The 1,153,433-nt window shown below is 39.0% G+C and overlaps 3 protein-coding genes, 1 non-coding gene and 4 pseudogenes across 20 annotated transcripts; 5 read left to right on the top strand and 3 right to left on the bottom strand.

The window, feature by feature from the left end:
* Positions 1–61,610: 61,610 nt before the first annotated feature.
* On the bottom strand, positions 61,611–61,757 carry LOC128578598 (U4 spliceosomal RNA). Its single transcript, XR_008377746.1, has one exon. It is a non-coding gene; the product is annotated as a U4 spliceosomal RNA (small nuclear RNA).
* Positions 61,758–126,079: 64,322 nt separating this feature from the next.
* Positions 126,080–126,670, top strand: LOC128576853 (DNA damage-inducible transcript 4-like protein; annotated as a pseudogene).
* Positions 126,671–298,831: 172,161 nt separating this feature from the next.
* LOC128577653 (glycylpeptide N-tetradecanoyltransferase 1-like) lies at positions 298,832–300,351 on the bottom strand (annotated as a pseudogene). The gene has a single exon (XR_008377606.1). The product of XR_008377606.1 is annotated as a glycylpeptide N-tetradecanoyltransferase 1-like (transcript).
* A 25,610-nt stretch (positions 300,352–325,961) lies between these two features.
* On the top strand, positions 325,962–326,394 carry LOC128576852 (prothymosin alpha-like; annotated as a pseudogene).
* Positions 326,395–384,601: 58,207 nt separating this feature from the next.
* Positions 384,602–385,170, top strand: LOC128577723 (transforming protein RhoA-like; annotated as a pseudogene).
* Positions 385,171–399,973: 14,803 nt separating this feature from the next.
* Positions 399,974–420,820, top strand: LAS1L (LAS1 like ribosome biogenesis factor). 15 transcript variants are annotated; one of them, XR_008377522.1, is made up of 15 exons: positions 399,992–400,300; positions 400,961–401,086; positions 401,999–402,068; positions 402,815–402,896; positions 403,950–404,231; positions 404,612–404,658; positions 405,672–405,784; positions 408,046–408,131; positions 408,480–408,530; positions 408,825–409,031; positions 409,377–409,524; positions 412,266–412,378; positions 414,573–415,081; positions 418,515–418,662; positions 420,254–420,331. XR_008377522.1 is itself a non-coding variant. In XM_053579322.1 (15 exons), the coding sequence occupies exons 1-14, from the start codon at positions 400,110–400,112 to the stop codon at positions 420,306–420,308; spliced, it is 2,118 nt and encodes a 705-aa protein (XP_053435297.1). In that variant the 5' UTR covers positions 399,992–400,109; the 3' UTR covers positions 420,309–420,331; positions 420,511–420,645. The 15 variants fall into 15 exon arrangements, 13 of the variants coding, with proteins under 13 accessions (XP_053435290.1, XP_053435297.1, XP_053435293.1 ...); XR_008377521.1 differs by having other exon boundaries at positions 418,512–418,662; XM_053579322.1 differs by lacking the exon at positions 412,266–412,378 and adding an exon at positions 420,511–420,645 and having other exon boundaries at positions 418,512–418,662.
* An 8,635-nt stretch (positions 420,821–429,455) lies between these two features.
* Positions 429,456–1,010,734, bottom strand: ZC3H12B (zinc finger CCCH-type containing 12B). Its single transcript, XM_053580125.1, has 9 exons — positions 1,010,290–1,010,734; positions 1,006,139–1,006,238; positions 967,207–967,275; positions 513,370–513,496; positions 441,188–441,952; positions 435,408–435,547; positions 433,709–433,943; positions 432,378–432,484; positions 429,456–430,893 (listed from the first exon to the last, which is right to left on the bottom strand). The coding sequence occupies exons 5-9, from the start codon at positions 441,796–441,798 to the stop codon at positions 429,473–429,475; spliced, it is 2,514 nt and encodes an 837-aa protein (XP_053436100.1). The 5' UTR covers positions 441,799–441,952; positions 513,370–513,496; positions 967,207–967,275; positions 1,006,139–1,006,238; positions 1,010,290–1,010,734; the 3' UTR covers positions 429,456–429,472.
* Positions 1,010,735–1,045,044: 34,310 nt separating this feature from the next.
* On the top strand, positions 1,045,045–1,153,011 carry ZC4H2 (zinc finger C4H2-type containing). Of its 2 annotated transcripts, XM_053580126.1 has the most exons (5): positions 1,045,045–1,045,218; positions 1,147,291–1,147,462; positions 1,149,054–1,149,226; positions 1,150,049–1,150,211; positions 1,151,561–1,151,675. In XM_053580126.1, the coding sequence occupies exons 1-5, from the start codon at positions 1,045,166–1,045,168 to the stop codon at positions 1,151,672–1,151,674; spliced, it is 675 nt and encodes a 224-aa protein (XP_053436101.1). In that variant the 5' UTR covers positions 1,045,045–1,045,165; the 3' UTR covers position 1,151,675. The 2 variants fall into 2 exon arrangements, with proteins under 2 accessions (XP_053436101.1, XP_053436103.1); XM_053580128.1 differs by lacking the exon at positions 1,150,049–1,150,211 and having other exon boundaries at positions 1,151,561–1,153,011.
* Positions 1,153,012–1,153,433: the final 422 nt, after the last annotated feature.

Here is a 1,153,433-nt window from a genome sequence, read left to right as displayed (position 1 = left end):
AAGAACTTACATCCCTCAAAGATATGAAAAATACAGTAGAATCCCTCAGTAACAGAATGGAGCAAGCAGAAGAAAGGATTTCTGACATTGAAGATAAAGTCTTCGAACGCTCCCAATCTCTCAAAGAGGAAGAGAAATGGAGAGCAAAAACGGATCACTCACTCAGAGAACTCTCAGATAATTCGAAAAAAAGCAACATAAGGATTACAGGAATTACTGAGAACGATGAAGTCGCCTCCGAGGGCACAGAGGCCCTTCTGCATGAAATTATGAAAGAAAATTTTCCAGACATGCCTAGAGAATCTGAAATTCAGATAGCAGACAGCTTCAGAACCCCAGCACGATTCAACCCCAATAGTCATCCCCCAGACATATCATAATTAGCTTCACTAAAGTTAACATGAAAGAGAAGATTCTCAAAGCAGCCCGGCGAAAGAAAACTATAACGTACAAAGGTAAGAATATTAGAATAACTGCAGATCTCTCTGCTGAAACTTTTCAAGTAAGAAGAGGCTGGTCATGAACTTTTAATCTCCTAAAGCAAAAAAACTTTCAACCCAGGATCTTGTATCCAGCTAAACTGAGTTTCATCTATGATGGAGAAATTAAATACTTCAATGACATTCATATGTTGAAAAAATTTGCCATAAGTAAACCAGCTCTTCAGGATGTTCTCAGACCTATGCTCCACAATGACCAACCCAATCCTATACCACAAAAGTAAACTCACTCAGAAACTTCGGATCAAACTCCAACTTCCACACTGGAGAAAGGATTAAAAATGTCCACTGGACCTTTGAAAAACTCGATACCCAAAATTCCACCAGACTTATCAATACTCTCCATCAATGTGAATGGCTTAAACTGTCCTCTAAAGAGGCATAGGTTAGCTGACTGGATACAAAAACTCAAGCCAGATATTTGTTGCATACAAGAGTCACATCTCAACTTAAAAGACAAATACAGACTCAGGGTGAAAGGATGTTCATCCATATTTCAGGCAAATGGTAATCAGAAAAAAGCAGGTGTTGCAATTTTATTTGCAGATACAGTAGGCTTTAAACCATCAAAAGTAAGGAAGGACAAGAATGGTCACTTCATATTTGTTAAGGGTAATACTCAATATGACGAGATCTCAATTATTAATATCTATGCACCCAACCAGAATGCACCTCAATTTATAAGAGAAACTCTAACAGACATGAGTAACTTGATTTCCTCCAGCTCCATAATCGTCGGAGATTTCAACACTCCCTTGGCAGTGTTGGATCGATCCTCCAGAAAGAAGCTGAGCAAAGAAATCTTAGATTTAAACCTAACCATCCAATATTTAGATTTAGCAGACATCTACAGAACATTTCATCCCAACAAAACTGAATACACATACTTCTCATCAGCCCACGGAACTTACTCCAAAATTGATCACATTTTAGGTCACAAGTCTAACCTCAGTAAATTTAAAGGAATAGAAATTATTCCATGCATCTTCTCGGACCATCATGGAATAAAACTTGAATTGAGTAACAACAGGAATCTGCATACCCATACAAAAACATGGAAGTTAAATAACCTTATGCTGAATGATAGCTGGGTCAGAGATGAGATTAAGAAAGAAATCACCAATTTTTTGGAACAAAATGACAATGAAGACACAAGCTATCAGAACCTCTGGGACACTGCAAAGGCAGTTCTAAGAGGGAAATTTATAGCACTGCAAGCCTTCCTCAAGAGAACGGAAAGAGAGGAAGTTAACAACTTAATGGGACATCTCACGCAACTGGAAAAGGAAGAACATTCCAACCCCAAACCCAGTAGAAGAAAAGAAATAACCAAAATTAGAGCAGAATTAAATGAAATTGAAAACAAAAGAATAATACAACAGATCAATAAATCAAAAAGCTGGTTTTTTGAAAAGGTCAATAAAATAGATAAACCTCTGGCCAACCTAATCAGGAAAAAAAGAGTAAAATCTCTAATATCATCAATCAGAAACAACAAAGACAAAATAACCACAGACTCATCAGAAATCCAAAAAATCCTTAATGAATATTACAAGAAACTTTATTCTCAGAAATATGAAAATATGAAGGAAATAGACCGATACATGGAAGCACGCCACCTTCAAAGACTTAACCAGAATCAAGTGGAAATGTTGAACAGACCCATATCAAGTTCAGAAATAGCATCAACTATACAAAACCTCCCTAAAAAGAAAAGCCCGGGACCAGATGGTTTCACGCCAGAATTCTACCAAACCGTTACAGAGGAATTAGTACCTATATTACTCAACCTATTCCAAAATGTAGAAAAAGAAGGAAGACTACCCAACACGTTCTATGAAGCAAATATCACCCTGATCCCCAAACCAGGAAAAGACCCAACAAGAAAAGAAAATTATAGACCAATATCACTAATGAATATAGATGCAAAAATATTCAACAAGATCCTAACAAACAGAATCCAACAACACATCAAACAAATTATACATCATGAACAAGTTGGTTTTATCCCAGGGTCTCAAAGCTGGTTCAATATACGTAAATCTATAAATGTAATTCAGCACATAAACAAATTAAAAAACAAAGACCATATGATTCTCTCAATTGATGCAGAAAAAGCTTTTGATAATATCCAGCATCCCTTCATGATCAGAACACTCAAGAAAATTGGTCTAGAAGGGACTTTTCTTAAACTGTTAGAGGCTATCTACAGCAAACCCACAGCCAATATCATATTGAATGGAGTTAAATTGGAATCATTTCCACTCAGATCAGGAACCAGACAAGGCTGCCCATTGTCTCCATTGCTTTTCAACATTGTAATGGAAGTTTTAGCCACCGCAATTAGGGAAGAAAAGGCGATCAAGGGTATCCATATAGGGTCAGAAGAGATCAAACTCTCGCTCTTCGCAGATGATATGATTGTGTATCTGGAAAACACTTGGGACTCTACTACAAAACTCCTAGAAGTGATCAAGGAATACAGCAGCGTCTCAGGTTACAAAATCAACATTCATAAATCGGTAGCCTTTATATACACCAACAACAGTCAAATTGAAAAAGCAGTTAAGGACTCTATCCCATTCACAGTAGTGCCAAAGAAGATGAAATATTTGGGAATTTACCTAACAAAAGACGTGAAAGATCTCTATAAAGAGAACTATGAAACTCTAAGAAAAGAAATAGCTGAAAATGTTAACAAATGGAAAAACATACCATGCTCATGGCTAGGAAGAATCAACATTATCAAAATGTCCATACTACCCAAAGCAATATATAATTTCAACGCACTCCCTATTAAAGCTCCACTGTCATATTTTAAAGATCTTGAAAAAACATTACTTCGTTTTATATGGAATCAGAAAAAACCTGGAATAGCCAAGACATTACTCAGAAATAAAAACAAAACAGGAGGAATCACACTACCAGACCTCAGACTTTACTACAAATCGATAGTGATCAAAACAGCATGGTATTGGCACAAAAACAGAGAAGTAGATATCTGGAATAGAATAGAGAACCAAGAGATGAATCCAGCTACTTACCGCTATTTGATTTTTGACAAGCCAATTAAAAACATTCAGTGGGGAAAAGATTCCCTATTTAACAAATGGTGCTGGGTGAACTGGCTGGCAACCTGCAGAAGACTGAAATTGGACCCACACCTTTCACCATTAACTAAGATAGACTCTCATTGGATTAAAGATTTAAACTTAAGACATGAAACTATAAAAATACTAGAGGAGAATGCAGGGAAAACCCTTGAAGAAATTGGTCTGGGTGAGTATTTCATGAGGAGAACCCCCCGGGCAATTGAAGCAGCTTCAAAAATACACTACTGGGACTTGATCAAACTAAAAAGCTTCTGCACAGCTAAGAACACAGTAAGCAGAGCAAGCAGACAGCCCTCAGAATGGGAGAAGATATTTGCAGGGTATAACTCTGACAAAGGTTTAATAACCAGAATCCACAGAGAACTCAAACGCATCAGCAAGAAAAAAACAAGGGATCCCATCGCAGGCTGGGCAAGGGATTTGAAGAGAAACTTCTCCGAAGAAGACAGGCGCACAGCCTTCAGACATATGAAAAAATGCTCATCATCTTTAATCATCAGAGAAATGCAAATCAAAACTACTTTGAGATATCATTTAACTCCAATGAGACTAGCCTATATCACAAAATCTCAAGACCAGAGATGTTGGCGTGGATGCGGAGAAAAGGGAACACTTCTGCACTGCTGGTGGGAATGCAAATTAATACATTCCTTTTGGAAAGATATATGGAGAACACTCAGAGATCTAAAAATAGATCTGCCATTCAATCCTGTAATTCCTCTGCTGGGCATATACCCAGAAGACCAAAAATCACAACATAACAAAGATATTTGTACCAGAATGTTTATTGCAGCCCAATTCATAATAGCTAAGTCATGGAAAAAGCCCAAGTGCCCATTGATCCACGAATGGATTAATAAATTGTGGTATATGTATACCATGGAATACTATGCAGCCTTAAAGAAAGATGGAGACTTTACCTCTTTCATGTTTACATGGATGGAGCTGGAACATATTCTTCTTAGTAAAGTATCCCAAGAATGGAAGAAAAAGTACCCAATGTACACAGCCCTAGTATGAAACTAATTTGGGACTCTCACATGAAAGCTATAACCCAGCTACAACTTAACAATAGGGGGAAGTGGGAAAGGGGGAAAAGTGGGTAGAGGGAGGGGAATCGGTGGGATCACACCTGTGGTGCATATTACAGGGGTATTTGCAAAACTTGGTAAATGTAGAATGTAAATGTTTTGGCACAGTAACTGAGATAACACCGGAAAGGCTATGTTAACCACTGTGATAAAAATGTGTCAAATGGTTTATGAAGTGAGTGTATGATGCCCCATGATCATATCAATGTATACAGTTATGATTTAATAAAAAAAAATAAAATAAAATAAAAGTAGACCTACCAATCGATCCTGCAATTCCTCTACTAGGTATATACCCATATGATAAAATATTATTTTATGACAAAGACATTTGCACCAGAATGTTTATTGCAGCCCAATTTATAAAAGCCAAGACATGGAAACAGCCCAAGTGCCCATTGACCCATGAATGGATTAACTAATTGTGGTATATGTACACCATGGAATACTATGCAGGCTTAAAAAAGATGGAGGCTTCACATCTTTTATATTTACCTGGATGGAGCTGGAACATATTCTTCTTAGTAAAGTATCTCAAGAATGGGGAAAAAAAGTATCCAATGTACTCAATGCTACTATGAAATCAATATATAATCACCTACACACTTATATGAATGGCAAAACACAACTATAGTCTAGAAAGTAGAAGAGAAGAGGAGAGAGAGTAGGGGGGAGGTGGGATATTGGAGGAGGGAGGGTATTTGAGGGGACCTCACCTAATGTGCATGATGCAATGGTACATTTCAAAACTATTAAGAAACATTTGTAAAACTTAAACTATTAAGTATAATCGTGATGGATATGTTACTTAGTTCAGTGTAAGCATTTCACATTGTATATTGAAGCAGTAGCATGAAACCCATAAATGCATCAATGTACAAAGTTATGCTTTAATAAAAAATAAAAAAAATTAAAATATTAATCCATATTTCCTTCTAGTACAGTGGTTTTCAACCTTCATAATGCCGCAATGCATTTTCATTGTTAAAAAGGGATTGCAACCCACAGGTTGAGAACCGCTACTCTAGTACACTTTAGCCTTCATTCCAACTACTATGCCTTTCCTCCTCCCTTCTCTGTCCTCCATCAGAGCTCACCATATGGTACCTGTTTCTGTCTTTTGTGCTTGGTGACTGACAGATGAAAACTGAGAAATCCTTATATTAGCCCATCAAGAATGGTGTTATGACATTTTAATAGGGAATTCTTGGAGAAGCAAGCATAATCCTAAATGAGTACGTCTCTAATTTTGATATTTTTATCACTGAGACCAGTAGGTAAGGGAAATAATTTGAAGGCAGCAGATTAAGAGAGGTAGGAAGATGTAAGGAAAAAGGTAACAATTTTAAAGTTGAACAAATCTGTATTTTGGATTCCAGCACTAGCTGCGTGATGTGGGAAATTTAAATCTCCTCAAACAATCTATGAACCAAGCGTATGGTGCCCCACAATCATACTAATGTACACAGCTATGGTTTAATAAAAATAAATAAATATAAAAAAATAAGCTTGAAAAAAAATTAATAAATCTCCTCTCTGAGACCCAGTTTACACATCAATCAAATGTGGAGACTACCGTATGTCCTTTATAGTTAACACCTGTTTGCCATCTGTGTCCTCTCCCTCTGGTCTCATTCATTCACCGCTGCATCCCCAGCATTCAACATAGCACCTAGCAAATAATGCTCAGTAAATATTTGTTATCTGAATTAATGGAAACATGAGAAAGTGGCTGGAAAACAGTAGGTACTATGTATAGGAGTTCCTATGCTCATGTTCCCTCTTGGGATCACTCCACAGGCAAGCCTAGCCTTCAGCTGTTCCTCATAGAGGAAAGCTCTTATGTGGAGGAAAGCTCTTATTTCTTCCTTCCAACCTCAAACAGTGAGGGACTGCCTCCTGCTCCCTGAGAAACTGATGTAACCCCTGGGTTAAGGGGAATTGGAGGGAAAGGGGAACTGCTCTCTTGTTTCCTTCCATGGGGCAAATCATGCTATTCAAGTGGTGCCAGTCTTCTCTTATGGCAGTGCACAATACTCACATGTTGACTTAGGAGCCAAGAGTTCTGGAGTCATGTCCTTTCCACTTTCCAAGCAGACAGCAAGCTTCCAAACTGGGTGATTTAGATTTGGGTCCTGGCTCTGCCACTCATTTATGCTGCAACCCATGAAAATTCACTTTCATTTATCTGGACATTTGTCAGTTCTTATGGAAAATAGAGCTCATGATACTTGCCCTACATCTCTAATGAGGAGCAAGTAAGATAACTAAAGGTCTTCACATGTGTTATAGCACCTTATTCATGCAGAGTTGTTTCATTGCATCCTCACCACATCACCATGTAGTGAGTATCATGATGCCTGTATAACAGAGCATGAAACTGAAGTCTCAGGAGGTGAAGTAACTTTCCAAAAGTCACAGAGCTAGGAAATGACAGAGCTGGATGCAAATGCAGGTCTGTCTAATTACAGCTGCTCCTATTGAATGCCAGTCACTATGTTGGGCACCGGGGATGCCACCATTGATAATTATTGTTCCTGCAGGGTATTTACAGTTTAGCAGGGGAAGTAGATGTATTAAATAGTTGATCAAGGCAAGGGCAATTTTACAATTGCAGAAAGGATATAGGGAAATGGAGGAGGGGCATCAAATTAAGGCTTACAGAAGAAAAAAGTCTACAAAAAGTTGGAGCTTACTGGCTCGGTGCCCATAGCTCAGTGAGTAGGGCACTAGCCACATACACTGAAGTTGGTGGGCTTGAGCCCGGCCCAGGCCTGCTAAACAACGATAACTGCAACCAAAAAATGGCCAGGCTTTGTGATGGGTCCCTGTAGTCCCAGCTACTTGGGAGACTGAGGCAAGAGAATCGCTTGAGCCCAAGAGTTTGAGGCTGCTGTGAGCTGTGGCGCCATGGCATTTTACCAAGGGTGACATAGTGAGACTGTGTCTCAAAAAAAAAAAAAAAAGTTGGAGCATAAGCTGAGATTTGAAGAGTGAACAAGAATTTTCCATATAGACCAAGGAGGAGAAAATTCATGTTAGGCAGAGGGATCAGCACATACAGAAGCCAGAAGTGTGAGAGTGCATTTTAAATACAAAAAAAAAAAAAAAATCCTGTTCTACCAAAGAAAGAACAAGCAAATCAGTTGGTCAGAATAGAATCTAGACATGGTCTAAAATACATAAGAAAAGTTATGGTTCTCACCTGTTGAGTTTTTAGTCAGTGAAAAATTTATTGAAACCCCATTTAATAGACCAAAGCATAATGAGAACAAAAAAGGAAAATCCATGATGTGTCAAGATGCTGTATCAGGTACTGGTAACATATAGTACATTAGATGGTGATAAGTGCTAAATAATAAAGCAGGGAAGGGAATGCAAGATGTGGGGTAAGTTGCAATTTTAGATAAAGAAGTCAGGGAACGCTTCACTGGGAAGGTAGGCTAAGGAGTGGGAAATTTATGCTAGCCAGAGGGACCAACACATAAAGAAGCCAGCAGTATGACAGTACATATCAAATACAAAACAAACAAACAAAAAATATGTTCTACCAAGGAAGAATAACCAAATCAGAATAAAATATAAATGGTCTAAAATATGTAAGAGGGCTTGGCGCCTGTGGCTCAAGCGGCTAAGGCACCAGCCACATACACCTGAGCTGGTGGGTTCAAATCCAGCCTGGGCTTGCCAAACAACAATGATGGCTGCAACCAAAAAATAGCCAGGCATTGTGGGTGTGTGTAGTCCCAGATACTTGGAAGGCAGAGGCAGGAGAATTGCTTGAGTCCAAGAGTTGGAGGTTGCTGTGAGTTGTGATGCCATGGCACTCTACCCAGGGTGACAGCTTGAGGCTCTGTCTCAAAAAAAAAGCTTTAAAATACATAAGAGAAGTTATGGTTGTCTTCTACATAACCATAGAAGCATGAGGGAAGTAAGGGAAGAAGCAAGATATCTGGAGAAAGAGCATTACAGATAGAGGAACTGACAAGGGCAAAGGTCCTAAGGTAGAACTCATATATTCCATGAGCATCAGGAGACTAAACTAGCCTTTTATAGCTGGATTATTGTGGGGTGGAGGATAGTAGGGATTGGTCAAATAATTAGGAGGTGGCTATCTTTTGATAGGAGTAGGATATAGAAAGCTTCAGGAGTTTTACTTTTTATTTTACGATGCTGTTCTACCTTTAGCCACGTTTAACTTTTTTGAGAGAGAGAGACAGAGTGGAAAGAATGCCAGGTTAGGATAGTAACAGAAAGTTTGGAAAGTTACAAACTGAAACACAGAAGGTAAGATTTTGGAAAGGTGAGTGGGAGCTAAATCACAAACAGGCTTTTGTGTAAAACTAAGAGGTTTTGGATTTTATCCAGTTGGTAATGGGGGCTAGTGAAGGATTGATATGAGAGTGATAGTCAAGGCTGCCTTTCCACCTCTACCCTAAAATACAATAGGTCTCTCTGGCCACTGTAGAAGTTAGATTGCCCAGGAAGAGACTAAAGGATGAGAAACCAAGCTGCTGCAACAATCCATGCTAGAGATAGTAAACTTGGACAGAAGTAAAGGGAATGGGTTTAAGAAATTATTTTTATTTCCTTCCTTCTTAAGAGATATTAATAACTCCCTCTCCAGTCTTCACATACAAATACTGAAGGGGAAAGACCAGCTGATCTGTAGGATCCCTTCTTGCTGGTATACTTTGAGACACTGGGATTTTAAGAACTTATTCACCCTTCCCACTCTGTCTGGATCATGATCTACTGCTACTCCTCCCATCTTTTGTGACCCTCTCCTCTGTATGGGGCTGTATTACTGTTGTTTTCTCAGTGGCTGATGAGAGCTGAGAAAATATACAGGGCCAGCCTCAGTTATTCTATGTTCAGTGAATCCTCTGTCATCCCGGGCTGAATGGAGCGGGGAGACACATCTTCTGGGATATTTTGAAAGCTTCCAAAAATAGCCTCAAGGGCTCAGTCAAAGTGTGGGACCAGGATGCTGACTGAATGTTGGAACTCACAGTCTTTGCCAAGTTCCTACTGCAGGCTCCATTCCCTGGCTGAATAAAGCCAGTTTTTCCTCCTTCCTTCACTGTCTACTGGAGGGCTGCACCCAAGGCTGAAAAGTTCAAATTTAGCTCTGTGTTTCCATCTTTAACTCCTCCATGTAGTGAGTATCATGATGCCTGTATAACAGAGCAAGAAACTGAAGACTCAGGGGTGAAGTAACGTTCCCAAAGTTATAGAGCTAGGAAATGACAGAGCTGTATGCAAATGCAACCTAGGATGTAGCAATTTATCCTCTCTAAATGTCATGGTGAGCTCTGGGATGAGAAATAAAATAAGACAGACAGGCAGAAGTTAAGACTGATACATACCCACAGAGGTTAAGAAACAAAGACAGAGGGCCAGGCTTGGTTGCTCATGCCTGTAATACTAGCACTCTTGGAGGCCAAGGTAAGTGGATTGCTTGATCTCAGGAGTTTGAGAGCACCCTGAGCAAGAGCGAGACCCCATCTCTACTAAAAATAGAGAAACTAGCCAGACATCAAGGCAGGTGCTGCAGTCTCAGCTACACAGGAGGCTGAGGCAGGCAGAATACCTGAACTGAGGAGTTTGAGGTTTCCGGAGTTATGACAACACCATGGCACTCTACCTAGGGTGACAGAGTGAGATTCTGTATCCAAAAAAAAAAAGCAAAGCAAAGAAAGAGACCTTGGGGTATAAGGAAGACAGAGAAGGAAGGACAGACTGGCAGGAAGAAAGAGAGAAAGGATAAGATACTCAGAGATAGAAAAGAATATAGAGGACAAGAAAAATTCAGAGAGAAAGAGGGTAATAGATACATAGAGTAAGAAATATGCAGAGAAAAGGGGAGAATGGGAGCCAAAAAAAAAAAAGTCAGAGAAAAGAAAAGGAGCTTTTGTTCCATATCCCATCTTAAACTCCTGCATCAAGCCAACAGTCTTTGTCTGGAGGTTCTGGGCATCCTGGAGTGTCCTTGTGGAGTTCAATGCCCCAGGGCTGTTTACAAGGCTCCCCAAGGCCATAAAAATGGAAGACCCAAAGTAAGCATGGCAGTGAGCGCAAGCAATCCTTATATTTGCATGGTTCTATCACCAGGCACTCAAACATGGCATACACTTCAGATATGTAGACAGTATACCCTCAAATCAAGTGCACAGAAAACTGGCCCCCATATATACTATGTTCTTATTTGATATTTAAAAATACTTTATTATAGTCATAATGAGAAAGATCAAAACACTCATGAACTTCTTTACACTGATTTCAATGGCTTATTATTGTTTTCATTTTGAATTACATATGGGCAGGGGCATTACAACCTATTCATCATCTAGGACCTCTAAAATCTTCATCTTCCCATTCCTGTCTTGAGCTGACAAAGTAGGGTAATGAAAATAACATGCTCCCTCCCTTCTTTGTCCTGTTTCAATGATTCAGTGATTCTCTTACCATCTCTTCTCAGTCAACCTTGCTAGGACAAGGATTCTTAAGCCCCTGGATAGAAGTAGAAATTGTTCAGCAAAAAAAACTCCTTTGGGAAGTCATGGTTGTAGGGACCCAGCAGAAGAAGCAGGAAAGTTAATGAAAGGGATCAGTCAAGAAGATGAGAGAGGGATGTGTGATTTGGCGGTAAGGCATTGGTTTAAGATCCAACTCTGCTGTGAAATTACTGTGTGACATTGGATACATAACTTCATCCTTCTGATATTTAGTCTCCTTATTAATATAACAGTACTAACACCCATCATGTTAGAGTTCTTATAAAGTTTACATGAAAGGGGGCTTTTGAAAACTGCAACAGTGAGAAGAGTTTCTTCCTACTATTGCAAATACTTTTAGAGAATGTTATACCTCTATACCTCCTTATAGAGATGAGGCAACTAAACCTTAGAAGAGGAATACATTTGCCCAACACAACACAGCCAGTCAGTGGAAGACTAGGCCTAGAATCTAGATCTCCTGTTCAGTCCATGGCTTTCTGGATTCACTAGAGCAAGAACAGAAGGAGAGAGCAAGAAATTCTGTGGGAAGCATGGGGGAATACAGGGAAAAAATGGATAAGAAGGTTAAAGAATGGGAATCTGAGTTTATTGTCTTAATAAAAATTGAGATGTAATTAATTGTTTATGGCCATGTTTGGACTCTGTTTGGGTTAGAGAAGAATTATAAATATACCTAAAATGTAAAGAATTTTTTGCATCAGAAATCCTTGAAAATGGAAGATGACCAGCCTACCAGGGGCTCAGAGAAGAATCTGCTCTTTGCCAGCAGGTATCTGGACTGGAAGCTCTAGAAGATGAGCAGGGCCAAAAATGTCTCCACTGTGGCCAAACGTCACTCTTGGGGATTCAATGGCTTCCTAGTGCCTATGGGGGTGAAGTCTAAACTCCTTTTTATAACATGTAAGTCCTTTCTTAAGCCCTTGCTGCATCCTCCCCAGCTTCATTTCTGGTTTTCCTCTACTCATACCTCCATGACCTACTGCCATATTGAACTTCTGGTTACCATAATATGTAGTATACCCTATCTGTACTTAATATCTGAAATGTATTCTTGCTGGCCCTCCCTTCGTTATTTAAGTTAATTTATACTTCAAGGCTTATCCAAGGATCATCTCTCCTAGGAAATCTTCCCTGACCATTCTCCATCCTTAGTCTTGGGTCTCACAATATTTGGATCATGACTCCTTCATTTAGCAATCTCAATTGATATTATTTGTTTTTATCCTCCATGTCTTTATCCTCCATGAGGTAATGACTGTTTTAAGGGCAGGGGACACGTCATCCACATCTATGTAATAATAATTATGGCTAACATTTATGTAGCTGTGCCAGACTCTTTACACATATAAACTTTCATGAGTCCCATTGAGGTAGGTACTCTGAACACCTCATGAGAGTAAATCATGTCACACAATGAGACATCACTACACACCTATTAGAATGGCTAAAATAAAAAAATCACTGGAAACACCAAGGATGTAAAGAAACTAAAAAAATAAAAAATAAAAAAAAAATGAATCCATGAAGGATATGAAGAAACTGAATCACTCATACAATCATTGGTGAGAAAGTAAAATGATACAGTCGCTCTGAAAAACAATTTGACCACTCCTTATGAAACCAAAAATGCAACTACAGTATAAACCAGCATCTTAGTGGATTTTGTGCTTCTATAACAGAGTACCACAGACAGGATCATTTATATTGAACAGAAATATATTGGTTCATTGTTCCAGAGGCTTGAGAAGTCCAAAGCTGGGGGGTCAGCATCTTCATTTCCCAAATGAAGAGCAAAGACAGTAAGAGATAGAGACAGTATTGGAGGCCAAACTTTCACTTTTATGACAAACCCACAACAGTAATGAACCCATTCCTCAGATAACAGCATTAATCCACTCATTCATACCCTAATCACCTCTTATTAGATCCACATCCAAACACTGTTGCATTAGGTATTAAATTTCCAACATACATTTTCTGGGAGACACATTCAACCCAAAGCACAACAATTGCACTCTTGGGGATTTATTCCAGAGAAATAAACATGTATGTTCACTTGAAAACTTGTACATGAATAATCATAAAATTTTATTCATAATAGCCCCAAAATAGAAACTACCTAAATGTTTTTCAGTGAGTGAAAGGTTAAATAAGTGATGGTGCATCAAGGACATGGAATACTACTCAGAAATAAAAAAGAATGAACTATTGATACACAAAACAATTTCGATGTACCTTAAAAGAATCATACTGAGAATGCTCCCAAAATCTCAAAGAGGAAGAGAAATGGAGGGCAAAAACAGATCACTCTCTCAGAGAGCTCTGGGATAATTCAAAGAAAACCAATATTCATCTTACAGGGATCCGTGAAAGTGACAAAGTGGATTCACAAGGCACAGAATCTCTTCTCCATGAGATTATGAAGGAGAATTTTCCAGACACGCCAAGAGATTCTGAAATTCAGATAGCAGACAGTTTCAGAACTCCGGCACGACTCAACCCAAATAAAACATTCCCCAGACACATCATAATCAATTTCACTAAAATTAATATGAAGAAGAAAATCCTGAAAGCTGCCAGATGAAAAAAAACCATTACGTACAAGGGGAAGAATATTAGCATAACTGCAGATCTCTCCGCTGAAACTTTTCAAGCTAGAAGAGGATGGTCATCAACTTTTAACCTCCTAAAACAAAATAACTTTCAACCCAGGATCCTATACCCAGCTAAACTGAGTTTCATCTATGATGGAAGAATTAAATACTTCAATGACATTCACATGTTGAAGAAATTTGCCATAACTAAACCAGCTCTCCAGGATATTCTCAGACCTATCCTCCATAAAGACCAGTGTAATCCTCCACCACAAAGGTAAACCCACCCAGAAAATGTTGATCAAATTCCAACTTCTACAGTCACAAAAGGATTAAAAATGTCCACCAGACTCTCGAAACGCTTATCAATATTCTCAGTTAATTTGAATGGTTTAAACTGTCCTCTAAAGAGGCACAGGTTGGCTGACTGGATACAAAAACTAAAGCCAGATATTTGCTGCATGCAAGAATCTCATCTTACCTTAAAAGACAAATATAGACTCAAGGTGAAGGGATGGTTATGTATACTCCAGGCAAATGGAAAGCAGAAAAATGCAGGCATTGCAATACTATTTGCAGATACAATAGGCTTTAAACCAACCAAAATAAGGAAGGATAAAGATGGATACTTCATATTTGATAAAGGTAATACTCAATAGGACAAGATTCTAATTATTAATATTTAGGCACCCAACCAGAATGCACCTCAATTTATAAGAGAAACTCTAACAGACATGAGCAACTTGATTTCCTCCAGTTCCATAGTAGTTGTAGATTTTAACACCCCTTTAGCAGTGCTGGATAGATCCTCCAAAAAGAAGCTAAGCAAAGAAATTTTAGATTTAAAATTAACCATTCAACATCTGGAGTTAACAGACACCTACAGAACATTTCATCCCAACAAAACTGAAAACACAATCTTCACATCAGCCCAACGGAACATACTCAAAAATTGATCACATCCTAGGCCACAAATCTAAACTCAGCAAATTAAAAAAAACAGAAATTATTCCTTGCATCTTCTCAGACTATCATGGAATAAAAGTTGAACTCAAGAACAACAGGAACCTGCATACCCATACAAAAACATGGAGGCTAAACAACATTATGCTGAAAGATAGATGAGTTATAGATGAGATTAAAAAAAGAAATCACCAAATTTTTGGAAAAAAACAACAATCAAGACACAAAATACCAGAACCTCTGGGATACTGCAAAGGCAGTTCTAAGAGGGAAATTTATGGCACTGCAAGCCTTCCTCAAGAAAACGGAAAGAGAGGTAGTTAATAACTTAATGGAACATCTCAAGCAACTGGAGAATGAAGAATACTCCAACCCCAAACACAGCAGAAGAAAAGAAATAACCAAAATCAGAGCAGAATTAAACCAAAATGAAAACAAAAGAATTATACAACAGATCAATAAATTCAAAAGTTGGTTTTTTGAAAAGATCAATAAAATAGATAAACTTTTGGCCAACCTAACCAGGGAAAAAAGAGTAAAATCTCTAATTTCATCAATCAGAAATGGTAATGATGAAATAACAATAGACCCCTTAGAAATTCAAAAAATCCTTAACAAATACTACAAGAAACTCTACTCTCAGAAATATGAAAATCTGAAAGAAATCGACCAATACCTGGAAGTATGCCACCTACCAAGACTTAGCCAGAATAAAGTGGAAATGTTGAGCAGGCCTATATCAAGTTCTGAAATAGCATCAACTATACAAAATCTCCCTAAAAAGGAAATCCCAGGACCAGATGGCTTTACATCAGAATTCTACCAAACCTTTAAAGAAGAACTAGTACCTATACTACTAAACCTCTTCCAAAATACAGAAAAAGAAGGAATATTACCCAACACATTCTACGGAGCAAAAATCACCTTGATGCCCAAATCAGAAAAAGACCCAACAAGAAAAGAAAATTATAGACCAATATCACTAATGAATACTGATGCTAAAATACTCAATAAGATCCTAACAAACAGAATCCAACAACACATCAAAAAAATTATACACCATGACCAAGTGGGATTTATCCCAGGGTCTCAAGGCTGGTTCAATATAAGTAAATCTATAAATGTAATCAGCACCTAAACAAACTAAAAAATAAGGGCCATATGATTCTTTCAATTGATGCAGAAAAAGCTTTTTATAATACCCAGCATCTGTTCATGATCAGAACACTTAAGAAAATTGGTATAGAAGGGACATTTCTTAAACTAATAGAGGCCATCTACAGCAAACCCACAGCCAATATCGTATTGAATGGAGTTAAATCGAAATCATTTCCACTTAGATCAGGAATGAGGCAAGATTGTCCATTGTCTCCATTGCTCTTTAACATTGTAACGGAAGTTTTAGCCATTGCAATTACGGAAGAAAAGGTGATGAAGGGTATCCACATAGGGTCAGAAGAGATCAAATTTTCACTCTTCGCAGATGATATGATTGTATATCTGGATAACACTAGGGATTCTACTACAAAACTTTTAGAAATGATTTCACAGATGATATGATTGTATATCTGGATAACACTACGGATTCTACTACAAAACTTTTAGAAGTGATCAAGGAATACAGCAATGTCTCAGGCTACAAAATCAACACCCATAAATCTGTAGCCTTTCTATATACCAACAATAACCAAGCTGAAAAAGCAGTCAAGGCTCTATTCCTTTCACAGTAGTGCCAAAGAAGATGAAATATTTGGGAGTATACCTAACAAAGGACGTGAAAGATCTCTACAAAGAGAACTATGAAACTTTAAGAAAGAAATACCTGAAGATGTTAACAAATGGAAAAACATTCCATGCTCATGGCTGGGAAGAATCAACATTGTTAAAATGTCTACACTACCCAAAGCAATATATAATTTTAATGCAATTCCTATTAAAGCTCCATTGTCATATTTTAAAGAACTTGGAAAAATAATACTTACTTTTATATGGAATCAGAAAAAACCTTGAATACCCAAAATATTACTCAGCAATAAAAACAAAATGGGAGGAATCACGCTCCCAGATCTGAGTGATCGATAGTGATCAAAACAGCATGGTACTGGCACAAAAACAGAGAAGCTGATGTCTAGAACAGAATAGAGAACCAAGAGATGAAACCAGCTACTTACTGTTATTTGATCTTTGATAAGCCAATTAAAAGCATCCAGTGGGGAAAAGATTCCCTATTTATCAAATGGTGCTGGGTGAACTGGCTGACAACCTGTAGAAGACTGAAACTGGACCCATACCTTTCACCATTAACAAGATAGACTCTCACTAGATAAAAGATTTAAACTTAAGACATGAAACTATAAAAATACCTGAAGAAAATGCAGGGAAATATCTTGAAGGAATCGGTCTGGGTGAATATTTTATGAGGAATATTCCCCAGGCAATTGAAGCAGTATCAAAAATACACTACTGTGATCTGATCAAACTAAAAAGCTTCTGCACAGCCAAGAACATAGTAAGTAAAGCAAGCAGAGAGCCCTCAGAATGGGAGAAAATATTTGCAGGTTATACCTCCAATAAAGGTCTAATAACCAGAATCCACAGAGAACTCAAACGTATTGGCAAGAAAAGAACAAGTGACCCCATCTCAGGGTGGGCAAGGGACTTGAAGAGAAACTTCTCTAAAGAAGACAGACGCACGATCTACAAACACGTGAAAAAAAACTCATCATCCTTATTCATCAGATAAATGCAAATCAAAACTACTTTGAGATATCACCTAAACCCAGTAAGAGGAGCCCAGATGACAAAATCCCCAAACCAGAGATGTTGGCGTGGATGTGAAGAAAAGGGCACACTTCTACACTGCTGGTGGGAATGCACACTAATACGTTCCTTCTGGAAGGATGTTTGGAGAATACTTAGAGACCTAAAAATAGACCTGCCATTCGATCCTATAATTACTTTACTAGGTTTATACCCAGAAGACCAAACATCACAATATAACAAAGACATCTGTACCAGAATGTTTATTGCAGCCCAATTCATAATTGCTAAGTCATGGAAGAAAGCCAAGTGCCCATCGACCTATGAATGGACTACCAAATTATGGTAAATGTACACCATGGAATATTATGCAGCCTTAAAGAAAGATGGAGACTTTACCTCTTTCATGTTTACGTGGATGGAGCTGGAACATATTCTTCTTAGCAAAGTATCTCAGGAATGGAAGAAAAAGTATCCAATGTACTCAGCTCTGCTATGAAGCTAAATTATAGCTTTCACATGAAGGTTAGAACCTAACTATAGCACAAGACTATGGGGAAAGGGCCAAGGAAGGGGAAGGGAGGGAGGACGTCAGGGTGTAGGGAGGGTAATGGGTGGGGCCACACCTACAGTGCATCTTAGAATGGATACAGGCGAAACTTACTAAATGCAGAATACTAATGCCTACATACAGTGACTGGAAAATGCCATGAAAGCTATGTTGAACAGTTTGATGAGAATATTTCAGATTGTATATGAAACCAGCACATTGTACCCCTTGATTGCACTAATGTACGCAGCTGTGATTTAACAATAAAAATAAATTAATTAATTAAAAAAATAAAAAATAAATAAAAAAGAATCATACTGAGTAAAAAATTCAGTTCCTAAAGTTACACACTATAAGATTATGCTTACATAACATTCTTGAAATGAAAAAAAATATATGTATAGAAAACTGAATTGCCATTGTTAGGGGTTGAGAAACAGGTAGGGAAAAATGGGAAGTGTGTGTGACTATAATAGGACAATGTAAAGGGTACTTTTGGTGATGCACATGTTCTGTATTTTGACAGTATCAATGTCAATATTCTAGTTGTGCTATTGTACTATAGTTGTACAAGATGTTATGATTGACAGTAACTAGGAAAAATTGCAGAGGATTTCTGTAGTATTTCTTGCAATTGCCTGTGAATTTCCCATTATCTGAAAACCAAGACTTCAATTTTTTTTTCAAAAAAGGGTGAAGTACTAATATATTCTATGCCATGCAAAAATTATACCAAGTGAAAGAAGTCAGTAACAAAAGGCCAGGCCATGTATGATTCCATTTATTTTATTTATTTATTTTTTAATAAGTCAAATACACATAGATTATGAATACATTTATGCATATGTGGGGTACAATCTGTTGTTTTTTATACAATCTCATGTGGTTACATCAAACCAATCAACATAGTTTTTGCCTCATTTACTTGATTATTATGTTAAGACATTTATGTTCTACACTTGACAGGTTTGACTTGTACCCTTGCAATATGCTCCATAGGTGTGGTCCCGCCTTTTACCCTCCGTCTATCAAACCTACCCCCTCCCCTTCCTTCCCACCCCATTTCTCTTCTTCATCCTGGGCTATAGTTGTGTTCTATCTTTCATAAAAAAGTGTGAGTAAATATAAGTAGGTTTCATAGAAGTACTGAGTACACTGGATACTTTTTCCTCCATTCTTGCAGGTTAAGTTTCTGACAAAAGTCTGATAACCAGAATCCACAGAGAACTCAAACTTATTAATAAGAAAAGAACAAGTGGAGGAGAGACAGCAAGATGGCAGCTGAGTAACAGCTTCCTCGCATCTGGGCACCGTGAGTCTGGGGAGATAGAACTCCAGGCATCTCTGGCTGGTGGGATCTACCTATAATCATCCCTGTGAGGATACAGGGAGTCAGCGAGAGACTTCTGGACCCCAAGAGAAGGACTAAAACAGTGGAAAACCTGCAAGTGGTCGCTTGTGTTCAATCAGTCTAAACCCGCCAGCAACTGTAAGTACAGTAGCAGCAAGACTGCAAACCAGAAAGGCCTTACCTGTGAACTGTTTTGGTGTCCTTGGACTTGGCACTCAGTTGAACTGTCTTGGGGAGAGCCTGAATGGGAATGTGGAGAACTTTGGCTGTTGTCTAGGGCCCCAGTCTGAGCCGCTGAGTTAGACAGAGCTAATAGTGTTTGGCTATGTGCCACAGGGAGCCATTGTGAGTAATCTGCCCCAGCAAGCTCCAGCATCAGAGTCACAGAGCAAGAATTGGGCGGGAGCTGGTAAACTAGTCACTGAGTAGCCTAAGGGCAGGGAATGAACCTCCTTACAGCCCTAATCCTCAGGGGCAAAGTGAGATCGGTTTTGGCACATTGGGTAAGTGGATAGCCACTTCAGCAGTGATTCAAGCGACAAGCACTTTCCTGGGAAAGCTTCTGCTCAGCAAGTTTACAAGTTCAAAGTGCCTTTCAAGAGGGCTGAAGGGAGATTTAGGGTGTCTACCTGCTCGGGTTTGAGAAATTAGCAGCCTCCAGTTGTATCAGAACTGTGATTAATATCTCACACTCCAGAACAACATGTGTTGCACAGATAATATTCAACAACATATACATACTGCTTTGTTTTTGGTTGTGTTGTTTTTTCTTTTTGGGTTTTTTGTTGTTGTTGTTTATTTTGATGTTGTTGATGTTTTGCTTTTAATTTCAACCTTTTCCATACAGATGTTTTTCTTTCTCAATTTTTCTACTTTAATTATAATTTCCCATTGCTGCCTTTTTCAATAACTAGAACTTCATTTTTGCTAGTGTTTCTACCCCTATTATTTGATTTTTCACCTAATTATATCCCATAAAGTTTTCTGTTTGCTTGCATTGGTTTGATTTATAGCATTTTTGTCTTTCCTCTCTACTTGGTGGAGGTTGGGTACTGTGTCTGATCGGGTTAGCAAAGAGCTGCTGACCTCAAGGGAACCACCCAACAGGGTACCCCCAGAAGGTGGGGTTTTTTTAAGGTTGTGTCAAGGTACCCTACTGTACACCTATATTGCTCTGTCTACCTCTTTCTGTGTCTCTCTTCTTTTTGTCAATATTCCTTTTATCCACCCCCTCTCCTTTCTCTATTTTTTTTCTTTTCTTTTCACTTGTTCCTCCTTTCTTTCATTTCTTTCTTGCTCTTCAACCTTCTCATCCTTCTGGTCCTGTTCCAAAAGGACTGATCGAAACCTTAGTCCACAGGAATGAGAACTTAAAGAGCAAGAGGAACTGAAAGGAAAATTAGGGCAAGGAAACAGATAAAAGAAGTCACTTCTGAGGAAGAATCAGCAGAAAACTCCAGGCAACATGAAGAACTAGTCCAGAACAACCCCGCCAAGGGACAATGAGGTAGCTACTGCAGAAGATTCCACCTGTAAAGAAATGTTAGGAATAACAGAAAGGGAATTTAGAATACACATGATGAAAACAATGAAAGAAATGATAGAAACAATGAAGGAAACTGCTAATAAAGTTGAAAATAACCAAAACGAAATCCAAAAACAGAATCAAATAAGAGATGAATGATATGAAGAATATAGAAAGGATATAGCAGAGCTGAAGGAACTGAAATAGTCAATTAGGGAACTTAAAGATGCAATGGAAAATATCAGCAACAGGTTAGACCATGCAGAAGAAAGAATTTCAGAGGTAGAAGACAAAGTTCTTGAGATAACTCAGATAGTAAAAGAATCAGAAAAGAAGAAAGAGAAAGCAGAACGTTCACTGTCAGAATTATGGGACTTTATGAAGCATTCCAACATACGAGTTATAGGAATCCCAGAAGGGGAAGAAGAATGCCCCAGAGGAATGGAAGCCATACTAGAGAATATTATAAAAGACAATTTCCCAAATATCAGCAAAGATTCTGACACACTGCTTTCAGAGGGCTATCGGAACCCAGGTGGCCTCAACTCTAACTGAGCTTCTCCAAGACACATTGTGATGAACCTGTCCAAAGTCAAGACAAAAGAAAAGATTCTGCAAGCTGCCAGGAGTAAGCGCCAGTTGACCTACAGGGGCAAATCCATCAGAGTGACCGCAGACTTCCCTAATGAAAGTTTCCAAGCAAGAAGACAATGGTCATCTACCTTTAATCTACTTAAACAGAACAATTTCCAGCCCAGAATTCTGTACCCTGCTAAGCTAAGCTTTAAAGTTGAAGGAGAATTCAATTCATTTACAGATATACAAACATTGAGGAAATTCGCCAAAACAAGACCAGCTCTACAGGAAATACTTCAACCTATTCCGCACACTGAACATCACAATGGATCAGCAGCAAAGTAAGAACTCAGAAATTAAAGGACAGAACCTAACCTCCACACTGATGCAAAAGATAAAAGTAAGCAACGGACTGTCACAAAATAAGAAAAATATAATGCTACCACACTTACCAATTATCTCAATAAATGTTAATGGCTTGAAATCCCCACTGAAGAGACATAGATTGGCTGACTGGATTAAAAAACACAAGCCATCCATTTGCTGTCTGCAGGAAACACACCTACCTTCAAAAGACAAATTAAAACTCCGATTCAAGGGTTGGAAGACAATTTTTCAGGCAAATGGAATTCAGAATAAAAGAGGAATTGCAATCTTATTTTCAGATACATGTGGATTTAAAGCAACTAAAGTCAAAAAAGACAAAGATGGTCACTTTATATTGGTCAAGGGAAAAATACAACAAGAAGACCTTTCAATTCTAAATATCTATGCACCCAATTTAAATGCTCCCAGATTCGTGAGACAGACCTTTCTCAGTCTGAGCAATATGATATCTGATAATACCATCATAACAGGGGACTTTAACACTCCTCTTACAGAGCTGGACAGATCCTCTAAACAGAAATTAAACAAAGATATAAGAGATTTAAATGAGATCCTAGAACAATTGTGCTTGATAGACGCATATAGAACACTCCATCCCAAAGATAAAGAATATACATTCTTCTCATCACCCCATGGAACATTCTCCAAAATTGATCATATCCTGGGACACAAAACAAATATCAACAGAATCAAAAGAATTGAAATTTTACCTTCTGTCTTCTCAGACCATAAGGCACTAAAGGTGGAACTCAACTCTAACAAAAACACTCGACTCCACACAAAGGCATGGAAATTAAACAATCTTCTGTTGAATAACAGATGGGTGCAGGAAGAAATAAAACAGGAAATCATCTACTTCCTTGAGTATAACAACAATGAAGACACAAGCTACCAAAACTTGCGGAATACTGCAAAAGCAGTTCTGAGAGGAAAATTTATCACTTTAGATGCCTACATTCGAAAAACAGAAAGAGAGAGCATCAACAATCTCACAAGCCATCTTATGCAATTGGAAAAAGAAGAACAATCTAAGCCTAAACTCAGTAGAAGAAAAGAAATATCTAAAATCAAATCAGAGATCAATGAAATTGTAAACAAAAGAATCATCCAGAAAATTAATGAAACACAGAGTTGGTTTTTTTGCAAAAATAAATAAAATAGATAAACCATTGGCCAGACTAATGAGAAATAGAAAAGTAAAATCTCTAGTAACCTCAATAAGAAATGATAAAGGGGAAATAACAACTGATCCCACAGAGATACAAGAGATCATCTCTGAATACTACCAGAAACTCTATGCCCAGAAATTTGACAATGGGAAGGAAATGAAACAATATTTGGAATCACACTCTCTCCCTAGACTTAGCCAGGAAGAAATAGAGCTCCTAAACAGACCAATTTCAAGCACTGAGATTAAAGAAACAATAAAAAATCTTCCAACCAAAAAATGCCATGGTCCAGATGGCTTCACACCACAATTCTATCAAACCTTCCAGGAAGAGCTTATTCCTGTTCTGCACAAATTATTCCAAAAAATTGAGGAAGAAGGAATCTTCCCTAACACATTCTATGAAGCAAACATCACCCTGATACAAAAACCAGGAAAAGACCCGAACAAAAAGGAGAATTTCAGACCAATCTCACTCATGAATATAGATGCAAAAATTCTCAAAAAGATCCTAGACAATAGATTACAGATTATCAAAAAAGTCATACATCATGATCAAGTTGGTTTCATCCCAGGGATGCAAGGCTGGTTTAACATACGCTAGTCCATAAACGTTATCCACCATATTAACAGAAGCAAAAATATAGATCATATGATCCTCTCAATAGATGCAGAAAAAGCATTTGATAAAATCCAGCATCCTTTTCTAATTAGAACACTGAAGAGTATAGGCATAGGTGGCACATTTCTAAAACTGATTCAAGCTATCTATGACAAACCCACAGCTAATATTTTACTGAATGGAGTAAAACTGAAAGCTTTTCCTCTTAGAACTGGAACCAGACAAGGTTGTCCTCTGTCACCATTACTATTCAACATAGTGCTGGAAGTTCTAGCCAATACAATTAGTCAAGACAAGGAAATAAAGGGAATCCAAATGGGAGCAGAGGAGGTCAAACTCTCCCTCTTTGCTGATGACATGATCTTATACTTAGAGAACCCCAAAGACTCAACCACAAGACTCCTAGAAGTCATCAAAAAATACAGTAATGTTTCAGGATATAAATTCAATGTCCACAAGTCAGTAGCCTTTGTATACACCAATAACAGTCAAGATGAGAAGCTAATTAAGGACACAACTCCCTTCAACATAGTTTCGAAGAAAATGAAATAACTAGGCATATACCCAATGAAGGAGGTGAAGGACCTCTATAAAGAAAATTATGAAACCCTCAGAAAGGATATAGCAGAGGATATTAACAAATGGAAGAACATACCATGCTCATGGACGGGAAGAATCAACATTGTTAAAATGTCTATACTTCCCAAAGCAATCTATCTATTCAATGCCATTCCTATCAAAATACCAACATCGTACTTTCAAGATTTGCAAGAAATGATTCTGCGTTTTGTATGGAACCAGAAAAAAACCCCGTATAGCTAAGGCAGTTCTTAGTAATAAAAATACAGCTGGGGGCATCAGCATACCAGATTTTAGTCTGTACTACAAAGCCATAGTGCTCAAGACAGCATGGTACTGGCACAAAAATAGAGACATAGACACTTGGAATCGATTTGAAAACCAAGAAATGAAGCTAACATTTTACAACCACCTAATCTTTAATAAACCAAACAAGAACATACCTTGGGGAAAGACTCCCTATTCAATAAATGGTGTTGGGAGAACTGGATGTCTACATGTAAAAGACTGATACTGGACCTACACCTTTCCCCACTCTCAAAAATCGATTTAAGATGGATAAAGGACTTAAATTTAAGGCATGAAACAATAAAAATCCTCAAGGAAAGCATTGGAAAAACATTGGAAGATATTGGCCTGGGGAAAGACTTCATGACGAAGACTGCCATGGCAATTGCAACAACAACAAAAATAAACAAATGGGACTTCATTAAACTGAAAAGCTTCTGTACGGCTAAGGAGACAACAACCAAAGCAAAGAGACAATGTACACAATGGGTAAGGTTATTTGCATATTTGGAATCAGACAAAAGCTTGATAACTAGGATCTATAGAGACCTCAAATTAATCCACATGAAAAAAGCCAACAATCCTGTATATCAATGGGCAAGAGACATGAATAGAACTTTCTCTAAAAATGACAGACGAATGGCTAACAAACATATGAAAAAATGTTCATCATCTCTATACATTAGAGAAATACAAATCAAAACAACCCTGAGATACCATCTAACCCCAGTGAAAATGGCCCACATCACAAAATCTCAAAACTGCAGATGCTGGCATGGATGTGGAGAGAAAGGAACACTTTTACACTGCTGGTGGCACTGCAAACTAGTACAACCTTTCTGGAAGGAAGTATGGAGAAACCTCAAAACACTCAAGCTAGACCTCCCATTTGATCCTGCAATCCCATTACTGGGCATCTACCCAGAAAGAAAAAAATCCTTTTATCATAAGGACACTTGTACTAGACTGTGTATTGCAGCTCAATTTAGAATCACCAAAATGTGGAAACACCCTAAATGCCCACCAACCCAGGAATGGATTAACAAGCTGTGGTATATGTATACCATGGAATACTATTCAGCTATTTAAAAAAATGGAGACTTTAGATCCTTCGTATTAACCTGGATGGAAGTGGAAGACATTATTCTTTGTAAAGCATCACAAGAATGGAGAATCATGAATCCTATGTACTTAATTTTGATATAAGGACAATTAATGACAATTAAGGTTATGGGGGGGAAGCAGAAAGAGGGACGGAGGGAGGGGGGTCTGGCCTTGGTGTGTGTCACACTTTGTGGGGGCAAGATGTGATTGCAAGAGCGACTTTACCTAACAATTGCAATCAGTGTAACCTGGATTATTGTCCCCTCAATTAATCCCCAACAATAAAGAAAAAAAAAGAAAAGAACATTTCATTCACTATGGGCAAGAACATCTCATTTCACTATGGGCAAGAAACCTGAACAGAAGCTTCTCTGAAGAAGATCAGGCTCATGGTATACCGATACATGAAAAAATGCTCATCATCTTTAATCATCAGAGAAATGCAAATCAAAACTACTTTGAAATACTATCCAGCTTCAGTAAGAATAGCCCACATAACAAAATCCCAAAACTACAAATGTTAGTGTGGATGTGGAGAAAAGAGAACACTTCTCCACTGCTGGTGGGTATGATTCATTTATATGAAATATTCAGAAATGGGAAAATCTATAGAGACAGAAAGATTAGTCATTACCTAAGGCTGGGTTAGTGGAAGTTGTGGGAATGGGATTTACTGGTAAAAGGTAGGGGGTGATGAAAATATTCTAAATTTATACAGTGGTGATAATTGCACAACTCTGTGAGTATCCTAAAATCCACTTAATTGTACATTTTAAAAGGATGAATTTGATGGTATATTAATTAAATCTCAATAAAGCTGTTATTTCAAACTGATAAATCATGTAGCAACATGACACTCATGCTCCAAGCTCTCATTCCTCCACAGAAACACAAAAATAAAAAGTAGGAGGCTGGGCATGGTGGCTCACACCTGTAATCCTAGCACTCTGGGAGTCCAATGTGGGTGAATCATGTGAACTCACCAGTTCTAGACCAGCCTGAACAAGAGTGATACCTTGTCTCTATTAAAAATAAAAAACTGAGATAAGATGCTCAGTTAAGCCTAAGAGTTTGAAGTTGCTATGAGCTATGACACCATGGCACTCTACTGAGGGCAACAAAGTGAAACTGTCTATACATATATATGTATATTTGTAGGGACTGTCAGAATAAATATTTTCAGAAATCAGGAAAATAGTCAAATGTTTATAGCAACCAAATAAATAAAAAAAGGTAACTTAAAATGGCAGGAGAGCTGTATAGTGCATTTTCTTGCCCTTGTCCCCCATCCCTTCCTGGGTACAGTGATAGTCTTAAAGCAGTGGCAACCCTGGACCCTAGTTCCAGAGGGAGCATATCAGATATTATCCACAAATTATGGTGTAGGTCTGTGGTAATTTCCCCAGGTGCTACCTGAAGGCCAGGCACAAGCACTTGTCTTTGTTTTGCCTAACTCAGAACTCAGGCCACATTAAGCATTCACCTCAGCTCAGTGCAAGCTGGGTTAAGTGTTTGGTTTTCCCAGCACAGAGCCAATCTTCAATGACTAAGAGAAGTTTTCATTTTGGGAGATTTTCTTCGGGAGGGGTTGCTTTTCTGTTGTTAGTATTGTTGTGTGTTTTTACTTTCAGCTTTGAATAGTCAAGGAAATGTCTGTCAAAATGCTAGCTGAACATGAACTTCAATGATCATATACAGGGTGGCCATAAATTTCATGTGCAATTTTAAATTGTACACTATTTTGGTTACTCTGTATGACACGTAGTACAATTTTTGCAAAGATAGTATGGAAAAAGTTACTGAACATATAGAATCCCACAGCTGTCAGCAACCAACAAAACAGCAAACCTTGAAGAAAGGAAAGATTTGATTTCCAGAGTTACCACATTATAATATCCAACTGTATAGTTTCACCAAAAACAAAACAAACAAAAAGGCATACAAAGACATGGGAAAGTATAAAAGTATATATAGTCCATTCACAGGAACAAAACGAATGGATATAAATCATCCTTGATGAAGTCCAGATATTGAACTTACTAGATAAAGACTTTAAAATCATTATAATTAATATGTTCAAATAGCTAATGAAAGACATGAACAAATAACTAGAAAAGGAAAAATATATATTTTAAAATCGTAATATGAATAAAGAGATAACAATTATTTAAAATACAAAAAGAATATAGAAAAACAGCGAAAACGTAGAAGTATTACCTCTGCAAAGACCCTATAAAAATGGTAGAAGTAAATTCATACATATCAGTAATTACTTTAAATGCAAGTTGATTAAATGGCAGCACCCATTGCTCAGTGGATAGGGCACCAGCCACATACACCAAGGCTGGCGGGTTCAAACCTGGCCTGGGCCAGCTAAAATGACAATGACAACTACAACAATAACAGCAAAAAACTAGCTTGGAACTGCAGTGGGCACCTGTAGTCCCAGCTACTTGGGAGGCTGAGGCAAGAGAATCACTTAAGCCCAAAAGTTTGACATTGCTGTCAGCTGTAACAGCATGGAACACTTCCCAGGGTGACAGCTTGAGACTCTGTCTCAAAAAAATAATGATAATAAAATAAATAAGTAAATAGGTTCAGCACCTGTAGCTCAGCACCTAGGGCGCCAGCTATACACACCGAAGCTGGTGGGTTCAAAACCAGCTCAGGCTTGCCAAAATAAATACATAAATAAATTGATTAAATGATCCAATTACATCTTACCTATAAGAGACTCACTTTATATCCAAAGAGACAAATAGGTTAGATGTAAAAGGATGGAAAAACATATTCCATGCAAATAATAATTAAAAAGTAGCTTGGTGGCAATATGAATATCTGAAAAAAAACAGACTTTAAGTCAAAATTTATTACAAGAATGAAAGAAGAGGAGGAGGGGGCAAGATGGCCAACTGGAAGCAGCCTCTGACAGCAGCTCCTGTCCAGAGGGAAGGCTAACGTCCAGAAAGTACCCAATTAAGCCGAAGACTGGGACCCAAGCCATGAGAAAAGTGAAATAACTGCAGGTCACCTCTGTTGAGGCAAGCTGCGACTCCAAGAAAGCAATCTTCAGGTACAAAACTCATCTGAAAGGAAAAGTGTCCGACCTCTCCACCAAGAAAGCTGTGTTTGTTTTTTTCTTTTTCCTTTCTTTCTTCATTGGCTCCTGTAGTTTTTCTACAGGTGAGTAGTGAACTGAAGACCTCTTGTGTCACCCCAGAAGTGAGAGCTGTAGGAAGTGGGGACTACTTCCTCCAGAGGGACCCTGTGGTGACTCTGAACACTCTCACTGAGCAGAAACATTGAACTAACATTTTCCCTGCCATTCAGAACTTCCAGTCCACCCTTCCCCCCTCACCTGATAAGCCAGAACCCTAACCCCTGCTGAGAATGAGGAAGCATTCCCCCCTCCCAGTCTGATGGACCAAGCACCCCGCCCCCCCACCCAGCCAGAGTCAGCTGGAGCCCTGCGCCCTACCTGTCTCCATGCTGCACTGCACGTCCCAAGCCCTGCCCCCGGCAACCTTCCTGCTTCCACATCGTGCCCCTGCCTGACCAGAGTCTGCTGGAGCCATGCATCATGCCCTCCCTGCCTCCATGCCAAGCCCACCAGGCCAGAGATTGCTGGAGCTGTGCACCGAGCCTGCTCTGCCTCCATGCCAGGCCCCCGCCCAAGCCTGGAGCCACAAGCCCACTGGTGCTCTCCTTGCTGAAGTCACCAGGTGCCAGACACTGCTAGAGTCACCTGCAGTGTCCCACACCCTGCTGCTGGATCTGTGTGCACCACACTCCTGGAGCTGCTCCTACAGCCAGAATTCCCTGGCTTTGGCAGTTGCAGAGGAGCTGCACAGGGTCACTTCCCACAAAGATCCAGCCACAATAGAGTGATCCTGCAGGGGTCTAATCTTGGAGAGACATCTCCCCAACTCTGTGCACTGCCAAAGGAAACCAGAGCTCACTCTATAGTGATACTGGTGCTGCAGAGCAGCAGGGACAAAGGTACAGTAGCTGAGGGAGAAAAGCATTTGTTGTCCTGGTACCCCCAGGATTAGACTGAGCCCAAGTGGAACATTCGCCAGTGGCTATTGAACATGTGAGGAAGGCAGGCCTCAGCTCCCCCAGCTGGCTGGTAGCAGAGGGCAGTGGCCAGGATGCATAAGCATTGACCTTCCTTTGACTCTCACAGGCGCTAAACCCTGGCACTTATGCTTATGGAGGGAGCAGAACTGCACACCTGTGGGGTCACCAGTGACTGGGCATGAAAAAGGAGCAAAGTGGAGAAAGAGACTCAGCCCCCTGGTCCAACTGTGCTACCAGGTGGGCCTTTCTGACTCCATAGAGCACCAGAGAGAGCCAAATCTGAGCAGCCATCAGACCTCTATCATCTAGCTGCTGGAGACCTTTTGAACTCTCTCACTTGATAGTTCACACTGACTGGATCAATTGGTTCAGAACCCCTAACCTGGAACAATCACCCAAGGACCCTCTCGGGTGGTACCCTAGTTCTAGTTGTGTAGTAACAGGAGGGGTTGATTTTCTGGTTCCGTTTGTTGTCCAGGGAGGGTGGGGTGTCTTAATTGCTTGTATTTCTCCACAGCTAAGACTTCACCAGAGTCACTGATCCATGAGGATCAGACAAGAACCAGCTGAATACAAGACAGAGCCACTTAACCACACCATACCAAGCAGGTTTCCTCAGCCTCAGAGTGTAATACAGTACAGGTCCTTTGCAAAGCTAAAGGGGAGAAAGGTACAGTCATCAGTCCCAGATCCTTAACAAAGGGCTGGTTAACCACAACTCCAGAAAACCCCAATCCAATTTCACCTTACCTGACCACCTAGCCTACAGTGAAAAACAATCATGAGGCGGAATCAGCGGAAAAACTCTGGCAAAATGAATAATCAGAGTAGATCAACTCCCCCAAGAAATGATAAAGCAGACACGGCACAAGATCCTATTCACAAACAAATGGCTGTGATGTCAGAAATTGAGTTCAGAGTTTGGATAGCAAATAAGATTAACAGAATGGAGGAAATTATGGAATTAGAATTCAAAGCAGTAATTCAAAGGATGTCACAAGAATTCAACAAATTTAAAGACAAAATGACCAAAGATTTTGACACATTGAAGCAAGAATTTGAGGCCCTCAAAGATGTAAAAAATACAGAAGAATCCCTCAATAACAGAATGAAGCAGGCAGAAGAAAGGATCTCTGACACTGAAGACAAAGCTTTTGAACACTCCCAAACGCTCAAGAGGAAAAATAGTGGAGAACAAAAACAGATTATTCTCTCAGAGAGCTCTGGAATAATTTGAAGAGATCTAATATTCGCCTTATAGGAATACCTGAAAGTGATGAGGTTGCTGAGAAGGATACGGATGCTTTGCTTCATGAAATAATTAAAGAGAGCTTTCCAGACATGCCAAGAGATTCTGAACTTCAGATAGCAGACAGCTTTAGAACACTGGCACAACTCAATCAAAATAAAAATTCTCATAGACACATTATAATTAACTTCACTAAAATTAATATGAACGAGAAAATTCTGCAAGCTATAAGATGTAAGAAAACCATAACATAAAGGGAAAGAACATTAGAATGACTGCAGATCTCTCTGCTGAAAACTTTCAAGCCAGAAGAGGGTGGTCATCGACCATTAATCTCCTTAAACAAAGTAACTTTCAACCCAGGATCCTGTATCCAGCTAAACTGAGTTTCATCTATGATGGAGAAATTAAATACTTTAATGACATTCACATGTTGAAGAAATCTGCCATAATTAAACCAGCTCTTCAGGATATTCTCAGACCTATTCTCCCTAATGAACAACACAATCCTCCACCACCAAAGTAAACTCACTCAGAAACTTTTGATGAAATTCCAATTTCCATAGTGGTGAAAAGATTAAAAATGTCCACTGGACGTTTGAAAAACTCAATACCCAAAACTCTTATCTGGCTTATCATTTCATTCAATTAATGTGAATGGCTTAAATTGCCCTCCAAAGAGACACAGGGAGGCTGACTGGATACAAAAACTCAGGCCAGACATCTGCTGCATTCAAGAATCACACCTTACCTTAAAAGGTAAACATAGACTCAGGATGAAGGGATGGTCATCTATAATTCAGGCAAATGGAAATCAGACAAAAGCAGGTATTGCAATTTTATTCACAGATACAATAGGCTTTAAACCAATTAAAGTAAGAAAAGATAATGATGGTCCTTATTTATTAAGGGAAACACTCAACATGATGAGATTTCAATTATCAACATTTATGTACCCAACACGAATGTGCCTCAATTTATAAGAGAAACTCTAACTGACATGAGCAACTTGATTTTTTTTATAAAAAAATAAATTAAAAAAAAAAAGATTGAAACAAGAGAAATGATATGTACCATCCCATGGCTGTCCATAAACTTTGTGTGCAATTTAAACTAGTTGTAAATTTATAAATATATGTGATAGAAAGAATTCATAAAAATGATTTGAAAACTTGACATATCTAGTGTTTTTTGTCTTTAGAAATTTTATTTTGGGGTGGTTATGACACCAGCCACATACACTGAGGTTGGCGGGTTAAAACACGGCCTGGGCTAGCTAAAACAATAATGACAACTGCAAAAAAAAGTATCCAGGAACTGTGATGGGTACCTGTAGTCCCAGCTACCTGGGAGGCTGAGGCAAGAGAATTGCTTAAGTCCAAGATTTGGAGATTGCTTTGAGCTGTGATGCCACAACACTCTACTGAGGGCAACATAGTGAGACTCTGTCACAAAAAAAAAAAAAAGAATATATAATTGTTATAAACATATGTGCAATGAACAGCTGAGACCCCGAACTATGAAACAAACATCGACAGACTTGAAAAGAGAACTATATAGTTTCAAAATAATAGTGAAAAACTCAGTATTCCACTTTAAATAATGTACAGAATATACAGACAGAAAATAAATGAGGAAATAGAGATTTTGATCAACAATATAAACCTGCTATATCCAACAGACATATGTGGAGTACTCCATAGTTGTACATGATAATTCTCTTCTAATAACAGTTACAGCATTTCAACAACAGCAAAATATATACTGTTCTCAAACATACATGGAACATTGTCCAGAATAGACCATATGTTAGGACATTAAAGACGTTCTAATAAATTTTAGAAAGATTGAAATTAGGCATAGTGTGTGCTTCAACCACAATAGCATGAAGCTAGAAATCAGTAACTAAAGGAAAACTGGAAATTGTTCAAATATATGGAAGTAAACGACATAAACAAACAAGGAGTCAAAGATGAAATGATAAAGGAAATTAGAATATATTTATTGATAAATGAAAATGAAAACACAACACACAAAAATGTATGGAATGAAGCAAAGACTGTGTTCAGAGAGAAATTTATATCTCCCCACACCAAAAAAGAAGAGAGATCTCAAGTCAATAACCTATCTTTATACATTGAGAAATAACAAAATAAAAACTCAAACATAGCAGAAAGAAGGAAATGATAAAAGTTAGAGTGGAGATAATTGAAATAGATAACAGAAAAACAATAGAATCAATGAAACTCAAAGAAGGTTCATTAAAAATATAAAATAAAATTGATAAAACTTTAGCCAGAATGACCAAGAAAAAACGAGGGACTACACATATAATTAAATAAAGTCAGAAATGAAAATGAAGGTGCCCACCAACCTTGCAAAAATAGAAAAAGTAACATGTGAGAGAATACGATGAAAAATTGTGCACCTACAAATGACAAATTTCTAGAAACAAGCAAATTACCTAAAGTGACTTACAAAAAAAAAAAAAAATCCAAAAAAAAAAAAAACAGGAAACTGTAAAATATTTATAACAAGTAAAGAGATTGAATTAGTGGTCAAAAACTTCACCCCCCCAAAAAAAGCCCCAGAAACAAATGGCTTCTCTGATACATTTTTACTAAACATTTAAGAAGACACCATTTCAATTATTTCAAACTCTTCCAAAAACTAGAAGAGGGGAAAGCACTTTCTAACTCATTCTAAGAGGCCAGAATCACCTTGATACTAAAGCCAGATGAAGATATCTAAAGTTAAAAATTAAAAATTACAAACCAACATCCCTTATGTATATATATGGCAAAATCTTCAACTAAATACTCGCAAAAAATATATAGTAGTGTATTAAGAGGATTAAAAGTCATGATCAAATGGGATTTATCCCATGAATTCAAGAATCATTTAACATAAGAAAAATCAATCACATTAATAGAACAATGGAGAAAAAGACTGTTATCCCAATTAATGTAGAAAAACATCAGACAAAATTAAAAACCTTTCATGGTAAAAACACTCAGAAAACTAGGAATAGAAGAGAACTTTCTCAACATAATAAAGGTAATTTATGAAAAACTTACACCTAATATTCCTCTCAAATGTGAAAAACTGAGGGCTTATCCCCTTAAGATCAAGAATAAGACAAAGATACATGACTTCACTGTTATTCAACATTATACCAGAAGTTCTAGGTAAACAAATAAGACAAGAAAAAGAAGCAAAAACATTAAAATTGGAAAGAACAAGTAAAACACCTTCATTCACAGATGGCATGATCCCATATATAGAAAATCTCAAGGGATCCACAAAAATGCTTAGAGCTAATGAACAAATTCAGCCAAGTTGTAGGGTACCATGTCAATGCACAAACTTATTAGTACTTCTATTCCCTGATAATGAACACTCTAAAGGGGAAATTTAAAAAGAAATTTCATTTAAAATAGCATCTAAAAAAATAAATAAAATAGCATCTAAAAGAATAAAATGATGAATAAATTTAACCCAATGAATAAATCTAAGTGAATTAATTTAACCAAAGTGGTAAAAATCTTGTACACTGAGACTGGAAAACCTTGCTTAAAAATTTCAGACAACCTAAATAAATGGAAAGCAGATCTTGTTAATTGACATAAAGACTTGATACTTTTAAAATGTCCATACTACCTCAAATTATCTACAGATCCAGTACAATCCCTATCGAACTTCAATAGCCTCTTGCTTGCAGACATGGAAAGGTCAACCTTCAAATTTATAAGAAATTGGGCCAGGCATGGTGGCTCATGCATGTAATCCTCACACTCTGGGAGGCCAAGGTGGGTTGATTGTTTGAGTTCAAATGTTCAAGACCAGCCTGAGCAAGAGTGAGACTCCATGTTTACTAAAAATAGAATAATTAGCTGGGCATTGTGGTGGATGCCTATAGTGCCAGCTATTCGAGAGGCCGAGGCAATAGGAGCTCTTGAGCCCAAGAGTTTGAGGTTTCTGTGAGCTTCGACACCATGGCACTCTACCCAGGGTGACAGAGGAAGACTCTGTCTCATAAAAAATAAAAATTATAAGGAATTTCAAGAGGTTTTGAATAGCCAAAATTACGTTTGATAAGATGTAAAAGTTGGATGACATGGTGCTAGCACAATTGGATTTCCATGTGGGAAAGAATAAAGTTCTGCCCTTATCTGACACTATATACAAAACTCAAGTCAAAGTGTATCAAAAATCTAAATATAAGAGCTAAAACTATAAAAACTCTGAGAATAAAATGTAAGTGTAAATTTTCATTGTCTTGGATTTGGCAATTGATTCTTACCAAAAGCAACAACAACAATGAAAAATAGGTAAATTGGACTTTAATGAAATTTAAAACTTTTATGCACAAAAAGACATTATTAAGAAACTGAAAAGACAACCAACATCATGGGAGAAAATATTTTCAAATAATATACGTGATAAGGGTTTAATATCCAGAATATATAAAGAATTCCTACAGCTCAGCAAGAAAAACATAAACAACCTGCTATAACAAAGACATAAAGTGACAAATAAGTACATTGAAAACATTCAACATCATTAGTCATTATGGAAATGCAAACCAAAACAATGAGATACTACTCCAAAACCATTAAGATGGCTATAACCCGAAAAGAATGGAGTGCTAGTGAGAATGTAGAGAAAGGAACTTTCATGCATTCTTGGTAGGAACATTAAATGGTAAAGCTGCTTTGGAAACCGGTTTGATGGTTCCTCAAAAAAATTAAAAATCCAACTATAGTCCCAGCTACTTGAGAGGCTAAGTCAAGAGAATTGCTTGAGCCCAGAAGTTTGAGGTTGCTGTGAGCTGTGACACCATAACAGTCTACCAAGAGGGACAAAGTGAGACTCTGTCTCAGAAAAAAAAAAAAAAAAAAAAAGACTGATTTTGCTGTATCTTACAGGTTTTGGTAACTTGCTTCTTCATTGTTGTTATGTTTGAGGAATTTAACATTTCCTCTTTTATCTCTTCTTGAACCCAACTGTGATTCAGCATAAGGTTGTTTAATTTCCATGTCTTTGTATGGTGATGAATTTTTTTTTAATTGTTATCCTTTTTTTTACATATACATGTGTTTATTAGATTTCCACTTTTTGCCTTCACAGAATTAAAAAGGTTTAAATTTATTAACGATAACAATGTTTAAGATAAGGACTAGAAATAAAAATCTCGTAAAGAATGAAGGAAGATAAATACATTCAGAAAAGAAATAAGATGATTGCTGCATCAAAATATTAAGCAATAATAATAAAAATAATAATGCAAAGAAAGTAACATTAACATTGTCAGATAAGAGTATGTCTATTACAGAATGCTTTAACTCTGAGGTTCAGTATGGAGTCATCAGTTAATTTATTCTTCTTATTATTTTTTTCCAAAGTCTAAAAAAATAGACAATATTTATAAATAAAAGTAAAAGATAATTTCAAAATACATATCATGTCAAATCTTATAGACAATGGAAAAAGAAGAAATACTTCAAAATCATTCTACCTTATTTGGATACACCTGATATTAAAATTGGAGAAAATATATTATTATGAAGGGGAAATTACAAACATATTTCACTTATAAATGAACATGCAATGTCCTAAACAACATATTAACAAGTTGAATTAAAAATGAATGTTTAAGTAATGTATGCTGATCAAAATTAAATCTAATTTATGTGAGAAATAGTCACTATTTTCTTTTTTTTTTGCAGTTTTTGGCCAGGGCTGGGCTTGAACCCACCACCTCCTATACCCTACTCCTTTGAGCCACACACACCACCCTTCTTTTCTTTTCTTTTCTTTTTTTTTCTTTTCCTTTCCGTCATCCCCTCCCTCCTTCTCTGTCTGGTCTCCCCTTCCCCCATGTCCCACCGTGTCATTAATAGTCATTAATTGTCCTCATATCAAAGTTGAATACATAGGATGCATACTTATCCATTCCTTTGATGCTTCACTAAGAATAATGTGTTCCACCTCCATCCAGGTTAGTACAAATGCTGCAAAATCTCCATTTTTTGATGGATGAATAATATTCCATGGTATACATATACCACAGCTTACCAATCCGTTCCTGGGTTGAAGGACATTTAGGCTGTTTCCACATTTTAGCTATTGTAAATTGGGCTGCCATAAACAGCCTAGTAGAAGCGTCTTTATAATAAAAGGTTTTTTTCCTTCCGGATAGGTGCCCAGTAATGGGATTGTAGGATCAAATGGGAGATCTAGGTTGAGTTCTTTGAGGTTTCTTCATACTTCCTTCCAAAAAGGTTGTATTAGTTTGCAGTCCCACCCGCAGTGTAAAAGTGTTCCTTTCTCTCCACATCTGTGCCAGCATCTGCAGTTTTGAGATTTTGTAATATAGGCCATTCTAGCTGGGATTAGATGATATCTCAGGGTGTTTGTAATTTGCATTTCTCTACTAATTAGGGATGATGAGCATTTTTTCATGTGTTTGCTAGCCATTCATCTGTCGTCTTTAGAGAAGATTCTATTCATCTCTCTTCCCCATTGATGTATGGGATGTTGCATTTTTTTCTTGTGGATTAATTGAAGTTCTGTATAGATCCTGGTTATTAAGCTTTTGTCTGATTCAAAATATGCAAATATCCTTTCCCATTGGGTAGGTTGTCTATTTGCTTTGGTTGTTATCTCCTTGGCTGTACAGAAGCTTTTCAGTTTAATTAAATCCCATTTGTTTATTATTGCTGTTATTGCTATTGCCATGGCAGTCTTCCTCATAAAGTCTTTTCCCAAGCTGATATCTTCCAGTGTTTTTCCTATTCTTTCTTTGAGAATTTTTCTCATTTCAAGCCTTCAATTTAAGTTCTTTATTCATCTTGAATCAATTTTTGTGAGTGGAGAAAGGTGCAGGTTCAGTTTAAGTCTTTTACATGTGGATATCCAATTCTCTCAGCACCATTTATTGAATAGGGAGTCTTTCCCCCAGTGGACGCTGTTGTTTGGTTTATCAAAGATTAGGTGGCTGTAAGTTATTGGTTTCATTTCCTGATTTTCAATTTGATTCCAAATGTCTATGTCTCTAATTTTGTGCCAGTACCATGCTGTCTTGACCATTATGGCCTTGTAATACAGTCTCCCTCTGGGTTAGGGGCCCTACAAGGGTTCATTTTAGGCCCAGAACTGACATGTCAAAAGAAGTGTGCTGTAATGTGATGAGTAAGTTGGCAGCCTTTAATGTCAAACTACCTGCACTTAACTTCTTCCTAGTTGCATGACTTACAGCAAGTTACTAAATTTGTCTGACCTCAGTTACTCTGTCCTAGAAATGGGGCTAATGATGATTTCTCTCTCTCATGGTTGTTTCACAGATTAAATAAAAGGATGCAAAGTTCCTACTCTATTGAAAATACTCAATATATACTCGTTGAATAACTGAATAAAGTAAGTAATATGGTTCTACTCAGGCTTAGCATCACAGATCCAATAAATATCAAATATAATACCTGCTACTCAGTGTATGTCTCCCTGGAATGCAAGCTCTCCATGAAGGAAAGTAATTTCTGTCTATTTTGTATCTCTAGCTCCTAGAACAGTTCCCAACAAATAATAAGTGCTTGATAAATACCTTTCGAATGAACAAATGAGCAAATTATTTAATACTATATCAAAGAAACTGTACTAGGAATATGGGATAGACAGTTCCTGCCCTCATGGACTTTATAATCTAGTAATTAAATTGACATTAACATCATTAAGTTGGAGTTGATATTGTAAAGGAAAAGAAATGCTGTGATAGTAAAACTCAGAAGGAATATGAGAGGCAATCTCCCAGAATCAGTGACTATCAAATCCAAGGCCTGAGAAAGGAGTGAATCAGGTAATAAGCAAGGGGAGAAGGTGATGATGAGTTTGAGCTATTTAAAAACTATCAGGACGGGGGAGACACAAGATGGCGGACTGAAGCCAGCTTTCAACAGAGGCTCCCGTCCAGAAGGAGAGTTAAGGGACAGGAATTTAGTAAGTATCCAGGTGGATTTGAGCCACACCGAGAGAAGGTTGAAGAATGCACATCAACACCGCTGAAGCAAGCTGTGATCACAAGGATGCAAACAAAAGCAAAACGGCTCACTTCTGGATATTCTGAAGCCACACCCCCTGTCTCCCTGGGCAACCAAAGGAGGCCACCAGTGAGCAAAGGATTTGTCTGACACTGCTCACAAACCCGGGAAGCTTCCAGGGCAGCGCCGACTCAGAGAGGTAATCGGACACAAACCTCCAGCAGCAAAGACGTTTGAACTCAGAACAGCCCGTCTTCTGTAGGCGATTTTAGCAGAAACAGAGACAGAACCCTGCAAAATTGTCTGTTCTGTTCTGTTCTGTTAGCAACATCAATCAGGGATGGGGCTAAGCCTGGGTGAATACCTCCCTCCCACCACCTGCATCATACACTCAAAGATGTCAGGCCCCATTTCCTCCTGCTAGATAGCGGCAGACTGCAGGGGCCTGGCAAACTTCCTTGGCATTCAGGCAGGTGCAAACCCCTGCAGTGTCTGTTCACTACAGGCAACTGGGTTAGCCATCTGCAGAGATACCAGTGACTGGGTCCAACGGTGGGGCAAAGTGGGGAAGGAGACATCAACCTTCCCAGACTGATCTATTTGCTAGGTGGCTCCTCCTGACTCCACACAGCACTGGAGTAAGCCATATCAGAGGAGTCACCAGACCCCTGTGATGCAGTTCCCAGAGACTTCTTGAACTCTTCCACCCGAGACAGGTGCCGATTGAGACAATCAATTTGGACCATTTGATTTTTTTTTTTTTTTGAAGATTGATTGCTTTTTATTTATTTTTTTATTTTTATTAAACCATAGCTGTGTATATTAGTATGATCGTGGGGCACCATATACTTGGTTCATAGATCGTTTGACGCATTTTCATCACATTAGTTAACATAGCTTTTGTAGCATTTTCTTAGTTATTTTGCTAAGACCTTTACATTCCACATTTACTAGGATTCACATATGCCCTTGTAAGATGCACCACAGGTGTAATCCCATTAATCCCCCTCCTTGACCCTCCCTCCCCCCTCCCTCCCCTCCCTTTCCCCTTTCTCCCTATTCATAGGTTATAACTGGGATATAGCTTTCATGTGAAGGTCCTACATTAGTTTCATAATAAGGGTGAGTACATTGGGTACTTTTTCTTCCATTCTTGAGACACTTTACTAAGAAGAATATGTTCCAGGTCCATCCATGTAAACATGAAAGAGGTAAAGTCTCCATCTTTCTTAAGGCTGCAAAATATTCTATGGTGTACATATATAGATTTGGACCTTTTGAACTGAACTAATAGACTGAGGACTTTTCAGGCAGTGCCCAGGGTATGCGGCTGTAGGAAGGTTTGATTTTCCTTTTCCTTTTAAAATTGGTGCCAGAGGTGGTCGGGCGGGGTGACTTAATTGCTGGTTTTTCCACACAGCTGAGACTTCAAGCCAGAGTAAATGTTACAATAGGATTGAACAGAAAAAAGCTGAAAACAAGACAGAACCACTTAGCCCCACCACACAAGACAAGGCCCCAGTTTCTCAGACCACAACAATGTACGGGCCCTCGATAAAGCCCCAGGGGAAAAATCAAAGGGAGTAAAATAACCATGGGGCAGAATCAGCAGAAAAACTCTGGTAACATGAATAACCAGAATAGATCAACCCCCCCCAAGAAAAGATACGGAAGATGAGATTGAAGATCCCATTCATAAACAACTGGCTGAGATGTCAGAAATCGATTTCAGAATTTGGATTGCAGACAAGATTAATAACATGGAATTAGGAATTCGAGGAGAAATTCAAAAGTTGTCTCAAGAATTTAACGAATTTAAAGACAAAACCACCAAAGACTTAGACACACTGAAGCAAGAATTTACAGTCCTCAAAGATATGAAAAATACAGTAGAATCCCTCCGCAACAGAATGGAGCAAGCAGAAGAAAGGATTTCTGACATTGAAGATAAAGTTTTCGAACGCTCCCAATCTCTCAAAGAGGAAGAGAAATGGAGAGCAAAAACGGATCACTCACTCAGAGAACTCTCAGATAATTCAAAGTAAAGCAATAAATGAATAATTGGGATTTTGGAGAATAATGAAGTGGCCTCGAAGTGCTCAGAGGCCCTTCTGCATGAAATTATGTGGTGCATCTTACAAGGGTATATGTGAATCCTGGTAAATGGAATGTAAAGGTCTTAGCAAAATAACTAAGAAAGAAAGAAAGAAAGAAAGAAAGAAAATTTTCCAGACATGCCTAGAGAATCTGAAATTCAGATAGCAGACAGCTTCAGAACCGCAGCACAATTCAACCCCAATAAGTCATACCCCAGGCATATCATAATTAGCTTCACTAAAGTTAACATGAAAGAGAAGATTCTCAAAGCAGCCCGGCGAAAGAAACCATTACGTACAAAGGAAAGAATATTAGAATAACTACAGATCTCTCTGCTGAAACTCTCAAGCCAGAAGAGGGTGGTCGTCAACTTTTAATCTCCTAAAGCAAAATAACTTTCAACCCAGGATCTTGTATCCAGCTAAACTGAGTTTCATTTATGATGGAGAAATTAAATACTTCAATGACATTCATATGTTGAAAAAATTTGCCATAAGTAAACCACCTCTTCAGGATATTCTCAGACCTATCCTCCACAATGACCAACCCAATCCTATACCGCAAAAGTAAACTCACTCAGAAACTTCGGATCAAACTCCAACTTCCACACTGGCAAAAGGATCAAAAATGTCCACTGGACATTTGAAAAACTCGATACCCAAAATTCCACCAGACTTATCAATACTCTCCATTAATGTGAACGGCTTAAAATGTCCTCTAAAGAGGCATAGGTTAACTGACTGGATACAAAAACTCAAGCCAGATATTTGTTGCATAAAAGCGTCACATCTTAACTTAAAAGACAAATACAGACTCAGGGTGAAAGGACGGTCATCCATATTTCAGGCAAATGGTAATCAGAAAAAAGCAGGTGTTGCAATTTTATTTGCAGATACAGTAGGCTTTAAACCATCAAAAGTAAGGAAGGACAAGAATGGCCACTTCATATTTGTTAAGGGTAATACTCAATATGATGAGATCTCAATTATTAATATCTATGCACCCAACCAGAATGCACCTCAATTTATAAGAGAAACTCTAATAGACATGAGCAACTTGATTTCATCCAGCTCCATAATCGTCGGAGATTTCAACACTCCTTTGCCAGTGTTAGATCAATCCTCCAGCAAGAAGCTGAGCAAAGAAATCTTAGATTTAAACCTAACCATCCAATATTTAGATTTAGCAGACATCTACAGAACATTTCAACCCAACAAAACTGAATACACATACTTTTCATCAGCCCATGGAACTTACTCCAACATTGACTACATTTTAGGTCACAAGTACAACATTAGTAAATTTAAAGGAATAGAAATTATTCCTTGCATCTTCTCGGAACATCATGGAATAAAACTTGAACTGAGTAACAACAGGAATCTGCATACTCATACAAAAACATGCAAGTTAAATAACTTTATGCTGAATGATAGCTGGGTCAGAGATGAGATTAAGAAAGAAATCGCCAATTTTTTGGAACAAAACGACAATGAAGACACAAACTATCAGAACCTCTGGGACACCACAAAGGCAGTTCTAAGAGGGAAATTTATATCACTGCAAGCCTTCCTCAAGAGAATGGAAAGAGAGGAAGTTAACAACTTAATGGGACATCTCACGCAACTGGAAAAGGAAGAACATTCCAACCCCAAACCCAGTAGAAGAAAAGAAATAACCAAAATTAGAGCAGAATTAAATGAAATTGAAAAGAAAAGAATAATACAACATATCAATAAATCAAAAAGCTGGTTTTTTGAAAAGGTCAATAAAATAGATAAACCTCTGGCCAACCTAATCAGAAAAAAAAAGAGTAAAATCTCTAATATCATCAATCAGAAACAACAAAGACGAAATAACAACAGACTCATCAGAAATCCAAAAAATCCTTAATGAATATTACAAGAAACTTTATTCTCAGAAATATGAAAATCTGAAGGAAAATGACCGATACTTGGAAGCACGCCACCTTCCAAGACTTAACCAGAATCAAGTGAAAATGTTGAACAGGTCCATATCAAGCTCAGAAATAGCATCAACTATACAAAACCTCCCTAAAAAGAAAAGCCCGGAACCAGATGGTTTCACGTCAGAATTCTACCAAACTTTTAAAGAGGAATTAGTACCTATATTACTCAACCTGTTCCAAAAGGTAGAAAAAGAAGGAAGACTACCCAATACATACTGTGAAGCAAACATCACCCTGATCCCCAAACCAGGAAAAGACCCAACAAGAAAAGAAAATTATAGACCAATATCACTAATGAATATAGATGCAAAAATATTCAACAAGATCCTAACAAACAGAATCCAGCAACACATCAAACAAATTATACATTATGACCAAGTTGGTTTTATCCCAGGGTCTCAAGGCTGGTTCAATATACTTAAATCTATAAATGTAATTCAGCACATAAACAAATTAAAAAACAAAGACCATATGATTCTCTCAATTGATGCAGAAAAAGCTTTTGATAATATCCAGCATCCCTTCATGATCAGAACACTCAAGAAAATTGGTCTAGAAGGGACTTTTCTTAAACTGATAGAGGCTATCTACAGCAAACCCACAGCCAATATCATATTGAATGGAGTTAAATTGGAATCATTTCCACTCAGATAAGGAAACAGACAAGGCTGCCCATTGTCTCCATTGCTTTTCAACATTGTAATGGAAGTTTTAGCTTTTGCAATTAGGGAAGAAAAGGCGATCAAGGGTTTCCATACAGGGTCAGAAGAGATCAACCATTTGCTCTTCGCAGATGATATGATTGTGTATCTGGAAAACACTAGGGACTCTACTACAAAACTTCTAGAAGTGATCAAGGAATACAGCAGTGTCTCAGGTTACAAAATCAACATCCATAAATCGGTAGCCTTTATATACACCAACAACAGTCAAATTGAAAAAGCAGTTAAGGACTCTATCCCATTCACAGTAGTGCCAAAGAGGATGAAATATTTGGGAATTTACCTAACAAAAGACGTTAAAGATCTCTATAAAGAGAACTATGAAACTCTAAGAAAAGAAATCGCTGAAAATGTTAACAAATGGAAAAACATACCATGCTCATGGCTGGGAAGAATCAACATTATCAAAATGTCCATACTACCCAAAGCAATATATAATTTCAACCCACTCCCTATTAAAGCTCCACTGTCATATTTTAAAGATCTTGAAAAAACAATACTTCATTTTATATGGAATTAGAAAAAAACCTCAAATAGCCCAGACATTACTCAGAAATAAAAACAAAACAGGAGGAATCACACTACCAGACCTCAGACTTTACTACAAATCGATAGTGATCAAAACAGCATGGTATTGGCACAAAAACAGAGAAGTAGATATCTGGAACAGAATAGAGAACCAAGAGATGAATCCAGCTACTTACCGTTATTTGATCTTTGACAAGCCAATTGAAAACATTCAGTGGGGGGGAGAAAAGATGGCGGACTGAAGCCAGCTTTCAACAGAGGCTCCCGTCCAGAAGGAGAGTTAAGGGACAGGAATTTAGTAAGTATCCTGGTGGACTAGAGCCTCACCAAGAGAGAAGCTTGAAGAACGCACATCAACACCGCTGAGGCAAGCTGTGATCACAAGGACACAAACAAAAGGTACAAAATCCACCACCAAGCGGATGGGAGTCCCCATCCCCCATGAGACCGGCTCAAGAGCCCCACAATTGAACAAGCGGGCAGAAATTAAAGGCCCTCCCACTACACTCCAGGGAGAGACCTTCTAAAAACTGGACCTACCTCCCCTACTGGGGTGCCGTGGCGTTCTCCTGCCAGGCATAAAACTGAATAAAACTTTGGGAATCCTTTCCCGGCAACCCTGAATCCCCGGCGCTCCCCTCCCGCCCACTGAGGTCTGGAGGCCTGTCCCCCAGGAGTTCGGATCCTTGGGTGATTTCTCAAGGGGAGTGGACAGTCCCCGAGTTGCGACTGGTCAGCATTGACTCTGAGGCGCGCAAGTGAGGAGAGGGCACCGGGCTGAAGGGGAATCACGCCTTGGCGGCACTTCCCTGCGGTGCAGTGCACCAACCCACCCTGGGCAACATTATGGGGCCCAAGACTGAATAAGACTCTAGCTTCCCCGCTGAGAGCTGAGAGCCCCTACTCTCACTTGGGGTCTGAGGGCCTATCCCCCAGGAGTTCGGATCCTTAGGTGATTTCTCAAGGGGAGAGCACAGTGCCTGAGCTGCGTCAGGTCAGCGCTGACTCTGGGACACGTAAGCGAGGAGAGGGCACTCTGCTGAGGGGAAATCAAACCTTGGTGGCACTTCCCTATGGTGCAGTGCAGAAGCCCTCCCCGGGCCGCAGTGTTGCGTAAAACTGAATGAAACTCTAGCTTCCCCCCCACACTCCCAATCGGGGTCTGGGGGCCCATCACCCAAGAGTTCTGATTCTTGGGGCATCTCTTGAGGGGTGTGGACCCAGCACAAACTGCGGCAGCTCAGTGCTGACTCTGGGGCGCGGGACAGAGGAGAAAAGGGTCGCCTGAGGGCCCACACCAGAGCAGCAGTTCCCTGGAGGTAGATCAACAGCCGTTTTTTCCTTAACAGCAGAACGCTCACTTCTGGATATTCTGAGGCCACACCCCCTGTCTCCCTGGGCAACCAGAGGTGGCCACCGGTGAGCGGGGGATTTCCTGACACGGCTCACAAACCCGGGAAGCTTCCAGGGCGGGGCCGACCCAGAGAGGTGTTCGGACGCAAATCAACAGCAGCAAAGACGTTTGAACTCAAAACAGCCCGTCTTCTATAGGCGATTTCGACAGGAACAGAGACAGAACCCCGCAAAGTTGTCTGTTCTGTTCTGTTCTGTTCTGTTCTGTTAGCAGCATCCATCAGGGACGGGGCTAAGCCTGAGTGAACACCTCCTTCCCATCACCTGCATCAAACACTCAAAGATGGCAGGCCCCATCTCCTCCTGCTAGATAGCGGCAGTCTGCGGAGGCCTGGCAGACTTCCTTGCGATTCAGGCAGGTGCAAACCCCTGGAGTGTCTGTTCACCGCAGGCAACTGGGTTAGCCATCTGCAGAGATGCCAGTGACTGGGTCCGACGGAGGGGCAAAGTGGGGAAGGAGACGTCAACCTTCCTAGACTGCTCTGTTTGCTGGGTGGCTCCTCCTGACTCCACCCTGCAGTGGGGTGAGCCGTGTCAGAGGAGTCACCAGGCTCCTGTGATCCATTTCCCAGAGACCTCTTGAACTCTCCCACCCGAGACAGGTGACGATTGAGACAGTTGATTTGGACCTTTTGAACTGGGCTAATAGACTGAGGACTTTTCAGGCGGTGCCCTGGGTGTGCGATTGTAGGAAGGTTTGATTCTCCTTTTCCAACTGGGGCCAGAGGTGGGCAGGCGGGGTGACTTAATTGTTGATTTTTCCACACAGCTGAGACTTGAAGCCAGAGTAGCAGTTGCAATAGGATTGAACGGAAACCAGCTGAAAGCAAGACAGAACCACTTTGCCCCACCACACCTGACAGGGCCTCAGTTTCTCAAGCCACAACACTGTACGGGCCCTCGATAAAACCCCAGGGGAAAAACCAAAGGGAGTAAAATAACAATGGGGTGGAATCAGCGGAAAAACTCTGGTAACATGAATAACCAGAATAGATCAACCCCCCCAAGAAAAGATACGGCAGATGTGATTGAAGATCCCATTCATAAACAACTGGCTGAGATGTCAGAAATCGAATTCAGAATTTGGATTGCAGACAAGATTAATAACATGGAATTAGGAATTCGAGGAGAAATTCAAAAATTGTCTCAAGAATTTAACGAATTTAAAGACAAATCCACCAAAGACTTAGACACACTGAAGCAACTACTTACAGCCCTCAAAGATATGAAAAATACAGTAGAATCCCTCAGTAACAGAATGGAGCAAGCAGAAGAAAGGATTTCTGACATTGAAGATAAAGTCTTCGAACGCTCCCAATCTCTCAAAGAGGAAGAGAAATGGAGAGCAAAAACGGATCACTCACTCAGAGAACTCTCAGATAATTCGAAAAAAAGCAACATAAGGATTACAGGAATTTCTGAGAACGATGAAGTCGCCTCCGAGGGCACAGAGGCCCTTCTGCATGAAATTATGAAAGAAAATTTTCCAGACATGCCTAGAGAATCTGAAATTCAGATAGCAGACAGCTTCAGAACCCCAGCACGATTCAACCCCAATAGTCATCCCCCAGACATATCATAATTAGCTTCACTAAAGTTAACATGAAAGAGAAGATTCTCAAAGCAACCCGGCGAAAGAAAACTATAACGTACAAAGGTAAGAATATTAGAATAACTGCAGATCTCTCTGCTGAAACTTTTCAAGCCAGAAGAAGCTGGTCATGAACTTTTAATCTCCTAAAGCAAAAAAACTTTCAACCCAGGATCTTGTATCCAGCTAAACTGAGTTTCACCTATGATGGAAAAATTAAATACTTCAAAAACATTCATATGTTGAAAAAATTTGCCATAAGTAAACCAGCTCTTCAGGATGTTCTCAGACCTATCCTCCACAATGACCAACCCAATCCTCTACCACAAAAGTAAACTCACTCAGAAACTTCGGATCAAACTCCAACTTCCACACTGGCGAAAGGATTAAAAATGTCCACTGGACCTTTGAAAAACTCGATACCCAAAATTCCACCAGACTTATCAATACTCTCCATCAATGTGAATGGCTTAAACTGTCCTCTAAAGAGACATAGGTTAGCTGACTGGATACAAAAGCTCAAGCCAGATATTTGTTGTATACAAGAGTCACATCTCAACTTAAAAGACAAATACAGACTCAGGGTGAAAGGATGGTCATCCATATTTCAGGCAAATGGTAATATGAAAAAAGCAGGTGTTGCAATTTTATTTGCAGATACAGTAGGCATTAAACCATCAAAGTAAGGAAGGACAAGAATGGTCACATCATATTTGTTAAGGGTAATACTCAATATGATGAGATTCAATTATTAATATCTATGCACCCAACCAGAATGCACCTCAATTTATAAGAGAAACTCTAACAGACATGAGTAACTTGATTTCCTCCAGCTCCATAATCGTTGGAGATTTCAACACTCCCTTGGCAGTGTTGGATCGATCCTCCAGAAAGAAGCTGAGCAAAGAAATCTTAGATTTAAACCTAACCATCCAATATTTAGATTTAGCAGACATCTACAGAACATTTCATCCCAACAAAACTGAATACACATACTTCTCATCAGGCCACGGAACTTACTCCAACATTGACCACATTTTAGGTCACAAGTCTATCCTCAGTAAATTTAAAGGAATAGAAATTATTCCATGCATCTTCTCGGACCATCATGGAATAAAACTTGAATTGAGTAACAACAGGAATATGCATACCCATATAAAAACATGGAAGTTAAATAACCTTATGCTGAATGATAGCTGGGTCAGAGATGAGATTAAGAAAGAAATCGCCAATTTTTTGGAACAAAACGACAATGAAGACACAAACTATCAGAACCTCGGTGACACCGCAAAGGCAGTTCTAAGAGGGAAATTTATAGCACTGAAAGCCTTCCTCAAGAGAACGGAAAGAGAGGAAGTTAACAACTTAATGGGACATCTCACGCAACTGGAAAATGAAGAACATTCCAACCCCAAACCCAGTAGAGGAAAAGATATAACCAAAATTAGAGCAGAATTAAATGAAATTGAAAACAAAAGAATAATACAACAGATCAATAAATCAAAAAGCTGGTTTTTTGAAAAGGTCAATAAAATAGATAAACCTCTGGCCAACCTAATCAGGAAAAAAAGAGTAAAATCTCTAATATCATCAATCACAAACAACAAAGACGAAATAACCACAGACTCATCAGAAATCAAAAAAATCCTTACTGAATATTACAAGAAACTTTATTCTCAGAAATATTAAAATCTGAAGGAAATAGACTGATACTTGGAAGCACGCCACCTTCCAAGACTTAACCAGAATCAAGTGGAAATGTTGAACAGACCCATATCAAGTTCAGAAATAGCATCAACTATACAAATCCTCCCTAAAAAGAAAAGCCCGGGACCAGATGGTTTCATGTCAGAATTCTACCAAACCTTTAAAGAGGAATTAGTACCTATATTATTCAACCTGTTCCAAAATGTAGAAAAAGAAGGAAGACTACCCAACACGTTCTATGAAGCAAACATCACCCTGATCCCCAAACCAGGAAAAGACCCAACAAGAAAAGAAAATTATAGACCAATATCACTAATGAATATAGATGCAAAAATATTCAACAGGATCCTAACAAACATAATCCAGCAACACATCAAACAAATTATACATCATGACCAAGTTGGTTTTATCCCAGGGTCTCAAGGCTGGTTCAATATACGTAAATCTATAAATGTAATTCAGCACATAAACAAATTAAAAAACAAAGACCATATGATTCTCTCAATTGATGCAGAAAAAGCTTTTGATAATATCCAGCATCCCTTCATGATCAGAACACTCAAGAAAATTGGTCTAGAAGGGACTTTTCTTAAACTGATAGAGGCTATCTACAGCAAACCCACAGCCAATATCATATTCAATGGAGTTAAATTGGAATCATTTCCACTCAGATCAGGAACCAGACAAGGCTGCCCATTGTCTCCATTGCTTTTCAACATTGTAATGGAAGTTTTAGCCATTGCAATTAGGGAAGAAAAGGCGATTAAGGGTATCCATATGGGGTCAGAAGAGATCAAACTCTCGCTCTTCGCAGATGATATGATTGTGTATCTGGAAAACACTAGGGACTCTACTACAAAACTCCTAGAAGTGATCAAGGAGTACAGCAGCGTCTCAGGTTACAAAATCAACATCCATAAATCGGTTGCCTTTATATACACCAACAACAGTCAAATTGAAAAAGCAGTTAAGGACTCTATCCCATTCACAGTAGTGCCAAAGAAGATGAAATATTTGGAAATTTACCTAACAAAAGACGTGAAAGATCTCTATAAAGAGAACTATGAAACTCTAAGAAAAGAAATAGCTGAAAATGTTAACAAATGGAAAAACATTCCATGCTTATGGCTGGGAAGAATCAACATTATCAAAATGTCCATACTACCCAAAGCAATATATAATTTCAACGCACTCCCTATTAAACCTCCACTGTCACATTTTAAAGATCTTGTAAAAACATTACTTCGTTTTATATGGAATCAGAAAAAACCTCGAATAACCAAGACATTACTCAGAAATAAAAACAAAACAGGAGGAATCACAATACCAGACCTCAGACTTTACTACAAATCGATAGTGATCAAAACAGCATGGTATTGGCACAAAAACTGAGAAGTAGATATCTGGAGCAGAATACAGAACCAAGAGATGAATCCAGCTACTTATCGCTATTTGATTTTTGACAGGCCAATTAAAAACATTCAGTGGGGAAAAGATTCCCTATTTAACAAATGGTGCTGGGTGAACTGGCTGGCAACCTGCAGAAGACTGAAATTGGACCCACACCTTTCACCATTAACTAAGATAGACTCTCATTGGATTAAAGATTTCAACTTAAAACATGAAACTATAAAAATACTAGAGGAGAATGCAGGGAAAGCCCTTGAAGAAATTGGTCTGGGTGAGTATTTCATGAGGAGAACCCCCCGGGCAATTGAAGCAGCTTCAAAAATACACTACTGGGACTTGATCAAACTAAAAAGCTTCTGCACAGCTAAGAACACAGTAAGCAGAGCAAGCAGACAGCCCTCAGAATGGGAGAAGATATTTGCAGGGTATATCTCTGACAAAGGTTTAATAACCAGAATCCACAGAGAACTCAAACACATCAGCAAGAAAAAAACAAGGGATCCCATCGCAGGCTGGGCAAGGGATTTGAAGAGAAACTTCTCTGAAGAAGACAGGCGCAAGGCCTTCAGACATATGAAAAAATGCTCTTCATCTTTAATCATCAGAGAAATGCAAATCAAAACTACTTTGAGATGTCATCTAGCTCCAGTGAGAGTAGCCTATATCACAAAATCTCAAGACCAGAGATGTTGGCGTGGATGCGGAGAAAAGGGAACACTTCTGCACTGCTGGTGGGAATGCAAATTAATACATTCCTTTTGGAAAGATATATGGAGAACACTCAGAGATCTAAAAATAGATCTGCCATTCAATCCTGTAATTCCTCTGCTAGGCATATACCCAGAAGACCAAAAATCACAACATAACAAAGATATTTGTACCAGAATGTTTATTGCAGCCCAATTCATAATAGCTAAGTCATGGAAAAAGCCCAAGTGCCCATCGATCCACGAATGGATTAATAAATTGTGGTGTATGTATACCATGGAATACTATGCAGCCTTAAAGAAAGATGGAGACTTTACCTCTTTCATGTTTACATGGATGGAGCTGGAACATATTCTTCTTAGTAAAGTATCCCAAGAATGGAAGAAAAAGTACCCAATGTACACAGCCCTACTATGAAACTAATTTGGGACTCTCACATGAAAGCTATAACCCAGCTACAACTTAACAATAGGGGGAAGTGCGAAAGGGGGAGGGGGTGGGTAGAGGGAGGGGGATCGTTGGGATCACACCTGTGGTGCATCTTACAGGGGTATTTGCGAAACTTGGTAAATGTAGAATGTAAATATTTTGGCACAGTAACTGAGATAACGCCAGAAAGGCTATGTTAACCACTGTGATAAAAATGTGTCAAATGGTTTATGAAGCGAGTATATGATGCCCCATGATCATATCAATGTATACAGTTATGATTTAATAAAAAAAAAAAGAAAACATTCAGTGGGAAAAAGACTCCCTATTTAACAAATGGTGCTGGGTGAACTGGCTGGCAACCTGCAGAAGACTGAAATTGGACCCACACCTTTCACCATTAACTAAGATAGACTCTCATTGGATTAAAGATTTAAACTTAACACATGAAACTATAAAAATACTTGAGGAGAATGCAGGGAAAACCCTTGAAGAAATTGGTCTGGGTGAGTATTTCATGAGGAGAACCCCCCGGGCAATTGAAGCAGCTTCAAAAATACACTACTGGGACTTGATCAAACTAAAAAGCTTCTGCACAGCTAAGAACACAGTAAGCAGAGCAAGCAGACAGCCCTCAGAATGGGAGAAGATATTTGCAGGGTATATCTCTGACAAAGGTTTAATAACCAGAATCCACAGAGAACTCAAACGCATCAGCAAGAAAAGAACAAGGGATCCCATCGCAGGCTGGGCAAGGGATTTGAAGAGAAACTTCTCTGAAGAAGACAGGCGTACGGCCTTCAGACATATGAAAAAATGCTCATCATCTTTAATAATCAGAGAAATGCAAATCAAAACTACTTTGAGATATCATCTAACTCCAATGAGACTAGCCTATATCACAAAATCTAAAGTCCAGAGATGTTGGCGTGGATGTGGAGAAAAGGGAACACTTACACACTGCTGGTGGGAATGCAAATTAATACATTCCTTTTTAAAAGATATATGGAGAACACTCAGAGATCTAAAAATAGATCTGCCATTCAATCCTGTAATTCCTCTGCTGGGCATATACCCAAAAGACCAAAAATCACAACGTAACAAAGATATTTGTACCAGAATGTTTATTGCAGCCTAATTCATAATTGCTAAGTCATGGGAAAAGCCCAAGTGCCCATCGATCCATGAATGGATTAATAAATTGTGGTATATGTACACCATGGAATATTATGCAGCCTTAAAAAAGATGGAGACTTTACCTCTTTCATGTTTATATGGATGGAGCTGGAACATATTCTTCTTTTTTTTTTTTTTTGTAGAGACATAGTTTAACCCTATGACCCTTGGTAGAGTGCTATGGCATGACACAGCTCACAGCAACCTCCAACTCCTGGGCTTAAGCAATTCTCCTGCCTCAGCCTCCCGAGTAGCTGGGACTACAGGCGCCCGCCACAATGCCCGGCTGTTTTTTGGTTGCAGTTCAGCCGGGGCTGGGTTTGAACCCGCCACCCTCGGCATATGGGGCCAGCGCCCTACTGACTGAGCCACAGGCGCCGCCCGGAACATATTCTTCTTAGTAAAGTATCTCAAGAATGGAAGAAAAAGTACTCAATGTACTCAGCCCTACTATGAAACTATTTTGGGGCTCTCACATGAAAGCTATAACCCAGTTACTACCTAACAATGGGGGAAGTGGGAAAGGGAGGGGAGGGAGGGGGATGGTGGGTAGAGGGAGGGGGATCGGTGGGATCATATCTGTGGTGCATCTTACAGGGGTATTTGCAAAACTTGGTAAATGTAGAATGTAAATATTTTGGCACAGTAACTGAGATAATGCCAGGAAGGCTTTGTTAACCATTGTGATGAAAATGTGTCAAATGGTCTATGAAGCGAGTGTATGATGCCCCATGATCATATCAATGTATACAGTTATGATTTAATAAAAAAAATTAAAACAAACAAAAAAAAACTATCAGGATGGCTAGATTCTAGTGAGAAAAAGAATGAGTAGTGGGATATGGAGTTGGAGAGATTGGCAGAGGCCATATCATATAGGCCCCTCTAGGCCATGGAAAAGAATCTGACTTTTGATCCTCATGTGATAGGAAGACACTGTAGAATTTTGAGCTGGGGAATGATACCTATGTTTTACAAAGATTAGTCTAGCTTCCTTGCATGAGTTGTGGTGGGGGCAAGAGTGGAAGCAGGAAGACCTGTTAGGAGGCTAGAGCAAATCAGCCAGGTAACATAATAGGGACTTCGACCTGATTGGTGGGAAGTGAATGAGGAGAGAAGTGGATGTATTAGAGATATATTCTAAGTGCAGCAGGACTTGCTGACAGACTAAATGGTAAAGGGATAATGAAGAAAAATGAGGCAAAAATAACTTCTTCTGCCTTGTCACCAGGGTATATGGTGGTATCACCTTTCTCTGGTAGGAAAGATTGTGAAGGAACAGGCTTTGGGATGGTGACATTCTATTTTGTCTGTCTTTAGTTTACCAATAAGACATTCTGTGGGATGAGGTGGCTCATGCCTGTAATTTTATCACTTTGGGAGGCTGAGGAGGGTTAATTGTTTAAGCTCAGAAGTTCAAAATCAGCCTGAGCAAGAGCAAGACCCTATCTCTACTAAAAATAAAGAAACAAACCGGACATTATCATGGGCACCAGATACTTGAAAGGCTAAGGCAAGAGAATCATTTGAGCCCAAGAGTTTGAGGTTTCTGTGATTTGTGATGCCATAGCACTCTACTCAGGATGACAGAATGAGACTCCATCTCAAAAACAACAACAACTAAAAGACATCCAAAAGAATAAGTCAAACACCAGTCTTGAGCCCAGTAGAGAGGCTGCAGTTCTTGAGTGTGCAGGTGGAGCCATGGGCTAGTTGTGATTAGAGGATTGACATGAACTGAATTTTGTTTTTAAAAAATGAGTCCATGCTCACTCTGGATGCTGGACTGAGAATTTATTATAGGGAGGTAAGGATAGAAGTAGGGGGAGCACACTTTAAGCCCCCCTTGTGTACTGCATAGGAGGCTCGATGGGAGAGAATAGGGCTAGAGAAGTGGGTCAGAGTCACTCCAGTATTTTTATGAGGAGGCATGGGAATGGGGAAAGAGTGGAAACAGGGAGACCCATTAAGAGACAATTGGTGCATCTTACAAGGGTATATGTGAGGCTTGGTAAATGTGGAATGTAAATGTCTTAGCAAAGTAACTAAGAAAATGCCAGGAGGGCTATGTCAACTAATGTGATTAAAATGTGTCAAATGGTCTATGAACCAAGTGTATGGTGCCCCATGATCATATTGATGTACACAGCTATGATTTAATAAAATAAAATAAATAAAATAAAAATAAAAAATAAAAAGGCAAAAAAAAAAAAGAGAGAGAGACAATTGCATGCATATGGAAAATGATAGGTGTTCCCAAACTGGGATAGCAGTCTTGAGGATGAAGAGAATGAAACAGATGGGGGACATTCCACCGCCATTCTATCATTCTGTTCTTAATCGCTTATGGGAAATAACTGCCTTTTTTATCTTTGTATCCCACCACTGTCTGTGTTGTCTCTCACACATACACACACAACACAATACAGCACTTTGCACACAAGCCAACCATTGACTAAAATGGATAAATTGACAGGGGGCTAATAATCAAAATCTGCAAATCAACAAGAAAAGAGGAAACAACTCCATTAATTATTGGGCAAGAGACATGAACAGAATCTTTTTTCAAAAGGACACACAAATGACTAACAAACACATGAAAAAATGCTCATCCTCCCTAATCATCAGATAAATGCAAATCAAAACCGCTTTTTTTTTTTTGCAGTTTTTGGCCAGGGCAAGTTTGAACCCACCACCTCCAGCATATGGAGCTGGCACCCTACTCCATTGAGTCACAGGCACCATCCAAAAATTGCTTTGAGATAACAGCTAACCTCAGTGAGAATAGTCCACATCACATGTTTCCAAAGCTGCAGATTCTGGCAAGGGTGAAGAGCTAGTGGAGCACTTATACACTGTTGGTAGGATTGCAAAGTAATACAGCCTTTTTGGGAAGAAATATGGAGAACTCTCAAAGTGCTAAAAGTAGACCTTCCATTTGCTCTTGCAATCCCATTACTAGGTATCTACCCAGAAAAAAGAAAATCATCTCATCATAAGGGCATTTGCTCTAGAATGTTTATAGTGCTTAATTCACAATTACAAAGGTATGGAAACAACCAAAGTGCCCATAAACTCATGAATGGATTAATAAACTGTGTTATTTGCATACCATGGAATATTATTCAGCCATAAAAAGATGGAGACTTTGCATCTTTTGTATTTACCTGTATGGATTTGGAGAATATTCCCCTAAGTAAAGTATCTCCAGAATGAAAAATCAAGCATCCTATATAATCAATACTATATTGAGACTATATAGATCAACAACTATAGGTCCACATGCGAGAAAAACACAATTCAATTTGAAGAGTGGAGAAGGTATGAGAACAGGGGTTTCAGTAAATTCCCACCTCAGTACAATGTGAGGGTATATGGCACTCTTCCTGGGTGAAAGACTCAACTACAACTCAGACTTTACAAGCTCAAACAATGTAACCTAATCATATGTACCTTCATATTAATCCAAAATGAAAACAAATCAATAAAAATAAAAATTGTGAATTCTGAAAAAAAAATAGTTTCAATTAGATGTAATTCACAAGTCTCAGTTATTATAAAGTGGTGAGGATAGGAAAGGACTCTGACTGATTTGATCTGAAGAGACCAGATGGCTTCTAGGTTTAGAACCTGGGTCTTAGGAAGAATTCTGAAGTTGCTTTCCATGGAGCTGTAGAGCACTCAGAGCAGGCCCTAACTGCTTTTCCTCCCCTACCCTAAGGTCTATCCTTGGCAGGGTCCCAGCTGGTGTAAAGCTACCCTTCCCTTCCAATCATCTGGTCTTCTGAGATGAGAGGAAGGATCTTTCTTCTTGGGACTCTTTTCTGCTTTCCCTAGCCTGGGCAATGAGTCCCTCTTCACAGTATGTGAATCAGAAGAAACAGACAGTCTGAGGAAGTGAAGAAAAAACAGGCTGCCTGGGCTATGTGAGCCAAGGTAAACAGTCAGTGGTTTCCTGTTGTTGCAGCCCAAAGTGTGCCATGACATCATTCCTGGCCTTTCCAGAACACACCAGCTCAGCCTAGCCTGCCAACCTGCCCAGGGCTGAGAGGCAGTCACCTCCTTTCCCCACCAGGGTTACATGCTCTGGAACTGGGGAACATCTCCTGGCCAACATTTCCTCACCTTCCCAGCTGGCCACTTAGGCTTTTATATCCCAATAAGGCATTGGAGACTATACCCTGAACATACTGTCCCACTTCACAGAAGTCCAAGGGTCAGAGAAAGATTTCCCAAACCAGAAAAGTTATTTTGCTTATTCTTATTTTAATAAAGAATTGAAGTCAAGGAAGAGGGAAGGTAGGAGGATGTGACACATGGTTTCTGAGACAGACCCTAATTGCTTCCTCTCCACTTCACCCCACTCAAAGGGCCACATGTTTCTATTATCAGTGTTGGTCACAAATTCCTAGAAACAGAACTACAAAGACCCTTTCAAGACTTTGTAGCCCATCTTTCCATGGTGCATATGAAAGTGCTGAGAGAGAAATAGATTTGCCCTAGTGACACATTTGTCAGAGCAGTATAAGCCATCCACTGTCAAAGATCTAAACCTGAGCTATCACAAGGCAAGATGATACAGTTGCAGGTTCTTAACAGGAAATACATAAACTATGGTTTAAGTTCAAATTCCTCCTTCTCTCTGGGCCTTGGCTTAGACAGCTATAATTCATTTCAAGACAACTCATATTTACTGAAACCCCTACTGTGCTTGAAAGAGCTGGTGGTTCTTGGTGATGAGAAGAAAACATGATGAGAATACTCCCATTTCACAGGTCGGAATGGAAGGAAAATGAAAGAAATGGTCTAAATTCTGTAAGATATCTGAAGCTAGTGTGGACTTCATACCGTTATCTCTAGGTAGAACCACACAATCAAGGTTGTGGGGCTCTTTGTAGGCTGTGGACCCCTCCCCACTCCTTTCACAAGGTAGCAAAGAGTTCTCATTGCACAAGAGTTTTGTTTTCCCAGTTCCAGTTCTCATTTAGCTGGATAGATTTGCATAGAGAGGTGGCAAGGTCCTAAATTATTATCTAGAAAATCAAGCCAAAAACATTATGATAATTCCTGCAGCCAGTAATTGGATTTCAAGCTGTATCTATGCCATGGAGCACAGGCAATTCAAAGTAGCTCTTTCAACCAATCAAATTCATCACAGCCTAGATTAGCAAACAGAATTCATGGGCATAATTGGGGGAAAGAATGCTTATTTCTGCACCCAAAGACCCACAGGCAATATGAAGTCATTCCTTCAGCTAATCAATTTAACCACAGCATGGATTAGGTGAAACATGCACAGAGCAAGGTAAAGAAAGGCACATGTAGACACCTGGAGATGCACATCCATATACAGATGAATATGCAGGAGGCTGCACATGCAAGAGGCTGCACACACACATTCAGAAGCACACAAAATAATACATACATGCTTCCAGAGAAGATGACATGCAAGAAAAAGGCACACTCTAGCTAAAATCTAGGAAAAGACAGCTAGCTGTCTGGGAATTCTAGGGGGCTGCTTTATGATACCTTGCTCATTTCTCTCCTTCCTCCTCCAACAATAGTTCTAATCCAAATTCTATAGAGTATTTTCTACAAAGATGCCTTAGAAAACAATCCCAAACCCATTGCATCCATACCCACCCTCCACCACATCCATCGTATTTTTATTATCTGTCTATGTCCTGGACTACAACAAAGATCTTTTATTAGGGCTCCCTGATGTCAGTACCTTTCCTCCAACCCAGCTTCCTTGGAGCTACTTGCAAGAGGGGATTTTTCTAGACCCCATCCTTGTTCTTGCATTATCCCTGATCAAAATCTTCCCTTTCCTCCCCACAGCCAGCACAAGCCAACCCAGACACCTGTCTTTCATAGCCCAAAATCCAGGGCTCCCATGCCCTTTTCCATGCCCTTTGCCTTCCAGGAGGCAAATTGTACCTTGGCAGCTCCCTGTCCATGCCCACCTGAAACTCTGCTGTTCCCAGTGCTATTGCCTTAAACTGGGACTACCGGCTTCTTCACCTATCAAAATCCTGAGTACTTTAGATACTCTTGGGTTGTTTGAATTTTTTAAAGAATAACTATATCTTTACCATTAAAATTTCAGTTGATGTTTTCATCCTTCAAGGCCCAAACAAAAAGTAATTTCCTTCATGAAGTCTTACTCTAATCTCCCCAAAGCACTGTGTTATAGAACTCGATGCACCCAAGTCAGCTTTAACAGGCATGTGTGTTTCAGTCCTCAGAGAAGAGCTGATGAGGGAAAAGGCCAGAACTCCTTGATACCAGTGCTTCCTCTGGGGCAGATGATATGCTAGCACTCTTCCTATGTTACTGTATTGCTCTTGGTCCCGAAAAGACAGACTGTCAATCAACAGGCCTCTGGGCTCTCAGGTCAGTCTGTTTTGAGCTACTCTATTCTAGTCATGGGTTTGAATCATGTTATTAATACCAGCTTGCTGTGTGACTATGAACAATTCTCAATTCCTCTCATTCCTTGAGTTTTTCAAGGGTCTTTTCAGTTCTGGATTCTATTATTTCAAGATGCAAGATTTTGGCTCAGCTCCCATACCTCAGTGAGTAGAATGTCAGCCACATACACTAAGGCTGGTGGGTTCGAGCCCAGCCCTGCCTGCTAAACAACCACAATGACAACTGCAACCAAAAAATAGCTAGGTGTTGTGGCAGGCGCTTGTAGTTCCAGCTACTTGGGAGGCTGAGGCAAGAGAATCGCTTAAGCCCAAGAGTTTGAGGTTGCTGGGTTGCTATGAGTTGTGATGCCATGGCACTCTACCGAGAAGGCAACATAGTGAGACTGTCTCAAAAAGAAGAAAACAAAAAAAAGATGCAGGATTTTATGCTGACATTATCTTGGACTAGGTATGTCCACTATCATTTTCATATTTTCTCTCTCTCTCTCTCTTTCTCCTTCCCTCTCTCCCTATTTTACCTCCTCCCTATCCTCCTTTTTCATTTCTACTTTTCACTTCTGTTTCTTCCCCTCTCTGTCTCTGTCTTCCTGTTTCTTCCTGTCTCTTTTCTCTCAGTCTTTTCCTCTTTTCTCTCTTCTCTTCCCTTCCCTTCCCTTCCCTTCCCTTCCCTTCCCTTCCCTTCCCTTCTCTTCTCTTCTCTTCTCTCTCCCTCCCTCTTCATTTATGACTCTTTCCCTTCTCTGCCTCTCTATCTATGATTCTCTCTCTCCTCTATCCCCAACCCCAGAATCTTGCTGAATAGTTTTCAATCCAAAATACCTCTGGTGTTTCCTCTGGTGTTGCTGGTAAACAGTGGTATAAATGGGGTTCCTCTGAGAGGCTCAGGAAGCCTAAATATCCATCAGTTGGGTAGGGGTTATAGAACTAAGGAGAAAGGCATTAGGATGAAGGGTCTCATAGCAAGGCCTGCCATTTACCCAAAGAAAGGACACTCTACAGATCATAAAGGGTTTTCAGCTCCTAGAGGATCTGAACCAGAGGATCTTAACAATCACATTCCCACTTCTTCTCCCAGCATTTTGAAAATGTGAAAGCTGAGGTCCACACACAGGAGAGAACTGGCCCACTGTTACACAGTAAAGTAATGGAAGAATTATAATTAGAATGTTGATTTCCTGGCTCTTAATCAAGGACTCTGAAAAGACTATAAAATTGGTTTTATGCCACCAGTTGAAAGGCACTGTTGAAGTTATTTTGCCAATAGAAGGAGAGAATGCTGAAGATTATTACGGGCAGGGTGGTGACCTAATCAATAGGCAGATTGTGAATATTTAAGAACAGAGTCTTGGCCCAGTGAGGTGGCAAACGCTCCTACTCCTAGAACGCTAGGAGGCTGAGGCAGGAGGATCCCTTGAATTCAAGAGTTCAAGACCACCTTAGTAAGAGCCAGACCTTATCTCTACTACAAATAGGAAAAGTAGCCTGGTGTTGTGGCAGGCCCTTGTAGTCCTAGGTACTTAGAGGGTGAGGCAGGAGAATCACTTGATCCTGAGAGTTTGAGTTTGCTGTCACATGGGCTGGATGCCATGGCACTCTAGCCTGGGCAGCAGGTTGAGATTCTGTCAAAAAAACAAACAAAAAAAAACAGGGTCTGTGTCACTTTTCTTTTCAATAACAGCTCAGTACAGTGTCTGACCCCAGCTCAGTGATTCAGTGATTAATAAATGAGGGAGGTATCTGTCTTCAGGTACTTGGGGAACACTGGTGCTTCCTCTGGGGATCTGGATATATAGCAGATTATTACAGAAACTTGAAAATCAAAGGCTCAAGGCATTTAGTCTCAATCTGTTCTAAACTTGTTCATTTCCCACTCACCAGCATCCCCCATAAATCAGTTTTTTTTTTTAATAAAAGAAGGGTTTTGTTTGTTTTTTTTTTTTTTATTATTAAAAAAAGGGAAGAGGCCAGAACTCCTGTCAAATCTTGTTCCCTATGGCTTAGGAAAGTTGAAGTGAAAAAAAAAAAAAAGTAGGAAAGGCTTGGACAAAATCAAGAGAGGACTCTGCAAATGTGATGGCTGGGTGCTATGGTGATGTCCCAGGTAGCAATTATGTTCTCCTCATTGGCAACTGTGGGCACTGAGTGAGTCACCCTCTCACTCTTAAAGCCAGAGAACTTAAAGGGGAGAAATGAGGTGAGCCATTTTTTGAGAGTTTTTTTTTTTCCTGTGGGAAAGGGGGGACAGAACAGAGTTGAATAGGACCCCCTACACACACATACATACACCTACACAGTGTGCCCCAGATTACAGCCTCTTTGATACTAAACAGTCAGCTTAAGCAAAGACTGAACCTCTACATCTGCTATTAATTCTGAGATACCAGAGTCCCTAAGTCACTGGGGCTTCTGGGGAATTAGAAGTCAGAGTCAACAATTTCCATTTAGTCCTAGTTCTCAATTAGCAATAATCGCGCCTTGGATAAACCTCATTGGCTACGATAATGCCACTGTGCAAAGCTAGTCCTAGTTCTATAGCCAGCCATAAGCTCTAGTTACAACTGTCACTAATTTGTTCTGTGGCTTTTGGCAAATGGTATTCTCTCTCTGAGTCCTTTTCCTCTGTAAAAATGAAACAGACCAACAACAACAAAACAAAACAAAACAAAAACAGGACATACTAGATGTATAACACTATGTTTCAAGAGTCCTGGACTGAAATTCAGAAGACCTGGGTTTGAGTCCTAACTTTGTCACAGTGACTATATAACCCTAGCCAAGTTCATTTCTGAGCCTTAGTTTTCACTAGATGCTTAACAGTGTGTTTCAAAAGTATTGAACTAGAATTCAGGAAATCTGGGTTCTAACTCTCACTGACACAGAGTCTGAGTTTAGACTGGACTCACCCTGTCTATGGAGCTCAATTTCTCTAGCTTTGTCATGAAAGGATCTGAACATAAGTTATCTAAACACACCCTGTAATTATGACAGCCTGTGGTTGTAGAATTTTACAAGCACTGAAAAGGAAGTGAAGGGAAGGAGAACCCAAGCCCAGAGTATTTGCTTGTAAACTATCAGTGGTTTCCCTCTATGAGTTTGACCTGGAAGTGCAGGCCAAGCTAGAATTGACCTGCTGAGGCAACTGTTAAACAACCTGAGGCTGGAAGGAGATATAGACCACAACTGGGTATTTAATCAGATAGGGCCCAATACAGACTAGGGTTGGTCTACAATTCAGGGGTCCTCAAACTTTTTAAACAGGGGGCCAGTTCACTGTCCCTCAGACCATTGGAGGGTCGGACTATAGTTTAAAAAAAAAAAACTATAAACAAATTCCTATGCATGCTGCACATATCTTATTTTGTTTTTTTTTTAATTTATTTTTATTAAACCATAGCTGTGTACATTAGTATGATCGTGCGGCACCATACACTTGGTTCATAGATTGTTTGACACATTTTCATCACATTAGTTAACATAGCTTTTGTAGCATTTTCTTAGTTATTTTGCTAAGACCTTTACATTCCACATTTACTAGGATTCACATATACCCTTGTAAGATGCACCGCAGGTGTAATCCCATTAATCCCCCTCCTTCCCCCTCCCTCCTCCTCCCTCCCCTCCCTTTCCCCTTTCTCCCTATTCTTAGGTTATAACTGGGATATAGCTTTCATGTGAAGGTCCTACATTAGTTTCATAATAAGGGTGAGTTTTGAAGTAAAAAAAAAAAAAAAAAAAACAGAAACAAATACAATCACACCAGCTCATGTGGTCCACAGGCCGTAGTTTGAGGACCCCTGGATACTTCCCAGCCCCTTTTGATGACAGGGATCCAGATAGGAAGTGTGTACTTGGAGCTTGGACCTTCCCTCCCAGCCAGTAGAAACAAGAAGCTTTCCAGGGCTGTGTAGAGAGCATGGCCCAAAGGGGTTGCTGCCATGGGCAAAGCAGGTAGATTTGGGGGGATGTGAATGAACGTTTCAGGGTGGGGTATGACTGTGATGTGAGAGTTCACATAGGAACAAGTTTGTTCTGTGGCCGAGAAGTTTGGATTTTGTTTTGTTTTTGAGACAGAGCCTCAAGCTGTCACCCTGGGTAGAATGCCGTGGCATCACAGCTCACAGCAACCTCCAACTCCTGACTTCTAACGAATCTCCTGCCTCTGCCTCCCAAGTAGCTGGGACTACAGGCACCTGCCACAACACCCAGCTATTTTTTTGGTTGCAGCGTCATTGTTGTTTGGCGGGCCCAGGCTGGATTCAAACCTGCCAGCTCAGGTGTATGTGGCTGGCGACTTAGCCACTTGAGCCACAGGCACTGAGCCAGGGGCTGAGAAGTTTTCACCTGTGAAGCAAAAAACTGTTCCTAACATATAGCAGAACGGCTCAAATCAACATGCTTTTCAGCATTCTTATCTACCCCCTGCCTTCCTCATAGGATAGAAAATTTATGCCTGGATAGAAGGAAAAATGGCCCTAGTTTGGGAGTGAGAACCCAATCATGAGAAAGAAACTAAATACTGGATAGTGCTTGGTATTCAAGGAAGGCCCTAAGATCTGGACATTAGATGTTAGGGGACTTGGGAGCACAGTATAAGGGTATCATTAAGTTTGACGGATTCTTTGGACTCAGTCTTGAAGGGAATTATGTGCTAGAGACTCGGTATGCTTTAATATAAAGGATAGGATTCTGTTACAGAAATAAATACATACTAAACCTCTCATCAATGTAATTCCATAGTATTTCATTATAATACTAGGCAGGCTATGAAACCCTGGGCTCTCCTTCTTCTCTTTCCTGGTTAAAACTCTGATTGTTTAACACAAATGCAAGGGGGAAAACAAAGGGAGCCAATGCTTCTTCATGTGGGCACAGGGGCTTGAAGACCTAGTTCTGCTCCTTATTCACTCTATAAACCAGATTAAGTACAGCCTCTCTCTGGGCCTAAGTTTCCCCACCTGAAATAGGAAAGAATTGGACTTGATGAGCTTCCAGGTTTCTACCCGCCCTGACATTCTACCTGGTTCTTTTTATAATATACTCTGGAATTCTATGTGTCTTTCCTCTTACCAAAGTAGGGCCCAGCTAATCCCGGAGGTCTTTCCACTCTTATGCTCTAGCCTACTCAGTCAAGCTTCCAAGGCATTACAGAACATCCTAGCCTGGCCCTCATTCCCTCATTCCACTTCCACCATCGCCTCTGCCTGCAGCAGGGTACAATCTTCTCTACTTCACTAACTTCTGATGTTGGTGAGTTGACAAAGATTGATACAGTATTCTCAACAGAACTTCAAGCTCTGCCACTACTTCCTTTTTTTGCCCTTGGGGAAATCCCCTCCCTTTTCTAGATATCATTTTTTTCTATCTGTAACTTAAAAGCAGTAGACTAGAATGGTCTCTGAAAGTAGTAAATTACTCCAACATTCTCCACTTATAGTCAATGAGAAAGTAAAGATTATCTTTAATGTTTTGTCATAATCTTGATCCACTCTCAGGGCTCTACAAATGGAAACCCAGGCCAGAACCAGTGCTCATGCCTGTAATCTTAGCACTCTGGAAGGCCAAGGAGGGATGAAATTTTGATTTCAGGAGTTTGAGACCAGCCTGAGCAACAGCAAGACCTCATCTCTACTAAAAGTAGAAAAAAACAATTGGCCAGTCATCCTAGTCATCCTAGTGGATGCCTGTACTCCGAGCTACTCAGAAGGCTGAGGCAGAAGGATCTCTTGAGCCCAGGAGTTTGAGGTCACTGTGAGCTAGGCTGATGCCACAGCAATCTAACCTGAGCAACAGAGTGAGACCCTGTCTTAAAAAAAAAAAAAAGAGGCGGAGCAAGATGGCAGCCGAGTAACAACTTCCTTGCATCTGGGCACCATGAGTCTGGGGAGATAGGAATCCAGGCATCTCTGGCTGGTGGGATCTGCCTATCATCACCCCTGAGAGGATACAGGGAGTCAGCGAGAGACTTCTGGACCCCAAGAGGAGGACTAAAACAGTGGAAAACCAACAAGTGGTCGCGTGTGTTCAATCCGTCTAAACCCGCCCGCAACTGTAAGTTCAGTAGCAGCGAGACTGCAAACCAGAAAGGCCTTACCTGTGAACTGTTTTGGTGTCTTTGGACTTGGCACTCAGCTGAACTGCCTTGGGGAGAGCCTGAGCGGGAGTGCGGAGAATTTTGGCCGTTGTCTAGGGCCCCAGTCTGAGCCGCTGAGCCAGACGGAGCTAATAGTGTTTGGCTCTGGGTCACAGGCAGCCATTGTGAGCGATCTGCCCCAGCAAGCTCTGCCCTCAGGGTCGCAGAGCTAGAATTGGGTGGGAGCTGGTAACCCAGCGACCAAGTAGCCTAAGGGCGGGGTCTGAGCTGCCTTGAAGCCCTAACCCTCGGGGGCAGAGGGAGACCAGTTTTGGCACACAGTGGATAGCCACTTCAGCAGTGATTCCAGCGACAAGCACTTCCCCTGGGAAACCTTCTGCTCAGCAAGTGAAGAAGTTCAAAGTGCCTTTTAAGTGGGCTGAAGAGAGATTTAGGGTGTCTACCTGCTGGGGTTTGAGAAACTAGCAGCCTCCAGTCGTATCAGAACTGTAATTAACATCTCATACCCCAGAAGACCACGTGTTGCCCAGACGATATTCAATAACATATACATGCTGCTTTGTTTTTGGTTGTGTATTTTTTATTTTTTTTTGGTTTGGTTGTTTTTTTTTGTTTATTTTGATGTTGTTGATTGTTGTTTTGTTTTTCAAGTTCAACCTTTTCCATACAGATGCTTTTTCTTTCTCAATTTTTTTTAGTTTAATTATAATTTCCCATTGCTGCCTATTTCAATAATTAGAACTTCATTTTTGTTAGTGTTTCTATCGCTATTATTTGGTTTTTCCAGCCAATTTTATCCCGTAAAGTTTTCTGTTTGCTTGTTTTGGTTTCATTTATAGCATATTTGTCTTTCCTCTCAACTTGGTAGAGGTGGGGTACTGTGTCTGATCAGGTTAGCAAAGAGCTGCTGACCTCAAGGGAACCACCCAACTGGGCACCCCCAGAAGGTGTTTTTTTTTTTAAGGTTCAATCAAAGTACCCTACTGTACACCTATATTGCTCTGTCTTCCTCTTTCTGTGCCTCTTTTCTTTTTGTCAATATTCCTTTTACCCACCCCCTCTCCTTTCTCTATCTTTCTTTTTTTTTTTTCTTATCACTTGGTCTTCCTTTCTTTCATCACTTTTTTGCTCTTCAACCTTCTCACCCTTCTGGTCCTGTAACCCTTAGTCCACAGGCACGAGAACTTAAAGAGAAAGAGGAAGTGAAAGGAAAATTAGGGCAAGGAAACAGATAAAAGAAATCACTCATGAGGAAGAATCAGCAGAAAACTCCAGGAAACATGAAGAACCAGTCCAGAACAGCCCTGCCAAGGGACCATGAGGTAGCTACTGCAGAGGATTCCACCTATACAGAAATGTTAGGAATGACAGAAAGGGAATTTAGAAAACACATGTTGAAAACAATGAAAGAAATGATGGAAACAATGAAGGAAACTGCTAATAAAGTGGAAATTAACCAAAAGCAAATTCAAAAACAGAATCAAATAAGAGATGAATGATACAAAGAATATAAAAAGCATATAGCAGAGCTGAAGGAAATGAAACAGTCAATCAGAGGGGGGAGACAAGATGGCGGACTGAAGCCAGCTTTCAACAAAGGCTCCCGTCCAGAAGGAGAGTTAAGGGACAGGAATTTAGTAAGTATCCTGGTAGACTTGAGCCTCACCAAGAGAGAAGGCTGAAGAACGCACATCAACACCGCTGAGGCAAGTTGTGATCACAAGGATGCAAACAAAAGGTACAAAATCCACCACCAAGTGGACGGGAGTCCCCCTCCCCCATGAGACCGGCTCTAGAGCCCCACAATTGAACAAGCGGGCAGAAATTAAAGGCCCTCCCACTACACTCCACGGGAGAGACCTTCTAAAAACTGGACCTACCTCCCCTACTGGGGTGCCGTGGCGTTCTCCTGCCGGACATAGGGCTGAATAAAACTTTGGGAATCCTTTGCCGGCAACCCTGAATCCCCGGCGCTCCCCTCCCGCCCACTGAGGTCTGGAGGCCTGTCCCCCAGGACTTCGGATCCTTGGGTGATTTCTCAAGGGGAGTGGACAGTCCCCGAGTTGCGACTGGTCAGCATTGACTCTGAGGCGCGCAAGTGAGGAGAGGGCACCGGGCTGAGGGGGAGTCACGCCTCGCGGCACTTCCCTGCGGTGCAGTGCAGCAACCCTCCCCAGGCATACGGGGCCCAAGACTGAATCAGACTCTGGCCTCCCCGCTGAGAGCTGAGAACCCCTACTCTCACTCGGGGTCTGAGGGCCTATCCCCCAGGAGTTCGGCTCTATGGGTGATTTCTCGAGGGGAGTGCACAGTGCCTGAGCTGCGTCAGGTCAGCGCTGACTCTGGGACACGTGAGCGAGGAGAGGGCACTCTGCTGAGGGGAAATCAAGCCTTGACGGCACTTCCCTGCGGTGCAATGCAGGAGCCCCCCCCGGACCATAGTATGGCGTGAAACTGAATGAAACTCTAGCTTCCCCCCGCCCCACTCCCAATCGGGGTCTGGGGGCCCATCCCCCAAGAGTTCTGATTCTTGGGGGATCTCTTAAGGGGTGTGGACCCAGCACAAACTGCGGCCACTCAGTGCTAACTCTGGGGCGCAGGACAGAGGAGAAAAGGGTTGCCTGAGTGCCCACACCAGAGCAGCAGTTCCCTGGAGGTAGATCAACAGCCGTTTTTTCTTTAACGGCAGAACGCTCACTTCTGGATATTCTGAGGCCACACCCCCTGTCTCCCTGGGCAACCAGAGGAGGCCACCAGTGACACGGCTCACAAACCCGGAAGCCTCCAGGGCGGGGCCGACCCAGAGAGGTGTTCAGACGCAATTCTCCAGCAGCAAAGACGTTTGAACTCAAAACAGCCCGTCTCCTGTAGGCGACGACAGGAACAGAGACAGAACCTCACAAAGTTGTCTGTTCTGTTCTGTTCTGTTAGCAGCATGCATCAGGGACGGGGCTAAGCCTGAGTGAACACCTCCTTCCCATCACTTGCATCAAACACTCAAAGATGTCAGGCCCCATCTCCTCCTGCTAGATAGCGGCAGTCTGCGGAGGCCTGGCAGACTTCCTTGTGATTCAGGCAGGTGCAAACCCCTGGAGTGTCTGTTCACTGCAGGCAACTGGGTTAGCCATCTGCAGAGATACCAGTGACTGGGTCCGACGGAGGGGCAAAGTGGGGAAGGAGACGTCAACCTTCCCAGACTGCTCTGTTTGCTGGGTGGCTCCTCCTGACTCCACGCTGCACTGGGGTGAGCTGTGTCAGAGGAGTCACCAGGCCCCTGTGATCCAGTTCCCAGAGAACTTTTAAACCCTTCCACCCGAGATAAGTGCCGATTGAGACAGTTGATTCGGACCTTTTGAACTGGGCTAATAGACTGAGGACTCTTCAGGCGGTGCCCTGGGTGTGCGATTGTAGGAAGGTTTGATTCTCCTTTTCCAACTGGGGCCAGAGGTGGGCAGGCGGGGTGACTTAATTGCTGATTTTTCCACACAGCTGAGACTTCAAGCTAGAGTAGAAGTTGCAATAGGATCGAACAGAAACCAGCTGAAAACAAGACAGAACTACTTTGCTCCACCACACCAGACAGGGCCCCAGTTTCTCAGGCCACAACACTGTATGGGCCCTCGATAAAACCCCAGGGGAAAAACCAAAGCGAGTAAACCATGGGGCGGAATCAGCGGAAAAACTCTGGTAACATGAATAACCAGAATAGATCAACCCCCCCAAGAAAAGATACGGCAGATGTGATTGAAGATCCCATTCATAAACAACTGGCTGAGATGTCAGAAGTCGAATTCAGAATTTGGTTTGTAGACAAGATTAATAAAATGGAATTAGGAATTCGAGGAGAAATTCAAAAATTGTCTCAAGAATTTAACGAATTTAAAGACAAAACCACCAAAGACTTAGACACACTGAAACAAGAACTTACAGCCCTCAAAGATATGAAAAATACAGTAGAATCCCTCAGTAACAGAATGGAGCAAGCAGAAGAAAGGATTTCTGACATTGAAGATAAAGTCTTCGAACGCTCCCAATCTCTCAAAGAGGAAGAGAAATGGAGAGCAAAAACGGATCACTCACTCAGAGAGCTCTCAGATAATTCGAAAAAAAACAACATAAGGGTTATAGGAATTTCGGAGAATGATGAAGTGGCTGCCAAGGACACAGAGGCCCTTCTACATGAAATTATGAAAGAAAATTTTCCAGACATGCCTAGAGAATCTGAAATTCAGATAGCAGACAGCTTCAGAACCCCAGCACAATTCAACCCCAATAAGCCATCTCCCAGACATATCATAATTAGCTTCACTAAAGTTAACATGAAAGAGAAGATTCTCAAAGCAGCCCGGCGAAAGAAAACTATAACGTACAAAGGTAAGAATATTAGAATAACTGCAGATCTCTCTGCTGAAACTTTTCAAGCAAGAAGAGCCTGGTCATCAACTTTTAATCTCCTAAAGCAAAAAAACTTTCAACGCAGGATCTTGTATCCAGCTAAACTGAGTTTCATCTATGATGGAGAAATTAAATACTTCAATGACATTCATATGTTGAAAAAATTTGCCATAAGTAAACCAGCTCTTCAGGATGTTCTCAGACCTATCCTCCACAATGACCAACCCAATCCTATACCACAAAAGTAAACTCACTCAGAAACTTCGGATCAAACTCCAACTTCCACACTGGCGAAAGGATTAAAAATGTCCACTGGACCTTTGAAAAACTCGATACCCAAAATTCCACCAGACTTATCAATACTCTCCATCAATGTGAATGGCTTAAACTGTCCTCTAAAGAGGCATAGGTTAGCTGACTGGATACAAAAACTCAAGCCAGATATTTGTTGCATACAAGAGTCACATCTCAACTTAAAAGACAAATACAGACTCAGGGTGAAAGGATGGTCATCCATATTTCAGGCAAATGGTAATCAGAAAAAAGCAGGTGTTGCAATTTTATTTGCAGATACAGTAGGCTTTAAACCATCAAAAGTAAGGAAGGACAAGAATGGTCACTTCATATTTGTTAAGGGTAATACTCAATATGACGAGATCTCAATTATTAATATCTATGCACCCAACCAGAATGCACCTCAATTTATAAGAGAAACTCTAACAGACATGAGTAATTTGATTTCCTCCAGCTCCATAATCGTCGGAGATTTCAACACTCCCTTGGCAGTGTTGGATCGATCCTCCAGAAAGAAGCTGAGCAAAGAAATCTTAGATTTAAACCTAACCATCCAATATTTAGATTTAGCAGACATCTACAGAACATTTCATCCCAACAAAACTGAATACACATACTTCTCATCAGCCCACGGAACTTACTCCAAAATTGATCACATTTTAGGTCACAAGTCTAACCTCAGTAAATTTAAAGGAATAGAAATTATTCCATGCATCTTCTCGGACCATCATGGAATAAAACTTGAATTGAGTAACAACAGGAATCTGCATACCCATACAAAAACATGGAAGTTAAATAACCTTATGCTGAATGATAGCTGGGTCAGAGATGAGATTAAGAAAGAAATCACCAATTTTTTGGAACAAAATGACAATGAAGACACAAACTATCAGAACGTCTGGGACACTGCAAAGGCAGTTCTAAGAGGGAAATTTATAGCACTGCAAGCCTTCCTCAAGAGAACGGAAAGAGAGGAAGTTAACAACTTAATGGGACATCTCACGCAACTGGAAAAGGAAGAACATTCCAACCCCAAACCCAGTAGAAGAAAAGAAATAACCAAAATTAGAGCAGAATTAAATGAAATTGAAAAAAAAAGAATAATACAACAGATCAATAAATCAAAAAGCTGGTTTTTTGAAAAGGTCAATAAAATACATAAACCTCTGGCCAACCTAATCAGGAAAAAAAGAGTAAAATCTCTAATATCATCAATCAGAAACAACAAAGACAAAATAACCACAGACACATCAGAAATCCAAAAAATCCTTAATGAATATTACAGGAAACTTTATTCTCAGAAATATGAAAATCTGAAGGAAATAGACCGATACTTGGAAGCACGCCACCTTCCAAGACTTAACCAGAATCAAGTGGAAATGTTGAACAGACCCATATCAAGTTCAGAAATAGCATCAACTATACAAAACCTCCCTAAAAAGAAAAGCCCGGGACCAGATGGTTTCACGTCAGAATTCTACCAAACCTTTAAAGAGGAATTAGTACCTATATTACTCAACCTGTTCCAAAATGTAGAAAAGAAGGAAGACTACCCAACACGTTCTATGAAGCAAATATCACCCTGATCCCCAAACCAGGAAAAGACCCAACAAGAAAAGAAAATTATAGACCAATATCACTAATGAATATAGATGCAAAAATATTCAACAAGATCCTAACAAACAGAATCCAGCAACACATCAAACAAATTATACATCATGACCAAGTTGGTTTTATCCCAGGGTCTCAAGGCTGGTTCAATATACGTAAATCGATAAATGTAATTCAGCACATAAACAAATTAAAAAACAAAGACCATATGATTCTCTCAATTGATGCAGAAAAAGCTTTTGATAATATCCAGCATCCCTTCATGATCAGAACACTCAAGAAAATTGGTCTAGAAGGGACTTTTCTTAAACTGATAGAGGCTATCTACAGCAAACCCACAGCCAATATCATATTGAATGGAGTTAAATTGGAATCATTTCCACTCAGATCAGGAACCAGACAAGGCTGCCCATTGTCTCCATTGCTTTTCAACATTGTAATGGAAGTTTTAGCCACCACAATTAGGGAAGAAAAGGCGATCAAGGGTATCCATATAGGGTCAGAAGAGATCAAACTCTCGCTCTTCGCAGATGATATGATTGTGTATCTGGAAAACACTAGGGACTCTACTACAAAACTCCTAGAAGTGATCAAGGAATACAGCAGCGTCTCAGGTTACAAAATCAACATTCATAAATCGGTAGCCTTTATATACACCAACAACAGTCAAATTGAAAAAGCAGTTAAGGACTCTATCCCATTCACAGTAGTGGCAAAGAAGATGAAATATTTGGGAATTTACCTAACAAAAGACGTGAAAGATCTCTATAAAGAGAACTATGAAACTCTAAGAAAAGAAATAGCTGAAAATGTTAACAAATGGAAAAACATACCATGCTCATGGCTAGGAAGAATCAACATTATCAAAATGTCCATACTCCCCAAAGCAATATATAATTTCAACGCACTCCCTATTAAAGCTCCACTGTCATATTTTAAAGATCTTGAAAAAACATTACTTCGTTTTATATGGAATCAGAAAAAACCTCGAATAGCCAAGACATTACTCAGAAATAAAAACAAAACAGGAGGAATCACACTACCAGACCTCAGACTTTACTACAAATCGATAGTGATCAAAACAGCATGGTATTGGCACAAAAACAGAGAAGTAGATATCTGGAATAGAATAAAGAACCAAGAGATGAATCCAGCTACTTACCGCTATTTGATTTTTGACAAGCCAATTAAAAACATTCAGTGGGGAGAAGATTCCCTATTTAACAAATGGTGCTGGGTGAACTGGCTGGCAACTTGCAGAAGAGTGAAATTGGACCCACACCTTTCACCATTAACTAAGATAGACTCATTGGATTAAAGATTTAAACTTAAGACATGAAACTAGAAAAATACTAGAGGAGAATGCAGGGAAAACCCTTGAAGAAATTGGTCTGGGTGAGTATTTCATGAGGAGAACCCCCCGGGCAATTGAAGCAGCTTCAAAAATACACTACTGGGACTTGATCAAACTAAAAAGCTTCTGCACAGCTAAGAACACAGTAAGCAGAGCAAGCAGACAGCCCTCAGAATGGGAGAAGATATTTGCAGGGTATATCTCTGACAAAGGTTTAATAACCAGAATCCACAGAGAACTCAAACGCATCAGCAAGAAAAAAACAAGGGATCCCATTGCAGGCTGGGCAAGGGATTTGAAGAGAAACTTCTCTGAAGAAGACAGGCACAAGGCCTTCAGACATATGAAAAAATGCTCATCATCTTTAATCATCAGAGAAATGCAAATCAAAACTACTTTGAGATATCATCTAACTCCAATGAGACTAGCCTATATCACAAAATCTCAAGACCAGAGATGTTGGCGTGGATGCGGAGAAAAGGGAACACTTCTGCACTGCTGGTGGGAATGCAAATTAATACATTCCTTTTGGAAAGATATATGGAGAACACTCAGAGATCTAAAAATAGATCTGCCATTCAATCCTGTAATTCCTCTGCTGGGCATATACCCAGAAGACCAAAAATCACAACATAACAAAGATATTTGTACCAGAATGTTTATTGCAGCCCAATTCATAATAGCTAAGTCATGGAAAAAGCCCAAGTGCCCATCGATCCACGAATGGATTAATAAATTGTGGTATATGTATACCATGGAATACTATGCAGCCTTAAAGAAAGATGGAGCCTTTACCTCTTTCATGTTTACATGGATGGAGCTGGAACATATTCTTCTTAGTAAAGTATCCCAAGAATGGAAGAAAAAATACCCAATGTACACAGCCCTACTATGAAACTAATTTGGGACTCTCACATGAAAGCTATAACCCAGCTACAACTTAACAATAGGGGGAAGTGGGAAGGGGGGGTGGGTAGAGGGAGGGGAATCGGTGGGATCACACCTGTGGTGCATATTACAGGGGTATTTGCGAAACTTGGTAAATGTAGAATGTAAATGTTTTGGCACAGTAACTGAGATAATGCCGGAAAGGCTATGTTAACCACTGTGATAAAAATGTGTCAAATGGTTTATGAAGTGAGTGTATGATGCCCCATAATCATATCATTGTATACAGTTATGATTTAATAAAAAAATTAAAAAAAAAAAAAGAAACAGTCAATCAGGGAACTTAAAGACGCAATGGAAAGTACCAGGAACAGGTTATACCATGCAGAAGAAAGAATTTCAGAGGTAGAAGACAAAGTTTTTGAGATAACTCAGATAGTAAAAGAGGCAGAAAAGAAGAGAGAGAAAGCAGAACGTTCAATGTCAGAAATATGGGACTTTATGAAGCGTTCCAACATACGAGTTATAGGAATTCCAGAAGGGGAAGAAGAATGCCCCAGAGGAATGAAAGCCATACTAGAGAATATTATAAAAGAAAATTTCCCAAATATCACCAAAGATTCTGACACTCTTCTTTCAGAGGGCTATCGGACCCCAGGTCGCCTCAAATCTAACCGAGCTTCTCCAAGACACATTGTGATGAACCTGTCCAAAGTCAAGACAAAAGAAAAGATTCTGCAAGCTGCCAGGAGTAAGCGCCAGTTGACCTACAGGGGCAAATCCATCAGAGTGACCGCAGACTTCTCTAATGAAACTTTCCAAGCAAGAAGACAATGGTCATCTACCATTAATCTACTTAAACAGAACAATTTCCAGCCCAGAATTCTGTACCCTGCTAAGCTAAGCTTCAAAATTGACGGAGAAATCAAATCATTTACGGATATACAAACATTGAGGAAATTCGCCACAACAAGACCAGCTCTACAGGAAATACTTCAACCTGTTCTGCACACTGACCACCACAATGGATCAGCAGCAAAGAACTCAGAAATTAAAGGACAGAACCTAACCTCCACACTGTTGCAAAAGATAAAAGTAAGCAATGGACTCTCACAAAATAAGACAAATAGAATACTACCACACTTACCAATTATCTCAATAAATGTTAATGGCTTGAATTCCTCCCTGAAGAGACATAGATTGGTTGACTGGATTAAAAAAACACAAGCCATCCATTTGCTGTCTGCAAGAAACACACCTGGCTTCAAAAGACAAATTAAAGCTCCGAGTCAAGGGTTGGAAGACAATTTTTCAGGCAAATGGAATTCAGAAGAAAAGAGGAGTTGCGATCTGATTTTCAGATACATGTGGATTTAAAGCAACTAAAGTCAAAAAAGACAAAGATGGTCACTTTATATTGGTCAAGGGAAAAATATAGCAAGAAGACATTTCAATTCTAAATATCTATGCACCCAATTTAAATGCTCCCAGATTCTTGAAACTGACATTACTCAGTCTGAGCAATATGATATCTGATGATACCATAATAACAGGGGACCTTAACACTCCTCTTACAGAGCTGGACAGATCCTCTAAACAGAAATTAAACAAGGATATAAGAGATTTAAATGAGACCCTAGAACAACTGTGCTTGATAGACGCATATAGAAAACTCCATCCCAAAGATGAAGAATATACATTCTTCTCATCACCCCATGGAACATTCTCCAAATTGATCATATCCGGGAACACAAAACAAATATCAACAGAATCAAAAGAATTGAAATTTTACCTTGTATCTTCTCAGACCATAAGGCACTAAAGGTGGAACTCAACTCTAACAAAAATGCTCGACCCCACCCAAAGGCATGGAAATTAAACAATCTTCTGTTGAATAACAGATGGGTGAAGGAAGAAATAAAACAGGAAATCATTAACTTCCTTGAGCATAACAACAATGAAGACACAAGCTACCAAAACCTGTGGGATACTGCAAAAGCAGTTTTGAGAGGAAAATTCATCGCTTTAGATGCCTACATTCGAAAAACAGAAAGAGAGCACATCAACAATCTCACAAGTCATTTTATAGAATTGGAAAAAGAAGAACAATCTAAGCCTAAACTCAGTAGAAGAAAAGAAATATCCGAAATCAAATCAGAGATCAATGAAATTGAAAACAAAAGAATCATTTAGAAAATTAAGGAAACAAGGAGTTGGTTTTCTGAAAAAATAAATAAAATAGATAAACCATTGGTCAGACTAACGAGGAATAGGAAAGTAAAATCTCTAGTAACCTCAATCAGAAATGATAAAGGGGAAATAACAACTGATCCCACAAAGATACAAGAGATCATCTCTGAATACTACCAGAAACTCTATGCCCAGAAATTTGACAATGTGAAAGAAATGGATCAATATTTGGAATCACACCCTCTCCCTAGACTCAGCCAGGAAGAAATAGAGCTCCTGAACAGACCAATTTTAAGCACTGAGATCAAAGAAACAATAAAAAAATTTCCAACCAAAAAATGCCCTGGTCCAGATGGCTTCACTCCAGAATTCTCTCAAACCTTCAAGGAAGAGCTTATTCCTGTACTGCAGAAATTATTCCAAAAAATTGAGGAAGAAGGAATCTTCCCCAACACATTCTATGAAGCAAACATCACCCTGATACCAAAACCAGGAAAAGACCCTAACAAAAAGGAGAATTTCAGACCAATCTCACTCATGAATATAGATGGAAAAATTCTGAACAAAATCCGAGCCAATAGATTGCAGCTTATCATCAAAAAAGTCATTCATCATGATCAAGTAGGCTTCATCCCAGGGATGCAAGGCTGGTTTAACATACGCAAGTCTATAAACGTTATCCACCATATTAACAGAGGCAAAAATAAAGATCACATGATCCTCTCAATAGATGCAGAAAAAGCATTTGATAAAATCCAGCATCCTTTTCTAATTAGAACACTGAAGAGTATAGGCATAGGTGGCACATTTCTAAAACTGATTGAAGCTATCTATGACAAACCCACAGCCAATATTTGACTGAATGGAGTAAAACTGAAAGCTTTTCCTCTTAGAACTGGAACCAGACAAGGTTGTCCTCTGTCACCTTTACTATTCAACGTAGTGCTGGAAGTTCTAGCCAATACAATTAGGCAAGACAAGGAAATAAAGGGAATCCAAATGGGAGCAGAGGAGGTCAAACGCTCCCTCTTTGCTGACGGCATGATCTTATACTTGGAGAACCCCAAAGACTCAACCACAAGACTCCTAGAAGTCATCAAAAAATACAGTAATGTTTCAGGATATAAAATCAATGTCCACAAGTCAGTAGCCTTTGTGTACACCAGTAACAGTCAAGATGAGAAGCTAATTAAGGACACAACTCCCTTCACCATAGTTTCAAAGAAAATGAAATATCTAGGAGTATACCTAACGAAGGAGGTGAAGGACCTCAATAAGAAAACTATGAAATCCTCAGAAAGGAAATAGCAGAGGATATTAACAAATGGAAGAACATTCCATGCTCATTGATGGGAAGAATCAACATTGTTAAAATGTCTATACTTCCCAAAGCAATCTACCTATTCAATGCCATTCCTATCAAAATACCAACATCGTACTTTCAAGATTGGGAAAAAATTATTCTGGGTTTTGTATGGAACCCGAAAAAAACCCCTATAGCTAAGGCAGTTCTTTGTAACAAAAATAAAGCTGGGGGCATCAGCATACCAGATTTTAGTCTGTACTACAAAGCCATAGTGCTCAAGACAGCATGGTACTGGCACAAAAACAGAGACATAGACACTTGGAATCGAATTGAAAACCAAGAAATGAAACTAACATCTTACAACCACATATTCTTTGATAAACCAAACAAGAACATACCTTGGGGAAAAGACTCCCTATTCAATAAATGATGTTGGGAGAACTGGATGTCTACATCTAAAAGACTGAAACTGGACCCACACCTTTCCCCACTCACAAAAATTGATTCAAGATTGATAAAGGACTTAAATTTAAAGGCATGAAACAATAAAAATCCTCAAAGAAAGCATAGGAAAAACACTGGAAGATATTGGCCTGGGGAAAGACTTCATGAAGAAGACTGCCATGGCAATTGCAACAACAACAAAAATAAACAAATGGGACTTCATTAAACTGAAAAGCTTCTGTACAGCTAAGGAGACAATAACCAAAGCAAAGAGACAACCTACACAATGGGAAAGGATATTTGCATATTTTCAATCAGACAAAAGCTTGATAACTAGGATCTATAGAGAACTCAAATTAATCCACAGGAAAAAAGCCAACAATCCCATATATCAATGGGCAAGAGACATGAATAGAACTTTCTCTAAAGATGACAGACGAATGGCTAACAAACACATGAAAAAATGTTCATCATCTCTATATATTAGAGAAATGCAAATCAAAACAACCCTGAGATATCATATAACCCCAGTGAGAATGGCCCACATCACAAAATCTCTAAACTGCAGATGCTGGCGTGGATGTGGAGAGAAGGGAACACTTTTACACTGCTGGTGGGATGGCAAACTAGTACAACCTTTCTGCAAGGAAGTATGGAGAAACCTCAAAGCACTCAAGCTAGACCTCCCATTTGATCCTGCAATCCCATTACTGGGCATCTACCCAGAAGGAAGGAAATCCTTTTATCATAAGGACACTTGTACTAGACTGTTTATTGCAGCTCAATTTACAATCGCCCAAATGTGGAAAGAGCCTAAATGCCCACCAACCCAGGAATGGATCAACAAGCTGTGGTATATGTATACCATGGAATACTATTCAGCCATTAAAAAAATGGAGACTTTACATCCTTCATATTAACCTGGATGGACGTGGAAGACATTATTCTTAGTAAAGCATCACAAGAATGGAGAAGCATGAATCCTATGTACTCAATTTTGATATGAGGACAATTAATGACAATTATGGTTATGGGGGGGAAACAGAAAGAGGGAAGGAGGGAGGGGGTTGGGGCCTCGGTGTGTGTCACACTTTATGTGGGCAAGACATGATTGCAAGGTTGACTTTACCTAACAATTGCAATCAGTGTAACCTGGCTTATTGTACCCTCAATGAATCCCCAACAATAAAAAAAAAAAGTAGCAAGTAAAAAAAAAAAAAAGAAAAGGAAAACTCTGTCCCTACAACTTCCCACGTCTGATAGGTAACATATTTCCACCAGCATGCCCTAAATAGGACATCTAATCTCCTAGACCTGTTTTCTTTCTTTTTTCACTCTGTTTCCAGTATAATCAAAAAGTTTTCCTCTCTCAGTCAAAGTGTCTGCGAGTGATAATAGTTTATTGTGAGGAATAGACAATAAATATTGTAAAAACTGCTTTTTATCCTATCAGATAATTTGCCCACCTGTTCTTGTCATTACTTTATTTATTATTGCCCCATCCTTGCTGATGTCCACAAGCTCCTCCCAGAAAAACTACAGACCTTGGAATGCATACTTCAAAAGATATTTTATTTAAATGTTTTGTAAACAGAATTATGCTTACAACTTCAGCAAGAGTGTGGGTTCACTTCAACCTCCCAGCTCAGCTTAGTGTCTTGGTCTGTTTCTTCGGACAGCCTATTGGCTTGATTTGAAATCAGAGGATGTCCCTTCTCTACCTCCTAGAAGCCAGTTCCAAGAGAGATGTATGTTTGGAGCTACTACAGAAAAAACTGGGAGGGAAGAATATGCAGTCAGTTAAAAAAAATTTAGAAGAGGTAGAAAGGTGGGACTATTCCATAGCAGCAAGGATTAGAGGTAGACCCACTGTGGGTACTGAAGAGTATTTGGAAAAATAACAAAATCATTACAAATGAGTAAAACATAAAAAGAGTTTTAGAAATCTGTAGGAGGAAATTGCTTGCCTGTTCTTGTCAACAATACCAGTTTCCTCATTCCTGTCCATGCAATGTGCAATGTTAGAATTTCATGTCTATTAGTGACTACACTCTATTATTGTGGCTGAGATAATGTGGCTAATATTGACTAATAGATTGTTATTAATGATGGCTAATGCTACTTGTAAAATATTATGGGGAGGAATGGACAAGGATAAAATGGGATGAGGAGGAGGCCATGCAGTTAGGGTGCTTTGGGTTCATACCTGGTTGACTCTTATCTGCTTGAAATCTTCTGAGAATCTTCAAGGTCCTAGGGGGCATTTGTTCCAGAAGCAGTATAAGGAGCAATGCTATAATCTGGCTATGTCTGGGCACTAACTGTACCAATCATCATCAATACCTATAACCTGTTGCTATCACAGACAATTGCTATTGATATTCACAGCCACTCACTATTGATACATACTACTCATAGGCAATTGATGTTGTTATCCTACAGCTGACATCACTCAAAAGTCCCCCATCTAGACTAGGGTCTATTTGGGGGGATCATGGGAGGCAAGAACTGGGTCAGAGGCAGATATAGCACCAATCTAAGAAGAACTACCCTCTATGCTTCTTCACTCTAGGATCAAGAGAAGGCCTTGGGTGTGGCAGTAGAAAGCTGATATCTAGCTAGCCTTGCCCTTAAATCCTTTCCTCCAGGGTGCCTGTTTGATCATGGGGAAGAGTCTGACCTACAAGTCATGGTTAGCTGATTCTGACTAACAGGAACTGCCATGATCTGTGACTCCTCCTCAAGGATTCTTTGCCTAATCTAAAGCCAGAAATTCTTATCTTTAATTAGAAACTGGCAAAAGGAAGGAAGATAAAGAAGGGTCCACCCATCTTGGCCAATGAACCCATTGTAAGACCCCACTGGGCATTAATATCTGGCAAGCCAGAGCAGTAGCATAATAATGCTGGAAGAAAATCAGAAGCATGGGCATAAGAAAGATACTGACAAACATGCCTATGGTGGCTGTAACAATAGCAGTGAGCTGGCCCAGAGCAGAGAGTAGACATCTCCTTATCTAACAGTGGTGAGAATTATGTCTCCAAAGTGAAGCTCATTCTGTCCTGGAGTGCACATGCCCAAGATCTCCCCATAAAGAGTGAGCCAAATAATAAGATTGCAGCCACCAAAATCAGGAGAAAAGCATGTACCCCTTTTCAGAAAGAATAGAGTATGAACCAGGAGACTCAAGGCCAGGGACTTTTCAAAGAAGCCAAGGAGATTAAACAGTTTAAGGACATAGAGAGAATGATTGGCCCCAAGGATTAGGATAAGATGATGCTGATGTTCAGCCTTGTCACCCACCAGCAATTCCACAAACACAGGGAACAAACAGAAGATGTCAGCTAGATTGAGAGGGCTACACAAGAAACACAACTTATCAGGGCAGGAAATAGCCTGAGCAAAGAGCTCAGTTCCAAATCAAAGTGCACAGAGCAGTTTCTGGTAGAGCAGGTAGGGGGCATGGCACTAAACAAGACCATTTGTTCTGGTCTTGTTTGTTTTGCCACAGCAGTGGCTGCTGCTGGTGTTCCCTCACCCCATTCCCTGTCCTATAGGAGTGCAGTTGGCAAAGAAGTAATACAGCTTGACCTGTATTACTCCATTTCCTGGAAGGTGACCAGAGCACACATGGCAAAAAGTGTGGAGATTAGGGTAAGGCCCTGAGGGAAAAATGCATGTCAGAAGTACCCTCATATACCGGCCATCCCCACTTCTCTAACTATACTCCCACCCATTTTTGCCCTCCTTTTGGCAGGATATCCTCAAATTGTCCTCAGAGATCTGCAGATTTAGATCACAGCACCATGCCAAATGTGTTGCCATTGAGGCAATTTGACAGGGTCCTTTGAGGGTAAAAGTATCTAGCATGGTGCTACACACTGTTAACAAATTACCTCAGCCCCTAGGGGTGACCAGGGTTTGTCAAGAAGCACCCAGAGCCATGATTTCCAAGCATTACCCAGTTCCTACCCTTCAATGGGGTTCATCAGAATGTGTTCATCCACGTGGGCATTCTCACAGGTCTCCCAAGTCAGGAAGTCCTGGGTATAGGTCTCCTGTCACTTAACTTGAGCTTGGAGAAAGATGCCAGTGGTGTTTCCTCTAGGTCCAAATAAGCCAATTCTTCCTATAGGACATCCTGACAAACATCATCAGGGCAGTGCAGCTGCAAGTATGGCAGTAGGCTAGCACATAGGTAAAGAATTTAGGATTGAGTCAAAGAAAAATCCTCAGGCCAGTGGACCCTGAGAAGCTGAGGTACCAGGGTTGAATGGCTTGGTCAGCTTATAGAGAGAGGTGCCTGGAAAGGCCCTCAAGGTGCTGACGTAGATCTTATGGCATATGCCCCTCCCCCCACATTCAGGATCAGTTTATTGTTGAAGCCCTTCATGGCAAACTATGAGCCTGCTTCTTAGCTGGCTTGGATCCGCTAGCAAAAGGAGGGATGACAGGGGCTAGGACAGAGTCCTCTTGCCTTTATCCCCTTTCCCAGGCTTGGCCAGGGCAGGGAAGGGACTGAAAGCCATAGAAGTGATGTGGCAGTCCAGGTACCCAAGGAAGGCCAATCCAGGTAAGGAGCCAGGGTTGCCCCTTCCTCCTGGGTCTTCAGTGATCAGGACTGAAAACTCTCAGTTGGGGTCATGATGTGGTCACAACCGCAATAAAAGGCCAGAGTCTCTCCAGGGCCCAGCATTTCCAGGAGAAAAACCATCCAAGCCTGAAAACATATGTCTTTCAGGGGATGTTGGGAGATACCTACTGACTCTGGGAGAAGAGTTGTGCCATAGTATACAGCAGAGGAAGTCACAACTGCAGACTAAATGATCAAGATGGGTACAGGAGCATCTCTTAATTTTTTGTCATCATTTACAAAACTTGGGACAGGGGTGGCCCCTGTGTCTCAAGGAGTAGGGCACCAGCCCCATATACCAGGGGTGGCAGGTTCAAGCCTGGTCCTGGCAAAGAAAGAAAGAAAACTTGGGACAGATGTGAGATGAGATGAGGAAGGGAATACAAAGAGGAGCCACCAAGTGAAGATAAGTGCAGAGGATAGGGAGTGAAGATGGGCATGACGGGGAGCTGGAGGGCCTTAAAGATCCCTAGGCTTCTACAGGTGTCTGACTTGAGAAACTGGCTGGAGTGTTGGCAGACCTGACAGTGATGGTTCTTGACTCCAACTCCCCTGGCTCCTGGTCCCAGCCACTTGCCATCAGTAGCACCACCAGCAGCAGCAGCAACTCTGTGAATCTCTCTACTGGGTGCCCTAAAATTGCTTTGTGTTTAATCAGTTCCTTGCCTGGGAATAGAGAGGAATGAGAGTAGACCGGATATCAAAGGAGAGAGAGGAGCACAGAAAGGCAAACAAAGAAGGGTCAAGACACTTACCCAGACTGTTAAAATGTCACCTACCCCTAGACAAGCAGTCTGCCTGAGCCTTCCATCTTTGTTCCTGGGGGCAAAAACAGAGGGCACAGGCAAGCACCCTCAGCCGAGGAACCTCCTCACACCCCTGGCAAGCCCACGTGCACTCATTTGGTTGTTTTGCATGGTCCACAAACACTGGCATTGACATTGACAGGCCTGGCAGCTGGCTGTCTGGCATGGATGGAGGTGGTGGGATGGGTGGTGTAGCTACTGTTGTGGCCACTTCTGGAGTTCATGGCTGCTCCTGCATAGAGAAATCTCAAGGCCCAAGACCAGGGTGCACTCATGGAAGACCTGGTAAGGAGCTGAGGTTTTCCAAGAGCATTTTGCACCTGCTGTGACCAAAGGAGCAAGTGCTGAGAGGTAACAACCCAATCCAGTGATATGTGTGCTCCTGCCTGCTGGCTTAGGGAAGCAGTCTCCCAGCCTGCAAAGAATCAGACACACACTCCCGGTCAACTTTTATGCACCTCCGTCCTCCTCAAATTTAATTACAACCTAGAGGGAAGGGAGGAGGCAGCTGGAGGAAAAAAAAAGAAGTTAGATGGTCAAGCTCCCGCTAAGAGGCCACCTCACAAGACCAGTTAATATTTGGAACAATTTTCTCACCCAATCCCATCCCTACTCAGCCCCACTCTAATTTCCAACCCTCTCCCTCAGCTCCCCTATAGTCCTCCTACCAGAAGCCTGTAAAGAAGGAAGGGGTATGAAGGAAGGGTAAATCCAGGACTAAAAGATAGCCTGGGAGACCAAATATGTTCTTGGCTGCATCCAATTGTTTCTGCCCATTCATTTCTCTTCCTTTTTCTCCAGAGTCCCTGGTGCCATGGCTAGGGGTAAGAGTGAGGGAAGGGAAGGGAGGTAGATGAACAAGAGAGGTGTTGGCTTGTCTGTGGCTTATGCCAGGACTAGAAGAGACCCCAGCCCCTTTGAGTAAAACCATATCATCTCCTATCCTTGAGAACTGGGCCAGTCTTCTGTTTTGCTTGATAAGAGTTTTCCAATAGAGTACCCAGATGATTCTGAATTTCAAGACAGCCCCCACCTCTACCCCTATCCCTTGGCCCAGCACCTCTTCATGCCTTTCTCCAATCTCCAGATCAGAAATTACTATGAGGAGTAATGATTCCTACTAAAATCTGAGAGGTTATGGCATAGAACCAGGGTGAGGGTCTACAAGAATGCAGAGGAGGCCATTCCATGGACAAGAAAAGACTTTAATAGACGGGAAATGGACAATGGAGTCTGAATAAGTGTCAGCTCAGGTCCCACACATTTGCAAAAAGCCTTGCAGCTAAGGCCTTATTAGTATAGCTGCAATGGCAGCTAATGGCTTATCAGTATAGCTGCAGTGGGGAAGTGAGCCAGGAGTACTTCCCAGGGCTCTTCTCTAGTGTAGATCAGGATTACAGGTAGGGTGTTTTCAGGAACTCTGGCCTTGGGGAATTCCAGGCATCTTGGGAAGAGATAACTGGTTTCTGACCTGGTTTTCTAAAATGGCTATACTCCTGTCAACGTTATGAGAATTCCTTTCCCACATAATCAAACACTCCTTTTAGCCTAACCTTAGGACCAAGGCCAAGCTAGATAAACAGTTTCAAGACATGCAAGAAGGTTCCCAGCTCCTCTTCCCTCTGGATCACTACCTTGCTGTAGGACTTGTAAAGGGGAGGGGGTAGCCTCTTTGGTGGATTTCATGGCTACAGTGAAGGAGAAGGCAGTGGTAGCAAATACAAAGGTATTATGGGGACTTCTAAGTTCAACTGTGGCAGATCTCAGCTCTACAGAGCCAAATGCTTAACTCAACAGAGAAAGATAGACAATAACATGGGCACATGATATTGTTATGAAAAGGGCCTAGATGCCTGTACTATCAGCCAATATGCAAAGACACAGGAATAGGTCCACCCACTTTATTTATCTAATATTTAATCAGGTTGGGATTCTGAAGAACAGTGAGAATAGCTTGAATATTCTAATTCAAATGTTAATCTCCTATTCATTTATTTTGTTGTTGTAATTTCCATGGAAGTCTTATTCATAAAAAGGACATTAACTTTTGAATTAGAATATTGTTTTGGGTCAGGGGTTATACTGATTATTATTTAGTATGGGTCTTGGATTCTCCTAATTAGCATTTAAGATAAGGGTTACCATGGTCTTCACTTTGAACTTAAATGTATATAACTGTAACGTTGGAAATGAAAAGAGCAGAACAGTCTGATCAGTCTACTCTCACTATTCTCCTTAATTAAACTGAAAAGCTTCTGTATAGCTATGGAGACAACAAGCAGACCAAATAGACAACCTTCAGAATGGGAGAAGACATTTGCATATAATGAATTGGACAAAGGCTTGATAACTAGAATCTGTAGAGAATTCACATTAATTGACAAAAAAAGACCCAACAATCCCATATATCACTGGGCAAGAGAGATGAATAGAACCTTCTCTAAGGAAGACAGAAAAATGGTTAACAAACATGAAAAAATGCTAATTATTCCTAATTATCAGAAAAATGCAAATCAAAACCACCCTGAGATATCACCTAACCCCAGTGAGAATAGCCCACATTGCGAAGTCTCAAAGCTACAGATGCTGGCATGGATGTGGAGAGAAGGGAACACTTTTACACTGCTGGTGGGACTGCAAGCTAATACAACTTTTATGGAAGGAAGTATGGAAAATCCTCAAAGAACTCAAATTAGACATCCCATTTGATCCTGCAATCCCATTACTAGGCATATACCCAGAAGAAAAAAAAAATCCTTTTATCATAAGGACATTTGCACTAGACAGTTTATTGCAGCTCAATTTACAATCACCAAACTGTGGAAACAACCTAAATGTCCATCAACCCAGGAATGGATTAACAAGCTGTAGTATATGTATGCCATGGAATACTATTTAGCCATTTAAAAAGATGGAGACTTTATGACTTTTGTATTAACCTGGATTAAGGTGGAGCACATTCTTAGTAAAGTATTACAAGAATGGAGAAGCAATAATCCAATGTACTCAATTCTAATATGAAGGCAGTAAATGATCTAATACAAGGTTGGAGTTAGGGGAATGAGGGAGTGTGGAGATGGGAGGATGGTGTGGAATGGGGGTCATTTTGTATGGCACACCTCTTGGGGTGGGATACAATTATAAGAAGGACTTCATCTAACAAATGCAGTAAGTGCAACCTAATACTTTGTATGCTTAATGATTCCCAAAATATAAAAATTAATAATAATCTTCTAAAGCAGTCCACCTAAACTATTCAAGATAGATGCCTTTAGGGTGGGAGCTAAATTTGTAAAACAGTAATAATTGGAGACAGAAGGTGAAAGTCGGGCAGGACCTAAACTGACCAGACTAGCTGTGCAAGTGGGAGATAAGGGGTGAAGGCCAGGCAGGATTTATACCGACCAGACCAGCTGTGTCATGTTTGTCCTAGCCTGACAAACTCCATCTTATTCTCACTCTATGGATTTTCAGTATTAACTAAAATAAAATCTTAAGGCCCCCAGTAGACTGAATGGAACCCTTGTGGCCAAGGGGACCCTAGAAAAACCCTAAAGGTAAGCTGCTGGTCATGAGAAGGGAGGTCAAACATGCCTTCACAAAGCCACTTTCCTTCTTGTAATCATTAACTAGGGCTATACTGGCAGGGCTTGAACCACATCTGCAGGTCCTCAATTACCCAACAGATCTCATGAATCTGAGCATATATCTGGAAGACTTGATCTGATTAGCAGATTTGCTTATCTTAAAACATTCCAAACCTTAGATCAGTGTTTTTCAACCTTTTTAATCTCATGGCACACTTTAACCTATAGTTAAACTTCTGCAGCACACTTAAACTATGTTGACTTCCCCCCCACAAAAAAAAAGAACATACCTTTTTTGATTTATTGACACAAACAAAATGTGCCATCATGGATAATACATAAAAAGATATCACCTAACCCTAGTGAGAATAGTCCACATCTCAAAAATCCCCAAACTGCAGATGTGGAGAGAAAGAAACACTTGTGCACTCACTGTTGGTAGGATTGTGAACTAATACAGCCTACATGGAAAGATAGGGAGAATTCTCAAAGAACTAAAAGTTGACCTTCCATTTGATCATGCAATCCCATTACTAGGTATCTACCCTGAAGGAAAAAAAAAAATCATTTTACCACAAGGACATTTGCACTAGAATGTTTATTGCAGCTCCATTCACAATTGCCAAGACATGAAAGTAACACAAGTGCCCATCAACCCATGAATGGATTAACAAACTGTGTTATATGTATACCATGGAGTACTGTTCAGCCATAAAAAGAGATGGAGACTTTACATATTTTGTATTTACCTGGATGGAGTTGAAAGACATTCTTCTTAGTAAAGTCTTACAAGAATAGAAAAACAAGTAATCAGTGTACTCAATACTAATATGAAACCAATATATAAACAACTACACACCCACATGAAAGAAAAACACAAGTATATTCCAGTGACAGGGAGGGAATGGAGGGGAAGGGGAAAGGGATGGAAGGAGGGTAATTGGCAAGTTCTCACCTAATGTGCACAAGTAAGGGTATTCAGCACACCCACTTAGCAAAGGGCTAAGGACTACAACTTGAACTTTACCTAAGAAAGTGGCTAATAGTAGGTAAGCATAATCTTAATTTTTGTTCAATGATTTACATAACTCATATCTGTGTATACTTGTTATTGTTAAAGTCAAACCAAATATCTAGTATGTAAAAAACCCAAATAAAACTATATTAAAAATTTCTTAAATTATAATTTCTGATAAAAAGATAACAATTTAAAGTCTTAAAAATCAGTTTATATTTATTTTCTTTTTATTATAATTTAACACTTAATGAAATATGATATTGACTGTTTTTAGAATATCTTCTTTGCAGATTCTAATTTTAAACAGGCATACTCTTAAATCTTCTCCCAAGAATTCTAACCATGATTAAATTTGGTTTTAATATTATTCATTGCAGAAGAACTCATTTCCCACAAATATGATGTTGAGAATGGAAAAAATATTTCTATTACTTTTTTATAATATTTGGAATTCATCTTTGAAAGATAACCTCAGCAATCCCTTGTTGTATGAGCAAGGAGGCATAGCTCGTCCTGAATCATCCTGAATGTGTCATAGAGTTCTGTCTAGATTTGAAATATTGAAGTAGTTGGACAAAATTATCTTCAAATCCTGGTTTTTAACATTCTCCAAGTGTGTTTAAGTAATACCTGTATTTCTTTTTTAAAAGTGTGAGCTGTTTATTTACATATTTTTATTTTTGATTTGGCATTTTTTATTTTTATTACATAATGTTCAGTAAAAATGAACATGTTTTAGTAAATAAACACAAATTAGAAGATGAATCTAGTGCATTGAATCCTGCTTCCCCCAGTACATCAGCAATTAAATTAAAAACAATTAGGCATCAATATAATAAAGATTATTTATCATTTGATTTCATATGTAGTATAGGAAATCCACCACATCCCACATGTGAAATATATGATGAAACATTAGTAAATGAAGCTATGTTTCATTTACTAATGAAGCTAGTGGAATAATACTAGTAATACTAGTATTACTGAGTACAAGCAAAAATATACACCAGATATGCAATGATTATTAGATAAAACACAAGAAGTTTGTTACACAGTTGCAGAAATCATAGCTAGGAAAATGAAATCTCATACAATTGCAGGATCCATTATTTTACTCGCCTGCTGTGCAATTGTAAAAATAATATTTGGAGAAGAATACAAAAAGTAAATTTTAAAAATTCCTCTTTCAATTAATACAATTTCTCAACATGTTAAGTATTTATCTGAAAATATAGAATTTCAAGTAATGTCTCACCTCAAAAAAGTAAAGATTTCTGCAATTCATTTGAATGGGTCTACTGGTATCAGTTGTAAATGTCAACTTTTAGCATTCAGTAGATTTGTCTATAAAGGAGAAATTACAGAATGATTATTATTTTGTTTACCACTCGAAACAACAAGAAAGGGCCAAGATATTTTTGCTTTGATTGATAATAACTTTAATTCTAATAACTTTTGTCGGGATTCCAGACATGTACTTAAAGGGATTTCTTACTCAATCCAGAAGTTGATAGGCACTTAGGCTGCTTCCATGACTTGGCAATTATGAATTGGGCTGAAATAAACAATCTGGTGCAAATATCTTTATTGTAAAGTTATTTTGGGTCTTTTGGATATATACCTAGTAGAGGAATTACAGGATCAAACAGCAAGTCTACTTTTAGATCTCTAAGAGTTGTCTAAACTTCTTTCCAAAAGGCACATATTAGCTTGCATTCCCACCAGCAATATAAAAGTGTTCCCTTTTTTCCACATCCATGCCAACATCTTTAGTTTTGTGATTTTATTATGTAGGCTACTCTTACAGGAGTTAGATGATATCTCAAAGTGGCTTTGATTTGCATTTCTCTGATGATTAAAGATGGTGAGTATTTTTTCATGTGTCTGTAGGCCATGCACCTGTCTTCTTCAGGGAAGCTTCTGTTTATGTCTCTTGCCCACAATGAAATGGGATCACTTCTTCTTTTCTTATTAATAAGTTTGAGTTCCACGTGGATTCTGGTTATCAAACCTTTGTCAGAAACATAACCTGCAAATACCTTCCTCCATTCTGAGGGCTGTCTGCTTACTTTACTTACTGTGTTCTTGGCTGTGCAGAAACTTTTTAGTTTGATCAGATCCCAGTAATTTATTTTTGGTGTTGCTTCAGTGTGTCAAAATCTTTGAAGATTTTTGTCTTTTAATTCTTGAATCATCTTTTGAATTATTCCTTGAATTTCTAATTCCTTCTTTACTTCCATTCTATTAATATTATTTACCATCCATATTCTGAACTTGATTTATGACATCTCAGCCATGTGTTCATGAATGGAATCTTCTGTTATGTCTCCTTTGTCATTCCTTGGGGGAGTTGATCTACTCTGATTATTCATGTTGCCAGAATTTTTCCACTGATTCTGCAGCATGATTATTTTTCACCATTTGTTTAGTGAGGCTGGTAAGGTGAAATTAAATTGAGGGCTCCTGGAGATATAATTAACCAGCCCTTTACCAAAAAGCTGGGACTGGAGACTGTGGCTTTTCCCACACAGCTTTACAATGGTCAGATTCATTACGGCAGCCTGAGACTCTGGGGACCTGCTTGTGATGGGGCTAGGTGGCTCTGTCTTGTATTTAGCTAGTCTCGTCCAATCCTAGTGAATCAGTGGCTTTGGGCTGAACTCTGAGATATGGAGAAATACAAGCAACTAAAACACCCCACTCCCTCATGTGCAACAACTGGAAGAGGTGAATCAGATCCTCCCACTATAACACAGCCAGGTCACAACCTTGGAGGGTCCCCAGGTGATCAGCCCAGATAAAGAGTTCCAAAACAATTGTACCAGTAAGCACAAATTCAGATCAAGTGGGAGAGTTCAAAAGGTCTCCAGCAACTAGATAACAGGAGTCACACACAACTCAAGTGTGACTTGCTCTGGTACTCCATGGAGTCAGAAAAGCCCACCCAGCAAAAGAGTTAGTCCAGGGGGCTGGTGCCTTCTTCCCCATATTGCACCTCTGTCACACCATCTCTGGTAACCCCGTGGGGCTGTGACCCAGTTCCCTCCAATGAGCAAATGCACCAGGGATTTGCACCTGCCAGTGTCAAAGGGGAGTCAATACCTCCTTGGCCAGGCCACCACACTCAGCTACCAGCCAGCAGGGGGAGCTGAATCCTTACTACCTCAGGTGCTCAATGGAAACTGGGGTGCGTTCCACCTGAGTTTGTTCTAAGATAGAGGTTAACAATGCAGCAAATCTTTTTCTCCCTCAGAGACAGGACCTCTGCCACATTAGCACTGCTTCTCTGATATGCCTGCAGGGTGAGGTCTGGCTTCCTCTGGCAGTCTGCAGAGTTAGGGAGGTGTCTCTCTGAAATTTGATCCCAGCAGGATCATTCTACTATCACTGATGCTGCATGGCATGTACTTCTGTGTGGGTTCTCATGCCTCCACATGGGTCCCCAAGCCTCTTCCCACCAAGTGGCTACCCGCACCTCCACCAGCCGCTTATTTGCACCTTCACAGAGCCAACTCAGACACCCTTCCCCCGTGCCTTTCTGCACTGCTACTGGATTCACTGTTTCAGTGCAGCTGTGCTGCAATGCAATGCAGCCCATGCAATGCCCAGTCCTAGTGAATAACTGTGGACATTCTGTTCTCTGCAGGGGTTGGGCATCTAGACCACCAGGCAAGGGGGCAATGGTGGACTGGCAGTTCAAATGGCAGGGAAGATATTTTTCAGCTTTTATGCTGGGCAAGAGAATGCCCAGTCTCTTAGCAGGGTCTCTCAGGAGAAGGAGTCCCAGCCTCCAGAGATTCTCTCCCATGCAGTGAGAAAAGAGGTCTTCAGTTCATTGCTTGTGTAGAGATCACACAGCAAGCCACTCACTTGGGGGAGGGGACAAACACTCATTCTCTTTTGGATAGATTTTGTACCTGAAATTTGCTTCCTTGAAGTCTCAGCTTGCCTCAGCAGGGATGACACGCATTTATCAATCTCTTTCAGTTCAGCTCCCAACATTCATCTTTATTGGGTTCTTTCTGGCTATTATCTCTCCCTCTGGATGGGAGCTTCTGTTGAAAGCTGGCTGCAGGCTCAGTGCCTATAGCACAGTGGCTAGGGTGCCATCCATGTACACTGGAGCTGGCAGGTTCAAATCCAAACTGGGCCTGCTAAACAACAAGGACAATAACAACCAAAAAATAGCCAGGTGTTGTGGCAGACACCTGTAGTTCCAGCTACCTGGGAGGCTGAGCCAAGAGAATTGCTTAAGCTCAAGAGTTTGAGGTTGATGTGAGCTTTGATGCCACAGCACTCTACCCAGGGCCACATAGTGAGACTTTGTCTCAAAAAAAAAAAAAAAAAAAAAAAAAAAGAAAGAAATAAAAAAAAGAAAGAAAGAAAAGAAAAGAAAGAAAGAAAGCTGGCTCCAGTCAGCCATCTTTCCCCTCTCCCCTAAATTGCCTAATTTAGAATGTTGCATTTTTAAAAAGGGTGACACTTTTCCTTTTAATTCATAAAGTTTTGATAGAACTTTTCCTTGAGATAACCATCTCGCTTCCATATGCAATAAGAGCTGCATATAAGAAGTATCCATTGAGGAACATAATTCTCCAAATAATCTTGATTGCAATGGCCTTTTTATATAATTAATAATTTTAATAGTGTCACCTAGGACCTTTTGTAATTCAGGTACTAATGATTTTGATGCTAGCACTTCTCTGTGTAGAAAACTGTGTAAGAATAATTTTTAATAATTGAACAAGTATAACCAGTCTGTTTATACCTATGGACATGGATTGGACTCCATCTGTACAAATATTTGTGCAAGCTGAGGTGAGAGCTATTTGCCCTTGGCTGGTGAGGTCTAACTGGAAACAGACTGGTGACTAGTCCTGTCAACGCAGCCACCACAGAGGCAGTTTTACAGGCCTTCTAGGATGGCTCTCCCATCCTTGAAACAGGGGATTTTCCCATTCCTCATAGGTCAAGTCTTTAAAGCTTTTACCATCTGAGTTTCAGGAGAGAATAGGAGAGTGGACTATCCTATTCAGGAAGACAGTTTTCTTCAGGGTGCCCTCTCAGCCTCCCCACTTCTTTGATTTACCATGTTTGTAGTCAAGTCTGCCTGCTCCATTCATCATAACTGTTACTTGGTAGCCTTGTAGTGTATGTGTGAAGGGAGTGAGTCTTGCTCTCTCCAAGCTGGACAACTGGAATTCTGTCCACATCTTGTAAGCCTGTCCCCTACATTCTGTACAAAGCTAGGCATGTGAAAAATGAACCCTTCTCTCACTTCATTTCTCATGCCACTCAGACTACTCCTTATTCCCTTCAAACAGCATAAATGCACCCATCACTCTCTTTCCTTAAACTATTTTTTTCTGTCCAGAATGCCTGCCTTTCCCTCCCCTTCCTTCCATTTGTTCTCCAGTTCTCCCACCCCACAACACACATATCTATTCATCTTTCAGAGCCAAAATGATTCCTCTTCTGTGAGACCTTCCTTATTATCTGGTCAGAACTTATCTGTCCATCCTCTTGTCACCCCCACTAGTCTATAGATCTATTTAGCACATAATCCATTCTCCCTCGTGTAATAGTTGTTTGTTTACTCATCTACTTCCCCACTGGATGGTAAATACCTTTGGAGTTTATTCACCTTGGAGGTCTCACCCATCATTCACTCCACTCCTGCCCACCACTGCAGCCTTGCCTCAGTCACACAGTGCCTGGCACCAAGTTCATGGTCAGATAGTGTTTACTCATCAAATGAATGACTTCCTCATCTTCTCCCCTGGCACCATGTGTTGCAAAGCTCTCCTGCTTCTATGACCCCCTCCTCACCCTTAGCCTCCCACACATACCTTGGCTCCTTTGCTATACTCACACTCTGTGTGGCCCAAAGGCCCAAAATTATATCACTTGAATGACTTTCAGGAGTATACTCACATACTTGCAGAATGATGAAGCCGAAAGGGACTTTAAGGTCCCCTCCATCTGCCTCCCATTTCAAAAAATAAGGAACTGAGTCTCAGAGAGAGCAAGAGATTTGCCTGAGTACCCTCATGACACTAGTAACCAAGTTAGAACTGCAATTCTTTTAGGATTTCAAGTTGGGTTTGCTTTTCTTTCAGCCACCTACCTATAGCCTGGTACCAAAAAATGGGTAAATAGTCCCACATAGTGGCTGAGATGCTTAATTTCATATCATAGTCCTATTCCTTCAAAGTGAAATTCCCAGCCACATCCTGCTTTCACTTTCTCCCCTGAAGGATGAAGGGACAGGAAGGTCAGTCACCTTTGAGGAACAACCCATAGGGTATCCACAGAGTTCCAGCTTCTGCAGGTAGGAAATAGGACCAGATCATGTTGTCCAGTGTCTTCACCAGGAAGGATGAGGAATGGAGATGGTAGGGAGCCAGAGGCAGGATTTCTAAAGGAGTTTAGAAAAAAGGACTCAGACCTTCATTCACTGAACCAGCTCTGAAATCTGTTCCTTAGGCCTGTGCTGCTGGAGTGGCTTCATTACTGTTTCTTCACCATACTGAACAGCAAAGAACTGGTTTCACATCCTGGCACAGGCTTCTCTACCCAGAATATGCAGATATGAAGACCCAAGGCTCAGAGCTAGAGAGGTAGATACCCACAGATTCTTTCAATAGGGGTTTTAACAAGCTAGTTTAGAAGTTCAGAAGCTGATCTTTTCCCTCTTTACGCACAGAACTGCATTCTAACTGATGCCTCCCATGAGCTTTCCCAGTCTAGCTCCTAGGAGGAAAACTCTACATTGCAGGTCAGACAGAAGGGAAGTTTAGTCTCAGGCAAAAGAAGGAAAAGGGGGCAGGTTTGCTGTCATCTGCTAAGATGTGACTGCAATGCCTCATTTGGGAATGTAGATTCTTAGATGTTTAGGAGAAAACATGAGACTCCCTAGGGGTGAACCTAGGCCAGGGCCACCTGCTTGGTCTCTCCAGCGAGCCATTATCCTTAATCTCCATTTGGCCTATGGCTGGATACCTGGGTAGAATGAAAGTAGAGGAAGGGGAGGAGTTGGGCCTCCAGGAAAATGAGGCCTGGCCTTAGCTAGTTCCAGAATGAAAATTGGTATAGATGACTGAAAATTAGGCAGAAGCCCAACAATAAATCAGGCAAGAGTCCAGGTGGAAATGAATCTTTCTTCATTCCTTTTCCATATGGGTTCCCAGAATCTGTCCAAAGAATGGGGCCTCAAATGAGCTGGTTGCTGGCAATCTGGGTATAGAGCCATGCTTAGAAAGCTGGGTGAGGAGAGGAAAGGATGATAATGGGATGTAAAATGAAGAACCCTGGGGGATAACAGGATTAGGCAGGGGCCAAAGCATATTTTGGGAGCTGGGGTGGAATGTATGTAGCCAAATGATATTTAAATGAAATGATATTTGCTCAGTCCCTGTAGCTCAAGTAGCTAGGGTGCCAGCAACATACACTGGAGCTGGCAGGTTCGAATGAAGCCTGGGCCCACAAAACAACAATGAAAACTACAACCAATATGAAAAAATGCTCATAATCTTTAATCATCAGAGAAATGCAAATCAAAACTACTTTGAGATATCATCTAACTCCAGTGAGACTAGCCTATATCACAAAATCCCAAGACCAGAGATGTTGGTGTGGATGTGGAGAAAAGGGAACACTTTTGCACTGCTGGTGGGAATGCAAATTAATACATTCCTTTTGGAAAGAGATATGGAGAACACTTAGAGATCTAAAAATAGATCTGCCATTCAATCCTGTAATCCCTCTACTGGGCATATACCCAGAAGACCAAAAATCACATCATAACAAAGATATTTGTACCAGAATGTTTATTGCAGCCCTATTTATAATTGCTAAGTCATGGAAAAAGCCCAAGTTCCCATTGATCCATGAATGGATTAATAAATTGTGGTATATGTACACCATGGGATGTTATGCAGCCTTAAAGAAAGATGGAGACTTTACCTCTTTCATGTTTACATGGATGGAGCTGGAACATATTCTTCTTAGTAAAGTATCTCAAGAATGGAAGAAAAAGTACCCAATGTACTCAGCCCTACTATGAAACTAATTTAGGGTTTTCACATGAAAGCTATAACCCAGTTAAAAACTGAGAATAGGGGGAAGGGGGAAAGGGAGGGGAGGGAGGGAGGAGGTGGGTAGAGGGAAGGGGATTGGTGGGATTACACCTGCGGTGCATCTTACAAGGGTATATGTGAAACTTGGTAAATGTGGAATGTAAGTGTCTTGGCACAGTAACTGAGAGAATGCCAGGAAGGCTATGTTAACCAGTGTGATGAAAGTGTGTCAAATGCTCTGTGAAGCTAGTAAATGAAGCCCCATGATCATATCAATGTACACAGCTATGATTTAATAAAAATACAAAACAAAACAAAACAAAACTACAACCAAAAAATAGCCAGACATTGGGGTGGGCACCTGTAGTCCCAGCTACTTGGGAGGCTGAGGCATGAGAATCGCTTAAGCCCAACAGTTTGAGGTTGCTGTGAGCTATGTCCACCCAAGGTGACAGCTTGAGACCTATCTCAAAAAATAATAAATAAATAAATAAATAAATAATCTTGAAATTCAATTTCCTGGTTGGCTTGGAACTCCTAGGAATAGAGCAAGACACCCTTCCACAATGCCATGGGTTCATACTTTTAAGTTCCTGTTCCATCTACTCTGCTGTTTATGCCCAGATCATATGAGGCCATAATCCTCTGTAATTTTTCCTTCACCCCCATAGAGGTGCTGTTTCTGGAGCTGGGATGATTCTAATACTTAGTCTAAGCTCTTTAGAGTAACAGGGATTAAAGTTGCGATATACCCATCTATATACTTAAACTGCCTTTCAATATCTAACATGCGTTAAGAACATAGGGAAAATCTGATTATGATAAGATACCACCCAGTTGGCAATCCAGTTAGTACCCTATAGCTCTGTGAGACTGGCAGTTCATGGAAAGTTCTTTACAGATAAGGAAATTAAGGCTGAGATAGATTAAGTTAATTATATTAGGAATCTCAGTTCTAGAAGGATCTTAGATCGCTATAGTCAAAATTATCTTTTGATACTTTCAACTCCTTCGACCCCATAATGCCCATTTTGAATGACTGAGTGGCAATATTCAAACACCTGCAGCAACTAAGAAATCACTATGATCTAAAATAGCACAGTCTATTAGGTATGGGGAACCAAAAACCCAGGGTTTAATCTGAGTTTAGGAAGAGCTGGAACCTGACATTGGGTTATCAATGCTTACCATTAAATTATGCTTACCATTGCATAAGTTGGGGGCTTTAGCTATTTTTGGCTGGTTTTCACCAGCCACCCTATTATGTTGTAGCAGAATCAATGCTCAAGAGCAGAGGAGCAGAAACACCTGAGTAAAGGGAAGCGAGAACAAACCATGGAGAACTAAAAATAACCTTTTATCTTAGTATCTGGGCCAGGATAAGGCAGGGATGGGTGAGGCTGGGCAGGAAAGAATAGCCAACTCCATAAGATCCAGAAGATTTGTAGGGTATCCAGACAGTCTGAGATTAGGAGTTTGGGTGCTGATAAGGGGTGGAATTATTGAAGATCTGATCCCAATTTGGGGTGCAGACTATTCAGGTTAGCAACTGCAACATTGTGGATAAAGTCCTCATCCTTTGCCAGAATGTCAAAGAATGACTGAAATGAGGGAGAGAGAGAGAGAGAGAGAGAGAGAGAGAGAGAGAGATTCATCTCCCTTTTAGCTTTGAGCAGTTGTTTTGGAGTTGGGGTGGGGGAGGGGTGTCTAGAACAAGAGAAGCTGACCCTAGAAATAATTCCATTGGTTTTATTAAATAATTAATAGTCACTGGGTGGCACCTGTTGCTCAGTGGGTAGGGTGCCGACCCCATATACCCATCCCTGGCCAAACTGCAACAAAAAATAGCCAGGCATTGTGGCAGGTGCCTATAGTCCCAGCTATTCAGGAGGCTGAGGCAAGAGAATCACCTAAGCCCGGGAGTTGGAGGTTGCTGTGAGCTGTAATGCCACAACACACTGCCCAGGGCAATAAAGTGAGACTCTGTCTCTAAAAAAAAAAAAAAAAATAGTCATCATACATAAGATTACTATTACTAGGATTACTAGGAAAACTGATGTCTAAGGATGTTATTGTCCACATGACATTAAAACAAAGCAGATCATTTCATCAGTTTTGGTCAACTTGATTTACCTGATTGATCCACTGAAGAATAATTATCCAAGCTTCTTGGCATGTAGCTGACCAAATAAACAATACCTCCAGCTAAAGATTTTTCTTCCTCCTTCCAAGTTTTGAGTCATGGAGACACTAAGTCTTAGCCTGACTTAGTTTTCTGATGTTCCCACCTCATTTGGATGTTCAGCACAGAAGACAGAGACATTCACTCCTTTGCCCATCCCATGCACATAGCTTTTTCCTTTATCCATCCTGCTCTTGCCAGGCCTGGACCCCACCTGTAAGCAAGAACAGGATTCTATGGAAAACAGCTTGGAACCGACTCCCCTTCCCTCTCTGCTCTCCTTTCCTTTCTCTCTCTCCTTCTTCACCCCCCTCCCAAGGAGTCCTCTTGTTGCTTGAACTGTTCCCTCTTGGAAGCCATCCCCTGGTGAGGAAGCCTCTATCAAATTGAAAGAAAAGGAAAGTAATGTATTTTTCTAAGGGGAAATATGGGGGGGGGGAAGGGAATAGCAAGGAAAGGAAGGAAAGTACAAGTCATGAGCTCTTTCTCAACTGAGGTTCTTAATTGAATTCTAACTGGGACCTCTACCAGCTGTGTTCTGAAGACTCTGGGAACGATGAATTGCTCTGCAACATCTGCATCTTCTCCATGTTGCTCGATTTCCCCCCAGGAGTTACAGAGTCATCTTTTGTAGAGCTGATGCAATTGATGCATTTCTATTCATGTTGGATGCTTGTGGCCAGGAGTTATTGACAGGAAAAAAAAATAGTGGAAGAATGGTGGACAGGGTTCCTAGAAAGGAAGAGTAAGTAACAATAAAGGGACAAAAGAAAGTAAGGACGAAAAGAAAGAGAGAACATTGTGCCGAGGGAGTTAAAAAATAGGATGTGGAGCTGAACCCTTAGCATTGGACCACTCCCTGCAGCCCATGATCCCACATGGGGCTACCATCTAGTATATCTAGATTATAGCACCTATACATCTAGATATATATATGGTATGCCTCCTCAGTGAGCAGAAGCCAGAATGTGAAGACTCTTTCCCAACTTCCATGAAAACACTGCACAAGAGTACACAATAGTGAGGCAGACTCTTATATCTGCAAGAGGGATCTCATGGCCCATGTAGGCCACTGATTCTCTTTTCTCTCGATTTTCCACTGTCTTGGAGGTGAAGAAAACTAAAAGGTAGTTGCTTCAGCGAGTCAACCACAGCTATATTCTCCTGACTTAGGAGAAGAAAGAAGGGCTACTAGGGGATTTCTGCAGCCATAAATCCTTAATACAAAGGAATTTTGCAAAAGTGGATTTTCAGCATTCTGGTAGACTAGTAGGAAATAGTTTTGGGATAAAGGGCTTCCAAATTTTTCCCTAGCCGAGCCATGTCAGAGTATGTTGGATTAGGCAGCCTTGGGTACAAAACCCCAATCCTGAGCCCTGAAAAAGCAAGTGAAGACTCTAAATACTCTCTGTACCCTTGGTCCCACCCTAGCAGTCCAGATCACCCACTGTTCAGGACTTACTTTCCAATAGGAATGCCACAGTACTTTTTATCCAGAACCCTAGAAGCAGCATAGTACAGAAAATTTACAGTGTGTTCTGAAAGAAAACAAAAAGGTATGGAAGAAGATGGTTAAGGTTAAGGGAGCATCTTGGCTAGTCATTTCCCTCCAAACCAGAGGTTCTAAGCTGTTGCTTGAGCAACCACATCCATCCTCAAAACCCCCAAAGAATTAAGTAATAATTTGAGAAGGGACTCAAACTTAGAATTAGGGATTTCCCTAAGTGGAAATGTGGAATGAAATTGAAGATTGCAGACTAGAAAGATCCTCTGGCTGAGCCCTCATAGTTCAACTGGGGAAAAAAGAGAACCCAGCCATATTTGGAAGAGTTAACTGGAGTTGTAGCTCTGGGAGCACAACAAGGTGGTGGTCTTCAGGAGACATTGGGGGAGCTGGAGCTGTGGAGGTATGATTCAGCAGGTAAGTGACTTGGAGCAAGCAGGAACAACCACCCCTACACAGGAATATCTGGGGATGGGAGGAATTCTTTCCACAGTTTTCAGTCTTCAGGGTAAGCTGCATATTGAGTGGAAAGCTTGGAAGAGTGGGTGGACTTGAATAGTATACAACAACTAGGTTTGAATACCAGGTAGAGTGGATTTACCTTCAGTTTGGTGGCTAGTGAGGCAGCCATACTGGGAAGGTCCTGGATGCCAGGAGGCTACTATTGTGGGAAGGTCATGAGAAGGTCATAACTTGGCCTCTCAGCAGGGCCATGAAGCATGGCTGACTGTGCTCCACTTGCTTGATCAGGGATTCACTCTTGGAGCAGGCTGAGTGGTAACTGCACCCTCCAAGAACTGTTGTCAGGGGCCACTGTGAAACCTGCCTCCAAAGACTCCTGGAGAGCTTTAAGATCCCAAATTTGGAGGGACTAAATGCTGAACAGGCGATCACTGAGGGCAAGTAGGTAGGAATCAGGACCATGCCCATAAGCTAGAGAGAGGTTGCTGGCCATGTTCCACATTTCCTTAAACCAGAGCGCCACCTGGTGTCCAGGAAATATATTGCAACATATATCCCTATCAAAAGCAAGGACTCCCATATTTTTGGTTACATGATGAGACAAACTAATTTGTACCAAAGGAGGAAACAAGAAGGAAAAAGGAGACCAAGGAGGTGAGCAAGATAAAAGAACACATGAGGAGAAACCAACAGAAAAATTCAGGTAGAGCAACTCCCAGAAGAGACCATGAGGCAGCTACTGCAGAAGAATCCACCTATAAAGAATTAATGGATTTGACAGAAAGGAGATTTAAAATATGGATGATAAAGATAATAAAAGGAATTGACTGAGAAAATAGAAACACAGAACCAAAAGTTAAATGACGGAAATGTAGAAAATAGAGAGGATAAGGTGGAGTTTAGGGAAATGAAGAAGAAATCAGGGAATGTAAAGATTCAGTGGAAAGTATCAAAAATAGGTGAGATGATGGAGAAGAAAACCTCAGAGCTAGAGGATAAAGTTTTTGAGTTAACCCAGGTAGTTAAAGAGGCAGACAAGAGGAGAGAAAGAAAGGAGAACAGTTGCTTAGAGAACTATGAGACTCCATGAAGCATTCAAACATATGAATAATAAGGAATCCCTGAAGGAGAAGATTGTTCCAAAGGAAAGGAAGCCCTATTGGAGGCTATCCTAAGTGCAAACTTCCCAAGTTTTGCTAAAGATCCTGACACATTCCTTTCAGATGGATATTGAACCCCAGGTCACCTCAACACAAACAGAGCTTCTCCAAGACACATTGTAACAAACATCTCCAAAGTCAAGATGAAAGAAAAAATTCTGCAAGCAACTAGGAATAAGTACCAACTGACCTACAGAGGAAGAGCCATTAGTATGACAGCAGACTTCTCAACTGAAACCTTCCAAGTCAGAAGATCATAGTCATCCACTTTCAAACAAAATAATTTTCAGCCCAGAATCCCATATCCTGCTAAAGTGAGCTTCAAAACTGATGGAGAAATTAAATCTTTTGTGGATATACACTGAGGAAATTTGTCACAAGAAGACCAGCTCTACAGAAAATACTTAGATCTATTCTCAATAATTCTCAATACTGAACATCAACAATGGACCACTAGCAAGGTAACACCCTGAAGCTAAAGGCCAAAACTGAGCGTCCAAAATGGCACAAAGGACAAAACTACAAAACAGACTTTCAAAAAATACAATGAATAGAACTCTACCACACTTATCAATTCTCTCAATAAATGTAAATGGACTGAATCCACCACTGAAGAGGCACAGACTGACTGATTGGATAAAAAAGAACAAACCATCCATATGCTGTCTCCAGGAGACACACGTAGCCTGAAGACACACCTAAAAGACAAATAAAGACTCAGCATTAAGGGTAGGAAAACAATGTTTCAAGCAAATGGAAATCAGGTGAAAGGAGGGGTTGCAATCTTATTCTCAGATACAAGGAGATTTAAAGCAACTAAAGTTAAGAAATACAAAGATGGACACTTTATACTGATCAAAGGAACAATACAACAGGAAGACATTTCAATTTTAAATATTTATGCACCCAACTTAAATGCTCCCAGATTAATGAAATAGACCTTGATTGGTCTGAGTTATATCATATCCCACAACACCCTAATAACTGGGGACTTTAACACACACCTGACACAACTGAACAGATCCTCTAAACAGAACCTAAACAAAGATACAAAGGACTTAAATGTGACCCTAGAACAAATGGGATTAATAGACATATACAGAACACACCATCCCAAAGCTACGGAATACACATTTTTCTCATTAGCCCATGATACATACTCCAAAATCAACCACATCTTAGGATACAAATCCAACCTCAGCATAATTTTAAAAAAAGAAATTACACCTTGTATCTTCTCATACCACAAAGTAATAAAGGTGGAAATCAACTCCAACAAAAATGTTCATTCCCACACAATGACTTGCAAATTAAACAACCTTATGCTGAATGATAGTTGGGTTCAGGAAAAGATAAAAGAGGAAATTGTTAAATTCCTCAACATAACAACAATGAAGACACAAGTCAACAAAATGTGTGGGATACACCAAAAGCAGTCTTAAGGGGGAAATTTATCATATTAAATGCCTATATTAAAAAAACAGAAAGAGAGGCTAGGTGTGGTGGCTCATGCCTGTAATTCTAGCACTCTTGGAAGCCAAAGTGGGTGGATTTCTTGAGCTCAGGAGTTCAAGACTAGCCTGAGCAAAAATTGATCCACTGTCTCTACTAAAAATAGAAAAACTGAGGCAAGAGCATCACTTGAGCCCAAGAATTGGAGGTTTCTTTGAGCTATGACACCACAGCACTCTACCCAGGGAGACAGATTGAGACTCTGTCTCACCAAAAAAACAAAAACAGAAAGAGAGCATTTCAACAAACCTATGTACCGTGTTATGGAACTGGAAAATGAAGAAAAATTTAATCCAAACGCACCAGAAGAAAAGAAATAACAAAAAGTAAATTGGAGAATAGTGAAATCGAAAACAAAAGAATCATTCATTAAATTAACAAAACAAAAAGTTGTGGTTTTTTTTGAAAAAATAAATAAAATTGATAAACCTTTGGCCAGATTAGCTAGAAACAGAAAAGTAAAATAATAATTAATGAGAAATAATAAATGGGAAATAACAACAGATGCCACAGAAGTACAAGAGATAATCTCTGAGTATCACAAGATTATCTATGCCCAGAAATTTGACAATGTTGAGGAAATGGATCAATATATGGAATCACACTCTCTCCCTAGACTTAACCAAGAAGAAATATATCTCTTTAAACAGACCAATTTCAAGCACTGAGATCGAAGAAACAATAACAAATCTACCAAGAAAAAAATGTCCTGGTGCATATTGTTTGACACCAGAATTTTATCAAACCTTCAAAGAAGAGCTTATACCCATACTGTAGAAATTATTCCAAAAAATTGAGAAGGAATGAATCTTCCAGAACACTTTCTATGTGGCACACATCAAACTGATACCAAAACCAGGAAAAGATCCAACTTAAAAGGAGAACTTCAGACATTTCACTAATGAATATCAATGCAAAAATTCTCAATAAAATCCTAGCCAATAGATAACAGCTACACATTATACATTATGATCAAGTAGGTTTCATCCCAGGGATGCAAGGCTAGTTTAACATACACAAGTCCATAAACATAATTCTCCATATCAAAAGAAACAAAACAAAGACCATATGATCCTCTCAAAAGATGCAGAGAAAGCATTTAATAAAATCGAGCATCCTTTTCTAATTAGAACACTTAAGTATATAGGCATAGGTGGTAGATTTCTTAAACTGATCAAAGCCATCTACAACAAACCCACAGGTAATGTTATACTGAATGGAGTAAAAATGAAAGCTTTTCCACCTAGAACTAGAACCAGACAAGGTTGTCCTCTTTTACCACTACTATTCAACATACCCTGTTTCCCCGAAAATAAGACAGTGTCTTATTTTAAGGTGTGCTCCCAAAGATGTGCTAGGTCTTATTTTCAGGGGACGTCTTATCTTTCCTGTAAGTAGGTCTTATTTTCGGAGGATGTCTTATTTTTGGGGAAACAGGGTAGTGCTGGACATACTAGAAAATGCAATCAGGCTAGAGAAGAAAATTAATGGCATCCAAATGGGAGCAGGGGAGGTGAAATTCTCCCTATTTCCTGATGATATGATTTTATACTTAGATAACCCCAAAGACTCAACCACTTTCCTGGAAGTGATAAAAAATATAGTAATTTCTCAGGACATAAAATCAATGTCCACAAATCAGTAACCTTTGTATATGCCAATAACTGCCAAGTTGAGAAACTAATCAAGGACAGAATTCCATTCACAGTAGCTTCAGAAAAAAAAAAAGAAATATCTAGGAATATACCTAACAAAAGAGATGAAGGATCTCTACAAAGAAAAGTATGAATCCATTAGAAAAGAAATAGCAGAAGATATTAACAAATAGAAAAATATACCATTCACATGCCTAGGAAGAATCAACATTGTTAAAAGTCTGTACTTTCCAAAGCAATCTACAGATTCAATGCAATCCCCATTAAAATACCAACATCATACTTTCAAGATTTGGAAAAAATAATTCTTTGTTTTTTATGGAACCAATAAAAACCACGTATAGTCAAGGCAATTCTTAGTAATACAAACAAAGCCAGGGACATCATCCTATTACTCTTTACGGTATACTACAAGGCCATAGTGATCAAAACACATGGTATTTGCACAAGAACAGAGACATCGACAATTGGAACTGAATAGAAAACCATGAAATGACACTAACATCTTACAGTTACGTGATATTTGATAAACCAAACAAGAATATACACTGGGGAAAAGAATCCCTATTCAATATATGGTTCTTGGAGAACTGGATAACTACATGTAAAAGACTGAAACTCGACCTGCAACTTTTACCACTTACAAAAATTGATTCCAATAGATAAAATATTTAAATCTAAGGCATGAAACAATAAAAATCCTCAAAGAAAGTTTGAGGGAAAACACTTGAAGATATTGGTCTGGGGAAATATTTTTGTGAAGAAGACTTCTGTGGCAATTGCTACAACAAAAATAATGGGAATTAAACTGAAAATCTTCTGCATAGCTAAGAAGACAACAATTTTCATGTTACAAATATGACAAAAGCTTGATAGATAAGATCTAAACAGAACTCAATCAACATAAAAAGGGCCAACAATCCCACATATCACTGGGCAAGAGACATGAACAGAACCTTCTTTAGGAAGACAGATGAATGGCTAACAAACATATGAAAAAATGCTCATCATCCCTAATCATCAGAGAAATGCAAATCAAAACCATCCTGGGATGTCACCTAACCCCTGTAAGATTAGCCCACATCACAAAGTCCCAAAGCTACAGTTGCTGGTGTGGACATGGAGAGAGGAACTTTTACACTGTTGGGACTGCAAACTCAGACAGCCTCTTTGGAAAGAAATAAAGAGAATCCTGAAGGGTCTCAGGTTATATCTCCCATTTGACCCTGCAATCCCACTAATAGGCATCTCACCAGATGTTACCATGATAACGTTTGCATTAGATTGCTTCTTGCAGCTCAATTTACAATCACCAAGATGTAGAAACAAGCTGAATGCCCATCAACTCAGGAATGGATTAACAAACTTTGGTTCAGAAATGGATTAACAAACTTTGGTACATGCACACCATGGAATTCATCCATAAAAATGGTGGTGACTTAACATCTTTTTCGTAATATCCTGGGTGGAGCTGAAACACATTCTTCTTAGTAAAGTATCACAAGAAAAGAGAAGCAAGAATCCAATGTACTCAATTCTAATATGAAGCAATAGATGATCTAATACTTACGCACATAAGAGAAAAACGCATATCAATTCAAGGTTGGGGGGTAGGGAAACAAGGAAGTGGGAGGGGGTGAGAGTGCTCTCACTGAATGGACATGGGGTGGGGAGGGGGTTGTGTGTGGGACATATCCACAAGATTAACTCTATCTAACTAAATCAAATATTTTGACCTTGTTGCTTGTACCCCCACATTAACCTGAAATAAATTTACTCAAAATAAAAATAATAACTACAATTAATTTGGGCACTTTAAAAAAAGAGAGAATATGTACTATGAACAGAGCTATATGGAATATTTTAAAAATCAACTGTGCTATTAGCTCAAGATCAGAGAGGTCATTTACATATTGTTCTGCAAGAATTTCTACCTTTCTGATACCCACACTTTAATTTGTTCAGTGGGGATCAGAACATGTATTAAGTTTACTTTGCATGTAGACACACTATATGTAACCTTCAAGGACAACCTCATTCCAACTGCTCTGGGAAGTGAGTAGGGCAAATTACAATAAATCCATTTTATAGCTGGAGAAATCTGAGAACAGAGTGACAAAGAGATTTGCCTAAGGTGGCAGAATTAGGAAGGACTAAATCTATGTTTTCCAAACTCCCAAGCCAGTGTTCAACTCCTCTGCTAGGGTAGAGACAAAGGAGAACAAGATCAGGCAGGGCTTGAACTTGACCCAGAGATTAGGGAAGGGAGGCCCCATGGGTGTCAGGCTATGAAAGGTGTAGATGGTGTGGAAGAGGAAACCCTAAAGTCTTTGTACATACATACAAGACTGCCTGCAGCTCTGTGTAAATAAGCTGCTTTCAATGTATACTCTACAGATAATTGTCTGGGAGAGGAAGACATCTACTTTGCACAACACATTCTCCACCTATACAAATGATACAAGGATAGGCTTTGACCTAGAAATAAAGCTCAGTTATCTTTGGGCCAAACCTGGGTCCCAGCTGCCATGCCATGGAACTCTGGCAGGGGCCCAAATAGGCATAAGAGAATCCCAAGCCTAGGCCTTTAGCTAAAACCTTGTCTGATCTTAGCCATCAAATCCATTTCTAAAAAGTATTTCCAGACACTTGGGAGAGGCCACAGGCCCCCATCCCAGGCCATCTATCAAGAGTTTCTGGAGCTCCAACAAATGGAGGAAATTGGTACAGTGGAAGAAGATAAATTTAGCCATCTATGGAGCAAGTAAAGGAGGCTGATGTGAGGAAGCTGGGCAACTGCTGTGACTCCAGCCTGTGAGAGTTCTCCAATGATTCCTCTCTCTCAGACGCACAATGACATCCTCTTCCATTTTCTAGGAGAAGGGAGTAAGGGAAGTCTCTGGCCCAGCCCTAAGCAAGGTAAGATGGAAGAGGAGAAAGTAAAAGCGATAGGACAGGAGACCTTTGGGTCCTGGAGGCGAGAGGCAACAAGGAAGTTGGGTAGTTCTTAACAAGCTTAGGTTTTCATTTAGGAATTTATCTAACAAGCTTAGCCTCTGGAATAGGGGTGGGTTCCACCTAGGTCTCCCTGTTTGGAGAAACAGTTCTCGGTCTACCACAGGGAACAGAGCATGCAGTGATTCTAGAGGCCAATTTGGAGCTTGCTGCTAATAGACACTGGGTGGGGTAAGGAGAAGAGAGCAGGGAGAGGAGAACATAGGGGAAATTAGTTGAGTGCTGTGAGCTCACCTTCACCACTTCCTTATCCTTGTCAATGAGGAAAAATAATGAGCATGCAGCAACTTGACTGTGAAGGAAGGTCACGTTCCTCCAGGCTACCCACCAAGTTTCCAAAGATACTGACAACCTTGCACAGACACAAACTCCCTCCTGTGGGGGAAGAAGACTATGCATTCAGGAGCCTCATATGTCTCAGCCCCAGCCCAGCCATGTCAACTAATTTCCAACGTTCATCCCCTAATACAGAAGTATATGACATGGTACTCTCAGACTCATGACCCTAAGTGACTTGCCATTACTCCCCTGTCACATACACAGATTGAATCACTAATATTTACCATTACCTACTTATACTATTATATGTATTTAACCTGCTCCTTGATCAGAAACATATTTGCTTCCCTTGCAAATATATGTGCATGTGTCACACACATACACAAAAACAATATAAAACAAGGGTACATGTGAAAATTACTAAATGTAGAATATAAATGTCTTAACACAGTAACTAAGAAAATGCCAGGAAGGCTATGCTAACCAGTGTGATGAAAATATGTCAAATGGTATATAAAACCAGTGTATGGTGCCCCATCATTGCATTAATGTACCCAGCTATGATTTAATAATAAATAAATTTAAAAAAATATATAAAATATCAACAAGTACATAACCCTGAACATACAGACTCTCACATATTTTATATATATATGTGTGTGTGTGTGTGTGTGTGTGTGTTACACTCAACCTGTACATATAACCAGCCACACTCACAACATTCAATTCACACTCATCCCCATTTGGGCAGAAACATGTGCACAATCTGTCACACTCACACCTCTTTTGCATATACACACAACCATATTTCTTTATATACCACACAATGATACACAGGCACAGAGACACACAACCACATTCATTCACACACATTCTCACCCTCTTATGATTATCTACATACATCTAGTACTCCCTTCACACACCCAGCATATTGGTTTACAGGTACTAATGCTTCATGTTACCTTGTAAGTACTTGTAGGTCTCTTCTGTGACTTCCTTGATTCCTACTCCTTGTTCCTACACTTTTTCTTTTTTGTTCAACTTTTCTATATGGAAATTTTCAAAAGTATACAATATTAGTGAGAATAATAATGCTTTCATGAACCCATCACCCAGATTCAACAATTGTTAATACATGTTTAAGTTCTATGATTCAATTCAACAGATATTTACCATGTCTGAGTACTTGCCATGTGTATACTGTTGAGACATAGTGGGGGGGGATGAGGTCTTAGTAGATGTTGAATAAATATTAGTTGCATTGAAAATTTCTAGTCCCTTAGCTGAACTTTGGGGGTAAAGAAATGTTGACTAAATTACTGTCCCTTCCCTTGGTGTGGTAGAAGAGACAAACATGAACATAAAATGCCCATAATTCACAGGGCTCAGTTATGCTAAAATAGGTTGGCAAATTATAAGCCTGATGCCAAGCCTAACTGGTCACCTGTTTTGAGAAATAAAATTTTATTGGCATACAGTCATACTCATTCATTTACATGTTGTCTTTCGCTGCTTTTGTGCTACAACAACAGAGTTAAGCAGTTGCAGTAAAAACCATACAGCTCACAAAGATTAAAATATTTATTAATATTATCTGGCCTTTTATAGAAAAAGTCTGATAACCTTTGAACCTGAGAGCTGAAGAAAAGACTCTGGTAGATAATTTGATTCTACCTTATAGGGGAAGTAGTAGTGAAGAGGGTAGTGGAGAGCCTCCTAGTATGGTACCTGAACCTGGGGCTCAGAGGCAGAGTGTGAGTCTTCATCTCTCTACTGTACCTATGCCTTGCACACTAGACTCCTACAACTCCACAGAACATACTCACAGAGTTCTATGCATTCCCAAATATACACGTAGTCATTCCTTTCTCAAATTTTACATTATCAGAGTCAGAGAGCAATGTTAAGGTCAAGATGCACACGTATTATTTGCCCTACTGATAGAACAGGTCTGACAGGGATAGTCAAAATAACCTTCCCATTGGTCTCAAAGAGCAGATTCAGGGCGGCTGGCAGTGAAGCACAAGGAGATTACTCTGGGTTGTTAAACACAAAAACGTGAAACATTAGATCAGGAAAGCCCCTCAGAGATTCCTGGATCTAAATGCATCCTTCCTCACTTAGGTGTGGGAAAAAATACATGAGGCCAAAAGACAGGGAGAGATTTTCCCAAGGTCACACAATCAATCAGTGGCTGACCTGAGACCAGAACTTGAGTATCCTGACTCTTGAAACAAAGTGCTAGGGATCTAATTCAAACCATTTACAGATGGGGGAAAATAAATTCCAGGGAGGTGAAGAGACTTAGGCACAGATCTGGGACAAGAATACAGGGTAGTGAAATTTCAGAATAGGGTTCTTGCAAAAATGTTAAACATCTAACCTAAGTGCCCAGAGATAGGCTTAATATTTCCCAGGTCTTAACAGAAAGGCCAAGGATCTTGCCAATAATCCACACTGCATATCATGGGGTACACTAGTGCCTTTTGAGCAAGGGTAGCGGGATGATGAGAAAACTTGCCTGTCCCAGCCTCCCCATTCATACAGGATGGCCTTTGCCAAAGGGGGTCTGAATTAGTGATCCCAAAGCATTCCTCACTCCCTCTTCTAAGCTCCCCACCCACATTTGGGCCCTGTGCACTCAATGTCTCCAGGGTGTAGAAGATATTGTTGAATTCCTGCAGACTCATTAGCCTCATTATACTCCTGTCAGAGATGCTTTTTACACAGGTAGCTCAGTACCAATTCTCAAGGCAACAGCTTGAACACAAAAGAGATTCAAAAAGCTGGAAGATGGGTGGTGCCTGTGGCTCAGTGGGTAGGCGCCAGCCCCATATACCTAGGGTGGCAGGTTTGAATCCAGCCCCAGCCAAACTGCAACAAATAATAGCCGCGTGTTGTGGAGGGTGCCTGCAGTCCCAGCTACTCAGGAGGCTGAGGCAAGAGAAATGCCTAAGCCGAGGAGTTGGAGGTTGCTGTGAGCTGTAATGCCATGGCACTCTACTGATATGGTGATAAAGTGAGACTCTGAAGAAGAAGAAGAAGAAGAAGAAGAAGAAGAAGAAGAGGAGGAGGAGGAGGAGGAGGAGGAGGAGGAGGAGGAGGAGGAGGAGGAGGAGGAGGAGGAGGAGGAGGAGGAGGAGGAGGAGGAGGAGGAGGAGGAGGAGGAGGAGGAGGAGGAGGAGAAAGAAGAAGAAAGAAGCAAGCAAGCTGGAAGAGTCAGCCCCTAAGGTCTTGGGCCTCTAAAAGTCGTCCCAGCTCACATTCTGTCTACCGAGTTGATTCCTCCCCAGAGGAGGAGGTATCTTTGCCCTCAGTATCCCTGCTACCACACCACCACACTGATCTCAGAGAAGAAATAGTCACTGGAACCACATGCCAGAGAGTGAATTGTAGGAACTAGATAAGACTCACACCTGCATCAAACCCAACCCATCTGGATCATCCCAAATCTACTCCTGTAAGAGGCTTGGTGTCTACTCTCTTTATGGAGCCAAAAGGTTTCAGCAGGATCATAGATCTTTGATGGGATATCCCTAGAAGCTTTCTTGCCCTAAATTCTATGTATTTCATATTCTATAGTCTGAACCCCCTCATTTTGCAGATGATCATACCAAAGTCCAAAATTAATGGCTGGTTAGAGCCACACAACATGACCCAGAACAAAGTGCTGAGAAAAAGCATGTTAGACTTCGAGATAAAAATGCATACTTCTCCCAGGACAGCTCCTGGTTGCTGTGTGTGGGATGAGGGTGGTTCTTGGTATAGTGAAAAAGACTATTGCCACAGTTCTGTGCCTTGTCTACTCAGTCTGGTACATGTTAATGGAATACAAGTGGATTTCTAGAACCTGGGTAAAGTAGAGCTCTACTGTGGCCCTCAAACGGAGAATCTAAGCCTTCTTGAACCATAATACTGAAGAAGACCAGTGCCTCAGGAATGGCAGGGTAATACAACTGGCACTTAAGAAAGTGGGCACACTGACTCCATAGCTGAAGCTGGCCTGAGGAAAGGGATAGCCTGAGGACTTTTTGTAGGCACTTTTGTGAAGGGACTTGAGGCCTTGTAGGGAGAGGTTTAGGCTTCTCATATTTAACCCCAAACTCCCAGACTGGTACTCCTACTGGCTCTCACTCTGAGCCAAATAAAGCCCTAGAGTGGTTGGTTTCTAATGGCCAGAGTCTTGTCTGATGTTGGCAGGGGGAGTTTAAGTGTTTTGACTTTAGCCAAGATGGTCCCAGGAGGTTAAAAGAAGTACTTTCCCAACCTTTAGCTCTGCCTTACAATTTCATGAAGTGAAAAGTCTTAAGTTTCCCTAGGGTAGACCCTGGACCATCATGTCCCTTTGTTTCTCTATATCCAACATCTAGCATTCGTGAGTTCTCATACTAATTCCATCTTGCCAATGGACACTAAAACGAGTTGAAAGAAAGCTAGGTTGTCTCTTGTTTGATGAATGGAAACTCAGAGTGGCTTTCAGGATCTAGAGGATAAATGAATAGAGGAGTGTTGCTAAGGACTGACTCTTCATCCAGGTCCCTTGAACCTTTGTCAGGGAGACAGGAATACACAAGCTGACCAGCAGAACTCTTCTCTTTCTCATTCTCTTATTTTCTCCTCCCTCAACAAAAATGTTCAGTGATTCTCTATTTTCTGATGAGCTGCTGCTCTTACCTGCTTCCTCAAGAAAGGGGGTGGCATTCTCAGGCCTTCTTGTTACTAGGTTATGAGGCAAATGCTATAGCTAAAGATCATGGAATTCCAATGTGTTTTCATGTTTCTTGAAGCTTTAGAAAATTGAATTACAGCCAGAGACCTGTCTTACAGAGCAGACTCCACCACTTCTGTAAAAATGCTGCACCCAAGCTATGACCTGGGTAGTGTCAGTGAAAGCACTACTTCCACCCCCAGCCCTTTTCAGTGATGCCCACTCTCCTCCAAATCTCCAGGTCTCAGATAAGGTGCCTGGGGATTATATCTGACAGAAGCTCTCCATGGACCACCAACAGAGGACAAATTCAAAGAAAGAGCAACCTGGGCTTACAAGTCCCAGTTCATAACCAGTTACATTATGTACTGCAGCCATGGAGAATAGTTTACTTCTTGAGGCTCAATCTCCTCATCCACTATGTAGATACTAAAGCACCTACTTCATATATACATATTAAGAATATGGACATAAACAAGTTTTGTTGTCTAGAATGCCCACTCCTTAAGGTAAAGGTTGTTGGAGAGAGCATCCTCTTTATACTTCCCTGACCAGGCTCTGGTCCTTGATTTCCTAAAGGTCATTACTCAAATCCTAGCATTCAAGTCTAAAAGTTGAACCAGCATTTGACAAATGGATGAGATACTTCAGTTCAGCATATATGTATAAGGAAGAGAGAAACAGTGGAGGAATAGCCTTCCCAAAGATTAGGAAGATGGACATCTATCTTACTATCTTCTTAATTATTTGCCATAGAAATTCTTTTCCATGCTTAAATAGAATCACATCTGCTGAAGTCAATTCCAGCCCATGCCCCCTGATACCTGTGTCCCAGGGAAATGGAGCATACATGCTTCTCATCTACCACATGGCCTTCCTTGGTGTAATTAAAGATAGCTCTAAAGAGTTCGGTTCCACTGTGACCCCAACCAGGATCCTTTGCTTAGTCTTCTGTACCTGCCTTAGTTTTTGTTTGTTTCCTTTTATTTTCCCCTAGGAGACATGGGCTTCAGCTTAGATTGGAAAAACCATGTAGTGTTGTGTGGGAGTGTGCAACTGTGCACCAAAGTTATCCTCTGAACAGAGGGACTTGGGAACAGGAAATAGCACTGGTCTAGAGTCAGAAAACTTGGGCTTCCATCCAGACTCTGAAACTAAGTCCCTTGAGTTCTGGGAAAGCCACTTTATTTCTCTGGAGCTTAACTCTAACCTACAAAAGATGTCTTCCTCCTTATACTCCTCATCCTTCCTGTGATGCCCACTGCCCAGCTAATTGGCCACTGTGTCTCTTATTCTATTTGCTAAATCAGGCACACATTTTGGGGAAATCAGTGAATTCCTTCAAAGGGAGGCAGCTATCCAGCATGTTGAACTCAAAGATGCAATGATAGAGGTTATCGGAGCGAAGACATTGTCCTTTGACAATGGTGCTCATGACCTGAAGGAGATGACTGCCAAAAGAATAAGGCAGTCTTTCTGACCTGGTGTAGAAAAGGTCTCCTGGGCTAGAATACAGAAAAGTAGTATCTCTGTGGGCTGTGTGACTTTGGACAAGACACCTAACCTACTGGTCCTCTCTGTACCCAGGAAGAATGGTTGTTGCCTAACCTTCCCTAGTTCTCCATGTTCTTAGGTAGAGTGGGAAAATGACATCTGTGAAAAGCTTGAGGATCAGACAAGGAGTCAGCCCAGATTCAGGTTCTTCCTTACCCCAGAAACTATCTGACTTCTAACAGAGTGCAAAACACTGTCCTGTTTTACATCAACTTTTTCCCCCAGGAGGAAATTATTGTTGCCCAAACCCCTCATTAGCTTAGAAAAGGGATCACTGGCCACAACTCACAGCCAATAACTTCAAGTAGGAATAGCTGGCCTACTAGATATTCTCCAGTGAGAACCTCTTCTCTAGTTTCTTCAGAAGTAGCTTGAGCATCATGAAATAGACCCAGAAGTTGGCACCCACTGCCTTTCACAGTTCAACCTACAGCTAACCTAGGGGCCAGCCACACCCTTCACTGAGCTGAGGCCAAGCCCAGTGAGCATCCAGGAGCACCCACAGGCTACATGACATTCATTCATCATTTTCTCATTCATTCATTCCACAAACATTCCAAGAGCCCCTACTCTGAGCCAGACATTATGCACAGTCAGCATCAGGAACACAGTGGGGACTAAGACCCAGTCCCTACCAGAAAAGTGCTGAGTAACACATGAACAAATAATCATACTACTGTCTGTATTATTATTATGAATCAGTCTGGGAATGTGGCAGTGCTTACATGAACACATGCTATATGGAATATAACTGTGCAAGTATGTGCTTGGTTACGGGGATGAAAAGTGTAGTAGAGCTCAAAAGAGGATCTCAGAGACAAGGAGCCACTGGAACTGTATCTTGAATAATGAGTAGTTTTCCAAACAAAGATGATGAAGGGACATTCATGTGGGGGAAATGCTATGTGCAGAAGCAGACACAGAGGCATGAAATAGCGTGGCGGTTTCCAAAATAATAAAGGGTTCCATGAGTGAAAAACATAAGGCAAAGTAAGGAAGGCAGGAATTAGGTGCTAAGTTTGAAAAGACTAGTAGAGGATTGATTTTGAAGGGCCTTGTGTACTGAATTGGATTTGTTTTTTTCTGATGATAGCAAAGTACCAATAGAAAAATTGAAGTATAGTTTGGTTTTCCAAGCAAGGAATTGTTTGGCATATGGATTCTAAGGTTCTTAAGCAGGACTGAATTCTTTAACTCTCCTTAGATTGATGTATCTCAAATTATAATGAGTTTTGAAAGACTTTAAAAAGGTGAGTTTTTTTTATTATTAAATCATAGGACAATATACATGATGGCGGACAGCATGGACATGTAGCCCACCTCTCCCAAGCCATCAGGTGAGAGGAATGGCGGTCTGGACCTTCCCTGTGTGTGGATTATTGGAGTGGACAGACAGCTGGAGACGCCCAGCGAACTGGTGGTTTGCTACATATGAGGGGTAATTTAAAATCACAGACTCTGTTGTAGAGATTCTTCCCTGCTCGGCCGTGCCGGCCAGCAGGCCCCTCCCCTAGGGAGGTCAGCAGCTTGTAAATGCTGACAAAACCCAATTGACAAATAATTATTCCTGAACTGAGGGAGGCATCCGAAAGGAGAGCCACTCAAAACCATGGGGAGCTTGGCAAACTGTTGGACAATTGAAGGGAAGGGATCCTGCCCGGGAAACAGACATTTTGAACTACCCAAAAGGGCAGGCACCTTTCCCCCAGGTGTTGGAGGGGGCTGGCGGTTCAGGCTGCACAGCAAACTGGCAGGCGCCGATCCAAAAGGGAAACCATAAAACTCAGAATAAGTCCCCTGAATGCTCCACCCACGGGAACTGGCTTGAAGCCACGGACCGGCTTTACCTGCTAAAGACCCAAACTTGGCTTCAGCCCCGGGAGCCAGCTACAGCAGATAAAACCACAAGCCCACCAACAACCGTGCAAACTCAGCACCACTCTCCCTACAGCTGATTGCAGTCACCTGTTTGCAGGACAACCTGGGAACAGAGAGGAAAGACTTAAGAAGCGTGGACACCTGCACTGAGTGGGAAGGTTGGTTGCAAGTGCTGTCTGGAAAAGAACAGCAGAGGTTACACAATTCTTAGGCGACAAACTTTTACAGAAATTCCAAAATGGCGATCGGCCATGGAAGGTGGTTACTATGGTAAAAGTATAAACTGTAAATCAGGTATAAGTCTCAGAACCACTCACAGCGCCACCTGGTGCAGCATGTATATATTCCTACGAAAGTTGTTACCTGCAACAGACATATAGATATATATAGGTATATTTCTACGCAAGAATATTTTTGTAGTTGGTGCCTTCTTTGTTGTTGTTGGTTTTTTTTTTTTTTGGTTTTCGTGGTTTTTTTTTTGTTTGTTTTCTTTTTCTCTGTTTTTTCCTCACCACTATGTTAGAGGAGAATTCGATAACTTTATATTATGACTTTTTATATAGATATATTTTTTATTTCTATGTCTTCTAATTTTAATTTCTTCTTTCTTCTCATTTAACATCCCTACTAACACCATTTTTTCTCTCTTTTTTTTCCTTTCTTTCAATTATTTTATGATTATCACTATTTTTATTGCAGTTGTTCTTATGTTGCTGTTGTTGTGGCTGCTACCTGTATGTCTATGTGTTTCCGTCTGTCTCTGTATCCATGGGCCCATGTGCCTGGTAACCTTTGTATCTGTTTATTTGTTCATTTGGTCTCAATGAGCTTGGTGTTATGACCTGCAACTCTGAGCTCTTAACACTCCCCTCCACTCTCACTCTGTGATCTGGAGACCTGCCCCCCCAGGAGTCCAGATTCTTCGGTGAAATCTCGAGAGGTGCAGACAGGACCTGGACTGCAGCTGGAGAGTGCTGACTGTAGGAAAGGAGTGAGAAGACGATGGTTGGCTAAGAGGGAATTACACTGGAGCGGTGGTACCCCGAGGTGCAGAGAAACAGCCGTCTCCAGCAATAAAACGGCCCACCCCCAGATGTCCCATAGCCTCTCCTCCTGTCTACCTGGGAAAACAGATGAGGCCAAGCATCTTCCCAGATGGCAACCACCATGCAACAGACCTGGGACTGAAACACAGGCCCCGTGAGTAAAGGGTTTGCCTGAGGCGGCACTGACCTGGGTGGAACATGGGGACTAGAAAACACCCGCAGAGCAGGGAAACTCCCAGGATGGGGCTGATCTAGAGGACCGCTTTACTGAGCCTAAGATGCACCTGGCCCTCAGGGGATCACCAGCCTATAGACAAAGGAGGCCAAGAGGCTACAGCTGACAACTGATTGTGCTGCGAATACAAACCCACAGGACTAAAGACAGGGCCTGAGGCACAGGTTTTGGGAACTCAAATCAGCCTCTCCTTTGCAGAAGAATCTAGCAGGGTCAGAAACAAACTCCCACAGGGTTGTTTCATTAACCCAGTAACATAAACTAACGGTGGGGATGGAAATGAGTGAACACCTCCAACCTCTATCAAGTGCCCGAGGTTGACAGGCCACACCACCCCCGGCTGGATAAAGACAGAGAGTAGTGGCCTAGACGAGCAGACACAGAATACCCTGTGACTTAGGCAGGTGCAAACCCCTGGAGTATTTGCTTAATGCAGACAACTGACTGGGTCACAGCCCTGTGGGGCTAGCAACAACTGGGTGTGACAGAGTTGCAATGTGGAAAAGGAGGCATCAATCTTCCCAGACTCATCTATTTACTGGGTGGCTCTTCCTGACTCCACGCAGCACTGGAGCAAGCCATACTAGAGCAGCCACCAAACCCCTGTGATCCATTTGCCAGGGACCTCTTGAACTCTCCCACCCGAGGCAGCTGCTGACTGAGACAATTGATTTGGACCTTTTGAACTGAGACACTCACCTGGGGACTATCCAGGTGGTGCCCTGGGTGTGTGGTTGTAGGAAGGTCTGATTTTCCTTTTCCATTTGTTCCCTGTGGTGGGTGGGGTGACTTAATTGCTGGTATTTCTCCACAGCTGAGACTTCAACCCAGAGTAATTGTTTCACTAGGGTCAAATAGAAACCAGCTGAAAACAAGACAGAACCACTTAGCCACTCTACTCCAAACAGGGCCACAGTTTCTCAGGCCCCAGCACCGTACGGGTCCTCGACAAAACACTAGGGGAGAAATAAAAGGGAGTAAAACAATCATGGGGTGGAATCAGCAGAAAAACTCTGGTAATATGAATAACCAGAATAGATCAACACCCCCAAGGAAAGATACGGCAGATGAAATTGAAGATCCCATTCATAAACAACTGGCTGAAATGTCAGAAATCGAATTCAGAATTCTGATGGCAAACAAGATTAACAAAATGGAACTAGGAATTCGTGGAGAAATTCAAAAGCTGTCTCAAGAATTTAATGAATTTAAAGACAAAATCACCAAAAACTTAGAAACACTGAAGCAAGAATTTGCAGCCCTCAAAGATATGAAAAATACAGTAGAATCCCTAAGCAACAGAATGGACCAAGCAGAAGAAAGGATCTCCAAAATTGAAGATAAAGCCTTTGAACACTCCCAAACTCTCAAAGAGGAAGAGAAATGGACAGCAAAAATGGATCACACTCTCAGAGAGCACTGGGATAACTCGAAGAAGGCAAATATCCGACTCATAGGAATTCCTGAAACAGATGAAGTGGCCTCACTGGGCACAGAGGCCCTTCTGCATAAAATTATGAAAGAGAATTTTCCAGACATGCCTAGAGAACCTGAAATTCAGATAGCAGATAGCTTCAGAACCCCAGCACGACTCAACCCCAATAAGATATCCCCCAGGCATATCATAATTAACTTCACTAAAGTTAATATGAAGGAGAAAATTCTCAAAGCGGCCAGGTGAAAGAAAATTATTACCTTCAAAGGGAAAAACATTAGAATGACTGCAGATCTCTCTGCTGAAACTTTTCAAGGCAGAAGAGGGTGGTCATCAACGTTTAATCCTCTCAATCAAAATAACTTTCAACCCCGGATCTTGTACCCAGCTAAACTGAGTTTCATTTACAATGGAGAAATTAAATACTTTAATGACATACATATGCTAAAGAAATTTGCCATAACTAAACCAGCTCTTCAGGATATTCTCAGACCTATCCTCCATAATAACCAACCCAATCCTCTACTACAAAAGTAAACTCACTCAGAAACTTCTGATCAAAGTCCAACTGCCACAATGGCAAAAGGATTAAAAATGCCCACTGGACTTTCAAAAAACTCAATACCCCAAATTTCACCAAACTTATCAATGCTCTCCATTAATGTGAATGGCTTAAACTGCCCTCTAAAGAGACATAGGTTTGCTGACTGGATACAAAAACTCAGGCCAGACATTTGTTGCACACAAGAGTCACATCTTAACTTAAAAGACAAATACAGACTCAGGGTGAAAGGATGGTCATCCATATTTCAGGCAAATGGTAACCAGAAAAAAGCAGGAGTTGCGATTTTATTTGCTGATACAATAGGTTTAAGCCAACAAAAGTAAGGAAGGACAAAAATGGTCACTTCATATTTGTTAAAAATAAGACTCAATATGATGAGATTTCAATTATTAATATCTATGCACCCAACCAGAATGCACCTCAATTTATAAGAGAAACTCTAACAGACATGAGCAACTTGATTTTCTCCAACTCTATAATAGTCGGAGATTTTAACACTCCTTTGGCAGTGCTGGATCGATCCTCCAACAAAAAGCTGAGTAAAGAAATTCTAGATTTAAATCTAACCATCCAGCATTTAGATTTAGCTGACATCTACAGAACATTTCATCCCAACAAAACTGAATACACATACTTCTCATCAGCCCATGGAACTTACTCCAAAATCGTTCACATCATAGGTCACAAGTCTAACCTCAGTAGATTTAAAGGAATAGAAATTATTCCTTGCATCTTCTCGGACCATCAAGGAATAAAACTTGAACTGAGTAACAACAGGAATCTGCATACTCATACAAAAACATGGAAGTTAAATAACCATATACTGAATGATAGCTGCGTCAGAGATGAGATCAAGAAGGAAATTGCCAAATTTCTGGAACAAAACGACAATGAAGACACGAACTATCAGAACCTGTGGGACACCGCAAAGGCAGTTCTAAGAGGGAAATTTATAGCACTGCAAGCCTTCCTCAGGAGAACGGAAAAAGAGGAAGTAAGCAACTTAATGTGACATCTCAAGAGACTGGAAATGGAAGAAAAATCCAACCCCAAATCCAGTAAAAGAAAATAAATAACCAAAATCAGAGCAGAAGTAAATGAAATTGAAAAAAAAAATAATACAACAGATCAATAAATCAAAAAGCTGGTTTTTTTGAAAAGGTCAACAAAACAGATAATCCTTTGGCCAACCTAATCAGGAAAAAAAGAGTAAAATCTCTAATCTCACCAATCAGAAATAACAAAGACGAAATAACAACAGACTCCTCAGAAATCAAAAAAATCCTTAATGAATATTACAAGAAATTATACTCTCAGAAATACGAAAATCTGAAGGAAATTGACCGTTACTTGGAAACACGTCACCTTCCAAGACTTAATCAAAAACAAGTGGCAATGATGAACAGGCCCATATCAAGTTCAGAAATATCATCAACCATACAAAATCTCCCCAAAAAGAAAAGCCCGGGACCAGATGGTTTCACCTCAGAATTCTACCAAACCTGTAAAGAGGAAATAGTACCTATACTACTCAACCTGTTCCAAAAGGTAGAAAAAGAAGGAGACCACCCAACACATTGTATGAAGCAAAAATCACCCTGATTCCCAAACCAGGAAAAGACCCAACAAGAAAAGAAAATTATAGACCAATATCACTAATGAATATAGATGCAAAAATATTCAACAAGATTCTAACAAACGGAATCCAGCAACATATCGAACAAATCATACATCATAACCAAGTCGGTTTTATCCCAGGGTCTCAAGGCTGGTTCAATATACGTGAATCTATAAATGTAATTCAGCACATAAACAAATTAAAAAACAAAGACCATATGATTCTCTCAATCGATGCAGAAAAAGCTTTTGATAACATCCAACATCCATTCATGATGGGAACACTTAAGAAAATTGGTATAGAAGGGACATTTCTTAAACTGATACAGGCCATCTACAGCAAACCCACAGGCAATATCATATTTAATGCAGTTAAATTGGAATCATTTCCACTTAGATCTGGAACCAGACAAGGCTGCCCATTGTCTCCATTGCTCTTTAACATTGTAATGGAAGTTTTAACCACCGCAATTAGGGAAGAAAAGGCGATCAAGGGTATCCACATAGGGTCAGAAGAGATCAAACTTTCACTCTTCGCAGATGATATGATTGTATATCTGGAAAATACAAGGGACTCTACTACAAAAATCTTAGAAGTGATTAAGGAATAGAGCAGTGTCTCGGGTTACAAAATCAACATTCATAAATTGGTAGCCTTTATATATACCAACAATAGTCAAGTTGAAAAAACAATTAAGGACTCTATTCCATTCACAGTAGTGCCAAAGAAGATGAAATACTTGGGAGTTTATCTAACAAAGGACGTGAAAAATCTATATAAAGAGAACTATGAAACTCTAAGAAAAGAGATAGCTGAGAATGTTAACAAATGGAAAAATATACCATGCTCATAGTTGGGAAGAATCAACATTGTTAAAATGTCCATACTACCCAAAGCAATATATAATTTCAACGCAATCCCCATTAAAGCTCCACTGTCATACTTTAAAGATCTTGAAAAAATAATTCTTCGTTTTATATGGAATCAGAAAAAACCTCGAATAGTCAAGACATTACTCAAAAATAAAAACAAAGCAGGAGGAATCACGCTACCAGACCTCAGACTATACTACAAACCGATAGTGATCAAAACAGCATGGTACTGGCACAAAAACAGAGAAGTAGATGTCTGGAACAGAATAGAGAACCAAGAGATGAATCCAGCTACTTACCGGTATTTAATCTTTGACAAGCCAATTAAAAACATTCCGTGGGGAAAAGATTTCCTATTTAACAAATGGTGCTGGGTGAACTGGCTGGCAACCTGTAGAAGACTGAAACTGGACCCACACCTCTCACCATTAAACAAGATAGACTCTCACTGGATTAAAGATTTAAACCTAAGACATGAAACTATAAAAATACTAGAAGAGAGTGTAAGGAAAAACCTTGAAGAAATTGGGTTGGGCGAGTTTTTTATGAGAAGAACCCCCGGGCAATTGAAGCTGCTTCAAAAATACAGTATTGGGAGTTGATCAAACTAAAAACCTTGTGCACAGCCAAGAACACAGTAAGTAAAGCAAGCAAACAGTCCTCAGAATGGGAGTAGATGTTTGCAGGTTATGTCTCCGACAAAGGTTTAATAACCAGAATCTACAGAGAACTCAAATTCATTAGCAAGAAAAGAACAAGGGATCCCATTGCACGCTGGGCAAGGGACTTGAAGAGAAACTTCTCTGAAGAAGACAGGCGCATGGCCTTCAGACATATGAAAAAATGCTCATCATCTTTAATCATCAGAGAAATGCAAATCAAAACTACTTTGAGATATCGTCTAACTCCAGTGAGACTAGCCTATATCACAAAATCCCAAGACCAGAGATGTTGGCGTGGATGTGGAGAAAAGGGAACACTTCTGCACTGCTGGTGGGAATGCAAATTAATACATTCCTTTTGGAAAGAGATATGGAGAACACTTAGAGATCTAAAAATAGATCTGCCATTCAATCCTGTAATCCCCCTACTGGGCATATACCCAGAAGACCAAAAATCACATCGTAACAAAAATATTTGTATCAGAATATTTATTGCAGCCCTATTCATAATTGCTAAGTCATGGAAAAAGCCCAAGTGCCCATCGATCCACGAATGGATGAATAAATTGTTATATATGTACTCCATGCAATATTATGCAGCCTTAAAGAAAGATGGAGACTTTACCTCTTTCATGTTTACATGGATGGAGCTGGAACATATTCTTCTTAGTAAAGTGGTTCCAGTATGGAAGAAAAAGTACCCAATGTACTCACCGTAATTATGAAACTAATGTAGGAGCTTCACATGAAAGCTATATCCCAGTTATAACCTAAGAATATGGAGAAAGGGGAAAGGGAGGGGAGGGAGGGGGTAGGAGGGCGAAGGAGGGGGATTAATGGGATTCCACCTGCGGTGCATCTTACAAGGGTATATGTGAATCCTAGTAAATGTGGAATGTAAAGGTCTTAGCAAAATAACTAAGAAAATGCTACAAAAGCTATGTTAACTAATGTGATGAAAATGTGTCAAACGATCTATGAACCAAGTGTATGGTGCCCCACCATCATACTAATGTACACAGCTATGGTTTAATAAAAATAAAAAATAAAAATAAAAGTCCTTATACCAAAAAAAAAAAAAAGAAAGAAATACGAAAATCTGAAGGAAATTGACCGTTACTTGGAAGCACGTCACCTTCCAAGACTTAACCAAAATCAAGTGGAAATGTTGAACAGGCCCATATCAAGTTCGGAAATAGCATCAACCATACAAAATCTCCCCAAGAAGAAAAGCCTGGGACCAGATGGATTTACGTCAGAATTCTACCAAACCTTTAAAGAGGAATTAGTACCTATATTACTCAACCTGTTTCAAAAGGTAGAAAAAGAAGGAAGAGTACCCAACACGTTCTATGAAGCAAACATCACCCTGATCCCCAAACCAAGAAAAGACCCATCAAGAAAAGAAAATTATAGACCAATATCACTAATGAATATAGATGAAAAAATATTCAACAAGATTCTAGCAAACAGAATCCAGCAACATATCAAACAAATGATACATCATGACCAAGTCAGTTTTAACCCAGAGTCTCAAGGCTGCTTCAATATACGTAAATCTATAAATGTAATTCAGCACATAAACAAATTAAAAAACAAAGACCATATGATTCTCTCAATCGATGCAGAAAAAGCTTGTGATAACATCAAACATCCCTTCATGATCAGAACACTTAAGAAAATTGGTATAGGAGGGACATTTCTTAAACTGATAGAGGATATCTACAGCAAACCCACAGCCAATATCATATTGAATGGAGTTAAACTGGAATCATTTCCACTCAGATCAGGAACCAGGCAAGGTTTCCCATTATCTCCACTGCTCTTTAACATTGTAATGGAAGTTTTAGTCATTGCAATTAGGGAAGAACAGACAATCAAGGTTATCCATATAGGGTCAAAAGAGATCAAACTTTCACTCTTCGCAGATATGACTATATATCTGGAAAACACTAGGGACTCTACTACAAAACTCTTAGAAGTGATCAAGGAATACAGCAGCGTCTCAGGTTACAAAATCAGCCTTCATAAATCGGTAGCCTTTATATATACCAACAATAGTCAAGTTGAAAAAACAATTAAGGACTCTATCCCATTCACAGTAGTGCCAAAGAAGATGAAATATTTGGGAGTTTATCTAACAAGGAACGTGAAAGATCTCTAGAAAGAGAACTATGAAACTCTAAGAAAAGAAATAGCTGAAAATGTTAACAAATGGAAAAACATATCATGCTCATGACTGGGAAGAATGAACATTGTTAAAATGTCCATACTAACCAAAGCAATATGTAATTTTAACACAATCCCTATGAAAGTTCCACTGTCATACTTTAAAGATCTTAAAAAAGCAATACTTCGTTTTATATGGAATCAGAAAAAATATTCCATGGTGTACATATACCACAATTTATTAATCCATTCGTGGATCGATGGGTACTTGGGCTTCTTCCATGTCTTAGCAATTATGAATTGGCTGCAATAAACATTCTGGTACAAATATCTCTGTTTTAATGTGATTTTTGTGTTTTTTTTCTTTTCTTTTTTTTTTTTTTTGGCCGAGTCGTGGTTTGAACCCACCACCTCCAGAATATTGGACTGGCGCCCTATCCCTTTAAGCAACAGGCGCCACCCTATAATATGATTTTTGGTCTTCTGGATATATACGTAGTATAGAAATTGTAGGATCGAATGGCAGGTCTATTTTTAGATCTCTAAGTGTTCTCCAAACATCTTTTGAAAATGAATGTATTAGTTTTCATTCCCACCAGCAATGTAGAAGTGTTCCCTTTTCTCCACATCCAAGCCAACATCTCTGGTTTTGGGATTTTGTGATATGTGCTAATCTTACTGGAGTTAGATGATATCTCAAAGTAGTTTTCATTTGCATTTCTCTGATGGTTAAGGATGATGAGTATTTTTTCATATGTCTGTAAGCCATGCACCTGTCTTCTTCAAAGAAGTTTCTCTTTAAATCCCTTTCTCAACCTGAGGTGGGATCACGTGTTATTTTCTTGCTAATACGTTTGAGTTCTCTGTGGATTCTGGGTATTAAACCTTTGTCGGAGACATATCTTGCAAATATCTTCTCCCATTCTGAGGGCTGTCTGCTTCCTTTACTTACTGTGTTCTTGGCTGTGCAGATGCTTTTTAGTTTGATCAGGTCCCAGTAGTGTATTTTTGAAGCTGCTTCAATTGCCCGGGGGGATCCTCCTCATAAAATATTCACCCTGGCCAATTTCTCCAACAGTTTTCCCTGCACTTTCTTATAGTATTTTTATAGTTTCATGTCTTAAGTTTAAATCTTTAATCTGGTGAATCTATCTTAGTTAATGGTTAAAGATGTGGGTCCAGTTTCAGTCTTCTACAGGTTGCCAGCCAGTTCACCCAGCACCATTTGCTAAATAGAAAATCTTTTCCCCACTAAATGTTTTTAATTGACTTGTCGAAGATCAAATAACGGTAAGTAGCTGGGTTAATTTCTTGGTTCTCTATTCTTTTCCATACATCTACCTCTCTGTTTTTGTGCCATATAATGCTGTTTTGATCACTATCCATTTATAGTATAGTCTGAGGCCTGGTAGCGTGATTCCTCCTGATTTGTTTTTCTTAGTGATGTTTTGGCAATTTGACTTTTTTTCTGATTCAATATAAAATGAAGTATTATTTTTTGGAGATCTTTAAATTATGATGGTAGAGCTTTAATAGGGATTGCATTAACATTGTATATTGTGTCTGAGCTCCCAGGGAAGGGATATCCTGAGGGTCGTACCTACCTCTGTTTACCCCAGAGCATTGCTAGTGAGCATGTCTGTCCCTACGAACTGTAAGAGCTGTCAGAACGCGTCCAGCATTTCAGACTTGTGGGACCATGGCCCACAACTATCACCCTGGGAGCCTTCTAAGTGATTTTGACTACTGTGATTATGTTGTTCCTGAACGCAACCTCAACGAGGTAATATTTGAAGAGTAAACTGCCAGAATTTGATTAAAATGCTGGAGAACTGTCTGTCCAAATCCAAGCAAACCAAACTTGGATGCTCAAAGGTCCTTGTCCCTGAGGAACTGACCCATAGAATTGCTCAGGATGTCCTGCGGCTGTCCTCCACTGAGCCTTGTGGCCTAGGAGGTTGTGCTATGCACGTGAACTTGGAAATTGAAAATGTATGTGAAAAGCTGGATAGGATTGTGTGTGATTCTAGCGTGGTGCCTACTTTTGAGCTTACACTTGTGTTCAAGCAGGAGAACTGCTCGTGGACCAGTTTCAGGGACTTTTTCTTTAGTAAAGGTTGCTTCTCATCCAGCCTCAGGAGAACTCTAACCCTCAGCTCAGGATTTCGACTTGTTAAGAAAAAACTTTACTCACTAATTGGAACAACAGTCATTGAAGAGTGCTAAATAGAAAAAAAAATAAAAGGATTCTTTTATGATTAGGCAACAAAACTATGCAGTTAAAGTCATTTGTAGTTTTCCTCACCTATTCTGTATAAGAAACCCCCCTAATGTAGTCCATCTTCTTTATGTTTCCCATTCATGGCAATGAAAGAGCTGATTTTGTATGGCCTTTGGAGGAATGACCCAGGAGAGTGTACATTGTCTGCATATATCACATTTTTTACAGAATATAATGGGATGGAATAAGGAAAGAAAAGAAGCCATCCCCTTCAGTTTTATATTTGATTCCACATCTTTTTCTAGGTAGTCTATTAGAAAATAAACTATACAAATCAGATTTGCCTATTTTGATTTTCATATAGCTTATTTTTTTTCCTGGAAGTTCTCAAAGCGATCCTTCTGATTACAGACTCTACTAAATGATGCTTACCTCATCAAAAACTTCCAGAAACTCACACCACTAATTCCCTACTCAAATTTGAAGGTTTCTGAGAAAGAAGGGTAGAATTAAGTGGGTGAGCTTACTTAAAACTTAACCATAGGTAGGGGTGAAGGAGAAATGTCACAGTGGCACAAGGACTACTTCACTGCCTCTTTGTGTCCTCCAACTGTTGTTTTTAAACAGGGACATAAGCTCGAGCTGGCGTTTTAGATATAACAGTATTGTTTTAGATGACTTTATGGCACAATATAAGCCCAGTTTTACTATTTCTCAATTACCAAATGTTATCTTTAAACTAGAAAAATGGAAAATGTTGAATGGATTTTTTTTTTTTTGCACGTAGTTAATGATTCCTCCATTGAGTGAATGATGAATGCCTAGGAGGATGGAAAAGAAGATCATTGGTTGAGTCCCTTTCTGATCCATTTGGCAATCTGACTTCTTTTCAATATTACATAAGTTCGATCTCAGATGAACCATCTCACTATGTCAGTTGTTATCTCATTTCCTGCCTTTTCTGGGTACTTAGGTATCTCTCCATAATGCTAGTCTTCAAGTTGATAGCTCCACACTATCACTTAAAATTACAGATATGGGTATTAAAGTCTGGAGATCTGGTTTATAGTACAGACTAGACAAGGAAAATAACACTCCAGATAAGCAGTACCTGCACCCAGCTTTACTCCGCCTTGAATACCTGTCTCTAGGGAATAATAAAGAACTTACCTTGTGTTTTATTCCAAGTAACTAAATTGCTATGTTTCCTGTTTATGTTACTAAGAGAATTTGGCCTCCATAACAATGTTGAAATCAGAAAGCCCTTCATGTTCTTGCTGTGAGTCATGAATGAAGAGCTTATTCAGGTTTTCTGCCCAAGCTATTAGCACTGCAATACATCCAGATCAGGGTTACAGCGACAGATATATTCATCCTGGTGTTACTCAAAAAGACAGGTGTGATCCTGTTGCTGATACTAGAAGCGACCTAAAAAGTCACCATTCCAATTAGCAAGTGCCTTAACAAACTAAATTCTTCAAATTGTTGGAAAGATACCTTGAAGCCAATCTTCATAGATAATATGCAAGTGGGCCAGGGTAAATCAACGTTTTGCATGTCTGTCATTCAGGGCTCTAAATGTCACTGTGTTTCTGCCACCATTCAGGGTCATCACCACTGACAACCAGGCTTCTTGTGCATGGATGTAGAACTGTTGTCCTTTTGCTACTAACAGTTGTCTTTGACTCCCTTTCTTGTCTCTTGTACTTACAAAATGGTGATGACTTATACACATAGAGACTCTTAAAGAAATATTCCTGTTAAAGGAAATTAAAGTTTGTCTATTTTTGACAATAAAGTATCATATATTTTAAAAAATTGCATTTTTCTTTGGGTAGTATGGACATTTTAACAATGTTGATTCTTCCCAGCCATGAGCATGATGTTTTTCCATTTGTTAACATCTTCACCTATTGCTTTTCTTAGAGTTTCATAATTCTCTTTATAGAGATCTTTGACTTCCTTTGTTAGGTAAACTCCCAAATATTTCATCTTCTTTGGCACTACTGTGAATGGAATAAAGTCTTTGAATGTTTTTTTGGCTTGACTATTGTTGGTATATATAAAGGGTACCAATTTATGAATGCTGATTTTGTAACCTGAGATGCTGTTGTATTCCTTGATCACTTCTAAGAGTTTTGTAGTAGAATCCCTGGTGTTTTCCAGATATACAATCGTATCATCTGTGAAGAGTTAAAGTTTGATCTCTTCTGACCCTATATGGATACCCTTGATTGCCGGTTCTTCCCAAATTGCAATGACTAAAACTTACCTTACAATGTTAAAGAGCAGTGGAGATAATTGGGAACCTTGCCTGGTTCCTGATCTGAGTGGAAATGATTTCAATTTAACTCCATTCAATACGATATTGACTGTGGGTTTGCTGTAGATATCCTCTATCAGCTTTAGAAATGTCCCTTCTATACCTATTTTCTTAGGTGTTCTGATCATGAAGATGTTGCATATTATCAAAAGCTTTTTTTGCATCTATTGAGAGAATCATATGGTCTTTGTTTATTAATTTGTTTATGTGCTGAATTATATTTATAGATGTACATATATTGAACCAGCCTTGAGGCACTGGGATAAATCCGAGTTGGTCATGATGTATAATTTGTTTGATGCATTGCTGGATTCTGTTTGTTAGGATCTTGTTGAATATTTTTGTATCAATATTCATTACTGATATTGGTCTATAATTTTCTTTTCTTGTTGGGTCTTTTCCTGGTTTTGGGATCAAGGTGATGTTTGGTTCATACAATGTGTTTGGTAGTATTCCTTCTTTATCTATATTTTGGAAAAGGTTAAGTAATATAGGTACTAGTTCCTCTTTAAAGGTTTGGTAGAATTCTGAAGTGAATTCTGGTACCAGGCTTTTCTCTTTATGGAGTATTTGTAGAGTTGATGTTATTTCAGAACTTGAAATATTTCCACTTGATTCTGGCTAAGTATTGGAAGGTGGCATGTTTCCAAGTATTGGTCAATTTCCTTCATGTTCATATTTCTGAGAACAAAGTTTCTTGTAATACTCATTAAAGATTTTTTGAATTTGTGAGGATTCTGTTGTCATTTCAACTTTACCAATTCTGATTGATAAAATTAGAGATTTTACTCTTTTTTTCCTGCTTAGTTTGCCAAAGGTTTATCTATTTTACTGACCTTTTCAAAAAAACAACTTTTTGATTTATTGATCTGTTGTATAATCTTTTTGTTTTCAATTTCATTTAATTCTGCTCTAATTTTGGTTATTTCTTTTATTCTGCTGGGTTTGGGATTGGAATATTCTTCCTTTTCCAGTTGCTTGAGATGTCCCATTAAGTTGTTAACTTCCTCTATTTCCATTCCCTTTAGGAAGGCTTGAAGTACTATAAATTTCCCTCTTAGGACTGCCTTTGCGGTACCCCAGAGGTTCTGATAATTCATGTCTTCATTGTACTTTTGTCCCCAAAATTTTGTAATTTCCTTCTTAATCTCGTCTATGAGCCAACTATCATTCAGAATAAGGTTATTTAGCTTCCATGTTATGTATGAGTAGGCAGATTCCTGTTGTTACTGAATTCAACTTATATTCCATGGTGGTTCAAGAAGACACAAGAAATAATTTCTATTTCTTTAATTGACTGAGGTTAGACTTGTGACCTAAGATGTGATCAATTTGGGAGTATGTTCTGTGGGCTGATGAGAAGAATGTGTATTCAGTTTTTTTAGGATGAAATGTTCTGTAGATGTATATTAAAACCAAATGTTGAATGGTTAAGGTTAAACCTAAAATTTCTTTGCTCAGCTTCTTGTTGGAGGATTGATCCAACACTGCCAAAGTAGTGTTGAAATCTCCGACTATTATGGAGCTGGAGAAAATCAAGTTGCTCATGTCTGTTAGAGTTTCTCTTATAAATTGAGGTGCATTCTGGTTGGGTGCATAGATATTAATAATTGAGATCCCATAATATTGAATATTACCCTTAACAAATATGAAGTGACCATTCTTGTCTTTCCTTACTTTTGTTGGTTTAAAGCCTATTGTATCTGCAAATAAAATTGCAACATCACCTTTTTTCTGAATAACATTTGCCTGAAATATGGATGACCATCCTTTCACCCTGAGTCTGTATTTGTCTTTGAAGTTAAGATGTGAGTCTTGTATGCAACAAATGTCTGGCCTGAGTTTTTGTATCCTGTTAGCTAACCTATGCCTCTTTAGAGGACAGTTTAAGCCATTCACATTAATGGAGAATGTTGATAAGTCTGGTGAAGTTTTGAGTATCGAGTTTTTCAAAAGTCCAGTGGGCATTTTTAATCCTTCCTCCAATGTGAAAATTGCAGTTTGATCCGAAGTTTCTGAGTGAGTTTACTTTTGTGGTATAGGATTGGGTTCGTCATTATGGAGGATAGGTCTGAGAATATCCTGAAGAGCTGGTTTAGTTACGGCAAATTTCTTCAACATATGAATGTCATTAAAGTATTTAATTTCTGCATCATAAATGAAACTCAGTTTAGATGGATACAAGATCCTGGGTTCACAGTTATTGTGCTTTAGGAGATTAAAAGTTGGTGACCACACTCTTCAGGCTTGAAAAGTTTCAGCAGAGAGATCTGCAGTCATTCTAATATTCTTCCATTTGAAAGTAATGGTTATCTTTCTCCTGGAAGCTTTGAGAATTTTCTCTTTCATATTAGCTTTAATGAAGTTAATTATGATATGCCTGGGGGATGTCTTATTGGCGTTGAGTCGTGCATGGGTTCTCAAGCTGTCCGCTATCTGAATTTCAAAATCTCCAGGCATGTCTGGAAAATTCTCTTTCATAATTTCATGCAGAAGGGCCTCTGTGCGCAGCGAGGCCACTTCGTCTGTTTCTGGAACTCCAATGATTCGAATATTACTCTTCTTTGAATTATCCCAGAGCTCTCTGAGAGAATGATCCGATTTTGCTCTCCATTACTCTTCCTCTTTGAGAGTTTGGGCGTTCAAAGGCTTTATCTTCAATGTCAGAAATACTCTCTTCTGCTTGCTCCATTCTGTTGCTGAGGGATTCTACTGTATTTTTCATATCGTTGAGGGCTGCAAATTCTTGCTTCAGTGTGTCTAAGTCTTTGGTGGATTTGTCTTTAATTTCATTAAATTCTTGAGACAACTTTTAAATTTCTCCTCGAATTCCTAATTCCACTTTGTTAATCTTGTCTGCAATCCAAATTCTGAATTCGATTTCTGACATCTCAGCCAGTTGTTTATGAATGGGATCTTCAATTACATCTGACATATCTTTCTGGGGGGGGGTTGATCTATTCTAGTTATTCATGTTACCAGAGTTTTTCCGCTGATTCTGCCCCATGGTTGTTTTACTCCCGTTGATTTTTCCCCCCTGGGGCTTTGTCGAGTGCCTGTACAGTGTTGTGGCCTGAGAAATTGAGGCCCTGTCTGGTGTGGTGGGCCTAAGTGGTTCTGTCTTATTTTCAGCTGCTTTCTGTTCCACCATAGTGAAGCAGATACTCTGGATTGAGGTCTCAGCTGTGGAGAAATATGAGCAATTAAGTCACCCCGCCCCCACCGGCAAACAATTGGAAAAGAAAAATCAAAGCTTCCTACCACCGTGCACCCAGGGCACCACCTGATTTGTCCTCAGGCGATTGGTTCAGTTCTAAAGGTCCAAATCAATTGTCTCAGCCAGCACCTGTCTTGGGTGAGAGAGTTTAAGAGGTCTCTGAGAACTGGATCATAGGGGTCTGGTGAGTACTCTGGTGTGGCTTGCTCCAGTCCTGTGTGGAATCAGGAGGAGCCACCCAGCCAATAGTTCAGTCTGGGAAGGTTGCTGCCTCCTTCCCCACCTTGCACCACTGTCACTCCCAGTCACTGATAGCCCTGCAGTTGGCTGACCCAGTTGACTGTAGTGAATCGGTACTCCAGGAGTTTGCACCTGCCTGAATCACAAGGAAGTCTGCCAGGCCGCTGCGCGCTGCCTCTCTCTAGCAGGAGGACGTGAGGCCTGACAACCTCAGGTGCTTGATGAAGGTTGGGGGCTTTTCACTCAGGTCCACTCTCACCCCTTATTAATGTTACTGACAGAACAGAACAGAACAGAACAGAACAACTTTGTAGTTCCCCTACAGAAGAGAAGCTGAATTGAGTTCCAAGTCATTTTGTCTTTGCTCTTGTATTGTCTATAGGCTGACGATCCCCTGAGGGCCAGGTGCGTCTTAGGTTCAGTAAAGCGGATCTCTGGGTCAGCCCCGCCCTGGGAGTTTCCCTGGTTTGCAAGTTGGAGTTTCCTCAGGCAAGTCCTATACTCACAGTCTCTGGTTGCCCAGGGAGACAGGGGGTGTGGCTTCAGAATATTCGGTAGTGAGCCGTATTGCTAGCAAAAGAGGGCTGCTACTTTATGCCTCAGGCAACACTGCTCTGGTGCAGCTCCCTTCCAGCCAACCGTCCTCTCTCTGCTCCCAAACCGCAGACTCTGCACCAACCAGCTGCAGCCCGTCACTGTCTACACCCCTCGAGCAATCGCCCAGGTGTCTGGACTCCTGGGGGACCGGCCTCCAGACCTTGGAGCGAGAGCAGAGGTGAGCGCGGGGAGCGCTGGGAGCCTGGGGTTGCGGGCAGAGACATACACAGTTTTACACAGTTTTATGCCTGGCCGTATTGTCACCAAAAGACAGCTGTCGCAGTGTGCCCCAGGGAACTGCCACTCTGGTGCAGTCCCCTCTCCACCGACCGTCCTCTTGTCACTCCCTTGCCCCAGAGCTGGCACTGACCCGCTGCAGTCGAGGTCCATTCCACACCCCTCTAGAAATCACCCAAGACTCTGAACTCCTGGGGGACTGGCCTCCAGACCTCAGTGTGAGTGAAGGGGAGCGCCGGGAGCTCAGAATTCCAGGTAGAGACTATATACAGTTTATACAGTTTTATGCCTGGCAGGAGGATGCTGTGGCACCCTAGTAGGGGAGGGAGGTCCAGTTTTTAGAGGGTCTCTCCCATGGACTGTAGTGGGAAGACCCTTGAACTCTGCCCAATTGTTTGTGAGGCACTCTGAGCCATTGTCATGGGGTAGGGGACTCCCGTCCGCTTGGTGATGGATTTTGTACCTTTTGTTTGTATCCTTGTGTTCGCAGCTCGCCTCAGTGAGTAGGGCGCCAGCCCCATATGCCGAGGGTGGCAGGTTCAAACCCAGCCCCGGCCAAATTGCAACAAAAAATAGCCGGGCGTTGTGGCAGGCGCCTGTAGTCCCAGCTGCTCGGGAGGCTGAGGCAAGAGAATCACGTAAGCCCAAGAGTTAGAGGTTGCTGTGAGCTGTGTGATGCCACGGCACTCTACCTGAGGGTGTTATGTGAGACTCTGTCTCTACGAAAAAAAAAAAGTGTCTGATCTGCAGGGAAATATAACCTATCAGATTATGAAGTTTGAAAATACCCAGTGTGGGGAGGAGGGGAAGATGGCCAGCTTTTGACAGAAGCTCCTATCCAGGGTGAAAGATAATGACCGGAAAGTACCCAATAAAGCTGAAGACTGGGAGCCAAGCTGAGAGAGAAGTGTGATATCTGCATCTCACCTCTGCTGAGGCAAGCTGTGACTCCAAGAGAGCAAATTTCAGGTACAAAACCGATCCCAAAGTAAAAGAGTGTTCATCCCCTCCCCCCAAATAATTTTTTTGGTCATTGTGGATTTTCTATAGGTGAGTGGTAAACTGAGGACCTCCTATCTCATCCCATGGAAGAGAGTTGCTGGAGGCAGGGACTATTTCTCCAGAGAGACCCTGCTGTGACCCCGAGTACTCTCTTGCCAGGCACGAAAGTTGAACTAACGTTTTCCCTGGCATTTGGAACTTCCAGTCCACCCTTCCCCCCTCACCTGATGGTCTGGAGGCATGACCACTGCAGACACCAGAATGTCTGTGGTTCAGTGCAAGGACCAGGTACTGCAAGGACCATGGTAGAAAAGTTGCACTATAACATTAAGCCCAGCAATAGTGCAGACAGACAACGTGGGGGAGGCTATCAGGCTTGGCTCTGTGAAAGTGAAAACCAGCTTTGGGAGGAAGCTTGTGAGCTGAGTGCCCATACCCTGCCCTGCTGGAGCCTCCATGCACCCTGCACCCTGCCCTGCTAGAACATCTGAGCACCCTGCACCTCACCATGCCAGAGCCACATACCCCATGTTCCACCCTGCAAGAGCCTCCACAGCCCCATGGTCTGCTCTGCCAGAGCCACCACTCCAGCTGCCTCCCTGGCCACGGGAGCTGCCTGGGAGCAGGGACACATCCTATGAAGATTCAGCAACAGTAGAGATATCACACAGGGGTCTAATTTTGGAGAGACACCACCCCAACTCTGAGGACTGCTAGAGGAAGCCAGAACTCACTCTATAGGGATTCCAGTTCTGCAGAGTGGCTGGAGCAAAGGCGTGGTGGCTGAGGGAGGAAATTATTTTCTGACTATTTATCCTCAGGTTTGGACTGAGCTCAAGTGGAACACTCCCCAGTTGCCATTGAGTACCTGAGGCAGGCAGGCTTTAACTCCCCCAGCCACCTGGTGGCAGAGGGTGGTGGCTGGGCCAAGAGAACATTGACTTTCCTTTGACTCTGGCAGGCCCAAAGCCTTGGCACATCTGCTTATTGAAGGGAACAGGACCACAGCCCTGTGGGGTTAGTAGTGACTGGGCATGAAAGAGGAGCAAGGAGGGGAGAGATACCAGCTCCCCAGGTCCAACATTGCTACTGGATAGGCCTTTCTTACTCCACAGAGCATCAAAGAAATCCACACTTGAGCAGCTAGTAGACCTCTGCTGCCTAGTTGCTGGAGACATTTCTAACTCTCCCCCTTGAGAGTTAGTACTGACTGGGTCAACTGGTTTGGAACTCCTGACCTGGGCTAATCACCCAAGGACCCTCCAGGGTGGTACCCTGGTTGTACAGTATAGGAAGGGTTGAATTTCCTCTTCCAGATGTTGCCCATGGGGGATGGGATGTCTTAGTTGCTTGTATTTCTCCACCACTGAGACTTCAACCCAGAGTCACTGATATACTAGAATGGGACAAAGATCAGCTGAATATAAGACAGAGCCATCTAACCAAACCACACCAAGCAGGTCCCCAGAGTCTTAAACTGTAATACTGTATGGGTCCTTTGCAAAGCTGTAAGGGAAAAAGCTACAATCACCAGTCCCAGCTCCTTGGCAAATGGCTGGTTAACCACAACTCCAGGAGCCCCATATTTATTTAACATTACTTGCTGATCTAGCTGAACGGTGAAAAATAAACATGGGGCAGAATCAGCAGAAAACCTCTGGCAACCTGAATAACCAGAGTACATCAACTCCCCCAAGGAATAACAAGGCAGACACACCAGATGATCCCATTCATAAACAAATGGCTGCGATGTCAGAAACTGAGTTCAGAATTTGTATGACAAATAAGATTAACAAAATGGAAGTAAAGTTGGAATTAGAAATTCTAGTAATAATTCAAAAATTGTCTGAAAAATTCAATGAATTCAAAAAAAAATCACCAAAGATTTTTGACACATTCACAAAATAATTTGCATCCCTCCAAGATATGAGAAATACAGTAGAATGCCTCAGTAACAGAATGGAGCAGGCAGAATAAAGAATATCTGACATCGAAGACAAAGCTTTTGAATGCTCCAAAAAATGCTCAAAGAGGAAGAGAAGTGGAGAGCAAAAATGGATCATTCTCTTAGAGAGCTGTGGGACAACTTCACAAAAGCAAATATTCACCTTATAGGAATCCCTGAAAGAGAAGAAGATGTTCCATGAGGCACAGAAGCTTTACTCCAAGAGATAATTGAGGAGAACATCCCCAACATAGCAAGAGATACTGAAATTCAGATAGCAGACAATTTCAGAACCCCAGTATGACTCAATCCAAATAAAGCATCTCCCAAACACATTATAATTAACTTCACCAAAGCTAAAAAGAAGGAGAAAATTCTGCAATCAGCCAGATTTTCTTATTTTCCAATTATTGAAACTGTTGATCAACAGGGCATTAGAGCTCTCCAGCATCAGTCTCTTTTTTTAAAACCCTCAGATAGCTGAAAAAGGCTTATACACGATATGGTCCAATTGCTCCATTTACTCTTGCCTTAGTGGATACTTTGTCTAATGATGCTCTCCCTCCTAACGATTGGAAGTCTGTTGCAAAAACATGTCTTTCTGGTGGTGATTACTTACTATGGAAATAAGACCAGGCTGATAGTGCTGCAGAATAGGCAGAACACAATCAGCAACAAAATATCCCTTTCACTGCAGATGTTCTTCTGGGAGAAAAACATCAAGCTTCTTTGGAAGCTCAATTAAATTATCCTCCTGAAGCCTACCAACAAATTAATCAATTGGCATTACAAGCCTGGAGGAAGTTACCTACATCTGGTGTTAAAACTGAAGAATTAGGTAAAATTAGACAGGAAACTGATTTGCCTTATTAAGATTTTGTCTCTCACCTTTTACAAGTAGTTGGTCACCTTGTTCTTGATGGTGAGGCAGGAATGATTCTTGTTAGCCAACTAGCACATGAAAATTCTAATTCAGCTTGTCAATCTGCTCTAAGTCTGTATAGGAAGAAAAGAAACCTTTCTTATTATATCAGAATTTGTGCTGACATAGGACCGTCTTATATCCAAGGTCTGACTATGGCTTCTGCAGCTTTTACTCCCAGCCCCCTCCCATATTCCTTATAAGCAGTCCATGCTGCTCCTCATCCCACAGGAAGCAGCCAAAGAGACACCACATCCATCATCCCCACCTACCTGTAATAGAATAGAAAGACTGGGATGATAGAATTGAGGTACTGATCCACCCAGGAAGGATCAAGTGCATGTCCCAAGAATTTCCTACTGCTTATATTATTCATTATATGGATGACATTTTCCTTGCCCACCCTGATTCTTTTACAATGACCATTACTCTCACCGAACTACAGTTCTCTCTGACTGCCTTTGGGTTATATATAGCAACAGAAAAGACACAAAGTATTCCTCCCTTTTCCTATTTATGTCACCTCATTGAGAATTGTCAGATATGCCCTCAAAAGATTCACATTTGTACTGATAAATTGACTACAATAAATGATTTCCAACAATTACTTAGAGATATTAATTGGCTTTGTCCCTCATTGAAACTTACTGCAGGAGACTTAAAGCCCCTTCTTGACATTCTTAAAGGACCACCTTAAACACCCTTAAAGGAACACTTTAAGAGGCCCTTCCTTATTTGGTACTTCAAAACACCCTGCAATAGAAGCTCTAACCAAGAGGGGGAGAAGAAAAGATGGCTGACTGAAGCCAGCTTTCCACAGAGTCTCCCGTCCAGTAGGAGAACTAAAGGACAAAAATTCAGCAAGTAACCTGGTGGATTTGAGCTACACTAAGAGAGAAGGTTGAAGAACGCACGTCAACCGTGCTGAGGCAAGCTGCGACCACAAGGATACAAACAAAAGGTACAAAATCCATCACCAAGCGGACGGGAGTCCCCTTCCCAATGAGAATGGCTCAAAGTGCCATACAAACAATCGGGCAGAGTTCAAAGGTCCTCCCACTACACTCCACAGGAGAGACCCTCTAAAAACTGGACCTACCTCCCCTACTAGGGTGCCACGGTGTCCTCCTGCCAGGCATAAAACTGTATAAACTGCATATAGTCTCTGCCTGGAATTCTAAGCTCCCAGCACTCCCCTTCATTCATACTGAAGTCTGAGGCCAGTACCGGTCGGCGGAGAGGGGACGGCACCAGAGTGGCAGTTCCCAGAGGCACAGTGCGAAAGCCGCTTTTGGTGACAATGTGGCCAAGCATGGAACCATGTGAAGCTGTGTGTGTTCTCTGCCCACAACCCCAGGCTCCCAGCGCTCCCCATGCTCCCCTCTGCTCTCGCTCCAAGGTCTGGAGGCCTGCCCCCAGGGGTCCAGACACTTGGGCAATTGCTAGAGGGGTGTAGACAGTGCTGGGCTGTGGCCGGTCGGTGCAGACTCTAGGGTACGGGAGCGGAGAGGGGACGGTTGGCCAGAGGGGAACTACACCAAAGCAGCGGTTGCCTGAGTCATAGAATGGCAGCCCTCTTTTGCTAGCAATATGGCTCACTACTGAATATTCTGAAGCCACAACCCCTGTCTCCCTGGACAACCAGAGACTCTGAGTATAGGATTTGCCTGAGGCAACTCCAACTTGCAAACCAGGGAAACTCCTAGGGTGGGATTGACCCAGAGGTCCACTTTACTAAACCCAAGATGGACCTGGCCCTCAGGGGACCATCAGCCTATAGACAATACAAGAGCAAAGACAAGCTGATTTGGAACTCAATTCAGCTTCTCTTCTGCAGGGGAAACGCAGAGTTGTTCTGTTCTGTTCTGTCAGTAACATTAATCAGGGGCGAGACTAGACCTGAGTGAAAACCACCCAACCTTCATCAAGCACCCAAGGTTCTCAGGCCTCACCTCCTCCTGCTAGAGAGAGGCAGAGCGCAGCAGCCTGGCAGACTTCCTTGTGATCCAGGCAGTTGCAAACTCCTGGAGTACCAATTCATTACTGGCAACTGGGTAAGCTAACTGCGGGGCTATCAGTGACTGGGTGTGACAGTGGTGCAAGGTGGGGAAGGAGACAGCAAACTTCCCAGACTGATATATTCGTTGGGTGGCTCTTCCTGACTCTATGCAGCACTGGAGCAAGCCACACCAGAGTAGTTACCAGACCCGTGTGATCCAGTTCCCAGAGACATCTTAAACTCTCTCACCTGAGACAGGTGCAGACTGAGACAATTGATTTGGACTTTTTGAACTGAAACAATCGCCTGAGGACAAATCAGGTGGTGCCCTGGGTGCACGGTGGTAGGAAGCTTTGATTTTTCTTTTCCAATTATTTGCTGGTGGGGGTGGGGTGACTTAATTGCTGATATTTCTCCACAGCTGAGAATTCAATCCAGAGTATCTGTTTCACTAGGGTGGAACAGAAACCACATGAAAACAACACAGAACCATGTAGGCCCATCACACAAGACAAGGCCCCAGTTTCTAAAGCCACAACACTGTACAGACCTACGACAAAGCCCCAGGGGAAAAAAATCAAAGGGAATAAAACAACTGTGGGGTGGAATCAGCGGAAAAACTCTGGTAACATGAATAACCAGAATAGATCAACCCCCCAAAGGAAAGATATGGCAGACGTAATTGAAGATCCCATTCAAAAACAATTGGCTGAGATGTGAGAAATCGAATTCAGAATTTGGATTGCAGACAAGATTAACAAAGTGGAATTACGAATTCGAGGAGAAATTCAAAAATTGTCTAAAGAATTTAACGAATTTTGAAACAAAACCACCAAAGACTTAGACACACTGAAGCAAGAATTTGCAGCCCTCAACGATATGAAAAATACAGTAGAATCCCTCAGCAACAGAATGGAGCAAGCAGAAGAGAGTATTTCTGACATTGAAGATAAAGCCTTTGAACACTCCGAAACTCTCAAAGAGGAAGAGAAATGGAGAGCAAAAACGCATCATTCTCTCAGAGAGCTCTGGGATAATTCGAAGAAGGGCAATATTCGAATCATTGGAGTTCCAGAAACAGATGAAGTGGCCTCACTGGGCACAGAGGTCCATCTGCATGAAATTATGAAAGAGAATATTCCAGACATGCCTAGAGATTCTGAAATTCAGATAGCGGACAGCTTGAGAACCCAAGCACGACTCAACCTCAATAAGACATCCCCCAGGCATATCGTAATTAACTTCACTAAAGTTAACACAAAGGAGAAAATTCTCAGAGCTGTCAGACGAAAGAAAGCCATTATGTACAAAGGGAAGAATATTAGAATGACTGCAGATCTCTCTGCTGAAACTTTTCAAGCCAGAAGAGGGTGGTCATCAACTTTTAATCTCCTAAAGCAAAACAAATTCAACCCCTCATCTTGTATCCACCTAAACTGAGTTTCATTTATGATGGAGAAAATAAATACTTTAATAACATTCAGATGTTGAAGAAATTTGCCATAACCAAACCAGCTCTTCAGGATATTCTCAGACCTATCCTTCACAATGACCAACCCAATCCTATACCACATAAGGAAACTCATTCAGAAATTTCGGATCAAACTCCAATTTCCACACTGGCGAAAGGACTAAAAATGCTCCATGGACTTCTGAAAAACTCGATACCCAAAACTTCACCAGACTTATCAATATTCTCCATTAATGTGAATGGCTTAAACTGTCCTCTAAAGAGGCATAGGTTATCTGACTGGATACAAAAACTCAGGCCAGATATTTGTTGCATACAAGAGTCACATCTTAACTTCAAAGACAAATACAGACTCAGGGTGAAAGGATGGTCATCCATATTTCAGGCCAAGGGTAATCAGAAAAAAGCAGGTGTTGCAATTTTATTTGCAGATACAATAGGCTTTAAACCAACAAAAGTAAGGAAGGACAAGAATGGTCACTTCATATTTGGTAAGGGTAATACTCAATATGATGAGATCTCAATTACTAATATCTATGCACCCAACCAGAATGCACCTCCATTTATAAGAGAAACTCTAACAGATATGAGCAACTTGATTTCCTCTACCTCCATAATAGTCATGGATTTCAACACTTCTTTGGCAGTGTTGGATTGATCCTCCAACAAGAAATCTTAAATTTAAACCTAACCATCCAACATTTGGATTTAACAGACATCTACAGAACATTTCATCACAACAAAACTGAATACACATACTTCACATCAGCCCATGGAACTTACTCCAAAATTGATCAAATCTTAGGTCAAAAGACTAATCTCAGAAATTTTAAAGGAATAGAAATTATTCCATGCATCTGCACGGACCACCAAGGAATAAAACGTGAGCTGAGTAACAACAGGAATCTGCATACTCATACAAAAACATGCAAGTTAAATAACCTTATACTGAATGATAGCTAGGTCAGAGATAAGATTAAGAAAGAAATCGCAAACTTTTTGGAACAAAACAACAATGAAGACACGAACTATAAGAACCTTTGGGACATCACAAAGGCAGTTCTAAGAGGGAAAATTATAGCACTTCAAGCCTTCCTCAAGAAACGGAAAGAGAGGAAGTTAACAACTTAATGGGACTTCTCAAGCAAATAGAAAAGGAAGAACATTCCAACCGCAAACCCAGTAGAAGAAAAGAAATAATCAAAATTAGACCAGAATTAAATGAAATTGAAAACAAAAGAATAATACAACAGATCAATAAATCAAAAGGCTGGTTTTTTGAAAAGGTCAATAAAATAGATAAACCTTTGGCCAACCTAATCAGGAAAAAAATAATAAAATCTCTAATCTCATCAATAAGAAATAACAAAGATGAAATAACAACAGACTCTTCAGAAATCCAAAAAATCCTTATTGAATATTACAAGAAACTGTATTCTCAGAAATATGAAAATCTGAAGGAAATTGACCGATACTTGGAAGCACGTCACCTTCGAAGACTTAGCCAGAATCAAGTGGAAATGTTGAACAGGCCTTATCAAGTTTGGAAATAGCATCAACCACACAAAATCTCCCTAAAAAGAAAAGCCCAGGACCAGATGGTTTCATGTCATAATTCTACCAAACTTTTAAAGAGGAATTAGTACCTATATTACTCAACCTGTTCCAAAAGGTAGAAAAAAAAGGACGACTACCTAACGCGTTCTATGAAGCAAACATCACCCTGATCCCCAAACCAGGAAAAGACCCAACAAGAAAAGAAAATTATAGGCCAATATCACTAATGAATATACATGCAAAAATATTCAACAAGATCCTAACAAACAGAATCCAGCAACACATCAAACAAATTATACATCATGACCAAGTCAGTTTTATTCCAGGATCTCAAGGCTGGTTCAATATACATAAATCTATAAATGTAATCCAGCACATACACAAATTAAAAAACAAAGACCATATGATTCTCTCAATCAATGCAGAAAAAGCTTCTGATAATATCCAGCATGCCTTCCTGATCAGAACACTTAAGAAAATTGTTATAGAAGGGACATTTCTTAAACTGATAGAGACCATCTACAGCAAACCCACAGCCAATATCATATTGAATGGAGTTAAATTGGAATCATTTCCACTCAGATCAGGAACCAGACAAGGCTGCCCATTGTCTCCATTGCTTTTTAACATTGTAATGGAAGTTTTAGCCACCACAATTAGGGAAGAAAAGGCGATCAAGGGTATCCATATAGGGTCAGAAGAGATCAAACTTTCGCTCTTCACAGATGATATGATACTGTACCATGAAAACACTAGGACTCTACTACAAAACTCTTAGAAGTGATCAAGGAATACAGCAGCGTCTCAGGTTACAAAATCAATATTCATAAATCGGTAGCCTTTATATATACCAACAATAGTCAAGTTGAAAAAATAGTTAAGGACTCTATCCCATTCAAAGTAGTGACAAAGAAGATGAAATATTTGGGAATTTATCTAACAAAGGATGTGAAAGATGTCTATAAAGAGAACTATGAAACTCTAAGAAAAGAAATAGCTGAAAATACTAACAAGTGGAAAAACATACCATGCTCATGGCTGGGAAGAATCAATATTGTTAAAATGTCCATACTACCCAAAGCAATATATAATTTCAGTGCAATCCCTATTAAAGCTCCACTGTCATACTTTAAAGATCTTGAAGAAACAATATTTTGTTTCATATGGAATCAGAAAAGACCTCAAATAGCTAAGACAGTACTCAGAAATAAAAACGAAGCAGGAGGAATTACACTACCAGACCTCAGACTATACTACAAATAGATAGTGATCAAAACAGCATGGTATTGGCACAAAAACAGAGAAGTAGATGTCTGGAACAGGATAGAGAACCAAGAGATGAATCCAGCTACTTACTGTTATTTAATCTTTGGGAAGCCAATTAAAAACATTCAGTGGGGAAAAGATTCCCTATTTAACAAATGGTGCCGGGTGAACTGGCTGGCAACCTGTAGAAGACTTAATCTGGACCCACACCTTTTTTCCTTTTTTTTTTTTTATTGTTAGGGATTCATTGAGGGTACAATAAGCCAGTTACACTGATTGCAATTGTTAGGTAAAGTCCCTCTTGCAATCATGTCTTGCCCCCATAAAGTGTGACACACACTAAGGCCCCACCCCCCCTTCCAACCCTCTTTCTGCTTCCCCCCCATAACCTTAATTATCATTAATTGTCCTCATATCAAGATTGAGTACATAGGATTCATGCTTCTCCATTCTTATGATGCTTTACTAAGAATAATGTCTTCTACGTCCATCCAGGTTAATACGAAGGATGTAAAGTCTCCATTTTGTTTAATGGCTGAATAGTATTCCATGGTATACATATACCACAGCTTGTTAATCCATTCCTGGGTTGGTGGGCATTTAGGCTGTTTCCACATTTTGGCGATTGTAAATTGAGCTGCAATATACAGTCTAGTACAAGTGTCCTTATGATAAAAGGATTTTTTTCCTTCTGGGTAGATGCCCAGTAATGGGATTGCAGGATCGAATGGGAGGTCTAGGTTGAGTGCTTTGAGGTTTCTCCATACTTCCTTCCAGAAAGGTTGTACTACTTGCAGTCCCACCAGCAGTGTAAAAGTGTTCCCTTCTCTCCACATCCCCGCCAGCATCTGCAGTTTTGAGATTTTGTGATGTGGGCCATTCTCACTGGGGTTACATGATATCTCAGGGATGTTTTGATTTGCATTTCTCTAATATATAGAGATGATGAACATTTTTTCATGTGTTTGTTAGCCATTCGTCTGTCGTCTTTAGAGAAAGTTCTATTCATGTCTCTTGCCCATTGATATACGGGATTATTGGCTTTTTTCATGTGGATTAATTTGAGTTCTCTATAGATCCTGGTTATCAAGCTTTTGTCTGATTGAAAATATGCAAATATCCTTTCCCATTGTGTGGGTTGTCTCTTTGCTTTGGTTATTGTCTCCTTAGCTGTACAGAAGCTTTTCAGTTTAATTAAGTCCCATTTGTTTACTTTTGTTGTTGTTGCAATTGCCGTGGCAGTCTTCTTCATGAAGTCTTCCCCCAGGCCAATATCTTCCAGTGTTTTTCCTATGCTTTTTTGAGGATTTTTATTGTTTCATGCCTTAAATTTAAGTCCTTTATCCATCATGAGTCAATTTTTGTGAGTGGAGAAAGGTGTGGGTCCAGTTTCAGTCTTTTACATGTAGACATCCAGTTCTCCCAACACCATTTATTGAATAGGGAGTCTTTCCCCCAAGGTAAGTTCTTGTTTGGTTTATCGAAGATTAGGTGGTTGTAAGATGTTAGTTTCATTTCTTGGTGTTCAATTCGATTCCAAGTGTCTATGTCTCTGTTTTTGTGCCAGTACCATGCTGTCTTGAGCACTAGGGCTTTGTAGTACAGACTAAACTCTGGTATGCTGATGCCCCCAGCTTTATTTTTGTTACTAAGAACTGCCTTAGCTATACGGGGTTTTTTCCGGTTCCATACAAAACGCAGAATCATTTTTTCCAAATCTTGAAAGTACGATGTAGGTACTTTGATAGGAATGGCATTGAATAGGTAGATTGCTTTGGGAAGTATAGACATTTTAACAATGTTGATTCTTCCAATCCATGAACATGGTATGTTCTTCCATTTGTTAATATCCTCTGCTATTTCCTTTCTGAGGATTTCATAGTTTTCTTTATAGAGGTCCTTCACCTCCTTCGTTAGGTATATTCCTAGGTATTTCATTTTCATTGAAACTATGGTGAAGGGAGTTGTGTCCTTAATTAGCTTCTCATCTTGACTGTTATTGGTGTATACAAAGGCTACTGACTTGTGGACATTGATTTTATATCCTGAAACATTACTGTATTTTTTGATGATTTCTAGGAGTCTTGTGGTTGAGTCTTTGGGGTTCTCTAAGTATTAGATCATGTCATCAGCAAAGAGGGAGAGTTTGACCTCCTCTGCTCCCATTTGGATTCCCTTTATTTCCTTGTCTTGCCTAATTGTATTGGCTAGAACTTCCAGCACTACGTTGAATAGTAAAGGTGACAGAGGACAACCTTGTCTGGTTCCAGTTCTAAGAGGAAAAGCTTTCAGTTTTACTCCATTCAGTAAAATATTGGCTGTGGGTTTGTCATAGATAGCTTCAATCAGTTTTAGAAATGTGCCACCTATGCCTATACTCTTCAGTGTTCTAATTAGAAAAGGATTCTGGATTTTATCAAATGCTTTTTCTGCATCTATTGAGAGGATCATGTGATCTTTATTTTTGCCTCTGTTAATATGGTGGATAACGTTTATAGACTTGCGTATGTTAAACCAGCCTTGCATCCCTGGGATGAAGCCTACTTGATCATGATGAATGACTTTTTTGATGATAAGCTGTAATCTATTGGCTAGGATTTTGTTGAGAATTTTTGCATCTATATTCATGAGTGAGATTGGTCTGAAATTCTCCTTTTTGTTAGGGTCTTTTCCTGGTTTTGGTATCAGGGTGATGTTTGCTTCATAGAATGTGTTGGGGAAGATTCCTTCTTCCTCAGTTTTTTGGAATAATTTCTGCAGTACAGGAATAAGCTCTTCCATGAAGGTTTGATAGAATTCTGGAGTGAAGCCATCTGGACCAGGGCATTTTTTAGTTCGAAGCTTTTTTATTGTTTCTTTGATCTCAGTGCTTGAAATTGGTCTGTTCAGGAGCTCTATTTCTTCCTGGGTAAGTCTAGGGAGAGGGTGTGATTCCAAATATTGATCCATATCCTTCACATTGTCAAATTTCTGGGCATAGAGTTTCTGGTAGTATTCAGAGATGATCTCTTGTATCTCTGCGGGATCAGTTGTTATTTTCCCTTTATTGTTTCTGATTGAGGTTACTAGAGATTTTACTTTTCTATTTCTAGTTAGTCTGGCCAATGGTTTATCTATTTTATATATTTTTTCAAAAAAACAACTCCTTGTTTCATTAATTTTCTGAACGATTCTTTTGTTTTCAATTTCATTGATCTCTGATTTGATTTTGGATATTTCTTTTCTTCTACTGAGTTTAGGCTTAGATTGTTCTTTTTCCAATTCCATAAGATCTCTTGTGAGATCGTTGATGTGCTCTCTTTCTGTTTTTCGAATGTAGGCATCTAAAGCGATGAATTTTCCTCTCAAAACTGCTTTTGCAGTATCCCACAGGTTTTGGTAGCTTGTGTCTTCATTGTTGTTATGCTCAAGGAAGTTAATGATTTCCTGTTTGATTTCTTCCTGCACCCATCTGTTATTCAACAGAAGATTGTTTAATTTCTATGCCTTTGGGTGGGGTCGAGCATTTTTGTTAGAGTTGAGTTCCACCTTTAGTGCCTTATGGTCTGAGAAGATACAAGGTAAAATTTCAATTCTTTTGATTCTGTTGACATTTGTTTTGTGTCCAGGATATGATCAATTTTGGAGAATGTTCCATGGGGTGATGAGAAGAATGTATATTTTTGTCTTTGGGGTGGAGTGTTCTATATGCGTCTATCAAGCATAGTTGGTCTAAGGTCTCATTTAAATCTCTTATATCTTTGTTTAATTTCTGTTTAGAGGATCTGTCCAGCTCTGTAAGAGGTGTGTTAAAGTCCCCTGTTATTATGGTATTATCAGATATCATATTGCTCAGACTGAGTAAGGTCTGCTTCAAGAATCTGGGAGCATTTAAATTGGGTGCATAAATATTTAGAATTGAAATGTCTTCTTGTTGTATTTTTCCCTTGACCAATATAAAGTGACCATCTTTGTCTTTTTTGACTTTAGTTGCTTTAAATCCACATGTATCTGAAAATAAGATTGCAACTCCTCTTTTCTTCTGAATTCCATTTGCCTGAAAAATTGTCTTCCAACCCTTGACTCGGAGCTTTAATTTGTCTTTTGAAGCCAGGTGTGTTTCTTGCAGACGGCAAATGGATGGCTTGTGTTTTTTAATCCAGTCAGCCAAACTATGTCTCTTCAGTGGGGAATTCAAGCAATTAACATTTATGGAGATAATTGATAAGTGTGGTATTATTCTATTCGTCTTATTTGGTGAGAGTCCATTGCTTAGTTTTATCCTTTGCATCAGTGTGAAGGTTAGGTTCTGTCCTTTGATTTCTGAGTTCTTACTTTGCTGCTGATCCATTGTGGTGGTCAGTGTGCAGAACAGGTTGAACTATTTTCTGTAGAGCTGGTCTTGTTGTGGCGAATTTCCTCAATGTTTGTATATCCGTAAATGATTTGATTTCTCCGTCAATTTTGAAGCTTAGCTTAGCAGGGTACAGAATTCTGGGCTGGAAATTGTTCTGTTTAAGTAGATTAAAGGTAGATGACCATTGTCTTCTTGCTTGGAAAGTTTCATTAGAGAATCTGCAGTCACTCTGATGGATTTGCCCCTGTAGGTCAACTGGCGCTTACTCCTGGCAGCTTGCAGAATCTTTTCTTTTGTCTTGACTTTGGACAGGTTCATCACAATGTGTCTTGGAGAAGCTCGGTTAGAGTTGAGGCGACCTGGGGTCCGATAGCCCTCTGAAAGCAGTGTGTCAGTATCTTTGGTGATGTTTGGGAAATTTTCATTTATAATATTCTCTAGTATGCCTTCCATTCCTCTGGGGCATTCTTCTTCCCCTTCTGGAATTCCTATAACTCGTATGTTGGAACGCTTCATAAAGTCCCATAATTCTGACAGTGAACGTTCTGCTTTCTCTCTCTTCTTTTCTGCCTCTTTTACTATCTGAGTTATCTCAAAAACTTTGTCTTCTACCTCTGAAATTCTTTCTTCTGCATGGTCTAACCTGTTGCTGATACTTTCCATTGCATCTTTAAGTTCCCTGATTGACTGTTTCATTTCCTTCAGCTCTGCTATATCCTTTTTATATTCTTCATATGTTTCATCTCTGATTTGATTCTGTTTTTGGATTTCCTTTTGGTTATTTTCCACTTTATTAGCAGTTTCCTTCATTGTGTCCATAATTTCTTTCATTGTTTTCAACATGTGTATTCTAAATTCCCTTTCTGTCATTCCTAACATTTCTGTATAAGTGGAATCCTCTGCAGTAGCTACCTCATGGTCCCTTGGCGGGGTTGTTCTGGACTGGTTCTTCATGTTGCCTGGAGTTTTCTGCTGATTCTTCCTCATGAGTGATTTCTTTTATCTGTTTCCTTGCCCTAATTTTCCTTTCACTTCCTCTTGCTCTTTAAGTTCTTGTGCCTGTGGGAGTTGTGGGCGGGTTTAGACGGATTGAACACACGCGACCACTTGCCGGTTTTCCACTGTTTTAGTCCTCCTCTTGGCGTCCAGAAGTCTCTCGCTGACTCCCTGTATCCTCATAGGAGTGATGATAGGCAGTTCCCACCAGCCATAGATGCCTGGAATCTTATCTCCCCAGACTTACGGTGCCCAGATGCAAGGAAGCTGTTACTCGGCTGCAATCTTGCTCCGCCTCCCCCCCCCACACCTTTTTTCATTAACTGAGATAGACTCTCACTGGATAAAAGATTTAAACTTAGGACATGAAACTATAAAAATACTAGAGGAGAGTGCAGGGAAAACCCTTGAAGAAATTGGTCTGGGCGAGTATTTTATGAGGAGGACCCCCCGGGTAATTGAAGCAACTTCAAAAATACACTACTGGGACTTGATCAAACTAAAAGGCTTCTGCACAACCAAGAACACAGTAAGTAAAGGAAGAAAACAGCCCTCAGAATGGGAGAATATATTTGCACGTTATGACTCCGACAAAGGTTTAATAACCGGAATCCACAGAGAACTCAAACGCATTAGCAAGAATAGAACAAGGGATCTGAAAGAAACTTCTCTGAAGAAGACAGGTACGGGGCCTTCAGACATATGAAAAATGCTCATTATCTTTAATCATCAGAGAAGTGCAAATCAAAACTACTTTGAGATACCATCTAACTCCAGTGAGACTAGCCTATATCACAAAATCCCAAGACCAGAGTTGTTCGCGTGGATGTGGAGAAAAGGGAACACTTTTGCACTGCTGGTGGGAATGCAAATTAATACATTCCTTTTGGAAAGAGATATGAAGAACACTTAGAGATCTAAAAATAGATCTGCCATTCAATCCTCTCATCCCTCTACTGGTTATATACCCAGAAGACCAAAAATCACATCATAACAAAGATGTTTGTACCAGAATGTTTATTGTAGCCCAATTCATAATTGTTAAGTCATGGAAGAAGCCCAAGTGCCCATCGATCCATGAATGGATTAATAAATTGTTGTATATGTACACCATGGAATATTATGCAGCCTTAAAGGAAGATAGAGACTTTACCTCTTTCATGTTTACGTGTTTGGTGCTGGAACATATTCTTCTTATTAAAGTATCTCTAGAATGGAAGAAACAGTACCCGATGTACTCAGCCCTACTATGAAACTAATTTAGGGTTTTCACATGAAAGCTATAACCCAGTTACAACCTAAGAATAGGAGGAAGGGGGAAAGGGAGGGGAGGTATGGAGGAGGTGGGTAGAGGGAAGGGGATTGTTGGGATTACACCAGCGGTGCATCTTACAATGGTATATGTGAAACTTGGTAAATGGTCTGTGAAGCTAGTGAATGATGCCCCATGATTATATCAATGTACACAGCTATGATTTAAAAAAAAAAATAAACCTAAAAAAAAAAAGGAGCTCTAACCAAGGTTGACTACGCTTTGCAAAGATAACAACTCACTTCTATTGGCCCTGCTTTTCCTATCTATCTACTACTTTTTTTTCTACTTCTCATACACCTACTGCTTTGTTATGGCAACCTCTTGGTCCTTTGGAATGGGTGCATTTGAGCACAACACCAAAACGAGTTTTAACGCCATATTATGGAATCGTGGCTGCCCTTATTCTAAAGAAACAGTGCTGCCTCTGGCATCTTATAGAAAATGATCCCAATTTCATTCTGATTGATTGCTGCGCTCTTAAACTTCAACTTAACAAATTGAAAAAGGGGGATATCCCCAATACACCACACAATCTTCTCTTTCATGCTTTATTTGCTTAAAAATTTTTAAACACTGATATCCAGAGGCACAATGCAGCAGGGTGATTTTGGAATGCACTTAATTCTAAAGATCCTGAGGTTCTATGGAAGGGCCCTCCGACTGGTATTTGGCAAGGGCCTGACCCTGTTTTTCTTTCTTTCTTTCTTTCTTTCTTTCTTTCTTTCTTTCTTTCTTTCTTTCTTTCTTTCTTTCTTTCTTTCTTTCTTTCTTTTTTTGAGACAGAATCTCATTTTATCTCCCTTGGTAGAGTGCTATGGCATCATAGCTCACAGCAACCTCCAACTCCTGGGCTTAGGCAATTCTCTTGCCTCAGCCTCCCAAGTAGCTGAGACTACAGGCACCCACCACAATGCTCAGCTATTTTTTTGTTGTAGTTTGGCTTGGACCGGGTGGAACCCACCACCCTCGTTATATGGGGCCGGCATCCTACCCACTGAGCCACAGGCGCCTCCCACCTGAGCCTGTTCTAATATGGGGGAGAGGATATGTTTATTTTTTTCCTAGAACAGCTGAAAGCCACCATTGTCTGCCTGAATCGTTGGTCAGACATGGACGCAGAATACCTTCCTGTGCCACCAAAGAAGCTAAAATTGACAACCCAAGTGATATGCTGCCAAGCCAAGACATTGCAGAGGACAAAGCCCCTGACATGGGGACAACTGAAGAAGCTGACCCATGAAGGAACTGATCTTGTTCAACGTTGTGGCAAGCCACTCACCCCTGAAAATGTTTTCACAGCTATGATAGCTATTGTTTCTAGTTATTCTTCTTCAGAATCAAAGACAAGCAACTCCTCCAATTAAAATCATTTATTCACTAATTGGTACTAAGAAATAAAAATGGAGGAAACGTAGAGTGCGGATTGTGAGGCTGCAAGATCCCCACAGCCTGGGAGGTGCATTCAAGGAACAACCCCCAACTGCTTCTCCCTTTCTAAATCAAGAATAATCCTTTCTTTTTCCCTTTGTCAGAAGTCACATAGCTTCTGTATACTTTCCTATCTTTTGCCTAAAAGCACATAACCTTCTTTCCCTAAAGTAAATGTTCACTCTATGTAATAATATCCACGTCCTTAAGAATATCGCTTATGGTGAAACTCTGCTGGGGTCTCACCCCAGGGGCAGGGTCCATTAAGACCCGAGGATCTGATAGTGGATGACTGAAGAAATGTAAGTTTAGAAATGATGAGAGAGAAAGAGACAAAACACAGAATAGAATTTTCAAAGGTGGGAGCACAGGGTACCACCACCCATTTGTGAAGTTCTGGCAAGTAGCCTCAAGTGTCAGTTCCACTTAACTTTTATTGAAGGCTATTTGCTCATTAGCCCAGAAGGTAAGCTGAAGAAGGGAACAAAGACACCAGCAGTTTCTCTGAGCAAGCATATCAGCTTCTATTGTTTCTATAATCATTAATTTTAAGGGTTTGATCAGTCTTGAGAAATCCAGAACTTGAGCCTTGTTTGGAAGCAGCCTTCTGTCTGTGGTCACACACACACAGATTCCTGGCGGGGTGGGGGGGAGGGAGGGCTGTTAATATCCGCTAGTTCACTGTGGAGTAAAACACCACTGGCATCAATCTCCTCTGAAGAATTGGTAGGAAAGAGGAATTTTCCTCTCATCACCACAGAAGGTCTTCCTCTGTGATAAGGGATATATGTCCTTCTGCCCAGATTTCAGGACTCAGATTGTTCCCTTAATCTCTGCCCCAGCCAACTACAAATCTCCACAATGAGTATTTTCTTTGGCTGTCAACTGGGCAGGAGGTAGCCTAATTAATGTTTCTTGCTAGGCCTTACACATAGCTTCCTCTGTGGCCAATATTCCTTCAGAGTGTTTACAGACCCAGCGGGGGTATTAGTAAGCTGTATCTCCAACAGGCCAGGTTTCTAGGAAAAGCAGAAAACTTGCTCAGATAAGAAATTTAGCAGCAGCTGGTTTAAAGGTAAACTAGCTGACTTTCCTTTGTTCCACCTCACTTAGCTTACTTTTTATTTTCCTCTTTTTATGGGGGTGTTTTCCCTTGCCAAGGATGGCATCTTCAGTCTCTATTCTGCCTGAAAAAAATCCTTTTACTTATCCAGTTACTTCCCCTCAGTCTTGCAAGGTGAAAATATTTCCACTCACTTTCCTTGCTGATTAGTAACCTTGTTAATATAAGTAACCTTGTTTAGGTATGGTGCATTTTACAAGGGTACATGTTAAATTTACTAAGTGTAGAGTATAAATGTCTTAACACAATAACTAAGGAAATGCAGTGAAGGCGGTGTTAATCAGTTTCATGAAAATATTTCAAATGATATATAAAACCAGCACATTGTATCCTATGATTGCATTATTTTACACAGCTATGATTTAATAAAATAAATAAATAAATAAATAAATAAATAAAGCTGTTCACACAGTTAGGTTCTGGCTGCAGTTATCAGCTATGCCAGACATCCCGATGCCATCTATTTGTCCTTTATGCAATCTGTGTCTGTTGTGTGATCTACTTTCTCAGTTCCTCACCGTTCCCCCTCTGGTTTGTTTACTCTTCCTGCTGGTTCACAAAAAGTGCCAAAAGGTTTGATTTAGTGGGGCCTAGAGGCAGAGTGCTGTACAAGTATCCTTTATGGATACATTCTCAAGGACGAGGATGTCTTGTTTCTCCAGTCTGATCCAGGGTGGCACAAATGCACAGAGGTTCTTCTGGACCCTTGCCTCACTTTATAAGTGAGAAAGTCTCTCAAGGGGATATCTCACCTCATCCAGGTGGCCTCCAAAGGCACTGTCTCCACCTGGAAGATAGTGCCTAGCATCTTAACAGCCATGTGAATGCAGAATATCAAACTGTCTAGCAGATCATCAAAGTCATCATGAAGCCCTTCAGTTTGGGTTGAATGAAGTTTTCCTCAAGACCCTGAGAAAGTAGGGACATTAGTTGTATGTGAGCAAGCAAGAGTAGCTGATAACTAGGGAGAATGAGGGTCAGTGATCCATCCCTTGGGAGGAAGAGGCGAATGGAGGATTGATTTCTTTCAGACTTACTGGCCCCAACTCTAAGAGGCAAGGCTTCAGTAGAGGCTGGTCTGTTACTCTACCCTACCTCACCTCCACTGACTCAGAAACTCAGGATGGTGGAGTAGCAAGAGCCCCTCAGAGAATGAGTCTCCCCCTCATGTTACAGAAGTCTGAGAAGAGTAGAACCTTGCCCAAGTTACACAGCAAGTAAATAAGAGAGCTGAGCTAAAGCTAGAGCTCAGACCGAGGCTCCAAGTTCAGTGTTCTTTCCATAATATCAGACTGTCTGAGCAACTCAAGGCAGAGTAGAGAAAATGTCCCACTAGCTTGCAACTGAGTCTGGCTGAGATTCTATTGTTCTACTAAAGAGAAGATATGAGATTGAATCATCCAGCCTCCCTAAACCCTCATTTCAACAAGCATTGTTCATAAGGATCACCTTCACCATCTGGGATCTTTTTCTAAACAACTTCCTAGAATGTTCTAGGATCTTTTGCTCCACCTCCAAAGTCACCTCTGACTGGGCTTCCACTGTGATGAATCTTTTTCTTCTGTCACTCATTTTGACCTCAGTTTTCCAGAACAGGTCTGCTATACAGCCCCATGCATGCTGACATAATGAAATTGATTTTATCTTTTACCCAAGTCCTGCTAAACCCTCTTAGGCTTCCAGTTAACAGCCTCCTCTGAAATATCACATTATCCCTCTTGGCTTGAGCTCTCATTAACTATCCCTCAAACCCAAGGAAAGGCTCTACCCCTACCCCTTCCATTATACTGCTCAATCAGAGGTAGAGTGGGACAAGAGTCAGAAGATAAGGAGGTATGGAGCCGTGGCCCTCAATAAAGTGACAGGAGGCATCTTGCTCTGAATTTCTTGCCCAAAGATGGCTCACTTATGGCCTCTTGGAAAGAAAGAAAAGAGGAATAAAAAGAGATCCCAGGGTCAAGAAAGAGTCCCTTATGATGGAGAGAGATGACTCATCTAATTTGACTACTCAAGTTTTTTCTGCTTCCTAGAAAATACTTTCACAGAACACTGAACAGTCCAACTACTCATAGGACAGAGAGAAGAGTGAAGTTCACCAAGGAGAGGGAACTGGTGAGGAGGTAGTTAAGCTCAGACTGCAATCTTAGCTTTCTGCTACATCATGTTGGTGTGGACATAAAACAGTCCCTCTAGGGCACAGAGATGAGTATCTTCCTTGGGGTCTTCACAGAGAATTCCCAAAGAGCCACTAGGTACTACATTATCTTGGTGAACTCAATGGTGTACAAAGATGGAAGGAAGAGCTCTTCAGCCTTATGGCAGCAGAATTTTTGATGCCATACAATTGAGTCCGGTAAGATTTCCTTAGAGAAATGAAGGTGAGTGTTGGAGGAAGAGGTCAGAACATGTGTATAGAATTACACTAATAGGGCAGACATTATCTGCACTAGTCCAGATATTTGGGTGACATGCATAGATAGACCTGTACAGGTTATTCAAATATTTAACAAATTCTTCACTCCTACCACTACCACATTGATACCTTCATGGAACCTTCCCTAGTTTGGACTTCTCCACACAATACAATTAAAGGGTTAAAGGTTGGCATACTAATGGCCTTCAGGACTCTTCTGTAATTCCAGGACCACTTAAGTTTGTATCTGGTTATAATCCCTGCCAGATGATAAATATTTTAAATATTGCCTCTGATTATCTCCATTTATCCTGGGGATAAACTGAGGTGCTGAGAAGTAAAGTTATTTGGCCAAGATCATACAGCTAGTCCTATAGTGTTCTTCCGAAATTCAAGCCTTAACTTCCAAAACCTCAGAACGTGACTGCATTTGGCGATAGAGCCTTTGACAAGATTATTAATTTAAAAAAAAAAGGCTATTAGGATTGGTCCTAATTTGATACACCTGGATATCCCTTTAAGATGAGGTGATTGGAAAAGAGACAGAAAGACATACCAGGGATATACTTGCACAGAGAAAAGATCATGTTGAGAACACAGTGAGAAGGCAGCCATATGCAAGCCAAAGCAACAGGTCTCAGAAGAAATGAACTCTGCTGACACTTTGACCTTGGACTTCTAGTCTCCAGACTGTAAGAAAGTAAATTTCTGCCTTTTTAAACCACTGGGCCTGTGATATTTTGTAATGGCAACCCTAGAAAACTAACACAAGTAAGAAATAGCAGAGTGAGGAATTCACTCCAGTCTATTTGGCTTTCAGGCCTATCCTCAGAGCAGGTCTTACTTTCTCTATACAGTGAATAGAGACAAGCTCTTGTGAGAATCAAAACAGGGAAAGAAGTTTGGACAGTGTCAAGAGTGACCTGCCTCTGAAGGATTCAGAAGAGATCTGAGCTCCCAATCCGGGGGAAGCTGAATGCTGATGAAATAATCAGAAGATTGCTGTGGACAATTAAGTTGAGCCAGATCACTGCTGTGCCCTACCTGCCAGACCACAGCTGTGTCCTCCCGGCTCTCAGCAAAATAATAATGTTAAGATAAGAATAGATAAAGATAATTAAAAATACCATTGTATCTAACAGAGGAGAGAGAGGGAAGTGGAGTAAAGAAAGAAAGGTGAAAGACAAGAAAAATGGGATGAAAATACTGTAACCATGGCACTAAGAGACCTTTCTACCTCTGGCTCAATGGGGCTAAGAGACCTTTCTACCTCTGCCTCTAGAAAGATAGTTTTGGCAAGACCATACTACAGAAATTTTCTATTTAATTTTCAACCTTACTTAATTTTTCCTTAGTGTTTTTTGTTTTTGCTCTTTTCCTTCCCTTCCTAGTTTTGGTAGAGGATGAATCTGGCTCTGCTTGGGTGGTAAGGACTGCCTGATTTCAAGGAACCCTTCTAGTTCAACCCACTCAAAACACTTGAGTTATAAGTGTGGCCTTAGCACTATTCTGATCAATACCATTTCTTAAGTCACTCCCAGCCTCTCTTCCTGACCTTTTCTCCTGTTATCCAAGTTTTTATTCCTTCTGTTATTCTACTTCCCTGTGTTTCTTTTCTTCTTTCCTTCTGTTTACTCTTTCTTTCTTTTACCCCGGTTTCTCCCTACCTACTCTTTACCTTTCTCGTCATTTTGGCCTCACATCAAGAGGACTCTTCATCAGGTAAACTCTGATAAAAGGTAATTTAAACTAAAGAATGAACTGAGAAGGAAAAAGTTGCACAAAAAGGTGAACAAGAAGAAAGCACACATGAAAACAAAAAAAATTCAGGCACCATGAAAAACCAAAATAGAGACCTCCTCCAAGGGACCACAAGGCAGCTTTTACAGAAGACTCATCTGATAAAGAATAAATGGATGTGACAGAAAGGGAATTGAAAATGTGTATGATTAATACAATAAAGGGAAAAGATGAGAAAATAGAAAGACAGAAGCAAAAGTTGGACAAGAGTTATGTAGAACATAAAAAAGACATGATGAGCTTAAGGAAATGAAGGAGACAATCAGGGAATGTAAAGAAGCAATACAAAGTATCAAAACTAAATTAGACTATGGAGAAGAAAGAACATCAGAGTTAAAGAATAAAGTATTTGAGTTAACACAGGTAGTTACAGAGTCAGAAAAGAAGAGAAAGAAAGCAAAGGTTTTTAGAGAACTGTTAGACTACACAAAACATTCAAACATATGAATAATAAGGATTCCTGAAGGAGAAGAAGATGGTCCCAAAGGTATGGAAGCCCTACTGGAGACTATCATAAATGAAAACTTCCCAAGTTTTACTAAAGATCTTGACACACTCCTTTCAGATGGATATCGAACCCCAGGTCATCTCAACTTTAATGGAGCTTCTCCAAGACACATTATAATGAACCTGTCCAAAGTCAAAATAAAGGAGAAAATTCTGCAAGCAGCTAGGAATAGGAATAAGTGCTAATTGACTTACAGAGGCAGAGCCATTAGGATGACATCAGACTTTTCAAATGAAACTTTCCAAGCCAGAAGAGCATGGTCATATAACTTCAACATCCTTAAATAAAATAATTTTCAGCAGAGAATCCCACTAAAATTAGCTTCAAAATTGATGGTAAAATCAAATCTTTTACAGATATATAAGCACCGAGGAAATTCACCAAAATAAGACCAGCTCTACAGGAAATACTTATATCTATCCTCAAAACTGAATACCACAATGGACCACCACCAAAGTAAACATGTAAAAGTCAAAAGCCCGAGTTTAGCTTTCACAATGGCACAAAGGATAAAACTACACAACAAACTATCTTATAATAAGATGAATAGAATTCCATCACACTTATTGATACTCTCAATTAATGTCAATGGATTGAATTTCCCACTGAAGAGACACAGGCTGGCTGATTGGACAAAAAAAGCACAAGCCATCCATAAGCTATATCCAGAAGACTCACCTAGCCCTGAAGGAAAAATCAAGACTCAAGCTTACAGGATGGAAAACAGTGTTTCAAGCAAATGGTAATCAGAAGAAACCAGGGGTTGCAAACTGATTCTCAGATACATGCAGATTCAAAGTAACTTAAGAAAGACAAAGAAGGACACTTCATCCTGGTCAAAGTGAAAGAGGATACCTGAGAGGGGTGAGGTCTAGAAGAACAGGTCTTCTCAAGGAGACCACAAGGATACACATACAGGGTCCTCTCCATGGTGACTCAGCTCTTGGGAATTTGTAAACTTAACTTCCTGAAACTTGGACATTTCCAAGTTCTGTGAAATCCTGTAGTTCTGTAGGGGCGGCAATAGCATCTCCTGCTTGATTCAAACTGGCCAATGAGAAGGGTATCTGTGGGGTGTAACTTTTTGACTGTAAATAAAAAGGGAAAGACCAAGGCAGTCAGGGAGCACGGTCATTTGGAATTCTTCTATGCTATAAGCTCCCGGCTGGTGAATAAAGCCCTTCCTCTTATAAATGTGGTGTCTGGGAGCTCTTTCTCTCCATTGGGCCTTGTCTTCCTGCAACAAAAGGAACAATACAACAAGAACACATCTCAATTTAAAACATCTATTCACCTAACTTAAATGCTCCTGATTTAAGAAACAGAACTTGATGGGCCTGAGCAATATGATATCTCATAACATCTTAATACTTGGGGACTTCAACATCCTTCTGACAAAACCAGTGATGTGAACCAGCAGGGCAATGGAGAGTGAACCAGAGAGGAATGGATGGGGAATGAGGAAAATACAGCACAAGAGAAGACACAGAGACAAAGAATGGGATAGGGAGAGCTGACTGAGCTGATGGCTGCAGCCAGCACATCAGCACAAAATCAGCTTTATTTTATAGTATCTGTACAGGGTTGTCCAATGAGAAGTAGCATAGACAGTATGGGGAAATAGCATAAACAAAAGACATAATTTTGGTCTTACAGTATGACAGGAAGATGCAAATGACTTGAATAAAGACAAATCATCTTGTTAATGGTTTCTACTCAACTTCGTTAACATAAGATAAAAAGTAAGAAGGATAGATCACAAGGATCTCTCCTAACAAAACAAAGGAAGAACTATGTGACTTAGTGGTTACTACTCAACTTTGTTAGCATATGACAAGGAGAAGTAAGGGAAAAATTACAAGGATCTCTGCATTGTTAACTGGACAAAGAGTTATGTGACTTCTGGCAGAGGGAGCATGAAGAAAGGAATAAGGCTGTTTGGAGAATGGAGAAGAAGGAATTGATGTTCATTCCCTGAATGTTACCCAGGCTGTGGGGGCCCTGTCATCTCACAGCCCACTCTCCACATCTCCTCCCTTCTTATTAGTAAGCTTCAATTCATGAATGGAGGTTTTTAACTGGAGGAATTGTTTGGCTGAAACTCTGCAGAGGACTGGGAAGATACAATGTAAAATTATTTTAAAATTCCTAATATAATTAATGTTATTGTAAGATGTTCAATTTTTTCTAAAGGATTTAAAAGACTGTAATTCATCAAAAATATCTTTAGCAAGTTAAGTAGGACCATAAACATTCAGATTAGCTTTATGCATAGTTTGAATTTCTTGATGAAGTTTTGCTATATCAAGACTGCTATCATTATGAGACTACATTCCTTGTAAATTATTTTTTACTTTGTCCCAATTCCATTGAGATTAATTATAGGCTTTAGGAGTAATACAAATCCATTGGAATTGAGCATGGCCACTTAAAGGCAACTTCATCACCTATTAGAGCTCCTACTTGTTCCAAATCATTAAGCTTAGTTTCCATTCTTTTATCTATTTCTTCTTGAAGAGATAAGGTGAAAGAGGTATTTTGAGTGAATGTATTTACAAAATGGGCTGTTTGGATAGATTGAGCGAGAGCCATAGCTGAAGTAACAGCGCTGGCTACTATGGCAATTAATGCTGTAAGGCCTGCTATGATCAATCCTATGACTTTTCTTATGGGTTATACCATGGTGTGAATACTTATTAAGTTCAATTAAAGTTTGCATGCCTGATTCGTCATACCATGGCTGAGTAACATAACAAAGATGGTTGTTCAATTACAGTAATAATATCAAATGGATTAATATGGTTAACAAATTAGATAAATTATAATTTAAACAATTTAAAGAGAATCCAGGGGAGGGTGGAGCAAGATGGCGGCCGAGAAACAGCATCCCTGCAACTGAGCATGGTGAGTCAGGGGAGATAAGACTCCAGGCATCTCTGGCTGGTGGGATCTGCCTATAATCATCCCTTTGAGGATATAGTGAGTCAGCAAGCGACTTCTGGACCCCAAGAGGAGGACAAAAACAGTGGAAAACTGGCAAGTGGTTGAGTATGTTCGATCAACCTAATCCTGCTGGCAAGCATAAGTACAAGCACCAGTGAGACTGCAAACCAGAAAGGCCTTACCTGTGAACTGTTTCAGTGTTTTGGGGCTTAGCACTCAGTTGAACTGCCTTGGGGAGAGCTTGAGAAGGAGTGCAGAGAAATTTGGGCATTGTTTTGGGCCCCATACTGAACAGATGAGCTGGGCCACAGGGAGCCATTGTGAGAGAACTGCCCTGGCAAGCTCCACCTACGGGTGCAAGAGCAAGGATCTGGTGGGAGCTAGTAACCTAGTGACTGAACAGCTGAAATGCGGGAACTGAGCTGCCTTACAGCCTTAACACTTAGGGGCAGAGTGAGACTGGTTTTGGCACACTGTAGCCTTGGGATGTTGCCATGGGTACAGTGCCCTGGAGTCACAGATCATAGCAACCTCCAACTCCTGGGTATGGCACTGTCCGGACCTCCATAAGAGCTGTGCTTCGACCCCAGACCTGTGACCGATGCCTGCCGGGCTTCCGCATGCCCTGGCCGAAAACTGCGGGAGCTGCACAACCCCGCATCCTCCCTCCTGTATCCTTCCTGCCTCCACACAGACCCGTTCATCTGTCCAAAGATACTGGTAGCCATGTGCCCTCTGGAGCCCTCCTGTCTCTGCACAGAGCCCTTCTCCTGGCCAGAGACAGCTGGAGCCTTGGGTGCTGTGTGCCAAAGTCACTGAGTGCCAGGCACTCCCAGAACTGTGCACAAAAACTCCTGCCCTGTTGCTGGATCCGGGTGTGACACGTGCCGAAGCATCTTCCACAAACAGAACGCCCTAGCGGGGTCAGCCCCAGAGGAACTACACAGTGTCACTCCCTACAAAGATCCAGCAACAATAGAGTGATCCTGCTGGGGCCTAAGCTTGGATAGACACCTCCCCAACTCTGAGGAGGGCCAGAGGTAATGGTGAAGAACAATCATGAGGCAAAATCAACAGAAAAACTCTGGCAATATGAATTGCCAGTGTAGATCAAATCCTCCAAGGATCAATGGGGCAGACACAGCACAAGATCCCATGCACAAACAAATAGCTGAGATGTCAGAAATCGAATTCAGAATCTGGATAGCAAATAAGATCAAATTAGAATTCCAAGCAGTAACCCAAAAGATATCTCAAGAATTCAACGGATTCAAAGACCAAGTGAACAAATATTTTGACACACTGAGACAAGAAGTTGCAGCCCTCAAAGATCTGAGAAACACAGTAGAATTGCTCAGCAACAGAATGAAGCAAGCAGAAGAAAGGATTTGTGACATTGAAGACAAAGCTTTCAAACGCTCCCAAACTCTCATAGAGGAAGAGAAATGGAGGGCAAAAATAGATAACTCTCTCAGAGAGCTCTGGGATAATTCTAAGAAAATCAATATTCATCTTATAGGGATCCTCAAAAGCGATGAAGTGGCTTCACAAGGCACAGAGTCTCTTCTCCATGAAATTATGAAGGAGAACTTTCCAGACATGCCAAGAGATTCTGAAATTCAGATAGCAGACAGTTTCAGAAATCCAGCAAAACTAACCCCAAATAAGACATCCCCCAGACACATCATAATCAATTTCAGTGAAGTTAATATGAAGGAGAAAATTCTGAAAGCCAGCAGACGAAAGAAAAACATCACCTACAAGGGCAAGAATATTAGAATAACTGCAGATCTCTCTGCTAAAACCTTTCAAGCTAGAAGAGGATGGTCATCGACTTTTAATCTCCTAAAATAAAATAACTTTCAACCCAGGATCCTGTACCCAGCTAAACTGAGTTTCATTTATGACAGAGAAATTAAATACTTCAATGAAATTCACATGTTGAAGAAATTTGCCATACCTAAACCAACTCTCCAGGATATTCACAGACTTATCCTCCATAAAGACCAGCGTAAACCTCGACCACAAAAGTAAACACACCCAGAAACTTTTGATCAAATTGCAACTTCCACAGTCGCAAAAGGATTAAAAATGTCCACCGGACTCTTGAAAGGCTTATCAATATTCTCAATTAATGTGAATGATTTAAACTGTCCTCTAAAGAGGCACAGGTTGGCTGACTGGATTCAAAAACTAAAGCCAGATATCTGCTGCATACAAGAATCACATCTTACATTAAAAGACAAATATAGACTCAAGGTGAAGGGATGGTCATCTATATTCCAGGCAAATGGAAAGCAGACAAAAGCAGGCATTGCAATCCTGTTCGCAGACGCAATAGGCTTTAAACCAACCAAAATAAGGAAGGATAAGGATGGACACTTCATATTTGTTAAAGGTAATACTCAATATGATGAGATCTCTATTATTAATATTTATGTACCCGACCAGAATGCACCTCAATTTATAAGAGAAACTCTAACAAACGTGAGCAACTCGATTTCCTCCAGTTCCATAGTAGTTGGAGATTTTAACACTCCTTTAGCAGTGCTAGATAGATCCTCCAAAAAGAAGCTAAGCAAAGAAATTTTAGATTTATACTCAATGATTAAAGATCTGGACTTAACAGACATCTAAAGAACATTTCATCCCAACAAAACTGAATACACATTCTTCTCATCAGCCTATGGAACATACTCCAAAATCAAACACATTCTAGGCCACAAATCTAACCTCAGTAAATTCAAAAAAATAGAAATTATTCCTTGCATCTTCTCAGACCATCATGGAATAAAAGTTGAACTCAATAACAACAGGAATCTGCATATCCATACAAAAACATGGAATCTAAACAACCTTATGCTGAAGTATAGATGGGTTATAGACGAGATTAAGAAGGAAATCATGAAATTTTGGGAACAAAACAACAATCAAAACACGAATTACCAGAACCTCTGGGATACAGCAAAACAACAATCAAGACATGAATTACCAGAACCTCTGGGATACTCCAACCCAAAACCCAGCAGAATAAAAGAAGTAACCAAAATCAGAGCAGAACTAAATGAAATTGAAAAAAAAAAAGAATTATAGAACAGATCAATAAATCCAAAAGTTGGTTTTTTGGAAAGATCAATATAATAGATAAATCTTTGGCCAACCTAACCAGGAAAAAAAGAGTAAAATCTCTAATTTCATCAATCAGAAATGGCAACGATGAAATAACAACAGACCCCTCAGAAATTCAAAAAATCCTTAATGAATACTACAAGAAACTCTACTCTCAGAAATATGAAAATCTGAAAGAAATCGACTAATACCTGGAAGTACACCACCTACCAAGACTTACCCAGAATGAAGTGGAAATGTTGAACAGGCCTATATCAAGTTCTGAAATAGCATCAACTATACAAAAATCTCCCAAAAAAGAAAAGCCCAGGATGAGATGTCTATACGTCAGAATTCTACCAAACCTTTAAAGGAAAACTAGTACCTATACTACTAAACCTCTTCCAAAATATAGAAAAAGAAGGAATATTACCCAACACATTCTATGAAGCAAACATCACCTTGATCCCCAAACCAGGGATAGACCCAACAAGAGAAGAAAATTATAGACCAATATCACTAATGAATATTGATGCTAAAATACTCAATTAGATCCTAACAGAATCCAACAACACATCAAAAAAATTATACACCATGACCAAGTGGGAATTATCCCAGGGCCTCAAGGCTGGTTCAATATACGTAAATCTATAAATGTAATTCAGCACATAAACAAAGGAAACAATAAGGACCAAATGATTCTTTCAATTGATACAGAAAAAACTTTTGATAATATCCAGCATCTGTTCATGATCAAAACACTTGAGAAAATCGTTATACAAGGGACATTTCTTAAACTAATGTCTTTAAACTTAAACATTTCTTAAACTAACAAACCCACAGCCAATATCGTATTGAATGGAGTTAAATTGAAAATTCATTTCCACTTAGATCAGGAACCAGGCAAGGTTGCCCGTTGTCTCCATTGCTCTTTAACATTTTAATGGAAGTTTTAGCCATTGCAATTAGGGAAGAAAAGGTGATCAAGTGTATGCATGTAGGGTCAGAAGAGATCAAACTCACTCTTCACAGATGATATGATTGTATATCTGGAAAACACAAGGGATTCTACTACAAAACTTTTAGAAGTGATCAAGGAATACAGCAATGTCTCAGGCTACAAGATCAACACCCATAAATCTGTAGCCTTTATATATACCAACAATAACCAAGGTGAAAAAAACAGTCAAGAACTCTATTCCTTTCACAGTAGTGTCAAAGAAGATGAGATATTGGGAGTATACCTAACAAAGGACGTGAAAGATCTCTACAAAGAGAACTATGAAACTTTAAGAAAAGAAATAGCTGAAGATGTTAACAAATTGAAAAACATACGATGTTCATGGCTGGGAAGAATCAACATTGTTAAAATGTCTTTACTACCCAAAGCAATATATAATTTTAATGCAATACCCATTAAAGCGCCATTGTCACATTTTAAAGATCTTGAAAAAATAATACTTCATTTTATAATGGAATCAGAAAAAAACTCGAAAGGCGAAAACTTTACTCAGCAATAAAAACAAAGCTGGAGGAATAACGCTACCATACTTGAGACTGTACTATAGTGATCAAAACAGCATGGTACTGGCACAAAAACAGAGAAGTAGATGTCTAGAACAGAATAGAGAACCAAGAGATGGATCCAGCTACTTACCATTATTTGATCTTTGACAAGCCAATTAAAAACTTTCAGTGGAGAAAAGACTCCCTATTTAACAAATGGTGCTGGGTGAACTGGCTGGTGTTCTGTAAAAGACTGAAACTTGACCCACACCTTTCACCATTAACTAAGATAGTCTCTCACTGGATAAAAGATTTAAACTCAAGACATGAAATGATAAAAATACTTGAAGAAAGTTCATGGAAAACTCTTAAAGGAATTGGCCTTGGTAAATATTTTATGAGGAGGACTCCCTAGGCAATTGAAGCCATATCAAAAATACACTACTGGGACCTGATCAAACTAAAAAGCTTCTCCACAGCCAAGAACATAGTAAGTAAAGCAAGCAGACAGCCTTAAGAATGGGAGAAAATATTTGCAGATTATACCTCTGATAATGGTCTCATAACCAGAATCCACAGAGAACTCAAACATATTAGCAAGAAAAGAACACGTGATCCCATCTCAGGGTGGGCAAGTGACTTTAAGAAAAACTTCTCCAAAGAAGACAGACACATGATCTACAAACACATGAAATAAATCTCATCATCCTTAATCATTAGAGAAATGCAAATCAAAACTACTTTGAGATATCACCTAACCCCAGTAAGAGTAGCCCACATGACAAAATCCCAAAACCAGAGATGTTGGGGTGGATGTGGAGAAAAGGGCACACTTCTACACTGCTTGTGGGAATGCACCCTAATACGTTCCTTCTGGAAGGATGTTTGGAGAATACTTAGAGACCTAAAAATAGACCTGCCATTTGATCCTATAATTCCTTTACTAGGTTTATACCCAGAAGACCAAAAATCACAATATAACAAGGACATCTGTACCAGAATGTTTATTGCAGCCCAATTCATAATTGTTAAGTCATGGAAGAAGCCCAAGTGCCCATCAACCCTAGAATGGACTAGCATATTGTGGTACATGTATACCATGGAATATTATGCACCCTTAAAGAAAGATGGAGACTTTACCTCTTTCATGTTTACATGGATGGAGCTGGAACACATTCTTCTTAGTAAAGTGTTTCAAGAATGGAAGAAAAAGTACCCAATGTACTCACTCTTATTATGAAACTAATGTAGGACCTTCACATGAAAGCTATATCCCAGTTATAACCTAAGAATAGGGAGAAAGGGGAAAGGGAGGGGAGGGAGGGGGGAGGGAGGGGGAAGAAGGGGGATTAATGGGATTACACCTGCGGTGCATCTTACAAGGGTATATGTGAATCCTAGTAAATGTGGAATGTAAAGGTCTTAGCAAAATAACTAAGAAAATGCTACAAAAACTATGTTAACTAATGTGATGAAAATGTGTCAAACGATATATGAACCAAGTGTATGGTGCCCCATGATCAAACTAATGTACACAGCTATGGTTTAATAAAAAAATAAAATAAAATAAAATAAAAAAGAAAGATGGAGACTTTACTTCTTTCATGTTTACATGGATGGAGCTGGAACATATTCTTCTTAGCAAAACATGTCAGGAATGGAAGAAAAAGTATCCAATGTACTCATCTCTACTATGAAACTACATTATAGCTTTCACATGAAGGCTGTAACCCAGCTATAGCACAAGACTATGAGGAAAGGGCCAAGAGAGGTGAAGGGAGTGGGGAGGTTAGGGTGGAGAGAAGATAATGGGTGGGGACACACCTACGGTGCATCTTAGAATGGCTACAGGTGAAACTTACTAAAGGCAGAATACAAATGTCTACATACGATAACTAATAAAATGCCTTGAAGGCTACGTTGAACAGTTTGATGAGAATATTTCAGATTGTATATGAAAGCAGCACATTGTACCCCTTGATTGCACTAATGTACACAGCTATGATTTAACAATAAAAAAAATAAAAAACAGAAGTGAAGATGGAAAAAAAAATTCTGGTTAAAAACTTTTTCAGAGCCAATATTTACCCCTAGACAAAGGAGTCATGCAAGAGATCTACAACTTGGGCCTTTTTCTCCCTGCCAAAGCTCTGGTGTTCTCCACTGCCTCTGCATTACCCTCTGTCCAAGAAAATGTCATTTTATCACTTAATCTGTGACCCATGGGCTCAATTCTTGAATCTCCAAGACCAAGGATTCAATGAAGAAAGAAATTTTGGTAACAAAATCATAACACAGTCATTCTTTCTGATTTTTTTTTCATTGTTCCCCTAAGTCTTGCATGGCCATGTGGCAACCAAGGACTGAACCTGTGTCCCAAAACATAAAGCGGAAAACTTGGAACACTTAGTTTCTTTTATAATAGCCAAGGGGCAAATCTGGAGCAGGGAGGAAAGGGCCATATGGGCTAGACTGTGTGCTATGTAGCTCTTGGTCCAAGTATGGGGAACACATCCTTAGGCCTTATCACAGTTATCCTTCTAAATGTCATAATTCATAGGCTTAATATCAAGAACATAAGTTCACCATTAATTCAGCAAAATCTAGAAATGTTAGAGAAGTGGCAGTTCTATAATCTTTAAACATTTGAACTTTAAGAACAGGTTTAAGATTAATTTTATCTATCAAAGAATAGTAAATTCACCTGAATAAGAAGGGATTTGAGTTTGTTTCTTTTGATAAGTTACTTACTGTAAGCACTTACACCCATCTCTTTTGCCAATTAGTTAGAGTTCTTTTATATATTTTGATTGTGAAATATAGGTATATGACATGTACAGATGCACAAACATAAAGACAGACATACAGACTCTGTTTGCCATCTTTTAAACACTTATAAACATATGTTTCTATAATTTTTTTCAGTTTTTAGACAGGGCTGAGTTTGAACCTGCCACCTCCATTATATGGGGCTGGTGCCCCACCCCTTGGGCCACAGTCACCACCCTAAACACATATTCTTAATCAGAATATTAATGTTTTAATTATCTACTTTATGTACCTTAACAATTCATCTAGATTTAATACACAACAGCTATAGAAACACAAAATTTCTCAAGAAAAAGATTAGAAATAATGAGAATTAATGTTCTTAGAACACAAACAAAATAAAGTAGGTGGAACACAGTAATTGGGGACAACAGTTGTGTGAGAACAGAACCTCCAGACTCCCAGGAGAAATCTTCTGGCAGTGCTACTAGGAGTGTTGGAGCACTGCACTCACAGCCCCTCTGTCCAGGCAACCATTAGGCTTCCCCAGGAGTACATAGCACTTACTGGAGCAGTCTAGGGATTCCTTTCTGGTCACTTTTTAAACTATTTAAAGTTAACTGAATTGGAGAATTGAACCTTTTAAGAGTGAATAGTGGAGCAAGTTAATTTCTATCTTAAATAGGAAATGGGTATCTTCATTTGTAATTTTTCAAAATTGTTTATAGGCATAAAGAACAGTTAGGTCCCCTAGCCCAGAGTTGAATATATCACAGAGGCAAATTCCTTAAATTTTGGTGAAGGAGGGTATGAAGAGAAGTAAGACAAAACAGGTTTAGGTAGATCATAAATCTGAATTCCCGCCATAGTTACTAGCCCGGGAGGGTCTGTATCTGCATCTGAGGTGGAAGAGGAATGTTCTTTTTCATACTCTCGTTTCTCATCTTGTAACTCTTGTTGGAATTCAGTGAGAAGGTGCTCTTATGCTGGAGCAGAAGGGGATACACCTAATACAGAGAAAGGACTCTAATTGATTAATATGAATATGACAGCCACTGGGTTTTAACATAGATTTAAGCATTTGAATAAAGAGTTTTTGCTCATTTGAGCCTGATTGCCCAATAATTTGTTTCTACTGGTGAAGACTGCCCCTGCACACCCAAAAATTTACTTACCAACTGCACAGTTTCACTTCTTCATTCTCATGGGGGTTCCGTCACCGCATGCACGTACAATTCCATGTTCTGGTCCCTATTCAGGACACTCCCTGCTGTGAACCAGCACAGCGAAGGGGAGCAAACCAGAATGGAATGGGTGGGGAATGAGGAAAATACAGCACAAGAGAAGACACAGAGACAAAGAATGGGATAGGGAGGGGGCTCACTGAGCTGATGGCTGTAGCTAGCATCAAAGCACAAAATCAGCTTTATTTTATAGTATCTGTACAGAGTTGTCCAGTTGGAAGTAGCATAGACAGTATGGGGAAATAGCATAAACAAAAGACATAATTTTGGTCTTACAGTATGACAGGAAGATTCAAATAACTTGAATAAAGACAAATCATCTTGTTAATGGTTTCTACTCAAATTCATTAACATATGATAAAAAGTAAGAAGGGCAGATCATAAGGATCTCTGCATATTTAACAAAACAAAGGAAGAACTATGTGACTTAGTGGTTACCACTCAACTTTGTTAGCATATGACAAGGAGAAGTAAGGGAAAGATTACAAGAATCTCTGCATTGTTAACTGGACAAAGAAAGAGCTATGTGACTTCTGGCAGAGGGAGCATGAAGAAAGAAATAAGGCTGTATTGGGAATGGAGAAGAGGGAGTTGGGGTTCATTCCCTGAATGTTACCCAGGCTGTGGGGGCCCTGCCATCTCATGGCCTTCTCTCCACAAACTGGACAGATCCTCTAAACAGAAACTAAATAAGGATACAAAGGACTTGACCATGATCTTAGAATAAATGGTATTAATAGACATACACAGAACACACCATGCCAAAGCAAAAGAATACAGTTCTTTCTTGTCAGCTCATGGCATACTCCAAAATAGATCACATCATGGATACATATCAAACCTCAGAAAAATTAAAGGGATAGAAATTTTACCATGTCTCTTCTCAGCCACAAGGCTATAAAGGTGAAGGTCAACTCCAACAAAAATTTTCATCTCCACACAAAGTCTTGGAAACTAAATAATCATATGCTAAATGATAGTTGGGTTCAAAAAGAGATAAAAGAGGATTTTTTAATTTCCTCAAACATAACAACAATGAAGACACAAGTTACCAAAACCAGTGGGATACAGGAAGAGCAATCCTGAAAGAAAAATAAAAAATTAAAATTAAAATTAAAAAATTTTAAAAAGCAGTCCTGAGAGGTAAATTTCTTATGATAGTTGCCTACCTTTGAAAAACAGAAAGTGAGCACATCAGCACACTCACAAACCATCTGATGGAATTGGAAAAAGAACAATCTAACCCTAAACCCAGCAGAATAAAAGAAGTAGCCACAATTAAATCGGAGATTAATGAAATTGAAAACAAACAAACAAAAAAATCATTCAGAAAATTAAAGAAACAAAAAGATACTTTTTTAAAAAATAAATAAAATAGATAAACCTTTGGCCAGATTAACTAGAAACATAAAATTAAAATCTCTAGTAACCTCTATCAGAAATAATAAAGGGGAAAAAACAACAGATGCCACAGAGATACAAGAGATTATTTCTGACTACTACAAGGAACTCTATGCCCAGAAATTTGACAATGTCGAGGAAATGGATCAATAATTGGAATCACACCCTCTCCCTAGACTTAATCAAGAAGAAATTGATTTCCTGAACAGACCAATTTCAAGCACTTATATCAAAGAAACAATAACAAATCTATGAATCAAAAAATGCTCTGCTCCAGATGGTTTCACACCAGAATTCTACCAAATCTTCAAAGAAGGGCTTATACCCATACTACAGAAATTACTCCAAAAACTGAGAAGGAAGGAATCTTTGCCAACACGTTTTATGAAGCAAACATAGCCAAGATATAAAAACCAGGAAAAGAGCCAACCCAAAAGGAGAAGTACAGAACAATCTCACTAGATTGCACATAGATGCAAAAATAGTCAATAAACGCCTAGCCAACATTAGTTTGCATTCCCACCAGCAGTGCAGAAGTGTTCCTTTTTCTCCACATCCATGCAAACATCTATTCTTTGGGGGTTTTGTGATGTGGGCTAATCCTACTAGAGTTAGATGATATTTCAAAGTGTTTTTGATTTGCATTTCTCTGTTGATTAAGGATGATTAGCATTTTTTCATGTGCTGTAGACCATGCACCTGTCTTCTTCAGAGAAGCTTCTATTCAAATCTCTTGCACAAATGAGATCATTGCTTGTAGGAATGCAAACTTATATGTTCCTTCTGGAAAGAAGTTTGGAGATCACTTAGGGATCTAAAAATAGACCTGCCATTAGATCCTGCAAAGCCTCCACTAGGTATATATCTAGAACACCAAAAATCACTTTAGAACAAAGATATTTGCACCAGAATGTTTTTTTGCTGCCCAATTCATAATTACTATGTCATAGAAGAAGCCCAAGTGCCCTACAACCCATGAACGGATTAACAAATTGTGGTATATGTACACCATGGAATATTATGAAGTCTTAAAAATGATGGAGAATTTACCTCTTTTATGTTTACATGGATGGAGCTGGAAAATATTCTTCTTAACAAAGTATCTCAAGAATGGAATAAAAAGTATCCAATGTACTCAGTTCTACTATGAAACCAATATGAAAGTGCCCACACTTCCATATGAAAGTTATAACCCAACTACAGCCCAAGATGAAGGGGAAAGAGGAGGGGGAGGGGGAGAATGGGTGGAGGGAGGGTAATGTGTTGGACCACACCTATGGTGCATTTTACAAGGGCACATGTCAAATCTACTAAGTGTAGAATATTAATGGCTTAAAAGAATACTTAGAAAGTGTGGTGAAGGCTATGTTAACAAGTTTGATGTAAGTATTTCAAATTGTATGTAAAACCAGCACATTGTACCCCATAAATGCATTAATGTGCACAGCTATGATTTAATAAAAATAAATAAATAAAAATTTTAGCGAACAGATTACAGTTTATCATTAAAAATTTATACATCACGATCAAGTAGGGTTTCATCCTAGGGTTGCAAATCTATTTTCACATACATAAGTCCATAAATGTAATTCACCATATCAATGAAAGCAAAAACAAAGACCATATGATCCTCTCAACAGATGCAGAAAAAGCATTCAATACAATTCAACATCCTTTCCTAATTAGAACTCTGAAGAATATGGGCATTGGTGGCACTTTCTTAAACTGATTGAAGCCATCTATGAGAAACCCACAGTTAATTTTGTACTAAATGGTGTAAAAATGAAAGTTTTTCCACTCATAAATGGAACAAAACAAGGTTATCCACTATCACCACTACTGTTAAGCATAGCGCTGGATGTACTAGCCAATGCAATCAGGCTAGAGAAGGAAATAAAGGGCATCAAAATGAGGGCAGAGAAAGTGAAACTCTCCCTCTTTGCTGACAATATGATCTTATTCTTAGAGAACCCCAAAAACTCAAGCACAAGATTCCCAGAAGTGATCAAAAAACACAGTAATGTCACAGGATATAAAATCAATGTCTGCCAATCAAAAGCCTTTGTGTATGCCAATGGCAGCCAAGATGAGAAGCTAATCAAGGACACAATTCCCTTCATTAGCTTCAAAGAAAATGAAATACCTAGGAATATATCTAACAAAGGAGGTGAAGCACCTCTATAAAGAAAACTAAAAAACCCTAAGAAAAGAAATAGAAGATATTAACATATGGAAGAATATACTATGCTCATAGCTGCAAAAAACCAAAATTGTTAAAATGTCTATACTTCTGAAATCAATCTACAGATTAATTGCAATCCCCACTCAAATACTAACTACATACTTTCAAGATTTGGAAAAAATAGGGCAGTGCCTGTGGCTCAGTGGATAGGGTGATGGCCCCATATACCAAGGGTGGCAGGGTCGAACTCAGCTCTGGCCAAACTGCAACAAAAAAGTAGCCAGACATTGGTTGTTGTGGCAGTCCCAGCTACTGGGGAGGCTGAAGCAAGAGAATCACCCAAGCCTAGGAGTTGGAGGTTGCTGTGATCTGTGACATCACAGTACTCTACAGAGGATGATAAAGTGAGACTCTGCTTCTAAAAAAAAAAAAAAAAAAAAAAAGATTTGGAAAAAATAATTCTTTGCTTTGTATGGAACCAGGAAAACCTGTATTGCTAAGGCAATTCGTAGTAATAGGAACAAGGTTGGGGCATTAGCTTACCAGACTTTAGACTGTACTACAAGTCCATACTGATCAAAACAATATGGTATTTGCACAAAAATAGAGACATAGACATCTAAAATTAAATAGAAAAAAATGAGGTTGATCTAAAATCTTAAAGCCACCTGATCCTTGATAAACCAAACAAGAACATACACCTGGGGAAAGAATCCCTATTAAATAAATGGTACTGGGAGAACTGGATATCCACATGTAAAAGACTGAAACTGGACCTGCACATTTCTCCACTCACTAATATTGATTCAAGATAGATAAAAGAACTAAATCTAAGGCATAAATCAATAAAAGTCCTTGAAGAAAGTATGGGGATGACACTTGAAGATATCAGCCTGGGGAAACATTTTATGAAGAAGAATTCCATGGCAATTGCAACAGCAACAAAAATAAACAAATGGCACTTAATTAAACTGAAAAACTTCTGTACAGCTAAGATGACAAAAACCAAAGCAAATAGACGACTATCAGACTGAGAACAGTTATTTGCGTATTATGAATCATACAAAAGTTTGATAACTAGATTCTAAAGCGTACTCGAATTAATCAACAAAAAGCCAACAATTTCTTATATCAATGGGCAAGTGAGATGGCTAGAACCTTCTTTAAAGAACACAGACATGTGGCTAACAGCATATGAAAAAATGCTTGTTGTTCCTAATTATCAGAGAAATGCAAATGATAACCACCCTGAGATATCACCTAACCCCAGTAAGAATGGCCCACATCACAAAGACTCAAAGCTACAGATGTTGGCATGGTTGTGGAGAGAAGGGAACACTTTTGCACTGCTGGTGGGACTGCAAACTAGTACAACCCTTTTGGAAGGAATTATGGAGAATCCTTAAAGAGCTCAAACCTGACCTCCCATTTGATACTGCAATCCCATTACTAGGCATCTACCCAGAAAAAAAAAAAAAGGCATTTCATCCTAAGGACGTTTGCACTAGGCTGTTTACTGCAGCTCAATTTCCAATTGCCAAATTGTGGAAACAACCTAAATGCCCATCAATACAGGAATGGATTAACAAGTTGTGTTATATGTATACCATGGAATACTATACAGCCACTAAAAGGATGGTGACTTTACATCTTTTGTACTAATTTGGATGGAGTTAAATACATTCTTCTTAGTAAAGTGTCACAAGAATAGAGAAGCAAGAATCCAATGTACTCATTTCTGATGCGAGTACAATTGATGCTAGTACCTGGTGGGGAAGAGAAAATAGGGGAGGGAAGAGAGGGAAAGAGGGAGGAAGTTCAGGGGTCATGGTATGTGAGACACCTCTTGGAGGTAGGACACTATTAATAAAGGGACTTCACTCAGCAAACGCAAGCAGTATAACCTGGTCCATTGTAGCTGCAATGATTCCCCAACCAAAAAAAAAAAAAAAAAGAAAAGAAAAGAAAAAGAAACTATAACTACATAAAAAAAAATGGAAAAGCAAGTATCCAGAGTATTCAACTTTAATATGAAATCAGTAGACGAACTACTGCATGCTCACACAAGAGAAAATCTCAATTTAATTTAAGTTGGGGAGAGGAGAGGGAAGGAGGCAGAGGGATTGGTGTGATTTCATTTGATGGCCCCAATGTAGGAGTATATGGCATATGTCCTAGTGTGGGACACAAGTACAACAGAGACTTTACTGAACAATTGCAAACACTGTAACCTAATCATTCACACCCTCATATTCTGAAATTTTTTAAAAATTGAAAAAATCAAATACATTCCATACACTCACATATAATCCCACAACTAACTCCTATATTTTCCCATGCTTTTCCCTTGTTCACATATACATAAAAACTCACACACACGTGGATATTTAGACATACATAGAAAATGGTCTAGAAGGCTGCTCCTCAAACTAATCACTGTGGTGACCCAAGGGAAGTGGGTGAGGCGGTGTGGATGTTGCATACTTACTGCAATCATTTCTCTTTTGTTTGACATTTATTCCAATAGGCATGTACTTCTTTTGCAATTTAAAACACACAAAATATTCAAAATAAGTCCATGCAATCTACTGTCTTAGTGTAGCATTTAAGGACCTCTGATCTCTAACCCCCATGTAGATTAAAAGTCTGTATTCAAAAAAAATGTATATCAGGGCAGAGGCGTGGCGAACTGGCGGGCACCCATCCAAAAGGGAAACTCTGAACCATAAAACTCAGAATAAGTCCCCTGAGCACTCCAACCATGGGAACCGGCTTGAAGCCTAGGACCCGGCTTTGGCTTCTAGAGCCGCGAAGCTACTGAAGCCGCGGACTGCTTTGGCTGCTGAAGCCACAGGAACCAGCTACAGGAGATAGAGCCGCGAGCCCACCAACAACGGTGCGAACTCAGCACCACTCCCCTTATGGCCAATTGCAGTTGCCAGATTGTGGGGGAACCTGGGAACAAAGTGGAGGGACTTAGGAAGCGTGGACACCTGCACTGAGTGGGAAGGTCGGTCTCAAGTGCTGTCTGGAAAAGAACAGCCGAGGTTGCACAATTCTTAGGCGACAAAATTTTACGGAAACTCCAAAATGGCGATCGGCAATGGAAGGTGGTTACCATGGTAACGGTATAAACTGTAAATCAGGTATAAGTCTCGGAACCACTCACAGCACCACCTGGTGTCCAGAAAGTATATTGCAGTATGAATATATTCCTACGAAAGTTGATCCCTACAGCAGACATATAGATATTTATAGGTATATTTCTACGCACAAGAATATTTTTGTAGTTGGTGCCTTTTTGTTTTGTTTTGTTTTGTTTTTGGTTTTCATAGTTTTTTTTGTTGTTGTTGTTTTGTTTTTGTCTGTTTTTTCCGCACCATTTTCTTAGAGGAGATTTAGCTACCTTTTTATTATTACTTTTTATATAGATATATTTTTTATTTCTATGTCTTCTAATTTTAATTTCTTCTTTCTTCTCATTTAACATTTTTTCTCACACCACTTTTTCTCTGTTTATTCCCTTTCTTGAAATTATTTTACGATTATCACTATTTTTTTGCAGTTGTTCTTAAATTGCTGTTGTCGTGGCTGTTGCCTGTATGTCTATGTGTTTCCGTCTGTCTCTGTATCTATGGGCCCATGTGCCTGGTAATCTTTGTATCTGTTTATTTGTTCATTTGGTCTCAATGAGCTTGGTGTTATCACCTGCAACTCTGAGCTCCTAACACTCCCTTCCACTCTCACTCCATGATCTGGAGATCTGCCCCACCAGGAGTCCAGATTCTTGGGTAAACTCTCGAGAGGTGTAGAAAGGACCTGGAATGCAGCTGGCCAGTGCTGACTCTGTAGCAAAGGAGCGAGAAGACGATGGCCAGCTGAGAGGGAATTATACTGGAGTGGTGGTGCCCCGAGGTGCAGAGCAACAGCTGTATTCAGCAATAACAAGGCCCACACCCAGATATCCCATAGCCTCTCCTCCTCTCTTCCTGGGCAACCAGATGAAGCTGAGCATCTTCTCAGATGGCAACCACCATGGAACAGACCTGGGACTGAAACACAGGCCCCAGGACTAAAGGGTTTTCCTGAGACAGTACCGACCTGGGTGGAACACGGGGAATAGAAAACACACCTGCAGAGCCGGGAAACTCCCAGGGTGGGGCTGATCCAGAGGACCGCTCTACTGACGGAAGACGCACATGGCCCTTAGGGGATCACCAGCCTATAGACAAAGGAGGCCAAGAGGCTACAGCCAACAACTGATTGTGCTGCGAAAACAAACACACAGGACTGAAGACAGGGCCGGAGGCACAGGTTCTGGGAACTCAAATCAGCCTCTCCTCTGCAGAGGAATCCGGCAAGGTCAGAAAGAAACTCCCACAGGGTTGTTCCCTTCACCCAGTAACATAAACTAAGGGTGGGGCTGGAACTGAGTGAACACCTCCAGCCTCCATCAAGTGCCTGAGGTTGACAGGCCACACCACACCCTGCTGAAAAAATACAGAGAATAGTGGCCTAGTCGAGCAGACACAGACTACCCTATGACCTAGGCAGGTGTAAACCCCTGGAGTATCTGCTTATTGCAGACAACTGACTGGGTCACAGGCCCTTGGGGCTAGCAGCGACTGGGTGTGACAGAGCTGCAAGGTGGGGAAGGAGGCATCAATCTTCCCAGACAGATCTATTTACTGGTGGCTCTTCCTGACTCCACGCAGCATTGGAGCAAGCCATTTTAGAGCAGTCACCGGACCCCTGTGATCTAGTTCCCAGGGACCTCTTGAACTCTCCCACCCGAGGCAGCTGCTGACTGAGACAATTGACTTGGACCTTTTGAACTGAGTCACACACCTGGGGATTATCCAGGTGGTGCCCTGGGTGTGTGGTTGTAGGAAGGTTTGATTTTCCTTTTCCATTGGTTGCCTGTGGTGGCTGGGGTAACTTAATTTCTGGTATTTCTCCACAGCTGAGACTTCACCCCAGAGTAACTGTTTCACGAGGGTCACATAGAAACCAGCTGAAAACAAGACAGAACCACTTAGCCCCTCTACACCAAACAGGGCCCAAGTTTATCATGCCACAGCACTGTACGGGTCCTTGACAAAACACCAGAGGAAAATCAAAGGGATTAAAACAATCATGGGGCAGAATCAGCGGAAAAAATCTGGTAACATGAATAACCAGAATAGATCAACCCCCTCAAGGAAAGATATGGCAGATATAATTGAAGATCCCATTCACAAACAACTGCCTGAGATGTCAGAACTCGAATTCAGAATTTGGATGGCAAACAAGATTAACAAAATGGAATTAGGAATTCGTGGAGAAATTCAAAAGCTGTCTCAAGAATTTAACGAATTTAAAGACAAAACCACCAAAGACTTAGACACACTGAAAAAAGAATTTGCAGGCCTCAAAGATATGAAAAATACAGTAGAATCCCTTAGCAACAAAATGGACCAAGCAGAAGAAAGGATCTCCGACATCGAAGATAAAGCCTTTGAACACTCCCAAACTCTCAAAGAGGAAGGGAAATGGAGAGCAAAAACGGATCACTCACTCAGAGACCTCTGGGATAACTCAAAGAAGGCAAATATCCGAATAATAGGAATTCCTGTAACAGATGAAGTGGCCTCACTGGGCACAGAGGCCCTTCTGCATGAAATTATGAAAGAGAATTTTCCACATATGCCTAAAGAACCTGAAATTCAGAAGCAGATAGCTTCAGAACCCCAGCATGACTAAACCCCAATAAGACATCCCCCAGGCATATCATAATTAACTTCACTAAAGTTAATATGAAGGAGAAAATTCTCAAAGCAACCAGGCGAAAGAAAACTATTACCTTCAAAGGGAAGAAAATTAGAATGACTGCAGATCTCTCTGCTGAAACTTTTCAAGGCAGAAGAGGGTGGTCATCAACGTCTAATCTCCTCAAGCAAAATAACTTTCAACCCCGGATCTTGTCCAAGCTAAATTGAGTTTCATTTATGATGGAGAAATTAAATACTTTAATGACATTCATATGCTAAAGAAATTTGCCATACCCAAACCAGCTCTTCAGGATATTCTCAGACCTATCCTCCATAATGACCAACCCAATCCTCTACTACAAAAGTAAACTCACTCAGAAACTTCTGATCAAACTTTAACTTCCACAATGGCAAAAGGATTAAAAATGCCCACTGGACTTTTGAAAAACTCAATACCCCAAATTTCACCAAACTTATCAATACTCTCCATTAATGTGAATGGCTTAAACTGCCCTCTAAAGAGACATAGGTTAGCTGACTGGATACAAAAACTCAGGCCAGACATTTGTTGCATCCAAGAGTCTCATCTTAACTTAAAAGATAAATACAGACTCAGGGTGAAAGGATGGTCATCCATATTCAGGCAAATGGTAACCAGAAAAAAGCAGGAGTTGCAATTTTATTTGCGGATACAATCAGCTTTAAACCAACAAAAGTAAGGAAGGACAAAAATGCTCACTTCATATTTGTTAAGGATAAGACTCAATATGATGAAATTTCAATTATTAATATCTATGCACCCAACAAGGATGCACCTCAATTTATAAGAGAAACTCTAACAGACATGAGCAACTTGATTCCCTCCAACTCTATAATAGTCGGAGAATTTAATACTCCTTTGGCAGTGATGGATCGATCCTCCAACAAAAAGCTGAGTAAACAAATTCTAGATTCAAATCTAACCATCCAGCATTTAGATTTAGCAGACATCTACAGAACATTTCATCCCAACAAAACTGAATACACATACTTCTCATCAGCCCACGGAACTTACTCCAGAATCGATCACATCTTAGGTCACAAGTCTAACCTCAGTAAATTTAAAGAAATAGAAATTATTCCATGCATCTTCTTGGACCATCATGGAATAAAACTTGAGATGAGTAACAACAGGAATCTGCATACACATACAAAAACATGGAAGTTAAATAACCTTATGCTGAATGATAGCTGGGTCAGAGATGAGATCAAGAAGGAAATTGCCAAATTTCTGGAACAAAACGACAATGAAGACACGAACTATCAGAACCTCTGGGACACCGCAAAGGCAGTTCTAAGAGGAAATTTATAACATTGCAAGCCTTTCGAAGGAGAACGGAAAGAGAATAAGTAAGCAACTTAATGGGACATCTCAAGAGATTGGAAATGGAAGAACACTCCAACCCCAAATCCAGTAGAAGAAAAGAAATACCAAAATCAGAGCAGAACTAAATGAAATTGAAAACAAAAGAATAATACAACAGATCAAAATATCAAAAAGCTGGTGTTTTGAAAAGGTCAACAAAATAGATAAACCTTTGGCCAACCTAATCAGGAAAAAAAGAGTAAAATCTCTAATCTCATCAATCAGAAATAACAAAGACGAAATTACAACAGACTCTTCAGAAATCCAAAAAATCCTTAATGAATATTATCAGAAACTTTACTCTCAGAAATACGAAAATCTGAAGGAAATTAACTGTTACTTGGAATCAAGTCACCTTCCAAGACTTAAACAAAATCAAGTGGAAATGTTGAAAAGGCCCATATCAAGTTCGAAAATAACATCAACCATACAAAATCTCCCCAAAAAGAAAAGCCCGGGACTAGATGGTTTTAAGTCAGAATTCTACCAAACCTTAAAAGACGAATTAGTACCTATATTACTCAATCTGTTCCAAAAGGTAGACAAAGAAGGAAGACTACCCAACATGATCTATGAAGCAAACATCACCCTGATCCCCAAACCAGGAATAGATCCAACAAGAAAAGAAAATTATAGACCAATATCACTAATGAATATAGATGCAAAAATATTCAACAAGATCCTAACAAACAGAATCCAGCAACACATCAAACAAATCATATATCATGACCAAGTCGGTTTTATCCCAGGGTCTCAAGGCTGGTTCAATATACATAAATCTATAAATGTAATTCAGCACATTAACAAATTAAAAGAGAAAGACCATATGATCCTCTCAATCAATGCAGAAAAAGCTTTTGATAACATCCAACATCCCTTCATGATCAGAACACTTAAGAAAATTGGTATAGAAGGGACATTTCTTAAACTGATAGTGACCATCTACAGCAAACCCACAGCCAATATCATATTGAATGGAGTTAAATTGGAATCATTTCCACTCATATCAGGAACCAGACAAGGCTGCCCATTGTCTCCATTGCTCTTTAACATTGTAATGGAAGTTTTAGCCACCGCAATTAGGGAAGAAAAGGCGATCAAGGGTATCCACATAGCGTCAGAAGAGATCAAACTTTCACTCTTCACAGATGATATGATTGTATATCTGCAAAATACTAGGGACTCTACTACAAAACTCTTAGAAGTGATCAAGGAATACAGCAGTGTCTCAGGTTACAAAATCAACATTCATAAATCGGTAGCCTTTATATATACCAAAAATAGTCAAGTTGATAAAACAATTAAGGACTCTACCCATTCACAGTAGTGCCTAAGAAGATGAAATACTTGGGAGTTTATCTAACAAAGGATGTGAAAGATCTATATAAAGAGAACTATGAAACTCTAAGAAAAGAGATAGCTGAGAATGTTTTTTTTTTTTTTTTTTGTAGAGACAGAGTCTCACTTTATAGACCTCGGTAGAGTGCCGTGGCCTCACACAGCTCACTGCAACCTCCAACTCCTGGGCTTAAGCGATTCTCTTGCCTCAGCCTCCCAAGTAGCTGGGACGACAGGCACCCGCCACAACGCCCGGCTATTTTTTGGTTGCAGTTCGGCCGGGACCGGGTTTGAACCCATCACCCTCGGTATATGGGGCCGGTGCCTTACAGACTGAGCCACAGGCGCCGCCCAGCTGAGAATGTTAACAAATGGAAAAATATACTATGCTCATGGTTGGGAAGAATCAACATTGTTAAAATGTCCATGCTACCCAAAGCAATACATAATTTCAACGCAATCCCCATTAAAGCTCCACTGTCATACTTTAAAGATCTTGAAAAAACAATACTTTGTTTTATATGGAATCAGAAAAAACCTCAAATAGCCAAGACATTACTCAAAAATAAAAACAAACCAGGAGGAATCACGCTACCAGACCTCAGACTATACTAAAAATCAATAGTGATCAAAACAGCATGGTACTGGCACAAAAACAGAGAAGTAGATGTCTGGAACAGAATAGAGAACCAAGAGATGAATCCAGCTACTTACCGTTATTTAATCTTTGACAAGCCAATTAAAAACATTCAGTGGGGAAAAGATTCCCTATTTAACAAATAGTGCTGGGTGAACTGGTTGGCAACCTGTAGAAGATTGAAACTGGACCCAAACCTCTCACCATTAACGAAGATACACTCTCACTGGATTAAAGATTTAAACTTAAGAAATGAAACTATAAAAATACTAGAAGAGAGTGTAGGGAAAACCCTTGAAGAAATTGGGTTGGGCGAGTTTTTTATGAGAGGGACCCCCTGGGGAATTGAAGCTGCTTCAAATATACAGTATTGGGACTTGATCAAACTAAAAAGCTTCTGCACAGCCAAGAACACAGTAAGTAAAGCAAGCAGACAGCCCTCAGAATGGGAGAAGATATTTGCAGTTTATGTCTCCGACCAAGGTTTAATAACCAGAATCCACAGAGAACTCAAACGCATTAGCAAGAAAAGAACAAGGGATCCCATCGCAGGCTGGGCAAGGGACTTGAAGAGAAACTTCTCTGAAGAAGACAAGCGCATGGCCTTCAGACATATGAAAAAATGCTCATCATCTTTAATCATCAGAGAAATGCAAATCAAAACTACTTTGAGATATCATCTAACTTCAGTGAGACTAGCCCATATCACAAAATCCCAAGATCAGAGTTGTTGGCGTGGATGTGAAGAAAAGGGAACACTTTTGCACTGCTGGTGGGAATGCAAATTAATACATTCCTTTTGGAAAGAGATATGGAGAACACTTAGAGATCTAAAATAAATCTGCCATTCAATCCTGTAATCCCTCTACTGGGCATATACCCAGAAGACCAAAAATCACACCATAACAAATGTATTTGTATCAGAATATTTATTGCAGCCCTATTCATAATTGCTAAGTCATAGAAAAAGCCCAAGTGCCCATCGATCCATGAATGGATTAATAAATTGTGATATATGTACACCATGGAATATTATGCAGCCTTAAAAAAGATGGAGACTTTACCTCTTTCATGTTTACATGGATGGAGCTGGAACATATTCTTCTTAGTAAAGTGTTTCAAGAATGGAAGAAAAAGTACCCAATGTACTCACCCTTATTATGAAACTAATGTAGGACCTTCACATGAAAGCTATAACCCAGTTACAACCTAAGAATAGGGAGAAAGGGGAAAGGGAGGGCAGGTAGGGGGCAGTTAGGTGGAGGTAGGGGGATTAATGGGATTACACCTGCAGTGCATCTTACATGGGTATATGTGAATCCTAGTAAATAATCCTAGTAAAGGTCTTAGCAAAATAACTAAGAAAATGCTACGAAAGTTATGTTAACTAGTGTGATGAAAATCTGTCAAACGATGTATGAACCAAGTGTATGGTGCCCCATGGTCATACTAATGTACACAGCTATGATTTAATAAAAATAAAAAAATTAAAAAAAAAGAATCTGACCTCTGGGTGAGGTCAGGGTGTTTGCACTGCCAGACTCCTAGAGAGCAGGCCCACACTTCCAGGGAGGAGGCATCTTGTAAGAGCGCCTGCCTTGCCAGCTTTGCTATTGCTGGAACCATAGATGTGGGAGCCCCAGCAGACAAATGAAGGAGCTTCTGCAGTGGCCCCAGTTTATCTCCTTCACTTTTGGGGGAGCCATGGCCCCTCAACCCTCAGCTTCTCTCTTTGACACGTAGGGTGAGAGTGGCTGGGCCTGGGAGAAGATTGACCTTCCTAGCTCCAGCTTCTCCCTTTTATAGAACAGAAGACCAAAGGGTGTGGCTGGCAGGGAGCAGGAAGTAGGAACCAAGTTACTGGCTGAGGACTGTTCCCAGTCAGAACAAATAGCGAGAAGACCCTAGTGAACTTACACTGACCTGGTCTCATATAATTAAACTTTCAGATTTTGATTCCATGTGTTCCTTGCTAAGGTTCAACGGAGAACACACGCCTTTTAAGTAGTTTTGATATATAACCGCAACCTATCAGTTACCCCGAAAGTAGGAGGCAATAGCCAGTCCTGCTGGGGAAAAGTAGGGGATAAGTAGGTAGTTTAATTCGTTTATAAAAGACAGTATGACTTCAGACTCCAGGGTCTCTTCTCCACTTATGGGAGGAAATCATCTCACTCTTGAGATGTATTTTACCTGTGGTTTGTGTACTTTTGTTCTGCAATAAATGTATGCTGCTGATGAAAAAAAAAAAAAAAAGAATGGAAGAAAAAGTACCCAAAGTACTCACCCTTATTATGAAACTAATGTAGGAACTTCACATGAAAGCTATAACCCAGTTACAACATAAGAATAGGGAGAAGGGGGAAAGGGAGGGGAGGGAGGGGGATTAATACGATTACACCTGCGGTGCATCTTACAAGGGTATATGTGAATCCTAGTAAATGTGTAATGTAAAGTTCTTAGCAAAATAACTAAGAAAATGCTACGAAAGCTATGTTAACTAGTGTGATGAAAATGTGTCAAACGATCTATGAACCAAGTGCATTTTGCCCCATGATCATACTAATGTACACAGCTATGATTTAATAAAAATAAATAAATAAATAAATAAAACAAAAAATGTATATCCCTTATCTTTCTTATTTTGCTTGATACTGACAATAGCCCTTAGAGATATATAGAATAGTAATCATTGTCTCTAAGATCAGTCTCAAACTCCCAGATCTTCTGACCCAAATTCCCTATCCACTCCTCCTTCTTCACTATGCTTTTGCACTACCCCACTGTTGCTGACATTGTACCATTCACGTGGTATGCCCTCTTCTCAATCTTTATCTGTCATGAATCTACCCATTTTTTTCATAGTATTTGTTAATTTTTAATTTATTTAGAGAAACTATTCCTCAGCCTACATATCCATAGCTCAGGAAGACAGGTCAGTGAGAAAATTCTTTATATTCCCAAATGACTTTGTACTCTGAAAGATACCAGCCTTCCTCATCTCATCCAAATCTTTCATAGAATCATAATTTCTGCAGAAATCTGCATATGCCTTCTTTCTTTGTTTAGTCACAGCAAACTTATAGAAAAGCTGAAACCCAGGCAGTACCTGTGGCTCAGTGAGTAGGGCACCAGCCCCATATACAGAGGGTGGGAGGTTTGAACCTGGCCCTGGCCAAACTGCAACAAAAAATAGTCAGACATTGTGGCAGGTGCCTTTAGTCTCAGCTACTCTGGAGGCTGAGGCAAGGGAATCACCTAAGCCCAGGAGCTGGAGGTTGCTGTGAGCTGTGACGCCATAGCACTCTACCAAGGGTGACAAAGTGAGACTCTTTCTCAAAAAAAAAAAAAAAAAAAAGGAAGGAAAGAAAAGCTTAAACTCCCAGGGATACAATGACTGCTCCAAAAATATGAAACCACAGATTGCCTGGCCAAGAAGCCACACTTCTGGGGTTTGTTAAAGCACTGGAAGCCACAGTGTTACGGTCCTTGACGGATATGCCATCCTTAGCACTTCCTTCCTGGCTCATGGAGAAATGAACTCAATTCTAGCCATTTTTAAGACCTACCTTAAATACAGCTTCTTTCATGAATCCTGCTTTTTTTGAATGTATGTGTCCCTTCAAACTCCTTATGTTGGAATTTAAATGCCAGGGTGATGGTATTTAGAGTTGGAGATATTTGAGAAGTGATTAAGTCATGAATGCCCTGACCTTATAAATGAGATTAATGTCCTTACAAAAGAAGCTTCAGAGAGATGCTTGGACTTTTATTGCCTCCAACATGTGAGGACATATTGTTTGTCCCTTTAGCCACTCTACCATGTGAAGACTTAGCACAAAGGTGCCATCTTGGAATCAGAAGGCAGTCCTCATCAGACACTGAATCTTCCATAGTCTTGATTTTAGACTTCTTAAGCCTCCAGAACTTTGAAAAATAAATTTCCTTTGTTTATGTTACCTGGTATGTAATATTTTGTTATAGCAGCAGGAACAAACTAAAGCACCTTTCCTGATACCTAGAGATAAAACCAATCTCTCCCTCTTTTGCATTCTCTCTGGTTTCTATTATAGCATTTACATTCTGCCTTGAATTCTAGCTATATAAGAAGCAAGTTCCAGGCTGGGTATGGTGGGGAGATATTACTAGCACTGTGGGAGGCTGAGGTAGAAGGATCCCTTCAGAAGTTCAACACCAGCCTGAGCAAGAACAAGAGTAAAACTCTGTTCTACTACAAATAGAAAAAAAAAATAGCCAGGCATTGTGGCAGGTACCTTTAGTCTCAGTTACTCAGGAGGCTGAGACAGGAGGATCACTTGAACCAGGAGTTTGATATTGTGTGAGATACTCCCCCCAGGGTACTCTTGCCTAGGCAACAGGGTGAGACTGTGCCTTGGGGTGGGGAGAGAAAAGGAAACAGGGCCCAGTGGGATTAAATAATTTTCCCAAGAACACATTGCTAGAAAGGAGCAAAGACCTGAGTAGAGGAGGTACACATCTCATTGAGGGAAAGGATTCCATCTAATCCATTAGCTTTCTTTGAACCCAGTACTAAAACTGGCAATAGAAAGGGATCAGTATATGCTTTTTGAAAGAATATAAAGGAGAAGTGATTAAAGGGCATAGAAAAAGGACAAGCAAACTTGTTTCTGGAATTGGTTTGGTGTTTGGCACTAGTTACCTGGTCTGGGAACTGGTAGATAGAGGGCATTTTGCAAAACATCAAAAACCAGACCATGTAAGGCACCTCCATTATGATCAAACTCGGTAAGAAGAGAAGGAAGTGGTGAAGGAAAGTGGAAGAAACTCTGAGAGAAGCAGGAAAGCTCAGAAGAGCTTGGGGACAACAAAATGATAGAAGCCTGAAGCTGCTTCAATTGCCCGGGGGGTTCTCCTCATGAAAAAATCACCCAGACCAATTTCTTCAAGGGTTTTCCCTGCATTCTCCTCTAGTATTTTTATAGTTTCATGTCTTAAGTTTAAATCTTTAATCCAATGAGAGTCTATCTTAGTTAATGGTGAAAGGTGTGGGTCCAATTTCAGTCTTCTGCAGGTTGCCAGCCAGTTCACCCAGCACCATTTGTTAAATAGGGAATCTTTTCCCCACTGAATGTTTTTAATTGGCTTGTCAAAAATCAAATAGCGGTAAGCAGCTGGATTCATCTCTTGGTTCTCTATTCTGTTCCAGATATCTACTTCTCTGTTTTTGTGCCAATACCATGCTGTTTTGATCACTATCGATTTGTAGTAAAGTCTAAGGTCTGGTAGTGTGATTCCTCCTGTTTTGTTTTTATTTCTGAGTAATGTCTTGGCTATTCAAGGGACTTGATCAAACTAAAAAGCTTCTGCACAGCTAAGAACACTGTAAGTAAAGCAAACAAACAGCCCTCAGAATGGGAGAAGATATTTGCAGGGTATATCTCTGACAAAGGTTTAATAACCAGAATCCACAGAAAACTCAAATGCATTAGCAAGAAAAAAACAAGGGATCCCATCGCAGGCTGGGCAAGGGATTTGAAGAGAAACTTCTCTGAAGAAGACAGGCACACTGCCTTCAGACATATGAAAAAATGCTCATCATCTTTAATCATCAGAGAAGTGCAAATCAAAACTACTTTGAGATATCATCTAACTCCACTGAGACTAGCCTATATCACAAAATCTCAAGACCAGAGATGTTGGAGTGGATGTGGAGAAAAGGGAACACTTCTGCACTGCTGGTGGGAATGCAAATTAATACATTCCTTTTGGAAAGATATAGGGAGAACACTCAGAGATCTAAAAATAGATCTGCCATTCAATCCTGTAATCCCTCTGCTGGGCATATACCCAGAAGACCAAAAATCATAACATAACAAAGATATTTGTACCAGAATGTTCATTGCAGCCCAATTCATAATTGCTAAGTCATGGAAAAAGCCCAAGTGCCCATCGATCCACGAATGGATTAATAAATTGTTGTATATGTACACCATGGAATACTATGCAGCCTTAAAGAAAGATGGAGACTTTACCTCTTTCATGTTTACATGGACGGAGCTGGAACATATTCTTCTCAGTAAAGTATCTCAAGAATGGAAGAAAAAGTACCCAATGTACTCAGCCCTACTATGAAACTAATTTGGGGCTCTCACATGAAAGCTATAACCCAGTTACAACCTAACAATAGGGGGAAGTGTGAAAGGGAGGGGAGGGGCAGTGGTGGGTAGAGGGAGGGGTATCGGTGGGTTCATACCTGTGGTGCATCTTACAGGGGTATTTGCGAAACTTGGTAAATGTAGAATGTAAATGTTTTGGCACAGTAACTGAGACAACGCCGGAAAGGCTATGTTAACCATTGTGATAAAAATGTGTCAAATGGTCTATGAAGCGAGTTTATGATGCCCCATGATCATATCAATGTATACAGTTATGATTCAATAAAAAGAAAAGAAAAGAAAAGAAAAGAAAAAGATTATCAACAACAACAACAAAAAAATGATAGTAGCCTGAAGTGCAATGACAGACCTATCCAGGGATCCCAGGCCAGGATGGGGAAAGAGGAATGAAGAGTAAAGCTCAACAATCAGCCAAATTCACTTTATAGCTGATGGGCTCCATGAAAATCTTGAGAAAGTGGGCACCAGCTGAGCCCCTACTTTTCATAGGGAAGTGTAGAATTCATCTTGGATATCAGGTGCTAGATGTGAGGGGAAAGGGAATCAGGGAGAGATTGAGGCCCTGAGCCTGCCATCTCAGGCCTGTATAAGCACTCAGGCCTGATTGATGCACTGCAGTATTTGCAACCAAGGGTCAACTACCAAGGATCCAGGGGACATTTAATTCAAATAATCAACAGCTCAGGATAGGCTCAGAGGACATGGTCAACACTCAATTATCTACATGTTAATAACCAATGGGCTATCCACAAGATTTTTTGTCATTGTTTTAAATTCAAACCTCATCTTAACCACTCATACATGCCACTTCCTCCCTCTGACTGCCTCAGCCAGGCAGCCAACATCTACTGGGAGGCCAATTATAATTCTTCCTAGAGTCAGGGTTCTCAGAGAGGAAGCCTTGGAGCACCTGATCTAAGACCTGCACCATTTGCCCACAGAAAACCTGGCAAGGAAAGGAGATGAATAAACCAGAAAATGGCTGGGGCTCCAGGCTCTCAATGGAGTTATCATATGTGCGGAATGCTAAGCTATTAAATTGCTTTCAGGTGCCACATACACATATTCTCCTCACAAATAACCCTAAATCTTAGCATGTAGCAACCCCATTTAACACGAGAGGAAACTAAGACTTAGATTGAAGCAATGTTAGCTCTTAAGTGGCAGGTGAATTTTGCCCCCACCTCAGTTTCTCTGAGTTCTAAGTTCATGCTTCTTCCACTATATCTGCTCTCTCTGAAAGGCATTACAAATTATAAAAGGAATAATTTTTTATAATCAACTCATGTACTGAGTGATTTTTTTTGAGAATTTTATATATATATATATGTATGATTAGCTGTGTGCATTAATGCAATCATGGGGTACAATGTGCTGGTTTTATATACAATTTGAAATATTTTCATATACAATTTGAAATATTTTATATACAATTTGAGATATTTTCATCAAACTGGTTAACATAGCCTTCACAGCATTTTCTTAGTTATTGTGTTAAGACATTTATATTCTTTTTTTTTTGCTCGAAAATATCTTTTAAAATTCATGCAAAGTTGAAACACTTTCTTGAGAATTTCAAAAAGATCATGGCCCAGTCTCAGTTTCACAATCTAGTTGGTTCTTAAGACTGCGTTTAAAAGGGGGGCAAAATCAGCTAAGACATTTATATTCTACTCCTACTAAATTTTACATGTACCCTTGTAAGATGAACCAATTACCCTCTCTCCACCCATTCTCCTCCCTCCCCTCCCCTCCCTTTCCCCTTTCCCCTTCTTTTGGGGCTATAATTGGGTTATAGCTTTCATAAGAAAACTATAAATTGGTTTCATAGTAGGGCTGAGTACATTAAATCCTTTTTCTTTCATTCTTTGTTTTTTTGCAGTTTTTTGGGGGAGGCTGGGTTTGAACCCCCCACCTCTGGTATATGGGGCTGGTGCCCTACTCATTTGAGCCACAGGTGCCGCCCTTTTTTCTTCCATTCTTGAGATACTTTGCTAAGAAGAATATGTTCCAGCTTCATCCATGTGAATATGTAAGAGGTAAAGTCTCCATCTTTCTTTAAGGCTGCACAATATTCTATGGTGTACATACACCATAATTTATTAATCCATTTGTGGGTCGATGGGCACTTGGGCTTCTTCCATGACTTAGCAATTATGAATTGAGCTGCAATAAACATTCTGGTACAAATATCTTTGTTATAATGTGATTTTTGGTCTCCTGGATATATACCTAGGAGAGGAATTATAGGACTGAATGGAAGATCTATTTTTAGATCTCTAAGTGTTCTCCAAACATCTTTCCAAAAGGAATGCATTAGTTTGCATTCTCACCAGCAGTGTAGAAGTGTTCCTTTTTCTCCACATCTACACCAATATCTCTGGTCTTGGGGTTTTGTGAGGTGGGATAATCTTACTGGAGTTAGATGATATTTCAAAGTAGTTTTGATTTGCATTTCTCTGATTATTAAGGATGATGAGCATCTTTTCATATGTCTGTAGGCCATGTGCCTGTCTTCTTCAGAGAAGTTTCTCTTCAAATCCCTTGCCCACCCTGAGATGAGATCACTTTTTCTTTTTTTGCTAATATGGTTTAGTTCTCTGTGGATTCTGGTGTTGCGTGAAGTTTCTTGGGCATGGTCAGTGTCACGAAGTATAGGACTTGCTTTTGAATTGTATAAAATAAAGGGAACTGCAAGCTTTGGTAGCAAGTAGCAGAGTTCTTTATTTCTTTCCAGCTTATATACCTGGTGCTACACATATGCACTGTAAATCACACAACTACATTGTAACAATAGATTAACTCTTCTCAGTAGTCTACTGATTAACCGATATACATTCTTTTATGTTTTTTTACTCTAATCAGAATAACTTTCTTTGAAAAAGGAAAACATGCTGTCAGCCATTTACTCACATAAAGATAAGGTTACAGAGCAAAACAGTGGGGAGAAAGCTGCTTGAATGCTTGCTTTTTAGGCTCAAAACCATCTGGAGTCAGTAAATTATCTTTAAAGAACACACTCTGGACATTCCTAAAATATACTGTTGACTTGTGTGCAAGTCCCCAGCCTTCGAGGCCAGCCATGAATTATGGGAATTTTACCTCCTGCATACTCAGGCTATAGGTCTTTTATTGAAGTTCTATCCCAGTCTCTCCTAGACTGTGCCAAACAAAATTGTTTACTGGCTCACTCTCAGACTGGCAGACCTAAAAGCATATAGACCTTTTGCCTATATTCTGGTTATTAAACCTTTGTCAGAGACATAACCTGCAAATATCTTCTCCCATTCTGAGGACTGTCTGCTTGCTTTGCTTGCTGTGTTCGTGGCCGTGTAGAAGCTTTTTAGTTTGATCAGGTCCCAGTAGTGTATTTTTGATGCTGCTTCAATTGCCCAGGAGGTCCTCCTCATAAAATATTCGCCCAGGCTGATTTCTTCAAGAGTTTTTCCTGCAATTTCTTCTGGTATTTTTATAGTTTCATGTATTAAGTTTAAATCTTTAATCCAGTGAGAGTCTATCTTAGTTAATGGTGTAAAGTGTGTGTCCAGTTTTAGTCTTCTAAAGGTCGCCAGCCAGTTCACCCAGCCCCATTTGTTAAATAGGGAATCTTTTCCCCACTGAATGTTTTTAATTGGCTTGTCAAAGATCAAAGAATGGTAAGTAGTTGGGTTAATTGCTTGGTTCTCTATTCTGTTCCATACATCTATCTATCTGTTTTTGTGCCAGTACCATGCTGTTTTTGATCACTATTGATTTATAGTGTAGTCTGAGGTCTGGTAGCATGATTGCTCCTGCTTTGTTTTTATTTCTGAGTAATGTCTTGGCTATTCGAGGTTTTTTCTGATTCCATATACAATGAAGTATTATTTTTTTAAGATCTTTAAAGTATGACAGTGGAGCTTTAATAGGGATTCCATTAAAATTGTATATTGCGGCTCAGCGACTGCGGCTCAAGTGGCTAAGGTGCCAGCCACATATACCTGAGCTGGTGGGTTTGAATTGAGCCCTGGCCGCCAAACAACATGATGGCTGCAACCAAAAAATAGCCAGGTGTGGTGGCGGGCACCTGTATTCCCAGCTACTTGGGAGGTGGACGCAGGAGAATGGCTTGAGCCCAGGAGTTGGAGGTTGCTGTGAGATGTGATGCCATGTCACTCTACCCAGGGTGACAGCTTGAGGGTCTGTCTCAAAAAACAAAAACAAAACATAAAATTGTATATTGCTTTGGGTAGTATGAACATTTTAAGAGTGTTGATCCTTCCCAGCCATGAGCATGGTATGTATTTCCGTTTCTTAACATCTTCAGCTATTTCTTTTCTTAGAGTTTCATAGTTCTCTTTATAGAGACCTTTTGCATCCTTTGTTAGGTAAACTCCAAAATATTTAATTTTCTTTGGCATTACTGTGATCGGAATAGAATTCTTGACTGTTTTTTCAGCTTAGCTATTGTTAATATATATAAAGGCTACAGATTTATGAGTGTTGATTTTGTTACCTGAGATGCTGCTGTATTCCTTGATCACTACTAAGAGTTTTTTAGTAGGATCTCTGGTGTTTCCACATATATAATCATGTCATTGTGAAGAGTGAAAGTTTGATCTCTTATGACAATATATAGATACCCTTGATCACCTTTTCTTCCCTAATTGTGGTGGTTAAAACTTCCATTACAATGTTAAAGAGCAGTTGAGATAATAGGCAACCTTGCCTGGTTCCTGATCTGAGTGAAAATGATTTCAATTTAATGATTCAATTTAATGATTTGTGGGTTTGTTGTAGATGGCCTCTATCAGTCTAAGAAATATCCCTTCTATACCAATTTTCTTAAGTGTTCTGATCATGAAGGCTGCTGGATATTATCAAAAGCCTTTTCTGAATTAATTGAGAGAATCATATGGTCTGTTTTTTTTTTTTTTTTTTTGTAGTGTAGAGACAGAGTTTCACTTTATGGCCCTCGGTAGAGTGTCGTGGCATCGCAGCTCACAGAAACCTCCAACTCCTGGACTTAGGTGATTTTCTTGCCTCAGCCTCCTGAGTAGCTGGGACTACAGGCACCTGCCACAATGCCCAGCTATTTTTTTGTTGCAGTTCGCCAGGGCCAGGTTTGAACCTGCCATTCTTGGTATATGGGGCCAGCACCCTACTCACTGAGCCACAGGTGCCACCCTGGTCTTTGTTTTTTAATTTGTTTATGTGCTGCGTCATATTTGTAGATATATGTATATAGAATGAGCCTTGAGATGCTGGGATAAAATCCACTTGGTCAGGGTGTATAATTTGTTTGATATGTTGCTGGATACTGTTTGTTAGGATCTTGTTGAATATTTTTAGCATCAATATTCATTAGTGATATTGATTTATAATTTTCTTTCATTGTTGGGTCTTTTCCTGGTTTGGGGATCAAGATGATGTTTGCTTCATAGAATGTGTTGGGTAGTATTCCTTCTTTTTCTATATTTTGGAAAAGGTTGAGTAATACAGGTATTAGTTTCTCTTTAAAGGTTTCATTAAATTATGATGTAAAGCCATCTTGTCACAGACTTTTCTTTTTAGGCTGATTTTGTATAGTTGATGATATTTCCGAAGTTTATATAGGCCTTTTCAACATTTCTACTTCATTCTGGCTAAGTCTAGGAAGGTGGTGTTCTTCCAAGTATTGGTCAATTTCCTTCAGTTTTTCATATTTCTGAGAATAAAGTTTCTTGTAATATTCCTTAAGAATTTTTTGAATTTCTGAGGAATCTGTTTTTATTTCATCTTTAACATTGCTGATTGATGAAATTAGAGATTTTACTCTTTTTTTCCTGATTAGGTTAGCCAAAGGTTTATCTACTTTATTGAGCTTTTCAAAGAAACAACTTTTTGATTTATTGATCTGTTCTATAACCCTTTTGTTTTCAATTTCATTTAATTCTGCTCTAATTTTAGTCATTTATTTTCTTCTTCTGGGTTGTGGATTGGAATCTTCTTCCTTTTCTAGTTCCTTGAGATGTCCCATTATGTTGTTAACTTCCTCTCTTTCTGTTCTCTTGAGGAAGGCTTGCAGTGGTATAAATTTCCCTCTGAGGACTGCCTTTGCAGTATCCCAGAGGTTCTGATAATTCATGTTCTCATTGTCATTTTGTTCCAAAAATTTGGTAATTTCCTTCTTAATCTCATCTATAACCCAGCTATCATTCAGCATAAGATTATTTAGTTTCCTTGTTTTAGTATGAGTATGCAGATCCCTGCTTTCACTGAGTTCAACTTTTATTCTGAGAAGATGCAAGAATAATTTTTATTATTTTAAATTTGCTGAGGATTGACTTGTGACTCAGTATGTTCCGTGAGCTGATGAGAAGAATGTATATTCAGTCTTATTAGGATGAAATGTTCTGTAGATGTCTGTTAAATCCAAATGTTGAATGGTTAAGTTTAAGTCTAAAATTTCTTTGCTTAGCTTCTTATTGGAGGATTTATCCAACACTGTCAAAGGAGTGTTAAAATCTCTGACTATTATGGAGGTGCAGGAAATCAAGTTGTTCATGTCTGTTACAGTCTCTCATAAATTGAGGCACTTTCTTGTTGGGTGCATAAATGTTAATAGTTAAAATCTTATTATGTTAAGTGTAACCCTTAACAAATATGAAGTGGCTGTCCTTATCTTTCCTTACTTTTGTTGGTTTAAAGCCTATTATATCTGTGAGTAACATTGCAACACCTGCTTTTTTCTGATTTCCGTTTGCCTGAAATATAGATGGCCAACCCTTTGCCCTGAGTCTATATTTATCTTATAAGTTAAGATGAGATTCTTCTATGCATCAGATATCTGGCCTGAGTTTTTGTATCCAGTCAGCCAACCTGTGCCTCTTTAGAGGATAATTTAGGCCATTCACATTAATTGGGAATATTGATAAGCATGGTAGTATTTTTGTTATCAAGTTTTTTGCAGCAATGCTGACAAAATTGGTCTGGGTGAGTATTTCATGAGGAGAACCCCCCGGGCAATTGAAGCAGCTTCAAAAATACACTTGGGACTTGATCAAACTAAAAAGCTTCTGCACAGCTAAGAACACTGTAAGTAAAGCAAACAAACAGCCCTCAGAATGGGAGAAGATATTTGCAGGGTATATCTCTGACAAAGGTTTAATAACCAGAATCCACAGAGAACTCAAACGCATCAGCAAGAAAAAAACAAGGGATCCCATCGCAGGCTGGGCAAGGGATTTGAAGAGAAAATTCTCTGAAGAAGACAGGCACACGGCCTTCAGACATATGAAAAAATGCTCATCATCTTTAATCATCAGAGAAATGCAAATCAAAACTACTTTGAGATATCATCTAACTCCAATGAGACTAGCCTATATCACAAAATCTGAAGACCAGAGATGTTGGCGTGGATGCAGAGAAAAGGGAACACTTCTACACTGCTGGTGGGAATGCAAATTAATACATTCCTTTTGGAAAGATATATGGAGAACACTCAGAGATCTAAAAATAGATCTGCCATTCAATCCTGTAATCCCTCTGCTGGGCATATACCCAGAAGACCAAAAATCACAACATAACAAAGATATTTGTACCAGAATGTTCATTGCAGCCCAATTCATAGTTGCTAAGTCATGGAAAAAGCCCAAGTGCCCATCGATCCACGAATGGATTAATAAATTGTTGTATATGTACACCATGGAATACTATGCAGCCTTAAAGAAAGATGGAGACTTTACCTCTTTAATGTTTACATGGACGGAGCTGGAACATATTCTTCTTAGTAAAGTATCTCAAGAATGGAAGAAAAAGTACTCAATATACTCAGCCCTACTATGAAACTAATTTGGGGCTCTCACATGAAAGCTATAACCCAGTTACAACCTAACAATAGGGGGAAGTGGGAAAGTGAGCTGGGGTGGGTAGAGGGAGGGGGATCAGTGGGATCACACCTGTGGTGCATCTTACAGGGGTATTTGCGAAACTTGGTAAATGTAGAATGTAAATGTTTTGACACAGTAACTGAGATAACGCCAGAAAGGCTATGTTAACCATTGTGATAAAAATGTGTGAAATGGTCTATGAAGCGAGTGTATGATGCCCCATGATCTTATCAATTTATACAGTTATGATTTAATTAAAAAAATAAGAAAAAATTTTTTTGCAAATCCAGTGGACAGTTTTACTCCTTTCACCACTGTGAAAGTTAGAATTTGATCAAAAGTTTCTGAGTGAGTTTACTTTTGTGGTGGAGGATTGCACTGGTCATTATGCAGGATAGGTCTGAGAATATCCTGGAGAGCTGGTTTAGTTATGTCAAATTTCTTCAACATGTGAATGTCATTAATGTATTTAATTTCTCCATCATAAATGAAACTCAGTTTAGCTGGATACAAGATCCTGGGTTGAAAGTTATTTTGTTTTAGGAGATTAAAAGTTGACGACCACCCTCTTCTACCTTGAAAGTTTTCAGTAGAGAGATATGTAGGTTATGATTTTCTTACATCTGGCTGCTTTCAGAATTTTCTCCTTCATACTAACTTTAGTAAAGTTAATTATGATGTGCATGGGGGATATCTAATTTGAGCTGAGTCGTGGTGGGGTTCTGACATTGTCTGATATCTGAATTTCAGAATCTCTTGGCATGTCTGGAAAGTTCTCCTTCATAATCTCATGAAGAAGAGCCTCTGTGCCTTGCGAAGCAACTTCACCATCTTCAGGGATTCCTATAAGGCGAATATAAGTTTTCTTCAAATTATCCCAGAGCTCTCTGAGAGAATGATCCGTTTTTGCTCTCCATTCGTTTTCCGCTTTGAGAGTATGGGTGCATTCAAAATCTTTGTCTTCAACGTCAGAAATCTTTTCTTCTGCTTACTTCCTTCTGTTAGTGAGGGATTCTACTGTTTTTCACAGATTTTTGAGGGCTGCAAATTCTGTCTCAATTTGTCAATTCTTTGGTGATTTTGACTTTGAATTTATTGAGTTCTTGAAACAACTTTTGAAGTGCTCCTTGAATTTCTAATTCCATCTTTACCTATATTCTATTAATCTTATTTACAATCCAAATTTTGAATTTGTTTTCTGACATCTTAGCCATTTGTTTATGAATGGGATCTTCAGTTGCGTCTGCCATATAATTCCTTGAGGGAGTTGATCTACTCTGGTTATTCATGTTCCCAGTGTTTTTCCCCTGATTCTGCCCCATTATTATTTTACACCGTTTGGCTACATGATCAGATAAGGTGAAGTTTAGTTGGGGGGGCTGCTGGAGAAGTTATTAACTATCCCTTTCCCCTCAAGCTGGGACTGCTGTCTGTACCTTTTCCCATAGAGCTTTGCAAAAGACCCGTACAGTCCTACGGCCTGAGACATTCGGGACTTACTTGGTGTAGTGGGGGTAAGTGGCTCTGTCTTTTTTTCAGCTTATCTCTGTCCTACCCTAGTGAATCAGTTACTCTGGGTTGAAGTCTCAACTGTGGAGAAATACCAGCAACTAAGTTGCTGAGCCCCACAGGCAACAACTGGAAAAGGAAAATCAAACTTTCCCACAACCACACACCCAGGGTACAACTTTGGATAGTCCTTGGGTGATTGGTTCAGTCAAGAGATCCAAAACAATTGTCCCAGTTAGCACCCAGTCTCAAGGGGGAGAGTTCAAAAGGTCTCCAGCAACTAGAGAGCAGGGGTTTGCTGGCAGCTCAAGTATGACTCATTCTGGTGCTCCATGGGGTCTGAAGCCACCCTCCCCCCAGCAAATGAATTAGTCAAGGAAGGTTGATGCCTCCTTCCCCACCTTGCACCTCTGCACACCCAGTCACTGAAAACCCCAGAGGACTGTGACCAAGTTCCCTCCAATGAGCAGATGCTCCTCCAGGGGTTTGCACCTACCTGAGTCACAGGGATATCTATGTCTCCTTGCCCAGGCCTCCACATTCTGCCACCATCTGGGTGAGCTAAGGCCTGACAGCCTCAGGTGTAATAGAAGCTGGGACAGTTCACTCAGTTCCAGCTCTGCCCCTGACTGACATTGCTGACTCTTATATTTTTGCAGAATTTGTGATTCTGTCCTGGCTATATTCTCCTGTGGACCAGGCACTGTTTGAGTTCACAGAAATTGCGACTCAGCCCCAGTCTGTGCCACTGTCTGGATCTGGTTTGTCTGTTTCTGCTGCAGTCTGTGTTGGGGCTGGTGTGATTAGAGCTCACACTCGACTCTGAGTTCCTGCCTCTGCCCATCTGCCTTTGTTTCAGCTATGATCCCCTCAGGGCCAGGCACTGCTTTGGCTCACTAAAGCAGTCCTGGCTCAACCCCACCCTGGTAGCATGTCATCTCTGCACATGCGTCTTCTATTCTCTGTCCCCTCCACGATCTGCCAAGGCCAGTACCACCTCAGGCATCCCCTTTACTCATGGGGCCTGTTTTGCCATCTCAGACCTGTTCCATCAGTGTCTGCCACCAGAGAAGATGCTTTCTCTGGTTGCCCAGAAAGACAGGGAGTGTCTCTCAAAAATATCCCAAGGGTGTGAGTCCTGTTGCTCCCATGGCTGCCACTGCTGGTCTGTGCTGCGGGGCACTGCCTAACCCTCTCCTGTATGTTTCCTTCAGTCCACCGTCTCATCCTTATTCCTGTACTGCATAATCAGCACAGAATTGCCACAGCCTATGCCCTGTCCATACCTCTCAAAAAAAAATGCCCAAGAATCTGGACTCCATGAGGGACAGGCTTCCAGATCTTGGGGTGAGAGTAGAGGGGAGTGCTGAGTTTGAGAATTGCAGGTAGAGAATATGTATACTTTTATATAGTTTTATGCCTGGCAAGATAGTGCCATGGCACCCTAGTAGGGGAAGGATAACCAGTTTTTAGAGGGTCTCTCCCTTAGGATAAAATGGGAGGATGTTTGAACTCTCCTCATTTGTTTGTAGAAAGTATACTGTGAGCTGAGCTGTGCTCTTGGGCGCGGGGACTCCTGTTCACTTGGCGATGGATTTTGTAACTATTGTTTATATCCTTGGGGTAACAGCTCACCTCAGCAGGGTTGATGTGCATTCTTCAACATTTTCTCTTGACTCAGCTCCAAACCCTAAGCTTACTTGCTAAACTTCTGTCCTTTAACTCTCCTTCTTGACAGGAGCCTCTGTGGAAAGATGGCTCCAGTTGGCCATAGTGCCTCCACCCGAATGTGTGATAATTTTGTCCCTTTCTTTTTATTGTCTTTTTCCTTCTACTTTTATTTTTTATTGATTTCCATTATTCATACATTCACTTTCTACTATGAAGGATACTGCTGTAAGAATTCTGTAAGTGAACCAGCTCATGACCCCTACTTTCTAGGAGTTCCTGATGTAGTGCCCACAGATACATATCCACATGTTCACAGAACCATATTTATACAAATTAATGCACACTAATGATTCTAGTACAGAAGAACTTGGGTTAGAAATCTGGCATTTAAGTTCCAACACATAAAGTTTGAAGGAACACATACATTCAAAAAAAGCAGGTTTTATGAAAGAAGCTGTATTTAAGGTAGGTGTTAAAATGGCTAGATTTGAGTTCATTTTCATCAGCTAGGAAGGAAACGCTAAGGATGGCATACCCATCAAGGACAGTAACTATTGTGGCTTCCAGTGCTTTAACAAACCCCAGAAGTGCAGATTCTTGGCCAGGCAGTCTGTGCTTTCATATTTTTGGAGCATTCATTGTATCCCTGGAGGTTTAAGCTTTTCTTTCCTTTTTTTTTTTTTTTTTTTTTTTTGAGAAAGAGTCTCACTTTGTCACACTTGGTAGAGTTCCATGGCGTCACAGCTCATAGCAACCTCCAGCTCCTGGGCTTAGGTGATTATCTTGCCTCAACCTCCAGAGTAGTTGGGACTACAGGCACCCACCACAGTGCGTGGCTATTTTTTGTTGCAGTTTGGCTAGGGACAAGTACGAACCTGCCACCCTCCGTATATTGGGCTGGCACCCTACTCACTGAGCCACAGGCACTGCCTGGGTTTCAGCTTTTCTATAAGTTTACTGTGACTGAACAAAAAAAAAAAAGGCATGTGCATATTTCTGTAGAAATTATGATTCTATGAAAGATTTTGAGGAGATGAGGAAGGCTGGTATCTTTCAGAGTACAAAGTGATTTGGGAATATAAAGAATTTTCTCACTGACCTGTCTTCCTGAGCTATGGATATGTAGGCTGAGGAATAGTTTCTCTTAATAAATTAAAAATTAACAAATACTATGGAAAAATAGGAATGTTTATCATGACAGATAAAGATTGAGAAGAGGGCATACTACGTGAATGGTACAATGTCAGCAATAGTGGGGTAGTGCAAAAGTATAGTGGAGAAGGAGGAGTGGATAGGGAATTTGGGTCAGAAGATCTGGGAGTTTGAGATTGATCTTAGAGACAATGATTACTATTCTTTATATCTCCAAGGGCTATTGTCAGTATCAAGCAAAATAAGAAAGATAAGGGATATAGATCCCTTAGAGGAGGGTTCTAGATCTCAGAGGTCCTTCAATGCTACACTAAGACAGTAGATTGCCCGGACTTATTTTGAATATTGGTGTATTTTAAATTGCAAAAGAAGTACATGCCTATTGGAATAAATGTCAAACAAAAGAGAAATGATTGCAGTAAGTATGGAACATCCACACTCCCTCACCCACTTCCCTTGGGTCATGACAGTGAATAGTTTGAGGAGCAGCCTTCTAGACCATTTTCTATGTATGTCTAAATATCCACGTGTGTGTGAGTTTTTATGTATATGTGAACAAAGGAAAAGCATGGGAAAATATAGGAGTTAGTTGTGGGATTATATGTGAATATATGGAATGCATTTGATTTTTTCAATTTTTAAAAAAATTTGGAATACATGGGTATGAATGATTAGGTTAAAATGTTTGCATTTGTTCGGTAAAGTCTCTGTTGTACTTGTGTCCCACACCCAGGACTTATGTCATATACTATTTTTTGTTGCCGTTTGGCCGGGCCAGGTTCAAATCTGCCACCCTCAGTATATGGGGCCAAGGCCCTATTCACTGAGCCACAGGTGCCAGCTGGGTTTCAGCTTTTCTATAAGTTTGCTGTGACTGAACAAAGAAAGAAGGCATATGCAGATTTCTGCAGAAATTATGATTCTATGAAAGATTTGGAGGAGATGAGGAAGGCTGTATCTTTTTTTTTTCTTTTATTAAACCATAGCTGTGTACATTAGTATGATCGTGGGGCACCATACACTTGGTTCATAGATCATTTGACACATTTTCATCACATTAGTTAACATAGCTTTTGTAGCATTTTCTTAGTTATTTTGCTAAGACCTTTACATTCCACATTTACTAGGATTCACATATACCCTTGTAAGATGCACCACAGGTGTAATCCCATTAATCCCCCTCCTTCCCCCTCCCTCCCCCCTCCCTCCACTCCCTTTCCCCTTTCTCCCTATTCTTAGGTTATAGCTTTCATGTGAAGGTCCTACATTAGTTTCATAATAAGGGTGAGTACACTGGGTACTTTTTCTTCCATTCTTGAGACACTTTACTAAGAAACCATTTGACACATTTTTATCACAGTGGTTAACATAGCCTTTCCGGTGTTATCTCAGTTACTGTGCCAAAACATTTACATTCTACATTTACCAAGTTTCGCAAATACCCCTGTAATATGCACCACAGGTGTGATCCCACCGATTCCCCTCCCTCTACCCACCCCCCCTTTCCCACTTCTCCCTATTGTTAAGTTGTAGCTGGGTTATAGATTTCATGTGAGAGTCCCAAATTAGTTTCATAGTAGGGCTGTGTACATTGGGTATTTTTTCTTCCATTCTTGGGATACTTTACTAAGAAGAATATGTTCCAGCTCCATCCATGTAAACATGAAAGAGGTAAAGTCTCCATCTTTCTTTAAGGCTGCATAGTATTCCATGGTATACATATACCACAATTTATTAATCCATTCGTGGATCGATGGGCACTTGGGCTTTTTCCATGACTTAGCTATTATGAATTGGGCTGCAATAAACATTCTGGTACAAATATCTTTGTTATGTTGTGATTTTTGGTCTTCTGGGTATATGCCCAGCAGAGGAATTACAGGATTGAATGGCAGATCTATTTTTAGATCTCTGAGTGTTCTCCATATATCTTTCCAAAAGGAATGTATTAATTTGCATTCCCACCAGCAGTGCAGAAGTGTTCCCTTTTCTCCGCATCCACGCCAACATCTCTGGTTTTGAGATTTTGTGATATAGCCTAGTCTCATTGGAGGTAGATGATATCTCAAAGTAGTTTTGATTTGCATTTCTCTGATGATTAAAGATGATGAGCATTTTTTCATATGTCTGAAGGCCGTGCGCCTGTCTTCTTCAGAGAAGTTTCTCTTCAAATCCCTTGCCCAGCCTGCGATGGGATCCCTTGTTTTTTTCTTGCTGATCCGTTTGAGTTCTCTGTGGATTCTGGTTATTAAACCTTTGTCAGAGATATATCCTGCAAATATCTTCTCCCATTCTGAGGACTGTCTGCTTGCTCTGCTTACTGTGTTCTTAGCTGTGCAGAAGCTTTTTAGTTTGATCAAGTCCCAGTAGTGTATTTTTGAAGCTGCTTCAATTGCCCGGGGGGTTCTCCTCATGAAATACTCACCCAGACCAATTTCTTCAAGGGTTTTCCCTGCATTCTCCTCTAGTATTTTTCTAGTTTCATGTCTTAAGTTTAAATCTTTAATCCAATGAGAGTCTATCTTAGTTAATGGTGAAAGGTGTGGGTCCAATTTCAGTCTTCTGCAGGTTGCCAGCCAGTTCACCCAGCACCATTTGTTAAATAGGGAATCATTTCCCCACTGAAAGTTTTTAATTGGCTTGTCAAAAATCAAATAGCGGTAAGAAGCTGGATTCATCTCTTGGTTCTCTATTCTGTTCCAGATATCTACTTCTCTGTTTTTGTGCCAATACCATGCTGTTTTGATCACTATCGATTTGTAGTAAAGTCTGAGGTCTGGTAGTGTGATTCCTCCTGTTTTGTTTTTATTTCTGAGTAATGTCTTGGCTATTCGAGGTTTTTTCTGATTCCATATAAAACGAAGTAATGTTTTTTCAAGATCTTTAAAATATGACAGTTGAGCTTTAATAGGGAGTGCGTTGAAATTATATATTGCTTTGGGTAGTATGGACATTTTGATAATGTTGATTCTTCCTAGCCATGAGCATGGTATGTTTTTCCATTTGTTAACATTTTCAGCTATTTCTTTTCTTAGAGTTTCATAGTTCTTTTTATAGAGATCTTTCACGTCTTTTGTTAGGTAAATTCCCAAATATTTCATCTTCTTTGGCACTACTGTGAATGGGATAGAGTCCTTAACTGCTTTTTCAATTTGACTGTTGTTGGTGTATATAAAGGCTACCGATTTATGAATGTTGATTTTGTAACCTGAGACGCTGCTGTATTCCTTGATCACTTCTAGGAGTTTTGTAGTAGAGTCCCTAGTGTTTTCCAGATACACAATCATATCATCTGCGAAGAGCGAGAGTTTGATCTCTTCTGACCCTATATGGATACACTTGATCGCCTTTTCTTCCCTAATTGTGGTGGCTAAAACTTCCATTACAATGTTGAAAAGCAATGGAGACAATGGGCAGCCTTGTCTGGTTCCTGATCTGAGTGGAAATGATTCCAATTTAACTCCATTCAATATGATATTGGCTGTGGGTTTGCTGTAGATAGCCTCTATCAGTTTAAGAAAAGTCCCTTCTAGACCAATTTTCTTGAGTGTTCTGATCATGAAGGGATGCTGGATATTATCAAAAGCTTTTTCTGCATCAATTGAGAGAATCATATGGTCTTTGTTTTTTAATTTGTTTATGTGCTGAATTACATTTATAGATTTACGTATATTGAACCAGCCTTGAGACCCTGGGATAAAACCAACTTGGTCATGATGTATAATTTGTTTGATGTGTTGCTGGATTCTGTTTGTTAGGATCTTGTTGAATATTTTTGCATCTATATTCATTAGTGATATTGGTCTATAATTTTCTTTTCTTGTTGGGTCTTTTCCTGGTTTGGGGATCAGGGTGATGTTTGCTTCATAGAACGTGTTGGGTAGTCTTCCTTCTTTTTCTACATTTTGGAACAGGTTGAGTAATATAGGTACTAATTCCTCTTTAAAGGTTTGGTAGAATTCTGATGTGAAACCATCTGGTCCCGGGCTTTTCTTTTTAGGGAGGTTTTGTATAGTTGATGCTATTTCTGAACTTGATATGGGTCTGTTCAACATTTCCACTTGATTCGGGTTAAGTCTTGGAAGGTGGCGTGCTTCCAAGTATCGGTCTATTTCCTTCAGATTTTTATATTTCTGAGAATAAAGTTTCTTGTAATATTCATTAAGGATTTTTTGGATTTCTGATGAGTCTGTGGTTATTTCGTCTTTCTTGTTTCTGATTGATGATATTAGGGATTTTACTCTTTTTTTCCTGATTAGGTTGGCCAGAGGTTTATCTATTTTATTGACCTTTTCAAAAAACCAGCTTTTTGATTTATTGATCTGTTGTATTATTCTTTTGTTTTCAATTTCATTTAATTCTGCTCTAATTTTGGTTATTTCTTTTCTTCTACTGGGTTTGGGGTTGGAATGTTCTTCCTTTTCCAGTTGCGTGAGATGTCCCATTAAGTTGTTAACTTCCTCTCTTTCCGTTCTCTTGAGGAAGGCTTGCAGTGCTATAAATTTCCCTCTTAGAACTGCCTTTGCAGTGTCCCAGAGGTTCTGATAGTTTGTGTCTTCATTGTCATTTTGTTCCAAAAAATTGGTGATTTCTTTCTTAATCTCATCTCTGACCCAGCTATCATTCAGCATAAGGTTATTTAACTTCCATGTTTTTGTATGGGTATGCAGATTCCTGTTGTTACTCAATTCAAGTTTTATTCCATGATGGTCCGAGAAGATGCATGGAATAATTTCTATTCCTTTAAATTTACTGAGGTTAGACTTGTGACCTAAAATGTGATCAATTTTGGAGTAGGTTCCGTGGGCTGATGAGAAGTATGTGTATTCAGTTTTGTTGGGATGAAATGTTCTGTAGATGTCTGCTAAATCTAAATATTGGATGGTTAGGTTTAAATCTAAGATTTCTTTGCTCAGCTTCTTGCTGGAGGATCGATCCAACACTGCCAAGGGAGTGTTGAAATCTCCAATGATTATGGAGCTGGAGGAAATCAAGTTACTCATGTCTGTTAGAGTTTCTCTTATAAATTGAGGTGCATTCTGGTTGGGTGCATAGATATTAATAATTGAGATCTCGTCATATTGAGTATTACCCTTAACAAATATGAAGTGACCATTCTTGTCCTTCCTTACTTTTGATGGTTTAAAGCCTACTGTATCTGCAAATAAAATTGCAACACCTGCTTTTTTCTGATTACCATTTGCCTGAAATATGGATGACCATCCTTTCACCCTGAGTCTGTATTTGTCTTTTAAGTTGAGATGTGACGCTTGTATGCAACAAATATCTGGCTTGAGTTTTTGTATCCAGTCAGCTAACCTATGCCTCTTTAGAGGACAGTTTAAGCCATTCACATTGATGGAGAGTATTGATAAGTCTGGTGGAATTTTGGGTGTCGAGTTTTTCAAAGGTCCAGTGGACATTTTTAATCCTTTCGCCAGTGTGGAAGTTGGAGTTTGATCCGAAGTTTCTGGGTGATTTTACTTTTGTGGTATAGGATTGGGTTGGTCATTGTGGAGGATAGGTCTGAGAACATCCTGAAGAGCTGGTTTACTTATGGCAAATTTTTTCAACATATGAATGTCATTGAAGTATTTAATTTCTCCATCATAGATGAAACTCAATTTAGCTGGATACAAGATCCTGGGTTGAAAGTTTTTTTGCTTTAGGAGATTAAAAGTTGATGACCAGCCTCTTCTTGCTTGAAAAGTTTCAGGAGAGAGATCTGCAGTTATTCTAATATTCTTACCTTTGTACTTTATAGTTTTCTTTCGCCGGGTTGCTTTGAGAATCTTCTCTTTCATGTTAACTTTAGTGAAGCTAATTATGATATGTCTGGGAGATGGCTTATTGGGGTTGAATCGTGCTGGGGTTCTGAAGCTGTCTGCTATCTGAATTTCAGATTCTCTGGGCATGTCTGGAAAATTTTCTTTCATAATTTCATGTAGAAGGGCCTCTGTGCCCTTGGCAGCCACTTCATCGTTCTCCGGAATTCCTATAACCCTTACGTTGTTTTTTTTCGAATTATCTGAGAGTTCTCTGAGTGAGTGATCCGTTTTTGCTCTCCATTTCTCTTCCTCTTTGAGAGATTGGGAGAGTTCAAAGACTTTATCTTCAATGTCAGAAATCCTTTCTTCTGCTTGCTCCATTCTGTTACTGAGGGATTCTACTGTATTTTTCATATCATTGAGTGCTGTAAGTTCTTGTTTCAGTGTGTCTAAGTCTTTGGTGGTTTTGTCTTTAAATTCGTTAAATTCTTGAGACAGTTTTTGAATTTCTCCTCGAATTCCTAATTCCATTTTATTGATCTTGTCTGCAAACCAAATTCTGAATTCGACTTCTGACATCTCAGCCAGTTGTTTATGAGTGGGATCTTCAATCACATCTGCCGTATCTTTTCTTGGGGGGGTTGATCTATTCTGGTTATTCATGTTACCAGAGTTTTTCCGCTGATTCCGCCCCATGGTTTACTCCCTTTGGTTTTTCCCCTGGGGTTTTATCGAGGGCCCGTACAGTGTTGTGGCCTGAGAAACTGGGGCCCTGTCTGGTGTGGTGGAGCAAAGTGGTTCTGTCTTGTTTTCAGCTGGTTTCTGTTCGATCCTATTGCAACTTCTACTCTGGCTTGAAGTCTCAGCTGTGTGGAAAAATCAGCAATTAAGTCACCCCGCCTGCCCACCTCTGGCCCCAGTTGGAAAAGGAGAATCAAACCTTCCTACAATCGCACACCCAGGGCACCACCTGAAAAGTCCTCAGTCTATTAGCCCAGTTCAAAAGGTCCGAATCAACTGTCTCAATCGGCACTTGTGTCGGGTGGAAGGGTTCAAGAGGTCTCTGGGAACTGGATCACAGAGGCCTGTTTACTCCTCTGACACAGTTCACCCCAGTGCAGCGTGGAGTCAGGAGGAGCCACCCAGCAAACAGAGCAGTCTAGGAAGGTTGACGTCTCCTTCCCCCCTTTGCCCCTCCGTCAGACCCAGTCACTGGTATCTCTGCAGATGGCTAACCCAGTTGCCTGCAGTGAACAGACACTCCAGGTGTTTGCACCTGCCTGAATCGCAAGGAAGTCTGCCAGGCCCCCGCAGACTGCCGCTATCTAGCAGGAGGAGATGGGGCCTGACATCTTTGAGTGTTTGATGCAGGTGATGGGAAGGAGGTGTTCACTCAGGCTTAGCCCCGTCCCTGATGGATGCTGCTAACAGAACAGAACAGAACAGACAACTTTGTGCGGTTCTGTCTCTGTTCCTGTCGTCGCCTACAGAAGACGGGCTGTTTTGAGTTCAAACGCCTTTGCTGCTGGAGAATTGCGTCTGAACACCTCTCTGGGTCGGCCCCGCCCTGGAAGCTTCCCGGGTTTGTGAGCCGCGTCACCCGGTGGCCTCCTCTGGTTGCCCAGGGAGACAGGGGGTGTGGCCTCAGAATATCCAGAAGTGAGCGTTCTGCCGTTAAAGAAAAAACGGCTGTTGATCTACCTCCAGGGAACTGCTGCTCTGGTGTGGGCACTCAGGCGACCCTTTTCTCCTCTGTCCCGCGCCCCAGAGTCAGCACTGAGCGGCCGCAGTTTGTGCTGGGTCCACACCCCTTAAGAGATCCCCCAAGAATCAGAACTCTTGGGGGATGGGCCCCCAGACCCCGATTGGGAGTGGGGGGGGGAAGCTAGAGTTTCATTCAGTTTCACACAATACTACGGTCCGGGGAGGGCTCCTGCACTGCACCGCAGGGAAGTGCCGCCAAGGCTTGATTTCCCCTCAGCAGAGTGCCCTCTCCTCGCTCACGTATCCCAGAGTCAGCGCTGACCTGACGCAGCTCAGGCACTGTGCTCTCCCCTCGAGAAATCACCCAAGGAGCCGAACTCCTAGGGGATAGGCCCTCAGACCCCGAGTGAGAGTAGGGGTTCTCAGCTCTCAGCGGGGAGGCCAGAGTCTTATTCAGTCTTGGGCCCGTATGCCCGGGGAGGGTTGCTGCACTGCACCGCAGGGAAGTGCCGCGAGGCGTGACTCCCCCTCAGCCCGGTGCCCTCTGCTCACTCGCGCGCCTCAGAGTCAATGCTGACCAGTCGCAACTCGGGGACTGTCCACTCCCCTTGAGAAATCACCCAAGGATCCGAAGTCCTGGGGGACAGGCCTCCAGACCTCAGTGGGCGGGAGGGGAGCGCCGGGGATTCAGGGTTGCCGGCAAAGTATTCCCAAAGTTTTATTCAGCCCTATGTCCGGCAGGAGAACGCCACAGCACCCCAGTAGGGGAGGTAGGTCCAATTTTTAGAAGGTCTCTCCCGTGGAGTGTAGTGGGAGGGCCTTTAATTTCTGCCCGCTTGTTCAATTTTGGGGCTCTTGAGCCGGTCTCATGGGGGAGGGGGACTCCCGTCTGCTTGGTGGTGGATTTTGTACCTTTTGTTTGCATCCTTGTGATCACAGCTTGCCTCAGCGGTGTTGATGTGCGTTCTTCAGCCTTCTCTCTTGGTGAGGCTCAAGTCCACCAGGATACTTACTAAATTCCTGTCCCTTAACTCTCCTTCTGGACGGGAGCCTTTGTTGAAAGCTGGCTTCAGTCCGCCATCTTGTCTCCCCCTCCGGAAGGCTGTATCTTTAAGAGTACAAAGTGATTTGGGAATATAAAGAATTTCTTCACCTCAGATACAAGAAGCTGAATTAGAAGGTTTGGTTTTGAATCCTAGTTCTACTATATACTAGACATTCTTGGGCATGTCACTCCATCTCCCCAAGCTTCTGTTCCCTCTTTGAAAATTGAACTGCAGCCTCTTCCCATCGTGGCGGCTCCTTGCTACCAGTGCCTCCCTCCTACATCCTCCCCTGCCGGGCCAGCCACGGGCACTTCTGATGCTACTTCTGCCGCCGCCGCTCCTCAAAACTGCTCCTACCCCTCGGGCCAAGCAGAAAAAAAAAACTGTCTTCCTTGGGTGTACTGTGAGATAAAGACTGGAGAGAAATGAGACTTTTCGGAGAGGCGGAGCAAGATGGCAGCCGAGCAACAGTTTCCTTGCATCTGGGTACCGTGAATCTGGGGATATAGGACTCCAGGCATCTCTAGCTGGTGGGATCTGCCTATCATCACCCCTGAGAGGATACACGGAGTCAGAGAGAGACTTCTGGACCCCAAGAGGAGGACTAAAACAGTGGAAAACCGGCAAGTGGTCGCGTGTGTTCAATCCGTCTAAACCCGCCGGCAACTGTAAGTTCAGTAGCAGCGAGACTGCAAACCGGAAAGGCCTTACCTGTGAACTGTTTTGGTGTCTTTGGACTTGGCACTCAGCTCAACTGCCTTGGGGAGAGCCTGAGCGGGAGGGTGGAGAACTTTGGCCTTTGTCTAGGGCCCCAGTCTTAGCCGCTGAGCCAGATGGAGCTAATAGTATTTGGCTATGGGTCACAGGCAGCCATTGTGAGCGATCTTCCCCGGCAAGCTCCGCCCTCAGGGTCGCAGAGCTAGAATTGGGTGGGAGTTGGTAATCCAGCGACCAAGTAGCCTAAGGGTGGGGTCTGAGCTGCCTTGCACCCCTAAACCTCGGGGGCAGAGGGAGACCAGTTTTGACACACAAGATAAGTGGATAGCCACTTCAGCAGTGATTCCAGCGACTAGCACTTCCCTGAGAAAGATTCTGCTCAGTAAGTGAACAAGTACAAAGTGACTTTTAAGTGGGCTGAAGAGAGATTTAGGGTGTCTACCTGCTGGGGTTTGAGAAACTAGCAGCCTCCAGTCGTATCAGACCTGTGATTAAAATCTCATACCCCAGAAGACCACGTGTTGCCCAGACAATATTCAATAACATATACATACTGCTTTGTTTTTGGTTGTGGTTTTTTGGGTTTTTTTTTGGTTTGGTTGTTTTTTTTTTGTTTATTTTGATGTTGTGGATTGTTGTTTTCTTTTTTAAGTTCAACCTTTTCCATACAGATAATTTTTCTTTCTCAATTTTTCTAGTTTAATTATAATTTCCCATTGCTGCCTATTTCAATAATAGAACTTCATTTTTGTTAGTGTTTCTACCGCTATTATTTGGTTTTTCCAGCCAATTTTATCCCATAAAGTTTTCTGTTTGTTTTTATTGGTTTGATTTATAGCATTTTTGTCTTTCCTCTCTACTTGGTGGAGGTGGGGTACTGTGTCTGATCAGGTTAGCAAAGAGCTGCTGACCTCAAGGGAACCACCCAACTGGGCACCCCCAGAAGGTGGTTTTTTTTTTTAAGATTGTATCAAAGTACCCTACTGTACACCTATATTGCTCTGTCTCCCTCTTTCTGTGCCTCTCTTCTTTTTGTCAATATTCCTTTTATCCACCCCCTGTCCTTTCTCTAGTATTCTTTTTTTTTCCTTATCACTCGGTCCTCCTTTCTTTCATCCCTTTTTTGCTCTTAAACCTTCTCACCTTCTGGTCCTGTAATCCTTAGTCCACAGGCACGAGAACTTAAAGAGCAAGAGGAAGTGAAAGGAAAATTAGGGCAAGGAAACAGATAAAAGAAATCACTCATGAGGAAGAATCAGCAGAAAACTCCAGGCAACATGAAGAACCAGTCCAGAACAACCCCGCCAAGGGACCATGAGGTAACTACTGCAGAGAACTCCACCTATACAGAAATGTTAGCAATGACAGAAAGGGAATTTAGAATACATATGTTGAAAACAATGAAAGAAATGATGGAAACAATGAAGGTAACTGCTAATAAAGTGGAAAATAACAAAAAGGAAATCCAAAAACAGAATTAAATCAGAGATGAACCATATGAAGAATATAAAAAGGATATAGCAGAGCTGAAGGAAATGAAACAGTCAATCAGGGAACTTAAAGATGCAATGGAAAGTATCAGCAACAGGTTAGACCATGCAGAAGAAAGAATTTCAGAGGTAGAAGACAAAGTTTTTGAGATAACTCAGATAGTAAAAGAGGCAGAAAAGAAGAGAGAGAAAGCAGAACGTTCACTGTCAGAATTACGGGACTTTATGAAGCGTTCCAACATACGGGTTATAGGAATTCCAGAAGGGGAAGAAGAATACCCCAGAGGAAAGGAAGCCATACAGGAGAATGTTATAAAAGAAAATTTCAGGCGGCGCCTGTGGCTCAAGGAGTAGGGTGCCGGTCCCATATGGCGCAGGTGGCGGGTTCAAACCTAGCCCCGGCCAAAAAAAAAAAAAAAGAAAGAAAATTTCCCAAATATCACCAAAGATTCTGACACACTGTTTTCAGAGGGTTATCGGACCCCAGGTTGCCTCAACTATAACCGAGCCTCTCCAAGACACATTGTAATGAACCTGTCCAAAGTCAAGACAAAAGAAAAGATTCTGCAAGCTGCCAGGAGTAAGCGCCAGTTGACCTACAGGGGCAAATCCATCAGAGTGACCGCAGACTTCTCTAATGAAACTTTCCAAGCAAGAAGACAATGGTCATCTACCATTAATCTACTTAAACAGAACAATTTCCAGCCCAGAATTCTGTACCCTGCTAAGCTAAGCTTCAAAATTGACGGAGAAATCAAATCATTTACGGATATACAAACATTGAGGAAATTCGCCACAACAAGACCAGCTCTACAGGAAATACTTCAACCTGTTCTGCACACTGACCACCACAATGGATCAGCAGCAAAGAAAGAACTCAGAAATTAAAGGACACAACCAAACCTCCACACTGATGCAAAAGATAAAACTAAGCAATGGACTCTCACAAAATAACGCGAATAGAATACTACCACACTTATCAATTATCCCAATAAATGTTAATGGGTTGAATTCCCCACTGAAGAGACATAGATTGGTTAACTGGATTAAAAAACACAAGCCATCCATTTGCTGTCTGCAAGAAACACCCCTGGCTTCAAAAGACAAATTAAAGCTCCGAGTCAAAGGTTGGAAGACACATTTTCAGGCAAATGGAATTCAGAAGAAAAGAGGAGTTGCAATCTTATTTTCAGATATATGTGGATTTAAAGCAACTAAAGTCAAAAAAGACAAAGATGGTCACTTTATATTGGTCAAGGGAAAAATACAACAAGAAGACATTTCAATTCTAAATATCTATGCACCCAATTTAAATGCTCCCAGATTCTTGAAACAGACCTTACTCAGTCTGAGCAATATGATATCTGATAATACCATAATAACAGGGGACCTTAACACTCCTCTTACAGAGATGGACAGATCCTCTAAACAGAAATTAAACAAGGATATAAGAGACTTAAATGAGACCCTAGAACAACTGTGCTTGATAGACACATATAGAACACTCCATCCCAAAGATAAAGATTATACATTCTTCTCATCACCCCATGGAACATTCTCCAATTGATCATATCCTGGGACACAAAACAAATATAAACAGAATCAAAAGAATTGAAATTTTACCTTGTAACATCTCAGACCATAAGGCACTAAAGATGGAACTCAACTCTAACAAAAATGTTCGACCCCACCCAAAGGCATGGAAATTCAACAATCGTCTGTTGAATAACAGATGGGTGAAGGAAAAAAACAAACAGGAAATCATTAACTTCCTTGAGCATAACAACAATGAAGACACAAGCTACCAAAACCTGTGGGATACTGTAAAAGCAGTTTTGAGAGGAAAATTCATCGCTTTAGACAACTACATTCGAAAAACAGAAAGAGAGCACATCAACAAACTCACAAGAGATCTTATGGAATTGGAAAAAGAAGAACAATCTAAGCCTAAACTCAGTAGAAGAAAAGAAATCTCCAAAATCAAATCAGAGATCAATGAAATTGAAAACAAAAGAATCATTCAGAAAATTAATGAAACAAGGAGTTGGTTTTTTAAAAAAATAAATAAAATAGATAAACCATTGGTCAGACTAACGAGGAATAGAAAAGTAGAATCTCTAGTAACCTCAATCAGAAATGATAAAGGGGAAATAACAACTGATCCCACAGAGATACAAGAGATCATCTCTGAATAGTACCAGAAACTCTATGCCCAGAAATTTGACAATGTGAAAGAAATGGATCAAAATTTGGAATCACACCCTCTGCCTAGACTCAGTCAGGAAGAAATAGAGCTCCTGAACAGACTAATTTCAAGCACTGAGATGAAAGAAACAATGAAAAATCTTCCACCCAAAAAATGCCCTGGTCCAGATGGCTTCACTCCAGAACTCTATCAAACCTTCAAGGAAGAGCTTATTCTTGTACTGCAGAAATTATTCCAAAAAGTTGAGGAAGAAGGAATCTTCCCCAACACAATCTATGAAGCAAACATCACCCTGATACCAAAACCAGGAGAAGACCCGAACAAAAAGGAGAATTTCAGACCAATATCACTCATGAACATAGACGCAAAAATTCTCAACAAAATCCTAGCCAATATATTACAGCTTATCATCAAAAAAGTCATTCATCATGATCAAGTAGGCTTCATCCCAGGGATGCAAGGCTGGTTTAACATACGCAAGTCTATAAACGTTATCCACCATATTAACAGAGGCAAAAATAAAGATCACATGATCCTCTCAATAGATGCAGAAAAAGCATTTGATAAAATCAAGCATCCTTTTCTAATTAGAACACTGAAGAGTATAGGCATAGGTGGCACATTTCTAAAACTGATTGAAGCTCTCTATGACAAACCCACAGCCAATATTTTACTGAATGGAGTAAAACTGAAAGCTTTTCCTCTTAGAACTGGAACCAGACAAGGTTGTCCTCTGTCACCTTTACTATTCAACGTAGTGCTGGAAGTTCTAGCCAATACAATTAGGCAAGACAAGGAAATAAAGGGAATCCAAATGGGAGCAGAGGAGGTCAAACTCTCCCTCTTTGCTGACGACATGATCTTATACTTAGAGAACCCCAAAGACTCAACCACAAGACTCCTAGAAGTCATCAAAAAATACAGTAATGTTTCAGGATATAAAATGATTGTCCACAAGTCAGTAGCCTTTGTGTACACCAATAACAGTCAAGATGAGAAGCTAATTAAGGACACAACTCCCTTCACCATAGTCTCAAAGAAAATGAAATACCTAGGAATATACCTAACGAAGGAGGTGAAGGACCTCTATAAAGAAAACTATGAAATCCTCAGAAAGGAAATAGCAGGGGATATTAACAAATGGAAGAACATACCATGCTCATGGATGGGAGGAATCAACATTGTTAAAATGTCTATACTTCCCAAAGCAATCTACCTATTCAATGCCATTCCTATCAAAATACCAACATCGTACTTTCAAGATTTGGAAAAAATGATTCTGCGTTTTGTATGGAACCGGAAAAAACCCCGTATAGCTAAGGCAGTTCTTAGTAACAAAAATAAAGCTGGGGGCATCAGCATACCAGATTTTAGTCTGTACTACAAAGCCCTAGTGCTCAAGACAGCATGGTACTGGCACAAAAACAGAGACATAGACACTTGGAATCGAATTGAAAACCAAGAAATGAAACTAACATGTTATAACCACCTAATCTTTGATAAACCAAACAAGAACATACCTTCGGGAATGACTCCCTATTCAATAAATGGTGTTGGGAGAACTGGATGTCTACATGTAAAAGACTGAAACTGGACCCACACCTTTCCCCACTCACCAAAATTGATTCAAGATGGATAAAGGACTTAAACTTAAGGCATGAAACAACAAAAATCCTCCAAGAAAGCATAGGAAAAACACTGGAAGATATTGGCCTGGGGAAAGACTTCATGAAGAAGACTGACATGGCAATTGCAACAACAACAAAAATAAACAAATGGGACTTCATTAAACTGAAAAGCTTCTGTACAGCTAAGGAGACAATAACCAAAGCAAAGAGACAACGTACACACTGGGAAAGGATATTTGCATATTTTCAATCAGACAAAAGCTTGATAACTAGGATCTATAGAGAACTCAAATTATTCCACATGAAAAAAGCCAACAATCCCATATATCAATGGGCAAGAGACATGAATAGAACTTTCTCTAAAGACGACAGACGAATGGCTAACAAACACATGCAAAAATGTTCATCATCTCTATATATTAGAGAAATGCAAATCAAAACAACCCTGAGATATCATCTAACCCCAGTGAGAATGGCCCACATCACAAAATCTCAAAACTGCAGATGCTGGCGTGGATGTGGAGAGAAGGGAACGCTTTTACACTGCTGGTGGGACTGCAAACTAGTACAACCTTTGTGGAAGGAAGTATGGAGAAACCTCAAAGCACTTAAGCTAGACCTCCCATTTGATCCTGCAATCCCATTACTGGGCATCTACCCAGAAGGAAAGAAATCCTTTTATCATAAGGACACTTGTACTAGACTGTTTTTTGCAGCTCAATTTACAATTGCCAAAATGTGGAAACAGCCTAAATGCCCACCAACCCAGGAATGGATTGACTAGCTTTGGTATATGTATACCATGGAATACTATTCAGCCATTAAAAAAAATGGAGACTTTACATCCTTCGTATTAACCTGGATGGACGTGGAAGACATTATTCTTAGTAAAGCATCACAAGAATGGAGAAGCATGAATCCTATGTACTCAATTTTGTTATGAGGACAATTAATGACAATTATGGTTATGGGGGGGAAACAGAAAGAGGGAAGGAGGGAGGTGGGTGGGGCCTTGGTGTGTGTCACACTTTATGGGGGCAAGACATGATTGCAAGAGGGACTTTACCTAACAATTGCAATCAGTGTAACCTGGCTTATTGTACCCTCAATGAATCCCCAACAATAAAAGAAAAAGAAAAAAGAAAAAAAGAAAATTGAACTGCATTTACTACTTCAAAATGCTGTTGTGAGGGTTAAGTGAAATTATAGAAATATCAATGGCCACATGCTACAAACCAGTGAAGATCCAACACTGTCACCAACACAGTTTTGACTAGCTCAAAAGATGACCTACACATTTCTCTGCACCTCCGAACTAAGGCAAATGTCTAACCGTGTGATGTTTCTTTTGTAAGTTCCCATAGCTATTCTTCTTCATTTATTTATTTATTTATTTGTTTATTCATTTATTTATTGTGACAGAGTCTCACTCTGTTGTTCCTGTTGCCCCAAGCTAGAGTATCATGGCGTCATAGCTCACGATAACCTCAAATTCCTGGGCTCAAGCAATACTATTCCCTCAGCCTCCTGACTAGCTGTGACTACCAGAATATGCCACCACTCCTGGCACTCCGGGCTATTTTTTTCTGTTTTAGTAGAGATGAGGTCTCACTCGTTCTCAGGTTGGTCTCAAACTTCTGAACTCAAGCAATCTACTGACTTTGGCCTTCCAGAGTTTTAGAATTATATGTGTGAGCCACCTCACCTGGAGCCCATTGCTCTTCTAATCATTCAGTGAAACCCAAATTTTCACTGCACTTATCTAACCAAATTTATCATCTCCTCATCCATAAAACTTCCTCCTCCTCACCCTCATTTTGCTGAATGAAATTACCAGCCACATAATTGGCCCAGGACACCCTATAAAGTTATCCTCAGTAGTAGGTAATATTAAATAATTATTGTTCAATATGGTTGTGAACAAACTTCATATTTAGAGACACATAATGAGCTATTTATGGTTAAAATGCATGATAACCTGGTATTTGGCTTAAAATGTTACTGCCAAGAAAAGGGGGAGCTGTACTTGAAACAAGACTGTCAACATGTTGATAATTTTTAATGCCATGTGTGAACATTTCAATAATAAATTTAAAAATCATTATCAACTTCTCCCTTTCCTTCACTCTTCCATCTAATGGTTGTGATAGGCTGAATAATGCCACCTCCCTCACAACATACATTCATACACACAAAGATGTCTACATCCTAATTCCTGGAAACTGAATATTTACCTTACATGACAAAAGGCATTTTGTAGATCCAATTCAATTAAGGATCTTGAACTGAGGAGATTATTTGGGTGGCCTTAATAATCATAAGGATATTTATATGAGGGAGGCAGGAGAATCAGAGTAAAAGAGAGATTAAAGATTCTGCACTGTTAACTTTAAAGATGGAGGAAGGGGGCAGAATCTAAGGAAGGCAGGAAACACTGAGAAGCCAGAAAAATTAAAAAAAACGATTCTCCCTTGAAGCTTCTGGAACAATGCTGCAACTACCTAAAATTTAGAATTCTGACCACCATAAATGCAAAAGAATATAAATTTGTGTTGTTTTGAGCAACTAAGTTTGTGGTAAGTTGTTATCGCAGAGATTTAAACTGATACATCTGTAGTTTTGCACAGTTTGCTTTCTGAACATTTTTCTGATCTTTCTAACCCCATCCCTGTAGGCAAGTCACCACTGGCACTGCACAGTCACCAACTCCTGACCCATTTTCCTTCCTCCTCTCTGTTCTTAGGCCATCATCCTTCACTGGCACCTGACTTACCTTTGGGGGACATATATTTGATCATGTAACAACTTTTGCTTAATGACTATCAATGATTCAACTTTTAATCAACTTTTGCTTAATGACTATCAATGATCAAGGACACTAAATTCATAGCAGCCTAGGCTAGAATTATCTGATTATCTTCACCTTCCACCACTCCTCTCCTCCAGCCAACAGGAGGGAGGTTCTAGCCATAGCCAGCCAATCACCATTCCCCAGGCACATTAGCCCACCCAGACCTGGAATCTTGTCTTCAGTTTTTCACCTTAGTCTTGATTGCTTCTATGCCCACCCTTATCCATTGAGCCAACCTGTGCTCATTCATCCTTCTAGGTCCAGCTCAGATGTCTTTCCTTTTGTGAAATCTTCATTATCAGCTCTCATCTCTCTCCTGGTATTTTCACAAACCCCTGAATTTCCCATTGTCACAGTATTTAATTACACTGCAGTGAGGTTTCCTATTACTGTAGCAATAGGTAGAAGCCTGTCTACCTTTCTACTACTATGTGAATTCTGTGAGGGTGGGTATTGTGTCTGACTCATCCCTGTGTCCTCAGAGTTTAACATAGCGCTTTCCATGTAATAAGCTTCAATAAATGTTTGTTGAATGAAGTTTTTTAAATGAATTAATATTAAGGCTCTAGTTTTACATTCCTGATCTAAGACTCTGAAAGCTACTGAGACAGAGATACAGGGGCTTCTGATGTCTAACCAAGACCACAAGTAGGAAGACAGCTACCTAGTGCAGAGCCAGTCTGGGATGGGCTGAGTGCCTATTTAACAGATGGAAAACTGAGTCCCAGAGCAGGAAGATATTTCAAAACCCAGGCTTTCTGCATCGTATATCTTCTTCCACCCAGAGGAATGGGGAGGGACAGGGTGGAGGAGAGAAAGAACCAGGTGCTTGGTGACAGTTCTGGAGGTAAAACACAATATAGGAGACAAGGGAGTTAGCCAATGCTAAGAGGGTGTCCTGGAGACATGCTGTCATCTGGTCAGAACAGAGCAGTAGGGTGTAGCCAGGCCACTTCTGCTGAATGGTCCTTGGGGTCCTGTGGGAACAGGGATGAGTAAGGAGTGAAGGGAATAATTCCCACTTTTGAGTCCATGGGCATGGCATCTGGTGTTCTAGTTAGCAACAGGGCAAGCACCACCTCTTCTACTGCCCTGTCCTCTCACCCTCACATAGGTGGCTAGAAACAGATCTCACTCTAAAAGGAAATTTAGGTCAGAAGTAAGAATGAGTGAGAGTTCAGTGTCTATGAGTCTGACCCATTCTATTGCAGGAAGACAAGGCCCAACAGAGAGAAAGAGTACACAAACACCACATTTATAAGAGGAAGGGTTTTATTTACAGGCCAGGAGCCTATGGCATAGAAGAATTCCAAATGGTCGGGCTCTCTGACTGGCTTTGTCTTTCCCTTTTTGTTGACAGTCAAAAAGTTCCAACCCACAGGTACACTTCTCATTGGCCAGTTTGAATCAAGTGGGAGATGCTAATTCAGCCCCTACAGAACTACAGAATTTCACAGAAGTGGAAATCTCTAAGTTCCAGGAAGTTAAGCTTACAAATTTCCAAGAGCTGAATCACCATGGAGATGACCCTGCACGTCTATCCTTGTGGTCTCCTTGAGAAAACCTGTTCTCCTAGACCTCACCCTTCATGGGTATTCTCTCAAATTTTCCCCATTTGAGACTCCAGTACATTTTAATTTGGCATCTCAATATCAGCTTGTTTCTGCAGGTGCAAATATTAATTACTTTTTAGCATTGAGGTTTTAGGGACTGTGACTCTTCTTGGGTTCTTTATGCAGGCCTTAATAGTACTGTGGTTTTGAGCTAATACACATGCAAGTTTTTACTTTTCCATGTGACATTCCCTTTCCCCCTTTTCCCAAAGTCCAAAGTCCAATTAATACAAGTCCCTCGAGGAGTTGTCTCAAGCTTGAGCCATGCATTGACCAGCCAGCTCCCAGTATGTGGCTGGAGCAGGGCATGTTAACTGTCTTAAAAGTTACCATTATTTCCCAAGGGGAAATGAAGTCCTATTCAGCCAGCTGTGATGACTCCAAGTGAGGATTCCTTTCACCTTCACTTCCATGCTTGTGGTCAGGATGATGGTGTAAAGTCATTTCTACTTTGATTTGAGGGGAAAAGTTTCTGATTCTAGGCCTAGACTTGGTTCCCTTGATCCTCCAGAGAGAAAGGATGTACAGACACAAAAGACTAAACAGAACACAGTTAATTACCCAAATGGAGATTTTCCTTGCTACTCTTTTTTTTTTTATTTTTTTTATTGAGTCATTTGTACATAGATCATAAATACCTTTATGCCATTATTGGATTCAATGTGTTGATTATTTGTACAAACTGAAGTGCTCACATCCTACTAATCAACATAGCCTTAATCTCATTTACCCAATTACAGCATTAAGATATTTGTATTCTACACCTGATAGATCCAACTTGTACTTGCAATATGCTCCATAGGTGTGGTCACCCTACTAACCCTCCCTCTATTGACCCACCCCTTCTCTTCCCCTCTCCATCCCCTTCCCTCCTTCATCCTAAGCCATAGTTGTGTTTCATTTTTCATATGAAAGTGCAAGTAATTATAAATTGGTTTCACAGTAGTACTGAGTACATTGGATATTTTTTTTCCCATTCCTGAGATACTTTACTAAGAAGAATATTTTCCAGCTCCATCCATGTAAACATAAAAGCAGTAAAGTCTCCATTTTTTTAATGCTGCATAGTATTCCATGGCATACATATACCACAATTTATTAATCCATTCATGGGTCGATGAGCACTTGGGCTTCTTCCATGACTTGGTGATTATGAATTCAGCTGCAATGAACAATCTGGTGCAAATATCTTCATTACCAAAGGATTTGGGGTCCTTTGGATATACCCCTAGAAGAGGAATTGCAGGATGAAACGGCAGGTCTACATTTAGATTTCTGAGTGTTCTCAAATCTTTCCAAAAGCAACTTACTAGCTTGCATTCCCACCAGCAGTGAAGAAGTGTTCCCTTTTCTCCACATCCACGCCAATATCTGTAGTTTTGGGATTTTGTGATGTGGGCTACTCTTACTGGGGTTACATGGTATCTCAGAGTTGTTTTCATTTGCATTTCACTGACAATTAAAGATTATGAGCATTTTTTCATGTGTCTGTACAAATGTGCCTGTTTTCTTCAGAGAAGCTTCTGTTCATGTCTCTTGCCCACAATGAAATAGGATCACTTGTTTTTTCTTAGTAAAACGTTTCAGTACTCTGTGGATTCTGATTACTAGAACTTTGTCAGAAATATAGCTTGCAAAAATCCTCTCCCATTCTGAGGGCTGTCTATTTTCTTTACTTAATGTGTCTTTGGCAGTGCAGAAGCTTTTTAATTTGACCAGATCCCAGTAATGTATTTTTGATGTTGGTTCAATTGCCTCGGGCACCCTCCTTATAAAGTATTCTCCCAGGCAATTTTTTTCACGCATTTCTCCTGCATTCTCTCCACGAATTTTTATAGTTAACCAGTGAGAGTCAATTTTTGTTAGAGGAGAAAGGTATAGGTCCAGTTTCAGTCTTCTACAGGTCACCAGCCAATTCACCTAGCACCACTTGTTGAATAGGGAATGATTCCCCCAATTTATATTTTTAATAGGCTTATCAAAAATCAAATGATGATATGTGTCTGGGTTCACCTCTTGTTCTTCAATTCTGTTCCACTATTTTTGTGCCAGTACCATGCTGTTTTGATCACTATCGATTTATATTATAGTCTGAAGTCTGGAAGCGTGATTCCTCCTGATTTGTTTTTATTTCTGAGTAAAGTCTTGGCTATTCAAGCTTTTATCTATTTTCATATAAAACAACTTACTATTTTTTCCAGGTCTTTAAAGTATGACAGAGGCACTTTAATAGGGATCACATTAAATCTGTAGATTGCTTTAGATAGTATAGACATTTTAACAATGTTGATTCTTCCCAGCCATGAGCATGGTGTATTTTTTCATTTGTTAACATCTTCAGTTACTTCTTTTCTCAGAGTTTCATAGTTATCTTTATAGAGATCTTTCACATCCTTAGATACACTCCCAGATATTTCATCTTCTTTGGCACTATTGTAAAGGGAATAGAGTCCTTGATTGTTTTTTCCCCTTGACTGTTGTTGGTATATATAAAGGCTACAGATCTGTGAGTGTTAATTTTGTATTCTGAGACGTTGCTGTGTTCCTTGATCACTTATAAGAGTTTTGTAGTTGATTCCCTGGGGTTTTCCAGGTATATAATGGTATCATCTGCAAAAAGTGACAGGTTGATCTCCTATGGTCCTATTTGGATCCCCTTGATTACATTCTCTTGCCTGATTGCAATGGCTAACACTTCCATTACAATGTTAAAAAGCAGTGGTGATAGTGGGCATCCTTGCCTCATTCCTGATCTGAGTGGAAATGATTTTAGTTTGACTCCATTCAATAGGATATTGGCTGTGGGTTTGCTGTAGATGGCCTCTATTCATTTAAGAAATATTCCTTCTATAACTATTTTTGTGTGTATGTGTGTGGTTTGTGGCCAGAGCTGGGTTTGATCCTGCCACGCCCAGCATATGGGACCAGTGCCCTACCCCTTTGAGCCACAGGTGCCGCCCTATACCTATTTTCTTAAGTGTTCTGATCATGAAAGGATGCTGGATATTGTTAAAAGCTTTTTTGAACCAATTGAGAGAATCATATGGTCTTTGTTTTTTAATTTGTTTATGTGATGTATTATATTCATTGATTTATGTATATTGAACCATTTTTGGGACACTAGGATGAACCCCATCTAGTTGTGACATATAATTTGTTTGACGTGTTGTTGGATTCTGTTTCCTAGGATATTATTGAATACTTTTGCATCAATATTCATTAGAAATATTGGTTTATAATTTTCTTTTCTTGTGTCTTTTCCTGGTTTGGGTATCAGTGTGATATTTGCTTCATAGAATGTGTTGGGAAATAGTCCTTTTTCTATTTTTTGGAAAAGGTTAATTAATATAGGTACTAGTTCCTCTTTAAAGATTTGATAGAATTCTGATGTGAAGCCATCTCGTCCCAGGCTTTCCTTTTGGGGAGATTTCTTATAGGTGATGCTATTTCAGAACTTGTTATACAGTTTTTCAACGTTTCCAATTCTTTCTGCCTAAGCCTAGGAGGGTGGCATGTTTCCAAGTATTGATCTATTTTCTTCACATTTTAATACTTCTGAGAGTAGAGTTTTACATAATATTCATTAAGGATTTTTTGAATTTCTGAGGAGTCTGTTGTTATTTGGCCTTTATCATTTCTGATTGATGAAATTGGGGACTTTACTCTTCTACTTCTGGTTAGGTTAGTCACAGGTTTATCTATTTTATTGACCTTTTCAAAAAAACAACTCTTTGCTTGGTTGATCTGTTGTATGATTCTTTTTTTTCAATTCCATTTATTTCTGATCTATTATTAGTTATTTCTTTTCTTCTGCTGGGGTTAGTGTTGGAATGTTCTTCCTTTTCTAGTTGCTTGAGATGTCCCATTAAGTTGTCGACTTCTTCTTTTCTGTTCTCTTGAGGAAGGCTTGCAATGCTATGAAATTTCTTCTCAGGACTCCCAGAAGTTCTGGTAATTCGTGTCTTCATTATCGTTTTGTTCCAAAAATTTGATAATTTCCTTCTTGATCTTATCTATGACCCAGCTATCATTCAGCATGAGGTTATTTAGTTTCCATGTTTTTGTATGCATATGCAGATTCCTGTTGTTAATGAGTTCAAATTTTATTCCATGATTGTCCGAGAAAATGCAAGGAATGATTTTTATTCTTTTAAATTTTCTGAGGTTAGGCTTGTGACCTAAGATGTGATTAATTTTGGACTATAATCCATGGGCTGATGAGAAGAATGTGTTTTCAGTTTTGTTAGGATGAAATGTTCTGTAGATGTCTGTTAGAGGCAAATGTTGAATGGTTAAGTTTAATTCTAAAATTTATTTGCTTAGCTTCTTTTTGGAGAATCTATCCATCACTTCCAAAGGAGTGTTAAAATCTCTGAATATTGTGCTGCTGGAGGAAATCAAGTTGCTCATGTATGTTAGAGACTCTCTTATAAATTGAGGTGGATTCTGGTTCAGTGCATAAATATTTATAATTGAACTCTCATCATGTTGAGTGTTGCCCTTAACAAATAAGAAGTGACCATCCTTATCCTTCCATACTTTTGTTGTTGGTTTAAAGCCTATTGTATCTGTGAATAAAATTGCAATACCTGCTTTTTTCTGATTTCCATTTGACTGAAATATAGATGACCATCCCTTCACCCTGAGTCTATGTTTATCTTTTAAGGTAAGGTTTGATTCTTGAATGCAGCAAATGTCTGGCCTGAGTTTTTGTATCCAGTCAGCTAACCTGTGCCTCTTAAGAGAGCAATTTAAGCCATTCACATTAATTGAGAGTATTGATAAGCCAGATAGTATTTTGGGTATCGAGTTTTTCCAAAATCTAGTGGACATTTTTAATCCTTTCTCCACTCTGGAAGTTTCAATTTTATTAAAAGATTGAGAGTGAGTTTACTTTGGTGGTGGAGGATTGTGCTGTTCATTATGGAGAATAGGTCTAAGAATATCCTGGAGAGCTGGTTTAGTTATGGCAAATTTCTTCAACAATTGAATGTCATTAAAGTATTTAATCTCTCGATCATAGATGAAACTCAGTTTAGCTGGATACAGGATTCTGGGTTGAAGGTGACTTTGTTTAAGGAGATTAATGGTCGATGACCACCCTCTTGTAGCTTAAAAGGTTGCAGCAGAGAGATCTGTAGTCATTCTAAAATTCTTCCCCTTGTAGCTTATGATTTTCTTACATCTTGCTGCTTGCAGAATTTTCTCCTTCATATTAACTTTGGCAAAGCTAATTATAATGTGTCTATGAAAATATTTATTTGGGTTGAGCGTGCCGGTGTTCTGAAACTGTTTGTTACCTGAATTTCAGAGTATCATGGCATGTCTGAAAAATTCTCTTTGTTTATTTCATGAAGGAAAGCATCTGTATCCTTCACAACAACATCATCACCTTCAGGTATTCCTATAAGTTGAATATTAGATCTCTTCAAATTATCCCAGAGTTCTGTGAGAGAATGATCCGGTTTTGGGGAAAGGATCCCACCTGGGAAATGGAAACATTTTGAAATGTCAGAAAGGGCAACTGCCATGCGCACCTTTTCCCAGAACGGCAGATGTGAATGAATGGACCGGATCATTCCTGGTGGGAAATATTGGTGTGGACTGGCAGTTCGGGGTGTGCAGTGAACTGGTAGATTGCTGGACTCAAGGAAAAGTATCAGTGCCACTGGTAAGGTGGAAGATGCCAGCGGCAACCAGCCCTTCTGCCATGGAAGATTGCTGTTACCAGTTCACGGGGAAACTAGGAGCTGAGTAGAAAAGTTGATGAGGCGTGGACTCCTGCCCCAAATTTGGAGGTCGAATAGGGGTGCCGTCTGGAGCAGGACAGTTGATGTTAGGTGGACAGTCAGGAAAAAGAAATATTTCTTAACTTCAGAAATGCATATGACACAGGCACCTCCTCCTACAGGCCAGTTACCATGGTAACCATGGTAACAGCTAAGCTGTACATCAGGTATAAGCCTGGGAACAAATCACAGTGCCACCTGTTGTCCAGAAAGTATATTGCAATACAAATGTATTCTTACTAAAGTTGACCCCTATGTCATACGTATAGTCGTATGTTTATATATATATGTATATATATATATGAATAATAATTTTGTGGTTGGTGCCTTTTAAATTTATTTTTTATTTTTTTCTTCTCCTTTTTTTCATCCTTCTCTTATGAATGATTCTTAATTTTTTTTAAATACTATTTTCTCTATTTATTTTCCTCTTCCACTTCTTCCCTCCTATGGTTGCTGAGAGTGCTTACATTATATTTCTAGAGTTTTTATGTTGTTGTTGTTGTTTTTAATCATTTATGATTATCATCACTTTTTTTTTTGTCTGTTTATTGCTTTCTGATTGTCCATGCATCTGTGTACTTGTATGTCTGCTAGCTTTTTTGTCTGTTTATTTACTTTTTTGGCTTCAACGTGTTTTATGTTTTGCTAAATTTGTGGGTTTGCTACTTTCCCTAACTCCAATTTTCACATTCAACAAGAACAAGGAGGAATAGAGGATGATGGTTGACTGGAGACAGCTTTCAACAAAAGCTCTAGTCCAGAGGGAGAGATAACGGCCAGAAAGAACACAACAAAGCTGAAGGAGGGGAGCCGAGAAGGGAGAAGAGATAGATAACTGCACATCTTCCCTGCCAAGGCAAGCTTTGACTCCAAGGAAACAAATTTCAGGTACAGATCTTATCCCAAAGAGAATGTGTGGCTGTCCCCTCCCCTAAGATAGTTGCTTGCTTGCTGTAGGATCTCTACTAATGAGCAATGAACTGAAGTTCTTGTCCCTCACCCCACTGGAGAGAATTGCTGGAAGCTGGAACTCCTACTCTAGAGAGCCCCTGCTGTGAGCCCAGGAATTTTCTTGTCTGGCAGGAAGTTTGAACAAATATTTTCCTTGCCACCTTGAACTTCCAGTCTACCCTTCCCCCCTGGCCTGGTGGTCTAGAAGTCCAACCCCTGCAGAGACCAGAATGTTTGCACTTCTTGGCTATGACTGGGCATTGCATTGATGGAGGCAGTGCACCTGTGCTGTATCTGTGAATCCAGTAACAGTACAGAAAGACAAAGAGGGAAAGGTAACTGACCTGGCCATGAGAAAGTGTATCTCAGCAGCGGACGGAGGCTTGGGTCTCTGCACTAGGGTGGAGACTTGGGAACTGCTGAGGTGCATGAATGCAAATGCAGACACCTCCCACCCAATATCAGCATTAATAGAGTGATCCTGCTTGGGTCTAATTTTGGAGAGTCATCTTCCCAACTCTGTGGTTTGCAGAGGAAAACAGACCCCATCCTATAGGGATACCAGAGCTACAGAACAGCAGCGACAAATGTGTGGTGGCTGAGGGAGAAATTCTTTTGTGGTCTGGATATCCTCAGGTTTAGACGTAGCTCAGTTGGAAATTTCTCCAGTTGCCATTGGGCACTTGAGAAAGGCAGGCTTCAGCTTCCCCTGCTGGATGGTGGCAGTGGGTGGTGACCACAAGGAGAGGGAGTGACCTTATTTTTACTTTGGCAGGCACATAGCCCTGGCACATTTGCTTATTGGACAGAACTTGGCCACAAAGACTGGGTTAACAGAGAGTAAAGTATTCTCCAAACATCTTTCCAAAAGGAACGTATTAGTTTGCATTCCCACCAGCAATGTAGAAGTGTTCCCTTTTCTCTACATCCACACCAACATCTCTGGTTTTGGGATTTTGTGATGTGGGCTACTCTTATGGAGTTAGATGATATTTCAAAGTAGTTATGATTTGCATTTCTCTGATGATTAAGGATGATGACCATTTTTTCATGTGTCTGTAGGCCATGCGCCTGCCTTCTTCAGAGAAGTTTCTCTTCAAGTGCCTTGCCCAGCCTTAGATGGGATCACTTGTTCTTTTCGTATCAATAAGTTTGAGTTCTCTTTGGATTTTGGGTATTAAACCTTTGTTGGAGACATATCTTGCAAATATCTTCTCCAATTCTGAGGGCTGTCTACTTGCTTTGCTTACTGTGTTCTTGGCTATGCAGAAGATTTTGAGTTTGATCAGGTCCCAGTAGTGTATTTTTGTAGCTGCTTCAATTGCCCATGGGGATCCTCCTCATAAAATATTTACCCAGACCGATTCCTTCAAGAATTTTCCCTGCACTTTCTTCTAGTATTTTTATAATTTCATGTCTTAAATTCAAGTCTTTAATCCAGTGAGAGTCTATCTTAGTTAATGGTGAAAGGTGTGGGTTCAGTTTCAGTCTTCTACAGGTTGCCAGCCAGTTCACCCAGCACCATTTGATAAATAGGGAATATTTTCCCCACTGAATGTTTATAATTGGCTTGTCAAAGATCAAATAATGGTAAGTAGCTGGTTCATCTCTTGGTTCTCTATTCTTTTTCTTACATCTACCTCTCAGTTTTTGTGCCAGTACCATGCTGTTTTGATCACTATCGATTTATAGTATAGTCTGAAATCTGGTAGCATATTTCCTCCTGCTTTATTTTTATTTCTGAGTAATATCTTGGCTATTCGAGTTTTTTTCTGATTCCATATAAAATGACGTATTATTTTTTCAAGACCTTTAAAGTATGGCAATGAAACTTTAATAGGTAATGCATTAAAATTGTATATTGTGGGCGGCACCTGTAGCTCAGTAAGTAGGGCGCCGGCCCCATATACCAAGGGTTTTGTGTTCAAACCCAGTCCCAGCCAAACTGCAACAATAACAACAACAAAAATAGCTGGGCATTGTGGAAGGCGCCTGTAGTCCCAGCTATTCAGGAGACTGAGTCAGGAGAATCGCCTAAGCCCCAAAATCTGGAGGTTGCTGTGAGCTGTGTGTGATGCCACGGCACTCTACTATGGGCAATAAAGTGAGACATTGCCTCTAAAAAGAAAAAAAAATTGTATATTGCTTTGGGTAGTATAGACATTTTAACAATGTTGATTCTTCCCAGCCATGAACGTGGTATGTTTTTCCATTTGTTAATATCATCATTTATTTCTTTTCTTAGAGTTTCATAATTCTCTTTATAAATATATTTCATGTCCTTTGGCAAGTAAACTCCCAAATATTCCATCTTCTTTGGCATTACTGTGAATGGAATAGAGTCCCTGACTGTTTTTTCAGCTTTACTATTGTTGGTATATAAAAAGGCTACAGATTTATGAGTGTTGATTTTGTAACCTGAGGCTGCTGTATTCCCTGATCACCTCTATGTGTTTTGTAGTAAAATCCCTGGTATTTCCCAGATATACAATCATATCATCTGTGAAGAATGAAAGTTTGATCTCCTTTGACCCTATATAGATATCCTTGATCACGTTCCTTCCCAAATTGCAATGGTTAAAACTTCTATTACGATGTTAAAGAGGAGTGGAGACAATGGGCAACCTTGCCTGGTTTTTGATCTGAGGGGAAATGATTTCAACTCAACTCAATTCAATAAGATATTGACTGTAGGTTTACTGTAGATGGCCTCTTATCAGTTTAAGAAATGTCCCTTATACCCATTTTCTTTTCTTTGTTTGTTTTTTTCAGGAACGAGTAAAATCTTTATTTAATTGATAATGTCAATACAGATTACATGCTCCAGTGTGATACAGATTACATGCTCCAGTGGTTTTACTCCTTTGCATAAAATAAAATATTTGGGGGTACACAATTGCAGACAGTCACGAGACAATATATTTCTTCTCATGTCCCTCTCTTGCATAATATTTCCTTCAAAATAATTGATGTAACTTAAACAAACTTTGTACGATTAAAATTTCCACAACATTTTTTTTATTTTTAAATCATAACTGTGTACATTAGTGCAATCAAGAGGTACAATGTGCTGGTTTCATATACAATCTTAAATATTCTCATCAAACTGTTCAACATAGCCTTCATGGCATTTTCTTAGTTATTGTATGCATACATTTGTATTCTGCCTTTAATAAATTTTGCCTGTACCCATTCTAAGATGCACTGTAGGTGTGTACCCACCCATTACCCTCCCTCCACCCTAACCTCCCCCATCCCTTCCCCTTACTTGGTCCTTTCCCCATATTCTTGTGCTATACTTTGGTTATAGCCTTCATGTGAAAGCTATAATTTAGCATCATAGTAGGGCTGAGTACATTGGATACTTTTTTCTTATATTCCTGAGATACTTTGCTAAGGAGAATATGTTCCAGCACCATCCATGTAAACATGAAAGAGGTAAAGTCTCCATCTTTCTTTAAGGCGGCATACTATTCAATGGTATACATGTATCACAATTTGCTAGTCCATTTGTGGGTCAATGGGCACTTGGGCTTCTTCCATGACTTAGCAATTATGAATTGGGCTGCAATGAAAATTCTGGTACAGATGTCTTTGTTATATTGTGATTTTTGGTCTTCTGGGTATAAACCTAGTAAAGGAATTATAGGATCGAATGGCAGGTCTATTTTTAGGTCTCTAAGTATACTCTAAATATCCTTTCAGAAGGAATATATTAGTGTGCATTCCCACCAGCAGTGTAGAAGTGTGCCCTTTTCTTCTCATCCATGCCAACATCTCTGGTTTTGGGATTTTGTTATGTGGGCTACTCTTACTGGAATTAGGTGATATCTCAAAGTAGTTTTGATTTGCATTTCTCTGATGATTAAGGATGATGAGCTTTTCTTCATGTGTTTGTAGATCATGCGTCTGTCTTCTTTAGAGAAGTTTCTCTTCAAGACCCTTGCCCACCCTGAGATGGGATCACGTGTTATTTTCTTGCTAATATGTTTGTGTTCTCTGTGGATTCTGTGTATTAGACTTTTATCAGAGGGATAATCTGCAAATAGTTTCTCCTACTCTGAGGACTGTCCGCTTGCTTTACTTACTATGTTTGTGACTATGCAGAAGCTTTTTAGTTTGATCAGGTCCCAGTAGTGTATTTTTTACACTGCTTCAATTGCCTGAGGAGTCCTCCTCAGAAAATATTCACCCAGGCCGATTCCTTCAAGAGTTTTCCCTGCACTTTCTTCAAGTATTTTTATAGTTTCATGTCTTAAGTTTAAATCTTTTATCCAGTGGGAGTCTATCTTAGTTAATGGTAAAAGGTGTGGGTCCAGTTTCAATCTTCTACAGGTTGCGAGCCAGTTCACCCAGCACCATTTCATAAATAGGGAATCTTGTCCCCACTGAATGTTTTTAATTGCCTTGTCAAAGATAATGGTAAGTAGCTGGATTCATCTCTTGATTCTCTGTTCTGTTACAGACATCTATTTCTCTATTTTTGTGACAGTACGATGCTGTTTTGATCACTATCGATTTATAGTACAGTCTCAGATCTGGTAGCATGATTCCTCCTGCTGTGTTTTTATTGCTGAATAATGTTTCAGCTATTCGAGGTTTTTTCTGATTCCATATAAAAAGAAGTATTATTTTTTTCAAGAACCTTAATATATGATAATGGAGCTTTAATAGTAATTACATTAAAATTATATATTGCTTTGGGTAGTATAGACATTTTAACAATGTTGATTCTTCCCAGCCATGAGCATGGTATCTTTTTACATTTGTTAACATCTAAAGCTATTTCTTTTCTTAAAGTTTCATAGTTCTCTTTGTAGAGATCGTTCCCATGATTTGTTAGGTATGCTCCCAAATATTTCATCTTCTTTGGCACTACTGTGAAAGAAATAGAATCCTTGATCTTTTTTTAGGCTTGGTTATTGTTGGTATGTATAAAGTCTACAGATTTATGGGTGTTGATTTTGTAGCCTGAGACATTGATGTATTCCTTGATCACTGGTAAAAGTTTTCTACTAGAATCCCTAGTGTTTTCCAGGTATATGATAATATCATCTGTGAAGAGGGAATGTTTGATCTCTTCTGACCATATGTAGATACCCTTGATCGCCTTTTCTTCCCTAATTGCAATGGCTAAAACTTCCATTACAATGTTAACGAGCAGTGGAGACAATGGGAAACCTTGCCTGGTTCCTGATTTAAGTGGAAATGATTTCAATTTAACTCCATTCAATACGATTTTGGCTGTGGGTTTGCTGTAGATTGCCTCTATTAGTTTAAGTAATGTCCCTTCCATACCAATTGTCTTAAGTGTTCTGATCATGAAGGGATGCTGGATAATATCAAAAGCTTTATCTGCATCAATTTAAAGAATCATGGGATGCAGAGCATGATGGCGGACAGGACAGACGTTTAGCCCACCTCTCCCAAGCCATCAGGTGAGAAGAAAGGGGGTCTGGACCTTCCCTGTGTGTGGATTATTCGAGTGGAACGACAGCTGAGACGCACAGCAAACTGTCGGATTGCCATATATGAGGGGTAATTTAAAACCACAGACTCTGTTGTAGAGATTCGTCTCTGCTCAGCCGTGCCGGCCAGCATGCCCCTCCCCTTCGGAGGTCAGCAGCTTGTAAATGCTGACAAAACCCAGTTGGTAAATATTTATTCCTGATCTGAGGGAGGCATCTGAAACGAGAGCCACTCAAAATCACGGGGAGCAGGGCAAACTGTTGGACAATTGAAGGGAAGGGATCCTGCCCAGGAAACAGACATTTTGAACTACTCAAAAGGGTGGGCACCATTCCCCCAGGTGTTGGAGGGGGCTCGCGGTTCAGGCTGCACGGTGAACTGGAGGGTGCCAACCCAAAAGGGAAACTCTGAACCATAAAACTCAGAATAATTCCCCAAACGCTCCAACCATGGGAACCGGCTACAGCTGCTGAAGCCGCGGACCCAGGTTCAGCAGCTAAAGCCGCGAACTCAAGTTCAGCACTGGGAACCAGCTACAGCAGATAAAACTGCAAACCAGCCAGCGACCGCGCGAACTCAGCACCATTCCACCCACAGCCTATCGCAGTCGCCAGTTTGCAGGAGAACCTGGGACCAGAGTGGAAAGACTTAAAAAGTGTGGACACCTCCACTGAGTGGGAAGGTCGGTCGCACGTGCTGTCTGGAAAAGAACAGCCAAGGTTTCACAATTCTCAGGCGACAAACTTTTACAGAAATTCCAAAATGGAGATCGGCCATGGAACGTGGTTACCATGGTAATAGTCTAAACTGTAAATCAGGTATAAGCCTCGCAAAGACACACAGCACCACCTGGTGTCCAGAAAGTATACTCCAGTATGAATATATTCCTACGAAAATTGATCCCTATAGCAGACATATAGATGTATATAGGTATATTTCTACACGCAAGAATAATTTGTAGTTGGTGCCTTTTTTTGTTTTGTTTTGTTTTGTATTGATTTTTGGTTTTCTTCTTTATTTCAATAATTTTTTTTTCCTTTTTTTATTAAATCATAACTGCATACATTGATATGATCATGGGGCATCATACACTTGCTTCATAGACCATTTGACACATTTTTATCACAATGGTTAACATAGCCTTTCCGGCGTTATCACAGTTATTGTGCCAAAACATTTACATTCTACATTTATCAAGTTTCGCAAATACCCCTGTAAAATACACCATAGGTGTGATCCCACCGATCCCCCTCCATCTACCCACCCCCCCCTCCCTTTCCCACTTCCCCCTATTGTTAGGTTGTAACTGGGTTATAGCTTTCATGTGAGAGCCCCAAATTAGTTTCATAGTAGGGCTGTGTACATTGGGTACTTTTTCTTCAATTCTTCAGATACTTTACTAAGAAGAATATGTTCCAGCTCCATCCATGTAAACATGAAAGAGGTAAAGTCTCCATCTTTCATTAAGGCTGCATAGTATTCCATGGTGTACATATACCACAATTTATTAATCCATTCGTGGATCGATGGGCACTTGGGCTTTTTCTATGACTTAGCAATTATGAATTGGGCTGCAATGAACATTCTGGTACAAATATCTCTCTTATGCTGTGATTTTTGGTCTTCTGGTTATATGCCCAGCAGAGGGATTACAGGATTGAATGGCAGATCTATTTTTAGATCTCTGAGTGTTCTCCATATATCTTTCCAAAAGGAATGTATTAATTTGCATTCCCACCAGCAGTGCAGAAGTGTTCCCTTTTCTCCGCATCCACGCCAACATCTCTGGTCTTGAGATTTTGTGATATAGGCTAGTCTCAGTGGAGTTAGATGATATCTCAAAGTAGTTTTGATTTGCATTTCTCTGATGATTAAAGACGATGAGCATTTTTTCATATGTCTGAAGGCCGTGTGCCTGTCTTCTTCAGAGAAGTTTCTCTTCAAATCCCTTGCCCAGCCTGCGATGGGATCCCTTGTTTTTTTCTTGCTGATGCGTTTGAGTTCTCTGTGGATTCTGGTTCCTAAACCTTTGTCAGAGATATACCCTGCAAATATCTTCTCCCATTCTGAGGGCTGTTTTCTTGCTTTACTTACAGTGTTCTTAGCTGTGCAGAAGCTTTTTAGTTTGCTCAAGTCCCAGTAGTGTATTTTTGAAGCTGCTTCAATTGCCCGGGGGGTTCTCCTCATGAAAAAATCACCCAGACCAATTTCTTCAAGGGTTTTCCCTGCATTCTCCTCTAGTATTTTTATAGTTTCATGTCTTAAGTTTAAATCTTTAATCCAATGAGAGTCTATCTGAGTTAATGGTGAAAGGTGCGGGTCCAATTTCTGTCTTCTGCAGGTTGCCAGCCAGTTCACACAGCACCATTTGTTAAATAGGGAATCTTTTCCCCACTGAATGTTTTTAATTGGCTTGTGAAAAATCAAATAGCAGTAAGTAGCTGGATTCATCTCTTGGTTCTCTATTCTGGCACAACTGAGATATTTACGTCTCTGTTTTTGTGCCAGTACCATGCTGTTTTGATCACTATCGATTTGTAGTAAAGTCTGAGGTCTGGTAGTGTGATTCCTCCTGTTTTGTTTTTATTTCTGAGTAATGACTTGGCTATTCGAGTTCTTTTCTGATTCCATATAAAAAGAAGAATTGTTTTTTCAAGATCTTTAAAATATGACAGTGGAACTTTAATAGGGAGTGCATTGAAATTATATATTGCTTTGGATAGTACGGACATTTTGACAATGTTGATTTTTCCCAGCCACGACCATGGTATGTTTTTCCATTTGTTAACATTTTCAGCTATTTCTTTTCTTAGAGTTCCATACTTCTCTTTATAGAGATCTTTCACGTCTTTTGTCAGGTAAATTTTCAAATATTTCATCTTCTTCGGCACTACTGTGAATGGGATAGAGTCTTTAATTGCTTTTTCAACTTGACTGTTGTTGGTGTATATAAAGGCTACTGATATATGGATGTTGATTTTCTAACCTGAGACGCTGCTGTATTCCTTGATCACTTCTAGGAGTTTTGTAGTAGAGTCCCTAGTGTTTTCCAGATACACAATCATATCATCTGCGAAGAGCGAGAGTTTGATCTCTTCTGACCCTATATGGATACCCTTGATCGCCTTTTCTTCCCTAATTGTGGTGGCTAAGACTTCCATTACAATGTTGAAAAGCAATGGAGACAATGGGTTTTTCTATTTTATTGACCTTTTCAAAAAACCAGCTTTTTGATTTAGTGATATGTTGTATTATTCTTTTCTTTTCAATTTTATTTAACTCTGCTCTGATTTTGGTTATTTCTTTTCTTCTACTGGGTTTGGCGTTGGAATGTTCTTCTTTTTCCAGTTGCTTGAGATGTCCCATTAAGTTGTTAACTTCCTCTCTTTCCGTTCTCTTGAGGAAGGCTTGCAGTGCTATAAATTTCCCTCTTAGAACTGCCTTTGCGGTGTCCCAGAAGTTCTGATAGTTTGTGTTTTCATTGTCGTTTAGTTCCAAAAAATTGGTGATTTCTTTCTTAATCTCATCTCAGACCCAGCTATCATTCAGCATAAGGTTATTTAACTTCCATGTTTTTGTATGAGTATGCAGATTCCTGTTGTTACTCAATTCAAGTTTTATTCCATGATGGTCCGAGAAGATGCATGGAATAATTTCTATTCCTTTAAATTTACTGAGGTTAGACTTGTGACCTAAAGTGTGGTCAATTTTGGAGTAAGTTCCGTGGGCTGATGAGAAGTATGTGTATTCAGTTTTGTTGGGATGAAATGTTCTGTAGATGTCTGCTAAATCTAAATATTGGATGGTTAGGTTTAAATCTAAGATTTCTTTGCTCAGCTTCTTTCTGGAGGATCGATCCAGCACTGCCAAAGGAGTGTTGAAATCTCCGATGATTATGGAGCTGGAGGAAATCAAGTTACTCATGTCTGTTAGAGTTTCTCTTATAAATTGAGGTGCATTCTGGTTGGGTGCATAGATATTAATAATTGAGATCTCATCATGTTAAGTATTACCCTTAAAAATATGAAGTGACCATTCTTGTCCTTCCTTACTTTGATGGTTTAAATGCTACTGTATCTGCAAATAAAATTGCAACACCTGCTTTTTTCTGATTACCATTTGCCTGAAATATGGATGACCCTCCTTTCACCCTGAGTCTGTATTTGTTTTTTAAGTTAAGATGTGACTCTTGTATGCAACAAATATCTGCTTGAGGTTTTGTATCCACTCAGCTAACCTATGCCTTTTTAGAGGACAGTTTAAGCCATTCACATTGATGAAGAGTATTGATAAGTCTGGTGGAATTTTGTTTATCGAGTTTTTCAAATGTCCAGTGGACAGTTTTAATCCTTTCGCCAGTGTGGAAGTTGGAGTTTGATCCGAAGTTTCTGAGTGAGTTTATTTTGTGGTATAGAATTGGGTTGGTAATTGTGGAGGATAGGTCTGAGAATATCCTGAAGATCTGGTTTACTTATGGCAAATGTTTTCAACATAAGAATGTCATTGAAGTATTTAATTTCTCCATCATAGGTGAAACTCAGTTTAGCTGGATACAAGATCCTGGGTTGAAAGTTATTTTGCTTTAGGAGATTAAAAGTTGATGACCACTCTCTTCTGGCTTGAAAATTTTCAGCAGAGAGATCTGCAGTTATTCTAATATTCTTACCTTTGTACGTAATAGTTTTCTTTCGCCGGACTGCTTTGAGAATCTTCTCTTTCATGTTAACTTTAGTGAAGCTAATTATGATATGTCTGGGGGATGACTTATTGGGGTTGAATCGTGCTGGGGTTCTGAAGCTGTCTGCTATCTGAATTTCAGATTCTCTAGGCATGTCTGGAAAATTTTCTTTCGTGATTTCATGCAGAAGGGCCTCTGTGCCCTTCGAGGCCACTTCATCATTCTAAGAAATCCCAATAATTCGTATATTGCTTTTTTTCAAATTATCTGAGAGCTCTCTGAGTGAGTGATCGGTTTTTGCTCTCCATTTCTCTTCCTCTTTGAGAGATTGGGAGCGTTCGAAGACTTTATCTTCAATGTCAGAAATCCTTTCTTCTGCTTGCTCCATTGTGTTGCTGAGAGATTCTACTGTATTTTTCATATCTTTGAGGGCTGTAAATTCTTGCTTCAGTGTGTCTAAGTCTTTGGTGGTTTTGTCTTTAAATTCGTTAATTTCTTGAGACAACTTTTGAATTTCTAATCGAATTCCTAATTCAATTTATTAATCTTGTCTGCAATCCAAATTCTGAATTCGATTTCTGACATCTCAGCCAGTTGTTTATGAATGGGATCTTCAATCACATCTGCCGTATCTTTTCTTGGGGGGTTTGATCTATTTTGGTTTTTCATGTTACCAGAGTTTTTCCTCTGATTCCGCCTCATGGTTATTTTACTCCCTCTGATTTTTCCCCTGATGCTTTATCAAGGGCCCATACAGTTTTGTGGCCTGAGAAACTGGGGCCCTGTCTTGTGTGGTGAAGCTAAGTGGTTCTGTCTTGTTTTCAGCTGGTTTCTGTTTGATCCTATTGCAACTTCTACTCTGAAGTCTCAGCTTTGTGGAAAAATCAGCAATTAAGTCACTCCGCTTGCCCCCCTCTGGCCCCAGTTGGAAAAGGAGAATCAAACCTTCCTACAACCGCACACCCAGGGCACCGACTGAAAACTCTTCAGTCCATTAGCCCAGTTCAAAAGCTCCAAATCAACTGTCGCAATCGACACCTGTCTCAGGTGGGAGAGTTCAAGAGGTCTCTGGGAACTGGATCACAGGGCCCTGTTGACTCCTCTGACACGGCTCATCCCAGTGCATCATGGAGGCAGGAGGAGCCACCCAGCAAACAGAGCAGTCTGGGAATTTTGACATCTCCTTCCCCACTTAGCCCATCCATCAGACCCAGTCACTGGTATCTCTGCAGATGGCTAACCAAGTTGCCTACAGTGAACAGACACTCCAGGGGTTTGCACCTGCCTGAAACGCAAGGAAGTCTGCCAGACACCCACAGACTGCCGCTATTTAGTAGGAGATGGGCCCTGACATTTTTGAGTGCTTGATGCAGGTGATGGGAAGGAGGTGTTCACTCAGGCTTAGCCCGGTCCCTGATGGGTGCTGTTAACAGAACAGAACAGAACAGACAACTTTGCGGGGTTCTGTCTCTGTTCCTGCCGAAACGGGCTGTTCTGAGTTCAAACGTCTTTGCTGCTGGAGGTTTGTGTCCTCTTTGCAGCTGAAGGCTTGCGTCCGATCACCTCTCTGGGTCGGCCCTGCCCTGGAAGCTTCCCGGGTTTGTGAGCAGTGTCAGGAAATCCCCCGCTGACCGGTCGCCTCCCCTGGTTGCCCAGGGAGACAGGGGGTGTGGCCTCAGATTATCCAGAAGTGAGCCGTTCTGCCGTTAAAGAAAAAACGGCTGTTGCTCTGCCTCCAGGGAACTGCCACTCGGGTGTGGGCACTCAGCCGACCCTTTTCTCCTGTGTCTCGTTCCCCAGTCAGCACTGAGCAGCCACAGTTTATGCTGGGTCCACACCCCTCGAGAGATCCCCCAAGAATCCGAAATCTTGGGGGAAAAGTCCCCAGACCCCGAGTGGGAGTGGGGGGGAAGCTAGAGTTTCATTCAGTTTTATGCCTGGCCGAACTGATGCACGGGGAGGGCTGCTGCACCCCACCCCAGGGAAGTGCCGCTGAGGCGTGACTCCCCATCAGCCCGGTTCCCTCTCCTCACTCGCGTGCCTCAGAGTCAATGCTGACGAGTCGCAACTCAGGGACTGTCCACTCCCCTTGAGAAATCACTCAAGAATCTGAACTCCTGGGGGACAGGCCTCCAGATCTCAGTAGGCGGGAGGGGAGTGTTGGAGATTCAGGGTTGCCGGCAAAGGATTTTTAAAGTTTTATTTAGTTTTATGCCCGGCAAGAGAACGCCATGGCACCCCAGTAGGGGAGGTAGGTCCAGTTTTTAGAAGGTCTCTCCCGTGGAGTATAGTGGGAGGGACTTTAATTTCTGCCCGTTTGTTTAAATGTGGGGCTCTTGAGCCCGTTTCATGGGGGAGGGGGACTACTGTCTGCTTGGTGGTGGATTTGTACCTTTTGTTTGGGTTCTTGTGATCACAGCTTGCCTCAGAGGTGTTGATGTGCATTCTTCAACCTTCTCTCTTGGTGTGGCTCAATTCCACCAGGACACTTACTAAATTCCTGTCCCTTAACTCTCCTTCTGGACGGGAGCCTCTGTTGAAAGCTGGCTTCAGTCCGCCATCTTGTCTCCCTCACTTCAATAATTTTTTATCATTACTTTTTATATAGATATATTTTTAATTTATATTTTTCTAATTTTACTTTGTTCTTTCTTCTCTTTTAACATTTCTACTAACACCACTCTTTTCTCTCTTTCATTTCCTTTCTTTCAATTATTCTATGATTATCACTATTTTTATTGCAGTTTTTCTTATGTTGCTGTTGTTGTGGCTGCTAACTATTTGTCTATGTGTTTCCATCTGTCTCTGTATCTATCGGCCCATGTGCCTGGTAACCTTTGTATCTGTTTGTTTGTTCATTTGGTCTCAATGACTTGGTGTTACGACCTGCAAATCTGAGCTCCTAGCACTCCCCTCCACTTTCACTCCATGATCTGGAGATGTGGCCCCCCCAGGAGTCCAGATTGTTGGGTGAACTCTCAAGAGGTACAGACAGGACCTGGATTGCAGATGGCCAGTGCTGACTCTGCATCAAAGGAGCGAGAAGACGATGGTCGGCTAAAAGGGAATCACACTGGAGTGGTGGTGCCCCAAGCTGCAGAGCAACAGTTGTCTTCAGCAATAACAAGGCCCACCCACAGATATCCCATAGCCTCTCCTCCTGTATTCCTGGGCAACCAGATGAGGCTGAGCATCTTCTCAGATGTCAACCACCATGGAACAGACCTGGGACTGAAACACAGGCCCTGTGAGTAAAGGGTTTCCCTGAGGTGGCACTGACCTGGATGGAAAACGGGGACTAGAAAACTCACCCACAGAGCTGGGAAATACCCAGGGTGGGGCTAATCCAGAGAACCACTTTACTGAGCCTAAGACGCACCTGGCCCTCAGGGGATCACCACCCTATAGACAAAGGAGGCCAAGAGGCTACAACTGACAACTAATCGTGCTTCAAATACAAACCCACAGGACTAAAGATAAGGCCTGAGGCACAGGTTCTGGGAACTCAAACAAGCCTCTCCTCTGCAGAGGAATCTAGCGGTGTCAGAAACAAACTCCCACAGGGTTGTTCCATTCACCCAGTAACATAAACTAAGCATGGGGCTGGAACTGAGCGAACACCTTCAGCCTCCAACAATTGCCCGAGATTGACAGGCCACACCACCTCCTGCTGGATAAAGAGAGAGAGTAGCAGCCTAGACGAGCAGACACAGACTACCCCGTGACATAGGCAGGTGCAAACCTCTGGACTATCTGCTTACTGCAGACAACTGACTGGGTCACAGCCCTGTTGGGCTAGCAGTGACTGGGTGTGACAGAGCTGCAAGGTGGGGAAGAAGACATCAATCTTCCAGACTGATCTATTTACTGGTTGGCTCCTCCTGACTCCATGCAGCACTAGAGCAAGCCATATTAGAACAGTCACCAGGCCCCTGCGATCCAGTTTCCAGGGACCTCTTGAACTCTCCCACCTGAGAAAGCTGCTGACTGAGACAATTGATTTGGACCTTTTGAACTGAGCCACTCACCTGGGGACAATCCAGGTGGTGCCCTGGGTGTGTATTTATATTAAGGTTTGATTTTCCTTTTCCATTTGTTGACTGTGGTGGGTGGGGTGACTTCATTGCTTGTATTTCTCCACAGCTCAGACTTCAACTCAGAGTAACTGTTTCACTAGGGTCAAATACAAGCCATCTGAAAACAAGACAGAACCACTTAGCCCCTCTACATCAAACAGGGCCCCAGTTTCTCAGGCCACAGGCACTGTATGTGACCTCAACAAAACAGCAGTTGAGAAATCAAAGGGAGTAAAAAAATCATGGGCGGAATCAGCGGAAAAACTCTGGTAACACAAATAACCAGAATAGATCAACCCCCCCCAAGGAAAGATATGGCAGATATAATGGACGATCCCATTCATAAACAACTGGCTGAGATGTCAGAAATCAAATTCAGAATTTGCATGGCAAACAAGATTAACAAAATGGAACTAGGAATTCGTGGAGAAATTCAAAAGCTGTCTCAAGAATTTAACGAACTTAATACAAAACCACCAAAGACTTAGACACACTGAAGAAAGAATTTGCAGCCCTAAAAATATGAAAAATACAGTAGAATCCCTTAGCAACAGAATGGACCAAGCAGAGGAGAGGATCTCCAACATTGAAGATAAAGCCTTTGAACGCTCCCAAACTCTCAAAGAGGAAGAGAAATGGAGAGCAAAAATGGATCATTCTCTCAGAAAGCTCTGGGATGACTCGAGGAAGGCAACTATATGACTCATAGGAATTCCTGGAAAAGATGAAGTGGCCTCACTGGGCACAGAGACCCTTCTGCATGAAATTATGAAAGAGAATTTTTCAGACATGCCTAGAGAACCTGAAATTCAGAAGCAGATAGCTTCAAAACCCCAGCAGGACTCAACCCCAATAAGACATCCCCCACACATATCATAATTAATTTCACTAAACTTAATATGAAGGAGAAAATTATCAAAGTGGCCAGGCGAAAGAAAACTATTAACTTCAAAGGCAAGAACATTAGAATGACTGCATATATCTCTGCTGAAACTTTTCAAGCCAGAATAGGGTGGTCATCAACGTTTAATCTCCTCAAGCAAAATAACTTTCAACCCCAGATCTTGTACCCAGCTAAATATAGTTTCATTTATGATGGAGAAATTAAATACTTTAATGACATTAATATGCTGAAGAAATTTGCCATAACCAAACCAGCTCTTCAGGATATTCTCAGACCTATCCTCCATAATAACCAACCCAATCCACTACTATAAAAGTAAACTCACTCAGAAACTTCTGATCAAACTTTAACTTCCACAATGGCAAAAGGATTAAAAATGTCCACCAGACTTTTGAAAAACTCATACCCAAAATTTCACCAAACGTATCAATAGTCTCCATTAATGTGAATGGCTTAAACTGCACCCTAAAGAGACATAAGTTAGCTGAGTGGTACAAAAACTCAGGTCAAATATTTGTAGCAAGAGTCAAATCTTAACGTAAAAGACAAATACAGACTCAGGGTGAAAGGATGGTCATCCATATTTCAGGCAAATGGTAACCAGAACAAAGGAGGCATTATAATTTTATTTGCAGATACAATAGGCTTTAAACCAACAAAAGTAAGGAAAGAAAAGAATGGTCACTTCATATTTGTTAAGGGTAAGACTCAATAATGAGATTTCAATTATTAATATCTATGCACCCAACCAGAATGCACCTCAATGTATAAGAGAAACTCTAACAACATGAGCAACTTGATTTGCTCCAACTCCATAATAGTCAGAGATTTTAACACTCCTTTGGCAGTAATGGATCGATCCTCCAACAGAAACCTGAGAAAAGAAATTCTAGATTTAATCTAACCATCCAGCATTTAGATTTAGTAGACATCTACAGAACATTTCATCCCAACAAAACCGAATACACATACTCTTCATCAGCTCACGGAATTACTCTAAAATCGATCACATCTTAGGTCACAAGTCTAACCACAGTAAATTTAAAGGAATAGAAATTATTCTATGCATCTTCTCGGACATTCATGGAATAAAACGTGAGATGAGTAACAACAGGAATTTACAAACTCATACAAAAACATGGAAGTTAAATAACCTTATGCGGAATGATAGCAGTGTCAGAGATGAGATCAAGAATGAAATTGCCAAATTTTTGGAACAAAATGACAAGACACGGACTATCAGAACCTCTGGGACACAGCAAAAGCAGTTCTAAGAGGGAAATTTATAGCACTGCAAGCCTTCCTCAGGATAACAGAAAGAGGGCAAATAAGCAACTTAATGGGACATTTGAAGCAACTGGAAATACAAGAACACTTCAACCCCAAATCTACTAGAAGAAAAGAAATAACTAAAATCAAAGCAGGACTAAATGAAATTGAAAATAAAAGAATAATACAACAGATCAGTAAATCAAAAAGCTGTTTTTTTGAAAAGATCAACAAAATAGATAACCCTTTGGCCAAACTAATCAGGAAAAAAAGAGTAAAATCTTTAATCTCATCAATCGGAAATAACAAAGACGAAATAACAACAGACTAAGGAGAAATCCAAAAAATACTTAATGAATATTACAAGAAACTTTACTCTCAGAAATACGAAAATCTGAAGGAAATTGACTGTTACTTGTAAGCACGTCACCTTCCAAGACTTAACCAAAATCAAGTGGAAATGTTGAACAGGCCCATATCAAGTTCAGAAATAACATCAACCATACAAAATCTCCCCAAAAAGAAAAGTCCGGGACCAGATGGATTTACGTCAGAATTCTACCAAACCTTTAAAGAGGAATTAGTACCTATATTACTCAACCTGTTCCAAAATGTAGAAAAAGAAGGAAGACTACCCAACACGTTCTAAGAAGCAAACATCACCCTGATCCCCAAACCAGGAAAAGACCCAACAAGAAAAGAAAATTATAGACCAATATCACAAATGAAAACAAATACAAAAATATTCAACAAGATTCAAACAAACAGAATCCAGCAACATATCAAACAAATCATACATCATGACCAAGTCGGTTTTATCCCAGGGTCTCAATGCTGGTTCAATATACATAAATCTATAAATGTAATTCAGCACATAAAGAAATTAAAAAACAAAGACCATATGATCCTCTCAATCAATACAGAAAAAGCTCTTGATAACATCCAGCATCCCTTCATGATCAGAACACTTAAGAAAATTGGTACAGAAGGGACATTTCCTAAACTGATAGAGGCCATCTACAGCAAACCCACAGCCAATATCATATTGAAGGGATTTAAATTGGAATCATTTCCACTCAGTTCAGGAACCAGACAAGGCTTCCCATTGTCTCCACTGTTTTTTCCCATTGTACTGGAAGTTTTAGCCACCACAATTAGGGAAGAAAAGGTGATCAAGGGTATCCACATAGGGTCAAAAGAGATCAAACTTTCACTCATTGCAGATGATATAATAGTATATCTGGCAAACACTAGGGACTCTACTACAAATCTCTTAGTAGTGATCAAGGAATACAGCAGCATCTCAGGTTACAAAATCAACATTCATAAATCGGTAGCCTTTATATATACCAACAATAATCAAGTTGAAAACAATTAAGGACTCTATCCCATTCACAGCAGTGCCAAAGAAAATGAAATATTTGGGAGTATGTCTAACAAAGGACGTGAAAAATCTATATAAAGAGAACTGTGAAACTCTAAGAAAAGAGACAGCTTAGAATGTTAACAAATGGAAAAATATACCATGCTCATGATTGAGAAGAATCAACATTGTTAACATGTCCATACTACCCAAAGCAATATATAATTTCAATGCAATCCCCATTAAAACTCCACTGTCATACTTTAAAGATCTTGAAAAAACAACACTTTGTTTTATATGTTTTCACTTTTTAAAAACCTCGAACAGCCAAGACATTACTCAAAAATAAAAACAAAGCAGGAGGAATCACGCTACCAGACCTCAGACTATACTACAAATCGATAGTGATCAAAACAGCATGGTACTGGCACAAAAACAGAGAAGTTGATGTCTGCCACAGAATAGAGAACCAAGAGATGAATCCAGCTAATTACTGTTATTTAATCTTTGACAAGCCAGTTAAAAACATTCAATGGGGCAAAGATTCCCTATTTAACAAATGGTGCTGTGTGAACTGCCTGGCAACCTCTAGAAGACTGAAACTGGACCCACACCTTTCCACATTAAATAAGATAGATCCTCACTGGATTAAAGATTTAAACTGAAGACATGAAACTATAAAAATATTAGAAGAGAATGCAGGGAAAACCCTTGAAGAAATTGGGTTGGGAGAGTTTTTTATGACAAGGACCCACTGGGCAACTGAAGCAGCTTCAAAAATACACTACTGGGACTTGATCAAACTAAAAAGCTTCTGCAAAGCCAAGAACACAGTAAGCAAAGCAAGCAAACAGCCCTCAGAATGGGAGAAGATATATGCAGGTTATGTCTCCGATAAAGGTTTCATAACCAGAATCCACAGAGAACTCAAACGCATTAGCAAGAAAAGAACAAGGGATCCCATCACAGGCTGGGCAAGGGATTTGAAAAGAAACTTCTCTGAAGAAGACAGGCGTGTGGCCTTCAGACATATGAAAAAATGCTCCTCATGTTTAATCTTCAGAGAAATTCAAATCAAAACTACTTTGAGATACCATCTAACTCCAGTGAGAATACCCTATATCACAAAATCCCAAGACCAGAGATGTTGGTGCGGATGTGGTGAAAAGGGAACACTTTTGCACTGCTGGTGGGAATACAAATTAATACATTCCTTTTGGAAAGAGATATGGAGAACACTTAGAGATCTAAAAATAGACCTGCCATTCAATCCTGTAATTCCTCTACTGGGCATATACCCAGAAGACCAAAAATCCGATCATAACAATGATATTTGTATCAGAATATTTATTGCAGTCCTATTCATAATTGCTAAGTCATGGAAAAAGCCCAAGTGCCCATCGATCCACGAATACATTAATAAATTTTGGTATATGTACACCATGGAATATTATGCAGCCTTAAAAAAGATGGAGACTTTACCTCTTTCATGTTTACATGGATGGAGCTGGAACATATTCTTCTTAGTAAAGTGTCTCAAGAATGGAAGAAAAAGTACCCAATGTACTCACCCTTATTATGAAACTAATGTAGGACCTTCACATGAAAGCTACAACCCAGTTATAACCTAAGAATAGGGAGAAGGGAGAAAGGGAGGTAGAGGGAGGGGGATTAATGTGATTACACCTGTGGTGCATCTTACAATGGTATATGTGAATCTTAGTAAATGTGGAATGTAAAGGTGTTAGCAAAATAACTACGAAAATCCCAGGAAAGCTATGTTAACTACTGTGATGAAAATGTGTCAAACAGTCTATGAACCAAGTGTATGTTGCCCCATGATCATACTAATGTACATAGCTATGATTTAATAATAAAAAAAAAATTATGGTCCTTATTTTTTAGTTTGTTTAGTTGCTGAATCAGCATTTATAGATATACATATTCTGAACCAGCCTTGAGACCCTGGGATAAATCCCACTTGGTCATGGTGTATAATTTTTTTGATGTGTTGTTGGATTCTGTTTGTTAGGATCTTATCGAGGTTTTTAGCATCAATGTTCATTAGTAATATTAGTCTATAATTTTCTTTACTTGTTGGGACTTTCCCTGGTTTGGGAATCAAGGTGATGTTTGCTTCGTAGAATGTGTTGGGTAATTTTCCTTCTTTTTCTGTATTTTGGAAGAGGTTAAGTAATATAGGTATTATTTCTTCTTTAAAGTTTTGATAGAATTCTGACCTAAACCAATCTGGTCCTGGGCTTTTCTTTTTAGGGAGATTTTGTATGTTATGCTATTTCAGAACTTGGTATAGTCCTGTTCAACATTTCCACTTCATTTTGTCTAAGTCTTGGTAGGTGGCATACTTCCAGATATTCGTCGATTGCTTTCAGATTTTCATATTTCTGAGAGTAGTGTTTCTTGTAGTATTCGTAAAGTATTTTTTGAATTTCTCAGGGGTCTTCTGTTATTTCATCGTAACCATTTCTGATTGATGAAATTAGAGATTTTGCTCTTTTTTTCCTGGTTAGGTTGGCCAAATTTTTATCTATTTTATTGATGTTTTCAAAAAAACAACTTTTGGATTTATTGATCTGTTGTATAATTCTTTGGTTTTAATTTAATTTAATTCTGCTCTGATTTTGGTTATTTATTTTCTTCTCCTGGGTTTGGGGTTAGAGTGTTCTTCCTTCTCCAGTTGCTTGAGATGTCCCATTAAGTTATTAACTTCCTCTCTTTCCGTTTTCTTGAGGAAGGCTTGCAGTGCTATAAATTTCCCTCTTAGTACTGCCTTTGCAGTATCCCAGAGGTTCTAGTAATTCGTGTCTTGATTGTTTTTTTCTTCCAAAAATTTGGTGATTTCCTTCTTAATCTCATCTATAACCCATGTATCCTTCAGCATAAGGTTAATTAGCTTCCATATTTTTGTATGGGTATGCAGGTTCCTGTTGTTATTGAGTTCAAATTTTATTCCATGATGGTCTGAAAAGATGCAAGAAGTAGTTTCTATTTTTTTTTAAACTTGCTGAGGTTAGATTTTTGGCCTGGGATGTGGCCAATTTTTGAGTATGTTCCGTAGGCAGATAAGAAGATTGTGTGTTCAGTTCTGTTTGATGAAATGTTCTGTAGATGTCTGTTAAAACCACATGTTGAATGGTTGAGTTTAAATCTAAAATTTCTTTGCTTAGCTTCTTTTTGGAGGATCTATCCAGCACTGCTAAAGTGGTGTTAAAATCTCCAAGTACTATGGAACTGGATGAAATCCAGTTGCTCATGTCTGTTAGAGTTTCTCTTCTAAATTGATGTGCATTCTGGTTGGGTGCATAAACATTAATAATTGAAATCTCATCATATTGAGTATTACCTTTACCAAATATGAAGTGTCCATCCTTATCCTTTTTTATTTCAATAGGTTTAAAGCCTATTGCCTCTGCGAATAGAATTGCAAGGCCTGCTTTTTTCTGCTTTCCATTTGCCTGGAATTAGATTACCATCCATTCACCTTAAGTCTATATTTGCCTTTTAAGGTAAGATGTGATTCTTATATGCAGAAGATAACTGGCTTGAGTTTTTGTATTCAGTCAGCCAACCTGTGTCTCTTTAGAGGACAATTTAAGCAATTCACATTAATTGAGAATATTGATAAGCCTTTCAAGAGTTCGGTGGACATTTTTAATTTTTTCGCGATTGTGGAAGTTGGAATTTGATCAAAAGTTTCTGGGTGGGTTTACTTTTGTGGTGGAGGATTACACTGGTCTTTATAGAGGATAGGTCTGAGAATATCCTGGAGATCTGGTTTAGTTATGGATAATTTCTTCATCTTGTGAATGTCATTTAAGTATTTAATTTCTCTGTCATAAATGAAACTCAGTTTAGCTGGGTACAGGATCCTGGGTTGAAAGTTATTTTGTTTTAAGAGATTAAAAGTCAATGACCATCCTCTTCTAGCTTAAAAGGTTTCAACAGCGAGGTCTGCAGTTATTCTAATGTTATTCCCCTTGTAGGTAATGGTTTTCTTTCGTCTGGCTGCTTTCAGAATTTTCTTCCTCACATTAACTTTAGTGAAATTGATTATGATGTGTCTGGGGGATGTTTTATTTGGGTTGAGCCGTGCTGGAGTTCTGACACTGTCTGCTATCTGAATTTCAGAATCTCTTGGCATGTCTGGAAAGTTATCCTTCATAATCTCATGGAGAAGAGACTCTATGCCTCGTGAAACCACTTCATCGCTTTTGGGGATCCCTATAAGACAAATATTTGTTTTCTTCAAATTATCCCAGAGCTCACTGAGAGAGTGATCTGTTTTTGCCCTCCATTTCTTTTCCTCTATGAGAGTTTGGGAGCGTTCAAAAGCTTTGTCTTCAATGTCAGAATTCCTTTCTTCTGCTTGCTCCATTCTATTGCTGAGTGATTCTACTGCTTTCTCAGATATTTGAGGGCTGCAACTTCTTGTCTCAATGTGTCAAAATCTTTGGTCATTTGTTCTTTGAATTCCTTGAATTCTTGAGATATCTTTTGGTTTACTGCTTGAAATTCTAATTCGATCTTATTTGCTATTCAGATTACGAATTTGATTGCTCACATCTCAGCTATTTATTTGTGTATGGGATCTTGTGCTGTGTCTGCCCCATTGATCCTTGGGGGATATGATCTACTCTGATTATTCATATTGCCAGAGTTTTTTTTCTGTTGATTTTGCCTCATGATTGTTTTTCACTGTTGACTCTGGTCATCCTCAGAGTTAGGGAGGTATCTCTCCGAGGTTAGGCCCCAGAAGGTGACCCTATTGTTGCTGGATCTTTGTATGGAGTGACCCTGTGTAGTTCCTCTGTGGCTGACCCAGCTAGAGTGTTCTGGCTGTGGAAGCAGCTCCGGCATGTGACACACCCATATCCAGCAACAGGGCGGGTGGTGGTGCGCATGGTTCTGTGAGTGCCTGGTGCTCAGTGACTTTGGCACAGAGCACCCAAGGCTCCAGCAGTCTCTGGCCAGGAGAAGGGCTTTGTTCAGAGGCATGGAGGGCTCCAGAGGGCACATTGCTACCAGTATCCCTGGCCAGACGAGTGGGCCAGTGTGGAGGGAGGATAGGGGAGGGAGGACACAGGGTTGTGCAGCTCCTGCAGTTTTTGGTCACGGAACACGGAAGCCTAGCGGGTGTGGGTCGCGTGACACGGGTAATAGCATGGCTCTTATGAAGGTCCAGGTGGCACCATACTCAGGAGTTTGAGGTTGCTATGAGCTGTGAGGCCATGGCACTTTACCCATGGCAACAGCCCAAGGCTCCAGTGTGCCAAAACCAGTCTCACTCTGCCCCTGAGGGTTAAGGCTTTAAGGCAGCTCAGTCCTTGCCTTTAGGCTGTTCAGTCACTAGGTTACTAGCTCCTGCCTGATCTTTGCTTTGCCACCCTGAGGGCAGAGCTTGCTGGGGCAGTTCTCTCACAATGGCTCCCTGAGGCCCACAGCTAAACACTATTAGCTCCGTCTAGCTGAGTGGCTCAGTCTGCGGCCCTAGACAATGCCCAAAGTTTTCCACACTCTGGCTCAAGCTCTCCCCAAGGCAGTTCAACTGAGTGCCAAGTCCCAAAACTCCAAAACAGTTAACAGGTAAGGCCTTTCCAGTTTGCACTCTCACTGCTGCTGTACTTACAGCTGCCAGCGGGATTAGACGGATCGAACACACGTGACCACTTGCCATTTTAGTTTTCCACTGCTTTTGTCATATTCTTGGGGTTCATAAGTCCCTTGCTGACTCCCTGTTTCCTCAAAGGGATGATTCTAGGCAGACATAACCAGCCAGAGATTCCTGGAGTCTTATATCTCCAGACTCACTGTGTCCTGTTGCAGGAAAGCTGTTACGTGGTCACCATCTTGGATTGTTCCTCCAAAATTTCCACAGCTACATTTTGATTAGTCTTTCTAAAATTCTTTCTGATTGTATATTTTTAAAGTATTTTGGTATAAATTGTTGATACAATCCATATTATTTAAATGTGTCCTTTCTCCAAATAGTCCATCTTTTTTTATATAGTATCTCCCTTTTTTCTGTGTGATTTTAGATTTTTAATTTCACTCAGCCACATGTATTATATGTATAATATGCAATTATACACCGTTTACTTTCTCCTAAACTAGTCTGATTGCATTCTTTAATATATATATATATATTATATATATATAATATATATTATATATATATAATATATATATATAATATATAATATTATATATATAATATTATATATATAATGTATATAATATATATTATATATATAATATATATATATAATATATAATATATATATATATACATATATATATATACATATATTATTGTAGGGATTCATTGAGGGTACAATGAGCCAGGTTACACTGATTGCATATTTTAGGTAAAGTCCCTCTTGCAATCGTGTCTTCGTACCAGAAGGTGTGGCACACACCAAGGCTCCACCCCCCTCCCTCCTTCCTTCTCTCTGCTCTTCTTTTCCTCACCCCTTTCTCCTTCTTTCTCTCTCTACATTCCCTTTCCCCCACCCCCACCATGATCCTAATTGTCATTAATTGTCCTCATAACAAAATTGAGTACATAGTATTCATGCTTCTTTATTCTTGTGATGCTTTACTAACAATAATGTGTTTCACTTCCATCCAGGGGAATACAAAGTATGTAAAGTCTCCATTTTTTTAATAGCTGAATAGTATTCCATGGCATACATATACCACAGCTTGTTAATCCATTTCCGGGTTGGTGAGCATTTATGCTGTTCCCACATTTTGGCGATTGTAAATTGAGCTGTAATAAACAGTCTAGTACAAGTGTCCCTATGATAAAAGGACTTTTTCCCTTCTGGGTAGATACCCAGTCATGGGATTGCAGGATCAAATGGGAGGTCTAGCTTGAGTGGTTTGAGGTTTCTACATACTTCCTTCCAGAAAGGTTGTACTAGTTTGCAGTCCCACCAGCAGTATAAAAGTGTTCCCTTCTCTCCACATCCATGCCAGCATCTGCAGTTTTGAGACTTTGTGATGTGAGCCGTTCTCACTGGGGTTAGATGGTATGTCAGGGTGGTTTTGATTTGCATTTCTCTAATAGATAAAGATGATGAAAATTTTTTCATATGTTTATTAGCGATTCATCTGTCTTCTTTAGAGAAGATTCTATTCATGTCTCTTGCCCATTGATACATGGCATTGTTGGCTTGTTTCATGTGGATTCATTTGATTTCTCTAAAGATCCTAGTTATCAAGCTTTTGTCTGATTCAAAATATGAAAATATCCTTTCCCATTGTGTATGTTGTCTATTTGCTTTGGTTGTTGTCTCCTTAGCTGTATAGAAGCTTTTCAGTTTAATAAAGTCTAATTTGTTTATTTTTGTTGTTGTTGCAGTTGCCATGGCAGTCTTCTTCATGAAGTCTTTCCCCAGGCCAATATCTTCCAGTGTTTTTCCTATGCTTTCTTGGAGGATTTTTATTGTTTCATGCTTTAAATTTAAGTCCTTTATCAATCTTGAATCAATTTTTGTGAGTGGGGAAAGATGTGGGTCCAGTTTCAGTTTTTTACATGTGGATATCCAGTTCTCTCAACACCATTTATTGAGTAGAGAGTCTGTCCCCTAAGGTATTTTGTTATTTGGTTTATCAAAGATTAGGTGGTTGTAAGATGCTAGTTTCATTTCCTTGTTTTCTATTCGATTCCAAGTGTCTATTTCTCTATTTTTGTTCCAGTACCATGCTGTCTTGACCACTATGGCATTGTAGTACAGCCTAAAATCTGGTATAGTGACGCCCCCAGCTTCATTTTTACTACTAAGAACTGCCTTATCTATACGGGTATTTGTCTGGTTCCATACAAAACACAGAATCAGTTTTTCCAAGTCTTGAAAGTACGATGTTGGTATTTTAATAGGAATGTCATTGAATAGGTAGATTGCTTTGGGAAGTATAGACATTTTAACAATGTTGATTCTTCCCAGCCATGAGCATGGTATGTTCTTCCATTTGTTAATATCCTCTGCTATTTCCTTTCTGAGGATTTCATAATTTTTCTTTTTAGAGTTCCTTCACTTCCTTCATTAAGTAAATTCCTAGGTGTTTCATTTTCTTTGAAATTATAATGAAGGGAGTTTTGTCTTTAATTAGCTTCTCATCTTGACTGTTGTTCACATATATAAAGGCTACTGATTGTGGACATTAATTTTATATCCTGAAACATTACTGTATTTTTTGATGACTTCTAGGAGTCTTGTGGTTGAGTCTTTGTGATTTTCTAAGTATCAGATCATGTCGTCAGCAAAGAGGGACAGTTGACCTCCTGTGCTCCCATTTGGATTCTTTGTATTTCCTTGTCTTGCCTAATTGTATTGGCTAGAACTTCCAGCACTATGTTGAATAGTAAAGGTGACAGAGGGCAACCTTGTCTGGTTCCAGTTTTAAGAAGAAAATCTTTCAGTTTTACTCCATGCAGTAAAATATCTGTGGGTTCGTAATAGATAGCTTTTATTTGTTTTACAAATGTACCTCCTATGCCTATACTCTTCATTGTTCTAATTAGAAAAGGATGCTGGGTTTTATCGAATACATTTTCTGCATCTATTGAGAGTATCATATGATCTCTATTTTTGCCTCTGTTAATATGGTGGAAAATGTTTATGGACTTGTGTATGTTAAACCATCCTTGAATCCCTGGGATGAAATCTACTTGATCATGACGTATGATTTTTTGATGATAAGCTGTAATATATTGGCTAGGAATTTGTTGAGAATTTTTGCATCTATATTCATGAATGAAATTGGTCAGAAATACTCCTTTTTGGTTGGGTCATTTCCCGGTTTTGGTATCAGGGTGAATTTTGCTTCATAGAATGTGTTGGGGAAGGTTCCTTCTTCCTCAATTTTTTAGAATAATTTCCTCAGTACAGGAATAACCTCTTCCTTGAAAGTTCGATAGAATTCTGGTGTGAAGCCATCTGGACCAGGGCATTCTTTGGTTGGAAGATTTTTAATTGTTTCTTAATCTCAGTGCTTGAAATTGGTCTATTCAAGAGCTCTATTTCATCCTGGTTAAGACAAGGGAGAGGGTGTGATTCCAAATATTGATCCATATCCTTCCCATTGTCAAATTTATGGGCATAGAGTTTCTGATAGTATTCAGAGATGATCTCTTGTATCTCTGTGGGATCAGTTGTTATTTCCCCTTTATCATTTCTGATTGAGGTTACTAGAGATTTTACTTTTCTATTTCTCATTAGTCTGGCCAATGGTTTATCTATTTCATTTATTTTTTCAAAAACCAACTCCTTGTTTCATTAATTTTCTGAACGATTCTTTTGTTTTCAATTGTATTGATCTCTGATTTGATTTTGGATATTTCTTTTCTTCTACTGGGTTTAGGCTTAGATTGTTCCTCTTTTTCTAATTCCATATGCTAGCTTATGAGTTTGTTGATGCGTTCTCTTTCTGTTTTTCAAATGTAGGCATCTAAAGCAATAAATTTTCCTCTCAAAACTGCTTTTGCAGTATACCAAAGGTTTTGGTAGCTTGTGTCTTCATTGTTGTTATGCTCAAGGAAGTTAATGATTTCCTGTTTTATTTCTTCCTACACCCATCTGTTATTCAACAGAAAGTTGCTCAATTTCTGTTGCCTTTTTGTGGGGTTGAACGTTTTTGTTAGAGTTGAGTTCCACCTTTAGTGACTAATGGTCTGAGAAGATACAAGGTAAAATTTCATTTCTTTTAATTCTGTTGATATTTGTTTTGTCCCAGGATATGATCAATTTTGGAGAATGTTCCATGGGGTGATGAGAAGAACGTATATTCTTTATCTTTGGGATGGAGTGTTCTATATGCGTCTATCAAGCACAGCTGTTCTAGGGTCTCATTTAAATCTCTTATATCTTTGTTTAATTTCTGTTTAGAGGATCTGTCCAGCTCTGTAAGAGGAGTGTTAAAGTCCCCTGTTACGATGGTATTCTCAGATATCATATTGCTCAGAATGAGTAAGGTGTGTTTCAAGAATCTGGGAGCATTTAAATTGGGTGCATAAATATTTAGAATTGAAATGTCTTCTTGTATTTTTCCCTACACAAATATAGAGTGACCTTCTTTGTCTTTTTTGACTTTAGTTACTTTAAATCCTTGTGTATCTGAAAATAAAATTGCGAATCCTCTTTTCTTCTGAATTCCATTTGCCTGAAAAATTGTCTTCCAACCCTTGACTCTGAGTATTAATTTGTCTTTTGAAGCCAGGTGTGTTTCTTACAGACAGCAAACGGATGGCTTGTATTTTTTAATCCAGTCAGCTTATCTATGTCTCTTCAATGGGGAATTCAAGCCCTTAACATTTATTGAGATAATTGATAAGTATGGTAGTATTCTATTCATCTTTTTTGTGAGAGTTCATTGCTTAGTTTTATCTTTTGTATTTTATCTCAGTGTGGAGGTTAGGTTCTGTCCTTTAATTTCTGATTTCTTACTTTGCTGCTGATCCTTTGTGATGGTCAGTGTGTAGAACAGGTTGAGGTATGTCCTGTTGAGCTTGTCTTGTTGTGGCAAATTTCCTCAATGTTTGTATATCCATAAATTATTTGATATCTCCTTCGATTTTAAAGCTTAGCTTGGCAGTGTATAGAATTCTGGCTGGAAATTGGTCTGTTTATGTATATTAAAGGTAGGTGACCATTGTCTTCTTGCTTAGAAAGTTTCATTAGAAAATTATGCAGTCACTCTGATGGATTTGCCCATGTAGGTCAACTGGCGCTTACTCCTGGCAGCTTGCAGAATCTTTTCTTTTGTCTTGACTTTGGCAGGTTCATCACAATGTGTCTTGGAGAAGCTCAGTTAAAGTTGAGGCGAACTGGGTTCCGATATCCCTCTGAAAGCAGTGTGTCAGAATCTTTAGTGATATTTCGGAAATTTTCATTTATAATATTCTCTAGTATGGCTTCCATTCCTCTGGGGCATTCTTCTTCCTCTTCAGGGATTCCTATAACTCATATGTTGGAACATTTCACAAAGTCCCATAATTCTTTTTTTTTTTTTTTTGTGATTTTTGGCCGGGGCTGTGTTTGAACCCTCCACCTCCGGCATATGGGACCAGCGCCCTACTCCTTGAGCCAGAGGCACCGCCCCCAGAGTCCCATAATTCTGACAGTGAACATTCCACTTTCTCTCTCTTCTTTCCTGCCTCTTTAACTATCTGAGTTATCTCAAGAACTTTGTCCTCTACCTCCAAAATTCTTTTTTCTTCATGGTCTAAACTGTTGCTGATACATTCCATTGCATATTTATGTTCCCTAATTGACTGCTTCAGTTCTTTCAGCTCCGCTACAACCTTTCTATATTCTTCATATTGTTTATCTCTTATTTGATTCTGTTTTTGGATTTCCTTATGCTTATTTTTCACTTTATTAGCCGTTTCCTTCATTGTTTCCATCATTTCCTTCATTGTTTTCAACATATGTATTCTAAATTCCCTTTCTATCATTCCTAACATTTCTTTATAGGTAGAATCCTCTGCAGTAGCTACCTTATGGTCCCTTGGAGGGGTTGCTCTGGACTGGTTCTTCATGTTGCCTGGATTTTTCTGCTGATTCTTCCTCATGAGTGATTTCTTTTATCTGTTTCCTTGCCCTAATTTTCCTTTCACTTCCTCTTGCTCTTTAAGTTCCCACTACTTTGGACTAAGATTTTGATGAGTCCTTTTGGTACAGGACCACAAGGATGAGAAGGTTTAAGAGCAAGAAGGGATCAAAGAAAGAAAAAGAAAGAAAGAATGAAAATAAAATAGAGATAGGAGAGGGGGTGGGTAAAAGGCCATATTGACAAAAAGAAGAGAGGCACAGAAAGAGGGAGACCGAGTTATACAGGTGTACAGTAGGGTACTTTGACACAATCTTAAAAAAAACTCCTTTCTGGGTGTTCAGTTGGGTGATTTTCTTGAGGTCAGCAGCTCTTTGCCAACCTGATCAGACACAGTACCCCACCTCCACCAAGTAGAGAGGAAAGATAAAAATGCTATAAATCAAACCAAAACAATCAAACAGAAAACTTTACTGGCTAAAATTGTGGGAAAAATCAAATAATAGGGTTAGAAACACTAGCAAAAATGAAGGTGTAATTATTGAAAAGGGCAGCAATAGGAAATTGTATTTAAACTAGAAAAATTGTGGTATATGTATACCATGGAATACTATGCAGCCTTAAAGAAAGATGGAGACTTTACCTCTTTCATGTTTACATGGATGGAGCTGGAACATATTCTTCTTAGTAAAGTATCCCAAGAATGGAAGAAAAAATACCCAATGTACACAGCCCTACTATGAAACTAATTTGGGACTCTCACATGAAAGCTATAACCCAGCTACAACTTAACAATAGGGGGAAGTGGGAAAGGGGGGGGTGGGTAGAGGGAGGGGAATCGGTGGGATCACACCTGTGGTGCATATTACAGGGGTATTTGCGAAACTTGGTAAATGTAGAATGTAAATGTTTTGGCACAGTAACTGAGATAATGCCGGAAAGGCTATGTTAACCACTGTGATAAAAATGTGTCAAATGGTATATGAAGTGAGTGTATGATGCCCCATAATCATATCATTGTATACAGTTATGATTTAATAAAAAAATTAAAAAAAAAATAAATAAACTAGAAAAATGGAGAAGGAAAAGAAAGAAAAAAAGAAAAAATCAGTATGGAAAAGGTTGAAATTTAAAAACAAAACAACAACAAAATAAACAAAAAACAAACAAACAAAAACAGCAACAATAACAAGAACAAAATAAAAAGAAAAAAAAGCAGTATATATATATATATATATATATATATATATATATATATATATATATACACACACCCATATCTTGTTGAATATTGTCTGGGCAACAGTTGGTCTTCTGGGGTATTGGATGTTAATCACAATGCTGATACGACTGGAGGCCTCCAATGATTTCTCAAACCCCACAGGGTGGACACCCTGAATCTCTCTTCAGCCCTCTTAAAAGGCACTTTAAGCTTCTAAACATGGCTAAGCAGAAGCTTTCCTAGGAATGTGCTTGTCACTGGGATCACTGCTGAAGTGGCTATCCACTTACCCAGTGTGCCAAAACTGGTCTCACTCTGGCCCTGAGGATTAAGGCTTTAAGGCGGCTCAGTCCCCGCCTTTAGGCTTCTCATTCACTAGGTTACTAGCTCCCACGCGATCATTGCTCTACCACTCTGAGGGTGGAGCTCGCTGGGGCAGTTCTCTCACAATGGCTCCCTGCAGCCCACAGCCAAACAGTATTTGCTCTGTCCGGCTCAGCGGTTCAGTATGGGTCACGAGACAATGCCCAAAGTTCTCTGCACTCCTGCTCAAGCTTTCTCCAAGGCAGTTCAACTGAATGCCAAGTCCAAATCACCAAAACAGTTCACATGTAAGGCCTTTCTGGTTTGCACTCTGGCTGCTGCTGTACTTACAGCTGCCGGTGGGATTAGACTGATCGAACACACATGACCACTTACCAGTTTCCCACTGTTTTTGTCCTCCTATTGTGGTCCAGAAGTCGTTCACTGACTCCCTGTATCCTCAAAAGGATGATTATACACAGATCTCACCAGCCAAAGATGCCTGGATTCTTATCTCCCCCAGACTCACGGTGCCCAGTTGCAGGGAATCTGTTACTCGGCCACCATCTTGCTCGCCATATCTGATTCTATACCCATTTTCTGAAGCGTTCTGATTATGATGTTGGATATTGTCAAAACCTTTTTCTGAATCAATTGAGAGAATCATATTGTCTTTGTTTTTTGTTTATATGCTGAAGTATATTTATAGATTTACGTACATTGAACCAGCCTTGAGACCCTGGAATAAAACCCACTAGGTCATGGTGTATAACTTGTTTGATGTGTTCCTGGGTTCTGTTTGTTAGGATCCTGTTGAATATTTTCCATCAATATTCATTAGTGATATTGGCCTATAATTTGATTTTTTTCTTGTTGGGTCTTTTCCTGGATTGGGGATCAAGGTGATGTTTGCTTCATAGAATGTGTTGGGTAGTATTCCTTCTTTTTCTATATTTTGGAACAGGTTGAGTAATATAGGTACTAATTCCTCTTTAAAATTTTAGTAGAATTATGTGGCAAAGCCATCTGGTTCCGGGCTCTTCTTTTTAGGGAGATTTAGTATGTTTGATGCTATTTCAGAACTTGTAGGACTGTTAAACATTTCCACTTGATTCTGGCTATGTCTTGAAAGGTGGCATGCTTCAAAGTTTTGGTCAATTTCCTTCAGATTTTCATATTTCTGAGAATAAAGTTTCTTCAAGTATTCATTAAGAATTTTTTGAATTTCTGAATAGTCTGTTGTTATTTCTTCTTTGTCATTTCTGATTGATGAAATTAGAGATTTTACTCTTTTTTCCGGGTTAGGTTAGCCAAAAGTTATCTACTTTATTGACCTTTACAAAAAAAAAAAAAACAGCTTTTAGATGTACTGATCTGTTGTATAATTCTTTTGTTTTCAATTTCATTTAATTCTGCACTAATTTTGGTTATTTCTTTTCTTCTACTGGGTTTGGGATTGGAATTTTCTTCCTTTTCCAGTTGCTTGAGGTGTCCCATTAAGTTGTTAACATCCTCTCTTTCTGCTCTCTTGCGGAAAGCTTGCAGTGCTATAAATTTCCCTCTGAGGACTGCCTTTGCAGTATCCAAGAGGTTCTGTTAATTCGTATCTTCATTATCATTTTGTTACAAAAATTTAATAATTTCTTTCTTAATCTCATTTGTGACCTGGCTATCATTTAGCATAAGGTTATTTAGCTCCATGTTTTTGCATGAGTATTCGAATTCCTGTTGTTACTGAGTTTGACTTTTATTCCATGATGGTCCGAGATGATGCAAGAAATAGTTTCTATTCTTTTAAATTTGCTGAGGTTAGATTTGTGACCTAAGATGTGATCGATTTTGGAGTATGTTCCATGGGCTGATGAGAATAATGTGTATTCAATTTTGTCAGGATGAAATGTTCTGTAGATGTCTGTTAAATCCAAATGTTGGATGGTTAGGTTTAAATCTAAAATTTATTTGCTTAGCTTCTTATTGGAGGATCTATCCAACACTGCTAAAGGGGTGTTAGAATCTTTGCCTACTATGAAGCTGGAGGAAATCAAGTTGCTCATTTCTGTTAGAGTTTCTCTTATAATTGAGGTGAATTTTAGTTGATTGCATAAATATTAATAATTAAAATCTCATCATATTGAGTCTTGCCCTTAACAAATATGTAGTGACCATCCTTATCTTTCCTTACTTTTGTTGGCTTAAACCCTATTTTATCCATGAATAAAATTGCAACACCTGCTTTTTTCTGCTTTCCATTTGCCTGGAATATAGATGACCATCCCTTCACCCTGAGTCTATGTTTATCCTTTAACATCAGATGAGATCCTTGTATGCAGCAGATATCTGGCCTGAGTTTTTGTATCCAGTCAGCCAGCCTGTGCTTCTTTAGAGGACAATTTAAACCATTCACATTAATTGAGAATATTGATAGGCCTGTTAGAATTTTGGATATCGAGTTTTTCTAAAGACCAGTGGACATTTTTAATCCTTTTGCCACTGTGGAAGTTGGAATTTGATCAATATTTTAGAGTGAGTTACTTTTTTGAATGAGGATTGCTCTGGTCATTATTTAGGATTGGTCAGAGAATATCCTGGAGAGCTGGTTTAGTTATGGCAAATTTCTGGAACATGTGAATGTCATTAAAGTATTTAGTTTCTCCAGCATAAATGAAACTCAGTTTAACTGGATGCAGGATCCTGGGTTGAAAGTCATTTTGTTCTATGAGATTAGAAGTTGATGACCACTCTCTTCTAGCTTGAAAGGTTTCAGCAGAGATATCTGCTGTCGTTCTAATATTTTTCCCCTTGTAGGTTATTTTTTTTTTTCTACTTCTGGCTGCTTCCAGAATTTTCTCCTTCATATTAACTTTAGTGAAGTTAATTATGATGTGCCTGGGGATGTCTTATTTGGGTTGAGTTGTGCTGGGGTTCTGAAACTGTCTGCTATCTGTATTTCAGAATCTCCTGGCATATCTGGAAAGTTCTCTTTCATAATCTCATAAAGAAGAGCCTCTGTGCCTGGCAAAGCTACTTCTTTGCCTTCGGGATCCCTATAAGCTGAATATTAGTTTTCTTCCAATTGTCCCAGAGTCCTCTGAGAGAATGATCTTTTTGTTTTTTGGGTCTCCATTTCTCTTCCTGTTTGAGCATTTGGGAGTGTTCAGAAGATTTGTCTTCAGTGTCAGAAATAATTTCTTCTGGTTACCTCATTCTGTTACTGAGAGATTCTACTGTATTTCTCATATCTTGGAAGGCTACAACTTCTTTTCTCAATGTGTCTAAATCTTTGGTGATTTTGTCTTCGAATTCATAGAATTCTTGGGACACCTTTTGAATTATTCCTAGAATTTCTACTTCCAACTTTACTTCCATTCTGTTAATCTTATTTGCTATCCAAATTCTAAATTCGATTTCTGACATCTCAGCCATTTGTTTACGGATAGGATCCTCCAGTTTCATGGGTTTGTCATTCCTTGGGGGAGTTGCACTGTTCTGATTATCCATATTGCTAGAGTTTTTCCACTGATTCCACCCCATGATTGTTTTTCAGTGATCAGCTAGATGAGCAGGTAAGGTGAAATTGGATTGGAGACTTCTGAAGTTGTGGTTGACCAGCCCTTCACCAAGGAACTGGGACTGGTTACTGTAGCTTTTTCTCTACAATTTGGCAAAGGGCCTGTACAGTACTACATTCTGTGACTTTAGAGGCCTGTTTGGTATAGTGGGGGGTGTGATTCTGCCTTGTATTCATACGATCTCTGTCCAATCCTAGTGCAACAGTAACTCTGGGTTGCAGTCTCAGCTTTGGAGAAATACAAGCAATTAGGGCATCCTGTCCCCCACACGTAATACATGGAAGAGGAAAATCAAACCATCCCACTACACTACAACATAACAAGGGTACCAACTTGGAGGGTCCTTGGATGATTTGTCCAGTTCAAGAGTTCCAAAATAATTGTCCCAAACAGCACCCACTCTCTAGCTGGAGAGTTGAAAAGGTCTCCAGCAACTAGATATTAGGAGTCTCCTGGTCCTTCAAGTGTGGCTTGAGCACCTCTGGTGCTCCATGCAGTCCAAAACGCCCATCCAGTAGAATGTTTAGAGCAAGGGGATTGATGCCTCTTCCCCACCTTGCTCACCCTTCCCCACCAGATTCTGGTAATCCTAGTCTCTGGTAGCCCCAACGGTAATCACTATTAACCCATTCTCTGTGGCCACGTTCTGTCCAATAAGCATCTGAGCTATGTCTAAACCTGAGGATATCCAGACCACAAAAGAATTTCTCCCTCAGCCACCACATATATGTTGCTGCTGTTCTGTAGCTCTGGTATCCCTATAGGATGGGGTCTGGTTTCCTCTGCAAACCACAGAATTGGGAAGACGACTCTCCAAAATTAGACCCCAGCAGGATCACTCTATTAATGCTTATATTGGGTGAGAAGTGTCTGCATTTGCGTTCGTACACCTCAGCAGTTCCCGAGTCTCCACCCTAATGCAGAGACCCAAGCCTCTGTCCACTGCTGAGATACACTTTCTCATGGCCAGGTCAGTTACCTTTCCCTCTTTGTCTTTCTGTACTGTTACTGGATTCACAGATACAGCACAGGTGCACTGTCTCTCTCAATGCAATGCCCAGTCATAGCTAAGAAGTGCAGACATTCTGGTCTCTACAGGCGTTGGACTTCTAGATCACCAGGCCAGGGGGGAAGGGTAGACTGGAAGTTCAAGGTGGCAAGGAAAATATTTGTTCAAACTTCCTGCCAGACAAGAAAATTCCTGGGCTCACAGCAGGGGCTCTCTAGAGTAGGAGTTCCAGCTTCCAGCAATTCTCTCCAGTGGGGTGAGGGACAAGAACTTCAGTTCATTGCTCATTAGTAGAGATCCCACAGCAAGCAAGCAAGGGGACAGCCACACATTCTCTTTGGGATAAGATCTGTACCTGAAATTTGTTTCCTTGGAGCCGAAGCTTGCCTTGGCAGGGAAGACGTGCAATTATCTATCTCTTCTCCCAGCTCAGCTCCCCTCCTTCAGCTTTGTTGGGTTCTTTCTGGCCATTATCTCTCCCTCTGGACTACAGCTTTTGTTGAAAGCTGGCTCCAGTCAGCCATCATCCTCCATTCCTCCTTGTTCTTGTTGAATGTGAAAGTTGGAGTTAGGGAAAGTAGCAAACCCACAGATTTAGCAAAACATAAAACATGTTGAAGCCAAAAGAGTAAATAAACAGACAAAAAAACCAGCAGATACACAAGCACACAGATGCACAGACAATCAGAAAGAAACAAACATACAAACAACAAAAAAAGATGATAATCATAAAATAATTAAAAACTACAAGAACAACAACAAAAATCTCTAAAAATCTAATGTAAGCACTCAGCAACCATAAGAAGAGAAGTGGAAGAGAAAAAAATAGTATTAATAAAAAATAATTAACAATAACTCCTACAAGAAAAGGTTGAAAAAAAGAGTAGAAAAAAATCCATCAACCAGAAAAACATTAAATATATATACATATATATATATATATGTACATATGACTATACGTATGATGTGGGGGTCAACTTTAGTAGGAATATATTTGTATTGCAATATACTTTCTGGACACCAAGTGGCACTGTGAGTAGTTCCCAGGCTTATACCTGATTTACCGGTTATGGTGTTACCACAGTTACTATCATACCTTGCCTGTAGGAGAAGGTGCCTGTGGCAGTGGACATTTCTGAAGTTTAGAAATATTTCTGTTTCCTGATTGTCTGCCTAACTTCAACTGTCCTGCTCCAGATTGCACCCCTATCTGACCTCTTAATTCAGGGCAGGAGTCCACACCTCACTAACTTTTCCACTCAGCTCCTAGTTTCCCCGTGAACTAGGAATTGCAATCTTCTGTGGGGGAGGGGCTGGTTGCCGCTGGCACCCTCGGCTTCAGCAGCGGCACCGAGACTTTTCCATCAGTCTCTGAGGCTCAGTATTACACTTTTGTTTCGTTTTATTGTTTTTTGTAGAGACAGTCTCACTGTACCTCCCTCGGGTAGAGTGCAGTGGCGTCACACGGCTCATAGCAACCTCTAGCTCTTGGGCTTCAGCGATTCTCTTGCCTCAGCCTCCTGAGCAGTTGGGACTACAGTCTCCCACCACAACGCCCGGCTATTTTTTTGTTGCAGTTTGGCCGGGGCTGGGTTTGAACCCGCCACCCTCGGCATATGGGGCCGGCACCCTACTCACTGAGCCACAGGCACTGCCCCAGTATTACACTTTTGAGTCAGGCAATCTACCAGTTTGCTGCACACCCTGAATGGCCAGTCTACACCAATATTCCCCACCAGGAATGATCGAGTCCATTCATTCACATCTGCTGTTCTGAGAAATGGTACGAGTGGCAGTTGCCACTTCCGACATTTCAAAACGTGTCCATTTCCTAGATTGGATCCTTTCTCCTTAATTTTCTACTGGGCTGCCTAGCCCCCTGCCACCTAAACGGCACCCCTTTCTGGTTGCCAAAATCCACTCAGAGTCCACACTTCATTGAACTTTCCTCAAAACAACTAGTTTTTCCACGAACTGGGAACTTCCTCTGTGGGGGGGGCTGGTTCCTGCCACCTCCAGCCGCTGGCACTACTTCCACAGAAGGACCAAAATTTCTCTAGCAGACTCTGCAGCTCTGGGTTACACTTCAAGTCCAGAAATCTACCATTTTGCTGCACACCCCTAGCTGCCTGTCTACACCAGCACTCCATGTGGGAAAAGACCTAGACCTCTCACTCTCACCTGATGATGGAGAGTTGGGCTGAACATCCATCCTGTCCACCATCATGCTCCACCTCCCCCAAATTATTTTTGTTACAAAGCTACTGGTATGTGCACAATTGTAATTTTACGCAAGTGTGTTACAGTTGTAAATATTAGAGTTTAATATCATGCTCTAATTTTATTTAGCAACTACCTAATTTGCCAGTAGCTTTATAATTTTCTTAAGATAATTGTTTATTATTTTGTCAATGTTAATTGAACTTGGGATACTAGGAGCCTCTTTCTAGGGACTTTGCCTAGCTAGCATGTCCTAACATTTGTTCTCATCTTCCATCTCTTTAGTAATCTTTGTCCTTATATGTAACTTTGTTGCTCTGTATGGCATAATATTGTATCCATAAACATGGTAATTTGATCTGATGTACCTTTACAGTGGTACATAATCCAAGGACTAATATAGAATTAAGCTGAGTGCAAGATGAGGGAAGGGAAGGGCTTTCTTGATAATTTAGATGTGAAACCTCTACATAGCTATCATGTGAAACTACATAGGGTGGTTGTGATGGTATTACCAGGAATTTTAATAAGACTTTGTAAAGAATATCCAGAAAAGTAGTGAATTTATTTCTAGTAGACATTGAAAACAATGTGACTATTTAATATCTATGACTATAGTTAAACTTCACTATGAATTTGCAAAATTGTTTTGAGATGTGAGAATAAATGTAATTTTGAAATAAAGTAAAAAAATAAATAAATTATTATTAAAATGTTATTATCATTACTTTTAACAATCACACTCATTTCTGAAGATACAGAATCCCAGTGGAGCTCAAATTAGATACGAGAACAGTAATACGATTTTGATGCTGACAGTGACATTAGGGACCATATGGGACAGTCCTTGCATTATGCATAAGAGAAAACTGAGCTCCAGAAAGGTGCAGGGGCTAGACAAAAGACATGCAACAAGATGGAAGCAAGCTGGGGTCCATTCCTATACTTTTTGACTCCTAATACTATACCCTTTGTGTCCTCCTAGATCTCTTCTCCAATCCTCAAGCTCAGAAACCATGGATGGAATACAGAAGTTGAATGTAGAGGTGCTTCAGAGGGCTGAAGCCAGCTGGGATCCGGAGCACTCACTTGCCACTGGCACACATGTTCATGACACATCTCCAGCAGGCTGATGAGTTACTCTGACACTAGGTGGACATTGTCTCAGGCCCTCAGGACAAGACCATGGTACATGCAAAAGTTTAGCCTAGAAAGAAACCAGAATTATAACTTGAGCCTGAAGGGCAGGGTAGTATGAATGGGGAGGAGAAGGCTATTAGCAGATAGAGAGGCTCAAGGGTCCAAGGTTGAAGGACTCTTCAAACAAATCCCCAGAACTGGCAAGATGCCAGACTTCCCTGATTCATCATCTTATTACTATATACAAATATGCCAGGCAGGCAGGAAGACCATTGGCTGACAACACACTGGATGCATAGCCCTGGCCTCAGTCCTCAGAAGAAAAACTTTAAAGATTCAGGAGAGTGCAATCACAGATTCTAGAAATTTTGAGAAACAATGGAGAGTGGCATGAGTAATACACTAAGCTTGGTGTCAGAAGCCCTGTGTTTGCCTGTTCACCCTGACCCAGCACCATGGACATACTGTATGACATTGACAAGCTATCTAACTTGTCTGAGTCACAGATACCTTATCTGTAAAATAAGCTGATGATTCCTTCTCCCAGGAATACAGGAAGGATAAAACCAAATGATGCCTATAAAAGCTTTCAAAACTCATAAATTGATCTACAAATATAAAGACATTATTCTGGTAAATCATGCTGGAAAGCCACTTTTTTCAGGTGGAAAAAAAAAATTCAGTTTTCTCAAGAAGTAATTCTAGCCCTGTCTACGAGCTTGAAGTTCCCAAAGAAAAGCAATGTGGTGAGAGGAAATCAGTGAAAGAACTAGGGTGTCCCACTGCTCTGGTTTTCCCATGATTGAGTAAGGCTCCCAGGGCTCAGGATTTCCTGTCAAAACCAGAAAATATCTGGTAAACCAGAAAAAATTGGTCACCATAAAGAGAGCCCTGTGAGCTGGGTGTGATGGCACATGCCTGTAGTCCCAGCTACTCAGAAGTATGACAGAGGAGGATCATTTGAACCTTGGAATTTGAGGTAAAAGTTAACTATAATTGTGCCATGGCACTCCAGCCTGGGTTACTAAGCAAGACCTTATCTCTAAAAATAAAAAAATAAATAAAGAGAACCCCCAGATAGAAAATCAGGATTAAAAAAAAAAAAGAAAGAAAGAAAGAAAGAAAATCAGGATAAAGGAGATGAACATTTGGGCTCCTACACTGTGCTGGGCACTTTCTAGTCGTTTTCCCATAATTTGCATTCATATTCCAGCTCTGACATTAACTAACACTGAATAAGTCTGTGGGTCAGAGGTAGTCCATGCCAATTTGAACATTCTGAGAATCTTTTTCTTCAAATCCAAGTGGCATTTGAGGTCCAGGGAGGTAAATACCTCCCTATAGGCTAGAGGTAGATGAGTCTGGCCATGCCTCCCCAACCTCTTCCACTCCTCCTACTTCCCTAAACTACCCTTCTCTAAAGATTCCCCAATGGAGCTATGTCCACACTTGTTGACTTCCTGCTGTGGTTCTGCCATCCAGATTTCAGCATGATCATCCTCACGTACATTTCATCAGTCTGAGAAAACAAGCTTCACACATACATCTTAATAATCAAAGGTAAGTTAGGAAGAGCCTCACAGGAGCATGTTGTCAGCGTCCTACAGTAGTATATAGGAATGGAACCTTGTTGTGATGTATGGGGCACCTTTCTTTAAGCCACATCTTAATTCAGCTGAAATCAGTTACAAAGTTCTCAAGTTTAGGGTAGGGGTTCAAATACCAGGATTGGGTAGCTAAGGGCTAGGGCCGAGCAAAAGTAGAGTTGTCTCAGAAACATAAGCCTGCTCCAGGCACAGGAGATGGAGATTACCTGAAGTGGCTCAGCAATCCTTTCTCAATCTTCCATACAACTCGTCCCAGACCAGTGACTGGAGCTTCTCTAAACCACATTCCCCTCCTCCTACTATTAGTGGAAATGGCCTCAGGCCCCTCTGGACACCCTTTTCTCCCTGTTTCCTACAGGTTGGCAGATACAAGGCCTTGGCTGTCTCAGGTCTCTACCTCCTTCTTTATTCCCCAAGTCTCAGGGTTTAAGAGTAAAGAGGGGGCACAGTTGGGCAGTTTCCCTAGAAACATTAAACACCAGGGATGTCAATTTAGGCTTCTCAGGGAGTGCTTGGCCCAGAGAATGAGAAATAAGCAGTAGCAAATTCCCAGGCTTTAGAGTTAGAAAACCTGGGCCAGAGGCCCAGGATTGCCATCTATTTACTGGCTATGTGGACTCAGACAAATCGCTTGTAACTCTTTAAGTCTTAGACTCTTCCTCAGTATAATTGAATGGATGACAATGCCTAATCTTAAAGGGTTGTAGTGGGCAGAAAATTTGACAGTGGACATAGATTTTGTAAATTGTCAAAGTCCCTGTATATATTTGCAATTTATTTACTTCTTCCCTCTAAGCTAATTGAATAGAACACATCGATTGAGTGCCCATTATGTGCCAGACACTGAGCCAGGCACTAAGGGTATTATATAGATGAATAAGATAGGGTTCTTGCAGATACCCAAAGGCCAAACATTATAATGTTAAGGTGGTAGAAGTAGGGTTAATGTTTTTCTTCTTTTCTAATTTTTTTATATTTTTTCTGTAATGTGGTTGTTATTTTTCATAAACAAATGATAAGTATGTGTTAAGTACAATGCTTGACACTTTACATATATTATCTTACTTAATCCTGTGACTACCTTACAAGGTAGGTATTATCTCACATTTTACAAATGTAGAAACTAGGGTCAAGAAGTTAAACCACTCGTTAAGGGTCATACAACCAACCAGTAAATGAGTGGTAGAGGCAGATTTTTCCATCCAGACCTATCAGATTCCAAAACCAGATCCAACCTACAGGAACAGCCACTCTGAAAGGGTATACAACTCACCTTAATCTAAAACTGACTATGTTTATTAAGTTCAAGAATAAAGGTGGAAATTTCTGTGGACACTAAGAGGAACAAAAAGTAATTTTACATGGTGGTTGGGGCAAAAAAAAAAAAAAAAGGCTTCTCAGTAAGTTTTTTTTTGTTGTTGCTGTTTTTTACAGGAAACATCTGGATCTCCTAAGACTGAACTCTTTGGCCTACCGATGGTGATCTAAGGAGAGAGAAGAAACCTTTTACAATCAGAAAGAACCTGAGCACTCAATGCCTAGAATTCAGGGGCCCATTAATTTGTTAATCTATTGAAATATTCCCTGAACACCCACTCTGCCCCAGATTTAATGCTGATCCTAGTTAGAAAGTCTTTGACCTGATTTAAACCTAATTCGACAGACATAGTGACATAAACAGACAATTATAAAACAATGAAAAAAGTCAGAGATAATGATACATACCCATGATATTAACCATGTACACTGGCAAGCAGGAAGCAAGGGGAAATTTTAATTGTTATGTTTCCCCTTTTCCTCACCACACTCCAAAATTTGTTTTAGAGGTCAGAGGAAGATAGCACTGGGGAGCTAGGACAGGGTTTATGGGGATTGAGTATTGCTTTCTAGGTGAGTGGCAGCAACATACCTAGAGGTCTCTCTCAGTGTTCTTAGCAGAACATCACATTGATATTAACAATTAGCAGAACATTACAGTGATATTAACAGGCCCTATTGACTGAACCAAATTTCAGCATATGTACCAGGCACTACACCAAGCACTTTACCCACATCATCTCATATAATCCTTCCAACAAAAGGAAGGAATTTTTGCTATTTCTAGCCAGGAGTCAGGCTAGGCTTATCATTGAAGTGGACATGATAATACCTATTTTTCAGCTAGAGAAATCTAGGCCCAGAAATGTTAAGCAATTTGGTCAGATTTATGCAGTGAATTCAAGCTGAGGCTAGCTGCCTCATTTGTGGAAATCTCCAAAGTTCCTGCTCTTTATTTCATTTTTTTCATAAAAACTAAGAAAAAATTTCCCAACAGACAATTTACTGTACACATGTGCCTAAAATCATGACCCATGTGTCCAAGCAAGAAACAAAGGAACAAACAAAACCAGAGAAGCTCTTAGACCCGTAGTCTCAACATGTGCTGCTGCCTGTTGACATGTGATGGTAGTTTTAAGAAAGATTTATGGAAGTTTAAAAAAGATTAAAAAGAGAAAAGCCAATTATTTAACTTAATTATTCCAAGTTAAGCAAATGAATTATATCTGGGATCACACTTGGCAACAAAAGCTACTGAGATAACTGTTACCTCAGCAATCTCTAGGAGAATCTGGATTTCTCCTTCCTCACTCCAAGACTGTCCTGCTAAAGCTAACCTAGGCACTTGGGTGGGGATATTGACCTTTTCAAGGAGCAGATAATTGGAAGATGCTAAGGGTGTTAAGTAGCCCGACACTTGGATAAAACTAGCAATCCCTATCCCTGTTGGCACCAGTGTTCAGATTATGTTCAGAAAGTAAGAAGTCTTCAAAATGAAAATTCATGTTCTGAAAACTATGGGATCTATCATCTTGTCTAGTCCCCAACTTGCTCAGTGATTCTGGGATAGGCCTCCCCTTCTGTAAGAGAGTTAAACTGGCTGATATTCTGAAGACATGTCCTTCCAGCTCCACCGTCCATGTGTCTAGGAGAGTTTGTGACAGAAGTTTTAGGTGTAAGAGTGGATCCCTTTGAGCATGCCTCCTCACTGTCCCCTGTGAAGTCTCTCTGACTGGTGGGGAGGACCCAGAGGTCCTCTTTACTAAACCTAAGATGCATCTGGCCCTCAGGGGACCATCAGACTATAGACAATACAAGAGCAAAGACAAGCTGATTTGGAACTCAATTCAGCTCCTCTTCTGCAGGGGAACCGCAAAGTTGTTCTGTTCTGTTCTGTCAGTAACATTAATCAGAGGCGAGACTGGACCTGAGTGAAAACCCCCAACCTTAATCAAGTGCCTGAGGTTGTCAGGCCTCACCTCCTCCTGCTAGAGAAAGGCAGAGCGCAGTGGCCAGGCAGACATCCTTGTGATTCAGGCAGTTGCAAACTCCTGGAGTACCGATTCATTACAGGCAACTGGGTCAGCCAACTGCAGGGCTATCAGTGACTGGGTGTGACAGTGGTGCAAGGTGGGGAAGGAGGCATCAACCTTCCCAGACTGATCCATTGGCTGGGTGGCTCCTCCTGACTCCATGCAGCACTGAAGCAAGCCACACCAGAGTAGTCACCAGACCCCTGTGATCCAGTTCCCAGAGACCTCTTAAACTCTCTCACCCAAGACGGGTGCAGACTGAGACAACTGATTTGGACCTTTTGAACTGAACCAATTGCTTGAGGACAAATCAGGTGGTGCCCTGGGTGCACAGTGGTAGGAAGGTTTGATTTGTATTTTCCCATTGTTTGCCAGTGGGGGGCGGGGTGACTTAATTGCTGATATTTCTCCACAGCTGAGAATTCAATCTAGAGTATCTGTTTCACAAGGGTGGAAGAGAAACCAGCTGAAAACAAGACAGAACCACTTAGCCCCACCACACCAGACAGGGCCCAAGTTTCTCAGGCCACAACACTGTACAGGCCCTCAACAAAGACCCAGGGGAAAAACTCAAAGGGAGTAAAACAACCATGGGGCAGAATCAGCAGAAAAACTCTGGTAACATGATTAATAAGAATAGATAAAACCACCCAAGAAAGATATGTCAGATGTAATTGAAGATCCCATTCATAAACAACTGGCTGAGATGTCACAAATCAAATTCAGAATTTGGATTGCAGACAAGATTAACAAACCGGAATTAGGAATTCCAGGAGAAATTCAAAAGTTGTCTCAAGAATGTAACGAATTTGAAGACAAAACCATCAAAGACTTAGACACACTGAAGCAAGAATTTGCAGCCCTCAAAGATAGAAAAATACAGTAGAATCCATCAGCAACAGAATGGAGCAAGCAGAAGAAAGGATTTCTGACATTGAAGATAAAGCCTTTGAATGCTCACGAATTCTCAAAGAGGAAGAGAAATGGAGAGCAAAAACGGATCATTCTCTCCAAGAGCTCTGGGATAATTCAAAGAAGGCGAATATCCGAATCATTTGAGTTCCAGAAACAGATGAAGTGGCCTCGCTGGGCACAGAGGCCCTTCTGCATGAAATTATGAAAGATAATTTTCCAGACATGCCTAGAGATTCTGAAATTCAGATAGCGGACAGCTATCAGAACCCCAGCACGACTCAACCCCAATAAGATATCCCCCAGGCACATCATAATTAACTACACTAAATTTAATATGAAAGAGAAAATTCTCAAAGCTGCCAGGAGAAAGAAAACCATTACCTTGAAAGGGAAGAATATTAGAATGACTGCAGATCTCTCTGCTGAAACTTTTTAAACAAGAAGAGGGTGGTCACCAACATTTAATCTCTTAAAGCAAAATAATTTTCAACCCCTGATCTTGTATCCAGCTAAACTGAGTTTCATCTATGATGGAGAAATTAAATACTTTAATGACATTCATATGTTGAAGAAATTTGCCATAACCAAACCAGCTCTTCAGGATATTCTCAGACCTATCCTCCATAATGACCAACCCAATCCTATACCACAAAAGAAAACTCACTCAGAAACTTCGGATCAAACTCCAATTTCCACACTGGTGAAACGATTAAAAATGCCCAATGGACTTTTGAAAAACTCAACACCCAAAACTTCACCAGACTTATCAATATTCTTCATTAATGTGAATGCCTTAAACTGTCCTCTAAAGAGGCGTAGGTTGGCTGACTGGACACAAAAACTCAGGAAAGATATTTGTTGCATACAAGAGTCACATCTTAACTTCAAAGACAAATACAGACTCACGGTGAAAGGATGATCATCCATATTTCAGGCAAATGGTAATCAGAAAAAAGCAGGTGTTGCAATTTTATTTGCAGATACAATAGGCTTTAAACCAACAAGAGTAAGGGAAGACAAGAAAGGTCACTTCATATTTGTTAAGGATAATACCCAATATGATGAGATCTTAATTATTAATATCTATGCACCCAACAAGAATGCACTTCAATTTATAAGAGAAACTCTAACAGACATGAGCAACTTGATTTCCTCCAGCTCTATAATAGTCAGAGATTTCAACACTCCTTTGGCAGTGTTGGATCGATCCTCCAACAAGAAGCTAAGCCAAGAAATCTTAGATTTAAATCTAACCATCCAACATTTGGATTTAGCAGACATCTACAGAACAGTTTATCCCAACAAAACTGAATACACATACTTCTCATCAGCACATGGAACTTAATCCAAAATCAATCACATCTTAGGTCACAAATCTAACCTCAGTATATTTAAAGGAATAGAAATTATTCCATGCATTTTCTCAGACCACCATGGAATAAAACTTGAGCTGAGTAACAACAGGAATCTGCATACTCATACAAAAACATGGAAGTTAAATAACCTTATCCTGAATAATAGCTGGGTCAGAGAAGAGATAAAGAAAGAAATCGCTAATTTTTTAGAACAAAACAACAATGAAGACATGAACTATCAGAACCTCTGGGACACCGCAAAGGCAGTTCTAAGAGGGAAATTTATAGCACTGCAAGCCTTCATCAAGAGAACGGAAAGAGAGGAAGTAAACAACTTAATGTGACATCTCAAGCAACTGGAAAAGGAAGAACATTCTGACCCCAAACCCAGTAGAAGAAAAGAAATAACCAAAATTAGAGCAGAATTAAATGAAATTGAAAACAAAAGAATAATACAACAGATCAAAAAATCAAAACGCTGGTTTTTCGAAAAGGTCAATAAAATAGATGTACCTCTGGCCAACCTAATCAGAAAAAGAAGTAAAATATCTAATCTCATCAGTCAGAAACAACAAAGACGAAATAACAACAGACTCCTCAGAAATGCAAAAAATCCTTAATGAATATTACAAGAAACTTTATTCTCAGAAATATGAAAATCTGAAGGAAATTGACCGAACATGGAAGCACATCACCTTTCAAGATTTAGCCAGAATCAAGTGGAAATGTTGAACAGGCTAATATCAAGTTAGGAAATAGCATCAACCATACAAAACCTCCCTAAAAAGAAAAGCCCGGGACCAGATGGTTTCACATCAGAATTCTACCAAACCTTTAAAGAGGAATTAATACCTATATTACTCAACCTGTTCCTAAAGGTTGTAAATGAAGGAACACTACACAACACGTTCTATGAAGCAAACATCACCCTGATCCCCAAACCAGGAAAAGACCCAACAAGAAAAGAAAAATTATGGACCAATATCACCAATGAATATAGATGAAAAATATTCATCAAGCTGCTAACATACAGAATCCAGCAACACATCAAACAAATTATACATCATAACCAAGTCGGTTTTATCCCAGAGTCTCAAGGCTGGTTCAATATACATAAATCTATAAATGTAATTCTGCACATAGACAAATTAAAAAACAAAGACCATATGATTCTCTCAATCAATGCAGAAAAAGCTTTTGATAATATCCAGCATCTCTTCATGTTCAGAATACTTAAGAAAATCGGTATAGAAGGGACATTTCTTAAACTTATAGAGACCATCTACAGCAAACCCACAGCCAATATCATATTGAATGGAGTTAAATTGGAATCATTTCCACTCAGATCAGGAACCAGACAAGGCTGCCCATTGTCTCCATTGCTTTTTAACATTGTAATGGAAGTTTTAGCCACTGCAATTAGGGAAGAAAATGGTTATCAAGGGTATCCATATAGGGTTAGAAGAGATCAAACTTTTGCTCTTCGCAGATGATATTATAGTATATCTGGAAAACACTAGGGACTCTACTACAAAACTCTTAAAAGTGATCAAGGAATACAGCAGCGTCTCAGGTTACAAAATCAACATTCATAAATTGGTAGCCTTTATATATACCAACAATAGTCAAGTTGAAAAAACAGTTAAGGACTCTATCCCATTCACAGTAGTGCCAAAGAAGATGAAATATTTGGGAATTTATCTAACAAAGGATGCGAAAGATCTCTATAAAGAGTGCTATGAAACTCTAAGAAAAGAAATACCTGAAAATATTAACAAATGGAAATACATATCATGCTCATGGCTGGGAAGAATCAACATTGTTAAAATGTCCATACTACCCAGGGCGGCGCCTGTGGCTCAAGGAGTAGGGCGCCGGTCCCATATGCCGGAGGTGGTAGGTTCAAACCCAGCCCCGGACCCCCCAAAAAAAAAAAATGTCCATACTACCCAAAGCAATATATAATTTCAGTGCAATCCCTATTAAAGCTCCACTGTCATACTTTAAAGATCTTGAAAAAACAATACTTCGTTTCAAATGGAATCAGGAAAAACCTGGAATATCCAAGACATTACTCAGAAATAAAAACAAAGCATTAGGAATCATGCTACCAGACCTCAGACTATACTACAAATCGATAGTGATCAAAACAGCATGGTATTGGCACAAAAATAGAGAAGTAGATGTCTGGAACAGAATAGAGAACCAAGAGATGAATCCAGCTACTTACTGTTATTTAATCTTTGACAAGCCAATTAAAAACATTCAGTGGGGAAAAGATTCACTATTTAATAAATGGTGCTGGTGAACTGGCTGGCAACCTGTAGAAGACTGAAATTGGACCCACACCTTTAACTAAGATAGACTCTCAGTGGATCAAAGATTTAAACTTAAGACATGAAACTATAAAAAATACTAGAGGAGAGTGCAGGGAAAACCCTTGAAGAAATCGGTCTGGGCGAATATTTTATGAGGAGGATCCCCCCGGGCAATTGAAGCAGCTTCAAAAATACACTACTGGGACTTCATCAAACTAAAAAGCTTCTGCACGGCCAAGAACACAGTAAATAAAGCAAGCAAACAGCCCTTAGAATGGGAGAAGATATTTGCAGGTTATGTCTCCGACAAAGGTTTAATAACTAGAATCCAGAGGGAATTCAAACGCATTAGCAAGAATAGAACAAGGGATCCCATCGCAGGGTGGGCAAGGGATTTGAAAAGAAACTTCTCTGAAGAAGACAGATGCGTGGCCTTCAGAGATATGAAAAAATGCTCATCATCTTTAATCATCAGAGAAATCCAAATCAAAACTACTTTGAGATACCATCTAACTCCAGTGAGACTAGCCTATATCACAAAATCCCAAGACCAGAGATGTTGGCGCGGATGTGGAGAAAAGGGAACACTTTTGCACTGCGGATGGGAATGCAAATTAATACATTCTTTTTGGAAAGAGATATGGAGAACACTTGGAGATCTAAAAATAGATCTGCCATTCAATCCTGTAATCCCTCAACTGGGCATATACCCAGAAGACCAAAAATCACAGCATAACAAAGATGTTTGTACCAGAATGTTTATTGCAGCCCAATTCATAATTGCTAAGTCATGGAATAAGCCCAAGTGCCCATCGATCCATGAATGGATTCATAAATTGTATTATATGTACACCATGGAATATTATGTAGCCTTAAAGAAAGATGGAGATTTTACCTCTTTCATGTTTACATGGATGGATCTGGAACATATTCTTCTTAGTAAAGTATCTCAAGAATGGAAGAAAAAGTACCCAATGTACTCAGCCCTACTGTGAAACTAATTTAGGGTTTTTATATGAAAGCTATAACCCAGTTACAACATAAGAATAGGGGGAAGGGCGATAGGGAGGAGAGGGAGGGAGGAGGTGGGTAGAGGGAAGGGGATAGTTGGGATTACACCAGCGGTACATCTTACCAAGGTATATGTGAAACTTGGTAAACTGTGAAGCTAGTGAATGATGCCCCATGATTGTATCAATGCACACAGTTATGATTTATTAAAAAAAAGTCTCTCTGGCTGCTCAGAGACCAAGAATTAGGAATAGGAAGAAGGATATTAAAGAACATTATTCTCTGGTAGCCTTGGACTCTGAGAAGAACAGATAAAGCTGTGATGAAAGTGGTAATTTCTTGTTAGGCAAACAGCAGCACTAATAAATCCTGTTCTTACAGATTCTACTATGTGTGTACCAGGATAAAATGTGAATTTGTTTTCAAATAGTTCAACAAGCATAGCTGTTTAGGACACCAAAATGCAGGAAGGCAAGGGAGAAGAAGAATTAATAAACTCATAGTACATTTTACTCAAAGTAGCAGAAAAGCCTTGAACTTTCCTTAAGAAAGGTCTATGTCCCAAGAAAGACAACTTCTGTCCAAAAGGTCTGGAAAGGGCTTATTTTGCCAGAACATCGGGAAGAACTTTCTAAGGACAAAAATTTCCTTTTGGTAGGAGTTGGGGTGAGATGTTAAAAACTCCTGGAAAATGATGGTACACTGAGAAAATGTGAGCTCCAAATGTGAGCACATTGAATTTGCTGTGTCTTTCTGTGCTGAGTCACCGTACTCAACTCTCCGACTTCAACTTCTCCTACTTGAGGGGTAATGGCCCAGAAGGAGCCAGGACAATTTTGCAGATGTACCTTCCTGTGTCTCCCCATTTCCTTTCTTCATGACCATCTCCTTACCCTTGGGGGTGATTATTATGGTACTCTGAGAAGGCCCATTCTAGCTCACTTTGTGCTGAAGATGTGGGCATGATATGTTCAGAATTGTGCATTCATACTGTCATCAGCAAGCCACTGGCTGCATTCTGGTAGGCCTCCCTGTATCTTGGGCCAAGGACAGAAGGTGAGGAAGACCTTGGAGTGAGATGGAAGGGAGTCCAGGCCATCCCAATGAGGTTTTGAAAGATCTGAAAGCATATCATCTTCTTTTAGTGGTCTTGCCCAAATGCCTATTAATGTGGCTATATCATTCTATTGTACTGAACTTCAGTTGCTTCTACAAGGAAATATGGATGTTACTTGGTGCCAAAAGTAAACAATATGTGTCAAGTAACCAGCCAAGTACCTGGCATGTAGTACAATATTGGTGGTGACTTTTATGATCAGAGTGGCATCCTGATTTACACAGGACTTTCCTGATTTTAGCACCAAAAGTTGCACATTGTGGGAAAACACTTCAGACCTAGCAAACTGCGATAATTGGTGATTATATTTTCAGCCATTTCTTCTCAATTCTCTGAATGAAGACATAATCCAAACACCCCATACTCTTGTTTGTTTGACTCACAAATACAAGTGATTTTTATTTCTTTAACAAAGTGCCTTAAGATTTATTTTTACAAATGCATAGGTTCAACAAACTACAAGATACTTTTCATATCTAGTCCTGTCATAACTCTGTGGTGTAGGGCAGTAGCTCTCAATCAGGGGTAGTTTTACCCACTGGGGATATTTAGTAGTGTTTGGAAGCATTTTTGATTGTCACAAGCTTAAAAGAAATGAGTGTAACTTGCACCTAGTGAGTAGACGATAGGATGCTAAACATCCTACAATGCACCAGACAACTCCCACAATATATTATTTGAGCCAAAATGTCAACACCACTGAGGTTGAAAACCTCTGTTCTAATGGATATTATTGGCCCAATAGATGTTACAACTGAAGGCTATGAGGCTATGTAGCTCAAGGTCAAAGAGCTAGAAAGTTGTCCAGACAGGGTTTAAACCCAGACTAGTTGACTCTGAATCCACTCCTTTTCTTAAAACATTGTAATACCACTGAAAGATGTTTGTTTGGCTTTATTACACTTCTGGCATAATAAGACATGAGAAGGGACACTAAGAATGGGGCTTCAAGGGGATGAAAGGAAAACCTGGCCTGCTGAACTAGAAGTTTCGAGGGCTCATAAGAATGTGGATATGAAGTAACCTAGGTAACTAATGACCAATTAAAAGAGACAATAAACAACAGTAAAGGGCAATACTGCTTGGAGGCTCAGAGAAGCCAGTGAAAGACTTGCAGCCAATTTCAAACACAGAATGCTTATACTGCTACAGACCTTTACATCTCTGTTTCTCTCACTTTTTCTCTTTATGAAAGAGACCCACTTTCAACTCTCTTTGAAAGTACTCTAAACTTTCTGTTTTTCCTAAATAAAATCTCATTGTTACCCTGAAACTTGCATAGGTTACTTTTGCTTTCTATTCACATTGCCTGTGCTGCTCCAGTTTTATTTTCCATTTCCACTCACTTTTGTTTTTTTGATTACTGCCATACCTCAGTTAAACTTTCTAGCTCAGCTGAGTAATTGAACCAGGTCAACTGGGTTTGAGGAACTGGGACCACTGACCCCTGACAAGACACAACCCATACTAGAGAGGTTTGGAGAAGTGGTATGTCAAAAAAATCAGGTTTTCAGTCTCTCAATTGATTTTTAGCTTCATATCTGACTGTCTTCCCCAATCCATCTCACACGCATACACACGTGCATACACACACACAGGGTACAGGAAACCAGTATGATGATAAAGAGGATTGAGAAGAGACGCTAAGAATGGGACTTCAAGGGGAGTGAGAGAAAAACATGGCCACCACTGTACCAGGAAGTCTACAGGGCCCATAAGAATATGGGTATAAAGCAACCTGGGAAACCAACGACCAATAAAAAGAGAGTATCAATAACAAATAGAAAAAAGCAATACTGCCTAGAGGCATAGAGAAGCCAATGAAAGACTTGCAGCTAATTTCAAATGGAGAGAATGTTTAATACCCCTCCAGGCCTTGATATCTCCTCTCTCTCTTCTTGTCTCTTTCACAGGGACCCACTTCCAACTCTCTTTGGAAGTACTCTAAACTTCTAAACTTTCTCTTTGTTCTTCCTAAAGAAAATCTTTCTTTGTTACCCTGAAACTTGAGTAGATTACTTTTATTTTCTATCCATATCGCCTGTGTTGCTCCAGTTTTTTTTTTTTTAGAGGAATTTTTTTTCTTTTTTTCTTTTTTATTAAATCATAGCTGTGTACATTGATATGATCATGGGGCATCATTCACTAGCTTCACAGACCATTTACCAAGTTTCACATATACCCTTGTAAGATGCACCGCTGGTGTAATCCCACCAATCCCTTCCCTCTACCCACCTCCCCCTCCCTCCCCTCCCTTTCCCCCTTCCCCCTATTCTTAGGTTGTACATGGATGTAGCTGGAACATATTCTTCTTAGTAAAATATCTCAAGAATGGAAGAAAAAGTACCCAATGTACTCAGCCCTACTATGAAACTAATTTAGGGTTTTCACATGAAAGCTGTAACCCAGTTACGGCTGCTCCAGTTTTATTTTCAGTTTCCACTCACTTTTGCTTTCGGTTATTACTGTGCTGCAGTTGAACTTTCTAACTGAGCTGAGTAATCAAACCAGGTCAACTGGGTTTGGGGAATTGGGATCCCTGATTCCCAACATCTTTTCTGGTGCTAGAACCCAGGAAGAAAACTCTTAACATTTTTCCTGGCACTGAAGCCGCAGGAAAAACACCCCCAGAGAAACTCTGTATTTCTCACATTACACATAGAACCCCAGGTAAGATGGTGGAGTGCCTGTGTCTGCTGAGTGCAGCCCTGGTGAACCGATATTTTGTTCAGCCCCTTTCTCCAGTGTGCTCACAAAAGTGTTAGTATAAAAGGATTAGAAAGGAATTTCTCTAGATCAAGGTTGGAATATGAAAGCATGGTGTTTCTTTCGGTTTTCAGAAGGGAAACAGAGAGGCTGTATGGCATCCCAGAAGGAGAGCAGGGAGGCTGCATGGCTTCCTGGAAGGGGAAGGTACTAGTCTGGAGGATTCAACGTGGTGGATCCAACATGGCTTTCTGAAGAGGAAAGAAGGAGGTGCTAGCATGGAGGATCCAACATGGTAGATCTCACATGGATCCCTGGAGAAGGAAGGTGGAGGTGCTAACATGGAGGATCTACCTGGAGTTCACAGAATGCTGTTGAACCAGTCTGTCAACATTTTCTCCGGTAATTAATTTCTTTTAGAGTATTTATTGAAATTTGTAGGCTACTGGTTTCTCTGTTTTACTGAAAAGACCAATCATCCCCACTTAAGTTAGCTGCTTTAAGTCACTATTCTCTACCTGTGGATGAAATGCCAAAGCATGAGTCACTGTTTTCCATTAGTGTTAGCCTGGAGAGGATTGCCCTTTCTATTTTTTTTTTTTTTTACTTTTTGCCACAAACACAATATTTTGTCTAGAGACCTCTTCACTTTGGGGGCTTTGGGAAGCTTTTTCTGATACCTCATTATTTTTAGCAACCCCATTTTTATGGGATGGCTTTATTTCAGGAAACATGAGAGCTATATTAAAGGACTTTATTAATGCCCTCAAGGGACAAGCTATGTCTGCAGGCTAGCTCTCATTTATTTGTACATTGGAGGCATTTTTTTTTTTTTTGGTGGATACCTATATAGGTCCAAGTGGACAGGGAGGCAATTGTGGCAGGAGAATTGCAAGAGGCAAGGAGGAGAGCCTACTGCCCACAAAGTAGCATGTGGGGAGTGAAAAGGAGAAAAGACAGGTCTGGTTTCAGGGACAATATCATATGATGCTGTCCCCAGCAGCCATCTCAAGGGAATGAAGTGGACCTGTGAGCCGTTCTTTGTGGAAAATTAGTTGTTTTTGTATAACCTCTCCCATAGCCCCATGCATAGCCTTGGAGGGAGATTTGGTTTACTAGATGGGGACACTGGTCTGAAGTTATGGAAGCACCCTAGATCTGAAGGATGTCTGGGTAGCAAAAGTGTTCTGTCTTTTCTCTCACATAGACAACTATGGGATAACGAGCCTTGATAACCTCTAACTCACTCCTGGGATTAATTTGAAAGAATTGGAAGAGACTCAAATTCAACAGCTTCTGAAAGTCTAAATTTAGTTTCTTTTGAAACAAAGTTTGGCCTCAACATCAATTACCAGATGGGGAAGTCTGGTTCAGAGATAGGAGTTTAAATTACAACATCTTTTTACAACTACACCTCTTTTGTATAAATGAAGGTGAGTGGTCAGAGGTACCCTATGTACCAGTTTTTATGTACTAAGCAGGCGTCCTCAAACTTATTAAACAGGAGGCCAGTTCACTGTCCCTCAGACCATTGGAGGGCCAGACTATAGTTTAAAAAAAAAAAAAAAAAAACTATGAACAAACTCCTATGTGCACACTGCACATATCTTATTTTGAAGTAAAAAAAACAAAACGGGAACAAATACAAGCACACCGCCGCAGGTGGCCCACGGGCTGTAGTTTGAGGACTCCTGTACTAAAGGATAATCCTCAATACTGTGAATCCTGTGTTTAAAAAACAAAAGTAAATTGGGAGGAAGAGACTAGAAGCAAAACAGGCTGGGGAAAAACACCAAATTTTCCCCCTTGGGTGGTTTTCTGGCACCACCTATGTATACTCCAGGAGGGAAAAACCCATGAGGTAGAGAGAAGGTGGACCAAAAACAGTGAAGAACTCCTTCCAGATTATAGTCCAGGAGAGACCACAGACTCACCCTCTTCTCCTCCTGAGACCCCAGTTTCAGGTCTCTACCCTAATCATCTTCCTATACATGAGGTAGCCTCCCATAACAGAGAGTAGGTTATAAAAGTACATGCTCCCTTCAGCATATCAGACTTAAAGAATTGTAAAAAGAAAGTAAGAGGCTTTTTCAGCTAAGATGGTGGCTGAGTAACATCTGTGCAGCCTGGCGCAGGGAGAGTGGGGAGAGAAGACTCCAGGCATCTCTGGCTGGTGGGTTTTGCCCAGAGGCATCCCTTTGGTAATACAGGAAGTCAGCAAGAGACTTTTGGATTCCACAAGAAGGACAGAAGCAATGGAAAACCGGCAAGTGGTAGGTGAGTTTGTTCAGTCAGAGGCTGCCTGCAGCTGTAACCATAGCAACAGCAAGACTGCAAGCAGGAAAAGCCTTACCTGTGGGCTGTTCTGGTTTTTTTGGACTTGGACACTGCCTTGGGAGATCTTGGGCCAGTGTGTGGATGACTTTGGGCATTGTCTGGGGCCCGGGACTGAGCCACTGAGCTGCTGAGCCAGAAAGGAGGTAGTATCATTCAGCTGTGGGCTGCCCACATGGCTACGGTGGGGGAGCTGCCTCTGCATGTTGCAGCATGGGAAGGGGCCAGGAGACCCGGGCCAGTAATCTACTGACTGAGCTTCCCAAAGGTGAGGGGGAAGTACAGAAATCCAAGTGTTTGGCAGATTAACAGCCTTGGCCCTCAGAAGTATATAGAGAGACTGGATTTGGAGCACTGAATAAGCAGGCAGCCAAAGCAGGAGAGATTCCAGACATAAGTGCTTTCCTTGCAAAGCTTCTGCTTGGTCAAGGTTCATGGTTTGGAGTTTCTTTTGAGTGCGCTGCTAAGACATTTGGGATCCCAAGCCTGCAGGGTCTGAGAGATCAGGAGAGGCTTCTAGTCTCCATCTGGTACAGCTGTATCAACATTGTGATTAACATCTCATACCTCCAAAGATCACCTGTTGCAAATATTCAGCAAGATATATATACTGTTTGGTTTTCTGGTTTGGTGGTTTTGGAGGGGGGGGGTGTTTGTTTGTTTGTTTCTTTCTTTCTTTCTTAATTTCAACATTTTTTCCTTGACATTTTTCTTGTTATTTTCTTTTTGTTTTTTTCTCTTTTTTCCCACTATTCTAATTTAAATATGATCTTCCATTTTTGCCTTCTTTAACATTTAGAATTTCATTTTTGCCAGTGTTTCTGCCCCTATTATTTGTTTTTTCCCCCAATTTTATTCCATAAGGGTTTTTGCTTGTTTGTTTCAGTTTGATTTATAGTATTTTTGTCTTTCCTCTCTACCTGTTGGAGGTGGGGTACTGTGTCTGATCTGGATGGCAAAGAGTTATTGACCTCAAGGGAATCACCAAATGCAGCACCCCCAGAGATTGGGGATCATTAAGGTTGAGTCATAGTACCCCAGTATACACATATATTAATCCTGTTTCTTTCTTTTGGTGCCTTTCTTCTTTTTGTCAATATTTTCTTTTAATCATCCCCCTCTTCTATTCTTTTTTCTTTCTCTTTTAAATCTTTTTTCCCTTATTGCTCTTCAATCTTTTCATACTTCCGGTCTCATACCAAAAGGACTCATCAAAACTTTAGGCCAGCAGCGCAATAACTTAAAGAGCAAGAAGAAGTGAAAGGAAAATTAGGGTAAGGAAACAGATACCAGAAAGCACTCATAAAGAAGAATCAGCAGAAAAATCTTGGCAACATGAAAGTACCAGTCCAGAGTAACCCCTTCTAGGGATTATGAGGTAGCCATAGCAGAGGATTCCTCCTATAAAGAAAAGTTAGAAATGACAGAAGGGCAATTTAAAATATAGATGAAGGAAATTGCTGAGAAAGTGGAAAACAATCAAAACAAAACAATGAAGAAAATAGCTGATAAAGTAGAAAATAACAAAAATGAAATCCAAAAACAGAATCAAATAAGAGATGAATGATTCAAAGAATGTAGAAAGGATATAGCAGAGCTGAAGGAACTGAAGCAGTCAATTAGGTAACTTAAGGATACAATAGAAAGTATAAACAACAGATTAGACCACGCAGAAGAAAGAATCTCAGAGGTAGAGGATAAAGCTCTTGAGATAACTCAGATAGTTAAAGAGGCAGAAAAGAAGACAGAGAAAGCAGAATGTTCACTGACAGAATTATGGGACTCTATAAAGCATTTCAACATACAAGTTATAGGTATCCCAGAAGGGGAAGAAGACTGTCCCAGAGGAATGGAAGACATTCTAGAGAATATTATAAATGAAAATGTCCCAAATATCACCAAAGATTCTGACATACTACTTTCCGGGGGATATCAGTCCCCTTGTAGCCTCAACTCAAATAGAGCTTCTCCAAAGCACATTATGATGAATCTATCTAAAGTCAAGACAAAAGAAAAGATTTTGCAAGCTGCCAGGAGTAAGCACCAACTGACCTATAGGGGCAAATAAATCAGGGTGACCACAGAATTCTTTAACGAAACTTTTCAAGCCAGGAGACAATGGTCATCTATGTTTAATGTACTTAAACAAAACAGTTTCCAGCCCAGAATCCTATATCCTGCTAAGCTAAGCTTTAAAATTCACAGAGAAATCAAATCTTTTATTGATATGTGAACATTGAGGAAATTTGTCACAAGACTAGCTTTACAGGAAATATTTCAACCTGTTCTACACACTGACCATCACAATGGACCTTCAGCAAAGTAAACACCCAGAAATTAAAGGACAGAACCTAGTTTCCACAATGATGCAAAAGACCAAGCTAAGCAATGTACTTTCACAAAATAAGATGAATAGAATGCTACAACACTTATCAATTATCTCAATAAATGTCAATGGCTTGAATTCTCCACTGAAGAGGCATAGATTGGCTGATTGAATTAAAAAACAAAAGCCATTTATTTGCTGTCTGCAGGACACATACCTCATACCAAAAGAAAAACTAAAACTCATAGTTAAGAGTTGGAAGTCAATTTTTCAGGCAAACAGAATTCAGAAGAAAAGAGGGATTGCAATCTTATTTTCAGATACATGTAGATTTAAAGCAACTAAAGTCAAAAACTACAATGATGGTCACTTCATGTTAGTGAAGGGAAAAATACAACAAGAAGACATTTCAATTCTAAATATTTCTGCCCCTAATTTGAATGCTCCCAGATTCTTGAAACAGACCTTGCTTAGTCTGAGCAATATGATATCCTATACCACCATGATAACAGGGGACTTCAAAACACCTCTCTCAGAGATTGACAGATCCTCTAAACAGAAATTAGACAAAGGTATTAGAGATTTAAATGAAACCCTAGAACAACTGTGCTTGATAGATGTATATAGAACATGCCATCCCAAAGATAAAGAATATACATTATTCTCATTGTCCCATGGAACATTCTCTAAAATTGATCATGTCCTGGGACACAAAACAAACCTCAACAGAATCAAAAGAATTGAAATTCTGTCTTGCATCTTCTCAAACCACAAGGAACTAAGAGTGGAACTCAACTCCAACAAAAACACTCAACCTCACACAAAGGCATGGAAGTTAAACAACCTATGCTAAATGAAACTTGGGTGAAGGAAGAAATACAAAAGGAAATAATTAACTTCCTTGAGTATAACAACAATGAAGACACAAGCTACCAAAACCTATCAGATACAGTAAAAGCAGTCCTGAGAGGAAAATTTATCGCTTTAGAAGCCTACATTCGAAAAACAGAAAGAGCGCATCAACAACAACAACAAAAACAAACAAAGCCTAAACCCAGCAGAAGAAAATAAATATTCAAAATTAAGTCAGAGATCAATTAAATTGAAAACAAAAGAATCATTCAGAAAATTAATGAAACAAGGTGTTGGTTTTTTAAAAAAATAAATAAATAAAAATAAATATACCTTTGGCCAGACTAACTAGAAATAGAAAAGTAAAATCTCTAATAACCTCAATCAGAAATGATAAAGGGGAAATAACAATTGATGCCACAGAGATATAAGAGATCATCTCTGAATACTACCAGAAGCTTTATGCCCAGAAATTTGAAGGAAATGAATGAATATTTGGAATCACACCCTCTCCCTAGAATTTGCTCAGATGAAATAGATCTCCTGAACAGACCAATTTCAAGCACTTAGATCAAAGAAACAATAACCCCCCCCCAAAAAAAAAATCTCCCAACAAAAAAATGCCCTGGTCAAGATGGTTACACAACAGAATTCTATCAAACCTTCAAAGAATAGCTTATTCCTATACTATAGATATTATTCCAAAAAAATGAGGAAGAAGGAATCTTTTCCAACATGTTCTATGAAGCAAACATCACCCTGATTAAAACAAAAAAAAAAAAAAGGAAAAGACCCAAATAAAAAGGAGAATTTCAGACCAATTTCACTATGAATATGAATGCAAAAACTCTCAACAAATTTCTAGCCAATATATTACAGCTTATCATAAAAAAGTCATACATCATGGGCAGTGCCTGTGGCTCAAGGAGTAGGGCACCAGCCCCATATGCCATGGGTAGTGGGTTCAAGCCGGGCCCAGGCCAAAACCACACACACACACACACACACACACACACACAAAAAAAAAAGTTATATATCATGATCAAGTAGGTTTCATCTCAAGGATGCAAGGTTTGTTTAACATATGCAATTCCATAAACGTTATTCACCATATCAACAGAAGCAAAACCAAAGACGATATGATCCTCTCAACAGATGCAGAAAAACCATTTGATAAACTCCACCATCATGAGGAGTATAGGCATAGGTGGCACATTTCTGAAACTGATTGAAGCTATCAATGACAAACCCATAGCTAATATTTTACTGAATGGAGTAAAACTAAAATCTTTTCCTCTTAGAACTAGAACCAGACAAGGTTGTCCTCTGTCACCATTACTATTCAACATAGTGCTGGTATTTCTAGTCAATACAATTAGACAAGACAAGAAAATAAAGGGCATCCTAATGGGAGCAGAGGAGATCAAACGCTCCCTTTTTGCTGATGATATGATTTTTTTACTAGGATGAACCCTAAAGACTCAACCACAAGACTCTTGGAACTCATCAAAAAATACAGTAATGTCTCAGGATATAAAATCAATGTCCACGAGTCAGTTGCCTTTTTATATACCAACACCAGCAAGATGAGAGGTTAATTAGGGACACAACTCCCTTCGCAATAGCCCCAAAGAAAATGAAATACTTAGGAATATACCTAACAAAAGAGGTGAAGGAACTCTATAAAGAAAATTATGAAACCCTAAGAAAGGAAATGGCAAAGGACATTAACAAATGGAAGAACATACCATGGTCATGGCTGGGAAGAGTCAACATTATTAAAATGTCTATACTTTCCAGAGCAATTTACCAATTCAATGCTATCCCCATTAAAATACCAACATCCTACTTTCAAGACTTGGAAAAAATGATTCTGCATTTTGTATGGAACCAGAAAAATCCCCGTAAAGCTAAGGCAGTTCTTAGTAATAAAAACAAAGCCGGGGGTATCACCATACCTGACTTTAGGCTGTATTACAAGGCCATAGTGGTCAGGAAAGCATGGTACTGGCACAAAAGTGGAGTCATAGACATTTGGAATCAAATAGAAAATAAGGAAATGAAACCAACAACTTACACCCACCTAATCTTTGATAAACTGAACAAGAGCATCTACTGGGGGTAAGACTCCTTATTCAATAAATGGTGCTGGGAGAATTGGATATCCATGTGTAAAAGACTTAAAGTGGACCTGCACCTTTCCCCACTCACAAAAATTGGTTCAAGATGGATAAAAGACTTAAATTTAAGGCATGAAATGAGAGAAGTCCTTAAAGAAAAAAATAGGAAAAACACTGGAAGATATCAGCCTCGGAAAAGACTTTATGAGGAAGACTGCCATGGCAATAGCAACAACAGCAACAATAAACAAATGGGATTTAATTAAACTGAAAAGCTTCTGTACAGCCAAGGAGACAACAACCAAAACAAATAGACAACCTACTCAGTGGGAAAGAATATTTGCATATTTTGAATCAGGCAAAAGCTTAATAACCAGGATCTATACAGAACTTCAATTAATCCACAAGAAAAAAACCAACAATCCCATACATGAATGGGGAAGAGAGATGAATAAGATCTTCTCTAAAGACGACAGATGAATGGCTAGCAAACACATGAAAAAATGTTCATCATCCTTAATTATTAGAGAAATGCAAATTACAACCACTGTGAGATATCATCTAACCCCAGAGAGAATGGCCTATATCACAAAATCTCAAAACTGCAGATACTGGCGCAGATGTGGAGAGAAAGAAATACTTTTACCTTGCTGGTGGGACTACAAACTAATACAACCTTCTTGGAAGGAAGTATGGAGAAACCTCAAAGAACTCAACCTAGACCTCCCATTTGATCCTGCAATTCCATTACTGGGCATCTATCCAGAAGGAAAAAAAAAATTATTATAAAGACACCTGTACTAGGCTGTTTATCACAGCCCAATTGCTAAAATGTGGAAACAACCTAAATGTTCTTCAACCCAGGAATGGTTTAGTAAGCTGTGGTATATGTATATCATTGAATATTATTCAGCCATTAAAAAATGGAGATTTTGCAGCATTTGGACTAACCTGGATGAAGGTGGAACACATTATTCTTAGTGAAGCATCACAGGGATGGAGAAGTATGAATCCTATGTATTCAACTTTGATATGAAGACAATTAATGACAATTAATGACATGGTGGTGCATGAGGGAAGGGGAGACCAGACAGAGGAGGGAAGGGGTGAGGGAAAGGAAAAGAATAATAAAAAAAAGAAAATAGTGACTAATTCTCACATAAATTGGATTTAATTTTGACCAAAGTACATCACTTAAACTTTTTTTCTTTTTTTTTGTGATTTTGGCCGGGGATAGGTTTGAACCCACCACCTCTGGGATATGGAACTGACGCCCTACTCCTTGAGCCACAGGTGCCGCCCTAAACATTAATTTTTAATCCAACTTGTTAATATGTTGTTTAGGATATTGCATCCTCCTTTATAAGTGAAATATGTCTGTAATTTCCCCTTTATAATAATATATTTGCTCCAATTTTAATATCAGGTGTATCCAGATTCAGTAGAATGATTTTGAAATATTTCTTCTTTTCCTATTGTCTATAAGATTTGGCATGATCTGTTTTTTGAAATTACCTTTTACTTTAATTTATAAATATTAGTTGTATACTTTGTGAAACTTTGGGAAAAGAATAAGAAGAAAAAGTTCACTGATCACTCCATACTGAACCACAGAGTCAAAGCACTCTATAATAGACATACTCTTATTTGACAATGTGAATGTTACTTTTTTGTATTATTATTATTATTGCTTAATATTTCAATGCAGCAATCATCTGATATCTTTTCTGCATGTATTTATCTTCATTTGTTCTTTTTTTATTTTTTTATTATTTTAATTAAATCATAGCTGTGTACATGGATATGATCATGGGGCATTGTTCACTAGCTTCACAGACAGGTTGACACACTTTCATCACACTGGTTAACATTGCCTTCCTGGCATTCTCTTAGTTACTGTGCCAAGACACTTACATTCCACATTTACCAAGTTTCATTGTAAGATGCACTGCTGCTGTAATCCCACCAATCCCCTTCCCTCTACCCACCTCCCTCCTCCATCCCTCCCTTTCCCTCTTCCCACTATTCTTAGGTTGTAACGGAGTTATAGCTTTCATGTGAAAACCCTAAATTAATTTTATAGAAGGGCTGAGTACATTGGGTACTTTTTCTTCCAATCCTGAGATACTTTACTAAGAAGAATATGTTCCAGCTCCATCCATGTAAACATGAAAGAGGTAAAGTATCCATCTTTCTTAAGCCTGCATAATATTCAAAGGTGTACATATACCACAATTTATTAATCCATTCGTGGATCGATGGGCACTTGGGCTTCTTCCATGACTTAGCAATTATGAATAGGGCTGCAATAAACATTCTGGTACAAATATCTTTACTATGATTTGATTTTTGGTCTTCTGGGTATATGCCCAGTTGAGGGATTACAGGATAGAATGGCGAATCTATTTTTAGATCTCTAAGTGTTCTCCATACATCTTTCCAAAAAAAATGCATTAATTTGCATTCCCACCAGCAGTGCAAAAGTGTTCCCTTTTCTCCACATCCACGCCAACATCTCTGGTCTTGGGATTTTGTGATATAGGCTAGTCTCACTGGAGTTAGATGATATCTCAAAGTAGTTTTGATTTGCATTTCTCTGATGATTAAAGATAATGAGCATTTTTTCATGTCTGAAGGCTGCGCGCCTGTCTTCTTCAGAGTAGTTTCTCTTCAAATCCCTTGCCCACCCTGCGATGGGATCCCTTGTTCTTTGCTTGCTAATGCGTATGAGTTCTCTGTGGATTCTAGTTATTAAACCTTTGTCAGAGACATAACCTACAAATATCTTCTCCCATTCTGAGGGCTCTTTGCTTGCTTTACTTACTGTGTTCTTGGCTGTGCAGAAGCTTTTCAGTTTGATCAAGTCTCAGTAGTGTATTTTTGAAGCTGCTTCAAATGTCCAGGGGGTCCTCCTCATAAAATACTGGCCCAGACCGATTTCTTCAAGGGTTTTCCCTGCACTCTCCTCCAGTATTTTTATAGTTTCATGTCTTAAGTTTAAATCTTTAATCGAGTGAGAGTCTATCTTAGTTAATGGTGAAAGGTGTGGGTCCAGTTTCAGTCTTCCAGAGGTTGCCAGCCAGTTCACCCAGCACCATTTGCTAAATAGGGAATTTTTCCCCACTGAATGTTTTTAATTGGCTTGTCAAAGATTAAATAACGGTAAGTAGCTGGATTCATCTCTTGGTTCTCTATTCTGTTCCAGACATCTACTTCTCTGTTTTTGTGCCAGTACCATGCTGTTTTGATCACTATCGTTTTATAGTATAGTCTGAGGTCAGGTAGGGTGATTCCTCATGATGTGTTTTTATTTCTGAGTAATGTCTTGGCTATTCGAGGTTTTTTCTGATTCCATATAAAACGAAGTATTATTTTTCCAAGATCTTTAAAGTATGACAGTGGAGTTTTAATAGGGATTGCATTGAAATTATATATTACTTTGGGTAGTATGGACATTTTAACAATGTTGATTCTTCCCAGCCATGAGCATGGTATGTTTTTCCATTTGTTAATATTTTCAGCTATTTCTTTTCTTAGAGTTTCATAGTTCTCTTTATGGAGATCTTTCACGTCCTTTGTTAGATAAATTCCCAAATATTTCATCTTCTTTGGCACTACTGTGAATGGGATAGAGTCCTTAATGTTTTTTCAATTTGACTATTGTTGGTATATATAAAGGCTACCAATTTATGAATGTTGATTTTGCAACCTGAGACACTGCTGTATTCCTTGATCACTTCTAAGAGTTTTGTAGTAGAGTCCCTAGTGTTTTCCAGATATACAATCATATCATCTGAGAAGGGCGAAAGTTTGATCTCTTCTGACCCTATATGGATACCCTTGATTGCCTTTTCTACCCTAATTACGGTGGCTGAAACTTCCATTACAATGTTAAAAAGCAATGGAGACAATGGGCAGCCTTGTCTGGTTCCTGATCTGAGTGGAAATGATTCCAGTTTAACTCTATTCAATATGATGAGTGTATGATGCCCCATAATCATATCATTGTATACAGTTATGATTTAATAAAAAAATTAAAAAAAATATGATATTGGCTGTGGGTTTGCTGTAGATTGTCTCTATCAGTTTAATAAATGTCCCTTCTATACTGATTTTCTTAAGTGTTCTGATCGTGAAGGGATGCTGCATATTATCAAAAGCTTTTTCTGCATCGATTGAGAGAATCATATGGTCTTTGTCTTTTAATTTGTTAATGTGCTGAATTTCATTTATAGATTTACGTATATTGAACCAACGTTGAGACCCTGGGATAAAACCAACTTGGTCATGATGTATAATTTGTTTGATGTGTTGCTGGATTCTGTTTGTTAGGATCTTGTTGAATATTTTTGCATCTATATTCATTAGTGATATTGGTCTATACTTTTATTTTCTTGGGTCTTTTCCTGGTTTGGGGATCAGGGTGATGTTTGCTTCATAAAATGTGTTGGGTAGTCTTCCTTCTTTTTCTACCTTTTAGAACAGGTTGAATAATATAGGTACTAATTCCTCTTTAAAGGTTTGGTAGATTTCTGACGTGAAACCATCTGGTCCCGGGCTTTTGTTTCTAGGGAGGTTTTGTATGGTTGATGCTATTTCCGAAGTTGATATTGGCCTGTTCAACATTTCCACTTGATTCTGGCTAAGTCTTCAAAGGCGATGTGCTTCCAAGTATCAGTCAATTTCCTTCAGACTTTCATATTTCTGAGAATAAAGTTTCTTGTAATATTCATTAAGGATTTTTTGGATTTCTGAGGAGTCTGCTGTTATTTTGTCTTTGTTATTTCTGATTGATGAGATTAGAGATTTTACTTTTTCCTGATTAGGTTGGCCTAACGTTTATGTATATTATTGGCCATTTCAAAAACCAATTTTTTGATTTATTGATCTGTTGTATAATTCTTTTGTTTTCAATTTCATGTAATTCTGCTCTAATTTTGGTTATTTCTTTTCTTCTACTGGGTTTTGGATTGGAATGTTCTTCCTTTTCTAGTTGCTTGAGATGTCACATTAAATTGTTAACTTCCTCTCTTTCCGTTCTCCTGAAGAAGGCTTGGAGTACTATAAATTTCCCTCTTAGTACTGCCTTTGTGGTGTCCCAGAGGTTCTGATACTTCGTGTCTTCACTGTTATTTTGTTCCTAAAAATTGGCAATTACTTTCTTGAACTCATCTCTGACCCAGCTATCGTTCAGCATAAGGTTATTTAACTTCCATGTCTTTGTATGAGTATGCAAATTCCTGTTGTTACTCAGCTCAAGTTTTATTCCATGGTGGTCTGATAAGATGCATGGAATAATTTCTATTCCTTTAAATTTACTGAGGTTAGACTTGTGACCTAAGATGTGATCTATTTTGGAGTAATTCCATTGGCTGATGAGAAGTTTGTGTATTCAGTTTTGTTGGGATGAAATGTTCTGTAGATGTCTTCTAAATCCAAATGTTGGATGGTTGGGTTTAAATCTAAAATTTCTTTGCTCAGCTTATTGTTGGAGGATCAATCCAACACTGCCAAAGGAGTGTTGAAATCTGCGACTATTATGTAACTAGAGGAAAACAAGTTGCTCATGTCTGTTAGAGTTTCTCTTATAAATTGAGGTGCGTTCTGGTTGGGTGCATAGATATTAATAATTGAAATCTCATCATATTATTACCCTTATCAAATATGAAGTGACCATTTTTGTCTTTCCTTACTTTTTTTGGTTTAAAGCCTATCGTATCTGCAAATAAAATTGCAACACCTGCTTTTTTCCGATTACCATTTGCCTGAAATATGGATGGCCATTATTTCACCCTGAGTCTGTATTTGTCTTTTAAGTTAAGATGTGACTCTTGTATGCAACAAATATCTGGCCTGAGTTTTTGTATCCAGTCAGCTCACCTGTTCCTCTATAGAGGACAGTTTAAGCCGTTCACATTAATGGAGTGTATTGATAAGTCTGGTGAAATTTTGGGTATCGAGTTTTTCAAAAGTCCATTGGACATTTTTAATCCTTTCACCAGTGTGGAAGTTGCAGTTTGATCTGAAGTTTCTGAGTGAGTTTACTTTTGGGGTATAGTATTGGGTTGTCTATTATGGAGGATAAGTCTGAGAATATCCTGAAAAGCTGGTTTGGTTATGGCAAATTTCTTCAACATATGCATGTCATTAAAGTATTTACATTCTCCATCATAAATGAAACTCAGTTTAGCTTGATACAGGATCCGGGGTTGAAAGTTATATTGCTTTAGGAGATTAAAAGTTGATGACCACCTCTTCTGGCTTTGAAAGTTTCAGCAGAGAGCTCTGCAGTCATTCTAATATTCTTCTCTTTTCTTCGAATTATCCAAGAGTTCTCTGAGTGAGTGATCCATTTTTACTCTCCATTTCTCTTCCTCTTTGAGAGATTGAGAGCGTTCAAAACTTTATCTTCAATGTCAGAAATCCTTTCTTCTGCTTGCTCCATTCTGTTGCTGAGGGATTCTACTGTATTTTTCATGTCTTTGAGGGCTGCAAATTTTTGCTTCAGTGTGTCTTAGTCTTTGGTGGTTTTGTCTTTAAATTCGTTAAATTCTTGAGACAACTTTTAAATTTCTCAACTTTTAAATTTTTCCTTGAATTCCTAATTCCACTTTGTTAATCTTGTCTGCAATCCAAATTCTGAATTCGATTTCTGACATCTCAGCCAGTTGTTTATGAATGGGATCTTCAATCACATCTGCCATATCTTTCTTGGGGGTAGTTGATCTATTCTGGTTATTCATGTTCCCGGAGTTTTTTCCCTGATTCTGCCCCATGGTTGTTTTACTCCCTTTGATTTTTCCCCTGGGGGTATTTCGACAGCCTGTACAGTGTTGTGGCCTGAGAAACTGGGGCCCTGTCTGGTGTGGTGGGACTAAGTGGTTCTGTCTTGTTTTCAGCTGGTTTCTCTTCCACCCTAGTGAAACAGATACTCTGGATTGAAGTCTCAGCTGTGTAGAAATATCAGCAATTAAGTCACCCCACCCACCACAGGCAAACAATTGGAAAAGGAAAATCAAACCTTCCTACCACCGTGCACCCAGGACACCACCTGATTTGTCCTCAAGCAATTGGTTCAGTTCAACAGGTCCAAATCAGTTGTTTCAATCTGTACCTGTCTCAGGTGAGGGAGTTTAAGAGTTCTCTGGGAACTGGGTCACTGGGGTCTGGTGACTACTCTGGTGTGGCTTGCTCCAGTGTTGCGTGGAGTCAGGAGGAGCCACCCAGCCAATAGATCAGTCTAGGAAGGTTGATGCCTCCTTCTGCACCTTGCACCATTATCACGCCCAGTCACTGATAGCCCTGCATTTGGCTGCCTCAGTTGCCTGTAGTGAACTGATAGTCCAGGAGTTTGCACCTGCCTGAATCATAAGGAAGTCTGCCAGGCCACTGTGCTCTGCCTCTCTCTAGCAGGAGGAGGTGAGGCCTGACATCCTCGGGCGCTTGATGAAGGTTGGGGCGTTTTCACTCAGGTCCAGTCTCACCCCTGATTAACGTTACTGACAGAACAGAACAGAACAACTGTGTGGTTTTGCCTACAGAAGAGTAGCTGAATTAAGTTCCAAATCAGCCTGTCTCTGCTCTTGTATTGTCTATAGGCTGATGATCCCCTGAGGGCCAGGTGCGTCTTAGGCTCAGTAAAGCGGAACTCTGGGTCAGCCTCGCCCTGGGAGTTTCCCCAGTTTGCAAGTTGGTGTTGCCTCCGGCAAATCCTATACTCACAGTCTCTGGTTGCCCAGGTAGACAGGGGGTGTGGCTTCAGAATATTCGGTGGTGAGCTATATTGCTACCAAAAGAGGGCTGCTGTTTTATGCTTCAGGGAACTGCTGCTTCGGTGCAGCTTTCTTCCATCCAACCATGCTCTCTCCGTTCCTGTGCCCCAGAGTCTGCATGGACCAGCTGCAGCCCCGGCACTGTCCACACTCCTTGAGCAATCACACAAGGGTCTGGACTCCTGGGGGACAAGCCTCTAGATATCAAAGCAAGAGTGGAGGGGAGTGCTGGGAGCCCAGGGTTGCAGGCAGAGTAAACACACAGTTCTGCCCAGTTTTATGCCTGTCCATATTGTCGCCAAAAGACGGCTGCCACACTGTGCCTCAGGGAACCACCACTCTGGTGCAGCTCCCTCTCAGCTGACTGTCCTCTCCTTGCTCCAGTGCCCCAGAGCCAGCACCCACCAGCTGCAGACCAGGCACTGTCCACACTCCCCCAAGAAACCACTCAAGAGTCTGGACTCCTGGGGGACAGGCCTCCAGACCTTGGAGCAAGAGCAGAGGGGAGCGCTGGGAGCCCAGGGTTGCGGGCAGAGAACACACACAGTTTTATGCCTGGCCGTATTGTTGCCAAAAGACGGCTGTCACACTGTTCCTCAGAGAACCGCTGCTCTGGTGTGGTCCCCTCTCAGCGGACCGTCCTCTTGTCACTCCCTTGCCCCAGAGCTGGTGCCAACCAGTTGCAGTCCTGGCACTGTCCACACCCCTCGAGAAATCACCCAAGACTCTGAACTCCTGGCGGACTGGCCTCCAGACCTCAATATGAGTGGAGGGGAGTGCTGGGAGCTCAGAATTCCAGGTAGAGACTATATACACTTTTATACAGTTTTATGCTGGCAGGAGGATGCCGTGGCGCCCTAATAGGGGAGGTAGGTCCAGTTTTTAGAGGGTCTCTCCGTGGAGTGTAGTGGGAGGCCCTTTGAACTCTGCCCAATTTTTTGTGGGGCACTCCGAGCCATTCTCATGGGGGTGGGGACTCCCATCCTCTTGGTGATGGATTTTGTACCTTTTGTTTGTATCCTTGTGGTCACAGCTCGCCTCAGCAGAGTTGACGTGCCTTCTTCAACCTTCTCTCTTAGTGCAGCTCAAATCCACCAGGTTACTTGCTAAATTTTTGTCCTTTAACTCTCCTTCTGGACGGGAGCCTCTGTGGAAAGCTGGCTTCAGTCTGCCATCTTGTCTCCTCCCCTCTCTTCATTCGTTCTTTATGAAGTTTTTTGTTTCTAGTCCTTAGCATTGTTATTGTTATTAATTTTTAAGCCTTTTTAATTTTGTGAGGGCAAAAAGTGGAAACCTAATAAACACATGTATATATAAAAAAATAAAAATAAAAGATAAAGAAAGCAAGAACATTCTCAGCATATCCTAGGAAGTTTATGGAGGAATTTAAGCATTTGACTAACATTTTTTATTTGACTTGGAAGGATGTAATGATTTTACTATCTTACTGTTGTACTGTGGATGAAAAGCAGTATATAATAACAGCTGTATAACACAGGGCTGAGAGACAACACGCTACTAATCAGAATTTGGCTGATGGGGCAAATTCAATTCCTACCCAAGATCCTGGGTGGAACTTGGCAAGCAGCAAGCTGGCAGAGCAACCAAGGATTATATGCAGACCTGCCTTATAGAAGACATGAGGGAAATACGAATAAAGCCTATAAACTTTTCCAAGTTAGCTGAGCTGAATCCAGCCTTCTTTTGGAAAGCCATCCAAAAGTATACCAACTCAGCCAGAATCAGTGCAGTGGAATGGAGAATTGTGCTTAATACTCAAGCCAAGATTTCAGATTTATGGGTCCCATGCTTTTCAAACAAAAGGAGCCATGGATCACAGTGGACATCACTGGTAAAGTTGTCACATTATACTTTGGAGCAGTGTTTTTCGGTTGTGAAAGCCTGTCCTCCTCCTCTGACTCTATGTGCAATGTATTCACAGGTATTTAACTTCTCCTTTGCTTTGTAATTATGACACTGAGCATTCCACTCAATTAATGTGAACTGCTACCCAATTAATGTTAACTGTGCAAGCATCCTGGAATTTTACAGAACGCTCTAAGTAAACTTCTCAGCTGAACTTGGCTCTTCCAAGTGCCCGTATGCAGTACATAGATGACTTACTGATCTATTGCCCTTCATATAAATCTTCTATTGAGGACACTAGACAGATGTCAAATTTCCTTAAGGAGGAATGATTTAAGATGTCAAAGGAAAATTCTCAGTTGTGCAAACCAGAAGTTACTTAGACTTTGTTATTTCTCCTGGTCAGGAGAGACTCTGACGTGAGAGAGTCAAGACAAGTTGTTCCCTCATCAGCCCCTCTACAAAAAACAACTCAGAGAGTTCCTTGGAATGACAGGTCACTGTTAAATATGGATTCCGTGATATGGAGATCTGGCTAAGCCTCTGTACAAGATCTTAAAAGGAGAAGAGATAGAGGAGCTAACATAGGGTAGGGAACATGAAAAATCCTTCCAAACCTGAAAACCTGTTCTTTAAAATGTACCTGCCTTGAGAATACCTGATTTAAAGAAACCTTTCTTTCTATATCCTTTCATTGTGTACACAATTATGACCATCCTTTTCTTAATGTTTGGACCCTGCCTGTTCAACCTCATTATCAAGTTTTTGTCTTCCAGGCTCCAGCAGTTCCATGTTAAGATGGTGGTAATGCAGAGATTCCAGCAAATACTAAGGAAAGCTTTTGACCAAGTGGCCAGAAACTTCCAAATTCCCTCCCAAAAGAAAAAGAACCTTAGAGTAGGGAACCTGAGGAGCATCCCTGATAGGTAAGCCAATGCTCCATTTTGACAGCAAGAAGTAAGGAGTTGTTATTATCCATTTTCCCTTCAAGATTTCAGGACTATAGCTTATCCCAGGGGGAATGAGAAGAGACACTGAGATGCAGAGAGGTCAATGAAAGCCTTGCAGGCAATCCTAACACTCTGGGAGGCCAAGACAGGTGGATTGCTTGAGCTTAGGAGTTTGAAACCTCAGTAAGAGTAGACCCTGTCTTTAAAACTAGCCAGGTGTGGTGGTGGGTGCTTATAGTCCCAGCTATTTGGGAGGTTGAGACAAGAGAATCACTTAAGCCTAGGAGTTTGAGGTTTCTGTGATCTATGATGCCACGACACTCTACCAAGGGTGACAAAGTGAGAGTCTGTCCCAAAAAAACAAAACAAAACCTCTCTTTGTTACCCTGAAACTTATGTGGAGTATTTTTACTTTTTAGCCACATTGCCTGTGCCACTCCAGTTTTTTTCAGTTTCCACTCATTTTTGCTTTCAGTTACTGCTGTGCCTGTGTTCAACTTTCTAACTCAGCCAAATAATCGAACCACGTGAGTTATGCACTGCAACACTGACTCTCTAGCAAATCTATACAAGAATATTATTCCACTGAAGTTCCTAGTGATAAAAATTTGGTAACAAAATGAATGCCCAGTAACGGGAATTATTGAATAAATCATAGTACATTCACAAAGGGAATGCTATGTAGCTATTATGAATAAAGAATTAGAGTTATACCAAATGACTTGAAGGATTTTCAGTGAGATATTTTTGAATATAGTAAATTAAAGTCTATATAAAATTACCTCATTTAAATAAATCTATGCATAAGAATATTTTTATATATGAAGAGAAAGATATAGTATATTAGCATGGAGTTTTTGAATAATGGGGAGCAGGATTCCAACAAAAAAGACTATTCAACATTTCTCCAATATTGATGTGTTCAAATTTATATAGTTAATAACAATAAAATGCTATAAAATTGGAAAGTGATAAGGACACATAGGCATGGTACTAGTACTTAAGATCCATCTGGGGTCACAATCCTCTAAGTAGATCAGTCCCCCAACCCTGATTAGTGGAAGATCAAGACTTAATTCTCAGCTCCTTGTTCATGGGTTCCCAAGCTCTAGCCTCTCCACTTTATGTATAGGTCAACTACAGAGCAAAATAGAGTAGCACTGGGTCATTTGATGCAAGAAGAAAATGAGACACAGTAAGGTGAACAACCAAAAATCAGTTGTGCTGTTTCAACTCAAAATTTGTAAGTGGAACCAGCAGGAGTAAGCTGGTTCCTACATGTCAAAACTTGACACCTGATCCTCAATCACTTAGGATTTAGCCTTTAAACCCTGTGTTAATTTCCTCTATAGGTAGGGGTGGGGGAAGGACCTTTGGCAATTTTCTTTTTTTTAAATATATATGTACTTTTATTATTCACCCATTAACTCCATAATATGCCAATCACGAACTAGTTTTCAGCAGTTGCATTCATTTGATCACGGCTGCATGAAGATGTGATTAACTGGAAAACAGGGAGACCAGTGACATGGTCAAAGGTGACATCATGCAGCCCACGCCATTGCAATATAATTGTCAAGTTCGCTGGCGGTTTTGTAAAGCCGATTCAGCTCTGTTCCCTTTGCCAGAGATTCACACATTTGTGAAAATTGGACCAATTTGTGGGGTTCCATTTCCTGGTTGGACTTCTCAGTGGCTTTATCCAGAATCTCACTGGTGACTGGTTATTGTAGCACCTACCCAACCTTCTCTGCCCCCATGCTGGGGCACTTCCAATTGTAAAGGTAATACTGCAGGTTGCCATCCCCTATGCTGAACTTGAGCTTCTCCAGGAAAGTTTTGTTCTCCATGAGATCCAGTGCATTAAACACGTTAAACCCTTTCATTTTGGCGAGAACAAGAGCGTCACTCGTGAGGTCTAGAAGAGGGGTCTGGGTGTGCACGTTGTAGAAAGAATAAGCAGCTTTTAGACTCTTGTGGGTTGGATGGTTCATGATGGTGGAGGGAAACATATAAAAGCTCAGGAAATCTGTCACCTCTACATTTGCATTCTCCACCAGGCAAGTGTCAATGATATTCTCCTGGGGGTAGAACCAGTGCTCCACCTCTTCCTGGTTCATGACTGGTGAGGTGAAACTGCTTCAAGTACCGAGTGAGGAGCTGGTGCACTACTGGAATGTGCTTTTTTTCCATTGGCCGTAGTCCAGCTGTCTTGGGAGTCTCTGGCAGTTTGTAGAGCTTCGTAGTAGGCTGTATGGTCATATTTCTGCTCAGTGGGAAAACTTCACTTCAATCAGATTCCGTGGGTTTAGGGACAGATGCCAGTACCTGAAGGTGCCAACAGGCTTTGGTAGTACCACACTGGCAGTGTAAACAGCTTGGAAAATGCCCTCCAGGTGAACCCACCTGGTTATCTCTCGGATCAGGACTGGAGCCACCCTCTTGGACCGTAGCTTCTTATGTACACATAAGAAGTTAATCTCTACCATCTTCTTCTCTGTGTCATAGACATGGATTTTCGCTGGGATGTTGCTAATAAACCCAACCAGTTTCCGACTTGAGACCACTCGAACCCCACAGTGCCACTGCGGCAGCCAGCCTGGTGGCCGGAGAGCCCACAAAAGAAATTCTGGGGAATAATCAAATTGGAACATGTTGTCATCATCTTCCACGTAGTTCTCATTCAGGAGGGTGTACAGTTCTTTCAGAACACCACGGTCTCCCAGGTCCAAGGCATCCCAGGTGAAGCCCTGGGGTAGAGTATAGGGCTCCTGCCAGATATTATCTTTGTCAGGTTCCACAGGACCATGGGTGTTCACCACTTCCCCTAGTTTGGGGACAGACTGCGTATCTCAGAACTGGTAGCTTTGCTTGCTAGCCTCCTCCATGGTTTTCTCAGGTCCCTGACCCACTGAGAACAACTCAATGGCCTTCTGTATTTCCTGGATCCTCTCTGCTGGCAAGGAGTTCATCTTCACAGGCTGATCTTGGGCTGAATCTGTCTCGCTGCCTTTTTCTTTCTTCTTTTTTTTGTTTCTTTTTCTTCTTTTTGGCTCCAGTGTCATTGGCTAGATTCAAACCATCCCGGTTGTAGCTGTTACCTTCCTCATTCTCGCAATTGCTGCAGTGCTCATGGCTGTTTCCATTCCCTTCCATCATCTGCACCAGCGAAGGTGCAGGCGGCTTCACTGCTGTCTCACTCTCATCCGCAATCTTGAGTCACTCCTTTGGCACTTTTCATTTGAGAAAATACGTCTTCTGTCTTTATCATTTTACTTCTAATATCCAGTTACATTCATTTCTAGTATTTAGTCCCATGTTTCTGGTTTTTCCCATCTTCATTTCCAATATTTCACTCCTAACTCTAGATTAAATTTATTTTTAGAGGCTTCTAAAGCTCCCTCTTACTCTTTTATCCCTATAAACACATTTCCTCTTTTTTCATACTTTATTTATGTCCTGAAATACCACACAAGTTCTCTGTTTTATTTTAGGTTACATGTCTCCTTTTGCTAGAATGTAGGCTCCATGAGAACCAAGACTTTATTCTGTTCACTGGTGCATCCCCAGTGCCTAGGACAGTGTCTGGCATATGTGAGTGCTCAATTAATATTTTTTAAATGAACTATTGAATGCATGAATATCACTTCATCCCCATATTGTTCTCTATCATTAGGATATTAGAAATTCTTTCAGAGTTGGAATTTAAAAATAATTAATAAATAAATAAACAAAGTTATTTTAGGCCAAGAGTGGTAGCTTGTGTTGTAATCCCAGCATAAGGATTACTGGAAGGCCCAGGTAGGAGGACTGCTTGAGATCAAGAGTTTGAGACAGCCTGACCAAGAGTGAGACCCTGAAAACAGAAGAAAATTGCCTAGCATTTGCATTTGCATACCTGTAGTTTTAGCTACCTATGGGGGTGAGACAAGAGTATCTCTTGGATCTAGGAGTTTGAAGTTGCAGTGAGTGATGATGACACCATTAAACTCTCACCATGATCGTAGAGAAGCAAGAGTCTATATCAAAAAAGAAACAAAGAAAGAAAAAAAGAATGGAAAGAAGGAAGGAAGGAAGGGAGAAAGGGACGGAGGGAGGGAAAGAAAGGAAGAAAGAAAGAAAGAAAGAAAAGAAAAGAAAAGAAAAGAAAAGAAAGAAAGAAAGAAAGAAAGAAAGAAAGAAAGAAAGAAAGAAAGAAAGAAAGAAAGAAAGAAAGAAGAAGAAAGAAAGAAAGAAAGAAAGAAGAAAGAAAGAAAGAAAGAAAAGAAAGAAAGAAAAGAAAGAAAGAAAGAAAGAAAGAAAGAAAGAAAGAGAAAGAAAGAAAGAAAGAAAGAAAGAAAGAAAGAAAGAAAGAAAGAAAGAAAGAAAGAAAGAAAGCAAGAAAGAAAGAAAGAAAGAAAGAAAGAAAGAAAGAAAGAAAGAAAGAAAGAAAGAAAGAAAGAAAGAAAGAAAGAAAGAAAGAAAGAAAGAAAGAAAGAAAGAAAGAAAGAAAGAAAGAAAGAAAGAAAGAAAGAAAGAAAGAAAGAAAGAAAATAAAAAAGAAATTATTTCATTAAAGTAGTAACAAAAGTCTCCAAAAGAAAGCTGTGTCTGCTGTAGCTTTGGAGTTTCTTTAATGGTCGGTCTGCTCTCATTATACCCAAAATAACCATGCTGCAATGATTCAGATCCTAAGAATAGGATTTTGGGGATTTGAGGATTTTTTTTTGCATATTTGTGTATTAAAACTCATTTAAAAAATAATTACAGGCAGAGCAAGATGGCAGAAAGGACAGATGTGTAGCCCACCTCTCCCAAGCCATCAGGTGAGAAGAAAGGGGGTCTGGACCTTCCCTGTGTGTGGATTATTCGAGTGGAACAACAGCTGAGACACCCAGCGAACTGTCGGATTGCTATATATGAGGGGTAATTTAAAACCACAGACTCTGTTGTAGAGATTCTTCCCTGCTCAGCCATGCCGGCCAGCAGGCCCCTCCCCTACGGAGGTCAGCAGCTTGTAAATGCTGACAAAACCCAGTTGGTAAATATTTATTCCTGATCTGAGGGAGGCATCTGAAACGAGAGCCACTCAAAATCACGGGGAGCTGGGCAAACTGTTGGACAATTGAAGGGAAGGGATCCTGCCCAGGAAACAGACATTTTGAACTACACAAAAGGGTGGGCACCATTCCCCCAGGTGTTGGAGGGGGCTCGTGGTACAGGCTGCATGGCGAACTGGCGGGTGCCAATCCAAAAGGGAAACTCTGAACCATAAAACCCAGAATAAGTTCTCCGAATGCTCCAACCATGGGAACCGGCTACAGTTGCTGAAGCCGCGGACCCAGCTTCAGATGCTAAAGCCACGAACTCGACTTCAGCCCTGGGAACCACCTACAGCAGATAAAACTGCAAACCAGCCAGCAACCGCACAAACTCAGCACCATTCCCCCCACAGCCGATTGCAGTCGCCAGTTTGCAGGAGAACCTGGGAACAGAGTGGAAAGACTTAAAAAGTGTGGACACCTGCACTGAGTGGGAAGGTTGGTCGCACGTGCTGTCTGGAAAAGAACAGCCAAGGTTACACAATTCTTAGGAGACAAACTTTTACAGAAATTCCAAAATGGCGATTGGCCATGGAACGTGGTTACCATGGTAACAGTATAAACTGTAAATCAGGTATAAACCTTGCAAAGACTCATAGCACCACCTGGTGTCCAGAAAGTATATTCCAGTATGAATATATTCCTACAAAAGTTTATCCCTATAGCAGACATATAGATGTATATAGGTATATTTCTACACGCAAGAATATTTTTGTAGTTGGGGCCTTTTTTTTGTTTTGTTTTGTTTTTTTTTTGGTTTTCTTGTTTTTTGCAATAATTTTTTATTATTACTTTTTACATAGATATATTTTTAATTATAATTTTTCTAATTTTAATTTGTTCTTTCTTCTCTTTTAACATTTCTACTAACACCACTCTTTTCTCTCTTTCATTTCCTTTCTTTCAATTATTTTACGATTATCACTATTTTTATTGCAGTTTTTCTTATGTTGCTGTTGTTGTGGCTGCTAACTGTATGTCTATGTGTTTCCATCTGTCTCTGTATCTATCGACCCATGTGCCTGGTAACCTTTATATCTGTTTATTTGTTCATTTGGTCTCAATGAGCTTGGTGTTATGACCTGCAACTCTGAGCTCCTAGCACTCCCCTCCACTTTCACTCCGTTATCTGGAGACTTGGCCCCCCCGGAGTCCAGATTCTTGGGTGAACACTCGAGAGGTATAGACAAGACCTGGACTGCAGCGGGCCAGTGCTGACTCTGCAGCAAAGGAGCGAGAAGATGATGGTCAGCTAAAAGGGAATCACACTGGAGTGGTGGTGCCCCGAGGTACAGAGCAACAGTTGTCTTCAGCAATAACAAGGCCCACCCACAGATATCCCATAGCCTCTCCTCCTGTATTCCTGGGCAACCAGATGAGGCTGAGCATCTTCTCAGATGTCAACCACCATGGAACAGACCTGGGACTGAAACACAGGCCCCGTGAGTAAAGGGTTTCCCTGAGGTGGCACTGACCTGGGTGGAAAACGGGGACTAGAAAACTCACCCACAGAGCTGGGAAATACCCAGGGTGGGGCTGATCCAGAGAACCACTTTACTGAGCCTAAGACGCACCTGGCCCTCAGGGGATCACCACCCTATAGACAAAGGAGGCCAAGAGGCTACAGCTGACAACTAATCGTGCTGCAAATACAAACCCGCAGGACTAAAGATAGGGCCTGAGGCACAGGTTCTGGGAACTAAAATCAGCCTCTCCTCTGCAGAGGAATCTAGCAGTGTCAGAAACAAACTCCCACAGGGTTGTTCCATTCACCCAGTAACATAAACTAAGGGTGGGGCTAGAAATGAGCAAACACCTTCAGCCTCCAACAATTGCCTGAGATTGACAGGCCACACCACCACCTGCTGCATAAAGAGAAAGAGTAGCAGCCTAGACGAGCAGACACAGTCTACCCTGTGACTTAGACAGGTGCAAACCTCTGGAGTATCTGCTTACTGCAGACAACTTACCACAGACAGCTCTGTGGGGCTAGCAGTGACAGGGTGTGACAGAGCTGCAAGGTGGGGAAGAAGACATCAATCTTCCCAGACTGATCTATTTACTGGGTGGCTCCTCCTGACTCCATGCAGCACTAGAGCAAGCCACATTAGAGCAGTCATCAGACCCCTGTGATCCAGTTCCCAGAGACTTCTTGAACTCTCCCACCTGAGAAAGCTGCTGACTGAGACAATTGATTTCGACCTTTTGAACTGAGCCACTCACCTGGGGACTATCCAGGTGGTGCCTAGGTGTGTGTTTATAGGAAGGTTTGATTTTCCTTTTCCATTTGTTGCCTGTGGTGGGTGGGGCGACTTAATTGCTGTTATTTCTCCACAGCTGAGACTTCCACCCAGAGTGACTGTTTCACTATGGTCAAATAGAAACCAGCTGAAAACAAGGCAGAACCACTTAGCCCCTCTACACCAAACAGGGCCCCAGTTTCTCAGGCCACAACACTGTACAGGTCCTCGACAAAACACCAGGAGAGAAATCAAAGGGAGAAAAACAATCATGGGGTGGAATCAGTGGAAAAACTCTGATAACATAAATAACCAGAATAGACCAATATTCCCAAAGATAGATATGGCAGACATAATTGAAGATCCCATGCATAAACAACTGGCTGAGATGTCAGAAATTGAATTCAGAATTTGGATGGCAAACAAGATTAACAAAATGGTAGTAGGAATTCGAGGAGAAATTCAAAAGCTGTCTCAAGAATTTAACAAATTTAAAGACAAAACCACCAAAGACTTAGACACACTGAAACAAGAATTTAAAACCCTCAAAGATATGAAAAATACAGTAGAATCCCTTAGCAACAGAATGGACAAAGCAGAAGAAAGGATTTCTGACATTGAAGATAAAGCCTTTGAATGCTCCCAAACTCTCAAAGAGGAAGAGAAATGGAGAGCAAAAACGGATCATTCTCTCAGAGAGCTCTGGGATAACTCGAAGAAGGCAAATATCCGACTCATAGGAATTCCTGAAAAAGATGAAGTGGCCTCACTGGGTACAGAGGCCCTTCTGCATGAAATTATGAAAGAGAATTTTCCAGACATGCCTAGAGAACCTGAAATTCAGACAGCAGATAGCTTCAGAACCCTAGCACGACTCAACCCCAATAAGACATCCCCCAGGCATATCATAATTAACTTCACTAAAGTTAATATGAAGGAGAAAATTTTCAAAGCAGCCAGGAGAAAGAAAACTATTACCTTCAAAGGGAAGAACATTAGAATTACTGCAGATCGCTATGCTGAAACTTTTCAAGCCAGAAGAGGGTGGTCATTGACGTTTAATCTCCTAAAGCAAAATAACTTTCAACCCCAGATCTTCTATCCAGCTAAACTGAGTTTCATTTATGATGGAGAAATTAAATACTTTAATGACATTCATATGCTGAACAAATTTGCCATAACCAAACCAGCTCTTCGGGATGTTCTCAGACCTATCCTCCATAATGACCAACCCAATCTTCTCCTACAAAAGTAAACTCACTAAGAAACTTCTGATCAAACTCCAACTTCCACAATGGTGAAAGGATTGAAAATGTCCACTGGACTTTTGAAAAACTCGATACCCAAAATTTCACCAAACTTATCAATACTCTCCATTAATGTGAATGGCTTAAACTGCCCGCTAAAGAGACATAGAGTAGCTGACTGGATAAAAAAACTCAGGCAAGATATTTGTTGCATACAAGAGTCACAGCTTAACTTCATCTACGAATACAGACTCAGCGTGAAAGAATGGTCATCCATATTTCAGGCAAATGGTAACCAGAAAAAAGGAGGCATTGCAATTTTATTTGCGGATACAATAGCTTTAAACCAACAAAAGTAATGAAGGACAAGAATGGTCACTTCATATTTGTTAAGGGTAAGACTCAATATGATGAAATTTCAATTATTAATATCTATGCACCCACCCAGAATGCACCTTAATTTATAAGAGAAACTCTAACAGACATGAGCAACTTGATTTCCTCCAACTCCATAACAGTAAGAGATTTTAGCACTCCTTTTGCAATGATGGATCGATCCTCCAACAAAAAGCTGAGTAAAGAAATTCTAGATTTAAATCAAACCAACCAGCATTTGGATTTAGCAGACACCTACAGAACATTTCATCCCAACGAAACTGAATACACATACTTCACATCAGCCCACGGAAGTTACTCCAAAATCGATCACATCATAGGTCACAAGTCTAACCTCTGTAAATTTAAAGGAATAGAAATTATTCCATGCATCTTCTTGGACCATCATGGAATAAAACTTGAGCTGAGTAACAACAGGAATCTGCATACTCATACAAAAACATGGAAGTTATATAACCTTATGCTGAATGATAGCTGGGTCAGAGATGAAATTAAGAAGGAAATTGCCAAATTCTTGGAACAAAATGACAATGAAGACACAAACTAGGAGAACCTCTGGAACACCGCAAAGGCAGTTCTAAGAGGGAAATTTATAGCACTGCCAGCCTTCCTCAGGAGAACAGAAAGAGAGGAAGTAAGCAACTTAATGGGACATCTCAAGCAACTGGAAATGGAAGAACACTCCAACCCAAAATCCAGTAGAAGAAAAGAAATTTCCAAAATCAGAGCAGAACTAAATGAAATTGAAAACAAAAGAATAATACAACAGATTAATAAATCAAAAAGCTGGTTTTTTTAAAAGGTCAACAAAATAGATAAACCTTTGGCCAACCTCATCAGGAAAAAAAGAGTAAAATCCCTAATCTCATCAAAATGAGAAAGATAAAATAACAACAGACTCCTCAGAAATACAAAAAATCCTTAATGAATATTATAAGAAACTTGACTCTGAGAAATATGAAAATCTGAATGAAACTGACCTTACTTGGAAGCACGTCACCTTCCAAGACTTAACCAGATACAAGTGGAAATGTTGAACAGTCCCATTTCAAGTTCGGAAATAACATCAACCATACAGAATCCCCCAAAAAGAAAAGCCCAGGACCAGATGGTTTTACGTCAGAATTCTAATAAAACTTTAAAGAGGAATTAGTACCTATGTTACTCAACCTGTTCCAAAAGGTAGAAAAAGAAGGAAGACTACCCAACACGTTCTATGAAGCAAACATCACCCTGATCCCCAAACCAGGAAAAGACCCAACAAGAAAAGAACATTATAGACCAATATCACTAATGAATATAGACGCAAAAATATACAACAAGATCCTAACAAACAGAATCCAGCAATATATCAAACAAATCATACATCATGACCAAGTTGGTTTTATCCCAGGGTCTCAGGGCTGGGTTCAATATACGAAAATCTATAAATGTAATTCAGCACTTAGACAAATTAAAAAACAAAGACCATATGATTCTCTCAATAGATGCAGAAAAAGCTTTTGATAACATCCAACATCCCTTCATGACCAGAACACTCACGAAAATTGGTATAGAAGGGACATTTCTTAAACTGATAGAGACCATCTACCGCAAACCGACACCCAACATCATATTGAACAGAGTTAAATTGGAACCATTTCCACTCAGATCAGGAACCAGACAAGGCTGCCCATTGTCTCCATTGCTTTTTAACATTGTAATGGAAGTTTTAGCCACTGGAATTAGGGAAGAGAAGGCAATCAAGAATATCCACATAGGGTCAGAAGAGATCAAACTTTCGCTCTTCGCAGATGATATGCTTGTATATCTGGAAAACACTAGGGACTCTACTACAAAACTCTCAGAAGTGATCAAGGAATACAGTAGCGTCTCAGGTTACAAAATCAACATTCATAAATTGGTAGCCTTTATATATACCAACAATAGTCAAGTTGAAAAAACAATTAAGGACTCTATCAAATTCAAAATAGTGCCAAAGAAGATGAAATATTTGGGAGTTTATCTAACAAAGGACGTGAAAGGTCTATATGAACAGAACTATGAAACACTAAGGAAAGAGATAGCTGAGAATGTTAACAAATGGAAAAATGTACCATGTTCATGGTTGGGAAGAATCAACATTGTTAAAATGTCCATACTACCCAAAGCAATATATAATTTCATCACAATCCCCATTAAAGCTCCACTGTCATACTTTAAAGATCTTGACAAAACATTACTTCATTTTATATGGAATCAGAAAAAACCTCGAATAACCAAGACATTACGCTACCAGACCTCAGACTATACTACAAATCGATAGTGATCAAGACAGCATGGCACTGGCATAAAAACAGAGAAGTAGATGTCTGGGTCAGAATAGAGAACCAAGAGATGAATCCAGCTACTTACCGTTAGTTAATCTTTGAGAAGCCAATTAAAAACATTCAATGGGGCAAAGATTCCCTGTTTAACAAATGGTGCTGGGTCAACTGGGTGGCAACCTGTAGAAGATTGAAACTGGACCCACACCTTTCACCATTAACCAAGATAGACTCTCACTGGATTAAAGATTTAAACTTAAGACATGAAACTATACAAATACTAGAAGACAGTGCAGGGAAAACCCTTGAAGAAATTGGGTTGGGCAAGTTTTTTATGAGATGGACCTCCCGGGCAATTGCAGCTGCTTCAAAAATACACTATTGGGACCTGATCAAACTAAAAAGCTTCTGCACAGCCAAGAACACAGTAAGTAAAGCAAGCAAACAGCCCACAGAATGGGAAAATATATTTGAAGGTTATGTCTCCGACAAAGGTTTAATAACCAGAATCCACAGAGAACTCAAACACATTAGCAAGAAAAGAACAAAGGATCCCATCGCAGGCTGGGCAAGGGAGTTGAAGAGAAACTTCTCTGAATAAGACAGGCGCGCAGCCTTCAGACATATGAAAAAATGCTCATCATCTTTAATCATCATTGAAATGCAAATCAAAACTACTTTGAGATATCATCTAACTCCAGTGAGACTAGCCTATACCACAAAATCCCAAGACCAGAGATGTTGGCGTGGATGTGGAGAAAAGGGAACACTTTTGCACCGCTGGTGGGAATGCAAATTAATACATTCCTTTTGGAAAGATATATGGAGAACACTTAGAGATATAAAAATAGACTTGCCATTCAATCCTGTAATTCCTCTACTGTGCATATACCCAGAAGACCAAAAATCAAATCATAATAAAGATATTTTTACCAGAATGTTTATTGCAGCCCTATTCATGATTGCTAAGTCATGGAATAAGCCCAAATTCCCATCGATCCACAAATGGATCAATAAATTTTGGTATATGTACACCATGGAATACTATGCAGCCTTAAAGAAAGATGGAGACCTTACCTCTTTCATGTTTACATGGATGGAACTGAAACATATTCTTCTTAGTAAAGTGTCTCAAGAATGGGAGAAAATGTATCCAATGTACTCACCCTTATTGTGAAACTAATCTAGGACCTTCACATGAAAGCTATAACCCAGTTACAACCTAAGTATAGGGAGAAGTCGGAAAGGGAGGGGAAGGAGGGGGAAGGTAAATGGAGGGAGGGGGATTAATGGGATTACAGCTGCGGTGCATCTTACAAGAGTATATGTGAATCTTAGTAAATGTGGAATGTAAAGGTCTTAGCAAAATAACTAAGAAAATGCCAGGAAAGCTATGTTAACTAGTGCGATGAAAATGTGTCAAACGGTCTATGAACCAAGTGTATGGTGCCCCATGATCATACTAATGTACACAGCTATGATTTAATAAAAAAAAAAAAGAAATTGGAAACCTTAGTTATTTTCTTGATTCAACAAAATCCACTTCAGAAGTATTTGTATTTTTTTCTGATTTTTGTTGCTTTGCAACATTCTGCATAAGCAATATCTCAGAACTGGCCGTCAGAAAGCACATAGCGTCTCTTTTTTAACCAATAGTCAATGATGCAACTTCCATCTTTCATCAATTCTTATTACATTTTCTTTTTGAAAATGCCCACATTTTCAGAGTTCATGTCAAAGCTAGGGTTTATTCAGTTTTCAGAATATATGAGACATGGACTTTATACCCACTCACTTTTTTTCAAGCAGTTAAAAAAACCTTTATTTTAAGAGAGTTAGTAACTGTGTAACTCTTATTTGACAAATAACATGTGTAGAGAATTCTGCACAAAGCTGAATTGTAACACACTTCCATAACCACCATCCAGATTATGAAACAGACAATCACCATGGAAGGTCCACTGCTGTTCCTATTCAGCCTGTGGTTGTCACTATCCCTACTTCCAATAGCACAGAATAGATTGCTTCTCTTGGGACTTTCAGTAAATATAATCATACAGTATATGCTATTTTGGACCTAGTTGCTTTGATTCCACATTACATTTGTGAAATGTATCCGGATTACTGCATGCAGCTTTAGATCATTACTTCTCATTGCTCTATGGTGTTCTATTGTGTGACTACATAGCGTACATTGATTCAAAAACTAAATTATCCACTATGTCAGCAAAAAAAAAAAAATTAATTACGAAATGTTCAGATTTAACAAAGACAAAATTAGCTTTAACACTTATAAACATACATCAATCTTACTGCATCTATATACTGTACTCTCACCCACTCCTGACTAATATTTCATAGCTTTAATGAGGCATAATTTTCATATGAAAAGCTGCATATATTTGAATTAAAAATTTAATGAATTTTGACATATGTAGACACCAGTGAAACCATGGTCACAATCAATATAATACACATATAAACATATTAATTACCCCAATTGTGAGAACATTGTCTTTTTAAACTGCAGCTTGCCACCATATAGTCATGTGTGAAATCACATTTAGGGTGCCTGATGAGAAAAAAAAATTTGGATGGCCATGAAGTCTCGTTTCCTCCACCTTTTCAGAAGTTTAGCTGGGAAAGCTGGCTGCACTACACTGAGTCGGCTACAGAAAGACAAGGCCTTTTTCTGATGTCAGCATTTCTGGCAGGCTAGGCTGTTCCTAGGGCCCTCTATATACAGAACCAGGCCCTGGGCATGCACACCCCCCAGCATTGTTTCTGACCTGGGAGGTTATTGATATATTTCTTATTTCTTAGACAAACTAGATATTGCCTAGCTCCTTTTCCCAATGTGGAGGTGGAGCCTGTGATCTCTCAGAGTGCTCATAGTAGCACAGTCAGCCTGCTGGCCAGTCATGCCCTTCTCTGACTGAGACTTTTATTACAGTATATACAGTATTCTGTGACCAGCCTACGCCATAGGACAAGGAGAGTTTGGGGGACTATGTACACTCTGCTACTTCTCTACTTCCTTGTAAGTTTTCCCCAGTCAACCCCATGTTATATCTGTATCCTATGGTGTTCAAAAGCTACATTCCTCAAATATAACCAACAAAAGTTTATAGCTTTCCAGGGCAAAAGAGAGGACACCACTTCTGAAAACCTTTAGCAATGTCTCAGAGGGAAGATGGCAAGGTCAAAATTTGAGACCCAATCTGTAAAAAAAGCCGGGTGTTGTGGCAGGCACCTGAAGTCCCAGCTACTTGGGAGGCTGAAGCAAGAGAATTACTTGAGCTGAAGAGTTTGAGGCTGCTGTGAGCTATGACACCACAGCACTCTGCCCAGGGCAACAAAGTGAGACTCTGTCCCATAAAATAAATAAATAAATAAATAAATAAATAAATAAATAAAATACATATGGAGTCTCAAATGGGGGAATGAAAGAGGATACCCAGAAAAAGTGAGGTCTAAAAGAACATAGGTGGGTGGTGCTTGTGGCTCAAAGGAGTAGGGCACCGGCCCCATATACAAGAGGTGGCAGGTTCAAACTCAGCCCTGGCTAAAAACGGCAAAAATAAATAAATAAAATAAAAGAACATAGGTCTTCTCAAGGAGAAGGATGTCATCCTCCCCCAAAGACATACCTGTAAGGCCCTCCCCATGGTGATTCAACTCTTAGGAATTTGTGGAAATTTAACTTCCTGGAACCTGGAAACTAACACTCATTTCCACATCTGTAAAAGCCCATGGTTCTGTAATGTGGGATCTTACAATCAGCTTGCTCCCATAGAAGCTAGTAGTGTTTCACATAGAACATGTATGATGTGTGTGTTTTTTTTTTAATTGTTGTCTGTCACAATTATCCAGCATCTATCCCTGACTACAAGTGGGAAGAGACAAGGAATAATTAAACAAACTCGGGTGATGGCTAGCACTCCTCCTAGTGAGGTTTTAAATTCTCTAAGGGTTGAAAACTAGTCTCTCAAAAAAAAAAAAAAGAAAAAGAGAAAAGAAAACTAATCTCTCCATAGGCTTTGGTAGCTTTACCTAATCCAAGTCTGTACCAGGATATAGGCCAAAGGATGTGTTTTCCTTTACTATGACTCCTATGGCTGTTACTTGGTTACTAATTTGCAAGACTAACTTCAGAGGTTACACTGACCCATGGAGTAATCTGTCTCCACTATTCTTTTTTGAGCACTATATTTCTTTTCCTACAGTCCTCACTGTCACATTCAACCTCACATCACTTTTCTATAAAATCTAAGGCACAGTGGCATTTCTTCTTCTTTTTTTTTCCTAGTTCAGGAGATTGAATGTTTTTATTATGAATTTATTTATTTATTTTTTATTAAGTCATAAACACATAGATCATGTATACATTAATGCATTTGTGGAGTACAATGTGCTGATTTTAAATACAATTTGGAATGCTTACATCAAACTAGTTAATATAGCCTTCAACTTATTTACTTAATTATTGTGTTAAGGCATTTATACACTATGCTTAATAGATTTAACATGTATCCTTGCAATATGCACCATAGGTGTGGTCCCATCATTTACCAGCCCTCCATCAAACCTTCTCCCTCCACTCCCATCCTTCTCCTCTTCCCTCCTTAATCCTGGGCTATAGTTGTGGTTTATCTTTCATATGAAAGTGTGAGTGATTATAAATTGGTTTCATAATAGTACTGAGTACATTGGATACTTTTTCTTCCATTCTTGAGATACTTTACTAAGTAGAATATGTTTCAAGCTCCATCCATGTAAACATAAAAGAGGTAAAGTCTCCATCTTTTCTGAAGGCTGCATAATTCTATGGTATACATATACCACAATTTAATCCATTCATGGGTTGGTGGGCACTTGGGCTTCTACCATGACTTGCTATTATGAATTGAGCTGCAATTAACAATCTGGTAAAATTTGGGGTATTGAGTTTTTCCAAAGTCCATTGGACAGTTTTAATCTTTTTGCCATTGGGGAAGTTGGAATTTGATCAAAAGTTTCTGAATGAGTTTATTTTTGTGGTAGAGGATTCAAGTGGTCTTTATGGAGGATAAGTCTGAGAATATCCTGGAGAACTGGTTTGGTTATGGCAAATTTCTTCAACATATGAATGTCATTAAAGTATTTAATATCTCCATCATAAATGAAACTCAGTTTAGCTGGATACAAGATCCGGGGTTGAAAGTTATTTTGCTTTAGGACATTAAAAGACTATCATCACCCTCTTCTGGCTTGAAAGGTTTCAGCAGAGAGATCTGCAGTCATTCTAATATTCTTCCCTTTGTAGGTAATAAATTTCTTGTGCCTAGCTGCTTTCAGAAGTTTCTCCTTCATACTGACACTAGTGAAGTTAATTTTTATATGCCTGGGGGATGTCTTATTCGGATTGAGTAGTGCTGGGGTTCTGAAACCGTCTGCTATCTGGATTTCAAAATCTCTTGACATATCTGAAAAATCTTCTTTCATAATTTCATGGAGAAGGGCTTCTGTGCCTTTCAAGGCCACTTCATCACTTTCAGGGATTACATAGAGGCAGATATTAGCCTTCTTTGAATTATCCCAGACCTCTCTGAGAGAATAATCCATTTTTGCTCTCCACTTCTCTTCTTTGAGAGTTTGGGACTGTTCAAACGCCTTGTCTTCGATGTCAGAAATCTTTTCTTCTGCTTGATCCACTCTGTTACTGAGGGATTCTACTCTGTTTTTCAAATCTTTGAGGGCTGCAAATTATTGCTTCAGTACATCAAAATCTTTGATGGTTTTGTCTTTAAATTAAATTAAATCCTTAAGACAATTTTTGAATTTCTCCTCAAATTTCTAATTCTGACTTTTAAATTGCTCTTCTGATTTCTAATTCCAAATTTTCCTCCATTCTGTTAATCTTGTTTGCAATCCAAATTCTGAATTCGATTTCTGACATCTCGGCCAGCTGTTTACGAATGGGATCTTCAGTTACATCTTCCATGTCTTTCCTTGGGGGGGTTGATCTATTCAACCAACAACATGAATAATGTTCATGTTGCCAGAGTTTTTGCACTGATTCTGCCCCATGTTTACTATACGCTGTTTGATTTTTTTCCCCTGGAGCCTTGTCAAGGACCCGTGCAGTGCTATGGCCTGAGATATTGGGGACCTATTTGATGTGGTGGGGCTAAGTGATTCTGTCTTGTTTTCAGCTGGTCTCTGTTCGCCCCTAGTGGAACAGTTACTCTGGGTTGAAGTAGCAGCTGTGGAGAAATACCAGCAATTAAGTCACCCCATCCCCCACAGGCAACAATTGGAAAAGAAAAATCAAACCTTCCTTGAACCACACACCCAGGGCACCACTTGAATAATCCTTAGGTGATTGGCTCAGTTCAAAAGGTCCAAATCAGTTGTCTCAGTCAGCGCCTGTCTCAGGTAGGAGAGTTTAAAAGGTCTCTGGCAACAGGAATGAGGGGTCTGGTGACAACTGAAATATGACTTGCTCTGGTGCTCTGTGAAGTCTGGAGGACCTACCCAACAAATAGATTAGTCTGGGATGGTTGATACTTCCTTCCCCACTTTGTAGCTCTGTCACACCCAGTCATTGCTAGCCCCATAGGGCTGTGACCCAGTCAGTTGTCTCCAATAAGCAGCTACTCCAGAGGTTTGCACCTGCCTAAATCACAAGGAAGTCTGTATCTACTCAGCCAGGCCGTTGCTCTCTGCCTCTATCCAGCAGGGGGTGATTTGGCCTGTGAACCTCAGGTGCCTGATGGAGGCTGGGGTGTGTTCACTCAGTTCCAGTCCCGCCCTTGATTTTTTTTTTTATTAAATCATAGCTGTGTACATTGATATTATCCTGGGGCAACATACACTAGCTTCATAAACCATTTAACACATTTTCATCACACTGGTTGACATAGCCTTCCTGGCGTCTTTTTAGTTATTGTGCTAAGACATTTACATTCTACATTTACTAAGTTTCACATATATCCTTGTAAGATGCCCCACAGGTGTGATCACGCCTGTCCCCCTCCGTCTACCCACGTCCCCTCACCCTTGATTGATTTTACTGGCAGAACAGAACAACCCTGTGGGAGTTTGTTTCTGTCTGTGCTAAATTTCTCTGCAGAAGAGGGGCTGATTTGTGTTCCAGGAACCTGTGCCTCAGGCTCTGTCTTTATTCCTGCAGGTTTGTATTCACAGCATGGTTAGCTGTCAGCTCTAGCCTCCTGTCCTCCTTTGTCTATAGGCTGATGATCCCCTGAGGGCTGGGTGCATCTTAGGCTCAGTAAAGTGGTCCTCTGGGTCAGCCCCGTGCTGGGAGTTTCCTGGCTCTGCGTGTGCGTTTACTAGTCCCAGTGTTCCACCCAGGCCAGTACCACCTCATCCAAACCCTTTACTTATGTGGCCTGTGTTTCAGTCCCAGATGTGTTCCATGGTGGTTGCCATCTAAGAAGATGCCTGGCCTTCTCTGGTTGCCCAGAGAGACAGGGGGAGTGGCTTCAGGATATCCGGGGGTGGGCCTTGTTATTGCTAAGGCAGCTGCTGCTCTGCACCTCGGGGCACTTCCACTCCGGTATGATTCCCTCTCAGCCGACCGTCATCTCCTCACTCCCATGCTGCAGAATCAGTACTGTCCAGCTGTAGTCCAGGTCCTGTCTACAGCTCTCGAGAAATCACCCTAGAATCTGGACTCCTGGGGGACACGCCTCCAGACCTCAGAGTGAGAGTGGAAAGGAGTGCTGGGAGCTCAGAATTGCAGGTCATAACACCAAGCTCCTTGAGACCAAATGAGCAAATAAACGGATACAAAGGCTACCAGACACACGAGCCCATAGAAGCACAGACAAACGGAGATACATAGACATACAGACAACACCCATGACAACAACAACAAAAACAACCATAATAAAAATAGTGATTTGTGAAATCATTGAAAAAAAAGAAAAAAGTGGTGTTCATAAAAAAGTTAAAAAAGAAGAAAGGAGAAATTAAAAAAATAGAAATAAAAATATATCTATAAAAAATAATAAAAAATTGACAATAGCTCTTCCAAGAAAATTGTGAGGAAAAAGCTGAACAAAAAAAAGGGCACCAACCACAAAAATATTATTCTTGTATATATGTAGAAATATACATCTATATGTACGATGTAGGGATCAACTTTTGTAGGACTATCTTTATAATGCAATATACTTTCTGGACACCAGGTGGCACTGTGAGTGGTTCCCAGACTTATACCTGATTCACAGTTTATACTGTTACCCCGGTAACCACCCTACCTGGCTGATGGCCATTTTGGAGTTTCTGTAAAAGTTTGTCACCTAACTATTGTGCAACCTCAGTTGCTCTGTTCCAGACTGCTCTCCTATCTGACCTCCCCACTTAGTGCAGGAGTCCATGCTTCACAAATCTTTCCATTCTGCTCCCACATTCTCCTGCAGAATGGCAACTGCAATCGACTGTTGGGGAGTGTGCTGCTGCCGGCTTGCACGGCTGCTGGCAGCTTGCGTGGCTGGTGGTGGGTCCTGCGGCAGCAGCCGGTTCCCGTGGCTGGAGGGCTCAGAGACCTTATTCTCAGTTTTGTGGTTCAGAGATTCCCTTTTGAATCGGGACTCACCAGTTCATGGCACAGCCTGAACCACCAGCCCCCTCCAACATTCCCCATCAGGAATGCTCCGGTCTATTTAATCACTCCTGCTGTTCTGGGGGAAGGCATCCGCCTTTTTGGAGAGTTCAAAATGTCTGTTTCCCAGGTGGGATCCCTTCCTTTCAATTTTCCATCGGGTTTCCCAGCTCCCTGTGGTTTTGAGTGGCTCTCCTTTTGGGTGCCACACTCAGCTCAGGAATAAATTTTCATCAATTGGATTTGCCAGTATTTGCAAGTTGCTGTCCTCTGTAAGGGAGAGGCCTGCCAGCCAGCATGGCCAAGAAGGGAAAAATCTCTACAACAGAGTCTGTGGTTTTAAATTACCCCTCATATACAGCAATCCGCCAATTTGCTGAGCATCTCCAGCTGTCCATCCACACCAATAATCCACGCACGGGAAACGTCAGCTGAAGTTCTTGATTTTGAGCCTATGAAGTCTGAGGTCTGGAGAAGTAGCTATAGTGAGGCCTAATGGACATGTTCTCCATATTTAGGCCAGTAGTTACGGGGCAAAGTCTAGCCTACATGACTCCTTCTTTCCTGCTCCAAATTTGCCTCCTGGCTATTCTCAAACGAACTGGATGTTCTGATTTCCTGCTTTTTGTCTTGAACTCTGCACCTGGTAAATGAATTAAGGACACAGGTCCTGTCCTTTGTGGCCATCTTTGATGCCATGTGACCATGTGACACTTATGGAGACAATGAAAAGAAATCAGAAATGATGCCTATGTTGTAGTTTCAGAAAATTTTTTGGTAACTTAAAAACTTAGAGTCAGGTTATATTCCATAAAATGCCTGTAGTTTATAAATTTAATAATATGGTTGTCTAGATTGCTTAGGAAATTGTCACCTAACTACTGTACAACCTAAGCAGAAAAAAAAGCATAAAATCTCTAATTTCATCAATCAGAATTGGTAAGGATGAAATGACAAGAGACTCCTCAGAAACTAAAAAAACCCTTAATGAATATTACAAGAAACTTTATTCTCAGAAATATGAAAATCTGAAGGAAATTGACCAATACTTGGAAGCACGTCACCTTCCAAGACTAAGACAGAATCAAGTGGAAATGTTGAACAGTTCCAAATATCAGTTTCAGAAATAGCATCAACCATATGAGATCTCCCTAAAAAGAAAAGCCCGTGACCAGATGGCTTTATGTCAGAATTCTACCAAACCTTTAAAAAATAACTAATACCTATATTACTCAGCCTGTTCCAAAATGTAGAAAAAGAAAGAAGAGTAAACAACACTTTCTATGAAGCAAACATCAACCTGATCCCCAAACCAGGAAAAGACCCAACAAGAAAAGAAATTTATAGATCGATATCACTAATGAATATAGATGCAAAAATATTCAACAAGGTCCTAACAAACAGAATCCATCAACACATCAAACAAATTATACATCATGACCAAATCGGTTTTATTCCAGGGTCTCGAGGCTGGTTCAACGTATGTAAATCGATAAGTAAAATTCAGCACATAAACAAATTAAAAAACAAAGACCATATGATTCTCTCAACTGACGCAGAAAAAGCTTTTGATAATATCCAGCATCCATTCATGATCAGAACACTTAAGAAAATTGGTATAGAAGGGACATTTCTTAAACTGATAGAGGCCATCTACAGCAAACCCATAGACAATATCGTATTGAATGAAGTTAAATTGAAATCATTTCCACTCAGATCAGGAACCAGAGAAGGCTGCCCATTGTCTCCACTGCTCTTTGACATTGTAATGGAAGTTTTAGCCATCGCAATTAGGGAAGAAAAGGTGATCAAGGGTATCCATATAGGATCAGAAGAGATCAAACTTTTGCTCTTTGCAGAAGATATGATTGTATATCTGGAAAACACTAGGAATTCTACTACAAAACTCATAGAGGTGATCAAGGAACACAGCAGCTTCTCAGGGTACAAAATCAACATTCATAAATCGGTAGCCTTTATATATACCAACGATAGTCAAGCTGAAAAAAAAGTTAAGGGCACTATTCCGTTCACAGTAGTGCCAAAGAAGATGAAAAGTTTGGTAGTTTATCTAACAAAGGACGTGAAACATCTCTATAAGGAGAATTATGTAACTCTAAGAAAAGAAATAGCTGAAAATATTAACAAATGGAAAAACATACCATGCTCATGCCTGGGAAGAATCAACATTGTTAAAATGTCTATACTACCCAAAGAAATATATAATTTTAATGCAATCCCTATTAAAGCTCCACTGTCATTTAAAGATCTTGAAAAAATAATACTTTGCTTTATATGGAATCAGAAAATAACTCAAATAGCCAAGACATTACTCAGATATAAAAACAAAGAAGGAGGAATTATGCTACCAGACCTCAGACTATACAATAAATTGATAGTGATCAAAACAGCACAGTACTGGCACAAAAACAGAGAAGTAGATATCTGGAACAGAATAGAGAACCAAGAGATGAATCCGGCTACTTACTGTTATTTGATCTTTGACAAGCCAATTAAAAACATTCAGTGGGGAAAATATTCCCTACTTAACAAATGGTGCTGTGTGAACTGGCTGGCAACCTGTAGAAGACTGAAACTTGATCCACACTTTTCACTATTAACTAAGATAGACTCTCACTGGATTACAGATTTAAAATTAAGACACAAAACTACAAAAATACTAGAAGAGTGCAGGGAAAACCCTTGAAAAAATTGGTGTGGGCAAGTATTTTATGAGGAGGACCCCCAAGCAATTGAAGCAGCTTTAAAAATACACTACTGGGACCTGATCAAACTAAAAAGCTTTTGCACAGCCAAGAACACAGTAAATAAAGCAAGCAGACAGCCCTCAGAATGGGAGAAGATATTTTCAGTGTATGTCTCCTACAAAGCTTTAATAACCAGAATCCAGAGAACTCAAACATTTAAGCAAGAAAAGAACAAGTGATCCCATCGCAAGCTGGGCAAGGGACTTGAAGAGAAACTTCTCTGAAGAAGACAGGTGCACGGCCTACAGACATATGAAAAAATGCTCATCATCTTTAATCATCAGAGAAATGCAAATCAAAACTACTTTGAGATATCTTCTAACTCCAATAAGATTAGCCCATATGACAAAATCCCAAGAACAGAGATGTTGGTGTGGATGTGGAGAAAAGGGAACACTTCTACAATGCTGGTGGGAATGCAAATTAATACATTCCTTTGGAAAGATGTTTGGAGAACACTTAGAGATCTAAAAATAGATCTGCCATTCAATCCTATAATTCCTCTACTAGGTATATACCCAGATGACCAAAAATCATATTATAACAAAGTTATATGTACCAGAATGTTTATTGCAGCCCAATTCATAATTGCTAAGTCATGGAAGAAGCCCAAGTGCCCATCAATCCACGAATGGATTTATAAATTGTGGTGTATGTACACCATGGAATATTATGCAGCCTTAAAGAAAGATGGAGACTTTACCTCTTTCATGTTTACATGGATGAAGGTGGAACATATTCTTCTTAGTAAAGTATCTCAAGAATGGAAGAAAAAGTACCCAATGTACTCAGCTCTACTATGAAACTAATTTAGGGCTTTCACATGAAAGCTATAACCCAGTTACAACCTAAGAATAAGGGGAAAGGGGAGAGGGTTGGGAGGGGGGATGGGGATGGGTGGGTGATTGTTGGGATTACACATGCAGTGCATCTTGCAAGTGTACATGTGAAGCTTAGTAAATGTAGAATATAAATGTCTTAACACAATAACTAAGAAAATGCCAGGAAGGCTATGCTAACCACTGTGATGAAAATGTGTCAAATGGTCTATAAAACCAGTTTACGGTGCCCCATGATCACATTAATGTACAGAGGTAAGATTTAATAATAAAAAATGCCAAAAAAAGAAATAAAAATATATTACATCAGAATAGGAATAGACAAATCAATGACAGAGTGTTTACACAGGGAGGAAAAAAAGAATAATATTTTTGTTGGTGGTTCCTTCTTTTATCTTTCTTTTTTCTTTGCTCATTCTTTTTGCTCTTTTGCATTTGTTCCTTTTCTTGTAGGAGTTATTATTTTTTTAATTATTATTAATACTATTTTTTTCTTTTCCTTTTCTTCCCTTCTTATGGTTGTTGAGAGTGCTTACATCAGGCGACTAGAGTTTTTTTCTTTTTCCTTTTTTTATAATTATTTCATTATTATTATTTTTATTTATTTTGTCTCTTCATTTGTTTCTGATTCTCTGTGCATCTGTGTGCTTGTGTGTCTGGTAGCATTTTTGTTTGTTTATTTGTTCATTTTGTTTCAACATGCCTTGTGTTTTGCTAAATCCTTGGGTTGGCTATTTTTTCTAACTCCAATTTTTACATTCAATAAGAACAAGGGGGCATGGGGGATGATGGCTTACTCAACCCTGCTTTCTACAGAAGCTCCAGTCCACAGGGAGAGATAACAGCCAGAAAGAACCCAACAAAGCTGAAGGGTGGAAGCCAAGCTGGGAGAAGAGACAGATAATTACACATCTTCTCTGCAAAGGCAAGCTGCGACTACAAGGAAACAAATTTCAGGTACAGAACTAATCCCAAAGAGGATGTGTGTCCGTCCCCTCCTCCAAGAGAGTTGCTTCCTTGGTATGGGATCTATACTAGTGAGCAGTGAACTGAGGTTCTCTTCTTTCTCCCCACCGGAGTGATTTGCTGGAAACCGGGACTCCTTCTCCAGAGTGTCCCTGCTGTGAGCTTAGGAATTTCCTTGTCTGGCAGGAAGTCTGAACTAATGTTTTCCCTGCCACCTTGAACATCCATTCTACCCTTTCCCCCTTTCCTGGTGGTCTAGAATTCCAATACCTGCAGAGACCAGAATGGCTTCACATTTTGGCTAGGACTGGGCATTGCATAGACAGTGGCAGTGCAGTTATACTGTATTGGTGAATCCATGAACAGTGCAGAAAGACACAGAGGGGAAGGTGTCTGGCCTGGGTCTGATAAAGTGTATCTGAGCAGTGGGCAGAGACTTGGGTCTCCACGTGACTGGTGGAGACTTGGGAAATGCTGAGGTGCACAAAACCAAGTGGAGACACCTTTCACCCAACATAAGCATTAATAGAGCAATCCTACTGGGGTCTAATTTTGGAGAGTCATCTCCCCAACTCTGTGGTCTGCCAGAGGGAACCAGACCTTACCCTGTAGGGATACCAGAGCTGCAGAACAGCAGTGGCAAAGGTCTGGTGGCTGAGGGAGAAATAAATTTGCTCTCTGGATATCCTCAGGTTTAGATTGATCTCAGGTGGAATACTCCCCAGTTGCCATTGAGTACCTGAGGCAGTCAGGCTTCAGCTCCCCCTGCTGGTTGGTGGCAGATGTTGCTAGCTGAGAGGAGGAGGCATTGACTTTGCTTTGACTCTGGCAGGTGCAAACCCCCATCACCTTTTCTTATTAGGCACAACTGGGCCACAGAGACTGAGTTAACAGAGACTGGTGGTAGGGTTACCAGAGACTTGGGTTACCAGAGTCTGGTGGTGAAGGGGAAGCAAGGTGGGGAAAGAGGCATCAGCCCCCTTGATCCAAACATTCTATTGGACAAGCCTTTCTGACTCCTTGGAGAACTGGAGTGAGCCACACTTAAGCTACCAGTAGACTCCTGCTATCTAGTTGCTGGAGACCTTTTGAACTCTCCCACTAGAGACTGGTTGCTGATTGGGACAATTGGTTTGGAACTCTTGAACTGCACAGATCAACCAAGGACCCTCCAAGGTGGCACCCTGGTTCTGTTGTAGTGGGAAGGTCTGATTTTACTCTTCCTGTTGTTGCATTGGGGGGCAGGATATCTTAGTCGCTTGTATTTCTCCACAGCTGAGAATTCAACCCAGAGTCACTGATTCACTAGGAATGAACAGAGATCAGCTGAATACAAGACAGACAAACCTAGCCCAACCACACCAAGCAGGTCTCCAGAGTCTCAGGCTGTAGTATTATATGGATCCTTTGCAAAGGTCTAGAGAAAAAAGTGCAGTCACAAGTCCTGCTCTTTAGTAAAGGGCTGGTCAACCACAACCCCAGAAACCCCCAATCCAATTTCATCTTACCTGCTCATCTAGCCAAATGGTGAAAAACAATCATGGGGCAGAATCAGCGGAAAAACACGGGCAACATGAATAATAAGAACAGATAAAATCCCACAAGGAATGACAAACCAGGCATACCAGAGAATCCCATTCATAAACAGATGGCTGAGATGTCAGAAATCAAATTTGGAATTTGGATGGCAAATAAGATTAACACAATGGAAGTGAAGTTGGAATTAGAAATTCCAGGAATAATTCAAAAATTGTCTCAAGAATTCAATGAATTCAAAGACAAAATTGCCAACGATTTTGACACATTGAGACAATAAGTTGCAGCCCTCAAAGATCTGAGAAATACAGTATAATCCCTCAGTAATAGAATACAGCAGGCAGAATAAAGGATTTCTGACATCAAAGACAAAGCTTTGGAATGCTCCCAAATGCACAAAGAGTAAGAGAAGTGGAGAGCAAAAACAGATCTTTCTCTCAGAGATCTCTGGGATAATGCCAAGAAAACTAATATTCACCTTATAGGAATGCCTGAAGGCAATGAGGTTGCTTTGAAATGTACAGATACTCTTTTCCAAGATATAATTGAGGAGAACTTCCCAAACATCACAAGAGATGCTGAAATTCAGATAGTAGACAATTTTAGAACCCAACACGAATCAACCCAAATAAAGCATTTCCCAGACATATTATAATTAACTCCACCAAAGTTAATATGGAGTAAATACTGCAAGCAGCCAGACATAAGAAAATCATAACCTATAAGGGGAAGAATGTTAGAATGACTGCAGATCTTTCTGCTGAAACTTTTCAAGCTAGAAGAAGATGGTCATCTACCTTCAACCTCCTAAAACAAAACAATTTTCGACTCAGGATCCTGTATCCAGATAATCTGAGTTTCATTTATGATGGAGAAATTAAATACTTTAATGATATTCACATGGTGAAGAAATTTTCCATAACTAAACTACTTCTCCAGGATATTCTCAGACCCATCCTCCACAATGACCACCACAATGCTTTACCACCAAAGTAAACTCACTCAGAAATTTTTGATCAAAACCCAACTTCCACAGTGGTGAAAGGATTAAAAATGTCCACTGGACTTTCAAAAAATTCAACACCCAATATTAAACCAGCCTTATCACTACTATCAATTAATGTGAATGGCTTAAATTGCCATATAAATAGGCATAGGTTGGCTGACTGGATAAAAAAACTCAGGTTGGATATCTGCTTCATACAAGAATCTCTTCTTACCTTAAAAGATAAATATAGACTAAGGGTGAAGGGATAGTCATCTGTAATTCAGGCAAATGACAAACAGAAAAAACAGGTGTTGCAATTTTATTTGCAGATACAATAGGCTTTAAACCAACAAAAGTAAGGAAAGATAAGGATGGTCCCTTCATATTTGTTAAGGTAAACACCCAACAGGATGATATTTTAATTATTAATAGTTATGCACCCAACCAGAATGCTCCTAAATTTATAAAAGAGACTCTAACTGACAGGAGCAACTTGATTTCCTCCAGCACTGAAGTAGCCAGAAATTTTAACACCCCTTTGGCTGTTAGGGGTGTTTTGGCTGTGTTGGCGATAGATCGCCCAATAAGAAACTAAGCAAATAAATTTTAGACTTAAAATTAACCATTCAACAATTGGATTTAACAGATATATATAGAAAATTTTATCCTAACAAAACTGAATAAACATTCTTGTCATCAGTGCATGGAACATACTCCAAAACTGATCACATCTAAGGTCACAAGGCTAACCTCAGCAAATTTAAAAAGTAGAAATTATTCCTTGTATCTTTTTGGACCATCATGGAATAAAAGTTGAACTCAATAACAACAGGAATCTGCAAACTCACACAAAGACATGGGAACTAAATAATCTTATGCTAAATTATAGCTTGTCTTAGATGAGATTAAGAAAGAAATTACCAAATTTTTGGATCAAATGATAACGAAGACATAAACTACCAGAACCTCTGGGATACTGCAAAGGCAGTCCTAAGCAGAAAATTTATACCATTACAAGTCTTTCTCAAGAGAACGGAAAGAGTGGAAATCAACAACTTAATGGGACAGCTCAAGCAACTGGAAAAGGAAGAACATTCCAACCCCAAACCCAGCAGAAGAAAAGAAATAACCAAAATTAGAGCAGAATTAAATGAAATTAGAAATAAAACAATTACACAACAGATCAAGGAATCAAAAAGTTGGTTTATTAAAAAGGTCGATAAACTAGATAGACCTTTGGCTAACCTACCAAGAAATAAAAGAATAAAATCTCTAATTTCATCAATCAGAAATGACAGAGAAAAGATAACCACAGACTTAGCAGAAATTAAAAAAATACTTAATGAATATTACAAAAAACTCTATTTCCAGAAATATAAAAATCTGAAGGAAATTGACCAATACTTGGAATCATGCCACCTTCCTAGACTTAGCCAGAAATAAGTGTAAATGTTGAACAGGCCTATATCAAGTTCTGAAATAGCATCAACTGTAAAAAATCTTCCCCAAAAGAAAAGCCCAGGACCAGGTGTCTTCACATCAGAATTCTACCAAACCTTTAAAGAGGAAGCAGTACCCATATTACTTAACCTTTTCCAAAACATAGAAAAAGAAAGAATACTTCCCAACACATTCTATGAAGCAAACATCACCCTGATCCCCAAACCAGGAAAAGACCCAACAATAAAAGAAAATTATAGACCAATATCTCTAATGAATATTGATGCAAAAATATTCAATATTATCCAGCAAACAGGACTCTGGCAGCTTTATCGCCAGGGTTCCTGAACTCTTGCTTTTTTTTCCATCCCCCGCATTGGATCACTGATGTGCCCCACCATGTCAGACACAGCGGTGGACATCAACTCTGAGATCACCACTAAGGACTTAAAGGAGAAGAAGGAAGTTGTGGACAAGGAAGAGAATGTCCCCTGCTAATGGGAACACTAATGAGGAAAATTGGGAGCAGGAGGCTGACAATGAGGTGTATGGAGAAGAGGAAGAAGGTGGGGAGGAAGAGGAGGAGGAGGAAGAAGGTGATGGTGAAGAAGAGGATGCAGATGAAGATGAGGAAGCTGAGGTCACCATGGGCAAACAAGCAGCTGAAGATGATGAGGATGATGATGTTGATACCAAGAAGCAGAAGTCTAAGGAGGATGACTATACAGCAAAAAAGGAAAAGTTAAACTTAAAAAAAAAAAAAAAGGCCACGGAGACCTTATTCACCCTTCACTTCCCTTCTCAGAATCTAAACGTGGTTACCTTCAAGTAGAGAGGCCTGCCCACCCGCTCACCACAGGCAGTGTCACCAGCAGATGACATGCGCTCTTCACAACCTAATCAAAACCACAAGAATTTGCAACAGGGGAGGAAAAAATAACCAAAACCTCCAAGGACCTGCTTTTTTCCTTAAAAGTACTTTAAAAAGGAAATTTGTTTGTATTTTTCATTTACATTTTATATTTTTGTACATATTGTTAGGGGTCAGCCATTTTTAATGATCTTAGATGACCAAACCAGTCTTCAGAGTGGTCTCTGTCCCACTTCTGACTCTGACTTTACTTGTGGTGTGACCATGTTCATTATAATCTCAAAGGAGAAAAAAAAACCTTGTAAGAAAAGCAAAAACAACAACAAAAAAAACAATCTTATTCCAAGCATTCCAGTAACTATTTTTGTGTATGTACTTAGCTGTACTATAAGTAGTTGGTTTGTATGAGATGGTTAAAAAAGCCAAAGAGAAAAGGTTTCTTTTTTTGTTTTGTTTTGTTTTGTTTTGCTGAGTTGTTCTAACAACAACAACAAAAAAAAAGATCCTGGCAAACAGAATCCAGCAACACATCAAACATGGTTAGAACATGACCAAGTGTGTTTTATCCCAGGGTCTCAAGGCTGGTTCAATACACATAAATCTATAAATATAATATATCACATAAACAAAATAAAAAACAAAGACCATATGATTCTCTCAATTGATGCAGAAAAGGCTTTTGATAATATACAGAATCCTTTCATTATTAGAATGCTTAAGAAAATTGGTATAGAAGTGACATTTCTTAAACTGACAGAGGCCATCTACAGGAAACCCACAGTCAATGTCGTATTGAGTGGAGTAAAATTGAAATCATTTCCACTCAGATCAGGAACCAGGCAAGGTTGCCCATATCTCCACTCCTTTTTATCTTTGTAATGGAAGTCTTATCCATTGCAATCAGGCAAGAGAAGACAATCAAGGGTATCCATATAGGGTAAGAGGAGATCAAACTTTCACTCTTCACACATGATATAATTTTATATATGCAAAACCCCAGGGACTCAAGTACAAAACTCCTAGAAGTGATTAAGGAATACAGCAACATCTCAGGAAACAAAATCAATACTCACAAATATGTAGCATTCATATATACCAACAATAGTCAAGCTAAGAAAACAGTCACGGACTCTATTCCCTTTAGAGTAGTGCTAAAGAAAATGGAATATCTGGGAGTGTCCCTAATAAAGGACGTGAAAGACCTCTATAAGGAGAATTATGAAACTCTGAGAAAATAAATAGCCAAAGATGTCAACAAATGGAAAAATATAGCATGCTCATGGCTGGGAAGAATCAACATTGTTAAAATGTCCATACTATCCAAAGCAATCTACAGATTTAATGCAATTCCCATTAAAGCATCTCTGTCATACTTTAAAGATCTGGAAAAACGAGTACTTTGTTTTATATGGAAACAGAAAAAAACTCAAATATCCAAGACATTACTCAGAAATTAAAACAAATCGGGGGAATCATGCTACCAGACTTCAGACTATACTATAAATCTATAGTGATCAAAAAAGCATGGTATTGGCACAAAAATAGAGAGGTAGATGTATTGAACAGAATTGAGAACCAAGAGATGAATCCTGACACTTATCATCATTTAATCTTTGATAAGCCTATCAAAAACTTAAATTGGGGGAAAGACTCCCTATTTAACAAATGATGCTGGTTGAATTGGCTGGTGACTTGTAAAAGACTGAACCTGGACCCACACCTTTCACCTCTAACAAAAATTGACTCTCACTAAATTAAAGACTTAAACCTAAGACATGAAACCATAAAGATTCTTGGAAAGAGTGCAGGGGAAACACTTAAAAAAATTGGCCTGGGAGAAAACTTTATGAGGAGGATCCCCAGGGCAATTGAAGCAATGCAAAAATACATTACTGGGATCTGATCAAATTAAAAACTTCTGCACTTCCAAGAACACACTAAGTAAAGCAAGTAGACGGCTCTCAGAATGGGAGAGGATATTTGCAGGTTATGTTTTCGACAAAGGTCTGATAACCAGAATCCACGGAGAACTCAAACTTATTAATAGGAAAAGAACAAGTGTTCCCATTTCACTATGGGAGAGAGACCTGAACAGAAGCTTCTCCAAAGAAGACAGGCACATGGTCTACAGACACATGAAAAAAATGCTCATCATCTTTAATCATCAGAGAAATGCAAATCAAAACCACTTTGAGATATCATCTAACTCCAGTAAGAGTAGCCCACAGAACAAAATCCTGAAACTACAGATGTTGGCATGGATATGGAGAAAAGGGAACACTTATCCACTACTGGTGGGAATGCAAACTAATATGTTCCTTTTGGAAAGAACTTTGGAGAACACTCAGGGATCTAAAAATTGACCTACCATTGGATCCTGCAATTCCTCTACTAGGTGTATATCCAAAAGACAAAAATCACTTTGCAAAAAAGCTGTTTGCACCAGATTATTCGCTGCAGCTCAATTTGTAATAGCCAAGTCATGGAAGAAGCACAAGTGCCCATCGACCCATGAATGAATTAATAAATTGTGGTATTTGTATACCAGGGAATACTATGCAGCCTTTAAAAAACATGGAGACTTTACCTCTTTTATGTTTACATGGAGGGACCTGGAATATATTCTCCTGAGTAAAGTATCTCAAGAATGGAGGAGAAAGCATCCAATGTACTCAGTACTTCTATGAAACCAACTTATATTTACTCACATTTTCTTATGAAAGATAGAACACAACTATAGCCCAGGATGAAGGAGTGAAATGAAGTGGGAAGGGAGGGGAGGGTGTAGGTTTTATAGAGGGAGGGTAAATGGCAGGACCACACCTATGGAGCATATCGCAAGGGTACACGTCAAATCTGTCAAGTGTAGAACATAAATGTCTTAACACAATAATCAAGTAAATGAGGTGAAATCTATATGGATTGGTTTGATATAAGCATGTCAGATTATATTAAAAAAATCAACACATTGTACCCCACATATGCATAAATGTATTCATGATCTATGTGTATATGACTTAATAAAAAAATTAACAAGTGGGCCTTAATTAAACTGAAAAGTTTATGCACAACCATGGACACAACAACCAAAGCAAACAGACAAACTTCATTATGGGAAAAATTATTTGCATATTATGAATCTGACAAAGGCTTGATAACTAGGATCTATAGATATCTCAATGAACAAATAAGGAGCAATCCAATCTATCACTGGGCAGAAGACATGAACAGAACCTTCTCTGAGGAAGACAGATATAGGCTAAGAAACATGAAAGAATGCTCATCATCCCTAATCATCAGAGAAATGCAAATCAAAACCACCCTGAGATGTCACCTAACCCCAGTAAGATGAGCCCACATCAGAAAATCCCAAAGTTGAAGATGCTGGCATGGATGTGGAGAGAGGGGAACATTTTTACACTGTTTGTGGGACTGCAAACTAATACAGCCTCTTTGGAAAGAAGCATGGCGATTCCTCAAAGAACTGAAATGAGATGTCCCATTTGACCTCCCATTGCACTACCAGGCATTTACCTAGAAGCAAAAAAAAAAAATTTCTCATAAAGGCATATGCACTAGATTGTTTATCACAGCTCAATTTACAATCACCAAGATGTGGGAACAACCTAAATGTCCATAAATTCAAGAATTGTTTGACAAACTATGTACCTAGATCAAGTTGAAACACATTCTTCTCAGTAAAGTATCAAAAGAATGAAAAAGCAAATATGCAATGTGTTCAATACTAATATGAAGCCAATACACAATCTAATTCATGCCCACATAGGAGAAAAACTCATTTCAATCAAAATTGTGTGAAGAGGAAATGAGGGAGATGGAGAAGGGTGTTGGGGTGCTCCCACTTATAAGCACTATATAGGAGTGCATGGCACACCTTTTTGGTGCAGAACACAGCTACAAGTAGGAGTCAACCTAACCAATTCAAATATTGTGATTTGGTTGTTTGTATTCTTACATTAATCTGAAATTAAAAAGAAAATAAAAATAAATAAGTGAGAAAAAAATAGAAAAAACTAGCCGGGTGTGGTGGCAGACACCTATAGTCCCAGCTGCTTGCTACTTGAGAGGCTGATTCATGAAGCTGGCTTGAGCCCAAGAATTTGAAGTTGCTGTGAGCTATGATGATGCCACGGAACTCTACCCAGAATAGGGTAAGACTTTTCTTCTTTAAAAAAAAAAAATGCTAGGTAAACAGATAATATAGTTTCTGGGAAAGGGTATGCATGGGGTAAAGGAGGAGGTAGAATAATGGAACGTGATAATGTTAATAACAATATAGACTAATATTTGTAAGTGTTTACAGTGGTCCATGTACTGTTCTAAGAGCTCTACAAATACCTCTTTTAATCTACTTAACAATCCTTTCAGACTATTATGTGAGGAGTATTAAGAATAAGTGCTCTTATTTCCATTTTCTGATAAAAACAATGAAGAATGAAGCATCAAGAAGTAACTTTTTAAGATTTCAGATAGTACATGGTAAATCCACAATTCAAGCCCAAGCTATCTAAGTGCAAAGACCGATGTTTGGATGATTGTGCAGATAGTGTTGGATGGTATTGGGATTGAAGGATATACGAAGATGTGAAGATTTGGGAGAAAAGTATTGTAGTCTTGGATAAGTTGATATTAAGATGGCTGGGGGCTCTACATAAGTGCATTAGGTAGTTGATTAAATGTGTCTGGAACTCCACAGAAAACTGGAGCTGGGGACATGAAGGACATTACCATACAGGTGTGTGTGCTCAGCAGGGGTCACAGGACTGCTCTACATGAATGGATGCACAAAAATCGGGGAGAAGAGAGGTTGAAGGGAAGGAAATGATAAAACAAACAAGAGGAAGATGTTTGAAGACAAATTTGATTAATTTCAAGATTTCATGGGTAATGCCTTTCAGTTGTAATCTAATACTAATAGTGTTAAGTGTAAGGCAACTGGCACAGCTCGAAGTTTCCTATAGCACCATATGCCTAGGGATCCTTGAGTATGTGCTGGTGATAGAGGATACCTGGGAAAGGGTGAGGTCTAGGAGAGCAGAGGTCTTTTCAAGGAGACCCTAAGGATACACCTGTGAGGTCCTCCTCATGGTGACTTAGTTCTTAGAAATTTGTAGACTTAATTTCTTGGGACCGGGAAATTGCACCTTCCATGAAATCCTGAAGTTCTGTGAGGGCTGTAGCAGCTTCTCTACCTTGATTCAAAGTGACTAATGAGAAAGGTACCTGTGGAAGTGGAAGAGTGGAAGCGGTGTGGATTGAGGAAAATAAAACACAAGAGAAGACGCAAGAGGAAAAACATGGGGTCAGAAATTCTGATGCAGCTGATGACTACAGCCTCCACCAAAACACAAAATCAGCTTTACTTATTTATTTATTTATTCATTTATTGAGACAGAGTTTCACTATGTCACCCTTGGTAGAGTGCTGTTGCATCACAGCTCACAGCAACCTCAAACTCTTGGGCTTAAGTGATTCTCTTGCCTCAGCCTCCCAAGTAGCTGGGACTGTAGGCACCTGCCATAACACTCAGCTATGTTTTTGTTGCAGTTGTCATTGTTGTTTAGCTGGCCCGGGCCAGGTTCGAACCTGCCAGCCTTGGTGTATGTGCCTGGCGCCATAACCACTGTGCTATAGACACCGAGCCAGTTTTATTTTATAATATCTTGTCAGGGTTGTTGATGGGGAAATAGCATAGACAAAAGACATATTTTTGGTCTTACAATATGATTGGAAAGCATAAATAACTTTATCAAAGTCAAATCATCCTGTTAATGGTTTCTACTTTGTTAACATATGCTAAAAGGTAAAAAGGGAAAGATCACAAGGATTTCTGCATAGTTTCTAAAGATTAACTAGACAAAGAAAGAGCTACATGACTTCTGGCAGACAGAGCATGAAAAAAAGAACACTGTTTTTTTGGAAAAGGAGGAGAAATGCTTGGGGGGTCATTCTCTGAATGTTCCCCAGACTGTGGGGGTGCTGCTTGCCTCATGGGCCACTCTCCACATCGCCTCCCTTTTTATTTGTTAGCTTCAATTCATGAATGGATGCCTTTAATTGGAGGATTCATTTGGCTCTGACTTGCAGAATATAGAGAGGATAAAAAATAAAAACATTGAAGCTCTTAACATAATTAATGCTATTGTTAGATGTTCAACTTGTTTTAAATGATTAAAAGACTGTATTATCTTTAGCAAGTTGAACAGGACCATAAACATTTAGATGAACTTCATGCATACTTTGAATTTCTTGATGAAGATTTACTGTATCAAGGATATTATCACTATGGGACCATATTACTTGTAAAGTATTTTTTACTTTGTCCCAATTCCATTGAGATTCATTATAAGGCTTCGCTGTGACACAAATCCATTGAAATTGGGTGTGGCAGCATAAAGGCAATCATACTTTTAAACTTTGAACTTCACCTCCTATTAAAGTTACTAATTGACTCGGTGCCTGTAGCTCAGTGGCTAGGGCACCAGTCACATACAACAAAGCTGGAGGGTTAGAACCGGCCCTGGCCTGCCAACAGCAATGACAACTACAACCAAAAAATAGCCAGGTGTTGTGGTGGGTGCCTGTAGTCCCAGCTACTTGGGAGGATGAGGCAAGAGAATCGCTTAAATCCAAGAGTTTGAGGTTACTGTGAGCTATGACGCCAGAGCACTCTACCAAGGGCGACATAGTGAGACTCTGTCTCAAAAAAAAAAAAAAAAAAAAACTTACTAATTGTTCTAATGCATCAAGTTTAGCTTTCATCTTTTTCTTTTTTTTTTTTTGTAGAGACAGAGTCTCACTTTATTGCCCTCGGTAGAGTGCCATGGCGTCACACAGCTCACAGAAAACTCCAACTCCTGGGCTTAGGCAATTCTCTTGCCTCAGCCTCCCGAGTAGTTGGGAGTACAGGTGCCCGCCACAACACCCGGGTATTTTTTGCTGCAGTTTGGCCAGGGCCATGTTCGAACCCACCACCCTCAGTATATGAGTCCGGTACCCTACTCACTGAGCCACAGGTGCTACCCTAATTTCTATTTTTTTTATCTATATCTTCTTGGAAATACAATGCTAAAGAAGTATTTTAAGCTAATGTGTTTACAATATGGGCTGTTTGAATAGATTAAGTACCAGCCATCACTGAAGTAACAGCACTGGCTACTATGGTAACTAATGCTATAATGCCTGTTATGATCATACCTATGACTCCTTTGTTATGAGTTATACCATGGTGTAAACACTTATTAAGTTCAATTAAAGTCTGTATACCGGGCGGCGCCTGTGGCTCAAGGAGTAGGGCGCCGGTCCCGTATGCCGGAGGTGGCGGGTTCAAACCCAGCCCTGGCCAAAAACCACCCCCCCCAAAAAAAAAAAAAAATGAAATGATAAAGTCTGTATACCTAATTCATTATACTATGGTTGAGTTAATTTCTTTCTTTCTTTCTTTCTTTCTTTTTTGTAGAGACAGAGTCTCACTTTACCGCCCTCGGTAGAGTGCCATGATGTCACAGGACTCACAGAAACCTCCAGCTCTTGGGCTTCCGTGATTCTCCTGCCTCAGCCTCCCGAGCAGCTGGGACTACAGGCGCCTGCCACAATGCCCAGCTATTTTGTTGCTGTTGTTGTTGCAGTTTGGCCGGGGCTGGGTTTGAACCCGCCACCCTCAGTATATGGGGCAGCGCCCTGCTCACTGAGCCACAGGTGCCACCCGGCTGAGTTAATTTCACAGGTAATATACTAAAAGATTGCTGTTCAATTACAGCAATAAGCATCAAGTGGATTAACATGATTAACACAATTAGATAAATTAAAATTCAATCAATTTAAAGAGAACAAATGCTAAATTTAGTTATAGAAATATCACCAACTAATAAAAGTCTGGGAGGTGGAACACAAGCCAAAAACATAATGCAAAGTTTGAGAGCCATTTTGCATCAGGTCAGTTGAGGGTTTTAAAACTTCTGCTGGCTGTAAAGTTGTAGTAAGATGCCGAATATCTTTTTGTACATATCCTGTTTCAGTTGTTAAAGTATTTATTTTTTTTTTTTTGTAGAGACAGAGTTTCACTTTATTGCCCTTGGTAGAGTGCCGTGGCGTCACACAGCTCACAGCAACCTCCAACTCCTGGGCTTAGGTGATTCTCCTGCCTCAGACTCCCGAGTAGCTGGGACTACAGGCACCCGCCACAAGGCCCGGTTATTTTTGTTGTTGTTGTTGCAGTTTCGCCGGGGCTGGGTTTGAACCCGCCACCCTCAGTATATACAGGCACCCGCCACAACGCCCGGTTATTTTTTTTGTTGTTGTTGCACCTTGGCCGGGGCTGGGTTTGAACCCGCCACCCTCAGTATATGGGGCCGGCACCCTGCTCACTGAGCCACAGGCGCCGCCCAGTTGTTAAAGTATTTTAAATTCATTCTCCAGCAGGGACATGATGAATAATATTATCAGAGTAAAGTAGTCTTATAGACTAGTCCCATAATTACAGAAGGAGGAGTACAAGAAGGTATTACAGTGGGTGGAAAAGACCGCTTCGTAATCTGTAAATCTCCATTCAGGAAGCAAAAGAGGGCTTTCAGCCATTCTAGGAAAAACACAAACATGTCCTCTTCCCCACATAAACACAGGATCAGACCCTTGCCATGTACCAGTTAAGGGGTCCTTCCATAGGACTTCAGGGACTTTAGAGAATGGAGCATTCCAAAACCTTCTGCTACTGTGTATCCTAAACTATCAACATTAAATTTTTTTTTATTACTAAATCATGGCTGTGTACATTAATGCAATCATGGGGCACCATACACTGGTTTTATAAACAGTTTGACACATTTCCATCACACTGGTTAAAATAGCCTTCCTGGCATTTTCTTAGTTATTGTGTTAAGACATTTATATTCTACATTTACTAAGTTTCACATGTACCCTTGTAAGATGCACCACAGGTGTAATCTCACCAATCACCCTCCCTCTGCCCATCCTCCAACCTCCCTCCCCTCCCTCTCCCACTTCCCCATATTCTTAGGTTATAAATGGTTTATAGCTTTCATATGAAAGCCATAAATTAGTTTCATAGGAAGGCTGAGTACTTTGGATACTTGTTCTTCCATTCATGAGATACTTTACTAAGAAGAATATGTTCCAGCTCCATCCACGTAAACATGAAAGAGGTAAAGTCTCCATCTTTCATTAAGGCTGCAAAATACTCCATGGTGTACATATACAACAATTTATTAATCCAGTTATGGATCAATGGGCACTTGGGCTTTTTCCATGACTTAGCAATTATGAATTGGGCTGCAATAAACATTCTGGTAGAAAAATTGTTGTTATAGTGTGACTTTTGGTCATCTGGGTATATTCAATTATAGGATTGAATGGCAGATCTTTTTTTAGATCTCTAAGTGTTCTCCAAACATCTTTCCAAAAGAAATGTGTTAATTTGCATTCACACCAGCAGTGTAGAAGTGATCCCTTTTCTCCACATCCACACCAACATCTCTGGTCTTGGGACTTTGTGATTTGGGTGAATCTTACTGGAGATAGATGGTATCTCAAGGTAGTTTGATTTGCATTTCTCTGATGATTAAAGATGTTGAGCACTTTTTCATATGTCTGTAGGCCGTGGGCCTGTCTTCTTCAAAGAAGTTTCTCTTCAAGTCCCTTGCCCAGCCTGCGATGGGATCACTTGCTCTTTTCTTGCTTATACGTTTGAGTTCTCTGTGGATTCTGGTTATTAAACCTTTGTCAGAGACATAACCAGCAAATATCTTCTCCCATTCTGAGTGCTGCCTGCTTGCTTTACTTACTGTGTTCTTGGCAGTGCAGAAGCCTTTTAGTTTGATCAGGTCCCAGTAGTGTATTTTTGAAGCTACTTCAATTGCCCGGGGGTCCTCCTCATGAAATACTCGCCCAGACCTATTACTTCAAGGGTTTTCCCTGCAGTATCTACTAGTATTTTTATAGTTTCATGTCTTAAGTTTAAATCTTTAATCCAGTGAAAGTCTATCTTAGTTAATGGTGAAAGGTGTGGGTCCAGTTTCAGTCTTCCACAGGTTGCCATCCAGTTCACCCAGCACCATTTGTTAAATAGGGAATCTATTCCCCACTGAATGGTTTTAATTGGTTTGTCAAAGATCAAATAATGTAAGTAGCTGGGCTCAACTCTTGGTTATCTATTCTGTTCCAGAAATCTACTTCTCTGTTTTTGTGCCAGTACCATGCTGTTTTGATCACTATCGTTTTATAGTATAGTCTGAGGTCAGGTAGGGTGATTCCTCATGATGTGTTTTTATTTCTGAGTAATGTCTTGGCTATTCGAGGTTTTTTCTGATTCCATATAAAACGAAGTATTATTTTTTCAAGATCTTTAAAGTATGACAGTGGAGCTTCAATAGGGATTTTCATTAAAATTGTATATTGCTTTAGGTAGTATGGACATTTTAACAATGTTGATTCTTCCCAGCCATGAGTATAGTATGTTTTTCCATCTTTTAACATTTTCAGCTATTTCTTAGAGTTTCATAGTTTTCCTTATGGAGATCTTTCACATCCTTTTTTAGATAAATGCTCAAATATTTCCTTTTCTTTGGCACTACTGTGAACGGAATAGTGTCCTTACCTGTTTTTCAGCTTAACTATTGTTGGTATATATAAAGGCTACTGATTTATGAATGTTGATTTTATAACCTGACAAACCGCTATATTCCTTGATCACTTCGAAGAGTGTTGTAGAAGAATCCCTGGTGTTTTCCAGATATACAATCATATCATCTGCGAAGAGTGAAAGTCTGATCTCTTCTGACCATATATGGATAACCTGTGATCGCCTTTTCTTCCTTAGTTGCAATGGCTAAAACTTCCATTAAAATATTAAAGACCAGTGGAGACAATGGGCAGCCTTGTCTGGTTCCTGATCTGAGTGGAAATGATTTCAATTTAACTCCATTCAATACGATATTGGCTGTGTGTTTGCTGTAGATGCCCTCTATTGGTTTAAGAAATGTCACTTCCAATTTTCTTAAGGGTTCTGATCATGAAGGGATGCTAGATATTATGAAAAGCTTTTTCTGGGGTGGCGCCTGTGGCTCAAAGTGGTAGGGCGCCATTGCCAAAGGCCGGAGATGGCAGGTCAAACCTAGCCCTGTACAAACACCCCCCCCCCAAAAAAAAAGCTTTTTCTGCATCAATTGAGAGAATCATATAATCTTTGTTTTTTAATTTGTTTATGTACTGAATTATACTTATAGATTTACATATATTGAACCAGCCTTGAGACCCTGGGATAAAACTGTCTTGGTCATGATGTATAATTTGTTTGATGTGTTGCTGGATTCTGTTTGTTAGGATCTTGAATATTTTTGCATCTATATTCATTAGTGATATTGGTCTATAATTTTCTTTTCTCATTGGGTGTTTTCCTGGTTTGGTGATCAGGGTGCTGTTTGCTTCATAGAATGTGTTGGGTAGTCTTCCTTCTTTTTCTACATTTTCCAACAGGTTGAGTAATATAGGTACTAGTTCTTCTTTAAAGGATTGGTAGAATTCTGATGTGAAGCCATCTGTTCCTGGGCTTTTCTTTTTAGGGAGATTACGTACAGTTGATGTTATTTCAGAACTTGATATTGGCCTGTTCAACATTTCCACTTGATTCTGGCTAAGTCTTAGAAGGTGATGTGCTTCCAAGTATTGGTCAATTTCCTTCAGATTTTCATATTTCTGAGAATAAATTTTCTTGTAATATTCATTAAGGATTTTTTTAATGTCTGAGGAGTCTGTTATTATTTTGTCTTTGTCATTTCTGATTGGTGAAATTAGAGATTTTACTATTTTTTTTTTCTGATTAGGGTAGACAGACATTTATCTATTTTATTGACCTTTTAGAAAAACCAACGTTTTGATTTATTGATCTGTTGTACACTTCTTTTGTTTTCAATTTCATTTAATTCTGCTCTAATTTTGGTTATTTCTTTTCTTCTACTGAGTTTGGGGCTGGAATGTTCTTCCTTTTCCAGTTGCTTGAGATGTCACATTAAATTGTTAACTTCCTCTCTTTCTGTTCTCTTGAAGAAGGCTTGCAGTGCTATAAATTTCCCTCTTAGGACTGCCTTTGCGGTATCCCAGAGGTTCTGATAATTCGTGCCTTCATTGTCATTTTTTTCCAGAAATTTGGCAATTTCCTTCTTAATCTCATCTCTGCCCCAGCTATCATTCAACATAAGGTTATTTAACTTCCATGTTTTTATATGAGTATGCAGATTCCTGTTGTTACTGAGTTCAACTTTTATTCCATGGTGGTCCAAGAATATGCAAGGAATAATTTCTATTCCTCTAAATTTACTGAGGTTAGACTTGTGAGCTAAGATGTGATCGATTTTGGAGTATGTTCCATGAGCTGATGAGAAGTATGTGTATTCAGTTTTGTTGGGATGAAATGTTCTGTAGATGTCTGCTAAATCCAAAAGTTGGAAGGTTGGGTTTAAATCTAAAATTTCTTTGCTCAGCTTCTTATTGGAGAATCTATCCAACACTGCCAAAGGAGTGTTGAAATCTCTGACTATGGTGGAGATGGAGGAAATCAAGTTGCTCCTGACTGTTAGAGTTTCACTTATAAATTCAGGCACATTCTTGTTGGGTGCATAAATATTAATATTAAAATCTCATCATATTGAGTATTACCCTAACAAATATGAAGTGACCATACTTATCCTTCCTTACTTTTATGGTTTAAAGCCTATTGTGTCTGCAAATAGAATTGCAGCATTTGCTTTTTCCTGATTACCATTTGCCTGAAATATGGACGACCATCCTTTCACCATAGCCTATATTTATCTTTAAAGGTAAGATGTGACTCTTTTATGCAGCAAATATCTGGCTGAGTTTTTGTATCCATTCAGCTAAAATGTGCCTCTTTAGAGGACAGTTTAAGCCGTTCACATTCATGGAAAATATTGATAAGTCTGGTAATATTTTTGATATTGAGTTTTTCAAAAGTCCAGTGGACATTTTTAATCCTTTCACCATTGTGGAAGTTGGAGTTTGATCAAAGGTTTCTGAGTGAGTTTACTTTTGTGGTAGAGGATTGGGCTGGTCATTATGGAGGATAAGTCTGAGAATATCCTGAAGACTTAGTTAGGTTATGGCAAATTTCTTCAACATATGAATGTCATTAAACTATTTAAATTCTCCATCATAAATAAAACTCACTTTAGCTGGATACAGGATCCGGGGTTGAAAGTTATTTTGCTTTAGGAGATGAAAAGTCGATGACCACCCTCTTCTGGCTTGAAAAGTTTCAGCAGAGAGATCTGCAGTCATTCTAATATTATTCCCTTTGTAGGTAATGGATTTCTTACATCTGCCTGCTTTCAGAATTTTGTCCTTCATATTAACTTTAGTGAAGTTGATTATGATATGCCTGGGGGATTTTTTATTCGGATTAATTCATGCTGGGGTTCTGAAACTGTCTGCTATCTGAATTTCAGAATCTCTTGGCATGTCTGGAAAATTATCTTTCATAATTTCATGGAGACATGCCTCTGTGCCTTGTGAGGCTACTTCATCACTTTCAGGGATTACAATGAGGCAGATATTAGCCTTCTTCGAATTATCACAGAGCTCTCTGAGACAATGATACATTTTTGTGATCCATTTTTCTTCCTCTTTGAGAGTTTGGGAGTGTTCAAAAGCTTTGTCTTCAATGTCAGAGATCCTTTCTTCTGCTTCCTCCCCTCTGTTACGGAGGGATAGCTTAAAAAGTCTCTGGCACCTGGATCACAGGGGTCTGTTGATATCTCAAATATGACTTACTCTGGTGCTCCATGAAGTAAGGAGAACCCACCCAGCAAATAGATTATTCTAGGAAGGTTGATGCCTCCTTCCACACCTTGCCCCTCTGTCACACCCAGTCACTGATAGCCCCGCAGGGCTATGACCCAGTTGCCTCCACTGGGCAGATACTCCAGGAAATATATATCTGCTACTCTCTGTCTCTATATAGCAGGGAGAAGTGGGGCCCGAAAACATTGGGCACTTGATGGAAGCTGGTGGGTGTTCATTCAGATCCAGCCCCGCCCCTGATTGATGTTACTGACAGAACAGAACAACTTTGTGGGAATTTGTTTCTGTCCCTGCTAAATTCTCCGGCAGAAGAGAAGCTGTTTTGAGTTCCCAGAACCTGTACCTTAGGCCCTGTCTATACTCCTGCAGGTTTATATTTACAGCACGGTTAGCTGTCAGCTCTAGCGTCCTGCTTGTTCTTTTTGAATGTGAAATTTGGAGTTAGGGAAAATAGCTAACCAAAGGATTTTGCAAAACACCAAACTCATTGAGGCCAAATGAGCAAATAGACAGATGAAAAGGCTACTAGACATACAAGCCCACAGATGTACAAACAATCAGAAACACATAGACATACAGACAAAAATACAACTACAATAAAAATAAAGATAATCGTAAGATAATTGAAAAAAAGGTAAAAAACAAACAATACAAACAAACAAAAAACGTCTAAAAATCTTATATAAGCACTTTCAGAAACCATAAGAAGGGAATAAGAGGATGAGAGAAGGGAAAAATGAGAAAAAAAAAGTGGTCGTCATAAAAAAGTTAAAAAAGAAGAATGAAAAAATTAAAAATAGAAAAAATAAAAATAAAAATATATATGTATAAGAAAATGTAATAATAATAAAATTAACAATAGCTCCTCCAAGAAAGTGATGAGGAAAAGAAAAGAAAAAAAAGGCACCAACCACAGAAATATTATTCTTGTATATATGTAGAAATATACATCTATATGTATGACATAGGGATCAACTTTCATAGGAATATATTTAAAATGCAATATACTTTCTGCACACCAGATGGTGCTCTGAGTGGTTCCCAGACTTATATCTTGTTCACAGTTTACACTGTTACCATGATAACCACCCTACCTGGCCGATTGCCATTTTGAAGTTTCTGTAAAAGTTTATTACCTAGGGAGAGATTAAAGATGGCGGCCGAGTAACAGCTTCCCTGCAACTGGGTACAGCAAGTCTGGGGAAACAAGACTCCAGGCATCTCTGGCCGGTGGGATCTGCCTATAATCATCCCTTTGAGGATACAGAGAGCCAGCAAGGGACTTCTGGACCCCAAGAGGAGGACAAAAACAGTGGAAAACTGACAAGTGGTTGCGTGTGTTCGATCGACCTAATCACGCCGGCAACCATAAGTACAAGCAGCAGTGAGACTGCAAACCAGAAAGGCCTTACCTGTAAACTCTTTCAGTGTTCTTGGACTTGGCACTCAGTTGAACTGCCTTGGGGAGAGCTTGAGCAGGACTGTGGAGAGCTCTGGGCATTTTCTGGGGCCCCAGACTGAGCCACTGAGCTGGGTGCAGGAAGCCATTGCGAAAGAACTGCCCCAGCAAGCTCTGCCCTCAGGGTCTCAGAGCAAGGATTGGGCAGGTCAAAGTAACCTACTGACTGAGCAGCCTAAAGGCGGTGTAGGATAATATTTAGAAATGAACTTATCCTACATCAAGCACACAAAGTAAATTCAGTGTGAGTTTAAAATGACATGCTTTTCTTCCAGAGGCTTAAGAGGCTTGGACCCCCCCAGGTTACTCGCAGAGTTAGGCTTTTTTTGGAATTGTAAAATTCCTTAGGCCTTTTCTCTGAAGCAGTACACCCCGTGAAGCCTGAGATCCAAGGGCATGCTGCCCTTCCTCAGAGATACGGGCCAGAGGGTTGACATATGTTAACAACATATTGTCAGAGGTCTATAGGTACTCTGCCCTGAGGGAAAGACACAGTCGTTACTTCATACTGAGTAAACAGAGTGAATGCTTGAAGATATTCTTCTATTAACTCTGTTCCCCTATAGCTGCTTTCGTCTTTGTGCCCTGCTCAGAAAACTAGTCTCTGTTTAGAGGAAGGGATTTACTACACTAGTGGTTACATTGATATGATAAATATTTCCTTCCAAGTTAAAATTCAGCTAATAGATAATGGATTAGGTGTGTACGTGACTGGAAGAGTATAAAACTTAAACTTGGAATAAAGAACTTTGCTATATGCCATCCCACGGTGTATAGTCTGTTTCTTAACTTAATAACTACAGGAGCGAGTTTACACCTACAACAAAGCTGCTGCTAGTTTGCATCTTGGGTCATGAAACAGGCAGGGGCTGAGCAGCCTTACAGCCTTAATCCTTAGGGGCAGAGTGAGACGGTTTTGGCACACTGGAGCCTTGGGCTGTTGCCCTGGGTAGAGTGCCGTGACATCACAGCTCATAGCAATCTCAAACTCCTGGGCTTGGCACTGCCCAGACCTCCATAAGAGCTGTGCAGCAACCCCCGACCAGTGACCCCCACCCACAGGGCCTCCACATTCCCTGAACAGGAACTGGGTGAGCCACGCAACCCTGCATCCTCCCTCCTGTGTCCTCCCAGCTTCCACATTACCCCGTTCATCTGGACAGGAATCTGGTAGCTGGGTGTACTTTGGAGCCCTCCCTGCCTCTGCGCAGAGCTCTTCTCCTGGCCAGAGACTGCTGGAGCCTTGGGCTCTCTGTGCCAAAGTCACTGGGCGCCTGGCACTCCCAGAACCGTGCGCACCACCCCCAGCAATGTTGCTGAATCCGGGTCTGTCACAAACTGGAGCTGCTTCCACAACCAGAACTCCCTAGCTAGAGCAGTCCCAGAGGAACTATACAGGGTCACTCCATACAAAGATCCAGCAACAATAGAGTGATCCTGCTGGGGTCTAATCTTGGAGAAACACCTCCCCAACTCTGAGGACAGCCAGAGGCAATGGTGAAAAACAATCATGAGGCGAAATCAACAGAAAAACTCTGGCAATATGAATAATCAGAGTAGATCAACTCCCCCAAGGATCAATGGGGCAGAAACAGCACAAGACCCCATGCACAAACAAATAGCTCAGATGTCAGAAATTGAATTCAGGATCTGGATAGCAAATAAGATCGAATTAGAATTCCAAAAGTTATCTCAAGAATTCAACAGATTCAAAGACCAAATGACCAAAGATTTTGACACATTGAGACAAGAACTTGCATCCCACAAAGATCTGAGAAACACAGTAGAATCCCTCAGTAACAGAATGGAGTAAGCAGAAGAAAGGATTTCTGACATTGAAGACAAAGCTTTCGAACGCTCCCAAACCCTCATAGAAGAAGAGAAATGGAGAGCAAAAACAGACCACTCTCTCAGAGAGCTCATGGATACTTTGAAGAAAACCAATATTCGTCTTATAGGGATCCCCGAAAGTGACGAAGTGGCTTCACAAGGCACAGAGTCTCTTCTCCATGAGATTATGAAGGAGAACTTTCCAGACATGCAAAGAGATTCCAAATTCAGATAGCAGACAGTTTCAGAACTCCAGCACGACTCAACCCAAATGAGACATCCCCCAGACACATTAAATCAATTTCACTAAAATTAATATGAAGGAGAAAATTCTGAAAGCTGCCAGACGAAAGAAAACCATTACCTACAAGGGGAAGAATATCAGAATAACTGCAGATCTCTCTGCTGAAACCTTTCAAGCTAGAAGAGGATGGTCATCGACTTTTAATCTACTAAAACAAAATAACTTTCAACACAGGATCCTGTACCCAGCTAAACCGAGCTTCATTTATGAAGGAGAAATTAAATACTTCAACTACATTCACACGTTGAAGAAATTTGCCACAACTAAACCAGCTCTCCACGACATTCTTAGACCTATCCTCCATAAAGACCAGCATAATTCTCCACCACAAAAGTAAACCCACCCAAAAATTTTTTGATCAAATTCCAACTTCCACAGTCACAAAAGGATTAGAAATGTCCACTGGTCTCTCGAAAGGCTTATCAATACTCTCAATTATTGTGAATGGTTTAAATTGTCCTCTAAAGAGGCACAGGTTGGCGGACTGGATACAAAAACTCAAGCCAGATATCTGGTGCATCCAAGAATTGCATCTTATATTCAAAGACAGATATAGACTCAAGGTAAAGGGATGGTCATCTATATTCCAGGCAAATGGAAAGCAGAAAAAAAGCAGGCATTGCAATCCTGTTCACAGACACAATAGGCTTTAAACCAACCAAAATAATTAAGGATAAGGATGGACACTTCATATTTGTTAAAGGTAATACTCAATATGATGAGATCTCAATTATTAATATTTATACACCCAACCCACAATGCACCTCAATTTATAAGAGAAACTTTAACAGACATGAGCAACTCAATTTCCTCCACTTCCATAGTAGTTGGAGATTTTAACACCCCTTTAGCAGTCCTGGATAGATCCTCCAAAAAGAAGATACGCAAAGAAATTTTAGATTTAAACTCAACCATTCAACATCTGGACGTAACGGACATCTACAGAACATTTCATCCCAAAAAAACTGAATACACATTCTTCTCATCAGCCCACGGAACATACTCCAAAATCGACCACATCCTAGGCCACAAATCTAACCTCAGCAAATTTTAAAAAATAGAAATTATTCCTTGCATCATCTCAGACCATCGTGGAATAAAACTTGAACTAAATAACAACAGGAACCTGCATACCCCCACAAAAACATGGAAGCTAAACAACCTTATGCTGAAGGACACATGGGTTATAGATGAGATTAAGAAGGAAATCACCATATTTTTAGAACAAAACAACAATCAAGACACGAATTACAAGAACCTCTGGGATACTGCAAAGGCAGTCCTAAGAGGGAAATCTATACCACTGCAAGCCTTCCTCAAGAAAATGGAAAGAGAGGAATTCAATAACTTAACGGAACATCTCAAGTAAGAGGAGAAAGAAGAACACTTCAACAGCAAACGCAGCAGAAGAAAGAAATAACCAAAATCAGAGCAGAATTAAATGAAATTGAAAACAAAAGAATTATACAACAGATCAATAAATCAAAAAGCTGGTTTTTTGAAAAGATCAATAGAATAGATAAACCATTGGCCAACCTAACCAGGAAAAAAGAGTAAAATCTCTAATTTCATCAATCAGAAATGGTAATGATGAAATAACAACAGACCCCTCAGAAATTCAAAAAATCCTTAACGTATACTACAAGAAACTCTACTCTCACAAATATGAAAATCTGAAAGAAATCGACCAATACCTGGAAGCACACCACCTACCAAGACTTAGCCAGAACGAAGTGGAAATGTTGAACAGGCCTATGTCAAGTTCTGAAATAGCATCAACTATACAAATCTCCCTAAAAAGAAAAGCCCAGGACCAGATGGCTTTACGTCAGAATTCCACCAAACATTTAAAGAAGAAACAGTACCTATACCACTAAACATCTTCCAAAATATAGAAAAAGAAGGAATATTACCCAGCATATTCTATGAAGCAAACATTACCTTGATCCCCAAACCAGGGAAAGACCCAACAAGAAAAGAAAATTATAGACCAATATCACTAATGAATATAGATGCTAAAATACTCAATAAGATCCTAACAAACAGAATCCAGCAACACATCAAAAAAATTATAGACCATGACCAAGTCGGATTTATCCCAGGGTCTCAAGGCTGGTTCAATATACATAAATCTATAAATGTAATTCAACACATAAACAAACTTAAAAATAAAGACCATATGATGCTTTCAATTGATGCAGAAAGAGCTTTTGATAATATCCAGCATCCCTTCATGATCAGAGCACTTAAGAAAATTGGTATAGAAGGGACATTTCTTAAACTAATAGAGGCCATCTACAGCAAACTCACAGCCAATATCATATTGAATGGAGTTAAATTGAAATCATTTCCACTTAGATCAGGAACCAGGCAAGGTTGCCCATTGTCTCCATTGCTCTTTAACATTGTAATGGAAGTTTTAACCATTGCAGTTAGGGAAGAAAAGGCGATCAAGGGTATCCACATACGGTCATAAGAGATCAAACTTTCACTCTTCGCAGGTGATATGATCGTATATCTGGAAAACACTAGGGATTCTACTACAAAACTTTTAGAAGTGATCAAGGAATATAGCAATGTCTCAGGCTACAAAATCAAACACCCATAAATCTGTAGCCTTTAGATATACCAACAATAACCAAGCTGAACAAATAGTCAAGGACTCTATTCCCTTCACAGTAGTGCCAAAGAAGATAAAATATTTGGGAGTGTACCTAACAAAGGATGTGAAAGATCCCTACAAAGAGAACTATGAAACTCTAAGAAAAGAAATAGCGGAAGATGTTAACAGATGGAAAAACATACCATGCTCATAGCTGGGAAGAATCAACATTGTTAAAATGTCCATACTACCCAAAGCAATATATAATTTTAATGCAATTCCTATTAAAGCTCCATTGTCATACTTTAAAGATCTTGAAAAAATAATACTTCGTTTTATATGGAATCAGAAAAAACCTTGAATAGCCAAAACATTACTGAGCAATAAAAACAAAGCAGGAGGAATCACGCTACCAGACCTGAGACTGTACTATAAATCCATAGTGATCAAAACAGCATTGTACTGGCACAAAAGCAGAGAAGTAGATGTCTGGAACAGAATAGAGAACCAAGAGATGGATCCATCTACTTGCTGTTATTTGATCTTTGGCAAGCCAATTAAAAACATTCAGTGGGGAAAAGATTCTCTATTTAACAAATGGTGCTGGGTGAACTGGCCGGCAACCTGTAGAAGATTGAAACTGGACCCACACCTTTCACCATTAACTAAGATAGACTCACTGGATAAAAGATTTAAACTTAAGACATGAAACTATAAAAGTACTTGAAGAAAGTGCAGGGAAATCTCTTGAAGGAATCAGCCTGGGTGAATATTTTATGAGGAGGGCTCCCCATACAATTGAAGCAGTATCAAAAATACACTACTGGGACCTGATCAAACTAAAAAGCTTGTGCATAGCCAAGAACATAGTAAGTAAAGCAAGCAGACAGTCCTCAGAATGGGAGAATATATTTGCAGGTTATACCTCCTATAAAGGTCTAATAACCAGAATCCACAGAGAACTCAAACGTATTAACAAGAAAAGAACACGTAACCCCATCTCAGGGTGGGCAAGGGACTTGAAGAGAAACTTCTCTAAAGAAGACCGATGCAAGATCTACAAACACATGAAAAAAAGCTCATCATCCTTAATCATCAGAGAAATGCAAATCAAAACTACTCTGAGATATCACCTAACCCCAGTAAGAGTAGCTCATATAACAAAATCCCAAAACCAGAAATGTTGGCATGGATGTGGAGGAAAGGGCACACTTCTACACTGCTGGTGGGAATGCCCACTAATACGTTCCTTCTGGAAGGATGTTTGGAGAATACTTAGAGACCTAAAAATAGACCTGCCATTCGATCCTATAATTCCTTTACTAGCTTTATACCCAGCAGACCAAAAGTCACAATATAACAAAGACATCTGTACCAGAATGTTTATTGCAGCCCAATTCCTATTTGCTAAGTCATGGAAGAAGCCGAAGTGCCCATCGACCCACGAATGGACTAGCATATTGTGGTACATGTATACCATGGAATACTATGCAGCCTTAAAGAAAGATGGAGACTTTACCTCTTTCATGTTTACATGGATGAAGTTGGAACATACTCTTCTTAGCAAAGTATCTCAGGAATGGAAGGAAATGTATCCAATGTACTCAGCCCTACTATGAAGCTAAATTATAGCTTTCACATGAAGACTATAACCCAACTATAGCACAAGACTATGGGGAAAGGGCCAAGGAAGGGGAAGGGAGGGGGGAGGTTAAGGTGGAGGGAGGGTAAGGGGTGGGGCCACATCTATGGTGCATCTTAGAATGGGTACAGGCGATTGCACTTACGTACACAGCTATGATTTAACAATTAAAAAAAAGCAAAAAAAAAATTATTACCTAATTATTGTCCATTCTCAGCTGCTCTGTTCTAGACAGCACTCCTATCAGACCACCCAACTCCGTGCAGGAGTCCACGCTTCACAAATCTTTCCATTCTGCTCCCACATTCTCCTGAAAAGTGGGAACTTCAATCAGCTGTGGGGGACGGTGCTGGCTGCCACAGGCTTTAGCTGTTGACTGCTCCAGCTGCTGCAGCGCATGTAGACCTTATCCTCAGCTTTTATGTCTCCGAGTCTCACTTTTGAATCTGGACTTTTGAGTCCAGCCACCCGCCAGATCACCGCACAGCCTGAACTGCCAGCCCACACCAATATTCACCACCAGGAATGGTCCAGTCTATTTAATCACTCCTGTTGTTCCTGGGGAAGGTGTCTACCATTTCGGACAATTCAAAATGTCAGTTTCCCAGATGGGATCCCTTCCCTTCAATTTTCCATCGGGTTACCTAGCCCCTTGTGGATCTGAGTGGGACCACTTTTGGGTCGCTAAACTTGGCTCAGGAATAAATTTTCGACAATTGGGTTTTGCCAGGAATTGTAAGCTGCTGTCCTCTGTGAGGGAGTGGCACGCCGGCCAGCACGGCCAAGCAGGGAAAATCTCTACAACAGAGTCCGTGGTTTTAAATTACACCTCATACACAGCAATCTGCCAATTCACTGAGCATCTCCAGATGTCTGTCCACACCAAAAATCCACATGCGGAAAAGGTCAAGCCCCCCCCCTCACCTGATGACCTGGGAGAGGTGGGCTACACGTCCGTCCTGTCCGCCATCATGCTCTGCCTCCAAAATTAAAAATTTTTTAAGTGAAAAGAGCCTGAGAAAGAAGGTTATATGGAGTACCAGGATGTATCTCTCCCTTTTTTAACTTTAGTAATTGAAGTTTAAGGGTGCAATGAGCATGCTCAACAATGCATTGGCCTTGAGAATTGTAAGGTATAGCTGTTTTAGGGAAGATGGAAAAAGTGGAACAAAAATAAAAAGTCTTAGTAGTACAAGAAGTACAATTATCTGTTTTGATTAGTCATGGGATTCCTAAAACAGCAAAATCAGCTAAACAATGAGCAATAACATACCTAGTAGCTTTGCCAGAATGTGAAGAAGGGAAAATAAAACAAGAATAAGTGTCAACTGTAACATGGACAAAAGAGTTTTCTAAACGATGGAACAGGAGTATCATCCATTTGCCAAAGTTGACCAGGCAAGAGGCTGCATAGATTTACACCAAAATAAGGAACAGAGAAATGTTGTGGGAAAGAAGGGCGATTCTTCACTGTTTAAGGAGCTGCCTAACGAGTAAGGTAAAATTGACAAAGGAGGGAAGGGGTATTTTTATGACAAATAGCATGAGATAATTCAGAAAAAGATGAGTATGTTTATTAGCAAAAGCATTGCCCTGAGACAATGGACCTGGAAGAAAGAATGAGCTCTAATGTGTCCAACCAAACATTGTCCTGGGTGTACGTGGATAAGTCTCTGTATAAATGAAGAATTTTTTTTTTTTTTTGTGGTTTTTGGCTGGGGCTGGGTTTGAACCCACCACCTCCGGCATATGGGACGGGCGCCCTACTCACTGAGCCACAGGCGCCGCCCCAAATGAAGAAATTTGTTAAACAATGATTCATCAGTGGTATATCAAATGAGAGGTATTTCAATAGTGGCCAAAACGCCCACTAAATATTTGCTGTCAGTGTAAAGTTTGAAAGAACTCTGAACAAAGTCAGTTAGAAGGAAAAAGAAAATAAGTGAAGGAAGCAAACTGAACAAATTTATGTGGTGGGTAATGACAGTTCACTTGGTCAGTGAAACTAGCAAAAGCAGTTTGCCACCAACATGTTACTTCCCAGAGCCACTGTTGTTGGTCAGTAGAATAAAGGACGAGGATAACCACAGTGTCATGTCCAAGGAGCTGCCAAAGGCCTTGGCAACTTTTAAGTATTAAAGCAGCAACCACCTCATAATAGGGAGTTAACACTCATTTTGGTGTGGGGCAGACTCAAAGGAGAGGGGCGCCAGCCCCATATACCAGAGATGGTGGGTTGAAACCTGGTCCTGGCCAAAAACTGAAAAACAAAACAAAACTAAACAAAACAAAAAACTCATTCTGGTATTGTTCCCAAGTGTATCCATTCTAAAGGGCCAAGGGATTTCCACAATAAAGTAGTGGGAGTATGAAAAGTAGGGAAAATTAGTAAACAGACTGGAAAATTGGGATTAACATGGGTAAGTTGTACTCATTGTAAGGCTCTCTCTACATTAGTGAGGGCTTCAAGTGCTGGAGGAATTAAAGAATGGGAAGAAGGATGATTTGGAACCAAAAGGGGGAAAGGGAGGGGAGGGAGGGGGGAGGTGGGTAGAGGGAAGGATACAGGCGTGATCACACCTGTGGTGCATCTTACAAGGATATATGTGAAACTTAGTAAATGTAGAATGTAAATGTCTTACCACAATAACTAAAAAAATGCCAGGAAGGCTATGTCAACCAGTGTGATGAAAATGTGTCAAACGATTTATGAAGCTAATGTATGATGCCCCATGATCATATCAATGTACACAGTTATGATTTAATTTAAAAAAAGAATATCAAAAAGAGGTTTGAAGTATCCAGTATTAAGCTTTAATGAAGGACAGATACAATTAAAATCTCCTACCAATTGTTGAAAATCATTTACTTTCTTTTTTGTTTTATAATATTTATTTTTTATAATATAACAACATATGAAAAGTAGATCAACCCCCCTAAAGAAAGATATGACAGATGTAACTGAAGATCCATTCATAAACAGATAGTCGAGATGTCAGAAATCAAATTCAGAAATTGGATTGCAAAGAAGATTAAAAGAATGTAAGAAAATTTAGAATTAGAAATTCGAGGAGCAATTCAAAAGTTGGAATTAGAAATTCGAGGAGAAATTCAAAAGTTGTCTCAAGAATTCAATGAATTTAAAGACAAAACCACCAAAGATTTTCATGCATTGAAGCAAGAATTTGCAGCCCTCAAAGATCTGAAAAATACAGTAGAATCCCTCAGTAACAGAGTGGAGGAAGCAGAAGAAAGGATTTATGACACTGAAGGCAAAGCTTTTGAACACTCCCAAACTCTCAAAGACGAAGAGAAATGGAGAGCAAAAACATCATTGTCTCAGAGAGCTCTGGGATAATTCAAAGAAGACTAATACCAACCTAATTGGAATCACTGAAAGCAATTAAGTGGCTTGGCAAGGCACAGAGGCCCTTCTCCATGAAATTATGAAAGAGAATTTTCCAGACATGCCTAGAGATTCTGAAATTCAGATAGCTAACACTTTCAGAACCCCAGCACAACTCAATCCCAATAAGACATACCCCAGGCATATCATAATGAACTTCGCTAAAGTTGATATGAAGGAGAAAATTCTCAAAGCAGCCAGACTAAAGAAAGCCATTACCTACAAAGGGAAGAATATTAAAATGACTGCAGATCTCTCTGCTGAAACTTTTCAAGCCAGAAGAGGGTGGTCATCGACTTTTCGTCTCATAAAACAAAATAACATTCAGCCCCGGATCCTGTATCCAGATAAACTGAGTTTCATTTATGATAGAGAAATTAAATACTTTAATGACATTCATATGTTGAAGAAATTTGCCATAACCAAACCAGCTCTGAAGGATATTCTCAGACTTATCCTCCATAATGACAAGCACAATCCTCTACCACAAAAGTAAACTCACTCAGAAACCTTTGATCAAACTCCAACTTCCACAGTGGCGAAAGGATTAAAAATGTCCACTGGAATTTCAAAAAACTCGATACGCAAAATTTTACCAGACTTATCTATATTCTCCATTAATGTGAACAGCTTAAACTGTCCTAGAAGGAGGCACACGTTAGCTGAATGGATACAAAAACTCAGGCCAGATATTTGCTGCATACAGGAATCACATCTTACCTTAAAAGATAAATATAGACTCAGGGTGAAAGAATGATCATCCATATTTCAGGCAAATGGTAATCAGAAAAAAGGTGGTGTTGCAATTTTATTTGCAGATACAATAGGCTTTAAACCAACAAAAGTAAGGAAAGACAAGAATGGTCACTTCATATTTGTTAAGGGTAATATTCAATATTATGAGATCTCAATTATTAATATCTATGCACCCAACCAGAATGCACCTCAATTTATGAGAGAAACTCTAACAAACATGAGCAACTTTTTTTCTTCAGCTTCATCATAGTCGGAGATTTCAACACTCCTTGCCAGTGTTGGATACATCCTCCAAAAAGAAGCTAGGCATAGAAATTTTAGATTTAAACCTCACCATCCAACATTCGGATTTAACACATATCTATAGAACATTTCATCCCAACAAAACTGAATACACATACTTCTCATCAGCACACAGAACATACTCCAAAATTGATCACATCTTAGGTCACAACTCTAACCTCAGTAAATTTAAAGGAATAAAAATTATTCCTTGCATCTTCTCGGACCACCATGGAATAAAAGTTGAACTCAGTAACAACAGGAATCTGCATACTCATACAAAAACATGGAAGTTAAGTAACTTTAAGTTGAATGATAGCTGGGACAGAGATGAGATTAAGAAGGAAATTGCCAAATTGCTGGAAAAAAGCAACAATGAAGACACGAATTATCAGAACCTCTGGGATACCACAAAGGCAGTCCTAAGAGGGAAATTTATAGCACTGCAAGTCTTCCTCAAGAGAACGGAAAGAGAGGAAATTAACAACTTAATGGGACATCTCAAGCAACTGGGAAAGGAAGAACATTCCAACCCCAACCCACGTAGAAGAAAAGAAATAACCAAAATTAGAGCAGAATTAAATGAAATTGAAAACAAAAGAAGTGTACAACAGATCAATAAATCAAAACGTTGGTTTTTCTAAAAGGTCAATAAAATAGATAAACGTCTGTCTACCCTAATCAGAAAAAAAAAATAGTAAAATCTCTAATTTCACCAATCAGAAACGACAAAGACAAAATAATAACAGACTCCTCAGACATTAAAAAAATCCTTAATGAATATTACAAGAAACTTTATTCTCAGAAATATGAATATCTAAAGGAAATTGACTGATACTTGAAAGCACGTCACCTTCCAAAACTTAGCCTGAATTCAGTGGAAATGTTGAACAGGCCAATATCAAGTTCTGAAATAGTATCAACTATACGAAATCTCCCTAACAAAAAAGCCTGGGACCAGATGGCTTCATGTCAGAATTCTACCAAACCTTTACAGAGGAACTAGTACCTATATTACTCAACCTGTTGCAAAATGTAGAAAAAGAAGGAAGACTACCCAGCACGTTCTATGAAGCAAACATCACACTGATTCTCAAACCAGGAATAGACACAACAAGAAAAGAAAAATTATAGACCAATATCACTAATGAATATAGATGCAAAAACATTCAACAGGATCCTAACAAACAGAATCCAGCAACACATCAAACAAATTATACATCATGACCAAGTCGGTTTTTCTTCCAGGGTCTCAAGGCTGGTTCAATATACATAAATCTTCAAACATCATTCAGCACATAAACAAATTAAAAAACGAAGACCATATGATTCTCTCAATTGATGCAGAAAAAGCTTTTGATAATATCCAGCATCCCTTAATGATCAGAAAACTTAAGATAATGGGTATAGAAGGGACATTTCTTAAACTGATAGAGGCCATCTACAGTAAACCCAAAGACAATATCATATTGAATGGAGTTAAATTGAAATCATGTTCACTCAGATCAGGAACCACACAAGGTTGTCTATTGTCTCCACTGTTTTTTAACACTGTAATGGAAGTTTTAGCCATTGCAATTAGGGAAGAAAAGGCAAATAAGGGTATCCATATAGGGTCAGAAAAGATCAAACTTTCACTCTTTTAAGATGATATGATTGTATATCTGGAAAACACAAGGGATTCTACTACAAAATTCTTAGAAGTGATCAAGGAATACAGCAGGGCTCAGGTTACAAAATCAACATTCATAAATCGGTAGCCTTTATATATACCAACAATAGTCAAGCTGAAAAAACAGTTGAGTACTCTATTCCATTCACAGTACTACCAAAGAAGATGAAATATTTGAAAGGACATGAAAGATCTCTATAAAGACAACTATGAAACTCTAAGAAAAGAAATAGCTGAAAGTTTTAACAAATGGAAAAACATACCATGTTCATGGCTGGGAAGAATCAACATTGTTAAAATCTCCATATTACCCAAAGCAATATACGATTTTCATGCAATCCCTTTTAAAGGTCCACTGTCATACTTTAAAAATCTTGAGAAAATAATCCTTTGTTTTATATGGGATCAGAAAAAACCTTGAATAGCCAAGACATCACTCAGAAATAAAAACAAAGCAGGAGGAATCACGCTACCGGATCTCAGACTATACTATAAATTGATAGTGATTAAGACAGCATGGTAGTTTCACAAAAACCGAGAGGTATTTGTATGGATCAGAATAGAGAACCAAGAGATGAACCCAGCTACTTACAATTATTTGATCTTTGACAAGCCAGTTAAAAACATTCAGTGGGGAAAGAATTCCCTATTTAATGAATGGTGCTGGGTGAACTGGATGGCAAACTGTAGAAGACTGAAACTGGACCCACACCTTTCACCATTAACTAAGACAGACTCTCACTGGATTAAAGATTTAAACTTAAGACATGAAACTATAAAAATACTAGAAGAGAGTGCAGGGAAAACCCTTGAAGAAATCGGTCAGAGCGAGTATTTCAGGAGGAGGACGCCCCAGGCAACTGAAGCAGCTTCAAAAATACACTACTGGGACCTGATCAAAGTAAAAAGCTTCTGCACAGCCAAGTACACAGTAAGTAAAGGAAGCAGAAAGCCCTCAGAATGGGAGAATGTGTTTGCAGCTTATGTCTTCGACAAAGGTTTAATAACCAGAATCCACAGAGAACAGAGACATATATGCATGAAAAGAACAAGTGATCCCATCGCAGGCTGGGGAAGAGATTTGAAGAGAAACTTCTCTGAAGAAGACAGGTACATGGCCTACAGACATTTGAAAAAAAAGCTCATCATCCTTAATCATCAGAGAAATGCAAATCAAAACTACTTTGAGATTTAATCTAACTCCAGATTAGCCCATATCACAAAATCCCAAGATCAGAGATGTTGGCGTGGATGTGGAGAAAAGGGAACACTTCGATACTGCTGGTGGGAATGCAAATTAATACATTCATTTTGGAAAGATTTTTGGAGAACACTTAGATATCAAAAAATAGATCTGCCATTCAATCCTGTAATTCCTCTACTAGGTATATACCCAGAAGACCAAAAATCACATTATAACAAAGATATTTGTAGCAGAATGTTTACTGCAGCCCAATTCATAATTGCTATGTCATGGAAAAAGCCCAAGTGCCCATCGATCCATAAATGAATTAATAAATTGTGGTATATTTACACTATGGAATATTATCCAACCTTAAAGAAAGATGGAGACTTTACCTCTTTCATGTTTACATGGATGGAGCTGGAACATATTCTTCTTAGTAAAGTATCTCAAGAATGGGGAAAAAAGTATCCAATGTACTCAGCCCTACTATGAAACTAATTTATGTCTTTCATATGAAAGCTATAACCCTGTTATAACCTAAGAATATGGGGAAGAGCGAGAAGGAGGGGATGGAGGGGGGAAGATGGGTAGAGGGAAGGTGATTGATGGGATTACAGCTACAGTGTTCTATGCAAAGTTACATGTGAAACTTTTTAATTGTAGAATATAAATGTCTTAACACAATAACTAAGAAAATGCCAGGAAGGCTATGTTAACCAGTGTGATGAAAATACATCAAATGGTCTATAAATCCAGTGTATGGTGCCCCATGATTGCAGTAATGTACACAGCTATGATTTAATAATTAAAAAAAAAATACTACCAGGCTTATCAGTTCTCTCTATTAACGTGAATGGCTTAAATTTTGTAGTAAAGAGGCAAAGGATGCTGTCTGAATACAAAAACTCACGCCAGATATCTGCTGCATACAAGAATCTAATCTTGTCTTAAAAGATAAATATAGACTCAGGGTGAAAAGATGGACAACTATAATCTAGGAAAACAGAAAAAAGCAGGGATTGCAATTTTGTTTTCAGAAACATTAGGCTTTAAACCAACAAACGTAAGGAAAGATAAGGATGGTCACTTCATATTTGTTAAGGGAAGACACTCAACATGATGGTATGTCAATTATTAACATTTAGGCACCCAACAAAAATGCTCCTCAATTTATAGCAAGACCCTAACAGACATGAACAATTTGATATCCTCGAACACCTTAACAGTTGGAGATTTTAACACCCCTCTGGCAGTGTTGGATGGATCCTCCAAAAAGAAACTAAACAAGTAAATTCTGGACTTAAACTTCACCATACAACAATTGAATTTAATAGACATCTACAAAACATTTCATACTAACAAAACTGAACACAAATTCTTTTCATCAGCCCATGGAATATCCTTCAAAAGTGATCACATCTTAGGTCACAAGTCTAACCTCAGCAAATTTTTAAAAAATTAAAATTATTCCTTTTCTTTTTCTCAGATCATCATGGAATAAAAATTGAACTCACCAATAACAGGAATCTACATACTCATACAAAGACATGCAAACTAAATAACCTTATGCTGTAAGATAGCTGGGTCAAAGTGGAGATCAAGAAGGAAATTACCAAGTTTTTAGAACAGAATGATAATGAATATACGAATTATCAGAACCTCTGGGATACTGCAAAGGTAGTCCTAATAGGGAAATTTATATCACTGCAAGCCTTCCTTAAGAGAACAGAAAGACAGGAAGTTAACAACTTTATGGGATGTCTCAAGCAACTGGAAAAGGAAGAACACTCCAACCTCAAACCCAACAGAAGAAAAGAAATAACCAAAATTAGTGCTGAATTAAATGAAACTGAAAACAAAATAATTATTCAAAAGATCAATGAATCAAAAAGTTGGTTTCTTGAAAAGTTTAACAAAATAGATAAACCCTGGTCTAGCCTAACCAGAATAGAAAATGAAAATTCCTCATTTCACCAATCAGACATGACAAAGGCAAAATAACAACAGACACCTCAGAAATTCAAGGAATTCTTAATGAATACTACAAAAAACTCTATTCTCGCAAATACGAAAATCTGAAAGAAATTTACCAATACTTAGAAGCATGCCACCTTCCTAGACTTACCCAGAAAGAATTAGAAATGTTGAACAGACATATTTCAAGTACTGAAATAGCACTAACCATACAAAATCTCCCAAAAAATAAGAGTCCAGGACCAGATGGCTTCAAATCGGAATTGTACCAAACCTTTAAAGAGGAACTAGTACCTATATTACTTAACCTTTTTCAAAACATAGAAAAAGAAGAAATAATCCCCAACACATTCTATGAAGCAAATATCACCCTGATCCCAAATCAGTAAAAGACCCAACAAGAAAAGTAAATTATAGACCAATATTTTTAATGAATATAGATGCAAAATATTCAATAAGATCCTAGCAAACAGAATCCAGCAACACATGAAATCATACATGATGACCAAGAGGGTTTTATCCCAGGGTATCAAGGATGGTTCAAAATATGTAAATCTATAAATATAACACATTACGTAGAAAATAAAAACAAAGACCATAAGATTCTCTCAACCGAGGCAGAAAAAGCTGTTGATAATATACAGCATCCTTTTATGATCAGAACACCAAAAAATTAGGTGTACAAGGGACATTTCTTAAACTGATGGAGGCCATCTACAGCAAACTCACAGCCAATATCATATTGAATAGACTTAAATGGAAATCATTTCCACTCAGATCAGGAACCAGGCAAGGTTGCCCAGTGTCTCCACTGCTTTTTAACATTGTAATGAAAGTCTTAGCCATTGCAATCTGGCAAGAAAAGCAATCAAGGGTGTCCATATAGGGTCAGAGGAGATCAAACTGTCACTTTTCACAGATGACATGATTGTATATCTGAAAAACCCAAGGGATTCAACTACAAAGTTCTTAGAAGTGATCAAGGAATACAACAGCATCTCAGGTTGCAAAATACTCACAAATCTGTAGCCTATATATATACCAACAATATTCAAGCTGAAAAAAAAAAAAACAGTCAAGGACTCTATTCCTTCCACAGTAGTGCCAAAGAAGATAAGATATTTGGTAGTTTACCTAAAAAAGGATGTGAAAGATCTCTATAAAAAGAAGTATGAAACTCTACAAAAAGAAATAGCTGAAGATGTGAACAAATGGAAAAACATACCATGCTCATGGCTGGGAAGAATCAACATTGTTAAAATGTCCATACTACCCAATGCAATCCCTATTAAAGCCCCACTGTTGTACATTAAAGACTCAAAAATATAATACTTCATTTTATATGGAATCAGAAAAAAACTCAAATAGCCAAGACATTACTCAGAAATAAAAACAAATCAGGAGGAATCATGCTATCAGACCCCAGACTATACTACAAATCAATAGCAATCAAAACAGCATGGTCGTGGCACAAAAACAGAGTAGAAGTATGTAACAGAATAGATAATCAAAGATGAACCCAGCTATGTTCTGTCATTTGTTCTTTGATAAGCCAATCAAAAAGATTCAGTAGAGAAAAGACTCCCTATTTAACAAATGGTGCTGGGTTAACTGACTGGTGACCTGTACAAGACTGAAACCGGACCCACAACTTTCACCATTAACAAAGATAGACTCTCACTGGATAAAAGATTTAAACTTAAGACATGAAACTAAAAATACTAGAAGAAAGTGAAAGACATCTATAACGAGAACTATGAAGAAATCAGCCAGGAAGAATATTTTATGAGCGGGACTCCCCAGGCAATTGAAGCAACACCAAAAATACATTACTGGGATCTGATCATACTTAAAAGCTTCTGCAAAGCCAAGAACACAGTACATAATGCAAGCAGACAGCCCTCAGAATAGGAGAAGATATTTGCAGGTTATAACTCTGACAAAAGTTTAATAACCAGAATACACAGAGAACTCAAACGTATTAGCAAGAAAAGAACAAGTGATCCCTTCGCAGGCTGGGCAAGGGACTTGAAGAGAAAGTTCTCTGAAGAAGACAGGCACACGACCTAGAGACACATGAAAAAAAATTCATCATCCTTAATCATCAGAGAAATGCAAATCAAAACCACTTTGAGATATCATCTAACTCCAGTAAGATTAGCCCACATCACAAAATCCCATAACAAAAGATGTTGGCATGGATGTTGACAAAAGGGAACACTTCTGCACTATTGGTGGAAATGCAAACTAATACATTCTTTTTGGAAAGAAGTTCAGAGATCACTTAGGGATCAAAAAATAGACCTGCCATTCGATCCTGCAATTCTGCTACTAAGTATATGGCCAGAAGACCAAAAATCACTTTATAATAAAGATATTTTCACCAGAATGTTTATTGCAAGCCAATTCATAATTGCTAAGTCGTGGAAGAAGCCCAAGTGCCCATCGACCCATGAATGGATCAATAAATTGTGGTATGTGTACACCATGGAATATTATGTAGTCTTAAAAAAAGATGGAAACTTTACCTCTTTTAGGTTTACATGGATGGATATGAAACATATTCTTCTTAGCAAAGTATCTCAAGAATGGAAGAAAAAAGTATTCAATATACTCAGCCCTCCTATGAAACCAATTTATAAACACCCACATTTCCATATGAAAGGTATAACCCAATTACAGCCCAAGATGAAGGGGAAAGAGGAGGAGGAGGGGAGGGGAGAGGTGAGAATGTGTGGAGGGAGGGTAATTGGTGGGCCACACCTATGGTGCATTTTATAAGGATACATGTTAAATCTACTAAGTATAGAATATAAATGTCTTAACACAATAACTAAGAAAATATGGTGAAGGCTATGTGTTTTGTTGTTGTTGTTGTTTGTTTGTTTGTTTTTGCAGGTTTGGCCAGGGCCAGGCTTGAACCTGCCACCCCCACTATATGGGGCCAGCACCCTACTCCTTGAGCCACAAGTGCCCAGGTGAAAGCTATGTTAACCAGTTTGATGAAAGTATTTCAAATTTTATATAAAACCAGCACATTGAACTCCATAATTGCATTAATGTACACAGCTATGATTGATTTAATAAAAAAATCCTTGAAAATAGAAAATAAAAAAAAGAAATGTTGTAGTAGGGCACTTGATTATTCTTATTATTATATAAAATAGGCTTAGGGCGGCATCTGTGGCTCAGTAAGTAGGGCACCGGCCCCATATACTGAGGGTGGCGGGTTCAAACCTGGCTCCGGCCAAATTGCAACAAAAAAATATAGCCACCTGGGCATTGATTGTGGTGGGCACCTGTAGTCCCACCTACTCCGGAGTCTGAGGCAAGATAATCGCTGAAGCCCAAGAGCTAGAGGTTGCTCTGAGCTGTGATGCTTTGGCACCGTACCAAGGGCAGCAAAGTGAGACTCTAAAAAATAATAATGGGAGGCACCTGTGGCTCAAGGAGTAGGGCGCCGGTCCCATATGCCGGAGGTGGCAGGTTCAAACCTAGCCCCGGCCAAAAAAAAAAAAAAAGATTTAAAAAATAATAATAAAATAAAATAAGGGCAGCACCTGTGGCTCAAAGGAGTAGGGCACCGGCCCCATATGCCAGAGGTGGCAGGTTCAAACCCAGCTCTGGCCAAAAACTGCAAAAAAATAAAATAAAATAAAATAAGGCTTAACGTAGTCTTTGCTTTGAACTTTTTTTTATTAATATTAAATCATAGCTGTGTACATTAATGTGATCATGGGGCACCATACACTGGTTTTATAAACAGTTTGACACATTTTCATCACACTGCCTTCCTGGCATTTTCTTAGTTATTGTATTAAGACAATTATATTCTACATTTACTAAGTTTCACATGTACCCTTGTAAGATGCACCGCAGGTGTAATCCCACCAATCACCCTCCCTGGAACATATTCTGCTTTGAACTTTTATGTATAAAATGGTGACTTTAAAAATGGAAGAACAGAACAGTCTTGGAGAGACTACTCTTACTGTTCTCCAGAATCACCAGCCTTCTGACAAATAGTTCAGGGAAGCTATCCCCATCTCTGCATATTGGCAAAGAGTGACAGGCAGCTGGACCTTCTTCCTCTGGTGACATTTCTGATGATTATGAAGAGACCTTTAGACGGCTCCAGTAAGTGCTCTGCTGGAAAAGCCTACCATGCCCTGGACAGGTGGGCCTGGGGGTGCAGTGCTTAAATGCTCCTAGCAGTACTGTTGGGAAATTTCTCCTGGCAGTCTTTCACTCTGCTCTCATGCACTCACCATTGCTAATCACTTAGTTCCACCTGCTTTTTTCTTATTGTGCACTGAAGACTTTAGTTCTCATCAGTTCTTGTTTTGTTCTTGAGAAATCTGGTGTTTCTGTATCTTGTATTATAGGAGCTTAGGCCTCATGGTTGCACTTTGATAACTTTAGTTTTCAACAATTCTGTTTTTGTTGTCAAGAAGTCTGGTATTTCTGTAAAGTCTGTATTATGGGAGCTCAGGCCTCAACCCCAAATAAAAGCCCATTGTGGTGTATTCTGTCTGATTGGTCTCAGTATGGATACCCGCCTATAACTGAAAAGCAATGAAACTTTACCGTAACATGGCTTGGCTGATGTATCATCAAGAAAAATGGCCTTTGAATGGATCCTTAAATTATTATAATGATGTTAAATTGTTTCAAATAACAAGTCTCACTAAAATAGTTAGGTTTGAGGTTGGGCACAGTGGGTCATGCCTGTAATACTAGCACTCTGGGAGGCTGAGGCAGGAGGATTGCTTTAACTCATGGGTTCAAGACCAGCCTGAGCAAAAGCAAGAACCCATTTCTAAAAATAGCCTGGTATCGTGGCAGGCACCCAGCTACTTGGGAGGCTGAGGCAAGAGAATCACTTGAGCCCAAGAGTTTGAGGTTGCTGTGAGCTATGATGCCATGGTACTCTACTGAGGGTGACAATGTGAGAATGGCTAAAAAAAATAAAAAATAATAATAAGTAAAATAGTTTTTTTTTCTTTTAGCTTGGTAGAATTTATGGGTTTAAAAGCAGTAATTAAAACTATATAATTTACAGGTTATAGAAATGGTTAATAGAAAAATAACTTAAACTGATAGCTAAAACCTCAGTAAACTACTAAGATAAATAAATTAGGTAACTAAAAGATTAAGTGTCTGAATAAAACTATGTGCTTAAAAGCCAGAAAATAAAAATTCTGCTTCTTCCTCTATGTCTGTCTGTATCTGTATATGTAATTTGCCTGTGATATTGCACTATCAAAATATGCAAAAGAACTCAAATTAATCTGCCTTAAAAGAGAAAGAAAACGTACTTAAATATGTTATCAGGAAAAGAGAAAAGAACTCAAATTTCTTTTTATTCAGACAACTTTGGCATTTTCTTTCTTTTTTTTAGAGACAGAGTCTCACTTTATCACCCTTAGTAGAGTGCTCTGGTGTCACAGCTAACAGAAACCTCCAACTCCTGGGCTTAGGCAATTCTCTTGCCTCAGCCTCCTGAGTAGCTGGGACTACAGGTGCCCACCACAATACCCAGCTATTTTTATTTGTTGCAGTTTGGCCGGGGTCGGGTTGGAACCCACTACCCTCGGTATATGGGGCTGGTACTCTACCCACTGAGCCACAGACATTGGCCAACTTTGATATTTTCATAAATAAAACTAGTTTTAGAACTGTTATTAAAGTTCAGACTCAGTGCCTGTAGCTTAGTAGTTAGGGCAACAGCCACGTATACAGAGGTTGGTGGGTTCAAATCCAACCCGGGCCAGTTAAATAACAATGACAATGTGTTGATTTTTTTTATACAATCTGATGTGGTTACATCAAACCAATCAACATAGCTTTCGCCTCATTTACTTGATTACTGTGTTAAGATATTTATGTTCTAAACTTGACAGATTTGACTTGTACCCCACATATGCATAAATTTATTTTTGAGCTATGTGTATATGACTTAATAAAAAATAACTTGAATGAATGGCAGTAAAGATAAAAGCATAATTCAAAGATACTGTGAAGTAGTTAAGGAAATGCAGATTTTATTAATACATACTAAATGTCAACCTGCCACTTGACATGGTATCAATAAAGGGCAGGATATCAGTCAGTCGGTTGGTGTATCAATCTAATAAACTTTTATAAATGAAAAAAGTAAATAAATAAATAACAATGACAACTGCAACTAAGCTAGCCATTGTGGCAGGAGCCTATAGTCCCAGCTACTTGGGAGGCTGAGGCAAGAGAATTGCTTAAGCCCAAGAGTTTGAGGTTGCTGTGAGCTGTGACACTACAGTACTCTACGAAGCGTGAAATAATGAGACTCTGCCTCAAAAAAAAAAAAAAAAAAAGATATACACTTAGGCTCAGCACCTGTAGCTCTGCAGCTAGGGTGCTGGCCACATACACCACAGCTGGTGGGTTCGAACCTGGCCTGGGCCTGCCAAATTGCAACAATGACAACTACAATAAAAAAATAGCCAGGCATTGGGGCGGACGCTTGTAGTCCCAGCTACTTGGGAGGCTGAGGCAAGAGAACTGCTTAAGCTCAAGAGTTTGAAGTTGCTGTGAGCTGTGATGCCACAGCACTCTACTGAAGGTGACATAATGAGATTGTGTCTCAAAAAAAAATAATAAAGTTCAGATGTTCAAAGATTATAGAACTGCCACCTCTACATTTTGCTGGATTTGACTATGAGCTTATGTTCTTTATTTTCATTTATTTCTTTGAATGCTGAGGTCTAGATAGGCAGCTGTGGTGAGGACTAGGGACATGTTCTCAGTGCCCAGACCAGGAGCTACAGGGCACAGTCTAGCCCACATGTTCCCTTCTTCCCTGATCTAGCTTTGGACCCTGACTATTCCAGAAGAAATTGAATCCTCCAGTTATCTTTGTTTTCTGTCCTTCCACCTAGTAAATGAATTAAGGGCACAGATAACCTTAATTCCTGTATAGCCATCTGTGACTCCAGGTGGCCATGTGAGACCTAAGAGGACCAGGAAAGACATCAGAGATGGTGACTATGTTGTGGTTACAGAACACCTTTTAGTACATTAAAACCTTAAGGTCATATTATGTTTCATAACATGTCTGAATCATTTATAAGATGTAATCCTTCAGCTCTTTAGATTGTTTTGGAAATTGAGTCCTCAATATTGGTTTTAAGCTTGTTAAATCATTATTTCTAGCAATGCAAGCACATCAAGATATGACTCTTCCCTTAAGTACACATATTTCTACCCTCAAGAATCTATTCCTATAACTTTAACAGCTATAGGAGAAGACAAGATTACCAAAAAAGACCCTCTTAACTTGGGGTCAGGGCAGGTAAATTGAAGAGTATTGATCATAACAAGATCTCCAGGAGAGAAAATTTCTTTTACTGTTGAATGTGAAAATGTAGTTGAGAGGTTTTTAAGGATTTGTTGAAATTTAGCCGAAGAAATAATATGTTTTACTAATTCTGTAGTTTCTTGATTTAATAATACATTGTTAGTTAAGAAGGGCCTTCCATATAATAACTCAAATGGGCTACAACTGAGTCTCTGAGGTAAATTTCTTATTCTAAGGAGAACAATGGAAAGTAATTTAGTCTAAGGGAAATGAGTTTCCTGACTTAGTTTTCATAACCATCTTTTGATTGTATCATTCATTTTTTTTTCTGCTTTCCCAGAGGATTGGGGACCCCGAGAACAATGTAGATGGTATTTTATGTCTAGGGCTTTAGATATTCCCTACATAACAGCTGCTTTGAAGGCAGGCCCATTATCTCTTTGTAAACTCTGAGGAAGTCCAAACCTGGGGATAATTTCACTAAAGCCTTTACAACTTTCTGAGTCTTTTCTATCCTGCAAGGGAACACGTCAACCCAATTACTAAAAGTATCCATAAATAGGCAGTGCCTGTGGCTCAGTGAGTAGTGTGCCGGCCCCATACATAGATGGTGCCTGGTTCGAATCTGGCACTGGTCAAAATGAAACAAAAAAAGTAGCCAGGCATTGTGGCGGGCGCCTATATTCCCAGCTACTCAGGAGGCTGAGGCAAGAGAATCACCTAAGTCCAAGAGCTGAAATTTGCTGTGAGCTGTAACGCCATGGCACTCTACCAAGGGCAGCAAAGTGAGAGTCTGTCTCTAAATAAATAAATAAATAAATAAATAAATAAATAAATAAATAAAAGTATCCATAAATACTGGCAAATATTATAGACTATGTACCTTAGGGAGATGAGTAAAATCTACCATTTGAGAATCTTCACCTAGATATTTACCTTGTTTTTGTAGAACTGGGGGAGGTAAATGGTGGTTTGAAGGATTATTTCTCTGACATATATCACAAGTCCTTATTATCTGTTGTTCTTGTTTTGTTTTGTTTTGTTTTTGAGACAGTCTCACTTTGTCACCCTTGGTAGAGTGCTGTGGTGTCACAGCTCACAGCAACCTCGAGCTCTTGGGCTTAGGCAATTCTCTTGCCTCAGCCTCCTGAATAGCTGGGACTACATCTACCCACCACAATGCCCAGCTATTTTTTTTTTAATTGTAGTTTGGCTGGGGCTGGGTTCAAACACACCACCCTCGGTATATGGGACCAGAACCCTACTCACTGAGCCACAGGTGCTGCCCCTTATTATCTGTTTCATGGTTTTAAGTAAGTTGTTTCCATTAAAGTGAGCTTTAGCCATTTGATAGCTACTCTCATTGCCAAAATGAAAAGAGTGATGTAATGTTTTAAGTATTTTCCATTGACTTGCAGAAGGTAATAGCAAAAGTCCACTTTTATTTTGTAGCCAGCCTGAAAGAAGTAGTGAATAGTCTCTGGAAAGAGCCCATTCTTTTTCCTTTTTGTGTATATTGAGGCGCGTGATTCTCAAGTGATCCCTCCCGAATGAAAGGTGCCACAAAGGAAATTTTTCCCTTCTGTACTGCCATTTAAGCCTCTTTGTCAGCAAGTCCCTTACCTTCAGAAATATCATCTAAATTGTTTTGAATGATAACTATTTTTTTTTTGAGACAGAGTCTCAGTATGTCACCCTCAGTAGAGTGCCATGGCATCACAGCTCGCAGCAACCTCAAACTCTTGGGCTTAAGTGATTCTCTTGCCTCACCCTCCAAAGTAGCTGGGACTACAGGTTCCTTCCACAATGCCTGGCTATTTTTTTGTTGTAGTTGTCATTGTTGTTTAGCAGGCCTGGAGCAGGTTTGAACACGCCAGTCCCGGTGCATGTAGCCAGCGCCCTAACCACTGAAATACCAGCACCGTGCTGATAACTGCTACTTTTCATGGAGCATGAACAGCTTGTAATAATCTGTCTATTTCATGATTATACTTTATGGGAGATCCATTGGGAGTTAAGTATTGTCTTTACTTGCAAATGGCAGTATGGGCATGTAAAATGAGAAAAGCATATTTTAAGTCAGTGTATACATTGATTCATTTGTTTTTCCCAATTTCTAAAGCACATCTTAAAGCTATTAACTCAACTAATTCCACACTGGTTCCTGGAGAGACAGATACAGTCTCAATTACAGCATGCTGAGTAATTACAGTATAGCCAGCTTTACGAGTTCCTTGTACTATAAAAAAACTTCCACTTGTATGTAAATCCATGTCAGGTTCATCTCTTGGTTCTTTATCCTGTTCCATACATCTATCTCTCTATTTTTGTGCCAGTACCAGGCTGTTTTGATCACTACAGAATTATAGTATAGCCTGAAGTCTGGTAATGTGATAACTCCTGATCTGTTTTTATCTCCGTCTAGTGTAATTTCTTTTGAGGTTTGTTCTGATTCCATGTAAAGTGAAGCACTATTTTTTCAAAGACTTTAAAGCTGGCGTCCTCAAACTGTGGCCCGTGGGCCACATGAAGCGGTGTGAATTATATTTGTTCCCGTTTTTGTTTTTTATTTCAAAATAAGATATGTGCAGTGTGCATAGGAATTTGTTAATAGTTTTTTTGTTTAAACTATAGTCCGACCCTCCAACGGTCTGAGGGACAGTGAATTGGCCCCCAGTTTAAAAACTTTGAGGATGCCTGCTTTAAAGTATGATGATGGTGCTTTTAATAGGGATTTAATTAAATCTATAGATTTCTTTGGGTAGTATAGACATTTTAACAATGTTGATTCCTGGCTTGGCGCCTGTAGCTCAAGTGGCTAACCTGCCAGCTACATACACCAGAGATGGTGGGTTCGAATCCAGCCCGGGCCTGCAAAACAGCAATGACAACTACAATCAAAAAATAGCTGGGCGTTGTAGCAGGTGCCTGTAGTCCCAGCTACTTGGGAGGCTGAGGCAAGAGAATCGCTTAAGCCCAGGAGTTGGAGGTTGCTGTGAATTGTGACATCACGGGACTCTACCCAAGGCAACAGCTTGAGGCTCTGTCTCAAAAAAAAAAAAAAATGTTGATTCTTCCCAACCATGAGCATAGTATGTTTTTCCATTTGTTAACATATTCAGCTATTCATTTTCTCAGAGTTTCATAATTCTTTTTATAGAGATCTTTCATGTCCTTTGTTAGATAAATTCTCAGACATTTCATCTTCTTTGAAACATTCTTTAGGAGAAAGATTCGCTATATAATGAATGGTGCTGGGTGAACTGGCTGGCAACCTGCAGAAGAATGAAACTGGACTCCCATCTCTCACCATTAACAAAGATTGATTCTCACTGGATAAAAGATCTAAACTTAAGACATGAAACTATAAAAAAATTAGGAGAGAGTGCAGGAAAAACGCTTGAAAAAAATTGTAGCAGCCCATATAGCCTATGGCTAGGAGGATTTAAAGGTATAAGAAATACTTGTATAGCTCAATAATGGAACACCTTGGTGAAAAGGGCATGGAGAGAGGGATTTAGCTCTCCTACCAAGCATAAGAGCTCACAAGATGAGAGAATTGGTGAATTGGCAGTCTCTACATCTGTGGTGTTGAGAGGCACGAGATCAGCCTTATATTAGGCTGGAGGAGAAGGCAGTTGGGAGCATGCACATTCTACCACAGACACGCTTACTCTGACTGTCTCCTCTCCTGCCTGCAGAACGCCAGCACGGCATCTCTCTGCTGAAGATTACCAAGGTCTACTAAAGACTAAGATCTATCTTTCTAAGAAGACTGCTTTACTGTCTCTAAGACTGTCCTCCCTCTCTCTTCTGCTAAAGTAGATAGCCCTCAGGCACCTGAGAGTAATTGTTCCTGAGCAAGGTAGCTTAGGGGTCTGTGTCTGGAACCTAGTTAAGCTGGGCCCAAGCCCTGGCCAGTCCCAGGCCCTGAGAAACATTGGCCTGGGAGAATTTTTTATGAGGATGACTCCACTGGCAATTCAAGCAACACCAAAATTATATTATTGGGATGTGATCAAACTAAAAAGCTTCAGCATAGCCAAGAGCACAGTAAATAAAGCAAATGGACAGCCTTCAGAATGGGAAAAGATATTTGCAGGTTATGCTTCTGACAAAGGTATGAAAACTAGAAGGCACACAGCTCAAACTAATTAATAAGAAAAGAACAAATAACCCCATTTCTATGTGGGCAAGAGACTTCAATGGAAACTTCTCTGAAAAAGACAGGTGCATGGCCTATAAACACATGAAAAAATGCTCACCATCTTTAATCATCAGAGAAATGCAAATCAAAACCACTTTGAGATATCATCTAAATCCAGTAAGATTAGGACACATAACAAAATCCCAAAACTACAGATGGTTGCATGGATGCAGAGAGAAAGAAACACTTCTACACTGCTGGTGGGAATGAAAGCTAATGTGGCCTTTTTGGAAAGAAGTTTGGAGAATACTCAAGGAACTAGAAGTGGGCCTACCGTTTGATCCTGCAATCACCCTATTAGGTATTTACCCAGATGATCAAAAATTATTTTACAATAAAGACTTTTGCACCAGAATGTTTACTGCAGCCCAGTTCATAATTGCCAAGTTATGGAAGTATCCCAAGTGCCCATCGACCCATGAATGGATTAACAAATTGTGGTATATGTACATCATAGAATACTATGCAGCCATAAAAAAGATGGAGACTTCACACCTTTTATGTTTACCTGCTTGGAGCTGGAACATATTCTTCTTAGTAAAGTATCTCAAGAATGGGGGAAAAAAAGTATCCACTGTATTCAATACTACAATGAAATCAGTATATAATCACCTAGACACTCATAGAAATGGTAAAACATAACTATAGTTCATAAAGAAGCAGGGAAGAGGAAGGAGAGCGAAGGGGAGAGGGAAGGCTGGGAGGAGGGAGAGTATATGGGGCGACCTAACCTAATGTGCATAATGCAATGATACATTTCTTTCTTTCTTTTTCTTTTTTTTTTAGAGACAGTCTCACTTTGTCACCCTTGGTAGAGTGCTGTAGTGTCACAGTTCACAGCAACCTCCAACTCTTGGTCTTAGGTGATTCTCTTTTTTTAGCCTCCCAAGTAGCTCAGACTAAAGGCACCCACCACAATGCCCAGCTATTTTTTTTGTTGTTGCAGTTTGGCTGGGGCCAGGTTTGAACCCCCACCCTCGGTAAATGGGGCGGGCGCCCTACCCACTGAGCCACAGGCACTGCCCACAATGATACATTTCTAAACTTTTAAGGATAGAGTATGAATGTCTTACCACAACAAATAAGTGAAGAGATGGTTATGTCAATTGGTTAGATGTAAGCATTCCACAGTGTATATCAAATCAGGACATTGTACCTCATAAATGCATTAATGCACACAGTTATGATTTAATAAAGAATTTTTTTTTTTTAAAGACCATGTCAGATTAGATGGAGGAGTTTCTTGTAAGTCTTCTCTGGCTGCATAGGTTTGTGTTATAATTTGTTGGCATTTGTGTCCTATTTCCTAACTGGAATCAGGGAGAAAAGTGGCAGGATTAAAAGTGGCACAGTTGTGTAATTGAAGCACCAACCCTTCTAGTAATAAGGCTTGATATTTAAGGAGGTGGTTGTCTGACAGCCAAAGATTTGCCTTTTGAATTTAAAAGTCCAGTAAGGTCATGAGAAGTATAAATAATTAGGTCTCTTCCCAAAGTTAGCTTAGTTGCCTCCAGGGTTACAGCTGCTTCAACTCACAGACAGTGTGGCCATCCCTTGGCCACAGTGTCAATGTCTTTACCAAGATAAGCTACAGGTTGTAAAATTGAATTCCAGTGTTGGGTCAAGACTCCTGGGCAATTCCAGGCTTCTCTGTCACATACAGATTAAATTGTTCTCTGGTAGGAAGACTTAAAGCAGGAACCTGTAAAAGAGCATTTTTCAACTGTTGGAATGCCTTATCAGATTCTGGTTCCCATTCTTAGAGTGACCAGGCACTCTTTTTGAGCATTTTAAATTAAAGAATAGAGTGGTCTTTCTATTTCACTATATCCAAGAATCCAGAGTCTGCAAAAAGCCTATAATTCCTAAGAAGCCTTGCAGCTGAGAGTTTGAGGTGTAGGGTGAGCCAGTATTGGTGACAGAGGACACGGGAGAAGGGTGAGATCTAGGAGAACAGGTCTTCTCAAGGAGACCACAAGGATGCACCTGCAGGGTCCACTCCATGGTGACTCAGTTCTTGGGAATTTGTAAACTTAAATTCCTAGAACTTGGAGAAATTTCCAAGTTCTGTGAAATACTGTAGTTCTGTAGGGGCTGGAATAGCATCTCCCACTGGCCCATGAGAAGGGTACTTGTGGGGGGGAGATTTTTGGAATGTCTATAAAAAGGGAAAGACCAAGCCAATTGGGGGGCAGGGCTATTTGTAATTCTTCTATGCCGTAAGCTCCCAGCTGGTGAATAAAGTCCTTCTTCTTATAAACGTGGTGTTTGGGTGCTCTTTCTCTCTGTTGGGCCTCATTGTCCTGCAACACTTTTGGTTCCCTGATGGGGAAGCGAGATCACCCTTGGAGAGAACACACACCTGGTAGTTGCCGCCAATCCTCTGGACACCACATGGGGGCCCCTGATCAGCCTGGGTGATGTGAACTACTGAGCACACCAAGGAGGCAGTTTGGCCTCCCTGTGTGGATGCCTTGACTGGGATGAGAAAGGACCCTGTTGGCGGGTCTTCAAGGAGTCAAACACCAGGAGGAACTGGAATGCAGGAACAGGGACCTACACAGGGAGTCATCTAAGGCAATGTATGATTGATCTGGAGGTCCCACTGCAGTTTTAGTGGAAGAAGGAGCCTGATCAACAATTTGGGTGTTAGATTACTGGCAGGTCTGTTGTGGGGTGTGACTGAAAGAACTCTGAGTGTGGAGTTGGACCACCCTTCACAGGGCCTAGGGGAGTGTTGGTTTGCCTCCTATGGCTAAATGGCAGCTCAAGTGGGAAATCAAGGCTGTCCAGGTTAAGAAATGGGTTGAAATGGTGTGCATATGAGTGCTTGGAGACTGAAAAAAATTACAATAAGTGGGATTTTGCCCCTCCCCACTCATGGGGTAAAACGAATGTGTGAGTGTCCCCTTCTTCTCTGCTCCAACTTTGCCCTCTGGATATCCTGAGAGAAACTGAAAGTTTCCAGTTTTCTGCCTTCTGTCTGTCTTTGGTGGCCACATGGCCATGTGAGTCTTGGGGGAAAATGAAGACATTAGAAAGGATATTGTTGTAGTTTTGTTACTGGAATTTCTTCAGTGAGTCTTTGGTTTCAGGAATTTGAGAATTGAGCCTGTGTGCCACAAATCAGTGATAAAATGGGATTTTGTTGGACTGAGGGGCATGCAGAGGGAGTGGAGAGTGCCAGAGCTCTTGGCAGAGGTGCCATGCCTTGGAAAGTGTTGTGATTCGGGCAGTCTGATGAGCTCTGGTTGGCCCATGAAAATCTGGGGGAGAGAGTATAAATCTCATGCTGAATGAGTCTGTATCCATATCAGCAATAGGTCTGTCTCCAAGGTGAACAGCCTCTGGAAGGGGAGAGGAGGTCCAGCTCAGAGGTTTCTTGCATGAGTCCTTTGTCTAGGGGTAAATAATTGGCCCTGAGAGATATTTTGGCCAAGATTTGGTAGATGGAAAAATACCTTTACAAACTGAATGGGTGTTCTAGCAAATGAATGAATGCAGCCCCTCACCTTGGACAAGATTATTAGGTCTTAGCTGCAGTTTTTGTCTGGGGAGGGGTTTAGGGTGTGTGCTCCTTAGTCAAGGTGGAGCCATCCAAAAGGTTTTGGGCTGCTTTGTTCTATGACCTTGCTGGGGCTCGGAGGGTTTGTACCTGGAGATGGGAGTCTGATATCTGAGCTCACCTGAGCCTGAAAAATGGGGGTTCCCTGTCCAGCCCCGAGTGGGAAAATCCTGTATCAATGTTATATCTCATAAAATGTCTCTCTTTGTAAAATGTAATAATTCAGTTGTTTAAATTGTTGGGAAAACTGAGTCTTTGTCAAAGGATAATATTCTTGCCTTTTAAACCTTCTAATTATCAGTTTGGCCAAGTGAATGGGTGACTTCATAGTAAACTGGGATCCTGTTTTGTGGGAAGTGAGTTTTTGAAAGTAAGAAAATAGAAAGGAGAACAGCATTGTGGAAAGGAAGAATCTTGTGTGATAAATTGTGTCCTAACTAAACAGAATGGTTGGGTAAGAAAGTGAAAGATGGAAAAAGTTAAAGAAAGTTTAGAATGTAGATTATCTGTGCAGGTTAAATGGTCATAAAAGAGAATTTGTGAAAGAATTTACATGTGATCCAGTTGACTATGTATTTCCTTTAAAATCTTTTGGCATGTAATCTTATTTGAATCAATGTTTTAGGCCTTTGATATTTGACAAACCTTCCAAAATCAAAACTCTAAATTTGAGGCTTAGGCACCCATAGCACAGTGATTGCAGTGCCAGCCACATGCACTGAGACTGGCAGATTCAAACTCGGCCTGGGCCAACTAAACAACAAAACCACAACTCTAAATTTGGTCTTCTTGAAATATTAAGACCACTGAAAGTCATAGGAAAAAAAGTAAATTTATTTGATTTATTAAAAATACATAGGAAACATTTTCAAATATGCAATGGTGATTAATTTTGTATTGGTTATGGTTATATATATGTTCCAATATTATAAAGCATTTGTTGTCCTAATGTATAAAGCACTGGTCTGTCCTAACATATATTTTTGGTAATAATTTTAATTCATCTAAAAAAGAAAGTGTTTTTTTATGTAACTGGCTGAGTCCAAAGTTTATCCTCAAAAGAAAAAGAAATACTAAGAGAGGTTAACGAATTCTATCTAATTCAAATTTCTAATGTCTTTGGAAATCAAATACCTTCGGACTAAAAGCAGATTTTTAGAACTTTCATTGGAAAGTTAACATATCTATGAGTATTGCTAACCTAACTTCAAACAGAACAGAAATCAGTTACATAGAACTGGGCTAGTTTGTTATCAGTTTTTGTTCAAAATATTGTTGATTCTGTTTATGTTCTGTTTTCCAGAAGTCAAAAAAACGTTTTCTGTCTTTTGAGCTATTTGTAGCTTTTCAAGCAATGTATATACTTATGAGCAGAATTTGAAACATGTATTTTTCTCTCTCCTTGATTTATCTGGTATTTGAAAGCCATTTGTAAGTATTCTCAATTTCTGACAATACAGTTATTTGCATAAGTTAAGTAAGAATCTGTTTTGTTCTATAGGACATGATGAAGGCACTGGTTATTTTACCAAGGCTTTGGCTAGAATAACATTTCCAGACTTATCCAGACTGTGTTAAGGAATTGAGGTTGACTTCATAAGGTCAATGAAAAAAAGCCCTTTGGAAAACTGGCCAGATACCCATCAGTAACATTTCCTGATCTGTGGTAAGTAATGAAGGTCACCTGCTGACAGGCGAGAGAAGAGGAATTTACCCAATGCATACAGGTATCTAATGGCACATATGAAACCTGGGCTCTGAAAGGCTTTCAAGAAAGTCCACCCTGAGATTCCTTATAAAAGGTTCCAGCAAAGCCAATTTTAAAGGAAAGAAGAACCTAGTTGGCCAATAATTATTCTTACTGCATTTATGCAAATAATCAGACCCAGTATACTGAAGGTACAGTTTATTTTGGCAACTAACTTAGTTCTGCTATAATTTGTCTTTAGTAAAGAGAAAAATTGGAGAGAGAAAAATGATGCTAAGAAAAAAGAGGCTGTGGCCCACCTGTATTAAATCTCAGCCTTGTCTGTACTGTAAACTCATTATGGGTATTCGCCAAGTCTTAGCTTCTGCTTGTAGAGGATATTGTTTTTGATTCAGATAGTGGGTGTTTTTTTTTTTAACTTAATTTGCACTGGTTGAGTATATTTTGCTCTTTCCACCTATCCCTCAGTAGTCCATCTCTAATTTCTATCTCTAATAAGGGAAGGAATGATATAGGTTCTGAAGGAAAGTACTACCAAATCCAAAAAGGGGGGGGACCAGATATGTGGCAGCACCCCTCACCCCCTACCATAAGAATGTGACCTTTTGTAACTGTCCCTAGGAAATAGCTCTGAGCTGAAGCAGATAACCGGTAACTGGTTCTGAAAGAAAAAAGCTAAGCAAATGTTTAACTGCTGATCTTGTCTTAAGACAGATGAGTAATGAACCAGAGTTCTTCTTATCTGGAAAAGCCCCTATGTCTGCTACCCCTCCCTAAAGCCCCTGCTATGTCTGCTACCCCTCCCTAAAGCCCCTATGTCTGCTACCCCTCCCTAAAGCCCCTGCTATGTCTGCTACTCCTCCCTACTTTATGGTTTTTGCCTTTATAAGCTTGTAAAACCTGCTGTTCAGGGCTTGACTCCTCGGCTCCTAAAAGAGTTGCGAGTCAAGCCCCAGCATGCTGGAATAAAATCCTCTTGCTGTTTGCATCAAGCACTGTCTCTTGCGGTTGATTGGGGTCGTCATCGCTCAGGGCAGAGTGGGGGGTCCTGCCCCAAGTCTTTCATTTGGGGGCTCGTCTGGGATTTGACGACCACCCCTCACCTGCAGAGTCGACCTTGGAGGTAAGAAAGGGGTACCCCAAAAACTGTCTGGTCTGTGTCTTCAGTCCTTTGTTTGACTTTGTGTGTGCGCTTTCGGTTTCGCAGCCGTTCGGCACCTCGTGAGAGTGGCCGGACAGTGGTCGGTAGACGTGCCCGGAGGACCACAGGCTGAAATCCTGGGGGACGCCCCAGGAACTGAGGAGAACCAGGGACGCCTGGTTGTCTCCTGCTGTAAGGGTGCTGATCGAGTCCAGTTGTTCAATCAAAAATTATGGGAAACGCACCCGTCTGATTCTGTTGTAGGCTTGTGAGGAACCAAATGTGGTAGGTAGGTCCTTGTATCTGTAATATTTCTGTTATTCCTGTTATTTGTGTTTCTGACGTATCTACTGATGATGGGACAGACTGTGACACTGTCCTCTGAGTTTGACTCTAGATCATTAGACTGAAGTGAAGAGAAGAGGTCGTGATCTGTCAGTAGATTAAAAAAGGCCCATGGCAGACTTTCTGCTCCTCGGAGTGGCCCACTTTTAACGTCGGCTGGCCCTCAGGAGGAACCTTTGACTTATCTCCTATTTTTGCTATCAAACAGATTGTTTTTCAGAGAGGACCGGGAGCCCATCTGGATCAACAACCTTACATCATAGTCTGGCAGGACCTGGTGCAGAATCCACCCCCCTGGGTTCAGCCATGGACTGCCACATCCAGGCCCCCGTCTAATCCTCAGGTGCTTGCTGTCCAATCTTCCGGTTCCAGAAAAGGGGGCAAAAGCTCGGACCCCCCTAAGAAGTTCTACCCGGAAATTCAGACTGATCATCTTCTCCTCGACCCTCCACCCCCTCCTCCCCCATACCCTCCCGCCTTGGCTCCTGTCGGGGGGCAGGGAGGACCAGCATCGCCGGATCCGGCAATTGCCCCCTCTGCACCCCCGGGGGAACCTTCACTGGGGCCCGCACAAGGTACCAGGAGTCACCGCCGGGGAGGAATGTCTCCCGACACTACTGTTGCCCTGCCCCTGAGGGCATACGGGCCCCCGCCGGTGGCAACAGATGAGGGACCACCTCCTCTCCAGCCCCTCCAGTACTGGCCATTTTCTTCCGCAGACCTGTATAACTGGAAAACTAATCACCCCCCTTTTTCAGAAGACCCCCAACGCCTGACTGGGCTGGTAGAGTCCCTGATGTTCTCTCATTAGCCCACATGGGATGACTGCCAGCAGCTCATACAGACTCTCTTCACTACTGAAGAGAGGGAGAGGATTTTACTAGAAGCTAGGAAGAATGTACTGGGGCGGACAGGCGTCCTACCCAGTTCCCCAACATCATCAAGGCTGCCTTTCCCCTCCAGACCTGACCGGGACTTCAACATGGCAGAAGGTAGGGAGCAACTGACAGTCTATCACCAGGCTCTAGTGGCTGGCCTCCGTGGGGCGGCAAGATGCCCCACTAATTTGGCTAAGGTAAGAGAAGTAATACAGGGGGCCACGGAACCCCCCTCAGTGTTTCTTGAGCGCCTAATGGAAGCTTTTAGGCACTACACCCCATTTGACCCTGCCTCTGAAGGACAGAGGGCTTCCGTGGCTATGACTTTCATAGGGCAGTCAGCTGTAGACATTAAAAGAAAGCTGCAGAGGATTGAAGGATTGCAGGACTATACCTTGCAGGATTTAGTTAAGGAAGCTGAAAAAGTATACCATAAAAGAGAAACTGAGGAATAAAAAGAGCAGAGAAAGGAGAAAGAGAGAGAGGAAAGGGAAAATAAGAGAGACCGAAGACAGGAGAAAAACTTAACACGGATTTTGGCCACAGTAGTAGGGGAGAAGAGCCAAGAACAGACCCAAGGTAGAACTAAGAAGTCAGGTAGCCTGGGCAACCGCGTCCCGTTAGAGAAGGACCAATGTGCCTACTGTAAGGAGAAGGGGCACTGGGCCAGGGAATGTCCTAAAAAAGGAAGAAAGTACTGGCCTTAGAGAAAGAAGAAGATTAGCGGGGACGGGGCTCGGAACCCCTCCCCGAGCCTAGGGTAATACTTAAGGTGGAGGGGAAGCCAGTTGAGTTCCTAGTAGACACAGGAGCTCAACACTCAGTCCTACTCGAACCTCAGGACCTGTCTCCAAGAAAAAAATCTTGGGTTGTAGGGGCCACAGGGCATCAGCAGTACTCATGGACTACCCGAAGATCAGTAGATCTGGGAGTGGGATGGGTAACCCACTCGTTCTTAATTATCCCTGAGTGCCCTGCGCCCCTCCTTGGGAGAGATTTACTCACTAAAATGAAAGCCCAGATCACTTTCACTCCTGATGGCCCAGAGGTAACCCAGAATAAGAGAGTAACAGCCCTGACCATGCATTTGGAGGATGAACATAGACTCTTTGAAAAGCAACGGGAGAAAGGGACTAGTCTCATACATGACTGGTTGAAAAATATCCCGGGGCATGGGCCGAAACTGCCGGAATGGGACTGGCCGCACAAAGGCCGCCTATAGTCATAGAACTCAAAGCTACTTCCACTCCTGTGGCAGTGCGCCAGTATCCTATGACTAGGGAAGCTCGGGAAGGGATTAGGCCTCACATTCAGCGTCTCCTACAGCTGGGCATACTAGTAAAGTGCCAGTCACCATGGAACACCCCCTTATTACCCGTCAAAAAACCCAGCACAGGAGACTATCACCCTGTGCAGGACTTGAGAGAAGTAAACAAGCAGGCACAAGACATCCACCCCACCGTGCCTAACCCTTATAATCTGTTAAGCTCTCTCCCTCTGGACCATATCTGGTACACTGTCCTGGATTTGAAGGATGCCTTCTTCTACCTCCAACTACACTCCTCTAGCCAGAACATCTTCGCATTTGAATGGAGAGACCCGGACTATGGAATGACAGGGCAATTCACATGGACCCGACTTCCACAGGGGTTCAAGAACTCCCCAACCATCTTTGATGAAGCCCTCCACCAAGACCTAGCTCACTTTCGCGCCAGCCACCCTCAGGTAATGCTCCTACAATATGTAGATGACTTACTACTAGCTGGAACGACAAAGGAAGAGTGCCATCGGGGCACAGAACTGTTACTGGAAGAGGCTCCGCCAAGAAAGCCCAGATCTGCCAGAAAGAGGTAACGTACCTGGGTTACACACTAAGAGGAGGGCAGAGATGGTTAACAGAAGCCAGGAAGCATACTGTGACTCAGATTCCAGTTCCCCGCTTGCCCCGCCAGGTGCGAGAATTCTTAGGCACTGCGGGGTTCTGCCGCTTATGGATACTGGGGTTCGCTACTCTGGCAGCCCCCCTCTACCCTTTGACCAAGGAAAGCACTCCCTTCTAGTGGGGTGCCAGCCAACAGAGGGCCTTTGACAACATTAAAAAGGCATTATTATCAGCCCTGGCCCTGGCTCTACTAGATGTAACAAAGCCCTTTGTCCTATACATAGATGAGAAGAGAGGAGTGGCCCGAGGGGTGCTGACGCAGCCTGTAGGGCCATGGAAAAGACCGGTAGCTTACCTCTCCAAGAAATTAGACCCCGTCGCTGGTGGTTGGCCAGCCTGTCTGAGGTCTGTGGCGGCAGTAGCGGTACTGGTAAAAGACGCAGACAAATTGACTATGGGGCAGAAGTTGACAGTCATTGCCCCCCATGCCTTAGAAAGCATCATCAGACAGCCCCCTGACCGGTGGCTGTCCAATGCCTGCATGACACATTACCAGAGTCTCCTATTAAATGAAGACAGAGTCCAGTTTGGCCCGCCTGTCATCCTCAACCCAGCTACCCTACTACCTGATACCTCTGTCCGGGAGGACGTATTACACACATGCCAAGAAGTACTGGCTGAGGAGACTGGAACTCGGAGGGACCTCTGTGATCAGCCCCTGCTGGATGCCCAATTGACCTGGTTCACTGATGGGAGCAGCTCCATAATAGAAGATAAAAGGGTGGCCGGGGTGGCGGTGGTGGACAATAAGCAGACCATCTGGGCAAGTAGTCTGTCTGAAGGGACGTCGGCCCAGAAGGCCGAGCTGGTCGCCTTGACCCAGGCCTTACATTTGGCAGAAGGAAAAAAGTTAACATATACACCGATAGCAGGTATGCTTTTGCTACAGCCCATGTCCATGGGGCCATTTACAGACAGCGAGGACTGTTGACTTCAGCAGGAAAAGAAATTAAACAGAGGGAAGAAATCCTAAGTCTACTGGAGGCTGTTCACCTCCCTAAGCGAGTGGCCATAATCCACTGCCCTGGACATCAGAAAGGGGGGTCCAGAGTTGCCGAGGGAAACCAAAGAGCCAACCGAGAAGCTAAACGAGCGGCTCAAGGGCTCAACATCCTACCACTATATGAAAACACTTTAAGGCCTAGCCTTAAAGAAATAGCACCCCCCCTTATCAAAAACTTTAAATATTCGGAGCGGGATCTCGAGAGGATGGACAGATTAGGCCTCCACCTAGAATCCCCAGAGGGGATCCGAGAGACCCCGGAAGGGAAAAACATCCTCCCTGAGGAGCAGGCAATCACCTTTCTCAGGCAACTTCATAAATTAACCCATCTGGGCCCCAAGCATCTGAAAACCATTGTTCAGTCCTCTCCATACTATATTATAGAATTAAGTAAGCTCGTTGATGCAGCTGTAAAAGAGTGCAGACCTTGCCAATTAGTAAACACCCAGCCTAGCACACTACCTCAGGGAAAACAACTCCGAGGGGATCGCCCTGGAAGCTACTGGGAAACAGATTTTACAGAGATTAAGCCGGCTATGTACGGATACAAGTACTTGCTAGTGTTCATAGACACTTTCTCAGAATGGGTCGAAGCTTTTCCTACAAAGAGGGAGACTGCTCAAGTTGTGGCCAAAATAATATTAGAAGAGATTTTTCCAAGATTTGGGCTACCCAAAGTAATCGGATCCGACAATGGTCCCACTTTCGTTGTCCAGGTTAGTCAGGGTTTGGCCAAAATCCTGGGGCTTGAATGGAAATTACATTGTGCTTATCGGCCCCAGAGCTCAGGGCAGGTAGAGAGGATGAATAGAACCCTAAAAGAGGCCATGACTAAATTATCCTTAGAGACTGGCATTACTGACTGGACAGTCCTCCTTCCCTTTGCCCTGTTCCGTGTGCACAACACCCCTAGTACTCTCAAGCTGACCCCCTTTGAAATCCTATATGGAGCTTACCCCCCGCTCGTTGCCATGCAGCACCTCCCTTCCCCAGAATCTTACTCCTCTCAATCTCTATACACCAGATTAAAAGCCCTTGAAACTGTGCAAAAGGAAGTGTGGAACTGGCTGATCGAAGCCTACAAGCCCGGAGATCTGCAAATACCTCACCAGTTCCAGGTTGGAGATTCGGTGTACATCCGGCGCCACCGGACAGCCAACCTTGAACCACGGTGGAAAGGACCATACCTAGTACTGCTCACAACCCCGACCACAGTAAAAGTTGATGGCATCGCAGCCTGGATCCACGCATCTCATGTCAAACCAGCACCGCCGCCAGACTCCGGGTGGAAAGTGGAAAAGACGGACAACCCCCTCAAGCTCCGCATCGGCTGCAGTAGCCCTGCTCCTGCTGATACAACTCCCGGTGATAAGTAGCTCTGGTCCCAATCCCCATGCCCCCCAGAGGTTAACCTGGCAGGTTCTCTCTCAGACTGGTGATGTAGTATGGAGTACTACAAAAGAGGACCCTCCTTGGACCTGGTGGCCGTCCCTCACCCCAGATATTTGCGCCTTAATAGCAGAGCTAGATAACTGGCATATCCCCAATGAGACCTTTAAGGAGGTTCCATCGAGCCTTAATCATCATTTGGCAAAGCGCTCGCTTACCCGAGGCTCCACATCCCAAGGCCAGTACGTTGCAGACGCCCCTGGTTGTTGCAACTCGCCCGCCTAGCGCCAGATGCGACAAACGGAGTTCTATATCTGTCCCCGGGATGGGAGAACGAGAAGACAGGCCAACAGATGCGGGGGGATAGAAAATTTCTATTGTAAGCAATGGGAATGTGAAACGACTGGGCAGGCCTCCTGGCACCCCATTTCCTCTTGGGACTTAATAACCGTACCTTTGGGCCCTGCATTTTCAACTGTATAGTCACCTTCGTCCGGGAGAAAGTAAATGCTGTACAAGTGTTAATGCTCAGACAGCATTACCAGTCTCTCTGCTGGGACGATAGCCATGAGAATGAATACATAGAGCCAGAAGTTCCATGATTAGAACTTCCCAAAAAACAAATGGGGTAATGAAGGAAAGTACTACCAAATCCAAAAGGGGGGGGACCAGATATGCGGCAGCACCCCTCGCCCCCTACCATAAGAATGTGACCTTTTGTAACTGTCCTAGGAAATAGCCCCGAGCTGAAGCAGATAACCGGTAACTGGTTCTGAAAGAAAAAAGCTAAGCAAATGTTTAACTGCTGATCTTGTCTTAAGACAGATGAGTAATGAACCAGAGTTCTTCTTATCTGGAAAAGCCCCTATGTCTGCTACCCCTCCCTAAAGCCCCTGCTATGTCTGCTACCCCTCCCTAAAGCCCCTGCTATGTCTGCTACCCCTCCCTAAAGCCCCTGCTATGTCTGCTACTCCTCCCTACTTTATGGTTTTTGCCTTTATAAGCTTGTAAAACCTGCTGTTCAGGGCTTGACTCCTCGGCTCCTAAAAGAGTTGCGAGTCAAGCCCCAGCATGCTGCAATAAAATCCTCTTGCTGTTTGCATCAAGCGCCATCTCTTGCGATTGATTGGGGTTATCATCGCTCAGGGCAGAGTGGAGGGTCCTGCCCCAAGTCTTTCAGTTCTTGTCCCATATTCATATAAATGGTGGTCCCTGCTTTAGTCAGTAAAGTCCTATTCCCCACTAAAAGAGAATAGGACTTTCAGTCATGATTAGGAAGATGTGAGAGAACTGCCCATTCCCCCAATTGCAGCTTAAAGGATGAGAGAAGAATTTGGTAATTGGCATTCTAGATACACCATGTATAGTTACAGATTTGAAGAACAGAAGATCAGGGTTAGAGAGGAGTATAGAAAATGTCACTCCAGTGTGTGGAGAGTGGGCTGTGAGATGGCAGGGCCCTCATAGCCTGGGGGACATTCAGAGAATGAGCCCCCAACTGCTTCTCCAGGATTCCCAAAATAGCCATATTCCTTTCTTCAAGTTCCCTCTGCCAGAAGTCATGTAGCCTTTCTTTGTTTAGTTAACTATGCAGAGATCCTTGAGATCTCTCCCTTCTTTCTCCTTGTCATATGCTAACAAAGGTAAGTAGAAACACATAGTTCTTCCTTTGTTTTGTTAACCACACAGAATCCTCCTGACTTCTCCTTCTTACTTCTTGTCATATGCTAATGAAGTTGAGTAGAAACCATTAACAAGATTGTCTCTATTAGAGTCATTTACAGTTTCTAATCATATTGTAAGACCAAAAATATGTCTTTTGTTTCTGCTACTTCCCTGTAGAGAACCCTGTACAGATGCTATAAAATAAAGCTGATTTTGTGCTTTGGTGCTGGCTGCAGCCATCAGCTCAGTCAGTCCTCCTGATCCCATCCTTTGTTTCTGTGTCTTCTCTTATGCTGTATTTTCCTCATTCCCCACCAATTCCACTCTGGTTTACTCCCCTTCGCCACACTGGTTCACGACACCAGTGTCCAGAAGAAATTCTATTTCCTGGACCTCCACTATGAGGCAGATCTGGGGTTCTTAAGGGGTGATGACATAAGCTGGAGCCATGAGAAACTGCCCTGGCACCCTCAGTCCTGTTTGGGGACTGCCAGGGTCACTGCCCTGGAGGCCTTTGCCTATGGGGACAGACTGCCCTCCAGTGGTCACCCTTGCATTCTTTTTTCTTTTCTTTCTTTTTTTTTTTTTTTTTTTTTTGAGACAGAGCGTCAAGCTGTCGCCCTGGGTAGAGTGCCATGGCATTACAGCTCACAGCAACCTCCAACTCCTGGGCTCAAGCAATTCTCCTGCCTCCGCCTCCCAAGTAGTTGAGACTACAGGCATCTGCCACAATACCTGGCTATTTTTTGGTTACAGCCATCATTGTTGCACCCTTGCATTCCTGATGGGAGCCTGGTGGCTTGCCTGGCAGGCAGTGCTGCCTGGGGCAATTTCTCCTAATGTGGCCAGTCTGACCACTTTGGAAGCATTTGTTCTTAGCTCTCTGGCTTCGCTCTGCTCCTGAATGGTGCCTGCCTGTAGGGCCATTACTAGTGCTGTCATTCTTTTTCTAATCCCTTCCTTCTTCTCCTCCTCCTCCTGACTTCAATTATAAAAAAATTTCTGTGGCCATTTTAAGAAGGTTCTCCAGGTTATGATTGGGTTATGATCCCACAGATGTGTAACATGTTCTGATCCCACAGAGCCAATTTCTGAAGTTTTTCCCTAATATCTGGGGCCCTTTGAATGATATAATTATCTTTTAAAATAGTTTGGGCCTTTAAGGAATCAGGTGTCAAATTAATGTGTTTTCTCATCACCTTCCTAAGCCACTGAGGGACTCCCATTTTTCTCCTGGTAAATAGTAGACAACTTAGAATAATTTATAGGCTTTTTCCTGGATCAATGAAAACCTTCCAGGATACATGTTAGAAAATGTTTATGCCACCAGTTACCTTGTTTCACAGTGTCCCATTCAGGATCCTTAAAGGGAACTGCTTGTCTTCCCATGGCATATATGTCCCTTTCTTCAGAGGACATACTGCTATCAGTATTGGACATGAACCACAAATCGCCCCACTTTCTAGACTCATCTAAGACTTCATTCTTTTCATTTAAAGTTTGATCTAATAGTACTATTACTTCCCTCCAAGAGGGGTCAAAACTTTATCCTAAGCCTTGGAGAACATCTATGTACTTACCTGGATCATCACAAATTTTCCTAAATCAACTTTGATTTGTTTTAAATCAACCAGAAAAAATGGAGTAGATATTCACATATTTCTCCTTTCATTACCTGTAATCTCAATGAAGGGACACAAAGGATTCAGATAGTTGAGCTGGTGGCTAGCTCGAGCCTTCTGGGTGCTGGGGGTGCCCATATTGCTCCCTGCCCTCCTACCACTACCCGCCTCTCTCAGTCATGCTCCCCACCACCTGTGGTCCTCCATGGGTTCTCTCGTTAGTCCAAGGTCGCTCCTTCACCTCCCTGCTCTCATCTTTGAGTTTGGGACTGGCAGACGAGAGTACTTGGCTGGAAGAAGCTGGACTCGGAGTCCTGGCTTGAGCCTTTCATTTCAGAAATTCAAGGTACTTGGTACAACTTCTTCTACACAGGCCGTGCATGCTACAAGGCATTTGTAAGTGATGGCTGCTATCAGGAAGGTGATTGTTGGTTATGGAGCAAGCTATGCTTGCTCATAGTCTTCAGCAAGGACCAGTTCTGCAGAGGTTTATGTGCCCACAGTGTTTGAGAACTACCTAGTAGATATTGAGGTGGATGGCAAACAGGTAGAATTGGCTTTGTGGGACACAGCGAGGCAGGAAGATCATGACTGCCTGAGGCCCCTCTCCTACCCAGAAACCGATGTTATACTGATGTGTTTCTCCATCGACAGCCCTAACAGCTTAGAAAACATCCCAGAAAAATGGACCCCAGAAGTCAAGCATTTCTGCCCCAATGTGCCCATCATCCCAGTTGGGAAGAAGAAGGATCTTGGGAATAATGAGCACACAAGGTGGAAGTTAATCAAGATGGAGCAGGAGCCCATAAAACATGAAGAAGGCAGAGATATGAAAAACAGGATTGGTGCTTTTGGGTACATGGAGTGTTCAGCAAAGACAAAGATGGAGTGAGGGAGGTTTATGAAATGGCTATGAGAGCTGCTCTGCAAGCCAGATGTGGGAAGAAGAAATCTGGGTGCCTTGCGTTGTGAAACCTTGCTGCAAACACAGCCATTAAGCAGTTAATTTTGAAGTGTTATTTATTAATCTTAGTGTATGATTACTGGCCTTTTTCATTTATTTATAATTTACCTAAAATTACAAATCAAGTCATCTTGCTACTAGTATTTAGAAGCCAACCATGATTATTAATAACGTCTAACTTGTCTGGCCCACCAGGGTCTTTCTGACACTGTTCTAACACCCCTCTTCTGCACTCCTACCTGACACTCCGGACGCTAATTCAAGGAATTTCTTAATAACTTCTTGCTTTTTTCTAGAAAGAGAAACAGTTGGTAACTTTTGTGAATTAGGCTGTAGCTACTTTATAACTAACATGTTCTGCCTATCATCTGTCAGCTGCAAAGTACTCTAGTGAATCCTATTTCAGAGCTTTATTCCTTAATATATCTCATTGGCATAGCTCTGGGGTGGGCATCCAGTTTTTTGAAAATGTGCTCAGCAGCCAGAAAGGCCCAAATCTGTGCAGCTATGGCCAAGTTACAGTTCTGTGGTTTCAGGTTAGTTATCTTATAGCTACTATGTAATTAGTGCCACTTAATGTAATTACCAAAAATAAATATATCTACCCCCCCAAAAAAAATAAAAGAAGGATTCAATTGCTTTCTGAGGGTCCCAATGGGACCAGAAGAAACTCCTGGAACAGAAGCGTTCTTGGGTTTTTCTAAAGGCACAGAGGAAGGTACAGGAGAAACTGATGGCAGGTTTGAATTAGGTGGTAATAGCTTCTTTCCTGTGAATCCCTGGTTGTTTAGGGAAGTTACTACAGCAAGGATAGCTAGATCTAATATGTTTTACACAGTTGGGGTTATCTGTGAGAAAAAAAGAAAACTTGTACATAGGGCACTTCAGACCACTTCCTGTCTTGTTTACAGAAAAGATCTAACTGAAAAATGGTATTATAATTTAAGGTACTCTCTGGTGGCCATAGTTCACCATTGGAGAGTTAATACTGAGGCTAGACATGGGTGCAGAAGAAAACCATATACTCTTTTCTCAGCATTTGGAGATCAAATATGTTCCAATGCTCCAAAATACAGCCCAGTAGGGTGATCTCTTAGACAGAGAACATGTTACCAGGGTGTTCTCTTGAGAACATGTTACACATCTGTGAGAAAGAACAAACATCCAGCATCTTAATCTTTCCCACCCTCTGTGTTCCTGGTTGTCAAAGCATCCTCTGACCAACCCAGGAAGCCTTCTGGCCAAACAAAAGGAAGTCTCCTTCTGATGCTTGGGGAAGAATTCCTGAGGAACATGGTCTCCCCAGCCCACATGCTTGTCTGGATTTAGCCATGATTACCATTGTAGTGCTTTGTACCTGCAGGCTCTCCTGTGCTTATTGCAGTCAGCAGTGCAGACAAAAAAATCAGGTATCCAGGAGCCTGGTCTCACCTGATGAAAGTTCTGCCCCTTTCTGCACCTGCCACTGGGAATATATCTATCAATCAAAGTGGGGATAAACTCTGCACTGGAGAAAATGGCCAGGGTCATATGTGTAACCATTAAGTTATAATTTTTACAAGTTTTTTCTTTCTAAATTCCCAGTTACAAAGGAAAATAGGCTTTTTATCATGAGCAAGTCTACATGCTACATTTTCCACCCTCCTTTCTTCTTGAAAAGTTAGCAAGGTAGCAATACTCAAACTCCATAAAAAATCAGTGTTGAGAGACATTTTAATTTTTTTGCATTAGAATTAGTTACAACTAACTGAAGTCTTAGAAAAACCTGGAATGACTTTGACCTTTCTATTTACACTAATAGACAAGAAAAGTTCAAATACCCAGGGTCATTTTCTTTGTCTTTCGTCATTTTAAAAGGTTTCTTTCTTTTTCTTTTATTTTAAAGAAGAGACTGAACTGTAGTCTAGAGGGGCCGTTCTTGCTTCAGGGAGTTTCCCTGGCTACCACACACAGGCTCCTGGTCACTTAGAGGAGACATGTAGGGGAATCATTTTACCCTTTGTAACATAGTTCAGCTTCTTTTGCAAACCCATGGAAATGCCAATTGAATTTAATTTTTGAAGAAAAGGCAATGAGAAGAGAAGGAGGGGGGCACTCGACCGGGAAAGATCTCACAGACCACCAAGGCTTGTACGAAAGGTTTTTATTGGCAAGGGAGGGATGTTGCAGAGCAGCACCAAGGAGAGAAAAGAAGAGAGAGGGGAAAAAGAGAGAGAGAGAAAAGGGCGGGGGGGAGACGGGGAGCGAGGAGAGACCAAGAGAGACAGAGAGAGAGAAGAGAGAGGAGGGGAGAGAGAGAGAAGAGAGAGGAGGGGACAGAGAGCACCCATGCGAGAGAGAGCTATATAGGTTCGGTTAGGGGAAGTCTTAGAATGGTGATGGGATGGTAGAATAGCCAATAAGGAGTTACTGCCCTGGCCAGAAGAGGCCTTAAGGGCAGGCCATAAGTTTGAAATTTTCAGCGGGTAGCTGTAACTTTAAGAGTGAGATAGCTAATCTTGGTCTGTAGAAAGCAGGAGAGGCTTTTCTGGGGGAGGGGCTTTCTCTGGGGCAATTACCTAACAAGAAGGACCTTTTTATTTTTATTTTCGTAGAGATAGAATTTCACTTTATCACCCTCGGTAGAGTGCTATGGCGTCACAGCTCACAGCCACCTCCAACTCCTGGGCTTAGGCGATTCTCTTGCCTCAGCCTCCCAAGTAGCTGGGACTACAGGTGCCTGCCACAACACCCAGCTATTTTTTTTTTGTTGCATTTTGGCTGAGGCCAGGTTCGAACCCACCACCCTTGGTATATGGAGCTGGCACCCTACCCACTAAGCCATAGGTGCCAACTGAAAAGGACCTTTTTAAAACACACAACATCTGAAAAATACCAGAAAGATCCAGCCAGTACAAACTTAACTACATAAAGTGATCCCTTACCGACATACAAACAAAGCACACAAACTATAAGGAGAGAGAAAGAAACAGGGTCTGTGGATATACTCAGAAGCTCTTTGGAACCCAGAAAGACATGAGTGGATAGTAAAAGAGCTGAGAGAGCATGTTTTCAGAAGGCCTTCCAGTGCCATGCAGTCACAACCATTGTTAAGGACCCCATGATCTCTGGGTGCTATTTCTATTTGCTCTTCGGCTGTCAACCAGAGAAAAATATTGGATACAAAATGGGTTCAGTAGCCTTCTAACATTCCCTTCAGCTCCTTTCTTTTGGAGCCAAGGGAATTAAAAACTTTGATCCCCAACAACCTTTCACCCCTGACTTGAAGGTCGGCAGCCACCCTATGCACTCTTAGGGGCTGATGGACATTCAAATAATTAGTCGCCATTACTAAGATTATAGAAAAAAACAAGATAGAATTACGTGGTCCCATTGCTTACAACTGTTCTTCAATCCTGGACAAAGTCCCCAAAATACAGTGGCAGAATTTCTTTCTGCAGGAGGTCCTTGGTCTCAGATATTTGAAGAATGAACCCATGGACCACAGATCAGTGGTAAGATAGGATTTATTAGACCCAAAGGAATACATAAGGAATAAAAGGAACTAGAGCTTCTGGAAGAGGGAAAGAGACCCAAGTGGGAAGTCATTGCATGGGTTTTTGCCTGGAGGTATAAGCTCATGAGAATTACATTTGGCCAGGACTTAGTACATTAAACAAACAAACAAACAAACAAACAAAAAACCTTTTAAGTGTTAAAGAGTGTATTAACAAATGAATTCAGTCCCTCCAGCTCCAGGCAAAATGGCAGGGCATCCACTTCAGAAAAGGCTGGCTTACAGGAAATTGCCCAGGCCTAGAAAATTTACATGAAATTGCTCATGCGTAGGGAACTGAGTCTCTGTCCAGCCATGAATGGGGATCACTGTCAATCCTTCCATTACTTTCTTTGGACTTACACAATTTAAACAAACAAACAAACAAACAACTTTCTGAGATTAATATAAAATTATGACTGATAGCATATACTAAAACATATTAATATTTTATAATATTACAACACATATATATACACAAACATAATGCACAGAAAATTAAACATCATTTCATTATTTAACAATGCTTCCTATACAGTTTTAACACACCAAATAAGGCTAACATTTCTTTCTTAGACACGTAGTGGTCTTAAAAAAGACAAAATTTAGAGTTTTGATTTTGGAAGGTTTTTCAAATATGAAAGGTTTAAAACATCTGTTCAAATAGGATTACAAGTCAAAATATTCTAAAGGCAATACAAGAGGTTATATGGGTGTAAACCTTAACTCTTTTAAAGGTCATCCTTCTCTAGTTAGCCAAGACCCTAATACACACAATCCAGGGATTGTTTATTTCAGGCCAGTAACTAAGAAGATTAAAAAATAAATAAAAATAAAACCCTCCTGTAGTGTAATTTTTTGGATTAAAGGGAAACAGGTAACCAAATTTTATAAATCATAGCTAAGTAGATTACATACAAATTCATTCATAGATTCTCTCTTATGAGTTCTATTTAACCTGCACAGACAATCTACAAATGTGATAAACTTTCTGTTTTCTCCTTGCTTTCTTTTTTCTGAAATAACCAGTCATTCTATTTCAGGACAAATTTTACCATGCAAGATCCTTCCTTACACAATGTTATTTTTCTTTCTGTTTAATTTTTTTTTTTTGAGAAAAAAACACTTTTTTTAAAAAAAGATCACAGTTTACTATAAAGTTAATCATTCATTTAGCCAAACTGTTAATTAAGAGATTTTAAGAGTCAAAAATATTATTCTTTGACAGAGAAAAGATTCAGATTCCCAAACAATCTAAACAACCAAATATTACATCTTATAAATGACCCAGACATTTTATGAAACGTAATGTGACTTTAAGGTTTTAAGTTACTAAAAAGTTTTCTGCAACCACAACATAGTCACCATCTCTGATGTCTTTCCTGGTCCTCTTAAGTCTCACATGGCCACCTGGAATCAAAGATGGCTATAAAGGAAAAAAAAAACCTATCTGTGTCCTTAATTCATTTACTAGGTGGAAGGACAGAAAACAAAGATAACTGGATGATTCAATTTCTCCTGGAATAGCCAGGGGCCAAAAGTGGAACAGGGAAGAAGGGGACATGTGGGCTAGACTATGCCCTGTAGATTCTGGTCTAGGCACTGAGAACATGTCCCTAGGGCTCACCATAGCTACCCCAGCATTCAGACACTCAAATCAAGAGAACAACTCAAGAGAAAGTGGACTGGCCTCTGGGACATCTTGTTTAAGACACTGGCTAATCTGATAATTAGAAGGTTTAAAGGCAAGAATCTTATTGGTTGAAAAAGACTTAGTTTCCCAAACAATCTAAACACCCAAATTATTACATTTAACAAATGACAGACATTTTATGGAATGTAACCTGACTTTAAGGTTTTAAGTTACCAAAAAATGTTCTGAAACCACAATGCACACATCATTTCTGATGTCTTTTCATTGTCCCCCTATGTTTCACATGACCACATGGCATCAAAGAGGGATGCAAAGACAGGACCTGTGTCCTTAATTCATTTACCAGGTACAGAGTTCAACACAGAGAGCAGGAAACTGAAACATCTCAGAATAGCCAGAGGACAAAGTTGGAACAGGGAAGAAGGGGTCTTGTAGACAAGTGCCTTGAGACTGCTGGCCTAAGTATGAAGAACATGTCTCTTGGGCAGTGCCTGTGGCTCAGTGAGTAGGACACCAGTCCTACACCAGGGGTGGTGGGTTTGAACCTGGCCCCAGCCAAACTGCAACAAAAACATAGCCAGGTGTTGTGGCAGGCGTCTGTAGTTGCAGCTACTCAGGAGGCTGAGGCAAGAGAATTGCTTAAGCCCAAGAGATGAAGGTTGCTGTGAGCTGTGATGCCACAGCACTCTACTGAAGGTGAGAAAGTGACTCTGTCTCTAAAAAATAAATAAATAAATAAATAAATAATTTTAAAAAAGAACATGTTTCTTAGGCCTCACCATAGCTACCTCTCTAGACCTCACAATTCAGAGGCGTAAAATCAAGAACATAAGCTCACAGTCGAATCTAGCAAATCAGTAATATTACAGAGGTGGCAATCTTACAATTTTTGAACATTTGAACTTTTTTTTTTTTTGAGACACAGCCTCAAGCTGTCACCCTGGGTAGTGTTATGGCATCACAGCTCACAGCAACCTCCACAACTCCTGGGCTCAAGTGATTCTCCTTCTCCTGCCTACGCCTTCCAAGTAGCTGGGACTACAGGTGCTCACTACAACGCCCGGCTATTTTTTGGTTGCAGCCATCATTGTTGTTTGGCAGGCCTGGGCTGGACTAGAACCCACCAGCCAGGTGTATGTGGTTGGTGCCTTAGCCACTTGAGCCACTAGGAGCCCAGCCTGAACATTTGAACTTTAATTACAGGTTCAAAACCAATTTTATCTAAAAGGATACCACAATTATCTGAAATCAAATTCCTTTGAGCCCTTCCTGCTCACACAAAATTCTCAATCTCCCTAGAGACATAGTTACAACATAGTCTCCTTAAACTCTTTCTTAAAATGCTTCAGCATAGTTCCCAAAGGGGTGGGCTTCCCCTGTGTGTTTCCCATTTCCATCCTTCAGACAAACCACAAACATGTGACAGACGGGGTAAAAGCAGGGTCACCGATGGGGTAAAAGTGGAGATATAGATGGGGAAGTCACAGAATCCTTTCTCCCTGTGAAGGAAGTGGGTGGAGCCCGCCTATTATTATCTGTCTCAATCTGTTTCAGTCAGTCTGCAAACAATCACAGGCAAATAATTCTAACCTTTTCCCAACCTATTTCCTAAACTGGGCAGCCTCGGTTTCCCACTGGAACTGCCACTTAGCTGTAAGGGGCATCATACAGTACCACAGTTCGGAGCCAACAATCACCTCAGCCCTTTGAGGGGAAGTTAGAACTCCACCCTCATTGTCCATTCAGTCATACCACACCCACACTCTTTGATGTACCTCCCACCAGTCCTGCAGGCAATCTAATGCCCAGGGATTGATCAGATTCCTCTTCCACTCAAATATAGGGGGCCTCAACCAGTCCTCCTTGCTGCAGATGTCTCCCAGTGCATGTGTCAGTGCCTGCCTGCCATTTGCTCCTGGTGTTTGACTCCTCAAAGACTCGTAAAGGGGGTCCTTTCTCCACCCAGTCGAGGCGTCCACATAGGGAGGCAAAACTGCCATCACTGGAGCACTCCAGTGGTTCACATCACCCAAGCTGATCGTCCCCCTCCCCAGCCCCCATGGGTGTCCAGAAAGTTGGTGGCAATGAGCAGGTGAGTTTGAGCCTGTTCTCTCCTCTGGTGGTTTCACTTCCTGGTCAGGGAACCAGAAATGTTGCAGAAGACAAGGCCCAATACAGAGACAGGTCCAAACACCCTGTTTAAAAGATGAAGGCTTTATTACAGCTGGCAGACAAGAGTCCAAAATGGCCCCGCTCCCTGACTGTCTTAGTCTTCTCTTTTTTATCTCCAGTCAAAAATTCCAGTCCACAAGTACCTTTTCATTGGTCAGTTTGAATCAAGCTGGAAAAGTAGGCTCAAGTTTCTACTTACAGAAGCAGAAGCAAGTCTTAGTTTCCAGGTCCCAGGAAGTTAAGTTTCTACAAATTCCTAAGAGATGAGTGACCATGGGGAGGATTTTCCAGGTGTGTCCTTGGGGTCTCTTTGAGAATATCTCTGTTCTCATAGACCTCATATTTTTCTGGGTATCCTCTCAGTTGAACCTAGCCATAGAAATCAGAATCCCTTTTTCTCAAGACAGGCCAATAAATCTAGAACCCCTTTTTTTCTGAAAGCTAGCCATAAAACTTTAAATTGTTCTATGTAATAACTGGCCATAAAGTAATAAGATGGCCTACTTTGTTTTACTATAAAACCCCCATTCCAGAAAAGGCCCTGGCCCATTCCTAGAAGGAAGGAATGCATACTAAGAGAGGCCAAACAGAATCTAGATAGACAGGCATCTGTGTGTTTTTCTATCTAGCCTGGTAGCATTAGCTCAATCACATATCTATGCAGTTGCCCATACTTTGTTGACTTTGAGCATAAAAATGGATAATTTCCTTGGTATCTTTAAGTGTTCACTCTAAAGGCGCCCACATATAAATTCATAACTTTTCCTACTATTAATTCATCGGCTTTATGTTAGTTAATTTCTAGCAAACCTTTATGAGAACAGTGGCCCTTTCTCCAGAAAGTTTGGCTAAACATTAGGGCAGTGATTTTGAACTGGTGTGCCACGGAACACTGGTGTGCCATGAGAGGATCTTAGTTGTGCTGCGAATATTTTTACAGACCATTAATTAAATTATTTTCAAAAAATTTCAAAGGACAATAAGTATATTCTTTTTTTTTTTTTTGATTAACATAAGTATGCCATGGAAGTTTAACTATAGGTTCAAGTGTGCCCTGAGATAAAAAGAAAAAGGTTGAAAGGTTGAAAACACTGCTTTAGAGGGCCAGGGACACTCTGATCAATCCCTACCATTTCAATATATTTTGTTCAGAATGTGGTTTTTGAAAGTCTCTAATTAAACACTTTTAAACAGCAGATAGTCAAAAATATCTACTATACTTATAAAATTTAGAAATAATGTTACAAAACAAATGGGACTTAGTTAAACTGAAAAGCTTCTCTACAGCTAAGGAAACAACAACCAAAGCAAATAGACAACCTTCAGAATGGGAAGAGATATTTGCATATTATGAATTGAACAATAGCTTGATAACAAGGATCTACAGAGTACTCAAATTAATCAGCAAAAAAGAGCTAACAATCCCATATATCACTGGGCAAGAGACATGAATAGAACTTTCTCTAAAGAAGACAGATGAATGGCTAACAGATGAAAAAAATGCTCATTGTCCCTAATCATCAGAGAAATGCAAATCAAAACTACCCCCTGAGATATCATCTAACCCAGTGAGAATGGCCCACATCACAAAGTCTCAAAGTTGACATTGCTGGCATGGATGTGGAGAGAAGGGAACACTTTTACACTGCTGGTAGGACTGCAAACTAATACAACCTTTATGGAAGGAATTAAGGAGATCCTTAAAGAACTCAAATTAGAACTCCCATTTGATCCTGCAATTCCATTACTAGGCATCTACCCAGAAGGAAAAAAAAATCCTTTTATCATAAGGACATTTGCACTAGACTATTTATCTCAGTTCAATTTACAATCGCCAAAATGTGGAAACGACCTAAATGCCCACCAACCTGGGAATGGATTAACAATCTGTGGTATATGTATACCATGGAATACTATTCAGACATTAAAAGAGATGGAGAATTTACATCTTTTGTATTAACCTGGATGGAGGTGGAACACATTCTTCTTAGTAAAGCATTACAAGAATGGAGAAGCAAGAATTCAATATACTCAATTCTGATATGAAAGTAGTATATAAGCTAATACAAGGGGTGGAGTAGTGGAATGAGGGAGTAGGGAGAGGGACTCAGGGAGGGGAGAAGGATGTCAGGTGTATTGCACACCTCTTGGGGGTGGGACAAACTTATAAGAGGAACTTTTTTATTTTTTTTGTAGAGACAGAGTTTCACTTTATGGCCCTTGGTAGAGTGCCATGGCATCATACAGCTCACAGCAACCTCCAACTCCTGGGCTTAAGCGATTCTCTTGCCTCAGCCTCCCGAGTAGCTGGGACTACAGGCGCTTGCCACAATGCCCAGCTATTTTTTGGTTGCAGTTCAGCAGGGGCCAGGTTTGAACCCGCCACACTCGGTATATGGGGTCGGCGCCTTACTGACTGAGCCACAGGCGCCACCCTGTAAGAGGAACTTTTAACAAATGCAATCAGTGTAAACTAATTCTTTGCACCCTCAATGAATCCCAAATAATAAAAAAGTTACATTGTTTACAGTAAAAAGTCTTATTAAAATACTTAGGTTTGTTTGTTTTGATAGGATTTTTGAGATTAAAAGCAGTAGTTAGAACTATATTTTAATCCTGGGTCTGTGTTACATATCTAATTTACAGGGCATAAAAATGGTTAACAAGAAAAAAAAAACTTAAAATCATAGCTGGTAAACTGCTAAAATAAATCAGGTATTTTACAAAAATATATGCTTAAAAGCTGGCAAATATAAATTCTTCTCCTGTCTGTATGTCTGTCTGTGTATATATGTCATGTGTCTGTGATGTTTCACTATTGCAAAAGAGCTCTAATTAATTGGCTTTAGGAAAGCAAGTACTTACAGCTAATATTCTATCAGGAAATCAGAAAAGAACACAAATGCCTATTCAGTCATGTGACTTTGGTAATCTTTGATAAATAAAACCAGTTTTAAAGCTGTTATTGAAGTTCAGATGTTTAGAGGTTATAAAACTGCCACTTCTATAATATTTCTAAATTTAGCTGGACTTGACTGTGAGCTTATATTATTAATTTTCAGTCTCTTAATTCTGATGTCTACATATGTGGCCATGGTAAGGCCTAGGGACATATTCTCAGTGCCTAGGCCAGCAGCTACAAGGCACAATCTAGCCCACATGGCCCCTTCTTTCCTGCTCAAGTTTTGCCCCCTGGGTATTTCAGGAGAACCCTGGGTTCAAACTCAGCCTGAGCCAAAGACTGCAAATATATATATATATATATATATAAATATATAAAAATAGAAATTGTTAAATATGTTTAAATTGTGTACTTTAATGTCTTATTTTATGTGGTATAAAAAATTATATTTAGATATGCAAATAAAATTAAAGACTGAAAACATTTCAAAGTTACTTTAACTTCTTTGGTTTTTCTAAGAGTTGACATTATGATTTTATGTAATTAAAACTACTAGATAAAAGAGAAAGGTAACCAAATAAGATTCTTATAAATAGAGAGGTTATAGAAATGTAAAAATAATAACAGTTTTGTTACAAAAAGATAATTTGGTTTAATTTAAAGGTTAAGAACTGTTTTAAAGTAAATAAGTGATAGTGAAAACTAAAGGATATAAAGTTAAAAGTAAAGGTTATAGCAGATTTATAAAATTAATTTACAGTGAAATTGATTAAAGTTAGGTGGAGTTGTTTGTAAGATTTTATTAATACACTAATGGAACAAAATAATTTGGTTTTCTCCTTTTGAACAAGGTTTTCATATAATGTTAGTAGAAATACCAAAATATCTGTGTTCACCTTTTGACTTGTATAACATTTCAGCTATTTTACTTTTTTTTTTTTTTTTGCAGCGTTTGGCCGGGGCTGGGCTTGAACCCACCACCTCCGGCATATGGGGCTGGCGCCCTACCCCTTTGAGCCACAGGCGCCACCCACTACTTCCCCCCACCCCCGCAGTTTTTGGCCGGGGCTGGGTTTGAACCCACCACCTCCAGCATATGAGACCAGCGCCCTACTCCTTTGAGCCACAGGTGCCACCCAGCTGTCTATTTTAGGTCTTATGATTGGGAAACTGAGTCTTTTCTCTGTCAAAGAGTAAGATTTTTGCTTTTAGAAATTTTCTGATTAACAGTTTGGCTAAGCTCTGGATGGAAGTGGAAGACATTATTCTTAGTAAAGCATCACAAGAATGGAGAAGCATGAATCCTATGTACTCAATCTTGATATGAGGACAATTAATGACAATTAAGTTTATGGGGGGGGAAGCAGAAAGAGGGATGGAGGGAGGAGGGTGGGGCCTTAGTGTGTGTCACACTTTATGGGGGCAAGACATGATTGCAAGAGGGACTTTACCTAACAATTGCAATCAGTGTAACTGGCTTATTGTACCCTCAATGAATCCCCAACAATAAAAAAAAAAAAACAGTTTGGCTAAGCAAATGATTAACTTTAGAGTAAATTGTGATCCTGTTTTATGAAGGAATTTGCATGTGATTTGGTTGGCTATAATTTATGAGGTTTGATTAAAATAACAAAGTTTTCTTAAAGTATTAATTTACTCTTTATGAAATTACATGACTTTTTCCTTTTAACTTAAAATTGCACTATAAAAGTTTTTTACTTTTTTTGGCAACTGGATAATTAAAATGGCTAAGGTTTACCTTCATATAAGTTTCTGTATCGTCTTTAGAACCTTTTGAAATCTATCACTCTTAGTCAATTTTTTTTTTTTTTTGAGACAGAGTCTTACTCTGTTGTCCTGATAGAATGCCATGATATCATAGGTCACAGCAACCTCAAACTCCTGGGTTGAAGCCATCTTCTTGCCTCAGCCTTCCAGGTAGCTGGGACTGGCTTGTTTTTCTATTTTTGGTAGAGAAAGGATCTTATTTTTGCTCAGGCTGATCTGAACTCCTGAGCTCAAGAAGTTCACCTGCCTGGGCCTTCCAGAGAGCTACAATTACAGGTGTGAGTCCTGGCCCAATAGTGTAGAATATTGTTGTGTCTCAGTGTATATAATCGGTAATAATTATGGTTATTAATGTTAAATTTTTGTATGCCACAAAAATAACCAACTTTGTTTGCCATTCATCTCTTTAACCATGGCTATTCTAAGACATTTGTCTTTCTTAGGAAATTATTATTTTATTTTGATTAAGCTCATAAATGTTTTGTTTTGTTTTGTTTTAACTGGATAGGTTGAAAGTTTATCTTTCAAGAAAAGCCATGGAAAGAACTGACAAGTTCTCTTGAATATAGATTTCTTTTAGTTTTGGAGATTATATAACATCAGATTAAAACAAAGCAAACTTCTAGAACTTTAATTAAAAAGCTGATAGCCCATGAATTTTACCAAATCAACCTCAAACAGAACAGAAATGAATTACATGGACTGAACTAAATTTGTATGACTATTTGTTTAAAACATTACTGATTATTTTGCTTTGTTTTCCAGAGTTATGACAAGTTTTGAGTAAATAGTAAGTTTAACCTGATATCTTCAGGATTTAAAACTATTGAATCCTGCCAGGCCCAATCTGTTATTTACTGCTACTCAAAGTCCTCCCTCTAGGCCCAAGGACTATTGTGGAAGAGGGGGGACATGAGATTGTAAATACTGAAAGGGATGGAATTAGTTTAAGCCCTCCAGATCAAGGATGGGCACACAGAAGCCTAAAAAAAATACTGCATGAGAGTCTTGGTCTTTCTGGGTCACATGGTGCAGGTATCTATCACAATCATAAAAAAAAATCCTGCTTCCCATAGACATAGAACTTCCTGGGTACAGTTGTTCTCAGTTACACGGTTTTTGCAAAAGGAAATATAACAAGAAATTTATTGGCTACCTTACGATAAATTACTAAAGAGACTATCATAAAATATCATAATACAACAAAAGTATCTAAATCCCTTAGCTCAAACAGTTAACAATGTTTCTGTTTGCTATAAGTTTGCACCTAAACCTAGGAATACAGTAAGTAGCTCAACACTTACACAGTAATTTTGTCACCTTGGCTTTGATATTTTGATTTTTACTGTCATATTGCCTAGAAGGGTTTAAAGGGTTGATGAGTGCCTACTCCCCTCATCATCTAGCCTAAAACACTTAATTGGTCATAAGCCCTCTTAGCTATTTAGTTTTCTTGGCCACAAAGGTCCCACTGAGGGCCTGGATGGACCTGGGGGAGGTAGCCACACTGCCCCAGCAATGCATGGGACAAAATAGGAGTCTGGCCATTAATGCTGCCTCTGGCAGATCTTGGCCAAAGTGGGGGATTGTGAAATAAAAATTTTAAGGGTCCTCCAAGGAGCCTACCGGACCCTCTCTTGGCCAAGGGGATCTCTAAAACTGAGTTGCTAGCCATAAGAAAGGAGACCAGACACGCCTCACCAGGCCTCCTCCCCTTCTTAGAGAGGTCCTCTGTGACTCATTAACAGGCTTAAGGCTAAGCAAGACATACCTGCAGGTCCTCAATATAAATAACAAATCATTTGAGTCTGCCAGGTAATTGGTCTCTAATTAACAGACCCTTTATCTCAACCATTCCTTTGCACTGACTCCTGGTCTTTTAGCCTAACTTTTTCAGACAATTATCAGCTAAAGAATCTTTAAAACCACCTATAACCTCCCCTTTCATACACCCCATGTTTTGGGGCCAATCCAATGTACGCTTTGTACATACTGATTTACGATCTCACCTGCAATTCCTGTCTCTCCAAAAGGTATAAAATCAAACTGTAACCTCAACACTTCAAGTCCACTTGCTCAAGGCGTCTTGGGTGTGACTCTGGGTCATGGTCTGCATATTTGGTTCAGAATAAACCCTCTTAAATTATTTTACAGAGTATGGCTTCTTTTCCATCAATACAGGCCTGTTAGTTGCAAAATTGAGACTAGAACCCAAGCCTCTATGCTGGTAACATAAATCTCATCCCAGTAATTCAGACTTCGCATCACTGTGCAACAATAGGCTGATACCAATTTAGAAGGCAGGACCCCTGGGTACCTGCCCAAAAAGCAGATTTACTCACCCCAGCTTTATCTATTTAGATATTGGGTATTTGCCCCTGTAGTACCGCTCCAGTGTCCATAATGTTTTACTGGGCTGGATACTGGTTCATGGCAATCAGACATACCTATAATCACATTTCCAGGAAGTGCACTGGTTGATCAAAATCCCTCCGCCGCCCGCCAAGGGGTGCAAAATAAAATTGCTTCTGTAGTCCAAACACACCCCTGGGTCTGGTTGCCTGTTAGCAACCAGGAAGTTAGCGGAACCTTGAGGCAGACCGCTTACACTTGGTAGGGTTGCTTTGTGAAAAGAACACTTCCTGCAGGCTCACACATATTCTCTTGTGTGGTTAGGCGGCCCCCAACCTCTCATGTTTCCATTGGTTATGCCGACGCTGTGAGGCGGGATTGCGTAGGGGTCAAGCTCTCCCATTGGCAGCTGGCTCAGCGGCGGTCTGGAGTGAGGGTAGCACGTTGAGCTGAAGTCTTTGCAGTGCGCCGCAGCACAGGGACTGGCCTTGTGCCCAGGGTCTGGTGGGAATCCCAGGCTTGCCCACGTCCGGGTCCCCGGAGGATGGATCTCGTGTGGAGTGCGTGGTACTGCAAGTGTGTCAAAGTAAAGGAATCATCGCCACTGTGGGCCCAGAGCCTTGTGGTCGCCTGGCTCAGTAGGGCCGAGTGGGACCAGGTGACGGTTTATCTGTTCTGTGACGACCATAAGTTGCAACGGTACGCGCTGAACCGCATCACCGTGTGGAGGAGCAGGTAATGTGACGAGCTCCGCCTTCTTGCCTGAATGCTGATGTCGCCGCACCTCTTTTTCGAGTTTCTATAAAGCCGTGTTGTCCAGGCTTTCCCTAAATTGCCTATTGATGCCCCTCTTCAAGTGCCTGGAGGTAAAGAGGAGCCAAGCTCTTGCACTAATCCCATTTGTGGATGGAAAGTAAGGGGTTGTTTCTCAAGAATCCTCTTGTCATATCTGTGACCTTTACCCCTTACCTCTGAAAAGTGACTTCCTCTCAATTTGAGGAGGGTGCCAGAGGGACCAGCGGGGCCTGAGGAGTAAGTAGCAACCTACTCCTTAAATTGATTGAAGTGAGATAATGAGATTAATGACGGATAAAGGACTTCTCTAGCTGAATGCGTTAAGGATTTCAGAGTGAAAGAAAGGAGATGTGTTCAGACACTGTTGGTTGACAGTCTGGCAATTAGGTGTCCTGTGTTCACCCTAGCCAGCCCCTCATGCCCTGTATATTGTTGGATCCCACAGACATTACCCTCTCATCGCCCACCTTCTTGTTTTGTGTCTGTTCGTACACTCGAGCCAGTATATGATGGGAATAGCCTACACCAACCTAGGTTATGAGGTGGAGGGTGGACCAATGTAAGGGGCTTTTATGATGGTGCTGGACTGTGGCCCTTTAGGTTAGGCAACGAACTCCCCCTGGCAGTGGCTTCTACCGCTGACCTGATACGCTGTAAGCTCATGGATGTAACTGGTGGCTTGGGCACTGATGAACTTAGACTGCTCTATGGCATGGCATTGGTCAGGTAAGACCTGCATGGGGGTAAGGGTAAGGGTTGGCTTGGTGGGGGGAGGCACATGATACACAAAATTTGGCTTTAGGTTTTGGAGCAAAACCCTGCATTTCCCTGAGTGTGGGTCAGCCTGTGATTGTTGCTTGAATTGAAAGGTTTTGGTACCCCTGTCAACACATTTCTCTTTTTCTTCCCTTTTCCTGAAAGTCTTCTCTCATTTTTCTTTCCCTCTTGGAATATGGGGGAGGGGTTCAGATTAGGTGATCTCTGTGAGTCTGATATTTTTTTCTTCCTCTTTAACTCATCACCCAGAGAAACGTTTCTGAATGCCCGTGGCTGTGATTAAAAGTGGACTTTCCAACTCTACCCCTGTCTATACCTAGCACCACTCTTTCCCCCTTCTCTCCTCCATGAACACTGAAAGATTATTGAGTTGTGGAAGTGGAGTTAGGAATTCCTGACTTAACATAGTGGTTCTAGTTGTCTCATACATATCAGTAAAAAGGTTGCCACTGAGTTTTCTGATCCGTCAAAGTCTTTGCTCATCTCATATGCTGTTCTCTTTGTCTGCTTTGAGAGCCTCCCTTGCTTTTTTTTTTTCTTTACCTTCTCCATTGTACTCCATGTTATCATTTGATGTAGTCCTTTGTTTCTAGCATTTATAACATTGCATTCTAGTGTAATATGTCATGATTATTTTTCCTGGACTAAACTCTTCAAGGCCAGATCAGTGTCTTATTCATCTGTATGACTTTCAGTACAGGAGTGGATGGAATTGTCCTTGCTCTGGCTGACACCAACCATAAGAACAGGATGGAACAGGCAATGGAAAGGTTGTGGAAATGCAAGGTGTCAGTAACTCGGCAAGGTGTTCAGAGTAAAATGGTTCCTTGGGCTGTGCCACTTATTTCTTTCCAACTCCAGGTTTGTGAATCTTATCTCGGAGAGGAAGACAAAGTTTTCCAAGCTCCCCCTCAAGTTCCTGGCTCAGGAGGTATGTATGATAAAGTGGCCTTGCTCAATTCTTTCTCCAAGAGGCTCACTAAATAAGGCATGGGGTAATGTGGACACACAGTCAGATTAGCTCATACCATCACTATCAGCCAAGCTCAGAAAGAATCTTAGAGCCTCAGCTTCTAGCTTAAAAAGTAAAATAAACCAGAATGTTCCCTTGCTTATGACTAGTATCTTAGAGGTCTTGGCCTCCCCAGCTTGTTGAGAATGGGCTAGTAGATAAGGACATGAAAGAGGTGGCAGTCTGAGGGAGGAGGTAGCTCAGTCAAGCAGGTTGAAAATACCAGACATTCCGGCCCTGAGTGAATATTTGACACAGACCCTGGGAGCAGGCATGCCTCAGTCATCCAGAGGAGCTTCCTGATGGAGGTGTGAGAGAGAGAGAGAAGGGTAAAAGATAACCAGGGAGAGGGATGGGAAAGAATGGAGGCTAAGGAAGGTGATTGTTGATGCTCATTCACAGGAATCTCTTTGTAGGAGGAGGATAGTTGGTATTTGGGGGAAGTAGATGCCTTTTGTGATTTTCAAGACCATCTCCACAGCACAGTAAAAAAGAATCAGGAGACTTGTTTTTAATTTTGGGTCTGCTACTAAGACTAGAATCTTCTCTCAGGACCTCAGTTTCTCTATCTGGAAAATGGGGTGGAGGTCAGGCTCATTCATCTCTGGGTTCCTTCCAACTTTAATATTACTTATTTTTGTATTCATGCCCTCCTCCATAATCAGGTGAACATTCCGGATTGGATTGTTGAACTTCGTCATGAGTTGACCCACAAGAAAATGCCCCATATAAATGATTGTCGCAGAGGTGAGTCCCCAGGGGTTATATCTATCAAAGTTAGGCCCAGGGACCTGGACTAGGGGTAACTGGGAGTAGAGGGGCACCCAGGGTCAGGGCTGGGACTGGAGTGAGATAAGTGAGGGACTTTGTGCACAACATTTAATGAAGGGGGAGTGGCAAAAGTTTCAGTAATCAAGATAAATAACATTATAATGTGGAAAAATCCCTGGTAAACAAAATTTCAAAATTTTAAATAAAACAGATTTATTATTACTGATTTCTCCTTTGCTTCAGGCTCCAACATGGCTTGGCAGGGCACTGAGCTGATCATTGTTTTGATGCCTTGACTACAGAAATTTTGGCCTCCCCTTAAATTTGGTGCCTAATTAGCTTCATTCACTTCATGCTAGTTGGGGAAGATGGATGGGTTGAGAGGCATGAGCCAACAACAGTGCTGTGAAGCCTGGAGTTCTTTGGGCACCTTCTCTAGCCCAGCTAAGAATCCCTGATTTAGCCTTGCCACTTGTGATGGGGAAATAGATCTAGAAAAGGGAAGAGACTTGGTCAAGGCCATGTAACTAACTAGTTTTCTTAATTATCAGCCCATTTTTGGATTTGGCTTCCTGTTTCTAAATCCAGTATTAAAAAATATCCGGGCGTTGTGGCGGGCACCTGTAGTTCCAGCTACTCAGGAGGCTGAGGCAAGAGAATCGCCTAAGCCCAGGAGCTGGAGGTTGCTGTGAGCTGTGTGACGCCACAGCACTCTACCGAGGGTGATAAAAGTGTGATTCTGTCTCTACCAAAATAAATAAATAAATAAATAAATAAATAAATCCAGTATTAGTTACTTCTAGGAAAGGTGACAGTGAACAGGAGAAAGCAAAGAACAGAGATAAATCAGAGTAAGAGAGGTTGCTTCTGGATATTTGAGACTTGAGCCTTCTTAGAGCCATGCCCCTTCTCTGAGACTTTACCATAATGCTCACAAGATGAAGCTGGGGGCTGAGTAGGTGGGGAGCCTGCTAGTTGTTTGCCTATAGCTGGTCCTATGATACTGCCTGCCTTCTTCCCTTCCTCTAGGCTGCTACTTTGTCCTGGATTGGCTCCAGAAGGCCTATTGGTGCCGCCAATTGGAGAATAGCCTTAGAGAGACATGGGAGTTAGAGGAAGACAGAGAAGAGACAGATGAAGAGGACCAGCAGGAAGATAAAAATGTTGTTAATGCCATCACAGAATTGAAATCAGAGCCTCAGGACATTAAGAAAGATGCAGAGTCAGATGTCAGGCCTGATGGTGACAGCAAAGACAACAAAGATGTGGATTCTACTTTCGAAAAGGCTATGAGACATAAAGAGCTATATGGTAGGTGTCCTTGGGGACAGAGAGTGCCTATGAGCCTGGAAGAATCAGTGTGGAGTTAGCACTGGTTAGTTCCCTGGCTCAGCATTTCCTCTGGGCTGTGGTGAGTCCCAGCTTAAAAAAATTACACAAACCCTCTGGGCTGTGGTGAGTCCCAGCTTAAAAAAATTATACAAACCATCTTCCCTGGCCAGTTTGCATAGTGTAGTGGCTATCACCTTGGATTTACAAACCATCTTCCTTGACCCCTGTGAAGTAGGAGGTAGAGAAATTCTAGCTCCCAATTTACAACACAAATAATGAGGGGAGAGGGGCTCAGCAAGAGCCCAGCAGGAGTAGGGTCTGGGCTGGCAGTCCTATCTGTCTTCCTATTCTGTTTCCAGAAAGAGCCAGAGAACTACTGGTGTCATATGAAGAGGAGCAATTTAAGGTAAGAAAGTACCCTTTATCTTGGTGTGCTCTCACCTGCCATAGCCATTTCTTTCCTTGTGCCAGCTACCTGAGAGAAGTCTTAAGAAGGAATTTGAAAGAAAAGTGGCGGGGCGGCGCCTGTGGCTCAAAGGAGTAGGGCACTGGCCCCATATACCGGAGGTGGTGGGTTCGAACCCAGCCCCAGCCAGAAACTGCAAAAAAAATAAAAAAATAAAAAATAAAGAAGAAGAAGAAAAAAGAAAACGGAAAAAAAAAAGAAAGAAAGAAAAGTGGCAAAGCATGAGGAAACTTGTCTGAAAGAGAGATGGGAGGTGGGAGGGAGCTAGAAAGGAGTCAAGAGGTGCAGAGTCCAATTGGCTAATCCTCCACACTGATGGAAGGGAGCAGATGTTGAAGTTTGTGGATAATCTGCCCCACTGGGTAGTAGGCAACAACCAGGAATGGGTAGTTAGTTGCACAGCCCATTGCACAACCTACAATTGTGCAGCTGACCAGCAGGTGGGGTACAAGAGCTTTCCTAGAAGAAGGGTGATAAGTCATAAACCATTTAGCTCAACCCTCCCTTTTCACTGACTAAGAAATTGAAGCCATAGATGAGTGAAAGGACAGGCCCAAGATTACATTATACAGTTAATAATAGAACCAGGATTAGAACTTGGATTTTCTGATTCTCTTTCTTCTTCTATAAACCATTGCCTCTCCTTACCTCTGGGCCTAAGGGTCTCTGCCTATCTCCAACCAAATACCCCCATCAGACAACTCAGTATTAAGATATCTGGTGGTTGGGAGCCATAGGAAATTCAGTAGAGGGAGGAAGAAGGAGGGGAAAGTCTGACATTTGAAAGGTTATTTTAGTTCCAGGGCTAATACAGGAGTTTGAGGTCTATCCCTTCAGGCCCTGCCCTATCCTCTGCAGGGCAGTGCTGAGAGGTCCTAAATGAAGGGATCCTGGAAAAGGTGGGAATGGGTTGCCTGGCTGAACCAGCCTTCTGATGGGACCCTCTTTGCTAGCAGGTGTTGGAGAAATTTAGGCATTTACCTCAGGCCATTAAGGCATGGAATAACCCATCCCCACGTGTAGAATGCATCCTGGCAGAGCTCAAGGGCATTACATGGGAGAACAGGTATGTAACTAGGTAACCAGGGGGTGCCTGTTCTTTAGGTTAGAAGGTAGCAGCCCTACTGTAATCAGTTTGCATATCCTAGTTCACCAACCTCTGCTGTATGAAATCACAGGGATAATCTTGATCCCTCATACAGTGACCCTACATTCAGCATGACCCTCTGATCCCACCCCTGCCAGCCACTAGGTAGGGGTTGCCTACTTCTCAGTCACTAGAATTACCAGAGGCTGGAGTGCCCACTATCATCCATCTCCTGATCAACCTTGTTCCTTTCTGTCAGATAGAATGTGGAGCTTTTGGCAACTAGGAAAAGTCATTGACCCTTACCACCTCATTGCCTAGCCCATGTCCAAGTTTGAGGTAAAAGATACATGGTGAGCACTGCTAATCTTTTCTTTTGAACTGCTGTTGGAGAGTGTCAGTATCCCCTGAGTAGTCATAGTTGAGGGCACAGAGGGCCTTCTCTTAAAATGGTGATGAGCCTTCTCTTTTTCTAATAAAGAGTGCGTAGCTCAATTTAGAGCAGACAAATAATATCTCTATCCATTCTTTTCTTCTTCTTAGCTCTTGGGGGCTTTCTACCTAAATTTAGGCACAAAGGGTTTTGAGAAACTTTCTACTAAGAACCTGTGGAAGTACTGCTAGACCTTCCCAGCTAGAGAGAGGTTGAAAGGAATCTGGGATGGAACAGAGAGTATGGGTAGGTGCTGCAGGTGGCAGAGCAGGCCTGGGTGGGAGTCATCAGTGTAGGCTATGATGGCCCCTGGAGTTTTCTCTTCATTCTCAGGATACTAGTTCCAATGGTGTTTTATTTTTATCTGCCCAGCCTAGGCTTCTTGGCTTCACTCTTCAGCCAAGGGGGTGGCCTCCTTAGTAGCTGGGAAAACTTATTTTTATGCCCCTACATAGTAATGCCTGCCTGGTAGTGCTGAGCAAACAAACAAGTGGCTCACTCCTTTAAGCATTCTTCTTGGATGTTGACCCAAGGAGTTAGGAGATAGATGGAAGAACAGCTGTGTCCTCAAGCCTGGTTTGCTGGAGGGAAGGATCTAAGTATGTCAACACTCTAAGCATTAGGACACCTTTGTAGATATTACCCCTCACTGGGCCTAGTCAGTGAGGAAAGTGTCTGTCTGTTTAGTGTTGCTATAAAGAAATACCTGAGACTGGGTAATTTGTAAGAAACAAGGTTTATTTGGCTTCTGGGAAGCTTGACGCTGGCATTTGCTTCTGATAAGCACCTTCTGCTTCTACTCATGTTGGAAGGTGAAGGGGACCTGGTGTGTGCAGAGATCACATGTCACATGGTAAGAGAAAAAGCAAGGCAGAGTTGGGGCACAGTGCCAGGCTCTTTTCGACAACTATCTCTTTGTTGGGGGGTGCTAATAAAGAGAGAACTCACTTGTTACCACAAGGATGACACCAAATCATCATGAGGGATTGGCCCCCATGACCCAACAGCTCCAATATTGAGGATCAAATTTCAACATGAGGTTTGGAAGGGACAAACATCCAAACCATAGCAGAGAGCCTCGTGGGGAGCCACTACTTCTGGAGAAATCAGCTTTCTTTTTTTTATTTTTTTCCTTTTATTAAGTCACAAATACATAGATCATGAATACATTTATGCCTTTGTTGCTGGTGTAGGTTTGAGCTAGATGAGGAGGAGTGATTACGCCATGGCCTACTCCTTCAAACCATCTGAATTTTTCTGAGCTCTTGGAGTTCCTAGGAATAAGGGCTGTGGAATCATACTTGGTCCAGCAATTGAATCTCCAAGGTTTCTACTTTTAGCATCTAAAAAAAAAAAAAAAAAGGCAGCCTCCTGGGGCATGAAACTGGAGAATGGTCAAGAGAGGGCATGGAACTGGAGAATGGTCAAGAGAAAACAAAAGATGCGGAGGAACGGAAGACTAAAAGCCCTTGACTCCATGATCCCAGGCATTTAACTCCTTCCTTTGGTGACCAGGGGCTTTTCTCTGTCTGTTTTAAGGACTATTTAGCCACTACTGCCTTCATTGTATGTCTTAGATCAGCATGTGCTTGGCCAATTTTTGTTCAAAACCCGCTGATACCAGCCTCTGGCCCACCTCTTCCCTAGAAGGCTGAAGCCTCTGAAGCCTCAGATCTGTCAACTGCCTTCCTCCCCTCTCCTACTTCCCTGCTGCCCCTGCTCCTGCCAGAAGGTGGAGGTGGGTGAGAGAGTAGGAGAGTGTCTTCTGGCAGCTTCAGTTTGCTAAACTAGTATCCTCTTATTCCAGGGAGGCTGTGCTGGATGCTTTTCTAGATGACGGCTTCCTCATCCCCACATTTGAGCAGCTGGCAGCTTTGCAGATAGACTATGAAGGTGGGGTCCTGGGGCCTCACTGCAGGCTTAGGGCTCTATGTTTCCTGGGTGGGAGCACCAGGGGTAGGCTCAGGGGCCCTGGGCTGGGGGCAAGGGTTTTGTCCTGTCATACCATAGCTTCCAGAAGCCTCACAGACCTCCTGGCTAAGAAGAATACCATTACTCCACTTATATGACAATTGTGGGGTTGTTCTTAGGTGATCTGGAGTGGGATTGGGTGGGGTAGGGTGGGGGGTGTTAATGCCATTATTGTACCATATTAATTGTGATTTAGCTTCTAGCTAGAGAGCTAGAATAGCAGCACTGGAAGGGCCTTATGAGGTCTAGTTGAACACCCTCATGTTACAGATGGTCAGACTGAGGTCCAGAGAGGGGAAGGTACTGATGCAAAATCACACAGTGAGTTATTAACAAAGCTGAAGCTAGACCCAGAACTCTTTTTCTTTTAATCTTTTTGAGTCAGTTGTTGGGTTGCCAGATACTAACTGGCTTCTCTCTCCCTGCTTTTTCTGCTCTCCTCTTTCCTTCTTTTCTGTGGTGGCAACTCTGTTGGTGCTGGCGGGGCTGGTTCATGTGCATGCACACACACACTCTTTCTCTCTTGCTCTGGTGTGCTCTCTTTTTCTCTCTCTCTGTTGCTTTCTCCTGCTCTCCTCCATTTCTCCTCCCCAATGGATGTCCCTTATAAACCAGAAAACGTGGACTTGAGTGACATCCTGGTACCAAAGCCATTCTCTCAGTTCTGGCAGCCCTTGCTTAGGGGCCTGCACTCCCAGACCTTCACACAGGCCCTGCTGGAGAGGATGTTCTCTGAGCTGCCAGCCTTGGGGGACAGTGGGATCCGGCCCACCTACATCCTCAGATGGACCGTTGAACTGATCGTGGCCAACACCAAAACTGGTGAGGGAGACTAGCCTTAGACCCAGGGCCTAAGGCAGCCCAGGCAGGAACATCTGCCACTGTCCTCAGCTCTCTGCTGAGAAGCACCAGGTGGACACCTCCCTTGTTAAAGGTTTAGGTTTGCCCAGTTGGGCCCTGTGGCAACAGTGGACAAATTTCCCTCTTCCTTTTTCTCCTTAGCACCAACTGAACTGGGCTGGGGTAAAGTACCCTAAATGCTTTGAGCAGTTGGGAAGTATAAGTGGGGAGTCTTGGGGATGGGGAAGAGCAGAGCCAAACTTCAAGGTGAAAGTTGGGTGGGGGGTTCACTGCTTCCTTCTCCTCAGGCTCTCTCTTCTCTCTCAGGACGGAATGCTCGCCGATTTTCTGCAAGCCAGTGGGAAGCAAGAAGGAGCTGGAGGCTGTTTAACTGCTCCACCTCACTTGACTGGCCCCAGGTGGTGGAGTCCTGCTTGGGCTCACCTTGCTGGGCCAGCCCCCAACTCCTTCAGCTGTAAGTCTCTTAATTCCATCTGGTAAGAGGGTGAGGCCCTGCAAGCCACACAGCCCTAGAATGGCCAAGTTGGAAGGGCCCATTTAAGGATAGTCTAGGCCAGTCCTCATTCCACCTACAGATGGGAAAACTGAGTCCAGAGGGGGAAGAGAGAGGGTATAATATCATACAGCATAAGACCTTACTGAACTGAGTCCAGCATGAGAATGGATGAGACAATCCCCCTAGAGTGCTTAGCACAGTGGCCTGCACAGAGTAAGTACACAATAAATGGTAGCTGCTGTTTATTATTGAACCCAGTCTTCTGACTCCAAGCCCAGTGCTGTCTCCTCTATTATATACCCAAAGTATACCTCTGATAGTTGCTCAGCAACCTTTAGTGGATCCCTATTGCCTTCCTGGTGAAGTCTAGGCTTCTTAGCCTGACGTTCAAAGATCTTTCTGATTCAGGCCCAACCTAGCATGATAACCGTATCTCCTGTGAGTCCCCTTTACCCAATCCACCCTGGGTTCTGTGGTGAAATGGAATATTGCACTGGTTCCTGTAAATACCTGTGGTTGTCTCCTTTCCTTTTCTCTGTCATTTCCTGACCCTGAGTCACTTCCCTCATACTCATGGAAGCCTTTAGCACCTGATTCTCTTTCTGCTTTCTGGAGCAATATCTGTTTCATTTGGGTGACCCATATAACACTCTACAGCTCCTCAACTCTGGTGACTTTCATTCTCCACTACACTCAGCAACCCATTTCCATCTCTCAGAGCTATTCCACCTCTGAAAGCTGACATCCCAGCATCTCACTCGGTGACCACTACCTCTTGTCTTTCTAGTTCTCACCCTTGCATCCCATGACATCTGCTCTTTGCCTGCATCCAAACCTCCATCCCTCCATTTCCTACCTCCCTCGACCTTGCTTCCCCTCAATCCTGTCTGTGGTTGATCAATTCAGCCACTCATCATCAGCACCCTCAGCTCTGCCCAGCCTTTGGCCGTATCTGACTTGCAAACCCCTGAGCTGGGATTGATCTTCCCCATTCTGCTTTCCCTGCTCCTCAGCCCGGGTAGCTGAGCTCTGCTGGAGAAAACCACATAGCCCTGCGGATTGCTGCCATTGCAGAGGTACGGTTTTTAATCTTGGGCCAGGTCTCAGTTCTGCTTGTCTGAACTTTTACTTGTTTTCTGACCACTTTCTCTCCCATTTCCTGACTATTCTAAACCCTTACCACTCACCTCAAGCCCCTTCCCCTCTCCCATTTCACCCTAGCTTCCTCGAGCACATGGAGGCATCCAGCAGGGCCCCCTCGACCTGAGGTCCAGCCCTGCCCTCGTGAACTGATCTGCGGCTGCACTCAACCTTCTCGCCAGTCTCAGGATGAGATGGCCTTGCCCTGCCTCAAAGCCTGCTCCTCCACCTGTGCTCTGGAGACACCTCTGCCAGCATCACTGGGGCCTCACCCCAGCCTCTCCTTTACTCTGCTGGCTCTTGCTCTTCAACCTATGAACGTACCTGAGTTTTTTCTCATCTTAAAACAAAACAAAACAACAATAACAGCAACACAAGCAAAATTTCCTTTGATCCTACATCCCTCTGTTGGGTTATTAACAGCTCAACACTCCCTCACTCCCATCAAAACATCTCAAAAGAGTAGTCTACACTCAACAGTCTCAAATTCCTCACTACCCTCTTACTCCTCAGTCTCCTGCAATTTGACATTCACCCTCAAAGTTGCCTTAACCTCCTAATAATTACCAAATCCACTGGGCCCTTGTCAGTCTCTGTGTCTGCTGCATTGATGCTATTTACCACTCCCTCTTTATAATGCCTGTGCTTATTACTAGTTCCTATAAAGTGCTGAGCCCAAATCTCTTTATCTAGCCTAGACCTTTCCCCCAAGATTCAGGTTCCTATACTCAACTATATATTGGACATCACCCCTTGGATGGCCCACAGGCATTTTACTGTGACCAAAAGAGAATTGGTCATCTTACTCACCACCTCAACTCCAAAGTAATCTTCCTCCTCCGTTGCCTATCTCACTTGGTGGCAGCACCATCTACCCTGTCCTGTTAACTCTCGAATACTTCCCAAATCTGAGGTTTTGTGTTGCTGTGTCTATTTCCCCTAGTGTCTCCTTCCCTCTATCAGAATAAGCTTTTCAAGGGCTCTACATTTTCTATATGTACCCCAGCACACAATACAAGTCCAGGAGCCAAACAGGCCTCAGTAAACGTCATTGAACTGAACTGTGCTCTGCTGTCTTATTGCCAGCATTGCTATCCTTGGTGGGAATGACTGGGCAATGAAAGAAGTGGGAGTCTGGATACCAAGACCCTCTTAGTCCCTGATTCCCCTATTGAGTCCAGAAGTCTTTCTTGAACCCTGATTGCACTTGAGACACAGAAGGATTTATAAGATAAAAGATGTGGCCTTGTAGACAAAGTCAGACAACACAAGACCTCCAGGAGATGGAACTGAGCCTAATAGCCCCATCACCAGATGTGTGTGCTACAGGCTAGAAGTGACATGGATGGGTGGGAAACTTGGAGGAGAACAAACAGGGCCTGGAGGAGTCAGGAAGAGCAACAGAAAGGAGGAATTTGAAAAATTCACTGAGGAAAAATAATGAAGTTTCAAAGTCCAGAAGGAATATGGCATCTGTATGTAATGGGTGGGAAGGGAGTGAAAAGAGCAGCATGGAGAGGTTTGGATAGGTGGCCTTCAAGGTACTTTCCAATCCTAAGTGCTTGCAGAGTGGAAGCTGCTGGTCTTGGAGAAGTCTGGACCACAGAGATCTCCCAACCCAAGCATACCAGAGGGATGCGACACATGCCAGCAGTAACAGCAGCTTTCTTGGGTATGATTTCTTGTGTACAGATCCTCCCTTTCCCAGACAATCTGTGAATGCAGTCCTAATTACCCCATTACACAGAATAAAAACAGAGGATTTACCTAGGTATTATGCTGCAAGTCAGAGCTGGGACCAGAATCTAGATAGCCTGCCTTTAGTCCTGTTCTCTTCTATAATGCTCCACTATTGCGGAAAGTATCTGTTATAGACACATAGAACTTGGCTTTTGTTTTCCCCAGAGAAAAAATAAAAAGGATATCATTGACAATTAAGTGTCAGGCATGGTGCTGTGTTTTTTTGTAGAGGTTATTTCATTTAATTTGACACAGCAATCTTGGGAGGTTGGAGGTATTAAACCCTTATTTGACAGATAAGACATTAAGGCTCTGAGGAGTGAGTGATGTGACTTATATACACTGTTGGTGGTGGGACAGGGATCTGGGCCCAGGTCATGTGAGTCCAAAGTCCATCTTTGTTCATCAGCCTATGACCTTCTCAGTCCTGAGCTATGACCAGTCATAACCGAAGAAAGGGATACATTTTAAGATTCATATCACCCCTACATCTTACTGGTCAGCCTAGACAACTCAAGATAAATTAATCATACTAATGGACCACAAAGAAGACAGAGAGTTTCTCCCTGGTTATTCCTCTGATAAAGCTGGCAGCTTTTCAAGAGCTTCCTCCAGCCAGCCAATATCAGTTTAGTTCTAGCCAATATTCTTTCGGAATATTAAATTAACTCTGCAGAGAGGCTCTCCTAGTCTCCCAGTGGAGCCACTAGCTCCCAGCCCTAACCCAACAGACCAGTGACTGGTCTGCATGTGTCTGGAGAGAAGGAAGCCTGCTGAACTGATGGTCTCACATGAACTGCCTACATTTCCAACTTGATACATCCAGAAGGAAACTCTCCATCCCTCCACCCCACCTGTGTGTCCAGCAGTGACCAGATACCTGTTTGATGACAGGTTCTATATGAGGTTCTGTAAAGGGTACTCGCCTTCTTCCTTCCCTTGAGCTCTCCTTCCCAGCAGCTCTGTGTCTGTTGGTTTTGCTGTTAGCGCCGTATTTTGTGTGCACGGTATCATCATCTTTAAGTCTCCTCTGCCTGACCCTGCCATCTGTCACCAAGCCTTGCTCTTTGTCTGTGTGTCCTTTATAGCTTCTCTCCCTCTCATCTCCACTGCTAGTGCCCTAGGTCAGCCCTCCCCAACTCTAGCCTGAACTGTGGGAACAGTCTCCTCCCTGGTCTCCCTGCCTCCAGGTTGCCCTGTCCAGGCCAGCTTCCACATGGCCATCACCATGGTGATCTTCACCTGTGCTCAGTTGACAGGTGATCCCCTCCACCCCAACACACATACACAGGTGCGTGCACACACACTCTAACCTTCCCAGCCTTCTCTTCCTCCCATGGCTCCTCAGCATGGGCCATGCCCTCTAGCTGGGCTACTCTCACTGCACGCAGCAACACCATGTGCTAGCCCTTGTCTCTGGGCCTCCTGGGCCCCACCTCCTGCATGCAGTCCTCCTTGTTATCTCCTGCCCTCATACTCTCTGCCTTCCCTATCCCCACAGTGCCCATAGTAGGTCCTAAGTGCTCATCTGGCCTGCCTCCCACATCCTGCTTTGTCTTGTCAACTGCTGCTTTTCTTTTTCTTTTTTTTTTTTTTTTCCATTCTAAGCTGGGCTGTAGCTGTTCCCATAAAGGGATCACACTTTGTGTTCCATGCAGAAAGGGCTCAGCACACTTCTAGGCATATCTTTGGAGCTTAGGACAGATTGCTCAGCTAGGCCAGAGGAGAGAGATTTTCCATTCTCATTTCTAGCCCTGTAGGCTTATTGTGTATTTACATAGCACCTCAGTGCAGATTAATAGCTATCATTTATTGCATGCCCACTATGTGCCAGGCACTGTGCCAGGCATTCTATGTGAGCTTTCTTATTACTCTTCCAACAACCCTATATGTTAAGTAACATTATTGTCCTCATTTTACTGAGAATGGAAGTGAGGCACAGAGATGAACCACAGAGCTTATTCAGGGTCCATGGTTCTGTTGTTTCTATGTTCTGTCTGCTCTACTGCACTGCCTTTCAAAGGCAGGTCTGGAAGCTCAGATACCAAGTTCAAACCCTGGAGTATTGGGGTGTGAAGTGACTTAAGATTTTGAATCTTTCCTACCCCATCCCTCCCTTTGCTCAGCATCTTCAAAGCCATGGGGCAGGTCCTGCCAGACGGAGAGCAGGAGAAGCTGCTGCGCATCTGTTCCATTTATACCCAGAGTGGTGAAAACAGCCCGGTGCAGGAGGGTTGCGAGGCCTCCCCCATTGGGAAGTCTCCATATACTCTGGACAGCCTGTATTGGAGCCTCAAACCAACTGGCTCCAGCTTTGGGTCTGAAGGAAAGGTCCGGCAGCAGGAGCCGCAGGGAAGCATTAATGATGTCAAAGAAGAGGAGAAGGAAGAGAAAGTGGTCTTACAAGACCAGGTGGAGGAAGAGGAGGAGGAGGAAGAGGAGGAGGGGGGGGAAGAAAATGACCAGGAGGAAGAGGATGACGATGACGATGATGACGATGAAGATGATGAAGATGAAGACAGAATGGAGGTGGGGCCTCTCTCTACAGGGCAGGAGTCCCCCACTACCAAGAATGCCAGGATCCTGGCACAGAAAAGAGGAGCTCTACAGGGCTCTGCATGGCAGGTTAGCTCAGGTAAGAAGCCCAATAATCCACTTTCTCCTCGCATCAATTTCTTCCCTCTCTGGCTGGTTCTTGAGGCTTCCCACCCCATAGGAAAGAGAAAGTAGAAGGAGGTAGCCAGTTTGAGGCAAGCCTGGGAGGCACCCTGTTACATGGCTTCCCCCCTTCTTAGGATGGAGCGTATAAGCATGCCAGAGACCACAGTCAAGCTCCTGGCTATTTTATGTAGCAAGCATATTCTGAGAGAATGGTGTGGATATGGGCACAGGGCCATAACACAGAAGCAAGAAAACGTGAGAGATAGGGGGTATATATGTATGGTATATTTTTCATGTGCATGTGTTTTTCATGTACGCTGAGACATGTATTGTTTTCTTTGTACATTTGTGTGTCTGTGTACACATGGAGGCTGAGTGATGGTGAGATAGGATTTTACTGTATTAGAAAGAAGGAACCCAGGGCATTAAGTCAGTGAAGTGAAATCAGAAGAGAGATTAAGGAGTACTGTGGTTTTTGATGAGCACATAAGTTGATGAGACCAAAGCCAAGAGGGAGTTGCAGGGAGGGTTGGTGATAGGAATCTGCTCCTTTCAGGATGGCCTTTGTACTTTTGTTTAGGTTAGGGAGCAGGAACCTCAAAGCAGAGAGACCCAGAAGGAATGACAAACCAGTGTGTGTGCAAGGGGATGTGTTTATGTGTACACACCAGAGGCAGGGGCCTGGAGGGAGGGAGAACAGCTGGAGCTGGGCATGGTTTAGGGTAGGCAGGGGCAGAGAATCGGGGAGGCAGTGAATTGGCTTAAGGGGAAAGGTGTGGCTTTTGTCTTTGTATGAATGTACATGGAAGGGCTAGGTTGTAAAGGCCCTAGTGCCAGGGTTAGGAGTACAGGTTTATGTCTGTGTGTGACAGTGTTTATATGTTTGTAAATGCACCTGCTGGCATACTGACAGAAATCTGTTAGGCTAAGGAGGTCTATGTTTGGTGGTCTCTAAATATTGAAAGGAAGAGACATTGGCTCAGGCAAAATTGTGTATGTGTGTGTGTGTGTGTGTATATATATATATTATTTATTGAGACAGGGTCTCATTTTGTCGCCCTCAGTAGAGTGCTGTGGCATCACAGCTCACAGCAACCTCAAACTCTTGGGCTTAGGCGATTCTCTTGCCTCAGCCTCCCCAGTAGCTGGGACTACAGGCACTCACCGCAACACCCGGCTATGTGTGTGTGTATTTATAAGAGAGAAAAAAGAAGGGAAGACCTGGGTGGTGTGGCTCAGCCCTGTAATCCCAGCATTCTGGGAGGCTGAGGTGGGTGGATTTCTTGAGCTCAGGAGTGCTAGACCAGTCTAATCAAGAGTAAGAGCAAGATCTTGTCTCTACTAAAAATAGAAAAACTAGTTGGGTGTTGTGGCAGGTGCCTAAAATCCGTGCTACTCAGGTATCTGAAGTCAATCAAGAGGATCACTTCAGGCCAAAAGTTTGAGGTTGCTGTGGCCACAGAACTTTACCCAGGGTGATGGAGTGAGACTTTGTCAGTAAAAAAAAAAAAGGAAGGAAGGAAAGGAGGAAGGGAAGGAAGGGAGGAAGGGGAAGGAAGGGAAGAAGGAGAGGGAAGGAAGGAAAGGAAAGAGGGAGAGAGAGAAAGAAAGAAAGAGCAAAGAAGGGACAGTGAAAGGAGAAGTCACGGTGAAACAGGTTGTCATGCAGCGGTGTAACCATGCATGTACAGTCATGTATGTTTTTGGAAGAGGAATCAGCCACTGTGACACATGAAGACCAAGAAATACCTGTATGAGGGAGAAAAATGACAGCAATGAGAGGTGGGGGTCTAAGGAGGGACATGGGAACTAGTAGTGAGAGTTAGCCTGTGTGTCCATGCTATCACTGAGAGGACATGTAAAAAGGGGCTAAAGAGGCAGGGGCAGTTTAGGGATGTTAGTGATACACTGTCAGGTCAATGACAGAGAGCCAATGTAGGGAGTAGCCTCTGAACATGAAGTTGTATCTGTATCATAGGGTAATACAGGGTGTTAATACAGGTACAGCTTCCTATAAGAGAACCAATGCAGTGGTCAGCAGGCAGAGCAACAGCCCTTCCTGAGGAGCTTCTCTCTGGGTTATATAAAAAGCTGGTTGGGGGTTAGTTAATATGTCACAGAATTCCAAGGGCATTATGACAGGGAGAATTATTTTAGTACCAGAGAGATATAGGAGGCCAAAAACAGAATCTGTGGAGCTCACTGGTGAGGGCTTCACTTGAAAACACTTGGTGCATTTGTATGAGGATGGGGAGGGGAATTTAATATAATACTGTGTGGAGGGTGTCTAAGTGGTAAGAGAGAGAGGGGTGGAAGGTACATGGCCTGGTCCAACCTAAAGTGGAATATCTGCATGTTTGTGTGCTATGGGCAAGGGATGTAAATGTGGCTCAGTGCCTATAGCTCAAGCGACTGAGGCGCCAGCCACATACACCAGAGCTGGTGGGATCAAATCCAGCTTGGGCCTGCCAAACAATGACAACTACAACCAAAAAATAGCTGGGCGTTCTGGCGGGCGCCTGTAGTCCCAGCTACTCGGGAGGCTGAGGCAAGAGAACACTTAAGCCCAGGAGTTGGAGGTTGCTGTGAGCTATGACACCATGGCATTCTACCCAGGGCGATAGCTTTGCCAGTGCACCCTCGGCCTCTCTCTCTCTGTGTTTGTGTGTATGTACATTTGTGTGGGGGAGTAGAGACCTGAAGATTTGTGGTCTGTGTGCTAGTGAATGAGAGATATGGGGGTAGAGAGTGAAACTGAGTGAGTGAAGGGTTTGGTATGTATGCTTCCAGGTACATACTTGGGTGACCATTAGGATGGTATGTGCAGTGACACAGCCTTCCTCTAAAAGAGGGGTATTCTCTATGTGTGCATCTGGGGCAGAATGACCTTGCATGAGACAGGGGGTGCATACTCCCTTTGAGAGTCTACCCTGAGGTAGGTATGGGTGTATGTTTGTCTCTCTCCAGGCAGTTACTAAGAAAGGATGTGGCAATCAAACCAGGTGTGTGTGTGTGTGTGTGTGTGTGTGTGTCTGTCTGTCAGTCTACACGGGAGGGGGTTGAGGGTGAGAGGCAGAGGCAGTGATACATCCCCATCTAAAGATGTTGTCTGTGTGGCAATATACCTGGGGAAGTGGGAGAAGAGCGGAAAGGAATGAAAATGTGTCGAGTTTTGTTTGTGTGTGTGTATATATGTAAACATGTAGAGGGGAAGAAAGGCCATAAAGAACATGTGGTAGAGTGCAGAATGTGTGGTGAGGCACTCATTTGGAGATAAACTCAGAGATCCTGCCCTTGCAGAGATGGTTAAGTGGGATGGGTGGATGTACAGGGGCAATTGGCCTGTGTACCAATCAGAGAACCAGCTTGTCAGCCCATTCTTGCCACCTCCCTTTGCTCTACAGAAGACGTGCGATGGGACACATTTCCCCTAGGCCGAATGCCAGGTCAGACCGAGGACCCAGCAGAGCTCATGCTGGAGAATTATGACACCATGTATCTTTTGGACCAGCCTGTGCTAGAGCAGCGGCTGGAACGCCCAATGTGCAAGACTGGGTGAGTGCCCACAGCAGCAGGATCTTTTATTCTCTTTTTCTGCTGCCAGTAGGAGGGAGAGAAAAAGATAAAATGGGGTAGCGGAGCAGGAAGAGGTAACTGTCCCACTCAGGCCCTAAATAAGTGAAGTATGTCTCCAGTCCCTGGCTGGGCTCTCGCTGGGACTCCCTGCTCCCAGTGTGGAGAGCCAGTGACAGCTGGCCTGGCACGCCTCAGATTACATCCAGTTCATGCATGTGGGAGAGTGGGTGTGCTTGTTTGCACATGCATTTTGGGAAGAGAAAGGTCCATAGCATTCAATGGATTCTCTATAGAGCCTACCGCTCCTAAAAGGTCAAGAACTGATACTCTATTCTAGCTTTCTCATGTTCCCGAAAATAAAACTGAGGCCCAGAAAAGGGAAGGAATTTGTCCAAAAGTACACAGAGTAATCAATAGGCTTCCCCACACTGTCTAGGCATCTTGGGCCTGCTCTTTTTTGAAATTCACTTTGGGATCACAGGCCTGGGAGCCCTTGGGTCAACAAGGAGCCAAGAATCAAGCAGCCTTTGCTGAGGGGCTGTGCTGGTAACACAGAAAAAGAGCCCATCAAGAAGGCCTATACATTCCAGAATGTTGAGCCATTGTCACTAAAGAGAGAGACTCCTATGGGCTCCTGAAATCGAGATTTTATCCCTGTACTGCCAGCTCACTCCCTGGGAGATGGGCATTCTGGAAGAGGGCTACAGAATCCAAGGGTCCAGAAGCAGGCCATACCCAAGGCCATGCCACAGACTCTGTCTGAGGCCAGTGGGCAACAAATCTCTTAGAGAAGAGAAGAGGCAGCTGGAAAAGGTAGTCTGTAACTGGCAGTGGGGTTCACATGTCTGAGAGAGAGGTTCACTCTCCCCTCAGTCCCAACCAGCCTGGTCCTGAGTAAGATTGCCTCTGTGAGCACCAGGGCATCAAGGATGAAGTATGGGCAGGTAGAGCTGTTTGATCAAGAAGGAAGCTTATCCAACCCAGCTTCCCACATCCCCTGTATTAAAGAATCTTCCTCTTCTGGGAAGAGGCATGCCTACTTCTGTTCCTGTATTAGTTCCACCCCTGACTTGGCTCTGTAGCCTTGGGCAAGCCCTTTCTCATCTCTGGGCCTCAGTTTGTCTATAGTATTGTGGGTTATGGGAGAGGATGAAACTAGATCATCTCTAAGGGTTTATTCAGCGGCAGTAATGTAACTATGAATCTGCCTATGGGAAAAGATGATGGCTTTGCTCTTAGTTGTCACCCACATCCAGCTACAAGGACCTTTGACCTTCAAGGAAGCAGGGGAAGCAAGAGTGTTTTGAGCAGGGCAGCAAGAGGGAAGGCAGAACCACCATCCCTAGAAACAATCTTGCAATTATGGGATGGGAACAGGGCCTAGTACCTTAGCCAACTATTAGGTGTGGAAGGGATTCAGCCCAGATTCCTCTGGGCCCCCAAGTTCTAGAACCTTAGGAGGAGGACCTGTTAAGAAAGCTATATTCAGTGTCTTCCTGGGGGTGGGATGGTACAGAGTCCCTTCCCCTCTTTCAACCCAAACAGCTCTTCTTTAATCTGGTTTATGTAGTTGGACTCTGCGTAAAGCTTCATTTGAAAAGTTCGACTTTCCTGGAGGAGGATAGATCCCTTCCTGAACTGAGGAGAGGTCAGAGCTACCCCTGAGGCTCATCTGAAGTTGTCTCTCAGATTTCTTCCAGTCCTTAATTTATAAAGCCAGGCAAGAGGGTGGGCCTTTCCCCATAGATAACACATGTCAAGTGCCCTTGGCTCATCTAGAGCTTGAAGCTGCCTCCTTCCCTGACTGACCTCCCACTCTCTCTTCAGCACCCTGGGCCTGACCTGTGGTGTCAGCAGTGGAAACTGCAGTAACAGCAGCAGCAGCAACTTTGAGGGCCTTCTCTGGAGCCAGGGGCAGCTGCATGGGCTCAAAACTGACCTGCAGCTCTTCTGATGTCAGCCCTGGTGCAAGTGTTCATCTAGCCCTGCCAGGGCAACAGCCCATGCCCCAATGCTCCCTGAGACAACCTGAAAGACAACCTGGATCAGCCACATCAACTCAGCTTTCTACCACAATGGAATTTTGAATGTCTTTTGGGTTTGTTTTGTTTCTAAAAACAATTAAACAGGCAACTGTTGTTTTGGTGTTCATGAGATGAAGGAGGTGGGTGCTGGGGTAGACCAATTCAGTTTTCCCTTTATTGTGGGGGCTCCGGAGAAGGTGAGATTATAACAGGGCTTTGAGCAGCAGGTAGGTTTTGAAGCCCCTTGGGCCCATTGACCCTGATTGCTTCCACAACCAGCTACCTCCCATACCTTCTGCCTGACTTCTCAAACCATTTCTGCTCCTCTCAGCTGTAGTATGATCAGAGGCAGCATCAGGCCTCAGAGAAGAAGTATTGCTGGCTACTGAGTGCAGCCAGAAGTCAGATCATTCGTGGCCTTTTGCTGTTACCCAGCAGGCTTTCTGCTCATCTCCCTGCCTGCCTTCGCCAGGCACCGAACAGCAGTTAAAAACCAGAGAGAAGCTTCTCTTTGTCAATTCTCTATTTTTTTTCAGCCTAGAAAAGATAAGATGGGCTTCCCTGTGGTGGTCCTGGAGCAACAAAATGTCTTATGGATTGTCCTAGAGCAGCAGTTCTCAACCTGTGGGTTGCGACTCCTTTGTAACAATGAAAATATATCCTGCATATCAGATATTTACATTACAATTCATAACAGTAGCAAAATTACAGTTATGAAGTAGCAACAAAAATAATTTTATGGTTGGGGGTCACCACAACATGAGGAACTGTGTTAAAGGGTCGCGCGCGGCATTAGGAGACCTTAGGAAGGTTGAGAACCAACCACTGTCCTAGAGCCTCTTCTCTGTGGTCACCTAATCCCCTCCCAGACACTCTCACCTCATCTTAGACTGATTTTTCCTGTGTCAGTCCTGAGCTATTAAGAGAGAAGGATGAGTAAACCATGTTTTCACCACTCAGAGCCTTCGGTCCAGTGATGAAGGACAGTCACTAAGTGATATAACCTGATATTGCCTCTCCAAGTTAAGGCATTGCTGTAAGTGGCTGCACCAAAATATGATGAGAGGAAGGACAGAGCTTATGCTAAGAAAATTCCAAGGAGAAATTTGTTGGAAATTCTGCCAGGACCCAATCAAGAGTTTAAATGAGTTAGGACCCCTAGCGCCCACAACACTAGAAAGGCATTGTAAATATCTTTATATGTATATATCATTATTTCCTAGGAAGCTGGCTCATAGCTTTTGTCTTATTGTCACAGGGGTCTATTTGCCTATCAGGAATTTCCTTTCCTGTGTAGGCCCATGGCAGTATTTTCCAACCTTTTCTTTTTTTGTTGTTTTTTTTTTTATCTCACGGCACACTTGACCCTATAGTTAAACTTCACGGCACACTTGAATTATGATCCAAAAAAAAAAAAAAAAAAGAATATACTTACTGTTCTTAGAACTTCTTTTGAAAATAATGATCTTTAAAAACTTTCTTGACACACCAGTTGAAAATCATTGGCCTATGGCATGGGCAAAGCAGTTTTGTGTACTGGTTAATGTGGTCAGTTTTCCTCCAACTGTTCCCTTTTCTATCCCAATGGCAAATATGAATAGCCTTTCAGCAGCTTGGAATTTTAGCTGGTAAGAGCCCTCAAAGAGCATCTAGGTCACATCTATGGAAGGTATTTGCAAATCTGCTCTGGGAGGTATACCAGTGCCTGCTCCATGGAGAGATAAAGTGATGCAAGCTCAGTTCCCCTCCACCAATGTACCAGAGTTTATCTATTATGTATGTGTTGGAAAAATCTGTAAGATTTCTCTCTGAAAGATGGGTTTTGCTGCTAAGAAAGGAAGGTGGAAGTCACAGTTCTAGTTTAGCCCCCTCAGTGTATGGATTGAGACATGAGGCAGATAGAAAGAAAGGGATTTGCCCAGGGCCACAGAGCTTGTAAATAGTTTGGTATAGATCTTTTTTTTTCTCCTAAGAGCATCACCTGGATACTTGTTAAAAATGCAAATTATTGGCCCCTACTCCTGACCTGAATCGTAAAGGTTGAGGGTGGGAACAATATATGGTTTAACAAGCCCTTCAAGTGATTCTGATGTGCAGTGAAGTTTGAGATGTAGTGATATAAGAGAAAAAAGCTGTCCAAAGACTTAGTTTCCAGGTGAGCTCCACTATTTAACAGGAGCAACCTTGGGCAAATCATGCCATCGTTTCTTCATCTACAGAAGGAGGATAGTATTTGCCTCATATGCTATTGTAAGGATCAAAACAGATAATAGATGTGAAAGTGCTATCTAAAATGTAAAATATATTAAGTTTTGTATGTGTGAGTGGTACAGATTTGTGCCAAAGTTGGTGAGCTTTGAACTCAGGATTTGGGTCTCTGTGTATACACAGGACAAAGCACTTTCCTACTGGCCTTCAATGACTGGGCTAAAGGTGAGGAGCAGATTTTCTGAGCTCATTTCTAGTGTAGGTCCAGAGAGTAAAAACCAATGATCATTGTTGGTTGGAGTCCTGAAACCTGGAATTTTCAAGTCCAGGTTGAAAGACCAGATGGTGAGGGAGGAGGTGGAGCTGCCTAGAAGCAATCTTAACCTGGTGTCCTTGGACTTTTTCCTTCTGATTAGAGATCAGAAACTGATTAGAAAAAGTCTTAACTACACACATTCAACTGGGAAACAGGGATGGGGGTCAAGGGACGGAAGCATAGATTATATATATTTTTTTTTAATTTCAGATTAATGTGAAGGTACACATGATTAGGTTACATTGTTTCCATTTATACATAGATTATATTATTCAACAACAGTAACTGAGAGACCCCCTCTGATAGGAATAATTCGTCAGCAATGAAGAACATGGTTTCTGCCCTCCCCCCAGGAACTTCCTGTCTTGTGGAGACTGTGCCAACATAAGAAAGTGACGAGTATTGTTCAATATTCCTGCAAGGCCCACTTGGGAGAAGGACTAGTAATGGCTGTATCACAAGATCAGATAAATTGATAGAGGAGGTGATATTAGCACTGTGTCTTCAAAGGCAAGACTTTCCTTCCTAGTCAGAACGAGGACCAAAAGGAAGGTAAAAATCTGAAAAGGTTGGGAAAGATCATGGTCAGGGGCACCAGCACAGGTTCTAGGATAATTGGGACATGATGATATGAAGGACTGGGTAGGCCAAGAAGCCGGAGTAGTGAGTTGGAGAGAGAGATGGCTAGCCTAGTTTATTTCCCATCTGTGATTAGGAGAGAAGTGTTGGACATTGAATTGTCCCTTCTTGGAATTCTAATTATTCTTATCACTTTCTCTACCCCTAAGCTACCACTACCCTCCAAAGAAGTCTTAATGTTTTAATTTATTCTCTAAGTTTGCTTCCTTCCCCTACTAGAGTGCAAATTCCTCAAGCCTGGGACTATTTCTTCCTTTTCAGTCTGCCTGAGTGTAAGCCAGGCCTCTATTTGGTAGGTACTCAGTAGGAACTTGATACGTGTATCCTTAAGAAACATGAGAGGAGGCAGTAAGAGTAAAAGAGACAAGGAAATAATTGGGGAGAGATGAACACTCTTAGTGCCATGGAGGATAATTTAAAAAGAAGAGATATTCTGAGATTCAAGAGTAGCCCAAAGGATCTACCATTACCTTTAGAATGAGACTGGCCTGGAGTACAATGGGTGTTGGGTAGGAGATTCCAAAGAGGACTGAGGAAAGACACCACTGTGATAAAGGGTTTATCCGCCTGGGAGTTTTGAGGCCTAGACTTTTAGTTCTGCCTTTGTCACTAATTCTTTTCATCTTTGGTCAAATAGCTTAGCACTCTTTGGAGTCTCAGATCCCACACTATACCCAGACGGGGTTGGTGTATCTAAGTACTCCCAGAATGTGAAATATGGGATGCTAAGTCCCTTCCAGCTCTGATATTCTGTCTAAAGTTCAGCAGATAATGTCTCTGTGGCCCTGAGGCTATTCAGGGGAGAAACAGTAGGCTGTGTACAGAGATTAAGTCTGAGTCCTAAGCCTGCCACCTGGTTCTGACCTATCAGGAGAGTCCGAGCCCTGCCATGTGGGAGACACCTGTTTGACTAGCACATGGAGATGTGTTAGTCTTACAAATTTAGAGAGCATGTACTTATACTGTAGTGAAATTAAGATTAACTAATTTGGGTGGAATCCCTGCCCACCTGCCTTTATAGCATATCTCAAGATGCAAGTTGCAAGGATAGAAATTTAATATTTTAGGAATAAAACGAAGTATGTGTGGTGTGGCTTTTGTTGATGTTCTTAAAGAAACAGAGCCATGAGTGGTTAGTTGACAATTTATGCAGTAAATAATTGTGATTACAGTTCATTGTTGTCAGTGATACAGTGTTTTCCATCACAATTATAGATGAAACAAATTAAAACCTCATGAAGTAACTATAGCACATTCATGCTAGTAAGAACAAATCACAAAGCATTACACTTGTATTATATGGGTAGACAAAATTGGGGAAGGGCTGTATTTTCCCCCACCTCTGGTTGGCTTTGTGTATTTTGTCATTGAGACTTACATTATATTTGGGTCAAACAAAAAACCCAAAGAGATTTTATAGAAGTTTACAACCATTAAACAGTAGTGTTTAATCCCACAAATGGATAAAGCAAACTACTATAGCTCAATGATACACAAGAATAGTCAATCTGCCTATGTATATAGCTATCTGCAATACAATAGACATTGAATATACTGAGTCTTTACAAAGGCATTGACTACTTTAGACAAGCAGGTTCCAGAAATATACTGGTTTGGTTTTCAATGAGAACTGTAGTGTTGTTTCTGTTGAAGACTATGTACTCCTCAGTGTCAAACCTGAAGAGAGGCAAACTAGGGGAAAGTATAGAAGGGTTAGGAGGAGACCTGAGCAGGGCTCTTTGGACAGCTCAGCATTACATTCCCTGTGCAGATCCAGATTTGGTTCACAGAGTAGAACAAAGTGGAATTGAAATTGTTGCCCCTCAAAGAGGGTGTTTGTACAAAGTCCCATACTTACAGCATAGATAGAATGGTAACTGAGCACCTCTCAAAGTGAACTCTTCTGTGTTAGAAGAAAACTTGGTGCCAAAGGTTGCTGGATATCAATGTTTGGATTACTACGTAAAGATTATTTGTTCTAAAATAGAAAAAGTGAATTTTAGAGAATTATTCTCTTGGAAACTAGCAGAGAGAGAGACAGACTGAGAGAAAAAAAGATAAAGAAAATCATGCTGTTTCATTATCTAGAAGAAGAAAAGCTTTGTAGACCATTTTTATAAGGCATCTGCCATTCTCCCTTCCATACCTGGCACATTATAAGAGAGAGTGCAGTGACTCACTGTTACCTTTGAATAGGCTCCTTTCCCTTTGAGCTATCTTATAGAAAGGGTGTCCTGGATTGACCATGCCACTCCAGGGTCACACTTCTTTAGGTCAAAATGAAAACAAAATCACAAAATCTCAGGCCTGAACAGGCACAAACTTGCTATGAGGTCAGAAAATCAATGAAAGAATTAAAATCACAAAGCACCTCTTGCAAAATATACTATTTCTTGAAAACCACACAAAATACGGTGCAGTAACCCCTGCTGAGTGCTTGGAGGTAAGTATCCTGAAATACATATGCTTAGCCCCATGAAGGATACTTGATTTTATTATTATGGGAGCCAAGGGGGTCCCAATTCTTCTTTGTTATTTGCTATTTTATAATTATAGACAAAATGGAAAAATCAAGAAGTGTTCAGACCTCAATATAAAGAAAATGTTTCTCTAATAACTTAAAAATCAATCTGAATTTATGCATTCATAATTTTACAGCTCCATTTACACATTCTTGCAGATAATTTACTAACACGGACACTTTTTACACAATCCATTTTACAAGGACATATTAAATTTAATAGGCTAAAGAGAACTCATGCAATATCATGTTTGAAATTGTACACACAATAGCTGTGTACCTAGTAATAAAGAGGCCTTGAAAAATTGTCTTTTCCTATAAACTACTATTGCCCTTTGGAAATAAAAGCTCCCTCACAACCCCTGGGCTACTTCCCTGTGACACACAGTGCCACAAACATTGAAGTGAAAATTCAGTACCAAACCTAGTTTGAGGTGAGGTTTGTACATTCGCTTCTATACCATCAGAAAAAAAAAGTGATACAATTTGTATCAACAAAAGGTCATTTCTGGTTATTTGAGGCATTGCTCCTAGCTGCTTTGGTTTATACACATTTCATGAGAGGAGAAGAATGACAATTGTTTTTGGGAAATAAATACATATGCTGCCTTAAAAAATATATCCCGTATTGGGAGGAGCTTACAAATTTTTTCAGTTCAAGATGAATTGCAGCTGACAAAATTAATCATGTGCTTCCCTGTAAATTGTGCGTGCGGTGTCATTAATGATTTTGGTAGGGAGATGAAGTAACTAGCACAAAGGCATTCAAATACCCTGATTTAGACATAGGGAAGATTTAGAAAGTTCAAGAAGTTGAAGGTATGAAATGGTGTTGGTGGCAGTGCCCGTAGCTCAGTGGGTAGGGTGCCAGCCACATACACTGAGGCTGGTGGGTTCTAATCTGGCCTGGGCCAGCTAAAAACAATGACAACTGCAACAAAAATACAGCCGGGTGTTGTGGCATGCACCTGTAATCCCAGCTACTTGGGAGGCTGAAGCAAGAGAATCGCTTAAGCCCAACGGTTTGAGGTTGCCGTGAGCTGTGATGCCATGGCATTCTACCGAAGGCAATGTGAGACTGAAATGGTGTTGCTGTGAAATAAGAAGTACTGCAGTGGCAACTGTGATTCTCTATGGACCTACCTGGCAGAAGATACTTTTATACTTTTATCAGTATGCCTGGGGATGGGGAGATTAGAGGATAGAAAATGAATGTGAAGCTTTGGTTAACTGAAGAGAAACATGGATTGAGATGCAGTATTAATCAACATGGACAGAAACAGAAAGCAGCATGCAAGCCATTATCAAACCACCAGAAACAAGCCTGACTGTAGCCTCACATTCAGAGCGTTTCACAGTAAGAAACATTTATAGGTAGTGTCTCACCTTCTCATGAAGAAACAAAAAGACCAAGGCCAGGCCTTCTCAACTTTCATGAAAAAAACAACCATAGGTATCAGCAAGTTCCAGCTCAAGAAATAGTGAGCTGGTCAGGGTGCAAAATGTTGAAATATACAATAGATTCAAAAAAGGGGTTCATTAGTACAGCTTAAAAAAACAACAATAAAGTCCTCTTCTAGAGGCATTTAACTACAAAGGTTCCCACCTGAGCAAGATACAAGTTGCAAAAAAGGTGCTGCCCAACCCCAAAGTCCTGCTTTCTTTAGCAACACATGTAAGAATTATTTAACAGCCAAGTACACCTTCTTTGTTTAGACTTGAGGTGCATGATTGAGCCACCTATTAGCAAAGATGCAGCATCCCCTTTTAGAAGCTGCCTTTTTCCCACCTAGACAGTCCCCTGGTTTGTTTCCTACAGAAATTCTACTCACCAATGATTGACCTTATTGCCCAAAGGGTGAACAGCAAGAGAAAGTGGATCACATGGCTATACACTGTCCTCCATTACATTTCATTCTGTGATGTTGAATACTGCATAGGTCAGAAGTCCAAAGATAATCCAAAAGTTTCTTCTTGAGTGAAGCTTTCGTAGTCACCATTTAATGTCACATGGATTTTGCCACCTCTCCAGGGTTAAGGGAAGTAAACTGCTTGATCCTGGTCAGACTCTTCTGAGCTTGTCTAGCATACATGTACTATACTTGGAACTTGAACTTAACCATCAGCTCCTCTGCGGCAGAAGGCTTCAACCTGATCCCTAATTTGCTAAGGTGAAGAGACTTGGAAACTAAGAACTGTTAATAAATGTTGGCAAGTAAAAAGTACAAAGGAAATAGAGTTGGTTTGCTCTGGTGACTAAGCAGTGTTCAAATATTGACATGTAATTTCGCTCTCAAAGTGAGTTGAAACTATGAAATATGACATAAAATAAAGTTATGTTCATGAACTATACAACTACAGACTAAGGACTATATCAAGCCTACCTTCTCATTGCCACTATATAAAAGGTTATACAGAGATACACATCTCAAACCAAATATATACATTCATACATGCAATATAATTGCTAATATGTCTGAAATATAGCTCTAAGAAGCTTCAATGTAACCCTATAGCTTGCTTAATAAAGATATAGAATGTTCAGATATCCATGCAATGAAGTATGCATTTACTTTTAAATATATTTAAATATTCTTATTTTAAAAACCTAAAGGATTAATTCAACATACAATCTGATTCTGATACTTTTGCTTTCTAAATTGGATATATTATCCACACTTTGTGATACAGAATGTGTGACTAAAAACGCTGGTATTAGAATCCCTTAGGGTTTCTTGCATTTAGACCTCTCCCCCTAGGTTTTGTCTTCCGTTACCTGCATGGTGCAGTGCAAAAGGTTGTGGGACTTGGAGTCAGAGGACTTGGGTGTGTGTCTTGACTTGGTCATTTGCTAGCAGTGTGACCTTGGTAAGTCACTTAATCTCACTGTGTTTCAGCTTCCTTCTCTATAAAATAGGATTAAGTAAGACCTAACTCACAGGGTTGTTATGCACTTAAATGATGTAAACACTCTTTAACTTGTAAAGTGCAACACAAATTATTGGTTATGATAATCATAGTATTAGTGTATTATTAGTACCAATATTTATATTTTTATAAAAGAATAAGTCTTATATCATGTCAACGTGCAGCCCTAAGCTTAGCAACAATCAAGGCTGCCAGTTGCTGGGCATCTGCTGTGTGGGGATTCTTCTCCATCACTGCAAGGACAATATTAGAAGGGAAAATATTGCAGAGGTTCTTGTAAGTCTGATACTGGTGCTCTGGCATCATATGCTCCCTAGAATCATTGCACATTCCAAACCAAGGATTCCTCCAAAGCTGCTCCATCTTTTCAGGCATGCTCCTTACCATGACTGGCTCATAACATGGTTGCATGAGGCTGTTACTCAATGGGTAGGAGTGGTAGCCATAGGAGTCAGTTGCACAGGGCAGTGGGTCCCAGCTGGCATGCTGTTCTCGACACAGAGGAGGTCGTCTTTGCCTCATGGGGTTGTTCTCATAGAGGCGTGAGTCAGAAATGCTATCCATCCGAGTCATCACCAGGGCACGGCCTGGCTGGGGGGTTGCCCCAGGATGGACATTGGGAGGCATTGGGTAGTCTCCAGGACAACTGGAACGTGCTCCGGTTCCTGGGTGCTGGGCATGCAGAGCTAAGTGGGAGACTGACTGTTTGTGGGGAGCTTGTTTAGAATCCTCTGGGCCATAGCTCTGCACTTGTGTTAAGGCTTCATGGTAACCATGAGGAAAAGGCTGAAGACGGTTCTGAGATGCTGAGCGGTGCAGCTTCAAACTGCCTTCAGGATGGGCATCAGCTACAGCCAAATATAAGTTGTTGTAGGAGGAATAGTTGTCATTTCTGGTATGGCTCATTCGGCTGTCAGGACAGAGGTTGGGATTCCGGGTATACAACCCCCGGTCTGCTTCAGCCATGTAGTACTCTCGATTATGCATGCTGTTGATGTTTAGTTTGGAGAAGTCACCTAACATTGAATAGTAGCCATGGTTTCCCATAGATTCAAACTTTGGATATTGCTCAGCATAGCTAATAGGGTTCCCATGGCTGTTGGTAACCAGGATGGGAGGGTACTGCATACTGGCCAGGTGCTCTAATGAGGCCTTCTGGTGGGGGAAATGGGAGGATCCTGGCACTGGGCTGCTGGCTGATCGGGTGTTGAGTGCACCCACTGCATGGCTTTTGGAAGGTGGGATTGTGGGGACACTTAGGGCAGTCACAAGCGAAGGGACAGAGCTGGCCTCAGGCTTACGGGCAATGGGCAGCCATTCCTCAGGCTCCACAGCCACAGACCGGATGCTGGGATCTGATTGGTGCTTGGGAGCCACACATTTGACCTCTGAGGTTATCTCACCTTTGGCATTAGACATCCCTGTGCCACACTTGGCTAGGGTGCCTTCACTCATGGTTTTCACTGTGGACAGTTTGGCACTGATGCGGAGCTCATCAGCCACTGAACGTTGGGGTTGGTTGGCCCGCTCTGGATGGTAGTATTTGCATTTGTGGCCATAGGTACATTTTTTGCCTGAAAAATAATGCCTGGGTGTAAGAGTCTGTCTCATAATGGTGTAACCTGTGCCAGAAACTGTCATAGCAATCTGGTCACTCAGGTTAGGGTTTTACTGTTTGGGGTTAAGGCAGAAAATTAATTGTCCACAAGGATGAAAGACAGACAACACCCAGGAGGCACCACACACTGTGAGGGGAGAAGGAGGAAGTAGAAACCTGGGGAGGAAATGCAGAGTAAAGGCTAAGAGCTGAGCAATTGACCTGGTTTAACTTTTTTAATCTGCATGCTGAGGCAGTGTGGAGTAACAGAAGGCAGCATGGTGCAGCGCAAAGAGTATATGTTTCCAGGCCAGTCAGACCTGAGTTTCATTTTCCAGCTATGTCCCTTAGTAGCTATGTGATCTTGATAGTTTACTTTGTTTTCTGAGCCTCATTTTCCTTTTCTGTAAACAAGGTACATAATCATGCCAATATTATAGGATCATTGTAAAGATTAAATGAAATAATGAACATGAAGGTACTCTATGATTTAAATGTTGAGGATAAAAACCAAAATACCCCATAAAAACAAAGGATTATCCAAAAAGTGAAAACATCCAAAGTTAGCCTCAGACCAAGCAGCCCATGTTGCACTGTTAGGCTCACAAACTTTTTAGCAGAGGGACTTGGGTAAGAGCACCAAAATACTCTAGAAAACTGTATTTACAAAAAAATACAAAAAAAGAAAGTGAAGTTTGGGTGCAAACTGGAAAGTACAAATTAGAAGAAAAGGGTAGTATTAGTTGACAGAGGGTTTAGTCACCTATCTTAAGACACATGTTCTTAGGGCCAAACCCAGTTTGGCATTGCCCTTTCTGTTTCCATAGGCCATGTAGGTTTCTGCATTTCTCTGCTCCCAGCAACATTATTCAAGACTTAGGCAGCTAGAGCACATTCAGTTTTTGTTCTTGTTGTTAGTTTTGTTTTTGTTTGAGACAGAGTTTCACTCTGTTGCCCTGGGTAGAGTGTCATGGCATCATCTTAGTAAACAGCAACCTCAAACTTTTGGGCTCAAGTGATCCACTTGCTTCAGGCTCCCCAATAGGTAAGACTACAGGTGCCTGCCATAGCACTTGACTAGTTTTTCTATTTTTAGTAGAGATGGGGTCTCATTCTTGCTCAGTCTGGTCTCGAACTCCTAAGCCCAAATGATCCACCTGCCTCAGCCTCCTAGAGAGCTAGGATTACAGGTGTGAGTCACTGTGCCCAGCCAGCACATGCATTATTTTCACAAGTGACAACTAATCTTCCCTTCTATTCTAGTTACCTTTTCCTCATGCAATTGCTAAGATGTTTCTTTAAACATGTAACCAAGAGAACATGAAGACGCAAACTTGAACTCACAGAAAGTGGACAAGTCAGATTTCCCACTGAAAGGGAAACCTGGAAGAGAAAATAATATTAAGAGTCCTTTATGTTTCTCTTAGTACAGAACTCGGTTCTCTGTATATAGGTACTCACCATAAGGACATGGTTGTTTCTTATGCTCAGGAACAACAGGTCTCTTTCTTAAGAAATTTTCAAGGCTTGGGCCATGGCGTCCTAAAGGATCATCTGGAGGCATAAATCTGAAAGCAAGCAAGCAAGGGGCGAATGTTTTCCCTTCTGTCTCAACTACCCCTTTACCAGGAGTTCACACCTTTGTTACCTCTCGCTTGTACTGTTGTCACAGTGTTCTAATGGTCCTTCCTGCCTTAAGTCTATCTTCTCTTAATCTGACAGTTCTTCCCTTGGTTCCTGCTTGATCACATAGAAAGGATGATTTTCTTTCTTTCTTTTTTTTTTTTTTTTTGAGACAGAGTCTCACTATGTCTCCCTGGGTACAGTGACGTGGAGTCACAGCTCACAGCAACCTCAAGCTCTTGGGCTTAAACAATTCTCTTGCTTCAGCTTCCCAAATAGCTTGGACCGCAGGATCCTACCACAACGCCCAGCTATTTTTTGGTTGGAGTTGTCATTGTTGTTTGGCAGGCCCAGGCTGAATTTGAACCCTCCAGTTCCAGTGTATGTGGCTGGCACCCTAACTGCTGAGCTACAGGCACCAAGCTGATGATTTTCTTTGTACATCATTCTTATGTGAACTACATGTTGCAGGCATACTAGTATACCTGCTGGTTCTCCCAACGTGCTACCACTGTCACACCTTCATAGCTTTATTCATGATGTTTCCTTCACCTGTCATGAATAGCAGGCCCCATTCCTGTGTCGTAAACTTCATTTCAAATGCCATCTCCGTTTGGAGGCCTTTTCTTATTGCTTCATACAGACAAAGCAGTTTTTATTTTTGACAAAGAGTTTCACTCTGCTGCCCAGGATAGAGTGCCATGGTGTCAGCCCATCTCACAGCAACCTCAAACTCCTGAGTTCAAGTGATCCTTCTGCCTCAGCCTCCCAAGTAACTGGGACTACAGGCTCCTGCCACAATGCCCAGTTAATTTTTCTATTTTTAATAGGGACAGGGTCTTGCTCTTGCTCAGACTGGTCTCAAACTCCTGAGTTCAAGCAATCTACCTACCTTGGCCTCCCAGAGTGCTAGGATAATAGGTGTGAGCCACTGCAAGCAGCCAAGACAAAGCAATTTAAAGAAAAACCTTTAATTGTAGCACTTATCACAACACATTGTGGTTGTCTCCTCTTCTCCACTGTACCTTGTACTTCATGAGGTTAAGTCCTATCTTTTATCTCCATGGCAACCAGCACAATGTATGGTACACAGTAAGTATTCAGTAAATGTTTATTGAAATCTGTTCCTACTCATAACTAGGATATAGGCCTACTGGAAAGATACGCACTTGTCATTCACAAAAGAATACATCAGCAACCGCTCCTCAATAAACTTCTTCCATTCTGGCTTTTCAACTTGAAGGTCTCGATAGTTATCATTAGATACAATGATGCCATCAGAATCAAAAGCCAGTTTCACTATGAACCGATCATCATAGCAGACAACTCTCCTGCCCTGGACTCTTCGAGATGGCGTGAAGACAAGAATCTTTTCTTTCTCCAGTTTACGTAGAATATCTTGATCTGTCAAAATATGATTATATGTCGTGAAGCAGAAATCATCTTTGAAAATTTACAGCATTACCCCAATATTATAAATACAAAGGTTGTTACTAGATCAAGATATTATTTGTCTTTAGAGGGAAAGTAGACTCTTGTCTACTTTATGTGACTTTATATGACTTTAGGCATGTTACTTTTCCCTTCAAACTTCAGGAGTTTTTTTGTTTTTGTTTTTATAAAATGAAGGAACTGGATTCAATGACATCTAAGTTTTAAAAATTTCCATGAATAGTGAGAAGTAACACTGATATTCTAGCATTCTTGATGCTTGTTTTGTCCTTTGGCCAAAGCACCAGCTTTCTGGCTGTTAAAGAAAACAGCCAGAGGATGTGTCAACTGAGGATTTGTCTGTCAGGAGAATAAAGCATCACTTCTAGGGACTTAGATTTTTGGCTTCTGCCTGGAGATAGCACAAAACTAAGGTGAAATGTCAAGCTATAGCATCTGAGTATTGACCACCTTCCCTTTTGGTCTCCTAATTGCTAGGGGAGAAAACTTGCTGGCTGGGCTTGATCTGGGCCAGGCTCTTTTCTCAGAATGAGGCTCATCAGTCTGTTCAGCAGATGGCAAATATCTCCACACACAGCTCAGCCAGCTAGTCATTGAATTTTCTCATTAAGCCCATTAGTAAAAAGCTGATAACTCAGAGGACTGAGGTCTATATATGCTTTCAAATGCTGTAAACAGCACATATTTCAGATACTGTTGTAAGTCAATATAATGACCCTACTTCCATTAGTACTGCATCTTGTGAACCTTAGACCCTTTTGGTTTCATGGGTCATTTCCTCCATAAAGAAATATTAAAAATTTTATTCTAAATTTATACAACTGCAATGGTGTAAAGCCAAGTATAATCCAGCTAGATACGTCATTATATATTCACCATTATTATATTCTATTTTTCTTCTGATATGAAAATAAAGACATTTCTATGGGATTTTACAATTATCTTCAGCTCTCAATGCTGGACATACTATGCCTCATGGATAAGTTGGCTCTGACTGCCATGGAACTTCTCTCTATTTCACCCCCTGGTTTGCAAACCCTCCAGTCACTTTTCTGGTGCAGAATGAGATCCATTGTCTACCATGATGTCTTTAGTCTCTTGAAAATTCAGTCATATTCATAACTGGATTCATCTACCTTTAATGTGAAGCCTACAGTCAAATAATAAAGCACTCCTTTTTTCCAACTATTTGCTATATCCGTTACTGAATTTAAGTGTTCTCCATTTAACTGTCACAAGCTGCAAAACAATGATGGCTGTATTTGGATCACTTTATCAAAAATACGTGTAAGAAAAAACTGTTTATATATACTTAACAACTTAGAAAAATAATTATCTAAATTGAGACAATTACCCCCAAACTATCTTTCTCGCTTCGCATCTAGATGAGAAGAAAGGTCTTATTTTAGGTAATACCTGTAATTGGTGCATCAGGGCGGGATTGCTCCTTTCTCCATGCAGGCACAAATACAGTAATATCTTTATGCCCTTTATCTAGAAACCAATCCACAGCAAGTTGTATTCCTCTGCATGAGAATTCTTCTTTATTCCCATGACTTTAGGGACATATAAAATAAGAAGAAAGAAAATTGATAACAAATAGCAAAGAAATACCCCGAATAGGCTTTTTCTTAGGATAAGGTATTAACAGCAAACATTGTCTTTCTTGATGATGCCAATGGATGTATTCTTTTCAAAAAAGCAAATCAAATTCTTTTTTATTAAATTGTTATAAATATTGTCATTATTATTATAAACTTTATTCAGGGGCCAGGTGTGTTGGCTCATACCTGTAATCCTAGCACTCTGGGAAGCCAAAGCAGCGGGATCACTTGAGCTCACAAGTTTGAAAACAGCCTAAACAAGAGCGAGAACCCTTCTCTAAAAATAGTTGGGCTTTGTAAAAAAATAGCCAGGCACTGTGCCTGTAGTCCCAGCTACTCAGGAGGCTGAGGCAAGAGGATTCCTTGATCCCAGGAGTTTGAGTTTGCTATGAACTATGATGCCATGACACTCTACCGAGGGCAACAAACTGAGACACTGTCTCAAAAATAAATAAATAAAAAGTAAATTTTATTCAAGGCCACAAATGGTTAATAAAAACTCAATTTACTGCATAACTGAGGCTAACTCCTAGTTCCATTTCTCTCCACTTTTTCTGTTTCTACTACCACCTTCTTTTGAAAGAGTCATATATTCTCAACAGATGAAAAAAGAAGGGTTACCAGAAGTTTACGTAAAGTTTATATTGAAGATTAATTGGACATGAGTCTTAAGCACATACATGGTAAGCTTAAAAAATTACATTGACAGAAAAACAAAAACACACACACACATAAAATGCTCACTGAAAATACTTCTCTCTGGCAGCACCCGTAGCTCTGTGGGTAGGATGCTGACCCCATATGCCTAGGGTGGTGGGTTCAAACCTGGCCCTGGCTAAACTGCAACAACAACAACAAAATAGCTGGGTGTTGTGGTGGGTGCCTGTAGTCCCAGCTACTTGGGAGGCTGAAGCAAGAGAATCACCTAAGCCCAAGAGGTGGAGGTTGCTGTGAGCTGTATGACTTCATGGCACTCTACCAAAGGCAATAAAGTAAGATTCTATCTCTACAAAAAAAAAAAAAAGAAAGAAAGAAAGAAAGAAAAGAAAATACTTCTCTCATATGTCCATTTAATTACATTTAATGTTACCATTCTTGAGGCTCACTGAAAATATTTATTAAATGCCTTTGTTAACATTTTCAAGCATATGCTAATCATGTTTAAAAGTCTCCAGTGAGTGCCATAAAGCAATTATACTACTCTACTGAAATAGTTGAAAGTGAAAGGTTTAAACAATAAACCAAATATCCAGAGAGGAGGCCTCAGAGGATATATTCAGGCCAGATTTATTGAAAGGGGAGGATGACCTGCCCAGGCAGTGGAAAGATGGTGTCTGCAGTGGCAGGCAGTCAGAGACCCCTTTTGTTTATTTTTTATTTATTTATTATTTTTTTTGTTGTTGTTGCAGTTTGGCTGGGCCTGGGTTTGAACCCTCAACTCTCAGTATATAGGGCTGGTGCTCTACTCACTGAGCCACAGGCACCGCCCTAGAGACTACCCATGGATGGTGGACACATTCCACAGCTTGTCTTAGGGCGGAACGTCTCAGGGAGTAGGCTAGCCAGATTCTTTGTGTCTTTTTTTTTTTTTCTGTAGAGACAGAGTCTCACTTTATGGCCCTCGGTAGAGTGCCGTGGCCTCACACAGCTCACAGCAACCTCCAACTCATGGGCTTAAGTGATTCTCTTGCCTCAGCCTCCCGAGTAGCTGGGACTACAGGCGCCCACCACAACGCCCGGCTATTTTTTTTTTTTTTGGTTTTGCAGTTTGGCCGGGGCCGGGTTTGAACCCGCCACCCTCGGTATATGGGGCCGGCACCTTACCGACTGAGCCACAGGTGCCGCCCGATTCTTTGTGTCTTTGTCTTAGGAGGAGAGAAGGAGGAGGAAGAGAGGGAAAATGGTTTGTGAGTGGCTGTACTAGACCCCTCAACAGAAAGCACTTAAGAAACAAAAGGAAAAAATACATTTAATTGCCAGTATGTTCCAAAGTAGCCTGAAGAGTTAGGTATCACTGATTGTTTCTAAAAAGTTGAACAAGGGGAAAATTGGTCAAGGCCACAGTACTTAAAAGGTTAATATTGGATGAATCTAGCATGAAACTGGCAGGAAGGAAGATGTTCAGTTGTGATTTTTTCCACTGTTAAGGTGCTGGTAAGTATAAAGAATAACAGAACTTGGGGAACATCATCAGAATTGCCATTAGAAGGGGGATTTGGAGGAAGGTGATACTGAAGTGTGATCTTTTCCCAAACATAGTCTGAGTCCAGAAATAAATACAAGAGTAATATTTGTTGTTGGATATCCCAACTTTGTATTGAGAGAGGATACCCGAGAAGGGTGAGGTCTAGAAGAACAGATCTTCTCAAGGAGACCACAAGGATACACATGCAGCGTCCTCTCCACGGTGACTCAGCTCTTGGGAATTTTTAACTTCCTGAAACTTGGAAATTTCCAAGTTCTGTGAAATCCTGTAGTTCTGTGGGGGCAGGAATAGCATCTCCCGCTTGATTCAAACTGGCCAATGAGAAGGCTACCTGTGGGGTGGAACTTTTTGACTGTCAATAAAAAGGGAAAGACCAGGGCAGTCGGGGAGCGCTGACAATTGGAATTCTTCTATGCCGTAAGCTCCCGGCTGGTGAATAAAGCCCTTCCTCTTATAAACGTGGTGTTTGGGTGTTCTTTCTCTCCGTTGGGCCTTGTCTTCCTGCAACAGTATTTTATACTGCCAAATTCTTTGTTTAAAAATATTTTTCATCATTACAAAAGAAATAATGTACTTATAGTATAAAATGTGGAATGTATATAAAATATAAGGAAAAAATCCCAAATACAACTGATTTTCTAATATCCAGAGATAAAATCATTACCATTCTGATGCATTTATATTCTGATATAAATTTCTTTTTTTTTTTTTGTAGAGACAGAGTCTCACCTTATCGCCCTCCGTAGAGTGCTGTGGCGTCACATAGCTCACAGCAACCTCCAAATCCTTGGGCTTAGGCGATTCTCTTGACTCAGCCTCCCAAGTAGCTGGGACTACAGGCGCCCGCCACAACGCCTGGCTATTTTTTTGTTGCAGTTTGGCCGGGGCTGGGTTTGAACCCACCACCCTCGGCACATGGGGCTGGCGCCCTACCCGCTGAACCACAGGTGCCGCCCCTGAGCCACAGTTCTTAACACACTGAAAATTACATTAAGAAAAATGCAATATATGTGTAGTATCCCATTACAACATATTAAATTTATGCCACTGAGACATCCATGAAGCATACAAAATTCCCAATAAGAATCAGAAAGCACTTTTTCACCATTTATGCAGGTGGCAATGAAGAACAATACACCGGCCCAGTATCAAAGTCTAGAGCCCAGCAAATAGTTAAGGAATGCACAAATTAAGAAAAGTAACGCTGATAAGTGACCTGTTTTTGCCCAAAGGACTTGCAAGTCACAGAGTATGCTGGTAACACTCGTTTTGTCCTATAAATTGACTTAGAAACATTATGATCCATGTTCCCAAGCCAAATTCTCCATAGCAGATGGGTCACTGGCCTTTCCCTCTGCATTTTTTTTTTAAGTAGCGCTAACATGTTTAGGCTCCTCCCAGACTTAACAAGGAATGTGGTTGCATTTACATTATAAAGTCTTAATTTCTCTGAAATTGACTTTTCCTTCCAAAGGAGACAGCACTCAGAATGAATGTACCCTTTAGGATTTTAGGTTATACCAGAATGTGAATCACAGGTACACTACTACTGCAAATGCTAAGGCCACCAATGGCAAACAAAGCATTACGATTTTAATGCAGGCTCATCCAAAATGCTGAGAAACATGTTAACGTAGTTTGTTTAAGAAATAACAATCTCATGATAAAGTTATAGCTAACTAATGGGAAAAACAAACCAAATTCAGATTAGATGGCAATAACAAATTTATACGCAAACAATAGCACTGAATTTTGACCTTGTGAAATGTGATTGCAGAATAAATAGTACTCATCAGTAACTTATCAAACTTACAGATAAGTAATTTGCCGTCAAAAACAAGGGAATAATAATTTAAAACTTGACAGAATAAGGCTTTTTAATTTTGTTCTTATTGCTTACAGTCTACAGATTCTAGTAAGTCCATCAAGCAATGATGGACTCAATAGAAAAGTCTCCCGATCACTGGGAATTTTTAAGCCAAGGCTGGATGCCAATTCATTTGGGAAATAGAAGAAAGGATCCCTAAGGCTCTCTGATATAAAATAAAATCAATTATATGAGAAAGTATGAAATGGAGTGTGAAGGCACTATAGGTACTATATTAGCTCCCATTACTGCTGTAACAAATTACCATATATTTAATGGCTTAAAATAACAGCAATTTATTTTCCTACAAATTCAAGAGGTCAGAAAAATCAAGGTTTTGGCAAGGCTATGTTCCTTCTGCAAGCTTAAAGGGAGAATCTTTCCCTTTGGCTTATGTCCCCTTTCCTACATTACCCCAGATTCTTGTTTCTTCCATCACATCTCTTTCTACTGTGATTTTTTGGGGTCTACCCTGATAACCCAGGGTATCTCTCCCATCTCAAGATCCTTAACTTAATCACACCTGCAAAGTGCCTTTTTCTTTTCTTTTCTTTTCTTTCTTTTTTTTTTTTTTTTGGGAGACAGAGTCTCAGTTTGTCACCCTTGGTAGAGTGTCATGGCATCACAGCTCACAGTAACCTCAAATTGTTGCACTTAAGTGATTCTCTTGCCTCAGCCTTTTGTTGTTGTTATAGTTGTTACATTGTTGTTGCAGTTTAGATGGGGCTGGATTTGAACCTGCCAGCCCCGGTGTATGTGGCCGGCGCCCTAACCACTGAGCAACGGGAGCCAAGCCAGCAAAGTGCCTTTTTCCATGTAAGATAATGTATTTATAAGTTCTAGAGATTAGGATGTGGACGTATTTGGTGGGCTATAATTTAGGCTATTACAGATATTATAGCTCAGAAATAGTCACTGGGATCTGAAAAATCAAGAAGGATTTTGTGGAAATGGTCTATCTTGATGGGTATGAAGATGAGAAGGAGATCACTTCTAGGTTGGGAAATGACATAAACACAGGTAGTGGGGTTGTAGAAAGCAACATAATTTACACAGAGACCATTAAAGGGACTGGTAAATGCAATAAGCATGAAGATATGCAATCAAATGGGAGGAGAGGAAGGCCAGATCACAATGAGCCTTAAAGCCAGGGAAAGGGATACAAAGTTGGTAGAATTGCAATTGGGAGTTGTTGAAAGTTCCTAACTAGGCCCCCCAAGTGACATTATCAAAACAGCATTTTCAGGATGATTAGTCTTGCTAAGTTGGAGTGGGACAGCAGACTCCAACATGAACAAAGCTGACACAACACTTACATCTAAGACTTCAGAGCACTTAAAAACAAATTGGTAGCAATTTCAAAGGAGAGTGAAAAGGCAAGGGAAGAATCATTTTATCTGTCTACATACACAAGCCACATACAACAATCAAGGATCTCTTACAGTGCTTGTAAAGGAAGACAATTCCTATAATCTCAGGGCAGTTTTTTAAAAAGAGAGAAAACATATACCAGGCTTACCTCATTGCCACATTACTTCCATCAATGACAACTGGCCTCAAATTGTCACTGTTATCTATGTCTTCTTCAAGAGACAATTCAGGGCTTGCAATCTCTCTGAAGTTGGGACCACGAGGCACTAACAGACTTAAGTTGATCTGCCCTTCTGAATCACCTTTGTTACCAAGTCTGACAAGCTCTGCCAGCACATCATTAATAAGTGATTCTGGGCCTAGCTTGTTTAGCACTGATTGAATCTGTTCCTCTGCATAGCCCAGCTTTAGTGCAAATTCCATTTTGGCTTGGTATTCCTTCTCTAAGTCGAGCTTACCATCCTGTAAAATGCTGCTCTGGGAGAAGCTTGCACGATCCAGGCAGGGTGATCGACACAGCTGACGATGTGGCTTGCTGGGAATCTCCTTTTTCTTCAACTGACTATCCTCAGGTTGGCTCCTTTTGTTGTTTTTATCACTGCTCTTGAGGATTATTTGTTCAGGGTCACTGTCAGAGCTCATCCACTCTTCAGAATCAGCATTGCCTTGCTCTGTGCTGTCCTGCTTCTGCTGCTGCTTTTCTTCCTTGGAGGCACTCTTCTCCATTTTTGGTGTCTCCACTGCAGCTGTAGCCGTCATTCCGTTCAGTGAGTAGTCTGAGGTCTAATCAGGTATTTTTCCTTTTTATCCTGATTTGAATCCACATACAGTGGCATTCCTTTTTGAAAAAATGTCGTAGCAATGGTGGAAGAGTTTGCCTGTTTGGTTTGGTGTGTTCAGATGTTAACAATCCCTATGAATAAACACACACACCACAGTCATGTTTATTAAACATCTGGAAAATAATTTTAGAATACAAAGATTTCTTCCTAAGAAACTATGGGTTCTCTGGCATTTGATTTTTCTGCTTATAATGATTTAGGCTCACATTAGAAATATAGAGTACCTAATTCTCTAATAATTTTAGACATAAAATTTCAGTGGTGGCAATAATGCTATAATTCCTCTCCCACAAAAAAAAAGAGGTAAAGTTTTCTGCTTATCACAGCTTTGAGAAAGAGAAACATTGTATTTGAATAATATATATTCAAATATATAGATATAGATATATCTTCTTGGAAGGACTTTCTTTTTCCTTTCTGACAAGGAAATGTTTCCAGATCTCACACCAGGTCCTTCTTTATAAGGCTGAAATCCACTCCTGAAGAATACATCCTCTCTAACATTACTTGTTGCCTAATATCAGGAACCCCATCAACTAGAGAGACAACCATTAAATTTGCTTTCAGATAATTAAAGTAGGCTGTAAGGGTAATAGAGAAGTGTGTTCCAGATAAGGAAAGAGGTGTGTATATACTCTTGAATGTATCTTTAGCCTATTTTATTTATTGTAATTGATAAACAAAAGGAGAAAATCAACTCAACTTGCATGAGAAACCAGAACATATTTAAAATAATATTCTTTACAGAAGAGAATTAGGAACAATTTTATTTTAACCCCCCCTCCCCTCACCTACTTTGTCTGTCCTGGCAGGTTTCAGGTTCTAATCAGGCCACAGTGTTTTCTTCTTTTTGATCCTTAGTTTCCTCATGTGTAAAATGAGGATAGTAATAGCTACCTCACAGGATAATTGTAAGGATTACATAAAGTGTATAAGACAAGTGCTTAGAAAAGTTAACAGTGCAGACTAGGTTCCCTATATAAAGGTAGGAATAGACACCAACATGAGTTTGGGTGTTTTTTTTTATTTCAAATTAATATTAGGGTACATTGTTTTCATTCTAAGGTAAAGTTAAAGTTGTAGTTGAGCCTTTCATCCAGGGGTCACGATGAACACCCTTACATTGTGTTTTTTCTCTTATATAAAATAGAGAACAGACAGTGAGGAAAGGCTATAGACCTCTGAGCACTGATCAGCTCTTCAGATCAGCATTCTCCCTGATCTAAAGCCGGGCTATCTATGTGACCAGTGTACCAGGAATTTCCAGTTATACCTCAATACTATTTCTATAAGTGAGAAGAAAAGCCAGCAATAGTTTGAAGGCTGTCATGGACAATTGCATGCTTACTTTAGGAGTCACATTTGGAAATACAGTCACACAGAAGTGACATCCCAGAACTGATATTTTGGCAGCATATACTGACTTGTTTAATCATTGTGACTTTAACATTTTCCCTTAATAAATTAGCCAACACATAGAAAGCCATTTCACTCCCACGTCTCCATTAATCTTTGTTATTCAAATTTTAAAGTTCATTTCCTTTGTAAGTTCTACATTTACTATCTTACTTATGTTTTATTCACTTGTAAATAATTTCCACTGTACACAGGACATTGAAATGTTTCCCCTTGCATTTATTCAAATCTTCTAAATCACTTAACACCAACTGTTTATAAAACTAAATGTGTATTTGTTTGGCAAATAAATGGTACTTGTAAAAGACAAGTTTAACTGCTTTTAACTTAGTGAACCATAGAATGGTTTTCTCATTGTCTACTATCTAATATTTAGTTCCATACAAATTGACATCGGTGTGAACACTCTTGCTATGTACAGTAGCAAATTTAAAATCAGGGAGAATCTCATAAATATGAGAAACCGTCACTGAGATTACCACTTATTATTGCAAAAATTTCCTACTCAATAACTTAAAGTAGAAGAAAAATAAATAACTTAGTAAAAATAAACTTTGATTTACCTTTTAAAGACTTAAGAAGATTTTAAGAAAAATGTTAGTTGTCTGTCCTAAAACCTGTGTAAGTGGGTAGTTGTCATCATATGTTTATATTGTGTGTGTGTTTTGTTTTGTTTCAGAATGTGAAAGTCTTGAGATAAGGTATGTCTTTTCTTTTTTCTTTCTTTCTTTTCTTTTTTTTTTTTTTTGGTAGAGACAGTCTCACTTTGTTGCCCTCAGTAGAGTGCTATGGCATTACAGCTCACAGCAACCTCCAACTCCTGAGTTTAGGAGATTATCTTGCCTCAGCCTTCTGAGTAGCTGTGACTACAGGTGCCTGCCACAATGCCTGGATATTTTTTTGTTGCAGTTTGGCTGGGGCCAGGTTTGAACCCACCACCCTTGGTATATGGGGCCAGCACCCTACCCACTGAGCTACAGATGCTGCCCAACATATGTCTTTTCATTCAAAAGGAATGTCTTTTCATTCAAAAAACAGTCCCTGAGCTCTAGACATTGTGCTAAGCCCCAGGGGTTAGGAAGAGAAACTAGAACTGAGCCATTTCTCAAAGAACTTGCAAACTAGTAAAATATTGGCTAGAAGTATCCATAGGAAGTACTGAAATGTGGTTATATAGAGGGTGAGCACCTCAATTACAGTTTAAGCCAGGATACTTTTGAGAATGAAGGGAGTATTTACTATTGATTATGTCAACAAAATTGGCATAAACTGAGGCTGTTTCAGGAAAACCTGGATGTATGGTTGGTCACCCAATTTACTTGCAAATTTCCATTGACATAAAGAGGAAGGAATGTTCAACTCAGTCAGGAAAGTAGCTTGTGGGGGTAGTAGTTAAAGAGATTAGGAAATAATTATTTAAGGAAATATTATATGAAATAATTTGCTGACTCATAAATTTAATTTATTCATTTAAAATTATTTACTTAGTGACACTTATGTATAAGACTACATGTTAGAGGCTGGGGATATAAAAACACAAAAGAATCCTGATCTCAAGGACCTTATAATAATGGTGGTAGGGAAGAAAACAGACAATAATCAAATAACTGCACAATTCATAGTTGCAAAATGTGGCTAACTGATTAAGTGTTAAAAGGGATGGGGAGCTATGAGTTGAACCTTAGAAGTATGGGTTAAACTGTCCCATATAAGCCATGCAAGGCAAGTCTGTAATGGGTTAAAAATGGCTTTTGCTAACACAAAGGCAAAAGGAGAACTGGGTTCCCCCTGAGACATACACAGTGCCTATTTGTTTGTAAGTAAAAATCCGGAACAGTTTCTCTGATGTCAAGCCCAGGTGGTCAGAGACTAACAATATCTGCTGCTGGAGATATGGGCCAGAGGTTGACAGGTTTAAAAACATTGTCTTTGGAGCCTAAAAGTCTCTGCCCTGTGGAGAAACAAAGTCATTACTCCATTATGAGGCAAACTAAGTGTGTGCTTGAGGGATTTTATTTCCCTTTCTTCTCCAGGAGTTCTTTGTGATTTTTATTTAGATATCTTTCTCAAGAGTTGACACAAGTCTGAGCAGGAAAGATTGTGCTGATTTGTAGATTTGGTGTCTTCCCACAAGTTAAGTTTGCATAGAAAGAGTTAGAAATCATAGATTAAGTGCATATGTGACCACCAGTGTATATAAGGTGGTCAAGAATAAAGATCCTATGCTACACGTCATCCGATGTGGTATAGTCTGTTTCTTATTTACCCTTAATAATTGCAGAAGTGAGCTTGCACCTGTGGCAAAGCTGCTGTTCTCTTGCCTCTCTGGTCACACAACAAGAAGGAGGAGTAAAAATGTGCTGGGCAGGGAAGTGTTTTAAAAATTATGAGTATATGGAGATTAATATGATATAATGCCTTAGTCAACACTACACACTTAATATTACTGGTAAGGAGTGATAAATGAAAGCACTGAAGATGGCTCAAAGAAAATTGTCACTTTTGCCCAAAAAGGAAGGGAATTGTGGAGAAGAGTTTTAAAGATGATGTTCTAGCTACTACTTATGACAGGTGTTGAAAAAGTTGTTATCTGGGGAAGCACCTGTGGCTCAGTGAGAAGGGTAGCAGCCCCATATATCAAGGGTGGCAAACCCGGCAAACCAAACTGCAACAAAAAAAATAGCTGGGCGTTGTGGCAGACACCTGTAGTCCCAGCTACTCAGGAGGCTGAGGCAAGAGAATCACCTAAGCCCAAGAGCTGGAGGTTGCTGTGAGCTGTGATGTCACAGCACTCTACCCAGGGTGACAAAGTGAGACTCTGTCTCTAAAAAAAAAAAGAAAAAGAAAGAAAGAAAAAAAAGAAAAGAGTTGTTATCTTTCTTTGTTACTGATTGAAAAAAAATAAATGAATGCATTAAAGACTGACATACTTTGAAAACTCAGATAAAATTATAGGATGGGGAGGGGGAAGGGCAAGATGGCCGACTGAAAGCAGCTTCTGAGAGAGGCTCCTGTCCAAAAGGAAAGATAATGTCCAGAAACAGCCCAATTAAGCTGAAGACTTGGGAGCCCAGTGAGAGAGAGATGATAACTGCAGGTCATCTCTTCTAAGGCAAGCTGCGACTCCAAGAAACCAAGCTTCAGGTACAAAATTCATCTGGAAGGAGAAGAGTCTGTCCCCTCCCCCAAGAAAGCTGTGGTTTTTCTTTGTTTTTCTGCCTCCTTTCTTTTCTCTCTTTGTTTGCTCCTGTGGGTTTTCTATGGACAAGCGGTGAACTGTGGACCTCTTGCCTCACCCCATGGGTGAATGCTGTGGGAAGTGGGAACTACTTCCTTAGAGGTACCTTGCCATGACTCTGAATAATCTCTTGCTAGGCATAAATATTGAACTAAGATCTTCCCTACCATTCTGAACTTCCAGTATGCCCTTTCCCCCTTACCCCATGAACCAGAGGCCTAACCCCTGCTGAGACTAAGGGAGGAGGTTCTTGAGCAGTGCCCCCCTCCCTGCCTGCCAAACCAAGCACCCCCCCAGCAAGAGACTCTGGGGGCCATGCCGAGCCCCCCACAGCAGCATCTCCACTGGCAGCCACACGGCCTCGAACCCCGCACCCTGTGTCCACCCGGGCCTCTATATGAGTGGCGCCACAACCCGTGACCTGAAACTTGTGGCTGCCCGGACCTCTGTACGAGTGGCACCATGACCTGCACCTGCCTGGATGCCGCAACCCACACCCCATGCCCACCAGGACCTCCATACAAACTATGCCGCACCCTGCGACCCATGACCTGTGCCCCACACCCGCCTGGACTTCTGTACAAATGGCACCATGACCTGTGACCTGCGACCTGCACCCGCCAGGCCTCCACATACCCTGACCAGGAACTCCGGGAGCCGTACAACCGTGCATCCTCCCTCACGAACCCTCCCTGCCTCCACACTGGCCCACTCATCTGGCCAGGAACTCTGGTAGTCACGCACAATCCTGAGCCCTCCCTGCCTCTGTGCAGAGCCCAACTCCTGGCCAGAGACAGCTGAAGGCTTGGGCTCTCTGTGCCAAAGTCACCAGGCACCAGGCACTCACAGAACCGTGTGCACCACCGCCTGCACTGTTGCTGGATCTGGGTGTGCCACACTCTGGAGCTGCTCCCACAACAAGAACTCCCTGGCTGGGGCAGCCCTGGAGGAGCTACACAGGGTCACTCCCTACAAAGATTCAGCAACAATAGAGTGATCCCGGTGGGGTCTAATCTTGGAGAGACACCACCCCAACTCTGAGGATGGCCAGAGGCAACAGTGAAAAACAATAATGGGGCAGAATCAATGGAAAAACCAAAGCAATATGAATAATCAGAGTAGATCAACTACCCCAAGGAACAATGGGGCAGACACAGCACAAGATCCCATGCACAAACAAATAGCTGAGATGTCAGAAATCAAATTCAGAATCTGGATAGCAAATAAGATCGAATTAGAATTCCAAGCAGTAACCCAAAAGATGTCTCAAGAATTCAACGAATTCAAAGACCAAATGAACAAAGATTTTGACACATTGAGACAAGAAGTTGCAGCCCTCAAATATCTCAGAAACACAGTACAATCCCTCAGTAACAGATTGGAGCAAGCAGAAGAAAGGATTTCTGACATTGAAGACAAAGCTTTTGAATGCTCTCAAACTCTCCAAAAGGAAGAGAAATGGAGGGCAAAAACAGATCACTCTCTCAGAGAGCTCTGGGATAATTTGAAGAAAATCAATATTCGTCTTATAGGGATCCCCGAAAGTGACAAAGTGGCTTCACAAGGCACAGAGTCTCTTCTTCATGAGATTATGAAATACAACTTTCCAGACATGCCAAGAGATTCTGAAATTCAGATAGCAGACAGTTTCATAACTCCCGCATGACTCAACCTGAATAAAACATCCCCCAGACACATTATAACAAATTTCACTAAAGTTAATATGAAGGAGAAAATTTTGAAAGCAGCCAGATAAAATAAAACCATAACCTACAAGGGGAAGAATATTAGAATAACTGCAGATCTCTCTGCTGAAACCTTTCAAGGTAGAAGAGGATGGTTATTGATTTTTTTTCTTTTTTTTTTATTAAATCATAACTGTATACATTGATATGATCATGGGGCATCATACACTCACTTCATAAACCATTTGACAGATTTTTATCACAGTGGTTAACATAGCCTTTCCGGCGTTATCTCAGTTACTGTGCCAAAACATTTACATTCTACATTTACCAAGTTTCGCAAATACCCCTGTAATATGCACCACAGGTGTGATCCCACCGATCCCCCTCCCTCTACCCACCACCCCCCCCTTTCCCACTTCTCCCTATTGTTAAGTTGTAGCTGGGTTATAGCTTTCATGTGAGAGTCCCAAATTAGTTTCATAGTAGGGCTGTGTACATTGGGTACTTTTTCTTCCATTCTTGAGATACTTTACTAAGAAGAATATGTTCCAGCTCCATCCATGTAAACATGAAAGAGGTAAAGTCTCCATCTTTCTTTAAGGCTGCATAGTATTCCATGGTATACATATACCACAATTTATTAATCCATTCGTGGATCGATGGGCACTTGGGCTTTTTCCATGACTTAGCTATTATGAATTGGGCTGCAATAAACATTCTGGTACAAATATCTTTGTTATGTTGTGATTTTTGGTCTTCTGGGTATATGCCCAGCAGAGGAATTACAGGATTGAATGGCAGATCTATTTTTAGATCTCTGAGTGTTCTCCATATATCTTTCCAAAATGAATGTATTAATTTGCATTCCCACCAGTAGTGCAGAAGTGTTCCCTTTTCTCCACATCCACGCCAACATCTCTGGTCTTGAGATTTTGTGATATAGGCTAGTCTCACTGGAGTTAGATGATATCTCAAACATGAAACTATAAAAATACTAGAGGAGAATGCAGGGAAAACCCTTGAAGAAATTGGTCTGGGTGAGTATTTCATGAGGAGAACCCCCCGGGCAATTGAAGCAGCTTCAAAAATACACTACTGGGACTTGATCAAACTAAAAAGCTTCTGCACAGCTAAGAACACAGTAAGCAAAGCAAGCAGACAGCACTCAGAATGGGAGAAGATATTTGCAGGGTATATCTCTGACAAAGGTTTAATAACCAGAATCCACAGAGAACTCAAACGCATCAGCAAGAAAAAAACAAGGGATCCCATCGCAGGCTGGGCAAGGGATTTGAAGAGAAACTTCTCTGAAGAAGACAGGCGCAAGGCCTTCAGACATATCAAAAAATGCTCATCATCTTTAATCATCAGAGAAATGGTTATTGATTTTTAATCTCCCAAAACAAAATAACTTTCAAACCCAGATCCTGTACCCAGCTAAACTGAGTTTCATTTATGATGGATAAATTAAATACTCTAATGACATTCACATGTTGAAGAAATTTGCCATAACTAAACCAGCTCCCCAGAATATTCTCGGACCTATCCTTCATAAAGACCAGCATAATCCTCCACCACAAAAGTAAACCCACCCAGAAACTTTTGATCAAATTCCAACTTCCACAGTCTCAAAAGGATTGAAAATGTCCACTGGACTCTCGAAAGGCTTATCAATGTTCTCAATTATGTGAATGGTTTAAATTGTCCTCTAAAGAGGCATGGGTTGGCTGACTGGATACAAAAACTCAAGCCAATGTATCTGCTGCATACAAGAATCTCATCTTACCTTAAAAGACAAATATAGACTCAAGGTGAAGGTATGGTCATCTATACTCCAGCCAAATGGAAAGCAGAAAAATGCAGGCATTGCAATACTATTTGCAGATACAATAGGCTTTAAGCCAACCAAAATAAGGAGGGGTAAGGATGGATACTTCATGTTTGTTAAAGGTAATATTCGATGTGATGAGATTTCAATTATTAATATTTAGGCACCCAACCAGAATGTACCTCAATTTATAAGAGAAACTCTAACAGACATGAGCAACTTGATTTCCTCCAGTTCCATAGTAGTTGGAGAATTTAACACCCCTTTAGCAGTGCTGGATAGATCCTCCAAAAAGAAGCTAAGCAAAGAAATTTTAGATTTAAAATTAACCATTCAACATCTGGAGTTAACAGACATCTACGGAACATTTCATCCCAACAAAACTGAATACACAATCTTCTCATCAGCCCAATGGAACATACTCCAAAATTGACCACATCCTAGGCCACAAATCTAAACTCAGCAAATTTTAAAAAATAGAAATTATTTCTTGCATCTTCTCAGACTATCATGGAATAAAAGTTGAACTCAATAACAACAGGAATCTGCATATTCATACAAAAACATGTAAGCTAAATAACCATATGCTGAAGGATAGATGGGTTATAAATGACATTAAGAAGGAAATCACCAAATTTTTGGAACAAAACAACAATCAAGACACAAATTACCAGAACCTCTGGGATACTGCAAAGGCAGTACTAAGAGGGAAATTTATAGCACTGCAAGCCTTCCTCAAGAAAACAGAAAGAGAGGAAGTTAATAACTGAATGGGACATCTCAAGCAACTGGAAAAGGAAGAACATTCCAACCCCAAACTCAGGAGAAGAAAAGAAATAACCAAAATCAGAGCACAACTAAATGAAATTGAAAACAAAAAAATTATACAACAGATCAATAAATCCAAAAGTTTTTTTTTTTTTTTTGTAGAGACAGAGTCTCACTTTATGGCCCTCGGTAGAGTGCCGTGGCCTCACACAGCTCACAGCAACCTCCAACTCCTGGGCTTACGCGATTCTCCTGCCTCAGCCTCCCAAGTAGCTGGGACTACAGGCGCCTGCCACAACGCCCGGCTATTTTTTGGTTGCAGTTTGGCCGGGGCCGGGTCTGAACCCGCCACCCTCGGCACATGGGGCCGGCACCCGACCCACTGAGCCACAGGCGCCGCCCACTAAAGTTGGTTTTTTGAAAAGATCAATAAAATAGATAAACCTTTGGCCAACCTAACCAGGAAAAAAAGAGTAAAATTTCTACTTTCATCAATCAGAAATGGTAACGATGAAATAACAGCAGACCTCTCAGTAATTCAAAAAATCCTTAACGAATGTTACAAGAAACTTTACTCTCAGTAATATGAAAATATGAAGGAAATCGACCAATACTTGGAAGTATGCCACCTACCAAGACTTAGCCAGAACGAAATGGAAATATTGAACAGGCCTATGTCAAGTTCTAAAATAGCACCAACTATACAAAGTCTCCCTAAAAAGAAAAGTCCAGGACAAGATGGCTTTACATCAGAATTCTACCAAACCTTTAAAGAAGAACTAGTACATACATTACTGAATCTCTTCCAAAATATAGAAAAAGAAGGAATACTACCCAACACATTCTGTGAAGCAAACATCACCTTGATCCCTAAATGAGGGAAAGAACCAACAAGAAAAGAAAATTATAGACCAATATCACTAATGAATATTATGCAAAAATACTCAATAAGATCCTAACAAACAGAATCCAACAACACATCAAAAAAATTATACACTATGACCAAGTGGGATTAATCCCAGGGTCTCAAGGCTAGTTCAATATACGTAAATCCATAAATGTAATTCAGCACATAAACAAACTAAAAAATAAGGACCATATGATTCTTTCAATTGATGCAGAAAAAGCTTTTGATAATATCCAGCATCCCCTCATGATCAGAACACTTAAGAAAATTGGTATAGAAGGGACATTTCTTAAACTAATAGAAGCCATCTACAGCAAACCCACAGCCAAAATCATATTGAATGGAGATAAATTGAAATCATTTCCACTTAGGTCAGGAACTAGGCAAGATTGCCCTTTGTCTCCATTGCTCTTTAACATTATAACAGAAGTTTTAGCCATTGCAATTAGGGAAGAAAAGACAATAAAGGGTATCTACATAGGGTCAGAAGAGATCAAATTTTCACTCTTCGCAGACGATTGAAGAATTAAAATCTGTTATCCAGATTGTACATCTAGATAACACTAGGGATTCTACTACAAAACTTTTAGAAGTGATCAAGGAATACAGCAATGTCTCAGGGTACAAAATCAACACCCATAAATCTGTAGCCTTTATGTATACCAACAATAGCCAAGCCAAAAAAATAGTCAAGGACTCTATTCCTTTCACAGTAGTGCCAAAGAAGATGAAATATTGGGGAGTATACCTAACAAAGCACGTGAAAGATCTCTACAAAGAGAACTATGAAACTTTAAGAAAAGAAATAGCTGACAACGTTAACAAATGGAAAAACTTACCATGCTAATGGTTGAGAAGAATTGACACTGTTAAAATGTCTATACTACCCAAAGCAATATGTAATTATAATGCAATTCCTATTAAAGCTCCATTGTCATATTTTAAAGGTCTTGAAAAAATAATACTTCATTTTATATGGAATCACAAAAAAACCTCGAATAGCCAAAACTTTACTCAGAAATAAAAACAAAGCAGGAGGAATCATGCTACCAGACCTGAGACTCTCCTATAAATTGATAATGATCAAAACAGCATGGTACTGTCACAAAAACAGAGAAGTAGATGTCTGGAACAGAATAGAGAACCAAGAGATGAATCCAGCTACTTACCATTATTTCATCTTTGACAAGCCAAATAAAAACATTCAGTGGGGAAAAGATTCCCTATTTAACAAACGGTGCTGGGTGAACTGGCTGGCAACCTGTAGAAGACTGAAACTGGACCCACACCTGTCACCATTAACTAAGATAGATTCTCACTGTATAAAAGATTTAAACTTAAGACATGAAACTATAAAAATACTTGAAGAAAGTGCAGGGAAAAGTCTTGAAGAAATCGGCCTGAGTGAATATTTTATGAGGAATCCTCAAGCAATTGAAGCAGTATCAAAAATACATTACTGGGACCTGATCAAACTAAAAAGCTTCTGCACAGCCAAGAACATAATAAGTAAAGCAGGCAGACAGCCCTCAGAATGGGAGAAAATATTTGCAGGTCATACCTCCGATAAAGGTTTAATGACCAGAATCTACAGAGAACTCAAACATATTAGCAAGAAAAGAACAAGTGATCCCATCTCAGGGTGGGCGAAGAACTTGAAGAGAAACTTCTCTGAAGAAGACAGACGCCTGATCTACAGACACATGAAAAAAAGCTCATCATCCTTTATCATCAGAGAAATGCAAATCAAAACTACTTTGAGATATCACCTAACCCCAGTAAGAGGTAACCTAACCCACATAACAAAATCCCCAAACTAGAGATGTTGACGTGGATGTGGAGAAAAGGGAACACTTCGACACTGATGGTGGGAATGCACACTAATTTGTTCCTTTTGGAAGAATGTTTGGAGAATACTTAGAGATCTAAAAATAGACCTGCCATTCTATCCTATAATTACTTTAGTAGGTATATACCCAGAAGACCAAAATTTACAATGTAAGAAAGACATCTATACCAGAATGTTTATTGCAGCCCAATTCATAATTGCTAAGTCATGGAAGAAGCCCAAGTGCCCATCGACCCACAAATGGACTAGCAAATTGTGGTACATGTATACTATGGAATATTATGTAGCCTTAAAGAAAGATGGAGACTTTACCTCTTTCATGTTTACATGGATGGAGCTGGAACATATTCTTCCTAGCAAAGTATCTCAAGAATGGAAGAAAAATTATCCAATGTACTCAGCCCTACTATGAAGCTGATTTATAGCTTTCACATGAAGGCTATAACCCAACTATAGCACAAGAATATGGGGAAAGGGCCAAGGGAGGGGAAGGGAGGGGAGAGGTTAGGGTGGAGGGAGGGTAATGGGTGGGGCCACACCTACGGTGCATCTTAGAATGGGTACAGGCAAAACTTACTAAATGCAGAATACAAATGTCTACATACAATAACTAAGAAAATGCCATGAAGGCTATGTTGAACAGTTTGTTCAGAATATTTCAGATTGTATATGAAACCAGTACATTGTACCCCTTGATTGCACTAATGTACACAGCTATGATTTAACAATAAATAAATAAATAAATAAAATTATATGATGGGATGCCATTTGTTTTAGGAAGATATAAGTTTTGTCACCAGAGAGACACATGTTATAATAGGTACAGAGCTTGCCAATAACTGGCTTAAGAATAAGATTAAGCAGGGGCGGCGCATGTGGCTCAAAGGAGTAGGGCACCAGCCCCATATGCCAGAGGTTGTGGGTTCAAACCCAGCCCTGGGCTAAAAACTGAAAAAAAAAAAATAAGATTAAGCAAATGATTTGCAATCTTACATCTGACTCTAAAAAAGCGAACAAACATAGGCAGGCAAAATGTGCTAAAAGTGACCTCAAAGAATTTTCACCAAGAAAAAAGATCAAATATTCCCCTATTTTCTTCCTCCCTCCCTAATTCTTTTAATATGAAATACAATTCATTTAGTTTGCATTTTTACAGAGCAATTTTCCCAAATCAGTCTTCAGCTTCTACAACAAACTCTACTTGATCTTTTCTAAAATCTGTCGAATGATACCTCATATATAGACAGAAACATCTGGCTATGTCTACTGAGCTAAAATCACTGGAAATGTTCAAAAAAGCCAATAATCATGTGGGCTAGAGCTACCTGGCTGTAGCCAAGTCAAGAACAAAATACTTTATTGTGTTTTGGAAATCCAAGTTTTAATAGAGACTTATGGACACCTACTTACACAGGTGTCTTTACCTTGCCTTCTGACATTTATTTTTCATAAAACTCATCCCTAAATTAAATACACATATCAAAAATTATCTGCTATGTGGGAATTTTGGTGGGGCCCAGATAATTGAGAAATAACTTATAATTCAATTATCATAAGAGTACTAACCTTTTCTCCTCTCTGAACTGGACCACTGTAGCTTTAAAGAGAACAAATCCAAATCTGTATTGTATCAAATTATCACATTTTACTTTTAAATGACAAAGAGAAGAAGAGTTATTATTAAACTTCAATTAATGGTGATAATATTCACCATTATTGAGCCATCCTTGAGCTATCCTCAGTGCTTTCATTTATGAACAATGATTTACATTTGCATTGTATCTTAAACTTGCCTAAGTGTTCAACAGAGCATGTCATTATTTATATAATCCAGATGTGAGATGTTATGACTTTTATATCCCACCTCCAATTCCCTATGTCAAGTACATCAGCTAAAGAAGTTATACAAATTTCACAGAGAAATATGATGTGAGGGCTTTCTCTGGTGTTTGGGAGGCAAAGGGGTTTGCAAACTTTACTAAATCTCAATATGGAAAAGGTTTGCATGAAGGTACTTTGAGAAAACCCCAAATTCAAATATTCCCATTTTCATTTATAAAAGTGAGTCACATACAATAATTATATCATAAAGGAGACACAGATTGCTTCTTCAACCTCCAACTACACCCACCTGTTTGCGTGCTGTTGCATGACTTATAGGTAACACTTAGCAAATAAATAAGTCTTTTCTGTGACTTATAAAAATAAGATTTCCTCCCGGCAATAAGAGCACTTTTGTCAACCTATCTGGCTTTACATTATACTCAAAACAAAATTGGCTTTTACTTTATTTCTCTCTCTTTTATTTTTTTTCTTCTGTGCATTCTCAATATGATAACATGCCACAGCTGGGGCTAAAAACAACTGAGCTTACTCAAAATTTAGGATTTCATGCCAAAAGACACCAAAAAGCTTTGCATGATTAAACTACCTCAATTTTGTCCCCTCCGCTGCATCAAATGTTGAAGCTTTAGACAAAATGTTTATAGGAAAGCAACAGTCTATTGATTTTCATTACCCATTCACCCTTTTAGGACTTAAAAAAAAGACACACAATGATTTGATTTTAAGACCAATTATCCCTGGGTTTTTAAACTCAGGTTCATTTTCCTGCTGCCTTTCACTGCCACTCATTCCATTATAAAGGATCTATGTCCACAGCACATCTAAATAATCTTGTACTGCACACACTCCTGTTTAATTGGCGTTCAAACTAATTAAAACTACACTGACAATTGTAAACTCAATTTATAGTGGAATCAATCATTTGAATCCACACAAAAAACATTTGGAGTGCTTTATACTCCAAAAGGGCAAGAAAGTTGTAGAATACATACTATTTTCTTTTCTCTATATAAAGATAGAGACTTATATAGACTTTCTCTATATAAAGTCCTAAAACTTTTTAAACAGGGAGCCAATTCACTGTCCCTCAGACGGTTGGAGGGCTGGACTATAGTTAAAAACAAAACAAAACAAAAAACTATGAACAAATTCCTATGCACACTGCACATATCTTATTTTGAAGTAAAAAACAAAATGGGAACAAATACAATTCACACTGCTTCATGTGGCCCACGGGCTGCAGTTTGAGGACGCCTGGTCTAGAGAAAAGTCATTTGAAATTCATGCAGAAAACTTCATTATAAGCTACAGGAGATTATCTCTGCTATGGTAACTCTTCAGTGAATAATATGTATTCTCTGGCCTATAGTGATGGCTGAGGAGAAGTTATGAAGTGGCTTTTCCAGAGAACATCCCCACATCCATGATTCATTGAAGTTCTCTTTCTCTCTCTCCTTCCCTTTTTTCTCCTTCTCCTTTTCTCTTTTTCTTTCTGTGGCACCTTCTTGCATCCCATCCCAAGATTCTTGGTCAAAAGCTATAGGGGAATGTATCATTCTATAACTTACAGTAAATTAGATAAAAACAGTGCCTTTCTTATGACTTCAATAGCAATAAACATATCTTGAGAATCCCATTCTGTTAATGACACTGGGCTTGATCTTTCTCGATTTTCTCAAATTACATTGCTTTGCAAAATGAGTGGAATAGAGTAAATTCCAGTTTCTATCTTTACACTTAAATCATTAGACTAAAATGAGAAAGGACATGATGATCAGGCCAATTCTAAGTGTCAGCTATTTAGCCGTGATGTCGTCATCTTAAGTCTGGTTAGCTCCAAAACTCTTAAAGATGAAATTCAAGATGCATCTCTCTATGCAAATGTGAATAGAAAGGAAAAGGTGAATAGAAGGATCTTTATAGATTGCAAAGCTGTCTTAGCTTAGCTCTTAATTGTCCTTATTTCAACCAACACACTATTTGTTTTCAGTTCTTTTCTGAATTATATACTGCTCTTTTCAACAGCTGTTCTGTTCTATCTCAGCTGTAGGAATACTTCTGTGGTCAGTGAAGCTCATAAGAAATAGTTTTAGAAATATTCCAGAGGCTTTCAGAATAAGGAATGCTTAATAATACAATATGCAGAGGGTGCCAAAAAATGTATACACATTTTAAGAAAGAAAAAAATGTAGTATGTACTAAAATTATAATCGTCAATGTATACCAATAAAAAAATGAATACGGGTGGCACCTGTGGCTCAAGGGAGTGGGGCACTGGCTCCATATGCCGTAGGTGGCAGGTTCAAACCCAGCCCTGGCCAAAGACTGCAAAAAAAAAAAAAAAAAAAAAATACAAGTCATGTTTGACTTCTGCAATTAAAAGAAGTGGTTAGCATTAGTGTCCAGACACTTCTGATTATGGCAAACTACTGCTTGAGCAATGTTGAGAAAAGTATCCACTTGTATCACTGCACATGCTATTTCAATTTCTTCCCAAAGTACTGCCAGGATAGGCTTTTTTCTATGGTATACCGTATCCTTTAAGTTACCCCATAGGTAGAAGCCAAGGGATGTTAAGTCAGGAGAAGACGGGGAAAATTCAAACACACCTCTTCATCCTAGTCATTTTCCTGGAAAATTCTTGAGGTAAGATGTCTTGTCTCATATATGTAAAATCTTGGAATGAAAACTTTCATTTTGCTGTTTTAAGAATGTGTTATATACTTTTTTTGCTAAATCCTGTCTTGAATACACATTGTTTCTCTGGTGAGTGTGTAAACTGTTCTAATACCATAGCAGAAGAGGCTGAACTTGTTGTGTGAAGCCTTTCAGGTCTTCCCTTGTGCACATCACACAGAGTATCATGTGTCTCAATCTTATTATGAATGCAGAATGCATGCAATTGTGGAGCATGTTGGAGGTTCCATTGCATACTCACATCTCCATTGTTGTACTTGTACAAGGATCTTGAATTTCAAACATCACTTCAAAATGGTCTTGCACTCCTCGAATAATAACCATACTTTCAGCCATTTTCTTCAACTGTCCTGCCTGTTGCATGGTGATGCTAGCACTCATTTGATTTGGCTAATGCTATCTTTTGAAAGAACATTACACTACACATACCTACCATAATTCAATTCAACTTCAGAAAGTAATACATAGATAACATCTCTTAAAATTTGTAAATATTTTTGACACCCTTGGTATGTTATATTAAATAATATGTCAGCCACATTATGACATAAGTATTCTCCTGGCTGCCCCATGAGCTTAAGATGCAGGTGATCCTTCATGGCTTCATGCAGGAGCAGCAAAAGGGGTCCAAGTATAATGAGAAACCTTCCATATTTGGAGCTGGAGTAAGGAAATCTGAACTGAAATCTTCCCTTTACCACTTAATAGAGCTGTGTGATTTTATGCAAGTCATATCATGTCTGAGTCTCAGTTTCCTCACCTAGAAAATGGGGATACTGTTATCTGTCTACCTAGAAAATTAGTGTGAGAATAAAGTAAGAATATGGATGGAGGGAGGGGAGTGGGGCCTTGGTGTGTGTCACACTTTATGGGGGCAAGACATGATTGCAATAGGGACTTTACTTAACAATTGCAATCAGTGTAACCTGGCTTATTGTACCCTCAATGAATCCTCAACAATAAAAAAAAAAAAGAAAGTATGTTACAAATTGTGAAATAGTTTAAATGTAAGATACTGTTCCTATTGGCTATAGCAGAGAGTGAAATGAATCACTTAAAAATAAATACCAAATTATTACTTATATGATCTTGGAAAAATTATATTACCTCTCTGAACTATAGTCTTTTGACCTGTAAAATGAAAATGATTATAGTACCTATTTCATAAGATTTTGTAAGGATTAAATGTGAAACACATAAAAGCTGTTTATAAACTACGAATTTTCATACCAGTTGTCCATCTGGACTGTTTTCATAGCCTCAAGCTCGATAGATTATTGTTTGACCAATAACTGTATTGTTAGAACATGAGGTTAAATTAGTATTTCTCTTAAGTTTGCATTCCTTTCTAATCTAGATGTTGCCACTAGGAGGATATCCTAAAGCTGCCCTTCCACATTATGAAATCACTATGCAAATTTGGATCTTTGAAGTAGAAAGTTCTAATTTTTCATTCTCTCCTTGCATAGTATGTGCACAGGTTCTGGGGATTCTAAAGTAAATAATGCACAGTTCCTGTGAGGCACTCACATTCTACTAGGTGAGATACACATGTAAAAAATAATTATAGAATAATATAATATGCTCCTATGAGGTTGTTAATAAGTCCTAGGGGAATATCAAGGAGGAAATAAGTAATTCTCTTGTCTGAGGCAAAAGTGCTAAAATCTGAGCTGGTTTTATCAGAAAAATGTGAGGAAAATTGGGAGAACATGCTGGGCAGATGGAATAGTATATGAAAAAGCATGAAGGTATGAAAGACAATGATGGGGTAAAGATTAGTGAGTAGTGCTCTCCACATTCAAGATTCTTTCTGCTGTTCTTCCACTTTACTCCCTCCATTTAGTTCAAGTCTGTTTCTTTCTCCCAGTTGACTGTGAGATTTACTAAAAAAAAAATAACTGTCCACATTCATGTTTGTATTTCTGCTTTCTCCTATCCTAACATGTAGCATATACCTTTTTGCATGTGGTAGGTTTTCTACAAATATTTTATCAAATACTTCATACTTACATTGTTATGTCCCCTGACATACTCATAGAAGCCTGAAGCCAAGTTCAGCTGCAAATTATATAAACCATTCAATGTTACACCAGTTATATATAGCCCTGCAGTTTACTGAAATAATGGAGAGTTGGGATAAAATTATTTCTTGTGAGTCACTTATTATCCAGAAGAGACTTAATTAAAAGTCTGTCTATGGTTGACTTTGTATTTCAGTTAATATTAAATTAGCTTTATGTCTTTTTCTTTTTTTTTAAGAGAAAGAGTCTTACTTTGTCACCCTCAGTAGAGTGCAGTGGTGTCACAGCTCACAGCAACCTCCAGCTCTTGGACTTAGGTGATTCTCTTGCCTCGCCTCCGAAGTAGCTGAGACCACACGTGCCTGCTACAACACCCAGCTATTTTTTGTTGCAGTTTGGCTGGGGCCAGGTTTGAACCCACCACCCTCAGTATATGGGGCTGGCACCCTACTTACTGAGCCACAGGTGCTGCCCTAAATTAGCTTGTTTAGAAAGCACTTTTTTCTCACTGTAGAAATTAAAAATACTAAAGAAAATGTATGGTATTAACTCTTTGAATGTTATAAAAGTTCATATTATGTTTATGCCATGAAATCTTTTGTTATATAACTTTAAATATGGGTGATGTCAGTGGGAATGGCAGAAAAAAGACCCACCAAAAATCTGTTTATTAAATGCACTTAGAACACTGGCAAATTGTAAAAATCAACTTTTCTAGAACTCTGGATGTTAATCAAAGGCTTGTGATGATTTCAGGAATGTTCATTAAAACTACAACAACAAAACAAAAACAAAAACAAACCTGTCTGAAATATGGTAAGAACAGCAAACTTTGTGACATTTTTTTTTTTTTTTGAAGAGACAGAGTCTCACTTTATGGCCCTCGGTAGAGTGCCGTGGCCTCACACAGTTCACAGCAACCTCCAACTCCTGGGCTTAAGCGATTCTCTTGCCTCAGCCTCCCGAGTAGCTGGGACTACAGGCGCCCGCCACAACGCCCGGCTATTTTTTGGTTGCAGTTTGGCCGGGGCCGGGTTTGAACCCACCACCCTCGGCATATGGGGCCGGCGCCTTACCGACTGAGCCACAGGCGCCGCCCAACTTTGTGACATTTTTAATGCACCCTATTTCCTTCTTTTTCCTAAATGCACAGTGGCCTTGAAAGCCTACAGAAGGAGCAGAGTGACTTAAGATTTCCTCAACAGTCCTATCACCACAGAATTACCATTATACAAGTTGTATAGAAGTGCCTTGTAAAACTTGACATTTTCAAGGGCTTGTCTTCATTTGATGTAACTTAGATCTCACTCGTGATGGATAGTTTTTTCTTGAGGGATGCTTGTTAAAAATGATTAGTTAACGTGACAGCTGCCTGACAGCTGGGACACTAACACTTGGGACAAATAACAAGCTGACCAAAAAAACCTTAAAAGGAAAAGTTGTGAATGAGATGTTTAAAAGTGGCTTTGAAAAGCTCCCACAGATAACTGGGGATCTAGAAAGACATGTTCTTGTGCAGGGCTGTGTGTGTGTCCTGGGAAGACCCAAAAGGTCCCTAATCTCTCACCTCTGACTGATGTGAAGGTTGTATGCAATGAAGAAGTGAAGGCTAAGGCAAAATTGTCAAATGCTATCTAGAGTATTGAAAAGTGTACCCCAACACACATGTAGCAATTCTTGGCAAATGGAAGGGAACTTACTGGTTCAAGCATTTAAGAACATTTCTGTTGAACCAATAACTGGCAACTAAGCTATTCTAAGCAGAAAATGCAGTGGCCACACACAACAACGAATGTAGACTTTACAGTGTTATTTCAAAAGTCACTAAACAGTAACTACAAAACAAAAAAGTCACTAAACAGTAACTACAAAAACAAACCCTGAGTAGAGGAGGGAGTCTGCTTTCCAGAGTTGTCAATTACATTATTTTAAATGTTCAGTTCTCAAAAAAAAAAATAAATAAATAAATACAAGACATGCAAAGAAATAAGGAAGTATGGACCTGCAAAAGAAAAAAATATCCAGGCAATAGAAGATGTATCTGAGCAAGCCTAGATGTCAGGCTTGACAAAGATTTAAAATCAGATATTTTAAATATGCACAAAAATTACAAGAAATATGTCAAAAGAACAAGAAAGGAAAGTAAGATATTTCATCAAATAGAGAATATTAACGGAAATTCTGAAGCTGAAAATGACAATAACTGAAATAAAAAAAAATTGGAAAGCTCAATAGCAGATTTCAGCTGGCAGAAGAAAAAAGAAGCAAATTTGATGATAATAGATCAACTGAGATTATCCAGTCTGAAGGAGAGAAAGATAAAGGAAGAAAAATGGGCAGAGCCTAAGGGACCTGAGGTACCCTATCAAGTGTATCAACATAAATGTAACAGAAGATTCAGGTGAAAAGGAGAAAGAGGAAGTAAAAAAAAACACTTTGAAGAAATAATGGCAGAAAAAATTTTAAATTTGGTGAAAAATATTAATTTTGACATTCAAGAAGACTAATGAACTCAAAGTTGTATAGACTAAAAAAGTTCCACATATAGATTCATACTACCCAAACTGCCAAAAGTCAAAAACAAAACAAAACAAAAATCAGTTTGGATATGGCAAGAAAGATATGGGTATTTACATCCCAGGGAAAACTCATGTTCACTGTGGCAGTAGTGCTAGCGTCCAAGTTCACTGTAGTTAGCAATATTGTATATTTAAAATTTGCTAAGAAGGTAGATCTTAAGTGCACTCACCATACATACAAAATAGTAACTATATGAGATGATGGATATGTTAAATAGCTTTCTGTGATGAATATTTCACAGCATATATGTATGGTCACCAGATAGTCAATGGGAGATTTCAAAAGTGACCATACTGATATTCAGCAACGAGGTATAGAACTTTTCCTAGGATGAGTTTGTGAACTTAATTGTTGGATTTCATATGACGACAGTTCTGATAATCATTCCAGAAAAAGAGTTCCAAAATTACTTCAAAGCGTGGAGGAGACACTGGCATTGCTTCACAGCTTCCCAAAGATAGTATTTCAAAGGGACCATAGTGATATTCAGCAATGAGGTAGGTAGCACGGTTTCTAGAATGAAGTCATAAAATTGCCTGACCTCATATATCAAAATATGAAGTTGCATACTTTAAATATATACAATTTTAAATTCTCAACTATACCTCAATAAAGTTGGGAAAAAATTGAAAATATGTTAAATGTAATCCCCAGAATTATATCTAAGAAAATAAACCTCAAAAATATAATTAAAGAAATAACAAGGAATTAAAATAGCACTCTAGAAAATCACTATTCAAACCAAAAGAAGGCAGTATCGGAGGACTAAAGCAACAAAAATATGCACAATACATATAGAAAATAAAAAGCAAAATAGCAAAAGTCCTTATAATCAGTAATTACATTAAATGTGAATGGATTAAACTAGCCCATTAAAAGACACAAATTGGAAGAATGAATGAAAAACATGATCCAACTAAATTCTATCTACAAGAGATACAATATAGGTTAAAAATACTGAAATAGGCTTGAAATAAAATAATGGAAAAAGACATACTATACAAACAGAAGCCAAGAAAAAGCACAAATGGGTAATATCAGACAAAATATACTTTAGGGAAAAATATTACTAGAGACAAAAAGGAGTATAATATAATGATAAATGGGTGAATCAATCAAGAAAACAAAAAATATATACATCTACTAACAGAACCCCAAAACACATAAAGCAAAACCAGATGGAATGGAAGGGAGAAACCAACAATCCAACAACATTTGAAGTCTTCAATATCCCTTTTTAATAATGGAAAGGCAAACTGAGCAGAAGATTAATAATAAAATATAAATAAACTAACTATAACAAAAATTTACAGAACATTACTCTTGACAGCTGCAGAATGGATACTTTTCTCAAGTGCGTATGAAATATTCTCCAGGATAGATCATATATGAAGCCATAAATGATCCTCAATAAATTTAAAAAGATTAAAGTGATACAAATTACAGTCTCTTTACAATAGAATAAAATAGAAAAATAATAATGAAAAGAAATATGTGAAATTTAAAAATATGGGAAAATCAATCAAATGCTCTCAAGTAACCAATGACTCAAATTAGAAACCACAAGGAAGGGATGAGTTTGATGTTTTTTTTTTTTTTAATCTCAGCATTTTTGGAGGCTGAAGTAGGTGGATTGCTTAAGGCTGAGAGTTCACAGTGAGACCACATCTCCACACACACACTCACATAAAAATTAGCCAGATGTGGTGGCACATGTATGTACTCTCAGTGACTCAGGAGGCTTAGGCAGGAGGATCCTTTGAGCCAAGGAGTTCAAAGCTACAGTGAGCTATGATTGCTCTACTGTACTTCAGCCTGGGCAAGACATTGAGACTCTGTCTCAACACACACACACAGACACACACACACACACACACACACACACACACACACGGGAGATTAGTACTTAAAGGAAAATTATTTACTTATAAACGCCTACATTAAAAGAAGAAAGAGGGCAGTGCTTGTGGCTCAGTGAGTAGGGCACCAGCCCCCTGTATACTGAGGGTGGTGGGTTCAAACCTGGCCCTGGCCAAATTACAACAAAAAAATAGCCCGGCGTTGTGGCAAGTGCCTTTAGTCCCAGCTACTCAGGAGACTGAGGCAAGAGAATCAGCTAAGCCCAAGAGTTGGAGGTTGCTATGAGCTGTGATGCCATATCACTCTACAAGTGTGACAAAGTGAGACTGTCTCTAAAACAAAACAAAAAAAAAATAAGAAGAAGAAGAAGAAGAAGAAGAAGAGGAGGAGGAGGAGGAAGAAGAAGAAAGATCCAAATCAAAAGCCTAACCTAATTTCACACAATGGATACAATGCATGGCTATATTGCACACTTTCTGGGATAAGGACAACCTATAACTCTGACTTTACCCACACAAAAGCAAACTATGTAACCAAATGTATGTACCCCCATAACAATCTGAATGAAAAAAAAAAGTAGAAAAGGAAGAACTAACTTGAGTAGAAGGAAGAAAATAATAAATATTAGAATAGAAACAAATAAATAGAATACAATAGAGAAAATCAATGGGAAAAAGTAGGTTCTCTATTTCGTTCCATATACCTATGTCTCTATTTTTGTGCCAATACCATACTGTTATGATAATTGTGTACTTGCAATATAGACTAAAGTGTGGTAGAGGGATGCCTCTAGCTTTGTTTTCATTACTAAAATTTGCCTTGGCTATATGGTTTTTTTCTGGTTCCATACAAAATGAAGAACTAGTTTTTTCCAGTTCTTCAAATTATGATGTTGATATTTTAATGGGGATTACATTGAATCTGTAAATTGGTTTGGGTAGTATAGACATTTTAACAATGTTGATTCTTCCCAGCCAAGAGCATGATATGTTCCTCCATTTGTTAATATCTTTATTATTATTATTAAATCATATCTGTGTACATTATTACAATCATGGGGCACCATACACTGGTTTTATAGACTGTTTGACACATTTTCATCACACTGGTTGACCTAGCCTTCCTGGCATTTTTTTAGTTATTGTGTTAAGACATTTATATTCTACATTTACTAAGTTTCATATATACCCTTGTAAGATGCACTGCAGGTGTAATCCCACCAATCACCCTCCCTCCACCCACCTCCCCCTTCCCTCCCCTCCCTTTCCCCTTTCCCCCTATTCTTAGGTTATAACTGGGTTATAGCTTTCATGTGAAAGCCATAAATTAGTTTCATAGTAGGGCTGAGTACATTGGATACTTTTTCTTCCATTCTTGAGATACTTTACTAAGAAGAATATGTTCCAGTTCCATCCATGTAAACATGAAAGAGATAAAGTCTCCATCTTTCTTTAAGGCTGCATAATATTCCATGGTGTACATATACCACATTCGTTAATATCTTCTGTTATTTTCTTTCTTAGTATTTCATAATTCTCTTTGTATAGGTCCTTTACCTCTCTTATTAGGTATATTCTTAGTTATTTCATTTTCTATGAAGCTAATGAGAAGGGAATCCTTGATTAACTTTTGAACTTGGCTATTATTGGTGTATACAAAGGCTACTGATTTGTGGACATTGATTTTGTACTCAGAGATGTCACTGTATTTATTGATCACTTCCAGGACTGTTGTGATTGAGTCTTTGAGGTTCTCTAAGTATAAGATCATATCATTGGCAAAGAGCAGAGTTTGACCTCCTCTGCCCCCATTTGGAATCAGTCTCTTCTAGGCATCTGAGTTTTTATAAACCAACAAAAGCATACACTGGAGAAAACATTCCCTACTCAATAAGTGGTGCTGAGAGAACTGGATAATTACATGTAAAAGACTGAAACTGGACCCACACCTTTCATCACTTACAATAATTGACTCGAGATGGATAAAATCTTAAATATAAGACATGAAATAATAAAAATTCTAGAAGAAAGTGTGGGAAAAACTCTTGAGAATGTCGGCCTGAGAAAATATTTTATGAAGAAGAATTCAGTGGTAATTGCAACAACAAAAATAAAAAAAAAATGGGACTTAATTAAAATGAAAACCTTCTGCACAGCTAAGGACACAATTAAATCAAATAGACAACCTTAAGAATGGAAAAGATATTTGCATGTTATGAATCTGACAAAGGGTTGATAACTAGGATCTATAGAGAACTCAAATTAATCAACTAAAAAAGAGCAAACAATTCTATCACTGGGCAAGTGACATGAACAGAAACTTCTTTGACAAAGCCAGATGAATGGCTAACAAGCATATAAAAAAAATGCTCATTGTCCCTAATCATCAGAGAAATGCAACAAAACCACCCTGAGATATCATCTAACCTCAGTAAGATTAGCCCACATCACAAAATCTCAAAGTTGCAGATGCTGGCATGGATGTGGAGGAGGGGATCACTTTTACACAGTTGTTGGGACTGCAAACTAATACAGCCTCTGGAAAGAAGTATGGAGAATCCTCAAATAATGCAAATTAGACCTCCCGTTTGACCCTGCAATCACACTACTAGGCATCTACCCAGAAGAAAAAAAAAAAACATTTTATCATAAAGACATTTGCACTTGATTGTTTATCACAACTCAATTTACAACTGTCAAGATGTGGAATTCTAAAATGCCCATCAACTCAGGAGTGGATTAACAAACTGTGGTATATGTATACCATGGAATACTATTCAGCCATAAAAAATATTTTATATCTTTTGTATTAATATGGACAGAGTTTAAGCACATTCTTCTTATTAAAGTATCACAAGAGTGGAAAAGCAAATATCCAACGTACTAAAAACTAATATGAAGCCAGTAGATGATCTAATACATACCCACATAGGAGTAAAACTCATTTTAATTCAAGTTGGGGGGGGATGGAATGAGGGAGGGGGAACAAGGGAGTGAGGAGAGGGGAAGGAGTTTGGGGGTGTTCCCACTGAATGGGCATAATGTAGGGGTGTAAGTCACATCTTTTGGGTACGAGACACAACTACAAGATGGACTGTATGTAACAAACTCAAATATTGTGACCTAGTTGTTTGTACCCTCACATTAACCTGAAATTTAAAAAGTAGTAGGTTCTGGGAGGTGCCTGTGGCTCAAAGGAGTAGGGCGCCCATATGCTGGAGGTGGTGGGTTCAAACCCAGCCCTGCCCAAAAACTGCAAAAAAAAAAAAAAAAGTAGGTTCTTTGAAAATATCAACACAATTGATAAAATTTGATTATACTTAAAAGAGAGTCAAATTACTAAAATCAGGAATGAAAGAGTATTATTGCTGAGTATGCTCATCATCTTTAATCATCAGAGAAATGCAAATCAAAACTACTTTGAGATATCATCTAACTCCAATGAGACTAGCCTATATCACAAAATCTCAAGACCAGAGATGTTGGCGTGGATGCGGAGAAAAGGGAACACTTCTGCACTGCTGGTGGGAATGCAAATTAATACATTCCTTTTGGAAAGATATATGGAGAACACTTAGAGATCTAAAAATAGATCTGCCGTTCAATCCTGTAATTCCTCTGCTGGGCATATACCCAGAAGACCAAAAACCACATCATAACAAAGATATTTTTACCAGAATGTTTATTGCAGCCCAATTCATAATAGCTAAGTCATGGAAAAAGCCCAAGTGCCCATCGATCCATGAATGGATTAATAAATTGTGGTATATGTATACCATGGAATACTATGCAGCCTTAAAGAAAGATGGAGACTTTACCTCTTTCATGTTTACATGGATGGAGCTGGAACATATTCTTCTTAGTAAAGTATCCCAAGAATGGAAGAAAAAATACCCAATGTACACAGCCCTACTATGAAACTAATTTGGGACTCTCACATGAAAGCTATAACCCAGCTACAACTTAACAATAGGGGGAAGTGGGAAAGGGGGGGGTGGGTAGAGGGAGGGGAATCGGTGGGATCACACCTGTGGTGCATATTACAGGGGTATTTGCGAAACTTGGTAAATGTAGAATATAAATGTTTTGGCACAGTAACTGAGATAACGCCGGAAAGGCTATGTTAACCACTGTGATAAAAATGTGTCAAATGGTTTATGAAGTGAGTGTATGATGCCCCATAATCATATCATTGTATACAGTTATGATTTAATAAAAAAATTAAAAAAAAAAAAAGAAATAGAAATTATAATAATAAGGGAATACTATTAATAATTTAATGCCAATGAATTAGATAATTTAGATAAAATGTTCAAATTCCTAGAGAGGCACAACTACCAAAACTTACTCAAGAAGAAATACAAAATCTCAATAGATCTATAATATGTAAAGGAGTTGAATTAGTAATCAAAAAAACTACTTAACAAAGAAAAGTCTAATTCAGATTGTTTCATTGGTGAATGCCACCAAAAGTCTTCAGAAGAATTAACACTAATCATTCAAGAGCTCTTCCAAATCACATAATAGGAAGAAATACTTCCCAACTATGAGACTAGTGTTATCCTGAAACCAAAACAAGAGAAAGGTATCATAAGCAAAGTAAACTACAGACCAATATCCTTTATGAATACTGACACAAAAATTCCAACAAAATATAAACAAACCAAATGTAAAAACATATAAAAATTACACACCATGATTAAATGAGACTCATCTTAGGAATATTTGGTTGGTTCAACACACAAAAATTAATCAACGTAATACATAAAATGTAAAAAAACAAAATTGTTGTATGCAACCAATATAATGTAATAAAGGACAAAGCCCACAGAATAATCTCAGTTGATGATAGATTAAAGCATTTGATAAACCCCAAATCCTTTAACAATAAAAACATGCAACAAACTAGAAATAGAAGGAAGCTTCCTGAACCTGATAACAGCATCTGAGAAAAACCCACAGCTAACATCATACTCAATGGTAATAGACTGAAAACATGCCCTCTAATTTCAGGAACAAAGCATGTACAAATACTTCTATTTAACATTGTTCTTGAAGTTCTAGCCAGGACAATTAGGAAAGAAAAATAAATAAAAGACATCCAAGCCAGGAAGGAAGAAGTAAAACTATGTCCATATGCAAATGACATTGATATTTTATATAGAAAATTCTAAGGGATCCACCAATGAATTATTAGAATTAATAAGAAATTTCAGGAATGTTGTAGAGTACTAGATCAGTATGAAAATTCATTTTATTTCTATACATTATCAACAAAAAATCTCAAAATGTAATTAAAAATAATTCTAATTAAAATAGTTTCAAAAAGAATAAATATTTAGTAATAAATTTAACCAGAAATGCAGGACTCGCACACCAAAATCTATAAAACTTCACTTTGGAATGGAAAAGCAAATGTACAATGTAGTAAATACTAGTATGAAAAAAATTAAGCCCTAAATAAATGAAAATTCCTCACATGTTTATGGATTGAAAGATTAAGATTGTTAAGATGGGTATACTACCCCAATTGAGCTACATATTCAATGCCATTTCTACAAAGATCCTCAATGTCTGTTTTGTAAAAATTGGCCAGTAATCCTAAAATTTATATAGAAATGCAATCCTGAATAGCCAAAATAATCTGATAAAAAGAATAAAGTTAGAGGGCTCTTGTTTCCTAATTTCATAGCTATGAAACTGAGAAATTTACTCAACCTACCTGAGCATCAATTTTAACGTCTAAAAAGTGACGATTACACTATCTATTTGATCATGGTAAAAGTTAAATGCAACAATGTATATACATGAGCTTAAAAGCCAAATGAATATTTATCAAGTATTTTCTATAAGCCAGGAATTATTTGTCTTGCATATTCTGGTTAAATTTATTACTAAGTATTTTATTCTTTTTGAAACTATTGTAATTCAAACTACAATAGTTTACAATAGTTTGAATTAGAGCAGGGAACAAACTCATAATTGTGATACACAAATGTATAAATAATCTCTAACCTCAAAAGGTCTACAAAATTAAAATGTCATTATAAGTATTGTAGGGTTGTAAAATGTACACTTACACTATAGTCAAATATGTATGTTTTAAGTTTTAGCTGTGCTACTTCATAGCTGTAAGATCTTATATAACTCTCACAAATTCATTGTGTTTTAGTATCCTGATATGTTAAGTGGAGTTAACATTAATTGCCCTACCTCTGTAAATGAATTTTGTGAGGATAAAATGATATATCATAAACCATAATATTAAAATCATCTTTATTACAAAGTTAGGGACCACTTGGATTGACCTGAGCTCATATACATTTTTATGAGAGGAGAGAAATTGTCACTAATGAAGAGAGGTCAGGATGGCCAGTAATGAACAGAACTAACAAACACATTGCAAAAATTCATGGAATTGTGTGTCAAAGTCATTAGCTAACTATGAGAAGCAAAGCAGATCAAGTGAATATTAATAGAGAAAGTTATGAAGATTTTAAATGAAAATTTTTGCATGAGAAAGGTGTGTGTGAAAATGGTCCTGAAGGAGCTCACTGAAGAACAAAAGCAAAGGAGAGTCAAAGTTTGCCAAGAGGCAAGATGATGTTTTGGGCGGTGTTATTGATGATTAAACATGGGTGTACCAACATGACTCTGAAACAAAGTGTCAATGTGCACAATGGAAATCAGAAATTTCTACATGACCAAAAATGTTCCATCAGTCCAAATCAAGAATCAAAATGATTTTAATAACCTTTTTGATATCAGAGTGCTTATTCATTATGAATTTGTACCAACTAAACAGTTAACCATGTTTACTATTTAGAAGTGCTGAAAAGACTGCATGAAAAAGACTAAAACAACTTGAACTTTTTGTTAGCAACTCATGACAATGCACAGCACTGTCTGTGAGGAAGGGTTTTGGAATGCCCTCCCTACTCATCTGATCTGACCCCCAGTGATTTTTTTCTTTATCCAAAGGTAAAAAAAATTGAAAGGAAAACATTTTGATGATATTCAGGACATCAAAGGTAATATATTGACAGCACTGATGGATATTCCAGAGAAAGATTTCCAAAAGAGCTTTGAAGGGTAAACTAGGCGCTGGTATTGGTGCATAACTTCCCAAGGGGGAGTAGCTTGAGGGTAACCCTAGTGGTATTCAGCAATGAGGTATAAACACTTTTTCTAGAATGAGTTCACAAACTTAATTTTCAGACCTCATATGGCCAAATGATTTTTAACAAGGGTACCAAGATCACTCAATAGGGAAAGTATAGACTTTTCAGCAAATGATATTAAAAAAAACCCCTAAATATCCATGTACAAAAGAGTAAGGTTAGACCCTTACTGTACACTATAGACAAAAACTAACTCAAAGTGGATGAAAGACCTAAACATAAAACCTAAAATTATAAAACTTTTTGAAGAGAACAGGGTAAAAGCTTTATGACATTGGATTGATAAATTATTTCTTGGGTATAACATCAAAAACATAGGTAATAAAAGTAAAAATAGATAAACTGGGTTATATCAAAACTAAAAAGTTCTGTGTATCAAAGGATACAATCAACATAGTGAAAAGGAAACCTGTAGAATGGAAGAATATATTTTTTAAATCATATATCTGAAAGTTGATTACTATCCAGAATACATAAATAATTTCTAAAACTTAACAAAAGTTTTAGAACAATCAAAACAAGCTGATTTTAAAATGGCTAAATACATGAATAGACATTTCTCCAAAGATGATATATGAATGGCCAATAAGCACATGTGAAAGAATGTACAACATCACTAATATTAGGGAAATGAAAATGAACCACTTTACGCTCATTATGATGTTTACTATCAAAAAATAAAATAACAAAATAAAAAGTGTTGGTGAGGATGTGGAGAAATTAAAACCCTTGTGCATTATTGCTGAGAATGTAAAATAGTTTAGTCACCATGGAAAGCAGAAAGGAGCTTTCTAAAACAAAAATGAAAAATATAATTAGCATATGAATCAGAATCCCCACTTTTGGGTATATACTCAAAAGAGGTGAAAATAAGGCCTCAAAGATATATTTGTACACCAAAGTTATTTTTTCTTATTTCTGAATATTATGGAAGTACACAAATTTTGGTCACATAGTTTGCTTTGTGCAGATTGAGTAAAAGTTATAATGGTGCCCCTTACCCAGATAGTGTGCATTGAACCTGTTAGGTGTGAATTTACACATACCCTCTATGGCCCTACCACCTGCTATATTTTTTGTTCAGTTTTACTTTCATATGTGTGCCTAAGTGTTGATTGATTAGTTTCAATTTAGTATTGAGTATATGCAGTCTTTGTTTTTCCATTCCTACAATACTTCTCTTAGAAGTATGTACACACCTAAGTTTATAGCAGCCTTATTCAAAATAGGCAAAAGATAGGAGTGACCCAAGGCCCCACTGATAGACAAATGGATAAAAAAATGCAGTTGTATGCATGAAGTAAAATAATGAATTCTCTGACACATCCTACAACATGGATGATCTTGATGACATTGTGCTAAGTGAAATAAGCCAGTTGCAAAAAAACAAATACTGCATGATTCTACTTGTAGAAAGTACTTAAAGTAGTCAAATTAATAAAAACAAAAAATATAGTGGTAGTGGCCAAGAGTTCCCAATTAGGAGGAAAAGCCCAGTGTAGAGTTAGTAGAAAATATATCCAACTTTCTGGTTTTCTGAAATGCTGCTTGAGTGCTATGTCTGTTTTACCTGATTCTGAAATCTTATGAGGAAAGGAATTTTTTTTTTTTTCCTGGGGATAGAGTCTCATTTTGTTGCCATAAGTAGAGTGAGGTGGTTTCATAGCTCACTGCGAGCTCTAATTCTTGGGCTCAAGTGATCCTCTTGCCTCAGCCACCCAGATAGCTAGAACTACAGGCACCCATGACAATGGCTCGCTATTTTTAGATCCATGGTCTCACTCTTGCTCAGGCTGGTCTCAAACTCCAGAGCTCAAGTGATCCACCGGCCTAGGCCTCCCACAGTGTTAGGATCACAGGCATAAGCTACCACACCAGCCTGGAATGGGAATATTTTGGAGGTTTGGATGCCACTGAGATCGAGAGTGCTCAGAATCTTGTGGCAGTCCTGAATAACTTGCAACACCACAGACAGAAGCTGATATAGCTTGCTGCAACTAGAAAAAAGCAACTATCTCATGGATTCATCAGTGAGAATGAAAGAGCAGAGCCAAATGTGTATTCAATCTGTTGGCTTCTCCAGAGGCTGCCCAAAAGGCTGGTTTCTGTCTTGCCTGACTGGTGGAAAAGAACCATCATACTTTCAATGGCTGGGAGCCAATTGAAACTAAAGAATGATCAGTGGCTTGTAGAAGTTCCAGAAAACCTACAGTACTTCAGTGAGGCACCAGAGGGGGGAAAAGACTATAAGCTCTTGAAAAAGAAAATGGGAAGACTCTCTAATTAGGAAATTACCTGCCTAAACTAAAAGAAGATCCATCTTCATAAAAGGTCTGAGAAGCTCCCAGAATGTCTAGCCAGGCTGAATGGGGGAAAAGTTAACAGCATTACTCCTAAGAACTGTACCAAGACAAGGATTCTCATTGTCATCACTTCTATTTAACAGTACTGGAAGTTCTAGCCAGAGAAGTCAGGCAAGAGGAACAAATAAAAGGCAACCTGACCAGGCATGGTTATTCATGTCTGTAATCCTAGCAGTCTGGGAGGCTGAGGTGGGAGGATTGCTTGAGCTCAGGAATTTGAGAAAAGCCTGAGCAAGAGAAAGACCCCATCTCTAAAAGGAAACCTAGTTGGGCATCCTGGTGAGCACCTGTAGTGCCAGTTACTTGGGAGGCTGAAGCAAGAGGATGGCTTGAGCTCGAGTGTTTCAGGTTGCTGTGAGCTATGATAGCATAGCACTTTACTGAGGGTGACAAAAATAAGACTGTCTCAAAAAAAAAAAGAAGAAGAAGAAGAAGGAAGGGAGAGAGGGAAGAAGGAGAGAAGGAGGGAAGAAGGGAAGGAACGAAGGGAAGGAGGGAGGGAGGGAAGCAGGGGAAGGAAGGAAGGAAGGGAGGGAGGGAATGAAAGCAGAGGAAGCAGGGGAGGAATGGGAATCCTTGTCTTGGTACAGTTCTTAGGAGTAATGCTGTTAACTTTTCCCCATTTAGTATGATGTTGACTGTGGGTTTGTTACATATAATTTTCATAATCTTGAGATATGTTCTTTTTATGCCTAGTTTGTTGAGGGTTGTTATTAAGGAAAGGTGCTGGATTTTATTGAATGGTTTTTGTGCATCTATTGAGATGATCATATGGTTTTGCTTTTTTCTTCTGTTTATGTGGTAAATAATAATTATTGATTTGCATATGTTGGATCATCCTTGCATCTCTGTGATGAAACCCACTTGATCATCAAGAATGGTGTGCTTTTGAACATAGTTTATTAGCATTTTATTGAGGATTTTTGTGTTTATGTTCATGACAGTTATTTGTATGCACTTTTTTAGTGTTGTGTCCTTTTCTGGCTTTGTAGAATGAGTTAGGGAGAATTTCAACCTTCTTGATGTTATGGGATAATTTCTGTAGTATAAGTACACGTTCTTTATAGGTCTGGTAGAATTTGGCTGTGAATCCATCTGGTATGGGATTTTATTTGTTTGGAGACTTTTTTTTATTATTACTTCAATTTTCACACTCATTATCAGTATGTTTAGGATTTCTATCTCTTCCTGATTCTGGCTTGGGAGGTTGCATGTTTCCAGGAATTTATCCATTTACTCTAGTCTAGGTTTTCTAGTTGGTGTGCACAGAGATTTTAATAGTATTCATGGATGATATTTTGTATTTATGTGGTATCAGTTGTAATGTCTCCCTTTTCATTTCTGATTGAGCTTATTAGAGTCCTCTCTCTTCTATTTCTGGTTAATCTACCTAGTAATCTATCAATTTTATTTATCTTTTCAAAGAATCACTTATTTTTCATTGATCCTTTGTATTTTTCTTTTTGGTTTCCATTTAATTTAGTTCTGCTCTGAGATTAGCTGTTTCTGTTATTTTGATGGCTTTGGATTTGGTTTGAGTTCTTTGAGATGTCACATTGGGTTGCTAATTTGTGATGTTTCTGTCTTTTTTATGAAAGCATTTGAGGATATGAACTTTCCTATTGGCACTTTTCTTTCCTGTATCCCATAGATTTTTTAAAACTAGTGTTGCCTTTGTTATTCGGTTTGAAGAATCCTCTGATTTTCATATTTATTTCATCATTGAACCAAGAATTGGTCAGCAGCAGATTGTTTAATTTCCATGACTTTGTTTGAATTTCATAGTTTGTTCATCTTGGAATTATTTTCTAGTTTTATTGCCTTGTGATTTATGAAGATACATGGTATAATGTCAATTTTTCTGAATTTGGTAAGACTTGTTTCATAGCTTAATATGTGATCAATCTTGAAAAATTTCCTATGTGCTGATGAGAAGAATGAATATTCTGTAGTTTGGGGGGAGAATGTTTCACAAATATCTATTAGGTCCACTCAGTCTAGAGTCTCATTTAATTCCAGTGTCTCCTTGTTGATTTTCTATTTCAATTATATTTCTAGTTCTAATGGTGGGGTATTGCAGTCCCTGACAATTTTGATGCTACTATTTTTTTCTTTCTTAAATCTAGTAGAATTTTCTGTTCATGAATTTGGGTGCTTTTCTGTTAGGTGTATTCATATTTAGGATTGTTATATTCTTTCTAAATTGTTCCCTTTATCAGTATATAATGACCAACTTTGTCTTTTTTTACCCTTGTTCATTTAAAGTCTATTTATCTGATACTAAAATAGCTATACTTGTTCATTTTTTGTTTCTCTCTGAGTGGAATATATATATTTTTATATTTTTATATATAAAATATTATATATTTTTTATAATTTTATAGTTTTTATATATTTATATATAAAATATTATATATATATAGTTTGTTTGTTTGTTTTTTGGCATCTCGTATTGGTTTTCAACTATCTCATCAGTCCCATTCATCTTATTTTCCATACATATTCTGTTGTTGTTGTTGTTGTTTTTTGTAGTTTGGCTAGGACTGGGTTCGAACCTGCCACCCTTGGTATATGGGGCCGGTGCCCTACTCACTGAGCCATAGGCACTGCCCCTCCATACATATTCTGAATTCCATTTTTGATATTTCACCAATCTCCATTTGGTCACCACTGTTGTAGATCTATTTGATCATTTGTGGGTGTTGTATTTTCATATTGCATGAGTTCTTTTGCTGATTTTTTTTCTCATCTGAAACATCTTCTCTCAGTTCAGGGCAGATAATTTTGTGGTTTGTAGGAGAGTTCTCCTTTGCTGGGAACTCTCCTGCTTAGACAGAAAGAGAAGAATTCTCTTGATAGTGAATTTATATCCCAGTTCAAAAGACTGACCTGGTAGGAGAGGGTCAGATGCACTGAAAGCCTATAATACAGCTGTTTTGGATTGTTCTATTCCCCTGTGGTTGTAACAGCCCATGTCAGTGCTGGAGGATCTTTGTGCAGAGTGATGGGTTGGTCCCTGGCTGCTGTTGGAAGCTCAGGTGGGGGTCTAAGGGAGTTCTGATCCACAGAGGCAAGCACTGCAGGAGATTTCTCTGACCAGGTCTACTCATAGCAGTGACAATGGCAGCTGGATGAGACTATCTAGGGAGTGGCTGTGGGTGTCATGGCTGTGAGCATTTGCTCCACTCAGGTCCATGTGCAATAAGCAGTTCCCTTATGGCTAGTGGGTTTGTAGGGTAGTACTGGATTTTGAGCATGATGCCAGGAAGCATGCATGATCACAGGGCCAGGGCCATGGGGACATGTTCTTCCAGGTGGTGCACAGGGCCCTGGGGCCCAGGTCACTAAATAGCTTGGGTCTCTCCCCACACAAGTCCTATTGAGACTGTTATAATGGGACCTCTTGAGTGCTGTTGGCACCTGCTGTATTTGAGTACTCTAGTGGTGGACATTCAGCTCCCAGTCATGTGGTAACATGAGAGCCGCTAGTCTCCCTGCTCCCTCCCTAGCTTGGCAGAGACAATGTGGAGGCAGTTGCAGCAAAACCAGTGCCTGTGTATACTGGGTACTCTGGACCTGGGCATTCAGAATGGTGGCTGTTGAAGCAACCTGGGAATAGAAACCAGAAGGTCCCTGCTGATCTCACCCTCCAGTATAATGTTACCACACAGTCTCCAAGAAGTTCTCTGATCAATATGTAGGTTTCCATCATAGTTCTGTTTGCAGTGTCTGCAGAGATAGCATGGAGCCATGGTGTTCTGTCCTTTGCCTCTTCCCCATTTGTGAGGACCTCCTCTAGATATCTTGCAATTATTGTTGAGTGAATCTCCCCAACTCCCTGTACTTTACTCTCCCTCCTGTCACTTCTTTGATGATTTTCAATGCTATCTCAGAGAGGGTTGATCACTAGGTGGGATTCTGCTCACAACTTTTGATTCTCCCCTGAGGACAGAATGAGTGGGCTGTTTCTATTCCATCATCTCAGCCAGATTATCCTAAAAAGTCACAAATTTGGGGAATGAAATGAACATACAAATAAGAAGTTCAGAGGGATCTAACAAAAGTGATTGACCCAAGGAATTCCACACTGAAAAGCATTATAATCAAACTGTCAAAAGTAAGAGGCAAAGAAAGACTCTCAAAAGCAGCAAGACAAAAAGGACTTATCATGTATAAGTAAGCTCCCATGTAATGGTTAATTTGAGGTGTCAACTATATAAAGAGATACCCAGATAGTTGGAAAATAATTATTTCTGGGTATATCTGTGAAGGTATTTCTGGGAGAGGTTGACATTTAAGTTGGTGGACTGAGTAAAGAAGATATCCACCCTACCCGATGTGAGTGAGCACTAACTAGTAAGTTCCTAGATATAATTAAATGTCAAAGGAAAGTTGAATTTGTTCTTTCTTCTTGAACTAGGAAATCAATCTTCTCCTATTCCTGGACATAAGAATTATAGATTCTCTTGGCCTTGGCCTTTGGTACATGCACCAGCAGTGCCCCCAGATTGTCAGGTCTTTGGCCTTGCATTGAGAGTGATGGCATTGGTTCCTTCGGTTCTCAGATCTTTGAATTTGAACTGGGCTACCCTACTAGCTTCCCTGGTTCTACATTTGGAAGATGGCACACCATATGACTCATCATGCTCTGTAATTGCACAAGCCAATTCCCATAACAAATGTGCTCTTAACTATCTGTCTATCTATTTATATCCTATTAGTTCTGTTTCTCTGGAGAATACTGACTAATATAGGATTTGATACCAAGAGTGATTCTAGAGAAACAAAATGTTAAAGATGAATTTTTTAATTTATTTGGGGATTTTTTAGAATTGGCTCTTTAAAAGGATTAAATTTAATTATGATAAGGACTCTATTTGCAATAGTATCAACAATGATAGTTCATGGCATGAACAGTTTATAGAGACATACAAAATATCTGCATTGTATGTTCCTGATCAATAATATATAAGAGGCAAAGAATCTAGTGACCCTGCTATGATAATTCCAAATATTTGTGGAAAACTAAGAAATATAACGACAATCATTTGCTCCTCATGTCACTAGAAAATGTGATAAAAGGATGAAGTCAAGGATTTGAATTCCCAGCTCAAGCACTACATTAAGGACTTAATAGCTTCTAGGTATGCCCTGAAGGAGAATCTTATGTCTTTTAGTCAAGGTGATACAATTACTGAAAATCAAGTATAAGTCCTCATCAGATGTACAGTTTAATTACAATGAAAAATGAACACTTAGACTTTCAGGGTGACTACTGTTTGAGTGAGGGTCTTTATTGGGAAACAATGGGATACTAGGAATTTTGGGAAGATAGCCAACTGGTACCAACCCTTGGCAGAGGCTCCTGAGCAGAGAAAGAAAAACTGGATGGAATCAGATTCTATAAAGCCAAAGATGGGGAGCTGAGCTAAGAAAGAAGTTTGGCAAGCTGTAACTCCAAGGATGAGTGTACAAGAAAACAAATTACAGGTACAAAGCCTATCGACTAGAGCAAGAGTCCTCAAACTGCGACCTTTGGGCCACATGAGGCAGTGTGAATTGTATTTGTTCTTTTTTTTTTTTTTTACTTCAAAATAAGATATGCACAGTGTGCATAGAAATTTGTTCATAGTTTGTTTTTTTTTTAAACTATAGTCTGGCCCTCCAATGGTCTGAGGGACAGTGAACTGGCCCCCTGCTCAAAAAGTTTGAGGACACCTGGACTAAAGGATGGAAGAACCCTCCCCCAAGCAGAGGACCTGATGCAGGCTATCTGAAAATGAGCAGGGAACAAAAGACCTCTAATTTTACCTCACTGGAGACAGCCACTAAACTCCAGGTCTCTTTCTCCAGGGAGGTCCCACTTATGAACCTAGACACCACCATGCCAGGCATAAAATTGAACAGATAGTATCCTCCACAAGTCCCAACTCCCAGTTCACCCTTTCCCCCTAGCATGGTGGTCTCAAGTTCTGCCCCTTGCAGAGCACAGAGTGTTTGGTCTTGTCCTGAGAGAACTGGGCATAGTGTGGACCGCCACCATCAGGACAGAATCTGTGACTAACATGGAAGAAAAAGGATGTTGGAAGAAATGGACAGTTGGCGGGAAGAGAAGTCCCATGGTTATGACTATGCCCGGGCAGTGGTAGTGTTGACCCTCAGTTTGGGCTGTGTCTGGTGGAACAGGGTGGAGAACCCCTATCTCTGATTGCACCCACAGTGGGAGAGTGGTTGCCCTGTGTGGATTGAGTTCAGCAAACGGAGCCGGCCCCTAGCCCCTGCTGGGTCTGTGAGCAGAAGCTGGATAGTCATGGATTGTGACCTGAGAGTAAGGGCATTGTCCTCTGATTCCAACAGAACCCTGGAGCAGTGGCTTACTGGGTGTGAACCAAGGCAAGAGGGCTAGGGCATGGTCCCATGTCTCCAGCAGGGCTGGTGAGCAGAGGCTTACCAGGTGAGGACTGAGACCTGCAGGCAGGGTGTTGTGCCCTGACTCTAACAGAGCCTGCGAACAGAGGTTTGCCAAGCAGTGGACTGAGACTGGCAGGTGGGGGCATGGTCCCCTAACTCCAACTGGTCTGGCAAGCAGAGGCTAGCTGTGTGTGGACTGAGACCAGAGGGTGGACCCTGTGCCCTGACTCCAACAGAGCCTGTGAACAGAGGCTTGCTAGGCTGTGGACTGAGAATGGCGTGGTCCCCTGACTCCAACTGGTCTGGCAAGCAAAGGCCATCTGGATGTGGACTGAAGCCAATGGGTGGGGGCATGGCCCCTGGCTTCAGCTGGGCCTGTGAGCAGAGAAGCAGACAACAGTGTGGACTGAGTCTGGTGGGCAGGAGTGTGGATCCTTGTCTCCAATTGTGCTGTTGGAGACTTGAATCCCTCTCTATTGGGGAGGGTTTGCGCTGTCTGAGACAATTTTGTTTGAACCTGTATCTGGGGCTGTCCAATTGGAGATATTGTGAGGTTTATCTTCAAAGTTCTGTAATGGAAAAGAACTGAAAGGTGGGGGCTGGGTGCCATAGCTGTTTGTATCTCTTCACAGTTGAGATTTAAACCTAATACTGTGGTTTCTTAGGATAGGGGAGAGGTTGGCTGATATCAAAACAGAGCTACCTTGTGCTATCTCACCAAGTAGGTCCTCAGAGTCTCTGGCTAAAATTAAGAAAGGGGCCTCTGTAAGGTAGTAGGAGATAAGCCACAATTACAAAGCCTAGCACCTTGGTAAGGGGCTATCTCTACTACCTGGGAACCCCAATTCAATCTCACCCTACCAGTTCTCATAACCAAATAGTGGAAAATAAACATGGTGTGGACCCATCATAGATCAACCTCCCACCCCAAGAAATGATAAAGGAGATACAACTGAAGATGCCATGCATACACAAATGGCACCAATGTCAGAAATTGAATTCAGAATGTGTTTGCAAATAAGATAAATAGAATGGAAGAAAAGATAGAAATTGAATTCCAAACAGTAGTTCTAAAATTGTCTGAAAAAATTAACGAATTCAAAGCCCAAGTCACCAAAGATATGGACATAATGAGAAAAAAGATATTAGAGTGCAGGGAAACAAAAAAGTTAGTTGAGGGCCTCCAAAATACAGTAGAATACCTCAGTAATAGAGTTGACAAGGCAGAAGAATGGACCTCTGAAACTGAAGACAAAACTTTTGTATATTCCAAAACACTCAAAGAGGCAGACAAATGGAGAGCAAAAACTGATCATTCCCTGAGAGAGTTGTGGGGTCACTCCAAAAGATTCATCTTATAGGAATTCCCAAAGGAGAAAAGGATGGTCCTAAAGGTACAGACGCTCTACTCCAAGAGATTTTGAAGGAGAATTTCCCAAGCATTGCAAGAGATACAGAACTTCAGATAGCAGACAGTTTCAGAACCCCAGCAAGACTCAATCAAAATAAAGCATCTCCTGGACACATTGTGATTAAGTCTACCAAAGTTAAGATGAAGAAAAAAATTCTTCAAGCAGCCAGACGTAAGAAAAGCATCACCTACAAAGGGGAGAAATATCAGAATGACTACAGATCATTCTGTAGTCACTCAGCAAAAATGTATCAAACCAGAAAAAGATGATCATTGACCTTCAGACTCCTAAAACAAAACAACTTCCAGTCCAGGATCTTCTATCCAGCTAAACTGGGTTTCATTTGTAATGGAGAAATCAAATACTTTAATGACATAGACATGTTGAAGAAATTTGCCATAACTACATATTCTTTTTTTTTTTTTTTATTGTTGGGGAATCATTGAGGGTACAATAAGCCAGGTTACACTGATTGCAATTGTTAGGTAAAGTCCCTCTTGCAATCATGTCTTGCCCCATAAAGTGTGACACACACCAAGGTCCCACCCCCCTCCCTCCTTTCCTCTTTCTGCTTCCCCCCCATAACTATAATTGTCATTAATTGTCCTCATATCAAAATTGAGTACATAGGATTCATGCTTCTCCATTCTTGTGATGCTTTACTAAGAATAATGTCTTCCACTTCCATCCAGGTGAATACGAAGGATGTAAAGTCTCCATTTTTTTTAATGGCTGAATAGTATTCCATGGTATACATATACCAAAGCTAGTCAATCCATTCCTGGGTTGGTGGGCATTTAGGCTGTTTCCACATTTTGGCGATTGTAAATTGAGCTGCAATAAACAGTCTAGTACAAGTGTCCTTATGATAAAAGGATTTCTTTCCTTCTGGGTAGATGCCCAGTAATGGGATTGCAGGATCAAATGGGAGGTCTAGCTTGAGTGCTTTGAGGTTTCTCCATACTTCCTTCCAGAAAGGTTGTACTAGTTTGCAGTCCCACCAGCAGTGTAAAAGTGTTCCTTTCTCTCCACATCCACGCCAGCATCTGTAGTTTTGAGATTTTGTGATGTGGGCCATTCTCACTGGGGTTAGATGATATCTCAGGGTTGTTTTGATTTGCATTTCTCTAATATATACAGATGATGAACATTTCTTCATGTGTTTGTTAGCCATTCGTCTGTTGTCTTTAGAGAAAGTTCTATTCATGTCTCTTGCCCATTGATATATGGGATTGTTGGCTTTTTTCATGTGGATTAATTTGAGTTCTCTATAGATCCTAGTTATCAAGCTTTTGTCTGATTGAAAATATGCAAATATCCTTTCCCATTGTGTAGGTTGTCTCTTTGCTTTGGTTATTGTCTCCTTAGCTGTACAGAAGCTTTTCAGTTTAATGAAGTCCCATTTGTTTATTTTTGGTGTTGTTGCAATTGCCATGGCAGTCTTCTTCATGAAGTCTTTCCCCAGGCCAATATCTTCCAGTGTTTTCCCTATTCTTTCTTGGAGGATTTTTATTGTTTCATGCCTTAAATTTAAGTCCTTTATCCATCTTGAATCAATTTTTGTGAGTGGGGAAAGGTGTGGGTCCAGTTTCAGTCTTTTACATGTAGATATCCAGTTCTCCCAACACCATTTATTGAATAGAGAGTCTTTCCCCCAGGGTATGTTCTTGTTTGGTTTATCAAAAATTAGGTGGTTGTAAAATGTTAGTTTCATTTCTTGGTTTTCAATTCGATTCCAAGTGTCTATGTCTCTGTTTTTGTGCCAGTACCATGCTGTTTTGACCACTATGGGTTTGTAGTACAGACTAAAATCTGGTATGCTGATGCCCCCAGATTTATTTTTGTTACAGAGAACTGCCTTAGCTATACGGGTTTTTTTCCGGTTCCATACAAAATGCAGAATCATTTTTTCCAAATTTTGAAAGTACGATGTTGGTATTTTGATAGGAATGGCATTGAATAGGTAGATTGCTTTGGGAAGTATAGACATTTTAACAATGTTGATTCTTCCCATCCATGAGCATGGTATGTTCTTCCATTTGTTAATATCCTCTGCTATTTCCTTTCTGAGGAGTTCATAGTTTTCTTTATAGAGGTCCTTCACCTCCTTCGTTAGGTATATTCCTAGTTATTTCATTTTCTTTGAAACTATGGTGAAGGGAGTTGTGTCCTTAATTAGCTTCTCATCCTGACTGTTATTGGTGTACACAAAGGCTACTGACTTGTGGACATTGATCTTATATCCTGAAACATTACTGTATTTTTTGATGACTTCTAGGAGTCTTGTGGTTGAGTCTTTGGGGTTCTCTAAGTATAAGATCATGTCGTCAGCAAAGAGGGAGTTTGACCTCCTCTGCTCCCATTTGGATTCCCTTTATTTCCTTGTCTTGCCTAATTGTATTGGCTAGAACTTCCAGCACGACGTTGAACAGTAAAGGTGACAGAGGACAACCTTGTCTGGTTCCAGTTCTAAGAGGAAAAGCTTTCAGTTTTACTCCATTCAGTAAAATATTGGCTGTGGGTTTGTCCTAGAGAGCTTCAATCAGTTTTAGAAATGTGCCACCTATGCCTATACTCTTCAGTGTTCTAATTAGAAAAGGATGGTGGATTTTATCAAATGCTTTTTCTGCATCTATTGAGAGGATCATGTGATTTTATTTTTGCCTCTTTTAATATGGTGGATAACGTTTATAGACTTGCGTATGTTAAACCAGCCTTGCATCCCTGGGATGAAGCCTACTTGATCATGATGAATGACTTTTTTGATGATAAGCTGTAATCTATTGGCTAGGATTTTGTTGAGAATTTTTGCGTCTATATTCATGAGTGAGATTGGTCTGAAATTCTCCTTTTTGTTTGGGTCTTTTCCTGGTTTTGGTATCAGGGTGATGTTTGCTTCATAGAATGTGTTGGGGAAGATTCCTTCTTCCTCAGTTTTTTGGAATAATTTCTGCAGTACAGGAATAAGCTCTTCCTTGAAGGTTTGATAGAATTCTGGAGTGAAGCCATCTGGACCAGGGCATTTTTTGGTTGGAAGATTTTTTATTGTTTCTTTGATCTCAGTGCTTGAAATTGGTCTGTTCAGGAGCTCTATTTCTTCCTGGCTGAGTCTAGAGAGAGGGTGTGATTCCAAATATTGATACATTTCCTTCACATTGTCAAAATTCTGGGCATAGAGTTTCTGGTAGTATTCAGAGATGATCTCTTGTATCTCTGTGGGATCATTTGTTATTTCCCCTTTATCATTTCTGATTGAGGTTACTAGAGATTTTACGTTTCTATTCCTTGTTAGTCTGGCCAATGGTTTATCTATTTTATTTATTTTTTCAAAAAACCAACTCCTTGTTTCATTAATTTTCTGAATGATTCTTTTGGTTTCAATTTCATTGATCTCTGATTTGATTTTGGATATTTCTTTTGTTCTACTGAGTTTAGGCTTAGATTGTTCTTCTTTTTCCAATTCCATAAGATCTCTTGTGAGATTGTTGATGTGCTCTCTTTCTGTTTTTCGAATGTAGGCATCTAAAGCGATGAATTTTCCTCTCAAAACTGCTTTTGCAGTATCCCACAGGTTTTGGTAGCTTGTGTCTTCATTGTTGTTATGCTCAAGGAAGTTAATGATTTCCTGTTTGATTTCTTCCTGCACCCATCTGTTATTCAACAGAAGATTGTTTAATTTCCATGCCTATGGGTGGGGTCGAGCATTTTTGTTAGAGTTGAGTTCCACCTTTAGTGCCTTATGGTCTGAGAAGATACAAGGTAAAATTTCAATTCTTTTGATTCTGTTGATATTTGTTTTGTGTCCCAGGATATGATCAATTTTGGAGAATGTTCCATGGGGTGATGAGAAGAATGTATATTCTTTATCTTTGGGATGGAGTGTTCTATATGCGTCTATCAAGCACAGTTGTTCTACTGTCTCATTTAAATCTCTTATATCCTTGTTTAATTTCTGTTTAGAGGATCTTTCCAGCTCTGTAAGAGGAGTGTTAAGGTCCCCTGTTATTATGGTATTATCAGATATCATATTGCTCAGACTGAGTAAGGTCTGTTTCAAGAATCTGGGAGCATTTAAATTGGGTGCATAAATATTTAGAATTGAAATGTCTTCTTGTTGTATTTTTCCCTTGACCAATATAAAGTGACCATCTTTGTCATTTTTGACTTTATTTGCTTTAAATCCACATATATCTGAAAATAAGATTGCAACTCCTCTTTTCTTCTGAATTCCATTTGCCTGAAAAATTGTCTTCCAACCCTTGACTCGGAGCCTTAATTTGTCTTTTAAAGCCAGGTGTGTTTCTTACAGACAGCAAATGGATGGCTTGTGTTTTTTAATCCAGTCAGGCAATCTATGTCTCTTTATTGGGGATTTCAAGCCATTGACATTTATTGAGATAATTGATAAGTGTGGTAATATTCTATTCGTCTTATTTTGTGAAAGTCCATTGCTTAGTTTTATCTTTTGCATCAGTGTGGAGGTTAGGTTCTGCCCTTTAATTTCTGAGTTCTTACTTTGCTGCTGATCCATTGTGGTGGTCAGTGTGCAGAACAGGTTGAAGTAGTTCCTGTAGAGCTGGTCTTGTTTTGGCGAATTTCCTCAATGTTTGTATATCTGTAAATGATTTGATTTCTCCTTCAATTTTGAAGCTTAGCTTAGCAGCGTACAGAATTCTGGGCTGGAAATTGTTCTGTTTAAGTAGATTAAAGGTAGATGATCATTGTCTTCTTGCTTGGAAAGTTTCATTAGTGAAGTCTGCGGTCACTCTGATGGATTTGCCCCTGTAGGTCAACTGGCGCTTACTCCTGGCAACTTGCAGAATCTTTTCTTTTGTCTTGACTTTGGACAGGTTCATCACAAGGTGTCTTGGAGAAGCTCGGTTAGAGTTGAGGCGACCTGGGGTCCGATAGCCCTCTGAAAGCAGTGTGTCAGAATCTTCGGTGATATTTGGGAAATTTTCTTTTATAATTTTCTCTAGTATGGCTTCCATTCCTCTGGGGCATTCTTCTTCCCCTTCTGGAATTCCTATAACTGGTATGTTGGAACGCTTCATAAAGTCCCATAATTCTGACAGTGAACGTTCTGCTTTCTCTCTCTTCTTTTCTGCCTCTTTTACTATCTGAGTTATCTCAAGAACTTTGTCTTCTACCTCTGAAATTCTTTCTTCTGCATGGTCTAACCTGTTGCTGATACTTTCCATTGCATCTTTAAGTTCCCTAATTGACTGTTTCAGTTCCTTCAGCTCTGCTATATCCTTTTTATATTCTTCATATCGTTCATCTCTTATTTGATTCTGTTTTTGACTTTCCTTTTGGTTATTTTCCACTTTATTAGCAGTTTCCTTCATTGTTTCCATCATTTCTTTCATTGTTTTCAACATGTGTATTCTAAATTCCCTTTCTGTCATTCCTAACATTTCTTTATAGGTGGAATCCTCTGCAGTAGCTACCTCATGGTCCCTTGGCGGGGTTGTTCTGAGCTGGTTCTTCATGTTGCCTGGAGTTTTCTGCTGATTCTTCCTCATAAGTGATTTCTTTTATCTGTTTCCTTGCCCTAATATTCCTTTCGTTTCCTCTTGCTCTTTAAGTTCTCGTGCCTGTGGACGGTTTTCCACTCTTTTAGTTCTCCTCTTGGGGTCCAGAAGTGTCTCGCTGACTCCCTGTATCCTCTCAGGGGTGATGATAGGCAGATCCCTCCAGTCAGAGATGCCTGGAGTCCTATCTCCCCAAACTCATGGTGCCCAGATGCAAGGAAGCTGTTTCTCGGCTGCCATCTTGCTCCACCTCTGAAATTTGCCATAGCTAAAGCAGCTCTCCAGGATATTCTCAGACCCATTCTCCACAATAACCAGCGCAATGCTCTACCTCCAAAGTAAACTCACTCAGAAATTTTTGAACAAAACCCAACTTCTACAGTGGTGAAAGCATTAAAAGTGTCCACTAGACATCCAAAAATCATGACACCAAAAAGACAACCAGGCTTCTCAATTCTCTCAATTAATGTGAATGGTTTAAATTGTCCTCTAAAGAGGCACAGGCTGGCTGACTGGATACATAAACTCAGACTGGATATCTGCTGTATACAAGAATATGACCTGGACTGAAGCCAGCTTTCCATAGAGGCTCCTGTCCTGAAGGAGAGTTAGGGGACGAAAATTTAGCAAATAACCTGATGGATTCCAGCAACACCAAGCGAGAAAGTTGAAGAACGCACATCAACCCCTGTGAGGAGAGCTGCGATCACAAAGAAGCAAACAAAAGGTACAAAACCCATCACCAAGCGGACAGGAGTCCCCCCTCCCCACCTGATCGGCTTAAGGGCCCCACAAACAAAAGGGCAGAAATCAAAGGCCATCCCACTACACTTCACGGGAAAGACGTACTACAAACTAGACCTACCTCCCTTACTAGGAGGCCTAGGCGTTATCCTGCCAGGCATAAAACTGTATAAATCTGTAAATTTCCTTTGCCGGTGACTCTGAGTACCCAGCACTTCCCTACACTCTCTCTGAGGTCTGAAAGCCTGTCCCCCAGGAGTTCGGATTCTTGGGTGGCTCCTAAAGGGGAGAGGATAGTCCCTAAGCTGTGGCTGGTCAGCGCTGATTCTGGGGCACGGGAGAGAGGTTAGGACAGTCAGCGGAGGGAGACCCTCACCAGGGTGGCACTTCACCGAGGCGAGGTGCAGCAGCCCTCCTTGGGCAACAATACCTCCAGGCATATAGCTGAGTCGAACTCGCTACCAGCTGCTCTGAGTGCCTGGCGCTCCCCCCGCCCTCATTCTGTGGTCCGGAGACCTGAACGCCTGCCGTGTGGCTGGGCAGGCAACTGGGGATAGCTGAGTCTGTTCACTGCCCAGCGGTTCTGGGCTCCAGCCGCTCCCTCTCACCCCGCCCCCACTCTGAAGCCTGAAGGCTTGAGCTACAGCAGTACAACCAGGCGAGAGACGGGAAGAATCTGAATTTCCTTGCTGCCGAGAGCCCTGGGCTCCCGGCGTTCACCCCGCCCTCGCTCTGTGGTCCGGAGACCTGAACGCCTGCTTGGTTCTGAGCTACAGCCACTCCCTCCACCCCGCCCCCACTCTAAAGCCTAAAGGCTTGAGCTGCGGCGGTACAACCAGGCGAGAGACCGGGAGAATCTGAATCTGTTCGCTGTCCACCGGGCTCCCTAGGCTCGGAGCCCCTGCTGGCTCGGAGTGCCTGGCACTCCCCCGCCCTCACTCTGTGGTCCGGAGACCTGAACGCCTGCCATGTGGCTGCGCAGGGAACTGGGGATAGCCGAGTGTGTTCGCTGCCCAGGGATTCTGGGCTCCAGCCACTCCCTCCCACCCCGCCCCCACTCTGAAGCCTGAAGGCTTGAGCTGCAGCGGTATAACCAGGCAAGAGACCGGAAGAATCTGAATTTGCTCGCTGCAGACTGGGCTCTGGCTCCAGGCTCCCAGCGTTCACCCCGCCCTCGCACTGGGGTTCGGAGACCTGCTCGGTTTGAGCTCCAGCCACTCCCTCCACCCCACCCCCACTCTAAAGCCTGAAGGCTTGAGCTGCCGGGCGATAGACCGGGAGAACCTGAATCTGCTCGCTGTCGACCAGGCTCCCTACGGCTTGGAGCCCTTGCTGGCTCTGAGTTCCAGGCGCTCCCCTGCCCTCACTCTGTGGTCCGGAGACCTGAACACCTGCTGTGTGGCTGGGCAGGGAACTGGGGATAGCCGAGTCTGTCTGCTGCCCAGCGGTTCTGGGCTCCAGCCGCTCCCTCCCACCATGGCCCCACTCTGAAGCATGAAGGCTTGAGCTGCGGCAGTACAACTGAGCGAGAGACTGGGAGAAACTGAATCTGCTCGCTGTCGACAGGGCTCCCTACGGCTCGGAACCCCCTTGGAGGTAGATCAACAGCCGTTTTTTCTTTAACGGCAGAACGCTCACTTCTGGATATTCTGAGGCCACACCCCCTGTCTCCCTGGGCAACCAGAGGAGGCCACCGGTGAGCGGGGGATTTCCTGACACTGCTCACAAACCCGGGAAGCTTCCAGGGCGGGGCCAACCCAGAGAGGTGATCGGACTCAAACCTCCAACACCAAAGACGTTTGAACTCAAAACAGCTCGTCTTCTGTAGGCGATTTCGACAGGAACAGAGACAGAACCCCGCAAAGTTGTCTGTTCTGTTCTGTTCCGTTTTGTTAGCAGCATCCATCAGGGACGGGGCTAAGCCTGAGTGAACACCTCCTTCCCATCACCTGCATCAAACACTCATAGATGTCAGGCCCCATCTCCTCCTGCTAGATAGCGGCAGTCTATGGGGGCCTGGCAGAATTCCTTGCGATTCAGGCAGGTGCAAACCCCTGGAGTGTCTGTTCACTGCAGGCAACTGGGTTAGCCATCTGCAGAGATACCAGTGACTGGGTCTGGCGAAGGGGCAAAGTGGGGAAGGAGACGTCAACCTTCCCAGACTGCTCTGTTTGCTGGGTGGCACCTCCTGACTCCACGCTGCACTGGGGTGAGCCGTGTCAGAGGAGTCACCAGGCCCCTGCGATCCAGTTCCCAGAGACCTCTTGAACTCTCTCACCCGAGACAAGTGCCGATTGAGACAGTTGATTTGGACCTTTTGAACTGGGCTAATAGACTGAGGACTTTTCAGGCGGTGCCCTGGGTCTACAGTTGTAGGAAGGTTGATTCTGCTTTTCCAACTGGGGCCAGAGGTGGGCAGGCGGGGTGACTTAATTGCCTATTTTTCCACACAGCTGAGACTTCAAGCCAGAGTAGAAGTTGCAATAGGATCGAACAGAAACCAGCTGAAAACAAGACAGAACAACTTTGCTCCACCACACCAGACAGGACCCCAGTTTCTCAGGCCACAACACTGTATGGGCCCTCGATAAAACCCCAGGGGAAAAACCAAAGGGAGTAAAATAACCATGGGGCGGAATCAGCGGAAAAACTTTGGTAACATGAATAACTAGAATAGATCAACCCCCCCAAGAAAAGACACGGCAGATGTGATTGAAAATCCCATTCATAAACAACTGGCTGATATGTCAGAAATCGAATTCAGAATTTGGATGGCAGAAAAGATTAATAAAATGGAATTAGGAATCCAAGGAGAAATTCAAAAATTGTGTCAAGAATTTAATGAATTTAAAGACAAAACCACCAAAGACTTAGACACACTGAAGCAAGAACTTACAGCCCTCAAAGATATGAAAAATACAGTAGAATCCCTCAGTAACAGAATGGAGCAAGCAGAAGAAAGGATTTCTGACATTGAAGATAAAGTCTTCGAACGCTCCCAATCTATCAAAGAGGAAGAGAAATGGAGAGCAAAAACTGATCACTCACTCAGAGAACTCTCAGATAATTCGAAAAAAAGCAACATAAGGATTATAGGAATTTCTGAGAACAATGAAGTGGCCTCCAAGGGCACAGAGGCCCTTCTGCATGAAATTATGAAAGAAAATTTTCCAGACATGCCTAGAGAATCTGAAATTCAAATAGCAGACAGCTTCAGAACCCCAGCACGATTCAACCCCAATAAGTCATCCCCCAGACATATCATAATTAGCTTCACTAAAGTTAAAATGAAAGAGAAGATTCTCAAAGCAGCCCGGCGAAAGAAAACTATAACGTACAAAGGTAAGAATATTAGAATAACTGCAGATCTCTCTGCTGAAACTTTTCAAGCCAGAAGAGGCTGGTCATCAACTTTTAAACTCCTAAAGCAAAAAAATTTTCAACCCAGGAACTTGTATCCAGCTAAACTGAGTTTCATTTATGACGGAGAAATTAAATAATTTAATGACATTCAGATGTTGAAGAAATTTCCCATAACCAAACCAGCTCTTCAGGATATTCTCAGACCTATCCTCCACAATGACCAACCCAATCCTATACCACAAAAGTAAACTCACTCATAAATTTCTGATCAAACTCCAACTTCCACACTGGCGAAAGGATTAAAAATGTCCACTGGACCTTTGAAAAACTCGATACCCAAAATTCCACCAGACTTATCAATACTCTCCATCAATGTGAATGGCTTAAACTGTCCTCTAAAGAGGCATAGGTTAGCTGACTGGATACAAAAACTCAAGCCAGATATTTGTTGCATAAAAGAGTCACATCTCAACTTAAAAGACAAATACAGACTCAGGGTGAAAGGATGGTCATCCATATTTCAGGCAAATGGTAATCAGAAAAAAGCAGGTGTTGCAATTTTATTTGCAGATACAGTAGGCTTTAAACCATCAAAAGTAAGGAAGGACAAGAATGGTCACTTCATATTTGTTAAGGGTAATACTCAATATGACGAGATCTCAATTATTAATATCTATGCACCCAACCAGAATGCACCTCAATTTATAAGAGAAACTCTAACAGACATAAGTAACTTGATTTCCTCCAGCTCCATAATCGTCGGAGATTTCAACACTCCTTTGGCAGTGTTGGATCAATCCTCCAGAAAGAAGCTGAGCAAAGAAATCTTAGATTTAAACCTAACCATCCAATATTAAGATTTAGCAGACATCTAGAGAACATTTCATCCCAAAAAAACTGAATACACATACTTCTCATCAGCCCACGGAACTTACTCCAAAATTGACCACATTTTAGGTCACAAGTCTAACCTCAGTAAATTTAAAGGAATAGAAATTATTCCATGCATCTTCTCGGACCATCATGGAATAAAACTTGAATTGAGTAACAACAGGAATCTGCATACCCATACAAAAACATGGAAGTTAAATAACCTTATGCTGAATGATAGCTGGGTCAGAGATGAGATTAAGAAAGAAATCGCCAATTTTATGGAACAAAACGACAATGAAGACACAAACTATCAGAACCTCTGGGACACCGCAAAGGCAGTTCTAAGAGGGAAATTTATAGCACTGCAAGCCTTCCTCAAGAGAATGGAAAGAGAGGAAGTTAACAACTTAATGGGACATCTCACGCAACTGGAAAAGGAAGAACATTCCAACCCCAAACCCAGTAGAAGAAAAGAAATAGCAAAAATTAGAGCAGAATTAAATGAAATTGAAAACAAAAGAATAATACAACAGATCAATAAATCAAAAAGCTGTTTTTTTGAAAAGGTCAATAAAATAGATAAACCTCTGGCCAACCTACTCAGGAAAAAAAGAGTAAAATCCCTAATATCATCAATCAGAAACAACAAAGACGAAATAACCACAGACTCATCAGAAATCCAAAAAATCCTTAATGAATATTACAAGAAACTTTATTCTCAGAAATATGAAAATCAGAAGGAAATAGACCGATACTCGGAAGCACGCCACCTTCCAAGACTTAACCAGAATCAAGTAGAAATGTTGAACAGACCCATATCAAGTTCAGAAATAGCACCAACTATACAAAACCTCCCTAAAAAGAAAAGCCCGGGACCAGATGGTTTCACGTCAGAATTCTACCAAACTTTTAAAGAGGAATTAGTACCTATATTACTCAACCTGTTCCAAAATGTAGAAAAAGAAGGAAGAGTACCCAACACGTTCTATGAAGCAAACATCACCCTGATCCCCAAACCAGGAAAAGACCCAACAAGAAAAGAAAATTATAGACCAATATCACTAATGAATATAGATGCAAAAATATTCAACAAGATCCTAACAAACAGAATCCAGCAACACATCAAACAAATTATACATCATGACCAAGTGGGTTTTATCCCAGTGTCTCAAGGCTGGTTCAATATACGTAAATCTATAAATGTAATTCAGCACATAAACAAATTAAAAAACAAAGACCCTATGATTCTCTCAATTGATGCAGAAAAAGCTTTTGATAATATCCAGCATCCCTTCATGATCAGAACACTCAAGAAAATTGGTCTAGAAGGGACTTTTCTTAAACTGTTAGAGGCTATCTACAGCAAACCCACAGCCAATATCATATTGAATGGAGTTAAATTGGAATCATTTCCACTCAGATCAGGAACCAGACAAGGCTGCCCATTGTCTCCATTGCTTTTCAACATTGTAATGGAAGTTTTAGCCACCGCAATTAGGGTAGAAAAGGCGATCAAGGGTATCCATATAGGGTCAGAAGAGATCAAACTTTCGCTCTTCGCAGATGATATGATTGTGTATCTGGAAAACACTAGGGACTCTACTACAAAACTCCTAGAAGTGATCAAGGAATACAGCAGCGTGTCAGGTTACAAAATCAACATTCATAAATCGGTAGCCTTTATATACACCAACAACAGTCAAATTGAAAAAGCAGTTAAGGACTCTGTCCCATTCACAGTAGTACCAAAGAAGATGAAATATTTGGGAATTTACCGAACAAAAGACATGAAAGATCTCTATAAAGAGAACTATGAAACTCTAAGAAAAGCAATAGCTTCATATAGGGTCAGAAGAGATCAAACTCTCGCTCTTCGCAGATGATATGATTGTGTATCTGGAAAACACTAGGGACTCTACTACAAAACTCCTAGAAGTGATCAAGGAATACAGCAGCGTCTCAGGTTACAAAATCAACATTCATAAATCGGTAGCCTTTATATACACCAACAACAGTCAAATTGAAAAAGCAGTTAAGGACTCTATCCCATTCACAGTAGTGCCAAAGAAGATGAAATATTTGGGAATTTACCTAAGAAAAGACGTGAAAGATCTCTATAAAGAGAACTATGAAACTCTAAGAAAAGAAATAGCTGAAAATGTTAACAAATGGAAAAACATACCATGCTCATGGCTGGGAAGAATCAACATTATCAAAATGTCCATACTACCCAAAGCAATATATAATTTCAACGCACTCCCTATTAAAGCTCCACTGTCATATTTTAAAGATCCTGAAAAAACATTACTTCGTTTTATATGGAATCAGAAAAAACCTCGAATAGCCAAGACATTACTCAGAAATAAAAACAAAACAGGAGGAATCACACTATCAGACCTCAGACTTTACTACAAATCGATAGTGATCAAAACAGCATGGTATTGGCACAAAAACAGAGAAGTAGATATCTGGAATAGAATAGAGAACCAAGAGATGAATCCAGCTACTTACCGCTATTTGATTTTTGACAAGCCAATTAAAAACATTCAATGGTTAAAAGATTCCCTATTTAACAAATGGTGCTGGGTAAACTGGCTGGCAACCTGCAGAAGACTGAAATTGGACCCACACCTTTCACCATTAACTAAGATAGACTCTCATTGGATTAAAGATTTAAACTTAAGACATGAAACTATAAAAATACTAGAGGAGAATGCAGGGAAAACCCTTGAAGAAATTGGTCTGGGTGAGTATTTCATGAGGAGAACCCCCCGGGCAATTGAAGCAGCTTCAAAAATACACTACTGGGACTTGATCAAACTAAAAAGCTTCTGCACAGCTAAGAACACAGTAAGCAGAGCAAGCAGACAGCCCTCAGAATGGGAGAAGATATTTGCAGGGTATAACTCTGACAAAGGTTTAATAACCAGAATCCACAGAGAACTCAAACGCATCAGCAAGAAAAAAACAAGGGATCCCATCGCAGGCTGGGCAAGGGATTTGAAGAGAAACTTCTCTGAAGAAGACAGGCGCAAGGCCTTTAGACATATGAAAAAATGCTCATCATCTTTAATCATCAGAGAAATGCAAATCAAAACTACTTTGAGATATCATCTAACTCCAATGAGACTAGTCTATATCACAAAATCTCAAGACCAGAGATGTTGGCGTGGATGCGGAGAAAAGGGAACACTTCTGCACTGCTGGTGGGAATGCAAATTAATACATTCCTTTTGGAAAGATATATGGAGAACACTCAGAGATCTAAAAATAGATCTGCCATTCAATCCTGTAATTCCTCTGCTGGGCATATACCCAGAAGACCAAAAATCACAACATAACAAAGATATTTGTACCAGAATGTTTATTGCAGCCCAATTCATAATAGCTAAGTCATGGAAAAAGCCCAAGTGCCCATCGATCCACGAATGGATTAATAAATTGTGGTATATGTATACCATGGAATACTATGCAGCCTTAAAGAAAGATGGAGACTTTACCTCTTTCATGTTTACATGGATCGAGCTGGAACATATTCTTCTTAGTAAAGTATCCCAAGAATGGAAGAAAAAATACCCAATGTACACAGCCCTACTATGAAACTAATTTGGGACTCTCACATGAAAGCTATAACCCAGCTACAACTTAACAATAGGGGGAAGTGGGAAGGGGGGGTGGGTAGAGGGAGGGGGATCGGTGGGATCACACCTGTGGTGCATATTACAGGGGTATTTGCGAAACTTGGTAAATGTAGAATGTAAATGTTTTGGCACAGTAACTGAGATAACGCCGGAAAGGCTATGTTAACCACTGTGATAAAAATGTGTCAAATGTTTTATGAAGTGAGTGTATGATGCCCCATAATCATATCATTGTATACAGTTATGATTTAATAAAAAAAAATTAATAAAAAAATAAAAATAAAAAAAAGAAATTGCTGAATATGTTAACAAATTGAAAAACATACCATGCTCATGGCTGGGAAGAATCAACATTATCAAAATGTCCATACTACCCAAAGCAATATATAATTTCAACGCACTCCCTATTAAAGCTCCATTGTCATATTTTAAAGATCTTGAAAAAACATTACTTCGTTTTATATGGAATCAGAAAAAACCTCAAATAGCCAAGACATTACTCAGAAACAAAAACAAAACAGGAGGAATCACACTACCAGACCTCAGACTTTACTACAAATCGATCGTGATCAAAACAGCATGTTATTGGCACAAAAACAGAGAAGTAGATATCTGGACCAGAATAGAGAACCAAGAGATGAATCCAGCTACTTACCGCTATTTGATTTTTGACAAGCCAATTAAAAACATTCAGTGGGGAAAAGATTCCCTATTTAACAAATGGTGCTGGGTGAACTGGCTGGCAACCTGCAGAAGACTGAAATTGGACCCACACCTTTCACCATTAACTAAGATAGACTCTCATTGGGTTAAAGATTTAAACTTAAAACATGAAACTATAAAAATACTAGAGGGGAATGCAGGGAAAACCCTTGAAGAAATTGGTCTGGGTGAGTATTTCATGAGGAGAACCCCCCGGGCAATTGAAGCAGCTTCAAAAATACACTACTGGGACTTGATCAAACTAAAAAGCTTCTGCACAGCTAAGAACACAGTAAGCAGAGCAAGCAGACAGCCCTCAGAATGGGAGAAGATATTTGCAGGGTATAACTCTGACAAAGGTTTAATAACCAGAATCCACAGAGAACTCAAACGCATCAGCAAGAAAAAAACAAGGGATCCCATCGCAGGCTGGGCAAGGGATTTGAAGAGAAACTTCTCTGAAGAAGACAGGCGCAAGGCCTTTAGACATATGAAAAAATGCTCGTCATCTTTAATCATCAGAGAAATGCAAATCAAAACTACTTTGAGATATCATCTAACTCCAATGAGACTAGTCTATATCACAAAATCTCAAGACCAGAGATGTTGGCGTGGATGCGGAGAAAAGGGAACACTTCTGCACTGCTGGTGGGAATGCAAATTAATACATTCCTTTTGGAAAGATATATGGAGAACACTCAGAGATCTAAAAATAGATCTGCCATTCAATCCTGTAATTCCTCTGCTGGGCATATACCCAGAAGACCAAAAATCACAACATAACAAAGATATTTGTACCAGAATGTTTATTGCAGCCCAATTCATAATAGCTAAGTCATGGAAAAAGCCCAAGTGCCCATCGATCCACGAATGGATTAATAAATTGTGGTATATGTATACCATGGAATACTATGCAGCCTTAAAGAAAGATGGAGACTTTACCTCTTTCATGTTTACATGGATCGAGCTGGAACATATTCTTCTTAGTAAAGTATCCCAAGAATGGAAGAAAAAATACCCAATGTACACAGCCCTACTATGAAACTAATTTGTGACTCTCACATGAAAGCTATAACCCAGCTACAACTTAACAATAGGGGGAAGTGGGAAGTGGGGGTGGGTAGAGGGAGGGGGATCGGTGGGATCACACCTGTGGTGCATATTACAGGGGTATTTGCGAAACTTGGTAAATGTAGAATGTAAATGTTTTGGCACAGTAACTGAGATAACGCCGGAAAGGCTATGTTAACCACTGTGATAAAAATGTGTCAAATGTTTTATGAAGTGAGTGTATGATGCCCCATAATCATATCATTGTATACAGTTATGATTTAATAAAAAAAAATTAATAAAAAAATAAAAATAAAAAAAAGAAATTGCTGAATATGTTAACAAATTGAAAAACATACCATGCTCATGGCTGGGAAGAATCAACATTATCAAAATGTCCATACTACCCAAAGCAATATATAATTTCAACGCACTCCCTATTAAAGCTCCATTGTCATATTTTAAAGATCTTGAAAAAACATTACTTCGTTTTATATGGAATCAGAAAAAACCTCAAATAGCCAAGACATTACTCAGAAACAAAAACAAAACAGGAGGAATCACACTACCAGACCTCAGACTTTACTACAAATCGATAGTGATCAAAACAGCATGTTATTGGCACAAAAACAGAGAAGTAGATATCTGGACCAGAATAGAGAACCAAGAGATGAATCCAGCTACTTACCGCTATTTGATTTTTGACAAGCCAATTAAAAACATTCAGTGGGGAAAAGATTCCCTATTTAACAAATGGTGCTGGGTGAACTGGCTGGCAACCTGCAGAAGACTGAAATTGGACCCACACCTTTCACCATTAACTAAGATAGACTCTCATTGGGTTAAAGATTTAAACTTAAAACATGAAACTATAAAAATACTAGAGGGGAATGCAGGGAAAACCCTTGAAGAAATTGGTCTGGGTGAGTATTTCATGAGGAGAACCCCCCGGGCAATTGAAGCAGCTTCAAAAATACACTACTGGGACTTGATCAAACTAAAAAGCTTCTGCACAGCTAAGAACACAGTAAGCAGAGCAAGCAGACAGCCCTCAGAATGGGAGAAGATATTTGCAGGGTATAACTCTGACAAAGGTTTAATAACCAGAATCCACAGAGAACTCAAACGCATCAGCAAGAAAAAAACAAGGGATCCCATCGCAGGCTGGGCAAGGGATTTGAAGAGAAACTTCTCTGAAGAAGACAGGCGCAAGGCCTTCAGACATATGAAAAAATGCTCATCATCTTTAATCATCAGAGAAATGCAAATCAAAACTACTTTGAGATATCATCTAACTCCAATGAGACTAGCCTATATCACAAAATCTCAAGACCAGAGATGTTGGCGTGGATGCGGAGAAAAGGGAACACTTCTGCACTGCTGGTGGGAATGTAAATTAATACATTCCTTTTGGAAAGATATATGGAGAACACTCAGAGATCTAAAAATAGATCTGCCATTCAATCCTGTAATTCCTCTGCTGGGCATATACCCAGAAGACCAAAAATCACAATATAACAAAGATATTTGTACCAGAATGTTTATTGCAGCCCAATTCATAATAGCTAAGTCATGGAAAAAGCCCAAGTGCCCATCGATCCACGAATGGATTAATAAATTGTGGTATATGTATACCATGGAATACTATGCAGCCTTAAAGAAAGATGGAGACTTTACCTCTTTCATGTTTACATGGATGGAGCTGGAACATATTCTTCTTAGTAAAGTATCCCAAGAATGGAAGAAAAAGTACCCAATGTACACAGCCCTACTATGAAACTAATTTGGGACTCTCACATGAAAGCTATAACCCAGCTACAACTTAACAATAGGGGGAAGTGGGAAGGGGGGGTGGGTAGAGGGAGGGGGATCGGTGGGATCACACCTGTGGTGCATCTTACAGGGGTATTTGCGAAATTTGGTAAATGTAGAATGTAAATGTTTTGGCACAGTAACTGAGATAACGCCAGAATGGCTATGTTAACCACTGTGATAAAAATGTGTCAAATGGTTTATGAAGCGAGTGTATGATGCCCCATGATCATATCAATGTATACAGTTATGATTTAATAAAAAAAAATGAAAAAATGAAAAAAAAATAAAAATTGGTTCTTTGAGGAAAAAAAAAAAAAAAAAACAAGAATATGACCTTACCTTAAAGGATAAAAGTAGATTCCGGTTGAAGGGATGGACTTGTATAACACAGGCAAATGGAAACCAGAAAAAAGTAGGTGTTGCAATTTTGGTAGCAGATGCAATTGGCTTTAAACCAACACAGATAAAAAAGATAAGGGAGGTCAATGCATGTTTGTCAAGGGAAACACCCAACATGAAGAGATTTCAATAATTAATGTTTATGTACCCTACCAGAATTCTCCTCAGTTCATAAAGGAGACCCTAATGGATATGAACAACATGAAGTCTTCCTGCAATATAATAGTTGGAGATTTTAACACCTCTTTGACTGTTTGGGATGGATCCTCCAAGAAAAAACTGAAGAAAGAAATATTAGACTTAAACCTGACCCTAGAACAAATGGACTTTACAGACCTCTACAGAACATGTAACCCTAATAAAACTCAATATACATTCTTCTCATCAGCCCATGGGTCATCCTCCAAAATAGATCATATCCTAGGATACAAGTCTAACCTCAGCAAATTTAAAAGTGTAGAAATTATTGCTTGTATCACCTGGACTACCATGGTACAAAAGTTGAACTCAACAGCAAAGGGAATATTCATACTTCAAGAAAGTTATGGAAGTTAAATAATCTTAGGCTGAATGACAGCTGGGTCAAAGATGAGATTAAGAAGGAAATCACCACATTCTTGTAACAAAATGATAACGAAGACACAAATTATCAAAACCTGTGGGATACTATAAAGGGAGTCCTAAGAGGTAAATTTATAGCATTGGAAGCCTTCATCAAGAAAACATAAAGAGAGAAAGCTGGCAACTTAATGGATCATCTCAAGCAGCTGTAAAAGGAAGAACATTGCAACCCCAAACCCAGAAGAAGAAAAGAAATAACCAAAATTAGGGCAGAATTAAATGAAATTGAAAACAAAAGAATCATTCAGAAGATCAACAAAACAAAAAGTTGTTTTTTTTGTAAAGATTGACAAAATTGATAAAACTTTGGTCCACTTAACCAGAAATAGAAAATTAAAATCTCTAATATCGTCTATCACAAACAATAAAAGAGAAATAACAACAGACACCAGAAATTCAAAAAACCCTCAATGATTACTACAAAAATCTCTATTCCCAGAAATATGAAAATCTAAAGGAAATGGACCAATACCTGGAAGCACTCCACCTTCCTAGACTCAACCAGAAAGAATTAGAACTCTTGAACAGATCTATATCAACCACTGAAATAGCATCAACAATAAGAAATCTCCCTAAAAAGAAAAGTCTAGGACCAGATGGCTTCACATCTGAATTCTATCAAACCTTTAAAGAAGAACTGGTACCTATATTATACAACATTTTCCAAGGCATAGAAAAAGAAGGGATACTTCCCAACACATTCTATGAAGTAAATATCACCCTGACACCCAAATCAGGAAAGGATCCAACAAAGAAAGAAAATTATAGACCAATATGATTAATGAATATCGATGCAAAAATATTCAATAAGATCTTAGCAAACAGAATTCAACAATACATCAAAAAATGGTATATCATGATCAAGTTGGTTTTATTCTATGGTTACATGGTTGGTTCAACATACGAAATCTATAAATACAATACATCACATCAACAAAATAAAAAAAACAGAGACCATATGATTCTCTCAATTGATGCAGAAATAGCCTTTAATAATATCCAGCATTCTTTCATGATCAGAATTCTCAAGAAAATAGGCATAGAAGGGACATTTCTTAAACTAACAGAGGCCATCTAGCAAACTCACAGTCAATATCATATTGAATGGTATAAAATTGAAAAAAATTCCACTCAGATCAGGAACCAGGAAAGGTTGCCCACTGTCTCCACTGCTATTCAACATAGTAATGGAAGTCTTAGCCATCACAATCAGGCAAGAGAAGGTGATCAAGGGTATCCAAATAGGGTCAGAGGAGATCAAACTTTCACTCTTCTCTGATGATCCTACACCTCAAAAATTCCAGGGATTCAACTTCAAAATTTCTAGAAGTGATCAAGGAATGCAGCAGCATCTGAGGATACAAAATCAATACTTACAAGTCAGTAGCTTTTATATATGCCAACAATAGTCAAGCTGAAAAAAACAATCAAGGACTCTATTCCTTTTACAATAAGCCCAAGAAGATGAAATATCTGGGAATTTACCTAACAAAGGACGTGAAAGATCTGTATAAGGAGAACTATAAAACTCTGAGAAAAGAAATAGCTCGATATGTTAACAAATGGAAAAATATACCATGCTCATGGCTGGGAAGAATCAACATTGTTAAAATGTCCATACTACCCAAAGCAATCTACAGATTTATTGCAATCCCCATTAAGGCACCATTGTTATACTTTAAAGATCTTGATAAAAGAATCAGAATAAACCTCAAATAGTGAATACATTACTCAAAAATAAGAGCAAATCAGGAGGCATCACATTGTCAGACTTCAGGCTATACTATAAATCTATAGTGATCAAAACAGCATGGTACTGGCACAAAAACAGAGCGGTAGATTTATGGAACAGAATAGAGAACCAAGAGATGAACCCAGCTACTTATTGTCATTTTATCTTCGGCAAGCCTATTAAAAATATTCAGTTGGAGGGCGGTGCCTGTGGCTCAGTGAGTGGGGCGCTGGCCCCATATGCTGAGGGTGGCGGGTTCGAACCCAGCCCCGGCCAAACTGCAACCAAAAATTGGCCGGGCGTTGTGGCGGGCGCCTGTAGTCCCAGCTGCTCGGGAGGCTGAGGCAAGAGAATCGCCTAAGCCCAAGACTTAGAGGTTGCTGTGAGCCATGTGACGCCACGGCACTCTACCAAGGGCGGTACAGTGAGACTCTGTCTCTACAAAAAAAATAAATAAATAAAAAATGAATTAAAAAAATACTCAGTGGGAAAGACTCCCTATTTAATAAATTGTGCTGGGTGAACTGGCTGGCAACCTGCTGAAGACTGAAACTGGACCCCTGCCTTTCACCATGAACAAAAAACGATTCTCACTGGATAAAAGATTTAAACTTAAGGCATAAAACTATAAAAATACTAGAAGAGAGTGTAGAGAAAACACTTGAAAAAATTGTCGTTGGAGAATGTTTTATGAGGAGGACCCCCCTGGGCAATTGAAACAACACCAAAAATACATTACTGGAATCTGATCAAACTAAAAAGCTTTTGCACAGTCAAGAGCACAGTAAGTAAAGGAAACAGACAACCTTCAGCATGAGAGAAGATTTTTGCAGGTTATGCTTCTGACAAAGGTCTGATAGGTAGAATCTACAGAGAACTCAAACTAATGAATAAGAAACGAATAAATAACCCCATTTCTATGTGGGCAAGAGACTTGAACAGAGACTTCTCTGATGAAGACAGGCACATGGCCTACAAACACATGAAAAAATGCTTAGAATCCTTAATGATCAGAGAAATGCAAATCAAAACCACTTTGAGATATCATATAACTCCAGTAATATTAGCCCACATCACAAAATCCCCAAACTACAGATGTTGGCATGGATATGGAGAGAAGGGAACACTTCTACACTGCTGGTGGGAATGCAAGCTAATACGACCTTTTTGGAGAGAAGTTTGGAGAACACTCAAGGAACTAAAAGTAGACCTACTGTTCAATCCTGCAATTCCTCTACTAGGTATATACCCGGATGATCAAAAATTATTTTACAACAAAGACATTTGCACCAGAATGTTTACTGCAACCCAATTCATAATAGCCAAAACACGAAAACAGCCTTAGTGCCCATCAACCCATGAATGGATTAACAAATTGTGGTATATATACACCATGGAATACTATTCAGGCATAAGAAAGGATGGAGACTTCACATCTTTTATGTTTACCTGAATGGAACTGGAACATATTCTTAGTAAATTATCTCAAGAATTGAAAAAAGAAGTATTCAATGTACTCTATGAAATCAATATATAACCACCTACACACTCATATGAATGGCAAAACATAACTATAGTCCAGAAAGTAGAATGGAAGAGGATAGAGAGGGGTGGGGAGGAGGGATATGGAAGGAGCGTGGTTGGGGGGACCTCACCAAATGTTCATGATGTGATGGTACATTTCAAAACTATTAAGAAATGAGTATAATTGTGATGGATGTGTTACTTAGTTTAATGTAAGCATTTCACATTGTATATCGAAGCATTATCTTGAACCCCATAAATGCATCAATGTACAAAGTTATGATTTAATAAAAAATTATTTAAAAAAGAATGGGGTTCTGTAATTTGGGATTAGGATGTGTAGGAAGATAAATCTAGGAACATTGAACTTCTAAATTCTGATGTCTTTTTTTTTGCCTGTGGAAGTGGCATCCCTATTCCCAGTGGCAGCAGCCTCCCCACCCACAGTGATATTATCCTTACCACCTCTGTGAGGGGAATAACTGCACTGCATGAATGGCAATGGATTCCCCTAAGGTGGTTGTCAAGGGAGATACTGCTGATTCTCCCCAGGACTCACCCCCAAACCCCTCTTCTCTTATAGACCAATAACTAGACTCAAGTCTCAGAAGACCCCCTAAAGGGTCTTCTCCCATTGTATCCCCTATGGGTACAATGTGTGACCCTTAGGTATGTCACTATACTCTCAAAGGACTACATGAATTTTCTAATTTATACTATCAGAAATACAGGGAACATGTGTGGAAACGGATATTAAGGATGTGGGATAATTCTGGAAGGAACATATACTTAATTCCACCATTATCAATAAATACCAAATTTATTGATATAATCCCACTAAGCAGAGATTCTGCAGGTAATGTTGTAGTTCACAGAATCAGAAAGGCCTCTAACATTTTGGATGGTTGGTTGGTTGGTTGGTTTTGATCTGAAACATGATGGAGATGCCCAATCTCTCTTTGCTTAGCATATAGAAAGAGATTCAAAGAATTAGGAAGACTGTAATGCTAGAGTTGATTTGTTTTTATTCACTAAGACTGGGAGGGTTGAAAAGACTTAATTTCACTAATACTTTGATAAATAGAGGCAAACCCAGCATCCTTGAAGAGCTCTGTGACTTGTTTTCTCTGTAGAATATTCCTTAAAGTGTGAACTGCAGTCACACAAATGGAAAACTTAAAATCAGTGGGAGTAAGAGAATCTCATTGAGGCAGAGTCCAACTGGCAGCACTCAACTGCCAAAGGCAAGATTGGCATAGTTACCATAATGAATATCAGATTCAAAGTGACAATCAGAATAGTCTGACTCATGCATATCTATGGTGTTGATTAATCATGGTGCTATTAGAAGTAAAATAGATAGGAAACCTATTGAAATTTTATGTGATCTATATAAGCAGACAAATTCTAGGTTAAGTGAACAAAATTCTAATTTTAACAATAAAAATGGAAAATTATGGCCCTTCGATTAATTCCTAGACTTCAGTTTACAGACACAGAACCTCATGAATGATGGGTAGGCCAGGTTACCATGAGGAAGGACCTTGGTACACTACTGAAAATTTAAACTATTAATAATTCTCCCAGCTTTCCTCAAAGGGTTTTATGGCCATTTATCAGAGTAACTGTGCACTGGGGGAAAGGAAATGATCAGACTTTTGTAGACTACTACATCTGAACTGACCCTAAGTTCAGAAAACTCAAAATGTCATTGTGGCCCATTGGACAGACTAGGAGCTTATTTGGTACAGGAGATTAATGGAGTTTTAGTTCAGATCAATTTCATGGGGAGGCCAGTGAGTTCCTGATCCCATTCTGTGATTATTTTCCCAGTTCCAGATTGCATAATGCTAGCAGAATTCCCACATTTGTTCCCTAATATGTGGAGTGATGAATGTTATAGTAGTAAACGCCTCATGGAAGCCCTTAGAGCTGCCTCTACCTAAAAAATCATAAATCAAAAGCAATATTGCATTCTGGAAACTATCACAGAGATTAATGCCATAATCAAAGACTTGAAAGATACAGGGGTGGGTCCCTATTTAACTGTTCTTTTTTCCCTGGGCAAAAGACATATGGATCTTAGAGAATGACGGTAGATTACTATGAACCTAAAAGCGATGGCTGAAATTGGAACTGCTGTTCCAGATATGGTTTTATTTCTTGAGCAAATTAACACAGATACTGGTACTTGGTATGTAGCTATTTACCTGGACAAATGTTTTTTTCTCCATACATGTTAATAAAGTCCACAAGAAGCACTTTGCTTTCAGTCATAAGGGCCAGAAATAGACCTTCATTGATCTGTATCCAGGGTATGTCAATTTTCCAGCCCTATGTCACAATTTACTTTGCAGGACATTGATTGTTTTTTTATTTACAAGGCATCATACTGGTCTATTACATTAATGATTCTACTATGATTGAACCTACTGAGTGAGAAGTGGCAACTACATTAGACTTATTTTTAAGATATTTGCATGTCAGAAGGTAAAAAATAAATCTTATTAAAATTAAGGGACTCTGTAGCCCAGTGTAATCACTAGGATTCCAGTGGTATAGGGCATGTGAAGACATTACTTCTAAGGTAAAGGATAATTGTTGCCTCTGGCCCTTCTACAACCAAGAAAGACAAAACACCTAGTAAGCCTATTTGGAGTTTACAAGTAACATATTTCACATTTGGGAGCTCTGCTTTGGTCCATTTACTGAGTTACCCAAAAAGCTGCTAGTTTCCAGCAGTGGGGAGCAGAACAGGAGAATATTCTGCTACTGGTCTAGGCTGCTCAGCCACATGGACCATAATATCCAATCCAGCATATCCAACGGTGCTTGAGGTTTTAGTAGCAGATAGAAATTTTATTTAATCATGAATGTTCTTAAGGGCATCTAGAATGGTGAATCCTTTCTGGAAGATTTTCAAATTACTTTTCCCAGATCCATCAGATGAATCACTTTGGCGGGCCCCTATACATGAATCAGAGTGATGACCTTCAGAAGTTTGGAGCAAGGCCTTACCATAATCCACAAATAACTACTTTCCTTTTGAGAAACTGCTATCAAAAGAGCACCCTACAATAATTTTAAAGAAGAGAAGGCTCAGGCCTGGCTTAAACATAGTTTTGAATGATATTCATGGATGACTTGAAAGTGGGCATATGTAGCACTACATCCATTTTTCTGGGACATCCCTAAAAGACAGTGGTAAAAGAAACTCTTCCCAGGGGGCAGAAACTTGAGAACACTGTACCTGGTGCTTTTCTTTCTTTTTTTTTCTTTTTTTTTTTAGTTGGTAAAGAAATTTATGTTTGTCTGCATTCCAGCCTGAACAACAGAATAAGACACTGTCGGTCTTTTAAAAATATGTTAATAGGGGCGGCACCTGTGGCTCAAAAGAGTAGGGTGCCGGCCCCATATGCCAGAGGGGGTTCAAGCCCAGCCCTGGCCAAAAACTGGAAAAAAAAATATATATATATATGTAAACATTGAGTGGTGCCTGTGGCTCAAGGAGTAGGGCACCGGTCCCATATACTGGAGGTGGTGGGCTCGAAACTGGCCCTAGCCAAAAACTGCAAAAAATTAAAAATAATAAAAAATATGTAAATATATATGGTTGACCCTTGAACAACACAGATTAGAGCCACATGGGTCAAGTTAAACATGAATTTAGGACCAAGCCCTACTTTTTCTTCTCTTCCTCAGCCTACTCAAAATGATGATGATAAGCATGAAAACTATGATGATTCACTTGTGCTTAATAAACAGTAAATGTATATAAAAAGAAAATTATACTTAAAAAAATATATATATATTTTATTAAATCATAGCTGTGTACATTGATATGATCATGGGGCATCATTCACTAGCTTCACAGACCGTTTACCAAGTTTCACATATACCCTTGTAAGATGCACCACTGGTGTAATCCCACCAATCCCTTTCCCTCTACCCACCTCCCCCCCTCCCTTTCCCCCTTCCCCCTATTCTTAGGTTGTAACTAGGTTATAACTTTCATGTGAAAACCCTAAATTAGTTTCATAGTAAGGCTGAGTACATTGGGTACTTTTTCTTCCATTCTTGAGATACTTTACTAAGAAGAATATGTTCCAGCTCCATCCATGTAAACGTGAAAGAGATAAAGTCTCCATCTTTCTTTAAGGCTGCATAATATTCCATGGTGTACATGTACCGCAATTTACTAATCCATTCGTGGATTGATGGGCACTTGGGCTTCTTCCATGACTTAGCAATTATGAATTGAGCTGCAATAAACATTCTGGTACAAATATCTTTGTTATGATGTGCTTTTCGGTCTTCTGGGTATATGTCCAGTAGAGGGATTACAGGATTGAATGGCAGATCTATTTATAGATCTCTAAGTGTTCTCCATATCTCTTTCCAAAAGGAATGTATTCATTTGCATTCCCACCAGCAGTGCAAAAGTGTTCCCTTTTCTCCACATCCACGCCAACATCTCTGGTCTTGGGATTTTGTGATATAGGCTAGTCTCACTGGAGTTAGATGGTATCTCAAAGTGGTTTTGATTTGCATTTCTCTGATGATTAAAGATGATGAGAATTTATTCATATGTCTGAAGGCCGCGCGTCTGTCTTCTTCATGGAAGTTTCTCTTCAAATCCCTTGCCCAGCCTGCGATGGGATCCCTTGTTCTATTCTTGCTGATGCGTTTGAGTTCTCTGTGGATTCTGGTTATTAAACCTTTGTCGCAGACATAACCTGGAAATATCTTCTCCCATTCTGAGGGCTGTTTGCTTGCTTTACTTACTGTGTTCTTGGCTGTGCAGTAGGTTTCTAGTTTGATGAAGTCCCAGTAGTGTATTTTTGAAACTGCTTCAATTGCCCAGGGGGTCCTCCTAATAAAATACTCGCCCAGACCGATTTCTTCAAGAGTTTTCCCTGCGCTCACCTCTAGTATTTTTTATAGTTTCACATCTTAAGTTTAAATCTTTGATCCAGTGGGAGTCTATCTTAGTTAATGGTAAAGGTGTGGGTCCAGTTTCAGTCTTCTACAGGTTGTCAGCCAGTTCACCCAGAACCATTTGTTAAATAAGGAATCTTCCCCACTGAATGTTTTTAATTGGTTTGTCAAAGATTAAATAACAGTAAGTAGCTGATTCATCTCTTGGTTCTCTATTCTGTTCCAACATCTACTTCTCTGTTTTTGTGCCAATACCATGCTGTTTTGATCACTATCGATTTGTAGTATAGTCTGAGGTCTGATAGCGTGATTCCTCCTGCTTTGTTTTTATTTCTGAGTAATGTCTTGACTATTTGAGGTGTTTTCTGATTTCATATAAAACGAAGTATTGTTTTCTCAAGATCTTTAACATATGACAGTGGAGCTTTAATAGGGATTGCATTGAAATTATATATTGCTTTGGGTACTATGGACATTTTAACAATGTTGATTCTTCCCAGCCATGAGCATGGTATGTTTTTCCATTTGTTAATATTTTCAGCTATTTCTCTTCTTAGAGTTTCATAGTTCTCTTTATAGAGATCTTTCATGTCCTTTGTTAGATAAATTCCCAAATATTTCATCTTCTTTGGCACTACTGTGAATGGGATAGAGTCCTTAACTGTTTTTTCAACTTGACTATTGTTGGTATATATAAAGGCTACTGATTTATGAATGTTGATTTTGTAACCTGAGACACTGCTGTATTCCTTGATCACTTCTAAGAGTTTTGTAGTAGAGTCCCTTTCCAGATATACTATCATATCATCTGCAAAGAGTGAAAGTTTGATCTCTTCTGACCCTATATGGATACCCTTGATCACCTTTTCTTCCCTAATCGCAGTGGCTAAAACTTCCATTACAATGTTAAAAAGCAATGGAGACAATGGGCAGCCTTGTCTGGTTCCTGATCTGAGTGGAAATGATTCCAATTTAACTCCATTCAATATGATATTGGCTGTGGGTTTGCTGTAGATGGCCTCTATCAGTTTAAGAAATGTCCCTTCTATACCAATTTTCTTGAGTGTTCTGATCATGAAGGGATGCTGGATATTATCAAAAGCTTTTTCTGCATTGATTCAGAGAATCATATGGTCTTTGTTTTTTAATTTGTGTATGTGCTGGATTACATTTATAGATTTACGTATATTGAACCAGCCTTGAGTCCCTGGGATAAAACTGACTTGGTCATGATGTATAATTTGTTTGATGTGTTGCTGGATTCTGTTTGTTAGGATCTTGTTGAATATTTTTGCATCTATATTCTTTAGTGATATCGGTCTATAATTTTCTTTTCTTGTTGGGTCTTTTCCTGGTTTGGGGATGAGGGTGATGTTTGTTTCATAGAACGTGTTAGGTATTCTTCCTTCTTTTTCTACCTTTTGGAACAGGTTGAGTAATATAGGTACTAATTCCTCTTTAAAAGTTTGGTAGAATTCTGACGTGAAACCATCTGGTCCTGGTCTTTTCTTTTTAGGGAGGTTTTGTATGGTTGATGCTATTTCCAAACTTGATATGTGCCTGTTCAACATTTCCACTTGATTATGGATAAGTCTTGGAAGGTGATGTGCTTCCAAGTATCGGTCAATTTCCTTCAGATTTTCATATTTCTGAGAATACAGTTTCTTGTAACATTCATTAAGGATTATTTGGATTTCTGAGGAGTGTGTTGTTATTTCATCTTTGTTGTTTCTGATTGATGGGATTAGAGATTTTACTCTTTTTTTCCTGATTAGTTTGGCCAAAGGTTTATCTATTTTATTGACCTTTTCGAAAAACCAGATTTTTGATTTATTGATCTGTTGTATTATTCTTTTGTTTTCAATTTCATTTAATTCTTCTCTAATTTTGGTTATTTCTTTTCTTCTACTGGGTTTGGGGTTGGAATGTTCTTCCTTTTACAGTTGCTTGAGATGTCCCATTAAGTTGTTAACTTCCTCTCTTTCCGTTCTCTTGAGGAAGGCTTGCAGTGCTATAAATTTCCCTCTTAGAACTGCCTTTGTGGTGTCCCAGAGGTTCTGATAGTTCGTGTCTTCATTGTTGTTTTGTTCCAAAAATTGGCGATTTCTTTCTTAATCTCATCTCTGACCTAGCTATCATTCAGCATATGGTTATTTAATTTCCATGTTTTTGTATGAGTATGCAGATTCCTGTTGTTACTCAGCTCAAGTTTTATTCCATGGTGGTTTGAGAAGATGCATGGAATAATTTCTATTCCTTTAAATTTACTGAGGTTAGACTTGTGACCTAAGATGTGATCAAGTTTGGATTAAGTTCCATGGGCTAATGAGAAGTATGTGTATTCAGTTTTGTTGGGATGAAATGTTCTGTAGATGTCTGCTAAATCCAAATGTTGGATGGTTAGGTATAAATCTAAGATTTCTTGGCTCAGCTTCTTGTTGGCGAATCGATCCAACACTGCCAAAGGAGTGTTGAAATCTCCGACTATTATGGAGGTGGAGGAAATCAAGTTGCTCATGTCTGTTAGAGTTTCTCTTATAAATTGAAGTGCATTCTGGTTGGGTGCATAGATATTAGTAATTGAGATCTCATCATATTGAGTATTACCCTTAACAAATATGAAGTGACCATTCTTGTACTTCTTTACTTTTGTTGCCCCCCACCGGCAAACAATCGGAAAAGAAAAATCAAACCTTCCTACCACCATGCACCCAGGGCACCACCTGATTTGTCCTCACATGATTGGTTCATTTCGAAAAGTCCAAATCAATTGTTTCAGTCTGTACCTGTCTCGGGTGAGAGAGTTTAAGAAGTCTCTGGGAATTGGACAACAGGGGTCTGGTGACCACTCTGGTGTGGCTTGCTCTAGTGCTGCGTGGAGTCAGGAGGAGACACCCAGCCAATAGATAAGTCTGCGAAGGTTGATGCCTCCTTCCCAACCTTGCACCACTGCCACACCCAGTCACTGATAGCCCTGCAGTTGGCTGACCCAGTTGCCTGTAGTGAATCGGTACTCCAGGAATTTGCACCTGCCTGAATCACAAGGAAGTCTGCCAGGCCGCTGCACTCTGCCTCTCTCTAGCAGGAGGAAGTGAGGCCTGACAACCTTGGGCGCTTGATGAAGGTTGGGGGGTTTTCACTCAGGTCCATTCTTGCCCCTGATTAATGTTACTGACAGAACAGAACAGAACAACTCTGCAGTTCCCCTGCAGAAGAGAAGCTGAATTGAGTTCCAAATCAGTTTGTCTTTGCTCTTGTATTGTCTATAGGCTGACGATCTCCTGAGGGCCAGGTGCGTCTTAGGTTTAGTAAAGCGGATCTCTCGGTCAGCCCTGCCCTGGGAGTTTCCTGGTTTGCAAGTTGGAGTTGCCTCAGGCAAATCCTATACTCAGAGTCTCTGGTTGCCCAGGGAGACGGGGGTGTGGCTTCAGAATATTCGGTAGTGACATGTATTGCTAGCAAAAGAGGGCTGCTGTTTTATGGTTCAGGCAACCGCTGCTCTGGTGTAGCTCCCTTCCAGCCAACCATCCTCTCTCCACTCCTGTACCCCAGAGTCTGCACCGACCGGCTGTAGCCCAGCACTTTCTACACCCCTCGAGCAATCGCCCAAGAGTCTTGACCCTGGGGGACAGGCCTCCAGACCTTGGCGCAAGAGCAGAGGGGAGCACGGGGAGCGCTGGAATCCTTGGGTTGTGGGCAGAGAACACACACAGCTTTACAGTTTTATGCCTGTCCGTATTGTCACCAAAAGACGGCTGTCACACTGTGCCTCAGGGAACTGCCACTCCGGTGTGGTCCCCTCTCTGCCAACTGGGACTGGCCTCCAGACCTCAGTGTGAGTGAAGGGGATCGCTGGGAGCTCAGAATTCCAGGTAGAGACTATATACATTTTATACAGTTTTATGCCTGGCAGGAGGATGCCGTGGCACTCTAGTAGGGAGGTAGGTACAGTTTTTAGAGGGTCTCTCCCATGAAGTGTAGTGGGAGGACCTTTGACCTCTGCCTGGTTGTTTGTGGGGCACTCTGAGCCATTCTCATGGGGGAAGGGTTTCCCGTCTGCTTGGTGATGGATTTTGTACCTTTTGTTTGTATCCTTGTGGTCGCAGCTCGCCTCAGCGGGTTTGACATGCGTTCTTCAACCTTCTCTCTTAGTGTAGCTCAAATCCACCAGGTTACTTTTAGAATTTTTGTCCTTCAACTCTCCTACTGGACGGGAGCCTCTGTGGAAAGCAGGCTTCAGTCATCCATCTTGTCTCCTCCCTCACTTGGTGCTTTTCTTAATGAAGATATGACTAGACCTGTGATTATATGTAAATTCCTGGGTTAGAGACAATGGTTTGGCTGGATGATCAGGGAAATATAAACAATATAATGGGGAAACTGTTGACAAAATAAATGTAGGGAGGAGATATGTGGATAGAATTCTCTGAATGGTCAAAAACATGAAGATATTTGTGTCCCATGTGAATGCTTACCAAAGTGTTACCTTATCAGAGCAAGATTTTAATAATCAAATGGATAGGATGACTCCTTTTGTAGATACAGTCAGCCATTTCCCCCAGGCATCCAGACATCCTCTCATTGTCCAGTGGGCTCATAAACAAAGTAGATGTCTGTGAAAGGAAGGAGATTATTTATTGTCTCAGCATGGGCTCAGCATGGACTTCCATTCACCCTGGCCAACCTGGTTGAAGCCACAACTGAGTACCCAATCTGCTATCAACAAAAACTGACACTAAGCTCCTGATATGGCATTTCCAGGGTGATCAGCCATTTATCTGGTGGCAGGTTGATTATGTTAGACCACTTTCATCATGGAAAAGGCATTTTGTCCTTTCTGGAATAAATATTCTGAATATGAACTTGCTTCCATGCATTCAATGCTTCTGCAAAAACTACCATCTGTGGACTTCTATAATCCCTTCCACACTGCATTGCTTGTGATCAAAGAACCCATTTCTCTCTCTCTCTCTCTCTCTCACACACACACACACTAAACACACACACACACACTCACACCCATACCCCTCAAAATATGCAGTACTATCAGCTGATGCTCACAGAATTCACTGTTTTATCCACGTTCCCTACCTTCTTGAAGTATCTGACTTAATAGATCAGAGTGATGGTTTTGAAGACAGTTAAAGTGCTAGCTAAGTGGCAATAAAGACACACCTCAGAAATATTGCAAAAATCACAATAAAGTAAGTTAAACTTTTTTTCCAGTTTATACAAAAGTTATGTTTATACTATACTGTAGTCTGCCCAGTTTGAAATAGTCTTTTATATAAAAAAGTACATACTTTAATATAAAAAATACTTCATTGGTAAAAAGTGCCAATAATTATTTGAACCTTCAGTAAGTTATAATGTTCTTGCTGGAGAATCTTAGTTCATTGTTGATGGCTGCTGACTGATCAAGGTGCTGGCAGCTAAAGATTGGAGTAGCTTTAGCAATTTCTTTCTTTCTTTCTTTCTTTCTTTCTTTCTTTCTTTCTTTCTTTCTTTCTTTCTTTCTTTCCTTTCTTTCCTTTCCTTTCTTTCTTTCCTTTCTTTCTTTCCTTTCTTTCTTTCCTTTCTTTCTTTCCTTTCTTTCTTTCCTTTCTTTCTTTCCTTTCTTTCTTTCCTTTCTTTCTTTCCTTTCTTTCTTTCCTTTCTTTCTTTCCTTTCTTTCTTTCCTTCTTTCTTTTCTTTCCTTTCTTTCTTTCCTTTCTTTCTTTCCTTTCTTTCTTTCCTTTCTTTCTTTCCTTTCTTTCTTTCCTTTCTTTCTTTCCTTTCTTTCTTTCCTTTCTTTCTTTCCTTTCTTTCTTTCCTTTCTTTCTTTCCTTTCTTTCTTTCCTTTCTTTCTTTCCTTTCTTTCTTTCCTTTCTTTCTTTCCTTTCTTTCTTTCCTTTCTTTCTTTCCTTTCTTTCTTTCCTTTCTTTCTTTCCTTTCTTTCTTTCCTTTCTTTCTTTCTTTCTTTCTTTCCTTTCTTTCCTTTCTTTCTTTCTTTCTTTCTTTCTTTCTTTCTTTCTTTCTTTCTTTCTTTCTTTCTTTCTTTCTTTTCTTTCTTTCCAGAGCCTCAAGCTGTCACCCTGGGTAGAGTGTCATGGCATCACAGCTCAAAGCAACCTCCAACTCCTGGGCTCAAGCGATTCTCCTGCCTCTGCCTCCCAAATGGCTGGGACCACAGGTGCTGCCACAATGCCCTGCCAATTTTTTCTTGCAGCCGTCATTGTTGTTTGGCAGGCCTGGGCTGGATTCAAATCTGCCAGTTCAGGTGTATATGTCTGGTGCCTTAGCTGCTTGAGCCACAGGCGCTGAGCCTAGCAATTTCTTAAAATAAGGCAATGATAAGTTTGCTACAGGGATTGATTTTTCCTTAGACAAAAGATTTCTCTGTAGCATAAAATACTGTTGGACAACATTTAAACCACAGTATAACTTTTTTCAAAACTGGAGTCAATCCTCTCAAGTAATGCTTATTACTTTATCAACTAAGTTTATATAATATTCTAATCTCTTTTATCATTTCAATATTGTTCACAGAATTTTCACCGTGAGTATATTCCATCTCAAGAACCACTTTTGGGGCAGAGGCAAGATGGCCAACTGAAGCCAGCTTTCCACAGAGGCTCCTGTCCAGAAGGAGAGTTAAAGGACAGAAGTTTAGTAAGTAATCTGATGGTTTGGAGCTGAGCCAAGAAAGAACGTTGAAAAATGCACAACAACCCTACTGAGGCGAACTGCGACCCCAAGGAAATAAACAAAAGGTACAAAATCCATTGCCAAGCAGACAAGAGCCCCCTCCCCCATGAGAACGGCTCGCAGTATACTTTCTACAAATAAGTGATCAGAGTTCTGATATCCTCCTATTTTATCCCATGGGAGAGACCCATTAAAAACCAGAACTTCTTCCCCAGAAAGGACCCACTGGTGTGCCATGGCACTCTCCCACCAGGCATAAAACTGCATATATTCTCTACCTGCAACACTGAACTCCCAGCACTTGCCTCCACTCTCACCCTGAGGTCTGAAAGCCTGTCCCTCATGGAGTCCAGATTCTTGGCCATTTTTATTGAGAGATGTGCACAAGATGTGGGCTGTTGCAGGTCTGTGCTGATTCTGTGGCACCGGGGTAAAGAAAGGACTGTGGACTTAGGAAGCCATATGGGAGAGGGAGAAGTGGTGCCCTGCACCACAGAGCAGCAGCAGCAGTGGCAGGAGCAATAGGGCTCACAACCCTGGCGATATTTTGGAGAGACACTCCCTGACTCTCTTTTCAACCAGAGAAAGCCAGGCCTGTACTCCAGTGATAGCCACTGGTGGAACAGATCTGGGATGGAAATGCAAGCCCCATGAGTAAAAGGAATGCCTGAGGCAGTACCTGCCCAGCTTGGGAGCAGTGGGGACAGGGACTAGAATATGTGCATGCAGAGATGGCATGCTCCCAGGGCAGGGCTGAGTCAGAAGTGCTGCTTTAGTGAGCCTAAGAAGCACATGGCCCCCAGGGGAACATAGATGAGACAAAAGCAGGTGGGACAACAGCACCAGCACAGGGAAAGGCAGGAACTGAGAGCTGAGTGTGAGCTCTAACCATACTCACCACAACACAGAGTGCAGCAGAGACAGAGATGCCAACTCCATGAGAATTGGCACAATGACAGTGGCATAGTCACAGTTTCTGTGAATTCAAACAGTGCTTGGCCTGAAGGGGACTATAGCTTAGACAGAAATGCAAATTCCGTGATTTATAAGTGACAACATCATCAATCTGAGACAGGGCTGGAAGTGAGTGAATTGCCCCAGCTTCCATTGAGCACCTGAGGTTGTCAGGCATCAGCTCCCCCTGCAGGCTGGTGGCAGAGTGTGGCCATCTTGCTGAAGTGAGATAGAGCTCCCTGTGACTCAGCCAGGCACAAACCCCTACAGCATCTGCTTATTGGAGGGAACTGGGTCACAGCGCTGCAGGGTTAACAGTGACTGGGTGTTACAGAGGTGTAAGGTGTGGAATGAAGCATCAACCTTCTCAGACTAATTCATTTGCTGGGTGGGTCCTTCTGACTCCATGGAGCACTGGAGGAGTCATACTTGAGCTGCCAGCTGATCTCTGCTATCTAGTTGCTGGAGACTTTGGAACTCTCTAACTTGAGACTGGGTACTGATTGGGATAATTGATTTGGAACTCTTGACCTGAGCCAATCACCTGATGACTATCCAAAATGGTACCCTGTGTGTATGGTTGTGGGAAGGTTTGATTTTCCTTTTCCAGTTGTTGACCGTGGTGGGCAGGGTGACTTAGTTGCTGGTATTTCAACACAGCTGAGGCTTCAACCCAGAGTTACTGATTCACTAGCATTGGACAGAAACCAGCTGAAAACAAGACAGAGCCACTTATCCCCAATGCACTAAGCAGGTCCCCAGTGTCTCAGGTCGTAACACTGGACAGGTCCCTTGCAAAGCTCTAGGAGAAAAGGTATAGACATCAGTCCCAGCTCTTGGACAAAGCGCTGGTCAATCCCTATTACAGGAGTCCCCAACACAACTTCACCTTATCTGCTCATCTAGCCAAATGGTGTAAAATAGGCATGAAGCAGAATGAGCAGAAAAATTCTGGCAACATGAATAATCAGAGTAGAACAACTCCCCCAAGGAATGACATGGTGGACACACCAGAAGATCACATTCATAAACAAATGGATGAGATGTCAGAAATCGAATTCAGAATTTGGATTGCAAATAAGATTAACAGAATAGAGGTAAAGTTGAAATTAGAAATTCAAGGAGCATTTCAAAAGTTGTCTCAAGAACTCAATGAATTCAAAGAAAAAAATCAGCAAAGGTTTTGACACATTGAGATAAGGAGTTGCAACCCTCAAAGATCTGAAAAATACAGTAGAAACCCTCAGTAACAAAACTGAGCAGCAGAATAAAGGATTTCTGACATTGAAGACAAAGCTTTTGAATGCTCCAAAATGCTCAAACAGGAAGAGAAGTGGAGAACAAAAATGAATCATTCTCTTAGCGATCTCTGGGATAATTTGAAGAAAAACTAATATTCACCTTATAGGAATTCCTGAAGGTGAAGAGGTTTCTTAGAAAGGCCCAGATGCTCTACTCCACGAGATAATCAAGGAGAACTTCCCAGACATGACAAGAGATTCTAAAATTAAGATAGCAGACAGTTTCAGAACCCTAGCATGACTCAACGCAAATAAGGCATCTCCAAGACACAATATAATTAACTTCATTAAAGTTAATATAAAGGAGAAAATTCTGAAAGCAGCCAGACATAAGAAAACCTAAACCTACAAGGGGAAGAATATTAGAATGACTGCAGATATCTCTGCTGAAACATATCAAGCTATAAGAGGGTAGTCATTGACTTTTCATCTCCTAAAACAAAATAACTTTCAACCCAGGATCCTGTATTCAGCTAAACTTAATTTCATTTATGATGGAGAAATTAAATACTTTAATGACATTCACAGGTTGAAGAAATTTTCCATAACTAAACAAGCTCTCCAGGATATTCTCAGACCTATTCTTCATAATGAACAGCACCATCCTTCACCACCAAAGTAAAGTCACTCAGAAACCTTTGATCAAATTCCAACTTCCACAGTGGTGAAAGGATTAAAAATGTCCACTGGACTTTGAAAAAACTTGAAACCCAAAATTCTACCAGGCTTATCAATATTCTGAATTAATATGAATGGCTTAAATTGTCCTCTAAAGAGGCACAAGTTGACTAATGGGATACAAAAACTCAGGCCAGATATCTACTGCATACAAGAATCTCATCTTACCTTCAAAGAAAAATATAAACTAAGGGTAAAGGGGTGGTCATCTATATTTCAGGCAAATGGAAATCAGAAAAAATCAGGTGTTGCAATTTTATTTGCAGATACAATATGCTTTAAACCAACAAAAGTAAGGAAATATAAGAATGGTCAGTTTGTATTTGTTAAGGATAACACTCAACATGATGATATTCCATTTATTAACATTTATACACCCAACCAGAATGTGCCTCAATCTATAAGGGAGACTGTAACAGACAGGAGCAACTTGATTTCCTCAAGCACCACAATAGTTGGAGTTTTTAAAACTCCCTTGGCACTGGTGTATAGATCCTCTAGTAAGAAACTAAGAAAATAAATTCTAGATTTAAACTTAACCATCTAACAATTGGATTTAACAGACATCTACAGAACATTTCATACTTATAAAATTGAATACACATTCTCCTCATCAGCCCATGGAATATCCTCCAAAATTGATCACATCTTAGGTCACAAGTATAACCTCAGCAAATTTAAAATAATCTAAATTATTCTTTGTATTTTCTTGGTCCATCATGAAATAAAAGTTGAACTCAGTAACAACAGGAACCTGCATACACATACAAAAACATGGAAACTAAATAACCTTATGCTGAATGATAGCTGGGGCATAGATGAGATTAAGAAGGAAATTTCCAAATTTTTGAAACAAAATGATAATGAAGACATGAATTACCAGAACCTCTGGGATACTGCAAAGGCAGTCCTAAGAGGGAAATTTATAGCACTGTAAACCTTCCTCAAGAGAATGGAAAAAGAGGAAGTTAACAACTTAATGCCACATCTCAAGAAATTGGAAAAGGAAAAACATTCCAATTCTAAACCCAGCAGAAGAAAAGAAAAAAACAAAACAAAATTAGAGCAGAATTAAATGAAATTGTAAACAAAAGGATTATACAACAGACCAACCAAAAAGTTGGTTTCTTGTAAAGGTCAATAAAATAGATAGACCTTTGGCTAACCAAACCAGGAAAAAAAATAGTAAAATCTCTAATTTCATCAATCAGAAATGGCAACGAGGAAATAACAACAGACTCTTCAGAAATTAAAAAAAATCTTAATGAATATTACAAGAAACTCTATTCTCAGAAATGTGAAAAATTTGAAGGAAATAGACCAATACTTGGAAGCATGCAACCTTCCTAGACTTAGCCAGAATGAAGTGAAAATGTTGAACAGACCTATATCAAATTCTTAAATAGCATAAAGTATACAAAATCTAAAAAGAAAAGTTCGGGACCAGATGGATTCACATCAGAATTCTACCAAACTTTTAAAGAGGAACTAGTACCTATATTATTTAATCTTTTTCAAAATATACGAACGAAGGAATGCTACCCAACACATTCTATGAAGCAAACATCACCTTGATTCCCAAACCAGGAAAAGACCCAGTAAGAAAAGAAAATTATAGACCAATATCACTATTGATTACTGATGCAAAAATATTCAACAATATACTAGCAAACAGAATCCAGCAACACATCAAACAAATTATACACCATGACTAAGTTGGTTTTCTCCCAGGTTCTCAAGGTTGGTTCAATATATGTAAATTTATAAATATAATTCATCACACAAAAAAAATAAAAACAAGGACCACATGATTCTCTCAATTGATGCAGAAAAAGCTTTTGATAATATCCAGCATCCTTTCATGATCAGAACACTTAAGAAAATTGGTATAGAAGTGATATTTCTTAAACTAATAGAGGTCATCAACAGCACACCCATACCAATATAGTATTGAATGGAGTCAAATTAAAATAATTTTCACTCAGATTTGGAACCAGGCAAGGTTTCCCACTGTCTCCACTGCTTTTCGACATTGTAATGGAATGGAATTCTTAGCCATCACAATTAGGCAAGAAAATGTGATCAAAGGTATCTATATAGGGTCAGAGGAGATCAAACTTTCACTCTTCACAGAAGATATAATTGTATATCTGGAAAACAGCAGGGAATCTACTATAAAACTCCTAGAAGTGATCAAGGAATACAGCAGCATCTCAGGTTACAAAATCAATACTCATTACTCTGTAGCCTTTATATATACCAACAATAGTCAAGCTGAAAAAACAATCAAGGACTCTATTCCTTTCACAGGAGTGCCAGAGAAGATGAAATATTAGGGAGTTACCTAACAAAGGACGTGAAAGATCTCTATAAAGAGACTATAAGAAAAGAAATAGCTGAAGATGTTAACAATTGGAAAAACATACTATGCTCATGGTTGGGAAGAATCATAACTGTTAAAATGTCCATATTACTCAAAGCAATGTACAATTTTAATGCAATCCTTATTAAAGCTCCATTGTCATACTTTAAAGATCTTGAAAGAATAATACTTCATTTTATGTGGAATCAGAAAAAAACTGGAATAGCCAAGACATTACTCAGAAATAAAAACAAAGCAGGAGGAATCACGCTACCAGACCTCAGATTATACTATAAATCCATAGTGATCAAAACTGCATGGTACTTGTACAAAAACAGAGAGGTAGATGTATGGAACATAATAGAGAACCAAGAGATGAACCCAGCTACTTACTGTTATTTGATCTTTGATAAGCCAATTAAAAACATTCAGTTGGGGAAAATATTCCCTATTTAACAATGGTGGTCCTAGGTGAAATGGCTGGCAACCTGTAGAAGACTGAAACTTGACCCACATCTTTCACCATTAACTAAGATAGACTATCACTCAATTAAAGATTTAAACTTAAGACATGAAACTATAGGAGGGCGGAGCATGATGGCAGACAGTAAAGACATGTAGCCCACCTCTCCCAAGCCACCAGGTGAGAGGAAAGGCGGTGTGGACCTTCCCTGTGTGTGGATTATTGCAGTGGACAGACAGTGGAGACGCCCAGCAAACTGGCGGTTTGCTATATGAGAGGTAATTTAAAATCACAGACTCTGTTGTAAAGATCCTTCACTCTCGGCCATGCCGGCCAGCAGGCCCCTCCCCCACGGAGGTCAGCAGCTTGTAAATGCTGACAAAACCCAATAGACAAGTAATTAATCCTGAACTGAGGGAGGCATCCGAAAGGAGAGCCACTCAAAACCACAGGGAGCTGGGCAAACTGTTGGACAATTGAAGGGAAGGGATCCTGCCTGGGAAACAGACATTTTGAACTACCCGAAAGGGTGGGCACCTTTCCCCCAGGTGTTGGAGGGGGCTGGCGGATCAGGCTGCGCAGCGAACTGGAGGATGCCCATCCAAAACTCTGAACCATAAAACTCAGAATAAATCCCCCGAGGGCTCCAACCATGGGAACCGGCTTGAAGCCTAGGACCCGGCTGTGGCTTCTGGAGCCGCGAAGCTACTGAAGCCGCGGACTGGCTTTGGCTGCTGAAGCCCCGGGAACCAGCTACAGGAGATACCACGCGAACTCAACACCACTCGCCTTATGGCCGATTGCAGTCGCCACTTTGTGGGGGAACCTGGGAACAGAGTGGAGGGACTTAGGAAGCGTGGACACCTGCACTGAGTGGGAAGGTCGGTCACAAGTGCTGTCCGGAAAAGAACAGCCGAGCTTCCACAATTCTTAGGCAACAAACTTTTACGGAAACTCCAAAATGGCGATCGGCCATGAAAGGTGGTTACCATGGTAACGGTATAAACTGTAAACGAGGTATAAGTCTCGAAACCACTCACAGCGCCACCTGGTGTCCAGAAAGTATATTGCAATATGAATATATTCCTACGAAAGTTGATCCCTACAGCAGACATATAAATATTTATAGGTATATTTCTACCAGTTGAAGAATATTTTTGCAGTTGTGCCTTTTTTTTGTTTTGTTTTGTTTTGTTTTTTGTTTTCGTGTTTTTTTTTTTTTGCTGTTGTTTTCTTTTTGTCTGATTTTTCCTCACCATTTTCTTAGAGGAGATTTCGATAATTTTTTATTATTACATTTTATATAGATATATTTTTTTCTATGTCTTCTAATTTTAATTTCTTCTTTCTTCTCACTTAACATGCTTCTAACACCAGTTTGTTCTCTCTTTTTTTCTCCTTCTTTCAACTATTTTACAATTGTCACTATTTTTATTGCGGTGCTTCTTATATTGCTATTGTCATGGCTACTGCTTGTATGTTTATGTGTTTCCGTCTGTCTCTGTATCTATGGGCCCATGTGCCTGGTAACCATTGTATCTGTTTATTTGTTCATTTGGTCTCAATGAGCTTGGTGTTACGACCTGCAACCCTGAGCTCCTAACACCCCCCTCCACTCTCACTCCGTGATCTGGACATCTGCCCCCTCAGGAGTCCAGATTCTTGGGTGATCTCTCAAGAGGTGTAGACAGGACCTGGACTGCAGCTGGCCAGTGCTGACTCTGTAGCAAAGGAGCGAGAAGATGACGGTCGGCTGAGAGGGAACTACACTGGAGCGGTGGTGCCCCGAGGTGCAGAGCAACAGCCGTCTTCAGCAATAACAAGGCCCACCCCCACATACCCCATAGCCTCTCCTCCTGTCTTCCTGGGCAACCAGATGAGGCTGAGCATCTTCTCAGATGGCAACCACCATGGAACAGACCTGGCACTGAAACACAGGCCCCGTGAGTAAAGGGTTTTCCTGAGACGGTACCCACCTGGGTGGAACACGGGGACTAGAAAACACACCTGCAGAGCTGGGAAACTCCTAGGGTGGGGCTGATCCAGAGAACCGCTCTACTGAGCCTAAGACGCACCTGGCCCTTAGGGGATCACCAGCCTATAGACAAAGGAGGCCAAGAGGCTACAGCCAACAACTGACCGTGCTGCAAATACAAACCCACAGGACTAAAGACAGGGCCTGAGACACAGGTTCTGGGAACTCAAATCAGCCTCTCCTCTGCAGAGGAATCTGGCAAGGTCAGAAAGAAACTCCCACAGGGTTGTTCCCTTCACCCAGTAACATAAAGTAAGGGTGGGGCTGGAACTGAGTGAACACCTCCAGCCTCCATCAAGTGCCCGAGATTTACAGGCCACACCACTCCCTGCTGGATAAAGACAGATAATAGTGGCCTAGTCGAGCAGACACAGACTACCCTGTGACTTAGGCAGGTGCAAAACCCTGGAGTATCTGCTTACTGCAGAGAACTGACTGGGTCACAGCCCTGTGGGGCTAGCAGAGACTGGGTGTGACAGAGCTGCAAGGTGGGGAAGGAGGCATCAATCTCCCTAGAATGATCTATTTACTGGTGGCTCTTCCTGACTCCATGCAGCACTGGAGCAAGCCATTTTAAAGCAGTCACCAGACCCCTGTGATCCAGTTCCCAGGGACCTCTTGAACTCTCTCACCTGAGGCAGCTGCTGACTGAGACAATTGACTTGGGCCTTTTGAACTGAGTCACTCACCTGTGGACTACCCAGGTGGTGCCCTGGGTGTGTGGTTGTAGGAAGGTTTGATTTTCCTTTTCCATTTGTTGCCTGTGGTGGGTGGGGTGACTTAATTGCTGGTATTTCTCCACAGCTGAGACTTCAACCCAGAGTAACTTTTTCACTAGGGTCACATAGAAACCAGCTGAAAACAAATCAGAACCACTTAGCCCCTCTACACCAAACAGGGCCCCAGTTTCTCAGGCCAAAGCACTGTATGGGTCCTCGACAAAACACCAGAGGAAAATCAAAAGGAGTAAAACAATCATGGGGCGGAATCAGTGGAAAAACTCTGGTAACATGAATAACCAGAATAGATCAACCCCCCCCCAAGGAAAGATACGGCAGATGTAATTGAAGATCCCATTCACAAACAACTGGCTGAGATGTCAGAAATCGAATTCAGAATTTGGATGGCAAACAAGATTAACAAAATGGAATTAGGAATTTGTGGAGAAATTCAAGAGCTGTCTCAAGAATTTAACGAATTTAAAGGCAAAACCACGAAAGATTTAGACACACTGAAACAGGCATTTGCAGCCCTCAAAGATATGAAAAATACAGTGGAATCCCTTAGCAACAAAATGGACCAATCAGAGGAAAGGATCTCCGATATCGAAGATAAAGCCTTTGAACGCTCCCAAACTCTCAAGGAGGAAGAGAAATGGAGAGCAAAAATGGATCACTCACTCAGAGAGCTCTGGGATAACTCGAAGAAGGCAAATATCCATCTCATAGGAATTCCTGAAACAGATGAAGTGGCCTCACTGGGCGCAGATGCCCTTCTGCATGAAATTATGAAAGAGAATTTTCCAAACATGCCTAAAGAACCTGAAATTCAGATAGAAGATAGATTCAGAACCCCAGCATGACTCAACCCCAATAAGACATCCCCCAGGCATATCATAATTAACTTCACTAAAGTTAATATGAAGGAGAAAATTCTCAAAGTGGCCAGGCTAAAGAAATCTATTACCTTCAAAGGGAAGAACATTTCAGCTGATCTCTCTGCTTAAACTTTTCAAGCCAGAAGAGGGTGGTCATCAACATTTAATCTCCTCAAGCAAAATAACTTTCAACCCCGGATCTTGTACCCAGCTAAACTGAGTTTCATTTACAAAGGAGAAATTAAATACTTTAATGACATACATATGCTAAAGAAATTTGCCATAACCAAACAAGCTCTTCAGGATATTCTCAGACCTATCCTCCATAATAACCAACCCAATCATCTACTACAAAAGTAAACTCACTCAGAAACTTCTGATCAAACTCCAACTTCCATAATGGCAAAAGGATTAAAAATGCCCACTGGACCTTCAAAAAACTCAATACCCCAAATTTCACCAAACTTATCAATGCTCTCCATTAATGTGAATGGCTTAAACTGCCCTCTAAAGAGACATAGGTTTGCTGACTGGATACAAAAACTCAGGCCAGACATTTGTTGCATACAAGAGTCACATCTTAACTTAAAAGACAAATACAGACTCAGGGTGAAAGGATGGTCATCCATATTTCAGGCAAATTGTAACCAGAAAAAAGCAGGAGTTGCAATTTTATTTGCGGAAACAATAGGCTTTTAACCAACAAAAGTAAGGAAGGACAAAAATGGTCACTTCATATTTGTTAAGGGTAAGACTCAATATGATGAGATTTCAATTATTAATATCTATGCACCCAACCAGAATGCACCTCAATTTATAAGAGAAACTCTAACAGACATGAGCAACTTGATTTCCTCCAACTCTATAATAGTCGGATATTTTAACACTCCTTTGGCAGTGATGGATTGATCCTCCAACAAAAAGCTAAGTAAACAAATTCTAGATTCAAATATAACCATCCAGCATTTAGATTTAGCAGACATCTAGAGAACATTTCATCCCAACAAAACTGAATACACATACTTCTCATCAGACCACGGAACTTACTCCAGAATCGATCACATCTTAGGTCACAAGTCTAACCTCAGCAAATTTAAAGGAATAGAAATTATTCCATGCATCTTCTCAGACCATCATGGAATAAAACTTGAGATGAGTAACAACAGGAATCTGCATACACATACAAAAACATGGAAGTTAAATAAACTTATGCTGAATGATAGCTGGGTCAGAGATGAGATCAAGAAGGAAATTGCCAAATTTCTGGAACAAAACGACAATGAAGACACGACATATCAGAACCTCTGGGACATAGCAAAGGCTGCCCATTGTCTCCATTGCTCTTTAACATTGTAATGGAAGTTTTAACCACCGCAATTAGGGAAGAAAAGGCGATCAAGGGTATCCACATAGGGTCAGAATAGATCAAACTTTCGCTCTTCGCAGATGATATGATTGTATATCTAGAAAATACTAGGGACTCTACTACAAAACACTTAGAAGTGATTAAGAAATACAGCAGTGTCTCAGGTTACAAAATCAACATTCATAAATCAGTAGCCTTTATATATACCAACGATAGTCAAGTTGAAAAAACAATTAAGGACTCTATCCCTTTCACAGTAGTGCCAAAGAAGATGAAATACTTGGGAGTTTATCTAACAAAGGACGTGAAAGATCTGTATAAGAAGAACTATGAAACTCTAAGAAAAGAGATAGCAGAGAATGTTAACAAATGGAAAAATATACCATGCTCATGGTTGGGAAGAATCAACATTATTAAAATGTCCATACTACCCAAAGCAATATATAATTTCAACACAATCCCCATTAAAGCTCCACTGTTATACTTTAACAATCTTGAAAAAATAATACTTCGTTTTATATGGAATCAGAGAAAACCTCGAATAGCCAAGACATTACTCAAAAATAAAAACAAAGCAAGAGGAATCACGCTACCAGACCTCAGACTATACTAGAAATCGATAGTGATCAAAACAGCATGTTACTGGCAGAAAAACAGAGAAGTAGATGTCTGGAACAGAATAGAGAACCAAGAGATGGATCCAGCTACTTGCCATTATTTAATCTTTGACAAGCCAATTAAAAGCATTCAGTGGGGAAAAGATTCCCTATTTAACAAATGGTGCTGTGTGAACTGGCTGGCAACCTGTAGAAGACTGAAACTGGACCCACACCTCTCACCATTAACCAAGATAGACTCACTGGATTAAAGATTTAAACTTAAGACATGAAACTATAAAAATACTAGAAGAGAGTGTAGGGAAAACCCTTGAAGAAATTGGGTTGGGCGAGTTTTTTATGAGAAGGACCCCCCGGGCAATTGAAACTGCTTCAAAAATACACTATTGTGACTTGATCAAACCAAAAAGCTTCTGCACAGCCAAGAACACAGTAAGTAAAGCCAACAAACAGCCCTCAGAATGGGAGAAGATATTTGCAGGTTATGTCTCCAACAAAGGTTTAATAACCAGAATCCACAGAGAACTCAAACGCATTAGCAAGAAAAGAACAAGGGATCCAATCACAGGCTGGGCAAGGGACTTGAAGAGATACTTCTCTGAAGAAGACAGGTGCACAGCCTTCAGACATATGAAAAAATGCTCATCATCTTTAATCATCAGAGAAATGCAAATCAAAACTACTTTGAGATATCATCTAACTCCAGTGAAACTAGCCTATATCACAAAATCCCAAGACCAGAGATGTTGGCGTGGATGTGGAGAAAAGGGAACACTTTTGCACTGCTGGTGGGAATGCAGATTAATACATTCCTTTTGGAAAGAGAGATGGAGAACACTTAGAGATCTAAAAATAGATCTGCCATTCAATCCTGTAATCCCCCTACTGGGCATATACCCAGAAGACCAAAAATCACACCATAACAAAGATATTTGTATCAGAATATTTATTGCAGCCCTATTCATAATTGCTAAGTCATGGAAAAAGCCCAAGTGCCCATCGATCCATGAATGGATTAATAAATTGTGGTATATGTACACCATGGAATATTATGCAGCCTTAGAGAAAGATGGAGACTTTACCTCTTTCATGTTTACATGGATGGAGCTGGAACATATTCTTCTTAGTAAAGTGTCTCAAGAATGGAAGAAAAAGTACCCAATGTACTCACCCTTATTATGAAACTAATGTAGGACCTTCACATGAAAGCTATAACCCAGTTACAACCTAAGAATAGGGAGAAAGAGGAAACAGAGGGGAGGGAGGGTGGAGGGAGGGGGATGGAGGGGGATTAAGGGGATTACACTTGCGTGCATCTTACAAAGGTATTTGTGAATCCTAGTAAATGTGGAATGTAAAGGTCTTAGCAAAATAACTAAGAAAATGCTACAAAAGCTATGTTAACTAATGTGATTAAAATGTGTCAAACGATCTATGAACCAAGTGTATGGTGCCCCACGATCATACTAATGTACACAGCTATGGTTTACTAAAAATAAATAAATAAATTAATTAATTAAAACAAAAACAAAAACAAAATAAAGACATGAAACTATAAAAATACTAGAAGAAAGTGCAGGGAAAACACTTGAAGAAATCTTCCTGGGCAAATATTTTATGAGGAATTCCCCCCCCCCCGGGCAATTGAAGCAACATCGAAAATACATTACTGGAATCTGATCAAACTAATATGCTTCTGCACAGCCAAGAACACAGTACATAAACCGAACAATCAGCCCTCAGAATGGGAGAAGATATTTCAGGTTATGTCCCTGAGAAAGGTTTAATAACCAGAATCCACAGAGAACTCGAACATATTAGAAGAAAAGAACAAGTGATCCTATCTCAGGCTGGGTAAGGGAGTTGAAGAGAAAGTTCTCTGAAGAATACAGGTGTACTACCAACAGATACCTGAAAAAATGCTCATCATCCTGGGTGGCACCTGTGGCTCAAAGGAGTAGGGCGCCAGCCCCATCTACCAAAGTTAGCGGGTTCAAACCCAGCCCTGGCAAAAAAAAAAAAAAAAAAAAAAAACTCATCATTCTTAATCAGCAGAGAAATGCAAATCAGAATCACTTTGAGATATCATCTAACCTCAGTAAGATTAGCCCACATCACAAAATCCCAAAACCAGAGATGTTGTCGTGGATGAGTAGAGAAGGGAACACTTCTACACTGTTGATGGGAATGGAAATAAAATGTTCCTTTTGGAAAGATGTTTAGAGGTCACTTAGTGATTTCATAATGGACCTGCTTTTATACTTCAAATCCTCTACTAGGTATATATCCAGGAGACTCAAAATCACTTTATAACAAAGATATTTGCACCAGAAGGTTTATTGCAGCCCAATTCATAATTGCTAAGTCATGGAAGAAGCCCAAGTGCCCATCGACCCATGAATGGATGACCAAATTGTGGTATATGTACACCATGGAATATTATGCAGCCTTAAAAAAGATGGACACTTTATCTCTTTCATTTTTACACGGATGGAGCTGAAACATATTCTTCTTGGCAAGGTATCTCAAGAATGGAAGAAAAAGTATCCAATGTACTCAGCCCTACTATAAAACCAATTTATGGCTTTCATATGAAAGCCACAACCCAACTGTAGCCGAGGAAGAAGGGGAAAGAGGAGAGGAAGGGGTGGGGGTAGGATGGGTGGAGGGAGGGTAATTGGTGGGACCACTCCTATGGTGCATTTTACAAGGGTACATGTTAAATTTATTAAGTATATAATATAAATGTCTTAACACAATAACTAAGAAATTGCAGTGAAGGCTATGTTAACCAGTTTGATGAAAATATCTCAAACGGTATATAGAACCAGAGTATGGTACCCCATGATTGCATTAATGTATACAGCTATGATTTAATAATAATAATAATTAAAAAGAACCACTTTGTTTGCTCATCCAGAAGAAGCAATTACTTATCTATTAAAGTTTTATCATGAGATTGCAGCAATTTATTCACAACTTTAGGTTCAACTTCTAATTCTGTTTCACTTGCTGTTTTACTATATCTGCAGAGATTTCCTCCACTGAAGTCTTGATCCCCTCAAAGTTATCCATAAGGGTTGGAGTCAACATCATTCCAATTTTTGTTAAGGTTAATATTTTTACCTCTTTCTATAAATCACAAAAGTTCCTAATGACCTCTACATTGGTGAATACTTTCCAGAAGTATTTAAACTTACTTTGCCTAGCTCTATCAGAGGAATCACTGTGTAAAGCAGCTATAGCTTTACAAAATGTATTTCTTTTCTTTCTTTCTTTTTTTTTTTTTTTGTAGAGACAGAGTCTCACTTTATGGCCCTCTGTAGAGTGCAGTGGCCTCACACAGCTCACAGCAACCTCCAACTCCTGGGCTTAAACGATTCTCTTGCCTCAGCCTCCCGAGCAGCTGGGACTACAGGCGCCCGCCATAACGCCTGGCTACAAAATGTATTTCTTAATTAATAAGACTTGAAAGTTGAAATTGCTCCTTAATTCATAAGCCGAAGAAGGGATGGTGCCTGAGTAAGCATAAAAATATTAATCTCCTTGTACATCTCCTTCAGAGCTCTAGGGTGACTAGGTACATTGTCAATGAGCCAGGATATTTAAAAAAATCTTTTTCTGCTCAGTAGATCTCAACAGTGGGATTAAAATACTAAGTAAACCATGTTGTGAAGAAATGCACTGTCATCCAGGCTACATGGCTCCATTCATACATCACATTCAAGGTATATTTAACATAATTCGTAAAGATCCTAGAATTTTCAGAATGGTAAGTGAGCATGTGCTTGAACTTACAGTTACCAGCTGCATTAGCCCTACCAAGAGAGTCTGCCCATCCTTAGATATTTTTCTTTCTTTCTTTTTTTTTTTTTTTTTGCAGTTTTGGTCGGGGCTAGGCTTGAACCCACCACCCCCAGTATATGGGGCCAGTGCCCTACTCCTTGAGCCACAGGCACTGCCCTGTTTTTTTTTTTAAGACAGAGTCTCACTCTGTCACTTGAGCTAGAGTACCATGGCATCAGCCTAGCTCACAGCAATCTCAAATTCCTATGTTCAAATGATCCTCCTCCCTTAGCCTCCTAAATAGCTGGGACTACCTGCATGCATCATAATTTCTGGCTAATTTTTTTATTTGTAGTAGAGATGGGGTCTTGCTCTTGCTAAGGGTGGTCTTGAACTCCTGACATCAAGGCATGTTCCTGCCTTAGCTTCCAAGAATGCTAGGATTACAGGTATGAGCCATTGAACCCAGCTGGTCCTTTGAAATTTTGAAGCCAGCATTGACTTTCTTCTCTAACTATGAATGTCCTAGTTGATAGCTTCCTCTAATAGAAGGCTATTTTGTCTATATGGAAAATCTGTTGTTTAGTGTATCTATTACCTTAGCCAGGTCTTCTGGGTAACTTGCCACAACTTCTCCATCAGCACCTGCTGCTTCATATTGTATGCTTTCATTATAAAGATGGTTTCTTTCCTTACATTTCATGGACCAACCTATGCTAGGCTCCAACATTTCTTCTACATCTTCCTCAGTTTCTCAGACTTCATAGAGTAGAAGAGAGTTAGGGCATTTTTTCAGATTAGGCTTTGACTTAAGGAATTGTTATGGCTGGATTGATCTCATATCCAGGCTTTCTCCCTTTCAGTAATAAGTCTGATTTTCTTTCTTAACATTTGTGTGTTCACTGGAATAGTAGTTTTAATTTATTCCAAGAAATTTTCCTTTGAATTCATGACTTGACTAACTGCTTGCACAAGAGGCCACGTTTTGGGCCTATCTCAGGTTTCAACATGCCTTCCTCATTAAACGTAATGATTTCTATTTTTTTTTATTTAATTAAAACATACTTTATTGTTTCATTTAAGCACTTAGCAAATTGTGTCTTTCTTCTGGTGGAGGATCTTGCCTCCATGGTGATGAATGCTCACTGATTAGGGTGGTAGTTGCTGAAGATTACGGTGGTTGTGGCAATTTATTTTTTAAAATTCTTTATTAAATCTTAACTGTGTACATTAATGCATTTATGAGGTACAATGTGCTGATTTGATATACAATGGGATTATATTAATTAGTTAGATGTAAACATTCCACTTTGATTTCTATCTTTTGATTTAAAGTGAGAGATATGCTGCTCTTCTTTTCACTTAAACATATGGAAGCCAAGTTAGGGTTGTTAATGAGTCCAAATTTAATACTGTTGTGTCTCAGGGTATATGGAGGAAAAAAGAATGGCCAGTCATGAAACTGTGAGAAAACACACAATATTTATCAAATAATTTTTCCATATTATATTGTTGAGGATTATGTTACCCCCTCAGAAATCATAATTGTAACATCAAACATCATTGATTACACATAACCATAACAAATATAATAATAATGAAAAATGTTAAAATGTTTTGAGAATTACTAAAATATGACATAAAGACACATGCTATTAGAGAGATGACACAAATAGACTTCCTCAATGCAGGGTTATCACAAATCTTCAAATTATAAAACTCCAATATCTTTGAAGCAAAATAAAGTGAAGAGCAATAAAACAAGGTATGCCTTAACCACATCTCACTGGCTTAAACAATAAAAATAGTCTCACAGGATAGAAAAAAAGTCTCATAGGATAGAAAAAAATAGTCTAAAGAATAGAAGTTCTAGATTAAATCATCAACAGGGATATTTTCTTTAAAAAATTAATATACAGAAGAGGAGCCTTCAAAATGGTAGACTAAAGACATCACCTAATTGGCTATGAGGTGATGCCACACCCTTTAATACAGTTCCTCATGTTGTGGTGACTCCCAACCATAAAATTATTTTTGTTGCTACTTCATGAAAAATAATTTTATTGTTTGGGGTCACCACAACCTGAGGCACTGTATTAAAGGGTCATGGCATTAGGAAGGTTTAGAAACACTGGCTAGAGCCTCTTCTATGTGGATTGTCCTCCCTAGAAACAACATTGTGATGGCACAGTGAGAGAGAATGAGATACTAGGAGCCAAGAAATATAAGATGGGTGGGAGGCCTGCACAGAAGGTGGGTTCAAGGAAGCGCTGCAACCCAAGGACAACCTACATGTAGAATCTTTGAGAGATTAAGTCCTCTGGAGATTCCCGTCCACACCCCTCAGAGCACCCTGTAGTGGTAGACTGGGGATCAGACTGAATTCTTGGAGGGTCTTTCCCTCTAAGCACGGAGTGTGGCATGAAACGAGGAGAAACTGAGGTCCCACAGTACTCTCATTTGCACGGAGGTCGGTCCCTTGTTGGAGGGTTGGAGAGAGTGCACTGTGCTTCTTTGGGATGGAACTGGAGGCTTGAGCCCAGGCACTCATGGGAGCGGAACCAGGTGGGTTTGCTCAATGGGTAGCCTGGTTGCTGGGCATCCTGCCATCCTAGAAGAGCTACAGGGGAGGAGAGGACAGTGCTGAAACTTTAGCTAGCTAGCATCCATTGGAACCCTGTTTGAGTACCATCCCAGGGTCCCAGACTGAATTGGCTTTGACTACCTGCTGGGCTCAGACAGCTGGGCTGACTCCCATTGAGACATGGGCCCAGATGGGCACATCCTGCCTCCCACACAATGACCACCAGGAACTGTTTAAATGACTGAGGAGCATCCTTCAGAAAGTCTGGCATAAACTTCAGGACTTTGGCACCTCTTCCCCTGTGAGGATTCAACTCTTGTGAAGCTAACATTCCCAGATTAAAAAAAAAAAAAATCAGAAAAGCAAGACTGGGTCTCCATGGAAACTAGCTAGTAATTTCCTGAACTCACGACATACACAAGTGTGAATATATATATATATATGTATATAAAATTTTTTTGAGACAGAATCTCATTCCGTCACCCTGGGAAGAGTGTCATGAAAGAGCTCAGAGAAACCTCTTTGTCTCAAGTGATTCTTTTGCCTCAGCCTCCTGAATAGCTGGGACTACAGGTGCCCACCATGGCATCTGGCCGTTTTGATTTTCTATTTTTAGTAGAGATGTAGTCTAGCTCTTCCTTAAGAGTAGTCTCGAATTCATGAGCTCAAGAAATTCACCAACCTTAGCCTCCCAGAGTGCTAGGATTACAGGTGTGAGCCACTGTACCTGTCCTGTTTGTTTGTTTTTAAACCCAGAAGAGGAGTGAGTGTGTGTGTGTGTGTGTGTGTGGTGTATTTAAAATATTAACTATTTGTTGTTCTTTTGCTCTTTTTTATTCCTTTTAAAGTTATTTTTCAATCTTGCTCATATTTCTCTCATAACTCCCTTAGACAACCAAGATATCTTATTTTATTTGTTATTTATTTATTTATTTATTTATTTGTACAGCGATTCATTCTTGGACCTGGGTTGAAGAGCCATGGCATTGTCCTGGCTCAAAACAGCCTCAAACTGCTGGGTTTGAGTGACCCTCCTTCTTTGACCTTCTGAGTGGCTGGGACAGCAGGGCCCTGCCACAGTGTATGGCTGATGTTTTTCTATATTTGGTGGAAGCAGGGTCTCACTCTTGCTTGGCTGGGTCAAACACCTAACCTCCTATGATCTTCCCACCCTAGCCCCCCAGAGTGCTGGAAGTGGTGATGTAGGCCAATGTGCTCAGCCTATTTCTATTGTTGTTTTGTCTTTGTTCTCTTGTTTTTATTCTTTTGTTTTTTACATATACATGTATTTATTAGGTTTCTATTTTTTGCCTTCACAAAATTAAAAAGGCTTAAAATTTCATAACAATAACAATGTTAAAGATAAGGACTACAAACAAAAACCTCATAAAAAACAAACGAACATAAATACATTCAGAAAAGAAATCAGACAATTGCTACATCGAAATATTAAGCAATAATAATAATAATGCAAGGAAAGTAATATTCACATCATCAAATAAGAGTATGTCTATTATACAATGCTTTGACTCTGAGATTCAGTAGGGAGTCATCAGTTAACTTCTTCTTATTATTTTTTTAAGTCTCAAAAAATAGACAACTGATATTTATAAATAAAAGTAAAAGATAATTTTGAAAAACACATCATGCAAAATCTTATAGACAATAGAAAAATAAGAAATACTTCAAAATCATTCTACTTGATCTGGGTACACCTGATATTAAAATTGGAGAAAATATATTATTATAAAGGTGAAATTACAAACATATGTCACTTATAAATGAGGATGCAATATCATAAACAGCATATTAACAAGTTGAATTAAAAATTAATGTTTAAGTAATGTACTTTGGTCAAAATTAAATCCAGTTTATGTGAGAATTAGTCACTATTTTCTTTTCTTGTTTTTTGTTTTTATTCCTTTTTTCTTTCTCTGATTTGTTCTCTTCTTTTCTTTACTCCCCCTTTCATGTTTGTACCAAAAGGCCATGTAAACTAAACATCAAAGCACAGAGACAAGGAAGATTAAGGAAAAGGAGGAAGTGAAAGAAGTAAGTAGGGGAAGGAAGTATCAAGAAGAAACCACAAATGAATGTTTTGCCAACAAAAACATTGTGGCAACATAAAAAATCAAAGCAGATCACACTCCCCAATGGAATCATAATGCAGCTACCACAGATGATTCCATGTATAAAGAAATCATGGAAATGAAAGAAAATTAATTTAAAATTTAGATGGCAAAAGCAATGAAGGAAGTTGAATTTAAAGTGGAAAACCACCAAAATAATATCCAAAATATGAACCAAGAAACAAATGAAAGATATGATGACATTAGAAAGGATGTAACAGAATTTAAAGAAATAAAGGAGTCATTCAGGGAGTTTCAAAATGCAGTAGAAAGTTTCAATAATAGATAAAACCATGGAGAAGAAGGAATCTCAGAGTTTTAAGATTAGGCCCTAGAGCTAACTCAGTCATTTAAAGAGGCAGACAAGAAGACAGTAAAAGCAAATCAATCTCTCAGAGAATTATGGGACAACATGAAGTGTACAAACATACAAATCATAGGTATTGCTGATGATGAAGAAGAAAAAACCCAAAGGCATGGAAGCCCAAGTAGAGAATATTATTAACAAAAAATGTCCCAATTATCACCAAAAATTCAGAAACATTCCTTTAAGACAGATATTAAAGCTCAGTTCATCTCAATTCAAACAGAGAATCTCCTAGACACATTGTAATGAACCTGACCAAGGTCAAAATGATGAAATTTCTACAAGCAGACAGGTGTAATCAACTCTTACCTACAAGCACAAAAACATTAAGGTGATAGTGGATTTTTCAGTGGAAACTTTGCAAGCCAGAAAAGAGTGGTCATCTGTCTTGAATCATGTGAACAAAACAACTTTCAGACCAGGATTCTGTATCTTGCTAAACTAAGTTTCATGTTACACATAAACTGAGATAACGCCGGAAAGGCTATGTTAACCACTGTGATAAAAATGTGTCAGATGGTTTATGAAGCGAGTGTATGATGCCCCATGATCATATCAATGTATACAGTTATGATTTAATAAAAAAAAATAAATCAAATATTTTCCTGACAAGAAAACATTCAGAAAAATTTCCACTACAAGACTAGCTCTGTGGGAAGTACTCAGACATGTATTTACACAGACCATCACAATGGACCACCAGCAATGTAAAAGACACCCAGAAACTAAAGGGAAGAGACTAGCTTCTACAATGGCCCAAGTGATAAAACTGGGTAACAGCCCTCCACAAAAAAATAAATAAATAAATAAATAGAACTCCACCATACTTACCAATTCTCTCAATAAATGTGAATGACTCGAATTCCCCGCTGAAGAGGCACAGGCTGACTGACTGAAGAAGCCAACTATGGATATTGCCAGAAAACACATCTAACCTCTAAGGACAAAGTAAGACTTAGGGTGAAGGGTTGGAAAACAATATTTGATACAAACAGAAATCAGAAGAAAAAGGAGTTGCAATCCTATTTGCTGATACCATCAGCTTTAAAGCAAGAAAATAAAGAAAGACAAGGATGGACACAACATATTGGTCAAGGGAACAATATGTCAGGAACACATTTCAATTCTAAAAATCCATACACCCAATGGAAATGCTCCTAGATTTTTTTTTAAGACAGAGTTTTATTATGTTGCCTTTGGTAGAGTGCTGTGGCTGTAGAGTGAAGAGCCCCCTGGGTTGGGGAGGGGTCCCCTTTACCCTTCTATTCTGTTATCCTTCCGTCTGGTACACTTTAATTGTCCTCTGTTCTTTTCCTTCCTCTTTCTTGTCTTTGTCTTCACAGTTTGTCTCAGTGGGGTTGCTAAATGCCTTGATTTTTTTCAACTTGTGATCTACATTGAGTTTGCTTCAGGATATCATGGTGGAGAATTTCCCAAGTACTGTGAGAGATCCAGAAATGAAAATAATAGAGGGTACACCATACTTCAGCATGATCCCATCTTATCCTAATTAATTTCATCCAAATGATCCTATCTTTTGAGGTACTTGGGATTAGAACTTTAACATGAATTTTAAGGGGACACAAGTCAACCCATAAGAGATACTTTACCATCTTTTTCTGTTAAATTCTTTATCTTCTTCTCCCAGGTCGCCCTGGTATTTTAGTTATATACTTCTGTTCCTTTGGATGCCTCCTAATTTTTTTTGTTGGAAACTAGATGCTGTATATAACATATTGTACCAACTTTGGATATTGTTTATCCCTTTCCCCTAGGATTCTGTTTTTTTTATTTGTTTATTGACTGGATTATTGTACTGAAGTCTATTCCCCATCATCATAATGTCAATTTTCTGAAGTTGCTTCTCAGAGGCATAGCGTTTGATGTGCCCATAGTCACTCTATATGACAGTAGTACTGGTAGGGCACTTGTCTGCTCTTTCTCTGACTGCACCTGGCTATTTTAACTCACTAATTTCTGGCTGATTATTCTATTATTTTTAATAACACCCCAGGTAAAATGTTGATCTAAAAACTAATCCAATTATAGGTCTCTCAATGAAATTTCTGGGATTAGTGTTAAATTTTTGTTCTCACCTCATTAGATCTACAAATGTCCTCCCAATTGCCTTTTACCACAATCTTCACTGCTCTGGAGAACAACTTCAGGTTTAAATTTCCCCACACTTTGTGCAAATAAATCCAGTTCCTTTGGTAAAAAATTAAGATCTATCTATCTTATGACTTGGTTCTACCCCAGAGAAAATCTTTGTGCTGGAGTTTCGAAACTGAGGATGTGAACAATGGCTAATATGTCTCTCAGTGACATTCTTTATCTAGTAGCTGGGACCTTAGTGGGAGGGTCGGAATCTGAGGTGCTCTTGGCTTGCTTCTCCTGGAGTGGAATCACTACTTCATGAACTTGGGAAAGGACTATCAGAGCCCCAATATTCTCAGTGTACCCTGACCAAGGTAGAAATTTTGTTTCATGATCGGGTATTAGACAGAACAAAGCCCCTACCTGTGTATTGCATTTTCCCAGGATTTTGCCTCAACCATAGGCAGCTGGGGAAGAATGTGAAATGTTGAGATCCTGCACCTCACAGAAAGAATGCTCTCTGGATGCGAGCTGGGGGGAGAGGAAAACTTGTGTTCTCAACTATAGGAGTCCGTAATGGAATCTCTACCTTGCTTAGGTGGGGTGTGATGGGGAATAGGGAGAACACAGTCTTGGCTCAAATACCATACTCTCAACCTTTATTGATGTATTTTCATAGATCTTCTTGAATGTTTCTCAATTTTATTTCTCTTAAAGTCATTTTCAGAGGCTTTAATTTTTTTTTAACATTTTCACCTATTTTACTGGAGAACATGTCACTGGAGTTCTTTATACTATCATCATGGAAGATGATCTGTATATTCAATCTTGTGTGGAAGTTGATCATAGGTATTGGGTCATTCTTGTTATACCCAACTAAAACAGTCAAGAAGCCAGGGAGAAAAATATCACTGAGTATAAAACATTGCTGCAAGAATATATTTTTTTTCTGCAAGCTTGACTGCTGAAATATACCTAAAACCAGTTTTATGTACAGCTTCTGAAATAGTTTGCTGTAACTCTAGGACCAATTTTACCCACAAGTGTCACTCACCAAACAGAACTTGTCAGCTCCCCTAACCCTTACTAGTGCCAGTGAACTTTCTCAAGTTCTCACATTGCTCCTGTTAAATAAAACCTCTAGATTTGGCCCTGAAGTCAAAAGGTGAAGGAGAGGATAGAAGATCCTCTGTCCACAGAATTAGATTGGCCAGAAGTTCTTCATTGGCTGTGATCTCTTATTAAGAAGGAATGCTGTTCATAGTTGCTATATAGAAATACTACTAGGAGGTGAGCAAGATGGCATACTAGAGGCATCTCTTTATCAGCCACTTGTGGTAAGAGTGGACCAGGAAGAGAGGACTCCAGCCACCTCTGGCTGGGATGTTCTGACTAGAAACATCACTTTGGGAACACAGAGAAACAGGAGGGGAGTCCAGGAGCCAATGAGGTCAGGAGCAATGGAAGACTGGCATAGAGTGCTTGGATACCAACAGAGGCTAGCCAATCCTCTGGCAGCTAGCTAGAGACAGAAAAGGCCTGTCCTGCAGTTTTTTGTTTTGTTTTGTATTTTTTGACTTGAGTATTCACCAGAGCTACACTGGGAGAACTAAAGTGAGTTGAGTGACCTGGAACAGCACTCATTGGCAGGACTGAGGCATCAGGAGGGGTGGAGCTCTCATCAGTCAGCTGCTATCAGGGCACTGCCATTGTGGGAAAGCTGCCTAGGAGGAACTACCCACAGGGTCCTAGTGTGACGTTGGTTCTGGTGCACCTGCTGAGCTGGGCAGCCACCCTTGGGGGGGACTTTAGTGGATCCCGCTTCCCTGGGAAAGCCACTTTGTGCCCAAGGGGCACTGTTTGGAAAGCTTAAGGCATGTCTCTGAAGTAGGCTGATGAGAGCTTCAGGCTTCTAAACCTGCAGTGATTGAGGGCAAACAAATCAGGAAGACAGGAACAGGTCTCCTCCAGAAGTAGAGAGTGGCTTTCGGGCCCCACCTTATACAGCAGAATCAGTGCATGGTTAGTGTCCTCTAATCCCAGAATGCCACCTGTTGTCCAGGTATATATATATATATATTTTTTTTAAACATATATATTATATATATATTTCTTTTCCCTACTTTTTTTTTTCTGCAGTTTTAGGCTAGGGCTGGATTTAAACCCGCCACATACAGCATATGGGGCCAGCACCCTACTTTTTTGAGCCACAGGCCCCGGCCTTTCCTTATGTTTTTTGTTTGTTGTTGTTGTATTTTTAGTTTTTAATTTTTGCTTTCTTCAATAGTAGGAGCTCCATTTTTGCTATGGTTTTATGGCTCATTTTATTCTTTCTTTTTTCAATTTTTTCCCTTATGAATGGATTAATAAACTGTGGAATACTATTCAGACATAAAAAGATGGAGACCTTACATCTTTTGTAACCTAGATGGAGTTAAAAAACATTCTTCTCAGTAAAGTATCAAAACAATGGAAAAGCAAGTATCCAATGTATTCGATTTTTTTTTTTTTTAATTTCAGGTTAATGTGAGGGTATAAACAACCAGGTCAAAATATTTGATTTTGTTAGGTAGAGTCCATTTTGTGATTATGTCCCTCACTGAAAAGGTGTAACAAACACCCACACACTGTGCTCATTCAGTGGGAGCACCTTACTCCCCTTCCCCTCTCCCCCTTCCTCATTCCCCTCCTCCCAACTTGGATTTAAATGAGTTTATCTCCTATGTGGGCATGCATTAGATCATCTAATGGCTTCATATTAGTATTGAGAACATAGGATAATTGATTTTCTATTCTGCAATACTTTACTAAAAGGAATGTGTTTTAACTCCATACAGGATATTACAAAAGATATGATGTCATCTTCTTTTTTATGGTTGAATAGTATTCTATGATATGCATATACCAAATTTGTTAATACATTCCTGAGTTAATGGGCATTTAGACTGTTTCCACATCTTGGCAATTGTAAATTGAACTGTCATAAACAATCTAATGCAAGTGTTCTTATGATATTTTTTTTTCTTCTAGGTAGATGCCTAGTAGTGGGATTGTGGGGCCAAATGGGACATCTAATTTGAGTTATTTTAGGATTATCCATACTTCTTTCCAAAGAGGCTATATTAGTTTGTAGTCCCACCAACCATGTAAAAGTGTTGCCTTCTCTCTACATCTGCGTCAGAATCTGTGGTTTTGGGACTTTTTGATATGGGCTAATCTTACTGGCATTAGGTGGTATCTCAGGGTGGTTTTGATTTGTAATTCTCTGATGAATACATGCAATTCTAATAAGAATCCAGTAGACAATCTAACACATGCCCACATAAGAGAAAAACTTGGATCATTTCAAGATGGCAAGGGGGAAAGTAGAAGGGAAAAGGAGGAGGGTAAAGGGGGATTGGTTTGCTTCCACTTTATGGGCGCATAAAGGATATATGGCACATTTCTTGGGGGTGGGACACAACAACCGAAGGGACTCTACCTATCAAAAACAAACATTGTAACCTAATTCTTGTACCCTCGAATTAACCTTAAATTAAAAAAAACAAACAAACAAACAAAAAAAAAACCCTCTAACCTTCTCTTTGTTACTTGGACATATTAAAGCTCAGTCTGTGTGGATGCCTCAAACTGTAATTCTTTCTTCCCAAATAAAATGGGAAATTTAGTGATATGTGTCTACATTTTTATTTTGGCTTCGACATTTCTAAAAGTGGTTAATTTCTTAAAGATCTTGAGCCCACGCTAAAATGTCTGATAGAATTGTACCATCTATTACTTTATACCTTAACAATAAATTATATCTATTGAACTTGCCTTATAATACAAAATTTTACTTTTCTAAAAACAAAAGATAACTTTTACAGTTAATAATTTGTATTTAAAATTGATATTATTTTATCTGTGAGTGTTAAACATTAGTATCTTTTTAACAATAAAAAGTGTAAGGAGAATGGTGGAAAAACTTAAAGTAGGATTTGACCTAAAATAATCATCTAGGTAGTGGTAGAGCTAGGATTACACCCGAGGGGTCTAGATGCCCAGCCCTGTGCCATTTCCTGTTGAATATGATGATTGTTAAATAACAATAAATAGATTATGCACACTTCAGAGTTTATAAACCACTTTCACCTATATTACCTCATGTGATTGTCACAATAACTGTGGAAGGAGGGGTTGACAGTATATTATTACTTCCACTCACAGCTGAAGAAATTACAATTCAAATTTCCAACTCATATGATTACCTGACTCAAATATCTTTCTTCCATTCTATCATACTTCACGAGGTCTCTGAGTTGAATCACAAACCCACAACATTGAAGCTAAGAGTCTCAGATTTTACTAATGATGATAAATGTTAATTCATAGCCATAAAACTGAACTATGAAAACTTATACTTGTGGTTAATATCTTCAAACCATATTCTCACCCCCGACCTTCCCATTTCTGACCTGATTCTTCTTATTTCCTTCCATACTCCCCTCTGATCGTCCATATTTTCTATAACTCCTATATTCCATAACATCATAGTCAGCGAGGTAATTGCAGCAGTCAAAGTTTGTTCTCAAGTCAGAATTTATGTCTGGGCTTCTTGAAGATCCCTATTGGAGTCTTCTCCTTAATCCCCAAGCCCTTTATCTAGTTGGAGAACCAAAATATTAAAACATACTGAAGTGAGTGAAAAAGTTATCTTAGGACTCAGCATAGTTTCTTTGACATGTCAGACCAAAAAAACTGTGTACATACCCCATGAAGGAAGAAAGTAGCCTGAATCAGTTGAGTATATTTCATTATTCTAATCTCACCTTGCTATACAAGCAGACAATAATATACTGCCTGTGAAATTATTTTATAAAGAAAAAAAAAAACCCTCTACAAATGGGTGAGCAAAAATAACTTGATCTGTCACATAGATTCTTTTTTTCCCTAACTCAAGATTTGAAGTATTTGAGTTATATAGTCCCTGGTTCAAATACTTATTTTCTATCACTTGGTAATTTGTATGACCTGTATCTTTAGGTTCCTCACCTACAAGTAAGAATAATAAAACCTACACCAGAAGGTGTTTATGAAAAGAACATGAAATAGCACACTGATTCAAATACATTAGACATTTAGTAGATGAACATTCTTTAACTTTTGTTTTACAATCACAGTAAGAAAATTAGTAATCATGAAACTCTCAGAGAACAATTCAGTCTATTTCATGGTATTGATTCTACATAGGAAAAAGTTAAGAAAAGACAGACCAGTGAGGATTGCAATAATCTGAGAAATCTTCCTGAAGCATTTGGTTTTAAGGGAGGTACATTAGTCAGGGTTCTGCAGAGGAACAGAGTATGAGGTCTGATGAAAGAGAGAGGGAGAGAGAGAGAGTTAGTTTTTTAAAAAAGAAATTGGCTCATATAATTATGGAGCCTGAGAAATCCCTTGATATCCTATCTAGAAGCTGGAGTCCCAAGAAATCTGTTGGTGTAGCTCCAATCTAAGTTTAAAGGCCTTAGAAACAGAACTTGCAATCTAAGTTCTAGCCCAAGTCTGAAGGCAGAAAAACTAGAAAAATGATGATGGTGTAAATTCCAATCTGAGACTGCAGGCCTGAGAACCAGGAGCACTGATGGTATAAATTCCACTCCAAGGATAGAGGAAAACTGTCCCAGCTTAACAGTCAGTTAGAGAAAGAGAGTCATCTGCCTTTTTGTTCAATTAATGCCCCCAGTAGATTAGGTGATGACTACTCACATTGGGGAAAGTCATCTGTTTTACTCAGTGTACAGATTTAAATTGTAATCTCACGTAGGAACATCTTTATAGACATACTCAAAGTGCTTAACCAAATATATGGGCACTGTGTAATCTAGTAAAGATGACTCATAAAATGTACCAAGACAAGTCCACATCTTTGTCAACTTGGCATCCATACCCATCTGAAGCCATACTCAATCTTCAAACATAGACAATAAAAGGATTATAATTACACCTTATAACTAGCCTGTGTACAACTAAAAATGAATCCCTTCATAGCAAGAGATGGTAAAGTCCCTGAGTCATGTTTATTCTTCTCCTTGATATCTTAGAACTTGAGTACTAAGATGTAAAATTGTCCAGGATATAATATAAATTAGTCAATATTTAAATATTATGGTAATAAGTCAATTTCATCTTATGTTACATGATAAGGTATTAAGGGAGGAACGAGAATGGACATATTTGCTATATGTACATGTACAACAAATATTTATTTATAAGAATACACACAAATAGAGCACAGTGCCTGTGGCTCAAGGAGTAGGGTGCTGGCCCCATATACAAGAGGTAGTGGGTTCAAACCCAGCCTTGGCAAAAAGCTTCAGAATACACACAAATATATCCTTAACATAAGGATAAATATGGTAGTCTCCCCTTATATGTAGGGAATATGTTTGAAGACCCTCATATAATCACAGGTAGTAAGAAACACTATGCATACTAAGTTTTTATCTTTAAATAACTATCTATAATGAAGTTTAATTTATACATTAGGAGCAGTAAGAAATTAACAACAAAAACTACTAATCATTACTAGTAAAGTGTTATTAAGTAAAATAAGAGATACTTGAAAACAATCACCGTGATACCTTGATAGTTTATATGATAACCAAGCTGCTTAAAAGTGACTAATGGGTGGGTAGTACATAGAGCATAAATATATGGGACAAAATAATGATTCACATCTCAGGTGGGATGTAACACAATGGCATGAGATTTCATCACATTACTAAGAAGGTCATGCAAATTAAAACTTGTGAATTATTTATTTCTGGAATTTCCATTTTTTAGTTTAAAGGTAACTGAAACCTTGAAAAGCGAAACCGTGACTACTGTACTTATGACAATTATAATCCTTACTTCTATATCTGGTCACATCATCACAGCTGGTAGTTGTAACTACCTTCTGCTACCCATTTTGTATATGCTTTGCCTTCACCAAACTGGTGGTAGTTCCTTTCCTGGTGGGATGACTCAACTTTCATTCCTGAAAGGTCTAGACCATTACTAATCCTGCTTGAATTGAGTTATTATAGTTTTCCATTGAACTTAGTATAGGACACAAAAATACTAAAAGACCCTAATGGACCTCCTGTATTCTGGACATACTCTTCCTTACCAGAATTATAGAGTAGCAGTTCAGTTTCCCCTTGGTAGTCCAGATAAATCATCCCTGCCAGTACAGTACTCCTTTATTTGCTTGTTGACACAGAGGTATTAGAATTCCAAAGTGAAAAAGTAGCAATTTTAATTTTCATCTGAATGGAATAATTGTTGCATCTTATGGTGCAAGAATTCATCTCTTGGGAACTAAGGCCTCTAGGCCAGCAGAGCCTTTCTCAGGTACAGGAAGAAAAAATTGTTAGTTAGTCACTAGGGATAGTGGTGAGGCGTGCCATTCTTATTTTCATACTTTGGTAACTGGAACCTTGAATACTGGCTATAGGGGAAACATCACTATATATTGGATGCTTATTCTGAACATACATTGTTCTATGGAGAACCTTGCCCCAGCCTGAAAGGTATTATCACCAAGATGACACTGGTAACTTAATCCCCATTTCATAATTCCCTCAAAATAGCTGCTTCAGGATGGTGGAGAACTTGGTAAGATACATGTCTTCCATGAGCATGGCACACTGCTGCCTCTCTTTTGCTATGAAGCAATTTCCTTGATCAGAAACAATGCTACGTGAATACCAAGACCAAGAGAGCGAATAAAACATTCTATAAAACTAGTTAGTTTTGGCAGAAGCATTGCATGCAGGGAAGGCAAATTCATTTACAGAGGGTCTATTTCAGTGAGAACAAAATCCTATTTCTTCCATAATCAAAGTGGTCAATGTAATCAATCTACTGCCAGATAACTCGGTTGATCACCCTAGGTATTGATGCTATATACAGGACGTGGCATCGGTCTACATAATGGCAGACTGGGCAGAGTTGACTGTACACAAATTGACTTTGATAAGTGGAAATCAGTGTTGCTAAACTCATGCATAACCTCCATCCCTGCCACCACAGCTATTTTTTTTTTTCATGATTCAATTGAGTGATGACAGAAGTGGCTGGGGAAAATAGATAACTAGTGACCACAAAGCAGGTCATCTGAATTATAGTCAGATTTCTTTCCCACACTTTAACATGCAAATTTCCTACCAAGAAGTTTTCTATAGTTGCTACTTCTTTTTCACCACGTCCATTTATCATAATGTCGTCAATGTAATGGACCAAAGGAGGTATCTTGTGAAGGAAAAAGAGATCAAAATTCCTGTGAACAAAGGGGGAAGGAAGATGGCCAACTAGAGGTAGCTTTTGCCAGAGGCTCTTGACCAGAAGGAGAGATTCTGGACAGATTTTGTCTCTGAAAGTGAAGAAGAGGAGCTGGGATAGGAAAGAAGATAGAAAAGTACACATCAATGAACCTGGGGAAGAGGGGCAAGATAGCCAAGTGGAACCAGCTTTTGACAGAAGCTCCTGTCCAAAGGGAAGGGTAATGACCAAAAAGTACCCAACAAAGCTGAAGACTGGGAGCCAAGCTGAGAGAGAAGAGTGATAACTGCACATCATCTCTGCTGAGGCAAGCTGCGACTCTAAGAGAGCAAATTTCAGGTACAAAACACATCCCAAAGAAAAAGAGTATCCATCCCCTCCTCCAAAAGATTTTTTTTTTTTGCTTGCTGTGGGTTTTCTACAGGTGAGTGGTGAACTGAGGACCTCTTGTATCACCCCACAGGAGAGAGTTGCTGGTAGCAGGGACTACTTCTCCAGAGAGAACCTGCTATGACCCTGAGCACTCTCTTGCAAGGCATGAAAGTTGAACTAATGTTTATCCTGCCATTTTGAACTTCCGGTCCACCCTTACCACCTTGCCTGATGGTCCAGAGGCCTGAACTCTGCAGAAACCAGAAAGTCTGCTGTTCATTGCCAGCACTGGGCACTGCAAGGGCTGCAGTAGAAAGCTTCACTGTAACATCAAGCCCAGAAGTAGTGCAGACAGACAAAAAGTGAGGAGAAGACTATCAGGCTTGCCTCTGAGAAAGTGAAAACCAGCTTTGGGAGGAGGCTAGCAAGCCTAGGGCTCCATACTCCACCCTGCCAGAGCCTCCATGGCCCTGTGTGCCAGCCTGCCAGAGCCGCTGCTCCAGCCATCTCTCCAGCCATGGCAGTGCAAGAAACCTTACAGGAAGATTCAGCAACAGTAGAGATATCCCACAGGGTCTAATTTTGGAGAGACACCTCCCCAACTCCGAGGACTGCCAGAGGACACCAAATCTCACCATATAGGGATTCTAGTGTAGCAGAGTGGCTGGGGAAAAGGCATGGTGGCTGAGGGAGAAAATTATTTGCTGATTTGTTATCCTCAGGTTTGGACTGAGCTCAGGTGGAACACTCCCCATTTGCCATTGAGTACCCGAGGCAGGCAGGCTTTAGCTCCCCCACCCAGCTGGTGGCAGAAGGTGGTGGCTGGGTCAAGGGGGCACTGACTTTCCTTTGACTCTGGTAGGCGCAAAGCCCTGGTACATCTTCTTATTGGAGGGAACAGGACCACAGCCCCATGGGGTTACCAGTGATTGGGTGTGAAAAAGGAGCAAGGAGGGGAAAGAGACACTAGTCCCCTGGTACAACTCTGCTACTGGGCAGGCCTTTCTGACTCCACAGAGCACCAAAGCAAGCCACACTTGAGCAGGTAGTAGACCTCTTCTGTCCAGTTGCTGGAGACATTTCTAACTCTCCCACTTGAGAGTTAGTACTGACTGGGTCAATTGGTTTGGAACTCCTGACATGGGCCAATCACCCAAGGACCCTCCAGGGTGGTACCCTGGTTGTGTAGTAGCAGGAAGGGTCGATTTACCTCTTCCATTTGTTGCTCATGGGGGGAAGGGTGTCTTAGTTGCTTATATTTCTCTACAGATGAGACTTTAACCCAGAGTCACTGATCCACTAGGATTGGACAAAGATCAGCTGATTATAAGACAGAGTCACCTAACCACACCACACCAAGCAGGTCCCCAGAGTCTCACACTATGATACTGTATGGGTCCTTTGCAAAGCTGTAGGGGAAAAAGCTATAGTCACCAGTACCAGATCCCTGGCAAAGGGCTGGTTAACCACAACTGCAGAAGCCCCATATTAATTTCACCTGACCTGCCCATCTAGCTAAATGGTGAAAAATAATCATGGGGCAGAATCGGCAGAAAAACTTTGGCAAGCTGAATAACCAGAGTACATCAACTTCTCCAAGAAATGACAAGACAGACACACTAGATGATCCCATTCATAAACAAATGGCTGAGATGTCAGAAATTGGATTCAGAATTTGGATGGCAAATAACATTAACAGAATGGAAGTAAAGATTGAATGAGAAATTCTCAGAATAATTTAAAAATGTCTCAAGAATTCAATGAATTCAAAGACAAAATCACCAAAGATTTTGACACATTGAGAAAAGAATTTGCAGCCCTCCAAATATGAGAAATACAGTAGAATCCCTCAGTAACAGAATGCAGCAGGCAGAAGAAAGAATATCTGACACTGAAGACAAAGCTTTCAAAAGTTCCCAATGCTCAAAGAGGAAGAGAAGTGGAGAACAAAAATGTATCATTCTCTTAGAGAGCTGTGGGACAACTCCGAAAAAGCATATATTCACCTTATAGGAATCCCTGAAAGAGAAGAAGATGTTCCAAGAGGCACAAAAGCTTTGCTCCAAGAGATAATTGTGGATAACTTCCCCAACATAGCAAGAGATTCTTAAATTCAGATAGCAGAGTTTCAGAACCCCATCATAACTCAATCCAAATAAAGCATTATCCAGACACATTATAACTAACTTTGCCAAGGCTAATATGAAGGAGAAAATTCTGCAAACAGCCAGACGTAAGAAAATCACAATGTGGGCGGTGCCTGTGGCTCAGTCGGTAAGGCGCTGGCCCCATATACCGAGGGTGGCGGGTTCAAACCCAGCCCCAGGTGAACTGCAACCAAAAAATAGCTGGGCGTTGTGGCGGGCGCCTGTAGTCCCAGCTACTCGGGAGGCTGAGGCAAGAGAATCGCTTAAGCCCAGGAGTTGGAGGTTGCTGTGAGCTGTGTGATGCTACGGCACTCTACCGAGGGCCATAAAGTGAGACTCTGTCTCTACAAAAAAAAGAAAAGAAAATCACAACGTACAAGGGCACGAATATTAGAATGATGGCAGATCTGTCCACTGAAACTTTTCAGGCCAGAAGAGCATGATCATCAACTTTTAACCTCCTAAAACAAAACAACTTTCAACCCAGAATTCTGTATCCAGCTAAACTGAGTTTCATTTATGACGGAGAAATTAAATACTTTAATGACATTCACATGTTGAAGAAATTTGCCATAACTAAACCAGCTTTCCAGGAACAAAACCAGCTCTCCAGGATATTCTCAGACAGATCCTCCACAATGATCAACACAATGGTCTACCACCAAAGTAAACTCACTCAGAAACTTTTGATCAAATCCCAACTTCCAAAGTGGTGAAAAGTTCAAAAATGTGCACTGGATTTTTGAAAAAATTGACACCCAAAATTCTACAGGGCTTATTAATACTCTCAATTAATGTGAATAGTTTAAATTGCCCTCTAAAGAGGCACAGAATGGCTGACTCAATACAAAAACTCAAGCCAGATATCTGCTGCATTGAACAATCTCATCTTACCTTAAAAGATAAATACAGTCTCAGGGTGAAAGGATGGACATCTACAATTCAAGAAAATGGAAATCAGAAAAAAGCAAGCATTGCAATTTTATTTGCAGACACAATAGGCTTTAAACCAACAAAAGTAAAGAAAGATAAGAATGGTGACTTCATTTTTGTCAAGGGAAACACTTAACATGATGATATTTTAATTATGAACATTTATGCGACCAACCAGAATGCTCCTCAGTTTATAAGAGAGACCCTAAGAAACATGAACAACTTTATTTCCTCTAGCACCATTATAGTCAGAGATTTTAACACCCTGTGGGCAGTATTGGGTAGATCCTCCAATAAGAATCTAATCAGCTCCTTCCATGTAAACATGAAAGAGGTAAAGTCTCCATCTTTCTTTAAGGCTGCATAATATTCCATGGTGGAGGGGGATTAATGGGATTACACCTGCGGTGCATCTTACAAGGGAATATGTGAATCCTAGTAAATGTGGAACGTAAAGGTCTTAGCAAAATAACTAAGAAAATGCCATGAAAGCTATGTTAACTAGTGTGATGAAAATGTGTCAAACGGTCTATGAACCAAGTGTATGGTGCCCCATGATCATACTAATGTACACAGCTGTGATTTAATAAAAATAAATAAATAAATAAATAAAAAGAATCTAATCAAAGAATTTTAGACTTAAACTTAACCATTCAACAATTGAATTTAACAAAAATCTATAGAACATTTCATTGTAACAGAAATGAATATGCATTCTTCTCATCAGCCCATGGAATATCCTCCAAAATTGGTCACACCTTAGGTCACAAGTCTAACCTCAGCAAATTTGAAAGAATAGAAACTATTCTTTGCATTTTCTCGGACCATTATGGAATAAAAGTTGAACTTTGTAACAACAGGAATCTCAATACTCATACAAAAACATGGAAACTAAATAACTTCATGCTGAATGATAGCTAGGTCATAGATAAGATTAAGAAGCAAATTGCCAAATTTTTGGAACAAAACGATAATAAAGACACAAATTACCAGAACCTCTGGGATACTGCAAATGCAGTCATAAGAGGGAAATTTATAGCATTGTAAGACTTCCTCAAAACAACAGAAAGAGAGGAAGTCAACAACTTAATGGGACATCTCAAACAACAGGAAAAGGAAGAACACTCTAACCCCAAACCCAGCAGAAGAAAGGAAATAACTAAAATTAGAGAAAAAATAAATGAAATTGAAAACAAAAGAATTAAACAACAGATCAACCAATCAAAAAGTTGTTTTTTTGAAAAGGTCAATAAAATAGACAAACCTTTGGCTAATCTAACCAGAAATATAAGAGGAAAATCCCTAATCTCATCATCATAAATGAAAAAGGCCAAATAACAACAAACTGCTTAGAAATTCAAAAAATCTTTAATGTATATTATAAAAAACTATTCTCAGAAATATGGAAATATGAAATAAATTGACCAATACCTGGAAGCATGCCAGTTTCCTAGACTTAAACAGAAAGAAGTGGAAATGCTGAACAGACCTATATAAAGTACTGAAATAGAATCAACTATACAAAATCTCCCAAAAAAGAAAAGTCCAGTACCAGATGGTTTCACATCAGAATTCAACCAAAACTTTAAAGAGGAACTAGTACCTACATTACTTAACCTTTTCAAAAACATAGAAAAAGAAGGAATACTTCCCAATACATTCTATGAAGCAAATATCACACTGATCCCCAAACCAGACTCAACAAGAAAAGAAAATTATAGACCAACATCTCTAATGAATATTGATGCAAAAATATTCAGTAAGGTCCTAGCAAATAGTATCCAACAACACATCAAACAAGATATACATCTTGACTAAGTGGCTTTTATCCCAGGGTCCCATGGCTTGTTCAATATATGAAAATCTATAAATATAATACATCACATAAGGAAAATGAAAAATAAGTAACACATGATTCTCTCAATTGATTCAGAAAAAGCTTTTGATAATATCCAGCATCCTTTCATGACCAGAATACTTAAGAAAATTGGTATAGAAGGGACATTTCTTTTTCTTTCTTTCTTTCTTTCTTCTTCTTCTTCTTTTTTTTTTTTTGGAGAAAGAGTCTCACTTTGTTGCCCTTGGTAGTTTGCTGTGGTGTCACAGCTCACAGCAACCTCCAGCTCTTGGGCTTAGGCGATTCTCTTGCCTCAGCCTCCCGAGTACCTGGGACCACAGGAGTCTGCCACAATGCCTGGCTATTTTTTTGTTGTAGTTTGGTTGGGGTTGGGTTTGAACCCACCACCTTCAGTATATATGGCTGGTGTCTTACTCACTGAGCCACAGGTGCTTCCCAGAAGGGACATTTCTTAAAATGATAGACGCCATCTATCAAACGCCAGCAAACCCACAGACAATATCATATTGAATAGAGAAAAAATGAAATCATTTCCACTCAGATCAGGAACCAGGCAAGGTTGCCCATTGTTTCCACTGCTTTTTAACATTGTAATAGAAGCCTTAGCCATCACAATTAGGCAAGAGAAGGCAATCAAGGGTATCCAAATAGGATCATAGAAGATCAAACTGTCACTCTTCGCAGATGATATGATTGTATATCTGGAAAACCCCAGGGACTCAACTACAAAACTCTTAGAAGTGATCAAGGAATACAGCAGCATCTCAGGATACAAAATCAATACTCAAAAATCTGTTGCTTTTATATATACCAACAATAGTCAAGGTGAAAAAGCAATCAAGGATTCTATTCCATTTACAATAGTGCCAAAGAAGATGAAATATCTGGGAGTGTACCTAAGAAAGGATGTGAAAGGTCTCTATAAAGAGAACTATGAAACTCTGAGAAAAGAAATAGCTGAAGATGTTAATAAATGGAGAAACATACCATGCTCATGGCTCGGAATAATCAACATTGTTAAAATGTCCATACTACCCAAAGCAATCTACAGATTTAATGCAATCCCTATTAAAGAACCTCTGTCATACTTTAAAAATCTGGAAAAATTAGTACTTCATTTTATATAGAAACAGAAAAAACCTCGAATAGCCAAGACATTAGTCAGGAAGAAAAACAAATCAGGAGGAATCATGCTACCAGGTTTCAGACTTTACTATAAATCGATAGTAATCAAAACAGCATGGTACTGGCACAAAAATAGAGAGGAAGAAGTATGGAACAGAATTGAAAACCAAGAGATGAATCCAGAGATTTATCATCATTTTATCTTTGATAAGCCTATCAAAAGTATAACTTTAGGGAATGATTCTCTATTTAACAAATGGTGCTGGGTGACTTTGCGGATGACTTGTAGAAGACTGAAACTGGACCCACACCTTTCTCCTCTAACAAAAATTGACTCTCACTGGATAAAAGACTTAAACTTAAGACATGAAACTATAAAAATAATTGGAAAGAGTGCAGGGGAAATACTTGAAGACACTGGCCTGAAGAATACTTGATCAGGAGAATCCCCTGGGAAATTGAAGCAATTCCAAAAATACGTTACTGGGATCTGATCAAACTAAAAATCTTCTGCACTGCCAAGAGAACACTAAGTAAAGCAAATGATAGCCCTCAGAATGGGAGAGGATTTTTGCGGGTTATGTTTCTGACAAAGGTCTAATAACCAAAATCCACAGAAAATTCAAACTTATTAATAAGAAAAGAACAATGATCCCATTTCATTGTGGGCAAGAGACATGAACAGAAGCTTCTCTGATGAAGAGAGGCACATGGTCTACAGAAACATGTAAAAATGCTCATCATCTTTAATCATTAGAAAAATGCAAATCAAAACCACTTTGAGATATTATCTAACTCCAGTAAGAGTAACCCACATCACAAAACCCCAAAACTACGGACGTTGGCATGAATGTGGAGAAAAGGGAACACTTCTGCACTGACGTTGAGAATGCAAGGTAATATGTTTCTTTTGGAAAGAAGTTTGGAGAAGACTCAGAGATCTAAATGTAGACCTGCCATTTTATCCTTCAATTCCCCTACTAGGTGTATATCCAAAAGGCCAAATATCACTTTGCAACAAAGATATTTGCACCAGATTATTCATTGAAGATCAATTCATAATTGCCAAGTCATGTAAGAAACCCAAATGCGCATCAACCCATGAATGGAGTAATAAATTGTGGTATATATATACCATGGAATACTATACAGCATTCAAAAAGATGGAGAATTTATCTATTTTATGTTTACATGGATGGAGCTGGAAAATATTATTTTTAGTAAAGTATCTCAGGAATGGAAAAAAATATCCAGTGTACTCAGTATGATTATGAAACCAATTCATAATCACACACTTTCATATGAAAGATGAATCACAACTGTAGCCCAGGATGAAGGAGAGAGGGGGAAGCATATTGGAGGGGTGGGGGTGGTTTGTTGGAGGGAGGGTGAATGGTGGGACCACACCTATGGAGCATATTGCAAGGGTACAAGTCAAATGTATCAAGTATAGAACACAAATGTCTTAACACAGTGATTAAGTGAATGAGTTGAAAGCTATGTTGACGGTGGGATGTAAACACTCCGATTTGTACAAAGAATCAACACATGGAATACCACACAGGCATAAATGTATTCATGATCTATGTATTATGACTTAATAAAAGGGGAAAAAAGGGAAAAGTACACATCATATTGGCTGAGGCAACCTGTGACTCTAAGAAACAGGATCCTAGTGAACAAATTCTAGGTAAAAATCTCATTGCCACGAGGAGGAGGGACCCTCTCTTCCAAGTGGGAAGCTAGCTGTGGGCTCTCTGCAAGTTATCAGGGAACAAAAGACATCTCATTTTACCCCACAGGTGAGAGCCACTAGACGCTGAGCCTCCTCCTCCAGAGAGGTCCCACTTGTGAGCCTAGGCATCATCCCACCCAGCATAAAACTGTACAAACACTCTCCCTGCAATTTGGAACTCTCAGTCCACCCTTCTCCCTTGCCTGGTAGTCTGAAGGTTTATCCCCTACAGAGCCAAGAGTGTGTGGCCACTCCCTAGGAGGTCTAGGCATTGTGTGGACAGCAGTGTAGAAACAGTGATGAGTGGAAGCAGGGGGTGGGGAAAGAGAAGGACATTTGGGAGAGAGAAATGCATGTGAGATTGCACTGTGGGTGGTGGCATTAACACCTAATTTAAACTTTCACAGGCAGGGTGTTGACCTCCATTCAGACTTTCAAGGGTAAAGCCACTGACTCCCATTTAGGATTTTCGTGGGTGGGGCCCTGATCCCTGTTCAGACTTTCAAGGGAGGAACCACTGATGCCTGGTTAGAACTTTTTTGGATGGGGGTGCTGACCCCCATTCGGACTTTCAAGGGCAGAGGCACTGATACTCAGGAACTTTACAGCTGGTGGGGGTGCTGATCCCCATTTGGACATTCAAGTGTGGAGCCACAGATGCCCGGTAAGGACATCTTGGTGAGGGGTGCTAACCCAGGTTAGGACTTTCAAGGGTAGAGTCACTGATGCCAGGTACAGACTTTTGCAGGTGCTGAGACCTTGTTTGGATTTTTAAAAGCAGAGCTGCTGATGCCCAGTAGGGACTCTAAAGCACAGAGCTGCTGATGCCATGTTTAGACTTTCAAGAGTGGAGCCACTGACGCCTGGTTCAGACTTTCAAGGGAGGGGGCACTGAAGTCTGGTTCGGACTTTCAAGGGTGGAGCCACTGGCTTCCATTTTGGACTTTCAAGGGCTGGGTGCTGATGCCAGGTTCAGACTTTCAAGGGCTGGGGAACTAATGCCAGGTTTGGAGGTGCTGACATATTTGTCCTGACTATGGCCTACAATCTTTCCTGAATTGGTGATTCACTGGAGGGGACCAGGCTTCATCTGCTTGGGCATGATGGATAGAACTGTCTGTGGATTTCTTCTATCGGGTAGTTGGAGACCTTTTGAACTCTCCCTGTTTGAGCAGTGATTGTACTGTACAGGTCAACCTCATTAGAATCTTGACCTGGGCTGTCTACGGGGGTCCCTCTGAAGTTGAGCTGTGGTTGTTTTCAAGTAGAAAATGACTGAATCTCCTTCACCAGCTATTGCTGGTGGGGGGGCAGGGCAGGGCACCATAGTTGCTTATATCTCTCCCTAGCTCATATTCCAGCATAATACCTCAACTCCTTAGGATTGGGTAGAAGTGGCTAAATTCAGGACAGAGTGAGTTGTGCTCTCTCACTAAACAGGTCTTCAGAGTCTTTGGCTATAACTCTGAAAGGGACTTTTGTAAGGCTGTAAGGGAAAAGCCATAATCACAAGCTTCGGCTCATTGGTTAAGGGGAGATTAACTCTACTTCCTGGGGTCCCCAATCCAGTCTTACCCTACCACTTTTAATTGCCAAATTGCAGTAAGTACTCATGGTTGGGGAACCAGCAGAATAACTCTGATAACATGAATAATCAGGATAGATCAAGTCCCTCAAGGAATGACAAAGGAAATAAAATAGAAGATGCCATCATAGACAAATGGCTGAAATGTCAGAAATAGAATTAAGAATATGGATGGCAAATAAGATGAATAGAATTGAGGAAAAGATGGAAAGAAAAATACAAAGAGTAGCTCAAAAATTGTCTCAAGAAATCAATGAATTCAAAGACAAAATCCCTAAGTACTTGGACATAATGATAAAAGAGATAGCAGAGTTCAAGGAAATGAGAAAGTTATTCAAGGAGCCTTTTAATACAGTGGAGTCCCTCAGTAGTAGAGTAGGCAGAAGAAAAGATTTCTAAAGTTGAAGAAAAAGCTTTTGTATGCTCCAAATGCACAAAAAAAATTGGATAGTAAACAGTTTCAGAACTCCAGCAAGACTCAATAAATAAAGCATCTCCTAGACACCTTGCAATTACATTTGCCAAAGTTCATATGAAGGAGAAAATTCTGCAAGTAGCCAGATGTAAGAAAAACATTACCTACAAAGGGAGAAAAATTATAACAACTGTAGATCTCTCAGCTGAAACCTTTCAAGCCAGAAGTGGATGTTCATCGACCTTCAATCTCATAAAACAAAACAACTTTCAAGCCAGAATCCTGTACGCAGCTAAATTGAGTTTCATTTAAAATGGAGAAATTAAACACTTCACTGACATACACTTGTTGAGGAAATTTGTCATAACCAAACCAGCTCTCCAGGATATTCTGAGAGCCATTTTCCATAATGATCAGCAAAATGGTCTACCACAAAAAAACTCACCCAGAAATTACCAAACAAAACGTAACCCCCATAATGGTGAAAGGATTAAAAATACCCACTGGACCTTTGAAAACAAAACACCTAAAAAATTATCATGCCTATCAATCCTCTCAATTAATTGTGAATGGCTTAAATTGTCCTCTAAAGAGGCACAGGTTGGCTGACTAGATACAAACACGCAGAACAGATATCTGTTGAACACAAGGGTCTCATTTTAACTTAAAGGATAAAAAAGGACTCAGGATGAAGGGAAGGACATCTATCATACAGGCAAATGGACATCAGAAAACAGCAGGGGTTGCAATCTATTTGTAGATACAATAGATTTTACACCAACAAAGATAAGGAAAGATATGTATGGACACTACATATTTGTCAAGGGAAACACTCAGCATGAAGAGATTTTGATATATAACATTTATGCACCCTACCAGAATACTCCTCAATTTATAAAGGAAACCCTAACAGATATGAACAATTTTATATCTTCCAGCTCTATAATAGTTGCAGATTTTAACATCCCTTTAGAAGTTCTGGATAGATCTTCCAAGAAGAAACTAAACAAAAAAAATAATAGACTTAAACTTGACCCTACAATGAATGGAATTAACAGGCATCTACAGAACATTTCATCCTAAAAAAAAAACTGAATATACATTCTTCTCATCAGCCCAGAGATCATCCACCAAAACTGATCATATCTTAGGAAACAAGTCTAACCTCAACAAATTTAAAGAAATAGAAATTATTCCTTGTATCTTCTTGGACGATCACGGAATAAAAGTTGAACTCAGTAGCAACAAGAATATTCATACTCAAACTAAGCCATGCAAACTAAATGACCTTATGCTGAATGATACCTGAGTCAAAGATGAGTTTAAGAGGGAAATCACAAAACTTTTAGAACAAAATGACAATGATGACACAAATTACCAAAACCGGGAGATACTGAAAAGGCAGTCCTAAAAGGGAAATTTATAGCATTGGAAGTCTTCATCAAGAAAACAGAAAGAGAGGAAGTTAACAACTTAATGAGTCATCTCAAGCAACTGGAAAAGGAAGAATATTCCAATCTCGAACCCAGAAAAAGAAAAGAAATAACCAGAATTAGAGGTGAATTAAATGAAATTGAAAACTAAAGAATCATGCAGAAGATTGACAAAACAAACAGTTGGTTTTAAAAAGATTAACAAAATTGATAAACTTTTGGCTAACCTAACAGGAAATGGAAAAGTAAAATCTCTAATATCAACAATCAGAAATGATAAAGGAGAAATAACAACAGACTCCTCAGAAATTCAAAAAATTCTCAATGATTAAAAAAAATCCCTATTTTCAGAAATATGAAAATCTGGAGGAAATGGAACAATACCAGGAAGCACTCTACCTTCCCAGCCTCAGCCAGAAAGATTTAGAAATTTTTTTTATGTTTGTTTGCTTTTTTTTAATTGTTGGGGATTCATTAAGGGTACAATAAGCCAGGTTACACTGATTGCAATTGTTAGGTAAAGTCCCTCTTGCATTCATGTCTTGCCCCCATAAAGTGTGACACACACCAAGGCCCCACCGCCTCCCTCCATCCCTCTTTCTGCTTTTCCTCCCCCCCGATAACCTTAATTGTCATTAATTGTCCTCATATAAAAATTGAGTACATAGGATTCATGCTTCTCCATTCTTGTGATGCTTTACTAAGAATAATGTCTTCCACTTCCATCCAGGTTAATATGAAGGATGTAAAGTCTCCATTTTTTTTAATAGCTGAATAGTATTCCATGGTATACATATACCACAGGTTGTTAATCCATTCCTGGGTTGGTGGGCATTTAGGCTCTTTCCACATTTTGGCGATTGTAAATTGAGCTGCAATAAACAGTCTAGTACAAGTGTCCTTATGATAAAAGGATTTCTTTCCTTCTGGGTAGATGCCCAGTAATGGGATTGCAGGATCAAATGGGAGGTCTAGATTGAGTGCTTTGAGGTTTCTCCATACTTCCTTCCAGAACGGTTGTACTAGTTTGCAGTACCACCAGCAGTGTAAAAGTGTTCCCTTCTCTCCACATCCACGCCAGCATCTGCAGTTTTGAGATTTTGTGATGTGGGCCATTCTCACTGGGGTTAGACGATATCTCAGGGTTGTTTTGATTTGCATTTCTCTAATATATAGAGATGATGAACATGTTTTCATGTGTTCGTTAGCCATTCATCTCTCATCTTTAGAGAAGGTTCTATTCATGTCTCTTCCCCATTGATACATGGGATTGTTGGCTTTTTTCATGTGCATTAATTCGAGTTCTCTATAGATCCTAGTTATCAAACTTTTGTCTGATTGAAAATAAACAACAATCCTTTCCCATTGCATAGGTTGTCTCTTTGCTTTGGTTATTGTCTCCTTAGCTGTACAGAAGCTTTTCAGTTTAATGAAGTCCCATTTGTTTATTTTTGTTGTTGTTCTAATTGCCATGGCAGTCTTCTTCATGAAGTCTTTCCCCAGGCCAATATCTTCCAGTGTTTTCCCTATGCTTTCTTTGAGGATTTTTATTGTTTCATGCCTTAAATTTAAGTCCTTCATCCATTTTGAATCAATTTTTGTGAGTGGGGAAAGATGTGGGTCCAGTTTCAGTCTTTTACATGTAGACATCCAGTTCTCCCAACACCATTTATTGAATAGGGAGTCTTTCCCCCAAGGTATGTTCTTGTTTGGTTTATTGAAGATTAGGTAGTTGTAAGAGGATAGTTTCATTTCTTGGTTTTCAATTCTATTCCAAGTGTCTATGTCTCTGTTTTTGTGCCAGTACCATGCTGTCTTGATCACTCTGGCTTTGTAGTACAGACTAAAGTCTGGTATGCTGATGCCCCCAGCTTTATTTTTATTACTAAGAACTACCTTAGCTATACGGTTTTTTTTCTGGTTCCATACAAAACGCAGAATCATTTTCTCCAAATCTTGAAAGTACGATGTTGGTATTTTGATAGGAATGGCATTGAATAGGTAGATTGCTTTGGGAAGTATTAGCATTTTAACAATGTTGATTCTTCCCGTCCATGAGCATGGTATGTTATTCCATTTGTTAATATCCTCTGCTATTTCCTTTCTGAGGATTTCATAGTTTTCTTTATAGAGGTCCTTCACCTCCTTCGTTAGGTATATTCCTAGGTATTCCATTTTATTTGAAACTATGGTGAAGAGAGTTGTGTCCTTGATTAGCTTCTCATCTTGACTGTTATTGCCGTATACAAAGGCTACTGACTTGTGGACATTGATTTTATATCCTAAAACATTACTGTATTTTTTGATGACATCTAGGAGTCTTGTGCTTGAGTTTTTGTGGTTGTCTAGGTATAAGATCATGTCATCAGCAAAGAGGGAGAGTTTTGCCTCCTCTGCTCCCATTTGGATTCCCTTTATTTCCTTGTCTTGCCTAATTGTGCGGGCTAGAACATCCAGCACTATGTTGAATAGTAAAGGTGACAGAGGACAACCTTGTCTGGTTCCAGTTCTAAGAGGAAAAGCTTTCAGTTTTACTCCATTCAGTAAAATATTAGCTCTGGGTTTGTCATAGATAGCTTCAATCAGTTTTAGAAATGTGCCACCTATGCCTATACTCTTCAGTGTTCTAATTAGAAAAGGATGCTGGATTTTATCAAATGCTTTTTCTGCATCTATTGAGAGGATCATGTGATCTTTATTTTTGCCTCTGTTAATAAGGTGGATAACGTTTATGGACTTGAGTATGTTAAACCAGCCTTGCATCCCTGGGATGAAGCCTACTTGATCATGATGAATGACTTTTTTGATGATAAGCTGTAATCTATTGGCTAGGATTTCGTTGAGAATTTTTGCATCTATATTCATGAGTGAGATTGGTCTGAAATTCTCCTTTTTGTTTGGGTCTTTTCCTGGTTTTGGTATCAGGGTGATGTTTGCTTCATAGAATGTGTTGGGGAAGATTCCTTCTTCTTCAATTTTTTGGAATAATTTCTACAATACAGGAATAAGCTCTTCCTTGAACGTTTGATAGAATTCTGGGGTGAAGCCATCTGGACCAGGGCATTTTTTTGGTTGGAAGATTTTTTATTGTTTCTTTGATCTCAGTGTTTGAAATTGGTCTGTACAGGAGCTCTATTTCTTCCTGGGTAAGTCTAGGGAGAGGGTGGGATTCCAAATATTGATCCATTTCCTTCACATTGTCAGATTCTGGGCATAGAGTTTCTGGTAGTATTCAGAGATGATCTCTTGTATCTCTGTGGGATAAATTGTTATTTCCCCTTTATCATTTCTGATTGAGGTTACTGGAGATTTTACTTTTCTATTCCTCGTTCATCTGGCCAATGGTTTATCTATTTTATTTATTTTTTCAAAAAAACCAACTCCTTGTTTCATTAATTTTCTGAATGATTCTTTTGTTTTAAATTTCATCGATCTCTGATTTGATTTTGGATATTTTTTTTTCTACTGGGTTTAGGCTTAGATTGTTCTTCATTTTCCAATTCCATAAGATGGCTTGTGAGATTGTTGATGTGCTCTCTTTCTGTTTTTCTAATGTAGCATCTAAAGCGATGAATTATCCTCTCAAAACTGCTTTGGGAGTATTCCACAGGTTTTGGTAGCTTGTGTCTTCATTGTTGTTATGCTCAAGGAAATTAATGATTTCCTTTTTTATTTCTTCCTGCGCCCATCTGTCATTCAACAGAAGATTGTTTAATTTCCATGCCTTTGTGTAGGGTTAAGCGTTTTTTTTTTAGAGTTGAGTTCCAACTTTAGTGCCTTATGGTCTGAGAAGATACAAGGTAAAATTTCAATTCTTTTGATTCTGTTGATATTTGTTTTGTGTCCCAGGATATGATCAATTTTGGAGAATGTTCCATGGGGTGATGAGAAGAATGTATATTCTTTATCTTTGTGATGGAGTGTTCTATATGCATCTATCAAGCACAGTTGTTCTAGGGTCCCATTTAAATCTCTTATATCTTTGTTTAATTTCTGTTTAGAGGACCTGTCCAGCTCTGTAAGAGGAGTGTTAAAGTCCCCTGTTATGATGGTATTATCAGATATCATATTGCTCAGACTGAGTAAGGTCTGCTCCAAGAATCTGGGAGCATTTAATTTGGGTGCATAAATATTTAGAATTGAAATGTCTTCTTGTTGTATTTTTCCCTTGACCAATATAAAGAGACCATCTTTGTCTTTTTTGACTTTAGTTGCTTTAAATCCACATGTATCTGAAAATAAGATCGCAACTCCTCTTTTCTTCTGAATGCCATTTGCCTGAAAAATTGTCTTCCAACCCTTGACTCGGAGCTTTAATTTGTCTTTTGAAGCCAGGTGTGTTTCTTGCAGACAGCAAATGGATGGCTTGTGTTTTTTAATCCAGTCAGGCAATCTATGTCTCTTCAGTGGGGAATTCAAGCCATTAACATTTATTGAGATAATTTATAAGTGTGATAGTATTCTGTTCATCTTATTTTGTGAGAGTCCATTGCTTAGTTTTATCTTTTGCATCAGTGTGGATGTTAGGTTTTGTCCTTTAATTTCTGAGTTCTTACTTTGCTGCTGATCCATTGTGGTGGTCAGTGTGCAGAACAGGTTGAAGTATTTCCTGTAGAGCTGGTCTTGTTGTGGTGAATTTCCTCAATGTTTGTATATCCGTAAATGTTTTCATTTCTTCATCAATTTTTAAGGTTAGCTTAGCAGGATACGGAATTCTGGGCTGGAAATTGTTCTGTTTAAGTAGATTAAAGGTAGATGACCATTGTCTTCTTGCTTGGAAAGTTTCATTAGAGAACCCTGCGGTCATTCTGATGGATTTGCCCCTGTAGGTCAACTGGCACTTACTCCTGGCAGCTTGCAGAATCTTTTCTTTTGTCTTAACTTTGGACAGGTTCATCACAATGTGTCTTGGAGAAGCTGGGTTAGAGTTGAGGTGACCTGGTTTCTGATATCCCTCTGAAAGCAGTGTGTCAGAATCTTTGGTGATATTTGGGAAATTTTCTTTTATAATATTCTCTAGTATGGCTTCCATTCCTCTGGGGCCTTCTTCTTCCCCGTCTGGGATTCCTATATCTTGTATGTGAGAATGCTTCATAAAGTCCCATAATTCTGACAGTGAACATTCTGCTTTCTCTCTCTTCCTTTCTGCCTTTTTTACTATCTGTGTTAGCTCAATAACTTTGTCTTCTACCTCTGAAATTCTTTCCTCTGCATGGTCTAACCTATTGCTGATACTTTCCATTACATCTTTAAGTTCCTTAATTCGGTATTTCAGTTCTTTCAGCTCTGCTATATCCTTTTTATATTCTTCATATCGTTCATTTCTTATTTGATTTTGTTTTTGGATTTCCTTTTGGTTATTTTCCACTGTATTAGCAGTTTCCTTCATTGTTTCCATCATTTCTTTCATTGTTTTCAACATGTGTATTCTAAATTCCCTTTCTGTCATTCCTAACATTTCTTTGTAGGTGGAATTCTCTGCAATTGCTTCTTCATGGTCCCTTGGCAGGGTTGTTCTGGACTTGTTTTTCATGTTGCCTGGAGTTTTCTGCTGATTCTTCCTCATGAGTGATTTCTTTTATCTGTTTCCTTGCCCTAATTTTCCTTTCACTTCCTCTTGCTCTTTATGTTCTCGTGCCTGTGGACTAAGGGTTCGATGAGTCCTTTTGGTACAGAACCAGAAGGTTGAGAAGGTTGAAGAACAAGAAGGAGATGAAAGAAATGAGGAGCAAGTGATAAGAAAAAAAATAGAGAAAGGAGAGTGGGTGGTTAAAAGGAATATTGACAAAAGGAAGAGAGGCACAGAAAGAGGGAGACAGAGCAATATAGGTGTACAGTAGGGTACTTTGACACCACCTTTAAAAACACCCACCTTCTGGGGGTGCCCAGTTGGGTTGTTCCCTTGAGGTCAGTAGGTCTTTGCTAACCTGATCTGACACAGTACCCTACCTCCACCAAATAGAGGGGAAAGACAAAAATGCCATAAATCAAACCAAAACAAGCAATCAGAAAACTTCATGGGATAAAATTGGGTTAAAAACCAAATAATAGCAGTAGAAACACTAGCAAAAATGAAGTTCTAGTTATTGAGAAAGGCAGCAATGGGAAATTATAATTAAACTAGAAAAATTTAGAAAGAAAAATATCTGTATGGAAAAGGTTGAAATTAAAAAACAAAACAACATCAACATCAAAATAAACAACAACAAAAAAACAACCAAAACAAACAAAAAAAATAACCACAACCAAAAACAAAGCAGTATGTATATGTTGTTGAATATTGTCTGGGCAACATGTGGTCTTCTGGGGTATGAGATGTTAATCACAGTTCTGATACGACTGGAGGCTGCTGATTTCTCAAAACCCACCAGGTAGACACCCTAAATCTCTCTTCAGCCCACTTAAAAGGCACTTTGAACTTGTAAACTTGCTGAGCAGAAGCTTTCCCAGGAAAGTGCTTGTCGCTGTAATCACTGCTGAAGTGGCTATCCACTTACCCGGTGTGCCAAAACTGGTCTCACTCTGCCCCTCAGGTTTAGGGCTGCAAGGCGGCTCAGACCCAACCCTTAGGCTACTCAGGTGCTAGGTTACCAGCACACACCCGGGTTCTAGCTCTGTGACCCTGAGGGTGGAGCTTGCTGGGGCAGATCTCTCACTATGGCTCCCTGTGGCCCACAGCCAAACACTATTAGCTCCGTCTGGTTCAGCGGCTCAGACTGGGGCCCTAGACAATGGCCAAAGTTCTCTGTACTCCCACTCATGCTCTCCCCATGGCAATTCAACTGAGTGCCAAGGCCAAAGACACCAAAACAATTCACAGGTAAGGCCTTTCCGGTTTGCAGTCTCACTGCTACTGAACTTACAATTGCTGATGGGTTTAGACCGATTGAACACACGTGACCACTTGCCGTTTTTCCACTGTTTTAGTCCTCCTCTTGGGGTCCAGAAGTCTCTCGCTGTCTCCCTGTATCCTCACAGGGGTGATGATAGGCAGATCCCACCGGCCAGAGATGCCTTGAGTCCTATCTCCCCAGACTCACGGTGCCCAGATGCAAGGAAGCTGTTACTCTTCTGCCATCTTGCTCTCAGTCCCAGATTTACAAATTTTGAATAGACCTATATCAATCACTGAAATAACATCAACTATACAAAACCTCCCAAAAAAGAAAAGTCCGGGATCAGATGGCTTCACATCAGAATTATATTGAACCTTTAAAGAGGAACTAATACTTATATCACATAAACTTTTCCAAACATATAAAAAGAAGGAATACTTCCCAACATATTCTATGAAGCAAATATCACCCTGATATCCAAATTAGGAAAGGACTCAACAAAGAAATAAAACTATAGACCAACATCATTAATGAATATTGATGCAAAGATATTCAATAAGATCCTAGAAAACAGACTGGGAGCTCAGCATAGAGAGAAGTGTGCTAACTGCATGTCACCTCTGCTGAGGCAAGCTGCAAACCCAAGAAAGCAAACTTCAGCTAAGACTTCACCAGAGTCACTGATCCACTAGGATTGGACAAGAACCAGCTGAGTACAAGACAGAGTCACCTAACCATACCACACCAAGCAGGATTGCTCAGACTCAGACTGTAATACTCTACGGGTCCTTTGCAAAGCTAAAGGGGAAAAAGCTTCAGTCATCAGTCGTAGATACTTAAGAAAGGGCTGGTTAACCACAACTCCAGGAACTCACAACACAATTTCACCTTACCTGCCCATCTAGCCAACAGTGAAAGACAATCATGAGGCAGAATCAGCAGAAAACTCTGGCAACATGAACAATCAGAGTAGATCAACTCCCCTAAGGAACGATGTGCCAGACACAACACAAATGCCATTCATAAACAAATGGCTGAGATGTCAGAAATCAAGTTCAGAATTTGGATACCAAATAAGATCAATAGAATGGAGGTAAAGATGGAATTAGAATTTCAAGGAGTAATTCAAAAGATGTCTTAAGAATTCAAGGAATTCAAAGACAAAAACCACCAAATATTTTGATGCATTGAGGCAAGAACTTGCAGCCCTCAAAGACCTGAGAAATACAGTAGAATCCCTCAGTAACAGAATAGAACAGGCAGAAGAAAGGATCTATTTCATTGAAGATAAAGATTTTGAATGCTCCCAAATGCTCAAAGAGGAAAAAACATGGAGAACTAAAGCAGTAATTCTCTCAGAGACCTCTAGTATAATTCAAAAGATCTAATATTTGCCTTATAGAAATACCTGAAAGGTGATGTGGTTGCTGTGAAGGACACAGATGCTTTACTTCATGAAATAATCAAAGATAATTTTCCAGACATGCCAAGAGATTCTGAAATTCAGACAGAAGACAGTTTCAGAACACTGGCATGACTCAACCCAAAACAAAATTCTCATAGACACATTATAATTAACTTCACTAAAGTTAATATGAAGGAGAAAATTCTGCAAGCTGTAAGACATAAGAAAACCATAACCAGGTTACTTGCTGAATTTTTGTCCTTTAACTCTCCTTCTGTATGGGAGCATCTGTGGAAAGCTGGCTTCAGTCAGCCATCTTGTCGAATGGACTAATAAATTGTGGTACGTGTACACCATGGAATATTATGCAGCCTTAAAGAAAGATGGAGACTTTACCTCTTTCACGTTTACATGGATGGAGCTGGAACATATTCTTCTTAGTAAAGTATCTCAAGAATGGAAGAAAAAGTACCCAATGTACTCAGCCCTACTATGAAACTAATTTAGGGTTTTCACATGAAAGCTATAACCCAGTTACAACCTAGGAATAGGGGGAAGGGGGAAAGGGAGGGGAGGGAGGGGGGAGGTGGGTAGAAGGAAGGGGATTGGTGGGATTACACCAGCGGTGCATTTTACAAGGGTATATGTGAAACTTGGTAAATGGTCTGTAAAGCTAGTGAATGATCATACAATGTACACAGCTATGATTTAATTAAAAGAAAACATAAAAAAATAAGAAAACCATAACCTACAAAGTGAAGAACATTAGAATGACTGTAGATCTCTCTCCAGAAGCTTTTTGAGCTAGAAGATGGTGGACAAAAATCTTTAATCTCCTTAAAAAAAATAACCTTCGACCCAGCATCCTGTATCCAGCTAAACAGCGTTTCATCTATGATGGAGAAATTAAATATTTTAATGACATTCACATGTTGAAGAAAATTGCCATAACGAAACCAGTTCTTCAGGATATTCTCAGACCTATCCTCCATAATGAACAACACAATTCTTCACCACCAAAGTAAACTCACTCGGAAACTTTTGATCAAATTCCAATTTCCATAGTAGCTAAAGGATTAAAAATGTCCACTCGACTTTTGAAAAACTCGATACCCAAAACTCTATCTGGCTTACAATTACTCTCAATTAATGTGAATGGCTTAAATTACTCTCTAAAGAGACACAGGTTGGCTGACTGGATATAAAAACTCAGGCCAGATATTGCTGCATTGAAGAATCTCACCTTACCTTAAAAGATAAACATAGACTCAGGGTGAAGGAATGGTCATCTATAATTAAGGCAAATAGAAATTAGAAAAAAACAGGTGTTGCAATTTTATTTGCAGTTACAATAGGCTTTAAAACAATAAATGTAAGGAAAGATAATTATGGTCACTTTGTATTTGTTAAGGGCAACACTGAACTTGATGAGATTTCAATTATCAACATTTATGCACCCAGCCAGAATTCACCTCAATTTATAAGAGAAACTCTAACTGACATGAGCAATTTGATTTCCCCTAGCACCATAATTCTCAGAGACTTTAACCCTCCTTTGGCATTGTTGCACATATCCTCCAAAAAGAAGCTAAGCAAATAAATATTACACCTAAAATTAACCATGCAACATTTGCATCTAACAGATATCTACAGAACATTTCATCCTAACAAAACTGAATACATATTCTTCTCATCAACCTCTGGATCATCCTCCAAAATTGATCACATCTTTGGTCACAAGTCTAACCTCAGAAAAGTAAAAGAATAGAAATCATTCCTTGTATTTTCTCGGACCATCAAGGAACAATAGTTGACCTCAGTAACAACAGGAAATTCCACACGTATACTAAAACATGGAAACTAAATAACCTCATGCTGAGTGATAGCTGGGTCATAGATGAGATTAAGAAGAAAATTACCAAATTTTTGGAACGAAACAATAATGAAGACATGAACTATCAGAACCTTTGGGATACCGCAAAGACAGTCTTAAGAGGAAAATTTATAGCGTTGCCAACCTTCCTCAAGAGAACAGAAAGAGAGGAAGTCCATAATTTAATTGGGAAAAGGGGAGGAGAGCAAGATGGCGGCCGAGTAACAGCTTCCTTGAATCTGGGCATCGGGAGTCTGGAGAGATAGGACTCCAGGCATCTCTGGCTGGTGGGATCTGCCTATTATCACCCCTGTGAGGATACAGGGAGTCAGCGAGAGACTTCTGGACCACAAGAGCAGGACTAAAACAGTGGAAAACAGGCAAGTGGTCGCATGTGTTCAATCAGTCTAAACCCACCCTCAACTGTAAGTTCAGAGCAGCGAGAATGCAAACTGGAAAGCCCTTACCTGCGAACTGTTTTGGTGTCTTTGGACTTGGCACTCAGTTGAAATGCCTTGGGGAGAGCCTGAGCAGGAGTACAGAGAACTTTGGCCGTTGTCTAGGGCCCCAGTCTGAGAAGCTGAGCCAGACGGAGCTAATAGTGTTTGGCTGTGGGCCACAGGGAGCCATTGTGAGTGATCTGCCCCAGCAAGCTCCGCCCTCACGGTCGCAGAGCTAGAATTGGGTGGGAGGCGGTAACCTAGTGACTGAGTAGCCTAAGGATGGGGTCTCAGCTGCCTTGCAGACCTAACCCTCAGGGGCAGAGTGAGACCAGTTTTGGCACACTGGGTAAGTGGATAGCCACTTCAGCAGTGACTCCAGCAACAAGCACTTTCCTGGAAAAGCTTCTTCTCAGCAAGTTTACAAGTTCAAAGTGCCTTTTAAGTGGGCTGAAGAGAGATATAGGGTGTCTACCTGGTGGGTTTTGAGAAATCAGCAGCCTCCAGTCGTATCAGAACTGTGATTAACATCTCATACCCCAGAAAACCAAGTGTTGCCAGACAATATTCAACAACATATACATAGTACTTTGATTTTTGTTCTGTTTTTTTTTTTTTTTGGTTGTGTTTTTGTTTATTTTGATGTTGTTGATGTTGTTTTGTTTTTTAATTTCAATCTTTTTCATACAGATCTTTTTTCTTTCTCAATTTTTCTAGTTTAATTATAATTTCCCATTGCTTCCTTTTTCAATAACTAGAACTTCATTTTTGCTAGTGTTTCTACTGATATTATTTGGTTTTTCACTTAATTTTATCCCGTAAAGTTTTCTGCCTGCTTGTTTTGGTTTGATTTATAGCATTTTTGTATTTCCTCTCTACTTGGTGGAGGTGGGGTACTATGTCTGACCAGGTTAGCAAACAGCTGCTGACCTCAAGGGAACCACCCTACTGGACACCCCCAGAAGGTGGGTTTTTCTAAGGTTGTGTCAAAGTACCCTACTGTACACATATATTGCTCTGTCTCCCTCTTTCTGTGCCTCTCTTCTTTTTGTCAATATTCCTTTTACCCACCCCCTCTCCTTTCTCTATTTTTTGTTTCTTTTCACTCGTTCCTCCTGTCTTTCATCCCTTTCTTGCTCTTCTCAGTTCTCACACTTCTGGTCTGTCTCACCCTTCTCACCCTTCTGGTACCAAAAGAACTCATCGAACCCTTCGTCCACAGGAACGAGAACTTAAAGAGCAAGAGGAAGTGAAAGGAAAACTAGGGCAAGGACACATATAAAAGAAATCACTAATGAGGAAGAATCAGCAGAAAACTCCAGGCAACATGAAGAACCAGTCCAGAACAATTCTGCCAAGGGACCATGAAGTAGCTACTACAGAGGATTCCACCTGTAAAGAAATGTTAGGAATAAGAGAAAGGGAATTTAGAATACACATGATGAAAACAATGAAAGAAATGATGGAAACAATGAAGGAAACTGCTAATACAGTGGAAAATAACCAAAAGGAAATCCAAAAACTGAATCAAATAAGAGATGAATGATATGAAGAATATAAAAAGGATATAGCAGAGCTGAAGGAACTGAAACAGTCAATTAAGGAACTTAAAGATGCAATGGAAAGTATCAGTAACCGGTTAGACCATGCAGAAGAAAGAATTTCAGAGGTAGAAGACAAAGTTCTTGAGATAACTCAGATAGTAAAAGAGGCATAAAAGAAGAGAGAAATATCAGAACGTTCACTGTCAGAATTATGGGACTTTATGAATCATTCCAACATACGAGTTATAGGAATCCCAGACGGGGAAGAAGAAGGCCCCAGAGGAATGGAAGCCATACTAGAGAATATTATAAAAGAAAATTTCCCAAATATCACCAAAGATTCTGACACACTGCTTTCAGAGGGATATCGGACCCCAGGTCGCCTCAACTCTAAATGAGCTTCTCCAAGACACATTGTGATGAACCTGTCCAAAGTTAAGACAAAAGAAAAGATTCTGCAAGCTGCCAGGAGTAAGCGCCAGTTGACCTACAGGGGCAAATCCATCAGAGTGACTGCAGACTTCTCTAATGAAACTTTCCAAGCAAGAAGAGAATGGCCAAATACCTTTAATCTACTTAAACAGAAAAATTTCCAGCCCAAATTCTGTACCCTACTAAGCTAAGCTTAAAAATTGACAGATAAATCAAATCATTTACAGATATACAAACATTGAGGAAATTTGCCACAACAAGACCAGCTCTACAGGAAATACTTCAACCTGTTCTGCACACTGACCACCACAATGGATCAGCAGCAAAGTAAGAACTCAGAAATCAAAGGACAGAACCTAACCTCCACACTGATGCAAAAGATAAAACTAAGCAATCGACTCTCACCAAATAAGACGAATAGAATACTACCGCACTTATCAATTTTCTCAATAAATGTTAATGGCTTGAAATCCCCACTGAAGAGACACAGATTGGCTGAATGGATTAAAAAACACAAGCCATCCATCTGCTCTCTGCAAGAAACACACCTGGCTTCAAAAGACAAATTAAAGTTCAAAGTCAAGGGTTGGAAGACAATTTTTCAGGCAAATGGAATTCAGAAGAAAAGAGGAGTTGCGATCTTATTTTCAGATACATGTGGATTTAAAGCAACTAAAGTCAAAAAAGACAAAGATGGTCTCTTTATATTGGTCAAGGGAAAAATACAACAAGAAGATGTTTCAATTCTAAATATTTATGCACCCAATTTAAATGCTCCCAGATTCTTGAAATAGACCTTACTCAGTCTGAGCAATATGATATCTGATAATATCATAATAACAGGGGACCTTAACACTCCTCTTAAAGAGCTGGACAGATCTTCTAAGGAGAAAATAAACAAAGATATAAGAGATTTAAATGAGACCCTAGAACAACAGTGCTTGATAGATGCATATAGAACACTCCATCCCAAAGATAAAAGTATACATTCTTCTCATCACCCCATGGAACATTCTCCAAAATTGATCATATCCTGGGACACAAAACAAATACCAATGGAATCAAAAGAATTTAAATTTTACCTTGTATCTTCTCAGACCATAAGGCTAGAAAGGTGGAACTCAACTCTAACGAAAACGCTCAACACCACACAAAGGTATGGAAATTAAACAATCTGCTGTTGAATAACACATGGGTGCAGGAAGAAATAAAAAAGGAAATCATTAACTTTCTTGAGCAATAACAACAATGAAGACACTAGCTACCAAATCCTGTGGGATACTGCAAAAGCAGTTTTGAGAGGAAAATTCATCACTTTAGATGCCTACAGTCAAGGAACAGAAAGAGAGCACATCAACAACCTCACAAGCCATCTTATGGAATTGGAAAAAGAAGAACAATCTAAGCCTAAACTCAGTAAAAGGAAAGAAATATCCAAAATCAAATCAGAGATCAATGAAATTGAAAACAAAAGAATCATTCAGAAAAGTAATGAAACAAGGAGTTGGTTTTTTGAAAAAATTAATACAATAAATAAACCATTGGCCAGACTAACAACAAATAGAAAAGGAAAATCTCTAGTAACCTGAATCAGAAATGATAAAGGGGAAATAACAACTGATCCCACAGAGATACAAGAGATCATCTCTGAATACTACCAGAAACTCTATGCCCAGAAATTTGACAATGTGAATGAAATGGATCAGTATTTGGAATCACACCCTCTCCCTATACTTAGCCAGGAAGAAACAGAGCTCCAGAACAGACCAATTTCAAGCACTGAGATCAAAGAAACAATAAAAAAATCTTCCAACCAAAAAAATGCCCTGGTCCAGATGGCTTCACCCCAGAATTCTATCAAAAGTTCAAGGAAGAGCTTATTCCTGTACTGCAGAAATTATTCCAAAAAACTGAGGAAGAAGGAATCTTCCCCAACACATTCTATGAAGCAAACATCACCCTGATACCAAAACCAGGAAAAGACCCAAACAAAAGAGGAGAATTTCAGACCAATCTCACTCATGAATATAGATGCAAAAATTCTCAACAAAATCCTAGCCCTTAGATTACAGCTTATCGTTAAAAAAATCATTCATCATGATCAGGTAGGCTTCATCCCAGGGATGCAAGGCTGGTTTAACATACGCAAGTCCATAAACGTTATCCACCATATTAACAGAGGCAAAAATAAAGATGACATGATCCTCTCAATAGATGCAGAAAAAGCATTTGATAAAATCCAGCATCCTTTTCTAATTAGAACACTGAAGAGTATAGGCATAGGTGGCACATTTCTAAAACTGATTGAAGCTATCTATGACAAACCCAGAGCTAATATTTTACTGAATGGAGTAAAACTGAAAGCTTTTCCTCTTAGAACTGGAACCAGACAAGGTTGTCCTCTGTCACCTTTACTATTCAACATAGTGCTGGAAGTTCTAGCCATCACAATTAGGCAAGACAAGGAAATAAAGGGAATCCAAATGGGAGCAGAGGAGGTCAAAATCTCCCTCTTTGCTGATGACATGATCTTATACCTAGACAACCACAAATACTCAAGCACAAGACTCCTAGATGTCATCAAAAAATACAGTAATGTTTCAGGATATGAAATCAATGTCCACAAGTCAGTAGCCTTTGTATACACCAATAACAGTCAATATGGAAACTAATTAAGGACACATCTCCCTTCACCATAGTTTCAAAGAAAATGAAATACCTAGGAATATACCTAACGAAGGAGGTGAAGGACCTCTATAAAGAAAACTATGAAATCCTCAGAAAGGAAATAGCAGAGGATATTAACAAATGGAAGAACATACCATGCTCATGGACGGGAAGAATCAACATTGTTAAAATGTCTATACTTCCCAAAGCAATCTACCTATTCAATGCCATTCCTATCAAAATACCAACATCGTACTTTCAAGACTTGGAAAAAATGATTCTGCGTTTTGTATGGAACCAGAAAAAAACCCGTATAGCTAAGGCAGTTCTTAGTAATAAAGATAAAGCTGGGGGCATCAGTATACCAGATTTTAGTCTGTACTACAAAGTAATAGTGGTCAAGACAGCATGGTACTGGCACAGAAACAGAGACATAGGCACTTGGAATCGAATTGAAAACCAAGAAATGAAATTAACATCTTACAACCACCTAATCTTCGATAAACCAAACAAGAACATACCTTGGGGGAAAGACTCCCTATTCAATAAATGGTGTTGGGAGAACTGGATGTCTACATGTAAAAGACTGAAACTGGACCCACATCTTTCCCCACTCACAAAAATTGATTCAAAATGGATAAAGGACTTAAATTTAAGGCATGAAACAATAAAAATCCTCAAAGAAAGCATTGGGAAAATACTGGAAGATATTGGCCTGGGGAAACACTTCATGAAGAAGAGTGCCATGGGAATTGCAACAACAACAAAAATAAACAAATGGGACTTCATTAAACTGAAAAGCTTCTGTACAGCTAAGGAGACAATAACCAAAGCAAAGAGACAACCTATGCAATTGGAAAGGATATTTGCATATTTTCAATCAGACAAAAGCTTGATAACTATGATCTATAGAGAACTCAAATTAATCCACATGAAAAAGTCCAACAATCCCATATATCAATGGGCAAGAGACATGAATAGAACTTTCTCTAAAGATGACAGACGAATGGCTAACAAACACATGAAAAAATGTTCATCATCTCTATATATTAGAGAAATGCAAATCAGAACAACCCTGAGATATCATCTAACCCCAGTGAGAATGCCCCACATCACAGAATCTCAAAACTGCAGATGCTGGCGTGGATGTGGAGAGAAGGGAACTCTTTTACACTGCTGGTGGGACTGCAAACTAGTACAACCGTTCTGGAAGGAAGTATGGAGAAACCTAAAAGCACTCAAGCTAGACTTCCCATTTGATCCTGCAATCCCATTACTGGGCATCTACCCAGAAGAAAAAAATCCTTTTATCATAAGGACACTTTTACTAGACTGTTTATTGCAGCTCAATTTACAATCGCCAAAATGTGGAAACAGCCTAAATGCCCACCAACCCAGGAGTGGATTAACAAGTTGTTGTATATGTACGCCATGGAATACTATTCAGCTATTAAAAAAAATGGAGACTTTACATCCTTCGTATTAACCTGGATGGAAGTGGAAGACATTATTCTTAGTAAAGCATCACAAGAATGGAGAAGCATGAATCCTACGTACTCAATTTTGATATGAGGACAATTAATGACAATTAAGGTTACGGGGGGCAGGAAAAGCAGAAAGAGGGACAAAGGGAGGTGGTTGGGGCCTTGGTGTGTGTCACACTTTATGGGGGCAAGACATGATTGCAAGAGGGACTTTGCCTAACAATTGCAATCAATGTATCCTAGCTTATTGTTCCCTCAATTAATCCCCAACAATAAAAAAAAGAAAGTTAAAATAATAATAATTATTATTTAATTGAACATCTCAAGCAAGTGGAAAAAGAAGAACTTTCCCACCCTAAACCCAGCAGAACAAAAGAAATAACTAAAATTATACCAGAACTAAATGAAATTGAAAACAAAATAATCATACAACAGATCAACCAAAGAGTTCGTTTTTTGAAAAGGTCAATAAAATAGACAATCCTTTGGCTAATCTAACCAGAAGTAGCAGAGTAAAATCCCTAATTTCATCAATCAGAAATGATAAAGGCCAAATAACAACAGACTCCTCAGAAATTTTACAAATTCTTTTTTTTAATTTTACAAATTCTTAATGAATACTACATAAAACTCTATTCTCAGAAGTATGAAAATCTGAAGGAAATAGATTAATACTTTGAAACATGCCACCCTCCTAGACTTAGCCAGAAACAAGTGGAAATGTTGAACATGCCTTTAACAAGCTCTTAAATGACATCAATTATAAGAAATCTCCCCAAAAATAAAGCCTGGGACCAGATGGTTTCACATCAGAATTCTACCAAACCTTTAAAGACGAACTAGTACCTATATTACTTAATGTTTTCCAAAACATAGAAAAAGAAGGAATACTCCCTAACATATTTGATGAAGCAAATATCACCCTGATACCCAAACCAGGAAAGGACCTAACAAGAAAAGAAAATTATAGACCAATATCTCTAATGAATATTGATGCAAATATATTAAAGAAGATCCTAGCAAACAGAATCCAAGAACACATCAAACAAATCGTACTTTACAAGCAGGTGGGTTTCATCCCAGGGTCCCAAGGATGGTTCAATATACATAAATCCATAAATATAACACATCACATAAACAAATTAAGAAACAAAGTCCATATGATTCTCTCAATTGATGCATAAAAAGCTTTTGACAATATCCAGCATCCTTTCTTGATCAGAATGCTTAAGAAAATAGGTATAGAAGGAATATTTCTTAAACTGATAGAGGCCATATACAGTAAACCCACAGCCAATATCATATCGAATGGAGTAAAATTGAAATCATTTCCACTCAGATCATGAACCAGCGAAGGATGTCCATTGTCTCCACTGCTTTTTAACATTGCAATGGAAGTCTTAACCACCACAAACAGGCAAGATAAGGCAATCAAGGGGATCCAAATAGGACCAGAGGAGATCAACCTGTCACTCTTTGCAGACGATATTATTATATATCTGGGAAACCGCAGGGAACCAATTACAAAACTCCTAGACGTAATCAAGGAATATAGTAACATCTCAGGATACAAAATTGACACTCATAAATCTGTAGCCTTTATATATACCAACAATAGTCAAGGGGGAAAAAAATAAAGGACTGTATTCCCTTTACAATAGTGCCAAAAATGATGAAATATCTGGGAGTGTATCTAACTAAGAACGTGAAAGAGATCTATAAAGAGAACTATGAAACTCTGAGAAAAGAAATAGCTGAAGATGTTAACAAATGGAAAAATATACGTGCTCATGGCTGGGAAGAATCAACATTGTTAAAATGTCTATACTACCTTAAGTAATCTACAGATTTAATGTGATCCCTATTAAATCACCTCTGTCATACTTTAAGACCTGGAAAAATTGGTACTTCATTTTATATGGAAACAGAAAAAACCTCGAATAGCCAAGACATTACTCAGAAATAAAAACAAATTGGGAGGAATCATTCTTCCAGTCTTCAGACTATACTATAAATCAATGGTGATCAAAACAGCATAGTACTGGCACAAAAATAGAGAGGTAGATGTACAGAACAGAATTGAAGACCAAGAGGTGTACCCAGACACTTATTGTCATTTGATTTTTGATAAGCCTATTAAAAACATAAATTGGGGGAAAGATTTCCTATTCAATAAACGGTGCTGGGTGAATTGGCTGGCAACCTGTAAAAGACTGAAACTGGACCCACACCTTTCTCCTCTAACAAAAATTGACTCTCACTGGTTAAGGACTTAAACTTAAGACATGAAACTATAAAAATTCTTGGAGAGAATACAGGGGAAATGCTTGAAAAAATTGGCCTGGGAGAATACTTTATGAGGAGAACACCCCGGGCAAGTGAAGCAACATCAAAAATACATTACTGAGATCTGATCAAATGAAAAAGCTTCTGCACTGCCAAGAACACATTAAGTAAAGCAAATAGACAGCCCTCAGAATGGGAGAGGATTTTTACAAGTTATATTTCCGACAAAGGTCTAATAACGAGAATCCACAGAGAACTCAAACTTATTCCTAAGAAAAAAACAAGTGATCCCATTTCCTTGTGGGAAAGAGATATGAACAGAAGCTTCTCTAAAGAAGACAGGTGCATGATCTACAGACACATGAAAAAATTCTCATAATCTTTAATCATCAGAGAAATGCAAACCAAAACTACTCTGAGATCCCATCTAACTCCAGTAAGAGTAGCCCACATCACAAACCCCCAAAACTACAGATGTTGGTGTGGATGTGAAGAAAAGGGAATACTTCTGCACTGCTGGTGGAAATGCAAGCTAGTACGTTCCTTTTGGAAGGAAGTTTGGAGACCACCCAGGGATCTAAATGTAGACCTGCTGTTTGATCCTGCAATTGCTCTTCTAGGTGTATATCCAAAGAACCAAAAATCATTTGACAATAAAGATATTTGCACCCCAGAATGTTCATTGCAGCTCAATTCATAATTGCCAAGTCATGGAAGAAGCCCAAGTGCCCATCGATCCATGAATGGATTAATAAATTGTGGTATATGTATACCATGAAATACCATGCAGTATTACAAAATGGAGACTTTTCCTCTTTTATGTTTACATGGATGGAGCTGGAAAATATTCTTCTTAGCAAAATATCTTAGAAATGGAAAAAAAATCCAATGTACTCAGTACTACTGTGAAACCAATTTATAATCACTCATACTTGAATATGAAAAATGAAACACAACTATAGCCTAAGATGAAGGATAGAAGGGGATGGAGATGGAAGGGGAGGGAGGTGGGTTGATAGAAGGAGGGATAGTAGGGAGACCACACCTGTGGAGCACATTGCAAGTACAAATTGGATCTCTCAGTTATAGAACACAAATGTCTTAATGCTGTAATTGGGTAATTGAGGTGAAAGCTATGTTGATTAGTAGGATGTAAGAACTCCAATTTGTACAAATAATCAACACATCAAATCCCATAGTGGCACAAATGTATTTATGATGTATGTACTAATGACACAATTAAAATAAAGAAAACATTATTTCAATAAAGAGAAAATTATTCTCTCAATTGATGCACAAAAAGCTTTTGATAATATCCAGCATCCTTTCATGATCAGAACACTTAAAAAAATAGGCTTAGATGGGATATTTCTTAAACTGATAGAGGCCATCTATAGCAAACCCACAGCCAATATCATACTGAATGGAGTAAAATTCAAAACATTTACACTCAGATCTGGAACTAGAGAAGGTTGCCCTTTGCCTCCAATGAAGTCTTAGCCATTGAAATCAGGCAAAAGAATATGATCAAGGGTATCCAGATGGGGTCAGAGGAGATCTAACTGTCACTCTTCAAGTTTTACATGATTTTATACCTAGAAACCCCCAGGTACTCAACTATAAAACTTTTAGAAGTGATCAAGAAGTACAGGAGCATGTAAGGATATAAAATAAATACTTACAAATCAATAGCTTTTATATATGCCAACATTAGTCAAGCTGAAAATGCAGTCAAGGACTCCTCCCATTACAGTAGTACCAAGGAAGGTGAAATATCTGGGAATTTACCTAAGAAAGGACTTGAAAGATCTTTACATAGAGAATTTATGAAATTCTGAGAAAAGAAATAGCAGAAGATGACCCCAGTGAGAATGGCCCACATCACAAAATCTCAAAACTGCAGATGCTGGCATGGACGTGGAGAGAAGGGAACACTTTTACACTGCTGGCAAGACTGCAAACTACTACAAACTTTCTGGAATGAAGTATGGAGAAACCTCAAAGCACTCAAGCTAGACCTCCCATTTGATCCTGCAATCCCTTTACTGGGCATCTACCAAGAAGGGAAAAAAATCCTTTTATCATACGGACACTTGTACTAGACTGTTTATTGCAGCTCATTTTACAATCGCCAAAATGTGGAAACAGCCTAAATGCCCACCAACCCAGGAATGGATTGACAAGCTGTGGTATATGTATACCATGGAATATTATTCAGCTATTAAAAAAAATGGAGACTTTACATCTTTTGTATTAACCTGGATGGAAGTGGAAGGCATTATTCTTAGTAAAGCATCACAAGAATGGAGAAGCATAAATCCTATGTACTCAATTTTGATATGAGGACAATTAATGACAATTAAGGTTATGGGGGGGGAGGAAAAGCAGAAAGAGGGATGGAGGGAAGGGGTGGGGCCTTGGTGTGTGTCATACTTTCTGGGGGCAAGACATGATTGCAAGAGGGACTTTACCTAACAATTGCAATCAGTGTAACCTGGCTTATTGTACCCTCAATGAATCCCCATCAATAAAGAAAAAAAAATAAATAGCAGAAGATGTTCACAAATGGAAAATGCTCATGACTGGGAAGAATCAACATTGTTAAAATGTTAATACTACCCAAAGCAATCTACAGATTTAATGCAATCTCTATTCAAGGACCATTGTCATACTTTAAGGATCTTGAAAAAATAGTACTTAGTTTTATATGGAATCAGAAAAGCCTCAAATAGCCATTATGTTACTCATAAATAAAATCAAATCTGGAGGTATCATGATATCAGACTTCATGCTATACTATAAATTTATAGTGATCTAAACATCATGGTAGTGGCACAAAAATAGTGAGGTAGATGTATGAAACAGAATAGAGAACCAAGAGATTATCCCAGCCACTTATCACCATTTGATCTTTGATAAGCCTATCAAAAGCATTAATTGGGGGAAAGATTCCCTATTTAACAAATGGTGCTGGGTGAACTGGCTGGCGACCTGTAGAAGACTGAAACTGGACCCCCACCTTTCACCATTAACAAAAACTGATTCTCACTGGATAAAAGATTTAAACTCAAGACATGATACTATAAAAATACTAGAAGAGAGTGCAGGGAAAATTCTAGGAGTAATTGGACTGAGAAAATGTTTTACGAGGAGGACACCCCCCCCCAGCAATTGAAGCAACACCAAAAATATATTACTGGCATCTGATCAAACTAAAAAGCTTTTGCACAGCCAAGAGCTCAGTAAGTAAAGCAAATAGATGGCCTTCAGAATTGGAGAAGATATTTGTGGGTCTTGTTTCTGACAAAGGTGTTATAATTAGAATCCAAAGAGAAGTCAAACTAATCAATGAGAAAAGAACAAATAACCCCATTTCTTTGTAGGTAAGAGACTTGAACAGAAGCTTCTCAGAAGAAGACAGCCACATGGTCTACAAACACTTGAAAAAATGCTCATCATCTTTAATCATCAGTGAAATGCAAATCAAAACCACTTTGAGATATCATCTAACGCCAGTGAGATTAGCCCACTTCACAAAATCCCAAAACTGAAGGTGTTGGCATTAATGTGGAGATAAGGGAACACTTCTACACTACTGGTGGGCATGCAAGCTAATATGGGCTTTTTGGAAAGAGGTTTGGACAATACTCAAGGAACAAAAAGTAGACATACCGTTCAATCCTACAATTCCTAGTATATGCTAGGTATATACCCAGATGATCAAAAAATCATTTTGCAACAAAGACATTTGCACTAGAATATTTATTGTATCCCAATTCATAATTTCCAAGTCATGGAAGTAGCCCAAGTGCCCATTGACCCATGAATGGATTAATAAATTGTGGTATATGTATACCATGGAATCCTATGCATCCATAAAAAGATGGAGACTTTATGTCAGCAGTTCTCAACCTGTGGGTTGTGACCCACAAGAACTTTATTAAAGGGCCACAGCATTAGCAAGGTTGAGAACCACAGCTTCCCATCTTTTGTGTTTACCTGGATGGAGCTGGAACATGTTCTTCTTAGTAAAGTATCTCAAGAATGGAAGATAAAGTATCCAGTGTATCTGATACCATATTGAAATCAATATATAATCACCAACACATTTATATGAATAGTAAAACAAAACTATAGTCTAGAAAAGATGGAAGAGGAGGGAAAGGAGAGGGGAGGGGGAGGCCAGGAGGTGGGAGGGTATTTCATGGGACCTCACCTAATTTGCATAATGCAATGGTACACTTCAAAACTATTAAGAGTATAAATGTTTTACCACAACAAATAAGTGAGGTGATGGTTATGTTAACAAGTTTGATTTAAGCTTTTCACACTGTATATCACATCAGCACATTGTACCCCATAAATGCATTAATGTACACAGTTATGATTTTAAAAAGTTAAAAAATTTCCTGTGAACTTAATGTTTACATAGGATTGTCAATTTTATATACCTCTGAGGTAGGATAGTGAAGATGTATTGCTGGCCTTGCAAGCTGAAAGAAATCTTTTTCTGTTAGTTGGGCATACTTGAGGCTGAGACAAGAGAATCGCTTGAGCCCAAGAGTTTGAGATTGCTGTGGGATATGATGATGCCACAGCACTCTACCCAGGGTGACAGATGAGAATCTGTCTTCAGAATAAATAAACAAATAAAATAAAACTGTTTCTGGTTGGCCTTATTGACAGGGATGGGACATAATAGCATTTGTATGATCAATTGTTTCAATATCAGGTATCACAGGATTGTTAATTTGCTCAAAGAATGAAACTGCATTTGGTGTAGTAAATGCAATTAGAGTCATTATCTGGTTAAGCTTATGAAAATCCTGTCATTTTCCATTCGTTTCTATTTATTCGTTGAACTTTTACATTTGTTTATATATGGTTTTCCTGATTTCATCTTGTCTATGTTCTTTTGCTGCTCAATAAGCCACTTCTAGATGATTAATTTGAATTGTCAGGCAGTTTGTGGATCTGTATTTCTTTAGGGGTGGTTACTGGTGCTTTTAAAAATTCCTTTGGTGGAGTCATATTTCCCTCACTGTTCATAATCCTTATGGCCATTTATTGGTGTCTGTCCATTTGAAGAAACAAATGCTTGCCTATACTGATTTTGGTACAGAAAGCCCTTTGTCAATTAGCTTGTTCAGAGATTCTGGTTACTGGTGCTTTTTAAAATTCCTGGTGAGGTCCACAGTCTTGCTGTTGGAGTTCATGGGTGGGCTGACCTAATGATTGGGTAAATAGGTTGTGGAACTTGACCAGGCCCATCCATGGCAGCTGGCCTTGCACTTGGATTCACTGAGGTAAACCTGTCAACTGTGTCTCATCATGAGACTGAAACCTGTGTTTTCAGGGGTCAATATTGTACTGGGATAGGCCTTGAGCTTGACTCTTTAGGGAATTATCTAGCACTGGGGCCTTGTGCTTGAGTCCATGAAGATAGGCTTGGAGCCTGAGACTATGGGTGCTGCTCTCTTGCTGGGGTAGGCCTAGTGACTGAGTTTATGGGAATGGACCTGGCTTTTGAGTCTGTAGGGGCTGACCTGGAGCCTGAAACGCATGGGTGTTTCTGGACCTTAGATATATAAAGGCTGGCCTAGAACTGAGGTGGATTGAGGAAAATCTAAACACTGGGTCTGGTGGAATGGGCCTGGATTCTGAGTCCACTGGAGCCTGGGTCTTTGGGAACTGGCCTGAAGTCTGGATATGCACTGGATGATCTGAGCCTGTGTGGACTGGTCTGATACTTGGATTTGCAGGGGGCATCCCGAGGTTAAACCATAAGTTCTGGCCTTGATCCTAGGGCCATGAGGTCTGGCTTGGAGTGTGGGTCTATGGGGGTAGGCCTGGGTTCTGGGGCCATGAGGGATGATCTGGTGTTGGGTTTCAATAGTGTGTGCATGGTTCGGAGTTTGGGGCAAAGTTGGGTGTTCATTCTCTGTGCTGTGCTGCCTGGTGATGTGGGTAATGTGAAATTGTTCTTTACCCTCTTCAATGTAAGTTGTTCTTATTTATTACTTCCCCTGGAGCTGTAACCTGTGACCTGGATTCCTTAGCTCTTGTCAAAGTATTGTGAGTGAGTGTGTGTGTGTGTGTGTGTGTGTGTGTGTGTGTGTGTGTGTGTGTGAATATTTGTTTAAATTGTTGTTTCTGCAAGGGACCTAGCACTGAAATGCCCTATTCCACTATTTGGCTACCAAAAGTGTAAATTCACTGTCATTTTTCAAGACTCAGGTCAATTAAATAGAGATGTGGTGAGACTAACCATCCCTGCATCTTATAAATCCTTGATTTTGACACTAATAATCTCTCCAGGAATGCAATATTGCTTTTGGTTTACTATTTTCTTAGGTAGAGGCAGTTTTAGTGGCTATCATTCCATGGGTCAGGGAACCAATTTGTGGATTCTACCAGCTACTGAGTATGTCTATTCCAATTATACATTCTAGAACTGGAGAAATAATCACATGTTGGGTTTGGGGATCTGCTGAACTCATTAGGAGATGGACCTGAGCTAAAACTACATTGACCACCTGACCTCCATATGCTCCTACTCTGATGGGCCACAGTGACATTTTGAGTCTCTGGAAATTTAGGGTCAGTTTAGATCCACTCTCCAATAGTCCCCAGAAGGTAGGGTAATTTATTTTTCTCCAGCACAGAACTTACTCTGGTTAAAGGCCATATATTCCTTTGGGGAAGGCGGAGAGAAAGATTAATAGTATAAATTTTAGCACCACGATATTTCTTCAAGGGGGCCTGGTCTCCCCTTCACCCTAGGGCTTCTAGGTCTGTAATTTGGCTCAAATCTTGGAACTGACTAAGGGGGTAAGTGTCTCTATTTTCATGGTTCAAGTATGACTTTTATTTACTTGACCTATAATTTTTCTGCTTATATGGATCAAATAAGAATTAAGTAGGTTTCCTATTTACATCACTTTTAAGAACACCATGATAAATGCCACACATCTGTGTTAGTCAGACTGTTCTGATTGCTGCTTTGACTCTTGTCCATTATGGTAACCATAACCAGCCTTGCCTTTGTCAGTCAAATGCCATCACTAGGCTTCTGTCATCCTGGGACCAATTACTCATATTATATTTTGGTTTCACAACTCAGTGACTGCAATTCTCCTTTAAGTTCTGGCCGATAGAGAAGAGCAGAGCAGTCACAGAGCTCAAGGATGGTTATTCAAAGTGTGTAGGAACAATATTGAGGTTTTTTTTTCTTTTTGTAGTTTTTGGCCAGGGCTGGGTTTGAACCCGCTCCCTCCGGCATATGGGGCCGGCACCCCACTCCTTTGAGCCACAGGTGCTGCCCCAGTATTAAGTTTTTAAATATAAAATTATCATAGGATGGTTAAGCTTTAGAAGAATAGACTAGTGTATCTCAAATTCCTTCATTACAACACTCAGATTCTGCACAATGGATGGGAGTATTCCACTATTTAAATGAAATAGTGATTTTTTAAATCACTTTGTAGAACAATAAAACAGCATTACTTCAATTTGAAACTCCCTTTCTATACATTTCCTTACTTTTTAAACACTTGCTATACCTTCCCTATATTAAAATACAAAACAAAATAGTAATACATATTTTTAATCATATGCTTAACTATTTGATTTATGATAAAGCTAGTTCATGAAATTAACTATGACCTGAGGTCAAGAATAATCATGACCTCAGGTGCTATGCCACCTGGACACATTTAAAACTCACTTTGGCACAATTGTAAGAGGGACTTTACTTAACAAATGCAATCAGTGTAACCTGGTTTCTTGTATCCTCAATGAATCCCCAACAATAAAAAAAAAAATTGCATTAACTAAAAAAAAAGAAAGAAAGAAAAACAAACAAAAAACTCACTTTGATGTGGGAAGACATGAAAGAGATGGATAACATCACAAAGACAGCACAGAATATAATATTTTGAGACCACCTGGAGTGGAAACTATGTGTCTACTGGATTAGTAGAAAATAATGTTATTTGAGTAATAATAAGCTATAGTTGTTTATAATTTGCAAAGTTAACACATATCCAAGTTTATCCTAATAATAACTTTGTGAAATGAAGAGGGCAAATAATAATGTTACCATTAATAATGACAGCTTCTAATTCTCAAGTGCTTAACATGTAACAGACATTTTGCTATATGCTTTAAATATATTATTTCTAATGTTTACAAAAATCCTGCAATATAGATTTTACTATCCTAATTGCAATGATGAGTTGATAAGTAAACTAAGCCTCTAGAAAGTTTAAGGACTTTGTTCAAAGCTATACAGCTAGAAAAGAATAAACTCTTAGATTTTGAACCCAAGGTCTTTCTGATCCTAGCTCCATTATACTATTGTAACAATATGAGAAGAGAGGACAGAATTGAAAAGGGAGAGGGTAGTAACATGTACATGATATTACAGATTATCTTCAAAAGCCCTAAAAATCAACTAATACATGCATACATATGTATGTATATGTATACACACACACACACACACACACACACACACACATCTATATATATTTTAAATTTAAGATTGATATAAGGGTACTAATGATTAGGTTACTTTATTTGCATTTGTTAGGTAAAGTCCAAGTTGTAGTTGAGTCCTTCACTTATAATACCTATATTATGATGATTAGGTGATAGCACACCAAACCCCTCCTTCTTCCCCTCTTAACCCTCCCTCTTCTACTTTCTCTCCCTACTTAAATGTGTTTTTTTTTTTTTTCTCTCCTGTGGGCATGTAGTTGTTTATCTCATGGTTTCATATTAATATTGAGTATATTGGATGCTTGCTTTTCCATTCTTTTGATACTTTACTTAGGAGGATGTTCTCTGAATCCATCAGGGAACTACACACGATGTAAAGTCTTCATCATTTTCTGTAGGTGAATAGAATTCCATGGTACACATATACCATAATTTACTTATCTATTCATGAGTTGATGAGCCCTAGGGTTGTTTCTATATCTTGGTGATTATGAATTGAGCTGCAATAAACAATCTAGTGTAAGTGTCCTTATGGTAAAATGACATTTTTCCCTCTGAGTATATATCTAGTAATAGAATTGCGGTATCAAATGGAAGGTCTATTTTTAGGACTTTGAACATTCTCCATACATCTTCCTAAAAAGGCTGTATTAGCTTAAAATCCCACTGTCTGTGTAAGTGTTCTCTTCTCTCCAAACCCATAGCAGCATCTGTAGCTTTGGGACTTGGTGATGTGTGCTATTATCACTGAAGTTAGGTGATATTTCAAGGTGGTTTTGATTTGCATTTCTCTGATACTTAGGGTTGATGAGCATTTTTTCATGTGTTTGTTTGCCATTCATCTCCCTGATTGGGAGAATGTTCTGCTCATATCTTTTGTCTATGATAAATAGAATTGTTTGCTATTTTCTTGTTGATTAGTTTGATCTCTCTGTAATTATGGTTATTAGCCCATTGTCATATTCGTAACACGCAAATATATTTAACCATTCTGAAGGTTGTCTATTTGCTTTAATCGTGTCCTCACCTGTATAGAGGCTTTTTAGCTTGATCATGTCTCGTTTATTTATTTTAGTTTTTCTGCAATTGTCTATGGGGTCTTCTTCATAAAATCTTTCCCCAGGATGATAACATCAAGAGTTTTCTCACAATTTCTTCTAGAATTTTTACCATTTCGTGTCTTAAATTTAAATATTTTATCCAGCAAGATTCTATTCTTGTAAGTGGTGAGATGTGCTGGTCCAGTTTCAGTCTTTTGCATGTGGCTAGCCAGTTCTCCCAGCACAATTTATTACAAAAGGATTCTCTTCCCCAGTGTATACTTTTGTTTGGTTTATTGAAGATCAGATGGTGATATGAGGCTGATTTTATCTATGGGTTTTCCATCCTGTGTCATAGATCTATGTGTCTATTTTTCTGCCAGGACCATTTTGTTTTGATCACTAGAGATTTGTAGTATACCCCGAAGTCTGGTAACTTGATGCCTCCAGATTCATTTTTTTTTCTTAGAATTGCGTTGGCTACTTGGTGGTTTTTCTGGTTCCACATGAACTGAAGAACTACTTCTTCAAGTTCTTTGAAGTATGATAAATGATTTCATGGGGATTGCATAAAATCTAGAGATTGCTTTGGGTAGTATATACATCTTAATAATGTTGATTCTTCCCAGTCATAAGCATGGTATGTTCTCACATTTGTTAAGGTACCTGCTATTTCTTTTCTCAGGGTTTTCTACTTCTCTTTACAGAGATCCTTCATGTTATTTGTAAGGTATATTCCTAGGTATTTAATTTTATTTGAAGCTACTGTGAAGGGCATTGGGTCTTTGATTTGATTCTCAGCTTGATTGTTATTGGCATAGATAAAGACTACTGATTTTTAGACATTGATTTTATATCCTCAGATGTTACTGTATTTAGGAATCACTTCCATGAGTCTCGTGGCTGGATCCTGGGGATTTTCTAAGTATAATATCATGACACCAGCAAAGAACAAAAGTTTTTTTTTTTTTTTTAATTGTTTGGGATTCATTGAGGGTACAAAGAATTAGGCTACACTGATTGGGGTTGTTAGGTAAAGTCCCTTTTGTAATTGTGTCCTGCCCCCAAGAGGTGTGCCATACACTGTGACCTCCTATTCTCCTCCCTCCTTCCCTCTACCCACTCCATCATTCCCTTACCCAGCCCCAGGAATTAGATCATTTATTGACTTCATATTACAACTGAATACACTGAATTCTTGCTTCTCCATTCATGTGATGCTTTACTAAGATGAATGTGTTCCACCCCCATCCAGGTTAATGCAAGCCCTGGGAGAATATTTTATGAGGAGGACCCTCCAGGCAATTGAAGCAACATCAAAAATACATTACTGGGTTCTGATAAAACTAAAAAGCTTCTTCACAGCCAAGAGCACAGTAAGTAAACAGACAACCTTCAGAATGGCAGAAGATATTTGCAGATTAGTTTCCGACAAAGGTCTGATAACTAGAATCCACAGAGAACTCAAACTAACCAATAAGAAAAGAACAAATAACCCCATTTCTTTGTGGGCAAGAGACTTGAATAGAAACTTCTTTTAAGACCAGTGCATGGTCTACAAACACATGAAAAAATGCTCATCATTTTTAATAATCAGAGAAATGTAAATCAAAACCACTTTGAGATATAATCTAACTCTAATAAGATTAGCCCACATCACAAAATCCCAAAACTACAGATGTTGGCATGGATAGGAAAGAAGGGAACACTTTTACACTGCTGGTGGGAATGCAAGCTAATACAACCTTTTGGAAAGAAGTTTGGAGGATACTCAAGGAACTAAATGTAGACCTACAATTTGATCCTACAATTCCTCTACTAGGTATATACCCAGATGATCAAAAATCATTTTATAACAAAGACATTTGCACGAGAATGTTTATTGAAGCCCAAATTACAATTGCCAAGTCATGGAAACAGCCCAAGTACCCATTGAACCATGAATGGATTAACAAATTGTGGTATATGTACACCATGGAATACTATGCAGCCATAAAAAGATGGAGCCTTTACATCTTTTATGTTTACCTGGATGGAGCTGGAACATATTCTTCTTAGTAAAGTATCTCAAGAATGGAAAAAAAAAGTATCCAGTGTACTCAATACTACTATGAAATCAATACATAATCACCTACATATTCATGTGAATGGCAAAACATAACTAGAATCCAGAAAGTAGAAGGGAAGAGGAGAGAGATGGGAGGGCAGGAAGTGGCGGGAGGAGGGAGGGTATTTTGGGGGACCTCACCTAATGTGTATGATGCAATGATACATTTCAAAATTACTAAGAAAAAGAGTATAATTGTGATGGATGTGTTAATCAGTTCAATGTAAGCATTTCACATTGTATATCAAATCAGTACACTGAACCCCATAAATGCCTCAGTTATGATTTAATAAAAACAAAAAATGGATTAATAATATTCCATGGTGTACATATAGCATAACTTGTTAATCCATTACTGGATTGCTGGGCATTTATGTTGTTTCCACATTTTGGCGATTGTCAGTTGAGGTGAGATAAACAGTCTAGTGCAAATGTCCTTATGATAAAACATTTTTTTTTCTTCTGAGTAGATGCCTACTAAGGGGATTGCAGCATCAAATGAGATGTCTAATTTGAGTTCTTTGAGGATTCTTCATACTTCCTTCCAAAAAGGTTGTATTAGTTTTGAGTCCCACCAGCACTGTGAGAGTGTTCCCTTCTCTCCACATCCACGCCAGCATCTGCAGCTTTGAGACTTTGTGATGTGGGCTATTATCACTGGAGATAGGTGATATTTCAGGGTGTTTTTGATTTGCATTTCTCTGATGATCAAGGAGATGAGCATTGTTTCCAATGTTTGTTAGCCATTCATCTGTCTTTGACAGAGAAGGTTCTGCTCATATCTCTTGCCCAGAGGTACATGGGATTGTTTGCTCTTTTTAGTTGATTAATTTGAATTCTCTGTAGATTCTAGTTATCAATGCCTTATCAGATTGATACCCTGAAAATATTTTTTCCTATTTTGAAGGTTGTATTTTTGCTTTACTTGTTATGCCCTTAGCTGTGCAGAAGCTTTTCATCTTGATTAAGTCCCACTTGTTAATTTTTATTGTTGCAATGGCCTTTGAAGTCTTTATCATAAAATCTTTCCCCAGTCCAACATCATCAAGAGTTTTCTCCACACTTTCTTCTACGTTTTTATCTTATTGTGTCCTAGATTTAAGTCTCTTATTCATTTTGAGTCAATTTTTGTAAGGGGTGGAAGTTGTAGGTCGAGTTTCAGTTGATACATGTGGTTATTCAGTTCTCCCAGCACCATTTGTTGAACAGGGATTCTTTTCCTCACTGTATGCTTTTGTTTGGTTTATCAAAGATCCTATGGCAAGTAGACACTGGTTTCATCTCTTGGTTTTCTATTCTATTACATATGGCTATGTCTCCATTTTTGTGCCAATACCATGCTGCTTTGATCACTATGGCCTTGTAGTACAGCCTGAAGTCTGGTAGGTGATGCCTCCAACTTTGTTTTTATTACTAAGAATAGCTTTAGATATACAGGGGTTTTTCTGGTTCCATACAACACAAAGAATTATTTTTTCAAGTTCTTCAAAATATGATGTTGGTATTTTATTGGGGATTGCATTCAATTTGTAGATTGCTTTGGGTAGAATAGACATTTTTACAATGTTGATTCTTCCCAGCCAAGAGCATGTTATATTTTTCCATTTGTTAGTGTCTTCTGTAACTTCTTTCTCTTGATCTTTTTTTTTTTAATGTTGGGGATTCATTGATGGTACAAGAAACCAGGTTATGCTGATTGCATTTGTTGGGTAAAGTCCCTCATACAATTTTGCCTTGCCCCCAAAAGGTGTGCCACACACTGAGACCCCACCCCCTCCCTCCTTCCTTCTCTCTGCTCTTCCTGTCCCCCAACCGCTCCATCCTTCTCTTGCTCTTCTCTCCCCTTCCCCCTCCACCATCGTGTCATTAATTGTCATTAATTGTCCTCATATCAAATTTGAATACACAGGATTCGTGCTTCTCCATTCTTGTGATGTTTTACTAAGAATAACGTGTCCCACTTCCATCTAGGTTAATACAAAGACTAAATGTAATTTCTTTTTTTAAGGTTTCATAATTCTCTTTGAAAAGATCTTTCACCTCCTTTGTTACATACATTCCTAAGTATTTCATTTTTCTTTGAAGCTACTGACAAAGCAATTGTGTCCTTGATTATCTTCTCATCTCGGCTGTTATTGGCATATACAAAGACTACTGGTTTGTGGACATTGATTTTATATCCTGGGACATTACTGTATTTTTTTTTATCACTTCCAGGAGTCTTGTGGTTGAGTCTTTTGGGTTCTCTAAGTATAAGATCATATAGTCAGCAAAGAGGAAGTGTTTCCCTTCCTCTTTCCCATTTGGATGCCTTTTATTACTTTCTCTTGCCTGATCTTATAAGCTAGAACTTCCAGCACTATGTTGAATAGTAGTGGTGATAGTGGGCATTCTTGTCTGATTTCAGTTCTGAGAGAAAATGGTTTTAGCTTTACTCCAATCATTATGATATTGGCTGTGGGTTTGTTGTAGATGGATTTTATCAGCTTAAGAAATGTCCCATCTATGTCTATTTTCTTAAGTGTTCTTATAAGAAAAGTGTGCTGAATTATATTTTATGCTTTTTCTGTATCTATTGAGTGGATCATATGGTCTTTGTTTTTGTTTCTATTTAAGTACTGAAATACATTTATGGATTTGTGTTTGTTGAAACTACCATGCATCCTTGGGGTAAAGCCCATCTGATTGTGATGCATAATTTTTTTAATATGTAGCTGTATTCTATGTGCTTGTGTTTTACTGAGTATTTTTGCATTAATATTCATTAGTGAAGTGATCTATTGTTTTCCTTTTGTGTTTAGTCCTTGCCTTGCTTTGGTATCAGGGTGATTTGCTTCATAGAAGGAGTTGGGGAGGGTTCCTTCCTCCTCAACATTTTAAAATAGATTCTGCAATATAGATACAAGATTTTTGTAGAATTCTGGCATAAAACTGTGTGGTTCAGGACTTTTTTTGTTATAAACTTTATTTTCTGAGTTTTTTCATACATGTTTATATATAATAATGACCTGTAATTTTTCTTTTGTATTTTTTTTCCAGGTTACACTGATGGCACTTGTCAGGTAAAGTCCCTCTTACAATCGTGTTTTGCCCCCAAAAGATGTGGCACACACTGAGGTCCCACTCCCTCCCTCCTTCCCTCTCCCTGCTCTTCCTTTCCCCACCCCTCCCTCCTTTTTTCTCTCTTACTCTCGCCTTTCCCTACCCTCACTGTGTCCTTAATTGTTCTCATATCAAACTTGAGTACATAGGATTCATGCTTCTCCATTCTTGTGATGCTTTACTAAGAATAATGTGTTCCACTTCCATCCAGGTTAACACAAAGGATATAAAGTCTCCATTTTTTTAATGGCTGAATAGTATTCCATGGTGTACATATACCACAGCTTGCAACCTATTCCTGGGTTGGTGGGCATTTAGGCTGTTTCCACATTTTTGCAATTGTAAATTGACCTGCAATAAACAGTCTAGTGCAAGTGTCTTTATGATAAAAGGATTTTTTTTTCCTTCTGGGTAGATGCCCAGTAATGGGATTGCAGGATCAAATGGGAGGTATAGCTTGAGTGCTTTGAGGGTTCTCCATACTTACTTCCAAAAATGTTGTATTAGTTTGCAGTACCATCAGCAGTGTAAAAGTGTTCCCTTCTCTCTACATCCACACCAGCATCTGTAGTTTTGAGATTTTGTGATGTAGACCATTCTCACTGGGGTTAGATGGTATCTCAGGGTGGTTTTGATTTGCATTTCATGGATAATTAGGGATGATGAGCATTTTTTCATATGTTTGTTAGCCAGTCATCTATCTTCTTTAGAGAAGGTTCTATTGATGTCTCTTGCTCAACAATATATGGGATTGTTGGCTTTTTTCATGTGGATTAATTTGAGTTCTCTATAGATCCTAGTTATCAAGCTTTTGTCTGATTCAAAATATGCAAATATCCTTTCCCATTGTGTAGGTTGTCTATTTGCTTTGGTTGTTGTCACCTTAGCTGTACAGAAGCTTTTCAGTTTAATGAGGTCCCATTTGTTTATTTTCGTTGTCATTGCTTTTGCCATGGCAGTCTTCTTCATGAAGTCTTTCCCCAGGCCAATATCTTCCAGTGTTTTTCCTGTGCTTTCTTTGAAGATTTTTATTGTTTGATGCCTTAAATTTAAGTCCTTTATCCATCTGGAATCAATTTTTGTGAGTGGAGAAAGGTGTGGGTCCAGTTTCAGTCTTTTACTTGTGGATATCCAGTTTATCCAACACCATGTATTGAATAGGGAGTGTTTCTCCCAAAGTATGTTCTTGTTTAGTTTATCGAAGATTAGATGGTTGTAAGATGTTAGTTTCATTTCCTGGTTTTCTATTTGGTTCCAAACATCTATGTATCTATTTTTGTGCCAGTACCATACTGTGTTGACCACTATGGCTTTGTAGTACAGCCTAAACTCTGGTATGGTGATGCCCCTGGCTTTATTTTTATTACTAAAAACTGCCTTAGCTATACGGGTTTTTTTTTTTTTTTTTCTGGTTCCATACAGAATCATTGTTTCCAAATCTTGAAAGTACAATTTTGGTATTTTAAAAGGAATAGCATTGAATAAGTAGATTGCTTTGGGAAGTACAGACATTTTAACAATGTTGATTCTTTTCAGCCATGAGCATGGTACGTTCTTCCATTTTTTAATATCCTCTGCTATTTCCTTTCTTAGGATTACATAATTTTCTTTTATTATTATTATTATTAAATCATAGCTTTGTACATTAATGAGATCATGGGGCACCATACACTGGTTTTATAAACAGTTTGACTCATTTACATAATTTTCTTTATAGAGGTCCTTCACCTCCTTTGTTAGCTATATTTCTAGGTATTTCATTTTCTTTGAAGTTATGGTGAAGAAAGTTGTGTCCTTAATTAGCCTCTCATCTTGAGTGTTTTTGGCATATACAAAGGCAACTTCTTTGTGGATATTGATTTTATATCCTGAGACATTAGTGTATTTTTTGATGACTTCCAGGAGTCTTTTGGTTGAGTCTTTGGGGTTCCCTAAGTATAAGATCATGTCATCAGCAAAGAGAGAGTTTGACCTCCTCTGCTCCCATTTGGATTTCCTTTATTTCCTTGTCTTGCCTAATTGTATTGGCTAGAACTTCCAGCACTATGTTGAAAAGTAATGGTGACAGAGGAGAATCTTGTCTGGTTCCAGTTCTAAGAGGAAAAGATTTAAGTTTTACTCCATTCAGTAAAATATTAGCTGTGGGTTTGTCATAGATAGCTTGAATCAGTTTCAGAAATGTGCCACCTACGCCTATACTCTTTAGTGTTCTAATTAGAAAATGATGCTGGATTTTATCGAATGCTTTTTCTGCATTTATTGAGAGGATCATATGGCCTTTATTTCTTCTTCTATTAATGTGGTTGATAACATTTATGGACTTGAACATGTTAAAACAGCCTTGCTTCCCTGTGATAATGATCATGATGTATGAGTTTTTGGATGATAAGCTATAATATATTGGCTAGGATTTTGTTGAGAATTTTTGCATCTATATTCATTAATTAATTTGGTCTGAAATTCTCCTTTTTAGTTGGGTCTTTTCCTGGTTTTGGTATCACAGTGATGTTTGCTTCATAGAATGTGTTGGGGGAAGATTCCTTCATCCTCAAATTTTTGAAATCATTTCTGCAGTACAGTAATAAGCTCTTCCTTGAATGGTTGATAGAATTCTGGTTTGAAGCCATCTGTACCAAGGCATTTTTTTTTTTGATGGAAGCTTTTTTATTGTTTCTTTAAACTCAGTGCATGAAATTGGTCTGTTCAGAAGCTCTATTTCATCTTAGGGAGAGAGTGATTCTAAATATTGACCCATTTCCTTCACACTGTCAAATTTCTGGGCATAAAGTTTCTGGTCATTCAGATAACCATTTCTGATCATTCAGAGATGACATTTTGTATATCTGTGGCATCAGTTGTTATTTTCCCTTTATCATTTCTGATTGAGGTTACTAAACATTTTAGTTTTCTATTTCTAGTTAGTCTGGCCAAGGGTTTATCTATTTTATTTATTTTGTTTATTTTTTTCAGAAATAAATAAACCAAAAAACCAACTGCTTGTTTCATTAATTTTCTGAATGATTCTTTTGTTTTCAATTTCATTGATCTCTGATTTAATTTTGAAGATCTTTTCTTTTACTGGGTTTAGGCTTAGATTGTTCTTCTTTTTCCAATTCCATAAGATGGTGTGCGAGTTTATTGATGCTCTCTCTTTCTGTTTTTTGAATGTAGGTATCTAAACTGATAAATTTTCCTTTCAAAACTGCTTTTGCAGAATCCCACAGGTTTTGGAAGCTTGTGTCTTCATTGTTGTTATGCTCAAGGATGTTTGTGATTTCCTGTTTTCTTTCTTCCTGCACCCAAATGTCATTCAAAAGAAGGTTGTTTAATTTCCATGCCTTCGTGTGAGGTTGAACATTTTTGTTGGAGTTGAGTTCCACCTTTAGTGCCTCGTGGTACAAGAAGATACAAGGTAAAATTTAAATTCTTTTGATTATGTTTGTTTTGTGTTTAGGATATGATAAATTTTTGAGAGTGTTCCCTGGGGTGATGAGAAGAATGTATATTCTTTGTCTTTGGGATGGAGTGTTCTATATGCATCTATCAAGCACAATTGTTCTCATTTAAGTCCCTTATATCTTTAATTTCTGTTTAGAGGATCTGTCCAGCTTTGTAAGAGGAGTGTTAAAGTCCCCTATTATTATGGTATAATAGGATAGCATGTTGCTCAGAGTGACTAAGGTCTGTTTCAAGAATCTGGGAACATTTAAATTGGTTGCATAAATATTTAGAATTGGAATGTCTTCTTCTTGTATTTTTCCCTTGACCAATATACAGTGACCATCTTTGTCTTTTTTGACTTTAGTTGCTTTAAATCCACATGTATCTGAAATTAAAATTGGAACTCCTCTTTTCTTCTGAATTCCATTTGACTGAAAAATTGTCTTCCAACCCTTAACTCAGATTTTTAATTTGTCTTTTAAAGCCAGGTGTGTTTCCTGCTGATAGCAAATGGATGGCTTCTGTTTTTTAATCCAGTCAGCCAATCTATGCCTCTTCAGTGGGGAATTCAAGCCATTAACGTTTATTGAGATAATTGATAAATATGGTAATGCTCTATTCATCTTATTTTGTGAGAGTCCATTGCTTAGTTTTATCTTTTGCATCAGTGTGGAAGTTAGGTTCTGTCCTTTAATTGCTGAGTTCTTACTTTTCTGCTGATCCATTGTGATGGTCAGTGTGTAGAACAGGCTAAAGTATTTCCTGTAGATCTGGTCTTCTTGTGGTGAATTTCCTCAGTGTTTGTATATCAGTAAATTATTTGATTTCTCCATCAATTTTAAAGCTTAGCTTAGCAGGGTACAGAATTCTGGGCTGGAAATTGTTCTGTTTAAGTAGATTAAAGGTAGATGACCACTGTCTTCTTGCTTGGTAAGTTTCATTAGAGAAGTCTACAGTCACCCTGATGGACTTGCCCCTGTAGGTCAACAGACGCTTACTCCTGGCAGCTTGTAGAATCTTTTCTTTTATCTTGACTTTGGACAGGTTCATCACAATGTGTCTTGGAGATATTCAGGTAGAGTCGAGGTGACCTGGGGTTCAATATCCCTCTGAAAGGAGTGTGTCAGAATCTTTGGTGATATTTGGGAAATTTTCATTTATAATATTCTCTAGTATGGCTTCCATTCCCCTGGAGCATTCTTCTTATCCTTCTGGGGTATCTTTTCTGCCCCTTTAACTATGTGAGTTATCTCAAGAGCTTTGTCCTCTACCTCTGAGAGTGTTTCTTCTGCATGGTCTAATCTGTTCTTGGTACTTTCTATTGCATCTTTAAGTTTCCTAACTGACTGCTTCAGCTCCTTCAGCTCTGCTACATACTTTCTATATTCTTCATGTCATTCATCTCTTATTTGATTCTGTGTTTGGATTTCCTTTTGCTTGTTTTCCATTTTATCAGCAGTTTTCTTCATTGTTTCCATCATTTCTGTCTTTGTTTTCATCATGTGTATTCAAATTTCCCTTTCTATAATTTGTAACATTTTTCAATAGGTAGAATCCTCTGCAGTAGCTACCTCACGGTCCCTTGGGGGATGGGGGGTAGCTCTGGACTCATTTTTCATGTTGCCAGGATTTTTTTTTTTTTTTTTGCTGACTCTTTCTCATGAGTGATTTTTTTTTTATGTTTCCTTGCCCTACTTTTCCTTTCACTTTCTCTTGCTCTTTATATTGCCGTGCCTCTGGACCAGGTTTTCGATGAGTCCTTTTGGTACAGGACCAGAAGGATTAGAAGTTTGAAGAGCAAGAAGGGAAAAAAGAAAGAAAAGGAAAAAGAAAGAAAGAAAGAAAGAAAGAAAGAAAGAAAGAAAGAAAGAAAGAAAGAAAGAAAGAAAGAAAGAAAGAAAAAAGGGAAAGGAGAGGGGGTGGTTAAAAGGGAATATTGACAAAATGAAGTGGGGCACAGAAAGAGGGAGACAGAGCATATAGGTGTACTGTAGGGTACTTTGAGCCAAGCTTAAAATCCCCCAACCTCTGGGGGTGCTGGGTTAGGTGGTTCCCTTGAGGTCAGCAGCTCTTTGCTAGCCTGTTTGGACACAGTACCCCACATCCACCATGTAGAGAGGAAAGAAAAAAATGCTATAAATCAAACCAAAACAAGTAAACAGAAAACCCTGTGGGATAAAATTGTGGGAAAAAACAAATTATAGGGATAGGAACACTAGCAAAAATGAAGTTATAATTGTTGAAAAAGGCAACAATGGGAGAATGTATTTAAACTAGAAAAATGAAGAAATGAAAGAAGAAAAAGAAAAGAAAAATCTATAGGGAAAATGTTGAAATTAAAAAACAAAACAACAACCAAAAGGAAAAAACAAATAAACAAAGCAGTATATATATCTTGCTGAATATTGTCTGGGCAACAGGTGATCTGGGGTATGAGATATTAATCACAATGCTGATACGCCTGTACAAGATGGAGACTGCAGGCCTCTGCTGATTTTTCAAACCCCGCAGGGAGGGGAGCCTAAAGTGGAGAACCTAAATCTCTCCTCCACCCTTGTAAAAGGCACTTTAAACTGCTAAACTTGGCTAAGCAGAAGCTTTCCCAGGGAAATGCTTATCACTGGGATCACTCCTGAAGTATCTATCCACTTAACCAGTGTGACAAAACCAGTCTCACTTATGCCCCTGAGGGCTAAGACTGCAAGGTGTCTCAGTCCCCACCTTTAGGTTGCTCAGTCAGTAGATTACTAGCTCCCGCCCAATCCTTGCTCTGCGACCCTGAGGGCAGAACTTGCTGGGGCACTTCTCTCACAGTGGCTCCACTAGGCCCACAGCTGAACACTATTAGCTTCATCTGCCTCAGCAGCTCATTCTGGGGCCCTTGGCAATTCTTAAAGTTCTCTGCACTCTGGCCTAAGTTCTCCCAAGGTAGTTCAACTGAGTGGCAAGTTCAAAAAAACAAAGCAGCTCACAGGTAAGGCCTTTCCAGTTTACAGTCTCACTGCTCCTGTACTTACAGCTACTGGCAGGATTAGACCGAAAGAACACACACAACTACTTGTCCATTTTCCACTGCTTTTGTCCTCCTCCTTGGGTCCAGAAGTCTCTCACTGACTCCCTGTGTCCTCAAAGGGATGTTTATGGGCTGAACCCACCAGCTAGAGATGCCTGAAGTATTGTCTCCCCAGATTCACCATGCCCCGTTGAACGGAACCTGTTACTCGGCCACCACCTTGCTGAGTCTCTGTTATAAACTTTTTTATAGTTGTGATTTTGGTGCTTGATACTGGTCTGCTATAGGGTTCTATGTCTTCCTGGTTGAGCCTAAGAAGGTATTGTGTTTCAGGGTATTGGTCTGTTTCCTCCACATTTTCAGATTTCTGGGCATTGAGTTTTTTGTAGTAATCAGAGATGATCTTTTATATCTCTGTGTATCTGTTTTTATTTCCCCTTTATCATTTCTGATTGAGGATGTTTGAGATCTTACTTTTCTGTTTCTAGTTAGTCTGGCCAATGGTTTATATATTTTATTTACCATTTTAAAGAGCCAATTTTTGTTATGTTAATCTTCTGAATGGTTCTTTTGTTCACATTTTCATTTAATTATGATCTAATTTTGGTTTTTCTTTTCTTCTGACAGGTTTATGATTGGATTGCTCTTCTTTTTTCCAGTTCCCTGACATGACTCATTAGGTTATTGATGTGCTATCTCTGTCTCTCTCTCTCTTTTGTTTTTTTAGATATGGGCATCTAATGACATAAATTTACCTCAGGATTGCTTTTGCAGTATCACAGGTTTTGATAACTTGCAGCATCACTGTCATTTTTTTGAGTAATCTACTAATTTCTTTCTTAATCTCCTCCTTGACCCAGTTGCCATTCAGCATAAGGTTGTTTAGTTTGCATGAATCTATGTGGGAATGAAGGTTTTTTGTTGGACTTGAGTTTTATCTTTATTCTCTTGTCTGAAAAGATACAAGGTATATTTTCAATTCTTTTAATTTTGTTGTGGTTTGATTTGTATCCTAGGATATCAGTTTTGGGAGAATGATCCATGAGCTGACAAGAAGAACATATACAAATAAAATATTTTTTATAGTCCATTTTATAAAAAAAAAACAGCTTTAGCTTTGGAAACCCTAAAAATCAGCACACCACACTGTAGTACAGCAATTTTCAACCTGTAGGTCATGACCCACAGGACCTGTGTTAAAGGGCTGCGGTATTAGGAAGGTTGAGAACCACTGCTCTAGTACCAATTACCACACTGAAGTATTTTGAGGGCTCTAGATTCACTTTAGAATTCATGCTCTGGGTCATTTACCCATCCTGAAATGGAAGAAATCAAAAGCTTTATAGATTGACATTTGCCATTTGTTTGCCTTTATTCCTTGTGAGGATACCAGCAGTCAACACAAATTCTCTAGGTAATAGAAATTTGACAGCAATTCACAAAGTAAATGCTGATGAGTTTCAAAGACTAGCATCCCTAACAAGGCATTTTCTTTTTATAAGGACAGGGCTAGAGATAGCAAAAGCTCACCAACCATTGTCTCAGAGTCCCACTGTCTCTTGAAAGGATGAAATACTTGGGATGCCCATTCTGAGAAACATATTGCTTACACACTGGATAAGGCTTGGATTATCAATCAGTATACACTTAGTGGAGGAGATAAATGCTGATAGTAATGTTTACATTAGAGAAATAGCAGCATCTATCTTAGCTTCAAAGAGAATGACTTAATCTGTCATAGAATTTTGATCCTTTGGGTAGGGAATCTTTGCTATCCTTTACCCCCTACTGGAGGTATACTTAAAATCCAGAAGATGGAATAAAAAGCCTCTGAGAAGCCTAAAAGTGTGACACTGCATCTAGGAAATAAAGGACACAGAACTTTACTCATAGAAGAGGCCCTTCATTCTGTATTTAAAGTCAACTAAATCATAGTGTATTATATTTTAATTCAATTTTTAAAATACAAAAAGTATTAAAAGTAACTTTGAAAATATGTAATTTGGAGAAAACAGCATATTTTTAAAAATCAAGGTAGTCTGATATTGATTTTAGTCATAGACAAAATTCTGGATAAAAAACATTCAAAACCAAAGTAAAATAAAAATGTTATGAAGCACCTACTATATAAAGTTCTATATAATTACTACTCAAAATGCCCACCAACCAGTAGCACAGGTATCACTTTGGAGCTGATTAGAATGCTGAATCCCAAGCCAGGTGCAGTGGCTCATGCCAATAATACCAGCACTCTGTGAGTCTAGGTGAGAGGATCACTTGAGGCCAGGCACTCAAGGCCAGCCTGGACAACATAGCAAGGTCCTGTCTCTAAAACCCCCCTCATATTAGCCAGGTATTATGGCATCTGCCTGTACCTGTACTCCTAGCTACTCAGAAAGCTGAGGCAAGATTATTTCTCTAAGGGAGCCCAAAGGTTTGAGGTTGCAGTGAACTACGATTACACCACTTCACTCCAGCCTGGGTGACAGAGTGAGACCTTATTCTAAAACAAACAAACAAACAAACAACAACAACAAAAATTTCAAAAAATGCTGCATTCAAGATCTATTTAATCAGAATATGCATTTTAACAAAATCTTCAGGTAATTTTGAGGATCACTGGTCAGGACTTGGGAAATGTTTCATGAAGTCTTCTGGCAATTTTCACCAGGATAATATGCGGTATTAGTTAAAAAATCAAGGTTAGTAGGTCCTGCCCCAGAAATCCTAAAACATATATCTTGGAATGAGATCTCAGAATGTGAAGTATTAACAAGTATAGTAGGGCAGTAAATCTCAAACTTGACCATATACATCACAATCATTTGAGGGGCCTGTTAAAATAGTTGCTGGGCCATACCCCTGAGTTCTTTGATTTAGTAAGTCTGGCATGGAGTCTGAGATTTTGCATTTCCAACAAGTTTGTCAGTGATGTTTATCCTAATGGTCCAGGGATCATAATAGAAGAACCACTGTATTAGACATAATTTTAGTAAGTTTAGTTATCTAAGTTTTGAAGTCTATACAAACAGGAACAAGTAGAAAGAGAGGAAGACATACCAATAACAGAAAGAAGCAAGTTCTTACGTTCTGTGAATGAGGAAAAAACCCCAGAAACTATAAAAAGGAGAAATAAGAAACAAACAAATGTATTTGTCTGAGGATATTGAGTGCAAGTACAGAGAACCTTTGCTTGAGGGCTGTCACTGTATCTTATATGAGAGCAATGTGTATAAATATATATTCATTGACAATGATCCCCATTAATCATGAAGAGATTTAATTCTGTTCAGATTATGGTTTGAGCATGACAGAATTGTACAATATTTTTTATTTTTCTGTACATTATATTTTAGAAATGTTTCCATCAAGGGTCAATTTTTAAAGACTACTGCTTAAATGGTCTGACAAACTTCATTTTTGAAAAGCACCTCATCATGTTAAATGATACAGAATATACTCTAATTTCTCTTCAGATTGTATAAATCTTTTGCCTTTCACAAAATGATGTAGGATAAATGAGAATTATCTGAAACTGAAGCTCAGGCAATCTAAACTGGTAATAACAATATCTGGTATTTAAAAGGCAAGTCCTTTTTATATAATATTCAGAATAGGGGGCAGGACACAATGATAAGAGGGTCTTTATCTAACAAATTCAATCAATGTAACCTGGTTCTTTGTACCCTCAATGAATCTCCAACAATAAAAAAAAAAAAAATTCTGGGCGGTGCCTATGGCTCAGTGAGTAGGGTGCTGGCCCCATATACCGAGGGTGGTAGGTTCGAACCTGGCCCCAGCCAAACTGAAATAACAACAAAAAGTAAATAAATAAAAGTCTTTAAAAAATAATTAATAACTAAAAAAAAATTCAGAATGATACTTTGAAACACATATCATCACCATTTCATAGAGGATAACTATTTAAACTAAGGTTCCACAGGTAGCTAATTTGGTGTTGGGCCCAGATTTTTTTTTTTTTTTTTGAGACAGATTCTCACTCTTCTCCAGATTAGAATACCATGGTGTCATTCTAGCTCACAATAAACTCAGACTCCTGGGTTCAAGTGACCTTCTACCTCAGACTCTCAAATAGTAGAGACTGCAGGTGTTAACCACATGCCTGACTAATTTTTCCTATTTTTAGTAGAGACAGGATCTTGCTTTATTCAGGCTGTTCTCAAAATCCTGAGTTCAAGTGATCCTTGGTGCTGGGATTTCAGGCATAAGCCACCATGCTCAGCTGTGGGGTCCAGATTTGAACTTAGGTCTATCTTACTCCATTTCTTTGTTATTCTTCTTTCTTTACAGGGAGAAAAGAATCCGAGGCAGAGAAGCTGGATACATAGACACCTCTGCTGGGTCTTTAAAGGTCCTACTCCTTGTAGAACTTCCTGTAAGATAGGCACTCAAAATTTATTAGCATGAACAGTTTCTCTCACTTACAGAGGAAGGATCAATAAGAAACCACAATAATTCTCCCAAAACTACTGTGCTACAACTTACAATATGCCCCTTTCCTCCTCCTTTACCTTGTGGATTTTACTTTTGTCAGAGCCACTTTTACCTTCTGCTATGCCTGATAATTCCTGCCATAGTCCTCAATTCTTCAGAGATATCACAGAAGGGTTAGTGGGGACAGAAGAGGCAATCAGAGAATAATAGCAAAAAAGCCCCGAGGCCCATGTTCCTCTCAGAGATTCACCCTGCTTGTATGTTAAGTAACTCAAACATTGACCTTGGTTGATCTTCTGGAATGAAGATAAAGCTCACCTTATTCTTCTAAGAATTGGTTTTGGTTTGGCGCCTGTGCTCAGCAGCTAGGGCGCCAGCCACATACACAGGAGCTGGCAGTTCAAATCCAGCCCAGGCCTGCTAAACAACAATGACAACTACACCCCCCACCACCAAAAAAAAAAAAAAAATAGCTGGTGTTGTTGCAGCGCCTGTAGCCTGGAATTTTCCAGGTGTGGTTTGCTGTGAGCTGTGACACCAGGGCACTTTACCGAGAGTAACATAATAAGACTCTGTCTCACAAACAAACAAACAAAAACAGAATTGGTTTCCCACTACTCGCAGCTATGCACAGTTTTCCTGAAAGGCTAAGTGAATGTGATGTTTTAGAGTAGGAAATCTTTTACTTCCTATTTCCTGCTGGCAGATGGTATTCTTCAAAACCTTTAAGAAATTTTGAAATCACTAGTGAGTAAAAGAATCCAAGACACAAAAGTTCACATAGTGTATGTTTCTGTAAACATGATATATTCAGAATAGATAAATTCATAGAGACAGAATACAGATTGGTGGTTGCCAGGTGCTAAGGGCAGTGGGGAATTAGAAAAACTACTTAATGAATGAAAGGTTTTACTCTGGAGTGAAGGATTTGTTTTGAAACTAGCTAGAAGTGGTTGTGTAACACTGAATATATTAAATTCCATTGAATTGTTTATTTAAAAAATGGTTACTTTTATGTTATGCAAATTTTACTTCAATAAATTATTTTTTAGAGCAGCACCTGTGGCTCAAAGGAGTAGGGTGTGGTCCCATATGCCGGAGGTTGTGGGCTCAAACCCAGCCCCAGCCAAAAAAATAAAAAATAAAAATACATAAATAAATGATTTTTTAGAATTATATATGTATTACCATTTGTAATAATTGTTTCCCTAGAATGTACATTTGCAGCTGGAGAAAAATGAATAACATTACCTTAAAAATTAAGTCCTATACCGAAGTTTGCTTTTCAATGACTGCTTACTATAAAGTCCAGTCTGACCTAAATTAGGTGTAGGATCTTCCCTGAGGTGAATTAGCACTTAGGTAGAGTTTAACATCCAGAATTAAGTGAGCTGAAAAGATACATCTCTGGGCACTTCTCTCCCTTTTCTGCTCTTTATAACATCTCCCTCAAGGAGTTAGGTTTTTATTTAGAAATGCAAAAATCCTGGACTGTTTTTAGGAGTGCAATTTAGAAACAATGAGCGGAATTAAGCAGACTATCTTCCCATATTACAGTTCCCATAATTTTAAAGATTACACATTTAAATAAATACAGAACATTTACTTCAGTCAACATTATTAAAATCTTTAATAGTAAAGGAAAAGGTGGATTCAAGACACTTTTTAAAATTGATGAAAAATCTGTAGCACTATTGTCTAAGATTAACAGAATTTGGGAGGCAAATTACTACATCAAGGTAAAAAATAAGTTCCCTTAAGAGATTCTAGATCATTTTGCTGTGTAACAAGTGCCAGACAGGGTTAGACCAGATGACCTTTGAGGTATTTTCCTACCTCAAGACTTTATAAGTTCCTGATTTGATGGTAGTTTCCCATTCTTAAACCAGTTCTTTACTGTTAGTTCTAGGTATACACATCACATACATTACCACTTTCAAGGGTAAGTACTATTAACAGTTTTTATTGATAAATACTTTAAATATGCCATCTCATTCAATCCTATCAATGGTACTGTGAGGCAGGATCCCTGTTTTACAGATGAAGAAACAGACTCTGAGAAATAAAATTATTCCTTATCCCCCCTTTTCTCTATTTAGACAATTTATGAGGCCACCCTCAGGAACTATATCCTTTAGGAGGAAAACATGGCTTGATTAACATCCATATTGAATTCATATCTCCCTTCTCTGAATTTCTATTGCACTTAAAGTCAGTTTATATATTTTACCACTAAAGTGCTATTTTTCAGCTAGGCATGGTGGCTCAAGCCTGTAATCCTAGTACTTTGTGAGGTCAAGGAAGGAGGATCACTTGAGGCCAGGAGTTTGAGACCAGCCTGAGCAAAATAGCAAAGCCCCTGTCTAAAAAAAAAAATAAATAAATAAAAAAAAAATCAGCCAAGTGTGATAATGCATGTCTGTAGTTCTAACTATGTTGGAAACTGACTCAGGATTGGTTGAGTACAGAAATTTGAAGTTGCAGCGAGCTATGATGATGCCATTGCACTCTAGCCCTGGCAACAGAGTGCAACTGTTTCAAAAAAAAAAAAGTACTTTTTTTCATTATTGATATTTTTCTGTGTGTTGAAATGTAGTAATGTAGAAAAGAAGCTTAGATTTTACAATAAGTGGGTTTGATTTCCAGCCTTGTTACCATAATAGCAGTGGGATTTTGGACACGTTACCTAAGTTTTTGAACCTGAATTCCCCAATCTGTGAAACAAGGATCGCTATCCCTATCTTACAAGCTAATGTTGCTTATCCAATAAGAAAATGGATATAAGGTTTCTTTCCTTCTTCCCTCCCTCCCTTCCTTGCCTCCTTCCTTCCTTCTTTCTTTCCTTCCTTCCTTTCTTTTTTTTTTTTCTGATGTGTCCTTAATTAGGCTGCAAGCCCTAAGACAGCAGTGTCCATATCTGTTGACCTCCACCTGCGCAACACAATTGGGTTCATAGTATTTGATACCTACTTTTCCATTGACTAGAAAGGCTTGAAATGCATGTTTTAGGTAAATTAGACTTCTCCTTATAGGTTAATTGTATAGAGGCTCATCTTCCAGAATCTTTGAATTAGTAGATAGCATACCAAAATCTCCTAACAGTTTTGCTGGACCTGATTAAGCAAGTTAATGGCTTCTATCTTCTCAAACCATTTATTTGTCAAACAGAGAAATAGAATTTCTTTGATTTTAATGCATAGGCTACCTCAGAAACTATACGTTTCCTGAAATCATTTATTTTTTCAAAGATCACATATTTTTATTGTACCAGAGATCATCCCGGGTATTTTAATACAGATGTCTTATAGCAAAAAAATCATAACAGTAAAAAGATAATGGCACAATTCTACAGTCCCATTAAATCATTAAAGATCAGTCCAGTTCAGTCCCAAAATAGGAATGCTCTTAGTGACACTTGGCTTCAACCTTTCAGGCATCTGTTATAATTGAGCTAAGAGATAACATCATATCTTTCACACATCTCTTTTGAGTTCATGTGATATTGGATTTCCCTAATTACATAATCCATCTACTCATACAATTATTCTCAGCTATCCTCCTTCTCTCCATTTATATCAAGGATTTTCAACTTTGGAAGGACATTTGTGTTTTACTGCTGTGCAGGCCTAACCAGTATCTCCCCTAAGTCCATTCCCTCTCAAAAAGGGTAGGGATATGTTGATACAGCACTAACGTGCTATCTGATCACCAGTCACTACAGCTGCATTTACTGTCAGCCCCAGTTGTGAATATATGAAGGCACGACCTACTCCTTCAGACCCTTTTATTATTAACATTTTTACTATTTCATATTAATGTAAGGGTACAAATGATTAGGCTACATTTTTTACATTTGTAAGGCAAAGATCAAGTTGTAGTTGATCCCCTTATCCAGGGGGTGTGCTGCATACCCTTACATTGTGCACATGAGATGAGAGCTCATCAATCCTCCTCCTCCCAACTTGAATATACTTGTGTTTTTCTCTTATATGGGTGTGTAGTTGTTTTTCTATTAGTTTATGAGATCATTTTCTTGAGCACGTAGCCTCTAAAACACATGGTCCCTGAGCATGCAGCTCCTGCATGTCTTTGCTTAGTAATCTTTCCGCCCATTATGTACCTTCTCAATAAAAGGACTCTGCAAGAAGTGCTCAGTGCTATCCTGCACCTATGGTTAGCCTCACCTCTTGCAGTATGTACTGTAAATCCATGTCTCATGTGATCATTTATGCGGTCATGAAACTCCACCCTTTTTTCCATAGAGGCTATATTAGCTTGCAATTGCAACAGCAGTGTAAAAGTGTTTGCCTCTCTCTGCATCTATCCACACCAGCATTTTCAGCTTTGAGAATTTTTGATGTGGGCTTTTCTCATTGGGGTTAGATGATATCAGAGAATGGTTTTGGTTTGAATTTCTGTGATGATTAGGGACAATGAGCATTTTCATGTGTTTGTTAGCCATTCAACATTTGTTAGTTGTCTTCAGAGAAGTTTCTGTTCAAGTCTTTTTGACAATTTGACTTGGTTCAAATTGTCAAAAGTTGGTTGCTCTTTTCTTATTGATTAATTTGAGTTCTCTGTAGATTGTAGTTATCAGTCTTTTGTTAGATTCATAGCATGCAAATATCTTCTCACATTCTGAAGGCTGTCTGTTTGCTTTACTTGTCATACACTTGGCTGTGCAAAAGCTTTTCAGCTTGATCATGTCCTATTTATTTTCATGTTGCTTAAATTGCCCTGGGGGTCTTCTTCATAAAATCTTTTCCTAGGCCCACAGCATCAATAATTTTTCCCACACTTTCTTCTAGACTTTTATTATTTGGTGCCTTAAACTTAAATCTTTTATCCAGCAAGAGTCAAAAATTTCAGTGGTGAAAGTGTGGGTTCAATGTCAGATTTCTACATGTGGCTAACCAGTTTTCCCAACAACATTTATTAAATTGGGATTATTTTCCCCAGTGTATGCTTTCGTTTGGTTTATCAAAGATCAGATGGCGGTATTTGGCTGGATTCATTTCTAAGTTCTCTATTCTATTACATAGATCTATAGGTCTATTTTTGTCCCAGTACCATGGTGTTTTGATCACTGTAACCTGAAGTCTGGTAACAAGATGCCTCTAGATTTGTATTTATTTCTTAAAATTGCATTGGCTATTTTTTTTTCTGGTTCCACACAAAATAAAGTACTATTTTGTTGTTGTTGTTGCAGTTTGGCTGGGGCCAGGCTCGAACCCGGCACCCTTGGCATATGGGGCCAGCACCCTACCCACTGAGCCACAGGTGCCACCCAAAGTACTATTTTTTACAAGTTCTTCAAACTATGACATTTGTGCTTTGATGGGGATTGCATTAAATCTATAGATCACTTTGGGTAATATGGACATTTTAGCAATGTTGATTCTTCCATGAGCATTGTATGTTCTTCAAGCCATGAGCATTGTTTGTTCTTCCATTTGTTAATGTCTTCTGATAATTCTTTTCTCAGGGTTTTGTTGTCTTTATAGAGATCCTTCATATTCTTTGTAAGGTATATCCCTAAGTATTTCATTTCTCTGATGCTACTGTGAAGCATATTGTGTCTTTGATTTGACAATAGCTTGACTGGCATATATGAAAGCTACTGATTTGTGGACATTGATTTTTGTATCCTGAGACATTACTGTATCGTTGATCACTTCCAGGAGCTTTGTGGTAGAGAACCTGGTGTTTTCCAAGTGTAAGATCATGTCACCAGCAAAGACCATGAGTTGCCCTCCTCTGCCTTCATTTGAATACCCTGAAAATTATTCTCTTCCTTGTTTGCCTTCTATGTTGAGTAGCAGTGGTGATAGTGGTTATCCCTATCTGGTTTCAGTTCTAAATGGAAATGCTTTCAATTTTACTCCATTCAGTATGATGGTGGCTGTGGGCTTTCTGTAGACGACTTCTATCAGTTTAAGGAATGTCCTATCTGGGCCAATTTTTGTAAGTGTTCTTTTCATAAAAGGATGCTGAATTTTATGCTTTTCCTGCATCTATTGAGAGGGTCATACGGAATTTGTTTTTGCATCTATTTATGTGGTGAATTACATTTATGGTTTATGTATATTGAACCAATCTTGTATTCCTGGGATAAAACCTACTGGATCATGATGTATAACTTTTTTAATGTGTAGCTTCATTCTGTTATCTAGAATATTTTTGCATCAATATTAATTAATGATATTGGTCTGCAGTTTTCCATTTTGGGGGGAGTCCTTTCCTGATTTTGGAATCAAGGTGATATTTGCTTCTTAGAACATTTTGGGAAATTCCTTCCTTTTCTAAGTTTTGGAACAGGTTCTGAAATTAAATACTAGCTTCTCTTTGGAGGTTTAGTAGAATTCTAATGCAAAACCATCTGGTTCAGGACTTTACTTTTTCTTTTTGTTTGTTTAAATCCAATTATATCTGCAAATAATATTGCAACCCCTGCTTTCTTCTGATTTATATTTTCCTGAAATATTATTTTCCATTCCTTCACCCTGAGTCTTGCTTTACCCTTACAGGTTAGATATTTATCCAGAAAACAATAAATATTTGGCCTTTTTTTAAACTTCATTTTTATTAAATCATAACTGTATACATTTCTGAGGTACAATGTGATTATTTGATATACAATGTGGAATGCTTAAATCAAACTAATTAACATAACCATAACCTCACTTACTCACTTTTTGTGGTAAGATATTTGTAATATACATTTAGTTGTTTTGAAGTGTACCCTTGAATTGTGAACCTTAGGTTAGATCCCGTCAAATACCCTCCCTCCACTTGTCCTCTCCTCCCCTCCTCCTCCTCTCCCCTCTTTCTTTCTGGACTATAATTTTGTTTTATAATTCCTATGAATGTGTGAGTGTTTATATATTGGTTTCATAATAATACTGAGTACACTGGACTCTTTTTTCATTCTTGAGATACTTTACTAAGAAGAATATGTTCCAGCTCCACCCAAATAAATATAAAAGATTTAAAGTCTCCATCTTTTTATGGCTGCATAGTATTCCATGGTAGACATGTACCACAATTTGTTTACCCATGCATGGGGTTGATGGGCGTTTAGGCTGCTTCCAGAACTTGGCTATTAGGAATTGGGCTGCAATAATTCTGGTGCAAATGTCTTTGTTGTAAAATGATTTTTGTTATTCTGGTTAGATTACTAGTAATGATATTGCAGGATCAAATGGTAGGTCAACTTTAGTTCCTTGAGAATTCTCCATACTTCATTTCAAAATGGCTGTATTAGTTTGCAATCTTACCAGCAGTATAGAAGTGTTCCCTTCTCCTTCACATCCACACCAATATCTTCAGTTTTGTGATTTTGTGATGTGGGCTAATCTTACTGGAGTTAGGTGATATCTCAAAGTAGTTTTGATTGTCATTTATCTGATGATTAAAGATGATGAGCACTTTTCCATGTGTTTGTTGGCCATTCTCCTGTTATCTTCAGAGAAGTTTCTGTTCAAGTCTCTTGCCCACAAATACAAGGGGTTATTTGTTCTTTTCTTATTGATTAATTTGAGTTCTTTGTAGATTCTAGTTATCAGACCTCTGTCTTAAAAATAGCCTGCAAAAATCTCCCATTCTGAAGGTTATCTGTTTGCTTTATTTACAGTATCCTTAGCTATGCAGAGGCTTTTTAGTTTGATCAGATCACAGTAATATATTTTTGGTGTTGCTTCAATTACCAGGGGTGTCCTCCTCATAAAATGTTTTCCCAAGGCAATATCTTCAAGCTTTTTCCCTGCACTCTCTTTTAGTATTTTTATAGTTTTATGTCTTAAGTTTAAATCTTTTATTCAGTGGGAATCAATTTTTGTTAGTGGTGAAAGGTGAGGGTCCAGTTTCAGTCTTATACAGGTTGCTAGCCAGGTCTTTTAGCACCATTTGTTAAATAGAGAATCTTTTCCCCAATGTATTTTTTTGTTAGGCTTATCAAAGATCAAATGATGATATGTGGCTGGGCTCATCTCTAGGTTCTCTATTCTATTTCATGTAGCTACATCTTTATTTTTGTCCCAGTACCATGCTGTTTTGATCACTATAGATTTTTAGTATAACCTGAAGTCTGATAATGTGATGACTCCTGATTTGTTTTTATTTCTAAGTAATGTATTGGCTATTTGAGGTCTTTTTCTGATTTTTTTTTTTTTATACAGTCAGCCAGCCTGTGCCTCTTCAGAGAGAAATTCAAGCCATTCACATTACTGAGGGAATTGGTAAGTAAGGTGAAGTTCTGTTCATCTTGTTTTGTGGAGGTCTGTTGATTAGTTTTATCCCTTGTGCCATTGTGAAAGCTAGGCTTTGTTCTTTAATTTCAGGGTGTTTTCATTGCTGGTGGTCCATCATGCTGGTCAATGTGAGGAATGGGTCAGAGTACTTCCTACAGACCTGGTCTTGTGATAAATTTACTTAATGTTTGCTCACAAAATGTTTGATTTGTCCATTGAAAATGAAACTTAGTTTAGCAGGATACAGAATCCTGGGATGAAAATTATTTTGTTTAAGGAAGTTAAAGGCAGAGGACCACCCTCTCCTGATCTTAAAAGTTTTTCTGAAAAAATCTGTTGTCATGTGGATATCGTTCCCCTTGTAGATAAGAAAATGCTCATACCCGGCTGCTTGCAGAATTTTTTCTTTCATTTTCATTTTGTTCAGATTAATTACCATGTATGTCAGAGTTGCTTAGACTGAAATGAATCAAGCTGGGGTTTTTAAACTATCTAATATATGGATTTCTGGACCTCTTGCAATGTCTTGGAAATTATCCACAATGAAGTAGAGCCCCCGTGCCTTTCAGACTGTCTTCCTCTCCTTCAGTAATCCCTATAATTTGAAAGTTCAATCTTTTGGAATAGTCCCACAACTCTCTCAGGGAAATCTTTGCCTTTATTCTCCTTTTTTTCTGCCTCTTTGAATGATTGGGTTACTTCAAAAGGCCTGTATTAAATTTCTGAGGTTCTTTCTTCTCCATGATCTACTTTATTGCTGAGATTCTCAGCTGTGTTTGGAATCTCCTTGAATACCACTTTCACTTCCTTAAGCTCTGCTATATATCTTTTCTAATTCCATTCAGATCCCTGGTAATGCTGTCTTTAATTTCACTAAAATCTTGTGACACTTTTTTGGACTTCTTTTTGGATCTCCTTTTCCATCTTCTCCGCAATTCCATTCATCTTATTTGCCATCCATATTCTGAATTCTATTTCTGTCATTTCATCCATTTCTCTATGGGTGTTATTTTCAGTTGTAAACATTTTTTCCTTAAAAATTTTTACAGGGATTGATCTGCTGATTTGTCATGTTTCTAGTATTCTTCTTCTAATTCCTTCCCATGTGAATTTTCAGTTTATTTACATATTTATTATACTTTTTAAGTTGTTTGTCCCTAAATAGCTGTTGAAAGACAAACTTACTGGGGACCCTTAATCATCACCCCAGAGACCTATTTGGCAACTAAAAATGGCAGGGTGAGATCAAATCTAGAAGCTCCATGATATGGAGCTCACCACCCCTTCATCACTGATTATTTAAATGAGGTAGAACTAATGTCAGTGCCCCTTCCTACACAGCCTCATGAACTCTCTCTTAGAGCTGTGGTATGAGATTCTTTGAGGTCTGGCCTTCATTTTTCCAAGTTGGGTGTGGTTCAGATGGCAAGCCTCTTGGTGAAGCTGGGGGCATCACGTGGGTAGCATAAGCTGTTTCTGTCCTGGTGTCATCCCACCATCCACCTAGTCTAAAAGAGCCCCAGGTTTTTTTTTGTTTTTTTTTTTTTTTTTATATATAGAATATTCTTTTTTTTTTTTTTTTATTGTTGGGGATTCATTGAGGGTACAATAAGCCAGTTTTTATTGGAGTCCCTACTATAAGATATTTCAATTGCTGAAGGACTCCCACCAGCAGCTGAAGGTTGGAAATCCTCAGACCATCCTGACAGATCCCTGTCCTTACGTTTGAAGGCCCCTTTCACAAACAAATTGGAAAAGGCATGCCCCTCTTCCTGGTTGCAGACTATATACAATGCGGTATGACCCCCATGGCTGTGGGAGGTGATCTTCTGTCTGTAGTCTGCTTCCAGGACATTCTCAGGACCAGTTGTCTGAGGCTAGGGCTGCCTCTATCTAAGTCAGCAGGAGGGAAGCTGAGGACACCAAGCACACAGGCAAGGCAGAGCCACTTCAGAGAGGATGGAAAAGGAGGAAGGCTTAGAAGGGACCATTCCATGCCAAAGTCAGTGCAGGTAAGTCATAATTTCCTCTCACAGTGGATGGTGGAGCACACTTGGCTCACTGGACCTCACACAATGTAGAGGATCCCCAGAAGTTTTCCATATACACCGAGGGGTGGGGCCTGTTTGCTTCTCCACCCAAGGCCAGTTAAAGATCTGGCTAAGAGAGAAAGTGGCCTTTGAAGGGGTGGAGCATTATGGCAAATGGGAAGGATCATTTAGCTGAGCTCACCTGGTAAAATGGAAAGATATAACCAAAAGTCAGATGAGAGACATGTAGAATATATAAATGATATGGCGAAGCATAAGGAAATGAAGAAGACAATCAGAGAATGGAAAGATGCAATAGAAAGTATCAAAAAATAGGTTATACTATGGAGAATAAAGAACCACAGAGCTAGAAGGTAAGTTTTCAAGTTAACCCAGGTAGTTACAGAGGCAGAAAAGAAGAGAGAGAAAGCAGAATAGGTACTTAGGGAACTATGAGACTCCATGAAGTGTTCAAACATATGAATAATAGGAATCTTGGAAGAGGAAGAAGATGGTCCCAGAGGTATGGAAGCCCTACTGGAGACAATCATAAAGGAAATCTTCCAAGTTTTACTAAAGATCCTCACACACTCCTTTCAGAGGGATATTGAACCCCAGGTCATCTGAACTTTAACAGAATTTCTCCAAGACACACTGTAATGAAACTATCCAATGTCAAGACAAGGGAGAAAATTCTGCAAGCAGCTAGGAGTAAGTGCCAACTGACCTACAAGGGCAGAACCATTAGGATGATAGCAGACTTCTCAACTGAAAATTTCCAAGCCAGAAGAGTATGATCATACACTTTCAACGCTCTTAAATAAAACAATTTTCAGTCTAGAATTCTGTATCTTGCTAAATAAAGCTTCAAAATTGATGAAGAAATAAAAACTTTTGCAGACACACAAGCACTGAGGGAATTCACCAAAGACCAGCTCTATGGAAAATACTTAGATCTATTCTCAACACTGAACACCACAATGGATCAACACCAAAGTAAACACCAAGCAGCTAAAGGTCAAAACTTAGCTTCCACAATGGTGCAAAGAATAAAACTACACAACAGATTTTCTCATAACAATATGAGTAAAGTTCTACCACACTCATCAGTTATCTCAATTAATGTCAATGGATTGACATCCACACTGAAGAGGCATAAGCTGGGTGATTGAATAAAAAAACAGAAGCCATCCATATGTTGTCTCCAGGAGACACACCTAGAACTGAAGGACAAATCAAGACTCTGGGTTAAGGTATAGAAAACAGTATTTCAAGCAAATGGGAATCAAAAAAAGGCAGGGTTACAATGTTATTATCAGATACAAGTGGATTCAAAGCAACTAAAGTTAAGAAAGACAAAGATAGATACTTCATGCTGGTCAAAGGAACTATACAAAAAGTAAATAATTCAGTTATAAATATTTATGTTCCTAAGTTAAATGCTCCCAGATTTATGAAACAGACCTTGAGAGGTCTGTGCAATATGTTAGCCTATAAACACCACAATATCTGGAGACTTTAACAACCCTCTGACAAAACTGGACAGATCTTCTAAACAGAAACTAAACAAAGATACAGTGGACTTAAATGAGACCCTAGAACAAAGGGGATTAATAGACATTTACAGAATATACCATCCCAAAGCAAAAGAATATATATTTTTGTCATCAGCCAATGGCACATACTCTAAAATAGATCACATCCTAGGATACAAATCAAATATCAACAAAATTAAAGGAACAGAAATTATACCATGAATTTTCTTAGACCACAAGGCAATAAAGGTGGAAATCAACTCCAACAAAAATGTTCAGACCACAGAGAAGTGTGGAAATTAAACAACTTTATGCTGAATGATAGTTGGGCTCAGAAAGAGATAAAAGAGGAAATAGTTAAATTCCTCAAACACAACAACAATGAAGACACAAATTACTAAAACCTGTGGGATACAGCAAAAGCAGTCCTGAGAGGAAAATTCATCACATTAGATGCGTACATTTGAAAAACTGAAAGAGAGTGCATCAACAATCTCACAAACCATCTTATGGAACTGTAAAGAAGAACAATCTAAGCCTAAACCTGGCAGAAGAAATGAAATAACCAAAATTAAATCAGAGATTAATGAAATTGAAAACAAAAAAAAATTCAGAAAATTAACAAAACAAAAAGTTGGTTTATTGAAAAAATAAATAAAACAGATAAACATTTGGCCAGCCCCACTAGAAACAGGAAAGTAAAATCTCTAGTAACCTCAGTTAAAAACAATACAGGGAAAATAACAACAGATGCCACAGAGATACAAGAGATTATCTCTGAATACTACAAGAAATGCTATACCTAGAAATTTGACAATGTGGAGAAAATGGATCAATACTTGAAATCACACCTGTCCCTGTATTTAACCAAGAAGAAACAGATATCTTGAACAGACCAATTTCAAGAACTAAGATGAAACGAACTATAAAGTCTTCCAACAAAAGAATGTCCTGGTTCAGATGGCTCCACACCAGAATTCTATCAAACGTTCAAAGTGAGCTTATATCTATACTGCAGAATCTATTCTAAAAAATTGAGAAGGAAGGAATTGTCAACAGCTTCTATGAAGCAAACATCACCTTGATACCAAAACCAGGAAAAGACTCAACTAAAAAGTAGAAATTCAGAGCAAACTCACTAATGAATATAGATGCAAAAATTCTCAATAAAATTCTAGCCAATAGATTACTGCTTCTCATTAAAAAAGTCATACATCAGAATCAAGTAGGTTTGAACCCAGGGATGCAAGGATGGTTTAACATACACAAGTCCATAAATGTAATTTACCATACCAGCCAAAGCAAAAACAATGACCATATGATCCTCACAATATGTGCAGAAAGAACATTCAACAAAATTCAATATCCTTTTCTAATTAGAACATGTAAGAATATAGGCATAGGTGGTACATTTCTTAAATTGATTGAAGTCATCTATGAAAAATCCACAGCCAATATTATACTGAATGGAGTAAAACTGAAAGCTTTTCCACTTAGAACTGGAAACAGACAAGGTTGTCCTCTATTATCAATACTATTTAACATAGTGCTGGAAAATTCTAGACGATACAATTAGGCAAGAGAAGGAAATAAAAGGCATCCAAATGGGGCAGAGGAGGTAAAACTCTTCCTCTTTGCTGATGATATGATCTTATACTTAGAGAACTCCAAAGACTCAATCACAAGACTCCTGGAAGTAATAAAAAAAATACAGTAATGTCTCAGGCTATAAAATCAATGTCTGCAATTCAGTAGCCTTTGTATATGCCAATAATAGCTAAGATGAGAAGCTAATCAAGGACACAATTCCATTTACAGTAGCTTCAAATAAAATGAAATACCTAGGAATATACCTAACAAAAGAGGTAAAGGACCTCTATAAAAAAATTACAAAACCCTAAGAAAAGAAATAGCAGAAGATATTAACAAATGGAGGAACATACCATGTTCATGGATGGGAAGAATCAAATTGTTAAAATGTCTATACTTACAAAAGCAATCTACAGATTCAATGCAATATGTATTAAAATACCAACATCATACTTTCAAGGTTTAGGGAAAAAATCTGCATTTTGTATGGAACCAGAAAAATCCTCATATAGCTAAGGCAATTCTTAGTAATAAAAACAAAGCCAGGGACACCAGCCTACCAGACTTTAGGCTGTACTGCAAGGCCATAGTGATCAAAACAGAATGGTATTAGCACAAAAATAGAGACATAGACATTTGGAACCAAATAGAAAACCAGGAGATGAAACTAAGATCTTATAGCCACCTAATCTTTGATAAACCAGACAAGAATATACACTTCAAGAAAGAATCCCTACTCAGTAAATGGTTCTGGGAGAACTGGATAACCACATCTTAAAGACCGAACCTGGACCTGTACATTTTGCCACTCATTAAAATCAATTCAAGATGGATAAAAGATATAATTCTAAGGCATAAAATAATAAAAATCCTCAAAGAAAGTGTGGGGAAAACACTTAAAGGTATTGGCGGGAAAATAATTTATGAAGAAGAGTTCAATGGCAACTGCAATAGCAGCAAAAATAAACAAATGGAACTTAATTAAATTAAATAGCTTCTGTACAGCTAAGGAAACAACAACCAAAGCAAATAGACAATCATCACAATAGGATAATATATTTGCATATTATGAGTCAGAGAAAAGCTTGATAACTGGGATCTACAGGTAACTCAAATTAATCAACACAGAAAGAGCCAACAATTCCTTATATCAATGGGCAAGAGAACTGAATAGAACCTTCTCTAAAGAAGATAGATGAAGGGCTAACAACCATATGAGAAAATACTTATTGTCCCTAATTATCAGAGAAATGCAAATTAAAACCACCCTAAGAAATCACCTATCCCCAGTGACAATGTCCCACGTCACAAAATCTTAAATCTGTAGATTCTGGGGTAGCTGTGGAGAGAAGGGAACACTCTTACACTACTGTTGGGAATGCAAACTAAAATATCCTTTTTGGATGGAAGTATGGAGAATCTGCAAAGATCTCAAACTAGACCCCCCATTTGATCCTGAAATCCCATTACTGGCAATCTACCCAGAAGACAAAAAAAACTTTTATCATAAGGACATTTGCACTAGATTGTTTATCTTAGCTAAATTTACAATCACCAAATTGTGGAAACAACCTAAATGTCCACCAATCCAGGAATGGATTAACAAGCTGTGGTATATGTATACCATGTAATATTATTCAGCCAATAATATAGATGAAGACTATACATCTTTTGTATTAACCTGGATGGAGGCAGAACACATTCTTCTTTGTAAAGCATCACAAGAATGGCGAATCAAAAATCCAATGTATAAGGCTCAATGCCTGTAGCTCAGTACATAGGGCGCTGGTCACATACACCAAAGGTGGTGGGTTCAAGCCTGGCCCGGGCCTGCTGAACATAATGACAACTGCAACCAAAAAATAGCCAGGTGTTGTGGAGAGTGCCTGTGGTCTCAGCTACTGGGTAGGCTGAGGCAAGAGAATTGCCTAAGCCCAAGAGTTGGAGGTTGCTGTGATGCCATCGCATTTTACTGAGGGAAACACAGTAAGACTCTGTCTCAAATAAAAAAAAAAAAAAAGAATCCAATGTACTCAATTTTGATATGAGGACAATTGGGGAATTGGGGAGGAGAGAAAGGGGAAAAGGGATGGGGTTGGGGGGCCACAGTGTGTGGCACACCTCTTGGGGGTGGAACACAATTATAAGATGGACTTTGCCTGACAATTGCAATTAGTGTAACCTGGTTCTCTGTATCCCCCTCAATAAATCCCTAACAATTAAAGAAAAAATTAAAACAAATATAGTGGCCTTTGAAATCCTCATTTCTATGGTCAGGGGCTCTTTTGCCTTTCTGTGCCTGGGGTGGGGGCAGAACTTCCAGGCTGTCTGGGCCAGGCTAGCACTCAGTCTCATCTGGGTGCTGGAAAGCTGACCTCTGGGGGCAGTCTGTTGGGCAACAGGGTAGGATGAGATGTGGGCTCAAGGTGGGCAAGAACAAATTTGTTCATTTTCTTGCCAGGAAGTATGGGGACCCAGAGGCAGAAATTCCTAGTTTCGGGAGACTGGGACGTTGGTGTTCTCTTCCATAGCATGATATGAGAGATATTCTGTTCCCTGCTTGTAGAAGCCTACAACAAGACCCTTAGGTGGGGAGGTCTCCATTCCCCTTCAGCACATGCACCTTCTTTCTAGTTGCTCTGTACCTGTTCTCTGATTTGTTCCTTCCTCTAATGTGTCTTTGCAGTTTGTCTTAAGGAGGATGTTGGGTAACTTGATTTCTTCTCCTTCGTTCAGCACCCCCAATTTCAACTTCTCTGAGTTTACTTCAGTCCAATTTTTCTCCTTCTGGATGAAACTTTTGGCAAATCTTGCCCCAAGTCAGCCATCTTTCCCCCCTCTATATTATTATCAATCTAAACACAAACTCTCCATGGGCGGTTTCTGTTGTTGGTATGACAGCAATAATAAAAAGTCACTACATTTTTTGACAAATATAACTCACTTTAAATTCCTTAAAACTTGCAATTATTTTTGGTTGGAGAATGAAGAAAGAAGCATGAAAAAGGACAAGTAAGGAGTGTAGCAGTTGCTAAATTGTCTATACTAACTCAGGGATTGTGATGAATGATCCCTAGGTAAATGGACATCTTTTATGCCATCCTTTATTCTTTACATTTCTATTCTATTCCTAAGGGCCAACAGCTCTAAATATTATATTTAAATAGCCACTCCCTTCAAATGATTTTAAAGAACTTTATAAGTACTATTTCTTTAATCTTTTATAATTTCCAGGGTTCTGAAAAATACATTTATATTTTATGGGTATCCTTGATTGTATGTGGTTCACAGCTTTAGTCTCAAACTGAAGAATTTTATTAAGGACTATGAAAAACTGTCTTTATTCTTAACTTTTATCATATTTAAACAATGGTGATTCTTCCCTTCTTAATTAATTTTCCTGATGAGTTCCACTTATTCTAAACATAGATAAAATTACCTGGGAAGATTATTATGGAGGAAAAAAAATACTGGGTTTAGATACAGAACATATTTAGGTTTCTGGACCTATTATATACCCTGTTTCCCCGAAAATATGACAGTTTCTTATTTCAAGGTGTGCTCCCAAAGATGCGCTAGGTCTTATTTTCAGGAGACGTCTTATCTTTCCTGTAAGTAGGTCTTATTTTCGGAGGATGTCTTATTTTCAGAGAAACAGGGTACTAGCTATATGACTTTGGGCAAACTTTTTAAACTCCTTGAGCCTCAGTTTCTTAATTTATTATGTGAAGATAAATAATAAAATATTGTCATTACTGTGAGACTCAAATGAGATCCTAGCACCTTGCAATTATAAAATAATATGCTGATTCTTCCCCCTGCAATAAAGCTATTAATGTAAGCAAACATTTATTATAATTCACAACACAGAAATAATTTGTGTATTTTTTCCTTTTAGGATACAAAATGGTATCTTCAAACCTATACAATTTGAATCTTTCTATTATTATTAAACATGGGATCATTGAATACTGATTTTGAAATAGACTTTGGAGATAATCTATTACATCCTATATCACTGTAAAAATAGGAACCTTGAGTTCAAGAGGGAAAAGGGATTTTGGAGTGCTTGTCCTCTTTCTTCTACTTCAGTGCCTTTCCACAATTTCTCATTTGGATGGTCCTGTTGGACTTTATTATGAAACTACTGGTCAATTCCCAAATTTTCCCTTTACTGTCCTGAATTAAGATATTAATATGAACTGTTAAGCAGGCTTATCCTTGGAAACATATCACTTTACGTGAGTCTGCCATATATTTTTACCTTCCTGTAAGTATGATATAAACTACTGCATGCTTCTAGGGAAGTAGGTAGGAGACTTAGAAAATGTGGTCCAAAGTTGGAGGGTATAGATATCCTTCATATGGATATACACATCTGTTTCAAAACTTTCATAGTCATTATATCTTGGCACCTGAGGTGTGGGAAGATGGCTGACTAGAAGCAGCTTTCACCAGAGGCTCATACCCTAAGGGAGGGATACTGTGGACTGCAGTGTATGGAAGCCAAATGAGAGGAGCTCAGCACTGAGAGAACTGCATGAAGTACATATCACTCAGGCTGAATCAAGCAGCAGAAACAAGAGAGTGGAAGAAAAACAAAAGGATAACTTCTGAGCTCCACTGGGTGGGCAAGGCTAGTGCTTATAATTTGACTTATGACTGAACTTTGGACCTGCCCACTCCACCAGGCATGGCTCTCTGAGTTTTATCAGATGGACAGGCTGGTGTATAAGTGACTTTGGAATGAACTTTGGGCCTCTGGCCTCCACCAGGTGGGGATCTCTGAACTCAATTGGGTGGGCAGGGCGAGGGTTTAAGATACTTTGAACTGAATTTTGGACCTCTGGCTTCCACAAGGTGGGGCTCTTTGAGCCCAATGGGGTCAACAGGGCCAAAGTTTAAGTGATTTTCAGCTGAACTTTGGATTAGCACTCTCCATTGGGTTGAGGCTCTCTGAGCTCAATTCAGCAGATAGGGCTGGGGGTTTAAGCAACTTGGGACTGAACTTTAAATTAGCACTCTGAACTGGATGGAGGCTCTCTGACTGGGCTGTGCCTGGTACCAGAGGAACTCTTACCTGACTTTAGACCTGCTGGGCAGCAGCCCTCTGAGCTGGTCTGGGCAGGTGGTGCACAGTGCCTAAGTGACTGCCTGAAATCTGGGCCTGCACTGTTCACAGAACTGCAGCCCTCAGTGCTAGATTGATTGGATAGTGCCCAGCACATAAGCATCTCTCCTGAATTCTGGGACAGTACTTTCAGCATCGCAGCCTTGAGAACTTGATTTGGTAGGAGGAGCCAGCATTGGCAGAGCGAATTTGATTGCAACTCTGGGTCAGTACTGTCTACTGATTCTTGTTCCCCAGGAGGAACTGTCTGGGGCTGCGAATTGACCACTTATCTGTCTTTGTTACTGCATTGGTGGCACTGCAACAGTGAGGAGTAGACTCATCAGTGACAACCTACCAATTCAACTAAAAAAGTAAAATTAAGATATTAAAAAAGAGAAAAAGAGGAAGAAGGTAAAAATACTCATGAGGAGGAATCAGCTGAAGGACTCTGGCAACATGAAAAATCATAGGAGATCAACACATCCTGGGGACGTCAAAGAAAATACAACAGAGAATTCCATCCATAGAGAAATTGCTGAAATGTCAGAAACAGAATTTAGACTATGGATGGGAAATAAGATAATTGGGATGTAGGTAAAGATGGAAACAGAGAACCAAAAAATAGTTCAGAAGTTGTCTCAAGAGATTAATGAATTCAAAGACAAAGTTACCAAGAATATGGACATAATAAGGAAAGATATAGCAGAGCTTAAGGAATTGAAAAAGGTGTTTGAGGAGCTTCAAAATACAGTAGAGTACCCCAGAAAGAGTTGAGCAGTGTGAAGAAAGAATCTCAGATAAAGAAGACAAGGCTTTTTAACTATCCCAAACATTCAAAGAGGCAGAAAAATGGACAAAAAGAACAAAATATTCCCTGAAAGAGTTATGAGATCATTCCAAGAAATCAAGCATCCAAATTATAGGGATTCCTAAGTAGAAGATGGTCCCAAAGGCACAAATTTTCTGCTCTAAGACTTTATGGTGGAGAATTTCCCAAGAATTACAAGAGACACAGAATTTCAGATAGTAGATAGTTTCAGAATCCCAGCATGACTCATTCCAAACAAAGCATCTCCTACACCCATTGTAATTAATTTTGTCAATGTTAATATGAAGGAGAAATTTCTGCAAGCAGCCAAGTATAAGAAAAGTATTACTTACAAAGGGAAAAGTATAAGGATGATTTCGGATCTTTCAGCTGAAATTTTCCAAACCAGAAAAGGATGGTCATTGAACTTCAACCTTTTTTTTTTTTTTTCTGGTTTTTGTAATTTTTTTTTTATTGTTAAATCATAGCTGTGTACATTAGTGAAATCAAGGGGTACAATGTACTTGTTTCATATACAATCTGAAATATTCTCATCAAACTGTTCAATGTATCTTTCATGGCATTTTCTTAGTTATTATATGTAGACATTTGTATTCTGCCTTTAGTAAGTTTCGCCTGTACCCATTCTAAGATGCACCAGAGGTGTGGCCCCACCCATTACCGTCCCTCCACCTTAACCTCCCCCCTCCCTTCCCCTTACTTGGCCCTTTCCTCATAGTCTTGTGCTATGGTTGGGTTATAGCCTTCATGTGAAAGTTATAATTTAGCTTCATAGTAGGGATGAGTACATTGGATACTATTTCTTCCATTCCTGAGATACTTTGCTAAGAAGAATATGTTCCAGCTCCATCCATGTAAACATGAAAGAGGTAAAGTCTCCATCTTTCTTTAAGGCTGCATAATATTCCATGGTATACATGTACCACAATTTGCTAGACCATTCATGGGTTGATGGGCACTTGGGATTCTTCCATGACTTAGCAATTATGAATTGGGCTGCAATAAACATTCTGGTACAGATGTCTTTGTTATAGTGTGATTTTTGGTCTTCTGGGTAAAAACCTAGTAAAGGAATTATAGGATCGAATGGCAGGTCTATTTTTAGGTCTCTAAGTATTCTCCAAACGTCCTTCCAGAAGGAATGTAGTAGTGTGCATTCCCACCAGCAGTGTAGAAGTGTGCCCTTTTCTCCACATCCACGCCAACATCTCTGGTTTTGGGATTTTGTTATGTGGGCTACTCTTAATGGGGTTAGGTGATATCTCAAAGTAGTTTTGATTTGCATTTCTCTGATGAATAAGGATGATGACCTTTTTTACATGTGTTTGTAGATCATACATCTATCTTCTTTAGAGAAGTTTCTCTTCAACTCCCTTGCCCACCCTGAGATGGGATCACGTGTTCTTTTCTTGCTGATACGTTTGAGTTCTCCGTGGATTTTGGTTATTAGACCTTTATTGGAGGTATAACCTGAAAATATTTTCTCCCATTCTGAGGGCTGTCTGCTTGCTTTACTTACTATGTTTTTGGCTGTGCAGAAGCTTTTTAGTTTGATCAGGTACCAGTAGTGTATTTTTGATACTGCTTCAATTGCCTGGGGAGCCCTCCTCATAAAATATTCACCCAGGCCTATTTCTTCAAGAGATTTCCCTGCACTTTCTTCAAGTCTTTTTATAGTTTCATGTCTTAAGTTTAAATCTTTTATCCAGTGAGAGTCTATCTTAGCTAATGGTGAAATGTGTAAGTCCAGTTTCAATCTTCTACAGGTTGCCAGGCAGTTCACCCAGCATCATTTGTTAAAACGGGAATCTTTTCCCCACTGAATGTTTTTAATTGGCTTGTCAAAGATCAAATAACTGTAAGTAGATGGATTCATCTCTTGGTTCTCTATTGTGTTCCAGACATCTACTTCTCTGTTTTTGTGCCAATAGCATGCTGTTTTGATCACTATCGATTTATAGTACAGTCTCAGGTCTGGTAGCATGAGTCCTCCTCCTGTGTTTTTATTGCTGAATAATGTTTTGGCTATTCGAGGTTTTTTCTGATTCCATATAAAACGAAGTATAATTTTTTCAAGGTCTTTGGAATATGACAATGGAGCTTTAATAGGAATTGCATTAACATTATATATTGCTTTGTGTAGTATAGACATTTTAACAATGTTGATTCTTCCCAGCCATGAGCATGGTATGTTTTTCCATTTGTTAATATTTTCAGCTAGTTCTTTTCTTAAAGTTTCATAGTTCTCTTTATAGAGATCTTTCACATCCGTTGCTAGGTATACTCCCAAATATTTCATCTTCTTTGGCACTACTGTGAAAAGAATAGAGTCCTTGACCATTTTTTCGGCTTGGATATTGTTGGTACATATAAAGGCTACAGATTTACGGGTGTTGATTTTGTAGCCTGAGACATTGCTGTATTCCTTGATCACTTCTAAAAGTTTTGTAGTAGAACCCTAGTGTTTTCCAGATATACAATCATATCATCTGAGAAGAGTGAAAGTTTGATCTTTTCTGACTCTATGTGGATACCCTTTATAATCTTTTCTTCCCTAATTGCAATGGCTAAAACTTCCATTACAATGTTAAAGACCAATGGAGACAATGGGCAACCTTGCCCGGTTCCTGCTTTAAGTGTAAATGATTTCAATTTAACTTCATTCAATACGATATTGACTGTGGGTTTGCTGTAGATGGCCTCTATTAGTTTAAGAAGTGTCCCTTCTATATCAATTTTCTTAAGTGATCATTAAGGGATGCTGGATATTATCAAAAGCTTTTCCTGCATCAATTGAAAGAATCATATGGTCCTTACTTTTAGTTTGTTTATGTACTGAATTACATTTATAGATTTATGTATATTAACCAGCCTTGAGACCCTGGGATAAATCCCTCTTGGTCGTGGTGTATAATTTTTTTTGATGTGCTTTTGGATTTTGTTCGTTAGGATCTTATTGAGTATTTTAGCATCAGTATTCATTAGTGATATTGGTTTATAATTTTCATTTCTTCATTGAAATTCTCTGCACTCCTGCTCAAGCTCTCCCCAAGGCAGTTCAACTGAGTTCCAAGTCCAAAAATACCAAAACAGTTCACAGATAAAGCCTTTCCCGTTTGCAGTCTCACTGCTGCTTGTACTTATGGCTGCCGGTGGGATTAAGTTGATCGAACACATGTAACCACTTGCCAGTTTTCCACTGTTTTTGTCCTCCTCTTGGGGTCCAGAAGTCCCTTGCTGACTCCCTGTATCCTCAAAGGGATGATTATAGGCAGATGCCACCATCCAGAGATGCCTGGAGTCTTATATCCCCAGACTCACCATGCTCAGTTGCAGGGAAGCTATTACTCGGCAGCCATCTTGCTCCACCACTTACCTTCAACCTTATTAAACAAAACAATTTACAACCCTGGATCCTATACCCTGCTAAACTGAGTTTCATTTGTGATAGAGAAATAACATACTTCACTGATATCCACATGCAGAGGAAATTTGCCATGACTAGACCAACTCTGCAGGAAATACACAGAACCATTCTTCATACCAATCAACAGGAGAGTACACCACCAAAGTAAACCTACCCAGAAATTAAAGAACAAAGCTTAGCTTCCACAATGGTGAGAAGCAGAAAATTAAGCTCTAGACTTCTGGAAAACAAGAGGACTAAAACTAAGCCACATCTATCAATTCTCTCAATTAATGTGAACAATTTTAAGTCTTATTTATTTATTTATTTTGAGACAGAATCTCACTATATCACCCTTGGTAGAGTGCTGTGGTGTCACAGCTCACAGCAACCTCCAACTCTTGGGCTTAAGCAATTCTCTTGCTTCAGCCTCCCAAGTAGCTGAGAACACAGGTGCCTGCCCCAATGCCTGGCTATTTTTTGGTTGTAGTTGTTTAGGTGGCTGGGGCTGGGTTTGAACCCACCACCCTTGGTGTACATGGCTGGCATTGTAACCACTGTGCTTCGACTGCTGAGCCTAAACTCTCCTTTGAAGAGGCATAGGTTGGCTGTCTGGATACAGAAACTCAGGCCAGATATCTGTTACCTAAAAGAAACTCATCTTACCTCAAAAGATAAATCAAGACTCAGGGTGAAGGGATGGGCAATGGTATTCCAGGCATATGGAAAGCAAAAAAAAAAAAAAAAAAATATGGGGTTGCAATCTTGCATGCAAATACAATGATATTCAAAACAACAATAATAATGAATACAAAGATGGATACTACATTACATACTGGTCAAGGGAAACACACAATATGTAGAGATTTCAATAGTTAACATCTATGCACCTTATCTGAATGCTCCTTGATATATAAAACAAACCCTAACTGATCTTAACGATATGATATCTTCCCACACTAACATAGTTGGAGATTTTAGCACCCTATCAGCAATACTGGACAAATCCTCCAAGCAGAAACTAAATAAACGAACCAAAAAATGGACTTAAACAAGACCCTAGAACAAATGGACATAACAGACATTTGTAGAACATTTTATCCTAGCAAAATCAAATACACATTCTTCACATTAGCCCACAGATCATCTTCTGAAATTGATCATATCATAGGTCACAAGGCTAACATCAACTAATTCAAAAGAATAGAAATTATCCCCTGTATCTTTTCAGACCATCATGGAACAAAAGTTGAACTCAACAGCAACAAAAATCTTAATACTGAAATAAAATCATGGAACTAAATAACCTTATGCTGAATGATAGCTGAGTTATGGACAAGATCAAGAAGGAGATCATTAGATTTCTGGAACAAAATGATAATGAAGCCATAGACTATCAAAACCTATGGTGTACTGCAAAGGTAGTCTTTATAGGGAAATTTATAGCATTAGATCAGTGGTTCTCAATTGGTGGGTAGCGACCCCTTTTTAACAATGAAAATACATTGAGGCATTGGGAAGTTTGAGAACCACTGCATTAGATACCTTCATCAAGAAAACAGAAAGAGGTGGGCGGTGCCTGTGTCTCAAAGGGGTAGAGCGCTGGCCCCATATGCTGGAGATGGCAGGTTCAAACACAGCCCTGGCCAAGAAAAACTGAAAAAAAAAAAAGAAAAAGAAAACAGAAAGAGAGCAAGTCAGTAATCTAATGGGCCACTGAAGCAACTGGAATAAGAAGAACAATTTAATCCCAAACCAAGCAGAGGAAAAGAAATAACCAAAATTAGAGCAGAATTAAATGAAATTGAAAACAGTTCACTGAAACAAAAAGTTTGTTCTTTGAAAAGATTAATAAAATTGATAAACCATTGGCTAAACTAACCAGAAACAGAAAAACAAGATATATAATAAGTACAATCAGAAATGATAAAGGGGAAATCACAACAGATGCCACAGAAATAAAAAAAATTCTGAACAATTACTATGAAAAACTCAATACCGAGAAATATGAAAATGGAGAGGCGATGGACCAATATTTGGAAGAACAGTAGTTTCCAAAACTCAGCCAGAAAGATTTAGAAATCCTGAATCGAGCAATATCAAGTATTGGAATAGGATCAATTATACAAAATCTCCCCTAAATGAAAAGTCCTAGACCAGACGTTTTCACACCAGAATTCTATTAACCTTTCAAAAAGGAAATAGCTATATTAACTAATGTGATGAAAATGTGTCAAACGATCTATGAACCAAGTGTATGGTGCCCCACAATCATACTAATGTACACAGCTATGGTTTAATAAAAAACAAAAACAAAAACAAAAAATAAATTAAATAAATAAATAAATAAATAAATAAAAAATAAAAAGGAAATAGTTCCTATAAATGCATGAACTTTTCCAAAATATAGAGAAAGAAGGAATCCTCCCGAACACATTCCTTTTTTTTTTTTTTTGTTGGGCTTAAGCAATTCTCTTGCCTCAGCCTCCCGAGTAGCTGGGACTACAGGCGCCCGCCACAATGCACAGCTATTTTTTGGTCGCAGTTTGGCCGGGGCCGGGTTTGAACCCGCCACCCTCGGTATATGGGGCCGGCACCTTACCGACTGAGCCACAGGCGCCGCCCCTCCCCAACACATTCTATGATGCAAATATCACCCTGATCCCTAAACCAGGAAAGGACTCAACAAAAAAAGAAAATTATAGATGAATATCATTAATGAATATCATTGCAAAAAATACTCAACAAGATATTAGCAAACAGAATAAAATAACACATTAAAAAGGTTACACACCATTATCAAGTGGGTTCAACATACACAAATTTACAAATATAATACATCACATACATATAATCAAAAAGAAAGACTGTATGATTTTTTCAATTGATACAGAAAAGGCTTTTGACAAAATCCTGCACACTTTCATGATAAAAATACTTAAGAAATAGGCTTAGAAGGAACATTCCTTAAGTTAATAGAGGGTATATACATCAAACCCACACACAATGTCACATTGAATGGAGTAAAACTCAAAGAATTTCCATTCAAATCTGGAAACACAAGAGGATGCCCACTGTCTCCACTGCTGTTTGACAATGTGTTGGAAGTCCTAGCCATCGCAATCAGACAAGAGAAGGAGATAAAATGAAACTACGAATGTAAGTAGGGACAGAGGAGGTCAAATTCTCCCTCTTGGCAGATTATATGATCTTATACATGGAAAACCTCAGGGAATCAACTACAAAACTCTTAGAAGTGATCATGGAATATAGCAGCATCTAGGGATATAAAATCAATACCCAACTTGGTAAACGGTCTGTGAAGCTAGTGAATGATGCCCCATGAATATATCAATGTACACAGCTATGATTTAATAAAAAATAAAAAAATGCAATAAAATCAATACCCACAATTGTATACACAAACAATTGTCAGGCCAAGAACAAACTCAAAGACTCTATTCCTTTTACAATAGCACCAAAGAAGATCAAATATCTAGAACTACATCTCCCAAAGGACATGAATGATCTCTGAAAAAGAATTATAAAACTTTGAGAAAGGAAATAACAGAAGATGTCAACAAATGGAAGAACATACCATGCTTATGCCTAGGAAGAATCAGCACCATTAAAATGTCCACACTACCCAAAGCAATCTATAGATTTAATGCAATCCTCATCAAATCTTGAAAAATAGTACTTTGATTTATATGGAACCAGAAAAACCCCAAATAGCAAGTACAGTTCTTAGAAATAAAAACAAATCGGGAGGCATCATATTGCCAGATTTCAGGTTATAATACAAGGCTATAGTGATCAAAATAGCATGGTACTGGCAAAATAATAGAGAAACAGATCTATGGAATAGGATAGAGAATTTACAGATCAACCAATCCACATATCATCATTTAATCTTTGAGAAGCCTAACAAAAACACGGAATGAGGAAAATAATTCTTATTTAAAAAATGGTGCTGGGTGAACTGGCTGGTGAGCTGTTGAAGACTGAAACTGGAACCCTACCTTCCACCAATAACAAAATTGATTCTCACTGGATAAAAGATTTAAACTTAAGACATAAAACTATAAAAGTAATAGAAGAGAGTGCAGGGAAAACACTTGAAGAAATTGTCCTTGGAGAATATTTTATGAGGAGGAACCCCCCCGGGCAATTGAAGCAACACCAAAAAATATATTACTGGGATCTGATCAAACTAAAAACCTTTTGCACAGTCAAGAGCGCAGTAAGTAAAGGAAACGGACAACCTTCAGAATGGGAGAAGATTTCTGAAGGCTATGCTTCCAACAAAGGTCTGATAACTAGAATCTACGGAGAACTCAAACTAATCAATAAGAAAAGAATAAATAACCCCATTTCTATGTGGGTAAGAGACTTGAACAGAGACTTCTCTTATGAAGACAGGTGCATGGCCTACAGACACATGAAAAAATGCTCATCATCTTTAATCATCAGAGAAATGCAAATCAAAAGCACTCTAAGATATCACCTAACCCCAGGAAGATCAGCCCACATCACAAAGTCCTAAAAAACTAGATGCTGGTGTGGATGTGGAGAGAAGGGAACACTTCTACACTGCTGGTGGGATTGCAAACTAATACAACCTTTTTGGAAGGAAGTAGGGAGAACCCTGAAAGAACTCCATCTAGCCCTCTCACTTGATCTTGCAATCCTATTACTAGGTATCTACCCAGAAGAAAAGAAATCATACTGTCACAGAGATACTTGCACTGGAATGTTTATCATGGGTCAATTCATAATTGCCAAGTTGTGGAAACAACCTAAGTGCCCATCAACCCATGTATGGATCAATAAACTGTGTATGTATATGTATAGCATGGAATATTATTCAGCCATTAAAAAGATGGAGTCTTTATATCCTTACATTAGATGAAGTTGAAATATATTATTCTTAGTTAAGTATTGCGAGAATGGAAAAATAAATATCCAATGTACTCCATACTAATAAGAAATCAATATATAAACAATTACATGTTCTTTAGAACAATTAAACACTAATATAGTCCAGTTCTGGGGTAGAAGGAGTTGGAGGGGTTAGGAGGGAGGACATATGGCAGAAGGATAGAGGGCATGAGGCAGGATCTCACCTAATGTGCATATTGTGAGGGTGTATAACATGCCCCCTGGGTGAGGGGCTCTTATATAAATGGAACTTTACCTTGGAAGTGAGAACAAAGTAAGCTAAAAATTGTATCCTCATATTAATTTGAATAAAGTTAAAAAAATAACTTGGTACCTGAGAGACACCAGTTTGTTTTTTTCAATAGTAATGGTAGGCATGGGGTAACATTTTATTTCATAGTTTCCTAGTTTGGCTGAATTTTTAATAATAGATTTATTACTGTTGCAATTAAAATTAAAAAATAAAAGACTTTAAATAACTTTCATAGTTACCGATTCAGAGGTTTTGGTCCTACTGGGAATAACAAAGAGAAAAATAAGTTAATGACCAGCACACAGTATGTATTCCCATAGGGTTTATTTTATACCTTTTCTCTTCACATTATGATAGAACTTATTATCTACATGGTACTTTTACATTTATTATCTGAGGTTATTCTTGTAATAACTGTATGAGGTTAAGTAAGAATTACTGTCATATTTCAGATGCAAAAAGTGAGGTTCAGAAAGTAAGTCAATTACTGAAATTTACATGGTCAGTAAATAAGAAGCAGAGCTGAGATTTAAACTTAGATTTCATTCTTTGACTTGAAATGAATGATTCTGCCACTATACCACCATTGCGCACACACACACACACACACACACATATATATATATACATATTTCAAACTTAAGAAATTCTGGAAAATATTATTAAAGATGTGACTAAAAGGTAATAAATGCCATGTGGAAGAAGTCTGTATCTTAACACATATAAACTTATATGTGAATCTCTCTTTGAAACTACCTAAACACATCTAAATTATAAAAGGAAGGTAGGCTTCAATTCCTTAGACTGATCAAGAGTCTGAAAGTATGCAATACAATTTTAGAATCAAAGAGAATGAACATTGTATTCCTAATTTAGCTAAATAAATTAAAGAGATCTCAAAATAGAAGGCTTAATTTCTACACTTACAAGGAACATAGCTATTGTTGAAATTTTGGTTCTCATTTATATATCATATGGAAAAATACAGAAGAAAAATAGAGAGGAAAGGCAAAGATCCACAGATGCTTTATTCCTGAGGATGGCTGCTTCTTTCTCTACTGCCATTTTTTTAAAAATTGCATATACTGGGGTTGCTGAAGCATTTTTATAAATACACCATGTGAAAACTTTCCTCAAAAAACAAAAAGGAAGAGGCACAATCGAAAATCATGAAATAGTATATTCATAGTTTTCTCTTAGATATTTAGTTCTTTCCAAGCACAATGTTAGAAGTCAGGGAGACTTGAACTTAATAGGCAAGTCAAATAACCCGTTCAAGACTGTTTTCTCTATGGGTAAAATGGAGATGATAAAATAATACCTACATCATAGGATTGGTATGAGGATTAAATGGAATAACACATGTAAAGCTTTTGGTACTTGATCTATAAAGCTCAAAAATGACAGTTCCTTTTCTCTCATACCCTCCTAGGCTGATTTCTTGTTGAATCCCAAAGCTTGCATTTTTTTTTTCAACTCATTAAGATAATCCTATTATCTTCAGATTTTCACTACTGCTTTGATAGCTCTACTTTTCTGGAAGAATGCTTTTTATATTATGTAGATAATCTTCTCACTATAGTCTACCCTTTGCAACATACACAAACACCAACCACTACCACTAAAGTACCCACCTCTTAACACCTCAGAAATTTCCAGTGTTGGGCACAGATTGTCAGGAAGTTCATTTCTTCTTTGGAGGCCTGTAGTTCACATATGTATTTCTTTTGCGGCATATTCATCACAACGTGGCTCTTATCTTCTGTTGCTGAGGCATAAATCTCAAAAAGAGTCCATTGCCTTGGACGGAAGGGGTTCCAATAGAGTTCCATAAGTAGAAGGCAAACCTAAGGTGAGAACTCAATAAATTGACCTCTGAAACACATTTTCCCATTTAAAGATCAGTACTATAATCAGGTCAGAAAGAGATTTGAATCTCACAGGCTGAGGGTTGTCTTCAATAATCGTGCTAACCTGAGGTGTAGCATTCTTTCTGTCTCTTATACGTATTGACACAGAATATTGCATGGGCATAAGAAAACTTATTTTGTGACTGTGTATAAGAATCAGTCTAAAAAATAATGGCTAAGTTATAAATTATAAATACAATAATTTAATGAATAAAACCACAGATGATTGGTGAATTTAAGAACTACATTTCATTAAGTAGCACTACCTTTTTATATAGACTGTATGCACAATTTGTAGATTAGATATGATTATTTCTTCTTGTTTATCTTTTGTATACAACAAAATAAGATTGTAAATCTTAAAGGACCACAATTTAAAATAAATATTAATTCCTAACCACTTGAAATGTATCAGATTTCCACCCTGAGGAAATTTTCTATCCATTAATTCACACATGATCTAGTTAACGAAAAAGTTACATATTCAGTTTACAAAGTTGACAGAAACAAAAAAGACTTAGATAAGAATAACTGTAAATTTTTTACCATCCATTTTCACTTCACTCTAAAATAAGTGAGCAAATAATCTTTCTAAAAAAATTAAAATGTAAATCATTATAGTAATAGCAATGGACATTTTATAATTTTAAGGGGTTCAAACATGTTTTCTATATATAATCTAGAGCCTCAAACCATGGCCAGTAGCAAAGTGTAGCCTAACTAACAAAGGTTTACAAAGGGTCTTATCCTTCTTCCCATACTGTGGTTTTGGGAATTTTTCCACCCATTATATATTTACTTTTTGTAGTATAGTGACTATATTTTTCAAATTCTAAATCGATCATAAGATCTGATAATGAGATTTTTATGTTACTTCTTGGTGCCAAATCCAAATACAACATAGAAGATGTAACTTGAGTGCTAAAAAAAATTAGAATTTCTGGGACATTGTGCTAGGAGGATAGTGGATAAAAATGCTTGAAACTAAGAATGTCTTGGAAAATTTGGTTACTGTGTGAATAAGACATCTGTGTCAAAGGTACTGGATAGGTGAAAAATATCAGTTTGAAATCAAGACAGACAAAATTGGTAATGAGCTGAAATCACTAGAAAATGTTTTCAACAGTTCATTTAAACGTAAGTGAATTTCAAGAAAATGGCAGGTAGCTTTATTCAAATATACCCATGACTCTTTAATGGATATGTGATCTGTTTAAGACTGAGGTGTACTTCAGAAGTTGACTCTGCATCTATATTTTATAGGGATCTTAGAGTTACTGCCCAACTTGGCATTATCAATCTGTGGGGAAATCTATTCTCATGAATAAATTACATATGGAGCTGGACATAACAGCCAGCATGTTGTCAGTTGTAGTTTTTTGTTGTTATTGCTGTCATGATGAAAGGGTCAACTTTGCCTACCTACATCTCTTCTTGATAGGTCACATTCTGATACTACAGTAATACTATGTTTTGGGACAGCCAGGAAACGGCTCAAATTTATCTCTGGAGTCTAATAGGAAAATAAGAAGGTTCACAGTAGCTCTCATTCTACTATAATTAGCTTCTTGAGGACAGGTGTCTCATTCATCTTTCCCTATGTTATGATTCACATATAGTAGATGTTCAATAAATATCTGCTAAATAGCTTATATTATCCTCAAGGAAGAAAGCATTTTCTTGATCTCCCAAGTTTTCATTTTGTATTTATCACTGAATAGTAGCTATTTCCATGAGTTGACTATCATCTTATAAGCAAAGAGGATGGGAAGTAAGATACTGAGGTAGTAGGAAAAGTAAGCCACATAATGGTGCAAACATGGATATGTATCCTAGAGAAGCTGCTACTCACCTACCTTCCTGTGTGACCAGGATGAAGAAAATAGGTGGTCATTTATCTCTCTTTCCAATTATCACCTGTGAATTCTATGGTTCTTAAAAGAAGGTCTGATATCTTGCAAATTGAATATTTAGGCCTTCCTTGTAGAAGGGTAAAAACAAACAGAATTGGTGACTTAACCATATCATTCCCTCAGAGTTACATCTTGCTAGAATACAGAAAGTAGTGAAGGTGGCTAAGAAATTGTATGAATATTTGCTAGCTTTCCAGAAATCTATTCTTTATAATTGTTTAACTCAACAGAAGTGAGAGAGAGAGAAAGAGAGAGACACAAATTGAAATAAACATGATCTAGTAATAGCAAAGAATAAATACATAAAGAAACACAACATGACCTTAAGAATTTTCTAAATTTCATAAGCAAGTTAAAAGGCTACTTAAGAGGACAGATGAACATCACAAGGAAGAAACAACACTCTATTAAAAGAAGAAGCCATTTGTAAAGTAAACCTATTTCCCATTTCCAGCAGTTGAAGAGAAGAATCTTATCCTTTTGTACAACTCACAAATCAGAAACTACTTTCCCCTTCTTAGAACAAAACACTTTTTGCTTACTTGAGTATTTTTTTTTTTCATTTGGTATGTGCCAAAGAATACATTACTGCAATAGGCAGTTCCTTTTTTTTTGCTTTTTTTCTTTCTTTTTATTTATTTTATTTTTTTATTATTAAATCATAGCTGTGTACATTAATGCGACAATGGGGGCACCATACACTAGTTTCATAGACCGTTTGGCACATTTTCATCATTCTGGTTAATATAGCCTTCCTGGCATTTTCTTAGTTATTGTGCTAAGACATTTACATTCCACATTTACTAAGTTTCACATATACCCTTGTAAGATGCACCGCAGGTGTAACCCCACCAATCCCCCTCCCTTCGCCCACCTCCCCCCTCCGTCCCCTCCCTTTCCCCCTTCCCCCTATTGTTAGGTTGTAACTGGGTTATAGCTTTCATGTGAAAGCCATAAAATAGTTTCATAGTAGGGCTGAGTACATTGGATACTTTTTCTTCCATTCTTGAGATACTTTACTAAGAAGAATATGTTCCAACTCCATCCATGTAAACATGAAAGAGGTAAAGTCTCCATCTTTCTTTAAGGCTGCATAATATTCCATGGTGTACATATACTACAATTTATTAATCCATTCGTGGATCGATGGGAACTTGGTTTTTTTCCATGATTTAGGCAGTTTAAATTTAGTAAACATTAAGTGGCCTAATGCTGTTTAATAGTCCAACTTTTATATATATGTATTTTCTTTGGTGGAATTAGCTTCATAGAGTTTTATGCTCTTACACAAAAATTACTTTTAAGAGGGTCAATAAACAAAACACAGAGAAGAAACTTGCACAAATTTGGAGCACAGTATGTGTTAGTGGTAATAATGATTACTCACAATGGAGACTAAATAATTTAAGTGCCCCAAATCTTTTGTTAGGGGCAAGAAGCCAGGAAATAGAATTCAAATACTGAGCATAAATATTGTTAACATGCTAAAAACAACAGTCATGAAGATCTCTTGTCACCTCTTGACTAGCATCCACAAATGCTAAAATATATCAATTACTAGTTTTGGATTAGTTCATAGATTACTTCTTTAGAGCTTAAGTGAGGATATTTAAGACAAAACCCATCTTTTATATATGAAAAAATTATAAGAAAGAAAAATCAGGGGAGGGAGACAAGATGGCGGACTGAAGCCAGCTTTCAAAAGAGGCTTCCGGCCAGAAGGAGAGTTAAGGGACAGGAATTTAGTAGGTGTCCGGGTGGACTTGAGCCTCACCAAGAGAGAAGGTTGAAGAACGTACATCAACACCGCTGAGGCAAGCTGTGATCACAAGGACGCAAACAAAAGGTACAAAATCCACCACCAGGTGGACGGGAGTCCCCCTCCCCCATGAGACCGGCTCAAGAGCCCCACAACTGAACAAGTGGGCAGAAATTAAAGGTCCTCCCACTACACTCCAGGGAGAGACCTTCTAAAAACTGGACCTACCTCCCCTACTGGGGTGCCGTGGCGTTCTCCTGCCGGACATAGGGCTGAATAAAACTTTGGGAATCCTTTGCCAGCAACCCTGAATCCCCGGTGCTCCCCTCCCGCCCACTGAGGTCTGGAGGCCTGTCCCCCAGGAATTCGGATCCTTGGGTGATTTCTCAAGGGGAGTGGACAGTCCCCGATTGCGACTGGTCAGCATTGACTCTGAGGCACGCGAGTGAGGAGAGGGCACCGGGCTGAAGGGTAGTCACACCTCGGCAGCACTTCCCTGCGTTGCAGTGCACCAACCCTCCCAGGGCAACATTACGGGGCACAAGACTGAATAAGACTCTAGCTTCCCCGCTGAGAGCTGAGAGCCCCTGCTCTCACTCGGGGTCTGAGGGCCTATCCCCCCGGGGTTCGGATCCTTGGGTGATTTCTCGAGGGGAGTGCACAGTGCCTGAGCTGCGTCAGGTCAGCACTGACTCTGGGACACGTGAGCGAGGAGAGTGCACTCTGCTGAGGGGAAATCAAGCCTTGGCGGCACTTCCCTGCGGTGCAGTGCAGGAGCCCTCCCCGGGCTGTAGTGTTGTGTAAAACTGAATGAAACTCTAGCTTCCTTCCCCCACTCCCAATCGGGGTCTGGGGGCCCATCCCCCAACAGTTCTGATTCTTGGGGGATCTCTTGAGGGGTGTGGACCCAGCACAAACTGCGGCCGCTCAGTGCTGACTCTGGGGCGCGGGACAGAGGAGAAAAGGGTTGCCTGAGTGCCCACACCAGAGCAGCAGTTCCCTGGAGGTAGATCAACAGCCGTTTTTTCCTTAACGGCAGAACGCTCACTTCTGGATATTCTGAGGCCACACCCCCTGTCTCCCTGGGCAACCAGAGGAGGCCACAGGTGAGCTGAGCGGGTGATTTCCTGACACGGCTCACAAACCCGGGAAACTTCCAGGGCGGGGCCGACCCAGAGAGGTGTTCGAACGCAAATCTCCAGCAGCAAAGACGTTTGAACTCAAAACAGCCCGTCTTCTGTAGGCGATTCCGACAGGAACAGAGACAGAACCCCGCAAAGTTGTCTGTTCTGTTCTGTTAGCAGCATCCATCAGGGACGGGGCTAAGCCTGAGTGAACACCTTCTTCCCATCACCTGCATCAAACACTCAAAGATGTCAGGCCCCATCTCCTCCTGCTAGATAGCGGCAGTCTGCGGGGGCCTCGCAGACTTCCTTGCGATTCAGGCAGGCGCAAACCCCTGGAGTGTCTGTTCACTGCAGGCAACTGGGTTAGCCATCTGCAGAGATACCAGTGACTAGGTCCGACGGAGGGGTAAAGTGGGGAAGGAGACATCAACCTTCCTAGACTGCTCTGTTTGCTGGGTAGATCCTCCTGACTCCACGCTGCACTAGGGTGAGCCGTGTCAGAGGAGTCACCAGGCCCCTGTGATCCAGTTCCCAGAGACCTCTTGAACTCTCCCACCTGAGAAAAGTGCCGATTGAGACAGCGGATTTGGACCTTTTGAACTGGGCTAATAGACTGAGGACTTTTCAGGCGGTGACCTGAGTGTGCGATTGTAGGAAGGTTCGATTCTCCTTTTCCAACTGGGGCCAGAGGTGGGCAGGTGGGGTGACTTAATTGCTGATTTTTCCACACAGCTGAGACTTCAAGCCAGAGTAGAAGTTGCAAGAGGATCGAACAGAAACCAGCTGAAATCAAGACAGAACCACTTTACTCCACCACACCAGACAGGGCCCCAGTTTCTCAGGCCACAACACTGTACGGGCCCTCGATAAAACCCCAGGGGAAAAACCAAAGGGAGTAAAATAACCATGGGGTGGAATCAGCGGAAAAACTCTGGTAACATGAATAACCAGAATAGATCAACCCCCCCAAGAAAAGATATGGCAGATATGATTGAAGATCCCATTCATAAACAACTGGCTGAAATGTGAGAAATCAAATTCAGAATTTGGATTGCAGACAAGATTAATAAAATGGAATTAGGAATTCGAGGAGAAATTCAAAAATTGTCTCAAGAATTTAACGAATTTAAAGACAAAACCACCAAAGACTTAGACACACTGAAGCAAGAACTTACAGCCCTCAAAGATATGAAAAATACAGTAGAATCCCTCAGTAACGGAATGGAGCAAGCAGAAGAAAGGATTTCTGACATTGAAGATAAAGTCTTCGAACGCTCCCAATCTCTCAAAGAGGAAGAGAAATGGAGAGCAAAAACGGATCACTCACTCAGAGAACTTTCAGATAATTCGAAAAAAAGCAACATAAGGATTATAGGAATTTCTGAGAATGATGAAGTCGCCTCGAAGGGCACAGAGGCCCTTCTGCATGAAATTATGAAAGAAAATTTTCCAGACATGCCTAGAGAATCTGAAATTCAGATAGCAGACAGTTTCAGAATCCCAGTACAATTCAACCCCAATAAGTCATCCCCCAGACATATCATAATTAGCTTCACTAAAGTTAACATGAAAGAGAAGATTCTCAAAGCAGCCCGGCGAAAGAAAACTATAACGTACAAAGGTAAGAATATTAGAATAACTGCAGATCTCTCTGCTGAAACTTTTCAAGCCAGAAGAGGCTGGTCATCAACTTTTAATCTCCTAAAGCAAAAAAACTTTCAACCCAGGATCTTCTATCCAGCTAAACTGAGTTTCATCTATGATAGAGAAATTAAATACTTCAATGGCATTCATATGTTGAAAAAATTTGCCATAAGTAAACCAGCTCTTCAGGATGTTCTCAGACTATCCTCCACAATGACCAACCCAATCCTATACCGCAAAAGTAAACTCACTCAGAAACTTCGGATCAAACTGCAACTTCCACACTGGCGAAAGGATTAAAAATGTCCACTGGACCTTTGAAAAACTCGATACCCCAAATTCCACCAGACTTATCAATACTCTCCATCAATGTGAATGGCTTAAACTGTCCTCTAAAGAGACATAGGTTAGCTGACTAGATACAAAAACTCAAGCCAGATATTTGTTGCATACAAGAGTCACATCTCAACTTAAAAAACAAATACAGACTCAGGGTGAAAGGATGGTCATCCATATTTCAGGCAAATGGTAATCAGAAAAAAGCAGGTGTTGCAATTTTATTTGCAGATACAGTAGGCTTTAAAACATCAAAAGTAAGGAAGGACAAGAATGGTCACTTCATATTTGTTAAGGGTAATACTCTATATGATGAGATCTCAATTATTAATATCTATGCACCCAACCAGAATGCACCTCAATTTATAAGAGAAACTCTAACAGACATGAGCAACTTGATTTCCTCCAGCTCCATAATCGTCGGAGATTTCAACACTCCCTTGGCAGTGTTGGATCGATCCTCCAGAAAGAAGCTGAGCAAAGAAATCTTAGATTTAAACCTAACCATCCAATATTTAGATTTAGCAGACATCTACAGAACATTTCATCCCAACAAAACTGAATACACACACTTCTCATCAGCCCACGGAACTTACTCCAAAATTGACCACATTTTAGGTCAAAGTCTAACCTCAGTAAATTTAAAGGAATAGAAATTATTCCATGCATCTTCCCGGACCATCAAGTAATAAAACTTGAATTGAGTAACAACAGGAATCTGCATACCCATACAAAAACATGTAAGTTAAATAACCTTATGCTGAATGATAGCTGGGTCAGAGATGAGATTAAGAAAGAAATCGCCAATTTTATGGAACAAAACGACAATGAAGACACGAACTATCAGTACCTCTGGGACACTGCAAAGGCAGTTCTAAGAGTGAAATTTATAGCACTGCAAGCCTTCCTCAAGAGAACGGAAAGAGAGGAAGTTAACAACTTAATGGGACATCTCACACAACTGGAAAAGGAAGAACATTCCAACCCCAAACCCAGTAGAAGAAAATAAATAACCAAAATTAGAGCAGAATTAAATGAAACTGAAAACAAAAGAATAATACAAGAGATCAATAATTAAAAAAGTTCGTTTTTTGAAAAGGTCATTAAAATAGATAAACCTCTGGCCAACCTAATCAGGAAAAAAAGAGTAAAATCCCTAATATCATCAATCAGAAACAACAAAGACGAAATAACCACAGACTCATCAGAAATGCAAAAAATCCTTAATGAATATTACAAGAAACTTTATTCTCAGAAATATGAAAATCTGAAGGAAATAGACCGATACTTGGAAGCGCGCCACCTTCCAAGACTTAACCAGAATCAATAGGAAATGTTGAATAGACCCATATCAAGTTCAGAAATAGCATCAACTATACAAAACCTCCCTAAAAAGAAAACTCCGGGACCAGATGGTTTCACGTCAGAATTCTACCAAACCTTTAAAGAGGAATTAGTACCTATATTTCTCAACCTGTTCCAAAATGTAGAAAAAGAAGGAAGACTACCCAACACGTTCTATGAAGCAAACATCGCCCTGATCCCCAAACCAGGAAAAGACCCAACAAGAAAAGAAAATTATAGACCAATATCACTAATGAATATAGATGCAAAAATATTCAACAAGATCCTTACAAACAGAATCCAGCAAGACATCAAACAAATTATACATCATGACCAAGTTGGTTTTATCCCAGGGTCTCAAGGCTGGTTCAATATACGTAAATCTATAAATGTAATTCAGCACATAAACAAATTAAAAAACAAAGACCATATGATTCTCTCAATTGATGCAGAAAAAGCTTTTGATAATATCCAGCATCCCTTCATGATCAGAACACTCAAGAAAATTGGTCTAGAAGGGACTTTTCTTAAACTGATAGAGGCTATCTACAGCAAACCCACAGCCAATATCATATTCAATGGAGTTAAATTGGAATCATTTCCACTCAGATCAGGAACCAGACAAGGCTGCCCATTGTCTCCATTGCTTTTCAGCATTGTAATGGAAGTTTTAGCCACCACAATTAGGGAAGAATAGGCGATCAAGGGTATCCATATAGGGTCAGAAGAGATCAAACTCTCGCTCTTCGCAGATGATATGATTGTGTATCTGGAAAACACTAAGGACTCTACTACAAAACTCCTAGAAGTGATCAAGGAATACAGCAGCGTCTCAGGTTACAAAATCTACATTCTTAAATCGGTAGCCTTTATATACACCAACAACAGTCAAGTTGAAAAAGCAGTTAAGGACTCTATCCCATTCACAGTAGTGCCAAAGAAGATGAAATATTTGCGAATTTACCTAACAAAAGACGTGAAAGATCTCTATAAAGAGAACTATGAAACTCTAAGAAAAGAAAAAGCTGAAAATGTTAACAAATGGAAAAACATACCATGCTCATGGCTGGGAAGAATCAACATTATCAAAATGTCCATACTACCCAAAACAATATATAATTTCAACGCACTCCCTATTAAAGCTCCACTGTCATATTTTAAAGATCTTGAAAAAACATTACTTCGTTTTATATGGAATCAGAAAAAACCTCGAATAGCCAAGACATTACTCAGAAATAAAAACAAAACAGGAGGAATCACACTACCAGACCTCAGACTTTACTACAAATCGATAGTGATCAAAACAGCATGGTATTGGCACAAAACCAGAGAAGTAGATATCTGGAACAGAATAGAGAACCAATAGATGAATCCAGCTACTTACCGCTATTTGATTTTTGACAAGCCAATTAAAAACATTCAGTGGGGAAAAGATTCCCTATTTAACAAATGGTGCTGGGTGAACTGGCTGGCAACCTGCAGAAGACTGAAATTGGACCCACACCTTTCACCATTAACTAAGATAGACTCTCATTGGATTAAAGATTTAAAGTTAAAACATGAAACTATAAAAATACTAGAGTAGAATGCAGGGAAAACCCTTGAAGAAATTGGTCTGGGTGAGTATTTCATGAGGAGAACGCCCGGGGCAATTGAAGCAGCTTCAAAAATACACTACTGTGACTTGATCAAACTAAAAAGCTTCTGCACAGCTAAGAACACAGTAAGCAGAGCAAGCAGACAGCCCTCAGAATGGGAGAAGATATTTGCAGGGTATATCTCTGACAAAGGTTTAATAACCAGAATCCACAGAGAACTCAAACGCATCAGCAAGAAAAAAACAAGGGATCCCATTGCAGGCTGGGCAAGGGATTTGAAGAGAAACTTCTCTGAAGAAGACAGGTGCGCGGCCTTCAGACATATGAAAAAATGCTCATCATCTTTAATCATCAGAGAAATGCAAATCAAAACTACTTTGAGATATCATCTAACTCCAATGAGACTAGCCTATATCACAAAATCTCAAGACCAGAGATGTTGGCGTGGATGCGGAAAAAAGGGAACACTTCTGCACTGCTGGTGGGAATGCAAATTAATACATTCCTTTTGGAAAGATATATGGAGAACACTCAGAGATCTAAAAATAGATCTGCCATTCAATCCTGTAATTCCTCTGCTGGGCATATACCCAGAAGACCAAAAATCACAACACAACAAAGATATTTGTACCAGAATGTTTATTGCAGCCCAATTCGTAATAGCTAAATCATGGAAAAAGCCCAAGTGCCCATCAATCCACGAATGGATTAATAAATTGTGGTATATGTATACCATGGAATACTATGCAGCCTTAAAGAAAGATGGAGACTTTACCTCTTTCATGTTTACATGGATGGAGCTGGAACATATTCTTCTAAGTATCCCAAGAATGGAAGAAAAAGTACCCAATGTACACAGCCCTACTATGAAACTATTTTGAGACTCTCACATGAAAGCTATAACCCAGCTACAACTTAACAATAGGAGGAAGTGGGAAGGGGGGGTGGGTAGAGGGAAGGGGATCAGTGGGATCACACCTGTGGTGCATCTTAGAGGGGTATTTGCGAAACTTGGTAAATGTAGAATGTAAATGTTTTGGCACAGTAACTGAGATAACGCCAGAAAGTCTATGTTAACCACTGTGATAAAAATGTGTCAAATGGTTTATGAAGTGAGTGTATGATGCCCCATGATCATATCAATGTATACAGTTATGATTTAATAAAAAAAATAAATAAAAAAAAGAAAGAAAAATCAAAATTTCAGAAAATATATTTTCATAGATTCAACCAGAAAAAGCAGTTAAAAGACCAAAAAAGTCATAAAAATTATAGATTACCAGAGAATTCCATTTGTTCATCTCATTTGATTTTAAAGCCAACATATAAAATTAAAGTGTAAATATTATTTATTCTCATTATGTAAATAAGAAAACTGAGGCCCTCAAATATTATGTTACTTACTCAAAGTTATGAAACTCTGGGCCTAAAATAAAGGTCATCTGATCTCTACTACACGTATTCTTTTGCTTCCTAGAATGTACACATCACAATTGTTTATTTATTCAAGTGTTAATGATGCTATAAGTTATTTCTGGTTTCACAAATGAAGTTTCTGTTAATATTTGTATATAAATCATTATATGGATATATTATTTAATTTCCATTGATTAAATATCTAAGAATGGAGTAGTTTCATATGGCAGTTATATATTAATCTGTTTCAGAAGCTGCCAAACTGTTTTCCAAAGTGGTTGTATCAATTTGCATTCCCACTCATAAATATATGAGTTCTAGTTGCTTCCTATCCTTGCTAATAATTTATATGGTCAGTTTTATTCGTTTCTTTTTTTGGTTGTTGTTGTTTGCTTTTTTGTTATTTGGTCATTCAAATATAGGGTGTCACAAAAGTCACTCCTAACACAGGGAAAATGAGAAATTGTAGCTAGGCTCGGCTCTTGTAGCTCAGTAGCTAGGGCACCAGCCACATACACCAGAGCTGACAGGTCCAAATCCAGGCTGAGCCTGCCAAATAAAAATGACAACTACAACAAAAAATATACAGGCATTGTGGTGGGTGACTGTAGTTCCAGCTACTTGGGAGGCTGAGGCAAAATAATCAGTTAAGCCAAAGAGTTTGAGGTTGCTGTGAGCTATGGACCCAGGGCGACAGCTTGAGACTCTGTCTAAAAAAAAAAGAAAGAAGGAAGGAAGGAAAGAAAGAAAGAAAGAAAGAAAGAAAGAAAGAAAGAAAGAAAGAAAGAAAGAAAGAAAGAAAGAAAGAAAGAAAGAAAGAAAGAAAGAAAGAAAGAAAACGAAAGAAAAGAAAAGAAATTGTAGCTAAATGTAACATTATTTAAAAATATTCATTACAAAATTTTACCAAGAGTTTGCCAAAACATACAGAATATTTTGCTAAATTTTGTAAAGAATATTTTGTAAATAAAGGGACATTAGCTATAATTTCCCATTTCCCTAGGTATGGCAAATCTAGGGGCAACTTTTGGGACATTCTAGGTGGGTAGTGGTATTTCATTGTGTTTTAATTTGCATATTTGTAGTGACTAAAGAGATATCCCTGGAAAGATGGTTCACTAAAGACAATTTTCACCAGAGGCTCCAATCTAGAAAGAGAAAAATTGGACTCAAGTAAACTTGGAGCAGTTGAAGTTGAGGGGTTGAATAAAAGGAGAAGAAATCAAGGCACTCAGCATCCCCACAGAGATGAACAAAGATTCCAAAGACTAAGAGAAAGAATAGAGAACAGTTATGGAGCAAAGGTACTAAAAGAACCTGGAACTGAACAAAAAGGCAAGTCCCCCTGCCCCCTGACATGGGGGCTTTCTGCTGGCTCTCCAGGCAGACCAGTGAACACGGGATATCTCACTCTACGGGTGAGAGTCACAGTTTTTCTACACGTAGAACTTTCCACCCCTAGGTTCCACATCCCACCTGACAGAAAAGAAAACAAACTTTGTCAGGCGGCACCTGTGGCTCAGTGAGTAGGGTGACGGCCCCATATGCCAAGGGTGGTGGGTTCAAACCCAGCCCCGGCCAAACTGCTCCAAAAAATAGCCGGGCGTTGTGGCGGGCGCCTGTAGTCCCAGCTGCTTGGGAGGCTGAGGCAAGAGAATTGCGTAAGCCCAAGAGTTAGAGGTTGCTGTGAGCCGTGTGATGCCACGGCACTCTACCCGAGGGCAGTATAGTGAGACTCTGTCTCTACAAAAAAAAAAAAAAAAAAATCTTTGTCTTTGCTGCCTTGCATCCACAGCCACCTTTGGTGGCTCAGTATTCCCTGCAGAGGCCAACCTCCCAGCACTTCAGCAATTGGAGTGCTACCGCTGCTGGCCCAGGAAGTCCAAAGGGTCTGTCCCACCTTCAGGCACCAGAAAGACAAAGGAATCTAATAGGACCCACTGGGGAATCAAGGACCTCTAATAGAAGACATTTTCTCCCTTACCATAACCTGCTTAATCCTTAACTGGCCATATGGGAAGGGAGGCAGGTCATGCCCTCCTAACATGTGGGGTGGGGTCTCTGAGGCACCTCTGAATTGTGTGTTACGGTGAGCTCAGTGTGTTCCACCCCCGCTACTGAGAGAGAAAATAGTGGCTTGGCTTCACTGACTTTGGCATGGAAGGGTCCCTCCTGGGTGTCCCTTATTCTAGGAGGGATCTTTCTCCTGCCCTCTGAAGTGGCTCTGTCCAGTGGAGTCCATGCATGGGAAAATTTCACCTGGCTCTCCACACCCACCCCCACACCCACTAATTTGGAGACAGGCCTAGCCTCATGTGAACCTGCCCTAAGAAGGCCCAGGAAGAAGCTGGCAGGCCATGATTCCCCTCCCCTACGTGATGGAGAGGGTCACAGTTTATCCTGTCAGTTGTGGCCAGGATTCCAGTGAAAACCCTGGAATTTGTTAGCCTGGAATTTGTTAACCCTAAATTTGTTAGCCTGAGGAAAGTTCCTGCTCTGGTGGGGCAGAACATTGGGTGGGAGCGGTTGGGTTTCCCAAGGATTCACAACCCCCAGTTGTAGTTCAATCTTATAGGAAGGACTTGAGAAAATTCTGAGGGTCCTTTAGATTGGGTTGAGGGGAGGGTGATATTAGGACAGAAGCAGATTGGCTGCTAACTGAGAGCCAACCTAAGTCTAGGAGAACCTAGTAGGTGCTCCCCTACCTAATTTGGAGAAAACAAGGCCGGTCCTCAGAAAATTTCATGCTGCAGCCCTGAAAGTGACCTTGGGAATGGCAACAGTTATATACTATAACTCATTTCAAAAGTCAGAAGTGAAGGGCCTCCAAAACTGATTACAGGCTTCAAGTTTTAGTTGCAAAACAGGCCTATGAAATGCTGTGTAAGGGTCCCCAAATAGATAATCTCTCAACAACTATTTAGGGATTCAGTAACATTTCAGCTAAAAATGAATAATTAATATAAAAATAAGCTGAAAACATATATGGGACAAATCAGCAGAAGAATCATGACAACATGAAAAATCAGGCCAGATCAACTCCCCCAAAAGATTATAAGGGAGATACAGAAGAAAATAACATCCATAGAGAAATTATTGAAAGGTCATAAATAGAATTCAGAATATAAACAACAAATAAGATGGATGTAATTGAGAAGATGGAAAAGACAACACAAAAAATAGTTCAAAATTTGTCTCAAGAAATTACTGAAATTAAAGACAAAATCACCAAGAATATGGGCATAATTAGATATGATATAGCAGAGTTTAAGCAATTTAAAAAGGCATTCAAGGTGATTCAAATAGTAGAGAGTTACAGTAATAGAGCATGGAGAAGAAAGAATTTCAGAAATTGAAGAGAAAAATTTTAAACTAACCAATCATTCAAAGAGGCAGAACAAAAAAAGAAAACAAAACCAGAATATTCCCTGAGAAAGTTATGGGATTACTCCAAAAGATTGAACATTTTAATTATAGGAATTCCTGAAGAAGATGATGATCCTAAAAGTACTGAAGTTCTATTTCAAGACATCATGGTGGAGAATTTCCCAAGAATTGTGAGAGACACAGAAATACAATAAGTAGATAATTTCAGAAACCAAGGATGATTCAATCAAGACAAAGCATCTCCTGGATACATTGTAATTAACTTTGTGAAAGGGAATATGAAAGAGAAAATTCTGCAAGCAGCCAGGTTTGAGAAAAGTCTTACCTACAAAATGGAAAAATAATAGGATGACTGCAGACCTTTCAACTGAAAGATTTCAAGTCAGAGAGGGTGGTCATCGGCCTTTAACCTCCCCAAACAAAGCAGTTTTCAGCCCAAGATCCTGGAACCTGCTAAATATTTGATTTCTACATCAGATATGATGTAGAAATCAAATATTTTATTGACATTCAAACATTGAGAAATTTTGTCACAACTAGATTAGTTCTACAAGAAGTACTCTGACCCAGGGGGAGGAGACAAGATGGCTGACTGAAGCCATCTCTCCACAGAGGCTCCCATTCAGAAGGAGAGTTAAATGACAGAAATTTAGCAAGTAACCTTGTAGATTAGAGCTGTGTCAAGATGGAAGGTTGAAGAACACACATCAACCCTCCTGAGGCTAGCTGTGACCCCAAGGATACAAACAAAAGGTACAAAATCCATCACCAAGTACACGGGAGTCCCCTTCCCCATGAGAATGGCTCGGAGTACCCCATAAACAAACGAGCACAGTTCAAAAGTCCTCCCATTATACTCCATAATAGAGAACCTATAAAAACTGGAGCTACTTCCCCTACTAGGGTGACATGGCACTCTCCTGCCAGGCATAAAACTGTATAAAACTGTATATATTCTCTACCTGCAATTCTGTGCTCCCAGCACTCCCCTCCACTCTCACTATGAGGTCTGGAGGCCTGTCCCCCAGGAGTCCAGATTCTTGGGTGATTTCATGAGGTGTGTGGACAGGGCCTGGACTGCAGCTGGTCAGTACTGATTCTGCAGCATGGGAAGTGAGGAGAGGATGGTCAGCTGAGAGGGAACGACTCTGGAGTGCTGGTGCCCCGAGGAACAGAAGAGTAGCTGTTTTTGGCAACAATAGAGCTCACCCCTGGATATTCTGGAGTCACACCCCTTGTCTCTCAGGGCAACCAGAGGAGGCTGGGCACATTCTCAGGTGGCAACCACCCATGGAACCAATCTGGGATGGAAATGCAGGCTCATGAGCAAAGGGATTTCCTGAGGCGGTACCAGCCTGGGTGGAGTGCGGGGACTAGAAAACGCATGAGCAGTGCTGGATGACTCCCAGGGTGGGGCTGAATGAATGTGGGGCTGACCCACAGGACTGCTTTACTGAGCCTAAGATGCACCTGGCCCCAAGGGGATCATCAGCCTAGACAAAGGAGGGCAGGAGGCTAGAACTGACAGCTAACAGTGCTGCAAATACAAACCTGCAGGAGCAAAGACAGGGCCTGAGGCGCAGGCTATGTGAACTCAAAACAGCTTCTCTTCTGCAGGGGAATTTATCTGGGACAGAAACAAATTCCGCAAAGTTGTTCTGTTCTGTCTGTAACATCAATCAGGGGTGAGGCTACAACTGAGTGAACACTCCCAGCCTCCACCAAGCCCCACCTCCCCCTGCCAGATAGTGGCAGAGAACAGTGGCCTGGCTGAGGAAACATAGATTTCCTGGTGATTCAGGCAGGTGAAAACCCCTGAATTATCTGCTCATTGGAGGCAACTGGGTCACAGTCCTGTGGGGTTATCAGTGACTGGGTGTGACAGAGGTACAAGGTGGGGAAGGAGGCATCAACCTTCCCAGACTAATCTAATCTTTCCCGACCTCACAGAGCATTGGAGCAAGTCATATTTGAGTTGTCAGCAGACCCCTGTGATCTAGTTACCAGAGACCTTTTAGAATCTTCCACTTACACAGGTGCTGAATGAGACAATTATTTTGGACCTTTTGAACTGAGCCAATCGCCCAAGGACTATCCAAGTGGTGCCCTGGGTATGTGGGTTGTATCAAGGTTTGATTTTCCTTTCCCAATTTTTGCCTGTGGCAGGGTGGGGTGACTTAATTGCTGGTATTTCTCCACAGCTCAGACTTCAACCCAGAGTAACTGTTTCACTAGGGTCTAACAGAGACCAGCTGAAAACAAGACAGAACCACTTAGCCACACCACACCAAACAGGTCCCTAGTTTCTCAGGCCATAGCACTGTACGGGTCCTTGGCAAAGCTCCAGAGGAAAAGTCAAACAGTGTAAAATTATCATGGGGCGGAATCAGCGGAAAAACTCTGGTAACATGAATAACCATAGTAGATCAACCCCCCCCCCCCAAGGAATGATATGGCAGATGTAACTGATGACCCCATTCATAAACATATAGCCAAGATGTAAGAAATCGAATTCAGAATTTGGAATGCAAACAAGATTAATAGAATGGACGAAAATTTGAAATTAGAAATACAAGGAGCAATTCAAAAGCTGGAATTAGAAATTCGAGGAGAAATTCAAAAGTTGTCTCAAGAATTCAATGAATTTAAAGACAAAACCACCAAAATTTTGACACATTGAAGGAAAAATTTTCAGTCCTCAAAGACCTGAAAAATGCATTAGAATCCCTAAGTAACGGAGTAGAGCAAGCAGAAGAAAGGATTTCTGACATTGAAGACAAAGTTTTGAACTCTCTTCCTCAAAGAGGAAGAGAAATGGAGAGCAAAAATACATCATTCACACAGAGAGGTCTCGGATAATTTGAAGAAGGCTAAAATCCGCCTCATTGGAATCCCTGAAAGCGATCAAGTGGCTTCTCAAGGCACAGAGGCCATTCTCCATGAAATTATGAAAGAGAATTTTCCAGACATGACACAAGATTCTGAAATTCAGACAGCAGACGATTTCAGAACCCCAGCCTGACTCAACCCAAATAAGACATCCCCAAGTCACATCATAATTAACTTCACTAAAATTAATATGCAGTAGAAAATTCTGAAAGCAGCCAGACACAAGAAATCCATTTCCTACAAAGGGAAGAATTTTAGAATGACTGTACATCTCTCTGCTGTAACTTTTCAAGCCAGAAGACGGTGGTCATCGACTTTTAATCTTCTAAAACAAAATAACTTTAAACCCTAGGTCCTGTATTGAACTAAACTGAAAATCATTTATGATGGAGAAATTAAATACTTTAATGACATTCACATCTTAAAGAAATTTGCCATAACCAAACCAGCTCTTCAGGATATTCTCAGACCTATCCTCAATAACGACTAGCCCAATCCTCTAACACAAAAGTAAACTCACTCAGAAACTTTTGATCAAACTCCAACTTCCACACTGGTGAAAGGATTAAAAGTGTCCACTGGACTTTCGAAAAACTCGATACCCAAATTTTTACCAGACATATCTATATTCTCCATTAATGTGAACGGCTTAAACTTTCCTCTAAAGAGGCACAGGTTGGATAACTGGATACAAAACCTCAGGCCAGATATTTGCTGTATACAATAATCATATCTTACCTTAAAAGATAAATATAGACTCAAGGTGAAAGGATGGATGCCCATATTTCAGGCAAATGGTAATCAGAAAAAAGCAGGTGTTGCAATTCTATTAGCAGACTTTAGGCTTTAAACCAACAAAAGTAAGGAAGGATAAGAATGGTCACTTTATATTTGTTAAGAGTAATACTCAATATGATGAGATTTCAATTATTAATATTTATACACCCAACAAGAATGCACCTCAATTTAAAAGGGAAACTCTAAAAGACACAAACAACTTAATTTCCTCCAGCTCCATAATATTCGGAGATTTCAACACTCCTTTGGCAGTGTCGGATAGATCCTCCAATAAGAAGCTGGGCAAAGAAATTTTACATTTAAACCTAACCATCCAATATTTGGATTTAACAGACATCTACAGAACATTTCATCCCCAAAAAACTGAATAAACCTACTTCTATTCAGCCCACGGAACATACTCCAAAATCAATCACATCTTAGGCCACAAGTCTAACCTCAGTAAATTTGAAGGAATAGAAATTATTCCTTGCATCATCTCGGACCACCATGGAATAAAAGTTGAACTTAGTAACAACAGGAATCTGCATACTCATACAAAACCATAGAAGTTGAATAACCTTATGCTGAATGATAGCTGGGTCATAGATGAGATTAAGAAGGAAATTGCAAAATTTTTGGAAAAAAACGAAAATGAAGATGAATTATCAGAACTTCTGGGATACCACAAAGGCAGTCCTAAGAGGGATAGTTATAGCACTGCAAGCCTTCTGTAAGAGAATCAAAAGAGAGGAAGTTAACAACTTAATGAGAGATCTCAAGCAATAGGAAAAGGAAGAACATTCCAACTCCAAACCCAGTAGAAGAAAAGGATTAACCAAAATTAGAGCAGAATTAAATGAAATTGACAACAAAAGAATTATACAACAGTTTAATAAATCAAAAAGTTGGTATTTCGAAAAGGTCAATAAAATAGATAAACCTTGTGATAACTTAACCAGGAAAAAAAGAATAAAATCTCTAATTTCCTCAATGAGAATTGACAAAGATGAAATAACAACAGACTCCTCAGATTCAAAAAATACTTAATTAATATTACAAGAAGTGTTATTCTCAGAAATATGAAAATATGAAGGAAATTGACCAATATGTGGAAGCACATCTCCTTCCAAGACTTAACCAGAATCAAGTGGAAATGTTGAACAGGCCTATATCAAGTTCTTAAATAGCATCAACCATACAAAATCTCCCAAAAAAGAAAGCCCAGGACCAGATGGCTTCACGTCAGAATTCTACCAAACCTTTAAAGAGCAACTAGTACCTACATTATTCAACTAGTTCAAAAATATAGAAAAAGAAGGAATACTATCCAAAACGTTCTATGAAGCAAACATCACCCTGATACCCAAACGAGGAAAAGATCCAACAAGAAAAGAAAATTATAGACCAATATCACTAATGAATATAGATGAAAAAATATTTAACAAGATCCTAACAAACAGAATCCAGCAACACATCAAACAAATTATACATCATGACCAAGTCGGTTTTATCCCAGGGTTTCAAGGTCGGTTCAATACACGTAAGTCTATAAATATAATTCAGCACATAAACTAATTAAAAAACAAAGATGATAGGATTGTCTCAATTGATGCAGAAAAAGCTTTTAATAATATCCAGCATCCCTTCATGATCAGACCACTTAAGAAAATTGCTATAGAAGGGACATTTTGTAAACTGATAGAGGCCATCTACAGCAAATCCATGGCCAATATCGTATTGAATGGAGTCAAACTAAAATCATATCCACTCAGATCAGAAACCAGAAAAGGTTGCCCATTGTCTCCACTGCTCTTTAACATTGCAATGGAAGGTTTGGCCATTGCAATTAGGGAAGAAAAGGCGATTAAGGGTATCCATACAGGGTCACAGAAATCAAACTTTTGCTCTTCACAGATAATATAATTGTATATCTGGAAAACACCAGGGATTCTACTACAAAACTCTTAGAAGTGATCAAGGAATACAGCAGTGTCTCAGCATACAAAATCAACATTCATAAATTGGTAGCCTTTATATATACCAACAATAGTCAAGCTGAAAAAACAGTTAAGGACTCTATTCTATTCCAAGTAGTGCCAAAGAAGATGAAATATTTGGTAATTTATCTAAGAAAGGACGTGACAGGTCTCTATAAAGAGAACTATGTAACTCAAAAAAAAAAAAACTGAAAATGTTAACAAATGGAAAAACATACCATGCTGATGGCTGAGAAGAAACATTTTTAAAATGTCCATATTACCCTAAGCAATATACAATTTTAATGCAATCCTTATTAAAGCTCAACTGTCATACTTTAAAGATCTTAAAAAATAATACTTCGTTTTATATGCAATCAGAAAAAACCTCAGATAGCTAAGATATTACTCAGAAATAAAAACCAAGCGGGAGGAATCATGCTACCAGACCTCAGACTATACTATAAATTGATAGTGATCAAAACAGCATGGTACTGGCACAAAAACAGAAGTAGATGTCTGGAACAGAATAGAGAACCAAGAGATGAATCCAGCTACTTACTGTTATTTAATCTTTGACAAACCAATTAAAAACATTCAGTGGAGAAAATATTTCCTATTTAACAAATGGTGCTGGGTGAACTGGCTGGCAACCTGTAGAAGACTGAAACTGAACCCACACCTTTCACCATTAACTAAGATAGACTCTCACTGGATTAAAGATTTAAACTTAAGCCATGAAATATTAAAAATACTAGAAGAGAGTGCAGGGAAAACTCTTGAAGAAATCGGTCTGGGTGAGTATTTTATGAGGAGGACCCCCAGGGTGATTCAAGCAGCTTCAAAAATACACTACTGGGACCTGATCAAACTAAAAAGCTTCTGTACAGCCAAGAACACAGTAAGTAAAGCAAACATACAGCCCTCAGAATGGGAGAAGATATTTGCAGGTTATGTCCCTGACAAAGGTTTAATAACCAGAATCCACAGAGAAGTCAGACATATAAGCAAGGAAAGAAGAAGTGATCACATCACATGCTGGGCAAGGGACTTGAAGAGAAACTTCTCTGAAGAAGACATGCGCACGGCCTTCAGGCATATGAAAAAATGCTCATCATCTTTAATCATCAGAGAAATGCAAATCAAAACTACTTTGAGATACCATCTAACTCCAGTGAGACTAGCCTATATCACAAAATCCCAAGACCAGAGATGTTGGCGTGGATGTGGAGAAAAGGGAACATTTCTACACTGCTGGTGGGAATGAAAACTAATATGTTCCTTTTTGGAAAGATGTTTGGACAACACTTAGAGATCTAGAAATAGATCTGCCATTCAATCCTATAATTCCTCTACGCGGTATATACCCAGAAGACCAAAAACCACATTATAACAAAGATATTTGTACCAGAATGTTTATTACAGCCCAATTCATAATTGCTAAGTCATGGAAAAAGCCTAAGTGCCCATCGATCCACGAATGGATTAATAAATTGTGGTATATGTACACCATGGAATATTATGCAGCTTTAAAGAAAGATGGAGACTTTAACTCTTTCAGGTTTATATGGATGGAGCTGGAACATATTCTTCTTAGTAAATTATGTCAAGGTTGGAAGCAGACAGAAGGCAGAGCATGATGGCTGATGGGATGTACATGTAGCCCACGTCTCCCAAGTCATCAGGTAAGAGAGAGGCAGATCTGGATCTTTTTCTTGCGTGGATTATCGGTGTGTAAAGACAGCTGGAGATGCTCAGCGAATTTGCAAATTGCTGTATATGAGGTTTAATTTAAAACCACAAACTTTGTTAGAGATATTTTCCCTGCCTGGCCCTGCTGGCTGCCAACCGGCCCCTCCCTCACAAAGGACAGCAGTTCACAATTTCTGGCAAAACCCAATTGATGAAAATTTATTCCTGAGTGGAGTTTGGCAACCAGAAAGGGGTGCTGCTCAGAGCCACAAGGAGAGAAGAATCCCGATGCAAAACTGAAGGGAAGGGATTCTGCCCAGAAAACAGACATTTTGAATTGTCCAACATAGCAGATACTTTCTCCCAGAACAACAGGAATGATTAAATAGACCAGAACATTCCTGGTGGGGAATACTGGTGTCGAGTGGCAGTTCAGTCAGTGCAGTGAACTGGCAGGTGTATGGACTCAAAAGTCCAGATTCAAAAGGGAGACTCTGAGCCACAAAAACAGATGAAAAGGTCTCTGTTCGGGGCAGTGGGAACCGGTGGCACCAGCCCCTCCCCCACAACTGATTGTTGTTACCAGTTTGTGGGAGAACGTGGGAGCAGAGTGGAAAGATTTGTGGAGTGTGGACTGTTGCACCGAGTTGGGAGGTCAGATAGGAGTTCTGTCTGAAACAGAGCAGCCGAGGTTGGACAATTATTAGTAAATAAAGTTTGATAGAAACTCCAAAATGGCGACTGGCCAGGTAGGGTTGTTACCATGATAACACTGTAAACTGTGAATGAGGTATAAGCCTGGGAATCACTCACAGTGCCACCAGTTGTCCAGAAAGTATATTGCATTATAAATATATTCCTATGAAAGTCGACCCCTACGTCATACCTATAGATGTATATATATACATATATATATATATATGTGTACAAGAAGAATATTTTTGTGGTTGCTGCTTTTTTTCTCATCATTTTCTTGGAGGAGCTATTGTTTTTTTTATTTTTTCTATTTTTAATTTTTCTTTCTTTTTAACTATTATACGAACACCAATTTTTTTCTGTTTTTTTTCTCCCTTCTCTCTTCGTCTTCGTCCCTTCTTATGGTTTCTGAGAGTGTTTGCATCAGATTTTTAGAGGTTTTTATGTTTGTTTTTTGTTTGTTTTTTCCCTTTTTTCAATTATTTTACTATTATCATTATTTTCATTGTAGTTGTTTTTGCTGTCGTCTGTATGTCTATGTATTTCTGATTGTTCATGCATCTGTGGGCTTGCATGTCTGATAGCCTTTTTATCTATTTATTTGCTCATTTGGTCTCAATGTGTTTGATATTTTGCAAAATCCTCGGGTTGGCAATTGTCCCTAACTCCAATTTTCACATTCAACAAGAACAAGGGGGAACAGGGGATGACAGCTTATTTGAACCAGCTCTCAATAGAAGCTCCAGTCCAGAGGGAGAAAGAAAGAACCCAACAACGCCAAAGGAGGAGAGCCAAGCTGAGAGATGAGATAGATAATTGCTCATCTTCCCTGCTGAGGCAAGTTTTGATTCCAAAGAAACTACTTTCAGGTACAGACCTCACCCCAAAGTAGTTGTGTGGCTGTCCCCTCCCCTCAAAGAGTTGTTTGCTTACTGTGGTATCTCTACTGGTGAGCAATAAACTGAGGCTCTTCTACCTCACCCCACCGAAGGGAATTGCTGGAAGTTGGGACTCCTTTTCAAGAGAGCCCCTGCTGTGAACCTAGAAATTCCCTTGTCTGGCATGAAATTTGAACAGATATTTTCCTTGCCACCTTGATCCTTCAGTCTACCCACCCCGCCCCCCCGCCTGGCAGTCCAGAAGTCCAACTCCTTCAGAATCCAGAATGTCTGCATTTCTTGGCTAGGATCAGGCATTGAATAGACCATGGCAGTACAGCTGTGCCGTACTTATGAATCCAGTAACTGCACAGGAAGACATAGAGGGGAAGGTGAATGACCTGGCCCCAAGAAAGAGTATCTCAGCAACAGACAGAGGCTTGGGTTCCTGCACTGTTGGTGGAGGCTCAGAAACTGCTTAGGTGCACGAACCCAAGAGGAGTCACCTCCCACCCTACTTTAGCATTAGTAGAGTGATCCTGCTGGGGTCTAACTCTGGAGAGTCTTCTCCCCAACTCTGTGTCCTGCCAGAAGGAACCAAACTTCACCCTATAGGGATTCCAGAGCTGCAGAACAGTGGCAACAAATGTGCCCTGGCTGAGGGAGAAATTCTTTTGCTGTCCAGATATCCTCAGGTTTGGACTGAGCTCAGGTGGCACTTTCTTCAACTGCCATTGAGCATCTGAGGCAGGCATACCTCCGTTTTCCCTGCTGGATGGTGGTAGACTGTGGTAACCATGAGGAGGAGGCAACGACCTCACTTTGACTCTGGTAGGCACATAGCCCTGGCACATTTGCTTATTGGACAAAACAGGGACCCCGAGCCTGGGTTAACAGAGACTTCAGGTGGGAATACTAGAGACTGGGGCAACCAAATTCCAGTGGTGAAGGATGACCAAGGTGGGGTAAGAACCCCCTGGCTCTAAACCTCCTACTGGACAGGAACCTGTGACCCCTCAGAGCACCAGAGGCACTCAAACCACACTTGAGCTGCAAATAGACCCCTAACATCTAGTTGCTGGAGTCCTCTTGAACTCTCCAACTAAAGAGTGGGGACTGTCTGGGACAATTGGTCTAGAACTCTTGAACTGGAAAAAATTACCTGAGGACCCTCCAAGGTGGGACCCTTGTTTTACTGTAGTGGGAAGGTTTGATTGTCCTCTTCCAGATATTGTGGGTGGGGGAAGGGATGTCCTGGTTGCTTGTATTTCACCAAAGCTGAGAATGCAATCTAGAGTTACTGATTCACTAGGATTGGACAGAGATCAGCTGAATACAAGACAGAGCCACCTACCCACACTACATCAAGCAGGCCTCTAGAGTCACAGACTGTAGTACTGTACTGGTCCTTTGCAAAAATGTACAGGAAAAGCTGCAGTCACCAGTTCCAGTTCCTAGGTAAAGGGCTGGTCAAACACAACTGTAGAAGTTTCCAGTCCAATTTGACCTTATCTGCTCATCTAGATAAACACTTAAAAACAATCCTGGGGAGGAATCAGCGGATAAACTCTGGCAACATGAATAAACTGAACAGTTCAACTCCCCCAAGGAATGACTAACCAGCCAAATGAGAGGATCACATTCACAAACAGATGGCTGAGATGTCCAAAATCGAATTTAGAATTTGGATTGTAAATAAGACCAAAAGAATGGAAATAAATATGGAGTTAGAAATTAGAGGATTAATTCAGAAGATGTCTCAAGAATTCAATGAATTCAAAGACAAAATCACCGAAGATTTAGACACACTGACAAAAGAAGTTGCAACCTCACATGATATGAGAAACATAGTAGAATCCGTCAGTAACAGATTGGAACAGGCAGAAGGAATTCCAACATTGAAGACAAAGCATTTGAACGATCTCAAATTTTCAAAGAGGAAGAGAAATGTAGAGAAAAAACAAATTCTCTTAAAGAGCTCTGGAATAACTCAAAGAAAACCAATATTCATCTTATAGGGATTCCTGAAGGTGATGAAGTAGCTTCACAAGGCACGGAGGCCCTTCTTCATGAGATGACGAAAGAGAACTTCCCAGACATGCCAAGAGATCCTGAAATCCAGACAGCAGATAGCTTCAGAACCACAATAGGACTCAACCCAAACAAGACATCCCCCAGGCACATCATAACTAACTTTACTAAAATTAATATGAAGGAGAAAATCCTGAAAGCAGTCATACGTAAGAAAACCATAACCTACAAGGGGAAGAATATTTGAATGACTGCTAATCTCTCTGCAGAAACCCTTCAAGCCAGAAAAGGGTGGTCATTGACTTTTATTTTATTTTATTTTTATTAAATCATAGCTGTGTACATTAGTATGATCATGGGGCACCATACACTTGGTTCATAGACCGTTTGACACATTTTCATCACGCTAGTTAACATAGCTTTTGTGGCATTTTCTTAGTTATTTTGCTAATGGGATTACACCTGCGGTGCATCTTACAAGGTTATATGTGAATCCTAGTAAATGTGGAATGTAAAGGACTTTTAATCTACTAAAACAAAATAACTTTCAACCCAGGATTCTGTACCCAGCTAAACTGAGTTTCACTTATGATAGAGAAATTAAATACATTAATGACATTCATATGTTGAAGAAATTTGCCATAACTAAAAAAGCTCTCCAGAATATCCTCAGACCGATTCTCCATAATAGCCAGTGCAACTCTCCACCAGAAAAGTAAACTCACTCTGAAACTTTTGATCAAATTCCAAATTCCACAGCGGTGAAAGGATTAAAAATGTCCACTGGTCTTTGGAAAAACTCGACATCCAAAATTATACCAGGCCTATCAATATTCTCAATTAATGTGAACAGATTAAATTGTCCTCTAAAGAGGCACAGGCTGGCTGACTGGATACAAAAATTCAGACCAGATATCTGCTGCATAGAAGAATCTCATCATACCTTAAAAGATAAATATAGACTCAGGGTGAAGTCATGGTCATCTATATTCTAGGCAAATGGAAAACAGAAAAAAGCAGGTGTTGCAATTTTATTTGCAGATACCATAGGCTTTAAACCAACAAAAGTAAGGAAAGATAAGGAGGGTCACAATGTATTTGTTAAGGGAAAGACTCAATATGATGAGATTTCAATTATTAATATTTATGCACACAACCAAAATGCACCTCAATTTATAAGACAAACTCTAACGGACATTAGCAACTTGATTTCCTCTAGGTCCATAGTAGTCGGAGATTTTAACAGCCCTTTAGCAGTGTTGGATAGATCCTTCAAAAAGATTCTAAGCAAGGAAACTTTAGACTTAAACTTAACCATCCAATAATTGGATTTAACAGATATTTACAGAATATTTTATCCTAACAAAACTGAATACACATTCTTCTCATCATCTCATGGAACATACTCCAAAATTGATCACATCTTGGTTCACAAATCTAACCTCAGCAATTTAAAAAGAATAGAAAATATTCCTTGCATCTTCTCAGACCATCATGGAATAAAAGTGGAACTCAGTAAAAACAAGAACCTGCGTACTCATACAAAAACATGGAAACTGAATAACCCCATGCTGAACAACAGCTGGGTCATAGACAAGATTAATAAGGAAATAAACAAATGTTTGGAACAAAATGATAATGAAGACACAAATTGTCAGGGATACTGCAAAGGCAGTGCTAAGAGGGAAATTGATAGCACTGCAAGCCTTCCTCTAGAGAACAGAAAGAGAGGAAGTTGACAAATCAATGTGACATCTGAAGCAATTGGAAAAGGAAGAACATTCCAATCCCAAACCAGCAGAAGAAAAGAAATAACCAAAATTAGATCAGAATTAAATGAAATTGAAAACAAAAGAATTATACAACAAGTCAATAAATCAAAAAGATGGTTTTTGAAAAGGTCAATAAAATAGATAAACCTTTAGCTAATCTAACCAGGAAAAAAAGAGTAAAACCTCTAATTTCATCAATCAGAAATGGTAAAGACAAAATAACAACAAACTCCTCTTAAATTCAAAACATATTTAATGAAAACTACAAGAAACTTTATTCTTGGAAATACTAAAACCTGAAGGAAATCGACGAATACTTGAATGCATGCCACCTCCCAAAACTTAGCCAGAATAAGGTGGAAATGTTTAACCGGCCTATATCAAGTTCTGAAATAGCATCAACTATACAAAAATCTCCCTAAAAAGAAGAGCCTAGGTCCAGGTGGCTTCACATCAGAATTCTACCAAACTTTTAAAGAGGAACTAGTACCTATATTACTCAAACTTTTCCAAAATATAGAAAAAGAAGGAAGAGTACCCAACACATTCTATGAAGCAAATATCACCTTGATCCCGAAACCAGGAAAAGACCCAACAAGAAAAGAAAATTATAGACCAATATCACTAATGAATATTGATGCAAATATATTCAACAAGATCCTATCAAACTGAATCCAGCAACACTACAAACAAATTGTACTCCACAACCAAGTGGGTTTTATCCCAGGGTCTCAAGGCTGGTTCAATATATGTAAATCTATAAATATAATTCAGCACATAAATAAATTAAAAAACAAAGACTATATGATTCTCTCAATTGATGCAGAAAAAGCTTTTGATAATATTCAGCATCCCTTAATGATCAGAACTCTTAAGAAAATGGGTATAAAAGGGACATTTTTAAAACTAATAGAGTCCATCTACCACAAACCTACAGCCAATATCATATTGAATGGAGTTAAATTGAAACCATTTCCACTCAAATCAGGAATCAGGCAAGGTTGCCCATTGTGTCCATTGCTCTTTAACATTGTGATGGAAGTTTTAGCCATCGTAATTAGGGAAGAAAAGCCAATCAAGTGTACCCATAGAGGGTCAAAGGAAATCAAACTTTTACTCTTCGCAGATGATATGATTATGTCTTTGGAAAACACCAGGGATTCTACTACAAAACTCATAGAAGTGATCATGGAATACAGCAATGTCTCAGGATACAAAATCAACACCCATAAATCTGTAGCCTTTATATATACCAACAAAGCCAAGCTGAAAAAAACAATCAAAGATACTATTCAATTTACAGTAGCACCAAAGAAGGTGAAATATTTGGGAGTTTATCTGACAAAGAATGTGAAAGATCTCTATAAAGAGAACTATGAAACTCTAAGACAGGTGTCCTCAAACTGTGACCTGCTTTCCACATGAAGTGGTGTGAATTGTATTTGTTCCCATTTAGTTTTTTACTTCAATTTAAGATACGTGCAGTGTGCATAGGAATTTTTTCATAGTTCTTTTTTTTTTTTTTTAACTATAGTCTGGCCCTCCATCGGTCTGAGGGACAGTGAATTGACTCCCTGTTTAAAAAGTCTGAGGATGCCTGCTCTAAGAAAATACATAACTGTAGATGTTAACAAATGGAAAAACATACCATGCTCAAGGTTTGGAAAAATCACCATTGTCAAAACCGTCTATACTACCCAAAGCAATATACAATTTTAATGCAATCCACATTAAAGCTCCCTTGTCATACTTTCAAGATCTCAAAAAAATAATACATCATTTTATATGTAATCAGAAAAAACCTTAAATAGCCATGACATTAGTCAGAAATAAAAACAAAGCAGGAGGAATTACCCTACCAGACCTCAGACTATACTATAAATCGATAGTGATCAAAACAGCATGGTACTGGCACCAAAACAGAGAGATAGATATATGGAACAAAATACAGAACCAAGAAATAAATCCAGCTATGTACCATTACTTGATATTTGACAAACCAGTTAACAACATTCAATGGGGAAAAGATTCCCCATTTAACAAATGATGCTGGGTGAACTGGCTGGTGACCTGTAGAAGACTGAAACTAGACCCACACCTTTCACCTTTAACTAAGATAGACTCTCACTGGATTAAAGATTTAAACTTAAGACATGAAAATATAAACAATACTAGAAGAAAGCGCAGGGAAAACTCTTGAAGGAATCAGCCTGGGCGAATATTTTTTGAGGAGGACCCCCTGGGCAATTGAAGCTGCATCAAAAATACACTACTGGGACCTGATGAAAGTAAAAAGTTCCTTCACAGCCTAGAATTCAGTAAGTAGAGCAAGCAGACAGCCCTCAGAATTGGAGAAGATGTTTGCACAATATGTCTCTGAAAAAGGTTTAATAACAAGAAACCACAGTGAACTCAAATGTAATAGCAAGAAAAGAGCAAGTGATCACATCTCAGGCTGGGCAAGGGACTTGAAGAGAAACTTCTTTGAAGAAAACAGGTGCACAGTCTACAGACTTATGAAAAATGCTCATCATTCTTAACCATCAGAGAAATGCAAATCAAAACTACTTTAAGATATCATCTAACTCCAGTAAGATTAGCCCACATCACAAAATCCCAAAACCAGGTATGTTGGCGCGGATGTGGAGAAAAGGGAACACTTCTGCACTGCTGGTGGGAATGCATATTAACATGGTCCTTTTGGAAAGTTGTTTGGAGAATACTTAGAGATCTAGAAATAGATCTGCCATTCGATCCTATAATTCCTCTACTAGGTATATATCCAGAAGACCAAAAATCGCACTGTAACAAAGATATTTGTATCAGAGTGTTTATTGCTGCCCAATTCATAATTCCTAAGTCATGGAACAAACCCAAGTGCCCATCGGCTCATGATTGGATTAATAAATTGTGGTACATGTATACCATGGAATATTATGCAGCCAAAAAGAAAGATGGAGACTATACCTCCTTCATGTTTACATGGATGGAGCTGGAAAATATTCTTCTTAGCAAGGTATCCAAGGAATGGAAGAAAAAGTACCCAATGTACTCATCCTTAATATGAAACTAATTTATAGCTTTCATAAAGGTCTTAGAAAAATAACTAAGAAAATGCCAGGAAGGCTATGTTAACTAGTGTGATGAAAATGTGTCAAACGGTCTATGAACCAAGTGTATGGTGCCCCATGATCATACTAATGTACACACCTATGATTTAAGAAAAAAAATGTCTATAACCCAATCTCAGTACAGGAATATGGGTAAGGGGGCAAGGGAGGGGAATGGAGGGGAGGTAGGATGGAGGGAGGGTGATTGGTGGGTCCACACCTAGAGTGCATCTTTGAAGGGTGCAGGTGAAGTCTACCAAGTATAGAGTATAAGGGTTTGAACACAATAATTAAGAAAATGCCATGAAGGCTATGTTAAGCAGTTCAGTGAAAATATTTCAACTGTATATGGAACCAGCACATTGTACCTCATGATCGCAATATTATACACAGCTATGATTTTTAATAAAATGGAAGAAAAAGAATGGAAGAAAAAGTATCCAATGTACTCAGCCCTACTATGAAACCAATTTATGGCTTTCATATGAAAGCTATAACCCAGTTATAACCTAAGGATATGGGGAAGAGGGAGAGGGAGGGGAAAGAGGGGGAAGGATAGGCAGAAGGAGGGTGATTGGTGGGATTACACATAGGGTGTATCTTACAAGGGTACATGTGAAACTTAGTAAATGTAGAGTATAAATGCCTTAACACAATAACTAAGAAAATGCCAGGAAGGCTATGTTAACCACTGTAAGGAAAATATGTCTAATGATCTATAAAACCAGTGTATGGTGCCCCATGATCACATTAATGTACACATCTATGATTTCATAAAAAAAAAAGAAGTAATCAGACCCACTCTTCATACTGACCAGCATGATGGTCCATCACCAAAGTAAACATACCCAGAAATTAAAGAACAAAGCCTATGTTCCACAATGATGAAAGGCATAAACTAAGTACCAGCCTTCCACATAACCAGAAAAATTAAACTCCACCATTTCTATTAACTCTCTCAATAAAAGTTAATGGCTTGAATTCTCCACTGAAGAATCACAGGCTGGTTGAGTGAATAAAAATGCACAAGTTACCTATATGGTATCCTCAGGAAACACATCTAACATCAAAGGAAAAAAAAAAAAACAAAAAACAAGACTCAGGTTGAAGGGATGGAAATGATATTCCAGGCAAACGGAAATAAGAAAAGAGCAGGGATTGTGATCTTATCTGAAGATAAAATTAGATATAAACTACAAAAATAAGGAAATAATATGATGGACAAAGATATAATATTACCATATTCACAGATGACATAATATCGCAATAATACATACTGGTCAAGGGAAGCATACATCATGGAGAGATTTCAAGTGTTAATATTTATGCACCCAATCTAAACTCTCCTAGTTTATAAAGCAAACCCTAAATGACCTGAACAATGTGATATATTTCAGTTCTACAATTGTTAGAGATTTCAACACCCCTCTGACAGTATTGGACAGATCTTTTTTTTTTTTTTTTTTTTTGTAGACACAGAGTTTCACTTCATTGCCCTCGGTAGAGGGCGGTGGCGTCACACAGCTCACAGCAATGTCCAACTCCTGGGCCTAGGAGATTCTCCTGCCTCAGTCTCCCAAGTAGCTGGGACTACAGGCACCCGCCACAATGACCGGCGATTTTTTTGTTGCAGTTTTTGCCGGGGCCGGCTCAAACCCGCTACCCTCAGTATATGGGGCCGGCGCCCTGCTCACTGAGCCACAGGCGCCACCCCTGGACAGATCTTTAGAACAGAAACTAAACACAGACTTAAACAATGGACTTGAACATGACCCTAGAATAAATGGACATAACAGACTATTCATCCCAATAAAACTGAGTAGATATTTCACATTCTTCTCATCAACACACAGATCATCCTCCAAAATTAATCATATGCTACAGCATGAATCTATTCTCAACAAATTTAAAGGAACAGAAATTATTCCTTCTATCATTTTAGACCATCATGGAACATAATTTGAACTGAATAAGAACAGAAATCTTCATACATACATAATATCATGGAAACTAAATAAAACAATGCTGAATGATTGCTGTGTTAAAGAAGAGATTTAGAAGAAAATCACTAGATTTTGAAAACAAAAAGATAATATGCCCCAAGCTATGAAAATTCTGCAAAGGCACTCCTAAGAAGTAAATTTATATCATTAGATGCCTTCATCCAGTAAAAAAAAAAAAAGAGAACAAGACAACAACCTAATGGAACATCTCAAACAACAGAAAAAAGAAGAACAATCCAATAACAAACCTACTAAAACAAAATAAAATACCGAAATCAGAGTAGAATTAAATGAAACCCAAAACACAAGGATCATTTCAAAGATCAGCAAAACAAAAGGTTTTCTATTAATTTTTATTATTTATTTTATTTTATTTTTTAATTAATCTTTTCTTTTTTTTTTTTTTTTGCAGAGACAGAGTCTCACTTCTTGGCCCTCGGTAGAGTGCCATGGCCTCACTCAGCTCACAGCAACCTCCAACTCCTGGGCCTAAGCGATTCTCTTGCCTCAGCCTCTCGAGTAGCTGGGACTACAGGCGCCCGCCACAACGCCCGGCTATTTTTTGGTTGCAGTTTGGCCGGGGCCGGGTTTGAACCCACCACCCTCGGTATATGGGGCTGGCACCTTACCGACTGAGCCACAGGCGCCGCCCTAATTAATCTTTTCAAGATTAATAAAATTGATATATGCTTACCCTGACTAACCAGAAACACAAAAGTAAAAATGCTAATTATCTCAATCAGAAATGAAAATGGGGAAATAACAACAGACACCAGTGAAATATAAAAGATCCTTAATGACTACTACAAAAAACTCTATGCCCAGAAATTTGAAAATGTAGAGGAAATGCACCAATACCTGGAAATACATCACCTTCCTAAATTCAGCCAGAAAGAATTAAAAACTGGAATAGACCTATATCAAGCACTGAAGTTCCATTGACCATATCAAACCTTCCAAAAATGAAAAGCCCTGGACCAGATAGTTTCACACCAGAATTCTAACAAATCTTCAAAAGGAACTAGTCCCTATATTGCATAACCTATTCTGAAACATAGAGAAGGAAGGAATCCTCCCCCAACATGTTCTACAAAGCAAATATCACCCTAATTCCAAAACCAGGAAAGAACCTAACAACAACAGCAACAACAAAAAAAGGAAACTACAGGTCAATATAATTAATATTGATGCAAAAATATTCAATAAGATCCTAGCAAACAGAATATAGCTACACATTTAAAAAGTTACACATCATGATCAACTGGGTTTTATCCTAGTGGTGCAAGGTTGGGTCAACATATGCAAATCCATAATTGTAATTCACCACATAAAGAAAATAAAAAACAAAGACCGTACGTTTTTCTCAACTGATGTAGAAAAGACATTAGACAAAATCCAGCATCCTTCTCTGACAAGAACACTTAAGATAATTGACATAGGTGAAACATTTCTTAAACTGATAGAGGCCATCCACGACAAACCCACAGCCAACATCATATAGAATGGAGTAAAACTGAAAGCGTTTTCACTTAGAACTGAAACAAGACAAGGATGCCCACTATCACCACTGCTATTCAACAAAGTGCTGAAGTACAAGCCAATGTAATCAGGCAAGAGAAGGAGATCAAGGTATTGAAATGGGGACCGAGGATATCAAATTCTCACTCTTCACAGATGACAAAATATTATACCTGAAAACCCCCAGGGACTCAACTACAAAGCTCTTAGAAGTGATCAAGAAATATAGTAACATCTCAGGATACAAAATCAACAACCTCAAGTCAGTAGTTTTCATGTATGCCAATAACAGTCAAACTGAGAATCAAATTAAAGACACAAGACACTTCACAGTAGCTCAAAAAGAAATGAAATGTCTGAGAATATATCTAACAAAGGATGGAAGAAACTCTATAAAGAGAATTATGAAACCCTGAGAAAAGAAAGAGCAGAAGACAAATGGAAAAATATACCATGCTCATGGCTGGGAAGAATCAACATTATTGAAATACCCATACTACCCAAAACAATCTACAGATTTAAAGCAATCCCCATCAAAGCACTATTGTCATATTGTGAAGAAGTTGAAAAAGTACTACTTTATTTCATATGGAACCAGAAGAAACCCCAAAGAGCCATTACATTTTCAAGAAATAAAAGCATATCTGGAGGCATCATTTTACCAGGATTCATGTTATACTACAAGTCTATAGAGATCAAACAGCATGGCACTGACACAGAAATAGAAATAGAGATATAGACCTAAGGAATAGAATAGAGAACCTAGAGATAAACCCAGCCATCTATTGCCATGTGATCTTTGATAAACCAAACAAAAGCATGCACGGTGTAAAAGAATCCCTATTTAATAAATGGTGCTGAGAGAACTGGTTAGCCATGTATAGAAGACTGAAATTGGACCCATACCTCCCACCACTGACAAAAATTGATCCCCGCTAGATAAAATATTTAAGTTAAAAGCACAAATCAATAAAAATTCTAGAAGAAAGTTTGGAGAAAACTCTTGACACTGTTGGCCTGGGAAAAGATTTTGTGAAGACGATACCCTTGGCAATTGCAGCAACACCAAAAATAAATAAAGGGGACATGATGATGCTAAAACGAAACAAAACAAAACAAAATAAAACAAAAACAAAAAGACCTTTCTGCACAGCTAAAAGTACAACTAAAGCAAACAGAATGGGAGAACATATTTGCATACAATAAACCTGACAATGGGCTGACTTAGAATGCACAGAGAACTCAAATTAATCTACAGCAAAGAGCAAACAACCCAATTTATAAGTGGGCAAGAGACTGGAACAGAATCTTCTCTGAAGCTGCCAGATGAATGACCAAACCAACATGTGTAAAAAATGCTCATCATCTCTAGTCATCAGAGAAATACAAATCAAAGCCACTTTGAGATATCACCTAACTCCAATGTGATTAGTACACAACACAAAATCCCAAAGTTGCAGTTGCTGACATGGATGTGGAGAGAAGGGTACACTTTTTTGCTGCTGGTGGTATTGCAAACTAATACAACCTCTATGGAAAGAAGTATTGAGAAATCTCAAAAAACTAAAAGTTGACCTTCTATTTGATCCCTCAATCCTGTGACTAAATAGCCACCTTGAAAAAAAATAATAATTTTTTACAAGGACATTTGCACTAGAGTGTTTATTGTAGCTTGTTTCACAATTGTCAAGATGTGAAAACAACCGAAGATCCCACCAACCTATGATTGGATTAACAAAGTGTGTAGTACATGTATAATAACAAAATAGAACACAAGATATGGTATATTATATACTATATGATATATATAAATATAAAATTTGATATAGTCCAAGATATGCCATATATAGATATATATGTGAGATATGATATTTATATATATATATCCTCCAAGTATATATATATATACATATATATATACACAAAATACATACACTCCAAGATATGATATATATATATATATATATATATACTTGGAGGGTATATACTTTATACTTTACCCTCTAAGCACACACATATATATATATATATATATATGTATACTCCACAAAAAGTAGATTGGCCATTTGATCCAAGAAACAAGGTATGTATCATATCTTGGAGTATTATTCAGCCTTTAGAAAAGATGGGAAAGTGGAAGAGCAAGAGTAATTGGTGGGTTCTTACCTAATGTGCACAATGTGCGGGTTTTCACCAGATACCCTGGTTGAAGGACTCAACTACAACTTGAACTGTACCTTGGAAATGAAAACAATGTAATCTATATTTGTAACCTCATATAATTCTGAAACATTAAAAAATGTAAAATGTAAACAAATGGAAATTAATTAAACTGCAAAGCTTCTGCCCATAAAAAGAACAATAAAAAATGTAAATAGATAACATACAGAATGGAAGAGAGTATTTGGAAACTAAGGATCTGACAAATAGCTAATATCTTGAATTTCTAAGAAATTCAGGCAAGTGAATAAGAAAAATATATATAATCTCACTGAGAAGTGGGTTAAGAGAGGAGGAGACAAGATGGCTGACTGAAGCCAGCTTTCCACAGAGGCTTCTGCCCAGAACGAGAGGTAAAGGACAAAAATTGAGCAAGTAACCTGGTGGATTTGAGCTGCACTAAGAGAGAAGGTTGAAGAATGCACATCAACCCTGCTGAGGTGAGCCACGACCACAAGGATACAAACAAAAGGTACAAAATCCATCACCAAGCAGATAGGAGTCCCCACCCCCATGAGAATGGCTCGGAGTACCCCACAAACAATCGGGCAGAGTTCAAAGGTCCTCCCACTACACTCCACTGGAGACACCCTCTAAAAACTGGACCTACCTCCGCTACTAGGGTGCCATGGCGTTCTCCTGCCAGGCATAAAACTGTATAAAACTGTATATAGTCTCTACCTGGAATTCTGAGCTCCCAGCACTCCCCTCCACTCACACTGAGGTCTGGAGGCCAGTCCCCCCAGAGTTCAGAGTCTTGGGTGATTTCTTGAGGGGTGTGGATGGTGCCTGGAATGCATCTGGTCGGCGCCGACTCTGGGGCATGGGAGTGAGGAGAACGGTGGTTCCCTGAGGCACAGTGCAGCAGCCATATTTTGGCAAAATACGGCCAGGCATAAAACTGTGTAAAACTGTGTGTGTTCTCTGCCCACAACCCTGGGCTCTCAGCACTTCCCTCCGCTCTCACACCAAGGTCTGGAGGCCTGTCCCCCAGGAGTCTAGACTCTTGAGTGATTTCTCGTGGGTGTGTGGACAGTGCCTGGGCTGCAGCCAGAAACTGCTGGCTCTGGGGTGCAGGAGTGAGGAGAGGACGGTTTGCTGAGATGGAGCTGCACCGGAGTGGTGGTTCCCTGAGGCACAGTGCAGCAGCCATTTTTTGGCGACAATACAGCCAGGAATAAAACTGTGTGGAACTGTGTGTATTCTCTGCCTGCAACCCTGGGCTCCCAACGCTCTCCTCCGCTCTCACTCTGAGATCTGGAGGCTTGTCCCCCGGGAGTCCAGACTCTTGAGCAATTGCTAGAGGGGTGTGGACAGTACCAGGGCTGCAGCCTGTCAGTGCAGACTGTGGGGCGTGGCAGCGGACAGAAGATGGTTGGCTGGGAGGGAGCTGCACCGAAGCAGCGGTTTCCTGAGGCATAAAACAGCAGCCATCTTTTGGCAGCAATACCACTCACTACCGGATATTCTCAAGCCACACCCCCTGTCTCCATGGGCAACAAGAGACTGTGAGTAAAGGATTTGCCTGAGGCAAAACCAACTTGCAAACTGGGGAAACTCCCAGGGCGGGGCTGACCCAGAGGTCTGCTTTACTGAGACTAACATGCACCTGGCCCTCTGGGGATCATCAGCCTATAGACAATACAAGAGCAAAGACAAGCTGATTTGGAACTCAGTTCAGCTTCACTTCTGCAGGGAACCACAAAGTTGTTCTGTTCTGTTCTGTCGGTAACATTAATCAGGGCCGAGACTGGACCTGAGTGAAAACAACCCAACCTTCACCAAGCGCCTGAGGTTATCAGGCCTCACTTCCTCCTGTTATTGAGAGGCAGAGTGCAGCAGCCTGGTAGACTTCCTTGTGATTCAGGCAGGTGCAAACTCCTAGAATATCGGTTCACGACAGGCAACAGGGTAAGCCAACTGCAGGGCTATCAGTGACTGGGTGTGACAGTGGTGCAAGGTGGGGAAGGAGGCATCAACTTTCCCAGACTGGTCTATTGGCTGGGTGGCTCCTCCTGACTCCATGCAGCAATGGAGCAAGCCACATCAGAGTAGTCACCAGAAACCTGTGATCCAGTTCCCAGAGACCTCTTAAACTCTCTCACCCAAGACAGGTGCAGACTGAGACAATTGATTTGGATGTTTTGAACTGAAACAATTGCCTGAGGAGAAATCAGGTGGTGCCCTGGGTGCGCAGTTGTGGGAAGGTTTGATTTTCCTTTACCAATTGTTGCCTGTGGTGGGTGGGGTAACTTAATTGCTTATATTTCTCCACAGCTGAGACTTCAATCCAGAGCATATGTTTCACTAGGGTCAAACAGAAACCAGCTTAAAACAAGACAGAAACACTTAGCCCCACCACACCAAACAGGGCCCCAGTTTCTCAGGCCACAACACTGTATGGGCCCTCGACAAAACCCCAGGGGATAAAAATCAAAGGGAGTAAAACAACCATGGGGCAGAATCAGCAGAAAAACTCTGGTAAAATGAATAACCAGAATAGATCAAACTCCCTCCCCAAGAAAAGATATGGCAGATGTAATTGAAGATCCCATTTGTAAACAACTGGCTGAGATGTCAGAAATCGAATTCAGAATTTGGATTGCAGACAAGATTAATGAAATGGAATTAGGAATTCAAGGAGACATTCAAAAGTTGTCTCAAGAATTGAATGAATTTAAAGGCAAAATTACCAAACACTTAGACACACTGAAGCAAGAAATTGCGGCCCTCAAAGATCTGAAAAATGCAGTAGAATCCCTCACTAAAAGAATGGAGCAAGCAGAAGAAAGGATTTCTGACATTGAAGACAAAGCCTTTGAATGCTCCCAAACTCTCAAAAAGGAAGAGAAATGGAGAGCAAAAACGGATCATTCTCTCAGAGAGCTCTGGGGTAATTCGAAAAAGGCTACTATCCGACTTATTGGAGTCCCTGAAACAGATGAAGTCACCTCGCTAGGTACAGAGGCCCGTCTCCATGAATTTATTAAAGAGAATTTTCCAGACATGGCTAGAGATTTTGAAATTCAGATAGCAGACAGCTTCAGAACCCCAGCACGACTCAATCCCAATAAGACAACCCCCAGGCATATCATAATTAACTTCACTAAAGTTGATATGAAGGAGAAAATTCTCAACGCAGCTAGATGAAGGAAAGCCGTTACCTACAAAGGGAAGAACATTAGAATGACTGCAGATCTCTCTGCTGAACCTTTTCAAGCCAGAAGAGGGTGGTCATCGACTTTTAATCTTCTAAAGCAAAATAAATTTCAACCCAGGATCTTGTATCCAGCTAAACTGAGTTTCATTTATGATGGAGAAATTAAATACTTCAATGACATTCATATGTTGAAGAAGTTTGCTATTACCAAAACAGCTCTTCAGAAAATTCTCAGACTTATCCTCCATAATGACCAACCCAATCCTCCATGACAAAAGTAAACTCACTCAGAAACTTCTGATCAAACTCCAACTTCCACACTGGTGAAAGGATTAAAAATGTCCACTGGATTTTTGAAAAAATCGATACCCAAAATTTTACTAGACTTATCAATATTCTCCATTAACGTGAATGGCTTAAACTGTCCTGTAAAGACGCATAGGTTAGCTGACTGGATACAAAAACTCAGGCCATATATTTGTTGCATACAAGAATCACATCTTAACTTAAAAGACAAATATAGACTAAGGGTGAATAGATGGTCATCCAAATTTCAGGGAAATGGTAATCAGAAAAAAGCAGGTGTTGCAATTTTATTTGCAGATACAATAGGCTTTAAACCAACAAAAGTAAGGAAGGATAAGAATGATCACTTCATATTTGTTAAGGGTAATTCTCAATATAATGAGATGTCAATTATTAATATCTATGGACCCAACCAGAATGCACCTCAATTTATAAGACAAACTCTAACAGACATGAGCAACTTGATTTCCTACATCTCCATAATAGTCGGAGATTTCAACACTCCTTTGGCAGTGTTGGATTGATTTTCCCATAAGAAGCTGAGCAAAAACATCTTAGATTTAAACCTAACCATCCAACATTTGGATTTAGCAGACACCTACAGAACATTTCATCCCAACAAAACTGAATACACATACTTCTCATCAGCCCACGGAACATACTCCAAAATCAATCACATCCTAGGTCACACATCTAACTCAGTAAATTTAAAGTAATAGAAATTATTCCTTGCATCTTCTCGGACCACCATGGAATAAAAGTTGAGCTCAGTAAGAACAGGAATCTGCAAACTCATACAAAAACATGGAATTTAAATAAACATATGCTGAATGATAGCTGGGTCAGAGATGAGATCAAGAAGAAAATAGCCAAATTTCTGGAACAAAATGACAATGAAGACACGAACTACCAGAAGCTCTGGGATACTGCAAAGGCAGACCTAAGAGGGAAATTTATAGCACAGAATGCCTTCCTTAAGAAAACTGAAAGAGAGGAAGTTAACAATTTATTTTTTTTTCAATTTTTTTTTAGTAAATCATAACTGTATACATTGATATGATCATGGGGCATAATACACCCACTTCATAGACCATTTGGCACATTTTCATCACAATGGTTAACATAGCCTTCCTGGCATTATCTACGTTACTGTGCCAAAACATTTACATTCTACATTTACCAGGTTTTGCAAATACCCCTGTAAGATGCACCAGTGGATCGATGGACACTTGGGCTTTTTCCATGACTTAGCAATTGTGAATTGGGCTGCAATAAACATTCTGGTACAAATATCTTTGTTATGTTGTGATTTTTGGTCTTCTGGGTATATGCCCAGTAGAGGAATTACAGGATTGAATGGCAGATCTATTTTTAGATCTCTGAGTGTTCTCCATATATCTTTCCAAAAGGAATGTATTAATTTGCATTCCCACCAGCAGTGCAGAAGTGTTCCCTTTTCTCCACATCCACGACAACATCTCTGGCCTTGAGATTTTGTGATATAGGCTAGTCTCACTGGAGTTAGATGATATCTCAAAGTAGTTTTGATTTGCATTTCTCTGATGATTAAAGATGATGAGCATTTTTTCATATGTCTGAAGGCCATGCACTTGTCTTCTTCAGATAAGTTTCTCTTCAAATCAATTGCCCAGCCTGCGATGGGATCACTTGTTTCTTTTCTTGCTTATACGTTTGAGTTCCCTGTCGATTCTGGTTATTAAACCTTTGTCAGAGATATAACCTGCAAATATCTTCTCCCATTCTGAGGGCTGTTTGCTTGCTTTACTTACTGTGTTCTTGGCTGTGCAGAAGCTTTTTAGTTTGATCAAGTCCCAGTAGTGTATTTTTGAAGCTGCTTCAATTGCCCGGGGGATCCTCCTCATAAAATACTCGCCCTGAAAAATTTTTTCAAGGGTTTTCAATGCACTCTCCTCTGGAATTTTTATAGTTTCATGTCTTAAGCTTAAATCTTTACTCCAATGAGAGTCTATCTTAGTTAATGGTGAAAGATGTGGGTCCAATTTCAGTCTTTTGCAGGTTGCCAGCCAGTTCACCCAGCACCATTTGTTAAATAGTGAATCTTTTCCCCACTGAAAGTTTTCAATTGGCTCATCAAAGATCAAATAACGATAAGTAGCTGGATCATCTCTTGGTTCTCTATTCTGTTCCAGATATCTACTTCTCTGTTTTTGTGCCAATACCATGCTGTTTTGATCACTATTGATTTGTAGTAACGTCTGAGTTCTGGTAGTGTGATTCCTCCTGTTTTGTTTTATTTCTGAGTAATGCCTTGGCTTTTCGAGTTTTTTTCTGATTCCATATAAAACGAAGTATTGTTTCTTCAAGATCTTTCAAGTATGACAGCGGAGCTTTAATAGGGACTGCGTTGAAATTATATATTGCTTTGGGTAGTATGGACATTTTAATAATGTTGATTCTTCCCATCCATGAGCATGGTATGTTTTTCCATTTGCTAACATTTTCAGCTATTTCTTTTTTAGAGTTTCATAGTTCTCTTTGTAGAGATCTTTCACGTCTTTTGTTAGGTAAATTCCCAAATATTTCATCTTCTTTGGCACTACTGTGAATGGGATAGAGTCCTTAACTGTTTATTCAACTTGACTGTTGTTGGTATATATAAAGGCTACCAATTTATGGATGTTGATTTTGTAACCTGAGATGCTGCTGTATTCCTTGATCATTTCTAGTTTTGTAGTAGAGTCCCTAGTGTTTTCCAGATACACAATCATATCATCTGCGAAGAGAGAAATTTTTTTTTTAATTTATTTTTATAAAACCATAGCTATGTATATTAGTATGATCGTGGGGCACCATACACTTGGTTCATAGATCGTTTGACACATTTTCATCACATTAGTTAACATAGCTTTTGTAGCATTTTCTTAGTTATTTTGCTAAGACCTTTACATTCCACATTTACTCGGATTCACATATACCCTTGTAAGATGCACCGCAGGTGTAATCGCATTAATTCCCCTCCTTCCCCCTCCCTCCCCCTTCCCTCCCGTTCCCCTTTCTCCCCCTTCTTAGGTTATAACTGGGTTGTAACTTTCACGTGAAGGTCCTACATTAGTTTCATAATAAGGGTGAGAACATTGGGTACTTTTTCTTCCATTCTTGAGACACTTTACTAAGAAGAATATGAGAAAATTTGATCTCTTCTGACCCTATATGGATACCCTTGGTTGCCTTTTCTTCCCTAATTGCGGTGGCTAAAACTTCCATTACAATCTTGAAAAGCAATGGAGACAATGGGCAGCCTTGTCTGGTTCCTGATCTGAGTGGAAATGATTCCAATTTAACTCCATTCAATATGATATTGGCAGTGGGTTTGCTCTAGATGGCCTCTATCAGTTTAAGAAAAATCCCTTTTACACGAATTTACTTGAGTGTTCTGATCATGAAGGAATGCTGGATATTATCAAAAGCTTTTTCTGCATCGATGGAGAGAATCATATGGTCTTTCTTTTTTAATTTGTTTATGTGCTGAATTACATTTATAGATTTACGTATATTGAACCAGCCTTGAGACCCTGGGATAAAACCAACGTGGTCATGATGTATAATTTGTTTGATATGTTGCTGGATTTTGTTTGTTAGGATCTTGTTGAAAATTTTTGCATCTATATTCATTAGTGATATTGGTCTATAATTTTCTTTTCTTGTTGGGTCTCACCTGTTTTGGGGATAAGTGTGATGTTTGCTTCATAGAACTTGTTGAGTAGTCTTCCTTCTTTTTCTACATTTTGGAACAGGGTGAGGAATGTAGGTACTAATTCCCCTTTAAAGGTTTGGTAGAATTCTGACGTGAAACCATCTGGTCCCTGGCTTTTCTTTTTAGGGAGGTTTTGTATAGTTGATGCTATTTCTGAACTTGATATGGGTCTGCTCAACATTTCCACTTGATTCTGGCTAAGTCTTGGAAGGTGGCGTGCTTCCAAGTATCCGTCAATTTCCTTGAGCTTTTCATATTTCTGAGAATAAAGTTTCTTGTAATAATCATTAAGGATTTTTTGGATTTCTGACGAGTCTTTTGTTATTTCATCTTTGTTGTTTCTGTTTGATGACATTAGAGATTTTACTCTTTTTTTCCTGATTAGGTTGGCCAGAAGTTTATCTATTTTATTGACCTTTTCAAAAAAACAGCTTTTTGATTTATTGAGCTGTTATATTATTCTTTTGTTTTCAAATCATTTAATTCTGCTCTAATTTTGGTTATTTGTTTTCTTCTACTGGGTTTGGGGTTGGAATGTTCTTCCTTTTCAAGTTGATTGAGATGTACCATTAAGTTGTTAACTTCCTCTCTTTCCATTCTATTGAGGAAAACTTGCAGTGCTATAAATTTCCCTCTTAGAACTGCCTTTGCGGTGTCCCAGAGGTTCTGATAGTTTGTGTCTTCATTGTCGTTTTGTTCCAAAAAACTGGTGATTTCTTTCTTAATCTCATCTCTGACCCAGCTATCATTCAGCATAAGGTTATTTAACTTACATGTTTTTGTATGCATATGCAAATTCTTGTTGTTACTCAGTTCAAGTTTTATTCCATGATGGTCCAAGAAGATGCAAGGAATAATTTCTATTAGTTTAAATTTATTGAGGTTAGACTTGTGACCTAAAATGTGGTCAATTTTGGAGTGATTTCCGTGGGCTGATGAGAAGTATGTGTATTCAGTTTTTTGGGGATGAAATGTTCTGTAGATGTCTGCTAAAGCTAAATATTGCATTGTTAGGTTTAAATCTAAGATTTCTTTGTTCAGCTCTTTCTGGAGGATCGATCCAACACTGCCAAAGGAGTGTTGAAATCTACGACGATTATAGAGCTGGAGGAAATCAAGTTATTCATGTCTGTTAGAGTTTCTCTTATAAATTGAGGTGCATTCTGGTTGGGTGCATAGATATTAATAATTGAGATCTCATCATATTGAGTATTACCCTTAACAAATATGAAGTGACCATTCTTATCCTTCTTTACTTTTGTTGGTTTAAAGCCTTCTGTATCTGCAAATAAAATTGCAACACCTGCTTTTTTCTGATTACCATTTGCCTGAAATATAGATGACCATCCTTTCACCCTGAGTCTGTATTTGTCTTTTAAGTTAAGATGTGACTCTTGTATGCAACAAATATCTGGCTTGAGTTTTTGTATCCAGTCAGCTATCCTATGCCTCTGTAGAGGACAGTTTAAGCCGTTCACATTAATGGAGAGTATTGATATGTTTGGTGGAGTATTGGGTATCGAGTTTTTCAAAGGTCCAGTGGACATTTTTAATCCTTTCGGCAGTGTGAAGTTGGAGATTGATCCGAAGTTTCTGAGTGAGTTTACTTTTGTGGTATAGGATTGGGTTGGTCATTGTGGAGGATAGGTCTGAGAATATCCGGAAGAGCTGGTTTACTTATGGCAATTTTTTTTCAACATATGAATGTCATAGAAGTATTTAATTTCTCCATCATAAATGAAACTCAGTTTAGCTGTATACAAGATCCTGGGTTGAAAGTTATTTTGCTTCAGGAGATTAAAAGTCGATGACCACCCTGTTCTGGCCTGAAAATTTTCAGCAGAGAGATCTGCAGTTATTCTAATATTCTTTCCTTTGTAGGTAATGGTTTTCTTTCTCTGTGTTGCTTTGAGAATCTTCTCTTTCATATTAACTTTAGTGAAGCTAATTATGATATGCCTGGGGGATGACTTATTGGGGTTGAGTTGTGCTGGGGTTCTGAAGCTGTCTGCTGTCTGAATTTCAGATTCTCTAGGCATGTCTGGAAAATTTTCTTTCATAATTTCATGTAGAATGGCCTCTGTGCCCATAGAGGCCACTTCATCATTCTCAGAAATCCCAATTATTCATATATTGATTTTTTCGAATTATCCCAGAGTTCTCTGAGTGAATGATCCGTTTTTGCTCTCCATTTCTCTTCCTCTTTGAGAGATTGGGAGCATTCAAAGACTTTATCTTCAATGTCAGAAATCCTTTCTTCTGCTTGCTTCATTCTGTTGCTGAGGGATTCTACTGTATTTTTCATATCTTTGAGGGCTGTAAATTCTTGCTTCAGTGTGTCTAAGTCTTTGGTGGTTTTGCCTTTAAATTCGTTAAATTCTTGAGACAACTTTTGAATTTCTCCTCGAATTCCTACTTCCATTTTATTAATCTTGTCTGCAATCCAAATTCTGAATTCAATTTCTGAGATCTCAACCAGTTGTTTAAGCATGGGATCTTCAATCACATCTGCCATATCTTTTCTTTGGGGGGTTGATCTATTCTGGTTCTTCACATTACCAGAGATTTTCCGCTGATTCCGCCCCATGGTTATTTTACTCCCTTTGATTTTTCCCTGGGGCTTTATCGAGGAACCATACAGTGTTGTGGCCTGAGAAACTGGGGCCCTGTCTTGTGTAGTGGGGCGAAGTGCTTCTGTCTTTTTTTCAGCTGGTTTCTGTTCGATCCTATTGTAACATATACTTTGGCTTGACGTCTAAGCTGTGTGGAAAAACCAGCAATTAAGTGAACCTGCCCGTCCACCTCTGGCACCAATTTGAAAAGGAAAAGGAAAAGGAAAATCAAACCTTACTACAACTGCATACCCAGGGCACCGCCTGAAAAGTCCTCAGTCTGTTAGTTCAGTTCAAAAAGTCCAAATCGGTTGTCTCATTTGGCACCTGTGTCGGGTGGGAGAGTTCAAGAGGTCTCTGGGAACTGGATCACAGGGGTCTGGTGACTCCCCTGATATGCCTTACTCCAGTGCTACGTGGAGTTAGGAGGAGCCACCTAGCAAATAGATCAGTCTGGGAAGGTTGATGTCTCCTTCCCCACTTTGCCCCTCCATCGGACCCAGTCACTGGTATCTCTGCAGATGGCTAACCCAGTTGCCTGTAGTGAACAGATACTCCAGGTGTTTGCACCTGCCTGAATTGCAAGGACGTCTGCCAGGACCCTGCAGTCTGCCACTATCTAGTAGGAGGAGATGGGGCTTGACATCCTTGAGTGCTTGATGCAGGTGGTGTGGTGGGAGAGAGGTGTTCACTCAGGCTTAGCCCCGTCCCTGATTGATGTTGCTAACAGAACAGAACAGACAACTTTGCAGGATTCTGTCTCTGTTTCTGCTAAAATTACCTACATAAGATGGGCTGTTCTGAGTTCAAACATCTTTGCTGCTGGAGGTTTGTGTCCGATTAGCTCTCTGTGTCAGCCCTGCCCTGTAAGCTTCCTGGGTTTGCGAGCAACATCAGGCAAATCCTTTGCTCACTTGTGGCCTCCTCTGGTTGCCCAGGGAGACAGGGGGTGTGGCTTCAGAATATCCAGAAGTGAGCCAGTTTGCTTTCATTTGTGTCCTTGTGATCACAGCTTGCCTCAGCGGTGTTGATGTGCGTTCTTCAACCTTCTCTCTTGGTGCAGCTCAAATCCACCAGGATACTTACTAAATTCCTATCCTTTAACTCTCCTTCTGGATGGGAGCCTCTGTTGAAAGCTGGCTTCAGTCCGCCATCTTGTCTTTCCGGAAGTTAACAATTTAATGGGACATCTCAAGCAACTGGAAAAGGAAGAACATTCCAACCCCAAACCAAGTAGAAGACAAGAAATAACCAAAATTAGAGTAGAATTAAATGAAATTGAAAGCAAAAGAACTATACAACAGAGCAATAAATCAAAAAGTTGGTTTTTTGAAAAGGTCAATAAAATAGATCAACCATTGGCCAATCTAACCAGGTTAAAAAGAGTAAAATCTAAAATATCATCAATCAGTAACGTCAAAGACAAAATAATAACAGACCCCTCAGAAATTCAAAAAATCCTCAATTAATACTACAAGGAACTTTACTCGTAGAAATATGAAAATCTTAAGGAAATTGACCACTACTTGGAAGCATGCCACCTTCCAAGACTTAGCCAGAATCAAGTGGAAATTTTGAACAGGCCCATATCAATGTCTGAAATAGTACCTACTATACAAAACCTCCCCAAAAAACAAAGCCCAGGACCAGATGTTTTCACGTTAGAATTCTACCAAACCTTTAAAGAAGAATTAGTATCTATATTACTCAACTTGTTCCAAAAGGTAGAAAAAGAAGGAAGACCACCCAACACGTTCAATGAAGCAAAAATCACCCTTATCCCCAAACCAGGAAAAGGCCCAACAAAAAAGAAAATTATAGACCAATATCACTAATGAATATAGATGCAAAAATATTCAACACATCCTAACAAACAAAATCCAGCAACACATGAAACAAATTATACATCATGACCAAGTCAGTTTTATCCCAGGGACTCAAGGCTGGTTCAATATCCGTAAATCAAAAGTATAATTCAGCACATTAACAAATCAAAAAACAAAGACCATATGATTCTCTCAATCGATGCAGAAAAAGCTTTTGATAATATCCAGCTTCCCTTCATGATCAGAACACTTAAGAAAATTGGTATAGAAGGGACATTTCTCAAACTAAAAGAGGTCATCTACAGCAAACCCACAGCCAACATCATATTAAATGGAGTTAATTTGAAATCATGTCTACTCAGATCAGGAACCAGACAAGGCTGCCCATTGTCTCCATTGATTTTTAACATTGTAATGGAAGTTTTAGGCACTGCAATTTGGGAAGAAAAGGCGATCAAGGGTATCCATATAGGGTCATAAGATATCAAACTCTCGCTCTTCGCAGATGATATGATTGTGTATCTGGAAAACACTAGAGATTCTACTACAAAACTCTTAGAAGTGATCAAGGAATACGGCAGCGTCTCAGGTTACAAAATCGACATTCATAAATCGGTAGCCTTTATATATACCAACAATAGTCCAGTTGAAAAAACAGTTAAGGAATCTATTTTATTCACAGTAGTGCCAAAGAATATGAAATATTTGGGAGTTTATCTGACAAAGAACGTGAAAGATCTCTATAAAGAGAACTATGAAACTCTAAATAAAGAAATAGCTGAAAACGTTAAGAAATGGACAAACATACCATGCTCGTGGCTGGGAAGAATCAACACTATGAAAATGTCCATACTACCCAAAGCAATATACAATTTTAATGCAATCCTTATTAAAGCCCCACTGGCATACTTTAAAGATCTTGAAAAAACAATACTTCGTTATATATGGAATGAGAAAAAACCTCAAATAGCCAAGACATTACTCAGAAATAAAAGCAAAGCCAGGGGAATCACGTTACCAGATCTCACACTATACTACAAATCGATAGTGATCAAAACAGCATGTTACTGGCACAAAAACATAGAAGTAGACTTGTGGGACAGAATAGAGAACCAAGAGATGACTCCAGCTACTTACCATTATTTAATCTTTGACAAGCCAATGAAAAACATTCAGTGGGGAAAAGATTCCCTATTCAACAAATGGTGCTGCGTGAACAAGCTGGCAACCTGTAGAAGACTGAAACTGGACCCACACCTTTCACCATCAACTAAGATAGACTCTCACTGGATCAAAGATTTAAACTTAAGACATGAAACTATAAAAATACTAGAAGAGAATGCAGGGAAAACCCTTGAAGAAATTGTTCTGGGCGAGTATTTTATGAAGAGGACCCCCTGGGCAATAGAAGCAGCTTCAAAAATACAGTACTGGGACTTGATCAAACTAAAAATCTTCTGCACAGCCAAGAACACAGTAAGTAAAGCAAGCAAACAGCCCTGAGAATGGGAGAAGGTATTTGCAGGTTATGTCTCTGACAAAGGTTTAATAACCAGAATTCACAGAGAACTTAAACGTATAAGCAAAAAAAGAAAAAGTGATCCCATCGCAGGCTGGGGAAGGGATCTGAGGAAAAACTTCTCTGAAGAAGACAGACTCATGGCCTATAGACATATGAAAAAATGGACATCATCTTTAATCATCAGAGAAATTCAAAGCAAAACTACTTGGAAATATCATCTAACTCCAGTAATATTAGCCTATATCACAAAATCCCAAGACCAGAGATGTTGGCATGGATGTGGAGAAAAGGGAACACTTCTACACTGCTGGTGGGAATGCACATTAATACATTCCTTTTGGAAAGAGATATGGAGAACACTTAGAGATCTAAAAATAGATACGCCATTACATTTTATAATTCCTCTACTAGGCATAAACACAGAAGACCAAAAATATCACAATAACAAAGATATTTGTACCAGAATGTTTATTGAAGCCCTATTCATAATTGCTAAATCATGGAAAAAACCCAAGTGCCCATCGATCCATGAATGGATTAATAAATTGTGGTATATGTACACAATGGAATATTATGCAGCCTTAAAGAAACATGGAGACTTTACCTCTTTCATGTTTACGTGGATGGACCTGCAACATATTCTTCTTAGTAAAGTATCTCAAGAATGGAAAAAATGTCTTCCAGTTCCATCCAGGTTAATACAAAAGATTTAAAGTCTCCATTTTTTTCTGGCTGAATAGTATTCCATGGTATACATATACCACAGCTTGTTAATCCATTCCTGGGTTGGTGGGCATTTAGTCTGTTTCCACATTTTGGCGATTGTAAATTGAGCTGCATTAAACAGTGTAGTACAAGTGTCCTTATGATAAAAGGATTTTTTTCCTTCTGGGTAGATGCCCAGTAATGGGATTGCAGGATCAAATGGGATGTCTAGCTTGAGTGCTTTGAGGTTTCTCCATACTTCCTTCCAGAAAGGTTGTACTAGTTTGCAGTCCCACCAGCAGTGTAAAAGTGTTCCCTTCTCTCCACATCCATGCCAGCATCTGCAGTTTTGAGATTTTGTAATGGGTATTAACTTGGATGGAAGTGGAAGACATTATTCTTAGTAAAGCATCACAAGAGTGGAGAAGCATGAATCCTATATACTCAATTTTGATATGAGGACAATTAATGATAATTAAGGTTATGGGGGGGAACAGAAAGAGGGACGGAGGGAGGGGGGTGGTGCCTTGGTGTGTGTCACACTTTATGGGGGCAAGACATGATTTCAAGAGGGACTTTACCTAACAATTGCAATCAGTGTAACCTGGCTTATTGTACCCTCAGTGAATCCCCAACAATAAAAAAAAAAAAAAAGAATGGAAGAAAAAGTATCCAATGTACTCAGCCCTACTATGAAACTAATTTATGGCTTTCACATGAAAGCTATAACCCAATTACAACCTAAGAATAGGGGGAAGGGGGAAAGGGAGGGGAGGGTGGGTGTGGAGGTGGGCAGAGGGAAGAGGATTGGTGGGATTACACCTGCGGTGCATCTTACAAGGGTATATGTGAAACTTAGTAAATGTGGGATATAAATGTTGTAGCACAATAAATAAGAAAATGCCAGGTAGGCTATGTTAACCAGAGTGATGAATATGTGTCAAACGGTCTGTGAAACTAGTGTATGATGCCCCATGATCACATTAATGTACACAGCTATGATTTAATAAAAAAAAAAAAAGAGAGAGAAGTGGGTTAAGAACATGAGCAGATAATTTTCAAAAGAAGACATACTTTTTTTAAATCACTTTGTAACCAAGGTATTTACACCAGGATGTTTATTGCAGGCCAATTCATAATTGCTAAGTCAGGGAAGAAGCTCAAGTGCCTATTGACCCACAAATCGATTAATAAATTGTCGTGTATGTACACCATGGAATATTATGCAGCCTTAAAAAATGATGGAGACTTTACCTGTTTTATGTTTACATGGATGGAGCTGGAACATATTCTTCTTAGCAAAGTATCTCAAGAATGGAAGAAAAAGTATCCAATGTACTCAGCTCTAGTATGACACCAATATATAATCACCCACACTTCCATATGAAAGCTATAACCCAACTACACCCCAATGTGAAGGGGAAAGAGGAGGGGGAAGGGAGGCAGAAGGATGGTGAAGAGAGGGTAATTGGTGGGACCACACCTATGGTGCATTGTACAAGTGTACATGTCAAATCTACTAAGTATAGAGTATAAATGTGTTATCACAATAATTGAGGAAGTATGGTGAAGGCTATGTTAACCAGTTTGATGAAATTATTTCAAATTGTATATAAAACAAGGACATTGTACCACATAAATGCATTAATGTACACAGCTATGATTTAATTTAAAAAAAGAAGACATACAAATGGCAAATAACACATGACAAACTTCTCAACATTTCTAATCATAAGGGAAATGCAAATTAAAAGCACAATGGGTTATCATGTTACACCAGTTAGAATGCCATTATTAAAAAGTAAAAAATATTGTCAGGTGCCATGGCTCATGCCTGTAGTCCTAGCACTCAGGGAGGCTGAGAAAGGCGGATTGCCTGAGCTCACATGTTCAAGACCAGCCTGAGCAAGATTGACACCCTGTCTCTACTAAAAATAGAAAAACTGAGGAAGAGGATCACCTGAGCACAAGAGTTGGAGGTTGCTGTGAGATATGATGCCATGGCACTCTTCCAAGGGCGTCAAGGTGAGACATTGTCTCACAAAAAAAAAAAAAAAAAAGTAAAAATTTAGAAATGTTAACACAGATGAAAAAAAGGGAATGCCTATATACTCTTTGCGCAAATGTAGATTAGTAAAACTTCTGTTGAAATCAGTATTGAGTTTTCTCAATGAACTAAAAGTAGATCCGCCATTTGATCCAACAAACTTATTTCTGGTTGTCTACCAAAGGAAAAGAAACCCTTTTTATGAAAAATATATCTGTGCTCTTATTCTTCTCATAGCACAATTCACAAAAGCAAAAATATGGAATGAACCCAAATGTTCATAAACTAATAATTGAATTTATAAGTGTGACACACACACATACACACGTACACCATAGAATGCTTTCTAGTCATAAAAAAAGAATATAATAATGTCTGTGGTTGAAACTTGGATGGAACTGGAAACCATTACCCTAAGTGAAGTAACTCCTATGTACTCAATTTTGTTATGAGGGCAGGTAATGACAATTAAGGTCTCGGTGCGGGTGAGGGAAGGGGAGAGCAGAGAGAGAAAGAAGGAGGGACGGGTGGGGAAAGGAAGAGCAGAGAGAGGAAAGGAGGGAGGGGGTTGGGGCCTTGGTGTGTGCCACACCTTTTGGGGGCAAGACACCATTGCAAGAGGGATTTTACCTAACAAATGCAATCAGTATAACCTGGTTTATTGTACCCTCAATGAATCCCCAACAACAACAAAAATCAAATACTGCATGTTTTCACTTATAAATAGGGGCTAAACTATGGGTAAACTTGATTGTAGCATGTGGAATAATAGACACTAGAGATTCCAAAAGGTAGCATATTGGGGGGGGTGAGGGGTGAAAAATTGACTATTAAGTAAAATGTCTATTATGCGAGTGATAGGTACACTAAAAACCTTGACTTTGTCATTATACAGTACATCTATGTAGCAGAAGTGCAATTTCCCCCTAAATTTGTGCAAATAAAAAATAAACTTAAATAAATAACATAAAAGCAAATCTAAGACTTAACAAATCTGAAGTGGGATATACATAAAGAAAGCCACATAGAAGCACACTATAATCATTTTTTTGAAACTAGTGAGAAACAGAAATATTTAAAGTTTTCAAGACCAGAGATGTTGGCGTGGATGTGGAGAAAAGGGAACACCCTTATTATGAAACTAATGTAGAACCTTCATATGAAAGCTATAACCCAGTTACAACCTAAGAATAGGGAGAAGGGGGAAAGGGAGGGGAGGGAGGGGGGATTTAGGTGGAGGGAGGGGGATTAATGGGATTACACCTGTGGTGCATCTTACAAGGGAATATGTGAATCCTAGTAAATGTGGAATGTAAAGGTCTTAGCAAAATAACTAAGAAAATGCCACGAAAGCTATGTTAACTAGTGTGATGAAAATGTGTCAAATGGTCTATGAACCAAGTGTATGGTGCTCCATGATCATACTAATGTACACAGCTATGATTTAATAAATAAATAAAGAAATAAAAAAAAAGTTTTCAGTGGAAAGAAAATACATTAATTATGTGTGGAAAAAATCAGAATTTCCTGATTTCTTATAAGAAACAGTGCATTCTAAAATACAATTTAATACAATCTTTAATAAGGCACTGAAAGTAAGCAAAACTTGTTAAATTCTTATATTTAGCAAAAATATTCTTTAATAGCAAATGTGAAGTAAATACATTACCAGTCAAACAAAAATTTTGAAAATTCCTTATTAGAAGACCTAAAAGATATGTGTAAAAGAAGTTCTTCTGCCTGAATAAAAATATGAAATGGGAACTTGAATTTATACAAAATAATGGAGAATGCCAGAGATGGTAATTATGTGGATAAATATAAAAGACTTTTTATTTCAGGTTTTCATTTCTTAAAAAGGTAGATGAGATTTCCACTGCTAGAGAAACCCAGAATAGCCCCACTACAGTCTGTCACTCCCAATAATACAAAGTGAACCATCTGAGGACTGTGCAACATATCTAACAGCCAGCATATAGGGCAGTGAAACAAAACTTGAGAAGCAACGAGTACAATGGTAGTGACTTTCTTAGTATTTGCCCTCTTCTATCCTCTAAGTTTAATCTGAAGACAAGCTGAAATGGTGAACTATTTAACAGGAACAAACAGCAAAACTTCTGAAAGTATCCCATTTTTTCTAGTCTTAGGTAAGACAATAGAGACCTTTGTGGGGTGGATAGCGTGAGAGGCATAATGGAGGTTGTATTTTTATACCATTTTTCTTCTCAGCCCTTTACCAAGGCCCTCCATAGTAATGAATTTGTACAACTGTGGTGGCAGCACAGGCACCAAATATTATGAGGGAAAACTCATGTCTTTAGATGGAAGAATCAGAAAAATGGGCCATTGTAGTTCAAAGATTAGGGAATCACTATCATTGTCTTGGTCTTCTAAGGCTGTTATAAAAAAATACCATAAACTAGGTAGCTTATCAGCAACAAAAATTTATTTGTCACAGTTCTGGAGGCTGAGATATCTAAGTGCAAGGTGCCAGATTCATTAGCGGGTAAAAGCTCATTTTCTAATTAGAAATGTTGCCTTCTTTTTGTGTTCTTACATGGTTGGAGGGCAAAACAGCTCTTCATGGCCTTGTTTGTAAGGGCACTATTCCCATTCATGAGGGTTCTGCCATTATGACCTATTCACCTCCCAAATGCCGCCAGTCCCAATACCATCCAATTGATCATTAGGTTTTTAACATATGCATTTGGTGGGAAAGACACCTATATTTATATCATAGCTTTATTATTTTATGTCTTTTTTCTCACTACATCACCCTGATGATGCCATAGTCACATGAGTGTGGAGGCTTAAATGTTGACAGAATCCCATTTTTATAACCCAGAGTAATCAAGAAAATGACTCCTGCAATTCAGATAACTTGAGTGATACACCATAGTGGAGAGAGCTAAAGAAGTGATCTGCTAATTTTGTGTATGAAATAATACAACTCCAGGCTTATTATCTCCCAAGTTGTGGATGTACACAATATAACCAAAGAAGCCTAACAAAGGCTTTAAGAACTGAACATTATGGTGCTGAACAATATTGACTAATGCCTTAGTCTCAGACAAAACCCTGAGCGACACATACAAACAGCTTATCAAAATCTTACAAAATTTAAATGACATTGTAACAACCCTCAGAAAGTGAGAAAGAACTTATTATCTGAATCTAACAAGGTTGTCTACTAAAACAAAGAAAAATCAAGATTTTTCAGTTTTTAAACAAGATCTAAAAATATAATATTCAAAATGTCAATGAAACAATCCAAAATTACTTTGCATAGAAAGAATCAAGAGAATCTGACTAGTTCTCAAGTGAAGAGACAATCAAAAGATACAATCCTTAAATAACCCAGATGATGAAGTTATGAGGCAAAAAATTTAAAATAGCTAATATAACCAGGCTCCTTCAGGTGGAAGCGAATACTTTTGAAATGAATAGTGAAACATCAATCCTCAATAAAGAAATAAAAACTATTTTAAGGAGAATATAGGAATTTTAAAAATGTAATACCCAAATTTTTTATAAAAATCACTAGATGGAATCAATACCAGAATGGATTTTCTAGAAGAAACTGTCAAAAGCAACTGCATAGTAGATTGGGAGGGAAAAAATGGAAGTATACAGCTTTAAATTTTTTTTTTTATTTTTTTATTAAATCATAACTGTATACAATGATATGATTATGGGGCATCATACACTCACTTCATAAACCATTTGACACATTTTTATCACAGTGGTTAACATAGACTTTCCGGCGTTATCTCAGTTACTGTGCCAAAACATTTATATTCTACATTTACCAAGTTTCGCAAATACCCCTGTAATATGCACCACAGGTGTGATCCCACCGATTCCCCTACCTCTACCCACCCCCCCCTTTCCCACTTCCCCCTGTTGTTAAGTTGTAGCTGGGTTATAGCTTTCATGTGAGAGTCCCAAATTAGTTTCATAGTAGGGCTGTGTACATTGGGTATTTTTTTTTCCATTCTTGGGATACTTTACTAAGAAGAATATGTTCCAGCTCCATCCATGTAAACATGAAAGAGGTAAAGTCTCCATCTTTCTTTAAGGCTGCATAGTATTCCATGGTATACATATACCACAATTTATTAATCCATTCGTGGATCGATGGGCACTTCGGCTTTTTCCATGACTTAGCAATTATGAATTGGGCTGCAATAAACATTCTGGTACAAATATCTTTGTTATGTTGTGATTTTTGGTCTTCTGGGTATATGCCCAGCAGAGGAATTACAGGATTGAATGGCAGATCTATTTTTAGATCTCTGAGTGTTCTCCATATATCTTTCCAAAAGGAATGTATTAATTTGCATTCCCACCAGCAGTGCAGAAGTGTTCCCTTTTCTCCGCATCCACGCCAACATCTCTGGTCTAGAGATTTTGTGATATAGGCTAGTCTCATTGGAGTTAGATGATATCTCAAAGTAGTTTTGATTTGCATTTCTCTGATGATTAAAGATGATGAGCATTTTTTCATATGTCTGAAGGCCGTGCGCCTGTCTTCTTCAGAGAAGTTTCTCTTCAAATCCCTTGCCCAGCCTGCGATGGGATCCCTTGTTTTTTTCTTGCTGATGCGTTTGAGTTCTCTGTGGATTCTGGTTATTAAACCTTTGTCAGAGTTATACCCTGCAAATATCTTCTCCCATTCTGAGGGCTGTCTGCTTGCTCTGCTTACTGTGTTCTTAGCTGTGCAGAAGCTTTTTAGTTTGATCAAGTCCCAGTAGTGTATTTTTGAAGCTGCTTCAATTGCCCGGGGGGTTCTCCTCATGAAATACTCACCCAGACCAATTTCTTCAAGGGTTTTCCCTGCATTCTCCTCTAGTATTTTTATAGTTTCATGTCTTAAGTTTAAATCTTTAATCCAATGAGAGTCTATCTTAGTTAATGGTGAAAGGTGTGGGTCCAATTTCAGTCTTCTGCAGGTTGCCAGCCAGTTCACCCAGCACCATTTGTTAAATAGGGAATCTTTTCCCCACTGAATGTTTTTAATTGGCTTGTCAAAAATCAAATAGCGGTAAGTAGCTGGATTCATCTCTTGGTTCTCTATTCTATTCCAGATATCTACTTCTCTGTTTTTGTGCCAATACCATGCTGTTTTGATCACTATCGATTTGTAGTAAAGTCTGAGGTCTGGTAGTGTGATTCCTCCTGTTTTGTTTTTATTTCTGAGTAATGTCTTGGCTATTCGAGGTTTTTTCTGATTCCATATAAAACGAAGTAATGTTTTTTCAAGATCTTTAAAATATGACAGTGGAGCTTTAATAGGGAGTGCGTTGAAATTATATATTGCTTTGGGTAGTATGGACATTTTGATAATGTTGATTCTTCCTAGCCATGAGCATGGTATGTTTTTCCATTTGTTAACATTTTCAGCTATTTCTTTTCTTAGAGTTTCATAGTTCTCTTTATAGAGATCTTTCACGTCTTTTGTTAGGTAAATTCCCAAATATTTCATCTTCTTTGGCACTACTGTGAATGGGATAGAGTCCTTAACTGCTTTTTCAGTTTGACTGTTGTTGGTGTATATAAAGGCTACCGATTTATGAATGTTGATTTTGTAACCTGAGACGCTGCTGTATTCCTTGATCACTTCTAGGAGTTTTGTAGTAGAGTCCCTAGTGTTTTCCAGATACACAATCATATCATCTGCAAAGAGCGAGAGTTTGATCTCTTCTGACCCTAAATGGATACCCTTAATCGCCTTTTCTTCCCTAATTGCGGTGGCTAAAACTTCCATTACAATGTTGAAAAGCAATGGAGACAATGGGCAGCCTTGTCTGGTTCCTGATCTGAGTGGAAATGATTCCAATTTAACTCCATTGAATATGATATTGGATGTGGGTTTGCTGTAGATAGCCTCTATCAGTTTAAGAAAAGTCCCTTCTAGACCAATTTTCTTGAGTGTTCTGATCATGAAGGGATGCTGGATACTATCAAAAGCTTTTTCTGCATCAATTGAGAGAATCATATGGTCTTTGTTTTTTAATTTGTTTATGTGCTGAATTACATTTATAGATTTACGTATATTGAACCAGCCTTGAGACCCTGGGATAAAACCAACTTGGTCATGATGTATAATTTGTTTGATGTGTTGCTGGATTCTGTTTGTTAGGATCTTGTTGAATATTTTTGCATCTATATTCATTAGTGATATTGGTCTATAATTTTCTTTTCTTGTTGGGTCTTTTCCTGGTTTGGGGATCAGGGTGATATTTGCTTCATAGAACGTGTTGGGTAGTCTTCCTTCTTTTTCTACATTTTGGAACAGGTTGAGTAATATAGGTACTAATTCCTCTTTAAAGGTTTGGTAGAATTCTGACGTGAAACCATCTGGTCCCGGGCTTTTCTTTTTAGGGAGGTTTTGTATAGTTGATGCTATTTCTGAACTTGATATGGGTCTGTTCAACATTTCCACTTGATTCTGGTTAAGTCTTGGAAGGTGGCGTGCTTCCAAGTATCGGTCTATTTCCTTCAGATTTTCATATTTCTGAGAATAAAGTTTCTTGTAATATTCATTAAGGATTTTTTGGATTTCTGATGAGTCTGTGGTTATTTTGTCTTTGTTGTTTCTGATTGATGATATTAGAGATTTTACTCTTTTTTTCCTGATTAGGTTGGCCAGAGGTTTATCTATTTTATTGACCTTTTCAAAAAACCAGCTTTTTGATTTATTGATCTGTTGTATTATTCTTTTGTTTTCAATTTCATTTAATTCTGCTCTAATTTTGGTTATTTCTTTTCTTCTACTGGGTTTGGGGTTGGAATGTTCTTCCTTTTCCAGTTGCGTGAGATGTCCCATTAAGTTGTTAACTTCCTCTCTTTCCGTTCTCTTGAGGAAGGCTTGCAGTGCTATAAATTTCCCTCTTAGAACTGCCTTTGCAGTGTCCCAGAGGTTCTGATAGCTTGTGTCTTCATTGTCATTTTGTTCCAAAAAATTGGTGATTTCTTTCTTAATCTCATCTCTGACCCAGCTATCATTCAGCATAAGGTTATTTAACTTCCATGTTTTTGTATGGGTATGCAGATTCCTGTTGTTACTCAATTCAAGTTTTATTCCATGATGGTCCGAGAAGATGCATGGAATAATTTCTATTCCTTTAAATTTACTGAGTTTAGACTTGTGACCTAAGATGTGATCAATTTTGGAGTAAGTTCCGTGGGCTGATGAGAAGTATGTGTATTCAGTTTTGTTGGGATGAAATGTTCTGTAGATGTCTGCTAAATCTAAATATTGGATGGTTAGGTTTAAATCTAAGATTTCTTTGCTCAGCTTCTTTCTGGAGGATCGATCCAACACTGCCAAGGGAGTGTTGAAATCTCCAACGATTATGGAGCTGGAGGAAATCAAGTTACTCATGTCTGTTAGAGTTTCTCTTATAAATTGAGGTGCATTCTGGTTGGGTGCATAGATATTAATAATTGAGATCTCGTCATATTGAGTATTACCCTTAACAAATATGAAGTGACCATTCTTGTCCTTCCTTACTTTTGATGGTTTAAAGCCTACTGTATCTGCAAATAAAATTGCAACACCTGCTTTTTTCTGATTACCATTTGCCTGAAATATGGATGACCATCCTTTCACCCTGAGTCTGTATTTGTCTTTTAAGTTGAGATGTGACTCTTGTATGCAACAAATATCTGGCTTAAGTTTTTGTATCCAGTCAGCTAACCTATGCCTCTTTAGAGGACAGTTTAAGCCATTCACATTGATGGAGAGTAAGGATAAGTCTGGTGGAATTTTGGGTATCGAGTTTTTCAAAGGTCCAGTGGACATTTTTAATCCTTTCGCCAGTGTGGAAGTTGGAGTTTGATCCGAAGTTTCTGATTGAGTTTACTTTTGTGGTATAGGATTGGGTTGGTCATTGTGGAGGATAGGTCTGAGAACATCCTGAAGAGCTGGTTTACTTATGGCAAATTTTTTCAACATATGAATGTCATTGAAGTATTTAATTTCTCCATCATAGATGAAACTCAGTTTAGCTGGATACAAGATCCTGGGTTGAAAGTTTTTTTGCTTTAGGAGATTAAAAGTTGATGACCAGCCTCTTCTTGCTTGAAAAGTTTCAGCAGAGAGATCTGCAGTTATTCTAATATTCTTACCTTTGTACGTTATAGTTTTCTTTCTCCGGGCTGCTTTGAGAATCTTCTCTTTCATGTTAACTTTAGTGAAGCTAATTATGATATGTCTGGGAGATGGCTTATTGGGGTTGAATCGTGCTGGGGTTCTGAAGCTGTCTGCTATCTGAATTTCAGATTCTCTAGGCATGTCTGGAAAATTTTCTTTCATAATTTCATGTAGAAGGGCCTCTGTGCCCTTGGCTGCCACTTCATCAGACTCCGAAATTCCTATAACTCTTGTTATTTTTTTTCGAATTATCTGAGAGCTCTCTGAGTGAGTGATCCGTTTTTGCTCTCCATTTCTCTTCCTCTTTGAGAGATTGGGAGCGTTCGAAGACTTTATCTTCAATGTCAGAAATCCTTTCTTCTGCTTGCTCCATTCTGTTACTGAGGGATTCTACTGTATTTTTCATATCTTTGAGGGCTGTAAGTTCTTGTTTCAGTGTGTCTAAGTCTTTGGTGGTTTTGTCTTTAAATTCGTTAAATTCTTGAGACAGTTTTTGAATTTCTCCTCGAATTCCTAATTCCATTTTATTAATCTTGTCTGCAAACCAAATTCTGAATTCGACTTCTGACATCTCAGCCAGTTGTTTATGAATGGGATCTTCAATCACATCTGCCGTATCTTTTCTTGGGGGGGTTGATCTATTCTGGTTATTCATGTTACCAGAGTTTTTCCGCTGATTCCGCCCCATGGTTTACTCCCTTTGGTTTTTCCCCTGGGGTTTTATCGAGGGCCCGTACAGTGTTGTGGCCTGAGAAACTGGGGCCCTGTCTGGTGTGGTGGAGCAAAGTGGTTCTGTCTTGTTTTCAGCTGGTTTCTGTTCGATCCTATTGCAACTTCTACTCTGGCTTGAAGTCTCAGTTTTTGTTTGCGTCCTTGTGATCACAACTTGCCTCAGCGGTGTTGATGTGCGTTCTTCAGCCTTCTCTCTTGGTGAGGCTCAAGTCCACCAGGATACTTACTAAATTCCTGTCCCTTAACTCTCCTTCTGGACGGGAGCCTTTGTTGAAAGCTGGCTTCAGTCCGCCATCTTGTCTCCCAAACATCCAGCTTTAAATTTTTTGCATTATATTTGAAATGATAAGATAGCATTTGAAAGTAGACTTGATTAGTGAAAGATGGACACTGTAAATTACGGAATAATGACAAAACAATAAAGGAGAAATGTACCTAATAAAACAATGGAAGAGATAAATTTGGAAATCAGAATCAATACTGTCTTAATCAACTTTGTGCTATTATGATGGAATACTTAAGACTAAGTAATTTATAAAGAATAGAAATTTATTTCTCATAGCTCTAGAAAATGTTAAGTTCTAGATCTGATGATAGCCTTCTTGCTGCATCCTGACATGGGAGAAATTGGAAGGGCAAGAAGAGGTAGACACTGGGTCCTTACATGGCAGAAGAACAGAAGAGAATGAACCCATTCTTATAAATGCTTTTTATTTTTTATTTTTATTTTTTTCGTAGAGACAAAGTCTCACTCTATTGCCCTCAGTAGAGTGCTGTGGCATCACGCAGCTCACAGCAACCTTCCATTCTCTTGCCTCAGCCTCCCAAGTAGCTGGGGCTACAGGCACCCACCACAACAACCGGCTATATAAATACTTTTTATAATAGCATTAATCCATTCATGAGAATGTTTCCCTGTGACCCAAACACCTTCCAAAAGACTCCCTGTGTTGCATTCGGGAGTAGATTTTCAACACATGGATTTTGGAGTATACATACAGATAATAGCATGTAGTAAGATATCCCTTCACATCAACTAAAATGGCTAAAACTCTAAAATTTGAAAATATAAAGACTGAGCAAGAGTTTAAAATGAATGGAACTTTCCTATGTATCTGGGAAGAGGATTATGATATTATAAAACCATATTGGAGTATTCTTTGGAGCATCTTATAAAGTGAAAAATATAACTTCTACCTTATGATACAGCTATTACGTCTTTAGGTATTTATGCAGGTAAATTAAAATATATATCAGCAAAAATATTTTTCACAAATATTCATAGACTCTTTATTCACAGTAGCCCCAAATTCAAAACAACACAAATCCAGTAAATGAATAAACTAAATATGTTGTAGCTGTACAATGCAATATGTTTATAAATGAAAAAAAAATCAACTACTGATACACACAAAAAGATGGATAAATCAAAGAAACATTATTATTAGTGTGAAAGAAGCCCAACACATAAAACCATATAGTGCATGGTTTAATTTATATGAAGTTCATGCAAGGGAAAAACTAGTTTATTCTTATGAAAAATAGATCATTGCTTGCCTGAGACTAGGAATAAGAAAAAGACTGAATGCAAAGTGGCAAAAGGGACCTTTCTGGGGAGATTAAAAAAATGAGGTTAGAAATGTAAGCTATATCTTGAAAGAAAAGATAGATATTTTATAATATTTAGTCTTTTAATCTTGAAACATGGCATGTCTTCTAAATTATTTAAGTATTATAACCTCATTATTTACATTTTGGATTTTTTATTTCAGATTACTATTATGGTACAAATTATTAGGTTACATTGCTTCCCTTTGTCAAGCAATGTCCAAGCTGTATTTAAGTCCTTCACTTAGGGGGTGTGCTCAATACCCTTACATTGTACCTATTAGGTGAGACCTTATCCATCCCCTTCCCTGCCTCCCTCTCCTCTCCTTCATCCTCCTCCCCCTACCTGAATTTAATTGTATTTCTCTTTCATGTGAAAATAGTTGTTTTTCTATTGTTTTCATATTAGTATTGAATACTTTGGATATTTGCTTCACCATTCTTGTGATACTTTACTAAGGAGAATGTTCTTCAACTCCATCCAGGTTAATACAAAAGATGGAAAGTCTCCATCTTTTATGGCTGAATAGTATTCAGGTATACATACACCACACCTGGTATACATACACCAGGTTGATGGGTACTTGGGTGGATTCCACATCTTGACAATTGTGAATTGAGCTGTGATAAACATTCTAGTGTAAATGTCCTTATGATAAAATTATTTTTTTCTTCTGGGTAAATACCTAATAATGGGATTGTTGGATCAAATGGAAGGTCTATTTATAGTTTTTAGAGAATCCACCATACTTCTTTCCATAGAGGTTGTACTAGTTTGCCATCACACCAATAGTGAAAAAGTGTTCCCTTCTCTCCACAATTATGCCAGCACCTGCACCTTTGTTACTGGGGTTAAGTAATATCTCAGAGTGCTTTTAATTTGCATTTCTCTGATGATTAGAGACAATGAGCATTTTTTAATGTGGTTGTTGGCAATTCATCTGTCTTCTTCAGAGAAGGCTCCGTTTGTGTCTCTTGCTCATTTATAAATGGGAGTTGGTTTTTTTTTTTTTTTTTTGCCCTTGTTGATTAGTTTGAGTTCTCTCCAGATTCTAGTTATTGGTCCTTTATCAGATTTGCAGCATTAAAATATATTCACCCTCTTTTTTCAAGGCTGCATAATATTCCATGGTGTACATATACCACAATTACTAGTGTGATGAAAATGTGTCAAACGATCTGTGAACCAAGTGTATGGTGCCCCATGATCATACTAATGTACACAGCTATGATTTAATTAAAAAAATAAATAAATAAAATAAAATTGATAGAAAAAATATTTTAAACCAGAAAAAAAATATATATATATATCTTCACCCATTCTGAATGTTGTCTGTTTGCTTTAGTGCCCTTAGCTGTGCAGAGCTTTTAAGCCTGATAATGTCTCATTTATTTAGTTATGGTATTTCTCCAATTGCCAAGAATGTCCTTTTCACAACATCTTTTTCCAGGCCTATTTTCCCACACTTTCTTCTAGAGTTTTTATCATTTTGTGTCTTAAATTTAAATATGTATCCAGCAACAGTCAATTTTTGTAAGTGATGAGAGGTGTGAGTCCAGTTTTAGTTTTATACATGTGGCTAACCAGTTCTCCCAGCACGATTTATTAGCTAGGAATTCTTTTATGTTATGGGACAATTTATTAATGAAGAAGTTAAAGATTTGGCAAAACACTTTTGTTTAGCTGTGACTTCATAATTGTTCTATGCCTTTTTTAATTTTTATTTTTCTAATTGTAAATTGACAAATTATAATAGTATATATTTATGGGGTAAAGTGATATTATTTATGAACACCGTGTTAATAATTATGTCAAGGTAATGAACATATATATCATTTAAATACTTGTCATTATTGATTGTGATGCCACTCGAGATTTACTCTCAGGGATTTTGAAATGGATAAGACATTATTTATTATATTCACCATGGTATGCAATGTGTCACAAAGAAAAGTAATATTTCACCTGTCTAATTAAGACTTTGCACTATTTGACTATCATCTTTTCATTCTCCATCCCATCAGCCTATGGAACCCACCATTCTCCCCTCCACTTCTTTGAGTAAGATTGTTTTAGATTGCACATATCAGTGAGAGCATACAGTATTTTTCTTTCTGTCTTTTATGTTCTTCAATTTCATCAATTTTGTTGCAGATTATAAAATTTCTTTTAAAGCTGTAGAGTATTCCATCATGTATATACTCTACATATTCTTTTTCCATTTATCTGTTAATAGAAACTGATGTTGTGGAATCATGCAATGAACATAGGAGTTCAGATATCTCTTCAACATACTGATTTCAAATCTTTTAGGTAAATATCCAGAAGTGTAATTGCTGGATCGCGTATGGCACTTCTATTTTTTGAGGAAGCTCCCTGACGTTATTTTAAGGGTTGTGCTAATTTCCATTCTCACTAACATTGTAAAAATGTTTTCCTTGTCTTTGTATTCTCAACAACACTTCCTTTTTGTCTTTTTTTATAATAACAATCACAACAGGAATGCAATGATATATCCTCGTGGTATAAATTTTCATTTCCTAATGATTACTCATGTTGAATAGGGTTTTTAACGTACCTGTTTGGCATTTGTATGTCTTCTTTTAAGAAATATCTGTTCAGGTTGTTTCCCCATTTTCTATTAATAATTGGGTTATTTGTATTCCTTACTATTGAGTTGTTTGAGTTTCTTATATTTTTATGTTAACTCTTTATCAGATTTATGGTTTGCAAATTATTTCTTTCATTTCATATGCTGTCTCTTCACTTTTTAAATTGTTTCCTTTGCTATACAGAAGATTTTTATTTTATATCATCCCATTTGTCTAATTTTACTTTTGTGGTCTCTACTATTGGTATCTTGTCCAAGAAATCATTGCTGAGAAGCTTTTCCTCTGTGTTGTCTTTCAGGAGTTCTATAGGTTAAGGCCTTACATTTAATTCTTAAATCCAATTTGAGTTCATTTTTGCATATAGGATAAGGGACTAATTGCATTATTTTTCACGTGGCTATCTAGTTTTCTCCATACCATTTATTGAAGGGACTGGCTTTCCCCATTTTATATTCTTGACATTTTTGTTGGAAATACATTACGAAATTGTGAACTTATTTCCGGTTTTCTATTCTGTTTGGTTGGTCTCCGTTCTATTTTTATGTCAATACCATGTTGTTTTGATTATTAAGGTTTTGTAATATATTTTCAAATCAAGTAATGTGATGTCTTCAGCATTGTTCTTTCACTTTGGCTATTGCAGTCTTTTAAAATGGGAAAGGGAGAGGAGGGAGGAGGGAGGGAGGGGGAATGAGGGGGATTAATGGGATTACACCTGTGGTGCATCTTACAAGGGTATATGTGAATCCTAGTAAATGTGGAATGTAAAGGTCTTAGCAAAATAACTAAGAAAATGCTACAAAAGCTATGTTAACTAATGTGATGAAAATGTGTCAAATGATCTATGAACCAAGTGTATGGTGCCCCACGATCATACTAATGTACATAGCAAAAATAAATAAATAAATAAATAAAATAAAAAGTTTGAGGAAAAAAAAAGTTTGAGGACGCCTGGGAGAACATCTTAAAAGAATGTCAGCAAAATTCACTATAATTCTACTATCTCTGTATAAGTAATTCTACTAAGGTCATTATTTCTAGTATTCATCATGTGACCCACCCAGCATATCACTTAACTTATTCCCAGCTTAATCTTTTTTATTTCTAAATTAAAGTTAACAAACATTCTTTACTATGTTCTCAGGGAAATTTTAAGGATTAATGAAACAATAAATGGAAAACTACTCTGTAACTCTTGAAAAAAAATAAAATAAATAAAATAAAATTACATACAAATTTTAGTTTTTTTTCCTACTTTTATGAAAAATTTCATTGGAATTTTTATGGGTATTTTCTTGAGTCTGTAAATCATTTTGGGTTATATGGACTTTTTTGTTTGTTTGTTTTATTTTTAAGCAAATTTATTTCAGGTTAATGTGAGGGTAAAAATAACCAGGTCAAAATATTTGATTTTGTTAGGTAAAGTCCCTCTTGTGGTTATGTCCCACACACAAAAGGTGTGCCAAACACCCCCACCCCATGCCCATTCAGAGAGAGCACCCCAACCCCTTACCCCTCCCTCAATACTCTTCCTCCCTACTTGAAATGAAATTAATTTTTCACCTATATGGGCATGCATCAGATCGTCTACTGGCTTCACATTAGTATTGAGTACATTGGATAATTGCTTTTTCATTCTTGTGATACTTTACTAAGTAGAATGCTTTTCAACTACATCCAGAGTATTAGAGAGGGGAGACTGCAAACTAATACAGCTTCTTTGGAAAGAAGTATGGAGAATCCTCAAATAACTCAAATTATATCTCCCATTTGACCCTGCAATCCCACTACTAGGCATCTACCAGAAGAAAAAAAAAATCATTTTATCATAAGGACATTTGCACAAGATTGTTTATCACAGCTCAATATACAATTGCCAAGATGTGGAAATACCCTAAATGCCTATCAACTCAGGAATGGATTAACAAATTATGGTACATGCATAGCATGAAATACTATTCAGCCATAAAAAGTTGGTGACTTCACATCTTTTATATTATCCCAGAAGGAGTTGAGACATTTTAATGATGTAATTCTTCCTTTATTTGAATGTGGCATATCTTTCCAATTATTTAAGTCATCTTCAATTTCTTTCATCAATATTTTATCATTTTTAGGGAACATGTCTTTCATATTCTTGGTTAAATTTATTTTGATTTTTGTATTTATTGGTGTCTTAGAAGGTTTTACTACCATATTTTAATTTTGTATTTGTTTTAATGTGATTATTCTTTGATTTATTTTTCAAAAAGTTTATTGTTAGTGTATATAAACACTACTGATGTGTTTTGATTTTGTGTTGAAGACCTCTTTTTTGATTTTATTTGAATTTGAAATAGGTTTCTTGGTGGATTTTTAACAGTTGTCTGTATAAAAGATTATGTTGTTAACAAACAAAAATTCAAGTTGTTACTCCTCTATATGGATGACTTTTATTTATTTTTCTCCCTTTTCTAATTGCTGTGGTGAAGACTTCCAATATTATGTTGACTAGAAGTGACAAAAGTGGACAAGAAGTGACAAGACAAGTCTGTCTTATTCCATACATTAGAGAAAAGAATTTCAATTTTTTTATCATTGAGTATAATGTTAATTGTTGGCTTATGTTATGTAACACAATTGTACTGAGGTACATTCCTTTCAAACTTAGTTTGTTGAGAGTTTTTACTATAAAAGGATTTTGACTTCTGTAAAGTGATTTTTCTGCTTCATGAGATGATCACTTTTTTTGTCATTCATTCTATCAATCTGATGTGTGATATTTATTGATCTGCCTATGTTCAAACATCCTTGCTTCCCAAGACTAAATCCTGCTTGATGATGAGTGATCCTTTTGATGGATTGTCAAATTTGTTTTTCTAGTACTTTGTCAAGGATTTCTACATCTACTTTCATCAAGGTTATTGGCATGTACTTTCCTTGTCTGTCATTGGTACCATGGTAATGTTGGACTCATAAAATAAGTTTGGAAATATTCTCTCATAAATTTTTTAAGGGTTTGAGAAGAATTGGCATTAATTGTTCTTTAAACATTTGGTAGCATTCACCCATAAAGCCATAAAGTTTTGGACACCTCTGTGATGAAAAACATTTATTTACTGACTCAATCTCCTTATTCATTATAAGCCTATTCACATTGTTTATTTTTTATGTTTTAGAAGATTCTGTGTATAAAGGAACTTACACATTTCTTCTAGGTTATCCATTTAGGGTAATATAACTGTTCATATTAGCCCCTTATAAACTTTTCTATTTCTCTGATGGCACTTGTAATGTCTCCTCTTTCATTCTGAATTTATTTGAAGTTTTCTCTTTTTCTCTTAGCCTACTCAATTTTTTTTTAATTTTTTTTTCTTATTTTATTCAAACTAAATCTTAATTTTTTTGTTTTTCTTAATTGTTTTTACTAGTCTCTGTTTCATTTATTTCTGCTCTGGTCTTTATTTATTTTCTTTCTTTCTGCTAACATTGGGCTTAGTTTTTTCTTCTTTTTCTATTTCCATATCATGTAATGTCAAGTGGCTTATTTGAGATCTTTCTTTTTATTATGTAAGTATTTATTGCTATAAACTTTCCTTTTAAAATAAATAGCCTTTGGTGCATCCCATAAGCCCTGCTGTGTTGTGTTTCTGATTTTTTTTTAACTATGTCAAGATATTTTCAAAATTTCCTTTTAATTTTTTCATTATCCCATTGGTTGTTAAGGAGCATGACATTTAATGTCACTGTATTTATGAATTTTCCAAAATTCCTTTTATTACTGGTTTCTAGTTTCATACCATTGCAGTTGGAAAATATACTAGTAATGATTTCAATCTTCTTAAATTTACTAAGACTTCTCTTGTAGCTTAATCTGTGGTCTATCCTGGAGAATATTTTATGTGCACTTACAAAGAATGTATATTCTATTACTGTTGCATGAAGCATTCTTAATGTGTCTGTTTGATGCATTTGGTCTAAGTATTGTTCAAGTTTAATGTTTACTTACTAATTTTCTGTCTGGATTATTTGACCATTGAAAGTGAGATATTAAAGTCCACTACTCTATTGTATTCCAATTGATCTCTTCCTTCCATTATTTTTGTATTTGCCTTACATATTTACATGCTCCAATGTTAGATGAATATACATTTACAATTGTTAATGTCTCTTACTGCATCAAAACCATTATTATTACATATTTTTTCTTTGTCTCTTTTTACACATTTTAAAATTAGAATATATTTTGTCTGACATAAGTATCACTATACTTGTTCTCTTTTGGTTTACATTTGTGTGGCATAAATTTTTCCCGATCCTTTTACTTTCAGTCTATGTGTGTGCTAAGGTGAAGAAGAAGGCAAGTATGAATAATTCTCACCATTTCTGTTTAGTGTAGTATTAGAAATTCTTGTCAAACATGGACGGCTAGAGAAAGGCACCCAAATAATAAAGGAAGAATTGAAACTGTTGCTGTTTTGAGATGATATGATCTTTTTCTTATTGTTGTTGTTCTGATATTTTATTTATTTTTTATTATTGTTGGGGATTGATTGAGGGTACAAAGAACCAGGTTACATTGATTGCATTAGTTAGGCAAATACCCTCTTATAATTGTGTCCCATGTGATATGATCTTTTATATACAAAATTATAAAGATTTTACCTATAAAACTATTAGAACTTATAAACCAATTTAGCAAACTTGCAGGATACAAAATTAACAAGCAAAAATGAGTAACATTTCTTTACACTAAAAACAAACTTTCCAAAAAAGAAGTCAAGAGAACAATTCTATTTACAACAGGCACTCCAGGAAATAAAGAAATAAAATACTGAAGAATAAATTCAATCAAGGAGGTGAAAGATATGTACACTGAAAACTATAAAGCATTAATTAAAGAAATCAAAGAAGGAACAAGTGGGTGGCATCTGTGGCTCAATGAGTAGGGCGCCACCCCATATACCAAGAGTGGTGGGTTCAAACCCAGCCCCAGCCAAACTGCAACAAAAAATAGCGAAGCGTTGTGGTGGGCACCTGTGGTCCCAGCTATTTGAGAGGCTGAGGCAAGATAATCACCTAAGCCCAAGAGCTGCAGGTTGCTGTGCGCTGTGATGCCAAGGCACTCTACTGAGGGCAACAGAGTCAGACACAGGTAAATAAAAAGATATTCCATATTTATGGATTAGAAAAATTTATGTTGTCTAAAATGCCCATACTACCCAATGTGATCTACAGAGTCAATGAAATCTCTATCAAAATTCCAATGCAATTTTTCATAAATATAGAAAAAAACTAAAATTAATGTGAAGTCACAAAAACTTTGAATAGTCAAGTCAATCATGAGCAAAAGAGAACAAAGCCAGAATTGTCATGTTACCTGATTTCAAACTATGCTACAAACTGGTCATCATTTTAAACTATACTACAAACTATACTACCAAACTGCCAGCATGGTTCTGGCATACAAATGGATACATCAATCAATGAAACAGAATAGAAAGCCCAGAAATCCACACATATGTAGTCTATTCATTTTCAACAAAGGTATCAAGAACATATAATAGTTACAGGACAGCCTTTTCATTAAGTTGTTTTGGGAAATATCGTATATCTATATACCAAAGAGTGAAATTAAACCCTTATCTCACACCATATACCAAAAAATTACTAAAAAATGGATTGAAGATTTAAACATGAGATCTGGAACTGTAAAACTATCAGAACAAAGTACAGTGGTCTGGGTAATGATTATTTTTATATTTGACCCTAAAATCACAGCCTCCAAAAGCAAAACTAGACAAATAAGATTACATCAAAATAAAAAGCTTCTGCACAAAAAGAAAACATTTAACAGAGTGCAGAGGCACCCCATCGATTGGGAGAAAATATTGACAAGCTATACATCTGATAAGCAATTAATGTTCACAATGTATAAGGAACTCAGAGAACTCTATGGAAAGAAAACACATAATCAAATTAAGAAGTAGGCAGGAGATCTGAATATACATTTCTCAAAAGAAGACATACAAATGGCCAACATATATATTTTTAAAATGCTTAACAACAATAATCATTAAGGTGGTGCAAATTAAAACCCTAAGGAGATACCACCTCACTCCTGTTAGAATGGTTATTACCAAAAGTTGAAGGTAAAATGTTGGCAAAGATGTAGAGAAAACAGAACCCTTGTATACTGTTGCTAGGAATATGAATTATTACATCAACTATAGTAAATAGTACCAAAATTCCTCAAAAACTAAAAATAGAAGTACCATATGAGGCAGAAATCCCAATTCTGGGCATTTACTCCAAATATTTGAAATCATTATGTCACTAAGATATCTGCAGTCCCATGTATATTACAGCACTAACTCATAATAGCCAAATTATGGAATCAACCTACTTACATCAATAGATGTATGGATAAAAAAACATGGTATAGGTATAGAGTGGAATAATTTTCAGCCTTTAAAAGGGAAGAAATTTTTCAATTTATGAAATAAAAAAGTGGTAAATTGCACTTTATCAAAAATAATTATGATCTTCAAAAAACACTGTCAACACAATTACAAGAAAAGGAACCACTGGGGGAGGGAGAGAATGGTGACAGATCTCATACCTGAGAAAGAACTTGTTCATGACATGTATAAAGAATTATAAAAATTCAATAACTGAGGAAATGACAGCTGATGAATATAGGTATCCTTCTGGGGGTATGAAATCTTTTGAACTTAGGTAATGACTATTTGCAGAACTCTGAATATATTAAAACTTACTCAATTTCATAAAGATATACCTTGTTTTGTTTAAGCTTAGTTTATTAAGCTTAGTAGATACTGTATATTTTACAAATTGCAATTTGTGGTAACCCTATATAGAGGTTGTCTAACGGCACAGTTTTTCCAACAAAATGTACTTACTTTATGTCTCTGCATCACATTTTGGCAATTCTTACAATATTTGAAGCTTTCATTATTAGTATATGTATTATGATGATTAGTGATCACTTACGTTTCCATTGCAGTTGTTTTGGAGTGCCATGAACAATGCCCGAATGAGATGATCTGTCTGTTCTACTGACCAGCTGTTCTCCTTTTCTCTCCCTGTCCTTTGGCCTCTCTATTCCCTGAAACTCCACACTGTTGAAATTAGGCCAATTAATAACCCCACAATGTTTCAAATTGTTCAAGTGAAAGGAAGAGTCACACATCTCTCACTTTAAGTCAAAATGTAGAATGACTAATTTTAGTGAAAAAGGCAAGTCAATACCTGAAATAAGCCAAAAATAAGATTTCTTATGCCAAACATTCATGTTGTAAATTCAAAGTAAAAGTACTTAAAAAAATTAAAAGTGCTAATTCCAGTGAATGCATCAATGATAAGAAAATGAAAAGTTTTAGTTTTCTGGATAGAAGATCAACCCAGCCATAACATTTTCTTATGCCAAATACTGATGCATCCAAAGGCACTAAATCTCTTCAAGTCTATGAAGGTGGATAGAAGTGAGGAATATGCAGAAGAAAAATTGGAATCCAGCAGAAGTTACTTTATGAGGTTTAAAAAAGGAACACATCTCCATAACATAAAAGTACAAGGTGAAGCAGCAAGTTCTCTCTTCTAATAGAGAAGCTTCACCAAGTTACCCAGAACATCTAGCTAAGATAGTTGATGAAGATAACTACTGTAGGCTGGCTATGGTGGCTCATGCCTGTAATCCTAACACTCTTGGAGGCCAAGACAGCTTGATCCCTTGAACTGAGGAGTTTGAGACTTGGGCAAGATTGAGACCCTATCTCCACTAAAAATAGAAAAAATTATCTGGGCATTGTGGTGAATACTTGTAGTCCCAGCTACTTGGGAGGCAGAGGTAGGAGGATTGTTTGAACCCAGTAGTTTGAGGTCACCATAAGCTAGACCTGGCGTCCTAAAACTGCAGCCTGCAGGCCACATGAAGTGGTGTGAATTGTATTTGTTCCTGTTTTGTTTTTTACTTCAAAATAAGATATGTGCAGTGTGCATAGGAATTTGTTCATAGTTTTTTTTTTTGTTTTTTTTTTTAACTATAGTCTGGCCCTCTAATGGTCTGAGGGACAGTGAATTGGCCCCCTGTTTAAAAAGTTTGAGGATGCCTGAGCTAGACTGATGCTGTGGGACTTTATCTTGGGAAACAGAGTACGACTCTGTCTCAAAACACACACACAAAAGGATATTGCTGCAAACATTGCAATCTTTAGCAACCAATCAGCAGCCATCAACACTGTGGTAAGAACCTCCACCAACAAAAATATTATGAATCACTGAAAGTTCACATAATCCTAGCATTTTTTAGCAATAAAGTATTTTTAATTAAGCTATGTACACTGTTTCTGAGGCATAATGCTATTGCACACTTAGTACGGTATACTGTAGTTTAAACATAACTTTTATTTGAATGGAGAAACCAAAAACTTCATGTCAGTTAGTTTTTTACAATATTTACTTTATTATGATATTCATTTTATTGTGGTGATCTAGAACTGAACCTATAATATTTCCATGGTATGTCTGTATTTTAAATTAATTAGCTGTATGTTATGAGAATTATCTTTCAATAAAGCTGCTTTGTACAAACTCAATGCAATAGCAAAAATAACAAATAATCCAATTAAAATGGACACTTGATCTGAACAGGTATTCTTAAACGAATACATGTAAGTGGCTAACATATACATGAAGAAACACTCAACGCACTAATCATCAGAAAAATGGAAATCAAAACTACAATAAGATGTCATGTCATGGAAGTTAAAATGGCTTTTACCAAAAAGATAGGCAATAATGGATGTTGATGAAATGTGCAGAAAGGAGAATCCTTCTACCTTAATGTAAATTAGTGCATCCACTGTCAAAAATAGGGTGAAGTTTCCTCAAAAAAATTGCAAGTAAAGCTACCATATGATCCAGCAATTCCACTACTGGTAATATATCCAAAAGAAAGGAAGTCAAAATATCAAAGATATCTGCACTTCTATGTTTATCGTAGTACTATTCACAATAGCTAAAATATGGAGTCAACATAAGAGACCATTACAAATGGATGAATAAAGAAAATGTAGTGTATATACACAATTGAATATTATTTACCCATAAAAAATGAAATCCTATCATTTGCAGTAAAATGCAACTGGAGGTCATTACATTAAGTGAAATAATACTAGCACAGAAAAACAAATATCACATGTTCTCATGGGAGTTTAAATATAAAGATAGAGAGTAGATTATTGGGTATAAAAGACTGGGAAAGGTAGGGGGAGGAGCTATGAAGAGAAGTTGATTAATGGGAAAAAAGATATGACTTGATGAAAGAAGTAAGACCTAACAATAGATAGATCAGTAGGATGACTGCAGTTTATCATAATCTCTTGTACATTACAAAAAGTGTAGAGGAAAAGAATTTGAATGATTCTAACATAAAGAAAAGTCAAATATGTAAGGTGATTGATATCTAAAGTATGAATTAATCTTTATAAATTATATGAAAGAATTAAATTGTCACATGTTCCCCAAGCTTTATACCCTCTATTATGTTTCAATTTATAAAAGAAAAAAACTGAATAATAAGGAAACCAATAGCATAATTTAGAAAAAGGCAAAAGATTTGAAGAGACACATCACCATAAAATATATAGAAAAATAAAAGACACAGCAAAGAGAAACAATCAGAAAACTATGTTCAATATCTTTAGCCATATTTCAAATTTCATGATATGAGATAGAAATGTTTACATTACATTGTTTTCATTTCAAAGGTAAAGTTCAAGTGGTAGTTGATCCCTTCATTCAGAGGGCATGCTGAACATTGTGCATATTAGGTGAGATTCCACCAGTCACCTTCTCACTTCCTTCCTCCCCTTTCTTTCCTCTCTCTTCCCCCTTGGTAGACTATACTTGTGTTTTTCTTTCATATGGACTTATAGTTATTTATATAGAGGTTCCATACTAGTATTGAGTACACTGGATACTTCCCCCCCCCCATTATTGTGATACTTTACTAAGAAGAATGTGTTTCAACTCCATCCACATAAACACAAAAAATGTAAAGTCTCCATATTTTCTTATGGTGGAATAGTACTCCAGGGAATACACATACCACAGTTTGTGAATACAGTTGTATGTTGATAGGCACTTGGGTTGTTTTCACATGTTGGCAATTGTGAAATGAGCTGCAATAAACATTCTAGTGCAAATGTCCTTGTAAAAAATTATTATTTTTCTTCTAGGTAGAGGGATCAAATAGTTCAACTTTTAGTTCTTTGAGATTTCTCAATACTTCTTTCCATAGAGGTTGTATTAGTTTGCAATACCACCAGCAGCAAAAAAGTGTACCCTTTTCTCCACATCCATGTCAGCAACTTCAGCTTTGGGATTTTGTGTTGTGTACTAATCACATTGGAGTTAGGTGATATCTCAGACTGATTTTGATTTGTATTTCGCTGATGACTAGGGATGATGAACATTTTTTACATGTGTTTGTTTGGTCATTCATCTGGCATCTTCAGAGAAGATTCTGTTCCAGTCTCTTGCCCACTTATAAATTGGGTTGTTTGCTCTTTGCTGTTGATTAATTTGAGTTCTCTGTGCATTCTAAGTCAGCCCATTGTCAGGTTTATTGTATGCAAGTATGTTATCCCATTCTGTTTGCTTTAGTTGTTGTACTTTTAGCTGTGCAGAAGGGTCTTTTTGTTTTTGTTTTTGTTTTATTTTGTTTCATTTTAGCGTCATCATGTCCCCTTTATTTATTTTTGGTGTTGCTGCAATTGCCAAGGGTATTCTCTTCACAAAATCTTTTCCCAGACCAGCAGCGTCAAGAGTTTTCTCTAAATTTTCTTCAAGAATTTTTATTGATTTGTGCTTTTAACTTAAATATTTTATCTAGCGGGAATCATTTTTTGTCAGTGGTGGGAGGTATGGGTCCAATTTCAGTCTTCTATACATGGCTAACCAGTTCTCTCAGCACCATTTATTAAATAGGGACTCTTTTACAAAAGTGCATGCTTTTGTTTGGTTTATCAAAGATCACATAGCAATAGATGGCTGGGTTTATCTCTAGGTTCTCTCTTCTATTCCTTAGGTCTATATCTCTAATTCTATTTCTGTGTCAGTGCCATGCTGTTTGATCTCTATAGACTTGTAGTATAACATGAATCCTGGTAAAATGATGCCTCCAGATATGCTTTTATTTCTTGAAAATGTAATGGCTCTTTGGGGTTTCTTCTGGTTCCATATGAAATAAAGTAGTACTTTTTCAACTTCTTCACAATATGACAATAGTGCTTTGATGGGGATTGCTTTAAATCTGTAGATTGTTTTGGGTAGTATGGGTATTTCAATAATGTTGATTCTTCCCAGCCATGAGCATGGTATATTCTTCCATTTGTCTTCTGCTCTTTCTTTTCTCAGGGTTTCATAATTCTCTTTATAGAGTTTCTTCCATCCTTTGTTAGATATATTCCCAGGCATTTCATTTCTTTTTGAGCTACTGTGAAGTGTCTTGTGTCTTTAATTTGATTCTCAGTTTGACTGTTATTGGCATACATGAAAACTACTGACTTGAAGTTGTTGATTTTGTATCCTGAGACGTTACTATATTTCTTGATCACTTCTAAGAGCTTTGTAGTTGAGTCCCTGGGGTTTTTCAGGCATAATATTATGTCATCTGTGAAGAGTGAGAATTTGATATCCTCGGTCCCCATTTCAATACCTTGATCTCCTTCTCTTGCCTGATTACATTGGCTAGTACTTCAGCACTTTGTTGAATAGCAGTGGTGATAGTGGGTATCCTTGTCTTGTTTTGATTCTAAGTAGAAACGCTTTCAGTTTTACTCCATTCTATATGATATTGGCTGTGGGTTTGTCGTGGATGGCCTCTATCAGTTTAAGAAATGTTTCACCTATGTCAATTATCTTAAGTGTTCTTGTCAGAGAAGGATGCTGGATTGTGTCAAATGTCTTTTCTACATCAGTTGAGAAAACCGTATGGTCTTTGTTTTTTATTTTCTTTATGTGGTGAATTACAATTATGGATTTACATATGTTGACCCAACCTTGCATCACTAGGATAAAACCCAGTTGATCATGATGCGTAACTTATTAAATGTGTAGCTATCTTCTGTTTGCTAGGATGTTATTGAATATTTTTGCATCAATATTAATTATATTGACCTGTAGTTTCCTTTTTTTGTTGTTGCTGTTGTTAGGTTCTTTCCTGGTTTTGGAATTAGGGTGATATTTGCTTTGTAGAACATGTTGGGGGAGGATTCCTTCCTTCTCTATGTTTCAGAATAGGTTATGCAATATAGGGACTAGTTCCTTTTGAAGATTTGTTAGAATTCTGGTGTGAAACTATCTGGTCCAGGGCTTTTCTTTTTTGGAAAGTTTGGTATGGTCGATGGAACTTCAGTGCTTGATATAGGTCTATTCCAGTTTTTAATTCTTTCTGGCTGAGTTTAGGAAGGTGATGTGTTTCCAGGTATTGGTGCATTTCCTCTACATTTTCAAATTTCTGGGCATAGAGTTTTTTGTAGTAGTCCTTAAGGATCTTTTATATTTCACTGGTGTCTTGTTATTTCCCCATTTTCATTTCTGATTGAGATTATTAGAGATCTTTAAATATTTTTTATTAAGACAAATACACATAGATCATGAATACATTTATGCATATGTGGCGTACACTGTGTTTTTTTTGTTATTTTATACAATCTGATGTGGTTAGATCAAACCAATCAACATAGCTTTTACCTCATTTACTTAATTATTGTGCTAAGACATTTATGTTCTACACTTGACACATTTGACTTGTACCCTTGTCATATGCTCCATAGGTGTGGTCCTGCCTTTTACCCTCTATCTTATAAAACCTCCCCCCCTCCCCTCTCTTCCCACTCCATTTCTCCCCTTCATCCTGGGCTATAATTGTGTTCTATCTTTTATAAGAAAGTGTGAGTAAATATAAGTAGGTTTTATAGAAGTACTGAGTATATTGGATACTTTTTCCTCCATTCTTGAGATACTTTATTCAGGAGAATATGTTCCAGATCCCTCCATGTAAACATAAAAGAGGTAAAGGCTCAATCTTTTTTAAAGGCTGCATAGTATTCCATGGTATACATATACCACAATTTATTAATCCATTCATGTGTTGATGGGCACTTGGGCTTCTTCCATGACTTGGCTATTACGAACTGAGCTGTAATGAATAATCTGGTGCAAATATCTTTTTGGCAAAGTGATTTTTGGATATACTCCTAGTAGAGGAATTGCAGGATCCAATGGCAGGTCAATTTTTAGATCCCTGAGTGTTCTCCAAGCTTCTTTTCAAAAGGAATGTACTAGTTTGCATTCCCACCGGCAGTGCAGAAGTGTTCCCTTTTCTCCACATCCACACCAACATCTGTAGTTTTGGCATTTTGTTATGTGGTCTACTCTTACTAGAGTTAGATGGTATCTCAAAGTGGTTTTGATTTGCATTTCTCTGATGATTAAAGAAGATGAGCATTTTTTCATATTTCTGTATACCATGTACCTGTCTTCTTCAGAGAAGCTTCTGTTCAGGTCTCCTGCCCATAGCAAAATGAGATCACTTGTTCTTTTCTTATTAATAAGTTTGAGTTCTGTGTGGATTCTGGTTATCAGACCTTTGTCGGAAATGTAACCTGCAAATATCTTCTCCCATTCTTTAAGGGCTGTCTACCTGCTTTACTTACTGTGTCCTTGGCAGTGCAGAAGATTTTTAGTTTGATCGGATCCCAGTAATGTATTTTTTGGTATTGCTTCAATTGCTTTGGGGTCTTCGTCATAAGTTTTGTCCCAGATTATTAGAGATATTTTCTGTTTCTGGTTGGTTTGGGCAAGTGTTTATTAATTTCATTAATCTTTTCAAGATATTTTTTAATAAAAAAACTTTTTGTTTTGCTGATATTTCAAATGATTCTTGTGTTTTTGGTTTCATTTAATTCTGCTCTGATTTTGGTATTTTATTTTGTTTTGGTAGCTTTGTTGTTGGACCATTCTTTTCCTGTTGCTTGAGATTGTCCATTAGTATATTGTCTATTTGTCTTTCTGTTTTGTGAACAAAGACATCTAATGCTTCAAATTTCCCTTATAGAAGTACCTTTGCCATATCCCACTAGTTTTGATACTGTGGAGCTTCATTATTGTTTTGTTCAAGAAATCTAATAATTTTCTTCTTTATCTCATCCTTTACACTGCTGTCAGTCAGGACAAGTTTCCTTAGTGTCCATGACATTATGTGAATATGAATGTTTATGTTGTGGTGAATTCTACTTTTATTTCATGATGGTCGAAGATGTTACAAGGAATAATTTGTATACATTTAACTTTTCAAAGATTATTTTTGTGCCCTAAGATGTGGAGCATGATCTATTCACGTATAAGAAGAATGTGTACTCAGTTTTATTAGGATGAAATGTTCTGTGTATGTCTGTTAAGCTCATTTGTTCTAGGGTAGTGTTTAAGCACATTACTTCTTGGTTTAGTTTCTGTTTGGAGGATCCTTCTAATTCTGTCAGAGGGGGCTTGAAATCTCCAGCTATTCTGGAGTTGGATGATTCCATATTGTCCACATTATTAAGAGTTCGTTTGATATATCTTAGGAACATTCATGTGGGTTAATTGATGTTAATCATTGAAATATCATCATGTTGTGTACATCCCTTGACCAGTATGTAGAAGGCATTATTTTCTGTTTTTATTTTTGATTATTTAAACTCAATTGTATCTGTATTAAGATCACAACTCCTGATTATTTGTGCTTTCCATTTGCCTGGAATATTGTTTCCCATCCGTTCAATCTGAGTCTTGTTTTCTTTTTCCCTTTGATGTTAGATGTGTTTCCTGGAGACACCATATAGGTGGCTTGTGCATTTTTATCAGTCAACCAGCCTGTGCTTCTTTAGTGGGGAATTCAAGTCATTGACTTTTATTGAGAGAATTGATAGAAATGGAGTTTAATTTGTCTGGTTACGTGGAAGTCTGGTACTTAATTTATGCTTTTTACCATTGTGGAACTTAGGCTTTGTTCTTTAATTTCTGGGTATGTTTACTTTGGTGATGGACCATCATGCTGGTCAGTACGAAGAGTGGTTCTGAGTACTTCTTGTAGAACTAATCTAGTTGTGACAAAATTCCTCAATGTTTGAATGTCAGCAAAAAACTTGATTTCTCTATCACATATGAAACTAAGTTTAGCAGGATACAGGATCCTGGGCTGAAGGTTAGATTTGTTTGGGGAAGTTAAAGGCTGATGACCACCCTCTCTGGCTTGAAATGTTTCAGTTGAAAGGTCTGCTGTCATCCTATTATTTTTCCCTTTTATAGGTAAGACTTTTCTTATACCTGGCTGCTTGCAGAATTTTCTCTTCCATATTCACTTCGGCAAAGTTAATTATAATGTATCCAGGAGATGCTTTGTTTTGACTGAGTTGTCCTGGGTTTCTGAAAATATCTACTTATTGGATTTCTGTGTCTCTCACAATTCTTGAAAAATTCTCCATGATGTCTTGAAATAAAACTTCAGTACTTTTAGTACATCATCTTCTTCAGGAATCCCTATAATTCAAATGTTCGATCTTTTGGAGTAATCTCATAACTCTGTCAGGGAGTATTCTATTTTTTTAAATTCTTTATTAAATCACAACTGTGTACATTAATGCATTTATGAGGTACAATATGTTGATTTGATATACAGTGTGAAATGCTTACATCTAATTGATTAACATAACTGTCTCTTTGCTTACTTATTTGTTTTGGTTGTGGCAAAAACATCCATAGTCTATTTATTCCCCTTTTATTTTTTTTCCTGCCTCTTTGAATGATTGGTTAGTTTAAAAGTCTTGCCTTCAATTTCTGAAATTATTCTTTCTCCATGCTGTACTCTATTATTGAGACTCTCTACTATTTTGAATCTCCTTGAGTGGCTCTTTAAATTTCTTAAACTCTGCTATATCATTTATAATTATGCCTATATTCTTGATGATTTTGTCTTTAATTGCATTAATTTCTTGACATAAATTTTAAACTACATCTTGGCTTTTTTTTTCCATCTTCTCATTTCCATCCATCTTATTTGCCATCTATATTCTGAATTCTATTTCTGACATTTTAATAATTTTTCTATGGATGATATTTTCTTCTGTATCTTCCTTGTAATCTCCTGGGGAGTTGATCTAGTCTTCTTTTTCATGTTGCCAGGATTCTTCTGCTGTTTTTTACCCCATGTGTGTTTTCAGCTTATTTTTATGTTAATTATACTTTAATCCCCCAAATGTTAGGTTGTCTGTAAATAGCTATTGACAGATAATCTGATTTGGGACCCTTAGGCAGTACCCCAGAGACCTATTTGGCAACTAAGTCTTGTGGGTTGATGTCATTTTCGGAAAACTTGGATATATGTCTCTTCATCTCTTCACTTCTGACTGTTGAAATGATTTAGAGTATATTTCTGTGGCCCTTCCCATGAACAGCCTCCTGAAGCCCCCTTTTGAGGGTGCAGCATGAGATTATCTGAAGGCCTGCCTTTATTTCTCCAAGTTGGATGGGGTAGTGCTTGGGAGTATATCATCAGGTGTTTCCAGGTGGAGTGCAGTGACTTGGTTAGCACACCAGTCTGCTTCTGTCCTATTATCAGCCCACTATTGACCCTGTTTAAAGAAGCTTTGCAATTTTCTGAAGTCTGTGCTATAAAATATTGAATGACTGTGGCTCTCCACTTCTCCCACAACTAGGGGTGGGTAATCTTTGGACCACAAAACTGCTTTGACTCACTTTTCTACCTCACCCCAGTACAAATTCCCCTCCTGCAAACAAATTCAAAGTGCTAGTATTTTTTGTTGGAGTCAGGGACACAACTGATAAACTGTGATCTTCACTGGTGGCTGGGGGAGGGGGCATCATTGCTTGCTGTCTGCTTCCTAGAACTTCCTAATTCAAATTTGCTTGAAGCTAGGTGTGTCTCTCTCCAAGTCAACAGAGGAGTAGCTAAGTTGAAACATCAGGAGAGGGCCTCCACTTGCCAACACCAGGTAGAGGTGCTCCAGAGTACAGGGAAAAGGTCCTTCTTATCCAAGAGGAACCCTGCCTTATCAAAGTCAGTGCAGCTGTCAAAATTTCCTCTCAGTGGGGTTCAGTTCACCAAACCACCCAAAGTAGAGGAAGCTTAGAGACCTCTCCAAACACATCAGGAGGGAAGGACCTGTCTCCATTTCCCTCTGTTCAGATGAGGAAGAAAGTGGCCTCTGTGATTCTTGGTTCCTAGTAGGTCTAGTCAGAGTTCCTTTGCCTTTCTGGTGCCTGCGGGTGATGCAGACTCTCCAGATTGCCTGGGCCGGCTAGGCTAGCACTTCAATCGCCAGAACGCTATGAGGTTGGTCTCTGCAGGAGGCAGTCTGTCAAGAAACCAAAGAGAGAAGAGACATGGGCTGTGGGAACTAGGCAGTACACAATGTTTGTTTTCACTTTTCTAGGTGGGATGGGGATCCAGGAAGTAGAAATTCCTAGGTGCAGGAAAACTGGGGTTTCATGGCTCTCTTTCATGGGGTGAGAATTTCTGTGCTTGCTGCTCTGTGTGGAGATACCTCAAAAGTGTGTATGGGGTGGGGGGCACCCTAGGCCCCCCCTTTCCCTTTTATTAAGTTCTGGGCTCCTTCAGTCCCTTCTTTCCATAGTTGTTCTCTGTTCTCTCCCTTCCTATTCCAGGTCTTCATTTTTCTCTGTGGGGATGGTGAGTACCTTGATTTTTTCTCCTTGTATTTGACTTCACAACTTCAACTGCTCTGAATTCACTTCAGTCCAATTCATCTCCTTCTGGACTGGAGCCTCTGGAGAAATTGTCTGTAGTAGGCCATCTTGCCGTGACGTCTGTTTATATTTATTTTTGTTGCATTGCTTTTTGAAATTTTAGTCATAAATTCTTTGCCCAGACTAATATTGAGATAATATAATATAATTATATATAATTTGGTTGTGGCAAAAACATCCATAGTCTATTTATTCTCCTTTTATTTTTTTATATATAATATTATATAATATATAATATTATATATAATTATAATATTACATAATATTAAGATATACTTATATATTAATATTAATTATTATTATTTATTAATTATAATTAATATTAATAATTAATTATAATTATATATTAATATTATTATAATATAATAATAATTTTGCTGGGTTTTCTTCTAGAATTTTTATAGTATCACATCTTACATTTAAGTCCTTAATTCAACTTGAATTCAGTTTTGTATATGGTAAGGGATACGTACAGGGACCCAACAGCACTCTTCTACATATGACTATCCAATTTATCCAGCACTTTTTGTTTTACAGGGTGACATTTTCCCATTGTCTGCTTCTCTCTGATATTTTGAGGATCAGGTGATGGCAAGTATATGAACTTACTTCTAAGTTCTCTATTCTGTTCCATTGATTTCTGTTTCTATTATTCATAACAGTATTATGGTGTTCTGTTTACTGTAGCTTTGTAATATTTCTTTTTCTTTCTTTTCTTTTTTTATTAAATCATAGCTGGGTACATTAATGCGATCATAGGGCACCATACACTGGTTTTATATGGCATTTGACATATTTTACTTATTTATTTATTTTTATTAAATCATAGCTGTGTACATTGAGTGATCATGGAGCATCATACACTAGTTTGATAGACCGTTTGACACATTTTCATCACTCTGGTTAACATAGCCTACCTGGCATTTTCTTAGTTATTGTGCTAGGACATTTACATATTTTCATCACACTGGTTAACATAGACCTCCTGGCATTTTCTTAGTTATTGTGTTAAGACATTTGTGTTCTACATTGACTAAGTTTCACATGTACCCTTGTAAGAAGCACCCTTGTAAGAAGCACCGTAGGTGTAATCCCACCAATCACCCTCCCTCTGCCCATCCTCCACCCTCCCTAATCTCCTTCTCCTGCTTCCCTATATTCTTAGGTTATAACTGAATTATAGCTTTCATATGAAAGCCATAAATTAGTTTCAAAGTAGGGCTGAGTACATTGATAATTTTTCTTTCATTCCTTTTTTCTTCTTGTTAAATCATAGCTGTGTACATTAGTGCAATCAAGGGGTACAATATGCTGGTTTCATATACAATCTGAAATATTCTCATCAAACTGTTCAACGTAGCCTTCATGGCATTTTCTTAGTGATTGTATGTAGACATTTGCATTCTGCCTTTAGTAAGTTTCGCCTGTACCCATTCTAAGATGCACCATAGGTGTGGCCCCACCCATTACCCTGAGACCACCCTAATCTTCCCCCTCGCATCCCCTTCCTTGGCCCATTCCTCATAGTCTTGTGCTATAGTTGGGTTATAGCCTTCATGTGAAAGCTATAATTTAGCTTCATAGTAGCGCTGAGTACATTGGATAATTTTTCTTTCATTCCTGAGATACTTTGCTAAGAAGAATATGTTCCAGCTCCATCCATGTAAACATGAAAGAGGTAAAGTCTCCATCTTTCTTTAAGGCTGCATAATATTCCATGGTGTACATATACCACAATTTATTAATCCATTAGTGGATCGATGGGCACTTGGGCTTTTATCATGACGTAGTAATTATGAATTGGGCTGCAATAAAAATTCTGGTACAAATATCTTTGTTATAATGTGATTTTTGGGCTTCTGGGTATACACCTAGTAGAGGAATTATAGGATTGAATGGCAGGTTTATTTTTAGATTTCTAAGTGTTCTCCATATCTCCTTCCAAAAGGAATGTATTAATGTGCATTCCCACCAGCAGTGTAGAAGTGCTCCCTTTTCTCCAAATCCATGTCAACATCTCTGGTCTTGGGATTTTGTGATATAGGCTAATCTTACTGGAGTTAGATGATATCTCAAAGTAGTTTTGATTTGCATTTCTCTGATGATTCAAGATGATGAGCATTTTTTCATATGTCTGTAGGCTGTGTGCCTGCCTTCATCAGAGAAGTTTCTCTTCAACTCCCTTGCCCAGCCTGCGATGGGATCACTTGTTCTTTTCTTCCTTATACGTTTGAATTCTCTGTGGATTCTGGTTATTAAACTTTTGTCTGAGACATAACCTGCAAAATCTTCTCCCATTCTGAGGGCTGTCTGCTTGCTTTACTTAATGTGTTCTTGGCTGTGCAGAAGTTTTTTAGTTTGATCAGGTCCCAGTAGTGTATTTTTGAAGCTGCTTCAATTACTCGAGAGATACACCTCATAATTTTTCACCCAGACTGATTTCTTCAAGAGTTTCCCTGCACTTTTTTCTGGTATTTTTATAGTTTCATATCCTATGTTTAAATCTTTAATCCAGTGAGAGTCTATCTTAGTAATGGTGAAAGGTGTGGGTCCAGTTTCAGTCTTCTATAGGTCACCAGCCAGTTCACACAGCACCATTTGTTAAATAGGGAATCTTTTCCCCACCGAATGTTTTTAATTGGCCTGTCAAAGATCAAATAATGATAAGTAGTTGAGTTCATCTTTTGGTTCTCTATCCTGTTCCGTACACCCACCTCTCTGTTTTTGTGTTAGTACCATTCTCTTTTGATCACTATCGATTTATAGTATAGTCTGAGGTCTGGTAGCATGATTCTGCCAGCTTTGTTTTTATTTCTGAGTAATGTCTTGACTATGCAATGTTTTTTCTGATTTCATATAAAAGGAAATATTATTTTTTCAAGATCTTTAAAGCATGACATTGGAGCTTTAATAGGGATTGCATTAAAATCATTTATTGCTTTGTGCAGTATGGACATTTTAATAATGTTGATTGTTCCCAGCCATGAGCATGGTATATTTTTCCACTTGTTAACATTTTCAGCTATTTATTTTCTTAGAGTTTCATAGTTCCCTTTATAGATATATTTCACGTCCTTTGTTAGATAACCTCTGAAATATTTCATCTTCTTTCGCACAACTGTGAATGGAATAGAGTCCTTACATGTTTTTTCAGCTTGACTATTGTTGGTATATATAAAGGCTACTGATTTATAAATGTTGATTTTGTAACCTAGGACGCTGCAGTATTCCTTGATCACTTCTAAGAGTTTGTAGTAGAATCCCTAGTGTTTTCCTGATATACAATCATATCATCTGCAAAGAGTGAAAGTTTAATCTCTTCTGACCCTACATGGATACCCTTGATTGCCTTGTCTTCCATACTTGTGATGGCTAAAACTTCCATTACAATGTTAAAGAGCAGTGGAGACAATGGACAACCTTGTCTGATTCCTGATCTGAGAGGAAATGATTTCAATTTAACTCCATTCAATATGTTATTGTCTGTGGGTTTGCTGTAGGTGGCCTCTATCATTTTAAGAAATGTCCCTTCTATACCAATTTTCTTAAGTGTTCTGATCATGAACGGATGCTGGGTATTATCAAAAGCTTTTTATGAACCAATTGAGAGAATCATATGTTCTTTGTTTTTGAAATTGTTTATGTGCTGAATTATATTTATAGATTTACGTATATTGAACCACTGTAGAGACCCTGGGATAAAACCCACTTGGTCATGATGTATAATTTCTTTGATGTGTTGTTGGATTCTGTTTGTTAGGATCTTGTTGAATATTTTTGCATCTATATTCATTAGTGATATTGGTCTATAATTTTCTTTTCTTGTTGGGTCTTTTACTGTTTTGGGGATCAGGGTGATGTTTGCTTCATTTAACGTGTTGGGTAGTATTCCTTCTTTTTCTATATTTTTGAACAGGTTGAGTAATATAACTACTAGTTCCTCTTTAAAGATTTGGTACAATTCTGACATTAAGCCATCTGGTCAAGGGCTTTTCTTTTTAGAGAGATTTTGTATGGTTGATACTATTTCAGAACTTGATATAGGCCTGTTCAACCTTTCCATTTCATTCTGGCTAAGTCTTTGTGGGTGGAGTGCTTTGAAGTATTGCTCAATTTCCTTCAGATTTTCATATTTCTGTGAATAAAGTTTCTTGTAATATTCTTTAAGGATTTTTTTGATTTCTGAGGAGTCTGTTGTTATTTCATCTTTGTCATTTCTGATTGATGAAATTACAGATTTTATTCTTTTTTTCCTTGTTAGGTTAGGCACAGATTTAACTATTTTATTGACGTCTTCAAAAACCAACTTTTTGTTTTATTGATCTGTTGTATAAGCCTTTTGTTTTCAATTTCATTTAATTCTTTTCTAATTTTGGTTATTTCTTTTCTTCTACTGGTTTGAGGTTGGAATGTTCTTCCTTTTCCAGTTGCTTGAAATGTTCCATTAAGTTGTTCACTTCCTCTCTTTCCATTCTCTTGAGTAAGGCTTGCAGTTCTATAAATTTCTCTCTTAGGACTGCCTTTGCAGTATCTCAGAGTTTCTGATTATTCATGTCTTCATTGTAAATTTGTTCCAAAAATTTGGCAATTTCCTTCTTAATCTCATCTCTGACACAGCTATCATTCAGCATAAGGTTGTTTAACTTCCATGTTTTAGCATGAGTATGTAGATTCTTGTTGTTACTGAGTTCAACTTTTATTCCATGGTGGTCCGAGAAGATGCAAGGAATAATTTCTATTCTTTTAAATTTACTAAGGTTAGACTTGTGGCCTAAGATGTGATCGATTTTGGAGTATGTTCTGTGGGCTGATGAGAAATATGTGCATTCAGTTTTGTTGGGATGAAATGTTCTGTAGATGTCTGTAAGCCAAATGTTCAATGGTTAGGTTTAAATCTAAAATTTCTTTGTTCTGCTTCTTATTGGAGGATCTATCCAACTCTGCCAAAGGAGTGTTAAAATCTATGACTATTATGGAGCTTGAGGAAATCAAGTTGCTCATGTCTGTTAGAGTTTCTCTTATAAATTGAGGTCCGTTCTTGTTGGGTGCATAAATATTAATAATTGAAATCTCATCATATTGAGTATTACGCTTAACAAATATGAAGTGACCATTCTTATCATTCCTTACTTTTGTTGGTTTAAAGCCTATTGTATCTGGAAATAGATTTGCAACACCTGCTTTTTTTTCTGATTTCCATTTGCCTGAAATATGGATGAACATCTTTTCACCCTGAGTCTATATTTATCTTTGAAGGTTAGGTAAGATTGTTGTATGCAGCAAATATCCAGCCTAAGTTTTTGTATCCAGTCAGTTAACCTGTGCCTCTTTAGAGAACAGTTTAAGCCATTCACATTAATGGAGAATATTGGTAAGTCTGGTAAAATTTGGGATAATGAGTTTTTCAAAATTCTGCTAGACATTTTTAATCCTTTCACTACTGTGGAAGTTGGAGTTTGATCAAAAGTTTCTGAATGAATTTTCTTTTGTGGTAGAGGATTGGGCTGGTCATTATGGAGGATAGGTCTGAGAATATCCTGAAGACCTGGTTTGGTTATGGCAAATTTCTTCAACTTGTTAATGTCATTAAAGAATTTAATTTCTCCATCATATATGAAACTCAGTCTAGCTGGATACAGGATCCGGGGTTGAAAGTTATTTTGATTTAGTTAATTCAAAGTTGATGACCACCCTCTTCTGGTTTGAAAGTTTTCAGCAGAGAGATCTGCAGTCATTCTAATATTCTTCCCTTTGTAGGTTATGGTTTGTTTACATCTGGCTCCTTTCAGAATTTTCTCCTTCATATTAACTTTAGTGAAGTTAATTATGATATGCCTGGGGGATGTCTTATTCTGATTGAGTTGTCCTGGGGTTCTAAAACTGTCTGCTAAATGAATTTCAGAATCTCTAGGCATGTCTGGAAAATTCTCTTTCATAATTTCATGGAGAAGAGCCTCTGTGCCTTGCGAAGCAACTTCATTTCTTCTAGGATTCCAATGAGGTGGATATTAGCCTTCTTCGAATTATCCCAGAGCTCTCTGAGAGAACGTTTTTTTTTTTTTTGCTCTCCATTTCCCTTCCTCTTTGAGAGTTTGGGAGCATTGAAAAGCTTTGTCTTCAATGTCAGAAATCCTTGCTTCTGCTTGCTGCACTCTGTTACTGAGGGATTTTACTGTATTTTTCAGGTCTTTGAGGCCTGCAAATTCTTGCTTCAATGTGTTAAAATCTTTGATGATTCTGTCTTTAAATTCGTTGAATTCTTGAGACAACTATTGAATTGCTTCTTGAATTTGTAATTCCAACTTTTAAATTGCTCCTCAAATTTCTAATTTGAACTTTTCCTCCATTCTATTAACCTTGTTTGCAATCCAAATTCTGAATTCAATTTCTGACATCTTAGCCATCTGTTTATAATGGGATCTTCAGTTACATCTGCCATATCTTTCCCTGGGGTTTTGATCTACTCTGGTTATTCATGTTACCAGAATTTTTCTGCTGATTCCACCCCTTGATTATTTTACACCATTTGACTAGACGAGTGGATTAAAAAAAGTTGGGTTCGAAGCTTCAGGAGTAGTGATTAACCAGTCCTTCGTCCAAAACCTGGGACTGGTTTGTACCTTATCCCCTGGAGTTTTTCCCAGGACCCATACAGTGCTACAGCCTGAGAAACTGAGGACCTGTTTGGTGTGGTGGGGCTAAGTGGCTCTGTCTTGTTTTCAGCTGGTCTCTGTTAGACCCTAGTGAACCAGTTACTCTGCGTTGAAGTCTCAGCTGTGGAGAAATACCAGCAATTAAGTCACCCCACCCCCCAACAGGCAACAATTGGAAAAGGAAAATCAAACCTTCCTACAACCACACACCCAGGGCACCACTTGGATAGTCATCAGGTGACCGGCTCAGTTGAAAAGGACCAAATAAATTGTGTCAGTCAGCACCTGTCTCAGGTGGGCGAGTTTAAAAGCTCTCTGGCAACTAAATCACAGGGGTCTAAAATATGACTTGCTCCAGTGCTCTGTGAGGTCAGGAGCACCCACTTAGCAAATGGATTAGTCTGGGAAGGTTGATGCCTCCTTCCCCACCTTGCACCTCTGTCACATCCAGTCACTGATAACCCCACAGGGCTGTGACACAGTTGCCTCCAATGAGCAGATAATCCAGAGGTTTGCACCTGCCTGACTCATGAGGAGATCTATGTCTCCTCAGCCAGGCTGCTGCTCTCTCCCAGTATCTGGCAGGGGGAGGTGAGTCCTGACAACCTTGCGTGCTTGATGGAGACTGGGGCTATTCACTCTTTTCCAGCTCTGCTCCTGATTGATGTTACTGACAGAACAACTTTGTGGAAATTGTTTCTGTCCTGGCTAAATTCCCTGCAGAAGAGAAGCTGTTTTGTGTTCACAGAACCTGCGCCTCAGGCCCTATCTGTTTTGCTGCCTGGTAGTTTATGTATTCATGGCATGGTTAGCTGTCAGTTCTAGCCTTCTGTCCTCCTTTGTCTAGGCTGATGATCCCCTGAGGCCTGGGTGCATCTTATGCTCAGTAAAGCGGTCCTCTGGGTGAGCCCCACTCTGGGAGTATGCCGGCACTACGCATGGGTTTTCTAGTCCCCATGCTCCACCCAGGCCAGTACTGCCTCAGGCAAACCCTTCACTCACAGGGCCTGAGTTTCCGTCCCAGATATGTTCCACCGGTGGTTGCCACCTGAGAAGATGCCCGGCCTCCTCTGGTTGCCAAGAGAGACAGGAGGTTTGACTCTGGAATATCCAGGGGTGAGCCCTGTTGTTGACAAAAATGGCTGCTGCTCTGAGCCTTGGGGCACCACAGCTCCAGTGTGGTTCCCTCTCAGCCAACTGTCCTCTCCTCACTCATGAGCTGCAGAATCAGCACTGACCAGCTGCAGTCCAGGCCCTGTCCACACCTCTTGAGAAAAGAGGTCCTAAGAATCTGGACTCCTGCAGGACAGGCCTCCAGACTTCAGAGTGAGACTGGAGGGGAGTGCTGGGAGCTCAGAATTGCAGGCAGAGAATATATACAGTTTTTCACAGTTTTATGCCTGGCAGGAGAGCGCCATGGTACCCTAGTAGGGGAAGTAGCTCCAGTTTTTAGATGGTCTCTCCCGTGGAGTATAATGGGAGGACTTTTGAACTGTGCTCGTTTGTTTATGGGGTACTCTGAGCCGTTCTCATGGGGGAGGGTACTCCCATCTGCTTGGTGATGGATTTTCTACATTTTGTTTGAATCCTTGGGGTCACAGCTCACCTCAGCAGGGTTGATGTGCATTCCTCAACCTTCTCTCTTGGCACAGCTCTAACCCACCAGGTCACTTGCTAAATTGCTGTCCTTTAATTCTCCTTCTGGACGGGAGCCTCTGTGGAAAGCTGGCTTCAGTCAGCCATCTTGTCTCTGCCCCCTGGAATTTTGGCTTCTCTCCTGGCTGCCTCACCAAATGTGGTACTGGAGTTTCAGGTTCTTGGTCCCTGTAATTTGAGGAATGAATCGAGGGACCACAGGATCAGTGGTAAGTCAGGATTTATTCACAGAAACAAGAATTACAACAAGTACAAAAACCAACCGTCCTGGCAGAGAGAACCCAGGAGGGGAACAAGCTCTCCTGCTTCCGCTTCGAGGTCTATTCAGCTTTGTAGTATTTCATTTCAGGTACTGTGATGCCTCCATATTTGTTCTTTTTGTTTAGCATTCCTTTGGTTTTTCAGACTGTCTTTTGGTTCCATATGAATGTGAAAGATTTTTTTTTTTTCTAATTCTGTGAAAGATGAAATTGGTATTTTGATGAGACCTGTCTTGAACCTGTAGATTGCTTTGGGCAATATGGACATTTTCACAGTAATGATTCTTCAAATCCATAAGCATGTGATATTTTTTCCATTTGTTTATGTAATTTACAATTTTTTCCATACAGGTTTTGTAGTTCTTCTTATAGAAATCTTTTACAACGTTGATTAAATATATTTGTGGTGTTTGTTTCATACATTTGTGGCTACTACAAATTCATTAATTTATTTGGTACTCGAGTTGGCCATTATTAATGTACAGAAAGACTACTAATATGTGTGCATTTGTTTTGTAACTTGATAATTTACTGAATTCATTTATCAAATCTAGTAGTCTTTTGGAGGAATATTTATTTTTTTCTATGTATAAGATCAAAACATCAGCAAACTCATCATTTATCATTGTATTTTCCAGCTTGGACATCCTTTCTTTTGCCTGATTACTCTGGATAGGACTTTCAATCCTATGTTGAATGGGAATGGTGAAAGTGGGCATCCTTGTCATATTCCGGTATTTAGGGAGCTTAGGGGTAATCCTTGTAATTCTCCCCCATTTGTTGACTGTGTATTTGTTACATATAGATTTTATCAATTGAAATATGTTCTTTCTATGCCTAATTTGTTAGGTTTTTTTTAATGACAAAAAGATGCTGAATTTTATCAGATGCTTTTTCAGCATCTATTGAAATGATCACATGGTTTCTATTTCTGTGGTGAATCATATTTACTGACTTGCAATTGCTGAATCATTCTTATACCCACAGAGTAAAGCCAACTTGATCTTACATTTATTGGCTCTCCAATAAGTTGGCTTGATCTTACATTTATTGTAAGATCTTACATTTATTGTAATATCAAGTTGGCTTTACTCTGTGGATATAAGAATTGTAGTGTATTACATTTTTGATGTGCTTAGATTCAGTCCTCTAATAATTTGCTGAGCAATTTTGCATCAACGTCAAACAGGGATATTTGTTGTATTCATTTTTTGTTGCATCCTTTCCTGGTTTTGGTATCAGGGTGATCCTGGCTTTATAGAATGAGTAAGGGAGTATTTCTTCCTTCTCAATATTTCAATTTGATTAGTGACTGTAATCAAATTGAAGCCTGGTAGAATTTAGCTGTGAATCCTCTGGTTTTGGGATTTTTAAAAATTAGGATATATATTTCTATTTGGAATCGATCTTAGTAATCATTATTGGACTGTTCAGGACTTCTATTTATCCTTGTTTCAACTTTTGGGGGTAAACTTTTCCCCAGAAATTTGTCTATTTCCTCTATGTTTTCTATGTTGTAGGCACAGAGCTTGTTCTTTGGATGATGTTTTGTATCTCTGTGGTATCAGTTGTAATGCCTTCTTTTTAATTTCTGATTGAACTTATATGAATCATTCTTTTTCTTTTCTTTGTTAACCTAGCTAGTGGTCTATCAGTATTGTTTATCTTTACAAAGAAACAACTGCTGTTTTGCTGATCCACTGTATTGCTTTATTGGTCTCAATTTCATTTAATTATACCCTGATATTTCTTATTTCTTTTCTTCTGCTAGCTGTGGGTTTGTTTTCTTCTTGTTTTACTAGTTCCTTAAGGTGTAATGTTAGATTGTTAATTTGGGATCTTTCTTTTTGATGTAGGCATTTAATGCTATATACTTTCTGCTTAACATTATATTTGCTGTATCCCCGAATTTTGACTATATTGTCACTATTTTCATTCACTTTGAGAACAATTTTGTTTACATCTTTTTTCCCTGTTGACCCAAAGATCATCCAAGAGTGGGTTAATTTCCACGTATTTGTATAGTGTTGAGTGTTCCATTTGGAGTTAATTTCTAGTTTTTAGTCCACTGTGGTCTGAGAAGATATTTGAGATGGGTTTGAGTTTTTCAAATTTATGGAGACTTTCTTTGATGTCTAGCATATGGTCTATTTCAGAATAAAGTTCCATATGCTGATGGAACTTGTATATTTTGCAGTTGTTGGAAAGAATAGTCTATAAATGTTGGTTAGGTCCATTTGTGCCAAAGTGCAGTTTACGTCCAATGTTTCTATGCTTTCTGTATTGATGATCTGTCTTGTGCTGTCAGTAAAGTGCTGAAATCCTACACTAATATTACATTGTATATTTTTTTTCATAGGTATAGTAGTATTTTATTAATCTAAGTACTCTGGCATTAGTTGAATATATAATTAGGATAGTTATTTCTATTTGCTAAATTCATCCCTTTATCATTTCATTATATGATGAGCATGTATTTTTTAAGATTTTTTTATAGATATCCTGAATTGTTTTTGTTTACTTTTTATTGGTTTAAAACTTTCTTTTGCATCCTATTGAGCTTCTTTATAATTCATATTTTGAATTTTTTACCTGTCATTTCAGAATTTTCATTTTGGTGCAGAACTCTTGTCTAAGAGCTGGTGTCATCCTTTGGGGGGATATCAAACAATACTGCCAGAATTTTTATGCTGATGCCTTCTCATCTGGAGAAGCTGCCATTTCTTTCTTTTTTTTTTTTTTTGGTTGATAGATTTTATTTATTTTTTTTTATTAAATCATAACTGTATACAATGATATGATTATGGGGCATCATACACTCACTTCATAAACCATTTGACACATTTTTATCACAGTGGTTAACATAGCCTTTCCGGCGTTATCTCAGTTACTGTGCCAAAACATTTACATTCTACATTTACCAAGTTTCGCAAATACCCCTGTAATATGCACCACAGGTGTGATCCCACCGATTCCCCTCCCTCTACCCACCCCCCCCTTTCCCACTTCCCCCTATTGTTAAGTTGTAGCTGGGTTATAGCTTTCATGTGAGAGTTCCAAATTAGTTTCATAGTAGCCATTTCTTATTTTATTTTTTTATTTCAAATTAATATGAGGGTACAGATTTTTAGGTTACATTGTTCCCACTTCCAAGGTAAAGTTCAAGTTGCAGTAAATACCTTCTCCCAGTTGGCGTGTTGAACATTGTGCACATTAGGTAAGATTGCACCAATTGCCATCCCTTCTGCTGCCAGTCATTTCCCCTCTCCCTCCTTCTCTCACCTCCCCCTCCCCCTTGATAGACTATATTTGTGTTTTTGTCTGTGTGTGTAGTGGTTTATATATTGGTATCACATTAGTATTGTCTACACTGGATATTTTTTCCCCATTATTGTGATACTTTACTAAGAAGAATGTGTTTCAACTCCATCCAGGTAAATATAAAAGATATAAAGTCTCCATCTTTTCTTATGACTGAATAGTATTCCATGGTGTACATATACTACAGTTTGTTAATCCATTCATGGGTTTATGGGCATTTGGTCTTTATTTCCATGTCTTGGCAATTATGAATTGAGTTGATATAAACATTCTGGTGCAAAAGTTTTTTCAGAAAAATTATTTTTGGTCTTCTGGGTAGATATCTAGTAATGGGATTATGGGATCAAATGGAAGGTCAACTTTTAGATCTTTGAGAATTCTACATACTTCTTTCCTTAGAAGTTGTATTAGTTTGCAATCTCACCAGCTGTGTGAATGTGTTCCCTTCTCTCAACATCCATACCAGTATCTGCAGATTTGGGACTCTGTGATGTGGGCTAATCTCCTTGGAGTTAGGTGATATTTCAGAGTGGTTTTTATTAGCATTTCTCTGATGAATAGGTATGATGAGCATTTTTTCATTTGTTTGTTGGCCATTCATCTGTCATCAGAGAAGTTTCTGTTCAAGTCTCTTGCCCACTTATAAACTAAGTTGTTTGCTCCTTTTTGTTGATTAATTTGTGTTCTCTGTAGATTCTAGTTATCAGGCCTTTGTCAGAGTCATAACATGCAAATTTATTCTCACATTCCAAAGGCTGTCAGTTTGCTTTGGTTGTGGTATAGAACTGTGCAGAAGCTTTTTAGCTTGATCATGTCCAATTTGTTTATTTTTGGTGTTTCTAAAAATGCCAGTGGAGGTCTTCCTCATAACATCTTTTCCAAGGTGAATATTTTCAAGCATTTTACCCACACTCTTTTCTAGAATTTTTACTATTTTGTGTCTTAAATATTTTATCAAGAAGAATAAATTTTTGTCAGTGGTGGCAGGTGTGGGTCCCATTCAAGTCTTCTACATGTGCTTAACCAGTTCTCCCAGCACCATGTATTAAATAGGGATTCTTATACCCAGTGCATTATTATTTTAGGCTTATCAAAGATCAAATAACAATATGTGGCTGGTTTCATCTCAAGATTCTCTATTCTAAAAAAAAGAAAAAAATTCTCTATTCTAATCCATAGATCTACATCTCTATTTTTGTCCAAGTACCATGCTCTATTGATCACTATAAACTTGTAGTATAAACTGAAGTCTGATAACATAATGCCTACAAATTTCTTTTTATTTCTAAGAGTTATTTTGGCTATTTGAGTTTTTCCTTGTTCCATATGAAACTAAGTACTATTTTTTCATGATCTTCAAAGTACAAAGTTGGTGTTTTGATAGGGACTGAATATGTAGATTTCTTTAAGTAGTATGGACATTTTAATAACGTTGATTCTTCCTAGCCACAAACATGGTATGTTCTTCCACCTGTTTACATGTTCTGCTATTCTTTTCTCATAATTTTATAGTTGTCTTCATAGAGAATTTTCCCATCCTTTGTTAGATATTTTCCTAGGTATTTTATCTTCTTTTGAGCTACTACAAAAAGTATAGAGTCATTTATTTTATTCTCAGTTTGACTGTTATTGGTATATATGAAGGCTACTGATTTGTGGAAACTGATTTTTGTATTCCAAGATGCTACTATATTCTTGATAATTTATAAGAGCTTTGTAGTTTAGTTCCTGGAATTTTCAGGTATAAGATCATGTCATCTGAAAAGAGCAAGTGTTTGATCTCCTCTGTCCACATTTGAATACCCTTGATCTTCTTCTCTTGCCTGATTACAATAGCTAGCACATCCAGCACTATGTTGATTAGCCTGATGATGAAAAACAGCTGAGTCAAAATGATATTAATAAGGAAATTGTTCAACTTCTTAAACAAAACAATAATAAAGCTGCAAAGTATCAACCTGTGTGATACTGCAAAGCCAGTCTTAAAAGGCAAATTTATAGCTTTAGATGCTTTCATCAAGAAAACAGAGAGCAAGTGAACCTAATGAACCATCCCAAGGAACTGGAAAAGGAAGAACAATCCAACCCCAAACCCAGCAGAAGAAAAAAATGAGCAAAATTAAATGAAATTGAAAACAAAAGAATCATTTGGAAGGTCAGTGAAACAAAAAGGTAGTTCTTTTAAAAGATTAATAAAAGTGAGAAACCCTTGGCTCAACTAACCAGAAACATAAAAGTATAATGTCATTTCTTATTTTCATTTTTTCTTTAGTTGGATATTACTTTTTTAACTCTCTTAAGTATGTGATTATAGCTTATGTTGGGTATGGACCCAATATAAGCTTTGCTTATAAGTGCTTTTAGGGGAACAAGGGTCCATATGAATTCTCTGAGTATAGAAAACCTTAGTGTGGTGGTTTTCTCAAATACTATTTGTTAGGTTTTAGTGGTGGTATACCAGACATGTGAAGATATTCCCTGCCTCTTGCTGAAAAGTGGAGATAAAGTTTTCCAAAAAATTATCTCATTCCCTAGCACTGTGTATCAGCATGAATTATATTCGGTCATGTAGTTCACCCTCTAGGGGAGTAGTTGCAACTTGTGGAAAAGAGCTAACCAAGCACCATGTGATTATGCATCAAAAATAGTATTGGCTGGTGCAGGTTGACCTCATTGCCAGTATATTGAACTTGTAGAAGGCAGAAAGCTACTGTCATGTTGGTGGGATTTATGCTTGGCCTTGGTTAATAAAGAAAAGTACTTGGATGTCCCAGGTGAGGCCTTATAATTCCCAGGGGTCCCTGTCCTGTGTTCTGCCACTCAGGTGGCAGGGGGCTAAGTCAGGTGGTGTTGGGTAAGGCAAGCCCACGTCCAGTCTTCCCAAAGGTAGGAGCAAGTGCTGACCCCAATGGCAGTTGGGATTAAGTTTCCAGGCCCCTGAGGCAAGCTAGGGAAGGGCAGAAGCACCACTACTTAGGAAAGAACCTGCAAGTGGGGAGAGAGGTGGCCAGGATCCCACAGCCCAGGATATAGTAGTGAGACCTGCTTAGCTCCCATTTCCCTGAACTGTCCTATCTTTCTCTGGCATCCAGCTATCACCCAGCAGGACAAACCAGCTAGGCCAGCCCCTCAGCACTCTGTGTTCAGAGTGCAAAACTGTCTCAGGCAGAGAGGCTCTCCCACCGCAGATAGAAACTGTAATTGTCAGGCTACATCCTTTCTAGGCTGTTTCTGTGAAGGGAAGGGCATTCCAATTATGTGCCACAGCACAAACCCACATTATATTCTTATTTCTGACTGTGGGAATATCTCCTACTCTTCACATAACACCATTAATTTTATTCTCATGCTCCTGAATAACATGATTGAGTCCTGTGGGAATGGGACCAGGGCCCATGAATTTAAGCATTGATTATGATAGGGAGGGGTGGGCTGGTCCCAGGCTCCAGTAAAATTAAGGTGGGTCAATGGCAATTGTATGCAGTTCTACTACCAGAAAGAAAATGTCCCACTCCATAAGAGCAGCTATGTAGGCATCTCAGGAAGCAGGAGATAAATGAGTGTGTATGGTCCAGATGTCCCTTGGTCTCATAGTAGCCCATAGCTTGACTTCAAGGCATGTAAGAGTACAAGGTCTTCATTCTCTCTCCCTTGCCCATCAGGCTGCAGTGGCAAAGGTGGTCTCAGGAAAGGACGTAGAGAGTTGCAGGATGGGTTCCCATAATGGCTCCACATTGCATCTATTTGGTGTTTGGAAGCTGGTTAAACTCTACAAGTTTGAATAGTGCCTCTGCATAATTTTCAAGCAGTTCCTTATGCCAGTCTGGAGGCCTGTTGGGGTTGAGGAGTGCTTCTGTAGCTAAGATTATAAAGGTCCATGGCAGAACTGTCAAGCTTCCCAAGGGTATCTCACTTACCCTTTCCCTGGGTCCAGGTCCAAAGGCTCACTCAAGGCTCACAACAACTCCGAGCAGACAGCCCCACTTCTCCTTCCTTTACCCTTGGTGTTTCCCATTGTCTGTTATATTCTAGCATTCTTACCAAGACAATCTATTCAAATGATGGGTACCTTCTCAATATTTTGGCTCTTCTCTGAGGAAGAGGTGCGTGCATCTAGGCTGCCATTTTGCTGTAATCCCCCTGAGTAATGATTTATTTTAAAACATTTCTATATATTGCCCTGGACTAAAAGTTCACTTATTACACTGCTTGATATTGTCTCAAAGAAAACTAAGAGTATGGTCATTTTTTTCCCCTGGATTATTTCCTTCTATAATTCATTATGGGTAGTTTTTCTTCCTATGCTTCCAACTAATTGACTGCTTATTCTTCATTGTCTAATTGTCTTTATAGCCCCTAAAAATAAAAATCTCCTGATATTGCATTTCTTAGTTACAAAATTTGCATTAAGTTACTTTTGCATTTTGCATTGCTATCTATCTATATATAAAGTTCATATTTCCTTTATATCCTTGAGTATTTTTTTTTCTTTTTCACCTCCCTCCCTTCCTTCCTTCTTTTCTATTTTTTGAGACACTCTTACGATGTTGCCCCAGCTAGAGTGTACTAGCATCACCATAGCTCACTGCAACATTAAACTCCTGGGCTTAAGCAATCATCCTGCCTCAGTTTCCCAAGCAGCTAAGAGTACAGGTTCGTGTGAAGTCTCCAAGTTTTTTCCATTTTTTTCTATTTGTAATAGAGATGGGGTCTTCCCCTTGCTAAGGATGGTCTCAAACTCCTGAGCTCAAGCAATCATCCAACTCAACCTTGGCCTCTCAAAGTGGTAGGATTACAGGCATGAACTCATAATTCTAACACATATTTTAAAGCTTTTGTCTGAGAATTCACAATCACAAAGTATTTGAGGGTGTTTTGCTTTTGACTTGTTTTCTAATTTGTAGTCATATATTTCTGGTTTGTTAGGTCTTGCAATTTTTTATTAGATAGCAGACGTTGTGATTACACTATTTAATATATGAAGTGTTATGTACCTGCAATGACTATCCAGGTTTTTTTATTAAATTATATTTTAATTTTTTTATTGTTGGTCTTCATTGAGGGCATAAAGAATTAGGTTATATTTATTGCATTTGTCAAGTATAGTCTCTCTTATAATTGTGTCCTGCCCCCAAGAGATATGCCATACACCATAACCCCCATACCCCTCCCATCTTCCCTCTCCCTGCTCCCTTATTCCCCTGCCTCTCACTTTGAATTGATTTGAGTTTTTCTCAAATTTTGAGCCATTCATCTGAGGGTATGTCTGTCTTAGATCATCTACCGGCTTCATATTAGAAGTGAGTACATTGGATTCTTGCTTCTCCATTCTTGTGATAATTTACAGGTAAGAATAAGTTCCATATCCATCCATGTTAATAAAAAAGATGTAAAGTCTCCATCTGTTTTAATGGCTGAATAGCATTCCATGGTATGCATATACCACAGCTTGTTAATTCACTCCTGGGTTGGTGGGCATTTAGGTTGTTTCCACATTTTGACAATTGTAAATTGAGTTGCAGTAAACAATCTAGTGCAAATGTCCTTATGATAAAATGATGTTTTTTTCTTCTGGGTAGATGCCTAGTAATGGGATTGTCTAATATGGGTGGTCTAATTTGAGTTCTTTGAGGATTCTCCATACCTCCTTCCAAAAAGGTTGTATTAGTTTGCTGTCCCACCAGCAGTGTAAAAGTATTCCCTTCTCTACACACTTATGCCAACATCTGTGGCTTTAAGACTTTGTGATGTGGGCTATTATCATTGGGGTTAGGTGATATCTCAGGGTAGTTTTGATTTGCATTTACTCTGATGATAAGGAATAATGACCATGTTTTCAAATATTTGTTAGCCATTCATCTGTCTTCGTCAGAGAAGGTTCTGTTCACATCTCTTGCCCAGTGGTAGATGGGATTATTTGGCATATTTTGTTGTTGTTGTTGTTGATTAATTTGAGTTCTCTGTAGATTCTAGCTATTAACCCTTTGTCAGATTCATAATATGCAAATATCTTTACCCATTCTGAAGGTTGTATTTTTGCTTTACTTGTTGTGTCCTTAGCTATGCAGAAGCTTTTCAGCTTAATTAAGTCTCATTTGATGATTTTTGTTGTTGCAATGGCCGCTGAAGTCTTTATCATAAAATCTTTCCCCAGCCCAGCATCATCAAGAGTTTTTCACACACTTTCTTCTAAGATATTTATTATTTCAAGTTTTAGACTTAAATCTTTTATCCATTTTTAGTATTTATTTTACCTACTTTCTTTTTTCCTTTTATTAAATCATAGCTGTGTACATTGATATGATCATGGGGCATCATTCACTAGCTTCACAGACCGTTTACCAAGTTTCACATATACCCTTGTAAGATGCACCACTGGTGTAATCCCACAAGCCCCTTCCCTCTACCCACCTCCCCCCTCCCTCCCCTACCTTTTCCCCTTCCCCCTATTCTTAGGTTGTAACTGGGTTATAGCTTTCATGTGAAAACCCTAAATTAGTTTCATAGTAGGGCTGAGTACACTGGGTACTTTTTCTTCCATTCTTGAGATACTTTACTAAGAACAATATGTTCCAGCTCCATCCATGTAAACATGAAAGAGGTAAAGTCTCCATCTTTCTTTAAGGCTGCATAATATTCCATAGTGTACATATACCACAATTTATTAACCCATTCATGGATCGATGGGCACTTGGGCTTCTTCCATGACTTAGCAATTATGATTTGGGCTGCAATAAACATTCTGGTACAAATATCTTTGTTATGATGTGATTTTTGGTCTTCTGGGTATATGCCCAGTAGAGGGATTACAGGATTGAATGGCAGATCTATCTTTAGATCTCTAAGTGTTCTCCATATCTCTTTCCAAAGGAATGTATTAATTTGCATTCCCACCAGCAGTGCAAAAGTGTTCCCTTTTCTCCACATCCGCGCCAAAATCTCTGGTCTTGGGATTTTGTGATATAGGCTAGTCTCACTGGAGTTAGATTTTTTGTAAGTAGTGAAATGTGTAGGTCGATTTTCAGTCCGTTACATGTGGTTATCCAGTTTTCCCAGCACCAATTGTTGAATAGGGATTCTTTTCACCACTGCATCCTTTTGTTTGGTTTATTAATGATCAGATGGCAACTAGGGACTGATTTCAACTCATGGTTTTCTATTCTGTTCCACATGTCTGTCCCTATTTTTGTGCAAATACCATTCTGTTTTTATTACTGCAGACTTGTAATATAAGCTGAAGTCTGGTAGGGTGATGCCTCCAGTTTTGTTTTTATTACTAAGAACAGCCTTGGTTATTTGGTTTTTCTTCTGGTTCCATACACAACAAAGTACTATTTTTTCAAGTTCTTCAAAATATGATTTTTTTTTTTTAATAGAGATAGAGTCTCACTTTACCACCCTCGGTAGAGTGCCATGACATCACATGACTCACAGCAATCTCCAGCTCCTGGGCTTACACGATTCTCTTGCCTCAGCCTCCCCAGAAGCTGGGACCACGGCACCCACCACAATGCCCGGCTATTTTTTTATTTTCTTTTTGGAGTTTGGCCGGGGCTGGGTTTGAACCCGCCATCCTCAGTATTTGGGGCCAGTGCCCTACTCGCTGAGCCACAGGCTCTGCCTGATTTTAGTATTTTAACAGGGATTGAATTTAATCCATAGATTGCTTTGGACAGTTTTTTTTTTTTTTAATTTTCAGATTAATATGAGGGCACAAATAATTAGGTTACATTTCTTGTGTTTGTTAGGTAAAGACCAAGCTGAATTCTTCACCCAGGAGGTGTGCCATATAACACTACTTTATGCTCACTAGGTAAAAGCTTACCACACCTCCCTAATCACCTTTCCCCCACTTTAATTTAATTGTGTTTTTCTCTCATGTGGGGATGTAGTTGTTCATCTACTGGTTTCATATTAGTATTGAGTACATTGTATACTTGCTTTTCCATTCTTGTGGTACCTTACTAAGAATTTTCTTCAACCCTATGCAGGTTAATAACATATGTAAAGTCTCCATTTTATTATGGTTGAGTAGTATTCCACAATATACATATACCACAATTTATTATACCATTTATATGCTCATGGGTCACTGGGCACTTGAGTTGTTTCCACATCTTGACAATTGTGAATTGAGCTGTGATAAAAATTCTAGTGCAAATATCCTTATAGTATTTTTTTTTTTCATCAGGGTAGATACCAAGTAACAGGATTGTGGTGAGAAATGGGAGATCTACTTTTATTTTATTTTTGTTGTTGTTGTTGCAGTTTGGCCGGGGCTGGGTTTGAACCTGCCACCCTTGGCATATGGGGCCAGAGCCCTACTCACTGAGCCACAGGCGCCGCCCGGGAGATCTACTTTTAGCTCTTTGAGGATTCTCCATACTGCTTTCCAAAGAAGCTGTATTAGTTTGCAGTCCTACCAACTGTCGAGTGCTTTTAACATCATTATTGAGTTATAACTAGATAAAAATAAGCTTAACATACTTAAATTCTTCAATTGATACATTTTCACATATTTCTGCACACAGGATATTATCGCTACAATCATCAATAAAGCAAATATATCCACTATTCTAAATAATTTTCTCAAGTTTTGTTATACTCCATCCAGCATGTCCAGGCAACTACTTATCTTCTTTCTGTCATGATAGGTTAGTTTTAATTTTCTATAATTTTATATAAATGAATCAGACAAATACTCTATTTTGCCTAGCTTCTTTCAATCATCATAATTATTTGAGATTTATCCAACTTGTAGAGGTATCCTATTGCAGGAATATACAACAACTTTGTTATTTATTCACCTGCTATAGGATCTTTGGATTATTTTCAGTTTTACAAGTACAACTGCTATGCCCATACACTTTAATTACTCTGGGTTAAATGTTTAGGAATGGTTGATCATAGTAAGTATAAATTAAACATTTTAATAATACAAAACTTCTCCCAAGTTGAACAAATTTACCTTTATACTCATAATGTGTATAGATACTCTATATACTACCCAAAAGTTCTTATGATCAACTTAAAAATTTAAGACAGTTGGGGAGGGGGAAGGTGGATGACAACAGGCAGCTTTTATTAGAAGCTCCCATACAAAAGAAGAAAACTGTTACTGTGCCAAAACATTTACATTCTACATTTACCAAGTTTCACAAATACCCCTGTAATATGCACCACAGGTGTGATCCCACAGTAACTGAGATAACGCCGGAAAGGCTATGTTAACCACTGTGATAAAAATGTGTCAAATGGTTTATGAAGCGAGTGTATGATGCCCCATGATCATATCAATGTATACAGTTATGATTTAATAATAAAAAAAAGAAAAAAAAAAAGAAGAAAACTGGACTGACAGAAAACTTGGAGCAGTTAAGATCAGGGAGTAGATGGCAAGGAGAAGAAATTAAGGCACTTAGCAACACTCTTGAGATAAACTATGAGGATGAAGATTATCTAAAGGAACAGTGATGTAGTGGACCAGATAGGAGGAGCCCAGAGCCAAACAGAAGGTTAAAGGGGTCCACCGAGGGCTCTCCACAAGCAGCAAAACATAGGAAGGTCTCTCATTCCACAGGAGCATTCCATGAGGGAACAAAGACCCAGTTCTCCCATATCTAGGAATATTCTCTGGGTTCCCATCCTATCTGTCTGAATAGTGAGCAATTTCAGCTCAGATACCTTGAGACCACAGCACATCCCCACTCTTACCTTGGTTACCCAACAGACAGCCTGTTGCAGAGGGCTGCTTCCTTCCATATTAGTAACTTGTAGTGTTAGCATGGCTCACACAGCCTGGATAGGCTGCCTCACCCACAAGCACCAGAAAGGCTAAAGAGCTGTGGACCATACCTAGCTCCCATAGCAACCCTGGAAGCAAGGGTTGCAGAGACCACTTCCTCTGTGACCTGCAATGTGAAGGATACAATCCTAGCCATGGTAGGAAATTGAGATAGGACCTGTCCCCTGATTTGTCTGCTGGAAACTCTGATGAATCTCTGCATCATGTAGCACTGTAAATAGGCAGTGTCCCACCCACCTGCTGTTGGAGGAAACTAGATCAATTACTTTAACACTGGCAAGGTGGGGTCTTGGCTGAGTGTTTCTCCCTGTAAGGGAGAACTTTCTCCACCATGTAAAGTGTCTCAGTCTGGTATCTATGTGGCCCAAGATTCACCTGTCACTTTGAAGAAGAGAGAGCTTAGACTCTGGTGACCCTGTTCTGGGAAATTGCAGGAAGCATACAGCAAGCTACAGATTCTACTCCTCAAACAAAGGGGAAAGCCACATGAAGTTGCAAATCTGCTGTGGACAGGACTTTGGCAAAAGTCCTCAGCTTTCCGAATGTGTTTGTGGGAGGGGCTAACACTTTGGCTGGAACAGTTTGGCTCTCTATCCAGGATCTGCCCTCAGTCAAGGAGTGTCACCTGGAGGTCAACTCAGCTCACCTAGCAGGGAGAAAGCAAGGGTATTCCTCAGGGACCCTTAAACACTACATTCCCCAAAGGTAGATTTGGGAGGCTGTGTGCGAGAATTGCCATAGGTATAAGCAGAAGCATATTTAAACAGTCAATGGTGAAAGGGAGTGGTGAGTTCCACATACTGGGGTCCCTGGATCTGATTTCAGATCATCAGATTTGGTTTCCAAACAGAATTAATACTCTGAGTATTAAATCAGCACAAGCAGCAGCCATCAGCTTGAATGGCCCTCAAAGGAGCATGGTAAACTTCATGTCCTAGCACCCTTGATCCCTGCTGAGCAGGCTAAGAGTGCACCAAGCAGCTGATTTGCTCTGGTGTGTCCTGGAAGGGTTGGGTGAGATCCACATCCCACAGCCTCTGAACATGACATCAGCCCCTCAAATTAGTAATCTAAAAGGTCCTACAACAGATACCAAAAGGACCCTAATACCTGCTGAGCAGCTGGAGGAACAAGGAATTGCTGTTTGGGACTGGTAAGCTCTAAAAGGGATGCAAAGAGCTCTGTGCTTCAGGGCATATGGTGTAAATACTAGCCCACCTGCCTTGATAGGCAATATTACTCAGAGGTAGATGAATGGCACTACTGCTGAAAGATAGGTGTTGCACTCCACCTTTCAGGTACCAACTGTCTCCTAGATGTTGCCTAAAGGAATCTAAGTATAATATCTCTTAATATTTAGGGAAAACCTAATTTCATACCTTGAAAAGTATAGTAAATATATAGACCAGGTATGGTGGCTCATGCTTGTAATCCTAGCACTCTGGGAGGCAGAGGTGGGTGGACTACTTGATCTCATGAGTTTGAGACCAAATAGACCAAAAGAAGGACCCTGTCTCTACTACAAAAACCAACCAACAAAAACAAACAAAAAAAAAAAAAAACAAAATCTAACCAGTATTGTGGTGGTCCCCTGTAGTCACAGCTGTGTGGGAGGCTGAGGCAAGAGGATTGCTCAAACCCAAGAGTTTGAGGATACTCTTAGCTATGATGGTACAACACTTGACACAGTGAGAAATAGTGACACTGTGTCTTGAAAAAAGAAGTATAATGAATATATAAGTAAATTGAAAACACATATGGTGAGGAATGAGCATAAGAACCCTTGGGAGGTGGGGGGACACACAGCAGAGCTACTCCTCCAAGAGATTAAAAGAGAGGTACAGCTGAAAATACCATCCAAAGAGAAATTATTGAAATGACAGAAACAGAATTTGGAATATGGATGGCAAATAAGATAAATGGACTTGAAGAGATGAAGAAAGAAATCCAAAAACTATCTCAATAAATCAATGAAATTAAAACAAAGTCACCAAATATCTAGACATAATTAGGAAACATATAGAATAGTTTAAGGAATTGAAAGAGCCATTCAAGAAATTTTAAAACACAGTAGAGAGTCTCAGGAGTAGAGTAGAACAAAGAGAAGAAAGAGTATCAGAAATCAAAGATAAGACTTTTGAACTAACCCAATCATTCAAAGAGGCATAGCAGAAAAGAACAAAAGCAGAGTAATTTCTCAGAGATACAAGACTAAATAAACACATAAATATATGAACCATAGGGGTCTCTGAAGGAGAAGAAAATAGTTTTAAAAGTATAAATGCTGGGAGGGCAGAGCATGACGGCGGACATTACGGACGTGTAGCCAACCTCTCCCAAGCCATCAGATGAGAGGAAAGGCGGTCTGGACCTTCCCTGTGTGTGGATTATTGGAGTGGACAGACAGCTGGAGACACCCAGAGAACTGGCAGATTGCTATATATGAGGGGTAATTTAAAATCACAGACTCTGTTGTAGAGATTCTTCCCTGCTCGGCCCTGCCATTCAGCAGGCCCCTCCCCTATGGAGGTCAGCAGCTTGTAAGTGCTGACTAAACCCAATTGACAAATAATTATTCCTGAACTGAGGGAGGCATCCAAAAGGAGAGCCACTCAAAACCACGGGGAGCTGGGCAAACTGTTGGACAATTGAAGGGAAGGAATCCTGCTCGGGAAACAAACATTTTGAACTACCCAAAAGGGGCGGGCACCTTTCCCCCAGGTGTTGGAGGGGCCTGGCTGTTCAGGCTGTGCGGCGAACTGCCGGGCGCCGATCCATAAGGGAAATTCTGAACCATAAAACCCAGAATAAGTCCCCCGAACGCTCCAACCATGGGAACTGGCTTTGGCTGCTCAAGCCCCGAAGCTACTGAAGCTGCGGACCAGCTTTAGCTCCTAAAGCCACAAACTTGGCTTCAGCCCCGGGAGCCAGCTACTGCAGATAAAACCGGAAGCCCGCCAACGACCATGTGAACACAGCACCACTCCCCCTATAGCCGACTGCAGTCGCCAGTTTGCAGGAGAACCTGGGAACAGAGTGGAAAGACTTAATAAGTGTGGACACCTGCACTGAGTGGGAAGGTCGGTCACAAGTGCTGTCTGGAAAAGAACAGCCGAGGTTACACAATTCTTAGGCGACAAACTTTTACAGAAATACCAAAATGGCTATCGGCCATGGAAGGTGGTTACCATGGTAACAGTATAAACTGTAAATAAGGTACAAGTCTCGGAACCACTCACAGCGTGACCTGGTGTCCAGAAAGTATATTGCAGTATGAATATATTCCTACGAAAGTTGATCCCCAGAGCAGACATGCAGATATATATAGGTATATTTCTACACGCAAAAATATTTTTGTAATTGGTGCCTTTTTTTTGTTTGTTTGGTTTTTTTTTTTTTTTTTGGTTTTCATGTTTGTTTTTCTGTTTGTTTTGTTTTTGTCTGTTTTTTCCTCACCATTTTCTTAGAGGAGATTTCAATAATCTTTTATTATTACTTTTTACATAGATATATTTTTTATTACTATGTATTCTAATTTTAATTTCTTCTTTCTCCTCATGTAACATTCCTACTAACACCACTTTTTTCTCTCTTTTTTTCCTTTCATTCAATTATTTTACGATTATCACTATTTTTATTGCAGTTGTTCTTATATTGCTGTTGTCGAGGCTGTTACCTGTATGTCTATCTGTTTCCGTCTATCTCTGTATCTATGGGCCCGTGTGCCTGGTAACCTTTGTGTCTGTTTGTTTGTTCATTTGGTCTCAATGAGCTTGGTGTTACGACCTGCAACTCTGAGATCCTAACACTCCCCTCCACTCTCACTCTGTGATCTGGAGACTTGTCCCCCCAGGAGTCCAAATTCTTGGGTGAACTCTCGAGAGGTGCAGACAGGACCTGGAATGCAGCTGGCCAGTGCTGACTCTGTAGCAAAGGAGCAAGAAGACAACGGTCGGCTAAGAGGGAATTACACTGGAGCGGTGGTGCCCCGAGGTGCAGAGCAACAGCCATCTTCAGCAATAACAAGGCCCACTTCCAGATATCCCATAGCCTCTCCTCCTGTCTTCCTGGGCAACCAGCTGAGGCCGAGCATCTTCTCAGATGGCAACCACCATGGAACAGACCTGGGACTGAAACACAGGCCCCGTGAGTAAAGGGTTTGCCTGAGGCGGCACTGACCTGGGTGGAACACGGGGACTAGAAAAAACACCCACAGAGCTGGGAAACTCCCAGGGTGGGGCTGATCCAGAGGACTGCTTTACTGAGCCTAAGACGCACCTGGCCCTCAGGAGATCACCAGCCTATAGACAAAGGAGGCTGAGAGGCTACCGCTGACAACTGACCATGCTGTGGATGCAAACCCGCAGGACTAAAGACAGGGCCTGAGGCACAGGTTCTGGGAACTCAAATCAGCCTCTCCTCTGCAGAAGAATCTAGCAGGGTCAGAAATAAACTCCCACAGGGTTGTTCCCTTCACCCAATAACATAAACTAAGGGTGGGGCTTCAACTGAGTGAACACCTCCAGCCTCCATCAAGTGCCTGAGGTTGAAAGGCCACACCACCCCCTGCTGGAAAAAAGACACAGAGCAGCGGCCTAGATGAACAGACACAGAATACCCTGTGACTTAGGCAGTTGCAAACCCCTGGAGTATCTGCTTACTGCAGACAAATGACTGGGTTACAGCCCAGTGGGGCTAGCAGCGACTGGGTGTGACAGACCTGCAAGGTGTGGAAGGAGGCATCAATCTTTCCAGACTGATCTATTTACTGGATGGCTCTTCCTGACTCCACACAGCACTGGAGCAAGCCAAATTAGAGCAGTCACCAGAACCCTGTGATCCAGTTCCCAGGGACCTCTTGAAATCTCCCACCTGAGGCAGCTGCTGACTGAGACAATTGATTTGGACCTTTTGAACTGAGCCACTCACCTGGGGACTATCCAGGTGGTGCACTGGGTGTGTGGTTGTAGCAAGGTTTGATTTTCCTTTTACATTTGTTGCCTGTGGTGGGTGGGGTGACATAATTGCTGGTATTTCTCCACAGCTGAGACTTCAACCCAGAGTAACTGTTTCACTAGGGTCAAATAGAAACCAGCTGAAAACAAGACAGAACCACCTAGCCTCTTTACACCAAACAGGGCCCCAGTTCCTCGGGCCACAGCACTGTATGGGTCCTCGACAAAGCACAAGGGGAGAAATCAAAGGGAGTAAAACAATCATGGGGCGGAATCAGCGGAAAAACTCTGGTAACATGAAAAATCAGAATAGATCAACTCCCCCCAAGGAAAGATACGGCAGATGTAACTGAAGATCCGATTCACAAACAACTGGCTGAGATATCAGAAATTGAATTCACAATTTGGATGGCGAACAAGATTAACAAAAATGGAACTAGGAATTCGTGGAGAAATTCAAAAGCTGTCTCAAGAATTTAACGAATTTAAAGACAAAACCAACAAAGACATAGACACACTGAAGCAAGAATTTACAGCCCTCAAAGATATGAAAAATACAGTAGAATCCCTTAGCAACAGAATGGACCAAGCTGAAGAAAGGATGTCCGACATTGAAGATAAAGCCTTTGAACGCTCCCAAATTCTCAAAGAGGAAAAGAAATGGAGAGCAAAAATGGATCACTCTCTCAGAGAGCTCTGGAATAACTCAAAGAAGGCAAATATCCAACTCATAGGAATTCCTGAAACAGATGAAGTGGCCTCACTGGGCGCAGATGACCTTCTGCATGAAATTATGAAGGAGAATTTTCCAGACATGCCTAGAGAACCTGAAATTCAGATAACAGATAGGTTCAGAACCCCAGCACGACTCAACCCCAATAAGACATCCCCCAGGCATATCATAAATAACTTCACTAAAGTTAATATGAAGGAGAAAATTCTCAAAGTGGCCAGGCAAAAGAAATCTATTACCTTCAAAGGGAAGAACATTAGAATGACTGCAGATCTCTCTGCTGAAACTTTTCAAGCCAGAATAGGGTGGTCATCAACGTTTAATCACCTCAAGCAAAATAACTTTCAACCCCGGATCTTGTATCCAGCTAAACTGTGTTTCATTTATGATGGAGAAATTAAATAATTTAATGACATTCATATGTTGAAGAAATTTGCCATAACCAAACCAGCTCTTCAGGATATTCTCAGACCTATCCTCCATAATAACCAACCCAATCCTCTACTACAAAAGTAAACTCACTCCAAAACTTCTGATCAAACTCCAACTTCCACAATGGCAAAAGGATTAAAAATGCCCACTGGACTTTCATAAAACTCAATACCCCAAATTTCACCAAACTTATCAATAATCTTCATTAATGTGAATGGCTTAAACTGCCCTCTAAAGAGGCATAGGTTAGCTGACTGGACACAAAAACTCAGGCCAGACATTAGTTGCATACAAGAGTCACATCTTAACTTAAAAGACAAATACAGACTTAGGGTGAAAGGATGGTCATCCATATTTCAGGCAAATGGTAACCAGAAAAAAGCAGGTGTTGCAATTTTATTTGCGGATACAATAGGCTTTAAACCAACAAAAGTAAGGAAGGACAAGAATTGTCACTTCATATTTGTTAAGGGTAAGACTCAATATGATGAGATTTCAATTATTAATATCTATGCACCCAACCAGAATGCACCTCAATTTATAAGAGAAACTCTAACAGACATGAGCAACTTGATTTCCTCCAACTCCATAATTGTCAGAGATTTTAACACTCCTTTGGAAGTGATGGATCGATTCTCCAACAAAAAGCTGAGTAAAGGAATTCTAGATTTAAATCTAACCATCCAGCATTTTCATTTAGCAGACATCTACAGAACATTTCATCCCAAGAAAACTGAATACACATACTTCTCATCAGCCCACGAAACTTACTCCAAAATTGATCACATCTTTGGTCACAAGTGTAACCTCAATAAATTTAAAGGAATAGAAATTATTCCATGCATCTTCTGGGACCATCATAGAATAATGGAATAAAACTTGTGATTAGTAACAATAGGAATCTGCGTACTCATACAGAAACCTGGAAGTTAAATAACCTTATTCTGAATGATAGCTGGGTCAGACAGGAGATCAAGAAGAAAATTGTCAAATTTTTGGAACAAAACGACAATGAAGACACTAACTCCCAGAACCTCTGGGACACTGCAAAGGCAGTTCTAAGAGGGAAATTTATAGCACTGCAAGCCTTGCTCAGGAGAACAGAAAGGGAGGAAATAAGCAACTTAATGGGACATCTCAAGAGACTGGAAAGGGAAGAACACTCCAACCCCAAATCCAGTAGAAGAAAAGAAATAACCAAAATCAGAGCAGGACTAAATGAAATTGAAAACAAAAGAATAATTCAACAGATCAATAAATCAAAAAGCTGGTTTCTTGAAAAGGTCAATAAAATAGATAAACCTCTGGCCAACCTAATCAGGAAAAAAAGAGTAAAATCTCTAATCTCATCAATCACAAATAACAAAGACGATATAACAACAGACTCCTCAGAAATCCAAAAAATCCTTAATTAATATTACAAGAAACTTTACTCACAGAAATACGAAAATCTGAAGTAATTTGACCGTTACTTGAAAGTACGTCACCTTCCAAGACTTAACCAAAATCAAGTGGAAATGTTGAACAGGCCCATATCAAGTTCAGAAATAACATCAACCATACAAAATCTCCCCAAAAAGAAAAGCCCAGGATCAGATGGTATTACGTCAGAATTCTACCAAACCTTTAAGAGGAATTAGTACCTATATTACTCAACTTGTCCCAAAATATAGAAAAAGATGGAAGACTACCCAACACGTTCTATGAAGCAAACATTACCCTGATCCCCCAACCAGGAAAAGACCCCAAAAGAAAAGAAAATTATAGACCAATATCACTAATGAATATAGATGCAAAAATATTCAACAAGATTCTAACAAACAGAATATCCAGCAACATATCAAACAAATTATACATCATGACCAAGTCGGTTTTATCCCAGGGTCTCAAGGCTGGTTCAATATACGTAAATCTATACATGTAATTCAACACATAAACAAATTGAAAAACTAAGACCATATGATTCTCTCAATCGATGCAGAAAAGCTTTTGATAACATCCAACATCCCTTCATGACCAGAACACTCACGAAAATTGGTATAGAAGGGACATTTCTTAAACTGATAGAGACCATCTACAGCAAATCCACAGCCAATATCATATTTAATGGAGTTAAATTGGAATCATTTCCACTCAGATCAGGAACCAGACAAGGCTGCCCATTTTCTCCATTGCTTTTCAACATTGTAATGGAAGTTTTAGCCACCGCAATTAGGGAAGAAAAGGCGATCAAGGGTATCCACATAGGGTCAGAAGAGATCAGACTTCCGCTCTTCGCAGATGATATGATTGTATATCTGGAAAATACTAGGGACTCTACTACAAAACACTGAGAAGTGATCAAGGAATACAGCAGCGTCTCAGGTTACAAAATCAACATTCATAAATTGTTAGCCTTTATATATACCAACAATAGTCAAGTTGAAAAAACAATTAAGGACTCTATCCCATTCACAGTAGTGCCAAAGAAGATGAAATACTTGGGAGTTTATCTAACAAAGGACGTGAAAGATCTATATAAAGAGAACTATGAAACTCTAAGATAGCTGAGAATGTTAAGAAATGGAAAAATATATCATGCTCATGGTTGGGAAGAATCAACATTGTTAAAATGTCCATACTACCCAAAGCAATATATAATTTCAACGCAATCTCCATTAAAGCTCAACTGTCATACTTTAAAGATCTTGAAAAACAATACTTCTTTTTATATGGAATCAGAAAAAACCTCGAATAGCCAAGACATTACTCAAAAATAAACACAAAGTAGGAGGAATCACGCTACCAGACCTCAGACTTTACTACAAATCGATAGTGATCAAAACAGCATGGTACTGGCACAAAAACAGAGAAGTAGATGTCTGGAACAGAATAGAGAACCAGGAGATGAATCCAGCTAATTACCGTTATTTAATCTTTGACAAGCCAATTAAAAACATTCAATGGGGAAAAGATTCCCTATTTAACAAATGGTGCTGAGTGAACTGGCTGGCAACCTGTAGAAGACTGAAACTGGACCCACACCTCTCACCATTAAACAAGATAGACTCTCACTGGATTAAAGATTTAAACCTAAGACATGAAACTATAAAAATACTAGAAGAGAGTGCAGGGAAAACCCTTGAAGAAATTGGTTGGGCTAGTTTTTCATGAGAAGGACCCCCTGGGCAATTGAAGCTGCTTCAAAAATGCACTATTGGGACTTGATCAAACTAAAAAGCTTCTGCACAGCCAAGAACACAGTAAGTAAAGCAAGCAAACAGCCCTCAGAATGGGAAAAGATATTTGCAGGTTATGTCTCTGACAAATGTTTAATAATCAGAATCCACAGAGAACTCAAACGCATTAGCAAGAAAAGAACAAGGGATCCCATCGCAGGCTGGGCAAGGGACTTGAAGAGAAACTTCTCTGAAGAAGACAGGGGCACGGCCTTCAGACATATGAAAAAATGCTCATCATCTTTAATCATCAGAAAAATGCAAATCAAAACTACTTTGAGATATCATCTAACTCCAATGAGACTAGCCTACATCACAAAATCCCAAGACCAGAGATGTTGGCGTGGATGTGGAGAAAAGGGAACACTTTTGCACTGCTGTTGGGAATGCAAATTAATACATTCCTTTTGGAAAGAGATATGGAGAACACTTAGAGATCTAAAAATAAATCTGCCATTCAATCCTGTAATCCCTCTACTGGGCATGTACCCAGAAGACCAAAAATCACATCATAACAAAGATATTTGTAGCAGAATATTTATTGCAGCCCTATTCATAATTGCTAAGTCATGGAAAAAGCCGAAATGCCTATCGATCAACGAATGGATTAATAAATTGTGGTATATGTACACCATGGAATATTATGCAGCCTTAAAAAAAGATGGAGACTTTACCTCTTTCATGTTTACATGGATGGAGCTGCAACATATTCTTCTTAGTAAAGTGTCTCAAGAATGGAAGAAAAAGTACCCAATGTACTCACCCTTATTATGAAACTAATGTAGGACCTCCACATGAAAGCTATACTCAGTTACAACCTAAGAATAGGGAGAAGGGGGAAAGGGAGGGGAGGGAGGAGGAAGGAGGGGGATTAATGGGATTACATCTGTGGTGCATCTTACAAGGTTATATGTGAATCCAGTAAATATGGAATATAACGGTCTTAGCAAAATAACTAAGAAAATGCCACGAAAGCTATGTTAACTAGTGTGATGAAAACGTGTCAAACGGTCTATGAACGAAGTGTATGGTGCCCCATGATCATACTAATTTACACAGCTATGACTTAATAAAAAAAAAAAGAAAAAAGGTAAGTATAAATGCTCTACTTCAAGACATCAGGGTGGAATATCTCCTAAGTAATGTGAGAAACCCAGAAATTCAGTTAATAGTCATATCCTCAGGCCAACTCAATTCAAACAAAGCATCTTGTAGAGACATTGTAATTAACCTCACAAAAGTCAATATGAAAGAGAAAATTCTTCAAATAGCCAAGTATAAGCAACTTATTACTTACAAGAAGAAAAACAATAGGGTGACAGTAGACTTTTTTTTTCTTTTTCTTTTTTTTTTTTTTTATCTTTCTGCTATAGATTTTTTTTTTTTTTTATTGTTGGGGATTCATTGAGGGTACAATAAGCCAGTTACACTGATTACAATTGTTAGGTAAAGTCCCTCTTGCAATCATGTCTTGCCCCCATAAAGTGTGACACACACTAAGGCCCCACCCCCCTCCCTCCATCCCTCTTTCTTGTTCAAGGCAGAAAAAACTGGTCATCTGTCTTTATCTTTCTTAAACAAAACAATATTTTGCCCAGTATTCTGTGTCCTGCTAAACTAAATTTCACTTTCAATGGAGAAATAAAATCTTTTAGTATAAAGCAAACATTGAAGAAATTCACTACAATAATACCAGCTCTTTATGTGTTGATGGGCACTTGGGCTTCTTCCATGACTTAGCAATTATGAATTGACGTGCAATGAACAATCTGGTGCAAATATCTTTATTGCAAAGTGATTTTTGGACTTTTGGATATATATCTAGTAGAGGAATTGCAGGATCAAATGACAAGTCTACTTTTAGATCCTTTTAGATCCTTGAGTGTTCTCCAAATTTCTTTACAAAAGGAATGTATTACTTGCATTCCCACCAGCAGTGCAGAAGTGTTCCCTTTACTCCACATCCATGCCAACATCTGTAGCTTTGGGATTTTGTGATGTGGGCTACTCTTCCTGGAGTTAGATGATATCTCAACATGGTTTTGGTTTGCATTTCTCTGATGATTAAAAATCATGAGCATTTTTTCATGTGTCTGTAGGCTGTGCACCTGTCTTCTTCAGTTTCTGTTCATGGCTCTTGGCCACAATGAAATGGGATCACTTGTTCTTTTCTTATTAATAAGTTTGAGTTCTCTGTAGATTCTGGTTATTAGACCTTTGTTGGAAATACAACCTGCAAATATCCTCTCCCATTCTGAAGTCTGTCTACTTGCTTTACTTACTGTGTTCTTGGCAGTGCAGATCAGGTTTTTAGTTTGATCAGGTCCCAGCAATGTATTTTTGATGTTGCTTCAATTGCCCAGGGAGTCCTCCTCATAAAGTATTCTCCCAGGCCAATTTCTTCAAGTGTTTCCCCTGTGCTCTCTCTAAGAATCTTTATAGTTTCATGTGGAAAGTCTTTTATCCAGTGAGAGTCGATTTTTTTTACAGGTGAAAGGTGTGGGTCTAGTTTCAGTTTTCTACACGTCGCCAGCCACTTCAACCAGCACCATTAGTTAAATAGGGAATCTTTCCCCCAATTTATGTTTTTGATAGGATTATCAAAGATCAAATGACGATAAATGTCTGGGTTCATCTCTTGGTTCTCAATTCTGTTCCATACATCCACCTCTCTATTTTTGTGCCCGTACCATACTGTTTTGATCACTATAGATTTACAGTAAAGTCTGAAGTCTGGTAGCATGATTCCTCCTGATTTGTTTTTATTTCTGAGTAATGTCTTGGCTACTCGAGGTTTTTTATCTTTCCATATAAAATGAAGTACTAATTTTTACAGATTTTTAAAGTATGACAGAGGTGCTTTAATAAGTATTGCATTAAATATGTAGATTGTTTTGGGTAGTATGGACATTTTAACAATGTTGATTCTTCCCGGCCATGAGCATGGTATGTTTTTCCATTTGTTAATATCTTCAGCTATTTCTTCTCTCAGTTTCAAAGTTCTCTTTATAGAGATCTTTCACATCCTTTGTTAGGTAAACTCCCAAATATTTCATCTTCTTTGGCACTACAATAAAAGGAATAGAGTCCTTGGATGTGTTTTCAGTTTGACTATTGTTGGTACATATAAAGGCTACAGATTTGTGAGTATTGATTTTGTAACCTGAGACGCTACTGTATTCCTTGATCATGTCTAAGAGTTTTGTAGTTTAGTCCCTGGGGTTTTCCAGATATACAATCATATCATCTGTGAAGAGTGAAAGTTTGATCTCCTCTGACCCTATATAGATACCCTTAATTGCCTCTCTTGCATGATCACAGTGGCTAAAACTTCTACTACAATGTTAAAAAGCAGTGGAGACAGTGGGCATCCTTGCCTGGTTCCTGATCTGAGTGGATATGTTTTCAATTTTACTCCATTCAATATAATACTGGCTGTGGGTTTGCTGTAGTTGGCCTCTATCAGTTTAAGAAATGTCCCTTCTATACCTATTTTCTTAAGTGTTATGACCATGAAAGGATGCTGTATATTATCAAAAGGTTTTTATTCATCAATTGAGAGAATCATATGGTCTTTTTTATTTTGTTAATATGATGTATTATATTTATAGTTTTATGTATATTGAACCAGGATTAATAAATTCTGGTATATGTACACCATGGAATACTATGTAGCCTTAAAAAAGAGGAGACTTTACCTCTTTTATGTTTACACAGATGAAGGTGGAAAATATTTTTCTTAGTAAAGTATCTCAAGAATGGAAGAAAAAGTATCCAATGTGATGGCTGTGCCTGTGGCTCAAAGGAGTATGCTGGCAGCCCCATATGCTGAAGGTGGCAGGTTCAAACCCAGCCCTGGCCAAAGAAAAGAAAAAGTATCCAATGTACTCAATACTTTTATGAAACCAATTTATAATTACTCATGCTTTCTTATTAAAGATAGATCACAACTATATCCTAGGATGAAGGAGAGAAGTAGAAGGGAATGGGAGGGAAGGGGTGAGGTTTGATAGAGGGGGGGTAAAGGGTGGGACCACACCTATGGAGCATATTGTAAGGGTAAAAGTCAAATGTCCCAGGTATAGAACATAAATGTCTTAACACAATAATTAAGTAAATGAGGTAAAAGCTATATTAATTAGTTTGATGTAACCATTCCAAATTGTATAGAAAAACAACACATTGTACCCCACAAAAGTATAAATGTATTCATGATCTATGTGTATATGAGTTAATAAAAGGAAAAACAAAAGACCAGCCATGAAGGTAGTACTCAGCCCAGTTCTTTACACTGCTCATCATAATGAACCATTACCAAATTAAAGACACACAAAAACTAAAGGACAAAGCCTAACATCCACAATAGCACAAGTGATAAAAAAAGCAACATAACTTTACAAAACAATAAGAACAGAACACTACCATACTTATCAATTCTCTCAATAAATGTGAACAGATTGAATGCTCCACTGAAGAGACAGGCTGGATGACTGAATAAAGAAACACAAGCTAACTATATTTTGTCTTCAGGAAACACATCTAACCTCCAAAGACAAAACAAACCTCAGGGTGAAGGTTTGGGAAACAATATTTCAGACAAATGGAAATCAGAGAAAAACAAATCATCATCTTGTTTGCCCATTCCTTGGGCTTCAAACCAAGAAAAGTAAATATATACAGAGATGAACACTATATACTGTTATAGGTAACAATACAACTAGAGGACATTGCAATTCTAAATATCCAGGCACTCAAATTATATGCTCCCAGATATATGAAATTGACGCTAACAAATCTGTTCAATATAATATCCTGTGACACCATAGTAATTGGGGATGGCAACACCCCTGTGACAGACCTGGACACACCCTCCAAGAAGAAAAAAAAAATAGAGCAATGGACTTAAACTTGACCCTAGAACAGTGGTTCTCAACCTGTGGGTTGCAACCCCTTTGGGGGTCAAATGACCCTTTCACAGAGGTCGCCTAAATATATCCCGTGTATCAGATATTTACATTATAATTCATAACAGTAGCAAAATTACACTTATGAAGTAGGAATGAAAATATTTTTATGGTTCAGGAACCATAAACATGAGTAACTGTATTAAAGAGTCACAGCATTAGGAAGGTTGAGAACCAGTGCCCTAGAACAAATGGGCTTAATAGACATATACAGAACATGCACTGCAATAAAATTCTGTATATGTTCTTTTATACAGCCCGTAGATCATTGTCCAAAATTGGTCATATCATAGGGTACAAATCAAATCTTAGCAAATTTATAAGAATAGAAGTTATACTTTGTATGTTTTGGACAAATACAAAATTTAAAAAGAACTCAATTCCAACAAAAACTTAATTCCCACACCAAGTCATGGACAGTAAACAACCTTATCCTGAAAGACAACCTGGTTAAGGAGGAGATAAATAAGGAGATTAGATTGTTTTTAACAAAATGACAATGAAAACACAAGCTGTCAAAACCTGTGGGATATTGCAAAGCTAATCCTAAGAAGGAAATTTAATGCATTAAATGCCCACATCCAAAAAAAACCCAGAAAGAGTGAAATTTAATGACCTACTGAATCATCTCATGGAACTGGAAAAGAAAGAGAAATCCAACCTCAAAGCTAACAGAAGAAAATAAATAACCAAAATTAGATCAGAATTACATCAAATTGAGAACATAAGAAGCATTAAAAAATCAGAAAAACAAAAAGTTGGCTCTTTGAAAAGAATTATAAAATTAATAAACCTTTGGCCAGATTAACTATCAACAAAAAAATAATAACCTAGATCAGAAATAAATTAAGCAAAATAACAGCAGATATCACAAATATACAAACAATCCACTGATTATTCCACAAAATTCTATTCCCAGAAATTTGAAACATGGAAGGAATGGGCCAATACTTGGAATCACATCATCTTCTTAATCTGAACCAGAAAGAATTTGAAAATTTGAAGACAGCAACATCAAGCACCAGAACTGAAATAGCAATAAAAAGACTTACAAATAAGAAAAGTCCTGGGCCAGAGAGTTTTACATCAGAATTCTATCAAACCTTCAAAGAGGAGCTCATACCTATACTGAAGACCCTATTCCAAAGTATGGAGAAGGAACATATTCTACCCATATCCTTAAGTGAAATAAATATCATCCTGATGCCAAAAGCAGGAAAGAACTGAACAAAAAAGAAAAAAAAAACTACAGACTAATATCATTAATAAATATCGACACAAAATAGTTAATAAAATCCTAGGATACAGAATACAGCAACACATTAAAAAAAAAAAAAAAAAAACTACATCATAATTAGGTGGGCTTTACCCCAGGGTTGTAAGTGTGGTTGAACATATGCAAATACAAAGACTGTATTGTCCTCTCAATAGACACAGATAAAGTGTTCAACAAAATTCAGCATCCTTTTCTGATAAGAACACATAAACAATAGGCATAGATAGCACATTAGGTAAGAACCTGCCAATAACGCTTCTCTCCTCACCTTCCCTCTCCATCCTCTACCCACCCTTTCACTAGATTATACTTGTTATTTTCTTTTGTGTGAGCATATATTTGTTTATATACTGTTTCATATTAGCATTGAGTACCTTGAACATTTGTTGTTACATTCTTGTGGTACTTTACTAAAAAGAATTTGCTTCAACTCCATTGTGGTAAACACAAAAGGTGTAAAGTCTCAATCTTTTCTTATGGCTGAATAGTACACCATAGTGTGCATATACAACAGATTGTTAATCCATTAATGGGTTGATAGGCACTTGGATTTGAAAAGATTTTATGAAGAAGACATCTGTCAACTGCAGCACACCAAGAATACATAAATGAGACATTATCAACCTTAAAAGCTTCTGCACAGCTAAGGGTACCACAACTAAAGCAAACTGACAGCCTTCAGAATGGGAGAAGATATTTGCATGTTACAAATCTGACAGTGGATTGATAACTAGAATCTACAGAGAAATCAAATTAACCAACAAGTGTAAACAACCCAACTTACAAGTGGGCAAGAGATTTGAACAGAAACTTCTCTGACAGTGACAGATGAATGGCAAAAAAACACATACAAATATGTTCACCATCCCTCATCATCAGAGAACTACAAATCAAAACCACTCCAAGATACCATCTAACTCCAGCGATATTAATCCACATCACAATGTCCCAAATCTGCAGATGCTGGTGTAGATGTGGAGAGAAGGGAATACTTTTACATTGCTGAAGATTGCAAACTAATACAACCTTACGGGAAGAAGGATAGGGAATTCTTAAAGAACTAAAAGTGGCAGATCTATTTTTAGATCTCTAAGTGTTCTCCATATCTCTTTCCAAAAGGAATGTATTAATTTGCATTCCTACCAGCAGTGCAAAAGTGTTCCCTTTTCTCCACATCCATGCCAACATCTCCGGTCTTGGGATTTTGTGATATAGGCTAGTCTCACTGGAGTTAGATGATATCTCAAAGTAGTTTTGATTTGCATTTCTCTGATGATTAAAGATGATGAGCATTTTTTCATATGTCTGAAGGCCGTGAGCCTGTCTTCTTCAGAGAAGTTTCTCTTCAAGTCCCTTGCCCAGCCTGCGATGGGATCCCTTGTTCTTTTCTTGCTAATGCGTTTGAGTTCTCTGTGGATTCTGGTTATTAAACTTTTGTCGGAGACATAACCTGCAAATATCTTTTCCCATTCTGAGGGCTGTTTGCTTGCTTTACTTTCCTGTAATCCCCCTACTGGGCATATACCCAGAAGACCAAAAATCACACCATAACAAAGATATTTGTATCAGAATATTTATTGCAGCCCTATTCATAATTGCTAAGTCATGGAAAAAGCCCAAGTGCCCATCGATCCACGAATGGATTAATAAATTGTGGTATATGTACACCATGGAATATTATGCAGCCTTAAATAAAGATGGAGACTTTACCTCTTTCATGTTTACATGTATGGAGCTGGAACATATTCTTCTTAGTAAAGTGTCTCAAGAATGGAAGAAAAAGTACCCAATGTACTCACCCTTATTATGAAACTAATGTAGGACCTTCACATGAAAGCTATAACCCAGTTACAACCTAAGAATAGGGAGAAAGGGGAAAGGGAGGGGAGGGAGGGGGCAGGGAGGGAGAAGGCAGGGGATTAATGGGATTACACCTGCGGTGCATCTTACAAGGGTATATGTGAATCCTAGTAAATGTAAAGGAATGTAAAGGTCTTAGCAAAATAACTAAGAAAATGCTACAAAAGCTATGTTAACTAATGTGCTGAAAATGTGTCAAACGATCTATGAACCAAGTGTATGGTGCCCCAGGATCATACTAATGTACACAGCTATGGTTTAATAAAAATAAATAAATTAAAAATAAAAAAAAGAACTAAAAGTGGATCTTCCATTTGATCTCACAATCTCATTACTAGGTATCGACCCAGAGAACAAAAGGCTTTTCACCACAAGAATATTTGCACAAGAATGTTTACTGCAACTCAATTTACAATTGCCAAGACATGGAAGGAACTCCACTGCTCATCAACCCATGAATGGATTAACAAATTGTGATATATGTACACCATGTAATACTATTCAGTCACAAGAAAAGATGGAGACTTTCCATCTTTTGTGTTTACCTGAACAGAGTTGAAATACATTCTTCTTACTAAAGTATCTCAAGAATGCGGGGAGTGGGGGGCGGGAAATTATTCGGTGTATTCAATATTAGTATGAAACCAGTATATAAACAACTACATGCCCACAGGAAAGAAAAAAAACCCCACAAATATAGTCTAGCACAAAGGAGGGGAGAGGGAGGAAGGAGGGAAACTGGTAGGATTTCATCAAATGTGCACAATGTGAGGATGTTCAGCATGACCCCTGGGTGAAGAGCTCAACAACAACTTAAATTTTACCTTAGAATTGAAAACAATGTAACCTAAACATTTGTACCCTCATATTAATTTGAAATAAAAGAAAATTTAAAAATGCATTGTATGATTTCTATTCTCTTAAATTTCTTAAGGTGTTTTATAGCACAGAATGTGATCCTTCTCTGTGAATATTCTATGTGAGGACAATTGTGTCCTGCTATGACCAGGAAGTAGTCTATAGAACTCAACAGCAATATTGATAGATTTGACATAATTAGTTAGCATCCTTTGCAAAACATTTCTAATATAATAGCAAATTCCTTTTATTTCTCTTTGTAGTTCTAAAAGTTTTTGCCTCATATATTTTCACGTTATTTTTAGTTGCATATGTATTGAAAATTGTTGTCTCTTTGGATAATTGACTCCATTGTAATTATGCAATACACCACATGTTCCAGATAATTTTTCTTGCTCTTAAGTTTTCTCTGTCCAAAACTAACCAAGTACTTCAGCTTCTCTCTTTATTATGCCAGAATGCAAGGTAGGACAATTAAGTTTGCAAACTTACCCTAGAAAAAGTGCTACATAACTCATTGCTGAATATCTCTACAGTCACCTTTGATGTACCTCCCTTGAAAAGCTATGCACTGACACCAGGGCCTAGGTCACCCTTCAAAGCAATTTTGGAACTCTTTTTCTGGAATGGCCATTTAAAGCTATTGTATTACCCTTGATGTCCTGACTGTCATCAAAATGTCTTCATTGTAATGTTTATTTTAACTTCAGGTAAAGAAAAAAAAATCACTTTGGGCCAGATCAGGTGGGTAGGGAGGATGTTACAATACAGTTAGTTGTTTACTGCTAAAAACCGCCTCACAAGTGAGCTACTGCAGTGTCATGATGCAAGAGACACATCTTTCTCATGCCAAGACTTTCAGTTAAGATTTTTCTGTATGTTCATTTTTTTATTTTTTTTACAAGAATTATAAAAATTAATACAACACAGTAAGAATCTTTTAGCCAGGAGCTATTACCAATTTTCTCTTCTTTTTATATTTATTTATTTTTTTATTATTAAATCATAGCTGTGTACATTAATGCAATCATGGGGCATCATACACTGGCTTTATGTACCATTTGACATATTTTTACCACACTAGTTAACATAGCTTTCCTGGCATTTTCTGAGTTATTGTGTTAAGACATTTGTATTCTACATTTAGTAAGTTCACATGTACCCTTGGAAGATGCACCGTAGATGTGGTCCCACCAATTACCCTCCCTCCACACATCCTCCCCCTCCCCTCCCCTCCCTTTCCCCTTTCCACATATCCTTAGGTTATAATTGGGTTGTAGCTTTCATATAAAAGTTATAAATTAGTTTCATAGTAGGGATGAGTACATTGGATACTTTTTCTTCCATTCTTGAGATACTTTACTAAGAAGAATATGTTCCAGCTCCATCCATGTAAACATGAAAGAGGTAAAGTCTCCATCTTTCTTTAAGGCTGCATAATATTCCACGGTGTACATATACCGCGATTTATTAATCAACTCGTGGATGGATGGGCACTGGGGCTTCTTCTATGACTTAGTAATTATGAATTGGGCTGCAATAAACATTCTGGTACAAATATTTTTGTTATAATGTGATTTTTGGTCTTTTAAGTATATACCTAGTAGAGTAATTGTAGGATCAAATGGCAGGTCTACTTTTAGATCTCTAAGTGTTCTCCAAACATATTTCCAAAAGGAACATATTAGTTTGCATTCCCACCAGCAGTGTAGAAGTATTCCCTTTTCTCCACATCCACCCCAACATCTCTGGTCTTAGGATTTTGTGATATGGGCTAATCTTACTGGAGTTAGATGATATCTCAAAGTAGTTTTGATTTGCATTTCTCTGATGATTAAACATGAAGAGCATCTTTTCATATGTGTGTAGGCTGTGCGCCTGTCTTCTTCAGAGAAGTTTCTCTTCAAGTCCCTTGTCCACCCTGAGATGGGATCACTTGTTCTTTTCTTGCTAATACGTTTGAGTTGTCTTTGGATTCTGGTTATTAAACCTTTCTTAGAGACATACCCTGCAAATATCTTCTCCCATTCTGAGGGCTGTCTGCTTGCTTGTGTCCTTGGCTGTGCAGAAGTTTTTAGTTTGATTAGGTCCCAGCAGTGTATTTTTGAAGCTGCTTCAATTGCCTGGCGGGGGGGGGGTCCTCCTCATAAAATATTCCCCAAGCCCGATTTCTTCAAGAGTTCTCCTTGCACTTTCTTCTGGTATTTTTATAGTTTCATGTCTTAAGTTTAAATCTTTAATCCAGTGAGAGTCTATCTTAGATAATGGTGAAAGGCGTGGGTCCAGTTTCAGTCTTCTACATATTGCCAGCCAGTTCACCCAGCACCATTTGTTAAATAGGGAATCATTTCCCCACTGAATGTTTTTAATAGGCTTGTCAAAGACCAAATAATGGTAAGTAGCTGGGTTCATCTCTTGGTTCTCTATTCTGTTCCATACATCTACCTCTCTGTTTTTCTGCCAGTAACATGCTGTTTTGATCACTATCGATTTATAGCATAGTCTGAGGTCAGGTAGCATGATTCCTCCTGCTTTTTTTTTTTTTTCTGAGTAATTTCTTCGCTATTCAAGGTTTTTTTCTGATTCCACATAAAACCAAGTATTATTTTTTTCAAGGTCTTTAAAGTATGAAAGTGGAGTTTTAATAGGAATTGCATTAAAATTGAATATTGCTTTGGGTAGTATGGACATTTTAACAATGTTGATTTTTCCCAGCAATGAGCATGGTATATTTTTCCATTTGTTCACATTTTCAGCTATTTCTTTCCTTCGAGTTTTATAGTTCTCTTTATAGAGATCTTTCACATCCTTTGTTAGATAAACTCCCAAATATTTCATCTTCTTTGGCACTACTGTGAATAGAATAGAGACCTTAGCTGTTTTTTCAGCTTGACTATTGTTGGTATATATAAAGGGTACCGATTTATGAATGTTGATATTTTAACCAGAGACACTGCTGTATTCCTTGATCACTTCTAAGAGTTTTGTAGTAGGATCCCTGGTGTTTTCAGATATACAATCATATCATTTGTGAAGAGCGAAAGTTTGATCTCTTCTGACCCTATATGGATACACTTGATCGCCTTTTCTTCCCTAATTGCGATGGCTAAAACTTCCTTTACAATGCGAAAGAGCAGTGGACACAATGGGCAACCTTGCCTGGTTCCTGATCTATGTGGAAATGATTTCAATTTAACTCCATTCAATACCATATTGGCTGTGGGATTGCTGTAGATTGCCTCTATCAGTTTAAGAAATGTCCCTTCTATACACATTTTCTTAAGTGTTCTGATCATGAAGGGATCCTGGATATAATCAAATGCTTTTTCTGCATTAATTGAGAGAATTATATGCTCTTTGCTTTTTAATTTGTTTATGTCCTGAATTATATTTATAGATTTACATATATTGAACCAGCCATGAGACCCTGGGATAAAACCGACTTGGTCATGATGTATAATTTGTTTGATGTGTTGCTGGATTCTGTTAGGATATTTTTGAATATTTTTGCATCAATATTCATTAGTGATGTTGGTATATAATTTTCTTTTCTTGTTGTGTCTTTTCCTGATTTGGGGATCAAGGTGATTTTTGCTTCATAGAACGTGTTGGGTAGTATTCTTTCTTTTGCTATATTTTGAAAAGGTTGAGTAATACAGGTGTTAGTTCCTCTTTAAGGGTTTGGTAGAATTCTGACATGAAGCCATCTGGTCCTGGGCTTTTCTTTTTAGGGAGATTTTGTATAGTTGATGCTATTTTAGAACTTGATATAGGCCTGTTCAACATTTCCACTTGATTCTGGCTATGTGTTGGAAGATGATGTGCTTCCAAGTATTGGTCAATTTCCTTCAGATTTTCATATTTCTGAGAATAAAGTTTCTTGTAATATTCATTAAGGATTTTTTGAATTTCTGAGTTGTCTGTGGTTATTTCGTCTTTGTCATATCTCATTGATTAAATTAGAGATTCCATTCTTTTTTTCCTGGTTAAGTTAGCGAAAGGTTTATCTATTTTATTGACCTTAAAAAAACCCATCTTTTTGATTTATTGATCTGTTGTATAATCCTTTTGTTTTCAATTTCATTTAAGTCTGCTCTAATGGTGGTTATTTCTTTTCTTCTACTGGATTTGGGGTTGGAATAGTCTTCCTTTTCTAGTTGCTTGAGATGTCCCATTAAGTTGTTAACTTCCTCTCTTTCCATTCTCTTGAGGAAGGCTTGCAGTTATAAATTTCCCTCTTAGGACTGCCTTTGTGGTATCCCAGAGTTTCTGATTATTCATGTCTTCATTCTCAATTTGTTCCAAAAATTTGGCAATTTCCTTAGTAATCTCATCTCTGACCTAGCTGTCATTCAGCATAAGGTTATTAAGCTTCCATGTTTTTGTATGAGTATGCAGATTCCTGTTGTTACTGAATTCAACTTTTATTCCATGGTGGTCTGAGAAGATGCAAGGAATGTTAGACTTGTGACCTAAGATGTGATTGATTTTGGAGTATGTTCTGTGGGCTGATGAGAAGAATGTGTATTCAGTTTTGTTCGGATGAATTGTTCTGTAGATGTCTGTTAAATCCAAATGTTGAATGGTTAAGTTTAGATCTAAAATTTCTTTGCTCAGCTTCTTATGAGAGGATGTATCCAACACTGTCAAAAGACTGTTCAAATCTCTGACTATTATGGAGCTAGAGGAAATCAAGCTGCTCATATCAGTTAGAGTTTCTCTTATAAGTTAAGGCACATTTTGGTTGGGTGCATAAATATTAATAATTGAAATCTCATCATATTGAGTATTACCCTTAACAAATTTGAAGTGACCATTCTTATCCTTCCTTACTTTTGTTGGCTTTAATGGCAACACCTGCTTTTTTCTGATTTCCATTTTCCTGAAATATAGATGATCATCCCTTCACCCTGAGTCTATATTTATCTTTTATGGTTAGATGAGATTCTTGTATGCAGATGATATCTGGCCTGAGTTTTTGGATCCAGGCAGCCAACCTCTGCCTTTTTAGAGGACAATTTAAGCCATTCACATTAATGGAGAATATTGATAAGCCTGGTAGAATTTTGAGTATCGAGTTTTTTGAATGTCCACTGGACATTTTTAATCCTTTCCACACTGTGGAAGTTGGAGTTTGATTAAAAGTTTGTGAGTGAGTTTACTTTTGTGTTGGAGAATTGCACTGGTCATTATGGAGGACAGGTCTGAGAATATCTTGGAGAGCTGGTTTAATTATGGCAAATTTCTTCAGCATGTGAATGTCGTTAAAGTATTTAATTTCTCCATCATAAATGAAACTCAGTTTAGCTGGATACATATCCTGGGTTCAAAGTTATTTTGTTTTAGGAGATTAAAAGTCAATGACCGCCGTCTTCTGGCTTGAAAGTTTTCATCAGAGAGAACTGTATTCATTCTAATATTTTTTTCCTTTGTAGGTTATAGTTTTCTTACATCTGGCTGCTTTCAGAATTTTCTCCTTCATATTTACTTTATTGAAGTTAATTATCATGTGCCTGGTGTATGTCTTATTCAGGTTCAGTTGTGCTGGGATTGTGAAAATATCTGCTATGTGAATTTCAGAATCTCTTGGCATGTCTGGACAATTGTGTTTCATAATTTCATGGAGAAGAGCCTCTGTGCCTTGTGAAGCCACTTTGTTGCCTTCAGGGATTCCTATGTGGTGAATATTAGTTTTCTTCGAATTATCCCAGAGTTCTCTGTGAGAATGATCTGTTTTTGCTCTCCATTTCTCTACCTCTTTGAGAGTTTGGGAGCTTTCAAAAGCTTTGTCTTCAATGTCAGAAATCCTTTCTTCTGCTTGCTCCACTCTGTTACTGAGGGATTCTACTGTATTTTTCAGATCTTTGAGGGCTGCAAATTCTTTTCTCAATGTCTCAAAATCTTTGGTGATTTTTTCTTTTAATTCCTTGAATTCATGAGACAACTTTTGATTGCTCCTTAAATTTCTAATTCCAACTTTTCCTCCATTCTATTAATCTTGTTTGCAATCCAAATTCAGAGTTTGATTTCTGACATCTCAGCCATCTTTTTATGAGTAGGATCTTCAGTTGTGTCTGTCATACCTTTCCTTTGGAGGTGGGCAGTTGATCTATTGTTGTTATTCATGTTACCAGAGTTTTTTTGCTGATTCTGCCCCATAATTATTTTACACTGTTTGACTAGATAATCAGAGAAAGAGAAGTTGGGTTGGGGGCTCCAGGAGCAGTGATTAACGAGCTTTTTGCCCAAAAGCTAGGACTGGTGTTTGTAACTTTTCTCCTGGAGCTTTACCAAGGACCCATACAGTGTTATGGCCTGAGATACTGGGGACCTGCATGGTGTGGTGGGGCTAAGTGGGTCTGTCTTATTTTCAGCTGGTCTCTGTCCTACCCGAATGAATCAGTTCCTCTGGGTTGAAGTCTCAGCTGTGGAAAAATACCAGCAATTGTCACCCCACCCTCCACCGGCAACAATTGGAAAAGGAAAATCAAACATTCCCACAACCACACACCCAGGGTACCACTTGGATAGTCCATGGGTGATTGGCCCAGTTCAAGGGGTCCAAATCAACTGTGTCAGTCAGCACCTGTCTCAGGTGGGATAGTTCAAAAGGTCTCTGGTAACTAGATTGCAGGGGTCTGGTGGAAAATCAAATATGACTCGCTCTGGTGGTCCATGATGTCAGGAGGACACACCCAGCAAATAGATTAGTCTGGGAAGGTTAATGCATTCTTCCCCTCCTTGTACCTCTGTAAAACCCAGGCACTGACAACCCCGCATGGCTGTGATCCAGTTCCCTCCAATGAGTAGATACTCCAGGGGTTTGCACCTGCCTGAATCACAGCAAGATCTATGTCTCCTCAGCCATGCCACTGTTCTGTGCCACTATCTGGCAGGGAGAGGCGAGGCCTCACAACCTCAGGTGCTTAATGGAACCTGGGGCTCTTCACTCAGTTCCAGCCCTGCCCCAGATTGATGTTACTGATAGAACAGAACAACTTTGCAGAATTTGTTTCTGTCCTGGCTATAATCCCCTGCAGAACAGATGCTGTTTAAGTTCACAGAACCTGCCACTCAGGCCCTGTCTGTGCCACTGCCTGGTCGCAACTGTAGTTTGTATTGGAGCAGCATGGTTAGCTGTCAGTTCCAGCTTCTGCCTGCCCTCCTTTGTCTCAGCTAATAATCCTGGGGGCTGGGTGGGTCTTACGTTCAGGAAAGCAGTCCTCTGGGTCAGCCCCACCTGGGAATCTGCTGGCTCTGTGCATGCGGATTCTAGTCTGCGCTCTCCGCTCAGACCGGTATCACCTCAGGCAAACCCTTTCCTCACGGGCCTGCATTTCCATTCCAGATCTGCTCTGCCAGTGGCTGCCATCAGAGAAGATGCCTGGCCTCCTTTGGTTTCCCAGAAAGACAGGGGGTGTGACTCTGAAATATACAGGGGTGAGCCCTATTGTTGCCGCTGCTTCTGCTGCTCTGTGCCTCTGTCCACTGCTGCTCCTGTATGGTTAGAAGGAGAGAAGTGACCACTGACCATCCTCTCCTTACTTCTTTACCACAGAATCAGCACTGACCAGCAGCAGTCCATGCCCTGTCCACTCCTCTTGAGAAAATACCCAAGAATCTGGACTCCTGGGGAACAGGCTTATAGACCTCAGAGTGAGAGTGGAGGGGAGTGCTGGGAGTTCAGAACTGCAGGTACAGAATATCTACAGTTTTATACAGTTTTATGCTTGGCTGGAGAGCTATATGGCACCCTAGTAGAGGAAGTAGGTCCAGTTTTTACAGGGTCTCTCCCATGGGATAAAATGGTAAGACTTTTGAACTCTGCTCGCTTGTTTGTATGGAGGACTGCAAGCTGTTCTCATAGGGTAGGGGACTCCCGTCCACTTGGCCATGAATTTTGTACCTTTTGTTTGTATCCTTGGGGTCACAGCTCGCCTCTGCAGGGTTGATGTGCATTCTTCAACCTTGCCTCTGGGCTCAGCTCTAACCCACCAGGTTACTTGCTAAACTTCTCTCCTTTAACTCTCCTTCTGGACAGGAGTCTCTCAATGTGATAGTAGGATGACTGTCCAATCATCATAAGAGTGAAATTTGCTTCCCTTTAGAAGCAGCCAGAAATGAAAAAAATAAGGACAGAAATAAATCTCTCTCTTTTTGGAGGTAGTGGAGAGAAACGCGAGGTAGTGAAAATCTGGGTCTCCTAGTGTGAGTGCCAGTGCTGGAAACTGGGAACCATATAGTCTGAACTTCACTCCACTGCACTTCTTAAAAATGACAAGCCACTCCAACAAAGTCTCCCCGAAGCTGGTACTCTGCTGCTCAGTCTAAGTTATCTCACTTGTAAAGGGATTTTGGCCAGACCTTCCACATATTCTTTGCAGATATAACACAGGAAATGCCTCACAATGGCCCAGCTCTCTCAGAACAGTGTGCCCAACTGCACCTGCTTGCCGGGGGTGTTGTGCACAGGCAGCTTGGCCAAGGAGGCTGCTAGGGGCTTTCCCTGCTTGGGGCCATTCAGAGCTGGGCCGGGGGCCCATGCCACGTGGCTACTGACCTGTGGAGTGACCAGAGCGACATTGGCAATGGAAAACAAGCCTGGTCCCCGAGGACCCCAGGCAAGACGTGGGGAGAGGACCTGTTTCTTTGTTGATGTTTACTTGGTCTTCTATACTTCTCATAGTCAGGTGATAATTTTGACACACAATTTGAGACATTTTTTCAATGTCTTTTTTTTTTTATCAGTTCTGCTGCTATTTGGAGCCCTGCCCACTTTTCTGCAGTAACACTTTCTATATCCTTAGAAAAATATTTAATCCATCTTCATACTGCTGTTTTCTTTATGGCTTATCCCCATAACTTGAACTAACATTTCCCTGATTTTATTTCCACTCTTGACAAATTTAATAAGAAATTTAATGTTTTCTCATTGTTCAAATTCAAGCTCTGATGTTCTCGTGATGGCAAAAACATGCAACAACAATAATGAACACCACTTAGCAAGACACAACCAAACTTCATCACGAACACAGCTGTGAGACACTAATACACCAACGTTGGTTATGAAACCTTACTGAATTTTTTGTAACATGCTTTCAATGTAAGCACCTGGTGGCATGTTTATGAATTATCAGACCTTATATTTATGTTTTTAAAGTTTATTATATTGTATCATATTATATTTTAGACAGTCTCACTGTTCACGTTAGGTAAAGTGCTGTGGCAACATCATCATAGTTTACAGCAACCTCAAATTCCTGGGTTCAAGTGCTTCTCCTTCCTCTGTCTCCCACATAGCTGGGACTATAGGTGCCCACCACAACACACAGCTACTTTTTTCTCTTTTTAGTAGAGATGGGATCCTACTCTTGTTCAGCCTGGTCTGGAATCCCTGAGCTCAAGCAATACATGTGCCTCACTCTCTCAGAGTGCTCATCCACTGTGCCTGGCCTCTCCACCTTTTTTTTTTTTTAATAATTATTGTATGTAAAAACACTTAACATGAAATCTATCCTTTGAAAGATTTTTTTTTTTTTTTGCAGTTTTTGGCCGGGGCTGGCTTCGAACCCACCACCTCTGGGATATAGGGCCAGTGATCTACTCCTTTGAGCTGCAGGCACCGCCCCACTTTGAAAGATTTTTAGTGTACAGTAAAATATTGTTAACTATGGGCACAATGTTGTAAAGACTTGATGGACTTAATAATCATCCCTAACTGAAAATGTATGCCCATTATATGGCAACTATCCTTTTTTGACTGCACCCACCAACATGGCAATCACCATTCTACTCTCTGCTTCTATACATTACAATTCTATATATTTCATATAAGGAAAATCATATAGTATTTGTCATTGTGTGGTGGAATTATTTTACTTGGCATAATTTCCTCAAGGTTCATTCATTGTGTAATATGTGGCAGCATTTCTTTCTTTTTAAAAGCTGAATCATATTCCACTGTGTGTACATACCACATATCATTTACTTATTCATCTGTTGGTGGACTTTAAAGATCTTTTAACATAGTGGTGTTGTGAATTGTACTGAAGTTGACATGATATTGCAAATATCTTTGAGATCGCCATTTGATTTTTTTGAATCCATACACAAAAGTGGGATTTTTGGATTATAAACTATTACTTAGCATTTCTATTAAAGTTCTGGGACATTTCCATACTTTTCCCACAGTGATTTCACCATTTTACACTCCAACTGACATTGTACAAGGACTCAATTTCTCTATCTGGCTAACAGATTTTTTAATAATAACTATCCTAAAATGTATGAAGTGATATCACATTGTGATTTGATTTGTATTTCTCTAAAGATTACTAATGTTGAAGAGCTTTTCATATAATTCCTGGCCATTTGTATTAGTTCTTTGGAGAAATGTCTATTCAAGTCCTTTGTCCATTTTAAAATCATGTTATTTGATTTTTCCTATTGAGTTGTAGGAGTTCCTTACATTTTTAAAATATTATTTCAATATATGTGCAAATATTTTCTCCCATTACACAGATTGCTTTTTCACTTAGTTCACTCTATCCTTTGCTATGCAGAGATATTTATTTATTTATTAGCAGTTTTTGGCTGGGGCTGGGTTTGAACCTGCCACCTCAGCATATCAGACTAGTGCCCTACTCCTTGAGCCATAGGTGCCACCCTCGCAAAGATGTTTAATTTGATGCAGTCCCCCCTTGCATATTTTGGACTTTGTCTGTGCTAGCAGTGTTATATCCATATTACTAAGATCAATGTTGCTAGCTTTTCTGTTATGTTTATTTCTAAAAATCTGACAGTTTGAGACCTTGTGTTTAAGGCTTTAATAAATTTTTAGTTGATTGTTGTATCTGGTGAAAGATAAGGGCCCACTCGTTCTTTAACATATAAATTAAATATTTGATAAAATTCACCATTAAAGCCACAAGATCTTATAATCTTCTTTATTAGAAGAACTTATTATTATTGATTTGATCTCCCCACAAGTTGTAGACCTGTTCATATATTCTATTTCTTTGTGATGCAGTCTTGGTAGTTTGTATGTTTCTAGGAACCTATCAATTTATTCTAGTTTACTAATGTATAATTATGCATAGTCTCATCATCCTATCATTTTTTGTAGCATCAGTTGTAATGTCTCTTTTTCCATTTATGCTTTTATGTGTCTTCCTTCCGTTTTTCTTCATCAGCCTATGTATCAGTTTGTGAACTTTAATATTTTTAAAAACTACTTTAATTTCATTGAATTTTTTTGTTATCTGTTTCATTTATATCTTTTATTTTGAATACATAAAATTTGTACAAATTTATGGAGTACATGTGGTATTTTGACACAAGCACACAATGCGTAATGACCAAATTAGGAGAATTGGGATAATCATCATCTTACACATTAATCATTTATTTGTGTTAGAACACTACACTTCCATTCAACTTACTTATACAACAAATTATTTTAACTATAATTACTACATTATGCTAGAGAATACTAGATCTTATTATAGCTAAGTTTAGTTTTGTACCCATTAAATGTCCCCTTTTTATATTTTTCAATTTTGAGTTTCATTTTTGTATTTTATTTTATTTTTTACATTAAAAATTTTAGACTGTTAGGGAGCGCAGAAGTTTAGTTTAGTCTGTTTCTGAGTCAAAGTTATATAGTAAGTGTCCCCTTCATTCAGATCGTGTGCACTGTATCTAATAGGTGTGAATTTACATATTGGGTCAAAGTTATACATGTAAGTGTGCCCTTCAGCCAGATAGTGTGCACTGTACCTAATAGGTGTAAATTTACTCATTCTTTCCTCCCCCCAGCTTGATTTTCATTGAGATTTACTTCCAGGTGCACTTAAATGTTGATTGGTTACTTTCAATTTTGTATTGAGTACATGTGTCTGTTTCTTCATTCTTGAGATATTTCACTTAGAAGAATGATTTTCAGTTCCCTCCAGGTTGTCCAAAAAGATACTAGATTTCCATCACTTTTATGACTGAGTCATACTACATAGTATCCATATAACATATTTTATTAATGCATTCATGTATAGATGGGCACCTGGGTTGATTCCACATATTTGTGACTGTGAATTGTGCCGATATAAACATGTGAGTGCAGATATCCTTTTTACAAAATGACCTCCCCACCCCATTTGGGTGTATATCCAGCAGTGAAACTGCTGAATCAAATGGTAGGTTGAATTTAAGTACTTAAAAGTAGCTCCATATTACTTTCCATAGAGGTTGCACTACTTTATAGTCCTACCAACAGTGTATGAGTTCCTTTCTCTCTGAATCCACTCCAACCTCTGTTGTTTTGAAACTTGATATGAACATTTCTCATGGGAGTTAGGTGATATCTTCTTGCAGTTTTAATTTGCATTTTACAAATTATTAGAGACATTGAGCATTATTTTTTCAAGAGTTTATTGGTCATTAGTATATCTTCCTTTGAAAAATTTTTCTTCAGGTTTTTTGCATACTTTTTAATGATATTCTTTGTTTCTTGCTGATTGGCTTCAGGTCTTTCTAGATTCTGTTTATTAGCTCTTTATCAGATGTATAGCAAGCAAATATTTCTTGTGTTCTGTGGATTGTGTATTTGCCCTTTTGATTGTGTCTTTGTGTGTACCGAAGGGTTCTTTTTTCTTTTTTAAAATTTATTTATTTATTTTTATTGCTAGGGATTCATTCAGGGTACAAAGAACCAAGTTACATTGATTGCATGAATCTTAACATTTTAATACGCTTGAACAGTCTCTACTTTTTAATTGGGGTTTTTATATTTATTCTTTTTTATCTTTTTTATTAAATCATAGCTGTGCACATTAATGCAATTATGGGGTATAATGTACTGGTTTTATATACAATTTGAAATACTTTCATCAAACTGGTTAACATAGCCTTCACCGCATTTTCTTAGTTATTGTGTTAAGACATTTATATTTTACATTCAGTAGATTTAACATGTAACCCTGTAAAATGCACCATAGATTTGATCCCACCATTTATCCTCCCTCCAGCTATCTACCCTCTCCTCTCCCCTCCCCCTCCTCTTTCCTCTACATCTTGGGCTGTAGTTGGGTTAAAGGTTTCATATGGAAGTACGGGTGCTTATATATTGGTTTCATAGTAGGGCTGAGTGCATTGGTTACTTTTTCTTCCATTCTTGAGATACTTTGTGAAAAAGAATATGATCCAGCTCCATCCATGTAAACATGAAAGAGGTATGATCTCCATCTTTTTGTTCAGGCTCCATAATATTCCACAGTATATGTATACCACAATTTATTAATCCATTCATGAGTCGATGGGCACTTGGGTTTCTTCCATGACTTAGCAATTATGAATTAGGCTGCAATAAACATTATGGTACAAATATATTTGTTATAAGGCGATTTTTTGTTTTCTGGATATGTACCTAGTAGAGGAATTGCAAGATCGAATGGCAGGTCTATTTTTAGATCCCTAAGTGATCGCCAAATATCTTTCCAAAAGGAACGTATTAGTTTGCATCTTCACCAGCAGTGCAGAACTGTTCTCTTTCCCCACATCCATGCTAACATCTATGGTTTGGGGATTTTGTGATGTGGGCTATTTTTACTGTAGTTAGTATTGCAAAGTGGTTTTGACTTGAATTTCTATGATAATTAAGGATGATGAGCATTCTTTCATGTGCCTGTAGACCATGCGCCTGTATTCTTCAGAGAAGTTTCTATTCAAGTCCTTTCCCCACACTGAGATGATATCACTTGTTCTTTTCTTGCTAATACGTTTGAATTCTCTATGGATTCTGGTTATTAAACCTTTGTCTGAGACATAACCTGCAAATATCTTCTCCCATTCTGAGGGCTGTCTTCTTGCTTTACATACTGTGTTCTTGGCTGTGTAGAAGCTTTTTAGTTTGGTCAGATCCCAATAATGTATTTTTGGTGTTGCTTCAATTGCCTGGGAGTGGGAGGGAGTCCTCTTAAAATATTCTCCCAGGTCAATTTCTTCAACTGTTTTCCCTGCACTTTCTTCTAGCATTTTTATAGTTTAATGTCTTAAGTTTAAGTCTTTTATCTAGTGATAGTTAACAAATCTATCTTTGTTAACAGTGAAAGGTGTGGGTCCAGTATCAGTCTTCTACAGGTCACCAGCCAGTTCACCCAGCACCATTTGTTAAATAGGGAGGCTTTTCCCCACTGAATGTTCTTGATTGGCTTATCAAAGATCAAATGATGATAAGTAGCTGGGTTCATCTCTTGGTTCTCTATTCTGTTCCATACATCTACCTCTCTGTTTCTGTGCCAGTACCATGCTGTTTTGATCACTATCGATTTGTAGTATAGTCTGAGTTCTGGGAGTGTGATTTCTCCTGCTTTGTTTTCATTTCTGAGTAATGTCTTGGCTAATCAAGGTTTTTTTCTGATTCCATACCAAACAAAGTATTAGTTTTGAGGTCTTTAAAGTATGACAGTGGAGCATTAATAGGGATTGCATTAAAATTGTATATTGCTTTGGTAGTAGTTGTATATTTTAATTGGGTAGTCCAATTGCTTTGGACATTTTAACAATGGTGATTCTTCCCAGCCATGAGCATGGTATGTTTTTCCATTTGTTAACATCTTCAGCTACTTCTTCTCTCAGAGTTTCATAGTTCTCTTTATAAAGATCTTTCATGTCCTTTGTTCAGTAAAATCACAAATATTTCATTTTCTTTGACATTACTGGAAAAAGAATAGTCCTTGGCTGTTTATTTCAGCTTGACTATTGATAGTATATATAAAGGCTGCAGATTTCTGAGAATTGATTTTGTAACCTGAGATGTTGCTGTATTCCTTGATCACTGCTAAGAGTTTTGGAGTTGAATCCCTGGGGTTTTCCAGATATACAATCATATCATCTGTGAAGAGTGAAAGTTTGATCTCCTCTGTTCCTATTTGGATACCCTTGATCACCTTTTCTTGCCAGATTGCGATGGCTAAGACTTCCATTACAATGCTGAAAAACAGTGGAGACCATGGACAACCTTGCCTGGTTCCTGATCTGCGTGGAAATTATTTCAATTTAATTCCATTCAATATGATATTGTCTGTGGGTTTGCTGTAGATGGCCTCTATGAGTTTAAGAAATGTCCATTCTATATCTATTTTCTTAAGTGTTCTGATCATTAAGGGATGCTGGATATTATCAAAAGCTTTTTCTGCATCAATTGAGAGAATCATATGGTCTTTGTTTTTTATTTTTTTATGTAATGTATTATATTTATAGATTTACATATATTAAACCATCCTTGAGACCCTAGGATAAAACCAACGTGGTCATGCTGTATAATTTGTTTGATGTGATGCTGCATTATGTTTGCTAGGATCTTACTGAATATTTTTGCATATATGTTCATTAAAGATATTGGTCTATAATTTTATTTTCTCGTTCAGTCTTCTCCTGGTTGGGATCAGGGTGATATTTGCTTCATAGAATGTGTTGGGAAGTATTCCTTATTTTACATGCTTTGTAAAAGGTTATGTAATTGTTAGAATTCTGATGTGAAGCAGTCTGGTCCCGGACTCTTCTTTTTGCAGAGATTTCATATAGTTGATGTTATTTCAGTACTTGATATAGGTTTGTTCAACATTTCTAATTCTTTCTGGGTAAGTCTATTAATGTAGTGTTCTTCCAAGTATTGGTCAATTTCTTTCAGATTTTCATATTTCTGAGAATAGTTTTTTGTAGTATTCATTAAGAATTTTTTGAATTTCTGAGGTGTCATTGTTATTTCGCCTTTGTCACTTCTGATTGATGAAATTAGGGATTCTAATATTCTATTTCCGGTTAGGCTAGACAAGGGTTTATCATTTTTTAAAAACTTTTCAAAAAAACAACTCTTTGATTCATTGATCTTTTGAATAACTCTTTTGTTTTTGATTTCAATTAATTCAGTTCTAATTTTGGTTATTTCTTTTCTTCTGTGCTGTTTGGGTTTGGAGTGTTCTTCTATTTCCAGTTGCTTGAGATGTCCCACTAAGTTGTTGCCTTTCTCTCTTTCCATTGTCTTAAGGAAGTCTTTCAGCACTATAAATTTCCCTCTTAGGACTGCCTTTGCAGTACAGCAGAGGTTATGATAACTCATGTCTTCATTATTATTCTGTTCTACAAACTTGGTAATTTCCTTCTTAATCTCATCTTTGACCCAGCTATGTTTCAGCATAAGGTTATTTAGTTTCCATGTCTTTTTATAAGTATGCAGATTCCTGTTACTGGTGAGTTTAACTTTTATTCCATGATGATCTGAGAAAATACAAGGAATAATTTCTATTCTTTTAAATTTGCTGAGGTTAGCCTTGTGATCTAAGATATGATCAATTTTGGAGGATGTTCAATGGGATGAGGAGAAGAATGTGTATTCAGTTTTGTAAGGATGAAATGTTCTGTAGATGTCTATTAAATTCAGTTGTTTTATGGTGAAGTTTAAGTCCAAAATTTCTTTGCTTAGTATTTTATTAAAGGATCTATCCAACACTGCCAACGAGTTGTTAAAATCTCTGCTTATTTTGGTGCTGGAAGATATCAAATAGTTCATGTCTGTTACGGTCTCCCTTATAAATTGAGAAGAATTCCATTTGGGCACATATTTGTTAATAATTTTGTACCTGAAATTTATTTCTTTGGAGTCCCAGCTTGTCTCAGCAAGGGTGGTGAGAACCTTTCAATCCTCTCTCAGCTCAGTTCCTGATCTGCTTTATTGGGTTTGTTCTGGCTATTATTGCTCCCTCTGGACCAGAGCCTCTGCTGAAAGCTGCCATCAGTTGGCCATTTTGCCTCTCAGTCCCTGCACAGAAGGTTTTTAATTTGATCAAATCCCACTTATATATTTTTGTTTTTGCTGTGATTCATGGCATTCATGAATTTTTTGCCTCAGACAATATGTATGAGTTTTACCAACATTTTCTTCTAGGATGCTTATAGTTTCCTGCCTTTGATTTAAATGTTTATCCATTGTGAGCTAATTTTTGTGAGTGGTGCAAGGTGTGGATTCTGTTTCAGTCTTTTGTGTGTGGCTATCCCGTTTTTCTGGCACCATTTATTGGACAGGGGTTTTTATCTCCAGTGTATGTTTTTATCTGCTTTGCCAAAAATCAGATAGGAATATGAGGATGATTTCATCTCCGGGTTATTGGTTCTGAACCACAGGTTGATGTCTCTGTTTTGTGCCAGTATTATGCTGTTTTGCTCACTATGTTCTTGTGGTATAGTTTGATGTCTGGTAAAGTGATGCCCCCCACTTTGCTCTTACTACATAAGGTTCCCTGGGCTATTTGAAGTCTTTCCCGGTTCCATATGAAGCATAGAAGTATTTTTTCTAGATCTGCAAAAAATGACATTGGTTTTTTAAGAGGAATTGCATTAAATCTATAAATCATTTGGGGTAGAATAGCCATTTTAACAATATTGATTCTGCTGATCTATGAGCATGGAGTATTTTTCAATTTGTTTATATCCTCTGCAATTTCCTTCTTCAGTTTTTCATAATTCTTTCTAGAGAGATATTTCACCTCATTTGTTAAATATATTCCTAAGTATTTTATTTTCTTTGTTGCCATTAAGAAAGCTATTACATCTTTTATTTGGTTCTCAGCTTGACTGTTGTTGGTGTACATAAAAGCTAATGATTTGCATATATTTCTTTCGTAGCTCAAAACTTTACTGAATTTATTTATCATTTCTAGGAGTGTGTTGTTTGAATATTTGGAATTTTCTAGATATAAGATCATGTCATCAGCAAACAGTAACAGGAGAAGTTTGACCTCTTCTTTCCCTATTTTGATACCCTTGGTTTCCTTTCTTGCCTGATTGTTCTGGGTAGGACATCCAACATTATATTTATCAGAAGTGAAGATAGTGGGCAACCTTGTCTGGTTCCAGTTCTAAGCAGAAATGCTTTTTATTTTTTCCCAATTCAATATGACTTTGACTGTAGATTTGTTGTATAATTTATAAGCTAAGTACATTTATACCTGTTTTGTTAAGCATTCTTATCATAAAAGGGTGCTGAACTTTGTTGAATGCTTTCTCTGGGTCTATTGAAATGATCATATGTTCCGTATTTTGAATCTATTGATGTGGTGAATTACATTTATAGATTTCTGTATGTTAAACCATTTGGTTGTGATGAATTATTTTTTGATGTGAAGCTTGATTCAGTTTGTAAAGATTTTATTGAGAACTTTTGCATAAGGGATATTGGTCTGTAGTTTTATGTTTGTGTGTGGTTTTTCCTATATCAAGGTGCTGTTGGCTTTGTAGAATGAATTGGGGAGGATTCCTTCTTTTTTAATGTTAAGAATAATTCCTGCAGTATGGGCAAATGCTCACATTTTTAAGTCTGGTATAATTCGAGTATAAAACTGTTTGGTTTGGGACTTGTTTTTGTTGTAAGATGTTTTAGCACTGCTTCAATTTCAGTGCTTACTATTGGTTTCAGGAGGAGTTCTGTATTTTCCCGATTGAACCTAGGGAGGTTGTGTGTTTCCAAAAAATTTTCCACTTTCTGTATGTTTTCAACTTTGAGAGCACAGAAATTCTGATAGTATTCCAAGATCATATTTTGTTTATCCATGATATCAGTTGTAATTTCCTCATTTTATTTTTATTTGAGCTTATTAGAATCCTTTCTCTTCTGTTTCTGATTAATCTAGCTAGAGATCTGTTGATTTTGCTTAACTTTTCAAAGAATTAACCTTTTGCCTCATTAATCTTCTACATAATTCTTCTGTTCTCAATTTTATTTAGTTATGCTCTTATCTTGTTTATTTCCTTATGCTGGGATTATGATTGAATTGTTCTGCCTTTTCTGGTTCCTTGAGATGATGCATTAGATTGTTGATTTGTGAACTTTCTGTCCTTTGGATGTGGGCATTTAAGACTGAGTTTCCACTCGGGACAGTTTTGCTGTAACCAACAGCTTTTTATAACTTGTTTCGCCATTATCATTTATTTCAAAGAATATTTTTATTTCTATCTTTATCTGCTCATTGACCCAGATATTCTTTAGCAATAGACTGTTTAGTTTTCATGACTTTATGTAGGGATGTTTTCTTTGGAGTTGATTTCTAGTTTTATTCCATTGTGGTATGAGAGGATACATGGTATGATTTTTTTTTTTTTTTGAGACACAGTCTTACTATGTCACCCTTGGTAGAATGCCATGGTGTCACAGCTCCCAGCAACCTCAAACTCCTGATCTTAAGTGATTCTCTTGCCTCAGCTACCCAGTAGCTGGGGCTATAGGCACCCACCACAATGCCAATCTATTTTTTATTGCAGTTGTCATTGTTATTTTAGCTGGCTGGGGCCAGATTCGAACCTGCCAGCCTCAGTGTATGTGGCTGGTGCCGTAACCACTGTGCTACGGGTGCTGAGCCATAATTTCTATTTTTTAATTTGTTGAACCATGTCTCGTGGCACAGAATGTTATCAATCTTACAGATGTTCCATGAGTTTATAAAAAGAGATATAGTCATACAATCTGACGTGCTTACATCAAGCCAATCAACATAGCTTTCACCTTATTTACTTGATTATTGTGTTAAGACATTTATGTTCTGCACTTGATAGATTTAACTTGTAGCCTTACATATGCTCCATAGGTGTTGTCCCACCCTTTACCCTCCCTCTATCAAACCTCCCCTCTCCCCTCCCTTCCCACTCCATGTCTCTCCTTCATCCTGTGCTATAGTTCTGTTCTATCTTTCATAAGAAAGCGTGAGTAAATATAAGTTAGCTTCATAGAAGTAATGAGTATATTGGATAGTTTTTCTTCCATTCTTGAGATACTTTACTCAGGAGAATATGTTCCAGGTCCCTCCATGTAAACATAAAAGAGGTAAAGTCTCCATCTTTTTTAAGGCTGCATAGTATTCCGTGGTATACATATACCAAAATTTATTAATCCATTCATGTGTCGATGGGCACTTGGGCTTCTTCCATGACTTGGATATTATGAATTGAGCTGCAATGAATAATCTGGTGCAAATATCTTTTTTGCAAAGTGATTTCTGGTCTTTTGGATATACTCCTAGTAGAGGAGTTGCAGGATCTAATGGCAGGTCAATTTTTAGATCCCTGAGTGTTCTCTAAACTTCTTTCCAAAAGGAACATATTAGTTTGCATTCCTACCAGCAGTGGAGAAGTGTTCCCTTTTCTCCACATCCATGCCAACTTCTGTAGTTTGAGGATTTTGTTATGTGGGCTACTCTTATGATCTATGTGTATATGACTTAATAAAAAAAATAATGAAATAAAATGAAATAAAAAAAGAATTTCCCACACCTGAAAAAAAAAAGAAAACATTTTGAATTCAGTATGTGTCTAGGTACCTGCTATTTTCTTGATTTGTTTGCAGTGTTTGAGGATGATCATTCTTGTTTTTTCTGAGTATATAACTGAATAATCACTTCTTTAGGTTTTTTATCTGTATTATTGCTAATTGGCAGAAAAAATCAAATAAAAATTATTTTAATCAAAAAAAGAAAAAAGTACATTTTAGTATTGTAAAAAAAAGAAGAGATATATTCAGTAGTTTTGTGGTAGGATGGTCTGTAAATGTCTTTTAGGCTCATTTGTTCTAGAGTTCTGTTTAAATCCTTTGTTTCTGTGATTTTTTTCTATTTGGAGGGTTTGTTCTGTTCTCTTTGTGGGGTGATCAAGTCGCTGGAAATTATGGTGATGCTATCCTTTCATTTAAATTGGATAGAATTTGATTAATGAGTCTGGATCCTAAGTTAGGTATATAAATATTTAGGATTTTTAAGTCTTCTGGTTTAATTGTTCCTGTCACCATTATCTAATGACCATATTTTCCTTTCTCATTTTATTAATTTATTTTAAAATTAATGTCATCAGATATGAGAATGGTTAGTTTGACTTTCTTTCAGTTTCTGTTTGCATGGAATATTGTTTTCCATTCTTTCAACTTGAGTCTAAATGAGTCAAGGTTAGATGTATTTGGGTTAGACATATTTTCTGGTGACAGAAAACACTTCTCTTGTTTTTTTTTTTTATTCATTCAGTCAGTCTAGGTCTCTTCAGTGGGCAGTTCTAGTTATTTACATTTAGTGAAAGTATTGATACGTGTGGTGTATTTCTATTCATCATGTTAGGAAGATCCTTATTACTTTGCTTTACCTCTTGAGTCATTGTGGTATCTGGAATCTGAACTTTAGCTTTTGAATGGTTTCACACTAGTGGGTGTTTATTGTGCTGATCATTGTACAATGCAATGTACTTCCTGCAAGGCAGGTCTGGTCTTCACAAATTCCCTTAGTAATTGTTTGTCTGAGAAAATCTTTTTTCCTACATGTAAGAAACTTAGTTTCGCAGAATACAAGATTCTAGGTTAGCCATTATTTTGTTTTAGAAGGCTGATGGTACGTTCCCACTCCTTCTATTTTGCAGAGTTTCAGTCGCAAAGTCATCCATTAGTCTGATCAGTTTTCCTTTGTAAGTTTACCTCATTTTCACTATACTGCTTGAAGGAATACCTCTTTCCTGTTTTCTTTGGGCAACCTAATAATTATGTGTCATGATTGCCTCTTTACAATGAATCTCCCTGTAGTCCTGTGGGCTTTTTTTTTTTACCTGTATACCTCAATATCTTGCAAGTACTGGGACATTTTCCTCAATGATCCCTTAAATAAATTATCTAATCCTTGTGAATTTTCTTCTTCACCGTCAGGGATGCCTATAATTCTTTTTTTTTTTTTTTTTTTCTTGAAGATCACTTTACCACCTTTGGTAGAGTGCCATGATGTCACAAGATTCACAGCAACCTCTAGCTCTTGGGCTTCCACGATTCTCCTGCCTCAGCCTCCCGAGCAGCTGGGACTACAGGCGCCCACCACAATGCCTGGCTATTTTTTGGTTGCTAGGGCTGGGTTTGAACCCACCACCTCGGTATATGTTTAGCTTCCTTACATAGTCCCACAAGTCTTGCAGGTTTTATTCATTCCTCTTGTTTCTCTGTTCTTTCTTTTTGACTGACTTGTTTAGAACAAAGGCATTATCTTCAAGGTCTGAGATTCTTTCTTCTGCCTGATCAAGCATGTTCTTAAGGCTGTCTACTGTGCTTTGTAATTCCTTAAATGAATTTTTCATTTCCAAGAGTTCTGTTTGGGTTTTCTTTAGTAGTTCAATTTCTTTAGTACTAGTCATTTTCTACATTACCTTTATGGTTTCCTTGTATTTTGTTTTCATTTTATTTTCTATTTCCATGAGCTTTCTTACAGACATGTTGAAATTCTTTATCTATTATTTTAATCTTTTTTTTAGGTTTGTATCCATTGGTAAGGGGTTATTATTCTCTTTAGGGCATGAACTGTCACTATTATATTTCATATTTCTTGTATTTTTCCACCAATTCCTTCTCATCTGGACTTCCTATCAAGAGCCAAAGGTGTCAAGGCTGGCTTATGGGCCTATCTCAGAGAACTTGAAGATTGGTCCATGACTGTCAGGTAGAAAAGTACTGATTCTTAGTTGCCAATGGGGTGCTTTAATAAGTTTAATGATCTTCTTAGGTTACCTCTGACCCACTGTCTTTACCTTTTCCCAACAGAGTGTAGTGAGTTAAGAACCACAGCTTAGTCTCAGTGATGGTGGGTGGTACTTGTGGGCATGAGTCAGCCACACCTTGTTTGCTTGAGTTGGAAGACACTTTAAAGGGCTACATGTTATTGCTCTCCCAGTTATTGGTTGATGCCAAGATATTCTTTTGTGATCATGGTAGACTCAGGTCCCCCAAGTGGAGTAATAGTGTGCTCCATGCTTTAGGACAGTCCCTGTGGCTCCTAGGGAGTTTCCTAAACTCCATCACTACAAAGTAGGAGCAGGGGCAAGGTAGTTCTTGGCTAGGTGTGTGAACATCCCTGTCAGTAAATGGAAGCTGCAGTGCTGTTTCTGGGTCCTTGACTGTCTTCTTTCCCTCAGTGGAAGCACGCAAATGCCCCAAGTGTTGCATGGGATCCTGGAGCTTCCAGATGAAGGCTTAATATTTGCTCCAGTTAAGGGTCTTGAGGGAGTGCAGCTGGCCAAGCTGTGTTGGGCAAGCTTGTCCTCAGGCTCCACAGAACATGACCAGTTAGTTCTTGTGGTGAGGGTTAAAGGTCTGCTTTCAATTTCTGGATGAAGTTGCCCCACTCAGCCAGGAAGTCTGTTTACGGAGGCAGGTCCATCAGAGATGCAGGATCTGGAAGCCCTCAGGGGGCTTTGCTTTTCTCCCCACATTTCACTCCACCATATCCCCCAGCGATGACTGGCAGGCTAGATCCCAGGCCAGCCAAGCTTCCCTTCAACTGTTATGTGGGCTAGGAGGTTACTCACACAGGATACCAGCCTGAGCCAAGAGTGCTGACCCTACCATGGGGAAAGGGATACTCTGTGAACACTTCACAGTTAGGACTCACACTACACCTTACCCCTGATCTTCCCACACAGACCTTCTCAACTCTTTAGATGAAAAAAGTTAATCACAGACCATGCTTGGGAGAAGCATGCCCTACAGAGTTGCCCACAGGGTACCAGGGCAGGTGTGATGTCCTGCGGCTTCAGAGCATGCCCAACTCCAATGAAGCTTCTGGGTGTGCAACACCAGGGTAAGCTGGAGAGCAGGAGTCACAGTCTGAGCAAACCTCAGTCCACTCCAGGACCCCAAGAGGTAAAGCCTGAGTCCCACACTCTGGAAACCTCAGTGTTCAGCTTGATTGTCTCTCTTTGAAACCATGAGTGGGGGATGGGAAAAGTAGAAAAAAGACTGTATGGAGTAGTGCTAGCAGTCTTGTTTGGAGGGTGTCTGCCCTGCATGTCGAGGCTCCAGACTCACAGAAATCACTCCGGACCTGATGGACATCTTTGGAACTTATAGTCTGGGCTGGAGTTGTGAAATATCTATGATGTGTGGAAATCAGCAGAGTGAAACATGAGGAGTTGAATCCCCCAGGGTAACACAAAGAAAGGCACATGGTGAGTGGAGAAGCAATATGGTGCCTGCCTATCTGGATCCTGTCTGCAGGGGCAGGAAGTACCCCAAATGGGGTCAGGAGCCTTGTTCCCTGTCCACAAGCCATTACCAGATCACTGGTGACAGCATCCTCTGGGCTCAGTTGGGCAGAAAGTCACTCCATAAGCTTGGGAGACATCCTGATGTCAGAGATATGGGAAAGGGAGAAGCAAACCACTCCACCTATCCTTCTTGCTTATTTAAAGTTCTCTCTGGGGTTGTTTCTTTCAATATATTGCTTATTGTTCTGCTCTGCAACTTCTTCCTATAGAATCTCTTATAGGTTATGGCATGTCTACCTTGGAGTTATACTCATTCTATGATTTTTAGTTTCTTTTCTTTCACATCTAAAACTTTTCCCTCTCTATGACAAGGTTTGGCAGCTGATGTCTCTGGTCAGCCAACTTGAATCCCTCCTAGATATCTCCTGTTTATGCTATCTGTCCACCACCTTTCCTAGCTTCTGGTGAACATCACTCTACTCTATATGAGTTCAATATTTTAAGATTTAATATATGAGTGAAAATATGTGGTATTGGCCTTTCTTTGCCTGACTAATTTCACTTAACATAATGACCTTCACTTCTATCCATATTGTTGCAAATGACATAATTTCATTCTTTTCATGGCCAAATAATATTCCTTTGTGTGTATACACCACATTTTCTTTACCTGCCACTGTTACTGTATTACAGTATTCTCTGAGTATATATTTATTTACCTATACCTGTGAGTTTAATACTTTCCTGTGCATTCATGTTGCTTTTTGACATACTTTTGTTAAAACTTGAAGATAAAATGGCAACGTGAGCTGTGTTTAATCTCTAGGTTTTCTATTCTGTTCCACATATCTATGCTTCTATTTTTGTGCAAATACCATGCTGTTTTGATCACTGTGGACTTGTAGTATAACCTGAAGTCTGGAAAAGTGATGCTTCTGGATTTATTTTATTTTATTTTATTTTTGCAGTTTTGGCCAGGGTGGGGCTTGAACCCACCATCCCAGGTATATAGGGCTGGCACCCTACTCCTTCAGCCACAGGCGCCACCCATGGATTTATTCTTATTGCTAAGAATTGCCTTGGCTATTTGTTTCTTTTTTTTTTTCCTGGTTTCATACAAAATGAAGAACTATTTCAAGTTCTTCAAAGTATGATGTTGATATTTTAATAGTTATTCCATGGAATCTTTAGATTGCTTTGGGTAGTCTAGACAATTTAACAATTATGTTCTTTCCTAGTCAAAAGCATGGCATGTTCTTTGATTTTTAATGTCTTCTGCAATTTCTATTCTCAGGGTTTCATAATTCTCTCTGCAGAATTCCTTCACATCCTTTGTTAGATATATTCCCAGGTACTGCATTTTCTTTGAAGCTAGTATAAAGGGTATTGTGTTCTTGATTTGCTTACACTGGCTGAAAGAATCCTTATTCAATAAATGGTGCTGAGAGAACTGGAGAACCTCATGCAAAAGACTGAAACTTGTCCTGCACCTCTCACCACATACAAAAATTGACTTACAATGAACATAAGATTTAAATCTATGACACAAAATTATAAAAAATCCCTAGAAGAAAGTTTTGGAAATACTGTTGATGATATCATCCTAGGGAAATATTTTATGAAGAAGATTCTGATAGTAATCACAACAACAAAAATAAATAAGTGGGCCAGGCATGGTGGCTTATGCTTGTTATCCTAGCATTTGGGAGGCCAAGACAGGTGGATTGCCTGAGCTCATGGGTTCAAGACCAGCCTGAGCCAGAGTAAGACTTCATCTCTAAAAATAGCTGGGCATTGTGGTGGGCACCTTGTAGTCCCAGCTATTTGGGAGGCTGAGGCAATAGAATTGCTTGAACCAAGAGTTAGAGGTTGTTGTAAGCTATGATATTACAACACTCTACCGAGGGCAACAAAGTGAAACTCTGTCTCAAAACAAATACATACATACATATATAGGACTTAATTAAGCTAAAAAGCTTATGCATAGCTAAGGACAAACAATTAAAGAAAATAAATAACATTCAGAATGGGAAAAAATATATTTGCATGTTACAAATCTGACCAAAGTTTGATAACCAGAATCTACAGAGAACTCAAATTAACAAAAAAAAAAAAAAAAAAAAAATGAGTGAACAATCTCATAAATGACTGGGAAAGAGATAGGAACAGAAACATCTCTGAAGATGACAGACAAATGGACAACACACACATGAAAAAAATGTTCATCATCCCTAATAATCAGAGAAATGAAAATGAAAACAACCTTGAGATATCACCTCACCTCAGGGACCACAACCCACATTACAAAGTCCCAAAGCTACAGATGCTGGTGAGAGTATGGAGAAACAAATTGGTGGGATTGCAAACTAATACTGCCTCTTTGGAAAGAAGTATGAAGAATCCTCGAAAAACTAAATGTAGATCTTCCATTTTTCCTACAATCCCATTACTAGGTATCTACCCAGAAGAAAAATAATCATTCTGCCATGAGGACATTTGCACTAGAATATTTATTGCAGCTCAACTTACAATTACCCATATGCGGAATTAACCCAAGTGCCCATCAATCCATTAATGTCTGCAGCCGATCAGGGCACAATAGTTTTGTCATTCATTGAGTGGAAATTTAGCTCTGAAATAATTGTTGTATGAATACCTTTTTGAAGAGGCTTGTTACAGGAGTAAGAGAGAGTCAGCAATGATGACCACTGATGTAGTACCATATCTTTTTTCTGTATCTTCAGCCTTAGACAGTTCCACTGGCATTCTGGCTGCTGTATGTAATACTTGCACTTTTTTTTTCTAGACTGGTGGTAGCACCATTTGTAATGGTCATACCACGTTTTCTATTTTGACTTGTTTTATCTTTTCCTTTTGGTCCAAGGCTTGTTCTATTAGTATTAGCAATAGCTTTGCGAATGGATTTCCATGGCAAAAATCCATGAAGTAGATTTGAGCTAGCTTTTCAGAATCTTGATAGGCACCTTACCCATAGCCTCTTGCAGTCCCAGCTGGTTCAGTCACTTTCAGTACTGTATTTATACTCATTTGGGAAAGCAGACATGAATACTGAGAGAAAATATTACCTACCTCAAATGACAGATATAACATATTACACATACAAATATAAAATGCTTAATATTTGACACTGAATATGTTAGTGATCATAATTATTATGCCTAGGCTGACCCAGTAGCAGAGAGGAAGTCTGCAGTCTTGAATTCTAGTTTTGGTTCTGTCACTGTCTTTCTGTGTGAAGAAAGACAAGTCATTTCTCCTCCCTAATTCTCAGTTTCCCATCCATACACTAAATGGTCTCATAAGATTCCCAGTTTGTGAGGATGGAGACAAAATGACTAAATGAAGCCAGCTTTCCATAGAGGATCCCGTCCAGAAGGAGAGTTAAAGGACAGAAATTTAGCAAGTAACCTGGTGGATTATAGCTGCACCAAGAGAGAAGATTGAAGAATGCACATCAACAAGAAAAGAAAATTATAGACCACTATCACTAATGAATATAGATGCAAAAATATTCAACAAGATCCTAACAAACAGAATTCAGCAACACATCAAACAAATTATACATCATGACCAAGATGGTTTTATCCCAGGGTCTCAAGGCTGGTTCAATATACATAAATCTAAAAGTATAATTCAGCACATAAACAAATTAAAACACAAAGACCATCTGATTCTCTCAATTGATGCAGAAAAGCTTTTGATAATATCCAGTATCCCTTCTTTATCAGAACACTTAAGAAAATGGGCATAGAAGAGAAATTTCTTTTTTTTTTTATTGTTGGGGATTCATTGAGGGTACAATAAGCCAGGTTACACTGATTGCAATTGTTAGGAAAGTCCCTCTTGCAATCATGTCTTGCTCCCATAAGTGTTGACAGAGGCCATCTGCAGCAACCCACAGCCAATATGGTATTGAATGGAGTTAAATTGAAATCATTTTCACTCAGATCAGGAACCAGACAAGGCTGCCCATTGTCTCCACTGTTCTTTAATATTGTAATGGAAGTTTTAGCCATCACAATTAGGGAAGAAAAGGTGACCAAGATATCCATATAGGGTCAGAACAGATCAAACTTTCACTCTTCACAGATGACATGATTGTATATCTGGAAAACACCAAGGATTCTACTACAAAACTCATAGAATTGATCAAGGAACACAGAAGCATCTCAGGTTACAAAATCAACATTCATAAATCAGTAGCCTTTATGTATACCAACAATATTCAAGCTGAAAAAAACAGTGAAAGACTCTACTCCATTCACAGTAGTGCCAAAGAAGATGAAATATTTGGGAGTTTATCTAACAAAGGAAATGAAAGATCTCTATCAAGATAACTATGAAACTCTCAGAAAAGAAATAGCTGAAAATGTTAACAAATGGAAAAACATACCATGCTCATGACTGGGAAGAATCAACACTGTTAAAATGTCCATACTACTCAAAGCAATATACAATTTTAATGCAATCCCTATTAAAGCTCCACTGTCATACTTTAAAGATCTTCCAAAAATAATACTTCATTTTATATGGAATCAGAAAAAACCTCGAATAGTCAAGACATTACTCAGAAATAAAAATAAAGCAGGAGGAATCACGCTATGAGACCTGAGACTGTACTATAAATCGATAGTGATTACAACAGCATGGTACTGGCACCAAAACAGAGAAGTAGACCTCTGGAATGGAATAGAGAACCAAGAGATGAATACTTACCATTATTTGATCTTTGACAAGCCAATTAAAAACATTCAGTGGGGAAACGATTCCCTATTTAACAAATGGTGCTGCGTGAACTGGCTGACAACCTGTAAAAGACTGAAACTGGACCCACACCTTTCACCTTTAACTAAGATAGACTCTCACTGGATTAAAGATTTAAACTTAAGACATGAAACTATAAAAATACAAGAAGAGTGTTCAGGGAAAACCCTTGAAGAAATTGGTCTGGGTGAGTATTTTATAAGGAGGAAAGCCCAAACCCCCAGGCAATTGAAGCAGCTTCAAAAATACACTACCGGGACCTGATCAAACTAAACAGCTTCTGCACAGCCAAGAACACAGAAAATAAAGCAAGCAAACAGCTCTCAGAATGGGAGAAGATATTTGCAGGTTATGTCTCCAACAAAGGTTTAAGAACACAAATCCACAGAGATCTGAAACGTATAAGCAAGAGAAGAACAAGTGACCCATGGAGGCTGGGCAAGGGACTTGAAGAGAAACTTCTCTGAAGAAGACAGGCACACAGCCTACAGACACATGAAGAAATGCTCATCATCTTTAATCATCAGAGAAATGCAAATCAAAACTACTTTGAGATATCATTTAACTCCAGTAAGATTACCCCATATCACAAAATTCCAAGACCAGAGATGTTGGCGTGGATGTGGACAAAAGGGAACACTTCTGCACTGCTGGTGGAAATGCAAATTAATACATTCCTTTTGGAAAGATGTTTGGAGAACACTTAGAGATCTAAAAATAGATCTGTTATTCAATCCTTAAATTCCTCCTCTCGGTATTTACCCAGAATACCAAAAACCACATCATAACAAAAATATTTGTACCAGAATGTTTATTGCAGCCCAATTCATAACTGCTAAGTCATGGAAAAAGCCCAAGTGCCCATCGATCTCCGAATGGATTAATAAATTGTGGTATATGTACACCATGAAATATTATGCAGCCTTAAAGAAAGATGGAGACTTCACCTCTTTCATGTTTACATGGATGGAGCTGGAACATATTCTTCTTAGTAAAGTATCTCAAGAATGGAAGAAAAATTACCCAATGTACTCAGCCCTACTATGAAACTAATTTATGGCTTTCACATGAAAGCTATAACTCAGTTATAACCTAAGAATAGGGGAAAGGGGGAGAGGAAGGAGAGGGAGGGAGTAGGATGGGTGGAGGGAGCATGATTGGTGGGATTACACCTGCAGTGCATCTTACAAGGGTACATGTGAAACTTAGTAAATGTAGAATATAAATGTCGTAACACAAAAACTAAGAAAATGCCAGGAAGGCTATGTTAACTAGTGTGATGAAAATGTGTCAAATGGTCTATAAAACCAGTGTATGGTGCCCCATGATTGCATTAATGTACGCAGCTATGATTTAATAATAAAAAAATTAAAAAAAAATAAAAACTGTCTCAAGGAGAAGTTAAGAAACATTGATCAGAAATTCAAAATTTAAAGGCAATATAACTCTTACGGAACAATGGAAATCTTAACTCGTCTTTCTGAGATCAATCCATCCTAATGTGCACACTTTCTATCCATTTTTGAAATATATTTCTCTTATGAGACATTCTTATATTCATTTTTTTGTTGTTATTGTGCCAAAATCCCTTATGCCTGGTTATCATTTTAGGTATGTTTGCTTCTTTTATTTAAGTGCACCACCTTAAATAAAAAACCTTATCAGTGGATGGATTTATGGGAATTACATTTTTATGAGACATATTTAAAACTTTAATTGACTTGCTATGTAAGGAATGTTATAGGGATTTTATATAAGATAGATTACCTCTCTTTGACCTTGTGTATAAGTTTACATTTATCCATAATGAGAATGTTTATAAGAGATTTCTAATGCAGTTGTTGGTTACTCCCAGCTATGGGCTGAGTTTTCTTAATTATTGTGGCACAGAGTCAAGTAGAAGCCCTGCTTTCTAAAGAAAGTTCATATAACAGCAACATTAGCATTTTCTGAATGCAGAATCTCCTTAAGGACTTAATATGTAAGAATCTATATCTTAAAAAGATCCTTTGATAATCACATACTCATTGGATTTGAGAAGCACTGGTTTAAACAATTTGTTTGGAACCTGTTTAATAGATACATATAGTGCTAGTATGCCAGTGATTCTGATGGCAGTGATGATGTCTGCTATGGTGGTACTCTTGAGGAAGTGGTGATAATGGTGATGGTATGAGGGGGTGGCAGTGTCAATCTTCTTCCTAGTTTTCACTATAGAATTGGAATTTCACTTGAATACTGTAAATCATTTGAGAAATAATAAACAAAAATAAAAAAATTGTTAAATAAAAAAAGATTCCCAGTTTGTACATTCTGATTCTTTTTATTTTGGGGCATGCTTCAACAACATGAAGGATAAGAGACATGAATTATACACACTGCAATGACTCTAGTCTTATTAAAAGTAGCAGAAACTTACTATAGTGGAAAATACACAGGAATTTTGATTTAGAGAATGTGAACACAAGCCTTGCTTTTACTAGTTAAACCTGTATGACCTTCAACAACTCAATTTTCTGGGTTTCAGTTTCTCCATCTGTCAAATAAAAACAATAATAATCCCTCTCTTAATTATACAGCAGTTGGCAGGAGAAATGATACAATTAATATAAACTCAAAATGCTGTAAAATGTTCATTAAATGCTACCAATTATTTAAATTAAACTTTTTGTTGCCTTAAGTTTTCCAGTTCCCTTCTGATGCTGGAATGAGATATGGGTCACTTCTGTGCAGATCAAAATTTCTGCATATAAAATTAGATAAACATATAATTTCTGTGTAAAATTTAAATAAATCTTTGTCAGAGTTATACCCTGCAAATATCTTCTCCCATTCTGAGGGCTGTCTGCTTGCTCTGCTTACTGTGTTCTTAGCTGTGCAGAAGCTTTTTAGTTTGATCAAGTCCCAGTAGTGTATTTTTGAAGCTGCTTCAATTGCCCAGGGGGTTCTCCTCATGAAATACTCACCCAGACCAATTTCTTCAAGGGTTTTCCCTGCATTCTCCTCTAGTATTTTTATAGTTTCATGTCTTAAGTTTAAATCTTTAATCCAATGAGAGTCTATCTTAGTTAATGGTGAAAGGTGTGGGTCCAATTTCAGTCTTCTGCAGGTTGCCAGCCAGTTCACCCAGCACCATTTGTTAAATAGGGAATCTTTTCCCCACTGAATGTTTTTAATTGGCTTGTCAAAAATCAAATAGCGGTAAGTAGCTGGATTCATCTCTTGGTTCTCTATTCTATTCCAGATATCCACTCTGTTTTTGTGCCAATACCATGCTGTTTTGATCACTATCGATTTGTAGTAAAGTCTGAGGTCTGGTAACCAGAATCCACAGAGAACTCAAACGCATCAGCAAGAAAAAAACAAGGGATCCCATCGCAGGCTGGGCAAGGGATTTGAAGAGAAACTTCTCTGAAGAAGACAGGCGCACGGCCTTCAGACATATGAAAAAATGCTCATCATCTTTAATCATCAGAGAAATGCAAATCAAAACTACTTTGAGATATCATCTAACTCCAATGAGACTAGCCTATATCACAAAATCTCAAGACCAGAGATGTTGGCGTGGATGCGGAGAAAAGGGAACACTTCTGCACTGCTGGTGGGAATGCAAATTAATACATTCCTTTTGGAAAGATATATGGAGAACACTCAGAGATCTAAAAATAGATCTGCCATTCAATCCTGTAATTCCTCTGCTGGGCATATACCCAGAAGACCAAAAATCACAACATAACAAAGATATTTGTACCAGAATGTTTATTGCAGCCCAATTCATAATAGCTAAGTCATGGAAAAAGCCCAAGTGCCCATCGATCCACGAATGGATTAATAAATTGTGGTATATGTATACCATGGAATACTATGCAGCCTTAAAGAAAGATGGAGACTTTACCTCTTTCATGTTTACATGGATGGAGCTGGAACATATTCTTCTTAGTAAAGTATCCCAGGAATGGAAGAAAAAATACCCAATGTACACAGCCCTACTATGAAACTAATTTGGGACTCTCACATGAAAGCTATAACCCAGCTACAACTTAACAATAGGGGGAAGTGGGAAAGGGGGGGGTGGGTAGAGGGAGGGGAATCGGTGGGAACACACCTGTGGTGCATATTACAGGGGTATTTGCGAAACTTGGTAAATGTAGAATGTAAATGTTTTGGCACAGTAACTGAGATAACGCCGGAAAGGCTATGTTAACCACTGTGATAAAAATGTGTCAAATGGTTTATGAAGTGAGTGTATGATGCCCCATAATCATATTATTGTATACAGTTATGATTTAATAAAAAAATTAAAAAAATAAAATAAAATAAAATTTAAATAAATGACAAATTCAAAGTAACAAAAATAAAATTTTAATTTTAAAATTGACTGTAAATGGACTGCATGCAGCTGTCTTCATTTCCATTACACTGAAAATACCCAATTTTAAGGCCATATCCCAGTGATATCTTGTTATCACTCATATTAACTACATAGAGTGTCCAAAAAGTCATCCCTAAATTCTCCATATATAGGGAAAATGGGAAGCTGTAGCTAAATTTACCTTTACTTACAGTATATTCATTAAAAAAATTACAAAATATTTACAGAAAATTCTCTGCACATTGGCTACCTCTTTGTGAAATTTTGTAATGAATATTTTGCTAATAAAGGTACATTTATCTATAACTTTTCATTTTCCTTATATATGTGACTTTTGGGATGACTTTTGGAACACTCTGCATAATAAAAAATCTTAATATTCTGATATTGATATCTAATATCTACTTTTAGGCCATAATCTCTTATCCTTTTATTTCCCTATTACCATTACCCTTTGACTTTACAAAGACCTCCAGTTCTCTGGAACATTTCTCCATGTAACCCTGGTTCTAGTAATTCAGCCATGGATTTTTAAATTTGGGACATTTTCTCATGCTGTTTGTTCTATCTAGAAGCTTGTTTGTCTGCACACTCATCCATTAAGTCTCAGCTAACATGTACTTTCTCTATGAGGGGCTCATTATCCTTACTAGGCACAGTTAACCTTTCACCTTTTGTGATCTCAATACTATGCAGCCTTAAAGAAAGATGGAGACTTTACCTCTTTCATGTTTACATGGATGGAGCTGGAACATATTCTTCTTAGTAAAGTATCCCAAGAATGGAAGAAAAAGTACCCAATGTACACAGCCCTACTATGAAACTAATTTGGGACTCTCACATGAAAGCTATAACCCAGCTACAACTTAACAATAGGGGGAAGTGGGAAAGGGGGGTGGGTGGGTAGAGGGAGGGGGATTGGTGGGATCACACCTGTGGTGCATCTTACAGGGGTATTTGCGAAACTTGGTAAATGTAGAATGTAAATGTTTTGGCACAGTAACTGAGATAACGCCAGAAAGGCTATGTTAACCACTGTGATAAAAATGTGTCAAATGGTTTATGAAGCGAGTGTATGATGCCCCATGATCATATCAATGTATACAGTTATGATTTAATAAAAAATATATATATATATGTCAAAATATAATTACATGTGTGTCTGTCGCTGTTACACTGTGAGTTGCTCAGTGATAATGGCTTCAAAAATAATAGCTAATAAAAACCCAATTTATCAAATGATTATTACCTATCAACCATCATAAAAAATCTTACACATAGTATTTATTATTAGGTTTAAGTAATTCTTATGAGAAAGAATATTATCCCCATTTTAAAAATGAAAAAACAAAAGCTTAGTGAGGTTAATAAATTTTCTCAAAGTCATAACAGTAAGAGCTAGGCCTTACATTTAGGTTAATATGCCTTCAGAATGGTATTCTCTTTTGTTGATATGTAATAATTTACATATTTATGGAGCACATGTGCTTGTTACATGTAAAAATGTGTAATTATCAAGTCAGGGTCACTAAAGTACCTATCACCTTGAGTGTTTATCATTTTTACGTGCTGATATCCTCCCCTTTAATTCTTTGGAAATATCCATACTATTGTTGCTGAGCATAATCACCCTAATCTTCTATAAATAATGGAACTTATTTCTTCTATTTTTATGTTTGTACTCATGACCTACCTGTTTTCATGCCCCCTTAACCCCTACCTAGCCTTCCCAGTCTCTAGAATCTGTTACTTTATTCTTACGTCCACGAGAACAAGTGTTTTAGCTCCTACATATGAGTGAGAACATACTATTTGTCTATTTGTTCTTAGACTTATTTTGCTAAACATAACGATATCCAGTTCCATCCATGTTGCTGTAAATCACATGATTTCATTCTTTTTATGATGAAATAGTATTCCATTATGTACACACACACACACACACACATATATACACATACATAAACATATACATATACCAAATTTTCCTTATCTATTCATCCACTGATGGGCACTTTGGCTGATTCCATATCTTTGGTATTGTGAATAGTGCTGCAAAAACCATTTTCACGTAGGAATATATTTTAGATACTGATTTCTTTTCCTTTGGATAGATAGTTATTAGTGAGATTGCTAGATTGTATGGTAGTATGATTTTTAATTCTTTGAGAAATCTCCATACTCTTTTCCATTGCACTAATTTACATTCCCACAATCAGTATATACTTTCCTTTTCATTACATCTTTGCACAAATCTTTTTTTTAATCTTATTAATAATAGTCATTCTGAAGGGTGTACACTTTTTTTGTTGTTGTTTGAAATATATCTATTCAAGTTCTTAGACCATGTTTTAATGAAGTTATCTTTTGTTGTTGCTGAAATATTTGAGTACCTTGTAAATTATGGATATTAGTCCTCTGTCAGATAAATAGTTTGTAAATATATTTTCCCATTCTGCAGGCTGTGTGTTCACTCCATTGATCATTTCTTTTGCTGTCCAGAAGCTCTGTAGTTTAATTATGTCTCATTTGTCTATTTTTAAGTTTACTGGTTGCATTTTTTGAGGTCTTATTCATGCATTGTTTGATTGTACCAATGTCTAGAAGAGTTTTCAGTAGGTTTTCTTATAGCATTTTTATAGATTCAGATATTATATTTAAGTCTTTGTCTTTAGTTGATTTTTGTATATGGTGGTAGATAGGAGTACACTTTCATTCTTCTGCATATGGTAATCTAATTTTCACAGCATCATTTAATGAATATGGTGTCCTTTCCCAAGCATATAATATTGGCTGTGTCAAAGGTCAGTTGGCTGTAAGTATGTTACTTCATTTCTGAGTTATCCATTTTGTTAAATTATTTATTTGTCTAATGTTATGACAGTACAATGTTGTTTTGGTTACTATAATGTTGCAGTATAATTTGAAGTCAGGCAACGTGATGCTTTCAGCTTTACTCTTTGGCTAAAGATTGCCTTGGCTATGCAGGATTTTGTATTTTGGTTTCATATAAACTTTAGAATTTTTTTTCCTAATTCTGTGTAAAATTACATGGATATATATATATATATATATATGTATTTTGTAGAGACAGAGTCTCACTTTATGGCCCCCGCTAGAGTGCCGTGGCCTCACACAGCTCACAGCAACCTCCAACTCCTGGGCTTAAGCAATTCTCTTGCCTCAGCCTCCCGAGTAGCTGGGACTACAGGCGCCCGCCACAACACCCAGCTATTATTTGGTTGCAGTTTGGCCAGGGCCAGGTTTGAACCCACCACCCTCGGTATATGGGGCCAGCGCCTTACTGACTGAGCCACAGGCGCCACCCAATTACATGGATATTTTAATAGGAATTGCATAGAACTTATAAATTTCTTTGGGAAGTATGGTCATTTTAACCCATAATAATTCCCCTGATCCATGAGCAAGAGAATTTTTCCATTTTTTTGTGTCATCTGCAGTTTCTTTCATTAGTGTTTTGTGGTTTCATTGTAGAGATCTTCCATCTCTTTGGTTAAATATATGCCTTAAGAAGGCAGTCCCACTTACAATACATATAAAATGTTTATTGCAGCCAAATTCATAATTGCTAAGTCAAAGAAGCCCGAGTGCCCATTGACCCACGAATGAATAAATTGTCATATTTAGTAATATAAATGGAATATTATGCAGCCTTAAAAGAGATGAAATATCTCTACAATGAAACCACAAAACACTAATGAAAGAAATTGTAGATGACACACAAAAAATGGAAAATAATAGATAATTATTGGTATATAAAAATGTTACTGGATTTTGAATCTTGAAACTTAATTGAATTCATTTATAAAATCTAAGAGTTTTTTTATGTACTCTTTAGGATTTTCTAGATATAAAACTATATCATTAGCAAACAGGGATAATTTGATTTCTTCTTTTCCAGTTCAGATACCTTTAATTTTTTTCACTTGCCCAACTGTTCTGGTGAAAACAGGCATTCTTGTGTTGTTCTAGTTTTTAGTGGGGATGCTTCCAAATCTGGCCCATTCAGTATATTGGTTGTGAATTTGTTGTATGTGGCTTTTATTATTTTGAAGAATGCTCCTTCAATGTATAATTTATTGATTATTTTTCTTATAAAGGGATACTGAATTTTATGAAATATGTTTTCTGCATTTATTGAGATTACCATTTATTTATTTTTTTTATTAAATCATAGCTGTGTACATTGATTAAATCATGGGGTACAATGTGCTAGTTTTATATACAATTTGAAATATTTTCATCAAACTGGTTAACATAGTCTTCGTGGCATTTTCTTCATTATTGTGTTAAGACATTTCTATTCTACATGTAGTTTTTGTCCTTAATTCTGTTTATGTCCTATATTGCATTTATTAATTTGCAAATGTTGAAACAACCTTGCATCCCTGGTATAAAACCCACTTGAGGGGGGTGGAGACAAGATGGCAGACTGAAGCCAGCTTTCCACAGAGGTTCTTGTCCATAAGGAGAGTTAAGGGATGAAAATTTAGCAAGTAACCTGGTGGATTTGAGCGGCACCAAAAGAGAAGTTTGAAGAATGCACATCAACCCCGCTGAGGCGAGCTGCAACCACAAGGATGCAAACAAAAGGTACAAAATCAATCTCCAAGTGACGGGAGTCACCCCTCCCTCATGAGACTGGCTCAAGAGCCCCACAAACAAACAAACGGGCAAAAATCAAAGGCCCTCCCACTACACTCCACGGGAGAGTCCTTCTAAGAACTAGACCTACCTCCCCTACTAGGGTGACATGGCGCTCTCCTGCCAGGCATAAAACTGTATAAAACTGTAAATATCTTTTGCCTGCAACTCTGAACTCACAGCACTCAACTCCACTCACTCTGAGGTCTGGAGGCCAGTCTCCTGGGAGTTCAGATTCTTGGGTGATTTCTGGAGGGGTGTGGACAGTGCTTGAGCTGGTCAGCGCTGGCTCTGGGGCATGGGAGTGAGGACAGCACAGTCGGCTAAGGGGGAGCCATGCCAGGGCGGCTGCTTCCCTGAGGTGTGGTGCAGCAGCCCTCCTTGGGCAGCAATACAACCGGACATAAAACTGTGTGAAACTGTGTATCTTCCCCACTTGCAATGCTGAGCTCCCAGGACTCCTCCACACTCTCACTCTGAGGTCTGGGGTCCTGTCCCCCAGGAGTCCGGATTCTTGGGTGATCTCTTGTGGGGTGTGGACAGTGCCTGAGCCGTGCTGATTCTGTGGCGCGGGATCGAGGAGAGGACGGATGGCTGGGAGGGAACTGTTCCAGAGCAGTGGCTCCCTGGGATGCAGAGAGGTGGCTATCTTCTGGCAATGGTGCAGCCATGCATAAAACTGTGTGCTCGCTACCTGCATCTCTGGGCTCCCAGTACTCCCCTCCGCCCTCACTCTGGGATCTGGAGGCCTGTCTTCCAGGAGTCTGGATTTGGGGGTGATCTCTCGAAGGTTGTGGACAGTGCCTGAACTGCAGCTGGTCAGTGCTGACTCTGGGGTGCGGGAGCGAGGAGAGAAGGGTAGGGTGGGAGGGAGGCACAACAGAGCGGAGGTTCCCGGAGGCGGATCAACAGCTGTTTTTTTTTTTAACAGCAAAACATCTCATGCCTAGATATTCTGAAGCTACACCCCCAGTCTCACAGGGAAACCAGAGGAGGCCACCCGTAAGTAAAGGATTTGCCTGAGGTGACTCACAAACCCAAGAAGTTTCCAGTGCAGGGCTGACTCAGAGAGGTAACTGAATACAAGCCTCCAGCAGCAAAGACAGGACATTGGAACTCAGAAAAGTTTCTCTTCTGCAGGCGAATTTAGCAGGAACAGAGACAGAATCCCGCAAAGTTGTTCTGTTCTGTTCTGTTCTGTTCTGTTCTGCTCTGTTCTGTCAGTTACATCCATCAGGGGTGGGGCCGGGCCTGAGTGAACAACCCCAGACCCTCATCAAGAGCCCGAGGATGTCAGACCTCACCTCCTCCTGCTAGACAGTGGCAGAGTGCAGAGGCCTGGCAGATTTCCTTGAGATTCAGGCAGGTGCAAACCCTTGGAGTATCTGTTCACTACAGGCAACTGGGTGAGCCATCGGCAGGGATTTCAGTGACTGGGTCCGACAGACGGGCAAGGTGGGGAAGGAGGCATCAACCTTCCCAGACTGATCTATTTGCTGGGTGGCTCCTCCTGATTCCACGCAGGAGGAGCAAGCCATATCAGAGTTATCACCAGACTCCTGTGATTCAGTTCCCAGAGACCTCTGGAACTCTCCCACCCAAGACAGGTGCCAACTGAGACAATTGATTTGGATCTTTTGAACTGAACTAATAGACTGAGGACATTTTGGTTGGTGCCCTGGGCGTGCGGTTGTAGGAAGCTTTAATTGTCCTTTTCCAATTGTTACCAGTGGTGTGCGGGGTGACTTAATTGCTGGTATTTCTCAACAGATGAGACTTCAACCCAGAGTAACTGTTTCACTAGGGTCAAACAGAAACCAGCTGAAAACAAGACAGAACCACTTAGCCCCACCACACCAGACAGGGCCACAGTTTCTCAGGCCACAACACTGTACGGGCCCTTGACAAAGCCCCGGGGAAAAATCAAAGGAAGTAAAATAACTATGGGGTGAAATCAGCGGAAAAACTCTGGTAACAAGAATAACCACAATAGATCAACCCCCCCAAGGAAAGATATGGCAGATGTAATGGAAGATTAAATTAATAAACAACTGGATGAGATGTCAGAAATCGAATTAAGAATTTGGATTGCAGACAAGATTAATAAAGTGCAATTAGGAATTCAAAAAGAAACTCAAAAGTTTTCTCAAGAATTTAACGAATTTAAAGACAAAAACACCAAAGACTTAGACACAGTGAAGCAAGAATTTGCAGCCCTCAAAGATAAAAAAATAGAAAAATAGTAGAATCCCTCAGTAACAGAATGGAGCAAGGAGAAGAAAGGATTTCTGACACTGAAGATAAAGCCTTGAATGCTCCCAAACTCTCAAAGCAGAAGAGAAAAGGAGAGCAAAAACAGATCATTCTCTCCGAGAGCTCTGGGATAATTCAAAGAAGGCAAATATCCGAATCATTGGAATTCCTGAAACTGATGCAGTAGCCTCGCGGGGCACAGAGGCCCTTCTGAATGAAATTATGAAAGAGAATTTTCCAGACATGCCTAGAGATTCTGAAACTCACATAGCAGACAGCTTCAGAACCTCAGCATGACTCAACCCAATAAGACATCCCCCAGGCATATCATAATTAACTTCACTAAAGTTAATATGAAGGAGAAAATTCTCAAAGCTGCCAGGAGAAAGAAAAACATTACCTACAAAAAGAAGAATATTAGAATGACTGCAGATCTCTCTGCTGAAACTTTTCAAGGCAGAAGAGGGTGGTCATCAACTTTTAATCTCCTAAAGCAAAATAACTTTCAACCCCGGATCTTGTATCCAGCTAAACTGAGTTTCATTTATGATGGAGAAATTAAATACTTTAATGACATTCATATGTTGAAGAAATTTGCCATAACCAAACCAGCGCTTCAGGATATTCTCAGACCTATCCTCCATAATGACCAACCCAATCCTATACCACAAAAGCAAACTCAGTCAGAAACTTTTTATGAAACTCAACTTCCACACTGGTGAAAGGATTAAAAATGTCCACTGGATTTTGAAAAACTCGATACCCAAAACTTCACCAGACTTATCAATATTCTCCATTAATGTGAACGGCTTAAACTGTCCTCTAAAGAGGCATAGGTTCGCTGACTGGACACAAAAACTAAGGCCAGATATTTGCTGCATACAAGAGTCACATCTTAACTTAAAAGACAAATACAGACTCAGGGTGAAAGGATGGCCATCCATATTTCAGCCAAATGCTAATGAGAAAAAAGAAGGTGTTGCAATTTTATTTGCAGATACAATAGGCTTTAAACCAACAAAAGTAAGGAAGGACAAGAATGGTCACTTCATATTTGTTAAGGGTAATACTCAATATGATGAGATTTCAATTATTAATATGTATGAACCCAATAAGAATGCACCTCAATTTATGAGAGAAACTCTAACAGACATGAGCAACTTGATTTCCTCCAGCTCCAGAATAGTCGGAGATTTCAACACTCCTTTGGCAGTGTTGGATCGATCCTCCAACAAGAAGCTGAGCAAAGAAATTTTAGATTTAAACATAATCATACAACATTTGGATTTAGCAGACATCTGCAGAACATTTCATCTCAACAAAACTGAATACACATACTTCTCATCAGCCCATGGAACTTACTCCAAAATCAATCACAACTTAGGTCACAAGTCTATCCTCAGTAAATTTAAAGGAATAGAAATTATTCCATACACCTTCTCTGACCACCATGGAATAAAAGTTGAGCTGAGTAACAACAGGAATCTGCATACTCCTACAAAAACATGGAAGTTAAAAACCTTATGCTGAATGATAGCTGGGTCAGAGATGAGATTAAGAAAGTAATTGCCAATTTTTTGGAACAAAACGACAATGAAGACACGAACTATAAGAACCTCTGGGATATCGCAAAGGCAGTTCTAAGAGGCAAATTTATAGCACTACAATTCTTCCTCAAGAGAACAGAAAGAAAGGAAGTTAACAAGTTAATGGGACATCTCAAGCAACTTCAAAAGGAAGAACATTCCAACCCCAAACCCAGTAGAAGAAAAGAAATAACAAAAATTAGAGCTGAATTAAATGAAATTGAAAACAAAAGAATAATATAGCAGATCAATAAATCAAAAAGCTGGTTTTTTGAAAAGGTCAATAAAATAGATAAACCTAAGGCCAACCTAATCAGGAAAAAAAGAGTAAAATCTCTAATCTCATCAAACAGAAATGACAAAGATGAAATACCAACAGACTCCTCAGAAATCCAAAAAATCCTTAAAGAATATTACAAGAAACTTTACTCTCAGAAATATGAAAATCTGAAGCAAATTTACTGATACTTGGAAGCACGTTACCTTCCAAGACTTAGCCAGAATTAAGTGGAAATTTTGAACACACCCATATTAAGTTCTGAAATATCATCAACCATACAAAACCTCCCTAAAAAGAAAAGCCTGGATCAGATGGTTTCACGTCAGAATTCTACCAAACCCTTAAAGAGGAATTAGTACCTATATTACTCAACCTGTTCCAAAGGGTAGAAAAGGAAGGAAGACTACCCAACACGTTCTATGAAGCAAACATCACCCTGATCCCCAAACCAGGAAAAGACCCAACAAGAAAAGAAAATTATAGACCAATATCACTAATGAATATAGATGCAAAAATATTCAACAAATCCTAACAAACAGAATCCAGCAACACATAAAACAAATTATACATAATGACCAAGTCGGTTTTAACCCAGGGTCTCAAGCCTGGTTCAATATACGTAAATCTATAAATGTAATTCAGCACATAATCAAATTAAAAAACAAAGAACATATGATTCTCTCAATCGATGCAGAAAAAGCTTTTGATAATATCCAGCATCCCTTCATGATCAGAACACTTAAGAAAATTGGTATAGAAGGGACAATTCTTAAAATGATAGAGGCCATCTACAGCAAACCTGCAGCCAAAATCATATTGAATGAATTCTTAAAAAAAAAAAAATATATATATATATCATATTGAATGGATTCAAATTTGAGTCATTTCCACTCAGATCAGGAACCAGACAAGGCTGCCCATTGTCTACATTGCTTTTTAACATTGTAATGGAAGTCTTAGCCACTGCAATTAGGGAAGAAATGGCGATCAAGGGTATCCATATAGGGTCAGAAGAGATCAAACTTACGCTCTTCACAGATGATCTGATTGTATATCCGGAAAACCCCAGGGATTCTACTACAAAACATTAGAAGTTATCAAGGAATAAAGCAGCATTTCAGGTGACAAAATCAACATTCATAAATTAGTAGCCTTTATATTTACCAATAACAGTCAAGTTGAAAAAACAGTTAAGGACTCTATCCCATTCACAGTAGTGACAAAGAAGATGAAATATTTGGGAATTTATCTAACAAAGGATGTGAAAGATCTCTATAAAGAGCACTATGAAACTCTAAGGAAAGGAATAGCTGGAAATGTTAACAAATGGAAAATCATACCATGCTCATGGCTGGGAAAAATCAACATTATTAAAATGTCCATACTACCCAAAGCAATATGTAATTTTAATGCAATCTGTATTAAAGCTCCACTGTCATACTTTAAATATCTTTAAAAAACAATACTTAGTTTTATATGGAATCAGAAAAGACCTCGAATAGCCAAGACATTATCCAGAAATAAAAACAATGCAGGAGGAATCATGCTACCCGACCTCAGACTATACTACAAATCGATAGTGATCAAAACAGCATGGTATTGACCCAAAAACAGAGAAGTAGATGTCTGGAACAGAATAGAGAACCAAGAGATTAATCCAGATACTTACCGTTATTTAATCTTTGACAAGCCAATTAAAAACATTCAGTGGGGAAATGATTCCCTATTTTACAAATGGTGCTGGGTGAACTGCTGGCAACCTGCAGAAGACTGAAACTGGACCCACACCTTTCACCAGTAACTAAGATAGACTCTCACTGGATTAAAGATTTAATCTTAAGACATGAAAATATAAAAATACTAGAGGAGAGTGCAGGGAAAAGCCTTGAAGAAATCAGTCTGGGCAAGTATTTTATGAGGAGGACCCCCCGGGCAATTGAAGCAGCTTCAAAAATACATTACTGGGACCTGATCAAACTGAAAAGCTTCTGCACAGCCAAGAACACAGTAAGTAAAGCAAGCAAACAGCCCTCAGAATGGGAGAAGACATTTGCGGGTTATGTCTCTGACAAAGATTTAATAACCAGAATCCATAGAGAACTCAAACGCATTACCAAGAAAAGAACGAGGGATCCCATTGCCGGCTGGGCAAGGGATTTGAAGAGAAACTTCTCTGAAGAAGACAGGCGCTCGGCTTCAGACATATGAACAAATGCTCATCATCTTTAATCATCAGAGAAATGCAAATTGAAACTACTTTGAGATATCATCTAACTTTAGTGAGACTAGCCTATATCACAAAATCCCAAGACCAGAGATGTTGGCATGGATGTGGAGAAAATGGAACACTTTTGCACTGCTGTTGGGAATGTAAATTAATACATTCCTTTTTTAAAGAGATGTGGAGAACACTTAGAGATCTAAAAATAGATCTGCCATTCAATAATGTAATTCCTCTACTGTGCATATACCCGAAGACCAAAAATCACACCATAACAAAGATATTTGTACCAGAATGTTTATTGCAGCCCTATTCATAATTGCTAAGTCATGGAAAAAGCCCAAGTGCCCACCGATCCACGAATGGATTAATAAATTGTGGTATATGTGCACCATGGAATATTATGCAACCTTAAAGAAAGATGGAGACTTTACCTCTTTCATGTTTACCTGGAACATATTCTTCTTAGTAAAGTATCTCAAGAATGGAAGAAACAGTACCCAATGAACTCAGCCCTACTATGAAACTAATTTAGGATTTTCACATGAAAGCTATACCCAGTTACAATCTAAGAATAGGGGGAAGGGTGAAAGGTTGGGGAGGGAGGGGTTGGTGGGTAGAGGGAGGGGATTAGTGGGATTACACCTGTGGTGCATCTTACAAGGGTATATGTGAAACTTGGTAAATGTGGAATATAAGTGTCTTGACACAGTAACTGAATGTCAGGAAGGTTATGTTAACCAGTGTGATGAGAGTGTGTCAAACGGTCTGTGAAGCTAGGGTATGATGCCGCATGATCATATCAATGTGCACAGCTATGATTTAGTTTAAAAAAAAAAAAAAACCTGATCATGGTTTATTTGTTTTTCTTTTCTTTTCTATTTTTTGCAGTTTTTGGCTGGGGCTGGGCTTGAACCGGCCACCTCCAGCATATGGGGCTGTTGCCCTATTCCTTTGAACCACAGGCACTGCCCTGGTGTATTATCTTTTTGATATGCCTTGGATTCAATTTGCTTGTATTTTCTTAATGATTTTTCTGTCCAAGTTCACCTGAAATACTGATGTTCAATTTTCTTTTTTGTTAAGTCCTTGTTTGGTTTTGGTAGAAGGGTGATACTAGCCTCAGAGAAAGAGTTTGGAAGAATTATCTTCTCAATTTTTGAAAAAAAGTTTCAGGATTTGTATCAATTCTTCTTTGTATGTTTGATAGAATTCAGCTGTCAATCCACCTACTCCTGGAATTTTTGTTTGTTTAGAGACTTTTTATTACTGATTTAATCTTACTCCATGTTAAGTGTCCAGTTCAGGAGTTTTACTTCTTCCTAGTTCAAGCATGAGAAGTTATATATTTTCAAAAATGTATCAATTTCCTGTTTTCTAGTTTGTGTTTCTTCTTGAATTGGCTTTTGTATATGGTGAGTGATAGACAGAGCTCCAGTTTCACAGTTCTGAATGTTTTTCCAGTTTTCCCACGATCATTTTGTTGAGGAAAGTGTTCCTTCCCCTATAAATGTTATTGGCAATTTTGTTTATAATCGGAGGGCTATAAATATGTGGATTTATTTCTAGGTTTTCCATCTGATAAATTGTTCTATTTTTACAAAAATACCTTTTTTTGTTATTATAGCCTTAAAATATGTTTTTTTTTTTTATATATTATAGCCTTAAAATAAGTCATATTGGTAGTGTGATGCCTACAGCTTTGCTCATTTTGATGAGGATTTCTTTGGCCAATTTGGTTCCTTTTTAGTTCTACATGAATACGTTATTTCTATTTCTAATTGTTAAAAGTTTTTACCATAGGGGTTATTGAATTTTGCCAACTCCTTTTCTTCATATCTATTAAAAACTTTTTTATTACTCATTAGTGTTTTATTATTAATAAAATCATGTTTTTTTACTTCAATTTGTTCTGTTTATGTGATTATCATATTTATTGATTTGCATATATTGAGACATCCTTGCATTCTTGAAATAAACCCCACTTTATGGTGTATTATCTTTTTGATTTACTGTTGGAATGGTTTGCTGGTATTTTGATGAGAATTTTTGCTTCTGTGTTCATCAGAGATACTGCCCTATAGTTTCCTTTCCTTGTTGTGTCCTTCTCTAGTTTTGATATCAGGGTAATGCTACCTTATACACAGTTAAGGGAGAATTTTGTCATCTGTAATTTGTTGGAATAGTTTAAGAATTGGTATTTGGTTCTTCTTTATCCACTTGGTAAAATTACACAATGAATCCTTCCAGTCCTTGGCTTTTCTTTGTTGAGAGACTTTTTATCAAAGATTCAATATCACTCCTCATTATGGATCCATTATTCCATTATAAATTTCTATTTCTTCTTAATTTAATCTTGTTGGATTATGTGTTTCCAGAGATTCATCCTTCTCTTGAAGGTTGCCCAATTTGTTAACATATAATTATTCATAATAGTTTCTGATAATCTTTTGTGCTGCTGTGGTATCAATTATAATTTCTCTTTCATTTCAAATTATATTTGTATTTTCTCTACTGTTCATCTACTTAGCTGCTTATCAATTTTATCTATTCAAAGAACCAATTGTTTTGTTGATATTTTGAATTCTTTTTAAAGTCTCTATTTTGTTTAGTTCTGCTCTGACTTTTATTATTTATTTCCTGCTGCTAACTTAGGTTTTTCTTTTTTCTTTTTTTGCTATGCTTTTACAGTTCCTTAAAATGCATCACTAGATTATTTATTTGAGCTCTGTTTTTGTTTTTCATGTAGACATTATTGTTATAAGCTTCCCTCTCTGTATTGCATTTATGTGTCCTAAAGATTTTTTGGTATACTGTGTTTTCATTTACATTTGTTGCAAGAAATTTTTTAAATTTCCATCTTAATTTTTGTGTTGACTCAATCATTCAGGAGCATGTTGTTTACTTTTTCATTACTATAAATTTCAAAGTTCCTCTTGGTATTGATTTCATATTCATTTCTTAATGTTTTGATAGTTGTTTAAGATAATACTTGATAAAATTTCTATATTTTTAATTTGTTGAAATGGTAAATCTTCAAATGTTCCATGATCTAATGTGAAGAATGTGAATTCTGCAGTTATTGAATAAAATGTTATCTATAATTATCTATTAGGTTCATTAGTTTTAAAATTTAGTTTAAGTCCAATGTTTTTTTAGTTTTCTGTCTTGATGATGTGTCTAAAGCTGATGGGGGTGTGTGTTTAAAAACCCTCATTATTATTGTATTGGAGTCAAGATCTTTCTTTAGACGTTGTGATATTTGCTTTATGAATCTAGGTGTTTCAGTGAACATATATGCACATATATGTATATGTATGTTGATGTATATATTATAACTTATTTTTTTAAGATGTTTAATTTAATTTATGTGTTTTTGAGACAGAGTATCACACTATTGCCCAGGCTAAAGTTCTGTGGCATCAGCCTACCTCACAGCATCCTCAAACTTCTGGGTTCAAGTGATCCTCCTGCCTGAGCCTCCTGATTAGCTGGGACTACAGGTACTGGGCAAATTTCCTAGCTAATTTTTCTATTTTTAGTAGAGATGGGATCTCACTCTTGTTCAGTCTTATCTCCAACTCAGGAGCTCAAGCAATCTTCTGGCCTCTGCTTCTCACAGTACTAGGCTTATAAGGATGAGCCACTGTACCTGGCCTATCATTGTTATATCCCCTTGCCAGATTGATCACTTTATCATTAACATAATTACTTTTTTTCTTTTTACTGGTTTTGATTTAAAGTGTGTTTTATCTTTTGTAAGCATAGCTATTACTGATCCCTTTTGGTTTCCATTTATGTGAAATATCTTTTTTCCATCCATTACCTTTAGTTTATATGTGCAGTTACAATATGCCCCCTACCAGAAAAATGCTGATTCTTGTAGGCAACATATCATGTATCATGCTTTTTAAAATTCATTGTCTATTAAGCAGAGAATTGAATCAAATTACATTCAAGGTTATTATAGATATGTCAGGTTTTCCCCATCATATTGTTAACTATTTTCTGTTAGTTCTATATATGTCTTCCTTTCTTCTCTCATTATTTGTCCTGTGATTGGCTAATTTTCTGCTGGAAGTGCCATTTATTTTATTCTCTTTCCCATTTGTGTGCTTGCTTCTTCAGTGAGTTTTATATTTTTCTTATGTTTTCATAATGGTAACTGCCATCTTTTTGCTTTCAAGTGTAGGACTCCATTGAGCATTTCCCGTAAGGCTGGTATAATGGTGATGAATTCCCTTACCATCTGCTTGTCTAGAGAAGACTATTTCTTCTTCATTTATAAAGTATACTGTTTGCTAAATACAGTATCCTTGAGTGTTAGTTTTTTTTTCTATTAGTGCTTTGAGTGTATCCTAGAAACTTATGCTAGAAAAAGTGCTACATATCTCATCGCTGAATATCTCATCTTTTGATGGCCTGTGAAGTTTGTGTAGAAAGGTTAGTCTGATGGGTGCTTTTTTTTTCAGTTTTTAAAATTTTGTATTTGTCACCAATTTTAGAACAGTTTAATATAATGTACCATGGGGAAGATGTATTTGAACCGTATCTCACTGGAGATTTCTGGGCCTCCTGTATCTGAATATCTAAATCTATTGCTAGATTTGAGAAGTTTTAATCTGTTATTTTGCTAAATAAAGTTTTGTTTTTGTTTTTGTTCCTGGGGAATTTATTTATTTATGAAGACAGAGTTTCACTTTGTTGCCCTTGGTAGAGTGCCATAGCATCATAGCTCATTGCAACCTCAAACACTTGGGCTCAAGTGATTCTCTTGCCTCAAATACCCAAGTAGATTTTTTGAATTTGTTTCCATAGGGTAGGACTTTTCCTGAAGATGTATCAATGAGATTGGCTGAGTAAGGTACTCTAGCTTTGATTTTGGGTACATGCAATTGTATAGTTTCTGCAAAATGTCTTCAGCTGCAGACACCATCAGTGGTAGGTCTATGATGCCCTCGATGGTTTTGGGTTTGGTTATTAGTGGAGGCTATAATGAAGTTTTGCTGTAGAAAGAAATGCAAGGTGGGAAAATCTTCTAGCTCTAGTGGAGGCAATGTTGGAATAACTGTTCTTAATTTGGGCCTAGGGATGAGACCAAGTTAGGGCCAGGCAGGCTGATTATTGAGCCTCTAGGTAGATTGCTCATAATAGAGTAGTAGAGCAGGCAGTTGAGCAAGTTCTCCAGCCACTGAGCAACTGGAATGGTGTTAGCAATGGTAGCAGCAGTGGTAGGATGACCTTTATCATCCCAAGTAGTGAAGTCTAGTGTTGGTAGGGGTTGGGGTAGGGGTCACTAAATTCCCCTTGCTAGAGTATACTTGTATTTTTTTCTTTTGTGTGGGCATGTAGTTATTTATATATTGGTTTCATATTAGAATTGAGTACACTGGATACTTTTCTTCCCCATTCTTGAGATACTTTCATAAGAAGAATGTATTTCAATGCTGTCTAGGTAAACAGAAAAGATATAAAGTCTCCATGTTTTCTTATGGATGAATAGTATTTATGGTATACATGTACCACAGTTTGTTACTCCATTCATGGATCAATGGGCACTTGAGTTGCTTCCAGTCTTGGCAATTATGAATTTAGCTGTAATAAACGTTCTGGTGCAGATTTCCTTGTGGTAAATGATTTTTTCTTCTGGGTAGATACCTAGTAATAGGATTGCAGGATCAAATGGAAGATTGATCTTTAGTTCTTTGACAAATCTCCATACTTCTTTCCATAGAGGTTGTTTCAGTGTGCAATCCCACCAGCTGTGAAAAGTGTGTCCTTCTCTCCATATCCACAGAGGTATCTGCAGATTTTGGGACTTTGTGATATGGGTTAATCTCACTAGAGTTAGGTGATATCTCAAGAGTGGTTTTAATTTACATTTCTCTGATGATTAGGGATGATGAGCATTTTTCCATGTGTTTGCTGGCTATTCGTCTTGTCAACTTCAGAGAAGTTTATGTTCAAGTCTCTTGCCCACTTATAAATTGAATTGTTTGCTCTTTTCTTGTTAATTAATTTGAATTCTCTGTAGATTCTCGTCATCAGCCCTTTGTCAGATTCATAGCGCACAAATATCTTTCCCCATTCTGAAGGCTATTTGCTTTGGTAGTGGTACCCTTAGCTGTGCAGAAGATTTTTCACTTGACTGTGTTCTAATTATTTATTTTTGGTGTTGCTGCAATTGCCAAGGTTGTCTTCACAAAATATTTTCCCAGGCCAATTTTGTCGAGAATTTTCACCACACTCTCTTGTAGAATTTTTACTGTTTCATTTTTTAAATTTCAACCTTTTATTGACTAAGAGTCAATTTTTGTAAGCAGTGAGAGGTGTAGGTCAAGTTTCAGTCTTCTACTTATGGCTAACCAGTTCTTCCATCATTATTTATTAAATAGAGAGAAATTTTCCCCAGGGCATGCTTTTGTTTGGTTTATCAAAGATGAGATGGTGATATATGGCTGGGTTCATCTTCTCTATTCTATTCCATATACCTATATCTCTATTTTTGTGCCAATACCATGCTGTTTTGATCTCTAAAGACTTGTAGTATAACCTAAAGACTGGTAACATAATGGCCCCAGATTTGTTTTTATTTCTAAAAATTGTATTGCCTATTCAGATTTTTTCTGGTTCTATGTGAAATGAAGTACTATTTTTTCATATTCTTCAAAGAATGATGTTGCTGCTTTGATAGGGATTGCATTAAATCTGTAGATCACTTTGGGTAGTATGGACATTTTAACTATGTTCATTCTTTCAAGCCACAGGCATGGTATGTTCTTCCATTTTTTCACATCTTCTGCTATTTATTTTCTCAGTATTTCATAGTTCTCTTTATAGAGATCTTTCACATCCTTTGTTAGATATATTCCCAGTGAATATTAATTTAATTAATACCTATAAAGTATTTAGAACAGTGCCTGGTCCACAGCAAGAGTTATATAAATGTTGGCTATTACAATTGTTATAGTAAACTAAATACAACTTAATTACATGAATCATAGATAAAAAGTCTCAAAAATGTCTCAATCCTAATCCTTCATAAAATATGACATTTTTCATCTTTGGCTATAATGAATAAAAGCAGAGGAAACACCCTTCAGTAATGGTGGCATTATTTTTTGTTTGTTTATTTTGTTTTAAAATGTTATATCAAATTATTATACTTGGAATAATACCTCTCAAGGTAAGACGGTATAGTGTTTTCTAAAACTCAGAAATTAAATCTAAATAGAATAGTAAAACTCTTAAGCTTTTTCCAGCTTATAATTGGTTATATATGACTAGGCGAACTACCTGATTTTCATAGAAGACCCAACATCTGTGAAAATTCAATGACTGTTTTCCAAAGAAGCAGACAAGTGGATGATGACAGAGAGAGTTCTGCAGTATAGTTCTGTGTATAGTATTGTATACACAATGCAGATGTATACAATAAAAGTAAAGTAAGATTCATTAATTTATTTAGGATTGGAATTAACTCTACATAAAATGTGACCTTATTATACTCTGATTTACCTTCAGATCAAACAAATCTTTTGGCTTTTACTAAAAAATAACTTTTTTTAGTTAACTGTATATCTTTGCTCTGTTAAAAAGAATTTATTAACAATAGGGGGAAGTGGGAAAGGGAGGGGAGGGAGGGGGTGGTGGGTAGAGGAAGGGGGATTGGTGGGATCATACCTGTGGTGCATCTTACAGGGGTATTTGCAAAACTTGGTAAATGTAGAATGTAAATGTTTTGGCACAGTAACTGAGATAATGCCAGGAAGGCTATGTTAACCATTGTGATAAAAATGTGTCAAATGGTCTATGAAGCGAGTGTATGATGACCCATGATCATATCAATGTATACAGTTATAATTTATTAAAAAAATAAAAAAATAAAAAGAATTTATTAGTATCTAAAGGCACACACTAAAATAGAAAAACACTTGATCTTAGTCAAAAAGCATAAAAGATTACAGAGTCAATGAAATTGTTATCAAAATACCAATGTCATAATTCAAATAATTAGAAAAAAATCCTAAATTTCATATAAAATAAAAAAAATCCCAAACAACCAAAGCGATACTAACAAAACAAAGTGTATGGTGCCCCATGATCATACTAATGTACACAGCTATGATTTAATAAAAAAAAAATAAATAAATAAAAACAAAACTGAAGGCATCATACTACCTGAAACAGTATGATACTGTTATAAAAGTAGACACATAAGATATTAGAGTAGAATATAAAACTGAGAAAAAACACACATACCTATGACAAATTTTAATATGGCAGATAAAAATATAGGTTGGAGAAAGGACACCCTATTCAGTAAATGGTGCTGGGAAAATTGGATAACTATATGCAGAAGATTAAACTGGATTCCTGTCTCTCACCATATACAAATTTTGACTCCAGATGATTAAATACCTAAATATAAGACCTGAATCCGTAAAAATTCTACAAGAATACCTAGGAAAAACTATTCTTGACTTTAGACTAGGCAAAACAATTATCACTACAAACCCCAAAGCAAATGTAACAAAAAATTAAAATAAATGGGACTTAAACAAAAATGCTCCTACAGAGCAATAGAAAAAGCAACAGAGTAAACAAACAACCTGTATAATGGGAGACAATTTTTATAAACTGTACATCGAACAAACGACTAACATCCAGAACCCATAATCAAATAAATCAGCATGACAAAAACAGATGACCACAAAAGCAAGACATGCACAGTTTCCAAAAGAAGATATACAAATGGCAAAAAAATATATATGTATGAAAAATCCTTAACATCACTAATCATCAGGCAAATGAAAACTAAAACCACAATGAGAGATACTACCTTATCCCTGTCAGAATGGCCATTATTAAAAAGTTAAAAAAAGAACAGGTGCTGGTGTAGATGTGGTAAAATAGGACCACTTATACACTGTTTGTAGGAATATAAATTAGTATAACATCTATGAAAAACAGTATGGAGATTTAAGAGCTAAAAGTAGACCTATCATTCCATCCAGCAATCCCACTACTATATCTACCTAAAGAAAAATAAGTCATTATATTAAAAAATACCTGCACTCCAATGTTTATTACAGTATAATTCACAATTGCAGAGATATGGAATCAACCTAAGTTACTATCAACTAATGAGTATAAAAAGAAAATATGACCTCTACATACCATGGAATACAACTCATTCATAAAAACGAATGAAACAATGTCTTCTACAGTAACTTGGATGAAACTAAGAGACGTTATCTTAAGTGAAATCTCTCAGAATGGAAAAACAAATACCACATATTTTCACCTATAAGAGGGACCTATGCTTTTGGAATGTATGGTCATACAGAGTGTTATTATAATGGACACTGGAAACTCAGAAGGTGGAAAGTGGGAGAGGGTGAGGTATGAAATATTACCTGTTGGGTACACTATTTGGGTGACAGATCAATTGAAAGCCCAGACTTTTCCACTATACAATTTGTCTATATAACAAATAACACTTCTACCCTCTAAATGTATTGACATTTCAAAAAGAATTAAAAATTTAATTTTTTTTAGAAATGGCAAATATTTAAAAAGAAACATCTAAAAATAAGAATAAATGCATAAATGGCTGGTATTTGACATTATAAAGATCTTTTAAGTAGAGAGTTGTCGAAATAAAGATAGTAACTAAGAATAATATAATGTGTAAACAACTGATTGGTAACCCAAAAGTCTAGCCTAAGAATAGAGATTCCAATATATAGTGATAGTCTTTAAACAAAGAAAGTAAAAGAAATTTAAATTTAACTTAACAGTCAAGAGGAAAATACAATAAAATTAAAAATTTCCTTGAATGAGGGAGTAGCCTCAACAATATTATCTACAAAGTTTAGAATTACCTTTCCTGAGGAAAATCTTTCCCAGGATTGTAACTCAGTCAGCTACAGGCTGGAACATATCAAAAGTATCATATTAAACACTATTGGAATGTATAAGAAGTATTATATTAGACACTGTGGAAATGATAAGGACAAACACATCTGCTTCCATTTAACAGAAAACTAAAATATACTAAAAGCACACACATATGATTAGATAAACCTTAGTCAAATAAGGAGACACTTGGATAAATAAATGGTTACACCTAAATGGCCTTAACACCTCCTGAGGTTACTATTGACCCAAGTGATTTTTGTAGACTGTCAAGTGGGGAAAGAGATTTCTTTACTTGCTTTCCTTCAGCTTACTAAGTGGTGTGAAATCACTAAATCAATTTTTACAATTAAGGTTCATTTAATTGTCATGTATTTACACTAATGTTTTCATGTAAGGATTTGAAACTAAGTGGTGCAAGTAAAATAGAATATCAACAATATAATTCTGTGGAATTTTGACGTGATTAAGATGAAAATAAATTAGGGTATCTACTACATTAAATAATATAAGAATGGGTTGATAGGGCGGTACCTGTGGCTCAAAGCGGTAGGGCGCTGGTCCCATATGCCGGAGATGGCAGGTTCAAACCCAGCCCCGGCCAACAAAAAAAAAAAAAAGAATGGGTTGATAACCTTTTATAAAAAGGAAGCCACTTTATTTATTTATTTATTTATTTATTTATTTATTTATTTATTTATTTATTTATTTTACATACAGTCTCACTTCATCACCCTCAGCAGAGTGCTGGAACATCATAGCTCACAGCAACCTCAAACTCTTGGGCTCAAGTGATCTTCTTGTCTCATCCTCCCAAGTAGCTGGGACTACAGGCACTCTCCACAACATCCGGCTATTTTTTCAAGACTGGGTCTCACACTTGCTCAGGCTGGTCTTGAAACTGTGAGTCAGGCAATTACAGGTATAATCCACTGCACTTGGCATTAAAGAATCCAATTTTCACTTTTTTGAAAAATAACCAGGAGATTTAGAAGAGATGTTTTATGGAAGGGGGACTTAGGGATCCACAGTACATCAAGGCATAAGGGAAAAAGAGTCCCCACTCCCAAATCCAAGTATGTCAAAAAATGTGACATTGGCTCAAAGATCAGCTAAGGAAAATTTTTGAATGTATTTACCAGGAAGTCTGATTTACCATAAGAATTTTTACCTTCCTTTATATTTCATTTATTTTTAGGGTTCTAAAACTAGACACCAGATCAAATTTGGTAACTGAGTCTTTTTTTAAACTTGAGCATGAGGTGCAAGAACAAAGTTACTCACTCTTTTTTTTTTCCTCTGCCACACATTGGAAGAAAAGTTGTCTTTAGCCTCACATTAAATAAACAAATGTTAAAGCAAGCTGATTAGCAAAAAAGAAGATCCATACATACTTTTTGTGATTTCTGACAACATAGATAAACAAAAAAGTCCTCATAAAATCAACACATGGCCCGAGGGCTCCAAGTTGGACACCCTGCATAGAAATGCAAGGTATCAGTATCATTATAATAAAGTGAGTAAAAATTATTAGGGGAATAGTATCTACCAGGTACGATGGTAAATACAGTAGAGGCTTTCTAAATATATTAAGTCCTTTAATATAAACAGAATCCTTATAAAGTGCATATTATTTAAAAATACATATGCATGACTTGACAGAAGAGCCTTTGAGGCTCAGAAAGATTAGGAGACTTACTCGAAGTTACAAATTATAGCAACATAAGTAGCAGAGCTAATATTAGAATCTAAGTATTTTTGAACTCATCTCGTCTATAAATAATTCTAATGAATTCTAACTTCTCCTTTGTATTTAGTTCTTCAACATGTGTTAACTACATTTTCTAAGAAAGCTGAATCAATCATTCAAGTGTTCTATCATGTGTTCTACATTTTCGTATAAGATTCTTCAAGGTAGACATTATCCAATTAATCTAACCATTATTACGTTGAAAAGCAAGATGGGAACTTTTCAGTGGACCAGAATCTAAGGTCCTTGAAATAAAAAAAAAAAAAAAAAATAAGCAAGATCAAATTGAAGAAGGAAAACAGTCTAAGTCCTATAACCCAGCAAGAAAAGTCTTACTCTTTGAAATGAAAATTAAAAAAAAACAAAAAACAAAACATACAAATAGCCAATATACATAACAGGAATACCCAAAGGGCAATAAACACAAGGGGATATTCAATAGCATTATTAATTAAAAAAAATAGCATGTTAAATATTGGTTAGGGAAGGTGGAGCAAGATGTCAAACTAAAGACATTTGTATAACAACCATTCTTGGTGAAACTGGGGAGAGAGGACTTCAGCCACCTCTGGGTGGAGTGTCCTGCCAAGAAACATTGTTACAGTGACACAGACAATAGCGCACTCCAGGAGCTAAAGAGAAGGCTATGAACAATGGAAAACTGGCAAAGAAGGTGGGGTTCTAGGTGCATGCAAAAACTGGCCAGCCCTTTGGAGGAGGACTAAAGACAGGGAAGGCCTGTCCTGCAGTTCTTTTTTTTTGGGGGGGGGCTTGGGTGCTCATAGGAGTGACCTTGGAAGGGCTTAAGTGAGCAAGTAAGCTTGAACAGTGCCCAGCAGCAGGATTGAACCACCAGGCAGAGTTCCTCTTGACTTGGCTGCCAGCAGGGTGCTGCCATTGTGAAAGGGCCACTGGGGAGAAACGGCCCACAGTGACCCAGCATGTGGCTAGCTTGGTATGTCTGCTGAGCTCCAGCAGTCACCGTCTACCTTCAGTGGGTTAGTATGGTGACTCCCACACCTTCAGCAAACCTCATTATAGCCAAGAGGCATGTTTAGAATGTTGAGGCATGTCTCCTAAAAAGTCTGGTGAGAGCTTCAGGCTCCTAACCCTGTGGGTATTGAACACTAGCAAAGTAAATATGCCCTAATTGAGGACAAACAAATCAGGAAGACAAACTGGTCTCCTCCACAATTAGATAGTGGCTTCCTGCCTCTATCTTATATAGCAGAAACATCATGCTTGCTTTGCACCACCAAACCCAGGAGCACCACCTGGTGTGCAGGCAATATATTCCATGATATACGTATTTTGGATTTTTTTTTAAATTGTTGTTTTGTTATGGTTTTTTTTTTTTTTCATTTTTACTTTCTTCAATATCAACAGTTTCATTTTTTCCTATGGATTTTCTGCCCATGTTTTTTGTTCTTTTCTATTCCTCTCCTCTTTTCATTCTTGTAGTAGAGATTTTTTCTATTTTTCTCAACATTCTCTCATTAATTTTTCAAAAACTAAGATATCCCTCTTTCTTTTCCATTTTTATAATTTTATTTTTTATTTCTTTATTATTATTATTATTATTTATTTTTCTTTTATCTGGAATGTTTTGCTCTAATTTATTCTGTATTTTATTTATGAGATACAGCCTTGCTCTGAGTCCTGGGATGGGGTCCATGAAAGTGGCCTAGCTAAAGGAAGCCTGGAGCTCCTGGTCTAGAGTGTTCTTCTATCTTTGGACTTTTCATGAAGGACTGGATTGGTAGGATCCCATGGTGAAACAGTGCTGATTTTCTTCCATATTTTCTGGAGGCAGGGTCATGATTTTGCTGAGGCTGATCCTGACCTCAGGGAAACCATCTTCCCTATCCACCCAGAGTCCTGAAATGTGCCCTACCAAACACCACTATTACTCCTGCATTTCCCTTTCCATCTTTCTCCTCTACTTTTGTTCATTTTTTTATACTTTCTTTTTCTTTACGTTTTCCTTTCTCACACTTTACATTCGTCTTCTGTTTGTCTCTATTTCAAAAGTTCACTCTAACACCTAGGACACAGACAAGGAAATTGTAGGAAAAGAAAGAAGTGGGAAGAAAAAGTAGAAGAAAATGATCAAGAAGAAAACACACATGACAAGAAACAAATTATGCAACACGAAAAATCAGAACAGATCACCCCCCCATCCCAAAAGGATCATGGGGTAGTTACTATAGAGGATCCCATATATACAGAATTATGGAAGTGACAAAAAGGAAATTTGCAATATAGATGGCAGAAATGATGAAGGGAATTGAAGAGGAAGTGGAAAACAACCATAAAATATTCTAACAGTGAAGACTCCTGAGCTAACTCAGGCATTTAAAGAGGCAGAAAATAAAAGAGTAATAGCAGAGCAATTATGTAGAGAATTATGGGACTTAACAAGCATTCAAGCATATGAATTATAGGTATTACTAAGGGAAAGAAGAATGACCAAAAGGAATTGAAGCCCTAGTGGAGGATATCATAAATGGAAATTTCTCAAGCATCACCAAAGAGTCTGTCTCCATTTAGATGGATATCAAACCATGGTTCATCTCAATACAAACAGAGCATCTGCTAGACACATTGTAATGAAGCTAGCCATCATCGAAAGAGAAAAGTTTGCAAGTAGCCAAGAATAAGCACCTATTGAACTACAGGGGCACATCCATCAGGGTGACAGAGGACTTTTCAGCTAAAATTTTTCAACTTGGAAGATGGTGATCATCTACCTTAACTGTCTTGAACAAAACAATTTTCAGTGCAGGATTCTTTATCCTGATAAACTAAGCTTCAAATGCCACAAAAATATCAAATCTTTTACTGACATAAAAACATTGTGGAAATTTTCTATGATAAGACCATCTCTGCAGAAAATAGTCAGACATGTTCTCCATACTGACCATCACAATGGACCCCAGAAAGGAGATACCCAGAAACTAAAGGACAAAACCACAGGTGAACAAGAGATAAAACAAAGCAACGGGCCTTCACAAAATAAGGCAAATGGAAGTCCATTATACTTATCAATTCTCTAAATATATGTGAATGTCTTGCATTGAAGAGGCTTAGATTGGCTGACTGAAAAAAAAATACATAAGCCATATATTCTGTCTCCAGGAAACACATCTAAACTTGAAAGACAAAACAACAATGAGGGTGAATGGCTGGTAAAAAATATTTCAGGTACATGGAAATGAAAAGAAAAGATGGGTCACAATTTGATTTTCAGATACAAGTGGATTGAAATAAAAAAAGTTAAGAAAGACAAAGATGATAACTATATATTGGTCAAGGAAATAATATAAGAGAATGTTTTGCTTCTAAATATACATACACCCAACATATATGCTCCCAGATTTATGAAACAAACACAAATTTATCTGAACAATATGATATCCTAAAAACTCATAACAGCTAGGGACATTAAAATCCCTTTTATATTTCTCAGCTTTCCTTGTTTTTGAAGATGTTAGCAATTTGAGGAGTGCCAGTCAGTGTATTTCTGCCTGCAGTCTTCTCTCTGTGACTCTTTCAGTGTAATCAGTTCAATATTCGGGCACACCCCCGTGACCCTCAGTTGAAAACCTTTAAATTAGGTGGGTCACTTCAGTGGAGTTAATTGTTTCAACTGGCAATTCACATCCGTGGCATCTTGACATCTCCTGACTGACCTCTTGTTGGGGTCCATAATAGAATGAGAGGAAAAAGTCCCGGTATTATTTTTTCTTAAGAAGTTTTTTTTGCTTTCTCACAAGTTTATTCTTCTTTCAATCATTTGATGAGGTCCCTCCACAAAAAATTGGGGGCAACCAGGTTTGGTGAGGCTGGGGAGAGAACACTCTGGACATCTCTGGCTGGTGGGATCTGCGCAGAGACATCCCTTTGGGGACACAGGGAGACCGCTAGAGTCTTCTGGACCCCATGAGGAGGATAAAGAAAGTGGAGAACTGGCAAGTGGTGGTACATTTGTTCAGTCAGACACTGCCCACAGCTGTAACTACAGCAATGGCGAGATTATAACCAGGAAGGACCTTACCTGTGGGATTTTTTTTTTTTTTTGGACTTGGGCACTTCATTGAACTTCCTTGGGAGATCCTGGGTGAGAGTGTGGATGATTTTGAGCATTGTCTAGCGCCCCAGACTGAGCTGTTGAGCTGGAAGGGAGCTAATATTGTTCAGATGTAGACCACCCGCACAGTCACTGTTGGAGAACTGCCCCTGTAGGCTTTGGCCTCAGGATTGCAGTGTGAGGTTTGGCGGGGAGATTTTAGGCAAGTAACCTAGTGACTGAGAAGCCCAAAGGCAGAGACTAAGATGCCAGGGTACAGCAGAGATCTCAGTGTTTGGCAGATTACAGCCTTGGCCCTCAGGGGCATAGAGTGAGACTGGTTTTGGCACACTGGAGAAGTGGGCAGCCACTTCAGGAGAGATCCCAGCAACAAGTACTTTCCTAAGAAAGCCTCTGCTTAGTTAAGGATAACAGTTTAAAGTGTTTTTTAAGCAGGCTAAGGAGACATTTAGGCTCTCAACCGGGCAGGGTTTGAAAAATCAGCAGAGGCCTCCAATCTCCATCTCCTATAGCTGTATCAGCATTGTGATTAACATATTATACCACAGAAGATCACCTGTTTCCCGGACAATATTCAGCAAGATATATATACTGTTTTTTTTTTTTTTAACTTCAACATTTTCCCTGTAGATTTTCCTTTTTTTCTTTTTATTTCCTTTGCTTTCTTCATTTTTCTAGTTTAAAAACAATTTTCCATTGTTGCTTTCTTTAACAATTAGAACTACATTTTTGTACCCTCAATGAATCCCCAACAATAAAGAATAAATTTAAAACAAAAGAACTACATTGTTGCTAGTGTTTCTGCCCTGATTATTTGTTTTTCCCCCCAATTTTTTTGGGTAAGGGTTGTTTGTTTGTTCTTTACCTGGTGGAAGTGGAGTACTGTGTCTGAACTGGCTGGCAAAGAGCTGCTGACCTCAAGAGAACCAGCCAACCCAACACCCTAGAGGTTGGGGATTTTTAAGGTTGGGTCAAAGTACCCTACTACACACTTATACTATTCCTGTCTCCCTCTTTCCGAGCCTCTCTTATTTTGTCAATATTACCTTTAACTCACCCCCTCTTCTTACCTTTTTTTCTTTCTTTCTCAAATATTTTTTCCCCTCTTGCTCTTCAATCTTCTCATCCTTCTGGTCCTGTTCCAAAAGGACTCATCAAAATCTTACACCAGAGGCACAGTAAGTTAAAGAGCTAGAAGAAGTGAAAGGAAAAATAAGACAAGGAAATAGACAAAAGAAAAGACTCATGAGGAAGAATCAGCAGAAAAATCCTGGCAACATGAAAGGCCAACCAAGAGCAACCCCCACTAAGGGACTGAGAGGGAGCTACTGCAGAAGATTCCAACTATAAAGAAATGCTATAAATGACAAAAGGGGAACTTAAAATACAGATGATGAAAACATTGAAGGAAATTGCTGAGAAAGTGGAAAATAACCAAAAGGAAATACAAAAAACACAATCAAATAAAAGATGAGCGATATGAAAAATATAGAAAAGATATAGCAGAACTGAAGTAATTGAAGCAGTCAATTAGGGAACTTAAAGATGCAATAGAAAGTTATCAACAACAGATTAGACCATGCAGAAGAAAGAATCTCCAGAGGTAGAGGACAAAGCTGTTGAGATATCTCAGATACTTAAAGAGGCCAAAAAAAGAGAGAGAGAAAGCAGAATGTTCACTGATAGAATTATGGGACTTTATGAAGGTTTCAAACGTATGCATTTTCAGTTATCCCAGAAGGGGAAGAAGAAGGTCCCAGAGGATAGAAGCCATACTAGAGAATATTATAAATGAAAATTTCCCAAATATCACCAAAGATTCTGAAACACTCCTTTCAGAGGGATGTTGGACCCAAGGTTGTCTCAACCCTAATAGAGCTTCTCCAAGACACATTGTAATGAACCTGTCCAAAATCAAAACAAAAGAAAAACATGTGCAAGCTGCCAGGAGTAAGCGCCAACTGACTTATAGGGACAAATGCATCAGGGTAACCACAGACTTCTCTAATCAAACTTTTCAAGCAAGAAGACAATGGTCATCCACCTTTAATCTACTTAAACAGAACAACTTTTAGCCCAGAATTCTATATCCTGCTAAGCTAAGCTTTAAAATTGATGGAGAAATCAAATCTTTTACTGATATGCAAACATTGAAGACATTTTCCACAACAAGACCAGCTCTACAGGAAATACTTCAACCTGTTCTACACACTGACCATCACAAGGGATCACCAGCAAAGTAAGTGCCCACAAATTAAAGGAGAGAACCTAGTTTTCACAATGATGCAAAAGACAAAACTGAGCAATAATTTTCACAAAATAGGATGAATAGAATTTTACCTCACTTATAAATTATTTCAATAAAGGTTAATGGCTTGAATTCCCCACTGAAGAGGCACAGATTGGTTGATTAGATTAAAAAAACAATCCATTCATTAGCTGTTTGTAGGAAACACACTTAGTACAAAAGACAAATTAAAACTCAGAAACCAGAAAGAACCCCATATAGCTAAGTCAGTTCTTAGTAATAAAAATAAAGCTGGGGCATCAGCACACCAGATTTTAGGCTATATTACAAGGCCATAGTAGTCAAGACAGCATGGTACTGGCATAAACATAGACACAGACATTTGGAATCACATAGAAACCAGCAAATGAAACTTACAACTAACAACCACCTAATCTTCAATAACCTAAACAAGAACATACACAAGAGGGAAAGACTCCCTCTTCAATAAATTGTGCTGGGAGAACTAAATATCCACATGCAAAAAACTGAAACTGGACCTACGCACCTCTGCATTCACAAAAACTGATTCAATATGGACAAAGAACTTAAATTTAAGGCACAACACAATAAAAAAATCAAAGAAAACATAGAAAAAAACACTAGAAGATATCAGCCTGGGGAAAGACTTTATGAAGAAGAATGCCATGGCAATTGTAATAACAATCCAATATAAACAAATGGGACTTAATGAAACTGAAAAGCTTCTATACAGCTAAGGAAACCACAACCAAAGCAAATAGACAACTATGCACTGGGAAAGAATATTAGCATATATTGAATTACACAAAGGAATAATAAATAGGATCTATAAAGAAATTAAATTAATCCACATGAACAAAACCAATACTTCCATATATCAATGGGGAAGAGAGATGAACAGAACCTTCTCTCAAGAAGACAGATGAATGGCTAGCAAACATATGAAAAAACGCTCATCATTCTTATTTATCAGAGAAATGTAAATTAAAACCACCCTGAGATATCATCTAACTCTAGTAAGAATGGCCCACATCACAAAATCTCAAAACTGCACATGTTGGTGCGGATGTGGAGAGAAAGGAACACTTTTACAGTGCTGGTAAGACTGTAAACTAATATAACCTTCTTGGAAGGAAGTATGGGGGAACCTCAAATAACTCAAGCTAGACCTCCCGTTTGATCCTGCAATCCCATTATTGGGCAGCTATCCATAAGGAAAAAAAATACTTTTATCAAAAGGACACTTGTACTAGACCAGTGGATCTGAATCTTCCTAATGCTTCCTAATGCCGTGATCCTTTAATACAGTTCCTCATGTTGTGGTGACCCCCAAGCATGAAATTATTTTCATTGCTACTTCGTAACTGTCATTGTGCTACTGTTATGAATCGTAATGTAAATATCTGATATGCAAGATGCATTTTCATTCTTACCAAGGAGTTGCGACCCACAGGTTGAGAACCGCTGTACTAGACTGTTAATCGCAGCTCAATTTACAATTGCCAAAATGTGGAAACAGCTTAAATGCCCCACAATCCAGGAATGGATTAACAAGCTGTGGTATATGTATACCATGGAATACTATTCAGCCATTAAAAAATGGAGACGTTACAGCATTTGTATTAACTTGGATGGAAGTGGATCACATTATTCTTAGTAAAGCATCACCAGAATGGAGAAGTATGAATCCTATGTGTTCAATCTTGATTTGACAACAACTAATAACATGTTGGGGGATGGGGAAAGAGGATAGAAGAGAGAGAGAGAAGGAGAAAGGGAGACTGGGGGAAGGGAAGAGCAGAGAGAGAGAAGGAGGGAGGGGGTGGGGTCTCAGTGTGTGACACATCTTGTACTCTCAATGAATCCCCAACAATAAAGTTTAAAAAAGACCCCTATTATAGAACTGGACATATCCTCTAAATGGAGACTGAGGAAAGAAACAAGGGGCTTAAATTTGACCCTACAACAATGAGGCTTAACAGACATATATGGAACATACCATTCCAAAGCTAATGAGTACACATTCTTCTTCTCATTCCATAGATCATACTTCAAAATAGATAATATCCTAGGAAACAAATCAAACCTCAACAAAATTAAGAGATTGAAATTGTACCTTGGATCTTTTCAGACGACAAGGCAATAAAAGTGGAACTCAGTTCCCAAAAGTATTTTAATTCCCACATAAAGTCATGGAAACAAAAAAATCATATGCTGAATGACACTTGGGTGAAAAAGGAGACAAAGAAGGACATTAACAGAATCCTTGAACACAATAATGTCACAAGCTACCAAAACCTTTGGGAGACTAAAGAAGCAGTCTTAAGATGGAAATTTATCACATTACCTGCTCACATCCAAGAAACAGAAGAGTACTTACAAACAACCTAATGAATCATCTCAAGGAAATAGATAAGGAAGACAAATCAAATGCCAAATACAGCAGAACAAAAGAAATAATCAACATTAAATCAGAACTAAAAATAGAGAATCATTCATAAAATTAGCAAAACAAAGGTTGGTTCTTTGAAAACATAATTGAAATTAAAGTATCTTTTGCTAGGTTAATAAGAAACAGAACAGTAAAATCTTTAAAAACCTCAACCTGAAAGGAAAAATGGCAAATGACAGATACCAGAGAGATACACAGGTTTATCTCTGACTACTAGAAAAACTCTATGCCCAGATATTTGACAATGTGGAGGTAATGGACCAATACCTGGAATCATACAATTCCCCTAGACTTAACCAGGAATAAATAAATTTCTTCAACAGACCAATATCGAGGACCAAAATTGCAACAACAAAAGGAAAGCTCCCAAGAAAACAAAGACTTGGACTAGATGGCTTCACACCAGAATTCTATCAAACCTTCAAAGAAGAGTTTGTACCTATATTGAAGAATCTAATGCAAAACCGAACAGGAAAGAAACTTCCCCAATGTGTGCTAAGAAGGAAACATCACACTATTACCAAAATCAGGAAAGGCCCAAAATAAAAAGAACTACAGACCAATTTCACTAATAAATATTGTTGTAAAAATACTCAATAAAATCCTAGAAAATAGGGGGACAGAGCAAGATGGGTGACTGGAGCCATCTTTCCACAAAGGCTCCCATCCAGAAGGAGAGTTAAAGGACAGAAGTTTAGCAAGTAAGCCAATGAATTGGAGCTGAGCCAAGAGAGAAGGTTGAGGAATGCACATCAACCCTGCTGAGGTGAGCTGTGACCACAAGTATACAAACAAAAGGTACAAAATCCATCACCAATCCCCTCTCCCATGAGAATGGCTCGCAGTACTCAATACAAACAGGTGAGCAGAGTTCAAAAGTCCTCCCATTTTATCTCGTGGGAGAGAACCTCTAAAAACTGGACCTCCTTCCCTTACTACCCTGTTTCACCGAAAATAAGAGAGTGTCTTATTTTAAGGTGTGCTCCCAAAGATGTGGTAGGTCTTATTTTCAGGGGATGTCTTATCTTTCCTGTAAGTAGGTCTTATTTTCGGAGGATGTCTTATTTTCAGGGAAATGGGGTAGGATGCCATGGCACTCTTCTGCCAGGCACAAAACTGTATAAAACTGTATATATTCTCTACCTGCGATTCTGAACTCCCAGCACTCCCCTACACTCCCACCCTGAGGTCTGGAAGCCTGTCCCCCATGGAGTCCAGATTCTTGGGTATTTACTTGAGAGGTGTGGACAGGGCATGGACTGCTGCTGGTCAGTGCTAATTCTGTGGCACGAGAGTAAGGAGAAGACAGTCACCTGAGATGGAAACATACAAAAGCGGCGGTGCCCTGAGGCACAGACCAGCAGCTGAAGCAGCAATAATAGGGCTCACATCCCTGGATAATCCAGAGTCACACCCCCATCTCTCTGGGCAACCAGAAGAGGCCGGGCATCTTCTCTGGTGACAGCCACTGGTGGAACAGATCTGGAATGGAAACACAGGCCCCGTGAGTAAAGGGTATGCCTGAGGTGGTACTGGCCTGGGCAAAAGGTGGGGACTAGAATACACATGTGCAGAGATTGCAACTCCCAGGGCAGGGCTGTCCTAGAGGACAACTTTACTGAGCGTAAGATGCACCCAGGCCACAGGGGATCATAGCTGAGACAAAAGAGGGCAGGCAGAGGCTGCAACAGACAGCTAACCGTACCACCCCCATACAACCTAGAGCCAAGACTGGGCAGCGGCACAGACTGGGACTGATTCACACTTTCTGTGAACTCAAAGAGTGACTACAGGGGAATGCAGCCAGGACAGAAACAAATTCTGTGAAGTTGGGGTGGGGCTGGAACTGAGTGAACCACCTCAGCCCCTATTAAGCACCTGAGGTTGTCAGGCCTCACCTCTCCCTGCCGGATAGTGGCAGAGAGCAGCAGCATGGCTGAGGAGACATAGATCTCCCTGTGACTCAGGCAGGCGCAAACCCCAGGAGCATCTGGTCGTTGGAGGGATCTGGGTCACAGCCATGTGGGTTTACCAGTGACAGGGTGTGACAGAGGTGCAAGGTGGGGAAGGAGGCATCAACCTTCCCAAACTAATTTATTTGCTGGGTGGGTCCTTCTGACCTCATGGAGCACTGGAAGGAGTCATACTTGAGCTGCCAGCAAACCCCTGCTATCTACTTGCCGGGAACCTTCTGAACTCTCCCACCTGAGACTGGTGCTGACTAAGACAATTGATTTGGTTCTCTTAAACTGGTCACCCGAGGACTATCCAAGTGGTACCCGGGGTGTGTGGTTGTGGGAAGGTTGATTTTCCTTTTCCAATTGTTGCCTGTGGGGGGTGGGTTGAGTTAATTGCTTGTATTTCTCCACAGGTGAGACTTCAAACCATAGTAACTGATTTATTAGTGCAGGACAGAGACAAGCTGATAAGAAGACACAGCCACTTACCTCCACCACACCAAGCAGGTCCCCAATTTCTCAGGCCATAATACTGTACAGGTCCTTGGCAAAGCTCTACAGTAAAAAGATACAGACACCAGTCCCAGCTTTTGGGCAAAGGGCTGGTTGATCACTACTCCTGGAGCCCCCAACCAAACTTCCGTTTATCTGCTTATCTAGTCAAATGGTGTAAAATAATCATGGGGCGGAAGTAGCGGAAAAACTCTTGTAACATGAATATGAATAACCAGAGTAGATCAACCCCCGCAAGGAAAGATATTGCAGACACAACTGAATATCCCATTCATAAACAGATGACTGAAATGTCAACAATCGAATTCAGAATTTGGATTGAAAACAAGATTAATAAAATACAGGAAAAGTTGGAAGTAGAAATTCAAGGAGCATTTCAAAAGTTTTCCCAAGAATTCATGAAATTCAAAGACAAAATCACCAAAGATTTTGACACATTGAGACAAGAATTTGCAGCACTCAAAGATCTGAAAAATACAGTAAAATACCTCAGTAAAAGAATGGAGCAAGAAGAAAAGATTTCTGACATTGAAGACAAACCCTTTGAAAGTTCCCAAACTCTCAAAGAGGAAGAGAAATGGAGAGCAAAAATGGATCATTCTCTCAGAGAGCTCTGGAAAAATATGAAGGAAACTAAGGTTCGCCTCATAGGAATCCCTGAAAACGACAAAGTGGTTTCACCATGCACAGAGGCTCTTCTTCAGGAAATTATGAAATAAAACTTTCCAGACATGCCAAGAGATTTTGAAATTCAGATACCAAACATTTTCAGAACCCCAGCATGACTCAACATGAATAAGAGATCCCCCATGCACATCATAATTAACTTCAGTAAAGTTAATATGAAGGAAAAAATTCTGAAAGCAGCCAGATGTAAGAAAACAATAACCTAAAAGGGGAAGAATATTAGAATGACTGCAGATATCTCTGCTGAAACCTTTCAAGCTACAAGAGGGTGGCCATCGACTTTAATCCCCTAAAACAAAATAACTTTGAACCCAGGATCCGGTATTCAGCTAAACTGAGTTTCATCTTTGATGGAGAAATTAAATACTTTAATGACATGCGCTTGTTGAAGAAGTTGGCAATAACTAAACCAGCTCTCCAGGATATTCTCAGACCTATCCTACATGATGACCAGCACAATATTATACCACAAAAGTATATTCACTAAGAAACTTTTGAAAAATTGTAACTTCCACAGTGGCAAAAGGATTAAAAATGTCCACTGGACTTTAGAAAAACTCGATATTCAAAATTCTACCAGGCTTATCAATTTTCTCAATAAATGTGAATGGCTTAAATAGCCCTCTAAGAGGCACAGATTGGCTGACTGCATACAAAAACTCAGGACAGATATCTTCTGCATACAAGGATCTCATCATACCATAAAAGACAAATATAGACTCAAGGTGAAGGGATGGTCATCTCTATTCCAGGTAAATGGAAACCAGTGAAAAGCAGGTGTTGCAATTTTATTCACAGATACAATAGGCTTTAAACCAAGAAAAGTAACGAAGGACAATGATGGTCATTTCATATTTAAGAGTAATAATATGATGAGATTTCAATTAATAATATTTATGCACCCACCAGAATGAGTCTCAATTTATACGAGAAACTCTAACAGACATGAGCAACTTGATTTCCTCAGGCTACATAAAGGCAGTGTTGGATAGATCCTCCAATACAAAGCTGAGCAAAGACATTTTAGATTTAATCTTAAACATTCAACATTGAGATTTAACAGTCATCTACAGAACATTTCATCCCAACCAAACTGAATACGCATTCTTCTCATCAGCCCATGGAACATACTCGAAAATCAATCACATCTGAGGTCACAAGTCTACCCTCAGTAAATTTAAAAAAATAGAAATTATTCCTTGCATCTTCTCGGACTAACATGGAATAAAAGTTGAGCTCAGGAACAACAGGAATCTGCATACCCATTTAAAAAAAAAGGAAGCTAAATAATCTTATGCAGAATGATAGCTGGGTCATAGATGAGATTAAGAAGGAAATTAACAAATTTGGGGGGACAAAATGATAATGAAGAAACAAATTATAAGAACCTCTAGGATACAGCAAAGGCAGTCCTAAAAGGGAAATTTATAGCACTACAAGCCTTCCTCAAGAGAACGGAAAGAGAGAAAGTTAACAACTTAATGGGACATCTCAAACAAATGGAAAAGAAAGAACATTCCAACCACAAACCTAGCAGAAGAAAAGAAATAACCACAATTAGAGTAGAATTAAATGAAATCGAAAACAAAAGAATTATACAACTGATCAACAAATCAAAAAGTTGTTTTTTTGAAAGGGTCAATAAAATAGATAAACATTTGGCTAACCTAACCAGGGGAAAAAGAGTAAAATCTCTAATTTCATCAATCAAAAATAACAAAGACGAAATAACAACAGACTCATCAGAAATTCAAAAAGGCGAAACTTACTAAATGCAGAATACAAATTTCTTCATACAATAACTAAGAAAATGCCATGAAAGGTATGATAAACACTTTGATGAAAATATTTCAGATTGTATATGAAACCAGTACATTGTACCCCTTGACTGCACTAATATACATAACTATGATATAATAATAAAAACAAAGAAATTCCAAAAATTCTCACTGAATATTACAGGAAACCTTGTTCTCAGAAATATGAAAATCTGAAGGCAAATGACAATACTTGGAAGCATGCCACCTTCAAAGAATTAGCCAGAATGAAGTGGAAATGTTGAACAGGCCTATATAAATTTTGAAATTGCATCAACTATACCAAATCTCCCTAAAAAAGAAAAGCCTGGGACCAGATGGCTTCATGCCACAATTCTACCAAACCTTTAGAAGAGGAACTAGTACCTATATGACCTAACCTTTTCCAAAATATAGAAAAATAAGAAATTCTACCCAACACATTCAAGCAAACATCACCCTGATCCCCAAACCAGGAAAAGATCCAACAAGAAAAGAAAACTATAGACCAATATCACTAATGAATATTGATACAAAAATATTCAACAAGATCTTAACTAACAGAATCCATCAACACATCAAACAAATTATACACCATGACCAAGTGGGTTTTATCCCAGGGTTTCAAGGCTGATTCAATATAGGTAAATCTATAAATATAATGCAGCACAAAAAAACAAATCAAAAAACAAAGACCATATGACTCTTTCAATTGAAGCAGAAAAAGCTTTTGATAATATCCAGCATCACTTCATGATCAGAACACTTAAGAAAATGGGTATAGAAGGAACATTACTTAAACTGATAGAGGCCATCTACAGCAAACCCACAGCCAATATCGTATTGAACGGAGTCAAACTGAAATCATTTACACTCAGATCAGGAACCAGGCAAGGTTTCCCATTGTCTCCACTGCTCCTTAACATTGTAATGGAAGTTTTAACCACCGCAATTAGGGAAAAAAAGGTGATTGAGGGTATCCATATAGGGTCAGAAGAGATCAAACTTTCACTCTTTGCAGATGACATGATTGTATATCTGGAAAACACCAGGGATTCTACTACAAAACTCTTAGAGGTGATCAAGTAATACAGCAGCATCTCAGGTTACAAAATCAACACTCATAAATTGGTAGCATTTCTATATACCAGTAATAATCAAGCTGAAAAAAAAACAATCAAGGACTCTATAACGTTCACAGTAGTGCCAAAGAAGATGAAATATTTGGGAGTTTACCTAACACAGGATGTGAAAGATCTCTATAAAGTGAACTATGAAACTCTAAGAAAATAAATAGCTGAAGATGTTAACAAATGGAAAAACATACCATGCTCATGGCTGGGAAGAATCAAAATTATTAAAATGTCCATACTACCCAATGCAATATGCAATTTTAATGCAATCCTCATTAAAGCTCTGCCTTCATACTTTAAAGACTTCAAAACAATAATACTTCATTTAATATGGAATCAGAAAAAACCTGAAATAGCCAAGATATTACTCAGAAATAAAAACAAAGCAGAAGGAATCACGCTACCAGACCTCAGACTATACTATAAATTGATAGAGATCAAAACAGGGTGGTACTGCCACAAAAACAGAGAGGTAGATGTATGGAACAGAATAGAGGACCAAGAGATGAACAAAGCTACTTACCATTATTTGATCTTTGACAAGCCAATTAAAAACATTCAGTGGTGAAAAGATTACCTATTTAACAAATGGTGCTGGGTGAACTGCCTGGGGACCTATAGAAGATTGAAACTGGACCCACACCTTTCACCTCTAACTAGGATAGACTATCACTGGATTAAAGATTTAAACTTATGACACAAAACTATAAAAATACTAGAAGAAAGTGCAGGGAAAACTCTTGAAGAAATTGGTCTGGGAGAATATTTTATGAAGAGGACCCCCGCCAGGCAATTGAAGCAGCATCAAAATACACTACTGGGACCCGATCAAACTAAAAATCTTCTGCACAGCCCAGAACACAGTAAGTATTGCAAGCAGACAGACCTCAGAACGGGAGAAGATATTTGCAGGTTATGTCTCCAACAAAGGTTTAATAACCAGAATCCACAAAGAACACAAATGTATTTGCAAGAAAAGAACAAGTGATCTCATCTCAGGGTGGGCAAAGGACTTGAAGAGAAACTTCTCTGAAGAAGACAGGCACACAGCCTACAGACATATGAAAAAATGCTCATCATCCTTAGTCATCAGCAAAATGCAAATCAAAACTACTTTGAGATATCATCTAACTCCAGTAAGATTAGCCCATATCACAAAATCCCAAGACCAGAGATGTTGGCGTGGATGTGGACAAATGGCAACATTTCTACACTGCTGGTGGGAATGCAAACTAATACTTTTTTTTGGAAAGATGTTTGGAGAACACTTAGAGATCTAAAAATAGACTTGCCATTCAATCCGACAATTCCTCTACTAGGTATATACCCAGAAGACCAAAAATCACATTATAACAAAGATATTTGTACCAGAATGTTTATTTCAGCCCAATTCATAATTGCTAAATCACGGAAGAAGGCCAAATGCACATCGACCCACAAATGGATTAATAAATTGTGGTATATGTACACCATGGAATATTATGCAGACTTAATGAAAGATGGAGACTTTACCTCTTTCATGTTTACATGGATGGAACTGGAACATATTTTTTCTTAGCAAAGTATCTCAAGAATGAAAGGGAAAGTATCCAATGTACTCAGCTCTACAATGAAACTAATGTATAGCTTTCATATGAAAGTTATAACCCAATTATAGCCTAAGAACATGGGGAAAGGGGAAAGGGATGGGAGGGGAGTGAGGAGAATAGGTGGAGGGAGGGTAATTGTTGGGACCACACCTACGGTGCATCTTACTAAATGTAGAATATAAATGTTTTAACCCAATATCTAAGAAAAAGCCAGAAAGCCTATTTTAACCAGTATGATGAAAATATTTCATATTGTATATAAAACCAGCACATGGTACCCCATGATTGCATTAATGTACACAGCTATGATTTAATTAAAAAATAAACAAAGAAATCCTAAAAAATAGATTACACATATACAATCGAGCAGGCTTTATCCTAGGGATTCAAGGTTGATGTAACATATGCAAATCCATAAATACAATTCACCATATCAATAGAAGATAAAATAAATGTTGTATGGTCCTCTCAATACATGCAGAAAAAGCATTTAACAAAAATTCAGCATCTTATTCTTACAAAAATGCTTAAGAAAAATGGGATAAATGGCACATTTCTTTTTTTATTTCAGGTTTATATGAGGGTACAAACAACCAGGTTACCATATTTGCATGTGTTAGATAGAGAAAGTGTGCCATATGCCCTTACATTCTCCCATTATGTAGGAGAACCCTAATCCCCTCCTCTCCTTTGCTCTCCTTCATCTCTCACTCTCCCTCCCCTTAAATTGAACTGAATTGAGTTTTTTCTTATAGGAGCATTTGTTTGATCATCTATTGGTTTCATATTAGTATTGAATATATTGGATATTTGCTTTTCCATTTTTTGTGATGTTTTACTAAGAATGTGCTATGATGTGTAGCACACATCATAGTGGAGAGAGTGTAGTGTAAAGATGTAAAGGTTCCATCTTTTTTAAAGGCTCAGTAGTATTCCATGGTATACATAGACCAGAGTTTGTTAATACATTCCTGGGTTGATGGGAATTTAGGTTGTTTCTACATCCTGGTGATTTTAAACTAAGCTGTGATGAACAATTTAGTACAAACATCCTTATAATGAAATGACTTTCTTTTTATTCTGGTAGATAAGGCATTGTAGGATCAAATGGGAGGTCTAATTTGAGTTCTTTCAGGATTCTCCATACTTCTTTCCAAAGAGGCTGTGTGAATTTACAGTTCCATCAACATGGTAAAAAATGTTCTCTTCTCTGGACATCTGGGCCAACATCAGCAATTTTGAAAGTCTGAGATGAGGGCTATTCTCACCGGGTTTAGGTAAATATCTCAAGGTGTTTTTTATTGGTATTTATCTGATGACTAGGAATGATGACCATTTTTTATATGTTTTTTAGCCATTTGCTCTCCTCAAAAAAGGTTCTGCTCATACCTCTTGTCCAGTGATAGATGAGACTGTTTGCTCTTTTTGTTGTTCATTAATTTGAGTTCCCTATAGATTCTAGTTTCATCTCTTTGTCAGATTTATAACATGCAAATATCTTTTCCCATTCTTAAGATTGTCTATTTGCTTTAATAGTTGTGTCTTTGGGGGGGGAGAGACAAGATGGTGGACTGAAGCCAGCTTTCCACAGAGGCTCCCATCCAGAAGGAGAGTTAAGGGACAAAAATTTAGTAAGTATCCTGGTGGATTTGAGCTGCACCAAGAGAGAAGTTTGAAGAACGCACATCAACACCACTGAGGCAAGCTGTGATCACAAGGACGCAAACAAAAGGTACAAAATCCATCACCAAGCTGATGGGAGTCCCCCTCCCCCATGAGACCGGCTCAAGAACCCCACAATTAAACAAACGGGCAGAAATTAAAGGCCCTCCCACTACACTCCACGGAAGAGACCTTCTAAAAACTGGACCTACCTCCCCTACTAGGGTGCCATGGTGTTCTCCTGTCAGGCATAAAACTGTATAAAACTTTATCCTTTGCTAGCAACCCTGAAACCCCAACACTCCCCTCCCACTCACACTGAGGTCTAGAGGCCTGTCCCCCAGGAGTTCGGATTCTTGGGTGGTTTCTCAAGGGGAGTGGAAAGTCCCCGAGCTGCAACTGGTCAGTGCTGACTCTGAGGCATGCGAGTGAGGAGAAGGGACCCGGCTAAGGGGTAGTCATGCCTCGGTGGCACTTCCCTGAGGTGCAGTGCGGCAGCCCTCCCCGGGCAACAATACGGCCAGGCATAAAACTGAATGAAACTCTAGCTTCCCCGCTGAGCTTCCAGCAATCCCCCCCACTCTCACTTGGGGTCTAGGGGCCTGTCCCCCAGGAGTTCGGATCCTTGGGTGATTTCTCAAGGGGAATACACAGTGCCCGAGCTGTGACTGGTCAGCACTGACTCTGAGACACGGGAGTGAGGAAAGGGCACTCGGCTGAGGGGGAGTCATGCCTTGGCAGCACTTCCCTGTGGCGCGGTGCTGCAGCCCTCCCCTGGCAACAATACGGCCAGGCATAAAACTGAGTAAAACTGTAGCTTCCCCGTTTCCAGCGCTGAGCTTCCAGCACTACCCCCCAACACTCACTTGGGGGTCAGGGGGCCTTCCCCACAGGAGTTCAGATTATTGGGAGATCTCTCGAGGGGTGTGGACAGAGCAAAAACTGCAGCCAGTCAGTGCTGACTCTGGGGCGCGAGACAGAGGAGAAAAGGGTCAGCTGGGTGCCCATACCAGAGCGGCAGTTCCTGGAGGCAAATCAACAGCCGTTTTTTTCTATAACAGCAAAACGGCTCATTTCTGGATATTCTGAAGCCAGACCCCCTTTCTCCCTGGGCAACCAGAGGAGGCCACCAGTGAGAAAACAATTTGCCTGACACTGCTCACAAACCCAGGAAGCTTCCAGGGCAGAGCCGAATCAGAGAGATAATCAGACACAAACTTTCAGCAGCAAAGTGGTTTGAACTCAGAACAGCCCGTCTTCTGCAGGCAATTTTAGCAGAAACAGAGACAGAATCCCACAAATTTGTCTGTTCTGTTCTGTTCTGTTCTGTTCAGTTAGCAACATCAATCAGGGACGGGGCTAAGCCTGAGTGAACACCTCCCTCCCACCACCTGCAGCAAGCACTCAAAGATGACAAGCGCCATTTCCTCCTGCTAGATAGCAGCAGACTGCAGGGGCCTGGCAGATTTCCATGCAATTCAGGCAGGTGCAAACCCCTGCAGTATCTGTTCACTACAGGCAACTGGGTTAGCCATCTGCAGAGATACCAGTGACTGGGTCCGAAGGAGGGGCAAAGTGGGGAAGGAGACATCAACCTTCCCAGACTGATCTATTCGCTAGGTGGCTCCTCCGGACTCCACGCAGCACTGGAGTAAGCCATATCAGAGTAGTCACCAGGCCCAAGTGATCCAGTTCCCAGGGACCTCTTGAACTCTCCCACCCGAGACAAGTGAATATTGAGACAATAGATTTGGACCTTTTGAACTGAACTAACAGACTGAGGATATTTCAGGCGGTGCCCTGGGTATGCAGTTGTAGAAAGGTTTGATTTTCCTTTTCAAATTGGTGCCAGAGGTGGGCAGGCAGGTTGACTTAATTGCTGGTTTTTCCACACAGCTAAGACTTCAAGCCAGAGTAAATGTTACAATAGGATGGGACAGAAACAAGCTGAAAACAAGACAAAACCACTTTGACCCACCACACAAGACAGGGCCCCAGTTTCTCAGGCCACAACACTGTACAGGCCCTCGATAAAACCCCAGGACAAAAATCAAAGGGAGTAAAATAACCATGGGGTGGAATCAGCGGAAAAACTCTGGTAACATGAATTACCAGAATAGATCAACCCCCACCAAAGAAAAGATACGGCAGATGTGATTGAAGATCCCATTCATAAACAACTGCCTCAGATGTCAGAAATCAAATTCAGAATTTAGATTGAAGATAAGATTAATAAAATGGAATTAGGAATTCGAGGAGAAATTCAAAAGTTGTCTCAAGAATTTAACGAACTTAAAGACAAAACCACCAAAGACTTAGACACACTGAAGCAAGAATATACAGCCCTCAAAGATATGAAAAATACAGTAGAATCCCTCAGCAACAGAACGGAGTAAGCAGAAGAAAAGATTTCTGACATTGAAGATAAAGTCTTCAAACGCTCCCAATCTCTCAAAGAGGAAGAGAAATGGAGAGCAAAAACGGATCATTCACTCAGAGAACTCTGGGATAATTCGAACAAAACAAATATACAAATAATTGGGATTTCTGAGAATGATGAAGTGGCCTGGATGGGAACAGAGGCCCTCCTGCATGAAATTATGAAAGAAAATTTTCCAGACATGCCTAGAGAATCTGTAATTCAAATAGCAGACAGCTTCAGAACCCCAGCATGATTCAACCCCAATAACTCATCCCCACGGCAGATCATAATTAGCTTCACTAAAGTTAATATGAAAGAGAAGATTCTCAAAAGAGCCCAGAGAAAGAAAACCATTACATACAAAGGAAAGAATATTAGCATAACTGCAGATCTTTCTGCTGAAACTTTTCAAGCCAGAAGAGGGTGGTCATCGACTTTTAATCTCCTAAAGCAAAACAGCTTTTAACCCAGGATCTTGTATCCAGCTAAACTGAGTTTCATTTATGATGGAGAAATTAAATACTTCTATGACATTCATATGTTGAAAAAATTTGCCATAAGTAAACCAGCTCTTCAGGATATTCTCAGACCTATCCTCCACAATGACCAACCCAATCCTATACCACAAAAGTAAGCTCACTCAGAAACTTCGGATCAAACTCCAACTTCCACACTGGCAAAAGTATCAAAAATGTCCACTGGACCTTTGAAAAAGTCGATACCCAAAATTCCAACAGACTTATCAATACTCTCCATTAATGTGAACGGCTTAAAATGTCCTCTAAAGAGGCATAGATTAGCTGACTGGATACAAAAACTCAAGCCAGATATTTGTTGCATACAAGAGTCACATCTCAACTTAAAAGACAAATACAGACTCAGGGTGAAAGGATGGTCATCCATATTTCAGGCAAATGGTAACCAGAAAAAAGCAGGCGTTGCAATTTTATTTGCAGGTACAGTGGGCTTTAAACCAACAAAAGTAAGGAAGGACAAGAATGGTCACTTCATATTTGTTAAAGGTAATACTCAATATGATGAGATCTCAATTATTAATATCTATGCACCCAACCAGAATGCACCTAATTTAAAACAGAAACTCTAACAGACATGAGTAACTTGATTTCCTCCAGCTCCATAATCGTTGGAGATTTCAACACTCCTTTGGCAGTGTTGGATCAATCCTCCAGCAAGAAGCTGAGCAAAGAAATCTCAGATTTAAACCTAACCATCCAATATTTAGATTTAGCAGACATCTACAGAACATTTCATCCCAACAACACTGAATACACATACTTCTCATCAGCCCACGGAACGTACTCCAAAATTGACCACATTTTAGGTCACAAGTCTAACCTCAGTAAATTTAAAGGAATAGAAATTATTCCTTGCATCTTCTTGGACCACCATGGAATAAAACTTGAATTGAGTAACAACAGGAATGTGCATACTCATATAAAAACATGGAAGTTAAATAATCTTATGGTGAATGATAGCTGGGTCAGAGATGAGATTAAGAAAGAAATCGCCAATTTTTCGGAAAAAAACGACAATGAAGACACAAACTATCAGAACCTCTGGGACACCGCAAAGGCAGTTCTAAGAGGGAAATTTATAGCACTGCAAGCCTTCCTCAAGAGAACGGAAAGAGAGGAAGTTAACAACTTAATAGGACATCTCAAGGAACGGGAAAAGGAAGAACATTCCAACCCGAAAACCCAGTAGAAGAAAAGAAATAACCAAAATTAGAGCAGAATTAAATGAAATTGAAAACAAAAGAATAATACAACAGATCAATAAATCAAAAAGCTTATTTTTTTGAAAAGGTCAATAAAATAAAGAAACCTCTGGACAACTTAATCAGAAAAAAAAAGATTAAAATCTCTAATATCATCAATCAGAAACAACAAAGATGAAATAACAACAGACTCCTCAGAAATCCAAAAATCCTAAATGAATATTACAAGAAAATTTACTCTCAGAAATATGAAAATCTGAAGGAAACTGACCCATACTTGGAAGCACGTCACCTTCCAAGACTTAGCCATAATCAAGTGGAAATACTGAATGGGCACATGTCAAGTGCAGAAATAGCATCAGTTTTACAAAACCTCCCTAAAAAGAAAAGCCCATGACCAGATGATTACACATCAGAATTCCACCAAACCTTTAAAGAGGAATTAGTACCTATATTTCTCAACCTGTTCCAAAAGGTAGAAAAAGAAGGAAGACTACCCAGCACGTTCTATGAAGCAAACATCACCCTGATTCCCAAATCAGGAAAAGACCCAACAAGAAAAGAAAATTATAGACCAATATCACTAATGAATATAGATGCAAAAATATTCAACAAGATCCTAACAAACAGAATCCAGCAACACATCAAACAAATTGTACATCATGACCAAGTTGGTTTTATCCCACGGTCTCAAGGCTGGTTCAATATACGTAAATCTATAAATGTAATTCAGCACATAAACAAATTAAAATACAAAGACCATATGATTCTCTCAATTGATGCAGAAAACGTTTTTGATACTATCCAGCATCCCTTCATGATGAGAACACTCAAGAGAATTGGTCTAGAAGGGACTTTTCTTAAACTGATAGAGGCTATCTACAGCAAACCCACAGCCAATATCATATTCAATGGAGTTAAATTGGAATCATTTCCACTCAGATCAGGAACCAGACAGGGCTGCCCATTGTCTCCATTGCTTTTAACATTGTAATGGAAGTTTTAGCCACCGCAATTAGGGAAGAAAAGGCGATCAAGGGTATCCATATAGGGTCAGAAGAGATCAAACTCTCGCTCTTCGCAGATGATATGATTGTGTATCTGGAAAACACTAGGGACTCTACTACAAAACTCCTAGAAGTGATCAAGGAATACAGCAGCGTCTCAGGTTACAAAATCAACATTCATAAATCAGTAGCCTTTATATACACCAACAACAGTCAAATTGAAAAAGCAGTTAAGGACTCTATCCCATTCACAGTAGTGCCAAAGAAGATGAAATATTTGGGAATTTACCTAACAAAAGACGTGAAAGATCTCTATAAAGAGAACTATGAAACTCTAAGAAAAGAAATAGCTGAAAATGTTAACAAATGGAAAAACATACCATGCTCATGGCTAGGAAGAATCAACATTATCAAAATGTCCATACTACCCAAAGCAATATATACTTTCAACGCACTCCCTATTAAAGCTCCACTGTCATATTTTAAAGATCTTGAAAAAACATTACTTCGTTTTATATGGAATCAGAAAAAACCTCGAATAGCCAAGACATTACTCAGAAATAAAAACAAAACAGGAGGAATCACCCTACCAGACCTCAGACTTTACTACAAATTGATAGTGATCAAAACAGCATGGTATTGGCACAAAAACAGAGAAGTAGATATCTGGAATAGAATAGAGAACCAAGAGATGAATCCAGCTACTTACCGCTATTTGATTTTTGACAAGCCAATTAAAAACATTCAGTGGGGAAAAGATTCCCTATTTAACAAATGGTGCTGGGTGAACTGGCTGGCAACCTGCAGAAGACTGAAATTGGACCCACACCTTTCACCATTAACTAAGATAGACTCTCATTGGATTAAAGATTTAAACTTAAGACATGAAACTATAAAAATACTAGAGGAGAATGCAGGGAAAACCCTTGAAGAAATTGGTCTGGGTGAGTATTTCATGAGGAGAACCCCCCGGGCAATTGAAGCAGCTTCAAAAATACACTACTGGGACTTGATCAAACTAAAAAGCTTCTGCACAGCTAAGAACACAGTAAGCAGAGCAAGCAGACAGCCCTCAGAATGGGAGAAGATATTTGCAGGGTATAACTCTGACAAAGGTTTAATAACCAGAATCCACAGAGAACTCAAACGCATCAGCAAGAAAAAAACAAGGGATCCCATCGCAGGCTGGGCAAGGGATTTGAAGAGAAACTTCTCTGAAGAAGACAGGCGCACGGCCTTCAGACATATGAAAAAATGCTCATCATCTTTAATCATCAGAGAAATGCAAATCAAAACTACTTTGAGATATCATCTAACTCCAATGAGACTAGCCTATATCACAAAATCTCAAGACCAGAGATGTTGGCGTGGATGCGGAGAAAAGGGAACACTTCTGCACTGCTGGTGGGAATGCAAATTAATACATTCCTTTTGGAAAGATATATGGAGAACACTCAGAGATCTAAAAATAGATCTGCCATTCAATCCTGTAATTCCTCTGCTGGGCATATACCCAGAAGACCAAAAATCACAACATAACAAAGATATTTGTACCAGAATATTTATTGCAGCCCAATTCATAATAGCTAAGTCATGGAAAAAGCCCAAGTGCCCATCGATCCACGAATGGATTAATAAATTGTGGTATATGTTTACCATGGAATACTATGTAGCCTTAAAGAAAGATGGAGACTTTACCTCTTTCATGTTTACATGGATGGAGCTGGAACATATTCTTCTTAGTAAAGTATCCCAAGAATGGAAGAAAAAATACCCAATGTACACAGCCCTACTATGAAACTATTTTTGGACTCTCACATGAAAGCTATAACCCAGCTACAACTTAACAATAGGGGGAAGTGGGAAAGGGGGGGGTGGGTAGAGGGAGGGGAATCGGTGGGAACACACCTGTGGTGCATATTACAGGGGTATTTGCGAAACTTGGTAAATGTAGAATGTAAATGTTTTGGCACAGTAACTGAGATAACGCCGGAAAGGCTATGTTAACCACTGTGATAAAAATGTGTCAAATGGTTTATGAAGTGAGTGTGTGATGCCCCATAATCATATTATTGTATACAGTTATGATTTAATAAAAAAATTAAAAAAAATAATAAAATAAAATTTAAATAAATGACAAATTCAAAGTAACAAAAATAAAATTTTTAATTTTAAAATTGACTGTAAATGGACTGCATTCAGCTGTCTTCATTTCCATTACACTGAAAATACCCAATTTTAAGGCCATATCCCAGTGATATCTTGTTATCACTCATATTAACTACATAGAGTGTCCAAAAAGTCATCCCTAAATTCTCCATATATAGGGAAAATGGGAAGCTGTAGCTAAATTTACCTTTACTTACAGTATATTCATTAAAAAAATTACAAAATATTTACAGAAAATTCTCTGCACATTGGCTACCTCTTTGTGAAATTTTGTAATGAATATTTTGCTAATAAAGGTACATTTATCTATAACTTTTCATTTTCCTTATATATGTGACTTTTGGGATGACTTTTGGAACACTCTGCATAATAAAAAATCTTAATATTCTGATATTGATATCTAATATCTACTTTTAGGCCATAATCTCTTATCCTTTTATTTCCCTATTACCATTACCCTTTGACTTTACAAAGACCTCCAGTTCTCTGGAACATTTCTCCATGTAACCCTGGTTCTAGTAATTCAGCCATGGATTTTTGAATTTGGGACATTTTCTCATGCTGTTTGTTCTATCTAGAAGCTGGTTTGTCTGCACACTCATCCATTAAGTCTCAGCTAACATGTACTTTCTCTATGAGGGGCTCATTATCCTTACTAGGCACAGTTAACCTTTCACCTTTTGTGATCTCAATACTATGCAGCCTTAAAGAAAGATGGAGACTTTACCTCTTTCATGTTTACATGGATGGAGCTGGAACATATTCTTCTTAGTAAAGTATCCCAAGAATGGAAGAAAAAGTACCCAATGCACACAGCCCTACTATGAAACTAATTTGGGACTCTCACATGAAAGCTATAACCCAGCTACAACTTAACAATAGGGGGAAGTGGGAAAGGGGGGGTGGGTAGAGGGAGGGGAATCGGTGGGATCACACCTGTGGTGCATATTACAGGGGTATTTGCGAAACTTGGTAAATGTAGAATGTAAATGTTTTGGCACAGTAACTGAGATAATGCCGGAAAGGCTATGTTAACCACTGCGATAAAAATGTGTCAAATGGTTTATGAAGTGAGTGCATGATGCCCCATAATCATATCATTGTATACAGTTATGATTTAATAAAAAAATTAAAAAAAAAATTCTACTTTGCATCTTCCCAGATCACAAGGCACTAAAGGTGAAATTTCAATCAAAGAAAAACTTTCAACCCCATAAAAAGTCATGGAAACTAAACAACCTTATGCTGAATGATGACAGGTGGGTGCAGGAAGAAATAAAAGAGGAAATCATTAACTTCCTTGAGTATAGCAGCAATGAAGACACCAGCTAACAAACCTGAGAGATACAGCAAAAGCAGTCTTCAGAGGAAAATTTGTCATTTCGATGCCTACATCCAAAAAACAGAAAGAGAGCACATTAACAAACTCACAAGACTTCTTATAGAATTGGAAAAAGAAGAACAATCTAAGTCTAAACCCAGCAGAAGAAAAGGATTATCCAAAATTAAATCATATTAAAGAAATTTAAAACAAAAGAACGATACAGAAAAATCAATGAAACAAGGTTGCAGCCCTATTCATAATTGCTAAGTCATGGAAAAAGCCCAAGTGCCCATCAATCCACAAATGGATTAATAAATTGTTGTATATGTACACCATGGAATATTATGTGGCCTTAAAGAAAGATGGAGACTTTACCTCTTTCATGTTTACATGGATGGAGCTGGAACATATTCTTCTTATTAAAGTATCTCAAGAGTGGAAGAAAAAGTATCCAATGTACTCAGCCCTACTATGAAACTAATTTGTGGCTTTCACATGAAAGCTATAACTCAGTTACAACCTAAAAATAGGGGGAAGGGGGAAAGGGAGGGTAGGGAGGTGGGAGGTAGGCAGAGAGAGGGGGATTGGTGAGATTACACCTGTGGTGCATCTTACAAGGATATATGTGAAACTTAGTAAATGTGGAATGTAAATGTCTTAGCACAATAACTAAGAAAATTCCAGGAAGGCTATGTTAACTAGCATGATGAAAATGTGTCAAACGGTCTATGAAACCAGAGTATGGTGCCACATGATCACATTAATGTACACAGCTATGATTTAATAAAAGAAAGAAAGAAAGAAAGAAAGAAAGAAAGAAAGAAAGAAAGAAAGAAAGAAAGAAAGAAAGAAAGAAAGAAAGAAAGAAAGAAACAAGGAGTTTTTTTTTTTTTTTTAAATAAATGAAATAGATAAACCTTTGGCTAGACTGACTAGAAATAGAAAAGTAAAATCTCTAGTAACCTCACTCAGAAACGTTAAAGGGGAAATAACAACTGATGCCACAGATACAAGAGATTATCTCTGAATACTAAAAGAAAATCTACACCCAGAAATTTGACAAAGTGAAGGAAATGGATCAACATTTAGAATCACATCCTCTCTATAGACTTAGCTAGGAAGAAATAGATTGCGCAAACAAACCAATTCCAAGCACTGAGATCACAGAAACAACAAAAAAAATCTCTGACCAAAGAAATGTCATGGTCTGGATGGCTTCACACCTGAATTCCATCAAACCCTCAAAGAAGAGCTTACTCTCATACTACAGAAATTATTCCAAAAAACTGAGGAGAAAGGAATCTTTCTCAAACACGTTCTGCAAAGCAAACATCACTTTGATACCAAAACCAGGAAAAGACCCAACTAAAAAGGAGAACTTCAGACCAATTTCACTAATGAATATAGATGCAAAAATTCTCAACAAAATCCTAGCCAATAGATTACAGTTTATCATCAAAAAAGTCATACATCATGATCAAGTAGGTTTCATCCCAGGGATGCAAGGCTGATATAACATATGCTAGTCCTTAAGTGTAATTCACCATGTCCACAGAACCAAAAACAAAGACCATATTATTCTCTCAATAGATGCAGAAAAAGCATTCAGTAAAATCTAGAATCCTTTTCTAATTACAACACTGAAGACTATAGCCCTAGGTGGCACATTTCTTAAACTATCTATGGTAAGCTACCTATGAGAAAACCACAGCTAATATTTTACTGAATGGAGTAAAACTGAAAGCTTTTCCACTTACAACTGGAACCAGACAAGTTTGTCCTCTATCATCACTACTATTCAACATAGTGCTGGAAGTTCTAGCCAATACAATCAGGCAAGAGAAGGAAATACAAGGCTTCCAAATGGGAGCAGAGAAGGTCAAATGCTCTCTCTTTACTGATGATATGATCTCGTAGCTGGAGAACCCCAAAGACTCAACCACAAGACTCCTGGAAGTCAACAAAAAATATAGTAATGTCTCAGGATATAAAATCAAAGTCCACAGTCAGTAGCCTTTGTATACACCAATAACAGCCAAGATGAGAGGCTAATCAAGGACACAACTCCCTTCACCATAGCTTCAAAGAAAATGAAATACCTAGGAATATACCTAACACAAGAGGTGAAGGACCTCTATAAAGAAAATTATGAAAACCTAAGAAAAGGAATAGCAGAGGACATTAATCAATGGAAGAACATGCCATGCTCATGGCTGGGAAGAATCAACATTGTTAAAATATCTATCATTCTCAAAGCAATCCACCAATTCAATGCCATCCCTATTAAATTACCAACATGGTACTTTCAAGTCTTGGAAAAAATAATTCTTCATTTTGTATGGAACCAGAAAAAGCCCCATATAGCTAAGGCAGTACTCAGCAATAAAAAACTAAGGCAGTGGCATCTGCCTACCATATTTTAGTCTGTATTATCATAGAGGTCAAAACAGCATGGTACTGGCACAAAAATAGAGCCATAGACATTTGGAATCGAAGAAACCCAGGAAATGAAACTAACATTTTATAACCACCTAATCTTCGATAAACCAAACAAGAACATACAGTGGGGGAATGAATCCCTATTCAATAAATGGTGCTGGGAGAACTGGATATCCACATGTATAAGACTGAAACTGAACTCACACCTTTCTGCACTCACAAAAATTGATTCAAGATGGATAAAAGACTTAAATTTAAGGCATGAAACAATAAAAATCCTCAAAGAAAGCATAGGAAAAACACTGGAAGATATCGGTCTGGGGAAAGACTTCATGAAGAAGACTGCCGTGACAATTGCAACAACAAAAATAATAAACAAATGGGACTTAATTAAACTGAAAAGCTTCTGTACAGTTTAGGAGGCAACAACCAATTCAAATAGACAACCTACTCACTGGGAAGGGATATTTGCATATTTTGAATTGGACAAAAGCTTGATAAATAGGATTTGTAGAGAACTCAAATTAATTCACATAAAAAAGCCAACAAATCCATATATCAATGGGCAAGACACATCAATAGAAACTTCTCTAAAGAAGACAGATGCATGGCTAGCAAACATATTAAAAAATGTTCATCATCCCTAATTATTAGAGAAATGAAAATCAAAACCACCCTGAGATACCATCTAACTCCAGGGAGAATGGCCCACATCACAAAATCTCAAAACTGGATATGCTGGCATGGATGTGGAATAAAGGAACACTTTTACACTTCTGGTGGGACTGAAAACTAATACGACCTTTTTGGAAGGAAATATGGAGAACCATCAAAGAGCTCAAGCTAGACCACCCATTTGATCCTGTAATCCCATTACTGGGCATCTACAGAGAAGGGAAAAAATTTTCTGCCAGAAAGACACTTGCACTGGACTGTTTATCGCAGCTCAATTTACGTTTCCCAAAGTGTGGTAACAGCCTAAATGCTTACCAACCCAGGAATGGATTAACAAACTGTGGTATATGTATATAATGGAATAATATTCAGCTATTAAAAAGATGGAGACTTTACATCATTTGTATTAACCTGGATGGAAGTGGAAAACATTATTATTAGTAAAGCTTCACAAGAATGGAGGAGCGTGAATCCTATGTACTCAATCTTGATATGAGGACAATTAATGACATAGTGATGGTGGGGGTTGGGGGAATGAGAGAACAGAGAGAGAGAGAAGGAAGGAGGGGGTTAGGGGAAAGGAAGAGCAGAGAAAGGGAAGGAGGAAGGGGGATTGGAAAAAGGAAGAGCAGACAGATGGAAGGAGAGAGGGGGTGGTGTCTCAGTGTGTGACACCCCTTTGGGGGGCAAATACAATTATAGGAGGGAATTTAGCTAACAAGTGCAATCAGTGTAACATGGTATCTTGTACCCTCAATGAATCCCCAACAATAAAAAAGTAAATAAATAAGTAGACTTGATTTACTGGTATGAAAACAAAATTAACAACTGAATGACATATCACAATTAACCAGAGAAGGAAGAGAAAACCAAACCAAAATCCAGCAAAAGAAAGGAAACACCTAAAATCAGAGCAGAACTAAATGAAATAAAAACTAAAAAAGTAATACAGAAGTCTAATGAATCAAAATGTTGAAAATATAAGTAGAATTCATAAAACTCTTGCTACATTAACCAGAAATGGAAAACAAAAGACAAAAATAAGTTCAATCAAAAATAAAAAGGATACTTTTTCTTCCATTGTTGAGATATCCTCTTTTAGTTTTGATTGAACTTATTTTTGTCTTTTGTTTTACATTTCTGGTTAATGTAGAAAGAGTTTTATGTACCCAGCCCTATTATGAAGCTAATTTATAGCTTTTGTATGAAGGCTATAACCCAACTATAGCACAAGAATATGGGGAAAGGGCCAAGGGAGGGAAAGGGAGGGGGGAGGGGGAAGTAGAGGGAGGGTAATTCGTGAGGCCACACCTACGGTGCATCTTAGAATGGGTACAGGCAAAACTTACTAAATGCAGAATACAAATGTCTACATATAATAACTAAGAAAATGCCATGAAGACTATGTTGAATGTTTGATGAGAATATTTCAGAGTGTATATGAAACTACCACATTGTACCCCTTGATTGCACTAATGTACACAGCTATGATTTAACAATTAAAAAATAAATAAATAAAAATAAAAAAGGAAATGTTATAACTGATACTACAGCAATACAAAATATCATCTATGAATGCTATGAAAATCTCTATGAAATACTCAAAAATATAGAGGAAATAGTCAACTTCCTGGAAGCCCATGACCACTTAAGACTCAATCAGGAAAAAATAGATCTCTTGAACATACCAATAAGGAGCAATGAGATTGAAGCAGTAATAGAAACTCTTCCAACAGGGTCCAAGCAAGATGGAGGACCAGAGACATCTCCTTGCTGCCTTCTTAAGTGAGAAAGGGGAAAGTGGCCTTCAGCCATCTCTGGCTGGGGGAACCTACACAGAAACACCACTTCAGGGGCATTGTGAAGCAGCAGGAGACTTCACAAGCCAAGTAGGAGGTCTGGAGCTGAAGAAAAGTGATGCATAAAGTAGGTGCTTGGTATGGGCAGAGGGAGGTGGGTTGGCCGGTTCTTCCACAAAGGTCTGCGGACAGGAAAATGTTGGCTGCAGTATTTCGTTTTTTGTACTGGAATGCTCACTGGAGCAGCAAGTAGACTTGAACAGCATCTGGTGGCCAAGGTTGAACACTGGTTGTGATGCTTTTGCCACTGACTTTGCTGCTGGTGGGATGCCACCACTGTGGGACAATCAGTTGCATGGGAGGAACAGCCTGCAGGATCCTAGGCCATAGCCAGCTCTGGTGCTAGAGCTTTAGTGGTAATTTTAGGGGTGAGATGAGAACCCTTCCACCTTTCTGCAGGGCCATTTTGTTGTCACAGGACACTGTCTGGTGGGCTACCTGAGAAGTCTGGCAAGAACTTTGGGACGCAATGCCATGGGAACTGAATGCTGATGAAGCAAACGGGCCCGGATTGTGGATATGGAAGTCAGGAAGACAAGATCCTATCTCCTTTGAAACTAGAGACTGGCTTCCAACCCTATTTATACACAATAATTCCAGCGGGCATTCTCCATCTCCTAACCCCACTGTGCCATCTGGAGTCAATACACACACACATATGCAATATATGCATATATACATATATATACACATATATACACACATATATCAGTTAACATTTTATGCTACTTCTTTCATTTTTCCTTCCTTTTTTTCTTTTCTGTTTTTTTTTTTTCTGTTTTAGGGTTTTTTTGTTTTTGGTGGGTTTTTCTTACTTTGGTTGTATATTTATTTTTTCAATTTTATTTTTTAATATCAAGGACTCCTTTTTTTTAGATGTTCAGCCCCATTATTCTTTCTCTCCTTTTAGTTTTAGTCCTTTTTCTCTTTCAGTAGAGATATTTATACTTTTTTAACCTTTAAAACATAATTTTCTCATACAACTACTAAGGTATCACTTTTTCTTCTTTAGCTTATAAAATTATGTTTCTAATTCTTTATATTTTCTTTATTTTACTTACTGTTTGCGATTCATTAAGGGTACAAAGAATTAGGTTATATTTATTACATTTGTTAGATAAAGTCCCATTTGTACTTGTGTCCCACACCCAAGAGTGTGCCATACACTGTGACCCCTATCCATCTCCCTCCTCCCCTCTACCTGCTATGTCCTTCCTCCACTAAATACGTTGTATTCGCTTACTACTGTGTTCATATTAGAATTGAGTGCAGGGAATTCTTACTTCTCCAATCTTGTGATATTTTACTAAGAAGAATGTGTTCCACCTGCATTCAGGTTAATATAAAAGATGTAAAGTCTCCATCATTTTTTTTTTATTGTTGGGGATTCATTGAGGGTACAATAAGCCAGGTTACACTGATGGCAATTGTTAGGCAAAGTCCCTCTTGCAATCATGTCTTGCACCCATAAACTGTGACACACACCAAGGCCCCACCCCCCTCCCTCCATCCCTCTTTCTGCTTTTCCTCCCCCCCATAACCTTAATTGTCATTAATTGTCCTCATATCAAAATTGAGTACATAGATTCATGCTTCTCCATTCTTGTGATGCTTTACTAAGAATAATGTCTTCCACGTCCATCCAGGTTAATACGAAGGATGTAAAGTCTCCATTTTTTTTAATAGCTGAATAGTATTCCATGGTATACATATACCACAGCTTGTTAATCCATTCCTGGATTGGTGGGCATTTAGGCTGTTTCCACATTTTGGCGATTGTAAATTGAGCTGCAATAAACAGTCTAGTACAAATGTCCTTATGATAAAAGGATTTTTTTCCTTCTGGGTACATGCCCAGTAATGGGACTGCAGAATCAAATGGGAGGTCTAGCTTGAGTGCTTTGAGGTTTCTCCATACTTCCTTCCAGAAAGGTTGTACTAGTTTGCAGTCCCACCAGCAGTGTAAAAGTGTTCCCTTCTCGTCACATCCACGCCAGCATCTGCAGTTTTGAGATTTTGTGATGTGGGCCATTCTCACTGGGGTTAGATGATATCTCAGGGCTGTTTTCATTTGCATTTCTCTAATATATAGAGATGATGAACATTTTTTTATGTGTTTGTTACCCATTTGTCTGTCATCTTTAGAGAAGGTTCTATTCATCTCTCTTGCCCATTGGTATATGGGATCGTTGGCTTTTTTCATATGGATTAATTTGAGTTCTCTATAGATCCTAGTTATCAAGCTTTTGTCTGATTGAAAATATGCAAATATCCTTTCCCATTGTGTAGGTTGTCTCTTTGCTTTGGTTATTGTCTCCTTAGCTGCACAGAAGCTTTTCAGTTTAATGAAGTCCTATTTGTTTATTTTTGTTGTTGTTGCAATTGCCATGGCAGTCTTCTTCATGAAGTCTTTCCCCAGGCCAATATCTTCCAGTGTTTTTCCTATGCTTTCTTTGAGGATTTTTTTTTTGAGATGTAGAAAAAATGTTTATTAATATATTACCAGTCTCTAAGAAATGTACTTTCTACTTATAAAGACAAAACTTACAGATAAATCAGTATATTTTTTTTAGGAAACACGTAAATTGTAAAATAACAACTTTGAAAGTCATGACATTTATTCAGCAAAGGGGAAAATGCAAGCATTATATTTTAATTCGAATTCCTTAATACAGGTAGATTCAGGAAGGAAAAGCTGTCACTTAAAAAACAGTAGGTAAGAAAAATGAATATACACACACATACATGCTAGATGTTTTTGTTTTATAGAAGGATATGGCTGCTTACTATTTGCTAGCAGTATCCTTAAGATGGTGAGAAATTTGAGGTTAAAAAAAATTTGGGTTTAAATAAATACAAAACGTCTAAAGTAAAAAGATCAGGGAATATCTGTGAATGGCTGAAATAGAACATATGGAATGTTCTTAAAATGGTAAGTAATCAACTCAGGATATAATGATACATCCTCTATGCAACTTTAAAGTTGAGAAAGAGAGAACTGTATGTATTAGAGACTTGACTTTCAGTTAAATGGAGTGCTTACATTGGTCAGGCAACTTGCTTATTTTAATCACATTTCATCTTAATGCTTTCTTTTTGAAGCAGGGTTATTTTACCCATGAGGAAACTTATGCTTAGAGATGTTAAATAAATTCTTTCAGTATTCAGCAATTATTTTCTGGGCCAGGGTGCTAAAGCTATATAAATGAATACGAAAGACAAGGTCCTGATTTGTTAAGTGCGGATTCTGGTGGACCCCAAGGGTACAGTGGTGTCTCCAACACAGGACTGTCTGAAACAATAAGACATGAGCCAAAACAATAAACTGCTTTGACACCATAGAATAATAAGCTACTTTTAAAGAGAAAGTTGAATATTTTAATGGCATCATTGTTTGTTCCTGTGAAATGAAAGAACCTATATTTTATTTTAAAAGCCATACAAAATGAATCAACATGAAGGAAATCTAACCCGCAACACAAAGCCCTCCAAGGTCTGGGGAAATCAATTCCACAAAGCAGCAAATCCGTATATGGTGACTTTTCTTTTCAAGTGATCCATTGCTCTGCTGTGTCTTTCGGTTTCTTTTATAACAAAGTTCACTGGAGGTATTCTTTCCTTCATATGTAATTCATATTGAGTGTAATACTGCTAATAACTATTTTTTTTCTTTATCTTTCGTGACACTTTTTAAACAGGGCTGCACCAAGAAAAGCAGTTACAAACACTTACAACTAAGATCCGCATGCACAAATAATCACTTCAGTTGTGGTAGCTTAAATCCCCAATGTATAAAGTATATTGGTTCTCTTGTAATATTTTTAAGAATTACATACCACCTTAACAGAATATTTACCTTGACTAGAGAATTATCTGTTCATCTCAGAGTAAATTATGTTGAACGAAACATTATATTGAAATGTAGTTATGGTGGTTTATTTCTACTCAGAATTATATTTTCTTTTTTTTTTTTTTGAGAGAATTATATGGTCTTTATTTTTTTTTTACTTTATTTTTTCTTATTATTATTATTATTTTTATTGTTAGAGATTCATTGAGGGTACAATAAGCAAGGTTACACTGATTGCAATTGTTAGGCAAAGTCCCTCTTGCAATCATGTCTTGCACCCATAAGCTGTGACACACACCAAGGCCCCACCCCCACCCCGTCCCTCTTTCTGCTTTTCCTCCCCCCCATAACTTTAATTGTCATTAATTGTCCTCATATCAAAATTGAGTACATAGGATTCATACTTCTCCATTCTTGTGATGCTTTACTACGAATAATGTCTTCCACTTCCATCCAGATTAATACCAAGGATGTAAAGTCTCCATTTTTTTTAATAGCTGAATAGCATTCCATGGTATACATATACCACAGCTTGTTAATCCATTCCTGGATTGGTGGGCATTTAGGCTGTTTCCACATTTTGGCGATTGTAAATTGAGCTGCAATAAACAGTCTAGTACAAGTGTCCTTATGATAAAAGGATTTTTTTCCTTCTGGGTACAGGCCCAGTAATGGGACCGCAGAATCAAATGGGAGGTCTAGCTTGAGTGCTTTGAGGTTTCTCCATACTTCCTTCCAGAAAGGTTGTACTAGTTTCCAGTCCCACCAACAGTGTAAAAGTGTTCCCTTCTTGCCACATCCATGCCAGTATCTACAGTTTTGAGATTTTGTGATGTGCGTCATTCTCACTGGGGTTATATGATGTCTCAGGGTTGTTTTCATTTGCATTTCTCTAATATATAGAGCTGATAAACATTTTCTCATGTGTTTGTTAGCCATTAGTCTGTCTTCTTTAGAGAAGTTTCTATTCATGTCTTTTGCCCATTGATACATGGGATTGTTGGCTTGTTTCATGTGGATTAATTTGAGTTCTCTATAGATCCTAGATATCAAGCTTTTGTCTGATTGAAAATATGCAAATATCCTTTCCCATTGTGTAGGTTGTCTCTTTGCTTTGGTTATTGTCTCCTTAGCTGTACAGAAGCTTTTCAGTTTAATGAAGTCCCATTTGTTTATTTTTGGTGTTGTTGCAATTGCCATGGCAGTCTTCTTCATGAAGTCTTTCCCCAGGCCAATATCTTCCAGTGTTTTTCCTATGCTTTCTTGGAGGATTTTTATTGTTTCATGCCTTAAATTTAAGTCCTTTATCCATCTTGAATCAATTTTTCTGAGTGGGGAAAGGTGTGGGTCCAGTTTCAGTCTTTTACATGTAGACATCCAGTTCTCCCAACACCATTTATTGAATAGGGAGTCTTTCCCCCAAGGTATGTTCTTGTTTGCTTTATCAAAGATTAGGTGGTTGTAAGATGTTAGTTTCATTTCTTGGTTTTCAATTTGATTCCAAGTGTCTATGTCTCTATTTTTGTGCCAGTACCATGCTGTCTTGACCACTATGGCACTGTAGTACAGACTAACATCCGGTATGCTGATGCCCCCAGCTTTATTTTTGTTACAGTGAACTGCATTAGCTATACGGGTTTTTTTCCGGTTCCATACAAAACGCAGAATTATTTTTTCCAAATCTTGAAAGTACAATGTTGGTATTTTGATAGGAATGGCATTGAATAGGTAGATTGCTTTGGGAAGTATAGACATTTTAACAATGTTGATTCTTCCCATCCATGAGCATGGTATGTTCTTCCATTTGTTAATATCCTCTGATATTTCCTTTCTGAGGATTTCATAATTCTCTTTATAGAGGTCCTTCACCTCCTTCGTTAGGTATATTCCTAGGTATTTCATTTTCTTTGAAACTATGGTGAAGGGAGTTGTGTCCTTAATTAGCTTCTCATCTTGACTGTTATTGGCGTATACAAAGGCTACTGACTTGTGGACATTGATTTTATATCCTGAAACATTACTGTATTTTTTGATGACTTCTAGGAGTCTTGTGGTTGAGTCGTTGGGGTTCTCTAAGTATAAGATCATGTCGTCAGCAAAGAGGGAGAGTTTGACCTCCTCTGCTCCCATTTGGATTCCTTTTATTTCCTTGTCTTGCATAATTGTATTGGCTAGAACTTCCAGCACTATGTTGAATAGTAAAGGTGACAGAGGACAACCTTGTCTGGTTCCAGTTCTAAGAGGAAAAGCTTTCAGTTTTACTCTATTCAGTAAAATATTGGCTGTGGGTTTGTCATAGATAGCTTCAATCAGTTTTAGAAATGTGCCACCTATGCCTTTACTCTTCAGTGTTCTAATTAGAAAAGGATGCTGGATTTTATCAAATGCTTTTTCTGCATCTATTGAGAGGATCATTTGATCTTTATTTTTACCTCTGTTAATATGGTGGATAACATTTATGGACTTGCGTATGTTAAACCAGCCTTGCATCCCTGGGATGAAGCCTATTGATCCTGATGAATGATTTTTTTTGATGATAACCTGTAATCTATTCGCTAGGATTTTCTTGAGAATATCTGCATCATATTCATGAGTGAGATTGGTCTGAAATTCTTTTTGTTTGGGTCTTTTCCTGGTTTTGGTATCAGGGTGATGTTTGCTTCATAGAATGTGTTGGGGAAGATTCCTTCTACCTCAATTTTTTGGAATAATTTCTGCAGTAGAGGAAGAAGCTCATCCTTGAAGGTTTGATACAATTCTCGTGTGAAGGCATCTGGACCAGGGCATTTTTTCGCTGGAAGATTTTTTATTGTTTCTTTAATCTCAGGGCTTGAAATTGGTCTCTTCAGGAGGTCTGTTTCTTCCGGGGTAAGTCTAGGGAGAGGGTGTGATTCCAAACACTGTTCCATTTCCTACACATTGTCAAATTTCTGGGCATAGAGTTTCTGGTAGTATTCAGAGATGATCTCTTGTATCTCTGTGTGATCAGTTGTTATTTCCCCTTTATCATTTCTGAGTGAGGTTACTAGAGATTTCACTTTTCTATTTCTTGTTACTCTGGCCAATGGTTTATCTATTTTATTTATTTTTTCAAAAAAAAACCAGCTCCTTCATTCATTAATTTTCTGAATGATTCTTTTGTTTTCAATTTCATTGATCTCTGATTTGCTTTTGTTTTTTTTGTTTGTTTTTTTAGATTTCCAAGTTGAGTACTTTATTTTTTTCTTTTTCATTAAACCATAGCTGTGTACATTAGTATGATCATGGGGCACCATACACTTGGTTCATATATCGTTTGACACATTTTCATCATGCTAGTTAACATAGTTTTGTAGTATTTTATTCGTTATTTAGCTAAGACCTTTACATTCCACATTTACTAGGATTCACATATACCCTTGTAAGATGTACCACAGGTGTAATCCCATTAGTCCCCCTTCTTCCGCCTCCCTCCCTTTCCCCTTTCTCCCTATTCTTAGGTTATAACTGGGATATAGCTTCCATGTGAAGGTCCTACATTAGTTTCATAATAAGGGTGAGTACATTGGGTACTTTTTCTTCCATTCTTGAGACACTTTACTAAGAAGAGTATGTTCCAGCTCCATCCATGTAAACATGAAAGAGGTAAAGTCTCCATCTTTCTTTAAGGCTGCATAATATTCCATGGTGTACATATACCACAATTTATTGATCCATTCGTGGATCGATGGGCACTTGGGCTTTTTCCATGACTTAGCAATTATGAATAGGGCTGCAATAAATATTCTGATACAAATATCTTTGTTACGGTGTGATTTTTGGTCTTCTGGGTATATGCCCAGTAGGGGGATTACAGGATTGAATGGCAGATCTATTTTTAGATCTTTAAGTGTTCTCTATATCTCTTTCCAAAAGGAATGTATTAATTTGCATTCCCACCAGCAGTGCAAAAGTGTTCCCTTTTCTCCACATCCACGCCAAGATCTCTTGTCTTGGGATTTTGTGATATAGGCTAGTCTCGCTGGAGTTAGATGATATCTCAAAGTAGTTTTGATTTGCATTTCTCTGATGATTAAAGATGATGAGCATTTTTTCATATGTCTGAAGGCCATGCGCCTTTCTTCTTCAGAGAAGTTTCTCTTCAAGTCCCTTGCCCAGCCTGCAATGGGATCCCTTGTTCTTTTCCTGCTAATGCGTTTGAGTTCTCTGTGGATTCTGGTTATTAAACCCTTGTCGGAGATATAACCTGCAAATATCTTCTCCCATTCTGAAGGCTGTTTGCTTGCTTTACTTACTGTGTTCTTGCTTGTGCAGAAGCTTTTTAGTTTGATCAAGTCCCAATAGTGTATTTTTGAAGCAGCTTCAATTGCCCGGGGGGTCTTTCTCATAAAAAGCTCGCCCAACCCAATTTCTTCAAGGGTTTTCCCTACACTCTCTTCTAGTATTTTTATAGTTTCATGTCTGATTTGCTTTTGGATATTTCTGTTCTTCTACTGAGTTTAGGCTTAGATTGTTCTTCTTTTTCCAATTCCATAATATGGCTTGTGAGATTGTTGATGTGCTCTCTTTCCGTTTTTTGAATGTAGGCATCTAAAGCGATGAATTTTCCTCTCAAAACTGCTTTTGCAGTATCCCACAGGTTTTGGTAGCTTGTGTCTTCATTGTTGTTATGCTCAAGGAAGTTAAGGATTTCCTGTTTTATTTCTTCCTGCACCCATCTGTTATTCAACAGAAGATTGTTTAATTTCCATGCCTTTGGGTGGGGTTGAGTGTTTTTGTTGAGTTGAGTTCCACCCTTAGTGCCTTATGGTCTGAGAAAACAGAAGGTAAAATTTCAATTCTTTTGATTCTGTTGATATTTGTTTTGTGTCCCAGGATATGATCAATTTTGGAGAATGTTCCATGGGGTGATGAGAAGAATGTATATTCTTTATCTTGGGGGTGGATTGTTGTATACGCTTGTATCAAGCACAGTTGTTCTAGGGTCTCATTTAAGTCTCTTATATCTTTGTTGAATTTCTCTTTAGAGGATCTGTCCAGCTCTGTAAGAGGAGTGTTAAAGTCCCCTGTTATTATGGTATTATCAGATATCATATTGCTCAGACTGAGGAAGGTCTGTTTCAAGAATCTGGGAGCATTTAAATTGGGTGCATAGATATTTAGATTTGAAATGTCTTCTTGTTGTATTTTTCCCTTGACCAATATAAAGTGACCATCTTTATCTTTTTTGACTTTAGTTGCTTTAAATCCACATGTATCTGAAAATAAGATTGCAACTCCTCTTTTCTTCTGAATTCCATTTGCCTGAAAAATTGACTTCCAACCCTTGACTCGGAGTTTTAATTTGTCTTTTGAAGCCAGGTGTGTTTCTTACAGACAGCAGATGGATGGCTTGTGTTTTTAAATGCAGTCAGACAATCTATGTCTCTTCAGTGGGGAATTCAAGCCATTAACATTTATTGAGATAATTGATAAGTGTGGTAATATTCTATTGATCTAATTTTGTGAGAGTCCATTGCTTAGTTTTGTCTTTTGCATCAGTGTGGATGTTAGATTCTGTACTTTAATATCTGAGTTCTTACTTTGCTGCTGATCCATTGTGGTGGTCAGTGTGCAGAACAGGTTGAAGTATTTCCTGTAGAGCTGGTCTTGTTGTGTAGAATTTCCTCAATGTTTTTATATCTGTAAATGATTTGATTTCTCTGTCAATTTTAAAGCTTAGCTTAGCAGGGTACAGAACTCTGGGCTGAAAATTGTTCTGTTTAAGTAGATTAAATGTAGATGACCATTTTCTTCTTGCTTGGAAAGTTTCATTAGAGAAGTCTGCGGTCACTCTGAAGGATTTGTCCCTGTAGGTCAACTGGTGCTTACTCCTGGCAGCTTGCAGAATCTTTTCTTTTGTCTTGACTTTGGACAGGTTCATCAGAATGTGTCTTGGAGAAGCTCAATTAGAGTTGAGGCGACCTGGGGTCCGATATACCTCTGAAAGCAGTGTGTCAGAATCTTTGGTGATATTTGGGAAATTTTCTTTTATAATATTCTCTAGTATGGCATCCCTTCCTCTGGGGCATTCTTCTTCCCTTCTGTGATTCCTATAACTCGTATGTTGGAACGCTTCATAATGTCCCATAATTCTGACAGTGAACGTTCTGCTTTCTCTCTCTTCTTTTCTGCCTCTTTTACTATCTGAGTTATCTCAAGAACTTTGTCTTCTACCTCTGAAATTCTTTCTTCTCATGGTATAACCTGTTGCTGATACTTTCCATTGCATCTTTAAGTTCCCTAATTGAGTGTTTCAGTTCCTTCAGCTCTGCTATATCCTTTTTATATTCTTCATATTGTTAATCTCTTATTTGATTCTGTTTTTCCATTTCCTTTTGGTTGTTTTCCAGTTTATTAGCAGTTTCCTTTATTGTTTCCATCATTTCTTTCATTGTTTTCATCGTGTGTATGCTAAATTCTCTTTCTGTCATTCCTAACATTTCTTTATAAGTGGAATCCTCTGTAGTAGCTACCTCATGGTCCCTTGGCGAGGTTGTTCTGGAGTGGATCTCCATGTTGCCTGGAGTTTTCCGCTGATTCTTCCTCATGAGTGATTTCTTTTATCTCTTTCCTTGCCACAGTTTTCCTTTCACTTCCTCTTGCTCTTTAATTTCTCATGCCTGTGCACTAAGGTTTCGATGAGTCCTTTTCGTACAAGACCAGAAGGATGAGAAGGTTGAAGAGCAAAAAAGGGATGGAAGAAAGGAGGAACAAGCAATAAGAAAAAAAATAGAGAAAGGAGAGTTGATGGGTAAAAGTAATATTGACAGAAAGAAGAGTGGCACAGAAAGAGGGAGACAGAGCAATACAGGCGTACAGTAGGGTACTTTGACACAACCATAAAAAACCCCACCTTCTGGCGTGCCCAATTGGGTGGTTCCCTTGAGGTCAGCAGCTCTTTGCTGACCTGGTCAGACACAGTACCCCACCTCCACCAACTAGAGAGGAAAGAAAAAAATGCTATAAATCAAACCAAAACAAGCAAACAGAAAACTTTACAGGATAAATTTGGGAGAAAAAACAAATAATAGCAGTAGAAACACTAGCAAAAACGAAGTTCTAGTTATTGAAAAAGGCAGCAATGGGAAATTATAATTACACTAGAAAAATTGAGAAAGAAAAAAATCTGTACGGAAAAGGTTGAAATTATTATTATAATTTTTTATTTATTTTTATTAAACCATAGCTGTGTATATTAGTATAATCGTGGGGCACCATATACTTGGTTCATAGATCGTTTGACACATTTTCATCTCATTAGTTAACATAGCTTTTGTAGCATTTTCTTAGTTAATTTTGCTAAGACCTTTACATTCCACATTTACTAGGATTCACATTACCCTTGTAAGATGCACAACAGTTGTAATCCCATTAATCCCCCTCCTTCCCCCTCCCTCCCCTCCCTTTCCCATTTCTCCCTATTCTTAGGTTATAAATGGGTTGTAGCTTTCATTTGAGGTTCCTACATTAGTTTCATAATAAGGGTGAGTACATTGGGTACTTTTTCTTCCATTCTTGAAACAATTTACAAAGAAGAATATGTTCCCCTAATCTCTGGGGGTGTTGGGATGGGTAGTTCCTTCAAGGTCAACAGCTCTTTGCCAGCTGGATCAGACACAGTACCCCACCTCCACCAGTTATAGAGGAAAGACAAAAATACTACAAATCAAACCAAAATAAACAAGCAAAAACCCTTATGGGATAAAATTGGAGGAAAAAAAAAACCACAAATAATATGGGAGAAGCACTGACAAAAATGAAATTATAATTGTTAAGGCAAAAATAGATTGTATATAAACTGGAATAGTAAAAAAAAATGGAGAAAAAAGAGCAAAAATAAAAAAAGTCAAGGAAAAATGTTGAAATTAAAAAGAAGAAGAAAAAAAAAATAAAACAAACAATACCCCAAACCAAACAGTATGTATATCTTGCTGAATATTGTCTGGGCAACAGGTGATCTTCTGAGGTATGAGATGTTGACTGTAATATTAGTTACAGCTGTTTGAGAGGGAGCCTGGGGTCCTCTGCTGGTCTCTCAGACCCTGTGGCTTGGGAGCCCAAATGTCTCTTCAGCCCACTTAAAAGACACTCCAAACTATAAACCTTGCCCAAGCAAAAGCTTTCCAAGGAGAGCACTTATTGCTGGAATCTGCCCTGTCATGGCTGCCTGCTTATCTAGTGCACCAAATCCAGACTTTCTCTATGTCCCTGAGGGCTGAGGCTGTTAATCTGTCAAACACTTGGATCTCTGCACCTCCCCAGTATCTCAGTCCTGGCCTTTGGGCAGCTCAGTCACTAAATTACTTGGCCAAGGTCTCCATGCCGATCCCTGCACTGCAACACACAGGGGCAGCTCCCCCACAGTAACTATGTGAGCAGCCTACAGCTGAACGATATTAGCTCCCCTCCAGCTCGGCAGTTCAACCCGGAGCCCCAGAGAACGCCAAAGTAGTTCACACACCCGCCCAAGATCTCCCAAGGCAGTTCAATTGAGTGTCCAAGTCTAAAAAACCAAAACAGCCCACAAGTAAAACTTTTCCTGCTTACAGTTTTGCTGTTGCAATGGTTACAGCTGTGGGCAGCCTCCAACTGAATAAATGCACCCACCACTTGCCGGTTTTCCACTGCTTCTGTCCTCCTGACTTCCTGTGTCACCAAAGGGAAGCCTCTGGGAAAAACCCACCATCCAGAAATGCCTGGAGTCTTCTCTCCCCACTCTCACTGTCCCCGGCTGCATAGAAGCTGCTACTCGGCCGCCATCTTAGTTCGTTCTTCATCCCTATTTTCAATGCAGAGGGAAATATTCCTTTCTGGTGACCTTACCTGGGTAAAAGACAGTTTTTGAGCTTCTACACATGTTTTTCTGTATCCAGTTGGCTCACCAAGAAGAGATGCAGCATGTTTCTTTCTTTTCTGGTTGTGGTTGTCACATTTTGTCATACAACTATCTTTTCAACTGGTTTCACCAGACATGTTGGCAGAGACAAAAATGACTTCAGGTTCTTTTGCATGATTTAGATGTTGGCATAGCCAGAAATCAGACCAATTAGTTATTATGGCCAGGGTTTGAAAGACTGGAATAAAGGGATGTTAGGTCTGTGTCTGATCTGCTGGGAAAACAAAACAAAACAAAACAAAACAAAACGATAAAACAGTAAAGGTTAGTGAGAACAAGTCACAGTTCAAAAAAAGAGATATAGTGGAAGACAAAAGGGAGAATTAGGTAGGTTGAGGCAGTCTCCACTCAGCTGCCAATGTGCATTTCTCAAAGGTGGAGGCTTAAAAAGGACAATTTGGGGAAGTTTTAAAAGGCAAAAAAGGAATTTATAGACTAAAGAATGGGGTTTCTTTATAGGAGGAACATTTCTGAATTAGGTAGGTTGCGGCAGTCTCCACTCAGCTGCCAATGTGCATTTCTCAAAGGTGGAGGTTTAAAAAGGACAATTTGGGGAAGTTTTAAAAGGCAAAAAAGGAATTTATAGATTAAAGAATGGGGTTTCTTTATAGGAGGAACATTTCTTTATAGGAGGAATTCCTATAAGGAATTCTGCTGTAGCTACTTCACAATCCCTAGAAGGGGTTACTCTGGACTGGTATTTCATGTTGCCAGGACTTTTCTGCTGATTCTTCTTTATGAGTGCTTTCTTGTATCTGTTTCTGTAGCCTAATTTTCCTTTCACTTCTTTTTGCTCTTTAAGTTACTGTGCCTCTGGCCTAAAGTTTAAATGAGTCCTTTTGGTACGGGACTCATTTAGACTTTTCTCAGATAGATTTTGGGAAAAGCTATCTACTTCACGAAGTCATCTGCTTCAGAGGCCTGGAAACTGGTCCTGGAAATTTTTACTTTCAGGTCACCTTAGTGGTCAGCCTCTAATTGTCAGTATAGTTTGGCATGGCTCACAGGAATTCAGGAGGATTTCTTTTTTATTTTTATGACAGTATAGATTCTTAACAGTACTTTATAAGGTCATTTACAGTGAGTTGACAGCACATTTCTTCTAATAACCTTGATGTACATATGCTCTCTTGGTCAAACAGGATAACAACACTTGTAGAAGCCATGCTCCTTTTACTTGTTGATAATATGCTCTAAGTATATTATTTAACATCTTTGTGTATCTAGTTATGGTATAGAATTGCTCACCTAAATTGCCATGGTGTTCAGTTAGTACAGAATTAGGTTTATAGGTGTCAGTAGCATGGGATGAAAGAACATTGTTTCAAAAGAGGTTAAACCATGTCTCCTATTTCAGATTTTTATAAGGGCCAAAGGTAATGGCTCTGTGTCTTGACAGACTTTTTCAAAATCATTTTTATTTCTAGATTTTTACATTCTACTTACACTGAGGATTGGAGATGACAGGGATATAAAATTTAAATAGGTATTCTAGACCTTTTGCAAGCAAGTGATTTAAAATGAGTCCCCTGATTTGACTCATCTGTAAAAGAATACCAAGGCGTTATATAATCTCAGTTACCAATTTCTTTACCACCGTTGTATTCTAAGCATATCTGGGTAAATGACATTCAGTTTATCCAGTAATCATATAAACAATAACCAACAGTGAGAAAAATCTAAATCTTGAGGAAAAAGTGTAAAATCAATTTGAAGTGTCAAAAAGGGATAGTCTCAGCCATTAGGGAGCAGTTTCCTCTAGAGATTTGGTGAGATTAACAGTGCACTGGTAAATAATTCGGTCAGAGATATTGTAGATTCCAGGGATATGGATATGTGTGTGTGAGTGTGTGTGTGTGTATGGTTAACAGTACAGTGGTCCTTATGAAGTACTGTTAACCACCTATACTGTCATAAAAATATATATGGGAAATAAGTGAAAATCAAAAAGTTACAAAGAAAAAGGGACCACATGGAGTTTGTTTAGCCCAATATGCACTTTATCTGATATTATAGATCTATTGGCAATAGGAGTGTTAGCAGAAATTAAGAAATACGATTTTTAAATTGTGCCAGTTGCATGCCAGACTTCAAAGGCATATTTGGAGTCTGTGCAAATAGACAGACTTTCTCTTGCCAATGTGCAAGTTCTTGTAATGGTTATAAGTTCAGCAGCTTGTGCTGATTTTGTGGTAGGCAGGGAGTATGCCTCCAGGATTTTTTGTGGGGAAACTATAGAGCCGTCAACAAAGAGAAGTCTGGGTTGTGTAAAGGAATGTCAGAGAATTTCTTGTGGTTTTGAAACTATCAACAGCTATAAGCAATCATGTGAGATAGAGTGAGGGTCTCCATCATCAGACAGAGGTAGGAGTGTAGCTGGATTTAAAGTGTTGCAATGGTGTTACAGGGGTCCTCAAAATTTTTAAACAGGGAGCCAGTTCACTGTCCCTCAGACTGTTGGAGGGCCAGACTATAGTTAAAAAAAAAAAAAAAAAACAACTATGAATAAATTCCTATGCACACTGCACATATCTTATTTTGAAGTAAAAAAACAAAACGGGAACAAATACAATCACATCACCTCATGTGGCCTGCGGGCCGTAGTTTGAGGACCCCTGGATGGAGGGGTTGGTTGATAAGGCTTGTTCATAGGTGGTTGGTTGTCTAGCCGAGAGATGCTGTATTTTGTGGAGTTGTAAGAGCACAGACACAGCATGGGAAACATACAGATAAATAGGGGTGCTGGCTTTGTCAGTTAGGGTGGCAGCTGCTGCCACTGCTTGTAGGCATGCGGACATGCCTGCAGTCACAAGATCTAATTGGGATGAAAAATATACTGTAGGATGGATTTGAGAGGAAAAGGGGCTGTCCTAAAATGCCAGCAGAAATCCCATTATTTTCTTGGCAATACAAATGGACAAGTTCATCAAAATTAGTTGGACACAGAGAACGAGGTGTGGATAATGCAAATTTAGGGTTTTAAAGTAGTCTAATGCCTATGTGGGACAGAGATAGATTCTTGGATACTGTCAGGAAGGAGGGAATATAATAATTTAGTGAGGACAGTGAAATTAGGAATTGTTTGGCTGCAGAAGCCAGCTGCTCCTAGAAATTTACTTAGCTGTTTTTTAGTTTAGGCAAGAGGGATGGACAAAATTGACTTAAGGCATTTTGGGGTGAGTTTTTTTTTTTAAATCATAGCTGTGTACATTAATGCACTTATGGGGTACAATGAGCAGGTTTCATATACAATTTGAAATACTTTCATCAAACTGGTTAACATAGCCTTCACCTCATTTTCTTAGTTATCATGTTAAGATATTTATATGCTAAATTTAGTAAACTTAACATGTACCCTTGTAAAATGCACCATAGGTGTGGTCCCACCAATTACCCTCCCTCTACCAATCCTGTCCCCTCCCCTTTCCTCCCCTCTCCTCTTTCCCCTTCATCTTGGGCTGTAGTTGAGTTACAGCTTTCATATGGTGCTTATAAATAGGTTTCATATTAGGGCTGAGTACATTGGATATTTTTTCTTCCATTCTTGAGATACTTTTCTAAGAAGAATATGTTCCAGCTCCATCCATGTAAACATGAAAGAGGTAAAGTCTCCATCTTTTTCAAGGCTGCATAATATTCCATGGTGTACATATACCACAATTTATTAATCCACTCATGGGTCGATGTGTACTTGGGCTTCTTCCATGACTTCAGAATTATGAATTGGGCTGCAATAAACATTCTGGTGCAAATATCTTTGTTATAAAGTGATTTTTTGTCTTCTGGATATATGCCTAGTAGAGGAATTGCAGGATCGAATGGAAGGTCTATTTTTAGATCCCTAAGTGATCTCCAAACATTTTCCCAAAAGGAACGTATTAGTTTGTATTCTAACCAGCAGTGCAGATGTGTTCCCTTTCATCCATGCCAACATTTATGATTTTGGATTTTGTGATGAAGGCTAATCTTTTTTGTTTTTTTTTGCAGTTTTTTTGCCGGGGCTGGGTTTGAACACACTACCTCCAGTATGCAGGGCCGGTGCCCTACTCCTTTGAGCCACAGGCACTGCTCGATGTGGGCTAATCTTACTGGAGTTAGGTGATATCACAAAGTAGTTTTGATTTACATTTCTCTGTTGATTAAGGATGATGAGCATTCTTTCATGTGCTTGTAGGCCACGCACCTGTCTTCTTCAGAGAAGTTTCTATTCAAGTCCTTTGCCCACACTGGGATGGTATCACTTGTCCTTTTCTTGCTAATACATTTGAGTTCTCTGTGGATTCTGGTTATTAAACGTTTGTCAGAGACATAACCTGCAAATATCTTCTCCCATTCTGGGGGCTGTCTGCTTGCTTTACTTTACTGTGTTCTTGGCTGTGCAGAAGCTTTTTAGTTTGGTCAGATCCCAGTAATGTATTTTTGGTGTTGCTTCAATTGCCTGGGGTGGGGGCGGGGTCCTCCTCATAAAGTATTATCCCAGGCCGAATTCTTCAAATGTTTTCCCTGCAATTTCTTCTAGTGTTTTTATAGTTTCGTGTCTTAAGTTTAAATCTTCTATCCAGTGAAAGTCTATCTTTGTTAATGGTGAAAGGTGTCGCTCCAGTTTCAGTCTTCTACAGGTCATCACCCAGTTCATCCAGCGCCAAATCGTTTATCCAGTGAAAGTCTATCTTAGTTAATGGTGAAAGGTGTGGGTGCAGTTTAAGTCTTCTACAGGTAACCAGCCAGTTCACCCAGCACCATTTGTTAAATAGTCTTTTCTCCACTAAGTGTTTTTAATTGGCTTATTGAACATCAAATGATGGTAAGTAGCTAGGTTCATCTCTTGGTTCTCTATTCTGTTTCATACATTTACGTCTCTGTTTTTGTGCCACTACCATGCTGTTTTGATCACTGTCGATTTATAGCATAGAATGAGGTCTGGTAGCATGATTCCTCCTGATTTGTTTTTATTTCTGAATAATGTGTTGGCTAATTGAGGTGTTTTTCTGATTCCATATAAAACGAAGTATTATTTTTTCAAGGTCTTTAAAGGATGACAGTGTTTCTTTAATAGGGATTGCATTAAAATTGTATATTGCTTTGGGTAGTATGCACATTTTAACAATATTGATTCTTCCCAGCCATGAGCATGTTATGTTTTTCCATTTGTTAACATCTTCAGCTATTTCTTTTCTCAGAGTTTCATAGTTCTCTTTATAGAGATCTTTCACGTCCTTTGTTAGGTAAACTCCCTAATATTTCATCTTCTTTGGCACTTCTGTAAAAGGAATAGAGTCTTTGACTTTTTTCAGCTTGACTATTGATGGTACATATAAAGGCTACAGATTTCTGAGTATTGATTGTGTAACCTGAGATGCTGCTGTATTCCTTGATCACTTCTAAGAGTTTTGTAGTAGAATCCCTGGTGTTGTCCAGATATATAATTATATCATCTGCAAAAAGTAAAAGTTTAATCTTCTGTGATATTATATAGATACCCTTGATCATTTTTTATTGTTTGATTGAGATGGCTAAGACTTCCTTTACAATGTGAAAAAGAAGTGGAGACAATGGCAACCTTGCCTCGTTCCTGATGTGAGTAGAAATGATTTCAATTTAACTCCATTCAATACGATATTGGCTGTGGGTTTGCTGTAGATGGCCTCTATAAGTTTAATAAATGTCCCCTTTATACCTATTTTCTGAAGTGTTCTGATCAGGAAAGGATGCTGGATATTATCAAAAGCTTTTTGTGCATCGATTGAGAGAATCATATGGTCTTTGTTTTTTATTTTGTTTACGTGATGTATTATATTTATAGATTTATGTATATTGAACCATCCTTGAGACCCTGTGATAAAACCCATTTTCTCATGGTGTATAATTTGTTTGATGTGTTGCTGAATTGTTTGCTAGGATCTTATTTAATATTTTTGCATCAATATTCATTAGTGATATTGGTCTATAATTTTCTTTTCTTGTTTGGTATTTTCCAGGTTTGGGGATAAAGATGATGTTTGCTTCATAGAATATGTTGGGAAGTATTCCTTCTTTTTCTATATTTTGGAAAAGGTTAAGTTATATAGGTACTAGTTCCTCTTTAAAGGTTTGGTAGAATTCTGATGTGAAGCCGTCTGGTCCCTGACTTTTATTTTGGGGGAGATTTTGTATAGTTGATGCTATTTCAGAACTTGACATAGGCCTGTTCAATGTTTCTACTTCATTCTGGCTAAGTCTAGGAAGGTGACGTGCTTCCAAGTATTGGTCTGTTTCCTTCAGATTTTCGTATTTCTGAGAATAGAGTTTCATATTATATTCATTAAGGATTTTTTTAATTTCTGAGGAGTCTGTTGTTATTTCATCTTTGTCATTTCTGATTGATGAAATTAGAGATTTTACTCTAATAATTTACAAAGACTGGTAAGTTGAACTAAAATTAGTTTATAGAGTTTCTAATGATGAAAAGATTCATGAACAGAAAAGATAAAGTGAGATATAAAATCAGCTGGATTGGTTACAGCTCAGCGTTTGCCTCACTTAAACACAGTTTGAACAGTTAGTTATCTTTGAATGGCAAAAACTTCATGGTTGCAGACAGGAAAGAGTATAAAGAAGTGAAGATGAATGGAGCATACTTTACTGAGGACAAACAGCTGATCATTTTACTTTTGAAGTCTTAAACTAAGATACCTTGTGAGTAAAACCAATAAACCTTAACCAAGGTTATTACTTAATTGAAGAAGCAAGAAGTATCTTAAGGGATGGGGTGCAGTTGATATAAGATACATAAAAGTCATAAAAGCAACTCTAAGAAAAGAAAGTCTCATTAGTCAAAAGAAGATATAGCCTACAATTTTGTTCAGTCTCATTTTCTAGGGTCCTTGCTTTCCACTTTATTATTCATATAAATATTTAAAAGCCCCATATGTTTCTACTTAATATAGGAAAGCAAAAGCTGTTCATAGAAGGTAAAAGAACCAATGAATGGCACGAGTTACAAATATCAAACAAAAACAGGCTTATTCCCTGCCTGAGAGTCAAACCTAAGGCTAATGAGATGAAAATATAAAACTTTTGATGCAAAGTGGCCTCTGTCATTATTTCTACTGGGGCAGTAGTGTTCAAAAGATTTTTTTAAATCTTGTTTTAAATCAGATATTTGCTCTTTAATTTTGTCAAGAGAATCTTTAAGGCTAACCACAACACATAGCTTTCTTTTAATCTAATTTCTCTATTAATGCAAATAAAGAAATTATTTCAAATAAGAGATCTTTAAAATTTTTAAATAAAATTTCAAGTCTTTTAATTTCAAGGATCCATCTTTGGGCCATTAATCACAATGGCATATTTATTCCAAAAGTGATTCTATCTAATCCCTCTTTATAAAGCCAGGTGATAATTTTCCTAGGTTAACCTGAAGCAGGCACAAAGAAGGCCCAAGGCTTCTTCAGAAAAAAAGCCATTTTCAAGATTCTAAAAAATTAATTCTCAGAAATAGACAAGATAGGACATTTTAACATAAAGACTTCCCCTAGAGTTTGTCACGTTTGGTACAAGCAGTGTGCTGCTTAGAATCTTACATGACATGAACTCCCAGTCTTTTCACATGAGCTGCTTGGTATGTTTCCAAGAAAACACATCTCATGGACAGTGGAGACTGAGGAGAACATTCCTACTCAGCCACAAGGCAAACAAACTGAAAGGCACAAAAACCTTTTGTGTAAGAGGGAGCTCTCATTCAGTTTTTGTTTCAGAGACCTGCAACAACGTTTGTCTTAAAAGACATCAGACTAGTTAAAACTGCGTTAACTTGTTAGTATGCAGGATCTGTTTGAACTTTGGACTCATGAGGAGTTCCACCCTATGCTAACCCTCTTTAGACAAAATCACACAGAAAGATGACTGAAAAAACAAGAATAAGCAATAATATCAACAACAATAAAAGCTAGTTCTTAGAGGAAATGGAAGCAAACAATATGAATATTCATACACTATAAAGTACTAAAAAATATGCCAATGCCAGAGTTGCTCCAAAGACTAGTCACCCACAAAAGTTTTCTTATCAATTTTAAATCTGGATAGAATGAGTTTTCATTATTTGCTCAACTGGAGCTCACAGAGAGGAAATCTGGGAGTCAGATTCGGGTTACTGGACAAAGAGGGTCTGGCCACCTAGCACTGTCAAAGAAAAGGCATAGTCCATCAAACTTTATTTGTCAGAAGGCTGGGATTCTGGGTAATGGTGAGAGTGGCTTCTCCATGACTGTTCTGTTATACCATTTCCAAAATTACAGTTTTATACAAAAGTTCAAAGCAAAGACCACATTGACCCTTATTTTAAATAATAATCAGCCTTATTCAGCGACTATTGCAGCATTCCAATTCAAAAGTTAATCTCCTAAATATGTCTACCTAAACTACTCAAGATAAGCATCTCTAGTATGGGAGATAAATTTACAAAACAGTAAGAATGGGAGGCAGGGGATGAACGTCAGGCAGGACCTAAAGTGACCAGAACAGCTGTGTCATGTATGCCCTAGCTTTACTAACTTAATCTTATTCTAACTTCATGTGCTTTCAGTGGTAAGTAAAGTATTTTACCACATGCCAGCTGGTTGGACTTCCAATCTTCCTCACTGGAGCTTTCCAAAGAGCAAAGTGACTTTGAGATCCTGCTCATAGCACTAAGCTATAGTGAACATGGGAAACTTGCCCTTTCCGTCTCAAAGTTCACTGAACTCTAGGCTGGATGACAGAGTTAGACCCTGTCTCAGAAACAAAGTCAGAGTAAAACTGCATCTTACTCAAGCAAAGTTAAGAATTAAATATGACTTCTGAGAAACAGTGCAGGTAGGAAGTGAGTAGAATTAAACATATAAGGTTTGAGAGAAATACTCTACAAACCTAGTATTCTGTACCCATAGAAATCATCCTTCAATAGTGAAGAAGAACCAGGCACAGTGGCATGATCCAGTAGTCACACCTACTTGGGAGGCCGAGGCTGGAGATCACTTGAGCCTGGGAATTCAAGGCTGAAGTGTGCCATGATTACACCGGTGAATAACTACTGAATTACAGCCTGGGCCACATAGTGTGACTTCATCTCTATAAAAAATAATTGATAGAAAAATACTGTCTCAGACAAACAAAAATTTGGAATTTGTTGCCTGTAGCCCTGCCTTACAAGGAATGTTGAAAGAAGTTATCCAGAGAGAAGGAAAATTATATAGGTCAATACAGAAAAGGGGAGCATTGGAGAAGGAAATAAGTGAAGGTAAAATTTTAAGATATATGTTTTTATTATTTTTAATTGTCATAACAGATAATAGTTTGTTCAACATCATAATATCAAAAGTTTTATTGATGATTATAGCTTATATGTAAGTTAAATGAATGACAGCAATGATAAAATGAATGAGAAGGAGGAATTAGGGATACTTTTTTATTGTAAGGTACTTGCACTACCTGTGAAATAATATAGTGTTATTTGAAAGTGGACTTGCATTAATTATAAATGTACATAGCAAACTCTAAGCCAATACTAAAAAAAGTAAAAAAAAAAAAAAGAAGTATATTATTATTATTAATATTTTTTGAAGTTTTTTTTTTTTTTGGCTGGGGCTGGGTTTGAAAATGCCACCTCTGGCATATGGGGCCAGCGCCTGACTCCTTTGAGCCACAGGCGTCGCCCAAAAGAAGTATATTATTGATGCTAAGAAAAAAGGGAAGATGGAATTGTGTACAATACTTACTAAAAGTCACCAACGGTAGAAGAAAATGGAAGTCAAGTATTCTTACTGCAACAAAGAACAAGGACATTAAGTAGAATACAGTAACATATATGTGTATTATATGGTAGATATGATAGCTGTTAATTGGATTATATAAATAATCACCTTAATTGTCAGCAGTCTAAATACACCAAATAAAAGACAAAGAGATTGTCAAAGTGGATGAAAAAAGAAAACTCAATGATATGTTGTTTACAAGAAACTCACTTTAAATATGAAGGAATATATAGATTAAAAGCAGGGATGATGGAGGGGGAGGAGACAAGATGGCTGACTGAAGCCAGCTTTCCACAGAGGATCCCGTCCAGTAGGAGAGTTAAAGGACAAAAATTCAGCAAGTAACCTGGTGGATTTGAGCTGCACTAAGAGAGAAGGTTGAAGAACGCACGTCAACCCCGCTGAGGCGAGCTGCGACCACAAGGATACAAACAAAAGGTACAAAATCCATTACCAAGCGGACGGGAGTCCCCTCCCCCATGAGAACGGCTCAGAGTGCCCCACAAACAATCAGGCAGAGTTCAAAGGTCCTCCCACTACACTCCATGGGAGAGACGCTCTAAAAACTGGACCAACCTCCCCTACTAGGGTGCCACGGCGTCGTCCTGCCAGGCATAAAACTGTATAAACTGTATATAGTCTCTACCTGGAATTCTGAGCTCCCAGCGCTCCCCTTCACTCACACTGAGGTCTGGAGGCCAGTCCCCCAGGAGTTCAGAGTATTGGGTGATTTCTCGAGAGGTGTGGACGGGGCCTCTACTGCAGCTGGTCGGCGCCGGCTACGGGGCACGGGAGTGAGGAGAGGATGGTCGGCGGAGAGGGGACCACACCGGAGTGGCAGTTCCCTGAGGCACAGTGCAACAGCCATCTTTTGGCGACAATATGGCCAGGCATAAAACTGTGTAAAACTGTGTGTGTTCTCTGCCTGCAACTCCAGGCTCCCAGCGCTCACCGCGCTCCCCTCTGGTCTCGCTCCAAGGTCTGGAGGCCTGTCCCCCAGGAGTCCAGACTCTTGGGCAATTGCTCAAGGTGGGTAGACAGTGCTGGGCTGCAGCCGGTTGGTGCAGACTCTGGGGTACTGGAGCGGAGAGAGGACGGTTGGCTGGAAGGGAGCTGCACCGGAGCAGTGGTTGCCTGAGGCATAAAACAGCAGCCCTCTTTTGCTAGCAATACGGCTCACTACCGAATATTCTGAAGCCACACCCCCTGTCTCCCTGGACAACCAGAAACTCTGAGTATAGGATTTGCCTGAGGCAACTATTTTTTTTTTGTAAAAACTGGGGAAACTCCCAGGGCAGGGCTGACCCAGAGGTCCGCTTTACTGAACCTAAGACGCACCTGGCCCTCAGGGGATTGTCAGCCTATAGACAATACAAGAGCAAAGACAAGCTGATTGGGAACTCAATTCAGCTTCTCTTCTGCAGGGGAACCGCAAAGTTGTTCTGCTCTGTTCTGTCAGTAACATTAATCAGGGGAGAGACTGGACCTGAGTGAAAACCCCCCAACCTTCATCAAGCGCCCGAGGTTGTCAGGCCTCACCTCCTCCTGCTAGAGAGAGGCAGTGTGCAGTGGCCTGGCAGACTTCCTTGTGATTCAGGCAGGTGCAAACTCCTGGGGTACCGATTCACTACAGGCAACTGGGTCAGCCAACTGCAGGGCTATCAGTGACTGGGTGTGACAGTGGTGCAAGGTGGGGAAGGAGGCATCAACCTTCATAGACTGATCTATTGGCTGGGTGGCTCCTCCTGACTCCACGCAGCACTGGAGCAAGCCACACCAGAGTAGTCACCAGACCCCTGTGATCCACTTCCCAGAGGCCTCTTAAACTCTCTCACCTGAGACAGGTGCAGACTGAGACAATTGATTTGGACCTTTTGAACTGAACCAATTGCCTGAGGACAAATCAGATGGTGCCCTGGGTGCACGGTGGTAGGAAGGTTTGATTTTTCTTTTCCAAGTGTTTGCCGGTGTGGGGAGGGGTGACTTAATTGCTGATACTCCTCCACAGCTGAGACTTCAATCCAGAGTATCTGTTTCATAAGAGTGGAACAGAAACCAGCTGAAAACAGGACAGAACCACTTAGGCCCACCACACCAGACAGGGCCCCAGTTTCTCAGGCCACAACACTGTACAGGCCCTCAACAAAGACCCAGGGGAAAAAAATCAAAGGGAGTAAAACAACCATGGGGCGGAATCAGCGGAAAAACTCTGGTAACATGAATAACCAGAATAGATCAACCCCCCCCCCAAGGAAAGATATGGCAGATGTAATTGAAGATCCCATTCATAAACAACTGGCTGAGATGTCAGAAATTGAATTCAGAATTTGGATTGCAGACAAGATTAACAAAGTGGAATTAGGAATTCGAGGAGATAATCAAAAGTTGTCTCAAGAATTTAATGAATTTAAAGACAAAACCACCAAAGACTTAGACACACTGAAGCAAGCATTTGCAGCCCTCAAAGATAATAAAAATACAGTAGAATCCCTCAGCAACAGAATGGAGCAAGCAGAAGAAAGGATTTATGACATTGAAGATAAAGCTTTTGAATGCTCCCAAACTCTCAAAGAGGAAGAGAAATGGAGAGCAAAAATGGATCATTCTCTCCGAGAGCTCTGGGATAATTCGAAGAAGGTCAATATCTGAATCATTGGAGTTCCAGAAACAGATGAAGTGGCCTCGCTGGGCACAGAGGCCCTTCTGCATGAAATTATGAAAGAGAATTTTGCAGACATGCCTAGAGATTCTGAAATTCAGATAGCGGACAGCTTCGGAGCCCCAGCATGACTCAACCCCAATAAGACATCCCCCAGGCATATCAAAATTAACCTAACTAAAGTAATATGAAGGAGAAAATTTTCAAAGCTGCCAGGAGAAAGAAAACCATTACTTTCAAAGGGAAGAATATTAGAATGACTGCAGATCTCTCTGCTGAAACTTTTCAAGCCAGAAGAGGGTGGTCACCGACTTTTAATATCCTAAAGCAAAATAACTTTCAACCCCAGATCTTGTATCCAGCTAAACTGAGTTTCATTTATGATGGAGAAATTAAATACTTTAATGACATTCATAAGTTGAAGAAATTTGCCATAACCAAACAGGCTCTTCAGGATATTCTCAGACCTATCCTCCATAATGACCAACCCAATCCTATACCACAAAAGAAAACTCACTCAGAAACTTCGGATCAAACTCCAATTTCCACACTGGTGAAAGGATTAAAAATGCCCACTGGACTTTGAAAAACTTGATACTCAAAACTTCACCAGACTTATCAATATTCTCCATTAATGTGAACGGCTTAAACTGTCCTCTAAAGAGGCGTAGGTTAGCTGACTGGATACAAAAACTCAGGCAAGATATTTGTTGCATACAAGAGTCACATCTTAACTTCAAAGACAAATGTAGACTCAGTGTGAAAGGATGGTCATCCATATTGCAGGCAAATGGTAATCAGAAAAAAACAGGTGTTGCAATTTTATTTGCAGATACAATAGGCTTTAAACCAACAAAAGTAAGGAAGGACAAGAATGGTCACTTCATATTTGTTAAGGGTAATACTCAATATGGTGAGATCTCAATTATTAATATGTATTCACCCAAGCAGAATACACCTCAATTTATAAGAGAAACTCTAACAGACATGAGCAATTTGATTTCCTCCAGCTCCATAATCGTCGGCGATTTCAACACTCCTTTGGCAGTGTTGGATCAATCCTCCAACAAGAAGCTGAGCAAAGAAATCTAGATTTAAACCTAACCATCCAACATTTGGATTTAGCAGACATAGACAGAACATTTCATCCCAACAAAACTGAATACACATACTTCTCATCAGCCCATGGAACTTACTCCAAAATTGATCACATCTTAGGTCACAAGTCTAACCTCAGTAAATTTAAAGGAATAGAAATTATTCCATGCATCTTCTCGGACCACCATGGAATAAAACTTGAGCTGAGTAACAACAGGAATCTGCATACTCATACAAAAACATGGAAGTTAAATAACCGTATGCTGAATGATAGCTGGGTCAGAGATGATATTAAGAAAGAAATCGCCAATTTTTTGGAACAAAACAACAATGAAGACACGAACTACCAGAACCTCTGGGACACCGCAAAGGCAGTTCTAAGAGGGAAATTTATAGCACTGCAAGCCTTCCTCAAGAGAATGGAAAGAGAGGAAGTTAACAACGTAAAGGGACATCTCAAGCAACTTGAAAAGGATGAACATTCCAACCCCAAACCCAGTAGTAGAAAACAAATAACCAAAAATATAGCAGAATAAAACGAAATTGAAAACAGAATAATACAACAGATCAATAAATCAAAAAGCTGGTTTTTCAAAAAGGTCAATAAAATAGACAAACCTTTGGCTAACCTAATCAGGAAAAAAAAAGTAAAATCTCTAATCTCATCAGAAACAACAAAGATGAAATAACAACAGACCCATCAGAAATCAAAAAAATCCTTAATGAATTTTACAAGAAACTTTATTCTCAGAAATATGAAAATCTGAAGGAAATTGACCGATACTTAGAAGCACGTCGCCTTCCAAGACTTAGGCAGAATCAAGTGGAAATGTTGAACAGGCCCATATCAAGTTCGGAAATAGCATCAACCATACACAACCTCCTTAGAAAGAAAAGCCAGGGGCCAGATGGTTTCACGTCAGAATTCCACCAAAACTTTAAAGAGGAATTAGTACCTATATTACACAACCTGTTCCAAAAGGTAGAAAAAGAAGGAAGACTACCCAACACGTTCTGTGAAACAAACATCACCCTGATCCCCAAACCAGGAAAAGACCCAACAAGAAAAGAATATTATAGACTGATATCACTAATGAATATAGATGCAAAAACATTCAACAAGATCCTAAAAAACAGAATCCAGCAACACATCAAACAAATTATACATCATGACCAAGTCGGTTTTATCCCAGGGTCTCAAGGCTGGTTCAATATACGTAAATCTATAAGTGTAATTCAGCACATAAACAAATTAAAAAACAAAGACCATATGATTCTCTCAATCGATGCAGAAAAAGCTTTTGATAATATCCAGCATCCCTTCATGATCAGAACACTTAAGAAAATCGGTATAGAAGGGACATTTCTTAAACTGATAGAGACCATCTACAGCAAACCCACAGCCAATATCATATTGAATGGAGTTAAATTGGAATCATTTCCACTCAGATCAAGAACCAGACAAGGCTGCCCATTGTCTCCATTGCTTTTTAACATTGTAATGGAAGTTTTAGCCACTGCAATTATGGAAGAAAAGGCGATCAAGGGTATCCATGTAGGGTCAGAAGAGATCAAACTTTTGGTCTTCACAGATGATATGATAGTATATCTGGAAAACACTAGTGACTCTACTATAAAAGTCTTATAAGTGATCAAGGAATACAGTGGCGTCTCAGGTTACAAAATCAACATTCATAAATCGGTAGCTTTTATATATATCAACAATAGGAAAGTTGAAAAAACAGTTAAGGACTCCATCCCATTCACAGTAGTGCCAAAGAAGATGAAATATTTGGGAATTTATCTAACAAAGGATGTGAAAGATCTCTATGAAGAGAACTATGAAACTCTAAGAAAAGAAATAGCTGAAAATATTAACAAATGGAAAAACATACCATGCTCATGGCTGGGAAGAATCAACATTGTTAAAATGTCCGTACTACACAAAGCAATATATAATTTCTTTTCTTTTTCTTTTTTTTGTAGAGACAGAGTCTCACTGTACTGCCCTCGGGTGGAGTACCGTGGCGTCACACGGCTCACAGCAACCCCCAACTCTTGGGCTTACACGATTCTCTTGCCTCAGCCCCCCGAGCAGCTGGGACTACAGGCGCCCGCCACAACGCCCGGCTATTTTTTTTGTTGTTGTTGTTGCAGTTTGGCCGGGGCTGGGTTTGAACCCGCCACCCTCGGCATATGGGGCCGGCGCCCTACTCACTGAGCCACAGTCGCCACCCCCGCAATATATAATTTCAGTGCAATCCCTATTAAAGCTCCACTGTCATACTTTAAAGATCTTGAAAAAACAATACTTCATTTTTTATGGAATCAGAAAAATACCTCAAATAGCCAAGACATTACTCAGAAATAAAAACAAAGCAGGAGGAATTATGCTACCAGACCTCAGACTATACTAAAGATCGATAGTGATCAAAACAGTATGATATTAGCACAAAAACAGAGTAGTAGATGTCTGGAACAGAATAGAGAACCAAGAGATGAATCCAGCTACTTACCGTTATTTAATCTTTGACAAGCCAATTAAAAACATTCAGTGGGGAAAAAATTCCCTATTTAACAAATGGTGCTGGGTGAACTGCCTGGCAACCTGTAGAAGACTGAAACTGGACCCACACCTTTCACCATTAACTAAGATAGACTCTCACTGGATCAAAGATTTAAATTTAAGACACGAAACTATAAAAATACTAGAGGAGAGTGCAGGGAAAACTCTTGAAGAAATTTGTCTGGGCGAGTATTTTATGAGGAGGACCCCCCCCCCGGCAATTGAAGCAGCTTCAAAAATACACCACTGGGACTTGATCAAACTAAAAAGCTTCTGCACAGCCAAGAACACAGTAAGTAAAGCAAGGAAACAGCCCTCAGAATGGGAGAAGATATTTGCAGCTTATGTCTCCGACAAAGGTTTAATAACCAGAATCCACAGAGAACTCAAACGCATTAGCAAGAATAGAAAAAGGGATTCCATCGCAGGCTGGGCATGGGATTTGAAGAGAAACTAATCTGAAGAAGACAGGCACACGGCCTTCAGACATATGAAAAAGTGTTCATCATCTTTAATCATCAGAGAAATGCAAATCAAAACCACTTTGAGATACCATCTAACTCCAGTGAGACTAGCCTATATCACAAAATCCCAAGACCAGAGATGTTGGCGCGAATGTGGAGAATAGGGAACACTTCTGCACTGCTGGTTGGAATGCAAATGAATACATTCCTTTTGGAAAGAGATATGGAGAATACTTAGAGATCAAAAAATAGATCTGCCATTCAATCCTGTAATCCCTCTACTTGGCATATACCCAGAAGGCCAAAAATCACATCATAACAAAGATATTTGTCCCAGAATGTTTATTGCAGCCCAATTCATAATTTCTAAGTCATGGAAAAAGCCCAAGTGCCCATTGATCCACGAATGGATTAATAAATTGTGGTATATGTACGCCATGGAATTTTATGCAGCCTTAAAGAAAGATGGAGACTTTACCTCTTTCATGTATACATGGATGGAGCTGGAACATATTCTTCTTAGTAAAGTTCTCAAGATTGGAAGAAAAAGTACCCAATGTACTCGTCCCTACTATGAAACTAATTTTGGGTTTTCACATGAAAGCTATAACCCAGTTACAACCTAAGAATAGGGGGAATTGGGAAAGGGAGGGGAGGGAGGGTGGAGGTTGGTAGAGGAAGGTGATTGGTGGCATTACACTAGTGGTGCATCTTACAAGGATATATGTGAATCTTGGTAAATGGTCTGTGAAGCTAGTGAATGATGCCCCATGATCATATCAATGTACACAGCTATGGTTTAATAAAAAAATAAATTAATAAATAAAAATAAATAAATAAAATACAAGGAAAATTAGGGATGAAGAAAAATATACCATACTTACACTAATCAAAAGGAACCAGGAATAGTTATATTAATTTCAGATAGCAGACTTCAGAGCCAACAAAATTATTAGGGATAAAAGGGGCATGAAATAACTAAGAATGGGTTTGGCGCCTGTAGCTCAGTGACTAGGGTGCCAGCTATATACACTGAAGGTGGCAGGTTTGAGCCCTGGCTGGGCTTGACAAACAACAGTGACAACTACAACCAAAAAATAGCTTGGCATTGTGGTGGGAACCCGTAGTTCCAGCTACTTGGAAGCCTGAAGCAAGAGAATTACTTAAGCCCAAGAGTTGGAGGTTGCTATAGGCTGTGATGCCATGGCACTCCAGTGAGGGCGGCATAGTGAGACTGTGTCTCAAAATAACTAAAAAAAGAAAGAAGAATGCATAAAAATCCCTAACATGTGTGTGCTTAACAACAGAGTGTCAAAATATGTGAGGCAAAGTGCAAGACAGATCAACTAATTTTCAGTTGTTGTATTAAAATGTTGATAAGATTTTGGATTCCACATTGTAACTAACCTTTAAGAAATTAGCACTATTTTAGTGAGGGGAAAACCAAAAGCCCCAACTTAAACATTATACAAGGTATGCAAGTAACAAAAACATTAGTACCTCCTTACTATTTTTAAGCAAAAAAGGGAAAATATAAAATAACCATTTTACTAAAAAAAAAAGAAAAAAGAAATTATCACTTGTGGAATTTTGGTGTAGCATAAAGAATAACCACAATTTTTTGAAAGATAGTAAAATACTCCACTTTTAGTTCCATATCTATGTGAGATTGGAATTTTCTGCATAAATTTCAACCAAAATAACAATTTGCATCAGATCTGAAAGCAGAAACAGATAAAAAAAATCCAGCTGGCTTTTATTAAGTGAGACATTGAAGAGATTTGCAAAAGTATAAAACAGTACCCACTTTACTCACTATTTTTTTTGTAAAAGGTAATTATCTTTATAAAAATGTTATTATTTTATTTTAGGTTAATGTGAGGGTACAAACAACTGGGTTACAATGTTTACTTTTTTCAGTAGAGTTCCTCTTGTAGTTGTTTCATGCACTCAAGATGTGTGCCATATACCCTTACATTGTGTTCATTAAGTGACACACAAATACCTCTTCTTCCTCTCCTCTCCCCCTTCCTCATTCCCACTCCCCATAACTTGAATTGAAAAAGGTTTTCTCTTATGTGGGCATGTATTATATCTAATGTATACATTGGATACTTGCTTTTTCATTCTTGTGATACTTTACTAAGAGGAATGTGCTTCAGCTCCATCCAGGTTAATATAAAAAATGTAAAGTCTCCGTTTTTTTATGGCTTAATAGTGTTCTATGACATATACCACTGTTTATTTATCCATTACTGGGTTGGTGATCGTTTAGATTGTTTCTACATCTTGGCAATTGTAAATTGAGCTGTGATCATCTAGTGCAAATGTCTTTATGATAAAATGATTTTTTTTTTCTTCAGGGTAGATGCCTAGTATTGGGATTGTGGGATCAACTGGGAGTTTTCTGAATTTCCCCATACTTCTTTCCATAGAGGCCATATTAGTTTGTAATCCCAACAGTGTCAAAGTGTTCCCCTCTCTCTACATGAGCTGCAGCATCTGCAGCTTTAGGATACTGTGATGTGGGCTATTCTCACTGGGTTAGGTCATACCTCAGGATAGTTTTGATTTGCATTTCTCTGATGATTAGGGATGATCAGGATTTTATCATATTATTTTTAGCCATTAATTTGTCTTCCTTAGACAAGGTTCTGTTCATGTCTCTTTCCCAGTGATAAAAGGGATAGTTTGCTCTTTTTTGGTTGATTAATTTGGATTACATTTCTAGGTATTTCATTTTATATGAAGCTAATGTGTAGGGAATTCTGTCTGTGATTTGCTTCTCAAGTTGGTTGTTACTATCACATACCAAGGCTACTGATTTGTGGACATTGATTTTATATCCTGAGACATTACTGCATTTCTTAGAGTCTTATAGTTGAGTCTTATATTCCTAAGACTCCTAGTCCTGTGGTTGAGTCTCTTTGATTTTCTGAGTATAAGATCGTACCATTGGCAAAGAGTGTTTGACCTCCTCTACCCCTGTGTGGATGCCATTTATATCCTTCTTTTGCTTGATTACATTGGCCAGAACTTCCAGTACTATGTTGAATAGTAGTGATGATAGAGGGCTGGTTCCTTCTCCAAGTGGAATATATTTCCAGTTTTACTCCACCACATGATACTATCTGTGGTTTTGTTGTAGATGGCTTGAATTTCAAAGAAATGTGCCACCTCTACCTGTTTTCTTAAATATTCTTTTTAAAAAAGGATTCAGAATTTTATCAAGTGATTTTTCTGTATCTATTGAGAGGATCATATGGTATTTTTTAGCTTCTATTGATATAAGGAATTACATTTATGGATTTGCATATATTAAACCAGCCTTGCATCCCTGGGATGATGCCAACTTGATTGTGATCTGTAATTGTTTTAGCGTATAGCTGCAATCCATTAGCTAAGATTCTAATTGAGTATTTTTGCAATCAGTATTAGTGAAATTGGTCTATAGTTATCCTTTTTAGTTAGGTCCTTTCCTAGTTTAGGTATCAGGGTCATGTTTGGTTAATTGAACGTGTTGGTGAAAGTACCTCCCTTTTCAATGCTTTGGAACATATTCTGCAATACAGATACAAGCTCTTCTTTGAAGATTCTATAGAATTCTGGTGTGAAGCCAATGGTCCAGGCCTTTTTTTGTTGTTATTTGTAGCTTTTTCGTTGTTTCTCTAATTTCTGTGCTTGATATTGGTCTATTCAAGAGATCTATTTCTTCCTTACGTCCAGGAGGATAGTGTGATTCCAGTTATTGGTCCACTTTCTCCACATTGTCAAGGGGACCCTCTCTGTCACCTTTTCAATACACTTCATATCCTTCTCTTGCCTAATTCCATTGGCTAGAACTTTTAGCACTGTGTTGTGTAGGAGTGATAGTCGACATCCTTGTGTGGTTTTAGTTCTAAGTGGAAATACTTTCAGTCTTACTCCATTCTGTATGATATTGGGTGTGAGTTTGTTGTAGATTGTTTCTATCAGTTTAAGAAATGAATTTCTACTAGTTTAAGAAATGTGTCCCACCTATGCCTAATGTAAGTTTTCTTGTCAGAAAAGGATGCTGAATTTTGTTGAATGCTTTTTCTGCATCTATTAAGGATATCATATCGTCTACTTTGTGCTTCTATTCATGCAGTGAATTACATGTTTGAATTTATGTATACTGAATAATTGCTTTATCCCTGAGACAAAGCCCACCTGATTGTGTTGTACAGTCTTTTTAAAATGTGTTATTGCATTCTCTTCGCTAGGATTTTGTAGAATATTTTGTGTTAATATTAATTCTATTAGTCTTTAGATTTATTTTATTGTTGGATCCTTTCTTGGTTTTCATATCAGTGTGATATTGCTTTTGTAGAAAGATTTGGCTAGGTTATCTTCCTTCTCAATGTTTTGGAATAGGTTCTGCAATATAGGTATGACTTCTTTGAAAGTTTGGTAGAATTCTGTTGTAAAACTATCTGGTCCAGTGATTTTTTTTGGCATTTTTTTATTGTTGTAATTTTGGTGCTTAATACTGGTCTGTTGAAGAGTTCTAATTCTTTATGGTTGAGTTTATGGAGGTGGTATGATTCCAGATATTGGTTAATTTCCTCCATGTTTTCAAATTTCTGGGCATAGAGTTTTTTGTAGTAATCAGTGATGATGTTTTGTATCTGTGTGGTATCTGTTGTTATTTGGTCTTTTTGATTTGTTATTAAGGTTATTAGAGATATTTTCTGTTTCTGATTAATCTAGACAAGAGTTTGTCAATTCTATTGAACTTTTCAATTTACCAACCTTTTGTTTCACTTCTCTTCTGAATTCTTAGGTTATCAAATTCATTTAATTCTGATATAATGTTTATTTCTTTTTTCTGCTACGTTTGAGACTGTATTGTTCTTTTTTAAATTTCTTGAATTTATTCATTGGGTTGTTACTTTCTGCTCTTTCTGTTTTTTAAATTTTGTCTTTTAATGCAATGAATTTCCCTTATAGGATTGCCTTTCCAGTATCCCACAGCTTTTGACAGCTTGCAGCTTTAATGTTGTTTTGTTTGAGGAATATAATAATTTTCTTCTTCATCTCATCTTTGACCCAACTCTAATTCAGCACAATGTTGTTTAGCGTCCTTGTTTGGGTCTCAAGCTTTTTGTTGGAGTTGAATTTTACTTTTATTACATGATTCTGAAAAGATATGAGATATATTTTCTGCTTTTTTAAATTTACTGATATTTTGTGTCCTAGGATATGATTAATTTTTGAGAGCAATATTTGAGCTAATAAGAAGAATATATACTCAATATTATGGATGTGGGATGTTCTGATATATTTGTTCTGTATGTGTTTGACATTTATTTAAGTCTATCATTTTTTGTTTAGTTTCTTCTTGGAGGATCTGTCCAGTTCTTCCAGTGGGGTGTTGAAGTCCCTAGCTATTATGTTGTTGCAGGATATTATATTGTTCGGACTGGTTATGGTTCATTTTATGTATCTGGGAGCATTTAAGTTGAATGCATAGATACTTAGAATTGAAGTGTCCTTTTGTATTGGTTCCTTGACAAGTATATAGTATCTACATGTGTCCTTCTTTACCCTCATTTCTTTTTTCTTTTTCTTTTTTTTTTGGTAGAGACAGAGTCTCACTGTACTGCCCTCAGGTAGAGTGCCATGACGTCACACGGCTCACAGCAACCTCCAACTCTTGGGCTTACACGATTCTCTTGCCTCAGCCTCCCGAGCAGCTGGGACTACAGGCACCCGCCACAACACCTGGTTATTTTATTTTTTGTTGCAGTTTGGCTGGGGCTGGGTTTGAACCCGCCACCCTCGGCATATGGGGCCGGCGCCCTACTCACTGAGCCACAGTGTATCTGCAAATAGGATTGCAGTTCTTTCTTCTGATTTCCATTTGTCTGGAATATTATCTTCCAACGCTTCAACCTGAAGTATCATTTTGTCCTTGGAGGTTAGGTATGTTTCTTGAATACGGCATATATTTGGCTTGTGCCTTTTATCCATTTAGCCAGCCTGTGCCTCTTCATTGGGGAATTAAAGCCACTTATATTTATTTAGAGAGTTGATAAGTATGGTGGAGGTTTGTTCTTGTTTTGTGTAGGCCTGTTGTCTAGTTTGTACGTGGTCCATTGTGGAATTTAGGCTTTGTCCTTTAGTTTACGGGTATCTTTTCTGGTGGTCCATTGTGGTGGGTCTGCTTGTAGTCAGATCTGGCCTTATTGTGGCAGATTTCCTCTTTGTTTGCCTCTCAGTAAACTAGTTGATTTATTTACTTATTTATTTATTTTTATTAAATAATAGCTGTGTAGATTAATGAAATCATGGGGTACCATGTGCTGGTTTTATATACAATTGGAAACATTTTCATCTCACTGGTTAACATAGCGTTTCTGGCTTTTTCTTAGTTATTGTGTTAAAACATTTATATTCTACATTTAGTAAGTTTCACATGTACCCTTGTAAGATGCACCATAGGTGTGGTCTCACCAATTACCCTCCCTCCACCTATCCTCCCCCTTCCCTCTTCTCCCTTTCCCCCTTCCCCATATTCTTAGGCTATAATTGGGTTATAGCTGAAAGCTATAAATTAGTTTCATAGTAGGGCTGAGTACATTGGACACTTTTTCTTCCATTCTTGAGATAGTTTGCTAAAAAGAATATTTTCTAGCTCCATCCATGTAAACATGAAAGAGGTAAAGTCTCCATCTTTCTTTCAGGCTGCATAATATTCCGTGGTGTACATATACCACAATTTATTAATCCATTCATGGGTCGATGGGCAGTTGGGTTTCTTCCATGATTTAGCAATCATGAATTGGGCTGCAGTAAACACTCTGGTACAGATGTCTTTGTTATAATGTGATTTTTGGTCAAATATGACTCTTTGTTCAGCAGGATGCAGAATCAAATTGCTATGTTTAAGAATATCAAAGACAGGTGACCACTCTCTTCTGGCTTGTAAAGTTCCTGCTGGAATGTCTGTGGTCACCCTTATATTTTTTTTTCCTTGCAGGTAAGATACTGGTTACTCCTGGATGATTTCAGAATTTTATTTTTCATTTTGATTTTGGACAAGTTAATGACAATGTGTCTAAAAGATGCTCTGTTCGGTCTTTGTCTAAATACCCTCCCTCTTCTCTCCATCTCTACCCTCCCCCTAATCTTCCTTCCTTCTTTCTGGACTATAGTTGTGTTTTATCATTCATATGAATGTGTAGGTGATCATATATTGGTTTCATAGTAGTATCAATTACATTGGATACTTTTTATTTCCATTCTTGAGATACTTTACTAAAAAGAATATGTTTCAGTTCCTTCCATGTAAATGTAAATGATGCAAAGATTTCATCTTTTTTATGGCTGCATAGTATTCCATGGCATACATATACCATAATTGGCAGGACCTCACCTGTTGCGTACAATGCAATGGTACATTTCAAAACTATTAAAAGTAGAATATAAATGTCTTACCACAACAAATAAGTAAGTGAGGTGATAGTTATGTTAATCAGTACAATGTAAGCGTTTCACATTGTATATCAGATCAATACATTTTACCCTCTAAATGCACACAGTTTTGATTTAATTCAGAAAACAAAAACAAAACAGAAAAAAATAAAATACAAGATGCTTTGTTTGAGTTGAATTGTCTTGGAGCTCTGGTACTATCTAGTATATTTCTGGGTATCTCACAAAGCTTGTGAAATTCTCCACAATGATGTCTTAAAGTAGAACTTTCATGCTTTTAGGACTCTTTTCTCCTCCTTCTGGGATCTTAATGATTGATGTGTTTGTACACTTTATGTAGTCCCATATCTCTCAAAGAGAGATTGCTCTGCTTTTGGTCTCTTCTTTTGTGTCTTTTTAAATGATTGCATTAATTCAAAAGTCCAGGGCCTGCTGATGCGAAGTGGCTACTTTTTGTTCTGTTTATCACTCAGCAGACTACTGGGACCATTTATATGCCTAATCTGAGGGGCCAATATCAAGTTCAGAGGCCTGAAGTTGTGGTGTTTACCCTAACTCTTCTAGGAACTGCCATAGCAAAGCAGCTGCTTGCTGTATAGTTAGTCTGCTTAGAAGGGATTTAAGGAAGTTTGTATACTCAAATGGGCATAATGATATCAATTTCAAGGGCTCTGGGGTCAGTGATGTGGCAGCTTGTGTTTTTGCTGATACACTTGGTAGGTATTTAATATCATTTGGAAACTAAAATTGGCAGGCTGAAATCAAATCCTAACTCCCTGGGATGTGGAGCTCAACACACCCCTTCATGACTGTTTAAATGGGCTACTAATTTCTCCTATAGTCTTTCCCATGCACAGTCTCCCCAAGCTGACTTGTGGGGCTACACAGTCTAGGGGGACTCTAAGGACCATCTTTTTTTTTTTTTTCTCTAATCCAAGGTGAGGTGGGGCTGTGGAAAGGGTCTTCAGGCGACCCTCCTAGGCCAGGGGCAGTTCATATACAGTGGGCCAAACTATCCTGGGGGTGGGTTAAGAGCTAGCCAGGTGAGAGCTGGGCATATTTTAAGTGTCAGCCCTGCCAGCTGCAGACTCAAAAAGCCACATCTTTTGCTTGCAGTTGGGGGAGAGGAATCTACAGCTTGCAGTCTTCCTTTCAGGATTTCCCAGAGCAGGGTTGTCTGAGGCTTGGCTTACCCTTCTCCAAGCCAGTAGGATCAGAGCTCAAGAATAATTTTAAAAACCATAAAGTAATATGTTGTTGAGGATGTGGAGAAATTGGAACCTTCATAATTTGCTGGTGGAAATGTAAAATTTTGGTGCAGCTCTTATGGAAAACAGTTTGGCAGTTCCTGAAAAAGTTAAATTTACTATATAATTCAGCAATTCCACTCTTGATATGGAATCTTCAAAAACAATTAAAAGCCAAGAGGAAAATGTGGGACTAAAGACAGCTTCTTTGCAGCTGTGCCTGGGGAGATTGGGGAAAAAAGACTCAAGATACCTGTGGCTTGTGGGATCTGTGTAGAAACACTCTTTCAGGGGCATAGGGAGGCAGTGGGAGATTTCAGGACCCCAAGAGGATGATGGAAGCATTAGACAAGCCACACAAGAGCAAGTATTTATTGTATGCCAACAGAGGCTGGCTAGTGCAGTGTGGTGGTGGTTACAGTTTACAGAAAGAAACGGCCTGCCCTGTGGTTTTTTTTCGGACATGGGCACTTGGTTGAATTACCCTGTGAGAGCTTGGGAGAGGGAGCCATTGATTTTGAGCAGCACCCAGGGGCCGGGACTGCGCCACCAGATGGAGTGAAGTACTTGTTGTTCAGCTGCAGGCTGGGCGTAGCCATTGTAGGAAAGCTGCCTTGAAGAATTGGCTCTCACAGTCCTTGTGAGAGGCTGGTTCTGGCATGCCTGATAAGTGGGGCAGCCACTCCTGGGAAGATTGAGTGACACATGCTTTCCTAGGAAAGCCTTTACATGGCCAAGGGACACAGTTTGGAAAGGTTGAGGTGTGTCTATTAAGTGGACTGAGGAGAGCTTCAGGCTACAAATCCTGCAAGGATTAAGGGCAAAGAAGTCAGAAAGATGGGACTAGGGCTCCTTGGCAAGATAGAGGCTTCCTGTCTCTATGTTAGGGGTCCTCAAACTACGGCCTGCGGGCCCCATGAGGTGGTGTGATTGTATTTGTTCCCATTTTGTTGTTTTTTTTTTTACTTCAAAATAAGATATGTGCAGTGTGCATAGAAATTTGTTCATAGTTTTTTTTTTTTTTTTTTAACTATAGTCCAGCCCTCCAACGGTTTAAGGGACAGTGAACTGGCCCCCTGTTAAAAAAGTTTGAGGACCTCTGCACCTGTTTCAGTGTTGTGATTAGCATCTCATACCCCAGAAGATCACTTGTTTTATAGGCAGTATACAGCAGTGTGTATATCTATATATGTGTATATATGTGTGTGTGTGTGTGTATGTGTGAGTAGCTTTTTTCCTTTGAAATTTTTTTCAACTTTATTTCCCTAGATTTTTCTTTTTCTTTTCTTTCTCTTGTAATTTGCCATTGTTTCTTTCTTCAATAATAAAAAATCCATTTTTGCTAGTTTTTCTGCCCCTGCTATGGTTTTAACCCAATTTTATCCCTTGATAAAAGTCTTTACTTTGTCTGTTTTCTTTAGGTTAATCGTATTTTTTGTTATTCTCTATTTGGTGGAGGTGGGGTCTGTTGTCTGCTCAGGTGGCAAAGAGCTCCTGACCTTGGAGGACCCACCCAAACCTGCCCCCCCAGAGATTGGGATTTGTCGTTGTGGGTCAAAGTACCTTACTGTACACCACTATTACTCCTCTCTCTCTCTCTTTCTGTTACTGTCTTCTTTTTGTCAATCTTCCCTTTTACTCTCGCCTTCCCTTTTTCACAAAAAGCCAGCACAGAGCAAACTCCCTCCCCAAGGGTTCATGAGGTAGCTACTTGAGGGGATTCCACCTACAAAGAAATGTTAGAAATGACAGAAAGTAAATTTAAAATATGGATGGTAAAAACAATGAAGAAAATTGCTGAGAAAGTGGAAAATAACAAAAAGGAAATCCAAAAATAATCAAGGGATGAGCAATATGAAGAATATGGAAAAGGTATAACAAAGCTTAAGGAATTGAAGCAATGAATCAGGAAACTAAAAGATTCAGTAGGAAGTATCAATAACAGTTTAGACCATGCAAAAGAAAGAATATCTGAGGTAGAGGATAAAGCCGTAGCGTGATCACAGGCAGTTAAAGAAACAGAAAAAAAGAGAGAGGAAGTACAACATTTACCGTGTGAATTGTGGGACTTATGAAACGGTCAAACGTATGAACTATAGATATACCAGAAGGGGAAGAAGAATGCCCCAGAGGAATGGAAGCTATACTAGAGGATATCATAAATGAAAATTTCTTAAATATCACCAAAGTTTCAGAAAAATTCCCTTCAGAGGGATATTCAACCCCAGGTCACCTCAACTCAAACAGAGCTTCTCTATGATATGTTGTCATGAACTTATCTAAAGTCAAGATAAAAGAGAAAATTCTACAAGCAGCCAGGAGTAAGCTGTAGTTAGCTACAGGGGTAGATCCATCAGGGTGACTGAGGACTTCTCAAATGAAACTTTTCAACCCAGAAGAGAATAGTCATCTACCTTTAACCTACTTAAACAAAACAATATTCATCCCAGAATTCTATATCCTTCTAAACTTAGCTTTAAAATTGAAGAATAAATCATATCTTTTACTGATATGAGAACATAGAGGAAGTTTGCCACAACAAAACAAACTCTATAGGAAATACTTAGACCTCTTCTACACCTTGACCATCACAATGGACCACCAGCAAACTAAACTTCCAGAAACTAAAGGACAAAACCTAGCTTCTACAATGATGCAAAAGATAAAACTAAGCAATGGACTTTCACAAAATAAGATGACTAGAACTCCACCACACTTATCAATTATCTCAATAAATGTTAATTGCTTGAATTCCCCCATTAAAGAGGCATAGGCGGGCAGATTGGATAAAAAGAGCACAGGGTATTCATATGCTGCCTGCAGGAAACACACCTAGCCTCAAAAGACAAAGTAAGACTTGGGGTTAAGGGATAGAAAACAATTGTTCAGGCAAATGGAAATCAGAAGAAAGGGGTGATAGTAATCTTATTTCAGATACAAGTGGATTTAAAGCAAGTAAAGTCATGAAAGACAAAGATAGACACTTCATATTGGTCAAGGGAACAATACAACAAAAGGACATTTCAATTTTAATTTTTATATACCAAACTTAAATGCTCCAAGATTTATGAAACAGACCTTAATTAGTTTGAGAAATACGATATACTATAACATTATGATAGAAGGGTATGTTAACACTCCTCTTATAGAACTGGGCAGATCCTTAAACAGAAAGTAACCAAAGATACAAGAGACTTAAATATAACCTGGGAACAACTGTGCTTAATAGAAATATACAAAACACTCCATCCCAAAGGTAAAGAATATATATTCTTCTTGTTGGTCCATGGAACATTCTGCAAAACAGATCATATTCTAGGACACATATCAAATCTCAACAAAATCAAAAGAATTGAAATTATACCTTGTATTTTCTCAGACTACAACTCAATAACTCAACTCCAACACAAATTTTCATTCCCATACAAAGGGATAGAAACTAAACAACTCTATGCTGAATGACAATTGTGTTAAGGAAGAGATAAAAGGTAATAATTGACTTCCTTGAGCATAACAACAATGAAGATACAAGCCACCAAAACCTGTGGACACTGCAAAAGTAGAAAGTATCAATAACAGATTGATAGAAGACCATGCAGAAGAAAGAATCTCTGAGGTAGAGGATAAAGCTCTGGAGTGAAGACACGCAGTTAAAGAAACAGAAAAAAAGAGAGAGGAAGCAGAACATTTCCTGAGTGAAGTATGGGACAAGGAAACAATACAACAAGAGGACATTTCAAGTTTAATATTTATGTACCAAATATAAATGCTGCAAAATTTATGAAACAGACCTTAATTAGTCTTAAGGTCTTAGACCTCAATTAGTCTTCAGGTCTTAGACCTCAATTAGTCCTAAGAGGGAAATTTATTGCATTAGAAGCCTATCTGAAAAACAGAAAGAGAACACATCAACAATCTAATAAATCATCTTAAAGAAATAGAAAAGGAAGAGCAATTCAATCCCAAACCCAGTGGACAAGAAATAACCAAAATTAAATCAGAAATAAATGACATTCAAAATAAAAGAATCAGAAAATTAATGAAACAAAAAGTGGGTTCTTCAAAAAGATAAATAAAATTGATGAACCATAGGGGTGATTAACCAGAAATAAGAAAGAAAATTTTTAACAACTTCCATAAGAAATGAAAAGGGGAAGTAACAATTGATACCACAGAGATACAAAATCTCATTTCTATTACCAAAAAATCTATGCCAATTTCGCTAATGAATATCAATGCAAAAATAATCACCCAAATCCTAGCTAATAAATAGCAGCCACATATTTACAAATTATACATCACAATCAAATAGGCTTCATTCAAGGCATGAAAGGCTGGTTTAGCATATGCAAATATCTAATACACCATATCAAAAAAAGCAAAAACAAAGACCATATGATCCTCTCAATAGATGCAGAAAAGCATTTGACAAAATTCAGCATCCATTTCTAAAAAGAACACTTAAGAAAATAAGCATAGGTAGCACAATTCTTAAGCTAATTGAAGCCATCTATGACAAACCCACAGTTAACTTCATACTGAATGGAGTAAATCTGATAGCTTTTCCACGTAGAACTGGAACCAGACAAAGATGTCCACCATTAATCTTAAGGTCTTAGACACATTCAACATTGTGCCTGAATTTCTACCCAATGCAATCAGGCAAGAGAAGGATATAAAGGACATCCAAATGGGAACAGAGGATGTCAATATCTTGCTCTTTGCTGCTGATATGATTTTAGACAACAGCAGAGACTCAAACACAACCAGTCCTGCAAGTGGTCAGGAAATAGAGTAATGTCTTAGAGCATAAAATCAATGTTCACAAATCGGTAGACTTTGTATATGCCAATAACAGCCAAGTTGAAAAGTGAATTAAGGACACATTTCTCTTCACAGTAGCTTAAAAGAAAATGAAATACTTAGGAATATACCTAAAAAAGAGGTTAAAATTCTCTACAAAGAGCATTATGAAACCCTAAGGAAAGAAATAGCGGAAGACATAACCACCATGCTGTACAATAGACCTCTTGAACTTCTCTTGTTTAATTAAAATTTTGTGTCTTATGGCCAAAATCTCCCCAGACCTGCCTTATTCCCAATCTTAGAGGAAAAAAATTCAACTTTCACCATTAAATATAATGTTATCTATTATATCTATGTACTAAATTCTAATATGAAGAATATAATTTAGTACATTATATCTAATGGGCTTTTGATATCTCGCTTATGTTGTGTTCAGATACATTTATTCTATACCTAACTTGTTGAGAGTTTTTATCATGAAAGGATGTTTAATTATGTCAAATTCTATTCTTCTGTATATATTAAGATCTACATTCCAATGTCAGTTTTCACAGAAATAGAAAAAATGCTAAAATTGATGTAGAATCACAAAAGAACCTGAATAGCCAATGCAATCTTGCACAAAAAGAACAAAGCCAGCGATAATAACACTAATTTCAAAATCTACTATAAAACTATACTAATTAAAACAGCATGGTACTGGCTTGAAAAATCCACATAAACCATTGGAACAGAACAGAAATCCAAGAAATAAATACATGAATTCACAATCATTTAATTTTCAACCAAGATTCAACAATGGGGTAAAGATAGTCTCTTAAAAAAATGGGTTTGAGAAAACTATTTCCATATGCAAAAGAATGAAATTGTACTCTTATATTTCACACAAAAATCAATTCAAAGTACGTTAGAAAGTGCATATCTAGACTGTTTATGGCAGCTCAATTTACCATTGCCAAAATGTGGAAACAGCCTAAATGCCCACCAACCCAGGAATGGATTAACAAGCTGTGGTATATGTATACCATGGAATACTATTCAGCTATTAAAAAAAATGGAGACTTTACATCCTTCGTATTAACCTGGATGGAAGTGGAAGACATTATTCTTAGTAAAGCATCACAAAAATGGAGAAGCATGAATCCTATGTACTCAATCTTGATATGAGGACAATTAATGACAATTAAGTTTATGGGGGGGGAAGCAGAAAGAGGGATGGAGGGAGGAGGGTGGGGCCTTAGTGTGTGTCACACTTTATGGGGGCAAGATATGATTGCAAGAGGGACTTTACCTAACAATTGCAATCAGTGTAACTGGCTTATTGTACCCTCAATGAATCCCCAACAATAAAAAAAAAAAAAAAAGAAAGTGCATATCAGACCTTAAACTGTAACACTCTTAGAAGAAAACTTAGAGGGAATTTGATCTGGCAATGTTTTTTGGGGGGTAGATACCAAAAGCACAGGCAACAAAAGTAAAAATAGACAAATGGGATTACATACACTAAAAATACTCTACACAGCATAAGAAGCAATCAATAGGTGAAAAGCAATGTATGGGATTGGAAAAATATTTGCAAACCTCTGTATCTGATAAGGAGTTAATATACAAAATATAAACGGAATTTTGACAAGTCAATAGAAAGCAAATAATCTTATTTAAAATGGGAAATAAACTTGAATAGACATTTTCCCATAGAAGACATATACCCTGTTTCCCCAAAAATAAGACAGTGTCTTATTTTAAGGTGTGCTCCCAAAGATGCACTAGGTCTTATTTTCAGGGGATGTGTTTTCTTTCCTGTAAGTAGGCCTTATTTTCGGAGGATGTCTTATTTTCGGGAAAACAGGGTAGGTGTCCAAAAAGTGTATGAAAACATGTTCAACATCACTAATCATTAGGAGGATGCAAATCAAAGATAGTCATATATTATATCTCACGTATTAGGATGGCAATTATAACCTGTGGCTCAGTGAGTAGGGTGCTGGCCCCATATACTGAGGGTGAAGGGTTCAAACCCAGCCCCGGCCAAACTGCAACAACAAAAAAAAAGAAAGACAGACAGAAAAGGATGGCAATTATAAAAATAATAGAAAATAGCAAGTGTTGGGTAAAGGTGGAACAAAGAGAGCAATTGTTCATTGTTTCTAGAAATGTAAAATGGTGAAGCTGCTGTGGAAAACTGTATGAAAGTTCCTCAAAACATTTAAAACTGGTACAAATATCTTTGTTATGATGTGAGTTTTGGTCTTCTGGGTATATGCCCAGCAGAGGAATTACAGGATTGAATGGCAGATCTATTTTTAGATCTCTAAGTGTTCTCCATATCTCTTTCCAAAAGGAATGTGTTAATTTGCATTCCCACCAGCAGTGTAAAAGTGTTCCCTTCTCTCCACATCCACGCCAGCATCTGCAGATTAGGTGGTTGTAAGATGTTAGTTTCATTTCTAGGTTTTCAATTCAATTCCAAGTGTCTATGTCTCTGTTTTTGTGCCAGTACCATGCTGTCTTGAGCACTATGAATTTGTAGTACAGACTAAAATCTGGTATGCTAATGCCCCCAGCTTTATTTTTATTACTAAGAACTGCCTTAGCTATACGGGTTTTTTTCCGGTTCCATACAAAACGCAGAATCATATTCTCCAAATCTTGAAAGTACGATGTTGGTATTTTGATAGGAATGGCATTGAATAGGTAGATTGCTCTGGGAAGTGTACACATTTTAACAATGTTTATTCTTCCCATCCACGAGCATGATATGTTCTTCCATTTGTTAATAACCTCTGCTATTTCCTTTCTGAGGATTTCATAATTTTCTTTATACATGTCCTTCACATTCTTCGTTAGGTATATTCCTAGATATTTCATTTTCTTTGAAACTATGGTGAAGGGAGTTGTATCCTTAATTAGCTTCTCATCTTGACTGTTATAGGTGTATACAAATGGTACTGACTTGTGGACATTGATTTTATATCCTGAAACATTACTGTATTTTTTGATGACTTCTAGGAGTCTTGTGGTTGAGTCTTTGGGGTTCTCTAAGTATAAGATCATGTTGTCAGCAAAGAGGAAGAGTTTGACCTCCTCTGCTCCCATTTGGATTCCCTTTATTTCCTTGTCTTGCCTAATTGTATTGACTAGAACTTCCAGCACTATGTGGAATAGTAACGGTGACAGAGGACAACCTTGTCTGGTTCCAGTTCTAAGAGGAAAAGCTTTCAGTTTTACTCTATTCAGTAAAATATTAGCTGTGGGTTTGTCATAGATAGCTTCAATCAATTTTAGAAATGTGCCACCTATGCCTATACTCTTCAGTGTTCTAATTAGAAAAGGATGCTGGATTTTATCAAATGCTTTTTCTGCATCTATTGAGAGGATCATGTGATCTTTATTTTTGCCTCTGTTAATATGGTGGATAGCGTTTATGGACTTGCGTAGGTTAAACTAGCCTTGCATCCCTGGGATGAAGCATACTTGATCATGATGAATGACATTTTTGTTTTTATTAAATCATAACTGTATACATTGATATGATCATGGGGCATCATACACTCGCTTCATAGGCCATTTGACACATTTTTATCACAATGGTTAACATAGCCTTTCCGGCGTTATCTCAGTTACTGTGCCAAAACTTTTACATTCAACATTTACCAAGTTTCGAAAATACCCCTGTAAGATGCACCACAGGTGTGATCCCACCGATCCCCCTCCCTCTACCCACGCCCCCCTTTCCCACTTCCCCCTATTTTTAAGTTGTAACTGGGTTATAGCTTTCATGTGAGAGCCCCAAATTAGTTTCATAGTAGGGCTGTGTACATTGGGTACTTTTTCTTCCATTCTTGAGATACTTTACTAAGAAGAATATGTTCAAGCTCCATCCATGTAAACATGAAAGAGGTAAAGTCTCCATCTTTCTTCAAAGCTGCATAGTATTCCATGGTATATATATACCACAATTTATTAATCCATTCATGGATCGATGGGCACTTGGGCTTTTTCCATGACATAGCTATTATGAATTGGGCTGCAACAAACATTCTGGTACAAATATCTTTGTTATGTTGTGATTTTTGGCCTTCTGGGTATATGCCCAGCAGAGGAATTACAGGATTGAATGGCAGTTCTATTTTTAGATCTCTGAGTGTTCTCCATATATCTTTCCAAAAGGAATGTATTAATTTGCATTCCCACCAGCAGTGCAGAAGTGTTCCCTTTTCTCCGCATCCACGCCAACATCTCTGATCTTGAGATTTTGTGATATAGGCTAGTCTCAGTGGAATTAGAGGATATCTCAAAGTAGTTTTGATTTGCATTTCTCTGATGATTAAAGATGATGAGCATTTTTTCATATGTCTGAAGGCCGTGCGCCTGTCTTCTTCAGAGAAGTTTCTCTTCAAATCCCTTGCCCAGCCTGCGATGGGATCCCTTGTTTTTTTCTTGCTGATGCGTTTGAGTTCTCTGTGGATTCTGGTTATTAAACCTTTGTCAGAGATATACCCTGCAAATATCTTCTCCCATTCTGAGGGCTGTCTGCTTGCTCTGCTTACTGTGTTCTTAGCTGTGCAGAAGCTTTTTAGTTTGATCAAGTCCCAGTAGTGTATTTTTGAAGCTGCTTCAATTGCCCGGGGGGTTCTCCTCATGAAATACTCACCCAGACCAATTTCTTCAAGGGTTTTCCCTGCATTCTCCTCTAGTATTTTTATAGATTCATGTTTTAAGTTTAAATCTTTAACCAATGAGAGTCTATCTTAGTTAATGGTGAAGGGTGTGGGTCCAATTTCAGTCTTCCGCAGGTTGCCAGCCAGTTCACCCAGCACCATTTGTTAAATAGGGAATCTTTTCCCCACTGAATGTTTTTAATTGGCTTGTCAAAAATCAAATAGCGGTAAGTAGCTGGATTCATCTCTTGGTTCTCTATTCTGGTCCAGATATCTACTTCTCTGTTTTTGTGCCAATACCATACTGTTTTGATCACTATCGATTTGTAGTAAAGTCTGAGGTCTGGTAGTGTGATTCCTCCTGTTTTGTTTTTATTTCTGAGTAATGTCTTGGCTATTCGAGGTTTTTTCTGATTCCATATAAAACGAAGTAATGTTTTTTCAAGATCTTTAAAATATGACAGTGGAGCTTTAATAGGGAGTGTGTTGAAATTATATATTGCTTTGGGTAGTATGGACATTTTGATAATGTTGATTCTTCCCAGCCATGAGCATGGTATGTTTTTCCATTTGTTAATATTTTCAGCTATTTCTTTTCTTAGAGTTTCATAGTTCTCTTTATACACATCATTCACGTCTTTTCTTAGGTAAATTCACAAATATTTCATCTTCTTTGGCACTACTCTGAATGTGACAGAGTCCTTAAGTGCTTTTTCAACTTGACTGTTGTTAGTGTATATAAAGGCTACCGATTTATGGATATTCATTTTGTAACCTGAGACGCTGCTGTATTCCTTGATCACTTCTAGGAGTTTTGTAGTAGAGTCCCCAGTGTTTTCCAGATACACAATCATATCATCTGCGAAGAGCGAAAGTTTGATCTCTTCTGACCCTTATGGATACCCTTGATCGCCTTTTCTTCCCTAATTGCGGTGGCTAAAACTTCCATTACAATGTTGAAAAGCAATGGAGACAATGGGCAGCCTTGTCTGGTTCCTGATCTGAGAGGAAATAATTCCAATTTAATTCTATTCAATATGATATTGGCTGTGGGTTTGCTGTAGATGGCCTCTATCAGTTTAAGGAAAGTCCCTTCTAGACCAATTTTCTTGAGTGTTCTGATCATGAAGGGATGCTGGATATTATCAAAAGCTTTTTCTGCATCAATTGAGAGAATCATATGGTCTTTGTTTTTTAATTTGTTTATGTGCTGGATTACATTCATAAATTTACGTATATTGAACCAGCCTTGACACCCTGGGATAAAACCAACTTGGTCATGATGTATAATTTGTTTGATGTGTTGCTGGATTCTGATTGTTAGTATCTTGTTGAATATTTTTGCATCTATATTCATTAGTGATATTGGTCTATAATTTTGTTTTCTTGTTGGGTCTTTTCCTGGTTTGGGGATCAGGGTGATTTTTGCTTCATAGAACGTGTTGGGTAGTCTTCCTTCTTTTTCTACATTTTGGAACAGGTTGAGTAATATAGGTACAAATTCCTCTTTAAAGGTTTGGTAGAATTCTGACGTGAAACCATCTGGTCCCGGGCTTTTCTTTTTAGGGAGGTTTTGTATAGTTGATGCTATTTCTGAACTTGATATGGGTCTGTTCAACCTTTCCACTTGATTCTGGTTAAGTCTTGGAAGGTGGCGTGCTTCCACGTATCGGTCAATTTCCTTTAGATTTTCATATGTCTGAGAATAAAGTTTCTTGTAATATTCATTAAGGATTTTTTGGATTTCTGATGAGTCTGTTGTTATTTCATCTTTGTTGTTTCTGATTGATGAGATTAGAGATTTTACTCTTTTTTTTCTGATTAGGTTGGCCAGAGGTTTATCTATTTTATTGACCTTTTCAAAAAACCAACTTTTTGGTTTATTGATCTGCTGTATTATTCTTTTGGTTTCAATTTCATTTAATTTTGCTCTAAGTTTGGTTATTTCTTTTCTTCTACTGGGTTTGGGCTTGGAATGTTGTTCCTTTTCCAGTTGCTTGAGATGTCCCATTAAGTCGTTAACTTCCTCTCTTTCCGTTCTCTTGAGGAAGGCTGGCAGTGCTATAAATTTCCCTCTTAGAACTGCCTTTGCAGTGTCCCAGAGGTTCTGATAGTTTTTGTCTTCATTGTTGTTTTGTTCCAAAAAATTGGCGATTTCTTACTTAATCTCATCTCTGACCCAGCTATCATTCAGCATAAGGTTATTTAACTTCCATGTTTTTGTATGAGTATGCAGATTCCTGTTGTTACTCAATTCAAGTTTTATTCCATGATGGTCCGAGAAGATGCATGGAATAATTACTATTCCTTTAAATTTACTGAGGTTAGACTTGTGACCTAAAATGTGGTCAATTTTGGAGTAAGTTCCGTGGGCTGGTGAGAAGTATGTGTATTCAGTTTTGTTCGGATGAAATGTTCTGTAGATGTCTGCTAAATCTAAATATTGGATGGTTAGGTTTAAATCTAAGATTTCTTTGCTCAAATTCTTGCTGGAGGATCAATCCAACACTGCCAAAGTAGTGTTGAAATCTCCGACAATTATGGAGCTGGAGGAAATCAAGTTACTCATGTCTGTTAGAGTTTCTCTTATAAATTGAGGTGAAATCTGGTTGGGTGCATAGATATTAATAATTGAGATCTCATCATATTGAGTATTACCCTTAACAAATATGAAGTGACCATTCTTGTCCTTCCTTACTTTTGATGGTTTAAAGCCTACTGTATCTGCAAATAAAATTGCAACACCGGCTTTTTTCTGATTACCATTTGCCTGAAATATGGATGACCATCCTTTCACCCTCAGTCTGTATTTGTCTTTTAAGTTGAGATGTGACTCTTGTATGTAACAAATATCTGGCTTGAGTTTTTGTTTCCAGTCAGCTAACCTATGCCTCTTTAGAGGACAGTTTAAGCCATTCACATTGATGGAGAGTATTGATAAGTCTGGTGGAATTTTGGGTATCGAGTTTTTCAAAGGTCCAGTGGACATTTTTAATCCTTTCGCCAGTGTGGAAGTTGGAGTTTGATCCGAAGTTTCTGAGTGAGTTTACTTTTGTGGAATAGGATTAGGTTGGTCATTGTGGAGGATAGGTCTGAGAATATCCTGAAGAGCTGGTTTACTTATGGCAAATTTTTTTTAACATATGAATGTCATTGAAATATTTAATTTCTCCATCATGGATGAAACTCAGTTTGGCTGGATACAAGATCCTGGGTTGAAAGTTATTTTGCTTCAGGAGATTAAAAGTTGATGACCACCCTCTTCTGGCTTGAAAAGTTTCAGCAGAGAGATCTGCAGTTTTTCTAATATTCTTACCTTTGTACGTAATAGTTTTCTTTCGCCGGACTGCTTTGAGAATCTTCTCTTTCATGTTTACTTTAGTGAAGCTAGTTATGATATGTCTGGGGGATGACTTACTGGGGTTGAATCGTGCTGGGGTTCTGAAGCTGTCTGCTATCTGAATTTCAGATTCTCTAGGCATGTCTGGAAAATTTTCTTGCATAATTTCATGCAGAAGGGCCTCTGTGCGCTTGGAAGCCACTTCATCGTTCTCAGAAATCCCTATAATTCTTATATTGCTTTTTTTCAAATTATCTGAGAGCTCTCTGAGTGAGTGATCCGTTTTTGCTCTCCATTTCTCTTCCTCTTTGAGAGATGGGGAGTGTTCGAAGACTTTATCTTCAATGTCAGAAATCCTTTCTTCTGCTTGCTCCATTCTGTTACTGAGGGATTCTACTGTATTTTTCATATCTTTGAGGGCTGTAAGTTCTTGTTTCAGTGTGTCTAAGTCTTTGATGGTTTTGTCTTTAAATTCGTTAAATTCTTGAGACAATTTTTGAATTTCTCCTCGAATTCCTAATTCCATTTTATTAATCTTGTCTGCAAACCAAATTCTGAATTCGACTTCTGACATCTCAGCCAGTTGTTTATGAATGGGATCTTCAATCACATCTGCCGTATCTTTTCTTGGGGGGGTTGATCTATTCTGGTTATTCATGTTACCAGAGTTTTTCCGCTGATTCCGCCCCATGGTTATTTTACTCCCTTTGGTTTTTCCCCTGGGGATTTATCGAGGGGCCGTACAGTGTTGTGGCCGGAGAAACTAGGTCCCTGTCTGGTGTGGTGGAACAAAGTGGTTCTGTCTTGTTTTCAGCTGGTTTCTGTTCGATCCTATTGCAACTTCTACTCTGGCTTGAAGTCTCAGTTGTGTGGAAAAATCAGCAATTAAGTCACCTCGCCCGCCCACCTCTGGCCCCAGTTGGAAAAGGAGAATCAAACCTTCCTACAACCACACACCCAGGGCACCGCCTGAAAAGTCCTCAGTCTATTAGTCCATTTCAAAAGGTCCAAATCAGCTGTCTCAATCAGCACCTGTCTCGGGTGGGAGAGTCCAAGAGGTCTCTGGGTACTGGATCACAGGAGCCTGGTGACTCCTCTGACACGGCTCACCCCAGTGCAGCGTGGAGTCAGGAGGAGCCACCCAGCAAACAGAGCAGTCTGGGAAGGTTGACGTGTCCTTCCCCATTTTGCCCCGCCGTCGGACCCAGTCACTGGTGTCTCTAACAGATGGCTAACCCAGTTGCCTGCAGTGAACAGACACTCCAGGGTTTGCACCTGCCTGAATCGCAAGGAAGTCTGCCAGGCCCCCGCAGACTGCCGCTATCTAGCAGGAGAAGATGGGGCTTGACATCTTTGAGTGCTTGATGCAGGTGATGGGAAGGAGGTGTTCACTCAGGCTTAGCCCCGTCCCTGATGGATGCTGATAACAGAACAGACAACTTTGCGGGGTTCTGTCTCTGTTCCTGCCGAAATCGCCTACAGAGGACGGGCTGTTCTGAGTTCAAACGTCTTTGCTGTTGGAGGTTTGTGTCCTCTTTGCTACTGGTGGTTTGCCGATAACCTCTCTTGGTCGGCCCCGCCCTGGAAGCTTCCAGGTTTGTGAGCAGTGTCAGGAAATCCCCCGCTTACCGGGGGCTCCTCTGGTTGCCCAGGGAGACAGGGGGTGTGGCCTCAGAATATCCAGAAGTGAGCGTTCTGCCGTTAAAGAAAAAACGGCTGTTGATCTACCTCCAGGGAACTGCTGCTCTGGTGTGGGCACTCAGCCGACCCTTTTCTCCTCTGTCTCGCACCCCAGAGTCAGCACTGAGCGGCCGCAGTTTATGCTGGGTCCACACCCCTCAAGAGATCCCCGAAGAATCCGAACTCTTGGGGTATAGGCCCCCAGACCCCGATTGGGAGTGGGGGGAAGCTAGAGTTTCATTCAGTTTTACGCCCGCCCGGGATGGCTGTTGCACCGCACCACAGGGAAGTGCCGCCAAGGCTTGATTTCCCCTCAGCAGAGTGCCCTCTCCTTGCTCACGTATCTCAGAGTCAGTGCTGACCTGACGCAGCTCGGGCACTGTGCACTCACCTCGAGAAATCACCCAAGGATCCGAACTCCTGGGGGATAGGCCTCCAGACCCCGAGTGAGACTAGGGTCTCTCAGCTCTCAGCGGGGAAGCTAGAGTTTTATTGAGTTTTGTGCCCGGCCCCGTAATGTTGCCCGGGTATTGCTGCTGCACCTAATCTGCAGGGAAGTTCCGCCGAGGCGTAACTCCCCCTCAGTAGAGTGCTTTCTCCTCGTCTGCATGTCTCAGAGTCAGCGCTGACCAGTCGTGGCTTGGGCACTGTGTGCTCCCCTCGAGAAATCATCCAAGGATCCGAACTCCTGGGGGACAGGTCCCCAGACCCCGAGTGAGGGTGGGGGGGGAAGCTAGAGTTTCATTCAGTTTTATGTCTGGCTGTATTGATGCACGGGGAGAGCTGTTGCACCGCACCACAGGGAAGTGCTGCCGAGGCGTGACTTCCCCTCAGCCCGGTGCCCTCTCCTCACTCGCGTGCCTCAGAGTCAATGCTGACCAGTCGCAACTCGGGGACTGTCCAGTCTCCTTGAGAAATCACTCAAGGATCCGAACTCCTGGGGGACTGGCCTCCAGACCTCAGTGGGCGGGAGGGGAGTGTTGGGGATTCAGGGCTGCCGGCAAAGGATTTTTAAAGTTTTATTCAGTTTTATGCCTGGCAGGAGAACGCCACGGCACCCCAGTAGGGGAGGTAGGTCCAGTTTTTAGAAGGTCTACCCCGTGGAGTGTAGTGGGAAGGCCTTTAATTTCTGCCTGCTTGTTTAATTGTGGGGCTTTTGAGCCGGTCCCATGGGGGAGGGGAACTCCCGTCCGCTTGGTGGTGGATTCTGTACCTTTTGTTTGCGTCCTTGTGATCACAGCTTGCCTCAGCCGTGTTGATGTGCGTTCTTCAACCTTCTCTCTTGGTGAGGCTCAAGTCCACCAGGATACTTACTAAATTCCTGTCCCTTAACTCTCCTTCTGGGAGAGTTGGGGAGCCTGTGTTGAAAGCTGGGTTCAGTCCGCCATCTATGAATGACATTTTTGATGATAAGTTGTAATCTATTGGCTAGGATTTTGTTGAGAATTTTTGCATCTATATTCATGAGTGAGATTGGTCTGAAATTATCCTTTTCGTTTGGGTCTTTTCCTGGTTTTGGTATCAGGTTGATGTTTGCTTCATAGAATGTGTTGGGGAGGATTCCGTCTTCCTCAATTTTTTGGAATAATTTCTGCAGTACAGGAATAAGCTCTTCCTTGAAGGTTTGATAGAATTCTGGTGTGAAGCCATCTGGACCAGGGCATTTTTTGGTTGAAAGATTTTTTATTGTTTCTTTGATCTCACTGCTTGAAATTGGTCTGTTCAGGAGCTCTATTTCTTCCTCAGCAAGTCTAGGGAGAGGGTGTGTTTCCAAGTATTGGTCCATTTCCTTCACATTGTCAAGTTTATGGGCATAGAATTTCTGGTAGTATTCAGAGATGATCTCTTGTATCTCTATGGGATCAGTTGTTATTTCCCCTTTATCATTTCTGATTGAGGTTACTAGAGATTTTACTTTTCTATTCCTCGTTAGTCTGGCCAATGGTTTATCTATTTTATTTACTTTTTAAAAAACCAACTCCTTGTTTCATTAATTTTTTGAATGATTCTTTTGTTTTCAATTTCATTGATCTCTGATTTGATTTTGGATATTTCTTTTCTTCTACTGAGTTTAGGCTTAGATTGTTCTTCTTTTTTCCAATTCCGTAACATAGCTTGTGAGATTGTTGATGTGCTCTCTTTCTGTTTTTCGAATGTAGGAATCTGAAGCAATGAGTTTTCCTCAGAAAACTGCTTTTGCAGTATCCCACAGGTTTTGGTAGCTGGTGTCTTCATTGTTGTTATGCTCAACGAAGTTAATGATTTCCTGTTTTATTTCTTCCTGCACCCATCTGTTATTCAACAGAAGATTGTTTAATTTCAATGCCTTTGGGTGGGGTCGAGCATTTTTGTTAGAGTTGAGTTCCACCTTTAGTGCCTTATGGTCTGGGAAGATACAAGGTAAAATTTAAATTCTATTGATTCTGTTGATATTTGTTTTGTGTCCCAAGATAAGATCAACATTTTGGAGAATGTTCCATGGGTGATGAGAAGAATGTATATTCTTTATCTTTGGGATGGAGTGTTCTGTATGCATCTATCAAGCACAGTTGTTCTAGGGTCTCATTGAAATCTCTTATATCTTTGTTTAATTTCTGTTTAGAGGATCTGTCCAGCTCTGTAAGAGGAGTGTTAAAGTCCCGTGTCATTATGGTATTATCAGATATCATATTGCTCAGACGGATTAAGGTCTGTTTCAAGAATCTGGGAGCATTTAAATTGAGTGCATAAATATTTAGAATTGAAACATCTTCTTGTTGTATTTTTCCCTTGACCTTAATAAAGTGACCATCTTTGTCTTTTTTGATTTAGTTGCTTTAAATCCACGTGAATCTGAAAATAAGATTGCAACTCCTCTTTTCTTCTGAATTCCATTTGCCTGAAAAATTGTCTTCCAAACTTTGACTCAGAGCTTTAATTTGTCTTTTGAAGCCATGTGTGTTTCTTGCAGACAGCAAATGGATGGCTTGTGTTTTTTAATCCAGTCAGCCAATCTATGTCTCTTCAGTGGGGATTTCAAGCCATTAACATTTATTGAGATAATTGATAAGTGTGGTAGTATTCTATTCATCTTATTTTGTGAGAGTCCATTGCTTAGTTTTATCTTTTGCATCAGTGTGGAGGTTAGGTTCTGTCCTTTAATTTCTGAGTTCTTACTTTGCTGCTGATCGATTGTGGTGGTCAGTGTGCATAATAGGTTGAAGTATTTCCTGTAGAGCTGTTCTTGTTCTGGAGAATTTCCTCAATGTTTGTGTATCCGTAAATTATTTGATTTCTCTGTCAATTTTTAAGCTTAGCTTAGCACGGTACAGAATTCTGGGCTGAAAATTGTTCTGTTTAAGTAGATTAAAGGTAGATGACCATTGTCTACTTGCTTGGAAAGTTTCATTAGTTTCTGCGGTCACTCTGATGGATTTACCCTGTAGGTCAACTGGCGCTTACTCCTGGCAGCTTGCAGAATCTTTTCTTTTGTCTTGACTTTGGACAGGTTCATCACAATGTGTCTTGGAGAAGCTCAGTTAGAGTTGAGGCGACCTGAGGTCCGATATCCCTCTGAAAGCAGTGTGTCAGAATCTTTGGTGGTATTTGAGAAATTGTCTTTTATAATATTCTCTAGTATGGCTTCCATTCCTCTGGGGCATTCTTCTTCCCCTTCTGGGATTCCTATAACTCTCATGTTGGAACGCTTCATAAAGTCCCATAATTCTGACAGTGAACTTTCTGCTTTCTCTCTCTTCTTTTCTGCCTCTTTTACTATCTGAGTTATCTCAAGAACTTTGTCTTCTACCTCTGAAATTCGTTCTTCTGCATGGTCTAACCTGTTGCTGATACTTTCTATTGCATCTTTAAATTCCCTAATTGACTGTTTCAGATCCTTCAGCTCTGCTATTTCCTTTTTATATTCTTCATATTGTTCATCTATTATATGATTCTGTTTTTGGATTTCCTTTTGGTTATTTTCCACTTTATTAGCAGTTTCCTTCATTGTTTCCATCATTTCTTTTATTGTTTTCATCATGTGTATTCTAAATTCCCTTTCTATCATTCCTAACATTTCTTTATAGGTAGAATCATATGCAGTAGCTACCTCATGGTCCCTTGGCGGGGTTCTGGACTGGTTCTTCATGTTGCCTGGAGTTTTCTGCTGATTTTTCCTCATGAGTGATTCCTTTTATCTGTTTCCTTACGCTAATTTTCCTTTCACTTCCTCTTCCTCTTTAAGTTCTCGTGCCTGTGGACTAAGGGTTTGATGAGTCCTATTGGTACAGGACCAGAAGGGTGAGAAGGTTGAGGAACAAGAAAGGGGTAAAAGAAAGGAGGACCAAGTGAAAAGAAAAAAAGAATAGAGAAAGGAGAGGGCGTGGGTAAAAGGAATACTGACAAAAAGAAGAGAGGCACAGAAAGAAGGAGACACAGCAATATAGGTGTACAGTAGGTTACTTTTACACAACCTTTAATAAAAACCATCTTCTGGGGGTGCCCAGTTGGGTGGGTCCCTTGAGGTGAGCAGATCTTTGCCAACCTGATCAGACACAGCACCGCACCGCCACCAAGTAGAGAGGAAAGACAAAAATGCTATAAATCAAACCAAGACAGGCAAACAGAAAACTTTATGGGATAAAATTCGGTGAAAAACCAAATAATAGTGGTAGAAACACTAGCAAAAATGAAGTTCTAGTTATTAAAAAAGGCAGCAATGGGAAATTATCATTAAACTAGAAAAATTGAGAAAGGAAAAAGGTCTGTATGGAAAACGTTGAAATTAAAAAACAAAACAACATCAACAACATCAAAATAAACAAAAAAACAACCACACCAAAAAAACAAACAAACAAAAACAAAAACAAAACACAATCAAAAACAAAGCAGTATGTATATGTTTTTGAATATTTTCTGGGCAACACGTGGTCTTCTTGGGTATGAGATGTTAATCATAGTTCTGATACGACTGGAGGCTGCTGATTTCTCAAACCCCAGCAGGTAGACACCCTAAGTCTCTCTTCAACCCACTTAAAAGGCACTTTGAACTTGTAAACTTACTGATCAGAAGCTTTCCCAGGAACGTGCTTATTGCTGGAATCACTGCTGAAGTGGCTATCCACTTACCCAATGTGCCAAAACCGGTCTCACTCTGCCCCTGAGGGTTAGGGCTGCAAGGCAGCTCATACCCCACCCTTAGGCTACTCGGTCGCTGGGTTACCAGCTCCCACCCGATTCTAGCTCTGCGACACTGAGGGCGGAGCTTGCCATGGCAGATTGCTCACAATGGCTCCCTGTGGCCCACAGCCATACACTATTAGCTCCGTCTGGCTCAGTGGCTCAGACTGGGACCCTAGACAACGGCCAAATTTCTCCGCATTCCAGCTCAGGCTCTCCCCAAGGCAGTTCAACTGAGGGCCAAGTCCAAAGACACCAAAACAGTTCTCAGGTAAGGCCTTTCCGGTTTGCAGTCTCGCTGCTACTGAACTTACAGTTGCAGGTGGGTTTAAACCCATTGAACACACGCGACCACTTCCCGGTTTTGCACAGTTTTAGTCCTCCACTTGGAGTCCAGAAGTCTCTCGCTGACTCTCTGTATCCTCACAGGGGTGATGATAGGCAGATTCCACCAGCGTGAGATGCCTAGACTCCTACCTCCCCGGAATCACGGTGCCCAGATGGAAGGAAGCTGTTACTCGGCCGCCATCTTGCTCTCCTCGGAACATATTCTTCTTAAGAAAGTATCTCAAGAATGGAGGAAAAAGTATCCAATGTACTCATATCTACTATGAAACTACTTTATAGCTTTCGTAGGACCTAAGAATATATATAAAACGTAAGAATACGGGGAAAGGAAGGGTATTTCCAGTTTTAAATGTTTTTCTTTCATTTTTTTTTTTTATTAAATCATAGCTGTGTACATCAATATGATCATGGGGCACATACACTTGGTTCATAGACCATTTGACACATTTTCATCACATTAGTTGACATAGCCCTCCTGGCATTTTCTTAGTTACTTTGCTAAGACATTTACATTCCACATTTACCAAGCCTAACATATACCCTTGTAAGATGCACCACAGGTGTGATCCTTTCAATGCCCCTCCCTCTACCCACTTCCCACTCTCCCCACCCTTTCCCCCTTCCCCCTATTCTTAGGTTGTAACTGGGTTATAGCTTTCATGTGAAGGTCCTAAATTAGTTTCATAGTAGGGGTGAGTACCTTGGATACTTTTTCTTCCATTCTCGAGATACTTTACTGAGAAGAATATGTTCCAGCTCCATCCATGTAAACATGAAAGAGGTAAAGTCTCCATCTTTCTTCAAGGCTGCATAATATTCCATGGTGTACATATACCACAATTTATTAATCCATTCGTGGATCGATGGGCATTTGGGTTTTTTCCATGACTTAGCAATTATGAATAGGGCATTCAATGGGGAAAAGATTCCCTATTTAACAAATGGTGCCGGGTGAACTGGCTGGCAACCTGTAGTAGACAGAAACTGGACCCACACCTTTCACCATTAACCAAGATAGACTCTTACTGGATTAAATATTTAAACTTATGACATGAAACTATAAAAATACTAGAAGAGAGCACAGGGAAAACCCTTGAAGAAATTGGGTTGGGAGAGTTTTTTATGAGAAGGACCCCGCCGGCAATTGAAGCAGCTTCAAAAATACACCACTGGGACTTGATCAAACTAAAAAGCTTCTGCCAGCCAAGAACACAGTAAGTAAAGCAAGCAAACAGCCCTCAGAATGGGAGAAGATATTTGCAGGGTATGTCTGTGACAAAGGTTTAATAACCAGAATCCACAGAGAAATCAAACGCATTATCAAGATGAGAACAAAAGATCCCTTCGCAGGCTGGGCAAGGGACTTGAAGAGAAACTTCTCTGAAGAAGACAGGCGCACGGCCTTCAGACATATGAAAAAATGTTCATCATCTTTTATCATCAGAGAAATGCAAATCAAAACTACTTTGAGATATCATCTAACTCCAGTGAGACTAGCCTATATCACAAAATCCCAAGACCCTTATGAAACCCTCAGAAAGGAAATAGCAGAGGTTACTAACAAATGGAAGAACATATCATGCTCGTGGATGGGAAGAATAAATATTGTTAAAATGTCTACACTTCCCAAGGCAATCTACCTATTCAATGCCATTCCTATCAAAATACCAACATCGTACTTTCAAGATTTGGAGAATATGATTCTGCGTTTTGTATGGAACCGGAAAAAAACCCGTATAGCTAAGGCAGTTCTTAGTAATAAAAATAAAGCTGGGGGCATTAGCATACCAGATTTTAGTCTGTACTACAAATTCATAGTGCTCAAGACAGCATGGTACTGGCACAAAAACAGAGACATAGACACTTGGAATTGAATTGAAAACCAAGAAATGAAACTAACATCTTACAACCACCTAATCTGCAGATGCTGGCGTGGATGTGGAGAGAAGGGAACACTTTTACACTGCTGGTGGGAATGCAAATTAACACATTCCTTTTGGAAAGAGATATGGAGAACACTTAGAGATCTAAAAATAGATCTGCCATTCAATCCTGTAATTCCTCTGCTGGGCATATACCCAGAAGACCAAAACTCACATCATAACAAAGATATTTGTACCAGTTTTAAATGTTTTGAGGAACTTTCATACAGTTTTCCACAGCAGCTTCACCATTTTACATTTCTAGAAACAATGAACAATTGTTCTCTTTGTTCCACCTTTACCCAACACTTGCTATTTTCTATTATTTTTATAATTGCCATCCTTTTCTGTCTGTCTTTCTTTTTTTTTGTTGTTGCAGTTTGGCCGGGGCTGGGTTTGAACCCTTCACCCTCAGTATATGGGGCCAGCACCCTACTCACTGAGCCACAGGTTATAATTGCCATCCTAATACGTGAGATATAATATATGACTATCTTTGATTTGCATCCTCCTAATGATTAGTGATGTTGAACATGTTTTCATACACTTTTTGGACACCTACCCTGTTTTCCTGAAAATAAGACATCCTCCGAAAATAAGGCCTACTTACAGGAAAGAAAACACATCCCCTGAAAATAAGACCTAGTGCATCTTTGGGAGCACACCTTAAAATAAGACACTGTCTTATTTTTGGGGAAACAGGGTATATGTCTTCTATGGGAAAATGTCTATTCAAGTTTATTTCCCATTTTAAATAAGATTATTTGCTTTCTATTGACTTGTCAAAATTCCGTTTATATTTTGTATATTAACTCCTTATCAGATACAGAGGTTTGCAAATATTTTTCCAATCCCATACATTGCTTTTCACCTATTGATTGCTTCTTATGCTGTGTAGAGTATTTTTAGTGTATGTAATCCCATTTGTCTATTTTTACTTTTGTTGCCTGTGCTTTTGGTATCTACCCCCCAAAAAACATTGCCAGATCAAATTCCCTCTAAGTTTTCTTCTAAGAGTGTTACAGTTTAAGGTCTGATATGCACTTTCTTTTTTTTTTTTTTTATTGTTGGGGATTCATTGAGGGTACAATAAGCCAGTTACACTGATTGCAATTGTTAGGTAAAGTCCCTCTTGCAATCATATCTTGCCCCCATAAAGTGTGACACACACTAAGGCCCCACCCTCCTCCCTCCATCCCTCTTTCTGCTTCCCCCCCCATAAACTTAATTGTCATTAATTGTCCTCATATCAAGATTGAGTACATAGGATTCATGCTTCTCCATTTTTGTGATGCTTTACTAAGAATAATGTCTTCCACTTCCATCCAGGTTAATACGAAGGATGTAAAGTCTCCATTTTTTTTAATAGCTGAATAGTATTCCATGGTATACATATACCACAGCTTGTTAATCCATTCCTGGGTTGGTGGGCATTTAGGCTGTTTCCACATTTTGGCAATGGTAAATTGAGCTGCCATAAACAGTCTAGATATGCACTTTCTAACGTACTTTGAATTGATTTTTGTGTGAAATATAAGAGTACAATTTCATTCTTTTGCATATGGAAATAGTTTTCTCAAACCCATTTTTTTAAGAGACTATCTTTACCCCATTGTTGAATCTTGGTTGAAAATTAAATGATTGTGAATTCATGTATTTATTTCTTGGATTTCTGTTCTGTTCCAATGGTTTATGTGGATTTTTCAAGCCAGTACCATGCTGTTTTAATTAGTATAGTTTTATAGTAGATTTTGAAATTAGTGTTATTATCGCTGGCTTTGTTCTTTTTGTGCAAGATTGCATTGGCTATTCAGGTTCTTTTGTGATTCTACATCAATTTTAGCATTTTTTCTATTTCTGTGAAAACTGACATTGGAATGTAGATCTTAATATATACAGAAGAATAGAATTTGACATAATTAAACATCCTTTCATGATAAAAACTCTCAACAAGTTAGGTATAGAATAAATGTATCTGAACACAACATAAGCGAGATATCAAAAGCCCATTAGATATAATGTACTAAATTATATTCTTCATATTAGAATTTAGTACATAGATATAATAGATAACATTATATTTAATGGTGAAAGTTGAATTTTTTTCCTCTAAGATTGGGAATAAGGCAGGTCTGGGGAGATTTTGGCCATAAGACACAAAATTTTAATTAAACAAGAGAAGTTCAAGAGGTCTATTGTACAGCATGGTGGTTATGTCTTCCGCTATTTCTTTCCTTAGGGTTTCATAATGCTCTTTGTAGAGAATTTTAACCTCTTTTTTAGGTATATTCCTAAGTATTTCATTTTCTTTTAAGCTACTGTGAAGAGAAATGTGTCCTTAATTCACTTTTCAACTTGGCTGTTATTGGCATATACAAAGTCTACCGATTTGTGAACATTGATTTTATGCTCTAAGACATTACTCTATTTCCTGACCACTTGCAGGACTGGTTGTGTTTGAGTCTCTGCTGTTGTCTAAAATCATATCAGCAGCAAAGAGCAAGATATTGACATCCTCTGTTCCCATTTGGATGTCCTTTATATCCTTCTCTTGCCTGATTGCATTGGGTAGAAATTCAGGCACAATGTTGAATGTGTCTAAGACCTTAAGATTAATGGTGGACATCTTTGTCTGGTTCCAGTTCTACGTGGAAAAGCTATCAGATTTACTCCATTCAGTATGAAGTTAACTGTGGGTTTGTCATAGATGGCTTCAATTAGCTTAAGAATTGTGCTACCTATGCTTATTTTCTTAAGTGTTCTTTTTAGAAATGGATGCTGAATTTTGTCAAATGCTTTTCTGCATCTATTGAGAGGATCATATGGTCTTTGTTTTTGCTTTTTTTGATATGGTGTATTAGATATTTGCATATGCTAAACCAGCCTTTCATGCCTTGAATGAAGCCTATTTGATTGTGATGTATAATTTGTAAATATGTGGCTGCTATTTATTAGCTAGGATTTGGGTGATTATTTTTGCATTGATATTCATTAGCGAAATTGGCATAGATTTTTTGGTAATAGAAATGAGATTTTGTATCTCTGTGGTATCAATTGTTACTTCCCCTTTTCATTTCTTATGGAAGTTGTTAAAAATTTTCTTTCTTATTTCTGGTTAATCACCCCTATGGTTCATCAATTTTATTTATCTTTTTGAAGAACCCACTTTTTGTTTCATTAATTTTCTGATTCTTTTATTTTGAATGTCATTTATTTCTGATTTAATTTTGGTTATTTCTTGTCCACTGGGTTTGGGATTGAATTGCTCTTCCTTTTCTATTTCTTTAAGATGATTTATTAGATTGTTGATGTGTTCTCTTTCTGTTTTTCAGATAGGCTTCTAATGCAATAAATTTCCCTCTTAGGACTAATTGAGGTCTAAGACCTGAAGACTAATTGAGGTCTAAGACCTTAAGACTAATTAAGGTCTGTTTCATAAATTTTGCAGCATTTATATTTGGTACATAAATATTAAACTTGAAATGTCCTCTTGTTGTATTGTTTCCTTGTCCCATACTTCACTCAGGAAATGTTCTGCTTCCTCTCTCTTTTTTTCTGTTTCTTTAACTGCGTGTCTTCACTCCAGAGCTTTATCCTCTACCTCAGAGATTCTTTCTTCTGCATGGTCTTCTATCAATCTGTTATTGATACTTTCTACTTTTGCAGTGTCCACAGGTTTTGGTGGCTTGTATCTTCATTGTTGTTATGCTCAAGGAAGTCAATTATTACCTTTTATCTCTTCCTTAACACAATTGTCATTCAGCATAGAGTTGTTTAGTTTCTATCCCTTTGTATGGGAATGAAAATTTGTGTTGGAGTTGAGTTATTGAGTTGTAGTCTGAGAAAATACAAGGTATAATTTCAATTCTTTTGATTTTGTTGAGATTTGATATGTGTCCTAGAATATGATCTGTTTTGCAGAATGTTCCATGGACCAACAAGAAGAATATATATTCTTTACCTTTGGGATGGAGTGTTTTGTATATTTCTATTAAGCACAGTTGTTCCCAGGTTATATTTAAGTCTCTTGTATCTTTGGTTACTTTCTGTTTAAGGATCTGCCCAGTTCTATAAGAGGAGTGTTAACATACCCTTCTATCATAATGTTATAGTATATCGTATTTCTCAAACTAATTAAGGTCTGTTTCATAAATCTTGGAGCATTTAAGTTTGGTATATAAAAATTAAAATTGAAATGTCCTTTTGTTGTATTGTTCCCTTGACCAATATGAAGTGTCTATCTTTGTCTTTCATGACTTTACTTGCTTTAAATCCACTTGTATCTGAAATAAGATTACTATCACCCCTTTCTTCTGATTTCCATTTGCCTGAACAATTGTTTTCTATCCCTTAACCCCAAGTCTTACTTTGTCTTTTGAGGCTAGGTGTGTTTCCTGCAGGCAGCATATGAATACCCTGTGCTCTTTTTATCCAATCTGCCCGCCTATGCCTCTTTAATGGGGGAATTCAAGCAATTAACATTTATTGAGATAATTGATAAGTGTGGTGGAGTTCTAGTCATCTTATTTTGTGAAAGTCCATTGCTTAGTTTTATCTTTTGCATCATTGTAGAAGCTAGGTTTTGTCCTTTAGTTTCTGGAAGTTTAGTTTGCTGGTGGTCCATTGTGATGGTCAAGGTGTAGAAGAGGTCTAAGTATTTCCTATAGAGTTTGTTTTGTTGTGGCAAACTTCCTCTATGTTCTCATATCAGTAAAAGATATGATTTATTCTTCAATTTTAAAGCTAAGTTTAGAAGGATATAGAATTCTGGGATGAATATTGTTTTGTTTAAGTAGGTTAAAGGTAGATGACTATTCTCTTCTGGGTTGAAAAGTTTCATTTGAGAAGTCCTCAGTCACCCTGATGGATCTACCCCTGTAGCTAACTACAGCTTACTCCTGGCTGCTTGTAGAATTTTCTCTTTTATCTTGACTTTAGATAAGTTCATGACAACATATCATAGAGAAGCTCTGTTTGAGTTGAGGTGACCTGGGGTTGAATATCCCTCTGAAGGGAATTTTTCTGAAACTTTGGTGATATTTAAGAAATTTTCATTTATGATATCCTCTAGTATAGCTTCCATTCCTCTGGGGCATTCTTCTTCCCCTTCTGGTATATCTATAGTTCATACGTTTGACCGTTTCATAAGTCCCACAATTCACACGGTAAATGTTGTACTTCCTCTCTCTTTTTTTCTGTTTCTTTAACTGCCTGTGATCACGCTACGGCTTTATCCTCTACCTCAGATATTCTTTCTTTTGCATGGTCTAAACTGTTATTGATACTTCCTACTGAATCTTTTAGTTTCCTGATTCATTGCTTCAATTCCTTAAGCTTTGTTATACCTTTTCCATATTCTTCATATTGCTCATCCCTTGATTATTTTTGGATTTCCTTTTTGTTATTTTCCACTTTCTCAGCAATTTTCTTCATTGTTTTTACCATCCATATTTTAAATTTACTTTCTGTCATTTCTAACATTTCTTTGTAGGTGGAATCCCCTCAAGTAGCTACCTCATGAACCCTTGGGGAGGGAGTTTGCTCTGTGCTGGCTTTTTGTGAAAAAGGGAAGGCGAGAGTAAAAGGGAAGATTGACAAAAAGAAGACAGTAACAGAAAGAGAGAGAGAGAGGAGTAATAGTGGTGTACAGTAAGGTACTTTGACCCACAACGACAAATCCCAATCTCTGGGGGGGCAGGTTTGGGTGGGTCCTCCAAGGTCAGGAGCTCTTTGCCACCTGAGCAGACAACAGACCCCACCTCCACCAAATAGAGAATAACAAAAAATACGATTAACCTAAAGAAAACAGACAAAGTAAAGACTTTTATCAAGGGATAAAATTGGGTTAAAACCATAGCAGGGGCAGAAAAACTAGCAAAAATGGATTTTTTATTATTGAAGAAAGAAACAATGGCAAATTACAAGAGAAAGAAAAGAAAAAGAAAAATCTAGGGAAATAAAGTTGAAAAAAATTTCAAAGGAAAAAAGCTACTCACACATACACACACACACACACATATATACACATATATAGATATACACACTGCTGTATACTGCCTATAAAACAAGTGATCTTCTGGGGTATGAGATGCTAATCACAACACTGAAACAGGTGCAGAGGTCCTCAAACTTTTTTAACAGGGGGCCAGTTCACTGTCCCTTAAACCGTTGGAGGGCTGGACTATAGTTAAAAAAAAAAAAAAAAACTATGAACAAATTTCTATGCACACTGCACATATCTTATTTTGAAGTAAAAAAAAAAACAACAAAATGGGAACAAATACAATCACACCACCTCATGGGGCCCGCAGGCCGTAGTTTGAGGACCCCTAACATAGAGACAGGAAGCCTCTATCTTGCCAAGGAGCCCTAGTCCCATCTTTCTGACTTCTTTGCCCTTAATCCTTGCAGGATTTGTAGCCTGAAGCTCTCCTCAGTCCACTTAATAGACACACCTCAACCTTTCCAAACTGTGTCCCTTGGCCATGTAAAGGCTTTCCTAGGAAAGCATGTGTCACTCAATCTTCCCAGGAGTGGCTGCCCCACTTATCAGGCATGCCAGAACCAGCCTCTCACAAGGACTGTGAGAGCCAATTCTTCAAGGCAGCTTTCCTACAATGGCTACGCCCAGCCTGCAGCTGAACAACAAGTACTTCACTCCATCTGGTGGCGCAGTCCCGGCCCCTGGGTGCTGCTCAAAATCAATGGCTCCCTCTCCCAAGCTCTCACAGGGTAATTCAACCAAGTGCCCATGTCCGAAAAAAAACCACAGGGCAGGCCGTTTCTTTCTGTAAACTGTAACCACCACCACACTGCACTAGCCAGCCTCTGTTGGCATACAATAAATACTTGCTCTTGTGTGGCTTGTCTAATGCTTCCATCATCCTCTTGGGGTCCTGAAATCTCCCACTGCCTCCCTATGCCCCTGAAAGAGTGTTTCTACACAGATCCCACAAGCCACAGGTATCTTGAGTCTTTTTTCCCCAATCTCCCCAGGCACAGCTGCAAAGAAGCTGTCTTTAGTCCCACATTTTCCTCTTGGCTTTTAATTGTTTTTGAAGATTCCATATCAAGAGTGGAATTGCTGAATTATATAGTAAATTTAACTTTTTCAGGAACTGCCAAACTGTTTTCCATAAGAGCTGCACCAAAATTTTACATTTCCACCAGCAAATTATGAAGGTTCCAATTTCTCCACATCCTCAACAACATATTACTTTATGGTTTTTAAAATTATTCTTGAGCTCTGATCCTACTGGCTTGGAGAAGGGTAAGCCAAGCCTCAGACAACCCTGCTCTGGGAAATCCTGAAAGGAAGACTGCAAGCTGTAGATTCCTCTCCCCCAACTGCAAGCAAAAGATGTGGCTTTTTGAGTCTGCAGCTGGCAGGGCTGACACTTAAAATATGCCCAGCTCTCACCTGGCTAGCTCTTAACCCACCCCCAGGATAGTTTGGCCCACTGTATATGAACTGCCCCTGGCCTAGGAGGGTCGCCTGAAGACCCTTTCCACAGCCCCACCTCACCTTGGATTAGAGAAAAAAAAAAAAAAGATGGTCCTTAGAGTCCCCCTAGACTGTGTAGCCCCACAAGTCAGCTTGGGGAGACTGTGCATGGGAAAGACTATAGGAGAAATTAGTAGCCCATTTAAACAGTCATGAAGGGGTGTGTTGAGCTCCACATCCCAGGGAGTTAGGATTTGATTTCAGCCTGCCAATTTTAGTTTCCAAATGATATTAAATACCTACCAAGTGTATCAGCAAAAACACAAGCTGCCACATCACTGACCCCAGAGCCCTTGAAATTGATATCATTATGCCCATTTGAGTATACAAACTTCCTTAAATCCCTTCTAAGCAGACTAACTATACAGCAAGCAGCTGCTTTGCTATGGCAGTTCCTAGAAGAGTTAGGGTAAACACCACAACTTCAGGCCTCTGAACTTGATATTGGCCCCTCAGATTAGGCATATAAATGGTCCCAGTAGTCTGCTGAGTGATAAACAGAACAAAAAGTAGCCACTTCGCATCAGCAGGCCCTGGACTTTTGAATTAATGCAATCATTTAAAAAGACACAAAAGAAGAGACCAAAAGCAGAGCAATCTCTCTTTGAGAGATATGGGACTACATAAAGTGTACAAACACATCAATCATTAAGATCCCAGAAGGAGGAGAAAAGAGTCCTAAAAGCATGAAAGTTCTACTTTAAGACATCATTGTGGAGAATTTCACAAGCTTTGTGAGATACCCAGAAATATACTAGATAGTACCAGAGCTCCAAGACAATTCAACTCAAACAAAGCATCTTGTATTTTATTTTTTTCTGTTTTGTTTTTGTTTTCTGAATTAAATCAAAACTGTGTGCATTTAGAGGGTAAAATGTATTGATCTGATATACAATGTGAAACGCTTACATTGTACTGATTAACATAACTATCACCTCACTTACTTATTTGTTGTGGTAAGACATTTATATTCTACTTTTAATAGTTTTGAAATGTACCATTGCATTGTACGCAACAGGTGAGGTCCTGCCAATTATGGTATATGTATGCCATGGAATACTATGCAGCCATAAAAAAGATGAAATCTTTGCATCATTTACATTTACATGGAAGGAACTGAAACATATTCTTTTTAGTAAAGTATCTCAAGAATGGAAATAAAAAGTATCCAATGTAATTGATACTACTATGAAACCAATATATGATCACCTACACATTCATATGAATGATAAAACACAACTATAGTCCAGAAAGAAGGAAGGAAGATTAGGGGGAGGGTAGAGATGGAGAGAAGAGGGAGGGTATTTAGACAAAGACCGAACAGAGCATCTTTTAGACACATTGTCATTAACTTGTCCAAAATCAAAATGAAAAATAAAATTCTGAAATCATCCAGGAGTAACCAGTATCTTACCTGCAAGGAAAAAAAAATATAAGGGTGACCACAGACATTCCAGCAGGAACTTTACAAGCCAGAAGAGAGTGGTCACCTGTCTTTGATATTCTTAAACATAGCAATTTGATTCTGCATCCTGCTGAACAAAGAGTCATATTTGACCAAAAATCACATTATAACAAAGACATCTGTACCAGAGTGTTTACTGCAGCCCAATTCATGATTGCTAAATCATGGAAGAAACCCAACTGCCCATCGACCCATGAATGGATTAATAAATTGTGGTATATGTACACCACGGAATATTATGCAGCCTGAAAGAAAGATGGAGACTTTACCTCTTTCATGTTTACATGGATGGAGCTAGAAAATATTCTTTTTAGCAAACTATCTCAAGAATGGAAGAAAAAGTGTCCAATGTACTCAGCCCTACTATGAAACTAATTTATAGCTTTCAGCTATAACCCAATTATAGCCTAAGAATATGGGGAAGGGGGAAAGGGAGAAGAGGGAAGGGGGAGGATAGGTGGAGGGAGGGTAATTGGTGAGACCACACCTATGGTGCATCTTACAAGGGTACATGTGAAACTTACTAAATGTAGAATATAAATGTTTTAACACAATAACTAAGAAAAAGCCAGAAACGCTATGTTAACCAGTGAGATGAAAATGTTTCCAATTGTATATAAAACCAGCACATGGTACCCCATGATTTCATTAATCTACACAGCTATTATTTAATAAAAATAAATAAATAAGTAAATAAATCAACTAGTTTACTGAGAGGCAAACAAAGAGGAAATCTGCCACAATAAGGCCAGATCTGACTACAAGCAGACCCACCACAATGGACCACCAGAAAAGATACCCGTAAACTAAAGGACAAAGCCTAAATTCCACAATGGACCACGTACAAACTAGACAACAGGCCTACACAAAACAAGAACAAACCTCCACCATACTTATCAACTCTCTAAATAAATATAAGTGGCTTTAATTCCCCAATGAAGAGGCACAGGCTGGCTAAATGGATAAAAGGCACAAGCCAAATATATGCCGTATTCAAGAAACATACCTAACCTCCAAGGACAAAATGATACTTCAGGTTGAAGCGTTGGAAGATAATATTCCAGACAAATGGAAATCAGAAGAAAGAACTGCAATCCTATTTGCAGATACACTGTGGCTCAGTGAGTAGGGCGCCGGCCCCATATGCCGAGGGTGGCGGGTTCAAACCCAGCCCCAGCCAAACTGCAACAAAAAATAAAATAACCAGGTGTTGTGGCGGGTGCCTGTAGTCCCAGCTGCTCGGGAGGCTGAGGCAAGAGAATCGTGTAAGCCCAAGAGTTGGAGGTTGCTGTGAGCCGTGTGACGTCATGGCACTCTACCTGAGGGCAGTACAGTGAGACTCTGTCTCTACCAAAAAAAAAAGAAAAAGAAAAAAGAAATGAGGGTAAAGAAGGACACATGTAGATACTATATACTTGTCAAGGAACCAATACAAAAGGACACTTCAATTCTAAGTATCTATGCATTCAACTTAAATGCTCCCAGATACATAAAATGAACCATAACCAGTCCGAACAATATAATATCCTGCAACAACATAATAGCTAGGGACTTCAACACCCCACTGGAAGAACTGGACAGATCCTCCAAGAAGAAACTAAACAAAAAATGATAGACTTAAATAAATGTCAAACACATACAGAACAAATATATCAGAACATCCCACATCCATAATATTGAGTATATATTCTTCTTATTAGCTCAAATATTGCTCTCAAAAATTAATCATATCCTAGGACACAAAATATCAGTAAATTTAAAAAAGCAGAAAATATATCTCATATCTTTTCAGAATCATGTAATAAAAGTAAAATTCAACTCCAACAAAAAGCTTGAGACCCAAACAAGGACGCTAAACAACATTGTGCTGAATTAGAGTTGGGTCAAAGATGAGATGAAGAAGAAAATTATTATATTCCTCAAACAAAACAACATTAAAGCTGCAAGCTGTCAAAAGCTGTGGGATACTGGAAAGGCAATCCTATAAGGGAAATTCATTGCATTAAAAGACAAAATTTAAAAAACAGAAAGAGCAGAAAGTAACAACCCAATGAATAAATTCAAGAAATTTAAAAAAGAACAATACAGTCTCAAACGTAGCAGAAAAAAGAAATAAACATTATATCAGAATTAAATGAATTTGATAACCTAAGAATTCAGAAGAGAAGTGAAACAAAAGGTTGGTAAATTGAAAAGTTCAATAGAATTGACAAACTCTTGTCTAGATTAATCAGAAACAGAAAATATCTCTAATAACCTTAATAACAAATCAAAAAGACCAAATAACAACAGATACCACACAGATACAAAACATCATCACTGATTACTACAAAAAACTCTATGCCCAGAAATTTGAAAACATGGAGGAAATTAACCAATATCTGGAATCATACCACCTCCATAAACTCAACCATAAAGAATTAGAACTCTTCAACAGACCAGTATTAAGCACCAAAATTACAACAATAAAAAAATGCCAAAAAAAATCACTGGACCAGATAGTTTTACAACAGAATTCTACCAAACTTTCAAAGAAGTCATACCTATATTGCAGAACCTATTCCAAAACATTGAGAAGGAAGATAACCTAGCCAAATCTTTCTACAAAAGCAATATCACACTGATATGAAAACCAAGAAAGGATCCAACAATAAAATAAATCTAAAGACTAATAGAATTAATATTAACACAAAATATTCTACAAAATCCTAGCGAAGAGAATGCAATAACACATTTTAAAAAGACTGTACAACACAATCAGGTGGGCTTTGTCTCAGGGATAAAGCAATTATTCAGTATACATAAATTCAAACATGTAATTCACTGCATGAATAGAAGCACAAAGTAGACGATATGATATCCTTAATAGATGCAGAAAAAGCATTCAACAAAATTCAGCATCCTTTTCTGACAAGAAAACTTACATTAGGCATAGGTGGGACACATTTCTTAAACTAGTAGAAATTCATTTCTTAAACTGATAGAAACAATCTACAACAAACTCACACCCAATATCATACAGAATGGAGTAAGACTGAAAGTATTTCCACTTAGAACTAAAACCACACAAGGATGTCGACTATCACTCCTACACAACACAGTGCTAAAAGTTCTAGCCAATGGAATTAGGCAAGAGAAGGATATGAAGTGTATTGAAAAGGTGACAGAGAGGGTCCCCTTGACAATGTGGAGAAAGTGGACCAATAACTGGAATCACACTATCCTCCTGGACGTAAGGAAGAAATAGATCTCTTGAATAGACCAATATCAAGCACAGAAATTAGAGAAACAACGAAAAAGCTACAAATAACAACAAAAAAAGGCCTGGACCATTGGCTTCACACCAGAATTCTATAGAATCTTCAAAGAAGAGCTTGTATCTGTATTGCAGAATATGTTCCAAAGCATTGAAAAGGGAGGTACTTTCACCAACACGTTCAATTAACCAAACATGACCCTGATACCTAAACTAGGAAAGGACCTAACTAAAAAGGATAACTATAGACCAATTTCACTAATACTGATTGCAAAAATACTCAATTAGAATCTTAGCTAATGGATTGCAGCTATACGCTAAAACAATTACAGATCACAATCAAGTTGGCATCATCCCAGGGATGCAAGGCTGGTTTAATATATGCAAATCCATAAATGTAATTCCTTATATCAATAGAAGCTAAAAAATACCATATGATCCTCTCAATAGATACAGAAAAATCACTTGATAAAATTCTGAATCCTTTTTTAAAAAGAATATTTAAGAAAACAGGTAGAGGTGGCACATTTCTTTGAAATTCAAGCCATCTACAACAAAACCACAGATAGTATCATGTGGTGGAGTAAAACTGGAAATATATTCCACTTGGAGAAGGAACCAGCCCTCTATCATCACTACTATTCAACATAGTACTGGAAGTTCTGGCCAATGTAATCAAGCAAAAGAAGGATATAAATGGCATCCACACAGGGGTAGAGGAGGTCAAACACTCTTTGCCAATGGTACGATCTTATACTCAGAAAATCAAAGAGACTCAACCACAGGACTAGGAGTCTTAGGAATATAAGACTCAACTATAAGACTCTAAGAAATGCAGTAATGTCTCAGGATATAAAATCAATGTCCACAAATCAGTAGCCTTGGTATGTGATAGTAACAACCAACTTGAGAAGCAAATCACAGACAGAATTCCCTACACATTAGCTTCATATAAAATGAAATACCTAGAAATGTAATCCAAATTAATCAACCAAAAAAGAGCAAACTATCCCTTTTATCACTGGGAAAGAGACATGAACAGAACCTTGTCTAAGGAAGACAAATTAATGGCTAAAAATAATATGATAAAATCCTGATCATCCCTAATCATCAGAGAAATGCAAATCAAAACTATCCTGAGGTATGACCTAACCCAGTGAGAATAGCCCACATCACAGTATCCTAAAGCTGCAGATGCTGCAGCTCATGTAGAGAGAGGGGAACACTTTGACACTGTTGGGATTACAAACTAATATGGCCTCTATGGAAAGAAGTATGGGGAAATTCAGAAAACTCCCAGTTGATCCCACAATCCCAATACTAGGCATCTACCCTGAAGAAAAAAAAAATCATTTTATCATAAAGACATTTGCACTAGATGATCACAGCTCAATTTACAATTGCCAAGATGTAGAAACAATCTAAACGATCACCAACCCAGTAATGGATAAATAAACAGTGGTATATGTCATAGAACACTATTAAGCCATAAAAAAACGGAGACTTTACATTTTTTATATTAACCTGGATGGAGCTGAAGCACATTCCTCTTAGTAAAGTATCACAAGAATGAAAAAGCAAGTATCCAATGTATACATTAGATATAATACATGCCCACATAAGAGAAAACCTTTTTCAATTCAAGTTATGGGGAGTGGGAATGAGGAAGGGGGAGAGGAGAGGAAGAAGAGGTATTTGTGTGTCACTTAATGAACACAATGTAAGGGTATATGGCACACATCTTGAGTGCATGAAACAACTACAAGAGGAACTCTACTGAAAAAAGTAAACATTGTAACCCAGTTGTTTGTACCCTCACATTAACCTAAAATAAAATAATAACATTTTTATAAAGATAATTACCTTTTACAAAAAAAATAGTGAGTAAAGTGGGTACTGTTTTATACTTTTGCAAATCTCTTCAATGTCTCACTTAATAAAAGCCAGCTGGATTTTTTTTATCTGTTTCTGCTTTCAGATCTGATGCAAATTGTTATTTTGGTTGAAATTTATGCAGAAAATTCCAATCTCACATAGATATGGAACTAAAAGTGGAGTATTTTACTATCTTTCAAAAAATTGTGGTTATTCTTTATGCTACACCAAAATTCCACAAGTGATAATTTCTTTTTTCTTTTTTTTTTAGTAAAATGGTTATTTTATATTTTCCCTTTTTTGCTTAAAAATAGTAAGGAGGTACTAATGTTTTTGTTACTTGCATACCTTGTATAATGTTTAAGTTGGGGCTTTTGGTTTTCCCCTCACTAAAATAGTGCTAATTTCTTAAAGGTTAGTTACAATGTGGAATCCAAAATCTTATCAACATTTTAATACAACAACTGAAAATTAGTTGATCTGTCTTGCACTTTGCCTCACATATTTTGACACTCTGTTGTTAAGCACACACATGTTAGGGATTTTTATGCATTCTTCTTTCTTTTTTTAGTTATTTTGAGACACAGTCTCACTATGCCGCCCTCACTGGAGTGCCATGGCATCACAGCCTATAGCAACCTCCAACTCTTGGGCTTAAGTAATTCTCTTGCTTCAGGCTTCCAAGTAGCTGGAACTACGGGTTCCCACCACAATGCCAAGCTATTTTTTGGTTGTAGTTGTCACTGTTGTTTGTCAAGCCCAGCCAGGGCTCAAACCTGCCACCTTCAGTGTATATAGCTGGCACCCTAGTCACTGAGCTACAGGCGCCAAACCCATTCTTAGTTATTTCATGCCCCTTTTATCCCTAATAATTTTGTTGGCTCTGAAGTCTGCTATCTGAAATTAATATAACTATTCCTGGTTCCTTTTGATTAGTGTAAGTATGGTATATTTTTCTTCATCCCTAATTTTCCTTGTATTTTATTTATTTATTTTTATTTATTAATTTATTTTTTTATTAAACCATAGCTGTGTACATTGATATGATCATGGGGCATCATTCACTAGCTTCACAGACCATTTACCAAGATTCACATATATCCTTGTAAGATGCACCACTAGTGTAATGCCACCAATCACCTTCCTCTACCAACCTCCACCCTCCCTCCCCTCCCTTTCCCAATTCCCCCTATTCTTAGGTTGTAACTGGGTTATAGCTTTCATGTGAAAACCCAAAATTAGTTTCATAGTAGGGACGAGTACATTGGGTACTTTTTCTTCCAATCTTGAGAACTTTACTAAGAAGAATATGTTCCAGCTCCATCCATGTATACATGAAAGAGGTAAAGTCTCCATCTTTCTTTAAGGCTGCATAAAATTCCATGGCGTACATATACCACAATTTATTAATCCATTCGTGGATCAATGGGCACTTGGGCTTTTTCCATGACTTAGAAATTATGAATTGGGCTGCAATAAACATTCTGGGACAAATATCTTTGTTATGATGTGATTTTTGGCCTTCTGGGTATATGCCAAGTAGAGGGATTACAGGATTGAATGGCAGATCTATTTTTTGATCTCTAAGTATTCTCCATATCTCTTTCCAAAAGGAATGTATTCATTTGCATTCCAACCAGCAGTGCAGAAGTGTTCCCTATTCTCCACATTCGCGCCAACATCTCTGGTCTTGGGATTTTGTGATATAGGCTAGTCTCACTGGAGTTAGATGGTATCTCAAAGTGGTTTTGATTTGCATTTCTCTGATGATTAAAGATGATGAACACTTTTTCATATGTCTGAAGGCCGTGTGCCTGTCTTCTTCAGATTAGTTTCTCTTCAAATCCCATGCCCAGCCTGCGATGGAATCCCTTTTTCTATTCTTGCTAATGCGTTTGAGTTCTCTGTGGATTCTGGTTATTAAACCTTTGTCGGAGACATAAGCTGCAAATATCTTCTCCCATTCTGAGGGCTGTTTCCTTGCTTTACTTACTGTGTTCTTGGCTGTGCAGAAGCTTTTTAGTTTGATCAAGTCCCAGTGGTGTATTTTTGAAGCTGCTTCAATTGCCGGGGGGGGGGTCCTCCTCATAAAATACTCGCCCAGACAAATTTCTTCAAGAGTTTTCCCTGCACTCTCCTCTAGTATTTTTATAGTTTCGTGTCTTAAATTTAAATCTTTGATCCAGTGAGAGTCTATCTTAGTTAATGGTGAAAGGTGTGGGTCCAGTTTCAGTCTTCTACAGGTTGCCAGGCAGTTCACCCAGCACCATTTGTTAAATAGGGAATTTTTTCCCCACTGAATGTTTTTAATTGGCTTGTCAAAGATTAAATAACGGTAAGTAGCTGGATTCATCTCTTGGTTCTCTATTCTGTTCCAGACATCTACTACTCTGTTTTTGTGCTAATATCATACTGTTTTGATCACTATCGATCTTTAGTATAGTCTGAGGTCTGGTAGCATAATTCCTCCTGCTTTGTTTTTATTTCTGAGTAATGTCTTGGCTATTTGAGGTATTTTTCTGATTCCATAAAAAATGAAGTATTGTTTTTTCAAGATCTTTAAAGTATGACAGTGGAGCTTTAATAGGGATTGCACTGAAATTATATATTGCGGGGGCGGCGACTGTGGCTCAGTGAGTAGGGCGCCGGCCCCATATGCCGAGGGTGGCGGGTTCAAACCCAGCCCCGGCCAAACTGCAACAACAACAACAAAAAAAATAGCCGGGCGTTGTGGCGGGCGCCTGTAGTCCCAGCTGCTCGGGGGGCTGAGGCAAGAGAATCGTGTAAGCCCAAGAGTTGGGGGTTGCTGTGAGCCGTGTGACGCCACGGTACTCCACCCGAGGGCAGTACAGTGAGACTCTGTCTCTACAAAAAAAAGAAAAAGAAAAGAAATTATATATTGCTTTGTGTAGTACGGACATTTTAACAATGTTGATTCTTCCCAGCCATGAGCATGGTATGTTTTTCCATTTGTTAATATTTTCAGCTATTTCTTTTCTTAGAGTTTCATAGTTCTCTTCATAGAGATCTTTCACATCCTTTGTTAGATAAATTCCCAAATATTTCATCTTCTTTGGCACTACTGTGAATGGGATGGAGTCCTTAACTGTTTTTTCAACTTTCCTATTGTTGATATATATAAAAGCTACCGATTTATGAATGTTGATTTTGTAACCTGAGACGCCACTGTATTCCTTGATCACTTATAAGACTTTTATAGTAGAGTCACTAGTGTTTTCCAGATATACTATCATATCATCTGTGAAGACCAAAAGTTTGATCTCTTCTGACCCTACATGGATACCCTTGATCGCCTTTTCTTCCATAATTGCAGTGGCTAAAACTTCCATTACAATGTTAAAAAGCAATGGAGACAATGGGCAGCCTTGTCTGGTTCTTGATCTGAGTGGAAATGATTCCAATTTAACTCCATTCAATATGATATTGGCTGTGGGTTTGCTGTAGATGGTCTCTATCAGTTTAAGAAATGTCCCTTCTATACCGATTTTCTTAAGTGTTCTGATCATGAAGGGATGCTGGATATTATCAAAAGCTTTTTCTGCATCGATTGAGAGAATCATATGGTCTTTGTTTTTTAATTTGTTTATGTGCTGAATTACACTTATAGATTTACGTATATTGAACCAGCCTTGAGACCCTGGGATAAAACCGACTTGGTCATGATGTATAATTTGTTTGATGTGTTGCTGGATTCTGTTTTTTAGGATCTTGTTGAATGTTTTTGCATCTATATTCATTAGTGATATCAGTCTATAATATTCTTTTCTTGTTGGGTCTTTTCCTGGTTTGGGGATCAGGGTGATGCTTGTTTCACAGAACGTGTTGGGTAGTCTTCCTTCTTTTTCTACCTTTTGGAACAGGTTGTGTAATATAGGTACTAATTCCTCTTTAAAGTTTTGGTGGAATTCTGACGTGAAACCATCTGGCCCCTGGCTTTTCTTTCTAAGGAGGTTGTGTATGGTTGATGCTATTTCCGAACTTGATATGGGCCTGTTCAACATTTCCACTTGATTCTGCCTAAGTCTTGGAAGGCGACGTGCTTCTAAGTATCGGTCAATTTCCTTCAGATTTTCATATTTCTGAGAATAAAGTTTCTTGTAAAATTCATTAAGGATTTTTTTGATTTCTGATGGGTCTGTTGTTATTTCATCTTTGTTGTTTCTGATGAGATTAGAGATTTTACTTTTTTTTTCCTGATTAGGTTAGCCAAAGGTTTGTCTATTTTATTGACCTTTTTGAAAAACCAGCTTTTTGATTTATTGATCTGTTGTATTATTCTGTTTTCAATTTCGTTTTATTCTGCTATATTTTTGGTTATTTGTTTTCTACTACTGGGTTTGGGGTTGGAATGTTCATCCTTTTCAAGTTGCTTGAGATGTCCCTTTACGTTGTTAACTTCCTCTCTTTCCATTCTCTTGAGGAAGGCTTGCAGTGCTATAAATTTCCCTCTTAGAACTGCCTTTGCGGTGTCCCAGAGGTTCTGGTAGTTCGTGTCTTCATTGTTGTTTTGTTCCAAAAAATTGGCGATTTCTTTCTTAATATCATCTCTGACCCAGCTATCATTCAGCATACGGTTATTTAACTTCCATGTTTTTGTATGAGTATGCAGATTCCTGTTGTTACTCAGCTCAAGTTTTATTCCATGGTGGTCCGAGAAGATGCATGGAATAATTTCTATTCCTTTAAATTTACTGAGGTTAGACTTGTGACCTAAGATGTGATCAATTTTGGAGTAAGTTCCATGGGCTGATGAGAAGTATGTGTATTCAGTTTTGTTGGGATGAAATGTTCTGTCTATGTCTGCTAAATCCAAATGTTGGATGGTTAGGTTTAAATCTAGATTTCTTTGCTCAGCTTCTTGTTGGAGGATTGATCCAACACTGCCAAAGGAGTGTTGAAATCGCCGACGATTATGGAGCTGGAGGAAATCAAATTGCTCATGTCTGTTAGAGTTTCTCTTATAAATTGAGGTGTATTCTGCTTGGGTGAATACATATTAATAATTGAGATCTCACCATATTGAGTATTACCCTTAACAAATATGAAGTGACCATTCTTGTCCTTCCTTACTTTTGTTGGTTTAAAGCCTATTGTATCTGCAAATAAAATTGCAACACCTGTTTTTTTCTGATTACCATTTGCCTGCAATATGGATGACCATCCTTTCACACTGAGTCTACATTTGTCTTTGAAGTTAAGATGTGACTCTTGTATGCAACAAATATCTTGCCTGAGTTTTTGTATCCAGTCAGCTAACCTACGCCTCTTTAGAGGACAGTTTAAGCCGTTCACATTAATGGAGAATATTGATAAGTCTGGTGAAGTTTTGAGTATCAAGTTTTTCAAAGTCCAGTGGGCATTTTTAATCCTTTCACCAGTGTGGAAATTGGAGTTTGATCCGAAGTTTCTGAGTGAGTTTTCTTTTGTGGTATAGGATTGGGTTGGTCATTATGGAGGATAGGTCTGAGAATATCCTGAAGAGCCTGTTTGGTTATGGCAAATTTCTTCAACTTATGAATGTCATTAAAGTATTTAATTTCTCCATCATAAATGAAACTCAGTTTAGCTGGATACAAGATCTGGGGTTGAAAGTTATTTTGCTTTAGGATATTAAAAGTCGGTGACCACCCTCTTCTGGCTTGAAAAGTTTCAGCAGAGAGATCTGCAGTCATTCTAATATTCTTCCCTTTGAAAGTAATGGTTTTCTTTCTCCTGGCAGCTTTGAAAATTTTCTCCTTCATATTACTTTAGTTAGGTTAATTTTGATATGCCTGGGGGATGTCTTATTGGGGTTGAGTCATGCTGGGGCTCCGAAGCTGTCCGCTATCTGAATTTCAGAATCTCTAGGCATGTCTGCAAAATTCTCTTTCATAATTTCATGCAGAAGGGCCTCTGTGCCCAGCGAGGCCACTTCATCTGTTTCTGGAACTCCAATGATTCAGATATTGACCTTCTTCGAATTATCCCAGAGCTCTCGGAGAGAATGATCCATTTTTGCTCTCCATTTCTCTTCCTCTTTGAGAGTTTGGGAGCATTCAAAAGCTTTATCTTCAATGTCATAAATCCTTTCTTCTGCTTGCTCCATTCTGTTGCTGAGGGATTCTACTGTATTTTTATTATCTTTGAGGGCTGCAAATGCTTGCTTCAGTGTGTCTAAGTCTTTGGTGGTTTTGTCTTTAAATTCATTAAATTCTTGAGACAACTTTTGATTATCTCCTCGAATTCCTAATTCCACTTTGTTAATCTTGTCTGCAATCCAAATTCTGAATTCAATTTCTGACATCTCAGCCAGTTGTTTATGAATGGGATCTTCAATTACATCTGCCATATCTTTCCTTGGGGGGGGGGTTGATCTATTCTGGTTATTCATGTTACCAGAGTTTTTCCGCTGATTCCGCCCCATGGTTGTTTTACTCCCTTTGATTTTTTTCCCCTGGGTCTTTGTTGAGGGCCTGTACAGTGTTGTGGCCTGAGAAACTGGGGCCCTGTCTGGTGTGGTGGGCCTAAGTGGTTCTGTCCTGTTTTCAGCTGGTTTCTGTTCCACTCTTATGAAACAGATACTCTGGATTGAAGTCTCAGCTGTGGAGGAGTATCAGCAATTAAGTCACCCCTCCCCACACCGGCAAACACTTGGAAAAGAAAAATCAAACCTTCCTACCACCGTGCACCCAGGGCACCATCTGATTTGTCCTCAGGCAATTGGTTCAGTTCAAAAGGTCCAAATCAATTGTCTCAGTCTGCACCTGTCTCAGGTGAGAGAGTTTAAGAGGCCTCTGGGAAGTGGATCACAGGGGTCTGGTGACTACTCTGGTGTGGCTTGCTCCAGTGCTGCGTGGAGTCAGGAGGAGCCACCCAGCCAATAGATCAGTCTATGAAGGTTGATGCCTCCTTCCCCACCTTGCACCACTGTCACACCCAGTCACTGATAGCCCTGCAGTTGGCTGACCCAGTTGCCTGTAGTGAATCGGTACCCCAGGAGTTTGCACCTGCCTGAATCACAAGGAAGTCTGCCAGGCCACTGCACACTGCCTCTCTCTAGCAGGAGGAGGTGAGGCCTGACAACCTCGGGCGCTTGATGAAGGTTGGGGGGTTTTCACTCAGGTCCAGTCTCTCCCCTGATTAATGTTACTGACAGAACAGAGCAGAACAACTTTGCGGTTCCCCTGCAGAAGAGAAGCTGAATTGAGTTCCCAATCAGCTTGTCTTTGCTCTTGTATTGTCTATAGGCTGACAATCCCCTGAGGGCCAGGTGCGTCTTAGGTTCAGTAAAGCGGACCTCTGGGTCAGCCCTGCCCTGGGAGTTTCCCCAGTTTTTACAAAAAAAAAATAGTTGCCTCAGGCAAATCCTATACTCAGAGTTTCTGGTTGTCCAGGGAGACAGGGGGTGTGGCTTCAGAATATTCGGTAGTGAGCCGTATTGCTAGCAAAAGAGGGCTGCTGTTTTATGCCTCAGGCAACCACTGCTCCGGTGCAGCTCCCTTCCAGCCAACCGTCCTCTCTCCGCTCCAGTACCCCAGAGTCTGCACCAACCGGCTGCAGCCCAGCACTGTCTACCCACCTTGAGCAATTGCCCAAGAGTCTGGACTCCTGGGGGACAGGCCTCCAGACCTTGGAGCGAGACCAGAGGGGAGCGCGGTGAGCGCTGGGAGCCTGGAGTTGCAGGCAGAGAACACACACAGTTTTACACAGTTTTATGCCTGGCCATATTGTCGCCAAAAGATGGCTGTTGCACTGTGCCTCAGGGAACTGCCACTCCGGTGTGGTCCCCTCTCCGCCGACCATCCTCTCCTCACTCCCGTGCCCCGTAGCCGGCGCCGACCAGCTGCAGTAGAGGCCCCGTCCACACCTCTCGAGAAATCACCCAATACTCTGAACTCCTGGGGGACTGGCCTCCAGACCTCAGTGTGAGTGAAGGGGAGCGCTGGGAGCTCAGAATTCCAGGTAGAGACTATATACAGTTTATACAGTTTTATGCCTGGCAGGACGACGCCGTGGCACCCTAGTAGGGGAGGTTGGTCCAGTTTTTAGAGCGTCTCTCCCATGGAGTGTAGTGGGAGGACCTTTGAACTCTGCCTGATTGTTTGTGGGGCACTCTGAGCCGTTCTCATGGGGGAGGGGACTCCCGTCCGCTTGGTAATGGATTTTGTACCTTTTGTTTGTATCCTTGTGGTCGCAGCTCGCCTCAGCGGGGTTGACGTGCGTTCTTCAACCTTCTCTCTTAGTGCAGCTCAAATCCACCAGGTTACTTGCTGAATTTTTGTCCTTTAACTCTCCTACTGGACGGGATCCTCTGTGGAAAGCTGGCTTCAGTCAGCCATCTTGTCTCCTCCCCCTCCATCATCCCTGCTTTTAATCTATATATTCCTTCATATTTAAAGTGAGTTTCTTGTAAACAACATATCATTGAGTTTTCTTTTTTCATCCACTTTGACAATCTCTTTGTCTTTTATTTGGTGTATTTAGACTGCTGACAATTAAGGTGATTATTTATATAATCCAATTAACAGCTATCATATCTACCATATAATACACATATATGTTACTGTATTCTACTTAATGTCCTTGTTCTTTGTTGCAGTAAGAATACTTGACTTCCATTTTCTTCTACCGTTGGTGACTTTTAGTAAGTATTGTACACAATTCCATCTTCCCTTTTTTCTTAGCATCAATAATATACTTCTTTTGGGCGACGCCTGTGGCTCAAAGGAGTCAGGCGCTGGCCCCATATGCCAGAGGTGGCATTTTCAAACCCAGCCCCAGCCAAAAAAAAAAAAAACTTCAAAAAATATTAATAATAATAATATACTTCTTTTTTTTTTTTTTACTTTTTTTAGTATTGGCTTAGAGTTTGCTATGTACATTTATAATTAATGCAAGTCCACTTTCAAATAACACTATATTATTTCACAGGTAGTGCAAGTACCTTACAATAAAAAAGTATCCCTAATTCCTCCTTCTCATTCATTTTATCATTGCTGTCATTCATTTAACTTACATATAAGCTATAATCATCAATAAAACTTTTGATATTATGATGTTGAACAAACTATTATCTGTTATGACAATTAAAAATAATAAAAACATATATCTTAAAATTTTACCTTCACTTATTTCCTTCTCCAATGCTCCCCTTTTCTGTATTGACCTATATAATTTTCCTTCTCTCTGGATAACTTCTTTCAACATTCCTTGTAAGGCAGGGCTACAGGCAACAAATTCCAAATTTTTGTTTGTCTGAGACAGTATTTTTCTATCAATTATTTTTTATAGAGATGAAGTCACACTATGTGGCCCAGGCTGTAATTCAGTAGTTATTCACCGGTGTAATCATGGCACACTTCAGCCTTGAATTCCCAGGCTCAAGTGATCTCCAGCCTCGGCCTCCCAAGTAGGTGTGACTACTGGATCATGCCACTGTGCCTGGTTCTTCTTCACTATTGAAGGATGATTTCTATGGGTACAGAATACTAGGTTTGTAGAGTATTTCTCTCAAACCTTATATGTTTAATTCTACTCACTTCCTACCTGCACTGTTTCTCAGAAGTCATATTTAATTCTTAACTTTGCTTGAGTAAGATGCAGTTTTACTCTGACTTTGTTTCTGAGACAGGGTCTAACTCTGTCATCCAGCCTAGAGTTCAGTGAACTTTGAGACGGAAAGGGCAAGTTTCCCATGTTCACTATAGCTTAGTGCTATGAGCAGGATCTCAAAGTCACTTTGCTCTTTGGAAAGCTCCAGTGAGGAAGATTGGAAGTCCAACCAGCTGGCATGTGGTAAAATACTTTACTTACCACTGAAAGCACATGAAGTTAGAATAAGATTAAGTTAGTAAAGCTAGGGCATACATGACACAGCTGTTCTGGTCACTTTAGGTCCTGCCTGACGTTCATCCCCTGCCTCCCATTCTTACTGTTTTGTAAATTTATCTCCCATACTAGAGATGCTTATCTTGAGTAGTTTAGGTAGACATATTTAGGAGATTAACTTTTGAATTGGAATGCTGCAATAGTCGCTGAATAAGGCTGATTATTATTTAAAATAAGGGTCAATGTGGTCTTTGCTTTGAACTTTTGTATAAAACTGTAATTTTGGAAATGGTATAACAGAACAGTCATGGAGAAGCCACTCTCACCATTACCCAGAATCCCAGCCTTCTGACAAATAAAGTTTGATGGACTATGCCTTTTCTTTGACAGTGCTAGGTGGCCAGACCCTCTTTGTCCAGTAACCCGAATCTGACTCCCAGATTTCCTCTCTGTGAGCTCCAGTTGAGCAAATAATGAAAACTCATTCTATCCAGATTTAAAATTGATAAGAAAACTTTTGTGGGTGACTAGTCTTTGGAGCAACTCTGGCATTGGCATATTTTTTAGTACTTTATAGTGTATGAATATTCATATTGTTTGCTTCCATTTCCTCTAAGAACTAGCTTTTATTGTTGTTGATATTATTGCTTATTCTTGTTTTTTCAGTCATCTTTCTGTGTGATTTTGTCTAAAGAGGGTTAGCATAGGGTGGAACTCCTCATGAGTCCAAAGTTCAAACAGATCCTGCATACTAACAAGTTAACGCAGTTTTAACTAGTCTGATGTCTTTTAAGACAAACGTTGTTGCAGGTCTCTGAAACAAAAACTGAATGAGAGCTCCCTCTTACACAAAAGGTTTTTGTGCCTTTCAGTTTGTTTGCCTTGTGGCTGAGTAGGAATGTTCTCCTCAGTCTCCACTGTCCATGAGATGTGTTTTCTTGGAAACATACCAAGCAGCTCATGTGAAAAGACTGGGAGTTCATGTCATGTAAGATTCTAAGCAGCACACTGCTTGTACCAAACGTGACAAACTCTAGGGGAAGTCTTTATGTTAAAATGTCCTATCTTGTCTATTTCTGAGAATTAATTTTTTAGAATCTTGAAAATGGCTTTTTTTCTGAAGAAGCCTTGGGCCTTCTTTGTGCCTGCTTCAGGTTAACCTAGGAAAATTATCACCTGGCTTTATAAAGAGGGATTAGATAGAATCACTTTTGGAATAAATATGCCATTGTGATTAATGGCCCAAAGATGGATCCTTGAAATTAAAAGACTTGAAATTTTATTTAAAAATTTTAAAGATCTCTTATTTGAAATAATTTCTTTATTTGCATTAATAGAGAAATTAGATTAAAAGAAAGCTATGTGTTGTGGTTAGCCTTAAAGATTCTCTTGACAAAATTAAAGAGCAAATATCTGATTTAAAACAAGATTTAAAAAAATCTTTTGAACACTACTGCCCCAGTAGAAATAATGACAGAGGCCACTTTGCATCAAAAGTTTTATATTTTCATCTCATTAGCCTTAGGTTTGACTCTCAGGCAGGGAATAAGCCTGTTTTTGTTTGATATTTGTAACTCGTGCCATTCATTGGTTCTTTTACCTTCTATGAACAGCTTTTGCTTTCCTATATTAAGTAGAAACATATGGGGCTTTTAAATATTTATATGAATAATAAAGTGGAAAGCAAGGACCCTAGAAAATGAGACTGAACAAAATTGTAGGCTATATCTTCTTTTGACTAATGAGACTTTCTTTTCTTAGAGTTGCTTTTATGACTTTTATGTATCTTATATCAACTGCACCCCATCCCTTAAGATACTTCTTGCTTCTTCAATTAAGTAATAACCTTGGTTAAGGTTTATTGGTTTTACTCACAAGGTATCTTAGTTTAAGACTTCAAAAGTAAAATGATCAGCTGTTTGTCCTCAGTAAAGTATGCTCCATTCATCTTCACTTCTTTATACTCTTTCCTGTCTGCAACCATGAAGTTTTTGCCATTCAAAGATAACTAACTGTTCAAACTGTGTTTAAGTGAGGCAAACGCTGAGCTGTAACCAATCCAGCTGATTTTATATCTCACTTTATCTTTTCTGTTCATGAATCTTTTCATCATTAGAAACTCTATAAACTAATTTTAGTTCAACTTACCAGTCTTTGTAAATTATTAGAGTAAAATCTCTAATTTCATCAATCAGAAATGACAAAGATGAAATAACAACAGACTCCTCAGAAATTAAAAAAATCCTTAATGAATATAATATGAAACTCTATTCTCAGAAATACGAAAATCTGAAGGAAACAGACCAATACTTGGAAGCACGTCACCTTCCTAGACTTAGCCAGAATGAAGTAGAAACATTGAACAGGCCTATGTCAAGTTCTGAAATAGCATCAACTATACAAAATCTCCCCCAAAATAAAAGTCAGGGACCAGACGGCTTCACATCAGAATTCTACCAAACCTTTAAAGAGGAACTAGTACCTATATAACTTAACCTTTTCCAAAATATAGAAAAAGAAGGAATACTTCCCAACATATTCTATGAAGCAAACATCATCTTTATCCCCAAACCTGGAAAATACCAAACAAGAAAAGAAAATTATAGACCAATATCACTAATGAATATTGATGCAAAAATATTAAATAAGATCCTAGCAAACAATTCAGCAACACATCAAACAAATTATACACCATGAGAAAATGGGTTTTATCACAGGGTCTCAAGGATGGTTCAATATACATAAATCTATAAATATAATACATCACGTAAACAAAATAAAAAACAAAGACCATATGATTCTCTCAATCGATGCACAAAAAGCTTTTGATAATATCCAGCATCCTTTCCTGATCAGAACACTTCAGAAAATAGGTATAAAGGGGACATTTATTAAACTTATAGAGGCCATCTACAGCAAACCCACAGCCAATATCGTATTGAATGGAGTTAAATTGAAATCATTTCTACTCACATCAGGAACGAGGCAAGGTTGCCATTGTCTCCACTTCTTTTTCACATTGTAAAGGAAGTCTTAGCCATCTCAATCAAACAATAAAAAATGATCAAGGGTATCTATATAATATCACAGAAGATTAAACTTTTACTTTTTGCAGATGATATAATTATATATCTGGACAACACCAGGGATTCTACTACAAAACTCTTAGAAGTGATCAAGGAATACAGCAGCATCTCAGGTTACACAATCAATACTCAGAAATCTGTAGCCTTTATATGTACCATCAATAGTCAAGCTGAAAAAAGTCAAAGACTCTATTCCTTTTACAGAAGTGCCAAAGAAGATGAAATATTAGGGAGTTTACCTAACAAAGGACGTGAAAGATCTCTATAAAGAGAACTATGAAACTCTGAGAAAAGAAATAGCTGAAGATGTTAACAAATGGAAAAACATAACATGCTCATGGCTGGGAAGAATCAATATTGTTAAAATGTGCATACTACCCAAAGCAATATACAATTTTAATGCAATCCCTATTAAAGAAACACTGTCATCCTTTAAAGACCTTGAAAAAATAATACTTCGTTTTATATGGAATCAGAAAAACACCTCAATTAGCCAACACATTATTCAGAAATAAAAACAAATCAGGAGGAATCATGCTACCAGACCTCATTCTATGCTATAAATCGACAGTGATCAAAACAGCATGGTAGTGGCACAAAAACAGAGACGTAAATGTATGAAACAGAATAGAGAACCAAGAGATGAACCTAGCTACTTACCATCATTTGATGTTCAATAAGCCAATTAAAAACACTTAGTGGAGAAAAGACTATTTAACAAATGGTGCTGGGTGAACTGGCTGGTTACCTGTAGAAGACTTAAACTGCACCCACACCTTTCACCATTAACTAAGATAGACTTTCACTGGATAAACGATTTGGCGCTGGATGAACTGGGTGATGACCTGTAGAAGACTGAAACTGGAGCGACACCTTTCACCATTAACAAAGATAGACTTTCACTGGATAGAAGATTTAAACTTAAGACACGAAACTATAAAAACACTAGAAGAAATTGCAGGGAAAACATTTGAAGAATTCGGCCTGGGATAATACTTTATGAGGAGGACCCCGCCCCCACCCCAGGCAATTGAAGCAACACCAAAAATACATTACTGGGATCTGACCAAACTAAAAAGCTTCTGCACAGCCAAGAACACAGTAAAGTAAAGCAAGCAGACAGCCCCCAGAATGGGAGAAGATATTTGCAGGTTATGTCTCTGACAAACGTTTAATAACCAGAATCCACAGAGAACTCAAATGTATTAGCAAGAAAAGGACAAGTGATACCATCCCAGTGTGGGCAAAGGACTTGAATAGAAACTTCTCTGAAGAAGACAGGTGCGTGGCCTACAAGCACATGAAAGAATGCTCATCATCCTTAATCAACAGAGAAATGTAAATCAAAACTACTTTGTGATATCACCTAACTCCAGTAAGATTAGCCCACATCGAGCAGTGCCTGTGGCTCAAAGGAGTAGGGCACCGGCCCTGCATACTGGAGGTAGTGTGTTCAAACCCAGCCCCGGCAAAAAAACTGCAAAAAAAAACAAAAAAGATTAGCCTTCATCACAAAATCCAAAATCATAAATGTTGGCATGGATGAAAGGGAACACATCTGCACTGCTGGTTAGAATACAAACTAATACGTTCCTTTTGGGAAAATGTTTGGAGATCACTTAGGGATCTAAAAATAGACCTTCCATTCGATCCTGCAATTCCTCTACTAGGCATATATCCAGAAGACAAAAAATCACTTTATAACAAAGATATTTGCACCAGAATGTTTATTGCAGCCCAATTCATAATTCTGAAGTCATGGAAGAAGCCCAAGTACACATCGACCCATGAGTGGATTAATAAATTGTGGTATATGTACACCATGGAATATTATGCAGCCTTGAAAAAGATGGAGACTTTACCTCTTTCATGTTTACATGGATGGAGCTGGAACATATTCTTCTTAGAAAAGTATCTCAAGAATGGAAGAAAAAATATCCAATGTACTCAGCCCTAATATGAAACCTATTTATAAGCACCATATGAAAGCTGTAACTCAACTACAGCCCAAGATGAAGGGGAAAGAGGAGAGGGGAGGAAAGGGGAGGGGACAGGATTGGTAGAGGGAGGGTAATTGGTGGGACCACACCTATGGTGCATTTTACAAGGGTACATGTTAAGTTTACTAAATTTAGCATATAAATATCTTAACATGATAACTAAGAAAATGAGGTGAAGGCTATGTTAACCAGTTTGATGAAAGTATTTCAAATTGTATATGAAACCTGCTCATTGTACCCCATAATTGCATTAATGTACACAGCTATGATTTAAAAAAAAAAACTCACCCCAAAATGCCTTAAGTCAATTTTGTCCATCCCTCTTGCCTAAACTAAAAAACAGCTAAGTAAATTTCTAGGAGCAGCTGGCTTCTGCAGCCAAACAATTCCTAATTTCACTGTCCTCACTAAATTATTATATTCCCTCCTTCCTGACAGTATCCAAGAATCTATCTCTGTCCCACATAGGCATTAGACTACTTTAAAACCCTAAATTTGCATTATCCACACCTCGTTCTCTGTGTCCAACTAATTTTGATGAACTTGTCCATTTGTATTGCCAAGAAAATAATGGGATTTCTGCTGGCATTTTAGGACAGCCCCTTTTCCTCTCAAATCCATCCTACAGTATATTTTTCATCCCAATTAGATCTTGTGACTGCAGGCATGTCCGCATGCCTACAAGCAGTGGCAGCAGCTGCCACCCTAACTGACAAAGCCAGCACCCCTATTTATCTGTATGTTTCCCATGCTGTGTCTGTGCTCTTACAACTCCACAAAATACAGCATCTCTCGGCTAGACAACCAACCACCTATGAACAAGCCTTATCAACCAACCCCTCCATCCAGGGGTCCTCAAACTACGGCCCGCAGGCCACATGAGGTGATGTGATTGTATTTGTTCCCGTTTTGTTTTTTTACTTCAAAATAAGATATGTGCAGTGTGCATAGGAATTTATTCATAGTTGTTTTTTTTTTTTTTTTTTAACTATAGTCTGGCCCTCCAACAGTCTGAGGGACAGTGAACTGGCTCCCTGTTTAAAAATTTTGAGGACCCCTGTAACACCATTGCAACACTTTAAATCCAGCTACACTCCTACCTCTCTCTGATGATGGAGACCCTCACTCTATCTCACATGATTGCTTATAGCTGTTGATAGTTTCAAAACCACAAGAAATTCTCTGACATTCCTTTACACAACCCAGACTTCTCTTTGTTGACGGCTCTATAGTTTCCCCACAAAAAATCCTGGAGGCATACTCCCTGCCTACCACAAAATCAGCACAAGCTGCTGAACTTATAACCATTACAAGAACTTGCACATTGGCAAGAGAAAGTCTGTCTATTTGCACAGACTCCAAATATGCCTTTGAAGTCTGGCATGCAACTGGCACAATTTAAAAATCGTATTTCTTAATTTCTGCTAACACTCCTATTGCCAATAGATCTATAATATCAGATAAAGTGCATATTGGGCTAAACAAACTCCATGTGGTCCCTTTTTCTTTGTAACTTTTTGATTTTCACTTATTTCCCATATATATTTTTATGACAGTATAGGTGGTTAACAGTACTTCATAAGGACCACTGTACTGTTAACCATACACACACACACACTCACACACACATATCCATATCCCTGGAATCTACAATATCTCTGACCGAATTATTTACCAGTGCACTGTTAATCTCACCAAATCTCTAGAGGAAACTGCTCCCTAATGGCTGAGACTATCCCTTTTTGACACTTCAAATTGATTTTACACTTTTTCCTCAAGATTTAGATTTTTCTCACTGTTGGTTATTGTTTATATGATTACTGGATAAACTGAATGTCATTTACCCAGATATGCTTAGAATACAACGGTGGTAAAGAAATTGGTAACTGAGATTATATAACGCCTTGGTATTCTTTTACAGATGAGTCAAATCAGGGGACTCATTTTAAATCACTTGCTTGCAAAAGGTCTAGAATACCTATTTAAATTTTATATCCCTGTCATCTCCAATCCTCAGTGTAAGTAGAATGTAAAAATCTAGAAATAAAAATGATTTTGAAAAAGTCTGTCAAGACACAGAGCCATTACCTTTGGCCCTTATAAAAATCTGAAATAGGAGACATGGTTTAACCTCTTTTGAAACAATGTTCTTTCATCCCATGCTACTGACACCTATAAACCTAATTCTGTACTAACTGAACACCATGGCAATTTAGGTGAGCAATTCTATACCATAACTAGATACACAAAGATGTTAAATAATATACTTAGAGCATATTATCAACAAGTAAAAGGAGCATGGCTTCTACAAGTGTTGTTATCCTGTTTGACCAAGAGAGCATATGTACATCAAGGTTATTAGAAGAAATGTGCTGTCAACTCACTGTAAATGACCTTATAAAGTACTGTTAAGAATCTATACTGTCATAAAAATAAAAAAGAAATCCTCCTGAATTCCTGTGAGCCATGCCAAACTATACTGACAATTAGAGGCTGACCACTAAGGTGACCTGAAAGTAAAAATTTCCAGGACCAGTTTCCAGGCCTCTGAAGCAGATGACTTCGTGAAGTAGATAGCTTTTCCCAAAATCTATCTGAGAAAAGTCTAAATGAGTCCCGTACCAAAAGGACTCATTTAAACTTTAGGCCAGAGGCACAGTAACTTAAAGAGCAAAAAGAAGTGAAAGGAAAATTAGGCTACAGAAACAGATACAAGAAAGCACTCATAAAGAAGAATCAGCAGAAAAGTCCTGGCAACATGAAATACCAGTCCAGAGTAACCCCTTCTAGGGATTGTGAAGTAGCTACAGCAGAATTCCTTATAGGAATTCCTCCTATAAAGAAATGTTCCTCCTATAAAGAAACCCCATTCTTTAATCTATAAATTCCTTTTTTGCCTTTTAAAACTTCCCCAAATTGTCCTTTTTAAACCTCCACCTTTGAGAAATGCACATTGGCAGCTGAGTGGAGACTGCCGCAACCTACCTAATTCAGAAATGTTCCTCCTATAAAGAAACCCCATTCTTTAGTCTATAAATTCCTTTTTTGCCTTTTAAAACTTCCCCAAATTGTCCTTTTTAAGCCTCCACCTTTGAGAAATGCACATTGGCAGCTGAGTGGAGACTGCCTCAACCTACCTAATTCTCCCTTTTGTCTTCCACTATATCTCTTTTTTTGAACTGTGACTTGTTCTCACTAACCTTTACTGTTTTATCGTTTTGTTTTGTTTTGTTTTGTTTTGTTTTCCCAGCAGATCAGACACAGACCTAACATCCCTTTATTCCAGTCTTTCAAACCCTGGCCATAATAACTAATTGGTCTGATTTCTGGCTATGCCAACATCTAAATCATGCAAAAGAACCTGAAGTCATTTTTGTCTCTGCCAACATGTCTGGTGAAACCAGTTGAAAAGATAGTTGTATGACAAAATGTGACAACCACAACCAGAAAAGAAAGAAACATGCTGCATCTCTTCTTGGTGAGCCAACTGGATACAGAAAAACATGTGTAGAAGCTCAAAAACTGTCTTTTACCCAGGTAAGGTCACCAGAAAGGAATATTTCCCTCTGCATTGAAAATAGGGATGAAGAACGAACTAAGATGGCGGCCGAGTAGCAGCTTCTATGCAGCCGGGGACAGTGAGAGTGGGGAGAGAAGACTCCAGGCATTTCTGGATGGTGGGTTTTTCCCAGAGGCTTCCCTTTGGTGACACAGGAAGTCAGGAGGACAGAAGCAGTGGAAAACCGGCAAGTGGTGGGTGCATTTATTCAGTTGGAGGCTGCCCACAGCTGTAACCATTGCAACAGCAAAACTGTAAGCAGGAAAAGTTTTACTTGTGGGCTGTTTTGGTTTTTTAGACTTGGACACTCAATTGAACTGCCTTGGGAGATCTTGGGCGGGTGTGTGAACTACTTTGGCATTCTCTGGGGCTCCGGGTTGAACTGCCGAGCTGGAGGGGAGCTAATATCGTTCAGCTGTAGGCTGCTCACATAGTTACTGTGGGGGAGCTGCCCCTGTGTGTTGCAGTGCAGGGATCGGCATGGAGACCTTGGCCAAGTAATTTAGTGACTGAGCTGCCCAAAGGCCAGGACTGAGATACTGGGGAGGTGCAGAGATCCAAGTGTTTGACAGATTAACAGCCTCAGCCCTCAGGGACATAGAGAAAGTCTGGATTTGGTGCACTAGATAAGCAGGCAGCCATGACAGGGCAGATTCCAGCAATAAGTGCTCTCCTTGGAAAGCTTTTGCTTGGGCAAGGTTTATAGTTTGGAGTGTCTTTTAAGTGGGCTGAAGAGACATTTGGGCTCCCAAGCCACAGGGTCTGAGAGACCAGCAGAGGACCCCAGGCTCCCTCTCAAACAGCTGTAACTAATATTACAGTCAACATCTCATACCTCAGAAGATCACCTGTTGCCCAGACAATATTCAGCAAGATATACATACTGTTTGGTTTGGGGTATTGTTTGTTTTATTTATTTTTTCTTCTTCTTTTTAATTTCAACATTTTTCCTTGACATTTTTTTTATTTTTGCTCTTTTTTCTCCATTTTTTTTTACTATTCCAGTTTATATACAATCTATTTTTGCCTTAACAATTATAATTTCATTTTTGTCAGTGCTTCTCCCATATTATTTGTGTTTTTTTTTTTCCTCCAATTTTATCCCATAAGGGTTTTTGCTTGTTTATTTTGTTTTGATTTGTAGTATTTTTGTCTTTCCTCTATAACTGGTGGAGGTGGGGTACTGTGTCTGATCCAGCTGGCAAAGAGCTGTTGACCTTGAAGGAACTACCCATCCCAACACCCCCAGAGATTAGGGGTTTTTAAGGTTGGGTCATAGTACCATACTATACACCTATATTACTCTTGTTTCCTTGTTTCGGTGCCTTTCTTCTTCTTGTCAATATTTCCTTGTATTCACCCCCTCTTCTTTCTCTTTTTTCTTTCTATTTAAAATCTTTTTTTCCTTCTTGCTCTTCGATCTTCTTATCCTTGTAGTCCCGTACCAAAAAGACTCATTAAAACTTTAGCCCAGAGGCACAGTAACTTAAAGAGCAAAAAGAAGTGAAAGGAAAATTAGGCTAAGAAAACAGATATAAGAAAGCACTCCTAAAGAATAACCAGTAGAAAAATCCTGGCAACATGAAATACCAGTCTAGGGTAAGCCCTTCTAGGGATCGTGAAGTAGCTACAGCAGAGGATTTTTCCTATAAAAAAAGTTAGAAATAACAGAAGGAGAATTTAAAATACAGATGATGAAAACAATGAAGGAAATCATTGAGAAAGTGGAAAATAACCAAAAGGAAATCCAAAAACAAAATCAAAGAAGAGATGAAAGACATGAGGAATATAGAAAGGATATAGCAGAGCTGAAGGAACTAAAGTAGTCAATTAGGGAACTTAAGGATGCAATAGAAAGTATCAACAACAGATTAGATCATGCAGAAGAAAATCTCAGAGATAGAGAATAAAGGTCTTTAGATTATACAGATAGTTAAAGAGACAGAAAAGAAGAGAGAGAAAGCAGAATCTTCACTGACAGAATTATGGGACACTATGAAGCGTTAAAATATACAAGTTATAGGTATCCCTGAGGGGCAATAAGAATGCCTCAGAGGAATGGAAGCCATTCTAAAGAATATTATAAAAGAAAACTTCCCAAATATCACCAAAGATTCTGACATACTCCTTTCAGAGGCATATCGGTCCCCTGGTCACCTCAACTCAAATAGGGCTTCTCCAAGGCAAATTGCGATGAAGCTATCTAAAGTCAGGACAAAAGAAAAGAATTTGCAAGCTGCCAGGAGTAAGCACCAACTGACCTATAGGGGCAAATCTATCAGGGTGACCATGGACTTCTCTAACGAAACTTTTCAAGCCAGAAGACAATGGTAATCTATCTTCAATCTCCTTAAACAGAACAATTTCCAGCCCAGAATTCTATATCCTGCTAAGTTAAGCTTTAAAATTGATGGAGAAATCAAATCTTTCATTGATATGCAAACATTGAGGAAATTTGCCACAAGACCAGCTTTACAGGAAATACTTCAACCTGTTCTACACACTGACCATCACAATGGACCTTCAGCAAAGTAAGCATCCAGAAATTAAAGGACAGAACCTAGTTTCCACAATGATGCAAAAGACAAAACTAAGCAATGGACTTTCACAAAATAAGCTGAATAGATCACTACCACACTTAATCAATTATCTCAATAAATGTCAATGGCTTGAATTCCCCACTGAAGAGGCATAGATTGGCTGATTGGATTAAAAAACACAAGCCATCTATTTTCTGTCTGCAGGAAAAATACCTCACATCAAAAGACAAATTAAAACTCAGAGTTTATCAATGTACACAGTTATAATATAATAAAAAAATAAAATATAGGGCGGCGCCTGTGGCTCAGTCAGTGAGGCGCCGGCCCCATATGCCGAGGGTGGCGGGTTCAAACCCAGCCCCAGCCAAACTGCAACCAAAAAATAGTCAGGCATTGTGGCGGGCGCCTGTGGTCCCAGATGCAAGAAAATCGCTTGAGCCCAGGAGTTGGAGGTTGCTGTGAGCTGTGTGAGGCCACAGCACTCTACCAAGGGCCATGAAGGGAGACTCAGTCTCTACAAAAAATAAAAAAATAATAAATAAATAAATAAAATAAAATAAAATATAAAAATAAATAAAAATAAAAAAATAAAACACAGAGTTAAGGGTTGGCACTCAATATTTCAGGCAGATGGAATTCAGAATAAAAGAGAGGTTGCAATCCTATTTACAGATACATGTGGATTTAAAGCAACCAAAGTCAAAAAAGACAATAATGGTCACTTCATATTGGTCAAAAGAAAATTATAACAAGAAGACATTTGAATTTTAAATATTTATGCACCCAATTTAAATGCTCCCAGATTCTTGAAACAGACCTTGCTTAGTCTGAGCAATATGATATCCTATAACTCCATAATAACATGGGACTTCAACACTCCTTTCTCAGAACTGGACAGATCCTCTAAACAGAAATTAAACAAAGATATTAGATATTTAAATAAGACCCTAGAACAAATGTGCTTGATAGACGTATATATAACATTCTATCCCAAAGATAAAGAATATACATTTTTCTCATCGTCCCATGGAACATTCTCCAAAATTGATATCCTAGGACATAAAACAAAACTCAACAGAATCAATAGAATTGAAATTCTACCTTGCATCTTCTCAGATCACAAGGTACTAAAAGTGGAACTCAACTACAACAAAAACGTTCAACTTCACACAAAGGCATGGAAGTTAAACAACCTTATGCTGAATGACAGTTGGGTGCAGGAAGAAATAAAAAAGGAAATCACTAACTTCCTTAAGCATAACAATGAAGACACAAGCTACCAAAACCTATGGGATACAGCAAAAGGAGTCCTGAGAGGAAAACTTATTTCTTTAGAAGGCTACATTCGAAAAACAGAAAGAGAGCATATCAAGAAACCCACAAGCCATCTGATGGAACTGTATGAAGAAGAAAAGTCTAAGCATAAATCCAGCAGAAGAAAAGAAATATCCAAAATTAAATCACAGATTATTGAAATTGAAAACAAAAGAATCACTCAGAAAATTAATGAAACAAGGAGTTGGTTTTTTGAAAAAATAAATAAAATAGATAAACTTTTGGCCAGTCTAACTAGAAATACAAGAGTAAAATCTCTAGTCACCTCATTCAGAAATGATAAAGGGGAAATAACAACAGATGCCACAGGTATACAAGAGATCATTTCTGAATACTACCAGAAACTTTATGCCTAGAAATTTGACAATGTGAAGGAAATGGATCAATATTTGGAATGACATCCTCTCCCTAGACTTAGCCCAGATGAAATAGATCTCCTGAACAGACCAATTTCAAGCACTGAGATCAAAGAAACAATAAAAAATCACCCAACAAAAAAAATGCCCTGGTCCGGATGGCTTCACACCAGAATTTTATCAAATCTTCAAAGAAGAGCTTATTTCTATGCTACAGAAATTATTCCAAAAGATTGAGGAGGAAGGAATCTTCACCAACACGTTATATGAAGCAAACACCACCCTGATACCAAAACCAGGAAAAGATCCATCTAAAAAGGAGAATTTTAGATCAATTTCACTAATAAATATGGATGCAAAAATTCTCAACAAAATCTTAGCCAATAGATAACAGCTTATCATCAAAAAAATTATACATCATCATTAAGTAGGTTTCATCCCAGGGATAAAAGACTGGTTAAATATATACAAGTCTATAAATGTTATTCTCCATATCAACAGCAGTAAAACCAAAGAATATATGATCTTCTCAATAAATGCAGAAAAAACATTGGATAAAAATCCAGCATCTTTTTCTAATTAGAACACTAAGGAGTATAGGCATAGATGGCACATTTCTTAAACTGATCGAGGCTATCTATGACAAACCCACAGCTAATATTTTACTGAATGCAGTAAAATTGAAAGCTTTTCTTCTTAGAACTGGAACCAGACAAGGTTGTCCTCTGTTACCATTACTATTCAACATAGTGCTGGAAGTTCTAGCCAATACAATTAGACAAGACAAGAAAATAAAGGGCATCCAAATCGGAGCAGAGGAGGTCAAACTCTCCCTCTTTGCTATATGATCTTATACTTAGAGAACCCTAAAGACTCAACCACAAGACACTTGGAAGTCATTAAAAATACAGTAAAGTTTCAGGATATAAAATCAATGTCCACAAGTCAGTTGCTTTTGTATATGTCAACAACAGCCCAGATGAGATGTTAATTAAAGATACAACTCCCTTCACCATAGCCCTAAAGAAAATGAAATACTTAGGAATACACATAAGAAAAGAGGTGAAGGACCTCTATAAGGAGCATTATGAAACCTTAAGAAAGGAAATAACAGAGAACTTTAACAAATGGAAGAATAGACCATGCTCATGGCTGGGAATAATCAACATTGTCAAAATGTCTATAACTCCAAGAGCTATTTACTGGTTCAACGCCACCCCTATTAAAATACCAACATCCTATTTTCAAGACTTGGAAAAAATGATTCTGAGTTTTGTATGGAACTAGAAAAAAACGTGTATAGCTAAGGCAGTTCTTAGTAATAAAAACAAAGCCGGTGGTATCACCATACCAGATTTTAGGCTATACTACAAGGCCATAGTGGTCCAGACAGCATGGTACTGGCACAAAAATAGAGAAACAGACATTTGGAATCGAATAGAAAACGAGGAAATGAAACCAGCAACTTACAGCCACCTAATCTTTGATAAACCTAACAAGAACATCAACTGCGGGAAAGACTCCCTATTCAATAAATGGTGCTGGGAGAATTGGATATCCACATGTAAAAGACTGAAACTGGCCCCCACCTTTCTACACTCACAAAAATTGATTCAAGATGGATAAAGGTCTTAAATTTAAGGCATGAAACAATGAAAATCCTCAAAGAAATAATAGGAAAAACACTGGAAGATATCGGCCTGGGGAAAGACTTTATAAAGAAGACTGCCATGACAATAGCAACAATAGCAACAATAAACAAATGGGATTTAATTAAACTGAAAAGCTTCTGTACAGCCAAGGAGACAACAACCAAAGCAAATAGACAACCTACTCAATGGGAAAGGGTATTTGCACATTTTGAATCAGACAAAAGCTTAGTAACTAGGATCAATTAATCCACAAGAAAAAAGAAACAAACAACAATTCCATACATCAATGGGGAAGAGATATGAATAAAATCTTCTCTAAAGAAGACAGACAAATGGCTAGCAAACACATGAAAAAATGCTCATCATCCCTAATTACTAGAGATATATACCCAGCAGTGAAACTGGTAGATCTCTTCCTTAGGCATATGTTACATGTTTAATTGGTAGATCTCTTCCTTCTCCTTCTAGGCATATGTTACATGTTTAAAAGATATCCCACAGTTCTTGGATATCCTTTTTTTTGTTTTATCTTTATTTCTGTTACAATGTTTTTTTATCCCCAACATTTCTTTATGATTCATAGAATTTCCCTCTCTCTGTTTATATTATCCATCTAATCTTGCATGTTTTCTACTTTTCCATTAGAGCCCTTAGCACATTAATCTTTTTAAAATTTTTTTCAGGTTCACTGATGGTACAAAAAATTAGGTTATACTGTTTGCAATTGTTAGGTAAAGTAGCTCTTATAATTTTGTCCAGCCCCCAAGACGTGTGCCACATACACTATAAGCTCCATCCCCCTCCTTCCTCGCCTCTCCTCATTCCATTTCCCTGCCCTCCCACCTTGAACTGATTTGAGTTTTTCTCTTATATGGGCATATATTACATCATCTACTGGCTTCATATTAGAATTGAGTACATTAGATTCTTGGTTCTACATTCTTGTGATACTTTGCTAAGAATGATATGTTCCAACTCTATCCAGGTTAATACAAAAGATATAAAGTCTCCATCTTTTTTAATGGCTGAATAGTATTCCATGGTGTGTGTGTGTGTGTGTGTGTGTGTATCACAGTTTGTTAATTCATTCTTGGATTGGTGGGCATTTAGGCTGATTCCAAAATTTGGTGATTGTAAATTGAGCTGCAAAAAACAGTCTAGTGCAAATGACCTTATGATAAAAGTATTTTTTTTCTTCTGAGTAGCTGCCTAGTAATGGGATTGCACTATCAAATGGGAGGTCTAATTTGAATTCTTTGAGTATTCTCCATACTTCCCTCCAAAAAGGTTTGATTAGTCTGCAGTTCCACTAGCAATGTAAAGTGTTCCATTCTCTCCACGTCCACACCAGTACCTGCAGCTTTGAAATTTTGTAATGTGGGCTATTCTCAATGGGTATAGGTTATATCTCAAGATGACTTTGATTTACATTTCTCTTGTGATCAGGAATGATGAGCATTTTTTCCAATGTTTCGTAGTTATTTGTCTGTCTTCACCAGAGAAGGTTCTGTTCATATCTCTTGTGCAGTGATAGGGGATTGTTTACTCTTTTTTTGTTGATTAATTTGAGTTCTCTGTAGATTCTAGTTATCAACCCTTTGTCAGATTTAAACCCTGAAAATATCTTTTCCCATTCAGAAGGTTGTCTTTTTGCTTTACTTGTTGTGTCCTTAGTTATGCAGAAGCTTTTCAGCTTAATTCAGTCCTACTAATTAATACTTCTTGTTGTCGTGAAGGCCACTGAAGCCTTTGTCATAAAATCTTTCTCCAGTCCAACATGAAGAATTTTCTCTGCACTTTCTTCTAATATTTTTATCGTTTTGTGCCATATATTTAAATCTCATCCATCTTGAGTCAATTTTTCTATGTAGTGAAATCTGTGAGTCAGTATCAGTCTTTTACATGTAGTTATCCCGTTCTTCCAGCAACATCTGTTGAATAGGGATTCTTTTTCCCACTGTATGTTTTTGTTTGGTTTATCAAGGATCAGATGGCAAGTAGAGACTGGTTTCATCTCTTGGTTTTCTGTTCTATTCCATATGTCTATGTCTCATTTTTGTCCCAGTACCATGCTATTTTGATTACTGTGGACTTGTAATATAACTGAAGTCTGATGAGGTGATGCCCCTGGCTTTGTTTTTATGACTCAGAATAGCCTTGGCTATCCAGGGTTTTTTCCCTGATCATCAGAGTAATGTTAATCAAAACCACTCTCAGATATTACCTATACCCAGTGAGAATAGCCCACATCACTAAGTATGAAAGCTGTAGATGTTGGCATGGATGTGGAAAGAAGGAAACACTCTTACACTGGTAGCGGGACTGCAACCTAATAAAACCTTTTTGGAAGGAAGTATGGAGAATCCTCAGAGAATTCAAATTTGACCTTCCATTTGATCCTGCAATCCTATTACTAGGCATCTAACCAGAAGGCTTTTATTATAAGGTCATTTTCAACTAGACTGTTTATTGCAGCTCAATCTACAATCACCAAAATGTGGAAACAACCTAAATGCCCAATAACCCAAGAATGCATTAACACGCTGTGGTGTGTGTGTGTGTGTGTGTGTGTGTGTGTGTGTGTGTACACACATACATACCATGGAATACTATTCAGCCATTAAGAGTGATGGAGACTTTACATCTTTTTTATTAACCTGGATAGAGTTGGAACATATTCTTCTTAGTAAAGGATCACAAGAGTTGAGCAGAAATATTCTAATGTACTCAATTCTAAATGAAGCCAGTAGACTAAGCACATCCACATAAGGTAAAAACTCAAATTAATTCAAGGGGAAGAGTAGGGGAATGAGGGATGGGGGGAAGAGGGGAATTAGGAAGGCGATGGTGGTTACAGTGTATGGCACACTTCCTGGTGGTGGAACACAATTATAAGAGGGACTTTTACCTAACAAATGCAATCAGTATAACCTAAAGCTTTGTACCCTTGATGAACCTGAAACAATAAACAGCAGACAAAAAAAAAATTGATTTAAGATCAACAATGATCTCATCAGAAAAGTCCTTAAGTAGTATCCCACAGATTTTTTGGAACTTGCTCCCTCATTGTCTTTTGTTCAAGTAATCTATTGATTTCTGCCTTTATCTCCTCCTTGACCCAATGGTTGCTCAGCCATAGGTCGTTTAGTTTCTATGACTTTGTAAGGGCATGAGTGTTTCTGTTCAAATTTAGTTCTACTTTTATTCCACTATGGTCTGTAAAGATACAAGGTATAATTTGTATTTTACATTTCTTGATGCTTTGTTTGTAACCTGGAACATGACTGATTTTAGAGAATGATCCATAAGATGATGAGAAGAAAGTATATTCAGTGGTATTGGTGTGAAATGTTCAATGTATGTCTGTTAAGCCCATTTTCTTCTAGAGTTGTGTGTAAGTCCAAAGTTTCTTTTTCTTTTTTTTTTTTTTGTAGAGACAGAGTCTCACTTTACTGCCCTCGGTAGAGTGCCGTGGCATCACACAGCTCACAGCAACCTCCAGCTCTTGGGCTTATGTGATTCTCTTGCCTCAGCCTCCTGAGCAGCTGGGACTACAAGTGCCCACCACAATGCCCGGCTATCCAAAGTTTCTTTGTTTAGATTCTTCTTGGAGGATATGTCCAATTCTGTCAGTGGGGTGTGGAAGTCCTTGGCTATTATGATGTTACTTTTCCTATTGTTCAGACCAAGTAGAGTTTGCTTTATAAATCTGGGAGCACTTAATTGAGTATGTAAATATTTAAGATATGTATTCATGTTGAATTATTACCTTGACCAGTATAGTATCCATCTTTTTCTTTTTCCTTTTATTGCTTTAAATTCAATTGTATCTGTGACAAGAAATGCAACTCAATTTCTTTGGTACCCATTTGCATGATATATTTTTTCCATAATGTACACAAATCAGTAGCCTTTATATATGCCAGTAACAGTCAAGCCAAGAAGCAAATCAGACATCATGCCCTTCACCATAGCATCAGAGAAAATATCTTAGAATATATTTAACAAAGGTTGTGAAGGACCTCTATACAGGTAACTACAAAACTCTCAGAAGATAAACTGAGAGGATGTCAATCAATGTAAGACCATATACCAAGATCATGGTTTGGAAGAACTGACATTGTTAAAATGTGTACACTACCCAAAATGATCTACAGATACAATGCAATTCACATTAATGTGCCAATGTCATATTTTGCAGGTCTTGAACAAATAGTTCTACAATTTGTATGAAATCAGGAAAAAAAAAAACAAATATCCAACACAATTCTATGAAAAAAGAACAAATCTAGAGGCATCACTATCCTTCAGACAAGCATATAGTGGTCAAAACAGGATGGTACTAACTCAGACCTATGGAAAAGAATGGAGAATCTAGAGATGAAACCAGCCTCATATTGCCATCTGATCTTTGACAAAGCAAACAAAAACATATACTGGAGAAAAGATACCCTTATTCAATAAATCCTGCTAGAAGAACTAGTTGTCCACATGTAAAAGACCGATACATACCTCTTACCACTTACAAAAGTTAACTCACAATGGATAAAAGATTTAAATCTAAGACATGAAACTATAAAAATCCTAAAAGAACATGTGGGAAAATCTGCTAGTCGATTAGCCTAGGAAAATAATTGATGAAGAAGACTCCACTGCCAATCACAGCAACAACAAAAATAAATAAATATGACCTAATCAAGATGAAGAGTTTCTGCACAGTGAAGGACAAAATCCATAAAGCAAAATGACAACCTATAGTATGAGAAAAGATTTTTGAATGCTACCCATCCTACAAAGGGCTGATAACTAGACTTCACAAAAAATTCAAGCAAATCAATAAGAAAAAAAATATTTCCACAAAAAAGTAAGCAAGAGACATGAATAGAAACTTTTCTTGGCCAAAATTAACATGTTAACAGGACCATAACTCCCTCCAGAGACATTTGCCAGCTTCGAAAGTTGAAGTCTTTGCCTTCATTCCTTGGTTCCTTCCTCCATTTGTAAAATAATCAGTGTAGCATCTTCTGTCAGTCTCACATTGCCTTCTTCTTCTCTGGTAACATCTCCCCCTGCCTCTCTTTTATAAGGATATTTATGACACCATTCTAGCCCACCCAGATAGTCCAGGATAAACTTCCTCATCTCAAAATATTTAACTTAATTACTTCTAAAGAGTCCTTTTACTATATAAGGAAGCATTCACAGGCTTTAAAAATGAGGATTACATGTCTTTGGGAGCCATTATTCAGCCTTCCACAAAGTATAAGTATAAAGTCAGCATCTAGGGTCAAAAAAAATCAGCTATTTCAAGTTCAGACTAGGGAAGAAACCTGGACCAACATCAGTTCATTTGAAAGCAAGATTTGTGCTTGCTTTGGCAGCACATATACTAAAACTGAAAGCAAGATTAGTTGATACAATCAATGTGATCATCAGTGCGACTTGATTATCAAGAAAACCTACTGCATTTAACAAATGAAGTAGAAGATTCAGAGTAGAGAGACAACAGGTTTAGGCAGATCACACTTGGAATATTATGCAATCACGTGCTGCATAATTATTTTTAGTCAACAATATCAAAGTAAAAAAATAAAAATATTAAAATTTTATAGAATAAAGATATGAGGGAAAATATTTTTTACAACTGTGTATGTGTATGTATTATATATTTAGTGTTACAAAGAAATAAAAAGCTTAAAAGTGTAAAAATTTATAACAAAATTACAGTAAGCTAAGGTTTATTTATTGTTAATGAAAGCTTTTTATAGTTAGTGTAGAATAAACGTATAGTGTTTATAAAGTCTACAATAGTATGTATATATACAATAATATTGTAGGTCTTCATATTCACTCACCACTGACTCACTTACTGACTCAGAGTAACTTCTCGTTCACAAGTTCTACTAATAATAAGTACTCTATACAGGTATACCATTTTTGTATATTTTATGCCATATTTTTGCTATACCTTTTCTATGATTACATACATGAATACTCACAACTGTGTTGCAATTACGTACAATAACACAATGTACAGGTTTGCAATCTAGGAGCAATAAGCTATACCATATAGCCTAGGTGTGTAGTAGGCTTTTCTACCTAGGTTTATGTCAGTACATTCTATGATATTTGCACAATGACAAAATAGACTAACAATGCATTTCTCAGAACATACCCCCATTGATAAATGATGTATAACTATTTTGTTTCCACAGTATAAAAAGAGACAATGAAAAATTGATACATATACAGGGGAAAATAGCTACAATGGTAAAAGAACTAAAATATTTGTTTCATAATAAATAGCTATTATCTATACCAAATATGCAGGCATTGATCTAATACATTACTTAGGTTAGTTCATTTAGTCCTTTCAATAACTTAATAGGAGAAATATGGCACAAATTAAGTTAAGTAACTTGCTCAGAATCACACAGGCTAGTAAACTGTCAGGCCAAGTTCGGACCTAGGCCACCTAGATCTGGAACCCACAACTTAGCCATTACATTATATTGCTTTCCTAAGGCACCAGGGGATGAAGAGTCATTTTAGAAGATGATCAAAACTCTCCCTAAGTAACTGAAGGAGTATTAGGTAGGAAAGGAATTAGACTTAGTCTGTGCCATTACAGAAAGTAAGACCAAGACTAAGGCCTGAAAATTACACAATTTGAAGGAATTTAATAGGTCTTTCAGAATATGCTCTGTGAGATTGTACGTCTCCCATCAGAGGAAATGATTAAGAAGAAGCCAAATAAGTAACAGTTGAAAATGCTTTAGAATTTAGATGAAATTCTGAGAAGAGATGAAAATCACTCTCAGTACTAGGAAAAGTTCACCATTACAGTCATGGTGAAATGGGGGGCCTGTGACGCTTGTAAAAGCCCCTTGGGAAACTCTTCCATTATTGCCCCAAACATCAGTCTTCTTACCTCTCACTTGAAAATCACTATCATAGATGATTTTTCAAGGAAAGTTCAGAAGTCACTCTGAAAGACTTTACAAATGTTACTTTTATCCAGGAGCCAGGAAACCTTTCAAAGTCTACTCTAAACCTTACCATGGCCACTTTTCAAACAATATGTCTGGAGACCACAGATTATAGTGAGGTAAAGGTATTCAGTTTTGTTGGGATGAAATGTTCTGTAGATGTCTGCTAAATCCAAATGTTGGATGGGTAAGTTTAAATCTAAAATTTCTTTGCTTGGCTTCTTATTTGAGGATCTATCCAATACTGCCAAAGGAGTGTTGAAATCTCCAAATATCACGGAGCTGGAAGAAATCAAGTTGCTCGTGTCTGTTACAGTTTCTCTTATGAATTGAGGTGCATTCTGTTTGGGTGCATAAATATTAATAATTGAAATCTCATCATATTGAGTATTACTCTTAACAAATATATATATAGTGACCATTCTTATCTTTCCTTACTTTTCCTAGTTTAAAGCCTATTGTGTCTGCAAATAGAATTACAACACCTGCTTTTTTCTGATTACCATTTGCCTGAAATATGGACGACCATCCTTTCATTCTGAGTCTATATTTATCTTTTAAGGCAAGATGTGACTCTTGTATGCAGGAAATATCTAGCCTGAGTTTCTGTATCCAGTCAGCTAACCTGTGCCTCTTTAGAGGACAGTTTAAGCCATTCACATTAATGGAGAATATTGATAAGTCTGGTAAAATTTGGGGTATTGAGTTTTTCAAAAGTCCAGTGTACAATTTTAATCCTTTTGCCACTGTGGAAGTTGGAGTTTGATCAAAAGTTTCTGAGTGAGTTTACTTTTGTGGTAGAGGATTAGGCTGGTCATTATGGAGGATAGGTCTGAGAATATCCTGAAGAGCTGGTTTGGTTATGGCAAATTTCTTCAACATATGAATGTCATTAAAGTATTTCATTTCTCCATCATAAATGAAAGTCAGTTTAGCTGGATACAGGATCTGGGATTGAAAGTTATTTTGCTTTAGGAGATTAAAAGTCGATGACCACCCTCTTCTGGCTTCAAAAGTTTCAGCACAAAGATCTGCAGTCATTCTAATATTCTTCCCTTTATAGGTAATGGATTTCTTATGTCTGGCTTCTTTCAGAATTTTCCCTTCATATTAACTTTAGTGTAGTTAATTATGATATGCCTAGGGAATGTCTTATTCTGATTGAGTCATGCTGGGTTTATGAAACTGTCTGCTATCTGAATTTCAGAATCTCTTAGCATGTCTGGAAAATTCTCTTTCATAATTTCTTGGAGAAGTGCCTCTGTGCCTTGCAAGACCACTTCATTGCTTTCAAGGATTCCAATGGGGAGGGTATTAAACTTCTTCGAATTATCCCAGAGCTCTCTGAGAGAATGATCCATTTCTGCTCTCCATTTCTCTTCGAGAGTTTGGGATCGTTCAAAGGCTTTCTCTTCAATGTCAGAAATCCTTTCTTCTGTTTGCTCCACTCTGTTACTGAGGGATTCTACTGTATTTTTCACATCTTTGAGGGCTGCAAATTCTTGCTTCAGTGTGTCAAAATCTTTGATGGTTTTGTCTTTAAATTCATTAAATTCTTGAGACAACTTTTGAATTTCTCCTCGAATTTCTAATTCCAAGTTTTGAATTGCTCCTCGATTTTCTAATTCCAAATTTTCCTCCATTCTATTAATCTTGTTTGCAATCCAAATTCTGAATTCGATTTCTGACATCTCGACTAGCTGTTTATGAATGGGATCTTCAGCTCCATCTGCCATATCTTTCCTTGGGGGGGTTGATCTATTCTGGTTATTCATGTCACCAGAGTTTTTCTGCTGATTCCGCCACATGATTATTTTACACTGTTTGACTTTTCCCCTGGAGCTTTGTTGAGGACCTGTACAGTGCTACATCCTAAGAAACTGGGGACCTGTTTGGTGTGGTGGGGCTAAGTGGTTCTGTCCTGTATTCAGCTGGTGTCTGTCCGACCTTAGTGAAACAGTTAGTCTGGGTTGAAGTCTCTGCTCTAGAGCAATAGCAGCAATTAAGTCACCCTGGCCCCCACAGGCAACAACTGGAAAAGGAAAATTAAACCTTCCTACAACCACACACACCAGGGCACCACTTGGATAGTCCTCAGATGATTGGCTCAGTACAAAAAGTCCAAATCAATTGTCTCAGTCAGCACCTGTCTCAGATGGGAGAATTTAAAAGGTCTCTGGCAACTGGATCACAGGGTTCTGCTGACAACTCAAATATGACTTGCTCCAGGGCTCCGTCAAGTCAGGAGGACCCACCCAGCAAATAGATCAGTCTGGGAAGGTTGATGTCTCCTTCCCCAGCTTGCACCTGTGTCACACCCAGTAAACGATAGCCACGAAGGGCTGTGACCCAGTTGCCTTTAGTGAACAGATACTCCAGGGGTTTGCACCTGTCTGAATCACAAGGCAATCTGTATCTGCTCAGCCATGCTGCTGTGATCTCCCTCTATCCAGCAGGGGGAGATGAGGCCTGACAACCTTCGGCGCTTGATGGAGGCTGGGGGGTGTTCACTCAGTTCCAGCCCCACCCCTGATTGATTTTACTGACAGAACAGAACAGAACAACTTTGCGGGAATTTGTTTCTGTCCCTGCTAAATTCCCCTACAGAAGAGAAGCTGTTTTGAGTTCCCAGAGCCTGTGCCTCAGGCCCCGTCTTTGTTCCTGCAGGTTTGTATTCAGTTAGCTGTCAGTTCTAGCCTCCTGCCTTCCTTTGTCTATGGGCTGACAATCCCCTGAGGGCCAGGTGCATATTAGGCTCAGTAAAGCAGTCGTTTGTCTGGGTCAGCACTGCCCTGGGAACTTCTCAGCTCTGTGCATGTGTTTCTAGTCCCCGTGTTCCACCCAGGCCGGTACTGCCTCAGGCAAACTCTTTACTCAAGGGGCCTGCATTTTCTGCCCCAGATCTATTCTGTGGTGGTTGCCACCTGAGTAGATGCCCGGCCTCCTCTGGTTGCCCAGCAAGACAGGGGGTGTGGCTTCAGAATATCCTGAAGTGAGCCCTATTGTTGCTAAAAGACGGCTGTTGCTCTGTGCCTCGGGGCCCCCCTGAGGGATGGGTGTGTCTTATGCTCAGTAAAGTGGTCCTCTGGGTCAGCCCTGCCCTAGGAATTTCCTGGTGCTGTGCATGTGTTTTCTAGTCCCCATGCTCTACCCAGGCCAGTACCACCTCAGGCAAACCCTTTACTCCAGAGGCCTGCGTTTCTGTCTCAGATCTGTTCTGTGGTGGTTGCCACCTGAGAAGATGCCTCCTCTGGTTGCCCAGGGAGATGGGGTGTGGCTTCGGAATATCAGGGAGTGACCCCTATTGTTGCCCAAAAAACGGCTGCTGCCCTGTGCATTGGGGCACTGCCACTCCTGGTTCCCTCTCAGCCGACCGTCCTCTCCTCACTCCCATGCTGCAGAATCAGCACTGGCCAGCTGCAGTTTAGGCACTGTCCACACCCCTTGAGAAATCACCCAAGAATCTGGACTCCTGGGGGACAGGCCTCCAGACCTCAGAGTGAGAGTTGAAGGGAGTGCTGGGAGTTCAGAATTGCAGGTAGAGAATATATATAGTTTATACAATTTTATGCCTGGCAGGAGAATGCCGTGGCACCCTAGTAGGGGAGGTAGGTCCAGGTTTTAGAGGGTCTCTCCCGTGGAGTGTAGTGGGAGGACCTTTGAACTCTGCTCGTTTGTTTGTGGAGCACTCTGAGCCATTCTCATGAGGGAGGGGACTCCCATCTGCTTGGTGATGGATTTTGTACCTTTTGTTTGTATCCTTGTGGTCGCAGCTCGCATCAGTGGGGTTGATGTGCATTCTTCAGTCTTCTCTCTTGGTGAAGCTCTAACCCACCAGGTTACTTGATAAATTTCTGTCCTTTAACTCTCCTTCTGGATGGGAGCCTCTGTGGAAAGCTGGCTTCAGTCAGCCATCTTGTCTCCACCCCTCTACAAAATGTTTTTATAAAAACTTAGCTGGACATGGTGGTGCACACCTGTAGCTAATGGGGAGGATGAGGCAGGAAGATCACTTTTACCCAGGAGTTTGAGGTCACAGTGATGTGTGATGATGGAGACCTTTTCTCTTAAAAAAAAAAAATTAAAAATAAAACAAGAAAAACCCACCTTTGCTTCTTTTAGGCCATCAATTGAGAAATTACAGAATTAAGATTATTTTTGGTAAAATGAATCTAGAAATATTTAGTTTCACCTCTTTCCAGTCCAGGGAGGCCCCTCCACTGCAGTCTCCTAGTCAGACATCCACGAAATTTCTATCGAAATATTTCCATCAACAGATCTTCCTCCAGGCTGGGCAAACTGCTCGCTAGACAGTCAGATGTTTAAACAGTTCTCTTATGCTGGAGTCAAATCTGTTCCTTCATGTCCCCTACTCATGGCCCTAGGACCAATTTGCCTAAGAATATAGATCAGTATGAATTTGAATATGGTTTCTTTGTAGCTATAAATCCAATTATTAGCCAGTGCATACTTTTATTCTGTGAGTCAAAACTCAAAGAGAATTCACCATGTCTTTAAGGGTTTATTCTTCTGTTTTAGAAAATAACCAATCGCCAATGTAGCTCAAGTCATTACAGGCTTGCCCCTCATCTCCACAAGGCAGAATCGCTGCTTCCTGCCCAACAGCAGCTTGGCAGCCCGGACTTCTTGGCAGCGCCATGACCACACCACACCTCTTTCCCACAGCGCGAGGATTGGGTCCCTTTCCCAAATATATTTTTTTTCCCTTACCTAATCCTGAAGACACCTGGTTCATTGATGGCAGTTCTTTTAAACCCACTGCTCACTCCATTGCCAAAAAAGGTTTTGCTATTGTGTCTTCTTTCCACATTATCACCTCTGTTACTCTTCCCCCCGGCACTTCCTTACAACAAGCAGAATGCTTAGACCTCACTAAAGCATTACAACTCCACCATGCAGCCATATGACAAGAAAGGGGATTCATTACCACCCAAGGCTCCTCTATCATCAATACCACACTCATTAAAGACCTAAATTAAGCTACACTTCCAAAGGAAATTGCCATATTCACTACTATTATTCCTAGATTCAGTCTCCCCAGCTCTATGTAGAGTGCAATGCCCAGCTTTCATTAGCCTGATCACCTCCCAAATCTCACAAGCCCCAGGAATTCAATGGTGTCTACATGTGCCTTATAGACCCCAATCATCAGAGAAAGTAGAACAGATGAATAGCATCTTTAAACAACATCTCACAAAATTGGTACTCCAACACAAACAAGATTGGATTAAGCTCTTACACATTCACTCCACCCCTCACATACCCCTCTTTCACATCCTTTTTGAAATAATGTATTACAGAACTATTATACTAGACCCTGGCACTCCCCTGACTCTATCATAGGAAACTATTTTCCCATCCTCCAGGAAACTAGAAATGAACTTAGAAAAACTATCAATCAGCTTTTACCCCAACCCTCAGCAGAGAAGTCACAGACCAATCGGCAGAGCAACAAGTTCTCCTCAAATCTCCCTTGCCCCAAAAGACTTTATCTCCTCATTGGACAGGCCTTTACATGGTTCTTTACAGCATCCCCATGGCTCTTCTCCTCGTGGACCCCCCAATTTGGATTCACTGATCCAGAATAAAACTATCCTACAGAAAAACTTCCAATGATGAAGAACTCTCACTAGAAGTCACAAGTACTGTCCCCTGGATCATAATCCTGGATCAAACTCACCAGGATCCATGAATAATCCACTTCCTAATAAATGTGTAACATTCCTTCCCAATTTTTTCCTTTTCTCTACAACTTTTCTCATAATCCCTGGCTACTCTGACACGTTCAAAGTTGGAACAACCTCCTTGAAGCCCTCTGAAAATCTGTGTCTACAGGGTACCATCTGAGACTCTCTCCCTGAAGAAACCCAATCTTCCTCTTCCTTCTTTTTTTCCTTCTAGCTACCCCTCCTGTCAATTCTGGCCTTTCTCCCCTACCCATTGACCTCAACTGATGAAAAAGTTAGTAATTATAATAATTCTTATTCTCAGGTACTGAGAATCCTTCTCATTCTAACATCAGCAATTCTTTGCTTCATTTCTCAATTTATTGAGCAGTCACCTGAAAACTGCTCATATCCTCACCTTACTGAATACAACCAGTTCAGAAAGAATATCCAGAAGTATTCCTGTAAAAGTCACTCCCTTTCCTCCTCCCATTCTCTTTTTACAGGCAGTTCACTCAGCCCCCTCCTCCCACAAAAAGCAACATGAAAGACACCAAACCTATAACCTACCTCCTTAGAATAGATTAGGAAGTTGAAAAAGATAGAATCAAGTTTCCAACCCACCCAGGAAGAATCTCTTTCCTGGGAAACATGTCCCTCCCAGGAAATAGTGAACAGACCAATCGAGGGGTCCCTAACCTTGTTCCATCTATCTTCCCAGGTAAAGCTATGGACAGACCAATCCTGGCTGCCCTAACCATTTAAATCCCTGTCCACCATAGCCCACATGTGGATTTTCTCATGTCAGGAATCTCACCCCAGTTGTACTCCAGGTGGAATAAAAGCCACTGTGCACGAATTGGATCTCCACCTTCCTTTCATCTTGCACTTCAGAATGATTTTTATCTTTCGGTTTGGAACCTTTCACTTAGCTTCAACAATGGCACAAAGAATAAAACTACACAAGACTTTCACAAAATATGATAAATAGAACTCCACCACACTTATCAATTCTCCAATAAATGTCAATGGACTGAATTCACCACTGCAGAGGCACAGGCTGACTGATTGGATAAATAAGCACAAGCTATCTATATGCTGTCTCCAGTAGACACATCGAACCTTGAAGGACAAATCAAGACTCAAGCAGTCTTGCTTTAACAAAAAAGTATTTCAAGCAAATGGAAATGAGAAGAAAGGAGGGGTTGGAATCTTATTTTCAGATATAAGTGGATTTAAAGCAACTAAAGGTAAGAAAGACAAAGATGGATACTTTATACTGGTCAAAGGAACAATACAACAAGAAGATATTTCAAATTTAGCGTGGTGCCTGTTGCTCAGTGGGTAGGGCGCGGGCCCCATATACTGAGGGTGGCAGGTTCAAACACATCCCCGGCCAAACTGCAACAACAACAACAACAAAAAAAAATAGCCGGGTGTTGTGGTGGGCGCCTGTAGTCCCAGCTACTCAGGAAGCTGAGGCAAGAGAATTACCTAAACCCAGGAGTTGGAGGTTGCTGTGAGCTATGTGACACCACAGCACTCTAACAAAGGCGATAAAGTGAGACTCTGTCTTTACAAAAAAAAATGATATTTCAAATTTAAATATTTATGCACCCAACTTATATGCTCCCAGATTTATGAAACAGACCTTACTGAGTCTGAGCAATATATCCCATAATACCACAATAGTCAGGGACTTTAATACACCTCTTACAGAACTGGACAGTTCCTCTAAACAGAAACTAAACAAAGATACAAAGGACTTAAATGTGACCCTAGAACAAATGGGATTAATAGACATATACAGAACACACCATCCCAAAGAGAAGGAATATACATTTTTTTTGTCAGCTCATGGTATGTACTCCAAAATCAACCACAGCCCAGGATACAAATCAAACCTCAGAAAAATTAAAAGAACAGAAATTATACATTGTATCTTCTCAGCCCACAAGGCAATAAACGAGGAACTCAACTCCAACAAAAACATGGAAATTAAACAACCTTATGCTGAATGATAGTTGGGTTCAGGAAGAGATAAAAAAAAAGAAATAATTAAATTCTTCAAACATAACAACAATGAAGAAACAAGTTACCAAAACCCGTGAGATATGGTAAAGGCGGTCTTTAGAGGGAAATTGATTGCATTAGATGCCCACATTCAAAAAACAGAAAGAGAAAGCATCAATAAACTCATGAATCATCTTATAGAATTGGAAAAAGATGAAACTCTAATCCCAAACATAGCAGAGGAAAATAACCAAATTAAATCAGAGATTAATGAAATTGAAAATAAAAGGATCAATCAGAGAATTAATGAAAAAGTTGGTTATTCAAAAAAATAAAATCAATAAACCTTTGCCCAGATTAACAAAAAAACAGAAAAGTAAAATCTCTAATAACCTTAATCGGAAATGATAAAGGGGAAAGAACAACAGATGCCACAGAGATGCAAGATCATCTCTGAGTAGTACAAGAAACTCTATGCCCAGAAATTTTACAATGTGGAAGAAATAGATCAATATCTGGACTCACACACTCTCCATAGACAAAATCAAGAAATTGACTTCTTGAGGGTGGAGCAAGATGGCAGCCGAGTAACAGCTTCCTTGCATCTGGGCACCGTGAGTCTGGGGATATAGGACTCCAGGCATCTCTGGCTGGTGGGATCTGCCTATCATCACCCCTGAGAGGATACAGGGAGTCAGCGAGAGACTTCTGGACCCCAAGAGGAGGACTAAAACAGTGGAAAACCGGCAAGTGGTCGCGTGTGTTCAATCCGCCTAAACCCGCCCGCAACTGTAAGTTCAGTAGCAGCGAGACTGCAAACCAGAAAGGCCTTACCTGTGAACTGTTTTGGTGTCTTTGGACTTGGCACTCAGCTGAACTGCCTTGGGGAGAGCCTGAGCGGGAGTGCGGAGAACTCTGGCCTTTGTCTAGGGCCCCAGTCTGAGCCGCTGAGCCAGACGGAGCTAATAGAGTTTGGCTGTGGGTCACAGGCAGACATTGTGAGCGATCTGCCCTGGCAAGCTCCGCCCTCAGGGTCGCAGAGCTGGAATTGGGTGGGAGCGGGTAACCCAGCGACCAAGTAGCCTAAGGGCGGGGTCTGAGCCGCCTTGCAGCCCTAACCCTCGGGGGCAGAGGGAGACCAGTTTTGACACACAGGGTAAGTGGATAGCCACTTCAGCAGTGATTCCAGCAACAAGCACTTCCCTGAGAAAGCTTCTGCTCAGTAAGTGAACAAGTTCAAAGTGCCTTTTAAGTGGGCTGAAGAGAGATTTAGGGTGTCTACCTGCTGGGGTTCGAGAAACTAGCAGCCTCCAGTCGTATCAGAACTGTGATTAACATCTCATACCCCAGAAGACCACGTGTTGCCCAGACAATATTCAATTCCATATACATACTGCTTTGTTTTTGGTTGCGTGTGTGTTTTTTTTTGTTTCTTTGTTTGATTTTTTTTTTGGTTTGGTTGTTTTTTTTGTTTATTTTGACGTTCTAGATTGTTGTTTTGTTTTTTAAGTTCAACCTTTTCCATACAGATCCTTTTTCTTTCTCAATTTTTCTACTTTAATTATAATTTCCCATTGCTGCCTATTTCAATAATCTGAACTTCATTTTTGTTAGTGTTTCTACCACTATTATTTGGTTTTTCCAGCCAATTTTATCCCGTAAAGTTTTCTGTTTGCTTGTTTTGGTTTGATTTATAGCATTTTTGTCTTTCCTCTCTACTTGGTGGAGGTGGGGTACTGTGTCTGATCAGGTTAGCAAAGAGCTGCTGACCTCAAGGGAACCACCCCACTTGGCACCCCCAGAAGGTGTTTTTTTTTTTAAGGTTGTATCAAAGTACCCTACTGTACACCTATATTGCTCTGTCTCCCTCTTTCTGTGCCTCTCTTCTTTTTGTCAATATTCCTTTCACCCAACCACTCTCCTTTCTCTATTTTTCTTTTTTTTCATTTTTTTTTTTCTTATCACTCAGTCCTCATTTCTTTCATCGCTTTTTTGCTCTTAAACCTTCTCACCCTTCTGGTCCTGTAACCCTTAGTCCACAGGCACAAGAACTTAAAGAGCAAGAGGAATTGAAAGGAAAATTAGGGCAAGTAAACAGATAAAAGAAATCACCCATGAGGAAGAATCAGCAGAAAACTCCAGGCAACATGAAGAACCAGTCCAGAACTACCCCGCCAAGGGACCATGAGGTAGCTACTGCAGAGGATTCCACCTATACAGAAATGTTAGGAAGGACAGAAAGGGAATTTAGAATACACATGTTGAAAACAATGAAGGAAATGATGGAAACAATGAAGGAAACTGTTAATAAAGTGGAAAATAACCAAAAGGAAATTCAAAAACAGAATCAAATAAGAGATGAACGATATGAAGAATATAAAAAGGATATAGCAGAGCTGAAGGAAATGAAACAGTCAATCAGGGAACTTAAAGATGCAATGGAAAGTATCAGCAACAGGTTAGACCATGCAGAAGAAAGAATTTCAGAGGTAGAAGACAAAGTTCTTGAGATAACTCAGATAGTAAAAGAGGCAGAAAAGAAGAGAGAGAAAGCAGAACGTTCACTGTCAGAATTATGGGACTTTATGAAGCGTTCCAACATACGAGTTATAGGAATTCCAGAAGGGGAAGAAGAATGCCCCAGAGGAATGGAAGCCATACTAGAGAATATTATAAAAGAAAATTTCCCAAATATCACCAAAGATTCTGACACACTGCTTTCAGAGGGATATCGGACCCCAGGTCGCCTCAACTCTAACCGAGCTTCTCCAAGACACATTGTGATGAACCTCTCCAAAGTCAAGACCAAAGAAAAGATTCTGCAAGCTGCCAGGAGTAAGCGCCAGTTGACCTACAGGGGCAAATCCATCAGATTGACCGCAGACTTCTCTAATGAAACTTTCCAAGCAAGAAGACAATGGTCATCTACCTTTAATCTACTTAAACAGAACAATTTTCAGCCCAGAATTCTGTACCCTGCTAAGCTAAGCTTCAAAATTGATGGAGAAATCAAATCATTTACGGATATACAAACATTGAGGAAATTCGCCACAACAAGACCAGCTCTACAGGAAATACTTCAACCTGTTCTGCACACTGACCACCACAATGGATCAGCAGCAAAGTAAGAACTCAGAAATTAAAGGACAGAACCTAACCTCCACACTGATGCAAAAGATAAAACTAAGCAATGGACTCTCACAAAATAAGACGAATAGAATACTACCACACTTGTCAATTATCTCAATAAATGTTAATGGCTTGAATTCCCCACTGAAGAGACATAGATTGGTTGACTGGATTAAAAAACACAAGCCATCCATTTGCTGTCTGCAAGAAACACACCTGGCTTCAAAAGACAAATTAAAGCTCCGAGTCAAGGGTTGGAAGACAATTTTTCAGGCAAATGGAATTCAGAAGAAAAGAGGAGTTGCAATCTTATTTTCAGACACATGTGGATTTAAAGCAACTAAAGTCAAAAAAGACAAAGATGGTCACTTTATATTGGTCAAGGGAAAAATACAACAAGAAGACATTTCAATTCTAAATATTTATGCACCCAATTTAAATGCTCCCAGATTCTTGAAGCAGACCTTACTCAGTCTGAGCAATATGATATCTGATAATACCATCATAACAGGGGACTTTAACACTCCTCTTACAGAGCTGGACAGATCCTCTAAACAGAAATTAAACAAGGATATAAGAGACTTAAATGAGACTCTAGAACAACTGTGCTTGATAGACGCATATAGAACACTCCACCCCAAAGATAAAGAATATACATTCTTCTCATCACCCCATGGAACATTCTCCAAAATTGATCATATCCTGGGACACAAAACAAATATCAACAGAATCAAAAGAATTGAAATTTTACCTTGTATCTTCTCAGACCATAAGGCACTAAAGGTGGAACTCAACTCTAACAAAAATGCTCGACCCCACCCAAAGGCATGGAAACTAAACAATCTTCTGTTGAATAACAGATGGGTGCAGGAAGAAATAAAACAGGAAATCATTAACTTCCTTGAGCATAACAACAATGAAGACACAAGCTACCAAAACCTGTGGGATACTGCAAAAGCAGTTTTGAGAGGAAAATTCATCGCTTTAGATGCCTACATTCGAAAAACTGAAAGAGAGCACATCAACAATCTCACAAGAGATCTTATGGAATTGGAAAAAGAAGAACAATCTAAGCCTAAACTCAGTAGAAGAAAAGAAATATCCAAAATCAAATCAGAGATCAATGAAATTGAAAACAAAAGAATCATTCAGAAAATTAATGAAACAAGGAGTTGGTTTTTTCAAAAAATAAATAAAATAGATAAACCATTGGCCAGACTAACGAGGAATAGAAAAGTAAAATCTCTAGTAACCTCAATCAGAAATGATAAAGGGGAAATAACAACTGATCCCACAGAGATACAAGAGATCATCTCTGAATACTACCAGAAACTCTATGCCCAGAAATTTGACAATGTGAAAGAAATGGATCAATATTTGGAATCACACCCTCTCCCTAGACTCAGCCAGGAAGAAATAGAGCTCCTGAACAGACCAATTTCAAGCACTGAGATCAAAGAAACAATAAAAAAGCTTCCAACCAAAAAATGCCCTGGTCCAGATGGCTTCACTCCAGAATTCTATCAAACCTTCAAGGAAGAGCTTATTCCTGTACTGCAGAAATTATTCCAAAAAATTGAGGAAGAAGGAATCTTCCCCAACACATTCTATGAAGCAAACATCACCCTGATACCAAAACCAGGAAAAGACCCAAACAAAAAGGAGAATTTCAGACCAATCTCACTCATGAACATAGACGCAAAAATTCTCAACAAAATCCTAGCCAATAGATTACAGCTTATCATCAAAAAAGTCATTCATCATGATCAAGTAGGCTTCATCCCCGGGATGCAAGGCTGGTTTAACATACGCAAGTCTATAAACGTTATCCACCATATTAACAGAGGCAAAAATAAAGATCACATGATCCTCTCAATAGATGCAGAAAAAGCATTTGATAAAATCCAGCATCCTTTTCTAATTAGAACTCTGAAGAGTATAGGCATAGGTGGCACATTTCTAAAACTGATTGAAGCTATCTATGACAAACCCACAGCCAATATTTTACTGAATGGAGTAAAACTGAAAGCTTTTCCTCTTAGAACTGGAACCAGACAAGGTTGTCCTCTGTCACCTTTACTATTCAACATAGTGCTGGAAGTTCTAGCCAATACAATTAGGCAAGACAAGGAAATAAAGGGAATCCAAATGGGAGCAGAGGAGGTCAAACTCTCCCTCTTTGCTGACGACATGATCTTATACTTAGAGAACCCCAAAGACTCAACCACAAGACTCCTAGAAGTCATCAAAAAATACAGTAATGTTTCAGGATATAAAATCAATGCCCACAAGTCAGTAGCCTTTGTGTACACCAACAACAGTCAAGATGAGAAGCTAATTAAGGACACAACTCCCTTCACCATAGTCTCAAAGAAAATCAAATACCTAGGAATATACCTAACGAAGGAGGTGAAGGACCTCTATAAAGAAAACTATGAAATCCTCAGAAAGGAAATAGCAGAGGATATTAACAAATGGAAGAACATACCATGCTCATGGATGGGAAGAATCAACATTGTTAAAATGTCCATACTTCCCAAAGCAATCTACCTATTCAATGCCATTCCTATCAAAATACCAACATCATACTTTCAAGATTTGGAAAAAATGATTCTGCGTTTTGTATGGAACTGGAAAAAACCCCGTATAGCTAAGGCAGTTCTCTGTAATAAAAATAAAGCTGGGGGCATCAGCATACCAGATTTTAGTCTGTACTACAAAGCCATAGTGCTCAAGACAGCATGGTACTGGCACAAAAACAGAGACATAGACACTTGGAATCGAATGGAAAACCAAGAAATGAAACTAACATCTTACAACCACCTAATCTTTGATAAACCAAACAAGAACATACCTTGGGGGAAAGACTCCCTATTCAATAAATGGTGTTGGGAGAACTGGATGTCTACATGTAAAAGACTGAAACTGGACCCATACCTTTCCCCACTCACAAAAATTGATTCAAGATGGATAAAGGACTTAAACTTAAGGCATGAAACAATAAAAACCCTCCAAGAAAGCATAGGAAAAACACTAGAAGATATTGGCCTGGGGGAAGACTTCATGAAGAAGACTGCCATGGCAATTGCAACAACACCAAAAATAAACAAATGGGACTTCATTAAACTGAAAAGCTTCTGTACAGCTAAGGAGACAATAACCAAAGCAAAGAGACAACCTACACAATGGGAAAGGATATTTGCATTTTTTCAATCAGACAAAAGCTTGATAACTAGGATCTATAGAGAACTCAAATTAATCCACATGAAAAAAGCCAACAATCCCTTATATCAATGGGCAAGAGACATGAATAGAACTTTCTCTAAAGACGACAGACGAATGGCTAACAAACACATGAAAAAATGTTCATCATCTCTATATATTAGAGAAATGCAAATCAAAACAACCCTGAGATATTATCTAACCCCAGTGAGAATGGCCCACATCACAAAATCTCAAAACTGCAGATGCTGGCGTGGATGTGGAGAGAAGGGAACACTTTTACACTGCTGGTGGGACTGCAAACTAGTACAACCTTTCTGGAAGGAAGTATGGAGAATCCTCAAAGCACTCAAGCTAGACCTCCCATTTGATCCTGCAATCCCATTACTGGGCATCTACCCAGAAGGAAAGAAATCCTTTTATCATAAGGACACTTGTACTAGACTGTTTATTGCAGCTCAATTTACAGTCGCCAAAATGTGGAAACAGCCTAAATGCCCACCAACCCAGGAATGGATTAACAAGCTGTGGTATATGTATACCATGGAATACTATTCAGCCATTAAAAAAAATGGAGACTTTACATCCTTCGTATTAACCTGGATGGACGTGGAAGATATTATTCTTAGTAAAGCATCACAAGAATGGAGAAGCATGAATCCTATGTACTCAATTTTGATATGAGGACAATTAATGACAATTATGGTTATGGGGGGGGAAACAGAAAGAGGGAAGGAGGGAGGTGGGTGGGGCCTTGGTGTGTGTCACACTTTATGGGGGCAAGACATGATTGCAAGAGGGACTTTACCTAACAATTGCAATCAGTGTAACCTGGCTTATTGTACCCTCAATGAATCCCCAACAATAAAAAAAAAAAAAAAAAAAAAAAGAAATTGACTTCTTGAACAGACCAATTTCAAGAACTGAGATCGAAGAAACAATAAAACATCACCCCCTCCAAAAAAAAAAAAAGCCCTGTTCTAGATGGCTTTATACCAGAATTGTATCAAACCTTCAAAGAGGAGCATATGCTCAAACTGCAGAAATTATTCCAAAGAATTCAGAAGGAAGGAATCTCTCCCAATACCTTCCATGAAGCAAACCTCATCCTGATACCCAAACCTGGAAAAGACCCAACTAAAAATGAGAATTTCAGACTTATTTCACTAATGAATATAGATGCAAAAATTCTCAATAAAATCCTAGCCAACAGATTACAGCTACACATTAAAAAAAAATTATTTATCACAATCAAGTAGGTTTCATCCCAGGAATGCTAGGCTTGTTTAACATACACAAGTCCATAAACATAATACGCCATATCAACAGAAGCAAAAACAACGACCATATAATCCTCTCAATAGATTCAGAAATGGCATTCAATAAAGTTCAGCACCCTTTTCTAATTAGAACACTTAAGAATTCTCATTTGATCCAGCAATCCCATTACTGGGCATCTGCCCAGAAAGAAAAAAAAAATCCTTTTACCATAAGGACATTTGCACTAGACTATTTATTGCAGCTCAATTTACAATCGCCAAAATGTAGAAACAGCCTAAATACCTACTAACCCAGGAATGGATTAACAAGCTGTATTATATGTATACCATGGAATACAATTCAGCCATTAAAAAGGTAGAGCCTTTACATCATTTGTATTAACCTGGATGGAAGTGGAACACATTATTCTTAGTAAAGCATCACAAGAATGGAGAAGCAAGAATCCTATGATATGAGGACAATTAATGGCCTAATACATATTTATGGGTGGAGGAAGGGGAAAGCAGAGAGAGGGAAGGAGAGAGCGGAGTGGGGGTGACAGTGTGTGACACACCTTTTGGAAGTGGGACACAATTATAAGAGGGAGTTTACCTAAAAATGCAATCAATGTAACCTGGTTTTTTATACACTCAATGAATTCCCAACAATAAAAAAAAAAGAAAAAGAAAAAGAATCTAGGCATAGATGGCACATGTCTTAAGCTGATCAAAGTCATATAAAAAAACCCACAGCTAACATTATACTGAATAAAGTAAAACTGAAAGCTTTCCACTTAGAACTGCAACAAGACTAGGTTGTCCCCTATTGTCACTACTACTCAAATAGTGCTGGAAGTTCTACCAAACATAATCAGGCAAGAGAAGGAAATAAAGGGCATCCATACGGAGGCAGAGGAGGTCAAACCCTCACTCTTTTCTGAAAATATGATCTTAGAGAACCCCAAAGACTAAACCACAAGACTCCTGGAAGTGATTAAAAAAAAAAAATACAGTATTGTCTCAGGATATAAAATCAATGTCTACAAATCAGTAGCCTTTGTATGTGCCAATAACAGCCAAAATGGGAAGCTAATCAAGGACACAATTCCCTTCATAGTAGCTTCAAAAAAACTGAAATAACTAGGAATGTACATAAGAAAAGGGGTGAAAGCGAATGATAAAACCCTATGAAAAGAAATAGAAAAGATATTAACAAATGGAAGAACATACCATGCTCATGGCTGGGAAGAATCACCACTGTGAAAATGTCTACACCACCCAAAGCAATCTACAGATTCATTGTAATCCCCATTAAAATACCATGATCATATTTTCAAGATTTGGAAAAAGTAATTCATTTTCAATGGAACTAGAAGAAACTCCATATAGCCAAGGCAATTATCGGTAATAAAACCAAAGCCGGGAGTATCACCCTCCAAGACTTTCAGCCAGAGTGATCAAAACAGCATGGTATCGCACAAAAAGAGACACTGACATTTGGAAGCGAATGGAAATCCATGAGATGAAACAAACCTCTTACAGCCACCTGATCTTTGATAAACCAAACAAGAACATCCACTGGGGAAAAGAATCCCTACTCAATAAATGCTGCCTGGAGAACTGGATAACCAAATGTAAAAGACTGAAACTGGACCCGTACCCCTCACCACTTAAAAAAATTGATTCAAGATGGATAAAAGATTTAAATCTAAGGCATAAAGCAATAAAAATCCTCGAAGAAACTGTTAGGAAAACACTTGAAGATATTGACCTCAGGAAAGGTTTTATGAAGAAGACTTCTATGGCAATTGAACAACAACAAACATAAACTAAGAGGATTTTTTTTGTGTATGTGTGGTTTTTGGCCGGGGCTGAGTTTGAACCCACCACCCCTGGCATATGGGACAGGTGCCCTACTCCTTGAGCCACAGGCGCCGCCACTAAGAGGATTTAATTAAACTGAATTGCTTCTGTGCATCTACGGAAACAACAACCAAAGCAAAAGACAACTTTCAGAATGGGAAAAGATATTTGCATATTATGAATGGGACAAAGATTTGATAAGTAAGACCTACAGAGTACTCAAATTAATTAACAAAAAGAGACCCAACAGGGCGGCGCCTGTGGCTCAGTGAGTAGGGCGCTGGCCCCATATGCCGAGGGTGGCGGGTTCAAACCCAGCCCCGGCCAAACTGCAACAAAAAAATAGCCAGGCGTTGTGGCGGGCGCCTGTAGTCCCAGCTGCTCGGGAGGCTGAGGCAAGAGAATCGCGTAAGCCCAAGAGTTAGAGGTTGCTGTGAGCCGTGTGATGCCACGGCACTCTACCCGAGGGCGGTACAGTGAGACTCTGTCTCTACAAAAAAAAAAAAAAAAAGAGACCCAACAATCCCATATATCACTAAGCAAGAGGTATAAATAGAACCTTCTCTAAGGAAAACAGACAAATGGCTAACAAACACATGGAAAAATTCTCATCATCCCTAATCATCAGAGCAATTCAAATCAAAAGTACCCTGAGATGTCAACTAACCCCAGTGAGAATGGCCAACATTACAAAGTCTCAAAGCTTCAGATTCTGGCGTGGATGTGGAGAGAAGGGAACACTTTTACACTGCTGGTGAGACTGCAAACTAATACAACCTTTTTGGAAGGAAGTATGGAGAATGTTTGAAGAATGAAAATTAGACCTCCCATTTGATCCTGCAACCCCATAACTAGGTCTCTACCCAAAAGAAAAAAAATCATTTTATCATAAGGACATTTGCACTAGACTGTTTATTGTAGCTCAATTTACAATTACCAAAATGTGGAAACATCCTAAATGCCCACCAACCCAGGAATGGATTAACAAACTGTGGTATATGTATACTATAGAATACTATTCAACCACTAAAAAAGATTTAGACTTTACATCATTTGTATTAACCCAGATTGAAGTGGAACACATTCTTCTTAGCAAAGCATCACAAGAATGGAGAAGCAAGAATCCAATGTATTCAATTCTAATATGAATGCAGTAGATGAGCTAATACAAGTGGGAATAGGGAAATGAGCAAGTAGGGAGAGTAGAGGAGGGAAAGGGATGGGGCATCACAGTGTATGGCACACCTCTTGAGGGTGGGACAAAATTATAAGAGGGACTTCATCTAACAAATGCAATCAGTGTACCCTTATTCTCTGTACTCTCAATGAATCCCACATAATAAAAAATAAAATTAAATAAAATATGGCCAATCTGAACAAGAGAAAAGACTTGAAAAAATAAAAAGAACAGGGCCCCAGGGATCTGTGGGACAATAGCAAACAATCATATATTTCTCTGTTTCATCAGAGTCCCATAAGGAATTGAAAAAAAAAATGGGCTTGAAAAACTATTTAAAGTAGAAGAAACAAATAAACCAAAACCAAATGATAAAAAGGAAAAAGGCAATATCAGCAAGATGATGGAAGTGAAAGCCCAAATATCTTTACTCCCCCATTTAGAGACAGGAATTCAACACTAATACATAGACCAATTACCTTGAAGAGAAATCCAGAAACCGGTTAACAGGCTGCTGAATTCCAGGTAATCTAAAAACCAAACATATTGAAGCTAATAGGAAAATTCATAGTACTCACTGGCCATGATTTCTCTGCCCAAATTGGCACAGCATGATCTGAAGAAAACTCCAAACTTTTGGCTTCTCCCTGGTGAGGGAAAGAAAAGGCTGAAACATACATCTAACATTTAGTCTCCTGTGGGGCTGAAGGAACTGGTTTTTATTTTGACTATATCTGAGCACTCACAGTTAAAGGTGGCAGACTGAAAGACACTAGAACAAGGACAAAAGTTTGGATTAGTACAGACACACTCACAATAGTCCCTCCCCTCAGCTCAGCATGGAAGAAAAGGGTGAAAACTCACTACTCTCAGCTTCTTTCTGTGCAGGAAAAGAGTTGAAGTGTGCATCCAACATTCTGGCTTTTCAAGGAGCTGCCTGAGGGCACTTCTTGTTTTACCTATCTCAGACGGATAACAATCCCTGGAATACTCTGTCAATTAAAACAAAAGAGATAAAGTCTCTACCTTTTTAAGGCTGCATAATATTCCATGGTGTACATGTACCACAATTTATTAATCCATTTGTGGTTCTATGGGCACTTGGGCTTCTTCCATGACTTAGCAATTATGAATTGGGCTGCAATAAACATTTTGGTGCAAATATCATTGTTATAAAGTGACTTTTTGTCTTCTGGATATATACCTAGGAAGAATTGCAGGATTGAATGGCAGGTCTATTTTTAGATCCCCAAGTGATCTCTAAACTTCTTTTCAAAAGGAATGTATTAGTTTGCATTCCACCAGCAGTGCAGAAGTGCTCCCTTTTCTCCACATCCACACCAACATCTATAGTTTTGGGATTTTGTGATGCTGTGGACTAATCTTACTGGATTCAGATGATATCTCATAGTAGTTTTTATTTGCATTTCTCTGATGATTAAGGATGATGAGCATTTTTTCATGTGTCTGTAGGCCATTTGCCTGTCTTCTTCACAGAAGTTTCTATTCAAATCTCTTGCCCATAATGAGATGGGATCACTTGTTCTTTTCTTGTTAATACGTTTTGAGTTCTCTATGGATTCTGGTTATCAAACTTTTGTCAAGACATAACATACAAATATCTTCTTCCATTCTGAGGGCTGTCTGCTTGCTTTAAGTACTGTGTTCTTGGCTGTGCAGAAGCTTTTTACTTTGATTATTTTGATCAGGTCCCAATAATGTATTTTTGGTGTTGCTTCAATTGCCCAGGGAATTCTCATCATAAAATATTCTCCCAGGCCAGTTTCTTCAAGTGTTTTCCCTGCACTCTCCCCTAGCATTTTTATAGTTTCATGTCTTAAGTTTAAATCTTTTGTCCAGTGAGAATCTATTTTGTTAAAGGTGAAAGGTGCAGGTACAGTTCAGTCTTGTACAGGTTGCCAACCAGTTCCCCCAGCACCATTTGTTAAATAGGGAATCTTTCCCCCACTTAATGTTTTTGACAGGCTTATCAAAGATCACATGATGATAAGTAGCTGTAGTCATCTCTTGGTTCTCTATTCTGTTCCACATAGAGTAGCTGGGTTAATCTCTTGGTTCTACCTCTCTGTTTTTGTGAAAGTACCATGTTGTTTTGATCACTATAGATTTATAGTATAGTCTGAAGTCTAGTAGCATGATTCCTCCTGATTTGTTTGTATTTCTTTACCTCTTTTATGTTTACATGGATGGAATTGCATCATATTCTTCTTCTTTATTCCATAAAAAGTATCCAATGTACTCAGCTCTACTATGAAACTAATATATAATCACCCACACTTCCATATAAAAGCTATAACCTAACTGCAGCCCAAGATGAAGGGTAAAGAGGAGGGGGAGGGGAGAAGGGGGAAGATGGGTGGAAAGAGGATAATTGGTTGGACCACACGTATGGTGCTTTTTACAAGGGTACATGTCAAATCTACTAAGTGTAGATTATAAATGTCAACACAATAATTAAGAAAGTGTGGAGGGGAGAGACAAGATGGCAGACTGAAGCCAGCTTTCAACAGAGGCTCCCATCCAGAAGGAGAGTTAAGGGACAGGAATTTAGTAAGTATCCTGGTGGATTTAAGCTGCACCAAGAGAGAAGGTTGAAGAACGCACATCAACACCGCTGAGGCAAGCTGTGCTCACAAGGATGCAAACAAAAGGTACAAAATCCACCACCAAGCGGACGGGAGTCCCCCTCCCCCATGAGACCGGCTCAAGAGCCCCACAATTAAACAAACGGGCAGAAATTAAAGGCCCTCCCACTACACTCCACAGGAGAGACCTTCTAAAAACTGGACCTACCTCCCTTACTAGGGTGCCATGGCGTTTTCCTGCCAGGCATAAAACTTTAAAAATCCTTTGCCGGCAACCCTGAACCCCCAACACTCCCCTCCCACTCACTGAGGTCTGGAGGCCTGTCCCCCAGGAGTTCGGATTCTTGGGTGATTTCTCAAGGGGAGTGGACAGTCCCCGAGCTGCAACTGGTCAGTGCTGACTCTGAGGCACGCGAGTGAGGAGAGGGCACCCGGCTAAGGGGGAGTCACACCTCAGGCCACTTCCCTGCGGGGCGGTGCAGCAGCCCTCCCCGTGCATCAATATGGCCAGGCATAAAACTGAATGAAACTCTAGATTCCTCCCCACTCTCACTTGGGGTCTGGCCTGTCCCAAAGGAGTTAAGATCCTTGGGTGATTTCTCGAGGGGAGTGCACAGTGCCCAAGCCGTAACTGGTCAGCACTGACTCTGAGACACACAAATGAGGAGAGGGCCCTCGGCTGAGGGGGAGTCACGCCTTGGCGGCACTTCCCTGCGGTGCAGTGCAGCAGCCCTCCTCGAGGAACAATACGGCCGGGGATAAAACTGAATGAAGCTCTAGCTTCCCTGCTGAGTTCTCAGCACTCCCCCCCACTCTACCTCGGGGTCTGGGGGCCTGTCCCCCAGGAGTTCGGATCCTTGGGTGATTTCTCGAGGGGAGTGCACAGTGCCCAAGCCGCGATTGGTCAGCGCTGACTCTGAGATGCAAGTGAGGAGAGGGCACTCAGCTCAGGGGAGTCACACCTTGGCGGCACTTCCCTGCGGTGCGGTGCGGTGCAGCAGCCCTCCCCGGGCAACAATAAAGCCAGGCATAAAACAGAATGAAACTCTAGCTTCCCCCCACTCTCACTCGGGGGTCTGGGGGCCTCCCTCCAGGAGTCCGGATTCTTGGGAGATCTCTCGAGGGGTGTGGACAGAGCATAAACTGCCTCCGCTCAGTGCTGACTCTGGGGCATAAGACAGGGGAGAAAAGGGTCGGCTGGGTGCCCACACCAGAGCGACAGTTTCTGGAGGCAAATCAACAGCTCTTTTTTCTTTAACAGCAAAATGGCTCACTTCTGGATATTCTGAAGCCACACCCCCTGTCTCCCTGGGCAACCAGAGGAGGCCACCAGTGAGCAAAGGATTTGCCTGACACTGCTCACAAACCCAGGAAGCTTCCAGGCCAGGGCCGACTCAGACAGGTAATCGGACACAAACCTCCAGCAGCAAAGACGTTTGAACACAGAACAGCCCATCTTCTGTAGGCGATCTTAGCAGAAACAGAGACAGAACCCTGCAAAGTTGTTTGTTCTGTTCTGCTCTGTTCTGTTAGCAAAATCAATCAGGGATGGGGCTAAGCCTGAGTGAACACCTCCCTCCCACCACCAGCATCAACCACACAAAGATGTCATGACCCATCTCCTCCTGCTAGATAGCGACAGACTGCAGGGACCTGGAAAACTTCCTTGCAATTCAGGCAGGTGCAAACACCTGGAGAATATGTTCACTACAGGCAACTGGATTAGCCATCTGCAGAGATCCCAGTGACAGGGTCTGACGGAGGGGCAAAGTGGGGAAGGAGACATCAACCTTCCCAGACTGATCTATTTGCTAGGTGGCTCCTCCTGACTCCACGCAGCACTGGAGTAAGCCATATCAGAGGAGTCACCAGACCCCTGTAATTCAGTTCACAGAGACCTCTTGAAGTCTCCCACCTGAGACAGGTGCCGATTGAGACAACCGATTTGGACCTTTTGAACTGAACTAACAGACTGAGGAATTTTCAGGCGGTGCACTGGGTAAGCGGTTGTAGGAAGGTTTGATTTTCCTTTTCCTTTTCAAATTGGTGCCAGAGGTGGGCAGGCAGGGTGACTTAATTGCTGGTTTTTCCACACAGCTGAGACTTCAAGCCAGAGTAAATGTTACAATAGGATCAAACAGAAACCAACTGAAAACAAGACAGAACCACTTGGCCCCATCACACAAGACAGGCCCCAGTTTCTCAGGCCACAACAGTGTACGGGCCCTAAATAAAGCCCCAGGGGAAAAAATCAAAGGGAGAAAAATAACCATGGGGCGGAATCAGCGGAAACGCTCTGGTAACATGAATAACCAGAATAGATCAACACCCCCAAGAAAGATACAGGAGATGAGATTGAAGATCCCATTCATAAACAACTGGCTGAGATGTCAGAAATCGAATTCAGAATTTGGATTACAGACAAGATTAATAAAATGGAATTAGGAATTCGAGGAGAAATTCAAAAGTTGTCTCAAGAATTTAACGAATTTAAAGACAAAACCACGAAAGACTTAGACACACTGAAGCAAGAATTTACAGCCCTCAAAGATATGAAAAATACACTAGAATCCCTCAGCAACAGAATGGAGCAAGCAGAAGAAAGGATTTCTGACACTGAAGATAAAGTCTTCGAACGCTCCCAATCTCTAAAAGAGGAAGAGAAATGGAGAGCAAAAATGGATCACTCACTCAGAGAACTCTCGGATAATTCAAAAAAAGCAATATACGAATTATTGGGATTTCTGAGAAAAGCAATATACGAATAATTGGGATTTCGGAGAATGATGAAGTGGCCTCGATGGGCACAGAGGCCCTTCTGCATGAAATTATGAAAGAAAATTTTCCAGACATGCCTAGAGAATCTGAAATTCAGATAGCAGACAGCTTCAGAACCCCAGCATGATTCAACCTCAATGAGTCATCCCCCAGGCATATCATAATTAGCTTCACTAAAGTTAATACGAAAGAGAAGATTCTCAAAGCAGCCCGGCAAAAGAAAACCATTACATACAAAGGAAAGAATATTAGAATAACTGAAGATCTCTCTGCTGAAACTTTTCAAGCCAGAAGAGGGTGGTCATCGACTTTTAATCTTCTAAAGCAAAATAACGTTCAACCAAGGATCTTGTATCAAGCTACACTGAGTTTCATTTATGATGGAGAAATTAAATAATTCAATGACATTCATATGTTGAAAAAATTTACCATAAGTATACCAGCTCTTCAGGATATTCTCAGACCTATCCTTCACAATGACCAACCCAATCCTATACCACAAAAGTAAACTCACTCAGAAACTTCGGATCAAACTCCAACTTCCACACTGGCAAAGGATTAAAAATGTCCACTGGACCTTTGAAAAAGTCGATACCCAAAATTCCACCAGACTTATCAATACTCTCCATTAATGTGAATGGCTTAAACTGTTCTCTACAGAGGCATAGGTTAGCTGACTGGATACAAAAACTCAAGCCAGATATTTGTTGCATACAACAGTCACATCTTAACCTAAAAGACAAATAAAGACTCAGGGTGAAAAGATGGTCATTCATATTTCAGGCAAATGGGAATCAGAAAAAAGCAGCAGTTGCAATTTTATTTCCAGATACAGTAGGTTTTAAACCATCAAAAGTAAGGAAGGACAAAAATGGTCACTTCATATTTGTTAAGGGTAATACTCAATATGATGAGATCTCAATTATTAATATCTATGCACCCAAGCAGAATACACCTCAATTTATAAGAGAAACTCTAACAGACATGAGTAACTTGATTTCCTCCAGCTCCATAATCGTCGGAGATTTCAACACTCCTTTGGCAGTGTTGGATCGATCCTCCAGCAAGAAGTTGAGCAAACAAATCTTAGATTTAAACCTAACCATCCAATATTTAGATTTAGCAGACATCTACAGAACATTTCATCCCAACAAAACTGAATACACATACTTCTCATCAGCCCACGGAACTTACTCCAAAATTGACCACATTTTAGGTCACAAGTCTAACCTCAGTAAATGTAAAGGAATAAAAATAATTCCTTGCATCTTCTCCGACCATCATGAAATAAAACTTGAATTGAGTAACAACAGGAATCTGCATACTCATAAAAAAACATGCAAGTTAAATAAACTTATGCTCAATGATAGCTGGGTCAGAGGTGAGATTAAGAAAGAAATCAACAATTTTTTGGAAGAAAAGGACAATGAAGACACAAACTATCAGAACCTCTGGGACACCGCAAAGGCAGTTCTAAGAGGGAAATTTATAGCACTGCAAGCCTTCCTCAAGAGAATGGAAAGAGAGGAAGTTAACGACTTAATGGGACATCTCAAGCAACTGGAAAAGGAAGAACATTCCAACCCCAAACCCAGTAGAAAAAAATAAATAACTAAAATTAGAGCAGAATTAAATGAAATTGAAAACAAAAGAATAATACAACAGATCAATAAACCAAAAAGCTGGATTTTTGAAAAGATCAATAAAATAGATAAACCTCTGGCAAACCTAATCAGAAAAAAAAGAGTAAAATCTCTAACATCATCCATCACAAACAACAAAGACAAAATAACAACAGACTTGTCAGAAATCCAACAAATCCTTAATGAATATTACAAGAAACTTTATTCTCAGAAATATGAAAATCTGAAGGAAATTCACTGATACTTGGAAGCAAGCCACCATCCAAAACTTAGCCAGAATCAAGTGGAAATGCTGCACAGACCCATATCAAGTTCAGAAATAGCATCAACTATACAAAACCTCCCTAAAAAGAAAAGCCCGGGAAAAGATGGTTTCACGTCAGAATTCTACCAAACCTTTAAAGAGGAATTAGAACCAATATTACGCAAACTGTTCCAAAATGTAGAAAAAGAAGGAAGACTACCCAACACGTTCTATAAAGCAAACATCACCCTGATCCCAAAACCAGGAAAAGACCCAAAAAGAAAAGAAAATTATAGACCAATATCACTAATGAATATAGATGCAAAATATTCAACAAGATCCTAACAAACAGAATCCAGCAACACATCAAACAAATTATACATCATGACCAAGTTGGTATTATCCCAGGGTGTCAAGGCTGGTTAAATATACGTAATTCTATAAATGTAATTCAGCACATAAACAAACTAAAAAAACAAAGAGCATATGATTCTCTCGATCAATACAGAAAAAGCTTTTGATAATATCCAGCATCCCTTCATGATCAGAACACTCAAGAAAATTGGTCTAGAAGGGACTTTTCTTAAACTGATAGAGGCCATCTACAGCAAACCCACAGCCAATATCATATTGAATGGAGTTAAATTGGAATGATTTCCACTCAGATCAAGAACCAGACAAGGCTGCCCATTGTCTCCATTGCTTTTCAACATTGAAATGGAAGTTTTAGCCACAGCAATTAGGGAAGAAAAGGTGATCAAGGGTATCCATATAGGGTCAGAAGAGATCAAACTTTCGCTCTTTAAAGATGATATGATTGTGTATCTGGAAAACACTAGGGACTCTACTACAAAACTCCTAGAAGTGATCAAGGAATACAGCAGCGTCTCAGGTTACAAAATCAACATCCACAAATCTGTAGCCTTTATATACGCCAACAACAGTCAAGTTGAAAAAGCACTTAAGGACTCTATCCCATTCACAGTAGTGCCAAAGAAGATGAAATATTTGGGAATTTACCTAAGAAAAGATGTGAAAGATCTCTATAAGGAGAACTATGAAACTCTAAGAAAAGAAATAGCTGAAAATGTTAACAAATGGAAAAACATACCACGCTCATGGCTGGGAAGAATCAACATTATTAAAATGTCCACACTACCCAAAGCAATATATAATTTCAAAGCAATCCCCATTAAAGCTCCACTGTCATATTTTAAAGATCTTGAAAAAACAATACTTCGTTTTATATGGAATCAGAAAAAAACTCAAATAGCCAAGACATTACTCAGAAATAAAAACAAAACAGGAGGAATCACACTACCAGACCTCAGACTTTACTACAAATCAATCGTGATCAAAACAGCATGGTATTGGCACAAAAACAGAGAAGTAGATATCTGGAACGGAATAGAGAACCAAGAGATGAATCCTGCTACTTACCGCAATTTGATCTTTGACAAGCCAATTAAAAACATTCAGTGGGGAAAAGGTTCCCTATTCAACAAATGGTACTGGGTGAACTGGCTGGCAACCTGCAGAAGACTGAAATTGGACCCACACCTTTCACCATTAACTAAGATAGACTCTCACTGGATTAAAGATTTAAACTTAAGACATGAAACTATAAAAATACTAGAGGAGAGTGCAGGGAAAACCATTGAAGAAATTGGTCTGCGCGAGTATTTTGTGAGGAGGACCCCCGGGGCAATTGAAGCAGCTTCAAAAATACACTACTGGGTCTTGATCAAACTAAAAAGCCTCTGCACAGCAAACACAGTAAGTAAAGCAAGCAAACAGCCCTCAGAATGGGAGAAGATATTTGCAGGTTATATCTCTGACAAAGATTTAATAACCAGGATCCACGGAGAACTCAAACGCATCAGAAAGAAAAAAACAAGGGATCCCATCGCAGGCTGGGCAAGGGATTTGAAGACAAACTTCTCTGAACAAGACAGGCACATGGCCTTCAGACATATGAAAAAATGCTCATCATCTTTAATCATCAGAGAAATGCAAATCAAAACTACTTTGAGATATCATCTAACTCCAGTGAGACTAGCCTATAGTACAAAATCTCAAGACCAGAGATGTTGGCATAGATGTGGAGAAAAGGGAACACTTCTGCACTGCTGGTGGGAATGCAAATTAATACATTCCTTTTGGTAAGATATATGGAGAACACTCAGAGATCTAAAACTAGATCTGCCATTCAATCCTGTAATTCCTCTGCTGTGCATATACCCAGAAGACCAAAAATCACAACATAACAAAGATATTTGTACCAGAATGTTTATTGCAGCCCAATTCATAATTGCTAAGTCATGGAAAAAGCCCAAGTGCCCATCGATCCATGAATGGATTAATAAATTGTGGTATATGTACACCATGGAATATTATATAAGCAGCTTTAAAGAAAGATGGAGACTTTACCTCTTCCATGTTTAAATGGATGGAGCTGGAACATATTCTTCTTAGTAAATATCTCAAGAATGGAAGAAAAAGTACCCAATGTACTCAGCCCTACTATGAAACTAATTTGGGGCTCTCACATGAAAGCTATAACCCAGTTACAACCTAAAAATAGGGGGAAGTGGGAACAGGAGGGGAGGGAGGGGTGTGGCGGTTAGAGGGAGGAGGATTGGTGGGATCATGCCTGTGGTGTATCTTACAGGGTTATTTGCGAAACTTGGTAAATGTATAATGTAAATATTTTGGCACACACTGAGATAATGCCAGGAAGGCTATGTTAGCCATTGTGATGAAAATGTGTCAAATGGTCTTTGAAGCAAGTGTATGATGTCCCATGATCATATCAATGTATACAGTTATGATTTAATAAAAAAATAAAACAAAAAAAAGGAAGTGTGGTGAAGGCTACGTTAACCAGTTTGTTGTATTTCAAATTGTATATAAAACCAGCACAGTGTACCCCATAAATGCATTAATGTACACAACTATGATTTAATAAAAAGAAAAGAAATAAGAGTTCAAAAAGGAGAAGGAATAACGTAAAATGTCCAACTATTAGAAGGTTTGTTCATGTATTTTTCTTAAGTGGATAAAGGCATCAAATTCCCCCCACAGAAAAATCTGGGTGACCTATAGCTGCTTTACAAAACACACAGTAGAGCAGACAGAAGTTAATACAGCTGAATGGCTGAGGGAAGAAAGAAATGTGGATGGTATATCCAATGTTCTAACTTTGGGGGAACTGTATATAAGGGATTAGTTCTTGTATTAGGACATTCAAACACTGATAAGGCCCAGCACACTCTAGAAGAATGAGGAACATCAAGAAGTAAAGGGAAATGGGCAGCCTACATCAGCTCCAGATAACTTGTAGTGTGCTAGACAAACACTAGAGAGAGAAAATCATGAATTTCTGGAAAAAAGGAACCAGCCAATGACTCTAATTGGGAATTACATACACAAGTCCACAGAGGAAGAGTTCACAGAAAAGATATGAGGGGCACCAGAAACTCAAACTAAGTTGACAGGTGAAGGTGTTTGCTTGTACAAAGCCAGTCCATAAATATTTGGAGAGGTGAAAATTTTATCAGATGCATGGATCCCAACACAAAGGTACAAGGCACATGATGGAACAAGGAAACACGATGCAAACAAAGCAATATAAATGTAAATAAATATAAATATAAATATAAATGTAAATGTAAATATAAACTGACCCTTTAGTAAACAAGATACATGAATTATCTAAAAAAAGAATTCAAAATAACCATCATAAAGATGCTCAACAAGCTCAAAAAAAAATAATGAACAAAATGAGAATATCAACAAATCAATAAAAATCATAATAAAGAACCAAAAAGAGAAATTGAGCAAAAGAATGCAAAAACTAGGGCGGTGCCTGTGGCTCAGTCGGTAAGGCGCCGGCCCCATATACCGAGGGTGGTGGGTTCAAACCCGGCCCCGGCTGAACTGCAACCAAAAAATAGCCAGGAGTTGTGGCGGGCACCTGTGGTCCCAGCTACTTGGGAGGCTGAGGCAGGAGAATCGCTGAAACCCAGGAGTGGGAGGTTGCTGTGAGCTGTGTGATGCCACGGCACTCTACAGAGGGCTATAAAGTGAGCCTCTGTCTCTACAAAAAAAAAAAAAAAAAAAAAAAAGAATGCAAAAACTAAACTCAAAATTTATTTTGTTTTTATTTAATTTTTAATTAAAATCATAACTACATACATTTGTGGGATACAATGTGATGATTTCATATACAATGTAGAATGCTTAAATTAAACTGATTAATATAGCTATCACATCACTTACTTCTTTGTTGTCATTTTTGTAAGACATTTAAAATTTTTCTTAGTTATTTTGAAATATAACTTTGCATTGTGCACATTAGGTGAGATGCCAACAAATTCCCTTCCTTCTCCCACCAATCACATTTCCCCCTTCTCCTCCACTCTCACTCCTATACCATCCCCCTTGCTAGACTATATTTGTGTTTTATCATTCGTATATGTGTGTTAACTATTTTTTCTCAGAATTATCAATTTTATATTTACCTTTCTAGCTCTTTTTTTATTTTTATTAAATCATAGCTGTGTACATTAATATGATCATGGGGCACCATATACTTGGTTCATAGATCGTTTGACACATTTTCATCACACTAGTTAACATAGCTTTCATAGCATTTTCTTAGTTATTTTGCTAAGACCTTTACATTCCACATTTACTAGAATTCACATATACCCTTGTAAGATGCACCGCAGGTGTAATCCCATTAAACCCCTCCCTCCACCTACCTCCCCCCTCCCTCCCCTCCCTTTCCACCTTCTCCCTATCCTTAGGTTGTAACTGCGTTATAGCTTTCATGTGAAGGTCCTACATTAGTTTCATAATAAGGGTGAGTATATTGGTTACTTTTTCTTCCATTCTTGACACACTTTACTAAGAACAATATGTTAGAGCTTTATCCATGTAAACATGAAAGAGGTAAAGTCTCCATCTTTTTAAAAGGCTGCATAGTATTCCATGGTGTACATATACCACAATTTATTAATCCATTCATGGATCGATGGGCACTTGGGCTTTTTAAATGACTTAGCAATTATGAATTGGGCTGCAATAAACATTCTGGTACAAATATCTTTGTTATGGTGTGATTTTTGGTCTTCTGGGTATATGCCCAGTACAGGGATTACAGGATTGAATGGCAGATCTATTTTTAGATCTCTAAGTGTTCTCCATATCTCTTTCCAAAAGGAATGTATTAATTTGCATTCCCACCAGCAGTGCAAAAGTGTTCCCTTTTCTCCACATCCACGCCAACATCTCTGGTCTTGGGATTTTGTGATATAGGCTAGTCTCACTGGAGTTAGATGATATCTCAAAGTAGTTTTGATTTGCATTTCTCTGATGATTAAAGATGATGAGCATTTTTTCACATGTCTGAAGGCCGTGCGCCTGTCTTCAGAGAAGTTTCTCTTCAAGTCCCTTGCCCAGCCTGCGATGGGATCCCTTGTTCTTTTCTTACCAATGCGTTTGAGTTCTCTGTGGGTTCTGGTTATTAAACCTTTGTCGGAGACATAACCTGCAAATATCTTCTCCCATTCTGAGGGCTGTTTGCTTCCTCTACTTACTGTGTTCTTGGCTGTGCAGAAGCTTTTTAGTTTGATCAAGTCCCAGTAGTGTATGTTAGAAGCAGCTTCAATTGCCCAGGGGGTCCTTCTCATAAAAAACTCGCCCAACCCAATTTCTTCAAGGGTTTTCCCTGCACTCTCTTCTAGTATTTTTATAGTTTGATGTATTAGGTTTAAATCTTCAATCCAGTGAGAGTCTATCTTAGTTAATAGTGAGAGGTGTGGGTCCAGTTTCAGTCTTCTACAGGTTGCCAGCCAGTTCACCCAGCACCATTTGTTAAATAGGGAATCTTTTCCCCACTGAATGTTTTTAATTGGCTTGTCAAAGATTTAATAACGGTAATTAGCTGGATTCATCTCTTGGTTCTCTATTCTGTTCCAGACATCTACTTCTCTGGTTTTGTGCCAATACCATGCTGTTTTGATCACTATCAATTTGTAGTATAGTCTGAGGTCTGCGAGCGTGATTCCTCCTGCTTTGTTTTTATTTTTGAGTAATGTCTTGGCTATTCAAGGTTTTTTCTGATTCCATATAAAACGAAGTATTGTTTTTTCAAGATCTTTAAACTATGACAGTGGAGCTTTAATGGGGATTGCATTGAAATTACACATTTCTTTGGGTAGTATGGACATTTTAACAATGTTGATTCTTCCTAACCATGAGCATGGTATGTTTTTCCATTTGTTACATTCTCAGCTATCTCTTTTCTTAGAGTTTCATAGTTCTCTTTATATAGATCTTTCAAGTCCTTTGTTAGATAAACTCCCAAGTATTTCATCTTCTTTGGCACTACTGTGAATGGGATAGAGTCCTTAACTGTTTTTTCAACTTGACTTTTTTGGTATATATAAAGGCTACCGATTTATGGATGTTGATTTTGTAACCTGAGACACTGCTGTATTCCTTGATCACTTCTAAGAGTTTTGTAGTAGAGTCCCTAGTATTTTCCAGATATACAATCATATCATCTGCAAAGAGCGAAAGTTTGATCTCTTCTGACCCTATGTGGATACCCTTGATCGCCTTTTCTTCCCTAATTGCGGTGGCTAAAACTTCCATTATAATGTTAAAGAGCATTGGAGACAATGGACAGCCTTGTCTGGTTCCTGATCTGAGTGGAAATGATTCCAATTTAACTCCATTCAATATGATATTGGCTGTGGGTTTGCTGTAGATGGCCTCTATCAGTTTAAGAAATGTCCCTTCTATACCAATTTTCTTAAGTGTTCTGATCATGAAGTGGTATTGGATGTTATCAAAAGCTTTTTCTGTATCGATTGAGAGAATCATATGGTCTTTGTTTTTTAACTTTTTTATGTGCTGAATTACATTTATACATTTATGTATATTGAACCAGCCTTGAGATCCTGGGATAAAACTGACTTGGTCATGATGTATGATTTGTTTGATATGTTCCTGGATTCTGTTTGTTAGAATCTTGTTGAATATTTTTGCATCTATATTCATTAGTGACGTGGTCTATAATTTTCTTTTCTTGTTGGGTCTTTTCCTGGTTTGGGGATCAGGGTGATGTTTGCTTCATAGAACTTGTTGGGTAGTCTTCCTTCTTTTTCTACCTTTTGGAACAGGTTGAGTAATATAGGTACTAATTCCTCTTTAATGGTCTGGTAGAATTCTGACATAAAACCATCTGGTCCCGGACTTTTCTTTTTGGGGAGATTTTGTATGGTTGATGTTTCTTTTGAACTTGATATGGGCCTGTTCAACATTTCCACTTGACTTGGTTAAGTCTTGGAAGGTGATGTGCTTCCAAGTAACAGTCAATTTCCTTCAGATTTTTGTATTTCTGAGAGTAAAGTTTCTTGTAATATTCATTAAGGTTTTTTGATTTCTGAGGAGTCTGTTGTTATTTCGTCTTTGTTATTTCTGATTGATGAGATCAGACATTTTACTCTTTTTTTTCCTGATTAGGTTGGCCAAAGGTTTATCTATTTTGTGGACCTTTTCAAAAAACAAGCTTTTTGATTTATTGTTCTGTTGTATTATTCTTTTGTTTTTAATTTCATTTAGTTCTACTCTAATTTTGGTTATTTCTTTTCTTCTACTGGATTTGGGGTTGGAGTGTTCTTCCATTTCCAGTCTCTTGAGATGTCCCATTAAGTTTCTTACTTCCTCTCTTTCCGTTCTCCTGAGGAAGGCTTGCTGTGCTATAAATTTCTCTCTTACAACTGCCTTTGCGGTGTCCCAGAGGTTCTGATAGTTCGTGTCTTCATTGTTGTTTTGTTCTAGAAATTTGGCAATTTCCTTCTTGATCTCATCTCTGACCCAGCTATCATTCAACATAAGGTTATTTAACTTCCATGTTTTTGTATGTGTATGCAGATTCCTGTTGTTACTCATCTCAAGTTTATCCCATGATGGTCTGAGAAGATGCATGGAATAATTTCTATTCCTTTAAATTTACTGAGGTTAGACTTGTGACCTAAGATGTGATCGATTCTGGAGTAAGTTCCGTGGGCTGATGAGAAGTATGTGTATTCAGTTTTGTTGGGATGAAATGTTCTGTAGATGTCTGCTAAATCTAAATGCTGGATGGTTAGATTTAAATCTAGAATTTCTTTACTCAGCTTTTTGTTGGAGGATCGATCCATCACTGCTAAACGAGTGCTAAAATCTCCGACTATTATAGAGTTGGAGGAAATCAAGTTGCTCATGTCTGTTAGAGTTTCTCTTATAAATTGAGGTGCATTCTGGTTGGTTGCATAAATATTAATAATTGAAATCACATCAAATTGAGTTTTACCCTTAAGAAATATGAAGTGACCATTTTTGTCCTTCCTTACTTTTGTTGGTTTAAGGCCTATTGTGTCCGCAAATAAAATTGCAACTCCTGCTTTTTTCTGGATACCATTTGCCTGAAATATGGATGACCATCCTTTCACCCTGAGTCTGTATTTGTCTTTTAAGTTAAGATGTGCCTCTTGTATGCAACAAATGTCTGGCCTGAGTTTTTGTATCCAGTCAGCTAACCTATGTCTTCTTAGAGGGCAGTTTAAGCCATTCACATTAATGGAGAGCATTGACAAGTTTGGTGAAATTTGGGGTATTGAGTTTTTTGAAAGTCCAGTGGGCATTTTTAATCCTTTTGCCATTGTGGAAGTTTGATCAGAAATTTCTGAGTGAGTTTACTTTTGTAGTAGAGGATTGGGTTGGTTATTATGGAGGATAGGTCTGAGAATATCCTGAAGAGCTGGTTTCATTATGGCAAATTTCTTTAGCATATGTATGTCATTAAAGTATTTAATTTCTCCGTCATTTATGAAACTCAGTTTAGCTGGGTACAAGATCTGGGGTTGAAAGTTATTTGGCTTGAGGAGATTAAACGTTGATGACTACCCTCTTCTGGCTTGATAAGTTTCAGCAGAGAGATCTGCAGTCATTCTAATGTTCTTCCCTTTGACGGTAATAGATTTCTTTCACCTGGCCGCTTTGAGAATTTTCTCCTTCATATTAACTTTAGTGAAGTTAATTATGGTATGTCTGGGGGATGTCTTATTGGGGTTGAGTAGTACTGGGGTTCTGAAGCTATCTGCTATCTGAATTTCAGGTTCTCTAGGCATGTCTGGAAAATTCTCTTTCATAATTTCATGCAGAAGGTCCTCTGTGCCCAGTGAGGCCACTTCATCTGTTTCAGGAATTCCTATGAGACGGATATTTGCCTTCTTCGAGTTATCCCAGAGCTCTCTGAGTGAGTGATCCATTTTTGCTCTCCATTTCTCTTCCTCTTTCAGAGTTTGGGAGCGTTCAAAGGCTTTATCTTCGATGTCAGGGATCCTTTCTTCTGCTTGGTCCATTCTGCTGCTAAGGGATTCTACTGTATTTTTCATATCTTTGAGGGCTGCAAATTCTTGTTTCAGTGTATCTAAGTCTTTGGTGGTTTTGTCTTTAAATTCATTAAATTCTTGAGACAGCTTTTGAATTTCTCCACGAATTCCTAATTCCATTTTGTTAATCTTATTTGCCATTCAAATTCTGAATTCAATTTCTGACATCTCATCCAGTTGTTTGTGAATGGGATCTTCAATTACATCTGCCGTATCTTTCCTTGGGGGGGTTGATCTCTTCTGGTTATTCATGTTACCAGAGTTTTTCCGCTGATTCCGCCCCATGATTGTTTTGCTCCCTTTGATTTTCCTCTGGTGTTTTGTTGAGGACCCGTACAGTGCTGTGACCTGAGAAACTGGGGCCCTGTTAGGTGTAGAGGGGCTAAGTGGTTCTGTCTTGTTTTCAGCTTGTTTCTATGTGACCCTAGTGAAACAGTTACTCTGGGTTGAAGTCTCAGCGGTGGAGAAATACAGGCAATTAAGTCACCCCACCCACCACAGGCAACAAATGGAAAAGGAAAATCAAACCTTCCTACAACCACACACCAAGGGCACCACCTGGATAGTCCCCAGGTGAGTGACTCAGTTCAAAAGGTCCATGTCAATTGTCTCAGTCAGCAGCTGCCTCAGGTGGGAGAGTTCAAGAGGTCCCTGGGAACTAGATCACAGGGTTCTGATGAGTGCTCTAAAATGGCTTGCTCCAGTGCTGCGTGGAGTCAGGAAGAACCACCAGTAAATAGATCAGTCTGGGAAGATTGATGCCTCCTTTCCCCACCTTGCAGCTCTGTCACACCCAGTCACTGCTAGCCCCACAGGGCTGTGACCCAGTCAGTTGTCTGCAATAAGCAAATACTCCAGGAGTTTGCACCTGCCTAAGTCACAGGGTATTCTGTGTCTGCTTGACTAGGCTGCTATTCTGTGTCTTTATCCAGCAGGGCGTGTTGTGGCCTGTCAACCTCAGGCACTTGATGGAGGCTGGAGGTGTTCACTCAGTTCCAGCCCCACCCTTAGTTTATGTTACTGGGTGAAGGGAACAACCCTGTGGGAGTTTGTTTCTGACCTTGCCAGATTCCTCTGCAGAGGAGAGGCTGATTTGAGTTCACAGACCCTGTGTCTCAGGCCCTGTCTTTAGTCCTTCGGGTTTGTATTCACAGCACAATCAGTTGTTGGCTGTAGCCTCTTGGCCTCTTTTGTCTATAGGCTGGTGATCCCCTAAGGCCTAGGTGCATCTTAGGCTCAGTAGAGCGGTCCTCTGGATAAGCCCCACCCTGGGAATTTCCCGGCTCTTCAGGTGTGTTTTCTAGTCCCCGTGTTCCACCCAGGTCGGTACCGTCTCAGGAAAACCCTTTACTCACGGGGCCTGTGTTTCAGTTAAAGGTCTGTTCCATGGTGGTTGCCATCTGAGAAGATGCTCGGCCTCATCTGGTGGCCCAGGAAGACAGGAGGAGAGGCTATGGGTTATGTGGGGGTGGGCCTTGTTACTGCTGAAGATGGCTGTTGCTCTGCACCTCGGGGCACCACCGCTCCAGTGTAATTCCCTCTCAGCCGACCATCATCTTCTCGCTCCTTTGCTACAGAGTCAGCACTGGCAAGCTGCAGTCCAGGTCCTGTCTACACCTCTCGAGAGTTCACCCAACAATCTGGACTCTTGAGGGGGCAGGTCTCCAGATCACGGAGTGAGAGTGGAGGGGAGTGTTAGGAGCACAGAGTTGCAGGTCACAACACCAAGCTCATTGAGACCAAATGAACAAATAAACAGATACAAAGGTTACCAGGCACATGGGCCCATAGATACAGAGACAGACGGAGACACATAGACATACAGGCAACAGCCACGACAACAGCAGTATCAGAACAACTGCAATAAAAATAGTGATAATCGTAAAATAATTGAAAGAAAGGGAAAAAAAGAGAGAAAAAGTGGTGTTAGAAGGAATGTTAAATGAGAAGAAGAAATTAAAATTAGAAGATATAGAAATAAAAGATATTTCTATATAAAAAGTAATAATAAAAAATTATTGAAATCTCCTCTAAGAAAATGATGAGGAAAAAAGAGGCAAAAACAAAACAAAACAAAAAAAAAACACGAAAACCAAAAACAAAACAAAACAAAAAAAGGCACCAACTACAAAAATATTCTTGTGTGTAGAAATATACCTATAAATATCTGTTATGTCTGCTGTAGTGATCAACTTTCATAGGAATATATTCATACTGCGATATACTTTCTGGACACCAGGTGGCGCTGTGAGTGGTTCCGAGACTTATATCTGATTTACAGTTTATACCGTTACCATGGTAACCACCTTCCATTGCCAATCGCCATTTTGGAGTTTCCGTAAAAGATTGTTGCCTAAGAATTGTGCCACCTGAGCTGTTCTTTTCCAGACAGCACCTGCGACCAACTTTCCCACTCAGTGCAGGTGTCCACACTTCCTAAGTCCCTCCACTCTGTTCCCAGGTTCCCCTGCAAACTGGCGACTGCAATCGGCCATAAGGGGAGCAGTGGTGAGTTAGCGCTTTCGTTGGCGGGCTTCCGGCTCTATCTCCTGTAGCTGGTTCCCGTGGTTTCAGCAGCCAAAGCCCATCCACAGCTTCAGTAGCTTCACGGCTCCAGAAGCCAAAGCCGGGTCCTAGGCTTCAAGCCAGTTCCTGTGGTTGGAGCACTCAGGGGACTCATTCTGAGTTTTATGGATCAGAGTTTCCTTTTTGGATGGGCGCCCGCCAGTTCACCGTGCAGCCTGAACCGCCAGCCCCCTCCAACGCCTGGGGGAAAGGTGCCGGCCCTTTTGGGTAGTTCAAAATGTCTGTTTCCCGGGCAGGATCCCTTCCCTTCAATTGTCCAATGATTTGCCCAGCTCCATGTGGTTTTGTGTGGCTCTCCTTTTGGAAGCCTCCCTCAGTTCAGGATTAATTATTTGTCAATTGGATTTTGTCAGCATTTACAAGCTGCTGACCTCTGTAGGGGAGGGGCCTGCTGGCTGGCACGGCCGAGCAGGAAAGAATCTCTACAACAGAGTCTGTGATTTTAAATTACCCCTCATATATAGCAAACCGCCAGTTCGCTGGGCGTCTCCAGCTGTCTGCCCACTCCAATAATCCACACACAGGGAAGGTCCAGACGGCCTTTCCTCTCACCTGGTGGCTTGGGAAAGGTGGGCTACATGTCCATCCTGTCCGCCATCATGCTCCGCCTCCCTAACTATTTATATATTATTTACATAATAGTATTGAATATATTGAATACCTTTTTTTCCCTGCATTATTCAGATACTTTACTAAGAAGAATGTGTTTCAACTCCATCTAGGCAAACATACAAGATGTAAAGTCTCCATGTTTTTATGGCTGAATAGTATTCCATAGTGTGTGTATATGTGTGTGTGTGTATGTGTATATATATATATGTGTGTATATATATATATATATATATATATCAATTTGTTAGTCCATTCATGTGTTCATGAGTATTTGGCTTGCTTCCACAACTTGGCAATTATGAAATAAGCTGCAGTAAACATTCTGGTGCAAGTGCCTTTGTGGTAAAATTATTTTTGGGTAGATACCTACCTTTTGGGTAGATACCTAGTAATGGGACAGCAGGATAAAAAGGTCAACTTTTAGTTCCTTGAGGATTCTGCAAACTTCTTTCCATAAAAGGTTGTATAAGTTAGCAATCTGATCAACAGTGTAGACTTATTCCCTTCCATCCACATCCACATCAGCATCTGCAATTTTGGGACTTTGTGATGTGGGTTAATCTTATTGGAGTTAGGTGGTATCTCAAAGTGGTTTCGATTTGCATTTCTCTGATAAATAAAGACAACAAGCATTTTTCATGTGTTTATTGGCCATTTGTCATCTTCAGAGAAGTTTCTGCTCAAGCCTCTTGCCCACAACAAAATGGGGTTGTTTTCTTCTTTTCTTATTGATTAATTTGAGTTCTCTGTAGATTCCACTTAGCGGACTTTTGTCAGAATCATAATATACAAAAATCTTCCTCCCATTCCAAAAGCTGTTTGCTCTAGTTGGAGTATGCTTAGCTGTGCAGAAGCATTTTAGCTTAATCAAATCCTAATAATTTATCTTTGGTGTTGCTGCAATTGCCACAGGGATCTTCTTCATAAAATATTTTCCCAGAACAGTATCTTCAAGCATTTTCCCTGTACTCTCCTCTAGTCTTTTTATAGTTTCATGTCTTAAATTTAAATCTTTCATCCAGTGAGAATCAATTTTGTTAGTGTTAGTGGGTCCAGTTTCAGTCTTCTACATGTGGCTAACCAGTTCTCCCAGCACAATTTGTTAAATAGTGATACTTTTCCCCAATGGATACACCAGATTTGATCAAGCAGAAGAAAGGCCCAGCAAATTCAAAGATACGTTATTTGAAGTTATCTTTCAGAGAAGTGAAAAGAAGGAACAATAAAAAAGACTTGAGAAAGTCTAAGGGACTTATGAGACATAATGAAGTAGAATAATAGAGAATTAAATTATATAAATACGTCTCTCCAAAGAGGCAGTATTTGATTGAAATCCTACCTACAGTGTAAAAGTGTTCCCTTCTCTCCATATCAACACCAGCATCTGCAATTTGGGGACTCAAAGACAGAAAATTTTGAAAGGAGAAGTTACACATCACATAAAGGGAACCCCATAAAACTATCAACAGATTTCTTAGCAGAATGCTTACAGGCCCAAAAGGATAAATGAAAAATTCACAATGCTTAATGAAAAAAGTAAGTCAAGAATATTACATTTAGAAAACATGTCCTTCAAGAAAGAAAAAAGACTTTCCCAGATTAGCAAAAGTAAATGGGGTTCATCACCACTAGATATGATATACTTTACGAAACATGCTAAAGGGAGTCCTTTAAAGTTGAGATAAAGGCAGATTGAAAGCAGCAGTAAAGCAAAGAAAGTATAGTAAGTATAGTAAAAAAAGTATAAAGCCAATTGGTAAAGGCAAACATATACAGGAAATGGAGTACTGTAACACTAAAAATGTGCCATAAGTAACTTTTAATGCTAGCATAGAGGGTATAAAAGAAAAGAATAAAACATAAATACAACTATAAAATGTTGATGACATACCATATAAACAGATATAATTTGTGATGTCAATAACAAAGTGTAGAGGCAGAAAAGTAAAAGTATAGTTTTTATATGTAACTTAAATTTAAAACATGAAGGTAAGTTGTTTTAAGCTTAAAATGTTATAACTGCAAGATATTTTATATAAGCCCCATGACAACAATAAAAAAAAAAAACTAAAGACAACAGATAAAAGAAAATGGGAAAAGAATCAAAACATGTCACTATAAAAACTGAAATCCATAAACCACAAACAAAACAGCAAGAAAGGAAAAGAGGAATAAAAAAGATAAAAGATAGACAAAAAAACAAGAAAATGGCAATAAAATGTTCTACTTCTCCAATAATTATTTTAAATATAAACAGATTAAGCTCTCCATCAAGAGAGTGACTAAGTGCATAAAAACAAGATCTAATTATATAACATCTAAAAGAGACTCACTTTACACTGAGTAACACACACAGAATGAAAGTGAAAAGACATAAAAAGATATTTCATGAAAATGTCAATCAAAAAAGAGCAGGAGTTGGGAGAGCTCTTCAAGACAGTAGACTACAGAAATATCACCACTTTCTCTTGGCCACTGCAACACCCAAGTCAAAGAAAATCCAAGAGGAGGAGAAAGTAGAGGAAAGAAGTAAACAAGGAAAAAACTCACAAGGAGTGACTAACAAAAATATTCTGATGGCTCAGTGCCTGTGGCTCAAGCAGCTAAGGTGCCAACCACATTCACCTGAGCTGGCATGTTCGAATCCAGCCCAGGCCCACCAAACAACAACGACGGCTGCCACCAAAAACTAGTCGGCCGTTGTGGTGGATGCCTGTATAGTCCTAGCTACTTGGGAAGCTAAGGCAGGAGAATCGCTTGAGCCCAGGAGTTGGGAGGTTGCTGTGAGCTGTGATGCCATGGCACTCTACCCAGGATGACAGCTTGAGGCTCTGTCTCAAAAAAAAAAAAAAATTCTGGCAACTCGAAAAGCCAGAAAAGATCAATCCCTCCCCAAGGGAGAATGAGTCAACTACCACAGAGGATTCCACCTATAAAGAAATCATGGAAATTACAGAAAGGGAATTAGAGTATTGATGGCAAAAATGATTAAAGGAATTGAAGAGAAAGTTAAAAACAACCAAATGGAGTTCCAAAAATGGACCCAAGAAATGAATGAAAGAAATGATGAAATTAGAAACAATATTTGAGAGCTTAAGGAATAGAAAGAGTCATTCAGGTAACTTAAAGATGCAAAAGAAAGCATCAAAAACATATTAAACCATGGAGAAGAAAGTATTGCAAAGCTAGAGGATAGGGCTCTTGAGCTAATCCAGGCATTTAAAGAGGTGGAAAAGACAAGAATAAAAGTGGAACAATTGCTTAGAGAATTATGGGACTTCACAAAGCATTCAAACATACAAATTATAGGTATCCCTGAAGGAAAAGAAGAACAATTCAAAGATAAGGAAGTCCTATTGGAGGATTTCAGAAATGAAAATTTCCCAAGAACCATCAAAGAGTCTGACACATTTCTTTTAGATGGGTATGAAACTCCAATTGGTCTCAAAACAGAGTGTTTCCTGGACACACTATAATAAACACGGCCAAAGTAAAAATGAAAGAGAAAATTCTGCAAGCACCCAGAAGAAAGCACCACTTGACATACAGGGGCAAATCCATCAAGGTGACAATAAATTTTCAGCTGAGCCCACCAACCCAGGAATGGATTAACAAGCTGTGGTATATGTATACCATGGAATACTATTCAGCCATTAAAAAAAATGGAGACTTTACATCCTTCATATTAACCTGGATGGAAGTGAAAGACATTATTCTTAGTAAAGCATCACAAGAATGGAGAAGCATGAATCCTATGTACTCAATTTTGATATGAGGACAATTAATGACAATTAAGGTTATGGGGGGGAAGCAGAAAGAGGGACGGAGGGAGGGAGGTGGGACCTTGGTGTGTGTCACACTTTATGGGGGCAAGACATGATTGCAAGAGGGACTTTACCTAACAATTGCGATCAGTGTAACCTGGCTTATTGTACCCTCGATGAATCCCCAACAATAAAAAAAATAAAAAAATAAAAAATAAATAAAAAAAAATTTCAGCTGAAACTTTTCAAACCAGAATAGCAGGGTCATGTACTTATAACTTTCATAAACGAAATAATTTTCAGCCCTGGATTCTGTATTCTGCTAAATAAAGTTTCATATTTGACAGAGAAATCAAGTCTATTGCTCACTTGTAAACACTGAAAAAACTGGCCATAACAAGAACAGATCTGCAGGAAGTATTCAGACAGGTTCTTCACGACCATCACAATGGATCACCAGCAAAGTAGACACACAGAAAACTAAAGGACAAAACCAGATTTTCAGGTTTTGATTTTCAGTGCTGCAACGGATAAGCAACAGACCTGCACAAAATAAGACGAACAGCCCTTCACCATACTTATCAATTCTCTCAATAAATGGGAAAGGCCTGAATTCCAGACTGAAGAGGCAAAGGCTAACAGACTGGATAAAAAAGTACAAGCCATCTATACACTGTCTTCAGAAAATACATCTAACCTTGAAGGAAAACACAAGACTGAGGGTGAAGAGTTGGAAAACGATATTTCAAGTAAATGGAAATCAGAAGGAAGGAGGGGGTCAAAATTTTATTTTCAGATACAAGTAGATTGAAAGCAACAAAATTAAAGAAAGGCAAAGATGGTCAGTATATCCTGGACAAGGACAAAATATAACAGGAGCAAATTTCAATTTTAAATATACAGGGTAGACATAAAGTTCATGTGCAATTTAAAGTAGTTTAACATAGCAAATTGTACACAAACTTTATGGATACCCTGTATATACACCCAACTTAAATGCCTCCAGATTTATGAAGACCCTAACTGGTCTAAAAATACAATGTTCTGCAATGCCATAATAGTTGAGGACTTCAATACTCCCTGATGGAACTGGACAGATCCTCTAAACAGAAACTAAACAAAGAAACAAGGGACATGAAAGTGACCTTATTAGAACAATTAGGCTTAATAGACATATACAGAACATACCATCCCAAAGCTAATGAGTATACATTCTTATCAGTCCATAGGTCAGATGCCAAAACTGATCATATATTAGGACACAAATTAAACCTCAACAAAATTAAAATAATTAATTTTAAATTAATTTAAATAATTAAAGTATACTTACATCTTTTCAGACCAGAAAGGAATAAAGGTAGAACTCAACTACAACAAAAACAATCATCCCCACAAAATGTCACACAAACTAAACAACCTTATGTTGAATGATGGCTAGGTCAAGGAGGAGATAAAGAAGGATATCACTAGATTGCTCAAATATAATGACAATGAAGCCACAAACTACCAAATCTTATGGGAAAAGCAATCCTTACAGGGAAATTTATCAGATTAAATCCCACATCCAAAAACCCACAAAGACCCCACATCAACAACCTAATGAATCATATCAAGGAAATGGAAAAGGAGAGCAATCCAATCTGAAACCCAGCAGAAGAAAAGAAACAACCAAAATTAAATCAGAAATAAACAAAATTGAAAACAAAAGAATCATTCTAACAATTAAAAAAAATGGTCTATGAACCAAGTATATGGTGCCCCATGATCATATTGATGTACACAGCTATGATTTAATAAAAAAATGAATAATAAACAAAATTGATAAACCTTTGGGCAGACTAACTAGAAATAAAAAAAATAAAGATTTCTAATAAGATCAACCAGAAACAAAAAGGGGGAAATAACAAAATATAAACCATAGATACATGAGATCATTTCTTATTACTATAAAAAAGCTCTATTCCCTGAAATTTGAAATGGGCAAGAAATGGACCAATACCTGGAATCACACAAAAAACCTAGACTTAATCGGGAAGAAACAGATCTCTTGAACAGACCGATATCAAGAACCAAAATTAAAGAGACAATAAAAAGGCTTTTAAAAAAAAAAGAAAAAAGCCCTGGACCCGACAGTTTCACACCAGAATTCTATCAAACCTTCAAGGAAGAGCTTGTATCTATACTGCAGAACCTATTCCAACACATCAAGAAGGAAGGAACCCTCTCCAACACATTCTATGAAGCAAATATTACCCTGATATAAAACAAGAAAAGAACCCAACAAAAAAGGACAACTAAAGAACAATCTCACCAATGAATATTGATGCAAAAATATTCAATAAAATCCTTGCAAACAGAATACAAAATCTATCATAAATGCCAAAAGGGTTAGTTCAAAAGGAAGAGATAAAAATTATAAATATATATGCACCTAACAGAAAAGCACACAAATACATGAAACAACAATTAACAGAATTGATAGGAGATATACACAGTAACAAAATATTAGTTGAAGCTTTCAAAACCTCAGTTTCAAAAAGGTGTAAATCAACAGATAGAAGATCAAACATGAAACAGAGAATCTGTACAACACTATAGACTCATTGAGCCTAATAGATACATAGAGAATATTCCACCCAGAAGAAGAATATACATTCTCAGATTCATATAAAACAGTCTCCAGTATAAATCACATTAGGTTACAAAACAAGTCTTCACTAATTTAAGAGGATTGAAATCATACCTCGTATCTTTTTCAACCACAATGGAATGAAACTAGAAATCAATAACCAATGGAAAATTGAAAAAGTGGGAACACATAAAATCAACAACACATTCTTGAACAACCAGTAACTAAAAGAAGAAATCAAACTTTAAAAATATGTTAAGAAAACAGAAATGAAAACACTACCTACCAAAATATAAGGGATGCAATAAAAGCAGTACTAAGAGGGAAGTTTATAGAGATAAATACATTTTAAAAATTAGAAATATTTCAATTAACAATGAAATTTCACATCTCAAGGAAGTAGAAGAAGAAATAACTAAGGAAATGATAAAAATCAAAGCATAAATAAAGAACAGAAAAACCATAGAAAAATTTATGAAATCAGGAGTTAGTTTTTTTAAAAAGATAACAAAATTGACAAACTTTCATAGGGACTAAGGAAAACAAAAGAGAAGACAAAAAAAATCAAAAATGAATAAGGAGGCATTATATCCAATCCCACACAAATTAATATGATTATAAGAAACTTATATGAACAATTATATGCCAACAAATTGGATCACCTAGAGGAAAAAGATAAATTCCTAGAAATCTACAACCTACCAAGATTCAATCACAAAGAAAATCTGAAAATATCTTGGACTTGTAAGGAGAGTAAATAAATAGTGAAAAGTCTCCAAACTTCCAACAAAGAACAGGCCACAACCATATAGTTTTACTGGTGAATCTCATGAAAAAAATAATAATAATAAAGAAAAAATAATGCCAATCTTTCTCAAACTCTTCCAAAAAATCAAAGGGGAAGGAACACTCTCAAACTCATTTTATGAAGCCAATATTACCTTAAATAATAACAGCCAGACAACACAACACAAAGGGGAAAAAAAAGGTCAATATCCTTGATGAACATATGCAAAATCCTCAACCAAATACTAGCAAACCAAATTCAAGAGCATATTAAAAGGACCATACAACATGGCCAAGTGAGATTTATCCCTGGGATGCCAGGATGGTCTGATATAACATATTAAGAAATTGAAGAATAAAGATTGCATGAACCTCTCAATAGATATAGAAAAAAATGTTTAACAAAATGCAACACTCTTTCATGATAAAACATCTAAAGAAACTAGGAACAGAAGGAAATTACCTCATCAGAATAAAGGCCATCTATGAAAAGTCCACAACTAACACCATACTCCATGGTGAAAAACTGATAGCTTTTCCTTTAACATCATGAGCAAGGCAAGGGCACCCACTGTCACCACTTCTACTCAAAATGTCATTGGAAATCCTACCCAGAGCAATTAGACAAGAAAAACAAATAAAAGACAGCCAATCAGAAAGGACATATTAAAATTATCTCTGTTTGCAGAGTAAGTGAGCTTGTATTTACAGAATCCTAAAGACTCCCTAAAACAAAGTCTGTTAAACTTAATAAATTCAGCAAAGCTGCAGAACACAAAATCAACATAAAAAAATCAGTTGCATTTCCAAACGCTGATAAAGAACAACCCAAAAAGAAAAACTAAGTAAACAATTGCATTTTCAATGGCATTAAAAGAATAAAATGTTTAGGAATTAACTTTACCAAGGTAGAGAAATACTTGTACACTGAAAACTACAAAACACTTACTAAAAATATTAAAGACAGCACAAATAAATTGAAAGACACCATGCACTAATCGTTGGAAGACTTAATAATGTTAAAATGTCCATACCACCCAAAGTGATCTAAAGATTCAATGCAATCCTCATCAAAATTCCAATAGTGTTTTTCACAAAAATGGATGTAACAATCCTAAAGTTCATATATATCCACAAAGGATGATACCCAATAGCCAAAATATGTAATATTATGAAGGAACAACAAAGCTGGAAACCACACACTCCCTTATTTCAAAACGTATTATAAAGCTACAGTAATCAAAATAATGTGAAACTGCCATAAAGTTGAACACATAAACCAATTTGGAAAATAATAATGAGTCCAGAAATAAACACACACACATAGTCAAATGATAGTTGACCAAGGTGTAGAAACTACATGATGGGAAAATAATAGTCTCCTCAACACATCCTGCTGGGAAAACTAGACATTTACATGCGAAAGAATGAATTTGGGCTCTACTCTTACAACATACACAAAAACCAACTTGAGGGCGGCGCCTGTGGCTCAGTCGGTAAGGCGCCGGCCCCATATACCGAGGGTGGCGGGTTCAAACCCGGCCCCGGCCAAACTGCAACCAAAAAATAGCCGGGCGTTGTAGTGGGTGCCTGTAGTCCCAGCTACTCGGGAGGCTGAGGCAAGAGAATCGCTTAAGCCCAGGAGTTGGAGGTTGCTGTGAGCCGTGTGAGGCCACGGCACTCTACCGAGGGCCGTAAAGTGAGACTCTGTCTCTACAAAAAAAAAAAAAAAAAAACCAACTTGAAATGGATTAAAGACTTAAGTGTAATATCTGATACATAAAACTCTTATAAGAAAATATAACTAAAAAGTTTCATAACATTGGTGTTCGCAATTTTTTGATATGATACCAAAAGCACAGACCTCCCCCCAAAATAGACAAGTAGTACTAAGAAGCTTCCACACAGCAAAATAACCCATCAACAGAGTTAAAAAGCAGTATATTAAATGGGAGAAAATATTAGCAAAACTATACAACTGATGAGGAATTAATATCCAAAATGCAGAAGGAACTCATACAACTCAACAGAAAATAACTCTATGATAATATGGGCAAAAGACCTGAATAGACATTTTTTCAAAAACAGACAAATGGCCAAGAGCCATATGAAAAAAAACAAAAAACAGTCAACATCACCAATTATCAGGAAAATGCAAATCAAAACCACAATGAGTTATCATCTCATACTTATTAAAATGACTTTTATCTTTTTTTTTTTTTTTTTTGTAGAGACAGAGTCTCACTTTATGGCCCTCGGTAGAGTGCCGTGGCCTCACACAGCTCACAGCAACCTCCAACTCCTGGGTTTAAGCAATTCTCTTGCCTCAGCCTCCCGAGTAGCTGGGACTACAGGTGCCCGCCACAACGCCCGGCTATTTTTTGGTTGTAGTTTGGCCGGGGCCGGGTTTGAACCCGCCACCCTCGGTATATGGGGCCAGCGCCTTACCGACTGAGCCACAGGCGCCTCCCGACCTTTATCTTTTTAAAAACCAGAAAATAATAAGCTTTGTTCATTGTATCTTGCAACATGAGGATTATAGTTGATAGCACTATATTGTATTCAGGATTTATGCCAAATGAATAAATTATAGATGCTATTGCCACCGGGGGAAAAATGAGTAATTATGTAAGATAATGGATATATTAATTTGTTTCACTACAGTAACATTTTTTACTATATATATGTATCTCATAACATCATGTTATATGTGTATGTGTATATATCTTAAATTTACACAGTAAAACTATTTTAAAAAGAAAATAACAATTGTTACTGAAAATTGAACCCTTGTACACTCTTGCTAGGATAAGATGGTGCAGCTACTATATAAAACAGTATGGATGTTGCTCTGAAATTAAAATAGACCTATCAAATGATCCAGCGATCTCACTGCTGAGTATTTATCCAAAAGAACTTAAACTGTATCTAGCAGAGATATGTGCACTCCCATGTTCACTGTAGCATTATTCAAATAGCCAGAAGATAGAAACAACCTAATCATCAATGCATGTATAGATATAGAAAATGTGACATATACACATAACACAATATTATTCAACTTTTAAAAAGAAGAAAATCCTATTATATCAGGGATACAAGGATGAACCCTGAGGCCTTTACACTAAGTGAAATAAACCAGTCACAGAAAGACAAATACTCTATGATTCGACTATTAAGAGGTATATACAGTAGTCAAATTCACAAAAGTAGAGGAGAATAAGAAATGCACAAATGCTGATAAATGGGTATGAAGTTTCAGTCATGTAGTATAAAAAGTTCCAGAACATCCACTGTACATAAATATGCATATAATTAACAACACTGAACTATACACTTAAATTTTTGTTAAGAGGGTAGATTTCATGTGGTTTTTCTTTTTACCACGATTTTAGAAAATGGAACACTTATCCCTAACATATCAATAATTTGTTTAACACATAGTCTAAATGCATCAATTAAAACATATTGACTAACAAAGCGATTAAAAAAAAAAAAACTTGATCCAGCTATATGCTGTCTTCAAAGCAAAAGGATGGAAAAAGATACATCATTGAAACATGAATTTTTTTAAAAGCACTAGTAGAAAGAAATACTAATAACAGATAAAGTGTATGTCACCAGAAAAGAAAATTAATAAGGAGAAAGAGGAACATCATCTAATATTCATGAAGTAACAATTACAAAGAGAGAACATATTACAGGTCAGAGGTTTGGGAAGGGGGTAGGTGAGTGTGGCTTCATAAATGGTTAGCATGAGAAAGCCTTTGTGGTAATGGCACAATTAAACATATTGGTGTGGTGATGGTTATGTGAAAAAATGCATAGAGCGCCACACACACAAGTGTTTACAAAAGTAAAGAAATCTGAACAAGAACAGGATTAGTTTCCTGAGTTTTGATACTATAGTTATATGCTAGGTGATGCTTGAACAGGGTTTCTCTGTACATTCGTTGTAACTCTCTCTGATTCTTTATTTCAAAAATAAGATACAGGTATACCTCATTTTATTGTTCCTCACTTTGTTGCACTTTGAAGATACAGTGTTCCTTATAAATTGAGGTTTGTGGCAACCCTGCTTAGAACAAATCTATGAGTGTCATTTTTCCAAAAGCATTCACTCACTTCATATCTCTGTATAACATTTTGATACTTTTCAAAATATTTCAAACATTTTCATTATCATTATACCTGTTATGATGACTCATGATCAGTGACCTTTATAATTATTTTGAGACAATACAAATCACACCCATACAAGAGCACAAAATTAATCAAGAAATGCTGTATGTGTTCTGACTGTCCATTCCCTCATCTCTTTCCCTCATTTCATACTTCATTATTCCACAAAACACAACCATATTAAAATTAAAGATAATTAATAACCTTACAATGGTCTTGAAATGTTCAAGTGAAAGGAAGAGTTGCAAATCTTTCACTTTAAATTAAAGCTTAGAAATTATTATGCTTAGTGAGGAAGGCATGTTGAAAGTCAAGATAGGGCGAAATCTAGGCCTATTACACCAAATAGTGAAGGTGTGAATGCAAAGGAAAAGTTCTTGAAGGAAATTAAAAGTGTGTTTCCAGTAAACACATGAATAACAAAGGAAAACAGTCTATTGCTGATAGGGAAAAAGTTTGAAGTGGTCTATACCAAGGATCAAATTAGCCACAACATTTTCTTAAGCCAAAGCTTATCCAGAGAAAAACTCCTGCAATTCTCTTCAATTCTGTGAAGGCTAAGAGAGGTGAAAAGCTGCAGAAGAAAAATTAGAAGTTAGCAGAGGTTGATTCATGACTTTTAAGGAAAGGAACCATTTCCATAACATCAAAGTGTAAGATGAAGCAGCAAGTGCTGATGGAGAAAGCTCCAGTAAGTTACCCAGAATATTTAGCTAAGATAACTGATGACAACGTCTACACCAGGGGCGGTGCCTTTGGCTCAGTGGGTAGGGCGCCAGCCCCATATACCCAGGGTGGTGGGTTCAAACCCGGCCCCGGCCAAACTGCAACAAAAAATAGCAAGGTATTGTGGCAGGTGCCTGTAGTCCCAGCTACTCGGGAGGCTGAGGCAAGAAAATCACCTAAGCCCGGGAGTTGGAGGTGGCTGTGAGTTGTGACGCCATGCACTCTACCAAGGGAGATAAAGTGAGACTCTGTCTCTTAAAAAAAAAAAAAAGAAAGAAAATGTCTATACCAAACAACAGATTTCCAATGTAGACAAAACAATCTTATACTGGGAAAAAGCTGCCATCTAAGATTTTCATAGCTAGAGAGAAGTAAATGCCTGGCATCAGAGCTTCAAAGGGCAGGCTCTCTTATTAGGGGTTAATACAGCTGGAGACTTTAAATTGAAGTCAATGCTCATTCACCATTCCAAAAATCCTAGGGCCCTAAAGAATTATGCTAAACTATTCTGCCTGTGCTTTGTAAGTGGAACAACAAAGCCTCGATGATAGCACATATATTTATAGCATGGTTTAACTTAATACCAAGTCCACTGTTGAGATCTATTGCTCAGAAAAAAGTCCTTTCAAAGTATTACCACTCACTGACAATGCACCTAGAGATCCATGAGCTCTGATGGGGATATACAAAGAGATCAATGTTTTCATGCTTGCTAACACAACATCCCTTTTGCAGATCATGAATCAAGTTTGAATTCTTATTATTTAAGAAGTACATTTTGTAAGACAATAACTGCCATAAAAAATGACTCCTCCGATGGATCTAGGCAAAATAAATTGAAAACCGTCTGGAAAGGATTCACTATTCTAGATGTCATTAAGAACTTCATTCTTCAGAGGAGGACATTAACATATGAACATTGATGGAAGTTTGGAAGAAATTAATTCCAAGCCCTGTGGATGACATTAAGGGTTCAAAACTTCACTGGAAAAAGTAACTATAGACAGATGTGGTAGAAATGGCAAGAGAACTAGGATTAGAAGTGGAACCTGGAAAGAGGAGGTAAGATGGCCAACTGCAGTCAGCTTTCAACAGAGGCTCCCATCCAGAGAGAAAGGTAATGGACAGTGAAAGGTTGTGGACCCAAGGATAAAATCATTCTGAGACACAAAACAAAAGGAAAATGGAGATCCACAATTCATGCAATTAAAGTGGCTTTTATTCCACCTGGAGTTCAGGTGGGGTGAGATTTCTCACTAGGGAGGAATGCACACGTGGGCTATGGCAGACAGGGATTTAAAGGGTTAGGGCAGCCAGAATTGGTCTATCCATAGCTTTACCTGGGCAGGTAGGTGGGACAAGGTTAGGGAGGTCTGGATTGGTCCGTTCACTATTTCTTTGGAGGGACATGCTTTCTAGGAAAGGGATCCTTCCTACGTGGGTTGGTAATTTGACTCTATCAGACAGAATGAACTCAATGAAACTGAAGGTCGGGAGCTAAGAAAGATTGATATGCGCACATCATCCCTGCTGAGGCAAGCTGTGACTCCAAGGAAACAAACTCCATTGCCAAGAGGATGAAAAAAAAAAACCCTCCCCCCGAGAGAATGGCTCACTGTGTGCTCTCTACAAGCAAGCAGTGATCAGAAGACCTGTTATTTTACCCCACAGGAGAGAACCATTAAACACCTAACTCCTTCTCCAGAGAGGTCCCACCTGTGAGCCTAGGTATTCTCTGCCCAGCATAAAATTGAACAAATATTTTCCCTCCAATTCTGAACTCCAGTCCACCCTTCCCTCCTCACCTGGTAGTCTGAAAGCCTGTCCCTTACAGAGTCCAGAGTGTTTGGCAATTCCCTGAGAGGTCTGGGCATCATGTGGGCTGCTGCACAACTGTGCTGAAACAGTAAATCGAGTGGACATTGGGGGGCACAGGGAGAGAGGGACAGTGGGAGAGGGAGAAGCACAGAACTGCAATAGTACACGGCAGCAGTGGGAGGAAGGGCTCACACACCAGGTCAGAATTTGGAGAAAAACTTCCCCATTCTGTTGACCACTGGAGGGAGCTGGGCCTCAACACCCCTGGGGGGTGCTGGTAGAGAAGTACAGCTGGGGCAGAGATGCAGACTGTCACACCTTAGGACAGACTCAGATAGAGCATATCCCAGATTCCAGTGAGCATAGAAGGAAGCTGGACTTCAGCTCCTTGAGGTTGCAGGTAGCATAGTGAGGCTGGGGAGAAGGCACTGACTCCTTTTGACACTGGCAGGTACATATCCCTGGTGCCTTTCCTCACTGGAGGCAGCTGGGCCACAGCCCCATGGAACTACCAGTGGTGGGACATGTCTACAGTGTAAAGCCAGGAAAGAGGCTCTGACACCCCTGGACTGATTATTTTGCAGGGAGGGCATTCCTAACTCCATTGAGCACTGGAGAGAGCCACACTCCAGCCTCTCAGGTTTTCTGGACAGAGATGACTGTGGATCCCTGCTGTAAGTTTTCTGGATACATTTTGAACTCTCCCAGATGTGCAGGAGCTGAAGATGTTAACAAATGGAAAAACATACCATGCTTATGGATGGGAAGAATCAACATTGTTAAAATATCCATACTACCTAAAGAAATCTACAGATTTAACGCAATCCCTATTAAAGCACCATTCTCGTACTTTAAAGACCTTCAAAAAATAGTACTTCATTTTATATGGAATCAAAACAAACCAAATCGCCAATACATTACTCAGAAATAAAAAAAAAAAAATCAGTAGGTATCTATCATGTTACCAGACTTAAGGCTATACTGTAAATCTATAGTGATCAAAAAAAAACATGGTATTGGCACACAAACAGAGAGGCAGATATATGGAACAGAATAGAGAACCAAGATATGAACCCAGCCACTTATGATCATCTGATTGTTGATAAGCCTATCAAAAACATTCATTGGGGGAAAATTCCCTATATAACAAATGGTGCTGGGTGAACTGGCTGGCAACCTGTAGAAGACTGAAACTGGACCCTCACCTTTCACCATTAACAAAAATTGATTCTCCCTGGATAAAAGATTTAAACTTAAGACATGAAACTATAAAAATACTAGAAGAGAATGCAGTGAAAACACTTGAAGAAATTGGCCTGGGAAAATATTTTATGAGGAAGACCATCCCCACAGCAATTGAAGCAACACCTAAAAAAATATATTACTGGCATCTGATCACACTAAAAACTTCTTCACAGCCAAGAGCGCAGTAAGTAAAGGAAACAGACAGTCCTCAGAATGGGAGAATATATTTGCAAGTTATGTCTCCGACAAAGGTCTGATAACTAGAATCCACAGAGAACTCAAACTAATCAATAAGAAAAGTACAAATAACCCCATTTCTTTGTGGGCAAGAGACTAGAACAGAAGTTTCTCTGAAGAAGACAAGTGCATGGTCTACAAACACAAGAATAAAATGTTAATCATCCTTTATCATCAGAGAAATGCAAATCAAAACCACTTTGAAATATCATCTAACTCCAGTAAGATTAGCCCACATAACAAAATCACAAAACTATAGTTGTTGGTGTAGATGTGGAAAGAAAGGAACACTTCTACACTGCTGGTGGGAGTGTAAGCTAATACGGCCTTTTTGGAAAGAAGTTTGGAGTACTCAAGGAACTAAAAGTAGACCTACCATTCAATCCTGCAGTTCCTCTACTAGGTATATACCCAGATGGTCAAAAATCATTTTACAACAAAGAAATTTGCACCAGAATATTTATTGCAGCCCAATTCATAATTGCCAAGTCATAGAAGTAGCCCAAGTGCCCATCAACCCATGAATGGATTAACAAATTGTGGTATACGTACACCATGAAATACTATGCAGCCATAAAAAAGATGGGGGTTTCACATCTTTTATGTTTACCTGGATGGAGCTGGATCATATTCCTCTTAGTAAAGTATCTCAAGAATGAAATAAAAATATCCAATGTACTCAATACTATTACAAAACCAATATATAATCACTTACACATTCATATGAATGATAAAACACAACTATGGTCCAGAAAGAAGGAGGGAGGAGGAAGGAGAGAGGAAGGGGGGAGGAGGGAGGGTATTTGGTGGGACCTCACTTAATGTGTACAATGCAATGGTACATTTTTCAAAACTATTAAGAGTAGAGTATAAATGTCTTACCACAACAAATAAGTGAGGTAATGGTTATATTAATCAGTTTGATGTAAGCATTCCACATTGTATATCAAATCAGTACACTGTACCCCATAAATGCATTGATGTACACAGTTATGATTTAATAAAAAAAAAAAAACAGTAGTGGAGCCTGAAGATGTGACTGAATTGCTGCAATCTCATCATAAAATTTAATGGATGAAGAGTAGCTTTTTATGAATAAGCAAAGGAAGTAGTCTCTTGAGGTAGAACCTACTGGCGAAAATGCTGTGAACATTATTGAAATGCCAGCAAAGGAAACACGTACACACTTATATACACACAAAGTACCATCAGCATTTGAGAAGCAGCAGCACAGTTTGAGAGGACTAACTAATTTTCAAAGACGCTGTACTGTGAGTAATATGCTATCATTCAGCATCACATGAAACAGAGAAATCATTTATGAAAAGAAGAGTCGATCTATGCGACAAACTTCATTGATGTCTTATTTTAGTAAAAGGCCAAGCTACTCCAGCCCTCACCAACCACTGATCTACGTTGAGCCAAGATCCTCCACCAGCAACATGATTACAACTCACTGAAGGCTCAGATAATCACTAACATTTTTTTAGCAATAAAATATTTTTTCAATTAAGGTATGTGCATTGTTTTTTAGACAATATACACACTTAATAGACTAAAGTATAGTATAAACATAACTATTATATCTACTAGGAAACCAAAAAGTCTGTGTGACACTTTATTGTGGTATTTACTTTATTGTGGTGGTCTGGAACCAAACCCACAGTATCCGTGAGGTATGCCTGTATATATGCATTTGTATATATGCCCATATGTATCCGTTCTTTGGAATCTAACTACTTACCACTTTCCCCACTACTACCACCCTAATCCAACCATTTTCTCTCATATAAATTACTGTAACATACTCCTAATTGATGTCCCTACTTCTTCTCCTGCCATCTTCACATATAAACCAGAATATGAATCTTATCAAGTAACTCTTCTCTCAACCTCCCAATGCCTTCCTATCATATAGTGTGAAATTAAAACTCCTATTGTTTTGTACAAAAACTTATGTGATTTTGTCTCAGAATATATATTTTACCTTATTTACTACTACAATCTCTATTCTCTACATTCTAAATATATTGGCCTCATTGCTATCCTTGAACATTCCAAGTAGGTTCCCACCTCAGAGCCTTTGTTCATTCTATTCTTTCTGCCTGAAGTGTTCTTCCTCCAGATATTCACAGGTTCTATTTCCTTGCTTCATTCACATCTTTGCTCAATGTCACCTCATCGGAAACACCTCTCATGACCACTGTATCTAAAACAGTGCCACTTATTGGTCCTTTTCCTTTGTCTTGTTTTATTGGCCTCATGGCTCTTATCATTATCTGAAATTATATACAAATATATTTATGTGTGTATATATATATATGTATATATATATATATATATATATACATATATATATATAAATCCTGTTTACTCATTGTCTGTATCATCCTCCAGAATGCAAACTCCATGAGTGTAGGAACTTTGTTCTGTTTACCACTATGCCCTTAAAATGAACCTAGACATATAGCAAACATTAATAATGTTGAATGAATGTATAGATAAAAAGGGAAAAAAATCCTATTCAATTTACAATCTAGGTTTCCCAGTAGCCAGTATATCATATTTGCTGCTCTTCAGAATCTTTTTTTTAAGACGGAGTCTCACTTTATCACCCTGGATAGAGTGCTATGGCATCATAGTTCACAGCAATCTAAAACTCTTGGGCTTAAGTAATCCTCTTGCCTCAGCCACCTAAGAGCTGGGACGACAAACGTGAGCCACTATACCCAGCTATCTTTTCTGTTTTTATTAGAAATGGGGATCTTGTTCTTGCTCAGGCTTGTCTTAAACTTCTGAGCTCAAGCAATCCACCTGCCTCAACCTCCCAGAGTGCTAGGATTACAGACAGGAGCCACCATTCCTGGCTACTTCAGAAACTTTTTATGTAAGTTTTATTTTTCAAAAAATCAGATATTTACCATGAATTTCCTATGTTTTTATATTTTGATGTAACAACATAGAATAACAGTCTTGCTTTTCCTCTATATTTACTTTACTTAGATAAAATTGTTCATCAAATGGTGCTGTATATTTTACAAGGCTTCTTTTAAAGTGTGTTAACATTTTATCAGTTACTGGGATGTATCTAGGAAAAATTAGAAAGCACAAGTTTTGGTTACTGGGATGTATCTAGGAAAAACTAGAAAGTACAACTTTTAGATTTTATTTATTTTTATTTTTATTTATTTTATTTCTTTTTTTTTTTCTTTTTATGAGACAAAGCCTCAAGCTGTCACCCCGGGTATAGTGCCATAGCATCACAGCTCACAGCAACCTCCAACTCCTGGTCTCAAGCGATTCTCCTGCCTCTGCCTCCCAAGTAGCTGGGACTACAGGCACCAGCCACAATGCCCAGCTATGTTTTTGGTTGCAGCAGTCATTGTTGTTTGGCAGGCCTGGGCTAGATTCAAACCCGCCAGCTCAGGTATTATGTGGCTGGCGCCTTAGCCGCTTGAGCCACAGGCACCAAGCCCAAGTTTTAGATTTTAGTCACAGATTTTCTATTAACATTTTGTGTGACCTTGGATAATTTTATATTTTTCAAGCATCTCTAGGCCTTGTTTTCTATCTTCTTAAAATAAGTAGGTGATATGATCTCTAATGTACATTCTTATTCTATGAATGAAGTTAAACATATGGCAAATATGCTGTTTTGTTTTTTTAAATATATATTTTATAAATATGTCTCTATATAATGTATTTCATGCATCATAGTTTATACTTCATGGTAGACATCTTTGAGATTATCTTCAGCCCATAATTCCCCCTTTTCTTGAAACCATGCATCCTCATCACTTAGGTTTGGTTCCTGATATCCATGTTTATAAAACATTATTTTGCCCTTACAGACAAAGATAAACAGATTTTGGCTGGACATGTGGTCCAAACTTGGTCATTCAAAATTGGAAATTAGGATTCAGAGATACTGAGTCTTTTCTGATTGGCTGAATTTAGAATATGTAAACTTGGGAGCTCTTGAATAAACCATATTTGACTATGTCCTAAGGGAATGAAAAGAATGAAGTAGCTATGCTGAAAGAAACAAAGATAAACAGAGACCCTATGTCCACAGGGAACGTGAGGAGAAAGAGTAAAAGGAAGGAAGGTTTCTTTAGCATATGACAGCTTTTCATCCCAGTCCAGGTTCCTCATGCACCTAGACTACATTTTCTGCCCTTGGTTTCCATGAAAATCTCTCTTACCCTTAACATAAATGCTGTTGCTTACTGCTGCTGATTCTTCTTCTCCTTCTTGTTCTTCTTCTTTTTTGCTTTAAGCTAGTTTGAAGTAGACCTTTATTATCTGCAATCAAAAATATTTAATCAAGACACACACAATTGGCTCAGTGGTCAATGTACAACTTAACGCTACAAACATCTTACGCAAAACATCCCTGTTCCAGTTCATTACATACTTGGATTAATCCTTAATTGGAAAAATCATTAGCCAAGAGACTGTATTCCATAACCTCTAGTTAACTGAGTCTCTAGGACTATCTATATTAAAAGCATTCATATTCAAATGTAAATATAAAATTACTTTCCAAAATCAAATGATTTTAAATTCTGTCTAAGCTTGTACTCCACTCTGTTTGCACAGACTACTAAGAATTAAATAGATTTCTCTAATTCTTATTCTGAATTTGATGTTTAGCTATGAGAAAAGTGTTACATGAATACTTGGTCTTTCTTCCTTTCATCCATAAATACACAGCAAAGCTTTTTCACACGTCATAGGAATGTTAAAGGAGGTACAAGATAGAGAGAATACTAATTAGTTAAAAACCTCCAAAGAGCTAAATTTTTATTCCAGTTGATCCAATGACCTCTGTGTTTGCTTCCTTTGCTCTTATTCCTAAGATGTAAAATCTGTAAACAGAGGAATGAGTTACACAGTAGAGACAAATTATCATTACTATAAAAGACATGAAATAAAGAACTAGTTTTTCCCCCTCTCAAAAGAGCATCAGTGGTAACTAGTGACCTGAGTATTAAGTATGTTGTGCTCTTTTTTGGTTTAAATTATTAAAATTAGCCAGACTGGCTGGGCGCCCATAGCCCAGTGGTTAGGGTTCCAGTCACGTGCACTGGGGCTGGTAGGTTCCAACCCAGCCAGGGCCTGCTAAACAAACAAACAGAAAAAAAAAAAAACAGCCTGGAATTGTGGTGGGCTCCTGTAGTCCCAGGTACTAGGGAGGCTGAGACAAGAAAATTGCTTGAGCCCAAGAGTTGGTGATCTATGACACCACGGCACTCTACCAAGGGCAACAAAGTGAGACTCTGTCTCCAAATAATAATAATAATAATAATAATAATAATAATAAAAAAATTAGCCAGATTGGAAGTCCCAGTTATCAGAATAATTTCACCCATGAATATTAGAAATGCTAGCTAGACTTCAGTGCTTCTTGCATTATAACAAAATATTATAGAACAAGTATCAATATGTCTGCATTCATTATATAATTATTCAGAATAAAAGTTGCTGAAGTTTTACTACTTTCAGAGCTGCTGTAACAACACTACCAACATATTAAGACTACTAGGTGTAACTTTTTAAATTAATTTCAAAATATTAATTTATTTAACTATTTCACCAATAAATAGCTGAGGTTCTAAGTAGAGGATGTTCAAAATAACACTCAGATTTGTTTAGCCTAAAAATTATTAGTTACTGTGAATTAAAGTTTATTAGTGATAACTTTAATCAAAGAAGACTATTGCTGACAACAAATGAAATAAGTTTTACAGAGGTTTGTAAATGCAATTTAAACACTGATGTCAATTATAAACACATGCATTATTAATAACATTATGCTAGAATTTCAACTTCCCTTTGTCTTCAGAAAATGATAGCAATAGCATTACTAAATTACAGTACTAAAAACTAACCTATCATATCCTTCAATGAACCAAAATGCTTATTGCTTATAGAATTTTCCTAATATATTTTATCAGGAAATAGTCTTTGGTGCATCTTAACAATCTAAAGTTGTACTAATTAAACCAGTCTTTTATTAAACACTTAAATTCTTTTAGTAGGCAATAGAAAATAGTCAGATTTTAAAAATATGTGAACTTAATACTCTCTATATCTTCTAAAAATACATTGTTACTTGCCCCAGGAAATCTGATGATTATTTTAAAGTCTGACATGTATAAAATGTACATTTATACAATTACTTATATTTATTAATTTTATATGTAATTTATCATAAAAAACTATGCCCACTACAAAAGAGTTAATTTACACTGATAGTATCTTCCCCTTTAGGTGTAATGGGGAGAATTATGTGCGTAAGGATTAGAAAATCAAGTGCCTTAGCCCATGCTATGCTAAATTTTACTCCTTTGGATCTATCAAGAATCAAATCAAGTCTGATTTTCTTTATAAAGCTTTCTAGGGCAAACCCCATGTTCCAGTGATCTGTCTTTATTCTTAGTTTTTATAGTTCTTATTCTATACTCCTCTGTGTTCCAATTGTTGGCCAGGGTATCTCATATATGTATTTTCTTTCTCCAAAGGGTAAGCAATTTAACTCCTGGACCTTATTTCTGTTCTATTCTCCATAACACCCAGTATGCACTCAGTAGAAGCTAAAACAATGAAATCTTGTTGAAAATCACTTAAAAATAAATTTCATTCCAGATCAAATGCTCATTCCTCATCAAATGCCTTGACAGCATTTGCAATATGAGCTATCAATATTAACTTATGTGGTTATGACACTCTAGGTAAATGCTCTTGAGTATGTGCCATCCTCACAGACATACTCATTACAAAAGAACACTACATTGGATTCAAATTAATGCTCGGTTCTGAAAATATGTGAAGACAAAGAGCAAGGATAATGTAACATGTATCGTGTATTTGCATGATACATTATTATTTCAAATACTTCAGACTTGAATTCATCAAGAGCTTTTCAAAAAAAAAAATATCTCACTTTGGAGTCTAACAACTGACAGCATGCCAGTTTGCTAATGCATAAAACTATACTTCCTGAGGTCCAAGATTATTTTGCAGTGCTACTAGAATTATATTGCTTTAATCAAACCATACCCAAAAGAACCTCAAACAATATAAAGTTGCCAAAGCAAAGCATTTTAACCAAAACTATTAGAGAGCTGACAGTCTTGACAGACTCATTCAATAAGGTCATCTAATCACAAATGGCATCTGTATCATTTTTAAAAATCTTTAGCTTAAAAGGATTTACCAGAAACTAAATTTGGCTTTTACATTATTGCACTTCTTTTTAGGTAAAAGAAACCTGAAATTACTTTAAAACCAGTAGGCAAGAAAGAGAGCCAAATCAAAGAAGGAACCAATCTTTCCAATCCTCTCACAGAAGTATCTTAATCAAAATACTGGTTAATTTAATTTCAGTCAACTTCTGAAAGGGATCAACTGTGAAGTGTAATATTTTTCAAACATTTCCTTTTAAAGAAATAACTTCACTAATCAAAGATAATATTTTTAATTTTCAAAAAAGCACTTAACAACTTTAGAACCTCATCTAATTACCTTTTCCAAAATATAACTCCGGTGTTTCATGCCAACGTTTTCTACAGTCAACTATTTTCAACTGCAGGCTACCTCAGGAAGAACAGCTAAATCACAAGCCATCCGCTCTTTAATTAAGAAAGTTTTGGGTTCATCATCATATTTACCAAAAAAAAAAAAAAAAGTACGTCCTTCTGGATGAAGAGTAGTTAGTTCATAAAACCTGTTTCCCGTTACCAATTGGCCACTCTTCGCCTACTTCTCTTCAAGTTTGATGGCACTTTGGAAGTCAAGTGGAGTGTGTGTTGCTAGTTTGTTTTATTATTATTAAATATAAGTACTTTTTCCCTAACTCTACTGTATGGCAGGACTCAGAAGGCAGGCGCAAGGCTTTCAGAAGCCCTTGGCACATGAGTGCAACAACACTAAAAAGTAAGGGGCTACTCCTGCTGTTTAAGCCTTGAAACACGGAGCGACATCAGCTCAGGGAATGGACTCTTGAGAAACCTGCGGTCAGGTTGAACCTTCTGAGAGCGAGAAGCAGTGCGAGAGGAAAGGGGTGAGCAAGGCACTGGGAGAGTCTGTGCCCAAATCAGGGACCACACTGCGTGACTGTACCTAGAATTATCAGCATCTATGGCAGTTAACAAGCAAAGTGAGGCCTTAAGCACCGACCCTGCGTTCCTGGACGCCGCGGTTGAGATCAGAAATTGGTGGCTCTGGGAAGGAAAACTACCAGAGAGAAGTCAGAAGCTTCTGTAGGAGAAAGCAATGTTTCGCTCGCCTCCCGAAGCTCCGGAGGCCGGAAAGGCGCCCAACACCACACAAGAGCGGTGTCACTACTCACCCCTACTCTCCTATGATCCGCGTCGTCGCCCTGCTCGACGCAGCCCCTGCAGGGGGATGCCCTTCCCCCGCCCGCTGCTGGGGGTGGGCTTGGCGAGCGAGAGGAAGAGGCGGCGCAGGTGTCCAAAAGCCGGAGACAAGAGGAGATGGGTGCAAGGGATACGGCTTGGTGCCTTGCGCTCCCTAGCGCCGTCAATTTCACCACCATTGACGTGGAAGGACCAGGGGAAGCAATGAGGGGCAGGCCCTAGCCCAGCGGTCCGAACCCTTCCGGGGTACTAGGCCCGAGCCTTTGGAGGAACCGCTGCCCTCAGCCCCCTCAGCGGCACGAACCCTAGGCCTGATTCCCGTCCCTTGGGCCCCAAGGCCACAGAGCAGTGTCGGCTCCCTCTTGGGGCCGTGGTCGCAGCTGCATCCTCGTGCTCCTCCTCCTCTGGCGCCGCTGCCTACACACACCCCGGCGCAGAGACCTCCGCGGCGCCCAGACCGCGGTTGCCTAGCAACCACGCGCATGCGTCCCACCCGCTGGCGACCGCAGCTACTGCAGCTGGCAGAGCCCTGACCAGCCGTTCTGCTACCTAGGAAAGTGCATAAACCTCACTTCCAAAGGCAGTGGTTCTCAACCTTCCTAATGCCGTGACCCTTTAATACAGTTCCTCATGTTGTGGTGACCCCCAACCATAAAAATATTTTCTTTGCTACTTCACGAAAAATAATTTCATGGTTGGGGGTAGCAAGGAAAATAATTTTATGGTTGGGGGTCACCACAACATGAGGAACTGTATTAAAGGGTCGCGGCATTAGGAAGATTGAGAACCACTGTCCTAAGGCCTAGATGGAGTGAAGTCAAAGTAAGAGTGCTTAGGGAGATGTCCAATATGCTCTACAATTTGAAAGCGGTCTGGCGGCTTTGGAACACGACAGTCTTTCAACACCTGGACAGGTACCTTGGCGGTTGACAAGTGGCGGTCCCAACAGCCTCCTACTTATCTCGCTGCCTTTAGTCTTTCCTCCTCCAATCCTTTCTTCACAGGGCTGCCAGAAGTCATTCGTTGGCATAACTCAGATGGTTAAGGGACAACCCCCTTAGCAGAGCCTAACAGTTCTTGAATACGTTAACAACATTCTGTCCTCCGTGCCCTTAGACTTGTCTCCCATTCTCATACTTCTAGCAAAGTGATCTTTATAAAACCGCAAATCTACTCTCAACTTCCCTTGGATTTAGACTAGAGAATGGGCTTTAGAATTAAAGCCAAATTTGAATTTCTGTTTTACCACCAAGTACTTTTGTTTTCTTGAGGTAGGATGCTTAATCTCTCTGAATCTGTTCCCTCATCTATAAAATGGGGATAATTATAGTACCAATAGAAAAGTAATGAGGATTGAATGAGAGTGCGTGTAAAGTACTGAACACATATAACTTACTTTTCCACAGAATAAGCACTTAGTAAAAAGTGAAGTTATTTTTTAATAGATCTCATTACCTGTACTAAAGGGAAAAGTACAAATACCCTATCTTAACAAACTCAAAGTCCTCTAAGATCCTGACTCTTTTACTAGCCCTAGCTTCCTCCACACACCCATTCTTGCAGGTTCTGAGATACATCTAGACCTATAAAGTCCCTAGGTATATTTCCCCAAGGTTCACTTGGGTAAGAAATCCACATGAACCCTCCAATTAATGAACGTGTAAATATCCAGTGATCCTTCCAAACTACACATTGATTTTAAAATATTGACACTGAGAATTGACATGTAGGCAGTCACTATATACAAAACTTGTACGATTTTCTAGAGGCTGATTTAAATGATCTCTTTGGGCCTGCCGTGGTGGGTCAAGCCTGTAATCCTAGCACTTGGGGAGTCCTAGATGGGTGGATCGCTTGAGCTCACTAGTTCCATACCAGCCTGAGCAAGAGCAAGACCCATCTCTAAAAAAATAGCTAGGCGTTGTGGCAGGCACCTGTAGTTCTAGCTACTTGGGAGGCAGAAACAAGAGGATCTCTTGAGCCCAAGAATTTGAGGTTGCTGTGACCTATGAGCTACTGCACTCTACCCAGGGCAAGAAAGTGAGACTGTCTCAAAAATAAGTAAATGGTATTTTTGAAATTGGGCTTAGAGTTTCTGTAGTATCTAATTATCACAAACTCAAAGTCTTCTAAGATCTTTCCTCTATTTTTCTAGCCCTTAGCTCCCTCCACACTCCCCCTTAGACACCCAGACACAGACCCAAATTGTCACCAATTTTTAACTTAATACAATGCATAAACACACAAAATGTGCCCTGCTGGGTATTTATTTAATAAAAAATTAAATATTTTAAAAAGTGTAAAAATAGTTGTATCTTGTGTAAGAACTCTAAGAAGCCCTAAAAGAGGTGCTGATTGAAACATTCGCAGGAAGCTGAAATGGATTATAGGACTAACATAAAACTTTGTGAGGACCAGCCAGGAAATATTGAAGAAAGAGAAGAGATAATTTGAAAGGCGAAAAAGAATTCACCTAAAGGTAAATTAATTTAGGATTAATTAAATAGAAGCATCAGATGTAAATAATCAACAAGCTGTAATCAGTGGGGAAGAGCATAGCACGAGGAATGTGTATTACAGCTGTGAATGTGGAAATGAGGTTGAATAGAGTTTTTATACAGCTCATAACTTTCCTTCCATATGATACAGACATACCGTTTAGATTCAGTCCTTTCCAGTGACCATCAATACTCACAGAAACAGACTTTTGACAGAATTTGCTTATATCTCCTGAGACCTGTATTTCATAACATAAAACCCCGGTTATCTGTCCACTTATTGAACTCATTACATTTGGTATTACATATATATTATGTTTACAGTGAAATAGAGGAATAAATATATAAAATGCTCCCAGTCTTGTATAATTCTTCTATGTTCCTTTCTAGATACAGAAATGTGTCACTTCTGTATATAAACTCCAGTATTTTTTTCCTGGAATTTCAAGACAAAACCTGATTTCCTTTACTCACAGCAATGTATCTGACTCTACTGTTGGCAAGGTAAAAACTCCTACCAACAAGATGGCTTATCGACATCAATGTGGAAACCAAGAAAGATGATTTACATCTGGTAAATGGTATGGTAGCTCATGCCTGTAATCCCAGATACTCCGGAGGCTGAGGCAGGAGGATTCCTTGAGGGCAGGAGTCCAGACCAGCCTGGGAAACATAGTGACACCCCATCTCTAAAAAGAATATTTTTTAAAAAGGAAAATCAATGTCTTATTGAGTTAAGTACAACATATTACATGCATATTAGTCTTCAAGAAAGTACAAGTTTACGATGAAATTCCACACAACTTATATAGTAAAGCATATACATAATTCACTTCTCAATTGAGGTAGATACTTATTTAGTTAATTGACTTCTTTCGAAAGAGTAAGAAAATTTTCTTACCTCCAGAAAGACACCTCTAGTCTTATACCTCTAGTCTTCCCGAAAGACAAATGGTTACACTTTAATATGGGCTTCTATATTTACTTTGAAGACAAGTCTTTAAATTTCAAAGGGAAATATAACTCATAACCTTAGAATTGTGTGCATTGTAACCCTGGAGACAGACTCTGTAGTCCCTGGAAAGATTTATCTATATTCCAAAAGTTATAAAAAGAATAAAGGTTCACTATGTACCCCAAAGAGATACTCTAAGAATCTAAGAGGGAGGAAACAGTCTCTTTTTCCTTTATTTACCTTTATAATTACAAGTCAGTGAATTCTTCAAAAACAGAACTCCCTGCTGGCACAATAGATGCAACTAGTAGATTAAGAGAAAATCTTTCCTAACTACGAAAGCCATTGCTCTGGGTATTAATGGATGAGTAGGAGTTTGCCAAAAGGGAATAAGAATAATCCATGCAAAGGAAAAAGTATGTTCAAAAGCACATAAAATGTGAAAGTTCGTGATGTGCTCAACAAAAGTATAAGAAGTTTGACTTTCAAATATTATATATTAAGTTAGGGGCTGGTAAACATAAAGAGTTAAGCATAAGAACCATGCTGGGGAAAAATTGTGAAATGCCTTATATGCCATGCCAAAGAGTTTGGAAAAGGTTTATATTTGATGGCTAAATGTGTTAAAGAGAATATTTTCATGGCACTTTTTAAAGATGGTAGGGAAGACTTTAATCAAAGAGGATCACTGCAATAGAGTTTTACAGTAGGGGAGAGAGATGGCACTCAACTCTCATTCCAACAAGGACAAATGGGGATTCATAACCGAGGATCAGGATGGTGAATCAATGGATGAAAATTACTAAGGGGAAATATCAAATCTAGGGGAATTCTTGCTAAACCAACTCAACAGGTTTCTTGGTAAAAATAGATCAGGGTTATTAAGATAAGGAGGGTGGAAGATGAGCAATCTGATCGGATATCTGGGGTGATCAGATACCAAGGGTGGGAAATTTTCACTAAACTGACTCAGCAAAATTGTTGCTAAAACTATACTAAGAAGGTCAAGGTCAAAGCCTAATGTCAGGGCTTAGTTGAGAGGACTCAGAGAAGCCTGACTCAAGTTTGGTTAAGGAAAATATCCTTTGTCAAGGGTAAAGTTCTATTCCTTGTTTGAGGATCTAGCACAAATGTTAGTGCCTCAGCCACAAAGAGTCTATAATTTAACAATACAAGAAGACAAAATAACAATTAATATAAATGAAAATCATGAATTGACAAACATATTTAAGGAAAAGGGTACAGAATTGGAGATAGACTTTGGATAAAGTTTCTGAGAAAGAACCTTGGATGATTTCACCTTGACCTATGATATAAAGGAACTTCATAATTAGAGTTATTTTTATAATTCCAAACACTTGAACTCTATGTGTCTGTATGCTATAGTTCTTCATCCTTTGTACACTGTCTGTATTCTAGCTCCTCTAAAGAAAATCACTGACCTTTTAATACAAGTTGATGTCACCACAGATTTATTTTCTCATCTCATCACCATTTGGCAATCTTTTTACTTTTCCTTGGTCAGTCCCTCTCCAGTTCTCCTCAACTATTGTTCCACACCTTAACCATTCTCGGCTATGACTGACGACTTTGTCATATACCCACCAAACCCACCACCAAACTGATGACTTCCTTGCCCACATTTTTTAAAATAATTAAAGGTAACAGGAAAATTTTCTCACCTACAATCAACATTTGCTCCCATATTATGCCTTTATCTCTCAGGCTCACTTAGACTGTAAAACAATCTTCCATCTGAGCTCCTGATCTTTGGCTCACCCAGTCCCTCAGAGATCTCACCATATCACTTTTGCTTTCTGTCTCCAATACCTTACACCTCGCTATCTCTACTGAATCATTCTCCTCAGCCTATAAACATATTCAAGGCTCTTCCACTCTTAAAAGAAATACTCTCCTTTGATCTTGGAGCCTGCTCTATTTTCCTAGAAGTGTCTCCTGTTACCCACTTACTTTCCCTTCTCATCCAGATGTCTCAAAAATGGTTATCTTCCATTTGCCTTTTGACCATTGTAATAGGGATTTTACTTTCCCCTCTTCACTAAAACCTCTTTTTATTTATTTATTTTTTTTTTTTTTTTTGAGACAGAGTCTCGAGCTGTTGCCCTGGGTAGAGTACCGTGGCATCACAACTCACAGCAACCTCCAACTCTTGGGCTTAAGCGATTCTCTTGCCTTAGCCTCCCAAGTAGCTGAGATTACAGGCACCCCCGGCCACAACGCCCAGCTATTTTTTGGTTGTAGTTGTCATTGTCGTTTGGCAGCCTGGGCTGGATTTGAACCTGCCAACTCTGGTGTATGTGGCTGGTGCCTTAGCCTAAAATCTCTTTTGTTAAGAACACCAATTACTAACAAATTTCTCTATATAACAGTCACTTTTTAGCCCCTTTCTGATTGGACCTCACTGCCAAGTATGATAATGTTGATCACTTTGGTCTGCTTGAAATTCCCTACTCACTTGACTTCCAGACATATATTCTTCTTGTTCCTTTCCTTCCTCTCTTTCATTTATGTAACTTTCATGGACTTTTGTCCTACTACTTACCCCTTAAATATTGTTGTTCCTCCGTAGTTCTTTTTTAGCCCATTTATTTTGTTCTACTTTCCATACTCTGTTACTTATATATGGATGACTTTCAAATATATATTGCTAGCTCAGACTTCCTTTCTGAGATCTAGATAAGTAGATCCAACTGTGTACTAGACATCCTTACTTGGATGCCCCCTAAGCAGTTCAAATCCAACCTGTCCATACCTGAATTCATCATGTTTCTATGCGAATGTGTTCTTTGTTAGGGTAGATTCCCTGCCCCCCCCCCCCCGCCCAGAAAAAGAAATTTCCCCAAAGGGAGACCCTGGTATTGACATATAATGAATTCACCTACTTTCAGAAACAGACGAAACAACTAAGCCAAGACTTCTGTACATTGTCCTGAAAAATAGGTCACATATATGCACCAAGAAAAAATAAGTTGAGTAGAAACTTCATGAAGGCATAGATTCTTTTCTGCCTTGTTCACTATTGTATCTCTAATCCTTAGAGATGTATGTATCTCTGTCACATAGAAAGCCCTCAGTAAATCTTTGTTGAATGAATAAATGAATAAATGAATGAATTCTTATATTGTCTGCTTGAAGACCCTTTGCTTGGGAATTGCAGAAGACCATATCAGCTAGCTAGATGGACAGATTAAAAAAATAAATAGAGGTAGATATCAATATGTATCCATAAATTAGGAAGAAATGTGTCTTTTTATGTTAGAAATATTGTGAAAGGAAATTGTAACTGTATTTCATACAGATTTCTCCTCATGAAAAGAAAAAAATAAAGGAGGAAAGGAGGAATAAAAACATTTCATCTACATTTTGGTACAATCAATTGGTTAGTTCTCTATTTGTGTCACATGTTCAAATCCCTGCTAGAGGGGAAAGGTTTCTGTAGTTTTCCTTCAATCCCTGTGCAAGAAATACTAGCTCTAGGAATCAAGACAATTAATAAAATTGAAAATACTTACTTCAAGCAGAAAGTTGATATGGATTTATTTGGTATTATGTGCAATGGTAAATAAAGAACACATGGAACCCTTTGCCTGAGCTCTGTCTCTTGGTATCCTGTCTCACTAAGACCAAAAGAAGCAAAATATTATCTAATTCTAAGAAGGGACAAACCTCCATGCTTGGCAGGCCCTCACCAGTCCGATAGTTTTTATCTTTGTCTCCCAAGCCAAAACCTTGAAAGTCACTTCAGATTCTTTCTTTTGCCCCCCCACATCTAATTAATGGCTCCTGATAGTTCTGTTTCCTAAATATCTATCATATCCATTTTTCCTTTAAGCTTGCGCTGCCACCAGTTTTGCCTTAATTTAGGCCTTCATCACTTTTCTTCAGGGGACTTCCTAATTGGGGTCCTTATCTTCATTTTCAACCTCTCTTCTAAACCATCTTCCATACTTCTCTTGAATGTATTATCTAAAATGCAAACCTTACCAAATTCTTTCCCTACTTGAAAACATTGCAGACCTATTTCTCAGTGCTTATGGAATATACATCAGGCTACATATTACTCTATATAAACGACCTCTTCTTCAGCCTTATTTCCCACCATTCTCTACTTTCCACTTAATGCTGAGAAATATAATACTATTTACCATTTCCCTTTGATGTACATTGCCATTCTTCTTGGAGCTTCTCTTTCATTAACTCCACCCCAATACTAATATGGAGATTTTTATGTTATTTGACCCATCTTGGACTATCATAGTCTTTCATCAGGAATCTGGAATCTATACCAAGAGATTTTAGCCCAGTCTGGTTACTGTTTTATGTTGAATAGTATAAACTTCAGATCTGTTAACAGCATTCTTTTTTTTTCTTTTTTTTTTTTTGACATAAGATCTGGGAAAGGCTGGTCTTCTCTAAAATGTGAAAAAGAGACACAGAAAGATGAGGCAATGAGAAAGGAGAGAGACTCCAGATAGCAGTTGAGTTCCTAGCTCTAGCTTATTCCCTGAAGTGCACCTGCTTTCTTGGTTTTGGGTTACTCATTCTGAATTCCTTTTGGTACTTGGGCTAGTTTGAGTTCAATTGCTATTCCCTTCAAATAAACATACTGGTATTCCATCTTCCATATCATACCATTCAACACTCCTTTATCTTTACTTATTTCCTTTGACTGCAAATCTGTAATTCCTTCTTCATCATTTTGCCAGAATAATTTCTATTTGTAATGGAGAAAGTAGCACTCAGGCCCCCTACCTGAGTAGGTACCAGGAAGGTACCTACTTTTTACTCTACCCTTACTTCATTCTTTCCCTCCACAAAGGAAAATTTATATTATAGGTCAGATGATATGATCCTAATTAGGTCAGATTTAATAGATTTAATAAGTGGGTCAACATTTTCATATAAGTTTCATGCCCATGCATGATTCTTCTTTCCTCTCCCTCTTCTCCCCCTTCTGTGGGTAGTGTAAGAGGGCCAGGCCCTACTTTGAGGTGGTTCTAGCTCTTTTCTTCTTTCTCTTTCTATCTATGAATACTGGCATAAGTTCAGATTTCTGTGTTATATGGCTGGTCAGAAAACAGTAACATTTGAATTTGAGCTTGGGGAAAGAGTGCTGTTAGAGAAACTCACTAGGGCTTCAAGTGAATCACATTTCAATCACACTTTCCCATATCTATAGCTTTACACAGAAAATATTTTGTGCAGCCCCATAGCTTTACACAGAAAATATTTTGTGCAGCCCACCCCCTATGTTTAGTAATTACAGTCACAGCTGGTATTAGCGAGAAGAGAGATTCTGTACTGAAGTAGGAGGTCCTTGGGGAATGTAGACTGAAAAGGCTGCTGTACTTCTGCTGCAGCTAGATTACAAGTCAGAGTTCTGCATGAAAAAAAAGCAAAATTCTTACATCTGGCCACAAAAGGACCTCTATAGATAAAAAGGATTTGGATTCACATGTTTTTGGACATTTGTAGGGGAGATGGTAACTTACTCTCCCCCACCTCACTCTAGCTCTCACCTGGAGCTAAGGAATGGTATGTCACTCCAAGATAGGTCACATCATGCTGTGGCAAGAAAATTAAATAGTACAATAAATATTTGTGTTTCCATTCAGGTAACCAAAGGCTAAAGAACTTAAAATCTGAGGGAAAGCAATACTTTTATGATTCATGTTTGATAAGTGTCAATGGTAGTAGCACAGAGCTAATAAAGATTTGAAATTACATGAGACTTTTAGAAAAAAAAAAATGTATGTGACACCTCACCTGCTCTCTGCTCAGGCAATTTCTCTCAGTTGAATTCTATTTAATAGGTTATAGACACTAAACAATTAGCACAAACTGACAAAGCATATAAATGAAATTAAAAATCAAGATTTTTCTTTTTTCTTTCAGTTGATTATCCTTATGTCCTATACAGTAGGGCTGGTATTAGTAACGTGATAATATTATTTTTGCTTAAGGTTGTTGTAAGCACTTAGTCCTGCATTTTATGAGTGTGGAACTGGAACTTGTGAAACAGGAGACCCCCCAAAAAATTGAAGTTGTATCAATTCAACTTTCCAGAAGAGTTACAATCCAGTGAAATAGCCAAGCATGCAGCTGTTAAAAGAGAACAGAATCTATTCAGGCATCCAGGTGACACATCCTCTGGTTGAAACAAAAGCAAAATAAAAAATTGGGGAGAAGATGATTTTTGGCTTTAATTTATTTGGAGATTTAATTTCTTCAAAGGAAGAAGATTTCACTGTGGAAATCTTGCAGAAACTTAATCCTTAGGAGGAATTTTGAATGAGTTATCTAAATGGATTGTTCACACTGCAGAGGGAATGGAGCAAGACAGCAGACTGGAATGATCTCTTTACTGGCCTTTCCTAGAAGGGCAGGGGAAAAGAAGAGAGCCCAACCATATCTGGCATGGGGAAATTACCTGGAGTTCCAGGAGCATAGTGAGGCACTGGTGGATTGCAGGAGACAGTGGGAGAGCTGGAGCTGTGGAAAACTGATTCAGTAGGCAAGTGCCTGAGAGCTGGTGGGGACAAGCCAGCTCCCCACCACCACCAGAATTTAGAGTGGGGAAGAAACCTTTCTGCAGTTTTTGGATTTAAGGGGAAGCTGCATATAGAAGCAGAAATCCTGGAAGAGTGGGCAGATTCAAACAGTGTATAGCAATCAGGTTTGAATGCCGGGTGGAGTGGATTTACCATTGGCTTTGTTTACTGATGGGGCTGCCATTGTGGAAAAGGACTGTGGGTAGGTCTGTCCGCAGGGGCCTAAAGCACAGCTGACTTGTCCTGCCTCCTGCGATTGGGCTTCTGCTGTTGGGACAAGCTGAGAAGCTCCCTCACCCAGGGGGAATTTTTGTCAGGAGGCACTGTGAGACTTGCTTCCTAAGGATTCTGGAGAGCTTTAATACCCCAACCGAGCACAAGCTGAATGCTGAGAAAACATTCAGGTACTCACTGAAGGCAACTAAGTCAGGAAAACAGTACCTGTCCTTGGAAACCAGAGAATGGTTTGTGTTCTCTGTCTCCTAAAACAAAAGCAGAAACTAGTGTCCCAGAAATATATTGCAATATATATATTCCTATTATAGTTGCTCCAATCTGCAACATATATGATATATTATATATATATTTATTTATCATTTTATTATTTTTATTAATATTTTTTCTCTTTTTTCTTCTTTTCTTTGTTGCTTAGGTGGTTGCTATTTTTGGCTTTTTGAAGTTTTTTTGTTTGGTTTTATTTTGTTTTTGCTAATTTGTTTGGTTGGTTCTATACTTCATTTCTATTTTTACTTTCATCAAGAGCAAGGGCATCTGTATTTTTTGTTATGGTATTTCAGCCTCATTTAGTCTCTCTATTTCACTTCTTTCTTTTCTGACAGAGACATTTCTACTTTTCTCACCTTTCCCACATAAATCACTCATAAACAGCTAAGATATCCCCCCTTCTTTTTGTTTTTCTTCATTTCTTTTTTACTTCCTTCTCTCTCTTTTATTTGATACAACTGTATTTTTACCTTTTATCTATTTTTTTTCCTGTTTTCTGTGAATGTGGGGGTGTCATGGCAGCGGTCTGGCTCAAGGAAGCCAGGAAATCAGAGTATAGGGAGTTCTTCTACCTCTGGCCTTGGGAAGACAGTATTGGCAATTCCACACAGTTGTTATTTTTATTTTTCCTTTCTTTATTGTTTTTGATTTTTCTCTTTTCTTTCCCTTCCTATATTTGACAGAGGTAGAGACTGCCTTTGCACAGGCTGGTAAGTAGCACCTGATTTTGAGGAACCAACCCAACCCCGTCCTCCACAATCTTTGAGCTACATGCGTGGCCTTAGCCTCAGGCCACACAATACCATTTCTCCTGTTGCTCTCATTGTCTCTTCCTGTCCTCCTTCTCTCCTGTGTTCCAATTCTTCCATTTATCATCTTTTTTTTTTTTTTGAGACAGAGTCTCACTATGCTGTCCTCAGTAGAGTGCCATGGCATCACAGATTACAGCAATCTCAAACTCTTGGGCTTAAGCAATTCTCTTGCCTCAGCCTCCCAAGTAGCAGGTGCCCACCACAATGCCCAGCTATTTTTTGGTTGTAGTTGTCATTATTGTTTGGCAGGGCTAGGCTGAGTTCAAATCCACCAGCTCTGGTGTATGTGGCTGGTGCCCTAACAGTGTGGCACTGAACCCACACTTCCTTTTTTTATTTTTATTTTTATTAAATCATAGCTGTGTACATTAATGTGATCATGGGGCACCATACCCTGGTCACACTTCCTTTTTTATCTTTCTTTTTCCTGTCCTTCCTTTTTCTTTTTCTTTACATCTTTCTTCTTCATTCTTTCTTTTCCTCTTTTTTCTTCCTGCTCTCTCTTTACTATTCTCTTTATTTTGGCCTTATACCAAGTGACCACTTCAAGACCTAAGTTCTGAGTCAAGGTAATTTAAAGCTAAAGAGGAAGTGAGAAGGTAAAACCATGGCAAGGAGATAAATAATAAGAAAACACAGTTTAGGAGGAACCAACAGAAAAATTTTGGCAATATGAAAAACCAAAACAGAGCAACTTCTGCAAGGAATCATGAAGCAGCTACACAGAGGACTCCACCTATAAAGAATTCTTGGAATTGAAATAAAGGGAATTTAAAATATGGATGATAAAGACAATAAAGGGTATGGCCAAGAAGGTGGAAAAACAGAAACAAAAGATGGATGAGAAACATGAAGAATATAGAACAGAGTGATGGAGTTAAGGAAATGAAGGAGATAATCAGGGCATGTAAAGATGCAGTAGAAAGTATCCAAATAGATTAGACCAGGGAGAAGAATGGATCTCAGAGCTAGAGGATAAAGTTCTTGAGTTAACCCAAGTAGTCAAAGAGATAGAAAAGAAGAGAGAGAAAGCAGAACAGTCACTCAGAGGACTATTGGAACTTCACCATGTGTTCAAACACACAAATAATAGCAATCTCTAAGGGGAAGAAGATAGTCCCAAAGGAATGGAAGCCCTAATGGAGTATATCATAAATTAAAACTTCCCAAGTTTCACTAAGATTCAGACACACTTCTTTTAGAGGGCTATTGAATGCTGGGTCATCACAACTAAAACAGAGCTTGTCCAAGACACATTGTGATAAACCTGTCCAAAGTCAAGACAAAACAGAAAATTCTTCAAGCAGCCAGGAATACATGCCAACTGACCTACAGGGGCAGAGCCAATAGGGTGAGAACAGACTTTTCAACTGAAAGAGTCTAAGCCAGAAGAGAATGGCCAGACAGAATTTTCTTTCTTTCTTTCTTTCTTTCTTTCTTTCTTTCTTTCTTTCTTTCTTTCTTTCTTTCTTTCTTTCTTTCTTTCTTTCTTTCTTTCTTTCTTTCCTTCCTTCCTTCCTTCCTTCCTTCCTTCCTTCCTTCCTTCCTTCCTTCCTTCCTTCCTTCCTTCCTTCCTTCCTTCCTTCTTTCTTTCTTTCTTTCCTTCCTTCTTTCTTTCTTTCTTTCTTTCATATCACTTTGTCACCCTAGATAGTGTGCTGTGGTGTGGCATTATAGCTCACAGTAGCCTCAAACTCCTGGGCTCAAACAATTCACTTGCCTCAGCCTCCTGAGTAGCTGTGACTGCAAGTGCCTGCCACAATGCCCAGTTATTTTTTAGAGACAGGGTCTCACTCTTGCTCAGGCTGGTCTTGAACTCATGAGATCAAGCAATCCACCCACCTTAGCCTCCAAGAGTGCTAGGATTAAAGGCATTAGCCACCACATCTGATTCCACCTTTAACTTTCCTTAAAAAAATAATTTTCAACCCAGAATTCTTTCTCCTGCTAAACTAAGCTTCAAAATTGATGGAGAAATCAAATCTTTTGTAGATATGCAAACCCTGAGGAAATTTGCCACAATAAGACAAACTCTATAGGAAATACTTAGACCTATCCTCAATACTGACCATCACAATGGACCACCAGCTAAGTAAATACCCAGAAGCTAAAGATCAAACATAGCTTCAACAATGGCACAAAGGATAAAACTATACAATGGACTTTCACAAAATAAGATGAATAGAACTCCACCACACAAAAAGTCTCTCAATAAATGTTAATGGCTTAAATTCCCCCCTGAAGAGGCACAGGAGGATGGCTGATTAGATAATAAAGCACAAACCATCCATATGCTGTCTCCAGGAAAAGCATGTAACCTTGAAGGACAAATCAAAACTTGGATTTAAGGCATGGAAAACAGTATTTCAAACAAATAGAAATCAGAAGAAAGGAGGAGTTGCAAACTTATTTTCAGATACAAGTGGATTTAAGGTAACTAAAGTTAAGAAAGATAAAGATGTTACTTCATATTGGTAAAGGGAACAATACAGCAAGAGGACATGTCAATTTTAAATGTTTATGCACGGAACTTAAATGCTCCAAGAGTTATGAAACAGACCTTGCTTGATCTGAGCAATATGATCTCACATAACACTATAATAGCAGGGGACTTTAATACCCCTCTGACAGAACTGGACAGATCCTCTAAACAGACACTTAACAAAGATACTAAACAAAGATGAATGTGACCCTAGAATGGGAGTTCTCAACCTATGGATCACGACCCCTTTGTAACAATGAAAATACATCCTGCATATCAAATACTTATATTACAATTCATAACAGTAGCAAAATTACAGTTATGAAGTAACAACAAAATAATTTTATGGTTGGGGGTCATCACAACATGAGGAATTATATTAAGTATTAGGAAGGTTGAGAACCACTTCCCTAGAACAAATGAGCTTAAGCTCCTCCAACAAATTCATCCTCGCACAAAGATATGGAAGGAGGAAATTGTCAAATTCCTCAAACATAACAACAGTGAAGCTAACAGTTACCAAACCTGTGGGATAAAGCAAAACAAGTCTTAAGAGGGAAATTTATCACATTAGATGCCTACATATGGAAAACAGAAAGAGAAAACATAAAAAAACTCACGAACCATCCTTTGGAAATGGAAAAGAAGAACAGTCTAATTCCAAAGCCAGCAAAAGAAAAGAAATAACCAAAATTAATTTGGAGAATGACAAAATTGAAAACAAAAGAATAATTCAGAAAATTAATTAAAAAAGTTGTTTTTTCAAGAATATAAATAAAATCAACAGAAGCAAAAACAAAGAGTACATGATCCTCTCAATAGATGCAGTAAAAGCAGTTGATAAAGTTCAGCACCCTTTTCTAATTAGAGCACTTAAGAATATTGGCAGAGGTAGAATATTTCTTAAACTGATTGAAGAAATCTATGAAAAACCACAGCTAATATTATACTGAATGGAGTTCCACCAGCAGACAAGGTTGTCCTCTCTTGCCACTACTATTCAACATAGCGGTGGACATTCCAGCCAATACAATCAGGCAAGAGAAGGAAATAAAAGGCATCTAAATGGGGGCAAAGAAGGTCAAACTCTCACTCTTTGACAATGAAATGATCTTACACTGAGAGAACCCCAAAGACTCAACCACAAGACTCCTGGAAGTCATCAAAAAATACAGTAATGTCTCAGGATATAAAATCAATGTCCACAAGTCAGTAGCTTTTGTATATGCTAATAATACCAAGATGAGAAGCTAATCACGGACACAATCCCCTTCACAGTAGCTTCAAAGAAAAGGAAATACCTAGGAATATACCTAACAAAAGAGATGAAGGACCTCTATCAGGAAAATTATGAAACCCTTAGAAAAGAAATAGCAGAAGATATTTACAAATGGAAGAACATACCATGCTCATGGCTGTGAAGAGTCAACATTGTTAGTATGTCTATACTTTCCAAAGCAATCTGCAGATTAAATACAATCCCCATTAAAAATACCAACATCATACTTTCAAGACTTGGAAAAAATAATTCTTAATTCATCATTTTGCATGGAACCAGAAAAAGCCTTATATAGCCATGGAAATTCTTAGTAATAAAAACAAAGCTAGGGTAATTATCCTACCAGACTTTAGGCTGTACTATAAGGCCATAATGATCAAAACAGTATGGTAGTGGCACAAAAACAGAGGCATATACATTCACAACCGAATAGAAATCCATGAGATAAAACTAACTTCTTACACCACCTAATCTTTGATAAACCAAACAAGAACATACACTAGAGAAAAGAATCCCTATTTAGTATAGTGCTGGGAGAACTGGATAACCACATGTGAAAGACTGAAACTAGAACCACACCTTTTGCCAATTACAAAAACTGAGTCAAGATAGATAAAAGATTTAAATCTAAGGCATGAAACAATAAAAATTCTTGAAGAAAGTGTGGAGAAAAAAACTTGAAGATATTGGCCTGGGGAAAGGTTTTACTAGGAGTATATCCAAAAGACCAAAAATCACTTGGCAACAAAGATATTTGCACCCGATTGTTCATTGTAGCTTAATTCATAATTGCCACGTCTTGAAAATAGCACAAGTGCCCATTGACCCATGAATGGATTAATAAATTGTGGTATATGTATACCATGAAATAGTATACAGCATTAAAAAAAGATGGAGGCTTTACCTATTTTATGTTTACATGGATGGGGCTGGAACATATTCTTCTTAGTAAAGTATCTCAGGAATGGAAAAAAATATCCAATGTACTCAGTATTACTATAAAACAAATTTATAATCACTCATGCTTTCATGTGAGAGATGAATCACAACTATAGCCCAGGATGAAGGAGGGAAGAGGAGGGGGAAGGGAAGGAATGGGTGTGGTCCAGTAGACGGAGGATTAATGGTGGGACCACACCTATGGAACATATTGGAAGGGTACAAGTCAAATCTATCAAGTATTGAACACAAATGTCTTAACACTGTGATTAAGTAAATGAAGTTAAAGCTATGTTAATTAGTAGGATGTAAGCACTCCAATTTGTACAAATAATCAACATATTGAATCCCACAAAAGCATAAATGTATTCATGATCTATGTATACATGACTTAATAAAAAAAAAAAGAAGAACTTCTATGGCCATTGAACAACAACAAACATAAATAAATGGGACTTAATTAAACTGAACAGCTAAGGAGACAATAACCAAAGCAAATAGACAAACTTCAGAATGGGAAAAAGATATTTGCATATAATGAATCAGACGAAAGCTTGATAACTAAGATCTACAAAGAACTCAAATTAATCAACAAGACCCATGTATCATTTGGCAAGAGACATTACTCTCTAAATAAGACAGACAAAGGCCTAGCAAACATATGAAAAATTATCATCATCCATAATCATCAGAGAAATGCAAATAAAAAATACCCTGAGATATCATATAACCCCAGTTAATATGGCCCACAAAGTCACAAAGTCTCAAAGCTGCAGATGCTGGCATGGATGTGGCTAGAAGGGAACACTTTTATACTGCTGGTGGGACTGTAAACTACAATCTTTTTGGAAGGAATTATGGAGAATCCTCAAAGAACTCAAATTAGACATCCCATTTGACTCCATTACTGGGCAGCTACCCAGAAGAAAAAAATTCTTCCTATCACAAGAACATTTGCACTAGACTGTTTAGTGCAGCTCAATTTACAATTGCCAAAATGTGGAAATAGCCTAAATGCCCACAAATCCAGGAATGGATTAACATTCTGTAGTATATATTTACCATGGAATACTATTCAGCAATTAAAAGAGATGGAGACTTGACATCTTTTATATTAATCTGGATTGAGGTGGAATGCATTCTTAGTACAGCATCACAAGAATGGAGAAGCTAGAATTCAATGCATTCAATTCTAATATGAAGGCAATAGATGACATAATACATGGTGGAGGGCAGGGGAATGAGGGAGCTGGGAGAGAGGAGGAGGTGGAAGGTAGGGGGTTCACTGTGTATGGCACACCTCTTTGGAGTGGGACACAATTATAAGAGGGACTTTTCCTAACAAATGTAATTAGTATAACCTAATTCTTTGTACCCTTGATGAATTCCAAACAATAAAAAATAAAATAAAATAATAGGAACTGGATTAATTTGTTCCTGGGTCCCATAAACTCTAATTTACAAAATGATTTTAATCACAAATACACCGTATTTTAAGGTAAAATATTAAAAAATAATATTTGAATAAAAATGTAAATTAATGAAATTAAAAATTGTAAACCTAAAAATATACATGCCTGTTTCATCACAATTGAACAAGTGATTTGAAACACATCCGTCACTGTTCAGAAACATCTCAAACTTCTTTACAAACTTTTCCGCTGCTTCCAAATTATAACTGGCAGCCTCTCAACCCCATGGATCCCAATCCTTTTCTTTTTTCTTTTACTTTTTTTATTAAATTATAGCTGTGTACATTAATGCAATCATGGAGCACAATGTACTGGTTTTATATACAATTTGCTTAAAGTTCTCTAACCACCCTCTACTGGCTTTAAACTCATCCTCTTGACCACTAGTATCAGGTATAATCATCATCATGGAGGACCTTGGCTTTCTCACAAATTATCATCTCAGAAATCACATGACCAGCCAGCTGTTTTTCATTAATCCAAACTAAGAAGCGTTTTTTCCATCTCTTCCATATTTTCTGATCTCCTAGAAGTCAGTGTGTTAACCCCTTTCACCACATCAGCTGCTTTGATAGCTTCTTTATTTTTCAAAATCATGCAGTCAATTTAGGCATCCCAAACACAGTAGCGAGATCAGCCACACAGTGTACCACTTTCATGCTTAGCAATAAGATATTTCTTGACTTCAATTGTAGCTCTCACATCTTGTCTCTTACTCTTATTTTTCTCACTACACTTTTTAGGACCCATGGTAAATACATTTAGTTGTTATTTTATATATATATATACGCATTATATATTAAAAAAATAAAACAGGCACAAAAGCATAAAATTAGCAGTGAAAATCACATGAGATGCTTTCACTACTGCTTCCAACAATGAAGTGAACAATCCAGCATATGGGTGGCCCCAGCACTGGGGAAACATACACACAAAAACACATGAACAACGTATTGGGTGTTCAGATTTAAGACAAAATTTGCTCGAATTTTTTGTTAGAATTTCAAGTTGTTCATGTTCCGGAGCACTCAGACTCCAAGGGCAATACTGTAAGTGTACCATAAGCTTTCAAACCATTTTAAAGTTGCCTTTTTTCTTGATTCATCATTCCTTCAGTTGCTCTCTACTTTTGACTTTTTGAGAGTCTGACCAAGTTGATTCTGACAGTTTCTGCTTGTTTTCTATACGGAGATGAGAATGCTTACACTTGCCATTTTCCTAATGTCAACTAGAATATCTATTTTTTTTTAAGACCAAGGTAATCCTGAGATGCTGACTTGCTCTTCTCCCTTATTAATTTGAATCCTAAGAAATGCATGACTGATTTTGTAATTTCCTTCTGATTCTGAATGCTAAGAAGTTCTAAGATACATTTGTGGCTACCACTAGCAATTATTGCAAAGATTTTATTTTCTAGTCTTGCCCCTGTATTTATCTTATTTTATGTTTTTATTTTCCTGTTTCTTCTTTCATTTTATCTCTTGTTTTTTGCAACGTGTATACCTCTGTAAGCTACATGAAATTCTTTTTTATGGAAGGAGGTGAGAAAAAATGAGTAAAATTAAGATTCTAATATTTTCATCTACTACTAGATCACCTTAAAATTGTCAAAGAACTTACCATAAGCATCTGTTGAAACTTCGTTGCTTTGCACCACATCATTGCTTCAGTAAAAAAAGCCAAGCAGAACACAAAAAGCATATCAGAGATAATTTGTGATTGTGAAATGAGTTCCTGAACTTACCTTTCAACCATGAAATTCATAGGCTGAGATAGATAAAGGTAATTATAACAAATTGGCAATAAAACCAGAGTGCAAGATTTCTGAAATGTGAACAGTATAAAGGAAAACTTTCTTGGATCCCTAAGAAAGCTATGATTTGAACAACTCAGACATAATAAATTAAAATTTTATTTAATTTACTCATATAGAATATTACATAGTGGTAACACAGGATCTTGGTAATCAGATTGGCTTGGTTTGTCCTTATTTATATTAATTACTAACTAGACCTTGGATGGTTGCATTTCTTCTCTGTGACTGGGATTTTGAAGCTTTAAAATCAGAATAACAATAGGATTGTTGTGAGAAATGAGCAAATTATTATATGTGATGGGTTAACAATGCCTAGGATATAGTATGCACTCAATAGAGATGACTTATTATTTAATGATGAATCATCCTGTGAAAGTGAAGCTATGTTTCTACAAATGGCAAAATAAAACACTTGGGACAATTTTGAATGAAAACAAATAAATAGAATTCTGATATAGATCCCTTTTAACACAAGTAATTACCTTGGATACATGACATGCAAATATATATATATATATATATAATATATGATAGATAATGGCTCTGCTATTTAGAAGTGGCTTTGAGCAAATTTACTTCACCTATTTGTGCCTAAGATTACTTATCTATAAAATGGGAGTTGAAATAATAACCTCCAGGATGAACCCTAAAACCCTATTAGTGAGGAGTTGGATGGGAAGCAACAGTTTTGCTTGCAGAACCCTGTTAGTGAGGAGTGGGATGGAATGCAACAGTCTTGCTTGCAGAAGTTGGCTAAATAGAGTGCAATTAGTGGACCAGAACCAGAGTTCAAATGCTGAAGTGGCATCAGTAAGTTAAGCTTTCTAGTAGAGAGGTCATTCAGCCAAGGATTCAGAATCTTATTAAATACTCAGTAATTAGCAGGGAGGTAACACAAGGGATTCTGGAAGATTCTGATCCAAGACACAGTCAAAAACCAGGAGGTACAGGAATCAGATATTTCCAGAGTAAGGGTGCTAGCAGAGAGGGAAAGTAGGATGCAGAATAATGAGCCTTCGTAGTGCTTGGTATCTGTGGTAGGAAAAGGGTGTAAAAGTTGGCAGTATCGACCATAGTCTCAGTGCCAAAGATGGGGAAATAGTAGACTGGGCACACATGGGACAGAACGGGCAGTTAGAATTAAGGAATGACATTAACACTGAGTCCTGGGTATGCTTGGGAGAAAATAGTTTGGGAAATTAAATCAGATATTGTGAAGGAAAACCCAAACACATGTTTGAAAATGTGAATAAATTCTGACTTCTGGAGGGATTCAGAGGGCAGAGGTTATTATAAGTCTTGCTAATGTCTAATGAACAGATGGACATGAACTAGGGGTATGGAGCATTAGTGGATTAAGTTACAATATTAACAAACATGTGTATAATATAGATTGAGGGATGTTCTATTTGAGCCTATTAGAGTTTGGGATCATGAGGGGAAGGGAAACAAGAAGGCCCATTTGGCCTGAATGTCACATTCATGAAAGGGCTTAAGTTGAGACCTAAGAGTTTACACATTGTCAATGAGATACGACATGACTTGACATTTTTTCTTATTGACATATAATTCACATACAATATATTTCACCCTTTAAAATGTAAAATTATTGTTTAAGTGTATAATTTAGTACATATTCATTATTGTACACTCATCACCACTGTCTAATTCTAGAACATTTTCATAACTACCCAAAGAAACCTCATGTCTATTAAAAAGGAATTCTCCATTCTTTCCTCTCCCCAGCCTATGGTAACCACTGATCTACTTTCTGTCTCTGTGGATTTTCCTTTATTGTATATTTTATATGAATAGAATCACAAAATATGTCATATTTTTGGGTCTGGCTCCTTTCATTAGCATAATGTTTTCAAGGTTCATCTGTTTTAGTATGTGATCAGCACTTCATTCCTTTTTATTGACAAATAGTATTTCATTGTGAGGATAGATTATATTTTGTTTATTCTCTCATCAATTGGTAGAAATTTAGTTTGTTTCCACCATTAGCTCTTAAGAATAAAGCTGCTGTGAAAATTCACATACTAGTTTTTGTATGAACATATGCTTTTATTTATCTTGGATATATACCTAGAGTGTAATTAATAGACCATATGATAACTCTATGTTTAACATTTTGAGTAACTGCCAATGTTTCCACATTTTAAGATATAGTATTTAAAATGGAAATAAATCTGAGACTCTAGACTACCGAGAAGTCCTATACTAAACTTGTATTGGCCATTGGATGATCTTCAAGGTCCAATATAGAAAACTGTGTCAGTGTAGTTCACCAGCAATCCCAAATAGAATATTAATAAATCACCAGTATATTTTCAGACCCCTTCTACCTTCCATCTTATATCTTTATTTTACAGAAATATGGAGATATAAAAATTGATTTTCATATATCTTTCAGATACACTCAATTTCTCAGATTTTAATGCTCTTTCAACAGGAAGGCATTATAATTCCCATTTAGCAGATGAGGAAACTAAGATTCCAAGAAGTAAAGTGACTTGTGCAAGTTTCCACAGCCAATAAGTTGGTAAGCCTACATTACTAGGATTTTCAACTCCTGGTCCAGGTACCTTTCCACTGCAGAGAATACCCTTACATGGCTCTGAAAAAGGTAAATGATCACTGATATATTTGGGCTCACAAACTGAATCTAGACAGGTCTTAACAATGATGAAACTTGATGTTTATTTATTTTGTTATTATTTTTTTGAGATTGATTCTCACTTTCTTGTCCCCAGTAGAGTGCTGTGGCATCATAGCTCACAGCAACCTCAAACTCTTGGGCTCAAGTGATCCTCTTGCCTCAGCCTCCCAAATAGCTGGGATTACAGGCACCTGCTACAATGCTCGGCTATTTTATAGAGAGGAGGTCTCATTCTTGTTCAGGCTGGTCTCGAACTAGTGAGCTCAACCAATCCACTGTCATTGTCCTCCTAGAGTGCTGGAATAAGGTGTGAGCCACGACACCCGGCTGATGATATTTGATCTTTAATGCCACAGGGAAAAGAAACAAATGTGGAGAGGAAGAGAGAAGTCACACTTTTGCTCCCTGTGAGCATAGTATGATTGGAAATAACTTATCTGAGAAATCATTTATCTTCCACCTGTGCAGTGTTTAATTCACTGAAGACCTGATCTATGCTGGGCTTTAGAGTTACAGAAGAGAAGGTGGAGGTCTGGGTATAGAGTGAGATGAGTAGAGGAATTTGCTGCAAGTACAATTTTAAGGAAATGCCCCAAACCTAAGTTATCAAGATAAATATTTTATTTAATTAAAAATGTTCATTTTAATAGTAAATTCACATGCAGTTGCAAGAAAATAATGTAGATAAATCCTACTTAAGCTTTGCCATTTCCCTCAGTGGTAACCTATTATAGAACTATAGAACAGTATCACAGAGAAGATATTGACATGGATACAATCAAGATACAGAACATTTTCATTACCACAAGCATTGCTCATGATGGATGCCCTTTTATAGCCACAATAGCCATACTCACTTCCTTCCCACCACCATTCTCTCCTTAATCTCTGGTAACCGTTAATCTGTTCTCCATGTCTATAATTCTGGTTTCAAACTAAGAATTGTTTATGTAGCCTTGGCTCTTAAAGATTTTGTCCTGTATTTTTCCAAAAGTTTTACACTTTAAAATTTTACATTTAAGTTCATCTTCTATTTTGAGATAGTTTTTGAATAAAATACAAGGTCTTTAGGTTGAGATTCATTTTTTTTGCCAGTGGGTATTCATTTGCTCCAGCATCGTTTGTTGAGAAGATCATTCTTCTTCCATTGATTTGCTTTTGCAAAAATCTGTTGGACATATTTGGAGTTCTGGGTTCTCCATTCTGTTCCATTTATCTGTATGTTTATTCCTCCATCCAAACCACACAGTCTTGATTACTGCAGTTATCTAAGAAGTGTTGAAATCAGGTAAAAAATGAAATCCTTCCCACTTTATTTCTTGCCCTTTCCATATAAAGTTTAGAATTATCTTGTTTGTATCTACCAAAAATATTTCTGGATGTTGATATCAATTGTCATTAAACCTATATATAAATTTGGATATAATTGACATTTTATCCCAGTTCTTATCATTAGGGTCCTTCCTTGTTCCTTATGCCTAATTTGCTGCCCAAGTCACCAGGTCCTCTATAATGGAGACCTACTTTTCATTCTACTGGATAACCTGTCTGCCTTCCTCTATTGCTTCCAACTTTGAGACGAATTGAAGTCTGGGAGCTGGAGCCCTTTACTCTATTGACACACCATCTTGGAGCCAGCTGTCTGTTGAGAACTTCTAAACATGGACTCCCTCGAAGTTCTTCTTGTTCTGCATCTCATACCTGTTGAGGTACCCCTACTAATTCATGTCACAATCCAGCTACCTCCCAGGACTGTGGCTTGTAAGTTAGTGTACTTTAGTCCAGCCTTATACCTGGAGTATGAGTGTTTCATCAATAATCACTTAACTCCAATGTGAATATCTGGTAGAAAGCAGCTGGGAGGAAGGCCTGGTCCCAGATTACGGCCCCTTCCAGACTGACCTGGTCCTCCACTGCTAATTAACTGGACAAAGCCATGTATTAATATGTGGAAAGCCAGACTTCTAGATTTGGACTAGAGAAATTACAGATTAAAATGACTCCTTAGAAAAGTTGTCTTTGACATGTAAAGTATATGCATGTTTGTCTTAACAGCAGTTGTTTTCTTATTGCATTTTTATGATCTTTGACCAGTTATGCTTGCTCTTATCCTCAGTTTTCCTATCTTTAAAATATGTACAAGGAGTAATAAATCACAGCTCTCAATTTTTTGTAAGCAACAGAGCACTATGTTGAAAAATCTCTTCCATGAAACTCCCTACAATGAAGATGATACCAGTTGAGTTCTAGTTAAAGCAGGAATAGGAGTGGCTCCTTCTCCCTATAAAATCTTAGGGTTCTACTAAACCCTGGCTTGGAGGGGCATATGCTCTAGGAAACTGCATGCCTCTGCCTGGCCACAGGGAAATTGATTCAAGTTTTCAAATGATGCCTGTGACTGACCCAGCTCTGATAATCCTGATTTGGGAAACCATTTCTGATTCTCCTGGTGGAGTTCCCTAGTCTCTTCTATATGATCCCGTGCTATTCACTCCTTCATTATAACATACCTCCCATTTTATACCTCCCAAACAATTGTTTGTTTACTGGCCTATGTCCAATTAGGCTATGAGCATCCTGAAAGCAATAACTGTTCTTATTTTTCTGGATCTCCAGCCCCTAGAACAGCACTTAAAACAGAGAGGGTTCTCAATAAATATGTGTTGAAGTAAAATGTTAGGTCAAGAAGATGTTTCTTGACTTGCTTTTCCCCTAAGAAACCCAAATAATTCTCTGAAAGCTTATTTAAATTTTAAGAAGACAAAACTATTTTAATTAACCATTTGTATAGTATTCAACACAGCATACTAATTTTTTATCTAATTTATGATATAGTTGAGATGTATTTTATGTGTTAACATGCCATATATAGGACCTATCTGATATTATTTTATTTATATAAATAATAGATCATGTAATAAATGTGTATAGTAAATTTATGGTCATTTTATTACACTGGGAACATGATTTTTGTATTTTAAATGTCAGGTATTAAAATTTGTTGTATCGTCAATTTTATGACATACTGGCTATATCAATGATACATTTATTTGGTAATTTCATTTCTAAGAAGATAGGAACAATCCTTCCTTTCAATCTTTATGATTTAAAGCATGATAGGAACCTATCTAATAGGGGAATTTGGCTGCCAAGGACGGTAAACAAGCAGGTGACGAGAAAGTTTATTGAAGGAATATTCATCTTAATAATAATAGCAAACACTTCTATAGCACTTACTATGCTGTTTTAAGCCACTTCTGAATATTAAGTCAATTTAATTTTAATTACAACCTTAAGAAGTTAGTTACAGTTACTAATATCACCTCCATTTTCCAGATGAGAAAACCAAAACCCAGAGAGGGGAAGTGATTTGCCTACAAGTCAAATAGCTAAGAAGAATGGAGACCAGACTTGAATCCCACACAACCTGACTTCATATTGTCACCTGTGCTACGAAAAGAAGAGATATATGGGGAAGTCAAGCTGGGCAATCATATGTGGTCTATACAAGGGGATTAATGCCATTTTTGCCCTGGACTCAGGGGAGACAATGGATTCAACCTTCACATCAAATGTTGCCCTGTCCATTTTGAGATCTCTAAATGAAGTCTCTATCATTGTCCTCTCAAGCTTAAATCAAGACAACTTGTTTATAGTTTTTCTGCTCCTGTTTCTGTTCACTGAATTCTCTCTAAATTTGGGTGCTCAAAATGACTCAGAATTAGACAAAGTAGAGTGATAAAGGGTATTAACATTTACTTAGTGCCTGCTGTGTTTCAGGTATTGTGCTAGGTGTTTTCTTACACTGAATCTCTTTTTACTTAATTCTCTATGAGGGGAAGGTGGGCCCTATGTGTAGTTCCAAAGTATGTCCACCTGGGAAAGATGTGTAGGGAACTTCAGAGAAAATGGGACTGAAGGCTCCATTCTTGTCAGGGGAAAATACCCACAGAAAAGGGGGAAAAACAGAGAAATAAGCTGAACAAGGAGAAATAAAAACAATTTAGCTATCTTACTTTTAAAATGGCAGTTGAATTACTTGTCTGCGCAATTTCTGCTTTTTTATATTAAATTATAGCTGTGCACATTAATGCGATCATGGGGCACCATACATTGGTTTTATAGACTGTTTGACACATTTTCATCACACTGGTTAACATAGCCTTCCTGGCATTTTCTTAGTTATTGTGTTAAGACATTTACATTCTACATTTACTAAGTTTCACATATACCCTTGTAAGATGCATCACAGGTGTAATCCCACCAATCACCCTCCCTCCACCCATCCTCCCCCTCCCTCCCCTCCCTTCCCCATTTCTCCCTATTCTTGGGTTATAACTAGGTTATAGCTTTCATGTGAAAGCCATAAATTAGTTTCAGAGTAGGGCTGAGTACATTGGATACTTTTTCTTCTATTCTTGAGATACTTTACTAAGAAGAATATGTTCCAGCTCCATCAATGTAAACATGAAAGAGGTAAAGTCTCCATCTTTCTTTAAGGCTGCATAATATTCCATGGTGTACATATACCACAATTTATTAATCCATTCCTGAATCGATGGGCACTTGGGCTTTTTCCATGACTTAGCAATTATGAATTGGGCTGCAATAAACATTCTGGTACAAATATCTTTGTTATGATGTGAGTTTTGGTCTTCTGGGTATATACCTAGTAGAGGAATTATAGATTGAATGGCAGACCTATTTTTAGATCTCTAAGTGTTCTCCAAACATTTTTCCAAAAGGAATGTATTAATTTGCATTCCAACCAGCAGTGTAGAAGTGTTCCCTTTTCTCCACATCCACGCCAACATCTCTGGTCTTGAGATTTTGTGATATAGGCTAATCTTACTGGAGTTAGGTGATATCTCAAAGCAGTTTTGATTTGCATTTCTCTGATGATTAAAGATGATGAGCATTTTTTCATATGTCTGTAGGCCACGAGCCTGTCTTCTTCAGAGAAGTTTCTCTTCAAGTCCCTTGCCCAGCGTGCGATGGGATCACTTGTTCTTTTCTTGCTTATATGTTTGAGTTCTTTGTGGATTATGGTTATTAAACCTTTGTTGGAGACATAACCTGCAAATATCTTCTCCCATTCTGAGGGCTGTTCACTTGCTTTAATTACTGTGTTCTTAGCTGTGCAGAAGCTTTTTAGTTTGATCAGGTCCCAGTAGTGTATTTTTGAAGCTGCTTCAATTGCCTGGGGGGTCCTCCTCATAAAATACTCGCCCAGACTGATTTCTTCAAGGGTTTTCCCTGCACTCTCTTCTAGTATTTTTATAGTTTCATGTCCTAAGTTTAAATCTTTAATCCAGTGAGAGTCTATCTTAGTTAATGGTGAAAGGTGTGGGTCCAGTTTCAGTCTTCTACAGGTTGCCAGCCAGTTCACCCAGCACCATTTGTTAAATAGGGAATCTTTTATACTACCCAAAGCAATATATAATTTTAATGCAATCCCTATTAAAGCTCCACCGTCATACTCTAAAGATCTTAAAAAAACAATACTTTGTTTTATATGGAATCAGAAAAAACCTCGAATAGCGAAGACATTACTTAGAAATAAAAACAAAGCAGGAGGAATCAAGCTACCAGACCTCAGACTATACTACAAATCGATAGTGGTCAAAACAGCATGGTACTGGCACGAAAACAGAGAAGTAGATGTCTGGAACAGAATAGAGAACCAAGAGGTGAATACAGTTACTTACCATTATTTGATCTTTGACAAGCCAATTAAAAACATTCCGTTTCTGCTTTTATGGAAGCTTAGCCTGTAAGGGATACAGCTTATAAACACCCTGGCTGGGTTTGTAAGCACTCTAAAGAACAATGGCCATAGCAGAAGCAGTGTGCAAGGCCTGGGGAGGAACATTATCCAGGCTGACCCCTTCCCAGTCAACAGTCAACAACCTTCTAGAAGCAGATATCCCACTATGGGTATTTGTATAATGTTCAGAGCAGAGATCAAGGGAACAGCTTGAGCCCTGAGATACGGACAGGAGGGCTTGTACCCTAACCATGGAAAGAAATGCCTCTGGGTGGAGATAAGGAGAAAATTCTTTTTCCATTGATTCTTCAGAGGATAGTTGATGCCACTGCAACTCCTCCACGGAGAAGCTAGAGGGGTCTAACCTCCCTCAAGGGATCTGTGTGTGTGACCACAAACGGGAGTCTGCCCCTACAAGAATTTGGTTTTCTCAAGGTTTTCTCAGGTTCTGGATTTCTCAAGGCTGCCCAGATCCTTAAATGATTATAGATAGAATAAGAACATGCTTACTCATAGAAACTGCTGACATTTTTGTTCCCTTCCTCAGCTTTCTCTCTCGGCTAAATGAGAATATAGTCTTCAATAAAATCTGGGTAGAACAAGCACTCAGGGCCACTCACTGAAGCCACACATGCTAATGGTAGACCCCTGTGCCCACCTTTTAAAACTCCATTGTGTATGTCCTGTCTTTTTAACTCTCGCCGCTTTTAATTTCATTTTCCCTAGTTGATCTCTGGTGTTTCCACAGGTCTTAAAGGACCCTGCCCCTAGGGCAGGACCCTGGAAAGAAACCTGGAAAGACTCAGCTCTTTTGTAAATCCAACCTCAAACCTGGGTCTGGAGATATAAAGAAGGCCATTAGAAATGGAAGGTCACTGGAGCTAGACAGTTAGTTTTGGTCACTCTCAAAGAAATTAGAATTGAAAAGGAAGAATGGGATGCTGTCCATTTCCTGAGGGAGAAAACAGAAGAAAGATTTCATGTCAGTACCTTGTAGATTACTTCTATTTCGGGTCAGGAGAAGGAAAAAAAAGAAAAAAAAAAGCTAAAGAAGGAGAAATACTTTCAGAGAAGAGGACAGTGAGGACAGTGCTGTGGCTTAAAAGCCCCCATCTCTGTATGACATCACCCTTGGAACATGGCTTTTGATCATCTCCCTTGGCAGAAGCCCAGGCTGAGCCTGGCAGTCAGCCTATTGCTCTGCTACAATATGTTCCAAAAAGAGCTAGGACCCATTGCAACAAAAATGAAACATAGAGGTGAAAGCATTTAGTAAGTAGCAAACATATTCATAATTCTTCTAACCATTACCAGAATCTGTGTTTGTGGGGAAGGGAATATTTAAAGAGTCAGAAAGGTTATAAAGAGTTATTTAGCTCTTTTGGCTGCCTAGCAATCCTGAAGCATATCTAATCACAGCAAGATGGAATCCAAAAATTACAGAGCTAGAGGACCAGACCAGTTAGTCTACCCTCCTTATGTTAGAGATGTAATAACAGAACCCCAGTGAAGGGGACAGAACTTCAAAAAGTTACACAAGGAATTAATGGCAAAGCTGGACAGAGGACCCAAATCTGTGCTTCATTCTCCCTGTTGAGTGATTTTGAGTAAATGAAAAATGAATGAGGAAAGGATTGGTAGCAAAGGATCCCAGTAAGTTGATGAATTTTTATAGCATATCTGGTAAAAGAATACAGAATGTCAGCATTAGAATAGGCCCCAGAATTCATCACCCAGTATGATGTTAGTTTTCATATGAGGGAAGTGAGGCCCTGGAAGCACTTACTTGGCTGGTTAGTGGTGAAGCCAGTCCTTGAATGCAGCTCTCCTTCTCCCTTAGACTGCCTCTTTATGGAAACTGTCCACGAAGGCACTTTCAAATTTAGAAAACCTGCATATATTTATTTAAAATATATATACAAGAAAAGCAGTTGTTCATGTGATTTATTGCCTCTGCTGGTCAGCATACAAGTTCTGTGGGAACAAGCACATAAGGAGAAAGTTCAGGCAATGAGAAAATCACTGCATCCTTTAAACAGGATAAATAGGAAAGGACAAGGGCAAATGGGTCAAATGACTCACACCTACTGTGGGCATGGAGGGGGATGGATGACAAGAGGAAACAAACCAGAGAGGGCCCTAGATTCACATCTTGTTGAGCTTACAAAATGGAACTTTAAAGCACATCTGTTTCGTTATTATTTTCTTTTAAGTTCCAGGGAACATTAGAGAGTTCAATCCTATTATCGTTTTAAAGATGGAAAGACTGAGGCCTAGGAAGGGAAGGGACTTTCCCATGAACACACAGGGAGCCAGTGTCAGAGCTGGGATTTTAATCCAAGGTCTGGGACTCAGAAGTCAGTGTGTCTTCTCCTCCCTTGAATTCTGGAAGAAGTTGGTAAAAGTTTACTAAGAAACTCAGCACACGTATACTAGGCTACTTTTATAATAGGTTTTTTTTTAACTAGTGTTTATAGAGTTGGAGAGGGAAAAAGTAGGGCCCTCCTACTCTGTCTGTCAGCTCTTTCTTTGTTTCCTGCACCGTGTTCTTGGATAATCTAGATCAGTGACAATGGATAGGTGAGAAAGAATAGAATGAAAGTTCAGTGACACAAAGCCATCAAAAATAGTAAGAATCTCAGCTGAAACATTGCCTGAGAATGCCTAGCACAAGACATGTAGGCAGATGCAAATTGTATAGTAATAACCCACAACTCCCATCTACTGGGGGGATCTGAGGTAAAGCTTTAATTACCAACCTCTCCTCCTCAGTTGAAGGGTTAAAAGAATGGAGAACGTGAAAGTTTTCTGGGGAAGTGTAAAGAATGAGATTACTTATCTCACCCTCTAACTCTCTAACCCAGGCAGATCAGTTATCATTTCTGGTCTTTGGTTTTTCTGTGTGCCTCATGTGGGGGTCTTCCCAGCTCTAATATTCTATGGTTTTCTTTCAGTCTTTCCTGTCTCCATGAATGACACTACTTGGTTGCTCAGGCCAAAACTCTAGGAGTCATTTTAGATGTCTCATCTCTGTTTTTACCTCACCATACCATCCATGAGCTAATCATATCAGTTTTGTGTTCAATAATATGTTTCCAATCAGACTATTTTTCTTTATATCTACTATTACTACTGTAATCCAAACCACCATCATCTCTTTCCCAGACAACTGTAATAGTTTTTTTTTTTTTTATTGATTTTCATGCTTACACTCTTGCCTCAGTACCATCTATTCATCTTACAGCAGTCAGAGTAATGTCTAAAATCTAGATCATTTTGCCCCTCTGCTTAAGACACTCAATGGCTGCCTAATGTAATTAGAATAAAATCTAAACTCATCACCATGGTTTTCAATATCTTGTTTTTTTTCTGCCTTTCTCTTCAATCTACTACTGCTCCCCTTAATTTTCCAGAGTCCTGCCTGCATTCATTCATAGGCTAAGCATTTCTTGCCTCACAATCATTGCATTGGCTAAGAATCCTCTCTGCCTGGAGGATTCTTCCTCAAGATCATGTATAGCTCATTCTTTCTTAGATCTCTATTACAGTGATGTCTCTGAAAGTGTTTTTGAAACTCAAATTCAAGCTCCTGCACCTAATGCACATCTGTCACCAAACTCTGTGACACTAGTGTTTGGAGACAGAGAAAGGTTTGCTTGATTTGGCCAAAGCGAGAAGATAGGACAGCAAGATCTCTCAGAACCACCTTAACAAATAGATAAAGTGGTGACGTTTTATGGAGCTGGGGAATAAAAGAGGGAGTATAGCTAGAACCAAAGGCGGAAGTCTGTGTCCCTTTAGTCTCAGATAACACCTTGGGTAACCAGCAGCTAGTTGCAACTTTCTCAAGGGCATTCATTCTTTTTGCAAAACAAACTAGTAATTTTTTTCTTGTGATCCTAGACTTATCTTCTCCTGCCTGACAAAGGAACAGTATGACAGCAGCTAATAATTACTTTGAGAATCAGGGGTGCTGAGAAGGAAGCAAGCAGTTATGTGCAAGCAAATAAGGGCCTAGTCAGAATTTATGTCTATCACTAAAAATACTGGAATACTAAAATATCAAGGAGCTCAGCTACAAAGTTCCTAAATACATACTGTCTCAGCCATTATAGACTTCTGATCAATTGGGAGTTATTGAACACTTACTATGGAAAAAACACCAGCTTAGTTTGAAGATACTATTTTAAGTGCTGCTTCAGGAAAAGGGGCAGAAGACTATGGTTTCATTCTCTTGCTCATTTTTATTGCTAGCCTGGTTTCTTACAACTCAGCAAGGAGCAGGTGAGATATCCATTCTTAAAGAGGTCAAGGAGCCAAGGCAAACCCATGGAAGCTAAGAGGTTTATTATTTTTTCTTTAATTGAGCATCTAAATTGTTACAAATAACATGAATATTCCTTCAAGCTCAGGTGTTCCCAAGGCCCCCTCTCCTGGATAAACTGCTCTTTTCCTTTAATGTCTATGAATTGGGAGTATTAGATATGCAGATGCCCTGTATTGAAGTGCACTATTTGACTGAAAAGTAACAGAGGTATTCAGACTCTATGGGAGCATCAGCAGGTTGATAAAGGTTATGTGAGTGCACAGTAAGAGCACAGCCCTATAAGTCAGGAAACTTGGTTCTGCATCATTCAAGTTGAATGACCTTGGATAAGTTCTTTGCCTCCCTTTGCTTCAGTTTTGACACCTGTGAGATAAGGCTTTGATGAAGCTTGAAAGACAATATGTTTGCCAAATACTGCCAGATCATACTGTAAACCCCTTAACACATTTAATTTAAACAGATGGATAGCCACATACAATCCCCTTCCAGACATGTGAACATAGTGTGAGATAAGAATTCTTAGAGGAAGTGGATGGGGGAAAAAGAGAGACAGTTTAAAAGCCTCAAAGGCCATTTGTAAAGTGTTTCCAGCACATCCCTATAAACAGTTTCCACTTCTCTCCAAACCAATATTAACTCATGTACAGCACGTTATGTTTGACATAAATATATACATTCATGACCCTATTTTAATTTTGGTCATCATATTATATATATGTATGTATATTTTTATACACAGTCCCTTCATTAATCTGCAAGTAACCTAGTCCATATTGAACCCAGGCTTTAGCTTTGTAACTTGCTGTGTAAGACGCTTTCCATATATGATTCAATTTTTTTTCCTTATAAAAGGGGATGAATCTACTTGTCCCATTTATAGTGGCTGTGTGGATGAAATAATAGATTATACATACAGCCCACAACACAGTAGCCACTATATGTCAGGCACTTACATGAACATGTTCCTCTCCTCTTCCTTATAGGACAGGTCTGGGGCTAGTTCTTGACTGTGGATTTACAGGCTTTGTGACCAACCACCTCAATAGTCTTTAAATGCCAGATAGTGGCACCATAAGATAGAGACCTTCAAAACCATCAAGAAAATGTTAGGCTGGACTCCAGGGAGAATTTCTTGGTTCTGAAGGTTATTATGTCTAAGATTCAAAGAAGAGAAGGGCTTTAGTCCTTTCCCTGGAGAACTCAAAATCAGTTTGGACATCCAGGAATGGCCTGAGATTCATGTTCCGCAAACTTCTGTTGAGGTCCTACAAAATATGAGGTCCTGTATTCAGCACCATCATGGGGGTGATCATATTGAGTCCTCACAAAATATTTGAGGTAGGGATCACTGGGTCCATGTTTTTAGATGAGGAAACTAAGGCTAAGAAAAGAAAGGGAAAACTTAACCAGAGAATTCTGACTCATGTTTGCTTGGGAGTGAGTCAGGTCTTCCTTTTGTCCAAAGCCCAAAAGTCCAGCTCTCTGTGCCTGTCTGTGCTTTCTAAGTAACTGCCTTTTATCTGTGCTTATCTCTTTTATTCTCCACTTTGCTTCCAAAGTCACATCCATAAGATGTCCCTCCAATCTTATCATTCCCACGCTTTGAACCACAAAAAATAATTCCGTATTATTTAGCAACAATAATTAATAAACGTTTATCAGATAAATGTGTGCCTATGGAATGAACTCCAATTTCTTAGTCTGACATTCAAGGTACTTCACAATCTGATCCCAACCCACTTTTTCTAGATGCTACATCTCCCACTTCTTTTTCCCACCTTTACACCTCATATAAGAACTTTATATTCCAGACCCTGTGGGCGACTTGTCCTTTCCTTTCTGCTTGTTGCATCTTCTCCCAGAATGCCCATTCTTCTCTATGGTCTGGCAAATTCTGTAACTTTTGAGACTTCTTTACATGTTCTCTTTGCAGATTACACCTTACCTATCCCTATATTAGGACATCATGGGTTTTACACACTATACTGTAATAATGGGTAGATTTTCTGTCTCTCCTGCTCCTCATAGGCAAGAATTTGCTTTTACGCATATTATCTTTGCTTCACTCCATGACTCCCTCAGTACTTCCTTCATTGACTGGTAAAGTCTGAGTCAAGTAGCTATTGAATTATGTGGGTGGTGGAAGGAACAGAAGAGGCCCTCCTTCCATCTCCTATTTCCTCTAGGTTTGCCCTCTCCCTCCCATCCTCTTTCTCACTCCTGCCCCATCTCCAGTTGAATGGCAAAGCTACTTGTACCCCAGGCAACAGATCAACACTCAACCACTCAGAAACTAATTCCCCTGCAGGAGCACCAAGAGGTAATAACCTTGGTGGGGGTGGTGGGAAGGTAAGCACAAGGGGCCCGCAAAATTGCTTGAATAGGTATCCCTCTTATCTCTCCAGTTGCCCTCAAGAGTATGTTTTTTTCCCCATTTTTCTGCACACAGCCAGATGAATATCCCCATTTCCCTGCACTCCTCACAACCTTTGACATAATTATCTATGACAAATTGATTTAAAGTGCAGCTGGAGGAAGAGAAACAGGCATGTCTCGCTTGGCCTTCTGGGAGTTGTAGTCGTGCAGTTCCTCTGGCTGCCTGGCTGGCCCTGGAGCTGCGGACTACAGTTCCCAGCCTCTCTAAGTCCCTACCGCACAGGCTCAAAGCTTCAAGCCAGGAGGAGGTGGTTACGCTGTGTCTTTTGTATCCCTTGGCTGGTGTATTTGTACATTTCTCGGGACGTGAAATTGAGAGTGAAAAACATGGCAGATGAGCAAGAAATCATGTGCAAATTAGAAAGCATTAAAGAGATAAGGTAGGTGGCAAGTTGCAGCGTCCTCTAAATCTAATTCTTTCTTGGGGAAGAGGGGTGAGGTACCTATAGAAAATGTCTATTGTTTGGCTACTTGCCTAAGAGCGCCGGAAAGGGGCTCATTCACCACAGACTTCCAGGTGAAGTGAGGATGGGAGGGGGTATGGGGAAGAGTGGAAACAGATTACAAGAGTGAGGGAAAGGGATCGAGCACGACCTCCAGCCAGATGTGGCTGAGAAAACGCAGATGGTGACTTATACCGGGTTGGTCCCAAGATAGTTTTATTCTTCTTGGGATGGGGGTCGTTAGTTGGCATTCACCGAAACATTTTTTCCAAGTACTTGCTGGCTCCAAGGTGTTTTTGATTTCTTGCTCTTTAGAGGTCGAGACTTTACGTCCCCGTCCCCGTCCCCGCAGCCCCCCAGTCTCTGTTCAACTTCAGAACCGGAAACTCAGGGGAGCGTGTTGAGACTGAAGTCTAGTGCGTTGGGCTGGTAGCTGCTGTAAGGGGCTGCCAGGCAGGAGTTGTATAAGAATTCCCATGGGGCTGGGCTGAGAGGATGGCGCGTGATCGGTTTCCTTTCACTAGTTCCACACTTTCTTCTCTCCTGTGGGGCCCTCTGGAGGCTAATGGGAGCAATTAGGACTGAGGATGCAGTTGCCTGGCAGATAGTGGGACCACAACAACCGCTCTGAGCCAGGGAGTTGATAGGCTGGTTGGCGAGGTAGGCGTTGCCAGAGTCAGTGATTGCAGTGATCTGGGAGCAGCTTTGACAAGGTGGTGATGTTATCCTTGCTCAGAACACAATAGCGCTGCCGGTGGGGCGTGTGTGTGTGTGGCGGGGGGGGGGGGGGCGCTGACTGCATGGGCCAGCGCCAGGACTTCCTTCTCCTCCTCTGCAATGCTTGAGCTTCTGCTCTGGATCCAACTTTCATTTTGAGGGTGGCCTGGATGAGGCTTTCTCCCTGAAGGGTTTTCCAAAATCCTGAGGGAAAGGATTGGAGGATGTCAAATGTGTGTGTCTTTAAGAAATAAGCCATTGATCATGACATTTAACCCTTAGAGTGCCTCAGTAAGACCTACACATGGTGGTGAAACACCTTGGTCTCTTCTTCCTCTGGAGGGGGTGCATCTCTCCTTCTGCAAGGGAGGCAAAGAAAGGAAGCTGTCACTTATTGAGCCTGGAGTATGCCAGGCCCTTTGACCTACTTTTGATCATTTTAACACAAGTTCTGTGAGCCACCTACTCCTTTATAGCTGGGAAAATGGAGACTGAAAGAATTTGAGTGACTTTCCCAGAGCTAAACAGCTTGAAAATGGTACACTTTGTCAGTCTTTCTGTAGAGGCCTTCCTCTTCCCAGTATGTCCCAGGAAAAGGCTGGGAAGGAGAGGGTATATTGAAATTTATTTTTCCACAAATGCATCAGGAGACAGGAAGTGCAAAACCTGGTGCAGTAGAATGCCAGGTCTTCTAATGACAATGCAGCTAGTAAGAAAGTTAGGCCTGAAAGTTGAGAGTATAGATTTCTACCCTTAATGGGCTTTAAAGGAACCGTCACCCCATACTCAGAGGACCCAGTGTGAGCAAGGACTTTCATCCACAGTAAAAATAGACTCCTTCCAGTGAAGAACACCTTGAGTACCAGGAGTTTCCACTCCAAACAGTTGAGATAAAATCAGCAGAGACCTAGACAGAAGGCTGAACGCCCACTACTAATCAGCAGCAACAAGAAGCCTCTCCCCAACCTGGATGTCAGGAGAGACCCAGTAGAGAAACTGGACTTCAAACTGCACCCCTTCTATCCAGGAGAGTGTCAGAGGAGGATTGCTAAAACAAAGTATTTTTTAAATATCAAGAGTATCCACTTTTAATCAAAAATCACTCATTATACCAAGATATCAACTTGAATGGGAAGAGAAAATATATGACAATACTGAGATGACACAGATGTTAGAATTATCTGACAAGATTTTAAAGCACCCACCATAAAAATACTTAAATGAGCAATTATTACTCAATTGAAACAAATGGTAAAATAAAAAGTCTCAGTAAATAAATAGAAAGTCTTAAAAGGAAATGTAAAACATAAAAAGAGGAGAGGTACAATGAACACTATTTGGGTGATGTACACATTTATATCCCTGACTCAAGCCATGTAACAAAAACATTTGTATCCCCTTAATATTTTGAAATAAAATAAAAAATAGAGACTGTTCTTTCCCCAATGTAAAAAAATAAAAACAAACCACAAAAAGAAACAAATGATTTTTTTATAAGTGAAAAATACAATCAGAAAAAAATCCCTAAAAACTCAGTAACTCAGTGAATGGACTCAAAAACAAGGTGGAGAAGACAAAAGAAAAAGAACAGATAACTTAAAAATATTAAACAATAGAGTTCACTATGAGGCTAGAACAAAAGCTTTACTATTCATGCTAACGGATTCCCAGAAGGAAAGGAGAAAGAGTGTAGGACTGAAAAGGGACATGAAGAAAAAATGACTAAAAACATCCTAATTTGAGCAAAAAACATAGACCTCCAGATTCAAGAAGTTGAGCAAATACCAACAGGATCAATACAAAGAAATTCACTCCAGGATACATTGTAATCAACATTCTGAAAATGAAAGAAAAGGAAAAAAAATCTTCAAAACAGCCAAGGAGAAACAATTCCTTACCTATACCTAAAAGGAGAAAAAAATTAGGGATTTCTTCTTAGAGACTGATGAGGCCCTAGTGGGAAGTGGCACAGCATTTTTCCAGTAATGAAGGAAAACAAGTGTTAGTTCAAAATTCTTTGCTCAGTGATAATATCCTTAAGTATTAAAGGGATAATCAAAACTTTCTCAGATACAGGAAAATTAAAGGAATTTAGATCTACTGTAAAAGACTGACAAAAGTAAGTTCTGAAAATAGAAAAAATGATAAAAGAAGGAAACTTAGAACACTAAGAAGAAATAACACAGTAAGCAAAAATATGGGTAAATGCAGTAGACTTTTTCTCTTGATGATTGAAGCTAAATTACGTTTGATGATTGAAGGGAAATTTATGAAATTGTTTAATGTCATCTTAAGGTATGTAGGAGGAAATATTTAAGACATTTATATTATAGAAAAAAGAGCATAAAAAATGTAAAAGAGAGGCAAGGTTTCTATACTTCACTCAAGCAGGTAAAATGATTCTGTCAAAAGACCATTGGATAAAAGTATGTATTTAATGTAGTAGTGAGAGCAAACACTAAAAAAGCCATACAAATAAATGCACTCAAAAACTATTATGAATCAAGCAAAACAAAATTTTGAAAATTGTTCAAGTTACCTAGAGGAAGGCAGGGCAAAGAAAACAAACTAAAAACACAGAGAGCAAACAGAAAACAAAAAATAGAAAAGCAGACTTGGCCTTAATGTATCAATAATTATGTTAAATATAAATTGCCTAAATACTATATAAACATAAATCAAAAAAAGTATGAATGGCTATTTTAACATAAAATAGATTCAAAATGAAGAAAATTTCCAGAGACAGAGAGGGACGTTACATAATGAAAAAGGCTCAGTCCACCAAGAAGACAACAATTCCACATGTGTATGTTCCAAAAATGACTAAACCACTTTTAACAAAGGATAAACCACTTGGTTTAAGAATTTAAAATGGATAAAGCACTAAAAATGTATACTTGATGTTCACATATGGACAGGTAAACATATATGGGAGGTGAAAAGAAGGAAGGAACAAACCAAGGGGTTAAAGGGAACTAGAGAAAAAACTAACATTTGTCAAACACCTACCAATTTAAAAGCTCTTACCTTTTTTAGTCTTGAATCTTCCCACTGGAAATCTGTGGAATTACTATCCCCATTTGACAGATAAGGACACTGAAGATTGGAGAGATTAGACAGCCTTTCCATGGTAACACAACTAGGAAAGAAAAAATATGCCTTTCTGTTCACATGGCATGTGCATTTCAATGTCATTAATCACACTTACAAGTGTTGATTATTTGATTTAACATTATTCATGGTCCTTCAGTCACTCTAATCTTAAATTTCTTAAGTTATAAGTTAAAACAGCTTATTTCTGTTAAAAAGATAACGTTCTCTGGGCCAAAGCAACAATGATGATGGCATTATCCACTAACAACCTAATGAAGTCAAGCTAAGAGGTTTACACACACTCAGACACAGTCCCAGAAATATATACATTCAAACCCAGCATTCACATACACCAGTGGCAGAATTTGCAGTGGGAAAGCCTCAGAAGTGGATTTTCTCGTCACCATAGTCCATTCCCTGTTTCTGACTCTAACCACATGCCTACCCCCCTCTTTCCTCCCAACCACAATCACAGTCCTACATTATGCTTCAGATTTCAGTCCCAAATCCCACACTAGTCTATTTTTCTCATGTATTCCTTGGACTCTTAAGTGATAATGAAGAAGCGTGTAGATATGTGGAAAAGGAAAGACTAGAGTGGAACAAAAGAAGGAAGATAGTAAAGAGGGAAAGGGAGGAGAATGATAATGACATAGGGATATTGAGTACATCTACAGTTACGTGAACAGGAGCCCTTCCCCAGTTCCCCAAGAGTAAACCAATATTTTGCTAACAGACACATGCCATCCTTTCGTGCATGTTGCACACACCCATGCCTCATTGCACACATACCCATACTTAAAGAGCTTCCCTCACTCGAAAAAAAGAAAAAAAAAACTCATTTTGGAAGAAGATATTGTGGTGTTAAGTAGATCTTAAAGTTTCATTCTACACGTTCTTTTGTGTAAATTCTTGTACTCTCCTGGCTTCAAATACAGGGTGACCATAAACACACAAACTTTATGGCCACCCTGTATTATCACCTTGGCCAACTCTTATGTTTTCATCTCTTCCCATCACAGTCAAGCTCCTCCCTCTAAACTTCTGGTTTAATGTCATAATTCTCTTCACAGTTACCTCAGTTTGAAAACTGAAAGTCAATGTTGACCACTCTTTCTCTTTTATGACTCACATGCAATTACTTAGCAAATTCTACTGTTTCTACTGTCAACATCTTGTTCAAATCTCTGCCCTGCTCTCCAACTTTGAGCTCATTGATCCATTTCAGGCCTTTGTCATAAGTGCCCTGGATATTTGTAACATTGTATCCATTTCCACCCTGCAGAATTACTTCCATATCTATAGTCTTTCCTTTTTCTACAATGTCATCCTCACTATTATGAGAATTACTCCTAAAGCATGGAATTATGTTATTCCACAAATACATTTTCACTGACTTCCAATTGCATATAACAGCCTTTTGAAATTACAGCCCACCACCCATTATTAACTTGAATTTAGTCAGTTACTAGTAGAATTTTTAATTTTTTAAAACAAGGAATTTTTTGACATACATTGCATATGAAGTGGTAGGTATATTTTGAAAATTAGGTTTCAGTTTTTAATCTGTGTATGTGTATATTTGGTCTTAATGTGAAATTCATTTCTCATGTATTGGAACACAGATTCTCTTGGACCCACATTTGCCCAGCATTGTTACTGTGGCATCTATGCACCTCTTTCCCCACAAATCTGGCTCAGACCCACCAGTCTGATCTTATCTGCTATTTCTTTTCATTCATCCTATTCTTTAACTGTGCAGAGGTTCAAAACTGTTTCATATATAATCATTTCTCCAGACTTTTCCTTGTGAAGAGTCTTCATTTTTCAATACATTTCCCTTATTATGAACCTATAAATACTAGTCATTTTTTAAGGAAGGCCCAGATCGATGCCACCTCTTGTCTAAAACATTCTCATTCCTCCATCCAAATGAATGATTCTCCACCCGCCACTCACAAACTCCAGAGGGAGAGTTCTTGTAACATTCAAGTTATTCAGCCTTATGGTGCACTCTTGAATTGGCATGTGTTTCCTTCCTTCTTTCTTTCATTCAGCCAGTTGCTGTGGCAGCCTCAATAGGCCCCTCTGTCACCTGTTTTGGAGAATATCGACCATAGGATAAAGAATGGAAAGAAGTTGGAATTTGGTATTGAGCTATATGAAAGTCTTCAAAGTGAACTTGTTCTAAGGAACCTGCAGTTCTGACAGTAGCTATGTTCTCAAATGAACAGATAAATATTAATGGAAGAATACTTGGTATGTTGGCAATTTTCTCACCAGCAGGAAAAGCTGGCTCTTTTTTTCATTCAGTGATATTTATAGAGTGTGTATTCTGAGACATACTCAGAGCAACTGACCCCTTAGGATGAATTAGACCTGTACTGAAGGATCTTCCAATCAATGTCAATAGTTCTGATCTGTCCTCTGAGTTCCAGACTCACATATCCAACTGCCTACCTTCTGCTTGTATCAGAGGCATCTCATACAGGCTCCAACAGAATTCTCAACTCTAGCCCCACCACTAAACATTCCCCCTTTCCCATCTCTACCTCAGTAAATGCTACACCATTCTGGAATCTGGAAGTCATTCTTTTCTCTCTCTGTCTTTTTCTCTCCTTCCATCCAAATCAACCAGTACAGTGGTTGTTAAACTTGTATAAGTCTCTACCTGAAGGTCCATTGAGTCATGGATTAATGGGCCCCATCTGCAGGATCTCTGATCCTGTAGATCTGGGATGGTGTCTGAGAATTTGTTTTTATTACAAGTTCTCTGGCAATGCCATTGCTGCTGTTACAGAAACAACACATGGAGAACCACAGCATCACTAAGAGCTGGAGAGTTATACCTATACCAATATAATCTGGAATTGTCCACTTATCATCATCCCCTTAACTCATTAACAAATGTCAGTACATTTAGATTCAATTCCACTAGCAAGTATCTTTTCACTTAATCACCCCATCTTCAAGGCATACATGTTCTAGATGTCCTACTCCTATTTTTGAGTGAGAATTGGAGCTGAGTTATTTCTGAAGCTGAGTGACAGATGAGCCTGCCAAGGTTAACCCCCAAATGGATGAACCTTAGAACCTCTCCTTCTCTATTCACTTCCTATTCCATATTAGGCAGCAAGAAATCATTGGAAAGAAGGGAGTGTTTTTATCTTGGCCCAGGATTCTGTCTGGAGAGGCTATGGTCTCATGTTGTGCTATGTTCTGAAAGTCCCCCCAAATTCATGTGTTGAAACTTAATCCCCATCAAAGTGATATTAATAGGAGAGGCCTTTGTGGAAGTAATTAAGTCAGGAAGTCTCTGCATTCATGAATGGACTCATGCCTCAAAAAAGCACTTGAGGGAACTAGCATAGGCCTTTTTGTACTTCTGTGGTTTCTGCCATATGAGGAAACAGTGTTCTTCCACTTCTGAAAATGAAGCAACAAGGAGAGACATGGATCCTTACCAAACACAGAGCCCGTTGGCACCTTTATCTTGAGCCTCCAGACTGTGAGAAATAAATTTCTGTTTTTGATAAATTAGCCAGTCAATGGTAATGTGCTGTAGAAGCACAGGCTAAGACTGGAACTCAGGAATACTGTTTTAAAAGTTACATAAGACCATGGCCCCAGTGATTGTGGAAACCCTAAGGAAGTATCCTGTGATTTTTCTGGGATTTAGTGGCCACATCAGGTGTGCATTAGCCTCTTTTGAGAACCTTGTTAGGAAATTTTACTTACGCTAGTGAACATTTAATGACTTGGATGATTTCCTCACTTGTCTGGCCAAGCATTCTGCAGATTTCAATTCATGAAGTAATCCAACAATTCTGTGAAAGCCTTCTCTTATAGTCCTACTTACCAGGTGGAATTTCCAACCTTCAAAGAAGTTCCATGAAAATAAATTGATGACTGAACAAGTATGATGACTCACCCTCCTGGCTTTTTCCCCATGGTTTTAAATCCATCACATGATGAAAGTTGCTTGTGAACAGGTTTCTCAACATTGCAATTTATACTTCCTGAATTGGTGATGTTAGGCAAGTCACTTTACTTTTCTCAGCCTCAAATTCTTCATCTGTAAAAATAAAGCTGGAAATACCTGCTTGTATAGTTCTGGTGAGGATTAAATTCAGTATCTTATAAAATGCCTAACAAAGATGCTGAAGCATAGTAAGCACCACAAATCTAATAGGTCTTATCATGAAGTAAAGCTATTATTATTCATATACTTTTCTTAACAATTTATTCCCAGTTCCTAATACTGATAAACTCTTCATAAACATCAACTGAATTAATGAAATCTCTTAATGCATGGTAATGTCTGTCTTTGTCTGAGGTTACTGAAGATGTAATCTGTTCCCTGAATTTACCACCTCATTGCCTTCATATTTTTCATTCTAAATGTACTTAATGAGACCTGCTTATGTTCAAACCCATGATAGGTGATATGAAAGTTAAAGAGATAAATATGGTATAGTGCCAGTGTCTAGAAGGCATTCATGTATATAATTATCTTGACTTCAAAACACTTCATTTATAAATTTGTGTATTTAGAGGACCCAGAGCACCATGGCTGTGTGCTTTGTACTAAGCCTGTTCCAAGTGTAGACCATTGTTTCTTTTTCTCTGAAATAGAGGATGGATTTGGTGGTTGGCTTTGAAATAATATTCTTAGGAACCCTGAGAATTCTGAAAAGTTCATCAGAAGCCACTCTGGTAATCAGGTAAGGGTTAAGACTCTGATAGAGTCAGTTGATGGTTAAGATTTGAAGAGAGATTAAGGATTCTGAGATGCCACTTCCACTTTGCCATAATAATTATGATTTGTTTTAATTTCTGTATTGGATCTCAATTCATTTTATTTGAAGGAAGGGTCTTCTCATCATTCACAGACAGGAACCATCACGTTGCTGGGTACAAGTGCTACTAGCTTAATCAATTATTTTTTATCTGTTAGATTGGTGGAAGTTATAGAGAAGAAAGTTAGTATGTGTGTGTATTCAAGCAGTGGCTGGCATGATGCTCATTGTGTAGATTAGAGAAAGGAAGAGTCTTTTATTTAGATTTAATATTAGCTCACACTGCTCAATTTCTGGACAAAGTATGAAAGGTTCAACATTAGATACTAAGCCTGAAGAGCATAGTGAAGGCAGTCAACCTCAAGCATAGTAAGTCCTCTCATTTTTTTTTTATAATTAAGCCCCTTCTCTTTCCTCCTGGCTACTTTAATCATCTAAGTCACTAAAAATCCATTCCCTCTACACGAGCCTTTGGACACATCATTTATTTTTTTTTGGGAAAAAGTGAGCATGCGTAGAATTTCTTTTCAGCAGGAGTTGTGGGTTTAGATTTAATTCTGGGCATAATAAGAAGCCATTGCAGGATATTAACTGAGTTGTGATTCATATCCCATAAAAATGTACATTTCAAGTGTACCATTCAATCATTTTTAATAAATTTACAGAGTTGAAAAAACATTACCACAATACTATTTTAGAACATTTCCATCATCTATGGACGTGGAAGACATTATTCTTAGCAAAGCATCACAAGAATGGAGAAGCATGAATCCTAGGTACTCAATTTTGATATGAGGACAATTAATGACAATTAAGGTCATGGTGGGGGTGGGGGAAGGGGAGAGCAGAGAGAGAAAGAAGGAGGGAGGGATGGAGAAAGGAAGAGCAAAGGAAGGGAAGGAGGGAGGGGGGTGGGGCCTTGGTGTGTGCCACACCTTTTGGGGACAAGACACGATTGCAAGAGGGATTTTGCCTAAAAAATGCAAACAGTGTAACCTGGTTTATTGTACCCTTAATGAATCCCCAACAATAATAAAAAAAGTACTGTTTTCTCAAGATCTTTAAAGTACGACAGTGGAGCTTTAATAGGGATTACATTAAAATTGTATATTGCTTTGGGTAGTATGGACATTTTAACAATGTTGATTCTTCCCAGCCATGAACATGGTATGTTTTTCCATTTGTTAACATTTTCAGCTGTTTTTTTTCTTAGAGTTTCATAGTTCTCTTTATAGAGATCTTTCACGTCCTTTGTTAGATAAACTCCCAAATATTTCATCTTCTTTGGCACTACCGTGAACGGAATAGAGTCCTTAACTGTTTTTTCAGCTTGACTATTGTTGGTATATATAAAGGCTACCGATTTATGAGTGTTGATTTTGTAACCTGAGACACTGCCGTATTCCTTGATCACTTCTAAGAGTTTTGTAGTACAATCCTTGGTGTTTTCCAGATATACAATCATATCATCTGTGAAGAGCGAAAGTTTGATCTCTTCTGACCCTATATGGATACCCTTGATCTCCTTTTATTCCCTAATTGCAATGGCTAAAACTTCCATCACAGTGTTAAAGAGCAGTGGAGACAATGGGGAGCCTTGTGTGGTTCCTGATCTGAGTGGAAATGATTTCAATTTAACTCCATTCAATACAATATTGGCTGTGGGTTTGCTATAGATGGCTTCTATCAGTTTAAGAAATGTCCCTTCTATATCAATTTTCTTAAGTGTTCTGATCATGAAGGGATGCTGGATATTATCAAAAGCTTTTTCTGCATCAATAGAAAGAATCATATGGTCTTTGTTTTTTTAGTTTCTTTATGTGCTGAATTATACTTATAGATTTACGTATATTGAACCAGCCGTGAGACCCTGGGATAAAACCGACTTGGTCATGATGTATAGTTTGTTTGATGTGTTCCTGGATTCTGTTTGTTAGGACCTTGTTGAATATTTTTGCATCTATATTCATTAGTGATATTGGTTTATAATTTTCTTTTCTTGTTGGGTCTTTTTATGGTTTGGGGATCAGGGTGATGTTTGCTTCATAGAACATGTTGGGTAGTCTTCTTCTTTTTCTGTATTTTGGAACAGGTTGAGTAATATAGGTACTAGTTCCTCTTTAAAGTTTTGGTAGAATTCTGACATGAAGCCATCTGGTCCCGGGCTTTCCTTTTTAGAGAGATTTTGTATGGTTGATGCTATTTCAGAACTTGATATTGGCCTGTTCAACATTTCAACTTGATTATGGCTAAGTCTTGGAAGGTGACGTGCTTCCAAGTATTGGTCAATTTCCTTCACATTTTTATATTTTTGAGAATAAAGTTTCTTGTAATATTCATTAAGGATTTTTTTAATTTTTGAGTAGTCTGTTGTTATTTCATCTTTGTCGTTTCTGATTTATGAGATTAGAGATTTTACTCTTTTTTTTCCTGGTTAGGTTAGCCAAAGGTTTATCTATTTTATTGACCTTTTCAAAAAACAAACTTTTTGATTTATTGATTGGTTGTATAATTCTTTTGTTTTCAATTTTATTTAATTCTGCTCTAATTTTGGTTATTTCCTTTCTTCTACTGGGTTTGGGGTTGGAATGTTCTTCCTTTTCCAGTTGCTTGAGATGTCCCATTAAGTTGTTAACTTCCTCTCTTTCCGTTCTCTTGAGGAAGGCTTGCAGTGCTATAAATTTCCCTCTTAGGACCGCCTTTGCGGTATCCCAGAGTTTCTGATAATTCGTGTCTTCCTTGTCATTTTGTTCCACAAATTTGGCAATTTCCTTCTTAATCTCATCTCTGACCCAGCTATCATTCAGCATAAGGTTATTTAAATTCCATGTTTTGGTATGAGTATGCAGATTCCTGTTGTTACTGAGTTCAACTTTTATTCCATGGTGGTCCGAGAAGATGCAAGGAATAATTTCTATTCCTTTAAATTTACTGAGGTTAGACTTGTGACCTAAGATGCGATAGATTTTGGAGTATGTTCTGTGGGCTGATGAGAAGTATGTGTATTCAGTTTTGTTGGGATGAAATGTTCTGAAGATGTCTGCTAAATCCAAATGTTGGATATTTAGGTTTAAATCTAAAATTTCTTTGCTCAGCTTCTTATTGGAGGATCTATCTAACACTGCCAAAGGAGTGTTGAAATTTTCAACTAATATGGAGGTAGAGGAAACCAAATTGCTCATGTTTGTTAGAGTTTCTCTTATCAAATGAGGCACTTTCTGGTTGGGTCCATAAATATTAATAATTGAAATCTCGTCATATTGAGTATTACCCTAACAAATATGAAGTGATCATTCTTATCCTTCCTTACTTTTCCTGGTTTAAAGCCTATTGTGTCTGCTAATAGAATTGCAACACCTGCTTTTTCTGATTACCCTTTGCCTGAAATATGGACGACCTTCTTTCACCCTGAGTCTATATTTATCTTTTAATGTAAGATGTGACTTTTCTATGCAGCAAATGTCTGGCCTGAGTTTTCATATGCAGTCTGCTAACCTGTGCCTCTTTAGAGGACAGTTTAAGCTGTTCACATTAATGGTGAATATTGATAAGTCTGGTAAAATTTTGGGTATTGAGTTTTTCAGAAGTTCAGTGGACATTTTTAATCCTTTCGCCACTGTGGAAGTTGGAGTTTGATCAAAAGTTTCTGAGTGAGTTTACTTTTTTGGTAGAGGATTGGGTTGGTCATTATGGAGGATAGGTCTGACAATGTCCTGAAGACTGGTTTGGTTATGACAAATTGCTTCAACATATGAATGTCATTAAAGTATTTAATTTCTCCATCATAAATGAAACTCAGTTTAGCTGGATACAGCATCCGGGGTTGAATGTTATTTTGCTTTAGGAGATTAAAAGTTGTTGGCCACCCTCTTCTGGGTTGAAAAATTTCAGTAGAGAGATCTGCAGTCATTCTAATATTCTTCCCTTTGTATGTAATGGATTTCGTACGTCTGGCAGCTTTCAGAATTTTCTCCTTTATATTAACTTTAGTGAAGTTAATTATGATGTGCCTGGGGGTTGTCATATTCTGATTGAGTCATGCTGGGGTTCTGAAACTTTCTGCTATCTTTATTTCAGAATCTCTTGGCATGTCTGTATAAGTCTCTTTCATAATTTCATGGAGAAGGGCCTCTGTGCCTTGCGAGGCCACTGCATCACTTTCAGGGATTCCAATGAGGCGGATATTAGCCTTCTTCGAATTATCCCAGAGCTCTCTGAGAGAATGATCCGTTTTTGCTCTCCATTTCTTTTCCTCTTTGAGAGGTTGGGAGTGTTCAAAAGCTTTGTCTTCAATGTCATAAATCCTTTCTTCTGCTTGCTCCACTCTTTCACTGAGGGATTCTACTGTATTTTTCACATCTTTGAGAGCTACAAATTCTTGCTTCAGTGTGTCAAAATCTTTGGTGGTTTTGTCTTTAAATTCGTTAAATTCTTCAGACAACTTTTGAATTTCTCTCCTAATTTCTAATTCTGATTTGTGAATTGTTCCTCGAATTTCTAATTGGAAATCTTCCTCCATTCTATGAATCTTGTTTGCAATCCAAATTCTGAATTTGATTTCTGACATCTCAGCCAGCTGTTTATGAATGGGATCTTTAGTTACATCTGCCATATCTTTCCTTGGGGTGGGTTGATCTATTCAGGTATTCATGTTACCAGAGTTTTTCCACTGATTCTGCCCCATGATTATTTTACACCATTTGACTTTTCCTCTGGAACATTGTCATGGACCCATACAGTGCTACGTATGCGAAACTGGGAACCTGTTTGGTGTGGTGGGGCTAAGTGTCTCTGTCTTGTTTTCAGCTAGTCTCTGTCCAACCCTAGTGAAATAGTTACTCTGAGTTGAAGTCTCAGCTGTGGAGCAATACCAGCAATTAAGTCACCCTGCCCCCCACGGGCAACAATTGGAAAAGGAAAATCAAACACTGCTACAACCACACACCCAGGGCACCACTTGGATAGTCCTCAGGTGATTGACTCAGTTAAAAAGGTCCAAATCAATTGTCTCAGTCAGCACCTGTCTCAGGTGGGAGAGTTTAAAAGGTCTCTGGCAACTGGAACACAGGGTTCTGCTGAAAACTACGATATGACTTGCTCTGGTGCTCCGTGAAGTCAGGAGGACCCACCCAGCAAATAGATTAGTCTATAAGGTTAATGCCTCCTTCCTCACCTTGCAACTGTGTCACACCCAGTCACTGATAGCCCCACAGGGCTGTAACCCAGTTGCCTCTAATGAGCAGAGACTCCAGGTGTTTGCACCTGCCTGAATCAGAAGGAAATCTATATCTGCTCAGCCAGGCCACTGCTCTCTGCCTCTATCCAGCAGGGGGAGATGAGGCCTGAAAATCTCAGGTGCTTGAGGGAGGCTGGGGGGTGTTAACTCAGTTCTAGTCCCACCCCTGATTGATGTTACTGACAGAACAGAACAACTTTGTGGGAATTTGTTTCTGTCCCTGCTAAATTTTCCTGCAGAAGAGAAGCTGTTTTGAGTTCCCAGAACCTGCACCTCAGGCCCTGTCTTTGCTCCTGCAGGTTTGTATTCCCAGCATGGTTAGCTGTCATTTCTAGCCTCCTGCCTTCCTTTGTCTATAGGCTGACAATCCCCTGATGGCTGAGTGCATCTTAGGCTCATGAAAGTGGTCCTCTGTGTCAGCCTCACCCTAGGGATTTCCTGGCTCTGCGCGTGTCTATTGTAGTCCCCACGCTCCACCAGCAGGTACCGCCTCAGGCAAACCCTTTACTCATGGGGCCTGCGTTTCCATCCCAGATCTGTTCCACAGTGGTTGCCACCTGAGAAGATGCCTGGCCTCCTCTGGTTGCCCAGGGAGACAGGTTGTGTGGCTTTGGAATACCTGGGAGTGAGCCCTATTGTTACCAAAAACGGCTGCTACACTGCACCTCAGGGAACCTCCACTCCAGCGTGGTTCCCTCTCAGACAACTGTCCTCTCCTCACTCCCATGCTGCAGAATCAGCACTGACCAGCTGCAGTCCAGGCCCTGTCCACACCCCTCGAGAAATCACCCAAGAATCTGGACTCCTGGGGTACAGGACTCCAGACCTAAGAGTGAGAGTGGAGGGGAGTGCTGGGAGCTCAGAATTGCAGGCAGAGAATATATACAGTTTTATACAGTTTTATGCCTGGCAGGAGAATGTCATGGCAGCCTAGTAGGGTAGGTAGGTCGTTTTTAGAGGGTCTCTCCCATGGAGTGTGGTGGGAGGACCTTTGAACTCTGTTCATTTGTTTGTGGGGCACTCTGAGCTGTTTTTATGGGGGAGGGGATTCCCATCCAGTTGGTGATGGATTTTGTACCTTTTGTTTGTATCCTTGGTGTCACAGTTGCCTCAGCAGGGTTGATGGGCGTTCTTCAACCTTCTCTCTTGGTCCAGCTCTAATCCACCATGTTTGTAGCTAAATTTCTGTCCTTTAGCTCTCCTTCTGGATGGGAGCCTCTGTGGAAAGCTATTCACTATTTCATCCTTTGGACGAAACCTCAAGTGAATGCCAGAAACAATCCACACAGTTTCCGAAAGAAGACAGCTGTCCCTCATTTTGGAGTCCAAAAAGTTGTGCACTCTCATCCAATATCTTCAGTGGATCCTGCCATCTGATGTCCTCAGTGGATCCTGCTGACTATGCCAGAAATGTTGCCCAAGGGATCATGGAGTGACTGGTGTTCACAGTTGTAAAGCCAGCTCCATTTTCCTGCTCCTGGGATGTCCCAATATCCTCCCTACAGATCTCCCAGTACCTGCAGGTCACAGGGTGACAGAGGCTGCTGCAGAGACACTTGGAATCTCCAGGAGTTGGATAGCTGAAGAGGAGGCTCTACCTCAAGAGACCTGCTTATTTTTACAATGGCTATTCTAACCAGTGTGAGGTAGTATCTCATTGCAACTTTGATTTGCATTTTCCTGATGATAAGCAATATAGCTGTTTGCCATCTTAATGTTCTTTGGAGCAATGTTGAACTTTTGCACATTTTTGTATTGTGATATTAGTTCTTTGCTATGGATTTATTTTAGAAATTATTCTATTATAAGATATATGGTTTGCAAATATTTCACCCTTTATGGATGCTGCCATTTTACTGTGTTGATTGTTTCCCTTGCTGTGTAGAGACAGTTTAGTTTGATGTGATTGCACTCGCCCATTTTTGCTGTTTGTTTCCTGTGCTTTTGATGGAATATCCATTAAATCACTGAATCATTGTCAAAAACAAAATAATAAAGTTTTTTTCTATTTTCTCAAGAGTTTTATAGGTTCCAGTTGTTTGTTAAGTCTTTAATATATTTTGAGTTGATTTCTATGTATGGTGTAAGATAACAGTCCAATTTTGTTCATTTCCATGTAAATACACATTTTTTTCACAAAATTTAACAAAGAGTTAACCTTTTTGTATTGTGTATTCTTGTCGTCTTTGTCAAAGATCACTTCACTATATGTGGGTGTATTTTTTTCTGGGCTCTCTATTTTTTCCCACTATTTGTAGGTCTTTTTATGCTATTACCACACTGTTTTAATTACTTAGCTTTGCTAATGTATTTATAACAGGGGATATGATGCCTGTAGCTTCTTTCTTTCTTTCTTTCTTTCTTAGTCTCAGAATTTTGTCTTGTGTAGAGGGCCATGGCGTCACAGCTCACTGCAACCTCAAACTCTTGGGCTTAAATGATTCTCATGCATCCGCCTCCCAAGTGGCTGGGACTACAGGAGCCTACCACAACGCCTGGCTATTTTTTGGTGCAGTTGTTATTGTTGTTTTAGTTGGCCCAGGGTGGGTTCAAACCCGCCTCCCTTGATGCATGTGACTGGCACTGTAACCACTGTGTTATGATGCTGAGCCACTTTTATATTTCTTGAAATTGTTCTTGCTATTTGGTGTTTCTTATAGTAATCTGAATTTTAGATTTTTTTTTCTATTTCTGTAAAAATGCCATTGGGATTTTTTAAGGATCATATTGAATCTGTAGATTCCTTTGGGCGGTAAAGTCTTCCAATTCACAAACACGGGGTGTTTTTCTATTTCTTTGCATTTTCCTTAATTTATTTCAGCAATGTGTTATACTTAGGTTTATTCCTTATATTTTATTCTTTTGATGTTACTGTGTGGTTATTTTAGAATTCTCTTTTCAGATAATTTGTTAGAGTATAGAAACACATCTGGGTTTGTATGTTAATTTTGTATCTTTTAACTTTACTGAATTGGTTTATTCTAACATTTCTTGCCAAGTTTTTTTTTTTTTTTAGACAGAATCTCACTTTGTTGCCCTCAGTAGAGTGTTGTGGCATCATAACTCAGCACTTCAAATTCTTGAGCTCAAGCAGTCCTCTTGACCCAGCCTCCCACATCGGCAAACACGATAATGCCCAGCTATTTATTATTATTATTTTTTAGCACAGGGTCTCACTCTTGCTCAGGCTGATCCTGAACTCCTGATCTCAAGCAATCCACTGGCCTTGGCCTCCCAGAGTGCTAGAATTACAGGCATGAGCCACTGCTTCTGGCCTTTTTTAGGTTTTCTACATATAAAATCATGTCACTTACAAACAGAGATAATATTACCTCTTCCTTTCCAATATAGGTGCCTTATATTTCATTTTCTTGTTTATTTGTTCCTGCTAGATCTTTTAGTACTATGTTAAATAGAAATGAAAAGAGTGGGCATGTTGCCTTCTTCCTGATATTTCAGAGTTTTACCATTAAATATAAACTTAGCTAAGGGCTTTTCATACATGACTTTTTATTATGTTAAGGTAATTCTTTTCTATTCCTAGTTGTAAAGAATTTTTATCATGAAAAGGTGTTGAATTTTGTCAAAGCTTTTCCTGCAAATGGTGGTCATGTGACTGTTATCTTTCATTCTGTTAATATGATGTAATACATGAATTGATTTATTTTTCATTTTTTTTATTTTTATTTTTTTATTATTAAATCATAGCTGTGTACATTAATGTGATCATGGGCAACATACACTAGTTTTATAGACCGTTTGACACATTTTCATTACACAAGTTACCATAGTCTTTCTGGCATTTTCTTAGTTATTGTGTAAAGACATATATATTCTACATTTACTAAGTTTCACATGTACCCTTCTAAGATGCACCGCAGGTATAATCTCACCAATCACCATCCCTCTGCCCATCCCCCCCACTCCCTACCCTCTGCTCCTTCCCCCTATTCTTAGGTTATAACTGGGTTATAGCTTTCATGTGAAAGCCATAAATTAGTTTCATAGTAGGTCTGAGTACATTGGATACTTTTTCTTCCATTCTTGAGATACTTTACTAAGAAGAATATGTTTTAGCTCCATCCATGTAAACATGAAAGAGGTAAAGTCTCCATCTTTCTTTAAGCCTGCATAATATTCCATGGTGTACGTATACCATAATTTATTCATCCCTTTGTGGATCGATGGGCACTTGGGCTTTTTCCATGACTTAACAATTATGAATTGGGCTGCAATAAACATTCTGGTACAAATATCGTTGTTATAATGTGATTTTTGGTCTTCTGGGTATATACTTATTAGAGGAATTGTAGGATTGAAGGGCAGATCTATTTTTAGATATCTAAGTGTTCTCCAAACATCTTTCCTAAAGGAATGTATTAATTTGTATTCCCACCAGCAGTGTAGAAGTGTTCCCTTTTCTCCACATCCACGCCAACATCTCTGGTCTTGGGATTTTGTGATATGGGCTAATCTTACTGGAGTTAGATGATATCTCAAAGTAGTTTTGATTTGCATTTCTCTGATGATTAAAGATGATGAGCATTTTTTCATATGTCTGTAGGCTCTGTGCCTGTCTTCTTCAGAGAAGTTTCTCTTCAAGTCCCTTGCCCAGCCTACGATGGGATCACTTGTTCTTTTCTTGCTTATACGTTTGATTTCTCTGTGGATTCTGGTTATTAAACCTTTGTCAGAGACATAACCTGCAAATATCTTCTCCCATTCTGAGGGCTGTTTGCTTGCTTTACTTACTGTGCAGAAGCTTTTTAGTTTGATCAGGTCCCAGTAGTATATTTTTGAAGTTGCTTCAATTGTCCGGGGGATCCTCCTCATGAAATACTCACCCAGACCGATTTCTTCAAGGGTTTTCCCTGCACTCTCTTCTAGTATTTTTATTGTTTCATGTCTTACATTTAAATCTTTTATCCAGTGAGAGTCTATCTTAGTTAATGGTGAAAGGTGTGGATCCAGTTTCATTCTTCTACAGGTTGCCAGCCAGTTCACCCAGCACCATTTGTTAAATAGGGAATCTTTTCCCCACGGGATGTTTTTAATTGGCTTGTCAAAGATCAAATAATGGTAAGTAGTTGGATTTATCTCTTCATTCTCTATTCTGTTCCAGACATCTACATCTCTGTTTTTCTGCCACTACCGTGCTGTTTTTTTTTTTTTGAGCTTACAAGGTTTTATTTATTTATTTATTTTATTAAATCATAGCTGTGTACATTAGTATGATCATGGGGCACCATACACTTGGTTCATAGACCGTTTGACACATTTTCATCACACTAGTTAATATAGCCTTCCTGGCATTTTCTTAGTTATTTTGCTAAGACCTTTACATTCCACATTTACTAAGATTCACATATACCCTTGTAAGATGCACCACAGTTGTAATCCCATTAATCCCCCTCCTTCCACGTACATTCCCCCTCCTTACCCTCCCGTTCTCTCTTCTCCCTATTCTTAGGGTTATAACTGGGTTATAGCTTTCATATGAAGGTCCTAGATTAGTTTCATAATAAGGGTGGGTACATGCTGTTTATTGATTTATAGTATAGTCTGAGGTCCGGTAGCAAGATTCCTCCTGCTTTGTTTTTATTTCCGAGTTCTGTCTTGGCTATTCAAAGTTTTTTTCTGATTCCATATAAAACGAAGTATTAGTTTTTCAATATCTTTGAAGTGTGACAGTGTAGTTTTAATACGGATAGCATTAAAATTGTATATTGCTTTGGGTAGTGTGGAAATTTTAACAATGTTGATTTTTCCCAGCCATGAGCATGGTATGTTTTTCCATTTGTTAACATTTTCAGCTATTTCTTTTCTTAGAGTTTCATAGTTCTCTTTATAGAGATCTTTCGCGTCCTTTGTTAGATAAACTCCCAAACACTTTATCTTCTTTGGCACTACTGTGAATGGAATAGAGTCATTTGACTGTTTTTTCAGCTTGACTATTGTTGGTATATATAAAGGCTACTGATTTATGAATGTTGATTTTGTAACCTGAGATGCTTCTGTATTCTTTGATCACTTCTAAGAGTTTTGTAGTAGAATCCCTGGTGTTTTCCAGGTATACAAGCATATCATCTGCGAAGAGCGAAAGTTTGATTTCTTCTGACCCTATATGGATACCCTTGATCGCCTTTTCTTCCCTAATTGTGATGGCTAAAACTTTCATTACAATGTTAAGGAACAATGGAGACAATGGGCAGCCTTGTGTGGTTCCTGATCTGAGTGGAAATGATTTCAATTTAACTCCATTCAATACAATATTGGCTGTGGTTTGCTGTAGATGGCCTCTATCAGTTTAAGAAATGTCCCTTCTATAGTAATTTTCTTAGGTGTTCTGATCATGAAGGGATGCTGGATATTATCAAAAGTTTTTCTGCGTCAATTGAGAGAATCATATGGTCTTTGTTTTTTAATTTGTTTATGTGCTGAATTATACTTATAGATTTATGTATATTGAACCAGCCTTGAGATCCTGGATAAAACCGACTTGGTCATGATGTATAATTTGTCAGAACCTGTAATATACTGCAAAGACAGTCCTAAGAGGGAAATTTATAGTACTGCAAGCCTTACTCAAGAGAACGGAAAGAGAGGAAGTTAACAACTTGATGGGACATCTCAAGCAACTGGAAAAGGAAGAACATTCCAATCCCAAATTCAGTAGAAAAAAAGAAATAACCAAAATTAGATCAGAATTAAATGAATTTGAAAACAAAAGAATTATACAACAGATCAATAAATCAAAAAGTTTGTTTTTTGAAAAGGTCAATAAAATAGATAAATCTTTGGCTAACCTAACCAGAAGAAAAAGAGTAAAATCTCTAATCTCATCAATCAGAAACGACAAGGATGAAATAACAACAGACTACTCAAAAATTCAAAAAATCCTTAATGAATATTACAAGAAACTTTATTCTCAGAAATATGAAAATCTGAAGGAAATTGGAAGCACATCACCTTCCAAGACTCAGCCATAAGCAAGTGGAAATGTTGAACAGGCCAATATTAAGTTCTGAAATAGCATCAACCATACAAAATCTCCATAAAAAGAAAAGCTCGGGTGTAGATGGCTTCACATCAGAATTCTACCAAACCTTTAAAGAGGAACTAGTACCTATATTACTCAACCTGTTCCAAAATACAGAAAAAGAAGGAAGACTACCCAACACGTTCTATGAAGCAAACATCACCCTGATCCCCAAGCCAGGAAAAGAGCCAAGAAGAAAAGAAAATTATAGATCAATATCGCTAATGAATATAGATGCAAAAATATTGAACAAGATCCTAACAAACAGAATCCAGCAACACATCAAATAAATTATACATCATGAATTGATTTTTGTATGTTGACTAATTCTCACATCCTAGGGATATGTCCCCAGGTCACATATATGATATTTTAATGCACCATTAGATCAATTTTTTAGTCTTTTGTTTAGGATTTTTATGTGTATATTCATCAAGCATATTGTCTTCTAATTTTCTTTTCTCATGGCATCTTCATCTGGCTTTGTTATTAGCATAATGATGTGCTCTTAAAATGAGTTTAGAAAGATTCTATCCTCTTCAACTTTTTGGAAGAGTTTGGGAAAGAGTGGGGTTAATTCTTTAAATGTTAGTTAGAATTCACCAGTGAAACCATCTGGTCCTGGGCTTTTCTATGTTGGGAGGTTTATGGTTACTGATTTAATTTCCTTACTAGTGATAGGTATGTTCAGATTTTCTCTTTCCTCTTGAAAAAAATTGGTAGGTTATATGTTTGTATATTATATCTATTTGTTATGTTATTTACTTTGTTAGTGTATCTTATCATGCTGTTTATTTCTTTGGCTTTGGTTGTTATGTCCTCTCTTACATTTCTTATTTCAGTTATCTTTTTTCTCAGTCTAGTTAAAGTTTGTCAATTTTGTTCAGAAACCAACTCTGACTTTCATTTATTTAAAAAATATTATTTTTCTTCTCTTTATTTGGCTTATTTGTGCTCTAATCTTCATTATATTCTTCTTTTTATTAACGTTGACTGACTTTGTTCTTTTTTCCCTAATCCTTGAGGTGTAAAATTAGGCTATTTATCTGATATCTTCTTTTTTAATGTAGACATTTATTGCTATAAACTCCCCCTTTTAGTACAGCTTTTTTTGTATTAAATAACTTTGAGTATGTTGTTTTTTCATTTTCATTTGACATGAGATATTTCCTAATTCTCCTCTTGATTTCTTCATTAACTCATTTTTGTTCAAAAAAATATGTTTAATTTTCACATATTTGTGAATTTTCAGATTTTTTACTGCTGTTGATTTTCCTTGTTGTTGGAAAAAATACTTGGCAGAATTTCGATTATTTTATGTTTGTTATGACATGCCTATTGAACTAACATGTGATATGTCCAGGAGAATGTTCTGTGCACAGTTTACAAGAATATCTAATTTTCAGGTGTTGGGTTTCTATGTCTGTTAGGTCCGTTTGATCCATAGTGTTATTCAAGTCTGCTGATTTCTTATTGGTTCTCTGTCTGGCTCTTCTATCTTATTGAAAGTGAGGTATTGAAACTTCCTACTATTATTGTATTATTGTCAGTTCTTTCAATTTAAAAAAATGTATTTATGTGTTCTAATATTGGGTGGGAATACATTTATAATTGTTATATCAACCTGGTGAATTGAGCCTTTTATCATTATTAAATGTTCTTCTTTGTTTTCAGTGACAGTTACCTCTATTTTTAGGCACATGAAATTGTCCCCCAGTTTGCTCATACTGTTCATTTTTTATTTTTTTTTTATTAAATCATAACTGTATACAATGATATGATTATGGGGCATCATACTCTCACTTCATAAACCATTTGACACATTTTTATCACAGTGGTTAACATAGCCTTTCCAGCGTTATCTCAGTTACTGTGCCAAAACATTTACATTCTACATTTACCAAGTTTCGCAAATACCCCTGTAATATGCACCACAGGTGTGATCCCACCGATTCCCCTCCCTCTACCCACCCCCCCCTTTCCCACTTCCCCCTATTGTTAAGTTGTAGCTGGGTTATAGCTTTCATGTGAGAGTCCCAAATTAGTTTCATAGTAGGGCTGTGTACATTGGGTATTTTTTCTTCCATTCTTGGGATACTTTACTAAGAAGAATATGTTCCAGCTCCATCCATGTAAACATGAAAGAGGTAAAGTCTCCATCTTTCTTTAAGGCTGCATAGTATTCCATGGTATACATATACCACAATTTATTAATCCATTCGTGGATCGATGGGCACTTGGGCTTTTTCCATGACTTAGCTATTATGAATTGGGCTGCAATAAACATTCTGGTACAAATATCTTTGTTATGTTGTGATTTTTGGTCTCCTGGGTATATGCCCAGCAGAGGAATTACAGGATTGAATGGCAGATCTATTTTTAGATCTCTGAGTGTTCTCCATATATCTTTCCAAAAGGAATGTATTAATTTGCATTCCCACCAGCAGTGCAGAAGTGTTCCCTTTTCTCCGCATCCACGCCAACATCTCTGGTCTTGAGATTTTGTGATATAGGCTAGTCTCATTGGAGTTAGATGATATCTCAAAGTAGTTTTGATTTGCATTTCTCTGATGATTAAAGATGATGAGCATTTTTTCATATGTCTGAAGGCCGTGCGCCTGTCTTCTTCAAAGAAGTTTCTCTTCAAATCCATTGCCCAGCCTGCGATGGGATCCCTTGTTTTTTTCTTGCTGATGCGTTTGAGTTCTCTGTGGATTCTGGTTATTAAACCTTTGTCAGAGTTATACCCTGCAAATATCTTCTCCCATTCTGAGGGCTGTCTGCTTGCTCTGCTTACTGTGTTCTTAGCTGTGCAGAAGCTATTTAGTTTGATCAAGTCCCAGTAGTGTATTTTTGAAGCTGCTTCAATTGCCCGGGGGGTTCTCCTCATGAAATACTCACCCAGACCAATTTCTTCAAGGGTTTTCCCTGCATTCTCCTCTAGTATTTCTATAGTTTCATGTCTTAAGTTTAAATCTTTAATCCAATGAGAGTCTATCTTAGTTAATGGTGAAAGGTGTGGGTCTAATTTCAGTCTTCTGCAGGTTGCCAGCCAGTTCACCCAGCACCATTTGTTAAATAGGGAATCTTTTCCCCACTGAATGTTTTTAATTGCCTTGTCAAAAATCAAATAGCGGTAAGTAGCTGGATTCATCTCTTGGTTCTCTATTCTATTCCAGATATCTACTTCTCTGTTTTTGTGCCAATACCATGCTGTTTTGATCACTATCGATTTGTAGTAAAGTCTGAGGTCTGGTAGTGTGATTCCTCCTGTTTTGTTTTTATTTCTGAGTAATGTCTTGGCTATTCGAGGTTTTTTCTGATTCCATATAAAACGAAGTAATGTTTTTTCAAGATCTTTAAAATATGACAGTGGAGCTTTAATAGGGAGTGCGTTGAAATTATATATTGCTTTGGGTAGTATGGACATTTTAATAATGTTGATTCTTCCTAGCCATGAGCATGGTATGTTTTTCCATTTGTTAACATTTTCAGCTATTTCTTTTCTTAGAGTTTCATAGTTCTCTTTATAGAGATCTTTCACGTCTTTTGTTAGGTAAATTCCCAAATATTTCATCTTCTTTGGCACTACTGTGAATGGGATAGAGTCCTTAACTGCTTTTTCAATTTGACTGTTGTTGGTGTATATAAAGGCTACCGACTTATGAATGTTGATTTTGTAACCTGAGACGCTGCTGTATTCCTTTATCACTTCTAGGAGTTTTGTAGTAGAGTCCCTAGTGTTTTCCAGATACACAATCATATCATCTGCGAAGAGCGAGAGTTTGATCTCTTCTGACCCTATATGGATACCCTTGATCGCCTTTTCTTCTCTAATTGCGGTGGCTAAAACTTCCATTACAATGTTGAAAAGCAATGGAGACAATGGGCAGCCTTGTCTGGTTCCTGATCTGAGTGGAAATGATTCCAATTTAACTCCATTCAATATGATATTGGCTGTGGGTTTGCTGTAGATAGCCTCTATCAGTTTAAGAAAAGTCCCTTCTAGACCAATTTTCTTGAGTGTTCTGATCATGAAGGGATGCTGGATATTATCAAAAGCTTTTTCTGCATCAATTGAGAGAATCATATGGTCTTTGTTTTTTAATTTGTTTATGTGCTGAATTACATTTATAGATTTCCGTATATTGAACCAGCCTTGACACCCTGGGATAAAACCAACTTGGTCATGATGTATAATTTGTTTGATGTGTTGCTGGATTCTGTTTGTTAGGATCTTGTTGAATATTTTTGCATCTATATTCATTAGTGATATTGGTCTATAATTTTCTTTTCTTGTTGGGTCTTTTCCTGGTTTGGGGATCAGGGTGATGTTTGCTTCATAGAACGTGTTGGGTAGTCTTCCTTCTTTTTCTACATTTTGGAACAGGTTGAGTAATATAGGTACTAATTCCTCTTTAAAGGTTTGGTAGAATTCTGACGTGAAACCATCTGGTCCCGGGCTTTTCTTTTTAGGGAGGTTTTGTATAGTTGATGCTATTTCTGAACTTGATATGGGTCTGTTCAACATTTCCACTTCATTCTGGTTAAGTCTTGGAAGGTGGCGTGCTTCCAAGTATCGGTCTATTTCCTTCAGATTTTCATATTTCTGAGAATAAAGTTTCTTGTAATATTCATTAAGGATTTTTTGGATTTCTGATGAGTCTGTGGTTATTTCGTCTTTGTTGTTTCTGATTGATGATATTAGAGATTTTACTCTTTTTTTCCTGATTAGGTTGGCCAGAGGTTTATCTATTTTATTGACCTTTTCAAAAAACCAGCTTTTTGATTTATTGATCTGTTGTATTATTCTTTTGTTTTCAATTTCATTTAATTCTGCTCTAATTTTGGTTATTTCTTTTCTTCTACTGGGTTTGGGGTTGGAATGTTCTTCCTTTTCCAGTTGTGTGAGATGTCCCATTAAGTTGTTAACTTCCTCTCTTTCCGTTCTCTAGAGGAAGGCTTGCAGTGCTATAAATTTCCCTCTTAGAACTGCCTTTGCAGTGTCCCAGAGGTTCTGATAGTTTGTTTCTTCATTGTCGTTTTGTTCCAAAAAATTGGCGATTTCTTTCTTAATCTCATCCCTGACCCAGCTATCATTCAGCATAAGGTTATTTAACTTCCATGTTTTTGTATGGGTATGCAGATTCCTGTTGTTACTCAATTCAAGTTTTATTCCATGATGGTCCGAGAAGACTCATGGAATAATTTCTATTTCTTTAAATTTACTGAGGTTAGACTTGTGACCTAAAATGTGATCAATTTTGGAGTAAGTTCCGTGGGCTGATGACAAGTATGTGTATTCAGTTTTTTTGGGATGAAATGTTCTGTAGATGTCTGCTAAATCTAAATATTGGATGGTTAGGTTTAAATCTAAGATTTCTTTGCTCAGCTTCTTTCTGGAGGATCGATCCAACACTGCCAAGGGAGTGTTGAAATCTCCAATGATTATGGAGCTGGAGGAAATCAAGTTACTCATGTCTGTTAGAGTTTCTCTTATAAATTGAGGTGCATTCTGGTTGGGTGCATAGATATTAATAATTGAGATCTCGTCATATTGAGTATTACCCTTAACAAATATGAAGTGACCATTCTTGTCCTTCCTTACTTTTGATGGTTTAAAGCCTACTGTATCTGCAAATAAAATTGCAACACCTGCTTTTTTCTGATTACCATTTGCCTGAAATATGGATGACCATCCTTTCACCCTGAGTCTGTATTTGTCTTTTAAGTTGAGATGTGACTCTTGTATGCAACAGATATCTGGCTTGAGTTTTTGTATCCAGTCAGCTAACCTATGCCTCTTTAGAGGACAGTTTAAGCCATTCACATTGATGGAGAGTATTGATAAGTCTGGTGGAATTTTGGGTATCAAGTTTTTCAAAGGTCCAGTGGACGTTTTTAATCCTTTCGCCAGTGTGGAAGTTGGAGTTTGATCCGAAGTTTCTGAGTGAGTTTACTTTTGTGGTATAGGATTGGGTTGGTCATTGTGGAGGATAGGTCTGAGAACATCCTGAAGAGCTGGTTTACATATGGCAAATTTTTTCAACATATGAATGTCATTGAAGTATTTAATTTCTCCATCATAGATGAAACTCAGTTTAGCTGGATACAAGATCCTGGGTTGAAAGTTTTTTTGCTTTAAGAGATTAAAAGTTGATGACCAGGCTCTTCTTGCTTGAAAAGTTTCAGCAGACAGATCTGCAGTTATTCTAATGTTCTTACCTTTGTACGTTATAGTTTTCCTTCGCCGGACTGCTTTGAGAATCTTCTCTTTCATGTTAACTTTAGTGAAGCTAATTATGATGTGTCTGGGAGATGGCTTATTGGGGTTGAATCGTGTTGGGGTTCTGAAGCTGTCTGCTATCTGAATTTCAGATTCTCTAGGCGTGTCTGGAAAATTTTCTTTCATAATTTCATGTAGAAGGGCCTCTGTGCCCTTGGCAGCTACTTCATCGTTCTCCGAAATTCCTATAACCCTTATGTTGTTTTTTTTTCGAATTATCTGAGAGTTCTCTGAGTGAGTGATCCGTTTTTGCTCTCCATTTCTCTTCCTCTTTGAGAGATGGGGAGTGTTCGAAGACTTTATCTTCAATGTCAGAAATCCTTTCTTCTGCTTGCTCCATTCTGTTACTGAGGGATTCTACTGTATTTTTCATATCTTTGAGGGCTGTAAGTTCTTGTTTCAGTGTGTCTAAGTCTTTGATGGTTTTGTCTTTAAATTCGTTAAATTCTTGAGACAATTTTTGAATTTCTCCTCGAATTCCTAATTCCATTTTATTAATCTTGTCTGCAAACCAAATTCTGAATTCGACTTCTGACATCTCAGCCAGTTGTTTATGAATGGGATCTTCAATCACATCTGCCGTATCTTTTCTTGGGGGGGTTGATCTATTCTGGTTATTCATGTTACCAGAGTTTTTCCGCTGATTCCGCCCCATGGTTTACTCCCTTTGGTTTTTCCCCTGGGGTTTTATCGAGGGCCCGTACAGTGTTGTGGCCTGAGAAACTGGGGCCCTGTCTGGTGTGGTGGAGCAAAGTGGTTCTGTCTTGTTTTCAGCTGGTTTCTGTTCGATCCTATTGCAACTTCTACTCTGGCTTGAGGTCTCAGCTGTGTGGAAAAATCAGCAATTAAGTCACCCCACCTGCCCACCTCTGGCCCCAGTTGGAAAAGGAGAATCAAACCTTCCTACAATCGCACACCCAGGGCACCGCCTGTAAAGTCCTCAGTCTATTAGCCCAGTTCAAAAGGTCCGAATCAACTGTCTCAATCGGCACTTGTCTCGGGTGGAAGGGTTCAAGAGGTCTCTGGGAACTGGATCACAGGGGCCTGGTGACTCCTCTGACACAGCTCACCCCAGTGCAGCGTGGAGTCAGGAGGAGCCACCTAGCAAACAGAGCAGTCTGGGAAGGTTGACGTCTCCTTCCCCACTTTGCCCCTCCGTCGGACCCAGTCACTGGTATCTCTGCAGATGGCTAACTCAGTTGCCTGCAGTGAACAGACACTCCAGGATTTTGCACCTGCCTGAATTGCAAGGAAGTCTGCCAGGCCCCCGCAGACTGCCGCTATCTAGCAGGAGGAGATGGGGCCTGACATCTTTGAGTGTTTGATGCAGGTGATGGGAAGGAGGTGTTCACTCAGGCTTAGCCCCGACCCTGATGGATGCTGCTAACAGAACAGAACAGAACAGACAACTTTGTGAGGTTCTGTCTCTGTTCCTGTCGTCGTCTACTGAAGACGGGCTGTTTTGAGTTCAAATGTCTTTGCTGCTGGAGAATTGCGTCTGAACACCTCTCTGGGTCGGCCCCGCCCTTGAAGCTTCCCGGGTTTGTGAGCCGTCACTGGTGGCCTCCTCTGGTTGCCCAGGGAGACAGGGGGTGTGGCCTCAGAATATCCAGAAGTGAGCGTTCTGCCGTTAAAGAAAAAACGGCTGTTGATCTACCTTCAAGGAACTGCTGCTCTGGTGTGGGCACTCAGGCGACCCTTTTCTCCTCTGTCCCGCGCCCCAGAGTCAGCACTGAGCGGCCACAGTTTGTGCTGGGTCCACACCCCTTAAGAGATCCCCCAAGAATCAGAACTCTTGGGGGATGGGCCCCCAGACCCCGATTGGGAGTGGGGGGGAAGCTAGAGTTTCATTCAGTTTTATGCAATACTACGGTCCGGGGAGGGCTCCTGCACTGCACTGCAGGGAAGTGCCGCCAAGGCTTGATTTCCCCTCAGCAGAGTGCCCTCTCCTCGCTCACGTATCCCAGAGTCAGCGCTGACCTGACGCAGCTCAGGTACTGTGCACTCCCCTCGAGAAATCACCCAAGGAGCCGAACTCCGGGGGGATAGGCCCTCAGACCCCGAGTGAGAGTAGGGGCTCTCAGCTCTCAGCGGGGAGGGCAGAGTCTTATTCAGTATTGTGCCCGGGGAGGGTTGCTGCACTGCACCGCAGGGAAGTGCCGCGAGGCGTGACTCCCCCTCAGCCTAGTGCCCTCTCCTCACTTGCGCGCCTCAGAGTCAATGCTGACCAGTCGCAACTCGGGGACCGTCCACTCCCCTTGAGAAATCACCGAAGGATCCGAATTCCTGGGGGACAGGCCTCCAGACCTCAGTGGGTGGGAGGGGAGCACCGGGGGTTCAGGGTTGCCGGCAAAGGATTCCCAAAGTTTTATTCAGCCCTATGTCCGGCAGGAGAACGCCACGGCACCCCAGTAGGGGAGGTAGGTCCAGTTTTTAGAAGGTCTCTCCCGTGGAGTGGAGTGGGAGGGCCTTTAATTTCTGCCCGCTTGTTCAATTGTGGGGCTCATGAGCCGGTCTCATGGGGGAGGGGGACTCCCGTCCGCTTGGTGGTGGATTTTGTACCTTTTGTTTGCGTCCTTGTGATCACAACTTGCCTCAGCGGTGTTGATGTGCGTTCTTCAGCCTTCTCTCTTGGTGAGGCTCAAGTCCACCAGGATACTTACTATTCCTGTCCCTTAACTCTCCTTCTGGATGGGAGCCTTTGTTGAAAGCTGGCTTCAGTCCGCCATCTTGTCTCCCCTCCCTGTTCATTTTTTAAAATCATTTTTATCTCTGCATACTTTCTTTGGAACAGTTTTTATTGCTATGTATTCACAGTTAGTAATTTTTATTTTCTCTTTCTCCAAACTGACTAAACATATTTTTCTTCTTTTTTAAATGAATTTTTAATAAAATGAACATTTATTACTTTCTTTTACACAATTTAATTATTTATTTTTTGTAAAGCATCTTAATTTATACTTTGATTAAAACATTTTTTCTATGTATACAACTAGAATAACTAACTGTATTTTTCACCTTAGATGTTGTAGTTTCTATCTGTTGACTTTTATTTAGGTCTTTTACATTTCTTCCATGTTTCTTCTGGGAAATATTTCCTCAAGTTTTCTGAACATATGAAATACATTCATAATAATTTTTAATGTCCTTCACTATTAATTCTATTAACCATGTCATTTCTTGGTCACTTTTGATTGAAGTTTTCCATATTAAGGGTTGTGTTTTTCCTGCATGTTTGTACTCCTGGTAAGGTGTTATTAGATTCTAGAAATAGTGAATTTTCCACATTGGTTACTGCATATATTTGCATTCCTCTACTTTGAATCAGTTTTGTCTTTCTGAGTCTTGCTATTAAGATTAGTTAACTAGAACTATAGTAGTGTTTTATCTAGAAGTAATTTCCCTCAGTACTGATGCACAACTCTTATTTGTAATTTAACAAATGCTTTGTGAATTGTGATATTTCTTCATTTCGCTGTTGAATAACAGTCACTAATCCTAGGCCTATGTAGGTTCTGATCACTGTCCCTGTTAGACTTCTAACTGGTTATTTCCCTGGCCTTAGGTGTATTCCTTATACACATGTGTTGATCAATATTTAACTGAATACCTTGGAAGAATCCTCTGAAAGTTGTGAAAGTTATCTTTTTATACAAAATTATTTTCTGTAAACTGTAGACATCTTGGCTTCCCCAGACCTATAGTTTCATTGTCTCAATTGAAGAAGGAACTATAGCAGGTCCTGTCTTGGTTTTCCCTTCCCTACCCTGTACCCTAGAATTTTTATAGGCATTAAGATGTGGCAATCGTAGAGTTCATCTAAATGTTCTATCTCAGAGATCATGACTTACTTGCATGAACTCTAGTGACTTAAGTGCTATTTTTCATATATTTTGTCTGTTTTTATTTATTTTATTTTTCTTTTTTGAGACACAGTCTCACAATGTAGCCCTGGGTAAAGTGCTGTGGCATTATAGCTCATAGCAACCTCAAACTTCTGGGCTCAAGCAATTCTCTTGCCTCAGCTTCCCAAATAGCTGGGACTACAGGTGTCTGCCATGATGCCTGGTTAGTTTTTCCATTTTAAGTAGAAACAGGGTCTTAGTCTTGCTCAGGCTGGTCTCATACTCCTCAAGTCAAACGATTCTCCCATCTCTCTCTCCCAGAGAGCTAGAATTACAGGCATGAACCACCGCTCCTGTCCCTGTCTGTTTTGTTTTTAATTATTTCACCTCAAACCTTGTCCCTGTTACTCTATTTTGTTTAGAAGTGAAGGTCAAAACTATTTTCCAAGTATAGTTTTAAATGTGATATGTCATCATTTAAGACATATATTTTACACTTAAAAATCTGAAGTCAAATCTATTAAGAGTAGAGTATAAATGTCTTTACACAACAATTAAGTAAGTGAGGTGAATACTATGTTAACCAGTTTGATGTAAGCATTCCAAATTGTATATAAAATCAACACATTGGACCCCATAAATGCATTAATGTACACAGTTGTGAGTCAATAAAAAAAAATAAAACTTAAGAAAAAAGTCTAAAGTCATGCTGTTTTAGTTATTTTTAAAAAGCTTTGCTTCCTCTAAGAAAATGCCAGGAAGGCTATGTTAACCAGTGTGATGAAAATGTCAAATGGTATATAAAACCAGAGTATGGTGCCCCATGATTGCATTAATGTACACAGGTATGATTTAATAATAAAAAGGGGAAAATGAATAGATCTGGAAAGCAAATAAAAGACTTTCAGCATAAAAATAAAATAAAATAAAAGCTCTGCTTCTATTGACCAGGAAACAATGGTTATGTTGTTGTCAATACCTGCCTACATGTGAACTTTGTCATAATATTAGTACTTACTGTCATCTCTCAAGTTCAGTTATATGCATGATTACTATTTTATATATTTAGTTTAATTGCCATTTAAAATATCTTAAAGGGCTGGGCACAGTGGCTCCTTCCTGTACTCCCAGCACTTGGGAGGCTGAGGTGGTTGAATTGCCTGAGCTCACAGGTTTGAGACCAGCCTGAGCTAGAGCAAGACCTCATCTCTAAAAATAGATGGGCACTGTGGCGGGCACCTATAGTTTGATCTACTCGGGAGTCTGAGGCAAGAGGATTGCTTGAGCCCAAGAATTTGAGGTTGCTGTGAGCTATGACACCATAGCACTCTGCTGAGGGTGAGAAAGTGAGACTCTGTTTCAAAGAAATAAAAAATAAAATATCTTCAAGATGTCTCCATGATTCACCATTAAAATGAAATGTTATTTTGTATGAGGAAAGACTCAGACTAGAACTGTCTCACACACTGCCTGGGTGAAGAGTTCAACTACAACTTCAACTTTACCCTAGAGATGCAAATAATGTAACCTAATAATTTGTACCCTCATATTAATCTGAAATGAAAAGAATATTTTTAACAAGTCTACAAGATCTCTTTCAGTGTGTATAAATTGACATTCTAAATTATAAGAAATATTTTCTTGTGATATAATCGATACCTTTTTTTCTTAGTATTTACATGAAAGAATATATTAGGATTTTTACATTCAATGGCATCTTAGGTTCAGTTAGATAAAATAAGTGATGAGCTGGCCAGGATACTGATGAAGCAATCCAAAATAATCCTAAAATATTAATGGTTAAAGCAAGACAGAAGTCCATATATATTTAATAGTAGATGTGAAATAATAAGATAAATTTTATAAGAACACACATACAAAATAAATACAAAATATTTTAGGATGTTTTCCTATGGGATAGAGGATATAAATGGTATAGGGAATTGGGTAAAAGGGGAGGAAGGACAAAAGAAAGAAGGAACCAAGAAAAAGAAGGAGGGAAGGAATTGGATAGCAGAGAGGCCTTGACCAGATAAATGATAACACGCCAAGAATTGAGAATGGTTAGTTAATTCATCCCTATTCAATTAAGGTAAACAAAACAAAAGAAAACAAAGACAGAATCAAATGCCCCCAAATGACCACATCATGTGTGTTTCTTTCCCATTTCATTTGGTTTAATTCTAAGATTTCATCTTTGGTGTTATCCTCCAAAGGATCAACAACTTATTAACTAATAATACAAAGAGAATGGGGTAGTTTTATGAAAAAGTAAGTTCTCCATCACTTGAGGTATGCAAGCATATGCCATAAACATGCGTGTCATGTATCCATAAAAAGAATTTAAAAATTAACTGAGAATGGGGATTGGGTAAAACTAAAATGCTCTTTGAGATGCCCTGAAACACTCTGATTCCGGGATGCCACTTCAACCTCCCTTCCTGTATTTTAGCTAGATCAATTTCTCCTAATTTGGTTTTAAAATATTAGATTTCATCATTTAAGAACACATTTAAATTTAAAAATTTACAGTCAGGACACATCTGTATTTTTTCATTGTACAATTATTTATCAAGCACATAGTAAATGACAGGTTTTTTTTTTAATATAAGTATAAAGGAGTGGAGTAATGAACAAAATAGACAAATACAGATACCAAAAGACCTTCCCTCATGAGACTTGAGTCTATATTTTTTTTATAGTGTTTCCTTTTTCAACCTAGGCATTTATCTTGCTTGCTTTATTGATGGCAGGTTTCATGTGGTCACTAATAGGCATAGGCATTGAAGTGCTATAACTGTCACTTATTTCATGATCATTGACAAAATTATAGAAATTTAGAGCACTTATGCTTCATCAATTGTAATAACATATACACATGGCTTAATACATGGTTGTAAGGCTTAAATTAAGGGGCTCATATAAAACTTAGACTTTAAATAACAAATACAAACAATGTAACCTAGTTGTTTGTACCTTCATATTAATCGGAAATTTTAAAAAAGGGTAACGCTGAACCATAACCATAGAGTAAAATGACAGAACGAATATCAAAAAGTAGAAAGTTAACCCTTTATCCTTAAATTTTCTTGTTATTTCTTCTCATCTTCATTGAATCATTTCATCTACATTCAAGAATAACTACCGTTAGTTGAAAAATTATTTTTTACTACTGCAATTTAATCCATAAATATTATCATTTAATTAATTTAATTTAATTTAAACCAGGATGTGTCTTGAAAACCATGCTACCATATGATTGCTATTGGCCAGGATGCAATTATGATGTTGTTGCCTATATCAAAGCACATGCAAATTTTATCATGGCTGTCTATATTGTCATCCCTTAAACTAAGTTATGTGCATAGTTACCACTATAAGTATTGAGTTTAATGGCCATTTAAAATATCATTAAAAATATTTCATCAACTCTAAAACAAAATAAAATCAAAAATATTTCACCAACTCTAAAACAATCAAATTCTACATAGACTCATAGAAATTATACAAGATTCTGCTGAAAGATTATTGGATCAATAATAAAATTAAGATGGAAATCAAAATATTCCTCAAACTGACCAACAAAGGGTACATAAACTAACAAAATCTATGAGATTTAGCAAAAGCAGCCCTAAGGGGGAAAATTCATACTCTTAAATGCCTACATCAAAGAGACATATTGCTAATAAACAATCTAATGACACATCTCAAGGAACTAGAAAAGGGAGAGCAAACCAAACTCAAAGCTGGCATAATAAAAGATGTAACTGGGCAGCACCTGTAGCTTAAAGAGTAGGGCACCGACCCCTTATACCAGAAGTGGCAGGTTCAAAAACTACAAAAATAAATATAAAATAAAATAATTAAAAAAATTAAAGTTATAAGGCTTAAGCAGAACTAAACAAAATAGGAGGAAAAAATAATAGAAAGGACCAACTAAACAAAAAGCTGGGTTATTTAAAAGATAAAATTAATAGACCTTCTGCTAGATTAACCAGAGAGAGAACAGAAAGGACCCAGTCTAATTCGGAAACAAAAAAGGAGCTATTACAATTGATATCACAGAAATACAAAATATCATCTGTGAATACTATGAAAATCTCTACATACATAAGCTTGAAAACAGAGAGGAAATGGACAAATTCTTGGAAACACACAACCTCTGAAGGTTTAGGAAGAAATCTAATTCCTTAAGAGACCAATAATGAACAAGAATATTGAAGCAATAATGAAAAAAATCTTCCAACAACAAAAGTAGCCCTGGGCCAGATGGATTCACAGCCAATTTTTACCAGACCTACAAAGAAGAGCTGGTACTCAACTTCAGAAATTATTACATAACATTGAGAAAGAGGGAATCCTCCTCAACTCGTTCTATGAAGCTAATATCATCTCAATACCAAAGTCAGGAAAGGACACAACAAAAATAGAAAACTACAGAGCAATATCCCTTATGAGTATGGATACAAAAATTCTCAATAAGATACTAGCAAGCTGGGGAGGGAGACAAGATGGCTGACTGAAGCCAGCTTTCAACAGAGGCTCCCGTCCAGAAGGAGAGTTAAGGGATAGGAATTTAGAAAGTATCCTGGTGGACTTGAGCCACACCAAGAGAGAAGGTTGAAGAACGCACATCAACATGCTGAGGCAAGCTGTGATCACAAGGACGCAAACCAAAGGTACAAAATCCACCACCAAGCGGACGGGAGTCAACCTCCCCCATGAGACCGGCTCAAGAGACCCACAATTAAACAAACGGGCAGAAATCAAAGGCCCTCCCACTACACTCCACGGGAGAGACATTCTAAAAACTGGACCTACCTCCCCTACTGGGGTGCCATGGCGTTCTCCTGCTGGGCATAAAACTGAATAAAACTTTAAAAATCCTTTGCTGGCAACCCTGAATCCCCAACACTACCCTCCTGCCCACTGAGGTCTGGAGGCCTGTCCCCCAGGAGTTCAGATTCTTGAGTGATTTCTCAAGGGGAGTGGACAGTCCCCGAGTTGCGACTGGTCAGCATTGACTCTGAGGCACGCGAGTGAGGAGAGGGCACCAGGCTGAGGGGGAGTCACGCCTCGGCGGCACTTCCCTGTGGTGCGGTGCATCAATACGGCCAGGCATAAAACTGAATGAAACTCTAGCTTCTTCCCCACTCTCACTCGGGGTCTGGGGGCCTGTCTCCCAGGAGTTCGGATCCTTGGGTGATTTCTCGAGGGGAGTGCACAGTGCCCGAGCTGCGTCAGGTCAGCGCTGACTCTGAGACACATGAGCGAGGAGAGGGCACTCTGCTGAGGAGAAATCAAGCCTTGGTGGCACTTCCATGCAGTGCGGTGCAGCAGCCCTCCCCGGGCGGGAAACAGTACGGCCAGGCATAAAAATCAATAAAACTCTAGCTTCCCCCCCACTCCCACTCGGGGTCTGGGGGCCTGTCCCCCAAGAGTTTGGATTCTTGGGGGATCTCTGGAGGTGTGTGGACCCAGCACAAACTGCGGCTGCTCAGTGCTGACTCTGGGGCGCGAGACAGAGGAGAAAAGGGTCGGCTGAGTGCCCACACCAGAGCGGCAGTTCCCTGGAGGCAGAGCAACAGCCGTTTTTTCTTTAACGGCAGAACGGCTCACTTCTGGATATTCTGAGGCCACACCCCCTGTCTCCCTGGGCAACCAGAGGAGGCCACCGGTGAGCGGGGGATTTCCTGACACTGCTCACAAACCCGGGAAGCTTCCAGGGTGGGGCCGACCCAGGGAGGTGATCGGACACAAGCTTTCAGCAGCAAAGAGGACACAAACCTCCAGCAGCAAAGACGTTTGAACTCAGAACAGCCCATCTTCTGTAGGCGATTTCGGCAGGAACAAAGACAGAACCCCGCAAAGTTGTCTGTTCTGTTCTATTCTGTTAACAGCACCCATCAGGGACGGGGCTAAGCCTGAGTGAACACCTCCTTTCCATCACCTGCATCAAACACTCAAAGATGTCAGGCCCCATCTCCTCCTGCTAAATAGCGGCAGTCTGTGGGGGCCTGGCAGACTTCCTTGCGATTCAAGCAGGTGAAAACCCCTGGAGTGTCTGTTCACTGCAGGCAATTGGGTTAGCCATCTGCAGAGATACCAGTGACTGGGTCCGACGGAGGGGCAAAGTGGGGAAGGAGACGTCAACCTTCCCAGACTGCTCTGTTTGCTGGGTGGCTCCTCCTGACTCCACGCTGCACTTGGATGAGCCGTGTCAGAGGAGTCAACAGGCCCCTGTTATCCAGTTCACAGAGACCTCTTGAACTCTCCCACCCGAGACAGGTACCGACTGAGACAGTTGATTTGGACCTTTTGAACTGGGCTAATAGACTGAGGACTTTTCAGGCGGTTCCCTGAGTGTGCGGTTGTAGGAAGGTTTGATTCTCCTTTTCCAACTGCGGCCAGAGGGGAGTAGGCGGGGGGATTTAATTGCTGATTTTTCCACACATCTGAGACTTCAAGCTGGAGTAGAAGTTGCAATAGGATCGAACAGAAACCAGCTGAAAACAAGACGGAACCACTTAACTACACCACACAAGACAGGGCCCCAGTTTCTCAGGCCACAACACTGTACGGGCCCTTGATAAAGCCCCAGGGGAAAAACCAAAGGGAGTAAAATAACCATGGGGCGGAATCAGTGGAAAAACTCTGGTAACATGAATAACCAGAATAGATCAACACCCCCAAGAAAAGAGACGGCAGATGTGATTGAAGATCCCATTCATAAACAACTGGCTGAGATGTCAGAAATCGAATTCAGAATTTGGATTGCAGACAAGATTAATAAAATGGAATTAGGAATTCGAGGAGAAATTCAAAAGTTGTCTCAAGAATTTAACGAATTTAAAGACAAAACCACCAAAGACTTAGACACACTGAAGCAAGAATTTACAGCCCTCAAAGATATGAAAAATACAGTAGACTCCCTGAGCAACAGAATGGAGCAAGCAGAAGAAAGGATTTCTGACATTGAAGATAAAGTCTTCGAACGCTCCCAATCTGTCAAACAGGAAGAGAAATGGAGAGGAAAAACGTATCACTCACTCAGAGAGCTCTCAGACAATTTGAAAAAAAACAATTTACGAATTATTGGGATTTCTGAGAATGATGTAGTTGCCTCGAAGTGCAGAGAGGCCCTTCTGCATGAAATTATGAAAGAAAATTTTCCAGACATGCCTAGAGAATCTGAAATTCAGATAGCAGACAGCTTCAGAACCCCAGCACGATTCAACCCCAATAAGTCATCCCCCAGACGTATCATAATTAGCTTCACTAAAGTTAACATGAAAGAGAAGATTCTCAAAGCAGCCCGGCGAAAGAAAACTGTTACATACAAAGGTAAGAATATTAGAATAACTGCAGATCTCTCTGCTGAAACTTTTCAAGCCAGAAGAGGGTGGTCATCAACTTTTAATCTCCTAAAGCAAAATAACTTTCTACCCAGGATCTTGTATCCAGCTAAACTGAGTTTCATCTATGATGGAGAAATTAAATACTTCAATGACATTCATATGTTGAAAAAATTTGCCATAAGTAAACCAGCTCTTCAGGATATTCTCAGACCTGTCCTCCACAATGACCAACCCAATCGTATACCACAAAAGTAAACTCACTCAGAAACTTCGGATCAAACTCCAACTTCCACACTGGAGAAAGGATTAAAAATGTTCACTGGACCTTTGAGAAGCTCGATACCCAAAATTCCACCAGACTTATCAATACTCTCCATCAATGTGAATGGCTTAAACTGTCCTCTAAAGAGGCATAGGTTAGCTGACTGGATACAAAAACTCAAGCCAGATATTTGTTGCATACAAGAGTCACATCTCAACTTAAAAGACAAATACAGACTCAGGGTGAAAGGATGGTCATCCATATTTCAGCCAAATGGTAATCAGAAAAAAGCAGGTGTTGCAATTTTATTTGCAGATACAGTAGGCTTTAAACCATCAAAAGTAAGGAAGGACAAGAATGGTCACTTTATATTTGTTAAGGGTAACACTCAACATGATGAGATCTCAATTATTAATATCTATGCACCCAACCAGAATGCACCTCAATTTATAAGAGAAACTAACAGACATGAGTAACTTGATTTCCTCCAGCTCCATAATCGTCGGAGATTTCAACACTCCTTTGGCAGTGTTGGATCGCTCCTCCAGCAAGAAGCTGAGCAAAGAAATCTTAGATTTAAACCTAACCATCCAATATTTAGATTTAGCAGACATCTACAGAACATTTCATCCCAACAAAACTGAATACACATACTTGTCATCAGCCCACGGAACTTACTCCAAAATTGACCACATTTTAGGTCACAAGTCTAACCTCAGTAAATTTAAAGGAATAGAAATTATTCCATGAGTCTTCTCGGACCATCATGGAATAAAACTTGAATTGAGTAACAACAGGAATCTGCATACTCATACAAAAACATGGAAGTTAAATAACCTTATGCTGAATGATAGCTGGGTCAGAGATGAGATTAAGAAGAAATCGCCAATTTTATGGAACAAAACGACAATGAAGACACAAACTATGAGAACCTCTGGGACACCGCTAAGGCAGTTCTAAGAGGGAAATTTATAGCACTGCAAGCCTTCCTCAAGAGAACGGAAAGAGAGAAAGTTAACACCTTAATGGGACATCTCAAGCAACTGGAAAAGGAAGAACATTCCAACCCCAAAACCAGTAGAAGAAAAGAAATAACCAAAATTAGAGCAGAATTAAATGAAATTGAAAACAAAAGAATAATACAACAGATCAATAAATCAAAAGGCTGGTTATTTGAAAAGGTCAATAAAATAGATAAACCTCTGGCCAACCTAATCAGGAAAAAAAAGAGTAAAATCTCTAATATCATCAATCAGAAACAACAAAGACGAAATAACAACAGACTCATCAGAAATCCAAAAAATCCTTAATGAATGTTACAAGAAAATTTATTCTCAGAAATATGAAAATCTGAAGGAAATTGACCGATACTTGGAAGCACACCACCTTCCAATACTTAACCAGAATCAAGTGGAAATGTTGAACAGACCCATATCAAGTTCAGAAATAGCATCAAGTATACAAAACCTCCCTAAAAAGTAAAGCCCGTGACCAGATGGTTTCAGATCAGAATTCTACCAAACCTTTAAAGAGGAATTAGTACCTACATTACTCAACCTGTTCCAAAATGTAGATAAAGAAGGAAGACTACCCAACACGTTCTATGAAGCAAACATCACCCTGATCCCAAAACCAGGAAAAGACCCAACAAGAAAAGAAAATTATAGACCAATATCACTAATGAATATAGATGCAAAAATATTCAACAAGATCCTAACAAACAGAATCCAGCAACACATCCAACAAATTATACATCATGACCAAGTTGGTTTTATCCCAGGGTGTCAAGGCTGGTTCAATATACGTAAATCTATAAATGTAATTCAGCACATAAACAAATTAAAAGACAAAGACCATATGGTTCTCTCAATTCATGCAGAAAAAGCTTTTGATAATATCCAGCATCCCTTCATGATCAGAACACTCAAGAAAATTGGTCTAGAAGGGACTTTTCTTAAACTGATAGAGGCCATCTACAGCAAACCAACAGCCAATATCAGATTGAATGGAGTTAAATTGGAATCATTTCCACTCAGATCAGGAACGAGAAAAGGCTGCCCATTGTCTCCATTGCTTTTCAACATTGTAGTGGAAGTTTATGCACCGCAATTAGGGAAGAAAAGGTGATCAAGGGTATCCATATTGGGTCAGAAGAGATCAAACTTTCGCTCTTTGCAGATGATATGATTGTGTATCTGGAAAACACTAGGGACTCTAGTACAAAACTCCTAGAAGTGATCAAGGAATACAGCAGCGTCTCAGGTTACAAAATCAACATCCATAAATCGGTAGCCTTTATATACACCAACAACAGTCAAGTTGAAAAAGCACTTAAGGACTCTATCCCATTCACAGTAGTGCCAAAGAAGATGAAATATTTGGGAATTTACCTAACAAAAGATGTGAAACATCTCTATAAAGAGAACTATGAAACTCTAAGAAAAGAAATAGCTGAAAATGTTAACAAATGGAAAAACATACCATGCTCATGGCTGGGAAGAATCAGCATTGTCAAAATGTCCTTACTACCCAAAGCAATATATAAGTTCAACGCACTCCCTATTAAAGTTCCACTGTCATATTTTAAAGATCTTGAAAAAACAATACTTTGTTTTATATGGAATCAGAAAAAACCTCAAATAGCCAAGACATTACTCAGAAATAAAAACAAAACAGGAGGAATCACACTACCAGACCTCAGACTTTACTACAAATCGATAGTGATCAAAACAGAGTGGTATTGGCACAAAAACACAGAAGTAGATATCTGGAACAGAATAGAGAACCAAGAGATGAATCCAGGTACTTACAGCTATTTGATTTTTGACAAGCCAATTAAAAACATTCAATGGGGAAAAGATTCCCTATTTAACAAATGGTGCTGTGTGAAGTGGCTGGCAACCTGCAGAAGACTGAAATTGGACCCACACCTTTCACCATTAACTAAGATAGACTCTCATTGGATTAAAGATTTAAACTTAAGACATGAATCTATAAAAATACTAGAGGAGAATGCACGGAAAACCCTTGAAGAAATTGGTCTGGGTGAGTATTTCATGAGGAGAACCCCCCGGGCAATTGAAGCAGCTTCAAAAATACACTACTGGGACTTGATCAAAGTAAAAAGCTTCTGCACAGCTAAGAACACTGTAAGTAAAGCAAGCAAACAGCCCTCAGAATGGGAGAAGATATTTGCAGGGTATATCTCTGACAAAGGTTTAGTATCCAGAATCCGCAGAGAACACAAACGCATCAGCAAGAAAAAAACAAGGGATCCCATCGCAGGCTGGGCAAGGGATTTGAAGACAAACTTCTCTGAAGAAGACAGGCGCACGGCCTTCAGACATATGAAAAAATGCTCATCATCTTTAATCATCAGAGAAATGCAAATCAAAACTACTTTGAGATATCCTCTAATTCCACTGAGACTAGCCTATATCACAAAATCTCAAGATCAGAGATGTTGGCGTGGATGCGGAGAAAAGGGAACACTTCTGCACTGCTGGTGGGAATGCAAATTAATACATTCCTTTTGGAAAGACATATGGAGAACACTCAGAGATCTAAAAATAGATCTGCCATTCAATCCTGTAATCCCTCTGCTGGGCATATACCCAGAAGACCAAAAATCACAACATAACAAAGATATTTGTACCAGAATGTTTATTGCAGCCCAATTCATAATTGCTAAGTCATGGAAAAAGCCCAAGTGCCCATCGATCCACGAATGGATTAATAAATTGTGGTATATGTACACCATGGAATACTATGCAGCCTTAAAGAAAGATGGAGACTTTACTTCTTTCTTGTTTACGTGGATGGAGCTGGAACATATTCTTCTTAGTAAAGTATCTCAAGAATGGAAGAAAAATTACCCAATGTACTCAGCCCTACTATGAAACTAATTTGGGGCTCTCACATGAAAGCTATAACCCAGTTACAACCTAAAAATAGGGGGAAGTGGGAAAGGGAAGTTGTGGTGGTGGGTAGAGGGAGGGGTATCGGTGGGATCACACCTGTGGTGCATCTTACAGGGGTATTTGCGAAACTTGGTAAATGTAGAATGTAAATGTTTTGGCACAGTAACTGAAATAACGCTGGAAAGGCTATGTTAACCATTGTGATAAAAATGTGTCAAATGGTCTATGAAGCGAGTGTATGATGCTCCATGATCATGTCAATGTATATAGTTATGATTTAATAAAAAAAAAGATACTAGGAAGGCAAATTTAACACTACATAAAAAAAAAAAAATCCACCATGATGATGTTGGCTTCATTGCATGATGCAAGGATGCTTCAGCATACACAAATCCATAAATATGATTCAACACATAAACAGAAGGAAAAAACAAAAACCTGATCATTTCAATAGATGCAGAAAAAACATTTGACAAAATTCAGCACCCTTTCATGATTAAAAACCCTCAACAAACTAGGCATAGAAGGAACATATCTCAATATTATAAAAGCCATTCATGACAAACCCACAACCAATATCATATTGAATGTTGAAAAGTTGACAACATTTCCCCTAATAATTGGGACAGGGGTGCCCACTATTATTGCTTCTATTTAACATAGTGCTGGAAGTCCTAACCAGAGCAATCAGGCAAGAGAATGAAAAAAAAGGTACCCAAATCTAGAAAATAGAGGCTAAACTACTACTTTTGCTGATGATATGATCTTATATCTAGAAAATCCAAAAGGCTACACCAAGAGACTCCTGGAATTGATTAATAAATTCAGTAAAGTCTCAAGTTACAAGATCGCAACATCAATGTGCACACCAGTAACATTTCTCTACACCAATAACAATCAAGATATGAGTCAAAGCAGACTCCATACCATTCACAATAGCTACAAAGTAAATAAAATATCTAAAATAGACTTAACCATGGAGGTGAAAGATCTCTACAAAGAGAACTAGAAAACATCAAGGAAAGAAATTGCAGATGATCCAAACAAATGGAAATACATATCATGCTCAAGGATTGATAGAATCATCATTGTTAAAATGTCCATACTACCCAAAGTGACTTACAGATTCAGAGCAATCCTCATCAAGGGTGGCCCTTGTGTGGCTCAAATGGGTAGGGTGTCGGTCCCATGTGTGGGAGGTGGGGGGGTTCAAACCCAGCCCTGGCCAGAAACCACAAAACAAACAAAACAAACAAACAAACAAACAAAAAAAGAGCAATCCTCATCAAAATGTCAACGTCGTATTTCATAGATCTAGAAAATATAATTTTGCACTTTATAGAATTATTTTGCAGAAAAGCATGAATATCCAAAGCAATCTTAAGCAAAAAGAAAAAATCTGGAGGTGTCACATGACCAGACTTCAGACTATGCTACAAGGCTATAGTAACTAAAACAGCATAGTATTGGCTCAAAAATAGATATAGACCAACATAACAGAACAGAGAACTCAGACATAAAACCTTTCACATTCAGCCAATTGATCTTTGACAAAGAAGACAATAATGTGCACTGGGGAAAATAAATCCTATTCGTTAAATGGTGCTGGGAAAATTTGATAGACACATACAGAAGATTGAAACAGGATCCATATGTCTCATCACTCACAAATATTAATTCAAGATGAGTAAAAGACTTTAATGTATGGTGTGAAACCATAAGAATTCTATAAGAAAATAATGTAAAAACTCTTTTAGGTATCAGCTTATGCAAAAAACTTATGAAAAACATCCCAATGGCAATCACAGAAATAATAAAAATAAGTGAATAGGACTTTATTAAATTAAAAAGCTTCTTCATAGCCAAGGAAATAATCAATAGAGACAATAGACAACCTACAGAATGGGAGAAAATATTTTGAGGTTATACATTTGATAAAGGGCTAATAACCAGAATCTACAAAGAACTCAAATAGATCAGCATAGAAAAAACAAACCCCTTTAAAAAGTAGGCAAAAGGCATGAGAGGAAGCTTTTTGAAATAAGATAGATAAATTGAAAATAACCATATGATAAAATGCTCAATGTCACTAATTATCAGAGAAATGAAAATTAAAAACACAAGAAGATATCACCTTATCCCAGTTAGAACGGATTTTATTAAAAAAATCCACATCCTATAGGTGATGGCATGGATGCAGAGAGAAAGGAAGGCTTATACACTGTTGGTCGCACTGCAACCTCTGTGGAAAACAGTATGGAGATATCTCAAAGAACTACAAGTACACCTACCAATTGATCCAGCAATCCAACTAATGGTTATTTACTCAAAGGAAAAGAAGTCATTTTATTAAACAAACACCTGGACTCAAATGTTTATTGCAGCACAATCCACAATTACAAAGATGTGGCATAACCCAAGTGTCCACCAGTTGACAAGTGTATTAACAAAATGTAGTAGATACATACTATGGAAAGCTACCCAGCCATAAGAAAGGATGAATTAAAGTCCTTTTTCAACAATTTGAATGTAAATAGAGACCATTATCCTAAATGAAGTATCCCAAGAATGGAAAAACAAATACCTCATTTACTATTAAACTAGAAGTATCCAATGTATCTACATTGGCACAGAGGGAAGTAAAACTCAGTGGAAATCAAGCATAGAGGGGCGAGGGGCAGTGGAGAGGAATGAACACTATCTGGGTGAAGGGCACAATTATAACCCTGACTCAAGCATATCAAAATCAATACATACAAAGAAAAAACATTTGCACCTCCATAATATTTTGAAATAAACAAAGAAAAAACAAATTCACCATGATTCCCCATTGAAATGAAAATTATTTGGGCTGGGCACAGTGCTCATGCCTGTAATCCTAGCACTCTGGGAGGCCAAGGTTGGTGGATTGCTTGAGCTAAGGAGTTTGAGACCAGCCTGAGCAAGACCAAGACCCCATCTCTGCTAAAGATAGAAAAACTAGCCAGGCACTGTGGCTGACACTTGTAGTCCCAGCTACTTGGGAAGCTGAGGCAAGAGAATCACTCAAGCCCAAAAGTTTAAGGTCACTGTAAGGTATTATGCCATGACTCTACCCAGGACAACTGAGTGAGACTCTGTCTCAAAAAACAAACAAACAAAAAAAATATTTGTATGTGTTGTTTAAGAAGGAAGTGAGATAAGTTCAGGGTGCATTCTGCCACAGGTCCCCAATTGAGTTAAACCCCCAAAGGCTTCCCATTGTTTCAGCATTCTAGATGCTAACAAATACGGGAATCCTTATGTCCTACTGTCTTATGTACTTATATTAGAACTAGAATAGCCATCCTGCTGAGCAAATTGACACAGCTCAGTCAAAATAAGAATAAGCATTGCCTGTGCCCCTGAAATCCTATTCCTGGGATATCTCCTCCCACAAAATTACTAAGAAAGGTACAAGAACATTCATATAATGTTGTTTTGGAGACAGGGAGATGAAAATAAAATGGGAGGGTATCCCTGGAAGAGTTCAAAGATAAAATGTGGTCAATGGCCATATGTAGAAGGAAGGAATACTGGGTCTTAACTACTAGTGGTGTTCAGAAACTATCTTTTTAGCTTTTTAAAATTAAATCATAACTGTGTACATTAATGCATTTATGGGATACAATGCGCTGATTTGATATACAATGTGGACTGCTTCCATCAAACTGGTTAACATAACCATCACTTCACTTATTTGTTGTGGCAAGACATTTATACGCTACTGTTAATAATTTTGAAATGTACCAATGCATTGTGCACATTAGGTGAGGTCCCACCAAATGCCCTCCCTCCTTCTACACTCCCCCACCTCTCCCCTCGCCCTCCTCTTCCCTTCTTCATTCTGGGCCTTAGTTGTATTTTATCATTTGTATGAATGTGCAGGTGATTATATATTGGTTTCATAACAGTACTGAGTATATAGGATACTTTTTCTTCCATTTTTGAGATATTTTACTAATAAGAATATGTTCCAGCTTCATCCAGGTAAATATAAAAGATGTAAAATCACTATCCTTTTTATGTCTGTATAGTATTTCACGATCTTTGATAAGCTTATCAAAAACATTCATTGGGGGAAAAATTCGCTATTTAACAAATGGGGCAGGGTGAACTGGCTGGTGACCTGTAGAAGACTGAAACTGGATCCTCACCTTTCACCATTAACAAAAGTTGATTCTCACTAGATAAAACATCTTCAAAACTATTAAGAATAGAGTACAAATGTCTTACCACAACAAATAAGTAAGCAAGGAGATGGTTATGTTAATCACTTCGATGTAAGCATTCCACATTGTATATCAAATCAGCACATTGTATCCCATAAATGCATTAATGTGCACAGTTATGATTTACCAAAGAATAAAAAATTAAAATTAAAAAACAAAAAATTAAAGAATGAATGAATTCTATAAAAAAAGATAAAAGATTTAAACTTAAGACATGAAACTATAAAAATACTAGAAGAGAGCACAGCAAAAATGCTTGAAGAAATTGGCCTGGGAGAATATTTTGTGAGGCAGACCCACTGGCAATTGAAGCAACACCAAAAATATATTATTGTCATCTGATCAAACTAAAAAGCTTCTGCACAGCCAAGAGCACAGTAAGTAAAGCAAACAGACAGCCTTCATTCAGAATGGGAGAAGTTATTTGCAGGTTATGTTTCTGACAAAGATATGAAAACTAGAACCCACATAGAACTCAAACTAATCAATAAGAAAAGAACAAATAACTCCATTTCCTTGTGGGCAAGAAGAGACTTGAACAGAAGCTTCTCTGAAGAAGACAGGTGCATGGTCTACAAATACATGAAAAAATGCTCATCATTTTTAATCATCAGAGAAATGCAAATCAAAACCACTTTGAGATATCATCTAACTCTAGTAAGATTAGCCCATATCACAAAATCCAAAAACTACAGGTGTTGGTGTGGATGTGGAGAGAAGAGAACACTTCTACACTACTGGTGGGAATGCAAGCTAATATTGCCTTTTTTTTTTTTTTTATTAAATCATAGCTGCGTACATTGATATGATCATGGGGCATCATTCACGAGCTTCATAGACTGTTTGACACACTTAACATAGCCTTCCTGGCATTCACTCAGTTACTGTGCCAAGACACTTACATTCCACATTTACCAAGTTTCACATATACACTTGTAAGATGCACCGCTGGTGTAATCCCACCAATCCCCTTCCGTCTACTCACCTCCCCCCTCCCTCCCCTCCCTCCCCTCCCTTTCCCCCTTCCCCCTATTCTTAGGTTGTAACTGGGTTATAGCTTTCACATGAAAACCCTAAATTAGTTTCATAGTAGGGCTGAGTACATTGGGTACTTTTTCTTCCATTCTTGAGATACTTTACTAAGAAGAATATGTTCCAGCTCCATCCATGTAAACATGAAAGAGGTAAAGTCTCCATCTTTCTTTAAGGCTGAATAATATTCCATGGTGTACATATACCACAATTTATTAATCCATTCGTGGATCGATGGACACTTGGGCTTTTTCCATGACTTAGCAATTATGAATAGGGCTGCAAGCAAACAGCCCTCAGAATGGGAGAAGATATTTGCAGGTTATGTCTCCGAGAAAGGTTTAATAACCAGAATCCACAGAGAACTCAAATGCATTAGCAAGAAAAGAACAAGGGATCCCATCACAGGCTGGGCAAGGGATTTGAAGAGAAACTTCTCTGAAAAAGACAGGCACGCAGCCTTCAGACATATGAAAAAATGCTCATCATCTTTAATCATCAGAGAAATGCAAATCAAAACTACTTTGAGATATCATCTAACTCCAGTGAGACTAGCCTATGTCACAAAATCTCAAGACCAGAGATGTTGGCGCAGATGTGGAGAAAAGGGAACACTTTTGCACTGCTGATGGGAATGCAAATTAATACATTCCTTTTAGAAAGAGATATGGAGAACACTTAGAGATCTAGAAATAGATCTGCCATTCAATCCTGTAATCCCTCTACTGGGCATATACCCAGAAGACCAAAAATCATATCATAAGAAAGATATTTGTAATATAGCCTTTTTGGAAAGAAGTTTGGAGAACACATAAGGAACTTAAAGTAGACTTACCATTCAATCCTGCAATTCCTCTACTAGGTATATACCCAGATGGTCAAAAATCATTTTATGACAAAGACATTTGCACCAGAATATTTATTGCAGCCCAATTAATAATTGCCAAGTCATGGAAGTAGCCCGAGTGCTCATTAACCCATAAATGGATTAACAAATTGTGTTATATGTATACCATGGAAACTATGTTTTAGAATAGTGTATATATACACACATCTATATATATATATAGTCATCTGCTTCAATGGTGGATATGTATATGGCAGTGGCCCCATAAGATTATAATGGAGTTGAAAAATTCCTGTTGCCTAATGATATAGCCATTGTATTTCTTAAGTGTTTGTGGTGATGCTGGTATATGCAAACCTACCACACTGCCAGTCATATAAAAGTATAGCATGTACAATTATGAATAGTACATAGTAATTGACAATGATAATAAATGACTATGTTACTGGTTTATGTATTTACTATTCTTTTAATTATTTTAGAGAATATGCCTTCTATTTAAAAAAAATGGTTAATTTCAAAACAGCTTCTGGCAAGTCCTTCAGAAGATATTCCAGATAAAGCAGTGTTATCATAATAGATGACAACTCCATGCCTATTATTGCTGCTGAAGATCTTCCAGTGGAACAAGATGTGTACGTAGAAGATAGTGATAATGATGATCATGACCCTGTGTAGGGCTAGGCTGATGTGTGCTTGTCTTATTATTTTTAACATTTAATTTTTTTTAAATGTTAAAAATAATTTAAAAGTGCTTATAGAATAAGGATATAAAGAAATAATATTTTTATTTTATTTTATTTTATTTTTTTATTAAATCATAACTGTATACATTGATATGATCATGAGGCATCATACATTTGCTTCATACACCATTGCACATGTGTTTTGTTTCAGGCTGTGCTATTACAAGAGAGCCAAAAGGTTAAAAAATTAATATAAGTTTTTACAGTACAAATGTGTAGGGACAAAGTGCTTGGGCTTCATCGCCCATGACCTCAGATGAAGGACAAGACAAACTGGGCTCTCCCTTGCATCCTCATTTATAAGTGAAATATGTTTGTAATTTCCCTTTATAATAATATATATTTTTTCAATTTTAATATCAGGTGTATCCAGATGAAGTAGAATGATTTTGAAGTATTTCTTCTTTTTCTATTGTTTATAAGATTTGGCATTATCTTTTTTTTAAATTATCTTTTATTTTTATTTATAAATATGAGTCATCTATTTTTGAGACTTTGGAAAAAAAATAAGAAGTTAACTGATGACTCCGTACTGAACCTCAGAGTCAAAGCACTCTATGATAGACATACTCCTGTTTGACAATGTGAATGTTACTTTTTTGAATTATTAGTATTATTCCTAAATATTTTGTTGCAGCAATCGTCTGATTTCTTTTCTGAATGTATTTATCTTCGTTTGTTCTTTACGAGGTTTTTGTTTCTAGTCCTTACCTTAAACATTGTTATTGTTATTGAATTTTAAGCCTTTTTAATTTTGTGAAGGCAAAAAGTGGAAACCAAATAAATACATGTATATGTATAGAGAGAAAAAAAAGAATTGCTGTGAAACAAGGTGTTCTGGGCAGGAGTTAAAGGACCAATGCCTCCTACCCCCATCCAGCTTCACATTATTTCAGTCATTAAAAGCTCCAGCCCACTGATAACTCAAGGGGGCCAGCTCCAGAACTGAGGCACACACAGGGGAGCCCATGGTATAGACTTTGGCCTCTATCCTGAGACAGAAGCCCCAGAAAGACTTTGGGAAGAAGGTGACGAGACCTGGCTTACATCCTAGATCACCCTGGCTGTGCTGATAACATGGCAATGGCCCAGCAAAGCTGGTGGGGCCTTGAATGGGGGGATTGACAGTGGGGCACATTCACGGCTCATGGATGGATCTGCTGATGGGCTGGGCACTTACTAAAATGGGGCTGATGGATTCACATTGGAACTTGATCATTTGTGGAGGAGACACAAATCTCAGTCCCTCTCTCCCCCAAAAGTAAGCATCTATAAATAATACAATAAATTCTGGAAAAAAAAAAAAACTGTCTGAGTTCTCCCTTCCATACCCCAGGAAAAGGGGGAAAGAATAGAGTATTCCTTGTACTTTTAGATAACTATAAAAATGTACAATGAGACTTATGCTGTAGCTGTTTGGCAGTTTGTCACTTTTGGTCTCCTGGGTATAATAAGGATGTACATGACTTTCCCTTTGTATGGATTGCAGATGACAAATTGTGGAATAAAGATGGAGGATTGTGGATTGTAGACTTTGCATGTAGCTCAGCTCTTAGGAGCTGGATAAGAGTGGACCTTGCATGTAACCTAGCTTACCAGCCTCTGGAGGTGAATAAAGACATGTTGCACATGCCTTCCAGTGCCTCAGTTGCTCTCCAGTCTGTCTGAATTAGAACACTGGAACAAGAAAATGTTACAGAAATCTAAGATTAATTTATTATTGAAGGAATAAAATGTTTAATAAATTTAGTATGGCCAAAATATACAGCCCAACTATAGTTGGAGTTTCCAACACCACTATCAATATTTGATAACTTCTATCTCATAGAGATATAGAACTCCACATCACCACCAACCAACAGGATCTAATTGACATTGGTAAAGCACACTACCCAACAACAGAATATACATTCTTTTTCTTTTCTATTTTAATAAAATTTATTTAATCTAGTATATCCAAAATATTATCATTTAAGAACTTAATCCAATATAAGAAATTTACAAGGGCTTCATTTTTTTCCATTCATGCAGATTTTAAGTTTCTTCATTTTCGGGTCTCTCAAAACATTCTTACTAACCCACATATTCATGAGTTCTTCCACATACATTTTGCTTCCAAACATTTAAACTTCTTTTTCTTTTAAATTAAATCATAACTGTGTATATTAATGCGTTTATTGGGTACAATGTGCTGATTTTATATACAATTTGGAATGCTTACATCAAACTGGTTAACATAGCCTTCACCTCACTTAAGTGTTGTGTTAAGACATTTATACTCTACTCTTAATAGATTTGACATGTACCCTTGCATTATACACAATATGTGAAGTTCCACCAATTACCCTCCCTCCCCCCAGCCTTTCCCTTCCTCTCCCTTCTCCTTCCTCTTCCCTCCTTCATTCGGGGCTATAGTTGTGTTTTATCATTTGTATGAGTGTCAGTGATTATATACTGGTTTCATAATAGTACTGAGTACATTGAATACTTTTTCTTCCTTTCTTGAGATACTTCACTAAGAAGAATATGTTCCAGCTCCATCCAGATAAACATAAAAGAGGTAAAGTCTCCATCTTTTTATGGCTACATAATATTCCATAGTATAATATACCACAATTTGATAATCCATTCATGAGTCAATGAGCACTTAGGCTCCTTCCATAATTGCTGCTTGGCAATTACGAGTTAGGCTGCAATAAATATACTGGCGCAAATACCTTTGTTGTGAAATGATCTTTGGCCATCTGGATATATACCTAGTAGAGGAATTACAGGATTGAATAGCAGCTCCACTTTTAGTTCACTAAGTGTTCTCCAAACTTCTTTCCAAAAGGAACGTATTAGCTTGCATTCCCACCAGCAGTGCAGAACTTTTCCCTTCTCTCTACATCCATGCCAACATGTGTAGTTTTGGGATTTTGTTATGTGGGCTACTCTTACTAGAGTTAGATGATATCTCAAAGTGGTTTTCATTTGCACTTCTCTGATGATTAAAGGTGATGAGAAGTTTTTCATGTGTTTGTAGGCCATGCACCTGTCTTCTTCAGAGAAGTTTCCGTTCAAGTCTCTTGCCCACAAGGAAATGGGATCACTTGTTCTTTTCTTATTAATTAGTTTGAGTTCTCTGTGGATGCTAGTTATCAAACCTTTGTCAGAAACATAATATGCAGATAGCTTCTCCCATTCTGAGGGCTGCCTGCTTGCTTTTCTTACTGTGTTCTTGGCTGTGCAGAAGATTTTCAGTTTGATCAGATCTCAGTAATATATTTTTGGTGTTGCTTCAATTGCCACAGGGTTTCTCCTCATAAAATATTCTCCCAGGCCAATTTCTTCAAGTGTTTTCCCTGCACTCTCTCCAAGTATCTTTCATGTCTTAAATCTAAATCTTTTATCCAGTGAGAATCAAGTGTTTTTAATGGTAAAAGGTGAGGATTCAATTTCAGTCTTCTACAGGCCGCCAGCAATTCCCCCAGCACCATTTGTTAAATAGGGAATCTTTCCCCACTTTATGTTTTTGATAGGCTTATCAAAGATCAAATGATGATAAGTGGCTGGGTTCATCTCTTGGTTCTGTATTCTGTTCCATACATGTACCTCTTTATTTTTGTGCCAGTACCATGCTGTTTTTCTTTTTTTTATCACTATTAGATTTATAGTATAGCCTGAAGTCTGGTTGCATGATTCCTTCTGATTTGTTTTTATTTCTGAGTAATGTCTTAGCTATTTGAGTTTTTTTCTGATTCTGTATCAAATGAAGTACTATTTTTTCCCAGATCTTTAAAGTATGAGAATGGTTCATATACCATTCATGGAACATATACCAAAATAGGTAGACCATATCCTTGGATATAAAACAATCTCCAATAATTATAAAAGAATAAAAATACCAAACGTGTTCTCTAACTAAGAAACCAAACTAGAAACTAGTAAGTCAGAAAAAAATATGAAAATCTACACACGCTTGGGCACTAAACAAGGTGTAGCTACCTAATGCATATTTTAAAGATAAAGTCTCATGGGGATTAAAATACATTTAACTTAGTGAAATGAAAATATCAAAATTTGCAGAATGCAGCAGAGGCACTTATGAAAATGAAATGTATAAGCAATAAATGTTTACATTAGGACAGAGGGAATGCCTCAGATAAATAATGTAATTTCCCACCTCAAGAAACGAATAGGGATCCCTTGTTCTTTTCTTGCTAATGCGTTTGAGTTCTCTGTGGATTCTGGTTATTAAACCTTTGTCGGAGACATAACCTGCAAATATCTTCTCCCATTCTGAAGGCTGTTTGCTTGCTTTACTTACCATTGCAGGCCAGGCAAGGGACTTGAAGAGAAACTTCTCTGAAGAAGACAGGCGCATGGCCTTCAGACATGTGAAAAAATGCTCATCATCTTTAATCATCAGAGAAATGCAAATCAAAACTACTTTGAGATATCATCTGACTCCAGTGAGACTAGCCTATATCACAAAATCCCAAGACCAGAGATGTTGGCGTGGATGTGGAGAAAAGGGAACACTTTTGCACTGCTGGTGGGAATGCAAATTAATACATTCCTTTTGGAAAGAGATATGGAGAACACTTAAAGATCTAAAAATAGATCTGCCATTCAGTCCTGTAATCCCCCTACTGGGCATATACACAGAAGACCAAAAATCACACCATAACAAATATATTTGTATCAGAATATTTATTGCAGCCCTATTCATAATTGCTAAGTCATGGAAAAAGCCCAAGTGCCCATCGATCCACGAATGGATCAATAAATTGTGGTATATGTACACCATGGAATATTATGCAGCCTTAAAGAAAGATGGAGACTTTACCTCTTTCATGTTTACATGGATGGAGCTGGAACACATTCTTCTTAGTAAAGTGTCTCAAGAATGGAAGAAAAAGTACCCAATGTACTCACCCTTATTATGAAACTAATGTAGGACCTTCACATGAAAGCTATATCCCAGTTATAACCTAAGAATAGGGAGAAAGGGCAAAGGGAGGGGAGGGAGAAGAAGGGGGACTAATGGGACTACACCTGCGGTGCATCCTACAAGGGTATATGTGAATCCTAGTAAATGTGGAATGTAAAGGTCTTAGCAAAATAACTAAGAAAATGCTACAAAAGCTATGTTAACTAATGTGATGAAAATGTGTCAAACGATATATGAACCAAGTGTATGGTGCCCCATGATCATACTAATGTACACAGCTATGGTTTAATAAAAAAAATTAAAAAAAAAAAGAAACGAATAGGAAGAGAAAAGTCAGGCCTAGACAAACAGAAAATAGAAAATAATAAAGATAATAACAGAAATCAATGCAATTGAAGACAGAAAAATAGAGCAATAAATGAAACAAAAAGCAAGGTATTAAAAATAACATAAAATCTCAATCCAATAGCAACACTAACGACGAAAATACAAATTACTGCCATCAAGAATGAAACAGAATATAACACTACAGACCTCACAGATGTCAAAATGGTAACTACGAACAACTCTATGCATGCAAAGTTTTGGAAATATATCTCTCACATTGTGGGTGAGTTTTCTCTTTCTTTCTTTCTTTCTTTATTTTTTTATTATTAAATCATAGCTGTGTACATTAATGTGATCATGGGGCACCATACACTGGTTTTATAGACCATTTGATACATTTTCATCACACGGGTTAACATAGCCTTCCTGGCATTTTCTTACTTATTGTGTTAAGACATTTATATTCTACATTTACTAAGTTTCACATGTACCCTTGTAAGATGCACTGCGGGTGTAATCCCACCAATCACCCTCCCTCCGCCCAGCCTCCCCCTCCCTCACTTCCCTCTCCCCCTTCCCTCAATTCTTAGGCTATAACTGGGTTATAGCTTTCATGTGAAAGCCATAAATTAGTTTCAGAGTAGGGCTGAGTACATTGGATAATTTTTCTTCCATTCTTGAGATACTGTACTAAGAAGAATATGTTCCAGCTCCATCCATGTAAACATGAAAGAGGTGAAGTCTCCATAGTTCTTTAAGGCTGCATAATATTCCATGGTGTACATATACCACAATTTATTAATCCATTCATGGATTGATGGGCACTTGGGCTTTTTCCATGACTTAGCAATTATGAATTGGGCTGCAATGAAAATTCTGGTACAAATATCTTTGTTATAATGTGATTTTTGGTCTTCTGGGTATATACTTAGTACAGGAATTATAGGATTGAATGGCAGATATATTTTTAGAGCTCTACGTGTTTTCCAAACATCTTTCCAAAAGGAATGTATTAATTTGCATTCCCACCAGCAGTGTAGAAGTGTTCCCTTTTCTCCACATCCATGCCAACATCTCTGGTCTTGGGATTTTGTGATATGGGCTAATCTTACTGGAGTTAGATGATATCTCAAAGTAGTTTTGATTTGCATTTCTCTGATGATTAAAGATGATGAGCATTTTTTCATAAGACTGTAGGCCATGCGCCTGTCTTCTTCAGAAAAGTTTCTCTTCAAATTCCCTTGCCGAGCCTGCGATGGGATCACTTGTTCTTTTCTTGCTTATACGTTTGAGTTCTCTGTGGATTCTGGTCACTAAATGTTTGTCGGAGACATAACATGCAAATATCTTCTCCCATTCTGAGGGCTGTTTGCTTGCTTTACTTACTGTGTTCTTGGCAGTGCAGAAGCTTTTTAGTTTGATCAGGTCCCAGTAGTGTATTTTTGTAGCTGCTTCAATTGCCTGGGGGGGTACTCCTCAAAAACTACTCCCCCAGACCGATTTCTTTAAGGGTTTTCCCTGCACTCTCTTCTGGTACTTTTATCGTTTCATGTCTTAAGTTTAAATCTTTAATCCAGTGAGAGTCTATCTTAGTTAATGGTGAAAGGTGTGGGTCCAGTTTCAGTCTTCTACAGGTTGCCAGCCAGTTCACTCAGCACCATTTGTTAAATAGGGAATCTTTTCCCCACCGAATGTTTTTAATTGCCTTGTCAAAGATCAAATAATGGTAAGTAGCTGGATTCCTCTCTTGATTCTCTATTCTGCTCCACACATCTACTTCTCTGTTTTTGTGCCACTACCATGCTCTTTTGATCACTATTGATTTATAGTATAGTCTGAGGTCTGGTAGCATGATTCCTCCTGCTTTGTTTTTATTTCTGAATAATGTCTTGGCTATTTGAATTTTTTTCTGATTCCATATAAAACTAAGTATTATTTTTTTTAAGATCTTTAAAGTATGACAGTGGAGCTTTAATAGGGATTGCATTAAAATTGTATATTACTTTGGGTAGTATGAACATTTTAATAATGTTGATTCTTCCCAGCCATGAGCATGGTATGTTTTTCCATTTGTTAACATTTTCAGCTATTTCTTTTCTTAGAGTTTCATAATTCTCTTTATAGAGATCTTTCACGTCATTTGTTAGAGATACTCCCAAATATTTCATCTTTTTTGGCACTACTGTGAAGGGTACTGTGTCTTTGATTTGAATCTCAGCTTGACTGTTACTGGCATAAATAGTCTGAATTTGTGGACATTAATTTTGTACCTTAAGATGTTACTGTATTTCTTGAGAAATTCTAAGAGCTTTGTAGCTGAGTCCCTGGGGTTTTCTAGGTATAAAATGATGTCATCTGCAAAGAGTGTGAGTTTGACCTCGTCTGTCCCCATTTTAATATCTTTGATCTCCTTCTCTTGCTTGATTTCATTGGCTAGAACTTATAGCACCATGTTGAATAGCAGTGGCCTTTGTGGACATTCTTGTGTGGTTGCAGTACTACATGGAAATGCTTGGTTTTACTCCATTCAATATGATATTGGCTGTAGGTTTGTTGTAGATGGCCTCTATCAGTTTACGAAACATGCCACCTATGCCTATTTTCTTAAGTGTTTTTGTCAGAAAATGATGCTGAATTTTGTCAAATGCTTTTTCTGCATCAACTGAGAGAGTCATATGGTCTTTGTTTTTGATTTATTTTTGTGGTGAATTACATTTATTGATTCATGTATGTTGAAACAACCTTTGATCTCTGGGATAAAACCTACTTGATCATGATGTATAGTTTTTTTTAAAATGTGTACCTGTATTCTGTTTGCTAGGATCCTGAGGAATATTTTTGTGGCAATATTCATTAATGATATTGGCCTATAGGTTTTCCTTTTTATTGTGTCCTTTCCTGATTTTGGTATAAGGGTTATATTTGCTTCCTAGAAGGTGATGGTGATGCTTCCTTCCTTCTCTATATTTTGGAATATTTTATGCAATATAGGTACTAGCTCCTCCTTGAAGTTTTGGTAAAATTAATAAAATTTCAGTGCTTGATATGGATGTATTCAAAGTTTCTAATTCTTTCTAGTTGATTTTAGGAAGGTAATGTGTTTTCAGCATTAGGCCATTTCTTCTACATTTTTAAATTTATGGGCATATAGGGTTTTTTTTGTAGTAATCATTGAGGTATTTCAATCTACTACTACTAATAGTAGTAGATTACTACTACTATTCATTGTAGTAATCATTTTGTATTTCTGTTCTATCTGTTGTTATTTCCCCCTTATCCTTTCTGATTGAGGTTTTTGGAGATATTTTCTGTGTTTGGTTAGTCTGGCTAAGGGTTTATTGATTTTATTAATCTTTTCAAAGAACCAACTTTTTGTTTTTCTGGTCTTTGAATTGACTATTGTGTTCTCAATTTCATTTCATTCTATTCTTATTTTTGGTTATTTCTTCTGGTATTTTGGGGGGTTGGACTTTTCTTCTTTTTGCCAGTTGCTTGAGATTGTCCCTTCAGTTATTGACTTTTTCTCTTTCTCTTTTCTAGATCAAGGCATGTAATGTTATAAATTTCCTTCTTAGGACTGCCTTTGCAGTATCCCACAGGTTTTGATAGCTTGTAGCTTCATTATCATTTTGTTTGAGAAATCTAATTATTTTCTTCCTTATCTTGTCGTTAACACAGCTGTTGTTGAACATAAGGTTATTTAGTTTCTTATTTTATTGTTATTTTATTTTATTGCTGAGGCCAGACTTGAACCCACCACCCCCGGTATATGGGGCTGGTGTCCTACTCCTTAAGCAACAGGTGCCACCCAGGTTATTTAGTTTCTATGATGTCATGTGGGTGTGAAGATTTCTGTTGGTGGTGAGTTCTACTTTTTTTCTGTGGTGGTCCAAGAAAATATAGGAATAAATTTTTATTCTTTTAAATTTGTTGAGGTTTTATTTTTGCCCTAAGGTATGTTCAATTTTAGAGTATGATTTGTGGGCTGATAAGAAGAAGCTGTACTCAGTGTTATTAGGATGAAATGTTCTATATATGCTTTTTAAGCCCATTTGTTCTAGGGTCAGGTTTAAGTCCTTTGCTTCTTTGTTAAATTTCTGCCTGGAGTATCTGTCTAGTTCTGTCAGAAGGGTGTTGAAATGGAAGTTGGAGTTGGAAGATATCAAAGTATTCAGATCATTCAGGGGTTACTGTATATATCTAAAGGGTGCATAGAAGTTAATGATTGAAATCTCTTCATGTAGTATTCCTCCTTGATCAGTATGTAATGTCCATCATTGTCTTTCCTCAGTTTTGCTAGTTTAAATCCAAGTGTATCTGCAAATAAGATTGCAACTCCTGCTTTTTTCTGATTTCCATTTGCCTGAAATATTGTTTTCCTTCCCTTTGCACTGAGTCGAGTCTTGTTTTACTCTTAGAGGTCAGATTCAATTTTTTGGTAACAACATATATTAGGCTTGAGGGTCCTTCTTTTTTTTTAATAAATCATAACTGTATACATTGATATGATCATGGGGCATCATACACTCGCTTCATAGACCATTTGATACATTTTTATCACAGGGTTAACATAGACTTTCCGGCGTTATCTCAGTTACTGTGCCAAAACATTTACATTCTACATTTACCAAGTTTCGCAAATACCCCTGTAAGATGCACCACAGGTGTGATCCCACCGATCCCCCTCCCTCTAGCCACCCCTCCTCCTTTTCCCACTTCCGCCAATTGTTAGGTTGTAACTCGGTTATAGCTTTAATGTGAGAGCCCCAAATTAGTTTCATAGTAGGGCTGAGTACTTTTTCTTCCATTCTTGAGATACTTTACTAAGAAGAATATGTTCCAGCTCCATTCATGTAAACATGAAAGAGGTAAAGTCTCCATCTTTCTTTAAGGCTGCATAGTATTCCATGGTGTACATATACCACAATTTATTAATCCATTCGTGGATCGATGGGCACTTGGGCTTTTTCCATGACTTAGCAATTATGAATTGGGCTGCAATAAACATTCTGGTACAAATATCTTTGTTATGTTGTGATTTTTGGTCTTCTGGGTATATGCCCAGCAGAGGGATTACAGGATTGAATGGCAGATCTATTTTTTGATCTCTGAGTGTTCTCCATATATCTTTCCAAAAGGAATGTATTAATTTGCATTCCCACCAGCAGTGCAGAAGTGTTCCCTTTTCTCCGCATCCACGCCAACATCTCTGGTCTTGAGATTTTGTGATATAGGCTAGTCTTATTGGAGTTAGATGATATCTCAAAGTAGTTTTGATTTGCATTTCTCTGATGATTAAAGATGATGAGCATTTTTACTTATGTCTGAAGGCCGTGCGCCTGTCTTCTTCAGAGAAGTTTCTCTTCAAATCCCTTGCCCAGCTTGCGATAGGATCCCTTGTTTTTCCTTCCTGATGCATTTGAGTTCTCTGTGGATTCTGGTTATTAAACCTTTGTCAGAGATATACCCTGCAAATATCTTCTCCCATTCTGAGGGCTGTTTGTTTGCTTTACTTACAGTGTTCTTAGCTGTGCAGAAGCTTTTTAGTTTGATCAAGTCCCAGTAGTGTATTTTTGAAGCTGCTTCAATTGCCCGGGGGGTTCTCCTCATGAAATACTCACCCAGACCAATTTGTTCAAGGGTTATCCCTGCATTCTCCTCTAGTATTTTTATAGTTTCATGTCTTAAGTTTAAATCTTTAATCCAATGAGAGTCTATCTTAGTTAATGGTCAAAGGTGTGGGTCCAATTTCAGTCTTCTGCAGGTTGCCAGCCAGTTCACCCAGCACCATTTGTTAAATAGGGAATCTTTTCCCCACTGAATGTTTTTAATTGGCTTGTCAAAAATCAAATAGCGGTAAGTAGCTGGATTCATCTCTTGGTCCTCTATTCTGTTCCAGATATCTACTTCTCTGTTTTTGTGCCAATACCATGCTGTTTTGATCACTATCGATTTGTAGTAAAGTCTGAGGTCTGGTAGTGTGATTCCTCCTGTTTTGTTTTTATTTCTGAGTAATGTCTTGGCTATTCGAGGTTTTTTCTGATTCCATATAAAACGAAGTATTGTTTTATCAAGATCTTTAAAATATGACAGTGGAGCTTTAATAGGGAGTGCGTTGAAATTATATATTGCCTTGGGTAGTATGGACATTTTGATAATGTTGATTCTTCCCAGCCATGAGCATGGTATGTTTTTCCATTTGTTAATATTTTCAGCTATTTCTTTTCTTAGAGTTTCATAGTTCTCTTTATAGAGATCTTTCACATCTTTTGTTAGGTAAATTCCCAAAGATTTCATCTTCTTTGGCACTACTGTGAATGGGATAGAGTCCTTAACTGCTTTTCAAGTTGACTGTTGTTGGTGTATATAAAGGCTACCAATTTATGGATGTTGATTTTGTAACCTGAGATGCTGCTGTATTCCTTGATCACTTCTAGGAGTTTTGTAGTAGAGTCCCTAGTGTTTTCCAGATACACAATCATATCATCTGCGAAGAGCAAAAGTTTGATCTCTTCTGACCCTATATGGATACCCTTGATCGCCTTTTCTTCCCTAATTGCAGTGGCTAAAACTTCCATTACAATGTTGAAAAGCAATGGAGACAATGGGCAGCCTTGTCTCGTTCCTGATCTTAGTGGAAATGATTCCAATTTAACTCCATTCAATCTGATATTGGCTGTGGGTTTGCTGTAAATGGCCTCTATCAGTTTAAGAAAAGTCCCTTCTAGTCCAATTTTCTTGTGTGTTCTGATCATGAAGGGATGCTGGATATTATCAGAAGCTTTTTCTGCATCAATTGAGAGAACCATATGGTCTTTGTCTTTTAGTTTGTTTATGTGCTGAATTACATTTATAGATTTACGTATATTGAACCAGCCTTGACACCCTGGGATAAAACCAACTTGGTCTGGATGTATAGTTTGTTTGATGTGTTGTTGGATTCTGTTTGTTAGGATCTTGTTGAATATTTTTGCATCTATATTCATTAGTGATATTGGTCTATAATTTTGTTTTCTTGTTGGGTCTTTTCCTGGTTTGGGGATTACGGTGATGTTTGCTTCATAGAACGTGTTGGGTAGTCTTCCTTCTTTTTCTACATTTTGGAACAGGTTGAGTAATGTAGGTACTAATTCCTCTTTAAAGTTTCGTAGAATTCTGACGTGAAATCATCTGGTCCCGGGCTTTTCTTTTTAGGGAGTTTTTGTACAGTTGATGCTATTTCTGAACTTGATATGGGTCTGTTCAACCTTTCCACTTGATTCTGGTTAAGTCTTGAAGGTGGCGTGCTTCCAAGTATCGGTCAATTTCCTTCAGATTTTCATATTTCTGAGAATAAAGTTTCTTGTAATATTCATTAAGGATTTTTTGGATTTCTAATGAATCTGTTGTTATTTCATCTTTGTTGTTTCTGATTGATGATATTAGAGATTTTACTCTTTTTTTTCTGATTAGGTTGACCAGAGGTTTATCTATTTTATTGACCTTTTCAAAAAACCAGCTTTTTGATTTATTGATCTGTTGTATTATTCTTTTGTTTTCAATTTCATTTAATTCTGCTCTAATTTTGGTTATTTCTTTTCTTCTACTGGGTTTGGGGTTGGAATGTTCTTCCTTTTCCAGTTGCTTGAGATATCCCATTAAGTTGTTAACTTCCTGTCTTTCCGTTCTCTTGAGGAAGGCTTGCAGTGCTATAAATTTCCCTCTCAGAACTGCCTTTGCGTTGTCCCAGAGTTGCTGATAGTTTGTGTCTTCATTGTTGTTTTGTTCCAAAAAATTGGTGATTTCTTTCTTAATCTCATCTCTGACCCAGCTATCATTCAGCATAAGGTTATATAACTTCCATGTTTTTGTATGAGTATGCAGATTCCTGTTGTTAGTCAATTGAAGCTTTATTCCATGATGGTCCGAGAAGATGCATGGAATAATTTCTATTCCCGTAAATTTACTGAGGTTAGACTTGTGACCTAAAATGTGGTCAATTTTGGAGTAAGTTCCGTGGGCTGATGAGAAGTATGTGTATTCAGTTTTGTTGAGATGAAATGTTCTGTAGATGTCTGCTAAATCTAAATATTGGATGGTTAGGTTTAAATCTAAGATTTGTTTGCTCAGTTTCTTGCTGGAGGATCAATCCAACACTGCCAAAGGAGTGTTGAAATCTCCGACGATTATGGAGATGGAGGAAATCAAGTTACTCATGTCTGTTAGAGTTTCTCTTATAAATTGAGGTGCATTCTAGTTGGGTGCATAGATATTAATAATTGAGATCTCATCATATTGAGTATTACCCTTAACAAATATGAAGTGACCATTCTTGTCTTCCTTACTTTTGATGGTTTAAAGCCTACTGCATCTGCAAATAAAATTGCAACACCTGCTTTTTTCTGATTACCATTTGCCTGAAATATGGATGACCATCCTTTCACCCTGAGTCTATATTTGTCTTTTCAGTTAAGATGTGACTCTTGTATTCAACAAATATCTGGCTTGAGTTTTTTTATCCAGTCAGCTAACCTATGGCTCTTTGGAGGACAGTTTAAGCCATTCACATTGATGGAGAGTATTGATAATTCTGGTGGAATTTTGGGTATCGACTTTTTCAAAGGTCCAGTGGACATTTTTAATCCTTTCGCCAGTGTGGAAGTTGCAGTTTGATCCGAAGTTTCTGCGTGAGTTTACTTTCGTTGTATAGGATTGGGTTGGTCATTGTGGAGGATAGGTCTGAGAGTATCCTGAAGAGCTGGTTTACTTATGGCAAATTTTTTCAACATATGATTGTCATTGAAGTATTTAATTTCTCCATCATAGATGAAACTCAGTTTAGCTGGATACAAGATCCTGGGTTGAAAGTTATTTTGCTTTAGGAGATGAAAAGATGATGACCACCCTCTTCTGGCTTGAAAAGTTTCGGCAGAGAGATCTGCAGTTATTCTAATATTCTTACCTTTGTACGTTATCGTTTTCTTTCACCGAGCTGCTTTGAGAATCTTCTCTTTCATGTTAACTTTAGTGAAGCTAATTATGATATGTCTGGGGGATGACTTATTGGGGTTGAATCGTGCTGGGGTTCTGAAGCTGTCTGCTATCTGAATTTCAGATTCTCTAGGCATGTCTAGAAAATTTTCTTTCATAATTTCATGCAGAAGGGCCTCTGTGCCCTTCGAGGCCACTTCATCATTCTCAGAAATCCCAATAATTCATATATTGCTTTTTTTCGAATTATCTGAGAGCTCTCTGAGTGAGTGATCCATTTTTCCTCTCCATTTCTCTTCCTCTTTGACAGATTGGGAGCGTTCGAAGACTTTATCTTCAATGTCAGAAATCCTTTCTTCTGCTTGCTCCATTCTGTTTCTGAGGGATTCTACTGTATTTTTCATATCTTTGAGGGCTGTAAGTTCTTGCTTCAGTATGTCTACGTCTTTGGTGGTTTTGTCTTTAAATTCGTTAAATTCTTGAGACAACTTTTGAATTTCTTTTTGAATTCCTAATTCCATTTTATTAATCTCGTCTGACATCCAAATTCTGAATTTGATTTCTGACATCTCAGCCAGTTGTTTATGAATGGGATCTTCAATCACATCTGCCCTATCTTTTCTTGGGGGGGTTGATCTATTCTGGTTATTCATGTTACCAGAGTTTTTCCACTGATTCTGCCCAATGGTTATTTTACTCCCTTTGATTTTTCCCCTGGGGCTTTATCAAGGGCCCGTACAGTGTTGTGGCCTGAGAAACTGGGGCCCTGTCTTGTGTGGTGTAGTTAAGTTGTTCCGTCTTGTTTTCAGCTGGTTTCTGTTCGATCCTATTGCAACTTCTACTCTGGCTTGAAGTCTCAGCTGTGTGGAAAAATCAGCAATTAAGTCCCCCCGCCCGCCCACCTCTGGCCCCATTTGGAAAAGGAGAATCAAACCTTCCTACAACTGCACACCCAGGGCACCACCTGAAAAGTCCTCAGTCTATTAGCCCAGTTCGAAAGGTCCAAATCAACTGTCTCAATTGGCACCTGTCTCAGGTGGGAGAGGTCAAGAGGTCTCTGGGAACTGGATCACAGGTGCCTGGTGACTCCTCTGACACGGCTCATCCCAGTGGAGCGTGAAGTCAGGAGGAGCCACCCAGCAAACAGAGCAGTCTGGGAAGGTTGACTTCTCCTTCCCCCCTTTGCCCCTCCGTCGGACCCAGTCACTGGTATCTCTGCAGATGGCTAACCCAGTTGCCTGCAGTGAACAGACCCTCCAGGGGTTTGCACCTGCCTGAATTGCAAGGAAGTCTGCCAGGCCCCCGCAGACTGCCGCTATTTAGCAGGAGGAGATGGGGCCTGCCATCTTTGAGTGCTTGATGCAGGTGATGGGAAGGAGGTGTTCACTCAGGCTTAGCTGCTAACAGAACAGACAACTTTGCGGGGTTCTGTCTCTGTTCCTGCCGAAATCACCTACAGAAGACGGGCTGTTCTGAGTTCAAAAGTCTTTGCTGCTGGAGGTTTGTGTCCTCTTTGCTGCTGAAGGTTTGCGTCCAATCACCTCTCTGGGTCGGCCCCGCCCTGGAAGCTTCCCGGGTTTGTGAGCAGTGTCAGGAAATCCCCCGCTCACCGGTGGCCTCTTCTGGTTGCGCAGGGAGACAGGGGTTGTGGCCTCAGAATATCCAGAAGTGAGCCGTTCTGCTGTTAAAGAAGTAACGGCTGTTCCTCTGCCTCCAGGGAACTGCCGCTCTGGTTTGGGCACTCAGCTGACCCTTTTCTCCTCTGTCTCGCGCCCCAGAGTCAGCACTGAGCAGCTGCAGTTTATGCTGGGTCCACACCCCTCGAGAAATCCCCCAAGAATCCAAATTCTTGGGGGACAGGCCCCCAGACTCCGAGTGGGAGTGGGGGGGAAGCTCGAGTTTCATTCAGTTTTATGCCCGGCCGTATTGTTGCCCAGGGAGGGCTGCTGCACCGCACCGCAGGGAAGTGCCGCCAAGGCTTGATTTCCCCTCAGCAGAGTACCATCTCCTCACTCAGGTGTCTCAGAGTCAGCGCTGACCTGACGCAGCTCGGGCACTGTGCACTCCCCTCGAGAAATCACCCAAGGATCCGAACTCCTGGGGGATAGGCCTCGAGACCCCGAGTGAGAGTAGGGGCGCTCAGCGGGGAAGCTAGAGTTTTATTCAGTTTTGTGCCCGGCCATAATGTTGCCCGGGGAGGGCATCTGCACCGCACCACAGGGAAGTGCCGCCGAGGCGTGACTCCCCTTCAGCCCGGTGACCTCTCCTCGCTCGCATGTCTCAAAGTCAGCGCTGACCAGTCGCGGCTCAGGCACTGTGCACTCCCCTCGAGAAATCACCCAAGGATCCGAACTCCTGGGGGACAGGCCCTCAGACCCCGAGTGAGAGTGGGGGGGGAAGCTAGAGTTTCATTCAGTTTTGTGTCTGGCTGTTTTGATGCATGGGGAGGGCTGCTGCACCGCACCACAGGGAAGTGCCGCCGAGGTGTGACTCCCCCCAGCCCGGTGCCCTCTCCTCACTTGCGTGCCTCAGAGTCAATGCTGACCAGTCGCAACTCGGGGACTGTCCACTCCCCTTGAGAAATCACTCAAGAATCTGAACTCCTGGGGGACAGGCCTCCAGACCTCAGTGGGCGGGAGGGGAGTGTTGGGGATTCAGGGTTGCCGGTTATGGATTTTTAAAGTTTTATTCAGTTTTATGCCCGGCAGGAGAACGCCATGTCACCCCAGTAGGGGAGGTTGGTCCAGTTTTTAGAAGGTCTCTCCCGTGGAGTGTAGTGGGAGGACCTTTAATTTCTGCCCGTTTGTTTAATTGTGGGGCTCTTGAGCCGGTCTCATGGGGGATGGGGACTCCCGTCCGCTTGGTGGTGGATTTTGTACCTTTTGTTTGCGTCCTTGTGATCACAGCTTGCCTCAGCGGTGTTGATGTGCGTTCTTCAACCTTCTCTCTTGGTGTGGCTCAAGTCCACCAGGATACTTACTAAATTCCTGTCTCTTAACTCTCCTTCTGGATGGGAGCGTCTGTTAAAAGCTGGCTTTAGTCCGCCATCTTGTCTCCCTCCTTTTTTTTTGTTTTTTAATCCAGCATCCAGCTTGTGTCTCTTTAGAGAAGAATTCAAGCCATTCACATTTGTTGAGAGAATTGATATGTATGGTGGAGTTTTTTCATCTTATTTTGTGGAGGTGCATAGCCAAGTTTTATCCCTTGGGTCACGTGGAATCTATTCTTTGTTTTTTTTTAATTTTGGAGTGTTTTTACTTTGGTGATGGACCATTGTACTGGTCAGTATGAGGAACTGGTCTGAGTACTTTGTATAGGAAGTGAACATACTGGAGCTGGTCTAGTTGTGGGAAATATTCTCAACATTTATGTGTCAGTAAAATATTTGATTTCTCCATAGTATATGCAACTTCGTTTAGCAGGATACAGAATCCTGAGCTAATAATTGTTTTGTTTAAGAGGGTGAAAGCCTGATGACTACCCTCTCTGGCTTAAAAACCTTCAGCTGAAAGGTCTGGTATTTATTTTCCTTTGTAGATAAGACTTGTTACACCTGGTTACTTACGGAATTTTTTCTTTCATTTTGACTTTGTCAAAGTTAATTGCATGTGTTTAGGAAATGATCTGTTTAGACTGAGTTGTGCTGGGGTTCTAAAACTGTACTATCTGAATTTCCGTGTCTCTCATAACTCTTTGGAAATTCTCCACCATGATGTCTTGAAGTAGAGCTTCAGTACTTTTAGGACAATCTTCTCCTACTGGAATTCCTATAATTCAAATGTTTGATGTTTTGGAGTAATCCCATAACTCTCTCAGAGAATATTATGTTTTTGTTCTCTTATTTTCATGCCTCTTTGTATGCTTGGGTTAATTCAAAAGTTTTGTCTTCAATTTCTGAATTATTTTTTCTCCACATTCTTCTCTATTACTGAATCTCTCTATTGTGTTTTGAAGATCCTTGAATTCCTCTTTCAATTTCATAAGCTCTGCCATATCTTTACTAATTATGTCCAGTTCCTTGGTGACTTTGTCTTTATTTTCACTAATTTCTTGAGACAAATTTTGGACTACTTTTTGGATTTCTTTTTCCATCTTCTTCTCAATTCTATTCATTTTATTTGTGATCCATATTCTGAATTCTATTTCTGACATATCAACAATTTTTTTTATAGATGGTAGTTTTGGCTGTGTTTTCCTTGTAATCTCTTAAAGGAGTTGATCTGCTCTGGTTCTTCCTCGTGTATTTTCACCTTTTTTAATATATTTATTATACTTTTTTCAATGAAATGTTAGGTTGTCCCTAAATAGTAACTGAGAGATAATCTAATTTTGGACCCCAGAGGCCTTTTTGGCAACTAACATTAAAACTGGTGGGCTGAAATCTGTTCTGGGGCCCTCAGGATATGGACCTTGCCACCTTTTCCCTTTTGACTGTTGAAATGAGTTAGAGTATAGATCTGTGCCCCTTTCCACACAGAACCTTCCAAACCTCTTTTTATGGGCTGCAGCATGAGATTCTCTGTTGGCTGGTCTTCTTTCTACAGGTTGGGTGGAGTAGTGCTCAGGCAGTACACCAGATGCCCCTAGGCTTCAGGTGTCCCTAAACACACTAATCTGTTTCTATCCTAGTATCAACCCACCCTCAACCCAGTTTAAAGGAGGCTTGGAATTTTCTGAAGTCCCTGCTGTAAAAGATAGATCCACCCTGGCTCCCACCTTTCCTCATGACTAGGTGTGGAAAGTCCTTGGGCCACTCAACTGCTCCCATCCCATTTTCTGCCCTGCTGGGGCACAAATGTCCCTCACACAAACAAATTCAAAGCAACTGGGTTTTTTGTTGGAGTCCTGGTCACAACTGACTTGATACATTGTGATCCTCACTGGAGGGTGGGGAGGAGAACCATGACCTGCCATCTGCTTCCTAGACCTTTCTAGGGTAGGTTTGTGTGAGGCTAGGCCTGTCTCTGTCCATGTTGGCAGCGAGGTGGACACACCAAAGCATCAGGAGATGCCTGCCAGATATAGACACAGTACATAGCCACTCCAGAAGGTAGGGAAAAGATCCCTCCTAGCAGAAAGGACACTCAGGAATTACCCTGCCTCATCAATTTCAGTGCAGCCAAGCCACAGTTTCCTCTCTTCTAGGAGGGCAGAGCATACTTGGTTCACCAGACCACATAATAGAAGAGATTTAGAGACCTCACCAGACACGTTAGGTGGGCAGGACCTGCTTCCTTTTCCCTATGTTCCATTAAGGATACAGCAGGTTGTGGTGAGAGAGAAAGTAGCTTTTGTGATCCTTAGTACCCCAGTGGGACTAGTTGGAATTCCTTAGCCTTTGTGGTGCCTGGGGGGTGTGGTAGACCCTCCAGACTGCCTGGAATAGCCAGACTAGCTTCTAATTGCCTGAGGGCTTGGAAGTTGGCCTCTGCAGGGGGTGGTCTGTTGAGCAAACAAAAAGAGAAGAGGATGGGCTGTAGGCACAAGGTACAGTGGCAAAGTTTGTTCACTTTTCTGTTAAGATGGGGATCCAGGGGATGGACATTTGTAGGTACAGGAGAACTGGAGTTTCACAGCTCTCTTCCATGGAGTGAGAAATCCTGCATTTACTGCTTTGCACGGAGAGTTGATCACCTTGATTTCTACTCCTTGCATTGCACCTTCAAATACTTTGAGTTTGCTTCAGTCTATTTTTGTATTCCTTTTGGAGTAGAGCTTCTGGTGAAAGCTGTCTCTAGTCAGCCATCTTGCTGCACCCCTCACCATTGATTATTTAAATGAGCCACTCTTTTTTTCCTGTTGCCCTTCCCACATACATCATCCCTAAGCTCTCTTTCAGAGCTGTACAATGTCAAGGTACCTAAGGACAAGCCTTCCAAGATTTCCCAGAATGATGTCTCCTGAGGCCAACCCTCTCCACACTGGTAGGGAAGGAGCTGGTGGCAGAGCTTCCAGAAGGTGCCACCAGGCCAGGGCAATGTACAGGTGGCAGTCCAAACCATTCCACAGGGTGGGGATAGATCCCACCTAGCAGGAGGAAGGCTAGGTGAGACATAGTTTGCTCCTGTAGCAGAAGGTGTGGCACTGCCAGTTCACTGGACCACACAGTGCAGAGGCCCCCTGAGTTCTGGCCAGATATGGTAGGGAGGCAGAGCACTTATCCCTTCACTTTTCTTGCCTGTAGTTGTTCCTGTTGGCTGCTGGTGGGAGAGAAAACGGTCTCTGCAACACTTGTTTCCATGCTAAATATGGAGGCTAGGTAATGTCCAAATTCCCCTTTTTGGTGGAATTGCCTTGGAGTGGGGCAGCCCTTCCAGGTCTGAGCCCAGCTAGTGTTCTGACTTTATCATGCAGAGGCAGCCACAGCAGGCAACGCTCTTACCATAACCAAAGCGAAGGAGGATGGCATTAGACCACAAGCCACCTGAAGGCAAAATTGTTCACTCTTCTGCCAGGCGGTGGAGGCAGTAGGATACACATAGGAGGATACACCTAGGTTCAGGAAGGCTGGGTCTTTGGTGCCTTGTGGCACCTTCCCATGGTATGAGAGATTCTGTAGTTCACTGCTTGCAGACAGCCCCTGGGTGGGGGAAAGGGTCCCTCTTACCCCTCTATTCAGCTCGGGGCTCTTCCAATTCTCAACCACTCCATAACTGTCCTCTGCTCCTTTTTTCCTCTTTCTCATCTTTGTCTTTGCAGTTTGTTTCAGTGAGGTTTCTGAATGCCATAATTTCTTCTCCCTGCAATCTACCCCCCCCCAATTTCAATTGCTCTGTGTTCAATCCAGTCCTATTTTCCTCTTTCTGGTCAGGACCATCTGAGGGAAGTTGCCTCTAGTTGGCCCTCTTGCCCCTCTGTTTGGCAGTGTCTTGAAATACTAAACATGCAATTGCTATATGACAGACCAATTGCACTACTGGTCATTTATCCTAGAGAAATGAAGAATTATGGTGAACCTAAAACTTTCACATGGATATTCATAGTGGCTTTATGATAGGGTATTTTGTGCATGAACCACAACCTAGTTTGAAAGCCTGCTGGGAAAAATGACGTTGAAAATATATGAGATTAAAACAAAGTCTGAAAGTGCCTGGAGAAGGCTTACATTCACTCAGGTTAAGTACTAAGACCGAGAACACCTCTCTGTCCTCTTCAGAAGGCTTTTATTGATTTCCAAACAAAGGTTCCTATGTAAAAGATAGGGTTGAAAGAATTCTAAGTTCTCAGGAAGAGTGGATATATAGAGAGAGAGACTAGGTAAGTGGCAGGGAGTTGGTATACAGCTGAGAGTGTATTTAAGTAAAGGGGGAGGGAGAATCTAGTTCTATTCATGCAGGGGAAGTAAACCAGGTTTCCTGATCTAACTACATATTCAAAGAGTTTTAATCCCTTCCATCTGTTGACTCTCCAATGCATAGGCCTAGTCCAGCCTGAGTACCTCCAGATTCTTTTCATCTTCCCTGGTTTTGAAGAACCTCCAGGGATCATCCGTCTGTGGCCTTTTCCCTGGATACTTTAGAATTGAGACAGGGCACCCCATTGAGAAGTCAACTTATATACCTCCCACAGCTTTATTCATCATTTATAACAACTGGAGTCAGCCCAGATTTCCTTTGGTGGACATTGTTTAGGACTATCATTCCATGGTGATGATAAAGAATATAGCAATTTTAATTTGTTTTAACTCCTGCATATTTTTATTTTATAAAAATTCATTGGTAGCCAGGATAATGAAGCACAAAATCTGGATCTGTGAAAAATAAGGTTTGCTAAAGCAACTGCACCAGAGATTTATCCCACGACTAAAAATTAATCTGTGTCATCTGCTTTGCTATAGGTAGGCCAGTAAATTAGAAATATGTAAATAACTACTTTCTCAAGACTCAGAAAATAACTCTAAGATATGTTTTATTGGTGACAGCATACCCCAAAGTACAAAGAGAAACATAATCACTGAGATGACAGCAAGCAATAATTTGAGAGAATCATGCACGATTAAATAACCTTTTGAGGATTATACTATTCCTCCCTAAGAAGACAGTTAATATAGGTGACCCCCATACAATTACAATAGAACCTCTTTATGTTGACCATTCAAGAGACTGTAACAAACCAGTCAACATATGGGGGTGGTCAACAAAGGGAGCTATGCCTACTGTACTGATATGTGTACTTTACTTTCTTATACAATATTTATTATTAAAGAATATCATATGAAATCATACATAATCAAAGCACAGTAAAATTATACATAATGGTATCATACAAAATCAATACATTTTAACTGGTTCTATTTTTATCTTTCTACAAAAAATGTACTTCCTTATTCCCTGCACTGAACGTAGACTATTCTCACTGCCCTGTCCTTGATACACCACTGGTGAAAGGTAACAGTGGTACCATTGAAGCCTGCAGTGACCACTCTTGAAGAATGGGGCAAGATCCTCCCACCCCCAAGAAACTGACTTTAGAAATAGCAAATAAAGGCAGTTTCTGGAACCCATCTTCGTAACCCCGTCTCCCTCCCCTAAATGGGAGTCTTGGCCCTTTTGCCCTTTGGTCAGGATCTCATCCTTGCTATGTCTTGACACAGTGGGCAGTTGACAAATGTTCCAAAGCTCCTAATAGAGGCAACCCTGTAGCTACCCTATAAAGTAGTTGGGCTACAGACTACTTCATACCCAAAGGATTAGGCTGGCTTCTTGCTGGTGAAACTTCTTCCCAAGGAGAGGAAATGCCACTAGTGCTTGACAAGGGCTTTATGCCTTTGATTTCCCATGTGCATGTAGCTCTTAACTGAGTTTGCTATGGCTCTTGTCTGACAACATGGGGTAATGTAAGTAGAAGTAGGTATGGGAGGAGGGGAGAGAAGTAGATAAAAGGCACTCATCTGAGTAGGGATAACTGCACCTAAGTAGGGATGCTGATTTCTACTAAGTGTTAATGGGAAAGACTTCTTACTTCTGGTTTCATTTAATGGTAGTTGATGTCATCATAATTGAATTGATTACAAATCAGAAAGACTTGGCCCAGCTCCATAGAATGACATTATTTATATGGACATTATGAGGTGGCTTCTGGTAGTCATTGATATTAGTAGCCAGTAGTATACCTGGCCACCCACACTAGTACATGTAAACACGTGCACACACAAACCCTATTCACTGTCGACCCCTTGTAACAAAATCCAAACCACTGTGGGGAGGAGGTGACCATGGCAGAAGAGTTGGGCAGAGTGGGAAGGGAAAGGCATTATCAATTGTTGACTGCCCATAATATGATGCATCCTCTGCTTGGAGACTTTACATGTTTTAGTTCATTTAACACTCACCACCTAACCTGTAAAGCAGGCACTATTATTATTATTCCTGTGTTACTGATAAGGAAGCCAAGGATGAGAGAAATGAAGTGTGATGATCAGATAATGTTACTCTCCTGCTGCTTAAAATTCTAAGATTCTCCTTTCCTCTGAGGGTAAAAGTCCTAGCTAATCCCTGTCTCCAAGCTATTTTTTGGCCTCTGCCAACCTTCATAGTTTTATCTAGGCCCCTTTTTGTCTTGTACTAGGTCCTCCAGCCACACTGGTCTTTGTTCAATTCCTTTAATGTATCATATTTATTTGCATTGGGGCCATTGCTCATGCTATTTTCTCTGCCTGGACAGCTCTCCTCTGTATCTATGTACACTCACCAAATAATTCCTACTCATTCTTCAGGTCTCAGCTTCTCTTGACTGATCTCTTGACACTACTGTGTCCCTGAAACTATGTTACGTCCCTTTGTTGTATCCTTCCATTGCATTGTCCATCTCCTCTGTACTATTTATCATATGGTATTGCATGTAACCATGTGTTTGGGGACTATTTTGCTCATTAGATTAAGCTTCCTATCCATATACTCTCCTGTTCTCTGCTCTATACCCAACATCTATTACAATGCCTGACACCAGATATGTATTCAATAAATAATTGTTGAATTAATTTATATTTAAACCCCCTGTAATGGGTATGTAGTAGGTGCTCCATAAATATAGTTAAATACAAATATAGTTGCTCTTGGGGAAAGGGGACAGATGGCTGACTGGAGCCAGCCTCTGACAAGATCTCCCGTCCAGAGGGAAGGATAATGTCCAGAAAGTACCCAATTAATTTGAAGCCTGGGAGCCAAGCTGAGAGAGAAGAGTGATAACTGCAGGTCACCTCTGCTGAGGCAAGCTGTGACTCCAAGAAAGCAAACTTCAGGTACAAAATTCATCCCAAAGGAAAAGTGTCCATCCCTTCCCCCAAGAAAGTTTTTTTTTCTTTTTCTCATCGTTTGCTCCTGTAGTTTTTCTACAGGTGAGCAGTGAACTGAGGACCTCTTGTCTCACCCCCTGGGTGAGAGTTGTAGGAAGTAGGGTCTACTTCCCCAGAGGGGCCTTGTTGTGACATTGAACACTCTCTTGCTGGGCAGAAAAATTGAACTAACATTTTTCCTGCCATTCTGAACTTCCAGTCCACTATTCCCCACTTGCCTGATGAGCTAGAAGCCTAACCCCTGCAGAGACTGTGGGAGGAGGCTCATGAACAGTGCCTCCCCCACCAAGCACCCTGCCCTCCACCTGTCCAGAGCCTGCTAGAGCTGTGTGTCCCACACTTTGTTTGCCATGCATGCCCTGCCTCTGCGCTGCTCCCCAGCCTGGCCAGAGTCATGGGCCAGAGTTGTGAGCTGAGCACTCTCTTTGCCCAACTTACCAGGTCCCAGGCACTGCCAGAACTGTGTGCAGCATGCCCCGCCCTGCTGATGGATCCATGTGCCCTGTGCTCCCTGAGCTGCTCCTACAGCCAGAACTCCCTGTCTGTGGCAGTCACCTGGGAGCTGTGCAAGGTCGCATTCCACAAAGATCCAGCTATAATAAGTGATCCCACCAGGGTCTAACCTTGGAAAGACAGCTCGCCAACTCTGAGGACTGCCAGATGAGACCAGAACTCACTCTATAGGGATATTGGTGCTGCAGAGCAGCAGGGGCTGACAGAGAAAAGCATTTGCTGACTTGTTACCTTCAGGATTAGACTGAGTACAAATGGAACACACACAAGTGACTACTGAGTACCTGAGGCAGGCAGGCTCAGCCCCCCCAGCCAGCTGGTGTCAGAGGGTAGTGGCCGTGCAGTGGGGGCATTGACCTTCTTTTGACTTTGATAGGCACAAAGCCCTGGCACATCTGCTTATTGGAGGGAGCAGAACCTCAGCCCTGTGGGGTCACCAGTGACTGGGTGTGAAAGAGGAACAAAGTGGAAAAGGAGACTCAGGCCCATGGTCCAACTCTGAAGTGAGGTGGGCCTTTCTGACTCCACAGAGCACCAGAGTGATCCAAATTTGAGCAGCCAGGAGACCTCCACCATCTAGTTGCTGGAGACCTTTCAAACTCTCCCACTTGAGAATTTGTACTGACTGGGTCAATTGGTTTGGAACTCCTAACCTGGGCCAATCACTCAAGGACCCTCTCAGGTGGTACCCTGGTTGTGAGGTAATGGGAAGGGTTGATTTTTGTCTTCCAGTTGTTGTCCATGGGGGGTGGGTAATCTTAGTTGCTTGTATTTCTCCACAGCTAAGACTTCACCAGAGTGAGTGATCCACTAGGATCTGACAAGAACCAGTTGAATACAAGACAGAGCCACCTAACCCCACCACATCAAGCAGATTTCCTTAGCCTCAGACTATAATACTGTATGGGTCCTTTGCAAAGCCGTAGGGGAAAAAGCTGCAGTCATCAGTACCAGATCCTTGACAAAGGGCTGGTTAATCACAACTCCAAGAACTTCCAATCCAACTTCACCTTACCTGCCCATCTAGCCAATGGTGAAAAACAATTATGAGGTGGAATCAGTGGAAAAACTCTGGCAACGTGAATAATCAGAGTGGATCAACTCACCTAAGGAATGATATGGCAGACACAACACAAGACACCATTCATAAACAAATGGCTGAGATGTCAGAAATTGAGTTCAGAATTTAGATAGCAAATAAGACCAACAGAATGAAGGTAAAGATGGAATTAGAATTTCAAGGAGTAATTCAAAAGATGTCTCAAGAATTCAAGGAATTCCAAGACAAAATCACCAAATATTTTGACACATTTAGGCAAGAACTTGCACCCCTCAAAGACCTGAGAAATACAGTAGAATCCATCAGTAACAGAATGGAACAGGCAGAAGAAAGGAACTATGACATTGAAGACAAAGCTTTTGAATGCTCCCAAATGCTCAAATAGGAAAAAAAGTGGAGAACAAAAATGAATCATTCTCTCAGAGAGCTCTGGTATAATTCAAAAGATCTAATATTCGCCTTACAGAATTACCTGAAAGGTGATGTGGTTGCTGTAAAGGATATAGATGCTTTACTTCATGAAATAATCAAAGAGAATTTTCCAGACATGCCAAGAGATTCTGAAATTCAGATAGTGTTGTGCCCAGGTCACAGGGTACCCCTCATAAATCACCCCAAAACCAGGTCTGATGCAAGAGCAAGAGGTGGTTTATTTACAAACCCGGGCCTGGACTTCTCATTCCTGGTGCAGCAGGAGAGCAGAGAAGCCCAGACTGCAGAGGGAAGAGCAGTTTTAAGGATACAGAAAGGAAAAATGGAGGGGGGATAGGGGCTTAGGGACCTAAACAATGTTTGAGTTGGGCTGATTGCTTAGGGGAAAGATTTACTACTACTGGGGCCGAGGGTGGATGCCATTATTTATCGCTTGGGACAGACATACTGGAGCTGGGGGGTGGGGGAGGAAGCAGGTTGCCTATCACCTTTGGTATGCAGCTGCAAATTGAAGGCTGTGGGGCAAAGTGGGGTCAGTGAAGGCTGTGAGACAAAATGGAGTTAGTTTTAACAAAATGGAGTTAACTTGGTCCTTTCATTCCCCCCTTTTCTAGTGCATAGAAGATCCAATCATGGGTCTTCAGTAGGTTCTACGGGCCCTAGCGCTATGCTATCACCAATGAATCCAGGGCTGAGGGGAGTATACTGTGCCCGTAAAACTATTATTTGAACCACATTGATCCTGGATCGGATGAGGGCTATTAACCTGTTAATTATGCAGGGACCAAAAGTTAACAGTAGTAATAGGATTACAAGTGGGCCTGTTATAGTCGAAATTAAGGTTGTGAGCCAGGGGGATTTACTGAACACAGATTTATGCCAGCTCTGGGACTGTTCCCGTTCAAGTTTCCTCAGGCTTCAGCCGTGCATTGACCAGCCAGCTCCCAGTATGTGGCTGGAGCAGGGCATGTTGGATGTCAGGATGATGGTGTTAAGTTCTTTCTACCTTGGTTTCAGGGAGACCAGGTTCTGATTCTAGACTTAGACTTGGTCCTCTTGATCTTCCAGAGAGACAAGAGGTACAGACACAAAAGACTGGAAGTCCTCAAAGGGCGTTGCTCTATACACTGGATTTCTGGGAGTACCACTGGTCCTTGGCACGCATTGAACTGGCTGCCAGTGATACACTGTAGACTGACAGTTTTGGCCAGGGCTGGCAGGTGGGAGATGTAGAAGTACTGGCCCAGCAACTTCATCGAATACTCCTGTCACTACGGTGGCTCCTAGAATCTGGGAGACTGCTACTCGTCCATCTGGCATCTTCATTTATCCTCTCTCTGTTTCCTGGCTCCCCTCCACTGCTAACTGTTCCTTTTCCTCCCAGGAGTAGATAGGGGTGAGCTCTGGAACCCATGGGATGAGGGGAGCTACTCGTGACACCTGGTAAGGCTGGGATGCAGCCCTTTTTGCCTCAGTACTATCCCTAGTGTTCTCTTTAGCAATGGTGGAAGCATTTCTTTGATGTCCACAACAGTGCATAACTGCCACTTTCTGGGGTTTCTATACTGCCTCTAACAACTGAAGTTATCTCCTACTGATACTTAATGTCTTCTTTGTTCCCCCAGAATTTAATAGTCCCTTCTCCTTGTACAAGTCCTGTATACTTGGAGAGTCAGAAAAGCATTTAAATTTTTCCCTTGACTTAATTCTAAGGTTCCAGTCAAGGCAATTAACTCAGCCTTCTGAGTCAATGTCCCTTGAGGGAGGGGCTTAGCCTCCACAGTCTCTGTTAAGGTAAATACTGCATACCCAGCCCACTGCTCATCTTGTGCTGTCACGTAACTGCTTCCATCTACATACAAGTTCTAGTCTGCATCTGTCCAGGGCTGGTCACACAAGTCAGGTCTGTTAGAGTACACATTATCTATAACTTCTATACAGTCATGCTTAGTCTCTCTTCCACTGACTAGAAGGTGTGTGGCTTGGTTCAGAGTGTTGCATTAGAGAGCTAAAAATGTCCTTTAGTGTCCATTAAATTGACCACAGAGTGCAGTACTTTCACTCTGAGACCCTGCCCTAGAGTTAGCTTATTACCTTCTTGCACAAGGAGAGCAGTAGCAGCTAGAGCCCATAAACAGGGTGGCCATCCTTTTGCCACTTCATCCAACTGCTTATAGAGGTAGGCTACAGGCCTTTGCCAGGATTCAACTAGCTGGGTTAACACACCCCCAGCCATTTTATTTTTCTCTAAGACATATAGAGTAAAGGGTTTGGCCAAGTCTGGCAGTTTTAATGCAGGTGCAGTTATCAGCCTCATCTTTAGTTGGGAGAAGGCATGTTCTTGTTTTCCTTCTCACTCCAAGGGCTCTCCCTCCTCTCTTTTAGTTGCCTCATACAAGGGCTTAGCTAAGATGGCAAAGTTGGAGATCTAAAGACGACAGAAGCCGACCAGGCCTAAGAATACCTGAACCTGCTTTTGGCTCTTGGAGGTGGGGAGGCGATTAATGATCTGCCTCTGTTCCATGCCTATATTCTTTCTCTTTGCTGAATAGTAAATCTTAGATAATGTACTTGCTGATGGCAGACGTGGGCCTTCCGCTTAGACATTTTATAGCCACATACCTCTAGATGTCATAAAAGACAGTCCATGCCTTGGGCACAGCCCTCCTGGGTAGGGTGTCCTGAAAGGAGGTCATTGACATATTGAAACAGCACACATTTGATTCCTCAGTCAGCAATTTCTGGAGGTCACAAGTCAGCACTTCTTTAAAAATAGTGGATGTTTTGAACCGTTGTGGCAACCTGGTCCATGTGTACTGTTTCTATGTCTGGTCTCTCTCACTGGAAAGCAAACAGCTTCTGGCTTCTTAGAGAAGCCTTACACTGAAAATGGCCTCTTTCAAGTTTAGACAAGTGGGACACTTGGCTTCTGCTGGCAGCAGATTCAGCACAGTAGAATGCACTGTTTACAGTTATATCATTTACTAAGAAATTTTAGATAATATTTAATACTGCACAAGTTTTCCAGTGTAGCCAACAGGTAACTTTTGTTGAGTCTTAAGGTTTCAAAGTAAATATAATTATTATATATAATTCTATATTCTTTGGCCAGTCTCTTAGTCCCATTTAATAGATCAATTTAGTAAAATAGTTATATCTCATTTTATGAGTTGACAGTACAGGCAAGGCTGGGATTTAATACAGGTAGGCCACAGCCTCTTTTTCCTCCTTTTAAACTATTTTTCTCTCTCCTATTTCTCTCTTGACTAAAGGAAAATTATAGTAGAACTAACTTATTTGCCAAAATAAACTGTACTTTCAATATATGGGGTCTGATTATTTGCATAAAGTGCAGTAAGAATAATTAATTATTAGCCATCTAGGCTCTTCTTTTCTTTAAAATTGTCTTTGCTGGAACTTTTTATAAGGAATCTCAGGCTGGACTTTTTGAAAGCCTTTCAGAGCCCAGGTTTCATCTGTGCCATTAGATAGCTGTATGCATTGGGTAAATCCCTCTTCTCTTGAGGGCCCGAAGCACATTTTGATTCCCGGACCTGTCAGCAAGTGACTTTCATTACTTACCACAGATAAGGAAATGTTACTGATGGGTATCTGGCCAGTTTTCCAAAGGTTTTTTTTTTTTTTTTTATTGGCCTTATAAAGTCAACCTGAATTCCTTAATGCAGTCTGGACACCTCTGGAAATGTTATTCCAGCCAAAGCTTTGGTAAAATGACCAGTGCCATCATCATGTCCTATAAAACAAAAGATTCTTATTGAACTTATGCAAATAACTGTATTATCAGAAATTAAGAATACTTACAAATGGCTTTCACATTCCAGAGGAATCAAGGAGAGAGAAAAAAATGTTTCAAACTCTGCTCATAAGTACACACATTGCTTGAAAAGCTACAAATAGCTCAAAAGACAGAAAATTATTTCTTGACTTCTGGAAAACAGAACACAGAAAGAATCAACAATATTTCAAACAAAAAGCCATAACAAACTACCCAGTTCCACGTAACTGATTTCTGTTCTTTATGAAGTTAATTTAGCAATACTTATAGACATGTTATCTTTCTAATGAAAGTTCTAAAAATCTGCTTTTAGTCTGAAGATATTCAATTTTTAAAGACATCAGTAATTTGAATTTGAGAGAATTCGTCAGCCTCTCTTTATATTTCTTTTTAGAATAAACTTTGGACTCAGCCAGTTACATAAAAATATCTTTTTTTAGATGAATTAAAATTATTACCAATAATATATGCTAGGACAGATCAATGCTTTATAATATTGGAACATATATAACTATAATCCACACAAAATTAATCACCATTTATATTTGACAATGTTTCTTATATATTTTTAACAAATTAAACAAGTTTAATTTGTTTTCCCATGACTTTCAGTGGTCTTAATAGCTTAAAAAGACTAAACTTTAGAGTTTTGATTTCAGAAGGTTTGTCAAATATCAAAGGCTTAAAACATTTGTTAAAACAAGATTACAAGTTAAAAGATTTTAAAGGCAATACATAGTTAACTGGATTACATGTAAACATCTTCACAAATTCCCTTTTATGAACTTCATTTAACCTGCACAGACCATCTACAAACATTCTAAACTTTCTTTAACTTTTGCACTGCGTTTCACTTCCTTATACAACCATTCTGTTTCAGGATAAAATTTATCACACAAGATTCTTTCTTTACACAATGCCATTCTCCTTTCTGTCTAATTTCTCTTATCCTCAAAAGCTCACTTTCTAGAAAACAGGATCCCAGTTTACCATGAAGTCACCCATTCACTCAGCCAAACTGATAATTAGAAGGTTTAAAAGACAAAAATCTTATCCTTTGACAAAGATTCAGTTTGTAAAAATATTTTTCTATTTATACAAATTACTAGTGGCAAAGGGCCAATAATAAAGGCCCTTTATTATTGAGCTTTACCCAAGCATCGAGTTTCCAGCAGCAGCGCTGTAACACTCGGGAGGCGAGCCCACCCTGCAAAGGGGGTCCCCCAAGCCACTTTCCTCACTGAGCTGGTGGAAATGCGCCCAGCAGCGGCCGGTCACCAGCCAGGGGGCAGTCCCCCACAGTGGCTTTCATGTGAGTCCCTGAATCGCGCACGTGTTAAACTTCTTGGTCCGTGTTTCAAGATGGGTTGGGTGGGTAGCTGAGGTTGCCACCAACCCTGTGCGCTCACTTTGGCTTTTTTCTCACATGACCCCTGGAGAGAAAAGAAGTCCTCCAAGCCCCAAGGTGCGACCCGCCCCCCCAACCCCCGTCCTCACTGCATCCCCGCCCCATTGTCGCCAGGACGGAGGTTTAACACAAAGGGGGTGGGGGAGCAGTCGCACCGTGAAAGGGGTAGCCCACCCCCCCAAGAGCACCAGCGCAACCCCCGCAGGGAGGGGGCGTTCAGCGAGGTGTGATAGGAGGAGGGCAAAGTAGATCTTGGTCTGCACTATCCTGCAAAACGGAGTAAAATGGCGCAGAAGGTTTGTGGGGTTAGGCGAGTTAGGATATTCGCATGCACTGCGAGAACTGAACTGCTCGGGAAGTGCTTCGGTCAGGAAGGGGGAGATGAAAAGTGCCAGTGGGTGGCCATCTGGTGTATAACACAGGCCATTCATTTCTGCAAAGAGTCACAAGTTTATTTCTAGACACATTGAAATCGTACTCTTGGGCTTTGTCCTTGAAATCCTGGAAATGAGCCAAAGTTAGGGAAAGGGGCGTCACCTGCGTTTGCCCATGTCACCCTCTAAATATAAGACACACATAAAACAAATAGCACACAAGATACTTTCAGAAAGCAAGAGCCTGCCCTTGCAGGTTTTCAGGTAAAACTGAAAATGAGACAATGGTGTAACTTCACGTGGTGGTCGTGACCTGCCTTGTCTCTCAACCACAGGAATTGCCTGGTCTTTTTGACCAGGGACTGGGGTTTCCACGTCCCAGTCTCCCATTCACTGGGCACTTCCTTTCCTACTCTGTCAGGAGTTCCATATCCCGACTATTGGGGGTTCCACATCCTGACTGTAGACATAACAAATGAAACCAACAGAGAATAGGACAAGACAAATAGACAATGCCAGCACACAAGCACTCACCTCTGGAGTAGGTTCTCAGTGATTTTGGGGAGCAAATCACAGAGGAGCCCCCAAATGTTGTGCCCAGGTCACGGGGTACCCCTCATAAATCACCCAAAAACCAGATCTGATGCAAGAGCAAGAGGTGGTTTATTTACAAACCCGGGCCTGGACTTCTCATTCCTGGTGCAGCAGGAGAGCAGAAAAGCCCCAACCACAGAGGGAAGAGCAGTTTTAAGGATACAGAAAGGAAAAATGGAGGGGGGATAGGGGCTTAGGGACCTAAACAATGTTTGAGTTGGGCTGATTGCTTAGGGGAAAGATTTACTACTACTGGAGCCGAGGGTGGGTACCATTATCGCCCAGGGCAGACATACTGGAGCCGGGGGCTGGGGAAGGAAGCAGGTTGCCTATCACCTTTGGTATGCAGCTGCAAATTGAAGGCTGTGGGGCAAAGTGGGGTCAGTGAAGGCTGTGAGACAAAATGCAGTTAGTTTTAACAAAATGGAGTTAACTTGGTTCTTTCAATAGCAGACAGTTTCAGAACACGACTCAATCCAAATAAAAATTCTCATGGACACATAATTAGCTTCACCAAAGTTAAGATGAAAGAGAAAATTCTGAATGCAGCCAGACATAAGAAAGCTATAACCTACAAGGGAAAGAATGTTAGAATGACTGCAGATGTCTCTGCTGAAACCTTTCAAGCTAGAAGAGGATGGTCATCGACCTTTAATCTCCTTAAACAAAAATAACTTTCAACCCAGGATTCTGTATCCAGCTAAACTGAATTTCATCTACGATGGAGAAATTAAATACTTTAATGACATTCACATGTTGAAGAAATTTTCCATAACTAAACCAGCTCTCCAGGATAATCTCAGACTTATCCCTGTAATGAACAGCACAATCCTCCACCACCAATGTAAACACACTCAGAAATTTTTGATGAAATTCCAAAGTCTACAGTGGTGAAAAGATTAAAAATGTCCACTAGACTTTCAAAACCTCAATACCCAAAATACTATCTGGCTTATCAATACTCTCAATTAATGTGAATGGCTTAAATTGCCTTCTAAAGAGGCACAGGTTGGCTGACTGGATACAAAAACTCAGGCCAGACATCTGCTGCATTCAAGAATCTCACCTTACCTTAACAGATAAACATAGACTCAGGGTGAAGGGATGGTCATCTGTAATTCAGGCAAATGGAAATCAGAAAAAAGCAAGTGTTGAAATTTTATTCACAGATACAATAGGCTTTAATTCAACAAAAGTAAAGAAAGACAAGGATGGTCACTTCATATTTGTTATGAGCAACACTCAACATGATGAGATTTCAATTGTCAACATTTATGCACCCAACCAGAGTGCACCTTAATTTATAAGAGAGGCTCTAACATACATAAGCAACTTGATTTCCTCCAGCAACATAATTGTTGGAGATTTTAACACTCCTCTGGCAGTGTTGGATAGATCCTCCTAAAGAAGCTAAGCAAAGAAATTCTAGAATTAAACTTAACCATTCAACATTTGCATCTAACAGATATCTACAGAACATTTCATCCTAAAAAAGATGAATACACAGTTTTCTCATCAGCCCATGGATCATCCTCCAAAACTGATCACATCGTAGGTTACAAGTATAACCTCAGTAAATGTAAAAGAATAGAAATCATTCCTTGTATTTTCTCGGACCATAATGGAATAAAAGTTGAACTCAGTTACAACAGGAATCTATATACACATACCAAAACATGGAAACTAACCTCATGCTGAATGATAGCTGGGTCATAGATGAGATTAAGAAGGAAATTACCCAATGTTTGGAACAAAACTATAATGAAGACACAAACTAGCAGAACCTCTGGGATACCTCAAAGGCAGACAGTTTCAGTCCTGAGAGGGAAATTTATAGCATTGAAAGCCTTCCTCAAGAGAATGGAAATAGAGGAAGTCAACAACTTAATGGGACATCTGAAGCAACTGGAAAAGGAAGAACATTCCAACCCCAAACCCAGAAGAAGAAAAGAAATAACTAAAATTAGAGCAGAACTAAATGAAATTGAAAAGAAAAGAATCATACAACAGATGAATGAATCAAAGAGTTGTTTTTTTGAAACCATCAATAAAATAGATAAACCTTTATCTAACCTAACCAGAAGTAGAAGAGTAAAATCCCTAATTTCATCAATATGAAATGATAAAGGCCAAATAACAAGACTTCTCAGAAATTCAACAAATCCTTAATGAATATTACACAAAACTTTATTTTCAAAAGTGTGAAAATCTGAAGGAAATAGATCAATACTTGGAAACATGCCACTGTCCTAGACTTAGGCAGAAAGAAGTGGAAATGTTGAACAAGCCTATAACAAGTTCTGAAATAGCATCAACTATAAGAAATCTCCCCAAAAAGAAAAGCCTGGGACCAGATGGCTTCACATCAGAATTCTACCAAACCTTTAAAGAGGAACTAGTACCTATATTACTTAACCTTTTCAAAAACATAGGAAAAGAAGGAATACGTCCCAACACATTCTTTTTTTTTTTTTTTTAATTATTTTCACCCTTTCTTCCTTCTCTTTTCCTTTCTTTTTTTTTTTTTTTTTGTGGTTTTTGGCCGGGGCTAGGTTTGAACCTGCCACCTCCGGCATATGGGACCGGCACCCTACTCCTTGAGCCACAGGCGCTACCCATGTCCCAACACATTCTATGAAGCAAATAAAACCCTGATATCCAAACCAGGAAAAGACCCAACAAGAAAAGAAAATTATAGAGCAATATCTCTAATGAATATTGATGCAAAAATAAGATCCTGGTGAATAGAATCCATCAACACATCAAAAAAATTATACATCACAACCAGGTGGGTTTCATCCCAGGATCCCAAGGATGATTCAATATACATAAATCCATAAATGTAATATATCACATAAAAAAATAAAAAACAAAGACCATATAATTATCTCACTTGATGCAGAAAAAGCTTTTGACAGTATCCAGCATCCTTTCATAATCAGAACGCTTAAGAAAATAGGTATAGAAGGAACATTTCTTAAACTAATAGAGGCCATCTACAGCAAACCCACAGCCAATATCGTATTGAATGGAGTAAAATTAAAATCATTTGCACTCAGATCAAGAAGTGGGCAAGGATGCCCATTGTCTCCACTGCTTTTTAACATTGTAATGGAAATGTTAGCCACCACAATCAGGCAAGGGAAGGCAATCAAGGGAATCCAAATAGGACCAGAGGAGATCAAACTGTCACTCTTCGCACATGATTTGATCATATATGTGGAAAGCCCCAGGGACTCAACTGCAAAACTCCTAGAAGTGATCAAGGAATACAGCAATGTCTGAGGATACAAAATTAACACACACAAATCTGTAACCTTTATATATACACCAACAATAGTCAAGGGGAAAAAAACAATCTAGGACTCTATTCCCTTTACAATAGTGTGAAACAAGATGAAATATCTGGATTTAACTATGGACGTGAAAGATATCTATGAAGAGAACTATGAAACTCTGAGAAAAGAAATAGCTGAAGATGTTAACAAATGGAAAAATATACCATGCTCATGGCTGGGAAGAATCAACATTGTTAAAATATCTATACTACCTACAACAATCTACAGATTTAATGTGATCCCTATTCCAGCACCTCTGTCATACTTTAAAGACCTGGAAAAATTAGTACTTTGTTATGTATGGAAAGAGAAAAAGCCTCGAATAACCAAGACATTACTAAGAAATAAAAACAAATCGGGAGGAATCACGCTTCCAGACTTCAGACTATACTATAAATCGAGTGATCAAAACATTATGGTACTGGCACAAAAATAGAGGGGTAGATGTATGGAACAGAATTGAAGACCTTGAGGTGAACCCAGACAAGTATTGTCATTTGATTTTTGATAAACCTATTAAAAATATAAATTGGGACAACCTTGTCTCGTTCCAGTTTTAAGAGCAAAAGCTTTCAGTTTTACTCCATTCAGTAAAATATTAGCTGTGTGTTTGTCATAGATAGCTTCAATCAGATTTAGAAATGTGCCTCCTATGCCTATACTCTTCAGTGTTCTAATTAGAAAAGGATGCTGGATTTTATCGAATTATTTTTCTGCATCTATTGAGAGGATCATATGATCTTTATTTTTGCCTCTGTTACTATGGTGGATAACGTTTATGGACTTGCGTATGTTAAACCAGCCTTGCATCCCTGGGATGAAACCTACTTGATCATGATGAATGACTTTTTTGATGATAAGCTGTAATCTATTGGCTAGAATTTTACTGAGAATTTTTGCATCTATATTCATGAGTGAGATTGGTCTGAAATTCTCCTTTTTGTTTGGGTCTTTTCCTGGTTTTGGTATCAGGGTGATGTTTGCTTCATAGAATGTGTTAGGGAAGATTCCTTCTTCCTCAATTTTCAGAATAATTTCTGCAGTACAGGAATAAGATCTTCCTTGAAATTTTGATAGAATTCTGGTATGAAGCCATCTGGACCAGGGCATTTTTTAGTTGGAAGTTTTTCATTCTTTCTTTGATCTCAGTGCTTGAAATTGGTCTGTTCAGGAGCTCTATTTCTTCCTGGGTAAGTCTAGGGAGAGGGTAGGATTCCAAATATTGATCCATTTCCTTCACATTGTCAAATTTCTGGGCATAGAGTTTCTGGTAGTATTCAGAGATGATCTCTTGTATCTCTGTAGGATCAGTTGTTATTTCCCCTTTATCGTTTCTGATTGAGGTTACTAGAGATTTCACTTTTCTATTTCTTGTTAATCTGGCCAATGGTTTATCTATTTTATTTATTTTTTCAAAAAACCAACTCCTTGTTTCATTAATTTTCTGAATGATTCTTTTGTTTTCAATTTCATTGATCTATGATTTGATTTTGGATATTTCTTTTCTTCTACTGAGTTTAGGGTTAGATTGTTCTTCTTTTTCCAACTCCATAAGATGGCTTGTGAGTTTTTTGATGCACTCTCTTTCTGTTTTTCGAATGTAGGCATCTAAAGCAATAAATTTTCCTCTCAAAACTGCTTTTGTAGTATCCCACAGGTTTTGGTAGCTTGTGTCTTCATTGTTGTTATGCTGAAGGAAGTTAATAATTTCCTGTTTTATTTCTTCCTGCACCTAGCTCTTATTCAACAGAAGATTGTATAATTCCCATGTCTTTGTGTGGGGTCGAACATTTTTGTTAGAGTTTAGTTCCACCCTTAGTGCGTTATGGTCTGAGAAGATACAAGGTAAAATTTCAATTCTTTTGATTCTGTTGATATTTGTTTTGTATCCCAGGATATGATCAATTTTGGAGAATTTTCCATGGGGAGATGAGAAGAATGGGTATTCTTTATCTTTGGGATGGAGTGTTCTATATACATCTATCAAGCACTGTTGTTCTAGGGGCTCATTTAAATCTCTTATATCTTTCTTTAATTTCTGTTTAGACAATCTGTCCAGCTCTGTAAGAGGAGTGTTGAAGTCCCCAGTTATGGTATTATCGGATATCATATTGCTTAGACTGAATAAGGTCTGTTTCAAGAATCTGAGAGCATTTAAATTGGGTGCATAAATATTTAGAATTGAAACCTCTTCTTGTTGTATTTTCCCCTTGACAAATATAAAGTGACCATCTTTGTCTTTTTTGACTTTAGTTGCTTTAAATCCACATATATCTAAAAATAAGATCGCAAATCCTCTTTTCTTCTGAATTCCATTTGCCTGAAAAATTGTCTTCCAACCCTTGACTCTCAGCTTTAATTTGTGTTTTGAAGCCAGGTGTGTTTCTTGCAGACACCAAATGGATAGCTTGTGTTTTTTAATCCAGTCAGCCAATCTATGTCTCTTCAGTGTGGAATTCAAGCCAATAACATTTATTGAGGTAATTGATAAGTGTGGTAGTGTTATATTCATCTTATTTTGTGAGAGTCCATTGCTTATTTTTATCTTTTACATCAGTGTGGAGGTTAGGTTCTGTCCTTTAATTTCTGAGTTTTTACGTTGCTGCTGATCTATTGTGATGGTCGGTGTGTAGAATAGATTGAAGTACTTCCTGTAGAGCTGGTCTTGTTGTGGAGAATTTCCTCAGTGTTTGTATATCTGTAAATGATTTGATTTCTCCGTCAATTTTAAAGCTTAGCTTAGCAGGATACAAAATTCTGGGCTAGAAATTGTTCTGTTTAAGTAGATAAAAGGTAGATGACCATTGTCTTCTTGCTTGGAAAGTTTCATTAGACAAGTCTGCGGTCACTCTGATGGATTTGCCCCTGTAGGTCAACTGGTGCTTACTTCTGGCAGCTTGCAGAATCTTTTCTTTTGTCTTGTCTTTGGACAGGTTCATCACAATGTGTCTTGGAGAAGCTCGGTTAGAGTTGAGGTGACCTGGAGTACAATATCCCTCTGAAAACAGTGTGTCAGAATCTTTGGTGATATTTGGGAAATTTTCTTTTATAATATTCTCTAGTATGGCTTCCATTCCTCTGGGGCATTCTTCTTCTTCTTCTGGGATACCTATAACTCATATGTTGGAATGCTTCATAAGGTCCCATAATTCTGACAGTGAACATTCTGCTTTCTCTCTCTTCTTTTCTGCCTCTTTTACTATCTGAGTTATCTCAAGAACTTTGTCTTCTACCTCTGAAATTCTTTCTTCTGCATTGTCTAACCGTTGCTGATACTTTCCATTGCATATTCAAGTTCCCTAATTGACTTCTTCAGTTCTTTAAGCTCTGCTATATCCTTTGTATATTCTTCATATCGCTCATCTCTTATTTGATTCTGTTTTTGGATTTCCTTTTGGTTATTTTCCACTTTATTAGCAGTTTCCTTCATTGTTTCCATCATTTCTTTCATTATGTTCAACATGTGTATTCTAAATTCCCTTTCTGTCATTCCTAACATTTCTTTATAGGTGGAATCCTCTGCAGTAGCTACCTCTTGGTCCCTTGGCGGGGTTGTTCTGGACTGGTTCTTCATGTTGCCTGGAGTTTTCTGCTGATTCTTCCTCATGGGTTATTTCTTTTATCTGTTTCCTTGCCCTAATTTTCCTTTCACTTCCTCTTGCTCTTTAACTTCCCATGCCTGTGGACTAAGGTTTCAATGAATCTTTATGGTATAGCACCAGAAGGATGAGAAGGTTGAAAAGCAAGAAGGGATGAAAGAAAGAAGGAAAGAACGAAAAGAAAATTGAGATAGGAGAGGGGGTAGGTAAAAGGAATATTGACATAAAGAAGAGAGGCACAGAAAGAGAGAGACAGAGCAATCTAAGTGTAGAGTAGGATACCTTGACACAACCTTAAAAAACCCCAACTTCTGGGGGTGCCCAGTTCGGTGATTGCATTGAGGTCAGCAACTCTTTGCTAACCTGATCAGACACAGTACTCCACCTCCACCAAGTAGAGAGGAAAGACAAAAATGCTATAAATCAAACCAAAAAAAGCAAACAGAAAACTTTACGGGATAAAATTGGGTGAAAAACTAAATAATAGGGGTAGAAACACTAGCAAAAATGAAGTTCTAGTTATTGAAAAAGGCAGTAATGGGAAATTGTATTTAAACTAGAAAACTGGAGAAAGAAAAGAAAAAATATCTATGGGAAAGGTTGAAATTAAAAAACAAAACAACAACAACAACATGGAAATAAACAAAAAGCAAACATAACATAACAAAACAAAACAAAACAAAAAAAGCAACCAAAAACAAAGCAGTATATATATCTTGTTGAATATTGTCTGGGCAACAGGTGATCTTCTGGGGTGTGAGATGTTAATTACAATGCTGATACCACTGGAGGCCTCCACTGATTTCTCAAACCCCGCAGGGTAGACACCCTAAGTCTCTCTTCAGCCCTCTTAAAAGGCACTTTAAGTTTCTAAACTTGCTAAGGAGAAGCTTTCCCAGGAAAGTGCTTGTCGCTGGAATCACTGGTGAAGTGGCTGTCCACTTACCCAGTGTGCCAAAACCGGTCTCACTCTGCCCCTAAGGGTTAGGGCTGTAAGGCAGCTCAGACCCCATCTTTAGGCTGCTCAGTCACTAGGTTACTAGGTCCCGCCCAATTCTGTTCTGCAACCCCCAGGGCGGACCTTGTTGGGGCAGTTCTCTCACAATGGCTCCCTGTGGCCCACAGCCAAACACTATTAGCTCCATCCATCTGGCTCACCGGCTCTGCCTGGGGTCCCAGACTACACCCAAAGTTCTCTGCACTCCCGCTCAAGCTCTCCCCAAGGCAGTTCAACTGAGTGCCAAGTCCAAAAACACCAAAACAGTTCACAGGTAAGGCCTTTCCAGATTGCAGTGTCGCTGGTACTGCACTTACAGCTGTCGGCGGGATTAGACTGATCAAACACACGCAATTACTTGCCAGTTTTCCACTGTTTTTGTCCTCCTCTTGGGGTCCAGAAGTCTCTCGCTGACTCCCTGTATCCTCAAAGGGATGATTATAGGCAGATCCCACCAGCCAGCGATGCCTGGAGTCTTATCTCCCCAGAATCACGGTGCCCAGATGCAAGGAAGCTGTTACTCAGCCGCCATCTGATATTGGCCTAGGGAAAGAATTCATGAAGAAGACTGCCTTGGCAATTGCAACAACAACAAAAATAAACAAATGGGACTTCATTACACTGAAAAGCTTCTGTACAGCCAAGGAGACAACAACGAAAGCAAAGAGACAGCCTACACAATGGGAAAGATATTTGTATATTTTGAATCAGACAAAAACTTGTTAACTAGGATCTATAGAGAACTCAAATTAATCCACATGAAAAAAGCCAACAATCCCATATATCAATGGGCAAGAGACATGAATAGAACCGTCTCTAAAGAAGACAGACGAATGGCTAACAAACATGAAAAAATGTTCATCATCCCTATATATTAGAGAAATGCAAATCAAAACCACCCTGAAATACCATCTAACCCCAGCGAGAATGGCCCACATCACAAAATCTCAATACTGCAGATGCTGGCGTGGATGTGGAGAGAAAGGAACACTTTTTTTTTTTTCCATATTTATATTTTCTTTTTTTTTTTTATTGTTGGGGATTCATTGAGGGTACAATAAGACAGTTACACTGATTGCAATTGTTAGGTAAAGTCCCTCTTGCAATCATGTCTTGCCTCCATGAAGTGTGACACACACTAAGGCCCCACCCCCCTCCCTCCATCCCTCTTTCTGCTTCCCCCCCCATAACCTTAATTCTCATTAATTGTCCTCATGTCAAAATTGAGTACATAGGATTCATGCTTCTCCATTCTTGTGATGCTTTACTAAGAATAATGTCTTCCACTTCCATCCAGGTTAATACAAAGGATGTAAAGTCTCAATTTTTTTTTAATAGCTGAATAGTATTCCATGGTATACATATACCACAGCTTGTTGATCCATTCCTGGGTTGGTGGGGATTTATGCTCTTTCCGCATTTTGGCGATTGTAAATTGAGCTGCAATAAACAGTCTAGTACAAGTGTCCTTATGATAAAAGGATTTCTTTCCTTCTGGGTAGATGCCCAGTAATGTGATTGCAGGATCAAATGGGAGGTCTAGCTTGAGTGCTTTGAGGTTTCTCCATATTTCCTCAAAGAAAGGTTGTACTAGTTTGCAGTCCCACCAGCAGTGTAAAAGTGTTCCCTTCTCTCCATATCCATGCCAGCATCTGCAGTTTTGAGATTCTGTGATGTGGGCCATTCTCGCTGGGGTTAGATGATATCTCAGGGTTGTTTTGATTTGCATTTCTCTAATATATAGAGATGATGAACATTTTTTCATGTGTTTGTTAGCCATTCGTCTGTCATCTTTAGAGACGGTTCTATTCATGTCTCTTGCCCATTGATATATGGGATTGTTGGCCTTTTTCATGTGGATTAATTTGAGTTCTCTATAGATCCTAGATATCAAGCTTTTGTCTGATTGAAAATATGCAAATATCCTTTCCCATTGTGTAGGTTGTCTCTTTGCTTTGGTTATTGTCTCCTTAGCTGTACAGAAGCTTTTCAGTTTAATGAAGTCCCATTTGTTTATTTCTGTTGTTGTTGCAATTGCCATGGCAGTCTTCTTCATGAAGTCTTTTCCCAGGCCAATGTCTTCCAGTGTTTTTCCTATGCTTTCTTTGAGGATTTTTATTGTTTCATGCCTTAAATTTAAGTCCTTTATCCATCTTGAATCAATTTTTGTGAGTGGGGAAAGGTGTGGGTCCAGGTTCAGTCTTTTACATGTAGACATCCAGTTCTCCCAACACCATTTATTGAATAGGGAGTCTTTCCCCCAAGGTAAGTTATTGTTTAGTTTATCAAAGATTAGGTGGTTGTAAGATGTTAGTTTCATTTCTTGGTTTTCAATTCGATTCCAAGTGTCTATGTCTCTGTTTTTGTGCCAGTACCATGCTGTCTTGACCACTATGGCTTTGTAGTACAGACTAAAATCTGGTATGCTGATGCCCCCAGCTTTATTTTTATTACTAAGAACTGCCTCAGCTATACGGGTTTTTTTCCAGTTCCATACAAAATGCAGAATCATTTTTTCCAATCTTGAAAGTATGATAGGTACTTTGATGGGAATGGCATTGAATAGGTAGATTTCTTTTGAAGTATAGACATTTTAACAATGTTGATTCTTCCCATCCATGAGCATGGTATGTTCTTCCATTTGTTAATATCCTCTGCTATTTCCTTTCTGAGGATTTCATAGTTTTCTTTATAGAGGTCCTTCACCTCCTTCGTTAGGTATATTCCTAGGTATTTCATTTTCTTTGAAACTATGGTGAAGGGAGTTGTGTCCTTAATTAGCTTCTCATCTTGACTGTTATTGGTGTACACAAAGGCTACTGACTTGTGGACATTGATTTTATATCCTGAAACATTACTGTATTTTTTTATGACTTCTAGGAGTCTTGTGGTTGAGTCTTTGGGGTTCTCTAAGTATAAGATCATGTCGTCAGCAAAGAGGGAGAGTTTGACCTCCTCTGCTCCCATTTGGATTCCCTTTATTTCCTTGTCTTGCCTAATTGTATTGGCTAGAACTTCCAGCACTATGTTGAATAGTAAAGGTGACAGAGGACAACCTTGTCTGGTTCCAGTTCTAAGAGGAAAAGCTTTGAGTTTTACTCCATTCAGTAAAATATTGGCTGTGGGTTTGTCATAGATAGCTTCAATCAGTTTTAGAAATGTGCCACCTATGCCTATACTCTTCAGTGTTCTAATTAGAAAAGGATGCTGGATTTTATCAAATGCTTTTTCTGCATCTATTGAGAGGATCATGTGATCTTTATTTTTGCCTCTGTTAATATGGTGGATAACGTTTATGGACTTGCGTATGTTAAACCAGCCTTGCATCCCTGGGATGAAGCCTACTTGATCATGATGAATGACTTTTTTGATGAGAAGGTGCAATCTATTGGCTAGGATTTTGTTGAGAATTTTTCCATCTATATTCATGAGTGAGATTGGTCTGAAATTCTCCTTTTTGTTTGGGTCTTTTCCTGGTTTTGGTATCAGGGTGATGTTTGCTTCATAGAATGTGTTGGGGAAGATTCCTTCTTACTCAATTTTTTGGAATAATTTCTGCAGTACAGGAATAAGCTCTTCCTTGAAGGTTTGATAGAGTTCTGGAGTGAAGCCATCTGGACCAGGGCATTTTTTGGTTGGAAGCTTTTTTATTGTTTCTTTGATCTCAGTACTTGAAATTGGTCTGTTCAGGAGGTCTAGTTCTTCCTGGCTAAGTCTAGGGAGAGGGTGTGATTCCAAATATTGATCCATTTCCTTCACATTGTCAAATTTCTGGGTATAGAGTTTCTGGTAGTATTCAGAGATGATCTCTTGTATCTCTGTAGGATCAGTTGTTATTTCCCCTTTATCGTTTCTGATTGAGGTTACTAGAGATTTTACTTTTCTATTCCTCGTTGGTCTGGCCAATGGTTTATCTATTTTATTTATTTTTTCAAAAAAAAACTCCTTGTTTCATTAATTTTCTGAATGATTCTTTTGTTTTCAATTTCATTGATCTCTGATTTGATTTTGGATATTTCTTTTCTTCTACTGAGTTTAGGCTTAGATTGTTCTTCTTTTTCCAATTCCATAAGATCTCTTGTGAGATTGTTGATGTGCTCTCTTTCTGTTTTTCAAGTGTAGGTATCTAAAGTGATGAATTTTCTTCTCAAAAGTGCTTTTGCAGTATCCCACAGGTTTTGGTAGCTTGTGTCTTCATTGTTGTTATGCTCAAGGAAGTTAATGATTTCCTGTTTTATTTCTTCCTGCACCCATCTGTTATTCAACAGAAGATTGTTTAATTTCCATGCCTTTGGGTGGGGTTGAGCATTTTTGTTAGAGTTGAGTTCCACCTTTAGTGGCTTATGGTCTGAAAAGATACAAGGTAAAATTTCAATTCTTTTGATTCTGTTGATATTTGTTTTGTGTCCCAGGATATGATCAATTTTGGAGAATGTTCCATGGGGTGATGAGAAGAATGTATATTCTTTATCTTTGGGGTGGAGTGTTCTATATGCGTCTATCAAGCATAGTTGTTCTAGGGTCTCATTTAAATCTCTTATATCTTTGTTTAATTTCTGTTTAGAGGATCTGTCCAGCTCTGTAAGAGGAGTGTTAATGTCCCCTGTTATGATGGTATTATCAGATATCATGTTGCTCAGACTGAGTAAGGTCTGCTTCAAGAATCTGGGAGCATTTAAATTGGGTGCATAGACATTTAGAATTGAAATGTCTTCTTGTTGTAGTTTTCCCTTGACCAATATAAAGTGACCATCTTTGTCTTTTTTGACTTTAGTTGCTTTAAATCCACATGTATCTGAAAATAAGATTGCAACTCCTCTTTTCTTCTGAATTCTATTTGCCTGAAAAATTGTCTTCCAACCCTTGACTCGGAGCTTTAATTTGTCTTTTGAAGCCATGTGTGTTTCTAGCAGACAGCAAATGGATGGCTTGTGTTTTTTAACCCAGTCAACCAATCTATGTCTCTTCAGTGGGGAATTCAAGCCATTAACATTTATTGAGATAATTGATAAGTGTGGTAGTATTCTGTTCATCTTATTTGGTGAGAGTCCATTGCTTAGTTTTATCTTTTGCATCAGTGTGGAGGTTAGGTTCTGTCCTTTGATTTCTGAGTCCTTACTTTGCTGCTGATCCATTGTGGTGGTCAGTGTGCCGAACAGGTTGAAGTATTTCCTGTAGAGCTGGTCTTGTTGTGGCGAATTTCCTCAATGTTTGTATATCCGTAAATGATTTGATTTCTCCGTCAATTTTGAAGCTTAGCTTAGCAGGGTACAGAATTCTGGGCTGGAAATTGTTCTGTTTAAGTAGATTAAAGGTAGATGACCATTGTCTTCTTGCTTGGAAAGTTTCATTAGAGAAGTCTGCGGTCACTCTGATGGATTTGCCCCTGTAGGTCAACTGGCCCTTACTCCTGGCAGCTTGCAGTATCTTTTCTTTTGTCTTGACTTTGGATAGGTTCATCACTATGTGTCTTGGAGAATCTCAGTTAGAGTTGAGGCGACCTGCGGTCCGATAGCCCTCTGAAAGCAGTGTGTCAGAATTTTTGGTGATGTTTGGGAAATTTTCTTTTATAATATTCTCTAGTATGGCTTCCATTCCTCTGGGGCATTCTTCTTCCCCTTCTGGGATTCCTATAACTCATATGTTGGAACGCTTCATAAAGTCCCATAATTCTGACAGTGAACGTTCTGCTTTCTCTCTCTTCTTTTCTGCCTCTTTTACTGTCTGAGTTATCTCAAGAACTTTGTCTTCTACTTCTGAAATTCTTTCTTCTGCATGGTCTAACCTGTTGCTGATACTTTCCATTGCATCTTTAAGGTCCCTGATTGACTGTTTCATTTCCTTCAGCTCTGCTATATCCTTTTTATATTCTTCATATCGTTCATCTCTTATTTGATTCTGTTTTTGTATTTCCTTTTGGTTATTTTCCACTTTATTAGCAATTTCCTTCATTGTTTCCATCATTTCTTTCATTGTTTTCAACATGTGTATTTTAAATTCCCATTCTGTCATTCCTAACATTTCTTTACAGGTGGAATCCTCTGCAGTAGCTACCTCATGGTCCCTTGGTGGGGTTGTTTTAGACTGGTTCTTCATGTTGCCTGGAGTTTTCTGCTGATTCTTCCTCATGAGTGATTTCTTTTATCTGTTTCCTTGCCCTAATTTTCCTTTCACTTCCTCTTGCTCTTTAAGTTCTTGTGCCTGTGGACTAAGGGTTACAGGACCAGAAGGGTGAGAAGGTTGAAGAGCAAAAAAGGGGATGAAAGAAAGGAGGACTGAGTGATAAGAAAAAAAAGAAAGATAGAGAAAGGAGAGGGGGTGGGTATAAGGAATATTGACAAAAAGAAGAGAGGCACAGAAAGAGTTAGACAGGGCAATATAGGTGTACAGTAGGGTACTTTGACACAAACTTAAAGAAAACCCACCTTCTGGTGGTGCCCTTGTGGTCAGCAGCTCTTTGCTAACCTGATCAGACACAGTACCCCACCTCCATCAAGTAGAGAGGAAAGACAAAAATGCTATAAATCAAACCAAAACAAGCAAACAGAAAACTTTACAGGGATAAAATTGGGTGAAAAACCAAATGATAGCGGTAGAAACACTAGCAAAAATGAAGTTCTGGTTATTAAAAAAGGCATCAATGGGAAATTATAATTAAACTAGAAAAATTGAGAAAGAAAAAGGGATCTGTATGGAAAAGATTGAAATTAAAAAACAAAAGAACATCAACAATGTCAAAATAAACAAAAAAACAACCAAACAAAAAAAAAAGAAAATAATACACAACCAGAAACAAAGCTGTTTGTATATGTTATTGAATATTGTCTGGGCAACACGTGGTCTTCTGGGGTATGAGATGTTAATCACAGTTCTGATACGACTGGAGGCTGCTGATTTCTCAAGCCCCAGCAGGTAGACACCCTAAATCTCTCTTCAGCCCACTTAAAGGCACTTTGAACTTGTAGACTTGCTGAGCAGAAGCTTTCCCAGCTTTCTCGCTGGAATCACTGCTGAAGTGGCTATCCACTTACCCAGTGTGCCAAAACCGGTCTCACTCTGCCCCCGAGGGTTAGGGCTGCAAGGCGGCTCAGACCCCACCCTTAGGCTACTTGGTTGCTGGGTTACTAGCTACCACCCGTTTCTAGCTCTGCGACCCTGAGGGCGGAGCTTGCCAGGGTAGATCAGTGACAATGGTTCCGTGTGACCCACTGCCAAACACTATTAGCTCCGTCTGGCTCAGTGGCTCAGACTGGGGCCCTAGACAACGGCCAAAGTTCTCCGCACTCCCGCTCAGGCCCTCCCCAAGGCAGTTCAACTCAGTGCCAAGTCCAAGGACACCAAAACAGTTCACAGGTAAGGCCTTTTTGGTTTTCAGTCTCACTGCTACTGAACTTACAGTTGTGGGCGGGTTTAGATGGATTGAACACACGCAACCACTTGCCGGTTTTCCATTGTTTTAGTCCTCCTCTTGGGGTCCAGAAGTCTCTCGCTGACTCCCTGTATCCTCATAGGAGTGATGATAGGCAGATCCCACCAGCCAGAGATGCCTGGAGTCCTATCTCCCCAGACTCACGGTGCCCAGATGCAAGGAAGCTGTTACTCGGCCGCCATCTTGCTCCGCCTCCGAAAGGAACACTTTTACACTGCTGGTGGGACTGCAAACTAGTACAACCTTTCTGGAAGGAAGTATGGAGAAACCTCAAAGCACTCAAGCTGGACCTCCCATTTGATCCTGCAATCCCATTACTGGGCATCTACCGAGAAGGAAGAAAAATTCTTTTATAATAAGGATACTTGTACTAGACTGTTTATTGCAGTTCAATTTACAATTGCCAAAATGTGGAAAGAGCGTAAATGCCCACCAACTCAGGAATGGATTAACAAGCTGTGGTATATGTATACCATGGAATACTATTCAGCTATTTAAAAAAATAGAGACTTTACATCTTCGTATTAACCTGGATGGAAGTGGAAGACATTCTTAGTAAAGCATCACAAGAATGGAGCGGCATGAATCCTACGTACTCAATTTTGATATGAGGACAATTAATGACAATTAAGGTTATGGGGGGGAGTTAAAGCAGAGAGAGGGAAGGAGGGAGAGGGTTGGGGTCTTGGTGTGTGCCACACCTTCTGGGGGGAAGACATGATTGCAAATGGGTCTTTACCTAACAAATGCAATCAGTGGAATCTGGCGTATTGTACCCTCAATGAATCCCCAACAATAAAAAAGAAAAAAAAAATATATATATATTTGGAGAAAGATTCTCTATTTTGCAAATTGTGCTGAATTAATTGGCTGGTGACCTGTAGAAGACTGAAACTGGACCCACACCTTTCTCCTCTAACAAAAATTGACTCTCACTAGTTAAAGGACTTAAACTTAAGACATGAAACTATAAAAATTCTTAGATATAGTGCAAGAGAAATGCTTGAAAAAATTGGCCTGGGAGAATACTTTATGAGGACACCCTGGGCAATTTAAGCAACATCAAAAATACATTTCTGGGATCTGATCAAATTAAAAATCTTCTGCACTGCCAAGAATACACTAAGTAAAGCAAATAGACAGCCCTCAGAATGTGAGAAAATTTTTGCCAGTTATATTTCCAAGAAAGGTCTAATAACCAGAACCCACAGAGAACTCAAACTTATTACTAAGAAAAAAACAAGTGATCCCATTTCATTGTGGGCAAGAGACATGAACAGAAGATTCTCTGAAGAAGACAGGCACATGGTCTACAGACACATGAAAAAAATGCTCATCATCTTTAATCATCAGAGAAATGCAAACCAAAACTACTGTGAGATACCATCTAACTCCAGTAAGAGTAGCCCAAATGACAAAAATCCCAAAACTACAGATGTTGGCGTGGATGTGGAGAAAAGGGAACACTTCTGAACTGCTGGTGGGAATGCAAGCTAGTACGTTCCTTCTGGAATGAAGTTTTGAGAACACTCAGGGATATAGATGTAGACCTGCCATTTGATCCTGCAATTCCTCTTCTAGTTGTATATCCAAAGGACCAAAATCATTTGGAAGTAAAGATATTTGCTCCAGATTGTTCATTGCAGCTCAATTCATAATTGCCAAGTCATGGAAGAAGCCCAAGTGCCCATCGACCCATGAATGGATTAATAAATTGTGGTATATGTATGACAGGGAATACTATGCAGCATTAAAAAATGAAAACTTTACTTTTATGTTTACAAGGATGGAGCTGGAAATTATTCTTCTTAGTAAAGTGTCTTAGGAATGGAAAAAAAAATATCCAATGTACTCAGTGCTACTATGAAACCAATTTATAATCACTCACACTTGCATATGAAAAATGAAACACAATTGTAGCCTAGGATAAAGGAGGGAAGGGAGGGGTGTTGGTTGATAGAGGGAGGGTTAGTGGGGGGACCACACCTATGGAGCATATTGCAAGTAGAAGTTTGATCTATCAGGTGTAGAACACAAATGTCTTAATTCTGTAATTGGGTAAATGAGGTGAAGGCTATGTTGATTAGTAGGATATAAGCACTCCAATGTGTACAAATAATCAACACATTGAATCCCATAATGTCCTAAATGTATTTATGATCTATGTACAAATGACTTAATAAAAAAAGAACTAAGAAGGGCTATAGGAAGCTTAAAACATAAATGTTATCTTCTCAATAATAAAAAAGAAAGAAAAAAACAAAGAAGAAAAAATATAGTTGCTATTACTATCATCTAAGGCAAATATCCTGTCAGAGTCAGAACTAGGATTTATACACGGTGTGCACTTTTATGATATGATTCTGTCTGCAAAAGTGGTTCTTGGTGACCTAACTGGCCATATGAATTAGGGTGAGAGACTATATCACTGTGAATCTCTGTTTTCCCATCTGTAAAATGGGGGTAAGGATAGGCAAAGTTCAAATTGCTCTGTATGTAACCTAGAAGAAGAGGAGAATAAAAGTCTAGACTGTAAAGTATCTATGTAGATACTGACCAATACTAATCAGTATTATTCCTCTGCAAGATAGTTGATGATGAGCTATTCAGAGCCCTTGCATATTTATGCCCTTCAGACTGCTAACCCAAGTTAATGGCAATTTGGAGTAATGGATAGTATGTGGGCTTTGGTGTTAGATAGCCCTGGGAGCAAATTCCAACACCCAATTTACCAGCTCTGGAGTGCTGGGCAAGTTACTAACTTGATCCTCAATTTCCTTGTCTACAAATGGAATGCCACCAACATTTTAACCCCATCTTTAAATTAAAAAAATAAATAAATACAATAACATGAAAATAATTTTATTTTTAATATAGAAGGCAAAACTTCTCCTACCATTTTATCTAACTAATAGCTCTTTCTGTGGTTCTGTACTATTGAAGGCTACCTGTTTAGGCAGGAGGCACAGACAGTGTTCAGAAAGGAGAGAGAGAGACTGAAGACAAAAGCAGGCTGATGTCAGAGTCCATCTTGTGTACCCATGGGATAGGCTGGTGTAGAGGGGAAGGCCTGATACTGAGGCAGAAGAAAGGAGATTCCAAATCTGAGTAAGGGGCTAATGGCTAGGAAGGTCCTGGGAACTAGGAAAGTAGGGAACCAGGGGGAGGTTAGCAAAATGCCTTAGAGGGACATTCTTCTGAAACTTTGTTGCACTCTCCAATAGGCAGGCTTCAAATGGTCTCAAACAGCCTTTGAAACCATGTCTCTGCAGTTCCTTTTCTTGGTTAGTCACATGCATGTATATTTTGAAGTTGTAATCTCAATTTGTACACTTTTTTAGAGCATAGTATCTTTGACATTTTCTATGTCACAAGTCTTTTTTTTTTTTTTTTTTGGTTTTTGGCCGGGGCTAGGTTTGAACCCGCCACCTCTGGCATATGGGACCGGCGCCCTACTCCTTGAGCCACAGGCGCCGCCCCCCATGTCACAAGTCTTTAATGGCTGCCAAATATTCTAATTTTGCCCAATACCCAGAAAGGATATCTCTGTGTATTTATTTTTTGCTTCTTTGAATTACTTTATTAGAATAAATTTGCAGATATGAGATGATTGAGCCAAAGAGTATACAATTGGAATTTAACAACCAGGAACATGTTTTTGTTTTTCTAAATAGCAATGACTTATAGTAATTTCCTTTCCCTTCCTTTTCTGGAACTGATGAGTGGACCTTATGTTGTCCAATATGAAATTAAATTGTATTTAAAATTCAGTTTCTCAGTTGTACTAGACACATTTCAAGTGTTCAATAGCCACATGTGCCTAGTGGCTACAGTATTGGAAATCACAGACATTAAACATTTTCATCACTGAAGAAAGTTATTGGACAGTGCTTCTCCAGAATTTCTCAAGAGTTCACTGTTGGCATCTTGGGTAGGAGTTCTTTGTGTGTAAGACTCATGTGCATTGAGAGGCTATTTAGTATCTGTGGCCTATATCCACTAAATGTGAGTAGTACCCTCTTGAATCAATCTAATAGCTAAAACTTGTCCCACACTTGCAACTGCCCCATAAGAAAACAGAATTAACCCCATTTGAGATATTTAATCTTGTAACAGGGGTGTCTAACCTTTTTGGGCACCCAACTGGGCTGCCACACGTTAGAAGAATAAGAGCTATCTTGGGCCACATACTAAATACACAAACATTAATGAAAGTTGATTAGCAAAAGAAAAGTCCATGCATACTTTTTCTGATACCCAACACCACAGATAATCAAAAAAAGTGCTCACAAAATCATCGTGCAGCCCACTGGCCACAGGTTGGACACCCCTGTCTTAGAATAAAACAGCTCCTAACTTTTTGAGGGATGGTTTCAGGTTGGCTCTGCCTGCACAAGAGAAGGCTTGAAAAGGTGGCTTAGAAAGAAAGCCTTGTCTCAGGGCCTAACTCTATACTCCATTTCTATTTTTCTCCCCTCTGATGGCCTGTTTCCTGCTTTTGGGGAATTTTAGGAACAAGACCCTGCAGATGGAGAAGATTAAGACCCGCTTGAAAGCTGAGTTTGAGGCACTTGAGTCAGAGGAGAGGCACCTGAAGGAATACAAACAAGAGATGGACCTCCTACTGCAGGAGAAGATGGCCCATGTGGAGGAACTCCGACTGATCCATGCTGACATCAATGTGGTATGTGACTGACTGGAACCTACCTCTAAGCTGCTTGAGGAAGAGGCACTAGTGAGTGCTATGGCCTTTCTTGAGATATAGCTGTGGCCAATCTGGGCTAACAGGCATCAGTGCAGGCTGTGGTGGAATGGGAGAATCTAAGAGTTCTGAGATCCAGGCCTGCTTCTGTCACTGACTAACTTTATATAACTGGACAAGTCCCTTCACTATGGGCCACATTTTCCCTCTCTGCACTTATGAGAGAGACTCAGTAACCCCTAAGGGCTCTTTCAGCTCTTATGTGCTCTCATTCTGGGAGTTGAGAGCTGCCTGTGCAGTGTAGCTTAAAGTGCTTCAAAGTTTCCAACTAGACAGAACAAATCATCTCTGTCTGCCTACCAAAGTGAGGCTTCCTCATTAGTCTCTCCTTTGGAGACTCTTGGAATGTGGAGAAAGAACTAATTGCTAAGGTGATAAGCTCCCCTCTTTGGGAGTTATTCAAGGAGAGTCTGAATGGTCAACTTTCTGGGCTCCTATATTGATGATTCCTTCACCAGAAAGGAGGTTGGAGGTGCCTATCTGTTAGGTCTTTTCGAACACTTAGAGCCTATGACAAACATTGGGAAGTATCTTTTTCTTTTTTCCTTCTCTAATAAGCCTTTTGTACTCCTAGAGAATTTTTTCTTTTTGAAATTTACTTTTGAAGGATGTAAGTTTATATTTTTGAGAATCTTATTTCTGTGGCAATTCTCATTTATTGATGTTGTCAGGCCTAGAATATTAAAGGAAATATAAGTGAGGTTTGAACAGGAGACACTTGGCATTTTCTGGTTTAGAGATCATATGATTTTGGAACTCATGAAGAATTGAGAGTTTTGCTGTCAGTTCACTGAACAATTAAATGAATAAAATACAACACAGAGAGGCTGAAAATCTAGGCCAGTGGATCTTTAATTTGAGCATGTATCATAGTCTCCTGAAAAGCCTTTTAGACACATATTATTGAACTCCACCCAAGATTTTCTGATTCCACATGTCTGGAGTTGAGCCTGAGAATTAACATTTCTGATTTCCCAAATGATGGTGATGTTACTAATCCATACCCATATTTTGAGAACCACTGATCTGGGAGAATGGCCAATGGTCTGGGAGGCAGAAGCCCTAAGTCTTTTATCCAGGCTTTGCCTCAAATAAGTATTTTCCTGGAGAAATCCCTTCTTTCTGAGCCTGTATTTTCCCACCTGAAAAATGGTGATGGGATGGACTAAATAAGCTCTAAAAAACATTGCAGCTCTAAGATGCTCTTATTTGGACAATAACTTCATTTAGCGAGACTTACTCTATTAGTCCCTGTACTGAGTGCTTTACACATATATGAGTTTGATTATTGAATATGCACCAATATTGCATGTGGTAGGCATTATTACTCTCACCATTATATAGAGGAAACTGAGGCTTGACCAGAGTTACATAGTGATGACATGGCAGATCAAGAACTTGAACATAGATTGAATAGGCTCCAGAGCCTATTATCCACTCAGCTATAAAGCCCTCTCTAAGCATGTTGGGGTCTTTTTGTGTGTGTGTGTGCCTGCCTCACTCTATGTTCCAGATGGAAAACACTATCAAACAGTCTGAGAATGACCTAAACAAGCTGCTAGAGTCAACCCGGCGGCTGCATGATGAGTACAAGCCACTGAAAGAACATGTAGATGCCCTGCGTATGACTCTGGGCCTGCAGAGGCTTCCTGACTTGTGTGAAGAAGAGGAGAAACTTTCCTTGGAGTAAGCTGCCTGCCCTGTATTTCCTACACACAGACACATACACACACACAGACACACACACACACACACACACACACACGGATGTATACATACACAAAACCTAGACTGAAAGTTAGAGTACTAGTCCTACTCACAGGCCTTTCAATGGCTGCTGATTCATTGGATGACCTTGGGCAAATCTCTGTGCTGGGTTGTTACACTAGAAGAAGGATAATTAAAATGACTTTTAAAATTCTTTGTGTGATTTTGACAATACAAGGTTATGTCTATGACAGACTATGTCTATGACTCTTCAGGTGTCACTCAATATCTAGAAGGGCTATCCAGAAACCTTTAAAAACATAAAAGCCTGAGCTTTCATGGTCTGCTTGGGCTAGCCTGGAACTTCATCTCAAGATCCAGATTAAGAACTAGGCTCACCTTGCAGAGAGACAAGAGTTCAGCTGGGTAGAAGAAAATGTTCCTTAAAGGTAAAGCATCCTGCCTGTGGAAATGATGAGCTTCCCATTCCTAGAAGTATGTCAACAGAGGCCTGAAAATACTTAATGGAAATACTCAAAAGAAGCATGGGATGGAAGACAGGACTTAGTGTCCTTTCAGGATCTTGCTAAGATTTCTTGATCTTCTGGGTCTATCAGAGCCAGGAAACAGGAAGATCACCCTTCCCAGCAGACGGTGGGTCTAATTCTAGAGATAAGAGCCTTGTGCTGGAGAGGGTACAGAAACATTCTAGTCAGTGACAACCCAACTCTTAGTTCTGTGGTGTGGTATTTTTAAGAGAGGTAATTCAGAATGATCCATCAATGTCTCTCATTTCCAAAGTTACTTTGAGAAGCAGAAAGCAGAGTGGCAGACAGAGCCTCAGGAACCACCCATACCTGAGTCCTTGGCCGCTGCAGCCGCTGCTGCCCAGCAACTCCAAGTGGCTAGGAAGCAGGACACTCGACAGACCGCCACCTTTAGGCAGCAGCCTCCACCTATGAAGGTGAGTGATTTTGGTAGGGGCTGTAGAGGAAGCAAAGTATACTCCCACATAAGGCCCATGCAAAGCTAGGCCTTGGCCTTACTTATTTGGGTACTTCCTTAAACAACTTTTGCTTGGGAAATAGGAAAGGGTGGCATGTTGTGTGCTGTGTTATACCCATTAGTTTTGTTGTCCCACCTTCCCCAGAGGGGTTAGAATGAAGGGAGATTTGCAGAGCCTGCTAAAGTATAGTTCTAAAAGTTAGAAACATGACTCTTTCACAAATATGTAGTGAGAATGTAACCTAAATGAAGGAGGCAGGATTATAAAAATATTCCAAGAGCATTTGAGGAACAGATATTTATATAGTCAGGAAAGGAAAAGAAATAAATTTGCAAAGTTAGATGCAGAACTGGTTTGTGTCAAGCAGGGCAATAAAACTCATACCTTCATTGTTAACTTTTCTTCTGAACAGAAATTGCATCTCTACTGGCAAAAAAACATTTCCAGATTATCATTGTAACATCACAGAGTCTGGGCTCTGATCAAGGGGACATTCTCTTAGAGCAGCAGTTCTCAACCTCTGGGTCGCGGCATTAGGAAGATTGAGAACCACTGTCTTAGAGCAAGAGTAGGCAAACTATAGCCTACAGACCAGATATGACCTGCTCTCTGTTATTGCTAAAGTTTTATTGGCATACATGCATGCTTGTGATTGCAAGCTATTGCAAACAATAGGCATGAAAACTATTGTCTATAGCAAGGATCCTCAAACTTTTTAAACAGGGGGCCAATTCACTGTCCCTCAGACCGTTGGAGGGCTGGACTATAGTTTAAAAAAAAAAAAAAACTATGAACAAATTCCTATTCTTACTGCACATATCCTATTTTGAAGTAAAAAAACAAAATGGGAACAAATACAATCAAATTGCCTTATGTGGCCCGTGAGCTGCAGTTTGAGGACCCCTTGTCTACAGTCTACAGAGTAGAATAATTGCAACAAAGACCATATGATGTGAACAGTCTAAAATATTTACTATCTTGTCCTTTCTATAAAAAGTATGTCTTAGAAAATTAAATAATCCTTGGGTGGGCCATTAGACAATGCTCCAGTATAATGCTGAATGGATATGTAGTCCTTATTTTATTTTATTTTTAAGTTTTGGATACTTTTTCTCAATACCCCTCTCCCTTCACTCACATATTCTATGATTTCCAAGAGTGCCATTATCTCTACTTGAGTCTTACTCACTGATTATTGCTCCCTCCTGATTGAGCAATCACAGTTGTTTTCTGGGCCCCTGGGAATCAGAAGTTTGAGCCACTTCCTAAAAGGATCTGACTTCTAACTTTGTTCTGTACCCCACCAGGCGTGCTTGTCATGTCACCAGCAAATTCATCGGAATGCACCTATATGCCCTCTGTGCAAAGCCAAGAGTCGGTCCCGGAACCCCAAAAAGCCAAAACGGAAGCAGGATGAATGAAGAAAGGGAGAGCACATACAGCTCTGCTGATCATCAACCACCCCCACCAGAGTGATTGATGTTCTGATGTGAAACAACCCTTCCCCACTCCACCAAGTCTCCTATTTAACATGATGGAAGCACAACCCTTCTCTCACTTTGCTCTAATTTTTTTTTTTTTTTTTTTGCACTTGAGATTTCTGGTTTAGGAAGAGAAGTGGTTCAGGTGCTAATGACAGTGTGTCTGATGATCCCTTCTCTTCCACTGACATTTCACTCCATGTCCATGTTTAGAGCTAAGGGAAGGGGAAAAGGCCCAGAAGTGATTCTCTGTTTTTTGTTCCTGAGGCCTGAAGCCTAAGGAGCTATAGAGTCGTGTTTCCCCTTCCTATACTGTACTTTTGCCTTAAGGCTGTAAAGGAACAAGTCTCTTGCTGAACTTGCCAGCAGGCTGGGTGCATCTGCCTCCCCAACTCTCTTTATCTTATCCTTAAGACCCAGTAGTAGGTTGGGATGAGTCCTCCTTTTTATAGTCATTTGGGGGCCTGGCTGTTGTTCTTTAGCTCTATCCACCTTAGTCTCTCAGATATACTAAAATTCTTAGGTACCAGACTGTCTGTCTGGGGATCCTGAGATCGATGGGTCTTTCCCCCATACCACTAGTATTTGCAATTCAGTATTAGAAGTTTCCAATAGTAAAATCAGGGAGCCAGACCCATTCTACAAGTTCTGCATAACTCATGCCTAAGCCATTGGGCCTGAGATTTCTGTTGTATGAGCTGCCTCATGCTGAGAGATGCTCCAGGATTATATCTGTGTTGGCTTTTGTTCTGAACCATTACTCTGGTACCTGACTAACGGTCACAGAGAGGAGAGGAGTGAATTTAGATTCAAGTGTCAGTCTCTTTACAAATACAGGTAGGTAGGACTTTCCCTCCATTCATCTCTCCCTTTTTTGGATCTGCCTTCTTCTGTAAGGCAGCCTCAGCTCAGAACAGCTTGTGGCCACCTCTGCCCTATAGATTGTTCAGGTGGCCTTCCCTCCCAAAAGAAAAGACAGCAGGCTCCTTATGCCCCACAGCTCTCCTCCCCACCAGTCAGTCATTCTTGAACTTAACGGGGAAGATAGAGTTGGCTAGCTGAAAATATTTTAGCTCTCAGTCCTTGGCTGAGGAGGGTAGATCTTTTTCCCTCCTTCCTTAACTGTAGTTTCACATTGACATAGTGTTTTTGTGCTCATAATATAAAAGATTCCTCTGCTCTTTAAAAATTAGAGTGTTACATAAAATACAAACATTTGTTCATTGAAATAAATTCTGACTGGGTACTTTCTGTGTATTGGATAATAAAAAAAGATGTAATGCTATTTACTTTTCTGGATAGCGCTTCTTCACTCTTATTCAGTCCACCTTATAAATGAGGAAGCCAGGCACTAAGACACAATAATTTACCCAATTATTATAACTTACCTTTATTCATCAGCTACTCTATGCCAGGTACCTATGCAAGTTGCTTTATATAAATGATTGTATTTGATTTCCAAAACAACTGTTCAAGCTAAGTATTCTTGTTGCCATTTTCCAAAAAGAAAGGAAACTGAACCTCAGTAAAATTAAACAGCTTGTCCACAGATAAACAGTTAGTAAGATGAAATTCCAATATTTGAAGCCATCTTTGTCCAATTCCAGAGCCCAATTTTTTTTTTTATTTCTTCTCAATTATTTTTTTTTTCCTTTAAACCTTTCTCCTTTTTGGAATAGCTTGATGATAAGATTGGCTG

The sequence above is a fragment of the Nycticebus coucang genome, chromosome X (genome assembly GCF_027406575.1).
Source record: "Nycticebus coucang isolate mNycCou1 chromosome X, mNycCou1.pri, whole genome shotgun sequence".
In the NCBI taxonomy this organism is placed as follows: domain Eukaryota; kingdom Metazoa; phylum Chordata; class Mammalia; order Primates; family Lorisidae; genus Nycticebus; species Nycticebus coucang.
Note: the sequence above shows the minus strand (reverse complement) of the source record. Positions and strands in the feature narration are given on the sequence as shown.

Excerpts from the sequence above, each read along its gene's own strand:
- LAS1L (XM_053579315.1), top strand. The coding sequence starts at position 400,110 with ATGGATCTCGTGTGGAGTGCGTGGTACTGCAAGTGTGTCAAAGTAAAG. Across the intron at positions 402,069-402,814 it reads TCAAGTTCCTGGCTCAGGAG|GTGAACATTCCGGATTGGAT; the intron begins GTATGTATGATA and ends CTCCATAATCAG. Across the intron at positions 409,032-409,376 it reads CGTGGCCAACACCAAAACTG|GACGGAATGCTCGCCGATTT; the intron begins GTGAGGGAGACT and ends CTTCTCTCTCAG.
- ZC4H2 (XM_053580126.1), top strand. The coding sequence starts at position 1,045,166 with ATGGCAGATGAGCAAGAAATCATGTGCAAATTAGAAAGCATTAAAGAG. Across the intron at positions 1,147,463-1,149,053 it reads TCCATGCTGACATCAATGTG|ATGGAAAACACTATCAAACA; the intron begins GTATGTGACTGA and ends TCTATGTTCCAG. Across the intron at positions 1,149,227-1,150,048 it reads GAGGAGAAACTTTCCTTGGA|TTACTTTGAGAAGCAGAAAG; the intron begins GTAAGCTGCCTG and ends TCATTTCCAAAG.
- ZC3H12B (XM_053580125.1), bottom strand. The coding sequence starts at position 441,798 with ATGACGGCTACAGCTGCAGTGGAGACACCAAAAATGGAGAAGAGTGCC. Across the intron at positions 433,944-435,407 it reads CCCTGATGCACCAATTACAG|ATCAAGATATTCTACGTAAA; the intron begins GTATTACCTAAA and ends ATATTTTGACAG. Across the intron at positions 432,485-433,708 it reads TATTCTTTTGTGAATGACAA|ATTTATGCCTCCAGATGATC; the intron begins GTGCGTATCTTT and ends GCTTGCTTTCAG.